The following is an 896608-nucleotide window of genomic DNA, read 5'->3' on the forward strand; positions in this document are numbered from 1 at the left end:
CCCCTCCACTCTACAACACTATACTCCACTCTATGCCCCTCCACTCTACAACACTCTACTCCACTCTATGCCCCTCCACTCTACAACACTATACTCCACTTGATGCCCCTCCACTCTACAACACTCTACTCCACTCTATGCCCCTCCACTCTACAACACTCTACTCCACTCTATGCCCCTCCACTCTACAACACTCTACTCCACTCTATGCCCCTCCACTCTACAACACTCTACTCCACTCTAAGCCCATCCACTCTACAACACTATACTCCACTCTATGCCCCTCCACTCTACAACACTCTACTCCACTCTATGCCCCTCCACTCTGCAACACTCAACTCCACTCTATGCCCCTCCACTCTACAACACTCTACTCCACTCTATGCCCCTCCACTCTACTCCACTCGATGCCCCTCCACTCTACAACCCTCTACTCCACTCTATGCCCCTCCACTCTGCAACACTCTACTCCACTCTATGCCCCTCCACTCTACAACACTATACTCCACTTGATGCCCCTCCACTCTACAACACTCTACTCCACTCTATGCCCTTTCACTCTACAGCACTCTACTCCACTCTATGCCCTTCCACTCTACAACACTCTACTCCACTCTATGCCCCTCCACTCTACAACACTCTACTCCACTCTATGCCCCTCCACTCTACTCCACTCTACTCCACTCTATGCCCTTACACTCTACAACACTCTACTCCACTCTATGCCCCTCCACTCTACAACACTCTACTCCACTCTATGCCCCTCCACTCTACAACACTCTATGCCCCTCCACTCTACAACACTCTACTCCACTCTATGCCCCTCCACTCTACAGCACTCTACTCCACTCTATGCCCTTACACTCTACAACACTCTACTCCACTCTATGCCCCTCCACTCTACAACACTCTACTCCACTCTATGCCCCTCCACTCTACTCCACTCTATGCCCCTCCACTCTACAACACTCTACTCCACTCTATGCCCCTCCACTCTACAACACTCTACTCCACTCTATGCCCCTCCACTCTGCAACACTATACTCCACTCTATGCCCCTCCTCTCTACTCCACTCTACTCCACTCGATGCCCCTCCACTCTACAACCCTCTACTCCACTCTATGCCCCTCCACTCTACTCCACTCTATGCCCCTCCACTCTACTCCACTCTACTCCACTCTACTCCACTCTATGCCCTTACACTCTACAACACTCTACTCCACTCTATGCCCTTCCACTCTACAACACTCTACTCCACTCTATGCCCTTACACTCTACAACACTCTACTCCACTCTATGCCACTCCACTCTACAACACTCTACTCCACTCTATGCCCCTCCACTCTACAACACTCTACTCCACTCTATGCCCCTCCACTCTACAACACTCTACTCCACTCTATGCCCCTCCACTCTACTCCACTCTATGCCCCTCCACTCTACAACACTCTACTCCACTCTATGCCCCTCCACTCTACAACACTCTACTCCACTCTATGCCCCTCCACTCTGCAACACTATACTCCACTCTATGCCACTCCACTCTACAACACTATACTCCACTCTATGCCCTTCCACTCTACAACACTCTACTCCACTCTATGCCCTTCCACTCTACTCCACTCTATGCCCCTCCACTCTACAACACTATACTCCACTCTATGCCCTTCCACTCTACAGCACTCTAATCCACTCTATGCCCCTCCACTCTACAACACTCTACTCCACTCTATGCCCCTCCACTCTACTTCACTCTATGCCCCTCCACTCTACAACACTATACTCCACTCTATGCCCCTCCACTCTACAACACTCTACTCCACTCTATGCCCCTCCACTCTACAACACTATACTCCACTTGATGCCCCTCCACTCTACAACACTCTACTCCACTCTATGCCCCTCCACTCTGCAACACTCTACTCCACTCTATGCCCCTCCACTCTACAACACTATACTCCACTTGATGCCCCTCCACTCTACAACCCTCTACTCCACTCTATGCCCCTCCACTCTGCAACACTCTACTCCACTCTATGCCCCTCCACTCTACAACACTCTACTCCACTCTATGCCCCTCCACTCTACAACACTATACTCCACTTGATGCCCCTCCACTCTACAACACTCTACTCCACTCTATGCCCCTCCACTCTACTCCACTCTACTCCACTCGATGCCCCTCCACTCTACAACCCTCTACTCCACTCTATGCCCCTCCACTCTGCAACACTCTACTCCACTCGATGCCCCTCCACTCTACAACCCTCTACTCCACTCTATGCCCCTCCACTCTACAACACTATACTCCACTTGCTGCCCCTCCACTCTACAACACTCTACTCCACTCTATGCCCTTTCACTCTACAGCACTCTACTCCACTCTATGCCCTTCCACTCTACAACACTATAATCCACTCTATGCCCCTCCACTCTACAGCACTCTACTCCACTCTATGCCCTTACACTCTACAACACTCTACTCCACTCTATGCCCCTCCACTCTACTCCACTCTATGCCCCTCCACTCTACAACACTCTACTCCACTCTATGCCCCTCCACTCTACAACACTCTACTCCACTCTATGCCACTCCACTCTACAACACTCTACTCCACTCTATGCCACTCCACTCTACAACACTATACTCCACTCTATGCCCTTCCACTCTACAACACTCTACTCCACTCTATGCCCCTCCACTCTACAGCACTCTACTCCACTCTATGCCACTCCACTCTACAACACTCTACTCCACTCTATGCCCCTCCACTCTACAACACTCTACTCCACTCTATGCCCCTCCACTCTACAACACTCTACTCCACTCTATGCCACTCCACTCTACAACACTATACTCCACTCTATGCCCTTCCACTCTACAACACTCTTCTCCACTCTAAGCCCATCCACTCTACAACACTCTACTCCACTCTATGCCCCTCCACTCTACAACACTCTACTCCACTCTATGCCCCTCCAGTCTACAACACTCTACTCCACTCTATGCCCCTCCACTCTACAACACTATACTCCACTCTATGCCTCTCCACTCTACAACACTATACTCCACTCTATGCCCCTCCACTCTACAGCACTCTACTCCACTCTATGCCCCTCCACTCTACAACACTCTACTCCACTCTATGCCCCTCCACTCTACAACACTCTACTCCACTCTAAGCCCATCCACTCTACAACACTCTACTCCACTCTATGCCCCTCCACTCTACAACACTCTACTCCACTCTATGCCCCTCCACTCTACAACACTCTACTCCACTCTATGCCCCTCCACTCTACAACACTCTTCTCCACTCTATGCCCCTCCACTCTACAACCCTCTACTCCACTCTATGCCCCTCCACTCTGCAACACTCTACTCCACTCTATGCCCCTCCACTCTACAACACTCTACTCCACTCTATGCCCCTCCACTCTACAACACTATACTCCACTTGATGCCCCTCCACTCTACAACACTCTACTCCACTCAATGCCCCTCCACTCTACTCCACTCTACTCCACTCGATGCCCCTCCACTCTACAACCCTCTACTCCACTCTATGCCCCTCCACTCTGCAACACTCTACTCCACTCGATGCCCCTCCACTCTACAACCCTCTACTCCACTCTATGCCCCTCCACTCTACAACACTATACTCCACTTGCTGCCCCTCCACTCTACAACACTCTACTCCACTCTATGCCCTTTCACTCTACAGCACTCTACTCCACTCTATGCCCTTCCACTCTACAACACTATAATCCACTCTATGCCCCTCCACTCTACAGCACTCTACTCCACTCTATGCCCTTACACTCTACAACACTCTACTCCACTCTATGCCCCTCCACTCTACTCCACTCTCTGCCCCTCCACTCTACAACACTCTACTCCACTCTATGCCCCTCCACTCTACAACACTCTACTCCACTCTATGCCACTCCACTCTACAACACTCTACTCCACTCTATGCCACTCCACTCTACAACACTATACTCCACTCTATGCCCTTCCACTCTACAACACTCTACTCCACTCTATGCCCCTCCACTCTACAGCACTCTACTCCACTCTATGCCACTCCACTCTACAACACTCTACTCCACTCTATGCCCCTCCACTCTACAACACTCTACTCCACTCTATGCCCCTCCACTCTACAACACTCTACTCCACTCTATGCCCCTCCACTCTACAACACTCTACTCCACTCTATGCCCCTCCACTCTACAACACTCTACTCCACTCTATGCCACTCCACTCTACAACACTATACTCCACTCTATGCTCTTCCACTCTACAACACTCTTCTCCACTCTAAGCCCATCCACTCTACAACACTCTACTCCACTCTATGCCCCTCCACTCTACAACACTCTACTCCACTCTAAGCCCATCCACTCTACAACACTCTACTCCACTCTATGCCCCTCCACTCTACAACACTCTACTCCACTCTATGCCCCTCCACTCTACAACACTCTACTCCACTCTATGCCCCTCCACTCTACAACACTCTACTCCACTCTATGCCCCTCCACTTTACAGCATTCAGCGACACTTTATGACACGCCACTTCATTCCTTGACACTCCACTCCTTGAGACCCCACTCCACTCCATGAGACCCCTCTCCACTCTACGACATTCCACTCCACTCCATGACACCCCTCTCTACTCTCTGACATTCCACTTCACGACACTCCACTTCATGTCACTCTACTCCACTCCACTCTACTCCACTCCACTCCACGTCACTCTAGTCCACTCTACTCCACTTCATGTCACTCTACTCCACTCTACTCTATGACACTCCACTCCACGTCACTCTAGTCCACTCCACTCCATGACATACCACTTCTCTTTACGACACCCCATTCCAATGTACTCTATGACATGCCACTCCATGCCCCTCCACTCTATGCCACTCTGTAACACACCACTCTACTCTACGGCAAGTCACTCTACTCTATGACACAGCACTCCACGTTACATCCCTCCACTCTATGCGACACCACTCTACGACATGCCATTCTACTACACTTCAATCTATGACTCTCCGCTCCACAACACTCAACTCTATATAATTTTTCTTCATGCTACGATACACCACTCTATTCCACTCTACTCCACTCTACGCCTCTCCACTTTAAAACAGTCTATGCCACTCGACTCTATAACACTCTGCTCCACTCTATGCTACTCTACAACACTCTGCACCACTCCCTCCATGCCACTCCACTCTATGACACCCTATTTTACTCTACTCTGCAATGCCACTCTACACACTCCACTGTACGACACTCTATGACACTTCACTCTACTCCACTCAATGACACTCCACTTGACTGATGACACTCCAATCCACTGTACGACACTCCACTGTATGACATTCCACTCTACATACAACACTAATCTACTTGACAACATTCTACTCGACAGCATTCTACTTGATGACACTTCACTTGCCGACACTGCACTCAACAACACTCTACTCTATGACACTGCAATCCACTCTGTGCCACTCCAATCTAGGCAATTCCACTCTGTGCCACTCTACTCTACAACATGCTACTCGACTCTGTACAAGTCTCTCTATGCCCCTCCATGTACTTTACTCCACTTTAGGCCACTCCACTCACTCAACTCCACTTTATCCCCCTTCATGGCACTCTTCTCATGGCAGGACACTCTGTGCCACTCTACACCACTCCACGGACTCCATGACACTTTATGCTACCCCATGATACTCTATGCTACTCCACCTCATGCCACTCCACTCTGCTCTACTCCACGACATTTTATGCCACACCTTGATAGCCTATGGCACTCTATTCTATGACACTCTACTCTGCTCTATGGCAATCTACTGCACTCTATGCCACAGCGCTCTACTATACACAACTTGCTCAATGCCGCTCCATGGTACTTTACTCCACTCTACGCCTCTCAACTCTATGCCACTCCACAGTTCGACACACTACTCCACACTACACAGCTCTACTCTATGACTATCCACTCCTCTTCACTCTTCTTCACTCCACTCTACTCCCTCCACAACACTCCATGACACCCCACTCTGCTCTACCCCACGCCACACTACACCACTCCACATCACTCTACCACTCCTGGTCAGCCTATGCCACTCAATTCTATAACACTCTAGTCCACTCTAAGCCACTCCACTCTACGCCAATCTACTTCACTATTCTCTACAACACTCTACTCAACTGTACACAACTCCCTCTATACCACTTTACTCTACTGTGCGCCACTACACTCTTGCTGAATTGCTGATGTGCTTTGACTGAGTGTGCCCTGGGCTCCTGCTAATCAGGTACCCAGGGCCTGTGTTCTTTACCTAAAACTGCATTGAAGCATAATCTCAATTGGCATCTCTGGCCACTGGTCAGCCCCTGGTAAATGGTACCACCGGTACCCAGGGCACTGTGACCCGAGAAGGCCTCTAAGGGCTGCAGCACTTATTGTGCCACTCTTAGAGGCCCTGTGCCCTGACACACACACACTGCCTTTGCAGGCTGCGTGTCTTGGTGCAGAACAAAACAAAGAGTTGACATGGCACACATCCCTGTGTGCCCTGCCGAAAACCCACTGAGCTAGCATAGGTCAACCACCCCTCTAGCTGGGTGCCCTATAATAGTGGTGAGTGTACAGGTGCATGAGCCCTGTACTACTACAGTGTCTAACAGGTACATGCATCATTGTGGCCGTTTGCGATTCCTTAATTGCGAAAATTAAGGAATCGCAATTAAGGAATCGCAAACGGCAATGCATTAAAAAATCGCAATTTAATTAGCGATTCCTTATTTTTCCTTAATTGCGATTCACAATTTGCGAATCGCAATTAAGGAATCCCTTCCCATTGATTCCTATGGGCCAAAAGGCCAATAGGAATGAATGGGAAGACAATCTCAATTTGCGATTCGCAATTAGCTAATCGCAATTTGAGATGCGATTTCAAGGGTGCAGGGGTGTCCAAAGGACACCCTGTTGCACCCCTGAAATCAATCTATGCACATATGTTGAGCACACACATGCCCTAAGGGCATGTGTGTGCACAACATGACAGTTAGAAAAATGCACAAAATTGCATTTCTAAGATTTTCGCAAAATACCATGAGGTCCAACCTCATGGTAATTTGCTCCCCTTAATTGCGAAATCGCAATTTTTAAATGTTTCTTGCATTGCATTTAAGGAATCGCAAAATGCGATTCCTTAAATGCAATCGCAATTTGAGAATTCGCAAATATTTGCGAATTCTTAAATTGAGAGGGCCTTGAACCTTCAGGCATTCCAAAAGAGGATTTTGCGATCGCAAACGGACGATTTTTGCGATTCGCACCGTTTGCGATCGCAAAATCCTTTGATGCATGTACCTGTAAGTCCATTGTTAGACAAGTGCTGTGCTGCCATTAAGAGTGCTGGGAGTTTGTCATTTCGAATTCCACAGCACCATAATGACTGCACTGTAAACTGGGAAGTTTGGTATCAAACTTCTCAGCACATTAAACCCACACTGATGCCAGTGTGGTGTTTAATGAAAAATGCACACAGAGGGCATCTTAGAGCTGCCTCCTGAAATCGACCTACCACTAGTATCAAGGCTGAGTGGCTGCTTTCAGCTGCTACCACCAGACATGATTCTGGACCCCTGGGTCGAGAGCCTGCTGCTCTTGGGGGCCTGAAACAATGCACATCCTGGGACGAGGTGCCAAGCCTCCTCCCCCCCCAGGATGGCCAGGGTTTACGAAAGGGAAGCTTCAAAGGCTTGCCACCATTGTGTGCTTCCCCAGGCCACTTGCTGCTTTCAGAAACTGGTTCTGACCTCCACTTTGGGAAGGCAAACCAGCGGGAAAAACAAGTGAGGAAGAGAGGTGTGCCCACCTCTGCCAACTCCACCCCTCAGGTTGGGTAGGCGAGGTGAAACACAACTCTCAGTCCCCACCATCTTGCAGATGGGGGGTCTCAGCCAACCAGGGAAAGGCTTATGCCCTTTAGGGGGTGTACCCACCCCAGGAAAGGGACACATTTGTCTCAACCTTTTTATCTACCTGTAACGTCCCTAAATCTAGTGTTTATGGACAATCCTGAACCTTGCTTCCTCAGACCAGAAGAAACTACAAGAAAAGAAGACAAAGTACCAAACAGCCGCGCTGAAGCTAACAGGAGGAAGACGCCCACCTCGAACCTGCTCCTGCGAAATCTTGGTGTTTCCTGCAGCCAGCAATCTCAAAAACCCAAGAGGACCTGCCTGCCTTCAACCACAAAGACTGTGTCTCCTGTGAACACCGGATTTGTTCATCTCCAACTTCTGGCTCCGGCCGGACACCGTGACTCCGCCCAACTCTGCACCCGCCGTCCACGGCCCGAGCTTGAATAGGTATGAGGAGGTCCCCCCGGTGATCCTAACCCAAGATCTGGCAACCCCTGACCTGCCTCAAACCTTCAGCCAATGCCTGCAGCCTAAATCCAGAATGTCCCCCCAACCGCGACCAGGAGCTGGTAAGAAGATCCAACCCTAAAAGGTACCTCTGCACCCGACACCCCACGGCCTTGGGTGGCTGAACCGACGGTGTCTAACCAACCCCCAACTTACCTCTTGAAGTGGTGGTCGCACCCAGAAGACCTTCATCCCCAAGCCTGCAGTGCCTTTGCAAACCGGAGGTTCCCCATTGCAAACAACAGGGTGTCTGACGTCGAAACAGCACCTTGCACCCGGCCGCCCTAGTGCAGCTGAGGGTGCACCTTTGGTATTCCTTTGTTTCCCCATTTACCCTGAGCTAAAGTCCAGGAGCTTTGCTCCCACAACCAAGTGGCCTGCTCGTTAGCAGCCACCAACCGGAGGCCCCTTATCCCCCTTTGGATAAAATTGGGTCTCAGCACTCTGCACCCGGCCGCCCTAGTGCCGCTGAGGGTGTAACAAGAGTGCAACCCTAACCCTGGGGGACCCCTGAGTCTTCCCCCAGAATCTCAACTCCCACTACCGAATACTTACCCTAAAACAGATAACACTATTTTCCCGCATAGGATAACATTGACTGTTTTTCTTGGAAAAGTTTCTAAGTGGCTCAGTCTGGTTAAATGAAAGAGAAAGAAAAGAGTAAGCGCACGTTTCTAATATGTTTAATTTCACAATGCATGTGGGTATACAATATGTTTTGGTGACTATTGTCCCTATGAGTCCCTTGTAGTTGTTGCGCAGCAAGCAAATCAATAGGGTCTGTTCGGCCTTTCGATGAAAAACATGCGCGTTTTGGACACACGCGTATTCAAATCCAAAGTTGTGTATATATAAACACGTGCTAATGTTGCAAAGTGAAACAACTCCTCCCCCTCCCTCCACCCACTTTCCGGTCTGCCATCCTGACACCAACCGTCCATCCTAATATATGTAGACTATTGTCTCTATGCGTCCCTTCTTAATGTTCCAAAGTGAACCAACTCCTCCCCCCTCCCTCCACCCACTTCCCGGTCTGCCATCCTGACGCCAACTGTCCATCCTAATATATGTAGACTATTGTCTCTATGCGTCCCTTCTTAATGTTGCAAAGTGAACCAACTCCTCCCCCTCCCTCCACCTACTTCCCGGTCTGCCATCCTGCCACCAACTGCCCATCCTAATATATGTAGACTATTGTCTCTATGCGTCCCTTGTAGTTGTTGCGCAGCAACCAAATCGATAGGGTCTGTTCGGCCTTTCGATGAAAAACATGCGCGTTTTGGACACACGCGTATTCAAATCCAAAGTTGTGTATATATAAACACGTGCTAATGTTGCAAAGTGAACCAACTCCTCCCCCTCCCTCCACCTACTTCCCGGTCTGCCATCCTGCCACCAACTGCCCATCCTAATATATGTAGACTATTCTCTCTACGCGTCCCTTGTAGTTGTTGCGCAGCAACCAAATCGATAGGGTCTGTTCGGACTTTTGATTAAAAGCACGCGCATATTGGACGGGTGCTTATTCGAATCCAACGTTGTGTATATATAAACATGCACCAAATCGAATCCAACGGTGTGTCAAAATCTCAAAGCAATCGGTGAAGAACTTTTGGAGATTTAAGATTTTGAACAAACGAACATTTATATTTTTATTTATATAGATTGTACTATTTAACAAAAACGCTTTTACTTACCTGTTTACAAGAAATGGCCTAGTGTAGTATACAGGTAAACTACATTGAGTAAGAAAAATAATCTAAAAACTAATTATAGGGAAAACAATGGTTTTTAGAGGTCAGAAGATGGGCGCACTGCCAGAATGGAAGCACTATAGAATAGAGTGAATGGTGGTGCAACTGGGTGAGTGGACAACCATGTAACCACCCAAAGGAGAAGTAAGCAAGCTATACTAATCCAACGTTACAATAAGAGGCATACCCTATGCACACACTTGATGAGTATAAGAAGGTCACGATGTGGCCCTGGACAATTTGACAGTTAAATGCAGAGGAACAACAGTAATGCATTCAATATTAAGTAATTAGTGTAAAAGAATGAACATATATAGGCAGAAAAGGTCTTGTTGTCTTCATTTAATTTGTCATAGCTTGAAAACAACCAGCCGACACGTGTTTCATCGCATCTCGCGAATCTTCAGGGCTGGAAACAATACAGAAAAAAGGGGCTATTCTTGCGAATTTATACAAAACAACATGGCTACTGATAGCCTGTAATCCACTTTATGGCCGACTATCGGGACAAGCATCGGAACAGAAAATTTCATGCATAAGTATATATCCTTGAGAAGGTTTGAGGAAGACATCCTTTAGTGTGCCGAGGTGCCCTTGGTTATATCCCTCGCTCTGTACTGGTATTGTGTATATTTCATGCGATTGGGCGAGCACTAGTGCACGATGACACCCCAAACAAGTGGTGAACTACTCACAGAATTTTTTACCTACCTCAACAGCAACACGTGGGAAATTAAATTTACAATGACATATAGCAAAACCAGAATTGAATTTCTAGACATTGAGTTGTATGTGGTCAATGACATCTTACACAGTAGACTTTTTAGAAAATCCACCTCATGCAACTCTATACTACACGCTGACAGTTCACACCCACCGCATCAGATTAAGTCTATTCCATATGGGGAACTTTTAAGAGCTAGAAAGCTTTGCAGTGAAGAATTACAATTCAAAGACTGCGTACACGACATGAAAAACAGGTTCTCTAAAAGAGGATATGACAGTAAAATCATCAAACAAGCAGAAACAAGAATCAACAAGACGACAAGAACTGAAATTCTACAGCCCAAAAAACAACCTTTATCCACAGACAACACAATTAGGTTGATTACAGAATTCAATTTCTTTCATCACACCTTGCGAAAAAGTATGAGCAAACATTGGGGGATATTGAAGAATGAGAAATCCCTAATGCCATTTGTCACTGACAGACCTCAGATATGTTTCAGAAGAGGTAATTCTCTCAGAAACAGACTCAGTCCTACTGTACCACATGGCCTACTTACAACAGTTTGGCTGTCTACACGTAACAAAGGTTTTTTTTTAAATGCGGATTTTGTGCCATGTGCAGATGGGCTAAACACAACACCACACAATTCTGTAATCCCAAGGGTGAATACTTTTCTATTAACACCAACATTAACTGTCTCACCAAATATGTAGTATACATCATAGAGTGTAAATGTGGCAAACAATACATAGGGAGCACTATACGTGCTCTTAAGGATAGAATTTCAGAGCATATGAGGGCTATCAACAAACAAGATCCCAGGTATCCTGTAGCTTTACATGTGGCGGGATGCCAAAATTCCGAACATGCGAAAGCTGTCTCCTTCTTTGGCATTGATGTCAATTTGGGAGTCAGGGGAGGCAATAGAGAACTGAAACTGAGACGTACAGAGGCCATGTGGATTATGAAAATGTACGCAGTTGGCCTAGGTCTTAACTTTGACTCTGAGCTTCAATTTTTCTTGGGTAACTGAAATTTAGCAACAATAGCAAATATCATACTTGCATAATTTTTTGTCGCAATTTATGATGTATTCTCATGATGAATCATTACACAGTAACTTATCTCAAAAGAATATGATGTTTGTTATGGAGGTATCTACGGAGTGTCATGTTCAGTATTTATATCTCATCAAACGTAAACACATTAGCACATATACGTTGGTTAATTAGAATTTGTATTATGTAAATAGCAGCTATACCAGTTGTAACTAGGATTACTATGTCATGTAATCCAGCAATGTACTTAGAATTGTAAGAGAAGTTGGGAAGATATCGTTTTACTTCTCCAACAATCTAAAAGTCTACTGGTTCTGCATGCGTGGCTTTTTTGCAACATCTTCTGCGCCACATGTATATGATATCACGATGGCATGGAGCATGTATTGATGCATGCGCGGTAACTGAGAGATTTTTTCCACACCACACTTTATACTCACTGCGCATAGACAGTGCTTTTAGAATATAAGGCACGATACCACAGCATGATCGAGAGTTTATGCCCCATTATCACGTATAATAGCAACTGTTCAAGGAATGTGAATGTTTCTTCCTTTTTAAATAGATTGCACACTTCTCTGCGTGTTTACACGCCACTGTCCAATGAATACGCCAAACCTTCTTTCACACTTTCATCATGTATCTGTCAATTTCCCGGCTTGCAATCCTTGCTGCTGTCACTTTAAATCCTTTTCATTTGGGACGCCGATTGCGCAATTCAATGGGCCGGACGATTTAAAATGAACAGCCACTTCCGGGTCACGTGATCGCACTACGAACACAGACACCCGGGAGATACGAAACGAACCAGACGTCTGCAGGTAAGCGCAAGGACTCTGTTTCATTCGGGGGCTAAACTACTACACCCGTCTCGTCACAGAGCATAACGGTGTACTTATACTGTTTGCTTTTCAGACGGCCACTTGCACGAGGCGATAGAGCGACCTCTTTCAGCCCTCGCATGAGAAAACTTGGGTAAGCGATTCGAGCTACCATTTTTTACGTGTTACAACACATGCTTCTTACAACGTGACAGGATTGTATCTTAATACTGCCTATGTACATCATGTTTCAGATACGGAACGATCTAAATATTTTCAGATCCTAATACCATCTCCCGGGTGACCCATAAAAGCGCATTACGCTTATCAGGTAATTTGAAAATACTTTCAATTCACCTATATTTACGTCATGTGTGGATACATTTTTCACACAGTTAGAGCACTAGACCAGCAGAGCAATGTGAGATGAGATAAATACAGGATTCCTCTATCTCACCCTTTTTTAATGTTCAATCTAAATAAAGTTAGATGTTGCAAACTCTGTCGGGCACACAAGCACCAGTGCCACAAATAATTGATTGAATAGCAGAGCTTAGATATAGATTTTGTTTTTGATAATTAGTTATTTTCGCCACTAGTGCCTTCAGACATGATATGAGCTTCATCAGTCTTTTCCCTTTACGCCTAAATCTATTTTTTTCCTTAACCTTGTTGCAGCCAATTAACCCAACCTGACCTTTGAATTTAATATTGGTCTTGGGCCCCTCCGGGTCGGAAGTATCACCGGAAGAGCAGTGAGCCTACCCCATCGTTTTTATTTGCTCTGTTTTCTAATTTACCCTCGAGATTAACATTATCCTTGATGCAATTGATAAGATCAGATCTTGAGTCTGCGCACAGTAACTCACTGAGTGCTAATTCTTTCCTTATTATTCCCTTTTTTTTCCCCGCCTCTCTTCTGTTCTAATTTTCTCTTGCCCCTTTTCCTTCTCCTGTCTTTTGTTTTTTTATCTTCAAATTTAGACCTCGTGGTCTACACACAACCATTCAGAGGTATGTGTGGAAATGTTTCATATTTAATCACGGTGCACCTATTATCTTGCATGAATTTTTGAACTTCACCGTGAACCAAACTCGGCACCTCACCACAAATAATCTTGGCATGGAATCACAGAAACACAGAGTTTTTTACACAGAACGAACACCACTTGTTTGGGGTGTCATCGTGCACTAGTGCTCGCCCAATCGCATGAAATATACACAATACCAGTACAGAGCGAGGGATATAACCAAGGGCACCTCGGCACACTAAAGGATGTCTTCCTCAAACCTTCTCAAGGATATATACTTATGCATGAAATTTTCTGTTCCGATGCTTGTCCCGATAGTCGGCCATAAAGTGGATTACAGGCTATCAGTAGCCATGTTGTTTTGTATAAATTCGCATGAATAGCCCCTTTTTTCTGTATTGTTTCCAGCCCTGAAGATTCGCGAGATGCGATGAAACACGTGTCGGCTGGTTGTTTTCAAGCTATGACAAATTAAATCAAGACAACAAGACCTTTTCTGCCTATATATGTTCATTCTTTTACACTAATTACTTAATATTGAATGCATTACTGTTGTTCCTCTGCATTTAACTGTCAAATTGTCCAGGGCCACATCGTGACCTTCTTATACTCATCAAGTGTGTGCATAGGGTATGCCTCTTAATCTAAAAACTAACTTATCTGGTCTTTTACTTAAAAGCCCATTCAAGTCTGTGTACAGTATTTAGAAAGCATTGGATTTCACTGCAACAATACTGTAAGTCAAAACAAAGTGCATATACCCTTACAATCCATACATATTTCAACTGTATATTTACTGCAAAGTACTTAGCACTTACCTGTGCCAGGCTTGCTTGGTTCTAGGAAATAAAACAACTAAAAGAATATTTTTATACAAAAACAATTGGTCTGAAGTCCAATCTTCGAGTGTGTGAATTTATTTGCTGGCTGAGTGTGTACAACAAATACTCAACACTGTCCTCTGATAAAGCCTTACTGCTCGACCTCACTACCACAAGTAGAGAGTGAGGTGCTATCTAACTTTACCTCTGCCTGCCTTTGGCGTTCCACTGGACTCTGTGCACACTGTACCTCGCTTTGGTATAGTATATACAGAGCCAGCTTCCTACACCGCTAACATGTTTCATACTAGACTGACGCTTGACCAATAAATAATGATTGAAACCTTTCCAATCGTCATTCACGGTGGTGGTTTAAGACATGTTATCACAAGGGGTGATGGCCTGTCTTAACCCGTCTGATATGGAACTGAATTGTATATTTGTAAAATTTATGAGAGCAATGGAAAGGATAATGGCATATATTCTGTGACCATACTTTTAGGCCTTATGTAACGAAAACTTTCTTATCTATTATGTGAGGAAAGTGTTCCTTGTTGGTTCCCTATCAATGTCAATATGTAGAATTATTTTAACAATATTAGTGATTTTAACAATAATGGTAAAATAAATTTCTTTCATGATATTTTTATTTTTTCTAACATTGTAAGATTTTAATCAACAATAAACAAAACTAACTAATAATCGTCATTGTATGTATATTCTGAGAAAGCAAGCACCAGTGACGGAGCAAAAGATACCGTATTGTTTTCACAATACCTGTGGAATCAGGGTTGTCATATTCAGTGGTTGCCAGAAACTACCTACCAAACTGTAAAATACAGGGGGATGGTAGTGGCACGGTAGAGCTAACAGGTCTAACAGCTGACTCATCCTGTGGGGGTGTCCAGAGTCTGTCTGAACACCAAGCCCTCAGTTTAGGTCATCCAAAACATGCAGGTCCTGGGGAGTCCTAGGAACCAAACGTCAGCAGCAACTATTTTACCATTCACTACAGCGTCAGTGCATACGTGGCTCCAGGCCTAACATTTAACCTGACTGTAGCAGTGCAAAAACGTTAATTCTACCTGTCTTAATAAACCCTTTGACAGGTCAAAACTTGCAGTCCTAGCTTTCTAATGTACAAATTCACAGTACAGATTAAAATACTAATAATATCTCTTTGGAATTGGATCAGCTAGAAAAGTGGTTAAACATCTATTTTTAACTCCAATTCAATGATGACATGTGACATTGGATTTGTAATAAATATTAAGGGAAAGTAATTTTTAGAAAGTTACTTTCTTGTGCCTAATGTTCCTGGAAATGTTTTGCATTGGTTCTTTCGCTCTGCTCAGGAAGTAATTAACCACAATAGGTGTGAATATGTGTGAATAGGATGCCAAAACAATTCTGGTTGCAGAAGGGCTCTGCTTTTGTCCTACCAAACGTCTGTCTGTTTATTGTGGGTACAGTGGCTGCCTCAGTCTGGATTGTAGTGTTAAATGTGAGAGAACACTAGGATTTCTACAGCGCACCTCCAACACTCAATCCGCAGTCTTCAGAGCTCACGTTTAGTGTTTGGAAGATGTTGCCATCTTTAAAATGCCCAAAGTGAGTACAGTTAGCCCTGGAAACGTTTACCCCTTTGATTAGGGCATGCCTAGGAGTCATTTCCAACCACTAGCTAGTTGCGGCATAAATGTGGCACCTCCGGGTAAACACTACAGAACACTTCCTGGCAGTCAGAAGGCCAGAAGAGGACCAGACCTGCTGTTTGTGAGCTCAGAGGAGTCCTGAAGGACTGAACCAGTTCCCTCTTGTACCCAGGACAAAGAAGTGGACTCCATTCTTCCATAAGGGTTATAACGATGACCTACTGTTCAAGATACAGGGATACAATAAGTTACAAGAATCATTTTCCAGGGAGCACCCAGCGGACCAGCAGCAACTGGACCTTGCTGTTGGCCTCTGTCTGACAGCATGTGAGTCTGTAAGTGCCTCCTCTGAAGTCCTGGCGGGCATTACAAGTATACTCCTGCAGTGGATTGGGAATTAAAATACTAAGTCAGAAGGTAAAATGTCTGACCAGGAGGGCTAACCTGGTTAATGCATTTGACCTGCACTCCATCACGGTCCGCATCAGATTGTACCTAGGTCCTGGTATACTGTGACAATTGACTACCATTGTTGTTTTGGGCTTTTAGGCGCTATTTCTACCTAAAACATTTTTAATGCAGTAGGGTGTAGACACATTACATCATTATGAAAAGTTTATGGGGCATATTCTCAAGAAGCTATCGCTGAGTTATCGGCACTTTAATGCAGCCAAAGTCGTGATAAATTTACCGCCCCATTCACAAGCCGGTGCAAACAGCCCATATCACCAGATTTATGGCGCTAGCATCCGCAAAAAACATCGCCACTGATGACCCCGGCAACTATCGCTAATGAGATGCAGAGTAGGCGTTCCCGAGCCAAAAGCCGCGACAACACCACACCACAAAATTCTCAACGACCAGCCACATCAGCGATAAGATCCCAAAACAGGCGATAAGGCGTGTTAGCAGCAGGAAACTAACAGCTGCTCCGACCTGGTGTAAAATCTGACGACAACTGGCAGCAGCCAAGAGAGCAAAGCCCATAGCCAAACATGAAGAACAACAGATGGCCTGAGCAACTGAACATGCAGCCAGGAGCCTCAATAGGGCAACAACACACACCACCACCCCCCTCCACCCGCGACAAACACCACCCTCCCACTCCCTCTGGACAAAGAGAATGCACATCAACTCCACGAAACCATGAACCAAACAAATTGCCTGAAGGCGCACAATCACAATACCTAACATACAGGTGTGGCCAGAAAAATGGAAACACACATACATATCATACTAGCATCCCGTCCCGACGTTGTCCGGGAGCAATTAGGCTTCAGGGCCCCCGCCCGCCCGACGTTGTCCGTGGGTCCCCCGGAGCCTTCCTCAATATATTGCAGTATTATACCTCTATGTTTACTTTGTACGCTTTTGTAGCAGCCCGTCCCGACGTTGTCCCGGAGCAATTAGGCTTCAGGGCCCCCGCCCGCCCCGACTTTGTCCGTGGGTCCCCCGGAGCCTTCCTCCATATATTGCAGTATTATACCTCTATGTTTACTTTGTACGCTTTTGTAACCTGCACACGTAACTTTTTTCTCCTGCAACGCACCGTTTGGCTCACTTTTTTAATGCTCCGTTTGCTTTCTCTTGCTACCTGCACACGTCACTTTTTCTCCTATACCTCTATGTTTACTTTCTACGCTTTTGAAACCTGCACACGTACCTTTTTCCTCCTGTAATGCACCGTTTGGCTCACTTTTGTAATGCTCCGTTTGCTTCCTCTTGCTCACGATGTACGCTTTTGTAACCTGCACACGTAACTTTTTCCTCCAGTAATGCACCGTTTGGCTCACTTTTGTAATGCTCCGTTTGCTTCCTCTTGCTCACGATTTTCATTTTTGCTTCATTTTTCCGCCGCTCACCGCTCCTAAATAAATAAATAAATAACCTACCTCATCCGCCGCTCACTGCTCCTCCCCACCTGTCCGCCGCTCCTCCCCGCCTGTCCGCCGCTCCTCACCGCCTGTCCGCCGCTCCTCACCGCTCCTCCCAGCGCCATGTCCGCCGGTCCTCCTCGCGCTCCTGGACGCCGCTCCTCCCCGCGCTCCTCACGTCGGGCACGCACGTCGCGGCCGGCGCTTCTTCCAAGGGACTACTTTTTTTTTGCGGTAAATTTTTTAAATAACGTATATTTATTACGTTTATATAGCCTATGTCCATCTGCACACCCTGACGATTACAACGATGTATCGGGTGTGTGGATTGGCACTGTGGTTCCCGAGTTTACCCGCCTCAAAGGTTCAAAGTTCTTCCTTTATAATAGTAGTATAGATAATCAAAATAAAACCTTTATTACAGATCAAACAAAAAACAACAATCATGAAGAGACGGGTATTCTCCGGGCATTCTGTAAGTCACAGCCTGCAAGACAGAAAGACAGATAAGCAGGTGTGTCATGCGCCCATCAAAGGACAGAGAGAAAGAGAGAGAGTGACAGAGAGAGAGAGAGAGAGAGAGCGACAGAGAGAGAGAGAGAGGGGTAGAGAGAAAGAGAGAGAGAGAGAGAGAGAGAGAGAGAGAGACAGAGAGAGAGAAAGAAAGAGAGAAAAAGTGAGGGAGAGAGAAAGAGAGGGAGATAGAGGGAGAGAGAAAGAGTGAGGAAGAGAGAGTGCCGACACTGCGAACCCAGGACCCCCCTGCTCACCTGCAGCCACCGGTGTGTCTCCAACCACGTGCCGGTACACACTGCAATCCCCCAGGTCTCTCATCTGAAACAGTTGCCAGAGACATGAATGACAGAGTCCATACAGTAGCACACGCCATCATCGTTTGCCCGCCCCTGCACACTCAGGCTGCTGCACCCCAGCCCATCCCGCCTCCCAGTGGTGCCTGCCCGATTCCCTGCGCACCCAGGCCTCACTGCTCATCTTACGGCACCGGCTTGTCTCCATGAGGGCCCACAACGTGCCGGTGGGAGCTCCAAGCCAGGACCATTGCACCCTCTACATCATGCAGCCCCACACCGCAGGGCACCAGGTCACACACATGATTCTGGGTCTTGATTTCACTATGGCAAAGAACACATCAGTACACATGGCCTCATCGCAGGCTGCACACCAGCTCAGCCCTCGAGGTGCCACTAACTTTGTGAACCGCGAGGTGACGCCATGTGTCGGTAGGCCCACACTGCCCGCTGGCTCAGGCCTACACTGCAGACCAGCAGGGGTCACACTAAGGCCACCATTCTGGACCGCCTGGACGGCACATCATCGCAGGCTGCATACCCGCTCAGTACTTTAGGTGCCCCTATCTCACTGCACCGGAAGACACCGTCCTGTGATGATGTTCCTGTGCCTGCCGCAGTGTATCCGGTGCCACCAAGTCTGTGCACAGCTAGCCATGGACCTTTTATGATTGAGTGCCGTGGTGTGGACAGCATCATGTCACCCCTGGCACTGGGCAATGTGAGGTGGCAGGGCCTTAGGCCCTCATGCATAAATGATACCCACACAGAGACACCCAGTCACAGAGTGGAAATGGCGTCCAGCACGTGTGCCAGGCCCTTTTCATTGGCAGGGTCACATTTCCCATGATGCCGGTGCAGAATGGGTGTGGTGTGGGTGTGAACCAGCCGTAAGGGAGTGGCTGTGGCATGCTGACAACTAGACCTGTGAGCAGCAGATCCCCACAGGGAAGACCTGGGACATGTAGCGTTGTCGTCCTCCCCTGTGAGTGTAAGTGGAGTGGGCTGGCCTGGCATTTGCCAGTCCAGTGTAGGGGTGTGAACTATGACCCCAGGGTTCTGGGTCTGCTTCCGTCCATGGCTGAACAAGGAAGTAACTAGTGTGTGTGTCTCCGTTCTAGTGTCAGCGCAACCCGGAACGCAATCGGCGCTGTGTCACCCTGTGAGCTAAGTCCCACAACATGAGCAACAAGGACGTAAGGTGAACTCATTGACCCTACATGCATTCATACCTCCGCACTTGCAAGATCATAGACATGACACATCCTTGTGAACATGAATGTTTAATGCACATGCAAAGGAGTGTTGTCGCTGGAGCAGTTCAGGGATATGCAAACCCCACCATGCAGCTTTGGCCCATAGAGGGCCAGCCAGAGTCCTTCAGGGAATGAATGACAAGTTCATCAGTAGAGGAGGAGTTCAGTCTGCAGTCTGATTCCTGTGTCATTGGTGACCAAACAGAATATGGCAGTCCATGTCGAGGTCCAAGGTGAGTGTTGCAGAGTGCATTAGGGGACAGTGGAAGGGGATGATGCAGAGGGTGGAACCAAGCAGAAACAGGCCACCGGGCAGAGATGAACGCTACCACTTCCTTCTGACCACAAGGGCAGATTCATCCGCTTCTTCATCCTCTGCTGTTTCAGGTGCCTCACACGTGGGTGGTGGTGTTCTGTCTCCAGCACTGTGTGGCTGTGACACCGCTGGGGCCAGAGGTGGAATGTCCGGCACTCTGTGTGGCACTGACACCTCAGGGGCCGGAGATGGAATGTCCGGCACTCTGTGTGGCACTGACACCTCAGGGGCCGGAGATGGAATGTCCGGCACTCTGTGTGGCACTGACACATTAGGGACAGGAGATGTGGATGGAGTGGTAGCAGCAGCATACATTAGCGCCAGGCCTTGTGGCAGCAATGCCATGTGGAGGGTCTTTATGGCTTTGAGGGATGCAGCTACCTCTTGCTGGTGTGCAGCCGTGGCAGATGCTGTTTACTCATGCTTATGCTCCCTGTCCTCCATGAGCCTCCGCATGAGTCCCAACTCCCGTGCGAGCTCGCTGGAGTCACTCTGACTGGACAGTCGTTCTTGTCTCTGAGTCAGGCGATTTCAGCCATGGTTCATTGGAGGGCATGGAACGTACTGTGGGTGTCTGTTAGGGACTAAGTGTGGTCCCTCATGGGGCTCAGACACCCACGCATGGCGTCTAGTTTGTCTACCATGTGGTCGGACCCCACCTGCACCTGTTCAGCCAGCTTCTCCTGGCACCCCAACACACAGAGTTGGAAGGCCATGTGTTTGTCGTGGGGGTCTTGGGAGGCAGCCGTGGTGGTGGGTGCTGCCTGCTGTGTGTACTGTGCAGGGGGTGGGTTCTCCTCGTAGCAGCTGGGCTGCCCTGCTCCTGGAGGTGGGGTGCAGAGGCTCTTCCCAAGCTGTTGGAGGGCGTCGGAGTTGAAGGTGTGGTGGTCCTCTTTGTCATCAGAGAAGAGAGATTGGGACTGCACAGCAGGAGGTGTTGATTTTCCCTCTGCAATGTGAAGGGGAGATGCAGTTTAACATTGTGTTCACATGTATGTTGATACATTGTACATGTCTACATGCAGACTGAATGACAGTGTACATTGTGACTGTTTGTGGGGAGCTGCCTATATGATGCGGGACAGAGGACATTTCGACAACATCACAGATGTGTGTTTGTACTCGTACATTGTCAACTCACATTTCTCTGCGATGTCATATGTGATTGGCCAGTTTCTACACACAAGCAGCCCCAGTTGTATCCCCTGCTCTGTTGTGGACGTGCTGCAGATTGTGCCCCATCGTTGTCAATGTTGATGTGCTCTGCATGTGATGAGTCTGCCGCATTTTGAGGGAGTTGTCCCTGCAGCTCTGATTTGGCTGCCCCTGATCCCTTACATGCGGTGTCCTCTGCCTTCTGTGCTTATACAGTGCTGGGATGTTGCAGTCTTGGGTGCATTGGTATCTTGGTGGGAGTTGGGGGTCTGAGGCATGGTTTGTCTGCAGATGTCCTATGCTTACTTGTGCATGTGTGCCGTTGTGCCTGTCTCCCCCGTCCCCCAATCCCTGGTCGTTACTCACCCTGGTGCTGTTATGTCCGGTCATGTTGAGCAGTGTCCGGTCCCCCAACTCCTGCCACCGTCTCCCCACTGATGACTGTTGAGGAAAATGCAGCCCAAGTTACAACCGATGCCCTGGCTGCTGGCGCAAGGCGCCTCTTAGTTCCCATTTTTAATAGTTACCAAATAAAGAGACGGGCGCTGGAAACAGGGACACAAGAACAGAGGTTTATTTCTCACGAGGAGAGCCTGTCATTTCGGACACGAAACACAGTGTCTTCAGGAGGTGCTCTAACAAGTTCTCTGAGACTTCGTCTTTTATACACAAGTTTATGATGCACAAACATTCCTTATTACAATAACGACATTGTGAAGCAAGGAAAAGACATCCCCGATACCTCCCTGTTCCGGCTCATTCCAACACGTGGCTACAGTAGAGGTCCTCACCCCCCATACAATAGGAGGGGGCTATCACGCAGCAGAGTGTTCCGCTGATTCCTTTGGAATGTGTGCGCCTGATCGGATCTCAGGGGGTCTGGAGGTCATGATCAATAGTAGCTCCTTTTAAGAGGGGCGAGTGCATACAGTAGTGGGCAATAAACTGTATCCTCAGGCTAAGGGATGACCAGGGGTCCATGCAGACAATCGGGCTCAGAGGAAGGGTTATCAAAAGAGGGGTATTCATGAAAGGAAGGGAGGTGTTGGTCAGGCGCGGGGTGTGATTCCCAGGGGCAGAGTCGCACAGAAAGAGAGGTCTTATGACCCGTGCAGGAGAGAGCGGGGGCAGCCAGAGTGCGCGGAGGAGGGGTGCCGGGAGTTTAGCAAACGGGCAGAGAGGCCATGGTGCCTAAAATGGCTGTTTGTGTGCGTGCGTGCATGGGTCTATGCTGGTGAGATGATGTGGTCAGTGCTTCGCAGTATTCGTTCTGCTTGCAGCGAGGGGTATAGTGAACACAAATGAACGCCGCTTATGTACATTAACATTGTCATTTTCGACAGTCGCCGCTTTTTAACATAAGTTAGTTCATTTGTAATCAATGAAATAGCGTTTGTCAATATTAGCAAATTGCGTATGACCATGTGCAGTCGATGCGATTGGCGAAATGCAGTACATATGAATTTACATTTGGTGGGTTATTTAAACAAGCCTAGGGTTCAGCATACTACATAGTATAAATGTTCTGACTTTCTCTTCGGTGGTATCAATGTACAGTTTAAAAGTGACCGATGAACATTTGAAAACAATACAAAGTGGTTGAGGGAGGAATTCAGTTCAATACAAGCAATCAGTGAAGGGACAAGTGGATGATATCTTCGTCACAGTATCTTTTTAGCAGTGAGCCATCACTGGTAGGCTCTAGTCCGTCTTCCTTCGTTGGCGCTGTTGAGCACCGGCGGTGGAGCTATAGGTCCAGCTCGGATCTAACCTTACGCGTTGCAGGGTGCGATCTGTCCTCTGCTGTTAGACCACAGTCCTGTTCCCTAACCAATCCTTTTAGGGGTGCCTTATGCTCGGCACCTGCAGTTCCTTTTCCTTCCGTGGCAAACCCCATTTCCACCTAAATGCTGTTCTTCTTTTCTGAGTCAAAAAGTCATGTGGAAGAAGGGGGTGTTGTTGGATATTCGAGGGAAGAGAGGGCGGAGTGGGATCAGATCTTTGGACACGCCAAGGGACCAAGGGAGCAAAGGATAACGTGCAGGCAGGCCCATCAATCGGGCTAAAAAGGGGACGGGGACTTCAGGCACACATGGGTTAGCAGACAGAGGGCTTCAAGACAGCCCTTCATCCTTTCATTTCCCGTGTTTGAGAGTGATGCCTCGTCCCGCGTCTTGTTGCTCTGCGGCTCCACCTTTGGTCGAGGTCACATGTGTCTCACGATCTGCGGCCAGGCTGTGCGTCACGTCCGACCCTTCTCCTCCGGCGATCGTATATCTTTGAATGGGTACAAAACAAGCTTTAGAGAACTGGCAGGAGAAGACATTTATACATTTGAATTGCGCCCTTAATCCTACGCATTAGGGGATACGTTCATCGGTCACAGTCAGAAGTTATTACCATGGAGTATGTATGCAGGCATTTCTACTGAGTTTGTACTAAGTCTATTTGACGTTCATTCATGACATATATGGAGAGAAGTCAGACTCCTGTCAATTGCGTATTTCATTAAACTTGAGACTAGAACCTTCAGTAGAGACTCGTTTGCTAACCCGAGTCCTAGCAATCTAACATTTTCCTCCAGAATCGGCTAATTCTTGCGAACGGGGGGGGGTGTTACTAACATCCAACATCATTATAGAGGGACAGAGGCTAGACATTCTTTTCTCGGAGAGCAACGGTTAATCAGGGTCATCAGTTATAGTTCGGGGGCAACAGTTATGGAGCTGGGGTCAATCGGGAGAGGCGAGGACGCTTTGAACATCCGTACTTGGGTGCAGAGGGGTGGGGCAATCTGGGCATTGGGGATCAATCTGGGCACTGGGGATTGCTTTCTAACAAACTGAAAACAGAAGGCCATTGACATATAGTCCCCCTATAAAAGGCCAGATTAGGGGACATCAGTCGTCTTACCTGTCCTTTCCTTCTTAGCCAATTCAAGTTCCTTCATTTTGCAGAAAGGAGAGGTAGTAATATGGCGAGTTACAATCGTTTTAGTTCCTGTCAATTTTGCTGAACACCTTCGTGTTCAAAAGGTACCCAATTAGACTGGTGCCGGCGGGGCACAATGTTACCACACAAAAGGAAGAGGGAGCAGGTGGACTCTCATAGAGAGCGAGAGTCGTCCGCAATCTAAACGAACCATTCGGTACACGCACGACAGAGAGAGAGAGAGACGTGTACGAGAATAGGCCATTTAGTGCGCACACAACACAGAACAGCTGGGGTCAAGCAATATAGAAACACAGGCAGGGGGACAACATAGATCCATACATGACGGAGGGCATCAGCCGGGAGAACAATGGGGCAGCTTTGAGTTTCATGTCTATGAGGGTGCAAGAAGGAGGTGGTAAATCTTAAACATTGACAACATTTCCCAGTCTTCCAGGCGGGTGGTGCTCAGGCAAATAGTTGCATTATTTGTGGTGCCAAGCGAAGTCATATTTTGTCATACTGCAATAACCCGTCAAATTCCTGCTTCAGGCCACCCTCCCAGTCGCTGAGTTCAGAGAGAGAGAGAGACAGTCATTTCTAAGTAAGGGAGTGCTATATCTGTGTTTGTTCGTCGTGTATAGGTACCATGTCCAGATCCCTTTTTCCCCATTTCCATCGGTCGTTCGATCGTCACTTAAGTCATACAAAAAACATTTCTCTCATCAATTCAAAACGTGTGCAACGTATATTCGGTCAAGCTACTCACATCAGGGCATGCACGCTTACATTCATGTCACACAAATTCATCACATTCTCAGGGGCAGTCCCCATAGGTAACATACAAGCTCCATAATGTTAGTCTGACTTCCGCTCGGAACCATAGCGCGTCGCTTATGTTTTCTCCATCTTTTAGTCGACGTTCCGGAGAGACCTGCAAAAAAAAAAAGAAGGGAAAAGAAAGGGGCGGGGGCAGCGTTTTTAAAACACATCAGCGCGCATAAACCCGAAAATGTTTTTACTTACCACATACTCGACCTATCTCCACGGGATGCATTCTCTACCATCTCGGCGTTTAAGCCCAGAGGGACCAGTAGTGTTGGAGAGATAATCATCGATGGTCTGCGTATCCGCATGAATCACTCGAGCGTGGCCTTTCAGATCATGTGCAAGGGAGGGTCAAAGCAAAGGTCAGTCGGTGTAGAGCGGGGTGAACTCGCGCTTTCCTCCGAGGGGGAGGGAAGGTCTACAATTGTACAGGATCGTTTCCATTCGTACTAGGGGGGGCAGGTGGCATTCCTTCGGGGTGGCTTAGGGGCATCTAAAACATCTTTCCTATTGCCTGTGGCATATAAGGTAGCGGCTAAGTATTGGGCTTTTTAACCTTCAACCTTAATCAAGCTGCCTACATTTCACTTATATCGGAGACAGTAGTCATACATTCGAAACTCATTAATCCAATCGCTACAATTATACTTACTTTTTCAAAAACCTTTAATTAAAAATGTTGGCGCACAAATACGGGCCTACAACCCCGTGGGCCGGCCACGGAGCAGACTGGAACTGTGCATGAGGGGAACGGAGTCGGTGATCATTGATTTTATAATAGAAAGTGCGGCAAGTGCAATAAAATCATATCGAAAATTCATTGTGAGCAAGTATCATAAGTGTCGAAAATTCAAACTTTCAATAACCATGGTGTGTTAAAACTTAATATCAATTCATTGTCCGAATGTTCAATCAGTACCCATCTCATATCAATTCATTGCTCGAACACATAATTAGTACCCACCCTATATCAGTTCATTGTCCTAACACATAATCAGTACCCATCTTATATCAATTCATTGTCCTAACACATAATCAATACCCATCTTATATCAATTCATTGTCCAAAAAAAAAACTACATACATATCTCAGAACATCAAGGCTGAGCAATCAGGGTACAACAAGGAGTTGAAAGCTTCATTTGTATCGGCGCCATTTTGGGTGAGGTCAGGCAGGTCCCAGTATAGTCAGAAAAAAATGTCTCCACCACATCGTGGTTGGACCAGAACCTCTTTCGGCCGTTCAAAAGTTTTTAGCAAAAAGGGTAACGGAAGGGACTGGCGATATGAACCATCAGTCAAAAGCGGGGAGGGAGGCAACAATCTTTCCTACCGGGTCATACTGGTGTCCCACCGGAACTGATCACGTTGGTAGTCTTGCAGGATTTTGGTCACTTCAAAAAAACTGAGGCCGGCGCCGGCATGAGTGCGCCGACGTCTCGTGGTTCTCATCGGGGGACGGGGCGCCCGTGTGGAGGGTTCGGGGCCCCCCGGCTCTTCTAGAATCTTCAAGGTCGAGGAGAAGAGCACAGGACGTGCACCGGTCCTGGGCCAAGCGCCGCCTTTCGATAGGGACCCTTTTGACTGAAGCGTTGGAGGTGTCGCTGGAAGCCTCCACCTGGGGAGGTGGGGAGGCTCGTTCGCGCCGCCTCCCTCCCCAGCGCACCCCACGCCGTTTCTCGGCTTCGGTATTCACGATGGCCGGACCGGGCAATAGAGGGGGGGGGGTCGGAGGCGGAGGCAAGACATCCCCCCCCCCCGTGGCCCGCAGGGCAGCAAAAGAAGGGAAAGGGAAGACAAGTACATTTTCGGGCCATCCGCCCCACGGCCTCTCCTTCCGATGGCGGCCAGCCGGGCCCTGCTCTACACGCGTTGAGGCCTCGCCTTCCGGATTGGCGTAACCGCGGACCTGTTGCACCTTGGGAGCTTCCGGAATGGGGGTAGGTATCTGCTGATTTGTATCTATTTCATGTTACCGTTATTGGGCGTGGTGGGCGGTGGGACAGACATGTTTGGAGCAGTGAGGGGCGGTGGAGCCTAACTACCTCGTGGCTGCCTTGGTGTCAAGCTTGGCTTCTCTCGCCATTTTTATGTTTCTTATTGCAGGCTATTTCTAACGTTTCTTATTTTTAGCGAAGTCGAAAATTCATCAGTGGCCTACTGACTTTGCTCGAATTCTTTTTCCTTCCTTTTCTAGTGTGTTTCATGCTAAAGTTTCTGTTAACAGGATACGGTGATCACTTCATATTTTACATATGTCCTTTTCACTAGGGGGGTGTCCTCCGGTTAAGCCAGACGTTCTACCTCTAATAAATGGTCCGGGTGGAACTAGTTTACCAATCAGTGGGGAGTAGATAGGCATGACAGATTACAACAGGGGACAAGGGTCCGCATTACCTACCCTTTACTACTTGCAAAGACTAGACAGAATATTTCTATTCTACGTTATTTGCAAACAGAAAATACCTCAAACGAACTATTCCTTGAACAATAAATGTCCAGACAATCAATCAATCAGTGGGGAGAAAAACAGGCATGACGGATTACAACGGGGACAAAAGTCTGCATTACCTATCCTTCGCTATCTGCAAAGGGAGACAGAATATTCCTATTCCTCTCTGTTTGTAGACAGGGAATATCTCAAAGAGCAACAATCGATAAAAATCAATAACAAACAATCAGTGGGGAGAAAGATAGGCATGACGGATTACAATGGGGACAAAAGTCTGCATTACCTATCCTTCACTATTTGCAAAGAGAGAGGAACGTTCCTATTTGCCGCTGTTTGCAAACAGAGAATGTCTCAAAGAGAACCAATACTTCAAGTAGCAACCAAAGCTAAATGAACCAATCAATGAACAATATCAGTATTTAAATACCGATTCCAATACAAACAATCAATCAATCAATCAGATGGATAAAGCCATCCTACCAATCAGGCGTGAAAGACGCCCTACTTAATCTTACCCGGACCGGACCATGTGGACAGTTCTTCGCCTTCCCTTTCCAGTGCCCGATCGTTCTCTTACTCCATGTTTTTACCGCAGCATTCCTGTGGGATTCCAGTCAGGACAGTAGGTCACTTGAGAGAGGTCCGTTCGGAATCGGTGAAGTTAATTCAATCGGCAGCCGGACGAGGGCCCTCTCAAGGCAGGTATACTCCAATCGTTTAGATGTTCACCCCATCGTCTGGACCTCTCTTACCGGACCTTATGCCGCTGATGGGCCCCGCGTTGGGACGCCAATTGAGGAAAATGCAGCCCAAGTTACAACCGATGCCCTGGCTGCTGGCGCAAGGCGCCTCTTAGTTCCCATTTTTAATAGTTACCAAATAAAGAGACGGGCGCTGGAAACAGGGACACAAGAACAGAGGTTTATTTCTCATGAGGAGAGCCTGTCATTTCGGACACGAAACACAGTGTCTTCAGGAGGTGCTCTAACAAGTTCTCTGAGACTTCGTCTTTTATACACAAGTTTGTGATGCACAAACATTCCTTATTACAATAACGACATTGTGAAGCAAGGAAAAGACATCCCCGATACCTCCCTGTTCCGGCTCATTCCAACACGTGGCTACAGTAGAGGTCCTCACCCCCCATACAATAGGAGGGGGCTATCACGCAGCAGAGTGTTCCGCTGATTCCTTTGGAATGTGCGCGCCTGATCGGATCTCAGGGGGTGGGGAGGTCATGATCAATAGTAGCTCCTTTTAAGAGGGGCGAGTGCATACAGTAGTGGGCAATAAACTGTATCCTCAGGCTAAGGGATGACCAGAGGTCCGTGCAGACAATCGGGCTCAGAGGAAGGGTTATCAAAAGAGGGGTATTCATGAAAGGAAGGGAGGTGTTGGTCAGGCGCGGGGTGTGATTCCCAGGGGCAGAGTCGCACAGAAAGAGAGGTCTTATGACCCGTGCAGGAGAGAGCGGGGGCAGCCAGAGTGCGCGGAGGAGGGGTGCCGGGAGTTTAGCAAACGGGCAGAGAGGCCATGGTGCCTAAAATGGCTGTTTGTGTGCGTGCGTGCATGGGTCTATGCTGGTGAGATGATGTGGTCAGTGCTTCGCAGTATTCGTTCTGCTTGCAGCGAGGGGTATAGTGAACACAAATGAACGCCGCTTATGTACATTAACATTGTCATTTTCCACACTGTGGACACCATTACCTCCATCTTGTCCAGCTCCTCCTGTGGCCCTGGACTGCCACCTCCAGTCTGCATTGCTGCCTTTCGTTTTTTTGCGAGTTTCTGCTTCGTTTTTCGCTTGACATCATTCCAGCACCTCTTGACCTCTTCCATTGTCCTCTTCAGCACTCCGACTGCATTGACCTTGCCCACGATGGTCTGTCATATTCCATTTTTAGTTGCTAGTGACACAGTGGAGGTGACGAACAGTAGTTGATGGTGTTGTATCACCTCCGTTATCAGGATCCTGTTCTCCTGCTGACTGAACCGCTTCTTCCTACTATTCTTGTCCTTGCCCTTCCCTGAGCCCGAAGTCCCAGGCTGGTCCTCCGTGGGGCTTGTGGGGTTCTGGTTGCCCTCTGCACTTGCTCCGGCTGACTCCATTGTGCTTCGCTGTTGTTTGGCTTTTGTATGTTTTTTCTTCCTGACTTTTATGGCACATTTTCCCGCATGTCGCGTGGGGATTGCAGGCCTGTGGCTAGTTTTCGCTGATTTTTGTTTTGTGATTTGCTTCATCGCTGGTTTTTTCACGTTGGTGTTTCGCATTTTTGCGGCACCGCGTTGGGTGTAACGCGTGCATTTGACATGTTATTGTGTGACTATCGCATGGTGCCGCCAGTTTGACAATACTACGTTGACACCGCGTTATTTTTCCGCGATAGTCTGCGATATGCAAAGTTGCGTTAAGCTAAGTTTGCGATGGTTATCACACGTTCTTGAGAATATGCCCCGAAGTCTTAAAAAACCCCGCCAATAGTCTTCTATGGGACAGAAGCTCATGCTATAGCTGCAGTTGTGTAACAAAGGCCCCCACTGCCCCTGCAAGCATTGACTAGTATTACTTATAGGGCGTTTGGTCAAATTTTACGCTATGCATAGAGGCTTTTCAGCAGTCGTGAAGATGTAATTAAAACATGCATTTCGGTTTTTTTTATGCATGATTTCTAAAAGTTATTAACCTTCACTAAATTATTTTGGGACTCGGTTTTACAATTGGACCTTTCAAAAGATGATATTTAGGGTCTAACTCGGTTGCTCTTCTCTCCTCGAACGTAAACATTTTTGACAAAGTTTACAAGCATCAACCTGATTTGGCCACTGACAGCAAACTCCTCGGATGCACTGGAATTGTTCGCTTGTCACCCATTGCACAGGGCAGTTTCACTATAAGGCCCATCTACACGAGGTTTAATGTTTGGGCTTCTCCCTTTAAGCGTAATCCATGGGTTAAGGTCAGTGGAACCCAGGGGCCACGTAGAGGCCATATGTGTGATGCCAGGATCCAAGAAATAGAACCTTCGAGATCTAAATATTTGGTACCGATATGGACACAATTTTATTTTACAACATATGATGAGGATTAATGTTTAATCCTCCCTCCGGTAATATTTGTAACAAATTAAAAAGCTTTCTTATGTCATTTGTAAAATGGTAAGTAGGTCTTCTGGATTAGGTAAAAAATTGTCTTTTAGGAACCACCTTGCACTTCTTTTGAAACCGCCATCACCGGTGGCACTAAGGATCTTTTTATCTGCGCATGTCTCTGGATATCATCAGATGAATCTTATGTGCATTTAAATTTCGAATGATTATTATTTGATTTGTCCTTAAGGAGGGGTCGAGGGTAGGTTTACTTATTCATGCATTGTTTGTTTCTATATAATTTGCCAAGTGGTGTTTAAGGTGTTGTATAGTGTTTAAGATGGCAGGGTCTCTGTGGTTCACTGACTATGTAAATAAATAAATAGAAGCTCCGTCTCTGTTTATTGTATAATTGTACAGTTTAAAGGATACTCAACTCATTTACACATTAACAGATAGATTCATGAAGACAAATTGCGATCGCAAAAGCTGCGAATTAGTAATTGCGATCGCAATTTGAAGAAAAGGAATTCATGACAGTGTAAACTCCAAAATAGCGAATTCGCTAAAGAGAAATTGCGAAATCGCAAAGTAATTCGCAGAATCCTGGAAGAAGCACATTAGCGAATCGGAAATTGCGAGAAACCATGGGATCTGCGAATTAATCTGCGAAATCGCTAAATAATCGCTATCGCTATTCATGTAAATTCGCAAAATGCGAAAAACCCGAAAATCGCTATTAGCGACGCGCAATTTAAGGAGAACCCAAACCAGGCGGTAATCAGTAATGAAAAAAAAAAAAAAAAGACTGACCAAACACACTTAAGGATACGCAGCTGGAGCATGAGGACTCTCACAATGCCAGGACTCTACATGGTGGTCAGGCGGCGAAGGCTACAGCGTGCAGCAGGGAACAGACGCAGGATCTAGGAGCGAATATTCCACCAGTGGATCACCCTTCTGGGCCAAACTAATGAGCAAATATACTCTAAGTACCGCCTGAATGGGGCTATGATCATCAAGCTGATCCGGGACCTAGACCCCCTGATGCAGCACCCAACAAGGAGGACCAATGCCTTGCCCACCCATGTCCAGGTCTTGTGCAGCCTGCACCTACTGGCCTCCGGAAGCTTCCAGGGGATAGTCGCTGATGCAGGGGGGTTATCCCAGCCCACCATGTCCTGCTGCCTAAGGAGTTTCCTGGAGGCAATGCTGACCCAGCTACACCACTACATCTCATTCCCAACCACCCAACAGGCCTTGAATGACACCAATCATCAGTTCTACAACATCGCGCAATTCCCACATGTAATAGGATGCATTGACTGTACCCACATCCATATCTGCCCACCAGCACAAATGGAATACATGCACCGCAACCGCAAGTCCTACCACTCCCTCAATATCCAGATGGTGTGCAACGCCAAGACAATCATCACGGACATAGTGGCACAATATCCGGGGAGCACACATGACTCCTTCATATTCCGGCACAGCGGCATGCACACACGACTGGCCAGGGGAGACTTTGGCGAAGGACACCTTCTAGGTTAGTACACATGTCCCCAAATAGTACACTGTGATCATTGATCTGCGCAGAACAGGCACTCACCCTGTGCTTCTTTCCTTCAGGTGACAGCACCTACGGTCTACGTCAGTAACTCCTCACCCCATACCTCAACCCTGCCACACCACAGCAACGGCATTACAATGCTCCACACATACCACAAGAAATTGCATTGAGAGGACATTTGGGCTTTTGAAGAGCCGTTTCCGCATACTTCACAAGACTGGTGGGGCCATGAAATACACGCCTGAGGTCTGCTGCTGCATCGTGGCCGTGTGTGCAATACTCCACAACATGGCTACCAAGCGCAGGATACCAGTGGAGATATCTGGCAGTGAGTCGGAAGGGGACAACCGCCCACCTCCACATGTGCGTCATGCACGCGGGGAAAATCCTGCAGAAGGACACAGGCGCCGCAACCACATCACTAATAACTGTTTCTAGTGCACCCATTCCCCTCACAAAGCACTGCACTCTTGCATGACAAATGTAATAATGACATGAGTTGGAGTTAAGTGAGACCATACATTTTTATTGTTAAATCACAATAATGTGGCCTTTGTTTTCCTTGGTGTGACATGAAGACAGTATTGCTTCATACCTCCCCATGCAGGGGTAGAGGGCTTGCTTAGGTGTCCAGCATGGCCCTACAGACAGTGTTCAAGGTGTCACTGGCGCCTACGTCCAGACGCACCGAGTCGTCTCTCAGGCTCCTGAGGGACGGTGTTGGCCTGTGATCCTGCTGTGGCCCTACTGCTGCGGCGACGTTCAGGCACCGGCGGCAAGGACATGCTGCTGTTGGTGAACGCGACCTCGCTGGCATCCTCACCCCCCCTGGCTCACCATGGGCAGTGGACCACATGCTGAGCACTGCTGCTGTCAGCAGTTCGAGTGACCTGGCCACATCTTGGCAACACTGTACCATTTGACCCTGCATGGCAAGTGATATGCGCGACAGTTGCGATGTAGCATTGCCTACTAAATTGTTGGACCTGGTGTAGGCCGTCAGGCGGGCCAGTAGTTGGCGGTGGTGGCGGCGGCGGGTCATGTCCTGCTGGGCTACCAGCAGCTGGCTATTTTCACGGACAGCTGCGGTCATCTGTCCGACATTTTGGCCAGTCTTCTGCAGCTCAAGATGTATCGCTGCCAGGTGACGCGCCTGTCTTTGGTGTACCGCCAGCATGCGGCGTTCAATGGGCAGGCCAGGATCAGGTAAATGGAGTGCCCTGCCCGTGCCTGTTGAGGCTTGACGCTGCTGGCGCCTCAGTCTGCTGGACTGGGATCTTGCTCCGGCTGTGCGCCTCGTCTGCCTCCTAGCCGCTGGGGGTGTTGCCTGTACAACTGCCGTGGGTGTCTGTTGGGGTGGTGGCTGGACACCTGTGGCAGCAGGGGTGGCCCTGTCCACACGGGGTGGTGGTGGAATCACTGCATGTGGCTGGGATGGACCTGGTTGTTGTTCAGATTGGCCCTCTCCCTCAGTGTCCTCCGGTACCTCCTCGACATGTAGGGTCGCTGTCAGTGCTGGGTTGGTCGGCAGCACCTGTGATGTACAAGGGTGCATGATTAAGGATGTGTATCTTGCACATGAGATGTTGCTACATGCATGCAGGCTTGCTTTCCCTGACTGGCTTCTGGAATTACTATGATTTGACAGGTCTGGCTGTGTTGGGCTATCTGGGAAATTATGATTACACTACAACTACCACAATGCATTGGGGCATTTCAGGTGTTCATGGCCTGCATTACTGGGGATGTCATATTGCTAGCTCAGGAGTCATGGGCATTGTTAGGGGACGGGGTCGCAGTCGCATGGCACTTACCTTGTGATTTTTGGCTGGGTCGGGACGAGTCCAGCTGAATAATACCCACGCAGGCTTCTGGTGTGAGGGTGTCCTCGACAAGGTCCTCCAATGGAGTGTTGGGTGTGGCAATTGGATCCCCTCCACCGGTGGCAAGTTGCTCCCCAAGCCTCTCCGCAACGCGCTCCTTTGCACAACCTCTCAGGTCGTACCAACGCTTCTTCAAGTCGTCGATTGACCGCTGGCTCACCCCAACAGAATTTACTTTTGCGCGGATGCGCAGCCAGATCCGGCGCTTGTCTGCCTCTGGCACCCTCCGGGAGTCCTTGCCGAAGAGGCGTCCATGGTCCTTACAGACCCCCTTTATGAGGTACTCAAGTTCTTGTTCTGAGAACTTTATTTTTCTCTTCCTTCCTTGGCCACTGCTCCCTGCTGCTTCCTGGGACATGTTGGTATGTGTCCTGCTGGGATGCTGAATAATCACTGTTGTGGAGCTCTTCACAATGCTGCTTCCACTGTCTGGCTCAGTGATCTGTTTGTGGGAGGGAAAAGCCTACTTCCTGGTTGTGATGTCATCAATGGGCTCGAAATGCGACTTCCCGTTTTTGTGATCTCGCAGTTAGCGAGATCGCAAATTGCGTGATCGCTAATTGCGAGATCGCAATTTCAACATGGAAAACGGGCGATTCTGCGAAATTTAAGCGATTGTGGCAAAATTGAAATCGGAAATTGCGACCGATTGTGATTCGCATTTTTCAATCGCATTTCTTCATGAATGCCATTCTGCGAATTTCAAATTGCGATTTGCTATTTTTCGCAATTAGAAATTCGCAGAATGGCACTTTGATGAATCTATGTGTAATTTCCTAATTAACAATGTATTTCTGCAATTTCTTACACTTTAGAAATACGTTTCATACATCACTGGACGGCCATCTAGGGATCGCACAGTGCACGCGATATATCATTGGCTGTAAAGCGAGACAAACTGGCTTTGCCAATGCTTGTTGGGCCTTCATTCTATTAACTCAATTGCTGTGTTGCACTCCGTACTCTTGGGAGGCGAAGCCATGAGTCGCTCTCTCAATCTCCGCTCCTATTTATTTCTAAGCACGGGTGACTACTGCCATCTAGAGGCCAAGATTAAAACAGCAGTTAGCTGGCGGTGCTTCATTCACCAGCAGCTCCAGGTTCACACTCTGCGTGTCAACTTTGGAGAAACTTGTCTTCGGGGGGCCATGTCTTCTGCTCACTGCGTCATAGGTTTTAACAGGGCCCGTCCTAGGATTTGTGGGGCCCCGGGTAGAATTGGAACATGTGAGGTCCCTCTAATTTACATAAGATATAGTATCACAGCAAATGACATTTTAGGAAGTGTCAACTGAAATCATTTTTTTTCTGACTGTTGAAGTAGCTTTGCAAGAAGCTACTTCTCTAATGTGGCTACCACTGAGATGCCTGTAATGTTGCGACTGCACAGTTGCGGTCTAGTTGATCAGCGCACGTAGACGTGCGCATACGCGGTGGCGCACGGCGCCGCGTACGTTACATAAAAATAAAGGTGGGCGTGTCCCCGGGTTAGTCGGGACCACGCGACGAACCAAGCAAGGTGTCCGTGTGAGTCTTTCATGGCGCGCCCTTAGCCCGCGCGCCCCCCAGGTTTCACGGACCTGACAATGGCGACGAGGGGTGTCTGACCCCACGCTGTGCCCCCCGCACAGCCTGTACTGCATTGACGATCCGGCCCAGGGTCCATGTACTGCCCTGCCTGGCCCGGCGAGGCCCTGGCCGTGACCCGTGTGAGGGCATGCGACTGAAGCCGCCTCATGGTCGCCCTGCCACGCATCCACGTGGCGCCTCCTGGTCACAGCGCCTGCTGTTGATGTCTCGCGGTAGCGGCGCACATCCACGCTAATCCGCAACACGTGCCCAGCAGCTGCTGCCCTGCCGGTGGCGCCCGTCCCCACGTGGTGGAGCCTCGCCTCACGACCCAGAGCGCAGCGCCCCTAGTGGAGCAACCGGTGCCCGCGCCACGATGACGACCATCCCCCCAATCGAACCCTTCGTGATCGACGGCGCTCCTGCCTCGTTGGCGCCAAGATGGAAGGACTGGACGGAGCGCCTCAACTTCTACTTTGAAGGTGCGGGGACAGCAAGGGACCGCCGCCGAGCACTCCTCCTGCACCTAGGAGGTAAGGACATTCACCGCATCTACAAGACGCTGACAGAGGCCACGCCACACACCTACATCACACTACTGCAAGCGCTCAACGCCTACTTCGAGCCCATGGTCAGCAAAGACTACAATCGCTTCCTTTTTTGCCAAGCCCGGCAGGAGGCGGATGAGTCTCTAGACGCCTTCCATGGGAGACTGATGGAACTCGCTAGCACCTGTGGATTCAGGGAAGAGCAAGAAGAGATACGCGGTCAGATAATCCAGAACTGTTATTCATCCGATCTCAGGGTCAAAATTCTCCAAGAAGATGGAAAACCCCTTGCAGAGATCCTGAAACTAGGCCGCTCCAAGGAACTATCGAAAGCGAGAGCCTCTCACATGGAGGCAGCGCTGCACAGGCCAGCTAAAAGTGAACAAGTCAACGTCGCAGAACAAGTGCATGTCGTCCGCCCCAAACAACGGTCACTCGGAGGGAAGAAGCCACCGGAAAGGCGGAAGGAATGTGGATACTGTGGAGGCACACCTCACAGAGCAAAAGACTGCCCGGCGAACGGCAAGAAATGCAGCGCGTGTGGGCGGTGGAACCATTTCGCCTCGGTATGCAGGTCCTCGAAACAGAGGACGGAGGCAGCGCACGCCATCAGAGACAGCCCAGATAGCGAAGACATGGACGACGATGTCCATGACTACCCCGTACACTATGTGTTTGCCATCGATCAGCCGGCCAGGAAGAAAAAGCGCCTCCCGAAGTGCCGCATAAGAGTGAACCAGCAAGAGGTGAGAGCCACTATAGATACAGGGGCCTCCATCGAGTTAATGGCAGCAGACGTGTATAACCAACTGCGTGACAAGCCAACCCTGAGCAAAGCAAAGATCCGAGTGTTCGCCTATGGACAGAAAACCCCAATACCACTCATCGGGTGTTTCAAGACGAACATCTGTCATCTGGACAGGACAGTCCCCTCCACCATATATGTGACAAAAGAAGGGAGCGGCATGCTACTCAGCGGAAAAGCCGCCGAGGAACTCCAACTCATCTTCTACGCCATGGCCGTCCTAGAAGATGAACTCGATACTATCATCGAAGAATTTGACGACATGTTCAGGGGCATCGGATGCCTCAAAGGGAAAGAGGTTTCGCTGCACATTGATCCATCCATACAACCCGTGGCACTCCGGCACCGGAGAATTGCCTTCCACCTCCGAAAGAAGGTCGAAGAAGAACTCGAGAGCCTAGAGAGACAAGGAATAATCGAGAAAGTGGATGGGCCCACGCCTTGGGTGTCACCGATCGTAGTAGCGAGGAAGCCCAAACAGCCAGGGCAGGTGCGCATATGCGTGGACATGCGCCTGCCCAACGCCGCAGTCAAGCGAGAGCGTCACCTGACACCCACTATTGACGACATATTGAGCGAACTCAATGGAGCCAAATGGTTTTCCAAAGTCGATCTCCGCTCGGGCTACCACCAGCTTCCACTCCACCCTGACTCCAGGTACATCACTACCTTTTCAACCCATGTGGGCCTACGCCGATATCGCCGGCTCAACTTCGGCATATCGAGTGCTGCAGAAGTTTTCCAAAATACTATCCGTGAAGTGCTCAGCGGACTCCCAGGCGTACTCAACGTCAGCGACGACCTGCTGATATATGCCCAGTCTGTGGAAGAACACCACCAGCGGCTGAGGGGAGTTCTACAAAGACTCAAGGATTCAGGCCTCACCCTGCACCGCGAAAAATGCCAATTCCTCCGCAACACCATCAGTTTCTTCGGGTACACATTCTCAGACAAAGGCGTTGCCCCCGATCCAGAGAAGGTCAAGGACGTGCAGATGGCTCCCGCCCCGACAAACATCTCCGAGGTGCGGAGCTTTCTAGGAATGGTCAATTTCTGTGGTCGCTTTATCCCTGACCTCTCCAACATCACCCGACCTCTCCGCGAGCTCACGAAGACATCCACCCCCTGGCAGTGGGGCAAAGAGCAGGAGGACGCGTTCCAAAACACGAAAGCAGCCCTATCGGCAGAGAAGACGCTCTCCTACTTTGACCCCTCCAAGCAGACCAATATCGCCGTCGACGCCAGTCCCTTCGGTCTGGGTGCCGTCCTTACACAACGTCAAGGAGAAGATAACTGGGCACCGATTGCATACGCCAGCAGATCGCTGACAGAGACGGAACAGAGGTACTCTCAGATAGAACGTGAGGCCATAGCTATCCACTGGGCGTGCAGACATTTCCACATGTACGTGTATGGACACCCGTTCACCGTCTCAACAGACCACAAGCCCCTAATTCCACTATTCAGGGGAACGGTATCAAAACCGCCGCCCAGGATTGAAAAATGGATTCTGCAGCTGCAGGAATATGACTACCTGCTAGAGTTCAAACCGGGAGCCACCAACCCAGCGGACTTTCTATCCCGCCATCCGAGGGCGGCCACCCCGGGAGAGAGGGAAGATGCTGAAGACACTGAGTCATTTGTGAATGCAGTGGTTGAAAGGTCCAGGCCGCTCCCCATGAGCATGGAAATGATCATCGAAGCCACCCAAAATGACGAGATCTTCCAAATTGTCTCGAATGCCATACGCACGAACGAGTGGAAAACGCTCCAAGCGTCATTGGGCCAGAGAACGCCGCAAGCGAAAACAGCCCTAGAAGCATTCTTGAGGGTCAAGGAGGAGCTGTCAGTCGATAGCCAGGGTTGCGTGCTAAGAGGGCCCAGAATCGTGATGCCAGCTACTCTCACACAGCAAGCCATTGCCCTCGCTCACCGAGGACACCAGGGAGTGGTGAAAACAAAAAGCAGACTTCGTGCCAAACTATGGTTTCCAGACATGGACTCGCAAGTGGAACGGGCCGTCAAAGAGTGCCAGTGGTGCCAAGCAGCGGGACTCCCAGAAAACCCACCACCAGTCATCACAGAAGTTGGCCCGGAAAGACCATGGGAACACGTCAGCGCCGATTTCGGTCACCTGCCCGATGGAAGACACATGCTCGTCATCATGGATGACTACACGAAATATCCGGAAGTGGAGATTGTCGCATCCCTCACTGCAAAAGAGGTGATCGCCAAATTCGAGAAGACCATCGCAACCCATGGCATCTTCGTGAGAGTCAAGACCGACAACGGTCCCCCCTTTCAGAGCCAAGAGTTTGCTGAGTATCTAGCGGAGTGGGGGATTCTACACCGGAAAATAACACCCAGATGGCCGCAATCAAACGGAGAAGTGGAAAGATTCATGCGCACGTTGAACAAAACCATCCGGATTGCCCATGCTGAGGGGACATCGGTGGAAAGGGGAATCTACTCCTTCCTCCGAGAATACAGGCTCACCCCACACCGCACCACTGAGGCAGCCCCAGGTCCGTCCACGATGGGACGTATAATCCGAGACACCCTCCCAAATCACCCCACCTGGAACCCCACCAGTGCGGAATCATGGAGGACTGTGCACAACAGGAAAAAGTCTAATGACTATGCAAGCTTCCGGCGGAAGTCCAAAGAGTCATCCATTGCCGAAAATGACCGGGTGTACGTCCGAGACAGGTATCCAGGAAGCAAATTCAGACTCCCGTTTGAGCCACAACCATGGACTGTCACTGCCCGGAACGGGACCATGGTCACCGCCCAGCGAGAGGGAGAAACAGTCACCAGGAATGTCTCATTCTTCAAAAAGGCTGCCGACCCCCGGAATGATCCAGCCAGCTCCGAGAGGAATGGGGGATCTACAGCATCACCAACCCGGCCAGGAAGCAACCAAAGCACTCCCGAAGCCGCCGTCCAGGAATGGGACGTGGACTCTGCAGAGGAACCGCGAGCCTCCGGCACCCCCAGTGCCACTCTCCCTGAGAACCCCCAGAGCCCCCTGGGCACAAGCACTCCCTCCAGTGAACCACCCCGGAGAGTGCTGTTCCGTGGCCAAGCTGCAGGCTATGGACTGAGAAGAAACCCGGTGCCCTCCTCCCGGATGGCCGACTACGCAGTGGGCTGAGAGATCATGGAGAGACTGGTAACAGGCCGGACGGCCATGTTTTATTATTTGGTTGGACAGTCAGAGCAATACCTTTTGTTAAAGGGGGGGGGGGGATTTTTGTTCATACTAAAGGTGAAAAGGAATGTAATGTTGCGACTGCACAGTTGCGGTCTAGTTGATCAGCGCACGTAGACGTGCGCATACGCGGTGGCGCACGGCGCCGCGTACGTTACATAAAAATAAAGGTGGGCGTGTCCCCGGGTTAGTCGGGACCACGCGACGAACCAAGCAAGGTGTCCGTGTGAGTCTTTCATGGCGCGCCCTTAGCCCGCGCGCCCCCCAGGTTTCACGGACCTGACAATGCCTACAAATACAAATAAAAGTCCTAATAACATTATTCAATTGTTTTAAAGCTCTGTTATGTGGAAATGCAACTCGTGAAACTGGGTTGAAAAGCTAGGCCTCTATCTCTCCAAAACCGATGTTTCCAGATGAGTGCATGATTCAAATTCCGAAACAGTCTGCCCCACAGCTATACTGTGGATCTTCAGGTGACTCCCCGATACTCCTGTTGCACCGGTGAAGTTCAAGGTTAAGGCATTTGGTTTTAGCATACATGGGCATCAACACTTCCTCACAGTTGACACCATTGCTTGCTGAGAAAGGGCAGAGCTAGTCTGACACTCCCCTACATCAGCCGATGGGCCAGCGGACGCGCAGCGGAGCAAGGTAGAGGTCAGTGCCACTGCTGCCGCTTGGGCTATAAGCATCGTTTTAAAACTGATAGGGGTAACTGTGGTTTTAAGCAAACATTTTAATTGTTTTAAACTTACTTCCTGGTGTATATTTGTGTATTTTGCTCATTCAATTTGTCCCACGCTCTGGTCCACCGCGGCGGTTGCCATTTGTGTGGAGGGCGGGACAGTTCACTCACTTCCTTGCAGCGGACACCTTTGCGCGCTGAGAGAGGGCGGAGCTAGTCTGATGCTCTCCGACATCAGACGATGGCCCAGCGAACGTGCGCAGCGGGTGCGCCGCTGGCTGGCCGAAGGTGCGCTAAAAGCAAGCCCGTCTGCGTCTGTCCGTGCCCGGCCCACGTCCAGTACCAGCCACGCTGCCCGTTTCCATTTGAAATTAGCGTGCCCCAGTGAACAGATCTATGAGCTGAAATCAAATAGTTGCCACAAGCCAACTGTCTGGATCCCGATACACTGGAACAGGTGCTACTCGGACAGGGCCCACACTGTACTACGTGTCTCTTTGAGTTTGATGAAGAGTGCTTGGGAAAAAAGTCTAAGGTCATGGATATGGCTTCACCCTCTAGAACACCGTCTGCCAATCCTAAAACTACTATTAATGCTTGTCTAATTAATTGTAGGTCCCTACCCAAACATGCAGACGATGTCTGGCTAACGCTGGAATCTAGTGATTGGAATCTCATATTTCTCACAGAAACCTGGTTGAGAGAGATCTTCAACCCTGACATAAAGATGGCCATCCCTGAAGGCTACAAAATAATTATGGTCAATCGAGCTGGCAACAGATTGGGGGTGGGTTGGTTGTGATCATTGGAAATAACTGGGAGATTTCACACAAAAGGATCGAAGCAATGTCCTTCAGTATTATAATCTCCCCAACTTTTTCTATTTTGGGAGTACCAGTCTACAGACCCCCTAACTCTAAACCTGCTGAGCTACGGGAGCTTTGCGATTTGATCGCAGATCCCTCGCGGAAATATGCACATTTTTAGGTCCTTGGTGATTTTAATGTCCATATGGACAGTGAGCAGTACCCCTTGGCCTCTCAGTTGGCTGACACTCTTAAAAGGCAAAATCTAATTCAAAAGGTCTCTATGCCTACACACGTAGCAGGCCACGTTAGATCTTAGTTTCACTAACATCCCAACTCTAACAACAGGGGATCCTATCCCCCTTACTTGGTCGGACCATAGTCTCATACAATTCAATCTATCCATGACCAAGTGTAATAGTTTTGTGAAACCGGTCTATGAAGAAAGAGAGAATTGGAGGAAAATTACACCAAAGCTATAGGCCCTGTTCTACTAAATACTCCTATATTGCTAACGGGTGAGCCTAACATTGATGCCACCATCTTCAATCACTGGGTTACGTCATCTCTTGACACTATAGCTCCTATAAAAACCATGAAACTGGCTAGGAGCAAACCCTAGACCCCCTGGTTTACACCTGAACTCTGTGTTGAGAAAAGTCTCTGTAAGAAGCTCGAGCGGGTCTGGCGGAAAACTTACAACATAGAGTCTAAGAATGCTTACAGAACAGCATTAAAACATTTTCATAGACGAAAACGTAAGTGCATAAGGGACTATGCCGCAAACCAAATAAAATCTTCAAATAACTCTGCAAAAGAAATTTTTAAGATTGTTCAAGATTTCACTAAACCTGATATGATGCATAGTAACATAGTACCCTCTGCCACCCTCAGCGAAGGCCTCTTGGCATTCTTTCAAGAGAAAATTCAAACCATCTACTCTTCAGTCTCTTTGAGGGAATCACCAGGTACACCTTTGCCCTCTTCTCGCCTTTTTCATACTTGATCACAATTTAGACCTTTCAGCCTTGAGGCTTCTCTCACTCAGTTGGAAAAAACGAAATCCGGCTCTCCATTAGATCCCTGAACAGCTATTTTTTTTTTACCTTCTGTCCCCATTATTCAACACCTATTTAAATCTACTTTGGAACTCATCTCTGAAAGCAGGCATTTATCCTTTGATCTGGAAAACTGAACTCATCCTCACGAAAGATGATGCAGAACTGGCAGCATTGAAAAACTTTAGGCCCATCTCCCTCCTGCAGGCACCTGCTAAAATCCTCGAGAAGGAAGTGCAGAAACAGTTATCTGAATTCCTGGAGTCCAACAAACTTCTCCACGACTCCCAGCCTGGTTTTAGGCCCGGGTACAGCACAGAGACAGCACTGCTTGAAGTAGCTGAGACAGTCGGGAGACCTTGGATAATGGTCACTGTGCAATGCTTGTGCTGCTAGATCTGTCTGCAGCGTTTGATACAGTGTCACACATGATCCTTCTGGATAGACTCAGACAACTGGGAGTGACGGGGACCACTCTATCTTGGTTTAGCTCCTTTCTTGAAGACCGGTCCCAGAAAATATTGCTGCAACCTCACATCTCATCCGCTCGCCCTATAGTCTGTGGAGTTCCCCAGGGTTCGGCCTTAAGCCAGACTCTTTTTAATGTTTACCTTGCCCCTCGTGCCAATAGAGGAGCACTGTGTAAGTGTCATCTCATACGCTGATGATACCCAGCTTGTGTTCTCCTTTAGGGATTACTCCGAGGCAGCATTTTCCAACTTTAAACAGTGTCTGATCGACCTCTCAGCCTGGATGACCGACAACTGTCTGAGGCTGAACACTGATAAAACGGAGGTTCTGTTCTTCAAGCAGCCATCCCTGCCACAATCTAACTTATGGTGGCCATCCGAGCTCAATCCTCCCCCTCAACCTGTGTCCTCTGCTAGGAACTTAGGGTTCAAGTTTGATTCTGACTTTCATGCAAGGCCCAGATAATGTATCTTCTTCTTGTTTTTGGAAAATGAAGTCCCCATGGAGATTTCTCCATCTCCTACCCATGGACTGTAGAAAAATGGTGGTCCTTGCACTGATCATCTCAGCTGGACTAGGCTAATAGTTTGTATTCGGGGTTGCCAGACTACCTGATCAGGAAGCTACAGACTATACAAAATGCAGCCGCCAGGCTCACTAGAAATGTACCGATACGACACCGCATATCTCCCCATCTGCGTAGCCTGCAGCGGCTGCCGGTAAAAAGGAGGATAGAATTTAGGGCTCCTACTCTCGCACACAGAGCTATCAGAGAAACGGGCCCACATTACTTGAGGAAGAGACTCCGTAAATACCATCAAACAAGGAGCCTGAGATCCAGTCATCAAGAACTCCTTGTTTCTCCCCGCTTTGCAAAAGCTAGGTTAGGTGGCTGGTCATTCACTGTAAGAACTGCTTATCCTTGGAGTTCCTTGCCGGGACATATTAGGAAGGCCAACTCTGAATCTGCATTCCGTAAACTTCCAAAATCCTGGCTTTTTGGCCTTCCTTAGCACCTGTAGCATGCAGCAATCTGCCGATACCTCCTTGTATCCGTGATTAGGGGCGGGACACCTCCGTTGGAGGTGGCTGTGTGCTCTACAAGCATCAAATAAAATAAATAAATAAAATAAGAGATCCATGCTGGTTCAGGTGAGTGACCCCCAAATGCTCCAGTAAACAACAGAGAGCACTTAATAAAGAAAATAAGAGGATGAGATGGCCCAGAAAACATACACAGGTTGGGTGGCAGGAGCGCCAATGGCTAGACCATTCCCACAAACTGAATGCTTAAACCCAGCAACCACTCTCAAACTTCCTTTTTAAGAGATTAAAAGAGCTGAACTAACTTAAAGATATAAAAATGAGATGGCTAAATTCAGACAAGAATGTGTATCCAGAGAAAAAATGGCAAACGCTTCAATGGGAGCCAGTCCCTCAGCAGACATGTAGTACATTAAAGCAACAAAACTAGAGGGATTTATTATAGCAGATTCAGTGCAGTTTTCGTTTGCAAGGAAATGAAATCTAGCAATGTGGAATAGGTTGGGGAGGTGGTATTTGTCTTTCAAAATAAATCTCCCTTAATCCCTGAGAATCCCTGAGATTTGCATTTTTAAGGATTTCAAGTCACATTTTAAGTCACATATCCTTAATAGCTTAGAAGACACTTGCCAAATTGCGAAGGGTCCAGACACATGTCGCTTGACTAAAATGTAACCTAAGAAGTAACAACCAAATTGCACCTACCCTCAGGCAGATGCACTGGGTCTTGGTTAAAGACACGATTGAATGCAAGATCCTTGGAAGACCATGTCCATCATCCATAGATTGCTCCAGTCATGCCCCAGGCTACCTAATCGAACACTTCTGGTCCTTCCAATCGCAAACACAAGACTTGCCTTCCTAAAACTACTGGCCACCCACTCACCTAGGCTCAGTGGCTGGCTGACCGCTCCGTGTGTGATGATGAACTCTATGGAAGGAGGCCCTCGCTCCTCAGCCAGCTCCCCTCTGCAGACCCCTTTTCCTGTAAACTGACCCTTCTTCTCACCTCCAAAGCAAGGCTAATTCAAACCGTGCTCCTGAAAAGCAGCCATTTCCCGAGGCCTCGCGCCACTCCTTGAGGTTTGGGATAATTTGTTGGGGGAAGAGGCGCCCCTCATCTTGTGCTCGCCCAGGCCGGGCCATTGTACCTCTGCTCTTGACAGGGGTCAGGTTATCTTTGGGAGCCTGCCCAGACCGACTGAAAGACTTGGTTTAAATGTACCGATTTCCTTGTGTTGTTTCCTGTTCCTCATCTGCCGTTTTGTATCTTTCTCTGTATTGCTGCAATTTTTCCACACTTGTATCCACCTTCAATTCCGATTAATCCTTTTTCCTTTAAATGGAAGCAGTATCCCAATTCCAGTCAATGTCAATATTTTTCTTTACTTTTTCTTTTAAAAAAACCAACAAAGAAAACGGAGTCCAATAAATATTTTCTTTTAAGAACACCACTCCTCTGTGCTGCTTCCTTTAGTTGTGAGAAGTGAAAGACTCCAAATTCCTAGCAAAACTATTTATATTTAATGTAAGTATATATAGACAGCACAGCAACAAGCAGTGCCCATCCCCAGAGTACCAGTGCAACGGATCCAGAGGAGAGTAACATTCCACCAGAGCATTCCAACGAATGAGAACACTGAATGAAGGAGAACATATGCAAATGAGCACCTTTAACAAATGTAACACCGACCCTGCAGCAGCCTGGTAAATGCATTTGAATACTCTTTTAGACAGGATAACTGATGTGTAGTATAATATATTGCTCTAGTTTCTTGGACAGTTGATGAACTTAAAAACACACTAGAGCAAAAAGTTAATAGGCCTTCAAACTACTTTTTCAAAATATTTGGGCTTCTTCACCTTCTCCTTTTCTAAGAATGTTTTGTTAAATTACATCAAATTGTACAAATAATGCAAATGTCTTTAGTTATTGTTCTGTTGAAAGAGATGAATGAAAATACCACACCAAGAGGGTCTCCTGGCGCTAAGGGATTTCCAAGGAAAAGATACAGGCTGTACTTATGTATGGAACGGCCAGTTTTACGTTTTGTCCTAGAAGATTTAAGATGCACCATAGCTCAAGACTGAGACATTTCCAGCCCTGGGCAGCTAGAAAGGAGACGGATCTCCTCCAATATGGCACAGGAGCCTGGCTGTTACAGAGCGTAAGATTCTGGAACAAACATAAGGAATGATATAGTGTTGAAAAATGAGCGTGCCCTTTTATGCGGTGCACAATGGCAAATGGATAGATCGTTTGGTAACGGGAATCAACAGAAAGCAGATGGAGCATCTGGGGCATCCTCAGATTAGAATCTTTTCACTGTTCTTGATGATCCGAAGGGTCCCAAAGGCAAAAGGTGGGAAGTTCAAGGCAGGGAACACATGGGTAGTCTGGTTGTGAGAAGATAATTGACGGTACAACAGTCTTGCGGCAGAGATGGGTGAAAATGCAGAATTTTGTGTTGCATATGGATGTAGTAGAAGTAGATAGCACACTGTTTGTCCAGACACGGAGAGAAGTTGGAAATAAATCCAAGATGTTGTTGTTGACCCAGCCATGGTGGTTGATTGGCCCAGCACCAGAGGCCGCCAAAGAGCAGTGTATATGGTACCAGGCCCCTTAAAGATGCGGATGCCTGATGTTTTGCTAGATAGTTTTAATGAATTTGTCTTCATCCAAAAAGCAACTGGTTGCATGCAAGTCCAAAACTTTTTCTTGGTTAGAGACCAGGCCTCTCAGAAAGGATGCAGCTAAAGCCACGCCAGGGGATTGCCTTGAATTCCAGGATGTTCCAGTTGATTGAAAAGCACCAGATGGGAAACTGATAAATTTGACACTATAATTTAGTAATATCAAGTCTTCTCTGGCGTCCCGAGCAAGAATCAGGCACAAACTGTCCAACATAGCAAAAAACGCTACTTTCAACTCATGGTAAGGTCACAATCCAACTGACAAGCGATCAATAAGTAAATTAGTTTCTATGGAAGAGATTTGTCGGTTGACTTACTTTTCAAGGGTTTTTAAAAAAAGGCAACAAAGAGATGCTAGAAGATGCCGAGAAGCTTTGAACCTGCTGAAGGATGTTTGAGCAGAGGAACAAACGCAGCTTTTTTAGGGTTTTATTGCTTTTTTTCTACATTGGTAGGGACAGATAACGAGGCAAGGGCGATATTGCAAATGCAGGTCAGGGCCGGGGCTTTGAACATTAGATGTCCATTCATGAAAAGGGCAGGAAAGGGTCCCAAATGGGAGCCAGATTTAATGAAAAGGTCAAGAGGAGTAAGAGTACACAGAGAGGAGGCTGTAATTCCGCAGACAAATTGAAGATGGTTCAAGATCACAAACCTTTGTGAAGGATGACACTCAACGCAAACCGAAGCAAAATCTTCTACTTGGAAAATAAAGCGACAGGTTATTGCAAACTTTGGCTGAAGGCTCAATGTACTTAGCTGCACATGTTAGTTCAAAGACACTTTTATCTCGCCTCCAGCCTCCTGCTTTTTTCAGCTGATTCTGCCCACTTACATCCACCTCTCTCCTCTGTGCTTTACTTTTTACCTCAACTCTTGCTCAGCCTATTTTCTTCTCTTGCTGATAAATCCCCTCTTACATCCTTCTCTCTCTGCATGCTCTCCTCTTAACCTTTCATCTTTCCCCAATCCCCAAGCCCTTTCCTTTTCTCTCTGGTTCTGCCACTCTTACATCCATCTTGACCCTCAAACCTCCATGCTCTACTCTTTACCTCTCATCTTTCCACTTTGCCTCTCCTATTCGCTTGCTGATTCTGCCCCTCTTAAATCCACGTCTCTCTTCCCTGCCCTTCTCCTCACCTCTCAATTCTCCACCCTGTCTTTATCTTACCTGCTGGTTATGTCATCCTAAATCCAGCTATGCCTTTTACTTCTCCCCTTCCCTTTTATCTTCTCTTGCTGCTCCTGCCCCGTTACATACACCTCTCCCCTTCCTTCTTCCTTCTCTCCTCTTGATGATTGTGCCCTTCTTACTTTGAACTCTACCTCCCTGATCTACTCTTCCTCTCCAATCTCTCACCAAGCCTTTAACTTTCTCTTGCTGGTTTTGCACATCTACCCTCCCCTCCTCTCTCGCTCTTCATCCAACCTCTAACTATCTCTTGGTGGGTCTTCTCCCTTCCATACACTTTTCTCTCTCTTGCCACTCTGCTTATGTACTCTTCCTGGTTCTGTCTCTCTTATAGCCATGACTTTTATCCATACACTACCTTCACTGCTCCCCTCTCCCCCAGCCTTTTAACTTTTTTTCACTGGCTCTGCCGCATTTACATCTTTTCTCCATTTTCATCTGCCTCAACACTCTAATCCTTTTGCACTCATTTTGCCCCTTACAGCACCTATTTCCGTTCATGCTCTACTCCTATTCTTGTCTCTTCCCTGAATAATATTTTGCGGATTATGCCCTTTTACATCTATCTCTCTGCTATCCCTAGCTTTGTTGCTTCTCTTTCTCGTTATGTCCCTCTTATATTCACCTTTCTCCTCCGTGCTGTATGCCTCATCTCTCCCCCTACCTCTTACTTGTCTTACTGATTCTGGCCTTCTACAGCCACCTCTCACCATTCCCTCCCTCTTCTCTGTGTAAGGTTTCTTGATTGTTCTGCCTCTCTTACATCTACATACCTCATCCATGTACTGCCCTTCACCTCTCATTTCTTCCTCCAGCCTCCAAACATTTGTTTGCTGGTCTGTCCCCTTTACATCTACCTCTCCTCGTTGAGCTCCCTGCCTCTTACCTTGTCTCACTCTTTCTGCCTCTTATATCCATGTCTCCATTCCATGCTCTACACTTCACTTTATCTCTACTACTGTCTCTTACCTTTCTCACGAATTCTGCCTCTATTACACCCAACTCTTACCTACCTGCTGAACACTTCACCTCTCATCTCTCTGCAGTCTCTAACCTTCTCTCACTGGTTCTACCTCTCTGAAACCTGCCTCTCACCCCCAGCCTCTTACCTGTTCTTGGTTGTCGCCCTCTTACATCCAAGACTCACCATTCTTTCTCCATGTTCTTCTGATGGTTCTGCTTCTCTTATATCTACCTCTCCTATCTAAACACTGCCTTTCATATTTCTCTCCAGCCTTAACTTTATTTACTGGTTCTGCCCCCTACATGGTCACCTCTCCCCTCCTTGCTCAACTCTTCATGTTTTCTCTCTCTCTCATCTGTACTCTCCATTCACTGTTTCTACCTCCCAAGCTTCCACCTCTCCCCTACATGCGCTGCTATTCACCTCTCTTCTCCCCGGCCTTTTACCTTGCTTCATGTCTTTTGCCAGGATGCAGTACAGGCCCCTGCAGCACATATGGGCCCACAACCGTTCAAGGGGCCCCCAACCCACCAGGGGGCTCTCATTCAGCCCAGGGCCAATGGCAATTTGTGAGATGTGGGAGACCCGGGGGCCCATTATTGCATTCTGCATAGAGGGACCCCATCATTTTGTGTTACACCACTGCCCTTGTGTAACTCTACATCATTCTCCCCTCTCGCCCCAAGCCTGTTATATTTCTTTTTTGCACGTTATTCCTTTTACCTAACCGGGACTATTTCCCTTCTCACTGATTCTTCCATTACATATACACAACTCCTTCCTCGTCTCCCTTTCCTTAATCATCTTACTCTATGTAGCTGTTTTGCCCCTCATGTTCAGCTCGCCCCTCTATGCTGTATGTTGTATATTGTATTTTCTTGCAGTGCTAAGTTCCTTTCCACTTTAAGTCCTATTTGGAATGTGTGTGTGCATTCTAGGTTTACTTGACCAGCATGTTCCAGACTGGGCAGTTAGAGTCTGGCTGGCTGTTGAGGTGGCCGTTGTTCCCTGCTCTGCGGATTAAAGCTGCAAACTAAAGAAGTGCCTTGTGTCAGCCTACGTTATTACTTACTACATTTGGCAACGATCCCGGTTGACAATCCCGGTGGCTGGCCAGACGAGGTGAATACACGAGCACAAAGGAAGCAAGGGAGAGAGCAGCAAACGGCTTGAAACAACGTGAGCCTACCTCGCCGAAGGACGAATCCGCGTTGTGCGGCAATGTGAGGCGTCGTTCAGTTTCCGATACCTAGGGAAAGGTATTTTGGGCAAATCCCCATCCATTGACGTCATTGGCAAACTATTGGTGAGCTCGAGCGTCCTCGCATGACTGCTGGCGTTCCTGAGGAAGGTTCCTTGGCAACTTCGAGGCGTATGCCGACGCCTGTGTGTGGTTGTGATGTGGCGTTTGAGGAAAGTCCTTTAGCAACTGCGTTACGTTTTCCGACGACGGCGTGCATTCGTGACGTGACATTGGATTTCTTTTCCTCATGTTCGGCTGTGCGTCCTCACAGCTTGTGTCATACTGAAGCTCACGTTTGAGCTAGTGTGTAGTCAGCTTTATTGCGCCACATCGGCCAACGTTGTTGTTGTCAGGTGCGTTGGACTACGAGAGCATCTTGAAGGTGGTCACAGCGGACGATCATACGAGCGCGTTTTCGATGACAAGCTCATCTTGTCAGAAGCCTTTGGATCAGTAAGTGAGGAGCTCACTGGAGGGGTTCACTGGAGTGAGGGTTCCCTCTGCCATCACAGATCCTTGTCAAGGATTATTTGCGCTGAGACTCATTGGATTCCACAAGTCAATATTGTAACTCTATATGTGACACATGCTAGTTAGGTTATACTGTTACATGGTGTTTTGGGGGTGTTTTCAAAGGTGTCACGTTTAAGGGGGTGATTTGTGTTGCTTGTTTTCCATGATGGCTCAGCAGGTAGTGGTAGCTCTGCCTCCGCAGTTCTTGAGAGAGCCTGGTATGCCATCTATTTCGTGGGAGGACTGGATAAAAATGTTTGATAATTATATTGAAGCGTTGGATGGTCAAGATTTCTCGGCGAAACCAAAAAAAGCGTTACTGTTCAGTGCTTTGGGGAAGGAGGGCCAGAGAGTATTTCAATATCTGCCTCAAGCGCTGCAACCTGGACAATCATCTATTGATGAGTATAAAGAGGCTGTCACGAGACTGGAAATAAGGTTTGCTAAGGAGGAGAACTTGGTCATGAATAGGTATAAGCTCTATATAAACAAGCAAAGAGAAGAGGAGTCCATAGATGATTTTGTTGGACGCCTTCGTGAGCTGTCAGTTAAATGTAACTTTGGGCAGATGACTGATGAGTCGATACAGGATCAACTCATCGTGCAGTGTAATAACAGGAAAATTCAGGAGAGGTTGTGGGCAGCCAAGAACCCTCCGCTGAAATTAGCCATTGATTTGGCAAAGGTAGTGGAGGAATCTGGGAGGTGTATGAGGGAATTGCAAAAATGTAACTCTCAGAGTCAGATATTGGTGGTGTCTGAACGGTTGTTGGATGATGAAATCCATGCTGAAGATGATAGTGTGGCAGCAATCAAGAGTAAGAGTAAGAATGTGCAAAATAATTTTTTTTCTAACAGAACGCCTGGGAAAATGTTATGTATGAAGTGTGGGAGCAATACACATACTTCTGAGGCGGTAAAATAGGTCATTTTTCAAGAATGTGTCGCAACAAGTTAAAGTCAAAAATTGCTGTGGTTGAGGATGAACCTGCAGTTGTCAAGAGAGATAGGAACAAGGTTTTGGTGGTTGAAGACTCAATTCCAGATGTTGTCACTTTTAACGAATTGAGAGAGAACAGGCCCAAAGCCGATTTTGTGATTGATGGTCACACTGTTAGCCTCATGGTAGATACTGGATCGAGATATACCATCATACCTGAGGATATGTTTGTGAGTGTGTGGGGTGATGTTCCTTTGAATGATGTTGACATATGTCCCACGAGCTATCAGGGTGATACCATTGATTTAATAGGATGTTTTGACTCTGACATCATTTTTAAGAACAGGTCTACACATGGTAGAGTTTATGTCTCAGCGGATGGTCCACCCATTTTGGGATGAATCCATCAGTATGACCTCCACATTATGGTCAATCCCAGGGTGGCAGTACAGGTCATGGTTGTTGATGAGTACTCTGTTGAAGACATTGTCAATGGTGAGAAACAAGCTTTTAGGGAGGAGTTGGGTGAGTTAAAAGGATATGTCCATAAAATTCGGATCAAAAGTAACTCTGTACCTGTTCAACACAAAGTAAGGAGGATACCCCTTGCTGTTAAGGATGAAGTGAAAGGAGTATTAGATGAGATGTTGCAGGGCGGTATTATTGAGCCTGTTGAAGCGTCACCATGGATTTCTCCAGTGGTCATCACCCAGAAGGCTGATAAAAAGATCAGGTTCTGTGTGGACCTGCGATATTTAAATAGGTGTGTGGTTGCGGATGTGTTTCCTCTTCCCAATATTGGGGAGTTGGTGTCAACTCTGAATGGTACGAAGTTCTTTAGTAAGCTGGACCTGAAGAGCGCATACCATCAGGTTCGTCTGCATGAGGAGTCTAAACATCTAACGGCGTTTATACCAAGTGAAGGCACTTTTCAATTCACCAGGCTTCCCTTTGGGTTGATATCGGCTGCCAGTGTGTTTCAGCACATGGTCACGGAGTTGTTTAAGGGCGTTGATAACGTTGTTTTCTTTCAAGACGACATACTGATTTTTGGTGACACTGTTGCTGAGCATAATCAAATTTTGAAATTGGTTCTGAATAGGATTGGGGAGGCAGGTTTAACTCTGCGGAAGGATAAGTGTTAGTTTTTGGTGCAAGAAATAGATTACTTAGGTTATGGGATATCTCTCGCCCCCTCACGACGTCTGAGAAGAACTACTCAGTCATCGACAAAGAGGCATTGGCTGCTGCATGGGGCGTGCATTACTTTAGAACCTATTTGTGGGGGACGTAGTTTCAGTTAAAAACGGATCACAAGCCTTTGTTAAGTGTATTGTCTCCGGGAGGTATTGGTAAAGGTTCCCCTAGGTTAGCCAGGCTTGCTTCTAAGCTCCAAGAGTATCAATATGACATCTCTTATGTTCAGGGTTGGCGGAATGTGCAGACTGATTGCCTTTCTCGACTTCTCATGGCTGGTGCAGGCATTGGTATTGGAAATTTTGAGTGTCAAGAGGAGAGTGCTGTTGCTTATATTCATGACATTGTGCAGTTAGCTGAAGGCACTTTTACCAAGGAAGAGTGGTTCCTGGCTATGGATAGAGATGTGGTATTGAAGGAAGTTATAGACTTGGTTAAACTGGGTTCAACGCGTGAAAGTTGTGTTGCACCTTCAGTACGTCCTTTTATCAAGATTTTGGATTAGCTTTCACTGTATGGTGATGCTATTCTTTTGAGGGGTGATAGGTTTATTCCTCCTTTTGATCTGAGGCATAAATTGTTAAAACTGGCTCATGAGGGGCATTTGGGTCAGACCATTACCCAGCGTAGGATCAAAGCCGATTTCTGGTGGCCAGGAATTGACATGCAAACTGCTTCATGGGTTGAGAATTGCCTTACGTGTAGAGAAGGGGAGAAAAGGTTAAAGGTTGCTGATAGCCATAATGTGTCTCACATTGTGTCCCCGGATCAAGCTTGGCACAGTGTCTGTCTCGATTTTATTGGCCCCATGGATGAGTTGCCAGTCTCTTATCGTTTTGCCATAGTAGCCATAGATGTATTTTCTAAGTGGCTTGTAGTTGAGTTTGTGAAGGAGATTACGACGGATTGTACTATCCATTTCCTCAAGAGATTATTTTTGGATGAGGGCTTTCCGTCCGTGCTTATAACGGACAATGGCACCCAGTTCACATCCAATAAAATGAGATTGTTTTTATCCAGTTGTGGAATCTCACATCACCGCACCACTCTGTACAATCTGCAAGGGAATGGCCTTTGTGAGAGGGTCAACAGGGTAGTCAAAGGCATAATACAGATGTCATGTGCGTCTAATTCTTTCTCCAATGAGTTGGTTTAAGAGATGGTGTGGGCTTATCGCACCGCTGCTCATGGGAAAGATGTAAAATGTCCTTTTGAGCTTATGCGCGGACGGCGTGCAGGCACGAAACTTACACCTTCCTGGCTTAAGAACCATCAGGTGGGAGATGCTAATTCTTCATCTCTCAACATCAAAGCGGGCAGGTTTTCTGTTGGTGACTTGGTGAAGGTTAAGCCAGGTAGAGTAACTAGAGGTCTTGCCAAGTTCAGAGGTCCTTTTCGGATCATGAAAGTGTTTCATGACTATGTTTTGTTGGAGAATGGTGAGAAATGGAATGTACGCAGAGTAGCTTTGTATCAGAGGTTGGTGTCTGCAAAGGGGCCTGTGTCTCTTTTGCGTGATTGTGTTTCTGGTCATGATGTGTGTGTTCCTTCACAAAATAGTGGCTATATGTTTTCTTCTCCTGAGGAAGCGTGTGTACCTTTGAGTTCAAATGCTTCAAATCGCAGGGAGGATGGTGGTGGTGATGCTTGTGGTCAGGTCAATGTGGATGATCATGTCAGTGTTCATACCAATGACCAAAGGGTGGTTGTTCAAGATCATTCTTCTTCTCGTAGTATTAGATGCTCACGACTCCATAGACTTCCTGTTTACTTAAATGATTACATATGTTAGTGTTTTATCAACATGTCTCACCCTAAGGGAAGGAGGTGTGTTGTATATTGTATTTCCTTGCAGTGCTATGTTCCTTTCCCCTTTAAGTCCTATTTGGAATGTGTGTGTGCATTCTAGGTTTATTTGACCAGCATGTTCCAGACCGGGCAGTTAGAGTCTGGCTGGCTGGTGAGGTGGCCGTTGTTCCCTGCTCTGCTGATGAAAGCTGCAAACTAAAGAAGTGCCTTGTGTCAGCCTACGTTATTACTTACTACACTGTACTCTGTCATGTCCCCCATCTCTTACCTTCTTTTGTTTGCCTAACCCCTTTTAGATGTGCCTCTCCCTTGATACTTCTTTTAAAAGCAAAAGAGACCAGACCTCCTTAGATGCACCCAGGGACACAGGAATTCGGGATTTCAGATGTGAATAAACATGATGCCGGGGAGTAGTGCTACCTTTTCAGAAGTGTAAAACAAGGAACGGTGTGTGATTTCACGAGTTATATACCTTGGGTGTATCTTGGAGGGTTCCTTGCACGCCCCTCGGGTGGAATGGATGGATGTGGGGTCACCCCTCCTTGCCTCCCCCTAACTCAATGCTATCATCTCCACTATTCTTTTACAGACCCAATTGTTTAATATTCCTTCGTTTCATGTAACTTACATAAAAATAAACAACACCAAGCCCTTATAACTGGAGTTTCTATTCATGTTTAACTCTGTTTATGTTTCTTTTGGCTGCACGTGCTTGTGGAAAAAAAAACGAGTTGCAAAAAAAGAAAAGAACATCTCTTCTCCCTTTCTCTTCAGAGGAAGTGAGCGGCGCATAGTGTGATGTGAGGTCACTCAGTTTTTGTTCTGAGCGCTGCAGGATGCTCTGCGTTTCATTCATGCAGGGGCAGGGCTCACTTCCCACCTCCCGCCAGTTCAAGTAGCCCAGGATGCTCTGTGTTTCATTCATGCAGGGGCAGGGCTCACTTCCCACCTCCCGCCAGTTCAAGTAGCTCAGGAAGCTCTGCGTTTCATTCATGCAGGGGCAGGGCTCACTTCCCACCTCACGCCAGTTCAAGTAGCTCAGGAAGCTCTGCGTTTCATTCATGCGGGGGCAGGGCTCACTTCCCACCTCCGGCCAGTTCAAGTAGCTCAGGATGCTCTGCGTTTCATTCATGCAGGGGCAGGGCTCACTTCCCTCCTCCCGCCAGTTCAAGTAGCCCAGGATGCTCTGTGTTTCATTCATGCGGGGGCAGGGCTCACTTCCCACCTCACGCCAGTTCAAGTAGCTCAGGAAGCTCTGCGTTTCATTCATGCAGGGGCAGGGCTCACTTCCCACCTCCCGCCAGTTCAAGTAGCTCAGGATGCTCTGCGTTTCATTCATGCGGGGGCAGGGCTCACTTCCCACCTCCGGCCAGTTCAAGTAGCTCAGGATGCTCTCCGTTTCATTCATGCAGGGGCAGGGCTCACTTCCCACCTCCCGCCAGTTCAAGTAGCTCAGGATGCTCTGCATTTCATTCATGCCGGGCCGAGGGCTCACTTCCCACCTCACACCAGTTCAAGTAGCTCAGGATGCTCTGCGTTTCATTAATGCGGGGGCAGGGCTCACTTCCCACCTCCCGCCAGTTCAAGTAGCTCAGGATGCTCTGCGTTTCATTCATGCCGGGCCGAGGGCTCACTTCCCACCTCCCGCCAGTTCAAGTAGCTCAGGATGCTCTGCGTTTCATTCATGCAGGGGCAGGGCTCACTTCCCACCTCCCGCCAGTTCAAGTAGCTCAGGATGCTCTACGTTTCATTCATGCAGGGGCAGGGCTCACTTCCCACCTCACGCCAGTTCAAGTAGCTCAGGATGCTCTGCGTTTCATTCATGCGGGGGCAGGGCTCACTTCCCACCTCCCGCCAGTTCAAGTAGCTCAGATGCTCTGCATTTCATTCATGCCGGGCCGAGGGCTCACTTCCCACCTCACGCCAGTTCAAGTAGCTCAGGATGCTCTGCGTTTCATTCATGCAGGGGCAGGGCTCACTTCCCACCTCCCGCCAGTTCAAGTAGCTCAGGATGCTCTCCGTTTCATTCATGCGGGGGCAGGGCTCACTTCCCACCTCCGGCCAGTTCAAGTAGCTCAGGATGCTCTGCGTTTCATTCATGCAGGGGCAGGGCTCACTTCCCACCTCCCGCCAGTTCAAGTAGCTCAGGATGCTCTCCGTTTCATTCATGCAGGGGCAGGGCTCACTTCCCACCTCACGCCAGTTCAAGTAGCTCAGGATGCTCTGCGTTTCATTCATGCAGGGGCAGGGCTCACTTCCCACCTCACACCAGTTCAAGTAGCTCAGGATGCTCTGCGTTTCATTCATGCCGGGCCGAGGGCTCACTTCCCACCTCCCGCCAGTTCAAGTAGCTCAGGATGCTCTGCGTTTCATTCATGCGGGGGCAGGGCTCACTTCCCACCTCCCGCCAGTTCAAGTAGCTCAGGATGCTCTGCGTTTCATTCATGCCGGGCCGAGGGCTCACTTCCCACCTCCCGCCAGTTCAAGTAGCTCAGGATGCTCTGTGTTTCATTCATGCGGGGGCAGGGCTCACTTCCCACCTCACGCCAGTTCAAGTAGCTCAGGATGCTCTGCGTTTCATTCATGCAGGGGCAGGGCTCACTTCCCACCTCCCGCCAGTTCAAGTAGCTCAGGATGCTCTGCGTTTCATTCATGCAGGGGCAGGGCTCACTTCCCACCTCACGCCAGTTCAAGTAGCTCAGGATGCTCTGCGTTTCATTCATGCGGGGGCAGGGCTCACTTCCCACCTCCCGCCAGTTCAAGTAGCTCAGGATGCTCTGCGTTTCATTCACGCGGGGGCAGGGCTCACTTCCCACCTCCCGCCAGTTCAAGTAGCTCAGGATGCTCTGCATTTCATTCATGCCGGGCCGAGGGCTCACTTCCCACCTCACGCCAGTTCAAGTAGCTCAGGATGCTCTGCGTTTCATTCATGCGGGGGCAGGGCTCACTTCCCACCTCCCGCCAGTTCAAGTAGCTCAGGATGCTCTGCGTTTCATTCCTGCAGGGGCAGGGCTCACTTCCCACCTCCCGCCAGTTCAAGTAGCTCAGGATGCTCTGCGTTTCATTCATGCGGGGGCAGGGCTCACTTCCCACCTCCCGCCAGTTCAAGTAGCTCAGGATGCTCTGCGTTTCATTCCTGCGGGGGCCGGGCTCACTTCCCACCTCAAGCCAGTTCAAGTAGCTCAGGATGCTCTGCGTTTCATTCATGCGGGGGCAGGGCTCACTTCCCACCTGTCGCCAGTTCAAGTAGCTCAGGATGCTCTGCGTTTCATTCATGCAGGGGCAGGGCTCACTTCCCACCTCACGCCAGTTCAAGTAGCTCAGGATGCTCTGCGTTTCATTCATGCAGGGGCAGGGCTCACTTCCCACCTCCCGCCAGTTCAAGTAGCTCAGGATGCTCTGCGTTTCATTCATGCGGGGGCAGGGCTCACTTCCCACCTGTCGCCAGTTCAAGTAGCTCAGGATGCTCTGCGTTTCATTCATGCGGGGGCAGGGCTCACTTCCCACCTCCCGCCAGTTCAATAAGCTCAGGATGCTCTGCGTTTCATTCCTGCGGGGGCCGGGCTCACTTCCCACCTCAAGCCAGTTCAAGTAGCTCAGGATGCTCTGCGTTTCATTCATGCGGGGGCAGGGCTCACTTCCCACCTGTCGCCAGTTCAAGTAGCTCAGGATGCTCTGCGTTTCATTCATGCAGGGGCAGGGCTCACTTCCCACCTCACGCCAGTTCAAGTAGCTCAGGATGCTCTGCGTTTCATTCATGCAGGGGCAGGGCTCACTTCCCACCTCCCGCCAGTTCAAGTAGCTCAGGATGCTCTGCGTTTCATTCATGCGGGGGCAGGGCTCACTTCCCACCTCCCGCCAGTTCAAGTAGCTCAGGATGCTCTGCGTTTCATTCATGCAGGGGCAGGGCTCACTTCCCACCTCCCGCCAGTTCAAGTAGCTCAGGATGCTCTGCGTTTCATTCACGCGGGGGCAGGGCTCACTTCCCACTCCCGCAAGTTCAAGTAGCTCAGGATGCTCTGCGTTTCATTCATGCGGGGGCCGGGCTCACTTCCCACCTCAAGCCAGTTCAAGTAGCTCAGGATGCTCTGCGTTTCATTCATGCGGGGGCAGGGCTCACTTCCCACCTGTCGCCAGTTCAAGTAGCTCAGGATGCTCTGCGTTTCATTCATGCAGGGGCAGGGCTCACTTCCCACCTCACGCCAGTTCAAGTAGCTCAGGATGCTCTGCGTTTCATTCATGCAGGGGCAGGGCTCACTTCCCACCTCCCGCCAGTTCAAGTAGCTCAGGATGCTCTGCGTTTCATTCATGCGGGGGCAGGGCTCACTTCCCACCTCCCGCCAGTTCAAGTAGCTCAGGATGCTCTGCGTTTCATTCATGCAGGGGCAGGGCTCACTTCCCACCTCCCGCCAGTTCAAGTAGCTCAGGATGCTCTGCGTTTCATTCATGCAGGGGCAGGGCTCACTTCCCACCTCCCGCCAGTTCAAGTAGCTCAGGATGCTCTGCGTTTCATTCCTGCAGGGGCAGGGCTCACTTCCCACCTCACACCAGTTCAAGTAGCTCAGGATGCTCTGCGTTTCATTCCTGCAGGGGCAGGGCTCACTTCCCACCTCCCGCCAGTTCAAGTAGCTCAGGATGCTCTGCGTTTCATTCATGCGGGGGCAGGGCTCACTTCCCACCTCCCGCCAGTTCAAGTAGCTCAGGATGCTCTGCGTTTCATTGCTGCAGGGGCAGGGCTCACTTCCCACCTCACGCCAGTTCAAGTAGCTTAGGATGCTCTGCGTTTCATTCATGCAGGGGCAGGGCTCACTTCCCACCTCACGCCAGTTCAAGTAGCTCAGGATGCTCTCCGTTTCATTCATGCCGGGCCGAGGGCTCACTTCCCACCTCACGCCAGTTCAAGTAGCTCAGGATGCTCTGCGTTTCATTCATGCAGGGGCAGGGCTCACTTCCCACCTCCCGCCAGTTCAAGTAGCTCAGGATGCTCTGCGTTTCATTCATGCAGGGGCAGGGCTCACTTCCCACCTCCCGCCAGTTCAAGTAGCTCAGGATGCTCTGCGTTTCATTCATGCGGGGGCAGGGCTCACTTCCCACCTCCGGCCAGTTCAAGTAGCTCAGGATGCTCTGCGTTTCATTCATGCGGGGGCAGGGCTCACTTCCCACCTCCAGCCAGGTAAAGTAGCTCAGGATGCTCTCCGTTTCATTCATGCGGGGGCAGGGCTCACTTCCCACCTCCCGCCAGTTCAAGTAGCTCAGAATGCTCTGCGTTTCATTCATGCGGGGGCAGGGCTCACTTCCCACCTCCGGCCAGTTCAAGTAGCTCAGGATGCTCTGCGTTTCATTCATGCGGGGGCAGGGCTCACTTCCCACCTCCAGCCAGGTAAAGTAGCTCAGGATGCTCTCCGTTTCATTCATGCGGGGGCAGGGCTCACTTCCCACCTCCCGCCAGTTCAAGTAGCTCAGAATGCTCTGCGTTTCATTCATGCGGGGGCAGGGCTCACTTCCCACCTCCGGCCAGTTCAAGTAGCTCAGGATGCTCTGTGTTTCATTCATGCGGGGGCAGGGCTCACTTCCCACCTCACGCCAGTTCAAGTAGCTCAGGATGCTCTGCGTTTCATTCATGCGGGGGCAGGGCTCACTTCCCACCTCACGCCAGTTCAAGTAGCTCAGGATGCTCTGCGTTTCATTCATGCGGGGGCAGGGCTCACTTCCCACCTCCCGCCAGTTCAAGTAGCTCAGGATGCTCTGTGTTTCATTCATGCGGGGGCAGGGCTCACTTCCCACCTCCCGCCAGTTCAAGTAGCTCAGGAGGCTCTGCGTTTCATTCATGCAGGGGCAGGGCTCACTTCCCACCTCCCGCCAGTTCAAGTAGCTCAAGATGCTCTGCGTTTCATGCATGCAGGGGCAGGGCTCACTTCCCACCTCCCGCCAGTTCAAGTAGCTCAAGATGCTCTGCGTTTCATTCATGCCGGGCCGAGGGCTCACTTCCCACCTCCCGCCAGTTCAAGTAGCTCAGGATGCTCTGCGTTTCATTCATGCAGGGGCAGGGCTCACTTCCCACCTCCCGCCAGTTCAAGTAGCTCAGGAAGCTCTGCGTTTCATTCATGCAGGGGCAGGGCTCACTTCCCACCTCCAGCCAGGTAAAGTAGCTCAGGATGCTCTGCGTTTCATTCATGCAGGGGCAGGGCTCACTTCCCACCTCCCGCCAGTTCAAGTAGCTCTAGATGCTCTGCGTTTCATTCATGCAGGGGCAGGGCTCACTTCCCACCTCCCGCCAGTTCAAGTAGCTCAGGATGCTCTGCGTTTCATTCCTGCAGGGGCAGGGCTCACTTCCCACCTCCCGCCAGTTCAAGTAGCTCAGGATGCTCTGCGTTTCATTCATGCAGGGGCAGGGCTCACTTCCCACCTCCCGCCAGTTCAAGTAGCTCAGGATGCTCTGCGTTTCATTCATGCAGGGGCAGGGCTCACTTCCCACCTCCCGCCAGTTCAAGTAGCTCAGGATGCTCTGCGTTTCATTCATGCAGGGGCAGGGCTCACTTCCCACCTCACACCAGTTCAAGTAGCTCAGGATGCTCTGCGTTTCATTCATGCAGGGGCAGGGCTCACTTCCCACCTCCCGCCAGTTCAAGTAGCTCAGGATGCTCTGCGTTTCATTCATGCGGGGGCAGGGCTCACTTCCCACCTCCCGCCAGTTCTAGTAGCTCAGGATGCTCTGCGTTTCATTCATGCGGGGGCAGGGCTCACTTCCCACCTCCCGCCAGTTCAAGTAGCTCAGGATGCTCTGCGTTTCATTCATGCAGGGGCAGGGCTCACTTCCCACCTCCCGCCAGTTCAAGTAGCTCAGGATGCTCTGCATTTCATTCATGCAGGGGCAGGGCTCACTTCCCACCTCACACCAGTTCAAGTAGCTCAGGATGCTCTGCGTTTCATTCCTGCAGGGGCAGGGCTCACTTCCCACCTCCCGCCAGTTCAAGTAGCTCAGGATGCTCTGCGTTTCATTCATGCGGGGGCAGGGCTCACTTCCCACCTCCCGCCAGTTCAAGTAGCTCAGGATGCTCTGCGTTTCATTCACGCGGGGGCAGGGCTCACTTCCCACCTCCCACCAGTTCAAGTAGCTCAAGATGCTCTGCGTTTCATTCACGCGGGGGCAGGGCTCACTTCCCACCTCCCGCCAGGTAAAGTAGCTCAGGATGCTCTGCATTTCATTCACGCAGGGGCAGGGCTCACTTCCCACCTCACACCAGTTCAAGTAGCTCAGGATGCTCTGCGTTTCATTCATGCAGGGGCAGGGCTCACTTCCCACCTCCCGCCAGTTCAAGTAGCTCAAGATGCTCTGCGTTTCATTCACGCGGGGGCAGGGCTCACTTCCCACCTCCCGCCAGGTAAAGTAGCTCAGGATGCTCTGCATTTCATTCATGCGGGGGCAGGGCTCACTTCCCACCTCCCGCCAGTTCAAGTAGCTCAGGATGCTCTGCGTTTCATTCATGCCGGGCCGAGGGCTCACTTCCCACCTCCCGCCAGTTCAAGTAGCTCAGGATGCTCTGCGTTTCATTCCTGCAGGGGCAGGGCTCACTTCCCACCTCACGCCAGTTCAAGTAGCTCAGGATGCTCTGCATTTCATTCATGCAGGGGCAGGGCTCACTTCCCACCTCACACCAGTTCAAGTAGCTCAGATGCTCTGTGTTTCATTCATGCAGGGGCAGGGCTCACTTCCCACCTCCCGCCAGTTCAAGTAGCTCAGGATGCTCTGCGTTTCATTCATGCAGGGGCAGGGCTCACTTCCCACCTCCCGCCAGTTCAAGTAGCTCAGGATGCTCTCCGTTTCATTCATGCCGGGCCGAGGGCTCACTTCCCACCTCACGCCAGTTCAAGTAGCTCAGGATGACCTGCGTTTCATTCATGCAGGGGCAGGGCTCACTTCCCACCTCCCGCCAGTTCAAGTAGCTCAAGATGCTCTGCGTTTCATTCATGCGGGGGCAGGGCTCACTTCCCACCTCCCGCCAGTTCAAGTAGCTCAGGATGCTCTCCGTTTCATTCATGCCGGGCCGAGGGCTCACTTCCCACCTCACGCCAGTTCAAGTAGCTCAGGATGCTCTGCGTTTCATTCATGCAGGGGCAGGGCTCACTTCCCACCTCCCGCCAGTTCAAGTAGCTCAAGATGCTCTGCGTTTCATTCATGCGGGGGCAGGGCTCACTCCCCACCTCCCGCCAGTTCAAGTAGCTCAAGATGCTCTGCGTTTCATTCATGCAGGGGCAGGGCTCAATTCCCACCTCCCGCCACTTCAAGTAGCTCAGGATGCTCTGCGTTTCATTCATGCAGGGGCAGGGCTCACTTCCCACCTCCCGCCAGTTCAAGTAGCTCAGGATGCTCTGCGTTTCATTCATGCGGGGGCAGGGCTCACTTCCCACCTCCCGCCAGTTCAAGTAGCTCAGGATGCTCTGCGTTTCATTCCTGCGGGGGCCGGGCTCACTTCCCACCTCAAGCCAGTTCAAGTAGCTCAGGATGCTCTGCGTTTCATTCATGCGGGGGCAGGGCTCACTTCCCACCTGTCGCCAGTTCAAGTAGCTCAGGATGCTCTGCGTTTCATTCATGCAGGGGCAGGGCTCACTTCCCACCTCACGCCAGTTCAAGTAGCTCAGGATGCTCTGCGTTTCATTCATGCAGGGGCAGGGCTCACTTCCCACCTCCCGCCAGTTCAAGTAGCTCAGGATGCTCTGCGTTTCATTCATGCGGGGGCAGGGCTCACTTCCCACCTGTCGCCAGTTCAAGTAGCTCAGGATGCTCTGCATTTCATTCATGCGGGGGCAGGGCTCACTTCCCACCTCCCGCCAGTTCAAGTAGCTCAGGATGCTCTGCGTTTCATTCCTGCGGGGGCCGGGCTCACTTCCCACCTCAAGCCAGTTCAAGTAGCTCAGGATGCTCTGCGTTTCATTCATGCGGGGGCAGGGCTCACTTCCCACCTGTCGCCAGTTCAAGTAGCTCAGGATGCTCTACGTTTCATTCATGCAGGGGCAGGGCTCACTTCCCACCTCACGCCAGTTCAAGTAGCTCAGGATGCTCTGCGTTTCATTCATGCAGGGGCAGGGCTCACTTCCCACCTCCCGCCAGTTCAAGTAGCTCAGGATGCTCTGCGTTTCATTCATGCGGGGGCAGGGCTCACTTCCCACCTCCCGCCAGTTCAAGTAGCTCAGGATGCTCTGCGTTTCATTCATGCAGGGGCAGGGCTCACTTCCCACCTCCCGCCAGTTCAAGTAGCTCAGGATGCTCTGCGTTTCATTCACGCGGGGGCAGGGCTCACTTCCCACTCCCGCAAGTTCAAGTAGCTCAGGATGCTCTGCGTTTCATTCATGCGGGGGCCGGGCTCACTTCCCACCTCAAGCCAGTTCAAGTAGCTCAGGATGCTCTGCGTTTCATTCATGCGGGGGCAGGGCTCACTTCCCACCTGTCGCCAGTTCAAGTAGCTCAGGATGCTCTGCGTTTCATTCATGCAGGGGCAGGGCTCACTTCCCACCTCACGCCAGTTCAAGTAGCTCAGGATGCTCTGCGTTTCATTCATGCAGGGGCAGGGCTCACTTCCCACCTCCCGCCAGTTCAAGTAGCTCAGGATGCTCTGCATTTCATTCATGCGGGGGCAGGGCTCACTTCCCACCTCCCGCCAGTTCAAGTAGCTCAGGATGCTCTGCGTTTCATTCATGCAGGGGCAGGGCTCACTTCCCACCTCCCGCCAGATCAAGTAGCTCAAGATGCTCTGTGTTTCATTCATGCAGGGGCAGGGCTCACTTCCCACCTCCCGCCAGTTCAAGTAGCTCAGGATGCTCTGCGTTTCATTCATGCAGGGGCAGGGCTCACTTCCCACCTCCCGCCAGTTCAAGTAGCTCAGGATGCTCTGCGTTTCATTCCTGCAGGGGCAGGGCTCACTTCCCACCTCACACCAGTTCAAGTAGCTCAGGATGCTCTGCGTTTCATTCCTGCAGGGGCAGGGCTCACTTCCCACCTCCCGCCAGTTCAAGTAGCTCAGGATGCTCTGCGTTTCATTCATGCGGGGGCAGGGCTCACTTCCCACCTCCCGCCAGTTCAAGTAGCTCAGGATGCTCTGCGTTTCATTGCTGCAGGGGCAGGGCTCACTTCCCACCTCACGCCAGTTCAAGTAGCTTAGGATGCTCTGCGTTTCATTCATGCAGGGGCAGGGCTCACTTCCCACCTCACGCCAGTTCAAGTAGCTCAGGATGCTCTCCGTTTCATTCATGCCGGGCCGAGGGCTCACTTCCCACCTCACGCCAGTTCAAGTAGCTCAGGATGCTCTGCGTTTCATTCATGCAGGGGCAGGGCTCACTTCCCACCTCCCGCCAGTTCAAGTAGCTCAGGATGCTCTGCGTTTCATTCATGCAGGGGCAGGGCTCACTTCCCACCTCCCGCCAGTTCAAGTAGCTCAGGATGCTCTGCGTTTCATTCATGCGGGGGCAGGGCTCACTTCCCACCTCCAGCCAGGTAAAGTAGCTCAGGATGCTCTCCGTTTCATTCATGCGGGGGCAGGGCTCACTTCCCACCTCCCGCCAGTTCAAGTAGCTCAGGATGCTCTGCGTTTCATTCATGCGGGGGCAGGGCTCACTTCCCACCTCCGGCCAGTTCAAGTAGCTCAGGATGCTCTGTGTTTCATTCATGCGGGGGCAGGGCTCACTTCCCACCTCACGCCAGTTCAAGTAGCTCAGGATGCTCTGCGTTTCATTCATGCGGGGGCAGGGCTCACTTCCCACCTCCCGCCAGTTCAAGTAGCTCAGGATGCTCTGTGTTTCATTCATGCGGGGGCAGGGCTCACTTCCCACCTCCCGCCAGTTCAAGTAGCTCAGGATGCTCTGCGTTTCATTCATGCAGGGGCAGGGCTCACTTCCCACCTCCCGCCAGTTCAAGTAGCTCTAGATGCTCTGCGTTTCATTCATGCAGGGGCAGGGCTCACTTCCCACCTCCCGCCAGTTCAAGTAGCTCAAGATGCTCTGCGTTTCATTCATGCCGGGCCGAGGGCTCACTTCCCACCTCCCGCCAGTTCAAGTAGCTCAGGATGCTCTGCGTTTCATTCATGCAGGGGCAGGGCTCACTTCCCACCTCCCGCCAGTTCAAGTAGCTCAGGAAGCTCTGCGTTTCATTCATGCAGGGGCAGGGCTCACTTCCCACCTCCAGCCAGGTAAAGTAGCTCAGGATGCTCTGCGTTTCATTCATGCAGGGGCAGGGCTCACTTCCCACCTCCCGCCAGTTCAAGTAGCTCTAGATGCTCTGCGTTTCATTCATGCAGGGGCAGGGCTCACTTCCCACCTCCCGCCAGTTCAAGTAGCTCAAGATGCTCTGCGTTTCATTCATGCAGGGGCAGGGCTCACTTCCCACCTCCCGCCAGTTCAAGTAGCTCAGGATGCTCTGCGTTTCATTCCTGCAGGGGCAGGGCTCACTTCCCACCTCCCGCCAGTTCAAGTAGCTCAGGATGCTCTGCGTTTCATTCATGCAGGGGCAGGGCTCACTTCCCACCTCCCGCCAGTTCAAGTAGCTCAGGATGCTCTGCGTTTCATTCATGCAGGGGCAGGGCTCACTTCCCACCTCCCGCCAGTTCAAGTAGCTCAGGATGCTCTGCGTTTCATTCATGCAGGGGCAGGGCTCACTTCCCACCTCACACCAGTTCAAGTAGCTCAGGATGCTCTGCGTTTCATTCATGCAGGGGCAGGGCTCACTTCCCACCTCCCGCCAGTTCAAGTAGCTCAGGATGCTCTGCGTTTCATTCATGCGGGGGCAGGGCTCACTTCCCACCTCCCGCCAGTTCTAGTAGCTCAGGATGCTCTGCGTTTCATTCATGCGGGGGCAGGGCTCACTTCCCACCTCCCGCCAGTTCAAGTAGCTCAGGAAGCTCTGCGTTTCATTCATGCAGGGGCAGGGCTCACTTCCCACCTCCCGCCAGTTCAAGTAGCTCAAGATGCTCTGCGTTTCATTCATGCAGGGGCAGGGCTCACTTCCCACCTCCCGCCAGTTCAAGTAGCTCAGGATGCTCTGCGTTTCATTCATGCGGGGGCAGGGCTCACTTCCCACCTCACGCCAGTTCAAGTAGCTCAGGATGCTCTGCGTTTCATTCACGCGGGGGCAGGGCTCACTTACCACCTCCCGCCAGTTCAAGTAGCTCAGGATGCTCTGCGTTTCATTCACGCGGGGGCAGGGCTTACTTCCCACCTCACGCCAGTTCAAGTAGCTCAGGATGCTCTGCATTTCATTCATGCAGGGGCAGTGCTCACTTCCCACCTCACACCAGTTCAAGTAGCTCAGGATGCTCTGCGTTTCATTCCTGCAGGGGCAGGGCTCACTTCCCACCTCCCGCCAGTTCAAGTAGCTCAGGATGCTCTGCGTTTCATTCATGCGGGGGCAGGGCTCACTTCCCACCTCACGCCAGTTCAAGTAGCTCAGGATGCTCTGCGTTTCATTCACGCGGGGGCAGGGCTCACTTCCCACCTCCCACCAGTTCAAGTAGCTCAAGATGCTCTGCGTTTCATTCACGCGGGGGCAGGGCTCACTTCCCACCTCCCGCCAGGTAAAGTAGCTCAGGATGCTCTGCATTTCATTCATGCAGGGGCAGGGCTCACTTCCCACCTCACACCAGTTCAAGTAGCTCAGGATGCTCTGCGTTTCATTCATGCAGGGGCAGGGCTCACTTCCCACCTCCCGCCAGTTCAAGTAGCTCAAGATGCTCTGCGTTTCATTCACGCGGGGGCAGGGCTCACTTCCCACCTCCCGCCAGGTAAAGTAGCTCAGGATGCTCTGCATTTCATTCATGCGGGGGCAGGGCTCACTTCCCACCTCCCGCCAGTTCAAGTAGCTCAGGATGCTCTGCGTTTCATTCATGCCGGGCCGAGGGCTCACTTCCCACCTCCCGCCAGTTCAAGTAGCTCAGGATGCTCTGCGTTTCATTCCTGCAGGGGCAGGGCTCACTTCCCACCTCACGCCAGTTCAAGTAGCTCAGGATGCTCTGCATTTCATTCATGCAGGGGCAGGGCTCACTTCCCACCTCACACCAGTTCAAGTAGCTCAGATGCTCTGTGTTTCATTCATGCAGGGGCAGGGCTCACTTCCCACCTCCCGCCAGTTCAAGTAGCTCAGGATGCTCTGCGTTTCATTCATGCAGGGGCAGGGCTCACTTCCCACCTCCCGCCAGTTCAAGTAGCTCAGGATGCTCTCCGTTTCATTCATGCCGGGCCGAGGGCTCACTTCCCACCTCACGCCAGTTCAAGTAGCTCAGGATGACCTGCGTTTCATTCATGCAGGGGCAGGGCTCACTTCCCACCTCCCGCCAGTTCAAGTAGCTCAAGATGCTCTGCGTTTCATTCATGCGGGGGCAGGGCTCACTTCCCACCTCCCGCCAGTTCAAGTAGCTCAGGATGCTCTCCGTTTCATTCATGCCGGGCCGAGGGCTCACTTCCCACCTCACGCCAGTTCAAGTAGCTCAGGATGCTCTGCGTTTCATTCATGCAGGGGCAGGGCTCACTTCCCACCTCCCGCCAGTTCAAGTAGCTCAAGATGCTCTGCGTTTCATTCATGCGGGGGCAGGGCTCACTTCCCACCTCCCGCCAGTTCAAGTAGCTCAAGATGCTCTGCGTTTCATTCATGCAGGGGCAGGGCTCAATTCCCACCTCCCGCCACTTCAAGTAGCTCAGGATGCTCTGCGTTTCATTCATGCAGGGGCAGGGCTCACTTCCCACCTCCCGCCAGTTCAAGTAGCTCAAGATGCTCTGCGTTTCATTCATGCAGGGGCAGGGCTCACTTCCCACCTCCCGCCAGTTCAAGTAGCTCAGGATGCTCTGCGTTTCATTCATGTGGGGGCAGGGCTTACTTCCCACCTCCCGCCAGTTCAAGCAGCTCAGGATACTCTGCGTTTCATTCATGCAGGGGCAGGGCTCACTTCCCACCTCACGCCAGTTCAAGTAGCTCAGGATGCTCTGCGTTTCATTCACGCGGGGGCAGGGCTCACTTCCCACCTCACGCCAGTTCAAGTAGCTCAGGATGCTCTGCGTTTCATTCATGCGGGGGCAGGGCTCACTTCCCACCTCACACCAGTTCAAGTAGCTCAGGATGCTCTGCGTTTCATTCATGCGGGGGCAGGGCTCACTTCCCACCTCCCGCCAGTTCAAGTAGCTCAGATGCTCTGCGTTTCATTCATGCGGGGGCAGGGCTCACTTCCCACCTCCCGCCAGTTCAAGTAGCTCAGGATGCTCTGCGTTTCATTCATGCAGGGGCAGGGCTCACTTCCCACCTCACGCCAGTTCAAGTAGCTCAGGATGCTCTGCGTTTCATTTATGCGGGGGCAGGGCTCACTTCCCACCTCACACCAGTTCAAGTAGCTCAGGATGCTCTGCGTTTCATTCATGCGGGGGCAGGGCTCACTTCCCACCTCACGCCAGTTCAAGTAGCTCAGGATGCTCTGCGTTTCATTCATGCAGGGGCAAGGGGCAGGGCTCACTTCCCACCTCCCGCCAGTTCAAGTTGCTCAGGATGCTCTGCGTTTCATTCCTGCAGGGGCAGGGCTCACTTCCCACCTCCCGCCAGTTCAAGTAGCTCAGGATGCTCTGCGTTTCATTCACGCGGGGGCAGGGCTCACTTCCCACCTCCCGCCAGTTCAAGTAGCTCAGGATGCTCTCCGTTTCATTCATGCGGGGGCAGGGCTCACTTCCCACCTCCCGCCAGTTCAAGTAGCTCAGGATGCTCTGCGTTTCATTCATGCGGGGGCAGGGCTCACTTCCCACCTCCCGCCAGTTCAAGTAGCTCAGGATGCTCTGCGTTTCATTCATGCGGGGGCAGGGCTCACTTCCCACCTCCCGCCAGTTCAAGTAGCTCAGGATGCTCTGCATTTCATTCATGCAGGGGCAGGGCTCACTTCCCACCTCCCGCCAGTTCAAGTAGCTCAGGATGCTCTGCGTTTCATTCATGCAGGGGCAGGGCTCACTTCCCACCTCACGCCAGTTCAAGTAGCTCAGGATGCTCTGCGTTTCATTCACGCGGGGGCAGGGCTCACTTCCCAACTCCCGCCAGTTCAAGTAGCTCAGGATGCTCTGCGTTTCATTCATGCAGGGGCAGGGCTCACTTCCCACCTCACGCCAGTTCAAGTAGCTCAGGATGCTCTGCGTTTCATTCATGCGGGGGCAGGGCTCACTTCCCACCTCACACCAGTTCAAGTAGCTCAGGATGCTCTGCGTTTCATTCATGCGGGGGCAGGGCTCACTTCCCACCTCCCGCCAGTTCAAGTAGCTCAGGATGCTCTGCGATTCATTCATGCAGGGGCAGGGCTCACTTCCCACCTCACGCCAGTTCAAGTAGCTCAGGATGCTCTGCATTTCATTCATGCAGGGGCAGGGCTCACTTCCCACCTCACACCAGTTCAAGTAGCTCAGGATGCTCTGCGTTTCATTCCTGCAGGGGCAGTGCTCACTTCCCACCTCACGCCAGTTCAAGTAGCTCAGGATGCTCTCCGTTTCATTCATGCGGGGGCAGGGCTCACTTCCCACCTCACGCCAGTTCAAGTAGCTCAGGATGCTCTGCGTTTCATTCATATAGGGGCAGGGCTCACTTCCCACCTCCCGCCAGTTCAAGTAGCTCAGGATGCTCTCCATTTCATTCATGCAGGGGCAGGGCTCACTTCCCACTTCCCGCCAGTTCAAGTAGCTCAGGATGCTCTGCGTTTCATTCATGCAGGGGCAGGGCTCACTTCCCACCTCCCGCCAGTTCAAGTAGCTCAGGATGCTCTCCGTTTCATTCATGCAGGGGCAGGGCTCACTTCCCACCTCCCGCCAGTTCAAGTAGCTCAGATGCTCTGCGTTTCATTCATGCGGGGGCAGGGCTCACTTCCCACCTCCCGCCAGTTCAAGTAGCTCAGGATGCTCTGCGTTTCATTCATGCGGGGGCAGGGCTCACTTCCCACCTCCCGCCAGTTCAAGTAGCTCAGGATGCTCTGCGTTTCATTCATGCAGGGGCAGGGCTCACTTCCCACCTCACGCCAGTTCAAGTAGCTCAGGATGCTCTGCATTTCATTCATGCAGGGGCAGGGCTCACTTCCCACCTCCCGCCAGTTCAAGTAGCTCAGGATGCTCTGCGTTTCATTCATGCAGGGGCAGGGCTCACTTCCCACCTCCCGCCAGTTCAAGTAGCTCAGGATGCTCTGCGTTTCATTCATGCAGGGGCAGGGCTCACTTCCCACCTCCCGCCCGTTCAAGTAGCTCAGGATGCTCTGTGTTTCATTCATGCAGGGGCAGGGCTCACTTCCCACCTCACGCCAGTTCAAGTAGCTCAGGATGCTCTGCGTTTCATTCATGCAGGGGCAAGGCTCACTTCCCACCTCCCGCCAGTTCTAGTAGCTCAGGATGCTCTGCGTTTCATTCATGCGGGGGCAGGGCTCACTTCCCACCTCCCGCCAGTTCAAGTAGCTCAGGATGCTCTGCGTTTCATTCATGCGGGGGCAGGGCTCACTTCCCACCTCACGCCAGTTCAAGTAGCTCAGATGCTCTGCATTTCATTCATGCCGGGCCGAGGGCTCACTTCCCACCTCCCGCCAGTTCAAGTAGCTCAGATGCTCTGCATTTCATTCATGCGGGGGCAGGGCTCACTTCCCACCTCCCGCCAGTTCAAGTAGCTCAGGATGCTCTGCGTTTCATTCATGCAGGGGCATGGCTCACTTCCCACCTCACGCCAGTTCAAGTAGCTCAGGATGCTCTGCGTTTCATTCATGCGGGGGCAGGGCTCACTTCCCACCTCACGCCAGTTCAAGTAGCTCAGGATGCTCTGCGTTTCATTCATGCAGGGGCAGGGCTCACTTCCCACCTCCCGCCAGTTCAAGTAGCTCAGGATGCTCTGCATTTCATTCATGCAGGGGCAGGGCTCACTTCCCACCTCCCGCCAGTTCAAGTAGCTCAGGATGCTCTGCATTTCATTCATGCAGGGGCAGGGCTCACTTCCCACCTCACACCAGTTCAAGTAGCTCAGGATGCTCTGCGTTTCATTCATGCAGGGGCAGGGCTCACTTCCCACCTCCCGCCAGTTCAAGTAGCTCAGGATGCTCTGCATTTCATTCATGCAGGGGCAGGGCTCACTTCCCACCTCACACCAGTTCAAGTAGCTCAGGATGCTCTCCGTTTCATTCATGCGGGGCAGGGCTCACTTCCCACCTCCCACCAGTTCAAGTAGCTCAGGATGCTCTGCAATTCATTCATGCGGGGGCACTGCTCACTTCCCACCTCACGCCAGTTCAAGTAGCTCAGGATGCTCTGCGTTTCATTCATGCGGGGGCAGGGCTCACTTCCCACCTCACGCCAGTTCAAGTAGCTCAGGATGCTCTGTGTTTCATTCATGCAGGGGCAGGGCTCACTTCCCACCTCACGCCAGTTCAAGTAGCTCAGGATGCTCTGTGTTTCATTCATGCGGGGGCAGGGCTCACTTCCCACCTCACGCCAGTTCAAGTAGCTCAGGATGCTCTGCGTTTCATTCATGCGGGGGCAGGGCTCACTTCCCACCTCACGCCAGTTCAAGTAGCTCAGGATGCTCTGTGTTTCATTCATGCAGGGGCAGGGCTCACTTCCCACCTCACGCCAGTTCAAGTAGCTCAGGATGCTCTGCGTTTCATTCATGCGGGGGCAGGGCTCACTTCCCACCTCACGCCAGTTCAAGTAGCTCAGGATGCTCTGCGTTTCATTCATGCAGGGGCAGGGCTCACTTCCCACCTCACGCCAGTTCAAGTAGCTCAGGATGCTCTGTGTTTCATTCATGCGGGGGCAGGGCTCACTTCCCACCTCACGCCAGTTCAAGTAGCTCAGGATGCTCTGCGTTTCATTCATGCGGGGCAGGGCTCACTTCCCACCTCACGCCAGTTCAAGTAGCTCAGGATGCTCTGCGTTTCATTCATGCAGGGGCAGGGCTCACTTCCCACCTCACGCCAGTTCAAGTAGCTCAGGATGCTCTGTGTTTCATTCATGCAGGGGCAGGGCTCACTTCCCACCTCACGCCAGTTCAAGTAGCTCAGGATGCTCTGTGTTTCATTCATGCAGGGGCAGGGTTCACTTCCCACCTCACGCCAGTTCAAGTAGCTCAGGATGCTCTGCGTTTCATTCATGCAGGGGCAGGGCTCACTTCCCACCTCCCGCCAGTTCAAGTAGCTCAGATGCTCTGCGTTTCATTCATGCAGGGGCAGGGCTCACTTCCCACCTCCCGCCAGTCCAAGTAGCTCAGATGCTCTGCGTTTCATTCATGCAGGGGCAGGGCTCACTTCCCACCTCCGGCCAGTTCAAGTAGCTCAGGATGCTCTGCGTTTCATTCATGCAGGGGCAGGGCTCACTTCCCACCTCCCGCCAGTTCAAGTAGCTCAGGATGCTCTGCGTTTCATTCATGCAGGAGCAGGGCTCACTTCCCACCTCACGCCAGTTCAAGTAGCTCAGGATGCTCTGCGTTTCATTCATGCAGGGGCAGGGCTCACTTCCCACCTCACGCCAGTTCAAGTAGCTCAGGAAGCTCTGCGTTTCATTCATGCAGGGGCAGGGCTCACTTCCCACCTCCCGCCAGTTCAAGTAGCTCAGGATGCTCTGCGTTTCATTCATGCGGGGGCAGGGCTCACTTCCCACCTCCCGCCAGTTCAAGTAGCTCAGGATGCTCTGCGTTTCATTCATGCGGGGCCAGGGCTCACTTCCCACCTCACGCCAGTTCAAGTAGCTCAGGAAGCTCTGCGTTTCATTCATGCAGGGGCAGGGCTCACTTCCCACCTCCCGCCAGTTCAAGTAGCTCAGGATGCTCTGCGTTTCATTCATGCGGGGGCAGGGCTCACTTCCCACCTCCCACTGGTTCAAGTAGCTCAGGATGCTCTGTGTTTCATTCATGCGGGGGCAGGGCTCACTTCCCACCTCCCGCCAGTTCAAGTAGCTCAGGATGCTCTGCGTTTCATTCATGCGGGGGCAGGGCTCACTTCCCACCTCACGCCAGTTCAAGTAGCTCAGGAAGCTCTGCGTTTCATTCATGCAGGGGCAGGGCTCACTTCCCACCTCCCGCCAGTTCAAGTAGCTCAGGATGCTCTGCGTTTCATTCATGCGGGGGCAGGGCTCACTTCCCACCTCCCACTGGTTCAAGTAGCTCAGGATGCTCTGCGTTTCATTCATGCAGGGGCAGGGCTCACTTCCCACCTCCCACTGGTTTAAGTAGCTCAGGATGCTCTGCGTTTCATTCATGCAGGGGCAGGGCTCACTTCCCACCTCCCGCCAGTTCAAGTAGCTCAGGATGCTCTGCGTTTCATTCATGCGGGGGCAGGGATCACTTCCCACCTCACGCCAGTTCAAGTAGCTCAGGATGCTCTGCGTTTCATTCATGCAGGGGCAGGGCTCACTTCCCACCTCACACCAGTTCAAGTAGCTCAGGATGCTCTGTGTTTCATTCATGCAGGGGCAGGGCTCACTTCCCACCTCACGCCAGTTCAAGTAGCTCAGGATGCTCTGTGTTTCATTCATGCAGGGGCAGGGTTCACTTCCCACCTCACGCCAGTTCAAGTAGCTCAGGATGCTCTGCGTTTCATTCATGCAGGGGCAGGGCTCACTTCCCACCTCCCGCCAGTTCAAGTAGCTCAGATGCTCTGCATTTCATTCATGCAGGGGCAGGGCTCACTTCCCACCTCCCGCCAGTCCAAGTAGCTCAGATGCTCTGCGTTTCATTCATGCAGGGGCAGGGCTCACTTCCCACCTCCGGCCAGTTCAAGTAGCTCAGGATGCTCTGCGTTTCATTCATGCAGGGGCAGGGCTCACTTCCCACCTCCCGCCAGTTCAAGTAGCTCAGGATGCTCTGCGTTTCATTCATGCGGGGGCAGGGCTCACTTCCCACCTCCCACTGGTTCAAGTAGCTCAGGATGCTCTGCGTTTCATTCATGCAGGAGCAGGGCTCACTTCCCACCTCACGCCAGTTCAAGTAGCTCAGGATGCTCTGCGTTTCATTCATGCAGGGGCAGGGCTCACTTCCCACCTCACGCCAGTTCAAGTAGCTCAGGAAGCTCTGCGTTTCATTCATGCAGGGGCAGGGCTCACTTCCCACCTCCCGCCAGTTCAAGTAGCTCAGGATGCTCTGCGTTTCATTCATGCGGGGGCAGGGCTCACTTCCCACCTCCCGCCAGTTCAAGTAGCTCAGGATGCTCTGCGTTTCATTCATGCGGGGCCAGGGCTCACTTCCCACCTCACGCCAGTTCAAGTAGCTCAGGAAGCTCTGCGTTTCATTCATGCAGGGGCAGGGCTCACTTCCCACCTCCCGCCAGTTCAAGTAGCTCAGGATGCTCTGCGTTTCATTCATGCGGGGGCAGGGCTCACTTCCCACCTCCCACTGGTTCAAGTAGCTCAGGATGCTCTGTGTTTCATTCATGCGGGGGCAGGGCTCACTTCCCACCTCCCGCCAGTTCAAGTAGCTCAGGATGCTCTGCGTTTCATTCATGCGGGGGCAGGGCTCACTTCCCACCTCACGCCAGTTCAAGTAGCTCAGGAAGCTCTGCGTTTCATTCATGCAGGGGCAGGGCTCACTTCCCACCTCCCGCCAGTTCAAGTAGCTCAGGATGCTCTGCGTTTCATTCATGCGGGGGCAGGGCTCACTTCCCACCTCCCACTGGTTCAAGTAGCTCAGGATGCTCTGCGTTTCATTCATGCAGGGGCAGGGCTCACTTCCCACCTCCCACTGGTTTAAGTAGCTCAGGATGCTCTGCGTTTCATTCATGCAGGGGCAGGGCTCACTTCCCACCTCCCGCCAGTTCAAGTAGCTCAGGATGCTCTGCGTTTCATTCATGCAGGGGCAGGGCTCACTTCCCACCTCACACCAGTTCAAGTAGCTCAGGATGCTCTGCGTTTCATTCATGCCGGGCCGAGGGCTCACTTCCCACCTCCCGCCAGTTCAAGTAGCTCAGGATGCTCTGCGTTTCATTCATGCATGGGCAGGGCTCACTTCCCACCTCCCGCCAGTTCAAGTAGCTCAGGATGCTCTGTGTTTCATTCATGCAGGGGCAGGGCTCACTTCCCACCTCCCGCCAGTTCAAGTAGCTCAGGATGCTCTGCGTTTCATTCATGCGGGGGCAGGGCTCACTTCCCACCTCCCGCCAGTTCAAGTAGCTTCGGATGCTCTCCGTTTCATTCATGCGGGGGCAGGGCTCACGTCGCACCTCACGCAAGTTCAAGTTCCTCAGGATGCTCTGCGTTTCATTCATGCGGGGGCAGGGCTCACTTCCCACCTCACGCCAGTTCAAGTAGCTCAGGATGCTCTGCGTTTCATTCATGCGGGGGCAGGGCTCACTTCCCACCTCCCGCCAGTTCAAGTAGCTTCGGATGCTCTCCGTTTCATTCATGCGGGGGCAGGGCTCACGTCCCACCTCACGCCAGTTCAAGTAGCTCAGGATGCTCTGCGTTTCATTCATGCGGGGGCAGGGCTCACTTCCCACTTCCCGCCAGTTCAAGTAGCTCAGGATGCTCTGCGTTTCATTCATGCGGGGGCAGGGCTCACTTCCCACCTCCCGCCAGTTCAAGTAGCTCAGGATGCTCTCCGTTTCATTCATGCGGGGGCAGGGCTCACTTCCCACCTCCCGCCAGTTCAAGTAGCTCAGGATGCTCTGCGTTTCATTCATGCAGGGGCAGGGCTCACTTCCCACCTCCCGCCAGTTCAAGTAGCTCAGGATGCTCTGCGTTTCATTCATGCGGGGGCAGGGCTCACTTCCCACCTCCCGCCAGTTCAAGTAGCTCAGGATGCTCTGCGTTTCATTCATGCGGGGCCAGGGCTCACTTCCCACCTCACGCCAGTTCAAGTAGCTCAGGAAGCTCTGCGTTTCATTCATGCAGGGGCAGGGCTCACTTCCCACCTCCCGCCAGTTCAAGTAGCTCAGGATGCTCTGCGTTTCATTCATGCGGGGGCAGGGCTCACTTCCCACCTCCCACTGGTTCAAGTAGCTCAGGATGCTCTGTGTTTCATTCATGCGGGGGCAGGGCTCACTTCCCATCTCCCGCCATTTCAAGTAGCTCAGGATGCTCTGCGTTTCATTCATGCGGGGGCAGGGCTCACTTCCCACCTCACGCCAGTTCAAGTAGCTCAGGAAGCTCTGCGTTTCATTCATGCAGGGGCAGGGCTCACTTCCCACCTCCCGCCAGTTCAAGTAGCTCAGGATGCTCTGCGTTTCATTCATGCGGGGGCAGGGCTCACTTCCCACCTCCCACTGGTTCAAGTAGCTCAGGATGCTCTGCGTTTCATTCATGCAGGGGCAGGGCTCACTTCCCACCTCCCACTGGTTTAAGTAGCTCAGGATGCTCTGCGTTTCATTCATACAGGGGCAGGGCTCACTTCCCACCTCCCGCCAGTTCAAGTAGCTCAGGATGCTCTGCGTTTCATTCATGCAGGGGCAGGGCTCACTTCCCACCTCACACCAGTTCAAGTAGCTCAGGATGCTCTGCGTTTCATTCATGCCGGGCCGAGGGCTCACTTCCCACCTCCCGCCAGTTCAAGTAGCTCAGGATGCTCTGCGTTTCATTCATGCATGGGCAGGGCTCACTTCCCACCTCCCGCCAGTTCAAGTAGCTCAGGATGCTCTGTGTTTCATTCATGCAGGGGCAGGGCTCACTTCCCACCTCCCGCCAGTTCAAGTAGCTCAGGATGCTCTGCGTTTCATTCATGCGGGGGCAGGGCTCACTTCCCACCTCCCGCCAGTTCAAGTAGCTTCGGATGCTCTCCGTTTCATTCATGCGGGGGCAGGGCTCACGTCGCACCTCACGCAAGTTCAAGTTCCTCAGGATGCTCTGCGTTTCATTCATGCGGGGGCAGGGCTCACTTCCCACCTCACGCCAGTTCAAGTAGCTCAGGATGCTCTGCGTTTCATTCATGCGGGGGCAGGGCTCACTTCCCACCTCCCGCCAGTTCAAGTAGCTTCGGATGCTCTCCGTTTCATTCATGCGGGGGCAGGGCTCACGTCCCACCTCACGCCAGTTCAAGTAGCTCAGGATGCTCTGCGTTTCATTCATGCGGGGGCAGGGCTCACTTCCCACTTCCCGCCAGTTCAAGTAGCTCAGGATGCTCTGCGTTTCATTCATGCGGGGGCAGGGCTCACTTCCCACCTCCCGCCAGTTCAAGTAGCTCAGGATGCTCTCCGTTTCATTCATGCGGGGGCAGGGCTCACTTCCCACCTCCCGCCAGTTCAAGTAGCTCAGGATGCTCTCCGTTTCATTCATGCGGGGGCAGGGCTCACTTCTCACCTCACGCCAGTTCAAGTAGCTCAGGATGCTCTGCGTTTCATTCATGCGGGGGCAGGGCTCACTTCCCACCTCACGCCAGTTCAAGTAGCTCAGGATGCTCTGCGTTTCATTCATGCGGGGGCAGGGCTCACTTCCCACCTCCCGCCAGTTCAAGTAGCTCAGGATGCTCTGCGTTTCATTCATGCGGGGGCAGGGCTCACTTCCCACCTCACGCCAGTTCAAGTAGCTCAGGATGCTCTGCGTTTCATTCATGCAGGGGCAGGGCTCACTTCCCACCTCCCGCCAGTTCAAGTAGCTCAGGATGCTCTGCGTTTCATTCATGCGGGGGCAGGGCTCACTTCCCACCTCCCGCCAGTTCAAGTAGCTCAGGATGCTCTGCGTTTCATTCATGCAGGGGCAGGGCTCACTTCCCACCTCCCGCCAGTTCAAGTAGCTCAGGATGCTCTGCGTTTCATTCATGCGGGAGCAGGGCTCACTTCCCACCTCACGCCAGTTCAAGTAGCTCAGGAAGCTCTGCGTTTCATTCATGCAGGGGCAGGGCTCACTTCCCACCTCCCGCCAGTTCAAGTAGCTCAAGATGCTCTGCGTTTCATTCATGCAGGGGCAGGGCTCACTTCCCACCTCCCGCCAGTTCAAGTAGCTCAGGATGCTCTGCGTTTCATTCATGCGGGGGCAGGGCTCACTTCCCACCTCACGCCAGTTCAAGTAGCTCAGGATGCTCTGCGTTTCATTCACGCGGGGGCAGGGCTCACTTACCACCTCCCGCCAGTTCAAGTAGCTCAGGATGCTCTGCGTTTCATTCACGCGGGGGCAGGGCTTACTTCCCACCTCCCGCCAGTTCTAGTAGCTCAGGATGCTCTGCGTTTCATTCATGCAGGGGCAGGGCTCACTTCCCACCTCCCGCCAGTTCAAGTAGCTCAGGATGCTCTGCGTTTCATTCATGCAGGGGCAGGGCTCACTTCCCACCTCCCGCCAGTTCAAGTAGCTCAGGATGTTCTGCGTTTCATTCATGCAGGGGCAGGGCTCACTTCCCACCTCCCGCCAGTTCAAGTAGCTCAGGATGCTCTGCGTTTCATTCATGCAGGGGCAGGGCTCACTTCCCACCTCACGCCAGTTCAAGTAGCTCAGGATGCTCTGCGTTTCATTCATGCAGGGGCAGGACTCACTTCCCACCTCACGCCAGTTCAAGTAGCTCAGGATGCTCTGCGTTTCATTCATGCAGGGGCAGGGCTCACTTCCCACCTCCCGCCAGTTCAAGTAGCTCAGGATGCTCTGCGTTTCATTCATGCAGGGGCAGGGCTCACTTCCCACCTCCCGCCAGTTCAAGTAGCTCAGATGCTCTGCATTTCATTCATGCAGGGGCAGGGCTCACTTCCCACCTCCCGCCAGTTCAAGTAGCTCAGGATGCTCTGCGTTTCATTCATGCAGGGGCAGGGCTCACTTCCCACCTCCCGCCAGTTCAAGTAGCTCAGATGCTCTGCATTTCATTCATGCAGGGGCAGGGCTCACTTCCCACCTCACGCCAGTTCAAGTAGCTCAGGATGCTCTGCGTTTCATTCATGCGGGGGCAGGGCTCACTTCCCACCTCCCGCCAGTTCAAGTAGCTCAGGATGTTCTGCGTTTCATTCATGCAGGGGCAGGGCTCACTTCCCACCTCCCGCCAGTTCAAGTAGCTCAGGATGTTCTGCGTTTCATTCATGCAGGGGCAGGGCTCACTTCCCACCTCCCGCCAGTTCAAGTAGCTCAGGATGCTCTGCGTTTCATTCATGCGGGGGCAGGGCTCACTTCCCACCTCCCGCCAGTTCAAGTAGCTCAGGATGCTCTGCGTTTCATTCATGCAGGGGCAGGGCTCACTTCCCACCTCCCGCCAGTTCAAGTAGCTCAGGATGCTCTGCGTTTCATTCATGCAGGGGCAGGGCTCACTTCCCACCTCACGCCAGTTCAAGTAGCTCAGGATGCTCTGCGTTTCATTCATGCAGGGGCAGGGCTCACTTCCCACCTCCCGCCAGTTCAAGTAGCTCAGGATGCTCTGCGTTTCATTCATGCAGGGGCAGGGCTCACTTCCCACCTCCCGCCAGTTCAAGTAGCTCAGGATGCTCAACGTTTCATTCATGCGGTGGCAGGGCTCACTTCCCACCTCCCACTGGTTCAAGTAGCTCAGGATGCTCTGTGTTTCATTCATGCGGGGGCAGGGCTCACTTCCCACCTCCCGCCAGTTCAAGTAGCTCAGGATGCTCTGCGTTTCATTCATGCGGGGGCAGGGCTCACTTCCCACCTCACGCCAGTTCAAGTAGCTCAGGAAGCTCTGCGTTTCATTCATGCAGGGGCAGGGCTCACTTCCCACCTCCCGCCAGTTCAAGTAGCTCAGGATGCTCTGCGTTTCATTCATGCGGGGGCAGGGCTCACTTCCCACCTCCCACTGGTTCAAGTAGCTCAGATGCTCTGCATTTCATTCATGCGGGGGCAGGGCTCACTTCCCACCTCCCGCCAGTTCAAGTAGCTCAGGATGCTCTGCGTTTCATTCATGCGGGGGCAGGGCTCACTTCCCACCTCCCGCCAGTTCAAGTAGCTCAGGATGCTCTGCGTTTCATTCATGCGGGGGCAGGGCTCACTTCCCACCTCACACCAGTTCAAGTAGCTGCCTAACCGCTGTTATCATGCGGATGCAGCGATTAGGATAAGAGAAAGAGTCACCAGCCAAGGAAAGCTGATCACGGCCACAAGCCCAGCCCTGCCCAGTCTGCAGCATCTGAAAGGATGGGGTGTCCTAGTGCCCTTGCTTTCAGCTCATGGTACCCAGACCCAGGTGAGGGGGGGCCCGCCTTGTGTCTTTCACGCTGCACCAGGGCTGTAACCCCCACGGGAGGGGGCAGCCCGTCTGTAACTCTACAATGGCACCATTTCAAAATGATGATGGACTCGTGAGGGGGCCCTGTCGTAGTTAGATGGCCACGGGGCCCTGGGCAGCTGCCCACACTGCCCATACCTGGTGCCAGCCCTGGGTTCTAACAGTCTCATTTCCACATTCCATTCCACCTGATTTAGAGGAACAGCATTTACCTAACTCCAGTTCAGAGTCAGAGGTGGTCTGGACACAGCTTCACTTCCCTCCACTGGGGCTTGCGCTGGACAGCCTGTCTGTTCTCACAATGGTTCAAGTATTGAACAGACCTTGTGACGTTTATTATGGCAGCTCCTCTTCCGGGTCACACTGACTTGTCTATCACAGACCCAGAGACTGGCGCCGTTTGACGAATCCCCACCTCTTCCTAAGGATTTGAATCTGGGGCCCATTTACAGCTGCCACCCACCTGGTCACTGCTCCAGCAGCGCCTAGAGGCCCACCCCAAGGCTATTGCCCCCATCATTACACAGCATGACGCAAGGCCTGCCAACTCACACGGTGCCACCGTGTGTCACGCGATTCCGACTCCCCTCACACGGTCACCTGGTAAGGAGCTATAATCACGGGGTTCCAGGGAAACCGAGCTGCAAAGCGCTGTAAGCGGTGTATTTCAGCTTCTTTTCAGAAGCTGTAAGCAGCCGATGACCATCGAGAGGTGTGAAAACACCCCAGGACATCGGTGACAGCCTCAATGACCCTTTGTTTTGGGTTTATTTTCTGTGAGGGGTTGGGGGGCTTGGTGAGGGGCACAACCCCTCATAGCTCTCAGCATGAGGCCCCGTGCCCTCTCACACAGTGAAACTTGTTTGTAAGTTGGCAGGTATGTGACACTGGGTTTACTGATGAACAGTTGCCAGTGCTGAGAGGGGGCATCCTGGGACTAACAGAATGATGGTTACCATAGTAACAAGCATTCCATTCACCCCTCATCTGTGAGTAGATTACAAGCAGGGACTTTAAGGGAGGGGGGCTGGTGACTTTTGCGACCAAAGCAAGCACCAGGTGAATGGTTTATTTTACTTCCAGACTAAGCGCCTGCTGCGGGGCTTCCACCAGGGGCGGCTCCTCTGTAATGGCGGAGGAGCATAGCCCCACTTGTCAAAGTCAATCGGAGAAAAATAAAATAATAATAAAACAATATTATGATTTTATTTTCCACTGACTTACTAACCCGATGTCAGTGTAGGGCGGTGTAGGGCCGGACCATGGGGAGGAGTGACGGGCACTGTAAAGTGCGAATCTTAGGCTGGACAAACAGACATGCGCACTTTGGTTTCTCCAAACCAGCTTTGCTGCACAGCCGGGTTGGAGAAACGGCACATACTCCAAGGCACTGTCTGAGCGGCAACGCGGGCCGCTCAGACCAATCCTGGTGTTGCGCTCATGCTACTGGGAGCATCGCTGGGATTGTGTCGGGAGCCTGTGCCCCAGTGACTGCCTGAAGGAGAGCCGGAGAACAGCACCAAGGTGAACAATGTGTCATAAGATTAACGAGAGCTTCGACATCCTAGACCCGGCCATTACGCCCACCACCACTGCACACAGCCACACTGCACCCCAACAGATCGTACTCTGCTGGAGCCCGCTCACAACAGAGGACACACTCAAGACCATGAAGAGCATCCACTCAGGAGCCCTGACGGATCCTTGCCCATACCACATCTTCCAAAGATCAGCCGTCGCCATCTCCCCCCAGCTTCCCGTACCATCAACTGATCCATCAAAACTTCCACCTTCCCCAATGACTGGAAACACGTTGAGATCAACCCCCTGCAGAAGAATCCGTCCTCAGATCCGATGGACCTCAAGAACTTCAGACCCATCTCCCTCCTTCCTTTCCCAGCCAAGGTCATCTATAAGGCTATCATTGGCCAACTCTCCGAGTTCAGCACAGTGAACCAGGTCCTGGACACCTTCCAATCCGGCTTCCGAAGCAACCACAGCACAGAGACCACAATCTTCACCACCACCGATGACATCCGTTCCCTCCTCGACCAGGCAAAACCGAATCCCTCATCCTACTAGACCTCTTGGCTGCCTTCAACACCATCTCCCACCGCACCCTAATTACGAGACTCTACGACGCTGGCATCCACAACAAGGCACTGGACTGGATCCACTCCTTCCTCACCAGCCGGACTCAGCGAGTTAGACTACCACTGTTCCTCACAGATCTCACAGACATCAGATGTGGAGTGCCCCAGGATTCCTCCCTGAGCCCTAACCTCTTCAGTGTCTACATGGCCCCCCTTGCAACCATTTTCAGAAGCTACGGAGTCAACATCATCTCCTACGCCGAAGACACCCAGTTGATCCTCTCCCTCATCAATGAACCCACAACTACCAGAACCAAATTCCACAGTGTAATGAAGGCCGTTGCTACCTGGATGAAAGACAGCTGCCTCAAGCTCAGCTCGGACAAGACAAAGTAATCATCCAGGGACCCACCCCTTCAGGCTTGGAAGACTGCTGGTGGCCAGCCGCTCTGGGATTCCCCCCCAACTGACAGACCACGCATGCAACTTCAGCATCATACTGGACTCATTGCTCACAATGAACTGCCAAATCGACACAGTTTCCTCAGCCTGCTTCCACATGCTGTGCCTGCTTCGAAAGACATTCAGATGGATCCCCACAGAATCCAGAAAGACGGTCACCCATGCACTCATCACCAGCAGACTCGACTACGGCAATGCACTCTACTCCGGCGTCACCCAGAAACAGCTCAAGAAACTACAGAACTATCAAAATGCCACAGCCAGACTGGTCCTCGAAACCCCCACCGCAGCCACATCACTCAACACTTCCGACAACTCCACTGGCTCCCAGCCGACAAGAGACTCACCTTCAAACTTCTCACTTATGCGTACAAAGCTCTACATGACAAAGGACCAGCATACCTGAACCACTGCTTCGCATTCCACATACCTGCCAGACAGCTCCGCTACGCCCAACTCGCCCTAGTCTCCGTACCCAGGATCCACAAGACCAGAACCGGAGGAAGTTTGTTCTCCTACCTCACCGCCAAGACATGGAACACCCTGCCCCACCTCAGACAATCCTAATCGCTGACTCAATTCAATACGGACTTCAAGACCTGGCTCTTTAAATGATCCTCCACCCAGTGCAACCATCACATTGAGACCCTCACAGGTGTGTTGCCGTGCTATACAAGCCCCTGATTGACTGATTGATTTTACATTTTACATTATCTGGATAACCCCAAGTGTCAAAAACGGGAAATAACACCTTCACAAGATCTCTGCGATAATCTTGCGGACTTCTTTGAGAAGAAGATCAGCAAGATTGCATAGGAGCTGATCCCCCCTATGTTGCAGCTATGCAACAATCTTTGGAGTCGGGTACTGTTTCACAGAGGTGGCAGAGGGCCATAGTCACCCTCCTTCCTTGTGAAAAAATCTACAGCAAATCCGTTGATCCTCAGTAATTACAGGTCGATATCTCTCTTTCCTTTTATAGTAAAAATACTCTGGTGCTTTGTCAGTAGGAAGTTGTCCCACTATTTGGAAGAACATAGTCCTTTAGGCCAGGGCATGGGACTGGGTTGGCCCTACTCCTTCCCATGCACACATTCCTGTTGGAGGTGGACAGCGGCCAGTGCACGCTTTTTATACTGCTCGATCTGTCGGCCACCTTAGATACGGTCAGCCACCAAACCCTCCTGAATAGACAAACCTCGTTTGGAGTTGGTGGGGCTGCTTTGAAGTGGATAAGCTCCTATCTTTCAGGTGGCAATTGCCCTGCCCCCTTATTGTTCTGCTTTTAAAACTATCCAACATGGAGATCCACAGGTTTTGGCACTCTGTCTTATCCTCTTTAATATTTATATGAGGTCGCTCATCACCCTTATCAAAACCCATATTATCAGGCTAGTTAACAATGCTGATGACACGCAGCTGATCCTGGACCTCAATAATAACCAGCAGGCTGCCGTCAACACCTTCGATAACTTTGCGACAGACCTTGTTAACTGGTTGAATACAAATTCCTTCAAATTTAACATGGAAAAACTGCAATCCTGTGCTGTTCTGCGAGCAAAGTCTCTATGGGGCCCGATTCACAGAATGAACTTAAGACTAAATCCTAAACTTGCTACTATTTGGTATTCACAGAATGCACTTACTACTTTCGGGATTCGCAGAGTGAACTTACTACTTTCAGGATTCACAGAATGAACTTACTACTTTCGGTATTCACAGAATAGATTTAAGACTACTAACTTTACGTCCGCACTCGGGCCGGAAATTCCGGCCCGGAGGCGGAGCTTCCGGCGTGGGGGCGGAGCTTGCAGCCCAGAGGCGGAGCTTGCGGCCCGGAGGCGGAGCTTGCGGCTTGGAGGCGGAGCTTACGGCTCAGAGGTGGGGATTTAGCCATGGGTGAAATCTCCACCTCTGGGCCACAAACTCCGCCCCCACGCCGGAAGCTCCGCCTCCGGGCCAGAATTTCCGGCCGGAGTGCAGACGTAAAGTTAGTAGTTTTAAATCTATTCTGTGAATACCGAAAGTAGTAAATTCATTCTGTGAATTCCGAAAGTAGTAAGTTCACTCTGTGAATCCCGAAAGTAGTAAGTGCATTCTGTGAATACCAAATAGTAATAAGTTTAGGATTTAGTCTTAAGTTCATTCTGTGAATCGGGCCCTATGACACTTCCCTCTAATGTCTGGCCTCCCCAAACTGAGCTAGTGCTGCTTCTTCCTGACACGGTCCGCAACCTTGGGGTTACTTTTGATGTAAAACTATCCCTGGAGAACCATGTCACCAAAGTAGCAGGTACCTCCTTCGTGCTCCTGTGAGGTCTTGGGAAGGATTTCCCCCTGCTGCCAGCTCAAGCTAAATCTCAAATAGTGTGCAGCGTGGATGTATGATGTATTCATGTATGCCTTTACAAAGCATGTCTTTACAACGCCGGCAATACAACAAACGCCTTGCCTTAGGGAAAAGCAGGCCTATGGAATATTTTATTTTACTATTCCAACTCCAGTCTGTGCAACAGTAAGGAAGGGGATGGATTTAAAATCCAACAATGAGTTCCCTAAAGCAAGTTGTTGCAACGACTTGCGTTGTAATGGAACACGCGGTAACGACGCGTTCGTTGTAGTGCTTGCATTTTAATGGAACTGCGTAGTTCTGTCTGCGTTGTGAATGCTGATTCCCGTGTGGCGTTATTCTGAGCAGGCCTGATTATTATAACTCGCTGTTACTCGAAGCACCGGACAATCTTATCAATTGACTGCGTAGAGTCTAAGCGTTGTGTATTGTCTCCAAGGCCCTTCAGGGCACAGGCCCTGTGCCCTTACAAAGGAGCCTAAAGATATATACTCCAGAGAGATGCCTCTGTTCGGCATCAGACAACCTCCTATGTGTAACCTGATCCCGTGAGACCATACAAGGCGGTCAAGCATTAACGGTTAAAGCAGCCCAGTTCTGGAACAAGTTTCCAGTCACTCTTAGATCATCAAATGATATACTGCACTTTAGGACAAACTCTGATGTTCATGTACTTGGTGCGATGTTCTAGCCTTGAGGAAGCGCTCTGTCTACGAAACACGTGTTGACTGTAGCAATTAGCTTTGAGCACGGAAACTGATTTGATTTTGGACTTCATGATGAATAAAGTAGATATTTTAAAATTTTAAAATGGCATGTCTAAGACTTTATAACTTTACTCACCTCCAAAACATCTTCTAAAAGATTCGATGTGCCAGCTTCAGAGCAGGGCAACTCTTTACTAGATTGGTTCATTGGAAATGTGATGTTTGTCATCACTGATGCCATGTGTGAAGTAATGGGCACAGCATAAGGATGGACTGGGCAGCCAAAAGCTTGGGGATTTGCTTGTTTTCTAGGTTTTTTACTGTAAACATAATGACATTTTATAATATGGGGATGTGTGTGTGTGCGCATTGTGCTGTAACAATACCATTACTTTAACTATAGTTTTAAGGGAAATGTGTGTGTGTGTGTGTGTGTGTGTGTGTGTGGGTGTGTGTGAGGGTGTGTGTGTGTGTGTGCAGTTTTAATCGTTAAGAATTGGCAAAGCCAATACAGGTCACTTAAGCTACCAGACATCGATCTCTTGACTTTGTCAATGCTGTTTTGTTTTTGTTTTTCGCAAGTGATCCAATAGAAAGTGGCCATCTTTGGAAAGCAACGGAATAGAAGAAAAGACAATCAGTCCGCAACAACAGACAGCTGAAGCTTTCTGTAATAAAGACCTAAAAACAATAGGTGTTGTGAATTGGACTGTAGGGAATATGTTTCCTTGAGAAGAGAAAAATGAGAATGGGGGATAAAGTTGTCCCATACTTACCTTTACAAATTTTACATTTACATGTATTATGTTTCTGTTACGGTACAATGTTGCAGATAAGCAAAGAAAAATACATTTAATAATGTATAAATGTGTGTATATATGTATACATGTGTTGGGAAACCTAGCCAAAAGACGCAGTCGATAAATGGCCATAAATGCACCCAGCTGGCCAAGTAAACAGGTCTCCCACCCCACTTAGATGAGGGGAAACCACAGGGTTTCCACAAGTGACCCTAGTTGGCGCTGCTGGTGGAAGCATTTGACCCGGTGGCCTGTCCGCTCCTGGACCGCCAGGTCATAGAGACCCTGCCCCGGACCACCATGCAAGGCATGCTGTTCATGCACAGTTCAATCCAACAATAAAACAAGGACATTAGGGCCCTTTTTGTTTTTCAAAAGTAAGCTCCCACTTTGGGAGTTTTTTTTAAAAAAATGAAAAAGTTGTCGAACGAGACGAAAACACAGAGGGGCAGATTCATCATTGAGTTGCGTCGCCCTTTTGCCACGCAAGGGGGTGCAAGAGCGACACAACTACTCAGCCAGATTTATCAAGACATGCACGGCCACCTTGCATGGCCCTGACTGTCTTGATAAATCTAGAGTAACGCAGCGCGGCACAAATCGCTGCATTACTCCGCCTCAGGGAGGCGTGCCATGGGTGGAGCGTTGGTGTCTCTGCCCAGGGAGACGTGCGATGGGTGGAGCGTGGGTGTCTCTGCGGCAGGGAGGCGTGCCATGGGTGGAGCGTGGGTGTCTCTGCGCAGGGAGACGTGCGATGGGTGGAGCGTGGGTTTCTCTGCGGCAGGGAGGCGTGCCATGGGTGGAGCGTGGGTGTCTCTGCGGCAGGGGGGCGTTCCATGGGTGGAGCGTGGGTGGTCCCACACATCCACCCATGGACTTTGGTGCATTCTCAGATTTAGCAACACTGGTGCACCCGGGAATGTGTCAAAATGCTTAGTCTTTCCCGGTGAGGCGTAACGAGGAAACATATCTGCATTTCTCCTCGGTTTTTCTCTTTCTACAGCACCCATTGAATGTGGTAAATGACTCTAAGGATTGTTGTTGTGCAGGAAGGTGTCCACTTATGCACCACTGTTGGGATGGAGGAACCAGTTCACCAAACTCTAAATATGGTCCTAAGTCATCGGTTAGGGTTCTGATTAGCATTAGTGTCAAAATATGGGTCCCCCAATGAAATTAAATTCATTTGAACAAGTAAAATCATTTTTGCATGAATTTAATAACTTAAAATCAAGAGGGGGTGCAAATGGCTATGAGGAAGTGATCTTTAGAGATACAACATAGCGCTAGCATTAGATTCAGGTATTAAAAATAAATGTGAAAAGCATTTAAATAAGAAAAAAATGTAATACCATTAAATGAGGGGAAGTATTAATTACATTTAGCAATAGAGGTTCGGATAAGTCAGAAATATTTAAATATTAGATATTCAATGAAAAGTAATCTAAAAAAGGCAAGACGTGACTAGTAAATAGAGGACATCATGGCAAGGTAATTGATAAAATAATCCGAAAAAGGACAGGCCTGTGTGAGTAGTAAATAGAGGATGCTATGGCAAGGTAATTGATAAAATAATGCTACACACACCTTGATGATGAGATGGCAGGCGAAGGCGATGAAAGAACAGGGAGATGACTGTAGGAGAGGAAATGGTATGTATTGTCTTCTTTTAAGAGGAACATCATTCTCTTTTGGGTCCCCTGGTGTTGTATTCCGCTCTAGGTGTCCGTATATAGGTTTTCCTAAATCATATCCTTATATAGGCACAATTCGCATTGCCCTTATTTAGGCGTGAGATTCCAGTCCTTATTTAGGCACTAGCCATGCTATTCAAATACAGGCATGGTCACCTACATCCGTCCACCCCAACGTCACAACAAGTTTTTAGAAACCAGACCCTTACGCCATTGTGAGTTTCCCTAGCCTAGTATTATTGATTTCTCCAAGAACTTATTTATTATGCATGAACCGCTATTCCTTAAGGGTACATTCATGACGTCTTCCTCTGCCCGACTTTACGTCAATGCAAACATTCCTAAGCACCTTCCAGGTATAAATAAACATTCCCTTGCCATGGCAAACCACGGCTCGGCTGCACAGCTCGATACGGCTCGCCACGGCAAGTTCGGAAGAGACCACGACTTTAAAGGAATTTGTGTCCCAGCCTGACGCACTGACAAGAGATGCTGTCATCCCTGCTCGCAGAGAATCCAGCTTCCAGTGTTCTGACTCCCTTTGCGGGGTGTTAGAGTTTGAGACCCGGAAAGAGATTCCCACCTTTCTCATTCTAGGGTATAGAGCTGACTAGAACCTAGAGGGACTCTTGGCATACCAACCTATAGCATACCATACTATAGAATGCAGCACCTACTTCTTACCTTGTACTACACTTAGGTTAGGTACACTGGGGTAGAACTAGTTAGAGAAGCATCATATGAGTATCCACTTTTTAGCCTGTGTTATTTATGCATATGTATGTGAATATGTGTCATAGCTAAAAGACAATGCTATTGCAGTATTATTTATTTCTACTGCTTACGCTGTACATAAGATATCTCGCATACTGTCTTATGATTGTAACAGCTCTTATCTCTTACACAAGAAACAAGACTGTTCAATAAATCCTTTTATTGAAACTCCCATCTACTATTTCTGTGTAACTCTGAAGAAACTAAGCATGCATGATTAGCTAAGTGAAACTGTTATCTATTGTTTCCACGATTCTGAGGCATTTTCCGATTCTAAAGGGAAACAAAGTTGTCATGTTTATGCGGTTGCCAGAAACTACTCCCTTCTTGTTTTCAAGGAGTTTCTAGTGGCCTCTGAGTTAGCTGGTGCAAAGTAAATTAAGTTTAATATACTTGATAGGGGTATACTGGCCTCAGCCCTATGCCAAACCTATAGTGTATATTATTCCAATGTGCAGAGCCTATTAGGGAAATAGAAACTACACTACACTGGTTTCAGGCACAGCTGGTTCTCACTCATCTAGTTGCAGATATGAATTTATCATGTAGTAAGTTTGTCCTGAATTAATCTGGTTGTTTCTCTTCTGTGGAGCATTGAGAAGCCTTCATGGTCCACAAAACCTCTAAAGAGTCTACAAACCTCTCTTCTCTCTCTTTGCAGAAGATGTGCTACGCCAATCTGAAGGTGATGAAACCAGCAGCGGTCCAGCAGACGACTGACTCCGGCATCCAGTACGCAGACGTGGTGACTCTGCTGAATGGGGCGCCGCAGCCCACCGCCCCTGGGAAGGACCCTGGGAAGCAGAGGAGAGCTGCCCCGCGGGCCGTGGAGGCTCAAGACCCCCTCTATGCCTCGGTACAAACAGACCGGTACAAAACACAGTTCGAGGACCTGGACTATGCCAATAACAACTGATGGGTCTTGGAGTGACTACCAGGGGGTACGATTGAGTACTAGGGCTTACAGTGAGTCAGTGGTAGCGGCATCTCATTTGAGGGTGAACATCTAGCATACTTTGGTAAGGGTTTGCAGATTGGTGTGGGTTTGATGTTGGTCATGAGGGAAGAGGCGCACACCAACATGGAGGATCATCTTAAACTCGCAGACTTTCTTCTCCTGGCCAGTAATGGTGCAGATCGAGGTACTGAGTCACAACTGCATTGAAGTAAGCAAGAAGGTTCTGCAACAGGCAGCATGCTTTTTCCTCCTCACCTAATTCCTTTTTTGATTAGTCTTAAGATCTGTTTCTTCTCCCTAAAATCATATATCAAATTAGGTATTAAGAAAAGACTGGTCCATGCGGTGCCACTAAATTGTTTGATGTCATTTATTGACATTCCATCGACTGTTCGTGTATTGAATATTAATTTCCTGTGACATCTTAGTCACTCAATGGGATGGTATGATGTCACAGACTGGAATTCATCACTTTATGACATAATAGTCACTCAATGGATGACATGATGTCATACAAAGAGATTAATTAGTATATGACATCACAGCCAGCCAAGTAAGATGTCAAAGACAGGGAATAGTCAATGGAAGACATCACTGCTAGTCAATGAGAAGGTGTGGTGATAAATAGGGAATAATCAATATATGATATCACAGCACTCAATGGGGTGGGGTGATGTCATTGACAGGGATTAATCAATGGGATCGTGTGATCTCATAGGCAGGGAATAGTCAATGTAGAACATCACAATAAAACAATGAGATGGCGTGTGATCATAAAAAGCAATAATCAATGTATGACATCACAGTCTGTCAGTGAGATGGTGTGATGTCATAGACAGGGATTAGTGAATATATGACATCACAGTATGCAAGTGAGGTGTGATGTCATAGATATGGAATATTCACGGTATGCTATCACAGTCAGTTAAAGGGATGGGTTTATGTCGGACACATGACTGATCATTACCACTTTGTATGAGAAGCAGGCAAGATAAATTTGGGATGCTATAAAGAGGGAATGGTCAATGCATGACATCACCAGCAGTTATAGGAAAGTTATGATGTCATATACAGTAAATAGAGAATGCATAACATCACACACAGTTAAAGGGATGAAAACTGCTATTGAGATGATGAGATACCAGTGAAAACAAATTGAAAGAACATTTATCATTTCCAAACATATTAAACTCAAACACATTAAAGTAGTTATGAATTGTAGGATCCTACTTTAGATTTCACAGGTTTTGTGGTTGAAATCTTCTTGTGAGCAGCACTGTGCTTTAACTGCTTATTTCTGAGCTTCTAACAAAACAGGGTCTGGCTCTAATCAGCAAGGCTGAGCCATTAATCAAAATACAACAATAAACCTTGCCGGTACTGATCCTTATTCAAAGATGCAAATCAGCAAGTTAACAACAACCGAATTATTGCCAACCTCCTCAGATATTATTCAAAAAGATATTTTATTTTTCATTTTTCAATAATCATTTTGTATTTTACATAGTATCATGAATCAATGATTTTTGACATTATACAAGACTAATACTGTTGTTAGTCAGCTATTGATTCAGTCTAGATGAGAAATCGTCTGATTTCGCTAAATAGTGTTTGGTCCTGAAGAGAACCCCCAGCTTACAACTTACGGGGATCAAAACACATCGACCTTCTTTTGTTGTGATTATCGAAACAACCCCCTTTTTTGTGATTATAAAACAAGTGTGATCATTGATAAGATGTCTTTTCTGCATGGTTAAGAGAATTATGAAATGCATGTCCATAAATTGGCAGAGTGCAGAAATGTTTCCGTTGAAGCATTCACACGGTTGTTCTTGGTTTCTCAAGTTTGATTAATCAATGTAAAAAAATTGTGAAAAAGACCATTCAGTGTATATGTTCTTTGTTTTATGTTGCGTATGTGAGTAAGTCGTCTTTGAATGTTGTTCATTTTTGAAGTACTTATTTGGAGTTATTAAATTTGTGGTAATTGTTGGTCTTGTGGTATAACGTCAAAAATCGTTGATTCATGATACTATCCAAAATACAAAAGGATTTTTGAAAAACGAAAAATACAATATATTTTTGAATAATATCTGAGGAGGTTGACAATAATTTGGTTGTTGTTACCTTGACGATTTGCATCTTTGAATAAGGATCAGTACGGGCAAAGTTTATTGTGGTATTGTTTTTTTATATTTTATTTCTGAGCTTTAGCGTAAACAAAACAATAAATATGGATGATTATCCTGCACAGATGCATTCTGGGAAGAAAAAGATATGTAAATTAAGCAGGGGTCCTAGTGGCATCTCTGGGAGGAATCCACAAATTGACCCTTTAATGCGAGGAGCCTTACAGGACTCACCTTACCTCACCTGAAGGCTGATGAGAGGCTTGAGAACAGGGCGGGGATCTCATTATAAGGACTCACCTTCCCTCACCTGGAGGCTGACGGGAGGCTTGAGAACAGGGCTGGGATCTCATTATAAGGACTCACATTCCCTCACCTGGAGGCTGACGGGATGCGTGAGGACAGAGCTGGGATCTCATTATAAGGACTCACCTTCCCTCACCTGACTGACGAGAGGCTTGAGAACAGGGTTGGGATCTCATTATAAGGACTCACCTTCCCTCACCTGGAGGCTGACGGGAGGCTTGAGAACAGGGCTGGGATCTCATTATAAGGACTCACCTTTCCTCACCTGGAGACTGACGGGAGCTAGAGAACAGGGCTGGGATCTCATTATAAGGACTCATCTTCCCTCACCTGGAGAGTGAAAAGAAACTTGAGAACAGGACTGGGATCTCATTATAAGGACTCACCTTCCCTCACCTAGAGGCTGACGAGAGCTTGAGAACAGGGCTGGGATCTCATTATAAGGACTCACCTTCCCTCACCTGGAGGCTGACAGGAGGCTTGAGACCAGTGTTGGGATCTCATTATAAGGACTCACCTTTCCTCACCTGGAGGCTGACAGGAGTCTTGAGAACAGGGTTGCGATCTCATTATAAGGACTCACCGTCCCTCACCTGACTGACGAGAGGCTTGAGAACAGGGCTGGGATCTCATTATAAGGACTCACCTTCCCTCACCTGGAGGCTGACAGGAGGCTGGAGAATAGGGCTGAGATGTTATTATAAGGACTCACCTTCCCTCACCTGGAGGCTGACAGGAGGCTGGAGAACAGGGCTGGGATCTCAATTTAAGGAATCACTTTCCCTCACCTGGAGGATGACGAGAGGCTTGAGACCAGGGCTGGGATCTCATTATAAGGACTCACCTTCTCTCACCCCCCAGTAGGGTTGCACTGTAAGGTCTGCCGTCATCCTGCGTGGAGGATGTAGTGAAGTCACACTGTCAGTGCTCACATCCCCTTCCCTACACCCTGACTAGAGAATCGAGAACTTGTCCAATGTTGCAGGGTCTCACTGTAAATACTTGTCCTGAAATAAAACAAAAACCTTTGGACACAAGTGTTTGACTCTCCCCTGTGAATCATGCCAGGTTACTCAAGGAGGTATTCTGCAGTTTCATCATTCTTAGGTTGCTGCCGGTGCTGCCATAGAAGCCGAAGGATGAGCGTTTGAATGCTGCATCAGGCCATAGGTGATGTGTGTGGGGTGAAAGGACCAGCTGTCTCATGATAGCCCAAAAGGTTGCAGCTCTGCCTAGAAGGAACAGTGGGAGGGGGTATGTTAGACCTGTCATCCTTAGGGTGGTTTTCCCCCAAATATTTTGCTTGCTACCTCTTCTTATTGCTGATTCTTTTTGTTGGCCTTAGGACTCTGAGCACTTTTCCACTGCTGACCAGTGCTAAAGTAGCATGTGCTTCTCCCTTAAACATGGTAGCATTGGTATATACACGGTTTTCATATTTTGTTTACTTATAAATCCTTTGTTAAGAGGTATACCATATACCCAGGGCCTGTAAATTAAATGCAAGTAGCGAGCCTGCAGCACTGATTGCAGCACCCACACAAGCTGCCTTTCAAACATGTTTCAGACCTGCCGCTGCAAGTGCTGTGTGTGCAGTACTCCCACTTCAACATGGCATTTAAAACCATTTGCCAAGCCAAAACACCCCTTTTATTACACATAAGTCACCCCTAAGGTGGGCCCTAGATAGCCCATAGGGGAGTGTGCTTTGTAAGTAAAAGGTAAAACATGTACTGTTACGTTTTGCATATCCTGATAGCGACAAACACCCAAATTTTCTTTTTCACTACTGTGAGGAATACTCCGCGCATAGGTTAACATTGATATTCCTTCACACTTTTTAAAGCTATAATTCCTGATTAGAAAGGAGAAGTTGCATCATGTTTCATATCTTTGGAATGGTAATGATAAATCATCTATACTGATAAAGTTGGATTTTAAAATTGCTGTTTTAGAAATGGCACTTTTAGTAAGTGGACATTTCTCTGCTCTTACTGCTGCTTGCCTGCGGCCTGTCTCCAATACATCTGGGGGTGGGTGACAACTACACTTTGTGCATTCCCTCTAGACAGCCACAAACACAAGATGGTTAGGTGTATCTGAATTCTCATCTGTATTCTGATGGTTTTTCCTGACACACCTGAATAGGCAGTGTCCTCCTTCCACCCACAAGGCTGAATACCCCCTACTGATAGTCTGGAGCCAGGGGTGGGTCGAAAGAATGCCTGTGCACTTCAAAGACCCTTCTTTGAAGTCATCCCCACTACAAAGGCCCAACTCGGTATAAGTATTAGGGGGCTTTTTTATTAGCCCTTTGCGCCACCGGTCATCGCTTTTTGTGACGCTCCGGTGGTGCAGGAGTCTGCTCCATATTTCCCAGGAGGCACTAAGCCACTTTTTGGCTTAATGTTGCCTTGTAAATATTGTTCTCTTTAATGCAGTTTTCTGTGTTAAAGGGGCATGAAATGGGTATTGCTGGGGCGTTCCCAGCAGCATCCATGGCTTTTTGACACTGCTCCAGATTTACGAGAAATCGTAATTCTAAGGCAGTGCCAAAAACTTACGCCTCCAGGCGTCATTAGGGAGGCACAACGAGGAGAAATATCTTTATTTTGCCTTGTTTTTTTCCTTTTTTATGTGTGCTGCATTTTGCAGCACACATAGAAAGAGGAATAAGCCTCTAGTGATTGTTTTTGTGCAGGAAGGTTTTCCTTCGTATACAAAAAGAATCATCCCAGCAATGCAGGCCCCTTTGCACCATGGTGCAAAGGTGCCTGCGTTGGCGCATGGCAGCCCATTGTGCGCCAGAGCAGGGGAAAAGGACAGGAATGCACGAAATCTGATAGATACAGCGCATTCCTGCTCTTTTCTTTTCCTTACAGCAAAAACTCCTTAATGAGGCCCTAGGTCTCTAACCCTACCAAGACAGTACCCTACTGGTCCTGTGAAGAACCCTGTCAGGAAGAAGGACTGCTGTGCTGCTACAAGGACTGCTACTCTGCTGGACAGCTGCTCTGGAAGAACTTATTTTCGTCTCTGATGTGCTACCTGTTGCTTGCCGCTTGCTACCCTCTGCCCTGCTGAGTAAAGGACTGGAAGCATCTCACTTTAACCCTGAGTAAATCCAAGGGTTTGCTGGCTTGCCCCTGTTCTGAAGTTTCAGGGTCATCAAAGACTTCCTACAGCCCTGCAACAGCACCTGGACCCTGCCATCTGTGAGTCCTGCCTTGCCAAGTGGTGCCAACCCAGTCCTCTGCCCTTGGATGTGACTTTTCTGTGCTGACCCAGCAGAACCCATGCATCGAGGACTTTGCGCTGATTGGAAATGACGCTTTTCCTTCGACGCCTAAAGTAGGAGGTAAACTATTAAGCCAAATACAGAAGGATCAGAAAATAAACCAAAATAATAATAATGTTCAAAGCATTATACATTTAAAACAACATTAACCTCAAATAAAATCATTTAGAGGCTTATTTACAATTTGCTTGCACAGCCGTTGCGTCACTTTTTGTGATGCACCGGCGACGCAACCTGCTGCCCCATATTTACAAGGACATATTAAGCCACCCTGCATGGCTTTTCGCGTCCTTCTGAATATGGCCTTTTTACACACAACATTTTGCATGAACGGGGCGTGCCACGGGTGTTGCTGTGGGTGTTCCTACGCAACACCCATACCTTCTGCCACATTTCCAGATTTACGAGAAATCGTTAACCTGGAAATGCGTCCAAATGCTACGCCTCCCCAAGGGAGGCGTAGGAAGGCACAACTAGGAGAAATGTTTTCATTTTTCTTCTTTTTTTCCTCTTTCTATGCATGCTGCATTCTGCAGCACACATAGGGAGAGGACATCACCTCTCATCATTGTTTTTGTGCAGGAGGGTGTCCCTTTCTCCACAAAAAAATGTGTCCCTGTGACACAGGCACCCTTGCACCATGGTGCAAGGGTGCCTGCGTCCGCACATGGCAGCTAGTTGTGCCCCAGGGCAGGGGAGAGCAAAGGGATCTGTCATATTGTTGTAGATATGATGCATACCTTTGCTTCCGAATAAATGCAGCTTGGCGTAGTCAAATGCCTTGAGTTACCGCTCTGCGTTAATTCCTTGTAAATAAGGCCCTTAATCTTTTGGTTGTTGTAATGTCTCTCTTGAGACGGCAGTCCATAATATTTGCTTCCTTAATAGATAGTGAATCACTACTTTGGCCGGATGAGATGGTAATCTCCCCCTCCACTTCTTTGGAAACATTATGGGGCATATTGACAAGGAACAGGAAAAATTAACGCTAAGGGCGCTTAGTGTTAATTTTTTTAACGCCCGCTATCGCTGGATAATATAGCCTGGTTATCGCGTAATTAACAACGCTAACCGCCTAGGCGATAAAAAATCCAGCGATATCGGCATTTTTGGGAGGTTATCGCTGGTAATACAGTGATAAAACTACAAGGATAGGGATATCCTTGTTGATAGCCCATGGTGGACTTAGCCATGTAATCCACCTCCCATTGGATTACATGGCTAAGTCTGAAAATTAGCAGACGTAAAAAAGCAGCGTTAACCATGGTTAGCGCTGCTTCTTTTGTCTCTAACAGGGTTAGCGTGAAGATTGATAATAGGAGAAATATCGCTTAGTGAAATTTTTCCTTTTATTTTGCTCTGGAATGCCCACTTTGCATCTCATTAGTGATGCAAGGGGAAGCGTAGTGAAAAAGGGTGCTAACATGCGATTTTGCATGTTAGCACCCTGTGATTGATATGGCGATATTTGTATCTCCGCTTCTTTGGCTTTTAAAGCCAAAAAACCAGAGATAAAGCCCTCGTTAATATGCCCCTACCTTCCTCCTTTCTATTGCTATCATTTACACCCAACAAACCCCCTCCATCACACAACAACGAGTGAGATTACTCACATGCAACAGGAGACAAAGTTTCAAGTGATAATTTGACAGAATCTGTTAGAGAAGAAAATTGTGAATCAAAATCAGCATTATCAGCATCAAAGCATCTCTCGCCTTCTTTTATATCAACATTGGTATAACCATCTCTATTCAGCAGGCACCCCTCCACCTTGGCAAGCCTGTTCAGACTCCACCAAGCGTCATTGTTAAGCCTGACCGATGATTTTCCCACCTTAATAATTTTTAAAGTTTTGGGAAATTTGGACTCACCCTTTTTGACTTGAAGTAAAAGTTTAATTTTGACGGAAACTCCGACAACCAACCTGACCCTTGTATGATTCAAACTAGCGTTATCGCTCATCCCAGCTTTAAACTTCCTTCTGACAGAAACCTAACCAGCTAAACCAAAATGAGATCAAAAATGGGTAAATCTCGCTTGATCCAAAAAGGAATGAGTGAGGTCCTTGGTACCTGTTCCTTAAGCATGGAAAATGGTGAGAATCCTGTGCATAAGTTGGGAAAAAAATGATAAGTCCATATTTTTTCCACAAAAAACTCCTTAACATTGGCTAAAGCCACCTGCACAGCTTCAACAACAACTCTGTTGGACAAGTTACTTACCTTTGGTCCCACCTTATCTGGTAGAGTCATGATCCAGCTGCAGATTCCATACCTTTGAATTTCGCAGGAGTCAGGATGGATCCAGTAGACTTTACCTCGAGCAATACCCTTGTGGGTCGGTAGGTGCCATTGGTCGGCTCTATGTGATGTTGTTAGTGTAGTCCGTGTTGGAAGTGACGTCCACACCACCTATATAGGCGCCACCTCGGATCGCTGATGTCAGTTACTTTGCACAACAGGAGTTTGGAGCCATGGAGTGCGCTGACAGTGGTATGTTTAGAACAACAAGGACCCTGAAAAGGATCAGCCCTGATCTTAAGAACCTGTCCGCAGTGCGGGGAGGATGGGTGGTTCAGTAAGGAATCTGCAACAGGATCATGTTTCTACCAAATAAGGCGTTACAGAAGGTAAGTAACTTGTCCATCCAATAGAGACATTTAGCTGCAGATGCCTTACTTTTGAATAGATACCCAGGCAATACCATCTCAGGAGAAGGGACTGTGGACAAGGTTAGAGCAGGAAGGCCTTGAGGACAGAGCAGCCAAAAAGTCCATCCTATCTTACTTGACTGTCCAGGCAATAGTGTTCGGTAAACGTGGGCAGTGATGCCATGTTGCTGCCTGGCAAATGTTGCATTGCCGTGGTAACAGCCTTAGCTCTGATGGAATGAGCCGTCAAGCCTTTATGAGGCTGCGTTCTAATCAGAGCACAGCAAATTTTGATGTAGAGGATGACCGATCGCAAGATAGTCCTCTTTTACACCGCACAACCTTTCTCTAATCCAACGTACCCCACGAAGAGTTGGTCATCCACCCGGAAGTCTTTAGAGCGCTCACAGTAGAACAACAACACTAATTTTGGGTCCAGACGGTGGAGTCGTTCCTCCTCTTTAGAGGGTTGCGGAGGAGCATAGAAAGTGGGCATGTTGACTGAGTGCCCTACGCGGAATGGTGTTATCATTTTTGTTAAGAAAGAGGCCCTAGTGCGAAACACCAACTTAAAAGGGAAAATAGTCAGGTAAGGAGGCTTGGATGATAGAACCTGCGAAGCACTCACTCTCCTGGTGGAAAATATTGTCACTAAAAAGACTGATTTGATGGTAAGCAGACGAAGGGGAAAGTTGTGCAGAGGTTCGAACAGAGCACACATCAGGAATGTGAAACGCAAATTAAGGTTCCACTGAGGCATGATGAAGGGGAATGTGAGAACCTATGTACAAGCCCCTTAAGGAATCAATTTACAATAGGGGATTTAAATAAAGAGAGTTGGTCTGGCGGTCTCAAGAAGGCAAACAGAGCCGAGAGGTACCCTTTAGGAGTGCCAAGAGCAGAGCCCAGGGCTCGTGGCCTACCCTGAACACCAGGTAACGCCGATGATCAGGCGGGACAGGGATGTGAAAATAGGCGTCCTTGAAGTCCAACGCTACCATCCAGTCACTGGGGTCTAGTGCAGACAAAACCTGAGCAAGAGTGGCCATCTTGAACTTTTCCTTTTTGAGGAAGTAGTTGCGAGCTCATAGATTTAGGATACGATGAAGGCCCTTGTCCTTTTTCGACACCAGAAAGTAGCTGGAATAGCAACTACCACGTACTTCTGGCACTGGAACCCTTTCTATGGCGCCCTTGTCCAAGAAAGTCCTGACTTCCTCTCAAAGCAAGTTCGGGTGGTCCTCCGTCAGCCGGCCATAAGTTGGAGGCATGGATGCAGAGGTAGTCTCAAAGGGGAAGGGAGCAGCCCCTTTGGATTATCTTAAGAACCCACCTGTCCGTCGTGATGTTTTGCCAGTAGTGAAGGTGATGTCTGAACCTGCCACCAAGTGGCCGCCCATGATCTTGAATTGTCAGACTAGGAAAGTTTGGAGGCTGGAGGGGGAGGAGTGGACTGACCCGACCTCTGGCCGCCTGACCCACGTGGTCAAAAGGAGCTTCACCCACAGCCGTGCAGAGGTTGCTGAACTTGTGCTGTCTTGTGATTGGGATATGGCTGGTGCGGCTGAAAGCCCCTTCAAGGCCATGAAAGGAGTGACAGTCAGATGGGAGATGGGGGATGGGTGGCCACTGAGAGGCCCAAGGAATTGACAGTAGCCCGAAAGTCCTTAAAGCGCTCCAGGGTCATGTCTGCCTTGTCTCCAAATAGAAGGGTGCCATCAAAGGGTATGTCCAGAAGGGAAGCTTGGATATCCTCAAAAAAGCCAGAAATTTTCAGCCAGGCGTGGCGTAGAAAAGCCACCGTCGATAACATCGCTCTGCTCAGTGAGTTGGTGGTGTCAAGCCCACAGCGAATGGTGATCTTTGCCACATTCTTCCTGAGTGATACTGCTTGTTGGAGCATGGCACAATCCTCCTCCAGGACCTGTGGCAACACTTGCGCAACCATTTCCCACAAGGACTGGGAGTAACAGACCAATAGGCATGTGGTGTTCAACGCCCACTATGCAAGGCTGGCGTAAGAAAAACATGTCTTTCTCCAACAATTTAGCCTCTTGTATTCCTTGACGGGGTGCGGAAGGGAATGTGCCTTGTGAGGTAGAGGTCTGGACCACCAAGCTCTTGGGGGTAGGGTGGTTGGTGAGGAATTTTGGGTCACCCGGTGCAGGGCGATGGTGGAGAATGATTGTCTTATTCACAGGAGCCCCTATGCTGGGCTTGGACCAGATTCCAAGAAGAGCATCAGTCAAGGCATCGTTGAAAGGCAGGAGGGGTTCCGAGGAGGAGACACCCGGCTGCAGGACCTGTGTCAAGATGGTCATCTTGACTTCTACGGAAGGGAGCTGAAGGTCCAGGGCCTCAGCTGCCCTTCTCCCACCATAGAATATGAATCTTCTTCCTCCGTAGCCATGGTAAGGGGAGAAAGTAGGTCAGAATCTGGAGAGGTATGTATTCCACCAGCCTCACCCACTTCCTCATACCAGCCTATTCATGCTCAGACTGGTCTTGTAAAGGCTCCAGTGGCACCTCCCAATCTGCCTCCATTCCTAGCACTTCAAAATAGGGCTGGGGACCCAAGGGTGCTGTCGGCACCAGAATCGGTGTCGGTAGGTGCCGATCCGGCTCCGGGTTGTCCGGGCTGGAGTCTCAGCGCGGGGGCCTCCTCCAGGGAAAGGACTCAGTGGCATGACCAGCACCGGTCTGGATCTACCAAGCCAATGGAGCCCCCTCTTTGCCACTGGATCCAAAAGAGAGATGGGAGGGTCAGAGTCAGGGTCAGGTCACCCAAATTTATTTAACATTTGTATGGCACATCGTATCATCCCCGGGGTGATCTCTCGGCGCCTTGGCATGACACTGACAGGGACCAAGAGCAAATGCAAACCCCTAAAACATCCAGGTTTTTAGGCTTTTTTTGAAGTGTCCCAGAGAGGTACAGAGACGTATCTCTTCCGGCAACCTGTTCCAGTGAAAGGGGGCCAGGTAGGAAAATGCACGCCCTCCCATTCTAGATTTATTAATCTTGCAAGGTACTGACAGGTTTTGATTACTTGACCTGAGGAGGCGACCGGGGACATAAGGCCTCGTCTTCTTCCTTAAATAAGCTGACCCCAGGTCTCGAGTTGCCTTAAATTCCAGTGTGAGAAGTTTGAAAACTGCTCTTTTTTTAACGGGCAACCATTGTAGGGCTTGGAGCAAGGGTCGCGAGGGGGAACGTCTGGGTTTGTTCAAGACCATTCTTGCTGCAGTATTTTGCAGCACTTGGAGCCTAGTGAACAGTTCTTCCTTGGCTCCGACCAGTAGGGCATTACCGTTGTCCAGCCTGCTTACAAAAAGCGCCTGAGTCAGGGTCTTTCTTGCACCCAGGGGGATCCAAGGAAATACCTTTCTCAGCATCTTCAGGATTCCGAAGCAAGTGCCAGAAAGGGATTTTATGTGGTCTTCGGATGACAGTTTGCTGTCCAACAGAACTCCCAGATTCCTGACCTGCTTTATAGGGGAAGGGGGTTCCCCCAGCTCTGTGGGCCACCAGTCCGGTGTCCAAAGTTCCTCTGCCTTCCCGGACGGGACAATCTCAGTTTTATTAGCGTTCAGTTTGAGGAAATTGTCCCCCATCCATTCCGCTATGTTCAACATACAGGTCCTGAACTTGGCTCTGGTGACAGCAGGGTCTGACTCGAAAGGAATGATCACCTGCGTGTCATCTGCATAAGAGATAGTGTCAAAGCCATTCGCTCATATGATGGCGGACAAAGGGGCCACGTATATGTTGAACAGAGTGGAGCTTAGGACGGACCCTTGAGGTATACTCCCTTGTCAAGTGGGGTGATTGAGGACACAAATGCGTCCAGCTTAACATACTGTGATCTCTCTGTCAGGGAGCTCTGAAGCCAAGCCAATGCTAGCTCTACGACACCTATGTCCTGCAATCTGCGAAGCAGGATGTTATGTGATATGGTGTCGAAGTCCGAGGAGAGATCAAGAAGTATTAGGATGGTGGGGATCCCTTTATCTAAGGACATCCTAATGCTGTCTGTGACTTCGATTAAGGCCGCCTCCATTCTGTGACCTGCGCTAAAGCCTTATTGGGCAGGGTCCAGCAATTGGTGTTTTTCTAGATAATCAGTAAGTTGTTTATTGATCATCTTCTCCATGACTTTTGAACAACAGGGTAGCAGAGATATCGGCCTTTAATTTTTTCATCTCTGCTGGGTCTGCAGACGTTTTTTGTAAGAGAGGTTTAAACGAGGCTCTCTTCCACTTGTTTGGGAAGGTAGCAGTATCCAGGGAGATGTTGCAAACTGACAAATATGAGGCACGTGGTGTCATATATTCTTTAAGCTTGCCTTGGGTTGCTCCAGCTCCTGGAAAGGCAGGGAAGCACGGAGCCGACCCAGGCACAGTTTCTGCAGACAGAGGCCTAGTGCGTTGAGACTCCTCCATCACGTCGGCAGACAGATGGGGAGAAGTTGAAGCACGCTTCATCTTCTTGTGTTTCTTAAGCCTCTTACCTGACCGACCCAATGAATTTGAGTAGGAGGAGAAGGACTTAGGATGCCCGGAGCAGAGCCCAAATCTTCTTCTCGACTGGGACTGAGAACAAGACATCCGGGGCAAAGGGCGTGGTGCCGAGCGCTGAGCTGCAAGCAGCTTTAGGGACCACTCCCTCGAAGCATTCAGAGCCATGGCCCGGCAGCCAGAGCATGACTTCGAGTTACAGTTACGCTCCAGGCATCAGAGACAAATCAAGTGCAGATCCGTCACTGACATGGCGCGATGGCAGGCGCCGCATGGTTTGAATCCAGAAGTCTTCTTTGACATGTTTGTAAAAAAACCTGCAGACTAAATTCATCAACAAAATGTTGAAAAAGACTGTCAAAAAGTGAAAGAAGGTAGCTCTCTTCACAGGTGGAAAGGAAATAACAAGGACATATTAAGCCGGCCCTGCATGGCTTTTCGCGTCCTTCTAAATATGGCCTTTTTACACACAACATTTTGCATGAAAGGGGCGTGCCACGGGTGTTGCTGTGGGTGTTCCTACGCAACACCCATGCCTTCTGCCACATTCCCAGAATTACGAGAAATCGTAAACCTGGAAATGCGTCCAAATGCTACGCCTCCCCAAGGGCGGTGTAGGAAGGCACAGCTAGGAGAAATGTTTTAATTTCTTTTCCTCTTTCTATGCATGCTGCATTCTGCAGCACACATAGGGAGAGGAAATCACCTCTCATCATTGTTTTTGTGCAGGAGGGTGTCACTTTCTCCACAAAAAAATGTGTCCCTGTGACTCAGGCACCCTTGCACCATGGTGCAAGGGTGCCTGCGTCCGCACATGGCAGCTAATTGTGCCCCAGGGCAGGGGAGAGCAAAGGGATCTGTCATATTGTTGTAGATATGATGCATACCTTTGCTTCCGAAGAAATGCAGCTTGGCGTAGTCAAATGCCTTGAGGTACCGCTCTGCGTTAATTCCTTGTAAATAAGGCCCTTAATCTTTTGGTTGTTGTAATGTCTCTCTTGAGACGGCAGTTCATAATATTTTCTTCCTTAATAGATAGTGAATCACTACTTTGGCCGGATGAGATGGTAATCTCCCCCTCCACTTCATTGAAAACATTATGGGGCATATTGACAAGGAACAGGGAAAATTAACGCTAAGGGCGATCAGTGTTACTTTTTTTAACGCCCGCTATCGCTGGATAATATAGCCTGGTTATTGCGTTATTAACAACGCTAACCGCCTAGGCGATAAAAAATCCAGCGATATCGGCATTTTGGGAGGTTATTGCTGGTAATACAATGATAAAACTTCAAGGATAGGGATATCCTTGTTGATAGCCCATGGTGGATTTAGCCATGTAATCCATCTCCCATTGTATTACATGGCTAAGTCTGAAAATTAGCAGACGTAAAAAAGCAGCGTTAACCATGGTTAGAGCTGCTTCTTTTGTCTCTAACAGGGTTAGCGTGTAGATTGATAATAGGAGAAATGTCGCTTAGCGACAATTTTCCTATTATTTTGCTCTGGAACACCCACTTTGCATCTCATTAGTGATGCAAGGGGAAGCGTAGTGAAAAAGGGTGCTAACATGCGATTTTGCATGTTAGCACCCTGTGATTGATATGGCGATATTTGTATCTCCGCTTCTTTGGCTTTTAAAGCCAAAAAACCAGAGATAAAGCCCTCGTTAATATGCCCCTACCTTCCTCCTTTCCATTACTATCATTTACACCCAACAAACCCCCTCCATCACACAACGAGTGAGATTACTCACATGCAACAGGAGACAAAGTTTCAAGTGATAATTTGACAGAATCTGTTAGAGAAGAAAATTGTGAATCAAAATCAGCATTATCAGCATCAAAGCATCTCTCGCCTTCTTTTATATCAACATTGGTATAACCATCTCTATTCAGCAGGCACCCCTCCACCTTGGCAAGCCTGTACATACTCCACCAAGAGCCATGGTTAAGTCTGACCAATGACTCTCCAACCCTCATAATTTTAAAAGTTTTGGAAAATTTGGACTCACCCTTTTTGACGTGAAACAGAAGTTTAATTTTGATGGAAACTCCCACCTCCAACCTGACCTTAGCATGATTCAAACTAACTTTATCGCTCATCCCTGCTTTAGACTTCCTTCTGACAGAAACCTAACCAGCTAAACCAAAATGAGATCAAAAATGGGTAAATCTCGCTTGATTCAAAAAGGAATGAGTGAAGTCCTTGGCACCTGTTCCTTAAGCATGGAAAATGGTGAGAATCCTGTGCATAAGTTGGGAAAAAAATGATAAGTCCATATTTTTTCAACAACAAACTCCTTAACTTTGGCTAAAGCCACCTGCACAGCTTCAACAACAACTCTGTTGGACAAGTTACTTACCTTTGGTCCCACCTTATCTGGTAGAGTCATGATCTAGCTGCAGATTCCATACCTTTGAATTTCGCAGGCGTCAGGATGGATCCAGAAGACTTTACCTCGAGCAATACCCTTGTGGGTCGGTAGGTGCCATTGGTCGGCTCTATGTGATGTTGTTAGTGTAGTCCGTGTTGGAAGTGACGTCCACACCCCCTATATAGGCGCCACCTCGGATCGCTGATGTCAGTTACTTTGCACTACAGGAGTTTGGAGCCATGAAGTGCGCTGACAGTGGAATGTTTAGAACAACAAGGACCCTGAAAAGGATCAGCCCTGACCTTAAGAACCTGTCCGCAGTGCGGAGAGGATGGGTGGGTCAGTAAGGAATCTGCAACAGGATCATGTTTCTACCAAATAAGGCGTTACAGAAGGTAAGTAACTTGTCCATCCAATAGAGACATCTAGCCGCAGATTCCTTACTTTTGAATAGATACCCAGGCAATACCATCTCAGGAGAAGGGACTGTGGACAAGGTTAGAGCAGGAAGTCCTTGCGGACAGAGCAGCCAAAAAGGCCATCCCATCGGACTTGACTGTCCAGGCAGTAGTGTTCGGTAAACGTGGGCAGTGATGCCATGTTGCTGCCTGGCAAATGTTGCAATGCCGTGGTAACAGCCTTAGCTCTGATGGAATGAGCCCTCAAGCCTTTATGGGGCTGCGTTCTAACCAGAGCACAGCAAATTTTGATGTAGAGGATGACCGATCACAAGATAGCCCTCTTTTACACCGCACAACCTTTCTCTAATCCAACGTGCCCCACGAAGAGTTGGTCATCCACCCGGAAGTCTTTAGAGCGTTCACAGTAGAACAACAACACTAATTTTGGGTCCAGACGGTGGAGTCGTTCCTCCTCTTCAGAGGGTTGCGGAGGAGCATAGAAAGTGGGCATGTTGACTGATTGCCCTACGCGGAATGGTGTGATCATTTTTGTTAAGAAAGAGGCCCCAGTGCGAAACACCAACTTAAAAGGGAAAATGGTCAGGTAAGGAGGCTTGGATGATAGAACCTGCGAAGCACTCACTCTCCTGGTGGAAATTATTGTCACTAAAAAGACTGATTTGATGGTAAGCAGACGAAGGAGAAAGTTGTGCAGAGGTTCGAACAGAGCACACATCAGGAATGTGAAACGCAAATTAAGGTTCCACTGAGGCATGATGAAGGGGCATGTGAGAACCTATGTACAAGCCCCTTAAGGAATCAATTTACAATAGGGGATTTAAATAAAGAGAGTTGGTCTGGCGGTCTCAAGAAGGCAAACAGAGCCGAAAGGTACCCTTTAGGAGTGCCAAGAGCAGAGCCCAGGGCTCGTGGCCTACCCTGAACACCAGGTAACGCCGATGATCAGGCGGGACAGGGATGTGAAAATAGGCGTCCTTGAAGTCCAACGCTACCATCCAGTCACTGGGGTCTAGGGCAGACAAAACCTGAGCAAGAGTGGCCATCTTGAACTTTTCCTTTTTGAGGAAGTAGTTGCGAGCTCATAGATTTAGGATACGATGAAGGCCCTTGTCCTTTTTCGACACCAGAAAGTAGCTGGAATAGCAACTACCACGTACTTCTGGCACTGGAACCCTTTCTATGGCGCCCTTGTCCAAGAAAGTCCTGACTTCCTCTCAAAGCAAGTTCGGGTGGTCCTCCATCAGCCGGCCATAAGTTGGAGGCATGGATGCGGAGGTAGTCTCAAAGGGGGAGGGAGCAGCCCCTTTGGATTATCTTAAGAACCCACCTGTCCGTCGTGATGTTTTGCCAGTAGTGGAGGTGATGTCTGATCCTGGCACCAAGTGACCGCCCATGATCTTGAATTGTCAGACTAGGAAATTTTGGAGGCTGGAGGGGGAGGAGTGGACTGACCCGACCTCTGGCCGCCTGACCCATGTGGTCAAAAGGAGCTTCACCCACAGCCGTGCAGAGGTTGCTGAACTTGTGCGGTCTTGTGATTGGGATATGGCTGGTGCGGCTGAAAGCCCCTTCAAGGCCATGAAAGGAGTGACAGTCAACCGGGAGACGGGGGATGGGTGGCCACTGAGAGGCCCAAGGACTTTACAGTAGCCCGTGAGTCCTTAAAGCGCTACAGGGCCATGTCTGCCTTGTCTCCAAATAGAAGGGTGCCATCAAAGGGCATGTCCAAAAGGGAAGCTTGGATATCCTCAAAAAAGCCAGAAATTTTCAGCCAGGCGTGGCTTAGAACAGCCACCGTCGATGACATCGTTCTACTCAGTGAGTTGGTGGTGTCAAGCCCACAGCGAATGGTGATCTTTGCCACATTCTTCCCGAGTGATACTACTTGTTGGAGAATGGCACAATCCTCCTCCAGGACCTGTGGCAACACTTACGCAACCATTTCCCACAAGGACTGGGAGTAACAGACCAATAGGCATGTGGTGTTTACCGCCCACAATGCAAGGCTGGCGTAAGAAAAACATGTCTTGCTCCAACTATTTAGCCTTTTGGATTCCTTGTCGGGGGTGCAGAAGGGAATGTGCCTTGTGAGGTAGAGGTCTGGACCACCAAGCTCTTGGGGTAGGGTGGTTGGTGAGGAATTTTGGGTCACCCGGTGCAGGGCGATGGTAGAGAATTATTGTCTTATTCACAGGAGCCCCTATGCTGGGCTTGGACCAGATTCCAAGAAGAGCATCAGTCAATGCATCGTTGAAAGGCAGGAGGGGTTCCGAGGAGGAGACACCCGGCTGCAGGACCTGTGTCAAGATGGTCATCTTGACTTCTACGGAAGGGAGCTGAAGGTCCAGGGCCTCAGCTGCCCTTCTCCCACCATAGCATATGAATCTTCTTCCTCCGTAGCCATGGTAGGGGGAGAAAGTAGGCCAGAATCCACCAGCCTCACCCACTTCCTCATACCAGCCTATTCATGCTCAGACTGGTCTTGTAAAGGCTCCAGTGGCACCTCCCAATCTGCCTCCATTCCTAGCACTTCAAAATAGGGCTGGGGACAGAAGGGTGCTGTCGGCACCAGAATCGGTGTCGGTAGGTGCCGATCCGGCTCCGGGTTGTCCGGGCTGGAGTCTCAGCGCGGGGGCCTCCTCCAGGGAAAGGACGCAGTGGCATGACCAGCGCCGGTCTGGATCTACCAAGCCAATGGAGCCCCCTCTTTGCCACTGGTTCCAAAAGAGAGATGGGAGGGTCAGAGTCAGGGTCAGGTCACCCAAATTTATTTAACATTTGTATGGCGCATCGTATCATCCCCGGGGGGATCTCTCAGCGCCTTGGCATGACACTGACAGGGACCAAGAGCAAATGCAAACCCCTAAAACATCCAGGTTTTTAGGATTTTTTTGAAGTGTCCCAGAGAGGTACAGAGAGGTATCTCTTCCGGCAACCTGTTCCAGTGAAAGGGGGCCAGGTAGGAAAATGCACGCCCTCCCATTCTAGATTTTTTAATCTTGCAAGGCACTAACAGGTTTTGATTACTTGACCTGAGGAGGCGACCGGGGACATAAGGCCTCGTCTTCTTCCTTAAATAAGCTGGACCCATATCTCGAGTTGCCTTAAATTCCAGTGTGAGAAGTTTGAAAACTGCTCTTTTTTTAACAGGCAACCAATGTAGGGTTTGAAGCAAGGGTCGCGAGGGGGAACATCTGGGTTTGTTCAAGACCATTCTTGCTGCAGTATTTTGCAGCACTTGGAGCCTAGTGAACAGTTCTTCCTTGGCTCCGACCAGTAGGGCATTACCGTTGTCCAGCCTGCTTACAAAAAGCGCCTGAATCAGGGTCTTTCTTGCGCCCAGGGGGATCCAAGGAAATACCTTTCTCAGCATCTTCAGGATTCCGAAGCAAGTGCCAGAAAGGGATTTTATGTGGTCTTCGGATGACAGTTTGCTGTCCAACAGAACTCCCAGATTCCTGACCTCCTTTGTAGGGGAAGGGGGTTCCTCCAGCTCTGCGGGCCACCAGTCCGGTGTCCAAAGTTCCTCTGCCTTCCCGAACAGGACAATCTCAGTTTTATTAGCGTTCAGTTGGAGGAAATTGTCCCCCATCAATTCCGTTATGTTCAACATACAGGTCCTGAACTTGGCTCTGGTGACAGCAGGGTCTGACTCGAAAGGAATGATCACCTGCGTGTCATCCGCATAAGAGATGGTGTCAAAGCCATTGCTCATAAGATGGCGGACAAAGGGGCCACGTATATGTTGAACAGAGTGGAGCTTAGGACGGACCCTTGAGGTATACTCCCTTTTCAAGTGGGGTGATTGAGGACACAAATGCGTCTAGCTTAACATACTGTGATCTCTCTGCCAGGAAGCTCTGGAGCCAAGCCAATGCTAGACCTCTGACACCTATGTCCTGCAATCTGCGAAGCAGGATGTTATGTGATATGGTGTCGAAGTCCGCGGAGAGATCAAGAAGCATTAGCATGGTGGGGATCCCTTTATCTAAGGACATCCTAATGCTGTCTGTGACTTCGATTAAGGCCGCCTCCATTCTCTGACCTGCGCGAAAGCCTTATTGGGCAGGGTCCAGCAATTGGTGTTTTTCTAGATAATCAGTAAGTTGTTTATTGATCATCTTCTCCATGACTTTTGAACAACAGGGTAGCAGAGATATTGGTCTATAATTTTTTCATCTCTGCTGGGTCTGCAGACGTTTTCTGTAAGAGAGGTTTAATCGAGGCTCTCTTCCACTTGTTTGGGAAGGTAGCAGTATCCAGGGAGATGTTGCAAACTGACAAAAACTGACAAATATGAGGTGCATGGTGTCATATATTCTTTAAGCTTGGCTTGGGTTGCTCCAGCTCCTGGAAAGGCAGGGAAGCACGGAGCCGACCCAGGCACAGTTTCTGCAGACAGAGGCCTAGTGCGTTGAGACTCCTCCATCACGTCGGCAGACAGATGGGGAGAAGTTGAAGCACGCTTCATCTTCTTGTGTTTCTTAAGCCTCTTACCTGACCGACCCAATGAATTTGAGTAGGAGGGGAAGGACTTAGGATGCCCGGAGCAGTGCCCAAATCTTCTTCTCGACTGGGACTGAGAACAAGACATCCGGGGCAAAGGGCGTGGTGCCGAGCGCTGAGCTGCAAGCAGCTTTAAGAACCACTCCCTCGAAGCATTCAGAGCCATGGCCCGGCAGTCAGAGCATGACTTCGAGTTACAGTTACGCTCCAGGCATCAGAGACAAATCAAGTGCAGATCCGTCACTGACATGGCGCGATGGCAGGCGCCGCATGGTTTGAATCCAGAAGTCTTCTTTGACATGTTTGTAAAAAAAACTGCAGACTAAATTCATCAACAAAATGTTGAAAAAGACTGTCAAAAAGTGAAAGAAGGTAGCTCTCTTCACAGGTGGAAAGGCAATAACTGATGTCAGCTCGCTGAGGTGGCACCTTTATAGGTGAGGCAGACGTCACTTCTGTCATGGATGGTGCTGACGATGTCACACACAGCCGGCCGATGCACACTTACTGGCACGCCAGGGTATCGCTTGAGGAAAAGTCTTCCGGATCCAATATGACACCTGGGAAATTCAAAGGTAAGGAATCAGCAGCGAGATGTCTCTATCAGATAAACCTTACTATGAGGCCATTCCTGTTAGGTGCATAAAGAGATATCTTCAAATCTAAAATTTCAGTTTCTTATGAAACTTCAAAGAAGTAAATTGTTTGCCATTATCCATCATTATAATAGATGGCAAGCCTCCTTTGTGGAAACACTCTCTGGGGGTATCAGTGGTACCCATTTTATCTCTGCCCACCAGGAAAAAAAATGCATCTCAACTCTTTTCTGATTTCATCCTTGATCTGGGAAATACCACAATGCTTTCCTTTGTGACTGACCATACAATATAGAGAGAAATCAGATGAGGGATCAAGAATAGGTCCAAGGTTTCCTTGGTGCCTCTAGCCCAAAACATGTTGACCGTTCTTAACTACATATGTCTTTCCTGGAATAGTGTGAGGCAAAAATGAAATAGATGCCACAAAGTAACCTAGAATGTTAATAATCATTTACCCGTAACCATAGGCTTTGATATTGTTATCTTCTAATTCTCTTTTTTTCCATTGTTCCTTGAAAAAAGACAACAATACTAATGAAAACGATGAACCCGACTCAACCAGCATTACAGATTTGACTCCATCAATCATAATTTCGCAGTTGGGTGGGTTGCGTGGATCAGTGTCAGCTGATGTGAATAAAACTTTATCGTAACCATCAAAAGACAAAATCATGTTCTCCTTATCCTGGGTATCTTGCACATTCTCAGTTTTATTCTCCATAATGTCTCCTAGCCCTTATGTCTTCCCTCTGTATCCTCCTCTCGTGTCTTAACCTCACCCTCCTCCCCTTTACGTCCTGGTTCTACCTTCCTTCCTGCTGCCATTCACTGCATCTTGTCATCAGTCTCCTCCCTTCTGCCTCCTGGTTCTAACACCCTCTCCCTTCCTGCTGCCATTCACTGCATCTTGTCCTCTGTCTCCTCCCTTCTCCTCCTGGTTCTATCACCCTCTCCCTTCCTGCTGCCATCCACTGCATCTTGTCCTCTGTCTCCTCCCTTCTCCTCCTGGTTCTAACACCCTCTTCCTTCCTGCTGCCATTCACTGCATCTTGTCATCTGTCTCCTCCCTTCTGCCTCCTGGTTATATCACCCTCTCCCTTCCTGCTGCCATTCACTGCATCTTGTCATCTGTCTCCTCCCTTCTGCCTCCTGGTTCTAACACCCTCTTCGTTCCTTCTGCCATCCACTGCATCTTGTCCTCTGTCTCCTCCCTTCTCCTCCTGGTTCTATCACCCTCTCCCTTCCTGCTGCTGTCCACAGCATCTTGTTCTCTGTCTCTTCCCCTCTGCCTCCTAGTTCTGCCACTCTTGATGCTGCATCCACAGCTTCTTGACCCTTGTCTCCTCCTGCCTATACCTCCCTTTCATCTGATGTCCTCTGTATCTTGTCCTCTGTCTCCTCCCCTGTGCCTCCTGCCTATACCTCCCTTTCAGCTGATGTCCTCTGTATCTTGTCCTCTGTCTCCTCCCCTGTGCCTCCTGGTCCTCACCACCTTTCCAGCTGCAGGCCACAGCATCGTGTCCTTTGTCCCCTCTCCTGTGCCTACTGGGTCCCTCTACTCTTCCTGCTGCCATCCACAGCATCTTTTTGTTCTCTGCACCCCCCTCCAGGTTCTACCATCCTTCCTGCTGCATCCACTGCATCTTGTCCATCATCCCCTCCCCTGTGCCTCCTAGTTCTACCTCCCTTCCTGCTGCCAGTCCTTGCATCTTGTCCTTATCCCCTCACCTGTGCCTCCTGGTTATAGCTCCCTTCCTGCTACATCCACTGAATCTTGTCCTTTGTCTCCTCCCCTCTTCCTCCTGGTTCTCACCACCCTTCTTGCAGGCATTCACTGCATCTTCTCCTCTGCCTCCTCCACTGTGCCACCCGGTTCTGCCACATTTCCGTCTGCCGTCCAATGCATCTTCTTGTCCTCTGCACCCCCCTCCAGGTTCTACCTCCCTTCCTGCTACATCCACTGAATCTTGTCCTTTGTCTCTTCCCCCCTGTCTCCTGGTTCTCACCATCCTTCTTGCTGGGAACCGCTGCTCTTGTCCTCTCTATCTTTCCTGCTGCCGACCAATGCATCTTGCCCTTTGTCTCCTCCACTGTGCCTCCTGGTTCTGCTACCCTTCCTGCAGCCATCCACTGCATCTTGTCCTTTGTCTCCTACTCTGTGTCTCATGTCCCTACATGCTGCATCAACTGCAACTTGACTTTTTGCCCTCCATTATACCTTCAGCTTCTCACCACCCTTCATGCTGCATCGACTGCATCTTGTCCTCTCTCTCTTCCGCGTGCCTCCTGATTCTGCCCACAATTCATGCCAGTGCCCACTGCTTACAAGATCCCTCTGGCCAACGTTATTTGTTCACATGACATCAACATCCTTTCCTATGCTGAAGACACACAACTCATACCCTCCCTCTCTGACAAGACTCCCAACACAAGAAACAAGTTCACTGCCTGCATGTCTGAAGTCACTAACTGTATGAAAGCCACTGCCTCAAGCTCAAAACTGACAAGTACTGATCTTTGGCAAGACCACCTCAGCATGAGACTCCAACTGGTGGTTGGCCAAACTAGGTCCTGCACCCACACCAAGCACCAATGCCATGAACCTCGGAATAATCATCGACAGTGTTAGATTTGGGGATCTCTAGTTGGCAGAGGTCGGTACCTTTGACCAAATAGGAACCCTTGCGTCTAGTCAGGGTAAGTGGCTACACTCCTAAAATAACCCCTGCTCACCCCCTTGGTAGCTTAGCACGAGCAGACAGGCTTATCTCAGAGGCAGCGTGTAAAGCATTTATGAACACATACAGCAATACAGTGACAACACTACCGAAGGACACCACACAATTAGTAGTATAAAAATAAGTATTTTTATATAGACGTAACACAACACCACAAACTACAAAAATCCACAATACTGTACTTTAAAAATGGTAGAAATAGCTTAGTTCTCTTTAGATGTAAAATGCGACACTTTGAGTTCAATGTACATTGGATGCGTAACGCTATACAACGAAAGTGTTGCTGGGAAGGTGATGCGTCACTTCCTTACACGCAAGAAAGGGGATGCGTCGGGGTCCTACTGCTGCGTAGAGGTTGCGCCGGTTCTTCTCCGCAAGGGGAGGTAATGCAACGTTTTCTTATTGCGCTTCTGTGGCGATGTGAACAGCAGCACTATGATGCGATGAAGATGGATGGGTGGAGTATGGACCAGTGGTGAGGGTGGAGCATGGAGCCGGTGGTGAGGGTGGAGTATGGAGTCGGTGGTGAGGGTGGAATATGGACCGGTGGTGAGGGTGGAGTATGGAACGGTGGTGAGGGTGGAGTATGGAGCTGGTGGTGAGTGTGGAGTATGGACCGGTGGTGATGGTGGAGTATGGAACGGTGGTGAGGGTGGAGCATGGAGCTGCTGGTGAGGGTGGATTATCGAGCCGGTGGTGAGGGTTGAGTATGGACCAGTGGTGAGGGTGGAGTATGGACCGGTGGTGAGGGTGGAGTATGGAACCAGTGGTGAGAGTGGAGTATGGAACCAGTGGTGAGGCTGGAGTTTGCTCTGCGGTAGCGTCACTTCTGTGACGCAGCGGCGGCATAAACCATGTGCCAAGTTGTACCCTGTCTACAACGTGACACACCTAGGGAGATGCGTTACGTTGTAAAGCCCTGCGCCGCATGAAACCTGCGTCAGGTTTCATCTGGGCATTCTGGCTCAGGGAGGGGCGTTCCGTTGCAGGAACGCTTTGGAAAAGTGCCTGAGTGAATTCTACAAGATTTCACTCAGTCACTTTTCCAACGCCGCTTTGTCAAAACCTTGCGCCTGCTTGTAGCAGGCGTAAGGCGTGACGCACCATGTTGAGGATAGGCCAGGTTGGAACAGTGCTGGAGTTGCGTCGCACCCGCGACACAACCGCAGCACTGCACCAACCTCACGCCGGCAGATGCGACACGCATCTGTTTATCGTTGCTCCTTGATGCACCGCATTGTAAATGCGGCGCATCTGTGGTGGCGCAAGGGTAAACTTGCTTCACGCATCTTTCCTGGCGCATCCCTGCTGCTTTGCAGGGATGCGCCAGGAAACGTAAATCTGCCCCTTTCTTTCCATCACACTCCAGAATTACAGATGCTTCAGTTGAAATATGTGCACAGTGCATTTCCAGGTATTTAAAAGTTGTTGTGTGTTAGAAGGGACATCCTTTGGCCTCCCCTTTCACTTCCTCTTTCCAGCAAGATTGTCAGAGAGTTCACTTTACAAAATCCTCTCACTTTGCAGCCACAGACACATCAGGAAACACCAGTTTCCGAAAAAGCAGAAGACACAGCCGGGCCTTTGACCAATGTCGCAGCAAAAGCGACAAGATGAATACGAATCTTAAAGGCCGCTTTATTGTTCGTTCACCTTCTGAACTTCAGCTTGGTTATTTTAGGGGGTGCTGCAGCCCCCCAAACCCTACTTTCAGCACCCATGGCCGGGTTGCCAATATTCTGAAGCCATATGCAGCACAGTTAATAAATAAGGCGTGGACGGGGGAGGGGCAGGGTAGATCGGAAGGTGGATGAGTCTGCACCAATCTGTCCTTCGTTTGTTACTGAGGAAAATAAAAATAGAGATTTAGGCCAATTTTTATCAATGTTTCTTGCAACGCAACAATCCACCTTGCTGAGCTGCGCTGCATGAAATGGAGAGGACAGCAATGCGCTGTATTTAACATTATACGGTGCATTCCTGCTGCCCGCGGTGCAAAGAAGGGAGAGGGAAGCAATGCGCTGTATTTCACATTATACAATGCATTCCTCCTGCCCGCGCTACATGAAACGGAGAGGGCAGCAATGCGCTGTATTTAACATTATACGGTGCATTCCTGCTGCCCGCGCTGCATGAAAGGGAGAGGGCAGCAATGCGCTGTATTTAACATTATACGTGCATTCCTGCTGTCCGTGCTGCATGAAAGGGAGAGGACAGCAATGCGCTGTATTTCACATTATACGGTGCATTCCTGCTGTCTGCGCTGCATGAAAGGCAGAGGGCAGCAATGCGCTGTATTTAACATTATACGGTGCATTCCTGCTGCCCGCACTGCATGAAAGGGAGAGGGCAGCAATGCGCTGTATTTAACATTATATGGTGCATTCCTGCTGCCGGCGCTTCATGAAACGGAGAGGGCAGCAATGCACTGTATTTAACATTATATGATGCATTCCTGCTGCCCGCGCTGCATGAAAGGCAGAGGGCAGCACTGCGCTGTATTTAACATTATACATGCATTCCTCCTGCCCGCGCTGCATGAAAGGGAGAGGGTAGCAATGCGCTGTATTTAACATTATACGTGCATTCCTGCTGTCTGTGCTGCATGAAAGGGAGAGGGCAGCAATGCGCTGTATTTAACATTATACGGTGCATTCCTGCTGCCTGCACTGCATGAAAGGGAGAGGGCAGCAATGCCCAGTATTTAACATTATAGAATGCATTCCTGCTGCCCGTGCTGCATGAAAGGCAGAGGGCAGCAATGCGCTGTATTTAACATTATACGGTGCATTCCTGCTGTCTACGCTGCATGAAAGGGAGAGGGCAGCAATGTGCTGTATTTAACATTATACGGTCATTCCTGCTGCCCGCGCTGCATGAAAGGGAGAGGGCAGCAATGCACTGTATTTAACATTATACGTGCATTCCTGCTGCCCACGCTGCATGAAAGGAAGAGGGGAGCAATGCGCTGTATTTAACATTATACGTGCATTCCTGCTGCCCGCGCTGCATGAAAGGAAGAGGGGAGCAATGCACTGTATTTAACATTATACGTGCATTCCTGCTGCCCGCGCTGCATGAAAGGAAGAGGGGAGCAATGCACTTTATTTAACATTATACGTGCATTCCTGCTGCCAGCGCTGCATGAATGGGAGAGGGCAGCAATGCACTGTATTTAACATTATATGTGCATTCCTGCTACCTGCGCTGCATGAAAGGCAGAGGGCAGCACTGCGCTGTATTTAACATTATACGGTGCATTCCTGCTGCTTGCACTCCATGAAAGGGAGAGGGCAGCAATGCCATATGGGACAATAACCATAATATCAAATACCGGTGGCTCCTCTGTGCCGATATAAGGAAGTAGGCAACGGAAACAAGGTAATGGCAAAAGAAACAGTCGAGTGCAAACTGAATTACTAATCCGTAAAAATAATCGCACTAAATACAAGCGTTATCTTTCCCTTAAATCCCCACAAAAGGTCTTGCTTCATTTTAAGGATTCTCACTATATCGAGACACTACTGTAAAAGAGAGTCTGTCTACAATGAAGTCTTCAACCTGAAGGTATAAATAGAGCATGAAAGTCATTGCAATGTTGCTTTATACTATAAGAAATGCGCTGAAATAAAACAGTGATAGTTTTGTTTTTATAAATACACGGGGTGGAGACAGTGTTAATAAATGGGTATATATTGAGTTAAAATAGCAATCTTGAATGTTGATGTACAGGAATAGGTATCTAAAACAATGTTGTTCTATTTCTAGACTTGATGTAACCTTAGTCAAAACGTCCTGAAGAAGGTGAAACCATTTAACAACCACCGAAACGCCGCGTCGACTGTTGTCTTTTGACTTTTATGATTATGAATATTGTTTTTTGTAGATCACAAATGTATTGTTTTTAATGTTTTTAATTTAGAGTGTAACCCTGTAGAGGGAGGTACCTAAATAAATTGCACTATATATATTTTTATATACACTTTAGTTTTATCTCTTTTCTTCCTGTGTCACCCATTGGTATGAATGTCATATATACTTTATAGAAATTTTGTCTTCTAAAAGGTCCCCCCGCGATCTAAATATTATACTGCTCACACATAATAAATACATCGGTCCAACTATATTGACCAACAACACACAGGGTCCCTCGATATTTTGCTTTGTATTTGCTCCCCTCCCTGTGAATTGAACCAGGGGAACCTTCCAATTCATTTTTTTGGTGTCTATTGTACAGCTTGTCAGCTGGGAAGGAAATTCAACCTACCTTATTATTAACGGTAAATATCGAAAGAATTCCTAATTGAGAATGGATACTTTCAAAACCAAAGGATTTACGGAGGAAGACTTTAAAAGATTATAAATGGAACCTCCAAAAATTTCACAGCCATAACATCTTCTAATAGTGATGAAGAAAAATGGCGCGAGCTATGGAATAGCAAGAAAAAATCCATAAGAACAGAACTACATGCAGAGTTCTTAATCGAATATTGTAAAAAAGGTTTAATTCCTAAAGGCCTACAGGTCAAAAATGAGCCGGGCATATTCATACGCCATGCAAAATTTATCGACAACTGGACTCTAATTGCAAATCGATGCAGTAGAGACTGGATGTTGTTAATTATTGAGACAGCCAGTGAAATTCTTATTATAGAAAAGAAAGAAATAGAGGATTTGGAAACTAAACTGCAAGATAGCAATGTATTAGAAGACGCAAAGAAAAAATTAGAAGATATCCAAAAGGATGTCTCAAGCTACAGGGACTATCTATTAAATAAAAAATCTAATAAATTTAGAAAGGATGTAGCGAATTACAATCTAGAAACAGTATATCCATATACTCAAAAAGATTTCTTCGATAGACCTAGGGAAGAGTACCAGAACCGCAATCATAGGCAACACCCTAAAAGAACTTACCCCAAAAAAAGAGTCACTTTTTTAGATTCATCTTATACCAGCACAGACTCGGAAAATGAAACTAATGTAGAAAACAATGGGAGTGAAACATCTTCAAACCACAGTTCATTGCCTTTTTTAGATCACCGCTCTCAGAGGGGCAATCAACACAGAGGGAGAGGGAGAGGGAGAGGGAATCACTACCCTCAACCTCCGCAACAGAAAAGACCATACATGAAGACACGCAGCCAGTCAAAATGGGACTAGCAAAAAAGGCAGCTATAATCAATCTTTCAAGCATCACCTTAACTAAAGATGAAACTTCCGTATTAGAAAAAGGATTAGGATATGCTTTAACTACTAAAATTGATAAATTCAATTTGGAAAGAGATCTCCAAAGTTTTTTTCGCAAAGTCAGACTGAATGACTTCTTCAAAGATAAAGACCCCAAAGACAGGTCCTCCAACAAATCAGGTCTTAGACCAAAATCAGATTGGACACCATCTATCAATATGGTCCACAAAAAAGTAGATCTCTTTGAACAGGTTGTCGAAAAAAACATAGCTGACCTACTAAAACATCCTTGTAGTGGCACCCATAATCTCAGTAAAGCAGAGAGTGTAGCCCTGAAAGGATTAGAAAATAACCATGAATTGACAGTAAAACCAGGAGACAAAGGGGGCAGCATAGTCCTTATGAATACAGATGACTACGAAAGGAGAATGATGATTTTGTTAAACAATCAAGAACACTACTGTAAATCTAATAAGGAAGAATGGAACTCTTTGATTTTAAAGGTGGGAACGCTACTAGATCAAGCTAAGGAGGATGAAATCATTTGTCAAGATGAGTACAGATTTCTAAAAAATGAAACCCCAATTATCCCCGCACTATATGGACTCCCAAAGGTCCACAAAGACCTTATGGAACCCCCAATGCGGCCTATTGTATCCTGTATCAATTCCATTACGGAACCATTGAGTAAGTACGTAGACAAATTCTTACAACCCTATGTTATCTCACAAAAAGCATACATTAGAGATACTACCAGTATGATAGAAAAGGTAGAAGGTCAACCATTTAACTCCCAACTCCAATGGTTAGTGACACTAGATATAGAGGCCCTCTACACCAACATCCCACAGGATGATACCATCAAAATGTTAGAGGGCCTCTTAAATACAGGCGATGGGGATCTAGACGCTCATGCAAGCTTCATAATAGAATGCACTCATATTATTCTTAAAAATAACATTTTTTTGTTCAAAAAAGATCTCTACAAACAGATCAAGGGCACCAGCATGGGAGCCACCTGTGCTCCCAGCTTGGCATGCCTGTATGTGGCCAATTTTGAAAATAGACATATTTACAACAGTGCAGCACCTTTTTTTGAAAATATAATTTCCTGGTCAAGGTTCATTGACGATATTTTTTTCATTTGGACTGGAACTGAAGAAACTTTGATTGATTTTATCTCATGGCTGAACTTAGGCGACCCAAACCTACGTTTCACCAGCAAATACAGTAAGGAGACAATCGAGTTTTTTTAGATATAAGCATCAGAGATAGCAAAGGCAAATTAGAGGTAACACTATATACAAAACCTACGGACCGCAATACACTTTTGCACTATAGAAGCAACCATCCCAAAAGCCAAAAGGATAACATCCCTTTTGGACAATATTTACGTATCAGACATAACTGTACCAACCTGCACGAATTTAATAAACATGCGGACGATTTATCAAAAAAACTTAGGGACAGAGGTTACCCAAATCAGCTAATAAAAAAGCCTACAAGAGGGCCAAGTATTATGACAGAGACTCCCTCTTCAACAAAAATAATGAAGTAACTAGGAAAACAAATGAAAAATTGATATTTGTCACAAACTATACGGTAGTAAGTAATAAGGTGAAGAACATAATCAATAGGAACTGGTCATTGCTTGATGACAAAGATGGCACAAAAATGGAGAAACCTATGTTCAGTTTTAGGAGGAATAAAACAGTAAGGAATTGCCTAGTACACACATACAAAGAAGACAGAAGTAAAAGTCAAACCACCATAGATAAAAAACCTCTACCAACAGGAAATTTTTCTTGTAATATGTGTACAAATTGTGATACTCAAATGAAGATCAACAAAGTAACTCATAATGGTGTAACACACACCATAAAGAGTTTCATTAATTGCAAAACCAAAAATGTAATCTACCTGATTTTATGCCCATGTCAAAAAGTATATATAGGCGAAACATCTCGAGAAATAAAAACTCGGATCACTGAGCATAAATCGGCAATTAGGACAAAGAAAAAAACAGCTCCCCTTGTTGAACATTGGCTTACCCACAACCACAGATTAGAAGATCTAAAATGGTGTGGGATAGAAGTAATACAACAAAGCTTGAGAGGTGGGAATGTTCAAATAAAAAGGAAAAAGAGAGAACAATTTTTTGTGCCCTTGTTTAATACCTTTAGAACTGGCCTGAACAATAAAGAAGACTGGGAAAAACTACTGTAAAGAGGCTTATATGTTTAGCACACGTGGTATAGACATATTGTACACTGACTGAGGATACTTTGATGTGATATAATTTCAGATGTATTTAGATAAATGTGGATAGATCTTCATGTCATAATCTTGCTCTACGCTAGAATTTAAAGATCAACCTCGTCAAAGAAATGTGGGGCACAGAGTATTGTAAAACATAGCTGGCTATAAAGTTAACATCTTTTAAATTGTAGGATCGCGATATATAGTTCTTGCAATGCTTTGTGATGTGAATAGTTGAATATATATCATCATGTTTTGGCGATCCAAATTTTTAATAGTGATAATGTTTTTCCAACTGTTGATAAACGCTGTTTTCCGATCAAAGAAATGACCTAAAGGAAGAAAGAAATACGCTGTATGGAAAACAGTCCATATTATATTCTTTTGTTACAGACATCAGTACATAGTGCATCTCATCTTAATGAGGCAAAATCTAAACAATACTGCATCTCAGCAAGGCTAACAAATAGGGGTATCCCAATCCAAAATGGCACCTAATGTTAAAAGACGGCGGATTTTCTTCGCACTGTAAAATCTAGACTACGTTATTGTTCTCCAAAACCGAAATTGAAAATCGGCATTAAAATTCTTTGCTTTAAACTAAGATGTAAATTCGTAAAATGTAATCGAACAAACAGATAATACTTCCGGATCACACCGACGTTGTATTTGTGCATGGCCGTAAATTTTAAAATCTTGGCCAACATTTTTTCGAACAATATTGTTATAATTTGACAACATCGAGAATAAAAATTACGTTTAAAATAATAAACTATACAACTAGCGCCCGAAATGAACTTCCGGGTGAACGTAGACAGAATCAGCATAAAACCGGAAGAGAAGGGTATTCCGAATATTATCCATGGAAACCCGGACACAGAGGAGCAGGGAGGCCGTATCACCCTGACAAGGTATGTGAATTCGACAAACGCTGCCCGTACTTCCGCTCGTCTTGCTGAGCTGTAAGCTTTAAAAAGCCGCTTATTAAGCGGGAGCCTTACGACTCAGAGCAAACACTCGGGATAGAGTCTCTAAATATTACGGAACTCCGCAACCCTTGGAGGTAGTTTAAAGACTTTTTAAATGGGTTATAGCACTGCTTAAGATGGCAGCATGAGTAGCATACAAAAACGTTATAGGATTACGTGAATTCATAATTATTAATACATGTGACAAAAGAAAATTCTTTTTTTTTTTTTTTAACATCTTTTTTTTAAAAACAACTTGCCACTATAATTGAACAAAGAAATAGTGAACTTAATAGGAATACCCACTACCAGTTGCTTTACGCAATAAATAGATATACATAAACCTTGTAAAACGGTCAGATACTGAAACTCATAAAACGTATGACAATATCTTGTAATACTGCGAGGTCTTCATACGAGACTAATGACTTGTAAAATGAATTAATCCCACAGACAAGAGAGATTGTATCCCTAAATAAGTCAGCCTGCGAGAGCTCCACCGCAGACTGAACAGAATAGATGAAAAACTTCTTCTTTTCTGGTGAGTATAATAAAAACTCAATGAGAATTTAGTAATTACAGAGACAATAACAACTAGCCGGGAGAAACAACACTATGTCATGGTTTACCCTCCCTTTCTTAGAGATTCCAATGGAAAAAAGGAGTCTACAATGCCATATGGGACAATAACCATAATATCAAATACCGGTGGCTCCTCTGTGCCGATATAAGGAAGTAGGCAACCGAAACAAGGTAATGGCAAAAGAAACAGTCGAGTGCAAACTGAATTACTAATCCGTAAAAATAATCGCACTAAATACAAGCATTATCTTTCCCTTAAATCCCCACAAAAGGTCTTGCTTCATTTTAAGGATTCTCACTATATCGAGACACTACTGTAAAAGAGAGTCTTGTCTACAATGAAGTCTTCAACCTGAAGGTATAAAAAGAGCATGAAAGTCATGGCAATGTTGCTTTATACTATAAGAAATGCGCTGAAATAAAACAGTGATAGTTTTGTTTTTATAAATACACGGGGTGGAGACAGTGTTAATAAATGGGTATATATTGAGTTAAAATAGCAATCTTGAATGTTGATGTACAGGAATAGGTATCTAAAACAATGTTGTTCTATTTCTAGACTTGATGTAACCTTAGTCAAAACGTCCTGAAGAAGGTGAAACCATTTAACAACCACCGAAACGCCGCGTCGACTGTTGTCTTTTGACTTTTATGATTATGAATATTGTTTTTTGTAGATCACAAATGTATTGTTTTTAATGTTTTTAATTTAGAGTGTAACCCTGTAGAGGGAGGTACCTAAATAAATTGCACTATATATATTTTTATATACACTTTAGTTTTATCTCTTTTCTTCCTGTGTCACCCATTGGTATGAATGTCATATATACTTTATAGAAATTTTGTCTTCTAAAAGGTCCCCCCGCGATCTAAATATTATACTGCTCACACATAATAAATACATCGGTCCAACTATATTGACCAACAACACACAGGGTCCCTCGATATTTTGCTTTGTATTTGCTCCCCTCCCTGTGACTTGAACCAGGGGAACCTTCCAATTCATTTTTTTGGTGTCTATTTAACATTATACGTGCATTCCTGCTGTCTGTGCTGCATGAAAGGGAGAGGGCAGCAATGCGCTGTATTTAAAATTATACGGTGCATTCCTGCTGCCTGCACTGCATGAAAGGGAGAGGGCAGCAATGCCCAGTATTTAACATTATACGTGCATTCCTGCTGTCTGCGCTGCATGAAAGGGAGAGGGCAGCAATGCACTGTATTTAACATTATACGTGCATTCCTGCTGCCCGCGCTGCATGAAAGGGAGAGGGCAGCAATGCACTGTATTTAACATTATACGTGCATTCCTGCTACCTGCGCTGCATGAAAGGCAGAGGGCAGCACTGTGCTGTATTTAACATTATACGTGCATTCCTCCTGCCCGCGCTGCATGAAAGGGAGAGGGCAGCAATGCACTGTATTTAACATTATACGTGCATTTCTGCTGTCTGCGCTGCATGAAAGGGAGAGGGCAGCAATGCGCTGTATTTAACATTATATGGTGCATTCCTGCTGCCCGCGCTGCATGAAAGGGAGAGGGGAGCAATGCGCAGTATTTAACATTATACGGTGCATTCCTGCTGCCTGCGCTGCATGAAAGGGAGAGGGCAGCAATGCGCAGTATTTAACATTATACGGTGCATTCCTGCTGCCCGCGGTGCAAAGAAGGGAGAGGGAAGCAATGCGCTGTATTTAACATTATACGGTGCATTCTTGCTGCCCGCGCTGCATGAAAGGGAGAGGGCAGCAATGCGCAGTATTTAACATTATACTGTGCATTCCTGCTGCCGGCGCTGCATGAAAGGGAGAGGGCAGCAATGCGCTGTATTTAACATTATATGGTGTATTCCTGCTGCCCGCGCTGCATGAAAGGGAGAGGGCAGCAATGCGCAGTATTTAACATTATACTGTGCATTCCTGCTGCCGGCGCTGCATGAAAGGGAGAGGGCAGCAATGCGCTGTATTTAACATTATATGGTGCATTCCTGCTGCCCGCGCTGCATGAAAGGGAGAGGGGAGCAATGCATGTATTTAACATTATACGGTGCATTCCTGCTGCCTGCGCTGGCGCACAGAACGTCTGCCGAGCACCAACGCAGGCATTTATGCCCCACGGTGCAAGGGTGTGTGTGTTACAGGCAGGATTGTTTTTGTGCAGGAAGGGACACCCTCCTGCACAAAACAATCCTCAGAGGCATTTTACTCCTTCTACGCGTGCTGCTCAATGCAGCTCACTTACAAAGAGGAAACAATGAGGAGAAATAAGGATATTTCTCCTTGTTTCGCCTCTGGTGGAGAGGCGAACATTTCTGATGCATTCCCAGGTCTACCCATGTTGGTAAATCTAGGAATGTGTCAGAATGCGTGGGTGGATGCACGGCAATACCCACGCTCCACCCATGGCACGCCTCCTTGCCGCAGAGACACCCACGCTCCACCCATGGCACGCCTCATTGCCGCAGAGACACCCACGCTCCACCCATGGCATGCCACCCTGCTGCAGAGACACCCGTGCTCCACCCATGGCACGCCTCCCTGCCACAGAGACACCCACGCTCCACCCATGGCACGCCTCCCTGCCGCAGAGACACCCACGCTCCACCCATGGCACGCCTCCCTGCCGCAGAGACACCCACGCTCCACCCATGGCACGCCTCCCTGCTGAAGAGACACCCACGCTCCACCCATGGCACGCCTCCCTGCCGCAGAGACACCCACGCTCCACCCATGGCACGCCTCCCTGCCATAGAGACACCGATGCTCCACCCATGGCACGCCTCCCTGCCGCAGAGACACCCACGCTCCACCCATGGTACGCCTCCCTGCCACAGAGACACCCACGCTCCACCCATGGCACGCCTCCCTGCCGCAGAGACACCCACGCTCCACCCATGGCACGACTCCCTGCCGCAGAGACACCCACGCTCCACCCATGGCACGCCTCCCTGCCGCAGAGACACCCACGCTCCACCCATGGCACGCCTCCCTGCTGAAGAGACACCCACGCTCCACCCATGGCACGCCTCCCTGCCGCAGAGACACCCACGCTACACCCATGGCACGCCTCCCTGCCATAGAGACACCGATGCTCCACCCATGGCACGCCTTCCTGCCGCAGAGACACCCACGCTCCACCCATGGTACGCCTCCCTGCCGCAGAGACATCCACGCTCCACCCATGGCACGCCTCCCTGCCGCAGAGACACCCACGCTCCACCCATGACACGACTCCCTGCCGCAGAGACACCCACGCTCCACCCATGGCACGCCTCCCTGCCGCAGAGACACCCACGCTCCAACCATGGCACGCCTCCCTGTCGCAGAGACACCCACGCTCCACCCATGACACGCCTCCCTGCCGCAGAGACACCCATGCTCCACCCATGCTCCACCCATGGCACGCCTCCCTGCTGCAGAGACACCCATGCTCCACCTATGGCATGTGTCCCTGCCGCAGAGACACCCACGCTCCACCCATGGAATGCCTCCCTGCCGCAGAGACACCCACGCTCCACCCATGGCACGCCTCGCTGCCGCAGAGACACCCACGCTCCACCAATGGCACGCCTCCCTGCCGCAGAGACACCCACACTCCAACCACGGCACGCCTCCCTGCCGCAGAGACACCCACGCTCCACCCATGGCACGCCTCCCTGCCGCAGAGACACCCACGCTCCACCCATGGCACGACTCCCTGCCGCAGAGACACCCACGCTCCACCCATGGCACGCCTCCCTGCCGCAGAGACACCCACGCTCCACCCATGGCACGCCTCCCTGCTGAAGAGACACCCACGCTCCACCCATGGCACGCCTCCCTGCCGCAGAGACACCCACGCTACACCCATGGCACGCCTCCCTGCCATAGAGACACCGATGCTCCACCCATGGCACGCCTTCCTGCCGCAGAGACACCCACGCTCCACCCATGGTACGCCTCCCTGCCGCAGAGACATCCACGCTCCACCCATGGCACGCCTCCCTGCCGCAGAGACACCCACGCTCCACCCATGACACGACTCCCTGCCGCAGAGACACCCACGCTCCACCCATGGCACGCCTCCCTGCCGCAGAGACACCCACGCTCCAACCATGGCACGCCTCCCTGCCGCAGAGACACCCACGCTCCACCCATGACACGCCTCCCTGCCGCAGAGACACCCATGCTCCACCCATGCTCCACCCATGGCACGCCTCCCTGCTGCAGAGACACCCATGCTCCACCTATGGCATGTGTCCCTGCCGCAGAGACACCCACGCTCCACCCATGGAATGCCTCCCTGCCGCAGAGACACCCACGCTCCACCCATGGCACGCCTCGCTGCCGCAGAGACACCCACGCTCCACCAATGGCACGCCTCCCTGCCGCAGAGACACCCACACTCCAACCACGGCACGCCTCCCTGCCGCAGAGACACCCACACTCCACCCTTGGCACGCCTCTCTGCCGCAGAGACACTCACGCTCCATCCATGGTACGCCTCTCTGCCGCAGAGACACCCACGCTCCACCCATGGCATGCCGCTCTGCCGCAGAGACACCCACGCTCCACCCATGGCACGCCTCCCTGCCGCAGAGACACCCACGCTCCACCCATGGCACGCCTCCCTTCCACAGAGACACCCACGCTCCACCCATGGCACGCCTCCCTGCCGCAGAGACACCCACGCACCACCCATAGCACCCTCCCTGCCGCAGAGACACCCACACCCCACCCATGGCACGCCTCCCTGCCGCAGAGACACCCACGCTCCACCCATGACACGCCTTCCTGTCGCAGAGACACCCACGCTCCACCCATGGCACGCCTCTCTGCCGCAGAGACACCCACGCTCCACCCATGGCACGCCTCTCTGCCGCAGAGACACCCACGCTCCACCCATGGCACGCCTCCCTGCCACAGAGACACCCACGCTACACCCATGGCACGCCTCTCTGCCGCAGAGACACCCATGCTCCACCCACGCTCCACCCATGGCACGCCTCTCTGCCGCAGAGACACCCACGCTCCACCCATGGCACGCCTCTCTGCCGCAGAGACACCCATGCTCCACCCATGGCACGCCTCCCTACCGCAGAGACACCCACGCTCCACCCATGGCACGCCTCCCTGCCGCAGAGACACCTACACTCCACCCATGGCATGTCTCCCTGCTGCAGAGACACCCACCCTCCACCCATGGCACGCCTCTCTGCCACAGAGACACCCATGCTCCACCCATGGCACGCCTCCCTACCGCAGAGATACCCACGCTCCACCCATGGCACGCCTCCCTGCCGCAGAGACTTCCACGCTCCACCCATGGCATGGCTCCCTGCCGCAGAGACACCCACTCTCCACCCATGTCACGCCTCCCTGCCGCAGAGACACCCACGCTCCACCCATGGCACGCCTCCCTGCCACAGAGACACCCACGCTCCACCCATGGCATGCCTCCCTGCCGCAGAGACACCCACGCTCCACCCATGGCACGCCTCCCTGCCGCAGAGACACCCACACTCCACCCATGGAACGCCACACTGCCTCAGAGACACCCACGCTCCACCCATGGCACGCCTCCCTGCCGCAGAGACACCCGCGCTCCACCCATGGAACGCCTCCCTGCCACAGAGACACCCACGCAACAACCATGGCACACCTCCCTGATGCAGAGACGCCCACGCTCCACCCATGGCGCGCCTCCCTGCCGCAGAGACACCTACACTCCACCCATGGCATGTCTCCCTGCTGCAGAGACACCCACGCTCCACCCTGGCATGCTTCCCTGCCGCAGAGATGCCCACGCTCCACCCATGGCACGCTTCCCTGCCGCAGAGACACCCACGCTCCACCCATGGCATGCCTCCCTGCTGCAGAGACACCCACGCTCCACCCATGGCACGCCTCTCTGCCGCAGAGACACCCACGCTCCACCCATGGCATGCCTCCCTGCCGCAGAGACACCCACGCTCCACCCATGGCACGCCTCCCTGCCACAGAGATACCCACGCTCCACCCATGGCACGCCTCCCTGCCACAGAGACACCCACGCTCCACCCATGGCACGCCTCTCTGCCACAGACACACCCATGCTCCATCCATGGCACGCCTCCCTGCCACAGAGACACCCACGCTCCACCCAGGGCATGCCTCCCTGCCGCAGAGACACCCACGCTCCACCCATGGCACGCCTCCCTGCCGCAGAGACACCCACGCTCCACCCATGGCACGCCTCCCTGCCGCAGAGACACCCACGCTCCACCCATGGCATGCCTCCCTGATGCAGAGACAACCACGCTCCACCCATGGCACGCCTCCCTGCCGCAGAGATGCCCACGCTCCACCCATGGCACGCCTCCCTGCCGGAGAGACACCCACGCTCCACCCATGAAACGCCTCCCTGCCGCAGAGACACCCACGCACCACCCATGGCACGCCTCCCTGACGCAGAGATGCCCACGCTCCACCCATGGCACGCCTCCCTGCCGCAGAGACACCCACGCTCCACCCATGGCAAGCCTCCCTGCCACAGAGACACCCACGCTCCACCCATGGCACACCTCCCTGCTGCAGAGACACCCACGCTCCACCCATGACACGCCTCCCTGCCGCAGAGACACCCACCCTCCACCCATGGCACGCCTCCCTGCCACAGAGACGCCCACGCTCCACCCATGGCATGCCTCCCTGCCACAGAGACACCCCCGCTCCACCCATGGCACGCCTCCCAGCCGCAGAGACATCCACGCACCTCCCATGGCACGCCTCCCTAACGCAGAGACGCCCATGCTCCACCCATGGCATGCCTCCCTGCCGCAGAGTCACCCACGCTCCACCCATGGCATGCCTCCCTGCTGCAGAGACACCCACGCTGCACCCATGGCATGCCTCCCTGCCGCAGAGACGCCCACCCTCCACCAATGGCACGCCTTCCTGCCGCAGAGTTACCCACGCTCCACCCATGGCATGCCTCCCTGCCGCAGAGACACCCATGCTCCACCCATGGCACGCCTCCCTGCCGCAGAGACATCAACGCTCCACCCAAGGCATGCCTCCCTGCCGCAGAGACACCCACGTTCCACAAAGGCACGCCTCCCTGCCGCAGAGACACCCACGTTCCACCCATGGCATGCCTCCCTGCTGCAGAGACACCCACACTCCACCCATGGCACGCCTCCCTGCCGCAGAGACACCCACGCTCCACCCATGGCAGGCCTCCCTGCCGCAGAGACGCCCACGCTCCACCCATGGCACGCCTCCCTGCTGCAGAGACACCCACGCTCCACCCATGGCACGCCTCCCTGCCGCAGAGACACCCACGGTCCACCCACGGCACGCCTCCCTGCCGCAGAGACAACCACGCTCCACCCATGGCACGCCTCCCTGCCGCAGAGACAACCACGCTCCACCCATGGCATGCCTCCCTGCCGCAGAGACACCCACGCTCCACCCATGGAACACCTCCCTGCCGCAGTGACACCCACGCTCCACCCAAGGCACGCCTCCCTGCCGCAGAGACACCCACGTTCCACCCATGGCATGCCTCCCTGCTGCCGAGACACCCACACTCCACCCATGGCACGCCTCCCTGCCGCAGAGACGCCCACGTTCCACCCATGGCACGCCTCCCTGCCGCAGAGACACCCACGCTCCACCCATGGAACGCCTCCCTGCCGCAGAGACACCCACGCTCCACCCATGGCACGCCTCCCTGCCGCAGAGACACCCGCGCTCCACCCATGGTATGCCTCCCTGCCGCAGAGACACCCACGCTCCACCCATGGCACGCCACCCTGCCGCAGAGACACCCGCGCTCCACCCATGGTATGCCTCCCTGCCGCAGAGACACCCATGCTCCACCCATGGCATGCCTCCCTGCTGCAGAGACACCCACCCTCCACCCATGGCACGCCTCCCTGCTGCAGAGACTCCCACGCTCCACCCATGGCATGCCTCCCTGCCGCAGAGACACCCACGCTCCACCCATGGAACGCCTCCCTGCCGCAGAGACACCCACGCTCCACCCATGGCACTCCTCCCTGCCGCAGAGACACCCACGCTCCACCCATGGCACTCCTCCCTGCCGCAGAGACACCCACGCTCCACCCATGGCACGTCTCCCTGCCGCAGAGACACCCACGCACCACCTATGGCACGCCTCCCTGACGCAGAGACGCCCACGCTCCACCCATGGCATGCCTCCCTGCCGCAGAGACACCCACGTTCCACTCATGGCACGCCTCCCTGCCGCAGAGACACCCACGCTCCACCCATGGCATGCCTCCGTGCCGCAGAGACACCCACGCTCCACCTATGGCACACCTCCCTGCCGCAGAGACACCCACGCTCCACTCATGGCACGCCTCCCTGCCACAGAGACACCCACGCTCCACCCATGGAACGCCTCACTGGGCAGAGACACCCATGCTCCACCCGTGGCATGCCTCCTTGCCGCAGAGACACCCACACTCCACCCATGGCACGCCTCCCTGCCGCAGAGACACCCACGCTCCACCCATGGCACGCCTCCCTGCTACAGAGACACCCACGCTCCACCCATGGAACGCCTCACCGGGCAGAGACACCCACGCTCCACCCATGGCACGCCTCCTTGCCACAGAGACACCTACACTTCACCCTTGGCACGCCTCTCTGCCGCAGAGACACCCACGCTCCACCCATGGCACGCCTCCCTGGGCAGAGACACCCACGCTCCACCCATGGCACGCCTCCCTGCTGCAGAGACACCCATGCTCCACCCATGGCACGCCTCCCTGCCGCAGAGACACCCACACTGCCCCCATGGCACGCCTCCCTGCCGCAGAGACACCACGCTCCACCCATGGAACGCCACCCTGGGCAGAGACACCCACGCTCCACCCATGGCACGCCTCCCTGCCTCAGAGACACCCAATCTCCACCCATGGCACGCCTCCCTGCCGCAGAGACACCCACGCTCCACCCATGGCACGCCTCCCTGCTGCAGAGACACCCATGCTCCACCCATGGCACGCCTCCCTGCTGCAGAGACACCCACGCTCCACCCATGGCACGCCTCCCTGCTGCAGAGACACCCACGCTCACCCATGGCACGCCTCCCTGCCGCAGAGACACCCACGCTCCACCCATGGCACGCCTCCCTGGGCAGAGACACCCACGCTCCACCCATGGCACGCCTCCCTGCCGCAGAGACACCCACGCTCCACCCATGGAACGCCACCCTGGGCAGAGACACCCACGCTCCACCCATGGCACGCCTCCCTGCCTCAGAGACACCCACGCTCCACCCATGGCACGCCTCCCTGCTGCAGAGACACCCATGCTCCACCCATGGCACGCCTCCCTGCCGCAGAGACACCCACACTGCACCCATGGCACGCCTCCCTGCCGCAGAGACACCCACACTCCACCCACGCTCCACCCATGGCACGCCTCCCTTCCGCAGGGTAACACACGGCACAGATTGGCGCTGCCCTGCGTTACTTTAGATTTATCATGAATCTCATTAAAGTTTTGAGTCGCCCTTGCGTCCCCTTGCGCTGCACAAAGGCATCGCAAAACCCTGATAAATATGGACATAAATATTGATACGCGTCAAAAATATATATATATTTTTTTCTTCCAGAAAGTAACAATGTATTTCTGGCTTCTCCGGCCCTCAGGTACTGAGTTTCATAAAGCCGGAGCTGCCCCTGAAAAAGGACTCAGTAAGCCTTAAATCTTCATGATTCCAGCTGTAGAAGTGCTTGTCCTCTGGGATTTCTGGGCGTATTTAGTGTGGAGTGGACTTGTGCCGGTTGTTGATGTCTATGGACTTTGAGGCTGGCGCAGTAAACATGCATTTTATTCTCAACTCCTGGAGTTGCCAATGCTTGGACCTAATGTATAAAGATTCTTGGTCTGTACGGGGCCTTTGTAACAATTCTAATTAGGGTCAGGGTTCCATGACGGATAGGAAGGCGGTCTCACATTCCCATGAATGAACATGTTGCAGTGGACATTACTGCTCTTGGCTCTGTTTTTATACACTCAGACTCTCTGTTCTTTTTTCTAATTATAAATCTCTATCTCTCGGTTCCTTTTTCATAGGGCCCTCCCTTATCACTCAGACAAGCACAGAGGAACTGGATGTTTCACTTACTTTTAAGGTGATACAGCAAACCACGGCCCAGAGACCTGCACTTCAAACCACCCATTAGACAGCAGAGGCCTGAAATGGCGCTGAGATCATTCTCTGTAGCCGTGCTTTGCCCATTTGTCATCTGTTTGTGGACCGTAGTGTCAGGCACGGCCACTGCCAAGTGCGACATCTACGAGTGGGATCAGCTGGGATCCCCGGGAGTGCTGACCCTGACTTGCTTTGGCTTCCCCTTGGATGGGTTCAGGGTCTTCAGCAAATGCAGCCCAATGAGGAACATGGAGGTGGATCTAAGAGAGGTTCCAGTGGACGTGGACACCCTCTGCCTGGTGTTAGACGTACTAACCGTTCCCACAGACTCGTTCTCCGGGTATCAGAACCTGACCCGGCTCTATCTGTATGGATCGTTTTATGCTTCTGCAAGAGCCTTCAATGGTGCTGCCAACCTGAGACACCTGGGAATCAAAGGAGATACTAGACACGCTCCACCCGTATACATGGATGATCAGGTGTTTGGTGGATTGGAGAACCTAACCCGCTTGGACCTTCAAAACGTGGTGCTTTACTCAGAATTTCAACAAAGTCTTTTCAAGCCATTACATAGAATACAGGTGATATCGTTATATGAGAACGACTGTCGTAGGCTATCCAGGCTGACCACTCTGCTTCAGTCCCTGGAATCGCTAGAGGTCCTGGAAATAATGAGGAACGGTATAACGAGTGCCCGTGAAGAGGACTGCATTAGGACAGACAATCTACCCAAGCTGCCTGGACATACTAGGAGCCCAGTCTTCTCTCCAAGGATTTCCACCCTTGATTTATCTGGTAATGAGTTGGAAAGACTAGAGAAAAATGCATTCTGTAACTTCCCTCACCTCACGGTCTTCAGGGCTGATCACGCTGCTCTGAAGGTCATTCAGCTGGTTGACTCTGGAATAAAGAGCATTGCGACTCTGTCTCTAAATGCCATGATAAATACAGAGTATCTGGAAATCAAAGATGTCTGCAATGTGGTGTCACAGCTGAAAGTGAGTTACTTAAGTGTAGCTCAAAACTTTATTTTTGAGCTATCCACAAAGTTGTTTGAAGGATGCGACAACCTACTGATGCTCAACATGTCTGACAACTTCATAAGGACTTTCACAAGTGACATGGCCAAGAAATTGCTGAGCCTGAGGTCCCTCATCCTCTCTGTAAACAAGATAAAGAGTCTAGATATCTGCCCACCTAGGACACATCCCAAGGTTCTTCTGGCCAACCTGACACACCTGGATCTTTCTACCAACCGCATCAGCAGCATCGGCTCCGGGCGCCTATCCTGTCTGGGCAATCTGCGGACACTGGATATAAGCCAGAATCACATTCCAACTCTGGAAAAAGATGCCTTTATGGGTCTGGAGCAGCTGGAATCACTCAACCTGAGCTCCAATGGGCTCTTTCTGTTGGAGAATTTCTATTTCGATCACTTGACAAACGTGAGGGTTCTCGACCTTACGGGAAACCAACTTAGAAGCGACAATGATTCTTATATAGGAATGCACCAGCTTGAAGAGATGAGGCTCACCTTTAAAGACGTGCCAGGGTTTGCAGTTTTACAGAACCCCTTGACCTACCTTGCAGCTGAGGGGCCAACCGTTTACCTCGAATGTCAGAAAAATGGTACCTTCTTGAAGGTACTTCACATTAAAGCTGATTATGTTGTGATTGACCTGATGGCTGGCTCATCTTTGGAATTTGTTGAAGAAGTTCATCTACTGGAAAATCAACACCTGGAATGTCGTACACACCCAGACCCTGAGCCTATTCTTTTTGCTTTAACATGTTTCACCAACCTGGAACATTTATACTATAGCTCCAGTGGTCTTGTGCACTATATCAAAAATTACAGCCCCCTGAATGGCAGCTTGCCACTTCTTCGCAAGTTACGTCATCTCCATCTCAGAAACCTAAAGTTGGACATAGAAAAGGGGTTCCTTACTCCAGAGCAGCTGTTCTGGAACCTGACGCACCTCAGAACCTTAATCCTAGAGGATTCTGGGATAGAGCACTTTACGGCCACCATGTTTAGAGACCTCGTCTCTCTGGAGCTCGTAATCTTCAAGTCCCAACCTGTGAAAACCCTACAGGAGGGTCTGCTCGACCACACGGAAAGTCTACGCTACATGTATCTGAAGGATGTTCCCCTAGATTGTTTGTGTGAACAAGCCTGGATCAGAAGATGGGTGACCACCCACCCCCAAGTGAGAGTGCCACAGCTGGGAATTCAGACATGTTCTATTGGGCCACAGAAGCTGAATTATCTTAAATTCATGGAGAAAGACTGCAGCTTGCTGATAGGTTACCCACTCTTCGTTGGGACGTTCTCCTTCAACATGTTGTTCCTGATCACGGCCCTGCTGTATCACAGGGTGCGCTGGTACCTCCTGTATCTCTTCTACATGCTCAGGACCTGGTGGAACTATCGTGGGAGACGCGGCAGGAAGAGGCGATATGACTTTGATGCCTTTGTCTCTTACAGCAGCTGTGATGAGGCTTGGGTTGTCCGTGAGTTTCTCCCCAACTTGGAAGAGACAGGACCCCCGTTCTTCAAAGTGTGTCTGCATGGCAGGGACTTCGAGGTGGGCAAAGACATCTTGGATAACATCATGGACAGCATTTATAGGAGCCGCTGGGTGGTGTGTCTGATCAGCCGTCATTACCTACGCAGCCACTGGTGCTCCTTGGAAGTGCGGATGGCCACATACCGCCTTCTGGCAGAGAGAAAGGATTCCTTGGTGATGGTGTTCCTGGAGAAAGTTTCCATGAGGAGCCTCTCCCGCTACCACCAACTGGCCAAGCTGGTGAAGAAGAAAACCTACCTGGAGTGGGAGGAGGACTTGGGCCAGCAGCCTCTGTTTTGGGCCAGACTACGCAAAGCCATTGGAGGGGATGGAGCTGAGCAACAGGACATCATAGTCAAATGATACAATCTGTTCCAGACTCACCACAGATGATGGAGGAAGGCCATCTTCTCTAAGAAGGCATGGGGAAGAGAGAAACCCATTTGCTAAAAAAGGATGGGAATCACAGACCAGCACGAAGAGAGCAGGTTGAGCTCAATAGAAAATAACTTGAATGTAGCAAATCATGAAAAAACACAATTTTGATAACTCTTTTTCTTTCCTGACCACTGATTCTCTATCCCAGTAATTAAAACCATGCAATAAGCAACAGTTTGGCTCTGGTATATGTTTATTAATTTGCAAGATGAGTTTATCAACGTTAAAAGGCATACTCACTGTTGTTGACCGCTGAGGATCAAGTAATGCACCGCCTCTATCTGGATAAAGAAGATCTGATTCTGTAGATAAAAGATGTCCTGGTATTTGGGTACTCACTGGTCTAGGTCAACTCATCCTCAACCCTGTCCATGCTGTGTCCAAGCAGAGGAGCATGTAAAATGGATCTGAAAATAACACATCCGACTTAACCAAGGAGAGCGGTGGTGCTGCTGACCGCTGATTATCCCTCTTGTCCTCCCCCCTCATGTTTTCTTCCTTTCCCTACGGTGCGATGGCGCTTGAGAAGATCACAACATGTCTTGTGAGTACCAGAGGGTGGAAGATGGACAGTGGAGGTAGCGAGTAAGTGTGATAGTAGTGGGCTCACAAATCAGTGCAGATAAGAGAAAAGGACACATGTACAGTGCTCTAAAGAGGCTCTCGGGTGGCAGCCACCCCTATATGATCAGCCAAGAATAATGCACAGAGCAGTAAAAGGTCTTTTTTACACATACAGGTGATAAACAATACTGGATGAGGTTTCAGGCTGCCTTGTTATGGTGGCTTTTTGGCAGGTTACTTTGCATTTGTTCAGTCTCTGTGAGATCATTACACCTGAGGGTGTTGCACGTAGTAAGCACGTTCTGTTCCTTTATTTTAATTATGTCTTCAAAACCTCTAGCCTACCCAACATGTGTGTCATCTTGCATCATCGCCTAGACTTCCTCAGAGCCTAGTACTAATAATTCTTGCAAATACCTTCAATCTCACCACAGTAACCACACTGCTAAAAGTATTCAAAGGGATTAAAGTTCCACAAGTGAGGGCTGTCATTTTCAGTCACATGGGTATATGATCGGCCATAGTGTGAGCCGGAGTTCAAGGCACCTTAGAATCACACTGCCAGGAACCGGATGTGTCCAACTTGAAGTGTATACCGGTTTGACAATTCGTACTTGGAGAACTTTAATAAACTTTTTGAATACTTTTGTCAGCATGATTACTGTGGTGAGATCGAAGATATTTGCAGGAATTATTAGTGCTAGGCCTTGAGGAAGTCTAGGCTGTGATGCGAGTCGAAACACGTGTCGGCTAGAGGTTTTGAAGTAGTCTGGAAAATAAAGGATCAGACTGTGAATATTATGTACAAGACTTGGTCCTTGATTGAGCTGACCGAGAATGAACAGTGACATTTGGGGGTTTCCTTGTATTTGAAAGGTATTTTTGGGGGCTGCTCTTCCTACTCGTTGGAGCACATAAGGGGCGTTTGGTACCTACAGAGCAAGAAGTTTTGGTATTTGTTGCGCAACATTGGCACAGGCCATTAAAAGTTTGTTTTGGTTTGCTATCTCGAGTTGTACAATGGCAGATGTCTTCTTGGCATTTTATTTTTGAGGTGTTGCTGTGACATCTTCAAATGTGGGCCTGTGATATGCCATTATCTTTCTGGTGGATGAATTTCGCGTTGGTTCAGTCTCTGTGGCAGCATCTTATATGGATTTGGAAGTGGGATTTTGTGATGTAGTTGTGGTGTTGAAGGCAACTGTGGAAAAATTAACCTTTTCTGTTTTGGCTGTTTGACATCTTGCCCTTTATTCTCTTTGTTCTGTAGCACGAGAGGCCTTTTTCAAAGGTGTACGATTGTGATTAAAAAATTACTATTATGATGGATTAGTAAGCGTGGTGTATTGGAAAGTGAGTGGCTTTCCACTGTTCTCTACTTGGGTAATTGGTGCCGTGTCTGGGGTGTGGGGGAGGTGCACAACTATGGATGCGATGTTTTTAGATGTAGGTGGGCAACATTATTTTTATGTGGTGTTGTGTGATGTCAAAGGATGTCAGCCTCATCTTGGAATACTTATTGTGGGATGCATGAATGTGGTTGATGGATCGTGGGTGTGGTCTTGTGGCATTATCCACTTATTTATACGTTTTTTATAGCACTAGCTGGACCTGAAGGTATCAGAGCACTTTACATAAAAATAGGCTTTACATATCATGCAAGACCCTAGGTTCTGTAAAGAAATCCATTAGACTCAATAAATATAATTAATTAATATCTCTTTATTGGAGCTTGTAAGTCAGCTTCCATATCTGTCCTAGTGCATCCTGTGAATGTCCCCTGAACATTCTTTTATCTTTGACCTGTCCTCAGGACACCCCCGCGCCGCACGGCCCTCCAGCTGTGTCTGTGTGCCCCCTCGCTTGCTGCTGATCGTTGTGCCGTTTTACCGATATTTCCTGTGCCCCGATTTCGCTCTTTTCTTGATTGAGTTCCTGTGCCCTGATTTCGCTCTTTTCTTGATTGTATTTTTCCTGTTGCTATCGCCCTTTTCTTGCTCCTAGTATTTCCTCTGTTGTTTTTGTATTTTTTGTTCCTGTTCACTGCCCCCCTTGTTGTGACCCCCGCTCCCCGCTTCCCGCCGCCGTACATTGCGGCCCTGCCCCCTTTTCTTCTGTGTCCTCCCCGCTCCCGCCTCCCAGCTGCCCCTCCCTCCCACTTGGCCTTATATGGAGACCGCGCGTACGCGCAGCGGTCACGCGCAGCGGGGTTGCCGATTGTGCGCCGAAGGCGCGCCAAAGGCAAGCCCGTCTGCGCCCGTCCGCGCCTGGACCGCGCCCAGCGCCAGACCCCCTGGCTCCCGCAGATGCCATCCCACCCGCCGGACTTACTACGCCGCCACCCTCTACGCGCTCAACACCGGCCGGATCCCCGGCTGCCACCGATCCACCCCAGGACGCACCCACGGACCCTTCACCTGCCAATCCTGCAAGTTCTCCTGCATCCGGACCTGCATCGCACACGCCAAGCCGAGCACCAGCAGCAACCACCTGAAGCGCATCCTGCTAAACACCCGCTCCGTCCACAAACACGCCGTGGAACTATGGAACCTGCTCGACACCACATCTCCAGACGTCGCCTTCCTCACGGAAACTTGGATGAACGCCGCCTCAGCGCCCGACATCGCCATCGCCATCCCGGACGGATACAAGATCACCCGGAGGGATCGCGTCAACCAGATAGGAGGAGGCATTGCCATCGTCCACAAGAACACCATCCGCATCACGACCAACTCCGACGACACCCTCCCAGCCGCCCAACACCTTCACTTCCAGATACACAGCGACCCCAAGACCACACTCAGAGCCCCAGGACCCCGCACACAATTCAGCGAAGATATCGCAGACTTCATCAGCCCACACGCCCTCCCCTCTGCTGACTACATCCTCCTAGGGGACCTCAACTTCCACCTGGAGAACAACAACAACAACAACACCACCACCCTGCTGGACAACCTCGCCAACCTCGGACTCAAGCAACTGGTGAACACCCCCACCCACTACGCCGGACACATGCTTGACCAAGTCTTCTCCTCCAGCAAGCACATCTCCTTCAGTCACTCCACCGGACTCCACTGGACAGACCACAGCTGCGTCCACTTCAGCTTCAAAAGGACCACGACTCACCACCACCCGCAACAGGTTCCCCGCAGGAGCTGGAACAAGATCCCCACCGACCAGCTCACCACATCATTGAACCAGAACCCTCCCGCCAGCTCAACGGACTCCAACCAAGCAGCCAACAACCTCACACAGTGGATGGATCACCAATAAGCATGGGCCAATTTTGCGAATCTGGCATTCACGAATTTGCGTATTTGCGAACTCGCAATCCGCAAAATCCGTGAATTCTCACGAATTTGCGGATTTTTTTTTGTGTTTGCAAGGGTTTCTGCCAGTTCGCGAGGGTTTTGTACCAGTTCGCAATTGCAAACTTACTTGTCGGCTCGCAACGGTCGCGACTATGTTGTTTCTACGTCTGGTTCATCATCACAGGTTCACAGCACCCTCTGTTTCACCACTGCCACCCTCTGTTTCACCCATGCCACCCACTGGTACATCAATGCAACTGTCTGGTTCATCACTGTAGATTATGGGGGGGGAAAAGCAAGCACACCTGCCCTGCTTCAACTGACATGAATTAATTTGGGGTTGATTTATTAATGTGTCACTGTTTTAAAATTCCATTCTGGCACCTGCTTCCTTATCTGTAATTTGCTTTCTGTTGCAGTGCAATTTTCTTTTCCAGGACCTTTGTGGCCTACTTGTAGCTATTCTATGAGCCTGCTGTGAGGGTCAGAGCAGGGTCATAGAATAGTTGCAACTAGCAACTGAACTCTGGAGGGGCCCCAGTCAGGAGGCACTACAGGGAATGGTTACTAATGATGAGTTTGAACTTTTGAACCTGCTGAGTGCTTTCGGTTTTGCAAAACTCGTTTTTCTGCAATTTCGCGGGATTCGCAGGGCGCGATCTTGCGCAAGATCGAATTCGGAAGCCGCGAATTCGTGCGAATTTGCGATTTAATTTTTTGCGGCGTGTTAGTTCTCAAGGTTTTGTGCGTTTTAGCGAGCCGCTTGTAGCGCAATGGCGCGAAGTTACCCTTACGGTTGTTCACGGGCGCGGCCATCTTGTTTGCATGACGTATTTCCGTTTCCGGGCGCGATGTGTAATCTAGCAAAGTGTGCGGCTCGCTAGTACAATTTTGCGTGTGATCGTGAGGAAAATCTCACGCGAACTTACCCACGCGGTCGTGAACAGGCGCGGCCATCTTGTTTCTCATTCATTGCTATGGTTCTGGGCATGCTTTTTGTATCCTCTCTGAATCTCTGCCATCCTTTGCATGTTTGAAGTTTTTTTTAATCTATTTTACTTATTATCTATCCCTCTATTTTTCTAGCTCTATATTTTTGTGTTTTCTGCTACTTTTGGTTAATTTTAGTTAAACTCTTTTCTTTTCTTCTTCCCTATTCTATTTCTTCTTTATTATTTAGCTTCCTTTCTGCCCAGACCATGGTAAAGGGAGCCGGGAAGCATCCCGAGAAGGGGAAGGGTCCCGCACCCCGTGCCCGGCTCCCGTGCAGGCGTTTGAGGGGGAGCAGGTCGCACACCGGGAGATCTTCAGCACGGAGGAGGTGGCCGCACTCGTTTTTTATGTTCAGCGCCGCCTCCCCAGGACCATCATGGCAGGCGGCAAGATCTCTGGTGGGTACGGGATCCAGGATCGCCGGAAGCGGTGGGAGAAGGTGTGCCGGGCCATGTACCAACACTCTCGGGTCCGGCGCACCTATAACCAGGCCACCCGACGTTGGACGGATCTCCTGGACAGGGAACGCGATCTGCTCGACCTGCTCGGCCTTGAGATCCCCGGGCTTGGTGAGTAGTAGTAGCTATTTCTTTACTACTCTGTTTTCTCCTGCTCTGTGTGTTATTATATTGCAAAGTTTTGTTTTTTACCAAGAGCATTAATGCTGCTGATTACATTGTAGGTAAATTATATTTCAAAATCTTCTGTGCATTTCAGGTGCACTGCTCTCCTTCTCAGTAGCGTTGCTACTATGCTTATTTGTTTTCGATTTTGTATTCATTTCATTGGCCTGTGAAATTATGTATGAGTGTAGTTTAAAGAACTGCGCAATGCTAGACACTAAGGGCCCCATTAGGATGGCGGGCGGGCTTTGCCCGCCCGCCATCCTATCGTAAATCGGGACCGCCCGCCCTAATGGCGGGGGTCCCGCACACACCATTAGGATGGGCCTGCCACAGTGGGGAGCACATCCTGTATTTATAGTATTGTGGCGGGCGGAGCTCTGTGCTCCGCCCGCCACAATACTAAAAATGCTTTGCAGCATTTACATAATCAAAGCGGCGGGCACCGCGCGGTGCCTACCGCTTTGATTATGTAAATGCAGGGAGGTACCAACGGTACCCCCCCGTCTCCCACCCCCCTTTGGCTTTCACTCCGGGGGCCCACAGTGTGAACACCGCCTGCCTTTCCGTGGCGGCATTGCCGCCGCGGAAAGGCATTGCACTCGTGTCATTGTAATATGGCTGGCGGTGTCTCATAGACACCGCCACCATATTAATCCTTTTCCGCCCCGGCCGCAATGCGACCGGGGCGGAAAAGTGGCGGGCGGTGTTTCCCTACGTTGCGGTCCCCCTGCCATTGTAATGTGGCGGGGGGAAAAGGGTGGCGGGCGGTCATTTCTGTCGGGCGGATCGCCACCGCCACCATGGCGGTGGCGATCCGCCCGACATCGTAATGGAGCCCTAAGGGTCAGATTTTTAATTACCTGCGCATCCCTGCAAAGTAGCAGGGAATGCGCCAGTAATTGTGCGCCACGCCACCACCACCCATGGTGCGCCGTATTTACAATGCGGCGCACCATGGGCCCAAAACGTCACCAAAGCGTTACGCATCTGTGCCGTAAAGGCGGCGCATTGCTGGAGTTGCGTCGCAACGATGGCGCAGCTCCATCAATGCTCTGGGGTGCCCTATCTTCCCAATGCTGCGTCAAGCCGTATGTTTGCTTCATGCAGGCGCAGGGTTTGAGTCACGCATCATTGTCCTCAAAGTGACTGATTGAAATCTTGTAGATTTCCCTCAGCCACTTTTAGGATGCGTTCCTGCGCAGGAACGCCCTCCCTTGCGCCGGAACGCCCCCTGATGGCGCAGGGCTTTACAACGTGATGCATCTTCCATATGCGTCACATTGTTAATATACGCCGCACCATGGCACCTCTTTTGTTCTGCCGCTGCGTCACAAAAGTCACGCAACAATGGAGCAAAAGAGCCGCAAGGGGCATCTAAATCAGCCCCTACAGACTCAAGTCCAGTCCTTCCTTTGTACACATGGCGATAAGAAGAAATAGTGGTGGTGGATTGATAGTTTGAGTATTTTAATGACTGGTTAATGTAGTAGGAAACTTTTTAGTGTTGTCGCTGATCTGCAATCACAATGGACTTTGTCTGTCACTTCGCGTGCTGCGGACTGCTGCCTGCCAGTCCTAGGCGAACCTTTTGAGTAGTTTGTTTAGTGAGTTACATAAGAACTTTCCAAGTCGACGGTCCGCAAATCAAGCAATACTAATAACGTAGTAGACCACATGAGATCGGTCAATATATCCCGTGGAATAGTTGTCTATTTGCTATTTCGCCAAAATATTTTGTTATTGTTCTTTTGAAATGTTTGATTTGGTTGACAAATTTCATCCATGTTTTCTGGTCTATCTTTCTTTCATGTTGTACATCAGCTCCCCCCAGGGGCCAGAGGACAGAGGAGGAGGCTGCTGTGGAACTCGATGCAGGCCAGGATCGGTCAGGCGAGGGCTCCTTTGCTGGCCCCAGTAAGTTTTCATTTTAATATAGAGTACCTATTTTTTCCTAGCATTCCTCATTCGATTTTTTCTAAATCGTCTTTGATCTTCTTGTAGACTGTATCTAAATTCTTATCCTGCCTCGACTATGACTCCCTGTGGTATTACTAGATTATTCTTATTAGTCTGTCTGTGTAGCTAACTAAGATTGCGCATTTGGCAATTCCATTGGACTCCCATTCTAGTCAGCAATAGCCCTATGCACTGAGTGCAGTCCTCTGGGATTGTCCATAATGTCTTTTCAAGTCTTTCTAAATGTTTATGCTTTTACAATTGCCAACAATAAAAAGGTGAATGACCACCAAGAAAGAATAAGATACTACATTTCTTTTTTTGTTTGGATAGGAGGACAATCCATTCTACTACTGTTGCAGGGACAAATCTGCACAAACAGAACTATGTACACTAAATAATGCATTGCTTAGCTTATCAATTATAATAGGCGCTGTTAGACTTTCCACATACCTCAGTGATAACAGACTTTGTAGTTGAACCCCCAATCTCCTTACTGACTAGATAGTGTGGCAGAGTCATTTAGCTCCCAAAGTCACATATGATTGATCCCTAATGATGATTATCCAACGCAGGACAAGAGTACGGAGTCAGAGTCAAGAAGTGTCAGAGGCACGGACGCATGCTTGCAAAAATTGCAAAACCTTTAGCTCAGCCACTCTAGTCTGGAGGACCAAAAACCACAGAGTCTATTTAAATTTAAAAGCTTTATTAAAAGTAAACACATTTATTAAAATCAAGTTTGTCATAAAACTAAACGTTTAACTGAAAATGGAAAAGTGCTTAGTGCTGACGATTAATTGAACACATTTCTTGTGGTCGAGCCGAGCTCTCACCTGGTTTGAACTTGATCTTGCTCGTGTTCTTAGAAGTCAAGCCTCTGTCTGTTAGGAGAAAAAGTGGTGCGTGTTAAAAATAAAAAGCAAGCATTCATCAGTTGTGCCAAAAGTGCAGCAAGACAACAGCCTTCCCTGGAAAAAGGGACATTTTTACTTTAGAGTAGACAGTCACAAATTATTACATTGTTTTCTGTTTTTTCACATTTCTTTATTCCTAGACCAAATATTATATAGTAGTGAGTGGTGTATTCTAACATTCTTAAATGTACTTTGTAGGTGGAACATCTGGTGGCGGGGCCAGCGCGGAGGTGGTGGTGCTGGATCAGGGGAACAATTCTGGGGAGGAGACGGTGCAAGTGCCGGACGACACCAATGTGCCTGTGATTGTTCACACGGTGGTGACGGGCAGAGGTAAGCTATATATTCCTTACCTATTGAGATTGAAGACTGCAGAGTGTGCTTTCTGCACTCTAAATGTACTTCGACTTAGCTGTGAAGTTTTTGGCGAGAAGAATCCCAATCAGATCTGAGATGAACTTGATGGATGGGATGAACGAAAAGCGAAAGAAGGGTGTAAGTAAGTGTGGAAGGACGAGAAATTTAATGATGACTGGCAAAGAAGAATGATATGCGTTTGCTTGGTCCCCGAGGTGGCTGGGAAGGAAAGAATATGGTATGGTGCATGGCTGGGTGAATGATGAAGCAAGAATGGGTGGAAGGAGAACAGCCTGGGTGGGTGAAACAGAAACTGTATGTGTGCATATACTTTGAATGGATGGATGCCTGGATCATGGTACTATCTGACTCTATCGGCCACATGCATCAAAGTCCGTTTTTGCGATTCCTAATTTGCGATTTTTACCGAATCGCAAATAAGGAATCGCAAAACGGGATGCATGATTAAAATTGAATAAAATTTGCGATTCGGTAAAAATCGCAATTTTTACCGAATCGCAAATATTATGCGAATTCTAATTTGCGATTTCGCAATTCCCATTGATTCCTATGGGCCAAAAGGCCCATAGGAATCAATGGGAATTGCGAATTCGCAAATTAGAATTCGCAAAATGTTGATGCATTCCATGGGTGCAGGGGGGGTCCTTTGGACCCCCCCTGCACCCCTGAAATTTATTTTGCAGTGCATGTTTCAAACACACATGTCCTAAGGACATGTGTGTCTGTAACATGACAGTGTTTTAAAATGCAAATTAGAGCATTTTAACACTTTTTCGCAAATTACCACAAGGTTCAACCTCGTGGTAATTTGCACCCCAGATTTGCAAATTCGCAATTTAGAAATTAATCATGCATTGCTTTTAAGGAATCGCAATTTTGCGATTCCTTAAAAGCAATCGCATTTTTGGAATTCGCTAAAAATAGCGATTTCACCAAAAATGCTTGATGCATCCCAGAAACCTATTTAGGAATCGCAAACGGACGATTTTACCGAATCGCACCGTTTGCGATTCCTAAATAGCTTGATGCATGTGGGCCTTAGATAGCATATGTGTATCTAGAGAGAGTAGACGGTCACTGGATGAACTAAGTGTTACTTTGAAGAGCATGTAACACCGCACCCGCACGTCCGTTCCAGTGTAGGAAAGGCAAGGAAAAGAAGTTGTAATTTTGTCCAAATACTACCATGAATAGTAGCAGTAGTTTGTATTGCAACTGCAAGCACACCATATATCCGGTTATTACGGTGGACACTCCCTATCTCTCTTAATAAGTTTAGTTTAGTAGTAGTACGTCATTCATGTGTGGGTGTATCACTGTTCACTCAATAAAAAGCAAAGCACCTAAAGTCATCCCATATGTAATCAAATACATCCCATGTGAAGTGATAGATAATCAGATTATTTAGCTTCTTCATTTTCCTTTTCTAGTACTCATTTGCACTGTAGGGTGAAAGTTAAATTAATTAAGCAGTAGCCCTTTTAATAGAGTATTCTCAGTGCCACCGGTAATAGAAAAGTAAGAGCTTCACCACCTGCATGTACTGGACCGATACAGTAACGCAAGTCTGTCTCACTCATCATGGTGTGCGTCCGTTTTTCTCGGGTGCAAGTTCACTGCGCTGGCATTATGCCGGCTTGCATAAGATAACGTACCAATTTTCCTAAACAAGAGAGAAGAATAAGAATAAGACTGGTGTACTGTCATAGTCAACTGTAATGGAAGTCCATAGTGCTCGTAGAATTTGTTCCTTAAACTCCCACTAATGTTAGAGCAAGGATGAAGAAGAGGGAGGTTAGATAGATACTGGCCTCAATAGTTATGTACTGTGCTTTCAAGTTGCTAGTTGTACTGTGACACACCTTTCTGCTCAATCATTTTTAAGCATGGGCGGAAAATCCGTTCCGCTTGCGGATTTTGCGGATTTTCGGTAAATTCGCAATCCGCGAATGCTCGCGAATTTACTGAAAATCCGCAAATTCGCACGCAGCGGATTTTTTTTTCTTGGTGATACAATTTTGCGGCGTGCGGTGTAAGTTCGCAATTGCGAACATGTAGGTGCGGCGGGCAGCAACAATCTCGCGCTCGCGAAATTACAAAATTTGCAATTCTGCACAAGAAATCCACTAGCAAGCAGCATAGACCTTCTGAAAATGATGATTTTTATCAGAATAACTCCTCAGGTTGACATTTGCCTGCCCTTTTTTGGATTTGAGGCCTTTTGACTTTCTTTGGATCACTTTTGGATTAGAAATAAACTTTCACAAGTAAGTTTGTTGGCATTACATTTGCTGTTCTGCAGAAAAACGAGTTTTGCTAAACTGAAAACACTCAGCAGCAGGTGCAAAAGTTCAAATTCATCATTAGTAACCATTCCCTGTAGTGCTTCCTGACTGGGGCCCCTCCAAAGTTCAGTTGCTAGTTGCAACAATTGTATGGCCCTGCTCTGACCCTCGCAGCCGGATCATAGAATAGCTACAAGTAGGCCACAAAGGTCCTGGAAAAGAAAATTGCACTGCAACAGAAAGCAAATTACAGATAAGGAAGCAGGTGCAGACTGGAATTTTAAAACAGTGACACATTAATAAATCAACCCCAAATTAATTCATGTCAGTGAAAGCAGGGCAGGTGTGCTTGCTTTTCCCCCCCATAATCTACAGTGATGATGAACCAGAGGGTGGCATTGATGTACCAGAGGGTGGCATGGGTGAAACAGAGGGTGGCAGTGGTGAAACAGAGGGTGCTGGGAACCTGTGATGATGAACCAGACCTAGAAACAACATAATCGCGACCGTTGCGAGCCGATATGTAAGTACGCAATTGCGAACTGGTACAAAACCCTCGCGAACTGGCAGAAATCCTTGCGAACACAAAAAAAAAAATCCGCAAATTTGCGAGAATTCGAGGATTTTGCGGATTGCGAGTGCGCAAATCTGCAAAATTCGCGAACGCCAGATTCACAAAATTCGCCCATGCTTAATCATTTTGTGTTAATCTTAAGGAGCATTGGTTACAGACTATGTCTTTCTTTCTTCATATAGTTGCTCCTTCCAAATCAAAGAAACCATCAAGGAAGGAGCTGGCTCGAATGGCCTGGCAACGGAGGCTGGATGCCACTGTCACCAAATATCGGCGGCCGGTGGCCCTGGAGGAGGAGGACACGCAGTCTACTGGTACATCCACTGGGACAGCTGCATCCTCCTCCGTGCCCCCACGGGCTGCCAGCCAGCGCAGTGCTCCAGCGGTACGGAGCCGGGCTACCAAAGCCAGCCGCCACCGCCGAGCAGCAAAGACAGCAGCTGCCCCCCACAGGAGTTGCAAGGCACGCCAGCGCCGCTTATGCCTCAGAGTGTCCTACCTGGAGCAGGAGGTCCTAACATATAAGAACTTGGTGGAGGGCCTCCCCTTCGACCATGCCACCCTCCGCAAGGAGTATGATGCCCTGGCCGCTAAAGTGAACAGCACCCTGCCGTAGTGTCCCTTGCCCCTTTTTTAGAGACTTTTGGGGGGTGGGAATTGGGAGTTGGGTTGTTTTTGGGACTTTTGAAGGACAATCGTTGGGGTTAGGGAGGGTCTTGCGGGAGATTATTTTGTTAGGGCTACACACATATACTTTTTGAAACTTTATCTGAGCATACCTGTTTTTTAGTGCTTTTGAGTCTAGTGGTTGGGGGTATAACAGTAAGTTTGTTTTCCTGAAACTTAAGTCTGTGTCATTTTCTTCCTTTAAGTGTAAATGGCTAAATGTTTTCAACACTAAGTGCCTCTCACAGAGTAAGTGAATTCAAGAGTCCTAGGACTTTAGTAGTACTACCGTCAATCTCTCGTCTCTCCTAATACTCCATTATACTACCTCCCACCAAACGCTTATCTTACCTGTAATTTGTGCTTGAAAGTAGGGCTAGGCCCAGGGCTGGCTCCACAGGAAATGGTGATTAAGGTTGGCAATCCTGGGCGGATGAAATGTCCTCATTGCGGTGGTACTAATGGTGTGACACAGTGGCAGTTGCATGCCTATGGAAAAAAAGAAAATGAAACCTGCTTTGTCCTTACTGGAGGATTACAACGGTACGATAGAGAATATAGCAAGTGACAGTACACTAGAACAGTGCCACAATGTAGCCTAACAAATGGTAAAGTATTGAAAGTATAACTAGTACTTGCGTTGAATTTCTTTGACATTGGCTACTACTACAAGAAATAGTACTGAAGCTGAGTAAGTCTAGAATATATCCTCGGATTCCTTCACCAGCCTGTTGCTATGACCTTATCCTCCCCAGCAAGTGTGTGGAATTATTGCTGTCATTTAGTCACACATCAATCAAAACCACACAGCCACGGGGGAAGAGGGTTAGGGTTTGTAAAATGGATGGGAATGTTTTTGTTTTTTTGGGTAAGTTTTGTTGAGAGAAGAAAAAAAAGCACAGCATGGACAAGCAATAATTGAAGATAAAGAAATCTTTGGGTACAAAGCTAACCATAAATCTTTTAAGTGACATAAAGGAAATGCATGCACTACTGCATGCATGGCTACTGAAAAGTAAGAAGTACTTTCGACAACCGTGAATGAAAGAATGCGACAGCACAGGGCAGCAGCGTTTTCACTTGCCTATCTCTGCACTCAGAGAAACACTTCTTACATTAAATTAGGCTTAAAAAATAGCCGAAGTAAAACCTATAGAATGGCTGTAGGGATCAATTTAGAAGCAGAGAGAGATCCGAGAAATGCAGAGTCACACTCATAGAAGTTCACAGCAATAACATTACTTAAAAAATAATTTGCAAAGAATGGATACTGTATCTGTATGTTGTTGTAGTTGTCCTGTTGAATTTGGTAAGTAAGTTGCATGCATCAAACCATTCCTCTTATTAGCGGCACTCCTCCATTCCAGCTGATGCTTCGTCCATCAATGTTGGTGACCAGAAGACACCCTGTCCACTGCCTGCCTGGCGGATGCTGAATTGCGGCTCGCTAATGTGACGCCTGACTTCATCCTTTTTTTCCCATTGCACAGACTGAAACCCGACCTGTAATTATTGATGGAAAGACAGGAAGTGATATATTAGAACACCAATGATAAATAAATATAAGGTATGTACGCTGTGTAGTGCAAAAAGTCACACTTTGAGTTTCCTAATAGACAGTACAATATTTTTGAAAGTGCGTACTCTGTCTGAGTCTCCTTTTGAAGGATAAATAAGTATGGGCAAATTAATTTAGCTGATCTTTCCCCTCAAGCTAGGTGTACTGTAAACTGTGTTTTAGAACAAAATTAGACCTTCCCAGCAGTGATCCCACCCAGACCCTTACTAAAGCCAGTCGCAAAAATGTAGAAGACCCCCAATCAGATCTCAAAAAACGAGGCCTAGTAGAAAACTGGTGACAAAACGTGCTTTGAAAGTAAAAGTAGGCCCAAATCCCCCCTTACCCACCGTGGATTGTATTTAAACCACTTGCAAGCAAGCAAAAGTATCCATACTCAGCATCGCTCCAAGACTCGCAAACACCCCCACAAACAGCCCCCCACCCAAACACATGCAATGCAAATACTGCTAACCCTAACAAGCCCTAAGTTAAGAATAGTGGCAAACGCTTTCTTTAACTATGCCAAATCCCCCCTTTCCCACCATGGATTTTCTTCAAATCACTTGCAACAAAAATTACACATTCCCACTAGTGCTCTAAGACCCCAGAACTCAGTTGCAAAAATCTAGAACACCCCGAAACACATGCAATCCTGCTGCTAGGGCTTATCCTAACGAACCCTAAGTTACAAAATGTGCCAAAAGGCTTTTCCTCATGGATTTTGTCCAAACCACTTCTATCCGGTATTAGACCTTCCCCGGAATGCCCCAAGACCCGCCAACCCACCCGCAAAAAAGCACAACACCCCAAAAAGCCAAAAAGGAAAATCTCATACTTACAATATTTATCGGCCTTCGGTCCAAACGCGCTGTGCAGCTAGGTCATAACTCCCGTTTTCCACCACGGATTTCCTGAAAAGCAAATGCAATCAAAATTAGACTGTCCCAGCAGTGCTCCCAGACCCCAAAACCCACCCACAAACACCCGGAACCCCCCCAAAGAGCACCTCAAAGGCAAGCAAGTCAGCAAAAACGCAAAAAAGAATTCGCCTCCGATTTGGTCCAAGCCACTTTCATCCGGTATTAGAGCTTCCCAGCAATGGACCCAGAGCCGTCAACCCAGGCGAAAACTAGTAGAAGACCCCCAAACAGCAAAAAAGCAAAAGTACAAAAATGGGGATTTAGTCATTTTCATGGCAATTTCCAAAATCACTCCGCGCGCGCTCTGCAGCTAGGCCCTAACTCCCCTCTGCCAACATGGATTTGCTTCAAACCTCTTGCAATCAAAGGTAGCAATAGCCAGCAGTGCTCCCAGACCCCGAAACCCACCCACAAGCACCAGGAAACCCCCCAAACAGGCCCCCGAAAACGCTACATTGAGCGAAATGTCAGAAATAGCAAAAACTTTTTCCTCATGGATTTTGTCCAAACCACTCCTATCAGGTATTAGACCTTCCCAGGAATTCCCCATGACCTGCCAACCCACCCGCAAAATAGCACAACACCCCCAAACAGCCAAAAAGGAAAATCTCATACTTACAATATTTATCGGCCTTCGGTCCAAACGCGCTGTGCAGCTAGGTCATAACTCCCGTTTTCTACCACGGATTTCCTGAAAAGCAAATGCAATCAAAATTAGACTGTCCCAGCAGTGCTCCCAGACCCCAAAACCCACCCACAAACACCCGGAACCCCCCCAAAGAGCACCTCAAAGGCAAGCAAGTCAGCAAAAACGCAAAAAAAAATGTGCCTCCGATTTGGTCCAAACCACTTTCATCCGGTATTAGAGCTTCCCAGCAATGGCCCCAGAGCCGTCAACCCAGGCGAAAACTAGTAGAAGACCCCCAAACAGCCAAAAAGCAAAAGTACAAAAATGGGGACTTAGTCATTTTCATGGCAATTTCCAAAATCACTCTCTGCACGCTCTGCAGCTAGGCCCTAACTCCCCTCTGCCACCATGGATTTGCTTCAAACCTCTTGCAATCAAAGGTATCAATAGCCAGCAGTGCTCCCAGACCCCCAAAACCCACCCACAAACACCAGGAAGCCCCCCCAAACAGGCCCCCGAAAACGCTACATTGAGCGAAATGTCAGAAATAGCAAAAACTTTTTCCTCATGGATTTTGTCCAAACCACTCCTATCCGGTATTAGACCTTCCCAGGAATGTCCCAAGACCCGCCAACCCACCCTCAAAAAGCACAACACCCCCAAACAGCCAAAAAGGAAAATCTCATACTTACAATATTTATCGGCCTTCGGTCCAAACGCGCTGTGCAGCTAGGTCATAACTCCCGTTTTCCACCACAGATTTCCTGAAAAGCAAATGCAATCAAAATTAGACTGTCCCAGCAGTGCTCCCAGACCCCAAAACCCACCCACAAACACCCGGAACCCCCCAAAGAGCACCTCAAAGGCAAGCAAGTCAGCAAAAACGCAAAAAATAATTCGCCTCCGATTTGGACCAAACCACTTTTATCCAGTATTAGAGCTTCCCAGCAATGGCCCCAAGAACCGCCAACTCACCCGCAAAGAAGTAGAACACCCCCACAAGTGCAGAGTCTTTCTTCATTGGGCGTAATCCAGCCCTCTGCTTTGAGGGAAATAGGAGTCTGGAGGAGGAGGATAGAGGAGCATGTTCTTGTGAACTTGTGAACCTGAGGAATGCAGACTGCGGCACCTTCAAATCAATAAGCAAACAAGTGAAGACAGTTCTGCTGATGGGTGTGTTTTTGTGATTAGGTGATTAAAGTTTTAATTATATTAACTGTGCAAAACAAAGAAAGACAGACACACAGGAATAAAAGTCAAAAAGGACGAAAAAGAAAGTTATTGATTCATTGGCTCATTTTCAGGGCTCGGTGTCAGGGAATTAGAATAAGAGTTTGTCCTCATACTCTGCGAATTTAGGCAGGAATAGGTCAGTGTCACCGAACAGAGAAGAAATTCCCTCATCTAAGTTGCTGTCCTCCTCGTCTTCATCCGGCGTGTGTTCTCGTACTTTGTAATCTGGTGGTATGAGGTGCTGATTCATCTTGATCATTGTTAACCTCTCCACATTTTTGGGCGAGAGGCGGGTCCGTTTGGAAGTTACAATGCCATCAGCAGCACTGAAAACACATTCACAAGACACGCTTGCGAGTGGGAAAGACAAGTAGTTTATAGCCAGGTTGGAGATCTGTGCCCACAATTCTTTTTTCCCATGCCAATACGCCAATGGGTCAGCATTAAGATAGACCTCTGTTGAGTCATTCAGATAGTCCTGCACCATCGACTGAAGGTTCTCCGTGGTTCCTCCACTTTGCTTACTTTTTGCTGGGAGTGGGACCTTTTGAGAATCAAACCCAAGCTCAGTTAGCCAATCCTCTTCCCCACCCAATGTTACTGTTGTGTCTGGTGCAGATGATCCAGTTGCCGGTGTCTTTAACGGCTGAGAGGTCACTTCTGCCACAGCCACAGGTGCAGAAGTGGATTCTTTTGACTGGGGATGGCCTGCTGATGCTGATGTACTGCCTTTTCGTTCAATTTCCTGCCATTCTCTTTCAAACCTCATGGCTGACAAGGCTAACCAACGTTTGTACTTTCTAACATCTTCATGATCAAAAGGAAAGAATGCTCGGCCTGCCAGCGCCTTTTTGTAGCGTGGATCCAGAATAGTAGCACAAATGTAATGCTGTTCTGAGTGGATCATTTTAAGACGTTCATCGCCAAGTAGGCGCTCTAATAATTTCTCCGCCAAAACAAAAGCGTCTTGCTTTTTAAAATCTTTTTCAAACATAGAAGACACCGCCTTCAGTCTGTGCTCCAGCATGCTCAACAATGGGATAGCTTTTCCCAAATTACAGTCCTCCTTGCTGACTGCACGTGTGAAGACCTCAAAAGGACGAAGCATGTCTGTCAGGCTTTTAACTAGGTTCCATTGCGCCGCATCTAGCCTCAGGTCCTTCTGAGCTGTACCCACTGTTAAGAAATAGTGATTGAGTACCGTATACTGCTCATACAGACGCTCAAGCATGTAGAAGGTTGAGTTCCAACTTGTTGGCACCTCCTGGATGAGTGCTTTCACTGGCATTCGACGTTCATGTAGCAGGCTCCTTAGATGCTTCCGGGCCTTAAAAGAATGGCTGAAATGGTTGCACATTCTTCGGCAGGTGGCCACTAACTCGCACGCTGGACTGTCTTCATCACTCAAGACATTTTTAACAACCAGGTTTATACAGTGCGCCAAACACGGCACTCTGAAATAGCGACCCAGCTCCATGGCCTTAACTACATTGGCGCCATTATTCGTGGAAACATAACCAATCTGGCATTTTTTTGGGGACAGCCAGTGAAAGACCTTTGTGTTAAACTCATTCAAAATGTTTTCTGCTGTATGACGTTTCTCCAATGAATGAGAAATGTTAAAGTAATGGAACCTGCTAAACACGCATTTAATGAGAAAATATCATTAAAAACCACAATAAAAAAAGAATGAGACAAAGAACAATGTATTCGAAGATTCTGTATTGAAACATGAGAATGCAACTAGAGGACTAATATTGGTCCATAACAAAGAGTGTGCACACCTTGAACCTGAGGGCAGCACTTCTGCTCTCACCTATTGCAATTTACTTGACAGTGTTCCTAGACAAAACACTCAACAAGGGAGTCGCACAGAGTTAAGCATTTATGGAAGATTGATGAAAAATTAACTAATATTGAGTGCAACTGCAGGCTAAAACAAAGGTTTCTCCAAGCCAAACATGGCTAGTGTTGCATGTTTCCGAGCAGCTTTAAAAACTTGGTCCGGGTCAACACCTGCGTTTAGCTTTGCTTTAACCCCTGAAAAAGAGACCCAGTGTGCAGTAATGCACATGTAATCAGCGCCTGCGGCACTGGTCCACATGTCTGTTGTCAGATGTATAGTGTGAACAGCACTCTTCTGCAAAGCTGCCCCAATCACCTCCAGCACATCTTCATGTAGTGCTGGAACTGCAACTCTGGCAAAATAGAACCGGCTAGGAACCTTCCATTTAGGGCAGAGCGCTGCCACTAATTATAGAAAACCAACCCCTTCCACAAAAGAAAAAGGGAGAAGGTCCAGAGCTAGCATTTTAGCCAGCTTACTGTTATACAGACGCGTCAGTAGGTGGTTGCGATCATATGGCGCGTCTGAAAACAACATGGTTCTAATGTTGGCCTGGACCATTTTACGGGATGATGATGACTTCTTCGACCCAGTTACGCTCGCTGCTGAACTTTTTCGCATTGGTGTCTCACTCTCTCCCACACTCTTAGTGTGGCTCACAGGGGGTGTGCTACTGACAGGGGTACTGGGTGTAAGTGAAGTGTTTGACACTTCTTCCTCCTCGTCATCATCAGATGAAACATCAACGTTTTCTTGACTTGCAATTCGGGCTTCCTTGATCTCCTTTAGGTGCGCAAACCATTGGACATCGTCTGTCTCTTAAGATGACCTCTCTGGCCTCCGGTACCATAGTTGGTACCAAACTTACCACGACTAACTGCATGCTTACAAATGCTACAAATGGCGAAGTTTTCCTTTTTTGGGCAAACACTAAAGAAGTCCCAAACTGCGGACTTGAAAAGTCTGTGGGGGCCAGAGGAGGCGGCGATACTGGTGGTGGTCATGCTGCTAATGCCAGATGAAGTGGAGGATGTGGATTGCCGAACTTTACTACGTTGTGCACTTTCACCACCACTAATTGAGGTCGAGGTGGATGGAGGTCCCTTCTGGCGAGGAAGAAATATGGAAGCGGTAGGTGTTGGTGTACTAGTTAACTCCAATGATTGTGGTGTTTCCATTGCCTCCTCGTCGACAACATCATCATCACGCTCAGCAGCTTCTCGGGCTAGGGTCAAAATGTCTGTTTGCTGCATGCCGGCTGAGCCTGGAGTGACGTGTATGATGACTGCGTCGTCGTCGTGAGAGTCTTCATCAGCAGGAGTATACTCCACTTCTTGTTGAGCGTCATCATCAGATGAAACATCAACGCTTTCTTGACTTGCAATTCGGGCTTCCTTGATCTCCTTTAGGTGCGCAAACCATTGGACATCGTCTGTCTCTTAAGATGACCTCTCTGGCCTCCGGTACCATAGTTGGTACCAAACTTACCACGACTAACTGCATGCTTACAAATGCTACAAATGGCGAAGTTTTCCTTTTTTGGGCAAACACTAAAGAAGTCCCAAACTGCGGACTTGAAAAGTCTGTGGGGGCCAGAGGAGGCGGCGATACTGGTGGTGGTCATGCTGCTAATGCCAGATGAAGTGGAGGATGTGGATTGCCGAACTTTACTACGTTGTGCACTTTCACCACCACTAATTGAGGTCGAGGTGGATGGAGGTCCCTTCTGGCGAGGAAGAAATATGGAAGCGGTAGGTGTTGGTGTACTAGTTAACTCCAATGATTGTGGTGTTTCCATTGCCTCCTCGTCGACAACATCATCATCACGCTCAGTAGCTTCTCGGGCTAGGGTCAAAATGTCTGTTTGCTGCATGCCGGCTGAGCCTGGAGTGACGTGTATGATGACTGTGTCGTCGTCGTGAGAGTCTTCATCAGCAGGAGTATACTCCACTTCTTGTTGAGCGTCATCATCACACTCCATAAGTACAAGAGTTTCGGGGACCTTCCTTTTACGCTTAGCTACCTTTGTCAGATCATGGTGTGCCTCACTCTCATTCGGCCTTGGTGGTTCCCAATTTGGATCCATATCATCAGAAGGAAGGGGGCTTGAAGAAGATGTAGACACCACCCTTGATCTTTTCCTTGCTAGGGATGTGGAAGACAATGAATGATCATCAGGAGGAGTGGCTTCCTCAAATGATACCTCGGCTTGATTGTCGATTTCCTGATGTGCCCCTACTTCGGGAGGAACAACTATTGTGGGCACTTGTGACCCTCCATGCACCTCTGCTTGCGCATCTCCTTGCGCTGCCTCTCCTTCCACATGTACTTGGGCTTGTACTTGCACATGTGGTTGTTGTTGCGGCTGTGGTTGTTCAACACTCGTCAGATGAGTTACAACAACCTGTGTTGATTGAGGGACATTGCTGCTACTTTCTTGCGATGAGCCAACATCACTGGTCGATGGTGATTGAACAACTAGACTAAGTGCCTCTGCAGCACTCAAGGGCTTGGACTTAAGCTGGCGTGGTGGTGGTGGCACTGAGCCCAATGGTGCGGGGGTGCTGCTCCCAGCTTGGTCCCCAGCAGATCCCGCTGCTGCTGCAGGCATACTTTTTTTTTACTCCCAAAAAATGTGGCGGCCGGCACACCAGTCTCCTTGGTAACTTGCTTCTTCTGTATATTTGTATATTTTGTATATTTGTGGGGTATTTATAGAGCGCGACGTTCGCTCCGGAGGGAGCATCTTGGCGCTAGGGAACCTAAGTGAGCCAGTGCAAGGGGATTAGATGGAAGCTCTGGAGTGATCGTCCGGGAGATTAAAGATCCAGGTCTTTAGCAGTTTTCGAAAGGGTTTTTCCTGGGTTTGTTGTCTGAGGGATTTGGGTAGTTTGTTCCAGGCTTTAGTTGCAAGGAAGCTGAGGGTCTTCTCACCCTTCGTTTTCAGATTGTATTTGGGGAGAAGAATGAGGTTGTCGTTGGTTGAGCGAAGGTGACGGCTGGGCAGGTAGTGGGGGAAGCGTTTGGTGAGGTATTTAGGGCCAGTTTTGTTGTAGGCACGAAAGGCTATAATCAGGATCTTGAAGAGAATCCTTTTGTGAAGGGGGAGCCAGTGAAGTGAGCGAAGTGCTGCAGAAATAGAGGATCTGCGGGGAAGGCCCAGGACAAGACGGGCGGCTGTGTGTAATACGCTCTGCAGTTTTTGGATGGTGTTCTTTTTGGCTCCTGCGAGCAAGCCGTTGCAGTAGTCCAGTCGCGAGATAATGAGTGCTACTGTCACCGTCTTTCTGGCATCGATGGGAAGAAAGTCAAAGAACTTTCTCATGGATCTGATCATTCCAAAGCATTTGCCTGCGACGGTTCTGGCATGCTGATCAAAGGAGAGGTCGGAGTCAAAGGTAACGCCGAGGTTCCTGGCCGACGAAACTGTCTGGGGGGGGTCAACAGAATTGTCCGGCCACCAAAGTGCTGGACAAAAGGAGATATTTGTACCGATCGGAAGGATCTCCGTTTTGCTCGAATTGCATTTCAGGTGGTTATTGTCCATCCAACGAAATACTTCAGTCAGGCAGTGTTTTAGGTTGAGTTCAGCTTTGGCAGATAATTTGTCTAATGGCACAATGAGCTGTGTGTCATCGGCATAGGAGGTAACAGGTATGCCGAAAGTTTCTATTAGATTAAGGAGGGGAATGAGGTAAACGTTAAAGAGGAGAGGGCTCAGGATGGAGCCTTGCGGGACACCTGAGGGGACAAGTTTGTCTTTGGAATGAAATGGGCCCAAAGAGACGGTTTGGGAACGGTCGGAGAGAAAAGACGAGATCCAGGAAAGGGCAGAGTCAGAGATGCCGATGTCCCTGAGTCTGCTGATAAGGATAGTGTGGGAGACAGTGTCAAACGCCGCCGTTAGGTCGAGAAGGATGAGGATGGAGTTTTTTCTCTGATCTTGCAAAGTTTTTGCTCCTTACTGTCAACTTTCTTGCTAGAGGAGCTATGGGGAACTTTTTTTGGGGCCATCTTCTTCAGAGGTCAGAACAGCAGGCTGAAGTTGCCAGAGTTGCAGAGTTGTCTGTGGCCAGACGTGACGTCGCGTGACGTTATGCTGCACACACACACCGCTGCAGGACTTCTTCCTGGCACTGGTGGTTCTCTTGAGTTTTGTGCACCTAAAAGCAATGGAAGACAGAGGAACATCAGTTCAGTTATACACCCCAAAAACTCGAAAACCACATACAAATCAGCACAATCCCATGGCATCCATGCCCTCCATGATGTTTAAATTCAAGACACCCCACAGAAAGACTAGGCCCATGCACCACTCACTACCCCTGGTCAAAAGGCCCCAACAACAGCCCAAAAATCGAAAAACCACAGAAAAATCAGCACAATCCCATGGCATCCATGCCCTCCATGATGTTTAAATTCAAGACACCCCACAGAAAGACTAGGCCCATGCACCACTCACTACCCCTGGGCATACTGGATGAAAGCTAGGCAAAATGGCTGCAGGCCTGAGAACACTTTCTGCATTCAAAGTGGCCCCTTGCCTCCCAGCACATGGCCAGGGCCTGCCTGTACCAGCACTCAAAATGGCCCACACCCACATGGCCTGTCCCCATGAACACCCCAAAAAATCGAAAAACACAGAAAAATCAGCACAATCCCATGGCATCCATGCCCTCCATGATGTTTAAATTCAAGACACCCCACAGAAAGACTAGGCCCATGCACCACTCACTACCCCTGGTAAAAAGGCCCCAACAACATCCCAAAAAATCGAAAAACACAGAAAAATCAGCACAGTCCAATGGCATCCATGCCCTCCATGATGTTTAAATTCAAGACACCCCACAGAAAGACTAGGCCCATGCACCACTCACTACCCCTGGGCATACTGGATGAAAGCTAGGCAAAATGGCTGCAGGCCTGAGAACACTGCCTGCATTCAAAATGGCCCCTTGCCTCCCAGCACATGGCCAGGGCCTGCCTGTACCAGCACTCAAAATGGCCCCTACCCACATGGCCTGTCCCCATGAACACCCCAAAAAATCGAAAAACACAGAAAAATCAGCACAATCCCATGGCATCCATGCCCTCCATGATGTTTAAATTCAAGACACCCCACAGAACGACTAGGCCCATGCACCACTCACTTCCCCTGGTCAAAAGGCCCCAACAACAGCCCAAAAATCGAAAAACCACAGAAAAATCAGCACAATCCCATGGCATCCATGCCCTCCATGATGTTTAAATTCAAGACACCCCACAGAAAGACTAGGCCCATGCACCACTCACTACCCCTGGTCAAAAGGCCCCAACAACAGCCCAAAAATCGAAAAACCACAGAAAAATCAGCACAATCCCATGGCATCCATGCCCTCCATGATGTTTAATTTCAAGACACCCCACAGAAAGACTAGGCCCATACACCACTCACTACCCCTGGTCAAATAGCCCCAACAACAGCCCAAAAATCGAAAAACCACAGAAAAATCAGCACAATCCCATGGCATCCATGCCCTCCATGATGTTTAAATTCAAGACACCCCACAGAAAGACTAGGCCCATGCACCACTCACTACCCCTGGGCATACTGGATGAAAGCTAGGCAAAATGGCTGCAGGCCTGAGAACACTGCCTGCATTCACAATGGCCCCTTGCCTCCCAGCACATGGCCAGGGCCTGCCTGTACCAGCACTCAAAATGGCCCCCACCCACATGGCCTGACCCCATGAACACCCCAAAAAATCGAAAAACACAGAAAAATCAGCACAATCCCATGGCATCCATGCCCTCCATGATGTTTAAATTCAAGACACCCCACAGAAAGACTAGGCCCATGCACCACTCACTACCCCTGGTCAAAAGGCCCCAACAACAGCCCAAAAAATCGAAAAACACAGAAAAAATGCCCTCCATGATGTTTAAATTCAAGACACCACACAGAAAGACTAGGCCCATGCACCACTCACTACCCCTGGTCAAAAGGCCCGACAACAGCCCAAAAATCGAAAAACCACAGAAAAATCAGCACAATCCCATGGCATCCATGCCCTCCATGATGTGTAAATTCAAGACACCCCACAGAAAGACTAGGCCCATGCACCACTCACTACCCCTGTTCAAAAGGCCCCAACAACAGCCCAAAAATCGAAAGTTCCAAAATTGTAGTTGCAGCAACTGTAATGCCCCAAACAAACTTACTTGTGAAATTTCTAATCCAAAAGTGATCCAAAGAAAGTCAAAAAGGCCTCAAATCCAAATATCCAGCAGCATCCACAAAAAGTAATCCTTCCAGGTCAAGAATCCGAATGAAAGTGACCAGCACATGAAGAAAGCACTGGGAGGAGCCTGCTGGACAGGAACAGGAAGTTGGAGACTGTGGGGCACTTCCTTCCTCCCACCCCCCCCAAAATGGACTCCTTGCAAAAAAAGGTGCGGCATATGTCAACCTGAGGAGTTATTCTGATAAAAATCATCATTTTCAGAAGGTTTATGCTGCTTGCTGGTGGATTTCTTGTGCAGAATTGCTAATTTTGTAATTTTGCGAGTGCAAGATTGTTGCTGCCCGCCGCATGTACGTGCTCGCAATTGCGAACTCCCGCGATACGTGATCACGGCGTACTCGCGTTGACAAACTCTCGCTGTGCAAGGTGGCAAGCCGCGATTACGTAATCGCGGTCGCCAACCTCCCGCGGGATCCCGCAGCAAGATCCAAAATGGCGCAGAATATCAAGAAAAACAACTCGGCAAACACTGAATGACGGTAAGTGAACGCCGCACGCCGCAATATTGTATCACAAAGAAAAAAAATCCGCTGCGTGCGAATTTGCGGATTTTCAGTAAATTCGCGAGAGTTCGCGGATTGCGAATTTACCTAAAATCCGCAAAATCCGCGAGCGGAACGGATTTTACGCCCATGCTTAATCACCAACCGCGCCCACGACCTCGCACCCCTGAAAAACCATCCCAGCAGGCCCGGCAGCAAGAAAGCCTCGTGGTTCAACGACGACCTCAAGAACTCCAAGAAGAACTGCTGTACCCTCGAGAAAGCCTGGCGAAGAAACCCGACTACAGACAACATCACCGCCCTCAAGCACGCCACCCGCAAACACCACCAGATGATCCACACCACCAAGAAGACAGCATTCAAGGATCGACTAGACAACAACGCACACAACAGCAAGGAACTCTTCAGCATCGTCAAAGAGCTCTCCAACCCCAGCGCCGGAAACAACGACATCACTCCCTCACAAGACCTCTGCGACTCACTCGCCTCGTTCTTCCACAGCAAGATCGCAGACATACACAACAGCTTCGGCGCACAGACCACGCACCCAACCACAGAACCAACTCCCCCGACCACCACGCTCCGCGCCTGGACCCCGGTCAGCACCGAACACACCATCCACACGATGAACTCCATCCACTCCGGATCGCCAACCGACCCATGCCCCCACCACGTCTTCAACAAGGCCGACTCCGTCATCGCACCCCAACTCTGGGACATCATCAACTGCTCCTTCAACACCGCCACTTTCCCGGAGATCTGGAAGCATGCCGAACTCAGCGCCCTCCTGAAGAAACCATCAGCAGACCCCACCGACCTCAAGAACTACCGCCCCATCTCGCTCCTCCCGTTTCCTGCCAAAGTCATTGAGAAGACCGTCAACAGACAGCTTGCCGCCTTCCTCAAGACAAACGGTTCCCTCGACCACTCGCAGTCCGGCTTCCGAGCCAACCACAGCACCGAGACCGCCCTCATCGCAGCCACTGACGACATCCGAGCCCTGCTCGACAACGGGGAAACAGCGGCCCTCTTCCTCCTGGACCTCTCCGCAGCGTTCAACACTGTCTGCCACCTCACCCTAGTGCAACGCCTCAGCAACATCGGAATCCAAGAGAAGGCACTGGAGTGGATCATCTCGTTCCTCGCCGGAAGAACCCAGAGAGTCCGCCTCCCCCGTTCATATCTGAGGCCACCAAAGTTATCTGCGGTGTACCACAAGGATCATCACTCAGCCCCACCCTCTTCAACGTCTACATGAGCCCCCTCGCAGCCATCGCACGCCAACACAACCTCAACATCATCTCCTATGCCGACGACACCCAGCTGATCCTCTCCCTCACCCAGTCACCGCCAGAACCAACCTACACGAAGGGATGAAAGATGTAGCCGAGTGGATGATGAACAGCCACCTGAAACTGAACTCAGACAAGACGGAAGTCCTCATCCTTGGATCATCACCCTCTGCCTGGGACGACTCCTGGTGGCCCCCTGCCTGGGCAGCGCACCCAAACCAACGGACCACGCATGCAACTTGGGCTTCATCCTGGACTCCTCCCTCTCGATGACCAGACAAGTCAACGCCGTCTCATCATCATGTTTCAACATCCTACGCATGCTCCGAAAGATCTTCCGATGGATCCCCACCGAAACCAGGAAGACGGTCACCCAGGCACTCGTCACCAGCCGACTGGACTACGGAAACACCCTCTACACCGGAACCACAGCCAAACTGCAGAAAAGACTCCAACGCATCCAGAACGCCTCCGCACGACTCATCCTGGACATCCCCCGACACAGCCACATCTCCGGACACCTGAGAGACCTGCACTGGCTCCCCGTCAGCAAGAGAATCACGTTCCGACTCCTCACCCACGCACACAAGGCCCTCCACGACCTGGGCCCCAGGTACCTCAACAACCGCCTGACCTTCTACACTCCCACCCGCGAGCTACGATCGACCAGCCACGCCCTCGCCGCCGTTCCACGCATTCGAAGAGCCACCATGGGAGGAAGATCCTTCTCCTACCTGGCAGCCAAGACTTGGAACTGCCTCCCCATCCACCTCCGTCTGACCCAAGACCACCTCTCCTTCAGGAAGCAACTCAAGACCTGGCTGTTCGAGCAGTAGCAGACCCGTCTCCCCCAAGCGCCTTGAGACCCTCCGGGTGAGTAGCGCGATATACAAATTTCTTGATTGATTGATTAATTTGACATTCTTTTACATCTCACATTATGATGTCATACATCATTACAGGTTTAAGAACATGTATCAATAGAGACAAAGGCAGTAAGGGTGGTTACAGTATGCGGATAATTAGAACATCTTGAGTTAAAGGAGTAAATGGCATATAAGGCAGCTGAAACAATCATCCAACCGACTGTGGCGTCAAAGGGTCTGCTCATAGAGAAAGTGAGGTATTGGAACACAGTTCAGTTAGCATGCGTGTTAAAGTATTTGTTGCGTAGAAGGAGTTTCAGGCACCTTTTGAAGCAGGAGAAGGAGGGGTTGCATCACAGATCTCTGTGAAGTCAGCTCCATTTCCTGGTTGCATTTCCAGAGAAAGCGTGAATCTGGGTGGATTTCCTTTTCAGTTTGGGAGGTATGAGAAGAAGTGACTTGGAGCTTCTCAGAGTTCTGGTTCATCCTGCTTTCATAAGTTTGTTGTGTGGATAGATGAATGTCTGCTTCATGGGTAATGCAAGCAGTCTTGTAAATGCATCTTCCTTTGATGGGAAGCCAGTTGAGGATCTTGAGGGCTGGTGTGATGTGTTCAAAGCATTTAAAACCTGTTAGGAGCCTGGCCGTCATGTTTAGTACTGTTCTTGGGCGGGCCAGGTGAATTTTTCGTGTCCCTGTGAAAATGGCCTTCCCCTAGTCCAGTTTAGAGAGGACTAGAGATTGTACAACAGTCTTAAGATCATCTGGGGGAATAAATGAATTGATTTCCTGAGGTGTTTGAGTGTGTAAAGCGCTCCTTTGACTGAGTTACTGATGTGATCCTTCATTGACATATTTTTGCCAGGGTGATGCCGAAGGACTTTACAGAATTGGCCAGAGTAAGAGAGCAATTGAGGGCATCTGGGTTCTTGAGCCATTCTTGGATTGGTGGAGGGTTATTTTTAGGGGAGAACATTAGTAGTTCGGTTTTGTTGGGGTTCAACTTTGGTGGTTTGAATTGAGCCAGCTTTGTATCTTGAGTAGTGTGGCGTTGAGATGTAGGATGTCATTGGGTGGTTTGATTTTGTAGTAGAGTTGTGTGTCATCTGCATATAGGTGATATTTGACCCCTGCTTGCTTCTGGGGGATTGTAAGGGGTATCATGAAGAGATTGAAATGGGAGGGGGAGAGAACGGAGCCTTGGAGTACACCAAGAGTAACCAGTGTGGGTTTAGAGAGAAAAGTGCTAATTTTACTTTGTTGTGAGCGGTGATGCAGGTAAGATGTGAACCATTTTAGGACTGTTCCATTGATACCCAAGACAGACTTAAGACAAACTCCTAACTTCTGTGAATACCAAAAGTAGTAAGTTCATTCTGTGAATGCTAAAAGTAGTAAGTGCATTCTGTGAATACCAAAATAGTAGTAAGTTTAGGATTGAGTCTTAAGTTCATTCTGTGAATCGGGCCCTTCATTTTCTGTCATGTGCGTGAAGTCAGATCAATTAGCATTGTTTTTCAGTAGAGTGAGGTCATAGTTGACATTATGTTTATTTGGGGCCATTTGGTCAATATGTATCTTTGGTGGAGTGGCTACAGTGAAGGGAAGTGAGTCAGTGGGGAAGGGTGTGAGGGCTGGCAGATTTGTGATTTGGATGAAGGATTGCTCAATTTTTGCGACTTTGTCATAGAAGAAGCCAGCAATTTCTTCACAGCGTTTCTTGGTGGCTGTTATTTTGTGAGGGGAGGTGAGGGTAGTTTGTTGTTTAATGATGTTGAAGAGTTCCCTGGGGCTATTCTTAGCATGGTCAAGTTGGTTTCGAAAGAAAGAGGTGCTTTCTTTAAAAATGTGCTTCTTATAGGAAAGCTGTGCGGTTCTTAGTAGTGCTAGGTGCATTGTCAATGGGTTCTGTCTCCATATCCTTTCTGTCTGTCTGAGTTGTCTCCTCTTGTTGATCAGGTCAGAGCTGAACCAAGTCTTTGATCGGATTCTTCCCGATTGTTTTAGTTTGAGCCTTCCCCTTGGTCAAGAACTTCAGTCATCGTTTTGTTATGGTGGGCAGTGAGGTCATCGACGGTATGAGTGAGGGGTTGATGTTGTAGTGGGGCACAGATTCTGGATTCCAGTTCAATTATTGGGACTTCATTGATTTTCTTAGCCCAGTGCTTAGGTTTGTATGTTGAGGCTGGGTGAGGTCTGACCTGGGTATCGATATTACACAGTATGAGATGGTGGTTGGACCAGTCAATGGGTAGGATGGACCTAAATGATACAAGCTCATTTTTGGTTATAATCATATCGAGAGAGTAGCCTTTAATATGAGTTGGTTCATTACAGAGTTGTTTATGGTCATTTATTTCAAGAAGGTTTGTGAGGTTCTGGACTGTGGTGTCTTCGGAGTTGTTCCAGTTAACAATTAAGTTGTATTTGGATGTGGATGTTGGTTCTTGGTTTGTACATCTGTAATCTGAATTACAGATGTGATTCCATGAGATCTAGATGTGGTGTGGTGGCATTATTGTATCTGGTTGTGGATGTTCAGTCTTGGTTTGAGGTCATCATTAACACTGTCTAGTGTAGAAGCTAATGTATGCAGAGAGCAGCTCTCATGCAAGATGGACCTCAGGATGCAGAATGTCCGGCTCTGCCCCTGTCTGCCTATAGGACTTCCAGACTAATGGAGCTCTCTAGAGCCCACCTCTAAGAGGGCTGATATAGGTCTCAGCCTCAGCGGTTTATATGGGTTCCTCTTGACCAATGCTGCGCCTAAGAACTTAAGGTAAATTCACAAATAAAGACAAGCACTGACAAAGCCAGTAGCTCTGACCTGAGTAAGGCGGCGCAATGGTTAATTTTTCTTAATTTGTTCTGTATCCCAAGTAGATATCAAAAAATGAAAGGAATAAGTGAACAATAACAAGCCTTCACCTAAACAAAGTGGCCAAATGCTTGCAATAAAATGTATATTTAAAACGTTACCATTGTTTGAAGGTGCTTCCAGGCAGGTAGGTGGTCTTACAACAGGTATCGAAGCCTTTGTAATGAACATGACAGGAAAATATGATTGGTTTTGGTGCAAAGAATAGGTTTTGAATTACTGTGACCTGAAGACAGGGGGCCTGATTTGGAACTTGGCAGACGGCTTACTCCATCACAACGGTTACGGATGTCCTGTCCCCTGAAAGTTTAATCCCTTTACATCCTGTGGGGTTTATACTTCGGAGGGTGGGATACCTGTCACCGTTGGGAGGGAGAAACCTGTCTGCCAAGTTCCAAGTCAGACCCAAAGTTTAAACACAAGGATGACAACAAAGGTAAATAATGAATGAAAAACAAAACTGGCAAAGTAAAGGAGTGGTCCACCCGCCGTGGCACAGACGGGCAATTTGTTTTTAGTGGATGTGACTTTATTATCACACAAATGCTGTTAGTCACAGTGCAAGAGCCATGGACTGAAGTGAGTGACGCGCTCTCTCAGGCATCATCACCACATTGATTCTAAACATGGTGGTCTTCTCAGAGTGATACAACAATGGTGCAGTCTGCACAATACCTGTAGGAGGCTGGCTTAGTATATGGTGCTCACTTATGACGGTCTTCTCAGGGTGATACAACAATGGTGCAGTCTGCACAATACCTGCAGGAGGCTGGCTTAGTATATGGTGCTCACTTATGATGGTCTTCTCAGAGTGATACAACAATGATGCAGTCTGCTCAATACCTGTAGGAGGCTGGCTTAGTATATGGTGCTCACTTATGACGGTCTTCTCAGAGTGATACAACAATGATGCAGTCTGCTCAATACCTGTAGGAGGCTGGCTTAGTATATGGTGCTCACTTATGATGGTCTTCTCAGAGTGATACAACAATGATGCAGTCTGCTCAATACCTGTAGGAGGCTGGCTTAGTATATGGTGCTCACTTATGACGGTCTTCTCAGAGTGATACAACAATGGTGCAGTCTGCACAATACCTGCAGGAGGCTGGCTTAGTATATGGTGCTCGCTTATGACGGTCTTCTCTGAGTGATACAACAATGGTGCAGTCTGCACAATACCTGCAGGAGGCTGGCTTAGTATATGGTGCTCGCTTATGACGGTCTTCTCAGAGTGATACAACAATGGCGCAGTCTGCACAATACCTGCAGGAGGCTGGCTTAGTATATGGTGCTCGCTTATGACGGTCTTCTCAGAGTGATACAACAATGGCGCAGTCTGCACAATACCTGCAGGAGGCTGGCTTAGTATATGGTGCTCGCTTATGACGGTCTTCTCAGAGTGATACAACAATGGTGCAGTCTGCACAATACCTGTAGGAGGCTGGCTTAGTATATGCTGCTCACTTATGTAAGTGGACCTCAGGTTGCAGAATGTCCGGCTCTGCCCCTGTCTGCCTATAGGACTTCCAGACTAATGGAGATCTCTAGAGCCCACCTCGAAGAGGGCTCATATAGGTCCCTGCACCAATCCAGACAACCCTTATGGTGATTTTAGAGGTCTTAGACTGCCTTAGAAGCTCTCTAAGAGGTAGCTGTGGAGAGCAGGCTTATGGCTTAGTCCAGAAGGAGTGTAAAGCAGCTTCTTTACCAGTACTAATCATATAGTGTAGGTTAAGTGAAAAAGAACCACACAGTGTCGTTATATAAATGTGTATGTATTATAAACACTCACTAACACATTGCAGTATCTCCTACTCAGAGATATAATCACAATACACACAATACTTTAGTAATAGAACAAGTAAGTAGCACAAATAGAGTGGTCCCCAAGGGGACACAAAACTATAAATTAATAAAGTGGAATGTGAACCAAGACCTAAATCAAGACTGGACCTAGGAGACGTAGAAGAGCTGGGGACCCAAGGAATCACTCAAGGTAAGTACTCAGGAACCGCACGGGGCTGTGTGCAGAGTGGGAACACACCTTGAGCTCTATACAAGTCAATGGGTAAGTCATGGTTGCAGTTTTTAAGAAGGGACCGTCCTAGAGGACCCTGAAGAAACTCAGTGGAAGATGGAAGGTTGGAGAGTCACCTCATCCATGGATACACTGGTAACCAGGATACCTACACCAGGGAAGCTGTCTGCATATGTGTGAAGTGACGTCGGAAACCGCTGTAGACCACAATGGAGGACTTCAGTGAAGATGCCGCTGGTGAAGAAGGTGAAAGTGTCCGGTGGAACCCAAAGGTGGCTTCAGGAAGAGAACTACCTGCAAGCTGAAGGGACAGAGTATATGCCACTCAGGAGCAACCAGGAGGCATGGAAGGTGAATGTCCACCGATGTCAGAAGATGCAGGAGAGTTGACGGAGACCTTAGAGCTACAGGTGTGCGGACCAGGCAACTCTGTGGAAGACCAGGAGCTGATCATGAGCTGACACACGTCAGATGTCAAGAGCCAGGGTTTTAGTGTCTGCCAGGAGCACCAACAAGCCTTGGCAATGGCAGCAAACATCATAGACAAAAAAGGTGCAATGTCGGGATCAGCAAGGTCCACGGGACTCACCACGAACATGTAAGTCAGAGCAGGCTCAAGCAAGCAGCAGAGCCCACTGGAGCCAAAGAAGACCATCAAGAGGAACCACAGGCCGGAGGCACAGAAGTCACAAAAGGACCTCCAGCAGCTCATCAATGATGAAGGCACACAGTGGAGAGGATGCGTTGGGGGCACAGATCTTGGTAGCAAGAGATGGTTGAGGCTGGAGCTTCTTGGAGCATGAAGATCTCTGATGAAGAATGACAGAGCATTTATAAAGCACATGGTTACCCAGGGGCATCCTAGCACTACGACACCATGTAAACTGTGAGGAGATTAAGGAAAGGGAAATGTTTTCAAAAGTTTTCTGAACTTGAGGTAGTTAGGTTCAGAGCATAAGTGGAGAGGGAGACTGTTCCAAAGTCTGGATGCATTGTATGTAAACAGTCATCCTCCACTACGTGCACGTTTAATCTTGAGAACTAAGATTAAACCTTTGTTCTCAGATCTAAGGGCTCTGTTGGGTACATATGGTTTGATCCAGCGATGGATCCTTTCCAGATAATGACTTATAGGTGATACACAGAGCCTTAAATCAATTTTTTCCAGGACAGGGAGCCAATGCAGGGTAACAAGAGCGGGTCTTGCACAGGATCGTCTGGAAATGGTCAACAGCATGCGGGCCACACAGTTCTGTACTATTTGAAGCCTTTTGGTGGTGGCCTGGGGGGGTTCCCAGGTATATGGCATTGTCATAATCGAGTCGTGAAAGTACAAGGGCTTGAACCAGCAGTCATCTAGCAGCAAAAGTGAGCAGGGGGAGTAACTTTCTAAACATTCTTAGAAGACCATAACAACTCGCTGCCACTATGCGTGATTGTTCCTTAAAATTGAGAATACCATCAAGCCAGACTCCTAGACTTATTATTTGTTTTTTTGGGGCAGGGGGGGCTAGGCAGCTAGGCCAGAGGTGGTCTATGTTTGGGGGAGCAGACTTCCCTAAAAGCAGGAGTTCGGTCTTTGATCCATTGAGTTTCATGAAAGAATCACTCATCCAGTTAAAGACTTTCTCAAGGCAGGTCACTAGATCAGGGTGAAGGTGGTTAAATTGCTTCAAGGATATAATTAACTGAGTGTCGTCGGCGTATGTGACGATCTGTACACCAAATGGGCATACCCTTTCAGCCAGCAAGCTCATATAGACATTGAACATAGTGGGGCTAAGGGAAGATCCCTGTGCGACCCCAGAAGTCAACGGTATTTGTTTTGAAGAGCATTCCTCTTTGAAGAATGTAAAGACCCTGTTTTGGAGGAAAGACTGTAGCCATTTTAGTGCCAGACCAGTCACTCTGGCCTCCCTCAGTCTTTGTATTATTAGCTGGAGATTTAAAGTGTCGAAGGCTGCGCTGAGGTCCAATAAGATAAGGTCAGCGCAGCCTCCATTATCAAGGGCCTTCCTGATTTCCTCTACCGCACCCAGAAGGGCTGTCTCTGTGCCTTGTTGGGGTCTAAATCCAGTCTGTGATGGATGAAGACGGTTATTGTTTTCCAAGAAGGCTGATAACATCGAATTAATGTATTTCTCTGCTAATTTACTAATTTCTGGCAGTAAGGAAATTGGTCGATAATTTCCCCAGGTATTTGGATCCAGGTTCAATTTCTTTAGGAGTGCTTTGACCCTTGCATGTTTCCATTGGGGAGGCACAATCCCTGTCTTGAGTGATGTATTTATACAATTGAGTATAACTGTTGACACCACCTCTGAGATTTTATGGAGAATTTTAGGGGGTAGGGTGGAATCTAAAGGGGAACCTGATTTGAGCTCTCTCAGCAACCCTTTCAGGGTAGTAAGATACAGAGGCATGAATTCCTCCAGCAGGATCAAGATGAGTGACTATATCAGTTGATACAGACGCTTGTGAATCTGTAGTAGGTGGAAAAGAAACCAGCAATTTGATCGCACCACAATTGAACATTTTCTGAGACATTAGAGGGGTGGGGGGTGTGAGAAGGCATTTGGCAATTTTAAATATCTCACTGGAAGTGTTTGTTGCTGAAATATTTTCTTGATAGTAGAGGGCTTGAGCATTTTTTATTTAATTTGTATCGATTTGGATGGCTTCTCAATATGTGGTTTTACTGGAAGCGGAGAAGTCCTTCCTTCAGCTTCTTTCATGTCTTTTACATATTTGCTTTAGTTTGCGTAGTTTTTGGGAATACAAAGGATTTTTTTTTGCTCCCACCTTTTCTGAGATCTCGTTCCTTGGAAGGACACAGTTGAGTGAAGATTCGAGCCATTTATTAAAATTGTCATTAACAACGATGGGGTTTGGGTGAGATAAGGGAGAAGTATCCTTAAGGTTGCTTATCAAGATATCTAAGGGGAGTTTCGTCCAATTGCGGGTAAATTTAGTAGCTCTAACAGTTGGTGGGATAGCATCTGGTAGTGCCCAATTGAAAGGGAGTAAGAAGTGGTCTGACCAAGGGATATGAACAGCATCCTCTAGTGAAAGATTACTTATATTTGAAAAAATAGGGTCCAACAAGTGGCCTTTAATATGGGTGGGACTGTCCACTTTTAGCGCGAGTTGGAACATTGACAATTCATCAACTAATTCTGATGAAGAAACAGATTGATCATCATCAAAATTCAGGTTAATTTAACCCAAGATTGTAAAGTTGGGGGAGGCGCTGGCTAAATTTACCCCAACGTCGGGTAAGTCAAAAGGGCCTGGGGTCGGTAAACAAGAATCCCTGAAAATGTGTACGTGGGTGGCTAAATCAATCACAAAGGACATACTTCACAGTCGGGATGGGGTTTGCGGTTGTTCTACATGTGAAGTTGTCCTTATAGATTATGGCCAAGCCACCTCCACGACCTATATTGCGGTCAGGCCTTTGGATTAATAATTTGAGGGAAGAGATTGGACAATGGCATAATCTGTTTCTTTATTTAACCAGGTCTCTGTTAGAAATAAAACATCAGGGTTTCTCTCTTCAAGGAGTAGATACATGTTAGTAGAATGTTTAGGGAGCGAGCAGCGGTTAAGTAGAAGCATCTTAACCTGTTTTTTATTGGGGGAATTTACTAAGGTTCGAGTGGTGATTTGGAAGTTGAATTTGCAATTAGTACATTGCAAGCTCGTGTTACCTGGCAGCATAACATGAGCACACTTACTATCTGCCTCTCTTCTAAGATCGTAGATTTGTGCCGCATTAAAAGTAATTCTGTCCCTCCCAAAACTGGCGGCGGTTTCTGCCCTTGGCCCCGTTTGAGTGCGGACGGGTGCAGAAAGGCTTGCCTTAGGCACGGCGCGCCCGCAGTGCGCGTCAGCTGCGCGGTTATGTCATCAGCCAATTTATCGATGCAAATATGACGCGTGTTAGCGTCAAAAACTAGAGCGCTAACTTGAGGGTAAAGTATCCCCCCCCCCCCGAGCTTTAACACAGCTCTTCCCAGCTCGTAACACAGTGCAATTGAGCAGTTTAAAACACTCAGTAAATTGTTAAAAGCAGCTAAAACAATATGAGGCTAAGTGAATGCAATTCTCGCTAACAAGATTTACGGAAGGCCCAGGAGCGCAGTCGCATCACGGGCTAATTTATCGATGTGAGTATGACGTGCGTTAGCGTCAAAGACTAGAGCGCTAACTTGTGGATAAAGTATCTCCCCCCCCGAGCTTTAACACAGCTCTTCCCAGCTCGTAACACAGTGCAAATGAGCAGTTTAAAACACACAGTAAATTGGGAAAAGCAACTAAAACAATATGAGGCTAAGTGTATGCAATTCCCGCTAACAAGATTTACGGAAGAGAGTCAGCAAGCGATGCACAAGGGTACTGCTCCATTGGTTCCGACAAAGGATACTGGCTTCAAACTTGCTGCGAAGAAAGTGCCGGCCTTGAGGGTGCTGTAGAACCACCACCTGTGTTGCGGAACCTTTCAAAGTCCATGAAAGACCTGGAAAAGCAGACCGGTCAGCTTCGTTGTGATGCCTGCAGATGCAGGGGAGTGACTCCTTCACTCCAATGGAGATTCCTTTGGGTGTCTTGGATGTCCACAGGCCTGTAGAAGAACCTGTATGGAGTACAGGCACAGACAACACAGAAGACTGGCAGGACAACGAGACCAGGAACAGCAGGAGTATTCCCAGTTGCAGTCTCGGTTCCTAAAGTCCAATGAAGTCCAAAGTGACCAGTGGGTTGAAGATTAAGTGGTTTCGGATCTGAATCTTGTTCCACGATGAATCTAAGGAACCACCCACAGGTAAGCCCTAAGTACCCTACGGAACGGGTTGGGAGGATTCAGAGGTCTATCCGACAGGAGGGGCTGGACTGTGGGGAGGATGCTCCCATGTCTTTTGTCCAGTTTCGCCCCAGAGCTGGAGCCTCAGCTCCCTGAACTGGTTGAAACTGGAGCATGCTAGGATGGCACCAAATGTGCCCTTCAAAGCAGTCTAGTGGTGTTGGCACGTGCCCCCACCTTGGCCCAATACACTGAGTCCTGTCTGGGAGGTGGTCACACGTTCTTGTGACAGGAACACTTTTTGTTCTACTTTCCCCTGCTCGAGCTTGGCTCAGCAGCAGGAGGGCAGATTTCTGTCTTTGTTCGTCAGCAGCCATAATTTGCTGTCCAATCTGGAAGGCGGATACCGAGCGCATTGAGGGCTTCCAGAAAGGGGCCCTACAGTGCATGAAATCATACCTCCAACACCGGGTGTTGGGATATGATGCCAACATGTTTGATACCAAACACGCCAGAGTTCATTACAGGCAGTTTAGAGTTAGCCATTGCGTATGACTCATGGCCACTCTATGTGTCCTAATGGCTGATGCACTTACAACCCAGTAGAATGGACTCCGAGGATTGTAGGGGTGTCCTGCTCATGCATGGGCACACTGACACTTATAACCAAGCACCCTGCCTTCAGGATTTTAAGGCTTACCTTTGGGGTGACATAGTTTTTAGGTGCATTGACCTCAGATATAAGGAAACTTATATCTGTTGCAAGTGATGCTAGCACCAGCTTACAGAAGCTGCAATGACAGGCCTGTAATCACAATTTGAGTGATCTCTCATTGATGGCATAATTCATGCTTCAGCCCCTGGGGGACCATTGGTGTACCTATGCCCTGGGTATCTTAGTACCATATACCAGGGACTTACAAGAGTATACTAGTAGCCAATGTGGGGGGCACCTAAGTACTTTCCATAGTCCAATTTAGGGAAGAATCACAGAGACTGGGGTCCTGATTAGCAGGATCCCAGTCAGACAAATCAGAAAAACATAATGACATCAGCAAAAAGTGGGGGTGACCATGAAGCAGGTTCTACTTACCTACAATGCCGCTTCAGTGGGTCCTACAGTGTAGAAGCAGTGGCCATGCAGGATGTGTCGCACTGCACTGAGTGGCCTGAGCACTCACTGGGAGGCTGCTGGGAGCTCTAAAAGTGAAACAAGGGACCTGGCACGAGGACCTGCCTTGTGCTCTCTAAACAAAAGGAATGGCCTGAGGAGCGGCTGGTGGTGGGAACAGTGAAGTGGTGGGCCACTAGCCCTGCTAGAACAGCAGACTCATGAATATGAACATGGTTAGACACAAACACCATCAATCACAAGGAACTAGCACCAAGGGATGACGTCAGAGGACCAAGTGACCGGTGCTGAATGCTCTCCTGTGGGTGGAAGTAAAACTGAATGACACTGGACCAGACCAGAGGCCGGAGAGAGCTGACCCCAGGCCCCTGTATGTATGGATTACTTTTAATATTTCTTTGATTTTATTATAGACCTGGCAGAGAGCTAAAGCTAGACCGATGAGGGCACAAGAGTGCATGAAGCGGCTGCAGAGCTGGGTCTTAGGACTTTAGCTCACCAACAGCAGACTGTAGTATGGACTGTGGCGAGACTGGAGCGGCCGAGAAATGCAAGATGGCGCCCGGGTGGACGCCACACGACAGGGAGAAGAGCGGTCTAGAGACACCGGATGCAGGAGGAATGACGTCGCGGAAGGAGGAGGTGAGGAGAAAAGACGGTTGATTACGAGGGAGAGGCGGAGAAGCGGCACTAAGGAGGAAACTCCAGAGGAGTTGGCGTGTTCTAGGAAGGAGACTGGAGGATGGAGGAGACCGGCGGAAGAGCAGAAGGCGACAGACCAGCACCGGAGAGTTCTCCAACAAACACCGTGCAAGTATCTGGACGTCCCCCGAGGGAACAGGACGCCGCGACACCCGACGCTACGGTCCTGGAGGACAGTAGCCCCAGGCAAGTGTCTTGGAGGAAAGGTTGGAGGAGGTTGGCGGTGAAGGGCTTCAACGGTATCTGGCACGAATAGGGCACTTGTAGTTTCTGAGTTGCAACCCCTTACAGAACCTCACTTTCCCTGTCCTTCAGTTGTTCTTTCCTCTCACTCACTACTTATCGGTGATCCAGGAATGATGGTGACGGGGAGCACATTATAGAGTAGTAAAATACAGTCCGGACAGTGACGGTGTTGTTATTTCTGTTTTAACTTCTGGGGACGCCGGCCCTGGTTGAAGTATTGGAGAGATACGGATTGAGGAAGAAGGCCTTACGCTAGACGACCATGATTCAGGACCTCGTTACCCTCTCATTTTGTTAACATTATTTGTGGTGCACATAGACTGTCGCACTGTTAGTGTTGAATAAAGTACTACATTGTAATCTTCCCAAAGACCACGTGTCTTATCCTCAGTAAAGGCTCTAAGTTCCGGGTTCCCCATCCATAAGAAAGGGGGAAAACCATCACACAGACACCGAAAGAGCATTTTTTAGAAGTGGTGAATGAAGATGAAAATGAGACGTGCATGTTTGGCTGCTGTGATGTCATTGTAATTTTTAGGTCTCGGCTAGGCAGCGAATCCTCGAGAGATGCTGTATACAGTATAATGGGGGAAGCTCGACCCACTTTCCGCCCATGCTTTTGATTGGCTTATATCTGAAATGCTGCATTCTGATTAGTGACCGGCTTATTACTCCCGCCTCCAGACTGCCATGACATCATTTTGTCCTTCAATGGCTATTGGCCCCTTTACTTAAACAAGCATTGGAAATGCAATAGGGCTCGCATTAGGAAAGTTTGAGCTATTGGTCTTATAAATGACATTTTTTTTATTTATGTGTTATTTTTTAAAATAGCTAAATTAATAGCTTTGTCATTTACAATGCCAATAGTTCTAACTTTCGCAAATGTGACACCTATAGCATTTAATAAATCAGTACACTGCCAACGCGGTTTTAGGTTCTTCACTCGGGTCAGGGACGTAGACATTTGTGTACTGTAAAGACATGCTTAATGCGCCTCCCTTGGTCACGTGACAGTTCGTGGGCACAGGCCATCACACGGTCAAGGCCAGGTCTAGGCCATTGCGCACAAGCTAGGTTGGCATACGCCACGGCCAAATAGATCAGGCTACCAGATTAACAAGCCGTCGGGTACTCGGGCCTACATACCATGCAAGGGGCATTCCCGTCCCAAACAACAACTGTCAATAGCTAGGCGTGTGTTCTTTTTATGGGGGGGAGGGGGGGGGGCGTCACGCACGAGTCTGCCACGCAGGACGAACTCAGTGAGGGGCGCACATGAAGTGCTCGAGTTCCCATGCGCCGCGTACCGAGGGCAGGGGTGGGGTGCACTTGTGAGGTGGGATCTAAAAGATAGAGAAACAGGCGTATCAAAAAAGTATCACCTTTATTCTCCCTAGAATTGGCTGCAGTGATATAGGTAAGGTAGAACTCCAAAGCATTTCCTACTACCTCTATACAAGATCCATATTGAGAGAATGGATAAGGGATGAAGGGTACACCATGCTGACAATTCTATGCTGCCGGCCACTGGCTGGGCCCGTAGCCCGTGAGGTAATGGTCCGGGAATGCGCGGCCTGCAACAGCAGCACCCCCTCCCCCGCCTCAGAGGGGGCCACTAATTAAAGGCCGAGGGAGGGGGCTCGGGACATCTTCACTGCTCTCGGGGCGTTAATGGGGCAGGAATGTGAAGACACTGGGCGGGGAAGGCGAGCACTGCGAGGGGGACAGGAGGGTGAATGGATGGGGCCGACGGCGGGGTTGGAAGAGAGACCGCAACAGCCAAGGGACATTGTTCATTCCCCAGGAGCGAGAGCTGCTCTTAAAAGGCCACAGCTGCACATTGTTCCAGGACATTGAAAATGTACACTTTTCTGTTACGCTGATTTCTTTTTTTTACACCCGACACCGTGTACTAGCAACGTCAAGTCATGGTCGGATAACAACATTCCTCAAGGAAATAAGTGATGTGAAGCTGAGTTCTAACAACAACATCTACCGGACTTGCACAAAGAGCTGCGCATACTATCGATCAAACAGTGTAACTGCACACGAGTCAAGAGAAAGGACGCAAGGAAGATTTATTTAAAATAATACATATATACATATAAAGAAACCGAACATTTGAACTGGTCACTAATGAATTAATTTCATACATTCGCATCCCTTCCCCACTTTAATCTCTTGGGGTCCAGCATAAGGGAGGAAGGGTGACGAGACGCATGGGGAGCAGCAGCACTCATATAATCTGATGTACTAAGGTGAAACAGTTCTAGTTGTTAATGATATACACTTTTTGTATGTTGAACAGACTTTGTCATATTTTTACATTTCAGCTGCAAGATGTCATTAAAAATAAAGGTGTTTCTAAATGTAATCGGTGCAGTCCACCCTCGTTGCTCCCTTTAACTTAATTGACTTCTAAATAAATGCTTGCCTGTTTAACATCTTTTAATGTCCGTGGAGTCCAGTGAAGGAGTTCTTCCCCTTGACTATCACTGGTCTACAGTTAGTTCTTGCAGCATCCTTGCACAGACAGCTGTCACTTCTGACTTGATCGGGTTCTGTGGCTGCTTCTTTGGAGATTACCAAATAACCAAGTGTTCTGCTCTGTCACTGGGAGAGCGGTTGCCGCCTGTTCTGCCTACAGCTTGTCTGCTGCAAGCATGGGGCAGTGACACTTGAGCAGACCCATGAGTGATCGAGTGCATCCTTCCTGCGGTGCACATCGACGTAATATACTGTACTGCTGTGTGAAATCTTGGATAAACGCAATAACACTTGACAACAGGCTACTTATTCTCAAAAGCCTGCGTTAAACATGGAATAGAAGGCCAGCAGAAGGGTTACAGTTAAATAAATTAGAGGCGGGGAACAGCTTGTGTTCAGAACACCCCACTTACATCTTGAATTGACAGGACCCAATACAAACATGCTGTGGTTTTTAGCTGGGAATCTTGGGAAGGACAGTTGCAAATTGTAGAAATGTCATTGGAGTTGAAGCTTTAGGATGTAAACCGAACATTTGAACTGGTCACTAATTAATTAATTTCATACATTCGCATCCCTTCCCCACTTTAATCTCTTGGGGTCCAGCATAAGGGAGGAAGGGTGACGAGACGCATGGGGAGCAGCAGGCCGAGCAGTGAATAATATGGGGAGGAGAAATGCCGGCCTGAGGCAGAGCACACGCTGAGAAGCTTGTGGGAGGGGTGCGGGCTGCCTTTGATGTGGTAATGCGAGGCAGGCAGGCAGGCGGCTGGTGGCATTGTGCACGCGCTTTTTAGGGCTTGCGCTTGCGCAATGACCTAAAAAGCACATGCACTTGAAGAAATCGCCAGTGGTGGTTTAACACTGGATAAGCCACATTAGAGCTTCGCCAGCGATGCGCAGAAGCGCATCAGCAGGCGAGCCCTAAAAACTGTTTTGTTTCCCTGCCTCTCCCTGTTCCCTCCCGTAGTCCGTAACTTCTTGGACCGCACCCTCCCTCACCCCCTCTCGCTCGTGCCTTCTTTCACTAGCGCACTGTCATTTAACCCCTTCGAAGCTAATGACGAGCTGGGCTCGTCATGGCGCTTACCTGCCGTGCGCGGATGACAAGGCCAGCTCGTCATGATTTATGGTGTTTTACATTTTTTAGCGCAGGACGGGAAAACGCCTAGCAGCCATGTGGTTAAAATGCAATCGGTCTTGAGGAAATACGAGTCCGATTGCATTTTCAATGCTTTTTTGTTCTTTCATTGGTGGATGAATTGGCACTCTTTGTCTCGCATGCCCACAATGTTTACATCGTAGGCATGCCTGACTAGCCCCTCGCTCCCAGAGTCCTGAAACCTGCACTGCGGGGAGTGCCTAGTTAATGGTACCGCGCAGGACTCAGGTAAATAAAAAGCGCTTGAGCAGCACCATGCACAAGCCACTGTCTCGGCTCACCACCCCACGCAGCCGGCACGGAGAACGTGTCCCACACACACGGCGAACCTCACACATAAGTGTCTAAAGAGCACCTGGTCCCAAAGACGAGGAAGTGCATCAGGTGTGGAAGTGGCAAAGGAGCGCGTGAGGACCTTGGATGGCCTGTACAGCCACCTTTTGGACCTGTCCCTTCTTACATTATGTGAAAGAGAAACCCGCTGACAAGTAAAACACACGGTGCTCACCTGTATCTCCTCTGCCTGTTCCACCCAGGTAGATTTGGCGGGTCGCGGACAAGAGGAAAAAGGCTGGGGACTCCTTTTGGGTGGAAACTGGATGACCCTGAAGCTGGGAGGCTGTCATTGGGGCTCTGGGGCTCTGGGGCTGGCGGGAGAGGGGGCCGTCTTGCTGGTGGTCCTGGACTCTCTGGCCCTACCCTAGTAGCCGGTGCTTGGAGGCTCTGTTGGTGTTACTACCTCAAATGGAAATAGTGGAAAAGGGGTTAGGTTGTGTCCTGCTGGTACAACTCGCCCCCCAAGAAATGCTGAATTGTAAACACATGGTAACCTGTGGCGCGTTGGTATGAAGCGCCTTCATATGCACATGTGTGGAGGAATAAAAGGATCAATGTGGACAGTTTTGGTAACAAATGAAGATGGTGTTGTGCATAAGTAATAAAAGCTACGCAGTGGACACCATTTCCTTGAGGTGACTCTTTTTGGGAAGGGTGTTTGGGGTGTGGAAGACGAATGGCACGTGATACCCCACTATGATGCTTTCCTCTGTGTACTTCTACTTGTGAAGAGTTGTTTGCCCAGTGTAGGTTTGGTTCCTGCGTGTTCTCCTGTGACTAGGTATATCTTTGCTCGATGTTTCCTCCTGCGTGTTACCCTGTGACTCGTTTTTACTTCTATCTCTCTTTCCCGTCTACCTTCCCCTTCACTGTCTCCCCACCCACTTCCCTCTTCCTCTCTCTCCCTCCCACTATCTCCGCCCCTTTCCCTCTTCAGAGCTTACCTTGCCTGGGTTACAGCCGTGCAACATATTGATTTTCTTTATGGTGATGTGTGCATGTGATATTGTCATTGTGGTAACTCGTGCGTGTAGTGGTTACATGGCAGTGTGATATGTTGGGGTGACATCTGTGGCAGTATGTTGTGTGTGTTATGCTGTGTTCTGCCGTGACTTGTGCACGTCATGATGTACATCTTGGTCACGTGTGCATGTTAAAGTGTGCGTTTATTTGAATATGATGGGGTCTGTGGCTTGTGACTGGCTGTGCCAATAGTGTGGGCATGTGATGGCATACACGGAAGGAGGTCACAGTCAGCAGAGCCTTTCTGATCAGCACTTATTATTCTAAGCACAAGCACTTAAGAGCATACAGTAGTTTCTTTGTTCACAAGGGTTTTCCGTTTCAGGACTCGAAGGTAGTGGTGCATTTGTGGTTTCAGTTCCTTGAAATAGAGCTGTAAAAGAGGTGTTGCAGTAAATATAATATTCGAATCCTTTGTGTCAGAGCCTTCTTTCCTCTGATTCCCTGGAGACCCCTTCTATAGTCCTGAAGTTTGTTTTGTTATTGTCTGCCCCGTTTCCTCCGCTCCCCTCTTAGCAACAAATAGGGAAGTGGTGTGTCTCTGGCCCAGTTGTAAGTAAAACAAATCTAGCACACTACTAACCACATGCTTCCAATGACCCGATATGTGTGGACAGGCCTGGTGGTGCGCCCCCAGGTGTCAACACAGGTAGTATTCCCGGCCGGTCTCACCTGTAGCAGAATATACCGTTTTAACTTGCATACAAACCAGTGTTCAACAGTGCTATGCCCCATATTTTAAAATCTGACAAATGACAGTTGTTTCTGACAAATGACAGTTTTTCCTATCTAGCAAATGATGTGTTAGTAATTCTTAAACGCATGCTTTCAGGGGTATTGTGGGCCCACCCACAGGAGTATTACTGTCTGCTTCTCCTCGTGGTATTGGCAGTTTGGTTATCAGTCTGCCTATTGGAGGCTTGCATTGCAATTCATGACAAATGCACGAGAGACTATTTTACATCCAGTTATCACACATACAATGTTTTACGAATTATATGCAAAAAGCAGCCTTCTTTTTGATGTTTTTTCTAATGCAGCAGCCCTGCTTCCTTAAATGTGTTTGAGCAAACGTGACTTTCGATCAAAGTCTTAATGCAGATTGGAACAACTTTCCCCGGGATGGCTGTCCCCAAATCTTGAGATTTGAACATTTATCTCATGGCCAGGTGTACCAATCAGCAACCAGCACTTCTTCTGGCCAACCTCTCCTCCTTCCTCCTTTCCATTAGCTATCACTTCCTTGTTTGCGGCACCACTTCCTCCTCCTCTCCACTTACCATCCTTTCTCTCTCCCCACCCATCCTCTGTCCTCCTCTCCTCCTTCCTCCTTTCCATTAGCTATCCACGTCCTTGTTTGCGGCACCACTTCCTCCTCCTCTCCACTTACCATCCTTTCTCTCTCCCCACCCATCCTCTGTCCTCTCCTCCTTCCTCCTTTCCATTAGCTATCACTTCCTTGTTTGCGGCACCACTTCCTCCTCCTCCTTACCATCCTTTCTCTCTCCCCACCCATCCTCTGTCCTCCTCTCCTTCTTCCTCCTTTCCATTAGCTATCACGTCCTTGTTTGCGGCTCCACTTCCTCCTCCTCCTTACCATCCTTTCTCTCTCCCCACCCATCCTCTGTCCTCCTCTCCTTCTTCCTCCTTTCCATTAGCTATCACTTCCTTGTTTGCGGCACCACTTCCTCCTCCTCCTTACCATCCTTTCTCTCTCCCCACCCATCCTCTGTCCTCCTCTCCTCCTTCCTCCTTTCCATTAGCTATCCACTTCCTTGTTTGCGGCACCCCTTCCTCCTCCTCTCCACTTACCATCCTTTCTCTCTCCCCACCCATCCTCTGTCCTCCTCTCCTCCTTCATCCTTTCCATTAGCTATCCACTTCCTTGTTTGCGGCACCACTTCCTCCTCCTCTCCACTTACCACCCTTTCTCCCTCCCCACCCATCCTCTGTCCTCCTCTTCTCCTTCCTCCTTTCCATTAGCTATCACTTCCTTGTTTGCGGCACCACTTCCTCCTCCTCTCCACTTACCATCCTTTCTCCCTCCCCACCCATCCTCTGTCCTCCTCTCCTCCTTCCTCCTTTCCATTAGCTATCACTTCCTTGTTTGCGGCACCACTTCCTCCTCCTCTCCACTTACCATCCTTTCTCTCTCCCCCCCATCCTCAGTCCTCCTCTCCTCCTTCCTCCTTTCCATTAGCTATCCACGTCCTTGTTTGCGGCACCACTTCCTCCTCCTCCTCCTTACCATCCTTTCTCTCTCCCCACCCATCCTCTGTCCTCCTCTCCTCCTTCCTCCTTTCCATTAGCTATCACTTCCTTGTTTGTGGCACCACTTCCTCCTCCTCTCCTCTTCCCATCCTTTCTCTCTCCCCACCCATCCTCTGTCCTCCTCTCCTCCTTCGTCCTTTCCATTAGCTATCACTTCCTTGTTTGCGGCACCACTTCCTCCTCCTCTCCACTTACCATCCTTTCTCCCTCCCCACCCATCCTCTGTCCTCCTCTCCTCCTTCCTCCTTTCCATTAGCTATCACTTCCTTGTTTGCGGCACCACTTCCTCCTCCTCTCCACTTACCATCCTTTCTCTCTCCCCACCCATCCTCAGTCCTCCTCTCCTCCTTCCTCCTTTCCATTAGCTATCCACGTCCTTGTTTGCGGCACCACTTCCTCCTCCTCCTCCTTACCATCCTTTCTCTCTCCCCACCCATCCTCTGTCCTCCTCTCCTCCTTCCTCCTTTCCATTAGCTATCACTTCCTTGTTTGTGGCACCACTTCCTCCTCCTCTCCTCTTCCCATCCTTTCTCTCTCCCCACCCATCCTCTGTCCTCCTCTCCTCCTTCGTCCTTTCCATTAGCTATCACTTCCTTGTTTGCACCACCACTTCCTCCTCCTCTCCACTTACCATCCTTTCTCTCTCCCCACCCATCCTCTGTCCTCCTCTCCTCCTTCCTCCTTTCCATTAGCTATCCACTTCCTTGTTTGCGGCACCGCTTCCTCCTCCTCTCCTCTTACCATCCTTTCTCTCTCCCCACCCATCCTCAGTCCTCCTCTCCTTCTTCCTCCTTTCCATTAGCTATCACTTCCTTGTTTGCGGCACCACTTCCTCCTCCTCTCCTCTTCCCACCCTTTCTCTCTCCCCACCCATCCTCTGTCCTCCTCTCCTTCTTCCTCCTTTCCATTAGCTATCACTTCCTTGTTTGCGGCACCACTTCCTCCTCCTCTCCACTTACCATCCTTTCTCTCTCCCTACCCATCCTCAGTCCTCCTCTCCTCCTTCCTCCTTTCCATTAGCTATCCACGTCCTTGTTTGCGGCACCACTTCCTCCTCCTCCTCCTTACCATCCTTTCTCTCTCCCCACCCATCCTCTGTCCTCCTCTCCTCCTTCCTCCTTTCCATTAGCTATCCACTTCCTTGTTTGCGGCACCGCTTCCTCCTCCTCTCCACTTACCATCCTTTCTCCCTCCCCACCCATCCTCTGTCCTCCTCTTCTCCTTCCTCCTTTCCATTAGCTATCACTTCCTTGTTTGCGGCACCACTTCCTCCTCCTCTCCACTTACCATCCTTTCTCTCTCCCCACCCATCCTCAGTCCTCCTCTCCTCCTTCCTCCTTTCCATTAGCTATCCACGTCCTTGTTTGCGGCACCACTTCCTCCTCCTCCTCCTTACCATCCTTTCTCTCTCCCCACCCATCCTCTGTCCTCCTCTCCTCCTTCCTCCTTTCCATTAGCTATCACTTCCTTGTTTGTGGCACCACTTCCTCCTCCTCTCCTCTTCCCATCCTTTCTCTCTCCCCACCCATCCTCAGTCCTCCTCTCCTCCTTCGTCCTTTCCATTAGCTATCACTTCCTTGTTTGCACCACCACTTCCTCCTCCTCTCCACTTACTATCCTTTCTCTCTCCCCACCCATCCTCTGTCCTCCTCTCCTCCTTCCTCCTTTCCATTAGCTATCCACTTCCTTGTTTGCGGCACCGCTTCCTCCTCCTCTCCTCTTACCATCCTTTCTCTCTCCCCACCCATCCTCAGTCCTCCTCTCCTTCTTCCTCCTTTCCATTAGCTATCACTTCCTTGTTTGCGGCACCACTTCCTCCTCCTCTCCTCTTCCCACCCTTTCTCTCTCCCCACCCATCCTCTGTCCTCCTCTCCTTCTTCCTCCTTTCCATTAGCTATCACTTCCTTGTTTGCGGCACCACTTCCTCCTCCTCTCCACTTACCATCCTTTCTCTCTCCCCACGCATCCTCTGTCCTCCTCTCCTTCTTCCTCCTTTCCATTAGCTATCCACGTCCTTGTTTGCGGCTCCACTTCCTCCTCCTCTCCACTTACCATCCTTTCTCTCTCCCCACGCATCCTCTGTCCTCCTCTCCTTCTTCCTCCTTTCCATTAGCTATCACGTCCTTGTTTGCGGCACCACTTCCTCCTCCTCTCCACTTACCATCCTTTCTCTCTCCCCACCCATCCTCTGTCCTCCTCTCCTCCTTCCTCCTTTCCATTAGCTATCCACTTCCTTGTTCGCGGCACCACTTCCTCCTCCTCTCCTCTTCCCACCCTTTCTCTCTCCCCACCCATCCTCTGTCCTCCTCTCCTCCTTCCTCCTTTCCATTAGCTATCCACTTCCTTGTTTGCGGCACCCCTTCCTCCTCCTCTCCACTTACCATCCTTTCTCTCTCCCCACGCATCCTCTGTCCTCCTCTCCTTCTTCCTCCTTTCCATTAGCTATCCACGTCCTTGTTTGCACCACCACTTCCTCCTCCTCTCCACTTACCATCCTTTCTCTCTCCCCACCCATCCTCAGTCCTCCTCTCCTCCTTCGTCCTTTCCATTAGCTATCCACGTCCTTGTTTGCGGCACCACTTCCTCCTCCTCTCCACTTACCATCCTTTCTCTCTCCCCACCCATCCTCAGTCCTCCTCTCCTCCTTCGTCCTTTCCATTAGCTATCCACTTCCTTGTTCGCGGCACCACTTCCTCCTCCTCTCCTCTTCCCACCCTTTCTCTCTCCCCACCCATCCTCTGTCCTCCTCTCCTCCTTCCTCCTTTCCATTAGCTATCCACTTCCTTGTTTGCGGCACCCCTTCCTCCTCCTCTCCACTTACCATCCTTTCTCTCTCCCCACGCATCCTCTGTCCTCCTCTCCTTCTTCCTCCTTTCCATTAGCTATCCACGTCCTTGTTTGCACCACCACTTCCTCCTCCTCTCCTCTTCCCACCCTTTCTCTCTCCCCACCCATCCTCTGTCCTCCTCTCCTCCTTCCTCCTTTCCATTAGCTATCCACTTCCTTGTTTGCGGCACCCCTTCCTCCTCCTCTCCACTTACCATCCTTTCTCTCTCCCCACGCATCCTCTGTCCTCCTCTCCTTCTTCCTCCTTTCCATTAGCTATCCACGTCCTTGTTTGCACCACCACTTCCTCCTCCTCTCCACTTACCATCCTTTCTCTCTCCCCACCCATCCTCAGTCCTCCTCTCCTCCTTCGTCCTTTCCATTAGCTATCCACTTCCTTGTTCGCGGCACCACTTCCTCCTCCTCTCCTCTTCCCACCCTTTCTCTCTCCCCACCCATCCTCTGTCCTCCTCTCCTCCTTCCTCCTTTCCATTAGCTATCCACTTCCTTGTTTGCGGCACCCCTTCCTCCTCCTCTCCACTTACCATCCTTTCTCTCTCCCCACGCATCCTCTGTCCTCCTCTCCTTCTTCCTCCTTTCCATTAGCTATCCACGTCCTTGTTTGCGGCTCCACTTCCTCCTCCTCTCCACTTACCATCCTTTCTCTCTCCCCACGCATCCTCTGTCCTCCTCTCCTTCTTCCTCCTTTCCATTAGCTATCACGTCCTTGTTTGCGGCACCACTTCCTCCTCCTCTCCACTTACCATCCTTTCTCTCTCCCCACCCATCCTCTGTCCTCCTCTCCTCCTTCCTCCTTTCCATTAGCTATCCACGTCCTTGTTTGCGGCACCACTTCCTCCTCCTCTCCACTTACCATCCTTTCTCTCTCCCCACCCATCCTCTGTCCTCCTCTCCTCCTTCCTCCTTTCCATTAGCTATCCACTTCCTTGTTTGCGGCACCACTTCCTCCTCCTCTCCACTTACCATCCTTTCTCTCTCCCCACCCATCCTCTGTCCTCCTCTCCTCCTTCCTCCTTTCCATTAGCTATCCACGTCCTTGTTTGCGGCACCACTTCCTCCTCCTCTCCACTTCCCATCCTTTCTCTCTCCCCACCCATCCTCTGTCCTCCTCTCCTCCTTCCTCCTTTCCATTAGCTATCCACTTCCTTGTTTGCACCACCACTTCCTCCTCCTCCTCCTTACCATCCTTTCTCTCTCCCCACCCATCCTCTGTCCTCCTCTCCTCCTTCCTCCTTTCCATTAGCTATCCACGTCCTTGTTTGCGGCACCACTTCCTCCTCCTCTCCACTTCCCATCCTTTCTCTCTCCCCACCCATCCTCTGTCCTCCTCTCCTCCTTCCTCCTTTCCATTAGCTATCCACTTCCTTGTTTGCACCACCACTTCCTCCTCCTCTCCACTTACCATCCTTTCTCTCTCCCCACCCATCCTCTGTCCTCCTCTCCTCCTTCCTCCTTTCCATTAGCTATCACTTCCTTGTTTGCGGCACCGCTTCCTCCTCCTCTCCACTTACCATCCTTTCCCTCTCCCCACCCATCCTCAGTCCTCCTCTCCTCCTTCGTCCTTTCCATTAGCTATCACTTCCTTGTTTGCGGCACCACTTCCTCCTCCTCTCCACTTACCATCCTTTCTCTCTCCCCACCCATCCTCTGTCCTCCTCTCCTCCTTCCTCCTTTCCATTAGCTATCCACTTCCTTGTTTGCGGCACCACTTCCTCCTCCTCTCCACTTACCATCCTTTCTCTCTCCCCACCCATCCTCTGTCCTCCTCTCCTCCTTCCTCCTTTCCATTAGCTATCCACTTCCTTGTTCGCGGCACCACTTCCTCCTCCTCTCCTGTTCCCATCCTTTCTCTCTCCTCACCGATACTCTTTTCCCAGTTTTCTCAGAGATCTGGGAATGGAGTTGTAGCCCCCTCCTCCCCCTCACAGGGAGGCTTTCATGACGTTCTTCAACATTTATAACAAGTTAGTGTAGGGGTTCTCTGGTAGACAGCTTTAAAAATGAAGGAGGCTACATTAAATGTGTTAACGCTTAAACAACACCTTTAAGTACAGGCGAAGACATCTCCTTAACAATCTCTATTATAAGGTCCCAGAGGCGAGACCTATTGGCTATGCCAATGCTTGTTCTACTTTGGATTGTTTTTTCGGGTGACCGATGGTGGTGAGCATGTCTCGGTGACTCGACAGCTCTTCTTTTTGTAACAATTGCAGACATGTGATGGTGGCACATTCTCTTCCTTTGGAGTTTGAAAGTACACATTTGCTTTATTTTTTCACACATTTATTTTTACTCACATCACAATTTTTATTTGAGACAGGTTGCAGTTTTAGGACACGACTGTGTGCTTCTTGCATGTGTCAGCAAGTGAGCATGTACAATTATGCATTGTAAATTTTCCCCTGATGAAGGACTCGAAGTACGAAATGCGTAGGTATTCTTGCTGATAAAAGTTTGGATAAACTTTTTAATTTTTCGAATATTTGCAAGTTGCCTTTGGAAGATCACTAAAAAGATTTTGATTTGAAAGAATACAAGTTTTTCGTGAAGAAGAATATATCCACAAGGGTTTGTAGCTGTCATCAGGGCCTGTGCACAGTGTGACCTGGGACTATGACGACAGCCATCAAAGCATGGACACAGCTTCCCCTGACCCTGGACTGACGTCACACCAGCTCGGAGCCTTTGAACATTTCAAATCAGGCAGATTTCATGAAGTGGGAGTGTGTTTGGAACCAAGAGAGACCCCAAAATTGCCAGAAACCTCGAGATTACTGAAAGGTAGACACACTGTTGTGCATGGTAAGATATGCAAATTCCGTTAGAATTCCAAGACAAACTCAGGGTTGAAATAAATAAATAGCGAATGTAAGTGCGGAAGAAAGAGATATGCGTAATGTTTTGCACACAAGGGAGGCCCCCAACATAGCCCAGCTCTGCCCATCAGCCTCTTCCTGGTGCAGACTGGGCAGCATTCGAGGCTTGATCAAAACCCAAGAAATCCAAAGCAGCACTGAGCCCTGATTTACAATGAGTTTCACAGAGTAATGACCGGGCACCCCTCGATCAGGAATCAATAAAACATCAAGTGAAAGGAAGCCGAGTATTTTTATTAATGTACCCACAATCTGAGCTTAGGCGCGGCTGTCATTTGTGTCACTGAGACATTGTTTGTGGATCCTGAGATGGACAGAAAATCAAATGTAAAGGGAAATCCAGTAGACAACACCAAATGTCCTTCCGGTCTGTGTTCCCACTCTTCTCCCAATCAGCACCGCCCCCCACAAGCTTGGGTGGACTCATCTCAGGGGATAGAGGAGGCCTAAGAAGGCGTCCATGGAAAACACAAGGAAAAGCTTTATATTGATTTGAATTTTGGGAGATGGATGCTGCGGGTAATGGCTTGTGGATGGCCGGAACCTACGAACCCCCAAAACTTCACAATAAAAGCCACCACAGTCACCCTGAGTGATGTGACAGAGATGCCTCTACTCTTTCTTACCTACATTGCCTGTAAGCATCAAACTTTGGTTCAAAATTAGAATGTCTCCACATCTCTGTGGCAGTAAAACAGAATGTGTGGAGAGCAGCAGAAGTCCCACCACCCAGCATTCCACCCATCTACCAATATAAACAACCCCTCACATGAGTGGGTGGGCCTATTGTAATGGTGGGCAGTAAATGTGGTCTCTAAGTGGTCCTCACATGATTATAGTTCTGCCCTTCTCTTGTTCCGTGCAGAAAGTTCATCCACACATTTTATTGGGGGTGGGAACATTCGGTGGTGAGAATTTTGCAGCTTGCTTGAATTGTGAAGTTTTCAGTCCCAGAAATAGTGATTTCAACCCATACTGTGACATTGGGTGGATATTCTGGAAATTAAACCGTGCTGGGATTCAAGCGAGCCAATTCACCCGTGGATCTTTCTGGCTCTTTCATTTTGAGAAATTTGCTGGGTTGGTAGGTCTCCGAAGGGGCTCCAGGCTTAGGAACTACAGTCATCCCAATGGAAGCGCTCCAAACAAAAACATTCCATGGTATCTGGTATGTTTATCCCAGCGCAAACCTATCAGAGGTCTACATGTGTCTAATAATGTAGGTCCAGCCGTGGATGGGATATGTCCCCGCGTGAGGAAGATTGAAGGGACTGTTGCAGTCCGTCATGTTCTGGACATCAAGAGTACGGACCGGTGGTATGGGTGGAGTATGGAGCTGGTGGCTAGGGTGGAGTATGGAGCCGGCGGTAAGGGTGGAGTATGGACCAGTAGTAAGGGTGGAGTATGGAGCCGGTGGTGAGGGTGAGGTATGGACCAGTGGTGAGGGTGGAGTATGGAGCCGGTGGTGAGGGTGGAGTATGGACCGGTGGTAAGGGTGGAGTATGGAGCCGGTGGCGAGGGTGGAGTATGGAGCCGGTGGCGAGGGTGGAGTATGGAGGCGGTGGTGAGGATGGAGTATGGAGACGGTGGTGAGGGTGGAGTATAGAACCGGTGGTGAGGTGGAGTATGGACCGGTGGTAAGGGTGGAGTATGGCGCCGGTGGTGAGGGTGAGGTATGGACCAGTGGTGAGGGTGGAGTATAGAGCCGGTGGTGAGGGTGGAGTATGGAGCCGGTGGTAAGGGTGGAGTATGGCGCCGGTGGTGAGGGTGAGGTGTGGACCGGTGGTGAGGGTGGAGTATGGAGCCGGTGGTGATGGTGGAGTATGGAGCCGGTGGTGATGGTGGAGTATGGAGCCAGTGGTGAGAGTGGAGTATGGACCGGTGCTAAGGATGGAGTATGGAGGCTGTGGTGCGGGTGGCGTATGGAGCTGGTGGTGAGGGAGGAGTATGGAGCCGGTGGTGAGGGTGCAGTATGGCGCCAGTGGTGAGGGTGAGGTATGGACCGGTGGTGAGGGTGGAGTATAGAGCCGGTGGTGAGGGTGGAGTATGGAGCCGGTGGTAAGGGTGGTGTATGGCGCCGGTGGTGAGGGTGAGGTATGGACCGGTGGTGAGGGTGGAGTATGGAGCCGGTGGTGATGGTGGAGTATGGAGCCGGTGGTGAGAGTGGAGTATGGACCGTTGCTAAGGGTGGAGTATGGAGCCGGTGGTGTGGGTGGCGTATGGAGCTGGTGGTGAGGGAGGAGTATGGAGCCGGGTGTGAGGGTGGCGTATGGAGCTGGTGGTGAGGGTGGAGTATGGAGCCGGTGGTGAGGGTGGAGTATGGAGCCGGTGGTGAGGGTGGAGTATGGAGCCGGTGGTGAGGGAGGAGTATGGAGCTGGTGGTGAGGGTGGAGTATGGTGCCGGTGGTGAGGGTGGGGTATGGCACCGGTGGTGAGGGTGGAGAATGGAACCGATGGTGAGGGTGGAGTATGGAGGAGGTGGTGAGTGTGGAGTATGGACCAGTGTTGCATTTTGGATCACGCTGTCGCAAACATATTTCTAAAGTGCCGTGAGGCAGCCGCTGCTGTTATAGAGCGCACATTCTCCATTGAAATGGCTACTAAATTTGCATTGACGCGCGGTTTTACAGGTAAAACTATACAGCACACAAATGATAATGCGTGGAAATCAGGTTTCAGCGAATATTTATCCTTTGCGCATCATTCAGTGTAGGGTCTTGATTATTTTGAGCCTATTAAAATCTTTGTTTCCATCACACTCCAGAATTACCGATGCTTCAGTGGAAATATGTGCACAGTTCATTACCTTGTATTTAAAAGTTGTTGTGTGTTAGAAGGGACATCCTTTGGCCTCCCCTTTCACTTCCTCTTCCCATTAAGATTGTCAGAGAGTTCACTTTACAAAATTCTCTCACTTTGCAGCCACAGACACTTCAGTAAACACCAGCTTCCGAATAAGCAGATTTCTGAGTGTATATAGGGGGTCATTAGGATCGCGGACGGACTTGAGTCCGTCCGCGACCCCAGAGCATGAGGGAACGTCCGCATGGGCTGCGGCGTTCCCTCTGTGCAGATTAGGATGTGACCGCCAGGGTGGCGGTCACATCCTCTATTTTTAACATTGCTGCGGGTGGAGCTTCAAGCTGCACCCGCAGCAATGTTAAAAATGCATGCACAGCATTTGCGTGCACAAAGCGGCAGGCACCGCGCGGTGCCTGCTGCATTGTGCACGCAAATGCAGGGGGGTACCATAGGTACCCCCCATGTGCACCCCCCACCCCCCACTACACCTAGGGGGCCCGCAAAGGGCCCCTGCAGTGCAGTTACACATGCTTTTCCACGGCGGAAAAGCCGCCGCGGAAAAGCATGTTTCCATGCACATCCTAATCTGGCTGAAGGTGTCTAAGAGACACCTTCACCATTTTAGTGCTTTTCCGCCGCGGTTGTAAGCCAGCCGCGGCGGAAAAGCTGCGGACCTAAACCATGACCCACCAGCCATCCTAATGTGGCGGTGGGTCCTGGTGGGTCCGCAGAGGATTTTCCGCATCCTCCGGGCCGGCGGTGGCTTCCGCCGGCCCGGAGGATGCGGAAAATCCTCCATCCTAATGACCCCCTTAGTGTGGAGTGGACTTGTGCCGGTTGTTGATGTCTAAGGACTTTGAGGCTGGCGCAGTAAACATGAATTTCATTCTCACCTCCTGGAGTAGCCAATGCTTGGAGCTAATGCATAAAGATTCTTGGTCTGTACGGGGCCTTTGTAACAATTCTAATTAGGGTCAGGGTTCGATGACGGATAGGAAGGCGGTCTCACATTCCCATGAATGAACATGTTGCAGTGGACATTACTGCTCTTGGCTCTGTTTTTATACACTCAGACTCTCTGTTCTTCTTTTTCCTAATTATAAATCTCTATCTCTCTCGGTTCCTTTTTCATAGGGCCCTCCCTTATCCCTCAGACAAGCACAGAGGAAGGGGATGTTTCACTTACTTTTAAGGTGATACAGCAAACCACGGCCCAGAGACCTGCACTTCAAACCACAGATTAGACAGCAGAGGCCTGAAATGGCGCTGAGATCATTCTCAAGAAAACCTTTTTAAACCCTTAAATAGAACACAGACAATAGCCCTTTCTGAGAATGAGGTTCACAGGCTGTACAGCCCGACCACCATGCTTCAGTCCCTGGCCTCTCTGAAGGTCCTGGAAATCAAGAGGAATGGTATTGTTGCAGCTCGGGAGGTGGACTGCATTGAGACAAACAACCTCACGAAGAGCACACTTTTCTCTCCAAGGATTTCCACCCTCGATTTGACAAGCAATGATCTTAAACATGTGGAGAAAAATGCATTTTGCAACTTCCCTCATCTTACTCTCCTCAAGGTAGACACCACAGGTCTCAAGGTCATCGAGCTTCTACATTCTGGAATAAAGAGCATTGAAATGCTGTCCCTAAATGCCATGAAACATCAGGACTATCTGAAGATTTGAGCTGTCTGCACTGTGGTGTCTCAGCTGGGGGTCAGGAACTTGACAGTCGCTCAAAACTTCATTTCATATCTTCCTCCTGAGACCTTTGAAGGATGCTCCATGCTGTTGTCTCTCAACATGTCCGGCAACCTTCTTAGAGCTTTCACGAATGGCAAAGAAACTGCTGAACCTGAGGTCCCTCGGTCTCTCTCTAAACAAGATAAAAAATCTAGACCTGTGCACACCTGGGACCCCCAATGTTCTGTCCAGCCTCACACACCTGGATATGTCTTTCAACCGCATCACCAGTATCGGCTCCGGGCGCCTCCTCTGCCTGGCAAATCTGGAGACACTGGATTTCAGCAGTAATTACCTGGTGTCCCTGGATAAGGAGGCCTTTGTTGGTCTGGATAGGCTGCAATCTCTGAAGCTGGACTGCACTTGAGTAGTGTCAGGGTGCTGGGCCTCAGGATCAACTTACTGAAGACTGACAATAGCTCCCTGATCGCTCTGAACCAGCTTCAGGCGCTATCCATCACATTTGAGACTCATGGGAATTTTCAAATCAAACATAAAGAACTCACAACTCTCACCTTGGAAGCAAAGTCTGCACTAACTCTGAAATGCACAAATAACTGCAGTTTACTTGTTTTCCTTAACATTAGTGCTCCAGTGGTTTATATTGACTCGTGCAAGCACCCGCCCTTCAAATTCGTGAAAGAACTTCACCTCCATGAAAACCACATATTGGAATGTTCACCACTTGGGATCAGAGAGACGGAAGGATTGGGGCTCCGTTCTTTTACTAACATTGAATATTTGTACTACAGTTCTTCTGCAGATATGCCTAACTATCAATCCTTGAGCCCCTTGAATAACAGCCTGCAGCATCTTCACAATTTACGCCATCTCCATATAAAAAACCTAAAGTTGGACATAAAGAAGAGTTTGCTGACTCCTGAGCAGCTGTTCTGGAACCTAACACACCTTAGAACCCTGATCCTGGAGGATTCTGGGATAGAGGACTTTACTGCCACCATGTTTAGAGATCTTGTCTCTCTGGAGCTCCTAATCTTGAAGTCCCAGCCTGTGAAAACTCTGCAGGAAGGTCTGCTCGACCACTTGGAAAGTCTGCGGTACATCTAGCTGAAGGATGTATCCCTGGATTGTTTGTGTGAACAAGCCTGGATCAGAAAATGGGTGCCCACCCACCCCCAGGTGAGCGTGCCGCAGCTGGTATTTCAGACCTGCTCCCTTGGGCCACAGAAGCTGAATTTCCTGAATTTCTTGGAGAAAGACTGCAGCTTGCTGATAGGTTACCCACTCTGCATTGGGACGTTCTCCTTCAACATGTTGTTCCTGATCACGGTCCTGCTGTATCACAAGGTGCGCTGGTACCTCCTGTATCTCTTCTACATGCTGAGGACCTGGTGGAACTATTGTGGGAGACACGACAGGAAGAGGCAATATGACTTTGATGCCTTTGTCTCTTACAGCAGCTGCGATGAGGCTTGGGTTGTCCGCGAGTTACTGCCCAACTTGGAAGAGAGGGACCACCGTTCTTCAAAGTGTGTCTGCATGGCAGGGACTTCGAGGTGGGCAAAGACATCTTGGATAACATCATGGACAGCATTTATAGGAGCCGCTGGGTGGTGTGTCTGATCAGCCGCCATTACCTGCGCAGCCACTGGTGCTCCTTGGAAGTGCGGATGGCCACATACCGCCTTCTGGCAGAGAGGAAGGATTCCTTGGTGATGGTGTTCCTGGAGAAAGTGTCCACGAGGAGCCTCTCCTGCTACCACCAACTGGCCAAGCTGGTGAAGAAGAAAACCTACCTGGAGTGGGAGGAGGACTTGGGACAGCAGCCTCTGTTCTGGGCCGGACTACGCAAAGCCATTGGAGGGGATGGAGTTGAGCAACAGGACATCATAGTCAAATGACACAATCTGTTCCAGACTCACCACACATGATGGAGGAAGGCCATCTTCCCAAAGAAGGCGTGGGGAAGAGAGAAGCCCATTTGATAAAAAAGGATGGGATTCATAGACCAGCACGAAGAGAGAAGGCTGAGCTCACTTGAAAAGAACTTGCATGTAGCAAATCATAAAAAAACACAATTTTGATAACTCTTTTTCTTTCCTAACCACTGATTCTCTATCCCAGTAATTAAAACTATGCAATAAGCAACAGTTTGGCACTGGTATATGTTTATTAATTTGCAAGATGAGTTTATCAACGTTAAAAGGCATGCTCACTGTTGTTGACCGCTGAGGATCAAGTAATGCGCCACCTCTATCTGGCTAAAGAAGATCTGATTCTATCGATAAAAGATGTCCTGGTATTTGGGTACTCACTGGTCTAGGTCAACTCATCCTCAACCCTGTCTGTGCTGTGTCCAAGCAGAGGAGCATGTAAAATGGATCTGAAAATAACACATCCAACTTAACCAAGGAGAGCGGTGGTGCTGCTGACCGCTGATTATCCCTCTTGTCCTCCCCCCTCATGTTTTCCTCCTTCCCCTTTGGTCTGATGGCGCTTGAGAACATCCTGATGTGTCTGGTGAGTACCAGAGGGTGGACGATGCTGGTGTTGGAGTGGTTGGAATGGAGCTGGTCTGTTGTCTTCACAGGTCGAGGGCAAGTCTTGTAGCATCTATCAATGTCTGGATGCACATTATTGATCCTATGATTAGTGTCTGAGTATCAGGAGTGGAGAACGCACACATTTCACACACATACACACAACGCGTCAAGCTACTGCATCAGGGCTTCTGCTCAAGCCATCTTGAAACCAGGCACCATTTGCGGATTCTCCGGCTGTTTTACCTAGGAGAAATAAAAACCATATATCGCCAGATCCCAAATGAAAGGCAGGGATACAAGAGTAAACTAGTGAACTAGTCCAGAGTGTTGAAGGAGTCAGAAGAAGGGCAGTGAGAGAACGTTGAGGAAAGAGTGGAGATAAGGACAGCAGGAATGTAGAGTAAGAGTGATGGCAGAGAGATATATAAAGAAGTGGAGATAGGCGGGAAAGGACTGCAGAAGTAAAGAGTAAGGGAGATGGTAGAGACGTATAAAAGGATAAGTGTAGAGAAGCATGTAAGGTACTGGAGATGGGACATAAGGACAGTGGAGGTAGAGAGTAAGAGTGATAGTAGAGAGGCACGTAATGTCGTGGAGATGGGAGCTGAGGGAGAGAGTAAGTGAGATAGTAGAGAGGTATGTAACTACGTAATGTAATGGAGATAGGAGATAAAGACAGTGAAGGTAGAGAGTAAGGATGATAGAGATACATAATGTAATGGAGATAAGGACAGTAGAGGTAGAGAGTAAGGGAGATAGTAGATAGATATGTAATGTAGGAGAGATAGGGGAAAAGGTTAGAGGAGGTAGAGAGTAAGGGTATTCTTAGAGAGATAAGTAATGTGGTGCAGATAGGAGAAAACGACACTCATGTACAGGGGTCTGAAGAGAATCTCAGGTGCAGGCACCCCTATATATTCAGGCAACAATACCGCACACAGTATTAAAAGGACCATTGTTACACATACTTCTGATTTACAATACTGCATGAAGTGTCAGGTTGGCTTGTTATGGTGGCTTTTGGGCAGGTTAGTTTGCATTTGTTCAGTCTTTGTGAGCACAATCAAGGAACACACATTACACATAGCAGGGTGTTGCATGTAGTAAGCATTATCTGCTACTTTGCTTTCATTATGTCTTCAAAACCTCTAGCCTACCTAACATGTGTTTCATCTTGCATCATCGCCTAGACTTCCTCAGGGCCTAGTACTAATAATTCTCACTAATACCTGAAATCTCACCGCAGTTACCACACTGCTAAAAGTGTTGAAAGGGATTAAAGTTCCACAAGTGAGGGCTATCATGTTCAGTCAAATCTGTATATGATCGACCATAGTGTGAGCCGGAATTCAAGGTACCTTAGAACCACACTGCCAGTAACCGCATCCCGACATGAAGTGTTCGATGTGAGGTATATACCGGTTTGACTGAGCATGACAACCCATACTCTGGGAACTTAAATCGTTTTGTTTACTTTTAGCAGCAGGGTTACTGTGGTGAGATAGAAGATATTTGTGAGAATCATTAGTACTAGGCCCTGAGGAAGTCTAGGCTGTGATGCGTGTCGAAACACGTGTCGGCTAGAGATTTTTAAGTAGTCTGGAAAATAAAGGATCAGATTGTGAATAGTATTTACAAGCCACATGCGCCTCTGGTGCGTCACCTTTTCCCATATGAAGAGTGACTCACCGGTGCCGCAAGAGGCTTGTAAATAAGCTCCTAAGCGTGGTCCTTGATTGTGCTAACAGAGTCCGAACAGTGACTTTTGGAGTTTTCCTTGTTCCTGAAAGGCATTTTGAGTGGCTCCTCTCCCTACTTGTTGGAGCACAGCAGGGCATTTGGTAGCTACAGAGGAAGTCGTTTGGGGATTTGTTGTGAGGACATTGAATTTGGCCATCAACAATTTATTTTGGATTTCTTATCTTGGGTTGTACAATGGATTGTGTCTTGTTGGAGGTTTGCATGTGATGTCTTTGGGTGTACTGCTGTGGCATTCTATTTTTGAGGTGTTGAAGTGACATTTTCAAATGTGGGTATGGGCTATGGTATTCTCTTTTTAGGGGATGAGTTTTGTCTTGGTTCAGGGTCTGTGGCAGAAATCATCTAGGGGACGGAACCGGTAATTTGTGATCTAGGTGTAGCATTGTGAGGAACTGTGCAAAAAATAACCATTTCTGTTTTTGTTTAATTGCCATCTTGCCCTTTATTATCTTTTTTCAGAATCTACTCGTTGTTCTATAGTGGCAAGAGGCCTTCTATCAAAGTGTATGATTGTGATAAAAGAAATTACTGTTATGATAGGTGAGTATGCATGGTGTCTTGGAAAGTGATTTTGGATTTGCACCGTTCTCTACTTGGGTTATTGGTAAACTGTTTGGGGGTGGTGGAGGTGCACAACTATGGATGTGACATGTTGAGCTGTGGCTGGGCAGAATTAATTTGCTGTGATGTGTGATGTCAAAGGATGCTAGCCTCATCTTGGAATAGCTATTGTGCGATGCATGAATGTGGTTGGTTGATGTTGGGTGTGGTCTTGTGACATTATCTTATTCGGTTGTGGATGTTGAGTCTTGGTTTGTAGGAATGAACTTCTGGATTACAGATTTGATGCCAAGGGAGAGGCGTGTGGTGCGATGGAAGCATAGTCTGTGGTTATGAATTTTGTGACTTGGCACGCGAGTGTGTTGTCCAAGCATTATTTATTGGGTTATGCATGCAGTGACTTGGGATGTGTATGTTTTTCTGTGTTATTTCTTATTGACAATTAGAGGAGAAATTTGCAGGTCTGAAAGCTGAGGGGCCCTATTGATTTATAAGTTGACATGGTGACTCCTAAAGCAATAATGGCAGAACCAACCAATGTGAGTAATAACCTTATTCTCAGGAATTGGAAGGTTGACATTTGAATGTGTTGTCATTTGATGACGGTTGGAAATGGAGATGTGGGCTTGGTGTTGTGACATGGATGTGGTCTCTTGGAATGTCATCAAGGTGTTTCACATTATCTTCTGTAGTTAAGGAGGTGGGTTCATCGGAATGGGTATTGTATTATGGTGTCTGCTTTGGTTGTGGCGTGGCTTGGCACGCAATGGCGACAGCAGCAACTGGGTAGAGCTCCATCCTGAGCTCCCCTTCCCTGGGCCGATTATCCGTCACATTTCACCGGAATCGGCTGAGACTCGAGGCGGAATGACATTTGGCCCTCGCTACACCCTCAGCGACTTTGAGGCACATCGCTGGTCGAGAGCCCCCCCCGGCGCTGCCTGGCAGTTTGCAGCCGTGCAGGAGGCTCCCCGACCGGCGTGCGTAGGCACGAGAGGCCGCGGGCTGTATCCTGCTGCTGGGCCCACTGGTGCGGTCTGCGCGGCCATCAGGGAGCCACCCGGCGCCGCGGTGACGAGACCTGGGAGATTGACCCCGCAGCCGGAGAACACACCAACCCCACTGATATCCTGTGGCACTACTGACCGACCGGTGAGAGGTCCGGTGAGAAACGGAGATCTCGAAAAGGAGAGAGAGGGGGCGACAACTGGCCCTGTGAGGTGGCAGCCGCCGGATTGCGAGGGGTTCGTGGGTGGAGCGTTGCCCCTCCGCGGTGCTTACACTCGGACCAACTGCACCGCAGTGCCTACAACGTACCCCGAAAGTAGGTGCGGCCCTGCGACGGAGCGCCCATCACGTAGGGTCTCATCAACGCGACAGCGCTGAACCTGCTATAACGGACAGCGCTGTCCCCTGCACCTTCACACGGACACTGCAGCTCTGAACTGGACACCTCCCGCTGCCCTGAACACTGACTGCCCACGGCGGGGACCCCTCCTCTCTCTCCCCCTCCCACTCCTGGGCGACGCCGCTTGCCCTTCACCTGCTGAGAGGCTGCCACGTAGCTGGAATAGTGCTGCGATGGCGCCGAATAAACACCGTCACTCGGCAAAGCAATAGGCGTCATGATGCATTGAGCACCCCACTGGAGCCTCACTACGACACACACATCAGGCGGGAACTTGGGGACGCCAAGAGCGGGTGTGACGCGCCATTGGCGCTGGCGTGGTCTGCGCCCGGGAGTGGCTGCCTGATGGACACCGTGACATAATCCCACACGACTGACCCTGGGGGCCGTGAAACACCGTGCCAGTGACGACCACCCAACTGCGAGCTGCTGGATGTACCGATCCTCTGTGAGGTGAGAGACCTGGACTGGTGTGAAAGACAAACAGTTGAACACAGCCCGCTGGCGGCTTCCTAAGAAGTTGGCACCACCACGGTGCATCACAGCATAGACGAAGACACTCTCCCTGACGACACGCCAATGCGGTGGCCCTAACAGCTGCCACGCGGCCCCCCTTCCTTGCCTGTTGCCCCCACTGGGAGGCCGCACGGGGAGATGGAGTAGCAACATCGCCAACTACAATACTGGCCATGACACGTCACCCCTAGAAGCCCTGCTCCTGTAAGGCGATTCACGGCGTATCTTTGGCGCCTTACACCAACCACCGCGCTGCAGGCTGAGAAGTTGCCACACCCCTTTGGATGCCATTCCTGCATAACCCATCCTGCTGACTTTGCCCAATTGCGGCATTCCCGCCCACCTGCTACTACTTAACGCGAAGTGGCGCAGGCGCCCTACCGACGCTCCCATTGCGACCGGGGCGGACCCCACCGATCGACGGAAGACTGAAGACCGGGCGAAACTCTCGCCCCTGAACTACTGCAGTGGCTGCTCCCTGAGACCCGCCTCCCCTGTGAGTCGCGATCACTCCCACGCACCGCCTTGCTCCTGTCTGGAGGAGTGAAGACGCGCACTGGAACCGGTGGAGCATCTATAAAGGGGAAACAGACCAAATTGCCACCCACAATGGATGCCGATGTGAAATCCAGACTAGACAGTATGCTAGCTGTAATGGAACGACTAGAAAATTCTCTACAGCAAACCCACACCTCCCTAGAAACTAAGATTGACAGAGTGGCAATTGACCTGACCCATCTCAAGGCCGATCATAAGAAGCTACAAGATCGCACCACCGCGCTGGAAACCACGATGGCTGACCTGGGACCTCGAGTGACTCCAACACACAAACATGTCCGTGACCTCCTCAACAGGGTTGAATTTTTAGAGGAACGTGCCGAGGACGCAGAAGGACGAGCGCGAAGAAATAACATCAGACTGGTTGGAATACCGGAAAAATTGGAGGGAGCGAACCCAGAACGTCATGTTGAGGAGTGGCTAAAGGACCTCTTGCCGGAGGGTACACTATCGCCACATTTTGTGGTGGAGCGAGCTCACAGGGTACCCACGAAACCCCTCCCTCTGGGATCTAACCCCAGACCGCTGATCTTTCGTATACTTAACTACAGAGACCGAGACGCCATCCTGCGTGAGTCCAGGAAGCTGGGAGACATCCGAATAGACAATGCCACGATAATGTTCTTCCCAGACTACACCATTCAGGTGCAATGGCAGAGACATTCCTTCCTAGCGGTAAAGCGCAGGCTACGACAAACTGGTCTCAAATACTCCCTCCTCTTCCAGGCGCGCCTGCGGGTGGTGGTGCAGGATAAAACACACTTCTTTACTAGCCCTGAAGAAGTTGAGGCTTGGCTGGACGGAGGAGTAGGGGAAGCACCACGACGAGCGCGAGGCACTGTCACGGCGGCACGCTCTCCCGGGGCCGAGACGATGACGCAGACACAGATCACCGACACCCCGCGACTTGCAAGACACAGCGACCCACTCCCCACCGGCGGACTTAGTCCTGCAGGAACAACAAGATGCGCTACGCAGGGTGACGGAAATCAGCAGCTCTCCAACACCGTCCTCTGCCCCACACGCCAGTCCGCACACCTTCCCCAGCGATGACGACGCAATCTACGGCTTACCAGACTCCCAACAATCCGCAGACCCACCTGAAGTCATGCCACAAACTGTGGATCTGCTTGGCTGAGAAGGAACACCCTGCAACTCTCCAACCACTCGTGCAGCGGTGACTGCCGCTCATGCAACCCCCTGTTTGCCATGAGGTGAGAATCACTTGACGGCAATGGACGAAAGGGAAATCCCCTCTTGCTCTGCATGGACTCGAGTCAGCGGAACACAGTGAGTAACACTTTACAAGCCATACTAACACTTGAACTATGTCATTGCGGCGCCATCCCATCTTTCACTATGGCTGCTGCTGGCCGAGCGATCCTCAGCCCGGCTTTGTCGGAGATGGATGCCAACACACAGACTTTACCAAAACTCCTACAACGTTCAGTTACTCTTCCTCTGTAGTGTATCTACTGACGCCTGGTGATGCTTGTTAGTTAACACTCACCCCATTCCGGCCTGGGGCGGGATCGTACTCCTTTTACGAACACTATTGTTGTGTTGCTACTGTGCCACTTGCACACCACCCCCTAGAACTGTCAAGTTAGTAGTTTCTCCCAGCTCACTAGAATGTTTGGACGGCGGCATGTTAAGCTGCCGACCTTTTGGTATTTCCTATTTTGTTGCCTCTTACAGGCGCTATGTTTTTCTCATTACCCTTACCCCCTGGGACCTGTCTGGGTCGTTCCTTAATGTGATTGCAGCTGTGTTTGGCCTGGGGATGGGGGAGGTACCGAGAAGCCGGTGGGGGGCCCCATTTGGAGGGTTGGAACTGGATGGCAGAAGTGGGACTTGCATGAGTGATGTCAATGGCTGAAATTAGGATGTGTACCTGGAATGTCAGGGGCATGCATACACCGGCGAGACAATACCAGATCTATTCTTACTTGAAACGACATAAATTTCATATAGCACTGTTGCAGGAAACACACCTGAACAAGGTGGAGGTACGTGCTCTACACTGTAGATGGCGTGGGCAACTATATGCCACTGAATAAACTCTTCCTTTGCCCGCGGGACGCTTCTGTGGGTCCGCCCTGGAACCCCATGGGCAGTCATGGACATACATGTAGACCCGGACGGCAGGTATGTAGTGGCCCGCGGCAGATTGGATGGACAGCCCATAGTGCTAGCTTCTCTATATTCACCAAACACTGACCAGGGTAGTTTCTGGGGGGAGACTATAACTGTGTCTTAGATGCGGCTTTGGACCGCTCTTCCCTACCCCCAACTAGGGCACCGACACATATCGCCACGAAAGCACTAATTAGCTGGGCTACACAGTGGGACCTACACGATGCATGGCGGACACACAACCCTGCAGCACAAACCTATTCCTACTGGTCGGGTGCGCATGACCTACATGTACGCCTCGACAGATTCATGGTGACCACCAACCTCCTCCCGTTGTTAGTGGACACACAATACATGGGCCGTACCCACTCGGACCATAACCCACACACTTTAGCTATTGCATGGGAGCGCTCACATCCACCCATTCCCACATGGCGTCTCCAGCCAGATCTCTTGCTGGATGCGGCCTTCCGCGACTCCCTCCTGGCGCAAACTGCCCAATACTTTGACGACAACACTGACACGGCGTCCTCCCCCCAGATCGAGTGGGACGCCTTCAAAGTGGTGATTCGGGGACACGGCTTGGGCACACAGGGTCACATGCGGAGGCACATAGAAGGTGACCTGACACGACTGGAAACTGAACTACTAGACCACGAGCGAGACGCGGTCGATGGCACGGCCGAACCCCTAGTGGAAGCAAAAGCTGAGCATGCACGCCTCCTGGAGCGATTGCGCAGTCTTAACTTTGCGGCACATTCTGCCCGCACACATCGCCTGGGTGATAGGCCTGGCAAACTGCTAGCCTGGCTGATTGCTCGGGAGGAACGTGCGGCACCAATACTGGCGATATACGTGGAGGGGAAGGGGCTGCTTTACACACAACGACACATACACGAGGCATTCGTCACCCACTACGCAGCCTTATATAACTCTCGGCTTTGCGACCCAGAGCCTGACATAACAGGATATCTGTTGCCCTTGCAGCTGCCCTTACCTGACGGCTGCGCAACAGGACGACCTCGGAGCATCACTTACTCCTGAGGAACTCCGTGAGGCCATTTACAATCTCTCCAACGGCAGGTCCCCTGGCCAAGACGGCCTGCCAACCGAATTTCACAAGGCTGGCTCAGATATTCTCATCCCCAAACTATTGAAGATGTATGCCGCGGCCGCGGAAGACTCCGCCCTCCCCCCCACGCTCAACGAAGCTAATCTCATTTCTATCCTCAAACCCGGCAGAGATGGCACACAGTTGGGCTCATATCGACCCCTGGCCCTCCTCAATACAGATTACAAGATCCTCTCTTCTACCCTGGCTCGGAGACTGGCTCCCCTGGTCCCGACCCTGGTACATCGAGATCAAAATGGCTTTGTCCCAACGCGCCACACCTCCTATAATATCCGCCGCCTGTTTCGCATACAGAAGTACGCAACACACCACTGGCCGCGAGCCGGATGCCTGGTGCTGGACCTCGAGAAAGCATTTGATTCGGTGGAGTGGCCATACCTAAGGGCGGTCATGGAGAAATTCGACCTGGGGGATGGCTACGAGACCATGGTTGGCCTATTGTACCACAGGCCCACAGTTTGGGTCCACACGGGCACGCTGCTTTCTGACGCGATCCGGGTACGCAGGGGCACTAGACAGGGCTGCCCCCTGTCACCTCTGCTGTTTTCCCTAGCCATGGAACCCCTGGCCGCGATCCTCCGGACTCAGGGTGAGGAGTGGGGACTTCCGATGGCGGATGGACTCCACGTGATCTCGCTATACGCAGATGATCTCCTCCTCTATGTCAGACACTTAACAAATATCCCACACTCTCTCACTGCCATTTTCCGCACTTTTGAGGAGATGTCGGGCTTGAGAGTTAATTGGGCTAAATCTGGAGCATATTCCTTTGACCCGGATGTGCCCGAAAGTGACATATACCTCGGTGGGGAGAGACTGCAGTGGTATCCCACGACGTTCCGATACCTAGGAATTTACATTTACCGTAACCCTACGGATGTATTGGAGGGGAACTTGCTGAGAGCAATTGCCTCCGTCCGCGCTCAAATTGGATTTTGGAAGACACTGCCACTGAATGTGCCCAGCCGCGTAGCACTAGTCAAAATGATAGTCTTACAGAGGTTCCTATATTACTTTGCCAACATCCCGTCCTATGTCCCCACCAGGATATTCCGGGACCGTGAGGCCCTGCTCCGGGGTCTGATCTGGAATACAGGCTGACCACGTGTTGCGTTGACAAAGCTATATATGCCCACTGACTCGGGGGGTCTGGCAGTGCCTAACATGGAACTGTATTACCTAGCGGCACAGATGCAATGGGTATCGGGATGGCTGAGTGGTAAAACCCTGGAGGACACCGCAACGGATGTCGCCGCCTGGTCACAATTACAGGTGTGCACTCTGTTTCATCCACTGACCCGGGCCCGTCGCCCCTCGCAGTTGTACCTAGCGGGGGCACGCAAGTGCTTCCTACGAAGCCTACGACTCACCCGAGAGATGACACCATATGCCCCGATACTCCCCTTACTAGGCACTCCTCGGACAGCCGGACCATTGACAGACACTATGCTGGAGAGCTGGTCCAGTGCGGGCGTGGAAACACTGGGGGACCTCTACAACGACGGCGCCCTTCTCTCTTTTGCGGACCTTGCGGAAGGCATGACACTCCCGACTGGACAGTTCCTATTGCACGCATCCCTTGTCCGCACACTGACCGCTGCCTGGGGCGACATGTCTGAGGAACTGCCAACGCATCACTTTATGCAATACCTACATGTCATGGGAAATGGTTCACCACACAGTTGAGAGAGAAATGGGCGACAGACCGAGGAAGGGATTGGACTGACAAGGAATGGGCGATGGCGCTAGCTGGGCCGATTAACGTCCCGCGCAACCCCCGCTTCAAAGTCATACAATTCTATATATTACACCGGGCCTACCTCACACCTGACAAGATAAACAAGTACTTCTCGATCACTGATACAGCCTGCAACCGCTGCTCCCTAGTAAACGCAGACCTCTTACACATGCTTTGGCTGTGCCCCGACATCCAGCAATACTGGGATGAGGTAACGGAGCTGCTAACACACTGCACCAACAAAAAAGTGCTGAAGTCTTGGGAGGCCTGCATCCTAGGACTATGCAAACGCACGAAACTGAACAAGGTGCCGATCCGCTTCTGGGATCTAGGGCTAATCACGGCCAAACGCCTGCTTACCAAGCGGTGGAAGGCCACCACACCCCCGCATGTGCGACACTGGTCTATGTCTCTCACCAACTGGGCTCAGGCGGAGGGCGCAGTCCTACGACGGGAGGAGACGGCGGGTCTTAGAAAATTCCCCATCGCGCAGCTCTGGGATGACATCCTCCAATCCTTCCAACAGAAATGTCGAGCAGGGAATCACTTGAGGGGACCCATAAACACTCCTCTCACTCATATAGGAGACCCTATGAAACGCGCCTGCGCCCACTGCTTTCTCCCTTTCCCCCCTCCCCTCCCCTGTCTGGTGGAGAGACTGACACCGGAATCTGCGCCTTCATAGCTCCGCCACACTGCGAACGTTACATTACGCCACGCCTGCGACCCTTCCGCACTCCAAAATGTTCATGATACTTGCCCCGCTACCTGCGATGAAACACCCTTCACCCTATCTCCCCTCCCACACACCAGACTCTTGCCATACGCGCGGGTCGGGACCACTGCACTGACCACGCTCTGAGGATGTCATCCGCGCGCCACCGGGATGCCCCCCCCCTCCCCCTGCGCACACACTACCTGCAAGATACATGCCTTCCCCGGCCGACGGGCCTATGTGGACGCTGCAGCCTTACCTTCCCTTTTCCCGACCGCATAGCTGCTACTACCCATACATTGTCCTCCCCCACCCACGCCCCATTTTATGGTTCATGTATTCATTAATATGCTGGCCCTGTTTGCCGACCAGCCTTCTTTTTAGTTTTGGTAACAAAGACATTGCACGCGCTACACAAGAGACTTTAGATATCGCGTTTAGGCCACCACATCAAGCCCCCCCCCCTCTTTTATGCCACTACATGGTGCCAACGTAACAGCCACAACCTAAGAGGCTAGACTGCCACACGCACTACTTGGGGACGGATAACTCACCCTGGCTATACCCTTGCGGTACTGGCCATCGCGCTAGCATTGCCGCTAAAGAGGGGCGCTTCAAGTCCAAGACCGTGTTGCGTGTTTATATAGGTTCCTGATCGATACTGTGACCTTATGCCCCTATTCGGCTATAAATCCATTTATTCCCTATATTGGCATAACCGTTCAAGTGCGATTTTCTGAAAAGTCATCTCTGGCCTCACACGAACAGAGCCACATTCCAGCATAGTTCCCTCTGCCACTTCCTTTGCGACCAATTAGTGCAATGACAGAGCAGTAGTCACTATCTGATATTCCTAGATAACACTCCGAGTTCTTCAACAAGATAAAAACTCAGTAAACCTGGAAATCCCCGCTTGCTATGTTTTGATTAGTAATGGAACTCTAATGAGCAACTGATAACTATCACTTCCTAGTGACATCTTTAATTGACGTCTTATGTCCAGCAAACTTGCGTCAAACCCGGCACCTGTCAGGTATAAATATTACCAACGTTGCCTTAAGCAATGCCTGTTGTACGAGCTACTGAAGCCAGCTGCCTGCACGACCCCGTGTTGGTAAATCTAGCACTCTGTCGCTGCAGCCTGCTATCCTGTGGTGGTGAAGCTGCTGATACCATTATCGCCGCTAAAGCGCGAACTATGGTGCAGTACGCTTAAGGAGCTGAACAGCCGTCCTCTGCGAAGACATCCAGCAGATCCAGCTGCCCGCGGACGCTGTCCCCCCTCCTTCCTCGACGCGCTGAAGAGACCCGCTGCCTTTCTCGTGCAGAGAAATCCAGCCACGGCGTTTCCGGTTTACCCTCGCGGGTGACTGGGATATCGAGAGAGACCCCTGAAGGAGATACCAATCCTCCATCATTCTATTCAGAGGTATGGTGTTGACTAAACCCTTAGACGAGAATTCTTGAAACAAACCTTGGCAAAACCAACTTAACTTAAAGCTACTTACTTACTCCCCTTTCACGTGTTAGGCTTAGGTCAGGCACACTGGGGTAGGCTTAGTTAGAAGCACCAGTTGAGTATGTTAGCCTAATGTATATATGACTGTATATATGTTTTATTACTTTTAAACCATTGTTTGGCTAAGAAACCATATCAATGCTTTTACAGTTCTATTTCGCAATACTTATCTCACTGTACGTACTTTTTATAATAACAATTATTGCAATTGTGGCAATACATTTCTCTTGTACGAGAAGAAAGACTGTTCAATAAATGTTAACCCTTTATTGATAAACGCCCATCTCTCTATTCTCTACATCTCGTGAAAGTAAACTGCACTAGACTGACTGAGTGAAATACATGTCTATTGTTTCACACGACCCTAGAGATTGACTCTTGATCTGAGGAGCAAAGTTGTCATGTTGCACGGTTGTTGGAAAGCTGAATCCCTTCTTGTCTGTGCCAAGGAAGCTGATCACTTCCTATGCAGAGAAGAAAGTTTCCAGTGACCTCTGAGCTAGTTGGTAACACAACCCAATTAAGTTTAGCATAGTCAGTGGAGGCCTGGAATATCCGCAGTTCCACGTCGATACTACTGTTTATGTTATTCCAATGCGCAGGGCCTAGTGGGAAACTAGGAACTACACTACATGGCGCCCAAACGTTTGGTAAGGCGATAAACTAACGCAAGACTTATAGAGTAACTCAGTTGTGCATATTTCACACCCCTTTCTCCCGTAAATACTCCAATAGACGTCTGGAGTGGGTGGAAGGTTAAAATCCGCCCGACCTTAGTAGGAAGAGATTCCTATGTAAAGCTCTGGTTTATTCAACGTTGAAGGATACAGTGTTCCAAAATATTGTGCTTCTAATCTTTGTCTCCTTGGAGACCTACTCTGCAAAACCTGCATTTATACAATGTCAGTAGAAAATAACGGAACCACTGGGGGCGCAGCAGATGCGACTCAGCAAGGTCCCGAATACACAGACCCGGATGCAATAATCATCCCGGCACAGTTAAGAAAATCTATAACTTCAAAACTTATAGTAAACGGACTGACACCTCAGGGTGGTACAGTAATTTTCGTGATAGAGGCTCACGAGTATCGGCAGACAGAGGTATTCTATTCATGGATAAACTTTCCAGCGGTAAACGCTATAACAAAAGAGTTTCACTATTACAAAATAGAGAAACCTCCGGAAGAGTACGCTCCTTTCGAGGAGATTGAAATTCCACTTAAATTTCAAGAGCACCTGCTCTGGTTTAATGGCGCCCTAAAACACAATGATCACATTACCAGGCTCGGTCCACTAGGTAGACCAGGAGCCACGTGGCCGGTTCTAGCCAGCTACACACCACATCCTGACATTGCAAAAATGTCTAGAGAAGAGCTGTTAGTACAGCTAAACACATTAATAAAAATACATAGGCAATTAGTCCAATATGTAATGCGGACTGCAACAGTCCAGCCAGCTGTTAATACACCACAGCTGACCCCTCATCAGGGGAACACAAATAAAATTACACCACAGAACATACAGTCATGTCTTGGTAAAACACCCGTAAAACGGGAACAAATTCCTTTCTGGTTAGCACAGAAAATCACTCAAATAGAGGCAGTGTTTCCTGATACTACCCCTATTGAGAAACACAGAATCTTGACCATCTGCCTTCCTATGGGAATCGCACCACACGTGGGGTACAGTCTTTGCTTCCATTTACACAAAAACACACGGTGTTCCGTCTATGGCGGTAATACCAGAAGTGCTAAAACAGATTCAAAATGAATTCGGTCCAGAGCCCGCTTTAAATCTAGGTATGAAATTACTGAAAGACTTCAAGCAGGTCACGGCTATATTATTAGCCAACATTAGAGGAGAAGCAGCATCTGTGGCGATTCGCCAGAAGTTGAAGGAAACAGATATAAAAGATCCTGTTGAGCTTGCAAAAATCATAGAAAAATGCTATGAAGAATTAGGCAGAGACAGCTTGGGTGGAAAACCAGTAAAGCCCCAACTGCTCGAAAATCCTGAAAAATTATTTATTAAAAATAATTCAAACACTCCCAAGGAAAAAGTTTTCCAGTCCAGAGGAAGGTCTCCTCGACGGAGGGAAAGAACTCCGACTCGAGAACGCCAGTCTCCCCAGAGGGAGCCCTCTGAGAAAAGATATAACCTTAGAAATAGGGATAATCTGAAAAAACCTGATAGATATCAAAGTATTGATACACGTCCCTCTCGATCTTTTCCACAGAATTCGGAAAGAAGAGGACGGTCAGACCCAGGAGAGCACACCAAGTCCAAAGACAAGGAACCTGCTCAAAATAAGAAATCTCAATTTCAAAAAAAGAAGGTAGCCAGTATTAGAGTAATCAACCATGCCGAGAATACTGAGGACACAGTTGAAAAACGGGGAGTGGGCATTGACAATGTTGGACAGTGCAGCAGAAATCAGTATAGCGCGCAAGATCTTGATGAGTCATCTGGAGACAGTGGACACGAATGAATACATTCAGGTTGAAACTGCCGACGCCAGACTTAGCGAGCCCCATAAAATATACGAAATAACATTGCGTATAGAGGGTGATAAGACTAAGAAAATTAAGGGTCTATTTTGGGATAAGCTCTCAAAAGGCTATGATATTCTGTTAGCTGAAAAAGATTGGCCCCCAGAGTTTGTCAGGGAGTGCCCTCGTGGCGAAGAAGTGATTATGCCTGCCTTCTCGAATCACATTCCGATTCACAAAAAATATACATATGCAAGGAAATGGGCAGTGGCCCAGGCACCTGCATTATATAAAAATCATGTAGGATGGGATGAGGATTCACCTCCTCACAAAATCCAATTAAAAAGTGAACCAACTGCCCAACGGCAGTATCCCATAAAGCAAGAAGCTAAAAAACAGGTCAGGGAGATCTTAGATCAACTTGAGTACCAGGGGGTGATTGAAACATGCACCTCTCAAATGAACAATCCTTTGTTTCCTGTCTCCAAGCCAGACAATTCGTATCGTCTAGTTTTGGACTACAGACACCTTAATACATGTTGCAAAACTTTTGCAGTACAAAACTCGCATAGTGCAGCCCTAATGAATAATATAGTTAGGAAAAAATATAAAACGACATTAGACATTTCTAATGGTTTCTTTTGTCAAAACATTGCACCAGAAAGCAGATATTTGACCGCTTTCTCCGCATTTGGGTCGCAGAAAAAATTCTGTCGACTCCCACAGGGGTTCAAGAACAGCCCAGGACTATTCTCAGCTAGGGTAACAGAGTTACTACAAATCTATGATGATGAAGCATTATCTTACGTAGATGATATTTATCTCACAGACGATGACTTGGATACTCACTTGAAAAGAGTGAACACCATTATACTTGGGTTCGCAGCAGAGGGTTACAAATTCAACTTTAAAAAGTCCCGAATTGCCCATCTGACAGTACTATTTTTAGGGTACGAATTATCAAGTGAAGGGAAAAGCCTAGCGGACAACTTCTTAGAGAAGTGCGCTGTACTCCAAGCTCCAAAAACGCTGAAGAATTTACAATCCATTCTAGGTTTTCTGAATTTCGGAAGAACTTACATTCTAAATTACGCAGAGAGGGTTAAACCTCTCTACGAACTAATTAAACCTGATTTTAAACAAATCAATTGGACTCAAAAACACACAGAAATTTTGAGATCACTGCAAACAGACATGTTAGCAAAAACAAAATTAGATACACGTGACAACGCGATCGATCTTGTAATCCGAGTCATCCCAGGAAGATGCGGATTCACATACCTAACCTCTAATGAGGGAGAAAAGGTACCTATTTCAATTAAATCTCACTTGTACACACAAGCAGAAAAAACATTCAGTCACACAGAAAGAACTGTGAACGCAGTGCAAATCGCATTAGCAAATGAACGAGAACTAGCACACGGCAAACGGATTAATATCCTTACAGCGGAATCCGCCTTCGAGGCGCTATTCAGCCCAGTAAACCTGCCTACAGTGTCACTGGATCCGAAATGGATACAGTGCATAGATTCTCTAGGAGCGGAAGATGTGAAATACTATTTCGCCCCGCAATTTGAAGAACTGAATGATTTAGAATATGAAGAAGAATATCCTCTGCCAATTGAAATTCTACCTCTCCCACAATACGCCTGTATAATCTATACAGATAGCTTTGTACAGCATTTCAACGTAGAGAGAAAATCCTACGAGGCAGCTTGTGCGATCATTAAAGGTCGATGGCTGTGCGGTAAATTCAGACCGAAAGTAACAAAAACTGAATCTGTAAGAAACTGTTCGGTTCAGAGAACTGAAATCAGATCTTTAAAGATGGCGCTCGAAAATGCAGAACGCGAATTCCCGACACTTATAGTGTGCGATTCTCATTTTTGCGTCAACTCTTACAACAATAAACTGCAGAGTTGGATCGAAAACGACTACAAAGATGACACAGGTGCCACAATAAAGCATAAATTGCTCTGGAACGAGGTAGCTCTTTTAAGTAAAGAACTACAAAAGACTCACGTGATTCACGCACAGAGTCTTCGACGTGATGGCGTTCACGTTGCAGGGAATTCATTGGCTAATACAGCCAAAGCGGAAGCAACTAAACCGGCTTCCGTAGCCACAAAAAAGCGTACAGATAAATACATAGACGGGGAAACAATGCTGGCAGTAAAAACGACCGTAAAAGGCGACTGTGCAGCACTGCCCGTAAACTATCCACTCAATTATGCATACATAATCGATGCAAACTCCGTTCCTTTTGCTCGAATCCCTGGAGTGGGGGACAGAGTAATTCCAAACATGAACAGGAGAATATTTTTAATAGCAGACGCACACATGGGTTTGGGTCTAAGGCACAGAGAGATCAAGGAATCACTGACTGAATTACAATCAGTATTCTAGTGGCCGGGAATGAGTGTAGAACACCAAATATATGCAAACAACTGTGAAAACTGTAATAGGGATCGCAGTAGCGAACCTTGCTACCGGCTACCAGTCAGAAAGAGCGTAACGCTGCCTACACCCCATCCTGCGTCCTATTAACAGTTAAGACGAAAAGCACTTAAAAAAATGAGGCCTCCAGCGCTCGGCTGACGCTAGAACGGTTATAAAAGATTTGCGAGTCAATATCGGCACATACGCAATTACCACGTTCCATTCTGACCAGGGTCCTGCTTTCAGCTCTCGAGCTTATAGGGAGGCCATGGCTAGCATGGGAATTGGGTTGCGGTATTCTTGTCCGTCATACCCCGGAAGGGAATAGCGTGGTAGAAAGAAAAAACCGTGACATAAAGCAATCTATAACAGCGAAGGTATTAGGTTCAGGCGCTGGGTGGGTCAAACATTTAATAAGTGTCCAGACTAGTCTTAACAACATGCCAAGAAATTCTCTAAAAGGTTTCAGCCCATACGAACTATTGTTCGGAATTAGAATGCGAGTTCAGGACCTCGATAGTCAGATGTCAGTGGTACAAGAAGAAACAACGCACTTTGATGTAAAAGATCGTTTGGCTGTTTTACAGGAACTGAATGAAACAAGAAAATCATTAAGCAACATAAAGTTAAAGCAACAGCCAAGTACCACTGACGAGGCACCACCCGCAACAGCCCCAGCAAGGCCTGTCTGGATTCCAAAGATTGGGGATCTAGTCAGAGAAAAGATCGCGGTTAAGAAGGAATTTGGGCCTTCTTACAGAAAAGCAGTAGCTGTCTTAGCAGTCACCGGAACAAGATCAGTTGTGCTACCGCCCCTTGCAGGTAAAAAGGAGAACAGAGTCGTGTCTATCGATCTGTTAAAACCACAAGCATGTGGCCTATAATCAACAGTAGGCCCAGTGGACTCCCAAGAAACAACAGAATACCCAAACTTGCAACAATCCAAGAGGTTCAAACTGAAAGACTAATCACATTCGATCAGCCTGCAGTGCACAATGAAGGACTATGCAATAATGCCATGGAACTCGTGCCTCTTGAGACACAGATTGAAACAGTTCGTCAAGAAACAACACCAGTCTACAATGATGTGGCATCAGAAAGTGCTACCGAAAGACAGATTGAAAGAACAATCCCATCAATTGACAGAACTGCCTCTGGTTATTTCATCAACTTCGACAACTTCTCTGAAGATCAAAACGATCCCGAAGTGATGCCAGAAACAAAAAAGACTTTTAAAGAAAAAGCAACGGAACTCTTTCATCAACTGAAGGAAATCTACCTTATTTCCCCTTGGCTAGAGTTCTGGTTCGGTCTAGGTGTATTTTTCCTCCTGCTTTGGCTCATCATGGTACTGTGTTTGGGAAAATTCATTGAAGGAAAATATATTACAATGGACACAGCAAGTCAGAACATCAACCTAGTCCTGAAACCACACAGATCATCCCACGTGAAGAAAAGAGAACTGTCAACAGTAAATGTCACAGCAATTCCAATACCTGGTGGGGTAGTATGGGAGAAAACAGACTATGAGATATATGGTCCGGTCGAAATCCTGAAGTATCCTCATCAACTAAAGGTTTCCTTAAGTGACTTTGTGACACCTAGTACATTCTCTGATGATTGGGACTTTAACAGTATTAATGACATGATGTCTGATTTAGTAATGTCAGCTAGATTCACAGATCATGATTATTTACAAGGTTCATCTAGTTATGAGCAATTATTCTGTTACACCCACTATGGGGATCATTACTTGCATAAATCTGCACAGCCTAGAAATGTTTTTATGTATAATCAATGGGAACATTGTTCTACGCCACCTAAAAGCAGTTCTAAAGCATTTTTTGAGAAATTCAAATACTTCTCAGGGTTTAACACCAGTGATGCAGAAACGTTTTATTATAAACTGTTAGATAAAACAGGAATGAAAACAATGCTGATAAATTCTAAATTGATATATTCAGAAGCATTTTATGACAAAATGATGACATTTGGTTTTGATTATTGGAAAAATAATATTGAAACGAAAACAATTTGGGGTACAAAAGATTGGCAGGTGCAAGGCATAGAAGCACTATTTAGAACCTGCATGATACCTGAACAAATGTTATTTTTAAATGACAAAATACACCAAACATCTTGTCTTGGCCTAGCTAAGATCAAAGACCTTAAAACACCGTCTATACCGAAGCCAATACCTGAAAATGCAACCGCAGATATTGAGTTAGACGTGTCAAAAATTTTACATTTCAACAGAACACATCCTGATTGGAAAAAGTGGTTAATCTGGCCTACAGACACAAATAGCTGTCAAGATAGATTCCTGAATAATACACAGGGGTTAAAAATGACCAGATTAGACCCTAGATACTCCCAGAGACAACATCCAGGGATTATAACAACATACAGTGTAGGGAAACTCTGCCTAGAATGGCTAACTACATCCACACTGGCTGAAATTAAGCAACACTTGTCTTTACTAAAAGATGGTGCTGATTTGCGCGATTTCATTCTTGGACCACGCAAACAGCGTCAAAAGCGTTTCATAGCGACCAGTATCTATGCTGCTTACAATGAGGCTTGGAAAGTAAAGCAAATTGAAACTGCTGAAAAAATACGAGAAATTGATCGTATTAATTTGGAGAAATCACTTTCTGTGGTAGACAATGGGTTAACGACTCTGTCTTCCAGAATATATTCTTTGGACAATATTGTATCCTCTGCCTTTGATGTGATAGACAGAGATTTGCTAATGTTACAACATGGCCAATCTCAATTACGCTCTATTATAGAATTAGGCTGGACGCTGCAAAATCTTCGTTCAGGCTATGTGCCTTGGCGTTTAATCAACACAACGTCATTATTTTCCAGTTTTAACCTTACTGATAAACAGATCAGTTTGGCACAGAAAGGAGCAGACTATACAATCCTGAGCATCGAAAAACTCGAGAGATTACCATTGACAATGTCAGAGAGTCCTGTCATTGAATGGATAATACACGGAATTATCACAATTCCGATAACAACTTTCCGATTTAAAAAGTGCCTTGAGTACATACCTGCTGGCCAGTATGAACAATTGGGTTAAGGATATGTAAAATCCGAATGGAAATTACCATACACTCATTCTTGCTATAGTGACAGCGACAAAAATGTATTTCTTAGTGGTGAAAATTGTAAACATTCACTAAGCGGTATACTTTTGTGTCAGGGTATTAATTTACACGGAGCATGTGATGGAAATTCAAACAACCTTTCATGCCACCAGCTAGTCACACCTGCAACTCAGATAGAGCCCTTCTTTATGCAACTTTCGAACGGGAGTTACATTCTTAGAACGGATCACAGATGTTGTGGCCTCACGCCAGGGAAAAGTTATCTAATAGAAGTCACGTCCATGGTCAAATGTTGTATGCAAGCATTGTTCCCGAGTGGGCCTCCAGACATAGTGACTCCCATCTGGCCTCGTCTGAATCTCTATTCTATACGAATTGATACATTAAGCAAAATGAAATCTGTACTTTTACAGACAACAGTGCCTATAACGTCATCTAAAGAGACGTATGATCTTCTAGTTGCAAGGACAGCTACTGAAATTCATGACCTTTTATCAACAAATTGCCCCGTGCATTTCGTAGAAATGTTCAGCCAACTCCTTAACATGTCTAGTGCTACAAGCATCCCAGGCATATTTAAGACAGTCTTTACGGGACTGCTAACACCCTTCCAGGCAATTTTGGGAATCTTTCCTAATTTTGTGCACTCCATTTTTGGCGGCATACCATTATTTTTGGGACTCATCGCAGGGATTCTATTTTTGACCCTCCTGCTACGTTATGGCAAGCCTCGGCTCAGACATAGCTCCCATGGGAATGGAAGAGACAATCCTAGCAATGCGCTACCGGGACAGGATAACTAACGTCCTCGGATTGGCCAGGCTGAGAGATCTAAACATGACCTGGTTCCTTTCATTCAGACCGATATGGCAAAATTGCATTTTACCTGTGCTACGGTGTATGCTTTGCGGCGATGAATGCGTGTTGGACATCTGTCTTTCACTTCCATCAGCAGTACCAATGGACGTCGATACTTTGCTCAGTCCAATAACGGCTCACGCATTGTGTTGTCCCCAGCGGCTACCAATCCTGATGACGGCATTCGTGGAGACTCCTGTACTACAGCCAAGTGGTAACAGTGGAGCGAGTGACAAAAGCAACATCATCCAGGTACAACGTTCTGTGAGTATTGCTGGTCCTGCCTTCGATGACAGCAATCATTCTCACACCTGCCAAGTTACAGCGCTATCTAATTTGGTTGAACTATCACCTGAATTTGTAGACCAATTCTTTGAGAGCCTGTCTGATACGATGTTCTCACCCACAGAGAAACAATAACTTTTTTAGAAGCTTTCCGACACACAGCGTTCCCATGAACTCTGAATTCGGCCTTCAGTTTTGATCAACAAAAACTGCCATGAGCTTTGGAAATCTATTTTTCCCCGTTCAAGCAATAACTTTTTGATTTGGACAATTTTTTTAAATATTGACCCTTTTTTGGCACGAACAATTCTTTGCTTAACGTAAAAACTATTCTTAGAGAACAGAAGCTTCACACTTCTATTTCTAAACACATCTAGAGACATAACAACATTACACCAGCCTCTAGCACACATGTTATTACAATGCATTTTTATGTGATGATTTATCTCGCTTTTCTTCTGTCAGAGATACTTCATGTGTAATTCCTTTTGCATAATCGTTCATTGATTTCATATGCAATAATTTTTTGAATGATTACTATGCTTTAAAAAACGTACAGTACCTAAAATTCATGTATTACAAGTACGCCTATTTCGAATGCATTTATGTATTTTGGGGTGGGCAATGTTACACATGCATCTAATTGCTTTAGTTTTAGTAATTTTGATGGACATTAACCCGTGGAGTGGGTGTTGCGTGTTTATCTAGGTTCCTGATCGATACTGTGACCTTATGCCCCTATTCGGCTATAAATCCATTTATTCCCTATATTGGCATAACCGTTCAAGTGCGATTTTCTGAAAAGTCATCTCTGGCCTCACACGAACAGAGCCACATTCCAGCATAGTTCCCTCTGCCACTTCCTTTGCGACCAATTAGTGCAATGACAGAGCAGTAGTCACTATCTGATATTCCTAGATAACACTCCGAGTTCTTCAACAAGATAAAAACTCAGCAAACCTGGAAATCCCCGCTTGCTATGTTTTGATTAGTAATGGAACTCTAATGAGCAACTGATAACTATCACTTCCTAGTGACATCTTTAATTGACGTCTTATGTCCAGCAAACTTGCGTCAAACCCGGCACCTGTCAGGTATAAATATTACCAACGTTGCCTTAAGCAATGCCTGTTGTACGAGCTACTGAAGCCAGCTGCCTGCATGACCCCGTGTTGGTAAATCTAGCACTCTGTCGCTGCAGCCTGCTATCCTGTGGTGGTGAAGCTGCTGATACCATTATCGCCGCTAAAGCGCGAACTATGGTGCAGTACGCTTAAGGAGCTGAACAGCCGTCCTCTGCGAAGACATCCAGCAGATCCAGCTGCCCGCGGACGCTGTCCCCCCTCCTTCCTCGACGCGCTGAAGAGACCCGCTGCCTTTCTCGTGCAGAGAAATCCAGCCACGGCGTTTCCGGTTTACCCTCGCGGGTGACTGGGATATCGAGAGAGACCCCTGAAGGAGATACCAATCCTCCATCATTCTATTCAGAGGTATGGTGTTGACTAAACCCTTAGACGAGAATTCTTGAAACAAACCTTGGCAAAACCAACTTAACTTAAAGCTACTTACTTACTCCCCTTTCACGTGTTAGGCTTAGGTCAGGCACACTGGGGTAGGCTTAGTTAGAAGCACCAGTTGAGTATGTTAGCCTAATGTATATATGACTGTATATATGTTTTATTACTTTTAAACCATTGTATGGCTAAGAAACCATATCAATGCTTTTACAGTTCTATTTCGCAATACTTATCTTACTGTACGTACTTTTTATAATAACAATTATTGCAATTGTGGCAATACATTTCTCTTGTACGAGAAGAAAGACTGTTCAATAAATGTTAACCCTTTATTGATAAACGCCCATCTCTCTATTCTCTACATCTCGTGAAAGTAAACTGCACTAGACTGACTGAGTGAAATACATGTCTATTGTTTCACACGACCCTAGAGATTGACTCTTGATCTGAGGAGCAAAGTTGTCATGTTGCACGGTTGTTGGAAAGCTGAATCCCTTCTTGTCTGTGCCAAGGAAGCTGATCACTTCCTATGCAGAGAAGAAAGTTTCCAGTGACCTCTGAGCTAGTTGGTAACACAACCCAATTAAGTTTAGCATAGTCAGTGGAGGCCTGGAATATCCGCAGTTCCACGTCGATACTACTGTTTATGTTATTCCAATGCGCAGGGCCTAGTGGGAAACTAGGAACTACACTACAACCGCTAGGAACCACAGCCAGGGCTATGGCGGCTACTGCCGGACGCTGCTGTCGGAGCGAAAATCTCGCCTTCAGACATAGTGAGCTATACTAACCCACATCTATTGCCACACCTGCGATATCGCAAGAGACTGCTTTTCAACTCTTTGCCCCCTGCCCCCATATAAGACTTCCTGATACAGCCACCTGCACTACTTGCAAATGGGAGGGGACTGTTATTATTGTGATGAAAATGACAGAGCATCATTGCTATTCTACAAAATGATAAAAGCTTGTATACCTATTTACTTATCCGGATTTACGATATGATTAATGTACACACTATGAAAACGACATGCCGCCGGACCCCAGGGTTGTCGGCCATACGGCTGTGTAAACTTGATGGTGCTTTATATGGTTATTACTCTCCGCAGCTGGCCCTAAGGGGTTGTAAGCTCTATGCTGTGTATAACGCACTTTGTACAATAAAGGTCTTTAAAAAAAAAATGGTGTCTGCTTTGGTTATAGATGTTGTGTTTTGGGCAGTCAGCAGGGTGTGGTGATGTTATTTCCTTTGGATATAGATGTAGTGCCTTGGAATATCAGCATGGTGTTTGCATTATCTCCTGTGATCAAGGGTGTGGTGTCATTGGATGGAATACTGTATTGATTGGGTATGCTTTGGTTATATATGTGGTGTTTTGGGATGTTGTCAGGGTGTGATGGCATTATCACCATGAGATATGGATGTGGTGCCCTGAAATGTCATCATGGTGCTTCACATTGTCTTTTTTGGTTAAGGATGCAGTGTCATGGAATCCAGTGTTGTGTTACGGTATAATCTGCTTTTGTTATAGATGTGGTGTTTTGCAATGTTTGCAGTGGGTGGTGCCATTATCTCCTTGGGATATGGACGTGTTGCCGTGGTATGTCGTGATGGTGTTTCACATTCACTTTAGTGGTTAAGGATGCAGTGTCGTGGGATGGAGTGTTGCACTATGGTATTATCTGTTTGGTTATAGATATGGTGTTTTGGGATGTTGACAGGGTGTGGTGGCATTATCTGATGGAGATAGAGATGTGGTGTCTTGGAATGTCGTCATGGTGTTCCACATTATCTTCTGTGGTTAGAAGTGGGTTGTCATGGACGGAATGTATTATTGTAGTGTATGCTTTGGTTATAGATGTGAGGTGTTTGGGATATTGGCAGAGTGTGGTGGCATAATCTCCTTTGGATATTGATGTGGTGCCTTTGCACATGGGTGCAGCTCCTTTGCTTTACATTCTTGGATGTGATGTATTGAGACGTTATCTTCCTTTGCCGTGGGTTTGGTGCCTATGTGTGATGTTATGGCATCATCATCCTAGGATGTGTACATGCAGTTTTGGGTGTATGTTTATGGCATCATCATCTTGTGTAATAAATAAGATATCTTGGGACATGTGCATTATGTTGCATCATTATTGGTGGGGTAGTGTTCTGATGTGTGGGGGGGTGTTGTAGAATTACTTTTGAAAGCATATTGTGGTGTCACAGAATGTGGGCAGATTATGGCATTATCTTCTGTGTTATGATAGGGGGAACCTTGGGATGTGGTGTTCTTGCACCCTTCATCCCTTGCTCTATGTACATTGAAGCTTGGATGGTTGGTGTGTGGCTGTGATATTACTTTCATGTGTTACAGATGTTTATCTTGGGATGTGGGCATGGTGTCATGCCATTAGCTTTTTGGGATGTAGAGCTGGTTTCTTATTGCATAGGTTGTGTTGTGTGATAATCGTCTTGGAGTGTGACTGCAGTTCTGGGGATGTGGACCACTGTCTAACATCACAAGACTTCTTAGCATCACAAAGTTATGTTATGTGTATTTGTGTAGCGCACAACTCACCCAGGAGGTTATCATGATGCTACAGAAGTCTCTGTATGGGTGGGCCTGGGCTGGGCAAGGTGACCCAGGAAGTGATCATGATGCTAAGGATGGACCTGTATGGGGTGAGCCTGGGCTGGGCAAGGTGACCCAGGAAGTGATCATGATGCTAAGGATGGACCTGTATGGGGTGAGCCTGGGCTGGGCGAGGTGACACAGGAGGTTATCATGATGCTAAGGAAGCCTCTGTATGGGGTGAGCCTGGGCTGGGTGAGGTGACACAGGAAGTTATCATGATGTAAAGATGGACCTGTATGGGGTGAGCCTGGGCTGGACGAGGTGACCCAGGAAGTTATCATGATGCTAAGGAAGCCTCTGTATGGGGAGGATGGACCTGTATGGGGTGAGCCTGGGCTGGGCGAGGTGACCCAGGAGGTTATCATGATGCTAAGGATGGACCTGTATGGGGTGAGCCTGGGCTAGGCGAGGTGACCCAGGAGGTTATCATGATGCTAAGGAAGCCTCTGTATGGGGCGAGCCTGTGCTGGGCGAGGTGACCCAGGAAGTTATCATGATGCAAAGGAAGCCTCTGTATGGGGTGAGCCTGTGCTGGGCGAGGTGACCCAGGAAGTTATCGTGATGCTAAGGATGGACCTGTATGGGGTGAGCCTGGGCTGGGCGAGGTGACCCAGGAAGTTATCGTGATGCTAAGGATGGACCTGTATGGGGTGAGCCTGGGCTGGGCGAGGTGACCCAGGAAGTTATCATGATGCTAAGGATGGACCTGTATGGGGTGAGCCTGGGCTGAGCGAGTTGACCCAGGAGGTTATCATGATGCTAAGGATGGACCTGTATGAGGTGAGCCTGGGCTGGGCGAGGAGACCCAGGAAGTTATCATGATGCTAAGTAAGCCTCTGTATGGGGCGAGCCTGGGCTGGGTGAGGTGACCCAGGAGGTTATCATGATGCTAAGGATGGACCTGTATGGGGCGAGCCTGGGCTGGGTGAGGTGACCCAGGAAGTTATCATGATGCAAAGGAAGCCTCTGTATGGGGTGAGCCTGGGCTGGTTGAGGTGACCCAGGAAGTTATCATGATGCAAAGGAAGCCTCTGTATGGGGTGAGCCTGGGCTGGGTGAGGTGACCCAGGAAGTTATCATGATGCAAAGGAAGCCTCTGTATGGGGTGAGCCTGTGCTGGGCGAGGTGACCCAGGAAGTTATCGTGATGCTAAGGATGGACCTGTATGGGGTGAGCCTGGGCTGGGCGAGGTGACCCAGGAAGTTATTGTGATGCTAAGGATGGACCTGCATGGGGTGAGCCTGGGCTGGGCGAGGTGACCCAGGAAGTTATCATGATGCTAAGGATGGACCTGTATGGGGTGAGCCTGGGCTGGGCGAGGTGACCCAGGAAGTTATCATGATGCTAAGGATGGACCTGTATGGGGTGAGCCTGGGCTGAGCGAGTTGACCCAGGAGGTTATCATGATGCTAAGGATGGACCTGTATGAGGTGAGCCTGGGCTGGGCGAGGTGACCCAGGAGGTTATCATGATGCTAAGGAAGCCTCCGTATGAGGTGAGCCTGGGCTGGGTGAGGTGACCCAGGAGGTTATCATGATGCTAAGGAAGCCTCTGTATGGGGTGAGCCTGGGCTGGGCGAGGTGACTCAGGAAGTTATCATGATGCTAAGGAAGCCTCTGTATGGGGTGAGCCTGGGCTGGGCGAGGTGAGGAGCCAGGTCTTCGGTTTCTTGCAGAATCCAAGACCTGAGTAGGCGGCTCTGATGTGCTGGGGCAGGTCATTCCAGGCTTTATGAGTGAAGTGGGAGAAGGCACGACCTCCGGATCTGGTTCAGCATATGCGGGGGTGGGGTGTGCGAGTAGGAGTCCGGCTGAGCAGAGGTGTCTGGTTGGGTTTGTGGAAGTTTATGTGGTTGTTGAGGCATGTGGGGCCAATGTCCTGTTACCACAGGTCTGTCCAGTAGGCATGAAATCAGCCGTCTTGAGGTCTGAATGAGATTTTAATCTTTCAGTACATTCACAATAATGGCCCCATCAACAAGCACGTGCTATCATCTCAATTAAGGTGTACAGAAGCAAAAAGCCTCAAAAAAGTTCAATTGCAGGTGCAATGTAGAATGAAGTGACGCGCAACAGTGTGGAACGTCTGTCACACGACCTGTTAAGGTGCAAATTCCATAGTGAACTGCTTTGTGTAAGTGGACCTGTGTGGATTTCACTGCACACTCAGCGTTGCGTTCTTCGTTGGTTTGCAACATACAGCCATGGCTGATCCTCTGTCCCTGGCTTGGGCCTGCTGCCGACCACTGAATGCCTCTACGTGTGAGGAAAGTATCTGTGGTGGGTGATGTCATGGAGACACTGTGCTCACAGCAGGAGGGGGCACAGGTGTGACAGTGGAACTGGAAGCACTGGTGCATGTCTGTGTGTCTCCCTCCTCTGCCGGTGTCTCTCTTGCACAGGGTGTCCCTCTCTTTGTCTCCATCTGTCCCTGCACCTGTAGAGGCTGGACAAACTGACAACTACACCATCAATGCCAGGCAGCTTTCCTTACTGAAACAATGGCAGCAGGGCAAGACTCCTTTCACCATATTGTCTCTTTTTTACCCTGGGAGGAAATTCTAAAGGTCAGAAGAAAGCCTTCTCATGCAAACTGAAAGAACAAGGGTGTCCGAGGTCTTGGGAAAGTTCTGGGCTTGCAAAGAGGAGTGAGGGCTACAGAGTAGCACAAGGCAAGCCGATTCGCTCTAGCGCTATCAGAGCAGCACCCCAAGGGCCGGACTGGCCGTTGCGGGCACCGGGCAATTCCCCGGTGGGCTGCAAGGATGGGGGCCGGTTTGGGGCCCCTAGGGGCCGTTTTTGCAGCATACGCCCGGTAACAAAAACGGCCGAAAACCGGCCCTAGCAAAGAGCTCGGTCAAACCCCCAACTCCCCTAGGGATGGGGGAAGGCAGCCGAGCACTTTGCCACGACCGGTTTTGGTTCCCAGTCCGGCCCTCAGCCCCCCTCCAAGCGCTTCGTCTCTCACTGTAAAGTACAAAGGTTATTCAGAAATGAGGATACGCAGGTCCAGGTGTAAATTCAGTTAAGATTTATTTCAAGTTATTCCAGCATCAACACGGGAGTGCAACTGTCTCTTCAATAATCCAACAGCTCAATGATCACAATAACAGCTGTAGAATAAACTGCAAGAACATCCTCGAGAGATGCATCTTCAAACATAAACATGTTTGAAGATACACTCATCTCTCGAGGATGTAAGAAGTGGAACGTGACAACATACAGAATGCCATTACATCAGAATACATCATGAACACAATGAAATAGAAGAAAGACTATACCTTACACTCACCCACTTGTGCCGGGTCCATGTTGATCAGGATACTCATGTGTTGCCACTGACCTAACGTGTACAGTACGCCTAGCCCTGCACACACTATTAAAATGACCACATTTCTGACAGTTAGTACACTTCTTACCTAGAGCATTACACATGGGACTATTACTGAGATGCTTTCTCGATCCACACCTGAAACAAAATGTGTTATTAATTCTCTGATGAGGTTTACCAAGATTATTCTTAAATGACACTGCATTAACAGACACATCATTCTGCACAAAGTTAACAGGAGAAACATTTTCAACCATAATACTTTTTGAAGAAACGATACTCCTTTCGATACTCTTAGCCATATCAACCACCTCAGCCAATGTTGGATCCCTACAACTTAAAATCCTTTCTTGAATTTTTTTATGGCAACAACCATAAACAAATTGATCCCTGATGTAAATGTCTAGATCACCCCCAAAGTTTCAATCAGCTGACATGTTCCTCAAAATTGAAATGAAGTCTTCTACGCTTTCATCCATGTTTTGCTTTCTCTTTCTAAAATTAAAACGCTCCAGAATGACATTCGGCACATCCAAAAATGTCCTATTAAGTCTTTGAATTGCATCTCTGTAAACATTCCAGCCCTCGCCTCTTCCTGGAGGTGGAATTGAAGGGGGTAAGTTATCAAAAATTTCTCTACCTGCTCTCCCCAAGTGACTATAAAGAAGCTCCAGCTTTCTTTTAGGTGCATATTCCTCTGCATCAATTGCTACTAAATAATTCTCGAAGCTTCTAAACCATATTTTCCACGGTTCCACAGGTTTTCCATTAACAGGTAAGAATTTGTTCAAAATAATCACCTGTTGGTTATTAGCCATTTTTAAAATAAATTTCTTTGAATATAAGATAGTTTGTAATTAAATATGTTTCAATATACGATCCAGAAAATTTAAATATCTTTTGTACTCTTCCTTTCTTTTAACTTTTAACTAAGTTTTGCAGTCTTTAAAATATCAAATGTCTTTAAAATCCCAAATGTCTTTAAAATGCCAAAATGTCTTTAAAATGCCAAAATGTCTTTAAAATCCCAAAATGTGCTGAAGAGAATTGTAAAACATTTGTGAAATATCAATTAAAAATTTGCACATACCATTGTTAAGTTCCTTCAAAGAAATGAAGCTCTCAAAAGATTTCCTTTTAAATTGAACGCTTGTGCAACAACTTTCAAGTGAAATACAAGCAAAATAAGACGTGCGCGTAGCGTTTTCCTTATGAAATCGGCTTCACAAACTAAATACCTCCGTTGCGCGATGACGTCATCGCGTTATCTTCTTGCGTAACTACAAGCCTCTTTAGTTACGTCTCAAATCAAGGATTCACTTTAAAAATGCATATACAGATGAAAACTCCTCGTATGACATCCGTTTGAAAAGGTAAGTGTAAAGCGCACGCTTCACTTTAAAATGAGCACAGTGCAACAAATAAATTCTTGGAAGAGGAACGTTATGTATCAGCGTAACTTTCCAAGAAAATTGTGAAGATGCCAAAAATGAATAATTTCCCACAAAATCCTGTTGCCAAATGTAAAGTACAAAGGTTATCCAGAAATGAGGATACGCAGGTCCAGGTGTAAATCCAGTTAAGATTTATTTCAAGTTATTCCAGCATCAACACGGGAGTGCAACTGTCTCTTCAATAATCCAACAGCTCAATGATCACAATAACAGCTGTAGAATAAACTGCAAGAACATCCTCGAGAGATGCATCTTCAAACATAAACATGTTTGAAGATACACTCATCTCTCGAGGATGTAAGAAGTGGAACGTGACAACATACAGAATGCCATTACATCAGAATACATCATGAACACAATGAAATAGAAGAAAGACTATACCTTACACTCACCCACATGTGCCAGGTGCCAGTCAGGCTGGGGCCTGACCCACGCTCCAACTAGGGCGTGTCTGCCTTTGAGAGCCAGTGGCTGCGTGAGAGCTGGTAGGGGCGTGAACCCCTGCTCCAATCACTTTGCCTCCTTCAGCCTAGCAGGAGTAGCTGGAATCCGGTCCTTTTAAAGATTGGGCAGTTTCTGCTCAGGTTTCCACTTGGAGTGCCCCTGCACCTCTACCCTCCTTCCTGGGGTATTCAGCTGTAGGCAGTATCCCTGCCTTGAAATTGATGTAAGAAGATAAAATGGCGCAAGGCTACTGCTTACGTCACCAATCCCATTGTTGCCCTTCAAGTGTCCTTTACTCATCAACACCACCTCTGCACGTCAGCAGATGGATGACTGGACCTTCTCGGATTTACCCCCTTGTTGTGGACACCACACCCTGCCACCCCGTGACTAAGCTGATTAATTCTTATTATGTTTATAATTTGCGTCTCCATCTCTCGCGTATCCTCACCCAACACCAAGCGCTGCATCCTGAACCACGATAGCCGCACCTCAGTCATCACACGTGGCTTGGAAACACATCGACTTGGAAACACTTCTCAAATAGGAACAAACTAATTCCAACCACACACCCTCCACGATGTAGCGTAATATCCATCTGCTTAAGTGCTTCAGTGCCCCACACAAGGGTAGTAGGCGCTATACAAATGCTATAATGTCAGACATTGCCGCCCATGCCCGGCCATGGCTACAGTAAAGAGCATGGCTTGAATTCAAAGGTAAGCAGCAGCCGCAGCCCTTGGAAGGAAGGAAGAGAAAGAGGAGCAGAGTCAGTGATGAGGAATCAGAGAGCACAAGAGAACCAGGCTCCAGAGGAGCAGAGAAGAGAGAGCTGGGGAGGGACACATGTGCTGCATGTCTGCGCATGTGCGGTACTGGCCGTACGTGGCCTTGGTTATAACCACGATAAGAAGCATCTCCACTAGGTGGCGGTCTGCCCCATGTTGGGAATAGAAGAGAAGCATAAGTCCGACCTATTTGCATTTTTAAACGTGAGTGTCAAGGGAGCAGTCAAGGAAAGGCAGAGGGAAGGACAGCACAGACCCCGAACCGTCCTTCCATCCACAAACATGAGGGGGTACAGCGAGCACTCCCCTGAGCACCGGATATAAAATACAATCGAAACAAAGACAGCACAATTAGTACAGATATAGTAAGAAAGTGCATTAGTTGTGTGCAAGCCATGGTAAACGTGTGTCAAAGGCCCAACAGTGGGGCTGGGAGAGATCTGAATGCAGGACCCTCTTAAGTATTTTCAGGGCCCTGGGCAAGGAAGGTTTTGGGGCCCCACTGTTCAGAAGAAATTAGAATTTTACTACCTATTTTCTGCTGATTCAAGCCAACATGAGGCCAAACAATATTGAATCATACTTTCACACAAAAACATCTGAGAGACTTTCTATAGTCCTAAACATTCCTAAAAACGAGCTTTTGCAATGCAATAGGTCTCGGATTTGTGAGAGTTTGAGCTATTGGCATTGTAAACGACAAAGCCTTTTATTTATGTGTTAATTAGCAAAACAGATAAATAAAAGTCATTATCATTTACAATGGCAATAGCTTACACTCTGGCAAATGCGGGACCTTTTGCATTGCAAATGCTTGTTCTGCTAGGAGGTGGTCGGTGTTCCCTAAAAAGTGAAGCAGGTGTACAATGATCTAAACACCCGGGTACTGCCCACCATACGAATGCGGAAATAATCGTAAAACCCAGACGGGCCTCTCCACACTGTGGAATCAGCACATAGTGGAGGTGCATTGAATCAGAATCACCAGTGATGCCCCCCCACCAGTGAAGCCCCTCCCCGCAGTGATGCCCCCCCACCAGTGATGCCCCCTCCACCAGTGATGCCCCTCCCCTTCCAATGATGCCCCTCCCCCACCAGTGATGCCCCTCCCCCACCAGTGATTCCCCTCCCCTACCAGTGATGCCCCTCCTCTACCAGGGATGCCCCTCCCCCAGTGTTGCCCCTCCCCCACCAGTGTTGCCCCTCCCCCACCAGTGATGCCCCTCCCCCACCAGTGATACCGCTCCTCCACCAGAGATGCCCCTTCCCCACCAGTCATGCCCCTCCTCCACCAGTGATGCCCCTCCCCCACCAGTGATGCCCCTACCCCACCAGGCATGCCCCTCCCCCACCAATCATGCCCCTCCCCCACCAGTCCTGCCCTCATCCACCAGTGCTGTCCCTCCTTCACCAGTGATTTCCCTACCCCACGAGTGATGCCCCTCCACCAGTGATGCCCCATCCCTACCAGTGATGCCCCTCACCCAGCAATAGCACCCAACCCGCTTGTGAGACAATTCTCTACCCAACTCTCAGAATGTTTTTTTATCATAAATGCTTGCAATGCGTTCACGAAGGTGCGCGCGTGCTTACAATCTCCAGAAACCTAGATGCATTCCCTTCAAACTGTATGAGCCAGCGTGGTCAGAGTGGGACAGAAAATAGACACAGGCTCCAACATAACAGTGGCTCCAATTAGTGAATCACGGTTAAAGAAGTGACCCACTTCTGCAGATCCGGGCAGTTTTGATCTTATAAAGACGTGAGTAGTGACGGCCAAAATGAGTTCAAAAGACTTCACTGTGGTAAACCAAGCAGGTTTATTAAAGATCAGATTTTACACTGCGACCTCAGCCACAGCCTCCGCTTTGCAGCTTTTCACACACAGCTCCCGGCGCTCGCCTTAGAACGCTGGTCGCGGTGACATTCCAAGTGATGTCATTACAAGCGGAGCCGCCGGGGGGGGCAATTAGAGTGGGAGATACCACACATCCGCCTCCCCTGCGGAAGGAAAACAATGGAACAATGCATGAACAACAGTGTGGCAACCATAACACAGTACAAACTGATAAAACCCTCTGGAGGGTCTGGTCAAAGTCCTGCTGGGAGGATAATACAAGAATAACAGAATAGCAGGAGTTACATCATAATATATTGATCCAAGTATCTGGGGGGTCTGCTCACTCTCCTGCTAGACCTATCACCTGGGTGGGGGAAGGACAACAGCTTCTTAGTGTCAGGACCTTCGTTCTGTCTGGCATCACCCCCTCTCCCCCTTTCACTACTAGAGTCATGCCCTGGTGGGTGGAACCTCACTACTCTCCCTAGGTTCCAGATCTTCCCCTCTTGAGTCTTGACGGCATTCTTGAATAGTTTGGTGATTTTGGTGGGATTACTGTACTCTGACCAATTTGCCCTTCCAGTGGGGGTTCTGATCTTGATGCTATCCCCTACTTTGAATCTGGCCTCCCGTGTGGCCTTGAGCCGGTCGTATCTTTCTTTCCTTTTTCCATGGCTTCCTCTTGTCTCTCTGAGCATTCCGCTCCTTTGGAGGGGTCTGACCATCCTTTGTGCCACCCCATCCACCCTGGGGATAGCTTGGTGTTGGGTATTCTTTCACGGAGCAGTTCGAATGGGGTGACTCCTGTCGTCTGGTGCGGTGTGAACCTGTATGCTTCTAGCCGTCTCCACGCCTCTTCTTTCCAGCTTATGCCACTGGCTTTGGCCAGCTGGATGCTTTCCTTGAGGGTTTTGTAAAATCGCTCGACCATCCCATTGGTTTCAGGGTGATACAAAGCGCAACGCTTGTGTTTGATTCCTCTCTCCGCTAGGAACGCTTCCATCTCTTTCGAACACAGTTGTACCCCATTATCCGTGAGAATGTTGCTGGGTAGCCCTTTCCTGATAAAGACCTCTTCCAGGAACCCGATGACTGTCTTGGTCGTGACTTCATTCACCAGTTTCATTTCAGGCCACCTAGAATACAAATCCATGAGCACCAGGACGTAAGGCGTCCGCAGTTCTCCAGACAATGGGCCCACGATGTCTAGCGCCAGCTCTTCCCAGGGTCCTGACGGTGGCGGCCTGCATACCATTGGGGGCGTCAATTGCTTCAAGATTTGTCACTGTTGCTACACGGAATACAGTCTCTAATTTTCCTTTCCGTGACAAGGTCCATGTTGGGCCACCAATAGTACTCCCTGAGTCTTTGTTTAGTTTTAGTGATACCCAGATGCCCTTCGTGGGCTATCTCAACCAGGTCGTCTCTCACCGACGTAGGCGGTACAAGTCTCGTCCCTCTGAACAGGCACCCATCTACCATGTACAGCTCATCTTTGACAGCCCAGTATGATCGCAGGTTTTCATCTCCTTTATATTCATTCTTCCACCTGTCTTTTATTCTTTCGCACACCTCCTCCAGGGTCTTGTCTTCCTCCATGGCCTTCTTCCACGTTTCTTCACCCAACGCTCTTTGGATGGTGCAGACATTCTCCATCTGAAGTTCATCCTCTTCATCATCCACATCTCTTTGCTTCTCTCTTGCCTCATTTTCGCTGACGAGTCTCGACAGACAGTCTGCCGCAACATTCCTCGTCCCCGGGACGTACTCGACACCGAAGGTGTATTCTTGGAGGCTGACTACCCACCGTCTTATCCTGCTGGAGATGGCATCCAGCCCTTTCCTGCTGAACACTTCCACCAACGGCTTGTGGTCAGTACGGAGAGTGAACTGAGTTCCCCACAGGAAGTCTCTGAATTTCCCCAACGCCCAGGATACTGCTAGGGCTTATTTTTCTATTACCGAGTAGCTGTTCTCGGACTTCTGGAGTGACCTTGAGGCAAAGGCTATGGTTTCTTCTCCGTCCTTTCCTACTTGGGTGAGAACTGCTCCCAGCCCCTTGGCACTAGCATCGGTGGTGACTACGGTCGCCCGGTTGGGTATGTATGACTTCAAACTGGGTGCTTCTGCAAGTGCCCTCCTTACGTCTTCAATCTCCCTCTGGCACTCCTGACTCCAGTTGAATTCAGCCTCTTTCTTCAACAGCAGTCTGATGGCGTAAGTCCTTCCTGCCAGGTTCCTTATGAACTTCCCGTAGAACTCCACCATTCCCATGAATGACTTGATTTCATCTTTGCTTGTGGGAGGTGCCAAATTCACGATGGTGTTTTGTAGTTCGGCCTTGGGGCATATTCCTTCTGTCGTTACTTTGTGCCCCAAGAAATCCAACTGCACAGCCGAACACGCACTTGTCTTTTTTCACTGTAAGGCCTTGTGACTGGAACCTTCCTAGCACGCGTCTCAGTCTCTCAACATACTCTTCAAGGTCCTTTGCGAAAATGAGCACGTCATCTTGGTAACACAAGACGCCTGGGATGCCTTTCAAGATGCTGCCCATGAGTCTCTGAAATACAGCGGCCGCTGAAACTAGCCCGAAAGGCATCCTTTTGAATTTGTACGCACCCATCGGCGTCACGAAAGCTGTGAGTTCCTGTGACTCTTCGTGTAGTTTAATCTGGAAGTAGGCCGAGGCGAGATCGAGAGTGGAAAACACCTTTGCCCCCTCTAGCATGCTCATCATTTGGGTGATGTTCGGTAGAGGGTATCGGTCGACCACGACCTCCTTGTTCAATGCCCTCAGGTCGATGCAGAGCCGGACCGACCCATCCTTCTTCTTTGCGGCCACAATGGGCGCCAACCATTCCGTCGCTTCCACAGGCTCGATGACTCCAGCCTTGCACAATTTCTCCAGTTCACATTTCACCTCTTCTTGGATGGCAATGGGGAGCTTTCTGTAAGCATGGGCGAATTTTGCGAATCTGGCGTTCGCGAATTTTGCGAATTTGCGAACTCGCAATCCGCAAAATCCGCGAATTCTCACGAATTTGCAGATTTTTTTTTGTGTTCGCAAGGATTTCTGCCAGTTCGCGAGGGTTTTGTAACAGTTCGCAACCGCGAACTTACATGTCGGCTCGCAACGGTCACGATTATGTTGTTTCTACGTCTGGTTCATCATCATAGGTTCCCAGCACCCTCTGTTTCACCCCTGCCACCCTCTGTTTCACCCATGCCACCCTCTGGTACATCAATGCCTTATGCCACCCTCTGGTTCATCATCACTGTAGATTATGGGGGGAAAAAGCAAGCACACCTGGCTGCTTCAACTGACATGAATTAATTTGGGGTTGATTTATTAATGTGTCACTGTTTTAAAATTCCAGTCTGGCACCTGCATCCTTATCTGTAATTTGCTTTCTGTTGCAGTGCAATTTTTTTTTCCAGGGACCTTTGAGGCCTACTTGTAGCTATTCTATGAGCCTGCTGTGAGGGTCAGAGCAGGGTCATACAATTGTTGCAACTAGCAACTGAACAATTGTTGCAACTAGCAACTGAACTTTGGAGGGGCCCTTGTCAGGAAGCACTACAGGGAACGGTTACTAATGATGAGTTTGAACTTTTGAACCTGCTTTCACTTTTGCAAAACTCGTTTTTCTGCAGAGCAGCATTACAGCAACTTTAATGCCCCACCAAGCTTATATGAGGAAGTTGATTTCTAATCCAAAAGTTATCCAAAGAAAATCAAAAGGCCTCAAATCTAAAAAAGTGCAGGCAAATGTCAACCTGAGGAGTTATTCTGATAAAAATAATCATTTTCAGAAGGTCTATGCTGCTTGCTAGGAGATTTCTTGTGCGGAATTGCAATTTTTGTAATTTCGCGAGTGCGAGATTGTTGCTGCCCGCCGCACCTACATGTTCGCAATTGCGAACTTACACGGCAAAGAAAAAAAATCCGCTGCGTGCGAATTTGCGGATTTTGCGGGAAATTCGCGAATCTCGCGGATTGCGAATTTACCGAAAATCCGCAAAATCCGCGAGCGTAACGGATTTTTCGCCCATACTTAGCTTTCTGACTTTAGCCACAACTGGTCTTGCGTTCTCTTTCAATTTTATCTTGTGGCAGTAGTTTTTTAGGCATCCTAGTTCCTCTCTGAACACTCCTTTGAACTCTGTCACTATGTCCGTCTGGTGCTCTTGTATTTCCTGTATCAGGATCTGGGGATTACTGTTGGGATTGAGATAAACCCCTAACTCCTTCTGTGCTTGCCACCCCAAGATGTTGTCCCCTACAGTGGACACATAAATCTTGGACACAGTTGTCCTGTTACTGTATTCAATCTTACTTAGGAAATAGCCTTTCATGGAGATGGGGCGACCAGCGTACCCCCAGGCCTCAAATCCTTTCTTCTCAAAATTATCTTTCCCATGGACACCCGAGAGAATTCCTTAGCATTGATAATGGTTATCCTAGAACAGGAATCGAACAATGCCTCCAGGGCAATCCCCCCTACTTTTATGGTGTCTTTAGGGCTGTTGACCTGACCTTCGTCAACCTGCACCACTATTTCTTCGCACGTGGTGTCATTGAGGCTTGGGACCTGTAACTCTTTGACCTGCACCACAAATTCGTTGCACACTACATTCGTCCTGTCTCTACTCTGCCTGCTGACTCCTTGCCCACTCTTGCAGTATTGCTTGAAGTGACCTTTCTTGCCGCACTTGTTACATGAAATCTGAGGGCGGGGCACTCTTTGTCGTTGGCTAGATGTCCCTGCTTGCCACACCTATAGCAGGTGCCCTTGAATGACCCCCCCATTTTGTTCTCCTTCTGCTCTCTGCTCGCTACCTTCTGACCACAGATACTGCCTCACATTCAGTCACCACTTCACTGACATTGGTCTTGTCATCGCACCTCTTTTCCCCAGTGTCTTGCTTTATCTCTCTGACACACTGTAACATGTGCTCCACCTGTTTGGCTATGATAAGAACCTCCCTCAACAGCGGGTCATACTTAAGCCATAACTCTTCTCGCACACGCTCCATCCTGCAAGCCAAAACAAATTGATCCCTAATTCTTTCCTCACTTGCCCCACCGAACTTGCAGGTAGCTGCTAGTTTCCTCAAATCAGAAACAAAATCTTCTATAGATTCTCCCTCCTTCTGTGCTCTCTTCCCAAAGTGGTACCTCTCCATAATTGTGCTGGTCTTGGGGAGGTAATGCAAATCTAATTTCTTGAGGCTTACTTCAAATTCATTGAGACCCCTTGCTTCCTGTTTCCCTAAGTCTGGGAGGGGATCTAAAACCTCCTCTCCTTCTGCCCCTAGATAATAGGCTAACAATGCTACCTTCCTTTCTAAACCAAGGTTGGGCCCACATACAGTAGCGTAATTCAAGAACACCTTCTTCCATTTTTTCCATTGGATAGTGGGAGTGGGATCACCTGGGTTGGTCAAGAAAAAAGGTGGAGGGGTCACACTCTGCATGGTTCTGTATCACAGAGCGATATTGCAGATCTACACCCCAGCTGAGGATGCACGGGTTCTACTAAACACAACGTAAAATTAGGGCAGAGCACAATTTTCCTGCACCCAATGGAGCTAGCATGCATAAACTACTCTCTTGTGTAACTTCTACCTCTAACATAGGTTCGAAAATGACAGTTGGAGAGTGTCCAGGTAAATGTTCAAAACCACATAAATTGCGCAGTCGATTAAGCAGCCAGCAAAGGAAAGCCCTTCAGACAGTTTCTAGTTTTTTCCTGCGCGGCCCACACTTCATGCAGCAGACTGTACTATCCTTTAAGCTGAATGCAGGAGGAAGCTGACACCACAGCGTGAGGCCTCCCCCCTTCACACAGTCATGCTTCGCAAATTGTGTGCTCAACAGCGTGTTCAATTCTCCTTTCAGTCCGCCCAGTTCGTCTAGAAGCGCTTCCGTGGAGACAGAGGAAAAACACCTCCTTCTTAACACACCCCTGCCAAAGTCAATCGTTAGCACCCACTTTTAGACGAATACTGCTACTGCTCAATTAGTTCTTCAAATACTGGCACTCTCCACGTGTGACAGGAAATGCGTGTGGATCCGGTTACTTCGACCATGGGTCACTGGCAATGTTTATTTGTGCAGTTACTCTCCGAGGAGAAAGGAGGGCTGCCTTAGTCAAACGCGCCTCACAGCTTTACTGGAAAACAGCTGTCTGTTTATACTCATTCTACGTTTACACGGCAATGAGCAAAGGCAAAGTCACATGAAAAGGTGGATGATTCTCACAATGTCCCACACGCTGCCTCCACGCACAGGGTAACCGCTGGGAGCGAACATTAAGTTCTTAGTCAGCCTCTCCCTAGCGCCACGTTTCACCTCGCTCGGCTGACAAACCCCATACACAAATCGTGAGGCAATTGCGCTTAGCCTTCAGCTGTTCAGATGCGCGCAACCCCCCTTCTTCTCACTCCGCGCCTTAGATCACTAACAGAGTGCCTTACTTCTGTCTTCAATTAAGACTGATGCGGCAACATCCGAGCAGCAGTTGCTCTCTGCTCCACTTCCTATTGTCTTTCCTCACGCGAAGAAATTATCCCGATGCTGTCCGCTTCTTCCGCACTGACAAGCACCTTGCTTCTACCCGTCAGCTGTTTATTTCTTTATTCCTTGGGCGTGTTGAGGTCGCTGGAGAGTTTCCCTCGTCGCCAGTGTAGTGACGGCCAAAATGAGTTCAAAAGACTTCTCTGTGGTAAACCAAGCAGGTTTATTAAAGATCAGATCTTACACTGCGACCTCAGCCACAGCCTCCGCTTTGCAGCTTTTCACACACAGCTACCGGCGCTCGCCTTAGAACTCTGGTCGCGGTGACATTCCAAGTGATGTCACCGCGAGCAGCTCATTACAAGCGGAGCTGCCGGGGGGGCAATTAGAGTGGGAGATACCACAACGTGTTTTGTAGGTGATGTGGTAATTTCAGGGAATTCAAGTTAAACCAACACACCGTTCCATGTAATAGGCCCACTCACAGCCAAAACCGTGACCTGTCAGACCAGCCCTTCTGGCCCTGCCATGTTACCCAATAGATCAGTCCCGTCTTGTGAGCCAGGACCTTCCCAAGAGTGGGTGAGAAATAGGAAAGCTACAGCACATGAGCCACATCCCCCACAGTAGTGGTAGGGCCCCAGTGCTCTCTGCTCCCTGTCTCTTCTGCTTACACACCACTTCATCTTGTCCCCACCCCAGGTTCTGTCCACACACTGCCTCCTTTGATGACACTTTGCTGAAGCGGTTTCTGCTCATTCATTGCACTCTCTACTGACACACTATGCACTGCTCATAAAATGCTCCACCTCCTCCCACTCTGCCTCCATCAGCTCCCTGTCCTTTCTGCTCAAAAACCAACATTTGTGCTCACACCATATTTCCTCTGCTCTCTGCCCCTTCTCACTCACTAGCCGCTGCTCACAATTTGTCCAATGTGCTCCCTGCCTGTTCTCACATACGGATATGCCACCTTACCACCCTTGTTTTTTTCCGCATGCAATTACAAAGCTGTTGTTACAACGACCGAGTTGTAACAAAGCATGCCATTACATCACAAGTCCGAACAATGACTTGCTCTAGCGTGTGAGCTGGATGTTGGACTTGTACAATTTACTATTCTAACTCCAGTCTGTGCAACAGTAGGGAAGGTGTTGGTTTTTAAATCCTACACCTTCTGACCCCTAGAGCAAGTCGTTGTAACGGCCACGTTGTAATTGCATGTGGTGTTCCGGATTCGATGTTTACCCTCACATACAGATCCATCTATTCCCGTGGCATTCTGCCGATACTCTGCCCTTTTTGCTCACTCACTGCCCCTTCTGCACCCACACAGCCCCATTTGCTCTCACGCTGCCACCCTGCTCCTAGACACTCCTGCTCACACAGTACCCCCTGCTCACACTCTGCCGAATCTGTTCCTTCTACAATCTGCATGTGCACTGCTCCCTATGCTCACGCACCGCCCCCTCTGTTTACACACTGCATCACTGTGCTTTGCCCACTGTCTTCACACTACCCTTTTTCATGACACTCCCTGCCCCTTCTGCTCTCACTTAGACCTTCGGCTGCCTGCACCTTCTGCTCTCACATTACCCCTCTGACACTTACTCCTTCTGCTCTCACAATACCCCTTTGACACTTACCCTTTCTGCTCTCACATTACCCCTCTGACACTTACCCCTTCTGATCTCATATTACCCCTCTGACACTTACTCCTTCTTCTCTCACATTACCCCTCTGACACTTACCCCTTTTGATCTCACATAACCCCTCCAACACTTACTCCTTCTGATCTCACATTACCCCTCTGACACTTACTCCTTCTGATCTCACATTACCCCTCTGACACTTACTCCTTCTGCTATCACATTACTCCACTGACACTTACCCCTTCTGATCTCACATTACCCCTCTGACACTTACTCCTTCTGCTCTCATATTACTCCACTGACACTTACCCCTTCTGCTCTCACATTACCCCTCTGACACTTACCCCTTCTGCTCTCACATTACCTCTCTGACACTTACTCCTTCTGCTCTCCCATTACACCTCCGACACTTACCCCTTCTGCTCTCACATTACCCCTCTGACACTTACCCCTTCTGCTCTCACATTACCCCTGTGACACTTACTCCTTCTGATCTCATATTACCCCTAGAATACTTACTCCTTCTGCTCTCACATTACCCCTCTGACACTTACTCCTTCTGATCTCACATTACCCCTCCGATACTTACTCCTTCTGCTCTCACATTACCCCTTTGACACTTACCCCTTCTGCTCTCACATTACCCCTCTGACACTTACCCCTTCTGCTCTCACATTACCCCTCTGACACTTACTCCTTCTGCTCTCACATTACCCCTCCGATACTTACTCCTTCTGATCTCACATTACCCCTCCGATACTTACTCCTTCTGCTCTCACATTACCCCTTTGACACTTACCCCTTCTGCTCTCACATTACCCCTCTGACACTTACCCCTTCTGCTCTCACATTACCCCTCTGATACTTACTCCTTCTGCTCTCACATTACCCCTTTGACACTTACCCCTTCTGCTCTCACATTACCCCTCTGACACTTACCCCTTCTGCTCTCACATTACCCCTTTGACACTTACCCCTTCTGCTCTCACATTACCCCTCTGACACTTACTCCTTCTGATCTCATATTACCCCTAGAACACTTACTCCTTCTGCTCTCACATTACCCCTCTGACACTTACTCCTTCTGATCTCACATTACCCCTCCGATACTTACTCCTTCTGCTCTCACATTACCCCTTTGACACTTACTCCTTCTGCTCTCACATTACCCCTCTGACACTTACTCCTTTTGATCTCATATTACCCCTCTGACACTTACCCCTTCTGATCTCACATGCCCTTAGTTTACACAATATGCTCCCTGCCCCTTCTGCCCACACACTTTCCTCTTCCCTCCAACCTTTTTTTTGTTTTATTTGTACATAGCCCTTTCGGCTGGCACACTGCTCCCTGCCCCTTCTGCCCACACACTTTCCTCTTCCCTCCAACCTTTTTTTTGTTTTATTTGTACATAGCCCTTTCGGCTGGCACACTACCCTCTGCTCACACAATATTTTCTGCTACCACACAAGGGGATATACTCATGACCTAGGCTAAAGCAAGTTTACATAACGCTGTCTATTGTGGGAAACTAACACTGTGTTAACCGCGTATTCTCAACACGCCTGCAACAGGCGATAGTTTCCCGATAACACATCAAATGTCTGCGTTAAAATTACCGGGACGCCGATAAAAAAGGAAACCAGAACGTGAAAAAAGTTACGATGGGCCCACCAGCGATAATAAGTTCAGCGATAATCAATGCCAGGCTTGCTATTCCCGTGTCAGGTGGGAAAATTCACCATAAAAGCGGCAAAAAAAACAACAAAAAAAACCAAACAACTGAAAAGCACCATGGAGGAAGCTGGAGCAACTACAGAGGTCAACCAGAACCTCACAAACCCCCTGAAAGACCAGCCAGGGACCTCGGGGAAGGAGAAGGGCAAGGAGAAGAAGAGGAACCCGCGATTCAGCCCACAGGAAAACAAGTTCCTAATTACGGAGGTGATAGAACACCACCAACAACTGTTCATCACCTCCACTTGGTCATTGGCAACTAAAACTGCAATATGGCAGTCCATCTTGGCCAAGGTTAATGCAGCCGGAGTGAAGAGAAGGAAAGTGGATAACTGCATGAAGCGCTGGAATGTTGTGAAGCGTAAAATCAAGCTGAAACTCGCTAACAACCGGAAAGCCGCAGTGCTGACTGGTGGTGGGAGTCCAGCGCCACAGCAGGAGCTGTATGAGATGGAGGAAATAGTGTCCACAGTCATCAGTGGGGAGACGGTGGCAGGAGTTAGGGGACCGGACACTGCTCAACATGACCTGACCCAACAGCAACAGGATGAGTAACGACCAGGGACTGGGGGGACGGGGGAAGGTGGGCACAATGGCACACATGCACAATTAAGTATAGCACAGTGCACACCCACAATGACTCTGGATCATGTCCCTTATTTCCTTGGCACACTGCAGCACACATAGAAACAGCAAGTAGGCACCAGTCGACAATGTGCCCAGAAGGGGCCCTCCCCACACATCACTAATCTCACAACAAACCCATGCACATGTGCTGAACCCAGCAAAGCTGCGGGTCCGTGACCCACACTGACAATGCAAGTGTCACTGCATGACGATTAGCATGGCTACAATCCAATCATTATGACATGGTGCACGTCACGACACTGAGGTGGCCGAATGTGGACCACATCCGTAAAGGAGCAGGTCACATTCTGACACATCCACGTGCACAAGCAACCCCTGACGTCAACAGGACATCTGCGGCACAACCATGCCCAAAAGTCCCAACTCCCACCAAGAGCCCAATTTACCTAAGTCTGCAACATCTCAGCACTGTATGAGCATGGAAGTGAAAGGCACACCGCCTGAGAGGGATAAGGGGCAGCAAAATCAGAGCTGCAGGGGCGACTCTCCCACAATGCAGCGCACTCACATAAGAATCGGAGCACATCAATATTGACATCAATGTGGTACAAACTGCAACACTTTCACAACAGAACAGAGGACACAACTGCTGACGCTTGTGTGTAGAAACTGGCCAATCACATTTGGCAAATCAGGAAACTGTGAGATGATAATGTACAAGTACAACCTCACATCCCTGAAGGTGCAGAAATGTCCACTGTCCTGCATCAAATAGACATCTCCTCCCAAACAGTCACAATGTACATTGTCATGCAGTCTGTTCATAAACTTGTCCAATGCGTGAACATACATGGAACACACTGTTAAACTGCATCTCCCCTTTACATTGCAGAGGGAGAATCAACACCTCCTGCAGAGCAGACCGTACATCTCTTCACTGATGATGAAGAGGACCTCCACACCATCCACCTTGATGCCCTCCAACAGCTCATGGACCCCCTCAGCACCCCACCCCCAGCACCCCATCCCCAGGAGCAGGGCAGCCCAGCTGCATCGAGGAGACCCCACCCCCTGCACAGACCACACAGCAGGAAGCACCCACCACCACGGCTGTCTCACAGAACCCCCACAACCAACACATTGCATTCCAACGCCGTGTGTTAAAGGGCCAGAAGGAGATGGCTGATAAGGTGTGGGTGGGGTTCGACCTCATGGCAGCCAAACTAGATGCCATACGTGAGTGTCTAAGTCCCATCAGGGACCACTTAAAGTATCTAACAGACACCCAAAGTCCACTCCATGCTCTCCAACAAGCCATGGCTGACATCGCTGAAGTCTTGACTCTGAGACGAGAACAACTGTCTAGTCAGAGTGGCTCCAGCGATGTCACTCGAGAGTTGGGACACATTCGGAGGATTATGGAGAACATAGAGCAGATGCAGGCAGAAAGAATGGCTGCCACAGCTGCACACCAGCAGGATGTAGCTGGGATCTTCCATGCCCTGCAGATCATCATCATGGCATTGCTGCCACAAGGCCTGGTGCAGATGAATGCTGCTGCTACTACCCCATCCACATCTCCGCCCCTGATGTGTCACTGCCACACAGTGCAGCAGACATTTCACCTCCGGCCCCTGATGTGTCACTGCCACACAGTGCGGCAGACATTCCACCTCCGGCCCCTGATGTGTCACTGCCACACAGTGCGTCAGACATTCCACCTCCGGCCCTTGATGTGTCACTGCCACACAGTGCAGCAGACAATCAACTTCCGACCCCTGATGTGTCACTGCCACACAGTGCGGCAGGCATTCCACCTCCGGCCCCTGAAGAGTCAGTGCCACACAGTGTGGCAGACAATCCACCTCCGGCCCCTGATGTGTCCCTGCCACACAGTGTGGCAGACAATCCACCTCTGACCCCTGATGTGTCCCTGCCACACAGTGCGGCAGACATTCTACCTCTGGCCCCTGATGTGTCACTGCCACACAGTGCGGCAGGCATTCCACCTCCGGCCCCTGATGTGTCACTGTCACACAGTGCGGCAGACATTCCACCTCCGACCCCTGATGTGTCCCTGCCACACAGTGCGGCAGACATTCCACCTCCGGCCCCTGAAGAGTCAGTGCCACACAGTGATGCAGACAAAACACCATCACCCAAATGTGAGGCACATCACACATCATAGGACGATGATGTGGATGATTCCACCTTTGTGGTAAGAAGGAAGCGGTAGCATTAATCTCTGCCATATGGCCTGTTTCAGCTTAGTTCTGGCCTCTGCATCATGCCCTGGAATAGCACCTTCCACTGCCCCAATACACTCTGCGACACTCACCTTGGCCCTTGACATGGACTGACATATTTGCTTTGGTTACCAATGACACAGCAATCAGACTGCGGACTGAACACATACTCTTCCGATGAACTTGTCAGTCCCTAAAGGACTCTGGCTGACCCTCCACGGGGCAACAATGTAAAGTGGGGTTTCCATTGCCATGTACTGGTCCAGGTTCAACACTCCACCAAATGTGATTAAACCATTCTAATTCACACAGATGTGTCATGTCTATGATCAATCAAGTATGAAAGTATGGATGAATGTAGGGGCAGTGATTCCAGATAAAGGAACTCCCTGGGAACTGATATCAATGCACATGTTTGACCGTGACCCAGATAGGCAGGGAGATGACTGGGAATGTGTGAACTAGCTGTGGCCTCATTGCGCTTAAACAACAATCTCGAAATTTCCCAACTTAGCCCCATGTCAATGTAAGAAACAGTTCTGTGTGTAAAAAAGTCAAAGTTATGTGGATGCCACAGCTCGGAGCAATGATTTGTTTGAGTGTGCAGCTGTTGGACTCCTGGGATGGTCTGTGCGTAAGTGTGAAGGTCATTCCATGCAAGAGAACTGTGAGCAAGGACTTCTGTGTGTGGGGTGTTTACGCGTTCTTCTTTGGTTAGCACTGTGCGTAGTGTGGGAGTTGTCATCAGCTGCTTTGGTATCTCTCAGGGGGTGCCGGGCGCATGAAACTCCAAGGTCAGAGGTGCAGATGTGCTACCGCCTTCTAGTTTAGACAAAGGAGCTTTTATCCCTAATGCTAGTTTGTCATCTGCTTGCATTCTGGAAATGTGATGTGGGGATGTCACTGCATTGCCTTCTGGCACGGTTGAAATCTTACCAGCCATGTACATGCCCTGATGGTCAATTTTCCATGCTCTGATGTAGCAGTGGTATTTTGCTGCAGTCTGACAGTGATGGATACAGGTAGCTGTGAGGAGGCGTGTGACTTCTCACCTTGCACCTATTAGCTGACACTGTTAACTACTATTGATGGATGACGTCCGTGCACACATGCGATCTGTACATGGCACATATGTCCAGGGGACACCTTGCTGTGTTCCATGCACGGTTTTCCTGCTCACTTTTTGGCTGTTGTACATCCCCCATGTTGCTGAGGTGTTCACTGTGTCCCCATCCCCCTTATGTCCATGTTGCTCATGTTGTAGGACTTGGTGCATCTCTGCATCAGGGTGGTTCATATTTTAACCCAAATGACATCCGCAATTTCATATTTGACCCCAAATGACACCTGCAATTTCATATTTGACCTCAAACGACACCGGATTGTCTTTTATTGAACACCAATGACAGCCTTTATGTCATGTTTTTGAACACATGTGATATGCTGATGAGTGGGATTACGTACTACATTTGACACCCTGAAATGACATTTCGAATACATGACACCCTAAATAGCCTCTCTGTACAGAGGTGACACACCCACCATCTATGTGCTATTTGTGAGATTGTTAGCACTTAATGTTGCACTTACACTTGTCAGAGTGATGTGCTAATGCAGAGGACTGACATGCACACAGGGATGTGTGTTGAATTGAATTTATCTGCACATGCTGTTCATGTGGTCATTCTGTACTGTTCCTTGATTGCTAAGGACAGTCACAATGTGGCGTGCTCATGCGGTGAAATTGTTAATGATTGTGGGGTGTGCTCCACCTGCCTCATCTTCCTCATCATCGTCCGGTGCATCTGGCACTCGTATCCATGGGGCATTGGTCCGTACACATCTGTTGTGCAATACACAAAATGCAATGATCATCTTTCACACTATTTCTGGGCTGTACAGGAGTCTTCCACCTGTGATGTCCAGTCGCCTGAAACGTGACTTTAACATGCCAAATGTGCGCCCAACAATGCCCCTGGTGCATTTGTGGGCCACATTGTATTGCCTCTGGGCCGGGGTGTTCGGGGCTCGGAGGGGTGTCATCATCCACAAGCAGAGTGCATATCCTTGATCAACTGTGAGAAGTAAGTGAGAGTAGTGTAAATTGGTGGTTCTGCATGCTGTGTTGGCAGCCTTACAAGTTTTGTGGTATGTAATTTGTGTGACTTTGGGATTCATGTTTTCCATGTAATGCTTCTGGCAAATGTGCGGGATCAATGTGTATTACTTAGCCTCACAGCTGCTCCTCCCTCCCGGAGCCTATTTACTTGTGTGCGCTGCACGGGTGCATCACTTGCACTCCTATGGCACACCATTGTCAAGCCTGTCTGTGCTAGTCCACAAGCCTGACAACAACACTGTAATGTTGGCCGTCGAAGGTGGGCGGCCACATGTGTGTTGGCCAATGGTAAGAATAGGACAGACACAGATGTAGAGTTCAGGCCTGGCTGAACTTTCGCTGCCTTTGGCTTATGCTGCGGCAATAAAGATACACACACAACAATTGGCATGTATGAGCCAAGACCTTGAGTGGTCTTGCGCTTGTTTATTTATCCCTACAGCCAAGTCCGCCCTCCCGGTGCATGCTACATTGCAAGATTGCCGATTAAGGGCCGGGTGGCGCCCACACTCCAACAGAGACACACACAGTAGTTACTTTTAGACCAGCCCAGAAATGGATCACGGCCAGAGCCCCAGCGCTGGGATGCCGGCCACCTCAGAGTAAGACTTCAGACGTTCCACCCAGGCTTTCCAGGGGCCTGCGTGGGATCGGGGGGCCCGGTGACTGTGTAGGGTTCCAGTGGGGTTACCGTGGACATGCTGTTGGCTGCTGGATGTGGACTTGTGATCTACCCGCACAGGACGATGATTTTGCGTTGCACTGAGGTAGTGGCCCCAGAGGTGCTGCGGCACTCACCGACCTAGAGCCACATGACGATGACTTGCAGGTAACTGAGGTAGCGGCACCTGTACAGCTGAACGGGTGTGCAGCCTGAGATGATGTTGGGCCTAGCGTCATGTGGCCAAGACTTTGGGGTGCACTGAGGTAGTGGCACCTGAGGAGTTGAGCGGGTGTGCAGCCAGCGATGATGTTGGACTTAGCTCCACGTGGCCAAGACTTGGGGTGCACTGAGTTAGTGGCTCCTGTGGAGCTGAGGGGGTGTGCAGCCTGCGATGATGCACCTTCCTGCAGGTTCGGACTGGATTTGATTTGTGTCAGACCTGCTGCACTGCGGTGTAGGCCGAAGGCAGCAGTCAGCACACACATAATTCCGTGGTGCAGTGCCGCAGGGTGCGCTGGTGGCCTGTGGCACGGAAGCTAGCGATCGGCTGAGGAGGTTGCACCGGCATGTGGTGGGTCCTTTGGAGACACACCAGTGGCAGCAAATGAGCATTGAGGCCTGGGTGGGCAATCACCGCTGGGCGGCAGACGGGTCTGAGGACCAGCGGGCTGGGGTGCAGCAGGCACCACCGGTAAAGGCGGCGGCCTCGTGGCAGGGTGAGGGGCGGCACCCTGGCAGTTACGACACAGCAGCCGATGATGAGGTGTGCGCAGGGTGGTGTGGGACATAGCCACCTCATCGCCAGTGTAAATTTGGCCATTGAAGGTGGTTGGCCACTTGTGTGTAGGCCTATGGTCAGGATGTCGGCACAGAGACACATGCAGTAGTTACTTTGGTGGCTCTCCCGGAAGTGAACCACGCCCAGAGCCCCGGGCTATTTATTCACACTCCTACGCTGGACTGGCGTATGCCGGCCCAGCCCACTACGCTTACAGGGGGGGGGGTACATAGCTACATGTCCAAGGTCTTCCCCACTGCCTGAGGTAACATGGTTGCGTCCACTGTCCACAACACTACAAACACCAGCAGTATATGTACACGTAGACATGTCTGTGCTCTGAACACTCAAGTCTGTTCAGCACATCACCGCCACACTTGGCATTGTGAACATTCTTATTCATGGGTCACTTGCATCCTTCGCACATACTTGGTTCCCACCTCTCCTCACATTCTGCAATTGTGTGGCAGAGGGGCTATGCCTTTGTGGATGGTTTGTCTACATGGCTGACCTCGGTTCCAACAGTTACTTGTGTTGTTGTGTCTGGTTGGTGGGCATGTTGATTGTCATGTTGTATGTGATTTTGTAACGTGTGCATTCCCACAGTTGTGAGTTGTATGATTGTCGAGTTAAGGTGTGTGGTGTGTCCAGTTGATACTTACCACCGAGCAGTGCATTTCCATAGGTGCCATCCTCAAAGCGCTGGTTGATAATGGACTGGTGGAAGATGTATGAATCATGCACACTGCCTGGGAAGTTGGCGACGACATTGGTGAACAGTCCCCAGTGGTCCACTATTGCCTGCACATTGATGGACTGCGTGTGCTTATGGTAGATGTGTGCAGGATCCGCAGGGGGCACAAGTAGTACATGTGTGCAGTCGATTTCCCCCAACACGTGCGGGAAGCCAGCTATGGTGAAGAACCCTTGCATGGTCTCTAGCTGTTCCTGCGCAGTGTGGGGGAAGTGAAGGTGCTGGGGAATGAAGCTGATGATGGCATCCAAGACAGTTGGGAGGAACTTTGATAGGGCTGGCTGTGAGACTCCTCTGACTCTGGCAGTTGTTGGTTGGAAGGTACCAGAGGCCCAACAGGTGCAGCACAGCCTGCAGCTTTGTCTCCGGAGGGATGTTGGTTCTCCGCTGTGTTGGTACAGTCAGCCTGTGGGCAATGTGGGTCAGGATGCGGAGGATGGTTGTCCTTTTGAGCCTGTAGGGGGCAACAACATCGTCTGGCGTTAAGTCTCTGAGGCTGGTTCGTTTTCGGAAGGTCTGCTTCCTTGTTCTGCGCTGCCTCGGTGGAAGTCCGGGGAGGGTGGTCCTGGGGGTGGGGGTGGTCCTGGGGGTAGTGGCGGTGGGTGTTGTGGCCCTCTTGAGTCTCCGAGCTGCATGATTAGTAGCTCCATGGCATCTGTTGATCTTCAGATGTGGCTCTGGGCTGGGCTCCCTTTATACTGCAGGTTTCTGTCCTACTTAAGACCAGAAAAAAGTGGGTCTTAATTCCCTGCTGCTAATGTGCCTTATCGCCTGTTTTTGGATCAAATCTCCGAGATGGCTGGTCATTGAGAATATCGCGAAGTGGTGTCATCCTGAGTTTTTGCATGGGAACGTCTAGTCTGGATATGATTAACGTTAGTTGTCGCTGTCATCCAGGGCGATGATTTAGCAGTGGCTATCGCAGGAAAACTGTCGATGTCGCCACTTTAGCAGCCGTAAAGTGCCGATAAATCAGCGATAAGTCCTTGAGAATATGCCCCCCAGTGTTCAGAGGTTTTCAGGCAACAATAACAAGGTAAAGGCAACTTTGGCGTTTAATGTTCGTGCGGGAAAGAGAAGGAAGTTTTATCTAGTGGCTGTTTCACTCATGCAAAAGCTTTTTATTTTGTATTTATTTTTAAGGTTTTATATAGCGCTGGCTAGACCCAGAGGCATCAGAGTGCTTTACATGTACATGAACAACACCAGAAAAAGAAAGCATTAATTCAGAGCAAAAAATACCAATCTGGGGAATCACAACAATCCAAAAGTCAAGGGCGGCAGAGTTCTGAGGGATTCATAGGTTAAACACATCAGAATAATGCAATGTTGGAGAGCGCCACAGAGCACAAAATACGTTAAATACATCTGAGTAATGTAATGTTGGAGAACGACACTGAGCACAAAAAGAGAATCAACCGGGAAGAACACATTAAAGAGGTAGGGGGCAGGGGAAGGAAAGGGGGGTGAAGACAAGTGAGAGTGCTCAAACAAACTGCTAAACAGCGTGGAAATATGGAGCAGTTAGGGTAGCAGTGAGCCAGGGTGAGCTAATGTTAGGATACATAAAAGGAAGAGTGAATAGTAGATCGAAAAGAGAGCCAGGTATGTGGAAAGATAACCAATGCGGGGGGAGCGCAAGGTCAAGGACAGCAAGGCCAATTAAAGATTTCAATATTTGTTGAGAAGGTGATATTTTAGGTCTTTTTTGAAGCTAAGGTAGGAGGGTTGAAGTGCAGGTCCCTAGGGAGGCCATTCCAGATGTTCAGAGCATTCCCAGAAAAGGACCGGGATTGAGTGGATTTCTTTTTTAGTAACGGGGGGACGAGGATGAGCACAGAGGAGCTTCTCATTGGTCTGGAGCAACCCGCTTTTTTGTTTGTGGTATGAAGAGGATTGGTGGAAAGTTTTGTGCGTGATTCAGGCAGTCTTAGAAAGGCATCTCCCTTTGATGGGCAGCCAATTGGGGGATTTAGGGGCAGGTGTGATGTCATCGAAACGTTTACAATCTGTAATGAGCCTGGCCACCAAGTTGAGCACGGCTCTAAGTCTAAGGGGGGCTAGGTGTACTTTAGGTGTTCCAGTGAGGATAGCATTGCCATAGTCAAGTTTTGAGAGGACTAGTGATTGTACGACCCATTTGAAATCGTCTTGAGGGATCAAGGGTTTGATTTTTCTTGAGATGCCTAAGAGTGAACAGTGCTCCTTTGGCCGAGTTATGTATATGCTCATTCCGAGTCACATTTTTGTCAAGAATGAAGCCTAGGGATTCCACCGAGCTGGATAGGGTGAGTGGGCAGTTGAGGGCGTTAAGGTCAGAGATCCTGTCTTGTACGAGGAGATGGTTGCTTTTAGGAGAGAAAAGAATGATTTCCGTTTTGTTAGGGTTCCGTTTAAGATAGTTGGAGTAGAACCAGGATTGAATCTTGCTCAGAGTGCTTTTTAAGTGAAGGACATCAGAGCGGGATTCGATCTTATAGTAGAGTTGGGTGTCTTCAGCATAGAGGTGATAGTTGATCCCGGCTCGTTTCAAGATGAGAGTAAGGGGTTCCATAAAGAGGTTGAAGAGAGAGGGGGAGAGTATTGATCCCTGGGGACACCCAGGGGGATAGGGGCAGGATTGGAGAGATAGGATTTGATTTTTATTAGTTGTGTTCTGTGCTGGAGGTAGGAAGTGAACCATTTAAGGACCAAGCCATTAAGGCCAGAGAGAGCTTTGAGCGATTCGAGTAAGGAAGGATGATTGATTGTATAAAATAAGAAGGCAAGGCTCACCATGTTCAAGAGAGCATCGAATGTCATGAACAATGTGCAGCATGGCGGTTTCTCTGATGCAGCCTTTCCTGAAGCCGGAGTGAAGGGAGTCAAGTAAGTTGAAATTGCTTATATGGTTATCCAATTGACATAAGGTGCCTTTTTCAAGGGTTTTAGCTCGTAGTGAGAGGTTGGAGATGGGGCGGGGGTTGTTAAGATCGTTAGTGTCAGCCGTAGGGTTTTTAAGGATGGGGGTGATTTGCCCTAGTTAGAGGGAGTCAGGTACACAACCAGTGGAAAGAGAGACGTTAATGATTTTAGTCCACCATGGGGCGATAATGTGGTTGAGGTTGTGAACTATGGTAGATGGGAGAGGGTCTTTGGTGTGCGAGGCAGGGGTGCAACAAAGGCCCCTGCAGCCCCCGCGGTGCGGGGGGCCCGAGCTGAAGTACTCTCGCCCGAGAGCTCGAACAGGGGGCTGCAAGAAGGTTAGAGCAGGCGGACACGCCCTGGAATGAGCCAGGTGGAGAGGACGAGGGGCAGAGACAGATCGGGGGGGGGGAAGCCTTGGAGGGGGAGAAAAGGATAGGAAAGTCTGAGAGGGGAGAGGAGGTGATGGTGAAAGAGACAGACTGGGAAGGGCGATCAGTGAAGAGAAGGCAGGTCACAGAGGTCCCGAAGAGCATGAAGGAGTTGATTGACGTAGAACGAGAAGGGAAAGAAAGGCGAGGAGAGAGAGGTGGATGGAGAGGAGACAGCAACGCAGAGAGAGAGGGAGCGCCCACCCATTACAGAAGTCACTGTAATTGTGTTTATATAGTGCTTACTACCCCTGACGAGGTGCCGAAGAAGGAGATCGGGGGAGAGTGAATAAAAATAGATACTTAGGAAAGATGTGCAGAGAAAGTGAAGAGAGTTTTGTAGAAACAACAGAGATAGAAATAAAGTTCCACACCCAAGAGCGGATAAAGGAGAAACAGATAGAAGAGATGGCACTGATGAGAGAGTCTACAGGACGAAGAAAAAGATGAGGGAATAAGACTACAGTTAGAGGGAATTACATGAAACACTGCAGGGGCAAGGGCACCGAAGAATTGGGATTGGGAGAGAACAAGGAGAAGTGAGGGACTCAGAAAGAGAGACAGAGAAGGATGGATGGAGACAAACAGGGAGTGTGAGAGGAAGTGATCGAGAAAAAGGCGAGTGAGTACAGGGTGGGTGGAGGAGACGGACTAGAGGGAGTGATGAACAGAGAGATGCAGCAACAGAGAAAGAGAATGATGGGGACAGGAGTGGACATAAGTGGTGGAGAAGAGACCTTTGTGTGGTCAAGAACGGAAAGAAAAGAGTGCGAGAGATAAAGATAAAGGGGGAAGGAAACGACAAAGCAAGAAACAGGGAAGAGAGTGAGTGCGTGATAAAAAGGAAGTGATGGAGAGAGTCGAAGGAGATGATCTGATGGAGACACACAAGGAGGAGGGTGAGGGATAAAGAGTGAGCGATGAGAGAGACAACAAGCATTTGCAATGCAATAGGTCTCGCATTAGGAAAGTTTGAGGTATTGGTATTGTAAATGACAATTTTTTTATTTATGTGTTGGTTTTGAAAATAGCGAAATTAATAGCTTTGTCATTTACAATGCCAATAGTTTTAACTTTCGCAAACGCGACAGCTATAACATTTGTAATGCAATATGTGTTGTATTTACATGACTTAGATGTATTGATATTACAAATAACAATGGCTTTTATGTTTTTTTTAATATTTAATACTAAATAAACGTTATTGTAATTTATAATGGCAATGGCTTAAACTTTTGTAAATAACTTTTGGGAAGATTATGTTCAGTGTATTTTATTGTGATGAAAATCCAAGAACAGAAGTGAAATATTAACATCTTTTTGTGACATTTGTAATAAAGCTTGAAACATTGAGAGAACATATTAGAACCAGTTGCTGTTGAATGGTTGCACAGAGTGATGCTGTGGCGTTCAGTGGTGCTGAGTGATGCTGTTGCCTTCAGTGGTGCTGAGTGATGCTGTGGCATTTAGTGGTGATGTGGCGTTGAGTGGTGCTGAGTGATGCTGTGGCGTTGAGTGATGCTGTGGCGTTGAGTGATGCTGTGGCATTGAGTGATGCTGTGGCATTGAGTGATGCTGTGATGTTGATTGATGCTGTGGCGTTGAGGGATGCTGTGCGCTGAGTGGTGCTGTGGCATTTAGTGGTGCTTTGGCATTGAGTGGTGCTGTGGTGTTGTGGGGTGCTGTGGCATTCAGTGGTACTGAGTGATTCAGTGGCGCTGAGTGTTGCTGTGGCGTTGAGTGTTGCTGTGGCATTGAGTGGTGCTGTGGTGTTGAGTGGTGCTGTGGTGTTGAATGATGCTGTGGCATTGAGTGATGCTGTGACGATGAATGGTGCTGTGGCATTCAGTGGTGATGTGGCATTCAGTGGTGCTGTGGCATTCAGGGGTGCTGTGGCATTCAGTGGCACTGAGTGATGCTGTTGCGTTGAGTGATGCTGTGGCATTGAGTGATGCTATGGCATTGCGTAATGCTGTGGCTTTGAGGGATGCTGTGCGCTGACGCGGATGTTGGTTACCTGTTGAGCAACGTGGACGGACCATGTAGTGAAGTTGGCCTCCCGTTTTGGAGCGAGTTTCCCAGCCTCGACCCCTGTATTGGATACATGTGTACAGATTTGTTTGCGCCCCGGACCTACAAGTGGGCACGGTGGTTTGGCCCGTAAAGTATTCCGGTTCTGTGGCCCAGTGGAGTACTTCCCACTGGGGGACAAGTAGATTGACCTGCGCTAGTTTATTTCTCCAAGTACCCTTGTCCTGATGAAGCCATAAAGATTCAACTGGCAGAAACGCGACCGCGACTGCGTCAACATCATTGTGATAAGGAGTCCCCTTATAGATTATTTGTGTTTGTTTAAATTCAGGTGCCTTATACAAAAGAGTGTTGTGAGAGCATCTCAGGTGCAGTGAGGATCTCCCTTGTAGATATATATCACTCGAAATTAGGAGTGTATATTTTGTGATAGGTCTTTTTTGAGATCTTTCTTTGGGTACACCATGTATATGTATTGTATATATTGTATTTGTGATTTGTATATATTTGATTGTATTGTGTATAGTTGACTTTGCCCTCTATATATATTTGTTGTGCACCATTTTTTCCTGTACATGTTTATATGTCCTCAGAAATTTGCGATTGATTTTCTACACATTAAGTTGTATAGAACAAGATAATTAATTTTTTCATGTTCTTAATTAAATGTCGAATTAATCCCTCAATGCTACTTTTTTCTACTTTTTCATCTTCTTGATGCTCCTTGTCCAGGTATGGGAGGGTAATATGGGCAGAACCCCTGTTATATTTTCAGTATTGAGTGGTGTTGTGGCATTGAGTGGTGCTGTGGCATTGAGTGGTGTTGTAGCATTGAGTGGTGCTGTGGCATTGAGTGGTGCTGTAGCATTGAGTGGTGCTGTGGCGTTGAGGGGTTGTGTTGGAGGGTGGAGTTGGAGGGTGGAGTTGGAGGGTGGTTTTGGATGTAGGATTTTGATTTGGATGGTGTAGTTTGATGGTGTAGTTTGATGGTGGAGTTGGATGGTGGAGTTGGATGGTGGAGTTGGATGGTGGAGTTGGATTTTGAGGGTGGAGTTGGAGTCCGTAGTTGTAGTTTGCGGGTGGATTTGGAAGGTGGATTTGCAGGGTGGTTTTGGAGGCTTAAGTTGTTGTTGGAGGGTGGATTTGTAGGGTGTATTTGGATGTTGGAGTTGGAGGGTGGAGTTGGATGGTGTTTTTGGAGGGTGGATTTGTAGTTGGAGGAAGGAGTTGGAGTGTGGATTTGGAGTGTTGAGTTGGAGGGTGTAGTTGGATGGTGGAGTTGGAGTGTGGATTTGGAGTGTTGAGTTGGAGGGTGTAGTTGGATGGTGGAGTTAGAGGGTGTAGTCGGTGGGTGGACGGGTGAAATGGTGAGTGGGTGAATGGATGGATGAAAGGGTGGATGAATGGAGAGTGGGTGGATGGATGGATGAAAGGGTGGATGAATGGAGAGTGGGTGGATGGATGGATGAATGATGGGTGGATAAAAGTGTGGAAGGCTGTATGGATGGACGGTTGAAATGGGGGGTGGATGAATGGGTGGATGAACGTTTGGATGTATGGAGAGTGGGTGGATGGATGGATGAATGATGGGTGAATGAAAGTGGAAGGAAGTGCATGACTGACTTTTGAAAAGTGCTTTCTCAACAAGCGCGAGGTTGAAAATTGACATTTTCAGTACAATGTCAGTTGAAATTTCACATTTTCAGTGCAATGTCACTCAAACTTTTCTATCTTAGCATGGACTTTGAGTGACATCGCAAAAAAGAAAGACAAGCGCAAGGTTGACATTGGACATTTTCAGTGCGATGTCACTCAAAGGGTTCTATCAAAATGAACAAGCCCGCTGTTACATTTGAGTGCGATGTTACATTTGAGTGCGATGTCACTCAAACGTTTATATTCGAAAGGGTGGAAGGCTGAATGGATGGGCGGGTGAAACGGTGGGTGGGTGAATGGATGGATGAAAGGGTGGATGAATGAATGAAAGTGTGGAAGGCTGAATGGATGTACGGGTGAAATGGTGAGTATGTGAATGGATGGATGAAAGGGAGGCTGAATGGAGAGTGGATGGATGGATGGATGATGGGTGGATGAAAGTGTGGAAGGCTGTATGGATGGACGGTTGAAATGGTGGGTGGATGAATGGATGGATGAAAGTGTGGAAGTATGGAGAGTGGGTGGATGAATGATGGGTGAATGAAAGTGGAAGGAAGCACATGACTGACTTTTGAAAAGTGCTTTCTCAACAAGTGTGAGGTTGAAATTTGACATTTTCATTGAATGTCACTCAAACTTTTCTATCTTAACATGAACTTTGAGTGACATCGCAAAAAAGAAAGACAAGCGCAAGGTTGACATTGGACATTTCCAGTACGATGTCACTCAAAAAACAAGTTTGTAAAGTTATAAAAATATTAAAGTTACATAAACTGTTGTGCGGTTAAGTGTAGTTAAATGTAGCAGCACGATCTGGAAATACAGCAGTTTAAAGGAAGGCATGTGGGACAAATTGTATTTGGGGCTAAAATCAGCATTTTGCAATGGAAGAGGCAAGAGAGTCATGACTTCACAGGGGAGGGGTAGAGTAAATATATACTTGTGGGCAAAGCAATAGCAGGAGCCTATAGCAGGAGTTATAACCCCTGTATGAGATCTCAGCAGAGGTGAAAGAAGGAGTATGGATGTGGGGGGTGCAGCAATGGGAGTTTAGCGTCCCTGGGGTTGACGCAGCAGAGGAGATGGGAGGCTCCAATCCCAGGAGGGGGCCCTGGTGCCTGGAGCAGGGAGGGATGCTGCCAGGCTCTGCCTCCTCTCACTTCTTGGCTCAGCTGCTGCAGGAAGTGTGTGGGGCTGAAAGTGACACTGCAGTGAATAGTGCCTGATCGGTTTAAGTCTGAACAAACATTTTATATTATACTTTTTTCTATCATTGATCTGATTAAAAATAATAAACACCACAGTTTTTCGCAGAACGAACTTGACCTGACGGTATTGGGACTATTTACATGAGTAGCAGTTACATTGCACAAAGACAAATCAATGTTTTGGGTACGAGGAGAATCATATGATGTCCAGCAGACGCCGAGACTAGAACTTAGCCTGCCAGGTTTTAACTCATCACACCTCATCCTTTCTCACATTGAAAGCGTAGAAACGCTGGGAAATAAAGCAATTAGAACTCAGGGGGGAATAGCGTGCTTTTAATTCATACATATGTACAATACGGGTGACATAGCGCCGCTCTTAGGAAAGCATGCTGCCTCTCATTAATTGCTGGACCATCCGATACAATGGACAGCTCTTGGTTGTAATAAAGGAAGCTCGCACTTCTGTTGTTCCTGCCATCCTGCCACAAAACGAGTAGGTGAAGCCCGCTAACTGCGTAACAAGCCTAAACCAAAACACACTTGACCAATGAGAGGAAGGCAGGGCCCGTCATCTCGTATGAAGAGGGAGAGAATGTACCAGTTGAGCTGCACAACTGGCTGCAATCGTCCACAAAATAAATGCAAGGGCTTCCTTAGCATGAGCGTTAAGACTGGCTTGCTTCAGGTTTTGGAGCGAATGTTGAAGGCGCTTCCTGAGCACTCGTACAAACGGCCGCCATTCCCCCACCTACACTTCGAAAGCGGAAGTGGGCGTGGCCCGCTGATTGTAAGCGAAGCACGTCTCGTGCCAGTCAAGAAAGCAAGCACGCGCCTCTGTGACCGCCACGAGCTGCGAGACAGCAGGAGGGGGGTGGGAACAAAGGGAACAATGTGGGGGTGAAGCCACTCGCTTTGTAAATTTGACACCCAACTGGAACTCTCAAAAGAAACTCCAGGAAAAGACTCGCAAGGGGATAGTTAAAGGAGGGAATATTTATTGTACCCACAAAAGAAATGTCTATAGGTTAGTTGTGGAGTCTCTATTGACTGCGGATTAGGAGTAGATGGGGAAATAAGAAATCCGGCTGGGCGTTGGGGACAGGGAATGATAATTAAAACAAGCTATTTTAACAAAAAAAAATGAAACTCGAAGAAGGCTCAAACTGCTCAATTCTACAGAACCGTCAGTCCTTGGGAAGGAAATAACTTCCGAGTCTGTTCAGACACATTTCTCGTTGGCTTCATTTGTGCACCAATCTGCGTTTGCATTTAACGTTTAGTTATGATACAGAGCGTCAACTGATCAAACAGCGCACAACAGGAAGATCGCCCGAAGCGCACAGAAGCATGAAGGGACTCAACAAATTATTTATTTATTTGTAATCACAAAGAAGTAACAGCCAGCTCGGTGTGAGGAGAAGTGAGGCCGAGCACGCGCTGGGGAAGCCACTGCTGTCCTTCCTTCTAACTTCAGAAACAGAGCATATTATTTCCATTCACAAGCCTAATAGCTTTGACCTAGTAAACTTTCTGGAAGGTGTTCTAATCCCACTTCGGACAAAGGACTAGAAACTATTTACGATGTATGTGGGGGTGCTGTACCCCTTGGATGGCAGCCTATGGGGGCTTATGTGTGGACAGGTAGTTATCTAGGGAGAGCCACATTTCGCCCTTTTTACGGGTGTTTGGTGTTTGGTTTGAGGTTATGGTGATAGAGCGCGCAGGTCGCCCGACTCTTAGTTTTACCAGATTTCACGCACTTGGGCCCATGACGTGTTTATGACAGTATTTTTGTGAATCGGGCGAGTTTACACACAACCATCAGTAATTCTGTGTGTTTTCTTACCACTAATTCCAGAGTACCTGACTTACCACAGGTACCTATTTTCCTGACGGATCAGGAGCTATCAGTGGACAGGAGATAAGACATAAACGAAAATACCTTACACATTCAATAACACTTAAATGTTTTATAATGACCACAGACACCTGAAGGGTTTTTAAAGGTTTATATAGTAAGTTTTAAATCAGAATGACATGAGTATAAAACTAATACAGATCAAAATATCAATAATCAGGATTACAACTATAATGTAGCTATGGATGAGGGAAAGCACCATTGAGTGCTAGGGAACACTACAGGGTAAAGGTCACAGGGAACACGCTATTCAGTTTCAGGCTTATACTAAGGTAGGTGAGTTTTAAAACATAATAGTCAGTGAATTGCTAAAGTCCTACAGTGACTCAACCTGATACTAACTGCTAATTCAACCCTAGATTCTAAACACAAGTGAAATTAGATCACACTAATCAAATAAAACAGTTTCAATAATGTCCTACAGGTAGGGGGAAAAATGGAACATAACTAATAGACAGTATGCATATACGCTACTTGAGATGACAGAGAGAATATCATGGGCATAGAGGCTTTATTAAAAAAGTAGGAGGAAAGGGGATAGAATGACGAACACCCACAAATTATAATTACCTAGGACAGGAATGAGGACTAACCCTGGCCACGGGTCAGTTTGGGAAAGGCGACGACAAGGACCCTCAAGGACTTAGGATACCAGTAGGCGAGCAGGTACAGCTCACGGACAGTCAGGACAGGATACCCCTCAGGATTTGGGTCAGGACTGGGCTCACCAAAGGGCACGACCAACACCTGCAGCTTCGGATGCAACGCCTGCGCTACTCCCTCTCTGCACGGAATCCGCCAGTAACCCCGATTGGGTTCTCGAATCTCCCAGCAAAGTGCTTCGCCAGCACTTAAGATTATTTCCACCCCTTGGAGTTTGTGGAAGTTTCGGACAGAGTGCTCCGCAGCCCTCTGTATCAATCGCCTATAGAGTTCGTAGGGTCGGTGACAGGTCAGCTACTCGGACAAGTCGGACAATTTCTCTAACTAAAACTAGGCTAGTTATACCCTTTTCGGGTCCCTAGACCACCCACAAATGTTGCAAGTGACAGGGTCCCCAACTTATGATTGGTCAGGAGAGGTGGTTAGGTCATTGTCACCACCTAAAATTCTGGGTTCCCATATTTAATATTCATATTTCAGTATCCACCCCTTACAATCCAGTTCCCAGGCATACGTGTGGAAGAGAACAATAGAGCGCACAGTGGAAAGAAACAAATGTAACAATTTCAGGAGAAATTCAGCTTCTTCTCCCTGGGTCAGGGGGCAGGTTCCCAGGAGCATCTCAGCTTTGGTAGCCAGCTGGCTGAGTTCCACTGATGTAAGGCTCGGTTCTCATGTCACGTGATCAGGTCCGCATAGACTTCTAAGATGGAGAGGCTCCCAACTCCCAGGCCCCCAGATACACGGTACATGAAAAGTAAGCGAAAACAAATTAGAAATACAGAAGAAATGAATACACTGTACACCATGATAAGCTATACTACATCCCATACTTTATAATAACTATAGCGGTTAGGAGTTATGCAGAAATAGATAGAAGGGCAAAGCAGCATTTGCAAGCAGAGAGCGTGTTTAAAGACAAAGCGGCCATTTTAGCAATAATGCGCATGAGCGAAATAATCCCTCCAGAACTGCGAGTGCGTCACATCACATGGGTATGACCGAAGCATGCGCAGACTGGATTTCTGCGAAGCAGCGATTCAGTAGTATGCAAGCCTCATTAGGATTAATAGACACATAGGCAATCATCTCTGGGACACCCGCGTGTACTGAAAAAGTGCGATATTAATGACAAACGGGATTGGTTAATACTATCATAGTTAACGAGGTTCTTGAATGTGAGCAAGTCGCTTTACGTGCGAATCCTTGCTCCATCAATCCCCTCTTTAATGATATTTACTATCATCACTATTAATGGAAACAGATGCCAACTTTCATTCTCACATATCACTCATTTCAATCTCTATGAACTTGTCGTTGAGCCTTTTTTCAGCATCCTTATTAGGATGGAAGCTTTTAGCTTTCTTATAAATTTGGTTTCTCAATTCTTCTAATTCCAGCTCATCAACATTTCGTTTCACTCCTTTCTTATTTACTGTGTACTTCTTTCTGCATTTTTGACATTTGCAGCAGATTATTATAATCAGCACAACCAAACCTATTCCGGCTATTGGCATCAGTACTTTCCCTACAATACTTTTACCTATGTTAGAAAACCAACTACCTACAGAGGAGAGACCATCAGTTAGTCTCTTCCAGGCACTATCAACCTCCAATGGTTTGAGTTCCTTTTCCAAATTAGTTATGTTTCTCACATATTTCTTAATTTCTACACTCTTATCGGGAATGTAAGTGCAACAATGTTGCGCCTTCAACATCCTGCAGACTCCGCCCTCTTTTGCCAATAAGGTATCAAGAGCAAAGCGATTCTGTAAAACCATTGATCTGATCGCAACCATTTCAGTATTGACCAGTAGGAATCCAGCAGCAGTGTCAGTTGATAACCGATCCACTACTGTAGATAATTTGCAGATTCGAAGAGTATTCAGAACCGCTCCCATTCCAGGTATCAGTGCACTAAATATATCACCTATAATTTCTCCTACACTTTCTCGTCTACTACGCATTAAACCATTAGTATTTTCACTGCTTCCAGCAGCGCTGTTCATGTGGTATATTTTCGGGAAGACAATGCCAAAATAGCAGCTTCCATACCAGTGATCTGGCAATTTGAAGTAAGCCTTGTTTCCACATATATAATAAATTCCGGGAAACACAGGTTCTGACCCATTTTTGAAACCCCAACCTCCAATTACCTTGTAATTATGTTCGCATTCGCTGGAACCGATGAATACATTGTTATAATAACTAGTCTTTTCTCTATGAAGACAGAGTTTCCCTTTCCGTTCAAAGTCCAGCAACAATGCAGGATTAGCTTCACCCTGTGAGGTGCTTTCCAGGTTTTCAGCCCATTTAGGAGTTTTCTGTTTTTTATCATTTGCTTTTCTCTGGAAACTCTCCCTTCTCTTTTCTGCCATTTTGATAAACATTTTCTCTTGTTCATGTAAAGAACAGGTCAAGTTATCTCTGCGGGCTTCATTCAGATCTATGTCACCTATAGTCAGAAAGTATTCTCCCATGTAACGAGTCACTTCGCTTCTAACATGTACAATGTTCAGGTTTCCCCGAATAGGAAGTTCAGAAAAGATTACGTCAGTGTTTGAATAGTAGTACTGTAAGGTGCTTCTATAAAATAAGCTTGCTAATATACTACAGGAAATTCCATAGGTCAAAGGTAAATGGTGATAGGTCACACCTTCAGCTACGTAAGTGGGTAGCTTCATGCAGACATAACAATCTTCTATTTCCATGGCTTCTACATAGTGCACTAAAAGATTTGCAAAGACATTTAAACATGTTCTGTTTTTGATTCTGTGATAATGTAGTCCTCCCTCATCTGATGTTTCTAAGTCAGGTCTAGTCTGTTTAAGGCTAACTGCATTCTCACGTCTTTCTACACTTCGTGGTGTTTCTTCGGTTTGTACAGCTTCTGTGTCTGGCGTCACTTGTTTAGTAGGGTACAGGTTAGTATCTTTACTTATTATAAAAGGTATAAAGACTGTTAGTCCTATCCATATCACTATCACTATTGCTACACTACATAAGCATATTTTACAGCACGTTTTACAACAGTTTCCTCTAGGTCTTCCATTTACATTTGAATCAGACATTTTTTCTCACAGGTGGTTTTCCAACCCCTCTTTGTTTCTTTACACAAGAGGCTTACGCAGTTTCTCTTTCATGTTGGATCTTCTTCAGAACTCTGATCAGCAATCGAATCTTGGTCGCTTTTGTCGCTTATTTGGGGATCATCAATTTCTTCCAACACCAAGTAGGTCCATTCAGGACTCCGATAATTTTTGTTTTGTCTTTTTACTCTGGTACTGCGTCTGTTTGGTTGAGTTCCTGTTCTCTGTCTTTCACTGGCAGCTCTTTTCCGGTCTTCTAATTTCTCTTCTACTGTCTTTAACCTTAGTCTCAGTCTTTTTATGTATCTGGGTTCACTCTTCTTCTTGAGTCTTTTAGCTGTTACTGTAGCTTGGCTTTCGTCATGAGCCCTTTTATTTTCGTTCAGTTGTGGCACTGTTTCTTCAACGGTATCTTTTTCCCTTCCTGTCTGGCTAGTCCCAGGTCTTTCTTCAGTTTCTTCTGCCTGGTTTCTAAGCTGGCCTTGTTCAGGTGTACTTTGGATTTTTCTTTGATTTTCAACTATTACAGATTCTGCCTCCTGAACATGTTCGTCTATTTCTATCTGTTCCTGTTCATGCACTTCGAACCCTTGATTTTCTTCCGCATGAACTTCAGCCCTAATTATTATCTGTCCCTTTTCAGTTTCTGGAGTCTTTGGAGGTGTGTCGATGACTTGGCCTGTCCCTGTTTTACCTATTTCCTGATCAGGTCTGATGTGATTCTCGACAACCTGATCTTCTCCTTCCTTTCCTGTCTCGTCCTCACTATCCCACTCTCTATCTAGGTAGGAGTACTTCCAGGTTCCTATTGGATCAAGAATCAGATCATCTGCTGGGAACCATTCGTCTTGACTGGTGCTCGGTAGTTCAACATCAGCTAGTTCCGGACCCTCATTTGGAGACTCCTCAGCTTCACCACCTTCAGCTTCAGTCGCGTCTTCTCCGGTTACCCTCTTAGTATGGCTGGCGTGGATCCACTTCGGCATGCCTGCGCACTTCACAGCAGTGGTAGTGACAAGGATCACCTGTCTTGGTTTTCCCCACTTTGGTGCAAGGCAACTCTTCCGGGTGTGTTTCTTCAACACAACCCAATCACCAGGTTTCAGCTTATGGGCTGGAGTTGTAGGCCAGTCCTCCCCAATCTGGTGAGAGATAGAACGCACTTGGTCACCCAGCTGCCTGCAGTATTCTAGCACCAAATCATCAGAAATACTTAGCAGTTTGTGTCCTGGTACCCATGCCTGTCGCATCACTCTTCCCATTAGTATCTCATGGGGGCTCAGGCCTGTCCTTCGGTTTGGAATGCTTCTCAATCCCATCAGGACAAGAGGCAAGGCTTCTATCCAGTTCAATCTTGTGGAATTACACATTTTTGCCAGTCTTGATTTTATAGTGCCATTCACCTGTTCGACTACTCCAGAAGCCTCTGGATGATATGCACAGTGCAGCTTTGGCTCAATTTTGAATGCTTTATAGAGTTCTGCTAGGACTTCGTTGGCAAAATGCCCACCTCTGTCTGTTTCAACTGTCTCTGGAAATCCATACCTAGGTATTAGCTCCCTAAGTAATAGTTTGGCTACAGTAATGGCATCGTTTTTCTTTGCTGGGTAGGCCTCCACCCACCTTGAGAATAGGCAGACTAGAACTAGGACATACCTATATCCTTTGCACATGGGTAGCTGGATAAAATCAGCCTGAAGTCTGACAAAGGGACCTTCGGCTTTTCCAATTGTACTCTGGTCTACTACAGTCCTTTTTCCTGGGTTAAATTGTTGACATACCAAGCACCTCTGGCAAAGCATCTCCGCAATGTTTCTGAACTTTGAGTTGTAAAATACTTCATGGAACATACGGCACATTGCATCCCTCCCAATATGTGTGTCACCATGGATCATTCTGGCCATTGGGGCCACCATGCTGTCTGGCAATACAGGCACACCATCCTTATTAACCATAACACCATCCCTATCCCTAGGATGACATCCATCTGCCTCCCATCTCTCTTTTTCCTCTTCCTCTGCTGCTTGCTGCAACTCTTTCAGTTCCCTCCAAGTAGATACATTCTCAAACACCATAAGTTGGCAGCTGCTTCCACCTCCCCATAATTTGATGTTTAGGGACATTTTGTATCGGGCACAATATTGGGCAATTTGGTCAGCATATCGATTTCCGGCTGTCACATCATCATTACCAGATTTGTGAGCAGCACACTTGACCACAGCCAATTCTTTGGGTAATTGGATTGCTTCCAGTAGGTTCTGTACCACCTTTCCGCTTCTGATAGGGGTACCAGAGGAAGTCATGAATTCTCTTTGCAACCATAGCTGGCCGAAGTCATGAACAACCCCATAACCGTACTGGCTGTTAGTGTATACGGTTACTCTTTTGTTTTTCCCTTGCTTACAAGCTCTCGCCAATGCAATTAATTCAGCTACTTGGGCAGATTTTATTTCGCTTAAGTAGGATGCTTCTAGGGTAGTTTCTAGAGTGACTACCGCATAGGCAGCACTCAGGCCTCCATCCTCATGTCTTAAACATGAACCATCCACAAACATCACGAGGTCTTCTACTGGTAAGGCTGTCTCTTTGATATCAGGACGTGGTTTTGTGCTAAACTCAGTTAGGTCCATGCAGTTATGTTCAATTTCACCCTCCTCTTCTGCATTTTGGGTGATGGGCAACAAGGTTGCAGGGTTCAAAATGTTACATCGAGAAATTATCACATTTTCTGCACCTATAAGGATTCTCTCATACTTAGTCAGCCGACTAGGGGTGAGATACTGGGTCTTGGTTCGGGTCAGTAAGATCACAACTGAATGTGGAACATATACAGTTACAGGATGTCCCATAACAATGTTTTCACTCTGTTCTAGACTAGTGCATGTGGCAGCTACTGCTTTCAGGCATCCAGGTAATCCAGCAGCCACTGGATCTAGGGTGGCCGAAAAATAGGCCACCGGACGTCTAGTCAGACCATGTTCTTGTGTTAGGACTGAGAGTGCACAGTTGTCTCGGGTATCACAAAACAACTCAAAATTCTTGGAATAGTCTGGCATTCCTAATGCAGGAGCTGAGCACAGACAATTTCGCAATTTTATCCAGGCTGTCATACTTTCGTCATCCCAACTAACTGGATCTTCTACTCCTTTCTTGGTCATTTTTATCAAGGGTTTGGCTAGAACCGCAAATCCCACAATCCACTGCCTGCAGTACCCTACAACTCCTAGGAACATTCTCACCTCTTTCTGGGTTCTGGGCAGCTCCATGTCTCGAATTATTCTGATCCTTTCTGTAGTGACTTTCCGGATACCTTTCTCTATCTGGTGCCCCAGATATTTCACTGAGTTCTTACAGAACTGCAATTTGTCAGGTGATATTTTATGTCCTCCCTTGCCTAGATGATTCAATAAGGCAATGGTATCAGTGACACAGTCGTTTCGACTTTTAGACGCCACCAGAAGGTCGTCTATGTACTGAACCAAAACAGATTCTTTTGGCAGGACTAAAGATTCAAGGCATCTTTTTAAAATCTGATTGAAAATCGTAGGACTCTCCGTGTACCCCTGGGGGACACGATTCCAGACATATACATGACTGTCGAATTCAAATGAGAAAAGAAATTTGCTGTCTGGATGTAATGGGATGGAAAAGAATGCGTGACATAAGTCAATAACGGTAAACTATTCCGCATTCCATGGGATTTGGTACAAGATCACTGCAGGGTTCGGTACAATAGGACAGCAAGGTACAACAATCTGGTTTACCTTTCGCAGGTCCTGCACTACCCTGTACTTTCCGCTAGGCTTTTTAATTCCAATTATGGGAGAATTACAAGGACTGCTCATTACTTCTTGTATTATGTTTGCCTCTAGCAACCTGTTTACTTCAATTGTGACTCCAGCTTTCACTTCTGCACTCATTTTGTACTGTCTGGTTTTCGGGTAAACAGCATTTGTTTTTATGGCTATTTTAACTGGGTCTACATTTGCCATTAATCCTACATCTTTTCCAGTGAAATCCCACACTTCGGGTGACACTCTCAGTTGAAGCTCATCAGGTAAGTCCTTTATTGTCAGGGGTTTAGTTTCCGTGTCGGGTCTTAGTAACATCAATTTGTACAAGCCATCTTCATCTGGGGTCTGAATCTCGACACCTTTTGGTGTGCAAAAGATGGTACAGTTCATTTTGCACAACAAATCACGTCCCAGTAGATTCACTGGACTAGAGTCACAGACAACAAATCTGTGCATTTCTTTAAAGTTCCCTATGGAAATCTCCATTGGTTCAGTTACTGGAGTACTGATTATCTGATTTGAAACACCCACTACTTGGATGGCTTCTCCCGAGAGGGGTAGGTTTGGAACGTCCACTGTTCTCACAGTAGAACGGGTAGCACCAGTGTCCAACAGAAAGGTGACGTCATTTCCTTCAACCTTTCCTTCAATGTATGGCCCTGTCTGGTCTACCGGTAAGGAGGCACCAAGCACGCACTCCTCGTCCTCCCCCCTCAGGCCCCGTCAGTATGGTTCATCACAGAGGAATGTATCATTTAACAGGAATTGCGAAGTTGCTGCATTTCTCTCATTTTCTCCTTCCCACTCCTCGACCCCCTCATTCTGCTGAGCCTGATTCTTATAATTAGGTCTAGGAGCTCGAGGCAACGGATGTGGTTTTACCTGTTGCTGATTCTTTCTTGGCCCTCTTTCTGCACCTGTGGATTTAAACCATTTATGGGGGCATTACCAGCCTGCAAATGAGGACACTCGTCTCTCCAGTGCCCTATCTGACCGCACCTGTGGCAAGGGAACTTCTTTTTGGCTTCTTCCCTGCTCATTTTAACTCGGGGCTTCCCTCCTCCCCCAGAAGTAGTGTTTTGAGTATTATTATTCAACTTACTTAACTGTTTTTCTTGTTGCAATGTTCAGCCGATTTTACTTGTGCTCACATCACTTTCTCCTTCAGGGCTTTCTTCTTATTCTCCATCTTATCCTGACAATACTTAGCGTATTTGAGGACATCACCTATGGGCTTTCCCTGCCAACAAATTTTATTATCCCTAATCCACTGGGATATCTCAGGCCTTAACCCCAACACGAATCGGTAAATGAAATGGGTCATATCTTTCAGTTCAATGTTATCGATTCCACTGTAGGTTTTGAACACCTGTAGTAACCTTTCATAATAGGAGTGAACTGTTTCATCACGATCTTGGGTAGTTCTATCTATTCGGGTCCAATCAGTTTCCTTTGCTGGCACTTTTCCTTTTAGGTATTGTATGACTTGATCATACTTTGTCATTACGTCTGGAGAGGGAGCTCCGGTTCTGGAGTCTCTCTCATATTCTTCACTGGGCCAATCAATTGCAGTTTTGCATTCAGTCCATAAATCTACAGGAACTACAATGTCGAAGAACCCATCCAGGTCCTTCAGAAGACATTTTTGGACCTTCCTGAATCGATCAACCTGCCTATACCACTCCACTGGTTTCTCTCTTAATTTTGGGAAGTCATTGGTAAATGACACAATATCCTGTCGGGACCATGGGACATGTACGTATTTCCCACCTGGTACTTCTCTCATGGGATAAGGTTTTTCTGCTTTGCCTTCTTCTTTTAGTACATATTCTGAAGCTTTAGGTTTGGCCTTACTGTCTTCCTTTTTCTTTACCCACCTGGCTTTCCATTTATCTAGGTCTCCCCATTTCTGCAGTATGTTCAACAATTCTTTTATCTGTATCTTCTTCCCTGACACATTCATGTTCTCCAAATCCTTATCGGAGAATTCAGCTCTATAGGGTTTCTGTAAGACTTTGGATCGACTAACGTCAATTCCCATATCAGCGGCTGTGTCCATTAATTTTTCGTGGAGCACTCTGGTGTTCCGGGTAAGGCTTTTGCTGAAAAACAGCAACTCCTCTTCATCAAAGGTATTCAATCTGTCCAATCCCACATTTCCGGCCATTAGTTCTTTCATTTCTATTCTCAGTTTGTAAATATCTAAAGGTTTGAGCTGGCGGGTTTCCTTTTCTATTCCTCTGGTCCATCTATCTAGCTCTTCTGGTGTCACCACGGTAGCACTCCTGATTCCTGAAGTTGTTTCAATTAGGACTTCCTTTGCCTTAGCCTGGTTCCCTTATGGGCAGATCCATTAAGGAGATCACGGACTCACATTCACTTGCCTGATCATCAATTATGAGCGGCTCTTTTCTTGGGGGTGGTACAATTGGAGTAATAACTGGAGTTCTTGGACTAGCCTGTCTATCCCCGTAAAGAGGTATAGCAGGACCAATAGTTACCGGGATCGTCAGGGCGTCAGGACTGGGATTTATCTGAGCTATAGTCTGAATCAGTTCATTTCGCTGTTTAATCAGTGCATCTCTTTCTCGTTTATGCAAAACCCTTTCCGTAGAGTTGTCATGCATAACTTGGGGTACTAATGTAGGGTATATACTCGGGGCAGTAGGGACTGCTAAACTTGGTCTGTCCACACCAAAAGGTCGATAATTTGGGACCGCTATGCTAGGTCTACAAAATCCGTCGCTATCACTGGTTTTGCTACCTGTACCAACCGCATCTGTCTCACTGGCCCTCCTGCTTCTAGGATGTCGGAAAAACTGATTTTTCGAGCTTAGGGGCCCCGATTCTTCAGCATAAGGAGGTGGATTTTTCATTAACAAATCCTCCAAGTATTCATCCTCCGAATCTCCCATGGCCATTAGATGTTGAGTTTTCTCTGCCCTTTTTCCTCCCCTTTGTTCAGTTACCCCAAACATTGGAAACAGTCCCTCAACCATCATGTTCTGTCTCCACTGCTTCATCTTTTTCTCTTTAGTTTCTTTCTGTACCTTTGGATACCATTTACTCAATCCCTTATCCATTCGGGGTCTGTCTCGCTCTAGAGCCTCAATTTCCCATTCCTCTAAGGCTTCATATTGCGTTAGTCTGGGTCGGGGATGCAATTCATTCATTCGGGTCCTTAAGTTAAACAGGATTCTACCGTTAAAGGTATCATCGAGGGGAAATGCTAGGACTCCGTCATCTTTAGTGTACTTTACCCAATTTTCCAACCATACACAGGTATGATACCCTTGGTCGAACATCATAAATGATGCAGGAGTATTAGGTGGTGGAATGATCACACCCTCTCTAGTTCTAATGGGCTTGTCTTTTTTTAAATAGTTCTTAATCTTGTCAGCAAATGACAATTTTCTCTTAACTCCGTACATCATGTGGGGTCTACCTCTTAGTAACTGCTCTTTATAAAATTCTAGATTTTTCGGATCAGGTACAAACTCAGGATACAACATACACCTCTCTAAACTATCTTCAAGCTCGGATTGATTAATTTTGTTTACTTATGTGCTTCCAATGCTAGTGCGTTTTTCAATTCACGGCAACAAATCAGCACCGAGGTTGCAAAAATCTCTTGACCAATGGGTGCGCGGCCCCTTCGTGAGACGCGGTCTCACTCCTCGGCGCTCACCCCTCCCTTACAATTCTGGCTTCGCTACACACCCGCTGGCTCAACCAATACCAGCGCGGCACGAAGTGACGTCAGTGCAGCCTTGCGACCGACTCCCTCCTTCACAAGGTAATGGAAACTTTGAATTTTTCTTAAAGTACGAGTGCTTAGTTTAGTTAACAACATATAACGTTCGCCACTGTGCTTAAGGGTTTTAAAAAGGAAAAGAGTTTTTCTTTTACTGCAAGTAAACCACTTCTGTCTACTTTTCATTCACTACGGATAGATCTCTTCTGCCTATCCCCTCATACAAGCATTAGAGAACCTGCTACTCCTTTGACTCATCCACTTCTTTCCGGGATATATACTAAGTCAAACTTTCACCAGCAAACTCCTTTGCTGTCACTCAAGCTCCGAAGAACCTATTACTCCTTCCGCATGTGACCCTTACTAGGTGATATCACAACGAGAGTTTCATCAGGGTACTCGTAGCTAACATTTATACATCAATTAATTAGCGAAAAATCCTAATTAGCGCTTCCAGTTCTACCTAACCATGCACTAATCTCCCTCCTAGCCAGTGACCTCACAGCCAAGTGGATTCTATTCACCACTTGCTATTCTATTTCCCCGGGGATTCCAGTGACAATAAACAATTACGAACAATTATGTTAATCACATGCAATAATATAGTAACATTTTTCAAGGCCTTTATAACATTCGAATGAAAACATAGAAATTCAATTTTAGCAGCAATAAATTTTAGCAGCAATGGATTTTAGCAGCAATAATTCTAGCAGCACATGTTATAAATACACACTCTATCTTATCTACCTATCTTAACTAGTCCTAACCATACTACTGCTACCAGAAAATTACTGATAGAGCGCGCCCGACTCTTAGTTTTACCAGATTTCACGCACTTGGGCCCATGACGTGTTTATGACAGTATTTTTGTGAATCAGGCGAGTTTACACACAACCATCAGTAATTCTGTGTGTTTTCTTACCACTAATTCCAGAGTACCTGACTTACCACAGGTACCTATTTTCCTGACGGATCAGGAGCTATCAGTGGACAGGAGATAAGACATAAACGAAAATACCTTATACATTCAATAACACTTCAATGTTTTATAATGACCACAGACACCTGAAGGGTTTTTAAAGGTTTATATAGTAAGTTTTAAATCAGAATGACATGAGTATAAAACTAATACAGATCAAAATATCAATAATCAGGATTACAACTATAATGTAGCTATGGATGAGGGCAAGCACCATTGAGTGCTAGGGAACACTACAGGGTAAAGGTCACAGGGAACACGCTATTCAGTTTCAGGCTTATACTAAGGTAGGTGAGTTTTAAAACATAATAGTCAGTGAATTGCTAAAGTCCTACAGTGACTCAACCTGATACTAACTGCTAATTCAACCCTAGATTCTAAACACAAGTGAAATTAGATCACACTAATCAAATAAAACAGTTTCAATAATGTCCTACAGGTAGGGGGAAAAATGGAACATAACTAATAGACAGTATGCATATACGCTACTTGAGATGACAGAGAGAATATCATGGGCATAGAGGCTTTATTAAAAAAGTAGGAGGAAAGGGGATAGAATGACGAACACCCACAAATTAAAATTACCTAGGACAGGAATGAGGACTAACCCTGGCCACCGGTCAGTTTGGGAAAGGCGAGGACAAGGACCCTCAAGGACTTAGGATACCAGTAGGCGAGCAGGTACAGCTCACGGACAGTCAGGACAGGATACCCCTCAGGATTTGGGTCAGGACTGGGCTCACCAAAGGGCACGACCAACACCTGCAGCTTCGGATGCAACGCCTGCGCTACTCCCTCTCTGCACGGAATCCGCCAGTAACCCCGATTGGGTTCTCGAATCTCCCAGCAAAGTGCTTCGCCAGCACTTAAGATTATTTCCACCCCTTGGAGTTTGTGGAAGTTTCGGACAGAGTGCTCCGCAGCCCTCTGTATCAATCGCCTATAGAGTTCGTAGGGTCGGTGACAGGTCAGCTACTCGGACAAGTCGGACAATTTCTCTAACTAAAACTAGGCTAGTTATACCCTTTTCGGGTCCCTAGACCACCCACAAATGTTGCAAGTGACAGGGTCCCCAACTTATGATTGGTCAGGAGAGGTGGTTAGGTCATTGTCACCACCTAAAATTCTGGGTTCCCATATTTAATATTCATATTTCAGTATCCACCCCTTACATTCCAGTTCCCAGGCGTACGTGTGGAAGAGAACAATAGAGCACACAGTGGAAAGAAACAAATGTAACAATTTCAGGTGAAATTCAGCTTCTTCTCGGTTCTCAAGTCACGTGATCAGGTCCGCATAGACTTCTAAGATGGAGAGGCTCCCCACTCCCAGGCCCCCGGATACACGGTACATGAAAAGTAAGCGAAAACAAACTAGAAATACAGAAGAAATGAATACACTGTACACCATGATAAGCTATACTACATCCCATACTTTATAATAACTATAGCGGTTAGGAGTTATGCAGAAATAGATAGAAGGGCAAAGCAGCATTTGCAAGCAGAGAGCGTGTTTAAAGACAAAGCGGCCATTTTAGCAATAATGCGCATGAGCAAAATAATTAACCCTGGGTGGAGTTGGCGGAGTGGGGCTTCGCGGAGCTACGCGAAGTGGGCGAGAAACTACGCCCACCTCCGCACTCCGCGTAGCCCCACTCCGCAAACACCACTGGCCGCCAGCCCCGCCACCCGCCTCCCTCCCGCCCTCCCTAAATACTTTAAATTAAAGGAATCAAATAATTTAAAAAGCACTTACCTTGCCCGCCGCTGCCCGCCGCGTCCCCGGGGCTCGCTATCTTCCGTCTTCCGTCTTCTTTACTAATGCGCATGCGCGGGCGGCCGCGCATGCGCATTTCTCACGAGAAAATGCGCATGCGCGGCCGCCCGCGCATGCGCATTAGTAAAGAAGACGGAAGACGGAAGATAGCGAGCCCCGGGGACGCGGCGGGCAGCGGCGGGCAAGGTAAGTGTGTTTTAAATTATTTGATTCCTTTAATATAAAGTATTTAGGGAGGGCGGGAGGGAGGCGGGTGGCGGCCAGCTACGCTCCGTCTGCGGAGCGTGCGTAGTGCCGCCTGGCTACGCCCGCTCCGCAAAATGCGGAGTAGGCGGCACTATGCACACTCCGTGCACGGAGCGTAGCTGGCTGCCCACCCCTAGAAATAATCCCTCCAGAACTGCGAGTGCGTCACATCACATGGGTATGACCGACGCATGCGCAGACTGGATTTCTGCGAAGCAGCGATTCAGTAGTATGCAAGCCTCATTAGGATTAATAGACACATAGGCAAGCATCTCTGGGACACCCGCGTGTACTGAAAAAGTGCGATATTAATGACAAACGGGATTGGTTAATACTATTACAGTTAACGAGGTTCTTGAATGTGAGCAAGTCGCTTTACGTGCGAATCCTTGCTCCATCAATGGTGTTCCCCCCCCCCCCCCCCGCCCCCCCCGTCCGTCGGAAGGTGATCCAGTTGAACCAACTCCTGAAGGATGCTTTCCCCGTGTCTTGTTTCTTGTAATCTAGTTTTAAAATGGACTCCAAACACACAATATAGATGCAGAAGCCGAACTTTAAAGTTGCGATGCACCACTTGGCAGAGGTCGAGACCTAAAAAGCATTGTCATTTACAATGCCAATAGCTCCAACTCTCCCAAATGCGAGACCTATTGCATTAAAAATGTTTGTTTAATGACTGTTTATTTTAAAGTACACACTTCAGTTTAGCTGGCAGCTCCTTTATAATACCTCCCATAAAGAATATTCCAGTGGGATTACCAGCCGGCAGTCCTGACTTCACCCCTGGTAGTCAATGCTTCAGGGATATCACATTTCTTGAGGGATAATTTTGTTTTATTTACAAATGTGGCTGTTCTAAATGGACGAGGTCGTCAGTATTTCAGTTGCATAAGTCTGTTCACCTGATTTTATGCGGACCTTAACGAGGTTTAAATTGTACTGCAGTAAATGCTGGTACTTATAGCGCCTCGAAACAGCTGAACACCTCTCTGCAGCTCTCAGTGTGTGCTCAGCATCAATGTGTGCATGTCCGAGGGGATATACTTCCAAAGTAGCAGTGAGGCTGTGCTGGAATGTGATGAAAGATGAGAGGCAGGTTCCCGCCAGCACCTAAAATAGCTCAGTAAGTAGAGGGATGGTTGTAGGAGACAAGCAGTGATCCTTAGGTTGCAGGTTTGAATCTGCAGGGAAAGACCATTTTTTTGTTTCTAGTTAATCACGTAAAGTGACACTGCCCATAAATTGCTAAATTATCGGGTTTGCTTGCTTAGAATCTCTCAAGCAAAAGAGCTGGTGTTTCCACAGCTTGAAATTAGTATACTCGCAGCTTCTGAGAAAAAATAGCATGAAAACAGATATTATCAGGATGCCAACCATCCAGAGGATCCGATTTTGAACACTACACATCCAACATTTGTCATGCCATGAGAGGCCAAATAAGCACATCAGAAACTTTCCACCAAATTAAAGTATTAACTCAGAGTTTCCAATTGAGCCAGCAGGGTGTTTCTGATGTTAAGAACGAAAGTTGATATCTCTGCTGTGTTCAGCCGTCCGAATACCAATTACACAGCCTTACAACAGCGAGGAGCTGACAGGGCTTCGATGCGCCCACCTAGCAATGAAAAAACAAACTTACTGAAATAGAAATCAAGTTATGGAATTGATCTGTGCGCCAGGCAACAGTTGAACAAAACAAATGTACTAAACAGAACAAGGAGATAAAGCGAATAGACCTGAGCAGTAGTGTAACGTTTTAAAAAAAAATCTTTTCAGATGAACTGCTTCTTTTGTTTGTTTTTAACAGAAGAAGCTATCAAATATGCCTAAAGCGACAATGTGTCATAATTCAAGACAACACTATCCAGCTTCCAGATGTGAAGGACAGATGCCAGCACGGGGGATACACAAAAACAAAACTATATATCGAATCACTAACGTATTAACAGACGGGACAGGTATTTTTATTCTGGGTTAGCGTCTGCAAAACCTGCAAAATAATATCTATTAATCACTTTTAAACACTACTTTCGTGTTACAGCTTATATCTGTACTGAAAATGAAGGCATAAATGTACAGTATCGCTAGAAAGTGCTCTCTTTGAGTACAAGACAGGAGAAACAGGAATCGCGTAGGACAGTAATAAGTTGCAGGATGAAGCCTGTCACAAGTCACATCCAAAGAACCTGTCTGAAAAAAAATTAAAAAGCACATTGTGGTCATCTAATGGGTTTCTGGGCGCTCTGGTGAGCGAGCTGTCGAGCACTCGACCATCTTCCAATATTCATATGCACATAAGGGGGTGGTTGACACTTCTGCAAACTTAGCGGAAAGTCCAGTGGGTTCAATAATATGGCAAGCATCCTTGAAGTGCAGACGCACTCGCAAGGCTGGTTCAGTTCCTTCTTGTAATCCAGGTCCAATAACAAACATTTCTGCCTTGTGATGAGCTCTGTCGCTAGCTTTCTTCTCGCCACAAGCTGGCACCCGAGAAAACCAAAACGTGCCTGGGCTGCCAGCATTTTACCAGCATGGGCATGGTTCAGGTCACTGCCAATTAAACAAGTAAACAATAAAGCGCAGTGCCTTGAAGTATGTTTTCAGGCGGTGTACGCAAAAATCGACTCACAACCGACCCAAGTTTGGGAAAGAATGTGCTGGAGAACAGTTGTGAATACATGGAACAATTCCTAACATTATGCTATTTGAGAGACAACTAACTTCGAACTATTTTAAGCATTAGGCTTTGCGCATTGCTAAAGGCTTTAAGGATTATTGCTTTTAAACTTGGGATTTGATTCTGTGACTGAAAGGAAGACATTTTTATGACAAGATAATGTTGCACATAAACATAATATGTATACATGATTGTGCTTAAAATTACTAAGATTTCTTAGCAAGTGATACATGAATTGCTAATGGAAGGCACCAGGGAATATTAATGCATCATTCATGATTCAAGGCCCAGAATGTAGCAGGAGTAAGAAAGGGTTTAAAACAAGCAGCAAGCACTGACGTAAAGGGCAGGAGTGATCGTACAACTGTGGTGGGGGGAGGGCTGTAGCTAAAATGTAAATAAAAACATCACCGTAGAAGCAATGCCAAGTGGTTGATACCGAGGCATGAAGCACTAATAATGTGGCATGACAAATGCTGGGGAAGCTGTAGCGAAAACGAAAAAAACAAGCAATGTCCTGAGCAAATGGTGGGGGCCTGAAGCAGTGGAGTGGGAGAGGTGAGGGGGGAGTCACGGGGAGATTAAGGGACAGAAGGCAAGCGGCCGTGAAGTGCAGGCGGGGGGCGGGGAGCAGAGCCTTTGAAGAGCCAGAGTCAAATAAGTGAAGTGAATAATTAGGGGAGGAGAACTGGCAGGCTGATAGGCAGAAGGCTCAGGCAAGCTCGTGCACGAGGCGTGCACTTCCCAAAATCCGCTGGAGAGCCCTTGGCCTTAAGTAGTGGTTTAGCTGCATTAGGGCTCTTTTTCCTATTCCTGCAGAATAGGAAAGAGGCGAGCCCTAAAAAGAGGATAATATATGATGGAGACACAGGTAGGAGAGTGATAGAGACAACAACAATATTATCTGATGGAGACACGCACAGAGGAGAGTGAGTGATAGATAATGATTGATGGAGAGAGACAGCGAGGATATTTTGTGATGGAGACACACAGGAGAGCGAGTGATAGAGTGGAAGTGATGGAGAGACTCGAAGGGCATTATCTAATGAAGACTCATAGAGAGTAGAGTGAGTGATAGAGAATGAGTGATGAGAGAGACAAAGAGGATATTATATGATGGAGATACAGGGAGGAGAGTGAGTGAATAGAGTGAGTGATAGAGAGGAAGTGATGGAGACAGACACAGAAGAGATTATCTGATGGAGACATACAGGGAGTAGAGTGAGTGATAGAACAACAGAGTGATGGAGGGAGGGAGACAATGTGGATCTTGTATGATGGAGACGTACAGGGAGGAGAGTGAGTGATAGAGAATGAGTGATGAGGGAGACAAAGAGGATATTATATGATGGAGACACAGGGTGGAGACTGAGTGAAGAGAGGGAGTGGTGAATAGAGATACGGGCAATATTATATGATGGAGAAACACACAAAGGAGAGTGAGTGATAAACATAGACAGTGAGGATATTGTGTGATGGAGACACACACAGAGGAGAGTGAGTGATAGAGAATGAGTGATGAGCGATACAAAGAGAATATTATATGATGGAGACACAGGGAGGAGAGTGAGTGATAGAGAATGAGTGATGGAGAGAGACAGGATATTGTGTGATGGAGACACAGAGGAGAGTGAGTGATAGAGAGGTAGTGATGGAGACAGACACAGAGGAGAATATTTGGAGACACGCAGGGTGGAGACTGAGTAATGAGAGGGATTGATGAATAGAGAGACAACGACAATATTGTGTGATGGAGACACACAGAGAGTGAGTGATAGAGAGGAAGATATGGAGAGAGACTTGAAGATAATCTGATGGAGACACACAGGAAGGAGAGGGAGTGATAGGGAGTAATGGGGAGAGAGAGACCGCAAGGATATTGTATGATGGAGACACACACGAGGAGAGTGAGTGCTAGAGAATGAGTGATGAGAGATACAAAGTGGATATTATATGATGAAGTCACAGGGAGGTGAGTGAAGAGAGTGAGTGATAGAGAGGAAGAGTTGGAGATGTACACAGTTGAGATTGTCTGATGGAGACACACAGGGAGGAGAGTGAGTGATAGAGAATGAGTGATGGAGAGAGACAGGATATTGTCTGATGGAGACACAAACAGAAGAGAGTGAGTGATGGGGCGAAGTGATGGAGATTGTCTGATGGAGACACAGTGGGAGGAGAGTGAGTGATAGAGCAACAGAGTGAAGGAGGGAGAGTGGCAGGTTATTGTGTGATTGAGACCCACAGGGAGGAGAGTGAGTGTTAGCGAATGAGTGATGGAGAGAGACAGGATATTGTGTGATGGAGACACAGAGGAGAGTGAGTGATAGAGAATGAGTGGTGGAGAGAGGCAGGATATTGTGTGATGGATACGAAAACAAAGGAGGACCCCGCACAGACTAATAGGGGACTGGGGGGATAACAGATTTAAAAAGGACAGGGGCGTCCCCACACAAAGGACAATCTAGGACTGTATCTCACTTCTATTAGGTGCACTCTAAAGTGAGTATTGCATTCCAAAAAGCAGCATGCCGACAATACGGCGGGAAAGGTAAAGTTACAAGAAATTTAAATCTCAATTTCTACAAGCGTATGTTGACTGGAGAGGAGAATACTGTGTAATAATTTTCTTATGTCTCTACAGATGCCAAATCTTTAGAAAAAAGCCTATTTCTTAACTATATAGTCAGCTAAAACATTAACGTTAGAATCTACGATATTTAATGAATAACACAGCATACAAATAATAAAAAGGATTAAAAAAGAGATGTTTTCCACACCATGAGTTTCGTAAGTCTCTGTTGTACATTTATTACACTTCAAATATAAAAAAAACTTGATCATTATACACTATACAATTTTTTAAGAAAACATGTTATACATTTATATAAAAAACCTTTAAAAAACACAAAGAATCACAAGTCGACGCGGCGTTTCGGTATTCTGTTTGTCTACCTTCTTCAGGACTGATTCTAGATAGATTTAAAAAGATTTAAAAAACACAGAGTTACTCTTCTTACATTGGTGCAGATTGCTCATAGTTCACAACTATAGATAGTCACAACTGCAGTAGCTATAACATCGTTTTTTAGGCATCTCTTGTACAAAGGGCATCATTTACTAGCACAAAATATTTTGCTATGCATTGCTAGTGATTCTACACACTCATATAGATTTCAAATACTCCACCCAATCTGGTAACATATTGACCATTTTCTCTATGTATCCCTACGCTTGAACAAAACTAATGGTGTTTACCTTTCCCTTGGACTGTATAGTCCAATGCTCATTAGACTCAATTTGAGACCTCTATTTGTGGATATAATAAAGGAATTGTCAGTCTAACGCATACCTTAAATCAGGTGGAGTGAATCTCCCCACCGGACATTGTTTGCTTCGGTTCAGAACCCTGTTGCCGTCAAATTCGTGGGCCTATTTTCGGATTCTGTTTGTGCGATGTGATATTACTAGATAAGATAAGATAAGTATAAGGATAATCTGTTTTCAGTTTGTCTCAACATTATGCATATGTCGCGACAAACATTCTTACAAACTATAATGGTGATAGATTATATTTGGTACCTCCGGAAATAATGAAAATATTTTTTCTATATACCTGATTGTCAAAATCAATACGCTTGGTCTTGGACTACCAGGAGGAGCCACCGTATTTTCAGTTGTGGGTATCTTCAATGACCCTAGGGAATTATAATTATTTTATATTAACCCATATGGGTCTTATTTATTTAAAATCCACTTATTAGCATTGCATATTGGCCATAGGGTATCACTCACCATTAAAATCTAGTTGCCTGGTGCAATTTCCAAGATATTTTGCCTCCAAGGCACTCCGTTGTGGATAGAAAGTCCGTGCTACATTGGACAATAAGAAATATAAAATATATATATCAGGTGCAATATGTGGCACATTTATATCTTATTCCTATTTACTGCATTCTTTTACTCTTAAATTATCTCATTATACCTGACATAAGGGGGAATGGGTCACAATAGTCAGGTTACTTATATTAGGTTTTACAGGGATTTTTTTGGATATTAGCGCTCGAGTTATAGGGAGCACTAGTCAAGACTACGAGGGGCCTTAGTTTTTCGTTGTCTTTACCTTTAAATGTGTAATCGGCCTCCCTGCTCCTATATCCTGGCAGTCTTCCAAAGCGTCCCTCAGCCGGTCTTGTACGAGCCGCCAAGAGCACTGAATGTTTGATCAGGCAGCGGTGCTTTATGTTACCCGCACTACGATTGGCCGTTCCTCCCACACGCCCTCATTGGGTCTTTTTGGGCCAATCACCGTCCGGTCACTATGGTAACCGAACGCTTTTGACCCTGTTGCGGACCTGCTCTGTTATTCGCGTATCCATGTGTTTATCTCTCTTCCTGGTTGGAGGATCTGTTGCATGGTAACCTAACGCGTACCGCTATGTTTATTAAGCGCGTTTTTCTTTATTTATTTTTGCAATGTTCGCCTTCTATCACATGGGCCAAATTTTGATATTAGTTGCACCTGGGCTTCTGTTATGTTTCTCCCTCTTCATAATTAGTGGGTTAGTTTAACGGTGGTGTGATATATTTACTATCTGTACACTTAGCGTATATTTTGTATGCTAATGTGGCCGTATCACTTATAGTATTTCATTTATGTCTATTTAAGTTGAAGGAAACCAACCATGGTCATTAATACTTTTCCCGGGGCTCTAATTATCGGTTGTTTGAGGGCATACATATAAGGGAGAATATTTGTTCTCTCTCAATATTTTCGCTATTTTACATTATCTGACTCTTTAGCAGCACTACTTAGTCTCAGTTCATTTATTTCTAAGTTATTAAGGTATTGACCCCTCATCAGTCTATCTCTCTCGCATATAGAGTAAAATTTGATCTTACTTATCCTCTGGTTACAGATGGTAAATCCCAGGGCCCACAAGTTTTGTTCAGCTCTTGTGAGTATTAACCTTACTCTGTTTCTTCTACTACATTGTTCGTAGATGGAGGATCTCTTTTTTAATCCTTTTTATTATTTGTATGCTGTGTTATTCATTAAATATCGTACATTCTAACGTTAATGTTTTAGCTGACTATATAGTTAAGAAATAGGCTTTTTTCTAAAGATTTGGCATCTGTAGAGACATAAGAAAATTATTACACAGTATTCTCCTCTCCAGTCAACAAACGCTTGTAGAAATTGAGATTTAAATTTCTTGTAACTTTACCTTTCCCGCCGTATTGTCGGCATGCTGCTTTTTGGAATGCAATACTCACTTTAGAGTGCACTTAATAGAAGTGAGATACAGTCCTAGATTGTCCTTTGTGTGGGGACGCCCCTGTCCTTATTGTGTGATGGAGACACAGAGGAGAGTGAGTGATAGAGAATGAGTGGTGGAGAGAGACAGGAAATTGTGTGATGGAGACACAGAGGAGAGTGAGTGATAGAGAATGAGTGTTGGGGAGAGACAGGATATTGTGTGATGGAGACACAAACAGAAGCGAGTGAGTGATGGGGCGAAGTGATGGAGATTGTCTGATGGAGACACGCAGGGAGGAGAGTGAGTGATAGAGCAACAGAGTGAAGGAGAGAGAGAGACAGGTTATTCTGGGATTGAGCCCCACTGGGAGGAGAGTGAGTGATGGAGAATGAGTGATGGAGAAAGACAGGATATTGTGTGATGGAGACACAAACAGAAGAGAGTGAGTGATAGAGAGAAAGTGATGGAGAGAGACTCGAAGCGCATAATCTGTCACCTAAACCCACAGACCACAACCCTTGAGGAAGCACCGACAGCCTTGGAAGCAGACCTGTGGACAGTGGAGTAGGCAGACCTTTTGCCTACCTCCCCAACTCCCCAAAACATGTACCCTGTGGAAGCCTTACATGAAGAGGTCAACCGGAGGGCCCCCTTTCACGTATCCTGCAGGGGGCCCCCCTCAAGTTTCATTACGCCACTGGTGCGAGGTCAGCTTCAATTTCGAAATGATATTAAAGACTTCAAGCTCAGTCATAGGATGGAAAGAAGACCAGGAGACGTTATTTTTTAGTTGCAAGTTGGAAAGGAAGTCACCATAAATAGTAGGAGAGGGTAGTTGAGTGGGCGGATTAGGCGGGAGGGATGGTGTCGAGAGCAGAGCAAAGTCAATGTCCCATTGGGGGCTGGGAGGGGTCAGTGTTGTATTTAAGGATTGATACATTGATCATTTTTTCCAAAAATAATTTGGCAATTTCATTACATCTTTCAATTGAGGCTGTCAGCTCTGGAGGGGTAGATGATGTTCATCTTCTGAGTATGTTGAAGAGTTCTCTGGGCCTGTTTTTGGCATGATCGAGTTGTGCGCGAAAGAAAGAAGCCTGTTCATTGAAGATGTGCTTCTTGTAGGTTGATCTAGTAGATCTAAGGAGGGCGGGATGAGAGGGTGAGGGGTGTTGTCTCCAAGATCTTTCAAATAGTCACAGTTGTCTTCTTTGAGGAGGGCGGGATGAGAGGGCAAGGGCTGTTGTCTCCAAGATCTTTCAGATAGTCGGAGTTGTCTTCTTTCCTGTTTCAGTTCGGGATTGAAACAAGATTTGGATTGGGTTGTCCTTTCTTGTTTGAGTTCGAGTGGGGCAACTTGATCCAGGGCATCGGCAATGGCCTTATTGAAATGATCAGTCAGCTCATTAGCGTTCTGGGAAGGAGGTACGAGTTGAAGTTGAGCTTGAAGTTTAGACTTGAGTTCACTTTGAGGGACTTGTTTAAGGTTTCTGGACCGTATCCTAGGTTTGTTGTTAACATATGTGGGGAGAGGGGCGCTGGTTAAGATTTCAAACAGAATGAGATGGTGGTCGGACCAGTCAATGTGGACGATGATGGACACGGAGATCAAGTCAATGTTAGAGATGAGAGCGTCACGGGATGCAGAGGTAAACCACATTGGATTGCTTAGGAAGGAAGTTATTAGAACTCAGAGAAGTGTACAAAGAAGAGAGTGCACAAGGTGATCCCACGGGAGGAGAGTGCGTAGGAAGAGAGTAGGAGGGAGCATCTGGGAAGCGGTAAGGGAGAGGAGGGGATCAATCATTGATAAGAATGGGCGTCAAAGAATTAGACCTAGAGGGGAGAGAAGTATGACACCCAAGAGGAGGCAAATGAGTAAGAAAGGAGAGCGAGGGAGAGTCATGGATGATGGCGGGGACAGGCGGGGTTCGATCAATGTTAAGAGTAGGAGCCGGACAATTAGACATGGAAGCGAGTGTGGAGGGAGTCCCAAGGGGAGGCAGGCAAGTAGTAGAAGAGATGGAGAGGGGAAGGAGGGCCTGAACGGAGGTACGTGGTAAAGACTCATGGGTGCAGGGCAGTTGAGGGATTATGAGTCGAATGGTAGATTTGATAGGCCAAAGGCGCTGAAAAGTCGGTCAAAAATGTTGAGGTGGATATCAGATGCTTGAATGAGGATGTTGCCTGTTCTGAATATGGAAATATTGTTTTTTCCCCTTGAAGGCAGGGGAAGAGATAATCAACACTTTTATTCCGTATGGGATTTTGATAGATTTGGTGATAGGAAGGTGGAGAAGGAAAGTGTTTTTCCATTTAGTGGTGCGTTTTGAGTGGAAAATAAAATCAGTTTTCATTGGATGAGAGAGGCTGTGGTAGGTATCACCTAATAGTGTTTCAGGGTGAAGCTTCAGTAATTTGTGTTTGAAATATTTCTTAGCGTATTTGGAAAGGTAGGGTGGATATGAATTACTCCAAGAGTTAGGGCCATGTCTAGAGAGGGCAGGATCCGGGGGGAAAGGGGGCGGGGGGCTTGGGAGAAGACATGTGCAATGTACCATAAGAATGGAGGTAAGAACAGGATGGAAGCAGGAAAAGGACGGATGCAAAGGAAAAGCGCAATAAGGGAGGAGGTTCTGGAATAAAAAGATACTCAAAGGGGGGAAAGAACAAGCCGGGTAATGGGAGGAAGGTAAAGTCTGAGTAAAAAAAACAGGAAAAAAAAACATCCAATATAGGCACATAGGTAAAGTCAGAGTATTAAAAATATCCAATGTAGGAACACCAAACAGGTAATGGGATAGTGCTAAAAAATACAACATCAACACCAATTTGAGTAGGAATAAAGTTTTTTTTTTTATCATTGTCCCAAATTGTAGTCCTTGATCAAGTAGCAAAAAGTCAGTCCAACTTCTGTTTCCTTAGAGGTTAATATCAGTAGTGTCTTGTGTCCATGACTACTGTGGGAATAAAGAGGCCATCTTGTGAAACCACAGCAATAATCGTCAATAAAAAGTTCCAACTCAGACAGCTCCCCTCTCTGCCTTTACCTAATACTGAAAACATAGTCGCCAAAATAGACACCCCCAATGGCTCACTTATATTGGTCCTATTATATCGCCCTCCCCAAACCATGGCTACATTCCCTTCCATTCTAGCTCAGCTACTGGCACCATTGGTCACTAACCATCCTAAACTACTCCTGGTTGGAGATCTAAATTTCTGGTTCGACAACCTATCGTTGGACCCCCAAGCTGCAGAGATGAGCGAACTCTTCTGTGATCTTAACCTGACACAACACATCCACACCGAGACCCACCAGAAGGGCCACAGCCTCGACCAAATCTGGTCTCTGAACCTGTCCCTATCTGTATTAGACATAAAACCCTGTTGCTGGTCCGATCACCACAGCATCAGTTTCTTTTTCCAGCTAGATAAGACAACCCACTTTAAACTACAATCCAGCAAAACCATCAGGAAATGGTCCTCCATGGATATGCCAGCCTTTCTAAACTTCTTGGGTAACTCCCCCCCCCTCGACAGCAACAATGTGGATGAGGCCGATAGCCGGCTCAATGAATGGCTCACTGAAGCGATTAACATCTATGCTCCCCTCACGCATCTCAGCTGCTCAAGGAGCCCGGATGCACATAAATGGTTTACACCCGAACTAAAAACACTGAAATTAGAAGTGAGGCAAAAGGAAAGAACCTGGCGCTCCCAGTACTGTCCACTGGCTAAGGCCGCATACTGCTCAGCCAGGAAGACATACCAAAAAACTCTACAGAATCATAAAACAACCTACTATTCATCTAAAGTCCTCAACTCCACCAACAAGTCAAAAGAAATTTTCAGGATTGTGAACGACCTTTGCAACGACGATAGAACTTCCCCCCCGGTAGTTCCCTCACAAGCGTTATGCAACTCCCTGAACGACTTTTTCCGTGATAAGATCTTAACGATTAAGCAGAACATCTCCACACTCCCATCATCCGCCCCAGTGGATGACATCTATTTCAATCCCTCAACTTTACATTCCTATCCCCTTATTGATTTGAAAACTTTCTTGACATTATTGTCTAGAGTCAAATCAGGATCCCCTATGGATGTCTGCCCCCCCCATATCATGAAAGAAATTGGTCAAGCTATGCCCAACAGCATGATATCCCTACTCAACGACTCTCTCACGTCAGGGACAGTACCTAGCAGCTTCAAACAGGCCTTACTGATTCCCCTCACCAAGAAGCCTGGCATCGACCCGCTCGACCTTACGAACTATCGGCCCATATCTTTGCTACCTTTTCTATCGAAAATGCTGGAGGCGCACGTCACCAACTGCCTCTCTAACTTCGTGGAGGAAACAGAATATCTCCAACCCAACCAAGCAGGCTTTCGACCTGGTCACTCCACTGAGGCAGTAATATTGGCAGTCCAGAACACCTTGAGGTCCAACGCTGATAACAACCTTCATCAAGCCTTAGTACTTCTCGACTTGTCCGCGGCATTCGACACGGTTGACTACTCCATTCTGGTCAACCGTGTCGAACAGGCGGGTCTTAGAGACTCTGCCCTAGCCTGGTTAAAATCGTTCATCTCTGAACGCACCCAATCGGTTCGCTTAGGCTCTTTTTCTGCCGCCAAGGTCAAGTCTTTCTGTGGGGTGCCCCAGGGCTCCTCACTATCCCCCCTGTTGTTCAATCTGTACATGCGGCCCCTCCTCTTTGCCCTGAGTAAGCATAAAGTCACTGTATATAACTATGCAGATGACTTACAGCTTATCTTTGTTCTCAATTCCCCTAACGCGGTGGAGGACTTCCAAGCCACCATGACCCTAATCCAGAGCTGGATGTCCTCAAATCACCTCAAGTTAAACCCGGGGAAAACTGAGTTGATTCTGCCCGGCAAGAGCGAAATCAGTTGGAGCCCTAACTTCTGGCCGTCGGACATGGGTCTTCCCCCTAAGAAATCTTCCACTGTAAAAAGCCTGGGGATAACCATCAACGGGGACCTCTCGCTAAAATCCCAAATTGGTACCGTGGTCTCCTCTGGATTTTTCCAACTAAGGAAAATCAGGAAAATCGCCCATTTCCTCACTCCCTCCGCCTTAATCCAGGTTGTCATGGCCCTAGTCCTCTCCCACATTGACTTTTCTAATAGCCTATACCTAGGCCTACCCGCAGGACAACTCAAAAGACTACAGTACCTGCAGAATCAGGCCGCTAGGCTGATCTGCAAAGTACCCAAATGGGAACCTATCAAACCAGGCCTGGAGAGTTTGCACTGGCTACCCGTGGCTCAAAGAGCCGAATTCAAAGCCGGGTGCATTATCTTTAAGGCTCTGCAAGGCAAGGGACCCCTATTTATCAGACAGCTGATCGGTAGATATGTCCCCTCACGGAACCTAAGATCTGCCCACAAAGACCTTTTAGAAGTTCCTCGTTTCAAGAAAAAACGACAAGGCGGCAGCAGCTTCCACTTCCTGGCAGCCACCCTATGGAACTCTTTACCACTAGCCCTCAGACAGAGTAAAGACCTCCTTGCCTTTAGAAAGGCTTTTAAAACTCACCTCTTCATAAAAGCTTACCCGAAATAACTCTTCCGGCAGACTCACCTCTTGTTATGTTTTTTATCTTACCAGCGCCAAGAAGCCCCTGGGCGTACGCGCGCTTTATAAATTTTTAATAACATAACATAACATAACACTAGTGAAAGTGAAAAGAGAGGGGCACACAAAATGGAGGGGAGCCCATGGTCAAACAGAAAGTGATAGAGGCAGTCCTACCTCCGTTTCCACAGAGAATTGTATTACGAGTGTCTTGTGAAAATGAAAAATATGAGATTTAAAAGACCTTCTTTTGAAAAACCGCCAGTTACGAGTGGAGAGAGAGGGGTGAACAAAATGGAGGGGAGCCACAGACCAACAGTAAAATGAGCCGCATAAACGACAACGCCGTCACCCACCACATGAAGGAGCAGAGCGAACCCAGCAGTAACCGAGCAGCTGCACACCGGGGGTCGAGGTGGCTGCAAAAAGAGCAGTTCACCCTCCCTGTGCAGGATAAAGTAGCGCAGAGGATTAAGGTGCATGCTGCAAAGAACATGTCCTTGTGTGTTCAGACGTTTTCAGGCAACAATAAAAATGTAAAGGTAACATTGGCGATTAATGTTCCTGCGAGAAAATGAAGGAAGTTTTATCTATTGGCTGTTTCCACTCAGGCTAAAGTAGCGCAGAAGATTAAGATGCCTGCTGCAAAGAACATTTCTTTGTGTGTCCAGAGGTTTTCCGGCAACAATAAAAATGTAAAGGTAACTTTGGTGTTTAATATTCCTGCGGGAGAGAGAAAGAAGTTTTATCTAGTGGCTGTTTCAACTCATGCTAAAGTAGGACAGAGGATTAAGATGGCTGCTGCAAAGAAGATGTCCTTGTGTGTTCAGATGTTTTCAGGCGACAATAAAAATGTAAAGGAAACTTTGGCGATTAATGTTCCTGCGGGAAAAAGGATGTTTTATCTAGTGGCTGTTTCCACTCATGCTAAAGTAGCGCAGAAGATTAAGATGCCTGCTGCAAAGAACATTTCCTTGTGTGTCCAGAGGTTTTCCGCCAACAATAAAGATGTGAAGGTGACTTTAGCTAATAATGTTTATGCTGAAGAGACATGAGAGTTTTATGCAATAACGAAAATGTAAAGGTAAATTTGGCGATGACGGTTCCTGCTGGAGAGAGACATTACACTTTATCCAGTGGCTGTTACGACACATGTTAAAGAGACGCAGAGGATTAAGATGCCTGCTGCAAAGAATATATCACTGTGTCTTCAGAGGTTTTCAGGCAACAATAAAAATGTGAAGGTATTTTTGGCGATTAATGTTCCTCCTGGAGAGAGATTGGAGTTTTCTCTACTAGATGTTTCCACTCATGCTAAAGTAGCGCGGAAGATTAAGATGCCTGCGGCAAAGAACATATCCTTGTTTGTTCAGACGTTTTCAGGCAACAATAAAACTTTGGCGACTAAGGTTCCTGCGGGAAAAAGAAGGAAGTTTTATCTAGTGGCTGTTTCCACTGATGCTAAAGTAGCGCAGAGGATTAAGGTGCCTGCTGCAAAGAACATTTCCTTGTGTGTCCAGAGGTTTTCAGACAACAATAAAAATGTGAAGGTGACTTTGGCGATTAAGGTTCCTGCAAGACGGAAATGGAAGTTGTATCTAGTGGCTGTTTCCACTGATGCTAAAGGACCGCAGAGGATTGAGATGCCTGCTGCAAAGAACATGTCTTTGTGTATCGAGAGGTTTTCATGCGACAATAAAAATGTAAAGGTACCCTTGGCAATTAATGTTTCTGTGGGAGAGAGATGGGAGTTTTATCCAGGGCTGTTTCTACTCATGCTAAAGTAGCACAGAGGATTAAGATGCCTTGTGCTAAGAACATGCCCTTGTGTATTTAGAGGGTTTCAGGCAACAATAAAAATGTAAAGGTAACTTTGGGGATTAATGTTCCTGCTGGAGATAGATCGGAGTTTTATCTAGTGGCTGTTTCCACTCATGCTGAAGTAGCTCAGAGGTTTAAGATGCCTGCTGCAAAGAACATGTCCTTGTGTGTTCAGAGGTTTTCAGGCTACAAAAAAAATGTGACTGTATCTTTAGCGATTAATGTTTATGCTGGAGAGTGATGGAAGATTTGTGCAACAATAAAAATGTCAAGGTAACTTTGGCTATCAATGTTCTAGCTGGAGAGAGATGGACGTTTTATCCAGTGGCTGTTTCCATTGATGCTAAAGTAGCGCAGAGGATTAAGGTGCCTGCTGCAAAGAAGATGTTCTTGTGTGTCCAAAGGTTTTCAAACAACAATAAAAATGTAACGGTAACCATGGCAAATAATATTTCTCTGAGAGAAATAGGAATTTTTATCTTGAGGCTGTTTCGACTCGTGTTAAAGTAGAGCAAAGGATTAAGATGCCTGCTTCAAAGAACATGTTCTCGTGTGTCCTGAGATTTTGAGGCGACAATAAAAATGTAAAGTTAACTTTGTAAATTAATGTTCCTGCAGGAGGCAGATCAGAGTTTTATCCAGTTGCTGTTTCCACTCATGCTAAAGTGGTGCAGAGGATTAAGATGCCTGCTGCAAAGAACATGTCCTTGAGTGTTCAGAGGTTTTCAGGCAACAATAAAAATGTAAAGGTAACTTTGGCGATTAAGGTTCCTGCGGGACGGAAATGGAAGTTTTATCTAGTGGCTGTTTCCACTGATGCTAAAGGACCGCAGAGGATTCAGATCCTACTGCAAAGAACATGTCCTTGTGTATCGAGAGGTTTTCAGGCGACAATAACAATTTAAAGGTAACCTCTGCAATTAATGTTTCTGTGGGAGAGAGATCGGAAGTTTTATCTAGTGCCTGTTTCAACTCATGCTAAAGAAGCACCGAGGATTAAGATGCCTGCTGCAAAGAACATGTCCTTGTGTGTTTGTAGGTTTTCATGCAATAATAAAAATGTAAAGGTAACTTTGGTGATAATATTCCTGCTGAAGAGAGATCTGAGTTTTATCTAGTGGCTGTTTCCAGTCATGGAAAAGTAGCTCAGAGGATTAAGATACCTGCTGCAAAGAACATATCCTTGTGTGTTCAGAGGATTTCAGGCAACAATAAAAATGTAAAGGTAACTTTGGCGATTAAAGTTTCTGCAGTAAAGAGATGGAAGTTTTATCTACTGGCTGTTTCCACTCATGCTAAAGGATCATAGAGGATTCAGATGCCAACTGCAAAGAACATGTCCTTGTGAATCGATAGGTTTTCAGGCAACAATAAAAATGTAAATGTAACTTTGGCGATTAAGGTTCCTGAGTGAGAGAGAAGGAAGTTGTATCTAGTGGCTGTATCCTTGAGGGAGTATGTGGGGATGTGCGGGGTCTACAGCGGAACTAGATTTCACTTTACTAAAAAGTGTTGGAAGAGTTTATTTGGTAATGGGGAGGGGGAGTTTGTGAGGCAAACGGTGGGTGAGTCCAGAGACTTTCTCTTTGGGGTAGAATTTGTTTTTTTATTGTATTTATAGGGAACAGTACACTTCAGAGATTTAAAAAAAAGTTGCTAGATCATTGCAATGAGTGACTGTGGGTTCTGGGAAATGGCCGCCAACCGATGTGGTTAGGGATTGAACAATTTGGAAACACAAACAGTAAACGTAAGAGTTACAGAGAGGCCGGTAGTTTCGTTGTTTTTAATCGATATTTTACTATTATAAACTTGTTTGATTGGCCCATGGGGCCATGCATATTACATTTACCCTTGTTGCCCTTTCAATAGTTTGCAGACAAGCATTATTAATCTAATTACAATTGGTGATTTTTGTTGTAAAGATGCATATGCCACCCACATGCACCCCAGTACCTACATGCATCCCACCAAAACACACATTATAACAACACACCACACCATGCCACTGCCCCACGTCACTGCACTAGACAACAAGTTTGTAGTACGGAGCACAGCAGCCACACTGCTCGACAACAAACCTTAGAAACATTGCCAAAGCCAATAGTCTGGCTAAAGACTAATAAGGTCTGAAATGCGAGACCTATTGGCTATGCCAATGCTTGTTTGATTCTGCAGAGACTTTATTATATGTTACATGTTGTTTGGTGCATGATTCACGGCAAACATTCTCTGCCCTTGTTTTAAAAATGTTCAAGGAAAAGAGATACATAGTTTCACTGAGGCTTCTGGTTGTCATGGAAACAGGTGAGAGGGTCATTGTGAAGAAGGTGCTTGGAATGTTGGTGTTTAAACCGTGGGTGACCGTTGAGGGGGGGGGGGGGGGGGGCTCACACCAGCCTCAGCTCCGCTTCTCCCCAGAGATTGAAGAGCGGGAAGAGCCTCTGCGTGAAGGGGGCCTGCGGGAAGGAGAAGAGAAGCTCCATGGAGTCAGCATTGTACAGGGACAGCCGCCCCCCCTCGTAGTCCAGATACACCCCCAGCTTCAGGGGCTTCTCACGAGGGGTCAGAGGGGTATGAGGGGAGGTGAGAGCCCAGTACCGACCCCCCGACCCCTGCACAGCCCAGACTCCCCCCTTAGGTGACCATGGGAAGAAGCCCTTCCTGTTCACAGACTCCGCTGCGACCCCCACCTCCCACCTCCCCTCCTGCAGCAGCTGCACCTCCCAGTAATGTCTGCCGGAGGTGAACCCCTCGCTCCCCAGCACACAGGGGTAGAGGAAGGTGAATCTCTTGGGGGTGTCCGGCAGGGTCTGTGCTTTGTCCGTCCGTCTCACACGTCTCCCCCCCTCAGACAGGAGGAGCTCAGGATGAGCCGTGTCAGGATCCAGAGTCACCGTCACTGCAGAGAAGAGATTCACAATTAGAGATTTAATGACACAAAGAAAGGCTGGAATTACTGCTCCTGTTTTACATATGATTCATTTACAACACATCTGGAAGGAGCACGCGGCGCTAGAGAGCGCGGCACTAGAGCGCTCACTACACTAAAGCGTGCAGCACTAGACTGCTCACTACACCAAAGCGAGCAGCACTAGACTGCTCACTACACTAAAGCGCGCAGCACTAGACTGCTCACTACACTAAAGCGCGCAGCACTAGACTGCTCACTACACTAAAGCGCGCATTCATCCAGAGCACACACTACACCAAACAGCACTACATAGAGAGGACATTCTACTGCACACTACACCGGACCACGCACCATACTACACACACTGCTCGCAGTCACTACACTGCAGCGTGCGTTCATTTACAGCACACGCTACACCAAACAGCACCAAATAGACAGGAAATTCTACTAAACACCACGCTTCATCACACAGCATATTACACACACACACAGTGCTCACTGCACTACTCACTACTGCACCATACAGCATACTACATAACACCACATTAGAATGAACACTGCAGCAGGCAGGACACTGTACTAGCAACTCCAAAAAATGCTGCACGACTCAGTACACTCCATTAGATGGTACTGAGTGACAGAGCTACTCAAAAGGCATCTCTCTCTAGTCAGTACACTGCAATATATGGCTCCATGTTGTTTCTGCTTCTGTACTCTATATTAGATTTTGAACAGTAAGAGAAGTCCTAGAAGGTATATGGTACTGGTCAGTACACTGTATTAGATGACACAGAGTGACTGAGCTACTCCAAGGTATACAGTACTAATTAGTGCACTCTATTAGATGCGACAGAGGGACAGAGCTACCAGCAGTTATACTGTACTAATCAGTTCAATGCCGTGGATGACTCAGCTTGATAGAGCTACTAGAGGTGTACTGTAATAGTCAGTACACTGCATTAGAAGGTACAGAGTGACAGAGCTACTCGAAAGTATACTTTACTAGTCAGTACTCTGCATTAGATGTTACAGAGTAACAAAGCCACTCCAATGGGGGGAGTGGCTAGCCAGCCAACATGGCGGACGCGAGTTCCTAACGCTCTGCACACAAACCCTCTATTATACTGAAAAACGATTGAATTCTACTCCAGCGGACTACAAAACAAGTCACGAAAGGCTACGGAGTGCGAGGTGATATGGACTGGTGAACAGTATGGTTGTATGGCGAAGGATGGCGGTGAGGAAGTACGTAGGGCCTTGCCATCGAGAAACTCACCCATCACTGCAGAAATGGACTGACGACAGAGGCATTGAGCGTGGACGAAGAGGGAAAGACCCAAACGCAGGCAACGGACTTCGAGAGCAGTGCCGGGGGGGATCGAGGGTCGTCGGCTGAGAGGTGGCAAGTAGACGCTGCCCCTGCACCACCCGGGAGCTCGCAGGTGCGCCGGCTCTGCAGGACATGACCCCAGGCATTGGCATTGTGGAACCCCCACACAGGACATCGCTGAGTAGGAGTGCCAGTCAGGAACCCAAAGGACGCGGAGCAGGTAAAAGACCAAAGCAGTCACACGCCATCACTGACTCGAGCGCTGACCGGATGGCCGGCGGGGAGCAGCGATCGAAGCTCTCGATCAGCAGGTCTGGGGCCTTGATCCGTCACCAGTTGGGGGCAGTGCAAGAACAGAGAAAGTGCATCGAAGGAGGTGCTGGGCCAAGGCATAGGGACGGAATGTATATTGGGCCCTCCCCACTGGAGTTTACACAGCCCACGTCGCGCTGCCCCGGGTTCTCTAAAGCAGAGCGCTAGAAGGGGAGGAAGGTGATCCAGCACCCAGAACATTGAGCTTGAACTGCAGGAGGATATTGGGGCACACCACACGAGGAATGTCAGAGCTGCTTCACTCATCCTAAGGGGAAACGCACCGGGGCCTAGTTAGGCCTGTAGTGATCCGGGGGCTGGAACAGCCTCTTTTCAACGTATATGTACATTAGAAACCTTTGTTTTTTTTTTTTTTTTTTTATAAATTTTTTATTGAACATAGCAATGGTTAATCAGTGGTACAATGCATCTTTACAGTTTTAAATAAATAAATAAAGAAGAAAGACATCTATATACAAATATATATCAGACATGAGAATTAGGAAAAGGGGAAGAGATTCATCGAGCACAGCAAAAAGGGAATACAGACAATGATTTAATCTAGAAGGGACTGTGCAAAATCCGCAATTTATAAAGTGTTGTTGTAAATAAGTGCAAAAGCCTACAATAAAGTGCTACTGCATGTGCAAAGAACTATGATACAGCGATAACCAAAAGAAGTGCTAGTGCTTTTAATTGTACTAACCCTTTCTTTATCTTTATTCTTCTTTTGCTGCTCATCCCTCCTTCAGTTGATCCAAATCCCCAAAATGTTTCCAATTCCTTTCAAATCTCTTAATAGAACCTACTCTGCCCGCATATGCTTTTTCAAAAAAACAGGTTCTCCTCATCTTATTGAACCATTTTATAAGTGATGGAATTTCCCTTGATTTCCAGTTTTGTAGTATTAAAGAGCGGGCAATCGCGCATGATATAAATATAAATACCTCCTCCGATTTGTTGATATTGCTTCTATCCTTGCTTATTCCAAACAAGGCTACTTCTACCGTTGGCGGAAATGGTTTTCCAATGGCCAATTCAATTTGCGCGAATATCTCTTTCCAGAATGACTCCAACATCGGGCAGGCGAAAAAAATATGATACCATCCCCCCTGGCCATGTGCTAAACATCTAAAACACTTATTTTCTGTTCCAGGAAACATTTTTTCCAAAGCCTCTGGCGTATAATAGGCTAGCCAACGAGACAGAAAGGCCATCCTCTTATAGTTGGCAGCACGCAAGGATTTGTTTCCCAGTAAACAGAGAGCCTCCCAATCTTTGAAGGAAAAAAAGCACTGGGCCGAGAGACTTACTTTATTCAGATGTTTAACAATGAGTGGGGATTGGCCAGAGCCATGGAGCAATTTATACCACTGCCCTATCCCGCTGCTCTTCCTACCATAAAGGTTATTTAGTAAATTATTGGGGGTATTCAACAAGCCACTTCCTTCCTTTTTAATAAAATGAGTGATCTGAAGATATTCAAAAAAGGACAGACGCCTTAAAATGTTGGATCTAATTATCACCTCTTGCCAACTAATAACCCTATTTTGGACTAGCAAGTCTCTCAATTCCCGAAACCCACACAATTCCCATTTTTTAATCTTCGAGAAACTTAACGGAAGTCCTATTTTACTACATTCAAACAAACTTAGATATTGGGAACCATCAGAACCATGTTTTTTAAAAAGCAGCAATAAGCGCGTAGTATATTCTTTCAGCGTCTTATACCTCGATTTTTTTGGGGAGTTTTGCGGTCTTTAAAAAAATAGGGATTTGAGACCCTGCTTCTTGGACCATCTTCTCCAAAAAGAAATTGTCTCTTGTCTGATACACCCTTAAAAGACCTGCCACTATATCAAAGAATGCAGCTTCGTAGTATGTTTTTAAGTGGGGTAGCGCTAACCCTCCTTGATCTATTGTGAGTTGCACCACCGGGAGTTGAACTCTAGGAGTTTTATTACCCCAAATAAATCCTCTTAACATTGTTTCTAATTCTTTAAAGAAAGACAAATTAATTTTTAACGGTACATTAGTAAACAAAAATATAAGTAGAGGCAGAACTGACATTTTAACCATTGACACCCTACCAATCACTGTCAGGGGTAACAAGAGCCATTTATCTAACATATGCTTGATTTTATTTTTCATTCTCGTGTAATTTAGTTCTAAAAGCATATCATACTCTGCAGTTACAAAAATACCCAGATATCTTATTGGGTCTCTTTTTGCAGCTTGAGCTTGTAAGAAATTAGGGAGAAATCCTGTATCTGTATTTAAAGCAAGAACTTCAGTTTTTTTAGCATTTATCTTATATCCCCCAATCTTTTCATAAGCTTTAAACTCTTTCAATAAGTTCTCAACCACCCCCTTTTCAGGAGCAAGATAAAGAATAATGTCGTCAGCAAAAAGTTTTAGTTTAGACATGCCGAGGATGGGGGGCGTGATAGCTGCATTATCCCTAATCCTTGCCACCAAGGGCTCAATGAAAAAAGTAAAAAGCAGGGGAGATAAAGGGCAGCCTTGCCTAGTGCCCCTGGTTACATTGATCCTGCCGGCCTGTTGTGCATTAATTATTACCTGAGCAGAGGCTCCAGAATATATATTATGTATCATCTTAATTATCTGAACCGGGAATCCAAATTGTCCAAGGGAATAAAATAGGGCGTCCCAATTTACCAAGTCGAATACCTTTTCGGCATCAACCATTAAAATACAAGCTGGCAGCGAATTGGTGTTCAGATAGTCCAAGGCCTGGATTAGGTATTCCGTATTTGTGGCCATATAACGTCCTGCAATAAACCCGGTCTGGTCATGATGGATTACTTCCTGAGCTGCCAGGACAAATCTTTCTGCCCATATTTTCATAAGTATTTTGTAATCGGAGTTCAAAAGGCTAATTGGCCTGTATGAATTTACATCCTCCTTTTTTTAATCTTTTTTTTAAAAGCATATAATTGTCGATTCTTTGAAAGCCCTAGGAACCGAACCTCCTAATTTTATATGATTAAATAATTTTAATAGAGGTTGTTCTAATTCAGCAAGAAATACTTTGTAGAACTCTATAGGGTACCCATCCTGACCACAAGCCTTTCCCCCAGAGGTCGCCTTGATACTTGTACGAATTTCTAAAACAGTTAATTCCCTATCTATTTGTATCTTCCGGGATTCCGAGATTTTAGGAATCTCTAAATTCGCAAAATATTCGTGAATCTTTTCTTCCTCTACCTGGTAGTTTGTGGAATAGATTCTCTCAAAGTGATCTAGGAAAATCCCAGAGATCTTCTCATTTTCCAACACTTCGATCCCACTCAGAGGATCCTGGATTTTAACTATATGGGAAGATTCCTGTTTTTTTTTTGCAGAGTTGGCTAGTAATTTCCCAACCATCTGACTATCTTCATAGATTCTTTGCTGGAAAGTTTTTGAGTTATTTATTTCTTCGAGAGTAAAAAAATCCCTTAAACATGATTTAGCTTGCTCCAAGTGGTTTGGTTGAGACTGGAGCTGTAATAAATACTGCTCCTCGACAGTAGATTGTAATTTAGCTATTTTTAGTTTCCTTTCCTTTGCCTGAGCGCTTGTGAACGCGATTATCTTACCCCGTGCTGCTGCTTTAAACCCACCCCAAACTGAGAAGGGTTCAGCTGAGTCTTGATTTATTTCGAAATATTCCACAATCCATGATCTAAATCCAGACACCCAGGTTTGGTCCAGAAGCAAAGTGCGATCTAACTGCCATCTTGGGCGCACCCTATCGGTCCCTCCCAAAACAAGATCCAGTTCAATTCTGCCATGGTCGGAGAAAGGATTGCATCCAATTAGATTATTTGAGATCTGCAAAGATCTTGATATCAAGAAAAAATCTATTCTGGATGCAGTCCGGAAACGATGAGAATAGCATGTGAACAGCTCCCTCTCTACATTCTTGGAGCGCCAGGGATCCCGAAGTTGGTATTCATCTACAAAAGTTTCGAGAAAGCCTTTAGTTCTGGGCTTCAACTGTTTTTTATTTTTATTTGCAGTATCCCTTTTCAGATCTTGAATAAAGTTAAAATCCCCTCCACAAATAATTTGTCCTGGGACACCTCTTAACACCTCATGAATTTCTTTCAAAGAAGAAACATCGTCAAGAATTGGGCCGTAGTAATTCACGAAGTTTAAGGGCTTCCCGTGAAGTTTAACTGTAACCCAAAGCCACCTTCCTTTGGAGTCCCTTCTGGTCTGAATAAACTCCCAGGGTAGATTCCTAGAGAAATAAATTGCTACCCCTCTCTGGGCAACTCCCGCAGATGAAAAAACAGCTTGACTAAAGTATCTCGGAATAAATAAGTTAGGGTCGTTCGTTTTCAGATGTGTCTCTTGAAAGTATACTACTTGAGGATTTAGTGAGATTACCCACTTTAAGAGAGCCCCATACTTTTGTTTGTTCAACATACCATTAGCATTGATTGACAGTGTCCTACATAAATCATGATTCATTTAAACTGAAATGTCTTATCCTTGTCAAGTACCAAATACTGAGAAAATAACTATTACATCCATTGCTTATGTATCTTTTTACTGTATTCTCACCCCCTGCTCCCCCCCACCCCAGGAATGTGGCAACACTCCGCACTTCCACGCTGACCACATTCCTCCCTCCCTTCCTTTTCAACTGGGTGTCTTCTTCCTACACCCTGGGTGACCCGACTGACTGGACCCACCCTGTTTTTTTTACCCAAGAAATGTGTTTTCCCCTTTTATAAAACGCTAGCTCACCCTTTTACCTCCTCCTTCCCTACAAGGAGCCCACAGGATTCCAAGAGAGGACGAAGAGAGAGAAAAACCATTGAGGTAGGAGGGGAAGGGGAAAAGAGAAAAAAGAACGCCAAAGAAAGAAGAAAGAAAGAAGATTCTTCTCGATCCATTTCACTCCCTACCCCCTGATATCTCTTTCAAGAGAGACTGTGCCTCATCTAAATCTGAAAATAAGAAAAACTTCCCCCTGACCAAAACTTTCAGCTTTGATTGCTGAGCAATCGAGGCTTGTGCACCATTTGCTTTGAATAGCTGTAGAAGTTTTACAAATTCTTTCCTTCTTTTTGCAGCTGCCGCTGTCATATCGGAAAAGATCCTGCATTTTGTAGTCTCAGTCACTGCAAATTGGCGTTGCTGATAGGCCTTCGAAAGAATCCTTTCCTTGATCCTGTAGTCTGCAAAGTTCAGTAGAATAGTTCTTGGGAATGGTGAGTTTGCAAACCTCTGAGCTGGAACTCGATGGGCCCTAGTTATGGTCAGGTCTCCTTCAAAATCGGGTAGAAATGACTTCTGGATGAATGAGTTGACCCACTGGACAGTATCAGAGCCTTCTGTTCCTTCCGGAACTCCCACAATTCTCAGATTTGATCTTCGAGAGTGATTTTCAAGCTCCTCGAGCTTGTTCTCCATGATGATCCTCTTCTTTACTGCTTCCTTGGCACCCTCCGAGGCTAGATTTATACGATCCTCGAGGACAGAAATCCTCCCCTCTGCCTCTTGAATCCTGCTCGGGAGCACCATGTATAGCTCTTCAAATTTATCCATCCTAGCATGGAGAGCGGCTATCTCAGTTTGCTGATTGTTCTTTATTTCCCGAATTTCATCTAGGATCAGATTTAACATTTCGCGGATATCTAGCTGATATCTTACTTCCGTGGGTATACTAGCAATTTCTGCCGCTTCTGCTCCTGATGTTTCATTCTGTGGGGTCTCCCCTTCCATGGCTGACTCCTCCCTTGCCAAGTGGTGGGTTTGGGGGGTTTGGGGTCCAGATATCAAAAGAGCCTCAGAGCTTTGGCTCCCCCCCCTCCATTAGAGCAGAGTCTCTAGGATCAGCAATCTCAATAGAAACAATAGAAGATTGTGGAGGAGGTGGTGGCACTAGAGATTTTGGGGACACTTTCTTGGCAAAAAGAGGGAAGTGTCTCAGTTCCTTTGCTCCATTAGCTCCATTTGCACCATTATCACCCTTCCTTATTTCCTCCGTTAGCTGCGATGGTGTTGAGATTGAGACTAAGACCTGAGTAGGGGTAGGAGTGGGGTTCTGTTCTTGAGCCCCTGCCTGAGGTTGCACCAGAGAGCCCAGACTTTTACGCTCCTCTACGGTTACTCTCAAGTGATCTTCATCATGGAGGGAGGGAGAGAGGGGGAGAGGGTGGGAGGGAGGCAGGGAGGGGGAGGAGAGAGTATGTTCATCCTCCGAGGACTCCGGCGTAGTATCTTCAGCAGAGTTACCCTCTCTAATCTTATCTCTCCCTTTCTCTTCTTCAGCTTTAGCTGCCTTACGTGCGGCTTTATTGGCTTTAGCTAGTCGTGTCCTTGCCTTTGAGCGGGCGGCCATTTCGACTTTGCTTAGTTTAACCACCTCCTCTCCCTCTCCCTCTTTCATGGGTTTGCCCATTGTCTCTCCTTTACACCTTCCTTACACCCTTTTTTTTTGCCTTCACTGCAGGATTGCAAGATTATTTCTGTTTCTGGTTGAAAAAAAAAAAAAAAAACAGACAGTTACTCATTTTCAGAGACAGAAGACAGAAAGATGTACTCGAGTTTAAGCTAATAGCTTAAAAACAATGCTGCTCCATAGACCACAGTCCGGAAAAGAAAAAGCTGCAGCAGCAACTTTATTTTTTTTTTTAACCTCCTCCAAGTCCTTCTCCAAGCCCCCAAAGCGTTTTGCAGATCAATCACTCTGTCACTCTGTCTGACCTTAACCTGGGAGCTCCGGTTGAGAACGCGTGATGACAGATGGCAGATGGCTGGGGGCTGGATCGGCGCTTTAACACAGTGTTTTCTCTTAACATAGCAGCGTTGCGTTCATCTTTTCACCCATGTCCGCTATCACCCATGTCCGCTATCTTATGTGGCAAAATCCCTCTGCCACTGCCTGAATTGGGAGCGGATTTTTTCGAGCAGGGGAGCTCAGCTAGCGTCTCGTCTCACTATCACCATTGAGGGGTGGAGTCCAGCCTTCGGGTCACGGGAGACTACGCAGAGGCGTGGTTCTCTGCAGCCTCCATCTCACGTCTAGCCCAAGCGTACATTAGAAACCTTATGTAATCTAAATATTATTATGTTCCACTTTAGTAGTTTAGGTTTTTCTTTTTTTGTAAAAATTCACTAGAGACACGCCATCACCTTTTTGATTACATATGTGTGGATAATGCTACTGAAATGAATTGTTGATTTCTATTTTGCTTTTGATTGCAAATATATTCATATTGTGTATACACAGCTTCCTGTCTTGGCTTCTAATTTGAATCACCCTCAGTGCCATTGTGCGTTTGTCTTTACCAGAATCTGTTCGTATTTGCCCACAGGAGCCATTGTTTCTTGCTAAACTGTTACCCAGGCTCGCAGTGAGTAGGGTTCCCTTGTTTCCTCTTCCAGCCTCAAGGAAACAGGCAGAGACTTGATGCTAACCTGTGCGGCTTTGCATTTCACGCCTGTACGTTAAAATGTTAAAGTAGAGATGCAACACGGCGCAGAATGGAACCCATCATTAGCGTTTAACCGCATAATATGCCACATACTTTTTCTACCCTAGAGGCTCCGCTAGTTCTCAATTGCTCCATAATTCCTGTGGCCTCGAGCATAAGGTGTACACCGATCACACACAGATGCATAGGATTGCTTGACACGCTGCCTCTTCTCACTGCTACTCTGCCAGAGAGCACTTCCAGTGCGACTGGGACTAGTTCAGACGCCATGACCATTCACTCTTTGACACCTTTGCCGATACTGCCAACAGTAATGGCCGGAAGTGCCTATCTCGTGGAAGTATTTTTTTTATAGCAGATGGTACTATCCTAACAGTCCACAAGGGCAAAAAGCAAATGTGATATCTTTTGTATCTCGTTTGGGGGTTTAGCCTAGTGTTCAGGTACAGTGACATACCAGACACAACATGAAATGACCCTCACTGCCGTAAATTGAGAATGCAAAGCATCCGGAGCGATTGCTATGGTAACCAGGAAACGAACAGCTTGTGTCTAGAGTTTCCAAACTCTGTCATCTCAAAATGTATCATGTTCATGTTGCATAAAACTGGACTATTTTATTTCATTCTCAAGGAGATATTTGACATGGCTCAGTGTATATAATCAGTAGAAACCGTTCAGCAGCCCTGAGGCTTTTCTATGTCTACCTATAGTTGTTTATCTTCATCGCGTCACTTTGTGACCCACTCTTAAGTACACAGTTGTTTCTGGTTTTAGGACTCGCCTAACATACAGCAGAAGCTGTCTGTTTGTGCAAAGACCCATTATAACTGTGCAATGGGCATAAAGCCCAGACATTGCTTACCATTGGTTGGGTTTATTTGTCAATCTTATTTCCTTGCTTTTTATTCGTTTGCGTGTGTGATCTTTCTTTCATCTTCTTATGTTCGTTCCCCCCTGTGGGCCGTGACCTCATTACTTCTATTCTTCTAATGCTTCATTTTCAGACCCTGCTTGTTTCTTTTTTGTTAAGCATTCAGTAGTAGTGCATATGTTTCCCAGTGTTCTCCCTTCTGTACTTCGTCTCTCCACAGTCCATGTTGCTTTCTTTTGCGCATGCGCTTCTGCTCCAAGCTCTCCATGCCGGGCTCACCATCATATGCTTCTGTCCCATGTGTTGCTTTCTTGTCCATGTGCTTCTCTCCCCCAGATCCACAGTGCTTTCTCTCACCCATGTGCCCCCTTGCTGTCCCCTGCTGTCTCTTTTTCTTTACCCTAGCTACTTCCTCCAGGTTGCCCTACCCTCCATGTTGCTTCTGCCCTTCCCTCCATGTTGCTTCTGCCCTCCCCTCCATGTTGCTTCTATACCTCACCCTACATGTTGCTTCTGCCCTCCCCTCCATGTTGCTTCTGTACCTCACCCTCAAAGTTGTTTCTGTACCTCACCCTCCATGTTCCTTCTGCCCTCCCCTCCATGTTGCTTCTGCCCTCCTCTCCATGTCTTTTCTGTACCTCACCCTCCATGTTGTTTCTGTACCTCACCCTCCATGTTGTTTCTGTACCTCACCCTCCATGTTGCTTCTGTACCTCACCCTCAAAGTTGTTTCTGTACCTCACCCTCCATGTTCCTTCTGCCCTCCCCTCCATGTTGCTTCTGCCCTCCCCTCCATGTTGCTTCTGTACCTCACCCTCAAAGTTGTTTCAGTACCTCACCCTCCATGTTCCTTCTACCCTCCCCTCCATGTTGCTACTGCCCTCCCCTCCATGTTGTTTCTGTACCTCACCCTCCATGTTGTGTCTGTACCTCACCCTCCATGTTGCTTCTATACCTCACCCTCCATGTTGTTTCTGTACCTCACCCTCCATGTTGCTTCTGTACCTCACCCTCCATGTTGCTTCTGCCCTTCCCTCCATGTTGCTTCTGCCCTCCCCTCCATGTTGCTTCTGTACCTCACCCTCCATGTTGCTTCTGTACCTCACCCTCCATGTTGCTTCTGTACCTCACCCTCCATGTTGCTTCTGCACCTCACCCTCCATGTTGCTTCTGCCCTCCCCTCCATGTTGCTTCTGTACCTCACCCTCCATGTTGCTTCTGTATCTCACCCTCCACGTTGCTTCTGCCCTCCACTCCATGTTGTTTCTGTACCTCACCCTCCATGTTGTTTCTGTACCTCACCCTCCATGTTGCTCCTGCCCTCCCCTCCATGTTGCTTCTGTACCTCACCCACCATGTTGCTTCTGTACCTCACCCTCCATGTTGCTTCTGCCCTCCCCTCCATGTTGCTTCTGTACCTCACCCACCATGTTGCTTCTGTACCTCACCCTCCATGTTCCTTCTGTACCTCACCCTCCATGTTGCTTCTGTACCTCACCCACCATGTTGCTTCTGCCCTCCCCTCCATGTTGCTTCTGTACCTCACCCACCATGTTGCTTCTGTACCTCACCCTCCATGTTGCTTCTGCCCTCCCCTCCATGTTGCTTCTGTACCTCACCCACCATGTTGCTTCTGTACCTCACCCTCCATGTTGCTTCTGTACCTCACCCACCATGTTGCTTCTGCCCTCCCCTCCATGTTGCTTCTGTACCTCACCCACCATGTTGCTTCTGCCCTCCCCTCCCCTCCTGGGAGGCCTATAGTCTCAGGTATCGGAGGGCCAACTGAGCGATTGTCACAATATGTGGATAATGTTCTCAGATTTTATGTACAGAACCTACCTTCTTTTATTGAAGATACCAAACATGTACTCAACATAATTAATGACCTGCTCTGGGAGGATGGAATGATTCTGGCTACACTAGACGTAGTGTCGCTATACACTAATATTGACCATGAACTAGGAATACAAGCATTGGATTACTTTTTGAGCCGTAGGTTGGCTGAGTTTTATGAACATACTCAGAAGATTCTGAAAATGACAGAAATGGTTCTGAAAAATAACGCATTCTTATTCGATGGGCACTGGTTCAGACAACGCTTTGGGACTACTATGGGTTCCAGGTTCCCTCCGTCTTTTGCCAACCTATTCATGGGCTGGTTTGAGGCGGAGCGGATCTGGGGCCATGGTGGGCAAAGATGGATACAGTATACATACTATTGGTGTTGTTTCATCGACGATTGCCTATGAATATGGACGGGTTCGGTGGATGAACTGAAAGGCTTTTTTGACTGAATCACTGACAGAATTTCGACTACAGAAATATCGACCTACAAGAATATCGAGTCAACAATATCGAGGGCAAAAATATCGACATCCTATCTACAACATGGTAAGTACAAAAATATCGAAAAAAAATATCGATGTCAAAAATATCGATGTTAAAAATATCGTTTTTTTTTAATATATAAATGTAAAATTAAGTCTATAAGACTAATAAATAAAATAAACATATTTAAAAGTATCTAATAATGTTTCAAAGTAATAAATAATACATATATATTAAGAATACATTAATTAAATATATACAGTAAATATGTAATATATATGCACTGAACAATAAGTATTAATAATTATTTTACGAATTTATAAATTAATGAAATATATTCTAATTTACTAACACATTTACAAACATAAAAGAGTAACATAAATAAAATGTAAGTAATATAAAAAATAAAATAAAAATTTGATATTTTAACAATTAATTAAATAAAACGTTGGATAGCGTAAGGGTAAAAATTTCTATTCCTACTCCAGAGAGTGCAACAGTAGGGAAAACTGACCCTGAACTCAAAAAACACCCCTTTACCCAAGAACTGAAACTGACCCTGAACCCTAAAAATACCCCTTTACCCAAAAACTGAAAACTGACCCTGAACCCAAAAAATACCCCTTTACCCAAGAACTGAAAACTGACCCTGAACCCTAAAAATACCCCTTTACCCAAAAACTGAAAACTGACCCTGAACCCTAAAAATACCACTTTACCCAAGAACTGAAAACTGACCCTGAACCCTAAAAATACCCCTTTACCCAAAAACTGAAAACTGACCCTGAACCCAAAAAATACCCCTTTACCCAAAAACTGAAAACTGACCCTGAACCCAAAAAATACCCCTTTACCCAAGAACTGAAAACAGACCCTGAACCCTAAAAATACCCCTTTACCCAAAAACTGAAAACTGACCCTGAACCCTAAAAATAACCCTTTACCCAAAAACTGAAAACTGACCCTAAACCCTCAAAATACCCCTTTACCCAAAAACTGAAAACTGACCCTGAACCCTAAAAATACCCCTTTACCCAAGAACTGAAAACTGACCCTGAACCCTAAAAATACCCCTTTACCCAAGAACTGAAAACTGACCCTGAACCCTAAAAATACCCCTTTACCCAAGAACTGAAAACTGACCCTGAACACTAAAAAAAAACCTTTACCCAAAAACTGAAAACTGACCCTGAACACTAAAAATACCCCTTTACCCAAAAACGCAAAACTGACCCTGAACACTAAAAATACTCCTTTACCCAAACTTAATTAATATTATTTAATTAGCAATTAATTATTAATGAACAATAACAAATACAGTAAATATATTAGCACATTAGCTGTAATTAATATAATTTAATAATTAATATTATTTTTCCCCAATTAATTAATTAACAGTAACTAAAAATTATATATAAATAAATTACTCTAACTAATGTAACTAATTAATATTATTTAATTACCAATTAAATAATAATTTTAAATATGTACAAAATTATAATAATTAATTAACTAATTAATATTAATTATTTCCCAATAAATTAAATATAAATTTTTAAAAACATATATTAATTAATTAATTATTATTAAATTACTCCCCACCCCATTCCCCTATAAACCCACATCCCGCTACAGAACATATATATCAATTAATAAATTAATGAAAATTATTTTGCTATTATTTTCACATAATTACCAATTAATTATAATTTATTAATAAATCCTACTAATTACTAATCAATTTACCAATTAATCAATATTAATTAGCAATTAATTATAATTAATAAATTAATCCTACTAATTATTAATCAACTAATTAAATTACTTCCCACCCTATTCCCCTATAAACCCACAACCCGCTACAGAACATATATATCAATTAATAAATTAATTAAAATTATTTTGCTATTATTTTCACATAATTACCAATTAATTATAATTTATTAATAAATCCTACTAATTACTAATCAATTTACCATAATTAAATTACTTCCCACCCTATTCCCCTATAAACCCACAACCCGCTCCGGTACAAAAACATAAAATTTACTTATAAATGTATTTAATATTATATAACATTTATACACATATAATAGTAATTATTTTAAATACTTAAATTAAACATATGACACATACATAATAAAAACTATACAATAATACAAATATCGATATTAGTGTCATCGAAATTAGTAACATCGATATATATGCTATCGATATTACTAACTTCGATATTACTTACATCGATATTAAGTATTTCGATATTACTTACCTTGGGTCGATATTCTGACCTACGATATTCTTGCCTTCGATATTATGCACCTTCGATATTTCAGACTCGATATTATGGTAGGTCGATATTTCCTACTCGATATTTTGACTGTGTACCTTTTTGACTACCTTAATAACAACACTTTCAATCTGAAATTTACGACACATTATGATAAAGACCATATCATTTTTTGGGACATTGAACTATTTGTAGATGGAGACAGATTAGGCAGTAGGATGTACAGGAAACCCACTAGCTGTAATGCTATCCTGCTGCAGGAAGTTGTCATCCAAGTAGTCAAATTACTGCAATACCCTATGGGGAAATGACTAGAGCCAGACGAAATTGTACTAATGAGAAGGACTTTGGATTACAATTTAAAGGATATGTAACGCAGATTCATCAATCGAGGCTATGACAAACAGACAATTGTGAAGGCTGAGGCAAGAGCCAGGAAACTGAAGTGTGACAAAACTTTACAGAGAAAACAGCAGAGCACTATACAGGTGACTGAGAAAGCACAAATAATTACTAAGTATAATGCAGATAGTGCTAAGCTATACTCTATTCTTAGAAGACACTGGTATTTACTTAAACTAGATAATGATTTGTCGCCTTTTCTTAATGAAAAACCGAGTTTGACATTTAAAAAAGGCACTACACTGGCCAATTTGATTAGCCCCAGCTACCCGAGGAAACCAGAGAGTAAAATATGGTTAAGAAATAAACTTAAAGGCTTTCACAAATGTGGTAAGTGTAGCTCTTGTAGATGGGCTATAAGTAACTTTTAACTATAATGACTCAGGGAACTATACCATAGATATGTTTTTGAACTGTGATACAACCTATGTGGTTTATGTTATAGTGTGTAGTTGCGGTAAAATCTACGTAGGTAGCACTATTAGAAGACTAAAGGACAGAATGATGGAGCACTTCAGAGCTCTTAGAAATGGTGATACCCGCTACCCGATTGCCTCACATATGGTTCAAGATAATGAGAATAGAGACCAACATCGATTTAGCTTTCATGGCATTGATCACATAAAACAAGACCCAAGAGGGGGCATCAGGCAACTGCAACGGAGTAGAAGAGAGGTGTTGTGGTTAATGAAATTGAAGGCGGTTGAGCGGGGGCTGAATGTCGATAATGAATTGGAATATTACCTTGGCCAAGACTAAAAATAACAGCCACTAAGCATATGTGGATAAATGTTGACCTGTAAGATATGTTTTTCCTTGATGATGGATGCGTGTCATATTTCCTCTTTTATAAACTGTTACACAGCAATGTTGATATATTTATGTATCTATCCTCTCTCCGGAACCTCTCTACCACTTTTCTGACCTTCAACTATTTTTAACACTATTTTTTCATCATCATTAACCCCCACTCTTATAATTAGAGATATTGGACTTGTCATTTATATAAATTATTGACACCTCCATATACCTATATATTGACTTTTGTTATAAGATATTACGGTCCCGCGGATGATTACCCTTATGATCCTGGTACTGAATTATATAGAACAGAACGATCCTTATCACGTTAAAATAGTATCATCGGTGCTGACTTTCCGACTCTATAATGTAATACCCTAATTTGAGGATGCTAAACGTACAGAGATTAATAGGTTAGTATTAGGACGAACGATTATGGTATTCACTTAATTAAACTACAGCTAGTAGACTGTATAATATTTGATAGATTTACTCTTTGATAGGATTTGACCATTTCAAGATGGCACGGGCTCTTTCGCTATATGAATAGACACTCTAACATGGCGGCAATACGGTACACTGTGACTTTTCACGAATAGAGACTCTTTTACAGGAGTAAGTGATGGGAGACCATGGCAACTCTGCGAGATTATAAGAATAATGATGACTATAGCAGGTAGACTGTATTAACTCTGACTAATTTATTACTCTTTGATAAGTTTTGAACATTATAAGATGGCGCCCGCTCTATTTTCATATAAATAGACACTCTAATGTGGCGGCGATGCTGCACGCCGGGATTATTTACGGATAGGGAGCAGTATACTGAGGTAAGAGATGGGCTATAAGGGTAAAACACGGGGGGACCTACTATGATCGAATTGCTGACTATATACAACTCTATTTGTCTCTAGGACACGGACATGTGCCTTGGGAATTACTATCGATATACTACGAAGTGGGACTATTTAATAGAGGTGGTACAAAAGGGGGTGGTGATGGACGGAGCATCTGAATAAATCAAACACTCACACCCAGTCAAAAGATCTGGGTTTAATCCATCACCATTCTTTAGCCCACTCTGCCATCCCAGTTCAGACATGGCTATATGCAAATCAGTCTGACCCTGTGCCTCATGGGAACATTCCAGCCCCAACTGCCAAGCCATGTCTTCCCTGGACCGGAAACAAGCTTCCGAGGACCGGTTTCTGGCATTCCAGCTGTCTTCAGCCCGGCTTGCTTGAATCCAGTGGCAAAGTGAGCAAGGGACTCACGTCTGAGCATACCCTGCCACACTTATGGCAGCCAAAAATGGTACAAAAGGGGGTGGTGATGGACGGAGCATCTGAAGCAATCAAACACTCACACACAGTCAAAAGATCTGGGTTTAATCCATCACCAGTACTTTAGCCCACTCTGCCACCCCAGTTCAGACATGGCTATATGCAAATCAGTCTGACCCTGTGCCTCATGGGAACATTCCAGCCCCAACTGCCAAGCCATGTCTTCCCTGGACCGGAAACAAGCTTCCGAGGACCGGTTTCTGGCATTCCAGCCGTCTTCAGCCCGGCTTGCTTGAATCCAGTGGCAAAGTGAGCAAGGGACTCACGTCTGAGCATACCCTGCCACACTTATGGCAGCCAAAAACGGTACAAAAGGGGGTGGTGATGGACGAAGTGGGACTATGTAATAGAGGTGAGCATTGCTACCAGTTAGCTTGATATGAGGATATGTCATTATAGAGTTTATCGCTTACATGCGATTTTATATTCCTTAGGATACGGATACATTGTTTAGAAAGTTCTGAAGGAGTTACGATGATTGGCATACATGTCCAATGAGGTGAGCTATAAGAGAGTACATTGTAGACTGGTACAGATGGTGTGGGGGATAATAACTATAGAAGTCTTACTTTTCTTTTAGAATAAAACTACTGCGCTTTAATGACCAGAATTAAACGTCATGGTATGACTGCACGCTCACGAGATTGGTGAGCTGACTTGGGAAGATCTCCTAGTTACTTCGAGTACTGAGAATTTGACTCTGCACCCTTGAATTGATTTTTGGTTAAGATTAATCCTCCTTTAATGGAGGAAGGACTGAATTATATGCACCTGCTATATGCTTAAACTGGAAATATGGCAGACTATTTTGTTAGTGAATAAGCTATTACACAATGGTGACTCTGGTTTGGACTTGGCCTTTTGGTTTTCTTTTTCTTTCTTCTACTTTTCACGCCATTACAACACTTGGTGACTCGAGGGTGTTTATGGAATTGAGATATAAGTCTACATTACGATGTAGTATTCCTATGAAGTGTACTATTTGTCTTATATGTTGTTGTTTGGGTTGCAGCCCTGAAGAAGTCTAAAAGTCAATAACTGACTAGATGAAACACGTGTTGGCTGCGCTGCCCTTAGGGTATGGGCTTTGAATCTGTTGGATAAAATAAAAAATTGGAAACAGACAACTGGAAATACAAGTGGAGGACTGTTATGTTTACTGCACGTGCTCGGAGGAATCATTGTTGCAATTTAAGATCACCGGAGGGTGGTTGGATATTGGGTTGTGGTAATCAATCCCATCTTCCTGGAGCACTATTCTCAGACTTTGGACATTACTACTCACCTATATTTGCTGTGCACTCTTATTACACTGTTACCTATTTTCTTGTCCAGTTCAAACCGGTTGCAGGGGCTACCAGCCCCTGCTCTGGCGCGAAACTGAACAAAGGGAATGAGTGTAGCCACCCCTCTTTCCAAACTCTCCCATCGGCGGGTCCCCAGAATATGTCCAACCCGCTATCTTAGTATATGTATAGGGACCCTGTCCTTAGGACTTTAGATTACCCTGGACGAAACTCTGCAACCCATATCCTGGACCTTCAACATTCTATTTCGTCTAGAAGACTGAAGAAATCTCCCTTGGGGTCAAGGAGTGACTCCCATGCTTGGCAGGCACCAAAGAAGCAACTGTCCGGTCTGCATCACTAAAGCTCCAGCTGGACGCCGAAGTCTTTGCATCACCAGAGGTAAATTTCCAGAATTTTCTGAGGCTACGCTGAAGCCCGTGGCTATCGTGGGTGATGTGGAACCGTGACACCTGGACACCATGAACTTTTGCTTGTACATCATCTTCCTGGTCTCCCTGAAATTTGAACATAGCTCCCCAGCTTCAGAGTCTGCAGCTCTCCCCATAACACCACATCCTGGGTAGAGGGAATGTGGCAGTCAGAAAGTCACAGGACCTCGAGCTGAGCCACAGCCAGGCTTCAGGCCTGAGCTTTGAAACGTCAGATGATGCCCGCCCAAGGCGGAAGGCAGATATTTGAGATACAGAGACCATCTGTCACTGATTTGCCCACTAATTAGAGGTGAAAGAAACTCCTTTCCCATTTGCAACACCCTCCGTGGCTGACAGGCAGGCAAGATGTTTGTGAGTATACTCACCAGTGCACCGCCATCAAAGTGCCCTCTCACTGCACATTTAAAAATAAGACTGATCCTCACTGACAGGTCGAGCACTCAAATGCATCACATTTGTGAGTAAAAACATTATTGTGTTGAATATGTCCCCAAATTCACATCAACAGATTAGTGAGCCACATCATTTCCCAAATTGTTGGGCCTTTATTTCAAGCCCAAAGGTTAGGTGCTTCTCTGGCACTGCAGGTCAATAGGTAAGTGAGGTTCATAAATCAGTGAACATTGACAAATAAGAGTAGTGATTCATGATTGATGAGGTAAGAAAAGTGGTCCTGTGGGGTGTAAACATCTTGGCAGACTATCAAGTGCTCTACGGATACCAGAAGAGTGTGTGGGGGTGGACAATGGGGCAGTAAAAAAGCACTATGAAGCGGCAGCTTTTTAGGAAGAAGTAACTCTGACGGGGTGTGGTAAAGGAAGAACCAACACTTATGGGGTGGGAGGGCATGATGCAACACAGAGTGGTTCAGAGAAAAGAAGCAAGAAAATACATTTAAATAACGTTCCTCAATCACAGAGCCAGCAGCGGAAGGACCTTAATCAATATGAAGGTATCAGTACTTGGTCACTGCTCCGGCTAAAAGAAGAGGAACTGAAAACAGCTTGCGCTCCCAATTAGAAGGCAGCATATGAGGGTGTCAATGAAGCCCACAAATGGTAAACAATGGGCGTGCTCCAAGGCACTTATTTATAACAATATCTCTCCAATCTGCAGTCCTTTGTGGTTGGCCTTAACTTTTGACTTTGACGAGAATGACAAGGTAACTGAAATTGGCGTTTTGAGCTTTTTGGTGCTATTTTATATTAAAAATGCAAATAATCATATCCCCGGCTCTACTTGCTGTTTTTTGGTGTTTGGTATAATTTTATTTATTAAAATGTACTCTATGTTTTAAATGTGTGACTCTAGGGGGTCACCCTGACAAGGATTGTGATTATTATTTGAGGTGGTTCTCACTTCCTCAAGTAATTCTTCAAGTTCTTACAGGTAGTAAAGCTGACAAACCACAGCTGAAGGGATTTTGCAAAATTAAATTATAGATGCATATTCAAGTCACTGTCTTGGCAATGTAGGTGAAGACAGTGCAATGGATGCCTCCTCTGTAAAAATGTTTGTCAAAGACAACAACTGTCAATAATGCCAACAGAACTGCAAGACTCTGGACACTGATAAACCTCTCCTCCCAGGTCACCAAGGACCGACAGCACTAAGTCATAAGTTATGGAGTGGAAGGAAGTCTGGTTGCACATGAAGAAGCATGCCAGGCTTTGCGCCACAATATTAATGTAAGAATATTATGCCAAATTTAAAGCACATGCTAAAAACAGAGGGAGAAAAATAGGGTGGTAGTGAAAAGGTATATTCTATAAAGGGTTTGCGTCTTCATTTTCCTTTCTTTTCTTTTCCTCTCCCCCTTGCATTCATTCCCTCCATTGCGTGGTGTCCTCCCACTTCTTAAACATCACTCGGTTTGTCCTTCTGCCTCAACTCTGGAGTCCATTTCCCTGAAGCCCTTCAGCCAAGACATGTTCTCAACCCGATTACTTATGATGCTGCGATTGAGTGCATAGCTCAAAATCGAGGCAAAGGGATGGTCATAAAGTTCACATAAATGTATGCAACGGGATGCAAAGGCTGCAACAAATAAAGTTGCTCTCATAGGGTGCAGGGTGGCACAGGCAGAAGTATTTTTTTTTTCACAACCAATTTTATTGAGCAAATGAGCATCAAGAATGTGGTATCACCACAACAATATCAATGTAGCAATTACATAGGCAGTAAAGGATGGAGTAGACTCGAAAGATGCTCAGTATAAAAACTCCCCAGCAACCCGCCCTAACCCACAACTCCGCTCCCCCCGCTCCAAACACCCCCCCCCCAACCCCCCCTACCACACGTGTATAGAAAGCAACAGAAAAGGAAATGTAAAAGGAATAAGCAGGTGTAATGCCACCAGGGCTTTGCCGTTTCAGGCCAAAATTGTCACTGTGCTCAAATGTCCTCTTTCTGCTCCGCCGGGGGGTCCAAGGACAGGCCACGGTAGTCGGCCCAACGCTTCCAGATCTTGTAGTGTTTGCGCGGGCAACCCCTCGCCTCAAATATCGGCCTCTCCAGACCCATAAAACCATGCAGACAGGGGGGGGGGGCCCTCACTGACTTCCATGCACAGGCAGAAGTATTTTAAACTTAACTCATATCATATGCAGAACAGACACCAAACAGATAGCAGCATCCAGGCTTCACGCACACAGAAACAGTTAGAATACGGCTAGAAGGCAAGATTTCACCACACATTGAAGAGATATACCTTAGGCGGCAGCATTACCGGCTTCGCTCACACCAGCAGTAGAGGTAAGGCACAAAGAGCTATGCAAGCTTCCTTCACACACAGAAACATGGGCATAAGCAGCGCAAGCTCTCCTCGGATTGTTTTGTTAAAATGCAGATTTGCGCTCCAAACAATAACATTCAAGGATTTCAGGGATCGCGTCTACAGGACGAACTTAGAATTTCAAACAATTGTTTCGTTGCATTGATCTTTGTAATGTATCAGGAAAGTTGTTCAGTGGTTCCCTTCTTGCTAGACTTCATGAGTGAGGGAAATGCAAAACTTACCCACACCATAGAGGGCGTTGTAGTCTGTGGAAAGCTAAGTTCAGTCACACTGTTTGCCAGTTGCAACCCTCATGTTTGAGAGATACAGGCAGGCTACACACACCCACAGACTTTCTGTCTGCCTTTGGAATTCCCCATTTTTTCTCTCTGGACCCTTTTAATCCGGATTAGAGGCCTGCAGATCTAGTAACAGTATTATGATTGTTCGAGGCCTGCACTGGGTTGGGTGACAGCCTGGCTAGAGTGACAAAAGGGGGACAGGACTTGGTGTGAGATTCATCTGCCAGTGACAAGGCAGGCATCCTTTGAAGCTCAGTAAGGGCTGGACACAGCCCTCAAGGCTATCTTGACAAGGACGGAGTTCCCTTCCCCACATCCAGAGCCCCTTGTCCACTTCTGGGAGCAATACACATCTCATTGCAGGAGAGCCATCCGGGGTCAGGTGACAGCTGGGCACTGTGAAGAAAGCCTCTTGGGTTTTAGGCATGGAAATGCCAACTTTTTAAAAGTGTAATTTCAAAATAGTTATATAAAATCTGACTTGACCATTAGGTTGAACTTTAAATTTCTATGAAACCGTTTTCTAGCTATTTCAAAACTGAATTTAGCACTTACTAAATGTAATAGTGTAAACCAGTGTTGACCTATGGGAGAGCCAGTCATGCGACGATGAAATACGACTTTTGAGGACATGCAAAACATTAAATATACATATCCTGCATTTTAAATGCAATGTACCCTTAGGGGTGACTTATAAGCATTAAAATTTAAAGTTTAGGCTTGGTAAGGTTTATTTTGCCAGGCCATGTCAGTTTAAAACTGCACACCCAGCCTGCAATGTCAGGCCTAGAAACATGTTCTGCACTCCTACTGTAGTGGGTGGCACAATGGGTACAGATGGTACCATATACTATAGACTTAAAGACAAATTAATGTGCCAATGAGGCAGAGGCGCAACTAGAGCCACATTTCAGGGGGGGGGGGCTAAGAAAAAACTTCGGGGGGGCTGAAACTTTAAGCAGTAGTTAGAGTGGCGCTGCAGGGGCTCTTAGAAGGGGTGAAACATCAACAAAGCCTCTTTACCATGCACACGGTCTTTTAAAGACCTGTGAAGTGCTCAGGTGCGGCTGTGTGTGGCAGCCCGGGAGCTGTCTGAGCCCGGGCTGCCACACACGACGGGGGGGCTGCAGCCCTTTGATTCCAATGGGTGTTGCGCGCCTGCAATGAGGTATATACCAAAGTTACTATGTTGGAAAAAGAGAGCGCACGCACTTTACCTCTGGTTTCCAGGTGTTAAGTGCACAGAGTTCTAAAGATAACAAAACAGAGTTCAGAGCAAAGTGTAAAAATCCCAAGTGACCCTGCAGGAAGGACAAATTTCCAACATTAGCCAACAAGTAAGCATGGGCGGAAAATCCGTTACGCTCGCGGATTTTCGGTAAATTCGCAATCCGCGAGATTCGCGAATTTCCCGCAAAATCCGCAAATTCGCACGCAGCGGATTTTTTTTCTTTGCGGTGTAAATTCGCAATTGCGAACATGTAGGTGCGGCGGGCAGCAACAATCTTGCACTCGCGAAATTACAAAAATTGCAATTCCGCACAAGAAATCTACTAGCAAGCAGCATAGACCTTCTGAAAATGATTATTTTTATCAGAATAACTCCTCAAGTTGACATTTGCCTGCACTTTTTTAGATTTGAGGCCTTTTGATTTTCTTTGGATAATTTTTGGATTAGAAATCAACTTTCTCATATAAGCTTGGTGGGGCATTAAAGTTGCTGTAATGCTGCTCTGCAGAAAAACGAGTTTTGCAAAAGTGAAAGCAGGTTCAAAAGTTCAAACTCATTATTAGTAACTGTTCCCTGTAGTGCTTCCTGACAAGGGCCCCTCCAAAGTTCAGTTGCTAGTTGCAACAATTGTTCAGTTGCTAATTGCAACAATTGTATGACCCTGCTCTGACCCTCACAGCAGGCTCATAGAATAGCTACAAGAAGGTCACAAAGGTCCTGGAAAAAAAAATTGCACTGCAACAGAAAGCAGATTACAGATAAGGATGCAGGTGCCAGACTGGAATTTTAAAACAGTGACACATTAATAAATCAACCCCAAATTAATTCATGTCAGTTGAAGCAGGCAGGTGTGCTTGCTTTTTCCCCCCATAATCTACAGTGATGATGAACCAGAGGGTGGCATAAGGCATTGATGTACCAGAGGGTGGCATGGGTAAAACAGAGGGTGGCAGGGGTGAAACAGAGGGTGCTGGGAACCTATGATGATGAACCAGACGTAGAAACAACATAATCGTGACCGTTGCGAGCCGACATGTAAGTTCGCGATTGCGAACTGTTACAAAACCCTCGCGAACTGTCAGAAATCCTTGCAAACTGGCAGAAATCCTTGCGAACACAAAAAAAAGTCCGCAAATTCGCGAGAATTCGTGGATTTTGCGGATTGCGAGTTCGCAAATTCGCAAAATTCGCAAACGCCAGATTCGCAAAATTCGCCCATGCTTACCAACAAGTCAAGTTAAGGGCTCCTTCATCTCTGATGGTCCTGGGGAATGACAACTGACGGAGGTGGTGGCCTGGTAAAGTTTCTATGTGCTGATATACTATGGACGACTCATCAATTACAAACATACAGTGTTGTTTTAAAAATATGGACGTCTTCTGCTGGAATAAACATCTAACAGGAAATATTTTAAAATTAGGAATATCTGTGTGTTTTTGGTCATTTCATGTGCTACAATTAGGTGTGAGAGTCTTTTAATTAGTCATTTAATATCCTTTAAGAAGTGCTGGTTCTGCCCATTTATAGTACAATACTTCTGCTGAGAAGTGCAGACATTGCATAATTCTAAACTGTGCCTGGTGGATGAGTGGATTAGTGCATGCTTTGCAGCTGTCTTTGTTTGACCTCATGGTCAAAGGTTTGAATCCAAGCACACCAAACCAGACTTCGCCTTTATGAAAAAATAAAAGGAATCCCATTGAGTGGGATGATATTAATCATCTGTGTTTTATCAAGCTGGGTGCACATGCACTTTGCTAGTATGCCTTTAATATTACCAACATATTGACGTTAATGTTGAAAATACAATGTAGATGTACGCCATGATATATGTACATACAACAACAAACTCGCATCACTGTTTTCTAATCCACCTGATATGACCTCTCTATCAACCCGAGTCAGACATACAGGGTCAGGCAGGCCTTGCGACCAAGGCCTGAAGCAATTGTTTGACATATCACAGGTGAGCTGACACAGAGCCTGAAGACAAACCTGTGAACAAGGTAAACCCAGATCAGTCCCACAGATAGGCAGTGACACCACAAAGCCAGAGAAGATTGGCTGGGGTGCACATTGCCAAAACACCATAAAGTTAGATGCCACATGTAGTTAGGAACACTCAGCCAATCAGAACACACCATGCACACTACACACAATAATCATGTGCTCTCCATGCTGGAGATCTGGATCCGTTACCCACTGTTGAAACCCACCTGTGCTCGTTATTAGATGGTCAAATCCACATCCCCGTGACCAGGCCTGGTATTCCTGTTCTAAAGGAGTGTACAAATTGCTCTATGACACTTTGTAAAATGTATAAAATCACGGCCAAAACCAAGGTACTTTGAGACAGTCTTCAGACGCCGACTCTGTAGCTGCTCTTTCGGACGCTGCATTTAATTAAACCAACTGTTACTTTTTGCCAAAGGCTCTTGTCTTTTATATTTTAAGGTAAATCCACATCTGAGCAACAATAACGCATCAACACTGAAAAGCTTTGAGAGCAAGGGGGGAGGAGACAAGATTGCGGACTGACGTCGTCTATGAGCGCCAGCAAACACAGAGAGGCTCTCGGGGCTTTTGGAGCTCGTGACCGGCGGTTAACATGAGATGAGTAGGAGCAGTAAACACCGAGGAGCAGTAAAATGCAGTAAACGCTGAGAATGCAGAGAGGGTGGTCGCTCTAAGATACCCCTGCCAAATGCTGCTAAAACGCTGATACTGCTAAATTGAGGAACCAGCTTTTCGGCTTTTGTTTCCCATTTGCTTTCCTGCAAGCCTGCATGCCTGTTATCTGTCAGTGTCACCGGGGGTTGAGTGAAAAGATCAAAGAAGTGAAAAAGTGAGGGAAAAGCGACCGCACCAGGAGGGACCTGGCGGGGGGTGGCCAGCGGCTGGCTTAGCCTCGCAGCTTGCTGATAGCCCGCTGACGTCGACAGCTGATAGCTGTTTTGCAGCTTGGGACTTGTGACCAGCGGCAGGAATCTAACTCTGTTGAAGTGTGCACACACCACCGAGGGGGGCTGCCTGCCTCTCATTTTACCCTGCAGATTTCTCCTGTCAAGGTCGGATGCCCTTTCCCAGCGAGTGGGTGTTGACGCTGATGATAGGAGACTGCCTGCCTCGCTTCGCAATCAGCTGATTTCCTCCGCCTGAACCAGATTTTCTCTCTAGTTCAAAGACGACCTGCTTTCGCTACAGTGAATCTCCCCCTGAACTCTGCGGCTGTCCGCCTTGGTCCTGTCAATTCGCCGTAGTATTCCATTGATTACAGAGAGCCTCTGTGGAACTCTCGGTGAGTAGAAACTGCTTTGTTATTTTTTACTATCTGACTCAGCTACAATTGTAGCAGGATTTGCTACTAGCAGTAGGTGTCTGACATTTTCTTTTCTCGACTTTGGGTGCAACCGACCTCAAGTGTGGCTCACTGGTTAGAGCAGGCAGACCCTGAAGCAGAGGTCAGACCCGGGGTCCAGGGTTCGTTTCCCGACGCGGCAGGGTCTTGAGCTCAAATGTCCATGGACTCGATAATTCTCGCTTCGGTGCCTGACCTAATCATGGGTTCACACTCTGCAACTCTGGGCATTAAGCTTGCTTAATCTCCACAACGCCCCCCCGCGGCGGGATGCCTGGCTTTCACCTTGGGATGCCCTGTAGGGAAAAGCCAGGACGGGTTCCCAAGGCAAGTGCGGAGATACCCCTTCGGGGGTCGATTCTGGCGCTATATAAGAAACATAATAATAATTACGTCAAAACGTAGATGTGGGCCTCTGACTATACAAGATGGTAATAAAGGAGCATCTTCAGCTCTTCTAATCAGAGTGAACTGGGTATTTTTTATTTCAGGCGATTCCTGACTTGAGAAAGACGAGAATGTCACAAAATGGAGGTTTATGGAGGTTTACGCATAAATCATCCCTCACAAATACCAGTTATTGTTGCTCGCTCGTAAAGGACTACGGACTGCCGGATTGCCATCTGAAAAGATTTACCATGCTGGAACCGCTGTACTGAATGCAGGCGATTACACAAGTTGGACCTAACCGCTTGCCGTCTACGCAGGTGGCTGTTTGTTAAGCGGCTCGATGACCCTCACTCAGCCTTCGCTATTGGCTTACACTCAGCCCGCAATTACATACGGCATCCGTGGCATCTTGGAATATGGCTCCTCCATAGAACACTGCGAGGAGCACCCGAGCAACAAACACTGGTGTAACGAAAAGTGAGGGGGCCTCCCTGCACAGTTCGTAGAGGGGCCCCCTCCGGGCTCAATCAGGAACTCTCCGGCGAGGTTGCAGTGCTGAGGGGGCCCCTTGGAGCTTCGGGCACCGCAGGGGCTGCAGGGGCCTGTGTTACGCCCCTGGCAACAAACCGCTGACCGGTAAGTGCCGCTGGGACCATGGTCTGTGATCCGGGTATCGAGGCTCTAAAGGCACTGCTGGTCATACTACAGGGGCAGGGAAGCTTGGAAAGCCGGTACTGCGTTTCTTGCATTCAAAGCGGTCAATGGAGCTACTGTCCTCAGAAGGTGTAATTGAAGCGAGTGATGGCAACAGACTATCAGAGATTGCGACTCACGCTATAAACGAGCAACAAAGTAACATAGTGCCCTTATCCCCTGGCTTCAGCAAAACAAATAGTCCTGTGGAGACTCATCGATTCAAGACCAGCATCAAGCCCGGATTGTAAAATCAAATAGTCAGCACGATAGTGGGAAATCTGATGGAGTATTCGAGGACATTAGGAGCCGAGTCCCTAATAGTCCTGAACATGGAGCAACTTCAGACCTCTCTCTTGATGGGGCGGATCAACCCTTAGATAACTTAGATATTCTGGGAACAGAATCAGAATTAGAATTAGAGGAAGAGCTTAAAGATGGTAATGAAGTGAAACGGCAGGTATTGCCTTCAGACAATGTCTCAACGGGACTGGGCCAGATAGTAAAAGACGATATAACAGTTACAGAACCGAGGTTAACTGAGAGCACAGAGGCCGGCACTCTGGCACTGAGTAATGGGCTATATGAAAGTAATCCACATACCTTAGAGGAAAATGTTATTGCCCCCACTACCCCCACAAATGATTCTGCTTAGGACAAACAAAACACCCCACACAAGCCTGAGAGCTCTGTTATGGATCAAGGGCACAAACAGGGGCAAAGCACTACAACATCACATAATCTAATTACTTCAAAGCAAAAGCAAACCCCACACTCAGGGGCTCAAGGAAAGAAAAGCTCTAAGTCTAAAACACTGAGGGATATGGGGAAAAAAGCTCTAACTGGCTCTGGCCCATCTGGGGGTCAGAGGTCAACGCATTCAAAAAATGCAGAGGTGATTAGCCCCATACGACGATGGGCTCAAACATAAGGGGGTGCGCGAACCCTGATATCTTGACTATCGGGTGCCGGTTTAGTAGATGATGTCTATGGCGCACTAGGCTTGCTAGCGGGCGGAGCACTCGAGGGAACATCTGAGAAAATGCCTGAGGAAACAAGCTCCCATCGAGTCACTTGCATTCCCTGTGAGGTGGGAGACTTCCTGGGCAAACAAACTCAAGCTCAAGCTGGCGAACTGTCACTACTCTCACTAATTTTGCAAACCCTTAAAGATCAAAGGGAGGAAACACAGGAGCTTTTTGCCCAAGTCAGGGCAGATAATCATATCATACAGCAATCCTTAAAGGAAGTAACCTCGAAAGTAGGGACTCTCACAATGACATAACGGATTTACAAGAGATAGTAGTCAGCACGGAAGAGATAATGTCTAAAATAGCCAACATGGTTCAACCGCACGAAGACTGGCTTGATGCACTGCAACTAAGAATTGAAGATTTGGAAAATCGTCAGAGGAGACAGAATCTGAAACTGTTTCGTATACCGGAAGGGCAAGAGGGATCAGATTCTAGGGCTTTTGTGGTACAGATATTGCAGAAAGCCTTTCCGGATCTCGGGGTTTGGGACTGGGATTGTCATATACAAAGAGCCCACAGACTACCATTTGTACAACATAACCATTTGTACAACATAGGCAGGATGCTCGTTATCCAAGTCCTTTCCTCATTTATTTTGGAAACTTTTTGCTCCAACAAGCTGTCTCCCTGAAGGCTAGACCTAGATCACCTGTTTCTGTTGAGTCATATTCTATTTTTTTGATCAAATTTTTTCAAAATAACAATGGACAGGCGTTGGCAGCTTCGACACTTGATTGACCCACTAAAATCTACTGGGGCACAAGTGTATTTGCAGGAACCGGCACGCTTGAAGGCCAATCATACTTTTTTGTGTCTGAAATGGAAGCGAAGGAAGCACTTCATAGATGGCAGAAAGGTGCGGTATAAGGATAAGGATAAGGGGCTGGGCATGACTTAGGTTTATGTTGAGGGATAGCTATGATGAAACTTTTTTTATAATGTTTTTTTTTTCTTTTGCATTACAATTTTTTTCTTTTTAACCAATGATTAGAAGGTTAGCCTCAGGAGTCGCTGTGGAGTGTGGTTCTCAGTTAGCTGCCAAATCCAACGGCAGCATTGGGAGAGGATGATTCTTCCTTCTAGACATAGAGGGGTGGGTAGGCACAGGGGGTTGGTCAGCTTACTGTGGTGGGTGGGGGTGGTTATGGGTGGAGAAAAAAAGAGAAAATGTCAACATAAGGATACTAAGAAGTAAAAGTGTAGATGGAATTGACGAAAGTTTTATTGAGTTAAATAATTTGGAGAATCAAAAGGCAGGACTAAAGAGTTTTCAAGACGGAGTGGGATAGATGCCTTGCATGGAATGTAGCAGGACTAAACAGCAGAATCAAATGGCAACTAGTTGCAGAAGAATTTTAAATGTATAATCCGCAGATAATCATGCTTGCAGAGACACATATTCCTTATAAAGATCGTGGATTATTGAAAGAACTAGGGTTCGAGGTTGTAGCCCGTACAGAGCAATCTGTCTCTATACGGGGTGTTGCTATATTGAAGCAGAAACAATTTATTTGCGATATAGTTAAGACAATGTCTTATATAGGTGGCACATGGGCCCTAGTACAAATGATGATAATGGGAAAGAAATATTTCTTCTGTTCTCTGTATGGTCCTAATATAGACAACCCTACCACTATTGATACAATAAATATCGTATTGCTGAACTGGGAGGGGGACTGGGTGGTGATGGGGGATTTAAATTGTAATATGGATTATGCAGTAGATACAACAAACCAAAGAGCTACTCACAGCATGCAGAAGACACAGGCAGCGATAAGGGAGCTAGGTTGATTACAGGCGATTAGAGACATATGGAGAAGGCTATATCCCAATATACCTGGATATACATATTATTCAGCCCTGCATAAGTCATATTCCCGAATTGATTTAGCGTGGGTGTCAGATTTAATATCATGGTCCGCAGATATGGAAATATGCCCAAAAATCACCTTGGACCATAATCCTATTCTATTTACTTTCAAGGCCCCTAATGAGAATAAGACATCTAGACTTTTCCTAGGTATCTACTGCAGGATTAAGAATATGTTGCTTTGATCAGGAAACAATTTAAGGTATTTTTTATAGAAAATACAGGGTTGGCATCACCTATAGTTGTCTGGGATACATCCAAAGCAATTATTAGGGGCTGTACGCAACAATATATTTGGAGACAGAATGAAAGCCAAAAAAGTATGATAAAAGAGACTACTTTAGCTATTCATGGTGGAGAAGACCAACATGTGGAGGCAGTCTTGAGGGGCACTGATAATATAGAGCAATTGGGGCTTACATTGATTGATTTGATGTCAGCCCTGAAGAAAACATTCAGGGAGAAAATAATGGTAACATTTAGGAAATATCGTTTGGCACAATATGAATATGGGGAGAAAATAGGTAAATTTCTTGCTTTTAAAGTTCCAAACGATAGAGCTAAGACCTGTATAAAAACTATTAAGAAGTCCAATGAAATATTGTATGAGCATCCGCAACAATTTCTAGAGCAGTTTGTAACTTACTTCCAAAAGCTATATACCCCATCTATCCAACCAAAACAGGATGACATAAATAATTATATTCAGAATAGCTCGATAGCTAATATGGATGGTGAAACATCTAAATTTATGGCAAGAGACGTCTCAAAGGAAGAAATAGAACTAGCAATCGGTGCTTTGCCATCAGGCAAAGCGTCTGGCGAAGATTCTATACCACTTGAGCTTCATCAAATATTAAAAGACGTTTTATTGCTACCATTTTGTCAGGCTATAGAATACATTGGGCTAAATGGTAAGGTCCTGAGTCCTGGAATATGACACAAATTGTTTTTTTTTTTTTAAAGGGCAAGCCAGCGGATGAATGTGGGTCTTACAGGCCAATTTGGCTCATTAATGGGGATGCAAAAATAGTCTCAAAGATTTTAGCAAATTGCCTTGCTCCAATCATGCCTAGTCTTGTATCCCCTCACCAGCATAGGTTTATTCAAGGGAGAGACACTACTGCTCATGTTAACATGGCTATAGCTACCTTTGATGTGGCAAAGATACGGTCAACCCTACTCGGTATGATTTTACTTGACGCTGAAACGGCGTTTGACCGAGTGGGGTGGGGCTTTTAATCGGCTACGCTCTTCGCTACTGGGATCAGTGGCGAATTTAAAATGTGGATACAAGCTTTATATGATAGGCCCTGTTCCAAATTAGTATATTCAGGTTTACAATCCGCTACATTCCCGATTCTCAGTGGTACACGGCAGGGATGTCCCCTTTCACCGTTATTTGCGTTATATATAGAGCCTTTTTTTCCATCCTGCAAAATAATCAGTCAATCTGCCTGTTTGTCAGGCACGCTTGCCCTGAAGGCCAGTGCATACACTGATGATATTGCTGTTTTTTCTCCTGAACCTGGAGATGCACTGACAGTAATAGAGAAAGAAGCCGTTGAGTTTGGTTTATTATCGGGATATAAATTAAATATTACGAAGACTCAAATTCTTCTTAACTTTAAACCTTCGGTCCCAATGCGGGGGTCTGCTCAGTTGTTACTTAACTTGGGGTCAAGCAGTCGGCACAGATTGATAGGATTTTTTCTTTAAACTATGAAGCATTATTGAATGAGACAGCTAAATCATTTAAAAAGTGGCATAAGCTACCTTTAGGCATTATTGGCCGGATTAATATTATAAAAATGAAAACTCTGCCTAGATTTCGTTATTTATTTCATCCTATTCCACTACGAGTTCCTAATTTGTTTTTAAACGTTTGAAGAGTATGCAGAGCAGCTTTATATGGGGATACAGAAAATCACGAAGGGCAATAGATTTGCTAAAACTTCCTTTTAGCCAGGGCGGTTTAGAGTTCCAGATTTCAAGATGTATTTCTGGTCGGCTTTCATTGGACGTTTACGTAGTCTCCTCAACCCTGATTTCACTACTTTTTGTCATAGGTTCATGTTAGGTGAAGAAAGTAATATGTTCCTTTACAGAACTATGTTCTGAACTATTTTAAAAGGGTCAAATTTAAGACTGTACGAGATAACATATTAATTTGGCGGGCTATTTCGCTCTGTGGTACTGTAAATTTGGACCCTGCTGTTTCACGGATATCGGGGTCCAACACCCGTGTTATAAAATATCGTCGTACCATGACGAATTTGGTATCTACGAACCGGTAATGATTAGGACATTATCCCTATGCATTTGCGTCATGATCGAGTGATGCTAACACCCTTAAATCGTGGTTTCCGTCTCGAACCCGCAGACTCCATTTTGTAAACGGCATCCATCTTATGACTTGCCCTCATATAGTCAATTGATTAAGACCGAGTTTGATCTGAAAGGACACGTCCACCGTAGCTGACTTCCCCATGACCTGGCCGAAGCTGACTCCACTGCCTCCAGCCAAGCCTGTTTGGGCAGCTCCTCGCCCAGTGGCCGAGCAAGATATCATCAAGGCACAACATGTCATAAACCATTCACTACATACAGACCCTGTTTTCCATACACATACACCTGTCCATGATTCTTGTTTATGACCCGTTTTATGATGGGAGGGTGCTCGACCTTATTGGTGTTTCATCGATATCTGATGGGAATTCTGGATCTGGCGGGGTAATCCATCACGAACTGGACATCTAAAATATGTGCTGACCAGCATGACTTCGCTCTTTGTATTATTGTCGAAATATGTGTATAGCCATATCATAAACTCAAGAATTCTTGCCTGCAGCTGTTATTTATGTATATAAGGAGAAGGCTGGTTCTGTAAAAACGAACAGTCTCCTGAGAACTTACGGCCCGTGCTGTCGTACTTCTAGGACGCATGTTACTTGGTTGCAGCCAATAAAACTCGATCTCTGACTTCAACTAGAAGACTCTGTGTTTCTGTAAGTCCAGAACAGGGAGAACTCAGAGGTCTTTGGGTGTGGTCCCCTGGCACCACCGGGTCCCTAAAAATCCGGCACCTCAGTTGGCGCCCAACTCGAGGCGATATCAAGCGGTGACGGTCCAAGCCAGATGTTCGTGAGGAGCTTCGTGTGAAAATTCCGGAGGACGGCCAGCCACTTCAGCGACCCCTGCATGTCTACGTGGTTCTGAAGGTCTTTGCTGCGAGGTTCCCCGCGTCCCGACGGCTACGAAGGACTGCTGCCCTGACTATCGCCCTGTTTTGGACCCAGTGATCCTTGGTAGAGCGAAACGATAGACGAGTCTTCTAGTGACGTCACCGATCTTCAATATTCAGTTAAGTATAAGTGGAGCGTCTCCCAGTCCTTAGTTTGGTTCTTAGTTTTGGTATCCCAGAGATACGGTTTGTATTGGTTCTTAGTTTTGGTATCCCAGAGATACGGTTTGTATTGGTTCTTAGTTTTGGTATCCCAGAGATACGGTTTGTATTGGTTCTTGCAAGCACCAAAACCGAGGGATTCGTGTATTCACGATAATATCATAATTAGATAATCCCTTGAAGTTTGAAGCTAGACTAGTGAGCGAAGATGCCTGGTCTCAGCAGACTTGGAAACTTGTTTTGTCTTGGTTGTAGTAAGGACTCCCGATTAGAGGATTCGTGTCCGGTTCCTCCGATTGGAACTCCAACATATGAGTTATATATAAAGCACGGAGTAGGTCCTATCACGTATAATGAGGTATGGATAAAATACACCCGCAAGGATGGTGTTTTAAAATGGCCCAAACATGGTAGTTTTGACTCAGAAATATTAGACAACCTCGAGGTCAAATTGTTCAAGAAGAAAGCCCGGCCGGCGATGTTTGACTCTTTTCGCTTATGGCGCAAAGAAGCCAAACAGAAAGAAATAAAATTAGCAAAAAAGAATAAAAGAGGCATGTCGATGGTACAAGCTGCCATCGCATACAGGGATAATGAGGAAGAGCAGGAAAGTGAACAAATGCTCAGAAGCAAGAAGTTAGCAATCGATAAATGCTACCCGATGTTACCACATGAGGGACAAGACTCAAAGAGAACATCCGAGAAAGATCCACTAATGTCCCATTTATTGAACTCACCACCCCCATATACATCGAGTGTTGTTGGACCCCCGAGACGTATTGTTATACCGCGCCCTGGCGCACAAAAAGCAGCTCTTGCACAAGCACCAGCTCCTCTTCAGCTGGTTCCTACTTCTCCGGCGCAGTCTTCTCAAGGGCCGCCGCCTTTGTCACATACTCCATCTACTTCTACAACTTTGCCTACTGCTCCAACTATTCACTATGATACTACGTCTGCTACTGCCTCAACTTCCTCTGCTGTTGCTTCAACTTCCTTTTTACATCAGCCTGTCTTTTCTGGCGCATCTGCCTCGCCGCAAGCTTCTCCTTCTGTCAGACAGAGAGTGACAAGTACTGTCACTGGTCTATTCTCGCCCTTCTTCGGGTCGCCTAAAACGACCCCTAAAACAGAACGTAGACAGTTACGTAGTCAACTACCCGACTACGAGGAGAGAGAAGTGCTGAATGAGTTAGCACGCAAATGGGTTACTGATACTGTAAGATATGATGTTCAGTCTGTTATGGAAGTCTTCCGTCAGTGGGATTCATCCACTCAAAGGTATGTATTTGAGGAGATGTGCGTGTACCTCTGGGAAGATTTACAAGACAATGACCCAAAACGCAGAATGCAGGAACTAGCCCGCATGCGATTCAAATTCTACGAAGGCATGATTGTAGGTGCCGATGTTGAAAAAGCGATGGATCTGTTGTTATCTTATAGGAGTAAGGGAAACAGCTCTAGATCGTTTGATGAGGATGATGTGTCTGGTAGGAAAAAGGCGCGACAGTACCCCATGAGAGAGGTTCCTCCAGTATGGAGGGAAGGTGATGCGAATGCACAACCACCTGTTCCGCCGCATTTCCAGCGAGTATGGGTACATGTCCCTTGGAAAAGATCCGAAGTTTTAGCACTCAAACAGACATTACCTGATCCATGTAAAAACCCAGCAGGATACTACAAGGAGTTATCACAGACTGCCAGCTCATGTATAATGAATTTAGCAGATATAGATATGTTGTTTGGGAATGTCGTTCCGCATCCTTTATGGAGTAAAATTCGTCATACAGATCACGATCAAGAACTAGGTGACACATGGGCTAATATTACTGCTACTGATGCTAGACAAATTGGTGGTTCTAAACCCGAGCCCTTAATAGCAGACCTTCCCGGTAGGATTATCGCATACATGAAAACGTTAATGCCTGAATTACGTGTAAATTGGGACAAGCTATCTGCGTGCAAGCAGAAGAAAGATGAGAATGTGTCTGACTTTTTCACGAGATTTGAGGAGACTTTCACTGATCATAGTGGTCAGGACATGGCTACCGAGGGTGGCCAAAGATTGTTTGTAGACAAATTTGTACATAATCTGCTTCCTGAACTGTGCAATAAATTGAAAGATTCAGAGAGTGCTTGGGCTGTCTCCACGTCAGCGCAGATTTTAGCCACAGCCCAGTACTACGAAAATAGCGCAAAGACGAGCTAGATAAGACAGAGAAAAAGACTAAAGAACTAAAAACTAAAGTTCTTCTCCAGCAAGCGTATCCGCCTCGTACTCCTAGTCAGCCCAATTATCAGCAACCACAGCAGTATTCGAGAAACGCGCAAGGGAACGAGTTTTCCCACCAGCATTCTCCGTATGGCCCGAATCAATGTGCATATTGCAAAGAAGAGGGTCATTTCAAAAGTAATTGTCAAGCTCTTGCGCGACGCCTAAGCGGTGTTTCCGGCGCAAGAGGTAGAGGTGTTCAACAGGCTCTTAGAGGTAGGGGCCGTGGAAATTTCTCCCAGAACACCATTTCTTTTCCGCCTCAGAATTCTATGAATAGCTTTGACCAACAGAATAATGCGTCTTCCAGGTCAGCTCAGTACTATGCAGATGACTATTACGCAGAAAACGAGAACGAGGGTAATAATTGCCAGGACAGCCATGGACAAAGAGAGGGAGTTGTTTCAGTTCCAGTAGATCAGAATGGACCTTATGTCGAGGTGATTACATCCGGAGTGTCGGAACCATTTCTGCTGGATACTGGTGCTACAAAAAGTTCTATTATGCACTCAAAACTTCCTGGTGCACCTTTGTCCGGTGAAATGAATGTTTCAGTAGGTTTTTCTGGCGCCCCTGTTAGGAACCCGATCTCCAGTCCCATGCCCTTTTCTTTTGGCCCATGTGAATTAGAAGCACCCCTCATTCTTACAACAGGTTGTGGCGAAAATTTGTTAGGTTTGGATTTACTGAAGAGATTATATGCGACCTTGTACTGTTCTCCTTCGGGAGTACATCTTACGCTTGGTAAGAAAGTGATTTCCCCGATGTATTTGTCAAAAGAAAGAATTCCGACTGAGTTGTCATCTCTTCCAGATGTACTTTGGGCGAACGGTTCGAATGATGTGGGTCATTTGGAGATAGCACCGTATGTCATAACATTAAAAGCTAATGTTAGGTTGCCACGTATTCCCCAATATAGAATATCAAACGAATGTGAAAAGGCTTTGTTAGCGATCGTCTGCGATCTGATTGCGAAAGATGTCATCGAAGAGACTACAGGCAACATTTGTAACAGTCCTGTTTTGCCTGTTTTAAAGCGTACCGATACTTCACAGCCCCCTGTGTACCGATTTGTGATCGATCTAAGGGAAGTGAATAAGATCGTTGTACCACAGTTTCCAGTCGTCCCCGACATTACTGCCTTATTGACAATGGTTCCAGCCTCAGCCAATTGGTTTTCAGTGATTGACCTGAAGAATGCTTTCTTCAGCATCCCGATTGCCGAGGAGAGCAGAGATATCTTTGGCTTCAATTTAGGAGGACGAAGCTTCCGCTTTAAGCGCGCTCCTCAGGGCTACTGCGAGAGTCCATCAATATTCAGTCAGGCTCTGAAAACACAACTAGATACGATTGTTCTACCTAGTGGCGCGACTCTGATTCAGTATGTAGACGATTTACTGATCGCTGCAGATACTGAAGAGATTTGCAAACGAGCTACATTATCATTGTTACGTCATTTATGTGACATGAAGCACAAGGTCTCACTTTCCAAATTACAATTTTGCCGACAAGAAGTAACCTACTTAGGTCACATCTTATCGAAGGAGGGAAGGAGACTGACCCCAGAAAGAATACAGGCAATTGCAGAATTGAGTGTCCCAAGGACACAAAGAGAAGTGTGTGCCTTCTTGGGCATTACATCGTACTGTAGACAATGGATACCGAACTTCTCACTGTTGGCCAAACCCTTGCTGGCATTAATGCGTAAAGACACACCCAATCCTTTGCCTTGGTCTGAAGATTGTCAGGCGAGTTTCTATGAGTTGCGTGAGGCATTATGTTCGGCTCCTGTGTTGGGCAACCCCGACTACAGCAAGCCGTTTACATTATACGTCCATGAGAAGGAAGGTTGCGCATTATCAGTCTTGACGCAGCACTTTGGGGACAAACAACGCCCATGTGCATATTTCTCCGCGACTCTAGATCCTGTAGCTAAGGCATTACCAAGTTGCTTGAGGGCCACTGCCGCAGCAGCTGTCTGTATTCGACAGTCCGCTGGGTTAGTCATGAATAATACTCTGACCGTTATGGTCCCACATGCAGTGGATATCCTACTAAACAGGACGAAAACGCAGCATCTAACTAGTGCTCGACTATCCAGTTATGAATTGACCCTGTTAGCAAGTCACATTCACATAAAAAGGTGCGATACTCTCAACCCTGCTACGTTATTACCCATTCCAGCAAAGACAGATGAGGTCGACAAACATGATTGCTGTTTTAGGACAGAGGAAGAGACAAAAGGGAGAGTAGACTTGCAGGACACTCCTCTCTCTGAATGTAATGATAATTTATGGGTTGATGGTTCATGTTTCAAGTTGCCGAATGGTGATACGACTGCAGCATATGCCGTGACGACATTACACACGATTGTAGAGACAGCTCGCATCCCCCAGAATCCTGCACAAGCAGCAGAGTTAGTCGCACTCACAAGAGCATGTGTGTTGGCGAAAGGAAAACGAGTGAACGTGTACACTGATAGCCAGTACGCCTTTGGCGTAGCCCACAGTTTTGGAAGATTGTGGCGTGAACGTGGGTTCCTGACGTCACACAGTGCAAAGATTCAACACGGCCAGCTAGTACACGACCTTCTCGAGTCACTGACCTTGCCCCTACAGGTTGCGATCGTGAAGTGCAGCGCGCATAGAAAGATCCGAGATGATGTTGGTCGAGGGAATGCATTTGCCGATGAGGTCGCGAAAGAGACTGCAAGGAACACAATGAGTCGGATGTATGTTGTAGGTGCCGCTAGATGGACCCCTGATGTGGGTATGTGTGAGGACACCATCGAAAGCGTGAAGTCTATACAAGCTGATGCTACCGAGAAAGAGGTGAATGAATGGAGAGAAAGCAAGGGTAGATTAGACACGAATGGTTATTGGGTCGAACTGTCAGAACATCAGCGATGGTTGCTACCTAACGCATATGTGCTCGCAGTGGTAACGATGGCCCATGGAATGGCACACATCAGTGTGAAAGGAATATGTAAGCTGTTGGCCCCAGTATGGCAGAATAGTGGTATCCCAAAATGTGCAGAGAATCTGGTCAGAAATTGTATGGTGTGTTTGAAGCACAATCCCGGTAGAGGAACCCCAACCCCAGCTGGTCATTTTGCACCTCCAACGTATCCGTTCGAGGTCTTGCAACTCGACTTCATTCACATGGAGAGGTGCAATAACCTGAAATATGTCCTTGTTGTCGTTTGCGCCTTCTCCAGGTGGGCAGAAGCGTACCCCCTTAAGAACAACACTGCATTGTCAACTGCCAAAGCCCTTGTCAAGGAATTCTTCCCCAGATTTGGCATGCCTAGAATTGTCTGGAGTGATAATGGAAGTGAATTTGTGGGTCGAGTAATGAAGAGAGTGTGTGAGTGTCTTGGCATCCACCAGAAGTTTCATGCTGCAAATCACCCCCAATCGGCAGGATTGGTAGAGTGCTATAATGGCACGTTAAAATTGAAACTGGCCAAAATCCAAGCCAGCACAGGTCTTAAGTGGCCAGACGCCCTGCCTTTAGCACTCCTGTCTACCAGGATGATTGTCCATTCCAGATTAGGACTTAGCCCACACGAGATCGTGTTTGGGCGCCCAGCAAATATATGGGGAGTACCGAGGCCCAGGAAGCTCAGTGAAATAGAGTATCCTGCACTGTTTGACTATTTGCACGAACTGACAACTAAACTGCATGCTTTACATCAACAGGTCCACAGCTCCTCTCCACCGGCGTCTGATGATCCAGGCCACGCTATCGAACCTGGCTCCTGGATCCTGATTCGGAACTTCAGACGAGCAAAGAACGAGGAGCCTCGCTGGACCGGACCCTTCCAGGTTTTACTGTCCACCCGCTCTGCAGTACGTGTCCTCGGGAAGAAACACTGGGTGCACGGCGCCCATTGCAAAAGGGTCCCGCTGCCCCTTCCATATGACCGATGGGTCCAGCAAGGAATAGCTGTCTCTGAAACTGAGTTCATACCCCGTTTTGTCCCCTTCAGTGATGCACGACTAAAAGGAACTGGTACCGACAAAGAGAGCGATTGTATTTTGCAAGGATCTGTGCCACCGTCGATACAGTTGGACACTACAGAACCCGAAACACTGTTCAAAGATCACACCGTGCCTGGAAAAGAACTATATAATCTGAGGTCAAGACCAAGGAACTGACATAATCGAACTAGTGCGATCTTCCCTTTTTTCCCATGAACTATTTTTGATTTCACAGCTCTCTCGCCCAGGGAACTAGCTCATTTTTGATTTTCGAACCGCCATCCGGTTCTGCTGCTAGGGCCGCGGTTGAAGTCTGAGGAGTGCAGCCGGGGACGCCTAGGTCAACGGTTCTGGTCAGTCTGACGGAATTACCCCGGACTGGACAGAGCGCACATCTTGGCAGAAGCAACCTCCCACCGCGGGCAGCAACCAGAGGATGGAGTTTCCAGGGGTAGAGAGACCTGTTAGACACATGACCTTTGATAGGAAAATATGTATTGTAATGGCAAGAAGACGAACTCTAGTGTTAAGCATCTCAATGTTGTGTAGTATAATAATGTTTTTAACTGGCTATGCTCTGTCCATTTTTCGAGTTCCATTTATGCACCACACACAGCTCGCACCTCCTCCTACTGTTCCCACACACTCCTTTCACCCTTTACCTGAACACGAGTCTGCCAGAAGACTAGAATTCGTAAACAACTCATTTGTCCAACTCCTCCACCAGCACCAATCTGTGATGAACACTACGAACTGTTGGATATGCGGACTCATGCCCCACACTACGGATAAGGGCATCCCTTACTTTGTCCTGCCATTTAGTTATTTCGGTTCTCTGTGGGCTTTCCAGACCATGTTCCTGTTTTCCCTTGAACCATACGTTCGAGGGGAGAACTCAAACAATAAGGCACTAGTGGCAGGAATCCGAAATATGAGTAGAGATATTGACACGGTTAGAGCAACTCCCAAAGATGAGTTTACCCCATACAGTAGGTGGAACATCACCAAGTATGGAATTTCCTTGAGTGAGAACCAGAAATCAAAGAAATCCTCCCCAGTCTGGATAGTGCCCCACCGAGGTCACTTATGTCTGCAAGGTATTGGCAGGGATCCCAAAGCACAGTTGGGGAAGAGCATATGCACGGAAATATATGTGTTTGCCTCCCGAACTTCCCCTCCATTCTTGGCGGCTAAAGGCACCTATTTCGTCTGCCATGACAAAGCCTACACATGGTTGCCCTCTGACTTCTCGGGCACATGCTTTATCTCGTTTCTGCTGCCACCCACCTACGCGGCCGGGGCAGATTACCATCGGACAAGGACAGTTAGGGGTGTCGTGAGTCAAGACGACACTGCGGGTCAAGAATTTGGAGACTTCGCAAAGGGTTTTCTGCCATTTTGGGGGCCCATGGTAAACAGCAGGAACATTCGGCAGTTAACGAGGATAGTTGAGTCCGCCGTGACTGAAACGGCCGGTGCCCTTAGCAACTTGACAGCTGAGCTTCAGTCGGATCGACTTATGACCCTTCAAAACAGGGTTGCCCTAGACGTCATACTTGCAGACCATGGTGGTGTATGTAGAGTGATCCAATCTAGTTGCTGCATTTTCATCCCCGATAATGCTCCGACAGTGTACCAGGCCATCTCCAAATTACACAAAATCTCTGATTCTCTTCACATAGAAAACGGGGATTGGTCTCTGCTAGGGTGGTTCTGGGAACTGATCTCTGCCTGGGGATGGAAAACTCTGATCTTCATCGGGATGATCTTAGCCGTTCTGTTTATGTTCTGCCTGTTTGTGCAGTGCGCTCCTGCAATATGTGGCCTCTGCACCACTTCATGTGTAAGGAAGCCTGTATCAAGGGACGAATTGAGCAACAGAATGATGCTACAGCAGCATCTCCATGAATTCATCAATACAGATTTGGACTCAGATTAGCATGAGTTATTGCCTAATATGAGGGCAAAAGGAGGGTCTGTGGTACTGTAAATTTGGACCCTGCTGTTTCACGGATATCGGGGTCCAACACCCGTGTTATAAAATATCGTCGTACCATGACGAATTTGGTATCTACGAACCGGTAATGATTAGGACATTATCCCTATGCATTTGCGTCATGATCGAGTGATGCTAACACCCTTAAATCGTGGTTTCCGTCTCGAACCCGCAGACTCCATTTTGTAAACGGCATCCATCTTATGACTTGCCCTCATATAGTCAATTGATTAAGACCGAGTTTGATCTGAAAGGACACGTGCACCGTAGCTGACTTCCCCATGACCTGGCCGAAGCTGACTCCACTGCCTCCAGCCAAGCCTGCTTGGGCAGCTCCTCGCCCAGTGGCCAAGCAAGATATCATCAAGGCACAACATGTCATAAACCATTCACTACATACAGACCCTGTTTTCCATACACATACACCTGTCCATGATTCTTGTTTATGACCCGTTTTATGATGGGAGGGTGCTCGACCTTATTGGTGTTTCATCGATATCTGATGGGAATTCTGGATCTGGCGGGGTAATCCATCACGAACTGGACATCTAAAATATGTGCTGACCAGCATGACTTCGCTCTTTGTATTATTGTCGAAATATGTGTATAGCCATATCATAAACTCAAGAATTCTTGCCTGCCGCTGTTATTTATGTATATAAGGAGAAGGCTGGTTCTGTAAAAACGAACAGTCTCCTGAGAACTTACGGCCCGTGCTGTCGTACTTCTAGGACGCATGTTACTTGGTTGCAGCCAATAAAACTCGATCTCTGACTTCAACTAGAAGACTCTGTGTTTCTGTAAGTCCAGAACAGGGAGAACTCAGAGGTCTTTGGGTGTGGTCCCCTGGCTCCACCGGGTCCCTAAAAACCCGGCACCTCAGCTCAGGTGTAATATATCATTTTATCACAAGAAATATCCGCTTTGGGGCAACCCAGGCTTGCCGGAAGTGTTTCATGACACTATGGGTGATTATTGGGCTAGGTGTGGTGTCACATGCTTAGCAGATTTGTATGATGGTTGGGGTTTTGCTTCTTTTGGCGTACTTCAGATACAATATAAGCTTTCCAAAAAAATGCTGATTAACTACCTTCAAATTAGAGACTATTTTACCCGTCATCTGTAGATGACGAATATCTCTCGTTCAGAGATATGGGAATGTCTATACGCCACAAATACCAAGTCTATAATTAGTAGGGCATACAAATGCTTGAATACATACAGGTCAGAGGATTCAGAGACACTAGCAGATCGCTGGAGTAGGATCTTGGGGGAATCGGTGGCGGCTACTTCGATATCGTTAGCTCTTAGCACGATAAATAAATCAGTGAGCTCTACTAATTTAAGGTTGAAACAACATCGTGCGATCTGCTTATTATACTATACGCCTGAAAGAATTGCTAAATGGTCAACTAATAACCTAATTACTGATCGGACAAAATGGCCAAGATGTGATTTACATGCGGCGAATATATTGCATATGTTTATAACATGCCCAGCACTATCGATATTCTGGCAAAGGGTTGGTCAAGTAGTATCGCACAAGCTGAGGATTGAATTACCTCTCACAACTAGGGAAATAATGCTGGGTAGTAGGAACTCAAGCTATAAATCTAATGGTATATTTTGTATTTTAATGGTCTCTGCAAGATTAGCAATTGCTCGTGATTGGGTAAATCCAAAACCTCCTTCTGTTACTGATTGGTGGCTAATAGTCAGACAAACATATGGTATGGAACAAGCACTGGCTAAACCAAGGGGAATTCGTTCTTTAGCTAGATGTAATGCAATATGGAAGTCTGTGTTCTAAATGAGATATGATCAGACAAGGAGGCAAATATGGTCTATCTATGATATGCTATGGTATTTGTTTGATTTTCTTCTTTTTTTTGCTCATTGTGGAAACTTCCATGTACTTAATCTGCTATTTATTTTTCTGTATATCTACACTACTATTATAAAGGAAGAACTTTGAACTTTTGAGGCAGGTAAACTTGGGAACCACAGCGCCAATCCACACACCCGATACATCGTTGTAATTGTCAGGGTGTGCAGATGGACATAGGCTATATAAACGTAATAAATATACGTTATTTAAAAAATGTACCGAAAAAAAAGTAGTCCCTTGGAAGAAGCGCCGGCCGCGACGTGCGTGCCCGACGTGAGGAGTGCGGGGAGGAGCAGCGTCCAGGAGCGTGAGGAGGACCGGCGGACATGGCGCAGGGAGGAGCGGTGAGGAGCGGGGGACAGGCGGTGAGGAGCGGCGGACAGGCGGGGAGGAGCAGTGAGTGGCGGATGAGGTAGGTTATTTATTTATTTATTTAGGAGCGATGTGCGGCGAGAAAATGAAGCAAAAATTAAAATCGTGAGCAAGAGGAAGCAAACGGAGCATTACAAAAGTGAGCCAAACGGTGCATTACTGGAGGAAAAAGTTACGTGTGCAGGTTACAAAAGCGTACATCGTGAGCAAGAGGAAGCAAACGGAGCATTACAAAAGTGAGCCAAACGGTGCATTACAGGAGGAAAAAGTTACGTTTGCAGGTAACAAAAGCGTAGAAAGTAAACAGAGGTATAGGAGGAAAAAGTGACGTGTGCAGGTAGCAAAAGGAAGCAAACGGAGCATTAAAAAAGTGAGCCAAACGGTGCATTACAGGAGGAAAAAGTTACGTGTGCAGGTTACAAACGTGTACAAAGTAAACATAGAGGTATAATACTGCAATGTATGGAGGAAGGCTCCGGGGGACCCACGGGCAACGTCGGGGCGGGCGGGGGCCCTGAAGACTAATTGCTCCCAGACAACGTCGGGACGGGCTGATACAAAAGCGTACAAAGTAAACTTAGAGGTATAATACTGCAATGTATGGAAGAAGGCTCCGGGGGACCCACGGACAACGTCGGGGCGGGCGGGGGCCCTGAAGCCTAATTGCTCCCGGACAACATCAGGACGGGCTGCTAGTTGACAAATACAAAAATAATTACTGAAAAGCTTTAATAATGTTAATAATGTTAAATTTAATGTGAGCAACAGAGTTGAGATGTGCTTCTAATACTCAATCTTTTTAAAATACATTTTTATTTTGAGATTCAGAATAAATAATTACAAAAAAGGCAAGTGTATCGCTTAACATATGAACATGTATTAATTTTTCTTCTCCCACAGAGGTGAGTGCCACATGTGGGGCAGCTAGTTTCTGTGCACCCATTAAAATGCCCAGTGGTGTTTTCTTTTCCTCATTATGTGCTTAGATGTCTTTCATTATTTGGCTCGTTTAATCTGCATTATTTTGGTGCACCCTAATCGCTGAGAGCGCATATGTACTGGGCACATAGGGGAAAATGAGGCTCTTTTGTTTATTAGACCCTAAAAAGTCAGCGAAAATTGCTAATAAAGGCACAGTTCGAAAGCCAGATGCAGAGGAGGGAGCATTCACCATAGAGAAGCGGAGAAATCAGTAACAAAGCAGCGGTCGCTGAGACTTCAAGTATGTTGCCCACATAGGAGGAGAGAGAGGAGACTCAATTTACTACTAGAGCCGAAAATGTCACTCATAATGACACTGTTCGAGAGCCAAGCTCAGAGTGGAGAATGTTCTCCAGAAAGTAGAGATGAATTGAAAAACAACAGTGGCCCAGGATTCAAAGCAAATAACAAGAAGGTATGTTTGCTACCTGGCGTTGCTATGCAGTATCCCCTTTCCCTCATTCACAAGATATATGCCTCTGTGCTCCAGGTCTGGCTTCCTCCAGCTTCAGCATGCTCTCTATTATGGCAACTTACCCTGTTATTGATTCGCAAGGAGAATGGCAAAGTGACATTACCAGAAGCACTGAGGCCGCGTTGTCTAAGCCTTTGAAACTGCCACGGCCAAGCCCAAAGCGAGGGTACCAAGCAGCCTCCCAGGGCTGCCATCTCCCACTGCCAAAAGCGTGAACATGAGGGCGGGGGCAGAACAGGAAAAACGGAGATTAGGAGACATGCCTAGGCAGTCCCATCGTCTCCAATTCCCTCTGCACCGTAGGTGCAAACTGTGTGATAGCATCTGAAGGAGTCAATGGGACCTCGGACCCACATCTCAAGGCTTGCCAAAAACTGATCAATGCAACAAGAACAATTGATGGACTGAATGTAGAACTATGTCATACATTCACCCCAGTCCAGAGATCTGGGCCTAAATCCATTGTTTTTTTTGCTCACCCTGCCATTCCAGTTTTGACCCAGCCATATGCAAATCAGTCTTGACCCTACACCCAATGGGAACAGTCCAGCCCGAACTGCCAGCCCAGGTCCTCCCTGGACTGGAAACAAGCATCCTAGGACCTGTTTCGGGCTTTCAGCCCTCAGCAGCCAGGAAAGCTTGACTCCAGTGGCATGGAGAGCACAGGCCCCAAGTCTGGGCATACCCGTCCCACTCGGGGTGCTCAATGCAAAAAGAACAATTGATGGACAGAATGCAGAACAATGTCATACATTCACCCCAGTACAGAGATATGGGCCTAAGTCCATCGTTGTTTTGCTCAACATGCCAGCCAGACCTCAACCTATCTTCGATATCAGCACATCTGGCTAAGATCAAATCTGGCTCACCCAACGATCCTCTCCCCGTCTCTGTGCTCAGACTTCTGGAGGAGCCTCAGCTCGCCAGGATTTGCTCCACGCTCAATGCCTCACTACATCAGGCCAGTGTTCCGGCATGTTGGAAGCACGCCATGGTTTCTCGTTTGCTGAAGAAACCTATGGAGGATCCTAAAATCCCCGCCAATTTCAGGCCGATTTCCCTACTTCCTATCTTTTCCAAAGTATTGGAAAGACACATCTACCAGCATTTGGCCCTGTTCGTCTCAACTAACAATCTGTTGCATGATCACCAGTCAGAGTTTTGCCCTTGATTCTCGACAGAGACTACACTCTTGGGTGTCACCGAGAATCTTCGTCGGATGCTCGATAAAGGGGACACTGCCGCACTGATTCTATCGGACCTCAGTGCGGCCTTCGACACTATCTCCCATGCCATCCTACTTAGAGCACTGGGCTCCTTAGGTATTGGTGGCAAAGCTCTGAAATGGCTTGAATCTTTTCTGGCTGATAGGACTTTCCAAGTTTTCTCCCACTTCTCGACATCTAAGGTCCATGCTTCCCCCTTTGGAGTTCCCCAGGGCTCAATTCTTAGCCCTCTTCTTTTTAATTTATATGTAACTCCGCTAGCTCTTATTGCGAAGCGTGTTGGGCTCACGTTATTTACTTATGCGGACGATTCGCAGATAGTTTTCTCCCTCTCTCAATCAGATCAGTCCCCCACCCCCCTCCTTCAGTCGGGGCTCAGCGAAATAGCCACTTGGATGAACCAAAATTTGCTGAAGCTCAACGGGGGAAAAACGGAGATCCTTATCCTTGGGAGTAGGCCTGATCTGTGGTGCGCCAAACACTGGCCGGCGGAAATGGGCCCCATTCCACCAGCATCTGCGCATGTTCGCAACTTGGGGGTAACCATAGATCAGGGCCTAACAATGCAGACGCAAGTGATGAAAGTGGCGGCCACCTGCTTTGCCATCTGGCGCTTGTTGAGAAAGATACTGTGGATGTTGCCATCCGACACCCAGAGGTCTGTGGTAACGCCTTGGTGGCCTCCCGGTTGGACTACAGCAATGTACTCTACTTGGGGGTTACTAAGGCGGTTACCCGTCACCTTCAAATGGTCCAAAATGCTGCGGCGCGCCTACTCTGCGGCTGCAAAAGGAACAAACCCATTACACGACATCTCAGGGAACTTCACTAAAAGTAGGCACAGCTCCAAGATATTCACAATCCCTGGTGACAACATATTCCCCAACTCGTGCACTGAGGTCGTCCACTCAAGAACTTTTCTGTGTACCTAAGGTCAGACTTGCTAGGATGGGCGGGAGGTCTTTTGCCTCCATGGGTCCTAGGCACTGGAATTCCCTCCCTCCGGCTATTCGTGCGGAACGCTGCTACGGCCGTTTTCGGAAAGCTGTCAAAACCTGGTTGTTTAACCAATAACTTACTACCCACTGTATGTTGCTCCAGTGTTCATTAGCGTCGGGAAACCCTACTTGGGTAGCTGTCGCGCTCTACAAACTGAAAAAATAAATAAATAAACATGCCATTCCAGTTAGGACCCAGCCAAATGCAAATCAGTATTGACCCTGCGCCCAATGGCAACAGTCCAACCCGAACTGGCAGCCCAGGTCCTCCCTGGACTGGAAACAAGCATCTTAGGACAGGTTTTGGTCTTTCAGCCCTCATCAGCCAGGATTGCTTGATTCCAGTGGCATAGAGAGCACAGGAAGCACATCTGGGCATACCCGTCCCACTTGGGGTGACAAATGCAAAAAGAAAAATTGATGGACAGAATGCAGAACAATGTCATACATTCACCCCAGTACAGGGATCTGGGCCTAAATCCATTTTTTTTTCTCACCATGCCATTCCAGTTTGGACCCAGCCATATGCAAATCAGTCTTAACCCTGTGCCCAATGGGAACAGTGCAGCCCGAATTGCCAGCCCAGGTCCTCCCTGGACTGGAAACAAGCATCCTAGGACTGGTTTCGGGCTTTCTCCCTGTGTTTGCTTTAAAAACTTATCAAGACATGGAGCTGCTCTAGGGGGAGTGGTTTGGCGCCGACCGGGATGGCCGTGTGAGCGTGTAGCTCCGCGCCGAGTCCCGCAATTTATCCCGTGATTGCAGCCTGCGGGACATCTGGCCGCATAAAATTCACCTCGTAGGGTGAATACTGCCCGGGGCTGAGAGTTTGGCTGCTGGCGGTGCCTCGGGAGCCGAGCGGAGACGGTGATCCGTGGCACGGAGGTGCCCAGCCGGGCACAAAGGCAAGATGGCGGTGTGAGGGTCCAGAGTGGACCGAGGACTGTGGGCGTTTGTACCTGGGGACCTGGTGGCTGCCGTGTGGAGCGTGGGTGCAGAGAGGCGCCTGCGGACACTTTCGGGTCCGAGTGAGGGGCTGGAGCGTTGTCCCCCCCGAATTGTGGTTCCTGTGACTCCTCGCGCCCTCCCCCCTCCCCTTCCCGCTTGCTGTCCTGAGAGCTGGCGCAGGACGGACAGACCTGGGGCTGCGGCGCCTGCGGCGAGCGGAGGGCGCATTTATAGAGCGCTGGACTGAGGCGCCTGGTGAGGCCCGCGCTGGCAGGCGGACCCGACAGCCTAAGGACGCTCTGATGCGGGCGGGCGGCGGACATTGGAGCCGCGGTTGCTGAGGGATCGGAGCTCACGCAGCTGGGGACCCGGGCACTCGGGCGGTGATGTCATGCCTGTGAGCTCCTGAGACCGAGTGGAGCCCTGCATTTTGCCCGGGACCACAGGGGCTTATTCTATTAGCGGGAATCGGCCGCCTGGATTGCTGGGACTGCGGAGGTGAGACGCTTCTGGAGCGAGGTCTGTGGACGTTTTGTTGACCTGCTGCAGAGTCCTGGTCAGGGGGCCGGCGTGAGTGGCCCCGGGGGGCTCCCGCCTCCTTGCCTGGAGACGCGTTGCTGCCCGGGAGGCTGGAGTTAGGTGGTGACCCAGGGCATTAATGGTGGCACCGGACTACATGTTACTGGTGGTGGCTGGAGCCGGAAGGTGCGTTATGGGGTCACGGCTGGCATAGGGCGGACTTGGAACTGACTTTGCTGAGGTGTGGGGTACCCTGTTGTGTGTCACCGCTATCTTCCCCGAGAAGGCGCGACTGGTGGTGTGACAGGAAGGGGTGCTGTGGTTGGCGGAGCTGCATCTGGTGGACTAGAGGGGGCATCTTCCGAGCACAAGATGGCCGCTGCTGGCGGGGTTCTGGGCACGCCGCCAGGCCAAGACGACGCGTCCACTTCGACTCCACATGGAGGTGCCCAGGCCCTACAGGATGACACTACGCCGGAACAGAGGCTGAACTCGCGTCTCGACGCTATCCTGGCCGCGATCACCACGACTAAGGAAATGCTGCACGATGATATTGCGCAGGTTGCCACGGGACTAGGCCTCCTGAGGGCCGACCACTCCAAGCTCTCGGATAAGGTGAAGGAACATGAACAATTACTCCTGGACTTGAAACCTGCTGTGGTGACGGCGGAACATAAACTAACGGATATTCTTGGTCGTTTGGCGACTTTGGAACGACGGGTGGTGGATGCGGAAAGTCGTAACAGACGGAACAACGTGAGGGTGGTGGGCCTTCCGGAAAAGATTGAGAAAGACGACGCAGTGGCGTATATGGAGGACTGGTTTAAGACGGTGGTAGCGCCGGAGGGGCTTTCTCCTTTCTTCTCCCTGGAGAGGGCACATAGGGTCCCGGCGAAACCGCCTCTGGAGGGCCGTCCACCCCAACAGATGGTGGTGAAACTGCTGCACTACAAGGACCGCAACCTTTTCATACAAAGAGCGCGATCCCAGGGTCCCTTCCAGGTGGACAATAGCAAGGTCACAATCTTTCCGGATTATACGCAGGAAGTGCAGAGGCACAGGGCATCCTTTCTGTCAGTTAAGAAAGAGCTGAGGGAAGAGGGGATTCAGTATTCCTTGCTATTCCCTGCCAAATTGCGGATTATCCTCAATGGCAGGACACACTTCTTCCAAACTCCGGACGAGGCCTGGTCGTGGCTAGAACTATACCGTGCTGGAACGGACCGCACGAATAAGAGCGGGAGGGAAAGACCAAAACCGATCCGGATCAGGAAGTCGCAGCGCATTCGCTCACGGAATAAACTCCAGCAGGCCATGCGAGATGCCCAGATGGCGGAGGACAAGAAGGGGGCTGTGGCTGCAACGGCAAGCATTACGGGTTCACAGCAGGAAAGAACGTCGGAGGGATCAGCTTCGGAGGAGGAGGGTGAGAAATCTGGAGGCGATGAATCGGAAACGGAGAGTGCCGGGGGCCCGGTGGTTACCCCACAGACTTCGGATGGAATGTTTAACGAGTAATGTTTCGATGACTCTCGTAACCCCGGGGTGCCTGCTGGGACTGACTCTCCGGACTTTTGGTTTGCGGTCAGGTATGGGGCTGGGCAACCAGTATGGGACTGGGGCGCGGGGTGGGAGCTCTGTCTGTCCTGGTTCGGGGCCCTATCACCCTCTTGTGGCCCTTAAGGCCTTCTGTGGTGGCGACCACAGATTAGTGTGAGTGTGTGGTTTTGATGGTTTGGAACAGGACTGAAGCTGGGCTATTAGGTCCTGTCCTGGGGAGTGGGGTTTGGGGTGTTTTGCGGGGGGGTTGGGAAGGGGGGCGCAACTGCTGCAATGCGGGATACCACTGTTTATTGGTGATACTGGGCAGAACTGTCTATTATGGGGTCGTTACCTAATGTGAAATGTGTTACATGGAATGTCCGAGGACTTCAGACAATGGTGAAACGTCATAAGGTGCATGCATACTTGGTGAGGCGGGGAGTGCAGATAGCAATGCTTCAAGAGACACACTTAACTAAGAAAGAATGTGGAGCCTTGCAAAAGAGATGGCGGGGTCAAGTGTTTGGCACAACTTATTCAGCATTTGCCAGAGGGGCCCTAATATGGGTGAGAGCGGGAACTCCGTTCCAGGTCACGACACAGCGGGTAGACCCCGAGGGCAGGTATGTGGCGGTGGAGGGGCGACTTTACGGTAGAGAGGTGGTCCTATGCAGTGTGTATGCCCCCAATTCTGATCAGGCCCGTTTTTTTGACGGCTTAACGAGTTCGCTAGCTCACTTTTTAGCTGGCCCAGTCTTATTAGGGGGCGACTTTAACTCGATCACTGATGTGGTACTAGATAGGTCACATCCGCCGTTGGTCGACTCCCCAGTACTCAGGCTGGCGGCTTACAGGAAGGATTGGCAGGAGAAGTGGGGATTGCTTGATGTATGGAGGGAGCAGCATCCGGAGGCGAGGGACTACTCCTACTTCTCTGCAATGCACGAACTGCATGTTAGATTAGACGCAGTGCTGTGTAGTGGCACTTTGGCGACGCTGGTGTCCAATACTGAGTACCTGGCTAGGACCATATCGGATCATAACCCCCTATTGGTGACAGTGCAGTGGCAGCGGGCTAGGTCGGCGGTCCCATCATGGAGGCTGAGGCCTGAGACACTGGAGAATCTGGTGTTCGGTGACATGGTTCAACAGGGCATTGACTGCTACTTTGTGGAGAATGAGGGCTCTGCCACGTCACGCTCGGTGGAGTGGGATGCGATGAAAGTGGTCGTGAGAGGTGTGTGCATGGGTGGATTCACGAATGCGCGGACGGCGGTCTTGAATGATTTGGCGAAAGCGGAAATGAAGTTGCGAGGCCTGGAAAAACAGAGTCCTGACCGGCCAGATCTACAGGAGAGATTGGTGGAGGCAAAGGAGGTGGTGGCGACTGAGACTGAACGGCTGCGGTGTTATGACTATAAGTTGTACAATATTAAGGTGCACGAGGAACGTGATAAAGTGGGTGCGCTCCTTGCCAAACTTGCAGATCCAGAGGCTAGGGGGTGCCCGATCATGAGTATAAGAACAGACGGAGGGGAGGTGGTCTACTCACAATCGGCAGTGCTGGCGTGCTTTCAGTCGTACTATACGGGATTGTATGAATGCCGCCTAGAGGTGGAGAGGGATGAGATAGGCGACCACTTGGCCTTGCTCAGACCCTCTGGGTATGTAGCGCGCTGTATAAATTTTTGACTTGACTTGACTTGAGTGCTGGACAGTGAGGATGCCAAGGAACTAGGAGGTCCGATAACACTGGCTGAGGTCCGAGTGGCTATTAAACGGATGGCTCGGAATAAAACCCCAGGGGTGGATGGCCTGCCGATAGAATTCTATGCTAAATTTGTTGATACCCTAGCGCCAAAATTAGTGGTGGTGTATGCGGAGGCCAAGCAGCGAGGTTGCCTGCCTGAGTCAATGAGGGAGGCCCTGGTGGTGCCACTGCTGAAGCCAGGCAAAGATGCGTTGAGTGTGACTTCTTACAGGCCGTTATCGATGTTGACGGTGGATTACAAGATTCTGAGCCGTATCCTGGCTACCAGGTTACTGCCGCACATGACGACACTGGTGCATAGGGACCAGGCGGGGTTTATTCCGACTAGGAATACCTCCATGAATATACGACGGCTGGTCCGAATTTTGGACTGTGCTGGGTCTTCGGCTCTTGATTCCGTGGTGTTGGCAGTTGATATCGAAAAAGCTTTTGATAGCTTGGAATGGAGGTATTTAGACGAGGTGCTGCTGAAGTTTGGAGTTGGGGAGGGATTCCGGAGTTGGACGAGGGTACTTTACGCGTCGGCTAGGGCAAGGGTACGCCTGGGCCCGTTGATATCTTCGGCTTATCCTGTTTGCAGAGGGACGAGACAGGGCTGCTCATTGTCGCCCCTGCTGTTCGCATTGGCGATTGAACCACTGGCAGCGCAGGCGCGGACAGGTGCCGTGTATGGAGGGGTCGCGCAAGGGCTGGAGTCGCATTATATATCGTTATACGCTGACGATTTGCTTCTGTACTTGGCAGATGCTGAGCGATCTTTGGAGGGGGCGGTGGATATGCTGGATAGATTCAGTCGGTTGTCAGACCTTAGGGTGAATTGGACTAAGTCCTGTATATTCCCACTGCGGGCGGACACGCCCTGCCCCTTATTAGCGAGGGAGGTGGTGTGGGAGCCCTCGGGCTTCACCTACCTCGGGGTGCGCATTTACCACGAGGCGGCTGACCTGCTGGAGGGGAATGTAGGGCGTTGTATACGTGCGCTGAGGGGCAGCATGACTTTCTGGGCCTCGCTCCCCCTGTCGGTACTGGGCCGAGTAGCGCTGCTAAAGATGGTGGCCCTCCCACGGCTGCTTTATTATTTTCGAACATTGCCGGTGTGGATTCCGCAGTGGGTCTTTAAGGAACTGAGGACGCTGGTGACTGGCTTCCTTTGGGGCCAGGGCCGGCGGAGGGTGGCGCTGGAAACTCTGATCAGGCCTAAGTCTGAAGGGGGAATGGCAGTCCCCGATTTTGAACTGTATTACTTGGCGGCACAGCTGCAGATCCTAACACAGAATGTTGCTCAAGAATTCAGGGGTCCTGAGATTGACCGTGTTGTTGGTATTCCGAAGTGCGTCCTTTCTTATATAGTCATGCAACAGAAACTAGATTTGAGGGAGCTTACGGTGGAGGAAAGGACGCTTAGGTTGTGCTGGCAAAGGAGCTTGAAGAGGGCGAGGAAAACCCGGCCGTATGCACCGGAGATACCGCTGGGGATGTTGACAGCGCTACCACATGGGGGTGACTGGTCGAGGCTTCTGGAATGGGAGGAGTTGGGGCTACAGATGGTGGGGGACCTGTACATTGAAGGAGCATTGGTTCCCTATCAGGTGCTCCAGGAGCAGTTTGGTTTGCCGGACGGTACCTTTCTGTTGCACGCGGCAGTGGTGGCAGCGCTGCAAAAGCATTGGGGGGTAGGGCTCGCTGAGCCGGAGGTGACCTTGGCGTGTCAGTATGTGGTGATGGCCGCGGGCACTGTTAAGGCAGTGATGTGTCTCCACATGAGAATGTTGACCGAGGGGCTGACACCGATGCTGGCTTTGAAATTGCGATGGGAGTATAGCATAGGCAAGCCCATTCCGGACAGGGTCTGGAGTCAGATCCTGCGGCGGACGTGGAAGGGCACGAGGAACGCACGATTTCAGCAGGTGCATTTCTTTATATTACACAGGGCGTACCTGACTCCGGAGAGGCTAAGGCGGTACTTCCAGGTGCTTGACGCAGTATGCCCGAGGTGCTTGGCTCCCGAGTTTGATTTGGATCACCTGTTATGGGGTTGTCCGAACTTGGGGACGTATTGGCCGGAAGTGGGAATACTCCTGAATGCGGTGACAGATAGGGAGGTGGACTTTGATATGGCGGCGTGTCTCCTGCTTTGGTTCCCGCATACCAAAAAAACGAGAATCACGAGTAAATTCATTGATTTAGGACTTATGCTGGCGCAGAGGGAGATAACCTGGCATTGGAAGTCTAGGGAGGGCCCTTCAGTGAGGAGGTGGATGAATGAGCTATTGAAATGGGCGTGTTGTGAAAGCATTATTAGAATGCGGCAGGCTACTAGACTTGGCAAGGAGAGCTGTTTGGACATGGCGAGAGCCTGGGAGTTGGTGGTGCAAGCGTTGCGTGATTACATGGTGGGAGAGGATGAGGAGGAATGATAGTCCAAGCGGATTCCATGCACTCTTAGCGATTGCGAACGGCTCCTGATATGTGGCGAGCCCCTGAGATGGTACGGATTTGGACGGCCCGCATTAGCAGCAGCAGCAGTAGTAGTAGTTGGGGGGATGGGGGGAGGGAGGAAAAGGGGGTCTTGAGGGGGGTTGCTCGACATAGCGGCCTGGATTAATCTCGGTAGATAGTGGGTGGGTCAACCCAGATACCGGGGGGCTCCTGCGATGGTGGGTAGGCGTTCTGGCATTCATACTGGGGAGGCCTGGGAAGGGGACTGTGGAACGGTGTGGTCTGAGCTATGTTGGACGAGGTATGGGCTGGTAACGGGGTTTCCTGGAGCATTTTGAGTTCGCTTGTTGATGCATAGGGGGAGGGGGAGTTTTAGGGGGGTAAAAGCAGATATTAAAAAGTGTTGTAGGTCGGATTCAGGGAATGGGGTACACAGAAACACCTTCCTAGGAAGGATAGTCCTGGAGCGCCGCCCAACCTCCGGGATGTGGGCTAAATGGCTGTGTATGGTATCCCTGTCATCTTTAAGGCTGTGATGCTGTAAGTGCATTAATTGGCCTATGCTGTGGTCTTGATCTAATTCTGCAATAAAAACACTTTAAAAAAAAAAAAAAAATAGACATGGAGCTGCTCTAAATTGTTACCTACTTAGGGCTCGATTCACAAGTCTAAGTTTAGATCTAAAGTCTAACTTTACACTGTGAGAAGTTGGCCTGGTATATGATGTCCACTATTCTAGGGGGCACCTTGCACCAGTACAATCGACCCTTATTGATGTAAGGTTATAAAGTCAACCTTATAGAAAGCTATCCTAGTGGTAGCTGTGGAGAGCAAACTTCAGGCTAAGACTTGGAGACGAGTTATGCAAGTTGTTTTACCATTTATAATCTCTTGAGTACCAAATGAAAGCACACCACACAAGGTATATATCAAATATATATGTATTTATTCTAAAAACAACCCCTCTGCACTCTTTATGAGGTCAGAGGTGAAAGTACAATACAAGGAACTTAATTAGCATACGATAAGTTGCACAGTATACGTTTTGTCTTAAGGCCTCACAAACCATATACTAAAATAGTGGTATAAGAACGACGTGAGGAAAAGAAAGCAGGCCTAGGGGCTGGGGAATCGCTGGGGCTTCTAGGAACAACCCAAGGTTAGGATGTAGGAGGCTCAAGGGTGCAGTGCAGTGTCTAAACACAGCTGCGGGTTCCCATTGACTTTCAATGGAGAACAAACAAGTTACAATTTTAAAGATTAAGGGTACAAGGAGGTGAACTGCGATGGAACCCTTTTAGACTAGGACACTTGGAGAGTCAATACCCACAGGAGCACCGTAGTACTCATGTTACCACACCCAGGGAAGCCGGGTGCATAGGTGTCACGGTCAACAGTCTCCTCAGGATCAGGAAGATGCTTAAAGGGGTCCACCTCAGTTTACCCCGCACTCTGGTAACACTATAGTATACAGAGCACTGAAGTAATCAGGTGAGGGAATAAAGGATGGGGTGGGAACAGCGGTGGAAAGGGATACCTGAAATGAGGGAAACCAAACATTAACTCATGTCTTTTCCTGACTACTCTCATATATATATATATCTCACACACAGCCCCCATACAATTCATACATACCGTTCTTTATCCACCCCTAGTTGTTGAAAGAAAACATATGGCAGCCTCATCCCAGACTGGTAGCGAGAACTCCAAGAACCAATAGAGGATAACACCAACAGAAGATATCTCGAGGAAAGTTACTAGAAGATATCACTTTGGTTCAGGTTCGGTAAACAAACATAAGCCAAGGAAATGATAGAAACTATCTCCGAAGTATCTGCTTCATGTCAACAGATCTTAAATGAATACTTTGATCTCCCCTAGGAGTGTATTAGACAAGTTGCCCCACCGTATCCCGCCAGGAATACAGTAGCTATCAAGAAGAAAACCTGCCAGCCGAGAGGTTTCAATGGACAATGCCAACAAAGGACACCAGCCCGGTAGGATGGGGAAATCTGGCGTCACCTTGCCTGTCTGCCAGCACCATCTCGGTTTTGCTGGAAAAAAGAAAGGAGGGGGCAAATCTGGCATCTCCTGACTCTCTCTATAAGGACAACCAAACTCAGCAAGAAGGAGGGGGCAAATCCGGCGTCTCCGAACTCACCCTACAAAGGAAACAGAACTCGGCAAAAGGAGGGAGCAAATCCGGCATCTCCATACTTGCCGGAATTACGGTAGAAGTACCAGGAGGCGTTCCCGTTCAGCCGAACGGAACGCAAGGTAAGCTCCTGGGATATTGAAGACAGTAGCCGCTGTCTTCCGATACGTGCAAAAGATAACGGACCGCAGCCGCGGTCCAGGAACACACACCGACAACTCTGCGGAAACAGGGCTTCCGCCTCTCTTCCCAGAACTGCCAGAACGACAAGATCAAGTACGACGCTTCACCGCGTCTTCATATGTTAAATGCACTTCCACCTTCCTCCCAGAAGGATGGCCTTTTGGGAGATGTAGTCCAGATATACCAATACTAGGTAGGCACAGTTCGAACCCTGACAGTACGCCCTCCCCCGAAGTGCCTCCTAGCACCTGGCTTACCCGGGTGGCAGGAATAGAACAGACGGATCTCCCAAGGGGCATGCACCTCGGAGCAAGGCTTCCACGAATCGTCCTCAGAGTGGTACCCCTTCCAGGAGATCAGGAACCACAATTTCCCTCGGCGGTATCTAGAATCCAGGATCTGCCGAACCTCGACCTGCAGTTGCCCATCCCTCAACACAGGAGGCACCGCTTTCCGAGTGGCACCCCTAGTCGGCTTCAGCAAACTGCACTGGAACACCGGATGTATCCTCAAGGACACAGGCAGTTTAAATTTGTAGGCTACGGGGTTAATTTGACGAAGAATAGCATACGGACCAATGTATCTAGGGTGGAAAATACTGCGATAACGGAAACGTATGTTCTTAGTAGAGAGCCATACTTTGTCACCAACCCGATACTGAGGACCATCCTGCCGGCGTAGGTCCACCCATTTCTTGTAGGAGGTCTTGGCTTTATCCAATGATGCCTTTATATGTTGGTGGGCTTCTTGCAGGGATTTCACATGAGCTGCCACCGTAGGATGATTTTGTACATCGCTGGGTATCACCACTGGCAGAGTGTTCGCATGAAAGCCTGTATTTGCTCTGAACGGAGTGTCCCTTATTGAGCTGTGCCAGGCATTATTGTATGACAGTTCAGCCAACCATAACAGAGACACCCAGGAAAGCTTGGCCTCCTCAGCATAACATCTCAGATATTTCTTCAGGTTCTGATTAAGTCTCTCGGTCTGACCATCCGCCTGAGGGTGGAAGCTGGTGTATAAAGCATCTTCCACACGGAGGGCTTTACACCACATGTGCCAGAACCGTGCCACAAACTGAGGACCTCTGTCGGACACGATGACTCCTGGAATACCATGCAACTTCACCACATGAGTCAACAATAGCTGAGCGGTCTGACTTGCAGAAGGTAAATTATGACAAGGAATGAAGTGTCCCATTTTGGTTAAACTGTCTACGACCACCAGGATCGCATTGTTTCCCTGATCAGACGGTAAGTCTACGAGACTGATCGTGTGCCATGGCTGTGCTGGCGTGGGTAGAGGCATGAGTTTTCCCCGACTCTTGGTCTGTGTTCCTTTGGCACGGGCACGTGTATCACATTGGCTGATCCACAACTCAACATCCTTTGCCATTCCTTCCCACCTGAAGTGGCGCTTCATTAGATGCAGTGTTTCTTTGTTTCCTGGATGACCTGCCAGCACTGCATCGTGACACCAATTAAAAGCCTTCTGACGTAATGGATTTGTGGGTAGGTATAGTTTTCCTTCACAATATCCCGTGCTTAAGGGTCCGGAACCGGTTCTGTCCTGCCCACAGCTGCCATTGTGCCGGAGTCTTGTGCTGGGATACTTGATCTAGGAAATGTTTCACGGTAACTGCACACAGCACCTTATCCGGAGGAATAATTGCCCTTTGCAACTCTCGTTGAGGAGTATTTTCTCCTTGTCTGGAAAGCGAATCGGCCTTTCGATTATCCGCCCCAGGGCGGAAAGTGATAACAAAGTCGTATTCAGTGAAGAACAACATCCACTGCATTTGTCGATGGGAGAGATAACGTGCGGTCTTCATGAACTGTAAGTTCCTATGATCGGAGTAGACCGTTATGGGATGTTGAGCCCCCCCAAAGATATTGCCTCCACTCTTGAAACACTCTTTTAACGGCCAACAATTCTTTTTCTGCCACTGTGTAGTTAATTTCGGCTGGACTTAATTTTTTAGCAAAAAGGCCACTGGGTGTAATTGTCCCGTATGTCTGTCTCTCTGAGACAAAACCGCCCCTACCACCTGATCATCAGCATCCGCTTCTACCACGAACGGTAAATCCAGTTGAGGATGTCTCAGAAAGCTGGCTGTACTGAATTCCCTTTTCAGTTGTTCAAACGCTCCCAAGCCTCGTTGGTCCATACAATCAGCGCTCCTTTCCTTAACAACTTAGTCACTGGAGAGGTTACCTGTGAGAACTGTGAGATAAATCTCCGATAATAGTTTGAGAATCCCATGGAACATTGCACATCTCTCACTGATGTAGGCACAGGCCAGTGCTGCACTGCCTCTACCTTCCTTTCCGCCATTCGGAACCCTCGGGGACTCAATATAACTCCCAGGAATTCTACCTCTGAAACGCTAAACTCACATTTACTGAGTTTGCAGTAAAGGCTGTTGTCTAGTAGCCTTCGGAGGATGAGTATGACATGACTCACGTGCTGGGCCCTAGACACCGAATAGACCAGAATGTCATTGATATATACCACGACGAACTGGTCTACATAGTCTTTCAGAACGTCGTTGAGGAAATATTGGAAAGCAGCCGGGGCATTACACAGCCCGAACGGCATAACCAGATATTCAAACAACCAATGCCTGGTTTTGAATGCCGTCTTCCACTCATCGCCCTCACGAATCCTTATTAAGTGATAGGCCCCACGAAGGTCCAACCGGGTGTAAATGTTGGCCTCCCTGACTTGATCCAGCAAGACGGGGATGAGCATAAGAGGGTATCTGTTTCTCACAGTGTTCTTATTCAATAGCCTGTAGTCAATGCACGTTCTAAGATCCCCCATTAGCTTTTGCTGTAAAAAAAGAGGGGAGGCTGCTGGGGATCTTGAAGGGCAAATGAAACCTATAGAACTAAAATGCTCCAGATACTCCTGTAAATATCGTTTCTCTGGCTCGCATAGAGCATATACTCTACAGGATGGTACTACCGCGCCCTCAATCAAATCAATGTGACAGTCGTATTCGCGATGGGGCAGTAGGGTTTCTGCCTTCTTCCTACTTCTCCGGCGCAGCCTTCTCAAGGGCCGCCGCCTTTGTCACATACTCCATCTACTTCTACAACTTTGCCTACTGCTCCAACTATTCACTATGATACTACGTCTGCTACTGCCTCAACTTCCTCTGCTGTTGCTTCAACTTCCTTTTTACATCAGCCTGTCTTTTCTGGCACATCTGCCTCGCCGCAAGCTTCTCCTTCTGTCAGACAGAGAGTGACAAGTACTGTCACTGGTCTATTCTCGCCCTTCTTCGGGTCGCCTAAAACGACCCCTAAAACAGAACGTAGACAGTTACGTAGTCAACTACCCGACTACGAGGAGAGAGAAGTGCTGAATGAGTTAGCACGCAAATGGGTTACTGATACTGTAAGATATGATGTTCAGTCTGTTATGGAAGTCTTCCGTCAGTGGGATTCATCCACTCAAAGGTATGTATTTGAGGAGATGTGCGTGTACCTCTGGGAAGATTTACAAGACAATGACCCAAAACGCAGAATGCAGGAACTAGCCCGCATGCGATTCAAATTCTACGAAGGCATGATTGTAGGTGCCGATGTTGAAAAAGCGATGGATCTGTTGTTATCTTATAGGAGTAAGGGAAACAGCTCTAGATCGTTTGATGAGGATGATGTGTCTGGTAGGAAAAAGGCGCGACAGTACCCCATGAGAGAGGTTCCTCCAGTATGGAGGGAAGGTGATGCGAATGCACAACCACCTGTTCCGCCGCATTTCCAGCGAGTATGGGTACATGTCCCTTGGAAAAAATCCGAAGTTTTAGCACTCAAACAGACATTACCTGATCCATGTAAAAACCCAGCAGGATACTACAAGGAGTTATCACAGACTGCCAGCTCATGTATAATGAATTTAGCAGATATAGATATGTTGTTTGGGAATGTCGTTCCGCATCCTTTATGGAGTAAAATTCGTCATACAGATCACGATCAAGAACTAGGTGACACATGGGCTAATATTACTGCTACTGATGCTAGACAAATTGGTGGTTCTAAACCCGAGCCCTTAATAGCAGACCTTCAATGTAGGATTATCGCATACATGAAAACGTTAATGCCTGAATTACGTGTAAATTGGGACAAGCTATCTGCGTGCAAGCAGAAGAAAGATGAGAATGTGTCTGACTTTTTCACGAGATTTGAGGAGACTTTCACTGATCATAGTGGTCAGGACATGGCTACCGAGGGTGGCCAAAGATTGTTTGTAGACAAATTTGTACATAATCTGCTTCCTGAACTGTGCAATAAATTGAAAGATTTAGAGAGTGCTTGGGCTGTCTCCACGTCAGCGCAGATTTTAGCCACAGCCCAGTACTACGAAAATAGGCGCAAAGATGAGCTAGATAAGACAGAGAAAAAGACTAAAGAACTAAAAACTAAAGTTCTCCTCCAGCAAGCGTATCCGCCTCGTACTCCTAGTCAGCCCAATTATCAGCAACCACAGCAGTATTCGAGAAACGCGCAAGGGAACGAGTTTTCCCACCAGCATTCTCCGTATGGCCCGAATCAATGTGCATATTGCAAAGAAGAGGGTCATTTCAAAAGTAATTGTCAAGCTCTTGCGCGACGCCTAAGCGGTGTTTCCGGCGCAAGAGGTAGAGGTGTTCAACAGGCTCCTAGAGGTAGGGGCCGTGGAAATTTCTCCCAGAACACCATTTCTTTTCCGCCTCAGAATTCTATGAATAGCTTTGACCAACAGAATAATGCGTCTTCCAGGTCAGCTCAGTACTATGCAGATGACTATTACGCAGAAAACGAGAACGAGGGTAATAATTGCCAGGACAGCCATGGACAAAGAGAGGGAGTTGTTTCAGTTCCAGTAGATCAGAATGGACCTTATGTTGAGGTGATTACATCCGGAGTGTCGGAACCATTTCTGCTGGATACTGGTGCTACAAAAAGTTCTATTATGCACTCAAAACTTCCTGGCGCACCTTTGTCCGGCGAAATGAATGTTTCAGTAGGTTTTTCTGGCGCCCCTGTTAGGAACCCGATCTCCAGTCCCATGCCCTTTCTGTTGGCCCATGCGAATTAGAAGCACCCCTCATTCTTACAACAGGTTGTGGCGAAAATTTGCTAGGTTTGGATTTACTGAAGAGATTATATGCGACCTTGTACTGTTCTCCTTAGGGAGTACAACTTACGCTTGGTAAGAAAGTGATTTCCCCGATGTATTTGTCAAAAGAAAGAATTCCGACTGAGTTGTCATCTCTTCCAGATGTACTTTGGGCGAACGGTTCGAATGATGTGGGTCATTTGGAGATAGCACCGTATGTCATAACATTAAAAGCTAATGTTAGGTTGCCACGTATTCCCCAATATAGAATATCAAACGAATGTGAAAAGGCTTTGTTAGCGATCGTCTGCGATCTGATTGCGAAAGATGTCATCGAAGAGACTACAGGCAACATTTGTAACAGTCCTGTTTTGCCTGTTTTAAAGCGTACCGATCCTTCACAGCCCCCTTTGTACCGATTTGTGATTGATCTAAGGGAAGTGAATAAGATCGTTGTACCACAGTTTCCAGTCGTCCCCGACATTACTGCCTTATTGACAATGGTTCCAGCCTCAGCCAATTGGTTTTCAGTGATTGACCTGAAGAATGCTTTCTTCAGCATCCCGATTGCCGAGGAGAGCAGAGATATCTTTGGCTTCAATTTAGGAGGACGAAGCTTCCGCTTTAAGCGCGCTCCTCAGGGCTACTGCGAGAGTCCATCAATATTCAGTCAGGCTCTGAAAACACAACTAGATACGATTGTTCTACCTAGTGGCGCGACTCTGATTCAGTATGTAGACGATTTACTGATCGCTGCAGATACTGAAGAGATTTGCAAACGAGCTACATTATCATTGTTACGTCATTTATGTGACATGAAGCACAAGGTCTCACTTTCCAAATTACAATTTTGCCGACAAGAAGTAATCTACTTCGGTCACATCTTATCGAAGGAGGGAAGGAGACTGACCCCAGAAAGAATACAGGCAATTGCAGAATTGAGTGTCCCAAGGACACAAAGAGAAGTGCGTGCCTTCTTGAGCATTACATCGTACTGTAGACAATGGATACCGAACTTCTCACTGTTGGCCAAACCCTTGCTGGCATTAATGCGTAAAGACACACCCAATCCTTTGCCTTGGTCTGAAGATTGTCAGGCGAGTTTCCATGAGTTGCGTGAGGCATTATGTTCGGCTCCTGTGTTGGGCAACCCCGACTACAGCAAGCCGTTTACATTATACGTCCATGAGAAGGAAGGTTGCGCATTATCAGTCTTGACGCAGCACTTTGGGGACAAACAACGCCCATGTGCATATTTCTCCGCGACTCTAGATCCTGTAGCTAAGGCATTACCAAGTTGCTTGAGGGCCACTGCCGCAGCGGCTGTCTGTATTCGACAGTCCGCTGGGTTAGTCATGAATAATACTCTGACCGTTATGGTCCCACATGCAGTGGATATCCTACTAAACAGGACGAAAACGCAGCATCTAACTAGTGCTCGACTATCCAGTTATGAATTGACCCTGTTAGCAAGTCACATTCACATAAAAAGGTGCGATACTCTCAACCCTGCTACGTGATTACCCATTCCAGCAAAGACAGATGAGGTCGACAAACATGATTGCTGTTTTAGGACAGAGGAAGAGACAAAAGGGAGAGTAGACTTGCAGGACACTCCTCTCTCTGAATGTAATGATAATTTATGGGTTGATGGTTCATGTTTCAAGTTGCTGAATGGTGATACGACTGCAGCATATGCCGTGACGACATTACACACGATTGTAGAGACAGCTCGCATCCCCCAGAATTCTGCACAAGCAGCAGAGTTAGTCGCACTCACAAGAGCATGTGTGTTGGCGAAAGGAAAACGAGTGAACGTGTACACTGATAGCCAGTACGCCTTTGGCGTAGCCCACAGTTTTGGAAGATTGTGGCGTGAACGTGGGTTCCTGACGTCACACGGTGCAAAAATTCAACACGGCCAGCTAGTACACGACCTTCTCGAGTCACTGACCTTGCCCCTACAGGTTGCGATCGTGAAGTGCAGCGCGCAAAGAAAGATCCGAGATGATGTTGGTCGAGGGAATGCATTTGCCGATGAGGTCGCGAAAGAGACTGCAAGGAACACAATGAGTCGGATGTATGTTGTAGGTCCCGCTAGATGGACCCCTGATGTGGGTATGTGTGAGGACACCATCAAAAGCGTGAAGTCTATACAAGCTGATGCTACCGAGAAAGAGGTGAATGAATGGAGAGAAAGCAAGGGTAGATTAGACATGAATGGTTGTTGGGTCGAACTGTCAGAACATCAGCGATGGTTGCTACCTAACGCATATGTGCTCGCAGTGGTAATGATGGCCCATGGAATGGCACACATCAGTGTGAAAGGAATATGTAAGCTGTTGGCCCCAGTATGGCAGAATAGTGGTATCCCAAAATGTGCAGAGAATCTGGTCAGAAATTGTATGGTGTGTTTGAAGCACAATCCCGGTAGAGGAACCCCAACCCCAGCTGGTCATTTTGCACCTCCAACGTATCCGTTCGAGGTCTTGCAACTCGACTTCATTCACATGGAGAGGTACAATAACCTGAAATATGTCCTTGTTGTCGTTTGCGCCTTCTCCAGGTGGGTAGAAGCGTACCCCCTTAAGAACAACACTGCATTGTCAACTGCCAAAGCCCTTGTCAAGGAATTCTTCCCCAGATTTGGCATGCGTAGAATTGTCTGGAGTGATAATGGAAGTGAATTTGTGGGTCGAGTAATGAAGAGAGTGTGTGAGTGTCTAGGCATCCACCAGAAGTTTCATGCTGCAAATCACCCCCAATCGGCAGGATTGGTAGAGTGCTATAATGGCACGTTAAAATTGAAACTGGCCAAAATCCAAGCCAGCACAGGTCTCAAGTGGCCAGACGCCCTGCCTTTAGCACTCCTGTCTACCAGGATGATTGTCCATTCCAGATTAGGACTTAGCCCACACGAGATCGTGTTCGGGCGCCCAGCAAATATATGGGGAGTACCGAGGCCCAGGAAGCTCAGTGAAATAGAGTATCCTGCACTGTTTGACTATTTGCACGAACTGACAACTAAACTGCATGCTTTACATCAACAGGTCCACAGCTCCTCTCCACCGGCGTCTGATGATCCAGGCCACGCTATCGAACCTGGCTCCTGGATCCTGATTCGGAACTTCAGACGAGCAAAGAACGAGGAGCCTCGCTGGACCGGACCCTTCCAGGTTTTACTGTCCACCCGCTCTGCAGTACGTGTCCTCGGGAAGAAACACTGGGTGCACGGCGCCCATTGCAAAAGGGTCCCGCTGCCCCTTCCATATGACCGATGGGTCCAGCAAGGAATAGCTGACTCTGAAACTGAGTTCATACCCCGTTTTGTCCCCTTCAGTGATGCACGACTAAAAGGAACTGGTACCGACAAAGAGAGCGATTGTATTTTGCAAGGATCTGTGCCACCGTCGATACAGTTGGACACTACAGAACCCGGAACACTGTTCAAAGATCACACCGTGCCTGGAAAAGAACGATATAATCTGAGGTCAAGACCAAGGAACTGACATAATCGAACTAGTGCGATCTTCCCTTTTTTCCCATGAACTATTTTTGATTTCACAGCTCTCTCGCCCAGGGAACTTGCTCATTTTTGATTTTCGAACCGCCATCCGGTTCTGCTGCTAGGGCCGCGGTTGAAGTCTGAGGAGTGCAGCCGGGGATGCCTAGGTCAACGGTTCTGGTCAGTCTGACGGAATTACCCCGGACTGGACAGAGCGCACATCTTGGCAGAAGCAACCTCCCACCGCGGGCAGCAACCAGAGGATGGAGTTTCCAGGGGTAGAGAGACCTGTTAGACACATGACCTTTGAAAAGAAAATATGTATTGTAATGGCAAGAAGACGAACTCTAGTGTTAAGCATCTCAATGTTGTGTAGTATAATAATGTTTTTAACTGGCTATGCTCTGTCCATTTTTCGAGTTCCATTCATGCACCACACACAGCTCGCACCTCCTCCTACTGTTCCCACACACTCCTTTCACCCTTTACCTGAACACGAGTCTGCCAGAAGACTAGAATTCGTAAACAACTAATTTGTCCAACTCCTCCACCAGCACCAATCTGTGATGAACACTACGAACTGTTGGATATGAGGACTCATGCCCCACACTACGGATAAGGGCATCCCTTACTTTGTCCTGCCATTTAGTTATTTCGGTTCTCTGTGGGCTTTCCAGACCATGTTCCTGTTTTCCCTTGAACCATACGTTCGAGGGGAGAACTCAAACAATAAGGCACTAGTGGCAGGAATCCGAAATATGAGTAGAGATATTGACACGGTTAGAGCAACTCCCAAAGATGAGTTTACCCCATACAGTAGGTGGAACATCACCAAGTATGGAATTTCCTTGAGTGAGAACCAGAAATCAAAGAAATCCTCCCCAGTCTGGATAGTGCCCCACCGAGGTCACTTATGTCTGCAAGGTATTGGCAGGGATCCCAAAGCAAAGTTGGGGAAGAGCATATGCACGGAAATATATGTGTTTGCCTCCCGAACTTCCCCTCCATTCTTGGCGGCTAAAGGCCCCTATTTCGTCTGCCATGACAAAGCCTACACATGGTTGCCCTCTGACTTCTCGGGCACATGCTTTATCTCGTTTCTGCTGCCACCCACCTACGCGGCCGGGGCAGATTACCATCGGACAAGGACAGTTAGGGGTGTCGTGAGTCAAGACGACACTGCGGGTCAAGAATTTGGAGACTTCGCAAAGGGTTTTCTGCCATTTTGGGGGCCCATGGTAAACAGCAGGAACATTCGGCAGTTAACGAGGATAGTTGAGTCCGCCGTGACTGAAACGGCCGGTGCCCTTAGCAACTTGACAGCTGAGCTTCAGTCGGATCGACTTATGACCCTTCAAAACAGGGTTGCCCTAGACGTCATACTTGCAGACCATGGTGGTGTATGTAGAGTGATCCAATCTAGTTGCTGCATTTTCATCCCCGATAATGCTCCGACAGTGTACCAGGCCATCTCCAAATTACACAAAATCTCTGATTCTCTTCACATAGAAAACGGGGATTGGTCTCTGCTAGGGTGGTTCTGGGAACTGATCTCTGCCTGGGAATGGAAAACTCTGATCTTCATCGGGATGATCTTAGCCGTTCTGTTTATGTTTTGCCTGTTTGTGCAGTGCGCTCCTGCAATATGTGGCCTCTGCGCCACTTCATGTGTAAGGAAGCCTGTATCAAGGGACGAATTGAGCAACAGAATGATGCTACAGCAGCATCTCCATGAATTCATCAATACAGATTTGGACTCAGATTAGCATGAGTTATTGCCTAATATGAGGGCAAAAGGAGGGTCTGTGGTACTGTAAATTTGGACCCTGCTGTTTCACGGATATCGGGGTCCAACACCCGTGTTATAAAATATCGTCGTACCATGACGAATTTGGTATCTACGAACCGGTAATGATTAGGACATTATCCCTATGCATTTGCGTCATGATCGAGTGATGCTAACACCCTTAAATCGTGGTTTCCATCTCGAACCCGCAGACTCCATTTTGTAAACGGCATCCATCTTATGACTTGCCCTCATATAGTCAATTGATTAAGACCGAGTTTGATCTGAAAGGACACGTGCACCGTAGCTGACTTCCCCATGACCTGGCCGAAGCTGACTCCACTGCCTCCAGCCAAGCCTGCTTGGGCAGCTCCTCGCCCAGTGGCCAAGCAAGATATCATCAAGGCACAACATGTCATAAACCATTCACTACATACAGACCCTGTTTTCCATACACATACACCTGTCCATGATTCTTGTTTATGACCCGTTTTATGATGGGAGGGTGCTCGACCTTATTGGTGTTTCATCGATATCTGATGGGAATTCTGGATCTGGCGGGGTAATCCATCACGAACTGGACATCTAAAATATGTGCTGACCAGCATGACTTCGCTCTTTGTATTATTGTCGAAATATGTGTATAGCCATATCATAAACTCAAGAATTCTTGCCTGCAGCTGTTATTTATGTATATAAGGAGAAGGCTGGTTTTGTAAAAACGAACAGTCTCCTGAGAACTTACGGCCCGTGCTGTCGTACTTCTAGGACGCATGTTACTTGGTTGCAGCCAATAAAACTCGATCTCTGACTTCAACTAGAAGACTCTGTGTTTCTGTAAGTCCAGAACAGGGAGAACTCAGAGGTCTTTGGGTGTGGTCCCCTGGCACCACCGGGTCCCTAAAAACCCGGCACCTCAGCTCAGGTGTAATATATCATTTTATCACAAGAAATATCCGCTTTGGGGCAACCCAGGCTTGCCGGAAGTGTTTCATGACACTATGGGAGAATATTGGGCTAGGTGTGGTGTCACATGCTTAGCAGATTTGTATGATGGTTGGGGTTTTGCTTCTTTTGGCGTACTTCAGATACAATATAAGCTTTCCAAAAAAATGCTGATTAACTACCTTCAAATTAGAGACTATTTTACCCGTCATCTGAAGATGACGAATATCTCTCGTTCAGAGATATGGGAATGTCTATACGCCACAAATACCAGGTCTATAATTAGTAGGGCATACAAATGCTTGAATACATACAGGTCAGAGGATTCAGAGACACTAGCAGATCGCTGGAGTAAGATCTTGGGGGAATCGGTGGCGGCTACTTCGATATCGCTAGCTCTTAGCACGATAAATAAATCTGTGAGCTCTACTAATTTAAGGTTGAAACAACATCGTGCGATCTGCTTATTATACTATACGCCTGAAAGAATTGCTAAATGGTCAACTAATAACCTAATTACTGATCGGACAAAATGGTCAAGATGTGATTTACATGCGGCGAATATATTGCATATGTTTATAACATGCCCAGCACTATCGATATTCTGGCAAAGAGTTGGTCAAGTAGTATCGCACAAGCTGAGGATTGAATTACCTCTCACAACTAGGGAAATAATGCTGGGTAGTAGGAACTCAAGCTATAAATCTAATGGTATATTTTGTATTTTAATGGTCTCTGCAAGATTAGCAATTGCTCGTGATTGGGTAAATCCAAAACCTCCTTCTGTTACTGATTGGTGGCTAATAGTCAGACAAACATATGGTATGGAACAAGCACTGGCTAAACCAAGGGGAATTCGTTCTTTCGCTAGATGTAATGCAATATGGAAGTCTGTGTTCTAAATGAGATATGATCAGACAAGGAGGCAAATATGGTCTATCTATGATATGCTATGGTATTTGTTTGATTTTCTTCTTTTTTTTGCTCATTGTGGAAACTTCCATGTACTTAATCTGCTATTTATTTTTCTGTATATCTACACTACTATTATAAAGGAAGAACTTTGAACCTTTGAGGCAGGTAAACTTGGGAACCACAGCGCCAATCCACACACCCGATACATCATTGTAATTGTCAGGGTGTGCAGATGGACATAGGCTATATAAACGTAATAAATATACGTTATTTAAAAAATGTACCGAAAAAAAAGTAGTCCCTTGGAAGAAGCGCCGGCCGCGACGTGCGTGCCCGACGTGAGGAGCGCGGGGAGGAGCAGCGTCCAGGAGCGTGAGGAGGACCGGCGGACATGGCGCAGGGAGGAGCGGTGAGGAGCGGGGGACAGGCGGTGAGGAGCGGCGGACAGGCGGGGAGGAGCAGTGAGTGGCGGATGAGGTAGGTTATTTATTTATTTATTTAGGAGCGATGTGCGGCGAGAAAATGAAGCAAAAATTAAAATCGTGAGCAAGAGGAAGCAAACGGAGCATTACAAAAGTGAGCCAAACGGTGCATTACTGGAGGAAAAAGTTACGTGTGCAGGTTACAAAAGCGTACATCGTGAGCAAGAGGAAGCAAACGGAGCATTACAAAAGTGAGCCAAACGGTGCATTACAGGAGGAAAAAGTTACGTTTGCAGGTTACAAAAGCGTAGAAAGTAAACAGAGGTATAGGAGGAAAAAGTGACGTGTGCAGGTAGCAAAAGGAAGCAAACGGAGCATTAAAAAAGTGAGCCAAACAGTGCATTACAGGAGGAAAAAGTTACGTGTGCAGGTTACAAACGTGTACAAAGTAAACATAGAGGTATAATACTGCAATGTATGGAGGAAGGCTCTGGGGGACCCACGGGCAACGTCGGGGCGGGCGGGGGCCCTGAAGCCTAATTGCTCCCGGACAACATCAGGACGGGCTGCTAGTTGACAAATACAAAAATAATTACTGAAAAGCTTTAATAATGTTAATAATGTTAAATTTAATGTGAGCAACAGAGTTGAGATGTGCTTCTAATACTCAATCTTTTTAAAATACATTTTTATTTTGAGATTCAGAATAAATAATTACAAAAAAGGCAAGTGTATCGCTTAACATATGAACATGTATTAATTTTTCTTCTCCCACAGAGGTGAGTGCCACATGTGGGGCAGCTAGTTTCTGTGCACCCATTAAAATGCCCAGTGGTGTTTTCTTTTAATCATTATGTGCTTAGATGTCTTTCATTATTTGGCTCGTTTAATCTGCATTATTTTGGTGCACCCTAATCGCTGAGAGCGCATATGTACTGGGCACATAGGGGAAAATGAGGCTCTTTTGTTTATTAGACCCAAAAAAGTCAGTGAAAATTGCTAATAAAGGCACAGTTCGAAAGCCAGATGCAGAGGAGGGAGCATTCACCATAGAGAAGCGGAGAAACCAGCAACAAAGCAGTGGTCGCTGAGACTGCAAGTATGTTGGCCGCATAGGAGGAGAGAGAGGAGACTCAATTTACTACTAGACCCGAAAATGTCACTCATAATGACACTGTTCGAGAGCCAAGCTCAGAGTGGAGAATGTTCTCCAGAAAGTAGAGATGAATTGAAAAACGACAGTGGCCCAGGATTCAAAACAAACAACAAGAAGCAATGTTTGCTACCTGGCGTTGCCTTGCAGTATCCCCTTTCCCTCATTCACAAGATATATGCCTCTGTGCTCCAGGTCTGGCTTCCTCCAGCTTCAGCGGGCTCTCTATTATGGCAACTTACCCTGTTATTGATTCGCAAGGAGAATGGCAAAGTGACATTACCAGAAGCACTGAGGCCGCGTTGTCAAAGCCACTAGAACCGCCACGGTCAAGCCCATAGCGTGGGTCCAAGAAGCCTATCACGGCCGCCATTTCCCACTGCCAAAAGCGTGAACATGAGGGCGGGGGCAGAACAGGAAAAACGGAGATTAGGAGACATGCCTAGGCAGTCCCATCGTCTCCAATTCCCTCTGCACCGTAGGTGCAAACTGTGTGATAGCATCTGAAGGAGTCAATGGGACCTCGGACCCACATCTCAAGGCTTGCCAAAAACTGATCAATGCAAAAAGAACAATTGATGGACTGAATGTAGAACTATGTCATACATTCACCCCAGTCCAGAGATCTGGGCCTAAATCCATTGTTTTTTTGCTCACCCTGCCATTCCAGTTTTGACCCAGCCATATGCAAATCAGTCTTGACCCTACACCCAATGGGAACAGTCCAGCCCGAACTGCCAGCCCAGGTCCTCCCTGGACTGGAAACAAGCATCCTAGGACCTGTTTCGGGCTTTCAGCCCTCAGCAGCCAGGAAAGCTTGACTCCAGTGGCATGGAGAGCACAGGACCCAAGTCTGGGCATACCCGTCCCACTCGGGGTGCTCAATGCAAAAAGAACAATTGATGGACAGAATGCAGAACAATGTCATACATTCACCCCAGTACAGAGATATGGGCTTAAGTCCATCGTTGTTTTGCTCAACATGCCAGCCAGACCTCAACCTATCTTCGATATCAGCACATCTGGCTAAGATCAAATCTGGCTCACCCAACGATCCTCTCCCCGTCTCTGTGCTCAGACTTCTGGAGGAGCCTCAGCTCGCCAGGATTTGCTCCACGCTCAATGCCTCACTACATCAGGCCAGTGTTCCGGCATGTTGGAAGCACGCCATGGTTTCTCGTTTGCTGAAGAAACCTATGGAGGATCCTAAAATCCCCGCCAATTTCAGGCCGATTTCCCTACTTCCTATCTTTTCCAAAGTATTGGAAAGACACATCTACCAGCATTTGGCCCTGTTCGTCTCAACTAACAATCTGTTGCATGATCACCAGTCAGAGTTTTGCCCTTGATTCTCGACAGAGACTACACTCTTGGGTGTCACCGAGAATCTTCGTCGGATGCTCGATAAAGGGGACACTGCCGCACTGATTCTATCGGACCTCAGTGCGGCCTTCGACACTATCTCCCATGCCATCCTACTTAGAGCACTGGGCTCCTTAGGTAATGGTGGCAAAGCTCTGAAATGGCTTGAATCTTTTCTGGCTGATAGGACTTTCCAAGTTTTCTCCCACTTCTCGACATCTAAGGTCCATGCTTCCCCCTTTGGAGTTCCCCAGGGCTCAATTCTTAGCCCTCTTCTTTTTAATTTATATGTAACTCCGCTAGCTCTTATTGCGAAGCGTGTTGGGCTCACGTTATTTACTTATGCGGACGATTCGCAGATAGTTTTCTCCCTCTCTCAATCAGATCAGTCCCCCACCCCCCTCCTTCAGTCGGGGCTCAGCGAAATAGCCACTTGGATGAACCAAAATTTGCTGAAGCTCAACGGGGGAAAAACGGAGATCCTTATCCTTGGGAGTAGGCCTGATCTGTGGTGCGCCAAACACTGGCCGGCGGAAATGGGCCCCATTCCACCAGCATCTGCGCATGTTCGCAACTTGGGGGTAACCATAGATCAGGGCCTAACAATGCAGACGCAAGTGATGAAAGTGGCGGCCACCTGCTTTGCCATCTTGCGCTGGTTGAGAAAGATACTGTGGATGTTGCCATCCGACACCCAGAGGTCTGTGGTAACGCCTTGGTGACCTCCCGGTTGGACTACAGCAATGTACTCTACTTGGGGGTTACTAAGGCGGTTACCCGTCACCTTCAAATGGTCCAAAATGCTGCGGCGCGCCTACTCTGCGGCTGCAAAAGGAACAAACCCATTACACGACATCTCAGGGAACTTCACTAAAAGTAGGCACAGCTCCAAGATATTTACAATCCCTGGTGACAACATATTCCCCAACTCGTGCACTGAGGTCGTCCACTCAAGAACTTTTCTGTGTACCTAAGGTCAGACTTGCTAGGATGGGCGGGAGGTCTTTTGCCTCCATGGGTCCTAGGCACTGGAATTCCCTCCCTCCGGCTATTCGTGCGGAACGCTGCTACGGCCGTTTTCGGAAAGCTGTCAAAACCTGGTTGTTTAACCAATAACTTACTACCCACTGTATGTTGCTCCAGTGTTCATTAGCGTCGGGAAACCCTACTTGGGTAGCTGTCGCGCTCTACAAACTGAAAAAATAAATAAATAAACATGCCATTCCAGTTAGGACCCAGCCAAATGCAAATCAGTATTGACCCTGCGCCCAATGGCAACAGTCCAACCCGAACTGGCAGCCCAGGTCCTCCCTGTACTGGAAACAAGCATCTTAGGACAGGTTTTGGTCTTTCAGCCCTCATCAGCCAGGATTGCTTGATTCCAGTGGCATAGAGAGCACAGGAAGCACATCTGGGCATACCCGTCCCACTTGGGGTGACAAATGCAAAAAGAAAAATTGATGGACAGAATGCAGAACAATGTCATACATTCACCCCAGTACAGGGATCTTGGCCTAAATCCATTTTTTTTTCTCACCATGCCATTCCAGTTTGGACCCAGCCATATGCAAATCAGTCTTAACCCTGTGCCCAATGGGAACAGTGCAGCCCGAATTGCCAGCCCAGGTCCTCCCTGGACTGGAAACAAGCATCCTAGGACTGGTTTCGGGCTTTCTCCCTGTGTTTGCTTTAAAAACTTATCAAGACATGGAGCTGCTCTAGGGGGAGTGGTTTGGCGCCGACCGGGATAGCCGTGTGAGCGTGTAGCTCCGCGCCGAGTCCCGCAATTTATCCCGTGATTGCAGCCTGCGGGACATCTGGCCGCATAAAATTCACCTCGTAGGGTGAATACTGCCCGGGGCTGAGAGTTTGGCTGCTGGCGGTGCCTCGGGAGCCGAGCGGAGACGGTGATCCGTGGCACGGAGGTGCCCAGCCGGGCACAAAGGCAAGATGGCGGTATGAGGGTCCGGAGTGGACCGAGGACTGTGGGCGTTTGTACCTGGGGACCTGGTGGCTGCCGTGTGGAGCGTGGGTGCAGAGAGGCGCCTGCGGACACTTTCGGGTCCGAGTGAGGGGCTGGAGCGTTGTCCCCCCCGAATTGTGGTTCCTGTGACTCCTCGCGCCCTCCCCTTCCCGCTTGCTGTCCTGAGAGCTGGCGCAGGACGGACAGACCTAGGGCTGCGGCGCCTGCGGCGAGCGGAGGGCGCATTTATAGAGCGCTGGACTGAGGCGCCTGGTGAGGCCCGCGCTGGCAGGCGGACCCGACAGCCTAAGGACGCTCTGATGCGGGCGGGCGGCGGACATTGGAGCCGCGGTTGCTGAGGGATCGGAGCTCACGCAGCTGGGGACCCGGGCACTCGGGCGGTGATGTCATGCCTGTGAGCTCCTGAGACCGAGTGGAGCCCTGCATTTTGCCCGGGACCACAGGGGCTTATTCTATTAGCGGGAATCGGCCGCCTGGATTGCTGGGACTGCGGAGGTGAGACGCTTCTGGAGCGAGGTCTGTGGACGTTTTGTTGACCTGCTGCAGAGTCCTGGTCAGGGGGCCGGCGTGAGTGGCCCCGGGGGGCTCCCGCCTCCTTGCCTGGAGACGCGTTGCTGCCCGGGAGGCTGGAGTTAGGTGGTGACCCAGGGCATTAATGGTGGCACCGGACTACATGTTACTGGTGGTGGCTGGAGCCGGAAGGTGCGTTATGGGGTCACGGCTGGCATAGGGCGGACTTGGAACTGACTTTGCTGAGGTGTGGGGTACCCTGTTGTGTGTCACCGCTATCTTCCCCGAGAAGGCGCGACTGGTGGTGTGACAGGAAGGGGTGCTGTGGTTGGCGGAGCTGCATCTGGTGGACTAGAGGGGGCATCTTCCGAGCACAAGATGGCCGCTGCTGGCGGGGTTCTGGGCACGCCGCCAGGCCAAGACGACGCGTCCACTTCGACTAAACATGGAGGTGCCCAGGCCCTACAGGATGACACTACGCCGGAACAGAGGCTGAACTCGCGTCTCAACGCTATCCTGGCCGCGATCACCACGACTAAGGAAATGCTGCACGATGATATTGCGCAGGTTGCCACGGGACTAGGCCTCCTGAGGGCCGACCACTCCAAGCTCTCGGATAAGGTGAAGGAACATGAACAATTACTCCTGGACTTGAAACCTGCTGTGGTGACGGCGGAACATAAACTAACGGATATTCTTGGTCGTTTGGCGACTTTGGAACGACGGGCGGAGGATGCGGAAAGTCGTAACAGACGGAACAACGTGAGGGTGGTGGGCCTTCCGGAAAAGATTGAGAAAGACGACGCAGTGGCGTATATGGAGGACTGGTTTAAGACGGTGGTAGTGCCGGAGGGGCTTTCTCCTTTCTTCTCCCTGGAGAGGGCACATAGGGTCCCGGCGAAACCGCCTCTGGAGGGCCGTCCACCCCGACCGATGGTGGTGAAACTGCTGCACTACAAGGACCGCAACCTTTTCATACAAAGAGCGCGATCCCAGGGTCCCTTCCAGGTGGACAATAGCAAGGTCACAATCTTTCCGGATTATACGCAGGAAGTGCAGAGGCACAGGGCATCCTTTCTGTCAGTTAAGAAAGAGCTGAGGGAAGAGGGGATTCAGTATTCCTTGCTATTCCCTGCCAAATTGCGGATTATCCTCAATGGCAGGACACACTTCTTCCAAACTCCGGACGAGGCCTGGTCGTGGCTAGAACTATACCGTGCTGGAACGGACCGCACGAATAAGAGCGGGAGGGAAAGACCAAAACCGATCCGGATCAGGAAGTCGCAGCGCATTCGCTCACGGAATAAACTCCAGCAGGCCATGCGAGATGCCCAGATGGCGGAGGACAAGAAGGGGGCTGTGGCTGCAACGGCAAGCATTACGGGTTCACAGCAGGAAAGAACGTCGGAGGATCCGCTTCGGAGGAGGAGGGTGAGAAATCTGGAGGCGATGAATCGGAAACGGAGAGTGCCGGGGGCCCGGTGGTTACCCCACAGACTTCGGATGGAATGTTTAACGAGTAATGTTTCGATGACTCTCGTAACCCCGGGGTGCCTGCTGGGACTGACTCTCCGGACTTTTGGTTTGCGGTCAGGTATGGGGCTGGGCAACCAGTATGGGACTGGGGCGCGGGGTGGGAGCTCTGTCTGTCCTGGTTCGGGGCCCTATCACCCTCTTGTGGCCCTTAAGGCCTTCTGTGGTGGCGACCACAGATTAGTGTGAGTGTGTGGTTTTGATGGTTTGGAACAGGACTGAAGCTGGGTTATTAGGTCCTGTCCTGGGGAGTGGGGTTTGGGGTGTTTTGCGGGGGGTTGGGAAGGGGGGCGCAACTGCTGCAATGCGGGATACCACTGTTTATTGGTGATACTGGGCAGAACTGTCTATTATGGGGTCGTTACCTAATGTGAAATGTGTTACATGGAATGTCCGAGGACTTCAGACAATGGTGAAACGTCATAAGGTGCATGCATACTTGGTGAGGCGGGGAGTGCAGATAGCAATGCTTCAAGAGACACACTTAACTAAGAAAGAATGTGGAGCCTTGCAAAAGAGATGGCGGGGTCAAGTGTTTGGCACAACTTATTCAGCATTTGCCAGAGGGGCCCTAATATGGGTGAGAGCGGGAACTCCGTTCCAGGTCACGACACAGCGGGTAGACCCCGAGGGTAGGTATGTGGCGGTGGAGGGGCGACTTTACGGTAGAGAGGTGGTCCTATGCAGTGTGTATGCCCCCAATTCTGATCAGGCCCGTTTTTTTGACGGCTTAACGAGTTCGCTAGCTCACTTTTTAGCTGGCCCAGTCTTATTAGGGGGCGACTTTAACTCGATCACTGATGTGGTACTAGATAGGTCACATCCGCCGTTGGTCGACTCCCCAGTACTCAGGCTGGCGGCTTACAGGAAGGATTGGCAGGAGAAGTGGGGATTGCTTGATGTATGGAGGGAGCAGCATCCGGAGGCGAGGGACTACTCCTACTTCTCTGCAGTGCACGAACTGCATGTTAGATTAGACGCAGTGCTGTGTAGTGGCACTTTGGCGACGCTGGTGTCCAATACTGAGTACCTGGCTAGGACCATATCGGATCATAACCCCCTATTGGTGACAGTGCAGTGGCAGCGGGCTAGGTCGGCGGTCCCATCATGGAGGCTGAGGCCTGAGACACTGGAGGATCTGGTGTTCGGTGACATGGTTCAACAGGGCATTGACTGCTACTTTGTGGAGAATGAGGGCTCTGCCACGTCACGCTCGGTGGAGTGGGATGCGATGAAAGTGGTCGTGAGAGGTGTGTGCATGGGTGGATTCACGAATGCGCGGACGGCGGTCTTGAATGATTTGGCGAAAGCGGAAATGAAGTTGCGAGGCCTGGAAAAACAGAGTCCTGACCGGCCAGATCTACAGGAGAGATTGGTGGAGGCAAAGGAGGTGGTGGCGACTGAGACTGAACGGCTGCGGTGTTATGACTATAAGTTGTACAATATTAAGGTGCATGAGGAACGTGATAAAGTGGGTGCGCTCCTTGCCAAACTTGCAGATCCAGAGGCTAGGGGGTGCCCGATCATGAGTATAAGAACAGACGGAGGGGAGGTGGTCTACTCACAATCGGCAGTGCTGGCGTGCTTTCAGTCGTACTATACGGGATTGTATGAATGCCGCCTAGAGGTGGAGAGGGATGAGATAGGCGACCACTTGGCCTTGCTCAGACCCTCTGGGTATGTAGCGCGCTGTATACATTTTTGACTTGACTTGACTTGAGTGCTGGACAGTGAGGATGCCAAGGAACTAGGAGGTCCGATAACACTGGCTGAGGTCCGAGTGGCTATTAAACGGATGGCTCGGAATAAAACCCCAGGGGTGGATGGCCTGCCGATAGAATTCTATGCTAAATTTGTTGATACCCTAGCGCCAAAATTAGTGGTGGTGTATGCGGAGGCCAAGCAGCGAGGTTGCCTGCCTGAGTCAATGAGGGAGGCCCTGGTGGTACCACTGCTGAAGCCAGGCAAAGATGCGTTGAGTGTGACTTCTTACAGGCCGTTATCGATGTTGACGGTGGATTACACAATTCTGAGCCGTATCCTGGCTACCAGGTTACTGCCGCACATGACGACACTGGTGCATAGGGACCAGGCGGGGTTTATTCCGACTAGGAATACCTCCATGAATATACGACGGCTGGTCCGAATTTTGGACTGTGCTGGGTCTTCGGCTCTTGATTCCGTGGTGTTGGCAGTTGATATCGAAAAAGCTTTTGATAGCATGGAATGGAGGTATTTAGACGAGGTGCTGCTGAAGTTTGGAGTTGGGGAGGGATTCCGGAGTTGGACGAGGGTACTTTACGCGTCGGCTAGGGCAAGGGTACGCCTGGGCCCGTTGATATCTTCGGCTTATCCTGTTTGCAGAGGGACGAGACAGGGCTGCTCATTGTCGCCCCTGCTGTTCGCATTGGCGATTGAACCACTGGCGGCGCAGGCGCGGACAGGTGCCGTGTATGGAGGGGTCGCGCAAGGGCTGGAGTCGCATTATATATCGTTATACGCTGACGATTTGCTTCTGTACTTGGCAGATGCTGAGCGATCTTTGGAGGGGGCGGTGGATATGCTGGATAGATTCGGTCGGTTGTCAGACCTTAGGGTGAATTGGACTAAGTCCTGTATATTCCCACTGCGGGCGGACACGCCCTGCCCCTTATTAGCGAGGGAGGTGGTGTGGGAGCCCTCGGGCTTCACCTACCTCGGGGTGCGCATTTACCACGAGGCGGCTGACCTGCTGGAGGGGAATGTAGGGCGTTGTATACGTGCGCTGAGGGGCAGCATGACTTTCTGGGCCTCGCTCCCCCTGTCGGTACTGGGCCGAGTAGCGCTGCTAAAGATGGTGGCCCTCCCACGGCTGCTTTATTATTTTCGAACATTGCCGGTGTGGATTCCGCAGTGGGTCTTTAAGGAACTGAGGACGCTGGTGACTGGCTTCCTTTGGGGCCAGGGCCGGCGGAGGGTGGCGCTGGAAACTCTGATCAGGCCTAAGTCTGAAGGGGGAATGGCAGTCCCCGATTTTGAACTGTATTACTTGGCGGCACAGCTGCAGATCCTAACACAGAATGTTGCTCAAGAATTCAGGGGTCCTGAGATTGACCGTGTTGTTGGTATTCCGAAGTGCGTCCTTTCTTATATAGTCAAGCAACAGAAACTAGATTTGACGGAGCTTACGGTGGAGGAAAGGACGCTTAGGTTGTGCTGGCAAAGGAGCTTGAAGAGGGCGAGGAAAACCCGGCCGTATGCACCGGAGATACCGCTGGGGATGTTGACAGCGCAACCACATGGGGGTGACTGGTCGAGGCTTCTGGAATGGGAGGAGTTGGGGCTACAGATGGTGGGGGACCTGTACATTGAAGGAGCATTGGTTCCCTATCAGGTGCTCCAGGAGCAGTTTGGTTTGCCGGACGGTACCTTTCTGTTGCACGCGGCAGTGGTGGCAGCGCTGCAAAAGCATTGGGGGGTAGGGCTCGCTGAGCCGGAGGTGACCTTGGCGTGTCAGTATGTGGTGATGGCCGCGGGCACTGTTAAGGCAGTGACGTGTCTCCACATGAGAATGTTGACCGAGGGGCTGACACCGATGCTGGCTTTGAAATTGCGATGGGAGTATAGCATAGGCAAGCCCATTCCGGACAGGGTCTGAAGTCAGATCCTGCGCTGGACGTGGAAGGGCACGAGGAACGCACGATTTCAGCAGGTGCATTTCTTTATATTACACAGGGCGTACCTGACTCCGGAGAGGCTAAGGCGGTACTTCCAGGTGCTTGACGCAGTATGCCCGAGGTGCTTGGCTCCCGAGTTTGATTTGGATCACCTGTTATGGGGTTGTCCGAACTTGGGGACGTATTGGCCGGAAGTGGGAATACTCCTGAATGCGGTGACAGATAGGGAGGTGGACTTTGATATGGCGGCGTGTCTCCTGCTTTGGTTCCCGCATACCAAAAAAACGAGAATCACGAGTAAATTCATTGATTTAGGACTTATGCTGGCGCAGAGGGAGATAACCTGGCATTGGAAGTCTAGGGAGGGCCCTTCAGTGAGGAGGTGGATGAATGAGCTATTGAAATGGGCGGGCTGTGAAAGCATTATTAGAATGCGGCAGGCTACTAGACTTGGCAAGGAGAGCTGTTTGGACATGGCGAGAGCCTGGGAGTTGGTGGTGCAAGCGTTGCGTGATTACATGGTGGGAGAGGATGAGGAGGAATGATAGTCCAAGCGGATTCCATGCACTCTTAGCGATTGCGAACGGCTCCTGATATGTGGCGAGCCCCTGAGATGGTACGGATTTGGACGGCCCGCATTAGCAGCAGCAGCAGTAGTAGTAGTTGGGGGGATGGGGGGAGGGAGGAAAAGGGGGTCTTGAGGGGGGTTGCTCGACATAGCGGCCTGGATTAATCTCGGTAGATAGTGGGTGGGTCAACCCAGATACCGGGGGGCTCCTGCGATGGTGGGTAGGCGTTCTGGCATTCATACTGGGGAGGCCTGGGAAGGGGACTGTGGAACGGTGTGGTCTGAGCTATGTTGGACGAGGTATGGGCTGGTAACGGGGTTTCCTGGAGCATTTTGAGTTCGCTTGTTGATGCATAGGGGAGGGGGAGTTTTAGGGGGGTAAAAGCAGATATTAAAAAGTGTTGTAGGTCGGATTCAGGGAATGGGGTACACAGAAACACCTTCCTAGGAAGGATAGTCCTGGAGCGCCGCCCAACCTCCGGGATGTGGGCTAAATGGCTGTGTATGGTATCCCTGTCATCTTTAAGGCTGTGATGCTGTAAGTGCATTAATTGGCCTATGCTGTGGTCTTGATCTAATTCTGCAATAAAAACACTTTAAAAAAAAAAAAAAAAAGACATGGAGCTGCTCTAAATTGTTACCTACTTAGGGCTCGATTCACAAGTCTAAGTTTAGATCTAAAGTCTAACTTTACACTGTGAGAAGTTGGCCTGGTATATGATGTCCACTATTCTAGGGGGCACCTTGCACCAGTACAATCGACCCTTATTGATGTAAGGTTATAAAGTCAACCTTATAGAAAGCTATCCTAGTGGTAGCTGTGGAGAGCAAACTTCAGGCTAAGACTTGGAGACGAGTTATGCAAGTTGTTTTACCATTTATAATCTCTTGAGTACCAAATGAAAGCACACCACACAAGGTATATATCAAATATATATGTATTTATTCTAAAAACAACCCCTCTGCACTCTTTATGAGGTCAGAGGTGAAAGTACAATACAAGGAACTTAATTAGCATACGATAAGTTGCACAGTATACGTTTTGTCTTAAGGCCTCACAAACCATATACTAAAATAGTGGTATAAGAACGACGTGAGGAAAAGAAAGCAGGCCTAGGGCCTGGGGAATCGCTGGGGCTTCTAGGAACAACCCAAGGTTAGGATGTAGGAGGCTCAAGGGTGCAGTGCAGTGTCTAAACACAGCTGCGGGTTCCCATTGACTTTCAATGGAGAACAAACAAGTTACAATTTTAAAGATTAAGGGTACAAGGAGGTGAACTGCGATGGAACCCTTTTAGACTAGGACACTTGGAGAGTCAATACCCACAGGAGCACCGTAGTACTCATGTTACCACACCCAGGGAAGCCGGGTGCATAGGTGTCACGGTCAACAGTCTCCTCAGGATCAGGAAGATGCTTAAAGGGGTCCACCTCAGTTTACCCCGCACTCTGGTAACACTATAGTATACAGAGCACTGAAGTAATCAGGTGAGGGAATAAAGGATGGGGTGGGAACAGCGGTGGAAAGGGATACCTGAAATGAGGGAAACCAAACATTAACTCATGTCTTTTCCTGACTACTCTCATATATATATATATCTCACACACAGCCCCCATACAATTCATACATACCGTTCTTTATCCACCCCTAGTTGTTGAAAGAAAACATATGGCAGCCTCATTCCCAGACTGGTAGCGAGAACTCCAAGAACCAATAGAGGATAACACCAACAGAAGATATCTCGAGGAAAGTTACTAGAAGATATCACTTTGGTTCAGGTTCGGTAAACAAACATAAGCCAAGGAAATGATAGAAACTATCTCCGAAGTATCTGCTTCAAGTCAACAGATCTTAAATGAATACTTTGATCTCCCCTAGGAGTGTATTAGACAAGTTGCCCCACCGTATCCCGCCAGGAATACAGTAGCTATCAAGAAGAAAACCTGCCAACCGAGAGGTTTCAATGGACAATGCCAACAAAGGACACCAGCCCGGTAGGATGGGGAAATCTGGCGTCACCTTACCTGTCTGCCAGCACCATCTCGGTTTTGCTGGAAAAAAGAAAGGAGGGGGCAAATCTGGCATCTCCTGACTCTCTCTATAAGGACAACCAAACTCAGCAAGAAGGAGGGGGCAAATCCGGCGTCTCCGAACTCACCCTACAAAGGAAACAGAACTCGGCAAAAGGAGGGAGCAAATCCGGCATCTCCATACTTGCCGGAATTACGGTAGAAGTACCAGGAGGCGTTCCCGTTCAGCCGAACGGAACGCAAGGTAAGCTCCTGGGATATTGAAGACAGTAGCCGCTGTCTTCCGATACGTGCAAAAGATAACGGACCGCAGCCGCGGTCCAGGAACACACACCGACAACTCTGCGGAAACAGGGCTTCCGCCTCTCTTCCCAGAACTGCCAGAACGACAAGATCAAGTACGACGCTCCACCGCGTCTTCATATGTTAAATGCACTTCCACCTTCCTCCCAGAAGGATGGCCTTTTGGGAGATGTAGTCCAGATATACCAATACTAGGTAGGCACAGTTCGAACCCTGACAGTACGCCCTCCCCCGAAGTGCCTCCTAGCACCTGGCTTACCCGGGTGGCAGGAATAGAACAGACGGATCTCCCAAGGGGCATGCACCTCGGAGCAAGGCTTCCACGAATCGTCCTCAGAGTGGTACCCCTTCCAGGAGATCAGGAACCACAATTTCCCTCGGCGGTATCTAGAATCCAGGTTCTGCCGAACCTCGACCTGCAGCTGCCCATCCCTCAACACAGGAGGCACCGCTTTCCGAGTGGCACCCCTAGTCGGCTTCAGCAAACTGCACTGGAACACCGGATGTATCCTCAAGGACACAGGCAGTTTAAATTTGTAGGCTACGGGGTTAATTTGACGAAGAATAGCATACGGACCAATGTATCTAGGGTGGAAAATACTGCGATAACGGAAACGTATGTTCTTAGTAGAGAGCCATACTTTGTCACCAACCCGATACTGAGGACCATCCTGCCGGCGTAGGTCCACCCATTTCTTGTAGGAGGTCTTGGCTTTATCCAATGATGCCTTTATATGTTGGTGGGCTTCTTGCAGGGATTTCACATGAGCTGCCACCGTAGGATGATTTTGTACATCGCTGGGTATCACCACTGGCAGAGTGTTCGCATGAAAGCCTGTATTTGCTCTGAACGGAGTGTTCCTTATTGAGCTGTGCCAGGCATTATTGTATGACAGTTCAGCCAACCATAACAGAGACACCCAGGAAAGCTTGGCCTCCTCAGCATAACATCTCAGATATTTCTTCAGGTTCTGATTAAGTCTCTCGGTCTGACCATCCGCCTGAGGGTGGAAGCTGGTGTATAAAGCATCTTCCACACGGAGGGCTTTACACCACATGTGCCAGAACCGTGCCACAAACTGAGGACCTCTGTCGGACACGATGACTCCTGGAATACCATGCAACTTCACCACATGAGTCAACAATAGCTGAGCGGTCTGACTTGCAGAAGGTAAATTATGACAAGGAATGAAGTGTCCCATTTTGGTTAAACTGTCTACGACCACCAGGATCGCATTGTTTCCCTGATCAGACGGTAAGTCTACGAGACTGATCGTGTGCCATGGCTGTGCTGGCGTGGGTAGAGGCATGAGTTTTCCCCGACTCTTGGTCTGTGTTCCTTTGGCACGGGCACGTGTATCACATTGGCTGATCCACAACTCAACATCCTTTGCCATTCCTTCCCACCTGAAGTGGCGCTTCATTAGATGCAGTGTTTCTTTGTTTCCTGGATGACCTGCCAGCACTGCATCGTGACACCAATTAAAAGCCTTCTGACGTAATGGATTTGTGGGTAGGTATAGTTTTCCTTCACACATTGGTATCCCGTGCTTAAGGGTCCGGAACCGGTTCTGTCCTGCCCACAGCTGCCATTGTGCCGGAGTCTTGTGCTGGGATACTTGATCTAGGAAATGTTTCACGGTAACTGCAAACAGCACCTTATCCGGAGGAATAATTGCCCTTTGCAACTCTCGTTGAGGAGTATTTTCTCCTTGTCTGGAAAGCGAATCGGCCTTTCGATTATCCGCCCCAGGGCGGAAAGTGATAACAAAGTCGTATTCAGTGAAGAACAACATCCACTGCATTTGTCGATGGGAGAGATGACGTGCGGTCTTCATGAACTGTAAGTTCCTATGATCGGAGTAGACCGTTATGGGATGTTGAGCCCCCCCAAAGATATTGCCTCCACTCTTGAAACACTCTTTTAACGGCCAACAATTCTTTTTCTGCCACTGTGTAGTTAATTTCGGCTGGACTTAATTTTTTAGCAAAAAGGCCACTGGGTGTAATTGTCCCGTATGTCTGTCTCTCTGAGACAAAACCGCCCCTACCACCTGATCATCAGCATCCGCTTCTACCACGAACGGTAAATCCAGTTGAGGATGTCTCAGAAAGCTGGCTGTACTGAATTCCCTTTTCAGTTGTTCAAACGCTCCCAAGCCTCGTCGGTCCATACAATCAGCGCTCCTTTCCTTAACAACTTAGTCACTGGAGAGGTTACCTGTGAGAACTGTGAGATAAATCTCCGATAATAGTTTGAGAATCCCATGGAACATTGCACATCTCTCACTGATGTAGGCACAGGCCAGTGCTGCACTGCCTCTACCTTCCTTTCCGCCATTCGGAACCCTCGGGGACTCAATATAACTCCCAGGAATTCTACCTCTGAAACGCTAAACTCACATTTACTGAGTTTGCAGTAAAGGCTGTTGTCTAGTAGCCTTCGGAGGATGAGTATGACATGACTCACGTGCTGGGCCCTAGACACCGAATAGACCAGAATGTCATTGATATATACCACGACGAACTGGTCTACATAGTCTTTCAGAACGTCGTTGAGGAAATATTGGAAAGCAGCCAGGGCAATACACAGCCCGAACGGCATAACCAGATATTCAAACAACCAATGCCTGGTTTTGAATGCCGTCTTTCACTCATCGCCCTCACGAATCCTTATTAAGTGATAGGCCCCACGAAGGTCCAACCGGGTGTAAATGTTGGCCTCCCTGACTTGATCCAGCAAGACGGGGATGAGCGGAAGAGGGTATCTGTTTCTCACAGTGTTCTTATTCAATAGCCTGTAGTCAATGCACGTTCTAAGATCCCCCATTAGCTTTTGCTGTAAAAAAAGAGGGGAGGCTGCTGGGGATCTTGAAGGGCAAATGAAACCTATAGAACTAAAATGCTCCAGATACTCCTGTAAATATCGTTTCTCTGGCTCGCATAGAGCATATACTCTACAGGATGGTACTACCGCGCCCTCAATCAAATCAATGTGACAGTCGTATTCGCGATGGGGCAGTAGGGTTTCTGCCTTCTTCCTACTTCTCCGGCGCAGCCTTCTCAAGGGCCGCCGCCTTTGTCACATACTCCATCTACTTCTACAACTTTGCCTACTGCTCCAACTATTCACTATGATACTACGTCTGCTACTGCCTCAACTTCCTCTGCTGTTGCTTCAACTTCCTTTTTACATCAGCCTGTCTTTTCTGGCGCATCTGCCTCGCCGCAAGCTTCTCCTTCTGTCAGACAGAGAGTGACAAGTACTGTCACTGGTCTATTCTCGCCCTTCTTCGGGTCGCCTAAAACGACCCCTAAAACAGAACGTAGACAGTTACGTAGTCAACTACCCGACTACGAGGAGAGAGAAGTGCTGAATGAGTTAGCACGCAAATGGGTTACTGATACTGTAAGATATGATGTTCAGTCTGTTATGGAAGTCTTCCGTCAGTGGGATTCATCCACTCAAAGGTATGTATTTGAGGAGATGTGCGTGTACCTCTGGGAAGATTTACAAGACAATGACCCAAAACGCAGAATGCAGGAACTAGCCCGCATGCGATTCAAATTCTACGAAGGCATGATTGTAGGTGCCGATGTTGAAAAAGCGATGGATCTGTTGTTATCTTATAGGAGTAAGGGAAACAGCTCTAGATCGTTTGATGAGGATGATGTGTCTTGTAGGAAAAAGGCGCGACAGTACCCCATGAGAGAGGTTCCTCCAGTATGGAGGGAAGGTGATGCGAATGCACAACCACCTGTTCCGCCGCATTTCCAGCGAGTATGGGTACATGTCCCTTGGAAAAAATCCGAAGTTTTAGCACTCAAACAGACATTACCTGATCCATGTAAAAACCCAGCAGGATACTACAAGGAGTTATCACAGACTGCCAGCTCATGTATAATGAATTTAGCAGATATAGATATGTTGTTTTGGAATGTCGTTCCGCATCCTTTATGGAGTAAAATTCGTCATACAGATCACGATCAAGAACTAGGTGACACATGGGCTAATATTACTGCTACTGATGCTAGACAAATTGGTGGTTCTAAACCCGAGCCCTTAATAGCAGACCTTCCCGGTAGGATTATCGCATACATGAAAACGTTAATGCCTGAATTACGTGTAAATTGGGACAAGCTATCTGCGTGCAAGCAGAAGAAAGATGAGAATGTGTCTGACTTTTTCACGAGATTTGAGGAGACTTTCACTGATCATAGTGGTCAGGACATGGCTACCGAGGGTGGCCAAAGATTGTTTGTAGACAAATTTGTACATAATCTGCTTCCTGAACTGTGCAATAAATTGAAAGATTTAGAGAGTGCTTGGGCTGTCTCCACGTCAGCGCAGATTTTAGCCACAGCCCAGTACTACGAAAATAGGCGCAAAGACGAGCTAGATAAGACAGAGAAAAAGACCAAAGAACTAAAAACTAAAGTTCTCCTCCAGCAAGCGTATCCGCCTCGTACTCCTAGTCAGCCCAATTATCAGCAACCACAGCAGTATTCGAGAAACGCGCAAGGGAACGAGTTTTCCCACCAGCATTCTCCGTATGGCCCGAATCAATGTGCATATTGCAAAGAAGAGGGTCATTTCAAAAGTAATTGTCAAGCTCTTGCGCGACGCCTAAGCGGTGTTTCCGGCGCAAGAGGTAGAGGTGTTCAACAGGCTCCTAGAGGTAGGGGCCGTGGAAATTTCTCCCAGAACACCATTTCTTTTCCGCCTCAGAATTCTATGAATAGCTTTGACCAACAGAATAATGCGTCTTCCAGGTCAGCTCAGTACTATGCAGATGACTATTACGCAGAAAACGAGAACGAGGGTAATAATTGCCAGGACAGCCATGGACAAAGAGAGGGAGTTGTTTCAGTTCCAGTAGATCAGAATGGACCTTATGTCGAGGTGATTACATCCGGAGTGTCGGAACCATTTCTGCTGGATACTGGTGCTACAAAAAGTTCTATTATGCACTCAAAACTTCCTGGCGCACCTTTGTCCGGCGAAATTAATGTTTCAGTAGGTTTTTCTGGCGCCCCTGTTAGGAACCCGATCTCCAGTCCCATGCCCTTTCTGTTGGCCCATGCGAATTAGAAGCACCCCTCATTCTTACAACAGGTTGTGGCGAAAATTTGCTAGGTTTGGATTTACTGAAGAGATTATATGCGACCTTGTACTGTTCTCCTTAGGGAGTACAACTTATGCTTGGTTAGAAAGTGATTTCCCCGATGTATTTGTCAAAAGAAAGAATTCCGACTGAGTTGTCATCTCTTCCAGATGTACTTTGGGCGAACGGTTCGAATGATGTGGGTCATTTGGAGATAGCACCGTATGTCATAACATTAAAAGCTAATGTTAGGTTGCCACGTATTCCCCAATATAGAATATCAAACGAATGTGAAAAGGCTTTGTTAGCGATCGTCTGCGATCTGATTGCGAAAGATGTCATCGAAGAGACTACAGGCAACATTTGTAACAGTCCTGTTTTGCCTGTTTTAAAGCGTACCGATACTTCACAGCCCCCTGTGTACCGATTTGTGATCGATCTAAGGGAAGTGAATAAGATCGTTGTACCACAGTTTCCAGTCGTCCCCGACATTACTGCCTTATTGACAATGGTTCCAGCCTCAGCCAATTGGTTTTCAGTGATTGACCTGAAGAATGCTTTCTTCAGCATCCCGATTGCCGAGGAGAGCAGAGATATCTTTGGCTTCAATTTAGGAGGACGAAGCTTCCGCTTTAAGCGCGCTCCTCAGGGCTACTGCGAGAGTCCATCAATATTCAGTCAGGCTCTGAAAACACAACTAGATACGATTGTTCTACCTAGTGGCGCGACTCTGATTCAGTATGTAGACGATTTACTGATCGCTGCAGATACTGAAGAGATTTGCAAACGAGCTACATTATCATTGTTACGTCATTTATGTGACATGAAGCACAAGGTCTCACTTTCCAAATTACAATTTTGCCGACAAGAAGTAATCTACTTCGGTCACATCTTATCGAAGGAGGGAAGGAGACTGACCCCAGAAAGAATACAGGCAATTGCAGAATTGAGTGTCCCAAGGACACAAAGAGAAGTGCGTGCCTTCTTGAGCATTACATCGTACTGTAGACAATGGATACCGAACTTCTCACTGTTGGCCAAACCCTTGCTGGCATTAATGCGTAAAGACACACCCAATCCTTTGCCTTGGTCTGAAGATTATCAGGCGAGTTTCCATGAGTTGCGTGAGGCATTATGTTCGGCTCCTGTGTTGGGCAACCCCGACTACAGCAAGCCATTTACATTATACGTCCATGAGAAGGAAGGTTGCGCATTATCAGTCTTGACGCAGCACTTTGGGGACAAACAACGCCCATGTGCATATTTCTCCGCGACTCTAGATCCTGTAGCTAAGGCATTACCAAGTTGCTTGAGGGCCACTGCCGCAGCGGCTGTCTGTATTCGACAGTCCGCTGGGTTATTCATGAATAATACTCTGACCGTTATGGTCCCACATGCAGTGGATATCCTACTAAACAGGACGAAAACGCAGCATCTAACTAGTGCTCGACTATCCAGTTATGAATTGACCCTGTTAGCAAGTCACATTCACATAAAAAGGTGCGATACTCTCAACCCTGCTACGTTATTACCCATTCCAGCAAAGACAGATGAGGTCGACAAACATGATTGCTGTTTTAGGACAGAGGAAGAGACAAAAGGGAGAGTAGACTTGCAGGACACTCCTCTCTCTGAATGTAATGATAATTTATGGGTTGATGGTTCATGTTTCAAGTTGCTGAATGGTGATACGACTGCAGCATATGCCGTGACGACATTACACACGATTGTAGAGACAGCTCGCATCCCCCAGAATTCTGCACAAGCAGCAGAGTTAGTCGCACTCACAAGAGCATGTGTGTTGGCGAAAGGAAAACGAGTGAACGTGTACACTGATAGCCAGTACGCCTTTGGCGTAGCCCACAGTTTTGGAAGATTGTGGCGTGAACGTGGGTTCCTGACGTCACACGGTGCAAAGATTCAACACGGCCAGCTAGTACACGACCTTCTCGAGTCACTGACCTTGCCCCTACAGGTTGCGATCGTGAAGTGCAGCGCGCAAAGAAAGATCCGAGATGATGTTGGTCGAGGGAATGCATTTGCCGATGAGGTCGCGAAAGAGACTGCAAGGAACACAATGAGTCGGATGTATGTTGTAGGTCCCGCTAGATGGACCCCTGATGTGGGTATGTGTGAGGACACCATCGAAAGCGTGAAGTCTATACAAGCTGATGCTACCGAGAAAGAGGTGAATGAATGGAGAGAAAGCAAGGGTAGATTAGACACGAATGGTTGTTGGGTCGAACTGTCAGAACATCAGCGATGGTTGCTACCTAACGCATATGTGCTCGCAGTGGTAACGATGGCCCATGGAATGGCACACATCAGTGTGAAAGGAATATGTAAGCTGTTGGCCCCAGTATGGCAGAATAGTGGTATCCCAAAATGTGCAGAGAATCTGGTCAGAAATTGTATGGTGTGTTTGAAGCACAATCCCGGTAGAGGAACCCCAACCCCAGCTGGTCATTTTGCACCTCCAACGTATCCGTTAGAGGTCTTGCAACTCGACTTCATTCACATGGAGAGGTACAATAACCTGAAATATGTCCTTGTTGTCGTTTGCGCCTTCTCCAGGTGGGTAGAAGCGTACCCCCTTAAGAACAACACTGCATTGTCAACTGCCAAAGCCCTTGTCAAGGAATTCTTGGCCAGATTTGGCATGCCTAGAATTGTCTGGAGTGATAATGGAAGTGAATTTGTGGGTCGAGTAATGAAGAGAGTGTGTGAGTGTCTAGGCATCCACCAGAAGTTTCATGCTGCAAATCACCCCCAATCGGCAGGATTGGTAGAGTGCTATAATGGCACGTTAAAATTGAAACTGGCCAAAATCCAAGCCAGCACAGGTCTCAAGTTGCCAGACGCCCTGCCTTTAGCACTCCTGTCTACCAGGATGATTGTCCATTCCAGATTAGGACTTAGCCCACACGAGATCGTGTTCGGGCGCCCAGCAAATATATGGGGAGTACCGAGGCCCAGGAAGCTCAGTGAAATAGAGTATCCTGCACTGTTTGACTATTTGCACGAACTGACAACTAAACTGCATGCTTTACATCAACAGGTCCACAGCTCCTCTCCACCGGCGTCTGATGATCCAGGCCACGCTATCGAACCTGGCTCCTGGATCCTGATTCGGAACTTCAGACGAGCAAAGAACGAGGAGCCTCGCTGGACCGGACCCTTCCAGGTTTTACTGTCCACCCGCTCTGCAGTACGTGTCCTCGGGAAGAAACACTGGGTGCACGGCGCCCATTGCAAAAGGGTCCCGCTGCCCCTTCCATATGACCGATGGGTCCAGCAAGGAATAGCTGACTCTGAAACTGAGTTCATACCCCGTTTTGTCCCCTTCAGTGATGCACGACTAAAAGGAACTGGTACCGACAAAGAGAGCGATTGTATTTTGCAAGGATCTGTGCCACCGTTGATACAGTTGGACACTACAGAACCCGAAACACTGTTCAAAGATCACACCGTGCCTGGAAAAGAACGATATAATCTGAGGTCAAGACCAAGGAACTGACATAATCGAACTAGTGCGATCTTCCCTTTTTTCCCATGAACTATTTTTGATTTCACAGCTCTCTCGCCCAGGGAACTAGCTCATTTTTGATTTTCAAACCGCCATCCGGTTCTGCTGCTAGGGCCGCGGTTGAAGTCTGAGGAGTGCAGCCGGGGATGCCTAGGTCAACGGTTCTGGTCAGTCTGACGGAATTACCCCGGACTGGACAGAGCGCACATCTTGGCAGAAGCAACCTCCCACCGCGGGCAGCAACCAGAGGATGGAGTTTCCAGGGGTAGAGAGACCTGTTAGACACATGACCTTTGAAAAGAAAATATGTATTGTAATGGCAAGAAGACGAACTCTAGTGTTAAGCATCTCAATGTTGTGTAGTATAATAATGTTTTTAACTGGCTATGCTCTGTCCATTTTTCGAGTTCCATTCATGCACCACACACAGCTCGCACCTCCTCCTACTGTTCCCACACACTCCTTTCACCCTTTACCTGAACACGAGTCTGCCAGAAGACTAGAATTCGTAAACAACTCATTTGTCCAACTCCTCCACCAGCACCAATCTGTGATGAACACTACGAACTGTTGGATATGAGGACTCATGCCCCACACTACGGATAAGGGCATCCCTTACTTTGTCCTGCCATTTAGTTATTTCGGTTCTCTGTGGGCTTTCCAGACCATGTTCCTGTTTTCCCTTGAACCATACGTTCGAGGGGAGAACTCAAACAATAAGGCACTAGTGGCAGGAATCCGAAATATGAGTAGAGATATTGACACGGTTAGAGCAACTCCCAAAGATGAGTTTACCCCATACAGTAGGTGGAACATCACCAAGTATGGAATTTCCTTGAGTGAGAACCAGAAATCAAAGAAATCCTCCCCAGTCTGGATAGTGCCCCACCGAGGTCACTTATGTCTGCAAGGTATTGGCAGGGATCCCAAAGCACAGTTGGGGAAGAGCATATGCACGGAAATATATGTGTTTGCCTCCCGAACTTCCCCTCCATTCTTGGCGGCTAAAGGCACCTATTTCGTCTGCCATGACAAAGCCTACACATGGTTGCCCTCTGACTTCTCGGGCACATGCTTTATCTCGTTTCTGCTGCCACCCACCTACGCGGCCGGGGCAGATTACCATCGGACAAGGACAGTTAGGGGTGTCGTGAGTCAAGACGACACTGCGGGTCAAGAATTTGGAGACTTCGCAAAGGGTTTTCTGCCATTTTGGGGGCCCATGGTAAACAGCAGGAACATTCGGCAGTTAACGAGGATAGTTGAGTCCGCCGTGACTGAAACGGCCGGTGCCCTTAGCAACTTGACAGCTGAGCTTCAGTCGGATCGACTTATGACCCTTCAAAACAGGGTTGCCCTAGACGTCATACTTGCAGACCATGGTGGTGTATGTAGAGTGATCCAATCTAGTTGCTGCATTTTCATCCCCGATAATGCTCCGACAGTGTACCAGGCCATCTCCAAATTACACAAAATCTCTGATTCTCTTCACATAGAAAACGGGGATTGGTCTCTGCTAGGGTGGTTCTGGGAACTGATCTCTGCCTGGGAATGGAAAACTCTGATCTTCATCGGGATGATCTTAGCCGTTCTGTTTATGTTCTGCCTGTTTGTGCAGTGCGCTCCTGCAATATGTGGCCTCTGCGCCACTTCATGTGTAAGGAAGCCTGTATCAAGGGACGAATTGAGCAACAGAATGATGCTACAGCAGCATCTCCATGAATTCATCAATACAGATTTGGACTCAGATTAGCATGAGTTATTGCCTAATATGAGGGCAAAAGGAGGGTCTGTGGTACTGTAAATTTGGACCCTGCTGTTTCACGGATATCGGGGTCCAACACCCGTGTTATAAAATATCGTCGTACCATGACGAATTTTGTATCTACGAACCGGTAATGATTAGGACATTATCCCTATGCATTTGCGTCATGATCGAGTGATGCTAACACCCTTAAATCGTGGTTTCCATCTCGAACCCGCAGACTCCATTTTGTAAACGGCATCCATCTTATGACTTGCCCTCATATAGTCAATTGATTAAGACCGAGTTTGATCTGAAAGGACACGTGCACCGTAGCTGACTTCCCCATGACCTGGCCGAAGCTGACTCCACTGCCTCCAGCCAAGCCTGCTTGGGCAGCTCCTCGCCCAGTGGCCAAGCAAGATATCATCAAGGCACAACATGTCATAAACCATTCACTACATACAGACCCTGTTTTCCATACACATACACCTGTCCATGATTCTTGTTTATGACCCGTTTTATGATGGGAGGGTGCTCGACCTTATTGGTGTTTCATCGATATCTGATGGGAATTCTGGATCTGGCGGGGTAATCCATCACGAACTGGACATCTAAAATATGTGCTGACCAGCATGACTTCGCTCTTTGTATTATTGTCGAAATATGTGTATAGCCATATCATAAACTCAAGAATTCTTGCCTGCAGCTGTTATTTATGTATATAAGGAGAAGGCTGGTTCTGTAAAAACGAACAGTCTCCTGAGAACTTACGGCCCGTGCTGTCGTACTTCTAGGACGCATGTTACTTGGTTGCAGCCAATAAAACTCGATCTCTGACTTCAACTAGAAGACTCTGTGTTTCTGTAAGTCCAGAACAGGGAGAACTCAGAGGTCTTTGGGTGTGGTCCCCTGGCACCACCGGGTCCCTAAAAACCCGGCACCTCAGCTCAGGTGTAATATATCATTTTATCACAAGAAATATCCGCTTTGGGGCAACCCAGGCTTGCCGGAAGTGTTTCATGACACTATGGGAGAATATTGGGCTAGGTGTGGTGTCACATGCTTAGCAGATTTGTATGATGGTTGGGGTTTTGCTTCTTTTGGCGTACTTCAGATACAATATAAGCTTTCCAAAAAAATGCTGATTAACTACCTTCAAATTAGAGACTATTTTACCCGTCATCTGAAGATGACGAATATCTCTCGTTCAGAGATATGGGAATGTCTATACGCCACAAATACCAAGTCTATAATTAGTAGGGCATACAAATGCTTGAATACATACAGGTCAGAGGATTCAGAGACACTAGCAGATCGCTGGAGTAAGATCTTGGGGGAATCGGTGGCGGCTACTTCGATATCGCTAGCTCTTAGCACGATAAATAAATCTGTGAGCTCTACTAATTTAAGGTTGAAACAACATCGTGCGATCTGCTTATTATACTATACGCCTGAAAGAATTGCTAAATGGTCAACTAATAACCTAATTACTGATCGGACAAAATGGCCAAGATGTGATTTACATGCGGCGAATATATTGCATATGTTTATAACATGCCCAGCACTATCGATATTCTGGCAAAGAGTTGGTCAAGTAGTATCGCACAAGCTGAGGATTGAATTACCTCTCACAACTAGGGAAATAATGCTGGGTAGTAGGAACTCAAGCTATAAATCTAATGGTATATTTTGTATTTTAATGGTCTCTGCAAGATTAGCAACTGCTCGTGATTGGGTAAATCCAAAACCTCCTTCTGTTACTGATTGGTGGCTAATAGTCAGACAAACATATGGTATGGAACAAGCACTGGCTAAACCAAGGGGAATTCGTTCTTTAGCTAGATGTAATGCAATATGGAAGTCTGTGTTCTAAATGAGATATGATCAGACAAGGAGGCAAATATGGTCTATCTATGATATGCTATGGTATTTGTTTGATTTTCTTCTTTTTTTTGCTCATTGTGGAAACTTCCATGTACTTAATCTGCTATTTATTTTTCTGTATATCTACACTACTATTATAAAGGAAGAACTTTGAACCTTTGAGGCGGGTAAACTTGGGAACCACAGCGCCAATCCACACACTCGATACATCGTTGTAATTGTCAGGGTGTGCAGATGGACATAGGCTATATAAACGTAATAAATATACGTTATTTAAAAAATGTACCGAAAAAAAAGTAGTCCCTTGGAAGAAGCGCCGGCCGCGACGTGCGTGCCCGACGTGAGGAGCGCGGGGAGGAGCAGCGTCCAGGAGCGTGAGGAGGACCGGCGGACATGGCGCAGGGAGGAGCGGTGAGGAGCGGGGGACAGGCGGTGAGGAGCGGCGGACAGGCGGGGAGGAGCAGTGAGTGGCGGATGAGGTAGGTTATTTATTTATTTATTTAGGAGCGATGTGCGGCGAGAAAATGAAGCAAAAATTAAAATCGTGAGCAAGAGGAAGCAAACGGAGCATTACAAAAGTGAGCCAAACGGTGCATTACTGGAGGAAAAAGTTACGTGTGCAGGTTACAAAAGCGTACATCGTGAGCAAGAGGAAGCAAACGGAGCATTACAAAAGTGAGCCAAACGGTGCATTACAGGAGGAAAAAGTTACGTTTGCAGGTAACAAAAGCGTAGAAAGTAAACAGAGGTATAGGAGGAAAAAGTGACGTGTGCAGGTAGCAAAAGGAAGCAAACGGAGCATTAAAAAAGTGAGCCAAACGGTGCATTACAGGAGGAAAAAGTTACGTGTGCAGGTTACAAACGTGTACAAAGTAAACATAGAGGTATAATACTGCAATGTATGGAGGAAGGCTCCGGGGGACCCACGGGCAACGTCGGGGCGGGCGGGGGCCCTGAAGACTAATTGCTCCCAGACAACGTCGGGACGGGCTGATACAAAAGCGTACAAAGTAAACTTAGAGGTATAATACTGCAATATATGGAAGAAGGCTCCGGGGGACCCACGGACAACGTCGGGGCGGGCGGGGGCCCTGAAGCCTAATTGCTCCCGGACAACATCAGGACGGGCTGCTAGTTGACAAATACAAAAATAATTACTGAAAAGCTTTAATAATGTTAATAATGTTAAATTTAATGTGAGCAACAGAGTTGAGATGTGCTTCTAATACTCAATCTTTTTAAAATACATTTTTATTTTGAGATTCAGAATAAATAATTACAAAAAAGGCAAGTGTATCGCTTAACATATGAACATGTATTAATTTTTCTTCTCCCACAGAGGTGAGTGCCACATGTGGGGCAGCTAGTTTCTGTGCACCCATTAAAATGCCCAGTGGTGTTTTCTTTTCCTCATTATGTGCTTAGATGTCTTTCATTATTTGGCTCGTTTAATCTGCATTATTTTGGTGCACCCTAATCGCTGAGATCGCATATGTACTGGGCACATAGGGGAAAATGAGGCTCTTTTGTTTATTAGACCCTAAAAAGTCAGCGAAAATTGCTAATAAAGGCACAGTTCGAAAGCCAGATGCAGAGGAGGGAGCATTCACCATAGAGAAGCGGAGAAACCAGCAACAAAGCAGTGGTCGCTGAGACTGCAAGTATGTTGGCCGCATAGGAGGAGAGAGAGGAGACTCAATTTACTACTAGACCCGAAAATGTCACTCATAATGACACTGTTCGAGAGCCAAGCTCAGAGTGGAGAATGCTCTCCAGAAAGTAGAGATGAATTGAAATAGGACAGTGGCCCAGGATTCAAAACAAACAACAAGAAGCAATGTTTGCTCCCTGGCGTTGCCTTGCAGTATCCCCTATCCCTTATTCACAAGATATATGCCTCTGTGCTCCAGGTCTGGCTTCCTCCAGCTTCAGCATGCTCTCTATTATGGCAACTTACCCTGTTATTGATTCGCAAGGAGAATGGCAAAGTGACATTACCAGAAGCACTGAGGCCGCGTTGTCAAAGCCACTGAAACTGCCACGGTCAAGCCCATAGCGAGGGTACCAAGAATCCTACCACGGCCGCCATTTCCCACTGCCAAAAGCGTGAACATGAGGGCGGGGGCAGAACAGGAAAAACGGAGATTAGGAGACATGCCTAGGCAGTCCCATCGTCTCCAATTCCCTCTGCACCGTAGGTGCAAACTGTGTGATAGCATCTGAAGGAGTCAATGGGACCTCGGACCCACATCTCAAGGCTTGCCAAAAACTGATCAATGCAAATAGAACAATTGATGGACTGAATGTAGAACTATGTCATACATTCACCCCAGTCCAGAGATCTGGGCCTAAATCCATTGTTTTTTTTGCTCACCCTGCCATTCCAGTTTTGACCCAGCCATATGCAAATCAGTCTTGACCCTACACCCAATGGGAACAGTCCAGCCCGAACTGCCAGCCCAGGTCCTCCCTGGACTGGAAACAAGCATCCTAGGACCTGTTTCGGGCTTTCAGCCCTCAGCAGCCAGGAAAGCTTGACTCCAGTGGCATGGAGAGCACAGGACCCAAGTCTGGGCATACCCGTCCCACTCGGGGTGCTCAATGCAAAAAGAACAATTGATGGACAGAATGCAGAACAATGTCATACATTCACCCCAGTACAGAGATATGGGCCTAAGTCCATCGTTGTTTTGCTCAACATGCCAGCCAGACCTCAACCTATCTTCGATATCAGCACATCTGGCTAAGATCAAATCTGGCTCACCCAACGATCCTCTCCCCGTCTCTGTGCTCAGACTTCTGGAGGAGCCTCAGCTCGCCAGGATTTGCTCCACGCTCAATGCCTCACTACACCAGGCCAGTGTTCCGGCATGTTGGAAGCACGCCATGGTTTCTCGTTTGCTGAAGAAACCTATGGAGGATCCTAAAATCCCCACCAATTTCAGGCCGATTTCCCTACTTCCTATCTTTTCCAAAGTATTGGAAAGACACATCTACCAGCATTTGGCCCTGTTCGTCTCAACTAACAATCTGTTGCATGATCACCAGTCAGAGTTTCGCCCTTGATTCTCGACAGAGACTACACTCTTGGGTGTCACCGAGAATCTTCGTCGGATGCTCGATAAAGGGGACACTGCCGCACTGATTCTATCAGACCTCAGTGCGGCCTTCGACACTATCTCCCATGCCATCCTACTTAGAGCACTGGGCTCCTTAGGTATTGGTGGCAAAGCTCTGAAATGGCTTGAATCTTTTCTGGCTGATAGGACTTTCCAAGTTTTCTCCCACTCCTCGACATCTAAGGTCCATGCTTCCCCCTTTGGAGTTCCCCAGGGCTCAATTCTTAGCCCTCTTCTTTTTAATTTATATGTAACTCCGCTAGCTCTTATTGCGAAGCGTGTTGGGCTTACGTTATTTACTTATGCGGACGATTCGCAGATAGTTTTCTCCCTCTCTCAATCAGATCAGTCCCCCACCTCCCTCCTTCAGTCGGGGCTCAGCGAAATAGCCACTTGGATGAACCAAAATTTGCTGAAGCTCAACGGGGGAAAAACGGAGATCCTTATCCTTGGGAGTAGGCCTGATCTGTGGTGCGTCAAACACTGGCCGGCGGAAATGGGCCCCATTCCACCAGCATCTGCACATGTTCGCAACTTGGGGGTAACCATAGATCAGGGCCTAACAATGCAGACGCAAGTGATGAAAGTGGCGGCCACCTGCTATGCCATCTTGCGCTGGTTGAGAAAGATACTGTGGATGTTGCCATCCGACACCCAGAGGTCTGTGGTAACGCCTTGGTGACCTCCCGGTTGGACTACAGCAATGTACTCTACTTGGGGGTTACTAAGGCGGTTACCCGTCACCTTCAAATGGTCCAAAATGCTGCGGCGCGCCTACTTTGCGGCTGCAAAAGGAACAAACCCATTACACGACATCTCAGGGAACTTTACTAAAAGTAGGCACAGCTCCAAGATAATTACAATCCCTGGTGACAACATATTCCCCAACTCGTGCACTGAGGTCGTCCACTCAAGAACTTTTTCTGTGTACCTAAGGTCAGACTTGCTAGGATGGGCGGGAGGTCTTTTGCCTCCATGGGTCCTAGGCACTGGAATTCCCTCTCTCCGGCTATTCGTGCGGAACGCTGCTACGGCCCTTTTCGGAAAGCAGTCAAAACCTGGTTGTTTAACCAATAACTTACTACCCACTGTTTGTTGCTCCAGTGTTCATTAGCGTCGGGAAACCCTACTTGGGTAGCTGTCGCGCTCTACAAACTGAAAAAATAAATAAATAAATATGCCATTCCAGTTAGGACCCAGCCAAATGCAAATCAGTATTGACCCTGCGCCCAATGGCAACAGTCCAACCCGAACTGGCAGCCCAGGTCTTCCCTGGACTGGAAACAAGCATCTTAGGACAGGTTTTGGTCTTTCAGCCCTCATCAGCCAGGATTGCTTGATTCCAGTGGCATAGAGAGCACAGGAAGCACATCTGGGCATACCCGTCCCACTTGGGGTGACAAATGCAAAAAGAAAAATTGATGGACAGAATGCAGAACAATGTCATACATTCACCCCAGTACAGGGATCTGGGCCTAAATCCATTTTTTTTTCTCACCATGCCATTCCAGTTTGGACCCAGCCATATGCAAATCAGTCTTAACCCTGTGCCCAATGGGAACAGTGCAGCCCGAATTGCCAGCCCAGGTCCTCCCTGGACTGGAAACAAGCATCCTAGGACTGGTTTCGGGCTTTCTCCCTGTGTTTGCTTTAAAAACTTATCAAGACATGGAGCTGCTCTAGGGGGCGTGGTTTGGCGCCGACAGGGATGGCCGTGTGAGCGTGTAGCTCTGCGCCGAGTCCCGCAATTTATCCTGTGATTGCAGCCTGCGGGACATCTGGCCGCATAAAATTCGCCTCATAGGGTGAATACTGCCCGGGGCTGAGAGTTTGGCTGCTGGCGGTGCCTCGGGAGCCGAGCGGAGACGTGATCCGTGCCACGGAGGTGCCCAGCCGGGCACAAAGGCAAGATGGCGGTGTGAGGGTCCGGAGTGGACCGAGGACTGTGGGCGTTTGTAGCTGGGGACCTGGTGGCTGCCGTGTGGAGCGTGGGTGCAGAGAGGCGCCTGCGGACACTTTTGGGTCCGAGTGAGGGGCTGGAGCGTTGTCCCCCCCGAATTGTGGTTCCTATGACTCCTCGCGCCCTCCCCCCTCCCCCTCCCGCTTGCTGTCCTGAGAGCTGGCGCAGGACGGACAGGCCTGGGGCTGCGGCGCCTGCGGCGAGCGGAGGGCGCCTTTATAGAGCGCTGGACTGAGGCGCCTGGTGAGGCCCTCGCTGGCAGGCGGACCCGACAGCCTAAGGACGCTCTGATGCGGGCGGGCGGCGGACATTGGAGCCGCGGTTGCTGAGGGATCGGAGCTCACGCAGCTGGGGACCCGGGCACTCGGGCGGTGATGTCATGCCTGTGAGCTCCTGAGACCGAGTGGAGCCCTGCATTTTGCCCGGGACCACAGGGGCTTATTCTATTAGCGGGAATCGCCCGCCTGGATTGCTGGGACTGCGGAGGTGAGACGCTTCTGGAGCGAGGTCTGTGGACGTTTTGTTGACCTGCTGCAGAGTCCTGGTCAGGGTGCCGGCGTGAGTGGCCCCGGGGGGCTCCCGCCTCCTTGCCTGGAGACCCGTTGCTGCCCGGGAGGCTGGAGTTAGGTGGTGACCCAGGGCATTAATGGTGGCACCGGACTACATGTTACTGGTGGTGGCTGGAGCCGGAAGGTGCGTTATGGGGTCACGGCTGGCATAGGGCGGACTTGGAACTGACTTTGCCGAGGTGTGGGGTACCCTGTTGTGTGTCACTGTTATCTTCCCCGAGAAGGCGCGACTGGTGGTGTGACAGGAAGGGGTGCTGTGGTTGGCGGAGCTGCATCTGGTGGACTAGAGGGGGCATCTTCCGAGCACAAGATGGCCGCTGCGGGCGGGGTTCTGGGCACGCCGCCAGGCCAAGACGACGCGTCCACTTCGACTCCACATGGAGGTGCCCAGGCCCTACAGGATGACACTACGCCGGAACAGAGGCTGAACTCGCGTCTCGACGCTATCTTGGCCGCGATCACCACGACTAAGGAAACGCTGCACGATGATATTGCGCAGGTTGCCACGGGACTAGGCCTCCTGAGGGCCGACCACTCCAAGCTCTCGGATAAGGTGAAGGAACATGAACAATTACTCCTGGACTTGAAACCTGCTGTGGTGACAGTGGAACATAAACTAACAGATATTCTTGGTCGTTTGGCGACTTTGGAACGACGGGCGGAGGATGCGGAAAGTCGTAACAGACGGAACAACGTGAGGGTGGTGGGCCTTCCGGAAAAGATCGAGAAAGACAACGCAGTGGCGTATATGGAGGACTGGTTTAAGACGGTGGTAGCGCCGGAGGGGCTTTCTCCTTTCTTCTCCCTGGAGAGGGCACATAGGGTCCCGGCGAAACCGCCTCTGGAGGGCCGTCCACCCCGACCGATGGTGGTGAAACTGCTGCACTACAAGGACCGCAACCTTTTGATACAAAGAGCGCGATCCCAGGGTCCCTTCCAGGTGAACAATAGCAAGGTCACAAACTTTCCGGATTATACGCAGGAAGTGCAGAGGCACAGGGCATCCTTTCTGTCAGTCAAGAAAGAGCTGAGGGAAGAGGGGATTCAGTATTCCTTGCTATTCCCTGCCAAATTGCGGATTATCCTCGATGGCAGGACACACTTCTTCCAAACTCCGGACGAGGCCTGGTCGTGGCTAGAACTATACCGTGCTGGAACGGACCGCACGAATAAGAGCGGGAGGGAAAGACCAAAACCGATCCGGATCAGGAAGTCGCAGCGCATTCGCTAACGGAATAAACTCCAGCAGGCCATGCGAGATGCCCAGATGGCGGAGGACAAGAAGGGGGCTGTGGCTGCAACGGCAAGCATTACGGGTTCACAGCAGGAAAGAACGTCGGAGGGATCAGCTTTGGAGGAGGAGGGTGAGAAATCTGGAGGCGATGAATCGGAAACGGGGAGTGCCGGGGGCCCGGTGGTTACCCCACAGACTTCGGATGGAATGTTTAACGAGTAATGTTTCGATGACTCTGGTAACCCCGGGGTGCCTGCTGGGACTGACTCTCCGGACTTTTGGTTTGCGGTCAGGTATGGTGCTGGGCAACCAGTATGGGACTGGGGCGCGGGGTGGGAGCTCTGTCTGTCCTGGTTCGGGGCCCTATCACCCTCTTGTGGCCCTTAAGGCCTTCTGTGGTGGCGACCACAGATTAGTGTGAGTGTGTGGTTTTGATGGTTTGGAACGGGACTGAAGCTGGGTTATTAGGTCCTGTCCTGGGGAGTGGGGTTTGGGGTGTTTTGTGGGGGGGTTGGGAAGGGGGGCGCAACTGCTGCAATGCGGGATACCACTGTTTATTGGTGATACTGGGCAGAACTGTCTATTATGGGGTCGTTACCTAATGTGAAATGTGTTACATGGAATGTCCGAGGACTTCAGACAATGGTGAAACGTCATAAGGTGCATGCATACTTGAGGCGGGGAGTGCAATGCTTCAAGAGACACACTTAACTAAGAAAGAATGTGGAGCCTTGCAAAAGAGATGGCGGGGTCAAGTGTTTGGCACAACTTATTCAGCATTTGCCAGAGGGGCCCTAATATGGGTGAGAGCGGGAACTCCGTTCCAGGTCACGACACAGCGGGTAGACCCCGAGGGTAGGTATGTGGCGGTGGAGGGGCGACTTTACGGTAGAGAGGTGGTCCTATGCAGTGTGTATGCCCCCAATTCTGATCAGGCCCGTTTTTTTGACGGCTTAACGAGTTCGCTAGCTCACTTTTTAGCTGGCCCGGTCTTATTAGGGGGCGACTTTAACTCGATCACTGATGTGGTACTAGATAGGTTACATCCGCCGTTGGTCGACTCCCCAGTACGCAGGCTGGCGGCTTACAGGAAGGATTGGCAGGAGAAGTGGGGATTGCTTGATGTATGGAGGGAGCAGCATCCGGAGGCGAGGGACTACTCCTACTTCTCTGCAGTGCACGAACTGCATGTTAGATTAGACGCTGGTGTCCAATACTGAGTACCTGGCTAGGACCATATCGGATCATAACCCTCTATTGGTGACAGTGCAGTGGCAGCGGGCTAGGTCGGCGGTCCCATCATGGAGGCTGAGGCCTGAGACACTGGAGGATCTGGTGTTCTGTGACATGGTTCAACAGGGCATTGACCGCTACTTTGTGGAGAATGAGGGCTCTGCCACGTCGCGCTCGGTGGAGTGGGATGCAATGAAAGTGGTCGTGAGAGGTGTGTGCATGGGTGGATTCACGAATGCGCGGACGGCGGTCTTGAATGATTTGGCGAAAGCGGAAATGAAGTTGCGAGGCCTGGAACAACAGAGGCCTGACCGGCCAGATCTACAGGAGAGATTGGTGGAGGCAAAGGAGGTGGTGGTGACTGAGACTGAACGGCTGCGGTGTTATGACTATAAGTTGTACAATATTAAGGTGCATGAGGAACGTGATAAAGTGGGTGCGCTCCTTGCCAAACTTGCAGATCCAGAGCCTAGGGGGTGCCCGATCATGAGTATAAGAACAGACGGAGGGGAGGTGGTCTACTCACAATCGGCGGTGCTGGCGCGCTTTCAGTCGTACTATACAGGATTGTATGAATGCCGCCTAGAGGTGGAGAGGGATGAGATAGGCGACCACTTGGCCTTGCTCCCACTGCCAGTGCTGGACAGTGAGGATGCCAAGGAACTAGGAGGTCCGATAACACTGGCTGAGGTCCGAGTGGCTATTAAACGGATGGCTCGGAATAAAACACCAGGGGTGGATGGCCTGCCGATAGAATTCTATGCTAAATTTGTTGATACCCTAGCGCCAAAATTAGTGGTGGTGTATGCGGAGGCCAAGCAGCGAGGTTGCCTGCCTGAGTCAATGAGGGAGGCCCTGGTGGTGCCACTGCTGAAGCCAGGCAAAAATGCGTTGAGTGTGACTTCTTACAGGCCGTTATCGATGTTGACGGTGGATTACAAGATTCTGAGCCGTATCCTGGCTACCAGGTTACTGCCGCACATGACGACACTGGTGCATAGGGACCAGGCGGGGTTTATTCCGACTAGGAATACCTCCATGAATATACGACGGCTGGTCCGAATTTTGGACTGTGCTGGGTCTTCGGCTCTTGATTCCGTGGTGTTGGCAGTTGATATCGAAAAAGCTTTTGATAGCTTGGAATGGAGGTATTTAGACGAGGTGCTGCTGAAGTTTGGAGTTGGGGAGGGATTCCGGAGTTGGACGAGGGTACTTTACGCGTCGGCTAGGGCAAGGGTACGCCTGGGCCCGTTGATATCTTCGGCTTATCCTGTTTGCAGAGGGACGAGACAGGGCTGCTCATTGTCGCCCCTGCTGTTCGCATTGGCGATGGAACCACTGGTGGCGCAGGCGCGGACAGGTGCCGTGTATGGAGGGGTCGCGCAAGGGCCGGAGTCGCATTATATATCGTTATACGCTGACGATTTGCTTCTGTACTTGACGGACGCTGAGCGATCTTTGGAGGGGGCGGTGGATATGCTGGATAGATTTGGTCCGTTGTCAGGCCTTAGGGTGAATTGGACTAAGTCCTGTATATTCCCACTGCGGGCGGACACGCCCTGCCCCTTATTAGCGAGGGAGGTGGTGTGGGAGCCCTCGGGCTTCACCTACCTCGGGGTGCTCATTTACCACGAGGCGGCTGACCTGCTGGAGGGGAATGTAGGGCGTTGTATACGTGCGCTGAGGGGCAGCATGACTTTCTGGGCCTCGCTCCCCCTGTCGGTACTGGGCCGAGTAGCGCTGCTAAAGATGGTGGCACTCCCACGGCTGCTTTATTATTTTCGAACATTGCCGTGTGGATTCCGCAGCGGGTCTTTAAGGAACTGAGGACGCTGGTGACTGGCTTCCTTTGGGGCCAGGGCCGGCGGAGGGTGGCGCTGGAAACTCTGATCAGGCCTAAGTCTGAAGGGGGAATGGCAGTCCCCGATTTTGAACTGTATTACTTGGCGGCACAGCTGCAGATTCTAACACAGAATGTTGCTCGAGAATTCAGGGGTCCTGAGATTGACCGTGGTGTTGGTATTCCGAAGTGCGTCCTTTCTTATATAGTCATGCAACAGAAACTAGATTTGAGGGAGCTTACGGTGGAGGAAAGGACGCTTAGGTCGTGCTGGCAAAGGAGCTTGAAGAGGGCGAGGAAAACCCGGCCGTATGCACCGGAGATACCGCTGGGGATGTTGACAGCGCTACCACATGGGGGTGACTGGTCGAGTCTTCTGGAATGGGAGGAGTTGGGGCTACAGATGGTGGGGGACCTGTACATTGATGGAGCATTGGTTCCCTATCAGGTGCTCCAGGAGCAGTTTGGTTTGCCGGACGGTACCTTTCTGTTGCACGCGGCTGTGGTGGCAGCGCTGCAAAAGCATTGGGAGGTAGGGCTCGCTGAGCCGGAGGTGACCTTGGCGTGTCAGTATGTGGTGATGGCCGCGGTCACTGTTAAGGCAGTGATGTGTCTCCACATGAGAATGTTGACCGAGGGGCTGACACCGATGCTGGCTTTGAAATTGCGATGGGAGGATAGCATAGGCAAGCCCATTCCGGACACGGTCTGGAGTCAGATCCTGCGGCGGACGTGGAAGGGCACGAGGAACGCACGATTTCAGCAGGTGCATTTCTTTATATTACACAGGGCGTACCTGACTCCGGAGAGGCTAAGGCGGTACTTCCAGGTGCTTGACGCAGTATGCCCGAGGTGCTTGGCTCCCGAGGTTGACTTGGATCACCTGTTATGGGGGTGTCCGAACTTGGGGACGTATTGGCCGGAAGTGGGAATACTCCTGAATGCGGTGACAGGGAGGTGGACTTTGATATGGCGGCGTGTCTCCTGCTTTGGTTCCCACATACCAAAAAAACGAGAATCACGAGTAAATTCATTGATTTAGGACTTATGCTGGCGCAGAGGGAGATAACCTGGCATTGGAAGTCTAGGGAGGGCCCTTTAGTGAGGAGGTGGATGAATGAGCTATTGAAATGGGCGGGCTGTGAAAGCATTATTAGAATGCGGCAGGCTACTAGACTTGGCAAGGAGAGCTGTTTGGACATGGTGAGAGCCTGGGAGTTGGTGGTGCAAGCGTTGCGTGATTACATGGTGGGAGAGGATGAGGAGGAATGATACTCCAAGCGGATTCCATGCACTCTTAGCGATTGCGAACGGCTCCTGATATGTGGCGAGCCCCTGAGATGGTACGGATTTGGACGGCCCGCATTAGCAGCAGCAGTAGTAGTAGTTGGGGGGGGTGAGGGGGGAGGAAAAGGGGGTCTTGAGGGGGGTTGCTCGACATAGCGGCCTGGATTAATCTCGGTAGATAGTGGGTGGGTCAACCCAGATACCGGGGGGCTCCTGCGATGGTGTGTAGGCGTTCTGGCATTCATACTGGGGAGGCCTGGGAAGGGGACTGTGGAACGGTGTGGTCTGAGTTATGTTGGACGAGGTATGGGCTGGTAACGGGGTTTCCTGGAGCATTTTGAGTTCGCTTGTTGATGCATAGGGGGGGGGGAGTTTTAGGGGGGTAAAAGCAGATACTAAAAAGTGTTGTAGGTCGGATTCAGGGAATGGGGTACACAGAAACACCTTCCTAGGAAGGATAGTCCTGGAGCGCCGCCCAACCTCCGGGATGTGGGCTAAATGGCTGTGTATGGTATCCCTGTCATCTTTAAGGCTGTGATGCTGTAAGTGTATTAATTGGCCTATGCTGTGGTCTTGTTTCTAATTCTGCAATAAAAACACTTTAAAAAAAAAAAAAGACATGGAGCTGCTCTAAATTGTTACCTACTTAGGGCTCGATTCACAAGTCTAAGTTTAGATCTAAAGTCTAACTTTACACTGTGAGAAGTTGGCCTGGTATATGATGTCCACTATTCTAGTGGGCACCTTGCACCAGTACAATCGACCCTTATTGATGGAAGGTTATAAAGTCAACCTTATAGAAAGCTATCCTAGTGGTAGCTGTGGAGAGCAAACTTCAGGCTAAGACTTGGAGACGAGTTATGCAAGTTGTTTTACCATTTATAATCTCTTGAGTACCAAATGAAAGCACACCACACAAGGTATATATCAAATATATATGTATTTATTCTAAAAACAACCTCTGTGCACTCTTTATGAGGTCAGAGGTGAAAGTACAATACAAGGAACTTAATTAGCATACGATAAGTTGCACAGTATACGTTTTGTCTTAAGGCCTCACAAACCATATACTAAAATAGTGGTATAAGAACGACGTGAGGAAAAGAAAGCAGGCCTAGGGCCTGGGGAATCGCTGGGGCTTGTAGGAACAACCCAAGGTTAGGATGTAGGAGGCTCAAGGGTGCAGTGCAGTGTCTAAACACAGCTGCGGGTTCCCTTTGACTTTCAATGGAGAACAAACAAGTTACAATTTTAAAGATTAAGGGTACAAGGAGGTGAACTGCGATGGAACCCTTTTAGACTAGGACACTTGGAGAGTCAATACCCACAGGAGCACCGTAGTACTCATGTTACCACATCCAGGGAAGCCGGGTGCATAGGTGTCACGGTCAACAGTCTCCTCAGGATCAGGAAGATGCTTAAAGGGGTCCACCTCAGTTTACCCCGCACTCTGGTAACACTATAGTATACAGAACACTGAAGTAATCAGGTGAGGGAATAAAGGATGGGGTGGGAACAGCGGTGGAAAGGGATACCTGAAATGAGGGAAACCAAACATTAACTCATGTCTTTTCCTGACTACTTTCATATATATATATCTCACACACAGCCCCCATACAATTCATACATACCGTTCTTTATCCACCCCTAGTTGTTGAAAGAAAACATATGGCAGCCTCATCCCAGACTGGTAGCGAGAACTCCAAGAACCAATAGAGGATAACACCAACAGAAGATATCTCGAGGAAAGTTACTAGAAGATATCACTTTGGTTCAGGTTCGGTAAACAAACATAAGCCAAGGAAATGATAGAAACTATCTCCGAAGTATCTGCTTCATGTCAACAGATCTTAAATGAATACTTTGATCTCCCCTAGGAGTGTATTAGACAAGTTGCCCCACCGTATCCCGCCAGGAATACAGTAGCTATCAAGAAGCAAACCTGCCAGCCGAGAGGTTTCAATGGACAATGCCAACAAAGGACACCAGCCCGGTAGGATGGGGAAATCTGGCGTCTCCTTACCTGTCTGCCAGCACCATCTCGGTTTTGCAGGAAAAAAGAAAGGAGGGGGCAAATCTGGCATCTCCTGACTCTCTCTATAAGGACAACCAAACTCGGCAAGAAGGAGGGGGCAAATCCGGCGTCTCCGAACTCACCCTACAAAGGAAACAGAACTCGGCAAAAGGAGGGAGCAAATCCGGCATCTCCATACTTGCCGGAATTACGGTAGAAGTACCAGGAGGCGTTCCCGTTCAGCCGAACGGAACGCAAGGTAAGCTCCTGGGATATTGAAGACAGTAGCCGCTGTCTTCCGATACGTGCAAAAGATAACGGACCACAGCCGCGGTCCAGGAACACACACCGACAACTCTGCGGAAACAGGGCTTCCGCCTCTCTTCCCAGAACTGCCAAAACGACAAGATCAAGTACGACGCTCCACCGCGTCTTCATGTGTTAAATGCACTTCCACCTTCCTCCCAGAAGGATGGCCTTTTGGGAGATGTAGTCCAGATATACCAATACTAGGTAGGCACAGTTCGAACCCTGACAGCACGCCCTCCCCCGAAGTGCCTCCTAGCACCCGGCTTACCCGGGTGGCAGGAATAGAACAGACGGATCTCCCAAGGGGCATGCACCTCGGAGCAAGGCTTCCGCGAATCGTCCTCAGAGTGGTACCCCTTCCAGGAGATCAGGAACCACAATTTCCCTCGGCGGTATCTAGAATCCAGGATCCGCCGAACCTCGACCTGCAGTTGCCCATCCCTCAACACAGGAGGCACCACTTTCTGAGTGGCACCCCTAGCCGGCTTCAGCAAACTGCACTGGAACACCGGATGTATCCTCAAGGACACAGGCAGTTTAAATTTGTAGGCTATGGGGTTAATTTGACGAAGAATAGCATACGGACCAATGTATCTAGGGTGGAAAATACTGCGATAACGGAAACGTATGTTCTTAGTAGAGAGCCATACTTTGTCACCAACCCGATACTGAGGACCATCCTGCCGGCGTAGGTCCACCCATTTCTTGTAGGAGGTCTTGGCTTTATCCAATGATGCCTTTATATGTTGGTGGGCTTCTTGCAGGGATTTCACATGAGCTGCCACCGTATGATGATTTTGTACATCGCTGGGTATCACCACTGGCAGAGTGTTCGCATGAAAGCCTGTATTTGCTCTGAACGGAGTGTCCCTTATTGAGCTGTGCCAGGCATTATTGTATGACAGTTCAGCCAACCATAACAGAGACACCCAGGAAAGCTTGGCCTCCTCAGCATAGCATCTCAGATATTTCTTCAGGTTCTGATTAAGTCTCTCGGTCTGACCATCCGCCTGAGGGTGGAAGCTGGTGTATAAAGCATCTTCCACACGGAGGGCTTTACACCACATGTGCCAGAACCGTGCCACAAACTGAGGACCTCTGTCGGACACGATGACTCCTGGAATACCATGCAACTTCACCACATGAGTCAACAATAGCTGAGCGGTCTGACTTGCAGAAGGTAAATTATGACAAGGAATGAAGTGTCCCATTTTGGTTAAACTGTCTACGACCACCAGGATCGCATTGTTTCCCTGATCAGACGGTAAGTCTACGAGACTGATCGTGTGCCATGGCTGTGCTGGCGTGGGTAGAGGCATGAGTTTTCCCCGACTCTTGGTCTGTGTTCCTTTGGCACGGGCACATGTATCACATTGGCTGATCCACAACTCAACATCCTTTGCCATTCCTTCCCACCTGAAGTGGCGCTTCATTAGATGCAGTGTTTCTTTGTTTCCTGGATGACCTGCCAGCACTGCATCGTGACACCAATTAAAAGCCTTCTGACGTAATGGATTTGTGGGTAGGTATAGTTTTCCTTCACACAATGGTATCCCATGCTTAAGGGTCCGGAACCGGTTCTGTCCTGCCCACAGCTGCCATTGTGCCGGAGTCTTGTGCTGGGATACTTGATCTAGGAAATGTTTCACGGTAACTGCACACAGCACCTTATCCGGAGGAATAATTGCCCTTTGCAACTCTCGTTGAGGAGTATTTTCTCCTTGTCTGGAAAGCGAATCGGCCTTTCGATTATCCGCCCCAGGGCGGAAAGTGATAACAAAGTCATATTCAGTGAAGAACAACATCCACCGCATTTGTCGATGGGAGAGATGACGTGCGGTCTTCATGAACTGTAAGTTCCTATGATCGGAGTAGACCGTTATGGGATGTAGAGCCCCCCCAAAGATATTGCCTCCACTCTTGAAACGCTCTTTTAACGGCCAACAATTCTTTTTCTGCCACTGTGTAGTTAATTTCGGCTGGACTTAATTTTTTAGCAAAAAGGCCACTGGGTGTAATTGTCCCGTATGTCTGTCTCTCTGAGACAAAACCGCCCCTACCACCTGATCATCAGCATCCGCTTCTACCAGGAACGGTAAATCCAGTTGAGGATGTCTCAGAAAGCTGGTTGTACTGAATTCCCTTTTCAGTTGTTCAAACGCCCCCATGGCCTCGTCGGTCCATACAATCAGCGCTCCTTTCCTGAACAACCTAGTCACTGGAGAGGTTACCTGTGAGAACTGTGAGATAAATCTCCGATAATAGTTTGAGAATCCCATGAAACATTGCACATCTCTCACTGATGTAGGCACAGGCCAGTGCTGCACTGCCTCTACCTTCCTTTCCGCCATTCGGAACCCTCGGGGACTCCATATAACTCCCAGGAATTCTACCTCTGAAACACTAAACTCACATTTACTGAGTTTGCAGTAAAGGCTGTTGTCTAGTAGCCTTCGGAGGATGAGTATGACATGACTCACGTGCTGGGCCCTAGACACCCAATAGACCAGAATGTCATTGATATATACCACGACGAACTGGTCTACATAGTCTGTCAGAACGTCGTTGAGGAAATATTGGAAAGCCGCCGGGGCATTACACAGCCCGAACGGCATAACCAGATATTCAAACAACCAATGCCTGGTTTTGAATGCCGTCTTCCACTCATCGCCCTCACGAATCCTTATTAAGTGATAGGCCCCACGAAGGTCCAACCGGGTGTAAATGTTGGCCTCCCTGACTTGATCCAGCAAGACGGGGATGAGCGGAAGAGGGTATCTGTTTGTCACAGTGTTCTTATTCAATAGCCTGTAGTCAATGCACGTTCTAAGATCCCCATTAGCTTTTGCTGTAAAAAAAGAGGGGAGGCTGCTGGGGATCTTGAAGGGCAAATGAAACCTATAGAACTAAAATGCTCCAGATACTCCTGTAAATATCGTTTCTCTGGCTCGGATAGAGCATATACTCTACAGGATGGTACTACCGCGCCCTCAATCAAATCAATGTGACAGTCGTATTCGCGATGGGGCAGTAGGGTTTCCGCCTTGATTTCGCTAAACACTTCCCTGTATTCCTCATACTCTGAGGGCAACTCTATGTCTTTTTCAGCGGCCGTGGCTACCTGAAGTATGTGGGCTAAAGCTAAGGTAGGGGAATCAGTGTATTTCATACAGCTGTTCGTGCATACATCGAAGAGAAAAGCAATGGTCTTGAGCCCCAAATCCATGGTGGGATTGTGATGCCCCAATCATGGCATCCCCAAAATGACCTTGTATTGTGGGGCCTCGATAATGTTCAGAACTATGGATTCTGCATGATCTTGTGGATAACCGGAGAGACTCAAATCCACCGCTTCGGTATGTTCAGTTATGGGACCTGATTTGAGCGGGGTACCATCCACTGCCAATACCTTTTCGGGTTTCCCACTGGCTACTCTTACTAGTCCTAGTCGACAAACCAAGCCGTCATCTATAAAGTTTCCGGTGGCCCCGGAATCAATCATACTCTGCACCGGAAACTGCTGGTCTCTAGTTCTGAGCAGCATAGACAAAACTAAGTGTGCCACGGTGCTCGTGGAATCGACGGCCGCCAACGATGGCAAACTCCATTCCGTCTCTCCAGGACCCTCACCTGGTGCTTGCATACCTGGGGTATAGGTAGGTTCTACCAACGTGAGGGCTACATTTCTACTGGCGTAGAAAGGTTTTGGTCTCTTGGGTTAAAGGGTGCAATCTTTCACGTAGTGTCCTTTTTTTCCACAATACATGCAGAGACCTAGAGTTCTGCGACTTTCCCTCTCTGCCCTGGATAAAGGAGACCTCACCGCTCCGACCTCCATAGGCACGGAAGGGGTATCTCTAGATGTCGAAGGAGGTCATGTAACCTGCTCCGCTCCACCAGTAACCCTCTCACTGCGTTTACGATCACTGCCTCTCTCAGCCAAAAGGCGATCTAATCTCAGGGTCAAATTTATCAGATCAGTGCACGAGGTGGGCTGTGGATCTATTTGGGATAGTACACCTTTGAGATCTTCCTTCAACCCCTGATAATACAGAGCCATCCTTTTTTCTTCCGGCCTTACGGTCTCTGCCACTAATCTGTTAAAGGTGGTCATGTAGGTAACTAGATCCTTTCTGTCCTGACGTAACTCCAGGAGTTCCCTATCGGCACGCAACGTGGTGGCCCTCCGATCAAACATCTGTTCAAATTCTCTTCGAAAGGCCACCCAATCAGTTAGCAATGGGTCATCATTCCTAACCAAAGGAACAGCCCAATTAGCCGCATCCCCAGTTAGGTAGGAAACAGCAAAGGCTACTCTAGACAAGTTTGTCGGAAAAGAAGCAGGTCTACAAGAGAAATGTAATGTAATCTGTGTCAGAAAGGCCTGGATCTTTTGGGGATCTCCTGAATATCTCTCGGGACAGGCTAGCGGTATGGGTAGCGGTATTTCTACCACACTATTCCCTTCGGGGTGCGACGGACAAGAATACCGCAACCCAATTCCCATGCTGGCCATGGCCTCCTTATAAGCCAGAGAGCTAAAAGCAGGACCCTGGTCAGAATGGAACACGGTAATTGCATATGTGCCGATAAAGACTCGCAGATCTCTCTTATAATCGTACTGGCGTCAGCCGAGCGCTGGAGGCCACATTTTTTAAGTGTGTTTAGCCTTAACTGTGTACAATGGGACGTGCTTCTCTTCTTTGATTGCGCAGATAGACCGCCTTATGCTGTCTATCAGGGTTCCTGAAACTACACTGGCCTGTTCATTGCTGCGATCTCTGTTGCAGTCTTCACAATTTTGAGCAAAACATTGAATATCTATGCTCATTCCTGGCCACCAGTACTCTGATTGTAATTCTTTCAGAGAATCTTTAATTGTTTGATGTCTCAGACCCAACACCATGTGTGCTTCCAGTAAGAGGAAGCCCCTCATGCTCCTGTTTGGAATTACTCTGTCCCCCACTCCAGGGATTCGAGCAAAAGGAACGGAGTTTGCATCGATTATGTATGCATAATTGAGTGGATAGTTCACGGGTAGTGCTGCACAGTCGCCTTTTACGGTCGTTTTTACTGCCAGCATGGTTTCCCCGTCTATGTATTTTTCTGTACGCTTTTTTGTGGCTACGGAAGCCGGTTTAGTTGCTTCCGCTGTGGCTGTATTAGCCAATTAATTCCCTGCAACGTGAACGCCATCACGTTGAAGACTCTGTGCGTGTATCACGTGAGTCTTTTGTAGTTCTTTGTGTAAAAGAGCTACCTGTTTCCAGAGCAATTTATGCTTTATTGTGGCACCTGTGTCATCTTTGTAATCGTTTTCAATCCATCTCTGCAACTTATTATTGTAAGAGTTGACGCATAAATGAGAATCGCACACGATAAGTGTCGGGAATTCCCGTTCTGCATTTTCGAGCGCCATCTTTAAACATCTGAACAGTTTCTTACTGATTCAGTTTTTGTTACTTTCGGTCTGAATTTACCGCACAGCCAACGACCTTTAATAATCGCACATGCTGCATCGTAGGATTTGCTCTCTACGTTAAAATGCTGTACAAATCTATCTGTATAGATTATACGGGCGTACTGTGGGAGAGGCAGAAGTTCGATTGGCAGAGGATATTCTTCTTCATATTCTAAATCATTCAGTTCTTCGAATTGCGGGGCGAAATAGTATTTCACATCTTCCGCTCCTAGAGAATCTACACACTGTATCCATTTCGGATCCAGTGACACTGTAGGCAGGTTTACTGGGCTGAATAGCGCCTCGAAGGTGGATTCCGCTGTGAGGATATTAATCCGTTTGCCGTGTGCTAGTTCTCGTTCATTTGCTAATGCAATTTGCACTGCTTTCACAGTTCTTTCTGTGTGACTGAATGTTTCTTCTGCTTGTGTGTACAAGTGAGATTTAATTGAAATTGGTACCTTTTCTCCCTCATTAGAGGTTAGGTACGTGAATCCGCATCTTCCTGGGATGACTCGGATTACAAGATTGCGTGTGTTGTCACGTGTATCTAATTTTGTTTTTGCTAACATGTCTGTTTGCAGTGATCTCAAAATTTCTGTGTGTTTTTGAGTCCAATTGATTTGTTTAAAATCAGGTTTAATTAGTTCGTAGAGAGGTTTAACCCTCTCTGCGTAATTTAGAATGTAAGTTCTTCCGAAATTCAGAAAACCTAGAATGGATTGTAAATTCTTCAGCGTTTTTTCGAGCTTGGAGTACAGCGCACTTCTCTAAGAAATTGTCCGCTAGGCTTTTTCCTTCACTTGATAATTCGTACCCTAAAAATAGTACTGTCAGATGGGCAATTCGGGACTTTTTAAAGTTGAATTTGTAACCCTCTGCTGCGAACCCAAGTATAATGGTGTTCACTCTTTTCAAGTGAGTATCCAAGTCGTCGTCTGTGAGATAGATATCATCTACGTAAGATAATGCCTCATCATCATATATTTGTAGTAACTCTGTTACTCTAGCTGAGAATAGTCCTGGGCTGTTCTTGAACCCCTGTGGGAGTCGACAGAATTTTTTCTGCGACCCAAATGCTGAGAAAGCGGTCAAATATCTGCTTTCTGGTGCAATGTTTTGACAAAAGAAACCATTAGATATGTCTAATGTTGTTTTATATTTTTTCCTAACTATGTTATTCATTAGGGCTGCACTATGCGAGTTTTGTACTGCAAAAGTTTTACAACATGTATTAAGATGTCTGTAGTCCAAAACTAGACGATATGAATTGTCTGGCTTGGAGACAGGAAACAAAGGATTGTTCATTTGAGAGGTGCATGTTTCAATCACCCCCTGGTATTCAAGTTGATCTAAAATCTCCCTGACTTGTTTTTTAGCTTCTTGCTTAATGGGATACTGCCGTTGGGCAGTTGGTTCACTTTTTAACTGGATTTTGTGAGGAGGTGAGTCCTCATCCCATCCTACATGATTTTTATATAATGCCGGTGCCTGGGCTACTGCCCATTTCCTTGCATATGTATATTTTTTGTGAATCGGAATGTGATTCGAGAAGGCAGGCATAATCATTTCTTCGCCACGAGGGCACTCCCTGACAAACTCTGGGGGCCAATCTTTTTCAGCTAACAGAATATCATAGCCTTTTGAGAGCTTATCCCAAAATAGACCTCTTATTTTCCTAGTCTTATCACCCTCTATACGTAATTTTATTTCGTATATTTTATGGGGCTCGCTAAGTCTGGTGTCGGCAGTTTCAACCTGAATGAATTCATTCATGTCCACTGTCTCCAGATGACTCATCAAGATCTTGCGCGCTATACTGATTTCTGCTGCACTGTCCAACATTGTCAATGCCCACTCCCCGTTTTTCAACTGTGTCCTCAGTATTCTTGGCATGGTTGATTACTCTAATACTGGCTACCTTCTTTTTTGAAAATTGAGATTTTTTACTCTGAGCAGGTTCCTTGTCTTTGGACTTGGTGTGCTCTCCTGGGTCTGACCGTCCTCTTCTTTCCGATTTCTGCAAAAAAGATCAAGAGGGACGTGTATCAATGCTTTGATATCTATCAGGTTTTTTCAGATTATCCCTATTTCTAAGGTTGTATCTTTTCTCAGAGGGCTCCCTCTGGGGAGACTGGTGTTCTCGAGTCGGAGTTCTTTCCCTCCGTCGAGGAGACCTTCCTCTGGACTGGAAAACTTTTTCCTTGGGAGTGGATTGTTTATTTCCATCCCAGCTCTTTTTAGGAGTGTTTAAATTATTTTTAATAAATAATTTTTCAGGATTTTCGAGCAGTTGGGGCTTTACCGGTTTTCCACCCAAGCTGTCTCTACCGAATTCTTCATAGCATTTTTCTATGATTTTGGCAAGCTCAACTGGCTGATCTTTTATATCTGTTTCCCTCAACTTCTGGCGAATCGCCACAGATGCTGCTTCTCCTTTTATATTGGCTAATAATATAGCCGAGACCTGCTTGAAGTCTTTCAGTAATTTCATACCAAGAGTTAAAGCGGGCTCTGGACCGTATTCATTTTGAATCTGTTTTAGCACTTCTGGTATTACCGCCATAGACGGAACACCGTGTGTTTTTGTGTAAATGGAAGCAAAGACTGTACCCCAAGTGTCGCAGTCCTCCACGTGTGGTGCGATTCCCATAGGAAGGCAGATTGTCAAGATTCTGTGTTTCTCAATAGGGGTAGTATCAGGAAATACTGCCTCTATTTGAGTGATTTTCTGTGCTAACCAGAAAGGAATTTGTTCCCGTTTTACGGGTGTTTTACCAAGACATGACTGTATGTTCTGTGGTGTAATTTTATTAGTGTTCCCCTGATGAGGGGTCAGCTGTGGTACATTAACAGCTGATTGGACTGTCGCAGTCCGCATTACATATAGGACTAATTGCCTATGTATTTTTATTAATGTTTTTAGCTGTACTAACAGCTCTTCTCTAGACATTTTTCCAATGTCAGGATGTGGTGTGTAGCTGGCTAGAACCGGCCACGTTGCTCCTGGTCTACCTAGTGGACCGAGTCTGGTAATATGATCATTATGTTTTAGGGCGCCATTAAACCAGAGCAGGTGCTCTTGGAATTTTAGTGGGATTTCAGTCTCCTCGAAAGGAGCGTACTCTTCCGGAGGTTCCTCTATTTTGTAATAGTGAAACTCTTTTGTTGTAGCGTTTGCCGCTGGAAAGTTTATCCATGAATAGAATACCTCTGTCTGTCGATATTCGTGAGCCTCTATCACGAAAATTACTGTACCACCTTGTGGTGTCAGTCCGTTCTCTATAAGTTTTAACGTTATAGATTTTCTTAAGTGGACCGGGATGATAATTGCATCCGGGTCAGTGTGTTCGGGACCCTGCTGAGTCGCATCTGCTGCGGCCCCAGTGGTTCCGTTTTCTCCTGGCATTGTATAAATGCAAGGTTTGCAGAGTAGGTCTCCAAGGAGACAAAGATTAGGTGCACAATATTTTGGAACACTGTATCCTTCAACGTTGAATAAACCAGAGCTTTGCATAGGAATCTCTTCCTACTGAGTTCGGGCGGATTTTAACCTTTCACCCACTCCAGACGTCTATTGGAGTATTTACGGGAGAAAGGGGTCTGTGTGAAAAATGCACGACTGAGTTACTCTAACGTCTTGCGTTAGTTTATCGCCTTACCAAACGTTGGGCGCCCCACGTTGGGCGCCATGTAGTGTAGTTCCTAGTTTCCCACTAGGCCCTGCGCATTGGAATAACATAAACAGTAGTATCGACGTAGAAGTGCGGATCTTCCAGGCCTCTACTGACTATGCTAAACTTAATTGGGTTTGTTACCAACTAGCTCAGAGGTCACTGGAAACTTTCTTCTCTGCATAGGAAGTGATCAGCTTCCCTGGCACAGACAAGAAGGGATTCAGTTTTCCAACAACCGTGCAACATGACAACTTTGCTCCTCAGATCAAGAGTCGATCTCTAGGGTCGTGTGAAACAATAGACAGTTATTTCACTTAGTCAGGTTGGTGCAGTTTACTTTCACAATATGTAGAGAATAGAGAGACGGGCGTTTGTCAATAAAGGGTTAACATTTATTGAACAGTCTTTCTTCTTGTACAAGAGAAATGTATTGCCACAATTGCAAGACTTGTTATGATAAAAAGTACGTACAGTAAGATAAGTATTGCGAAATAATACTGTAAAAGCATTGATATGGTTTCTTAGCCATACAATGGTTTAAAAGTAATAAAACATATATACATTCATATATACATTAGGCTAAAATACTCAACTGGTGCTTCTAACTACGCCTACCCCAGTGTACCTGACCTAAGCCTAATACGTGGGAGGGGAGTAAGTAAGTAGCTTTAAGTTAAGTTGGTTTTGCCAAGGTTTGCTTCAAGAATTCTCACTAAGGGTTTAGTCAACACCATACCTCTGAATAGAATGATGGAGGTCTGGTATCTCCTTCAGGGAAACTCGGTATCCCAGTCACCCGCAAGGGTAGACCAGAAACGCTGAAGCTGGATTTCTCTGCAGGAGAAAGGCAGCGTCTCTCTTCAGCGCGTCGAGGAGGAGGAGGGGGGACAGCGTCCGCGGGCAGCTGGCATCTGCTGGGCTCTTCGCAGAGGGACGGCTGTTCAGCTCCTAAGCTCACCACACCATCGTTCGCGCTTTAGCAGCGATAATGGTATCAGCAGCTTCGTCAAGCGACGGGCAACAGGCTGCAGCAACAGGGGGGCTCTTTGCTTAAGGCAACATTGGTAATATTTATACCTGAAAGGTGGCTGGTTTGACGTAGGTTTGCTGGACATAAGACGTCAATTAAAGATGTCACTAGGAAGTGATAGCTATCAGTTGCTCATTAGAGTTCCATTACTAATCAAAACACAGCAAGCGGGGATTTCCAGGTTTGCTGAGTTTTTATCTTGTTGAAGAACTCGGAGTGTTAATCTAGGAATCTCAGATAGTGACTTCTGCTCTGTCATTGCATAATTGGTTGCAAAGGAAGTGGCAGAGAACTATTCTGGAATGTGGCTCTGTTCGTGTGAGGCCAGAGATGACTTTCTGAATATTGTACTTGAACGGTTATGCCAATATAGGGAATAAATGGATTTATAGCCGAATAGGGGCATAAGGTCACAGTATCGATCAGGATCCTAGATAAGCACGCAACAGCATCAAAGGGATTTCTTGTCTGTCTACCAAACCTCTCTTTCAGGGCATCGGTCTCTGCCCATGAGGTTGCTAGCTCTTGTTGTACCAGGACCAGTGCCTGTAGTATGTCTTCCAAGGTGGCCATCTATAAGGATCGACCCGACCAGATGGAGGTATTCGTGGGTACGTGATTCTGTCACGGTCAACAGTCTCCTCAGGATCAGGAAGATGCTTAAAGGGGTCCACCTCAGTTTTCCCCGCACTCTGGTAACACTATAGTATACAGAGCACTGAAGTAATCAGGTGAGGGAATAAAGGATGGGGTGGGAACAGTGGTGGAAAGGGATACCTGAAATGAGAGAAACCAAACATTATATATATATATATCTCACACGCAGCCCCCATACAATTCATACATACCGTTCTTTATCCACCCCTAGTTGTTGAAAGAAAACATATGGCAGCCTCATCCCAGAGTGGTAGCGAGAACTCCAAGAACCAATAGAGGATAACACCAACAGAAGATATCTCGAGGAAAGTTACTAGAAGATATCACTTTGGTTCAAGTTCAGTAAACAAACATAAGCCAAGGAAATGACTGAAACGATCTCCGAAGTATCTGCTTAATATCAACAGATCTTAAATGAATACTTTGATCTCCCATAGAAGGGTATTAGACAAGTTGCCCCACCGTATCCCGCCAGGAATACAGGAGCAATCAAGAAGAAAACCTCCCAGCCAAGAGGTTTCAATGGACAATGCCAACAAACAACACCAGCCCGGTAGGAGGGGGAAATCCGGCGTCTCCTTACCTGTCCGCCAGCACCATCTCGGTTTCGCAGGGAAAAAGAAAGGAGGGGGCAAATCCGGCGTCTCCTGACTCTCCCTATAAGGACAACCAAACTCGGCAAGAAGGAGGGGGCAAATCCGGCACCTCCGAACTCACCCTACAAAGGAAACAGAACTCTGCAAAAGGAGGGGTCAAATTTGGCGTCTCCGTAATTGCCGGAATTACGGTAGAAGTACTAGGGGGCGTTCCCGTTCAGCCGAACGGAACACAAGGTAACCTCCAGGGATATTGAAGACAGCAGCCGCTGTCTTCCCATAAGTGCAAAAGATAACAGACTGCAGCCACGGTCCAGGAACACACCAACAACTCAGCGGGAACAGGGCGTCCGCCTCTCTTCCCAAAACTGCCAAAACGACAAGATCACGTACGACGCTCCACCGCGTCTTCACGTGTTTAATGCACTTCCGCCTTCCTCCCAGAAGGATGGCCATCTGGGAGACATACCAATACAAGGTAGGCACAGTTCGAACCCTTACAATAGGTGTCTTTTCGTGTCGGGTTTCATCGTCGATTCCAATGGAGAGCTGCGAAGAAGTACTGCAGGCGACCAGAGGAAAAGTGTCCGGGTGGATCCAAGGGTTGATCGGAGATGTGAAGAACCTGAAAACAGAGTTGAAAGGGTCTGGGCCACTAGCCAGTGACCAGGGCGGCGATAGGAAGATGCCACCAGATGTCGGGTTATTTCAGGTAAAAAGATGAAGTTTGTCTCTTCAGACCTGAGGACCAGGAGGCGTCGACAAAGACCAGATGCTAGATTCAAGCTGTTCCATGAAGGATCTAGTTGACTGCAGTGTTGGTATCTGGATTGGACCCAACAAGCTTTGGCAAACCCAATCCACGCAAGCTGTCAAGATTGGCTTCAGTGCAGACCAGCAAGGTCTGGGGTGCTTATCCTTTGCAGGGGAGCTGGAGCAAGTCTGGAGCAACCAGGAAAGCAAAGTAGTTTCAAGATTGGTCTTCCTGGGGCCCCACTAGCCAATGGAATAGGCACCTGCAAAGACATGTTAAGCTGAAATGCACAAAGCAGGCCTACGGGACACTCGTGGAGTGTGGACCTCTGAGCTTCAATGCAAAAGGTGCTCAGGGCTGGGGCTTCAAGCACTCCAATGCACAACTTTGGGATACCTCGGGAAGTAGGTGCAGGTTGCAAAATGCTGGATGTCCAGGAGTTCCGGTCTCACGTCTCTCGTGTCCGCCACAGGTCTCAGCTTTTCTGGGAGGGCAGGTCAGCATCAGAGATGCCAGGAAGTCCATGTCCTGAGTCACAGATTCTTCAGGATACAGCGGGAGACTTAAAAATGCAGACCGGCAAAGATGCAGTTGGTGCCTGTTTGAACAGGGTGGTCACTCCTTGACCACAAGAGAGATTTCTTCCATCTTCCAGTCGATATGAAATGTCAGGGGTCCAGGATATATGTTGCAGAGTTTCGTCCAGGGTAATCTAAAGTCCTAGGGACTGGGGTTATATACTTATAGCAAGTTTAGGGGTTGGACTAACTCTAAGGTTCCTCCTACGGGGGGACCTGGGGAGGGGGTGGTTACACCCCTTTCCCTTTGCCCAATTTCGCGCCAGAGCTGGGGCTGAGTGCCCCAGCAACCGGTTTGAACTGGGAAATGCATGGAGCACCATGTGTGCCCCAGGCAGTGTCCTAAAAGCATTCACTGAATGCAACCCACACTGCCCCAATACAGTAAAGCCTATCTGGGGAGGTGATAGCACCTCCCTGGACAGGAAACCTATTGTCCAGGCCTCCCCTGCCGGAGTTTCAACCAGCAGCAGGAGGGCAGACTCGTGTCTGTGACAGCAGCATCCATTTTGTGATGCTGGGGCTCTGTTTAACTTCTACCGGGTATACCAGTAACTACATGTCTTCTCCCTCTAGAAGGGTGGATTGCTACCTCTGCCGCCAGAACTGGTGGGGTGGGGGGGGTAGTATTCCAAAGTGTTTGACACCTCACACAACATGTTTTGATAAAACCAAACCAAAGTTAGTATTAACCGCGAGGATTATAATGCACTTCGCGTCGCTGTTTTGAGGACTACTGCCGTTTGCTGATTGCTGCAAGGAAGACCTGGGGGGCTAAGAGTCCGCCACCCGGAGGTCCACTGCATCGGCCATATTTGGAATTGCCGCGGGAGAAAGGAGAACTCTGCTACAGGACTTCAAGTCCCAGGAGCCCGTGTCTGCCTCACCTGTGCATGAGGCCCGCCACAGCCCTACATAACTCCTCGCGGCTCCCGCTGCGCGGGTGCCGCTTCGCTGTTTTGAGGACTTCTGCGTTTGCTGATTGCTGCAAGGAAGACCTGGGGGGCTAAGAGTCCGCCACCCGGAGGTCCACTGCATCGGCCATACCTGGAATTGCCGCGGGGGAAAGGAGAACTCTGCTACAGGACTTCAAGTCCCAGGAGCCCGTGTCTGCCTCACCTGTGCACGAGGCCCGCCCACAGCCCTACATAACTCCTTGCGGCACCAGCTGCGCGGTTGCCGCTTCGCTGTTTTGAGGACTTCTGCTGTTTGCTGATTGCTGCAAGGAAGACCTGGGGGGCTAAGAGTCCGCCACCCGGAGGTCCACTGCATCGGCCATACCCGGAATTGCTGCGGGGGAAAGGAGAACTCTGCTACAGGACTTCAAGTCCCAGGAGCCCGTGCCTGCCTCACCTGTGCACGATGCCCGCCCACAGCCCTACATAACTTCGCGCGGCACCCTCTGCACAGAACGCGCATGCCGGGAGAAGCCTGGGACAAGGGCGGGCCGTCTGCGGCCGTCCGAGGCCAGAGGAGGTCGGGCCGGACCCTTTCTCTTAGACTTCATATTGCGATATAAGGTACTTCTGATACATACTTGGGACGTTTGGACAATTATTACCACAGTTGCAGACTGTTGTGTTTGTTTAACGTAAAAGGGCTTCACCTTCCCTCTGAACCACTTGGTAATAGAACAATCTTGATGAAATTGTGAACTAGCTACACCTTTAAATAACGGTTTAACTACTGCCAACTTTACTGCAAATTGAGTTTTCTCTGCTATCATTGACCAATTTAAATACGTTTATTAATTTTCCCAAATCCTCCTACCATCTGAAAATTGGTATGGGGAAGAGAAAACTACCAAGCCCAAACCCAAGTAGTGGAAAAAGGCCCCATATTGAGACCCAACAAACATTGCTAAGCCATTTAACTGGAGCAATGGGGGCATTAGATAAGCAAATAAATTCAGTAGTGGAGTCCCTAGAGGCAACCTCATCCAGATCCAATGAAGATGTGACTCACTTTGAGGTCTCATCCGTCTCAGGACATATCTCCACACAAAAAAGTCAGCTAGCGCGTGTGTCCAACACAGTAATGATAACATCGACCCAATCGAGTCTGACCAACCATCCCAGTCCCTTCGAAAGAAACAAGGGCTTCCTACATCTTTACAAAATCCCGCTATCGTTACAAATGCGTCACAGACTGAAGCCATAATTTGTCCGGAAATCTCCCCACTGAAAACCAATTCCACCCATAACATCAAGAAAAAAAGAGGTCCAATAAAAACCCATATAAAAAAGAGGGCAAGGGCCAGGAAACCATCTGATACACAGGGTACCGAACCAAAGAATTTAGTACTACTAATAGAGAGGCTCGACCTATATCTAAGAGTCAGGCTAGACCAGATGGATCAAAGATTGATATCTATTGAAGAACACCTAGGAAAGGTTAGAAATCAACCAATCACAGCTTCATCACAAACTAACATACTTGATATAAACTGTCCCAACCCCCCTCAGATCCTCAACCACGTACCAAATGAGAATAATAGACGTGTTTCCAACCCGCCTACTGCTGTTCAGGAAAATCGTTTATCCAGAAGAGGTGATTTATTACCCACAATAAGTTTAACTGACTCAGCAGCTCTGACCTCACATAACTTACTCCCCAACCCAGCAAAATACTCTGATAAAAATGGCACTGTGGGTAGGACAATCACGGCCCCAAATGAACATCTTGACCTCCCCCCAGCAGCTACACCATATATTATTGTACTGGCAAACGTTCCAAAGATAGAACCTCTGGCAAGGGAAGGTTGGGAAACATTGAGAAATAAATCACTAGAATGGCTGGGTAAGAAAACGGGCCTAACAGACCATCTGTGTAGAGAATTTAAAATGGCCAGAAGGGTAAAAAGTGTAGGGTCTCGAGGAGAAACATTCACATGTGACTCAATTGTCCTGACCTTCCGTTCCCCCCACCTGGTAAATAGAGTGTTGCAACAGAGTGGAACAAGGGGTATTTCTAGTGATGAAATAAACATCCTCCCACTAGGCTTTTTCTACCCCCGGTAAAGGGGGTTATGGGAGTATCGGGGGAGGTTAGAGAACCCTTAAACCAATACTATCCACCCAGCATACCAATAAGGAACAGATTTGAGATTTTTTCTGGACTAGATGAACTCGATTGACTCACTCCGCTCATCCTGGGTGAACTCCCCACCATCCCCTTAGAACAACTCACAACTCCAAATAATAGTGGCCGTGACTCAATCACCTCCTGCCTATCAAGGAATTTCCCCATTGAAACCACGGGGAAACCTAGGTGGGATGCCTAACCACATGGGTATTTCGAAACTTAATGACCAAATACATACCACCACCCAACTAACCCCCTTACAAGTAGCCAAAGACAAACCAAAAATAGCCATACTTTTTTGGAACATCGCCGGACTGTCTTCGAAGGTAAATAATGACATCTGGCTTGATTTTATTCAAAATTTCAATGTCCTATGTTTCCAGAAGACTTGGACTATCATAGACACCCACAAAGAAGGGTTTAAAACCTAACTCTCTCCTGCACAACCTTCGCCTTCTGGTAGAGCTAAGGGTGGGTTATCCATCTACGTATCCAATTTCATAGTGACATCTGAAATTAGTATCATAAGTTCTGAACCCAACTACCAAATACTAAGCCTTCGTTTGAATAAGGCCGACACACTCCTCGTAGTACATTTTTATAATAATATCCCCGAGGGAAAACTTCTGGCCACAATACGGCAGATTCATCTTTTAATACTGCGTGCACCAGTAGTGGTTACAACAATATGGGGTGGCGATTTTAACCAACGTCTATGTAAACATAGCGACCAAAATATGTGTGGCATATTAGATGAAAACGATCTCCCGATAAACCATTTCTCCCACTCAGTAATCGGGAATGCCCTAAACAATACTCTTTTTGAGTTAGACCTGGGCCTGGCACACAAAATGAAATATCCCTTAACCCCTATTGCCCCCACTTTTAATGGAAGAGGAAGTTCAAGTACGATAGATTTCCTTTTTTATCTCCTGTACAGCTGAAAAATGCATTATCAATTCAGCAACGCATGACATCGCAATAAGCGATCATTACCCAAACGTATCACCTTGACTCTACTCCAGAAACATTCTACCCAAATCACAGAGAGTACCTTAGACCAAAACTGGTTAACCCTGGACCGAATAAATGGCTATGCACTTAAATGGGAGAAAGCTCATCCACTAGCCATAACTTAAATAGTAGTAAAAACAGCTCACTTGGCCATAGAAAAGTGCCTGGACTTAGCCTCATCCAATGTGGAAGTCCTGAAAAATTTTGCGGTGATCACAGATCAATAAAGGAATCACTTTTATCAAATCTAATAAATCTAGGTCAAATAAGAAAGGCTGGTTCAACAAAAGATGCAGAAGGAGCTATTCAACTCTGAAAAATGCACTGCAAAAGCCAGTAAGAGACCCTCAAGAAATTAAAACAGCTAGAAAGGAATATCATTTGGCCATAAAGGATAGAAAAATAGAACTCAAACGAGACGGCCAGAGGAGCCCGCGGCGGGAAGGAGACGGTGGCAGTATCTCCGACCCGCTTGCCGGTTAGCATCGCTCCAAAGGGTCCGTAATTTACCTGATTGAGTTGTTGGAATTTTATATTTGAAGCTGCACAGAATCTTTTAAAACGTGTAATTTTTAAAATTGAAAGCGCATTTCCCGCACTCACCCAGCATACATACCAGCCTTCAGTTTCACTTGTGTGCCTCTACAGGCGCTTAGAAGCGCTGGTTGCCGCCTCCCACCTCCCATTGTTGCTAGGGGGTGGCAGGCATTAGCGGCACTTCCGGTCCCACTAGGAGCGGTTAGCGCTCTAGTGGCTGCACAGAGGGCTATTTAGCCCTCGCACCTTCCCGAGCGCGCAGCGATCGCGCGCAGCCCCGCCTAAGACCCGCCAAAGAGTTGCCTGTCTGCGCCCGTCCGCGCCAGGAGGGGCCACAGGGGCCATGGACTCTGCCCCTGTTTGTCCAGCCTCTACAGGTATGCTCATTCAACATATAACATACTCTGCCCAAGCGCTATTACACCTTAAGCCTTCTTTTGTATGCTCTACCAAAATACAATGGCAGACTGTAGAGGGAGACTTTTCATGTTTATAATGCCACCGGCAAGCTGCCAATAGTAACATCCATTTGGAGGCAGACACTCCCTTAGAGGGGTTGAAAAGTTTCCTTTTAAATGTTCGCTCCTTACCCAAACACCAGCATCAGGTCTGGGATCTAGTTAACTCCATTCAGCCAGATATATGTTTCCTTACTGAAACGTGGATGAAGCCCCACACTACCCCTGCTATAGCAATGGGGATCCCATCTGGATATAAGCTCAAACACCTTGACAGAGAAGTAAAAATAGGCGGTGGTGTGGCAATAATACATAAGGATGACATAAAGGTCACTATACTTGAGCAACACCGTAACTTACAACTAGAAATTATGATTTTTAAAATTCATCTAACCAGTCACACCTCCTGGAAAGGCGCTTTGGTTTATCGTCCACCTGGAACAAACCCTGATTTTGCGCTTACTCTCCAAGAGATTTTAGCTCCCCATCTCAAATCTAAAGAAGATTTTATTCTCTTGGGAGATTTTAATATTCATGTCGATCAGCCAACATTACCTGAATCCTGTTCTTTACTCACTGATCTACTAAATTTAGGTCTACAACTACAAAACAAAGGACCCGCACACCAGGGTGGCCATACACTAGATTTAGTTTTTTCCAACAATACTAAACTAATCTGCTTCCCTACAAGTGAGATTCTATGGACAGACCATTTCCTCTTACAAATTAAACTACTCACTCCAAAGAGACCTAACAATAAAGTACCATCTCCCCCTACCTGGCGTCGTCAATGGCACAAAATCTCAGTTAGCAACTTACAGGAAATCTGGATACAACCTACCATACTGGCAGGGGACACAGCAGACACAGCGTTGGCTAAACTCAATGACTCTATCAAACGAGCCATTGATATCCTGGCCCCTCTAAAACTACACAAAGAGTATCCTTCCTCAAAGCAGGAAAGTTGGTACACACAGGAGTTAAGGGAAGAAAAACAGAAATGTAGGAGAGCAGAGAAAAAATGGAGAAGGAATAAATCTGAGGAGACTCGAGCAATTTTCCTACATGTCCAATCAATATATTATAAAAACATTAAACAAGCCAGGAGACACCGCTTAACGCAACAATTAGCAGAAGCGGGCAACAGTCCCAAGGAGCTCTTTAAAATTCAGCAAAATTTTGTCAAGCCTGTCGCATGTGAGAGCTCTGATGACTTCTCGCAGGTCTTATGCGACGATATATCACTATTTTTCGAGAACAAAATAAACACCATCTATGAAAGAATAGTGGCAGCTAACAACAATACGGATAACACCAACAAGTTCCTATCTCTGACCCCCCCAAAGCATAACACACATTTGCTACTATCCTTTCCTCCTATTGACAAGACTGAGCTCCTTCCCCTCATCACCCACATAAAATCCGGATCTCCTAATGACCTCCTCCCTGCCAAGATGGTTGCCCCTCTGATTTCTCTCTTGGGACCCTCCATACAGAGTGTTATCAACATCTCTCTTAAGGAAGGACAGGTCCCAGAAGACTGGAAAAGAGCGGTGGTAAACCCAATACGGAAGAAAGCGGCATCTCCATGGACAGACCTCTCAAACTTGCGTCCCATCTCACTCCTGCCCTACTTCGGCAAGATAGCCGAGAAGCACGTGAACACCTATCTATCAGAACATCTAGAGGCGACGGAAGGCCTGGACTACTCACAATCTGGGTTCAGGCCTAACCACAGCACCGAATCAGCCCTTCAAACAGTGACCAATAATATCAAAATGGCACTGGATGAGGGCAGTTCTATGATTCTGGTGCTGTTGGACCTCTCCGCCGCATTTGATACGGTGTCTCACACGGTGCTTCTCGACCGTTTAAAGGATGTAGGTCTGGAAGGAGTGACTCTGTCCTGGATGGAAAGCTTTTTATCTGGCCGCTCCCAAGAAGTAAGGCTGGGCTCCCATAAATCCATCCACAGGGAGCTCAATAAGGGAGTGCCACAGGGCTCTTGTTTAAGCCCGACATTATTCAACGTATATGTGGCCCCCTTAGCCAACTTAGCAAGATCATTTGGGTTCCCCCCGGTGTCATACGCCGATGACACCCAACTCCTCTTCCCCTTCAAAAATCTGACACCTGCAATAAAAAGATCTTTTGCAGACGGAATGGGGGCAATATCCAAGTGGATGTCATCAAACTGTCTTCAATGCAACGTAGGGAAAACAGAGGTCATGTTGTTTGGCCATGCAGCAACATACTGGTCGCCTGAATGGTGGCCCTTGGAATTAGGACCTGCTCCCAGCCCCAAGAGCACGGTCAAAAACCTAGGAGTACTTTTGGATCAGACACTCACTTTTAAGGACCATGTAAATCAAGTGGCCAGCACCTGCTTTCGGGCAATTGGCATGTTAAAAAGAGTGTTCCCTTATCTACCAGACTGCCACAGAAAAACACTTATGCAGGCGTTAGTCATCAGCAGAGTGGATTATTGTAACTGTCTTCTGTTAGGAGCTAATGAAGGTCAACTCAAAAAGTTACAAGTGATCCAAAATACAGCAGCTAGGGCTGTCCTTAATGTGCCTTTTAGGACTCCCTCTCGCCCCCTGCTGACCAGACTCCATTGGTTACCAGTGAGGAAGCGAGTACAGTTCAAAACTCTATGTACCATTCATAGAAGTATGATAGGTGAAGGTCCAAAATATCTGGCCAAAATCTTCCAGCCATATGCTCCTGGACGCTCCCTACGCTCCAGTAACCTGGAGCTTCTACAGGTACCCAGAATAAAGAAGTCCAGACAAGGAGGCCGAGCGCTGGCACATATGGGACCTAGGCTCTGGAACACCCTCCCTCTAGAGGTGCCATCTCTCACCAGCCATCTAGCTTTACGGAAGACTCTAAAAACACACCTATTTTCCAGCAACTGACTGTCCCCTGGCAATAAGCACTATCCTCCCTGATCTAACATCTGGAGCTATATTCTTACTGGCAAAGCGCAGAGATACCCCTCCGGGGGTCTATTCAGGCGCTATATAAGAATATAAAATAAAATAAAATAAATCTTTGGAATCAACTCCGTCAAAGCAGCACCCTAAAAAACAGTGCTGCCTTCTGGGCCATTGTTAAATCTCCCTTCCTCAACGATGAGAAAGACTTCCCTAAAATTGACATAGCCATAGATGAAAAAGCCTGGGTGGAGTACTTTAGGAAGACGTTCGCAAAGGACAAGGTCTCAGGGCATGGTCAGGGTGAAACACCTTCCGAGAAACATACGTGTGTATACCCTTTACTTCTAGATATTACACATGACAAATTAGTCCGGGCATTAAAAGCCAGTTAAAATGGGAAGGCCCCTGGCCCGGACGCGGTACCAATCGACTTTTTAAAATCCAATTTAGATCTTTGGACTCCAATATTAACCAGGGTCCTTCATGCCTCTTGTTCCGAAGGACTCCTGGAATCATGGTCAAAGTCGATCCTAGTACCCATTTTTAAAAAAGGGGGTCGTCAACAAACATCGTGCTATCGCCCAATCTCGCTGCTGGATTCCTTAGGTAAAGTTGCGGGTCGAGTTATTCTCAACAGAAATACGTTAGCGCAAAAGGCGGGGCACTTCACATGGCATATGAGTCACGCAAAACTCTGGTCAGTCCTTGTAGAAATGGGGGTAGAGCAGAGGCTTGTAAACTTTTTGCGTGAACTATATTCAAATGCCACAGCTAGAGTGCGGTACGGGATGAACGGCTAGCTTACCGCACTGTTTAGAGTGGAGCGGGGGTGAGACAGGGCTGCGTCCTTGGCACCCTTTCTCTTTACACTCTATACCAACGGCTTAGAGTGGGCCATGGTTAAAGGGTGCCGGGACCTTCCGCACATCAACGGCCGCCCGATCCCGGCCCTGCTCTACGCGGACGACACGGCGATACTTGCCCGCACCCCCATAGAATTGCAAAGAGCCCTTCACAGATATGCTTTTTTCATGGCCAACTTGAATCTAAACATCAATATCAAAAAGACTTTTGTCATGTCCTCTGGAACTAGAAAGAAAGGAATAAAAGGCATCTTCCTGAAAAATGAAAAACTCGACCATACTGAAAAATGTATTTAGGGATCATTACTGACCATAAAATCACCTGGAAACCAGCCATAGAGTCCAGGAAGCTTCTCTTTATGAGAGCCACCTCCGCACTGGTACACTTTGCCAGAAGGCTGGGTAGAAGGCCACCCGTTGAATTAATAACAATATATAAAGCCAAATGTATAACTGTGGCGACATACGGGGCTGGCGTGTGGGTCTATGAGAATACTGCTGCCCTACAACTAGTTGAGAACAGATTCTTGAGGTATCTTTTGGCCCTTCCTTGGAGTAGTCAAACGTTCTCATGCCACTTGGAATTAAGCCTACCCTATCTGGAAGATACTATAAAAATACAACCACTCTTATTGTGGCATCGCATATGGTCCTCTGATCGAGCTACATTCTCCCAGGGGTTTATTATGGACTGTATTTCGCTGGAACATGCAAAAAATATAGGTTGGTTGCGCTATATTAAAGCCTTCTTGTATGATATTGGGCTGGAGAAATATTACAACACTCCGACCCTAATTCGTGAGTCATCAAGAAAAGCATTCCAGACGCAGTGTCTAACACACCTAGGCAACCTGCGCCTGGCCAAAGAAGTTATTAAACAAAGAACTGCGCACAGTTTGGCCGTTCAGACCACTTTTTCAATCCAACCCGACCTAACCATCAACACCACCAGTTATGAAAGATTTTTGCTGATCCGGTTCAGATTAAACTTTTTCCATCGACTGGTCAACAGTCCTACCACCTTGCCCATGCGATGGCCTCTCCACCCAAACCACTATACACACCATTTTATTTTGCAAATTTTATAGTGAACCTAGAAAGACCTGGATTATTCCGGTACTAAAACACATGGGATTCAGGAGATGCCGACCTGCAATGTTATTCTTAAAGTTTCTGGAGGAGGAATGGGTAATAATGATTGTAATTAAATATTTAAAATTTACTGTACGACACAGACTAAACTTGGAATAGAGTACAACTCACCTGCTTAGGATACAAAACTACTCGCACAGCAAACAACAAATTGCTTGGGATAATAAATAATTGTACTGTACTGTTATCAAAGGTCTAACTAAGACCCAGCGGCGGTTTCTACATGGGGCCGTTTGGGCGCCGCCCCCCCTGATTTCTCGCCGTGCGAGAAGAAGGCAGAAACAAATGGTAGTTATTTATTTATAACTACCATTTGTTTCTGCCTGCCCTTCTCGCACGGCGAGAAAGCAGCGAACTTCCTGGTTACTAACTCGAGCCTCAGGGCAGGGGGGAGTGGCTTGGGGGAGTGTCTTGCCCACTGTTATTAATACTGACTGTTTGGACAGCCTGAGAGGCTGTCCAAACAGACAGTATTAGCAACAGTGGGCAAGCTGCTCCCCCAAGCCTCCTCCCACTCTCCGTTCTGCAGGATGCAGACTCGGAGAAATGACGCAGTTAGGGCAGCCGGCCGAACCAATCAGCGCCGGCTGCCATGGAGGGGAGGGAGGCTGCCTGCAGGCTTCAGTGAGGAGAGCGGCGGCATTCAAAATCCAGGACGGCGGGAGCAGTCTCGGGACTCGAGTCGGGAAGCCAAGGTAAGTTTTTCATTTTAAAATTAACCTTGTCAGACAAACTTCGCAAAATGTCTTCGGCTTTGCTTTAGCCGGCCAGCACAAGTTGTGTGTATCTAGTGCCGTCGAGGTGTGTGGGGTCTGTGCTAGCAAAGACACTCGTGCCATCTGCTTGATGATGTCTGCTGCATGAAGACGGACAAGACGGTAATGGCTGCACATTTAAGAGGCTGCAAAAGAAGATGTAAAGAAGACTAGAGAGGTCGCTGTTCAGAACATGGAGCAGCTGTAAGATTAGCAAACCCTCGTGGTGACGCAGTGAATCAAAGGGAGATTGACTCCATCTTTTATCATTTCGAGGTGCATGAGAGGAAGCTCGGCTGAAAGTGGGCTTGAAGTAAGCTTTGGATTTATTTATGTAGAGGCCGTATCGGTTTGTTCCAGAGAGCCCTTTCCAGACTACATCAAATGCAACTTGTAACATAGCTGCCAAGGTTTCGCCGTCCTCATTTCCCGGAGCAGGCGGCACCCCGCCATGCTTGCTTAGCCAGGTGGCTCTTCCCTGACGACGCGGGCGGGAAAAATGGATTTTTCTTTCCCCCTGTCAAGATGTAATTGGCCCTTCCAGTCCAAACCTTGGCACTGCTGGGTGGATTAATAACTTTTTCGGCGACTCGCCGGCCCGCAGAGGCTACCTGCAGGTCTGAGGGACTGCAGCCAGCACCGGGTGCACAGCAGCGCGGCCCGAGACTCAGTGGCCGCCCGGGTTATGCTCCAGGATTTTTGATTGAGAAAGGACTGCATACATTAATATAGATTGAAGCAAACATCACACCAAGGTGCATATTCGCCGTAATACAGCAAAACAAAGCAGATGCAATGGAAGCCGACATGAGAATTTAAATCAGATTTTTATTTTCTTTGTCTCACCATGCGTACAGATGTATTGGAAGGCACAGATTGTTGTGCTGCTTTCACTTTACCCCTCCGCAAGATTATTTAGGTGATTCGCATTTGTGCAGTGTAGCTCTAAATCCCACCTCCATTTATAAGTCTAAGCTAGTGCCCCGGCCTGCTTTATGTTGTGACCATTCAAGCATCTACGTAAAAACACAATTGGTTTGATGTTCAGCCCTATTACCTTAACCTCATTAATGAATACCATATTGGACATTTTGAACTGCCCTGGTCTTTTTTTTCAATATGCAGGGCCGGATTGAGAGATCAGCAGTGAAGTGAGGGAAAGGGCCTGTTGATGTGGGCCATGAGTAGGAAAAGCTATGTGGTGAAAAAGGAAACCGAACTGTTAGTCAGTGGGAGTAAATGAGTAATGTTTGTGAATGCTGAAAAGGGTCGAAAAATGTAACAGAAGACATATGGAATTTCTTAACTGATAAATAATTAAATCGTATTCCTTTATTAAGTTCCTGCTTCCTCAAGTTTGCTTGAAAATGTATCATTTGTCCACAATTTCCCCTCAAAAAACCTGTAGGTTGTTCGGGCTCGCTCGGTACGCTTGCTCGCCATTGTACAGTACGACAATAAGTTTACGCCCCGCAATTTTCAAATGTCACCAGCCGCCACTGCTAAGACCATAGGTCTAACTTTGCTACTAGTAACTTTAGTACTAGTTACTAGTTGAAAAGTTACTACTAGTAAGTTTACTTGTAGTAAAGTTACTAGTAGTAACTTACCATTGTGAATACCGAAAAGTAATAAAGTTAAAATTTTGGTCTAACTTTACCTTTGTGAATCAGGCCGTGATGGTCTCCAGTACTCTATTTGTTACATGTTTGTTCCTTATATAAATATCTCCATGGTGGACTGTTTGCTTCCCCACTTCTGAAAGGATGGGGAGGATGTAACAGGCTCTGGATGCTGGACTTGAGCAATGAAGGTTGGAGCGTAGGTTTTACTGAACATTCGATGAAGGAGTAGCACCTGAATTACAATTAAATACTGGCAAGAACCAGTGAGCAATAAAAGGTTATACATAATATGGCTGTGTCTAGGTGTTTTAGGCTGTAACTGTAAATACCTGTTACGGGCATAGAGCGGCTGTATCTGGGCATGTGATTACTGAGTCTCTGGAATATCATGTTGATACCCTAGTTAAAAAGTAGGAGTCTTGAAAAATGCATTGTGCCTTACTAACTACTAACATAGCTCTTATTATGCAGTTCTTAATATCTATGTCAATTTCTGTGATGGCATGTGGTCAAAGGTCATGTGAAGTCATTTTCTGGGATGACTGTGGCCAAAGGTCATATGATGACAATTCCTATGATGTCACTGAAGTCAATGAAGTCAATGAAGTAAAAAGAAAACATACCTATTTACCCAAGACTAATTTTCCTCTGCTCCTTACACTGCCATTCCCATAAATTAGTTCTTTCGACTCATACAGAAGCTACGCGCGGAGATACCCCTTCGGGGATGATTCTGGCGCGCTATAAGAATATATAAATAAATAAATAAATAAAGGGCAAGATGTCACTTCTGCTACCTCTTGTATTTTGGAGAATCAAGGTCTATGAGTCTTCTGTTAGCTCTTCCTACAAGCAGATAAGATAATTTTCAGAGCTCAACTAACATTGGGTTTAGATATTACCTGTCACCAGAGGAAGAAAAGAATAAAGGTAAATGAAGGCACTAGTTACATTAAAAAGTATTTACCCAACAACTGGTCTTCTTTTTCATAATGAAGAATTTGTATTTGCTGTTGCCTTTTTTCTCCACCAGAAAAATATATTTGCTCTTGGGGAAACCCTTTCATGTACACAACCCCATTTTTGCCAGAGTTCCAGGACCATTTCCACTTTCCAAAGGGAAGCTCTCACACACCGAAAATAAACAATTGTGAGAACACTTTGACAAATGCTTGTTCTTTTTGCTTAGAGACCACGCATTGTAAAGAGAGTCTGCATAGGTTGAAAGTTGTTTTTTGATCAGATATAATTATGATTGATGTAACAATATATAGTTATGATTTTTTAAATTTTGTGTTTTTAAATAGGTGCAATAAAACTGTGTCAACAATAGGAGAGACTACTTATTAACCGGGTCCTGATGAAGGTGGTCGTATAAACTGTTTTGTTAACACCGAAACACGTCAACGCTTTGTGTGCTGAGAGTTATATCCAAGGAACTTTTGTGGTCCTACCTAATTACTGAACAGTGGACCTCTAGACATTCTATTGATTCTTGTTGGGATAACTACCCTATGATATTTTTAATGTTTCACATGTCATTTGTCTCTCATACATTTTAACAAGGAGAATTTTATTCTATGATGAACTATTGATAATTAAAAAAAATACATTGTTTTTGTAATAACAGTTGTAGATTCTATCTTTGTGTTTTTACAATTGTTTTCTGGGTCAATGTTTGTGATCAATGTGAGGTATTGAAGTGTCTTAATAGTTGGAGGTAGAAATATTGTTGAGTGAAATTCGAGAATAATATTTCTTTTATCTGGTCCAAGAGAGCTTGCTTTGATTATTACCTGTGGTACCCTGTCTCTTGGATATTGGGGTCACTCCCTGTTTCTCTATATATGGCATGAACAGCAAACAAAAACAGTACATTATAAAAAAAAAAGATATTGGGTAGTCGGTACAATAGTTGTAGACACTTTTGACAATGTCCATATTGTGCTTTGACGTTCACAAGAAATTTGTTTCTGTGAATTTTAGTGAATTTTATATTTTTTCAGTTGTTTATTTGCACATTTTACATTCATAGTTCTAACAAAAATATTTTGGAGCCTTGTGGGAAAAGAAGTCAACATGTTTTGCCCTTTTAGGCACACAGGCCTGAGGCTTTCTCAAGGCTAAAAATCCACTGTCTGTAGGGCCATGGTGTGCTGCATAATTCAGGGTGGAGCCTGGAAAGTTGATTGAGTGTGCTCTGAAATGTACCTTAAAAAATCCATGTATTCCTTCAAATATAAGTACATCAACAATGACCAAAAAGTATTGTGTGCTTTAAAACCCTGAATAATGTCCTTTTTCTTACAGATATTTGGGAAAGAACGTACGTACCAACAGTTCACATTTTTAATGATTGGACATAGCCAGGGGCCATAACTCTCTAAAAATATACTTCAGGCAACTGGCATCTAGTCATGGAAGGGTTTCCACATTTTAGAGCTTTAGACAAGAAGCCACTAAGGTTCCTGATTATGATGCCACAGAAACTGCTCCCAAGCTTGAAAAAATTAACTGGGATCGATGTTTTTCTGTTAAAGTGACAGCAAAATACCACTTAAAGAGATCATAACTGCTATATTGAGAGAAAGACCTTTTTCTTTTGGGAGAAGGTCTGTGTACACAAAATCAAATTAATATGAGTTCACTAGAATTTTTTTTATATAAGATCCATCAATTCTTGCTCAATTTATAAACTTACCTTTTGCTGCTTTTATTAGTAAAACACCTATCAGAGAATATATAGAAAATAATATTATAATCTTGTTTTGAGGCTGTGCAATTGATTTCTACATTGCCTATCACTGAAACTAGACAGATAAAGGAAAACCCAGAAAAGGTTGTATTGGCTATCTGAGAGTTTTTTTTTTTTATATTTCAATTACTTTTTGCAAATCAAAATGTCTGAAATGTGATATTCATAAAATATTTCTGTTCATAAAGCCATATATATTCGACACTTTTCAAACAAACCCATCATGTTTACATTAAGTATACCTTTCTAAAATCCCTCAATCATTGGCATGGTATTTTGAAGTATATCATATCAGTTGCCTTGCACTATAATGGTTAGAAGTCTGTAAAATAGAAGTAAATTCAATTTCAACGCAGATTATAAAGAGGTTTCTAAGATATGTAATAAACAATATGTGCAGAATTTATCAATCTTACAGCTATTTTTCAAACACTCTACTGTCATTTTCACATTATTTCTTTTGATATGTCTGCTCTGACATACAACAATAGGTTATGAATTTCAAAGCGGGCATTTCTGAAGATTTTCAAACTGGCGTCAAAGAGCCTTTTTTGTTTTGTGTTGCTGTGCAGAGTAGGCATTGCCTTACTCACTGGATAGAGGACTTCTGTTGTTGTATATAGGAGACATAGTCTAGCTAATAGTCTCTCTATAGAGCAAAATATAGTTCTCCCCCACTCTTCGTTCAATGCAATATCACATACCTTTTTCCTTCTGGAGAGTGTCTGAAATAGGGACAACAAATGTGTTACTTGTGCAGATTTTGTACTCCATTATTCACAATTTCATAGGTAAAATTCCAAGAGTTATTTCACGCTTGAATATTACGACAACAATGTTTAAGGGTAATTCTCTGAACTCAAGCTATTCACAAACATTGCGGTATGATGTTAAAAATGATGAGATTGAAACTTCCCACCACAATGAACATTTGACAGGCAGGGTTAAACAGGACAAATGAATCTGCATTTGGAACATTACAAGACCTAAACAGTGTGCACCATCTCAGGGACTGTGAAAGAAAATTGTGTATTTGCGCAAAATCAACTTACATGATGCATGCATAAAATTGCACCTAGAAACATATTTTGTAAAATATTATGAAAGATTGAAATAAGAAAAGAGCTATACATGACATAAATAACACACACAAGGAAGTAATGATACTCAGAAATAGGCCTGGGGGGAGCTCAAGGAGTTCTACTAACAAGAATTCTGTAGATCGGGCCAAAAACTCAGCGGGATTCTGTGGAATCCAACGTGTGGGCGGAGATGCTCAACAAGCCCATTCATGCTACGTTTTTGACATTTGTATCTCCTAAAGGGGAGTAATTCTGTTACGGACTGAAGAGGCTGGAATCAAAATAACGTCTCTGCAATTAATTACCTCCCAGACCATGAACTACCACAAACGCAATAGATTACATTAGACTTGTTGCAGTTGGTTAACTCTTCATGTGTGGTAATTCTTCCCATATATTCAAATTTGTCGCCTTCAATTGAATTCACGCACGAGGTACAATTTCCGCATCAGTGATGCCCTTTAATGGGGGGAAGGGACGAATGCTCTGGATAGAGTGCTTGGGTTTCTTCACTTGGGTGTTTGCTCGCATCAGTTTATCTTTAATATTTTTGGGTAATATGTATCAAGCAAAAATGCAATTGCAAATGGTGAAATTTGCACAATTTCATCATTTACGATCTCAATATCGTAGTGTTCAATGTAGGGAAGAAAAAACCCACTTGCAAAATCAGGAATCGCAAAATTTGCAATTCCCTATTTGTGCACGCATTTAGAGGATCGCAATTTGCGATTCCCTAAATGCCATTCTAGTAGCCATCGCAAATTGTGATATAACTTTAAGGAATCGCAAATAACCACCAACTTCAAGTTGGTGGTAATTTGCAATTCCCTAGAAAAATACACTTTTTTCATTTTTAGGTCTTGCGTGTGTTGCAGGGCAGAGCCCTGCTCCGCCTCCACAACAGATTTTGTAGGAGAGGATTTTCAGAAGAGGGCTTTTCCATTGGCCGGCATCATCGTTTATGCTAAATGGTGGCCTGCCGTTGGAAATGAGGGTTTTTGGTTGCCGCCCTTTGGCTTGCGATCGGACTGGGCTCCCTGCTTCGCGGCTGTTGTGAAGCACTTTCTTACCTTTAGGGGGCCATGTGTTTAACCCCTCCGACGCTCATGACGAGCTCAGCTCGTCATGAGCACGCGAGAACCGTGGCTCATGACGAGCTGAGCTCGTCATGACCGTTAGAACACTCATACGCGGGGCTAATTCCCCTGCTGTGCTGGGCGTTCTAAGGAACGGGCGTGGTCATGATGATCTCAGCTCGTCATGAGCACACGAGAACCGTGGCTCATGACAAGCTGAGATCGTCATGAGCACTGGGGCACTGTGCGCGGTCCCCCTCCGCCCAGCACGGCAAGGGAATGAGCCCCGCAGCCAAGGGGTTAAACGCATGGCCCCATAAAGGCAAGAGATCAATGCTTATTTTCTCTCCTGCTGTGTGAGGAAATGGCTCTGATGAGCTTTGAACTCCTCAATATAGGGTACATGTACACATCACAATGGAAAAATACATCGATTCATAGGTCCGAGGAGGATCGAGCCCTCAGTCGGAAGAAGCTATTCTTTTCAAATATGTGTCTTCCAGGCGCCTGAGCATTGCAGGGACGCGCGGAGGTTCAAGAATCATATGCATATTGGAGATGGTTCTTGAGATGGTTCTGGATGGGGTCTGGGCCTCTGGAAGTGGAACGCCGATAACTGCAACTCCGGCTGAACCCCCCGGGCTGTCTTAGGCTCGAGGGACCGGTGAAAACTGGCCGTGCGCACTGGTTTTCGCATAATCATGTCACACAATGAGAGAGTGATATAGGCATGCCTGCCTCGGGGGTCAGTCCGCATTGTGGTGTTGTGGGCTCTAGGCCCACATACTGCTTAAGGAATGACACAGACACCTTGGTTGTGATCACTCAACTGGCCACACGCATGTGCACCCGGGCCCATTTATTAGCCGGGTCACATCACTCGTGACGCCGGTGTGGGGTGTGTGTGCCCACTCCCATAGGGGGAGTGCTTAATAAACCAGTGCCTGTTGAGACACTAGAACGTGTCTCGCAGGACACAACACGCATATCAATACTTATTGTTCGGCACGTACTCTCGTGCCCAGTCGAGCGCCCTGAAGCTGCAGTGCACAGCGCTGTACAAAATCATCTAAACATAAAGCACTAGATTGTAGATGGTTACAATTGTCGGTGGACATTACTGGCTTCTCTATGCCTCCCAGAGCGCTTGGAAAAAATACATGAAATACGTAACTGTATCAAACTCTGCTGAAGACACCCACAGTTTGTGGGTTTAATATCAGAATTCCTTTGCTCCACACATCCAATCTTGCCTCAGGGCTGAAGCCTGGAAATGCTCACTCACAACAATTTCATCAATTTTATGAACGTGGAAATGATGAAAGCCTCGCCTTCTTAATTGGCGCTATAGTCCTGGACATCCAAGCGCTGTTTGATGGCGTTGCTAAGGAATACCAGGAATTGCGCTTAAATTTTATTTATTTCCACGTGAAACAGCCCTGTCCGGATTTTTATCCCGTCTCCCTCGAGATACCCTGAGGAGTGAGCGGAAGGCACTATAACCCACCGAGCTATTGCTCGATGTATTGCCCGCAGCAAAGCGGGATCGAAATTTCTGAGGACGCGGATACCCAGAAGCGCATTGTTGAACCCCGTCTTCAAGGCGCTGTAGCTTCTCCCCTACTCTGTGTAGGAATACCTTCACAACTACTGGTAACGAGGATGGGATTGGGGAGGAGGACGATACGTTAACTAAGGGCAATGAGGGTGAGACCCCAATCACTCAGGAGGATTGCTAGAGAGGAGCCCCACACGCTAGAGGAAGGGTGAGACATTACTAGTGGAAGGAGGGGAGAAGGCTAAGATGACCGTCACTAGGGAGGATTCTGGTTCCCCATCACTGGGGTGGTGGTAGTGGAGGGTGAGATCCTAGGGAGCAGGATGACACGAGGGAGCAGGGTGAGACACCGCGGCCTCTGGCCTTTCAGGAAGAACCGCCATCTCTCTGCTTAAGGTGATAGCATTATCCATTCTACTGGGGTGTGGGGTGTAGAAAAATGAAAAGTGGTTTTTGAAGTACGGTTTGGGGGGGCAGATGGCGAGGCTAAGAGACAATTCGCAATAGGTTGCCCCGTAGGAATAGCGCAAGGATGAGAGGTATGCAGAAATGTAGGGTTAGGTAACGGATGTGGGGTACGGCGGTCTCCCCTTGGGAATAGAAGAAAAAAGGAATATCATAGTTATCTGTTACATTTTCCCCAAACAAGATGGTCAGAAATTATTGAAAAAACAAAATATCATGTAGTGGATTATTTACGCCAAGATTAATGGCCGGTTATTATCTCAAACTGATTAAAACGTTCAAAAATGCAATGATCCGGCTCTGACTCCCGGACTAACCTTTTCGATCTATCCCTCTGCACCACCCTGGCATGTATGTCTCACTCTTACACACATGGCTCGATGAGCGACATCCCTGTGAGATATGGACCTCATGCACTCCCTCGGGTAAGGGTCTCACTCACATTACACACGATTCGATGGCCAACATCTCCAGGAGCTATGGACCTCGTGTCATCCCTGGAGGTTGTGGTCTTGCATACCCAGTATCGGATGTCTGACATATGTAGGAGATGTGGACCTCACGCCATCTCTGTCGGTAGAAGTGGCACTCACATACCCAGGGCTGGGTGTCTGACACATGTAGGAGATGTGGATCTCATGACATCTCTGGGTGAGGGGGCACACAGGTACCCAGGGCAGGGTGTCTGACATATGTAGGAGATGTTGATCTCTTGACATCTCTGGGGGTGGGTGCACTCACGTACCCAGGGCTGGGTGTCTGACATATGTAGGAGATGTGGATCTCTTGACATCTCTGGGTGAGGGTGCACTCACGTACCCAGGGCTGGGTGCCTGACATATGTAGGAGATGTTGGTCTCTTGACATCTCTGGGGGTGGGTGCACTCACGTACCCAGGGCAGGGTGTCTGACACATGTAGGAGATGTGGATCTCATGACATCTCTGGGTGAGGGTGCACTCACGTACTCAGGGCAGGGTGTCTGACACATGTAGCAGATGTGGATCTCTTGACATCTCTCGGGGTGGGTGCACTCACGTACCCAGGGCTGGATGTCTGGCACGTGTATGAGATGTGGATCTCAATCCATACACTGGGTTCGATAGCTGACATCCTCGGGATCTATAGGCCTTGCGTCATCCATGGGGAATGAAGCCTCACATACCTGAGGCTGGATGTTTCACATACATGGTAGTCTTGTATCTAATGCCATCTCTGGGGGTAGGTGTCTCACTCACATGTATGGCACACTCAGGAAATGTGGAGCTCGCAACACCCCTGAGGGCTGGGGGTGTCTCATACCCAGGGCTGGATGTCTGACATATGTAGGAGGTGTGGAACTCACACTCCCGTGGGAGATGAGGTCTTCTCTTACATAGGACTAGATGGCTGACATTCTGAATAGATATGGACCTGGGTCTCACCCACCCAGGGTTGCATTTCTGGGATGTGCAGTAAATGTGTCTCTCACACCTCGCTCCCCATGGGGAGTTGCAGTCTCACACACACACACACACAGGGTTCGATGACCGGCACTGTCGAGTGATATGTGTTGGGGTCTCACTCACATAGCAAAACCAGGTTTCGATAGCCGCCATCGCCAAACAAGCATTTGCAATGCAATCGGTCTCGCATTTGTGGAAGTTTGAATTTTTGGTGTTGTAAATGATTTTGTTATTGCATTTATGTTTAGTTGTTTGGAGTGGAGTGGATGGATGTTGTTTGAAGTGGAATTATTAGTTAAACTGTGTGAATTCTAGTGGAATTCTGTGGCATGTACTGTCTTTGTGTGTTCTAAATATGTGGTATGGTGAATAGATGGGGTGAGAGCTGTATAAAATACATAGAAAGTAAGAATGAGAGGGATAGGTAGTTTGTGTATGAAGAGGTTTAGCGAAGGAAGAAAAGAAAGGAGACAAAAAAAGGAATTGGTGAGCAAGATGGACAGGGAGTATGAGGAGAAGAAGAGTGGGGTTGAGGTGACGTAAGTAATGAAGAGAAGGGAAGGAGGTAAGGAAAAGTGAAAGGAGTGAAGGAAGAGAAGGAAGAGAAGGAGCGTGGAATGAAGCGACTGTAAGCAAGTAATATCTGATGAGCAGGAAGGACATAATGTGTTAGAGCGTGGATGTAATGGAGAAGAATGAGAGAGAAAAGAGGACTAGAAGATTGTATCACAGAAAGGCAGGAAAGGAGTGGAGTGGAGTGGAGTGGAGTGGAGTGGAGTGGAATGGAGTGGAGTGGAGTGGAGTGGAGGCAGAAGGAAGCAAGTAATGCTGGACGAATACTGCGCTTCATACTATGATTTTTGTTTTTAGGCTGACATATCGGTTCTCCTGTTCTAAATCTTACTTTCACAGAACTTACGCCCAAGTTTAACTATATGCCATGTCTAAGCCCTGTTTCTGAATTTGTTTTGAGATCAGAGCCACAACATATAAACCAGCAGACATAGTGGAACTATAGAAACTGCATAAGAGACAAAGATATTGACAAATAAATATCCCTAGAAATTAGGTTCTCATCCACAATTTAATTTAGCATTTCATGTATGTCCTATGTTGTCTAAACTTAGAAGTGATAGGTGAAAACTCAGGAAGCGAGACGCAATGCTGTGGCCAAGCGTCCTGTTAAATTTGCAGCGCCTCGAGGATAATTCCTTTTTTAGCTAATTTACAGCTGTGTTGGATTATGGGTATTTTGTGACATTCATTTAGGGTTAATGTCTACAAGCACTGCTCACTTCAATGACACATAGGTGCAGTTCAGGAGTGCATTACAGGTGGTGCAGTGACAGGACTGCAGCATTTAAAATGGTGAGTGCCCCAGAGTTGGTATTTACATTACCTATGAGTAGCCCACTGAAAATATGAGTTAGGGGAGGTCCAAATTATGCGTTAGGTCTAACTAAATTAGGCACAAAGAAAAGGCAAATGCTGCAGCATAATGCAGCACATTTTGTGTTAGTATTAACTCCTAACGTTGGCAATTTTACAGGTTAACACTACCCCATTTGGAGCAATTTTGACACCCAAAAACAACGAGTTGAGGCAAGCCTGGGGGTGCCAACAGCTCTTGAGATCAGCCGGAACCAATGACTGCTTCTTGATGAGGACGGAATATTTTTGAACTTTTGCCTGGTTCAAAGAAAGAGTTGTATTCAGTCCAGCACACCCCTGCACTACTGAGAGTTATGCAGGGCGTGTAATGTTAGTAGGGCGGTGAGCGCCTGCCGGTCATCTCCCATGGGCTCAGTGCCACGGGGCCTACCGTGCTTGGGTCAGTCCTGCCCTCTTCTCACTGCTCCTCACCCTCACTGCTAAGCACAAGACTGTGGAGTTTAGAGTAATCTGTGGTGAGACGACGAGCATCAGGCAGCAACATTCGAAAGGGCCCAGACTTTAATGGAGTAACAGGAGCACCATTGAAAGAGGAACTTGTACCCTCTGTGCCATATAAGATATGCTAGACAAGAGGCAAGAATGTGTTTGTAAATCTTTGGTATTAGCACTGCTGCGAGAGTTAGAGGTGCAAGCAAGAGGTGCCCCCTACTTTTGGGGTGCAGAAGGGGAGCACTTGTCGGGTCACGGGGCCCAGGTGCTCCTGCACCTGTTGCACCAAGGTGGCAGTAGTCCCTGTGGAGCTGGATGCAGGGATCGCCTTGGGGAGTCGAGCACCAGGGGTCCAATGACATTTGGAAGGCAGGAGGGGTCTCTCCTTTCTCTGGTTCATTGTTTCCTGCTCGGAGGTGGCCGCGTCAGTCGAGTCCTGAACACCCCATCAGCACGGTTATCATCAACCCCAACAGGCCAGCTACCCTCCACAACAGAAGTGTGGTAAAAAGCAACCTTCCGCCTGGATTTCTGTCCATCCAGACTCATGACGCTCCCCCAGATCCTCCTCTAAGTGGTCTTTTAATCAACTGCTGTTCAGCAGTCAAGCAAGCTGCTGATATTGCTGACCTCATCCTGTACAAAAACCTTGACCTAGCCATACTAACTGAATCTTGGCTCAATGAATACTCTTCCCCTTGCCTGGACTTATTAGTCCCGCCCAATTACAACATCGCCAGACTGGACAGACATTGCAACAGGAAAGGAGGAGGCATTGCCTGCCTCTACTGATCCTCCCTTCTTGTCACAGAACTCTCGGCGTGTCGTATTTTGGCAGCGATTGGATTAGCATTTGCTTCAGCTACGAGAGTTTTCGCTGTTATATTGACCATGTTCCAGAGGCAATTTTGTATTCCCGGCCTCCATTTTGAGTGACCACGTTGCCTCGTGGTCAGCATGCCCTTTTGTCCTTCCTCTCTGCCAGATGACCACTTGGTCTGCCCAGCAACAGGCTATTTTTAGCTTATGGTTAAGCTTCGTTCATGCACACTCAGGCCACATCTGTTAATGATCGGTCACTGCTAAGGAATGTTCCCCCGACTGACCAAAAGTGTTAAACTCCTCCCACATGTTGGCTGTGTTCCAAAAATGACCTTATATGTACATGAAATCGTCTTATGTGTGTACCGCCTATTTTTTTCAATCCCTTGTATGGGTATAAAAGAGCCATGCGCTCTCTGTTCGGGGTGATACTTCTTGCATTACCGAAGGGTGCTGTTGGAATGTACCACCACTCCATGGGGTCTTAATAAACTTGTCTTTTGTATTCTAGTTTCCGTGCCAACTTCTGTTCTAAGGTATCGTGAGTTTTTGCAGAGTATGTAGGCCTTTTAAAACCCAACATGTCAATTGGCGCCTGAACAGGCACTCATCAGCGACTCGGATGCCCGAAGGACTGGTCGTGACGAAGGATTGGAAACTCGTTGTGGGCGTGATCACTGCCGAAGTAAGACGTGAGTTTCCCATCTACGGTGTTTCCCCTTTCCTTCCGATCTGACCTTCCAGGTGGCGCCGGTCCTCGACTGAGATCTTGATCGTTGGGTTGCCGTCGAGTGATCGTTTGGTCAATTTGAGAACTTGGCAGTTGGAACCTGGACACTTGGAATTCATGGTAAGCTATGGATTGGTAAGGTAGTCTACTGACACTTACTGTGGCTTTTTGGATTTGTATGAAGTTAGCTAACATTTGGACCTATGTTTTTGTACTATATGTGGAGTGCACCTCACATAGGCAGGTAATGTGGAGATATTTCTCTGACTCTGACCTTGTATTTGTTTGAACGGCACATCGTGTGTAACATACTTTAAGTGCCAATTTGCTGAGAATATTACATATTTTGTGATATTTTTGACATGCCTGTTTTTAGCACGCTTCGAGGGATGTGTTGCTTTGGTAATGGTACCAGTTCGCGATTAAATGAATCACAGCCGGCTCCCCCAGAGGGGATGCCTAATCGTGAAATGTACATCAAATTTGGCCTCCCCCCTATTATGTACAGTGCACTGTGGCATAAGTACATGAAATCTGACTCTGAGTTACGATGGCCACTACATGGGTTGTTTGATTTACGAAAGGTTCAGTATGTGGAGCAGTGTTTGTTTCAGCGCAGGTCTAGACAGGATATGCTTGATTGTGTGCGTATGTGGGAGAAAGCAGTGCGTGAGCGTATGAAGCGTGAACAAGACTTGGCGGACAAGGAGCAACGGAAGGCTGCCCATGTTAAAGCTTTACAGCTACAGGGTAAGGAAATGCAGGAGAAAAAAGAGAGGGAGATAAGAGAGCGTAATTTACAGATTAATGGTCAGTTTCCTATTCAACGTCCTCTCTATCCTGTCCTTAATAATAGACCCGATGATTTTTCATTACTAGATCGTTCTCCTCCTCCGTATGTCCTACCTACGGCTTCGGACGAGGACACAGATTCTCCGGACGGAAAGGATAAAGGACGGGATACTCGTTCCATGCTTACTACTGCTCGATCTGCTGACTTACGTGCTATGGCTTGTAGAATCAATCTTAATACCGCCTCTGTTCATGAAGTTCAAACCTCTATGAGTGGGTGGACAGATAAAGAGCAATTGTATTTTCTGGAGAATTTGGCTCGGGAAGTTATTGAGCGATTTAGGAAACATTCAAATGAGTTAGAACCTAAGGACGTAGGGGTTGATTATGACAATTTACGTAAAGCTGTTTTTTTTCTCGCAGACGCAGATGATTTCCTTCGGCGTCTGATTAAAGTACGGGATGATGCGACACGACTACGACAGCAGAAAAAGGCAGCGGCTTCGAGTTCCTGAGTCGTCCGTTGAGGAGAAGGAATCCGCTATCTTCGGATCAGATAAGGGTCATGTGGTCAATGTTATGCCCATGCGGGAAGCCGCACCTTTGTATGTTCCTCCTAAGGGTCAAGGCACAGATGATAATAAGTTGTCTGTGGATGCAAAGGGTTATTTTGTATATAACTTGGTTTATACTCCTTGGAATAGAGCAGATGTTATGGCCCTTAAGAATGCTTTGCCTGATCCACGTAAAAACCCAGCGGCTTTCTATGAGGAGGTAGAGGGGCTATTAGTTCGTGTGTTATGACGTTAACAGATATTGACCTTTTCTTTGGCTTAATATTACCTCCTGATATGTGGAGGACGATTCGTAAGATTAATGATCGACAAACTCTGGGTGCAGACTGGAGGGATATAGAACAAGCAGATTTAGATAGAGAACCCGCATGTAAACCGTGTAAATTGATTTTAGACCTCCCTGTGGCTATTTTGAATAAATTAAAATTACTCATTCCTCCTAAAAAGATTGATTGGACGATGTTAGTATCCTGTAAACAGAAATCAGATGAGTCAGTTTCCGATTTCTTTACACGCTTCGAAGAAGCGTTTCATCATTATAGTGGTCAATTATTAACAGATGACACTGGTAGGCATCTGTTTGTCGGCAAGTATGTAGCTAATCTTTTACCAGAGATTGCCAAACGATTAAAAGCTAGTGAAAGTTCGTGGACCACTTCAACTCCCGCTTCCCTCCTAACTATGGCTCAGTATTATGAGAGGCAGGAAATAGAGGCTAAAGAAAGTGACGATAAAAAGACGAAAGATTTAAAAACAAAAGTGATGTTAGCTCACGTTTATGCTACGCAGCCGAGAGGAAATGATAGAGGGAGACGTGGGTCTTATGGCCCGCCTTCTTCTCGTCCTGATCCCTCCGCAGATCAGTGTGCATATTGTAAGCAATTTGGGCATTGGATTTCAGATTGTCCAGTGCTGCGAGAACAACGTAATCAGCGTGGTCGAGGTAACATTAGATTTAGGAATGGTTACTCAGGCCCAAGGGGAGGAGCAAATGATCGTGCTAGGTTTGAAGCTAGGGGCCGTGGACAGAATGGGTATAATACTTTTGACAGGCGAAATCAGTATCAGATAGCTGAGGGTGAGTCTTCTGAGCTTCAGGACGCTACTTATGCATAGGATTGCCTAGGATGGGGTATGGAATCGGTTGAAATACCAGTAGATCAAAGGGGTCCATATATTTCAGCGCATGTTTTGGGTTCTACTGATCAGTTTCTGGTCGATACGGGAGCTACTCGTAGCGCCCTGTCCTAACAATTGGTTCCAAGGGCTCCCCTGTTTGGCACAACAATTACATTGATAGGGTTCGATGGAACACCTTCCCTTAGCCCATTGTCACAGCCTCTTCCATTCCACATTGATAAATGTACTTCTCCATGTCCATTCTTGTTGTCTCCGAATACAACAGATAATATTGTGGGTCTTGATATGCTTAAACATTTTAGGGCAACGATACGCTGCGCCCCCGAAGGGGTGCGTGTTATTTTGAATGAGAATTATCCAGAGGTTGAAAGGTTGTGTCTTCTTAAGGAAAATGATGCACTAGCTTCCCTCCCGAGTGTTTTGTGGGCCACTTCTGATACAGATGATTATCCCTCCCGTTCATATCACTGTTAAGGAGGGTGTTTTGTTGCCACGGGTGCCACAATATAAGATTTCCAGAGAAGGTGAAGAAGCTTTGACTCATATCATAAGGGTTTTGATTGATGTAGGAGTAGTGGAAGAAGTTCCCTATAATGTTTGTAACAGTCCTATCCTTCCAATTTTGAAAAAAGATACTGATACTAGGATTTATCGTTTTTATTATTGACTTGAGGGAAGTGAACAAGATTGTAGTGCCCCAATATCCTGTGGTGTCTGATATTTTTACCTTACTTACTTTGGTCCCACCTACAGCTACCATGTTCTCAGTAATAGACCTAAAAAATGCTTTCTTTTCGATCCCTATTCATCCCGATAGCCGATATCTTTTCGGCTTCACTTTGAATAATCGATCGTACAGATTTTGTAGAGTTCCTCTAGGCTATACGGAAAGTCCAAGTATTTATAGCCAGGCTTTGAAAAGACAGCTTGATTCATTTGAGTTACCGTCTGGAGTGACTCTCATTCAATATGTCGATGATATTTTGTTAGCAGCTGATACCCCTGAACAATGTGAGGAGAGTACTCTCTCCCTGCTTTCTTTTCTTGCTGAGAATCATCACAAAGTGTCACGAAAGAAATTACAATATTGTAGACCTGAAGGTGACCTACTTCGGTCATCTTCTGTCTAAGGAGGGACGTGCATTGACATCAGATTGAATTCAAGCAATTCTAGACACACCAGTTCCTTCCACTCAGAAAGATGTTCGTGCTTTTATTGGTTTGACTTCCTTTTGTAGGCAATGGATATTAGGATTTTCAAATATTGTAAAACCTTTGTTAGCTCTGTTGTCGAAGGACACGCCGACTCTACTTGTATGGACAGATGAATGTCAGAATGCTTTCCATCACTTAAGACAAGCCCTTTGTTCTGCACCAGTGTTAGGTACACCAGATTACACGAAGATTTTTACACTTTACGTACATGAGAAGGATGGGTGTGCTTGTCAGTTTTAGTGCAGACACACAGAGATAAAACTGCGACCTTGTGCTTACTTCTCAGCAGTACTTGATCCCCTAGCACGAGGGCTGCCTGGGTGTTTTCGAGCAGTGGCAGCAACAGCTGTGTCTATACGACAGAGCGAAGGGATAGTTTTGTTACACAAATTGTTGGTGTTAGTACCCCATGCGGTAGATGCTTTATTGAATCAAACGAAAACACAGCATTTAACTAGAGCTCGTCTGACAGGATACGAGTTAACACTGTTGGCGCCTCATATTACACTGAAAAGGTGTGCATATTTAAACCCTGCTACGTTTTTGCCATATCCTGCATTTGAGTCTCAGGCGGAAGAATCACACGATTGTGTTTTCCTTACTGAGGTACAAACAAAGGGTCGCATTGACCTGCAAGATAGGCCCCATCCAGATGTAGATGGGGAACTGTGGGTTGATGAATCATGTTTAAAGCTGCCAGATGGTACAACTTCCGCAGCCTACGCAATCACAACACTTGGGACAGTGGTAGAGACAGCCCGCATACCACAAAAGTCAGCCCAAGCAGCTGAACTAATAGCGCTGACAAAAGCATGTGAGCTTAGCGCTGGTCTGTGTGTGAACCTTTACACTGATAGTCGCTATGCTTTCGGAGTAGTGCACTATTTTGGCCTACTCTGGAAAGAGCGAGGATTTTTGACATTACATGGGATGCAAATTAGGCATGGTGAATTGGTACATAATCTTTTGAATGCGCTAATGTGTCCAAAGAAGGTAGCGATAGTCAAATGTAGCGCGCACAAAAAGGTGACAGACAAAATAGGACAAGGAAATGCTTTCAAAGACCAAACAGCTCGTGAAACTGCGATGTTGAAAAATGCTTCTCCCATGTATGTGGTGAAATTGCAGGCTGAGCGATGGCATGATGTTAGAGAAGAAATATTGGATATACAGAAATCTGCTTCTGAAGCGGAACTTAAACAGTGGTCTACAGAGGGAGTGTTGGATGAAGAGGGCTGTTGCCCTAGCAAAAATATGGAGAGATTGAAATTGCCTGCTGCCTATCTGCAAGCAATGGTTCAGATGACACATGGGCTGGCACATTTTGGAGCTCTCGCAATTACTAAGTTACTTGCACGAGGTTGGGAGCATCCTGAGATTGCCAGTACAGCCAAGAGAGTAGTACAAACCTGCTTGATATGTCTATGGGGTTGTTACCTTTTGCTACCCGTTCCTGCCGCCACTTTTGCCCGCCTCCTTTTGCGCCCAGACGGTCTCCTCCTGCCGCCGCAGCTCACTTTCTGCAGAGCGCGGACGCAGTGGGGGGGGGACCCGAGAAGGACTACTAACACCGGCAGACTTTGCGGCTGGATCCCAGAAGCCGCCAACAGCAAATCCGCGCCAGGAGGCGCATAAAATCTGTGCACACCCCCTTGGAGCGGGGGTTGTTACCTTTTGCTGCCCGTTCCCGCCGCCACATTTACCCGCATCCTTCTGCGCCCAGACGGTCTCCTCCTGCCGCCGCAGCTCACTTTCTGCAGAGCGCGCCCGCAGTGGGGGGGGAGACCTGAGAAGGACTACTAACAACGGCAGCCTTTGCGGCCGGATCCCGGAAGCCGCCAACAGCAAATCCGCGCCAGGAGGAGCATAAAATCTGTGCACACCCCCGGTGAAGCGGGGGTTGTTACCTTTTGCTGCCCGTTCCTGCGCCACTTTTGCCCGCATCCTTCTGCGCCCAGACGGTCTCCTCCTGCCGCCGCAGCTCACTTTCTGCAGAGTGCCGCCGCAGTGGGGGGGGGGACCCGAGAAGGACTACTAACAGCGGCAGCCTTTGCGGCTGGATCCCGGAAGCTGCCAACAGCAAATCCGTGCCAGGGGGCATATAAAATCTGTGCACACCCCCGCGTCGCGGGACCGCGCGCGGGCCAAGCACGGGACAAGGGCGGGACCGTCTGTGGCCGTCCGGGGCTGGCTGAGGCTGGGCTGGGCCACCCCCTTAACATCCTCGACACTCCCCAGGATTACCGTGATATCCAAAGGTACTGTCAAAATCACTTATTATCAGATCTTTGACCTAACTGCTGCTGGACTGTTTTGTTAAGCATTTTCTTTTCCAGTTACCAGTTACTATTGGAAATTGTGTGGTCGTAAAAACCAAGCTTTGTGTACTATGGGATCAGCAAGAATGAGTGACAAAGCCAAAAATAGCAAGCTTACTACTTCACATCCCATGACTAGATGCCAGGCTGCATCAGCACAACCTCTCCCAAGCCTCACCGCCATCGATAAGATGTTACAAAAGACAATTGGAGTTGTGGCATCAGCAATAGAGAATACGGAGAGACGTCTATCGATCACCTCGGCCATTCCTCTCTTACAGACTGCCGGGGACTCTACTGTTGCTACCGTAAATCCCCCTGATTTTAGTTCCTTCTTCATGTGTTGTTTTGCAGAGTTGCCTTGTGCGCAGAACGATCCTGATGTTAATGATGCTAATTATTTTTTAGAGATTGTTAATCTCCCTTCCCACTCCCCAGCCAACAAAGCCCCAAGACCTCGACCGAGAAGTAAGAAAAAGAAAGGGAAAAAAAACATAGCTAAAAGTATTATGACACCTCCCGATTATGCAGGGGCAGTTGCTGGTTCTTTTAAGTCAAATGTGGGACCTCCCGTTTGGGTTACTCATCTTTTATCCGATTTTGAAGCCCATATGGGACAGAGTATTGGCTCATATTTTAAACCACTGACATCTAGGCTTGATAGATTGGTTACCATTATTAATAATCTAGATTTAGGGAGAACCCAGACAATTAGTCCACCGGGGAATTCTGCAACTGATAAGCCCACCTCTATTTCTAACTCTGTGAATCCATCAATTAGCAAAAACCTACCAGCCACATCGGCTAGGGCAACTGGTACTTCTATTCCTGATTCTACTCTACCCCTACTCAGGGCCAGAAAAGCTGACGCTAGTAATGATACAGAGCCGAGGGGGATCACTGAATCCAGAACACATCCAATGAACCAGCAAGCCCAAGCAAGCAGAGACTGTGCTGAGGCGGGCTCTCCAGTCCCTCTGCCTACCCTTGATTTACCTCCTGAGTCTTTGCCTTATGTTGTGGTGCTTGCTGGGGTACCCCCATTAGCCAAGAGTAAAAGTGAAGATTATGCAGAATTAAAAAACAAATGCATGCAGTGGCTTAATACCAACAGGCCCCTACCCCCTAATATCTCTGGTGAAATGTTGTGTGTCAGAAGAGTGGACTGGATTGGGACTGGTCCTAAAACCATTGCAGGGAACTGTGTGGTGATCAATTTTAGGGACCCATGCTCTGTAGAATACATCTGCAATAGGTCATCATCCAGGTCTAATACCCAAATATTCCCTCTACACCTATCATACTTCTACTCTACTCCTCTTTGGAGGATTGGACGGAATAGAGTTATGCAACAGGACGGGGGCTGGAGTACTGTACCATCTAGATCCCAGCAAGGAGGAACAGTCAGGGAGGGCTTCCAGCAGTTCACCTCCCCACTCTCAATATTTCCACTGAGAAACAGGTTCAGCATGCTAGAACAGGTTGATTGACGCCCTGTGTGTCAGAGCCTCTTGCCCCAAACCCCGAGTAGCCGGGATATTAAAGCGGGGATGTGGGTGGGTAATGATGGCAACAGTACTGTTGATAACACTGTAACAAATGTCAATTTTATAGATGCTGGGATGGACCTAGGGGTCGGTACTATGTGGGTGGGGGATGGTGCCTCCCCCGAGGAGATGTCAATAGTGGAGGCACTGGATAAGTACCAGAGCCCAAAGCGTGTAGCCTTGGGCAAGTAAAGAACCCGGGCGAACCATTCATTAATAATTGCCCAGTAGATAGCGGTATAAAAATACTGTCCTGGAATGTGGCTGGAATGAAAAGTAAACTGGCTTTGCCTGAATGGGGTTCTTTCATGGCAATGCATGATATTTGTCTCTTGCAGGAAACATGGGCATTGGAGGAGTGTGTAAGGACCGGCTTTGCCACTTTTAATGTCCTGGTGACAACTAGAGGTAGGGGGAGGCCATCAGGTGGCCTGTCAATATGGGTGGGCACGCACCTGGGTGTCCAGGCTGTCCAGATTCCAACAGGCTCTCTTGATGTTCAATGCGTGCTCCTAACACCCCAAGATAGGCCCCAGGTGGCCGATAAGCCTCATAGACACCACACAGAAACTAATGGGTAGGGTCATATTAGATAGGATTCAGGGGTGGATGGAAGAACGGGACATATTAACCACATTCCAGGCCGGGTTCAGGACTGGTATTTCCACACTAGATCAAATATTTCGACTCCCGGTCTTATTATGGAAGACGGTGAGTATAGAGGATGGCAGCCTCTATCTCATCTTCGTTGACCTGCGGGCCGCATTTGATTTAGTTCCAAGAGAAAAACTGTGGAAAGTCTTATCAGAACTTGGTCTCCCATCCTATCTATTGACAAACTTAATTAGGCTCCATATTAGCAACTATGCCCAAGTCAGGTGTGGGAGGCATAGGGATCTCTTGGCGCGTTTCCCAGTGTCCAAGGGTGTACGCCAAGGGTGCGTCCTGGCACCAACACTATTCTGCCTTTACATCCACGGTCTTGTTGACCATTTAACTGGTGTAAATGATAATGATGCTCCCAGGTTGGCTGCCAGGCGGGTGCCCGCTCTGATGTCTGCGGATGACACTCTGTTGTCATCCAAAACACCATCGGGCATCCAGCGCACCCTGGATGGCTTCTCAGCATTTTGCGACCTATGGGGTTTGGAGATCAACTTGGACAAGACCAAGTTCATGATTTTTAATACCCCAAAGCAGACGCACCCGAATCCCATCCTCAACGGATCTGCCTTAGAGAGAGTTAAGACCTTTGTCTATTTGGGAATTACTCTGATGGAAAACTTTGATTGGGGTTCCCAAATTTCCAAACCAGCCCTCAGGCTATCCCAAATATTGGGGGGTATTAACAAAGTTCATAGAGCCTCGGATTTCAAGCCGGCAGCCCCGGTTATTGAAATAAACCGACTGCAAGCAAGAACGGCCTCAATATATGGTGCAGAACTCTTGGGCCATAAAAATATACCAAACTTACTGAGGGCTGAGCAAGGCTTCATGAGGAGTATCCTGGAGTTGCCAATTAGTACACCACTTATCCCTCTACGATTTGACTTGGGGTTGGAATCTATAGAAGAATTAGTATCTGCCCGGCCACTGCTCTATTGGAAAAGGCTTTGGTCAGCACCTGAACTAGCCCCATATAGAGAGGAATTTCTAGAGGTTTGGGCTCTCCTAAAAGGCAAGAACATTCCGTGGCTATGTCATATCAAGTCTCTTAGCATTCGGATTGGCTTGCCCCAGCTTTGGGAAACGCAGGACGTGTCTTGCCCGGAGATATCAAAAATAGCACTCAAAAGTCAGTTGAAACAGCAGTTTCTATTAGCTCTACTGAGCTCAGGTTCCCTTGGAAGACTTTCAGTAGAATTCCTCCTGGTGAAAACTGAATTACGAGTGGAGGAATTTTTAAATGTAATTTACCCATCGCTGGCGAGGAAGCTTTATATACAGCTAAGGCACGGCACGCTACCACTTAGATCATTTACGTGCAAATGGGCTAAATCCAAAAATATTGTCTGCCTGGCATGTAATTACAAATGTGAGGATGTTAGTCATGTAATGTTTTTTTGTCCGCATATGAGGCCATAGGAAAATGCTGGCTAATCCTGCTATGTAGAAACCTTGGTTTTAGATATTATAGACAGGCTTGTAGGGTTTTAACGTATGATACTCACCCGCCTATTGTCTTTGCTGTCTCGCGCTTCTTATATGGTATGTGGCGTAGAAGGAAAAGTTATGGATAATTCTTATGTGCAACTATGTTTTATCATGCAAATTTTAGCCTTAGTATTGATAACTATCTAGTTTAATTAATTTTTAATCTAGACTTGTTATTTATCTGTTTTATTGACCGTGCATCTGTGTATGTATTTTATTGCACTTTTATGGTCTATGACCGAAATAAAGTTATCAAACGAAAATGATATGTCTACAGCATAATCCTGCCAAAGGGACACTCACTCCTAAAGGAGGGTTTGCTCCACCGACTGCACCATTTGAAGTACTACAGATGGATTACATCCAACTTGAGCGCTGTAATAATTTGAAGTATGTCCTAGTGGTGGTGTGTGCTTTCAGTAAGTAGATAGAAGCCTACCCCACGAAGGGCAATACAGCGTTGACAACAGCTAAGGTGTTATTAAAGGAGTACTTCCCTAGATTTGGTGTTTGTAAATTTTTATGGAGCGACAACGGGCCCCAATTTGTAGGGAAGATTGTGGAATATGTCCTGAAAGGATTAGGAATAAAACAAAAATTCCATGCTGTGTTTCATCCACAGTCAGCAGGTATGGTAGTACAATACAATGCTAGCAAAGATTGTGGCATCCACATCTTTGAAATGGCCGGACGCCTTGCCCTTGGCGTTATTATCCATAAAATCAGTACCGCACTCTCGATCTGGCCTCACACACTATGAGGTGGTGTTTGGAGGGCCTATGAATATCTGGGGCGTTCCTAAGCCACACCAAATACATGATGTGCCTTGTATATTGATGAATGACTATCTGGCATGATTGACAAATGATTTGCTTTCTATTCATCAACAGGTTCGAGAAGCTCTTCCGGACAGATCAATGGGTGAGGCTCATGATCTCCGACCTGGTGACCACGTGATGGTCCGATCCTTCGAGAGGTCCAACAGACTAGAGCCGAGATGGCGTGGGCCTGAACAGGTTCTTCTATCCACGAGAACAGCAGTGCGAGTGACGAATCGAAAGAGGTGGATCCATTTCACCCATTGACGCTGCGTTTCTCCTGATTTGGTGAAACCTGCTGTATTGTCTGATTACCGAGACATCTTGAACGCAGAAAAGAGTCCAGCCTTCAGTGGAGTGGTGTGGCCCACTGGTTAGAGGCAGCAGACCCGTAAGCAGAGAACGGCCTGGGATCAGGGTTCAATCCCCGACGCGGCAGGGTCGTGGACCAGGGTCAAACGGGCTCGATAATTTTTGCCTCGGTGCCTACTCTATCAATTGAACACACTCGGCAACTCTGGGCATTAAGCTTACCTCATCTCTACAACGGCCCCCCACAGACGCCGGGGATGCCTGGTTTCACCTTGGAGATACCCAGAAAGGAACCATCTCACAGGGAAAACCAGGACGGGTTCCCCAGCGGTCTTCAGCGCCAGGATACTCCTTGGAGTCACCATGCGCTTTATAAGTACACCCACATTTACATTATGCCCATGCCCAGCGAATCTGAAGAAGCCTTCCCGGACCACACTGTTTCTGGTGCATCGAGATATCACCTACGACCAAGAAAAGCATCTGTTTTGAACGAGACTGGTTGAGCTACCGCCCGGGGTTAGTGAAACCGATACCGAGATGCCAAGGGGGGGGGGGATCAGTTCTGCTCAGTGTAGCGACACCCGTCTTGAACCTCGGAGAAGAAAACAACGGCTGCCTAGGGCTCAGCGCTCATTTTTATTTTTTTTAAGTTTTGCTCATTTTATTTTTATTTTTGAAAGAACTAGTACCAGAGAGGTGTAGGAAATTACCACACCTTGTCCTGTAGGTGCTTCTATAGAGGTAAATCTAGCCTCTGGTTTTTATGAAGTTACTCCAATTCAAAACTCCAATAGTTCATCAGTATTTTATTTAAAAAAGTCATATATTGTGATCATATTCACTTCAAATGATAATTTTCAGTTTGTTTCCATCTTTAACATTTCAGATGCAGAAATCCCTATGCATTTAGGGATTTCTGCATCTGAAATGTTGGGATATGATCACAATATATGACTTTTTTGAATAAAATACTGATGAACTATTGGAGTTTTGGATTGGAGTAACTTCATAAAAACTAGAGGCTAGATGTACCTCTATAAGACTCCTCTTATTCCTCTTCCTTTTTCTCACAATGGTTCTTGCAATGCCTGGTATACGCTTTTGTTCACTCTAAGATGGCCTAGAAAAGGTGGACTTCTTTTTCGGCTTAATAAAGTTTGTCATCATGATAAAGATGGTCACCCACAAGCAGAAGGGACTAAATTAGAATGGGAAGAATATCGACCGGACAATGTATCTTCACCATGTATCTTTACTAATATGAGGATTGCAAATATGTCTAGTTTATTTATAATTTCTGTCATTAAAGCAAAAGCTGACCTATGTGTGAAAAATAAAAGAACTATCCCAGTTGGAGAAAGTGAATGTACAACAACATTAGCATTTGATGGACCAAATAATGTTGCATTTATAACATCAAGAAATACTTACTTTGTATGCGGGGATAAGGGCTACCATTGTCTTCCAATAGGATGGTCAGGAACCTGTTATGTATCCTTATATTGCCCCCTGTATTCATAGCACCGCCAATGTATCACAATGATTTTATTCTGAATAGAGTGAAGAGAACTATAGACATCGAAACTGTGGACCAAACGTACACTTCATTACAGCAGTATGTTGATTTTAATTTAGGCCTATTTGCGTTTGTAGGTGCAGCCCTGAATAGCAGAAAAGTAAGACGGCTAACACGTATTGTGGAGGCTGTAGCCAATCAAACTGCTCTTGCTTTAGTCAACGTTACAGAGGAACTCCAAATTACTAGAATTGTAGCCCTTCAGAACAGGATGGTCCTAGACTTTATATTAGCTGATCGCGGGGTGCATGTCGCATTATCGGTAGTAGCTGCTGTGTATTTGTGCCTGATAATTCGCCTTCTGTATATGGTGCAATTTCTAAGTTACATAAAATTGCCGCTGAAATTCACCCCGATAATAGTACCTGGACATTTTCAAGTTGGATTTGGACTTTACTTACTACCTGGGGTTGGAAACTACTGACCATCTTATGTATATTAATTGGAATATTCTTTACGCTCTGTTTGTGTATACAATGTGGCCCTGCACTATGCTCTGTATGTATTTCTGCCTGCATTCCGTCCAAAAGAAATATTGCAAAAGATCAGCAAATGATTATTAAAGAAATAGCAAACATAATGCTAATTAATATCGATGATGAGCACACAGACTACTTCAAATATAAGGGTAGCTTCAGCTAAATGCTAAAAATGTTGTCTGTCGTAATTTGGCAACGATTGGATTAGCATTTGCTTAAGCTACGAGAGTTTTCGCTGTTATATTGACCATGTTCCATAGGCCATTTTGTATTCCCGGCCTCCATTTTGAGTGACCACGCTGCCTCGTGGTCAGCATGCCCTTTTGTCCTTCCTCTCTGCCAGATGACCACTTGTTCTGCCCAGCAACAGGCTATTTTTATCTTATGGTCAAGCTTCGTACATGCGCAATCAGGCCACATCTGTTAATGATTGGTCACTGCTAAGGAATGTTCCCCCAACTGACAAAAATTGTTAAACTCCTCCCACATGTTGGCTGTGTTCCAAAAATGACCTTATATTTACATGAAATCATCTTATGTGTGTACCGCCTATTTTTTTCAAACCCTTGTGTGGGTATGAAAGAGCCATGCGCTCTCTGTTTGGCGTGATACTTCTTGCATTACCGAAGGGTGCTGTTGGAATGTACCACCACTCCATGGGGTCTTAATAAACTTGTCTTTTGTATTCCAGTTTCCGTGCCAAGTTCTGTTCTAAGGTATCGTGAGTTTTTGCAGAGTATGTAGGCCTATTAAAACCCAACACGTCAGGCGGACTACACCGACTCATGCGAATACCTCGCACTCTCCATCTTCAGCAACTCATTACATCTTTGCAACTTGCAAATTTTTTTACCACCCTCCAGGTTCTAACGATTCTTTCACCGATCACCTCTTGGAAATCATCACAACTAACATTTCCTCCAATGCCACAGAGATTTTCCTGGGTGATTTCAACCTGCACTGGAATGACAGTCAAGATCCCTACGTCAACGCCATCAAAGACCTCCTAACCGACCAAGCCCTGACTCAAGCCTGCTCTCTGCCAACCCACTCAAAAGGGACCATTCTTGACTGGATCATTTCTAAGGAATCCTCAGTCAAGCTTATCTCCATAGACCCATGTGACTGTTCTGACCACCACTCCATCTCCTTCATTTTACCCGGGACCCGCAAGACAAAGACGCCGCAACAGGTGATTCCCAAATGCTAGACCAAAGACACGAAGAATGTCCACCTTATAAAACAAGAGGCTCTCTGCAAATCTGACCTCCCCCCTCACACATAATCACAGCCAGCGACCTCAATGAACATTACTCATCGTCCATTTCAAACATTCTGGATGACCTTGCCCCTCTAAAACTAAAAAGAACACAAATCAAAGAAAGAAACCCCGTGTTCACCGGTTCCCTCAACATGGAGAGGAGATAACTACGGCAATCTGAAAGAATCTGGAGACAACACCCCTCTGCTACGCATCTAAAAATTCTCCGCCAGGCGATAAACGCCTACAACAAGCACATCCTCAATTCTAAAAAATAATATTTCAGATCGGAATTGGGGAACACCAAGAATAGACCAGGCAAACTCTTGGAACTGGTCAAACACTAATCTAATAAATTGGCTAAAACACTGAAAGAATCCCCCAAATCTCTAATATCGTCAGAGGAATTCTCCTCTTTCTTTGCTGATAAAATCACGGCATTAGGAATTGAATTAAGTACCGCCACCTACTCTCAACCCCTTCCTGACCTGCCCCCTTTTTACGCACCACCCCCTCCGGCCTCATCTAAAAACCAAGCCCGCTGGACTGACTTCGAATACTGTAACAAAAACTCCATCTCCAAAACCCTCTTGAGTCCTTAAACCCAAATAACCACTTTAATGGCCCACTACATTCCAATTGCCTTGCTGCCGACTTCCAATCCATCGTTCCTTGCTGGACTGCAATATTCAATGCCTCTCTCCAGCAGGGTTCAATTCCGGACCCTTTGAAAGCTGGCCAAGTCTTCCCGATTTTGAAAAAACCATCACTGGATCCAGCCTGCCCTGACAATTTCAGACCTATCTCTAATATCCTGCTATTAGCCAAAGTATTGGCGAAGTGTGTATAACAGCAACTACGTCAGCACATCAACAACTTCCAACTACTTGATGACTTCCAATCTGGATTCAGACCAGGGCAAAGCACTGAAACTACTATGCTCCACATCGTAGACGATGCCCTCCAAGCCCTAGACCAAGGCAAAACCTGCCTTCTAATCCTCCTTGATCTATCTTCCGCCTTCGATACGGTCAACCATGAAAAACTACTTGAAAGCCTCAAATTCAGGATTGGTCTGGATGGCGTGGTCCTAGAATGGGTCAGGTCCTTCCTACACAACCGCACTCAGAGATTCCTCATCAATGGCAACCTATCAGCTCCCACCCCGGTCACAGTTTTCGTCCCCTAAGGTTCAACCCTGTCCCCCATCCTCTTTAATCTTTACTTAGAGCCATTTACCGAAGTTCTTCGTACAGCCAGCATCCCCTACCACATGTATGCGGACGATACCCAAATATACATCAATATCTCTTCGCTCGAGGAAATCCTCTCATTGAATGAGACTGACTGTCCAATGGCTAGCCAACACCCAACTCAAAGTTAACACAAAGAAAACTGAATTTCTCCTAATCTCCCCTTCAAAAGCCAATCCGGAGATTAAGATCGGTCCTGATTTTACTTGACCTCTCTGCCGCCTTCGATACGGTGCCTCACCAGATGCTTCTTGCCCGGCTCTCCTCCATTGGCATTACGGGACTGGCTTAGGAGTGGATTGAATCTTTTCTGGATCCTCACTTGCAGCAGGTCTGCATGGCTCCCTGTCTATCTTATGTCAGGAAGCTTGCTACGGGGGTGCCACAGGGTTCAACTCTGAGCCCTCTGCTTTTCAATGTTTATTTGACCCCTTTGATTTATCTGGCAGAGGAGCTTGGGGCAAAAAGTTTAGCGTATGCGGACGACACCCAGTTGTTATTCACCTGGAGGGGCTCGGATCTGGACACCAACATCGCCCAGACGTGCCTAGCTTCCGTATTTCGCTGGCTTGCCCATGCCTCTCTGAAGTGCAATGAGGACAAATCAGAGGTCCTCTTGTACGGCCAGTTTTCTCTGACCTTTAGACAATCTCTGTGGCCCCCTGATTTCCTGTGCCCTTACTCTGTGGAAGCCCCGGCAAAGAACTTAGGGGTATGGTTTAGTGAGGATCTTCGGTTCGCTGATCATGTGAAAAAAATTACTGGTGTCTGCTTTGGGACCCTCAAGGCACTTAGAAAGTTTTTCCCTCTGCTCCCTAGAGAGGCCAAAGAGACGGTAGCCCGTGCTCTGATTCTCTACCGTCTTGATTATGCCAATGCTCTGTTCATTGTCATTCCCGGGTATCTGCTGAAAAAACTGCAATCCATACAGAATGCCGTAGCTAGACTCCTTTTTAACATCTCTAGGAGATCTGCACTGGCTGCTTGTGGCCCAGCGTGTACAATTCAAAGCCTTTGTACCTCAGGAGGCGCTTCGCTCTGTATGTTCCCAATCGATCTCTGCGGTCTGCCTCTTACGCCGGATGGTAATGCCATGTTTCGGCAGAGCTCGCTTGGGAGGCCAGTCTTTTTCTGTTAAAACAGCAGTGGCTTGGAATTCGCTTCCTGTGGATCTTCAGCTTACTCAAGATTTTTAACTTTTTAAATAATGATTAAAGACACACCTATTCAGTCAGCTCTCTTAACTGGTTTCCATCTGCTGCTCCCCAGTTCACTTCCGCTCCAGGACACTCTAGAGTATTAGTGCGTGATACAAGCTTTCTATAACATCACATAATATAACAGATGTGGATCATGGCCATCACAGCCCTGAACTCCCCGCCGACCATAGAGGACTCTGCCAAATCCCTGGGCATAATCCTCGACTGTAACCTGAACATGTGAGACCACATTAACTCGATGGCTAAAGCAGCCAGGTTCCACCTGAGCTACCGTTGGAAGCTGAAACCTTTCATTGATGCTCCTTACTTAAAAATGGCAGTTCAAGCACTAGTCATCTCTAAACTGGAGTATGGATGTTCCACCCTTATAGGATTACCCAAGATCTCCCTAGCACCTCTAATACCCTGCTTCAACGCGGCCGCCAGACTACTCACAGGCACCAGGAAATCTTCCCACACATAAAAGCGCTGAACTGGCAACCTCTAGGGGCCAGAATTCAGTTGAAACTGGAATGCATTACACACCAGGCGCAATACACAAACTCCCCCGCTTATCTGTCACAGAAACTAGTGGTATCTGGAGGAAGCAGGAACTCCCGGACTGCTAGAAATCTCTTACTCCAACCTGCCTTCTTTCCGAAAAAAAAGAACCTACAAAAGGGCGTTCACCGCAGCAGCACCAAGAATTTGGAACTCTTTCCCACCATCAGAAGAATCCCTTCTCTAGCACGTTTCAAAAAGGAGGTCAAAACCTTCCTCATGGGTAAATCCCTCGTCTAAGGCCTGCCCTCAACCACCACATTGTGCCAGATGAATCTAAGACTATTGCTTCTTACCAAATCACCAATTCTCCATGCCGAGACTATGTGCACCTTTGTTTATACTGACTCTAACTGTGATTGTAACCATACACCTGTATCCCTTTTTCCCCTATGTACTCAGCACCCCTCCCCCTTGCTATCCTTTTTGTTGATTTTGTATATTTCTGCACTTTAAATGTTTTGTTTGTTCACCACTGTACACCGTGTAAAGCGCTCTGGTACCCTCCCGGGTCAAGTTTGTGCACTATAAAACACAAAAATAATAATTAAATAAATAAATAAATAATTCTCTTTCTTTTTCCTTCTTTCTTTCTATTTCTCTCCTTCTTTCTCTTTCTTTCTTTTTCTTTCTTGATATTTCTTTCTCTCTCTGCCTCTGTCTTTATTTCTCTTTCTCGCTCTTTTTTCTTTCTCTTTCTATCTTTCTCTTTTTCTTTCTCTTTCTCTCCCTCTCTCTTTCTTTGATTGATAAGCTTTTATTCGATATGCAAGATATCTTATAAGCGTACACACAATACAGCCATTTACAAATCTACAAAAACCTCATTTAAGAAGGCAATATTAAATGCATATTAAAAAGATAAAAGGACATGAAGTGCCCAGAATAAATTAGCTAAAAAAGAATTAAACTGCTACTGACAGTCTCTTGCATCGAATCAACCAAAACTGTTTTAAAAATTTGGCTATGCCACATACAATAGGAGGAGAAGTATCCGTCATTAGGATACGCAGGGCTACTAGGTAACTACGTGTACCCATATTCCGGCAGAGGGGTTTAAGCCAAAAGCTCCTGGGGTTTACGTAGTCCGGGCATTCGAATAGGATGTGCGTGATGGACTCTATCCTATTGGGACAACATGCACAATAAGGGGACGTGTGAGCACCTGATTTCCATTTTGATACCAGGGCCCCAAGTGGAAGCGAACCCACTCTAAATTTAAAATACAGTGCTCGGTCAAATGGAAGAGTAATTAGGTCCAGATAGGGCTCAAAAACCACAACGTCTTTTACTAATAAAAAGGCAGCCGTGGACTTGCAATGTTCCGGGTTTGTAACTAGTTGTTCCGCAACCCAATTCCAGTACAGTCTCTTCACGACCTCTTTTGGTGGGGCTGAACGTGATGACCAACAGTCCCCCAGTCCGATTTTCTCCAGAAGTTTTTTAGTGTCTCTCAGCCATCTTATTTTTGCCCAACCGCCCAAGCTCATTATCTCCGCCAACCCATCAGCATACGATTTTAGCTCTTCACCCCTCCAGATTCGTGTCCATAGAAGGAGAGGGCGAAGCTGGGCTTGATCTTTAATGTTTTTGCAGTCTGTATCCAACAGCACCGGTACTGTTGGGGTGCTCAGAGGGATGGTGATTATGGATTTTAGGAGCTTACTCTCCGCTGTTGCCAGGGCGTCCAGACAGCAATGTCCCCACAGTTCGGCCCCATACAAGGCTGATGTTACTACCTTAGCCTTGTAGATATCAATTACTGGGGTAAGCGACCTCCTAGGTGATGCCCGGAATTCCCTCAGGAGGGCTCCTCCTGCTCTCTTGTGGTTGAGGACCATCTTAGCAATGTGAGGTGACCAGATCATGCTATCCGTAATCCAAATTCCGAGATAGTCAAATTCGGATACTTTCTCCAAGGCAACAGAGTTAAGAATAGGAGGGCTGCCCAGTTTCCTTGGAGGATTTAGGACTAGGTACTTAGTTTTGTCCACGTTGATTACTAGTCCCTTTGCAACACAGAAATCCTGGAAACGGGTTAGCAGTTTCTGGAGGCCTTGCGGAGTCTTGGAGATCAAGAGCGTGCCATCCGCAAAAAGCAGGGTGGGGATCCGCACTCCTCCGAGACAGGGAGCGTCGGCTGGTTCTTGTTGGAGATATTCCACCACCCCATTCACATATAGTGAGAAAAGGGTGGGCGCCAGAACGCATCCCTGCCTCACACCCCTAGACACTGGTATTTTCTCTGTTAGCTCTCCGTTTTAACCCTTTCTCTTTCTCTCTCTTTCCTTGTCTCTCTTTCTCTGTCTCTTTCTTTCTCTTTCTTTGTCTTTCTTTGTCTTTCTTTCGCTCTTTCCTTTTCTTTCTTTCTTTCTCTTTCTTTCTTTCTTTCTTTCTTTCTTTCTTTCTTTCTTTCTCTTTCTTTCTCTCTCTCTTCCTCTCTCTTTCTTTCTCTTTCTTTCTTTCTTTCTTTCTCTTTCTTTCTTTCTCTTTTTTTCTCTCTCCTTATCTTTTTTTCTCTTTCTCTCTCTTTCTCTCTCTTTCTCTCTCTCTCTCTCTCTCTCTTTCTTTAGTTCTTTCTCTATTTCTCAAAAACTTGGAAACGGGGACTTGTAGAGATCGTAAATAACGGTACCAAAGTAAAAAGAGTTCAATGATAGTACCAGAGTAGGGATATTGTTTTAGATCCTGGCTCGAAAAATTATGGTAATTAATGGTCTGGGAGGTAATTCATTGCAGAGACGTTTTTGAAATTTAGCAACACAACGGGCGTTCTAGTGTGTAATTGCGTGCAGTGTGGATGTCGCATGCGTGGTATGAAGCTGCGTTAGCGACAGTCAAGTCTTACAAGCACTTGCTGGCCATTGGCAAGTCTCTCCAGTGCTTGCAGGCGGCCAGCAAATCTCGTTGGTGGCAGTGGGCGGGCAGGAAATCTCGCCGGTGCTTGCAAGCGCTCGCAAAATCCTGGCTCAAGAGCACAAACTTAAAATAAATTGTGCACATTCAACAAGCAGAGCCGAATTTTAAACCCAGGCCGACTCAGAAATCCCAAAATAGCTGCCCTTTTACATTCTTGATTTCAAATAGGGTCATCAAACCCAACACATTAAAAAAACAATTTGCATTTGTTTCTTTTTTGTTTCTGTAGACATGGTATTAAAATGATGAATGCTCAGAATATATGATAAATCCATATATGTATTTTAAGATATGCAGATGAAGCACAGCACGTCTGTTACGATGTAGATCTTCAGTAAAAACAGTTTTTCATGGAACTGGAACCCAACATGTAAGATGCAGGCACGCATCATACATTCCAGGCACCAGCAACCAGAGAACATGAATAGACATAGAAAACATAATCTAAATGAATAAAGAATGTAACACATCTTATCTCTAAACAAATAAGATATTAATTTAAATATCTACTGGGTATTCTTTTGGGTCTAACACTATCTTTAACTCTAGAGGCAATTAATAAATCACTTTGTACCAAATTTTGAGGACATTTTTTGAAATTGTGTACTGATCTTCCCTGCTTATTATCAGAACAGGACATCTGAGAAGTATGCAACTTGCAAGTATCACTACACTTAGTCACTCTACGAACATTCCAAACTCTTCCATCTTGAGTGACCACACTATTTTTAAAAACCTTAACAACCTTGATGGAAGGAAAAATTTTTGAAAACCCTTTGACAAGAAAACCAGGTTTTTTAATCCTCACCCAATCTCCCACCACAAAATCAGGAAGACATTCATTTTTTAATCAAACAAGATCTTCATTTTCTGTTGCTTATCTTCAACACGTTTGGCAATACATTCGAGATCAACAACAGAACTGTTTTTGTTTAACTTTTTAATCCACCAGGGACAAGAGTCAGAGTCAAATACACTTTATACGATTATTTTAAAATCATAAAAGTATGCTATACATTAATTTCTGATCACAACAAAAAAAAGAAATTATAAACATTCTTTGAAAACAGGAATTCGTTATGTACAAATCTTCAATGGTGATCAAGGTAACTATACAAAAATATATACAACTACATAATTTTTAAAACCACTGTAGATTGTTCCGATCTTTCAAAGGATTTACATAGTTTGTACATTAAATTTACTACAAATCTATTTACAATTCTATTTACAGTTCTATTTACAATCAATTTACAATCAATTTTCAACCATAACCTGGCGAGGTATGCAGACTTTGAGGAATTCAGAGAACTAAGTCAGATGATAATAGCCTAGAGAAATTTCAGTCAAAATGCCAATTCCCATACAATCAGGCTAGTGGTGGTCGAAGTCTTTTTTGCCTGGACTGAATAGACATTGTCAGGAAATTGGCTACCCCGTACATTACTAATGGTAATTCCATAAGCTGCAGGAACAATAAAGCCGGTTTAACTTGCATAAACTCTTGGTCCTTCAATATAGGCTTAATAAACTTCTCCCTGGCACTTTTAAAAAAGGACAAAAAAACAGAAAATGCAATAAATCCTGATCAGAGAAATCATCACAACTGCAGGGAGCATTCTCGTGTAGCCTACACCACTTATCGTATTCACCCAGCAGAAAGTGAGCTTGATTAAAACGAAATTTCGTAAGGAGCCACCGGTGATATGGTTTATTTACTATCCTCAGATATGGTTGGATAGCTAAAGGTGTAATCGTCATATAGTGAGATCTTACAGTTGGCTTCATTATTTCACATGACTCTCTTTCTGCTTCCCTTTTCTTTGTAAAGTGGGACTTGGCCCAGCTAATGTCTTCTCTTTTTAGACCTTCGGGTTTAGTATATAGATCAGGGCGGCCCAGATATCCTGCTGTTGTTTTGATATGTGTTAGCCACTCGATCTCAGCCACTCTGTCCCGCCCCATACAGTCTCTAATGATCTTGTGATTTAGAGTTAAGTTGGGGTTAAGCCATGTTTTAATCCATGACAAGAGTGGGGCCAAGGACAACATGTCTTCAATAAACCCCATCCCCAATTCCATATGGATTGAAAAAGAGTAGATTGGGGAAGACCCATAAGAGATCGTAAAAACATGTTCTCCGCTCTTTGGATACGGGACATGTTTTTAAAACCCCATATCAAGGCCCCGTACCTGGCTATAGCCAGGGTTTTGGCTCTATAGATAGACAAGATGGCCTCGGCTGGTTTGCCACCAAGTCGTTTTGCGAAACCCAGAATAGCGGCAGACGATCTTTTTACTGCCGCTGCTTTATTCTGGATTTGTGGTGCCCATGTCCCTTTCTCATCAAACACCACTCCTAGATAGGTGAAAACTTTGACTTTAGAGAGCACGGAGCCATTACAAGAGAGGGTTTTGATGTTATTCTTGCGATTGCCCACTGCCATGACATGTGATTTCTCTGTATTTATTACTAAATCCAGATCTTGCATAAAAGCCCCAAATGCATTTAGTAGATGTTGTAAACCATTAGGGGTTCTTGACAACAATACCGTATCATCGGCATATGATAGGACCGGTATCATGGAACCACCCATGCGCGGTACATCAATAGAGGCCGCTTCCAGAGACTCTCCCAGTGGGTTAATATAAAGAGAGAAGAGCATGGGGGCCAGGATGCACCCTTGGCGCACCCCCCTTCCAGATTTAAAAAATGCGGTTCAGTTTCCCTCCTGGGACATACGAATTGTCGCCCTTAGATCACTGTGAAGTTGCGCCAGAAAATTCACAAGTGCTCGGTCCAGTCCCTTATCAAGGAGTATTGTCCACAGCTTTGACCTATTAACTAGGTCAAAAGCTGTGGACAAGTCCATGAAAGCCAGATACATCATCCCCCTTGATGCTACTATATATTTGCTCAGTGTGAGGTGTAGATTTAGGCATTGGTCTTCTGTGCCTCTGGCAGATCGAAAGCCATACTGAGCCTCGCACAAAATATCTTTATTAGTGGCCCAAGCTGAGATTCTTTCTAGGATAACCTTACCTAGGATTTTAAATGAAGAATCTAGCAATGATATGGGCCTGTAGCATCTTGGGTCCCCCCTTTGGCCCTTCTTAAATATGGGGATAATGATGGATTGTGACCATGTAGTTGGGGGTCTTGTCTTATCTATACTGACTACATTAAAGACATTTGTGAGTACAACTGACCACATGGCCGAGTTTGCTTTGAACATATCGGCAGGTACGCCATCTGGGCCAGGGGCCTTCTGGGCTGCCGTGTCCTCAATTGCCTTCTGTACTTCTTTAATAGTAAAACTTGGTAGAGTGTCTTGTATGTCAATCGGTATTGGTTCTATGGGTCCTAGATTAAGATTACTGCCATAGATCCTTTGGAAATGATCCAGCCAGTCCTGCTCTGGAATATTTACCTCAAGTGGCGCATTTTCTTTCCCATTAAACAAGGGGGTATTAACAATGGTCCAGAATTTTGCGCTATCCTTCAGGGTAGCCTTCTCGTACAAATCATCCCAAGCCTGTCTTTTTATTTCTTTTTTTCTCCTTAGAATATCCAAGTTATACTGTTTCCTAAGCCTGGCCACCTCAGTTCTATCTCGGGGTACCATTTTCAAAGCTTTATGTAATTCTCGGTGAGATTTGGAGCATTCATTATTAAACCACTCCTTTACCTTTTTCTCCCTGTTTTTCTTTTTGCATTTTAGATCATCTGCTGCCTGGCGGCAGATGGATTCAAAAGACCGGATTATATTCCCCTCAAATTTAAGTGGTTCCCTACAGATGTTAATTTCTTTACCCACTTTTTGATTTAAGGAGTGGAAAAAATCCTCTGGGAGGCCTCCCCTGGTCCCTTGGAATTAAGTCTGCAGAATCCACCAGGGGCAAATATCAGAGGATGGTTCTCTTCCCTTAAGAAGCCTGAAAGGACTCACACCAGTGACTGAGTGAGGCGTGATGCGATATGTCCACAACCTTTTCCTCACGACTTCCAACCAATCACCACCAGAAGAATTCACACTGTTAATACAATCTTTAAGAACTCCGTTGAAACGTTCCACCTGTCCGTTTTCCCTAGGTTCATATAAGGATGTTGTATGATGTTTAACATTACAACTCTTAAGGAATCCTTCAATGTCAGAAGAAATAAATTGTGTACCATTGCCCGTGACAAATGTTTCCGGGAAACCCTCCGTAGCAAAAATCTCCTTCAAGAATACAATAATTACTTGTGATGAGGCATTTCCAACAAACTTCACTTTGGGCCACTTCGAGTGGTAATCAACCATGACCAAAGCATAACGAGCATTTAAGGGCAAATGTTTGAAAGGGCCTGAGATATCAAATGCTACCTTCTGCCAAGGAAAATTAGGCCAACTCACAGGCTTAAGAGGAGCAGAGGATAGATGAAGCATCTTATCACTACTAATACAGTGTGAACAGTCCCTCACCATTCTGTCCACCATTTTATCAATGCCAGGCTACCAAATGTTTTCCCTAACTAGGCGTTTCATAGAAGACATACCTATGTGACCTTGGTGAGACAGTAACAACATTTTCTTCTGTAATGAACAAGGAGGAATTATTTTACCAGCTTTAAACAAAAGACCACCAAACTCGTCAATCTCAGAAGAAACTTGACAAAAAGGAGCCAAATATTCAGAAATACATTTATTATTCGGCCATCCTTCCCTTACATAGTCAAAAATCTGCTGGCACACAACATCCTTACTCAATTCTTCAAACCACTCTTCTTCACTTAAAGTTAAAAACTCTTGAGAAACACAATCACCAATAGAAGCAACAACATCAACATCTTGTTCAATACTTGAAACATTATCATCATTACAGGGTAATCTCGAGAGAAAATCAGCCAAGACGTTACTTTTCCCAGGTACATAAACAATCTCAAAATCATATTCTTGAAGACGTGAAGATAACCGAGCTATCCGCGCTGTAGAGTTCCATCCACCTCCAGGAGATAAAATACCCACCAACGGTTTGTGATCCGTCCTCAACATGAATCTATTTCCCCACACATAGTTTCTAAAATGTTCCACTGCCCAAATACAAGCTAGCAGCTCTTTTTCAATTACCGCATACCTTCTCTCTGTGGAGGACAAGGTCCTGGATGCAAACGCAACACACCACTCATCTTTACCCGAACACTGACTCAGAACTCCTCCAATCTCATACAGACTTGCATCCACAGTAATAATGCATTTTGTATTAATGCAGAACGATTTTAGAGTGAGAGCATTAATAATCTCATCCTTAATCTGCTTAAAAGCAAGATCTTGTTTGTTTGTCCAAATAAATTTGGCAGAATTTCTGGTTAACTCTCTAAGAGGTTCCATTTTGTTAGCAACATTTTGAATACATTTGCTGTAAACATAGCATAAACCTGCAAATGAGAGTAACTTTTCCTTATTATCAGGAGCTGGCGCTTTCACAATGGCATCCACAAGATTTTTCTTTGGTACAACCCCCTCTCCAGAAAGAGTATGTCCCAAATACTCGACCGATTTACAACATTTTTTACATTTGCTAGCCTTAATCGATAACCCATATTGTTCTAACCTGGACCACACCTCTTTAAGGTGAGTGTGATGCTCAGAGTCATTCTTAGAAAAAAACAAGTATGTCGTCTTGAAAACACTTGACAAATAATCCTAGATCTTTAAATATATGATACATGGCTCTTTGAAAGACCGAAGCGGCCGAAGCCAAACCAAATGGCATTCTCCTGAACTGAAATAAACCATGAGGGGTGATGAAGGCTGTAAATTGTTTTGAGTCTTCAGTAAGCTCGATCTGGTGATACGCAGACCTAAGATCTAATGTTGAAAACACACATGCACCATCTAACATACACAGCATTTCATTAATGTTGGGAAGTGGGTGACAGTCGGTAACTAAATTCTTATTAAGTGATCTTAAGTCCACACATAACCTAATACTTTTATCCAGTTTAATTGCTAAAACAATAGGCGAAACCCACTCTGAAGACTCCACCTCCTCAATTATGTTTTCCTTCACCATTGTATCTAACATATCTCTAAGCTCATTCCTAATACTAATAGGAACCCCTCTTAGCTTTTGTTTAACTGGGTCAGTATTAGGTTTAACCTTAATCCTGTGACTGAAACCATTCAATTTTCCCAATTTATCAGAAAAGACTTTTGGAAAAGACTGGGAAAATTCAGTGGACATAGACTCCCCATCAGATACAGCAAGAACTGACACAGGATCCTTTAATCTGGGATTCAACGTAAATGTAAATGTAAATGTGTGGGACTTGTAAAGCGCACAGCTGCCCGTAAGCGTCCCGGCACTGAAGACCGCTGGGGAACCCGTCCTGGCTTTCCCTGTGAGATGGTCCCTTCTGGGTATCTCCAAGGTAAAACCAGGCATCCCCTGCATCTGTGGGGGGCCGTTGTAGAGATGAGGTAAGCTTAATGCCCAGAGTTGCAGAGTGTGTTCCCTTGTTAGAGTATAGGGAACCGAAGGGGTCTTGGCTCCTAACTACAGCAAGGCTGAACCAATATATAACGCAATAAACTCTACACTTGCCAGTGCTGGAAAACTTGTTGAATACACATTTTTCAACTATATAGTGTACATGACAAAGACGTGCACACCTGCTTTATGAATTGCAGTTTTATTATTTTATTTCTTTCAAAACCTAGTTTTTAGGTCTGCATCATTTTTTTGTTTTTATGCATGGGAATACAAAACATTTAATGTATGAATATATACAAACAACACAAAATATACAAGTGATTAGGTATGTACAAAAATGCAACAACTTCCATACAACTCATTCATGGCCTTCCATTCACACAAAACATACACACTGGTCCCAGTGACATGGAAAATCTTTAAATTCAACAAATGAAAATTCTGTTTTTCAGTCTACTTCAGATTGAATGTTAACTTTTTAAACAAAAAGAAAAATGAAGCAGTCATTTATCGTATTTGCCCTAGGGGTTTCCTTGGGGAGGACTCTAGAGCATGACCTGGGACCTGGTCGGTCGACGCGTTTCGAGCCCTGTAATTGTCAGGGTTCTCTTCAGGACCTCACATTAACTGAAAGGGAAAGGAACAACACTAATGAATTTATGTACTAAGGGTTCAACACCTTATCTGCAAACAGCCCAATATCAGCCTACCTTTACTTTGGGACATGACTCCAATTAAAGTGTTCCGTGATGCAGAAAAGGATAGAAAGGAGGGAGGGCTGGAACAAGTGGAAAAAATAACGGTGAGTGTAACCCATTTAGACAATCACGTTCATCTAATTGAGGTGACATGTTATAATGTTCCTACCTGTTCTAGGAAGGTTGTAAATATCGGGATTAGTCTGCAAAAAAGGGCAGAGGGGGACCGTTAGTGCTTAATGTCTAACCAATGAGGTCATGACTGGGTCGGTAATTGTCATGGGTGTATCGCTTACCCGTGGCGGAGTGAAACTCCGTGTTAAATGAGAAAATCGGCTACTGCTCCTGCCGGATTTTGAGCTCGCGATGGCGTGGTGCCTCTAGATCGTGGTCTGGAAGAGACAGCAAGGGGAGCGTGAGGGATCCGTTTAATGGAACCGCGTTAGCATATATTACACGAAGGACGCGGGGAACCAGAGATTCGCCCTTCTTACCATTTGATGCAATTCGCTTCGAAAAAATGCTGCGCTGATTCTTGCTCCTTCCTCATCGGTCCAGTAAGACTGAATGAGCCTTCTACCACTACTTCGCTGGGGGAGTGGCTAGTAAACTCGGAATTCTGGGAACTGTAGTCTTCTTGAAATTTCAAGAGTTTTTACGTATTGGGTCTGTAGATTTCAGACAGTTCGTTCAGGCCGTTCACTGCTACGCAGGAATTGTTCACGCAAGGAAGATTACTTCGAACATGCTAACCAACTTAAAGATAGACTCCTCCAACGAGGATATCCCAGCAAGCTATTAAAAAACTCACTTAAGAGAGCATGGTGGACGCCACGCGAATCCCTCCTGCAGAAAAAGCCCAAAAAGGAACAAAAACGGATAGTTTGCGTTTCCACGTTTTGCCCGGCTTCAAATCAATTGAAGAAATTGATTACATCAAATTGGCACCTAATAAAGGGTCTACATGAGGACCTAAAATCACCACCTTTGTTTGCACACAAGAAAGAGAAAAGTGTGGCGAATCATCTTGTGAGAGCTGCTCTACCCAATGAGAAAGGCCCGACACTGAGGAGTTTGTTCGGCTTTCCACCAATTACCGGACACCACAAATGTGGATCATGTACCTGCTGTGAAGAGACGATTGAAGAGTCAGTATTTTCTTTTAATAACATCTCTTGGAAACATGATACGTTTACAAACTGCAAGACCAAGAACGTGGTGTATGCTATAATATGCCCTTGCCCAAAGCTATATATAGGCAAAACCACGCAGGAAATCAGGCAACGTATCACCCAACATAAGTCCAGGATACGCAGGGAAGTAGAAAATGCACCATTGGTCAATCACTGGATCACCATGAAACATGATAAAAGTAAGTTAAAGTGGACTGTGATTTCAAAGATTGAAAATGATCCCAGAGGTGGCAACACTGAATTAAGATTAAATCAAAGAGAAGCGCTGCTCATAATGAAGTATGATGCAGCAGTGAACGGCCTGAACGAACTGTCTGAAATCTACAGACCCAATACGTAAAAACTCTTGAAATTTCAAGAAGACTACAGTTCCCAGAATTCCGAGTTTACTAGCCACTCCCCCAGCGAAGTAGTGGTAGAAGGCTCATTCAGTCTTACTGGACCGATGAGGAAGGAGCAAGAATCAGCGCAGCATTTTTTCGAAGCGAATTGCATCAAATGGTAAGAAGGGCGAATCTCTGGTTCCCCGCGTCCTTCGTGTAATTTATGCTAACGCGGTTCCATTAAACGGATCCCTCACGCTCCCCTTGCTGTCTCTTCCAGACCACGATCTAGAGGCACCACGCCATCGCGAGCTCAAAATCCGGCAGGAGCAGTAGCCGATTTTCTCATTTAACACGGAGTTTCACTCCGCCACGGGTAAGCGATACACCCATGACAATTACCGACCCAGTCATGACCTCATTGGTTAGACATTAAGCACTAACGGTCCCCCTCTGCCCTTTTTTGCAGACTAATCCCGATATTTACAACCTTCCTAGAACAGGTAGGAACATTATAACATGTCACCTCAATTAGATGAACGTGATTGTCTAAATGGGTTACACTCACCGTTATTTTTTCAACTTGTTCCAGCCCTCCCTCCTTTCTATCCTTTTCTGCATCACGGAACACTTTAATTGGAGTCATGTCCCAAAGTAAAGGTAGGCTGAGATTGGGCTGTTTGCAGATAAGGTGTTGAACCCTTAGTACATAAATTCATTAGTGTTGTTCCTTTCCCTTTCAGTTAATGTGAGGTCCTGAAGAGAACCCTGACAATTACAGGGCTCGAAACGCGTCGACCGACCAGGTCCCAGGTCATGCTCTAGAGTCCTCCCCAAGGAAACCCCTAGGGCAAATACGATAAATGACTGCTTCATTTTTCTTTTTGTTTAAAAAGTTAACATTCAATCTGAAGTAGACTGAAAAACAGAATTTTCATTTGTTGAATTTAAAGATTTTCCATGTCACTGGGACCAGTGTGTATGTTTTGTGTGAATGGAAGGCCATGAATGAGTTGTATGGAAGTTGTTGCATTTTTGTACATACCTAATCACTTGTATATTTTGTGTTGTTTGTATATATTCATACATTAAATGTTTTGTATTCCCATGCATAAAAACAAAAAAATGATGCAGACCTAAAAACTACGTTTTGAAAGAAATAAAATAATAAAACTGCAATTCATAAAGCAGGTGTGCACGTCTTTGTCATGTACACTATATAGTTGAAAAATGTGTATTCAACAAGTTTTCCAGCACTGGCAAGTGTAGAGTTTATTCCCTTGTTAGAGTAGGCACCGAGGCAAGAATTATCGAGCCCATTTGACCCTGGTCCACGACCCTGCCACATCGGGGATTGAACCCTGATCCCGGGCCGTTCTCTGGTTACGGGTCTGCCGCCTCTAACCAGTGAGCCACACCACTCCACTGATGGCTGGACTCTTTTCTGCGTTCAAGATGTCTCGGTAATCAGACAATACAGCAGGTTTCACCAAATCAGGAGAAACGCAGCGACAATGGGTGAAATGGATCCACCTCTTTCGATTCGTCACTCGCACTGCTGTTCTCGTGGATAGAAGAAACTGTTCAGGCCCACGCCAGATGAGCCAAGCTTAATGCCCAGAGTTGCCGAGTTTGATCCCTGGTTAGAGTAGGCACCGAGGCGAGAAATGCCGAGTCCGCTGACCCTGGTTCACGACCCTGCCGCGTCGGGAATTGAACCCTGGTCCCAGGCCGTTCTCTGCTTCCGGGTCTGCCGCCTCTAACCAGTGAGCCACACCACTCCACTCAACGTAACTCCTAACTTTTCTTGATCCCTCCATCCCAAAACATTCATACCTTTCCATGCAACATATAGTTTGATAACAGCAGAACTACTTTTGATGGTAATAAGAACTTCCTTAAAACCAATAAAGTTGATTTTAGATCCATCAAAGTTATAAGCAATTATATCTGGTTTACATAAAGCATTGATATCCACTAGATTTCTTAATGATTCTATACAATATTCCTGAGTAACGGGGAACAAGAGTCCTCCATAAGTTCTAAAACCTTCCCCAAAATATTTACAAGACTTTTAGGTGAGGATAAGCTATCAGCTTTAAGCATGAGCGTAAAATCCGTTCCGCTCGCAGATTTTGCGGATTTTCGTTAAATTCGCAATCCGCGAACTCTCGCGAATTTACCAAAAATCCGCAAATTCGCACGTAGCAGATTTTTTTGCTTGGTGATACAATATTGCGGCGTGCGGCGTTCACTTACCGTCATTCAGCGTTTGCCGAGTTGATATTTTGCGAGTGCTGCGCCATTTTGGATCTTGCTGCGGGATCCGCAGGAGTTTGGCGACCCATCGCAAGAGTTCGCAATTGCGAACATGTAGATGAGGCGGGCAGCAACAATCTCGCACTCGCGAAATTACAAAATTTGCAATTCTGCACAAGAAATCCACCAGCAACAGCATAAACCTTCTGAAAATGATGATTTTTATCAGAATAACTCCTCAGGTTGACATTTGCCTGCACTTTTTTGGATTTGAGGCCTTTTTGACTTTCTTTGGATCACTTTTGGATTAGAAATCAACTTTCACAAGTAAGTTTGTTTGGGGCATTACAGTTGCTGTTCTGCAGAAAAACGAGTTTTGCAAAACTGAAAGCACTCTGCAGGTGCAAAAGTTCACTTATCATTAGTAACCATTCCCTGTAGTGCTTCCTGAGGGGCCCGTCCAGAGTTTAGTTGCCTACGTTTGTTTGGGGCATTACAGTTGCTGTTCTGCAGAAAAAAGAGTTTTGCAAAACTGAAAGCACTCAGCAGGTGCAAAAGTTCAAACTCATCATTAGTAACCATTCCCTGTAGTGCTTCCTGAGGGGCCCCTCCAGAGTTCAGTTGCCTACATGCAACTATTCTATGACCCTGCTCTGACCCTCACAGCAGGCTCATAGAATAGCTACAAGTAGGCCACAAAGGTCCTGGGCAAAAAAAAATTCACTGCAACAGAAAGCAAATTACAGATAAGGAAGCAGGTGCCAGACAGGAACTTTAAATTCAGTGACACATTAATCAACCCCAAATTAATTCATGTCAGTTGAAGCAGGGCAGGCGTGCTTGCTTTTTTTCACCCCCATAATCTACAGTGATAAACCAACCAGAGGGTGGCAGTGATGTACCAGAGGGTGGCATGGGTGTACCAGTGGTGAAACCGAGGGTGCTGTGAACCTGTGATGATGAACCAGACATAGAAACAATGTAGTCGCGGCCGTTGCGAGTCGACAAGTAAGTTCGCAATTGCGAACTGGTACAAAACCCTCGCGAAGTGGCAGAAACCCTTGCGAACACACAAAAAAAATCCGCAAATTCGCGAGAATTCGCGGATTTTGCGGATTGCGAGTTCGCAAATACGCAAATTTGCGAACTCCAGATTCGCAAAATTCGCCCATGCTTAATCAGCTTGTGAAATATCAAATGAATCTTGTACGGATACAACAATACCAGATTCCCTAATGTCTGGGTCATTCCTCCCTTCATCAGTAACATGTGACACATTACCACTAGAACGTTTAAAAGTAGGAAATTATGATTTTGTAGTATCCTGGAAAGATTTGGCAGGAGTCTTGCACATTTTTTAAAAGTGCCCTGTGCGTCCACATTTGTTGCATTGTTTATTAATAGCTGGACATTGCGGGAAAGAAGCAATATAGTCAGGATTGCCACATCTGAAACAAAAAAAATTGCTTATTCTTACCATCATTCCTATTGGGATAGTAACTTTTTGTTTCATGAGATTTAACAGTACTGACTTCACTGCTAGAGGTAGAAGAACTAGAAGTAGATACTTTATCTAGTGATTTAATCCACTTATCCGACTGCTCAAGAGCTTTTGCAGTACTGATAGCTGTTTCTAAGCTTGGGTCATCCAAAATCCATAACTGTTCTTGAACTTTCTTACTCTTTACGTGCACAATGATCTGATCTCTGACCATTTCATCCGTCATAAGACCAAAGGTACAATGCAATGATAGTGCCCGTAGAGCAGTAAGAAAATCATCAAAACACTCATTATCATCCTGAACTCTTGTATAAAATTTGAATCTGTTGAGAGATACACTAGTAATGGGTTTAAATCTACCTTCAATTCTTGAAACAGCTTCATCATATACATTAGTATCACCACCAGACCTAACAGGCGGTAATGTTCTAAAAACTAACTGCCCTTCTGAACCAAGGCAATGTAAAAATATGTTCTTTTTCCTCTCTGCAGACATCGGTTCTCCATCCATTGCTTTGAGATAAGTAAAAAATTCTTCTTTCCATCTTGTCCATTGAATTGGTGGATCACCTTTGGAATGTAAAAATTTTGAGGGAGGATCAAATTGCATATTTAAGTGATATACAAAACCTTAAATATAACTCAAATACCGAAACTAATAATATAGCCTGCTTATGTAATAGTTCGCCAAAAACAAAAATTGAATTAACAACCTAAAAACATAAAATATTATCTCCAAATAGTACAAAATGTTGTTTCAAAATAAAGATGAATCCAAGTAAATGAACTTTCAATGTAGAAATAAGGTATATGCTCCAAAGTAATTTTCTACAATATCCTCTAGATGGCAGTCATGTAATGAAGACACAATGTATTCTTCTTCCCGTCTTCGATGTACCAGAATACCAAAATAAATAATATCCACCCGTAGTTATGATGTTATGTAAATCCTGTGAATAGTTCCAAGCTAACTATAAAATAGAACTGACCACAGTTAGTCTAAAAAAAAAAAACGATCTTTGATGAAAACGACAGATGTAAATTATATTCGTTGTTATGGATAGAGTTTAACTGCAAGCGCAAAATGTTTGTCTAATAAAACACGCAAGAAATGTATAAGCGTGTAACATTGTACCTTTTTTTAGTGCAAAAGTAAATGTGCTTCGTGTTTCCCTCTCCGGTAACTTCGCTTGACTATTTACCATGGAAACAAACATGGCGGCCAGACGTTGTGCGTGATGACGCTGTTGCGCAGCTACACATCGTGCGTGATGAGGCAGCAATACAAGATGATGTATCACGCAGTGAGCCCCACGGAATGACGTGTATACTGTGCCTCGAGCTTTCCACTCACCAAAACGCCGAAAATGCACAAAATTGTACAAATGCCGATAACTTTAACTCAAAATCACCAGATCAAAATGAGCGTAAAGTGTGGAGTAACCCGCTTCTCCTCACAGCTAAAAATGTAGTTTTAGAAGTATTCTTCTGTGGATTCTTGAAATTTCTGCTTCTGTGCTTCCGAATACGTGGCAGAAATATAATGGAGGTCCCTCGTCGCCAATATTAAAATGATGAATGCTCAGAATATATGATAAATCCATATATTTATTTTAAGATATGCAGAAGAAGCACAGCACGTCTGTTACGATGTAGATCTTCAGTAAAAACAGTTTTTTCATGGAATCTGGAACCCAACATGTAAGATGCAGGCACGCAACATACATTCCAGGCACCAGCAACCAGAGAACATGAATAGACATAGAAAACATAATCTAAATGAATAAAGAATGTAACACATGGCTTTTCTCTTTATATCTAAAAGAATTCCAGTATTCGGGCCTAATCCAACCAGAAAAGCAGAGGGATTAATGTCTAGGAAAGTTCTAGGCTTAGACAGGAAGGGGAATACTATCCTTATCTGTGTGATCAACACTGCCTGATGGAGATTCTGTAAGAGTCGTCAGAAGTGACACAGACACAGTCTCTAAGGGATTTAACATTAATATAAGTCCCATATTAACATTTGACACCATAGCCAAGAAAACATCTCTTCATCGTAGATCTGTCTCTGTCTCATTCTTCTATTTGCTTCTTAAGTATCCCCTAGCATAAATGATACTTAAATCTGCTTCCTTCAGCAGCAATAAGGTATACTTTTAGCTCACACATATATTCCTCAGATGTGCCAATATTTGTCAGATGTGTCAGTTGGGAAGTCCTGTAAGAAGATTTCATAAGCTTATTGATAAAGAAAGGTATCTGGATGCTGCTCAGCCGCATACCCGTGCAGAAGTCCCTCACTAAGGCCCAGATTTACAAAACATGTGCACAATCAGGCCAGCACCCACAAACGCTGCTTTGCATGAGAGGGAGAGAGAAGGACAGCGTCATATCCACAGAGATATGGCTCTTTCTTCTCCTCTTTTTACCAGTCGTGCACATTCAGGGTGTTGACCGCCAAACATTCACTTGTGTGCCATAGTGCAAGGGTGCGTGAGTGAGAATAGCGTAGGTTTCTTTTGAACTGGTAGGTTACCCTATACTATGGTTAGACTAACTCTAAAAAAGTGCCCCACGTTGAATGTGTGCTGCACAGTACAGCACACTTGAAAAGTGGGAAGTTTTAGGAGAAATGAGGGCATGTATTCTTTTTAACACCTGCTTTAAAGTGGTGTACTTTGTTGTGTGAAACTGTGTCTTCTGATGTTAGTAAATAGGGTTTTGCATCTAAAAGCATGGATGGTTGCATGGGAATGCCTATGTACCACCCATGTACTCCCCCTTGAAGGTAAGTAACGCAAAGCGGCGCTTAGCTCTGATTTTTGTTACTTTTAGGCAACTTTTCAGTGCAAAACAAGTTTTGTGCTGGAAAGTAAATAACAAAAAAAACAACTTTGCTCTGGTCGAATTCAATTTTATGACACAAACACCACTCACAATGTTTGTAAAACTGGGCCTGAGATGCTATTGTGCTAGCTTGAACTGTATAAAAATGCTACAATCACAGCTGGGATAAAAATGTATATCGTTTGCATCAGGGCCCGATTCACACTAACCCCCACACTTGTGGCAGGGGCCCACGGACATGGCTGGATCCCACACTCGTGGCAGAAACTTTGCACTGCCGTTACTTATTGTGGTGGTCCCACCAGGAGTGCGGGTCCTCCGCCACAAGTACGGGAACCTGCCACGACTGCGGGCCCCTGCCACAAATGCAAAGGAACTTTGTGAATCGGACCTACAAACACTATCCAATACACAAGGGAAGAAGTCAGATGTTGGATTCTGATTATACCATCCTAGATATGGAGGGGCACTAGATCGCCACAATATCGATACGTTCCCTGGCGATTTAGCATTCTCCAAGGCGTCTCTTCTACCCCAGAATTACTGAGGTCGAATTTATCAACCTAAGCCTTGTATAGCATTTTAGGACCCTAGTGAAATTTTCCAGATTCACACCCTTATAAATTACCATATCCTTATATAGGCATAGAAATCATAACCATATTAAGATATAGCTCATGCAGTCCTAATACTGCATGGCTACTTGCACTAGTTCCGAAAATCTACAACGATTTCTTGGAAAAACCCACCTTCAGCAGCCAGGAACTTCCCTCTGCTTGAGTATTGATTTATTCAAGAACTCATGGAGTTTTCAAAGAACTGAGACCTATGATGACTTTATTATGTCCATCCTTACGTCGAATTTGGCACCTTCAAGGTATAAATATGCCCACATTTGCCCTAGCAAACACATGATGGTTTGGAGCAGTTCGACTATCTACTTGCCCGACGCATCCTGCTACAGCAAGTGCCGAAGGAAGTCAACCCTCCAGCAGACGTACTGAGAGAGACGCTGTCTTTTCTCCTGCAGAATCCAGATCCAGTGTTTCCAAGCTACCCATGCCTGGTTGTTGGTAAATCGAGAGAGAGAGATACCAAATCTCCTTCATTCTAAACCAAGGTATCGAGCTGATTAGACCCTAAGAGAAATCTTGGATAGATTCTTGGCAAAAGAATACTAAACCTTAAGCTACACCACACTTACTTCTTCCCTCGTGCTAAACCTAGGTTAGGTACACCGGAGTAGGCTTATTTTAGAAACACCAGTTGAGTACTTTTAGTATTTATTATTTATGTATGTATTCTACGTATTTTATGGCTTAGAAACCATATAATGCTTTTACAGTATTATTTCATAATACTCTTCATACTGTATGCATTGTACTTTGCAACCAGTATTACGATTGTAGAAGTTAATTTCTTCTGTATGAGAAAGAAGACTGTTCAATAAATACTTTTTATTGAAAACGACCATCTTTCCATTTCTCTGCACCTCTGGTGAAACGAAGAATGCACGATTGACTGAGTGAAATAACTATCTATTGTTTCCACGACTCTAGAGATACATTTCTTATTCTTGGGAAACAAAGTTGTCATGTTTATGTGGTAGTCAGAAACGAATCCCTTCTTGTTTATTCGAGAAGGTTTCTAGTGACCTCTGAGCTACCTGGCACTCACAATTAAGTTTAATATTTTCGATAGAGACCCAGTCGACCTCAGTCCTACGTCTAAACTATAGGAGATATTATTCCAATGCGCAGAGCCTATTGGGAATATAGGAACTACACTACATGGTGCCCAACATTTGGTAAGGCACAACTTTAATGCTAGATACTAGAGTATCTCAGTCGTGCTTTTCACACAGACTCCTTTTTCCCGTAAAAACTCCAATAGACGTCTGGAGTAGGAGAAAGGATAATATCCGCCATAACTGGGTAGGACGAAAATCCTATGTATTAGTTTTTGGTTTGTTGAACGTTGAAGGATACAGTGTTCCAAAATATTGTGCACCTTATCTTTTGTTTCCTTGAAACTTGCTCTGCAAACCTTCATAAAACAAAATGACTGATAGTGACGAAGAATTGGCTAGAGCTTAAGCAGCAGGACTTGCACAAAACCTAGACAGTACAGGTTTTAATGAAAATGACCCAGATGCTATAGACATCCCGGCAAATGTAAGAACAATTATAACTTACAAACTTATAAATAATGGAGTTTCATCGAGAGGTGGTAAAGTAATATTTGTAATAGAGGCACATGGATATCGCAGACAGAGGTATTCAATTCATGGATTCTGTTTCCTGCAACAAATCCAGTAACACATGAGTTCCACTACTATAAAGTGGAGGAACCTCCAGCGGAATACATTCCTTTCGAGGATATTAAAATTCCATTAATATACCAAGAGCATCAGCTCTGGTTTAAAGGCGCCCCTACAACATCAAAATCACATTACCAGGCTCGGTCCACTAGGTAGACCAGGAGCAACATGGACGGTACTAGCCAGCTATACACCACATCCTGACATTGAAAGAATGACAGGTCCAGAACTGTTAGCTCAGCTGAAACAGTTAATTAAAATACATAGAGAGTTGGTTCAATATGTCATGCAGACTTTAACAGTCCAACGTGCTGTAAGAATTCCACAGAACATCCCTCACCAGGAGAACACAAACAAAATTACACCACAGACTATACAATTAGTCATTGGTAAATTGCCCGCAAAACGGGAACAAATTCCGTTCTGGTTAGCTCAAAAATTTACTCAAATAGAGGCAGTATTTCCCGATAGTACACCTCATGAGAAACACAGGAATTTAACAATCTGTTTACCAATGGAGATTGCACCACATGTGGAGGACTGCAACACTTGGGGTACAGTCTTAGCTTCAATCTACACAAAAAAACATGGTGTTCCGTCTATCGCGGTGATACCATACGTCCTAAGACAGATTCAAAATTAATACGGACCAGAACCTGCTTTGAATCTTGGTATGAAATTACTAAAAGATTTCAAACAGGTCTCAGCTGTACTATTAGCTAACATTAAAGGTGAAGCAGCATCTGTGGCAATCCGCCAAAAGCTAAAAGAAATAGATGTAACTGAGCAACCATATGAACTTGCAAGAATTATTGAAAAAATCCTATGAAGAACTAGGTAGAGATAGCTTGACTGGGAAACCAGTTAAACCCCAACTAACAGAAAATCCTGAAAAAACTTTTATTAGAAATAATCTCACTACTCCTAAAAAGAAGTGGGAGAACACTAAACAGACCCTTCCTAAAGAGAAGCGTTCTGAATCCATAGGTAGGTCTCCTCAAAAGGAGCCCTCTGAAAAGAGGTATAACCTCAGAAATAGCGAGAATTTGAGAAAACCTGATAGATATCAAGATACTGATACACGTTCCTCTCCTACCTTTCAGACTTTCTTGCAGAAATCAGAAAGAAGAGGACATTCAGAACAAAAGGAAGAACGCGTGAAGTCCAAAGACGATCAGCACGTTAAGAAAAATAAGAAAACCCAATTCACCAAAAATAAGGTAGCAAGTCTAGAAATCTGACATGGCGAGGATCTTGAGGACACAACTCAAGAACGGGGAGTGGGCCCAGACAATGCTGGTCAGCGCAGCAGAGGTTACCATAGCTCGCAAGATCTTGAAGGATCATCTGGAGACAGTGAACTTGAATCAATGCATTCAAGTTGAAACTGCCGACACTAGGGATAATGTACCCCATACGTTAATTGAAGTAACCCTCCAAATGGAGGGGGACATAACTAGGAAAATAAAAGCACTCTTTTGGGAGAAGCTATCTAAGGGTTATGACATTCTTCTAGCTGAAAAAGACTGGCCACCTGAATTTGTCAGGGAGTGCCCACATGGTGAAGAGATCATTATGCCAGCCTTCTCAAATCCTGTTCCAATTCATAAAAAATACACCTATGCCAGAAAATGGGCAGTACCCCAGGCTCCAGCATTATATAAAAATCATGTAAGAAGGGATGAGGATTCTCCTCACCATAAAATCCAGTTAAAAAATCAACCTACTGCACAGAGGCAGTATCTAGTTAAGCAAGAAGCTCAAAACAGGTCAGGGAGATCTTAGATCAACTTGATTACCAAGGGGTGATTGAAACATGCACCTCGTCTATGAATAATCCTTTGCTTCCTGTCTCCAAACCAGAAAATACATATCTTCTAGTTTTGGACTGCAGACACTTAAACTCCTGTTGCAAAACTTTTGCAGTACAAAATGCACACTGTGCAGGACTAATGAATAACATCGTTCGCAAGAAATATAAAACTACGTTAGATATTTCAAACGGTTTCTTCTGTCAAAACATAGCACCAGAAAGCAGGTATTTGACCAATTTCTCAATAATGGGGACACTGCGACAATTTTGACATCTCCCTCAGGGATTCAAGAATAGTCCAGGGTTATTTTCAGCCAGAGTAACAGAGTTACTACAAACGTATGATGAAGAGGCATTGCCGTATGTCGATGACATCTATCTTACAGACGATGATTTGGACGTGCACTTGAAAAGAGTGAACACCATAATACTTGGGTTTGCTTCTGAAGGGTATAAATTCAATTTTAAGAAATCACGAATTGCCCACCTCAACGTCCTATTCTTAGGATACGAACCTTCAAGTGAAGGGAAAAGCCTGGCAGCATACTTTCTAGAGAAATGTGCTCTTCTCCAACCTCCAGAAACGCTGAAAAACTTACAGTCAATTCTAGGGTCCCTGAATTTTGGAAGAACTTACATTCTAAATTACGCAGAAAGGGTTAAACCTCTCTACGAACTAATAAAACCTGATTTTAAACAAACTAATTGGACTCAAGAACACACAAATTCTGCGTTCAGTGCAAACAGACATGTTAGCAAAAACACAGTTACAAACATGCGACAACGTACACAATCTTGTAATCCGAATCATCCCAGGGAGATGCGGATTCACATACCTAACCTTTAACGAAGGTGAAAGGGTACCAATAGCTTATAAATCACACTTGTACACACAAGCTGAAATGAAATTCACTTCAACAGAAAAAATTCTGACAGAAGTTCAAACTGCAGTAGCAAAACAGAGAGCCCTCGCACAGGGAAAACGCATACTGGTCATTACACCTGTACCTGCCTTAGAGGCAGTGACAAAAGCAAGCATTCCAAATGCTAAAGCTTTACATCCGAGATGGATACAATGGGTTAATTCTCTTGCTGCAACAGACGTTGAATACGTTTTTGCCCCTCACTTGAAAACACTAGAATTTCTACAATACGAACAAGAATGTCCTCTGCCCATTGAGATTCGGCCTCTAGAACATTACGGCTGTATAATGTTTACAGACGGATCAGCACAGCCCGCCATTGGGGGCAAACAAGCTTATAGGGCTCCATGCGCGATTGGTAAAGGTCGCTGGCATGATGGTAAATTCAGACCAATGGTCACAAAAACTCAATCTCTAGGAGACTGCACAGCTCAGCGAGCTGAACTAGAGGCTTTCAAGATGGCGCTTGAAAATGCCGATCGCAAATTCCCCGCACTCATAGTGTGCGATTCGTATTTCTGCGTTCAATCTGGCAACGAACACTTGCAGAGCTGGATTTAAAATGGTTTAAAAAACACAAAAGGTGGCACAATTAAGCATAATTTGCTTTGGGAACAAGTAGTTCTATTACAGAAAGAACTACAAAAGACCCACGTGATCCATACACTGAGTCATCAGCGTGATGGCGTTCACGTTGCAGGAAATTAATTGGCTGATGAAGCTGCAAAGGCAGCTGTGCAAACGGCTTCAGTAGCTGCAATCACTCGTTCAAAATCGAAAATAGATGGCAAAACAATGCTACCTGTCAATGCCACCAGCAAAGACAGCTGTGCAGCGTTATCTCAAAATTATCCACTCAAATACAGATACATAATTGACCCAAACTCCGTTCCTTTTGCTCGGATCCCTGGAGTGTGGGGAAAGAGTAATTCCAAACAGGAGATAGAGAGGTGCTTTGATACAAGAAGCACATATGGGAGAGGGTCTGATACATCGAGGGATCTCTGAATCTATAACAGAATTAACGGAGAAGTACTGGTGGCCAGGGATGAATTCCCACATTCACACATTGGCAATTAATTGCCCTGACTGCAACAGAAATCACAGCAGTGTAGCCAGCCCAGTACAGACACCATTGCTAGACAGCATTAGACTTTTTACATGCGGACGTCCTTATGGACAGATGCGGTCCCACAACTATTAGGACAAGATTCATTTGGATGTGGCCTCAGCGCTCGGATGACGCCTGAACTGCTATAAAAGATTTGCGAGTCTTTATCAGCACATACGCAATCGGCATGCTACATTCTGACCAGGGTCCTGCGTTTAGCTCTCGAGCTTACAAGGAGGTCATGGCAAGTTTGGGAGTTGCATTGCGGTACTCAAGTCCATTCCATCCTGAGGGAAATGCGGTAGTGGAAAGAAAAAACCGTGACATAAAGCAATCTATAACAGCTAGGGTATTGGGCTCGGGTGAGGGTTGGGTCAAACATCTAATAAGTGTCCAACGTAGTCTTAATAATCTGCCAAGAAATTCTCTGGGTGGAACCACTCCAAATGAAATACTGTTTGGTACTAGAATGCTCATCCAGGATCTTGATCGTCATACTTCAGTGGTGGAACAAAAATCCTTTGATATCAAAGACCGTTTGGCTATTTTACAGGACTTAAATGAAACAGGAAGAAGGCTAAGCAACACAACACTAAAGCCAGCGACCACTGAAGAAATACCACCTGTCCCAGCAAGTCCTGCCTGGATTCCAAAGATTGGGGATCTAGTCAGGGAAAAGATCCCGGTGAAGAAGGAATTTGGGCCTTGTTATCGAAAACCAGTACCTGTCTTAGCAATCCAAGGAACAAGATCAGTTTTACTGCCACCCCTTGCTGGAAGAAAGGAGAACAGAGTTGTGTCCATCAACCTGGTCAAACCACATCATGTGGCCGATAATAAGTAATAGGCCCAGTGGACTCCAAAGATGTAGCAGACGACCAAATCTGGCTACAATCCAAGAGGTTCAAACTGAAAGACTTATCACCTTTGATAAACCTGCAGTGAGAAAAGAAGGACTATGCAACAAGGCCATGGAACTTGTGCCTCTTGCAACCCAAATATCATTTCGTCATGAAACACCTGTCTACAATGATATAGCGTCTGACTATACCAACTTGACAAAGGGGAACAGCGTTTACTACGCAACTTTTACAACGTTGTGCCTTTACGACGCAACTTTTACAATGCAAGTCGTTACAACGGCTTGCCCTGGGGGGCGCTCCAGGATAGGGAATAGTTTAATTTACTATCCAACTCCTTCCCTACTATCCACGGGGACTGGAGTTAGAATAGTAAATTAAACTATTCACTATCCAGCGCCCCCCAACGCAAGTCGTTCTAACGACTTGCGTTGTAAAAGTTGAGTCGTAAAGGCATGAGCTGTAAATGCATGCTTAGTAACAACATACATCCCTTGACAAAGGATGGAGCAGCCCCAGAAATTAAAAAAAATCCGGATGCAATCCCAAAAATTGACAGAACTGCCTCTGGCTATTTCATCAACTTTGATACATTTTCTGAGGATCCCAGTGAGCCGGAAACAAGGCCAGCAAGTCAAACTTACAAAGAAAAAATAACAGAACTCTTTCTTCAACTTGACAAAACATACCTGGTTTTTTCATGGGTTGAATTTTGGATTGTGTTAGGTGTACTTTTTCTCCTACTATGGCTCATCCTCGTTTTAAGTTTGGGACAGTTGATTGATGGAAAATACAGTACAATGGACACAGCAAGTAAGAATATCAACTTGCTCATGAAGCCACACAAATCATCTCATCGTGAAAAAAGAGACTTGTCATCAGTGAACATCACAGCCGTTTCTATACCAGGTGGTATAGCATGGGACAGAACTGATTATCTATCATCTATGGCCATGTAGAGCTGTTGAAGATTCCACATCAATTTAAGGTTTCTTTAAGTGACTTTGTTTCACCCAGCACTTTTTCTGTTGATTGGGACTTTGAGACTGTTAATAACATGATGGCAGACTTAGAAATGTCAGCAAAATTCACAAAACATGAATACTTAGAAGGTTCATCAAATTATGAACAAATGTATTGTTTTAATCATTATGGTCATCATTATTTGCATAAATCTGCAAATCCTATAAATGTTTAAAATAACTAATCCTGATTGGAAACAATGGTTAATCTGGCCCACAGACACGATAACTGTCAAGATAGATTCCTGAGCAAAACACAAGGATTTACAATAACCAAGTCAGACCCAAGGTATATCCAGAGACAACATCCATGGATAGTAACAACATACAATGTAGGAAAACTATGCCTAGAATGGCTACAGAAATCCACACTTCCAGAAATTAAACAACACTTATCTTCACTTAAAGATGGCGTTGATTTAAGAGAATTCCTATTGGGAGCTCGTAAACCACGTCATAAACATTTCATATACGCTGGTATATATGCTGCTTATAATGAAGCTTGGAAAATCTTGCAAACAGAAACTGCAGAAAGAATACGAGAAATTGATTGTATTAATTTGGAGAAAGCACTCTCTGTAGTGGACAGTGGGTTAACAACTCTGTCATCCAGAATATATTCTTTGGACAGCATAGTATCCTCTGCCATAGACATAATGGAACAGGACTTTCTAATGTAACAACATGGTCAGTCCCAAATACGTTCTATAATGCTGCTAGGCTGAACGTTACAAAATATCCGTTCAGGTTACGTGCCATGGCGTCTAATCAACACCATGTCATTGTTTTCTGCATTTAACCTTACAGATAAACAAATCTATTTGGGACAGAGGGGGCAGACTATACGGTGCTGAGCATAGAAAAACTGGAAAGATTAGCATTAACCGTTTCTGAGAAACCAGCCATAGAATGGATAATACATGGCACCATCACAATACCAGTGATGATTTTCCAGTTTCAGTATTGCTTGAAACACATACCAGCAGGCATGTATGAAAGGTTGGGTAAAGAATACATTTAGTCGACCTGGGATTTACCATACACTCACACATGTTGGAGTGGGGGAAAGGAAATATTTCTTAGTGGGAACAATTGCAAACATTCACTAAGCGGTACACTTTTGTGCCAGGGTATTAATTTACATGGAGACTGTGGGGATTCTTCAAATAACCTTTCTTTCCACATGCAGGTTCTCAGTTTTTAGGCAGCTATCCAATGGGAGATACATAATGTTGAATGATCACAGCTGTTGTGGAATGATGCCAGGTATGGCCTATCTAGTTAGTGTGTCAGTCAGGGTCACTTGTTGTATGCAAGTATTGTTTCCAAAAACGAAGACCGACGGGGAGTCGTCGCTCTGGCCTTCACTGAACATCTCTTCTATTCGAATTGTTACTTTAAGCAGAATAAAAGACATTCTTTTACAAAAAACTGTGCCACTGACCTCGTCCAAAGAGACGTATGATCTGCAAGTTGCAGAAGTCCTCTGCGGAGATACATGCCTTATTATCAACAAACTGCCCAATACATTTTGCAGAAATGTTAGGTCGTATCTTAAACATGTCTGGTACCAGTGGTATGGCACATCAATCAATCAATCCAATTTGTAAAGCGCGCTACTCACCCGGTGGGGTCTCAAGGCGCTGCGGGGGAGGGTCCGCTACTGCTCGAAAAGCCAGGTCTTGAGTTTCCTCCTGAAGAAGAGATGGTCCTGGGTCAGCCGTAGGTGGATGGGGAGGGAGTTCCATGTCTTCGGCGCCAGGTAGGAGAAGGATATTCCCCCGGCGGTGGCTCTGCGAATGCGTGGTACTGCGGCGAGGGCGAGGCTGGTCGATCGTAGCTGGCGGGTGGGCGTGTAGAAAGTGAGGCGGTTGTTTAGGTACTTGGGGCCCAGGTCGTGGAGAGCCTTGTGTGCGTGGGTGAGGAGTCTGAACGTGATCCTCTTGCTGACGGGGAGCCAGTGCAGGTCTCTTAGGTGTCCCGCGATGTGGTTGTGGCGGAGGATGTCCAGGATGAGTCGTGCGGAGGCGTTCTGTATGCGCTGGAGTCTTTTATGTAGTTTGGCAGTAGTTCCCAGGTAGAGGGTGTTCCCGTAGTCCAGTCGGCTGGTGACGAGTGCCTGGGTGACCATCTTCCTGGTTTCGGTGGGGATCCATCGGAAGATCTTACGGATCATGCGCAGGGTGTTGAAGCACGATGACGAGACAGTGTTGACTTGTCTGGTCATCGAGAGGGAGGAGTCCAGTATGAAGCCCAGGTTACGTGCGTGGTCCGTTGGCTTGGGAGTGGTGCCCAGGGCGGGGGGCCACCAGGAGTCGTCCCAGGCGGAGGGCGATGATCCTAGGATGAGGATTTCCGTCTTGTCTGAGTTCAGTTTCAGGAGGCTGTTCTTCATCCACTCGGCGATGTCTTTCATCCCTTCGTGTAGGCTGGCTCTAGCGGTGGCGGGGTCGTTGGTGAGGGAGAGGATCAGTTGGGTGTCGTCGGCGTAGGAGATGATGTTGAGGTTGCGTTGGCGTGCGATAGCTGCGAGAGGGCTCATGTAGACGTTGAAGATGGTGGGGCTGAGTGAAGATCCTTGTGGTACGCCGCAGATGACTTCGGTGGCCTCAGATCGGAACGGGGGAGGCGGACTCTCCGGGTTCTTCCGGCGAGGAACGAGATGATCCACTCCAGTGCCTTCTCTTGGATTACGATGTTGCTGAGGCGCTGTACTAGGGTGCGGTGGCAGACAGTGTTGAACGCCGCAGAGAGGTCCAGGAGGATGAGGGCCGCTGTTTCTCCGTTGTCGAGCAGTGATCTGATGTCGTCGGTGGGTGCGATGAGGGCGGTTTTGGTGCTGTAGTTGGCTCGGAAACCAGACCTCGAGGGGTCGAGGGGTCGAGGGATCCGTTCGTCTCGAGGAAGGCGGCGAGCTGTTTGTTGACGGTATTCTCGATTACTTTGGCAGGAAAAGGGAGGAGCGAGATGGGGCGGAAGTTCTTGAGGCCGGTGGGGTCCGCTGTTGGTTTTTTTAGGAGGGCACTGAGCTCGGCATGCTTCCAGGTTTCCGGGAAGCTGGCGGTGTTGAAGGAGATGTTGATGATGTCCCGGAGTTGGGGTGCGATGATGGAGTCGGCCTTGTTGAAGACGTGGTGGCGGCAGGGGTCGGTTGGTGATCCGGAGTGGATGGTGTTCATCGTGCGGGTGATGTCTTCGGTAGTGACCGGGGTCCAGTTGCAGAGGGTGGTGGTGGGGGGCGTTGGTTCGGTGGTTGGGTGCATGGTCTGTGCACCGAAGCTGTTGGGTATGTTGGCGATCTTGTGGTGGAAGAAGGTGGCAAGTGAGTCTCAGAGGTCTTGCGAGGGTGTGATGACGTTGTTTCCGGCGCTGGGGTTGGAGAACTCTTTGACGATGCTGAAGAGTTCCTTGCTGTTGTGAGTGTTGTTGTCCAGTTGTTCTTTGAATGTTGTACTTTTGGTAGTGCGGATCAGCTGGTGGTGTTTGCGGGTGGCGTTTTTGAGGGCAGTCATGTTTTCTGTGGTCTGGTCGTGGCACCAGGCTTTCTCGCGGGTGCAGCAGGTTTTCTTGGATGTTTTCAGTTCGTCGATGAACCAAGAGGCTTTCTTGCTGCCGGGTCTGCTGGGAGGGTTCTTCAGTGGTGCGAGGTCATCGACGCAGTTGGTGAGCCACTGTGTGAAGATGCGGGCAGCCTCGTTGGAGTCCGTTGCGCTGGCGGGGGTGGTGCTGGCTTACGGAGGTGGTGAGCTGGTCGGCGGTGATCTTGCTCCAGCTTCTGCGGGGAACCTGTTGCGGGTGGTGGTGGGTCGTGGTTCTTCTGAAGCTGAAGTGGACGCAGCTGTGATCCGTCCAATGAAGTCCCATGGTGTGGCTGAAGGAGATGTGCTTGCTGGAGGAGAAGACGGGGTCAAGCGTGTGGCCGGCGTAGTGGGTGGGGGTGTTCACCAGTTGCTTGAGTTCGAGGTTGGCGAGGTTGTCCAGCAGGGTGGTGGTGTTGCAGTCCTTGTTGTTCTCCAGGTGGAAGTTGAGGTCTCCCAGGAGGATGTAGTCAGCGGAGGGGAGGGCGTGCGGGCTGATGAAGTCTGCGATGCCTTCGCTGAATTGTGTGCGTGGTCCCGGGGGTCTGTAGACGAGAGTGCCTCTGAGGGTGGTCTTGGGGTCAGTGTGTATCTGGAAGTGGAGGTGCTCGGCGGCGGTGAAGGTGTCATCAGAGTTGGTCGTGATGCAGATGGTGTTCCTGTGGACGATAGCGATGCCTCCTCCGGTCTGGTTGACGTGGTCCCTCCGGGTGATTTTGTATCCGTCCGGGATGGCTATGGCGTTATCAGGCGCTGAGGAGGCGTTCATCCAGGTTTCCGTGAGGAAGGGGACGTCTGGTGAAGTTGTGTCAAGCAGATTCCAAAGTTCGACAGCGTGTCTGTGGACGGAGCGGGTGTTGAGCAGGATGCACTTGAGGTGGTTGTTGCTGGTGCCTGGCCTTTCGGGTGTGGTGCAGGTCCGGAGGCAGGTGAACTTGCAGGTTTGGCAGGTGAAGGGTCCATGGGTGCTTTTCGGGGTGGCTTGGTAGCAGGCGGGGTTTCGGTTGGGTTTGAGTGTGTTGAGGGTGGCGGTGTCGTAGGTCCGTCATGTGGGCTGGCCTCTACGGGGGCCAGGGGTCCAGGCACGGACGGGCGCAGACGGGCTTGCCTTTGGCGTGCCTTCGGCACAGAATCGGCGTGTCCGCTGCACGTGAATGCTGCGCGTATGCGTGGACTCCACCATAAATGGCGAAGTAAGAGGGAGGAACAGCTGGGAGGCGGGAGCGGGGCGGCGAATGGGAGGGGGTACAGAAGAGAATGGGGCGGGGCCGCAGGGGCTCAGCGGTTGGAGCGGGGAGTGGGGGGAGAGAAGAGCGGGAAAAAAGAGCAGGAAAACACGGCGAGGGGGCAGGTACACAGGACAAAAAACGGGCAGAACGATGAGACAAGGCAAAATACAGAATACAGAAAGAAAATGCAGTACTTAGCAACAAAATACAATACTTAGCAACAAAATACAATACTTAGCAGGAGCGGTGAGAAAAACACGGGCGGAAAACAGGCAAAGGGAAAGCCAGAAGCTCAGCTGCAGGGCAGCGGCGAACTCGAGGCGGCAGCGGTGGAGCCTGGCACACTCACGGGGGGTCGCGCAGTGTGTGGAGCGACCGTCCCTGAAGCAGGGTCAAGGGTCATATGTATTTAAGACGATTTTTTCTGGACTGTTAACACCCTTTGAAGCAGTCCTAGGCATTTTTCCAAATTTCGTGCACTCTGTGTTCGACGGTATGCCTCTCATTTTGGGACTCGTAGCAGGGATACTGTATTTATTTCTTCTGCTCCGATATGGCAAGTCCAGTCACCAGTGATACCAAGATTACCATGGAAAGTGCTCTTCTGGGAATCCCAGTATTGTTACCGAATAACACAGATTCTCGGCTTGGCTCGTTTAAGAGATCTGAATACCACATGGTTCCTTTCGTTCAGACCAATCTGGCAAGATTGCATCTTACCTGTTCTACGATGCCTACTTTGTGGAGAGGAATGTGTGTTAGACGTTTGTTTGACACTTCCATTGCTCACTAAGCCACTGGAGTCAAGCTATCCTGGCTGAAGACGGCTGATAGCCAGAAACCGGTCCTAGGATGCTTGATTCCGGTCCAGGAAAGACATGGCTTGGCAGTTCGGGCTGGACTGTTCCCATAAGGCACAGGGTCAAGACTGATTTGCATATGGCCATGTCTGAACTCTGGTGGCTTGGTGAGCAAAATAGCGATGGATTAAACCCAGATCTGTGACTGGGGGTGAATGTCTTGCCATTATACAACATTCCGTCCATCATCTTGTGTGTTTTGCTGTTCACCCTATGTGGGAAGAGTATGCCCAGACGTGGATCCTGTGCTCACTAAGCCACTGGAGTCAAGCTATCCTGGCTGAAGACGACTGATAACCAGAAACCGGTCCCAGGATGCTTGATTCCGATCCAGAAAAGACATGGCTTGGCAGTTCGGGCTGGACTGTTCCCATGAAGCACAGGGTCAAGACTGATTTGCATATGGCCATGTCTGAACTGGGGTGGCTTGGTGAGCAAAATAACGATGGATTAAACCCAAATCTGTGACTGGGGGTGAATGTCTTGCTATTGTACAACATTCCGTCCATCATCTTGTGTGTTTTGCTGTTCACCTTATGTGGGAAGGGTGTGCCCAGACGTGGGTCCTTTGCTCACTAAGCCACTGGAGTCAAGCTATCCTGCCTGAAGACGGCTGATAGCCAGAAACCGGTCCTAGGATGCTTGATTCCGGTCCAGGAAAGACATGGCTTGGCAGTTCGGGCTGGACTGTTCCCATAAGGCACAGGGTCAAGACTGATTTGCATATGGCCATGTCTGAACTGGGGTGGCTTGGTGAGCAAAATAACGATGGATTAAACCTAGATCTGTGACTGGGGGTGAATGTCTTGCCATTGTACAACATTCCGTCCATCATCTTGTGTATTTTGCTGTTCACCCTATGTGGGAAGGATATGCCCAGACGTGGGTCCCTTGCTCACTAAGCCACTGGAGTCAAGCTATCCTGGCTGAACACGGCTGATAGCCAGAAACCGGTCCCAGGATGCTTGATTCCAGTCCAGGAAAGACATGGCTTGGCAGTTCGGGCTGGACTGTTCCCATGAGGCACAGGGTCAAGACTGATTTGCATATGGCCATGTCTGAACTCTGGTGGCTTGGTGAGCAAAATAGCGATGGATTAAACCCAGATCTGTGACTGGGGGTGAATGTCTTGCCATTATACAACATTCCGTCCATCATCTTGTGTGTTTTGCTGTTCACCTTATGTGGGAAGGGTATGCCCAGACGTGGGTCCTTTGCTCACTAAGCCACTGGAGTCACTCAAGCTATCCTGGCTGAAGACGGCTGATAGCCAGAAACCGGTCCTAGGATGCTTGATTCCGGTCCAGGAAAGACATGGCTTGGCAGTTCGGGCTGGACTGTTCCCATAAGGCACAGAGTCAAGACTGATTTGCATATGGCCATGTCTGAACTGGGATGGCTTGGTGAGCAAAATAGCGATGGATTAAACCCAGATCTGTGACTGGGGGTGAATGTCTTGCCATTATACAACATTCCGTCCATCATCTTGTGTGTTTTGCTGTTCACCCTATGTGGGAAGAGTATGCCCAGACGTGGGTCCCGTGCTCACTAAGCCACTGGAGTCAAGCTATCCTGGCTGAAGACGGCTGATAGCCAGAAACCGGTCCCAGGATGCTTGATTCCAGTCCAGGAAAGACATGGCTTGGCAGTTCGGGCTGGACTGTTCCCATGAGGCACAGGGTCAAGACTGATTTGCATATGGCCATGTCTGAACTGGGGTGGCATGGTGAGCAAAATAACAATGGATTAAAACCAGATCTGTGACTGGGGGTGAATGTCTTGCCATTGTACAACATTCCGTCCATCATCTTGTGTGTGACACTTCCATCAGCACAGCCAATGTATGTTGACGCTTTGCTAGGTCCGGTAACGGCTCATGCATTGTGTTGTCCCCAACAGCTACCGATCCTAATGACGGCATTCATTGAAGTCTCACAGACGCAAGTTACTGCTAGTGAGATTCGTGGACCAACAGGCAAACAGGTACCATCTACTGTGAACGTTGCTAACGCGGTTGACACTGACGGCGATGATTCTCATCTGTGTACAATTGATCTACTTAATGAAGTGGTTCAACTTTCACCTACTGTGGTAGACGATTTCTTTGCCAGCTTAGACGATTTGATGTTTTCTCCTGACACTGAGAATAACTTTTGAAATTAGCACACAGAGTTCCGGAAAATCTGAATTCGATCTTCGCTTTTCAAAACAAAACTTCTAACTTTGGAACTCTATTTTTTCTATCTTTTGTTTGATTTGACTTTTTTCAGAAAAATTGAAACTTTTTGGCACAAAGTAATCTGTTTAAAGTAGAACTATTCTTAGAGAACAAGAAATTCTTTTGAACCCTTCCTAGAGACGATATTTGGCCTTGGCCTTAAAAACAATAACAGTTGATATATTCTGCTATGGAATGGTCTCTACCTTTTTTCTTCTGTAAACTTAGAACCATTTCATAAATGTAATTTCATGATTCATTCAGATAGCATTTCCAATGTCCTTAAATATGCTTTGAATGACAGCTATTGCTTTTGAAAATGCATGCAGTACAAATGCTCATTTATGTGTACAACCATTTTTAAATGCATTTTATGTATTTTTGGGTGGGAATGTGAACACATGCTTTAGTTATGTTTTAGATGCTTACAGATTTAGTAATGTAGAACATAATAAGTGCAGTGGGTGTTGCATAGCATTTTCGGACCCTAGTGTAATTTTCCCGATTAATGCCCATATATAGGTATAAATGACCATATCCTTATATAGGCAAAGAAATCATAACTATATTAAGACATGGCTCATGCAGTCCTAATACGGCATGGATACTTCCACTAGTTCCGAAAATCTACAACGATTTCTTGGAAACACCCGCCTTCAGCAGTCAGGGACTTCCCCCTGCTTGAGTATTAATTTATCCAAGAACTTATGGAGTTTTCAAAGAACTGAGACCCTTTGATGACGTTATTATGTACAACCTTACGTCAAACTCGGCATCTTCAAGGTATAGATATGCCACACTTGCCCTAGCAAACACACTGTGGTTTGGAGCAGTTCGACTATCTACTTGCCCGACGCATCCTGCTACAGCAAGTGCCGAAGGAAGCCGACCCTCCAGCAGACGCACTGAGAGAGACGCTGTCTTTTCTCCTGCCGAGAAATCCAGCTCCAGAGTTTCCAAGCTACCCTTGCAGGTTGTTGGGAAATCGAGTCCTGAGAGAGGGATAACAGACCTCCTTCATTCTAAATCAAGGTACAGAGCTGATTAGACCCTAAGAGAAATCTTGGATAGATTCTTGGCAAAAGAATACTAAACCTTAAGCTACACCACACTTACTTTTTTCCTCGTACTAGACCTATGTTAGGTTCACCGGGGTAGGCGTATTTTAGAAACACCAGTTGAGTACTTTTAGTATTTATTATTTATGTATGTATTCTATGTATTTTATGGCTTAGAAACCATATCATGCTTTTACAGTATTATTTCATAAACTCTTCATATTGTACGCATTGTACTTTGCAACCAGTATTACGATTGTAGCAGTTAATTTCTTCTGTATGAGAAAGAAGACTGTTCAATAAATACTTTTTATTGAAAACAACTGTCTTTCCATTTCTCTGCACCTCTGGTGAAACGAAGAATGCACGATTGACTGACTGAAATAACTATCTATTGTTTCTATGACTCTAGAGATATATTTCTTATTCTTGAGAAACAAAGTTGTCATGTTTATGCGATTGTCAGAAACAAATCCCTTCTTGTTTATTCAAGAAGGTTTCTAGTGACCTCTGAGCTAGCTGGCACTCACAATTAAGTCTAATATGTTCGATAGAGACCTAGTCGACCTCAGTCCTGTGAAGTGAAGTAGTGTGGCTCACTGGTTAGAGGCGGCAGACCCGAGAGCAGAGGGCGGCCCGGGACCAGGGTTCGATTCCCGGCGCGGCAGGTTTCTGGACCAGGGTCAGCGGACTCGATAATTCTCTCGCCTCGGTGCCCACTCTGATCAGCGTTCACACTCGGCAACTCTGGGCATTAGCTTGCCTCATCTTCACTAACGGCCCCACCAGACCGCCGGGGATGCCTGGTCTCACCCTGGAGATACCCATTAAGGGACCATCTCTCAGGGAAGCCAGGAAGGGTTTCGCAGCGGTCGAAGCGCCTTGGGACCCTCCGGGTAAGTAGTGCGCTATATAAATGCCTATACATACATACATACATACAGTCCTACGTCTAAACTTTAGGAGATATTATTCCAATGCGCAGAGCCTATTGAAATATAGGAACTGCACTACAGTGTCAGTATGAACTATATGTCCCGTTGGACTGTATCCCATGCATAACCCAGTGAGCAGTAGTAGGTAGGAAGTGTTTTATGGTTATAAAATGTATGACAAGATAAGTTCAGGGACACAATGGTTTTACAACCCCTCTTCCGTTGATGAATAACACACTCAAAACCATTAAGAAAAAGGACATATCTTTTAAAATATTTATTTTAAACTACTTACCTAGTACATAAAACACAGAATATAAAAATAAATGCAGTAAACCATGTCATGGTCAGAAAAAAACTGCATGGAAATCTCTACCACCCTTGCTTTTTAGAGGTGTTATGCTAACTTTGCTAAAGCACTACATAGCAAGACTATTCTTGGGTTTCTAAGATGCTTCACACTACATACCAGTGGTTTTGGTAGTCAATAGCAAGCTAGGGGACATATTATCATAATCGTGTGATAATTATCGTAACATTTTCTTAACACAACTTTGCATACTGCAGTCCATCGCGGGAAAATAGCGCTGTGTTAATGTTCTATTCTCAACACTGCAGTACCATGTGATAGTCTCACAATAATGCGTCAAATCTCCACGATAAACTCAACGGTACGGAGATAAAAATCTAAACCGCCAACGTGAAAAAAGTTGCGATGAGCCCAACTGCGATAAGAAAATCAGTGTTAATCTTCACCAGGCCTGCAATTCACACGTGTCATGCGGGAAAATGCACTATAAAAGCACCAAAAAAAAATACCAAAATAAACTGTGTAGCACCATGGATGCACCCGGACCGAGTGCAGAGGGCATCTCGAATCCCACAAGCTCCACGAAGGGCCAGCCAGGAACCCGGGGGTCGGGGAAGAGTAAGGAGAAGAGGAAGACGGTGTTCAGTCCGCAGGAAAACCGGATCGTCGCCACGTAGGTGATAAACCCTACCAACAACTATTCATCACCTCCACTGTGTCATTTGCAACACAAACAGAAATATGGCAGTCCATCGTGAACAACGTGAATGTCATTGGAGTGTTGAGGAGGTCAATGGAGGAGGTCAAGAGGTGCTGGCATCATGTGAAAAGACAAACCAAGCAGAAACTTGCTGACAACTGGAAGGCAGCAAAGGGGACTGGAGATGGGAGTCCTGCCCACAGGAGGAGGAGGAGCTGGATGAGCTGGAGGAAATGTGGCCCCAGTCATCAGTGTGGAGACGGTTTGGGGGTCCGGGTAGAGCTCGATATGACCTGATCCAACAACAACTGGGTGAGTAACGACCAGGGACTGGGGGATGGGGGAGATGGGCACAATGGCACTAAGCATGGGCGAATTTTGCGAATTTGCGATCCGTGAATTTGCGGATTTGCGAATTTGCGATCCGCAAAATTCGCGAATTTGTGCGAATTTGCGGATTTTTGTTTTTTTGCGTGTTCGTGGGGTTTTTTGCGTGTTTGCGGGGTTTTTTGCGTGTTCGCGGGGCTTTTTGCGTCTTCGCGAGCCGCTTGCATAGCAAAGTTACCCATGCAGTCGTTTATGGGAGAGGGAGATAGATAGATAGATAGATAGATAGATAGATAGATAGATAGATAGATAGATAGATAGAAAGAGAGAGAAAGAGAGGGAAAGAGAGAGAGAGAACGAGAGAAAGAAAGAGAGGCCGGATCTCTGAAGGGCCAGATTCCTGAGTTGCCCCTACAGAACATACAGCTTTTTATTTTTAGCAAAATGCATATGAAAATTGTGCTGTAAAGGTCTCTTTTAGTTTAACCCCTCCTGACGACTCAAAATGGGTGTATTTGCCATCCTCTCCCTTCTTCCTGTTTTTTATATCTGTAAGTGCTTCCTGATGAGGTTTAATTCCTTGGAAAGGTGCCTCGTTGCCTGCTTTAAGGGTCAGAGCAGGGTGAGAGAATAGTTGCAAGTAGATAACGAGGCGCCAGGAAGCAATTAGCAGCAGGTGTCCAAGTTGAAGTTAATTTGTTTGTAACCCTTTTGTAAAAGGTTACAAAGAAATTAGGTTCAACTTTTGCACCTGCTGCTGTAACCCTTGCTTGGCTGAAAATTCGTCCCCGCTGATTCGCGGATTTTACCGCGATTTCGCGAGATTCGCAGATCGCGAAATCTCGGAAAATCCGCAAATTCGCCCGCGAAACGGATTTTACGCCCACCCTTAAATGGCACAATGGCACAATTATGCGTAGCACACTGCACACCCACAATGATCGTGGAACATGTCCCTGGCACACTGCAGCACACATAGAAACACCATCTAGGCCTCCGTCCACCATATGCACAAAGGGGCACCCCTCCCTATCACCAATCCCACAACCTACCCATGCACTTGTGCTGTATACAGCAAAGCAGCGGCTCTGTGAGCCACACTGACAATGCAAGTGACACTGCATGACCGATAGCATGGCTGCAGTCAAAATACATGACATGGTGCATGACACGACACTGAGGTGGCCCAGTGTGGATCACATCCTCAAAGGAGCAGGTCACACTCTCGCACATCCATGTGCACTTACAACCCCTGACTTCAACGACACATTTGCAGACAAACAATGCACAAGAGTACAAAAACCGTCCAAGAGCACAAATGACTCAAGCCACCAACATCTCAGCACTGTAAAAGCACACAAGTCAAAGGCACACCACCTCAAAGGGATAAGGGGCTGCTAAATCAGTGCTGCAGTGGCAACTCTCCCACAATGCAGCACACACACATAGCAATCACAGCACATCAACATCGATGACAATGTGGTACAAAGTGCAACACTTTCATCAATAAACAGAGGACACAACTGCTGCCGCTTGTGCGTAGAAACTGGCCAATCACATCTGGTATTGCAGGAAACTGTAAGAAGATAATGTACGAGTACAACCTCACATCCGTCATGTAGTCGAAATTTCCACTGCCTCCCCGCAAATAGCCAGCTCCTCAAAAACAGTCACAATGTACATTGTCATGCAGTCTGTATGTAAACATGTACAATGCGTCAACATACATGGAACACGTTGTTAACCTGCATCTCCCATTAACATTGCAGAGGGGCAATCAACACCTCCTGCAGAGCAGACCAGACATCTCTTCAGTGGTGATCAAGAGGACAACCTTGCCATCTGCTCCGACACCCTCCAACGGCTCGTAGACAGCTTCCGCACCCCACCTCCAGGAGCAGGGCAGCACAGCTGTATCAAGGTGACACCACCCCCTGCAAAGACCACAAAGCAGGAAGCACCTACCACCACGGCTGGCTCCCAGCACCTCACAGAAAAACACATGGCCTTCCAACGCCGTGTGTTAGACTTCCAGAGGGAGCAGGCTAAACAGGTGCGGATGGGTTTCGAACTCATGGCAGCCAAACTAGATGACATACGTGGGTGCATAATTTCCATCAGGGACCACTTACATTCCCTAACGAACACCCACAGTCTGTTCCATGCTCTACAACAATCTTTGGCTGACCTCGCTGGGGCCATCACTCGGATACGAGAACTGTCTAGTCAGACAGGCTCCAGTGATGCCAGCACAGAGTTGGCACAGATGGTGAGGACAATGGAGACCATGGAGCGGATGCATGCTGGAAGGATGGCTGCCATGGCTGAACACCAGCGAGATGTAGCTGGGATCTTTCACGCCCTGCAGATACTCATCTTTTCATTGCTGCCACAGAGCCTGTCCCAGATGTTTGCTGCAGGAACTTTGACACACACATCTCTACCCCCTGATGTGTCAGTATTTTAAGGAAAACAGCGGCTCCTGTGGGAAAGATACTTAATAGTAATTCAAAAAACAGGCAAAAATGTGCATACATATGCAGGGATTGAGGTGAGATGACAGATAGAAAGAGACTCAGGCACACTGGTTCAGTTCTTCGATGATTATATTGAAATTAAGTTTTGCAGTGAAACAGTTTTTTACAAATAACAAATGTTATTTACAATTGTGTAGTGTTTCCCAAGTGAAAGTATAAACCAAAACAAACAACATTTGTGTGACAGTATGTGCAAGGTTTCAAATAAACTTTGTGGTTTACAAAAGCGACCACTATCTTTTTTCAAGATACATAACATCTATATTGTGAGAAGTTGGCCTGGTATATAATGCTCACTAGTTCTAGTGATCACTTTGTACCATGCCAAGCAACCCTTATGATGATGGTTGTAATTCAACCTTGTAGACCAGTTATCCTAGTGGTAACGTGGACAAAGCAGTCTTAGGCTAAACTCTGAAAGGCATGTGAAGCCAGCTGTTATACCATACACAACCCCCTTGAATACCAAATGAAAGGGACACCACACAGATATATATTGAAAATATATATTGATTTATTAACTATAAAATCCCCTGGACTCTTTATGAGCACAGAAGCACAAGCATTAAATCACAAGACAGTTTAAAATACACAAAAGTTGCACAATATGGATGAGCCCTAGGGTCCACCTAAACCATATACTAAGAAAGTGGTATAAGAGATACCAATAGGAAAGGGAAGAGGCCTAGGGCATCGCTGGAGCTATTTGAGACTGGCAATGACTAAGTCGGGAAAGGCCCACGGGACTCGGGTGCAGTGTTCAAAGTGCACGCACTTTCCAATGCAAAGTCTATGGTGCTTAAAAAGTACAAAGTTAGTTTAAGGGCACTTCCGCTGAACCTAGAGGAACAAAACTTAAGACACAGACCCTAGAGGTATGTACCAGTGTAGGGACACCGGCGTTGCAATGTTACCTCACCCACAGGAAGTGGGTGCACAGGGTCGAAGTGGCGTCGGGTTTTGACACGCAGGTCCTTGGCGCTTGAAGCTGAAGATGCTGCAGGCGATGTGAAGGAGAAGTGTCCGGTGGATCCAAGGGTGGATCTGAAGTGGTGAAGACCTGAAAGCAGAGGGGACAATGTTCAAAGTCACCGACCAGTGACCACCGTGGAACCAGATTGGAACCAGGCAAAGTCGGGTGAAAACAGGTGATGAGGTGTTGCTTCTCTCTGCAGCCACGTGAACACGAAGAGGTCAAGGACGTCCAGGAGTCGATCACGAGCTGTGCCTTGAAGGTTCTAGCTGATGGCGGTGTCGGCAACTCGATTGAAGCAAACAAGCCTTGGCTAATGCAAGCCACGAGGAAAGTGAAAAAGGCTTATTATTCAGACCAGCAAGGTCAGAGGGGGTACTCCTTTCTACAGGAGCGAGGGCAGGTCTCGAGCAACCAGACCCACAGTGTAAATTGAAGGATTCGTCGCCAAGATGGCCGCTGATCACGTGACAAGCGGCCGGGATGGCGAGTCGAGTGGCACAAAGCAAAAGGGCCCCACGCAGATCGTAGAGATGCTGGAGGGCTGATCTTTGGTGCAAATTTTGCTCGGTTGTGGGGCTTCTCAAACCCCAAAGCACAGAGTCGAGGGTGCCTTGGGTGCTGCGCAGTCAGCGTCTCAGGGGTCTTTCAAGATGTCCGCTCCCACGTCTCTCGGTGCCTCCATGGGTCTCTTCTTTGCAGGGACTGTGGATCAGGCTGGGAGAAATCTGAGAAGCTGGGTCTTGTCAGGCTCTGCACTCGGGCTCCGGCGGGAGGCGGCGGCAAAGCAGACGTCGAGGCGCTGGGTGATGCCTGTGTTCACAGGGTGGCCCCTCCTAGGCCACTAGGGAGATTCTCTTCAGTCTTCTGTGCAGCAGAATGTCGAAGTCCAGTCTTCTTCTTGTTTAAAGTTGATTTCAGGATGATCTGCTGTGCAATGGCACTGCTCCCACTCTTATTCCAATCTGAGGGGTGGATCTCCTGCTAGGTCCCTCCCCTATGGGTGGGACCAGGAAGGGGGGTGGTTACACCCCCTCTCCTTTGTCCAGCTCCTCGCCAGGACTGGGGCTGGAAAGCCCCAGAACCGGTTTGGGCTGGCTTATGCACAGGGACACCTTGTGTGCCCCAGGCATGTCTCAATCTATTCAGCCCTGTCCTACCCAATACACAAAACCCTGTCTGGGGTGGTGCTCGCACCTCCCCAGGCAGGAAACCCTTTGTCCAGGCCCTCCTCGCTGGAAGGACTCCCAGCAGCAGGAGGTCAGACATGTGTCTGTGGTGGCAGCATCCATTTTGTGATGCTGAGGCTCTGTTTAACTTTAACCGGGGTTAAGGCTACACACATGTTGTGTCCCTCTAGAAGGGTGGAATGCTATCCCCGTTGCCAGAACTGGCGAGGGGATAGTATTCCAATTCGTATGACACCTTACTCGACATGTTTTGATAAAGCCAAACCAAAGATAGCATTTAACCGCGAGGATTATAATGCACTTAAGAGTATATGGTATGGCAATATCCCGGAACAGCTTAGGGAGTGGTTCCCGACAGCTGCAGACAGGCTCAGCTCATGCTAGAGCACCATCTCACATATTTCCAAGCACTCTGCCTCCAGGATTGATGAGGCCTTCCATAGGAGTGGCTGATAGGAACATATGTGTCCAGTTTAGGGTTAGGCACAGGCATACTGTACCTAAGTAAGAGGTGATTACACCAACTTACCCCAGCTGAGTGATCAGCCAGTTGTGTCAAATATGGAGGCCAGGCCAGGGGTGGCACAACACATGCTGCAGCCCCTGGTAGGCCTTGGCTACACCTATGCCCTGGGTACCTATGGTACACTGTTACAGGGGCCTATAAGGTGAACCAATTCCAATTGTGTTATGCACCTAAGGTACATGGAGTCCATTTTAAGGAGAGAGCAATCAGCCTGGGGTCCTGAATAGCAGGAACCCAGGCCAACTAAGTCAAAAACCAGCTAAACACCAGGCAAAAAGTTTGGGGGTAACCATAGTCAGATATCCACCTTCCTACATATATGATGATAGAATGCCAGTTACAATGGTTCGCCTTATCTCAAATGTCGACGGCGTTTCGACCCTGATATGTATGTAGGGTCTCTTCAGGACCTACGATGTGGGGGACAACTAGGGAAATTGAGATATGTGTTTAGATTTGAGAGATGGGATGGATTATGAGATGCTGCATTTAAAGGTTGGGGCAGAAAATATACCTGATTTGGGAATTGCTAGAATATAGGTGGTGTTCGTGACCAACTGTGTACAGGTGAATTAAAATACTCACTAGGAATCCCAGCCGGGTTCCGTTAAGGAAGACAAAATCAAATAGTTTGTAAACCCTGCTCACCCCCTTGGTAGCTTGGCACAAGCAGAGGTTTCTTCTTGTAGTTCAAAAGTGATCTAAATTCTTGGGATCAGGGTCCCAATACTTATACCCCAAAATCCTTTATCATCTAAGGGCAGAGGGGCCTTTGCCTAGTCCAAACCAGTTCTTGAGCACTCTGTTTACATGACTCCTTCTTTCCTTTCACAGTGCCGGGCAGAAACATCAAACACCCCACAGGAGGTGAAGCCAGCATTTTGGAGGGAAAGCACAACCTTGCAGCACTTTGTTGACAGTATTCCTTCTCTTCTTTCACTGTGCAGGGCAGAGACATCAGCTGCACCCCAGGAGGTGGGGCCAGCATTGTGGAAGGCAGGCACAGCCCTATTCAAGGTTCAGGTGCAACTCCTACCACCCATCTAGATGCAGATCTCTCTATTCCCCACTGGGCTGACTCATTCTGCCTCCTGGAATCCCCCAGCCCTGTCACTCGAACTCCAGACAAGGAATACACAACCTAGCAGAGGCAGGCTTAGATAGTAAGACAAGAAAATGCCTACTTTCTAAAAGTGGTATTTTCAAGCACAGAATGTTAAACCAACTTCACTAAAAGATGTATTTTATCATTCTGAGTTCAGGCATAATAAACTCGAATTTCCACCATGTTCCCTGAGTCAGTTAGGATTATAAGATGTAATAATCTAACTGCCCATTCTGGCCTATGGACAACAGTTAACCTTGCAATAGTGAAAAACGAAAATGGCTGTAATTCACTATTAGGACATGCCACACACACCAGGGCATGTCCTACCTTATACTTATAATGCACCCTGCCCTTGGGCCTACCGTAGGGGTGTCTGATATGAAGAAAAGGTAAGGTTTAGGGACTGGCAAGTGGGTGCACTTGCCCAGTCAGCATGACAGTACCAGACTGCACACAGGCTCTGCAATGGCAGGCCTTAGACACACTTTTACAGGCTGCTTCTGTGGATGGCACAACCAGTGCTGCAAGCCCACTAGCAGCACTTGGTTAACAAGCCCTGGTCACACTCAGTGCACTGTATTAGTATCTGATAAGTAAACCAAATCAGCCAATCATGGAATCACTAATCCATACAACAATTTACAATAGGGAGAGCATATGCACTTTAGCACTGATCAGCAGTGGTAAAGTGCCCAGAGTCATAAAACCAGCAAAAATAGGTCAGACAAAATACAGGAGGAAGGCAAAAAGTTCAGGGATGACCCTGCAAAAAGTGCCAAGTCAAACATCTATGTTCAATCAAGTATAAAAGTATGGATGAATGTAGGGACATTGATTGCCACCAACTCTCTGGGAGCCTTGCAGCACCACAACTAGTCTCAGAATTCACTTAACTCCCAAGGGGGAGGAGTAAGACTGTACCCGCTCGCTCAAAGCGTGCCAGCGATCACCGCGGCGTGGGATGCACCACCGTCTTGCCAGGAGCCATGCAGCACCACCCAGGGGGGACTACTAGCCCCAGAATCCACTCAACTCCCAGGGGGAGGAGTAAGACTGCAACCGCACACTGAAAGCACGCCAACAATCACCCCGACACGGGACACGCCCAGGCTGTCAGTGGCAGGAGGAGGCTGGGCTGGGCCCCCTCTCTTGGTCTCATTACACTGTGAGTGGAGGTGTTGTTCTGGATATTATCTGAACTGTATGTGTCACTACTAACAGTAGCTACTGGTCGCTGAAATTTGTGGTCATCAAGAAAGTTACTAGTGGGACGTTGCATGCAGATTGGATGTTAAAAATGGGGAAAAGGAAATTACCCAGTACTAAATTAGACGAACAGTTTAGCAATCCAAAAGATGTGAAAATGACCCTGCCAAACTACCTCACGGGCGCAGTGTGCACCATCGAAAAAAAGATCTCCACAGTAGCAGATTCATTAAGTGTAGAATCGCAGGGGCTAACAGGGAATAGTCGAGACAAAAACTATACCTGTTAAAGGGACAGTGGAGGAACCCCCACCAGAAAACCAGAGTCTAGGGAAAAGTAGAAATGGTTTCATTCAAGTTGTTATTGATGATTTAGATGATGTCTCAAACAGTGATCAAGATACTGATACCCTAACCCCCCAAAGACCGAAGTAACCCAATGCTGTCAAAGAACCCCAAAACTATCCAGGTAGAAACATATCAGGCCCCCTCTGTGAATGGCCTGACTAAGACTATTCTGATTAAACAACAAGGGAAAAGGGTAGCTGACTGACCCAAAATGGAAAAGACAATGTTCCAAATTCAAAAAATAAATGCAACGCACAATCCATTGCTGATAGTAACAAAATTGAAAATCTATTTACAGAGCTAACAAGTTATGTTAAATACTATATAGGCAGTCTGGAAGCTAGATTAGACCGAATCGAAATAGGTCTAGAGAAGGTTATTAAAAACCAGAACACTATACTACAGAATGAGAGCCCACGCAAACCAGGCAGTATTAATAGCGCATTTACCATAACTAGATGCCAAAGCCCAAATTCTACTGATAACTCTTCAGGAACGGCCAGAAAACCAGCTGAAAGGGGTGGGGTACAAAAGAATGTCGCTTTATGTACACATAGTAGCACTACAAGAGAGGCTGGAGCGGCACGTATGTTAGGGAAGAGAACACCAGAGAGACATCAGGGGGGAAGTCTAGCATGCGAAACGCAAATAAGACCACGCTCAATTACACCTAGCTCCCATGAAAGCCAACAACATGTATATAACCTAGATCTTCACCCGGCAGCAACCCTCTTTGCAGTGATTTTGGCAAATGTCCCCGATCCCCAGCCTGGAAAAGTTGAAACATGGATCACATTGAGGAAAAAGGCCATTCACTGCCTGGGGAGCGGAGTAGGTCTGACTACTGAAATGTTTAGGGCTTTTAAGATGGTAAGGCATGTACCTTGGGTAGGAAAAGGTAGAAAAACTTGTGTAGGAGGATTGTGTTGTTCTCTCCTTTGGTTTACCCTCCCTGGTTAGGGAAGTGTTGAAAAGAGTAGGAGATAAAACATCACTGATACAGGCATAAATGTCCTCCCTTTGGGCTTTTTTTTAGCAACCCAATTGGATTAACAGGCACAATGAGAGTCATCCTAGAGCACTTAGAGTACTGCCCGAATGTACCATAACCTGGAGGTGTCAAAGAGATTTGGGCCCCTCCAATCACTAGATGAGAACGATTTACTACCTGTAAATAGAGAACAGATGTTTGATCTGAGGGACTATGATAACTTAATGGACTATGAAGCACGTAGGACCAATCATAAAAAAGACCCAGAAGACAGGTTGGAGGGAGAACATGGATATAAAGGAAGGAGATATTGGGTCGGGCCTAGAACCAGTGGACCATTAAAGTTAAGTCTGGCCAGTGTCCCAAATTGGGATGAGAGTATGGGGCCTGAGCGGGCTTGTCAGACCACTCTCCCCCGGAAATAATGATTCCGGACAAGCAGATTTCTCAGAAGGTTATTAGGGTGTTCCTTTGGAATATAGCAGGCCTCCGGTGTAAAGAAAATAACTTAGCTTGGCTTGACTTTATCAATACATTTGAAATCCTGTGTTTCCAGGAGACCTGGTTGGCAGAGGAAGTCCACATTGAAGGATATAAGACATACCACACACCAGCAATACACTCAAAATATGGCAGACACAAGAGGGGGCTTTGCCTTTACATTTCAAATCTGCTGGAGGTACAAAAAATTACCCTGATAAAATCTGCTATTTATTACCAGATAGTTTCGATACATGTGGACCCAAATTGTATTTTAACTGTAATACAGGTTTACAATAATATAGAGAAGGGCCAGCTGGGGGACATTTTAAGACAGCTTAGTGATGATGTTGGTAAATTATGGATTCCAAAGGATACAGATATGATTACTATCTGGGCGTAGATTTTAATGTTAACCTATGCTCAAAAGCAGGGCTAGATGTATTTGGCTTAACGTCAGAAGAGGACGACCCACTAACATATTTTGATCATTCAGAAAGGGAGGAGAAGTTCAATGGATTTCTGTTTTCTCACGACTGTGGTTTTGCAAACTGGTTGTGTACCCCTAGAGTGAACCTTCACTATACCTTCATAGGCAGAGGCTTCCAATCTATAATAGATTTTATAATTGTTCCAAATTGTTATGCAAACTGGGTAGCAAATGATAAAATCCACTCAAATGTCATGAGTGACCACTTGCCCCCAAGTATTGACATAGCACTGTCAGATGTCATTGATCAGCAAATAAATAATAAATTGGTCTGGACCCAGGGCGAATCCCTCTCCCGTCAAAATGGATACACCTTGCATTGGGACAGTTGTGACTCGTCGAGCTGAATAAGCAAATCAGATCTAAGGCTTATGACTGAATTTTAGTATGCTTGCAGGAAGGTACCACTCACGAAAGAACCTTGAATGCCTTTTCACAGATTACTTCGACTATTCAAAATCTGCTCTGAGTTGAAAATAACGGCACACGAAATCGCAAAAATGGGTGGTTTGATTCAAATTGCACAAACTCATACTCTTGATTAAAAGAGGTCCTTCATAGGACAGAGAGAGACCAAGGCGAGATTAGAGAGTGTAGAAAGTGTTATAATTTGGCACGAAGAACCCGAAATAAAGAGCTCAAAAATCAAGCATGGATGGCACTCCACGAAGAATCACTGAGTAAAGATTATTCTATATTTTGGTGGACAGTGAACGCGCTGTTTTTTAAAACCAAAGATGTCGCGACAATAGCGGTCGCAAAAGACGGAAAAACATTGGTAGACTTTTTATCAAAGGTCCCAGGGGAAGGTGGAAATCACTCCTGACTTTCTAACTCAACAGATGGAAAACTCTACTACTTTCTCACTCATTGATCTCCAAATCACCCATGATGAGGTAATTGGGGCAATAAATGCAAGCAAAGATGGTAAGGCCCTAGGGCCCGATGGGCTCCCCATTGACCTATTTAAATCAATCAATCAATCAATCAATCAATCAATACATTTGTAGAGCGCGCTACTCACCCGGGAGGGTCTCAATGCGCTGAAGGGAGGGGGGTGCCGCTATTGCTCGAATAACCAGGTCTTGAGGTGTTTCCTGAAGGTGAGATGGTCTTGGGTCAGTCGTAGGTGTGCGGGGAGGGAGTTCCATGTCTTGGCTGCCAGGTAGGAGAACGATCTTCCTCCGGTGGTGGTTCTGCGAATCCGTGGGACGGTGGCGAGGGCAAGGCTGGTAGAGCGGAGCTGGCGGGTGAGGGTGTAGAACGAGAGGCGGTTGTTGGGGTATTCGGGGCCCATGTTGTGGAGCGCTTTGTGTGTGTGGGTGAGCAGTCTGAACGCGATCCTCTTGCTGACTGGGATCCCGTGCAGGTTTCTCAGGTGGGCGGATATGTGGCTGTGGCGAGGGATGTCACGAATGAGTCGTGCGGAGGTGTTCTGTATGCGCTGAAGGCCTTTCTGAAGTTTGGCTGTGGTTCCTGCGTATAGGGCGTTACCGTAGTCCAGTCGGCTGGTGACGAGGGCCTGGGTGACCGTCTTTCTAGTTTCAGTGGGGATCCACCAGAAGATCTTTCGGAGCATGCGCAGGGTGTTGAAACATGAGGACGAGACTGCGTTGACTTGCTTGGTCATCGTGAGGGAGGAGTCCAGGATGAATCCCAGGTTGCGTGCGTGGTCCGTGGGTGTTGGTGCGGTGCCCAGCATCGTGGGCCACCAGGAGTCGTCCCAGGCGGATGGGGATTGTCCGAGGATGAGGGCCTCAGTCTTGTCCGAGTTGAGCTTCAGACAGCTGTGCTTCATCCATTCTGCGACATCTTTCATTCCTTTCGGGAAGTTGGTTTTGGCGGGGAGAGGGTCTTTGGTGAGGGAGAGTATCAGTTGGGTGTCGTCGGCGTAGGAGATGATGTTGATGTTGTGTTTGCGTGCGATGGTGGCAAGGGGGCTCATGTTGATATTGAAGAGGGTTGGGCTGAGTGAGGAGCCCTGGGGTACGCCGCAGATGATCTTTGTGGCCTCGGAGCGGAAGGGAGGGAGGCGGACTCTTTCGGTTCTGTCGGAGAGGAACGATGTGATCCAGTCCAGGGCTTTTCCTTGGATCCCAGTGTTGTAGAGGTGGGTTATTAGGGTGCGGTGGCAGACGGTATCAAAGGCTGCAAAGAGGTCAAGGAGGATGAGAGTGGTTGTCTCTCCGTTGTCTATCAGGGTCCTGATGTCATCGGTGGCTGCGATGAGGGCGGCCTCGGTGCTGTGGTTGGCTCGAAATCCGGACTGGGATGGGTCGAGCGAGTTGTTTGCTTTGAGGAATGCAGTCAGCTGTTTATTGACGGTCTTCTCGATGACTTTAGCCGGGAAGGGGAGAAGAGAGATGGGGCGGAAGTTCTAGAGGTTTTTGGGGTTCGCTGTTGGTTTCTTCAGAAGGGCGTCGATTTCTGCGTGTTTCCAGCTTCCAGGGAAGGTGGCTGACGTGAAGGAGCTGTTGATGACGTTCCGGAGGTGGGGTGCGATGATGGTGTCGGGTTTGTTGAAGATATGAGGAGGGCATGGGTCGGAGGGGGAGCCGGAGTGGATGGTGTTCATGACGTGGGTGGTGTCTTCAGTGCTGATGGGGGTCCATGCGCTGAGGCTGGTAGAGGGGGTCGTTGGTTTGGTGGCTGGAGGAAGAGTCTGGGGTCCGAAGCTGTCGTGTATATCTGCGATCTTGCGGTGGAAGAATGTGGCGAGGGAGTTGCAGAGGTCTTGCAACGGTGTGATGTCGTTGTTGCTGGCGCTGGGGTTGGAGAGCTCTTTGACGATGCTGAAGAGTTCCTTGCTGTTGTGGGTGTTGTTGTCCAGTCGCTCTTTGAACGATGTCCTTTTGGTGGTGCGGATCACCTGGTGGTATTCGCGGGTGGCGCTCTTGAGAGCTGTCATGTTTTCTGATGTCCGTTTGTGGCGCCAAGCTTTTTCGAGGGTTCGGCATGGTTTCTTTGCGATTTTGAGGGCATCTGTGAACCATGAGGTTTTTCTGTTACAAGTCTTGCCTGGGGGTTTCTTCAGTGGAGCGAGGTCGTCGGTGCAGTTGGTGATTCACTGTGCGAGATTGTGTGCTGCGCCGTTGGTGTCATGGGTGTCGACAGGTGGGTTCTGGCTCAGCGATGTGGTCAGCTGATCTGTGGTGACTTTGCTCCAGCATCTGCTGGGGATCTGTAGCATGTGGTGGTGGGATGTGGTCTTTTTGAAGGTGAAGTGGATGCAGCTGTGGTCGGTCCAGTGTAGTCCGGTGGAGTGGCTGAAGGAGACGTGGTTGCTGGCGGAGAAGATGGGGTTGAGCGTGTGGCCAGCGAGGTGGGTGGGCATGTCCACCAGTTGCTTAAGTTTACATTCAGGTCCCCTAGGAGGATGTACTCTGGTGAGGCTAGAGCGTGTGGGCTGATGAAGTCGGCAATGGTTTCGCTGAATTGTGTCCATGGGCCCGGGGGTCTGTAGATGAGCATTCCTCTGAGGGTGGTCTGGGTGTTGTGTGGATCTGAAAGTGTAGGTGTTCGGCGGTGGCGGTGAGTGTGTCTTCCGCGTTGGTTATGATGCTGATGGTGTTCCTGTAGATGATGGTGATTCCTCCTCCAGTTTTGTTGACATGGTCCTTCTGGGTGATTTTGTAGCTGTCCGGGAAGGCTATGGCAATATCGAGGGCCGAGGAGGCGTTCATCCAGGTTTTCGTGAGGAAGGCAATGTTGGGTGCTGTTGTATCAGTGAGTTCCCAGAGTTCGACGGCGTGTTTGTGCATGGGGCGGGAGTTGAGGAGGATGCACTTGAGGTGGTTGGTGTTGTCGTTGCTGTGTTCGGTGGACGGGGTGCAGGTTCAGAGGGAGGTGAATTTGCAGGCTTGGCAGGTGAAGGGTCCGTGGGTGCGCCTCGGGTGGCTCAGTGGCAGGCAGTGGGTCATCCGGTGTTGAGTGCGATGAGGGTGGCGGTGTCGTATCTCAGTCAGGTGCTCTGGCATCGGCTGGGGCCAGGGGTTCAGGCACTGGGCGCGGCACCTTTGGCGCGCCCACTGCATGCGTCCGCTGCGCGCCCGCTGCGCGGCCTCCATATGAGGGTCAGAAGGAGGGAGGAGCAGCTGGGAGGTGGGAGCGTGGCGGCCAATGGGAGACAAGGGTGTGGGGCCGCAGGGATGCAGCGGCGGGAAACAGAGGCAAGGGGACAACGAGCAGAGAGGTGAAATGCACAAGGCAAGGATGAACACAGAGGAAGGGGGTACAAAAGGCAAAATGCAAGTGGGCACAGAGGAAGGAGACAAATACAATACCAGTGGAGACGCAGGCGAGGCGGGCTGATCACGGGCGGCCGCCGCAGGGAGTCACAGGTCACACAGGGGGCTGCGTGGTGGTGAGGGGAGCGACCTGCCTGGTGACAGGGTCAGGGTCAAAGGTCGCTCTCTCTACCGCTGCGCGGCCTCCATATGAGGGTCAGAGGGAGGGAGAAGCAGCTGGGAGGTAGGAGCGGGGCGGCCAATGGGAGACGAGGGGGCGGGGCCGCAGGGACGCAGCGGCGGGAAACAGAGGCAAGGGGACAGCAAAGGAAGGGGGCACAGGGGGGAAATGGGCCAAACGAGCAGAGAGGTGAAATGCACAATGCAAGGATGAACAAAGAGGAAGGGGGTACAAAAGGCAAAATGCAAGTGGGCACAGAGGAAGCAGACAAAGACAATACCAGTGGAGACGCAGGCGAGGTGGGCTGATCACGTCACGGGCGGCAGCAGCAGGGAGTCACAGGTCACACAGGGGGCTGCGTGGTGGTGAGGGCAGCAACCTGCCTGCTGACAGGGTCAAATGTCGCTTTGACCCTGAAATCTATCCCAATACTCTGGTCACCACTGATAACAAGTGTCCTTCAAGCTAGTTGCACGAAGGGCTTTATGAAGACCTGGTTGAAGTCAGTAATAATGCCGATTTAAAAAAAAAGGGAAACGAGAAAACCCGGCGTGTTATCACCCAAGGTCCCTAATTGATTGAAGGTAATGGGAAGTGTCGTCCTGAACAAATTACAAACCTCGGCAGACGAGAACAATATAATAAGTGATGTGCAATATGGTTTTAGACAGGGGTTAGAGACCAATGAGCATGTTTTAAATCTAATATCATAATAGGAAAGAACACTCAGGCTAAGGGTGGGAATCTTTCTGTGGCGTTTGTAGATCTTACAGCCGCATTCGACTTTGTCATACATAATAAACTGTGGACCATCCTAACAAATCTGAAGATCGACCCGGTACTGGTCCAGTTTTTAAAGCAAATATATTCTGGGGCCACTGCCAAGGTGCGTTATGGTTCCAAAGGGGAATGTACTGCACCATTTACCGTGGATAGGGGGTGAGACAAGGTTGTGTTCTTGCGCCGTTCCTTTTCACTCTATATACCAATGCTCCGGAACAGAAGCTTGGAGGAACGAACACCAGGGAGAGCCAATCCATTAAGTGGGCCGGACAGATGAGCTCCGTCCACCCTGTTTCACCAATCCACAACACATCCCAAAAGGGGAGCGTATCGATGTGGTCACTACACAAGAGGACTTGTGCAATCTCCCATACCCAACTGTCAGCAAATACACCAGATATCAAGACATCCCATGCACGGGTATCACTATTACACTCCTAGTCATGGGCCAACAGGGGGGGCACACACAAGTCATAATCCAGTTCAGCTACCGTTGTGTTGAATAGGCAGACATCCAGGGGCCACTCAAATATGAATGATCAACAGTGGAACTTGGGCTGGATGCAGGTGACGTATGCAAGACAGAAGCTCAGACGGTAACTAATGCACAAGACTGCCAGTGGCAGTGCTCCCAACAGATGCAGGATACGTGCACTGTACAGTTCCACGTGATGGGGGTTGTGCATGTGCCTGGGATGTCCTGCAATTGTATTAATGGGTCTTGTAGAACGAGCACTCTTCTGATCTGCGGCAGTTATGTGGATGATATGGCACAGCTCGGAGCAATGAGTCATATGTGTGTGCAATGATTGGACGTATGGGTTGTTGTGTATGTAAGTGTCAAGGGCATCCGATGCAAGGGTACCTCTTGCAGGGACTTCCGTGTGTGTGGTGTGGATACGTTTGTCTTTCATTAGCTCTTTGCGTGGTGAGGGAGTCGTAATAATCTGGTATGGTATCGCTCTCAGGGGCGCTAGCCGCATTCAAGACCAAGGTAGGAGGTGCAGATGTCCTTCTGCCTTAAGTATTGAGACAAAGGAGCTTTCATCCCTAATATTAGTCTGGAAATGTGATGTAACTTTCGTGCTGCAATCGAGGCCAGGCCTTGGGCTTATGGTGCACCAATAGGGATACACACACAACAGTTGGAATGTATGAGCCAAGAGCCCGATTGGCCTTGTGCTCCTTTTACAATGTCTCTCCATCTCTCTCTTTCTCTCTCTACCTCTCTGTCACTCCCTCTTTCCCTTTCTCTCTCTCTCTCGCTCTCCCTCTCTCTCTCTTTATCTCTATCTCTCTCTCTCTCTTTCTCTCTACCTCTTTCTCTTTCTTTCTCTCTCCATCTTTCTCTCTCTCTCCCTCTTTCTCTCTCTCTCTCTTTCTCTTTCTCTCTCGCTGTCTTTTGATGAGCGCATGACACTCCTTCTTATCTTGAATTTTGTCTTGCAGGCTGTGATTGTCCAGGGAAGACCCGCCATGACTCTTCTAAATAGTTGTTTTGAGTTAAATTTGAATGTAATATTTTGTTTGGAATTTTAATGATGGATGAATGATTCTCCTTTTTCTGACCACACATGACGGTTAATTGTTGTAATTGTGCAACATCAAGGGAATTGTTTTGTTCATGATTTTGTAATGTTTATGTGAAATATCTTTTTCCGGGGGGGAGGGGGGCGGAGGACGGGGGGGGGTGTCCTGGGGGTGGTGGCAGTGAGTGTTGTGGCCCTCTGGGCTGTCCGATCTGCATGATCAGTGTCTCCATTGCTTGTGTTGGTCTTCAGATGTGGCTCTGGGCTGGGCTCCCTTTCATGCTGCAGGTAGTCATCCTGTTTACCACCAGTAAAAGGCAGATGTTAAATCCCTGCTGTTAACGCGCCTTATCGCATGTTTTGTGATGTTATCGCAGATCGGGCTGGTCATTGAGAATGTTGTGAAGTGGTGTTGTCGCTGTTTTTTGCACTGGGACTCCTCAGACAGTCAGTCAAAGTTCTTTATTTCAATTAATTAAAATCATAAAAGACAATACAAAATCATCTTCCGCACGTTCAAATTATATAAAAGATTAAGAACACATTTGATTCTTACAATTCATATACACAAGATTTAAGATACTTTAAAAAAGTATAAAATGTACGAGAGTTCCTTATCCAACGGCAATTTGAATCCAGTATAAAGTGCATCATTTGGTATCATTTAGTATATCAATTAATGGCCATAACCCCATTTGAACCTGCACAATGATTACAGTTAAAGAAGTCTCCTTTTGTTTAACCGGGCGGCTGCCACCAAAAAACTGGCTACACTATAGGTAACCTGGACAGAACTAAGCATTTGTAAATATAGGAGGCAGGCCTTACCTGTACAAAACCAGGGGGCATATTAGCAAGGGGGTTTATCTCTGCTTTTTTGGCTTTAAAAGCCAAGAAAGCGGAGTTAAAATTATCTCCCTATTACCTAGCTGTCGCTAACACCAGTTAGCGACAGCTAGTAGGAGATAGCGACCATCTTGGGCCCCACTTTGCATGTCAGTGATATTTATCACTAATGACATGGAAAGTGGGCGTGCCAAGATGTTAGCGACTAAAAACAGTCGCTAACATCGCTATCTCCTATTACCAACTTTTTGAGATATTCGCGCTAAGCGCGAATATCTCCAAAAGCTAACACCTGCCCTGAGCAGTTCTTAGCCATGTTATCCAATGGGAGGTGGATAACATGGCTAAGAGCATTAGCTCGGTAATGCATGAATATCGCTGACTTTTCAGCGATATTCATGCATTGCGGCGATTTTTATCGCATTTGCGATAAACCTTGGTATTACCAAGGTTTATTTGCGGTAAAAATCGCCGCAGCTCTGCGGTAAATTTTAGTCTCTAACCAAGCAATAGCGATAATTATCGCTATTGCTTGGTAATATGCCCCCAGATTCCCGCAGAATTGGATTTAAAAAATGTTTACGCACCACCAAGTAGTGCTCGCAGAACATTACCAAGTGGAGCGTATCCTGTAAGGAAAAGCTGTCACAAGTACATGGTGGTGTGTCTTCTGGTTTCCCTCATTTAGGATATATACCTAATGTGAGATGAATAAGGTTGAACCGGAATCTGACCAAAAGAAAGCGGTGGAAGGGTTTGGTGACATACTTCAGATACGGTTCAATCACTGGGGAGATTAATAAACCGTAAATGGATCTCCCCATAGGTTTTCTAAGTTTTTCCCCCTCCCTTTCCGCCTCCAGCAGGTTGCGAAAATTATGCTTGATCCACCCTATGTCCTCCTTCTTAATGCCCTGTGGCGATGAATACAATTCTGGTCGGCCCAACCTGCCGCATGCCGCTCTGACATACGACAGCCTTGGGACCCTATCCGCCTTCTCAATAGCAACACAATCCTTCAATATCAGGTGGTTAAGAGTGATCTCTTCGTTCAGCCAGGTTTTGACCCAACGAATCAACGGAGCCATTTTCAAATAGTCTGAGACATAACCCAGTCCCACTTCACAGTGTATAGAGAATGTGGGGGATGATTACGGGAGGGACAGAAGGGATCTGAGGAACCTATTTTCTGCAGTTTGTATCTTGGACGATACTACGTAACCCCAGATATCCGAACCATAAGAGGCAATTGCCAAACACTTTGATTTATAAATCTTTAGCATTGCTTCCATGGGTCTTGCTCCCAATCTCTTGGAGAAGTTCAAAAGAGCTGTAGTAGATCTTGCTACTACATTGCTCTTTAGCTTCATCTGAGGGCCCCAGTTCCCCTTCTCGTCAAATAGAACTCCCAAGTAGGAGAAAAACGGCACCCTCGACATTTCGGTACCGTTGCACATGAAGGTTTTAACCTTCATGTTTTTATTCCGTGCTCAGGCAACCATTACATGGGATTTTGTGGTGTTAACCTTTAAATCCAGGGCTTCTATAAAACTACCAAAGTGATCCAACAGACTCTGTTGGCCCATGCCCGTGCGTGCAAGTAGGACGGCATAATCTGCGTACAGGAGGACCGGGATACCCGACCCACCTATACACGGAATATCCAGTGTAGCCAAGTCAAATGATTTTTCAAGAGCATTGATGTAAATAGTAAAAAGAAGAGGGGCCAGAATAGAGCCTTGTCTGACCCCCCTTCTAGAGCTAAATTGCCCAGTACACCGGCCTTCCCTCGTAACCCTGACAGAGGCGGACAGGTCCTGATGAAGATCACTTAAAAAATTGACCAAGGACGCATCCAAACCCATGTCCCGCAAAATAAACCATAATTTTGAACGGTTAACTAAACCAAATGCCGACGATAGGTCCATGAAACCCAAATATAAAAGTCCCTCCTTCACGACTGTGTATTTACTTATAAGGAAGTATAAATTTAAACATTGGTCCATGGTACCCCTGTGTGCTCTAAAACCATACTGGAGCTTGGAGAGGACCTCCCTATCTGTAAGCCAATCCCCCAATCTCTGTAAAATGACCCTGCCCAAGATTTTAACGGCAGAGTCCAACAATGAGATTGGCCTATATCAGGCGGGGTCCCCTCTATTCCCCTTTTTAAAAATAGGAACTATGACCGAAGAGGACCAAGAGGACGGGAAACCCGCAGTGGACACTGCGTTAAACACATTGGTCAGAATTTTTGCCCAAAATTGTGGATACAGGATGTACAAATCTGCAGGAACCCCATCCGGGCCTGGGGCCTCATTTCTGCTTGTCTCTTTCATCCCCCTTTCTACCTCAGCCAAGTAGAACCTGACGGGCTTAGCATGCCGAACAGTAGCAAAGTCGGGAAATGCTGGACCCCTCTGATCTATGTCATAAATGCTTTTAAAGTGTACAAGCCAACTCTCATCCGGGATCACACAGTCCATCCAGATTCACCTGGTCCGAGAAGAACGGCTGATTAATAACAGCCCAGAATTTCTTGCTGTCCCTTCTCACATCCAGGGATTGCAGGTTTTCCCAAGCCTCCTCCTTAATTTGACTCTTGCGTGTTATAATTGCAATTTTGTACTCCTTACGGAGATCAGCAACTAGGGCTCTATTCCTCGGTCTATGTTTAAGTGCCTTAAGTAAGGTACCGTGAGCAATTGAACAGTTTTTGTCGAACCATTTATAGGCCCTCCCTGTGTGGGCGGTGTCGCCAGCCTCTAGATCTTTAGAGATCTGCTTACACACTGCTACATAAGCATCAACAACATCAACTCCTGCAGCAGTGTCGTCCAAGCAGACCGCCAGGTTGGCCTCAGTTTTAAGTGCGAGTTCCTCAAAGAAAGCTTCTGGGACAACCCTGTTCCATTTAATCCGTCTCCCCTGGTCTGTGGTTGACAAATGCCTAGGCGCCCCCCCTCTTAAGTCATTCTGGTTCCTGAAAATTACAAAATAAACTTCCAGCAAAACCGGGTTATGGTCGCTGAAAGTCGAAGTCACTACGCTATAGACCATAGTTTTGGCCAAGACACCAGGGGATAAAAAAATGTAATCAATAACGGTGTTTGCCTCTCTCCCTATAAAGGTTGGAGCTCTCGCCTCACCATTACTAATACCTGGTTCAAATAGATTCATATTGGAGAGGAGACCCTCAAGGGCCTCTCCCTCCTTGCTGTGCTCAAAGTGGGGCACCCCCTCACACGGTGACCCTCCATAAATGTCATTATAGCAGTCCCACAAGCAAGGATGTATATTAAAATCTCCCAGAAGAACCACCTCTGGGGTAGAAGATCTTGTTTATAGACTGACAAAAATTGCTCCAGGGCGCTCAGATGCTCGTTCAAAGATGAGCCCTACCTAGAGTTATAAAAATTAATAAGTAAATATTTCTGCTGCTCGGAAATAATCCATTCAATTATGAGGAAGTTCATTGAGGCAGTTTCCAGTTTCTTAAAAGCCCCTAACAAATTCAGCGAAAAAAGAACGAGCAATCCCCCTTAAGGTCTTCCCACTAATCCAGGGACTGCAGGGATGGAGAAACTAAGATACCCGTCCAATAAAAAACTGGAAGAGGTGTCTCAGGTCTCCTGGAGGGCAAGAATATCATACTGCTTAATGAACTTCAGCCAAATGGGATCCGTGGCTTTAGATCTAATGCCTGCCACGTTCCAGGTCAAGCTTTTGCATATGGGCCTCTGGGGTCCTACCTCAACCCTCTCCTCTACCGAGCTGCAAGGTAGTCAATCGTTCGTGTCCATTGAGGCCAAGGGAGAGAAACGATTAGTGAAACCTATCTCTACTGAGGGTGGACCACCCTGCTGAGCAACAACAAATTCGCTGGGGGATCCCCTTCCTGCCCTCCCTGACAACTCTCGTGTAGACCTTTGTTGTGTGGTATTATAAGCCTGATAGTGTGACGGGCGCAAGATGGTGCGAGGGGGCCCTTCCTGATGTATCACAATGGTTTTCCTAATTGGCCTTGTAGGCCTATCCGGGGGATACAAAAAGCCAAGAGGGAGAGGTCTAATACCATCATTTGTCAGGTCTGAAGCATCCCAGAACAGTCTTTAAGCGCGGGCCTGATTGTTGAAATTTACCACTAGGCAATCCCCTGGAATACATTTTGGGTGACGCCCTACCCAGCTAACCCTCCTTGCCATGATGACGGTGCTTGTAATGTCTGTTCCTCCACTACTAAACTGGGAACAACATTTCCTGGCCAAAACCATGAGGTCATGGGTAGTCTCGCCTGGGCCAGCCCTTGCTGGGGGAACCCCTGTAAAAACGGCCACTAAAGGGGCAGCCTCCGGAGGCAACTCCAGGCAACTATCCCTACAGAGAGCTGGCTTAACTCTATAGTTAATGCTCGGTGTCCCAACCCTCGTGGGCCCCTGCCCCTCCTGGACACCCCCATTAACCAGGCTTCTTTCCCTTAAAGCTTCTGGGGCCTTATTTATAGTTTTAGCCCTAGATTGAGTAACATTTAGATTTTGAGAGTTGACCAAGTTCCCCATTTGGCCTGATTGTTGTTTGAGAAAAACATAAATGTTCTCACATTTGCCCAAAAGTCCCGCTACACATACATTTCGAGTGTCCACAATGTCTTTAGCAATGGCCACCAGTGCAGGTTCAAGTCTTGATGTGAACAGGTCTTCTACAATGTTACAAACATGATCCCTTATGCTGCCATCCCGATAAGGAGCCTTGCCCGGTTGATTTTTCCTCTTAGAAGCTTTTATCAAAGACCTTCCCCTACGGGTATACTAGTATACTTGAGGGGGGGGGGGGCAATGGGGTTGTAACCTTTTGGGAGGGTTGAGAGTGCGGGGGACTTGAAGGAGCAATAAAGTGCTCAATAGTGGAAAGTGTGTTTGCAATCACAATTGTAGGTTCCAATGGTACACTTGGGGTATAATCAGTTTCTAATACAGGGTCAGTGTTGGCAGAACCCAGCCCCAGTTCCTTCTCAGCATGTGCTATTTCCTTGCTCAAAACACCCACAGCAGAGGTCAAGTAAGAAATTATGGATTCCGATTTCCTGGGAATCTTAGCATGTTTACCTTCGTGTTTGCTCCGGCATAGCTGCTTTTTCTTCCCCATAGCGAGTGTCAGTGGGGTGGCCCAGCCCGGCCTCTGCCGTCCTCAGACGGCCCGCCCTTTGCCCGGGCTGAGCCCGGGATGCTCCCACGTGCGACTCGCGGGGCGAGAGGCGTTCCCTCCAGTTAAGGCGCCTCCGGGCGCGTCGATGTCGTCACAGCCGCGCCTGCAGCCTGGGGCAGCTGGGTAGTGTAGTTTACCCAGCGGCGGCACGATGTTCAGCGCGCCCACGCAAAGTTCCGTGTCCCTCACGGAGATGTAGAGGAAGGTAGATGCAAGGTGTAAGCCATTGCCCTCACGGCGTACTGCTCTGAGTGAACTGTGACCCCGAGAGCTTTCGGCACTCCCTCCAGTTAAGGCGTCTGCGGGCGCGTCGATGTCTTCACAGCCGTGCCTGCAGCCTGGGGCAGCTGGGTAGTGTAGTTTACCCGGCGGCGGCGCGTTGTTCAGCGCGGCCAGGCAAGGTTCCGTGACCCTCACGAAGATGTAGAGCAGAGGTCTTTAAACTTTTTTGCTCTGAGCCCCCCTTAAGCAAAATGTTTTGCGGTTGGGCCCCCCTCCAAAACTTCATGTATTGATTGGAGGAGCGGGAGGGACATGGCTATGTTCATGGGCAGGCACCCTCCTCCCGCAAACAATAAATCACAGAGCTAAATAAACCATATTTACAATACTTGTGCCTCAGTAGGTACTGGTACTCTAGCAAACCAATGGCACTCCTAGGTACCATTCAGAAAAAAATTCAAATACTCAAAGACCTAATTAGCCGCCACATGCAATTAATGCTGTCGACAATGAGTCACTAATATGTCCACCATAAGTATTTTTGAGAACATTTATCAATTTCCTTAGGGCACAATAACAGACACATGAAACACTCGATTCACTGAACATAATAATAAATTAGCAAAGGGTCCCCACTGAAACAGAACCACAAGGAAAAGAAAACAACATATTTTGACGCCTGCAACTTTAACAAGCAAACTAACAACATGGGGACATTGAAACTAACTTTAAGGCCAGTAGACTGCTAAAGATGACTTCTTGTAGTTGTTCCATTTGAGAAACACACATGCGCAGGAGTATGCTGCATGGAAATCTATCTGCATTTTCCCCACATTCGCTCATTTATTTCCCTGTTGCTCTCCGAGTGTACTTCTGACATACCTACCGACCGTCCACCATTTTTGGTTTCCATAACCTCTTGCAATTTTCTATTTGCATTTTCCATCCATAGCATGTTCAGTTCATCTTACTATTCTATCTCACACCTCCTCTTTTTCCACCTAAACCTCTGTCCACTATCCTCCTCTTCCTGTCTTCATAGCTCTCCACCCCACAACTCCTTAAAGTCCCAACTAATTCTAGTAATATAGAATCGCGTGCATTTTGTTCCTTAAACAATCACTCCACTACAGACCTATGAAGTAAAAGACAAAAATGACAATTTATGACGCAATAGCTTTAACTTTTTCAAATGCCAGACCTTTACTGTGAAAACACAAAACACTTACTTACATCGGTTCTCGTGTGTATGAAATGCAAACACCTGACAGACACTCCCAGGCCGCAGCGCCCGCTTGCATGTGGCTCCTCTCTGTATACAAATGACACCCGTGATAATCGCCATTTGAGCTGTTTTGCTGTTTGAGTGGTACCTGAACCCTGTATCGAGGGGGTTTCTGTCCATCACATTTCTGCATTCTTAGCTTGACTGACATAGCTCAACATTCTGTCCCAGCAGCTTGCAAGACGGTCACTACTATATGGTCCTCAACTGAAAATACAATGCATACATTGGTTTGCATTACGGTGTTAATAGGGCAGAGGCCTTTTACTGAACCACACGGAGATGTAGATGTAGAGGAAGGTAGATGCAAGGTGTAAGCCGTTGCCCTCATGGCGTACTGCTCTGAGTAAGCTGTGACCCACGAGAGCTTTTGGCGCTCCCTCCAGTTAAGGCGCCTCCGGGCGCGTCAATGTCGTCACAGCCACGCCTGCAGCCTGGGGCAGCTGGGTAGTGTAGTTTACCTGGCGGCGGCGCGATGTTCAGCGCGGCCAGGCAAGGTTCCGTGTCCCTCACGGAGATGTAGAGGAAGGTAGATGCAAGGTGTAAGCCGTTGCCCTTACGGCATACTGCTCTGAGTGAGCTGTGACCCCCGAGAGCTTTCGCCGCTCCCTCCAGTTAAGGCGCCTCCGGGCACGTCGATGTCGTCACAGCCGCGCCTGCAGCCTGGGGCAGCTGGGTAGTGTAGTTTACCCGGCTGCACGATGTTCAACGCGGCCAGGCAGGGTTCCGTGTCCCTCGCAGAGATGTAGAGGAAGGTAGATGCAAGGTGAAAGCCGTTGCCCTCACGGCGTACTGCTCTGAGTGAGCTGTGACCCCGGGAACTCCTACTCTGCATCTCATTAGCTTTAGTTGCTGGTGTCATCTGTGGCGATGTTTTTTTGTGGATGCTACAGCAGGAAAAGGGGTGATATCGGTGGTGAGCACAAGCTTTTGAATGGTGCGTAAAACTTATCACAACGTTTGCTGTACTAAAGTTGCGATAACTCAGCGATACGTCCTTGAGAATATGCCCCTAGGTATTTTCCATCACAGCTTAGCAGTGTGTGCAAGGCTAGAACATAAACCGTCACCAGCTGAAGGCCACATCTCCTCACTGCCACATAACATGTGCCTCGATACCCATGGCTCGAAGGCGTTCTTTATGCATGGTCCGATATCTGAGTTTCTATATTATCTGACGTCCGATTTTATCTTATCCTACTTTTTATTTTGAAAACAATGACAGGTTTTTCAGACATTAAAGTAAGAATAGGACAAGACAATCGAGCAGCAAATGAGCCAACTCCTTTACCATAGTGACACTGTTAACATTTATAAACAATCCTGCACAGCAGGTACTTATGGTGCAGGCATTCCTGATATTTCTAGATATCTCAAATACTTCTCACTTTCTATTATAGAAAATTTATGAAACTGTAAGCCCTCTAAAGGACGTCACTGTTAACAAGATGTTTTGTAACTTGTGCCCTGTAATTTATACCCATTGCAAGAGGTTGTGTCATTTGTATTGAACAGATTAAATAAACATGGAATTCAAAACTTAGAAATCACAGAAGGGGGAATACTTTTTATGCCTATTATAAGCGAAACTCCAAAGAGCTACAGTGAATGGGGAATACCCATCTCACAAGAAGGAAGTACCCAATATTACAACAAAGGTTTCCCTTATTCTGTAGTAATTGTTTTTTTTGTGTGTCATGAAAAACAACTCAAAGGTCCAGGTATTCTGAGCCCTGTCGTGTGTGCTAATATGATACTCCGTCTGGGCTGCCCCCCTCAGAGTTGCAGCAGGAGCTGGAACATAAACAGCAACCGGCTGAAGGTCACTTCTGACTGCAGTTGCCTCCGACTGAGGTTTCTGCCACCAGCCTGCATGACCTCTGCCTCAATATCCCTGGAGTGAAGCTTCTATTTAGCTAAAGACTGATATCTGATTTTTATAGTATTTGATTGCTGATTATATCAAAATAAGACAAATGCTCATTGTTGCAAATGCACCAATGTCGATCATCATAGTGAGAAGATATTGATAACATGTTGATACAATCCTTGACAGCAGGTGCATATGGTGCCGACATTTCTAGTATTTTTTCGCAGCTCTAAAACTTCACGCTTTCTAGGAAAAAAAATTAAAAAGACTGAAATTAGCCATAAAAGTTGAAATTGTAGCGTCCAAAAGGACAACGTGATGGAAATAGGAAAGTCAGAATGGGATTGTCCCAGGGTTCCTGACACATTCTCCAACAGCTATGAGCCACTGCGGAGCTCCTGATGGACCTCTCCAGGATCATTGCATGCTGACTATAGGTAAATAAAAAGAGTTTTCAAAGCCAGAAAGGGATACTGGAGCAGCAGCCTTTACCTCTTGGGGTGTTCTGGCCAGACAAAGTCAGTGTTTCTACCATAGCAGAGGATGGGATCTATTTGTATCTCATGTCGAGCTCGATCCCGGAAAGTGAGGGAAGCCCGGAGTTGACCCTGGAGGTTCTGCACGCAGAGCTGTGGGATTGGCACCAACCGCACCCTGTGCTGCGCCATCCAACAGGCAAGGGGAAGTCGAAGAGCGACTGTGCTTCTTTGACTTCTTCCTGTGCTTCGACTTCCCTGACCCCGAGTGCAAAGACTTCAACGAGGAGTGATGATGATGATGATGACTCCGCGACCGGTCCCTTGACCTCCCACGGGACCAGGACCTGGAGCAGCATGGAGCCAACTGCCCAGTCTCGAGTAACTTATGGGACCGCTCCCGCAAAGTCTTTGGGCATCCCTCGTACACCAGGTGTCATACGACTCGAAAAAGAAGTTGACAAAAGTCGCAAAAAGATTCGTCAAAACTGTACTAGAGGTACCGCTCTTCCCTGATCTGCGCTGGCTAGGGCAGAAAAAGAAAGAACTGATGTCAACGCACGAGTGCGGCGTCTAAGTAGCTACCGCAACGTCATCCCGGCAACCACGATGCAAATGGCGATCGCGGAGCTTACCGACGCCACCTTTCGACGTGCAGGGATACTGCTGACGAAAAAACTTTCCAGATCCAGTCTGACGCCTGGGGGTAATTCTAAGGTAAGGAATCTATAACTAACATGTTTCTTTCAGATTTACTTTTATATAAGATCTATTTATGATTGCTCAATTTATAAACTTACCTCTTTCTTTAATTAAATCACCTGTAAGAGAAAATGTAGGGAAAACTAATTTAATTTTGTTTTCAGATGTTCAAAATATTTCATCATCAAATACTTTATTCAGAGTTTTAAACCATAAAAGTACATAAACATATACAGTACATATGCAAAACTAAAGATACACAAACTCGATTTACAACACAGTGCTGAGTCATGCCATTAAAAAATTTAAATGATCAATGGAAGTGTACCTTTAAAATGTAATAAATAAAATATTGTATAATTAGTTACAATTGGCATTTAAAAAGATATGTAGGTAAAATACAACAAATAAAGGACACCGATGCTAAGGGTCATATAACAAATACATCGGTACTGGGAGACTGAGACAAAGAGAAAGCATAATGCGAAAGCCAATCACTCCAGCACCCTGTATCTGATGGACCTGCTCCAAGGAAGGTACTTGGATACCGCAAACCAAATAACTGAGAGGATACTGTACAGAGGAACCGTGTGGCAACCTCTAGTAGACGGCATCCAAATTGCTTCCAAAACAGGATGATCCATGTTTTTCTTGGCCAGGTATAACCAGAACAGAATAAAATAACGTTCACTAGTGACTCCTCTGGCTGTTGGCAAACTTGACATACAGTACTTATTGAATTTAGATGGTTCCACTTTGATAATAAAGACATTAATGGTAAAGTTTCCAGGAGGTATTTAAGGTAAAGGGACTTTGCAGCAAATTGGTTAGTAAAATCCAAAAAGGGTTTAAATTGAAAATCAAGGTTAAAATAAAAAAAAAGAGAACTAAGCAACCCTTCGAACACATTCTGGAATTCAGGGATGCCGAGTAGGCCCATGGGTTCCCTAAAGGCGATGTGTACTAGCAAAATTTGGACATAAGATAACCACTTAATTTCAACATGACTGTCCTGTAATACTAGCTCCTCCAAGGGTCCACGATGGTCGGCAAGATCTGCATAGTGTTTCAAACTTCTCCAATAATGTAACAACCTCAATTAGGTCTCATATGTCATTGAATTAAGGCCCAGATCTCGTCTTAATTGTATTAGCGGAGTATTATACAGGAGGTTACTCGGTGCTCTCAAGATTGTATTCTCCTCTACCTCAAGTGCCCCATACTTCGGCCCCCTACAGGGCACTGCCCTTGGATTTAACCCTGGACACCTAGGGGGGGGGGCGTGGCTTTGAAGCCAACAATGGTGGACACGTGAGCTGAGAGCTCCGCACCAGCCAGGTTAATTATCCTGAATATAGGTGACTCCACCAGGTCCCGGCGGCGCAATGCTGGGGGCCCACGTCACAAGAACTATTAGAGACTGCTGGCGTATGCTGACCCCGAGTAGCTGCTGAGAATTTCCAAACAATCGTAACCAAGCGGAGATCGCTGCAGTAAAATGGTGGCCTGAGGAGAAAAGGACCACAGAACATAGGACGGAGTCACCCGTACCGGACGGCAGCGGTGACCGGCAGGCATATCCAATGGCCTGGAGGCACATTAAAGAAAAACAGACTACATCTGAAGTTGGTGTGATGACGAGGCTGAGTTTGGGACTGCGAGAACGGCGAGCCTTGAAGTGCGCTCAGACATCACACGGGAGCTGAAAGCCCACAACGGGGAGCAGCGCTGCGGCCTCAGTGAAGAGCGGTGAGTGAAGTACAAGCACCGGGAGGATCGTCAGCCTTGGGGTGGTGCATGAGATGAGCGCTTAGCTGTGAAGTCGGAGGATCGGTTGTGTGCGCTATTGCTTGAAGAGAATGTAGCAGATAATAGACCAGCGGCCCACAGTCGGTGGGAGGCGTATGCTGGCTTGTGCAGAGCTTGCCGAGATCCCCATGGTTCCTGAGGCCTTGTGGAGTGGGGGGAGTCAGGATCAAGGAGCAGGGCCACCTGGACCTGCCTGAAGACGGCTAATATCAGACCTTCCCCCAGCAATTGAGAGGGTTGAGAATCTGCACGATTGAGAGAGGTGTTGCTGCTCGACCTTCTCCACTCACCGTGATCGGTGCCGTTCCATGAGAAGGGGGTTCCGTTCCCTGCACCGCCACCACAAACTGCAAAAAACGGGTGAGCTTGAGTACCTTTGGGTTGGCCAGTGAGGTGGAGGAGGGACTATCCTGGGGTGAGTAAGTTTGGAAATTGCATGAAGTACATTTCTGCAGGATTTGGGCCCAAATTGTCACCCGTCACCCTCCGCTGCTCATAGTCTTACTTGACGTTCCAGCCTGAGTGGGACAGGCACCCACAGACTGGCCGCTGTCTTGAGGTGGGACTGTTAAATTGCTCAACCCTTACCCAACGGCCCCCATGGACTAAAGGTCTTTGGTTTGTATCCATCAGTGCGCTGTGTCTACATCAAATAGGGGTACTAGGTAGGTTGGAGTACACTTACTCCCGCGCATCAGACCCTCGCTGCACAGGTCGAGACTTGACCACCAGAGTCAATGTCCTAGAAAGGAGGACAGAGGATGCAGAAGGACGCATTAGGAGGAACAATGTAAGGGTCCTTGGACTTCCGGAAGGAGTGAAAGGATCGGACATGGCCCAATATCTGGAGACATGGCTCCGGGAGGTAGAGGCGCCTGAAGGACTCTTGCGATTCTACACTTTGGAGCGTGTGCACAGAGTGCCAGCCAGATCACCGGCTCCTGGGTGGCTACAGCGAGCTGTGGTGGACAAATTTCTCCATTTCTGAGACAGGAACCTACTGTTAAAGAGAGCACGAACAGCTGGGCCCTACAAAGTGGATAATACCAAGGTGTTCCTATTCTCAGACTACACGATGAAAGTGCAGAGACTCCATACCTCCTTTTTGGAAGTAAAAAGAGCACTGAGGGTTGAGGGGATTAAGTATGCACTGATGTTCCCGGCTAAACTCAAAATAATGCTATATGGGAAAACTCATTTCTATGAGGATCCCAAGACGGCCTGGGAATGGGTTGAGGCCTACAGAACAGAGGGTAATCCTAGACCGCGCTCGGAACACAGACCTGAATCGGTAACCCACGAGAAACGACTGAGGAGACGACAGACGATAGACCACAATGAAACCAAGTCCTTCTAAGACAGCAATAGAAAGAGCAGAAGCACTGAAGGCCATGTCTGTCATGATACATAGCAGAGACGCCTCCCTGGACAGGGACTCGGAAGCGAAATATGGAACTGAGAACTCTGAGACTGATGACTCACACGTTGATAGTGGTTCTATGCCTGTAGTGACTCCTCAAATGGCTGATGAGCTCATGTGACCTGTGATAAGTTTCTCAATTTCTATTTTATGTTTCTGCTGTGTTGGGGAATGGTTGGGTGGGCATCTGGGTGGGCGTACCTGGGTCGGGTTTGAACGACCCGCCAGGCTGTGATGCCTTCCTGCCTCTTTCACTATTAAATAAGCTGAGAGGGAAGACCACGCTTCCCCGTAGGCACTGGTGCTAGTAGCTGGTGCCTTAACTGCCTGTTGTAGGTAACTGTTATGCAGTATTACTGTAAGTTTGGGAAGCTGACAGTGTCAGACCGCTTGTGGGTTGGGGAGTTTTATGGTTGGGATTGTTGCTATACACCGGATGATCTGGCATGATTTTGTGGGCGGATGGGGGATGGAAGGAAGGGGCTGTACATGCTAATTGCTGGCAATGCTGATCGAGTGGAGGAGTATAGATTTCTAAAGTGGAATATTAGAGGTATGGGTTCATCCTTGAAACGCTAGAGTATCCAGAATTATATCAGACGCAGGGGTGCACATTTGGTCCTCCTACAGGAGACGCACCGTACGGAGATCAAGGTTACTATGCTCAGACGTAGGTGGAGAGGACAACTCTTTAAAACCACGTACTCGGCCTTTGCAAGGGCGTGCTAATATGGATCCACCAGGGGGTTCCCTTCTCCCTCACTCAGAAAATAATAGACACAGAGGGGAGGTTTGTAGTTATCAACAGCACTTTAAATGGGAAAGAGATAGCGCTATGCAGTGTGTATGCACCTAACTGGGAGCAGCTTCCCTTTCTCAAAGCATTTATTGGGTAAATTGGCAGGAATATCACATGGAAACTTAGTAGTGGAAGAAGGCTTCAATTGTGTGTATGATGTGGAGTAGGATCGATCGACTCCTCCACTAAAGGGTACGGCGAAGGTTCTTCGTAGCTGGACTGCGGGATGGGGCTTGCTGGACATATGGAGGTTACAAAATAAACAACACAGATAATACTACTATTATTCACATTTATATGATTTACACACAAGATTGGATATTGTCCAATGTGGTGATGGGAGGAATGTCTGGGTAGATCTCTTTCTGATCCTAGTCCCCTACTCTTGCGATTTACACCCACCCCTGAGAGGATCCCCATTCCCTTGTGGTGGTTGGACCCAGCGTTGTTGGAGGATGATGGTTTCTGCCAACTCCTTTCTGCAGCTTTGGGACACTACTTTGCCGAAAATCAAGGGACAGCAAGCTCCCCATTAGTGGAATGGGAAGTGTTTAAAGTGGTGATCCGGGGACACTGTATGGGACAGAAGGTGGGGATCTGAAGGATGGTGACCCAGGAACTAGATGACTTAGAAGGACACATCCTGACACTGGATAGGGAAATTGCAGGTGATTCTTGTTTACAGGGTAAATTGGCAGAAGTGAAAAACCTCTATAATTTCACATGGGATAGATTGAGGGCATTAGACCACAAAACCTACCAATTGAAACAGCACATGGAGGGAGGTAAAGCTGGACGATTGCTGGCCTGGTTGATTAGGCCGGAAAGTAGAGGTACAACTATCCCCATTATAACGGATGCACAGGGCCAGATAATTTCCTCTCCAAGGGCTATTAAAGCTGCGTTTCATTCCTATTAAGAGTCGCTTTATGGGTTGCTGGAGGTGAGCCGGGAGGGTGAACCCCTTTTATATCTCGAAGGCTTGAGACTGCCAAGCTTAGACCGCGACACTGAAACCTCGTTGGCACTACCAGTTACAGCAGGAGAAATTAGAATGGCTAACAGAGATATGGCTGGAGGGAAAATACTGGGACCTGATGGCCTCCCTGCTGAATTTTACGCTACCTTTGTAGATATTCTAACCCCAAAACTAGCACAGGTGTATGCCATTGCACTTAAAGAACAGCTACTGCTGCCCTCAATTAATAATGCCTGAAACCAAAAACACACATGCCCAATTGACTGAGTTTTGACTACTATCCATGTTAAATATGGATTGTAAGATACTGAGCAAGGCGCTGAGGACTAGGCTCTTACCTCATATGAGGTGCTTGGTTCATGAGGACCAGAAAGGTATTATTCCTACATGATCCACGTCCAACAACCTTCGGCGTCTGTACCACGTCATGTTCCATTCGGATATAGGGAACTTCCCAGATGCACTAGTAATTGTGATAGATTTGGAAAAAGCTTTTGATTCTTTACGCTGGGATTTTTAACTAGCAGTAATGGAGAAAATGCTGATGGGAGAAGGATGGCAGAAGGGGATTCGTCTTCTATACACAAAAACCTTGAGCACGTATGCGTACTGGCCACGTAATATCGACTCTGTATCTTATTCATGGAGGCACCAGACTGGGCTGTCCCCTGTTGCCCCAGATTTTCGCACTAGCGATGGAACCACTGGCGGAACACTTTAGACAAGAAGGGAGTATATTGGGGATACCCCTGGAAGGGCCGAACACATTATATAGCTATATGCTGATGATGTGTTAATATATTTGCGGGTTGGCCTCAGTGGGATCCACACAGCAATACGCATATTGGAAGAATTTGTGGGACTCCCTGGTCTATGCTTGAATCGGCGGAAAACATCTGTGTTACCGCTGCACCCCGGTCTCCCGAGGCCACCAGTATTACCGCCTAGCCTAGAATAAACTTTGGTCTCCTTCAAATACTTGGGGATACAGATTTATCACACACAAACTTATTTATTTGACGGTAATTTAGGGGGTGCCTTGAGAACACATCGGGCGAATGTGGCCTTCTGGCGTACGCTCAAACTTCCAGTCATGGCTCGCATGGCATTATCCAAAACGGTAAAACTGCCACGACTTTTATATTACTTTGTCAACCTGCCAGTTGTGGTGCCCAAACACTGGTTCCAGACTCTCGTTGGGATAATGCGGGATTTGGTGTGGGATGGTGGTCGGAATAGAGTGTCGCTGCAGACCATGAGGCTCCTGTTGGCGGGCGGACTGGGGGCCCCTGACTTTGAGGCCTACTATCTGGCGGCTCAGCTTCAGTGGCTTGCTATATGGTTGGATGGGAGAGACCTGTCTACATCATTCAATCAATCAATCAATCATAACACTTGTATAGCGCACTACTCACCCGGCAGGGTCTCAAGGCGCTTGGGGAAGGGGTCCGCTACTGCTCGAACAGCCAGGTCTTGAGTTGTCTCCTGAAGGCGAGATGGTCCTGGGTCCGCCGAAGATGGATGGGGAGGGAGTTCCATGTCTTGGCCGCCAGGTAGGAGAAGGATCTGCCATCGGCGGTGGCTCTTCGTATGCGTGTCACGGCGCGAGAGCAAGGCTTGTAGAACGTAGCTGGTGGGTGGGCGTGTAGAAGGTCAGGCGGTCGTTGAGGTACTTGGGGCCCAGGTCATGGAAAGATTTGTGTGCGTGGGTGAGGAGCCTGAACGTGATCCTCTTGTTGACGGGGAGCCAGTGCAGGTCCCTCAGGTGGCCGGAGATGTGGCTGCGTCGGGGGATGTCCAGGATGAGTCGGTCGGAGGCGTTCTGGATGCGTTGGAGTCTTTTCTGTAGCTTGGCTGTGGTTCCGGCATAAAGGGCGTTTCCGTAGTCCAGTTGGCTGGTGACGAGTGCCTGGGTGACCGTCTTCCTGGTTTCAGTCGGGATCCATCGGAAGATCTTGCGGAGCCCCTAAGACTATACACATGTCTCTGCTCCCTAGGTTGTTTAATTGTCGTCAGAGAATTAATCGAATGGGGGTGTTGCTCTCTGTGGCGGCGACTTGCTAGGATAGATGCATAGCATGTTCCAAGGGAACCCTGCTCTACGCACCCGGTATTCCACTTATAGGTATCCCTCAGGTGGGAAGAGGTCCTCCTCTTACTGACCGACAATTGGTGGGATGGGAAGAGGCGGGCATACGGACAGTTGGTGATTACTACAGAGATGGCAAATTGCTACCGTTAGATGAGTTTCTTGAATATCACAAACTCCCACCAGTACAATTTTAAACTACCATATAATTTGAGGGGCGATGACAGAATTATGGGTATATCAGAGAATGAACTGGGTACCCACCCCACCCTACAGGCACTATTGACTCTGGGTTTGGCAGGGCATTTGGTTAAACAGTTGTATCTGGCAATAAGGGAACTAGCTTCACCATTATTGCCTAGACTGCTAGAGCGATGGGAGAGCATGCTAAATAGACAATTGACTGAGAAAGAATGGGGGAGGGTTTTGGGCGGTCCAAAATAATATCCCGGAATACAGCTTTTAAACTAGTGCAATTTAACATTATACACAGAACTTACCTTACTCCACATAGGTTAAATGTGGTATATGGCAGGGAGGACCAGGTTGTGCTTGGTGCTCACAACTGGATGCAGACTTCGATCATATGATTTGGTCCAGTGGGGAGCTAGTAGACTTCTGGTGCATAATTGTGGGTATGCTTAATGGTGTCTTCTCTAGATCACTAGCGTGTTCCCCGGAGATTTGTCTGCTGGGGTTATTTCCAAGACCCAAGCCACAGAGAATAGGGCATAGGATTATAGACTTGGCTTTCATCCTGGCCTGACTACGGATAACTCTTGGGTGGACAAAACATGCCCCGCTGGTGGTGGCTTGGGAGGAGGAGGCTACCCGCTGGGCTAGAGCAGAGGAACAAGCTTTGTTCAAGAAGATAGGATTACAAAACGGCATAAACCGCTGGCAGAACCCTGGGCTGATACGGTGAAAATGTGGGAACAAAGACACACACCGGATCAGACCCATATTTCATCCTCGACTGACTCCGACGGATAGCTAGAAGTATTTACTTAGATACCATGAGCCTTCACTTTCCCCTATCTATGTTGGGACCTGCTTCCCCCCGCCCCTCTTTTGTTAGACACTGATGGAGATTCTTTAAATGACAATCGTATTTTAAATGCACAGACCTCTGGTGGTTAAGATTTAGTTGGAGTTGAAAGTTTGTTTTGTTTTGTATGGTTTATCTTTTTTTGAATGCCGTCTTTTATCAGCCTGGCACTGATTGAGCATATACTGCAGAGATGGTAAGGTAGACAATAACCATATGTATATGGACGACAAGATACAAAATGAGATGCTCACCAGCTCACCACTGAATAGGAGTTAATAACAATTGACTGTTACAAAGATTCTTGTATCCGCCAGGAATTCTTGCCTCCTGTAATATTGTTTGTGTATGCGATACTGAGCTTAAAACTTAACATTGCCTTGCAGGGTGCACCTGAAATATTATCCTATCTGTAATCCAAACGTGCTGTAGTGAACGTGCTCTTCTTCAGTAACTGTGCTGGTTTATGTATAAATGGCAATAAAAAAGATATTTAAAAAAAAAAACTCCGGACACCTAGAGTACCGGAGAAATACACCTGGTCCTGGATATCCAATAATTTCTTAAAATTGCAGCCGAGTGCGGAGTTAAATTAGGCTGCTCTTCTCAACATGTGGTTAAAAAAAAGAAAAAGATCAATCTGTTATTGCTCAGTTCATTAACTTACCTGTTGCTTTAATTAAATCACCTATCTGAGAAGCTATAGAGAAAACTAATGTAATCTTGCTTTGAGGAAGTGCAATTTATTTCTACATTGCCCACTGGTGAAACTAGACAGACAAAGAAAACTCAGAACGAGTAGCATTATCTATCTGAGGGGATTTTCTAAATATTCTAATTTATTTTTGAAACAATATGAAAATGTGATATTCATAAGATATTTCTGTTCATATAGTCATAAATAGTTTATATGTTTGACCTATCACATTTATGATTATTATACTTTTGTATAGCCCTTCAAGTATTGGCATGGTTTGTTGAAGTATATGACATAAAGTTGTCTGTCACTATAGTAGTTAGGGTGTTTGTAAAATAGTAATAAATTCAATGTAGATTATAAAAATGCTTCAAATATATGTAACAAACAAAATGTTAATGATGTAAACCTCAAATTTCATTTGGAAATTCTTTCTTTAGATGTACTATAATTTGGAAATTATTTTCCTAGATATGTCTGCTCAAATAGCAAACAAATGATTTTTGAACTTGAAAATGGTCATTTATGAATATTTTTAAGATGGAGTCGAAGAGTCTAAATTGAGTAAAAACCCTTGATGTGTGTCTTAGTGTTTGGTGTTGGGGTGCAGAGTGGGACTTGCTTTTCACACTTTGTAGGGGACTTATGGTTTTGTGTAAAGGAAACACAGTTCAGCAAATAGTCCCTGTGCAGCACAAAATAGAGTTCTCAACTTTATCAAAAGCAAATAATGCATGACAAGCAGTAACAATATACAGACAAGTTTTTTAACATACGTACTCTTACTTAAGTAGATGTGTCCTTGCCCTCACCCTTATTTCAATGCAATTTCACATACCTTTTTCTTTCTGAAGAGTGTCTGAAAAAGGATGACAAATGTATTACTTGTGCAGATTAAATACTTCATTGCTAAAATGTAAAAGGCAAACTTGCAAGAGTTGTTCCATGCTTATGGCAACTGTGGTCGGGTGAAATTCTCACAATTCAAGCTATTCACAAAAATTGTTAAAAATGATGAGATTGAAAATGCCCACCACAATAAGCATTCAACAGTCAGGATTGAACAGAACAGTTGTATGTGCATTTGGAACATTGCAAGACCTACAACCATGTGCATCTTTTTAGAGGCTGTGTAAAACCTTTGTGCATTCGCCCACATTTAGCTTACATGATGCCTTCATAATGTGATGCAGAAAATATATTTTTAAATAATGTCACATATTACTACTTTAAATCATAAGCATGGGACCATCCCTTCATCATAGATCTGTCTCTGCCTCACTCTTTTATTTGTTTCTTATTTATGCCATAACCATAGGTAATGCTTATGTCCACTCACATTGGCAGCAATAAGGTATAACCTGTGGCCCAAGCCTACATTGCTCAGATGTGTCCGTTGTGGAATTCTGGAATATTTCAGAAGCTTGTCATCATCAACAAACCACTTTATTCGGTTAAGTTAAAACCATAAAAGTACAGACACAAAAATACAAACATATATGTGCAAAAGTACTAAATACAGTGTCAACAATATAATGCAATCTGGCAGTAACAGTCTATGTGCAAAAGACGTGATACAGTACTAATAAGGTAAAGTGCATTCCAGGGCAAAAGTGACAGTGCATCCAAGAAATTTGATATGGACCTCGTTAAAAATATCAATCATTATTTATTTATTTTTTTTAAGATAAAAGCAAATGATCTAAAACCTCATTAATTATGGGCTATCCTTGCAGCTATTTCTTGACCTAACAGCTGCCATAAGGAAACTGGCTATATAGAAGATCTCCTTGGGGTCATTTAGTAGCTGTAAATATAATAAAGCTGGCTTTACTTGGATAAAACCCTTTCTTTTTAGTAATGGGAAAAGAACCCTCTTTCTGATGTCACTATACAAGTCGCAGAACATTATTAGGTGCATTGTATCCTGGACTGAAAAGTTGTCACAGGTGCATGGCCCTAACTCGTTCAGTCTGCACCACCCCTTGGAATTCAGAAGCTTGTCAATGAAGAAAAGGAAATGGATGCTGTTCAGCTGCCTACCCTTGTACTAATCCTACACTAAGATTTTATTATGCTTACTTGAATTGAAAAGAAATGCTAAAATTAAAGTCAGTATAAAAATTTGAATCTTCAGCTACTAGGTATCAGGGTAGCTAAGTAATACAGCAGCATTATCTAATACTGAAAGGAAGAAGTCTGATTGGGGTTTCTGATTATGCCATTCAAGAGACGGGGGAATGACAGATCATTGCAATGTCTGATATTTTCAAGGATACAGTCGAACTCCAACCCCCCTTTCATTGATGAGTAACACACTCAAAACCACTAAGAAACATGACATGTATTTAAAAATATTTATTTTAAACTCATAACTCAATACATAAACTCTGAATGTTAACAATACAGACTATACAGTAGTAAATACTGTCATGGTGAGATGAAACAGCAGGAACAATTCTAACATGGATGCTGAGTCCTTATCACCCTAACTCCCTCTTGCTTTTTTGAGGTGATATGCTAAATTTGCTAGAGCAGGAAAGAGTGAGTCTCTTCTTGAGTTTCTAAAATGGTTCACACAGCATGGCTTTGTTATGGAATAGCAAGTTAGCTATTTCCTTTCACAGCCTAGCAACTTGTACAAGGCTGGAACGTAAACAGTGACCAGATTAAGGCAATTTATCCCCAGTGAGACCTCCAATTGAGATTTGTGCTGCAATCCTGCATTGCTTTTGCTTCGAAAGCCAATAGGTGAATTTCAGATATTCGTGATATCATATATATGGTCATAAAAGACTCTACGAACATTGGTCAATAAAAATGCAAGCTAAGCAAATTATTTTGTCTTTCACTATTGACGTTAAGGGAGAAAGGAATGGTTAAAAAATAAAAAGGTAATAGCTGCCCTTTGGCACAATTTTCTTCATTGTATCTCCCAAAAGTAGGGAACAGTCTCTTATTTTGCACTGGAATGTATTTATGCATTTCTACTTTTTCCAAATCAATGATGATGATGTCATGAAACATTCATGAAATCCAAGTGTTAATGCCAGTTGATGGTAAGTATTTGGTTGAATGACAAAGGAATGGCCTATACATTTACCTTATACTCTTGATTCAGTAATATCTAATGGGGTGGATGTGCATATGCAGTGGAATAGATCATTAATGTCCAGAAATCCCAGCCAATCTGTATGTCTCCTCCTTTGAAAAAAAGGTTATCTACAATAACAACCCTTTTATAAATAATTTGAAGAAATCTATAAGATACATTGATGATGCCTTTTTGATTTGGCACGGTTCCTGTGGTTGAATAGATAAAACAATAACTTTCAATTTACTATTGACTACCATAACCAGTCAATAAGCTTTCTTAATTTAAATATTAGTTATGACTCAGAATCTTTATCATTTAGTCTATATACACAACCTACAGCTAGGAACACACTTTTGAAATACACGAGTTATCATCTTCGTAATCTGAAAGTTAATCTCTCTTTTGGTCAGTTTTTGAGGATCAAACGCAACTATATCTAAAGGAAAGACTATTTCAAAAAGGCTAAAAATCCTCAAGTCCAAATTGGTTTTGAGGGGTTATCCTTACTTTTTTGTGAAACGCTCATTCAATTGCGCCTGGTACTATGATCGTGATGCCTTGCTCAAAGTAAAAGAACATCAGGGATCTGATCAAAGAGACTAACTTGTATGACCACATTTGGAACAGAATCCAACAGAATAAAAAAGAGTATAATAAAAAATTGGCATTTAATACAGAAAGTGAACACACAGAGAGATAAACAATTGTTTGCATTTTAAAAATCTAAGAGATCATCTGGTCAGGGCTTACAACAATTGTGAGCCTAATTAATTACAACAGGTTTGGGGCTTGACACCTGTAGTGGGTCATTATCCGAGAGGCCATTGTACAGCTTGCGCTACCACATCAGTAGTAAAAATATGTATTATCAATGATAAAAAGTGGATTTTGAAACATCATTCAAACTGTCTGTCAAAGAATGTAATGTATTGCATTGGATGTCTGTGTTCACTGTACTACATGGAAAAAACAACAGAAGAAGTTAAGAAACATATAATTCAACACCAGTCGCGTGTACGTTGTAAAATAATTACACCCCCTAGTTGAACATTACATGAGGATGGCTCAGGCCCGAATGAGATGAAATTGTTTGTACTCAAAGGTGGTTAAATGTTCTAAACGTAGATGTGATATTGATCGCCTGCTCACACTGAAGGGAAATAGGTGGATCTGGTCAGCCAAAACTGTGGAGAAAGGACTTAATTTACATGTTGAATGGCAGACACTTGCCGCCTTATAACTTAATGGTATTGTGGCAGTATTGAGGAACCTTATCTGATTTGGTGAGTACCTTAATGTGCCCTTGTGCTTTTTTGTTTTCCACTATCATGTATGTTCAGGCCATTGAGAAAAATATCTCCTTATATGAGATCTGGAGCTCTTGTTGTGTATGTTTAGTTTTAATTTCATTTATCATTATTATTATTATTGTTTTAATATTGTTCTAATTGGATGTTCAGTGGGCCATTTCTTGTCTGTAGTGATAAACTGTGAATTATATCTTTGGTCCCAAGTCAAAATGGCCACCATTTTTAGTTCCACTGCGGTGTGTCCGTGAAGATTTGTTGCTGCTTTGATTATAGATGCAGTACTTTTTTGGAATCTCGGTATTAACAGTAACTGTTGGGAGTTTTGTGTGAACACAGCTTTTTGGGAGACCACCACACACTGGTTTGGTATATTACGCTGGTAATATCAAGATGGCGGACTCTTTTGTGCAACCTGGGCACAAGACCTACTAATTGTGCACGTTAGCTCAGTCGATTAATATTGGACTTGTAGAAGCACAATGTGTGCTGATCATATAAAGTAGTTGGACGCTGTAAGCCATTTGTGGTTTGAAGTAAATCGAGTAAGTACATACCGACCTAGAAGCCAACTATGCCAGTTATTTAAAACCTGTCTTTGATTGCATTACATCTAACTAGCAACATGTGGTCACTTCATGTTTGTTGTTTTAAATTGTAGAAGAGACGACTGTCATTTCCTTGAAGTCGTGTAAGGACACAGGGCCAGATTCACAGAACTAACTTAAGACAAAATCCTAAACTTACTACTTTTGGTATTCACAGAAGTTAGGATTTTGTCTTAAGTTTGTATTAAGGCAGACTTAAGACAGACTTAAGTTAGGATTTTGTCTTAAGTCTGTCTTAAGACAAACTTAAGACAAAATCCTAACTCCTGTGCATACCAAAAGTAGTAAGTTTAGGATTTTGTCTTAAGTTAGTTCTGTGAATCGGGCCCACAGAGTCAATAATTTTCCTTGAGTCTTTCTAGCACATTTGGTGGCAGATCAATTTGACTAATTGTAGTTCTTCTGTTTTTTGTTTTTCGTTTGTTGTTTTTGTTTATTATTGGACAATTAGAATCATTGGAGACTCATTGAATCTTTATGAGAAGGCAGCAAGGTATACTGTTTCAATATATTTTTTGGGTATGATGTACTAGGTCAAACTTGCTCTATGTGGTGTTTAACACGAATAGACACTCATGATGTTTGCTTTTGTTTTTTTAGAATATGCTGGTAGTATCATGGATACACAGTTTGGTATGATGGTCAATGGTGGTTCTTTTTGTGAGCAGACGATACATTAGATCATGGATGTATTGATTAGTTTCTTTTGTTAGTATTTTCAGAAGTCATCATCTTTTGTGCAACGCTGAGTCCTGAGGAGAGTCTTGCGGACCGGTATGGCCTTAAAAGTCTGAGACGTCGACAAAACAACCTTATTTCTTTTGAATATCATTATGTGAACATTCTCTATCTGATGTAAATATTCGATGTTTGGAGTATATGGGCTTTTATATTTACTGTCCATATTATTTTGGAAAAAGGGTGATTACACTTCCTGCTATCCCATTACAATATTGAGAAACTCAATGAGATTGTTTTGGTAGTGGCAGTGTTGCGACATATATATTTGTCTTATTTGTATATTGTGTATATATTGTCTATAATTATGGGTGTTTTGTAAAATGAATGAAATATAACATGAATGAAGTAAATACATTTATATTTGAATACATCCTTGAATGTAATCTTCCTTCTTTAAAGGTTTGGATCACATCATTGACCTGGAGTAAAAATCAATCTTGGTTGTGATATAAACAATTCCTCAAGGGATATTTTGTATATAAAAGTATATTTTACCAAATTCCTTGGTTATGATTGGGTTGCCCTATTTTGTTAATATAGTGAGTCCATGCTCATGCGCTTTGGGATATATAGGTAAGGCGGGATGTGAATTTAGGGTAAGGTTCTGTAAACAGAAATTGGCTAAACACAGAAATAAGATCCCTGCCCCTCTTAAATAACTTTGGGCGCAACTTGAACATTCTGAAAATTGCTTCAAATTAACTATTTTGGAGGCGATCCATCAGATTAGAGGAAGTGAAGACAACAGATATCATGAGGAAAGGGAAGTGTAGAGGATGTTTACTTTGGGGACACACAAGGAAGCCCTTAATTAGAAGCCGCAGCACATGCAGGGAAGAGCAGTAGGGTGGTGGGGAGGGGTGTGGGGGTATTTCGACAGACGCTGACGATTCCTTTATTGAAAGCATTACCTCAATGAGCTCCTAATTCAAACCTTGTCTTAATAAACAATACCAATTACCAGTTCTGCTTAAGTTCAACTCTTGTGCCGCTTTCAAAATTATTCTTTCCCTCTCATTGATTATTTTATACTTATTCGTAAGGAAACAAATTGTCTGTCTAAAACTTAACCAGAGATTTCCCCTCTGAAGTGCACAATGTGATACAAATACCTCCCATGATATAAGAATGGTACCATTGTAGAAATCTCCAAGTTTACGGAATCCTAGCCTATTATAGGACGGCAATACATTTTGTGAAACGTGGAGAACCCACAACTCACAGTCTTTAAGGGGAGTAAATGCGTGGCACAGTGGAATATCGTAAGCTTTATGGAAACGTTGATTGCGGTTAGCCATAGTGTTCACCACCTTATACCTTGTTCTTTTGGTGCAGTACGCAGAAATGCTGGTAACTTAATTTCAGTTTCTGCCAGCATCAGATTAAAAAACAATGTTGTCAAATTTCGAGGTAGGAGCCATCGGCTACGTTAATAAGCTCATCAATGCAGCTTGATAATAGATAGATAAATGAGGCACAGCAAGTCCTCCCTGCTCCCATTCTAGCTGGAGAATAGAAGCTTGTTCTGGGGCTTTTTTTGCCGATACAACCTGCCATAGGATTTTGTCTACTTCGTTAAAATAAGAAATCAGTATTTTTAAGGGGAGATTTAAAAAACTGAATATCAGTAGAGGAAGAATTTACATCTCCACTAAAGAGACTCGACCTACTATTGTCAGAGGTAATAGCGACAATTTTTTTAAACATTTTAAATTTTATTGAGCGTTTTTATGTAGTTTAATTGAAACAGTTGAGAGAGATCTGCGTTGACAAATAAGCCCAGATATCTAATAAGTCTTAATGGCTGATTTATTATTATTTTTTTAACTTTATTTGTCATTTTCTGAAGAAAAAAAAACAGATGCAGTACAACATCACTTGATAAGGGATGTATGACGTTACAACGCATGCTTTTACCACGCATGCTGTTACAACTCAAGTATTACAATGCAAACCTTTACAACGCATCACACTTGGGGGTGCTGGATAGTGAATAGTTTAATTTACTATTCCAACTCCAGTCCCCGTGGACACTAGGGAAGGTGTTGGATAGTAAATTAAAACTATTCCCTATCCTAGAGCGCCCACCAGTGTAATGCGTTGTAAAGGTTTTCGTTGTAATACTTTCTTTGTAACAGCACTGCGTGGTAAAAGTTTCGGTGTAAAGGATGTTTCCCCTTGATAAGTCATGAGCTCCGAAATATGACACCGCGCAGGGTGTAATAGCATTCCCGAAAACAGCCATGCACAAAAACAGTGGGTGGTGAAGAGGCAGCCGGCATTCCGTTCAGGCAATGATGTGGTGGCACTATGCCAACGTATTGTCCGCTCCACTGGCCATGACCAGAAGCCCGATGGGAGCTCCAGAATCAAAGGTGCAGCTATGACCAGAAAGGGAATGGGCAGAAGTCAGGCAGCTGCCAGCACCAGGGAGCGCGGGAGCGACAACAGCAAGGGGAAAGAGCAGGCAGCGCATGCATGGGGTGGGAACAAAAGGGGAGATCAGGTATTGGCCGCCTCCGCGGCCGCCGCGGACCCAGGGCCAGCAGGGAGCGCAGGAGATACAGCACCACTCGAGGAGGATCGGGCGAGGAGATAGGCAACCAGGGGACCCCAAATGTACACAGGACGCGATTTAGCAGGCATCAGATCCCAAAATTCGGAAAGGAGAATTTGACAACGGGATGCATCTGCAAGCCAGTCCGCAGCAACCGGGACGGCCGGCGACCCCAGCACATCGCAACCCTGCATCTGGCCAGCAGCAGGAGCATAGCTATGAGCCAACGGGATGCGCCTGGACACGGCTTCACAAATCCGAGAAGACATAGGAGGGGGTCAGGGCCCACAGCGGCGCCTGAGATTTCAGATGTTGTAGAGCAAACCTCCATCCAAAACCTCTGCACCCTCGGGCAGAGCCAGGACAAGTGAGCGAAGTCAGCAGCTGGCGCCGAGCATCGCCTGCAGGAGTCCTCCGTACTCAGTCCCAAGAGATGAAGAAACGCCGGAGTGCGATAGAACCTATGCAAGAACTGGAAATGAAACAAGCGGAGCCGGTAATTCGGGGAGAGCTTGATCTGATTTCAGCAGTACGACCAGTCTGCGTCGGAGATGTCCATGCCGAGGTCTGTGCTCCACGCATCCCTCGCCCGGGTTGATGAGATGGGGGAGGCTTCCAGCGTGAAGGCATGTAATCTGTGACAAGCTTACGTGGGGACTCCGAAGTATATACGAAGTCCAGTGCCGGGAAAGTGGGCGGCGGGCTTGGGAAGGTCGGGTGCAATTTCCGACAGGTGGCACGCAGTTGATAGAATAGAAGCGTATCCATCAAGGAGGGGGACTCAGGGAGAGTGTAAAAGGAATCATTCGGATGCAGATCCACAATGGTCTTTAGTCCACGAGATGCCGCGTGGCAAGACATGCTGGACTACTGCAAGGGCGGAAAGGCCGGGTGATTGATGATGGGCATGGCGTTAGTGGATAGAAGGGAAAGACCTGATAGACGGCAAAGGTATAGCCATGCCCAGCGCAGCATCTCAACTGTGTTTATCTCCACCCGGGGACGAACCGCAGGAGCGAAAAGTGCCGTCGATAGAGGCCAGGCAGAGGTGACATCAAGCTCCACTGCCACGTGGTGCTGGTAAGGGATAGGATGCAACCAAAAATGAAGGAAACTAGCCTTCGTACAAAGAGTGTACAATTTAAAATCCGGAGCGCCCAGCCCGCAAGCCAACATAGGCAAAGTGAGAACATCGTAAGCGATCCTGTGTTGTCGCCCGGTCCAGACCAGCGACACAATTAGCGACCGAAGAGGGCGAAAGAAATAGGAAGTGAGAAGAATAGGTAAGTTAGAAAAGAGGTAAAGGAATTTGGGGAGTACCACCATCTTGGCTATGGCTACACGGCCCGCCAGGGAGAGTGGGAGCCGGCTCCACTGGGGGACCCTAGACTCTAGCCAATCCACCGCCCGGCCAAAGTTGGAGAGCCAAAGCTCGTCCGGGTCCCTGCACAGCCAAAGCCCCAGATAGTGTGTGGGGCCAGCCACCCATTCAAAAGGGTAATCTGACGCAAATGAGTGAGTGGCGTCAGTCAGGGGAAAGAGCACTGATTTGTTCCAATTAATCTGAACGCCCGATAGGCTGCTGAACCGGATCACCTCCAACACCAAGGGACTAAGATTGTCTTGAGGGTGCAGAACATAAAGAGTAACGTCGTCGGCATACATGAAATCCATAAGAGAGCGAGATGAAAAACTGATACTCCTGTGGGTATGGTGCTGCCGCAGCCGGGCAGCCAGGGGTTCCATTGCGATAGCGAAAAGCATGGGCGAGAACGGACACTCCGGCCTGGTACCGCAAGAGATGGCGATGGGATCCGACATCAGTCCATTTACCCGAAGTCGAGCCGTCGGAGCAGTGTAGAGTAAACTAATATTCTGCAGACAGTGGGCACTGAAACCCATTCAGGATAGGACATAAAAAAGAAAGGGCCATTCCAGGGTGTCGAATGCTTTTGTGGCGTCGAGCAACGCCGCTACAGCCGGAAGGTCGGGGTTCATTTGGTGCAGTACAGAAAAGATGGTACGAAGATTATGTGAGGTGGCCCTGCCCGGAATGAAGCCTGATTGATCGGGCAGAGCAATGGTGGGCATCAGTTATAGAAGACGGGAGGCAATCAGTTTTGCAAAGATCTTGTCGTCATAAATAAAGAGGGAGAGGGGGCGGTAGGAGTCGCAGCGATCAGCAGGTTTTCGGGCTTGAGAAGCCAGTAGGGCCTCACGGAGAGACGTTGGGAACACACCCATATTGAAGGATTCATTGAATATTGCGGCAAGATGCGGGACCAAGAGAGCGGCGAACGCTTTATAAAAGGCTGCGGGCAAACCATCCAGGCCAGGTGCCTTGTCACTGGGGAGGCTGCTAATTGCTGCCAGGATCTCCTCCCTCGAGAAGGGCTCATCGAGAAACTTTCGATGGTAGTCCGCTAGCCAGACCAAGTCTATAGACTCGAAGTATTGGTCAAAATCCGCCGAGGAGGGGGAAGAGCCCGTGGAGTATAGGTTGGAATAAAACTTAGCAAACCGGGTCCTGATTTCCTCCGAGGACGTGGTGCAATCCGGGCCACCGTCGCTGAGGGCGGTAATGTATGAAGCTGCTCGCGGGGGCTGCAAAAGGTTGGCGAGAGTGCACCCAGGATGATCCCCCTCCCCGAAGCGGCGGGCACGGCCCTCTCTGCCCAAAAAAGACAGCTCACGACCCACCTCAACAGAGTATTTGGTGTGTTTTTGGCGCAAATGCACAAGCGTTTCAGGGCTGGGACTGAGAAGCAGAGCGGCGTCCAAGTCACAGATCTCACCCTCCAGACAAGCAAGCGCAGAATGAATAGACCTGAGGACGAACGATTGCTTGGAAATAAGTTCAGCATGAATAAACACTTTAAAGCTCTCCCAGAGGGTAGAGGCAGAGTCGACCGATCCCACTTTGAGCTAAAAAAAGGTAGTGATGGAGGACTGAATTTCGTCACAGAATACCGCGTCTCTAAGGGCATTCGGGGAAAGACGCCAGGAGAAAGGCCGACGCTGAGAACCAGGTGGCCGAAGGATGAGCAGGACTGGCGCGTGATCGGAAAGGGTGCGAGCAATATGAGTGGCATCAACCGTCCAGGACAGTACGTCTGGTGAGGTGACCCAGAAGTCTATTCTCGACCAGCAGCCCTGCACCCAGTAATACAAGTACCCTGCCTGGCGTCCGGGCTCAGATGGCGCCAAACATTCGAGAGCGCATTATCGGCGAGGATAGAAGACAGAGCGGAGGCGGCCTGCTGGCTAGCCCGGGAGACACCCGACCTGTCAAGCGCTGCGGAGAGGGTAACATTAAAATCCCCACCCGAGATAACTGCAACAGGACCGCAAGAGGAAATCAAGTGCCAGATGTGGTGGAAAAAGTCGGGGTCGTCAGAGTTCGGGCCATACACCGCGGGTATGGTAACCGGTTGCGCTAGCAGGAGGCCATGTAAGATCACTTATCTACCCACAGGGTCTATGCAGGCCTTAGAGGTTTGCCAAGGAAGGCCGCGGTGCAGCAAAATGGAGACCCCTCTGGCATAGGAGGAGTACGTTGAGGAGTGGGTCTCTCCCCAGTAGCATGCCAGGAGCCAAGAAACGGAGCTGGGAAGTAAATGGGTTTCCTGCAATAGACAAACATCCACGCAGTGGCGCTGTAAATGTGTATGGGTTAGGCGGGCCTTACGATAGTCATTCAGGCCTCGGACATTCCATGTCCAACACTTCAAATTAGCCATGAGGGGACGTAAAAAAGCAGACACCACTTGGGGAGGAGCGCAGCAGGGAGACTAACCAGGCCGGGGCTGGGGACCGCGGAGCAAACTGGGATCCAATGAAGGGAGCATGACAGCCTGCAGCCCGATGTAAAACAGGCCACTCCGGGGGAGGCAGGATCTCGCACCTGTGGAGCAGAGGACTAGGGCCGTAACAGGAGCGCCAGTGTGATGCTGCAGAGGGGTGAAAGGGGCCAAGCCAACGCCACGGCTATTGGGCGCTGGACCACATCGGGGAGCCACCCAAGCCAGACAGAAATGAGCAGAGTTGCAAGCGCAACATGGCATATATCATGGAGCATTCACAGCTAAACAGAGGCAACATAGAGACAATTAGACAGGTCGACCATCCCACAAGGAAACAACCCCACCCCAATCCCCTTCCCGCAACAGTGCACTCACCGAAGAGCAAAGGGAGAAGTAACCTCAAACATGGCATAGCAGGAGCAGGAGCACATCCGGTGACACAGAGTATCAATAAGCAAGCTGCGCGACAAAGCCTCAGTTCTATCAAGAGAACAAAACCACCAACCCGCCGATCAGAGATAACCCCAAACCTGGCATGCCAGGAGCGTCAGAGCGTGCAGGAACACAGAGCAACAGTAAAAGAACAATGTAATGGAGCCACAAAGGCGACCAAAGAACAAGACCCCCCGCCCACCCCCCACAGTTCGCAGACCTAGGTCCGCACAAAACAGAACAAGCAGAAAAAACTCCTGTTTCCCCCCTCCACCTCCCACTCCAACCCCCCAATCAGGTTGAGAACCCCCCCACCCCAGGGACCCCAAACTTGGACAGGGAAGCAGAACAAATGAGTTGGGAATCATCCCTGGTGGGGCATGGCAGTACTCGGCGAACACCCCCGCGGTAAAGCAGCTCGAGAAGGACAGCAGCCTATTAGCAAGCAAAGAGCTAGCAGTATGTCAAGACTGCCCAGGCACCACAAACATAGGCAAAGGTAAAGTCTATCTGTGGCGGAGGAGATACAAAGAACGAAAAGGGCTGCGCCCGGCAACGACATACCATCTGAGAGTACATTATACACAATGTAACAAAAGGGAGAGGTTCCAGGAGCAGCAGGAATGAAGAAGAGATGGGGAAAGGCGAGGCACAACCCCGGTCAGCAGAGGAGGAGCAAATAGCAATAGCAAAAATAAGGAGCATAATGTAGCCTGCAAAGCCCATCAGTCATTGTCACTCAGCTGGTTGGTAGCCTCGCGTGAAGATCCGGCAGGAGAGTGTCTGGATTACTTGTCCAGGCACTTGGCAAAAGCGAGGGCTTCCCTTGGGTCAGGGAAAATCAGCGTTTTAGTGCCTTGGTGAACACTCAGTTTTGCCGGATAAGCTAGGGAGTAAGAAACCTTGTCCTTCTGGAGGATTTTCTTGGCTGGTAGGAATTCTCTTCTTGCAGCTTGCACTGACATGGTGTAGTCGGGATAAAAAGAAAGAGTGTTGCCCTGGTGGGTGATAGTTCCCCAGTCCCTGGCCGCCCGGAGGATGGCATCACGGTCGCGGAAATTCAATATTTTAGCCACAATGGGGCGCGGGGGCATGCCAGGTCAAGGGTGTGGCCCCAGCGAGCGATGTGCCCACTCCACCAACGAAGAAGAATGAGAGGACGTCGCCAAACAGCTCTCTGCGGAGGTCATCCATGTAGTCCTCTATCTTAGAGATATTTGTGGATTCTGGAAGACCCGTCAGGCGGAGGTTGCTCTGACGGGAGCGCGCCTCCAGGTCCTCGTTCTTATCATGGATGATAGCCAGGATTTTGTCCATCTGGAGTAGCTTCTGTCTGTCCTGGGTGGCAGCGTCCTCAGCATCCGAGACCCTGGTTTCGACGTGAAGCAGACGATTGTCATGTGAGTCCACCCGGGCTTTAATCGTGTTGAGGCGGGCTGAGAGCTGCTCTAGTTGAGAAGCGGTGCCGGTAACCGCTGACTTCACCTCCAGCATAATCGCCTTGAGATCGTCTTCCCTAGCCTGATAGAAAGCTCCTGAGGCGGAAGCCATGAGTCTAGCTCTCATTTTAAAACTTTTACCTTGCTAAAATTGTCACTTTACTTACTGTTGTCACTCTGCCCTGAGCACTCCCCCTCCTTCAGAATCGCTGTTATTTCCGCGCAGCCGATGTTGACGCTGCTGCGGGCTTGAAGATTCTTTTTGCCGCCATCAGCGAGGGCAGCGAGGCCACGCCCACCGGCCAGAGGCCATGCCCCCCCGCCCGCTATATAAGACGCGCTGAGCCAATAGCAGGTACTAGCCTGACAGAAAGCTCCTGAGGCGGAAGCCGGGAGTCTAGCTCTCATTTTAAAACTTTTACCTTGCTAAAATTGTCACTTTACTTACTGTTGTCACTCTGCCCTGAGCACTCCCCCTCCTTCAGAATCGCCGTTATTTCCGCGCAGCCGATGTTGACGCTGCTGCGGGCTTGAAGATTCCTTTTGCCGCCATCAGCGAGGGCAGCGAGGCCACGCCCACCGGCCAGAGGCCACGCCCCCCCTCTACACCTTATTAAAATGTGCCTGGGCCGGACACGCAGCGGACGCTGGCTGCGGGCGCGCCACCGGCGCGCCGAAGGCGCGCCAAATGCAAGCCCATCTGTGCCCGTCCGGGCCCAGCCGGGCCTAGGGCCAAAACCTATGCCCGATTCGCTAGGGAGACGCATCCGCTACACCCAAGGAGACCTCATGTTACTAAGACCCCTTAAAAACTCGAACTGTCATTATGTATATAATGGAGAAAAGGTATTCCGCACCTGTGATATTAGCAACCCACCCCCCCCACTCACGAAGCTTACTCCGTCCAAATGGCCCTCCTGGACTGCAGATCCCTTCCTAAACATTCCCTTGAGATCAACGCCCTTCTGCAGGACCACAAACTGGACATCCTGTTTCTCACTGAGACATGGTTGACACTCAACTCAGAAGCAGATATTGTAAGTACTCTCCCCAAGGATTCTTAATTCACTATCAGATTAGACCCATTGGCAGAGGAGGCGGTCTGGCTATACTATACAGAGACAACTTTGTATGTAGGACAAAAGATATCGGCATTGCCGAATGCGAGAGCTGCCATTTTCTTATACAAATCTCACCCACAGTATCCCTCTCTGGCGTACTTATATACCGCCCACCTGGATGCCCCAGACACTTTGCTAATGCCCTGATAGAAACGGTTACAGTCTTGGCAGCCTCTACCCCCAAGTTTATGATCTTGGGAGATCTTAATCTTCATTTTAATGACCCTCTGGACCAGGTCGCAACCGACCTCCACCTCGATCTCACCTCCTATGAGCTGAAACTTATCAATACAGGGGCAACCCACATCAAAGGACATCTGCTCTACCCTAGTTTTTCCAACGCTCTTGCTTTAAAAGCTATCCCCCCCTTGCCTCTCCCGTGGACAGACCATTTCCTGGTCCCTTTCTTCTGGACAGTCATGACCAGACCACCTCAACCCCCTAAATAACATGTCTTGGACAGGGTCTGGTCCAAACTCTCAGTTGAGAATTGGATCTGCAAATTAGAACATTCTTACCCCCCTCCGGCTCTCGACCCTGTGATTGCAGATGCTAACCTTGAAACCTGGCTTACTAGCTCTCTGGACTGTATTCTCCCAAAAAAAAACATTCTCAAAAAGGAGAAGAGAGCCGACTCAGCCCCTGGTATACGCCCGAGCTGAAACTCCTTAGAAAAGGATGTAAGAAGCTGGAGTGCTCCTGGAGGAATGACTGGGCGGATGCCAGCAAAGATGGTTACCGCTCCGCCATGAGATCATATAAGGCTGCTCTGCTCAGCACCAAGAAACAATTCTTTGAAGATAGAATCAAAATCTCATAGAACTCTTCCAGAGAAACCTTCCTTATCATCAAGGAACTGCTCAAGCTACCGGAACCTCCCCTGACTCAAGACAACGCTGGGCCCAAATGTAACAAATTGGCGAACTACTTTGACACCAAAATCGTTAACATCTTAGCCACACTACCCCAACCTGATCCTGGAACCAATACCAGCTTCCAACCAGCACCGCCCGACATTCAGCTCACTGCCTTCGGCCCTGTGTCAATGGATGAGGTACTTAAAACCCTGGCCTTAGTCAAAAGCGGCTCCCCTAGTGACCCGGTACCCATGCGAATCTTGAAGCAGATTGCAACCACCATCGCCTCACCTGTCACTGACCTCATTAATGCTTCACTTCTGCAGGGAGTGGTCCCACCTGGCTGGAAGAGAGCTACTGTCAAAGCCCTTCTAAAAAAGCCTCTCTTAGACCCGGCAGTTTTGGCTAATTATAGACCAATCTCTCTTCTCCCTGGACTGAGTAAAGTCACAGAAAGACTGGTCAATCAAAAACTGTCTCATTTCTTAGAGTCAAACGGCCTTCTCAGGAGCTCACAAACCGGCTTTCACCCCGGACAGGGCACGGACACTGCCCTTCTGGCAGTCGTTGAGGAGACAAGATGCATATTGGACTCAGGAGGATCAGTGGCAGTGATCCTCCTGGATCTAAGTGCAGCTTTCGACACTGTCAACCACCAAGTCCTCATTCGGCGACTGACAAGGCTGGGGGTGGCAGGAACCGCCTTGTCCTGCCTTACCTCATTTCTTACCAACCGCACCTTCCAGGTATGGGAAACAACTCACGATCGGAAGCAATCCCCCTCCAGTGCGGGGTACCACAAGGCTCCTTTTTAAGCCCCACTGGAGGAGGTGGTCGCCCCATTTGGAATCAAAATTGTGAGCTTCGCTAACGACACCCAACTGGTTGTCTCCTTATCCCAACATGCTCAGTGCCCGGACTCCCTCCACTCCTGCCTATCCAATATCTACACCTGGATGTGCGAGTCCTCCCTCAAACTGAATGGGTCCAAGACAGAAATCATGCTATTAGGGCATAAAGGGCCCTCCTTGCCCCCCAACATCTGTCTGGGAGAACCCCCTGTCCCAAAAAATGAGATCAAAAGCCTGGGGGTCTGGATGGAACAGGACCTCTCTTCAAGACCCAGGCCAAAAAATGGCGGGAGCATGTTTTGGCCTCCTCCGATCAGCTCGGAAGGTTCTGCCACTTCTCCCATACCCCTCTAAGAAGCTGCTTATCCAAGGTCTTATCCTTTCCAGACTGGATTATAGCAACGCCATGTTCCTTGGGGCGCCAGAAACCACCCTTAACAAACTCCAGCATATTCAGAATGCGGCAGCACGACTCCTCATGGGCACCCCAGTCAGATCCTCAGCCAAACCGGCACTTAGACTACTGCACTGGCTCCCAATACGTGAAAGGGTAAAATTCAAATCTCTATGTATTGCCCACAAACTTCTGCAGGGTAATGGGCCCCCCATACTGAAGAAATTAGTCCTACCCTACAAAGCCAACAGACCACTTTGCTCCGATGGCGAGCATCTGGTCATTGTGCCTAGAGTCAAAAAGGCACGCACAGGAGGCAGGCGATTCTCGATTAACACAGCTAAACTGTGGAACTCCCTCCCCCTGAAACTACGGGCTGAACCCTGCCACCTGCGCTTTCGGAAACTCCTAAAAACCCACCTGTTTCCCTAATTCTTTTGCACTTATTTCTTTGGCTTCTACCGCTTCGATCTCTCTGTTCTGGTTTAGCGCTGGGATGCTTCCGGGTAACTATGCGTTCTATAAATCGACATTCATTCATTCCTTCATTCATTCATCGTCTTCCCGGCCCAGGGGAGCCTCTGGAACCCCGCCAGAATCCGTCATCTCAGGGCCCACGCCATCCTGGCGGGAGAACCTGCGCAGGTCAAAGCCGATTTTCGGCTCCTTGGGATCTGACTTACCCATGGCGCGACCGAGCACCGTGGAGCCGATAGGCAACAGAAGAGGCGTCAGGGCTCAAGATGGGATAGAAAGTGCAGGGTGATCAGGATCGCAGCCAGGGGACCCAGGGAGCAGTCAAGGCCACCAAGCACCAGCACCCGCCATTCCGCGAATCCGCACAGGAGCAGAGCTAGACCGGCATGGCCAATCCCACAAAGCCAGCTGTCTCAGGGGCCCCGGGGCGGCACCAGGGGCGCGGGTTGGAAGCACTGAAGATTGACTGATTGACCAGATAGGGCCAGGGATGGACCCCTGGAGAGCGTCAACACCGATCAGCGTTGGCCCAGCACCCAGGACGATAGCCACCAGACCAGGCAGGGCCACAGCAGGACTTCAGCGCCGGACTCCGCCACCAGAGGACGCCCCAGAGCCACAACACCAGGGACGGGGACGCTCACCACAGCACGAGGGACCCACTGGACACCCAAGCAGAAGGCGAAAGTAGATGAGGAGGCTCACAGGCAGAGATGAGTCCTGGCGGAGCTAGTTGCAGTGTCAAAGTCGCGTGACCAGAGAGCTGGGGCCCAAGCAGGTGAGTCGCAGCGTCGCCAAATAGGGCCTCCTCGTGAGATACGAGCCGGGGATAAGCCGCAGGCAGCAGTCAGAGGGGAGAGGATGCCGGCTGGCGCCCCCCTGCGGCCCCGCACCACAGATGCTGTGCCTCTGTGCCTCCCAGGAGGATTGAAGGACGTGTCTGAGGGCCTCACCCGGGTGGCCCCGTAGCCGCCGGAGCAACCGCGCTGCCCGAGCCGGGAATCTACCGGTAGCTCCAGCCGCTCGCACACCGCGATGGCAGGACCTCCAGCCCAACCCGACCGCAGCCCGCAGTGCCCAGAGTCCTGAGTCCCACAGAGGAAGTCACAGATCAGGCGGGGCCCGGGACCACCGCCGCCGACTAGACAGGCCCGCACCCAGGCCGGGACCAGGCCGCTGGGCAAAGCCGATGCCGGCACTAGGCCCCCAGACAGGCCGCAAACCCCCAGGAGTGGGACGGGCAGCAAGCTGCCCACAGCCCGCCTCCAGCTGACCCCCTCCGGGGGGTGCCACTCACCAGAGGGCGATGGATGTCCCGCCGCGGGCGCCTCCTCAGTGCCGTGGCTCCCGACCAGGCGCCACGAAAGAGATGGCAGAGGACACGAGGCCCGGCCTCAGCTCCGGTCCAGCGGCCCTGTCCTCGGCCCTGGGAGCCCCGGAAGAAACAGGAAAGGCGGCAGCAGGTTCCAGATGTCCCCACAATCAGGTAGGCGGTACAGGAAGGCAGCAAATGTTACTCAGGCTGCAGGATTATGTTGGATGGAAAGCTTGGCCAGCAGAGCCCACTCAAGGTGTGGCCATCTTGCAGCCAGCCAAGCCACGCCCCTAATGGCCAAATTTTTACCCATGAAGGAAGATCGACCTCTGGTGATAAAAAGGAGGAGCTCCATTTTGGACTTGTTGACCTTTTATTCCCCTAAATCTGTAAATGCTTGAATTTTCCCAAGCGCCAACTGGATATTTGCCTTATCTGAGTTCAGATATGAAATCATCTGCACAGAGCTTAATTTTTGTCGTCCCTGGTAGAGGAGCCAGAATTGATGTGTTTACTCGGATCTTTATTGCCAATGGCTCGATGAAGAGGGAAAATAAAAGGGGAGAAACGGGACAGCCCTGCCTGGTCCCCGTCATATTCTTACTTTCCAGAATCAGATCATCAAGGCATGGAAGGATTTCAAAATTTTAGAGCTTTAAGCAAGAAGCCACTAAGGCTCCTGATATTGATGCCAAAAAAACTATTTCCAAACTTGAACTGGGATAGATGAACTACTGTGTACAATGCCACTATATTAATAGAAATACCATCACACTCCCCTTTTTCATGTTGGAGATTGTGTACACAAAAACAAATTAATATGAGGTAAGTAGAAGCACAAGTTAATTACCTTCGGTAACAATATATCTGTAAGAAACATAAGTTAGTTATAGATTCCTTACCTTAGAATTACCAACAGGCGTCAGACTGGATCCGGAAAGTTTTTTTGTCAGCAGTACCCCTGCACGTCGAAAGGTGGCGTTGAATAGCTCCGCGATCGTCGTTGGCATCATGGTCGCCGAGATGACGGCGTGGCAGCTACTTAGACGCTGCCCTTGTGCGCTGAAATCAGTTCTATACACGACTTTCCACGTCAGTAGCTCTGAGCCATACAAGACACTGACCACTGGTGCACAATACTAGGGCCCTGAAAAGGAGAGACCTTAACCCTAGAAATCAGTTCGTAGAACGGGGAGGATGGTCGGGCCTTAAGGAATCTATAACTAACTTATGTTTCTTACAGAAATATCGTTACCAAAGGTAAGTAACTTGTGCATCTGAAAGAAACATGCTAGTTATGGATTCCTTACCTTAGAATAAATACCCGAGCAATACCAACCCTGGAGGTGGGTCTGCGAACCAAGTTCACACCAGAAAGTCCTGGAGAACAGAACAGCCAAAGAAGCCGTCTCTCCAGACTTAGCTGTCCAGGCAGTAGTGTTTAGTGAACGTGTGCAGTGAGGCCCACGTAGCTGCCTGACAGATGTCATTAAGGAGAACTCCACGTCCCAAAGCAGTGATAGCTGCAGTCGCCCTGGTAGAATAGGCTCTTAACCCCACTCGAGGCTCCTTCTTAGCCAAAGAGAAACGAGCCTTGATGCACAAGACGACCCATCGAGAAATGGTCTGCTTGTGCACTGCCCGACCTTTCATGGCACCCGGGAAGCCAACAAAGAGTAGGTCATCCACCCGGAATTGTTTTGTGCGATCCAAGTAAAATGAAAGCGCACATTTTGGATCCAGACAGTGGAGTCGCTGTAGGAGAGTAGGGTCTGCAATCCTATGATCACCCAGATTTTTTGCTTTTGTTTCACTGGTTTACGACTTTCTCTGGCTCTGGGCCTGCCAATCAGACCCACAGCCTGGCTGTTCTCTTTCTAAATTACAACATGTACCCTAGGTGCATTTACCAATTGGTACTGGGCCACCTTATCAGACCCTGTAACTCAGGGCATAGGTGTACCCAGGGCTGCCAGGGGCTGCAGCATGTATTATGCCACCCCTGGCTGGCCTCCTAAATTTGACACAACTGGCTGCATGACAGCTGGGGCAAAGTCGTGTAATCACCCTTTGCTGTAGGTGTAGTATACCTATACCTAACCCTAAAATGGACACACAGATTCCTATCAGTCACTCCTATGGCAGGCCTTGACAATCCTGAAGGCAGAGTGCTTGGAATCGTGTGAGATGGTGCTCTGGCATGAGCTGAGCCTGTCTGCAGCTTGCGGAATCAAGTCCTAATAGCTGTTCCATGATATCGCATACCATATACTCTTAAGTGCATTATAATCCTCGCGGTTAAATGCTAACTTTGGTATTGCTTTATCAAAACATGTCGAGTAAGGTGTCATACGAATTGGAATACTAACCCCTCGCCAATTCTGGCGACGGGGTTAGCATTCCACCCTTCTAGAGGGACACGACATGGATGTAACTGTGAACCCCGGTTAAAGTTAACTGAAGCCTCAGCTCCACAAAATGGATGCTGCCACCACAGACACGAGTCTGACCTCCTGCTGCTGGGAGTCCTTCCAGCGAGGGAGGCCTGGACAAAGGGTTTCCTGTCCGGGGCGGTGCTAGCACCGTCCCAGACATGGTTTTGTGTATCCTGGGTAGGCAGGGCTTTTCAGGAAGGTGACTGCTGAGTGGCACCCCGGTGCTCACTACGCATAGGCCGGTCTGAACCAGTTCCAGGGGCACACCAGCCCCTGGCCTGGGGAAGTCCGGCATGGCAGAGGGGTGTAACCACCCCCCTCCTGGTCCCACCCATAGGCAGGACCTAGTCACCGGGTCAGCCCCCTTTTTAGTATAAAGATAGGAGCGGGCCCCCTGTTCAAATTAGATCATCTTTGGAATCAAGACACGACTTTCTGCGAAAGGACTTCAAGATTTCTTCCTCAAGAATCTCCCTTGTGGCTAAGGAGTAGTCACCTGCATCCGCAGGCACCATCCTAAGAACACTGCGGTCTGCTGCAAGTCCTTCTTCACGAATCCGACGACCCAGATCGACGAGACCCGGCTTCCCTGGCACCTCTGACCTCTACTCACCTCTACAGCAAAGCTGAGAACTGTGAGTGCGACGAGACCTCGAGGGACCGACGATCGCCAAGACTGCACGACTTCTTTGTAACAAGCCCACCAAGTCTTCCACTGGTGAGTGCTTTGGGGTCCGAGAAGCCCCAACCCTGCGCAGCTCCAGCATCCAAGATCAGCCTCCCTGCATCTCCACGATCTGCGTGGGGCCCTTCTGCTGTTTGCTGTGCACCGCGTTGTTTGGCTACTAGCCGGCTGGCTTGTGGCCTTCTGAACGACGCCCGACGACATCACTGCTGCTGGTCTGGTTGGTCCAGACTGGCCCTTGCTTCCTTCTTCAAGAGAGGCACCCCGGACCCTCCTGGTCCACTTCAGACGCCATTTTAGGTCCACCGCGTGGGCTTGAATTTGCCAAGGTTTTGTTGCCCAATCCTGGGTCCAGCGACGCCGACAGTTTCTATCTTCGTGGGACAGCTCGATCCTCCTTCCTGGTCGCCGACAACGCCTCCTGGTCCGTGAGATCTCTGAGCACAGCGTCACCCACGCACCTTGTCGAGGTGGCTACCATCCGGTGCCCTCCTGGTGCCCACTGACTACTGGCTAGTAGTCTCGAACTTGGTCCCCTCTGCTTTCAGGTGTCATCTTCCATCGATCCAGGCTTGGATCCACCGAACTTTCTTCACTGGTCGCCTGCCAGCAACTTCTTTCTTCCAGGCTCCTGGTCCGTCAACGAGGATTCCCGACGTCCTTTGAGTCCTATGCAGCTGCAGCCCCTGGGCTAGGTAACTTCGGCATTTCGGTGCCCCAGCATAGCCTCAGTATCCAAGGGTCAGAATCCACTTTCGTTTTCTTCCTACCAGGTCGGGTTCGCCCGAGAACACTAACTTTGCAATTTCTAGCTACCATAGACTTTGTCCCGCATCCCGCGTGAGAGTGCACACTCTGCACCCGAGTCCCCTGGGTCTCCTAGAAGTAATCTAACGATTCTATAGTCAAGTCCTAGCGATTCCAAAGGCTATTAGTACTGTACTTACCTGCTAGTAATTTCGCATTCCACTTTTCAAGTATATGGTTTTCCGTGCCCCTCGGGCATTTGTATATACTGTGCTAACTTAAGTATTTTTGTAAGAGTTTTGGTTTGTGCTTAGTACCCTGTCCTCATAAAGAGTACAGGGCTGTTGTGATTCTTAATAAATAACTGTTTATTTTCATAACACTTGTGTGGTGTCCTTTCACTGGGTGTTCAAGGGGTATACGTGTGGTATAACAGCTGGCTTAACACGCCCTCTCGAGTCTTTAGCCTTAGACTGCTCGTATCCACGCTACTAGGATAGCTGGTCTATAAGGTTGACTTACAACCAATCATCAATAAGGGTTGCTGGACTGATACATAGTGTTCACTAGAATAGTGAGCACTGCATATCAGGCCACCTTCTCACATTGGTGAGCAGCGGTTGGGATTTGAGCTTGCTGTTGTTTTACCACACGTATCCTAAGAATATCTTGTTGAAAGATCACATAAGTACTGTTAGTACATATAACTAAGCTTAGAATACTCTGAGTTCTACTGAACCAGCTGTTGCAGCTCCTCAAGGCCTAGCACACCTTGGCTGCAACTCTTAGCAAGGGATCAGTAGGTAAACACATAGTGTAGGTAGGTGCATCACTTACACCACACTAGAAACAGTATGTCGGACAAAGGAGGAAACTCTGAGTCTCCCCTTGTGTCAGTTGACCCTCCACAGGTCATCCCTTCAAGATATACTGTGCTTAGCTTCCATGAATTACGACAAGTATGTACCTCTAGGAAGATTAAGCAAGGGGCTAACCCCACCACCTCCTTTCTGATTGGTCTCCTAGAGACTTATGATGCCAGAAAGGCTGAGAGACTTCTAAGCCCTTCTAATCCAGAAGGAGGCATGCCTCCCCTTGAGTGAACCAGAGGAGACCCTGACCTCATCCACCTCTCAACTGAGAATGAAGATGTAGAGGAGGATGAGAATGAGGATCCCTCTGGGGATGAGGCAGACAAGGGACAGGTAGAAGTCAGTAGACTAACCAGGTCCAACTTAAGCAAACATGACAGTGGTACTGGGGGACCCCTGGGGCCACTATCAGGTCAGCTTAACATTGGGAATGGACGAGCCAGATCTCTGTCAAGAGGCTCTGGCAGATCCCTTCAAACCAATGGCTCTCACAACTCTTCTCAAAGAGGGATGACTTCCCCTCAGAGGAGAGTGTATGAAGCTAAAGAAAGGGCAGCCAATCTGAGGATTGAAAGGGAAGAACTTGCCCTGGCCAAAGAAAGGCTTGCCTTTGCTAGAGAGCAACAGTTAAGTGGGGTAGTCCCCACTGGTGGCAGCATTGTACCTAGCAATAGGGAAAGGAGTTGTGATACAAAGCACCTTGGTAAGATAGTTCCCCCCTTTAAACAAGGGGATGACATCCACAAATGGATTACTGCTCTGGAGAGGGCCTGCACTGTGCAGGGTGTTCCCCAGACGCAGTGGGCAGCTATCTTGTGGCTCTCCTTTGAAGGCAAAGGTAGAGATAAGCTCCTCACTACAAGAGTAGAGGATGCTAACAATTACCAAATCTTGAAAAATACACTGGTTGAAGGGTTTGGCCTGACCACTGAGCAGTACAGGGTGCTGTTCAGGGATACCCAGAAAACTCAGTCTCAAGATTGGTCTGACTTTGTAGATTGTGCCACTAAGGCTTTTGAGGGCTGGTTGCTGGGCAGTAAGGTTACTGATTATAAAGGATTGTATAATTTGATGATGAGAGAACAAATTTTAAACAATTGTCAGAACCAGTTGTTGCATCAGCATCTTGTTGACTCAGATCTGACCTCTCCCCAAGAATTGGGAAAGAAGGCAGACAGATGGGTTAGAACAAGAGTTAAACAGAACCAGGGCCAGAATCAAGGTGGTCAGAAGAAAGCAGACCAGAAGGGTAAAGATTCTAAGGGGGAACAAAATGACCAGAAGTCTTCGACTGGTCCTTAACAACCCAAAGAGGGTGGGGGTCAGGCTCCCCAAAAGAAGAAAGAAGGCCAATCTAAAAGGTGGTGCCAATACTGCAAAAGTAAAACTCACTTGTTTAGTGAGTGCACCAAGAAAGGAGGAGGGCAGACTCCTGCCACTGCAGCCCCTAAGGCACCTGTGCCCCCTAGTACAGCCAGCAGTGGTAGTGCACCTCCCAAGGGTTTAGTAGGGTTAACCCTGGGTTCTGAGGGGTGTGACAACTTAGTTGGTACACTCACTCAGGCTGTCCTTGTCAGTACAGGGGATATGGATATGTCCCCTGACATAAGTCCCAATACTTTGGGCAAATACAGACAGACACCTTTCATTAATGGAAAAATGGCTCAGGCCTATAGGGACACTTGTGCCAGTGTCACAATGGTGACACCTAACTTTGTGGACCCTGGACAGATCATGCCAGGTACAGAATTCCTGGTGACCAATGCAAGCAATGTCACTACCAATCACAGTATGGCAATTGTAGCTTTCTCCTGGGGAGGGGTAACTGGCCAAAAGAAGGTTGTAGTTAGTTCAGACCTCCCAGTGGATTGTTTGTTGGGCAATGATTTGGAGTTATCACAATGGTCAGAAGTGGAGCAGAGGACTCACATGGAGATGTTAGGCTTGCCAGCACATGTGTTTGCTGTGACCAGGTCACAGGTCAGGAAATGCCCCACTGAACAGGTGCTGGATCCTGGAACAATGGACCAGACACCTTCCAAGAAAAAGAGCAGTAGGGTTAAGGCTGTGCCTTCCCCCTTGCCCCAGGTTGTGGATCAAGTCTCAGAGGAGGCTGACCTACAGGAATTGAGGGAAACTGAGCCTAGAGAGTTTGAACTTGATCAAGTTGAATTCTTGGGTTCAGGGGGACCCTCAAGGGAAGACCTGGGGAAGGACCAGTTAGACTGCCCTTCTCTTGAACCCCTCAGACAGCAGGCTGCTGCTGAGGCTGCTGGGAACGCCACAGGTACCCACAAGGTATACTGGGAAGATGGACTCCTGTACACTGAGTCAAGAGACCCCAAGCCTGGCATGACCAGGAGGCTGGTTGTACCCTTGTCTCAGAGAGGTTTCCTACTTACCTTGGCCCATGAGATTCCCTTAGCAGGTCACTTAGGCCAGACAAAGACTTGGGACAGGCTTGTCTCACACTTTCACTGGCCTCACATGAATGAGGATACCAAGGAGTTTTGTCGCTCCTGTGTCACTTGCCAAGCCAGTGGTAAGTCAGGTGGCACAACAAAGGCCCCCCTTATACCAATGCCTGTGGTGGGGGTGCCCTTTGAAAGAGTGGGGATTGACATTGTTGGTCCAATGGAACCCCAGACAGCATCAGGGCACAAGTTTATACTGGTGGTAGTGGATCATGCCACCAGGTATCCTGAAGCTATTCCACTTAGGACCACCACAGCACCTGTGGTGGCAAGGGCCCTAGTTGGAGTGTTCTCCAGAGTGGGCTTCCCTAAGGAGGTTGTCTCTGACAGAGGTGCAAACTTCATGTCAAGCTACTTAACTGCTATGTGGAAGGAATGTGGTGTCAACTACAAGTTCACTACACCCTATCATCCACAATGCAATGGGCTTGTTGAAAGGTTCAACAGGACCCTAAAAGGGATGATTCATGGACTACCTGAAAAGCTCAGGCGTAGATGGGATGTCCTGATTCCCTGCCTTCTGTTTGCTTACAGAGAGGTCCCACAAAAGGGGGTTGGCTACAGCCCTTTTGAACTTTTGTATGGGCATCCTGTGAGAGGCCCCCTGTGTTTGGTGAAGGAAGGATGGGAGAGACCTCTCAAAAAGCCTGCAACCAGCATAGTGGACTATGTACTTGGTCTCCGCTCCAGGATGGCTGAGTATATGGAGAAGGCATCAGAAAACCTTAAGGCCAGCCAAGAACTTCAAAAAGCTTGGCATGACCAAAAGGCTGTCCTGACTGTTTGCAATCCTATGATCACCCAGATTTTTTGCTTTTGTTTCACTGGTTTACGAATTTCTCTGGCTGTGGGCCTGCCAATCAGACCCACAGCCTGGCTGTTCTCTTTCTAAATTACAACATGTACCCTAGGTGCATTTACCAATTGGTACTGGGCCACCTTATCAGACCCTGTAACTCAGGGCATAGGTGTACCCAGGGCTGCCAGGGGCTGCAGCATGTATTATGCCACCCCTGGCTGGCCTCCTAAATTTGACACAACTGGCTGCATGACAGCTGGGGCAAAGTCGTGTAATCACCCTTTGCTGTAGGTGTAGTATACCTATACCTAACCCTAAAATGGACACACAGATTCCTATCAGTCACTCCTATGGCAGGCCTTGACAATCCTGAAGGCAGAGTGCTTGGAATCATGTGAGATGGTGCTCTGGCATGAGCTGAGCCTGTCTGCAGCTTGCGGAATCAAGTCCTAATAGCTGTTCCATGATATCGCATACCATATACTCTTAAGTGCATTATAATCCTCGCGGTTAAATGCTAACTTTGGTATTGCTTTATCAAAACATGTCGAGTAAGGTGTCATACCAATTGGAATACTAACCCCTCGCCAATTCTGGCGACGGGGTTAGCATTCCACCCTTCTAGAGGGACACGACATGGATGTAACTGTGAACCCCGGTTAAAGTTAACTGAAGCCTCAGCTCCACAAAATGGATGCTGCCACCACAGACACGAGCCTGACCTCCTGCTGCTGGGAGTCCTTCCAGCGAGGGAGGCCTGGACAAAGGGTTTCCTGTCCGGGGCGGTGCTAGCACCGTCCCAGACATGGTTTTGTGTATCCTGGGTAGGCAGGGCTTTTCAGGAAGGTGACTGCTGAGTGGCACCCCAGTGCTCACTACGCATAGGCCGGTCTGAACCAGTTCCAGGGGCACACCAGCCCCTGGCCTGGGGAAGTCCGGCATGGCAGAGGGGTGTAACCACCCCCCTCCTGGTCCCACCCATAGGCAGGACCTAGTCAGCGGGTCAGCCCCCTTTTTAGTATAAAGATAGGAGCGGGCCCCCTGTTCAAATTAGATCATCTTTGGAATCAAGACACGACTTTCTGCAAAAGGACTTCAAGATTTCTTCCTCAAGATTATCCCTTGTGGCTAAGGAGTAGTCACCCTGCATCCGCAGGCACCATCCTAAGAACACTGCGGTCTGCTGCAAGTCCTTCTTCACGAATCCGACGACCCAGCTCGACGAGACCCGGCTTCCCTGGCACCTCTGACCTCTACTCACCTCTACAGCAAAGCTGAGAACTGTGAGTGCGACGAGACCTCGAGGGACCGACGATCGCCAAGACTGCACGACTTCTTTGTAACAAGCCCACCGAGTCTTCCACTGGTGAGTGCTTTGGGGTCCGAGAAGCCCCAACCCTGCGCAGCTCCAGCATCCAAGATCAGCCTCCCTGCATCTCCACGATCTGCGTGGGGCCCTTCTGCTGTTTGCTGTGCACCGCGTTGTTTGGCTACTAGCCGGCTGGCTTGTGGCCTTCTGAACGATGCCCGACGACATCACTGCTGCTGGTCTGGTTGCTCCAGACTGGCCCTTGCTTCCTTCTTCAAGAGAGGCACCCCGGACCCTCCTGGTCCACTCCAGACGCCATTTTAGGTCCACCGCGTGGGCTTGAATTTGCCAAGGCTTTGTTGCCCAATCCTGGGTCCAGCGACGCCGACAGCTTCTATCTTCGTGGGACAGCTCGATCCTCCTTCCTGGTCGCCGACAACGCCTCCTGGTCCGTGAGATCTCCGAGCACAGCGTCACCCACGCACCTTGTCGAGGTGGCTACCATCCGGTGCCCTCCTGGTGCCCACTGACTACTGGCTAGTAGTCTCGAACTTGGTCCCCTCTGCTTTCAGGTGTCATCTTCCATCGATCCAGGCTTGGATCCACCGAACTTTCTTCACTGGTCGCCTGCCAGCAACTTCTTTCTTCCAGGCTCCTGGTCCGTCAACGAGGATTCCCGACGTCCTTTGAGTCCTATGCAGCTGCAGCCCCTGGGCTAGGTAACTTCGGCATTTCGGTGCCCCAGCATAGCCTCAGTATCCAAGGGTCAGAATCCACTTTTGTTTTCTTCCTACCAGGTCGGGTTCGCCCGAGAACACTAACTTTGCAATTTCTAGCTACCATAGACTTTGTCCCGCATCCCGCGTGAGAGTGCACACTCTGCACCCGAGTCCCCTGGGTCTCCTAGAAGTAATCTAACGATTCTATAGTCAAGTCCTAGCGATTGCAAAGGCTATTAGTACTGTACTTACCTGCTAGTAATTTCGCATTCCACTTTTCAAGTATATGGTTTTCCGTGCCCCTCGGGCATTTGTATATACTGTGCTAACTTAAGCATTTTTGTAAGAGTTTTGGTTTGTGCTTAGTACCCTGTCCTCATAAAGAGTACAGGGCTGTTGTGATTCTTAATAAATAACTGTTTATTTTCATAACACTTGTGTGGTGTCCTTTCACTGGGTGTTCAAGGGGTATACGTGTGGTATAACAGCTGGCTTAACACGCCCTCTCGAGTCTTTAGCCTTAGACTGCTCGTATCCACGCTACTAGGATAGCTGGTCTATAAGGTTGACTTACAACCAATCATCAATAAGGGTTGCTGGACTGATACATAGTGTTCACTAGAATAGTGAGCACTGCATATCAGGCCACCTTCTCACAGTCGCTCTTCTTCATTTGAAGGGTGAAGAGGTTGACAGAAGGTGGGCAAAGTGATGGTTTGGCCAATGTGAAAAGAAGTGACCACCTTTGGTAGGAAGGAAAGACAGGTCCAAAGGACAACCTTGTCTGGATGAACAGCAGGAAAGGGAGGTTTTGAAGAGAGAGCCTGTAGCTCACTCACCCTGCGTACAAACGTGATGGCCACCAGAAAGGCAGTTTTTAGTGTTAAAAGTCTAAAAGGACAGTTATGTAGCGTCTCAAAGGGAGCGCACATAAGGTAGGTAAGAACTAAGTTCAAGTCCCACTGAGGCATTACGAATGGAATAGGAGGAAAGAGATGAGTAATGCACTTAAGAAAGTGATATACAACAGGGTACTTAAAAAGAGAGGGCTGATCAGGAAGCCTAAGAAAGGCTGAAATGTCCGAGAGGTAGCCCTTTAGGGTGTCCAGAGTAGAGCCCTGCTGAGCCAAAGAAAGGAGGAACAAGAGAACCTCAGAAGGAGGGTCAGAAAGAGGATCCACAGCCTTTGCTGTGCACCATGCCACAAATGTGTTCTATCGGCAGGCGTATACCGTTTTTGTGGAAGGACACCTGGCTGCCAAGATAACATCACAGACTTTGGGAGGAAGGTCGAAATCTGTCAACTGTCGCCACTCAATTTCCATGCAAGTAGGTGGAGGGTAGACAGGTTCGGGTGGAGGACCGTCCCCTGCTGCTGCGACAGAAGATCCACCCGAAGATGCAGTCGAGTCGGGGGATAGATGGCCATGTTCAAGAGCTCGGGATACCAGACTCTCCATGCCCAGTCTGGAGCCACAAGGATGACTTGGGCCCGGTCGCACTTGATCTTCTTCAGCACTCTGGGCAGAAGTGGTATATGCGGAAAGGCGTATAAAGACCGCAACTCCACTCGCGATGAAAAGTGTTACTGAGCGAGTGCCGCCTTAGAAATTCCAACGCACAGAATTGCTGATATTGCGCGTTCTCTTTGGTGGTGAATATATCTAACCAAGGCTCTCCCCATTGTCGAAAGAGACCTTGCACCACCTCCGAGTTCAGAAGCCATTCGTGAGACATCATGCACCTGCAGCTGAGTTCGTCCGCCCTGGTGTTCAGTGAACCTGCCTGGTGTTGAACCACCAGGGCAATGCCCTGATGTTCCAGCCATATCCAGAGGCAGAGGGCCTCTTGACAGAGGGCCCACAACCCCATCCTGCCTTGTCTGTTACCGTACCATATGCGGTGGTGTTGTCTGTGAACACCTGAACTACTCTTCCCCGGACAGAGGAAAGGAATGCCTTGAGTGCAAGACGAATCGCCCGAAGCTCCAGAAGGTTGATAAGGAGCCCGGACTCCGCTGGAGACAGAGTCCTCTGATTGCACCTCCCCCATGTGGCCATCCCATCCCAGAAGTAATGCATCAGTCACCACTTTGAACTCCTTTTGGGGAAGGGAGAGGGATCTGCTGATGACCCAATCCTGGTTTGTGGGCCACCACTGGAGTTGGTGTGCAGTGCCCTCTAAGATCTGGATGCAATTGGACAGGTTTCCCGGATGCTGTGAGAACCCCAGCGAAAGCAGGAGGTCGGATGTAGTCTGGAGGTGGGAGGTGACTGCCTGGGGCAAGCCTGCCTACAAAAACAAGTCGTTGAGATTGGGGAAGTCTGAAACCCCTGATCTGTGCAGAGGAGCTGCGACCACCGCCATCACTTTTGTGAACACCCAAGGAACACTGGTAAAGCCCAAGGGAGCACAGTAAACCTAAATTGCTTGTGGCCTACCGTGAACCGCAGGTAGCGCCGGTGGCCGGTAGGACAGGAATGTGAAAATAAGCGTCCTGCAAGACTAACGCTACCATCAAGTCTCATTGTCGAGGGCAGACAGGACCTGAGCGAGGGTCAACATTTTGAACTTCTCCTTCCGGAGGAAGTGGTTGACATTCCTGAGATCCAAAATAGGACTCTGGCCCTTGTCCTTCCTGGGCACCAGAAAGTATTGGGAATAACAACCACAACCTTCTTTTGGGGCAGGAACGCGCTTGATGGCTCCCTTGGCCAAGAGAGCAGCAACTTCCTGTTGGAGAAGTGCAAGATGATCCCCTGACATGCAATGTTACTGGGGTGGCAGGGCTGGTCTCAAAGGGGAGGGAGTAGCCCCTTCGGACTATCTGCAAAACCGACCTGTCCAAAGTTATGGTGCACCAGTGGGGGAGGTGATGGCGGATCCTGATGCCCACTGGCGTTTGATGGGCCTGAAAGGTCGGACTAGGAGGGCTTGGAGGCTGCTGCAGAGGGGGCAGTGGTAGACTGGCCCACCCGCTGGCCCTCAGAACCACGTTGGTTGTGCCCAAGTCCACGGCCATGCTGGGGCTGAAGAGCTTGTGCTGGCCTGTGGCTGGAAAAGGGACGCGTTGGGGCACCCCTTCCGTAGCCATGAAGGGGGCGAAAAGCAGACTGTGTGTGACATGTGGTGGAGAGGTTGAAACGCTTTAGTGCACTGTCTGCTTTGTCACCAAACAGGCGATGGCCATCAAAGGGCGTGTCCATGAGAGAGTTCTGCACATCCCCTTAAAAGCCAGTCGATATCAACCAGGCGTGACGGAGAAGCACCACCGATGTTGAAATAGTCCTACCCAGTGAGTCGGCAGTGTCCAGTCCACAACGGATCATAAACTTTGCTGCTTCTCTCCCCTCTTCCACAGTACGGCAGAGTACGGCCTTGGCCTCCTATGGACACTGGGCAGCACCTTCACCACCATATCCCACAAGGAGTGTGAATAATGGCCCAACAAACATGCTGTGTTTGCTGACTGCAGTCCTAAGCTGGAGGAAGAAATCATCTTCTTCCAAAGCTGATCCAGCTCCTTGGAATCTCTATCAGGTGGTGTGTTAGGGAATGCGCCTTTGGAAATTGAGGCTTGGACCATCAAGCTCTCACGGTGGGATGTTGGCACAGGAAATTGGGGTCGTCTGGAGCAGGGTGGTGGCGTCAGTCAAGCAATCCTAGCCACAGGGGCCCCTGTGTTGGGCCAGGACCAGGTGCTCAAAAGGATGTTGATGAGGGATCATTGAACAGCAGCAGAGACTCCAAAGAGCTCGCTGATGTCTGATGCACCTCTGTGAGGCGGTTAGTCCTGACTGCCACCGTGGGAAGTTTGAGGGTTAGGGCCTCGGCCGCCCTCTGCAACACTACTGGGTAAGACACTCCCTCCTCTGTAGCCATGGTAGGAGGAGACAACATGCCAAGGTCTGGGGATGTATCTTGACCATTGGCTTCCCCCAGTTCCTTTCTCCAGTCCTGTTCATCCGCGATCTGGTCAGATAAAGGTACACCATAACCATCCCAGTCCTCATCATCCTCCCCTGGCTGCCAAATTGGCTGATAAGGGCCAGGGCTGAACACAGACACAAAATTACCCATCAGTGCCAGATCTGGCGTCGGGTGATGACGGTCTGGCTCCGTGTTCATGTCGGGGAAGAGATGGGGTCAACGCCAGCAGGGGGTCCAGCTGGTGCCGGCTATGGATGTGGTGCAGTGAAGCCGGCACCAGGGGAGGTACCACAAGGCCTACTGGCAACGATCCGAACCAGGTCTGGATCCAAGGGGGCCCTGTGGTGCCGGGGCCGGAGCCGCTGGCGTCGAAGGTCTATGGTCCCACCCGGCTCCGTGTGGCACAATGGCGCGCTGGCGGAACCAGGCTGCCCAAAAATGGCGTGCATCAATTTGTAGAACTGACGAAGCTGGGCAGGGGTTGCGCTCGATCCCAGAAGGGAAGCCCAGAGTTGACTGTGGAGGTTCCACAAGCGGAGCCTTGGGAGTGGCGCCACCCACATCCTGCGCTGCACCAGCCAATGGGTGAGAGGAAGTCGAAGAGCGACAGTGCTTTTTCGACTTCTTCCTGTGCTTCGACTTACCTGACCCCAAGTGCGAAGAATTCGACGAGGAGTGATGATGATGACTCCGCGACCGGTTCCTCGATCTCCCACGGGACTGGGACCTTGAGTGGCATGGAACCAGCTACCCAGCATCGAGTAACTTACGGTACCGCTCCCGCAAAGTCTTCGGGGCCATGGGCCGGCAGTCAGAGCATGACTTGGGGTCATCGTCATGCTCCAGGCAAAAAGACACATGCGATGGGGATCAGTCACTGACATCAGTCGCTTACAGGAACTGCATCGTTTGAAACCGGGCATCCCTCGTACACCAGGTGTCATACGACTCAAAAAAGAAGTCCACAAAAGTCGCAAAAAGATTTGTAAAAAATGGACTAGAGGTACCGCTCTTACATGATCTGCAATGGCTAGCTCAGGAAAAGAAAGAACTGATGTCAGCCCGTGAGAACAGCGTCTAAGTAGCTGCTGCAACATCATCCTGGCAACCACAATGCCAATGATGATCGAGGAGCTGACCGACACCACCTTTCGACGCGCAGGGGTACTGCTGACGAAGAAACTTTCCGGATCCAGTCTGACACCTGGGGGTAATTCTAAGGTAAGGAATCTATAACTAACATGTTTCCTTCAGATTTACTTTTATATAAGATCCATTTATGATTGCTCAATTTATAAACTTACCTCTTTCTTTAATTAAATCACCTATAAGAGAAAATGTGGAGAAAACTAATTTAATTTTGTTTTCAGATGTGTAAAATATTTCAACATCAAATACTTTATTCAGAGTTTTCAACCATAAAAGTACATAACAGTACATATGTAAAACTAAAGATACACAAACTCAATTTACAACACGGTGCTGTGTCATGCCATTACAAAATTTAAATGTTCAATGGAAGTGTACCTTTAAATTGTAATAAATAAAATACTTTATAATTAGTTACAATTGGCATTTAAAAAGATATATAGTTAGAATACAACAAATAAAGGACATCGATGCTAAGTGTCTGTTAGACCTGGCACCATTGGCGTGGGTCTCTCTTCAATTTTTGCTGTTGCCTCATGTATTTTCGCTGGTGTTAGATGCTTTGGGCACTGTGCCAATGCTATACAGTGCCACAGTGCAGGTGCTCCCTACTGTAAATTGATGTATTAATCAGTGGTTCCATGTTTGGCTATTTGGTTTACTTGTCAGACCCTAGTCTAGTGCACTGAGTGTGCCCAGGGCGTGTAAATCCAAATGCTGCGGATGGGACTGCAGCACTGGTTGTGTCACCCACAGAAGCAGCCTTGTAAAATGTGTCTAAGGTCTGCCATTGCAGAGCCTGCGTGCAGTCTGGTACTGTCATGCTGCCTGGGCAAGTGCACCCACTTGCCAGTCCCTAAAACCTTCCCTTTTCTTCATATTAGTCACCTCTATGGTAGGCCCAAGGGCAGGGTGCATTGTAAGTATAAGGTAGCCCTGATGTGTGTGGTATGTCCTAATAGTGAATTACAGCATTTTCGTTTTTCACTATTGCAAGGCTACCTGTTCTCCATAGGCCAGAATGGGCTGTTAGAATTGTTTCATTTTATACTCCAAACAGGGTCAAACTCACATATCCTATCCAAAGTTTGTTTTGTTTTGTATGGTTTATCTTTTTTTGATTGGCGTCTTTTATCAGCCTAGGACTGATTGAGTGTATACTGCAGAGATGGTAAGGTAGACAACAACCATATGTATATGGACAACAAGATACAAAAATAGATGCTCACCAACTCCCCACTGAATCGGAGTTAATAACAATTGACTGTTACGAAGATGCTTGTATCCGCCAGGAATTCTTGCTGCCAGTATTATTGTGTGTGTATGCGATACTGAACTGAAAACTTAACATTGCCTTGCAGGATGCACCTAAAATATGATCCTAGCTGTAATCCAAAATTGCTGTAGTGAATGTGCTCTTGCTCTACTTCAGTAACTGTGCTGGTTATCTTCCCACTATATGTATAAATGCCAATAAAAAAGATATTTAAAAAAAAACTCTGGATACCTAGAATACGGGAGAAAACACCTGGTCCGCGATATCCAATAGTGGCTTAAAATTGCAGCCGAGTGAGGAATTAAATTTAGGCTGCTCTTCTCAACATGTGGTCCCACACCATAAATCTGGTTCACCTAATCCCCAAAGAGTCAAACTCACATATCCTATCCAGAGGTTGACCCCACCAGCATTATCAAACCCCTAATTGTTTTGTGAGGGGTAAGGGCCATAAACTTGGTCTTAGAATGGTTTATTACAAGCCCACTGTTCAGTGCAAAAGTCTTTAGATTTATTCCCCAAACGTTGTAGTCCACTAGGGGTCTTTGAGATCAGAAGGGTGTTGTCTTCAAATAATAGGAGAGAGATTTTGCAGCTACCAAGGCAAGTGGAATGATTTAATTTGCTTTTCCATAAGATCCATCTATTATTGCTCAATTTAAAAACGTACCTGTTGCTTTAATTAAATCACCTATCTGAGAAGCTATAGAGAAGACTCATGTAATCTTGCTTTGAAAAAGTGCAATTTATTTCTACATTGCCCACTGGTGAAACTAGACAGACAAAGAAACCTCAGAAAGAGTAGCATTATCTATCTGAGAGGATTTTCTAAATATTCTAACTTCTTTTTGAAAAACATCTGCAAATGTGATATTCATAAGATATTTCTGTTCATATAGTCATAAATAGTTTATATGTTTGACCTATCACATTTATGATTATTATACTTTTCTATAGCCCTTTGATTATTGGCATGGTTTGTTGAAGTAAATGACATAATGTTGTCTGTCACCATAGTAGTTAGGGTGTCTGTAAAATAGTAATACATTCAGTGTAAATTATAAAAATGCTTCAAATATATGTAACAAACAAAATGTTCATGATGTAAACCTCAAATTTCATTTGGAAATTCTTTCTTTAGATGTACTATCATTTGGAAATTCTTTTCTTAGATATGTCTACTCAATTAGCAAACAAATGATTTTTGAACTTGAAAATGGTAATTTAGGAATATTTTTAAGATGCAGTTGAAAAGTCTAAATTGAGTAAAAACCCTTGGTGTGTGTCTTAGTGTTTGGTGTTGCAGTGAAGAGTGGGACTTGCTTTTCTCACTGTGTAGGGGACTTATGGTTTTGTATAAAGGAAACACAGTTCAGCTAGTAGTTGCTGTGGAGCACAATATAGTTCTCAACTTCATCAAAAGCAAATGATGCACGACAAGCAGTAGCAATATACAGACAAGTTGTTTAACATACGTACTCTAACTTAAGTAGATGTGTCCTTGCCCTCACCCTTCTTTCAATGCAATTTCACATACCTTTTTCCTTCTGAAGAGTGTCTGAAAAAGGGACAACAAATGTGTTACTTATGCAGATTAAATATTCAATTGATAAAAATGTAAAAGGCAAACTTTCAAGAGTTGTTCCATTCTTATGGCAACCGTGGTCGGGCGAAATTCTCACAATACAAGCTGTTCACAAACATTGTTAAAAATTATGAGATTGAAAATGCACACCACAATGAGCATTCAACAGTCAGGATTGAACAGAACAGATTTATCTGCATTTGGAAATTTGCAAGACCTACAATCATGTGCACCATCTTAGAGGCTGTGTAAAACCTTTGTGTCTGTGCCCACATTTAACTTACATGATGCCTTTATAATGTGATGCAGAAAAGATATTTTTAAATAAAGTCACATATTACTACTTTAAATCATAAGCATGGGACCATCCCTTCATCATAGATCTGTCTCTGCCTCACTCTTCTATTTGTTTCTTATATATGCCGTAACCATAGGTAATGCTTATGTCCACTCACATCGGCAGCAATAAGGTATAACTTGTGGCCCAAGCCTACATTGCTCAGATGTGTCCGTTGTGGAATTCTGGAATATTTTAGATGCTTGTCAATGAAGAAAAAAAAGTGGATGCTGCTCAGCCACCTACCCTTGTATGAATCCTACACTAAGATGTTATTATGCTTTCTTGAACTGAAAAGAAATGCTAAAATTAAAGTCAGTTTAAAAATGTAAATCTTCAGCTACTAGATATCAGGGTAGCTAATAAATACAGCAGCTTTATCTAATACTGAAAGGAAGAAGTCCGATTGGGGTTTCTGATTATGGCATTCTAGAGACGGGGGGAATGACAAATCATTACAATATCTGATATTTTCAGGGACACAGTCGAACTCCAACCCCTCTTTCATTGATGAGTAACACGCTCAAAACCACTAAGAAACAGGACATGTATTTAAAAATATTTATTTTAAACTTATAACTCAATACATAAACTCTGAATGTTAACAACACAGACTATAAAAAGAAATGTAGTAAAAACTGTTATGGTGAGATGAAACAGCAGGAAACATTCTGACATGGATGTTGAGTCCTTATCATCCTAACTCCCGCTTGCTTTTTTTAGGTGATATGCTAAATTTGCTAGAGCAGTAAAGAGCGAGTCTCTTCTTGAGTTTCTAAGATGGTTCTCACAACATGGCTTTGTTATGGAATAGCAAGTTAGCTATTTCATTTCACATCCTAGCAACTTGTGCGAGGCTGAAACATAAACAGTGACCAGATGAAGGCCACTTATCCCCAGTTAGAACTCCAATTGAAGTTTGTGCTGCAATCCGGCATTACTTTTGCTTCGAAAGCCAATAGGTAAATTTCAGATATTTGTGATATCATATATATCGTTATAAAAGACCCTACGAACATTGGCGAATAAAAATGCAAACTAAGCAAATTAATTTGTTTTTCACTATTGACGTTAAGGGAAAAAGAAATGGTTAAAAAATAAAAAGGTAATAGCTGTCCTTTGGCACAATTTTCTTCATTTTATCTCCAAAAAGTAGGGAACAGTCTCATATTTTTGCACCAGAAGGTATTTATGCATTTCTACTTTTTCCTAATCAATGATGATGATGTCATGAAATATTCATGAAATCCAAGTGTTACTGCCAGATGAGAGTAAGTACTTCGTTGCATGCCATAGAAATGGCCTATAAATTGACATTTTACTCTTGATTCAGTAATTACTAAAGGGGTGGATGTGCATAGGCAGTGGAACAGATCATCAATGTCCAGAAAACCCAGCCAATCTGTATGTCGCCTCCTTTGGAAATAAGGTTATTTACAATAACAACCCTTTCATAAATAATGTGAAGAAATATCTAAGATAAATTGATGATGCCTTTTTGATCTGGCACAGTTCCGTGGATGAATTTATGGATTTCCATCTGTGGTTGAATAGACAATAACAATAACTTTCAATTTACTATTGACTACTATAAACAGTCAATACGCTTTCTTGATTTAAATATTAGTTCTGACTCAGGATCTTTATCACTTAGTCTATATACAAAATCTACAGCTAGGAACACAGGGGCATATTACCAAGGGTGGCGATATTGAATCATCGCCGCTTAAGCGGCCGTTTTCGGCCTCTAGGCGATGATAATTCCATCGCCCTATTACCAAGCTGTCGCTAACACCAGTTAGCGACAGCTTGTTGGCGATAGCGAGCGATTTGGGGCCCGCTTTGCATGTCAGCGATATTTATCGCTAATGACATGCAAAGTGGGCGTACCCAACCGGTTAGCGACTGAAAGCAGTCGGTAACCTCGCTATCGCCTATTACCAAGAAAGGCGAAGCGATGGAAATATTCGCGCTAAGCGCGAATATCGCCAAACGCTAAACCCTGCAAATACCAGTTCTTAGCCATGTTATCCAATGGGTGCGTGAACACCGCTGGTTTTCCAGCGATATTCATGCTAACGCCTGCAATATTATCGCTTTTGAGATAAACGTTGGTTATAGGACGTTATCTCAGCGATAATATTGGGCGAAGCGCGGCGTTAAAAAAATTAACGCTAAGCTCAGTCAGCAATAAATATCGCTAACTGTTGGTAATATGGCCCACAATTATGAAATACACCAGTTATCATCCACGTAATCTGAAGGATAATTTCTCTTTTGGCCAGTTTTTGAGGATCAAACGCAACTATATCAAAAGAAAAGACTATTTCAAGAAGGCTAAAAAGCCTCAAGTCCAAATTGGTTATGAGGGGTTAGCCTTACCGTCATGTGAAACGCTCACTCAAATGAGCCTGGTACTATGATCGTGATGCCTTGCCCAAACTAAAAGAACATCTGATCAAAGAAATTAACTCATATTTGGAACTGAATCCAACAGAATACAAAAGATTATATTACATGTTTTTTATTGAATACAGAAAGTGGACACACAGAGAGATAAACAATTATTTGCATTTAACAAAATCTAAGAGATCATCTGGTCAGGGTTTACAACAATTGTGAACCTAATTCATTACACCAGCTTTGGGGCTTGACACCTGTAGTGGGTCATTATCCGAGTGCCCATTGTACAGCTTACGCCACCACATCAGTAGTGTAAACACGTACTATCAATGATGAAAAGTGGATTTTGAAACATCATTCAAACTGTCTGTCAAAGAATGTAATGTATTGCATTGAATGTCTGTGTTCACTGTACTATATAGAAAAAACAACACAAGAAGTAAAAAAACATATCATTCAACGCCAGTCGCGTATATGTTGTAAACTAATTACTGCACCCCCTAGTTGAACATTACATGAGTATGGCTCCGGCCCGAATGAAATGATATTGTTTGTACTAGAGGTGGTTAAATGTTCTAGGCTTAGATTTGATATTGATTGCCTGCTTAACTGAAGGAAAACAGGTGGCTCTGGTCAGCCAAAACTGGGGAGAAAGGACTTAATTTATATGTTGAATGGTAGACACTAGCCACTTTATAACTTACTGTTATTGTGGCAGTATTGAGGAACCTTATCTGAACTGGTGAATACCTTAATGTGCCCTTGTGCTTTTTTGTTTTCCACTAGCATGTATGTTCATGCCAATGAGAAAACGATCTCCTTATATGAGATCTGGAGCTCTTGTTGTGTATGTTTAGTTTTAGTTTCATTTAGCATTATTATTATATTATTGTTTTAATATTGTTCTAATTGGATGTCCAGAGGGCCATTTATTGTCTGTAGTGATATACTGTGAATTACATATTTGGTCCCAAGTCAAAATGGCTGCCATTTTTAGTTCCGCTCCAGTGTGTCCATGAAGATTTTTTGCTGCTTCGATTATAGAAGCAGTACTTTTTGGGAATCTCAGTATTAACTGTAAATGTTGGGAGTTTTGTGTGAACATAGGGGCCCATTAGGATCACGGACGTACTTGCGTCCGTCCGCGACCCCCGAGTAGGAGGGAACCTCCGCATGGCCTGTGAAATTAGGATGTGACCGCCACCCTGGCGGTCACATCCTCTATTTTTACCATTGCGGCGGGTGGGGCTTCAAGCTGCACCCCCACAATGGTAAAAATGCATACATTGCATTGCGTTAGAATTGGATAGAATCCTCCTGAGGCGGAAGCCGGGAGTCTAGCTGCTACAAAAATTACTTTTTAAACAAAACTTTTAACTGTGGAAACTTTTAAAATTGTTATTCTGTGTATTTGTTACGTGTATTGCTGCTGTGATTTAATACTGCTCATTGCACTGCTCATTTGCACAATCCTCAACCCCTTGCCACACACTTCCCCCTCAGCCGATTAGGCGCTGGGACCGGGAAAAATGCCGCCGCCATATTGGGGGTAGAGCTGGGCTGACGGTACAGCTGTTCGGCCCCTCCCCCTCCTCCCATTACATAATGAATGCCCTACGCCGGCCGCGCAGCGGACGAGCACAGCGGTCGCGCCGAGAGCACGCCAAAGGCGCGCTCAAGGCAAGCCCGTCTGCGCCCGTCCGCGGCCGACCGGGGCAAGGGGTCACAACCCTTGTTCCCTCCAAGACACCAAGGAAGGTATACAGCTTAGGTTCCCTTTACATTCTAAGACCCCCCCATAGAAAACAGATGCTGCCATCCTTATCACCCCCTTGATCTACCCACCCTCTGCCCACACTGTACGACGAGGCTTAACACTGCCCAGGAAAGAACTGACTTACAGAACTTTACAATGTTTCTTCTAAACTGCAGATCTCTGCCAAAGCATAGTACGGAAATTTCATTATTACTAGAGGTACTCGCGCCAGACGCAGTCTTTTTAACCGAAACCTGGTTACCCCCTGATTCCGACCCTGATCTGATACAAGCGCTTCCCCCTGGCTTTCAGATTACACGTAGAGACCGGGCACAGGGGAGGAGCGGGGGACTCGCAATTGTCTACAAAGATCTATACCAGTGCTATTGCATCCCGGATACTATCCCCGACTGCGAAAGCATGTCCTTTTCCCTCAAACTTACCCCTAATGAGAGCTTTACAGGAACCCTCATATACCGTCCCCCAGGCCCTCTGAACCAATTCCACACAACACTACCATCCCTAGCAGCAGAACTTGTTACCTCCCCCTCCAACTTTACGTTGCTGGGCGACTTTAACATCCATTTTGATAACAGCTCAGATAGTGCAGCAAAAGAGCTAACCGCGAGCTTGGCCGCAGTTCAGCTACAACAACTTGTCCAAACCTCCACGCACATTAAAGGGCATCTGCTGGACCCTATGTTCGATTTACAAAAAGAGGGTGGTGATGAACAGAGTGTCTGAGTTAAACAGACCACTCTTACCCAGTCCAAAGATCAGGGCTTGATCCATCACCGTTATTTATCTCACTGCCCCATCCCAGCTCAGAACCTGGCTATATGCAAATCAGTCTGTCCCTGGCCCAGTGCATCATGGGAACAGGGCAGACTAAACTACCAAGCCAATTCTTCACCAGAAAGGAGACAAGCTACCGGGGACCGGTTTCTGGCTTTCAGCCTTCTTTGGCCCGGCTTGCTTGAATCCTGATGGAGCAGTGAGAAAGGGACTCATGTCTGAGTATACCCTGCCACACCTATAGTGGCCAAAAACGATTTACAAAAAGAGGGTGGTGATGAACAGAGTGTCTGAGTTAAACAGACCACTCTTACCCAGTCCAAAGATCAGGGCTTGATCCATCACCGTTATTTATCTCACTGCCCCATCCCAGCTCAGAACCTGGCTATATGCAAATCAGTCTGTCCCTGGCCCAGTGCATCATGGGAACAGGGCAGACTAAACTACCAAGCCAATTCTTCACCAGAAAGGAGACAAGCTACCGGGGACCGGTTTCTGGCATTTCAGCCTTCTTTGGCCCGGCTTGCTTGAATCCTGATGGAGCAGTGAGAAAGGGACTCATGTCTGAGTATACCCTGCCACACCTATAGTGGCCAAAAACGATTTACAAAAAGAGGGTGGTGATGAACAGAGTGTCTGAGTTAAACAGACCACTCTTACCCAGTCCAAAGATCAGGGCTTGATCCATCACCGTTATTTATCTCACTGCCCCATCCCAGCTCAGAACCTGGCTATATGCAAATCAGTCTGTCCCTGGCCCAGTGCATCATGGGAACAGGGCAGACTAAACTACCAAGCCAATTCTTCACCAGAAAGGAGACAAGCTACCGGGGACCGGTTTCTGGCATTTCAGCCTTCTTTGGCCCGGCTTGCTTGAATCCTGATGGAGCAGTGAGAAAGGGACTCATGTCTGAGTATACCCTGCCACACCTATAGTGGCCAAAAACGATTTACAAAAAGAGGGTGGTGATGAACAGAGTGTCTGAGTTAAACAGACCACTCTTACCCAGTCCAAAGATCAGGGCTTGATCCATCACCGTTATTTATCTCACTGCCCCATCCCAGCTCAGAACCTGGCTATATGCAAATCAGTCTGTCCCTGGCCCAGTGCATCATGGGAACAGGGCAGACTAAACTACCAAGCCAATTCTTCACCAGAAAGGAGACAAGCTACCGGGGACCGGTTTCTGGCATTTCAGCCTTCTTCGGCCCGGCTTGCTTGAATCCTGATGGAGCAGTGAGAAAGGGACTCATGTCTGAGTATACCCTGCCACACCTATAGTGGCCAAAAACGATTTACAAAAAGAGGGTGGTGATGAACAGAGTGTCTGAGTTAAACAGACCACTCTTACCCAGTCCAAAGATCAGGGCTTGATCCATCACCGTTATTTATCTCACTGCCCCATCCCAGCTCAGAACCTGGCTATATGCAAATCAGTCTGTCCCTGGCCCAGTGCATCATGGGAACAGGGCAGACTAAACTACCAAGCCAATTCTTCACCAGAAAGGAGACAAGCTACCGGGGACCGGTTTCTGGCATTTCAGCCTTCTTCGGCCCGGCTTGCTTGAATCCTGATGGAGCAGTGAGAAAGGGACTCATGTCTGAGTATACCCTGCCACACCTATAGTGGCCAAAAACGATTTACAAAAAGAGGGTGGTGATGAACAGAGTGTCTGAGTTAAACAGACCACTCTTACCCAGTCCAAAGATCAGGGCTTGATCCATCACCGTTATTTATCTCACTGCCCCATCCCAGCTCAGAACCTGGCTATATGCAAATCAGTCTGTCCCTGGCCCAGTGCATCATGGGAACAGGGCAGACTAAACTACCAAGCCAATTCTTCACCAGAAAGGAGACAAGCTACCGGGGACCGGTTTCTGGCATTTCAGCCTTCTTCGGCCCGGCTTGCTTGAATCCTGATGGAGCAGTGAGAAAGGGACTCATGTGTGAGTATACCCTGCCACACCTATAGTGGCCAAAAACGATTTACAAAAAGAGGGTGGTGATGAACAGAGTGTCTGAGTTAAACAGACCACTCTTACCCAGTCCAAAGATCAGGGCTTGATCCATCACCGTTATTTATCTCACTGCCCCATCCCAGCTCAGAACCTGGCTATATGCAAATCAGTCTGTCCCTGGCCCAGTGCATCATGGGAACAGGGCAGACTAAACTACCAAGCCAATTCTTCACCAGAAAGGAGACAAGCTACCGGGGACCGGTTTCTGGCATTTCAGCCTTCTTCGGCCCGGCTTGCTTGAATCCTGATGGAGCAGTGAGAAAGGGACTCATGTGTGAGTATACCCTGCCACACCTATAGTGGCCAAAAACGATTTACAAAAAGAGGGTGGTGATGAACAGAGTGTCTGAGTTAAACAGACCACTCTTACCCAGTCCAAAGATCAGGGCTTGATCCATCACCGTTATTTATCTCACTGCCCCATCCCAGCTCAGAACCTGGCTATATGCAAATCAGTCTGTCCCTGGCCCAGTGCATCATGGGAACAGGGCAGACTAAACTACCAAGCCAATTCTTCACCAGAAAGGAGACAAGCTACCGGGGACCGGTTTCTGGCATTTCAGCCTTCTTCGGCATCTGCAGGACCCTATGTTCAGCAATTGTGCTGAGCTCAAGGTAGGCCCCATTACTCATCTTCCGTGGACCGACCACTTTTTAATCCCCCTTACCTGGTCCACCTACAAACCCGTTTTGCGCATTCCATCTCTGCGAAAAATGAGAAATTGGTCTAGGCTCCCACTAGAACAGTGGTCTAGCTCTTTGGCAGACTCAAGACCCTCATTTTCCCAGGACCCCTCATCAGACAACAGGGATTTTGATAATTGGATTTTGAAGTCTCTTGATTCCATACTTCCCACTCGGGAAATCAGCTTAAAAAGGCCACGGGTTACAGCCCCATGGTATTCAGAGGAGCTCAGAACGAAAAAGCGCCACTGTAAGAAGCTCGAGAGGAAGTGGCGCCTGGAATATGCCACCACAGACAAAGTCATCTATAGGGAAGCTATTAGAGCCTACAAACTTGAAATAAAAACGTCACAATCCACTTACTATAATGGACAAATAATGAAGGCTAGATCAAAACCGAGAGAGATCTATCAAATAGTTAAAAGCCTCACTAAGCTCTCCCCACCCACAGCTCCAAATGACAACTTTACCGCGCGCTGTAACGACCTAGCTGATTTTTTCTATCAGAAAATAAATAAAATCTATATCACATCGCAAGCCCATCTCCGGTACTCCCCACTGATGTTCCCCAGCTCCTAATGGAAGCAGAGCTCTCTCCACGAATAACTCTGGATCACTTCCCTCTGCTAGACCTAGAGTCTCTGGAACCCCTGACACTACAAGTAAAGTCAGGCTCCTCTTGTGACCCAGCCCCACCCCGCACTATGGTTGCCGCCAGCCAAGTCATTCTCCCCACTCTTATGGAGTTGCTCAACAACTCCCTAATAAAAAGCAGTGTTCCACCCACCTGGAAGAAAGCTATGGTGAGAGCACTCCTGAAAAAGCCCAACCTGGACCCCAATAACCTCAACAATTACCGCCCCATCTCCCTGCTGCCTTGGGCGAGTAAGATCTTGGAAAAACACATTAATCTCCACCTAACAAGGTTTCTCGAGTGCAACCATCTACTCGATGCCTCGCAGACAGGGTTCCGTCCCAAACATGGGGCAGAAACGGCCTTGTTAGCCGTGACAGAAGAAGCCAGGCGGATTCTGGATCGAGGGGGATCAGTGGCAGTTATCCTCCTCAATCTGAGTGCCGCGTTCGACACGGTATGTCACAAAACTCTGCTGTGTCAACTCTCCAATTCAGGAGTGTCCGCGGGTGCTTTGGCCTGGCTTGGATCCTTTCTGAGTGGAAGGATCTTCCAAGTATTTGAGGGAGATTCCACCTCCGCAAGCAAGCCTCTGGACTGTGGGGTACCTCAGGGCTCGTCGCTGAGCCCCACGCTGTTCAATGTGTACATGGGACCGCTGGCTGAGATCGTCCGCCCATATGGCATTAAGATCATTACATATGCGCACGATACTCAGTTAGTGGTATCCCTTGCACAGAAGAACAGTGAGCTGGCACAGACCAACTTGGCGGCATGCATGGAAGAGGTCAGGAGATGGATGACGACATCCTCTCTTAAACTCAACGGGGATAAAACCGAGCTTATGCTACTCGGTCCCCCAGCACTGTTCACTATCGATCGTCTGTGGCCCACCAGCTTGGGTACACCGCCTACCCCGAAAGATAACATAAAAAGTCTAGGGGTCTGGCTGGACAAATCTCTAACTCTCAACACTCAAGCAACTAAAACATCTGCAATCTGCTTTGGGCTCATCAGGATGCTCAAAAAAATCCTTCCACTCTTGCCTTTTGAAGCCAAACAGATTGTGATACCGGGCCTAATACAATCCCGGCTCGATTTCAACGCCCTGTACTTGGGGGCACCGGAATATGTGTTGCAAAAACTCCAGCGGGTCCAGAATTGCTCTGCACGCACGCTGCTTCAGATTCCACATGGAGCATCAATGGAATCCGGGTTGAGAACTCTACATTGGCTCCCCGTTAGGGAGAGAATAAAATTTAAAGCTTTGTGGGTGTCCCATCAAGCCTTCTGGAGAACCGGTCCCAAGATCAACCATTCCCTTCTTTCCCCTTACTGCCCCAGCAAACAACTCCGTTCTACTCACGCTTTTTTAGCTGTAGTCCCCCGGATCAAAAGGTCAAGAGCAGGAGGAAGCTCCTTTACCCTCAACGCTGCTAAGCTGTGGAATTCTCTCCCTGTACATCTAAGATCGAATTCCAACCTGCTATCCTTTCCCAAACAGCTTAAAACCTTCCTCTTCACCAACTGAACTCACCTCCAAGCTGTTGCTTCCTGAGGCACTATCCCTTCTTTCCTAGCGCTTGGACTCCCAAGGGCAGCAGTGCCTGACGATTTCTGCATACAAATACAGGGGGTACCATAGGTACCCCCTACCCCCCCTTCACCCAGGGGGCCCGCAACGGGCCCCCGCAGTGAGTTCCACATGCTTTTCCACGGCGGAAAACCCGCCGCGGAAAAGCATTTTTTTAAACACATCCTGATATGGCTGGCGGTGTCTGAGAGACACCGCCACCATATTAGAGCTTTTCCGCCACGGTTGTAAGCCAACCGCGGCGGAAAAGCAGCGGACTGAAACCAGGACCCACCAGCCATCCTAATGTGGCGGTGGGCCTTTGGTGGGTCCGCATCGGATTTTCCGCATCCTCCGGGTCGGCGGTGGCTTCCGCCGGCCCAGAGGATGCGGAAAATCCGCAATCCTAATGAGCCCCATAGTTTTTTGGGAGACCACCACACACTAGTTGGTATATCATGCTGGTAATATCAAGATGGCGGACTCTTTTGAGCCGCCGGGGCATGTGGCCTACTAATTGTGCACGCTAGCCGAGTCGATTAATATTGGGCTTGTAGAAGCACAATGTGTGCTAATCATATGAAGCCATTTGTGGTTTGAAGTAAATCGAGTAAGTACATACCGCCCTAGATGCCAACTTTGTCAGTTATTTAAAACTGGTCTTTGATTGCATTACATCTAACTAGCAACATATGGTCACTTTATGTTTCTTGTTATAATTTGTAGAAGAGATGACTGTAATTTCCTTGAAGTCGGGTAAGGACACAGAATCAATAATTTTCCGTGAGTCTTTCTAGCACATTCGGTGGCAGTTCACTTTGACTGATTTTAGTTCTTCTGTTTTTCTTTTGTTGTTTTTGTTTATTGGACAATTAGAATTATTGGAATCTCATTGAATCTTTATGAGAAGGCAGCATGGTATACTGTTTCAATAGATTTTTGGGTATGCAGTACTAGGTCAAACTTGCTTAATGTGGTGTTTAACACGGTGCACAGACAAAATATCGACTCCAAAATATTGAATGGACAAAATATCGAGTTAAAAATATCGACAATAATAAAATATCGATAACAAAAATATCGTTGGTCAAAATATCGATTAAAATAATGATAAAAAAATATCGAGTGCAAAAATATCGACAAAATATATATAAATAGTCAAAGTAAAAAATTTCGATAATATGTAGAAAAAAGGTTATTTTTTTTTTTTTTATTAATAGTAATATAAATTGTAGTTAATGTTTAGGAGCGGGATGTTGGGTTAATAGGGGATAAGGGTGGGGAGTAATTTAATAATAATTAATTAATTAATATATGTTTGTAAATATTTTTAATTAATAATTAATTGGTAATTAATTAATATTAATTAGTTAATTAATTAATATAATTTTGTACATATTTTTAATTAGTAATTAATTGGTAATTACATAATATTATTTAGTTAATTACATTAATTAGAGTAATTTATTTACATATCATTTTTAGTTATTGTTAATTAATTAATTGGGAAAAAATAATATTAATTATTAAATTACATTAATTACAGCTAATGTGCTAATATATTTACTTTATTGTTATTGTTAATTAATAATTAATTGGTATTTAAATAATATTAATTAATTTTGGGTAAAGGAGCATTTTTAGGGTTCAGGGTCAGTTTTCAGTTTTTGGGTAAAGGGGTATTTTTAGGGTTCAGGGTCAGTTTTCAGTTTTTGGGTAAAGGGGTATTTTTAGGGTTCAGGGTCAGTTTTCAGTTTTTGGGTAAAGGGGCATTTTTAGGGTTCAGGGTCAGTTTTCAGTTTTTGGGTAAAGGGGTATTTTTAGGGTTCAGGGTCAGTTTTGGGTTTTTGGGTAAAGGGGTATTTTTAGGGTTCAGGGTCAGTTTTGGGTTTTTGTGTAAAGGGGTATTTTTAGGGTTCACGGTCAGTTTTCCCTACTGTTGCACCCACTGGAGTGGGAATAGTAATTTTAACCCCTAGGCTATCCAACGCTTTCCCTACGCTTGCACTCTTTGGAGTGGGAATAGTATTTTTTACACTTCTGGTATCGTACGGTAATATAATAGTATCTTATTTAATTATAGTATGTTACTATATATATATGTTTTAACAAATAAGATTGTAAAAAATTATTTTTATTATTTTCATTTATTATTTAATTATTATAAGTTAATGTAAGTATTTTTAAGTATATTTTAGTAATTAAATTTTAATATTAATTTAATTTAACACTGTTTTTAATAAAGTCGATATTTTTTACAACTATATTATTGTAAACGATATTTTGTACTCAATATTTTTGTACTTACCTGTTTGTAGATACAAACTCGATATTTTGACTGTCGATATTTTGTCCACGATATTTTTGCAAGTCGATATTTTGTCCCTCGATATTATTTCAGTGATCCGTTTAACACGAATGAACACTTATGGTGTTTGGTTTGGGTTTTTAGAATATGGTGGTAGTATCACGGTTTGGTATGATGGTCACTGGTGGTACTTTTTTGTGAGCAGATGATACATTAAATCATGGAATGTATTGATTAGTTTGTTTTGTTAGTATTTTCAGGAGTCATCATCTTCTGAGCAACGCTGAGTCTTGAGGAGGGTCTTGCGGACCCGCATGGCCTTTAAAGACCGACAAATCTACAATACAACCTTATTTCTTTTGAATATCAGGATGTGAACATTCTCTATCTGATGTAAATATTAAATGTTTGGAGTATCTTGGCTACTATATTTACTGTCTATATTATTTTGGAAAAAGGGTGATTACACTTTCTGTAATTCCCTTACAAAATTGAGAAACTCAATGGGATTGTTTTGGCGGTGGCAGTGTTGAGACATATATTTTTCTATTTGTATATTGTGTATATGTTGTCTAAAATTATGAATGTTTTGTAAAATGAATGAAATATATTATAAATTAAGTAAACACTTTTATATTTGAATACCTCCTTGAATGTAATCTTCCTTCTTTAATGGTTTGGGTCACATCTGTGACGTTGAGTAAAAATCAAACTTGGTTATTAGACAAACAATTCCTCAAGGGTTATTTTGTATATAAAACTATATTTTACCGAATTCCATGGGGATGAATGGGTTGCCCTATTTAGTGAATCTATGTTCATGTGCTTTGGGATATATAGATGAGACGCGAATTTAGGGTAAGGTTCCGTAAACATAAATCGGCTATACACAATAAGAAGATCACTGCCCCTCTGGAACAACACTGTACGCAACTTGAACATTCTGAAAATTGCTTGAAATGAACTATTTTGGAGACAATCCATCAGATTAGAGGAAGTGCGGACAACAGATATCACAAGGAAAGGGAAGTGTACAGGATGTTTACTCTGGGGACACACAAGGAAGGCCTTAATTAGCAGCCGCGGCCCATGCTGGTAAGAGCAGTGGGTTGGTGGGGCCAGGTGGGGGGGATTTTGACCGACGCCGAAGAGAGAAAATTAATTACTCATTTAATTTTCCCTCATCATCGTCCATCGAAATCCTCCCGTCCTACCTCCGCACCACTCTTACCTACACAAGCCGGGGCTGTTAATTGGATATTTCTGTGGGAACATGCTATTTGTTAGATTTCTATACAATCCAATGAATAGGAGTTACCAGACGGTTTTGCTCTACCCCAGTGGTTCTGGGAGTTTGTGAGTGCAATCTGTAGTCATTTGAGGCCTGAAAGTTTGCCAGTATTAAGGTTGTCCCCTATTTCACATATGGTGTTTTTGACACAAGTAGTTGGGCTGACACCCTCTTGCATCCCCTTGCTCTCGTAGCTACTACTTCTGACTGACCAGCTTAGGACTATCACTGAGGCAGACAATTTGCTTGACGCATTAACAAATTGCCCGTTTGTGTATGAAGTTTCCATGATTTCCCCTGCATACCATGAAGGGAGATGGGTTTCCGGTCCCATATATGCCCAATATGGTACCAGATAGAAAGGCTTTTAACCGTTTCTTGAGGATCAAATGCATTTGGGCACCATTCAAAGATGGGGAATTAGCTTCAATGACTATTTGCGCCACTATCTTTGATAGTTAAGTGTCATGTGAGGACCATCAAGATGGATATAAGAGACAGTGTGAGCATCTTGTGTTCCTTTTCGCAAATGGGACAGAAACTCTGAACTTGACATAAGTCTGAACATCTTAGAAATAGTGATACCCGAAATCTGCTAGTGGATTTTTGTGCTGATGCATGAAGGTTCGATCTGTGTCTGAGTTCATTACATTAGCCTAATTTGTTTGTTTGGAGTCTGGACACCAGTAGTGAATATGCAGGAGCTCAAATTAAAGGTAGTCTTTACTCAATAGGCTAATTAATAGTTCCTTTTTTAAATTATTAGCAGACTAACGCATAGGTGATGCTGTCTAGGAGTTGTTCCCTACGTTCTGGGCACATATTTTATTTATAATTTTTTTCTACCGCAGGATTGATTTGAGTCCTGACAATTTATATTTGTTATATCTTCTTTTTTTTATGAATGAATGAATGTGGGTTTTGTAGAGCGCATAGTAACCCGTGAGCATCCCAGCGCTAAAACCAAGACAGCAGATTGAGTGTGGAGTTCCGGGAAAAGAAGAGGGGCGGGGGATCATGGGAAGAGGTGAGTTTTCAGAAGTTTCCTGAATCGGAGATGATTGGATTCACTCCTGAGTTTAAGAGGTAGGGGGTTCCATAATTTGGCCGTGTTCACAGAGAAACACCAGCCTCCTGTGCATACCTTTTTAGTTCTATGGACGGTGATAAGGTGTTCGTGGTCCGAGCGGAGGCTCCTTGAGGCTTTGAAGGGCGTGATGAATTTTAGTAGGATGAGGGGGCCCTTGTCCTGTAGCAGTTTGTGCGCCAAGCAGAGGGCCTTGAATTTAACTCTCTCTCTTATTGGGAGCCAATGCAGGAGTTTCAAGGCTGGCTTAGCCGAGGTTCTGGCAGGAGTGTTCGTAAGAAGCCTGGCCGCTGCGTTTTGAATACGCTGTAGTTTGTTGTGGGTGGCTTCGGGAGCTCCTAAGTAAATGGCGTTACTATAATCGAGCCTGGACAAGATCAGGCCTTGGATGAGCAGTTTCCGGGAGGTTTACATCAAGGTTGGATGGTTCTTGGTTGGGGTGGGATAGTGACACTACCAGTTGAGTATCATCGGCATAGCTGATGATTTGTACTCCGAACGGTGTGACCACTTCCTCCAGCGGGGACATGTAGACATTAAATAATGTTGGGCTCAGGGAGGAGCCCTGTGGTACTCCGCACTGGAGGGGGATTACTGTGGAGTGGGTGTCATTCTCCCAGACATGGAAGGAGCGGTTGTTAAGGAAAGACGTGAGCCATGCTAGGGCGGTACATTCCACTCTGATGTTTTTGAGGCGTTGGATGAGGACCTGATGATTGACGGTGTCAAAGGCCGCGCTAAGGTCCAGGAGGATCACTGCCACTGATCCTCCAGCATCCAGTATACATCTGGTCTCCTCCACCACGGCTAGGAGGGCGGTGTCTGTGCCCTGGCCAGGGCGGAAACCCATTTGCGATTTTTTGAGGAGGTTGTTGGATTCTAAGAAGTGAGAAAGTTTTTTGTTCACTATCTTTTCCATGATTTTACCTATGCCGGGGAGGAGGGAGATTGGTCTGTAATTGGCCATGTCTGATGGGTCCAGAAGCGTTTTTTTGGGGAGTGCTTTGACAACGGCGGCCTTCCAGCTGGGGGGGACCGTTCCCTGACACAGCGAAGAGTTGATTAGATCGGTCAGGGAAGGGGCGATTGTAGGTGCCACTTTTTCAAGAATGCGGATGGGCACCGGGTCGCTGGGAGAGCCGCTTTTAATTGTAGCCAGGGTCGAGAGGACCTCTTCTTCCAATGCCAAGCCGAAAGTGTCTAAGTAGATGTCAGAGTTTCCCGGCTGTGGGCTGCGGGCTGGGGGGTAGCAATTTTCATCTGCTCTGGGGTCTATTTGGGGTAGAGTGGCGAGAATATTGCGAATTTTATGGTCAAAGTATTTTGCCAACTTGTGGCATTTGTCCTTGGAGTTGATCGGAGCTGGAGGGGGGTCAGGGACGTTGAGCAGTTCTTTCAGGATGATGAAAGTTTATCTGGTGGAGCTGGAGGAATTTTTTATTCTGTCATCATAGAATTGACTTTTGACGTTGCGCAAAGCATTTTTATAAAGTCTCATGGAGGAACCGAAAGCTTCTTTCCCAACTAAGGACCCGTCTTTCCTCCAGGCATTTTTGTTTTTTATAGAATTGTTAGTGGTGAAGTGCTCTGTCTAAACCTGATTTAAACTATCATTCACACCATATCGAAACCATTGGATTTTGTGATTCTATGCTTCTTTAAACAAATGGAATTAGATGGATATCGAGGTATGAGCCTAAACGTTAAATGATTGATTTCATTGTTAACCAAGGCTGTGGTTGGCTTGGTGATAATTTTGTTAATTGCCATTCTGGATAAGATACCAACTGGAAGTTGTAATTTTCATCCTTGCTTCATCAAATTTGATCTAGTCAAGGTCCGTTACTGCTATACAGTGTTTCAATATAAGGCACATATAGGACATTTTTTGGAGATGGTATCTTTATAACATCTATTCCTTATTTGCCCATTTTACGAGGTGGTACATTCTTGGGGTAATCATACAATATCTTCAGGAATCTCAGGTGTTGACACAGGTGATTTTGGCAGAGGTTTGGTAGTTCACTCTGGTAGTTCTGACACTGAGTACGCCCACAATGTGCATTACTTAGACCTTTTATATTGAAGAATCTTGTGAATTAAATCTGTAATGTGTGAGCCCCTATCATTGTTAATACTTATCGTTGTCTCATTGATGCAGGTGTGTTCTCACACCCACATTCAATTCCTCCTAGCTTTTGATTTGTGAAATTCCAATTGTGCCCAGAAGAAGTATAAATAACTAGCAGCCCGCCCCAGCGTTGCCTGGGGCAGAAGGGGGCTGGGGGCTGCCTTTTTTGCCCGGGGCAGAAGGGTGCTGGGGGCAGCATGTGGTCGAGCGAGCAGAGGTAGTTGTGATGTACCTCCCGCCCAACTCCCTCCCGCCACGACTCCCTCCCGCCCCACTCGTGAATGCCACTCGTAATCAAACCGCCCGCCACCCGCCCCGACTCCCTCCCGCCCGACTCTTTCCTTACCTGACCCGCCGCTCCGCCTACATGTATAGTAAAACCAAAGTTTTGAGTGAACAAAGCTGTAACTGCAGCAAAATAGAGCTACCCTTTCTAGACATGCAGCTCCTCTTGGCTCCCATACAGATGCTAGATATTAAGAGGCAGCAAGCTCACAGGAGAAGATTTCCACAAACTCCTCCAATTTTCAGAGGACCGGTTTCTGGCATTCCAGCCGTCTTCAGTGGTGATGGACGGAGCATCTGAATCAATCAAACACATATAGCCATGTCTGAACTGGGGTGGCAGAGTGGGCTAAAGAACGGTGATAGATTAAACCCAGATCTTTTGACTGGGTGTGAGTGTTTGATTGATTCAGATGCTCCGTCCATCACCACCCCCTTTTGTACCGCTTTTGGCCACCATAAGTGTGGCAGGGTATGATCAGACGTGAGTCCCTTGCTCACTTTGCCACTGGATTCAAGCAAGCCGGGCTGAAGATGGCTGGAATGCCAGAAACCGGTCCTCCGAAGCTTGTTTCCAGTCCAGGGAAGACATGGCTTGGCAGTTCGGGCTGGACTGTTCCCATGAGGCACAGGGTCAGACTGATTTGCATAGAGCCATGTCTGAACTGGGGTGACAGAGTGGGCTAAAGAACGGTGATGGATTAAACCCAGATCTTTTGACTGGGTGTGAGTGTTTGATTGATTCAGATGCTCCGTCCATCACCACCCCCTTTTGTACCACTTTTGGCCACCATAAGTGTGGCAGGGTATGCTCAGACGTGAGTCCCTTACTCACTTTGCCACTGGATTCAAGCAAGCTGGGCTGAAGACGGCTGGAATGCCAGAAACCGGTCCTCTGAAGCTTGTTTCCTGTCCAGGGAAGACATGGCTTGGTAGTTCGGGCTGGACTGTTCCCATGAGGCACAGGGTCAGACTGATTTGCATATAGCCATGTCTGAACTGTGGTGGCAGAGTGGGCTAAAGAACGGTGATGGATTAAACCCAGATCTTTTGACTGGGTGTGAGTGTTTGATTGATTCAGATGCTCTGTCCATCACCACCCCCTTTTTTACCACTAAAATTACTAAGCAACACTTCGAACACATTCTGGAATATGCTGGAATATACATGGGCCCAGAATGCATTATTAGGTGTAGTCTTGAATAGATAGGTCGGGGATGCCGAGCAGGCCCATTGGGTCTCCTAAGCCTATGAGTACTAGCAACATTTGGAGATAAGATAACCAGTTAATTTTACCATGACTGTCCAGTGATACTAGGTCCTCCAAGGCTCCACGATGGTCGTCAAGGTCTGCATTGTGTTTCAACCTTGTCCAATAATGTAACAGCCTTAATTAAGCCTTATATGTCATTAAATTGAGGCCCGATCTTGTCTTAATTGTATTAGCAGAGTATTATAAAGGAGGTTAGTCAGTGCTTCAAGAATGTATTCTCTGCTGCCGCAAGTTTAGTCAGATTCGAAGTGCCCCATACTTCGGTCCCGTACAGGGCACTGCCCTCTGCTTTAACTCTGGACACCTAAAGTAAATCCGTGTTTGTAAAGTGCAAACTACTCACCCATACGGATCTCAAGGCACTGGGGCCGTTGTGGAAATTAAGTGAGCTATTGCCCAGGGTCATATGGCGCTGAGCTGAGCTGCTGCCGGAGCGGGGATCGAACCATGAACCCTGTGCTCCGAAGTCAGCTGCCCTGGCCAATGCACCACACCTCTCCACAGAGTATGGGAGAAATACACCTGGTTCGGGATATCCAATAACGTCTTAAAATTGCAGCTGAGTGCAGAGTTAAATTTAGGCTGCTCTTCTCAACCTGTGGTGCCCACAACCCAGATCTGGTTATCCCAACCCCCAAAGAGTCAAACTCACATATCCTATCCAGAGGTCGACCTCTCGAGCATTATCAAACCCCTAAATGTTTTGTGAGGGGTAATGGCCATAAACTTGGTCTTAGAATAGTTTATTACAAGCCCATTGTTCAGTGCAAAAGTCTTTAGATTTATTAATGTATTCACCAAACGTTGTAGTCCACTAGGGTCTTTGAGATCAGGAGGGTGTTGTCTGCAAATAATAGAATTTTGCACCTACCAAGGAAGGGGGAATCATTTAATTTACTTTTCCAAATGTTTCATCTATTATAGCTCAATTTAGAAACTTTCCTCTTGCTTTAATTAAATCATCTATCTGAGAAGCTATAGAGAAGACTCATTTAATCTTGCTTTGAGGATGTGCAATTTATTTCTACATTGTCCACTGGTGGAACTAGACAGACAAAGAAAAGTTAGAAAGAGTAGCATTATCTATCTTGGAGGATTTTCTAAATATGCTAACTTTGTTTTGAAAAAACATCTGAAAATGTGATTACATAAGATATTTCTGTTCATATAGTCATAAATATTTTCTATGTTTCAAACTGACCTATCACATTTACAATTATTATACTTTTCTATAGACTTTCAATTATTGCCATGGTTTGTTGAAGTATATGGCATAAAGTTGTCTGAACTCTGGTAGTTAGGGGGTTTGTAAAATAGTAATACATTCAATGTAGATTATAAAAAGTCTTCAAAGTTATGTAACAAACAAAATGTTCATGATGTAAACCTCAAAACTATTTCATTTGGAAATTCTTTCTTCAGATGTACTATCATTTGAAAATAATTTTCTTAGATATGTCTGCTCAAATAGCAAACAAATGATTTTTGAACTTGAAAATGGAATTTATGAATATATTTAAGATGGAGTCAAAGAGTCTAAATTCAGTAAAACCCTTGGTGTGTGTCTTGGTGTTTAGTGCTGCAGTACAGAGTGGGACTTGCTTTGCTCACTGTGTAGGGGACTTATGGTTTTGTATAAAGGAAACAAAGTTCAGCGAATAGTCCCTGTAGAGCAAAATATAGTTCACAACTTCAACAAAAGTAAATGATGCACGACAGGAGCTAACAATCTACAGACAAGTTGTTAAACATACGTACTCTATCTTAACTAGATGCGTCCTTGTCCTCACCCTTGTTTCAATGCAATTTCACATACCTTTTTCCTTCTGAAGAGTGTCTGAAAAAGGAAGACAAATGTGTTACTTGGGCAGATTAAATACTCCATTGTTAATAATGTAAAAGGCAAACTTTCAAGAGTTGTTCCATGCTTATGGCAACTGTGGTCATGTGAAATTCTCACAATTCAAATTATTCACAAACATTACTGGCATGATGTTAAAAATGATGAAATTGAAAATGCCCACCACAATGAGCATTCGACAGTCAGGATTGAACAGAACAGATGAATATGCATTTTGAACACTACAAGAGCTATAACCATGTGCACCATTTTAGAGGCTGTGTAAAACCTTTGTGTCTGTGTGCACATTTAGCTTACATGATGCCTTCATAATGTGATGCAGAAAAGATATTTTTAAATAATGCCACATATTACTACTTTAAATCATAACAATGAGACCATCCCTTTATCATGGATCTGTCCCTGCCTCATTCTTCTATTTGCTTCTTATGTATGCCATAACCATAGATAATGCTTATGTCCACCCACATCGGCAGCAATAAGGTATAACTTGTGGCCCAAGCCTATATTGCTCAGATGTGTGTTGTGAAATCCTGGAATGTTTTAGATGCTTGTCAATGAAGAAAATTAAATGAATGCTGTTCAGCCACCTACCCTTGTACGAATCCAACACTTAGGGGTCGATTACCATGGCGGTGATTCACCGTCGCGGCACAGAAAACACCCACCGCCAGATTATGATGGCGGTGGGATCAGCGTCGGACAGCAGGTCCATCCGCCACTGATCCGCGGGGTGTGGACCGCAATATGGTGCCGGTGTCTGCAAGACACCGCCAGCCACATTACGATGGGTGCGGAAACATGCTTTTCCGCTGTGGAAAAGCATGTGGTCCTTTGCTTCTGGGGCCCCTTGCGGGCCCCCAGAGTGTTGGGGGGTGGGGGGTGCACATGGGGGGTACCTATGGTACCCCCCTGCAGTTGCATGCACAATGCAGCAGGCCCCGCGCGGTGCCTGCCGCTTTGTGCATGCAAATGCACAGCATGCACTTTTAACTTTGCGACGGGTGCTGCTTAAAGCAGCACCCACCGTAATGTTAAATATAAGGGATGTGACCGCCAGGGCGGCGGTCACATCCTAATTGCAATGGAGGGAATGCCGCTGCCCCTGCGGACGGTCCCTCCACCTCGGGGGTGGCGGATGGACGCAGGTCCGTCCTCCATCATAATCGACCCCTAAGTTGGTATTATGCTTACTTGAACTGAAAAGAAATGCTAAAATTAAAGTCAGGATAACAATGCAAATCCTCAGCTACTCTGTATCAGGGTAGCTTATAAACACAGCAGCATTATCTAATACTGAAAGGAAGAAATCCGATTGGGGTTTCTGATTAAGCCATTCTCGAAACGGGGGGAGTAACAAATCTTTACAATATCTGATATTTTCAGGGATACAGTCAAACTCTAACCCCTCTTTCTTTGATGAGTAACACACTAAAAAACACTAAAAAACAGGACATGTGTTTAAAAATATTTATTTTAAACTTATAACATAAACTCTGAAGGTTAACAACAAAGACTGTTAAAATAAATGTAGTATGTACTGTCATGGTGAGATGAAACAGCAGGGAAAAATTTGATGTGGAGTCCCTATTATCCTAACTCCCTCTTGTACTTTTGAGGTCATATGCTAAATTTGCTGGAGCAGTAAATAGAGAGTCTCTTCTTGAGTTTCAAAGATGGTTCACACAACATGTGTTTGTTATGGAATAGCAAGTTAGCTATTTCCTTTCACAGTCTAGCAGCTTGTGCGAGGTTAGAACTTAAACAGTGACCAGATGAACGCCACTTCTCCCCACTAAGACCTCCAATGGAGGTTTGTGCTGAAATCTGGCATTACTTTTGCTTTGAAAGCCAATAGATGAATTTGAAATATTCATGATCTCATAGATATGGTCATAAAAGACTCTACAAACCTTGACCAATAAAAATGCAACATAACAGTTTCTAATTAAGTTAGTATTGATGGAGCAAGGTATTGTATGAAAGACTTGCTTGGACGCAATCCTCTCAAATAATGTGTAACACTATAATCAACCTGTTTGCAAATACTAATATTGCATTACACACATTATACTGTATCTAGGGGAAGCTTGACTATGTGTATTACCAACCAGTTACCCAACTGCCACTAAAATGGCTGCCAAAAACGCAGGATTCTTACTGTGTCTGCGTCTACAGCATCTACGTAGTATGATGCTTTCTATGCTTGGGGGAAAAACTTTGCAGCTGTAAAATAGCTCTCAAAATGGCCTCTTGAAACTCACATGTTAATGCTCATACTATACTTGAACTGAACCTTGAAAGTTTTAATAAATTGCTAATGCGAAAGATATATAAAAGTAAATGGGATTAGAGTTGAGATAAGTGGTATACAGTGAATTTTTTTTTTTGTATTTTAACATGTCTTTTTCTGACTTTATTATTAGTTCGTATTTGTTCCTTGGGGGGTGACTGAAATCCCATATACCCCACCTGACGTATGCGCATGCGTATCCAAACCCCCCCCAGAACTATGAAGACACCGTTGAAACTCAGCCAAAGCCGCACATGCAAGAATCTCCTGTGAACATTAACTCTTGACTCGAGAGGGGAAGGAGAAATATAAAATTTGATTACAATGTATTGATCAAAATTTGAAATGCGGGTGGGAAATAAAGCTTGGGAAAGTGAATTAAGGGGCGGGAATATTAAACAAAGGATTAAAGAAAAAGCATTACATTTAGTATGGTGTGATGACCTCTTCCCTTGTCTGGCCCAATCAGAAGTAGGGGTTTTCACGATATGGAAACATTTGGGGGTGGAACATACAGATAGAATAGTATAACAGAGGTTGTTTAGACACACAGTTGACAGTGATGCTGCAGATGACACAGACCCTACAAGAGCATGCCAGGATACTGCCCGTGAGCTGATCGCAGAATCCAATCATCTAGAAGGGGATTGCGGAAGAAAATCGAGAAGGCACATACAAGAAAGGGCCTGCGGAAGAGAAGTGAGGAGAGTAGTGCCAGAGAGGGGTGTGATGCTCGCGTTTCATCTAGAAGAGGTCACCTATCCTGTCCTGAAACTGTCCTGATCCTTTGGTTCCTGACTTGTCCTGGGGTCCTTATCCAGCTCCTTGGCCAGGGGTTGGTCCTCACACCATTCTAGGTAACAATAATTCTGTGTAGTATGTCCTTGTACTGCTCTCTGTTTCTCCCGTCCGACATCGCCATCGCCATCCCGGATGGATACAAGATCACCCAGAGGGACCACGTCAACCAGACAGGAGGATGCATCGCCATCGTCCACAAGAACACCATCCGCATCACGACCAGCTCCGACGACACCCTCACAGCCGCCGAACACCTGCACTTCCAGATACACACCTACCCCAAGACCACCCTCAGAGGCAACCTCATCTACAGACCCCCGGGACCACGCACATAATTCAGCGAAGACATCGCTGATTTCATCCGCCCGCACGCCCTCCCCTCCGCTGACTACATCCTCCTCGGGGACCTCAACTTCCACCTGGAGAACAACAACGACCGCAACACCACCACCCTGCTGTACAACCTCACCAACCTCGGACTCAAGCAACTGGTGACCACCACCACCCACTACGCCGGCCACATGCTTGACCCCATCTTCTCCTCCAGCAAGGACATCGCCACGCCACCGGACTCCACTGGACGGACCACAGCTGCGTCCACTTCAGCTTCAGAAGGACCACGATCCACCACCGCCCACAACAGGTCCCCCGCAGATGCTGGAACAAGATCACAGCTGACCAGCTCGCCACATCCCTGAGCCAGAACCCTCCCGTCAGCTCAACGAACCCCAACCAAGCCGCCAACAACCTCACGAGGTGGATCAGCAACAGCGCAGACGACCTCGCCCCACTGAAGACCCCCCCCCGCCAGACCCGGCACCAAGAAAGCATCATGGTTTACCGACGAATTCAAGAGCTCCAAGAAGAACTGCCGAGCCCTCGAGAAAGCCTGGCGCAGAGACCCAACTACAGACAACATGACCACCCTCAAGCTCGCCACTCAAAAACACCACCAGCTGATCCACACCACCAAGAAAACTGCATTCAAGGTACGACTTGACAACAACGCCCACAACAGCAAGGAACTCTTCAACATCGTCAAAGAGCTCTCGAACCCTAGCGCCGGAGACAACAACATCACCCCATCGCAAGAACTCTGCAACTCGCTCGCCTCGTTCTTCCACAACAAGATCGCAGACATACACAACAGTTTCAGCACACAGCCGACGCACCCTACGACCGCAACAACGCCCCCCTCCACCACCATCCGCGCCTGGACCCCGGTCAACACCGAAGACACCATCCTCACGATGAACTCCATCCACTCCGGATCTCCAACCAACCCCTGCCCTCACCACGTCTTCAACAAGGCCGACTCCGTCATCGCACCACTCCTGCGGGACATCATCAACGCCTCCTTCGACACCGCCACCTTCCCAGAGAGCTGGAAGCACCCCGAACTCAGCGCCCTACTGAAGAAACCATCAGCGGACCCCACCGAACTCAAAAACTACCGACCCATCTCGCTCCTCCCCTTCCCTGCCAAAGTCATTGAGAAGACCGTCAACAGACAGCTGGCCGCCTTCCTCGAGAAGAATGGATCCCTCGACCACTCACAGTCTGGCTTCCGGGCCAACCACAGGACTGAGACCGCCCTCATCGCAGCCACCGACGACATCAGATCCCTGCTCGACAACGGAGAAACAGCGGCCCTCATCCTCCTGGACCTCTCCGCGGCGTTCGACACGGTCTGCCACCGCACCCTAGTACAACGCCTCAGCAAAATCGGGATCCAAGAGAAGGCACTGGAGTGGATCATCTCCTTCCTCGCCGGAAGAACCCAGAGAGTCCTCCTCCCCCCGTTCAGATCCGAGGCCACCGAAGTCATCTGCGGCGTACCCCAAGGGTCATCACTCAGCCCCACGCTGTTCAACATCTACATGAGCCCCCTTGTGGCCATCGCACACCAGCACAACCTCAACATCATCTCCTACGCCGGCGACACCCAACTGATCCTCTCCCTCACCAACGACCCCGCCACCGCCAGAACCAACCTACACGAAGGGATGAAAGACGTAGCCGAGTGGATGATGAACAGCCGCCTGAAACTGAACTCAGATAAGATGGAAGTCCTCATCCTGGGATCTTCGCCCTCCGCCTGGGATGACTCCTGGTGGCCCCCTGCCCTGGGCAGCGCACCCAAACCGACAGACCACGCACGCAACCTGGGCTTCATCCTGGACTCCTCCCTCTCCATGACCAGACAAGTCAACGCCGTCTCCTCGTCATGCTTCAACATCCTCTGCATGGTACGTAAGATCTTCCGGTGGATCCCCACCGAAACCAGGAAGACGGTCACCCAGTCCCTCGTCACCAGCCGTCTGGACTACGGCAACTCCCTCTATGCCGGAACCACAGCCAAACTTCAGAAGAGACTCCAATGCATCCAGAACGCCTCAGCACGCCTCATCCTGGACATCCCCCGACACAGCCACATCTCCGAACACCTGAGAAACCTGCACTGGCTCCCCGTCAGCAAGAGAATCACGTTCCGACTCCTCACCCACGCACACAAAGCTCTCCACAACCAAGGCCCAAGATACCTCAACGACCGCCTGACCTTCTACACTCCCACCCGCCAGCTACGATCGACCAGCCACGCCCTCGCCGCCGTCCCCCGCATCCGAAGAGTCACAACGGGAGGAAGATCCTTCTCCTACCTGGCTGCCAAGACGTGGAACTCCCTCCCCATCTACCTCCGCCTGACCCAAGACACCTCTCCTTCAGGAAGCAACTCAAGACCTGGCTGTTCGAGCGGTAGCGGACCCCCTTCCCCCAGCGCCTTGAGACCCTACGGGTGAGTAGCGCGCTATACAAATTCTATGATTGATCCCTCTTCAGGTACTGTCATCACAAGAATTCTAACTGTGACTGATATTGAGCTACTTTGATTTACTACCTGATGAAAATGGTGTATTAACATGTATTTGATGTTTGACTCACAAAATTATTGATCAGATAAACTTTCAAAACTCTCTTGAGTCTGTGGTCATTTGAAGGATAAACTTAATGTTATTTCTACCTATTCTACTACTAATTAGATCTATTGACCAGAGGAAAATTGTACCCAAATGAGATAGGGTTGGTAAGAATTGGTAAAGGTGAATACATCACGCAGGAGTATCAAAATCGATCCCAGCTGTAAATTATTAGCCTATTTGTATAAATGTTTATGGGCCCAGGTGAGTATATGGTTTGTAAGTAATCCAAGTTGGTAACCCGCTGGATCAGTTTTCTTGGTAGCAGATGATGGTTATGAATTTTAGTTAGTTAGGTAGAAAATTATTGAGAATTGAATTATTGATTTATGTTTTAACCAAACCTGTATGTACTGTTTCATGTTGTCTAGAAATTTCCGGGAATATTGAATAGCGGGTGGTGAATGGAAGCCACACTGCAGTGAGGTTACTTGTCATGATTCAGAAGATGCTGAAAAGTTATGCAGAACTAAACGCACTGATTTAGGGATTATTTTTCTTTCATTTGAAAGTGAAAATAATTGTAGCAAAAGAGTTCGCTGGTGAAACTTTGGTCTTATGTCACCTAGAAAGGGTAATACTGAAGGAATAATAGGCTCGTTGATGCTTGTGTGAAAGGTAAGCGGAAAGGTTTTACTCGTAATGTGTGTAGAGTAAGCGGAAGGGTTTACTAACAGCAAAAGAAATTGACTAGTCTATGAATTTAGAGAATCTGACAAAGTAGCAAATGTTTCTATGTTGTTAATTAATGAAAAGTATATGAAATTTTGTGAGAAAGTAAATTTTCACATTACCTTGTAAAGGATGGGTCAGTTGCGGGTGCTACACTGACGCCACAGAGAGCCGCGCTGGGATTGGTTAGGACAGCGGGCATGTAACTGATGCAAAATTGTAATGGAGGGGTCAGTAGTAAGGAGTGATATTGACGTCACAAAAAAGCTGCACAAGTATTGGTTAAGTGAATACGCAAGACAAAAGCTGATTGGTCATAAAAATAGAAAACGCACCGATATAGAAAACACATAAGAGTAAAAGGGAGCACCTGATTGGTAATAAACATAGAATCGCCAAGAATAATATTTGATAGTGGAATTTCTATGTACGATCCGGCATTAATAGGGACTCGTCCAGATAGAAGGCTTATAGGTTTTCTTATGAACAGTATCGTAACCAGAATTCACACGCAATGTACAGGAGAAAACAAAAAATGTCATCTATGCAGAAAATTTAAATTTATTTTAAAAAGGAGAAACGCATTAAGACTAGAGAACAAATTCTTATCCCTTCCTAAAAAAAACCCCAAATAATACACGATGATGGAGAGAGGCTGTCATACCTGTGTATGGTTAGAAAATTGGATAGAATATACAGAAGATGATGGAGTGTTAGCGTTCCCTGACTTTGGAACCTTTAATGGGAGAATTCTACATAATCTACGAACTCGAATGAATGAATTAGAACCCAGACCTAGATTGACTCAGTACGAAGCCTTAGAAGAATGGGAGACCGAAGCATTTGAGAGTGATAGATCATGAAGTAACAGAAGCCTCTGTAGATTTTATCCAAAATTTCCCAGTGAAACCCAAGATACTCAGATGAAACAGTGGAGATAAGCCATGGTGGCTGAATGATTATATCATGTACTAATGATAGAGGAACAGACTGGAGGTAAATGCACAGAGAAAACAAAACATTTAACCATGACAGATAGTGGAGAATCAGAAGATGATTATTTAGAAGATATTTTTAATGAAAAATCCTACATGAAACCACAATGGGGAGGGTACTTCATGAAAGAGAAAGGGAAGCGATAAATAAGAATAGAAGCGAAATAATACAGAAAATAACCCAGTTTAGTACATGCCCTGAAGCACTGACATTACCAGTGACTATAGGTCCTGTAGTCCCATTATATGGGAATAGGCTAAATTGTCCTAAAACTCGTCATGACTACTGTCATCATTGAACCTAGAAAAAAATATATAATAATTGATGACCCAGCCAGTGAATGTGAATCAGTAATTTCATTAATGGACTTACCGATAAGAGGGCAAAAAAATGACACACCCAGAAGAGTCACACCAGGGTGCTCGAAAGGAGTGCAAATTGAGACATCCACAGTGAAGAAAAGTGCCACAATAGTAACCCCAGAGGAAATAGAAAGATGGGACCAAGAAATAGATGAACCAAGACCCCAGCCAAAAAAACTAGACATTTTTAAATTAATAGTGGAAATGGAAGAGATGATAGCTGGGAATGTGGGATTCGAAACGTTAAACACCTATAGTAAGGAAGAATTACTGTTCATATGCAGAGGCGTCAGCCGAAATACGAAAATATTTCATGAAACATTGACAAATTTGGCCTCTAAAATGGGAATTAAAATAGGGAGATCTAAAGTGTTGCAGAAATAGAGCAGAATTTTCTGATACAGATTTGGAAAACATGAATGTGTCTTGAAGAAAGTTACAGATTAAAGAATTATTGTCTTTCTTGAAAAAATGGGGAGATTTAGACAGATAGAAAAATAGGTGGACTAAGAAAAAGGAAGAAGCACAGGGAAATCGAACGACATCTGAATATATGATAAGAGAAACAGATAAGGTTGAGAGGCTGTGTCCAATGAGAGAGGTACCAGGAGGGGGATATGTACATGTCCCATGGACCCGACAGGATATTTTGTCTTTTACAAATGATTTTCCAAAGTTGAGAGAAAAACTGGTGGAGTGGTACAGGCAAGCCAAAAGGTTTGTGAAGGTTTTTAAGGTTTTGCTCAAAGACCTGGATGGTCTATTCGATATAGTGGTACCTGCTGATTTGTGGACAGAATGTAAAATTTCCATAGATTGGCCCAATGATGAGTACCCGAGGGATTAAAAGACAGAAGCCCTGTCAGAAGAAGTAATGAAAAAATATCACCAGGTGATCTCTTTCCTGAAAGGGAAAATTCCCCCAAAAGAAATTGATTGGATAAATATAGACAGAACAACCCAGGAAAAAGGTGACTCGGTACATGCCTACTATGAGCGCCTTTTACAGGTGTTCAAACAGTACAATGGTTTTCAGAGCATTGGAGACAGGACAGGACACATTTCGTGTACCCGTTTGCGTCTGGGTCTGGGTTAAGGTTGGCTATATCTCATATAATTAAGCAGCGCATGCTGTGCTGGCAATCAAAACCCATAGATGAGATCCTCATGTACGCAAAGAACTGTGGAGATGAAATTGATAATAGACTAAAGACTTTAGAAGAAAAGGTAATGTGGGCCCAAGTAAAATTAGCAGAACAGCAAGAACTCCAGTTAAATAATCAGGCAGGAAACCAAGGAAAGGGGCAAGGCCAAGGTGAAATTAGTGGGGGTAAACCGAGAGTGCAATTGAGCGGAGAAGAGGCAAAGAAAAAGTTTCCATGTCAAGGTGCGGAAAATTGGGGCATTGGAAAAATTAGCGTTAAAACATACAGAATAATAATGGCCCAAATCAAAATTTAAATCCACAGATGCAGAATGTGGTGATAATGAGTCAACCGCAGCAGGTTGTAAATCTACAGAGCCAATTTTCACCTGCCCCTATGCCAAATTTTGTGAGTCAAGCCACGCACAGTGTGGGCACAGGATTTCACAAAGGTAGTGGTAAGAAAATTATTGTAACATCACAGTTTCTTTTGCAGGATTCATATTTTGACGGTGACACCCAATGACGGTGCCTAAGGGGGGAGGAATGGGAGTACCTACTTGGTGCATCCCTACTGGTAGATCAGTCAGGTCCACATATTGAGGGTAAAGTAGAAGGAAATGACATCACCTTCTTGTTGGACACTGGTGCTGCTCGTTCTACTGTGAGAACAGAAGACATCCCAAACTAACCCCTCTCAGGAGAAACGATCGAAGTAGTGGGCGTTTTTAATATTAAACAAATTAGGACCCCTATTACAAAACCAATGGAGGTACGAATTGGTAATTTTAAAGAAATGCACAAGTTTGTAGTATGTGACTCTAGTCCTGTAGATTTACTAGGAAGAGATTTACTGTGCAAAATGATTTGCGCGATATTCTGCACGCCGGACAGTGTTGCAATTCAGACCCCAGATGAAGACTGAGTCTACAAATTCATGTTAACCAAACAAGGAACAGAGGTAGATGAAATGTTTACCCTGATGACAAAAGATGAGTTACCAGATGAGGTCAAAGCAACCGTAAATCCTGACGTATGGGATTCTACAGGAAGAGAAGTCGGATTAATGGCAAATGTAGATCCTGTGAGAGTGACTGTGAAAGAAGGTGACATTTATCCAAATACTCCACAATACAAAATGAGTCCTGAATTTAAAGCAGGAGTTGCTCCACGGCATAGGCCCCGAATACCTCAACAACCACCTCACATTCTACACTCTAAAACGCAAACTCCGCTCCGCCAGCCTCGCCTTCGCCACCGTCCCACGGATCTGCAGAACCACCGCCGGAGGAAGGTCATTCTCCTAACTGGCGGCCAAGACATGGAACCCTCTCCCCGCACACCTACGTCGACCCAGGACCACCTCACATTCAGGAAACACCTCAAGACCTGGCTTTTCGAGTAGTAGTGGCACCCCCCCCCCCCGCCCCCTCCCCCCAGCTCCATGAGAACCTCACGGGTGAGTAGCGCGCTCTACAAGTGTATTGATTGATTGAAAGTGAGTGACTGTCAGCGATATATTGAATATTATCACTCTGTTAAGACTTTAAAATGTGTCAGATTGCTGTTTTTTGCCAGTTCTTTCTGCCTTTGAAATATATCTTATTCTGTTTGTAGAGGTTGTCTAGTGTTGTCTTCTGAAGGATGCAGGTCATGTTGAGTTGCCTTCCCTCCCATTGGCCAGGCTCTGGCAGCATCTGAGCTCCTTTCAGGCTCCCAGTCCCAGGGTGTGATGGAAAGGGGGTGTCTAACATCCCCATCCCACAGCAGCTTTCTGCACTGGTGTTCCCTAGATGCTTCCAACAAAGCTTTCTCATTCAGTAAATTATCAGCAAAGCTTCTCTGAACCGGAAGAAAAGGCAATGTTATCTGCTTCCCGGAGGAGCTGTTCCTTTTGTAAACGTGATCTTACATGGCCTTCTTGAATAAGGTTGAGCCGTGTTTTCTTGTGCTCTCCTGGGGCCATGGGAACTGCCTGTTGTTGGGCAGGACGAAATGCCCGCCTGGCATCGAGCTGCAGAAATGGCATTTTTTAATGATGTGGTTTTAAGGGGAATCCATTATGTACTGAAAAGATACTTAAAATCGGCACCTTATCGGCAGGGCACCTCTGTCGAGAAAGTAAAATGTATCTCGTCACTGCAGGAAATTGAGTGAGGGGATGTTTTTCTTTCTGTTGCCTTATGTTTACAAATCTGCTTTTTTGAGTTTTTTGACACAAATGGGGATTACAGTAAGTGTGTGGGAATCCAAGGGAGAGCTGACTGACACGCAGCCCACGACATATGATTGGCAGAACATGGGAATAAATAAATAAAACAAATACATTTACAGAAAATAAGAAAGGACACACTGGGATGAGAGCAGATGTGTCTAATGTCTCATTAAGAGATCAATAACAGCGCCAAGGTTATCATCGTGTCCGCCTTTGAAAAGGGCATGCAGTAAAGTGTGTGTGCAGGCATGTCTAAATACCGGCGACGACTCCTAGAGGTGAAAAGGGACCACCACAAAGACATCATCCGAGCCTCGCAGGGACCCCATGGAGAGGGTGGCTGGGACTGAGACTGGGTCAGAGAGAGGCCTCGCAGGGACCCCATGGAGAGGGTGGCTGGGGCTGAGACGGGGTCAGAGAGAGGCCTCGCAGGGACCCCATGGAGAGGGTGGAGGGGGCTGAGACGGGGTCAGAGAGAGGCCTCGCACGGACCCCATGGAGAGGGTGGCTGGGACTGAGACTGGGTCAGAGAGAGGCCTCGCAGGGACCCCATGGAGAGGGTGGCTGGGGCTGAGACGGGGTCAGAGAGAGGCCTCGCAGGGACCCTATGGAGAGGGTGGCTGGGGCTGGGACTGGGTCAGAGAGAGGCCTCGCAGGGACCCCATGGAGAGGGTGGCTGGGGCTGAGACGGGGTCAGAGAGAGGCCTCGCAGGGACCCCATGGAGAGGGTGGCTGGGGCTGAGACGGGGTCAGAGAGAGGCCTCGCAGGGACCCCATGGAGAGGGTGGCTGGGACTGAGACGGTGTCAGAGAGAGGCCTCGCAGGGACCCCATGGAGAGGGTGGCTGGGACTGAGACTGGGTCAGAGAGAGGCCTCGCAGGGACCCCATGGAGAGGGTGGCTGGGGCTGAGACGGGGTCAGAGAGAGGCCTCGCAGGGACCCCATGGAGAGGGTGGCTGGGGCTGAGACGGGGTCAGAGAGAGGCCTCGCAGGGACCCTATGGAGAGGGTGGCTGGGACTGAGACTGGGTCAGAGAGAGGCCTCGCAGGGACCCCATGGAGAGGGTGGCTGGGGCTGAGACGGGGTCAGAGAGAGGCCTCGCAGGGACCCTATGGAGAGGATGGCTGGGGCTGAGACTGGGTCAGGAGAGGCCTCGCAGGGACCCCATGGAGAGGGTGGCTGGGACTGAGACTGGGTCAGAGAGAGGCCTCGCACGGACCCCATGGGGAGGGTGGCTGAGGCTGAGACGGGGTCAGAGAGAGGCCTCACAGGGACCCCAGGGAGAGGGTGGCTGGGACTGAGACTGGGTCAGAGAGAGGTGTGTGGCAATGCAGCATCTAGCCAGCTGGAGCATCACTTCCTGGTACCATGGGGTGTTTCCAGCTCTGCCCTGAGTCGTGTAGCAGCCCTCTTTGCTTACTGGAAGCAATATTTATAAAACAAACAAAGGACTACGGAATGACGCACCGGAGCTGACACCGAAGAAAGAAACAAAGGACTATAAAAGGATGCACATGCATAAAACGCGGAAGAAATGAAAATGAACAGCACACTTGAGAAGGGATGGCCGACCAGGAGTAACCATTCTCCAATAGTGATGGTCCACCTAAAAGTACAATAAGTAAAATTGCCTGGGCATCAACCAGACACACAAAGGAGAGACAAGTACAACAAATGCACCAGTAAAAAGGCAGCATTTCTGAATGGCCCAGCAGTGAGCAAATGGCAATACTGGGTGTGCCAAAAACATACAGAAGAGATTACAACAGGTCCTGCAGACAGTTCGAGTGCTGCCTTAGGTTTAACCTAAAGATAGCTCTTGGTTTTTAAACAAAGAAACTCTGGAAGGATTCTTCCTACAAATATCTAGAGGTTTGGGTGGATGAAAGAGGTCAATACACAGCTCATGTGAAAGGTCAAATGAGCACTGCCCACAATCAGATTTTTGCTTTTCAAAGTTCAGTACAGATTCTGAACTCTCCAAACATAACTACTCTGATAATAGTAGTTGATTATGACTTGATGTCATCATTGACTTTCACGGAGATTGCATTAAAAAAATAGATTTGACTACTAGCTAGGAAAGGCAACTGTTTTCATCAACACTTCCTCTTATTCAGATTGCACAAGTCTATTACAATTTCAGCTAGAATTTAATGTTGTGCGACATCAATTACTACTAAACAATTTGTTTATTTCCCTTTGTACTAAATTAAACTGTTTCCTTACAATATTAAACAGTTCTCTGGGCCGATTTTTGGCACACTCAAATTGTGCTCGAAAGACGGTTGCCTTTTCATTGAATATGTGCTTCTTGTAAGTAGTTCTGGCGGATCTAAGGAGGGCATGATGGGAGGGAGAGTTGTGTTGTCTCTAAGTTCTTTCAGTCAGTCTGAGAGACCATCTTTCCTTGTTAAACTCTGTGTTGAACCATGATTTGGATGGATTATTTCGTTGTTTTCTTAGTTAAGGAGGGGCTAAATTGTGCAAGACATGTTTGACGGTCGTGTTGAAAAGTTCTGTGAGCTTATTGGCATTTTGTGAGAGAGGGGGAGAAGGAGTAGGGCTTGGAGTTTAGGCTCAATTAGGTCTGGAGGATTTGACTCAGGTTTCTGGTTCATTTCAGGGGTTTGGTGATTTGTGAGGAGGGGGAGGGGAATTAGTTACGATCTTGAACAGAATGAGGTGATGTTCGGACCAGTCAATGGGGATGATGTGAGATAGGGAGGAAGTGTCCTGATTGGAACTGATGGCGTTGAGAGTGGCTCCTTTTTTTATATATTGGACTTTGGCATATTTGTTTGAGGTCGTTAATCTCAAAGAGGTTTAGGAGGCGCATGACTGTGGGATCCTCAACATTGGTCCAGTGAATGGTAAAATCAGATTTTTGTGGTAGACAGAGCAGATTGTGAAAGAAAGTAAGAAAATTCATCGGTGAAGAGAAGAGGTTCACCCAGAGGGTGATAGATATTATGTAGTTGGATCGGAGGCGCACCCTGTGTAATGAGTTCAGAGCCCAGGTATTCAAAGTTTAGGTAGTCTAAGTCTTTTAATACGGAGAGTTGCAGTTCGTTTTTATAGATTATAGCAAGACCTTCCCCTATTCTGATAGGACCATCTTTCCTAAGGATTGAAAAGCCAGGGGGGGTGAGTAGGTCAAGAAAAGCCGTTGAGTGGTCATTTAGCCAGGTTTCCTTGAGGAAGGCAATGTCAATTGCTTCCTGAGGATGGTTTTGGATAATTCACTTGCGTGACGGACAGCCGAACAGCAGTCGATGAGCATGCAAGAGAGGGGTTTAGTGTTATCATTGATAGGATTACAAGGTAGAATGGTGGAAAGTTGGGCTGGCGGTCTAGGTGAGTTGGGTGCAGGAGGAATTCTGTTAGTTCCTACAATCACTGGGATCTTAGAGTGAGAGGGAGAAGGTCAAAATTCATAGGTGGAGGAAGGTAGGAGTTGCAAAGGTTGCTGATGTCGAATGAGGATAGATATATCACTGCACGGAGGGGCCTATGAGCTCAGTTGTATAGGGGAGTAGTTCTACATTTGCTATAATGGGAGAAGTTAAGAGGGTATGCACAGGAGGAGTCAGTGTAGTTCGGGAATGAGAGCGTTGAGTGAATTGAAATAATTTCTTAGTTAAGTGAGTTCTGTCGTCAAGGTGGAGAGAAATTGTTTGATGATGGTTAAGGACTGAGTAAAAAAATTGAGTGGGACCTCAGTTGTAAGAGACGGGGGATGCATTAGAATTAGAATTAGAATTAGTCATGGGGGGAATTAGAATTAGTCATAGGGGCAGGCAGGGGAGGGGAGAGGCTAGAAGGTGGGGAAAGAGGAGAGTTCTGGATGTTAGGTGAGGTATGAAGTGTGAGGAGAGAAGGGTCAGTCGAAGGGACAGTCAGGGTGGAAGGGGAAAGTAGGTGGGCGAGAGGGATGTCAGGATAGCCTAATATGGGTCTAGGGGGGAAGCAGTTGTGAGAGGGGGAGATTGAGATTGACAAACGGGGGAAAAGGAGAGTCCAGTTGTGGAGGCACATATGCAGGGGTGGGGTTAGCGCTAGGGTAAGGGGTTGGCGGGGGTTGGTCATTGGGAGGCGTGAGGGTAGGCATGACGGAACGTGCTGGAGAGACATTGAAGGGAGGATGGGACTGACCCGGTGGGGTGGTAGACATTATAGAGGCATCAGGCCGTTTGGTTGGGGGAGGGTTGGGGACTACTAGAGAGAGTTGGTAGAGCAAGGAACTAAAATAGTTTTCGAAGAGGTGGAGGTGGTAATTAGGGGCTTGGATGAGGATATTGCCGGATTTGAACATGGAGATGTCATTTTCCTCGAGGAAGTCTGGGGATGGGGTGGTAGTCCATTTGAAACCACAAGGGATGTTACCGGATTTGGAGATTGTGAGATGATGAAGGAACTGGAAAATGTTTTTCCAACAGGAGGGGCGTTTGGAAAAGAAGATATTGTTCGTTTTGTTGGGCGACGAGACACTGAGGTAGGTGTCAGCAATTAATGTTTCAGGGTGACGAATCCGTAATTTGTATTTAAAAATGTCTTTGCATTTTTGGAAAGGTTAGAGGGGTATAAGATGTTTCCATGAGTTTAGGTCATGTCGGGCGAGAGCAGGGTCTGGAGGGGTGAGGTAGAGATAAGGGGGGGACATGATTGTACCGTAAGGTGGATTGGGGGGTTGATATGAGGAGAAAGTTCAGGGGGAGGGGAGAAGTACTTTTGGAGAGACAATTGTGCGAGACGAGTGGAGGGGTACAGAGCCACCACGGTAGAATAGAATCGAGAGAGAGAGCTGAGAAAGGTGCACTACTTAATTGTATAAACAATAAACACTTTAAATTAATTTAACATGGATTAATTGAAAGCAGTCCAGCAAGTTCAGAGGGGTTCAAGAACAACTTAGACTTATAGAGACTACACAGACCTGGGCCTAAACTTTGAGACAAGGGGGGAAACGGCAAAAAAGCAAGAGAGCTGATAAGGGTGGGTACCTAATCACATAAACAATAAACAAAATAACACTGATTATTTGGCATCAGTCAAAAGAAGTAACAAGGCGATACATGACAGCACTGACCAGGGCCTGAAAAATTTGAACAGGGGGGAACGGGTAAAAGTCTATAGTAGGGGAGAGAAAATCATGGGACGGCCCCGTATTCTGCAGCGGGAGAGGAATTGTCTTATGAGGGAGGTGAGGGAGGAGTCAAGTTAGAGAGCAGCGCATCAAGCAGTAGTCAATATTCAATATTTCAGAGCCCAGACCAGTTTCATCAAGGCGGGATTGAGAAGGAGAGGCTGTGGGGTGTATCCTGTAGGAAAACACCAGTTCAGAGAAGATTGCGAGGGCGGGAAAGTCAGGGAGCGGCGTAGGGCAAAAGCACCGGAAAAGAAACACCAACAACTTTGTAGTCAAGTTCGGAAACAATCCAGGGGGGATTGAGGCACATCATCTCAGGTGTGTATTCCTGCTTACCTTTGCAAGCTCGGAGAGGGTATCGGCAAGGCTGGGCGTCTTCAGAGAAAGGAGGGAATGAGTGGTGGCATCAAGTTGAACCAAGGATGCCTGGCGGAAGGAAATAAGACCCTGGGGCAACAGTAGTCACTGGTAAGACAGGTATCACCCATTCAGAAGCGTAAAGGGTATTAAGATTACAAAAGCAATCAAGCCCCTCACCAGGGTTACCAATATCCGGAAGTTAGAACAAAGGTAAGCTAATTTGCCATCACCAGTGATTGTGAACAGTCATTGGGGACCAATTTTATAAAAGCAATCACGAACCACCGCAGGTAACCAACATCTGGTGGTTGCTGGCAAGATAAGCCAGTTTATCATGACCAGTGTGTGTGACCCAGAGAATTAGGGATCAGGGGGCACAGTGCTGAGGGAGGCATTAACAGAAAGCAAGGTCAGACACTCACCATCTTAGTGGACAGTCACCGTTCACCATCTTTGAAGACAGTTTACCCAGGCCTGTTGTCATTTTGAGGGGTGATTAAGGCCATATGTATGAAGCTGTTTTGTGATCGCAAACACTGCGAATCGCAAAGAAACGGTGTATGCGATCGCAAAACACAGCCATGCTATGTATGAGCAACATTCGCATCGTATAATTGCTAATCGCTAAATTAGCGATTAGCGATTGTGCAAAAAATGGAATCTGAGAATAATTTTGCGAATTCGCAAAATATCACACAACCTTTGCAAAAATCGCTAACGGGGAAATCCTAAATCGCGAATTCGCAAAATGCTATGCATCAAAAAATCACAAATAGCGAAAACCTGATATTCTCCAATTTGCTAATCGCAATTAGCACCATGTCTGAACAGGTGGTAACCAGGTGCAACATATTTAAAGAGGCCAACAATGCCACAGTACTTTTCCACAATGGCTGGGCTGTATGTAATAGCCAGAAGGCTACGACTCAGAGCTGCTGCACAGGGGAGGAGATGCCAGGAAAGGATCTTCCGAGCACGCATTACCCTGTTTCAGCGGACTGAAGAGGATATCCACATTAACTACATGCTTGATGAAGAGAGAATCAAACCCATACTTGAACACCCCACACGCAGGACACATACCATCCCCACCCATGTACAGGTCCTGGGCTCACTGCACCTCTTGGCATCAGGGAGCTTCCAGGGGGTGATAGCCTCAGCAGGAGGGGTCTCACAGAGTGCACTTTGGCGCTTTTTCCACACATTCCTGGATGCAATGTTCCAGAGGCTGCCTCACCACATCCACTTCCCCAGCACAGGCACTAGAACAGACCAAGCAGGAGTTCTATCAAATTGCACAATTTCCCCACGTCATCGGTTGCATTGATGGGACCTATGTCGCTATCTCCCCCCCCTCCCAGAATGAGTGTGTGTTCAGGAATCGCAAGTCCTACCATTCTCTGAATATACAAGTGGTGTGCAATGCCAAGCGCATTATCACTGACATCGTAGCTAAATACCCAGGCAGCACCCAAGACTCATTCATCTTTCGTCACAGTGGGATCCACCGTTGACTCACAAATGGGAAGTTTGGAGAGGGCTACCTGCTAGGTAATTGCATAGGAAACAGTGACACAATAGTAAAGTACAGCGGTGGCAGGACAGTGTTTAACCTATTTCCTCTTGCCTCACAGGTGACAGTGCGTATGCTGTCCGGGACTTCATATTGACCCCATACCTAAATCCTGCCAACGGTAGGGAGCGTAGGTACAACAGTGCCCACACTGCCACCTGCAGTACCATTGAGCGGACCTTTGGTATACTCAAGAGCCGTTTCCGCAGCCTGCATTAGAGTGGAGGAGCACTGCAATACAGCCCTGAGACCTGCTGCAAGATTGTGGTTGCACGTGCCATGCTGCATAACATCGCCACCAGGAAAGACACCCCAGTGGAGCTCACTGTTTCAGAAACATCAGATGAGGAGGGGCCAGCTCCAGGGGATGCAGGGCAGCCGGTGTCATTGGTGCGGCAGCCGAGAGCCAGAGGCGAGATGACATAACACAGAACTATTTCTAGGTGAGAAATGATGACACAATGCTATGTATTCATGCTAAACTGTGTTTAATATACTTGAGTTCAGGATTAATAACATCACATAGCCTGTGTAGCACACAATGTAGGTAGTAATGTCCCGCACATGTTGGCTGCACAGTGCGAAAAAAAGCAATTGTTCACAGTTGTCTGTGTGTAATGGGTTAATCCACCCATTGCCTTTAGCTAGTCAGGGCACCTCAACAGCGGCGCTGACGTCCCATAGCTCCGCGCCCGAGTGCACATTGCCCTCTTCAGTGGCATCTGCAGTAGTAACTGCCCGCAGCTGGTCCACAGCACATGTGACCTAGACAAGTCCCCTGGCCAGGTCCTGATTGCAGTGTGCCACCTCACGCTGCATGCTGATGCTGCGCCGTGACTGCACAGAGGTGGCTGAGGCCAGACGGTTTACAGCCCTTGTGAATAGGTCTAGGCGTGTGTGGAGGCGCTGCCTCTCACTGCGCCTAGCTGCATGGTCTGCCCGTATCTCCGCACAGCGTGCCTCCAGAGCACCCGTCATGCCCCTGAAGCCAACCCTAAGCTGTCTTTGAATTGCCCTTATGCTTCTCCCCTGCAGGCGCTGCACCTCAAACATGATCCCTTGAAGGCCGCTGAGCACTGTCTCCTCTCCTGCCGCAGATGTACTTGGGGATGGACGTGACCTGCGCCTGGATGGAATGACTGGTATGGGACTTGGAAGTGCTCGAGGTCTGGGTTGTGGCTCAGACTGTCCCTGGACTTGGTTGTCTTCTTCATCTGTGTCACAGATTTCATCCTCCAGCGGTGGCAAAGGAGCCACTGCAATGCGCCGGGGTGTTTTGGTGGGATGACAGGGCGGCCCTCCTCCTCCTCTTGCCCAGGCACTGCTGCACTGTGGGACTCATCCTCCCCTCCGGGCCTCTGTCCCTGTGCTTTCTGTGGTACTGTGGACATAAATGCACACATTCATTTGCTGTTCTGCCGTGCATTGGTAATGCAATAAATTACACTATTTTGTCTGTTGCATGGATCCTGTATTTTGCCTTCATTGATACACACATACTGCCTGTTCCTAGCTGGGTTTCAGTGCTCTACTGTTTGGTTCATGTGACTACATCTCCCATATTGCATTGCTGTGGTTGCTTGTGTGTCTGCACTGGATTAACATTTATGCTGTGTTCCTGGGTCTCTCCTGGGTGTGGGGGTGTAGTAGGTCGGTATCAGGGGTGTGATGGCATACTTCTTACCATGTCTTGATACTGGTGAGTCGGAGCTGTCGAGGTCTGCCACGCCGCTCACACTCTCCGGTAGCAAAGTCCCCTCGACCATTTCCTCCAGCAGCGGAAGAGGTGGCAGTGGAAGTCCCTCCACCGGTCTCTTTTGCCCCCTGCAGCCTGGCAGCAACCCTTTCCTTCGAGCGCTGGCGCATATCGTACCACCGCTTGCGCAATTCTTCCACTCAGCGGTGGGTGACACCAATAGAGTTGAACTTTTCCTGTATCTCTGCCCATATTCTTCTTTTGCGGGTCTCTGGCACTCTAAGGGATTTTTTTTCCGAATAGCAGCTCATGGCTCACCACCATCTCCTGGATGAGCACCTCCTGCTCCCTTTCAGAAAACTTCTGTTTTCTCTTTCTGGTTGTTTCACCCTGCTGCTGCTCCTGTGTGGCCATTTCTCCTGTCTCTGTAGCAGTACAGTGGTGCCTCAGCCCTCCTTCCAGCCTCTCACTCTGCTTCTGAAACTCAGGTGCAGCATGGGTAGTCACACTTCCTGGTTGTGATGTCATCAAGCTTGCCCTGAGTTTCCGATTAGCAGATTTGCGATTCCTTAATTGCGAGTTCGCAAAATCAGCGAATACGCAATTAAGAAATCGCAATTTGGGTATTCGCAACTAATTATGTGATTTTTAGGAATCGCTAACTATTTGCGATTTTTTTATTTACATACCGATTTGCGATTCTCAAAATGCAATTCTCTACAAATCGCATTCTGAGAATCGCAAATTCGTTTTTTCATACATATGGTCCTAACTGTTTTAATGATGAGTTTGAAGATAGCTTGAGGAGTCATGGGTTGGGAGGGGTGCCAGGATGTAAAACCAGCCACCGAGCCCCGTCTGCAAGTCGGGTGATCCAAGCGGACCCCGAGAGGCAAGACAAAGGTAAACAAGCACCACCTCCAGTCCACTCAAGTTTGGGAACTCAAGAGGAGAGACAAAGCTCCACATGCCCGTTCACAAGGGCACACAACGACAGGGAGCGAACCACTACAGCACCGATCGAAAGGCAGGCCAGTCTGGAAGGCACGGACCAGTCCGGAGGAGAGCTGCGCATCACGTCGCTTCGGGGGGCATAACACTGCCCTAGATCAGCGCAAATCAGGGCAGACCAAATAACACTGATTTACAAAAGGGGGTGGTGATGAACAGAGTGTCTGAATTGAGCAGACCACTCTTACCCAGTCCAAAGATCAGGGCTTGATCCATCACCGTTATTTATCTCACTGCCCCATCCCAGCTCAGAACATGGCTATATGCAAATCAGTCTGTCCCTGGCCCAGTGCATCATGGGAACAGGGCAGACTAAACTACCAAGCCAATTCTTTACCAGAAAGGAGACAAGCTACCGGGGACCGGTTTCTGGCATTTCAGCCTCTTCGGCCCGGCTTGCTTGAATCCTGATGGAGCAGTGAGAAAGGGACTCATGTCTGAGTATACCCTGCCACACCTATAGTGGCCAAAATCGATTTACAAAAGGGGGTGGTGATGAACAGAGTGTCTGAATTGAGCAGACCACTCTTACCCAGTCCAAAGATCAGGGCTTGATCCATCACCGTTATTTATCTCACTGCCCCATCCCAGCTCAGAACATGGCTATATGCAAATCAGTCTGTCCCTGGCCCAGTGCATCATGGGAACAGGGCAGACTAAACTACCAAGCCAATTCTTTACCAGAAAGGAGACAAGCTACCGGGGACCGGTTTCTGGCATTTCAGCCTCTTCGGCCCGGCTTGCTTGAATCCTGATGGAGCAGTGAGAAAGGGACTCATGTCTGAGTATACCCTGCCACACCTATAGTGGCCAAAATCGATTTACAAAAGGGGGTGGTGATGAACAGAGTGTCTGAATTGAGCAGACCACTCTTACCCAGTCCAAAGATCAGGGCTTGATCCATCACCGTTATTTATCTCACTGCCCCATCCCAGCTCAGAACATGGCTATATGCAAATCAGTCTGTCCCTGGCCCAGTGCATCATGGGAACAGGGCAGACTAAACTACCAAGCCAATTCTTTACCAGAAAGGAGACAAGCTACCGGGGACCGGTTTCTGGCATTTCAGCCTCTTCGGCTTGTTTCCTTCCCAGTGTAAGAATTGGCTTTTGTAGTTTGGTTTGCCCTGTTCCCATCATGCACTGGGACAGGAACAGACTAATTTGCATACAGCCAGGTTCTGAAACTGGGATGGTGCAGTGAGCTAAAAAACGGTGTTGGATCTAGCCCTGATCTCTTGACTGGGTGAGAGCCTTCTGCTTAATTCAGAGACTCTGTCCCTCACCACCCCTTGTTGTAAATATTTTTGTCCACCCTAAGCGTGGAAGGGTATTCTCAGATGTGAGACCCTTGCTCATTGCACCATCAGGATTCAAGCAAACCGGGCCGAAGACGGCTGTAATGCCAGAAACCGGTCCCCGGGAGCTTGTTTCCTTCCCAGTGTAAGAATTGGCTTTTGTAGTTTGGTTTGCCCTGTTCCCATCATGCACTGGGACAGGAACAGACTAATTTGCATACAGCCAGGTTCTGAAACTGGGATGGTGCAGTGAGCTAAAAAACGGTGTTGGATCTAGCCCTGATCTCTTGACTGGGTGAGAGCCTTCTGCTTAATTCAGAGACTCTGTCCCTCACCACCCCTTGTTGTAAATATTTTTGTCCACCCTAAGCGTGGAAGGGTATTCTCAGATGTGAGACCCTTGCTCATTGCACCATCAGGATTCAAGCAAACCGGGCCGAAGACGGCTGTAATGCCAGAAACCGGTCCCCGGGAGCTTGTTTCCTTCCCAGTGTAAGAATTGGCTTTTGTAGTTTGGTTTGCCCTGTTCCCATCATGCACTGGGACAGGAACAGACTAATTTGCATACAGCCAGGTTCTGAAACTGGGATGGTGCAGTGAGCTAAAAAACGGTGTTGGATCTAGCCCTGATCTCTTGACTGGGTGAGAGCCTTCTGCTTAATTCAGAGACTCTGTCCCTCACCACCCCTTGTTGTAAATATTGTTGTCCACCCTAAGCGTGGAAGGGTATTCTCAGATGTGAGACCCTTGCTCATTGCACCATCAGGATTCAAGCAAACCGGGCCGAAGACGGCTGTAATGCCAGAAACCGGTCCCCGGGAGCTTGTTTCCTTCCCAGTGTAAGAATTGGCTTTTGTAGTTTGGTTTGCCCTGTTCCCATCATGCACTGGGACAGGAACAGACTAATTTGCATACAGCCAGGTTCTGAAACTGGGATGGTGCAGTGAGCTAAAAAACGGTGTTGGATCTAGCCCTGATCTCTTGACTGGGTGAGAGCCTTCTGCTTAATTCAGAGACTCTGTCCCTCACCACCCCTTGTTGTAAATATTTTTGTCCACCCTAAGCGTGGAAGGGTATTCTCAGATGTGAGACCCTTGCTCATTGCACCATCAGGATTCAAGCAAACCGGGCCGAAGACGGCTGTAATGCCAGAAACCGGTCCCCGGGAGCTTGTTTCCTTCCCAGTGTAAGAATTGGCTTTTGTAGTTTGGTTTGCCCTGTTCCCATCATGCACTGGGACAGGAACAGACTAATTTGCATACAGCCAGGTTCTGAAACTGGGATGGTGCAGTGAGCTAAAAAACGGTGTTGGATCTAGCCCTGATCTCTTGACTGGGTGAGAGCCTTCTGCTTAATTCAGAGACTCTGTCCCTCACCACCCCTTGTTGTAAATATTTTTGTCCACCCTAAGCGTCCACCTATAGTGGCCAAAATCGATTTACAAAAGGGGGTGGTGATGAACAGAGTGTCTGAATTGAGCAGACCACTCTTACCCAGTCCAAAGATCAGGGCTTGATCCATCACCGTTATTTATCTCACTGCCCCATCCCAGCTCAGAACATGGCTATATGCAAATCAGTCTGTCCCTGGCCCAGTGCATCATGGGAACAGGGCAGACTAAACTACCAAGCCAATTCTTTACCAGAAAGGAGACAAGCTACCGGGGACCGGTTTCTGGCATTTCAGCCTCTTCGGCCCGGCTTGCTTGAATCCTGATGGAGCAGTGAGAAAGGGACTCATGTCTGAGTATACCCTGCCACACCTATAGTGGCCAAAATCGATTTACAAAAGGGGGTGGTGATGAACAGAGTGTCTGAATTGAGCAGACCACTCTTACCCAGTCCAAAGATCAGGGCTTGATCCATCACCGTTATTTATCTCACTGCCCCATCCCATCTCAGAACATGGCTATATGCAAATCAGTCTGTCCCTGGCCCAGTGCATCATGGGAACAGGGCAGACTAAACTACCAAGCCAGTTCTTTACCAGAAAGGAGACAAGCTACCGGGGACCGGTTTCTGGCATTTCAGCCTCTTCGGCCCGGCTTGCTTGAATCCTGATGGAGCAGTGAGAAAGGGACTCATGTCTGAGTATACCCTGCCACACCTATAGTGGCCAAAATCGATTTACAAAAGGGGGTGGTGATGAACAGAGTGTCTGAATTGAGCAGACCACTCTTACCCAGTCCAAAGATCAGGGCTTGATCCATCACCGTTATTTATCTCACTGCCCCATCCCAGCTCAGAACATGGCTATATGCAAATCAGTCTGTCCCTGGCCCAGTGCATCATGGGAACAGGGCAGACTAAACTACCAAGCCAGTTCTTTACCAGAAAGGAGACAAGCTACCGGGGACCGGTTTCTGGCATTTCAGCCTCTTCGGCCCGGCTTGCTTGAATCCTGATGGAGCAGTGAGAAAGGGACTCATGTCTGAGTATACCCTGCCACACCTATAGTGGCCAAAATCGATTTACAAAAGGGGGTGGTGATGAACAGAGTGTCTGAATTGAGCAGACCACTCTTACCCAGTCCAAAGATCAGGGCTTGATCCATCACCGTTATTTATCTCACTGCCCCATCCCAGCTCAGAACATGGCTATATGCAAATCAGTCTGTCCCTGGCCCAGTGCATCATGGGAACAGGGCAGACTAAACTACCAAGCCAATTCTTTACCAGAAAGGAGACAAGCTACCGGGGACCGGTTTCTGGCATTTCAGCCTCTTCGGCCCGGCTTGCTTGAATCCTGATGGCGCAGTGAGAAAGGGACTCATGTCTGAGTATACCCTGCCACACCTATAGTGGCCAAAATCGATTTACAAAAGGGGGTGGTGATGAACAGAGTGTCTGAATTGAGCAGACCACTCTTACCCAGTCCAAAGATCAGGGCTTGATCCATCACCGTTATTTATCTCACTGCCCCATCCCAGCTCAGAACATGGCTATATGCAAATCAGTCTGTCCCTGGCCCAGTGCATCATGGGAAAAGGGCAGACTAAACTACCAAGCCAATTCTTTACCAGAAAGGAGACAAGCTACCGGGGACCGGTTTCTGGCATTTCAGCCTCTTCGGCCCGGCTTGCTTGAATCCTGATGGAGCAGTGAGAAAGGGACTCATGTCTGAGTATACCCTGCCACACCTATAGTGGCCAAAATCGATTTACAAAAGGGGGTGGTGATGAACAGAGTGTCTGAATTGAGCAGACCACTCTTACCAGTCCAAAGATCAGGGCTTGATCCATCACCGTTATTTATCTCACTGCCCCATCCCAGCTCAGAACATGGCTATATGCAAATCAGTCTGTCCCTGGCCCAGTGCATCATGGGAACAGGGCAGACTAAACTACCAAGCCAATTCTTTACCAGAAAGGAGACAAGCTACCGGGGACCGGTTTCTGGCATTTCAGCCTCTTCGGCCCGGCTTGCTTGAATCCTGATGGAGCAGTGAGAAAGGGACTCATGTCTGAGTATACCCTGCCACACCTATAGTGGCCAAAATCGATTTACAAAAGGGGGTGGTGATGAACAGAGTGTCTGAATTGAGCAGACCACTCTTACCCAGTCCAAAGATCAGGGCTTGATCCATCACCGTTATTTATCTCACTGCCCCATCCCAGCTCAGAACATGGCTATATGCAAATCAGTCTGTCCCTGGCCCAGTGCATCATGGGAACAGGGCAGACTAAACTACCAAGCCAATTCTTTACCAGAAAGGAGACAAGCTACCGGGGACCGGTTTCTGGCATTTCAGCCTCTTCGGCCCGGCTTGCTTGAATCCTGATGGAGCAGTGAGAAAGGGACTCATGTCTGAGTATACCCTGCCACACCTATAGTGGCCAAAATCGATTTACAAAAGGGGGTGGTGATGAACAGAGTGTCTGAATTGAGCAGACCACTCTTACCCAGTCCAAAGATCAGGGCTTGATCCATCACCGTTATTTATCTCACTGCCCCATCCCAGCTCAGAACATGGCTATATGCAAATCAGTCTGTCCCTGGCCCAGTGCATCATGGGAACAGGGCAGACTAAACTACCAAGCCAATTCTTTACCAGAAAGGAGACAAGCTACCGGGGACCGGTTTCTGGCATTTCAGCCTCTTCGGCCCGGCTTGCTTGAATCCTGATGGAGCAGTGAGAAAGGGACTCATGTCTGAGTATACCCTGCCACACCTATAGTGGCCAAAATCGATTTACAAAAGGGGGTGGTGATGAACAGAGTGTCTGAATTGAGCAGACCACTCTTACCCAGTCCAAAGATCAGGGCTTGATCCATCACCGTTATGTATCTCACTGCCCCATCCCAGCTCAGAACATGGCTATATGCAAATCAGTCTGTCCCTGGCCCAGTGCATCATGGGAACAGGGCAGACTAAACTACCAAGCCAATTCTTTACCAGAAAGGAGACAAGCTACCGGGGACCGGTTTCTGGCATTTCAGCCTCTTCGGCCCGGCTTGCTTGAATCCTGATGGAGCAGTGAGAAAGGGACTCATGTCTGAGTATACCCTGCCACACCTATAGTGGCCAAAATCGATTTACAAAAGGGGGTGGTGATGAACAGAGTGTCTGAATTGAGCAGACCACTCTTACCCAGTCCAAAGATCAGGGCTTGATCCATCACTGTTATTTATCTCACTGCCCCATCCCAGCTCAGAACATGGCTATATGCAAATCAGTCTGTCCCTGGCCCAGTGCATCATGGGAACAGGGCAGACTAAACTACCAAGCCAATTCTTTACCAGAAAGGAGACAAGCTACCGGGGACCGGTTTCTGGCATTTCAGCCTCTTCGGCCCGGCTTGCTTGAATCCTGATGGAGCAGTGAGAAAGGGACTCATGTCTGAGTATACCCTGCCACACCTATAGTGGCCAAAATCGATTTACAAAAGGGGGTGGTGATGAACAGAGTGTCTGAATTGAGCAGACCACTCTTACCCAGTCCAAAGATCAGGGCTTGATCCATCACCGTTATTTATCTCACTGCCCCATCCCAGCTCAGAACATGGCTATATGCAAATCAGTCTGTCCCTGGCCCAGTGCATCATGGGAACAGGGCAGACTAAACTACCAAGCCAATTCTTTACCAGAAAGGAGACAAGCTACCGGGGACCGGTTTCTGGCATTTCAGCCTCTTCGGCTTGTTTCCTTCCCAGTGTAAGAATTGGCTTTTGTAGTTTGGTTTGCCCTGTTCCCATCATGCACTGGGACAGGAACAGACTAATTTGCATACAGCCAGGTTCTGAAACTGGGATGGTGCAGTGAGCTAAAAAACGGTGTTGGATCTAGCCCTGATCTCTTGACTGGGTGAGAGCCTTCTGCTTAATTCAGAGACTCTGTCCCTCACCACCCCTTGTTGTAAATATTTTTGTCCACCCTAAGCGTGGAAGGGTATTCTCAGATGTGAGACCCTTGCTCATTGCACCATCAGGATTCAAGCAAACCGGGCCGAAGACGGCTGTAATGCCAGAAACCGGTCCCCGGGAGCTTGTTTCCTTCCCAGTGTAAGAATTGGCTTTTGTAGTTTGGTTTGCCCTGTTCCCATCATGCACTGGGACAGGAACAGACTAATTTGCATACAGCCAGGTTCTGAAACTGGGATGGTGCAGTGAGCTAAAAAACGGTGTTGGATCTATCCCTGATCTCTTGACTGGGTGAGAGCCTTCTGCTTAATTCAGAGACTCTGTCCCTCACCACCCCTTGTTGTAAATATTTTTGTCCACCCTAAGCGTGGAAGGGTATTCTCAGATGTGAGACCCTTGCTCATTGCACCATCAGGATTCAAGCAAACCGGGCCGAAGACGGCTGTAATGCCAGAAACCGGTCCCCGGGAGCTTGTTTCCTTCCCAGTGTAAGAATTGGCTTTTGTAGTTTGGTTTGCCCTGTTCCCATCATGCACTGGGACAGGAACAGACTAATTTGCATACAGCCAGGTTCTGAAACTGGGATGGTGCAGTGAGCTAAAAAACGGTGTTGGATCTAGCCCTGATCTCTTGACTGGGTGAGAGCCTTCTGCTTAATTCAGAGACTCTGTCCCTCACCACCCCTTGTTGTAAATATTTTTGTCCACCCTAAGCGTGGAAGGGTATTCTCAGATGTGAGACCATTGCTCATTGCACCATCAGGATTCAAGCAAACCGGGCCGAAGACGGCTGTAATGCCAGAAACCGGTCCCCGGGAGCTTGTTTCCTTCCCAGTGTAAGAATTGGCTTTTGTAGTTTGGTTTGCCCTGTTCCCATCATGCACTGGGACAGGAACAGACTAATTTGCATACAGCCAGGTTCTGAAACTGGGATGGTGCAGTGAGCTAAAAAACGGTGTTGGATCTAGCCCTGATCTCTTGACTGGGTGAGAGCCTTCTGCTTAATTCAGAGACTCTGTCCCTCACCACCCCTTGTTGTAAATATTTTTGTCCACCCTAAGCGTCCACCTATAGTGGCCAAAATCGATTTACAAAAGGGGGTGGTGATGAACAGAGTGTCTGAATTGAGCAGACCACTCTTACCCAGTCCAAAGATCAGGGCTTGATCCATCACCGTTATTTATCTCACTGCCCCATCCCAGCTCAGAACATGGCTATATGCAAATCAGTCTGTCCCTGGCCCAGTGCATCATGGGAACAGGGCAGACTAAACTACCAAGCCAATTCTTTACCAGAAAGGAGACAAGCTACCGGGGACCGGTTTCTGGCATTTCAGCCTCTTCGGCCCGGCTTGCTTGAATCCTGATGGAGCAGTGAGAAAGGGACTCATGTCTGAGTATACCCTGCCACACCTATAGTGGCCAAAATCGATTTACAAAAGGGGGTGGTGATGAACAGAGTGTCTGAATTGAGCAGACCACTCTTACCCAGTCCAAAGATCAGGGCTTGATCCATCACCGTTATTTATCTCACTGCCCCATCCCAGCTCAGAACATGGCTATATGCAAATCAGTCTGTCCCTGGCCCAGTGCATCATGGGAACAGGGCAGACTAAACTACCAAGCCAATTCTTTACCAGAAAGGAGACAAGCTACCGGGGACCGGTTTCTGGCATTTCAGCCTCTTCGGACCGGCTTGCTTGAATCCTGATGGAGCAGTGAGAAAGGGACTCATGTCTGAGTATACCCTGCCACACCTATAGTGGCCAAAATCGATTTACAAAAGGGGGTGGTGATGAACAGAGTGTCTGAATTGAGCAGACCACTCTTACCCAGTCCAAAGATCAGGGCTTGATCCATCACCGTTATTTATCTCACTGCCCCATCCCAGCTCAGAACATGGCTATATGCAAATCAGTCTGTCCCTGGCCCAGTGCATCATGGGAAAAGGGCAGACTAAACTACCAAGCCAATTCTTTACCAGAAAGGAGACAAGCTACCGGGGACCGGTTTCTGGCATTTCAGCCTCTTCGGCCCGGCTTGCTTGAATCCTGATGGAGCAGTGAGAAAGGGACTCATGTCTGAGTATACCCTGCCACACCTATAGTGGCCAAAATCGATTTACAAAAGGGGGTGGTGATGAACAGAGTGTCTGAATTGAGCAGACCACTCTTACCAGTCCAAAGATCAGGGCTTGATCCATCACCGTTATTTATCTCACTGCCCCATCCCAGCTCAGAACATGGCTATATGCAAATCAGTCTGTCCCTGGCCCAGTGCATCATGGGAACAGGGCAGACTAAACTACCAAGCCAATTCTTTACCAGAAAGGAGACAAGCTACCGGGGACCGGTTTCTGGCATTTCAGCCTCTTCGGCCCGGCTTGCTTGAATCCTGATGGAGCAGTGAGAAAGGGACTCATGTCTGAGTATACCCTGCCACACCTATAGTGGCCAAAATCGATTTACAAAAGGGGGTGGTGATGAACAGAGTGTCTGAATTGAGCAGACCACTCTTACCCAGTCCAAAGATCAGGGCTTGATCCATCACCGTTATTTATCTCACTGCCCCATCCCAGCTCAGAACATGGCTATATGCAAATCAGTCTGTCCCTGGCCCAGTGCATCATGGGAACAGGGCAGACTAAACTACCAAGCCAATTCTTTACCAGAAAGGAGACAAGCTACCGGGGACCGGTTTCTGGCATTTCAGCCTCTTCGGCCCGGCTTGCTTGAATCCTGATGGAGCAGTGAGAAAGGGACTCATGTCTGAGTATACCCTGCCACACCTATAGTGGCCAAAATCGATTTACAAAAGGGGGTGGTGATGAACAGAGTGTCTGAATTGAGCAGACCACTCTTACCCAGTCCAAAGATCAGGGCTTGATCCATCACCGTTATTTATCTCACTGCCCCATCCCAGCTCAGAACATGGCTATATGCAAATCAGTCTGTCCCTGGCCCAGTGCATCATGGGAACAGGGCAGACTAAACTACCAAGCCAATTCTTTACCAGAAAGGAGACAAGCTACCGGGGACCGGTTTCTGGCATTTCAGCCTCTTCGGCCCGGCTTGCTTGAATCCTGATGGAGCAGTGAGAAAGGGACTCATGTCTGAGTATACCCTGCCACACCTATAGTGGCCAAAATCGATTTACAAAAGGGGGTGGTGATGAACAGAGTGTCTGAATTGAGCAGACCACTCTTACCCAGTCCAAAGATCAGGGCTTGATCCATCACCGTTATTTATCTCACTGCCCCATCCCAGCTCAGAACATGGCTATATGCAAATCAGTCTGTCCCTGGCCCAGTGCATCATGGGAACAGGGCAGACTAAACTACCAAGCCAATTCTTTACCAGAAAGGAGACAAGCTACCGGGGACCGGTTTCTGGCATTTCAGCCTCTTCGGCCCGGCTTGCTTGAATCCTGATGGAGCAGTGAGAAAGGGACTCATGTCTGAGTATACCCTGCCACACCTATAGTGGCCAAAATCGATTTACAAAAGGGGGTGGTGATGAACAGAGTGTCTGAATTGAGCAGACCACTCTTACCCAGTCCAAAGATCAGGGCTTGATCCATCATCGTTATGTATCTCACTGCCCCATCCCAGCTCAGAACATGGCTATATGCAAATCAGTCTGTCCCTGGCCCAGTGCATCATGGGAACAGGGCAGACTAAACTACCAAGCCAATTCTTTACCAGAAAGGAGACAAGCTACCGGGGACCGGTTTCTGGCATTTCAGCCTCTTCGGCCCGGCTTGCTTGAATCCTGATGGAGCAGTGAGAAAGGGACTCATGTCTGAGTATACCCTGCCACACCTATAGTGGCCAAAATCGATTTACAAAAGGGGGTGGTGATGAACAGAGTGTCTGAATTGAGCAGACCACTCTTACCCAGTCCAAAGATCAGGGCTTGATCCATCACTGTTATTTATCTCACTGCCCCATCCCAGCTCAGAACATGGCTATATGCAAATCAGTCTGTCCCTGGCCCAGTGCATCATGGGAACAGGGCAGACTAAACTACCAAGCCAATTCTTTACCAGAAAGGAGACAAGCTACCGGGGACCGGTTTCTGGCATTTCAGCCTCTTCGGCCCGGCTTGCTTGAATCCTGATGGAGCAGTGAGAAAGGGACTCATGTCTGAGTATACCCTGCCACACCTATAGTGGCCAAAATCGATTTACAAAAGGGGGTGGTGATGAACAGAGTGTCTGAATTGAGCAGACCACTCTTACCCAGTCCAAAGATCAGGGCTTGATCCATCACCGTTATTTATCTCACTGCCCCATCCCAGCTCAGAACATGGTTATATGCAAATCAGTCTGTCCCTGGCCCAGTGCATCATGGGAACAGGGCAGACTAAACTACCAAGCCAATTCTTTACCAGAAAGGAGACAAGCTACCGGGGACCGGTTTCTGGCATTTCAGCCTCTTCGGCCCGGCTTGCTTGAATCCTGATGGAGCAGTGAGAAAGGGACTCATGTCTGAGTATACCCTGCCACACCTATAGTGGCCAAAATCGATTTACAAAAGGGGGTGGTGATGAACAGAGTGTCTGAATTGAGCAGACCACTCTTACCCAGTCCAAAGATCAGGGCTTGATCCATCACCGTTATTTATCTCACTGCCCCATCCCAGCTCAGAACATGGCTATATGCAAATCAGTCTGTCCCTGGCCCAGTGCATCATGGGAACAGGGCAGACTAAACTACCAAGCCAATTCTTTACCAGAAAGGAGACAAGCTACCGGGGACCGGTTTCTGGCATTTCAGCCTCTTCGGCCCGGCTTGCTTGAATCCTGATGGAGCAGTGAGAAAGGGACTCATGTCTGAGTATACCCTGCCACACCTATAGTGGCCAAAATCGATTTACAAAAGGGGGTGGTGATGAACAGAGTGTCTGAATTGAGCAGACCACTCTTACCCAGTCCAAAGATCAGGGCTTGATCCATCACCGTTATTTATCTCACTGCCCCATCCCAGCTCAGAACATGGCTATATGCAAATCAGTCTGTCCCTGGCCCAGTGCATCATGGGAACAGGGCAGACTAAACTACCAAGCCAATTCTTTACCAGAAAGGAGACAAGCTACCGGGGACCGGTTTCTGGCATTTCAGCCTCTTCGGCTTGTTTCCTTCCCAGTGTAAGAATTGGCTTTTGTAGTTTGGTTTGCCCTGTTCCCATCATGCACTGGGACAGGAACAGACTAATTTGCATACAGCCAGGTTCTGAAACTGGGATGGTGCAGTGAGCTAAAAAACGGTGTTGGATCTAGCCCTGATCTCTTGACTGGGTGAGAGCCTTCTGCTTAATTCAGAGACTCTGTCCCTCACCACCCCTTGTTGTAAATATTTTTGTCCACCCTAAGCGTGGAAGGGTATTCTCAGATGTGAGACCCTTGCTCATTGCACCATCAGGATTCAAGCAAACCGGGCCGAAGACGGCTGTAATGCCAGAAACCGGTCCCCGGGAGCTTGTTTCCTTCCCAGTGTAAGAATTGGCTTTTGTAGTTTGGTTTGCCCTGTTCCCATCATGCACTGGGACAGGAACAGACTAATTTGCATACAGCCAGGTTCTGAAACTGGGATGGTGCAGTGAGCTAAAAAACGGTGTTGGATCTAGCCCTGATCTCTTGACTGGGTGAGAGCCTTCTGCTTAATTCAGAGACTCTGTCCCTCACCACCCCTTGTTGTAAATATTTTTGTCCACCCTAAGCGTGGAAGGGTATTCTCAGATGTGAGACCCTTGCTCATTGCACCATCAGGATTCAAGCAAACCGGGCCGAAGACGGCTGTAATGCCAGAAACCGGTCCCCGGGAGCTTGTTTCCTTCCCAGTGTAAGAATTGGCTTTTGTAGTTTGGTTTGCCCTGTTCCCATCATGCACTGGGACAGGAACAGACTAATTTGCATACAGCCAGGTTCTGAAACTGGGATGGTGCAGTGAGCTAAAAAACGGTGTTGGATCTAGCCCTGATCTCTTGACTGGGTGAGAGCCTTCTGCTTAATTCAGAGACTCTGTCCCTCACTACCCCTTGTTGTAAATACAAATAACACTGAGGCGTCTGGAGGCCCAGCCGTTAAATCGTTAGACCTGAGGACAAATTGAGTGGCATGCCCGTTACAAAGGGCACATAACCCATAAAGAGTAAAGCGCCGCCGGGGGTCGTCCGAAATGGCACCGGGGCGCCTGGTGGAGTCAGGGTCGCTATGTAGGACACAAAGCCTGGAGAGCAGCGCAACCAGAGAAGGCCCCGGGGCATCTGGTGGGGTAAAAGCCGCTGTGCTGTCGGTGTAGTGGGCTGGATTTGAGGCATGGCTATTCAGGAAGGCTTGGACCAGGCCATCTGGTGGAGTCAAGCCGCTGTGTTGTCGGTCCGGTGGGCTCGATTTGAGGCGCGGCCGGTCAGTAAGTCTCAGACCAGGTCCGCTCACCGATTGATTTGCAAATGCTTGTTTACCTATGCTGCAACCCTTCACATGCATTTTTATTTGTGTTGATGAAATGTTCACATTACATTGTTTGATGAATCTGCAGATAGTGCTAAGCTCGCAGAACAAAATTATAAGAGTGCACCATGAGCATTTTTCACCACAATTAGATTAAAACAAAGATCTCCTAAAAAGGAGCTGTCTTACTTTGTCCACTAAAACAACAGGACTTATTATGGATTACCCATTAAAACACATAAACACCAGGTTCCACACACAGGCTAAAAAAATGCATACATTTTGCCAAGAATGGCACGTACACATATTTCCCTGGCCAAAGGAGGGAAATTTTGAACTAACTCAATTGAATATATGAGAACATACAAAGAAGGTAATACACAGGTAAAAAGAAAGGATGGAGAGAGACATTATTAGAACAATGGACCATCATCAAGGAGGCCCAGATCAATAATCCAACACCACCATATGCAGGTGTAGAAGTGCTCACGCCACTTCACCCCGCATTAATATATTCCAATCCACCAATAGCAGGAGCCGGCGGGCCCCCCACTGAACGACAAACAGGTAGGTCCACACATGATAAACTAACAGGGCAGACATTTCCAGTGCAACCCAAGACCGGTGAAAAGGCTCGAGAACCTTGATATCGCCCCCCCCGTTTGTCGCATCTGACACATAGAACCCCAACAGTATGGAGACCACACAATCCCAGTGGTTCAGGCAAACATACATGAGTGAGAGGGAGATTTGTGGTGGTTCTAGACAGTGAAGGAGCAAGTGGGAGTGAGGAAGGGAGTCCCAGTCCCCTGGGGACTGATGACGAGGGTGAGGCTACAGGATTTGCCCAGGTAGCTAAGGGAACAACAGAGAGTGAATTTAAGAGTTGACGTCCCACTACAAAGAACAATGTATAGCTCAGAAACGAGGAGGCAAACTACACAGGATAAAGAAGAAAAGCATGAGCTAAGAAGAGAGAGGAAGAGATCGCACCCAAGAAGCATGGCAAGAAAGCAGAGCAGCACAACCACCACATAAGGAAAGTGGGGGAAGGTACAGGGTACAGAGCAACGATCGGGGAAAAACAGAGGTAGAACTAAATGAGAGGCTTCTGGGAGGGATCCGAGCCTCACCAATCATTTAACCTAGGAGACAGGCTGACACGGAATTAAGAGAGCAGAGCAGCTGGTACTGACCCAGCCAAGACACAGGAAAATTAAGATGGCACCTTAGCGCACATATGTGGGGAGCAGCAACAAGGACATAAGCTGCTCCACCCGAACACACGGGAAGGATACACTGACTCCAAAGGGGATAGTAGCAAGAGAAAAGGCGAGATCTGTGGGAACCCATTCTGCCACCTGTGAGCCTGCTGGATCAAGGAAAGAGACCAGTACGATAGACCTTGGCAGGAGGAACGAAACTTAGTACTAGAGGACATGGATATAGTGGAAGATTGTATCCGACATGGGGGAGGAGATCCCAAGTGGAACTTCCCCTACATCCAGGAATGTTTAAATAAATGCGAATGCCATGTCGGAGAGAAACCTGTAGAGCTACCTGAAGTAAGAATGTACCAGTTACTACAGAAGGGTATGTCAGGGACCATCTATGTGCAATGGGCTCAGATAGATAAGGAGGGTGTGGTATCCTCTGACCAAAGGGGCTTTATCCTTGACCTGTCTCCTCACCCCTGCTCCGCGAACGTCTTGGTATTCACCACCGTGACATCACTTTGAATGTCACAGTGAGGAACGTTCGAAGAGAGGCGCCCGGAGGTGACAGGAAGAGTGACTGGGTCAAGCTGTGGCTGGGGTCGTGTTACTGTACTGTATCTCTAATAAAGACTTTAATGATGGTAACCTTATCTTGCGTTCTCTGGATGTCTCACCAATATTATACTGGCGACGAGGATGGGATGAAGAAGGACGAGTGACCCCAACACGCTACTTTGAGTAAAGAAATACTGGCGCAGCAAAGAAAACTGACGGAGGTGAAGAATAGAAGGTGTGCAGCGGATAATAGCACACATTGGGCCGGGGACGTTTAACTTCGAATGGGTTCGGTGAAAGGCTGACAGATATGGAAGAAGTTTATTCTGTCTGAGGTGAGAGCGCTGCCCCGTGTTCCCTCACATCAGCGGCTGGCTTAAGAACTGGGATCGGCGCATGTCGTGGGTGAAGAGAGCCGTGAGGGAACGAATATTTTGACCTTATACGTTGGCGGGGCAGGGCAAGCCTGAAATGTGTCACGGTGAGGAGCTGTGGGGGCTACGATACACAGAGCATCAGTAGTGACTTTCGGGTCCCACATTACGGAGGTGGCAGCGGTTTCAATGTAATAACTGTTAGCAATTCTATGTGAACCCACAGTGCGAGAGCAGGACCTGACCTCGTTTCATCTGCTACTATGCGGCTGTTTAGTTTTGAGCTTATGCGGCAAGGGAGATAGTCAGTGGAGTCATCGGATTTTTGGCAAATACTCCTAGTGGTGGCAGCGAGCTGGTGCTAAGTGCCGGTGGCGTCCCTAGAACTTGGCGGGTCAGTGCGAGTTCTAGTGGAACATCACAACCGTGGTCGTTCAGGAAGTACATCACAGAGCATCGGGGTGAGAACATAGGAGGCGCTGAGAGGAACCTCGGGCCAAATCCACGACACAGAGACTTGTGCTGGCATCTCCGGGGTGACCTCAGTGATTGCAGAACAAGATTTCTGGCCGCACATTGACAGAACTCTCTCACCACGCATTTTCCCTTTTACCTCGGAATTGCCTTTGCTATAGGTTCAGGGGGTAGTCATATTGGACGGGTGGCATGGCCAGGAGCCTTTTTGTTTTGAAATGTGTTGTGAAAAAGAAGAACAGTGTACTTACACAGTGGGTGTGAGTTTGTGAATTTCAACATAGGGATTCCCAAGGATCTTAGCGCCATCTACTGGTGACAAAAGAATAGTCCAATCCAATGAGAAAAAGGTATCCTCCGGAGTTCCTCAAGGTTCCATCCTAAGCCCCCTTCTCTTCAACATTTATCTCATCCCTCTTCTCACCCTCATAGAATCGTTCGGCATAACTGTCACCTCCTATGCCGACGATACTCAGCTTATCATCCCCCTAGACGACAATTCCAACAAGGCAGAGCTCAATCTTAAACACTTCCTAACAGCTGTCTTTCAATGGATGGACGCTAACCACCTCCGCTGCAACTCAAATAAAACTGAGATCCTTCCCATTGGTAAGAGTGCCTCTTTCTGCCCTGCCCTCTGGTGGCCTGACAACTCCGCTGCTCCACCTCAGACGGTCTCGTCGGCCAGGAACCTCGGGGTCCTCTTCGATTCTGACCTCTCTTTCGATCTCCACGTCTCGACCGTAGCAGGAAGATGCTTTGGCATAATTAAGTCCCTGAGAAAGTTCTTCGACTTTCTCCGCCTCGACTCCAGAAAGACTGTTGAGGTAGCCCTCATACTCTCACGAGTAGACTACTGTAATGGCCTTCTGGTAGGGACCCAAAAGTCCACTCTCTCGAAACTTCAAAGTGTTCTGCACACCGCTGCCCGCCTTGTCTTAAAACTTCCACGCAAATCATCAATCTCTGCAGCCCTTAAAACCCTGCATTGGCTCCCCTTGCACAAGAGAATACTCTTCAAGATTCTCACCGTAGCTTTCCGAGGCCTTAACAAATCCGGCCCCTCCTATCTGTCCAGACGCTTCCCTCATTATAATCCGAGTCGCTCCCTCCGATCTTCACATGAAAACTTCATGACCCCCACCAAGTTTAATCTGAAGTCTAAAGGCAGAAAAACCCTCAATACCCTGGCTATTAGAGCCTGGAACAGCATGCCTAGACATCTCAGGCTTCAGACTCTCGAGAAACCCTTCAGGAAGCTCCTCAAAACTTGGATTTTTAATCTTTCCGATGACTGGACAAAAGCGGCCATATAGACCCCCTCTCCTATCACTCTGCGATCTGGTTCAAGGACTTACAGCGCCATGATGCTCCTTCCGGAGCGAACGCCGCGCTCTATAAATACCCCTCCAAATATCCAAATATACACTATACTGGTGCGGGGTCCCACTCTATGATTTCTTGCATTGTTCTGTATGTCTGTATTCCTGTACGGGGGGTTAATATACAAAATTGAGGTAAACTGTGCGTGGGGGTGGTCTTACTTGATTTGTACAGGTGACTAATAAGTATCGTGTAGCCCCTTACCTTTTCTTCGTAACTGCCATGCAAAATGTAACTCCTCCTCCGTTTTTTTGCCCACCCCTGGGGAACCAACACTGAAATGGAAAAAATGGAAGAACGTCTTCTAAAACTATGCGGTGGTGTGTGGACCTAATTTAGGACTTGTAAGGTAAGTTGCCCTGCTATTGCATTACCTAGGCGCAGAAGGACAAGAGGTGTTGGAGCATCTTCCTGAATTGAATGTGAATGATGGGAGGGGTTTGAATGAGTTTGAGTTGAGCCTAAAAAAATGAGACATACACTACCTACCAAAGTTAAGCACCATTATGGAGCGTTACCACTTTGAAAAGAGAGGGCAAAAGGAAGGAGAGACGGTAGAAGAATTTGTCTCTGAATTGCGTAAACTAGCGGCCACCTGCAAGTTTGGGGGAGCGTGTGAAGAGAGAATCCATGATCAGTTTGTGTTAACGTGTAAAATTGAACGCATAAGGGAGGAGCTATGGCTGAAAGACGACCCGCCCCTGGGGGAGGTACTCATTGTAGCGAAACAGGTTGAACACATGATGCAGCGTGTGAATGAGATAAGGCAGGATGGGGAGTGTAAAGTCAAGGTAAATGAGGTGTCGGTGGAAGAGGAGAAATTCCCGCAGTAAAAGAGCGGAAAAGGGAACAGATGGAGGCGAAAGGGAGTTGGAGTTTCAAAGGGAATTGCTACTGCTGTGGAAAGCAAGGTCACATGGCAAGTGATAGTGATTGTCCTGCCTTGAAATCACTGTGCAATAAGTGTTTGAAAAGAGGATACTTCAGGCAACGTTGCAGAAGTAATAGTCATTATAAAAAAAGGGTAAGGAAAGACCTATGCAGAGCTGTGATGAAATTGAGTTGCAGTTACAGGGAGAACCAGTCTGCAGTCCTAAAGATGAAATAACTGTGGAAGGGACTGGGTTGAAAGCGATGTTTGATTCTTGTTCTAAGATCACAATCATATCTGCAGTGGAATTTGAAAGAGTGTCCAATAGGAAAATCAGTCTAAACAAAATGGATGTAAGACCTGGGGGATATGGGGGACAACCCATAAGCATGAAAGGTTACTTTTGGGGGACTGTTGGCTATAAAAACAGGGTAACAGCCACAAAGGTTTATGTGTCCATGTAAGGGGATAACATCCTGGGGTGGCAAGCACAAAAGGAATTGGGCATATATCTCAACCCCAACAAGGATCCCCAGATTCTTGTACAGGAGGTGGGGTGAACAGGAGTGAGGATAGAGGAGGACCTGGGGTGTCAAGGCTCAAGGAGAATGCCAAACCGGTCGCAGCCAGAGTCAGAAACCTCCCCAATACCATACAGGATGCGGTGAGGGAAGAAATAGAGAGACTATGCAAGTTGAAGGTGATAGAACCGGTTGAAGCCACTGAGTGGTTGGCACCCATAGTCGCAGCCAAGAAGACGAACTGGTAAGTTTGGTTGTGCATTGACCTTAGAGCACTGAACAAGGAGGTTATCGTGGACAAGTTTACACTTACGAGCATCTCGAAAATGATGTGCACACTGGAAGGAGCGAGATTATTCACTACGTTAGACCTGGCATCACCCTATCACCAGGTGAAACTCCACCGGACTCCGAAGAACTCACGGCATTCATCACACCCATGGAAGCGTTCAAGTTCAAGCGTATGCCGTTCGGGTTGGTTTCTGCCGCAGCAGTTTTTCAAAGGATAATGGATAACTTGCTTACGGGCATCCCTGGGGTCATGTGCTACCAAGATGAGGTGTTGATATTTGCAAAGAAGGATGAACAACATGAAAGCAGGCTAAGAAAAGTACTGGTAAGATTCAAGGAACAAGGACTCACTGTTAAGAAAGAGAAATGTAGGATTGGCTGTGCAGAAATAAATTTCCTGGGTCATAAAGTGACGGCAGAGGGCATTCGGCCGAAGACAGAGTTGGAAAACGCCATCATCAACCTTTCCCTACCAAAGAACAAGGAAGAGATTAAATCATTCATGGGGATGATAGAATTCTATAGCAAGTTTGTGCAAAACTTTGCTAGACGCACGTTTGCCATACGAAACCTGCTGAAGTAAGGAGCAGTCTTTGAATGGAGCGAGGAGTGTCAAAGGGAATTCGAAGACACAAAAAAGGCACTGGCAGAAGCTCCTAGTCTCAAATGATTCTTGCCAGGGAGGAAGACGGTGCTGACAACCTACGCAAGCTCGAAAGGACTGGGAGCAGTCCTCACACAGATGGGCGAGAAAGGGGAGGAGACCATAGCATTTGTGTCAAGATCGCTCTGGAATGCTGAAGTAAACTACTCTGTGATCGAGAAGGAGGCACTGGCGGAAAACTGGGCCATGATCAAATTCAGAGATTTTTTGTGGGGAACAAGGTTTCAACTGAGGACTGATCACAAGCCGTTGGTTGAAGTGTTCAGCAGGAAAGGGCTGGACTCCATTTCAAGCAGGATAAGACGTTGGGTGGTGAATCTCCAGGAGTACATGTTTGATGTTGAATATGTACCGGGGGCAAGGAATCTAGCAGCCGACTGTCTGTCACGTCTGGTGAAGGGGTCGAATGAAGATCTGTTTGGCACAGAGGAGGAGAATGAGGACGAGAGGGAGATACTGATGGAAAATGTGTGCATCATTACTCAAGGACTATTAAAGAAGAGATATTGAAGAAGAGAACTGGAAAGAGACACTATGGAATGATGTACTACTAAATGAAGTGTGCGCGAGAACGAAGGGAGGTTGGAGACAAATGAGATGAGGCTTTGAAACCATTTTGGATGGTCAGAAATGAACTATCAGTCACCGATGATTGTCTATTCAGAGGCACGAGATTAGTTCCGCCTGAGGTCCTAAGAAAACATCTAGTTAACCTGGCTCACGAAGGGCACCAAGGGATAACGAAAACTAAGCAAAGGATGCGTTCCGACTACTGGTGGCCCAACATGGATTTAGAGATTGAGAGGGAAGTAAGATACTGCATACCATGCTCCGCAGTGATAAGGTCCTAAAGCAACACACGCCTCCAATGCAGAGCAGAGAACTCTCTGTAGGTCCATGGGTAGATGTGTTGTACGATATAGTGGGCCCTTTAGCAGGGGAACATCGCACACCTTAAATCCTGGTCCTGGTAGATTTATACTCGAGGTGACCTGAAGTAAAATTTGTGTCGGAGATCACGACTAAGGTGGTGATTGACTTCTTGCAGGAAGTGTTCCTTAGAGAAGGGTTGCTGAGTACCTTTTTAACAGACAATGGTGTACAGCTCTGCTCCAAAGAAATGCAAGACTTCCTAGGGGTCAGTGGTATCGCACACAAGAGGTGTGGGTTATATCACCCTGAAACCAATGGGATGGTCGAACAATTTAACAGAACTATCAAAGAAGGTATCCAACTAGCAGGGGCCAGTGGGTTAGGTTGGAAAGAGGAGGTAGGGAGACGTTTGGAAGCCTATAGACTTACCCCTCATCAAACCACAGGTGTTGCCCCGTTTGAGATATTGCGAGCGAGAAGACCCAATTCAAGGCTAGTACCAGGTTGGATGGGATGGCACAAAGGTTGGTTGAGTCACTGTCAAGAGTCCAAGTGGCGGGACAGGAAAACCAGGTTTGATAAACTACACGCAGTCAAAGAGGTCAAGTTTAAGGTGGGCGATTTGGTCAAAATTAAGGCACCCACAGGAAGGGCAAACTGGTCAGAATTCTCTAGACCCACAAGGATTGTGAAGACATTCAATAATGCTGTAAAGACTCAAGAGGGGAAGATTTGGAATTTGGGGAGGGTGGTAAGATACCTCGCTCCCACACAACATGATGACGACAGACCTGGAAGTGAGTATGATTCGTTCGCTAAAGGAGACCCATCAGAGCCGAGTGGCTCGGGAAGGGCCAATCTTACTCGCAAGTCAAGTGGCAGAGAGATTGTCCGCCCTAAGTATTTGGAGCAATATGTCACAGAATGATTCCTTTCATGTATTTTATGTACAATCTATAGTTTTCCTTCAATTGTTATTCTACTGGTAATTCATTTCACTGTGTTAGAAAAGGTGTTCTCAAAATTGTAGGGAGGGAGATGTGTGGTATCCTCTGACCCAAGGGGCTTTATCCTTGACCTGTCCCCTCACCCCTGCTCCATGAATGCCTTGGTATTCCCCATCATGACATCACTTTGAATGTCACAGTGAGGAACGTTCAAAGAGAGGCGCCCGGAGGTGACGGGAAGAGTGACTGGGCCAAGCTGTGGCTGGGGTCGTGTTACTGTACTGTATCTCTAATAAAGACTTTAATGATGGTAACCTTATCTTGCGTTCTCTGGATGTCTCACCAATATTATAGAGGGGTTAAGTTACAGCCTCATGCTCTGAAAAAAACATTGCAGGAAAGTCTGCTAAGTGGTCTAATTGGAGAACAGACTAACGCAGTGATCACCCAAGTTAACATCCCAGCAATTGCGCTAACAGCCATCAAGCATTACACAGCCACATTCAATTGATACAGGCACTGGATATGGACAGTCCTGAGGTATATGTTCCCTGGCTGCCCAGATGTGGGAGGGTTAATGGCGGAAACCAGGGAGAGGTATAACTGATTTTCTGGATAGAATGAGAGAATAATGGGGACAAGAGACAGGACATCCGAAGTCTGATGCAGGCCCATAAGTTGCATTCTTTTACAATATACTCAAAAGGAGGCTGCCCACAGAGATACAAAGGGGACTGAACGGTGTGGTTGGGATAGGCACCAAACCCTGGTGGAAGATACAAGCCGATTATTATGTATACCACAAAAAGAAGCAAGAAAAGGATAGAGAAAAGCAAGAGCAAGCCCAGAGAAACAATGCTAAATTGGTCCAACACAAATTGAAAAAGACTGCCCTCGAGGGGGTCGGATTGGCCGCGAGCAATCAAATGTCACCAGCCTTTTAAGAGAGCTCCACTGCAAAACTACAGAGGGTTTCAACCTAGCTATGGTGGCAGAGGCCAGGGGGGTTGGCAGCAACCTTAAGAAATGCTACTATTGCCAGAGGATGGACCACCTGGCAGACAGATGCCAAGCATATCATGATTATCAGAGATCTATGGGCCAAGTCCAGCCACCGCATAACCCTGCGAATGTTCATCCTCAAATCTCAGCACAGGGATACCCGAACGCACCTTACCTTCAGCCATAGGGAGCTCCATCAACTGCCGCACACCCACAGCAGGGATCGAGTAGATGGACAAACATGTAGCAGAAGCAACCACAGACATGGACTCAGTCCAACAGGGACCGGGGCCACAACTACGGCGCAGAGGGATAACTATCCGGGGAGGTAATGCCTTCACGCAAACACAGAGTCCAAATGAGCAGTAAGATAAACTTCCAGAATAAATAGCAACACTTCACCTACATCCCCAAAAACTTGCACCAACCCAAAAGAAGTACCAATGAGACAGCGTTGGGAATTCAAACCTTTACTCGTTGCACTCCCTATGCATCTCTTAATTTCTAGGGTTGATGTGTTCCATACAACTCTGGCCTTGGCTCCCCTGGAGGAAGGCCACTGTTCCTAATTGGAAATACCCATCTTCATCCTCCAGTGCAGATCCTGAGTGATTGTTAAACTGAAGATAGGGAACCCTATAGAGCATCAATGTATTTCTTTGACCTGTTCATGAAAGATTTTAGTAATTAAATAAACCCCACCAACGGTGAAAGTTTGTTAATGAAAAATGACCTAGTATAAGGCACAGGGAGTTTTTTCGCTATGTACTGAGTCGTTTATGGATTTTCAGACTGTGGACTGTGATGCCTCGTGTGACTCTTTCAAGAATGGAAACTTAGATACAGCCGCTATCCTCTAAATATGGCGTGGCATCTATAAAAGTTATATGGTGGCCCAGTGACCGGCAGGCCACCAGGCCAAGAACTCTACCTCAGAGGGATTTGCAATATTGACAGGTGAAGCATTTTCCAAGTTATGACAGTTCTCAATGTCTGCCAAACTGTAAACTGCACCTTTGTGAAGGGACCGATGTGCATGGCACCAAGAACTTAAAGATTGCCACAGTAGATTCCCAGACAAGGTAGGGAATACGGGTCTAGTTCATCAGCCGTGCTCAGATGTGCAAGTCCATGAGGCCCGCTCCTTTCACAAACAAAAGAGAATAAAGGGGCTATTAAGGAGAGAGGGGACGCCAAGTCCGCCAAAAGGAAGAGTCACGCGAAACTGAGAGTTTTACATGGACTGGAAAGAACAACCAGCAGTATGGTTCCCAGATCGGACTGCTGTGTAAGAGCTGCAGGAATGCTCTGGAGACGCGATGGAGAAGAGAGAAACATACACGCAGGAGAACTGCGTACCCCAGGTAACTTAAAGCAAAAGTACGCTTTGCTCCAGACCGCTATCGCTCAGGAAACGATCCGTAGCAAAAGGCAAGTGTTATGGTGCATGATGTCTGAGTGACGGTAGAGTCACAATGGTTGGGTATCAGAGGTAGCCCAAGCGATCCAGGTGAAGACCTGGAGGAATATATGATGATACAATGCAAACTTTTACAACGCATGCCTTTACAACGCGGTTTTTACATTTACGCTTACAACACATTTCATCACAATGCATACCATTACAACGCATATCACTACAATGCATAATACACAGTAGTGTAAGAGTTGAACAGTGTAGGGCTAAAAATTACTATTCCCACTCCAGGTAGTGCAATAGTAGGGTAAGGGTTTGATAGTGTAGGGGTAAAAAGTTACTATTTCCCATTACTTACCTTGCGTTGTAGTGGCATGTGTTGTAGTGACATGCGTTGTAATGACATGTGTTGTAGTGACATGCACTGTAATAGCATGCGTTGTAATGGCATGCGATGTAAAGGATGTTGCGCTGTAATGACTGAGTCGTAATGGTTGTTTCCCGCCTGGAGACATCCTATACTGTGCACAGGGGCATGGTGAATTCCAGGGTGCACCACAAACCACTGTATATTGACAGCAGCTTTACTGGTGACCAGCGGTGGGATTATACTGCCATCATTTAATACCCAGGACATGTTTTGTTTCTTTCCAAGGAACTAGCTTTCCTGCCGGGGACTGCCAGAAGGAAAACGACTCTAAAAGAAGTCCAGAGCATGAAGACTAAAGAATGGAGTGACGTAAATCCGGACTACCTAAATAGAATAAATCGTAATGTTTATCGACATAACAAACAAACCCTTACAAACCCTGTACTGCAAGGTGCAAAATAAATCAGACACCTACACTACTTGCATTGGGATCTATTCCGCTAGCCTGATACAAATGGAGTCAGAAGTGTGATATCAGGCTGAGACCACAGTCTTCGGACATTAAACAACCAGTCACAATCGAACAGATGGTACAACCATTGGTGGCGGGCCAGAGGCTTTTGCAGCTGGCAATAAAACAGCAAGCCCAGGCAGCACAACAGGATAGGGAGAATTGAACACAGCCTGAAAAAGGCAAGCAGTGTTAATTACAAATATACAGCATACCCACGAGGCCTCCCTTCTGAAATTAACAAATGTGCTAGTGTACTCAAAAGTGAATCCAAATGTTCATTGCTCATACCTGCAACAATACCAGGCCAGTGAAGGCCCAGATTTATTTTTTTACATACTTTGAGAGAGTTACCGCCTGCGCCTCTTGGCTACGTGGACATACGGGACAATACATAGCTCCTGTACAGTCTGGTGAACTCCAAACAGCCTATTAAACCATTAACCTTCTACAGTAACCTACTAGGTCCAGGAAGGACTTAACCTCTCATTTTGTGGGGATTTTAGGTAAGTCTTTGATAGCTTTAACTTTGTCAACGTGTGGCCTACTCATATTAACGTTGAATTGGTACTCTAAATACCGGATGGAGTCTGCGGCTAGTGTGGAATGTTGGCATTTTCTACAAGGCCCACCTCTTTGAGGGCTTAGAAGACAGATCCCAATTGCAGGAGCTGAGAGTCCCAGTCAAGACTAATGATCACTATGTCTTCCAAACAGGCAGCTACAAACTTTTGATATGGTCAGAGAGCCCATGCCTATCAAACTTTAGAAGGCTGCAGCAATTCAATTGAGACCCAAGGCAGCACTTTGAATTGGCACAAGCCTGAAGGGGTGAGGAATGCTGTAGTTTCCTTAGCTGTTGCAGTAAGCGGGATTTGTCAGTACACCTTCGTGAGATCTAGGGTAGAGAGGAGGTTTGCTTTGCCTAACTGTTCTATTAGTTAATCAACTCTTGGCATAGGGTAAGTATTACATTTTGAGATATTGTTTAATTGTCGAAACTCAATGCAAAATACGATGGAGCTGTTTGGTTTGGGGACTAATACGATTGGGGAACACTATGCACCAGTGGATGGTTCTATGATGTCACCTTGTAGCATTGGCTCTACTTCCTTTTCTACTGTGGCCCTCCTGGCTTCAGGTATCCATTTTGGGTGTAACCAAAACACCTGCTTCTCTCACACTATTATGTTGTGGTCTATAAGGGCAGTTCTCCCTGGTTTGCTGAGAACACACCTCCATATTTCTGGAGGGCCTTATGTAACTCGCCCTTTTTTTGTAGAGATTTGTGTGCCTATTTTCAATTCACTTGTTTTAGTGGCTTAACCCTTTGGTGGGAAGTTAATCTCTAATGTTTGGGAATCAGTTAACAACAGCTATCTGGCTTCAGGGGTGTTTGACTCTTTCCATTTCTTCAGAAGATTGATGACCTAATAGAATAGTTAGGCAAAGCAAAGCTCCTTTCTACCCTAGATCTTAGAAAGTGTGCTGACAAATCCCGCTTACTGAAACAGCTGAGGAAAAGACAGCATTCCCTACCCCCACAGGCTTGAATCAATACAAAGTGATGCTCTTGGGTGTCTAGGGAGTTCCTGCAACCTTCCAGAGGTTGATGGACAGGGCCTTGCGACCATATCAAAAGTTTGCAGGTAAATGTTTGGATGACATAATGATCTTTATTTTGGGCTGGGACTTTCACCTCCTGCACTTGGAATCTGTCTTCTCTGCCCTGAAAGAGGCCGGCTTTGTAGTATACATCGAAAAGTCCACACTAGCCACTGAGTCAATCAAGTAATTAGGGTACCGAATCAACGCTAGTATGATTGGGCCACAGGTGGATAAAGTTAAAGCTATCAAAGACTTACCTAGACCCCTCACGAAATTAAAGGTTAAGACCTTCCTGGACCTGGTAGGCTACTGTAGAAGGTTCATTCCCCACTTTTCAGATATTTCTCACCCGCTTACCGATCTGCTGGAGTATGTACACCACTCAGAAATCAGGGACTGGTCTGCTACACGTCAACAGAGCTTTGCCCATTTGAAGGAGGTTTTATGTCATGACCTTGTATTGCTATGTCCTGATTTTAGGAAGCTGTTTGTAGTGCAGGCTGATGCATCCGGTTATGGACTGGAGGGTATTCTCTCCCAGGCTTATGCAAAGGGCCTGCTTTGCCATGTTGTGTACATAACTCAGAAACGTCCACCCTTGAACTCACTATGCCACGGTAGAGAAGGAATACCTTGCAATTAAGGACATGGGGGAATCACTGCAATACTATTTGTTGGGACATTCCTTTGTTCTTCATACTGATCGGGTACCCCTTGTATGGTTGGCATGTAGTAAACAATCTAACACTCAGATTCTTAGATGGCTTTTGGCAACTCCAACCAACACTCGTCGGGCTGGCTGCCTTTAAACCCATATTGATTTCCTTTCCCGCACAGTCTGCTCTGCATAGCCCAATCGCAATGGTTGGGGAAGCTGTGAAAGGGCCAGCATGAAGTCTTATAGATGGCTACCATAGATTCTCAGAACGACATAGAGAGTACGGGTATAGCTGATCAGCTTCACTTAAAATCTGTGAGTCCAGGAGGCCCGCCCCCTTCAGGAAAAAAAGAGAAGATGGACGACAAGAAGGACAGAGGGGACACCGAGTCCATGAGGAAGAGAAGTGATGTGAGACCGAGAGAGGTGATAGGATGGGAGAGAACAAACGGCGGTGCAGTTTCCAAGTCAGACTGCTGTGCGTGAGATGCAGGAATATTCTGGAGTCATAACCGAGAAGAGAGAGCCATACACCCAGCACAACTGTGTACCCCAGGTGACCTAAAGGAAGAGGACGCTGTGGTCCAGACCGCTATCGCTCAGGAAATAAGCTGTAGCACAAAGCAAGTATTGTGGTGCATGATGTCTGAGCGGGAGTAGAGTCACTGTGGTCTGGGAATCAGAGGTAGCAAAAGAGGGCGGCTACTTGAGGGCCAGGAGACCTCTGATATTGTTCACAGGGGTAAGGTGAGGTCAGGGGAGCACCACACATCCGGTACATTAACAGAGCCTTCACTGGTGAATGGTAGTGGGTTTATACTGGCAACATTTAGTGCTCAGGACCATTTTGTGTCTTCCAGAGGGTCTACCTTTCCTGACAAGGACTGTACAAAGGGGAAACCACTCTAAAAGCAGCCCTGAGCATGAAGACTAAAGAATGGAGTGACGTAAATCCGGACTGCCTAAATTGAATAAACCGTAAATGTGTATTACCTCCCTCCTTATAAAAAACAAACCTTTACAGCCCCTATACTGACAAGTGCTAAATAAATCATTGACACCTACACTGCTTGTATTATGATCTGTTCAATTAACCTGTTACGCACCTCCCTGTGTCCTGCTGTATGCTGCAGGTGACCAGAAAGGCGTTGCATGATAATCCTGATATTGCCATGTTTACGAGGGCATGTAAATGCTTAATATTAGATACATAGACGAGACATCCACACAGTGGAAGGGGGGCCATATAATCAGGAGGCAGGATTGGAAGATATCTTGGTGTACAGCTAGTAGCTGAAAACAGTTAGGCAATGGCAGATTTGCACACTGCTCTTGCACTCTACAAAATGGGACTATATTAATAACAAGCGAAAATGGTTACTCCTAAAGTGACAAGCTTAATAGAATATTTAATTGAGTCATGACATCATAAGAACTGTACATATGACAACATTTTAAAGTTCATGATTATAGGCCTTTTTATGATACACTAGTTAGTTATGCCTAGTTAAACCGATATGAAATTTTAGAATTGTCTGTTCAAAAGTATTAAAAAATAAACAGTAGAGCAGATCTAGTGAGGTCAATACATCTCAATGGTGTTAAGACAGGAGAGGAAAGTAATGTAACATTGGTACCCTATCACTCTAAGCATGAAATCAACCAAGAGAAGAGAGAATCTGTATTGTATTCCTCTAGCTCCCGCAATCCATTCTTTCACTACAGTACTCGTTTCAGCTTCTGTTAATGTCTCTCTAGACGATATTCCAGAGTCAGAGCATCTAGGAACAGAAGGATGTCAAAATTTGAGAGCTTTAGGCAAGAAGCCACTAAGTTTCCTGATTATGATGCTACAAAAACTATTTCCAAGCATGAACTGGCATAGATGAACAACTGTGTACAGTGACAGTAAAATACCACTTGAAGAGATTATAAGGCATCCAATGCCTCAATATTAATAGAAAGAGCATCCCACTCACCTTTTTCTTTTTGAAGATTGTGTACACAAAAACAAATTAATAAGAGCTCACTAGAATTTGCTTTTACATAAGATCTATTTATTATTGCTCAATTTATAAACTTACCTCTTGCTTTAAAACAATCACCTATCAGAGAAAATATAGAGCACTCTCAATTAATCTTGTTTTCAGGATGTGTAAAATATTTCATCATCAAACACTTTATTCAATGTTTTCAACCATAAAAGTACATAAATATATATACTAAATATATACATAACATATGTAAAACTAGAGACAGAAAAACTCAATTCAGAACACTGTGCTGTGTCATGCCGTTACAAAATTTCAATGATTGATGGGAGTGTACCTTTAAAATGTAATAAATCAAAGTGTCAAAATCCCCATAAGAACTTGACAAGAAATACTTTATAATTAGTTACAATGGGCATTTGAAAAGAGATATAGTTAAAATACAACAAATAACGGACACCAAAGGTAAGCGCCATATAACAAACACATAGGTACTGGAAGCCTGAGACAAAGAGAGGGTATAATGTGGTATCAGTCTTGCCAATCACTCCAGCGCCCTGCACCTGAGGAACCATCTCCAAGGAAGGTACTGTGTACGGAGGAGCCACCTGGCAACCTCTCGTTGGTGGCATCCAAATTGCTTATATGAAGGGATGATCCATGTTTTTCTTGGGCAGGTATAACCAGCACAGAAGAAAATAACGTGCTCTAGTCATTCCTCTGACTGTTGGTAAACTCGACATACAGTGCTTATTGGAGGCAAACGGTTCCACTTTGCTAGTAAAGACATTAATGGTAAAGCGCCATAGAGGAACTTAAGGTAAAGGGACGTTGCAGCTAATGGGTTAATAGAATGAAAGAAGGGTTCAAATTGAAAATCAAGTTTAAAATTAAAAAAAGGGAAGTAAACGGCCCTTTGGAAACATTCTGGAATTCGATTCAGTACACATGGTCCTATAATGCATCCTTAAGTGTAGTGGTGGATAGGTAGGTTGTTGATGCTGAGGAAGACCAATAGTCCCCTAAACTGACTTGTACTAGCAGGTTTTGGATGTAAGATAACCACTTAATCTTACCCCAACTGTCCAGTGATACTACGTCCTCCAAGACTCGGGGAGAGGAGTTGGCCTAACGGCTAGGGCGGTCGACCTCGAATCTGGGGAACCGGGTTTGAGGCTTGGTAATGACGCTGAACATCCTGTGATTCTGGGCAAATCACCTAATCTCCCTGTGCCTAACAAAAAATAATCTGTCTTCATGTAATGCAACTGGTGCTATGTAAAGCGCTCTGATACCCGATACGGGTCAAGTTTGTGCTATATAAATCTCTGCAAAAAAAAAAGACTCTACGATGGTCGTACAGGTCTGCAGAGTGTTTCAAACTTCTCTAATAAAGTAACAGCCTTAATTGGCCCTCATGTGTCATTGAATTGAGACCAATATCTTGTCTTAGTGGCATTAGCGGAGTATTATTTGGGAGGTCAGGCAGTGCTCACTTGAATGTATTCCCTGCTACTGCACGTTTAGTCAGATTTAAAGCAGCCCATACTTTTGCCCCACACAGAGCAATGCCCTCTGCTTTAGCTCTGTACAACTTAAGTGCAAGAGAAATATACCTGCTCCGGGATATCCTATGATGTCTTACAATTGCAGCAGAGAACTGAGTTAAAGTTAGGCTGCTCTTCTCAACCTGTGGTGCAATAACATAGATCTGATTAACCTAACCCCCAAAGAGTCAAACTCACATACCCCATCCAGAGGTCAATCTCTCCAGCTTTATCGAACACCTAAATGTTTTGTGAGGGCTAAAGGCCATAAACTTCGTCATAGAATGGTTTATTACAAGCCCCAGTTCAGTGCAAAAGTCTTCAAATGTATTCACCAAACATTGTAGTTCACTAGCGGTTTTTGAGATCAGAAGGGTGTTGTCTGCAAATAATAGGAGAGGGTATTTGCGGCCACCAAGGCAAGGGGCATCATTAAATTCGCTTTTCCAGAAGATACATTTATTATTGCTCAATTTATAAACTTACCTCTTGCTTTAATTAAATCACCTATCAGAGAATCTATAGAGAAGACTAACTTAATCTTGCTTTGAGGATGTGCAATTTATTTTACATTGCCTACTGGGGAAACTAGATAGTAAAAGAAAACTCAGAAAGGGTTGTATAATATATCTGGGAGGATTTTCTAAATATTCTTATTACTCTTTGCAAAACTTCTGAAGATGTGATATACATAAGATATTTCTGTTCATATAGGCATATATAGTTTATGTATTTCAAACTGACCTAACTAATTTACAATTAATATACTTTTCTAGAGCCCTTCAATTATTGGCATGGTTTTTTGATGTATATGACATTAAGCTGCCTTGCACTATAATAGTTAGGGGCTCTAGTTTAGTAATAAATTCAATGTAGTTTATAAAAAGGTTTCAAAGATATGTAACAAACAAAATGTTCAGATACTGTAAACCTTAAAACTATGTAAAAAACTGCTATCATTTGGAAATTCTTTCTTTAGATATATTATCATTTGGAAATTCTTTCTTTAGATATGTCTGCTTAAATAACGAATGAATGATTTATGAATTTGAAAATGGTCATTTATGAATATTTTCTAGATGGAGTTGAAGAGTCTAAATCGAGTAAAATCCATGTGTGTATTTCTTTGTGTTTCGTGTTGTGGTGCAGAGTGGGACTTGCTTTGCTCACTGTGTAGGGGACTTATGGTTTTGTATAAAGGAAACAAAGTTCAGCTAATAGCCCATGTGGAGCAAAATATAATTCTCAACTTCATTGAAAGCAAATGATGCAAGACAGGCAGTAAAGATCTGCAGACACGTTGTTCAACAGATGTACTCTATCTTAACTAGATTTGTCCTTGCCCTCACATTTGTTTCAATGTAATTTCACATACCTTTTTCCTTCTGGAGTGTGTCTGAAATGGGGAAAACAAATGTGTTACTTGTGCAGATTTAATACTCCATTAATAAAAATTTACAAGCAAACTTTCAAGAGTTGTTCAATAATACGGCAACTGTGGTCGGGTGAAATTCTCTAAATTCAAGCAGTTCACAAAAATTTCTGGTATTATGTTAAAAATGATGAGATTGAAAATGTCCCACCACAATGAGCATTCAACAGTCAGGATTGAACAAAACAAATGAATCTGCATTTGGAACATTACAAGACCTACAACCATGTGCACCATCTTAGCGGCTGTGTAAAAAGTTTGCACTTGTGCGCACATTCAGCTTACATGATGCCTTCATAATGTGACGAGATGAATATAAGATATTTTTAAATAAAGTCCTGTATTACTACTTGAAATCATAACCACAAGACCATCCCTTCATCATGTATCTGTCTCGGCCTCATTCTTCTATTTATTTCTTATTTATGCCGTAACCTTAGATAATGCTTATGTCCACTCACATCAGCAGCAATAAGGTATAACTTGTGGCCAATATTTCAGATCCTTCTCAATGAAGAAAAATAAATGGATAGTGTTCAGCCACCTACCTTTGTACAAATCCGGCACTAATGGACCATTATGATGTCGGGCCTACACCAGCTCACTCCTGGGAGCAACCAACTTCCGGTTGGCAGTCCCGATCGGCTAATTACAATGCGACCAAACACTGTTCGGTCACATACTCCCTTCTCTCAATGGCTTAAACCAGCTGCAACACAAGGTCCCATTGAAAAAAGTGAGGTGTTGCTCATCCTTGCACCCTGTGACAGGCACCTCAAGGTGCCTACCACAAGGTGCAGGTCATAATAGGGGGCAACATTTGTGCAGCACGTACAAGGCAGCACGTACCAGAGGGCCCTGCTGGGGGCCTCCAAATACACTTTCCGACATGGTTTCCATGTAGGACAGGCCCGCATTATAAACATGCCGGAAACTGAACTGTGGATTGTAATCCGAACAGCCGGTAGGTCCGCGTCGGTCAGAGCCTTTACGGACGGCATCGTAATCGGCCCCTAAGATGTTACCCATCTAACATGAACTGAAAAGAAATGTTAAAATTAAAATCACAATAAAAATATAAACCCTCAGCTGCTAAGTATCAGGCTAGCTAATAAACACAGCAACATTATCCAATACTTAATGGAAGAAATCCAATTGGGGTTTCTGATTATGCCATCCTCGAGATGGGGGAATGCCAAATCATTACAATATCTGATTGTTCAGGGACACAGTGTACTCCAACCCCTCCTCTTCAATGATGAGTATCACACTCAACAACACTAAGCAACAGGACATTTATTTAAAAATATTTATTTTAAACTTGTAACTCAGTACATAAAATCTGAATGTTAACAACACAGACTATAAAAATAAATGTAGTAAATATTTTCATGATGAGAGAAAAACGCAAAAAAAATTCTAACATCAATATTAAGTCCTTATCGTACTAACTCCCTCATGCTTTTTTGAGGTGATATGCTTAATTTGCTGGAGCATTAAATAGTGAGTCTCTCCTAGTTTCTCAGTGCCATGATCTTAGTTTTGGGAGAAAACATTTCAGGTTAGTGAAAAATGCTATTATTCATCAAGTTTGGAGAGGAAATATTTGTTTCAGTGTAAGGCAAACATCATGTCATACATGAACGTGACACGCCATACTTTCCAACTCAAAAGGATCACCTTTAATTACATAATTAAACATCAAAACAGCCTATCTTAACTTAATATTGCCTGACATAGTGGTTCCACATAATTTCAAATGTAACATAGCATCCCTCTGGAGTAAGGTCAGCCAACAACAACGGCTCCACAGAAATGTAAAACAGGCCTTTTACTTATAACTCTACATGCACATTACCTTTTAATTTTATACCACCATTATTCATGTTAATTTGCCCCATTCATTGGTTTTACAATATTTCTTAATGTCAGAGGCCATCTGTGGGCCAGATTGGCCAAGTAGGGAATTCCACCGCCCCTACTAAACACTGTAATAAACGTATACTCAGACACCTGATTAAAGAGTAAGGTAACAGCAAGATAGGCCAGGCTACCTAAGATTCTTGCTCGTTTTGCTTTAACATTAAACAACAAGCATTGGAAATGCAGTAGGTCTCACATTTATTAGAGTTGGAGCTATTGGCATTGAAAATTGAATTTTCGTTTACTATATGCACACAAAGAACTTGTTTGAATATTCCTTTGACACTGTCAATATAAACTAAATGCTTCAAAACTTATGAATGGGTCCAGTTGTTTTTAACTTTAATGATTTACTCTGTTGATGATTGAATGTGCAATAATGCTAACAAAATTGATTGTTCTACTCTGAACCTCTGCTTTTTATATGCCAACGGTGGGGAGAGCATGGTCTGTGCCCAACTGTGGCTCAAAACCTGGCATCTTCCATTGACAGGCCTGGGAAGGGACTCCAGTCCTGGCATTCTGGTGCAGAGGGGCACTGTAGGAGGGTTGTGGCCCCAATCTCAGCATAGTAGCTGCTGCAAAGCCTCTCGAGGCAGACACTAACTGTGGCCTGTGCAGTGCTGCTGGCGTGCACGGGTGTGTTGACACAAGAGATTAAGTAAACCCAAATGAGTAATGACAGTGGACCTGATTATTTGATCTTGTGTTGGAAAGAATAATGTTAGCCTGCAGGCAATGAAGCAGTGGCAAGGGGGAAAAAGTCAGCCTGTAAGTATTGTATACTGAGCTCTGGGGCCCTACCCCGAACAAAGAATCTCTAAATAAATGCACTGACACCTTGAGTGTGACTGTGCTCCCAATACGTGCTACAACAAGAAAGGGAGTATTTGCCAGTATGCCATCTTTCAGACAGACATCACAGTGCATCTGAATAGCCCATCAACGAACGAATGGTAATGATGGGTGTGCCAAAAGCCTACAGAAGAGATTACAACAGGTCTTATAGGCAGCGCAAGCGCTGTTGAGGCTTGACCTAAAAATGTATATACTATGAGAGCTAAGAGCTTGTAGCTCTGATATGGCCGGCTTCATGCAATTTGAGGAAGAGAAAAACATGATTAGATAACACTCTTTTCTTTGAATGAAATTCAGCCATCAGAGTGACTTACCCTTTCTTAATGATAAAGCGTTCTTTTTTACAAATAGTTTGTCTGTAAATTGGCCTTGCTCTACACAGGTGTAAATTCACTCATAGAATGTTCTGCGCCTAAAGTGAGAGACACCCATAGGCCCTAGATTATATTTTTCAAGTTTGCATATGCTACGCATTGTTACCCTAATCATGTCAGTGTTTTGATTATGAAACTACATAAGCGATATATTGAATATTATCACTCTGATAAACACTGTAAAATGTGTCAGATTGCTGTTTTTTGGTAGTTCTTTCTGCCTTTGAAATATATCCTATTCTGTTTGTAGAGGCTGTCGAGAGTTGTCTTCTGAAGGATGCAGGTCGTGTTGAGTTGCCTTCCCTCCCATTGGCACAGCTCTGGCAGCACCTGAGCTCCTTTCAGGCTCCCAGTCCCAGGGCTTGGTGGAAAGGGGTTGTCTAACATCTCCCTCCCACGGCATCTTTCTGCACTGGTGTTCCCTAGATGCTTCAAACAAAGCTTTCTCATTCACTAAATAATCAGCAAAGCTTCTCTGAACCGAAAGAAAAGGCAAAGTTCTCTGCTTCCCCGGAGGAGCTGTTCCTTTTGTAAACGTGACCTTACATGGTCTTCTTGAATAAGGTTGAGCTGTGTTTTCTTGTGCTCTGCTGGGGCCATGGGAACTACCTCTCGGGCAGCCACAAAATGCCCGACTGGCATTGAGCAGCAGAAATGGCATTTTTTAATGATGTCGTTTTAAGGGGAATCCATTATGTACTGAAAAGATACTTAAATTCTGCAACTTATCTGCAATACACCGCTGGCTGGGACTGAGACTGAGGCAACAATTACTTTAATACCCAAGCCAGGAAAGTCACCTAAATACATGGACCCATATAGACCAATATCGCTATTGAACTGCGATTATTAATTTTTCCCAAAAATCATGGCTGATAGACTAAGTAGGGTCATTCCAAAGTTGGTTCATCAGGATCAAAAAGGTTTTATTAAGGTTCGGTTTTTGAAAGAGCTAACGTTTTCACTTATTGGCACCATAGATATGGCCTCAGTTTATAAACTCCCCTTGGCGGTGATTGCCCTTGACGCCGCCAAGGCATTTGACCGGGTAAATTGGGTTTTTCTTAAGGCATTGTTACAACATCTTAAGTTAGGAGAACATTTTACTAATTCTCTTTTATCCCTTTATCACTTCCCGACTTCCCGAGTTTTGGTTAATGGGTTATTAACTCAGCCTGTCAAGATAATGCGTGGGATGAGGCAAGGGTGTCCATTGTCACCCTTGCTATTCGACTTATATATAGAACCGTTAGCCTGTAAGATTAGGAGCTCAGATAAGATACCTCCGTTTGTGGTAGGGGGCTGGTCAAAAAAAATCAGACTATATGCGGATGACATTATTATTTACTCTACCAACCTCCAACAGTCATTGGAGGGTCTTATAGATCTGACTAAAGAATTTGGAGCTGTTTCAAGTTACAAGATAAATCAGGATAAGACGGAGATCATGACCTGGAATCTAAATACTGAAGGGGTAGTTAGTGAAACGGAAATGAGATATTTGGGGGTCAGGATTACGCATAACATCGGGGAGCTCACTAAGGTTAACTTTTATTAAGACAAAAAGAGAAATCTCAGCTACCCTTAGAGGTTGGGTGCATCTTCCATTGTCTCTGTATGGCCGAACTAATTTGATAAAGATGGTGATTCAACCAAAGGTGACTTTTTTGTTTGAGACAATTCCTCTGGTCTTCAGGAAGGAGTGGCTGGTTAAATTACAGAGCGAGATTAGTTCTTTTTTATGGGCGTGAAAAGGGTCTCGCCTCTCTTGGAAAAAGTTAAGGAGAAAAACTAGCAAAGGGGGTCTGGCGGCCCCGGACTTCCAAATCTACGCGTGGGCCTTTTTATTAAAAAAATGTAGGATGTTGTTAGGTACCCCGACCTCGCCAAGATCGGAGAACTTTTCTGTGTAATGCTCAAAAGCTGCAATTGTAATGAACATGGATTTCTCTATAAGTTTGCGGACCCTAAATTCTTTAAGAAGGTCAGACTTAAGGTTCTACGGGATTTGGCAGAGCTTTGGTTCAAAATTAGGAGGCTATTAAAAATTCCATATTATAGCTATATGGCCTCGATGTGGGATGCTCCAGGGTCTCCGCTGTGGACGAACGATGCTCTGGCTCTTCCATTAAGGAGGGCGGGTCTTCAGATGTGGAAAGATTTATTCCCAGATGGTAAATTGATCTCTTGGGGACAATGTCAGCAAGAGTGGGGGCGAGGCTTTTCAAAATTCAAATATTTGCAGATTCAGAGTTGGGCTAGTAATACAGACAATATAGTTGGTGCTCAAAATGATTTTGAAGAAAAACTTTACTTGGATGGCGCCTTCAAGAAAGAGGTGGCCGTATGGTATTGGCTGATATTGGAGATGGATGACGGTCCCTACTTGCTTCCTGAGGCTCTATGGGGTGAATGCTTGCCGAAGATAGCGAAGGAGAACCAATGGCAAGTAACAATGGCTATATTATATAAAATAGTCAAATCTGCAAATTTAAGATGAAACCATTAGTTTACGATCCATAGGGCGTATTGGTCACCCCGCAGACTATCGAAATTCAGAGCTGGCGGTGTGGTGGTCTGTCCCAAGTGCAAGAGCCCCAACGAAGATGATCTGCACATGTTTGTGTTCTGTCCGAATATAAGACAATTCTGGCTGGATGTGAGTAGCTGCTTGTCCCAAGCTCTAAACCTGCAGATCGAGGTAAGCCCCGAATTAGTAATTACTGGGAGACATGACCTACAAGGTAATAGCACGGATGATAATGTCAAACTTATTTTTTATGCCATCTTGCTAGCCCGAACAGAGTTATGTAAAATGTGGGTTTCACCGATATCCGCTGTAATACTGGACTGGATACGAGCTATTAGATACACAGCTAAACTAGATACTTCAGATCATACAAAGAAAAAGCGAGGATTTGGGTACCTTTTCTTTTACATTTGGGTGAGGTAGTAGGCTTTGGGGACATGAGGAGTGATTTAAACTACATAAATCCGATGAATAGGCCTTCGCCTATCTCGCTGGTAGTTACTTTTTTTTTACCCAGGACGAGATCAGAGGATGAGGTGGCGGCACTTGTTGAGAAAGACAGATCTGGCTCTGTGGTCCACGCAAAGAGTGGAAGTCTGACTCAAGAATAAGTACGGTTGATCATATATCTCTCCCTCTTTGATTATAGAACCCAAGAACAGGCTGTCTGCCTCAGTTAAATGTGGAATGCATAGCCTCTCTAACCAGTGCACTGCACCATCAGTAGAAGTTTTATCGTTTCCCATGTACAGATTCTGCATGTAAGTTTTAACTTCTCCCAATATTTCGTCATTATCAAATGATATATCCCCAGTACTCTAAGCTACTTATCTGGTTCCTGACTCGATCAGATCTGTCTTTCCACGCAAGAATACGACCACATTTCTCCCCATAAGAGAAGTTCTGTAATCTGCTTGCGTCCCATTTATCTTTTATAGTTTTATCCAATTTGGCCTGGTACTTGGCCTTTAAGCTCTCTAAGTCTTTCTGTATGGAAGTTAAGTTAGACTACTGTTCCAAGGAGGCCTTCTGTAACTCTTGCTCTTTTTGTTTTATTTCAAATAGAGATTCATCCTCTGCCTTCTTCCTGCTTTTGTTCCTATGCACCATTATAGAAGTAAATGTCCCCCTCGGGTAAGACTTAAAGGCGTCCCATATTATTTGCTCAGATGCTGAGTCTTTATTGAACTGGAAGTATTCCGCCATGTCCTTCAATAGAACGTTTTTTAGTTCTTCCTGTAGCAGTAGGGATCTATCCATGGTCCAGCGTCTGACTTGGTATCCTGTGGAAGTTTAACTATTAGTTCTACCATAGAATGGTCAGATAAAATGGCGGGGATATAAGAGACAGACACAGTTTCAGGGAGTAGGACCTGGTCAATAAGGAAGAAGTCAATGCGCGAGTGATGTCTATATCTGTGGCTGTAAAATGAGTAATCTCTATTTTTCTGGTTATTAACCCTCCAAACATCTAGTAAGTTATAGTCTCTCATCATATTTTTAAGTTCTCTTTTAGATTTAGAAAGAGGGGGGGAGACAGCCCTAGAGGTGCGATCTAACCTGGTATCAAATACCAGATTAAAGTCCCCACCTAAAATAATAGGGACATTTAATTCGAGGAAGCTATTTTTTAAGGTAATCAGAGCCTCTGGAGAGTCCTGATTTGGTCCATAAAATACTGCACATGTTAGCTTTATGTTTTTTATAACTAGAGATGCAGTCAGCCATCTATCTGTGTGGTCAGTTTCATACTTCTCGACTCTTATTCTACTATTGGATCTGATAATTATTGCGACTCCTCTGGTGTTACCACTCTGTTCAGAGCAGAGGAGATCCTGGGCCCACCTTTGATTTCTAAAGGATGCCTTACATTCCTGCTTTTCGAGGTGAGTTTCTTCTAGAAGAAGAATATGGCCCGAGTCTTATTCAAAAATTCACAAATTCTCTTAAGTTTCCTTGTTTCTCTCAGTCCGTTAACATTCCAACTTTTTATTTTAATTTTATTTTCCATATTACCTTTTTTGTCATTTTTGTCGCAGCCAAAGGATATCCAGTTGTAAATTTAGCATTGATTGGTTCTCTATTTAAAATTTGAGTTACGCCTATCTCGTTTTTTCTTGATTTATGAGGAATCTCTTTTTTTCTTTAACACCCCAACCCCCCCCACAACCCTCCTCCACCTTTGGTGATTGTATCGCCATTTGGGGGCCCCTGTCCTCAACCAGGACTCTTGTACTGGCTCTAATTACGTGATGTACCTACACCTACACCCATTTGATAGCTAGCATCCGGCCCAGACGGGCTTCCACTAGAAGTATATCAACTAGGATCTGCTATCCTAGTCCCCATTCTTATGTCATTATTTAATACAATACATCAAGGTGCAGAGTCTATCCCTACAACATGGTTAGAGGACACGGTCACATTGGTTTTGAAGCCTAATAAGGACCCCAGGAGGGTTGAGTCCTATAGACCAATCTCGCTGCTTAACACGGACTATAAAATCTTTGCTGGAATTTTGGCAGCGAGATTGGCCAAAGTAATCAAGTCTGTGGTACACGAAGATCAGAGGGGTTTCATGCCTGGCAGGCAGCTGAATGAGCTGACCTTCCAGGCTATTGCAGCTATCGACTTTGCTACAGAGAAAAAAACTCCACTAACCAACGTAGCAATAGATGCCGCTAAGGCCTTTGACCAGGTTGATTGGCTGTACTTGTGGGAAGCATTATTAAAGTTCGGAATTCCAACTAATTTTATAACATCTTTGAAAGCGTTATATCTCCATCCAAGGGCTAGGTTCCTTGTCAATAACTCACTTACAGACTGGGTCCAAATAACACGAGGTACTAGACAGGGATGCCCTCTCTCTCCCTTACTGTTTAACCTATATATAGAGCCCCTAGCTATCCAGTTAAGATCGGATGTTTTAATTAAGCCTTTCTACATGAATGAACTAGAACAAAATTTTTCTCTATATGCGGATGATCTCTTAATGTACACTTCCAATCCTGAGTTATCAATCCGTCGACTATTTCACCAGGCAGAAGCCTTCGGAGAGGCCTCTGGATATAGAATAAACAAAGAGAAAACAGAGATCATGCAGTGGAATCAGGAGGACTCACTCCCTGAAACGAAACCCAGGATGAGATACTTAGGAATTCACCTGGTTCAGAACATCTCCGAGATATGCAAGGTAAATTTAGATAGAGTCTACAAGGACATCTGTGGACTCTTGCATCTTTGGTCGGGACTGCCATTGAATATCTTTGGGAGGGTAAACTTAATAAAAATGGTTATTTTGCCGAAGATTACTTTCCTGTTTAACTCGATACCCTTGACATTCAATCCCAAGGATGTTGCCAAACTACAGGGAAAAATAGGATCCTTTATATGGAACTCTAAATCGCCTAGAATTTCCCTGAAAAAACTACGAAGGAAAATGAAAAGAGGTGGACTCGCTATGCCTGACATCCTTCACTATTGCCATTCTTTCCATTTCAAAAACTTTAGGATGATGGCTGATAAAGCTGATACATCTTGCTTGGGTCGACTATTTCAGACATTACTACATGACATCCCCTTAGGCCATGAATCTTTTTTATTTAAATTTGGAGACCCAAAATTCTACAGAAAGGTCAGGCTAAAGATTTTGGGCACAGCTCTGAGAAATTGGGTTTTTGTCAGAAAAAAACTGGGCATCCCCTATTATACACCTCTTGCCCCAATATTGGATTCCCCTGGAACACCAGAATGCCTCAGAGATCAATTATCTCTTCCTCTTAAAACAGCTGGCATCATGCAGTGGCAGGATCTTCTTGATGGTTCAATGTTATTGGGTTGGGAAACACTTTGTAGGCTGACAAATAGATCTTTTACAAGGTTTAAATTTTATCAGATATCCAGCTGGTGGGCTACCATACCCTGGAATATAACAACTAACCCGAAATTTGAACTGGTCCAGAAAAAAAAGAGCTGGAAAAAAGAAATATCTTTTTGGTATGCGGCACTCAACGAGAAAGATGATATAACAGAACTAGAACTGAATAAGTTGTAGGGAGAAGTGGCAGTTTTACAATGTGATAACATACTTGCTCTTTGGGGAGATTCTTTTAGATTGTTAAACACAGTGGTGAAATCGGCCCCCTTGAAACGAAATCATCTGTTTACCCTTTATAGAGTGTATATATCCCCCCAAAAACTGCTAAAGTTTACGAACCTTGAACATTGTTGCCCTCGCTGCAAGGTCATCGCAGCAGATGACTTACATATGTTTGTTGAGTGCCCAAGATTGTCACTTTTCTGGTCCAAAGTTGAAGAGTTTATAACAGAAGTCTTTGATGTTCAATTTACCATCACTCCCAAAACTATTCTTTTTGGCCTAGGGGAAGACTACCAGCTTAAAGATACTAAATTCATATTTTATACAATGAGCCTAGCTAGGCGCGAAATCTGCAAGGGCTGGAAGGCAGAGAGCGCTCCTACCTTTGCCGAATACCTTAAATATATCATATATGTTAGTGAGTCTGATGTTGCATGTGATAGCTCTAGCCTCACTAAGATCTGGGCGGCCCTAGAGGCTTGGCGGAACAGATGAGAGTATTCCTATGATTTCACCTGGGTACTGTTGATGCTTGGTCTCCAACCCAACCAAGGGCCTTCCAGAATAAAGGGTATGGAGCGGACCTAGCAAACAGCTAAATCTAGAGGGGTTTTTCTCTCTCCTTACCCAATCTGGATTGTATCCCTTGGATGGAATCCTTGAGGCCGTTACATCGCAATAGGGAAAGGAGAGGATACCCTATCTAGAATACCCATCATTGGTTTATGAGGAAGAAAAAAAAAAAGAGTAAGTGCGGTGTATGCCTCTTTCCTCCTACTGGCATATGAGATAAAAAGCCCAGGGGCAGTCTCTCGGACAGTAATGGGCGGCGAGAAGGCTAATGAGGAATATGAAAAAAAAAGAATAAAAAACAAATATATCCTATTCTGTTTGTAGAGGTTGTCTAGTGTTGTCTTCTGAAGGATGCAGGTCATGTTGAGTTGCCTTCCCTCCCATTGGCCAGGCTCTGACAGCATCTGAGCTCCTTTTAGGCTCGAATTCCCAGGGCTCGGTGGAAAGGGGGTGTCTAACATCCCCCTCCCACGGCAGCTTTCCGCACTGGTGTTCCCTAGATGCTTCAAACAAAGCTGTCTCATTCACGAAATTATCAGCAAAGCTTCTCTGAACCGGAAGAAAAGGCAAAGTTCTCTGCTTCCCCGGAGGAGCTGATCCTTTTGTAAGAGTGACCTTACATGGTCTTCTTGAATAAGATTGAGCCGTGTTTTCTTGTGCTCTGCTGGGGCCATGGGAACCGCCTGTCGTTGGACAGCCACAAAATTCCCACCTGGCATCGAGCTGCAGAAATGGCATTTTTTAATTATGTGGTTTTAAGGGGAATCCATCATGTATTGAAAAGATGCTTAAATTCTGCAACTTATCTGCAAGGCACCTCTGTCGAGAAAGTAAAATGTATCTCTCTTGTCACTGCAGGAAATTGAGTGAGGGGATGTTTCTCTTCTGTTGCCTTATGTTTACAAATCCCCTTTTTTGAGTTTTTTGACACAAATGGGGAATACAGTAAGTTTGTGGGAGAGAGCTGACTGACACGCAGCCCACGACATGTGGTCAGCAGACATGGGAATAAATAAAACAAATATATTTACAGAAAATAAGAAAGTACACACTGGGATGAGAGCAGATGTGTCTCATGTCTCATTAAGAGATCAATAACAGCGCCACGTTTATTGGCGTGTCCGCCTTTGAAAAGGGCTTGCAGTAAAGTGTGTGTGTAGGCCTGTCTAAATACCGGTGACGACTCCTAGAGGTGGAAAGGGACCACCACAAAGACATCATCCGAGCCTCGCAGGGACCCCATGGAGAGGGTGGCTATGGCTGAGACGGGGTCAGAGAGAGGCCTCGCAGGGACCCCATTGAGAGGGTGGCTGGGGCTGAGACGGGGTCAGAGAGAGGCCTCGCAGGGACCCCATGGAGAGGGTGGCTGTGGCTGAGACGGGGTCAGAGAGAGGCCTCGCAGGGACCCCACGGAGAGGGTGGCTGGGACTGAGACTGGGTCAGAGAGAGGCCTCACAGGGACGCCATGGAGAGGGTGGCTGGGACTGAGACTAGGTCAGAGAGAGGCCTCGCAGGGACCCCATGGAGAGGGTGGCTGGGACTGAGACTGGGTCAGAGAGAGGCCTCGCAGGGACCCCACGGAGAGGCTGGCTGGGACTGAGACGGGGTCAGAGAGAGGCCTCGCAGGGACCCCATGGAGAGGGTGGCTGAGGCTGAGACGGGGTCAGAGAGAGGCCTCGCAGAGATCCCATGGAGAGGGTGGCTGAGGCTGAGACGGGGTCAGAGAGAGGCCTCGCAGGGACCCCATGGAGAGGGTGGCTGGGCTGAGACTGGGTCAGAGAGAGGCCTCGCAGGGACCCCATGGAGAGGGTGGCTGGGACTGAGACGGGGTCAGAGAGAGGCCTCCCAGGGACCCCATGGAGAGGGTGGCTGTGGCTGAGACGGGGTCAGAGAGAGGCCTCGCAGGGACCCCATGGAGAGGGTGGCTGGGGCTGAGACTGGGTCAGAGAGAGGCCTCGCAGGGACCCCAAGGAGAGGGTGGGTGGGACTGAGACGGGGTCAGAGAGAGGCCTCGCAGGGACCCCATGGAGAGGGTGGCTGGGGCTGAGACTGGGTCAGAGAGAGGCCTCGCAGGGACCCCATGGAGAGGGTGGCTGGGACTGAGACGGGGTCAGAGAGAGGCCTCGCAGGGACCCCATGGAGAGGGTGGTTGGGTCTGAGACTGGGTTAGAGAGAGGCCTCATAGGGACCCCATGGAGAGGGTGGCTGTGGCTGAGACGGGGTCAGAGAGAGGCCTCGCAGGGACCCCATGGAGAGGGTGGCTTGGGCTGAGACAGGGTCAGAGAGAGGCCTCGCAGGGACCCCATGGAGAGGGTGGCTGGGGCTGAGACGGGGTCAGAGAGAGGCCTCGCAGGGACCCCATGGAGAGGGTGGCTGGGACTGAGACTGGGTCAGAGAGAGGCCTCGCAGGGACCCCATGGAGAGGGTGGCTGGGGCTGAGACGGGGTCAGAGAGAGGCCTCGCAGGAACCCCATGGAGAGGGTGGCTGGGGCTGAGACGGGGTCAGAGAGAGGCCTCGCAGGGACCCCATGGAGAGGGTGGCTGGGGCTGAGACTAGGTCAGAGGGAGGCCTCGCAGGGACCCCATGGAGAGGGTGGCTGGGACTGAGACTGGGTCAGAGAGAGGCCTCGCAGGGACCCCACGGAGAGGGTGGCTTGGACTGAGACGGGGTCAGAGAGAGGCCTCGCAGGGACCCCATGGAGAGGGTTGCTGGGGCTGAGACGGGGTCAGAGAAAGGCCTCGCAGGGACCCCATGGAGAGGGTGGCTGGGACTGAGACGGGGTCAGAGAGAGGCCTCACAGGGACCCCATGGAGAGGGTGGCTGGGGCTGAGACGGGGTCAGAGAGAGGCCTCGCAGGGACCCCACGGAGAGGGTGGCTGGGACTGAGACGGGGTCAGAGAGAGGCCTCGCAGGGACCCCATGGAGAGGGTGGCTGTGGCTGAGACTGGCTCAGAGAGAGGCCTCGCAGGGACCCCATGGAGAGGGTGGCTGGGGCTAAGACAGGGTCAGAGAGAGGCCTGGCAGGGACCCCATGGAGAGGGTGGCTGGGGCTGAGACTGGGTCAGAGAGAGGCCTCGCAGGGACCCCATGGAGAGGGTGGCTGGGGCTGAGACGGGGTCAGAGAGAGGCCTCGCAGGGACCCCATGGAGAGGATGGCTGGGGCTGAGACTGGGTCAGAGAGAGGCCTCGCAGGGACCCCATGGAGAGGGTGGCTGGGGCTGAGACGGGGTCAGAGAGAGGCCTCGCAGGGACCCCATGGAGAGGGTGGCTTGGGCTGAGACGGGGTCAGAGAGAGGCCTCGCAGGGACCCCATGGAGAGGGTGGCTGGGACTGAGACTGGGACAGAGAGAGGCCTCGCAGGGACCCCATGGAGAGGGTGGCTGGGGCTGAGACTGGGTCAGAGGGAGGCCTCGCAGGGACCCCATGGAGAGGGTGGCTGGGACTGAGACTGGGTCAGAGAGAGGCTTTGCAGGGACCTCACGGAGAGGGTGGCTTGGACTGAGACGGGGTCAGAGAGAGGCCTCGCAGGGACCCCATGGAGAGGGTTGCTGGGGCTGAGACGGGGTCAGAGAAAGGCCTCGCAGGGACCCCATGGAGAGGGTGGCTGGGACTGAGACGGGGTCACAGAGAGGCCTCACAGGGACCCCATGGAGAGGGTGGCTGGGGCTGAGACGGGGTCAGAGAGAGGCCTCGCAGGGACCCCACGGAGAGGGTGGCTGGGACTGAGACGGGGTCAGAGAGAGGCCTCGCAGGGACCCCATGGAGAGGGTGGCTGTGGCTGAGACTGGCTCAGAGAGAGGCCTCGCAGGGAACCCATGGAGAGGGTGGCTGGGGCTGAGACGGGGTCAGAGAGAGGCCTGGCAGGGACCCCATGGAGAGGGTGGCTGGGGCTGAGACTGGGTCAGAGAGAGGCCTCGCAGGGACCCCATGGAGAGGGTGGCTGGGGCTGAGACGGGGTCAGAGAGAGGCCTCGCAGGGACCCCATGGAGAGGGTGGCTTGGGCTGAGACAGGGTCAGAGAGAGGCCTCGCAGGGACCCTAGGAGAGGGTGGCTGGGGCTGAGACGGGGTCAGAGAGAGGTCTCGCAGGGACCCCATGGAGAGGGTGGCTGGGGCTGAGACGGGGTCAGAGAGAGGCCTCGCAGGGACCCCATGGAGAGGGTGGCTGGGACTGAGACTGGGTCAGAGAGAGGCCTCGCAGGGACCCCGTGGAGAGGGTGGCTGGGGCTGAGACTGGGTCAGAGAGAGGCCTCGCAGGGACCCCATCGAGAGGGTGGCTGGGGCTGAGACTGGGTCAGAGAGAGGCCTCGCAGGGACCCCACGGAGAGGGTGGCTGTGGCTGAGACTGGGTCAGAGAGAGGCCTCGCAGGGACCCCATGGAGAGGGTGGCTGGGGCTGAGACGGGGTCAGAGAGAGGCCTGGCAGGGACCCCATGGAGAGGGTGGCTGGGGCTGAGACTGGGTCAGAGAGAGGCCTCGCAGGGACCCCACGGAGAGGGTGGCTGAGGCTGAGACGGGGTCAGAGAGAGGCCTCGCAGGGACCCCATGGAGAGGGTGGCTGGGGCTGAGACGAGGTCAGAGAGAGGCCTCGCAGGGACCCCATGGAGAGGGTGGCTGGGGCTGAGACTGGGTCAGAGAGAGGCCTCGCAGGGACCCCATGGAGAGGGTGGCTGGGGCTGAGACTGGGTCAGAGAGAGGCCTCGCAGGACCCCATAGAGAGGGTGGCTGGGGCTGAGACGGGGTCAGAGAAAGGCCTCGCAGGGACCCCATGGAGAGGGTGGCTGGGGCTGAGACGGGGTCAGAGAGAGGCCTCGCAGGGACCCCATGGAGAGGGTGGCTGAGGCTGAGACGGGGTCAGAGAGAGGCCTCGCAGAGATCCCATGGAGAGGGTGGCTGAGGCTGAGACGGGGTCAGAGAGAGGCCTCGCAGGGACCCCATGGAGAGGGTGGCTGGGCTGAGACTGGGTCAGAGAGAGGCCTCGCAGGGACTCCACGGAGAGGGTGGCTGGGACTCAGACTGGGTCAGAGAGAGGCCTCGCAGGGTCCCCATGGAGAGGGTGGCTGGGACTGAGACGGGGTCAGAGAGAGGCCTCCCAGGGACCCCATGGAGAGGGTGGCTGTGGCTGAGACGGGGTCAGAGAGAGGCCTCGCAGGGACCCCATGGAGAGGGTGGCTGGGGCTGAGACTGGGTCAGAGAGAGGCCTCGCAGGGACCCCCTGGAGAGGGTGGGTGGGACTGAGACGGGGTCAGAGAGAGGCCTCGCAGGGACCCCATGGAGAGGGTGGTTGGGTCTGAGACTGGGTCAGAGAGAGGCCTCACAGGGACCCCATGGAGAGGGTGGCTGGGACTGAGACGGGGTCAGAGAGAGGCATCGCAGGGACCCCATGGAGAGGGTGGCTGGGACTGAGACGGGGTCAGAGAGAGGCCTCGCAGGGACCCCATGGAGAGGGTGGCTGGGACTGAGACTGGGTCAGAGAGAGGCCTCGCAGAGACCCCATGGAGAGGGTGGGTGGGACTGAGACTGGGTCAGAGAGAGGCCTCGCAGGGACCCCATGGAGAGGGTGGCTGGGGCTGAGACGGGGTCAGAGAGAGGCCTCGCAGGGACCCCATGGAGAGGGTGGCTGGGGCTGAGACGGGGTCAGAGAGAGGCCTCGCAGGGACCCCATGGAGAGGGTGGCTGGGGCTGAGACTGGGTCAGAGGGAGGCCTCGCAGGGACCCCATGGAGAGGGTGGCTGGGACTCAGACCGGGTCAGAGAGAGGCCTCCCAGGGACCCCATGGAGAGGGTGGCTGGGGCTGAGACGGGGTCAGAGAGAGGCCTCGCAGGGACCACATGGAGAGGGTGGCTGGGACTGAGACTGGGTCAGAGAGATGCCTCGCAGGGACCCCATGGAGAGGGTGGCTGGGGCTGAGACGGGGTCAGAGAGAGGCCTCGCAGGACCCCATGGAGAGGGTGGCTGGGGCTGAGACTGGGTCAGAGAGAGGCCTCGCAGGGACCCCACGGAGAGGGTGGCTGTGGCTGAGACTGGGTCAGAGAGAGGCCTCGCAGGGACCCCATGGAGAGGGTGGCTGGGGCTGAGACGGGGTCAGAGAGAGGCCTGGCAGGGACCCCATGGAGAGGGTGGCTGGGGCTGAGACTGGGTCAGAGAGAGGCCTCGCAGGGACCCCACAGAGAGGGTGGCTGGGGCTGAGACGGGGTCAGAGAGAGGCCTCGCAGGGACCCCATGGAGAGGGTGGCTGGGGCTGAGACGGGGTCAGAGAGAGGCCTCGCAGGGACCACATGGAGAGGGTGGCTGGGACTGAGACTGGGTCAAAGAGAGGCCTCGCAGGGACCCCACGGAGAGGGTGGCTTGGACTGAGACGGGGTCAGAGAGAGGCCTCGCAGGGACCCCATGGAGAGGGTTGCTGGGGCTGAGAGGGGGTCAGAGAAAGGCCTCGCAGGGACCCCATGGAGAGGGTGGCTGGGACTGAGACGGGGTCAGAGAGAGGCCTCACAGGGACCCCATGGAGAGGGTGGCTGGGGCTGAGACGGGGTCAGAGAGAGGCCTCGCAGGGACCCCACGGAGAGGGTGGCTGGGACTGAGACGGGGTCAGAGAGAGGCCTCGCAGGGACCCCATGGAGAGGGTGGCTGTGGCTGAGACTGGGTCAGAGAGAGGCCTCGCAGGGACCCCATGGAGAGGGTGGCTGGGGCTGAGACGGGGTCAGAGAGAGGCCTGGCAGGGACCCCATGGAGAGGGTGGCTGGGGCTGAGACTGGGTCAGAGAGAGGCCTCGCAGGGACCCCACGGAGAGGGTGGCTGGGGCTGAGACTGGGTCAGAGAGAGGCCTCACAGGGACCCCATGGAGAGGGTGGCTGGGGCTGAGACTGGGTCAGAGAGAGGCCACGCAGGGACCCCATGGAGAGGGTGGCTGGGACTGAGACGGGGTCAGAGAGAGGCCTCGCAGGGACCCCATGGAGAGGGTGGTTGGGTCTGAGACTGGGTCAGAGAGAGGCCTCATAGGGACCCCATGGAGAGGGTGGCTGTGGCTGAGACGGGGTCAGAGAGAGGCCTCGCAGGGACCCCATGGAGAGGGTGGCTTGGGCTGAGACAGGGTCAGAGAGAGGCCTCGCAGGGACCCCATGGAGAGGGTGGCTGGGGCTGAGACGGGGTCAGAGAGAGGCCTCGCAGGGACCCCATGGAGAGGGTGGCTGGGACTGAGACTGGGTCAGAGAGAGGCCTCGCAGGGACCCCATGGAGAGGGTGGCTGGGGCTGAGACGGGGTCAGAGAGAGGCCTCGCAGGAACCCCATGGAGAGGGTGGCTGGGGCTGAGACGGGGTCAGAGAGAGGCCTCGCAGGGACCCCATGGAGAGGGTGGCTGGGGCTGAGACTGGGTCAGAGGGAGGCCTCGCAGGGACCCCATGGAGAGGGTGGCTGGGACTGAGACTGGGTCAGAGAGAGGCCTCGCAGGGACCTCACGGAGAGGGTGGCTTGGACTGAGACGGGGTCAGAGAGAGGCCTCGGAGGGACCCCATGGAGAGGGTTGCTGGGGCTGAGACGGGGTCAGAGAAAGGCCTCGCAGGGACCCCATGGAGAGGGTGGCTGGGACTGAGACGGGGTCAGAGAGAGGCCTCGCAGGGACCCCATGGAGAGGGTGGCTGGGACTGAGACTGGGTCAGAGAGAGGCCTCGCAGGGACCCCATGGAGAGGGTGGCTGGGGCTGAGACGGGGTCAGAGAGAGGCCTCGCAGGAACCCCATGGAGAGGGTGGCTGGGGCTGAGACGGGGTCAGAGAGAGGCCTCGCAGGGACCCCATGGAGAGGGTGGCTGGGGCTGAGTCTAGGTCAGAGGGAGGCCTCGCAGGGACCCCATGGAGAGGGTGGCTGGGACTGAGACTGGGTCAGAGAGAGGCCTCGCAGGGACCCCACGGAGAGGGTGGCTTGGACTGAGACGGGGTCAGAGAGAGGCCTCGCAGGGACCCCATGGAGAGGGTTGCTGGGGCTGAGACGGGGTCAGAGAAAGGCCTCGCAGGGACCCCATGGAGAGGGTGGCTGGGACTGAGACGGGGTCAGAGAGAGGCCTCACAGGGACCCCATGGAGAGGGTGGCTGGGGCTGAGACGGGGTCAGAGAGAGGCCTCGCAGGGACCCCACGGAGAGGGTGGCTGGGACTGAGACGGGGTCAGAGAGAGGCCTCGCAGGGACCCCATGGAGAGGGTGGCTGTGGCTGAGACTGGCTCAGAGAGAGGCCTCGCAGGGACCCCATGGAGAGGGTGGCTGGGGCTGAGACAGGGTCAGAGAGAGGCCTGGCAGGGACCCATGGAGAGGGTGGCTGGGGCTGAGACTGGGTCAGAGAGAGGCCTCGCAGGGACCCCATGGAGAGGGTGGCTGGGGCTGAGACGGGGTCAGAGAGAGGCCTCGCAGGGACCCCATGGAGAGGATGGCTGGGGCTGAGACTGGGTCAGAGAGAGGCCTCGCAGGGACCCCATGGAGAGGGTGGCTGGGGCTGAGACGGGGTCAGAGAGAGGCCTCGCAGGGACCCCATGGAGAGCGTGGCTTGGGCTGAGACGGGGTCAGAGAGAGGCCTCGCAGGGACCCCATGGAGAGGGTGGCTGGGACTGAGACTGGGACAGAGAGAGGCCTCGCAGGGACCCCATGGAGAGGGTGGCTGGGGCTGAGACTGAGTCAGAGGGAGGCCTCGCAGGGACCCCATGGAGAGGGTGGCTGGGACTGAGACTGGGTCAGAGAGAGGCCTCGCAAGGACCTCACGGAGAGGGTGGCTTGGACTGAGACGGGGTCAGAGAGAGGCCTCGCAGTAACCCCATGGAGAGGGTTGCTGGGGCTGAGACGGGGTCAGAGAAAGGCCTCGCAGGGACCCCATGGAGAGGGTGGCTGGGACTGAGACGGGGTCAGAGAGAGGCCTCACAGGGACCCCATGGAGAGGGTGGCTGGGGCTGAGACGGGGTCAGAGAGAGGCCTCGCAGGGACCCCACGGAGAGGGTGGCTGGGACTGAGACGGGGTCAGAGAGAGGCCTCGCAGGGACCCCATGGAGAGGGTGGCTGTGGCTGAGACTGGCTCAGAGAGAGGCCTCGCAGGGACCCCATGGAGAGGGTGGCTGGGGCTGAGACGGGGTCAGAGAGAGGCCTGGCAGGGACCCCATGGAGAGGGTGGCTGGGGCTGAGACTGGGTCAGAGAGAGGCCTCGCAGGGACCCCATGGAGAGGGTGGCTGGGGCTGAGACGGGGTCAGAGAGAGGCCTCGCAGGGACCCCATGGAGAGGGTGGCTTGGGCTGAGACAGGGTCAGAGAGAGGCCTCGCAGGGACCCTAGGAGAGGGTGGCTGGGGCTGAGACGGGGTCAGAGAGAGGTCTCGCAGGGACCCCATGGAGAGGGTGGCTGGGGCTGAGACGGGGTCAGAGAGAGGCCTCGCAGGGACCCCATGGAGAGGGTGGCTGGGACTGAGACTGGGTCAGAGAGAGGCCTCGCAGGGACCCCGTGGAGAGGGTGGCTGGGGCTGAGACTGGGTCAGAGAGAGACCTCGCAGGGACCCCATCGAGAGGGTGGCTGGGGCTGAGACTGGGTCAGAGAGAGGCCTCGCAGGGACCCCACGGAGAGGGTGGCTGTGGCTGAGACTGGGTCAGAGAGAGGCCTCGCAGGGACCCCATGGAGAGGGTGGCTGGGGCTGAGACGGGGTCAGAGAGAGGCCTGGCAGGGACCCCATGGAGAGGGTGGCTGGGGCTGAGACTGGGTCAGAGAGAGGCCTCGCAGGGACCCCACGGAGAGGGTGGCTGAGGCTGAGACGGGGTCAGAGAGAGGCCTCGCAGGGACCCCATGGAGAGGGTGGCTGGGGCTGAGGCGGGGTCAGAGAGAGTTCTCGCAGGGACCCCATGGAGAGGGTGGCTGGGGCTGAGACTGGGTTAGAGAGAGGCCTCGCAGGGACCCCATGGAGAGGGTGGCTGGGGCTGAGACTGGGTCAGAGAGAGGCCTCGCAGGACCCCATAGAGAGGGTGGCTGGGGCTGAGACGGGGTCAGAGAAAGGCCTCGCAGGGACCCCATGGAGAGGGTGGCTGGGGCTGAGACGGGGTCAGAGAGAGGCCTCGCAGGGACCCCATGGAGAGGGTGGCTGAGGCTGAGACGGGGTCAGAGAGAGGCCTCGCAGAGATCCCATGGAGAGGGTGGCTGAGGCTGAGACGGGGTCAGAGAGAGGCCTCGCAGGGACCCCATGGAGAGGGTGGCTGGGCTGAGACTGGGTCAGAGAGAGGCCTCGCAGGGACTCCACGGAGAGGGTGGCTGGGACTCAGACTGGGTCAGAGAGAGGCCTCGCAGGGTCCCCATGGAGAGGGTGGCTGGGACTGAGACGGGGTCAGAGAGGCCTCCCAGGGACCCCATGGAGAGGGTGGCTGTGGCTGAGACGGGGTCAGAGAGAGGCCTCGCAGGGACCCCATGGAGAGGGTGGCTGGGGCTGAGACTGGGTCAGAGAGAGGCCTCGCAGGGACCCCCTGGAGAGGGTGGGTGGGACTGAGACGGGGTCAGAGAGAGGCCTCGCAGGGACCCCATGGAGAGGGTGGTTGGGTCTGAGACTGGGTCAGAGAGAGGCCTCACAGGGACCCCATGGAGAGGGTGGCTGGGACTGAGACGGGGTCAGAGAGAGGCATCGCAGGGACCCCATGGAGAGGGTGGCTGGGACTGAGACGGGGTCAGAGAGAGGCCTCGCAGGGACCCCATGGAGAGGGTGGCTGGGACTGAGACTGGGTCAGAGAGAGGCCTCGCAGAGACCCCATGGAGAGGGTGGGTGGGACTGAGACTGGGTCAGAGAGAGGCCTCGCAGGGACCCCATGGAGAGGGTGGCTGGGGCTGAGACGGGGTCAGAGAGAGGCCTCGCAGGGACCCCATGGAGAGGGTGGCTGGGGCTGAGACGGGGTCAGAGAGAGGCCTCGCAGGGACCCCATGGAGAGGGTGGCTGGGGCTGAGACTGGGTCAGAGGGAGGCCTCGCAGGGACCCCATGGAGAGGGTGGCTGGGACTCAGACCGGGTCAGAGAGAGGCCTCCCAGGGACCCCATGGAGAGGGTGGCTGGGGCTGAGACGGGGTCAGAGAGAGGCCTCACAGGGACCACATGGAGAGGGTGGCTGAGACTGAGACTGGGTCAGAGAGATGCCTCGCAGGGACCCCATGGAGAGGGTGGCTGGGGCTGAGACGGGGTCAGAGAGAGGCCTCGCAGGACCCCATGGAGAGGGTGGCTGGGGCTGAGACTGGGTCAGAGAGAGGCCTCGCAGGGACCCCACGGAGAGGGTGGCTGTGGCTGAGACTGGGTCAGAGAGAGGCCTCGCAGGGACCCCATGGAGAGGGTGGCTGGGGCTGAGACGGGGTCAGAGAGAGGCCTGGCAGGGACCCCATGGAGAGGGTGGCTGGGGCTGAGACTGGGTCAGAGAGAGGCCTCGCAGGGACCCCACAGAGAGGGTGGCTGGGGCTGAGACGGGGTCAGAGAGAGGCCTCGCAGGGACCCCATGGAGAGGGTGGCTGGGGCTGAGACGGGGTCAGAGAGAGGCCTCGCAGGGACCACATGGAGAGGGTGGCTGGGACTGAGACTGGGTCAAAGAGAGGCCTCGCAGGGACCCCACGGAGAGGGTGGCTTGGACTGAGACGGGGTCAGAGAGAGGCCTCGCAGGGACCCCATGGAGAGGGTTGCTGGGGCTGAGAGGGGGTCAGAGAAAGGCCTCGCAGGGACCCCATGGAGAGGGTGGCTGGGACTGAGACGGGGTCAGAGAGAGGCCTCACAGGGACCCCATGGAGAGGGTGGCTGGGGCTGAGACGGGGTCAGAGAGAGGCCTCGCAGGGACCCCACGGAGAGGGTGGCTGGGACTGAGACGGGGTCAGAGAGAGGCCTCGCAGGGACCCCATGGAGAGGGTGGATGTGGCTGAGACTGGGTCAGAGAGAGGCCTCGCAGGGACCCCATGGAGAGGGTGGCTGGGGCTGAGACGGGGTCAGAGAGAGGCCTGGCAGGGACCCCATGGAGAGGGTGGCTGGGGCTGAGACTGGGTCAGAGAGAGGCCTCGCAGGGACCCCACGGAGACGGTGGCTGGGGCTGAGACTGGGTCAGAGAGAGGCCTCACAGGGACCCCATGGAGAGGGTGGCTGGGGCTGAGACGGGGTCAGAGAGAGGCCTCGCAGGGACCCCATGGAGAGGGTGGCTGGGGCTGAGACGGGGTCAGAGAGAGGCCTCGCAGGGACCCCATGGAGAGGGTGGCTGTGGCTGAGACGGGGTCAGAGAGAGGCCTCGCAGGGACCCCATGGAGAGGGTGGCTTGGGCTGAGACAGGGTCAGAGAGAGGCCTCGCAGGGACCCCATGGAGAGGGTGGCTGGGGCTGAGACGGGGTCAGAGAGAGGCCTCGCAGGGACCCCATGGAGAGGGTGGCTGGGGCTGAGACGGGGTCAGAGAGAGGCCTCGCAGGGACCCCATGGAGAGGGTGGCTGGGACTGAGACTGGGTCAGAGAGAGGCCTCGCAGGGACCCCGTGGAGAGGGTGGCTGGGGCTGACACTGGGTCAGAGAGAGGCCTCGCAGGGACCCCACGGAGAGGGTGGCTGGGGCTGAGACTGGGTCAGAGAGAGGCCTCGCAGGGACCCCACGGAGAGGGTGGCTGTGGCTGAGACTGGGTCAGAGAGAGGCCTGGCAGGGACCCCATGGAGAGGGTGGCTGGGGCTGAGACTGGGTCAGAGAGAGGCCTGGCAGGGACCCCATGGAGAGGGTGGCTGGGGCTGAGACTGGGTCAGAGAGAGGCCTCGCAGGGACCCCACGGAGAGGGTGGCTGGGGCTGAGACGGGGTCAGAGAGAGGCCTCGCAGGGACCCCATGGAGAGGGTGGCTGGGGCTGAGACGGGGTCAGAGAGAGGCCTCGCAGGTACCCCATGGAGAGGGTGGCTGGGGCTGAGACTGGGTCAGAGAGAGGCCTCGCAGGGACCCCTTGGAGAGGGTGGCTGGGGCTGAGACTGGGTCAGAGAGAGGCCTCGCAGGACCCCATAGAGAGGGTGGCTGGGGCTGAGACGGGGTCAGAGAAAGGCCTCGCAGGGACCCCATGGAGAGGGTGGCTGGGGCTGAGACGGGGTCAGAGAGAGGCCTCGCAGGGACCCCATGGAGAGGGTGGCTGGGGCTGAGACGGGGTCAGAGAGAGCCCTCCCACGGACCCCATGGAGAGGGTGGCTGGACTGAGACGGGGTCAGAGAGAGGCCTCGCAGGGCCCCCATGGAGAGGGTGGCTGGGGCTGAGACGGAGTCAGAGAGAGGCCTCGCAGGGACCCCATGGAGAGGTTGGCTGGGGCTGAGACGGGGTCAGAGAAAGGCCTCGCAGGGACCCCATGGAGAGGGTGGCTGGGGCTGAGACGGGGTCAGAGAGAGGCCTCGCAGGGACCCCATGGAGAGGGTGGCTGGGTCTGAGACGGGGTCAGAGAGAGGCCTCGCAGGGACCCCATGGAGAGGGTGGCTGGGACTCAGACTGGGTCAGAGAAAGGCCTCACAGGGACCCCATGGAGGGGGTGGCTGAGGCTGAGACGGGGTCAGGGAGAGGCCTCGCAGGGACCCCATGGAGAGGGTGGCTGGGACTGAGACGTGGTCAGAGAGAGGCCTCGCAGGGACCCCACGGAGAGGGGGGCTGGGGCTGAGACGGGGTCAGATAGAGGCCTCGCAGGGACCCCACGGAGAGGGGGGCTGGGGCTGAGACGGGGTCAGAGAGAGGCCTCGCAGGGACCCCATGGAGAGGGTGGGTGGGACTGAGACGGGTCAGAGAGAGGCCTCGCAGGGACCCCGTGGAGAGGGTGGCCGGGGCTGAGACGGGGTCAGAGAGAGGCCTCGCAGGGACCCCATGGAGAGGGTGGCTGGGACTGAGACTGGGTCAGAGAGAGGCCTCGCAGGGACCCCATGGAGAGGGTGGCTGGGGCTGAGACTGGGTCAGAGAGAGGCCTCGCAGGGACCCCATGGAGAGGGTGGCTGGGGCTGAGACTGGGTCAGAGAGAGGCCTCGCAGGGACCCCAGGGAGAGGGTGGCTGGGGCTGAGACGGGGTCAGAGAGAGGCCTCGCAGGGACCCCATGGAGAGGGTGGCTGGGGCTGAGACTGGGTCAGAGAGAGGCCTCGCAGGGACCCCATGGAGAGGGTGGCTGGGACTGAGACTGGGTCAGAGAGAGGCCTCGCAGGGACCCCATGGAGAGGGTGGCTGGGACTCAGACTGGGTCAGAGAGAGGCCTCGCAGGGACCCCACGGAGAGGGTGGCTGGGGCTGAGATGGGGTCAGAGAGAGGCCTCGCAGGGACCCCACGGAGAGGGTGGCTGGGGCTGAGACGGGGTCAGAGAGAGGCCTCATAGGGACCCCATGGAGAGGGTGGCTGTGGCTGAGACGGGGTCAGAGAGAGGCCTCGCAGGGACCCCATGGAGAGGGTGGCTGGGACTGAGACTGGGTCAGAGAGAGGCCTCGCAGGGACCCCATGGAGAGGGTGGCTGGAAATGAGACTGGGTCAGAGAGAGGCCTCGCAGGGACCCCATGGAGAGGGTGGCTGGGACTGAGACGGGTCAGAGAGAGGCCTCGCAGGGAACCCATGGAGAGGGTGGCTGGGGCTGAGACGGGGTCAGAGAGAGGCCTCGCAGGGACCCCACATAGAGGGTGGCTGGGACTGAGACGGGGTCAGAGAGAGGCCTCGCAGGGACCCCATGGAGAGGGTGGCCGGGACTCAGACTGGGTCAGAGAGAAGCCTCGCAGGGACCCCATGGAGAGGGTGGTTGGGTCTGAGACTGGGTCAGGGAGAGGCCTCGCAGGGACCCCATGGAGAGGGTGGCTGGGGCTGAGACGGGGTCAGAGAAAGGCCTCGCAGGGACCCCATGGAGAGGGTGGCTGGGACTGAGACTGGGTCAGAGAGAGGCCTTGCAGGGACCCCATGGAGAGGGTGGCTGGGACTGAGACTGGGTCGGAGAGAGGCCTCGCAGGGACCCCATGGAGAGGGTGGTTGGGTCTGAGACTGGGTCAGGGAGAGGCCTCGCAGGGACCCCATGGAGAGGGTGGCTGGGACTGAGACTGGGTCAGGGAGAGGCCTCACAGGCACCCCATGGAGAGGGTGGCTGGGGCTGAGACGGGGTCAGAGAGAGGCCTCGCAGGGACCCCATGGAGAGGGTGGCTGGGACTGAGACTGGGTCAGAGAGAGGCCTCGCAGGGACCCCATGGAGAGGGTGGCTGGGACTGAGACAGGGTCAGAGAGAGGCCTCGCAGGGACCCCATGGAGAGGGTGGCTGGGACTGAGACTGGGTCAGAGAGAGGCCTCGCAGGGACCCCATGGAGAGGGTGGCTGGGACTGAGACTGGGTCGGAGAGAGGCCTCGCAGGGACCCCATGGAGAGGGTGGCTGGGGCTGAGACGGGGTCAGGGAGAGGCCTCGCAGGGACCCCATGGAGAGGGTGGCTGGGGCTGAGACGGGGTCAGAGAAAGGCCTCGCAGGGACCCCATGGAGAGGGTGGCTGGGACTGAGACTGGGTCAGAGAGAGGCCTCGCAGGGACCCCATGGAGAGGGTGGCTGGGACTGAGACTGGGTCGGAGAGAGGCCTCGCAGGGACCCCATGGAGAGGGTGGCTGGGGCTGAGACGGAGTCAGAGAGAGGCCTCGCAGGGACCCCATGGAGAGGTTGGCTGGGGCTGAGACGGGGTCAGAGAAAGGCCTCGCAGGGACCCCATGGAGAGGGTGGCTGGGGCTGAGACGGGGTCAGAGAGAGGCCTCGCAGGGACCCCATGGAGAGGGTGGCTGGGTCTGAGACGGGGTCAGAGAGAGGCCTCGCAGGGACCCCATGGAGAGGGTGGCTGGGACTCAGACTGGGTCAGAGAAAGGCCTCACAGGGACCCCATGGAGGGGGTGGCTGAGGCTGAGACGGGGTCAGGGAGAGGCCTCGCAGGGACCCCATGGAGAGGGTGGCTGGGACTGAGACGTGGTCAGAGAGAGGCCTCGCAGGGACCCCACGGAGAGGGGGGCTGGGGCTGAGACGGGGTCAGATAGAGGCCTCGCAGGGACCCCACGGAGAGGGGGGCTGGGGCTGAGACGGGGTCAGAGAGAGGCCTCGCAGGGACCCCATGGAGAGGGTGGGTGGGGCTGAGACGGGGTCAGAGAGAGGCCTCGCAGGGACCCCATGGAGAGGGTGGCTGGGACTGAGACTGGGTCAGAGAGAGGCCTCGCAGGGACCCCATGGAGAGGGTGGCTGGGGCTGAGACTGGGTCAGAGAGAGGCCTCGCAGGGACCCCAGGGAGAGGGTGGCTGGGGCTGAGACGGGGTCAGAGAGAGGCCTCGCAGGGACCCCATGGAGAGGGTGGCTGGGGCTGAGACTGGGTCAGAGAGAGGCCTCGCAGGGACCCCATGGAGAGGGTGGCTGGGACTGAGACTGGGTCAGAGAGAGGCCTCGCAGGGACCCCATGGAGAGGGTGGCTGGGACTCAGACTGGGTCAGAGAGAGGCCTCGCAGGGACCCCACGGAGAGGGTGGCTGGGGCTGAGATGGGGTCAGAGAGAGGCCTCGCAGGGACCCCACGGAGAGGGTGGCTGGGGCTGAGACGGGGTCAGAGAGAGGCCTCGCAGGGACCCCATGGAGAGGGTGGCTGTGGCTGAGACGGGGTCAGAGAGAGGCCTCGCAGGGACCCCATGGAGAGGGTGGCTGGGACTGAGACTGGGTCAGAGAGAGGCCTCGCAGGGACCCCATGGAGAAGGTGGCTGGGAATGAGACTGGGTCAGAGAGAGGCCTCGCAGGGACCCCATGGAGAGGGTGGCTAGGACTGAGACGGGGTCAGAGAGAGGCCTCGCAGGGAACCCATGGAGAGGGTGGCTGGGGCTGAGACGGGGTCAGAGAGAGGCCTCGCAGGGACCCCACATAGAGGGTGGCTGGGGCTGAGACGGGGTCAGAGAGAGGCCTCGCAGGGACCCCATGGAGAGGGTGGCCGGGACTCAGACTGGGTCAGAGAGAAGCCTCGCAGGGACCCCATGGAGAGGGTGGTTGGGTCTGAGACTGGGTCAGGGAGAGGCCTCGCAGGGACCCCATGGAGAGGGTGGCTGGGGCTGAGACGGGGTCAGAGAAAGGCCTCGCAGGGACCCCATGGAGAGTGTGGCTGGGACTGAGACTGGGTCAGAGAGAGGCCTCGCAGGGACCCCATGGAGAGGGTGGCTGGGACTGAGACTGGGTCGGAGAGAGGCCTCGCAGGGACCCCATGGAGAGGGTGGTTGGGTCTGAGACTGGGTCAGGGAGAGGCCTCGCAGGGACCCCATGGAGAGGGTGGCTGGGACTGAGACTGGGTCAGGGAGAGGCCTCACAGGCACCCCATGGAGAGGGTGGCTGGGGCTGAGACGGGGTCAGAGAGAGGCCTCGCAGGGACCCCATGGAGAGGGTGGCTGGGACTGAGACTGGGTCAGAGAGAGGCCTCGCAGGGACCCCATGGAGAGGGTGGCTGGGACTGAGACGGGGTCAGAGAGAGGCCTCGCAGGGACCCCATGGAGAGGGTGGCTGGGTCTGAGACGGGGTCAGAGAGAGGCCTCGCAGGGACCCCATGGAGAGGGTGGCTGGGACTCAGACTGGGTCAGAGAAAGGCCTCACAGGGACCCCATGGAGGGGGTGGCTGAGGCTGAGACGGGGTCAGGGAGAGGCCTCGCAGGGACCCCATGGAGAGGGTGGCTGGGACTGAGACGTGGTCAGAGAGAGGCCTCGCAGGGACCCCACGGAGAGGGGGGCTGGGGCTGAGACGGGGTCAGATAGAGGCCTCGCAGGGACCCCACGGAGAGGGGGGCTGGGGCTGAGACGGGGTCAGAGAGAGGCCTCGCAGGGACCCCATGGAGAGGGTGGGTGGGGCTGAGACGGGGTCAGAGAGAGGCCTCGCAGGGACCCCATGGAGAGGGTGGCTGGGACTGAGACTGGGTCAGAGAGAGGCCTCGCAGGGACCCCATGGAGAGGGTGGCTGGGGCTGAGACTGGGTCAGAGAGAGGCCTCGCAGGGACCCCAGGGAGAGGGTGGCTGGGGCTGAGACGGGGTCAGAGAGAGGCCTCGCAGGGACCCCATGGAGAGGGTGGCTGGGGCTGAGACTGGGTCAGAGAGAGGCCTCGCAGGGACCCCATGGAGAGGGTGGCTGGGACTGAGACTGGGTCAGAGAGAGGCCTCGCAGGGACCCCATGGAGAGGGTGGCTGGGACTCAGACTGGGTCAGAGAGAGGCCTCGCAGGGACCCCACGGAGAGGGTGGCTGGGGCTGAGATGGGGTCAGAGAGAGGCCTCGCAGGGACCCCACGGAGAGGGTGGCTGGGGCTGAGACGGGGTCAGAGAGAGGCCTCGCAGGGACCCCATGGAGAGGGTGGCTGTGGCTGAGACGGGGTCAGAGAGAGGCCTCGCAGGGACCCCATGGAGAGGGTGGCTGGGACTGAGACTGGGTCAGAGAGAGGCCTCGCAGGGACCCCATGGAGAAGGTGGCTGGGAATGAGACTGGGTCAGAGAGAGGCCTCGCAGGGACCCCATGGAGAGGGTGGCTAGGACTGAGACGGGGTCAGAGAGAGGCCTCGCAGGGAACCCATGGAGAGGGTGGCTGGGGCTGAGACGGGGTCAGAGAGAGGCCTCGCAGGGACCCCACATAGAGGGTGGCTGGGGCTGAGACGGGGTCAGAGAGAGGCCTCGCAGGGACCCCATGGAGAGGGTGGCCGGGACTCAGACTGGGTCAGAGAGAAGCCTCGCAGGGACCCCATGGAGAGGGTGGTTGGGTCTGAGACTGGGTCAGGGAGAGGCCTCGCAGGGACCCCATGGAGAGGGTGGCTGGGGCTGAGACGGGGTCAGAGAAAGGCCTCGCAGGGACCCCATGGAGAGTGTGGCTGGGACTGAGACTGGGTCAGAGAGAGGCCTCGCAGGGACCCCATGGAGAGGGTGGCTGGGACTGAGACTGGGTCGGAGAGAGGCCTCGCAGGGACCCCATGGAGAGGGTGGTTGGGTCTGAGACTGGGTCAGGGAGAGGCCTCGCAGGGACCCCATGGAGAGGGTGGCTGGGACTGAGACTGGGTCAGGGAGAGGCCTCACAGGCACCCCATGGAGAGGGTGGCTGGGGCTGAGACGGGGTCAGAGAGAGGCCTCGCAGGGACCCCATGGAGAGGGTGGCTGGGACTGAGACTGGGTCAGAGAGAGGCCTCGCAGGGACCCCATGGAGAGGGTGGCTGGGACTGAGACGGGGTCAGAGTGAGGCCTCGCAGGGACCCCATGGAGAGGGTGGCTGGGACTGAGACTGGGTCAGAGAGAGGCCTCGCAGGGACCCCATGGAGAGGGTGGCTGGGACTGAGACTGGGTCGGAGAGAGGCCTCGCAGGGACCCCATGGAGAGGGTGGCTGGGGCTGAGACGGGGTCAGGGAGAGGCCTCGCAGGGACCCCATGGAGAGGGTGGCTGGGGCTGAGACGGGGTCAGAGAAAGGCCTCGCAGGGACCCCATGGAGAGGGTGGCTGGGACTGAGACTGGGTCAGAGAGAGGCCTCGCAGGGACCCCATGGAGAGGGTGGCTGGGACTGAGACTGGGTCGGAGAGAGGCCTCGCAGGGACCCCATGGAGAGGGTGGTTGGGTCGGAGACTGGGTCAGGGAGAGGCCTCGCAGGGACCCCATGGAGAGGGTGGCTGGGACTGAGACTGGGTCAGGGAGAGGCCTCACAGGCACCCCATGGAGAGGGTGGCTGGGGCTGAGACGGGGTCAGAGAGAGGCCTCGCAGGGACCCCATGGAGAGGGTGGCTGGGACTGAGACTGGGTCAGAGAGAGGCCTCGCAGGGACCCCATGGAGAGGGTGGCTGGGACTGAGACGGGGTCAGAGAGAGGCCTCGCAGGGACCCCATGGAGAGGGTGGCTGGGACTGAGACTGGGTCAGAGAGAGGCCTCGCAGGGACCCCATGGAGAGGGTGGCTGGGACTGAGACTGGGTCGGAGAGAGGCCTCGCAGGGACCCCATGGAGAGGGTGGTTGGGTCTGAGACTGGGTCAGGGAGAGGCCTCGCAGGGACCCCATGGAGAGGGTGGCTGGACCTGAGACTGGGTCAGAGAGAGGCCTCGCAGGGACCCCATGGAGAGGGTGGCTGGGGCTGAGACTGGGTCAGAGAGAGGCGTGTGGCAATGCAGCCTTTAGCCGGCCGGAGCATCAGTTCCTGGTACCGTGGGGTCTTTCCAGCTCTCCCTGGAATCGTGTACGAGCCAACAAAGGACTACGAAATGACGCGCCGGAGCTGAACATCTAAAAAAGAAACAAACAAAGGACTACAAAATGATGCACACGGATGCCGAGCTGCCGAAATAAAAGTGAACAGCACACCTGAGATGGAATGGCCGACCAGGAGGAACCATTCTCCCGAAGTGATGGTTCACCTGGAAGAACAATGAGTGAAATCGCCTGGGCGTCAACCAGACACCCAAAGGAGGGACAAGTACAACAAATGCACCAATAAGAAGGCAGTATTTCTGAATGGCCCAGTATTGAGCGAATGGAAATACTGGGTGTGCCAAAAACCTACAGAAGAGATTACAACAGGTCTTTCGGACATCGCAAGTGCTGTATTAGATTCCACTGAAAACAGCTCATGGTTTTTAAACACAGAAACTCTAGAGGGCTTCTTCCTACAAATGTCTAGGAGTTTGGATGGCTGTAAGAGGTCAATCCACAGCTCATGTGAAAGGTCAAAAGAGCAGCAGTCAAATTCAGATTTTTGCTTTTCAAAGTTTATTACAGATTCTGAACTCTCCAAACATAACTGCTCCGACAATGGTAGTTGATTATGACTTGATGCCATCATTGACTTTCACGGAGATCACATTGAAAAAATAGATTTGACTACTGGCTAGTTAACCCTTTCCATGCTCATGACGAGCCCAGCACTCCATCAATTTGGCCATGTGCACTACAGCAAGAATTTTCTTTATGCGAGTGAAGTGGGCTTCGACTGAGAAACACAAATGTACATTTTAAGCTATAGGAGTTGTCTGCCCGACATTGTAAACTGCATATGTGTAGCCTGAGGGACTAGGAACAATTATAATATCTAGGTTTCTTTTTATATCCCTAGCCTGTATGATTATAATACCTACCTTTCTTTTTTTATATCCCTAGCCTGTATGATTATACAACCTAGGTTTCTTTTTATATCCATAGCCTGTATGATTACAATACCTAGGTTTCTTTTTATATCCCCAGCCTGTATGATTATAATACTGAGGTTTCTTTTTATATCCCTAGCCTGTATGATTATAAAACCTAGGTTTCTTTTTATATCCATAGCCTGTATGAATACAATACCTAGGTTTCTTTTTATATCCCCAGCCTGTATGATTATAATACTGAGGTTTCTTTTTATATCCCTAGCCTGGATGATTATTATACCTAGGTTTCTTTTTATATCCCTAGCCTGTATGATTATAATACCTAGGTTTCTTTTTATATCCCTAGCCTGTATGATTATAATACCTAGGTTTCTTTTTATATCCCTAGCCTGTATGATTATTATACCTAGGTTTCTTTTTATATCCCTAGCCTGTATGATTATAATACCTAGGTTTCTTTTTATATCCCTAGCCTGTATGATTATAATACCTAGGTTTCTTTTTATATCCCTAGCCTGTATGATTATAATACCTAGGTTTCTTTTTATATCCCTAGCCTGTATGCATTTAGTGCCAGATTTGCTAACAAGTCACACAGCACAACACAGCAAGACACCTTACTGCACAGTTGTTGGACAGGCCACATGAAGGGCCGCTCTCCCCCGGCCCAACCAGGCCCGAGTCCAGGCCCACAAGTACCACACACCACCATTGCACGTCCTCTGTCCCCCTCAGGGACCCTTGCCCTCGAGCATGTCAACCTCGTGGGTCCGATCCACTGCCGGCCCTCGCGCCCATCCTGGGGCGCCATCTTGGACCCTCCACCACGAGGCCGCCTGGCCCCCGATCGACCTCAACCCTGGGCCTGGCCCGGCCTCAGACATCCCGGCACCACCATCCACCCAGGAGGTGAGTGGGCTACTTGGCAAGTCAATGGGAGAAAGAGGTGTTGATGGCTCTCCCCCGCCAAGTGCCGCTCGCCCATCGCCCCCCCCGGGCGCCGGCTCCACCCCCCTGCTGGGTGTCTGGACTCCCTCATCCCGGACCTCCCGACCTCCAAGTGCGAGGGTCCGGACATCAAAGCACACCAGCCCTATAACTGGGGCAGCTCCAGAGCAGGAAGGGAGTTGTATCTTGGAGTCGAGAGACGCAAAGAAGAACTCATCCTTGACGGACTACCGGCGCTGCCGTAGCTCTGTCTTGTGCACCATCGTCTGGCCTGCTGGTGCTGCCGCAACCTTCGTAACCTTCATATCCTTCATCGTCGTCGGGACCTGCTGGCGTGGCCGTGGACCGTTGTAACCATCATCTTCATCGGGACCTGCAGGCTCCGCCGCGGACCGTCGTTTCCTTCGTCCATCTCGGGACCTGCTGGCTACGCCTCGGCCCGATCATCTAGAACGCCGAGCTCGAGGATTGAGAGCTATTTTCATCTTTTTGGTAACAAGACTGTCCCGCTACCCCTTTCCCAAACCAGAGACTAGAATCGAGGGGACCCCTGAGTCCAGACCTCCTTGTACCATTCCATCGTAAACTTAAAGAATTGCCTATAAAGTCTCGTTGAACTTTAACCTTGTGTGGTGTCCGTCTGTGGGGGGGAAGTTACTTGTCTGTACGATCGCTGGAGACGGCTCTCCCCGGAGACCTCTCCCCTTATCCTCGGCCGACCCTCCCGGTCCGTCTAACATTGGTGGCCAGCGGCGCGATCCGAATCACCGCATAAACGTACAGAGAGTAGCTCACCCCACGACGAAATCACAATGACAACTAAAGAAAGCGGATCAACCGAGAAGTTCCAGATGGAGAAATTAGATGAGTACAGCCATCGTGAACTAAAACAATTCTGCATCGAACTAGGTATCGCTACCACCGGACTAAGTACCAAAGACGATTTTAAGCATGCCCTAGAGTCTTGGGCAGAAACCGGGGCCGCCGGAACCCCCGATCAGAGCACCGCAGCAAAAACCACCACGGCCCCTGAAGAGCAAAGAACGGGTCTCTCGCAAGACGAGATCCAGGAAAGAGAAAAAACCCGACTACACGAGCTGGAAATGGCCCGACTCAAAATGGACGTTGAGCTTAAGTTGGCCGAACAAAAAATCAACTTAGAGCACCTGCGTCTCCGAGAAGAAAGAGAGGAGAAACAGAGACAAAGGGAGCTCGAGGAAAAGAAACTAGCGTACGAACACGAGCGGAACCTAGCTGAGATCAACCTACGCAAGCAGAATAAAGGAGTAGGGGTGCCCGAGCAACCCCACTCCCCAGGGGCAACAGAGAAAAAGGTACACATCCCCAAGGATGTCGTTCGAGAATACTTCCGAGAGGACGACATCCAGCAGTGGTTTAAGGCCTATGAAATCGCGATGACTGCACACCGGATCGATAGAAGCGATTGGGGAGCCGGTCTATGGGGGAGATTCCTCAATGAGGGCCGCGATGCCCTGCTACAGCTCCCGGACCACCAGATGACCTCCTATGACCATATGAAAGCTGCACTCCTCACCCGCTATGGCCTCACACCCGAAATGTACCGTCAGAGGTTCCGAGACTGCACCCGCATCCCGGGTACAACTTGGGTGGACTATGTAAACTACTTTAGCCGAGCCTTCGAGGGCTGGATCAAAGGAAGCAACGTCACAACCTACGAACAACTGTTTAATCTTATGGTATGGGAGCACCTGTCGAACAATTGCTTCATTGAACTCCGCCAGCACCTCCTCGACAGCAAGTTAACGGATCCCCGGCAGCTCGCAGCCGAAGCTGACCGGTGGGAGATCACCAGAGTGGGCCGGAATGGGACCTACGAACAGAACAGGAACAACAATGGTCAGCACCGTCCCCGAGGGGGAGGAGGGGGCCAAGGACGAGGAAGAGACAACGCCCCGGTCGCCCCCGCTACCAGCACCACCCCCCCGGCCAACCGGGGCAGTACCCCGGCGCGACCGGGTTACCGAGCCAATGTTACGTGCCATCGATGCCAACGAGTCGGCCACTATGCGAACGACCCAAACTGCCCCCAGTACCAGAGCCCAAGGCCCCGCCAGGTGGCTGCTGCTGCCCTAGGGGAGGAACAGATCACAGAGGAACAAGAGGAATATGAACAAGAGCATCAAGAATGGGAGCCAGACGCCATGGCTCTAGCCTGCTTAGGGGGGAGAGACTTGGTCCCGCGGGTCCCCCTACCCGCTAACACCCAGAAGTACAGCCAATGGGTGAGCATCAATGGACGCCGAGCCGAAGCCCTTCGTGACACCGGGGCCAGTGTAACAGCCGTCCGCTGTCACCTGGTGACCCCAGAACAGTATCTACCGAACATTCTCTGCCCGGTACGTTCAGCCGATAACTCAGAAAGTCTGTGTCGGATGGCCTGCGTCCCTTTCGAATGGGGAGGGGTCTCCGGCATGTTGAAGGTAACGGTCCGAGACGATGCCCCCGTAGACTGCCTCCTGGGGAATGACCTTGAAAGCTCTCCGTGGGCAGCCGTAGAACGAAGAGAGCACCTGGGGATGTTAGGCGTCCCAGACTGGGCGTGCGTCACCACCCGGTCCATGGCCGCCCGTGCCAACCACCGCCCAGAAGAACCCGAATGGCCGGCGCCACCGCCTCCGGTCGCCCCAGCCGAAACCACCGACCATGACGGCCCCCCCGAACCAGCTCAACCTTCCGACCTCGCTAACCTCGACCAGTGGCCTCAAGAGGGGGGGCCCACGCAAGAGCAATTTCGCCAGGAACAGAAGACCTGTCCCTCCCTCGAGGGACTCCGCCAGCAAGCGCTTGCCCAAAGCGCAGGGGATACCTCCGGAACTCACTGGGTCTACTGGGACAATGATCTGCTGTACAGTGAGCAAAGAATCGCAGAGCTGGGGGCCAGCCGAGTACTAGTGGTGCCGCTCCGTTTTAGAGACTTTCTGCTAAACCTGGCCCACGATGTCCCCCTAGCAGGACACCTGGGACAAGATAAAACCTACAGTCGCCTAGTGACCCACTTCTTCTGGCCCAAAATGAGAAACGATGTACACCAACATTGCCGATCTTGCCCCACGTGCCAAGCCAGTGGAAAGAGCGGCCGCAAACTAAAGGCCCCCCTGCAACCTTTTCCCGTGGTCACCACCCCGTTCGAGAGGGTCGGGATAGACATCGTGGGACCCCTGGACCCGCGTACAAAACAAGGCCATCGATTCATCTTGGTGCTAGTGGACCACGCCACCCGCTACCCTGAGGCTGTTCCCCTACGGACCGTGACAGCCCCGGTAGTCGGCCGGGCTCTGATGGGGATCTTCTCCCGGGTGGGCTTCCCCCGAGAAGTCGTCAGCGACAGAGGCACAAACTTTATTTCTAAATATATGAAATCCCTCTGGCAACAGTGCGGGGTTACCTACCGATTCACGACCCCCTATCACCCTCAAGGGAACGGACTCGTTGAGCGGTTCAACCGCACGCTAAAAGGGATGATCGGGGGGCTGGAAGAACCCCTCCGTCGCCAGTGGGATGTGCTGCTGCCGTGCCTCCTCTTCGCCTATCGGGAGGTCCCTCAGAAATCCCTGGGCTTCAGCCCGTTTGAACTGCTATATGGACACCCAGTGCGGGGACCACTCAGCCTAGTCAAAGAAGGCTGGGAGATGCCCCCGCTAAAGAACCCTCCAGATGTCTTCCGGTACCTCCTAACCCTCCGCAACCAGACCCGGCGGTTCAGGGAGCTGGCGAAAGCTAACCTAGAGGCCAGCCAAGAGGACATGAAAAAGTGGTATGATCGGAATGCCTCTTCCATTGAATTTGAACCTGGCCAACAGGTATGGGTGATGTCCCCCACCGAGCCATGCGCCCTGCAAGACAAATGGACGGGGCCCTTCAAAGTAGTCGAGCGTAAGGGCCCTGCCACCTATCTCATCGACATGGAATCACCCCGGAACCCCCTCCGGGTCCTCCACGCTAACAGACTGAAGCCCCACTTTGTGCGTACAGAACTCAGCCTCCTGATGGCCACAGACAATGGGGCTGAAGAAGACTCCGAGCCCCTCCCTGACCTCTTACGGACTCGGGAGCAAGACGGCTCCGTGGATGGGGTCCGACTCTCGGAGGCCCTCACCAGAGAGCAACACCAGGAGTGTCGAGTCCTCATGTCACAGTTCGCCAGCCTATTCTCCCTCACCCCAGGTGTCACTTCCTGGTGTGTGCACGATGTGGACACGGGGGACAGCCCCCCTATCCGCCACCGGGCCTACCGCGTGCCAGATCGGGTACGGGCCTGCATCCAGGAAGAAGTAGCCAAGATGCTCGCGCTCGGGGTCATCGAGCCCTCAGACAGCCCCTGGGCCAGCCCTGTAGTACTGGTCCCCAAAGCAGCTGCCCCCGGCACCACACCAGAACTCCGGTTCTGCGTTGACTACCGGGGCTTGAATGCGGTCACCAGAACAGACGCGCATCCCATCCCCCGGGCAGATGAACTAATCGACCGCATGGGAGCTGCCCGCTACCTCAGTATCTTCGACCTGACGGCGGGCTACTGGCAAATCGGCCTCACACCCCGGGCGCAAGAACGCTCTGCCTTTTCCACCCCCGATGGCCATTACCATTTCACAGTCATGCCCTTCGGCATGAAGAATGCCCCCGCAACATTCCAACGGCTCGTCAATCAGGTCCTGGCGGGGCTCGAAGAATTCAGCGCCGCCTACCTAGACGACATCGCTGTATACAGCCATCATTGGTCCGAACACCTCCACCACCTCCGAGCAGTGCTGCAAGCCCTTCAGCGAGCTGGCCTCACGATCAAGGCCAGCAAGTGTCAAATTGGGCAAGGGTCTGTAACCTACCTCGGGCACCAGGTGGGAAGCGGCCTGGTGGCCCCTCTGCAGCTAAAAATTGCCGCCATCCAATCCTGGCAGCCCCCCATCACCCAGACCGAAGTACGAGCCTTCCTGGGCCTCACGGGCTATTACCGAAGGTTCGTGAAAGACTATGGTACGATAGTGGGGCCCCTCACAGAACTCACGTCAAAGAATCAGCCCAAGAAAGTCAACTGGACCCCCGAGTGTCAAGCTGCATTTGAACAATTGAAAGCCGCCATGTGTTCCGCCCCTGTGCTCCAGGCCCCCGACTACAGCCGGGAGTTCGTCGTCCAGACGGATGCCTCCGACCATGGCATTGGGGCAGTCCTGTCTCAAGTGAACGCCGAAGGCCTTGATCAACCGGTGGCCTTCATCAGCCGGCGACTCCTACCCCGGGAACAACGCTGGAGCACCATAGAGAGGGAGGCCTTCGCTGTAGTCTGGGCCCTCAAGAAACTCCGGCCCTACCTTTTTGGCACCCACTTCCGGGTGCAGACCGACCACCGACCCCTGCAGTGGCTGATGCAGATGCGGGGGGAAAACCCGAAGTTACTACGCTGGTCCATCTCCCTGCAGGGTATGGACTTCACAGTTGAACACCGGCCTGGGCCAGATCACGCCAACGCGGATGGCCTGTCCCGATTCTTCCGCCTCGACGAGGAGAGTCCCCAAGAGGATGGGTAACTCTCCCCGCCTTCAGCTGGGGGGGACGCATGTTGGACAGGCCACATGAAGGGCCGCTCTCCCCCGGCCCAACCAGGCCCGAGTCCAGGCCCACAAGTACCACACACCACCATTGCACGTCCTCTGTCCCCCTCAGGGACCCTTGCCCTCGAGCATGTCAACCTCGTGGGTCCGATCCACTGCCGGCCCTCGCGCCCATCCTGGGGCGCCATCTTGGACCCTCCACCACGAGGCCGCCTGGCCCCCGATCGACCTCAACCCTGGGCCTGGCCCGGCCTCAGACATCCCGGCACCACCATCCACCCAGGAGGTGAGTGGGCTACTTGGCAAGTCAATGGGAGAAAGAGGTGTCGATGGCTCTCCCCCGCCAAGTGCCGCTCGCCCATCGCCCCCCCGGGCGCCGGCTCCACCCCCCTGCTGGGTGTCTGGACTCCCTCATCCCGGACCTCCCGACCTCCAAGTGCGAGGGTCCGGACATCAAAGCACACCAGCCCTATAACTGGGGCAGCTCCAGAGCAGGAAGGGAGTTGTATCTTGGAGTCGAGAGACGCAAAGAAGAACTCATCCTTGACGGACTACCGGCGCTGCCGTAGCTCTGTCTTGTGCACCATCGTCTGGCCTGCTGGTGCTGCCGCAACCTTCGTAACCTTCATATCCTTCATCGTCGTCGGGACCTGCTGGCGTGGCCGCGGACCGTTGTAACCATCATCTTCATCGGGACCTGCAGGCTCCGCCGCGGACCGTCGTTTCCTTCGTCCATCTCGGGACCTGCTGACTCCGCCGCGGCCCGATCATCTAGAACGCCGAGCTCGAGGATTAAGAGCTATTTTCATCTTTTTGGTAACAAGACTGTCCCGCTACCCCTTTCCCAAACCAGAGACTAGAATCGAGGGGACCCCTGAGTCCAGACCTCCTTGTACCATTCCATCGTAAACTTAAAGAATTGCCTATAAAGTCTCGTTGAACTTTAACCTTGTGTGGTGTCCGTCTGTGGGGGGGAAGTTACTTGTCTGTACGATCGCTGGAGACGGCTCTCCCCGGAGACCTCTCCCCTTATCCTCGGCCGACCCTCCCGGTCCGTCTAACAACAGTGTTGTGTGACAGGGAGAGGACAGGAATGCAACGTATCTACTAAGATAAGACGCATGCCTGCTATCTTACTGTGCCAACGCAGGCACCCACACTCCACCCATGGAACGCCTTCCTGTGGCAAGTGCAGACCTCGCTATTCTGATTGGACTGTTCTGATTGGAGCAGGGTCAAAACTAATTTGAAAATGGCTGGGTCTAAACTGAGGTGGCATGGTGAGCGATAAACAGTGTATTGGGATGCAGTCCAGAGCGATCACCAGTGGCTGAGATTGATTCAGGCATTCCACCCATCACTTTGTTTTTCGATACCCTAAGTTTGACCGGTATGCCTAAATGTGGATCCCAGTACTTACTGTGCCACCGGAATCAAGGTATACCTGGCTGACAAGCCCATAATAAAGGCAGAACCAGTCCTCGGTTGCTCTTTTCCCAGTTAAGGGAGGTCCTGCCCTGGTAGTTGGAACTCGACTGTTCTGATTGGAGCAGGGTCAAGACTGATTTGCATGTTTGGGTCTTGCCTCAGGTGGCACAGTGGGTAAAAGATGATGGATGTGGACACGACTGAGAATAATCGCCACTGAATGGCATTAATTCAAGCATTCCATAAGTCACTTTGTTATATGATGACCTAAGTGTGACAGGTGTGCCCAGGCGAGGTTCCGTGCTCACTGTGTTACCGAAATCAAGGTGTTCATGGTTGATGAGCCCATAATAAGGGTGAAACCGGTCCTGGGTTGCCTGAGATCCACTGCAGGGAGGAACGGGCCTGGCAGCTCCGTCTGGACTGTTTGAAGCAGAGTCAAGACTGGTTTACAAATGGCTGGGTACAAAATGAGAGTGACATGGGGGGTGTGAAATGAAAGATTGGGATGCGGCCCGGAGAGATCACCAGTGGCTTAGATTAATTCAAGCTTTTCAACCAAAGCTTTGCTTTTGATGCCCTAAGTGTGACTGGTATGCCCAGACATGGGTCCAGGGCTCTCCGTGCTACTGGAATCAAGCTGTATGTTGTAAGGTAAATTGTACAGATGACCACAGATAGCCAGGAGGTATTTTCCATGTAAGAGGTTTATTGATAACTTGTTACAGGTTCCATAGAAGTCTTAAGTAGGTGTTGAAGTGATCTTGTGAAGGTCCTAAGTATGTCCCACCAGGAGCTGCATGGTTGCTGCTCAGCCCACTCTCTTCAACTGTCATTCTCCACACACAAGCAGGCACACTCACATTCCACCCTCTCTGTCATCAAGCATTCCAACATTCCACGCAGACATCACATTCATTCTAGCTGAGCAGCTAAGAAGGAGATGATTCAAGGTATAACACTATACCTGGCTCTCGAGCCCAGGATAATGGCAAAACCGGTCCTGGGCCGCTTGTATTCCGTTTGAGGGAGGTCCTAACCTCACAGTTCCAGCTGGACTGTTCTGATTGGGTGAGGGTAAAAATGATCTGCATATGACTGGGTCCAAACTGAGGTGGCATGGTGGGTGAAAATGGTGGATTGGGATGTGGCCAAGAGCGATCGCCAGGGCCTGAGAGTAATTCAAACCTTTCATCCATCACTTTGCTTTTTGATGTCACTACATTTAAGGTGTCATGCGAATCCTGTTTAAAATAAACAGTGAAAACACAGGCACAACAGAACACAAAGGGTGCTGTTCATAGTGCTTTTTTGGCACTATTTTTTTAGCACAAAAGATGCCCTCATTTAAAAAAATGACGCTGTTACTAATTTTGCGCCAACATTTAGCGCAAATTAGCAGATTTGTATATCATTTAATTATGCATAATCTTGCATGATTCTTATGAAATGTCACTTATTTACACAAAAGCAAATTAAATGAGTTTGGCACACCTCTAAAAAGTATTCCTTCCTTGACTGTGAAAGCATATCAAATGTAATGCTTACACTTGCCCCCATCTCCACAGATTTCATATTTAGCTCATAAATATTCAAATTCACTAATATGTCATTTACCTCTTTCCTTCTCCAGGTCACAGGCTGAGGCTCCTGAGGGGAGAAGAGAAATATCAGACACAATCTACTTTGGAATGTTTCCATCTCATGATGAAGATGTGAGCACACACTGGTACATTTCAAACACAACATTCACATTAGTTGCATGGCCACTTTCCCCATTTGGCGGTGAACGCTAAGAGCATCCACTGAATTCACACATATACGAGTCATCATCACCCTTCTTCTTCCCCACAGTTAAAAGAGAACCATGGACAACAGACACCAGACACTGAAATGTAATTCACAAGAGTAAAGCTCACAGCTCCCCAACAGCAAACCAGAAGAAAGGACTATTGGAAGAATCACTGCAGCATATTCCCAAGCGGTCCTGGTGTGACAGATTTTGGCGATGCAGCTGTGCCCCAGAATCATGCCGCCCCTCAACAGATAGACCCATCAAAGTCAAAGTGTGTCTGGGGGAGTTTAGGGGGGCTGTTTAAGCATTAGGAAGGATTTGCATATGACTGGTTGTTAACTCTAATGATATAATGAACACCACATCATGAACTAGAAGACTGCACAGAGTCATTTTCAGTAGTAATTCCCATTCAACAGATTGTTTTGTTTCCATTGGCATCTGCCTGTGTTCCAATCCTTTTAAAGTAGTTATGAGTACCATGGGCTTTGCCTGCCTACACATACCTTACAGCACTCTGGGAAATGATTTTACTTATAGTGAAATGTTGTTCATATGAGCACCGTTTTAGCTCCCTCTCCCACTGAGCCAATAAATGAGAACAAGAGATGATATAAATTATATGCTGAAATTCAGTTTACAGGAACATAATGTTGAATCACACGCTGAATCCACGCTAGTAAACGAGGACCACTAAAATGGAGAATGTACGTCTGAGTGATATTTGTCAGTGTATATCCAGGGCCACTAGAATTATGCGGCGGGGACGACTAATGTATGTGACAGTGGCAATGTTCCTGTATTTTTTGTCTTTTATTTTGCCTTCTTAACAGGTATTTTTACCGTCTGGGCAACGTGGCACCTTATCAATGCCAGGTTCATACCTAAGGACCAATTTATATGTGGTAATCACATGAGCGGATGCTGGTACTGGGAAGCAGAGCCGGCGGTGCGGCGTGGAGAGGCTCCAGAAATCATATCTACTCAAAGAGCTATCCGATGGCGAGGGAGCGTGCATGAACTCTAAGAGCCTTGAGATCATGGAACAAGCACCTCCCACAGGAGACTTTACTCTCCTTGACCTAGTTATTGACCTTAACCAGCATCATCGCATATCAATCAGTGGCGGTTCCTCTGCCAGGGAGGTGAAGTGTTGCCCCACTGCTTTTGGCAGTGAAAAAAAAAGGAAAAAGAAACTAATAATAACTCTAAGTAAGGGGTGGGGTGCATTTGCTCTCTGGGCAGTGGGAGGAGTGGGGTGCACATTAATGTTTGACCAGCCCTCTTGGGCCGGCCAAACATTCATGCGTTCTTTGCATGTTCTCTATGCAGGCTGGATTACAACCTGCATGGAGAACATGCTCTGGCCCTCATTTCCTGTCTGAGCACCGAAGCACTGCACTCAGACCAATCACAACGCTGCATTGCAGAGTTGTGATTGGCTATGGTGATCCTGGGAGCACGGGTGCTTCCTGTTTCCACAGAAGAAGCCAGGAAGAAGACAGAGAGGATGGTGGAGAGGAGCCGGCCGGATGGACAGCTGGCAGGTAAGTGATTTGTTTTTTACCCGCCTTCCCCTCTTCCCCAATCCCGCCCCACTGCAGCTTCTCGTAAGCAGCCGCCACTGCATATCGACTGCATCACCTGTGAGGTAAGCACTCCTTTGGGCCACATCCTGCAACCTAGGATGCAGCTCTTTAATAGTACGGTGAGAATCTCTTTACCATTTGAAGGACGTCTGCTACTATCATTTGAGTTATATCTGCTCTAATCCATAAAGTACTCTGAATCATTACAGTGTTTAGAGAGAATTCTGCCCTCTAATTCGGCTCACTCGAAAAAAATGCGTCAGCAATTCAGATCCTATTTTAGATTCTCTCCTGACCATATTAAAATCCTAGACCCAGGATAAAAGGGTTTGATCAGATAATACTACCTTGTGCCCCCTCACTCCCGTGTAAAGAAAGCGGGAGGGAATCTTTAGCTGTCCCTCACAATCAGTTGTCCAACATGGCAAATCAAGTAGGGTACCGCTGTCTAGCTCTCGATTCAGCTGGTTCTCTGTATTGTCAGAAAAGGAACAACAAGCCTCCATTTTGAAGGAGAATAAGCTGTTCTTCTCCCTGAAAAATATCTTAGAGCCTTTGTCAAAGGAATCAGTAACTGGGCCCTCCTTCTCCCTATTAAGGGTAAAATGAGCAATCTCTTCCCAATATTTGTCAATGAAGAAGTCCCTGTGTCTACATAACCGGGCGGTAAGAAAAATCTGAAGAATAAAGGGGCAACAAACAAAAACACAAGAGGATTATAAAACAACTTAGGACATTGTATCCTCTGCAGAAAATGTGCAAAAAACATTGCTTCAACTTAAATGCCAATCCTGGTGTGGAAGTTAAGAAAAAAGACAATGTTCCAATGTTAGAAAGGGTGGTTGTTTCTTCCCCAAAATAGGCTGCCAGCAATTCATCGTGGCAACAGGCTGAGGATATCCTGGCCTCTCCAAATGGAGATCTTCCCCGAGCGGTCTCCTCTATCTCCCTGAATCTACAAGTTAAGATATTTTCCTACAATTTGGTGGACAATATATTTTATAGTTGAGAAAAAGTGGGGGGTCAACATCTTGTATAATGTTTTGAATGTGCCTTTTTCATTGAAATGTATTGGCATCTTGACCAAGAAATCTTAAGAGTGCTTTACTAATATTGATGAATTACAGACGACTCAAAGAATTATTATTTGCCTCAGGCCAATTGAGAATGAATGGGCATCTAGCAGGGCGAGAGTAATTTTCAATTTAAAAGTGGTATCAAGTTTATTCCTATGAAATTATGACATGCTACACAGTCGAGTCATCAATTTAATTTCCCTTTAGGAGGAGAAGGATAGCAGAGTATCCTTCTCCAAAAACTCTTGGTGAGACATTTTGGCCTCCATACCTCACAGTATCACCATCACTGTAATCTAAGCTAAATGAGAATCTAACAATTCTGTTGCTGTATCTGGTTAAAAGTGTTGGAGTGTATCTCTGCAATAATTTCAATTTACTTGCAGTCATTTCATCCATGATTGGAATTTAATCCTTGCCATAAAAAAATATTCTAGGACGTCAAGACACCAACGAGTATCTTTTGATGGTGAACGCATATATCCCCACCGACTCAGTGCATGTGAAGTAACCACATTTTTAACCTTTATCTATGGCATTAGGGAGTGACAGGAATGTAAATATATAATATTGGCAGCTGACTTTGCCACAGTATCCACCCATGCCCTTAGGTTAATTGCAAATGAGGACAAAGATGTAGCATTACAAATTAGACCTTCAATCTTCCCCTCAATAGTAAACTTCATAAAAGAGGTGTTCTCCTTTTGAAGTACTAAGAAAAACGTCATTCGTAATACTCAATGGAAGAATTGAGAATGAGATTCCCACACATTTTACACTTCAATCTACTGTTTGCTGTTCATTGACTATTTAGCTGTCCCTTTTGTTACTTTTAGTATGATTTGTGAAATTAATGTCAATGATAAATCCATTGGTGATCTTAAAGCACTCTCCTTTATGAACAATTTAGTTCAAAAGGGAGAAGGGACTTGGAACTTCAAAGAAACAACAGTAAAATTTGCTAAATAAAATGGTAAAACTCATTGGAATATGAAGCTAACTGCTAAAGTGAAAGAACATTTGTCGTATTAACTGTGGACTCCCATTTTTTGCACTAAGAGCCATTATTTAAATCTGAAAGCTATAAAAAGTCCCTGGTGGTGTTAAAGATTGCAGGAAATGCTGTTAGCATGAGCTGAAAGCCATTTTGTTCTTGGCAGCCATTTTAGTTAGCCATACGCTCACTAGCAGCCTTATTCATGAAGGCTAAATCGGCTCGCAAAGGGCCGGATTCTGAGAATCCGGCCCTTTGCGAGTGCGATTTTTGCTTTTGGGATTCAGCATCCCAAAAGCAAAAATCGCTAATTGCGATGTCGCAAATGTGCGAGGAAATGACATTTAAGGAATGTCTATTAGAGATTCCTTAAATGCTATTTATGACACATTACAAAATTGCGATTTTGCAAATTTGGGCGGCTATTTACCGAGAGGTCAGACCTCTCGGTAAATAGCAAAAACTTAGAAAAATGCTTTTAAAAGCATTTTTCTAAGTTGCATGTTGCACACACACATGTCCTTTGGACATGTGTGTGCGCATCACCTGTTACAATTTGCATTTAAGGGGTGCTACAGGGTGTCCTTTGGACACCCCTGGCACCCTTAAAATCGCTATCTGATTTGCGAGTAGCAAATTGCTACTCACAAATAAGGGATACTCCCCATTCATTCCTATGGGCCTTTTGGCCCATAGGAATGAATGGAGAGTTATTCCTTTTTTTGCGAGTAGCAAATTGCTACTCGCAAATAGAGAACATGTAGGAATCGCTATTTATTTAGCAATTCCTACATGAATGCCGTTTTGCGTGTCCTCAATAGCGAGTCGCTATGATTCGCTATTAGGGCCACGCAAAACGGCCCGTACATGAATCAGGCTGTAAGTGCTTTTTCCCTCTTCCAAAGCCTTGCACATGCTCAGAAAGACCTGTAGCTATGGGTACGGCTGGGGTCAATGGTGGATACTTTTAATCATTTTTAAAAACTTACTGTATTTGCTTGCTGCTTCAGCTCACTTTCCATATTGTTTTTCAGTAGGCTGCTAATTTCACGCATATAACCTGCGGTGTCCGCCTGTAAGAGCGGGCCCGCCTACCAAGGTCAGCGTGCTAGTTTCTTTCGCTCCCCGCCCATAAAACCCAGGCTGTGCTGATCGCGCAGCGTTAACGGGTTCGGCTGGGGTGAATGGTGAATGGGGGATACTTTTAATCATTTTTTAAAACGTACTGTATTCGCACACAGCTTCAGCTCGCTTTCCACATTGTTTTTCAGTAGGCTGCTAATTTCACGCATATGACCTGCAGTGTCCGCATGTTAGAGCGGGCCCGCTTACCAAGGTCAGCGTGCTAGTTTCTTTTGCTCCCCGCCCATAAAACCCAGGCTGTGCTGATCGCGCAGCGTTAACGGGTACAGCTGGGGTGAATGGTGGATACTTTTAATCATTTTTAAAAACGTACTGTGTTTGCACGCTGCTTCAGCTCGCTTTCCACATTGTTTTTCAGTAGGCTGCTAATTTCACGCATATGACCTGCGGTGTCCGCCTATTAGAGCGGGCCCACCTACCAAGGTCAGTGTACTAGTTTCTTTCGCTCTGCGCCCATAAACCCCAGGATGTGCCGACCGCACAGTGGGCGGGCCGCTGGCGCCCCCAAAGGCACCCCAAAGGTGAGCCCATCTGCGCCCGTCCACGTCCGGGAGGCGTCAGGAGTCGGCCTCGCGATTGGGAATGCCGGGGTGGAGGACGGGAAGCATCTTGCCTACAGTAGGACTCAACTCATGACATTAGGTAAAAGAGTGAATTGTTGCCCCCTCGTACCCTTACCTTTAGATAATCATTACGTGGAGTGCAAAAATTGCGGCTGGACTATCTCTAACCAGGGTATTGGAGATGTATCGTCGTATGACCGTAAGGGCATTTCGCTTGGCGGTGAGATTAACGCTGGCAATGATAATGAACATCTAACAGCCTTGCTTTTGAACGTACAATCATTGGTTAAACATTTATTTATTTATTTATTTATTGACATTTGTAGAGCGCGGCGAATACCCGTGGGCGTCTTGGCGCTAATTAAGGGATGGATCAGCAACTGGGGTAAAGAAGATATACAAGCTCAATACAATACAACATGCTCTGATAATACGTGATTTAATAGTTGATAAAAGTCCAGACTTCCTTTTTATAACGGAAACCTGGCTTAAAGAAACTTCCAACTCCTTTATTGCCTTGGCCATCCCGCCGGACTATCGAATACTTAGGAAGGACCGACTGTCTGGCACGGGGTGCCGCATTGCTATTATTTTTAAACACCATTTTTCCTGCTTGATGATCCCCACGGCTGACATAACCAGAGCGGAGAGTCTGTGCTTCCACATTAGGGTGTCAGCACAACAATCAGTGGCTGGAATATTATTGTAAAGCCCCCCGGGTCCTGCGGGTGAATTTCTTGACACCATTAGCACTGCTGTATCTCCCCTGGCTATCCGCTTCAAACACTGTTTAGTCTTGGGTGATTTTAATATTTATATGTATAAATTTACGGACCCAGAACCAAAGAGATTATATGATTCCTTGGCTCTTTTTAAATTTATACCACATATTTCTCAAGGAACCCATGAGAAAAGCCATATTTTGGACCAAATTTTCTCTACTGATATAGTAGCTACCTTAGCTCGTCCTGGTAATTTGGACCGATCATGCGTTGCTAGAGTTCATGTTGAAAACGGTAGGGAATCCTAGTAAAATACACAGAAGACCATCATTTCAGGCCTTTTAGCCAAATCACAACAGATGTCCTTAATGTGGCCTTAAACACTCATCCGATTTCTTTCCATGTGGAGGACGCAGTAGAACTTGAGAATTGGCTCCAGTTGCGAGCAGAGGAGCTTGCCCCCCTTTCCTCGCGCCCGGGTAAGGCCACTCGGACCTCAGCACTTTGGTTCACTCCCGCTCTCAAGAAGAGTAAAAGTCAGTGCAAACCCCTGGAGAGGTCTTGGCGTAGAAACTTTGATTCTACTTCCAAATCCATCCATAAACAAGCACTGAAAGACATTATAAGAAAGTATTAGACGAGAAAAAACGTTTCCTCTCCTCTAAAATTGCTCAGTCTGCTAGCCAGAGCAAGGACATTTTTAAAACAGTTAAAGAGTTTTTATCTCCAAGCGCAGCGGCTAGTCTCTTTATTCCTACTGAAGCCTGGACTAGTAACTTAGGGCCAGATGTAGCTCACCAAATACCGGTCGTAACGGCCGATTTCGGCCGTTACCGACCGGTATTTGGTTTGTGACATGCAGGGGGCCTGAAATGTACCGATTCGGTAAATTTACATGTAGCTGGCACTGAAAACAGTGCCAAAGGCCCTTTAGAATTCGTTATTTACCATCAAATACTATTTGATGGTAAATAACGAATTCCTGTGTCCATGCACATCTGTGCATGTACACCTGTGCCATGTGACACACATACATGACCTTAGGGCATGTATGTGTGCCACATGGCACACAAGCCTGAATCAGGGGTGCAACAGGGTGTCAAAGTGACACCCTGTCCCCCTTGTCAATTCAGTAATTTTACTGAATCGGTATTTACCGATTCGGTAATTGCCATTGGCTCCTATGGGCCTCAAGGCCCATAGGAATCAATGGCAAATTACCGAATCGGTAATTACCGAATATTGCTGAATCGTTAATTTATTCGGTAAATATACCTACATAGCATTTACCGATTTGTAAATACCAAATCGGTAAAATTCGGTATTTACCAATCAATAAATACTAATTACCTACATCGGGCCCCTAGCTTCTCATTTCTATGAGAAAATAAAGCTGATTCAAGATTCCTTCTCCAGCGAGGCCAAGTCTAGAGGGGGAATCTCTTGGGCCTTACACACCTCCTGTGCAGCCATTAGGTCCGCCACTTTTGCAATTTCCCCCGTATCCCTAGACAAATCATTGGAAATTATGAAGGCCTTGAAATCTGGTTCGCCGTCTGACCCTTGTCCAGCCAAGATTTTGACAGCTTCTAGTGAGGCATTTAACCTGGCGTTAAACCATGGAGGTTGGACAGGTCCCGGGCAGGTGGAAGAAATATTACCCCTACTGAAAAAAATTAAAGCAGACCCAGAGTTGGTCTCAAATTATAGACCAATATCCCGGCTTCCCTTCTTTTTGAAGGTGTTGGAAAAATACGTGAATGAGGTCATCACTATGTACGCAGAATTCAATCATGTTTTCCATCAAAGCCAGTCCGGCTTCAGATCTAATTTTAGTACTGAAGCCGCACTACTGGAGGTCTCAGAGACCATTAAGGAGACCTTAGATCAAGGTGGTAAAGCCGTACTGATTTTGTTAGATCTATCAGCGTATTTCGATACCGAGCCCCATGATCTGCTACTAAGAAGACTTTCGGAATGTGGCTACAGGGGCACGGTACTCCACTGGTTTGCCTAGTTTCTGGACAATCGTCAGCAAACAGTTTGGTCGCCTCCTTTTTCAGCACCAATTCCTTAGTCCCACCCTTTTTTATCTTTATATGTCTCCCTAAGCAGACTTGGCTGAGGCGCACGGAGCAAAAATCGTGTCGTACGTGGACGATACGCAATTGCTCTTTATGTGCGATGAAAAATCAGATCTTAGTGGGGAAGGGATAAGGACCTGCCTTTCTAAAGTATTTGCCTGGTTTCAATTTCACCAACTAAAATGTAACCCAGACAAATCGGAAATTATTCTTTTCGGCCTTCCTCCGGACACAGCATGGCAGAAGTGGTGGCCCCAGGATATGTCCCCCCCCGCCACCTCAGTTAAATCAGTCAAGAACTTGGGAGTAAAGATGGAGGACAACTTATCTATGAACTCCCAAGTTCAAGCCGTAGCTGGCTCCTGTTTCGGAGTACTTAAAATGCTCAGGCAATTTTTACCTCTCCTGACGTTCCCACATAGAAAGATTGTGGTCCAGGCACTGGTACTTTCCCAGCTGAACTATGTCAATAGACTTTATTTGGCAATTCCAGACTACCTATTGGCATGTCTACAGGTGGTACATAATGCAGCAGCCAGGGCAATCCTTATGCTCGGGCCTAGAACTCGGATGTCCAGTCATCTGAAATCCCTGCATTGGCTTACAGTTAAGCATGGGCGAATTTTGCGAATCTGGCGTTCGCGAATTTTGCGAATTTGCGAACTCGCAATCCGCAAAATCCGCGAATTCTCGCGAATTTGCGGATTTTTTTTTGTGTTCGCAAGGATTTTTGCCAGTTTGTGAAGGTTTTGTACCAGTTCGCAATTGCGAACTTACATGTCGGCTCGCAACGGTCGCGATTATGTTGTTTCTACGTCTGGTTCATCATCACAGGTTCCCAGCACCCTCTGTTTCACCCCTGCCACCCTCTGTTTTACCCATGCCACCCTCTGGTACATCAATGCCACCCTCTGGTTCATCATCACTATAGATTATGGGGGGGAAAAGCAAGCACACCTGCCCTGCTTCAACTGACATGAATTAATTTGGGGTTGATTTATTAATGTGTCACTGTTTTAAAATTCCTGTCTGGCACCTGCTTCCTTATCTGTAATTTGCTTTCTGTTGCAGTGCAATTTTTTTTTCCAGGACCTTTGTGGCCTACTTGTAGCTATTCTATGAGCCTGCTGTGAGGGTCGGAGCAGGGTCATACAATTGTTGCAACTAGCAACTGAACTGGTAATTTGCAGATTTTTTTTTTGTGTTCGCAAGGATTTCTGCCAGTTCACGAGGGTTTTGTACCAGTTCGCGATTGCGAACTTACATGTCGGCTGGCAACGGTCGCGATTATGTTGTTTCTACGTCTGGTTCATCATCACAGGTTCCCAGCACCCTCTGTTTCACCCATGCCACCCTCTGGTACATCAATGCCACCCTCTGGTTCATCATCACTGTAGATTATGGGGGGAAAAAGCAAGCACACCTGCCCTGCTTCAACTGACATTAATTAATTTGGGGTTGATTTATTAATGTGTCACTGTTTTAAAATTCCAGTCTGGCACCTGCTTCCTTATCTGTAATTTGCTTTCTGTTGCAGTGCAATTTTTTTTTCCAGGACCTTTGTGGCCTACTTGTAGCTATTCTATGAGCCTGCTGCGAGGGTCAGAGCAGGGTCATACACTTGTTGCAACTAGCAACTGAACTCTGGAGGGGCCCCAGTCAGGAAGCACTACAGGGAATGGTTACTAATGATGAGTTTGAACTTTTGCACCTGCTGAATGCTTTCACTTTTGCAAAACTCGTTTTTCTGCAGAACAGCATTACAGCAACTGTAATGCCCCAAACAAGCTTACTTGTGAAAGTTGATTTCTAATCCAAAAGTGATCCAAAGAAAGTCAAAGGCCTCAAATCCAAAAAAATGCAGGCAAATGTCAACCTGAGGAGTTATTCTGATAAAAATCATCATTTTCAGAAGGTCTATGCTGCTTGCTAGTGGATTTCTTGTGCAGAATTGCAATTTTTGTAATTTCGAGAGTGCGAGATTGTTGCTGCCCGCCGCACCTACATGTTCGCAATTGCGAACTTACACCGCACGCCGCAAAATTGTATCACCAAGAAAAAAAAATCCGCTGCGTGCGAATTTGCGAATTTACTGAAAATCCGCAAAATCCGCGAGCGTAACGGATTTTCCGCCCATGCTTACTTACAGTCTGCAAACAGATTATATTTAAAGCTATGGTCCTAACTTTTAAATCTTTCCATGGGTTGGGGGCTCCGTACCTGAGGAAGAGAGCGCAATTTTATTATCCGCGATGTGTTTTGAGATCTGCAAAGACAACAATTGATGGACAGAATGCAGAACAATGTCATACATTCACCCCAGTACAGAGATCTGGGCCTAAATCCATCGTTTTTTTGCACTCCACACCGCCCCAGGTCAGACATGGCCATATGCAAATCAGCCTTGACCCTGTGCCTCATGGGAACAGTCCAGCCCGAACTGCCAAGCCATGTCTTTCCTGGATCGGAATCAAGCATCCAAGGACCGGTTTCTGGCTATCAGCCTTTATCAGCCTGGATAGCTTGACTTCAGTGGTGTGGAGAGCATGGGACTCACGTCTGAGCATACCCATCCCACTCGGGGTGACAAATGCAAAAACAACAATTGATGGACAGAATGCAGAACAATGTCATACTTTCACCCCAGTACAGAGATCTGGGCCTAAATCCATCGTTTTTTTGCACTCCACACCACCCCAGGTCTTTGTTCGCCCTAAGTTGGCAGGGTATGCTCAGACGTGAGTCCCTTGCTCACTTTGCCACTGGATTCAAGCAAGCCCGGCTGAAGATGGCTGTAATGCCAGAAACCGGTCCTGGGTAGCTTGATTCCGGTACAGGGAAGACATGACTTGGCAGTTCGGGCTGGACTGTTCCCATGAGGCACAGAGTCAGACTGATTTGCATATGGCCATGTCTGAACTGGGGTGGCGGAGTGAGCTAAAGAACGGTGATGGATTAAACCCAGATCAGTTGACTGGGGGTGAGTGTTTGTATTGTCAACGCTCTGTCCATCATCCCCTTTAGTTTTTCTTTGTTCGCCCTAAGTTGGCAGGGTATGCTCAGACGTGAGTCCCTTGCTCACTTTGCCACTGGATTCAAGCAAGCCCGGCTGAAGACGGCTGTAATGCCAGAAACCGGTCCTGGGAAGCTTGATTCCGGTCCAGGGGCTTGATTCCGGTCCAGGGAAGACATGACTTGGCAGTTCGGGCTGGACTGTTCCCATGAGGCACAGGGTCAGACTGATTTGCATATGGCCATGTCTGAACTGGGGCGGCGGAGTGAGCTAAAGATAGGTGATGGATTAAACCCAGATCAGTTGACTGGGGGTGAGTGTTTGTACTGTCAACGCTCCGTCCATCATCCCCTTTGGTTTTTTCTTTGTTCGCCCTAAGTTGGCAGGGTATGCTCAGACGTGAGTCCCTTCCTCACTTTGCCACTGGATTCAAGCAAGCCCGGCTGAAGACGGCTGTAATGCCAGAAACCGGTCCTGGGAAGCTTGATTCCGGTCCAGGGAAGACATGACTTGGTAGTTCGGGCTGGACTGTTCCCATGAGGCACAGGGTCGGACTGATCTGCATATCGCCATGTCTGAACTGGGGTGGCGGAGTGAGCTAAAGAACGGTGATGGATTAAACCCAGATCAGTTGACTGGGGGTGAGTGTTTGTATTGTTAACGCTCCGTCCATCATCCCCTTTGGTTTGTCTTTGTTCGCCCTAAGTTGGCAGGGTATGCTCAGACGTGAGTCCCTTGCTCACTTTGCCACTGGATTCAAGCAAGCCCGGCTGAAGACGGCTGTAATGCCAGAAACCGGTCCTGGGAAGCTTGATTCCGGTCCAGGGGCTTGATTCCGGTCCAGGGAAGACATGACTTGGCAGTTCGGGCTGGACTGTTCCCATGAGGCACAGGGTCAGACTGATTTGCATATGGCCATGTCTGAACTGGGGTGGCGGAGTGAGCTAAAGAACGGTGATGGATTAAACCCAGATCAGTTGACTGGGGGTGAGTGTTTGTATTGTCAACACTCCGTCCATCATCCCCTTTGGTTTTTCTGGGTTTTGAGATCAGCGGCAAGCCATCTAGTATGCCTCCCTAAAATCCCCAGGGCACGAATTGGAGGCCGTCCCTTCCAAGTTCAAGCAGCAAAATTATGGAACAGCCTTCCATTGGAGCTGAGACAGATGCAGGACCTCTTTCCGTTTAGGAAACTATTGAAAACCTGGCTATTCCTATAACAATGTGTCATTAGTTAGCTGAATATCCTGTGAGTACCCCCACGACCTGTAGCACCGGGACACTTTTATGAGTAGCTGCGCGCTTTTTAAATCCCTAATAACATAACATAACTGCCAGAATTCATCTGCTCTTAGTGTATAACTGTCAGGCTATTCTTACTGATAAGAAGTTTAGTTCCTCCTCCCACTCTATTGACAAAGCAATTCTTATGTTTCCATATATGTATTTGTGTGCACACTTGTACTGCCTCCTTTTGAGTCTTCATGCTAACTCAGCAATAAACTGGCCATGAAAGGCCCCTGTTCTCTGTACTCCTTAGTCTCCTACAGTGGCTTGAGGGTACTGTTTGACGCAGTCTCCCTCATGTGAGGTTAATAAATATGTTTTCTTGATATTGCAGCTTTCGTGCCAATCTCTTCTTTGTTGGTTTTAAGGACCAGGTGTATCAGTGAACCCCTAAAAAGGTTTTTATTTCTTCAGTGGCTAAACCAAAATCAAACACGTTGTTTACCCCAAAGAGACCACAGTATAATCCTTGTGGCCACCTAAATAGGGAGATGAATTAACTCGTGAGAAGTCAATTCACGTCTTAATTAATCTCCAGAAAAGATGAAAGCAGAGACTAACAATTGCTCCTAAGAAGGAGGAGTATGATCATAAATGGTTTGAGCTAAAAGAAGGTGCCTCCCTTAAGAACACAGAAAGATTTTGGGAGATCATTTCTAGCTGCTTTGGTTGTAGAATAAAATCTTTTCCAAATCCAATTAAGGAAGATGAATGGCACATTACGTTTGTGATCTTTATGCAGTAAATGATGATGTAGAGTTGCCTATTGCCTCTCTCGTTTCCTCCCTATACCTGCATCAGCATTTGGCCCTGAATCAACAAACAAAGGCGATTGAGGCTAATATTGGGAGAATGAGAGTCTCTGGGGAGATGAGGAGATGGTGCCCCATGAGATTACCCTCTCCGTAATTAAAAAAGAGAACTCACTTTGGGCTACTTTTCTTACTCCTCTTTTTGTACACTGTTACCACCATAGCATAATTCCCATTTTCTGGCCTGGAGCATTCTAGTTCCTTTACATAAAAATAGCCCCAGAATCGCCCCTCTAAATTGCCGTCAAATTGCCATACGTGGTGCGGTAGGAAGAATATTTGAGAGAAGCATACTTGATCATCTTTCAGTGTGGGTTGAGGACCAAAGATGCTCCCTGTTGAACAAGCAGGGTTTGGGAAGAATTACAGCATGCTAGAAAGCATCTTTATGCTGAAACTAAGGCCTGATAATGATTTCGGGCAACGGGACCACAGCCCGACATCACAGCGGTCGGAAGACTGCCCGACATGCAGGCATTCCGACTGCCAAATTGTGGTATGACCGCCGATGTGAGGGTGAGAAATCTTAGTTTCCCATTGTGGTTTGTGCTGAGGTCCAGCTTAAGGGCTGCAGCACATGTCGAAATGAAAAAGGACAATATGTGCACATCCATGCACCGTGTGCCATGCACCATGTGGTGAAAGGCCATGTGATGCATGGCACATGGTGCATCGTAGTGTGTGGGGGCATTACATGTGTCCCAAGGGCCACATTTCGGCCCTGTTTGGGGCCCCCAAATGCCATTTACGACAACCTTTCCATGGTAGTGGGACTGCCATGAAAAGGCTGTGGGAAATAGTAATCATAATCCAGATGGTGGCGCCTGCTGAGCACCACAGCCATTAAGAGAATATGATTACGAACGTCACCCCAGTGGGATTGTAGATCCTGTCGGAAGCAGTGGTCTTTCCCCCCACAGTCTCTGTTGTGACCACCGGCATCATAATGAGGGGAGACATTGTTTACTTTGCATGCGTTACATCGCATGCCATTACAATACTGTTGTTATAATGACTGCGTTGTTACATCGCATACGATTACATCGCAAGTTGTTACTACGACTTGCTTTAGGGGGCAGAAGGTGTTTTACGGACCCATCTGGGCCAAACGGCAGAAACATGTTGACCACCTTCTCTATGGTGAGGTGACAATAAATTCCCCCATCTCACTGTCCACCTTTTTAATACCACATAGCTAACGGTCTTATCAAAATGTATCTGGTAACTGTAATGGTTTTTACTTCACTCACTTTTCACAGGCCCCCACTTAGTTCAGAAGTGCCTCCCTGTTGTCAGGTGAAGGCCCACCCTCTACCAAACCGAGTTTCTAGAGGGCGAGGACTGCCAATAATGAAGCATGACACCTGGTGGTATGTGAGGCCAGTCCTTCCCTTTTTGTGAGATGTCCACACTCACAATTCAGTTTTAGAGCACCCTCGGTCACTGACTGGGAGCGGCTTCATTTGTGTGGAACATTTTGTGTTGGAGACTGGCTTGCTCCTAGCACCCCGTGCCTCTAGTTCCCTCCCCCAGGATTCCCCTGGGGTTAGTGCCGTTCCAAAGTGACTAAGCCCAGCCCAAGAGGACCTAATAAAGAGGACTAGGACCACTGGATGCAGAACAAGGTGGACCGAAATGACCAGGGCAAGAAGAATCAAGATGGTCCAAACCAGGATCACTAGGAGTGCTAGTTCTAGTAGAACCAGGTAACAGGGCTTGGTGGATAAGTTCCCAGCATCCCATGAGGATTAGGGTGAGGCTCAGTAGTACCAGGATCAGGTGGTCCATGAAGGGCTAATACAAGGATGAGCCAGGAGCGGGGCCAGGCAGAGCAAGGTCATGTAGGACTGCAACCAGGAGCAACAGATTCAGAAAGCCAGTACCAAGGTGACCAAAACTAGTTAGACCAGGCTCTGGATGATGATCAGAGAACTAAAACATCTCAGAAAAGGAGGACTTAGAACAGGGATAGGAGGAGGAAAACATCTAAAGGCACAGAGGGACCTGAAAGAGAAGGAAGAAGACCGGGAGCATGAAAACACCAATGTGATTCTTGGCCACATTCATTAGGGATTCACTTTTGTAAATGGTTATTGTTCATGCTTCCTATGCTGCCAATCCTAAGAAACCGCTCAGCTCACGAAGTAAAACTGATAAGAATATGTTGAAAAATCAGAGCATGCAAAGTGAATAAAAAGCCAGAACTATTACACTTTGACCTCTGAGTGATAGAAGAAAGAGTTTGCTACTGGCGCAGCATTCTGAGGGTATGTTTGAGGACCTACGGACTGAAACTTGGTTTAAAGGTGAATGGGTAAAAATGAGTGTGGTCTGTGAAGGATGGCAGAAAGGGTTTAAGAAGCTCAGATGGCTGAAGTCAGAAATAATGGTTAATGACTAACATATGGCTAAAAGGGCTGGGAAAATCAGCAAAGGAGATCTCAGGATCATAAGAAGGTTCTCTGATGAGCATGGGGGAAGAAGACTCGAGATAGGTGGTCTCAGATGGCCCAAAGAACCCCAGATCTTTACACTGACATTCTAAGTGTGTGTGTTTGTGTGCAGTATATGTAGAATGTGTGCAGTGGTAAGACTTCTTGTGTGATGAAAGTTTAAGTGCAGAGAACATCGCCACCAGATTTGACCATATAAAAGAAGAAGCATGGTGAGTGCCTGGATCAGCTAGAAAGGAATGTCTCTGTGGTTGAAGATGCTCATACAACCACTAATGAACAGCTTTGAAAATGAAAAAAGTGTTGAAGCTATTCAAAAGCAGAGACTTGGAAGTTAGATCCAGGCAGAACAACATCTGCATAGTTGTACTTCCTGAAACCACTGCCATGGACAAAATGGACACCTGGTGGAAACCATGCTGCATTCTGTGTTTGGTGAACACTTGTCCCCGGTATTTCCAGTGGAATGGAGGCACCGAGCCATAGCCTTCCAGAGCTCTGGCGCAGCTTATAGTGGCCTGCTTTCTGAACTATAAGGACAGGGACACCGTCTTAAAAATGGCCCGGGAGAGCAGATATGTGAAATATCAAGGGAATGCAATATCTCTCTATCCTGATTTTACATTGTCGGCTGCCAGTTGAGTATTTCTTACAGCCAAAATGCTTCTCCAGAATGCTGGGCTGACTCATTTTCACTGATTTCTTGACCAAACTCTGTGTTCCCCTGAATTTGAAACTTTTGGTCAATCCCAAGGTTGTCTTAAAATTCCTCTGCAATCTTGCCTCGGCTTAGGAAACTCACAAAACCATGCCAACACCTGACACAGAGAACTGACGACATCTTTGTCCTCACCTACCAGAAACTGTTACATGCTAGTCCAGGCTCCAAGTGCTGGTGGCCTGCCATTCTTGGCCAGCAGCCCTTTACATATTTATCTAATTTTGGTCTAAATGGCCAGTGCACTGGCTGGGTTGTACTTGCCACTGGAACGTGATCACAGGGGATCCCACATTGTCTTGATAGAAGTGCAGTCAACCTCGTTGGTACACAATTGCCTACCTTGTAGCTTCATTGCTGTTTTCAGCCACAACCCTATGCGACTATGCAACTGCACAACTATATTGAGTGGCCCCCATCAGCCAAGACTGCAACTGAGTATTTTCTGCTTTCTCCAGGGGACTCTAACTGTTTTAGAGATTCTCTATATCTTCTGGGTCAGTGAAACTTTAGATGCCACTGATTGCCAAACTAACTCCCAAGTTGGACTTATCAATTGCTGCTTCAAACTGAGCTGGAAGAATTCATGAGAGGTCATCAGCATTCAGCACTGCATCCTACAGATTACAGGTCACACACCCTAGCTTGTTTGTAAACTTCTCCTTCGCCTTCGTGGTGCGTCCACCCGCCAGATTTATAAATGACCATTAAGATGGCAATCATTTATAAAGCATTGCCAGGAAGCGCCCCCACAGCGGTTTCTGTCAATGAAGTTCACTGTTTGGAGTTCGCACCAATTACAAGGGGAACGCATAGCAGTTTTTAATGCCTATTATTTCCTTGCTGTGACAACTGACCTCTAATTCCCTCCATCTAAATCAGGTGGGCGGAATTCAATATCTGCCTCCGACAGCCCTCCTCCACAAGGCTGTTGAAGGATTTAATGAAGGCGGAGATGGAATAGCCTCTGCTGTAATTAAACCTATAGTCCGCCTGCATCGAAATAGGGAATACAGACCATTATCGTGGCAGGATAGATACTCCATCGCCGTTCCAATCTATTAATTTTATTAAAGATTTGGAACTCGAATGAGGTCCTCAGAAAAATAGAACGGTACAGCAAATTACATGAATAACATTAATACACATGTAAAAAGCAATTTATAAAATGTCAAACTTTTTGACAAGTTGGCTGATTCTTAAGAGAAAGTAGAAATTGCAGAGCCTAAGTTGCAGTTTTAATATTACTTTTGAAAAACGTCATCTTAAAATATGATGCGAAGAAACGTGCAGTGCAGAACAAACATAAAGTACATGATTAAGATCCTGAATACTGGTATTCCAAAGGCTCGGCGGCACCTCCAACCCCCCCTAGTGGGGAGAGGCGGCCGGCCGAGCACTTTGCCAGGGCCGGTTTTGGTTCCCAGTCCGGCCCTGAAGATGCTTGCAGGTCCTACCCATGACTCATCCCAAGCAGAACATTTCCAAGCAATGGGCAAGAAGACACACTCTATTGTATCACGGCAGCTTGATCTATTAGTGCGTGGCGAAGCGTCAGGGGTGGTTTGGGGTGTTACACCCCCTAATAAATGTATTTTTAGGTTTAAAGTATTTTATTGAAGCAAGGTGAGGAAGGAAACAACAAAACAAACATATAACCACAGGTGCCTCTCATAATCAGTGTTCATGGTACATTAGATGCATAAAGGCAGTCCATTCGACATGGTGGGCACAGTCGTGCCTGGATCTCACAGTTCGCGCACCTGTGGGCAAAAGCAAAAAAAAAAAGTGGGGGGACAAAGAAAAAGGGGAAAAGAGAGGGGAGGGACAACTCTACCCCCCTCCTACCCAGCCAACAACCCCCAAACTCCCCATCCCCCTCCCCCACCCCCTGTACTGTGCCGACAACCACTCGCTCTTCCCCTGCGGCTACCTATTGGCTACCCCCACACCAGTTGCCAGCTTGGCCGGTTAAACAGGCGGGTCCGGCGGCGGTGTCAGCCGCAACAGTCTAAGATACCTAGGGCAAGTGATTTCTTTGAGTTCTGAGCATAACAAATTATGGAAGGGTGCCCACAGCTCCTCAAAAGCGTCTACATCCCCCGCCACCACTAGGGACAGCTTCTCCATGCCAAGGACATGCCACAATCTATGCAGCCAGCCGACAACAGTGGGGAGCGTGGTGGAGCGCCAGTGAATGAGTATGTTCTGTACTGCTGACCCCAAAGCTATCGCTGTCTGTCTACCCCTTTTAGATCTAAGAGGGTACATCAATCCATTCGGCAAACCCAGTAGGATATATGCAGGGAGACGGGGTAATTCTATTCCAAAACATTTGTCCACCTCATTGAGGACCTCCTCCCAGTAAGGAGCCAGAAGGGGACAGTCCCACAATATATGAGTAAGTGTGCCAGTCTGACCACAGTTGCGCCAACATGTCCCAGGTATTGAGCGGTCCATCTCATGCAATTTCTCAGGAGTGCGATACCAATAGGTTGTGATTTTGGTGAAGGTCTCTGTGAGCCCGGTGTGATAGGCGGAGTGGCGCGCTCGGTAGGAGATGTGGTCCCATTCAGTATGGCTCAGCACTCGACCAATCTCCCGTTCCCACCGCTCCCTACCCGGGTTATAGATGTGGAAGGGGGGGGGGTTGCAGCATCTTATACAAGTCAGAGATGAGTTTGGCGTCCGACGAGCGAGTCACTAGCCAGCGCTCATACGCTGTGATCGGCCGGTCTGACGTCGCGCGCACTTGAGACTGTAGCGCCCAATGACGTGCCTGCATGTACCGCATGCGTTCCGTCTCGGGGAGGCCTTAATCCCGACGCAGATCCTGGAAGGGAACGACACCCTCTGGGCCATATAGATGATATAAAGTGAAACATCGGGCCACCCGCCAGTGATCATAGGCACCAGGCTCCATACCCGGGCCAAAGTCCGGGTTACCAATCAGTGGCGTGAAGGGAGAGGGAAAGGTAGTGAGTTCGTGCCTGGTAGCCACAGAGTCCCACACCCGAAGCCGGACCCGCGTCACAAAGGAGGCGTAAAGGTTAGGGGGCCGGTGGGCCCTTCTCAGGAAAGGCACCTCTTGTAGCGTTCTGCCAGCTACAGCCTGGTCTTGAAACAGCCAGTGTTTATCCGATTCTCACCTGCTCCATTCCACCAAATAGCGCAATTGGGCGGCTTGAAAATACTTTTGCAGGTCTGGTATCCCAAGTCCGCCAGACTCCGGCGCCAGTGTAGCTATGGTCCGTTTGATCCGAGGTCTACGGCCCTGCCACACAAAACGTGCGATGGCCGACTGGGTTTCCGCGAGTCAACCTTTGGGGGGCTGTAGCGGGAGCACCCTGAACAGGTACAGGACTTGTGGCAGGAGGGTCATCTTCACCGCGGCCACTCTGCCCAACAGCGATAACGTGCCCCTGTCCCAGCGGGCCAACTCCTCCTTGATCTTTGCACTCAAAGCTGTGTAATTGGCAGTGACCATCGCAGGGAGTGTGGGTGCCAAAAGGATCCCCAGATACGGAATCAGATCCCCAGACCAGCTCAAAGGGAAAAGCCTCTGCAGGTCAGCTCTGGTGGTGCTAGTCAGCGAGATATCAAGAGCCGCAGACTTCCCAAGGTTCACCTTGAAGCCCGCCACTGTAGCAAAGAGGTCCAGCTCCAAGATACATGCAGGCAGGGACCTCCGCGGGTCGTCGAGTGTCAGTATGACATTGTCCGCATAGAGGCTGAGAGCATGATGGAACTCTCCCATCCGGACTCCTATGATGTCGGGGTTCTGGCGGACCCTTTGAGCGAACGGCTCCATATAGAGAGCGAAGAGCAGAGGGGACAGCGGGCACCCCTGTCTCGTGCCACGCTCTATTGGAAAGTGCCGAGAGCTACCTCCGTTCACCCGGACTACCGCAGACGGGAAACGGTAGCAGTTGAAAATCAGGTGCCGGAACTTCTCGCCAACCCCAAACTTGCCCAGGACCTTTTCCAAATAGGGCCAGTGCACCCTGTCAAACGCCTTTTCCGCGTCAATTGGAGAGGAGCATGCGTTCCCGGGGATCCTCGAGGCCTTCTCAAGGATATGAGTCACTCTCTTCGTGTTGTCCACAGTCTGCCTGCCTGGTACAAAGCCAGCCTGATCTGAGTCGACCATGCCCGGGAGATGAAGCGCCAGACGTGCCGCCAGAATGCTAGTGAAAACCTTCAGGTCTGTGTTCAAAAGTGAGATTGGGCGGTAGGACCCGCAAGCAGTCCGATCCTTGCCCGGTTTCGGGATCACAGAGACCGTAGCCTGAAGAAATTCAGGGGGAATGGCACCTGGCTCCGAGAATTTATTGAAAAGACGCGTCAAAAGAGGCGCGAGCTCCTGGCAGAAGGTCTTGTAGAAGAGAGGGATAAAACCATCAGGTCCTGGGGCCTTACCAGTCTTGAGCCGGGAGATCGCCGTAACCACCTCCTCAATCCGGATCTCTCGCTCCAGATAGTGGGCCTGATCCGGCGTCAGCGACGGGAGCGACACCGAGTCTAAATAGTCCATTTCAGTCTGTGCGGAGGGGGCCTCGCCAGCGTAGAGGTCTGCGTAGTAGTCGTGGAAAACTTCCGCGATTTGCCCGTCCTCCGTGGCCGACCCCCCGGTAGGGGTAACTAGTTCCTTCACCCTGTGCTGTTGGTGCTGCACCCTGAGCTTGTGCGCCAGGAGCCGGCCGCACCTGTCCCCACCGGTGTAATACTTATGCTTCAAGCGAAGCACCGCATACTCCGCTCTATCTGTGTCCAGAGCTGATAGGAGTTTCCTGGCGGCCTTCAATTGCCTCCAGACTCGGGGGGCGCCCGTTCTGTGATGTACCTGTTCCAGCTCCCGCACCCGTCGAGTAAGCTCATCCCTTTTGAGCTGGCGATCCCTGTTCTCCGCCGAGGAGATAGCGATAAATTCGCCACGGAGCACAGCCTTTAGGGCAGCACATTGCGTCGCGCGGGTAGTGTCGCCGTTGTCGTTTACGCTTTGAAAGTCCGTTCTGGCCGCGCGGATCTGTTGCACCGTCGACCGCCTATGCAGCAACGTATCCCGAAGACGCCAGACCCCCCTCGAACGAGCCACTGGAGGCAGATGGAAGGTGCCCTCCACCGGTGCATGGTCAGAAAGAGAGAGGACCCCCATGTCGGCACTTGAGGCCAGCTCGAGCATCGGGCCCGTCACTAGAAGATGGTCCAGCCTCGCGTAGGACCTGTGGGCATGGGAGAAATAGGAGTATGCAAGAGTCGCGGGGTGTAGGCGGCGCCACATGTCGTGCATATCAAGCTCCCCCAGTCGGGTACGAACCGAGCCCGAAAGCTCTCCCAACTGGTGGCGCCGCTGTACAGACCTGTCCAGGGTCGCATCAAAAACCACATTCAAGTCCACCCCCAGTATAATGTGCCTGTCAGGAGTGGATGCCACGTCTTCCAGCGCCCTGTGCAGAAATTGGTCCTGACGGTCATTGGGGCCGTATATGGAGCCTACAGTAAACACCAAGCCCCCCGCCTTAATCCTATATGCCAGGAGTCTCCCCTTCTGCTCCGCAACCTTCTGCAAAACCTCCCCTCTGAACCCTCTTGAGAACAGAAGCGCCACACCTGCTGTTTTAGAGGCACTGGAAGAAAAGAGTTGCCTGGGGAACTTGGGGATGCGCATTCTGGAACAGTCCTTGGCTAGCAGGTGGGTCTCCTGCAGTAGGCAGATGTCGGCCTGGGAGTTCTCTAACAGGGACAGGACAGCCCGCCGTTTAACCGCATTATTCAGCCCCTTCACATTCAGAGTAACAACTTTAAGGGCCATCACGGAGGGGAACACCAGAGACGCTCATGAAGGCGGGCAAGGCCCACCGGGCAAAACCCAAAGGCCACAGTAAGAGACATCATCTCACAGCGAAAGCAAACTTCCCAACGGCACAGTACAGTTCCCAAACCCCAAAACACCTGAACTTTCCCCCAACACCCCTCTCCCCAGCGAACCCCCAAACTTGAAACTACCCCCATCAAATCCCCTTCCTCCCCCCCGCTCCCCAAGCCATTCAAAAGCGTCATTGTCCCAGTCCGGTCCTTATCGGACAAGGCCGTGGAAAGTCGATCAAGTGGACGTCCAGCCACCACCACAAGCACCCCCGCCCCCCCCTACCCCTAGAACCCCCGCACCTGCAATGTTGAAAACCTAATGTAGACTCCCCCCAGAGTAAGTTCAGGCCGTCAAGGCCACATCGCTATTCGTCGTCGCCCTGGAGGCCTCCTAGATGGCGCTCGACATGTCCGCTCGAATCGTGGGCTAGTCAGGCCTCGCAGGCGGCGGGGATCGCCTCTCTCCGACCTGTTGCCAGCCGTCCCTAGTGCTTCGCCTGCGGCGAGGTGCCGGGGTGTCCATATCCGAGGCCGTGATCCCCAATACTCCGCAGACATCCTGGAGGGACCGAAGCTGATGCAATGTTCCATTCCACCGGAAAATCAATCGGAAGGGGTGCCCCCACGAATACTGCGTTTCGTGCTCCCGAAGGAAGTCCGTGGCAATCTTAAATGTTTTCCTCTTCTGCAGCGTGATCGAGGATAAGTCCTGATATAGAGCCACCGGGTGATCTCTGAAGCGGAAAGGCTGCTGCCGCCGCGCCTCGCGGAGAATTCGTTCCTTCAAGGGGAAGTCCGGCAAAAGGGCCAATATGTCCGGGGGGGGCGCCGAGGCCCTGCGAGGACGGCCAACCCTGTGCGCCCTGTCGATTCGTAGTTGGAAGTCCTCAGACTCTCCCAGGATTTTGCGGAATAGGGCTCCCAGGGGCGGCCACGTCCTCACCCTCTTCGTTGGACGGAACACCCCGGACCCTGATGTTGTTCCGCCTGGACCGGTTTTCAAGGTCCTCGGCGTGGGCCTGTAGCTCGATCTGCTGTTCCCGCAGCTGTAGGACCTCCTGCTGCAAGTGGGTGATCTCCTCGTCCCTAGAATGACCAGCCGCCTCCACAGTGTTAACTCGCTCCCCCAGGGAGTCAACTTCTCTTCAGACTTCCCGGACCTCTCCGGCCACCTCCTGCTTCAAAGTCTGAAAATCCTCCCTTAAGGAGCTAAACAGGGACTCCAGGAACGATCGGGTCACTGGGGGCTCTCCGTCGTCAGCGCCTCTGGAGTTGGTCGGGGAGCTCGGGGCAGACTGGCTCCCGCCGCTGCGTAGGGCACCACGCGCCAACATGTCCGGCAAAGTCCGATCGCCTCTCATCTGCCCCCTGGCAGTCGACATCTTGGATAGGCGGGAATCGCTGATGCGCACAGTTCGGCGAGCAGGTGCCGCAGGCCGCGGCAGCCAAGCAGCAGAGGCCGGCCGGCCCCTCAATCGCTGGCAAGGGGGCACTGCAGCCCAGAGGCCCCGGTCAAGGCCGGGCGTCTGCTCCAAGTCCTTCAAAATGGCCGCCCGTTACAGGCAATGGGGCCAACGCCCAGGAATCGAGGCTGACTCCCGTCACAGGAACACACACAGGGTGCACAGTCAAAGGGCAGGCTCACAGGGCGCGAGGCAACCAGGGCCGGCTCGTCGGGATGTGCAAACACGCTGGAGGCACGACCTCACTCCGTTGCGGCCAGGGGGGACCGGAGCAGCCACGTGGGGTAGCCCTTCTCGAGCCCCGGGCTTGCGTAGTTGCCGTAGGCCGGCCACGCCTCCTCTGCCACCGTCTATTCAACTCCGCTCCGTCGGCGAAGGCCGCTCCGGCACCCACCCAGGCGCCGTGTCACAAGCACGTCGGCAGGCCACTCGCAGTCGCAGGATGACCTCGCCGGAATACAGTGCCCGAAAACCTCGCGGCTCTCGGGTCCCCGCAGGTCTCTCAGCGGCCACCGCCTCGATCGGCTCCCGAACGGAACCACCGCCGCGGCGGGACAACTGGGACTCACCGCCTGCTCTGCACCACCACGGGGTTCACCAGGTGCGGTAGCCGTCCGATCTGGGGGAGATCAGCGGCTGTAAGCGGTGCAGGGTTTCCAGGGGCTCGGGAGCTCTCGGCAAGTTGGTCCTCTCAGCCCGCCATCTTGGCCATGCCCCCAAATAAATGTATTTTTAATAAATAGTTGGGTACAGGAGCTTTCAGTCGGGTATGGTTAGATATCTCTCAGATTTCACCTTGGATTTAAAATACTCACTCAAACAAAAACACAGGCCTTCCTATGCAACACTGGGCGCTTTATGACCCAGGGATGTGTGTTTGTGTGAGGATGTGTGTGTGAACGTGTGTGTGTGGGGGAGGTGTCTGTGTGAGTGTGTGGATTGATGTGTGGGTGTGTGGATTGATGTGTGGGTGTGTGGATTGATGTGTGGTGTGTGGATTGATGTGTGGGTGTGTGTGTGAGAGTGTGTGTGGATTGATGTGTGAGTGTGTGTGTGAGTATGTATGTATGTGCGTGTCTCTGTGTGTGGGCGTATGTTTGTGTAGCTCTGACAAACGTTCTCTATTTCTCTCCCATGGCTGGTCTCTCCTTATTTTCCCTATGTGAAGGCTGTTTCCCAACTGCTGTGCAACAACTTCTACTCTTAGAGCTGAGATTTTCATGAAAGTCTTATAGTCTGAATTCAGCACTTGAGCGTAATAGGACGGAATGTATGAAGCTCTGTGGTTATACTGAATAAGCAGCTACCTATGTTATGCCATCTAATAATGTAATAACTGCACTTTCACAATTGCTTGATTAACCTTCCTGCTTTCTCAAGTTTGCTTGAAAATGCACGATTTTTCTTCTTTTTTTTTCAAAATTTTCTTGGGTGGGGGTCATCCCCCCAAAACCCCCTTGTGGGGTTCGGGCTCGCTCACTGCGCTCGCTCACTACGGTGCTGGATGCAAATCACTTTGCGCCCCACCACTTTCGAATGTCACCCACCGCATCTGTTTGGTCTGTCTGGTCATTATTCCCATGTACTCCTGTACCTTGTCCTTTGTATCCCGCATCTCTGCTTTACAGACTTCCTGTCCTACACCTTTTAACCTCCCTTATCCTAATTCTCGTCCTAGATTCCTGCACCCCTGGTTTATTTATCCCCTTGGTTTGCCTGTTCTTATTTCTACTGCCCCTGGTTCTCCAGGTCCATGAAGTCCCCAGCACCGCCAAAACTAACTTACACGAAGGAATGAAAGAAGTCGCCGAATGGATGAAACAAAGCCGTCTGAAACTGAACTCAGACAAAACAGAAGTCCTCATCTTAGGTACATCCCCCTCTGCATGGGACGACTCCTGGTGGCCGGAAGCCCTCGGAAAAGCACCCATCCCGACAGACCACGCACGGAACCTTGGCGTCATCCTGGATTCTTCACTCTCAATGAACAGACAAGTCAGCGCCGTATCCTCTTCCTGCTTTAACATTCTTCGCATGCTCAGAAAAACATTTCGCTGGATCCCCTCCGAAACAAGGAAAACAGTCACCCACGCTCGAGTCACGAGCCGACTGGACTACGGAAACACCCTCTACGCAGGTACCACCGCTAAACTCCAGAAGAAACTACAACGAATCCAAAATGCCTCAGCCAGGTTGATATTAGACATCCCACGCAACGAACACATCTCTGGTCACCTTAAAGACCTCCACTGGCTTCCCGTCAATAAGAGGATCACTTTCCGACTGCTTACCCACGCACACAAATCACTCTACGACATCAGACCAGATTGCCTCAACTCTTGACTGTCCTTCTACACCCCCCCCCCGCCAACTTCGCTCTTCCAGCCAAGCCTTCGCCACTGTACCTCGCATCAACAAGACCACCATGGGAGGCAGATCCTTTTCATACCTGGCTGCTAAAACATGGAACTCACTCCCCGCCTACCTTCGCCTCACCCAGAGCCACCTAGCGTTCAGAAAGCAGCTTAAAACGTGGATATTCGACAAATAATCCCCCTCCCCTTCCTAAGCGCCTTGAAACCCTCTGGGTATGTAGTGCGCTATACAAATTTTATGACTTGACTTGACTTGACTTGGTTTTAGTTTTGGTATTCTTTTGCCCGGGCCTGGGTCCTTGTGCATTGGATCTTCTGATGTTGGTTCACTGGCCTTGGTTTCCGTAGCACTCCTAGTCCCCCGGTCCTACTGCCTCGTCCCAGTCCTAACAGTTCTCCTGGTGTCCGAGTTTGCCTGTTCCACCTTGTTCTTTTCAATCTGACCCTGGTCCCCTCTACCATAATACTTGAAGTAAACATCCTCCTGGCTCTGCTCTCACTCATCTTTCTGGCACTGGTCCTTCTAGTTCTGATGTTGCGAGTCACCATGGTTCATGCAGTCCTTGTTCACCGTTATAGGATTCTCCTGAGTCTGATCCTAATGGACTTTCTGAGGTTGATCCCAACAGGCCTAGAATTCCTGGTCCTTGTTATTCCTCAGTTCATTCTAATCTAGGGTCTCCAGGCCCTGCTAGCCTAGGTCATTTTTGGTCATAGCATTCCTGGTCAAATTGGTTCTGGGCCCTTGGTCCTCCTTGACCTGTACCCCATAGCCCAAACCTACCCCTGAACCCTAAAAATACCCCTGTACCATCCTTACTCTCACGCGTCCGCGAGACTCCCTGCCGGCTTTCCATAGGGCGCTATGTCTCTTCGAAAGTGCCTCCGGTCTAAAGATCAACCACAACAAGTCCTGGGCCCTGAAACTTACCATTCCGGCGGAAGACCTTTCCGCCCTGAGAGAGATTGTGCCCTACCAGTGGGCTGAGCACCATATCAAATACTTGGTGTTTCACCCTGACCCCCTCCCTCGATGACTGGAGTTCTGTTAATTGGCGGACCTGCCGAAAGGAGGTCTTAGACGATCTGCGGCAGTGGAAACCATTGATGCTGTCCTGGTTAGGCCGCCTCCACGCAGTCAAAATGTCAATCCTTCCCAAAATCCTGTATGTGTTTCAATGCCTCCCCACTCCAATACCGTTGCACTGCATGTGAAGTTTGCAACATGAGCTCATATCCTTCATCTGGAGTGGCAAGCGCTCCCGTTTTTCCCAGAAAATCCTCATGGCTCCGCGCGACAGGAGGGGACTAGCCTGTCCCAACTTGGTACACTACTATTAGGCCGCACACCTCCGATTTGTGATAGAGTGGGGGGGGCAGGGAAAGTGATAAAGGGTGGCTACACATGGAGAGGGCGGTGACGGGAAGCACGGTTTGGGACCTGCCTTGGCTCCACCGAGCGGCCCGCTCTAGAAGTGCGTACATGGCAGTGCCCACAAAAACGGTACTGGACATCTGGGACGCCACTGCTATCTCCAGGGGCCTTACTACGTTCCCTTCCCCGCATACCCCCATAGCAGCAAATCCTCACTTCCTGCCGGCCCATCAAACCTGGGCATTTGAGAACTGGGTACAGGGGGACTGTCTGGTGCTTTGCAACCTGTTCGACGGGGGCTCTTTTAAATCGTTTAGTCAATGCTGTGAGGAGTTTCACTTGCAGCCTACTGCGCGGTTGCATTACGCACAACTACGACACTGGGCTTCTGAAGATAGTGTATATCGGGCGGCTACACGCCCCTTCACCCCCTTCGAGCGTTTGGCCCGCACCCTTGGGGGTTTGAAGCGATTGATCTCCCAGATCTATCACATCTTGCAGCACCCGCCACTCATACCCACTCACCCGTATCAGCGTCGCTGGCAGATGGCGGTTGGCACGGATATCACGCCTTCACAATGGGAAGCGGTGTGGAGCGATATCCCAAAGGTGTATCGGAGCATCCCACAGAGAGAGAACGCATATAAACTTTTGACCCAATGGTATTACACTCCCCTGCAACTTCACAGGATGTTCCCCAATGTCTTGCCATTGTGCTGGAGGTGTCGGGGACTTTGTGCACATATGGTGGGCGTGTCCGCTTCTCACTGTCTTCTGGAAGGAGGTCCTTAGCCACATCAGGGGGGTACTGGGGTTCCATTTACCTGAAGCCGTAGGCACGATCCTGCTGGGTATCAGACCATCTAACCTTAAGGCCATCACCCGTAATGACTGGATTGTAACATTACAGATGCTAGGTACGGCCAAACAACTCATAGCCTTGTATTGGAAGAAGACTGAAACACCTCCCATTACATCCTGGTTTGTGCGGCTTTGGCGCGTCTTGGCAATGGAGCTCCTTACGGCGCGACTCCAGATGCGCCACACCCGCTTTGAGGCAGTTTGGAAGCCCCTGGTGCGCTACTTGTGCTCTATGGAGCATGCACAACACATGCCCACTAGACTCAGGACCCTGCATCTCTTTGAGGATGCTGTTGTCCCTACAGATCCTACTAGGTTGCTTCCATAGGCGACTCCTGTAACACCTGAACCCCGGAGGCTGGCCCTCGCTGCCTAGTGCTGCCTTCCATCCACGGACCAGCCCGCCACACCTGCTAGCATGATCCCTTCTCTATCTTCTGATTCTGGCTTGCTTCCTCTTCACTTTCCCTTTTGCTCTTTCCTCTGTAGCTCCTTTCTGTTTTCAAGAACCCCTGTTGGGTCGTTAGTACTTAATGGGCTTGTTGCTCCCTCATTTCCCCCCCCCTGGATTCGCCATTGGGGGTTCCTTCAACGCTGAGCGACTTTAAAAGCTTCTCCTAAGCCACGCACCCGGCCCTTTAGGGTTGTTGGCAAGGCGCTGTGTTAACTACCTCAATTGAGCAAAATCTGTTGCGCATTTCTCGCGGCCGGCCTCGGATAGAGGTTGTAGGCTTAACGCTGTGTTCTTGTGCCCCTCCTTGGGGTGTTGTTTCAAAATAAAACAGACTTACCGTATATTAAAATACCCTGTACCCCAAAACCCAAACCTACCCCTGAACCCTAAAATTCCCCTGTACCCCAAAACCCAAACCTAGCCCTGAACCCTAAAAATATCCCTGTATCCCAAAACCCAAAACTAGCCCTGGACCCTAAAAATATCCCTGTACCCCAAAACCCAAACCTACCCCTGAACCCTAAAAATACCCCTATACCCCAAAACCCAAACCTAGCCCTGAACCCTAAAAATACCCCTGTACCCCAAAACCCATACCTATCCCTAAACCCTAAAACTACCCCTGTACCCCATAACCCAAAACTATATTGTTACATTCTGTATAGTTAAGTTGTTAGGTAACCTGCAATACTGCCTCTTTAATTCATAAAAGAACAATAAAAAATCCTTCAATATCAATCTTATTTCCGTTGAATCCTTCTGCTAATATATCTGAAGGTTGTAAGTTAGATTTATCACACACACTTAGTAATTTTTCTTTAAAGTATTCCTTGGTAATTATTGTCCATGGGGACCCAGAATCTACCATAAGCTCAATAGCAATGGATAAAACATGAAAAACACATTTGGGAGATTTCTTACCGGTTAACCCCACACACTCACTTTGAAGAATAGAAACTACATATCCGCGATCAAATTCCTGTTTAACTTCATCAACAATACCAATTGAAGATATTTTTATAATGTAGCAGAAGAGTTATGGTGTGAAGGTGGTTTGTTTTTCAAATCTGGGAAATGTATTCCGCCAAGTGGAGTACAAGAGCTGATCCTCAAGTTAGCACACAAGACTCATCCGGGGATCTCTGCTATGAAGCGTGTAATAAGGTTACATTTTTGGTGGCCAGGTATGGACAGGTTTGTTGACCGTACAGTTAGAGAATGTAGTGAGTGCTGTACCAATGATAAGATGCTAAAATTGCATATTCCACCCCTCAAAACAGTGAAATGGCCAGAGTTTCCTTGGAATAAAATAGCTTTTGATATTTCGGGCCCTTTCCAGGTATTACCGGAGGCCTCGCGTTTTGCATTGGTCATTATAGATTATCATTCGAAATGGGCAGAGGTGAAATTTGTAGCTAAAATCACTTCTGAGGTTGTCATATCTTTTTTCAAGGAGGTTTTTGCAAGAGAAGGTTGCCCTTCTGTGTTAGTATCGGATAATGGCGTGCAGTTAGTTTCCTCTGAGATGAAATCGCTTTTACAGTCTTGCAATATTAAACATATCTGTACATCTCTTTATGAACCACATGAGAACGGACAGGTTGAGCGGTTTAACCGAGTTTTGAAGGGTTTTGTTGCTGATGCTATCAAGGAGAAAGGCAATTGGTTGAATGTAATTAGACAGAAACTTTGGACCTATCGCATAACTCCTCATACCACTACGGAAGTTAGCCCGTTCAAATTACTTAAAGGTAGAGATCCTGCGTCAGACATATGTCCTTGGTGGTTTAAAGAAAAATGTAAAGGTTTGGGAGAGGATGTAGTTGATATTAAAGAAGTTGCAAACAGAGTTAGTTGCAAACAAAGTAAGTCAGCAGTGTGGTACAACAAGAAGTGGAAGACAAAAGAGCATAATTTGTGTGTTGGTGATTGGGTCAGGATTCTGAAACCTTTTATGGTTAGCAAAGGTATGAGTAAGTATGGTAGACCAATTCAAATTAAAAGAGTGTTCAGTAATTCGGTCATCACCCAAGATGGCAAAGTCTGGAATTTGAGCAAGGTTGCTAAATGTCCAACACAAGATGTTGTACAGTTCCAGTCTCATGGTAATTCCGGCCAAGGCTACAGTTCTAATTGTGGGATTGATTCAGGTTCCTTTTCTGACTCAGTAGTATCAAGAATCAAAGATGATATGCGTGTCAGAAGAAGACCTACTGCTTTACAAGATTTTGTATAATATAATGTTTCGTTCATTTATTTAAAGAGGGAGGTGTGTTACATTCTGTATAGTTAAGTTGTTAGGTAACCTGCAATACTGCCTCTTTAATTGCATGTGCCATGTTGTGTTTCTTTTTACATTCTATATTCTCAACAGAGCTTTGCTCATACAGCATTCTGTACTACTTGTCAGTTGTAACCTGGATGCTGATGTATCAGGACTGGCTGCTGTGCTGTTCAATAAACCTTCTTCAAAATTCAAGTTTCTCTGGATTAGTACATATATCTGAACCCTTGAAATACCCACACACCCCAAAACATATACCTCAGTACCCCAAAACATATACCCCTATACCCATACTTACCTTATCCAAACATTTTAAAAAAACATGCTTTTACCATTCATGCATTTACAACGAATTTCGTTGTAAATGTATGCGTGGTAAACGCATATAAAATGTAATGCCATGCGTTATAATGGCATTGCGGAGTCATGGTACTTTCGTAATGAAAGTATGCGGAGTGATGGTATGCGGAAAGAAAGTTGCGGAATAATGGGTGTTTACCCTCCCCCGGTAAGTACAATGGTGGCACGGCGGCCCACATCTCCAGCAACTACTCATATTTTTTCACCACCGATTTGAAAAATGCACAGGGCTCTCTCATTGATGGCCAGCACCGACATACACTTTTAGACACACCTCCCGCCACAAGTTCTAGAATTGCGAACTTTAGAGCTGGAGAGCTACGTTCGAATCTCGGCATCAGCTCAACATCCTGTGATTCCAGGCAAATCGCTTTGTCTCCCTGTGCCTACCACAAATGAATGTGTTCTTCTGTAATGTAAATTGTGCTCATGCCATGTTGTTGAGTTTGCGCTATATAATATTGCAAGGAAAAATAAAGTAGGGAAACTCGAGTTCACACACCACTGAACGCGCACTCTTAAGTGCATCAGCAGTGCACTGTGAATCGGAGCATTTCACAGGCCTGTCACAGATAAGAAATGCTATCAAAACGAAATCCTACAAAACAATATACTACTGGCCGGCAGCAATTCATACCCAGACAACGTCGGGACGGGCTGCTAGTCTAAACATAGAGTCCTAGGGATGGAAAATACCGGTGACATATTAATGGTTCAACGAGTGGGATGGGTGGGATCTTCCCAAAAGAACATCATAGGGGATTGTATTGTTGTAAATTTTAGACGCCCTCCGTTGGTAAAATGGCTATTACGAGCACAAACATTTCATAACAATTCCCCAACTCTCATCCACTCATCACCCCTGGGTTTTTTCTATAAACCTCCCCACGTTCCACGAAACCTTACTATCCCTACACACCTCACAGAATCGGTTTTCTGTTCTGTCCAGTCTAGAGAGTCTGGACTGAGTATCGAACCAATTATTGACTGTTGCACCGGAGTCTACGGAATTTCCAATAGATCGCCCCACTGCTACTGATCCTAGATTCCAAGATTCTAACTTAGGTGTGCTTAGTTGGAACATTGCAGGATTAGCAGCCAAGCTAAATTCCATGGAGTTGGTTGATCTGGTTTATAAATATGACATCTTAATGTTCCAGGAGACATGGAGCACAAAGGAATTATTCCTAGAAGGGTTTGTGTGTAACAACAGCATCGTACCTAGTCCCAAAATAGGTCGTCCATCTGGTGGTCTCTCGACATGGATAAATATTTCAGCCGGGGGTAGCATAAAACCCCTTGTGAGAAATAACGAGAATTTTCAAGCCACGATTTACACACGGGGTATCGATTTTTTTATTAATTTTTATAATAATGATTTCACATCACTAGCAAACAGGAATTTTATTAATTTTTTTGAGTTTATCGATAATTTAGAACACCAATACGGGCACAATGAACCGGATGGAATTTGCCTAGGCGGTGATTTTAATGCACAACTTCTTAGTGATACTGATATGATTACCATCAACCCGGTCAAGGAGCCCACATGCAAAAGAGGGATGGAAGTTCAGAATCATTTGTCCTTGTGTAATCTAACCAATGTAATGGAAAGGGTTGGAGTACATCCAAATAACAATCGCCCATTGCCGACTTATAGGGGACGTGGCTGCTCATCTACAATAGATTATGTTTTTATATCATCCTCATTGGCAAACCTCTTAGTAAAGGCGGAGGTTTTATGTACCAGCCAAGGCGATCACAACCCAATTTCGACAATCATCAGATTTTCCCCAAATCTAGTACCGTAAGAGAAGTAGGGGCTAAACAATTAGTGGCATCCACTGATAAACTCAGAGTGATCTGGAAGGGCATAGATAATAAAGTATTATTTGTAAACATGATAAAACTGTATCCTTTACTCATAGAAACATGTTTATCAAGTAGCACTTTTGACGCTGAGATCATTGAGGCGTTCCGTAGCTTATGTGCTGGTATCAAACATATAATTTCAAGACCTGCCATGAACATTAGCAAGAAACCCAAATGGTTCAATGGCATATGCTCGCGGGCTAATAGAGAACGGCGGGTAGCATTTGAGGCTACACCAAGGGACATAATTTTAGTCAGATCATTAAGAGCTTGCTGTAAGAAAGCAACCAGGATACGTACAGATGAGCTATTAAAAGAACATTGGGCTAATCTTGCTTGTGCGGCCTCATTCAATGACGGAACTGGATTCTAGAAAGCAGTGAAAGCCATGAGATCTATGGGCTTGGATATTACTCCCAAAAGCTGTAATATAACGAGCGAATCATGGGAGGTGCATTTTGCAAGAATCTACACGGTACCTCTAACGACCTCCAATATTAATATTAGCCCGCCAGTCAGAAAGGTCATTATAACAGTAACTAAAGTTGAGGATGCCATACACCAAAGTTTAGGGAATAAAGCCTCAGGATCGGATGGGCTCCCAATCGATCTTATAAAATACGAACCAGATTTTTGGGCACCTCTCCTATGTAATGTTTTTAATAACCTGACCAATACAGTTACCCCGAGCACTTGGTCGACTAGTATTATCGTGCCCATCTTCAAAAAAGGAGATCGATCCAACCCCAGCTGTTACTGCCCAATTTCCTTGATAGACAATACTTTGAAGATCTTGGGCAGGTTTGTTTTCAATAAGATTAGGACTTGGGCCGAAGACAACCACATTTTAAATTACTGTCAGCAAGGTTTTAGAAGTAATGTTGGAACTGTTGAACAGTGTTTGAATTTAAACCTCATTCTGGGCAAATACACGATTGCACAAAAGTCACCAGTCTACTTGGGTTTTATGGACCTCACATCAGCATTTGATTTTGTTAACAGATCACATTTATGGGAGGTCCTTTTAAATTATGGGTTGGACGAGGCTTTGGTTTATTTTTTGACACATCTGCACAGGGATTTAAAGGCACAGGTGAGGATTAGTAACGATGGGCTGGTTTCTGGGGATATTGTCATCGGTAGAGGGGTTAGACAGGGATGTGTTCTTGCCCCTCTACATTTTATTCTTTATATAAACGAAATACACAATTCCCTCTCTAAATTGACCAATGACGTCCCCAAAATCAATGGCTAATTACTTCCCGCGCTTTTATATTCAGACGATGCGGTCTGTCATATAGATACTTCTTTATATATACTGTGTTAAGTTAGCATGAGCTTATTACATGTTTAAACGCCATTTTTCCTTCGGCTTCAGTTTTGAACATGACACATACTTGTTGTTGTAGCTTTCAACCTAGAAGAATTATGTGATTTGTTTGAGAATAATGTGTTATTATTCTGATATCAGTTTTGCTTGGTACACTGTCTGAACAGTGAGTGCTAAACCCTCTGAGAATAACTCGATACAAGGTTGCTGGGAGGTCTGATCTTCGCACCACATTAGACATAACATAAATACAGTTGCTGCCAACATTGGACTCTAAGCGGGTTTTGGAAAGGGGCGACCACTCGGTCCCCCCGAACGTATGGATGAGTGCCTCGATCCCCCCGGGAAGCCATTTTTGGGCGGGAGGCGCGTCTCGGCTGGTATGCCCGAAGCGGCGTAGCCGGGGCGCGCTTTTTCCCGCCCTAGAGTGGGCTGGCCTAGACACCGACGCAGCCAGCCACGCCCTCGGGGCGGGCAGGGGCGGGTTTTCGCCCGCCCTGAAGACGGATAAAAGAAGGCGCAAGACCAGAAGACGTCCTCTTGTTCTTGTGCTCCGAAGCTGCACCTCCTCGCTACACGTGAGCTCGGGACGGAACGAAGAGCCAATTTTGAGCGTTTTGATCTTTTTCTTTGTCTTCTAGATTCTTCGTCATAGAGATGCCCAAGAAAGGCGCAAAGAGAATGACGACCGAGCAGATGGTTCGGGCCCTCTTTAAGGATATGTCCGACATAAAGAAGCGGCTGGCGGAGCGAGACGGGGAGGAAGGATCGGGCCAACCACCGGCTGGAGGGAGACCTAAGAGGCCGAGAAGGGTTCCAGCCGGGGGAGATGTCCCGGCTCCCTCTGCCCCGCTCGAGGCGCCGACCCCAGTACCGATCGAGGGGAATCCAATCCCCGTTGTCGTCACCCCGACACCTAAGGAAGATATGCCCCCCGAGCTGGCAGCACAGCTAGCAGCTTGGTTGGGGGATAGCAGTGATGGCGCCACGGCTGCCGAGGCACAGGCGCTGATAAAGGGGCTTCGTGAGAAGAAAGAGGCAGCTAGAGTGGCTGCACCGTTGGCAGGGACAGACAAGCCGCAAGCGGCAGAAGCTGCGTCCGGTTCAGGTAAGCGGCCATTGCCGATTGCACGGGACGAGTCAGCACCCTCTCGTAGAGAGAGATTGGGACAACATGTGCCTTTAGCCATAAAGGAAAAGATCTGGGCAGGGGAATACGTGAATATTTTTTCCTTGCTTGTTGATCATTATGATGTGGAGCATGTAAAAAGTCAGAAGGACCTAATGCATCCGAGTGTTTGGCGCGCAAAAATGGCCGCCTTTAAGGTAAATGAGAACATTGGCAACTGGGGCAATGCCTGGGGTATTTTTACATCAATTTTGGGGGAACGTAGGCCCGAGTTGCTTCCTGAGTTTCCCGTTTACCAATCACGAATTATGGGTTACTCGACGGCGTATCAAGGTAACCATTGGTTTTGTTATGATAATCTGTTCAGGAAAGAAAAGGAACATAACAAGAGTTTGACCTGGGATTGTTACGATTCTTTAACGTGGGATAAAATGAAGGAATCGGGTATGTTAAGAATGCCATTGGTCGGGAGCAATGTTGTTGATCACTCCCGCCAAAATGTGGGGTCGCCCTTTCGACCAAGTACGAGCACCGACGACCAGTCGAGGCCCACAGGTAATACCGGGAGAAAGGGTTTCTGTTATAACTTCAACAGAGGGAAATGTACCAGGCCTCCGGGGTCCTGTAAATTTAGACACGAGTGTAGTACGTGTGGGTCATCCCATCCTGAGTCATCGTGCAGAGCCAGAACGGGTGAGAATGGGGGTAAGGGAGGCGCCAAACAGGTCTAATATAGTCCGAGGGGCGCCTGTACCAACCCCGATTGATACCTTGGCAATGATCCCCTGGCTCAGCGATTACCCGGATCGTGCTTCTGCCGGGGTGCTGCGGAACGGTTTTACACATGGTTTCCGCATCCCGGTGGGGGACTTTCAGGGTGTAGGGATTTGCAAGAATCAGCTTTCCGTCTTACAACATTCATCTGTGGTGCAGGAAAAAATTCAGAAAGAGGTTAGCCGGGGACGGGTTGCCGGCCCGTTTAGTGTACCCCCGGTACCGGATTTTGTTTGTTCTCCGTTAGGGGTGGTCCCCAAGAAGGACCCAGGTGAGTTTCGTTTGATCCATAATCTGTCTGCTCCACACGGCCTTTCGGTAAACGACGCAATTGATCCTGAAGTTTGTTCGGTGCGATACGCATCGTTTGATGAGGCAGTAGCCATCTTGAATCGCCTGGGGCCCGGGACGTTGATGGCGAAATCAGATATCGAGTCAGCGTTCCGGTTGCTCCCGGTACACCCAGACGATCAGCGTCTTTTGGGATTCGGGTTTCAGGGATCATTTTACATGGATAGGTGTATGCCAATGGGATGCTCTATATCATGTGCTTATTTCGAGCAATTCAGTACTTTCCTGCAATGGGTGTTCACTAAGAAGACGGGTTTTCGAAATGTAATGCACTACCTTGACGACTTTTTGTTCCTTGGCCCCGCCGGAAACCCCGAGTGTGCCCAGGCCTTAGATGAATTCTGTGTGTTGATGGGTCATTTTGGCGTGCCGTTGGCACCGGGTAAAACTATGGGTCCCACGACTTGCCTCGAGTTTTTGGGGATCGAGTTGGACTCAAGGGAGGGGTGTTTCCGTTTACCAGCCAGCAAAGTGTTGAAATTCAGGTCAGCCCTCCGAGTATGTTTAAATACACCCAAGGTTACACTGCATCAGTTGCAACAATTAGTGGGGAAGTTGAATTTTGCCTTAAGAGTAATCCCAATGGCTCGACCTTTTTCCCGCTCCATTGCCCAAGCGATGATTGGCCTGAAGGAAGGTCATCATCGCACGAGGTTATCGGCTGAGGTCCGCCAGGACATGCGGATATGGTTAGCATTCCTGGCGGACTTCAATGGCCGAGTCGTCTGGAACAAGCCAGCCGTGTCCTCGGAAGAGCTTGGGCTATGGACGGATTCAGCAGGAAGCATAGGTTTCGGCGCCATCTTCGGCACGAACTGGTCTGCTCAAAGATGGCCCCTATGGTGGCACGAAAAGGGGCTAACGAGTAATATCGCTTTCCTTGAATTATTTCCCATTCTCGTGGCCCTGAGAACCTGGCCAGAAGGTTTCAGAGATCATTCTGTCGTTTTTTGGTCCGACAATATGACCGTGGTAGAATGCATCAACAGTCAGTCAGCCCATTGTAAATTGATTTTAAGGCTGCTCAAAGAAATTGTCCTACTATGTATGCAACTGAACGTGGTTTTCAGAGCAAAACATGTCCCAGGAGTGATGAATCAGGCCGCTGACGCACTGTCTCGTTTTCACATGCAGGCTTTCTCGGGTTTCCTCCCTTCAGCGGACCCGGAGCCGGCACCCTTCCCCGAAGCTCTCTGGTCTCTCGGTGCCCCGAACTTCGTCACCTCGTGGGAGAGAGTCTAGCACCCAGGACAAGGAAGGCATATGAAGGGGCGTTCCGGGCCTATTTAGCCTTTTTGGGGGCAGAGAGAGGGGGTCTTTGGGGTCAGGAAGAGTGGGTAGTACTCTTTCTTATGTCTTTACACAGGGCTGGGAAATCGGTGGCTACGGCCCAAAGGCATCGTGCCGCCATTTCCTTTGTTGCCAGGGCCCATGGCATCCTGGACCCAACAGCGTCTTTCACAGTACAGAAAGCGCTGCGTGGGTGGCAACGCCTAGAGGGTCGCAGAGTAGACGTGAGACGACCGATAGGTCTAGACAGATTGTCCCTGTTACTGGCCACACTCCCGAACACATGCTCGTCCCCTTTTGAGACCTGTTTGTTCCGGTCTGCATTTACGCTGGCGTTTCACGGGGCTATGAGAGTTAGTGAGCTGGTTGCAAGGAACAAACAGGATGTGACGGGGGGCCTGTGCAGAGAACATGTTCAGGTCAGGGGGGACGCGATGATTGTCTCCTTTCTCCGGTCTAAGACCGACCAAGATGGGAGAGGGGACTGTACGATCATTCGCAGGAACCCCGAGTCATCCATGTGTCCGGTACAGTGCTTAGAAGATTACCTAGCACAGAGAGTGGCATCATGGGGGGGGACATTGTTGAGGCATGCAGACGCCACCCCGCTGACGAGGTTTCAGTGTCAACGGGTACTTGCAATGGCCATTGCCGCAGCGGGCTTGGACCCGGGCGAATTTGGGACCCACTCCTTTCGTATAGGGGCTGCCACTGAAGCTACAGCCAGGGGTCTTAATGTAGAACAAGTGAAACGTGTGGGGCGCTGGTCCTCCAATTGTTATAAGAGGTACGTGCGATTGCACATGTTGTGAAGCTGTATTCATGTACTCACGCCTCTTGTCTTTTGTTTGTTTTCAGTTGCGCAAGCCTACGCGGCAGGGCAGACTGAGCAGTCGACCCAACACCAGGCCAGCGGTCGCACGTCACCGGCTGTGAAGAAGGAGGTGTGGGTCGTGGGCCTCTCATACGTGAGACGGGCCGCAGACGTATTCAAAGCAGGTGACATGATTCACGTAGCTGGGGAATACGGGTACAGAGTGTCCTTCTACGGAAGGGGCGGTCTCTGTATTGACCAGTTTCAGGAATTTTTTGAGGGCCTGTTAGAGCGGATGAGGTCACCGCCGTCCATAGTCATAGTACATTTGGGGGGCAATGATTTGGTCACCACCGGTAGACGACTGCTCCTGGAGGCTATGCTTTCCACGGTAAGTTGGTTAGCGAGGAGAGTTCCGGGGTGCCTAATTGCGTGGTCTCATGTGATCCCACGAAAAGTGTGGCGGGGGGCTATCTCGATCCCTGCTTTGAATCATTCCGTTAGAAAATTGAATAACAAAGTGAGTAGGTTGTTCCGTTCCAAGACATTGCATTCAATCTCGCATAATTGTATTAATGATGACAGTATGTATCTGGGGGATGGTGTGCATTTGTCGAGGGCAGGGAATGAGTTACTCATAGGAGACTTCCTAGCCTGGTTAAAATCTTTAAAGCATGACCTTTAGGTAGGAGTTTTGTGGGGGGTCCGGATAGCCGGTCAACTATCCGGACCTGTGGCGGTAAGGTCATGATCGGTGAGCACTAATTGGTAGATCCCTATGAGTGGGCGTCACCCAACACGGATGGGAGCGCTCGGGAGAGGTGGCCATTGGCCCCTCAGTGGGGAGGCGGTCCCGTCTAAGGGCGGGTCGCCGGAAGTAAAGGAAAGGCGGTCAAGGCCCCTTCCTTTGTAGGAGGGGTTACAGCCCCCTCCTGGGGAATTTCCCGGGGCCAGTGTCATCTGCGACGGCAGATGCGGTAAGTTGTGTGGGGTGGGGAGAGGTCAACGATACCTTCTAGATACCACACACAAGTGTTCGAACGACCTTTAAATGGCGTCGAGTCTTAAGTGCCCCCGTCAAGTCAAGGGAAATTGTTAGTAGTTGCACTTGAGGTAAGCCCCTGTGCCATCGCCCCTCCTAAGTGGGAGGGGTAAGTCTGGTTAGGGATCTTGACACCGGTTATGACCTTGCCGTTGGCCCTTAAACGTTAGGATGTACAATTTCAGTGTTCTTAGAGAATGTTTTGTAGGATGCTAGTTCGGCTAGGAGAACCTCTGTATTAGAGATTATGTTAAGGTTAGCCAAACATCGTAATGTGATAATGAAATTGTACATAACATGAACGTTTAATGTTTTAATTTTTTGTTTTAATAAATACGGCCGGGATGGTCACTCCATCCCACATCCAAAAACTTTAAGAACTGTTTCCGGTTTCCCTTCCTTTTGGGGATTGTGTTGAGAGGGGGTGGCGGGTATCTCGGCCATATGGAAAGGGGCGACCACTCGGTCCCCCCGAACGTATGGATGAGTGCCTCGATCCCCCCGGGAAGCCATTTTTGGGCGGGAGGCGCGTCTCGGCTGGTATGCCCGAAGCGGCGTAGCCGGGGCGCGCTTTTTCCCGCCCTAGAGTGGGCTGGCCTAGACACCGACGCAGCCAGCCACGCCCTCGGGGCGGGCAGGGGCGGGTTTTCGCCCGCCCTGAAGACGGATAAAAGAAGGCGCAAGACCAGAAGACGTCCTCTTGTTCTTGTGCTCCGAAGCTGCACCTCCTCGCTACACGTGAGCTCGGGACGGAACGAAGAGCCAATTTTGACCCACCCACCAGCCCCTGAGGACAGCAAAGTTGTAGTACAATAAAGTGAATTGATAAGTTTGTTTTTTCCGTTTTGTTTACAGGTGATAACAGTATCAGTTTGTGGTTAAGCATAATAAAGGATGGTGAATATCGTTTAGGTTGTTACGATTAAAATAATTTGATATAGTGTTGCATTTCTTGCATGTTCTTTCGGTCGTAGCGACCAATGTTTTCATAGGTTTAAGAATTGTCGTATTTATTTTTTGGTAGGCGGTAAGGTCATGATCGGTGAGCACTAATTGGTAGATCCCTATGAGTGGGCGTCACCCAACACGGATGGGAGCGCTCGGGAGAGGTGGCCATTGGCCCCTCAGTGGGGAGGCGGTCCCGTCTAAGGGCGGGTCGCCGGAAGTAAAGGAAAGGCGGTCAAGGCCCCTTCCTTTGTAGGAGGGGTTACAGCCCCCTCCTGGGGAATTTCCCGGGGCCAGTGTCATCTGCGACGGCAGATGCGGTAAGTTGTGTGGGGTGGGGAGAGGTCAACGATACCTTCTAGATACCACACACAAGTGTTCGAACGACCTTTAAATGGCGTCGAGTCTTAAGTGCCCCCGTCAAGTCAAGGGAAATTGTTAGTAGTTGCACTTGAGGTAAGCCCCTGTGCCATCGCCCCTCCTAAGTGGGAGTGGTAAGTCTGGTTAGGGATCTTGACACCGGTTATGACCTTGCCGTTGGCCCTTAAACGTTAGGATGTACAATTTCAGTGTTCTTAGAGAATGTTTTGTAGGATGCTAGTTCGGCTAGGAGAACCTCTGTATTAGAGATTATGTTAAGGTTAGCCAAACATCGTAATGTGATAATGAAATTGTACATAACATGAACGTTTAATGTTTTAATTTTTTGTTTTAATAAATACGGCCGGGATGGTCACTCCATCCCACATCCAAAAACTTTAAGAACTGTTTCCGGTTTCCCTTCCTTTTGGGGATTGTGTTGAGAGGGGGTGGCGGGTATCTCGGCCATAAAGATAGAGTTACAGGAAATACAGAAACACACTTGAAGATGCTTTGCATGCAGAGAGCTGGTAGCTGATGATGTGATCCTCTCCTACTGACATTTAGAGGTATGGGCCCGCCCTGCTAAAACCCAAAAGAGACCTTCATAATATAATGTAATGTGCTAAATAGGGAGGTGAGAAATAGGTGTTGCTAATCCCTATTAATTTCAGCATTATAATATGCTATCACCGTTTGCGTACTATGGACTAGTAACTATGCTGATAACTTTGATTCTTATAATCTGTTTGTTAGTATTATATAAGATACTGCGTTTGAGAACATTGCATTGATTAACAAATATTTCAAATATGCACGTGTCCTCTTTACTCCAAGTTTTAGTTTGAAATGATTATAGAGCGAAAGAGTGTTCATGTGTTCCACGATACCTGAGGTAACCTAAGTTCATGTTCTGGTTTGTCTAAGTCATTGGGAGTTTGTTATGACCAATGAGACACTGTAGCTAGTTCGGTAAGGGGATTTTGGATACTGAGGTGAGTTTTGGGTCACCCTAATTCACTAAGGTTCTAGATCTCTATGCACAGTTCTGTGGGAGAACGGAAACCCTGCTACATGGCGCCCATACGTTGGTGGTCTTATATCAAGACACTCGAGTAGTATATCATTCAAACCTTAACACCTTCATTGCCGTTTCCGGTAGACAGTGGTGTCGGAAAAACCTACCTATTTTTGAAATAGGTCTTTTCAAGCTTGAATCTCTCTAAAACGGTTTCCTTGAATTACTACCCAGTTGTGCTACAAAGTACTCTTTGTTTTTTCACTTTCCTGTGCAGTCATGGCACAAGCCGTGGACATCCCGCTGCATAGTCGCATTGCGGTGCGTGATCATTTGCGGGCTTATGATGTTCCTGTGGAAGGCTTGGCTGTGGTTCTGGTGGTGAGTGCAGAACATGCTTACCCGTACGAACTGTTTTATTCGTGGGTGACATTTCCGCCGGTGGACGCAAATTCTGGTGTGTTCCACTCATACACTGCCTCACCTGTACCTGCTGAGTATGCTCTGTACAGAGCACAGGAAGTTCCTATAGATGTTTGGCAGCATGGAGTTTGGTTTGGTGGCGCCCTACCCCATTCTTTAACCGCTCCGAGGTTAGGTCCTTTGTCCATTCTGGGCACAAATTGGCCCGCTTTGGCTGGATTTACTCCTCACCCTAATCACGGCACTTGTAACTTGGATGAACTTCGGCGACTTCATGTTGTCGCTATTGCCGTGATTAGAGCGCTTGTACATTACACAAGTCGTAATGTTCAAGGTGCAGCCCCTAGAGGTGCGCATCTTCCGGCAGGGCAGGCTGGTTTGAAAATCAGTCCTGTCATGGTGAATTCCGTAATGGGCAAGAAGCCCCAGGATAAGGATGATTTTCCTTTCTGGCTTGCCGAGAAATTTGACCAGCTGGAGGCTGTGTTTCCTAATACGACTCCTGGTGAAAAACACCAGGTTCTTACGCTTAGTTTGCCGAAAGATTTGGCCCCTGAGCTTGTTGACAGTGAGACCTGGGGTAAGACTTTTGCAGCGGTCTATTCGAGATGCTTTGGCACTCCGTCTATGTCCAACCTGTCTACGGTCCTTAAACGTGTTCAAGATGATCACGGACCGGAGTCTGCGGTTGAGTTGGGTATGCGCCTGTGTGGCACCTTTGATGTAGTTTGCGATCTGATCCTTGCGAATGTCAAGGGGGATGCAGTGAACTTTCAGGTGGCTAACGCTTTGGCGGTAATTCCTGATGCTGAGAAACCCCGACAGTTAGCAAAGATAATTGTGGCGGCTTATAAAACGGTTGGCCGCAATGCCAAGGGTCTTAAGCCTTTTTCTGATAAAGAGAAAAATCAGCCCCAGGGACAGTCTTCGGAAGCAAACGATCACCCCAAGACCAAGAAACAAAATTGGCCTAAAGAACAGAAACAGGGTCAGCAACAGCAACAACAACAAACACAGGTCTCTAGTCCTGCGTCTCCGTTGCCTGCACAGTCGGATCGAGTTTATGATTTGCGCGATCGCGCGATGATTAAATCACCTGAACGTTTTCAGGCTTCTGACCAACGCTCTCCTCGTTCCTTTCAGGACTCATCGGCCCCGACAACCGGTGGAGGAGGGGGCGGCAGGGGCCGGGGTGGACAACAAGGACGTGGTCAGCCCCGCCCGCGAACCGATGGAGAGCAGCAGGAAGGCACTACGCCCAAGAGACCACAGTTTGCCAAGAAGAAGGTTGCCGCCTTAACAGCGCATCGATATGCCCCAGATAGTGAGAACGCGGCTTCGGAATCTGACATGGGCTCTGACCTTGCTGGACAGCGCGGCGGAGATTACCATAGTGAGAGAGGCCCTCCGTCCACTACTGAAGGTGACAGCGACTGACAATTATGTTGTGATTGAAACAGCTGATACAAGAGTTGCTCCCCCTGATAGACTTTTTAAAATTGTCCTGTTAATAGAAGGTGACATACAGCGAACTGTAAAAGAGGTATTTTGGGAAAATCTTTTGTCTACGTATGACATTTTGCTTTCGGAGGCTGACTGCCCCCCGCCTTTTGTTCTCGCAGCTCCGCGAGGGGAGGAGGTGATCCTCCCCAGTTTCGCGCACACTGTTTCGAGAGTGGAAGCGCTGCATTTTGCAGAAGAGTGGGCTCTGGTGCTTGCGCCGGCTGTGTACCGCAATCAATGTGGCTGAGATAAATTGTCTCCAAGCAACGAGATTCCTTTACGGTCTCAGCCGCAGCCTCAACCCCAATATCCCATACGGCGTGAAGCCAAAGCTTCTGTCGCGGCTATCCTTGAACAATTGGAATATCAAGGTGTAATTGAAACGTGTGTGTCACCGATGAATAACCCCCTTTTTACTGTAAACAAGCCGGACGGCTCATATCGTTTGGTTGACATTTCCAATGGTTTTTATGCCCATAGATTGGATGGTCTAAGTTCCCAATGGACCTCCTTTACATGCGGCGGTGTGCAAAAAATGTTTCGGCGTCTCCCAATGGGCTATGAGAATAGTCCTGGAGTATTTTCCGCACGCATAGTCTCTCTTTTGGAGAGAATCGACCCAGTTGCTTGTTCGTATGTGGATGACATTTATCTCACAGACGACGAACTTTGGGAGCATCTGTGTCGTGTTAATAGTAGGCATGAGCGGATTTTGCGGATTGGCAATCCGCGAATTTGCGGATTTGCGAACTCGCAATCCGCAAAATCCGCGAATTCCCGCGAATTTGCGGATTTTTTTTTTTTTTTGTGTTCGCCCGTGTTTCTGCCAGTTCGCGAGGGTTTTTACAATTTCGCAATTTGCGAACTTACCTGTCGGGTCGCAAGTTTTGCGAACTTGTTGTTTCTACGTGTCCAACCTGTTTGGGACACTCTTCTTCATCACTGCCACTCTCTGTCACCACTGCCACTCTCTGACTACTCATGCCACCCTCTGGCCCACCCATGCCACCCTCTGTTTCATCACCACACCCTCTGGTTGTCCAGTGTACATTATTTTCGGCAAAGCAAAGCACACCTTCCCTGCCTCAAGTGACCTGAATTAATTTGGGGCTGATTAATGTGTCACAGAATATTTTTTTAGCTGGCACCTGCTTCCTTAGTGCGCCCTGATTAGTGATCTTTTGCACTTGCTAAGTGCTTTCATTGTTGCAAAATTAGTTACAACACCTGCCCTGCCCCAACTGACAATAATGAATTAGGGGCTGATTAATGGATTTTAACTTCCAGCCTGGCTCCTGCTTGTCTCCCTTAGCTGTAATTCATGACCTTTGTGGCATATGTGTAACTATTCTGAGGTTCAGAGCAGGGTCACATAATAGTTTCAACTGGCAACTGAACTCTGGAGGGGCCCCTCAGGAAGCACTACAGGAAATGGCTACTAATGATGTGCCTGAACTTTTGAACCTGGTAAGTAGTTACTTTCAGTTTTGCTTAGATCATATTTCTGCAATTTCGCACTTATTCGCGGGGCGCGAACTCACGCGAACAGTGCGAGCAGTGCGAGCAAAATCCGCTGCTCGCGGATTTGCGGATTTTGCAGGAAATTCGCAAATCTCGCGGATTGCGGATTTCCCGAAAATCCGCAAAATCCGCGAGCGGAACGGATTTTCCGCCCATGCCTAGTTAATAGCATAATTTGTAGCTTTGCAGACCTGGGTTACAAGTTTAACTTTGCAAAATCGCACATTGCGGAGTACACAGTGTTGTTTCTGGGTTACGAGCTTAACAATGAAGGAAAGGGGTTGGCTCCTCATTTCCTGTAGAAATGCGCACAGTTGCGCTCTCCGACAACACTGAAACAATTAGAATCTTTACTGGGCTTTTTGAATTTCGGGAGAACTTACATTCCGGAATATGCCCAGCGTATCAAGACATTGTATGCTTTGATACAACCATCTTTTTCCAAATCATGCTGGCTGCCGGAGCATTCAGCTATTCTGCAGTCCCTGCAGGCTGATTTGCTCGCTTCTGAATACTTACAGACTCGTGATAACCAAACCAACCTGGTGATAAGAATTATCCCTGGGACGGTGGGTTTCACGTACCTCAATTTTAATGAAGGAGATACAGTACCTATTGCTTACAAGTCACACTTGTACACTTCGGCTGAAATGCGATTTTCCACTGTGGAGAAAGTTTTGACGGCTGTGCAGATGGCAATTCTCACGGAACGAGCCCTGTCACAGGGGAAACGCATGTTGGTTGTTACCCCGTGTCCTGCCTTGGAGGCAGTTACGAAAGCCAGTGTACCAAATTCCAAAGCTTTGCACCCTCAGTGGATTCAATGGGCTGCATCCTTGTCATCCCAGGATGTCACATTTATTTTTGACGCCACTTTACGGTCGCAGGAGTACTTGCAGTATGAATTCGTTCATCCGGCTCCTTTAGCAATGCGGCCGTTGGAGGATTTCCATTGCATCATTTACACTGATGGTTCGGCGCAGGTTGCGCATGGCTCTAAACATGCCTACGTTTCCGCGTGCGCCATTGTGGTCGGTGCCATGGTGAATGATGAGTTCAAGTCCAGTGTCGTGCACACGCAGACACTTGGGGACTGCACCGCACAGTTGGCAGAGCTTCATGCTCTGATGCTTGCATTAGAGTACGCTGATCCTTGTGTGACAACTTTAATCGTAAGTGACTCTCACTACTGTGTCCAGTCTTACAATGAGAACTTGTTCTTTTGGATTCAGAATGATTTTCGTGATTCGAAAGGTAGCACAATAAAACATAAAATGATCTGGGTCCGAGTGGCTGAACTTAAGGAAAAGTTGCCACTCGTGTTTGTGATTCATACTCTTGGCCACCAGCGTGTGGGAGTCCACGCTGTCGGTAATTCGCTTGCTGATGAAGCGGCGAAGTCAGCAGTATCAAAATACTTAGTTACAGCTGTTACACGGTCCAAAAGTAAAATAGATGATGACATCTTGGCTGCTGTTGCTGCCACTGAGAAGGGAGGTAAATATCCTGCGGGGTTCCCTTCAAAGTACACATACCACTTAAGTCCCGATAAGGTTCCTTATGTGAAAATTCCTGATGTTGGTGAACGTTTGGTTCCTAACTCGGATCGCAGGGCAACTCTGATTACAGCAGCTCATGAAGGTGTAGCGTCTGCGCATGCGGGCGTTTCAGCCACTGTAACTCAGTTACAACAGAGGTTCTGGTGGCGGGGAATGTACAAACAGACGTGTGATTATGTCCTTCAATGTGACATTTGCCAGCAGATCAAGCCTTCGACTGCTACGCGTCTGCCACAGACACAGTTGTACATATCTAATAAACCACTAGGATGTGTTTATTTAGATCACTGCGGTCCTTTTTCTTCTGATACTGTGTATAAGTACATCTTAGTAGCAGTTGATTCATGCACACGCTTTGTGTAGGTATGGCCCCATCGCAATGCTGATTCTCGGACTGTCATCAGAGATTTGCGTGTCTTTGTAGGGAGTTTTGCCTGTGGTACCTCCCATTCGGATCAGGGTCCGGCTTTCGCCTCTAAGGCGTATAAGGATGCTATGGTTTCGTTGGGGGTCCAAGTCAAGTTTTCGTCTCCGTACAGACCTGAGGGTAATAGTGTAGTGGAACGAATAAACCGTGACTTATAGCAATCTTTGACAGCTCGAATTATAGGCAGTGGCAGAAACTGGCTGGCCCACCTTAATGGCGTGCAGCGTGCTCTTAATAATCTCCCTAGAAGGTCTCTGGGTGGGCGGACCCCATACGAAATGCTCTTTGGTATCAAGATGTATGTTCCTGACCTCGACGGTCTAGACTGCAAGGCCCAGGCCGCGGCCTTTGACGTAGATGAACACTGCAATGTTTTACAGAATCTACAAAAGACCAGAGACAGTCTGGCTAAGGAACATTTGTCCTCCACATAGGATGATGCGTTGCAGATCCCAGTAGTTGGCTGGCTACCCCAAGTTGGAGAACTGGTTCGAGAGAAGATCGATAACAAGAAAGAGTTTGGTCCTTCATATCGTGCACCGGTTCGAGTTCTTGGAGTGAAGGGCACGAGAACAGTCATTTTACCACCACTTCCAGGTCGTAAGGAAAACAGATTTATCTCTATTGACAATGTCAAGACACACAGGGTGGCCGATTCTTCATAGCATGACACCAGCAGTATCCTGTCCTTCCATGGTGAAACATTCTGTGTTGGCCATTACTTCTAGTGCTGAGCCAGCGGTGACCCTCGAGATGCCTATGGTTTCCAGTCCTTTATTGAACACTTTTCCTATTAATAACAATGATGACCTGCATTATACCTATCCAACTGATTTATCAATGCCCGATTTACAGACTTGTTTGGCCACTGAATCCAGATTCTCTTTTGACTCTTCTTCAACACATTCGAAAAAACCTTCACGTTTAGCAACATATGTCACCTTATTTAAAAAACATTTTTTGATTCCCCCTTGGACATATATTTTGCTGGTTCTTTTTTCAATTTATCTTTTTATGTCAATTGGTTTTGTGTTTTTTTTTCCGTCTGATCGATGGACATTATGTCAAAGAAAGAACAAGAATTCGACACCTTAATGGAACATTGCCCCCACTTTCCTCGTCACATTCAGCGCACAGACTGAAAAGGGAGTTGAATACAGTTAACATCACTGCTTGGCCTGTCCTTGATGGGATTGTGTGGGATGCGGTTAGGTTTCAAATTCATGGCCCCACTGAAGTGATTAATGTTCCAAATGTGCTTAGAGTGAATATGGGGGATGTAGTGAAACAAAACATCCGTTCTGATGATTGGGATATTCAGGCCGTGGAAGCGTTATTCTCTGATTTGAAATATTATGCTGCCTTTGATGCTGAGGATTTATACTTAGATTCTATTAATTATGGTGATTTGTTTTGCTTTCAACATTATGGTAATAATTTTCTGCATAAAACAAGTTCCAGGAGGGGTAATGTGAATTACACACAGTGGGAACATTGCCCAGCTCCAATACAAGGCAGCTCCAGTACATTTCTGGAAAAATACACTTACTTCACAGACTTTAATCAATCAAATCCTGAGTCGTTTTATTTTAAAATGACACAAAAGTCCATGTCCAAAGTTAGACTTACCGATACTAAATTGCTGTATTCGAAGTCCTTTCTAGACAAGTTAGCTGTAGATGGCTACGAGCTATGGAAGGAAATAATTGACCTTAAATCGGTTTGGGGTACCAAAGATTGGCAGGTTCAAGGCACTGAGGCTTTGCATCGTGCATGTCTCATCCCGAATCACATGTTGTTTCTAAATTCTACCATTTCTCAAACAACATGCTTTGGATTGGCTACTTCTAAAAAATTAAATGCACCAACTATTCCCGATTTAGAAGAATATTCAGGTTGGAGTAATTACACTGATTTGTCCATGCATGATTTACAAGCACTATTGCACAATTCGTCCTTTAATGTATCCAGTTTGGATCCAAAGGGTTGGCTGATGTGGCATAGAAGCTCTGATTCTTGCCAACGTCGTTTTCTGGGCTTGTCTGAAGGTTTTACACAAGTCAGACCTGATCCCCGTTTTGAGGCTGATCATACAGTTACAACTTACTCAGTGGGCAAATTATGTCAGAATTGGCTACAACATTCCACATTAGCTGCTGTTAAACTACATCTGTCCCAGTTGAGTGATAATGTAGATCTAAATGATTTTATAAAAGGCCCAGCTAAGGGTAGAACTAAACGATGGATTTATGCGATTTACAATGAGATTTGGAAATGTTCACAAATCGAAGCTGCTAAAAAGACTAAGGGCTATTGACCAAGCTAATTTTGAAAAAGTGCTTGCAGTAGTAGATAACAGTATTACATGCTTTCTTCCCGAATGTACACGTTGAATAATATTGTTTCTTCTGTTGTTGACATTGTGCATGATGAGGTGTCCGTGTTATACCATGGTCAAAATCAATTGCGTTCTGTAATGCAGTTTGCATGGACACTACAGGCACTTAAGGCGGGTCGCGTGCCCTGGAGTTACATGAACGTGTCTTTCCTCTTTGCCCCATTTAATTTGACTGAGAAACAACGCATGCTTTCAATGCGTGATGCTTCATTTTCTATGTTACATATTGAAAGGTTAGAATCTTTACCGTTTTCTGTAGCTGAAGCCACTGCAGCAACGTGGCTTATCCATGGATTAATTACATTACCTTTTGCTTTGTACAAATTCACTAATTGTATGCGGTACATTGCAATAGGGCGATATGAACCACTAGGCAGCGCCTTCCTCCATGAGGCATGGTCTTTACCATACACATTCCGATGTCTAAAAGATGGAAAGGAAGTGAATCTTAATGGTGAAGAATGCACGCAGTCGCCTGACCGTTCATTATTATGCAGACACATCCAGTTACACGGTTCTTGTAATCAGGACCGGCCTAGTTTGGCTTGTGTTTTAAAAGGCATACCAGTTCCTGCAATAGTTCCCACATTTACATTATTGACAAATGGTAGTTATTTGCTTTTGAATAACGGGGAGTGTTGTGGTTTAATAATCGGTATCGCTTATGTGGTAACTGTATCTGAACGTGTGGTGTGTTGCAAGAACGTGCTATATCCTCCCACACATGGGAATTCAGATGTTTCCATCTGGCCGCGCATCCCAACCTTGAAAGCGGAGTTCAATGGATTGAGTCGAATAAGAGCCCTTTTGTCTCAAAAAGAAGTGGCCCTAAGCTCGGCCCGTGAAACTTATGTTCTTCACATAGCTAACACACGCACAGAGGTGCAGGCACTTTTAAATACTGACTTGCCGTTTCATTTCTGCAAGCTGGTACATCAAATCTTTAATGCCTCCTCCACGTCTGGTCTCGCTCATTTTTTTAAATTAGTTAGCAGTGGTCTCGTGACTACCTTTGAAAAGATTTTTGGTGTCATCCCCGCTTTCTTCCATTCTATATTTTCGAGTTTGTTTGGTGGATTCCCTGTTTTGCTGGCTTTGGCTGCAGGCATTTTGATATTGTTTTGCTTTATAAAACATGGATGCCCATCCTACGCAAGAAGCTGTTCAACGCCTCCTGACACTGTATCGTAACCGGATGCTTGATTACTATGGCACCCTGCCACTTGCGACTTTAAGCACGGCTTTTGGATTATCATTTCGATTTTCCCATTTCACATGTGTCCAGCCTGTGTTTCATTGCCTGAGCTGCGATTTCGACTGGGCCATTGATTTGTGTCTCTGCTTGAAGACATCTCCTGACGTCGATTTAAATCACCTGATGAGCCCCGTAGTTGCTCAAGAGTTGGTTTGTTCTGGCGAAAGGGTTATGACCTTGGCAGCGATGCATGGACTAATGGGTCAGTTGGACATACCCGCAGCGGCGCATGACTTTCTGGCGCATAGCGTTCTTGAGAACCCACGAGTTGTCCTCTGGTGTTGCAAGAGGACCCGATGCTGGAGGAGCACGTATGTTCTTTCCCATTACTTAATTGGATTGCTGAACTGTTTTCGGATGATAACAGTGATTTCATGTTGGAGGCTGTTGCTGCATATTTTGCATATTCTGTCCAATCATGAGATGCCCTGGAGACTTTCATTACTATGGCACGTGACTTTTTAATTTTTTGAAAAGTGCCTTTTTTCTTATAAACATTTGGATTTATGCGGCCTAGTCCTATATCCTTGTACTTTGGAGGCCTTGCATTGCAGTCTTTTGTTACAAAAAATTTTGGCCACTATAGGCGTTCATACATATGCATTCATACATATTTTTATATTTAGCTCAGCTCAATATTGTTGAACTCTGCTTTCATATTATGCCTCTATTCTAGTATTGGCTTTCCTTTTTTGACCGTGCTCGGATCATTGGGGGGGGGGTGTCATATAGATACTTCTTTATATATACTGTGTTAAGTTAGCATGAGCTTATTACATGTTTAAACGCCATTTTTCCTTCGGCTTCAGTTTTGCACACGACACATACTTGTTGTAGCTTTCAACCTAGAAGAATGATGTGATTTGTTTGAGAATAATGTGTTATTATTCTGATATCAGTTTTGCTTGGTACTCTGTCTGAACAGTGAGTGCTGAACCCTCTAAGAATAACTCAATACAAGGTTGCTGGGAGGTCTGATCTTCGCACCACATTAGACATAACATAAAAACAGTTGCTGCCAACATTGGACTCTAAGCGGGTTTAAGATAGAGGTACAGGAAATACAGAAACACACTTGAAGATGCTTTGCATGCAGAGAGCTGGTAGCTGATGATGTGATCCTCTCCTACTGACATTTAGAGGTATGGGCCCGCCCTGCTAAAACCCAAAAGAGACCTTTATAATATAATATATTATGCTAAATAGGGAGGAGAGAAATAGGTGTTGCTAATTCCTATTAATTTCAGCATTATAATATGCTATCACCGTTTGCGTACTATGGACTAGTAACTATGCTGATAACTTTGATTCTTATAATCTGTTTGTTAGTATTGTATAAGATACTGCGTTTGAGAACATTGCATTGATTAATAAATATTTCAAATATGCACGTGTCCTCTTTACTCCAAGTTCTGGTTTGAAATGATTATAGAGTGAAAGAGTGTTCATGTGTTCCACGATACCTGAGGTAACCTAAGTTCATGTTCTGGTTTGTCTAAGTCAATGGGAGTTTGTTATGACCAATGAGACACTGTAGATAGTTCGGTAATGGGATTTTGGATACTGAGGTGAGTTTTGGGTCACCCTAATTCACTAAGGTTCTAGATCTTCATGCACAGTTCTGTGGGAGAACGGAAACCCTGCTACAGGTCCTTATGGGCCGCACGCGCAATGCACTGCGCACTTTGGTTAAGGGTTTTGTGGCATTCATGGCCGATCTGGAGCTTTGCACCAACTTTAAGAAATCTTATATAATGACCTGCGGCCTGAAAAAACACTGCATTCACTTTATAACTTCTGATAGCGAATCTCTAACATGCACAAGCACGTTTCCCTACTTGGGCCTAGTTTTCTCAGAGATAGGATCCTGGCGAGCTCATGTGGCCCAAAGCAGAAGTACATTCTCTAAAGCGGTCAATTCTATTCTGAGCCTCCGGCAGCCGAAACAATCAGAGGTGTTTCTACCCATAACAAAGATTTCCAAACTGCAATGTGTCCCAACGGCCACTTATGGTTTGGAAGTCTGGGGATGCACAAATTGCAGCGGGATCCAAATAGAAGAACACTAGCAGCCCGTCCCGAAGTTGTCCGGGTATGAATTGCTGCCGGCCAGTAGTATTTTGTTTTGTAGGATTTCGTTTTGATAGCATTTCTTATCTGTGACAGGCTTGTGAAACGCTCCGATTCACAGTGCACTGTTGATGCACTTAAGAGTGCGCGTTCAGTTGTGTGTGAACTCGAGCTTCCCTACTTTATTTTTCCTTGCAATATTATATAGCGCGAACTCAACAACATGGCATGAGCACAATTTACATTATAGAAGAACACATTCATTTGTGGTAGGCACGGGGAGACAAAGCGATTTGCCTGGATCACAGGATGTTGAGCTGATGCCGAGATTCGAACGTAGCTCCCCAGCTCTAAAGTTCACAATTCTAGAACTTGTGGCGGGAGGTGTGTCTAAAAGTGTATGTCGGTGCTGGCCATCAATGAGAGAGACTTGTGCATTTTTCGAATCGGTGGTAAAAAAATATGAGTATGTTGCTGGAGATGTGGGCTGCAGTGCCACCAATGTACTTACCGGGGAAGGGTAAACACGCATTATTCCGCAACTTTCTTACCATCACTCCGCATACTTTCATTACGAAAGTACCATGGGCCTCATTTATGAAAAGTGACGCATCGATGCGTGAAAACAGCGATTCGTCACTTTTCACTGCGCACTCCTTACGACATTCCTGATGCGTCATATTTAATGTATAACGCATCATGTGGCAAGGAGTTACAGATACGTCAGTATTTCTGACGTATCTGTAAGCGCAAAAGTGACGCATTGCTGGAGTGTGTCACAAAAGTGACGCAACTCCAGCAATGCGTCCTTTCACATGGGGAAAGCCCCATGTGAAAGGGCTTGCGTCAGTCTTATGCCTGCTGTGAGGCAGGCGCAAGATTTTGACGCAACAGGGGTTTAAAAAGTGACGCATCTACCTAGATGCGTCACTTTTTAAATATGGCGCAACGAGGCGCATTTTTTACACCGCTGGTGCGTCACAAAAAGTGACGCACCGGCGGCGCACAACTGACGCAGGGCCTTCATAAATAAGGCCCCAGGACTCCGCAATGCCATTATAATGCATGGCATTACATTTTATATGCGTTTACCACGCATACATTTACAACAAAATTCGTTGTAAATGCATGAATGGTAAAAGCATGATTTTTTAAAATGTTTGGATATGGTAAGTATGGGTATAGGGGTATATGTTTTGGGGTACTGAGGTATATGTTTTGGGGTGTTTGGGTATTTTAAGGGTTCAGATATAGTTTTGGGTTATGGGGTACAGGGGTAGTTTTAGGGTTTAGGGATAGGTATGGGTTTTGGGGTAAAGGGGTATTTGTAGGGTTCAGGGCTAGGTTTGGGTTTTGGGGTATAGGGGTATTTTTAAGGTTCAGGGCTAGGTTTGGGTTTTGGGGTACAGGGGTATTTTAGGGTTCAGGGCTAGGTTTGGGTTTTGGGGAACAGGGTTATTTTTAGGGTTTAGGGCTAGGTTTGGGTTTTGGGTACCAGGGGTATTTTTAGGGTTCAGGGGTAGGTTTGGGTTTTGGGGTACAGGGGTAGGTTTGGGTTTTGGGGTACAGGGGTATTTTAAGGGTTCAGGGCTAGGTTTGGGTTTTGGGGTAGAGGGGTATTTTAGGGTTCAGGGGTAGGTTTGGGTTTTGGGGTACAGGGGTATTTTTAGAGTTCAGGGCTAGGTTTGGGTTTTGCGGTACAGGGGTATTTTTAGGGTTCAGGGGTAGGTTTGGGTTTTGAGGTACATGGGTATTTATAGGGTTCAGGGCTAGGTTTGGGTTTTGGGGTACAGGGGTATTTTTAGGGTTCAGGGCTAGGTTTGGGTTTGGGGGTACAGGGGTATTTTTAGGGTTCAGGGGTTGTTTTGGGTTTTGAGGTACAGGGGTATTTATAGGGTTCAGGGCTAGGTTTGGGGTACAGGGGTGTTTTTAGGGTTTAGGGATAGGTTTGGGTTTTGGCGTACAGGGTATATTTATAGGGTTAAGATGGGTAAGTGTTTAAGGGTGTTGGGGTATTTTAAGGAGTAAGGGTGGGTTATGATTATGGGGTGCAGGGGTATTTAAAGGGAGCAAGGTGGACACCCGGAGCTGGAATGTACAGAACCTGGGAAGAAAAAACAATGAAATATTGGGCACATGCTCGCTTTTTTTTCCGTGATCCCGCGCCCCGCACACGCCTACGCCCCCAGCACACGCCCACAGCACACGATATGAGACATGGCATGAAGGGCGGAACGTACCACATGCCCCCAGCGTTTTTCACGCCCCTAGCACACGCCCACAGCACAATGCAGACACGCCCACAAGGGACTACTTTGCTGGCACGGTTCTTTTACCTTTTAAATGTATATAGTGGGCGTCTGCATAGCCTATGTCCTTCTGCTGCAACTGCCCTTTCCAATGCTGTATTGGGTGTTGTGATTGGTGCTGTGGTTCCTGAGATTACCCGCCTCAAAGGTTTGGGCTCTCTCTTTATTATATTAGTATAGATATAGATAGATTCTGTAGAAAAATTCTTGGGGCCCAAATCTCTTCCTCAACCCATATATGTCATAGGGAATTGAATTTATGCTATGTAGAGGACTTAGAGGACTTCATCAGGTCCCGCCCAGCTATATTCTGGCTACAAATATGGCAGAAGCCTGCAGCCATCTTAACGAAAGAGATAGTTGTAGATTGCCTTAAGTGCGACAAGGGCGGCTCCATGCCTTGGCTCGCTACGGTCAGAAAAAGTTTAGCCAGTGTGAAGTTGGAACATATCTTCTTACGTCCCCTAGCCCTAGAGGGTATAAGCGAAAAATCACTTAGGGCACTGTACGATCTGTACAACAAAGAAAGATACAATACTGAGCGTCTAAAACCATCGGTTAATAGGTACATGCCCCTTTTGGAGGTACCGGGCACCCAATCTCATATGCCACGTAAATACCTCTTGAAGAGTATTGGGTGATGGAAAAGGAGTTTACTCTTCCGCCTTAGGGATGGCAGTATAAAATACCTACTCTGTTTCCCTTTGGGATTTAATAACAACCTTGAGCAGATGTATTGCCCTTGCGGCATTTGTAGCAAACAAACGGTGGTACACTTTTTACTCTTTTGCAAGTTTTATGTAAAATACACTAAACAGTATCTGATTCTGTACATTAAAGCATTGTTTTTTTTTATTTTAAATTGGCACATTTTGAAATTTTACAGCTTGAAAGTGACGATTTGCTTTGCTGTGTAAGTGTGTTTTTACAAGCAGCGGTACGCTCACGTGCCTCTATGTACAAATCTTAATGTGATAAACGTACTTAATAATGCTCAGTGAAATATATCTATCATCGCCTCTTTTTCCATATATAAACCTATCTTACGTCGATGTTGTTAATACTGCCCATAAACAAAGGACTTTATTTGATAGTGTTGCTGCCACTATTGGCATGACCAGGAATGGGGGGTTATAATTAATCATATCTGTACGACTCCATGTTAGATGACTTTGTTTTATGTAAAGCACACGAACACCAATTTCATTCCTGAAGTGCTCTAGAAAACGTATAAATAAATAATATGTACTGACATAGAAAGCCTGGGAAGCACTTCAACCACTCATAAGAACTCCAGATAGGCACAGGATGGAATAGGAAAAAAGGGGGGCTGTGAAAGGCAGATTTAGAAAGATTTCTACTTGTCACAGTCACTCCGTATATGGGTGGAATAAACAGAAAGAATCAGTCACTAAGAAAGGCACTCCAGGAAGCCCTTGTTCAGCAAATACTCACTCCGTAAAAATGCAACGACAAAGCTACACACGTAGCAGGCAACGGTTAGTGTCGAGTGTAGTTCATGAAGCACCCCTACAGTAGGGACATTTGTTTAGTAGTTTCTTGGCCAAATGACCAGAGGGGGCAGTTTTGACTGTTTATTTTCCCGATATTACCACAAACATTGTCTGCATCAAACACAAATGCATGCAGTGTCCAATACCTTGCAAAATACCCATACAGCCCATCTACAACAGTTCTAAATTGTCTTGATTCAAAATGTGGGTCACTATTTTAGCTTTTGTACAGTGAGTGTGATCGCAGATTAAACTCATTTTGGAGCACCATCTCACCTCATTTTATTCTCCCACACATTTTCCTATCACATCTACGGTACACAGACAAAATATCGATTTTTAAATATCGATATGCAAAAATATCGAAGTTTAAATATCGATATACAAAAATATCGAAGGTAAGTAATATCGACAGTCTAAATATCGATATTGGCATGATATCAGTAATATCGAAGTTGTAAATATCGATGTTAATAATATCGAAATTAATAACTTTGATGTTACTAATATCAATTTTTAAATAAATTTAGTGTATATTATATTGTATTTATTATGTTTTATTATTTATTTTTAATGTTATTTTATTAAATATTGTCTTTTACTACTGTAGCGGGTTGTGGGGTTATAGGGGAATAGGGTGGGAAGTAATTTAATTATGTTAAATTAATTATTATTTGTAGGAATTATTAATTAATTAATTGAGAATTAATTTTTAATTATTTTTAATTTATTTATTAATTGATAAATATGTTCTGTAGCGGGTTATGGGTTTATAGGGGAATAGGGTTTGAAGTAATTTAATAATAATTAATTAATTGATATATGTTTGTACATATTTTAATTAATAATTCATTGGTAATTAATTTCTATTAATTAGTTAATTAATTATTATTATAATTTTTTACATATTTATAATTATTAATTAGTTGGTAATTAATTATTATTAATTATTTAATTACATTAATTATAGTATTTTTTATATATATAATTTAATTAATTGTGCAAAATAATATTAAATATTAAATTAAATTAAATTAATTACAGCAAATGTGCTAATATATTTACTTTATTGTTATTGTTAATTAATAATTAATTGGTAATTAAATAATATTAATTAATTTTGGGTACAGGGGTATTTTTAGGGTTCAGGGTCAGTTTTCAGTTCATGGGTACAGGGGTATTTTTAGGGTTCGGGGTCAGTTTTCAGTTCATGGGTAAAGGGGTATTTTTAGGGTTCAGGGTCAGTTTTCAGTTTTTGGGTAAAGGGGTATTTTTAGGGTTCAGGGTCAGTTTTGGGTTTTTGGGGTACAGTCGTACAGGGTAAAAATAAAATAAATTTAAATTAAATCAATTAAATGAAATAAAAAAATATAAAATTACATTAAATTATTAAGTTTTTAATTTATTTTAAATGTATATGTATTCGTTTTAATTTTTTAATTATGTATTTTTATTTAATATTTGTAACATTATATGTATTTTATAAATATTTTTACATTATTATTAATACATTTAAAAAAACGATATTTTTAATTTCGATATTTTTGTACTACGATATTATTTTTTCGATATTTTTGTACTTACCTTGTTAGGGATAGGATTCCTATATTTTTGACTTCGATATTTTTGTTCCGATATTTTTGTATTTCGATATTTTTGATTTCGATATTTTGTCAGACATTCCACATCTACACCACAAGGCCCCTCACCCACACTTCACCCATACGGCTTGGGAAAAAGATCTCCGCCAAAGAGCCCCTCATAGGGTGTACGTCAAGCATTGCAGCGCCAGCCTGACGAGGAGCAAGCCCTATGATGAAGCGTGACACTCAACCGGATGTGTGAGGGCCCAACATCCCATATCGGGAGCGACCCTGACTCTACTTTAGAGCAGGGGTGTTGACCAACCCATCCTCCAGCATTTACATCCCTCCCCTCTAGGAACTGCATACTCCTTCATTGCTACGTTAACTATTTTAGCTATCTGGTTTTTCTATCAGGGGCTGCTTTTATTCTGGTGTCCAGGCCTATTTTTGTCCCAGTCGAACCCTGCCCCTACCACAAGCAATCACTCCATATGGGCAGGAAGTGATTGTAAGGGGGGCACAAGTCTCTGTCACACTGAATCTAGGATAATACTAAATAAACTACTGCGTCTGCTTATGTTTATGCTATAAAATGACCACTAACAAGCATATACACATACATGCATATACATATATTAAAACTGCATATTGGCAAAGAATGAAAAAGCATGAACTGGTCCATTCATAGGAACCATCCGGAGCAGTTCTGACACTTAGAATGAGTTCATACGAGGTGCCACATTCACTCTTTAACACAGATCTCAGTACTATACGTCCATGGAAGCTTATGGTGGAATCAAAAGAGCTGCTCTGAATTGTCACATTGAACTAAAACAAAACCATGACAAAACATAATACAAGAGCATGGGGGGGGGGGACATTCTTGCCAATGTGAAGATTAGCACAACACTTTTCTATCAAAGGATCCTATTCTGTACATATGGTTTTCAAATCACATAGTATTACAAAACTACAAATGACTCCACATGGGCACTGACCTGCTACCTGTAGCTCAAATTCCGCATAGGTATCCATATACCGAGTTCTGAAGGCGCACATGTATCGTCCGGCATCGGAGCGGGTGAGATTGGTCAATGACACGGCCACGCCTCCCTGTGCAATGTCTTTTTTTATCATTTTTGTCCTCCCTTTATACGGCTCATCTGGGTCCCATTCCGTCCCATTTTCATAGAGATGCACAAGGTAGTTTCGATGTTCCCAGTAGACTTCCATTTCCACTGCACTAACAGGGGGCTTGAGATGGCAGGAAAGTATGGTCTCCCCACCAACAATGGCACACATGGGCTGGCTGGGCCCAACCGCCTCCACAGACTGCAGAGCTGCACCTGTCAAGGAAAACAGAAGATAACAACTATCAGCACAATGATAAAGCAGATGTGGTTCTGCTCACAGGGAGCACACTGGAAGTACCCAGCCCCGGCATGTTTTATTCTGTAAGGGCTTTATTTTCTACTCTTGCAAATCAAAGCTAAATGTATGTTTCCTTTCATGTAAGCAGGTCCTGTTAAAGGCAACCACATCCAATAAGTTAGTTGGGCTATTCTGCACCTGAGTGACAGTTTCTTTAGAAAAGTAGGCATCATTATACAACAGGTAGCAGGGCACTACTGCACAAGCAGGAAGGAGACACCATTTTCCACCGTTGATAGTGGTGAACATTGCCATAGTGGCATTTCAGTGCCAATCCACATTTGTATCTATATAAATGGGCTTCTGCCCCTGCCTTCCACATGCGATGTTGTTCACCACTAAATCTGAGCTGGGAAGGGATGCACACAACATAACTAGACATTTAAGGCCCAAATGTACTAAGCCTTTGCATCACCCTTGCATTGCACAAAGAGACGCAGGGCAATGCAAATGCTTATTTGGGGTTTACAAAGCCAGGCAAGGCTGGATTTGCATGGCCTTGCATGGTTTTGTAAAGGAATGCCTCGCAGCACAGCATCTTCAGCTGTGTTGCATTACATTTCTTAGTTAAAGTGTGTTTCATGCAGGGAGCATGGGCATTCCCGTGCATCCACCCATGAATTTCACGCAATTACAGATTTACTTAGGTTTGTAAATCTGGAATTGAGTGAAATCAGTGCGCCTATCACAAAGAGGGTTAACGAGGAGAAACATGTTAATTTCTCCTCTTTAGTTCCTCTTTCTATGCTAATGCATCCTTTGGATTGTTTTTGTGGAGGAAGGTATTTCTTCCTGCACCAAAATAAATACTGCCCGTATTGCAGGCGCCCTTGTAATATGGTGCACGGGTGCCTGCATTGGCACTAGGCACTCACAAGTGTGCGAGCCCTAGAAGAGAGCTAAAGAGTGCCATTTCTTAGAAGATGTTATGTTATGTTATGTTATGTTATGTTATGTTATGTTATGTTATAACGCTCTTGTATAGCGCACGGCTACTCGAAAAGAGTGTCCCGGCGCTTTCCACCTGCAACTCAGAATAAAAGATACAGCACTTTTCAGCTATCTCCAGCTCATGTAATGCAGGCGCCTGTACAATGGTGCACAGGTGCCTGAATTGGCACTAGGCAGTAACTCTCTTCTGGTGCAAGATCCAGAAGAGAGCTACAGAGTGCCATATCATAGAAGATACAGCACTTTTCAGCTATCTCCTGCAATGCAGCACAGCAAAACCAAAGGGGATGAAGGACAGAACATTTGAGCAAATCAAACACTCACCCCAGTCAACTGATCTGGGTTTAATCTATCATCATTCTTTAGCTCACTCCACCACCCCAGTTCAGACAAGGCCATATACAAACCAGTCTGACCCTGTGCCTCATGGGAACAGCCCAGCCCGAACTGCCAATCCATGTCTTCCCTGGACCGGAAACAAGCATCCTGGTACTGGTTTCTGGCTAATCAGCCGTCATCATCCAGGTTAGCTTGAATCCAGTGGCAAAGTGAGTAAGGGTCACACGTCTAGGCATACCCTGCCAACTTAGGGCAAACAAAGCGATACCAAAGGGGACGATTGGCGGAGCGTTTGAGTAAATTAAACACCCACCCGCAGTCAACTGATCTTGGTTTAATCCATCATCATTCTTTAGCTCACTCCACTACCCCAGTTCAGACATGGCCATATGCAAATCAGTCTGACTCTGTGCCTCATGGGAACAGTCCAGCACTAACTGCCAAGCCATGTCTTCCCTGGACCGGAAACAAGCATCCTGGGACCGGTTTCTGGCTAATCAGCTGTCATCAGCCAGGCTAGTTTAAATCCAGTGGCAAAGTGAGCAAGGGACCCATATCGGGCCATACCCTGCCAACTTACGGTGAACAAAGAGATACTAAAGGGGATGATGGAGGGAGCGTTTGAGCTAATCAAACACCCACCCCCGTCAACTGATCTGTTTGACATTGTTCTGCATTCTGTCCATCAACTGTTGTTTTTGCATTTGTCAGCCTGAGTGGGACGGGAATGCTCAGACGTGAGTCCCGTGCTCTCCATGCCACTGGAATCAAGCTATCCTGGCTGATAAGGGCTGAAAGCCCAAAACCGGTCCTAGGAAGCTTGTTTCCAGTCCAGGGAGGACCTGGCTTGGCAGTTCGGGCTGAATTGTTCCCATGGGGCACAGGTATGCTTGATTCCGGTCCAGGGAAGACATGGCTTGGCAGTTCGGGCTGAACTGTTCCCATGAGGCACACGGTCAAGACTGATTTGCATATGGCCATGTCTGAACTAGGGTGGCATGGTGAGCAAAATAGCAATGAAATAAACCCAGATCTGTGACTGGGGGTTAATTTTTTGCCAATGTGCAACATTCTGTCCATCATCTTGTGTGTTTTGCTGTTCACCCTATGTGGGAAGGGTATGCCCACATGTGGGTCCCGTGCTCACTAATCAGCTTGAGTCAAGCTATCCTGGCTGATGGCGGCTCATAGCCAGAAAACGGTCCTAGGATGCCTGATTCCGGTCCAGGGTTGACATGTGTTGGCAGTTCGGGCTGGACTGTTCCCATGAGGCACAGGGCCAAGACTGATTTGCATATGGCCCTGTATGAACTGGTGTGGCGTGGTTAGCAAAATAACAATGAAATAAACCCAGATCTGTGACTGGGGGTAAATGTTTTGCCAATGTGCAACATTCCGTCCATCATCTTGTGTGTTTTGCTGTTCGCCCTATGTGGGAAGGGTATGCCCAGATGTGGGTCCCGTGCTCACTACACCACTGGAGTCAAGCTATCCTGGCTGATGACGGCTGATAGCCAGAAACCGGTCCTAGGATGCTTGATTCCGGTCCAGGGAAGACATGGCTTGGCAGTTCGGGCTGGACTGTTCCCATGAGGCACAGGGTCAAGACTGATTTGCATATGGCCATGTCTGAACTAAGGTGGCGTGGTGAGCAAAATAACGATGGATTAAACCCAGATCTGTGACTGGGGGTGAATGTTTTGCCAATGTGCAACATTCCGTCCATCATCTTGTGTGTTTTGCTGTTCGCCCTATGTGGGAAGGGTATGCCCAGACGTGGGTACTGTGCTCACTACGCCACTGGAGTCAAGCTATCCTGGCTGATGACTGCTGATAGCCAGAAACCGGTCCTAGGATGCTTGATTCCGGTCTAGGGAAGAGATGGCTTGGCAGTTCGGGCTGGACTGTTCCCATGAGGCACAGGGTCAAGACTGATTTGCATATTGCCATGTATGAACTGGGGTGGCGTGGTGTAGTGACCGATGTATTTTTGTGAATGATTGGGTCGGTGATGACCGTTGCCCACCACCATCTCAGTATATTTTGTTGTTATTTAGGCATATGTGATCATAAAGTAGGGCTTGTCTATGTCCTTTCTGTTTCCAACTTTATCTTGCTTAATGGCAGGGCTTGCCTACTGGCTTTGGCATGATCTTATGCCTTCTTGCATACTAATTTGGCTATTTTGCGGGCATAGAGGCCTATGCTCGAGTAACTCCATGTTCTAAACTGTCACAATCTTCTGAGACTCTTTAGGTGAGAGGCTATGTTTTAATTCCTACTTGTTATTCGCTCTTCCTAAACTAGAGAGGACCAGTTCTTATCGGAGGAATGTGCTCACTCTATGCCGGAGTCATAGCAAACGCCTGGCCAGCTGCTGTTGTGGTCTCGGTACGGGGTGGCACGGAATCTGATGGGAAAAGTAGGCGAGGTTTGCTGGAAACTTTGATGGAGGCTTGCATTTTATACTAAAGAAAGGATCCGAGAGATCTCTGAGTTAGTCTGGTGGTTTGGCAGTCTGATGATACATCGCGGTGCAGACGTGCAGCTGTGACTGTGGAGCAGAGAGTCCTGACTGAACCAGAGAGAGAGAGAGACGGGCTTCCTCTGAACGCAACATGTATAGGAACATGGTGAGGTGTTCCATTGACGCTTATATTCTAACTGTTTATGCCTAACTACTCTTCTTATTTTCAGGTTCTCTATATATGTATATGTCAGAAATTGCTATTGTGAAGAATGTCTACTGTGATGTTTAGTTATTTCTTTCTTTTGTCATTCTATCGTTGTGTAATTAAGAAACCCCAGAGCATATAATTTGTTTGTGTTCCTTGTGAGGGAAGGTCGGGCCCCTTTTTTACCAAGTGCTCACAGTGGGATGGGTAAGTTATCCTCCAATGGGTAGTTGTTGATACAGGAGGGAAATCGGCTCCCAGCAGGGAAGTCTAAATTCTAAGTGTTTCACCCCAGCATAGTGGAGGAGGCATGTGTTTGTTCGCCAGAAGGCATTGTTCGCACTGAGGTGCGTTGTTCATGCAGTGGCACGTTGTTCGCCGGAAGGCTTTGTTCACAAAGTGGTGCGTTGTTCCTGCAGTGGCACGTTGTTTGCCGGAAGGTGTTGTTCGCACTGAGGTGCGTTGTTCGTGCTGTGGCACGTTGCGTGCCGGAAGGCGTTGTTTGCACAGTGGTGCGTTGTTCGCGCAGTGGCACGTTATTCGTCGGAAGGCGTTGTTCACACAGTGGTGTGTTGTTCGTGCAGTGGCACGTTGTTCGCCGGAATGCGTTGTTCGCACCGTGGTGCGTTGTTCGTGCAGTGGCACGTTGTTCACAGGAAGGCGTTGTTCGCACTGAGGTGCGTTGTTCGTTCAGTGGCACGTTGTTCGCCGGAAGGCGTTGTTCGCACTGAGGTGCGTTGTGTTGCTCTACATATCATCCCAACTATGGCTACAGACTTTCAGTATTTCTAGCTTTCAGTATTATTCGAAGAGGATGGGTTTTGCTAAATGCTTATAGAATAGTGCATGAAAAATGTGTGAAGAGCAGTATGTGGAGGTAAAGAATGCTAATACGCTGTGGAGATGTCAAAATAAATTATTGGCAGATAAGTTGGAGACTTATCAGACTGTAGCAGAAAGGGCTGCAGTGCGCATTGCAAAGTACAAATACAGAAACAGACGAGGGAGAGTTAATAAAAGAAAGGTACACTTAGTCATTGCGAAGGCAGGGCTTGACTGGGATCCCGAGAAGTGGGATGGAAATATTTGGGATTCTTCTGAGTTTTCAGGTTCGGGTGAGTAGGATAGCAAAACAGAGCCTATCAAGATTGAGAATAGGAATAAATCAGAAGAGCGTAGAGAGGTGTATGCGGAGCCAATACATCGGAGAAAGTTGCAGGGTGGTCCCCAGCATCCCCAAGGGATAGCTTTGGATAGTTTAGAGGATTTTACACAACAGGAAATTAATGATATTTTGGACAGATTTCGGCAGATTTCTAGTGAGAATTTACTTACATGGATGGTTCGTGTAGGAGAGTAGGGTCTGCAATCCTATGATCACCCAGATTTTTTGCTTTTGCTTCACTGGTTTACGACTTTCTCTGGCTGTGGGCCTGCCAATCAGACCCACAGCCTGGCTGTTCTCTTTCTAAATTACGACATGTACCCTAGGTGCATTTACCAATTGGTACTGGGCCACCTTATCAGACCCTGTAACTCAGGGCATAGGTGTACCCAGGGCTACCAGGGGCTGCAGCATGTATTATGCCACCCCTGGCTGGCCTCTTAAATTTGACACAACTGGCTGCATGACAGCTGGGGCAAAGTCGTGTAACCACGCTTTGCTGTAGGTGTAGTATACCTATACCTAACCCTAAAATGGACACACAGATTCCTATCAGTCACTCCTATGGCAGGCCTTGACATTCCTGAAGGCAGAGTGCTTGGAATCGTGTGAGATGGTGCTCTGGCATGAGCTGAGCCTGTCTGCAGCTTGCGGAACCAAGTCCTAATAGCTGTTCTATGATATCGCATACCATATACTCTTAAGTGCATTATAATCCACGCGGTTAAATGCTAACTTTGGTATTGCTTTATCAAAACATGTCGAGTAAGGTGTCATACGAATTGGAATACTAACCCCTCGCCAATTCTGGCGACGGGGTTAGCATTCCACCCTTCTAGAGGGACACGACATGTATGTAACTGTGAACCCCGGTTAAAGTTAACTGAAGCCTCAGCTCCACAAAATGGATGCTGCCACCACAGACACGAGTCTGACCCCCTGCAGCTGGGAGTCCTTCCAGCGAGGGGAGCCTGGACAAAAGGTTTCCTGTCAGGGCCGGTGCTAGCACCGTCCCAGACATGGTTTTGTGTATCCTGGGTAGGCAGGGCTTTACAGGAAGGTGACTGCTGAGTGGCACCCCGGTGCTCACTACGCATAGGCCGGTCTGAACCAGTTCCAGGGGCACACCAGCCCCTGGCCTGGGGAAGTCCGGCATGGCAGAGGGGTGTAACCACCCCCCTCCTAGTCCCACCCATAGGCAGGACCTAGTCACCGGGTCAGCCCCCTTTTTTTTAGTATAAAGATGGGAGCGGGCCCCCTGTTCAAATTAGATCATCTTTGGAATCAAGACACGACTTTCTGCGAAAGGACTTCCCGATTTCTTCTTCAAAATTCTCCCTTGTGGCTAAGGAGTAGTCACCCTGCATCCGCAGGCACCATCCTAAAGAACACTGCGGTCTGCTGCAAGTCCTTCATCACGAATCCGACGACCCAGCTCGACGAGACCCGGCTTCCCTGGCACCTCTGACCTCTACTCACCTTTACAGCCAAGCTGAGAACCGTGAGTGCGACGAGACCTCGAGGGACCGACGATCGCCAAGACTGCACGACATCTTTACTGCAAGCCCACCGTGTCCTCCACGGGTGAGTGCTTTGGGGTCCGAGAAGCCCCGACCCTGCACAGCTCCAGCACCCAAGATCAGCCTCCCTGCATCTCCACGATCTGCGTGGGGCCCTTCTGCTGTTTGCTGTGCACCGCGTTGTTTGGCTACTAGCCGGCTGGCTGGTGGCCTTCTGAACGACGCCCGACGACATCACTGCTGCTAGTCTGGTTGCTCCAGACTGGCCCTTGCTTCCTTCTTGAAGAGAGGCACCCCGGACCCTCCTGGTCCACTCCAGACGCCATTTTAGGTCCACCGTGTGGGCTTGAATTTGCCAAGGCTTTGTTGCCCAATCCTGGGTCCAGCAACGCCGACAGCTTCTATCTTCGTGGGACAGCTCGATCCTCCTTCCTGGTCGCCGACAACGCCTCCTGGTCCGTGAGATCTCCGAGCCCAGCGTCACCCACACGCCTTGTCGAGGTGTCTACCATCCGGTGCCCTCCTGGTGCCCACTGACTACTGGCTAGTAGTCTCGAACTTGGTCCCCTCTGCTTTCAGGTGTCATCTTCCATCGATCCAGGCTTGGATCCACCGAACTTTCTTCACTGGTCGCCTGCCAGCAACTTCTTTCTTCCAGGCTCCTGGTCCGTCAACGAGGATTCCCGACGTCTTTTGAGTCCTATGCAGCTGCAGCCCCTGGGCTAGGTAACTTCGGCATTTCGGTGCCCCAGCATAGCCTCACTATCCAAGGGTCAGAATCTACTTTCGTTTTCTCCCTACCAGGTCGGGTTCGCCCGAGAACACTAACTTTGCAAATTCTAGCTACCATAGACTTTGTCCCGCATCTCGCGTGAGAGTGCACACACTGCACCCGAGTCCCCTGGGTCTCCTAGAAGTAATCTAACGATTCTATAGTCAAGTCCTAGTGATTCCAAAGCCTATTAGTACTGTACTTACCTGCTAGTAATTTCGCATTCCACTTTTCAAGTATATGGTTTTCCGTGCCCCTCGGGCATTTGTATATACTGTGCTAACTTAAGTATTTTTGTAAGAGTTTTGGTTTGTGCTTAGTGCCCTGTCCTCATAAAGAGTACAGGGCTGTTGTGATTCTTAATAAATAACTGTTTATTTTCATAACACTTGTGTGGTGTCCTTTCACTTGGTGTTCAAGGGGTATATGTGGTATAACAGCTGGCTTAACACGCCCTCTCGAGTCTTTAGCCTTAGACTGCTCGTATCCACCCTACTAGGATAGCTGGTCTATAAGGTTGACTTACAACCAATCATCAATAAGGGTTGCTGGACTGATACATAGTGTTCACTAGAATAGTGACCACTGCATATCAGGCCACCTTCTCACATTGGTGAGCAGCGGTTGGGATTTGAGCTTGCTGTTGTTTTACCACACGTATCCTAAGAATATCTTGTTGAAAGATCACATAAGTACTGTTAGTACATATAACTAAGCTTAGAATACTCTGAGTTCTACTGAACCAGCTGTTGCAGCTCCTCAAGGCCTAGCACACCTTGGCTGCAACTCTTAGCAAGGGATCAGTAGGTAAACACATTGTGTAGGTAGGTGCATCACTTACACCACACTAGAAACAGTATGTCGGACAAAGGAGGAAACTCTGAGTCTCCCCTTGTGTCAGTTGACCCTCCACAGGTCATCCCTTCAAGATATACTGCGCTTCACTTCCATGAGTTACGACAAGTATGTACCTCTAGGAAGATTAAGCAAGGGGCTAACCCCACCACCTCCTTTCTGATTGGTCTCTTGGAGACTTATGATGCCAGAAAAGCTGAGAAACTTCTCAGCTCTTCTAATCCAGAAGGAGGCATGCCTCCCCTTGAGGGAACCAGAGGAGACCCTGACCTCATCCACCTCTCAGCTGAGAATGAAGATGTGGAGGAGGATGAGGATGAGGATCCCTCTGGGGATGAGGCAGATAAGGGACAGGTAGAAGTCGGTAGACTAAGCAGGTCCAACTTAAGCAAACATGACAGTGGTACTGGGGGACCCCTGGGGCCACTATCAGGTCAGCTTAACATTGGGAATGGACGAGCCAGATCTCTGTCAAGAGGCTCTGGCAGATCCCTTCAAACCAATGGCTCTCACAACTCTTCTCAAAGAGGGATGACATCCCCTCAGAGGAGAGTGTATGAAGCTAAAGAAAGGGCAGCCAATCTGAGGATTGAAAGGGAAGAACTTGCCCTAGCCAAAGAAAGGCTTGCCTTTGCTAGAGAGCAACAGTTAAGTGGGGTAGTCCCCACTGGTGGCAGCATTGTACCTAGCAATAGGGAAAAGAGTTTTGATACAAAACACCTTGGGAAGATAGTGCCCCCCTTTAAACAAGGGGATGACATCCACAAATGGATTACTGCTTTGGAGAGGGCCTGCACTGTGCAAGGTGTTCCCCAGAGTCAGTGGGCAGCTATCTTGTGGCTCTCCTTTGAAGGTAAAGGAAGAGACAAGCTCCTCACCACAAGGGTAGAGGATGCTAACAATTACCAAGTCTTGAAGAATACACTGGTTGAAGGGTTTGGCCTAACCACTGAGCAATACAGGGTGCTGTTCAGGGATACCCAGAAAACTCAGTCTCAAGATTGGTCTGACTTTGTAGATTGTGCCACTAAGGCTTTTGAGGGCTGGTTGCTGGGCAGTAAGGTTACTGATTATAAAGGATTGTATAATTTGATGATGAGAGAACAAATTTTAAACAATTGTCAGAACCAGTTGTTGCATCAGCATCTTGTTGACTCAGATCTGACCTCTCCCCAAGAATTGGGAAAGAAGGCAGACAGATGGGTTAGAACAAGAGTTAAACAGAACCAGGGCCAGAATCAAGGTGGTCAGAAGAAAGCAGACCAGAAGGGTAAAGATTCTAAGGGGGAACAAAATGACCAGAAGTCTTCGACAGGTCCCCAACAACCCAAAGAGGGTGGGGGTCAGGCTCCCCAAAAGAAGAAAGAAGGCCAATCTAAAAGGTGGTGCCAATACTGCAAAAGTAAAACTCACTGGTTTAGTGAGTGCACCAAGAAAGGAGGAGGGCAGACTCCTGCCACTGCAGCCCCTAAGGCACCTGTGCCCCCTAGTACAGCCAGCAGTGGTAGTGCACCTCCCAAGGGTTTAGTAGGGTTAACCCTGGGTTCTGAGGGGTGTGACAACTTAGTTGGTACACTCACTCAGGCTGTCCTTGTCAGTACAGGGGATATGGATATGTCCCCTGACATAAGTCCCAATACTTTGGGCAAATACAGACAGACACCTTTCATTAATGGAAAAATGGCTCAGGCCTATAGGGACACTTGTGCCAGTGTCACAATGGTGACACCTAACTTTGTGGACCCTGGACAGATCATGCCAGGTACAGAATTCCTGGTGACCAATGCAAGCAATGTCACTACCAATCACAGTATGGCAATTGTAGCTTTCTCCTGGGGAGGGGTAACTGGCCAGAAGAAGGTTGTAGTTAGTTCAGACCTCCCAGTGGATTGTTTGTTGGGCAATGATTTGGAGTCATCACAATGGTCAGAAGTGGAGCAGAGGACTCACATGGAAATGTTAGGCTTGCCAGCACATGTGTTTGATGTGACTAGGTCACAGGTCAGGAAATGCCCCACTGAACAGGTGCTGGATCGTGGAACAATGGACCAGACACATCCCAAGAAAAAGAGCAGCAGGGTTAAGGCTGTGCCTTCCCCCTTGCCCCAGGTTGAGGATCAAGTCTCAGAGGAGGCTGGCCTACAGGAATTGAGGGAAACTGAGCCCAGAGAGTTTGAACTTGATCAAGTTGAATTCTTGGGTTCAGGGGGACCCTCAAGGGAAGACCTGGGGAAGGACCAGTTAAGCTGCCCTTCTCTTGAACCCCTCAGACAGCAGGCTGCTGCTGAGGCTGCTGGGAACGCCACAGGTACCCACAAGGTATACTGGGAAGATGGACTCCTGTACACTGAGTCAAGAGACCCCAAGCCTGGCATGACCAGGAGGCTGGTTGTACCCTTGTCTCAGAGAGGTTTCCTACTTACCTTGGCCCATGAGATTCCCTTAGCAGGTCACTTAGGCCAGACAAAGACTTGGGACAGGCTTGTCTCACACTTTCACTGGCCTCACATGAATGAGGATACCAAGGAGTTTTGTCGCTCCTGTGTCACTTGCCAAGCCAGTGGTAAGTCAGGTGGCACAACAAAGGCCCCCCTTATACCAATGCCTGTGGTGGGGGTGCCCTTTGAAAGAGTGGGGATTGACATTGTTGGTCCAATGGAACCCCAGACAGCATCAGGGCACAAGTTTATACTGGTGGTAGTGGATCATGCCACCAGGTATCCTGAAGCTATTCCACTTAGGACCACCACAGCACCTGTGGTGGCAAGGGCCCTGGTTGGAGTGTTCTCCAGAGTGGGCTTCCCTAAGGAGGTTGTCTCTGACAGAGGTGCAAACTTCATGTCAAGCTACTTAACTGCTATGTGGAAGGAATGTGGTGTCAATTACAAATTCACTACACCCTATCATCCACAATGCAATGGGCTTGTTGAAAGGTTCAACAGGACCCTAAAAGGGATGATTCATGGACTACCTGAAAAGCTCAGGCGTAGATGGGATGTCCTGATTCCCTGCCTTCTGTTTGCTTACAGAGAGGTCCCACAAAAGGGGGTTGGCTACAGCCCTTTTGAACTTTTGTATGGGCATCCTGTGAGAGGCCCCCTGTGTTTGGTGAAGGAAGGATGGGAGAGACCTCTCAAAAAGCCTGCAACCAGCATAGTGGACTATGTACTTGGTCTCCGCTCCAGGATGGCTGAGTATATGGAGAAGGCATCAGAAAACCTTAAGGCCAGTCAAGAACTTCAAAAAGCTTGGCATGACCAAAAGGCTGTCCTGACTGTTTATCAGCCTGGACAGAAGGTGTGGGTGTTGGAGCCAGTGGCCCCAGCAGCACTCAAAGACAAATGGTCTGGGCCCCACACAATTCTTGAGCAAAAGGGAGAGGTCACCTACCTGGTGGACCTTGGAACTCCCAGGAGCCCCCACAGGGCGCTCCATGTCAACAGGCTCAAAGCATATGTCGACAGGAAGGACATGAGCTTACTCATGGCCATAGATGAGGGACAGGAGGAAGAGAGAGAGTGACCCTCTCCCAGACCTGCTCTCTCAGAATCCTGATGATGGGTCAGTAGATGGTGTTGTCTTTTGTGGCAGCCTCTCTGAGCATCAACAGAAAGACTGTAAACAGGTTCTTCAGTCTTTCAGACATATGTTTTCTCTGACACCCAGTCAGACCAATTGGTGTACCCATGAGGTTGACACTGGTGACAGTCTGCCAGTTAAGAGTAAAATCTACAGGCAGCCTGATCATGTTAGAGACTGCATAAAAACTGAAGTGCAGAACATGTTGGAGTTGGGAGTCATTGAACCCTCAGATAGCCCTTGGGCTAGTCCAGTAGTTCTAGTGCCAAAGCCTCACACCCAGGGTGGTAAGAGAGAGATGAGGTTTTGCGTAGACTACAGGGGTCTCAATGCAGTCACTAAGACTGATGCCCACCCAATACCAAGGGCAGATGAGCTGATAGATAGATTGGCTTCTGCCAACTACTTAAGCACATTTGACTTAACAGCTGGGTATTGGCAAATCAGGTTAGCTGAGGATGCCAAGCCCAAGACAGCATTTTCAACCCCTGGTGGGCATTATCAATTTGTGGTAATTCCCTTTGGTCTGAAAAATGCACCTGCCACCTTCCAAAGGTTGGTGAATCAAGTCCTTACTGGGCTGGATGACTTCTGTGCAGCATATCTAGATGATATTGCTGTCTTTAGCTCCACCTGGGAGGATCACCTGGTCCACCTGAGGAAAGTGTTAGAGGCTCTGCAAGCAGCAGGCCTCACTATCAAGGCCACCAAGTGCCAGATAGGGCAGACACAGGTTGTATACCTGGGCCACCTTGTAGGTGGAGGCCAGGTTCAGCCACTGGAGAGCAAAATACAGTCAATCAGGGACTGGGCTCCTCCAACCACCCAGACTCAGGTTCGAGCTTTCTTGGGCCTGACTGGTTACTATAGGAAGTTTGTCAGGAACTATGGTTCAATGGTGACACCATTAAATGAACTGACAAGTAAGAAAATGCCAAAAAAGGTTCAGTGGACAGCAGGCTGTCAAAAAGCAGTCGATGACCTAAAGCAGGCCATGTGCACAGCACCTATCCTTAAGAGTCCAGACTACTCCAAACCATTCATTGTCCAAACAGATGCTTTTGAGTTGGGTGTGGGAGCTGTTCTTTCTCAACTGAATTTTGATGGTCAAGACCAGCCCATTGCTTTTATAGGCAGAAGGCTGACCCCCAGAGAGAAGAATTGGTCAGCTATTGAGAGGGAGGCCTTTGCTGTGGTTTGGGCCCTGAAGAAGCTGAGGCCATACTTGTTTGGCACTCACTTCAAGATTCAGACCGACCATAAGCCCCTCTTGTGGCTAAATCAGATGAAGGGTGAAAACCCCAAACTGCTTAGGTGGTCCATTTCCCTACAGGGGATGGACTTTACAGTGGAACATAGACCTGGTACTGATCATGGCAATGCCGATGGGCTCTCCAGATATTTCCACTTAGAACACGAAGACTCACCTGGTCAAGGTTAGCTTATTGTCCCAAAGTTTGGGGGGGGGGTCATGTAGGAGAGTAGGGTCTGCAATCCTATGATCACCCAGATTTTTTGCTTTTGCTTCACTGGTTTACGACTTTCTCTGGCTGTGGGCCTGCCAATCAGACCCACAGCCTGGCTGTTCTCTTTCTAAATTACGACATGTACCCTAGGTGCATTTACCAATTGGTACTGGGCCACCTTATCAGACCCTGTAACTCAGGGCATAGGTGTACCCAGGGCTACCAGGGGCTGCAGCATGTATTATGCCACCCCTGGCTGGCCTCTTAAATTTGACACAACTGGCTGCATGACAGCTGGGGCAAAGTTGTGTAACCACGCTTTGCTGTAGCTGTAGTATACCTATACCTAACACTAAAATGGACACACAGATTCCTATCAGTCACTCCTATGGCAGGCCTTGACAATCCTGAAGGCAGAGTGCTTGGAATCGTGTGAGATGGTGCTCTGGCATGAGCTGAGCCTGTCTGCAGCTTGCGGAACCAAGTCCTAATAGCTGTTCCATGATATCGCATACCATATACTCTTAAGTGCATTATAATCCTCGCGGTTAAATGCTAACTTTGGTATTGCTTTATCAAAACATGTCGAGTAAGGTGTCATACGAATTGGAATACTAACCCCTCGCCAATTCTGGCGACGGGGTTAGCATTCCACCCTTCTAGAGGGACACGACATGTATGTAACTGTGAACCCCGGTTAAAGTTAACTGAAGCCTCAGCTCCACAAAATGGATGCTGCCACCACAGACACGAGTCTGACCCCTTGCAGCTGGCAGTCCTTCCAGCGAGGGGAGCCTGGACAAAGGGTTTCCTGTCAGGGGCGGTGCTAGCACCGTCCCAGACATGGTTTTGTGTATCCTGGGTAGGCAGGGCTTTACAGGAAGGTGACTGCTGAGTGGCACCCCGGTGCTCACTACGCATAGGCCGGTCTGAACCAGTTCCAGGGGCACACCAGCCCCTGGCCTGGGGAAGTCCAGCATGGCAGAGGGGTGTAACCACCCCCCTCCTAGTCCCACCCATAGGCAGGACCTAGTCACCGGGTCAGCCCCCTTTTTTTTAGTATAAAGATGGGAGCGGGCCCCCTGTTCAAATTAGATCATCTTTGGAATCAAGACACGACTTTCTGCGAAAGGACTTCCCGATTTCTTCTTCAAGATTCTCCCTTGTGGCTAAGGAGTAGTCACCCTGCATCCGCAGGCACCATCCTAAAGAACACTGCGGTCTGCTGCAAGTCCTTCATCACGAATCCGACGACCCAGCTCGACGAGACCCAGCTTCCCTGGCACCTCTGACCTCTACTCACCTCTACAGCCAAGCTGAGAACCGTGAGTGTGACGAGACTTCGAGGGACCGACGATCGCCAAGACTGCACGACATCTTTACTGCAAGCCCACCGTGTCCTCCACGGGTGAGTGCTTTGGGGTCCGAGAAGCCCCGACCCTGCACAGCTCCAGCACCCAAGATCAGCCTCCCTGCATCTCCACGATCTGCGTGGGGCCCTTCTGCTGTTTGCTGTGCACCGCGTTGTTTGGCTACTAGCCGGCTGGCTGGTGGCCTTCTGAACGACGCCCGACGACATCACTGCTGCTGGTCTGGTTGCTCCAGACTGGCCCTTGCTTCCTTCTTGAAGAGAGGCACCCCGGACCCCCCTGGTCCACTCCAGACGCCATTTTAGGTCCACCGCGTGGGCTTGAATTTGCCAAGGCTTTGTTGCCCAATCCTGGGTCCAGCGACGCCGACAGCTTCTATCTTCGTGGGACAGCTCGATCCTCCTTCCTGGTCGCCGACAACGCCTCCTAGTCCGTGAGATCTCCGAGCCCAGCGTCACCCACACGCCTTGTCGAGGTGGCTACCATCCGGTGCCCTCCTGGTGCCCACTGACTACTGGCTAGTAGTCTTGAACTTGGTCCCCTCTGCTTTCAGGTGTCATCTTCCATCGATCCAGGCTTGGATCCACCGAACTTTCTTCACTGGTCGCCTGCCAGCAACTTCTTTCTTCCAGGCTCCTGGTCCGTCAACGAGGATTCCCGACGTCTTTTGAGTCCTATGCAGCTGCAGCCCCTGGGCTAGGTAACTTCGGCATTTCGGTGCCCCAGCATAGCCTCACTATCCAAGGGTCAGAATCTACTTTCGTTTTTTTCCCTACCAGGTCGGGTTCGCCCGAGAACACTAACTTTGCAAATTCTAGCTACCATAGACTTTGTCCCGCATCTCGCGTGAGAGTGCACACACTGCACCCGAGTCCCCTGGGTCTCCTAGAAGTAATCTAACGATTTTATAGTCAAGTCCTAGCGATTCCAAAGCCTATTAGTACTGTACTTACCTGCTAGTAATTTTGCATTCCACTTTTCAAGTATATGGTTTTCCGTGCCCCTCGGGCATTTGTATATACTGTGCTAACTTAAGTATTTTTGTAAGAGTTTTGGTTTGTGCTTAGTACCCTGTCCTCATAAAGAGTACAGGGCTGTTGTGATTCTTAATAAATAACTGTTTATTTTCATAACACTTGTGTGGTGTCCTTTCACTTGGTGTTCAAGGGGTATATGTGGTATAACAGCTGGCTTAACACGCCCTCTCGAGTCTTTAGCCTTAGACTGCTCGTATCCACGCTACTAGGATAGCTGGTCTATAAGGTTGACTTACAACCAATCATCAATAAGGGTTGCTGGACTGATACATAGTGTTCACTAGAATAGTGACCACTGCATATCAGGCCACCTTCTCACAGTTCGTATCTATGACCTGGGTGCTGCAGGTTTAATTGAGCGAATGAATGGCCTTTTAAAAGATCAACTGAGAAAATTGTCTGATGGTTCATTGCGTAACTGGAGAGATCATTTAAACGATGCTTTGCAGATTTTGAATAATCGACCCTTGATTAATTCTGATACGCCCTTAATGCAAATGTTGTCCCCTTCTGCAAATGTTCAACCCCATACAGCTATGGTTACCATTATGTACTGGGTAATTACTCCTGGAGCCTTGGCTCCACTTAGAGTGACTCCTGGAGCTGCTGGTTTGGATTTACATACTTTAAAACAGGTTGTGTTAAAACCAAGAGACATTGTCCTTATTGAAACTGGAATTGGTGTCCAAATACCAGCAGGACACTTTGGTCTGATTGCCCCACGCTCTGGACTGGCACTGAAAGGCATCCAGGTGTTGGATGGTGTAATTGATTCTGATTTTCAAGGTGAACTGAAAGTCATCTTACTGAACAGTGGTGACTCGGATTTGACAATCCGACTTGCAGATCGAATTGCCCAATTGATTATTATGCCTGTTCTCACTGGTGTGGTGAAGAAAGGGACTGCCCGACCCTCCTAACTGTACGTGGAAAAGGAGGATTTGGCTCAACTGATAAAAATCCAGGAGCCAGAGTGTGGGTCCAGTCACCTAATCAACCCCCAGAACAGGCCGAAATTATAGCAACGAGCAATGACAATACTATATTGGTCATGAAACCTGGACGGGAAAATTGGGACACAGTCCAAGCTGTTAAATGTTATCTTTGTGAATGAATAATGCCTGTTTTTGACTCCTTTCCTTTAGGTCATTGTGTGGACTGCTGCTGCAGGATGTGTTGTCGCTGGACTCCTTTCGGTATGGTGCGTTTGGGGCCAGGAGGGGCCAGGGAGATTCCGAAGTGGATCGATCATCCGGGATCGCAGAACGAACTCGATCTTCAGTGACAATATCAATATTTGGGAAAACATCGCTCACAAAATACTGAATTATTCCCACTTCTTCATGGCAAATATGAAGAATGTCTCTGACATTCTGTCACCGTGTTTGGTTTCAGTTCCTACCCCGTCTGCTATCTTTAATGCATTCCTTCAATGTCACGGATACCGATTTTGAATCTATGAAAAGTGATTTTTCAGTATATGATTATTGTGCTTCTTGCAGTTTTAACAGAGCTGAGCACAACTCTGACTTTCGCCATTGCTACCTATAACGTCACGGAGGGTGATATTTGCTATAATTTCCCATGTGATCATCACCTGATAGGTAAATGTGTAAAGGCTAAATTGGAGCACGCCTCTGCACTTTCCCCGAATGTTATGTCTCAGTCGTACACCCAACATGTGCTCCTCAGTTTGTAATTCTATGATTTGTAAACGTATTGTTCTTTCCGCTAGCCACTATTATAATTTATTGCTACCAACTAGATGGCTCTTTTCATGTGGCAATACTTCTTGGTCCTTTATTCCATCGAACATTTCCGGTGGACCGTGTGCTTTATCCAGACTAAGTCTGATGATGTTTTCTTTGTCCCCTTCTGTACATACTCGGACTGTACGCAAAGCACCCCCATTGACTGAACACTGTGAATCTAATTTGCATTTGCTCTCCAAGACTGAATACATTAGCTTAGCCGCTTCGATTGGAGGTATTCCCGGATTATCGGTTTACAATTCCAGAGCCATCAGTAAATTAGCCTGTCTTATGGTTAAATCTATCAATCACACTTCAACTGCTTTATCTGAATTTCTATTAAAAGCAACAAGGTGAACGCCAAGCTATTTTGCAAAATAGAGCAGCCATTGATTACTTATTGTTGAAGCATGATCATGGATGCTCAGACTTTGAAGGTCTTTGCTGTTTTAATCTGTCTGACGATTCCAAGTCTATCCAGTCCCATATTAACATGTTGCATAATATGTCTCTGGAAATCCGACAAAATTTGGATCGAGGGTGATTTGATTGGCTCCTTGGGTGGTTGCCTGATTTACATTTACTTCGTCCCATCATAGGTGGTGTACTTCTAGTTCTTTGTTTTTTGATCGCCATCTGCTGTTGTAATCAATGTATACCTTCTCTTTTGATTATGTTTCGTCCACGTACTATGTCCAGGTCTGTTAGTTATGTTTCCTATTATTCTACTGCTGATTTACGTTGAGTTTGAAGCTGATATACGTTCGATGGTGTTGTACAATGGTCATGGGTGGAATGTAGTGACCGATGTATTTTTGTGAATGATTGGGTCGGTTATGACCATTGCCCACCACTATCTCAGTATATTTTGTTGTTATTTAGGCATATGTGATCATAAAGTAGGGCTTGTCGATGTCCTTTCTGTTTCTGACTTTATCTTGCCTAATGGCAGGGCTTGCCTACTGGCTTTGGCATGATCTTATGCCTTCTTGCATACTAATTTTGCTCTTTTGCAGGCATAGAGGCCTATGCTCCAGTAACTCCATGTTCTAAACTGTTGCCATTTTCTGAGCCTCTTTAGGTGAGAGGCTATGTTTTAATTCCTACTTGTTATTCGCTCTTCCTAAACTAGAGAGAACCCGTTCTTATCGGAGGAATATGCTCACTCTTTGCCGGAGTCATAGCAAACACCTGGCCAGCTGCTGTTGTGGTCTCGGTATGGGGTGGCACGGAATCTGATAGGAAAAGTAGGCAAGATTTGCTAGAAACTTCGATGGAGGCTTGCATTTTATACTAAGAAAAGGATCCGAGAGTTCTCTGAGTTAATCTGGTGGTTTGGCAGTCTGATGATACATCGCGGTGCAGACGTGCAGCCGTGACTGTGGAGCAGTGAGTCCTGAATGAACCAGAGAAAGGGAGAGAGAGAGAGAGAGAGAGAGAGAGAGAGAGAGAGAGAGAGAGAGAGAGAGAGAGACGGGTTTCCTCTGAACGCACCATGTATAGGAACATGGTGAGGTGTTCCATTGATGCTTATATTCTGACTGTTTATGCCTAACTGCTCCTTTTATTTTCAGGTTCTTTATATATATATATATATATATGTCAGTAATTGCTATTGTGAGGAATGTCTACTGTGATGTTTAGTTATTTCTTTCTTTTGTCATTCTATCATTGTGTAATAAAGAAACCCCAGAGCATATAATTTGTTTGTGTTCCTTGTGAGGGAAGGTCGGGCCCCTTTTTTACCAGGTGCTCACGGAGGGATGGGTAAGTTCCCCTCCAACGGGTAGTTGTTGATACAGGAGGGAAATCTGCTCCCAGAAGGGAAGTCTAAATTCTAAATGTTTCACTCCAGCATAATGGAGGAGGTATGTGTTTGTTCGCCGGAAGGCGTTGTTCGCACTGAGGTGCGTTGTTCGTGCAGTGGCACGTTGTTCGCCGGAAGGCGTTGTTCGCACAGTGGTGCATTGTTCGTGCAGTGGCACGTTGTTCGACGGAAGGCATTGTTCGCACTGAGATGCGTTGTTCGTGCAGTGGCACGTTGTTCGCCGGAAGGCGTTGTTCGCACAGTGGTGCGTTGTTCGTGCAGTGGCACGTTGTTCGCACAGTGGTGCGTTTTTCGTGCAGTGACACGTTGTTCACCGGAAGGTGTTGTTCTCACTGGGGTGCGTTGTTCGTGCAGTGACACATTGTTCGCCGGAAGGCGTAGTTCGCACTGAGGTGCGTTGTGTTGCTCTACATATCCTCCCAACTATGGCTACAGACTTTGAGTATTTCTAGCTTTCAGTATTATTCCTTTCTCAGGTAAGTATTCTAAAGTGTGGTGTTTTTATGAGTCCTAATGAGGGCTGTGGTAAGTAATGGCCTGGTGACTGACAGAGGCACCAAAATATAAGGAAAACAAAGCCATTACACGTGGTGAGCAAAATAACGATGGATTAAACCCAGATCTGTGACTGGGACTGGGGGTGAATGTTTTGCCAATGTGCAACATTCCGTTCATCATCTTGTGTGTTTTGCTGTCGTGAATGTATGACATTGTTCTGCATTCTGTCCAACAACTGTTGTTTTTGCATTTGTCACCCCGAGTGGGACGGGTATGCTCAGACGTGAGTCCTGTGCTCTCCATGCCACTGGTATCAAGCTATCCTGGTTGATGAGAGCTGAAAGACCGAAAACAGTCCGAGGATGCTTGTTTCCAGTCCAGGACGTTGCTTGGCAGTTCCGGCTGGACTAATCCCATGGGGCAGAGGGTCAAGTCTGATTTGAATGTGGCTGGGTTCAAACTGGAATGGCATGGTGAGCAAAGCAAACAAACAATGGATTTAGGCACAGATCTCTCTGTACGGGGGTGAATGTATGACATTGTTCTGTATTCTGTCCATCAACTGTTGTTTTTGCATGTAGTGGAGAGCAGAGCAACTCTGCTTGCAGCTTGCTGCTGTGCATTTTCGTGAATGTTTGCCCGTATATGGTCTTATTTTCAGTGATGTTGCCCCTGTGCATAAGCATCCTTCTACATGTGTGGAGGTGAGTCTAGGCATGCAGCTGGCCATGCGCGAGCGAGAGAGGTCTCAACTCTAGTCTATCAAGAGAGAGCCCACTGTGTCGCCCACTTTTTGTGCAGCATAAACAGAAACAGCCTAAAGATTTGTGGGGTCTAGGCAATGAACATTTTAATGCCGCCTGTTCTGAACAACTTTGAACAACTTTGAATTTATTACCTATTTTTGGATCATTCAAGCTCTTTGATGGCAAACAATATTGAATGATAGGTTAAAACTTTAGAAACTGGGAGATACAAAACAGCACTGCCGGTGACTGCCAACCAAACAGTAGCATAAGAAATCTTCAACAGTCAATAATAGAGGTTTTGAGTTTGAATCTAGAATATGTTACTTGCAACAACAACATTTTCTGTGGAATTCAGTGTCTAGTGCCTGCCTTTCACTCCCATTGTAGAAATAAATAACTATAAATAGGAGATAATAAGTCTGGGAGATCGTGTCCCCAAATGTGAAGCCTTAACACCTTCCACGCTGATGATGAGCTGGGCTCGTCATGGCGTAGCCTCCTCGCACGCTGATGACGAGCCCAGCTCGTCACGTAACATGCGTTTAAAAAAATCTCAGCGTACGAGCGGAATTCCGCTAGCGCCCATGAGGTTAACAGGTGACATGCACCCAGAAGGGCATCTTGCAGCAGAAGGAGGCAGGTAAGTTTAGATAGGGGGAACCCCCCACTTATTTTAATGGGCCTCACGCCTGGCCAAGTACTGCAATATAAGCAAATATTGGGAGATACCGCTCCCCTATCATTAATATTATTATTTTAAAATGTATATATAGGTGCAACAGCTACCCAAAAAGGGTTTTTCGGCGCCCACCAGAACAGAAATAAAAGAAAAAAGAACAACAACTTACTGATTGAAAAGCCAGGTTTTAAGTGAATTGCAGAAAAATGTAAAGCTAGTTTGGGTGCAAAGAGACAAGGGAAGAGCATTCCATAAAACAGGGCCCAGGTAACAAAAGGAGCGGCCACCTAACCTATATGGGATAGTCAAATCCTAGGCACCTGGAATTTAGCCTGAGTGGTGGGCCGAAAAGTGTGTGAAGGCAGATAGGGGTGAGCTAAGTTTTGCAAATATTGGGGGGGCATTCCAAGCTTAATTCTGAACATGTAGCTCAGAGTTTTAAACTTGATCCGGTTCTCAACCCTGAGCCAATGGAGGTCACTCAGGGAGCAAGAGATAGAGGCTGCTCTGGGAACACTACAGAGCAATCTGGCAGCAGAGTTTTGTACCTGCTGTAGCTTGTGTGTCACATCTTTATTGGCTCCAAGGTAGAGAATGTTACCGTAGTCCAGTCTAGAGGTTACAAGACCCTGGACTACGGTTCTCTCGGTAGGGCTAGGTAGAATCCAAACAATCTTCTTCAGCCATTTCAAAATGGTGAAAAAGGTTGCAGCCACCTTCATGGCTTGTTGACGCATAGATACTAGGTCGTCAAAGATGAAGCCAAGATTGTGAGCATGCTGGGAAGGCTGTGGCAGCGCACCCATTTCTATAGGCTAATGTTGCGGGCCCCAGAGATCTTTGTCTTTTCCCAGAATCAGGACCTCTGTTTTTTCACCATTAAGCTTAAGAGAATTGGCTTGCATCCAAGATGCGATTTTGCCAAGCCCAGTCCGGAGAACAGATCGCTGTGACTCCTTCCCCGCAGAAAGAGAGAAAATGATCAAGAGTGCTGGCAGCTCAAGCTGCGGCAGTACTGTGATAGGAAGGGAGTCACGGAGGGCGCCAGATTTAATACTACCTAGATGCTGTTTAAGGGTAGTAATGTCAAGTGGTGGCCAATGTTCCAGCTTATTGGTGAGGTCTGTAATGCGCGCATCCATGCAATCGATCACAGGGGCTAGCTGGGAGTAAATAGAAAATGGTGGAGCAGAATTTGTTGGCTTATTACAGTCCAAGGCGGAATATAGTGCTTTCCACTTTGTTTGTAAAAAATTGAGCAAGGTCCTCGCATTGCACTTCATTCAGACTGGGGGGAATGGGCTGGTTTGCAGAGCCTGATAATCTTTGACCATCTTGAATAATGTTTTAGAGCAATTCTGTGAATCAGTTATAGTTGATGAGACATAGTCTGCGCGGGCTGCCCTACAAAGAGACTGATACTCTCTTTTAGCATGTAAATAGGTAGATAGGGATTTTGGCTGGATAAAAGTTTATTAAGGATAGCGATATCCAACTTTCTCCAGTCCCTAGTTGGTTTTTGAGTACCACAAGTTGCCATGTGCGAATTCTCTGGAATCACTAGCCTGAAACCAACCAAAAAGTGGTCAGACCAACACAGAGGGATAGCTGTGGAACACTCAATGTTGGATACATTAGAAAAAATTGGGTCTAGTAGGTGACCAGCTTTGTGAGTGGAACCTATCGTTGCATGCCGCAGTACACCAAAAACAGACCCCTACTTGCAAGGCGCAACTCACTGCAAAAAAAAGGGTTTCTTCAACTTTATAGAGACCCCGGAGTCAGGGCGTCACTCTCCAGGCAGGAAAAAAGCTCCATGCTCCTGGCGCGCAACCTCAATCCTGTGCACTGACAGGGAATTGAAAGATGTTGGAGCCATGGGGCGCACCATGGGGAGCCACCTAGCGAGCAGAGGAACGCACAATGTGGGAACCACACCAAGAACCAACCATGAGCGCAAAGAAATCCTGCGGTGAAACTGTGAAACACACAGTTATGAGCACATATACCCAGTAAACGGTTAAATAGGAAAAATACAGTAAATACACAGTAAACACAGTAAATGCATAGAGTACATTGTATAGGACAAGCATTTGCAATGCAATAGATCTCGCATTTGTAAAGTTTACAGTTGTTGGAATTGTAAATGGCAATGTTTTTTGCATGGTCTGGTCTGTTGAGCACCAACAGACCCCATGAAAACCCCCCTCTCCACCCGAGAGCATGGTCTGGTCTGTTGTGTACTCTCAGACCCCATGAAAAGCCCCCTGCCCCACCCGAGAGCATGCTCTGGTGTGTTGTGTACTCAGACCCCATTAAAAGCCCCTTCCCCCACCCGAGAGCATGGTCTGGTCTGTTCTGCCGCCTCAGAACCCATGTGAAGCCCCGCCCCTCACCTGAGAGCATGATGTGGTCTCTTGTACACCCTCTGCCCCATGTTAACCCCCTCCCCCATCTGAGTGAAATATACCGTGGATATTAATAACGTTCACCCCAACGGGGTCTCTTGGTGCTGAATAACAGATCTTTATTGCTAAAAAAGCTAATAAAAGCGCCAACTTTGAAAGGCCTCTAGCGCCTATGCATCCGTATTCAAAGCTCCTTGTGGTGCAGAATAAAAAATCAAGTGGGTGATCTGGTGTCTCCGTCTGTGGATAGGCCCCGCTCTGCCCCTCCCCCTCTTAGCGATGGGTGTTCTCAGAACTGTAGGGACCGCCCCCATAAATATACACACATGGTTACACGCTACCTATTTACTTATGACTGCGCTGAGGAGGGAGAAAAAGAAGAGAGGACGAAATCAAGAGATAGTATTGTATGGCGTAAGTGATATTGAGGCAGGGATCGGAGACTGTGGAGTACGGGGATTAGAGAGTGCTAGAGGAAAGAGAGAGGGTAGACAGCAAGAGACAGGGTAGAGAGCAAAAGATAGGGCTAGATAGTATGAGACAGAGAGTAGGGTGCAAAAGCCACCAGGATGGAGAGCAATAAAGAGGTAGGGGTAAGAGCGGGGGGGTGTAAGGAGCAAGGTACACTGGGGTAGCAAGAAGCAAAGTGTGGGTAAGAGACAAAGGGGTAGAGAGTAAGAGATAGAGGGAGGGACGAGAACGGTCCACCCGAAGCTGTATATAATGCCCCTTCTGTTGTTACACCATGTGTCCTGCAAACCATTGATGCAGAGGAACTCTTGGAAAGAGGAGACGCCGGGACAGGTGGACACCACACTTAGCTGTCCGGGAGGGGGGTGACTCCTGGAGGTGGGATACATGCTTACCGGAGGTCCCTGGGGGAAAGGCTGGTTCACTTAACTCTGGCGTGCAGCCTGCGGGCTCTTCACCATGGAGAGCATGTGAGCACTGTGGGATACATCCAGCTGAACTTGGGGCGTGCTGGGGGGGTACTAGGAACCTACGGGAGTCGAATCAAAGAGCCCGCAGACACCTACCACAAGATCGGGTGCAAATCTCCCCATGTGAGGAGCCGGGCCAGGTGCCAGCCATGTTTGCCTGCATCCTCACATGTTGCGGCCTGTAACATGACCCGCGCCGCACGCCCATGAGGCCCTGCTGGAAACATTCAAGTCAAGTCAAGTCAAAAGGTAAGTTTATTTAGATCGTAATCTTTAAACCAATACACAGTACTTACTTGCATTAAAAATAATATCTATCAACAGCAATACAATTTACCGCTGGGCTGTGTAATTGATGGAAATCCTGTTCGAATAGATTAACCCTGCAAGTGCCCCACAGCGCCCAGAAAGTCACTGAGATCAAAATATGCGCTATACAAACTGAAACTCCCAGGGGGCAGAGACAAGTTTCCACCTTCTTATTCCCTCCCAACTGGCGATACCATATTTTGAACCGTCCGCCGCGTTCAATGGTCGCTCCATTTGAAGTCGGGGCGGATTTCGACACCGATGGACATCATTGTGCAAGCCGTGCTGGGCTCACCCGTGCCACACTTGGCGAGGTGCCCTCGGGGTATCGAGCCGGGCACCGAGCTACTGTCAGCAGGCACGGGCTGAGGTGCAGCGCTTTAGAAAGGGGTAGGTTGGGTGTGACACTCCAGACCACTCTGCAGTCATTTACCTACCGTAAGTATACAACACCCCGGGAGGGTTCATCGGACCCTCGATACATGGCAGAGAAGCAGAGGTGAGCGGCCCCACATGTGATCGTGTGGCGAAGAGCACACTGCTTATCCTTCTGAGGCGGGATTGAGTACACACCAGGTCTGTTCGTTCCATGTGATCGTGTGCCAAAGAGCACAGTGCTCAGTGCTCAGTCTTCTGAGTCGGGATTGAGTACACACCAGGTCTGTTCGTTCCATGTGATCGTGTGCCGAAGAGCACACTGCTCAGTCTTCTGAGGCGGGATTGAGTACACACCAGGTCTGTTCGTTCCATGTGATCGTGTGCCAAAGAGCACACTGCTCAGTCTTCTGAGGCGGTATTGAGTACACACCAGGTCTGTTCGTTCCATGTGATCGTGTGCCGAAGAGCACGCTGCTCAGTCTTCTGAGGCGGGATTGAGTACACACCAGGTCTGTTCGTTCCATGGGATCGTGTGCCGAAGAGCACACTGCTCAGTCTTCTGAGGCGGTATTGAGTACACACCAGGTCTGTTCGTTCCATGTGATCGTGTGCCGAAGAGCACAGTGCTCAGTCTTCTGAGTCGGGATTGAGTACACACCAGGTCTGTTAGTTCCATGTGATCGTGTGCCAAAGAGCACACTGCTCAGTCTTCTGAGGCGGGATTGAGTACACACCAGGTCTGTTCGTTCCATGGGATCGTGTGCCGAAGAGCACACTGCTCAGTCTTCTGAGGCGGTATTGAGTACACACCAGGTCTGTTCGTTCCATGTGATCGTGTGCCAAAGAGCACAGTGCTCAGTCTTCTGAGTCGGGATTGAGTACAAACCAGGTCTGTTCGTTCCATGTGATCGTGTGCCAAAGAGCACACTGCTCAGTCTTCTGAGGGGGTATTGAGTACAGACCAGGTCTGTTCGTTCCATGTGATCGTGTGCCGAAGAGCACACTGCTCAGTCTTCTGAGGCGGGATTGAGTACACACCAGGTCTGTTCGTTCCATGGGATCGTGTGCCGAAGAGCACACTGCTCAGTCTATTGAGGCGGGATTGAGTACAAACCAGGTCTGTTCGTTCCATGTGATCGTGTGCCAAAGAGCACACTGCTCAGTCTTCTGAGGCGGTATTGAGTACAGACCAGGTCTGTTCGTTCCATGTGATCGTGTGCCGAAGAGCACACTGCTCAGTCTTCTGAGGCGGGATTGAGTACACACCAGGTCTGTTCGTTCCATGGGATCGTGTGCCGAAGAGCACACTGCTCAGTCTTCTGAGGCGGTATTGAGTACACACCAGGTCTGTTCGTTCCATGTGATCGTGTGCCGAAGAGCACAGTGCTCAGTCTTCTGAGTCGGGATTGAGTACAACCCAGGTCTGTTCGTTCCATGTGATCGTGCGCCAAAGAGCACACTGCTCAGTCTTCTGAGGGGGTATTGAGTACACACCAGGTCTGTTTGTTCCACGTTCCAACCCATGGTACCTGTAACGTCCAGACTGCAGAGCTCTCAGTTTGTTGAAAGGGAAGGAACCGAAGCACAGCGTGATAAAGGGGCTTCCCCAGGATCACACAGCCTGCCTGAGCGAGGAAGACAGATTATAATATGGATTTCCCAGTCACATAAAGAATGATGTAAACACTAAACTGCAGGATTGCTGCATTTGTTCCTCAGCGCTATGAGTCCTTGACCTCGCACGGGTTTCCCTACACATTTACTCCAGGGAATGCATGGACAAGTTATTGTCATGCCCACTAAAACTCAGCTATGTACACAGAGACAATGCAGATGAGGGTGTTATGCACAAACCAACATCCTTCTTCCTGGCAAGAACTGAGTCTAAATGTAGCACATCTAAATATTTTTCATATTTCCTAACGTTCCATTACCTTTAGGGAAGGGCCATGCATAATTAAATGTTCCGGTCCCTAGACGGACGCTAGTTACCACAGTTAGGCTGAGACAGAGCCAACGGGCTATACCAGAAAAGAGGAGAAATAGGAGGCAGAGGGCGAGAAAAACGAGAGAGACAGCGGGAAAAAAGGGGAGAATGCAGTAACTTCTTATGATGGTAAAGTGAATGCATATCTCTGTTGTCACATTATCACACGCTGCGTGCACAGTTCACGGAGACTGCTCCAATTACACAGCCGACATGCAGTCTGAGAGCGATGTGGGAGGACAGCCCCCTATGCCGCGGGTATCACATGTGACGGTGTGTGGAGCTGAGGGTACAGGACAGTTGTTACCCACCCTTATTGCATTCCGACTGCAGAGCTTTAGCTTCCAGGGAAATAGCTGCAGGCAATTGAATTGCACACAAATTCAGTGTGGAGAGAGCTACGTACACATGCAGGAGCTCTGCGCGCTCGACATGCTGCCTTTTCGCTGCATTCACATGCAGCAATTGTCTCTGTGATTGGATGACAAGGTCCACCAATCACAAAGGCGACTGCTGCATGCTAATACAGCGTGAACACAGCATGATTGAAGATGGCACTTGTCCCAATGGGCGGGCTTAAAAAACAGCAAGGGCGTCAACAAAAATGAAGCCCAGCAAATGAAATAACGGTCCTTGACAAGGAGGAAATAACAATTTCAATAATTATAGGCCACAATATGCACTATAATGAACAGGAAGTCCAGCCGGACTTCAGAATTTATTCGATAACTCAATAAAGCAAATCAAACAAAGCAACAATAGAACAGTGGGACACAGTCCTGTATCCACAGTACTAGACATACAATACACAGTACAATTAACTAGGGATTTTCAGGCATTAGAAGGAACAGGAGCAAAAATATGATTTTACAATCTATTTGCTTCACATATGTGGAAAACACATAATTTTTAGGCACATGATAGTGAACTAGTGTTTAAACCACATATTATGTCAACGGCGTTTCGATCCAGTTAAAAATAGTGGATCATCATCAGGACATTCAGTGCTTGCCTGAATTTAAAAGCCTAGGCACGGTGGATAGGGCCAATTCCAGAATGAAGGGTGGGCATTCCAATTGCGGAGCCTGGATGAGTGGATGATGCCAGGTTGGTTGGCAGTAGGGTTAGGCGTATTATGCCTCGCAATGTACCAGTTAGCAGGTTGCCTGGAAAGGTTGAGCCACAACGCAATTAGTTGGCTGGAGGGCTGGAGTGAGGCATGTGATGCCTGCAGGGAGCCTCAAGGTTAGGAATCCCCGGGAACCGCAGTAATTAAAAGAGCAGTGCTAATAGCGCGCAGTCGGTAAGCCAATTTCCTTGTAGTAGATAGAAATCAAGGATGCAGACCCCGGATGGGAACCTACGGTATCGCCGAGTTGAAACTGGTTATGAAGCGCAATGGCCTGTAATAAGGCTCCTGAAGTCCGCGGTCGAACTTCCGAAGGCGTCTCGGTGCACAGTCGCACCGTAGAACGTCTGTGCACCGACACATCTCCGTAAATGGCCCTGATCCTATGGGGCTTTAGGTAAGACCAATGTGTGTAAAATTATGTTGGATGTACTTGAGACTGGAATTTCGGGAGACTCTCTGGAGACAGGCCAATGCCCTCCCCCATTCAGCATCTGTGAAGTCCTGATTCAACTCTATGGCCCAGCGGGTCCGGAGTGCATCCAAGGGCTTCCCGGCTAAGGTGTTTAACACACTGTAGAACCATGTGACCAGGTGGCTGCAGAATGCATTGCCAGTAAGAGCTGGAGGGCCCTTTGTGTTTGAGGTTCCATCTCGGCTGCTCACCATAAGTTGCAAAATGTGTGTAAGCGCTTCCTAAGAGAGGTGGGCTGGTCTGCTCCAATCGGTCTGCAAGGGGGATCCTCCCTGGGGCTGCGGGGGGGCCCTGAACCTCCTCACATATATTTAAAAAGAAGCCCCAGGGGTGGTGGGCACCGGGGCAGTGGGGGCTGTGAGCCCCCCGCATACATAATGTTAAAGCCCCGGGGGTGGCGGTCCCCGGGGCTGAAGGGCCCCTCTGGGCAGCCCATTATTATAAAAAATAGAAGCCCCGTGGGGTGGGGGGTGGCGGTCCCCAGGGCTGCGGGGGGCTGTGAGCCCCCCGCATATGTATCATTAAAGTACCGGGGGTGGCAGTTCCCGGGGCTGGTGGGCCCTCTGGGCCCCCCATTATAATAAATCACATTGCCCCCGGGACTTAGCACTAAAGCGGGCTTCGGGTTTTTTTTTCATGTGATTCGCGTATCCTACGCATATCTCGTGATTTAAAAAAATAATTATTGGGCCTTGGGGGTCCTGAGCAGGCCTAGGGGGTTTCTACCGTGCCCCCTTTGCGTCTTTTGCACACTTGTTTTTCAGTTTTCTTGTGCCTCGATTCTACCTAGACACAAGATGGCTGCCACCACTTCTTGGTTTGGAGTGTTGACAGACAGTTAGCATGCAGCTCGTGCTCGTAAGGGTACGCGCATAATCCTCGAAGGATACGCGTACCCTACTTTGTCCATAGATATATCTATAATTTTCTCAGGAACTACTGCACAGATTTACACCATTTAACAAAAAGCGTGATCTGCGAAACAAACTCTACCTTTTTGCTAAATTTGGTGTAATTCCGTTCAGCAGTTTGGGCTGTAGCCGTTTTGGGACCCCCCTTTCAGGATAGGAGCGGAGCGGAGCGCCCCATCTTCTTGGAGAATTTCGCGAAGATTCGTCGGCCGGCGCCAAAGTTATTCCAAATAGAATGTTGCGGATTTCCTATATAGAAACAAGGTCCTAATTATAACTACCTACTGGCGACCGCCAGTAGGTTATATATATATATATATATATATTCACAGAAAAAATCATAGGTTTCAGGAACATTTTAGTTAGTTGGACATTTCACTCATACAAAACCATAGAAATTCCGGCGTTATAGTTAGTTCAGCTAACTATACCTCGCGCCCCTGCAATGCACTGCTGATGATGTCACATATTACATCATTCATGACATGGTCAGTGATATCACTAATGACATCACTGATGACATCCTCCACGTGAAAATCTGATACACCTCCTCATACCTCAATATAACCTTTGATACACCCACTCTAAAATACAGACTACCACTTTCTAAACAATAGACACATCAATACCAGTTACTAAATACGCACTGGCTGATTCCTAGGTCTACACCCACATCCACTCGTTCACCCATACAGTCACTCATACATGTAGTCACTCATCAATACAACACTATCATATGCACTCATACACCTATACAGATGCTCACATACTGCCACAATCCCCCAACCTAAAATGCGTCAGAGGGCGCGTTTGCACATTTGTCAAATCAGGCCACGCCCCCTCCCTGCACCACTGTTTAAACAGGCCCACTGGGACATTATAAATTGGGGGATTAAATCCCCTTGAGTCCTGAGGGTCCCTAGTGTCCAACTAGCCCACCAGCTACCTCCAGTAAGCGCCACAGTGCTGCGTTGCAGAGAGGTGTAAAAAGGGGCGTGGCATCAGACCACCTCTCTGCAAGGCAGCCCTGTGGCGCTTACTGGAGGTACCTGGAGGCTAGTTGGGCCCCAGGGACCCTCTGGATTAAAGGGGAATTAGTTCCCCAACTTAAAACTTGCCACAGGCGCGTTTGCAGAGCTGGGAGGGGGCGTGGCCTCCGGCGCGATGCCGCCTTTTTTTGTTGTTGTATTTTTTAGAAGAGGGGCTGTGTGGCCCCCCTTTCTTTCCTATTTTTTGGGCCCTGGGGACCCCATCCCCCAGGGCCTGGCCTCTATTTTGTTAGTTAGAAAAAAAACAAAGGGGGGCCCTCCCGAGGCCAGTTTCTGCCCAGGGAACCCCATCCCCAGGAGCATGGCCAGTATATATATTTTTTTATATATATGGAGGGGGGGTCACGTGGCGCCCCTCTTCAGGCCATTTATGGCCCCGGGGACCCATTCCCCTGTGGCCCCCCTGCTGTGTTTTTTTTAAAGGGGAGGGGGTTGCATGGCTCCTGTCCCGGGCCTATTTGGCCCTGGGGACTCCATCCCCTGGGGCCTGGCCTGTCCGCCCCAATTCCTCCATGGGAGCCGGCATTGCTTTTCCACATGGGGGAGCTGGTAACATGCAGCTCCCCGTGTGGAAAAGCAATCTGCTTTGGATTTTGGAAGCGAGAGCAGGATTCCTGCTCTCGCTTCCAAAATCCAAAGTAGAGTGTGCAATGACAGGGCGGGAGCCACAAGGCTCCCGCCCTGTCATTGCAAACAGCAGTGTCTCGGGGTGGGCACCAGGGACATGCAGGAGCCGGCCCTGGGGGGTGGCGGTCCCCCGGGCCATCAAGGGCTCAAGGAGGGGGGCCGCATGACCCCCCTCTCAATGTGTTTAAAGCCCCGGGGAGGTGGCGGTCCCTGGGGCTCTAGGGGCCCGCAGACCCCTGCTACATTAATAAATTGTCCCCAGGACGTGGCCCACCCCGGAGCATTGAAAACGAAGCGCCGGAGACCTCACTTCCTTTTTTGGGATGGATTCGTGCAATGGCGTGACCCCCGCGGAAACAAAAAATAAAAATGTTTTTTTTGGGCCTGGATGTCCCTGTGGGACCCACTGAGCAGGCCTGGGGGGGTCGGGTGTTTTTACCCGGCCCCTTTTCTTGTATTTTTTAATCTTTATTTTACCTTTTTCTTTCTCCCTCAGTCTGAGCACAAGATGGCTGCCAACACTCCTGGTTTCAAGTGTTGGCAGCCAATCAGAGACAAACTCGTATTCTGGGGTTAGGCTCCGCCCAGATATCAATATATTTTTCTTTTTTGAAGGTCTCAGGAACTACTGAATGGATTTACACCATTTAACATAAAGGACACTTTCTGAACCAAGGGCTACCTTTTTACAAAACTTGGTGTAAATCCTTTCAGCAGTTCGGGCTGCTGCTTTGTCTAAAGTTTTTTATGGAAAATAACATGGCGAAAATGAGTTTTGGGACCCCCCTTTTTCCTAAGCCCCGCTTGACGAATCACCCCAAAACTTTCATAACACGAGCCGACCGGAGAGCCCCACTAATTTTGCGAACATTCGTCAAAAGGCGCCAAAGTTATTGGGAAAAGAAAAAACGCTTTTCATAACTATAACTACCTACTGGCGTCCGCCAGTAGGATATATATATATATATAGTGCTTACATGACTCGAGGGATCGAGAATACCGGTGTACACCCTGGGGATTGTGTGACCAGTGCGGAAAGGGGGTACCTACCTCCAGGATGTTATGTGCATCATGGCTGTCCCTGCACCTACAGTCTGATCACAGTAAGCAGCCCCCAGCCTGCTCATAGACACTGAAACTCTGGATTTCCCCACCACCCCCCACACCACTGACCGACCAGCATAAACATAATGCATGGTGGGAGTTGTAGTTCGGATATTCACAACGATCTTCAACAGGTGAGCCAATTGCCAGGGGAGGAGCGGTGTGTCGTCACCACTACATAGGTGGAGCACAACAGCTTGAATTTCGACTGGACTATCGTGAGTGAAGGGCGCTGACGAAGGCTGAGACTGCCGAAATGCATTCGCCGCCACTCACTGAATGCATTTTTAAATAAAGGTGTTTTCCTGCTGAACCCCCTCTGGCCTCCACCTTTTCTTTGCTGGAAAGGAGTTATCTGCATATTTTCCGTGCCTTGCCTGAAGCGCGGTAAGGATGGCCCCGCTACTTCAAGAGACCCGGATAATTCTGGCACGGCACTGAAGTTCAGTGCTTACATGACTCGAGGGATCAAGAATTCCGGTGTCCACCCTGGGGATTGTGTGACCAGTGCGGCAAGGGGGTACCTACCTCCAGGACGTTATGTGCATCATGGCTGTCCCTGCACCTACAGTCTGATCGATTCACAAGGTTGTAGCGGCCCGAGGGGACTGGAGGAGACGCTTTTGTTAATGAATGCGTGGGATTACAGAAAGCAGCCCCCAGCCTGCTCATAGACACTGAAACTCTGGATTTGCCCACCACCCCCCACACCACTGACCGAACAGCATAAACATAATGCATGGTGGGAGTTGGAGTTCGGATATTCACAAAGATCTTCAACAGGTGAGCCAATTGCCAGGGGTGGAGCGGTGTGTCGTCACCACTACATAGGTGGAGCACAACAACTTGAATTTTGACTGGACTATCGTGAGTGAAGGGGGCTGACGAAGGCTAAGACTGCCGAAATGCATTCGCCGCCACTCACTGAATGCATTTTTAAATAAAGGTGTTTTCCTGCTGAACCCCCTCTGGCCTCCTCCTTTTCTTTGCTGGGAATGAGTTATCTGCATATTTTCCGCGCCTTGCCTGAAGCGCGGTAAGGATGGCCCGCTACTTCAAGAGACCCGGATAATTCTGGCACGGCACTGAAGTTCAGTGCTTACATGACTCGAGGGATCGAGAATTCCGGTGTCCACCCTGGGGATTGTGTGACCAGTGCGGCAAGGGGGTACCTACCTCCAGGACGTTATGTGCATCATGGCTGTCCCTGCACCTACAGTCTGATCGATTCACAAGGTTGTAGCGGCCCGAGGGGACTGGAGGAGACGCTTTTCTTAATGAATGCGTGGGATTACAGTAAGCAGCCCCTAGCCTGCTCATAGACAATGAAACTCTGGATTTCCCCACCACCCCCACACCACTGACCGAACAGCATAAACATAATGCATGGTGGGAGTTGGAGTTCGGATATTCACAACGATCTTCAACAGGTGAGCCAATTGCCAGGGGAGGAGCGGTGTGTCGTCACCACTACATAGGTGGAGCACAACAACTTGAATTTTGACTAGACTATTGTGAGTGAAGGGCACTGACGAAGGCTAAGACTGCCGAAATGCATTCGCCGCCACTCACTGATTGCATTTTTGAATAAAGGTGTTTTCCTGCTGAACCCCCTCTGGCCTCCACCTTTTCTTTGCTGGGAAGGAGTTATCTGCATATTTTCCGCGCCTTGCCTGAAGCGCGGTAAGGATGGCCCCGCTACTTCAAGAGACCCAGAATTCTGGCACGGCACTGAAGTTCAGTGCTTACATGACTCGAGGGATCGAGAATTCCGGTGTCCACCCTGGGGATCGTGTGACCAGTGCGGCAAGGGGTTACCTACCTCTAGGACGTTATGTGTATCATTGCTGTCCCTGCACCTACAGTCTGATCAATTCACAAGGTTGTAGCGGCCCGAGGGAACTGGAGGAGATGCTTTTGTTAATGAATGCGTGGGATTACAGTAAGCAGCCCCCAGCCTGCTCATAGACACTGAAACTCTGGATTTCCCCACCCCCTCCACACCACTGACCGACCAGCATAAACATGATGCATGGTGGGAGTTGGAGTTCGGATATTCACAACGGTCTTCAACAGGTGAGCCAATTGCCAGGGGAGGGTCGGTGAGTCGTCACCAGCAGTGCATTGCGGGCGCGCGAGTTATAGTTAGCTGAACTAACTATAACAGGGGAATTTCAATGGTTTTGTATGAGAGAAATGTCCAGCTAACTATAACATGGGTGAAACCTATGGTTTTTTCAGTGAATTTCTAAGGTTTTTTAAATGCTAATTCCTAACTATAACGTGGCTGAAACCTATGGTTTTTTCAGTGAATTTCTAAGGTTTTTTAAATGCTAATTCTTAACTATAACGTGCCTGAAACCTATGTTTTTTTCAGTGAATATATATATGCACTGGAAAACTAAACACCCACTTCCTTTACAAAGAAATGGAAAGTTTGCATCTCTGCAACCTCTATAATTTTTCACCTTAGTCATCTTCCACTCAATGAACTCAACAACCACAAATACACACACCTACCTGCTACCATTCTTGCCTAAGCTTATCAATTCTTCTTCTTTAATTCTTTAATTCAAATTCAAAGTGCAGGCCCTTTATTCAGCCTTCTTGGTAACTACTACCCATGAATAGCACTGGGTAATTTGCACACTTCTATCCTTTCTTGTGTCTTTTCTACCACACACTGCAACAGGTTTACAAGCCCCTTGCGCCACTTTTGCACCATTTTTCCCACGACCTTGTAAATCTGCCCAACTGTGTGTACTTTATGCACTAGCTTTCTTCCTTAGTTGTTGTACTAGTTTTCTTGCTCCCACTGCGGAATCCAACACCCTATCTGTCTAATGACCTGGAAATCCAAAGATCACTTCACTGACAATGCAGTGGGTAGTTTGCGTCTCTCCAACCTTTCTTATTTTTCATGGTTTTCATCTTCCACTCAATCTACACATCATACACACATACACACATCTAATTGCTGCATTCCTTAGCTGTGATTATCAACTATTCTGATATTTTATATTCATATTTAAAGTGCAAACCCTTTATCGAGCCTTTTAGTTGTAACTACTGTTCCAGGAATTCTGCTCATACACAGAACTGTACATAAAGACTTAGGGCCTCAGTGAGTTACGGTGTTCCAAAACCCACCTTACTACACAAACCCCCTACCAAACCAGCAATCAGTGACTCATTAGTTCTTCGCCCTAGAGCAAAAACACCAATGACTAGTCAACCCAGAACATGCGACTCAGAAAGAAGGTTGTCAGCATTGTTACTATTCTATGAAATACAAACGGAAAAAGCATCCTATAATGCTAAAGGTAAACAAATTTAAAATATACCTACATTTCACCCTCCCTACCTAGCAGATTAGTTTAAAACTACAGAAAGTCTCATAGGAATACATGGGCAGACCCATACCTCTGGTACTCAGCAGTAGTGGATCACATTCAGTGCTCCATAAACTGTCAAGATATGAATGTTCTCCAACTGTGTGTAACTTTGCCTCCACAATGGATTATGAAACGCGCAAGTATCAGAGGTGGCCACAGCTCCATATGTATTATGGCTCGAACGTGCGAGGATCATTCTGAATAACAGACACAGTATTCAGGATAACCTTGATGTTCCATGCTCTCACTATACACACAAAACTAGCGAGGCAGTTTACAAATCTAGCATACCAAATTATTCTCATATAAAACAAAATACTCAGCCTTCTCTAAACAATATCACAAGTACGTGTTGTGTGCAAAGCAGAGCAGGAAAGCAAAAATAGCATATAAGCTTCTAATCCACAGCACCCGTTCTTGATCAAAGCATGTGATATATATAAACGTGGGCGAGTCCAAGTCTAAAAAGAAAAGTCAAGTTCACATTTCCCAAAAAAACTTATTCGCTCTTTGATAGAAAGAAGTAGCTAAATAATAAAGAAATCGTAGAAAAATCAAAGAGTCTTAATCCAACAGTGTGTAAGCACAGTATGTAGCAACAGCCTCCACCAGGAAGTCATTGTTCTCATCTGAAAACATTTCAGCCATCCAATTCAATAGTGGGAATGAACATACATGTTCCTCAATGATCAGAGCCTCTATCACCATCGGAGGAAAACTCGGGTCATCTTCAATGTAAATGCGTGCCAAGAACTCAAGCGCCGCTGTAAAAACATTGCAACGTCCCATTATTCCATGTGTCGCTGCTAAGGCCATAATCCCGCCGCCAGAACAGAGCACGTCATAAACCAGTAAGGGGCTCATCAGCTGGTCATAATCCGCGTTGGGAGACACCGTACTGCAGAGTCACATATCCAGGGCAAAGTCGAAATCACAGCTCAGGCAATGGAACACAGGTTGAATGGATGTGAAAAAGGAGAATCGAAACATTAATCCATAAACTGCACTCAACGTTGCAAGAGGCAGCGCTCCATAGTAACTAATCATTTGGTTGCGAAGCAGCAACAGCCGGGACATATTATCGTCTGCTGCAGGATGTGCATCCATATTTATGTAAACAAAGTAATAAAAGCACTCCAGCAACTAATGCGAGTATTAAGCGCAAACCACCAAAGATGCTGCAAAAAATAGAATGAAAAAATCCCGAAAAGAGACCAAATATATTTTCACATAAGTCGCAAGGCCACTGCTTCTAACTTTAAAAAAGTAAGGTAACCCCGAAGTCAAGGACACATTAAAGATACTCTAAATTAACTCCCCAAAATTCAAGAGCACGTCTGTATTTAATAAAGCATGCACTTCTGCACGGGTGTTTGCTACATGAAGGACAAATGTTTCTGTACCAGATATAAGAGCGACATCTTTTTGAGACAAGAGCGCTCTTATACGACTCATTTGGTTGACTCTGCTTTCAAGGTCGAAATCGACAGCCAGATGGAAACATCCAGCTTCCCATACAGAGGAGTTAACACAACTTTTTTTTAATCAAACCACACGCTCAGTTACCGTAATCTTGTAAGCGATGCCTGCTAACATTGCACAACAATCTCCATTATTTCAAAGTAAATAACTCCAGTTTCCAGTAAAGTGAACGTTGTTATGATAGCAAGGTGTCGGACTACCTTTCAAAACTCAGTCCAAATTTGGCGCATTTTGTATTGTAGCGTAGTTCCTATTTTCCCAATAGGCCCTGCGCATTGGAATAACATAAACAGTAGTATCGACGTAGAAGTGCGGATCTTCCAGGCCTCTACTGACTATGCTAAACTTAATTGGAATTGTTACCAACTAGCTCAGAGGTCACTGGAAACTTTCTTGACTGAAATAGGAAGTGGTCGGCTTCCCTGGCACAGACAAGAAGGGATTCAGTTTTCCAACAACCGTGCAACATGACAACTTTGCTCCTCAGATCAAGAGTCAATCTCTAGGGTCATGTGAAACAATAGACAGTTATTTTACTCAGTCAGGTTGGTGCAGTTTACTTTCACAATATGTAGAGAATAGAGAGACGGGCGTTGTCAATAAAAGGTAACATTTATTGAACAGTCTTTCTTCTCATACAAGAGAAATGAATTGCCACAATTGCAAGACTTGTTATTATAAAAAGTACGTACAGTAAGATAAGTATTGCGAAATAATTCAGTAAAAGCATTGATATGGTTTCTTAGCCATACAATGGTTTAAAAGGAATAAAACATATATACATTCATATATACATTGGGCTAAAATACTCAACTGGTGCTTCTAACTACGCCTACCCCAGTGTACCTGACTTAAGCCTAATACTTGGGAGGGGAGTAAGTAAGTAGCTTTAAGTTAAGTTGGTTTTGCCAAGGGTTGCTTCAAGAATTCTCTCTCAAGGGTTTAGTCAACACCATACCTCTGGAATAGAATGATGGAGGTCTGGTATCTCCCTCAGGGCTCGATATCCCAGTCACCCGCAAGGGTAGACTAGAAACGCCGGAGCTGGATTTCTCTGCAGGAGAAAGGCAGCGTCTCTTCTTCAGCGCGTCGAGGAGGAGGAGGAGGGGCAGCAACCGCGGGCAGCTTGCATCTGCTGGGCTCTTTGCAGGGGACGGCTGTTCAGCTCCTAAGTTCACCACACCATCGTTCGCTAGTTAGCAGCGATAGCAGTAGCGATAGCAGCTGTAGTATCATCAGCATGACAGCTTCTTCAGCAGCAGCGAGATAGCTGGCAGCATCAGCTTCAGCGAAACAACGGCAGACAGCAACACAGCAGCTATGGCATTGATAGCTTCAGCGACACAACAGCGTTTGCTTAAGGCAACGTTGGTAATATTTATACCTGAAAGGTGCCTTGTTTGACATACGTTTTTGGACATAAGACGTCTATAAAGATGTCACTAGGAAGTGATCTTCTATCAGTGCTCATTAGAGTTCTATTACTAATCAAAACACAGCAAGCGGGGGTTTCCAGGTTTGCTGAGTTTTTATCTTGTTGAAGAACTCTGAGTGTTAATCTAGGAATCTCAGATAGTAACTTCTGCTCTGTCATTGCACTAATTGGTTGCAAAGGAAGTGGCAGAGAAAGCTATTCTGGAATGTGGCTCTGTTCGTGTGAGGCCAGAGATGAGTTTCTGAATATTGCACTTGAACGGTTATGCCAATATAGGGAATACATGGATTTATAGCCGAATAGGGGCATAAGGTCACAGTATCGATCAGGGTCCTAGATTAGAACACTACAGTATACAAGAGCCATGCAATTGTATGTGTCTACAAATTAACTAGTGATCTGCTACTATTGTGCAATCCATTCCTCGCCATTCACATAGACTTCTTTTCCCTCCCTTAGACACCTATATGTAAATGGTAATAACCAAGCTTCATGCAGATAAGCGCTCCCTAAACATCCATATCTGGCTATAGCATAGTATTTCATGCAAACCTCAAACTTAACCAGGTTAAAAAATAACGTTATGATACTCTGGATAAGCCACACACCTGAATTGGATCTCCAATGAGTGATCACTTCTAACCATTCTCATAGCGCGCCCTGTGCTCTGATTTGACAGTGAGAGAGTGATCAAACCATAGTTTGTATGCTAATCATTTTCAGCATACGCTACGAATACCCTTTGATGTTACACGTCGCATCAAAGCTTCCGTGTGAAGTCATGTACGGTGCCCCGTACAAAAAAGACATGAATGTTTTTAATTGTTTAAAAACATATATTCACGTATTTAATGAACATACTAACTGAAGACTTAATATAGGATATTAATGGAATAATTTTTTTTAAGTTTTAAAAATCCTATATTGTATGAGTGCAGCTGCGTGCCCCTCCACCTGGTACCCTAGACTCCACCACGCCCAAACCCGGTTCATAAGCATGCGTGATCGTCACCACAAACCCATTAGCACGCATATCGCTTTTCCACACATGCTTTTACAACTAGTATGCATTTACCACACATGAGAAATGCATAATCTTAATAATGTTTTTTTGTTGACCAACACGTGTTGTAATACCTGTGCCTTACGTCCTTCAAATTAGTTTCTAGCTATACGTGTGACCAAGTCTGATAAGATCGGAGACCAAGGACAAACACAATGGTATCTGTGGCACGAAATCTCATCGATCACAGAGAAAATATGCACAGGGTAAAATGAAAGTAACAGGTATAAATAAAAATAACGGAGAAAAACTATGTTGAGTCTGTAATCAACGTTTGGCGCCTCAACACTACATTTCAAATAAATATACATACAATATGTATATTAATATATTACAAAAGTATAGCACCGGATGACACACATGACCCGGGAAAAGAAAGCGGCAAATGTAATACCTAAAATCAGGAGAGGTTTGCTTGGCGAACTTGAAGAAAAAGAAAAAAAAGTACACTTGAAAACAAGGCTGCCCATGCGTAAAGAGTACAACTGATGCAGGAAAAAAAATGAAAAGTTTTATATACTGTCATAGAAATGTAGCTCTAAAAATTGCCACCGTAATTTGCCCCACCGGGGACCTAATAAACAAAACGGACTGCTAGTTTTTTTCACCTTTTCCATCGTGTACAAGTACTGCACGAGTACCCCGCCATTTTTTATTTTATTTAAAATAAAAATTGAGCCTAAACATCCATGTACCATCCCCCTGATCAAGACTATAGGGTCAGAATGTTTCTACCCCGCCCCCTTTCCTTATTTCTCAACTTTCTTTTACTGTTTTCTTGTGACTCTGCTCTCGCGACAAACAAGATGGCTGCCAGCATTTCCTGTTTTGGAGTATTGACAACCAATCAGCATGGAGCTCTTGCTCGTAATTGTACGTATTTCCATACGTGTGTGCCGTGATTTTCCTTTAAAAAAATAAAAATAAAAAATAGAGCCTAAACATCAATGTACGACCCCCTGAGCAAGCCTAGAGGGTCAGAATGTTTCTAGCCTACCCCTTCCCTTAGTTCTCAACTTTGCTTTACTGTTTTCTTGTGACTCGGTTCTAACGAGGCACAAGATGGCCGCCAACACTTCCTGGTTTCAAGTGTTGACAGACAGTTCACAGCCAATCACCATGCAGCTCGCGCTCGTAATTGAACAGATTTCCGTGCGCGTGCTGAACTCCGTCTCTAGATATCGCTATGATGCTATTTGCAATTTTCTCAGAAACTACTGAACGGATTTACACCATTTAACAAAAAGCACAATCTGTGAACAGAACTCTACCTCTCTGCCAAATTTCATGTAATTCCGTTCAGCCGTTCGGGCTGTAGCCCTGGCTAAAGGTCCCTATGGAAAATTGCATGGGGAAAACATTATTTGGGACCCCCCTTTTTTCTCGGCCCCCACTTGACGAACCACCCCCAAACTTTCAGGGAAGGAGCGGGACATTCTAACAGGTATACTAAAAACTTTTATTCACATGTTATATGATCCTCAATATGTTCAGTTTGGCCATTTTTAAGTTGATACAATGTCAGATTTTGACCATGTTTCCATGCTCTACATTTAGAGCATTTCCAGAAACCTGGAGTATTCACCCGAGATAATGTGGTTGGTCTTTTCAGTTCTAGAAGGCTTTGTGTTAACATGTCTGCCAAGGATGCTGTTTTCCTGTACGTGATATTTGATTGAGAAGACAATATCCTTTGCCTGTTCCATCAAGCATTAATATACCGCAGTTCTTATGGATGATGTTCTTTAGTTCTCTGCTTTGATCATTAAAATCAATGATTAGTCGGGTAATGCTGTCATCTTTTCTTCTTCTTTCTGGATTGTCATTGTTGGATCGTAAGAGATCTGCACTTGCTTTCAAGGTGACTCTGGCTTTTTCAGTTTTAATTACACTAAAGGGATATCCTTGTTCTAAAAAACGGTTGCTCATTTAGTTTATTTGGGAGTTCAGATCTGATGTTTCAGAGCAGTTTCTCTTCGCTTGCAACATTTCTCCATAGGGTATGCTCCATTTTAGGATTTGCGCATTTCCACTGTTGTCATGCAGGATGCTATCGCATGAAGTGGGTTTCCTGTGCATTTTAGTGCATATCCTACGCAGACAGAATTACACAGTGCCATCACACCACAGGCACTACAATGAAAATGTCATTACCATGCATTCCATTACAACGCAAGTCGTCACAATGAATTGCTTTAGGGAATCCAACACCTTCTCTACTGTAGCACAGCCTGGAGTTGGAATAGTAAAATATGATGTTCCCAAAGTCCAGCGTTGTAATGGAATGAGTTGTAAAAGCACGTGTGAATACGTCATACATCCATATATTTATAAGCAAACGTTTTGTATGTATTTAACAATATTAGTGTGAAGAGATATTTTATGTTTGATATTTTTCTACTTGCTATTAGAAGTACACGGACACCATATTTTAGTAAACAATATTTTTGACAACTATTTTGTTTACCACAATATTGTGTCAGTGATCGCCCGATGAAGAGTCTGACAGTGTTTTCCCTCAAGGTGATTTCAAGTCTTTGCAGCCGAAGCCACCTTGTGAGAAAATCCCCCTCCACTGTGGGAGCCTTCTTTGAATATGAGGGACTTTCTTCCACAAGTGTGGTAGGTTCAGGGACCCTGCTAAACGAGAGGATTGAACGTCTGTCATTGTAAATTTAAAGAAGGCCCAAAATGATAAAATAAGAAAAGAGAGTTGTTCTCCTACCTGAAACATATATTTGATGGTACAGACACAGTAGCAGCAATGGGGGGAGTCGTGGCAGGCACAGGAGTGACATCATTCTGTGAAGAGGAAAACAAATCCCACAAGTTACTCATAGAGATAACAGTGAGGAACAAAACATTGCAGTGATTGAAACAGCTACACTTCTCACTAAGGTTTGAGTGCAGAAGACTGAAATATTTGATAAGAGTTGTTGTGCTTATACTTCACCATGAGATGCAGGTACGCATTACCAAAGAAATCCTTACAATAAATGTTTATTTATTCATAAAATTTACAAAATTAGAAATGACATTACTTTATGCAATGTCTTAACAATTTAACAAAATGTACAGACAAGAAATGTGTTCATAACAGATGATCTTATGTCTAGTACACAGCTCCCCAATAAGCTACTAACTACACTTCTAGTGTTTTGCTTGAACAGATATCACTTCACTGTCACTCTTAGCAATAGCTATGATCTAAACTGTGTATTGATTACAATTCAACAATAACAATATGTACAAGGTAAAGTTCCTCTCCAATGGGCCCATGTTCAACTCTTTAGCCATACATCCAACTTTTTACTCACCTTCTGAGTGCAGGCATATTGATCTTTATCAAGCAAAATCCTCAAATTATCAGTTTCTTTCACTGTGCATATTGCACATACTCAGTATAAACATTCTCTCCAGTTCCACAAAGTTCGGCAATAGGTCCCACAGGTCAATATTTGTTACATAGATCTATTCACAAAACTGTATAATACTTTCATCTGTCACCTCTGCCCCGACTCCCATCGCTCCATGCAGCAAGGCATTCACAGAAAATAATTGGGAAATATAAACTACTTATTTCAATCAATAGCAAGTTACTGAGACCCGGAGTATAAACTTAAAGAATGTGACTTTCTCCTTTGTTATAAATATGTTCTTTTGTGGGCAAATCCAGCCATGTAGCAAATGCTCTGATGAAAATCGATGGGTAAAGTTGCTGGAGTCGCACCAACATCTTGTTCATGTTCATGGATCATACTGAAGCTTTACATCCACTGCACTTGAAGAAGACCACTGCACCCATCTCTGGTGTAGGGCATGGGCATTAGGAATGCTTCCCTTGGCGGCTACTTCTAGTGCCTGTTATGGGAGAAACAACAATGATTCCCCTGTGCCAAAGGGTGCTCCTTCAAAAGAGCTGTTTGCACAGCTGCAAGGGTTTTTTCAATGGAAGTAAAACATGCTGCCGCTAAGGAATACTTGTGAGACTTGTGAGCAATGGGGACGGTCTGTCCTTCATCCTAAGTCATATAGGTGTAACTATAGCGACTGGGTAAGACTATGATAACTAGGTTGGTTTTGTTATCTATAGTTTGAACATTTTTAGTCTCAAGCATGTCTGCCTGTAGAGCACACAATTATATGTATAGCTGTCAACTATGTTTTTAAATATAGTTTTTAATTTTAAGCTATTTCTAATTATTCATTTAATTGTTAACAGTCATTTCTGGTGTTGAAGCAGGCGGTAAGGTCCGAGGTCCAGCGGGCTCATAGACTTCATGTCTCTACACCGCAAATAGCTTAATCAAAGTTCCTGCACCCTTGCCCTATCCTTATTTTTGTTGGCAAATTTCTCTTGAGGCTGGGAATTTTCTTTAAAGCTCGTCCAGAAGCACCTATAACAGTTTCCATGTCCATTTCAGTTCAATTCAATTTGCGCAAAGTTACAATGGACCGGAGTTGGAAGCTGTGTCACCTAATAGATCCGCTGACGGCAGTAGGTGCACAAATGTTTCTACGGGAACCTGCACGACTCAAGTTTATCAAGAACCGATGATCACAATTGTTTTATGTGGAATCAGGGACACTCAGGACATATGGAGTAAAATATGGTCAGACGGTTATAGGAAGATCCTTCCTCAACATGTTGGGTTATGGTTGCTAATAAGAGCTATTTTATGCAAGTCATTAAAGCAACCTTATTAGCATGTTTCCGTTGCCTGAGAGTATCATCATGGACCGAGGATTATATCCCCGATCTTCACCCCCAACCCAAGTCATTATAAGCAACCACACATTCAAGAATAATCCACAGTGTCCCTGTGGCTTGGAGATAAAGGGTCTCGGTCATGGGACCCACATAAACCCGGTCGACGGTCCCGACTGCCCCATTAGGATGCGAACGAACACTGTTCGGTCGCATTCCTTTATTTTACTGTGGGAGCATGCATCCTGCCGTGAACCAGCCGGAATGCATGCTCCCAGAGTAAAATGGAAGGTGCAATTCATCTCTGCGTCCCGTGGCCGGCACCGCAAGGCCCACCCTTGAGATTACTGACAGCATTCCAACTGGCGGATGGGCTCTCCGAACCCGACGGAAACCAGCCAGAGTGACCGGTCGGATGCCTTTCCGACCGCCTCCATTGTAATGAGGCGGTCAGAAACTAATCTGACCGGCACATTACAATGAGGTTCGGAAGGAATTGCATCGCAATCGGCCGTATAGTGTACAGACAACGCCCTATAGTAACAGGCTCAATGGAGCCAGTCGGCATACCCATGCTCAGTAAGGGGAACGTAAGTCACATAACTAACCGCGAATGAACACATGCTGCTAGGTAGGAAAAGGGCTGATTTGTGATACATACTTGCTCCAGTGATTGCAAATGATGGAATGAAAACAAAATAGAGAAATAATAGATTCAAAAATACCTCTTTTCCAATGATAATGAATCATCTCATGCTGCAAACAGTAAAACTTAATTTGCTTTAACTATCAGCGCTCAGTACAGTCCAACATTTGACATCATATTTTTAGGTCAACGGAGCCATTCATTTCCCCAGTGCCTGCCCTCTGACAGCACAGTCTAACAAGCATTGGCATAGCCAATCGGTCTCGCTGGTAGGACTTAATACGTGTTTAGCCAGAGCTATTGGTTTTGCCAATGTCTTTAAGCTAAGGTGTAGACCAGCAGTGAATGTTACCCTTTAACTGAAGAGGAATCAGTTGATCGACCAGGAAAGGATAAAATGCTGAGTTTACACAACCTAAATCGAATGGGCAGCAAGTAAACTTAATGTCTACAGAATATGCATTAAAATGCTGGGCTGTTTCAAAGAGGAGCGGATAGACATGCCCGCTCCTTAGGTGAAACTTTACGTCAATATTGCCAAGAAAGTGTCTGTTGTAATTTGAAAGTTAAAGGCTACACCAGAAAAAAAGCTGGTGTGGCGAAATAGTTCCTGTTCTGAGAATTTGAAAAACTAAAGCCTACACAGACTTGAAAGCGCGGCCAATATTTAGCTTCAGCCGCCACTACTTCCTACTTTATGAAATATTCTTTTCCACTTTGCGTACTATGTTATCACATTTACTAATCCTTTGAGATCTTTTGAGGTCTTTTTCACACAAAGACTATATTGTTGGTGTTGTTGCCAAGTTGTTTTATCAGCTGAAAGAAAGATAAGCAGAGATGAAGAGGACTTTAAATAGACAACACCCGCCCTACGCGTTGTCTTTGGCAGCATGGGAATAATAATAATAATCTAAATGCACACAGCAGCTCTCCCTGCCTTTACATTTGGTATGGCTGCATACATTTATTATTTTAGTGTGAAGTAGCACTGCGGCTACAGCTAAATATGGAGAAGTGCAGGTGCGATTCTGCTGGTCACACTCAAAAAATAATTTTAAAAAAGGCAGAAGAGCAGTTTTACTGACTAACAACCGAAGTAAAAGGGCCAGTAGCCATGGGAGGTTACAAATGAAGACAAGACAGTACTAAGGAGGGACTAACAAACCTATTACCCAATCAGAAGCCTGCATTTACAAAGATTAACGGCACAAGCCAATGACAAATATGGGCGGTGAGTGGGCGGAGAGTGGGCGGAGCTTCTATTTCATTGTCCAGTACAGCAAAGTCTCGTAGAACAGTGCATGCGCGCTGACTCTAGACTCGCCCTAAAAATTAAGCCACATTGTGACAAACTCTGAGACAGTGGTGGCATGTGAATGTGTACCTACAGGGGACAAGTTAGTAACACAAAGAAATTTTACAACTACACAAATACACCAAACAATACCACCCCACACAATTCCATAGCTAATAATCCGAAATCCAACCTACATAATTCCACTCCACACCACATATATCCACAACACTCCAAACAAAAAACACATGGGTAAAAAACATTATTATTTACAATGCCAATAGCTCTAATTCTTGCAAAGACAGGTTACATATGACTGCTCCTCAATGTTTTATAGTATGCAAACTAAAGAGTCGTACATGTGTCAGATATATATTTACTTACTTTTATATGAAAAGACGTGGCCTTCTGAGGGACCTGTAAAATTTACATCTTGACCATACCTATTGGTCTTTAAATTTTATTCTTTAATTTAAATTCTTTGTTGGGACCCTAGACTAAGCCACAATGCCAGAATGTTGAGGTCTCGGCTAGACAGAGCATTCGCTGTCTCAAGGAGTTGTGTTTATTCTGTGGGCTTCAGCCGCCAGCAGCCTTCCTATTTGCTTGCTCCATCATTTGTCTTGTATTCTTTCTCACCATTTGTCCATGAAATGCACGGTTATACCTCTTCTCGTGTTTAGCCTTCTGCAAAGCATGGACCAACTACTTGTAAACATCCACTGCTGGGGCATGTCCAAGATGGCGTCCGTGTGGGAGCTCCACCACAATCACATGCTGCAGGATGAAAGGGGGGTCGTGCAGCATCTAAGAAGCAGGATACTGAGGCAACTCCTTAGAGAGAGGGTGCTGACTGCCCCTGAGCTCTGCGGTGGACCCGGCGGGCAAGAAGAAAAGGAAGACCGCAGAGCCTACCAGCTGCTGGCAAGTTGGCCGCTTAAGCTGTCACCCAGGGGAAGTCCTCTAATTCATAGGTGTTGGCCTTCACACAGGGAGGCCTGTTCCTTCCTTGTCAGCCTGGGATAGGGAGTGGGGGCCCGGCTATTGTGCATGTATGGGGCCCAGCCGCTGGGCTTCAGGGAGTGCTGTCTGGCTACAAACCAGGGACTATTTGACTGTGTGGGCACCACTGCGATACTGGGAACTCACCCTGTGTCTTTTATTTCCCCGCCCGCTCAAGACTTTGCGACCATGACTGCACTGCGCAGCAGACGATACCCTTCAATTAGAGAGTTGCTCTCAATGACTCCTTCCAAGAAAGCAGACCACGCAAAAGACTCTAGCCAACCTACACAGTCCCAACCAGAATCCGCACAGACTACTAAAGTGAGAGAGGGGGTTCAAGCTACTGAGGCATCATGTAATCCCTCTTCCACACACTATGAGACAATATCGCCAATGAAGTTAAAGAAATCTGACAAGAACGTGAATGACCATAAGCAGCTAGTGGGCATTTTGGAACACGGGCCTGACGCAAGAGAGGAGGAGCTGAAAGCATGCTGCAGCCAGATTCTCGAACTCTGAGACCAAAACGCGGATCTCTATTACTACTTGGAGGATTTGGAAAACAGATACTGCAGATCTAACATCTGTATTAAAGGGATCCCATTGCAGAGATGCAGCTAATCTGGAAGATTACATCATCAGACTATTCGTCACATAGTTCCAGATCTTACCAACAAGGAAGTGGTCCTTGACTGCACGTATCAGGCTGGCCGCCCGTCTGGGCAACCTGGGTCTCTGCAGGACATTCTTACATGTCTGTGTCCAGAGCTACCACCAAAAAGATTGTCTGCAAGATGGGACCTAACCCACATCACTTTTGAGGGACCATATTCTGGCTTTATCAGGATCTCTCCTTCATCACGTTGCAATGGCGTAGGGCCCTGAAACCAGCATAATCTTTTCTACATGAGAAAGGTACAAAAAGAGGTGAAATGGCACCCATTCCACCTCACTTTTGCTTGGGGAGGAGAAACACATGTGGTTCTGACGTTGTCGGAGGCGGCTCCAATCCTGGGCCTAGCCCCAAGGGGGATTGGATGCACATTAGCAGTGGCTGTCCCCTTCCTCCTCATGGCGCACATCAGCTCACAGATCGAGACCTCGGAACAGGAAGAAGATGAGCAGACCATCGGCGTAGGTGAGTCTCAGAGAGAGGTCTGCTCAGCTGACCCAGCTTACAAACAGGGGAGCGTCGCTAGAGTGGAGTGAGGAATTGGAAGGTCCATCCTCTCCGTTGTTTCTCCGGAATGGCCACACTGGTGCGGGGCCTGTCCTGCCATCAGACTGAGCCCTTGTGATGAGACATGTTTGGCTCTAGGGTGCAGTGCTTGTTGACTGCCCCATTCCATGGGGACTTGAGCAGTACCTCCCTCCTCCAAGATGCCTGGATATCATGCTTCTCTGCCAAGGTGGCGGGCTCCTGTGCACCCAAGTCTCCTTGCTACTATCCGGCAAAATCGCCAGCGACACAGACCCTTTATTCCAGACGTGTTGTCCCTCACCTTTGAGTGTAGTCCATATTTCTGCATTATTTATTTTTTGTTGCTATGGATGCTCGCAGTATTTTCAATATTCTAATTTCCTTGCTCTGCCACAATGGATCCCACACCTGGGGATTCAACTCTTTTCCTTGCTGGATAAAATAGCAAAACCAAAGGGGATGATGGACGGAGTGTTGAACATTGCAAGCACTCACCCCCAGTCAACTGATGTGGGTTTGATCCATCATCATTCTTTAGCTCACTCCACCACCCCAGTGCAGACATGGCCATATGCAAATTAGTCTGACCCTGTGCCTCATGGGAAAAGTCCCTGCTTTTGGAAGAGCTTGAATGGTTTGGTGGGGGCCCTGGATTCAAGGTAAAGTTCTGTAAGTCACTTGCCCTCGCCCTAAATATTCCACAAACAGAACAGGCCCAGTTGGCAGCACTGTTTCCATTTACTTGAGCGATGCAAGGGATCCCAAACCTTGGGATTCAACTCTTTTCCTTGCTGGATAAAATAGCAACACACACCTACGAGGATCTGCCCCTGGCGGCTTGTTCCATGGTGCAGTCTGTGCATGGGGACCCTATTTCATGGACCGGCCAGCTAGCTGCCTTCAAGATATCCCTGCTTCCCAAGATCCTGTACCTCATGCAGACATTGCCAATCCTGCCTCCACCTCAAAGTCTACAAAAATGACAATGGCTTATAGAGACCTTTGTTTGGGCGCCAAGCGTGCACGCCGGCACAAGGAGCGCTCATATCCGTCTGTGGCAAAGGGCGGACTTAGCATCCCATATTTTCTGAAATACTACAAAGCGGTGCCATTGCACATTTTGGTGGAAGGGCAGCATCCGATCACAGAAGAACATTGGTGCCCATTAAACCAGGAGGTTGGGGGTGTCCACATTTGGAAGATCCCGAGGCTCCTGCGAAGGTATCGATCCCGGGAGGATATATCTCTCCTGTAGTTCAAGCAACACTTGGTGCGCGGAATAAATTGTGTGTGTCCGCTCAGTTCTCCTCCCTCGACTTTCCACTCATGCCCATTATAGGGAATTCAGGCTTCCCTCTGGCATTACATGGCAGGAGGCGGACTGTTGGAGGATCGGGGACTTTTGAAGCCTCTTAGATTTCCCTCGACTGCATAGAGATTTCTAGTTGCCTGATACAGAGCATTGGCGCCATATGGTGATTTGCCATTGAGTGATACTCCTGCAGGGGCGTGCTCGTGCAAGCAGGCCTCTTACTCCCTTTGAGCGATGGTTCCTCTCTTGGCGGGAGGATAAGCGCCTCCTCTCTGATATTTATACATTTCTGCATGGCGCTTCGGGCGCCTTGACCTCTCCTGCACGAACACGAGGGGAGAGTAGTGCGAACAAAAAGTCTCCGATAAAGAATGGTTGGGCATTCTGCAGCGAACAAAAAATCATACAAAACCTAGTCCTCAAGGCACTTAATGTTAGAGATCTGTGAACATATGTGGATTGCCAAAGAGATCATTCCAATCACACCTCTAATTCTAGAGATTGTTTACCATGTTCCAGACTAATGCCAGAAAATTAAAAAATAGCCAATCTCTGATGAACATATAACTGGACAACACAGTACAAACGGTAGACAGTCAAAATATCGAGTTGTTAATGTCGATGTACCATAATATCGAGTCCAAAATATCGATGGTACGAAATGTCGAAAACAAAAATATCGTCGTAGAAAATATCGATTCATGTGTGTGTTAAAAATATCGAAGACATGAATGTCGAAATCAATAATATCGATGGTGAAAATATCGATTGTCAAAAATATCGATATGTTAAAGTGATGTTTTAAAGTATGTTAAGTAATGATTTATTTATATGTTGTTTATATATAAGATCATTTTTATATATAATTTTATTATTTTTAGTAAGAAGTCTAGGAGCGGGATGTAGAGTTTATAGGGGATAAGGGTGGGTAGTGTATTAAAAAAGTATAGTGTAAATATGGAATAATAAATTTCGCATTTGAAGTAAATTTATAAATTTGCGAAATTTTAATCAAAATATTTATAAATGCGAAATTTTATATAAAATTATTGAGTATTGTTAAATTATTTCTTCTTTGATTTTGGATATATATTAATAAATGGTGTAAATATATCTAAATATTTATTTTTTTACTAAATAATTGTATATTAATGTTAGGAGCGGGATGTAGAGTTTATAGGGGATAAGGGTGGGTAGTGTTTTAAAAAAGTATAGTGAAATTGTAAAATTTTAAATTTCGCATTTACTTTAGATTTCAAAATTTCGATATTTATAAAAATTGTTTGGGAGTAGTCGAAATTTGAACGAAATTTAGGGAGTACATTAAACATTATGAATAATTTTTGTGTATGTACAAAAAAGATTTTTACATAATAAAATATTACATTACATATTTATATTATTTTTACTATAAATTTAGGAGCGGGATGTAGAGTTTATAGGGGATAAGGGTGGGTAGTGTTTTAAAAATATATAGGGTAATTATATAAATTAAAATTTCGCAATTTCATATAAATTTGCGAAATTTAAAAAATTAAAAATAATATTTCGATATTTGCGAAATGATATCGATTTTATTCGAATATAGTATTTATTTTTTAAGTTTGCTGTTGTTTATGTACTAAAATATATTTGTAATTATACTATTTTCATATATTTTCTGAAAATATTTGACTAATTATGTTAGGAGTGGGATGTATATTTTCAAGGGGATAAGGGTGGGTAGTGTATAAACAAAGTATACTCTAATTATAGAATTAAAAATTTCGCCTTGTATTTCATTTTAGTTTCGAATCGAAATTTTATATAAATATTATTAAAATACGAAATTATGAACACTATTATGTTGTTGTTCTAATTTGAGGTATTTTGTGTATGTAGTAAAAAGAATCAAAAATATATAAAGTAGTAGATATTAAATAAAAAAATGTATCATATTTTTAGGAGTGGGATGTAGAGTTTATAGTAGGTCAGGGTGGCTAGTTTTATCAAAGGTACATTTTGTGCGTTTAGGGTATTGTTTTTGTGTATGTGCGAAGGGGTATTTTAACTGTTCAGGGTCAGTTTTTTGTTTGTGTGTAAAGGGGTAGATTTAGGTTTCAGGCTCAGTTTTTAGTTTGTGGGTAAAGGTGTTTTGTCAGGTTTCAGGGTCAGTTTTTAGTTTGTGGGTAAAGGTGTTTTGTGAGGTTTCAGAGTCAGTTTTCAGTTTGTGGGTAAAGGGGTATTTTTAGGTTTCTGGGTCAGTTTTTAGTTTGTTGGTGAAGGGGTTATGTTAGGTTTCAGGGTCAGTTTTTAGTTTGTGGGTAAAGGGGTATTTATAGGTTTCAGGGTCAGTTTTTAGTTTGTTGGTTAAGGTGTTTTGTCAGGTTTCAGGGTCAGTTTTTAGTTTGTGGGTAAAGGGGTATTTTTAGGTTTTAGGGTCAGTTTTTAGTTTGTGGGTAAAGGTGTTTTGTAAGGTTTCAGGGTCAGTTTTTAGTTTGTGGGTAAAGGGGTATTTTTAGGTTTCAGGGTCAGTTTTTAGTTTGTTGGTTAAGGTGTTTTGTCAGGTTTCAGGGTCAGTTTTTAGTTTGTGGGTAAAGGGGTATTTTTAGGTTTTAGGGTCAGTTTTTAGTTTGTGGGTAAAGGTGTTTTGTAAGGTTTCAGGGTCAGTTTTTAGTTTGTGGGTAAAGGGGTATTTTTAGGTTTCAGGGTCAGTTTTTAGTTTGTTGGTAAAGGAGTTTTGTGAGGTTTCAGAGTCAGTTTTCAGTTTGTGGGTAAAGGGGTATTTTTAGGTTTCTGGGTCAGTTTTTAGTTTGTGGGTAAAGGAGTTTTGTGAGGTTTCAGAGTCAGTTTTCAGTTTGTGGGTAAAGGGGTATTTTTAGGTTTCTGGGTCAGTTTTTAGTTTGTGGGTAAAGGAGTTTTGTGAGGCTTCAGAGTCAGTTTTCAGTTTGTGGGTAAAGGGGTATTTTTAGGTTTCTGGGTCAGTTTTTAGTTTGTGGGTAAAGGTGTGTTGTGAGGTTTCAGAGTCAGTTTTCAGTTTGTGGGTAAAGGGGTATTTTTAGGTTTCTGGGTTAGTTTTTAGTTTGTGGGTAAAGGAGTTTTGTGAGGCTTCAGAGTCAGTTTTCAGTTTGTGGTTAAAGGGGTATTTTTTGGTTTCTGGGTCAGTTTTTAGTTTGTTGGTGAAGGGGTTTTGTCAGGTTTCAGGGTCAGTTTTTAGTTTGTGGGTAAAGGGGTATTTTTAGGTTTCAGGGTCAGTTTTTAGTTTGTGGGTAAAGGTGTTTTGTAAGGTTTCAGCGTCAGTTTTTAGTTTGTGGGTAAAGGGGTTTTGTGAGTTTTCAGAGTCAGTTTTCAGTTTGTGGGTAAAGGGGTATTTTTAGGTTTCAGGGTCAGTTTTTAGTTTGTGGGTAAAGGGGTTTTGTGAGGTTTCAGGGTCAGTTTTTTGTTTGTGGGTGAAGGGGTATTTTTAGGTTTCAGGGTCAGTTTTTTATTATAGGGGTACAGGGAAAACATAAATTAAGATTATTTTTAAATTAAAATTATTATATTAAATTAATTTTAATGCGATTACATTATTAATTTTTAAACATTTCATTTTTTATAGTAATTAATTAATATTTAATGTCCTGCAGTTACTTAAATTAATTGTTAATTGGTGTTGGAAGAGTAAATTTAATATGTTCTGTGTTCTGCACTTACTCTAATTAAATGGTGATTGAATTTCTAATTGTAAATTAATTACTGTTTTTGAGAAGATATTACCGAAAGAAAATGGTTATTGGAGTCGGAATATTTAAAATTTAATTATGTGTATTTCAAAAATTGATATTATATGTATATGGGTGTATGAATAATAATTTTCATAACTTCAGTGTCTAGTATGTTATTTATTTACATGTGGTATATAGAAATAGATATAACATTACACTTATAATACATTTGCAAAAATTCATAAAAATGATTTTGTCATAGGTAATACAAAATAATGACACCAGTTTTATTTCCAGTAAATTTTTTTATTCAACACTTGAAATATACGAACATATATACATTTTATTAAGCTATGTTTGGTATACATATAAAAAAAAATGGAGGACAATGTCTTTTTATTAATCACATTTTATAGTAATTTTCTTGACAAGTACTTTTAATTTGTAGAGAAAAAATGGTTAGTTCACATAATGTAATGTATGATATTATACATACATAATACTATTATTGTTTCTTAATAAAACATCAACATGTGTAATGAAAAACATAAGTCACTAATTTTTAATACATATAGTGATATACTGATGATGATATTAACATATGAACACTTTTAAAATTATAATATAATATAAATATCCTAATTAGAACATGGACATCATCATCAATGATTCTTTTAACATTACAATATTCTTATGTATGATTATTATTATTAATAAATACGTTTTAATAATAACAATTTTCACATATTAGTCATATTGTAAACATTTAAATCTGATAAACAAAAACAATATTACACATTTAGTTATATAATAATTTTAATAAATATTACATTAAATATTTTTATTTTTTTGTACTTAATGTAATAAATATTAAAAGTATGTAATATATAATTAATATACAGGCAAATACATTTTATATTCACAATATACTATACAATTTTATTTACATTACACATAATTTCGAGCCATATTTATAACAATAATCGACATTTATTGTAGTTCTTTTCACAGTTACATATAATTTGGATCGTTTCTTTTGTAACCACTCTTTGTCTTTTTGCGTTATTTTGGTAAATGGAAAGTCGCGGTTGGAAACAGATTCACTTTTGAGTAGGTACGAATCTACTTTTATATTGTTAAAGTATTGTAAATTATAATTAAAGGTTATATTTTGGTATTTTGGGGTTGAGAATTAAAGTATGACTATTTACATATAATGGAGTGGAATCAATACGTATTTTCGGTCACGCATTTTTGAGCCATTTAAAATAGTTGGAGTTAATGAGTATGTGGTATAATTTAATGAAATTATAAATTAATAGGAATATTATCTTTAAATATTCTGGGATATTCGTTAGTGTTATGTCGGTGGGATTGTTTAGCTGTTTTTTTTTCTCGTATTTTGAAACAACTATTTCCGTTTCCGATAATTTTTTTTTAAGGGAAAGGAAGTGTGTTTCAGTTGTTAGAACGGAGATGATTTACATTCTGCCTTTATATTTTGAGTTCGGTGATATATTTATCACACTTTAAGATAACAGTCGTTATTGTAAATGGCATTTAAATAGTCGTTTAATTTGGATGATGGATAGTTTTTGCAGAGTTAAAGAAAACATAATTAATGAATCGTTGGATTAAGTGTTTGATATTTACACATTGTATTGTCGGATAAAGGATTATCTTTATGATGTTCTATTTAAAGGTAAGTTATAAATTTATGTTCTTTTATTTGGATGGAAGCAGTTTTTAAAAACAAATATTGTGATATAATAATATATTTATTTAGTCTTTTTAGAATAGTGTTAAAAAATAAATTAGACTAAATAAATATTTTTTTTTATATTAAAATATGTGTTTTTTTAAATTAAGGATATTGTTTGATCTCTATCAATTAATTTAGTTATAGCAATTAGTTCAATGTTTTGGCTATCATTTTTAAATATTCCAGTCCTCTTGTTGTAGGATATAGTTGGACTTGCTGTTGTAGATATAAATACATTTGAGCAGTTTGTCTAGAGAGTTTTGGTTTCAGTTGTATGACTGATTGCTGCATACGTAGTTCCTGAAAGCTTTGCTCTTTTTGTATAGCTGAGACTAGCTTGTGTAATGTGGGTGTTGTACGTCCAGTAGAAGAGAGGAAGGCATTGTGCCAACCTTCAACAGCATTGTTCGTTTTTGCTTCTTGGTTGAGTGTTGGTAGATAGACATTCCACCAGGGAATTGCAAATTTTGGCTGGCGTCTGTGGCCTGACCTATGTAGTCTTCCTACCCAGTTGTCCTCAAAGTAATCTAAAAGTGGGGCAAGTCTTTGCTCATTTTGGGTGTAGAAAGGACTTTCAATTAACAAATTGTAATGTTCGGCCACATCAGTTACTGGTACATATGCCAGAGCAATGAGATGTTTGATCTGGTATGCAAAATTTATATTTGTTGCATACTCAACACTAAGGGCAGATTTTTGTAAATGTCTCCAGAGACATTGATTGAAATGAAAATAACATCCTTGAATGGATGTGTGTGGGTACGTTTTCAAAATAGAATTAATCATAGCTTGCTCGAAGTCTATGATGATTTTCATTGGGAAGTAGTCAGAACTTTGTTCCTTTATTTTTTGTAAGATTTCAGAGTAAGTAGTGGCTTGTTTGTTTGGTAATAAACAATATATGAAGGGGATACAGGTATTATGATATTGCCCATGAATTGTGTATAACTGGTAGAAAGGTTTTGGGCATATAGAAAAAGTACCATCCATCATCCAAGTAGTACTTTCAGTTAATTTTTTTATATTGTTATTAGTTGCAAACATGATGATTCTTTTGTCCTTGCTATGATTGTCATAAAATATAAATGGCTCCTCATTATGAGTAATTACAAGCTCTGGCGGAATTATGACTTCTTCAAAAGTTTTTGGAGTTGGTATATTGGGTCTACTTGCTTTTTTGGTTCTTGCTATTGTTCTTTTAATGGTAGCAATAGATGGTAGCTGACCTCTTGCTTCTTTGGGAACTTTAGGTAGTAATTCTTTCAGAATTACGTTGGTAGGTAATTCTGATCTGGTACTGAATTCCTTGATATTTTCAAGAGTGGATCTCACTTCTATTTCGGAGATGTTTGGTGGGTGATTATGTTCAGTGGTATTTATAACACTAGTTTCCCTTGTTGTAGCACGGCCATAGCATTTATTGGAGTAATATTTTGTACACTTCCAATTCACTTTAAGGTCTTTTTGTTTCTCTTGAGTATAAATGTAGCCCATATAGCATAACAAAAATTTCCCTTTCTGAGAAGTAATAAATCTTGCATCATCAGTCATTCTTTACTTCTGGTATCTAGAAAAGTTAATATACAAATATTAATACAATATGAAATGTATAAAAGATTTTAAATAAAGCTAGTATTCTTCTAGTAATTTACTTACCAACAGTAATGTTCTATTTATCGAAAGTAGATGCTTGTTCAGTTAGATGTTGTTCTTGTATTGCCACGGTCTGTTGAGAAATAATTAAGTATGTTATAGGAAAAGTTACCACTTTTTTGCTTGGTAACTTATTTTTTACGTTATAATGTCTCTAAAAATAGTTTTGTTTATTGAATGTAAAAAGAGAAATTTCCAAGATTATACTAACAGATGCATAAAAAGAGTCATTTTTATTTCTAGTACATTCTATAGAGTTTATAAAGACTAGTTATGTTTTATTTATGAACTTACCAAGAGAATTATAGTAGTAGCAGAATGTTTGTTCTTTGATGTGAATTATCTGTTTTCTGTACCTTTGAGTTCTGTTTAGAGAGAAAGATGATGAAAATTACTAATGCGTTTATATGTAATATAAATAATACACATTTGTTATAAAGCATTGTTACTTAATTGCTAAAATGAATCGGGGATGATACATGTATTATGAGTAAAAGCACAAAAAACATATTTAAGAACAGGAAGATTATACCAACAGATGCATAACAAGAGGCATTTTATTTCTAGTACATTGCATAGAGTTTATAAAGACTAGTTATGTTTTATTTATGATCTTACCAAGAGAATTATAGTAGTAGCAGAATGTTTGTTCTTTGATGTGAATTATCTGTTTTCTGTACCTATGTGTTCTGTTTAGAGAGAAAGTTGATGAAAATTACTAATGCGTTTATATGTTATATAAATAATACACATTTGTTATAAAGCATTGTTACTTAATAGCTAAAAAGAACCGAGGATGACACATGTATTATGAGTAAAAGCACATTAAAACATATTTAAGAACAGGAAGAAAATATTTTTTACACAGCATTGTAACTTTTTTTTCCAAAAAATTCTGCCAGCACAATATGTATTAAGATTTACAGGCTAAGAAACAAAGTATAGAGTTTTAAATTAGGCCAATAGTTGGCTAAGAACGCTAAGTAAATGTTAAACATATGTAGATACCTTTTTTAAATGTAAAGTGTCCTGTATCTTGAAGTTGAAGTATAACTTGATTTGTTTGTAGAGTCTGTTTAAAGGTAAAGTACATAAAGAAATAACAAATTAGGTTACAAATCTTGGTCTATAATTAATAGACAAAAAAATTAGAATTTATTAACAGAGTTATATGATTACTTACTTGTAGTTTTAGGACGAATTTTCTTGAAGAGGAGAATATAGATGGTGCTCCCAAAATTGGCAGTATGTGGTCACGAAGAATATTTCCTGCAACTTGTATGGCTGTTTGTGATTGGTTTATATAGTCTATGTGTAATTAAGTTTGCCATCTGATTGGTCAGATATGTAAAGACGAGTTACTATTGGTTAGTTTGAATTTTTTTTAAGTAAAACATTTAAGATATATCTTCTTATATAGTTTATGTTAAGGAATTAAAATGATATATTTATGTAAAATAAAAGTCTTGTTATAAATAAAGTTTATGTAAAATGAGTACTAAGTATTAAATAAGTATGTTTACAAAGAGTTTATATACAAATTGCGTCAGTTAGCGAAAACATAATATTGTACACTAAATGTTACTTAATAATTTGAAAATACATTAGTGAAGTCATTAGAAATGTGTGTATTACTTAGAGAATAGATTTATTGGTGTTATATATAAAAAAAGGAGTATAATTTAGCTATCGATATTTTGATATTGACGAAAATAGTGCTATCGAAATTTTTGTATTCGATATTATTGTAGTGTGGTATATGTAGTATTGAGTGTCGATATTATGGTAATCGAAAATAATGCTAACGATATTTCTGTAGACGATATTTTTGTGCATCGATATAGTTTGCTCGATATTTTTGTAGTTTACATGTTAAGTATAGGGTGTCGATATTAGTGCTATCGATATTAGAGACTCGATGTTATAGTAGGTCGATTTTTTGGAAATCGATATTCTGTCAGTGATTCAGTACAAACATCCACTAGAAGGACAACATTTGAAAAATGTGTGAATAGCTAGATGACACCTCACGGGCGCACCACCAATGGGACCCCTCCCTGGTTGGTACTCACCAGGATGGCCCTGTTCTCATCATCGGTGTCACCTAGCTTAACGCAAACGTGTCCGACACCCAAAGGAAAGGAAGACAGTGAATGGTGCAGTGTACGCAAAAACTTATATGTGACAAGGACTAACAACTTTCAACATATAACACAACAACTACTGTGCACACAAGATACATGAACCTTTTATTTGTATTCTCTTGTTGCCAACAGTAAACATATATACATAAAAAAGAGTGATGCGAATACTACCTATCGGTTCGCACTCAGCTCGCAGCCGACATGTTTCATTGCCTTGGTATGATTCAGGCAATTTCTTCAGGGCAAAGATTATAGGGAAGCCACTGCCAGCTATACTGTGTTTTACGTGCTAACTGGTGGCTTTTGCTTTCATACCGTTACTGCTACGTCTTTGTAAGATCAAGGACCCACTCCCGATCGGTGAGTATGGTCTTTTCCTCCCTTCTATTTTTATCCGTGGAGAATACTCGTTCGGCGTCTTCTCAGCACCTCAGCAGCGAACCCAAAACGTCCGCCTGAGCGCACCAGGCAGAGAAACTCCTCTCACGCTTACTCACTACTGGTACTCTACACCCACGGGTGTGGATTGTGGGAAGGGGATGAGATGATCGCTGCTGGTGCCTCTGGTGCATCTGGCACTCTCACATACTTGTTATGGTGCTGTGGGGCGTCTGGCACTCTCACACACTTGTTATGGCACTGCGGGCGTCTGGCACTCTCACAAACTTGTTATGGCACTGTGGGGCGTCTGTCACTCTCACACACTTGTTATGGCACTGTGGGGCGTCTGGCACTCTCACACGCTTGTTATGGCACTGTGGGGCGTCTGGCACTCTCACACACTTGTTATGGCATTGTGGTGCGTCTGGCACTCTCACACACTTGTTATGGCACTGTGGTGCGTCTGGGACTCTCACACGCTTGTTATGGCACTGTGGTGCGTCTGGGACTCTCACACACTTGTTATGGCACTGTGGTGCGTCTGGGACTCTCACACACTTGTTATGGCACTGCGGGGCGTCTGGCACTCTCACACACTTGTTATGGCACTGTGGGGTGTCTGTCACTCTCACACTCTTGTTATGGCACTGCGGGTGTCTGGCACTCTCACACACTTGTTATGGCACTGTGGGGTGTCTGTCACTCTCACACACTTGTTATGGCACTGTGGGGCGCCTGGCACTCTCACACGCTTGTTATGGCACTGTGGGGCTTCTGGCACTCTCACACACTTGTTATGGCACTGTGGTGTGTCTGGCACTCTTACACACTTGTTATGGCACGGTGGTGCGTCTGGCACTCTCACACACTTGTTATGGCACGGTGGCGCGTCTGGCACTCTCACACACTTGTTATGGCACAGTGGTGCGTCTGGCACTCTCACACACTTGTTATGGCACGCTGGTGCGTCTGGCACTCTCACACACTTGTTATGGCACTGTGGGGCATCTGGCACTCTCACACGCTTGTTATGGCACTGTGGTGTGTATGTCACTCTCGCAAACTTGCTATGGCACTGTGGGGTGTCTGTCACTCTCACACACTTGTAATGGCACTGTGGTGCGTCTGGCACTCTCACACACTTGTTATGGCACTGTGGGTCGTCTGGCACTCTCACACGCTTGTTATGGTACTGTGGGGCGTCTGGCACTCTCACGCACTTGTTATGGCACTGTGGTGAGTCTGGCAGTCTCACACACTTGTTATGGCACAGTGGTGCGTCTGGCACTCTCACACACGTGTTATGGCACTGTGGGTCCCCTGGCACTCGCACATGCTTGTTATGGCACTGTGGTGTGTATGGCACTCTCACACACTTGTTATGGCACGGTGGGGCGTCTGGCACTCTCACACGCTTGTTATGGCACCGTGGTGTGTCTGGCACTCTCACATGCTTGTTATGGCACTGTGGTGCGTCTGGCACTCCAACACACTTGTTATGGCATGGTGGGGCGTCTGGCACTCTCACACACTTGTTATGGCATGGTGGGGCGTCTGGCACTCTCACATGCTTGTTATGGCGGCATGGTGCGTCTGGCACTCTCACATGCTTGTTATGGCACTGTGGTGCGTATGGCACTCTCACACACTTGTTATGGCACTGTGGGGCGTCTGTCACTCTCACACACTTGTTATGGCACTGTGGTGCGTCTGGCACTCTCACACGCTTGTTAGGGCACTGTCGTGCGTCTGGCACTCTCACACACTTGTTATGGCACGGTGGGGCGTCTGGCACTCTCACACGCTTGGTATGGCACCATGGTGCATCTGGCACTCTCACACACTTGTTATGGCACTGTGGGCGTCTGGCACTCTCACACACTTGTTATGGCACTGTGTGGTGTCTGGCACTCTCACACACTTGTAATGGCACTGTGGTGCGTATGGCACTCTCACATGCTTGTTATGGCACTGTGTGGCGTATGGCACTCTCACATGCTTGTTATGGCACTGTGTGGCGTCTGGTACTCTCACACACTTGTTATGGCACTGTGGTGCGTATGGCACTCTCACACACTTGTTATGGCACTGTGAGGTGTCTGGCACTCTCACACGCTTGTTATGGCACTGTGGTGCGTATGGCACTCTCACATGCTTGTATGGCACTGTGAGGCGTTGGGAACTCTCACACACTTGTTATGGCACTGTGGTGCGTATGGCACTGTGGTGTGTATGGCGCTCTCACACGCTTGTTATGGCACTGTGGTGCGTATGGCACTCTCACACGCTTGTTATGGCACTGTGAGGCGTCGGGCACTCTCACACGCTTGTTATGGCACTGTGGTGCGTATGGCACTGTGGTGTGTATGGCACTCTCACACGCTTGTTATGGCACTGTGAGGCGTCGGGCACTCTCACACACTTGTTATGGCACTGTGGGGTGTCTGGCACTCTCACACTCTTGTTATGGCATTGCCCTAAACTGCAACATCAGTACATTTATTACATATTTGTACCACTTCCATGACACATAGCGTTTCAGTGCACAGGACACCAAAGGTATTATGCAGCTAATATTTTTGTCACTTTTGCCACTAACCTTTTATGTGGAGCCACCCCGAGTTGCTTTCTTGTGTGTGCGTCTCCATTGCCATCTCACCCGTTGTTTCTTCTTCCCATGCCGCCTCCATGTTGTTCATCACATGTCCTCCATGTTGCCCCCACACCAACTCGCTCCTCTGTCGCTGTTGCTTCTCCTACCCACCACCCCTTGATTCTCTTCCACACCTGTGCACTCCATGTTGTTCTCACTCAAAAAGCGTCTGCATCATAGGTTTGTACCCACGCGAGGCACACCCCAACAATATGACGCGACCAGGTGCATCATAGGTTCGCAACACGAGAGGCACACCCCAACAACATGACGCGGCCAGCTGCATCATAGGTTTGCGCACACAAGAGGCACACCCCAACAATATGACGCGACCAGCTGCATCATAGGTTCGCACACACGAGAGACACACCCCAACAATATGACGTGGCCAGCTGCATCATAGGTTCGCGCACACGAGAGTCACACCTCAACAATATGACGTGGCCAGCTGCATCATAGGTTCGCACACAGGAGAGGCACACCCCAGCAATATGACGCGGCCAGCTGCATCATAGGTTCGCACACACGAGAGGCACACCCCAACAATATGACGTAGCCAGCTGCATCATAGGTTTGCACACAGGAGAGGCACACATCAACAATATGATGCGAACACAGGAGAAGCACACACCAATAATATGATGCAAACACAGTCAATAGGAGGATGGTCTTTTGTTGGACAGGCCACATGAAGGGCCGCTCCCCCTCGGCCCGACCAGGCCCGAGCCCGGTCACGCAAGAGCTACACACCACCACTGCACGTCTTCCGTCCCCCTCCGGGACTCCTGCCCCGGAACATATCGACCTCGTGGGCCCGACCCACTACTGGCCCGCGCGCCCAGCCTGGGCGCCATCTTGGACACTCCACCACGAGGCCGCCTGGCCCCCGATCGACCTCAACCCTGGGCCTAGCCGGGCCTCAGACATCCCGGCACCACCATCCACCCAGGAGGTGAGCGGGCTACTTGGCAAGTCAATGGGAGAAAGAGGTGTCGATGGCTCTCCCCCGCCAAGTGCTGCTCGCCCATCGCCTCCCCGGGCGCTGGCTCCACCCCCCTGCTGGGTGTCTGGACACCCTCATCCCGGACCTCCCGACCTCCAAGTGCGAGGGTCCGGACATCAAAGGGCACCAGCCCTATAACTGGGGCAGCTCCAGAGCAGGAAGGCAGTTGTATCCTGGAGTCGAGAGACGCAGAGAAGAACTCATTCTTGACGGACTACTGGCGCTGCCGTAGCTCTGCCTTGCGCATCATCGTCCTGCCTGCTGGCGCTGCCGCAACCTTCGTAACCTTCATAATCCTTCATCGTCGTCGGGACCTGCTGGCGTGGCCGCGGACCGTTTGTAACCACCATCTTCATCGGGACCTGCTGGCTCCGCCGCGGACCGTCGCTTCCTTCGTCCATCTCGGGACCTGCTGGCTCCGCCGCGGCCCGATCATCTAGAACGCCGAGCTCGAGGATTGAGAGCTATTTTCATCTTTTGGTAACAAGACTGTCCCGCTACCCTTCTCCCAAACCAGAGACCAGAATCGAGGGGACCCCTGAGTCCAGACCTCCTTGTACCATTCTATCGTACTTAAAGAATTGCCTATAAAGTATCGTTGAACTTTACCCTTGTGTGGTGTCCGTCTGTGGGGGGGAAGTTACTTGTCTGTACGATCGCCGGAGACGGCTCTCCCCGGAGACCTCTCCCCCTTTATCCTCGGCCGACCCTCCCGGTCCGTCTAACATTGGTGGCCAGCGGCGCGATCCGAATCACCGCATAATCGTACAGAAAGTAGCTCACCCCACGACGAAATCACGATGTCAAACAAAGAAAGCGGATCCACCGAGAAATTTCAGATGGAGAAATTGGACGAGTACAGCCATCGTGAATTAAAACAATTCTGCATCGAACTAGGTATCGCTACCACCGGTCTAAGTACCAAAGACGATTTCAAGCATGCCCTAGAGTCTTGGGCAGAAACCGGGGCTGCCGGAACCCCCGACCAAAACATCGCAGCAATAGAAAAAACACCACGGCCCCTGAGGAGCGAAGAACGGGTCTCTCGCAAGACGAGATCCAGGAAAGAGAAAAAACCCGACTACACGAGCTAGAAATGGCCCGGCTCAAAATGGATGTTGAACTTAAGTTGGCCGAACAAAAAATAAACTTAGAGCACCTGCGTCTCCGAGAAGAAAGAGAGGAAAAACAGAGACAAAGGGAGCTCGAGGAAAAGAAACTGGCATATGAACACGAGCGAAAATTAGCGGAGATCGACTTACGCAAGCAGAATAAAGAAGTAGGGGTGCCCGAGCAACCCCACACCCCAGGGGCAACAGAGAAAAAGGTACACATCCCCAAGGATGTCGTTCGAGAATACTTCCGAGAGGACGACATCCAGCAATGGTTTAAGGCCTACGAAATCGCTATGACCGCCCACCGGATCGATAGAAGCGACTGGGGAGCCGGTCTATGGGGGAGATTCCTCAATGAGGGCCGCGACGCCCTGCTACAGCTCCCGGACCACCAGATGACCTCCTATGACCATATGAAAGCTGCACTCCTCACCCGCTATGGCCTCACACCCGAGATGTACCGTCAGAGGTTCCGAGACTGCACCCGCATCCCGGGTACAACTTGGGTGGACTATGTAAACTATTTTAGCCGAGCCTTCGAGGGCTGGATCAAAGGAAGCAAGGTCACAACCTACGAACAGCTCTTCAATCTTATGGTATGGGAGCATCTATCGAACAATTGCTTTATTGAGCTCCGCCAGCACCTCCTCGACAGCAAATTGACCGATCCCCGGCAGCTCGCAGCCGAGGCTGACCGGTGGGAAATCACCAGAGTGGGCCGAAATGGGTCCTATGAACAGAGCCGGAACAACAACGGTCAGCACCGTCCCCGAGGAGGAGGAGGAGGCCAAGGACGCGGAAGAGACAACGCCCCGGTCGCCCCCGCTACCAGCACCACCCCCCCGGCCAACCGGGGCAGCACCCCGGCGCGACCGGGATACAGAGCCAATGTTACGTGCCATCGATGCCAACGAGTCGGCCACTATGCAAACGACCCAAACTGCCCCCAGTACCAGAGCCCAAGACCCCGCCAAGTAGCCGCTGCCGCTCTGGGGGAGGAACAGATCTCAGAGGAACAAGAAGAATATGAGCAAGAGCATCAAGAATGGGAGCCAGCCGCCATGGCTCTTGCATGCTTAGGGGGGAAAGACATGGTCCCGCGGGTCCCCCTACCCGCTAACACCCAGAAGTACAGCCAATGGGTGAGCATCAATGGACGCCGGGCCGAAGCCCTCCGTGACACCGGGGCCAGTGTGACAGCCGTCCGCTGTCACCTGGTGGCCCCAGAACAGTTCCTACCAAACATTCTCTGCCCTGTCCGTTCAGCCGATAACTCGGAAAGTCTGTGTCGAATGGCCTGCGTCCCTTTCGAATGGGGAGGGGTCTCCGGCATGTTGAAAGTAACGGTCCGAGACGATGCCCCCGTAGACTGCCTCCTGGGGAACGACCTTGAAAGCTCTCCGTGGGCAGCCGTAGAATGACGAGAACACCTGGGGATGTTAGGCATCCCGGACTGGGCGTGCGTCACCACCCGGTCCATGGCCGCCCGTGCCAAACCCCGACCCGAGGAACCTGAATGGCCGGCGCCTCCGCCTCCGGTCGCCCCAGTCGAAACCACCGACCGTGACGTCCCCCCAGAACCAGCTCAACCTCCAGACCTCGCTAACCTCGACCAGTGGCCTCAAGAGGGGGGGCCCACGCAAGAACAGTTTCGCCAAGAACAGAAGACCTGTCCCTCCCTCGAGGGACTCCGCCAACAAGCCCTCGCCCAAAGCGCAGGGGATACCTCCGGAACACATTGGGTCTACTGGGACAATGATCTGCTGTACAGTGAACAAAGAATCGCGGAGTTGGGAGCCAGCCGAGTGCTAGTGGTGCCCCTCCGTTTTAGAGACTTTCTACTAAACCTGGCCCACGATGTCCCCCTGGCTGGTCACCTGGGTCAAGATAAAACCTACAGCCGCCTAGTGACCCACTTCTTCTGGCCCAAAATGAGGAACGATGTACACCAGCATTGCCGATCTTGCCCCACGTGCCAAGCCAGTGGAAAGAGCGGCCGCAAACTAAAGGCCCCCCTGCAACCTTTTCCCGTGGTCACCACCCCGTTCGAGAGGGTCGGGATAGACATTGTGGGGCCCCTGGACCCGCGTACAAAACAAGGCCATCGGTTCATCCTGGTGCTAGTAGACCACGCCACCCGCTACCCCGAGGCTGTTCCCCTGCGAACTGTGACAGCTCCGGTAGTCGGCCGGGCTCTGATGGGAATCTTCTCCCGGGTGGGCTTCCCCCGAGAAGTCGTCAGCGACAGAGGCACGAACTTTATTTCCAAATATATGAAGTCCCTCTGGCAACAGTGTGGGGTTACCTACCGATTCACGACCCCCTATCACCCTCAAGGAAACTGACTCGTTGAGCGGTTCAACCGCACGCTCAAAGGGATGATTGGGGGGTTGGAAGAGCCCCTCCGTCGCCAGTGGGATGTGCTGCTACCGTGCCTCCTCTTCGCATATCGAGAGGTCCCCCAGAAGTCCCTCGGCTTCAGCCCGTTTGAACTGCTGTATGGACATCCAGTACGGGGGCCGCTCAGCCTAGTCAAGGAAGGCTGGGAGATGCCCCCTCTAAAGAACCCCCCAGATGTCTTCAGGTACCTCCTAACCCTCCGCAACCAGACCCGGCGGTTCAGAGAACTGGCAAAAGCCAACCTAGAGGCCAGTCAAGAGGACATGAAAAAGTGGTATGACCGGAATGCCTCCTCCATCGAATTTGAACCTGGGCAACAGGTATGGGTGATGTCCCCCACCGAACACTGCGCCCTGCAAGACAAGTGGACAGGGCCCTTCAAAGTAGTCGAGCGCAAGGGTCCCGCCACCTATCTCATCGACATGGAATCTTCCCGGAACCCCCTCCGGGTCCTCCACGCTAATAGACTGAAACCCCACTTTGTGCGTTCAGAACTCAGCCTCCTGATGGCCACAGACAATGGGGCCGAAGAAGACTCCGAGCCCCTCCCGGACCTCCTACGGACTCGGGAGAAAGACGGCTCCGTGGATGGGGTCCGACTCTCGGAGGCCCTCACCCGGGAACAACGCCAGGAGTGTCGAGACCTTCTGTTGCAGTTCGCCAGCCTGTTTTCCCTCACCCCAGGTGTCACTCCCTGGTGTGTGCACGACGTGGACACGGGGGACAGCCCCCCTATCCGCCACCGGGCCTACCGCGTGCCAGATCGGGTACGGGCCTGCATCCAGGAAGAAGTAACCAAAATGCTCACGCTCGGGGTCATCGAGCCCTCAGACAGCCCCTGGGCCAGCCCTGTAGTGCTGGTCCCCAAAGCAGCCGCTCCCGGCGCCACACCAGAACTCCGGTTCTGCGTCGACTACCGGGGCTTGAATGCGGTCACCAGAACAGACGCAAATCCCATCCCCCGGGCAGACGAACTAATCGACCGCATGGGAGCTGCCCGCTACCTCAGTATTTTCGACCTGACGGCGGGCTACTGGCAGATCGGCCTCACACCCCGGGCCCAAGAACGTTCTGCCTTTTCCACCCCTGATGGCCATTACCATTTCAAGGTCATGCCCTTCGGCATGAAGAATGCTCCAGCAACATTTCAGCGGCTCGTCAATCAGGTCCTGGCGGGGCTCGAAGGATTCAGCGCCGCCTACCTAGACGACATCGCTGTATACAGCCACCATTGGCCCGAGCACCTCCACCACCTCCGAGCCGTGCTACAGGCCCTTCAGCGGGCTGGCCTCACGATCAAGGCCAGCAAATGCCAAATTGGTCAGGGGTCCGTAACCTACCTCGGACACCAAGTGGGAAGCGGCCTGGTGGCCCCTCTGCAGCTCAAGATTGCCGCCATCCAGTCCTGGCAGCCCCCCATCACCCAGACCGAGGTACGCGCCTTCCTGGGCCTCACGGGCTATTACCGAAGGTTCGTAAAAGACTATGGTACCATAGTGGGGCCCCTCACAGAACTCACGTCCAAAAATCAACCCAAGAAAGTCAACTGGACCCCAGATTGTCAAACAGCCTTCGAACAATTGAAGGCCGCCATGTGCTCCGCCCCTGTGCTCCAGGCCCCCGACTACAGCCGAGAGTTCGTCGTCCAGACGGATGCCTCCGACCATGGCATTGGGGCAGTCCTGTCTCAAGTGAACACCGAAGGCCTTGATCAGCCAGTGGCCTTCATCAGCAGGCGACTCCTACCCCGAGAACAACGCTGGAGCACCATAGAGAGGGAGGCCTTCGCTGTGGTATGGGCCCTCAAAAAGCTCCGGCCCTACCTCTTTGGCACACACTTTCGGGTGCAGACCGACCATCGACCCCTGCAGTGGCTGATGCAGATGCGGGGGGAAAACCCGAAACTACTACGTTGGTCCATCTCCCTACAAGGGATGGACTTCACTGTTGAGCACCGGCCTGGGCCAGATCACGCCAACGCGGATGGCCTGTCCCGGTTCTTCCGCCTCGACGAGGAGAGTCCCCAAGAGGATGGGTAACTCTCCCCGCCTTCAGCTGGGGGGGACGCATGTTGGACAGGCCACATGAAGGGCCGCTCCCCCTCGGCCCGACCAGGCCCGAGCCCGGTCACGCAAGAGCTACACACCACCACTGCACGTCTTCCGTCCCCCTCCGGGACTCCTGCCCCGGAACATATCGACCTCGTGGGCCCGACCCACTACTGGCCCGCGCGCCCAGCCTGGGCGCCATCTTGGACACTCCACCACGAGGCCGCCTGGCCCCCGATCGACCTCAACCCTGGGCCTAGCCGGGCCTCAGACATCCCGGCACCACCATCCACCCAGGAGGTGAGCGGGCTACTTGGCAAGTCAATGGGAGAAAGAGGTGTCGATGGCTCTCCCCCGCCAAGTGCCGCTCGCCCATCGCCTCCCCGGGCGCTGGCTCCACCCCCCTGCTGGGTGTCTGGACACCCTCATCCCGGACCTCCCGACCTCCAAGTGCGAGGGTCCGGACATCAAAGGGCACCAGCCCTATAACTGGGGCAGCTCCAGAGCAGGAAGGCAGTTGTATCCTGGAGTCGAGAGACGCAGAGAAGAACTCATTCTTGACGGACTACTGGCGCTGCCGTAGCTCTGCCTTGCGCATCATCGTCCTGCCTGCTGGCGCTGCCGCAACCTTCGTAACCTTCATAATCCTTCATTGTCGTCGGGACCTGCTGGCGTGGCCGCGGACCGTTTGTAACCACCATCTTCATCGGGACCTGCTGGCTCCGCCGCGGACCGTCGCTTCCTTCGTCCATCTCGGGACCTGCTGGCTCCGCCGCGGCCCGATCATCTAGAACGCCGAGCTCGAGGATTGAGAGCTATTTTCATCTTTTGGTAACAAGACTGTCCCGCTACCCTTCTCCCAAACCAGAGACCAGAATCGAGGGGACCCCTGAGTCCAGACCTCCTTGTACCATTCTATCGTACTTAAAGAATTGCCTATAAAGTATCGTTGAACTTTACCCTTGTGTGGTGTCCGTCTGTGGGGGGGAAGTTACTTGTCTGTACGATCGCCGGAGACGGCTCTCCCCGGAGACCTCTCCCCCTTTATCCTCGGCCGACCCTCCCGGTCCGTCTAACATCTTTGTATCAAAATATTCGACAGCATCTAGAGATATAAAAAGAATAATTCAAAAAAGATGGGAGATTCTGCAAGTTGAAAAAGACTTTGGAACATTGTTCATCGATAAACCCTCGTTTGGTTATAAACGAGCACAGAATCTGAAGGAACTGTTAAATAAACCACTAAGAGATGAGATGAATATTCAACAACAAGAAAGCTACAAAGGCACGACTCGATGTTTCAATTGCAAGAACTGCAATAATGTTATATCGGGGAATACTTTATTGCACCCACGTACAGGTGAAAGAATTTCACTAAGACATACTACCAACTGCAACTCAGAACACGTAGTCTATTCAATCAAATGTCCATGCGGGTTATTGTACATTGGGAAAACTGATAGGAAACTAAAACTGCGATTGTCTGAACACAAAATTCGGATTCGTAATAAGAACAGTACCTCCCCGTTGGCGAAGCACTGGATGGACACAGGGCATACAATAGCCCAATTAAGATTTCAAATCATCGAACATGTTCCACAGCGATTAGGACAGGATAATGCGAAGATCCTTCTCCAAAGAGAAGCCTTTTGGATACGTAAATTACCAACTTTGACCCCAAACGGGTTAAATGATAAAATGGAAATGACTTGCTTTTTGTAAATAATTCTGTGACAGGACCCTCGAGGGACTCGATCCCACAGTGATGTGTATGCACACTCGACACACTAACATACCAACCATATCCTTTGATCACACATAAACATAAGTAGTCACACATGAGTCTGAAAAGGGTATATTAGTTTAGGAATGAGTCTTATTTGTACAAGATTGTAAATAGGCAGGATGATGCACGTCAACCAATGGTTATATATTTTGTTTGAGTTCCACCCATTGAGCTTTTTTATTTATTTATTTTTATTTTTTCCTTCTATTTTTTCCTTTTCTTTCTTTCCCTTTACCTGTCGTTATTTTATGCGTATATCTATTCATTGGGCGATATCGTATTTAGCCCACACCATAAATCATGCAATAAGTTTGCATTAGTATTAAAAAGCCGATTTGTACTTCTCATTAATGGTGCCCGTTAAAATATTATGTGGATTAGTCCTTCGTCTATTGCAACATAGCGAGTAACAAACAATAAAGAAAGGACTTAAAAGTCAGGTTCGCTCCGGTCGGCGTACTCAACCCAGGACACCGTATTCAATGAGACGCTTTCACGTAAACGGTAAGCTCGAAACTTTGAGCAAGTACTAACGTGTACTACATATACCCGAGAGCAGGTTTTTGAATGCGTTTGCTTTTTTTATCCACAGCGGAACGTACATATTGAAGTAGCGAGCCCGAGATACTTCTGGTAGAGGCTCGCAGGTATATCCTATTCCTAATTCGTGAGAGCTTGGTAACTAGATCTATATAACGCATTAAATAATGCTCATTAGAATTTGCATTTTTTACTCCATGTAGGGTTTTCCACATACGTATTCACAAGATTTTCTACAGGTGAGCATCTTGACACGCTTTCCTAAAAATAACGTACAGCGTACTGAGCGTAGTTAATAACGTTTTGTTTCGTTCTTTCCCTAATGACAACCTTAATATTTTTGTTGCAGACACCAAACTTGTAAAGAAGGCTCAGGTAAACTGACTTTTAGTTCAAATAACTAAAAGATACCTGCATTCCCTAAAACATAAGTGTTAAAGTGACATTTTTTCTTTAGATGTTTCGTTGTCATATAACAAAATCATCGAATCAAAGATTGGTCGTGTGACCCTACACTCGTGGTAAGAATCGTTAAGTTGCATAAAATGTAGAAGCTTCATGTTCCTCTCAGGCTTCAAGAGTAACTGAGTCTCTTTTTCTTTTCTTTTCTCTTTCTTTTAAAACAGACCCCTGACGAAGGGGCTTCAGCCCCGAAATGCATTGGGTTTTTATTGTATTTATTATTTAGTATGATCCACATATATAAGGATATAATGGAAATTTATTTTGTTTATTGTGTAGATAATCATGTATGACAACAAATGAACTTGTGATGCTTTACCTTTAATAACTTGATAAAAATTGGACTTGAATGTACTATTGGAGAATTTGAATTTATTGTAGTGCGTGCTAGAGTCCTGGTGACCTTAGGCACCAGACCATAAACGCGAACACAGGAGAGGCACACCTCAACAATATGACGCGAACACAGGAGAGGCACACCCCAACAATATGATGCGAACACAGGAGAAGCACACCCCAACAATATGATGCGAACACAGGAGAGGCACACCCCAACAATATGACGCAGCCAGCTGCATCATAGGTTCGCACACAGGAGAGGCACACCCCAACAATATGACGCAGCCGGCTGCATCATAGGTTCGCACACAGGAGAGGCACACCCCAACAATATGACGCGACCAGCTGCATCATAGGTTCGCACACACGAGAGACACACCCCAACAATATGACATGGCCAGCTGCATCATAGGTTCGCGCACACGAGAGTCACACCTCAACAATATGACGTGGCCAGCTGCATCATAGGTTCGCACACAGGAGAGGCACACCCCAGCAATATGACGCGGGCAGCTGCATCATAGGTTCGCACCCACGAGAGGCTCACCCCAACAATTTGATGCGACCAGCTGCATCATAGGTTAGCACACACAAGAGGCACACCCCAACAATATGACACGACCATCTGCATCATAGGTTCGCACACACGATAGGCACACCCAAACAATATGACGCGGCCAGCTGCATCATAGGTTCGCACACAGGAGAGGCACACCCCAACAATATGACACGACCAGCTGCATCATAGGTTCGCACACACGAGAGGCACACCCCAACAATATGACGCAGCCAGCTGCATCATAGGTTTGCACACAGGAGAGGCACACATCAACAATATGATGCGAACACAGGAGAAGCACACACCAATAATATGATGCGAACACAGTCAATAGGAGGATGGTCTTTGTATCGAAATATTCGTCAGCATCTAGAGATAAAAAAAGAATAATTCAAAAAAGATGGGAGATTCTGCAAGTTGAAAAAGACTTTGGAACATTGTTCATCGATAAACCCTCGTTTTCTTATAAACGAGCACAGAATCTGAAGGAACTGTTAAATAAACCACTAAGAGATGAGATGAATATTCAACAACAAGAAAGCTACAAAGGCACGACTCGATGTTTCAATTGCAAGAACTGCAATAATGTTATATCGGGGAATACTTTATTGCACCCACGTACAGGTGAAAGAATTTCACTAAGACATACTACCAACTGCAACTCAGAACACGTAGTCTATTCAATCAAATGTCCATGCGGGTTATTGTACATTGGGAAAACTGATAGGAAGCTAAAACTGCGATTGTCTGAACACAAAATTCAGATTCGTAATAAGAACAGTACCTCCCCGTTGGCGAAGCACTGGATGGACACAGGGCATACAATAGCCCAATTAAGATTTCAAATCATCGAACTTGTTCCACAGCGATTAGGACAGGATAATGCGAAGATCCTTCTCCAAAGAGAAGCCTTTTGGATACGTAAATTACCAACTTTGACCCCAAACGGGTTAAATGATAAAATGGAAATGACTTGCTTTTTGTAAATAATTCTGTGACAGGACCCTCGAGGGACTCGAACCCACAGTGATGTGTATGCACACTCGACACAATAACATACCAACCATATCCTTTGATCACACATAAACATAAGTAGTCACACATGAGTCTGAAAAGGGTATATTAGTTTAGGAATGAGTCTTATTTGTACAAGATTGTAAATAGGCAGGATGATGCACGTCAACCAATGGTTATATATTTTGTTTGAGTTCCACCCATTGAGCTTTTTTATTTATTTATTTTTATTTTTTCCTTCTATTTTTTCCTTTTCTTTCTTTCCATTTACCTGTCGTTATTTTATGCGTATATCTATTAATTGGGCGATATCGTATTTAGCCCACACCATAAATCATGCAATAAGTTTGCATTAGTATTAAAAAGCCGATTTGTACTTCTCATTAATGGCGTCCGTTAAAATATTACGTGGATTAGTCCTTCGTCTATTGCAACATAGCAAGTAACAAACAATAAAGAAAGGACTTAAAAGTCAGGTTCGCTCCGGTCGGCGTACTCAACCCAGGACACCGTATTAAATGAGATGCTTTCACGTAAACGGTAAGCTCGAAACTTTGAGCAAGTACTAACGTGTACTACATATACCCGAGAGCAGGTTTTTGAATGCGTTTGCTTTTTTTATCCACAGCGAAATGTACATATTGAAGTAGCGAGACCGAGATACTTCTGGTAGAGGCTCGCAGGTATATCCTATTCCTAATTCGTCAGAGCTTGGTAACTAGATCTATATAACGCATCAAATAATGCTCATTAGAATTTGCATTTTTTACTCCATGTAGGGTTTTCCACATACGTATTCACAAGATTTTCTACAGGTGAGCATCTTGACACGCTTTCCTAAAAATAACGTACAGCGTACTGAGCAAAGTTAATAACGTTTTGTTTCGTTCTTTCCCTAATGAAAACCTTAATATTTTTGTTGCAGACACCAAACTTGTAAAGAAGGCTCAGGTAAACTGACTTTTAGTTCAAATAACTAAAAGATACCTGCATTCCCTAAAACATAAGTGTTAAAGTGACATTTTTTCTTTAGATGTTTCGTTGTCATATAACAAAATCATCGAATCAAAGATTGGTCGTGTGACCCTACACTCGTGGTAAGAATCGTTAAGTTGCATAAAATGTAGAAGCTTCATGTTCCTCTCAGGCATCAAGAGTAACTGAGTCTCTTTTTCTTTTCTTTTCTCTTTCTTTTAAAACATACCCCTGACGAAGGGGCTTCAGCCCCGAAATGCATTGGGTTTTTATTGTATTTATTATTTAGTATGATCCACATATATAAGGATATAATGGAAATTTATTTTGTTTATTGTGTAGATAATCATGTATGACAACAAATGAACTTGTGATGCTTTACCTTTAATAACTTGATAAAAATTGGACTTGAATGTACTATTGGAGAATTTGAATTTATTGTAGTGCGTGCTAGAGTCCTGGTGACCTTAGGCACCAGACCATAAACGCGAACACAGGAGAGGCACACCTCAACAATATGACGCGAACACAGGAGAGGCACACCCCAACAATATGATGCGAACACAGGAGAAGCACACCCCAACAATATGATGCGAACACAGGAGAGGCACACCCCAACAATATGATGCGAACACAGGAGAGGCACACCCCAACAATATGGCGCGAACACAGGAGAGGCACACCCCAACAATATGATGCGAACACAGGAGAAGCACACCCCAACAATATGATGCGAACACAGGAGAGGCACACCCCAACAATATGATGCGAACACAGGAGAGGCACACCCCAACAATATGACGCAGCCAGCTGCATCATAGGTTCGCACACAGGAGAGGCACACCCCAACAATATGACGCAGCCGGCTGCATCATAGGTTCGCACACAGGAGAGGCACATCCCAACAATATGACGCAGCCGGCTGCATCATAGGTTCGCACACACGAGAGGCACACCCCAACAATATGACGCAGCCGGCTGCATCATAGGTTTGGACACACGAGAGTCACGCCCCAACAATATGACGCGGCCAGCTGCATCATAGGTTCACACACACGAGAGGCACACCCCAACAATATGATGTGAACACAGGAGAGGCACACCCCAACAATATGATGCGAACACAGGAGAGGCACACCCCAACAATATGATGCAAACACAGGAGAGGCACACCCCAACAATATGACGCAGCCAGCTGCATCATAGGTTCGCACACAGTAGAGGCACACCCCAACAATATGACGCAGCCGGCTGCATCATAGGTTCGCACACAGGAGAGGCACACCCCAACAATATGACGCAGCCGGCTGCATCATAGGTTCGCACACACGAGAGGCACACCCCAACAATATGACGCAGCCGGCTGCATCATAGGTTCGCACACACGAGAGGCACACCCCAACAATATGATGCGAACACAGGAGGGGCACACCCCAACAATATGATGCGAACACAGGAGAGGCACACCCCAACAATATGATGCGAACACAGGAGAGGCACACCCCAACAATATGACGCAGCCAGCTGCATCATAGGTTCGCACACAGGAGAGGCACACCCCAACAATATGACGCAGCCGGCTGCATCATAGGTTCGCACAAAGGAGAGGCACACCCCAACAATATGACGCAGCCGGCTGCATCATAGGTTCGCACACACGAGAGGCACACCCCAACAATATGATGCAGCCGGCTGCATCATAGGTTCGCACACACGAGAGGCACGCCCCAACAATATGACGCGGTCAGCTGCATCATAGGTTCGCACCCACAAGAGGCACACCCCAACAATATGACGCAGCCGGCTGCATCATAGGTTCGCACACACGAGAGGCACACCCCAACAATATGACGCAGCCGGCTGCAGCATAGATTCGCACACAGGAGAGGCACACCCCAACAATATGACGCAGCCAGCTGCATCATAAGTTCGCACACACTAGAGGCACACCCCAACAATATGACGCAGCCGGCTGCAGCATAGGTTCGCACACACGAGAGGCACACCCCAACAATATGACGCAGCCGGCTGCAGCATAGGTTCGCACACACGAAAGGCACACCCCAACAATATGACGCGGCCAGCTGCATCATAGGTTCGCACACACGAGAGGCACACCCCAACAATATGAAGCAAACACAGGAGAGGCACACCCCAACAACATGACGCGGCCAGCTGCATCATAGGTTCGCACCCACGAGAGGCACACCCCAACAATATGACGCAGCCGGCTACAGCATAGGTTCGCACACAGGAGAGGCACACCCCAACAATATGACGCAGCCGGCTGCATCATAGGTTCGAACACAGGAGAGGCACACCCCAACAATATGACACGACCAGCTGCATCATAGGTTCACACACACAAGAGGCACACCCCAACAATATGATGCGAACACAGGAGAGGCACACCCCAACAATATGATGCAAACACAGGAGAGGCACACCCCAACAATATGATGTGAACACAGGAGAGGCACACCCCAACAATATGACGCAGCCAGCTGCATCATAGGTTCGCACCCACGAGAGGCACACCCCAACAATATGACGCAGCCAGCTGCATCATAGGTTCACACCCACGAGAGGCACACCCCAACAATATGACGCGGCCAGCTGCAGCATAGGTTCGCACCCATGAGAGGCACACCCCAACAATATGACACGGCCAGCTGCAGTATAGGTTCGTACACAGGAGAGGCACGCCCCAACAATATGACGCGGCCAGCTGCATCATAGGTTCGCACCCACAAGAGGCACACCCCAACAATATGACGCGGCCAGCTGCATCATAGGTTCGCACACACTAGAGGCACACCCCAACAATATGACGCAACCAGCTGCATTATAGGTTCGCACACAGGAGAGGCACACCCCAAAAATATGACGCAGCCGGCTGCATCATAGGTTCGCACACACTAGAGGCACACCCCAACAATATGACGCAACCAGCTGCATTATAGGTTCGCACACAGGAGAGGCACACCCCAAAAATATGATGCGGCCAGCTGCAGCATAGGTTCGCACACAGGAGAGGCACACCCCAACAATATGACGCGGCCAGCTACAGCATAGGTTTTTTTAAATCTTGAGCCAGACTGCGTTTATTTCAGTCTGTTCATGCACTCCCCTATTTATGCTGCACCTGCAGCTGCACCTTTTACTATTCTCTGACACCTATTCTATTCTATTATTCTATTAAAATTATTTATAACGCGCACTATCACCAGCGGTTTCTTGGCGCTCATTGACATATAGCGTTGATCCAGGGTGAGGGATTAATCATAAGCAGCTTGAAAGAGCAGGGTTTTTAAAAGTGTACAAAAACAGTTGTACTTTGGGCAGAGACGGAGAGAGGAAGGTAGGGAGTTCCAGGTGGAGGGAGCCAGGACAGAAAAGCTCAGGCCACCGTGCTTTTTTCTTTTGAATCTGGGGACCTCGAGGAGGTTTAGTGATGCTGAGCGAAGGGCTCTGGAAGGAGTGTGACGGGACAAGGCCGAAGAGATGAACCTGGGAGCTGCGTCCGATAGGGCCTTAAAGGTAGTGCATGCCAGTTTGAAAGTGCAGCGTTTAGAAATAGGGAGCCAATGCAGACTACGGAGGAGGGGAGTGACGTGCTGATGTTTGGGCTGGCGGAAAATCAGGCGAGCAGCCTGATTCTGCACCAGCTGAAGTCGGTGGAGGTGACATGCAGGAATTCCTGCGTACAGAATGTTGGCGTAATCGAGCCTGGAGGTGATGAGCGCAATGACAACTTGGGTCCGGGCCTCTTTGGTAAGAAACCTGCTGATCTTGCGGATCCGCCTGAGGTGGAAGAAACAGGCAGAGGTAACCGCGTTGATATGTGGTCTCATCGATAGATCTTCGGAAATAATCACCCCCAGGCTTTTTACTGAGCTCACAGGAGTGGGTGCATTCCCCAGAGATGTAGGCCAGAAGGTGGCATTCCATGGGTGATTGGGGCCGCCTACCAAGACGAGCTCGGTTTTGGTAGGGTTCAGCTTTAAGTGGCTGTGGTACATCCACTCCGCGATGGTCAGCATGGTGGACTGGAAGTTGATACGGGAGGAAGGGAGGGAGTCTATGGGAAAAATTAACTGAAGGTCGTCCGCGTAATTAAAGATTGTAACCGGGGAGTTGCGGAGGGAGGCTAAAAGTGGTTGGAGATACAAATTAAAAAGGAGAGGGGATAGTGCAGAGCCCTGTGGGACACCGCAGGGAAGGGAAGTGTAGGGTGCGGAAAAGGTGGAAAGGTGGACGGACTGTGAACGCTGGTGAAGGAAAGATCTGAGCCAGTCAAGAGCCACTCCCTGAATGCCGGCGTTGTGGACACGGTCGATCAAGATGGTATGATCGACCGTGTCAAATGCCGGCGAGAGATCTAATAGGACTAGGGCTTGAGAGGTGTTTTTGTCAGCTCCTTTCCTGAGGGTGTCCATGACTGCTACTATGACCGCCTCAGGTGGAGTGGAGGGGTCTGAATCCCGCTTGTTGAGGGTCTAGGAAAGATGATTTCTCTATGAAAGAGCTCAAGCAGCGGGTAACGTAGGTCTCCAAGATCTTTCCTAGGTAGGGGAGGAGGGAAATGGGTCTGTAGTTACTGAGTATTGTAGGGTCTGCATTGTTTTTTTTTAAGATTGGTAAGACTGCAGCTTGCTTGAAAGAGGATGGGACCTCCCCGGTAGCAAGGGAGTTGTTAAGTAATGCTAGCGGGGGGCCTGGGCATGCAAGAAAGGCTCCTTTCAGGACCTGCGGAGGACAGCAATCATTGGGGGATCCCGAGCTGACTTTATGAAGGAGTGAGGCAAACTCTTGTAGAGATATAGGTGGGAATTCAGTCAAGATACTAGTGTTTGTAGGGGGAAGAGGAGGAGGAGTAGGAGATGCCGGGGTTGGCATATTATTTTTTATTGTTGTGATTTTTTCTATGAAATAAGAATTGAGCGAATCACAGAGGATTTGGGTCGGCAGAGGTTGGGGAGTGACTCTATCTGGTAGGGAGAGCTCATTTACAATTGAGAAGATATCTTTCGTTTTGTTATTTGAATTCAAAGTTTTTTGTGAAAAATATGCCGTCTTGGCTGCCAAGATAGATTGTTTGTAAGATTTTAAGGTCTATAGAATAGGTAGAATAGAATAGAATAATAGAATAGACTGGGCAGATAGATCAGGGAACGCAGCCACACACATGCGCCTCAGAGATAGTGTGTTGGTCGTGATGAAAGTGATGGCTCGAACGCTGAAGGCGGTGCCTCTGGCGACCACTGCTGCAGTGCCACAGAGTTATTGCAAGTACATTCTACTGGAGGAAAGAGGAGGAGAATGCTGGGGCAGCTGCACATAGGAAGGTAATAAGGTCCTTCAGGTGTCCAGGAATGCAGTTTGGCAGCTTAATGGGCATGCATCTCCCAAATAATGCTGATTGCCGTGGGCTGGCACCAGGAGTGCTGAGCTTGTGGCTATCGCTGATAACCCATGCCTACAAGGCACTTCACAACCAGGGTCCTGCCTACCTCATTGTGAGAAAAGGTGGCAGCCACAACACCCAGGCTTACCTTTGACCGGACAGTCAAGCACTGAGGGCAATGAAGGGGAGAGTTGTGGCTTGAGACGGTACGTATCGGGGTACTGGGGGCCAATGCGGGTGGGGGGTGAAAGAGAAACATGCTATATACGTTTAATCCACGCCATGCCAAAACCGTTCTTGCGCTTTTTGCAAAACTATATTTGCTTATGTTCTATGTACTTTCCCTTTACCAATCCCCGGTTTCTGGACCTTTTTGATCCCTTACACTTTCTTTTGTGCACGTTTTTTCTCCCTTCTAACGGTGCTCCTCCCACAGCTTGTGAAAAAGGGGAAAATTAAAGGAAGGGCCCTGAGGGAAGAGACTGTGCTTCCACCTCACGTATGGCTGCAGCTGCACCTCCTATCCTCTGCCCCCTCGTGCTACACATTTCATCATTCTCTAACAACTCTCATACTGCTGCACCTACTGCACCTTTCACCATTCTCTGACACCTCCTCTCCTCTGCCCCCTCTTTATGCTGCACCTACTGCACCTTTCACCATTCTCTGACACCTCCTCTCCTCTGCCCCCTCTTTATGCTGCACCTACTGCACCTTTCACCATTCTCTGACACCTCCTCCCCTCTGCCCCCTCTTTATGCTGCACCTACTGCACCTTTCACCATTCTCTGACACCTCCTCTCCTCTGCACCTCTCTTTATGCTGCACCTACTGCACCTTTCACCATTCTCTGACACCTCCTCTCCTCTGCCCCCTCTTTATGCTGCACCTGCTGCTGCACCTTTCACCATTCTCTGACACCTCCTCTCCTCTGCCCCCTCTTTATGCTGCACCTGCTGCACCTTTCACCATTCTCTGACACCTCCTCTCCTCTGCCCCCTCTTTATGCTGCACCTACTGCACCTTTCACCATTCTCTGACACCTCCTCTCCTCTGCCCCCTCTTTATGCTGCACCTGCTGCTGCACCTTTCACCATTCTCTGACACCTCCTCTCCTCTGCCCCCTCTTTATGCTGCACCTACTGCACCTTTCACCATTCTCTGACACCTCCTCTCCTCTGCACCTCTCTTTATGCTGCACCTGCTGCTGCACCTTTCACCATTCTCTGACACCTCCTCTCCTCTGCCCCCTCTTTATGCTGCACCTACTGCACCTTTCACCATTCTCTGACACCTCCTCTCCTCTGCCCCCTCTTTATGCTGCACCTGCTGCTGCACCTTTCACCATTCTCTGACACCTCCTCTCCTCTGCCCCCTCTTTATGCTGCACCTGCTGCTGCACCTTTCACCATTCTCTGACACCTCCTCTCCTCTGCCCCCTCTTTATGCTGCACCTACTGCACCTTTCACCATTCTCTGACACCTCCTCTCCTCTGCCCCCTCTTTATGCTGCACCTACTGCACCTTTCACCATTCTCTGACACCTCCTCTCCTCTGCCCCCTCTTTATGCTGCACCTTTCACCATTCTCTGACACCTCCTCTCCTCTGCCCCCTCTTTATGCTGCACCTGCTGCTGCACCTTTCACCATTCTCTGACACCTCCTCTCCTCTGCCCCCTCTTTATGCTGCACCTACTGCACCTTTCACCATTCTCTGACACCTCCTCTCCTCTGCCCCCTCTTTATGCTGCACCTACTGCACCTTTCACCATTCTCTGACACCTCCTCTCCTCTGCCCCCTCTTTATGCTGCACCTGCTGCACCTTTCACCATTCTCTGACACCTCCTCTCCTCTGCCCCCTCTTTATGCTGCACCTGCTGCTGCACCTTTCACCATTCTCTGACACCTCCTCTCCTCTGCCCCCTCTTTATGCTGCACCTACTGCACCTTTCACCATTCTCTGACACCTCCTCTCCTCTGCCCCCTCTTTATGCTGCACCTGCTGCTGCACCTTTCACCATTCTCTGACACCTCCTCTCCTCTGCCCCCTCTTTATGCTGCACCTACTGCACCTTTCACCATTCTCTGACACCTCCTCTCCTCTGCCCCCTCTTTATGCTGCACCTACTGCACCTTTCACCATTCTCTGACACCTCCTCTCCTCTGCCCCCTCTTTATGCTGCACCTACTGCACCTTTCACCATTCTCTGACACCTCCTCTCCTCTGCCCCCTCTTTATGCTGCACCTGCTGCTGCACCTTTCACCATTCTCTGACACCTCCTCTCCTCTGCCCCCTCTTTATGCTGCACCTACTGCACCTTTCACCATTCTCTGACACCTCCTCTCCTCTGCCCCCTCTTTATGCTGCACCTGCTGCACCTTTCACCATTCTCTGACACCTCCTCTCCTCTGCCCCCTCTTTATGCTGCACCTACTGCACCTTTCACCATTCTCTGACACCTCCTCTCCTCTGCCCCCTCTTTATGCTGCACCTGCTGCTGCACCTTTCACCATTCTCTGACACCTCCTCTCCTCTGCCCCCTCTTTATGCTGCACCTACTGCACCTTTCACCATTCTCTGACACCTCCTCTCCTCTGCACCTCTCTTTATGCTGCACCTACTGCACCTTTCACCATTCTCTGACACCTCCTCTCCTCGGCACCTCTCTTTATGCTGCACCTACTGCACCTTTCACCATTCTCTGACACCTCCTCTCCTCGGCACCTCTCTTTATGCTGCACCTACTGCACCTTTCACCATTCTCTGACACCTCCTCTCCTCTGCCCCCTCTTTATGCTGCACCTACTGCACCTTTCACCATTCTCTGACACCTCCTCTCCTCTGCACCTCTCTTTATGCTGCACCTACTGCACCTTTCACCATTCTCTGACACCTCCTGTCCTCTGCCCCCTCTTTATGCTGCACCTGCTGCACCTTTCACCATTCTCTGACACCTCCTCTCCTCTGCCCCCTCTTTATGCTGCACCTACTGCACCTTTCACCATTCTCTGACAACTCCTCTCCTCTGCCCCCTCTTTATGCTGCACCTACTGCACCTTTCACCATTCTCTGACACCTCCTCTCCTCTGCCCCCTCTTTATGCTGCACCTACTGCACCTTTCACCATTCTCTGACAACTCCTCTCCTCTGCCCCCTCTTTATGCTGCACCTACTGCACCTTTCACCATTCTCTGACACCTCCTCTCCTCTGCCCCCTCTTTATGCTGCACCTACTGCACCTTTCACCATTCTCTGACACCTCCTCTCCTCTGCCCCCTCTTTATGCTGCACCTACTGCACCTTTCACCATTCTCTGACACCTCCTCTCCTCTGCCCCCTCTTTATGCTGCACCTGCTGCTGCACCTTTCACCATTCTCTGACACCTCCTCTCCTCTGCCCCCTCTTTATGCTGCACCTACTGCACCTTTCACCATTCTCTGACACCTCCTCTCCTCTGCACCTCTCTTTATGCTGCACCTACTGCACCTTTCACCATTCTCTGACACCTCCTCTCCTCTGCCCCCTCTTTATGCTGCACCTACTGCACCTTTCACCATTCTCTGACACCTCCTCTCCTCTGCCCCCTCTTTATGCTGCGCCTGCTGCACCTTTCACCATTCTCTGACACCTCCTCTCCTCTGCCCCCTCTTTATGCTGCACCTACTGCACCTTTCACCATTCTCTGACACCTCCTCTCCTCTGCCCCCTCTTTATGCTGCACCTACTGCACCTTTCACCATTCTCTGACACCTCCTCTCCTCTGCACCTCTCTTTATGCTGCACCTACTGCACCTTTCACCATTCTCTGACACCTCCTCTCCTCTGCCCCCTCTTTATGCTGCACCTACTGCACCTTTCACCATTCTCTGACACCTCCTCTCCTCTGCCCCCTCTTTATGCTGCACCTACTGCACCTTTCACCATTCTATGACACCTCCTCTCCTCTGCACCTCTCTTTATGCTGCACCTACTGCACCTTTCACCATTCTCTGACACCTCCTCTCCTCTGCCCCCTCTTTATGCTGCACCTACTGCACCTTTCACCATTCTCTGACACCTCCTCTCCTCTGCCCCCTCTTTATGCTGCACCTACTGCACCTTTCACCATTCTCTGACACCTCCTCTCCTCTGCACCTCTCTTTATGCTGCACCTGCTGCTGCACCTTTCACCGTTATCTCACAAGTCCAGCACTGCTGCACCTGCACCTGCTATGCTCTGCACCTCTCACCTGCTGCACCTGCTGCACCTTTCACGATGACACCTCCCATACTTCTGCATCTCCTGGCCTTTGCACCTCTCTGTAGCTGCACCTGCTGCTCCTGTTTCGACTGCACCTCCATCCATTGATCTGCTGCGCATTTCACCATTCTCTGACACCTCCCATACTGCTGCACTTTCAGCTCTTATCCTCTGCACCTCTCTTTATGCTGCAGCTGCTCCACCTTTCACCATTCCCTGACACCTACAATACTGTCTGCACCTGCACCTCCTATCCTCGGCACCTCTCTTGATGCTGCAGCTGCTCCACCTTTCACCATTCCCTGACACCTACCATACTGTCTGCACCTGCACCTCCTATCCTCGGCACCTCTCTTTATGCTGCAGCTGCTCCACCTTTCACCATTCTCTGACACCTCCTCTCCTCTGCCCCCTCTTTATGCTGCAGCTGCTCCACCTTTCACCATTCTCTGACACCTCCCATACTGCTGCAGCTGCACCTCTTATCCTGTGCACCTCTCCTTATGCTCACCTGCTGCACCTTTCACCATTCTCTGACACCTCTCGTACCGCAGCGCCTGCATCTCCTATCCTCCTCTCTGCTCCCCTCTTCAGCTGCACCTGCTGCATTTCTGTTTCCACAGCACCTGCACCCCTTGTTCTGTTGCATCTCCAACTTTGCAAGTCGCATTCTACAGCTCCTGAATCTCTCATTCTGCTGAACCGCCTTACATTATGCTGCGCCTGCTCTGCATGCCTTTCTCCTTACGCTGCTGGTAATGGTGCACCTCTCATCCATGTGCTCTAGGACTCACTCACACATCCATCCAAGCGTTGACTCCACTGCACATTCACCCACCCTCAGGACCACACTCACAGACGCGCGAACCAAAGAACTTTTTTTTAATAAGGCCAGACCTATTGTCTTCGCCAATGCTTTTTATGTATTTCTCCCCGATCTTTTTACATAAACAGGAGCCCGTATCATGACCGTGCATAGTGCGTTGCTTTTGCATACATACCTAGCCCTTTCCACCACCTCTGCCTAGACTTAGCCTCTGATTCTGTCTCTGCCCCCCTAGGTCACACAAACATCTCACACTCACATACACACCCACCTTCAATCTCATGCACACCTCCCTGCCTTGGATCATGTACAGAGTACCACTGCCTTATGACTAGAGTCACACACACACCACACACTCACATACACACCCACCTTCAATCTCAGAACCACCTCCCTGCCTTGGATCATGTACAAAGTATCACTGCCTTGTGGCTAGGGTCGCAAACACACCACACACTCACACACACAGCCACCTTCAATCTCAAGACTCTCCTCCCTGCCTTGGATCATGTACAGAGTACCACTGCCTTATAGCTAGAGTCACACACACACCACACACTCACATACACAGCCACCTTCAATCTCAAGACTCTCCTCCCTGCCTTGGATCATGTGCAGAGTACCACTGCCTTCTGGCTAGAGTCACACACACACCACACACTCACACACACAGCCACCTTCAATCTCAAGACTCTCCTCCCTGCCTTGGATCATGTACAGAGTACCACTGCCTTATGGCTAGAGTCACACACACACCACACACTCACATACACAGCCACCTTCAATCTCAAGACTCTCCTCCCTGCCTTGGATCATGTACAGAGTACCACTGCCTTATGGCTAGAGTCACACACACACCACACACTCACATACACAGCCACCTTCAATCTCAAGACTCTCCTCCCTGCCTTGGATCATGTACAGAGTACCACTGCCTTATGGCTAGAGTCACACACACACCACACACTCACACACACAGCCACCTTCAATCTCAAGACTCTCCTCCCTGCCTTGGATCATGTACAGAGTACCACTGCCTTATGACTAGAGTCACACACACACCACACACTCACATACACACCCACCTTCAATCTCAGAACCACCTCCCTGCCTTGGATCATGTACAAAGTATCACTGCCTTGTGGCTAGGGTCGCAAACACACCACACACTCACACACACAGCCACCTTCAATCTCAAGACTCTCCTCCCTGCCTTGGATCATGTGCAGAGTACCACTGCCTTATGGCTAGAGTCACACACACACCACACACTCACACACACAGCCACCTTCAATCTCAAGACTCTCCTCCCTGCCTTGGATCATGTACAGAGTACACCTGCCTTCTGGCTAGAGTCACACACTCACATACACAGCCACCTCCCATCTCACGCACACCTCCCTGCCTTGGATCATGTACAGTGCTCCACTGCCTTTCTGCTTTTTTCGCATTTCAAGCGCTGCTGCGGAGCCAGACTGCAGTTGGCGCTATACCATGTTTCACGAGAGAGATGAGGGTGGCCTGGGAGGGAGAGCAGTGCTCAGAGTTGGTTGTATTCTCGTTTGAGATCAGACAGGAAAGAGGACGCATGAGATATTAAAATAAAGAGCAGAGAACTCACCTGTCTGCTGGACAAGCTCCTCTCTGCCTCTCAGGTCACCAGCGACAGCAAAGGACCGTCTCTCAAGAGAGGCGGCTGCAGCTTTGGTGTCTACGGGCAGCGACAGGGGCCAAAGTCTGAAGCCAGACCTTGGAGTGATGTCCACATGTGCAAATGTACAGAGGGCAGCTCAGAGGCAACAGAGCTAAATACACAAGAGGAATAAACAGGCAGAGAGAGGGGAACAAAGTCTGAAGCAAGGGGGGCCAGAAAATGTAAATACCCCCCACTTTGAACAAGGAGTGGGTGAGATTCACGTAATTAATTTGGCATTCAGTGTCATACATTAGCGTGAAGTGTGTTCTTGCGTCTATTTGTGATGCGAGGATGCATTTTGTACCACACAAGTGCTGTGAACAACCCTCACTCAGGTTGTGGGGGGTTGCGTTGCTCCCATTCTCCTGCGCTTTAACTTTCCTGTGGCATAACGGCCCGCAGTCCTCCAAGGAAGTGACGTCACATGCTCTTAACCATGATGACATCACAATAATGGACATTTCTGAAGTTCCATAATCAATACATAATTCATATAAAAACACATCACAGATAAATGCCTGAATTATAGAACATCTGTATTAGGAGCTGATGTGATATGAAAGGGGATCATTCATTGAGTCTCTTAGTGTCACCTGCAAAATGATGTCTTCATCTGAAGTCCATATAGAGCCACAAAACACACAACAGCACTGGAAACCTAGTGTTTTATCCCACGAGCCGTCATCATGATTCAATAATTCCCCTGTTCTAAACCTCGATGAGAAATATGTTCATAAATGACAGGAAGAGAAGAAAAGAGATTTAAATACCGCAATAGTAGTTATCGCAACATGTATTAATTGTTTTAGTCCACATATTGAATATGAACTAGTTTATTGGACTAAATTATTCCTAACTGTGTATACATTTTGTTTTAAGATCGTTTGCCAGGCCCCATCACTCGTGTGACCCATAGAGATGAAATCATTATTCACACACTTCATGTTTCATATAAATACAAAAATCATACATAACAACTTGCTGTTTTTGTTTAATCAGAAGAGTGCGCATTGCACTGCTGAATACATTAATATAATTAAACTTAAAGTGTAATGTCCTAGCCACACTCCCAGTGGAAGCTGCAGAAAGTAAATATTGCAAGACACTGTTTACCTTCTGTTCCTGGAGTGGTGGCTGGTGGTATTTGTAAGTGATGGGCCGTAGTGCTGACCCAGAAGTGAAGGGCGGCTCCTAGTGTGTGGGGTGGGGAGAGGGGCAGAGGGTCTGAGAAGGAGTCTTTCTAAGAGAAGTTTGAAAAAATCGGACCAGATAGTACATTTTCAGGCTTTGTTTCACCAAACTCTGCTTGAAAATAACATGCACGGAAAACGCATTGATTGAATATGTATCTCTTTCGTGGTGTGCCAGGCCACTTCAACCTCACTTTCCCCAAGAGTTGACCCCATTTTTACCAAAACGTGTTGGCTCCGCCCCCCTATGTCGAAAAATGACTTCCATCGTGCCAGGTCCAGCATACTGTCATGGGTGCTCCCCATCTGACATGGGCGCCCCTTTAGTCCCAAACTTACATATGATATGCCACTGCTGGAATCTTGCCATTGGGGCCCTTCTTAAGCCACAGGTGATTCTTAAGTCCTCTATGTCGTGGCCGACATTTAGTCATGATTGTCCCCTGCTATGTGCCACAATTGTCCTCCCTTATGCCAAAAATTACCCTCAATGTACCAGCGCTGGCATGTTGCTACGGGTGCCCCCAATTCCAAGAATTTCCAAAAGTCTACCAGCACCAGCAGTTTTCTACTAGTGCCCCTTGAAAAAAAGGCACTGAGTATGCCCCTGCCAGCATTTTGTCATGAATGTCCCCCTGTGTCTAGCATAGGTCCAGTGTGTCCTCATTTGCCAGCATCTTGTTAATAATGTCCCCATGTGTCTAGTATAAGTCTAGTGTGCCTTTGTTTGCCAGCATTTTGTCATGAGTGTCCCCGTGTGTCTAGTATAGGTCTAGTGTGCTCTCGTTCTCCAGCATTTTGTCATGAATGTCGCCATGTGTCTAGTATAGGTCTAGTTTGCCCTAGTTTGCCAGCATTTTGTCATGAGTGCCCCCATGTGTCTAGTATAGGTCTAGTGTGCCCTTGCTTGCCAGCATTTTGTCATGAATGTTCCCATGTACCTAGTATAGGTCTAGTGTGCCCTCGTTTGCCGGCATTTTTCATGAGTGTCCCCATGTGTCTGGTAGAGGTCTAGTGTGCCCTAGTTTGCCAGCATTTTGTCATGAGTGTCCCCATGTGTCTAGTATAGGTCTAGTGTGCCCTCGTTTGCCAGCATTTTGTCATGAGTGTCCCCATGTGTCTAGTATAGGTCTAGTGTGCCCTCGTTTGCCAGCATTTTGTCATGAGTGTCCCCATGTGTCTAGTATAGGTCCAGTGTGCCCTCGCTTGCCAGCATTTTGTCATGAGTGTCCCCGTGTGTCTAGTATAGTCTAGTGTGCCCTTGTTTGCCAGCATTTTGTCATGAGTGTGCGGGGAATGAGATTTTGATATCAATTTATGATCAATTTAATAACTTATCTCATTCATCTGGTTTGGACCGCTAGTATCTGTCATTGAGTAAAAGACAACCCCTGTATCGGTTTAGACAAACCCCATTAACGGACGCCACTCAGAAGAACCACTTACAACTGATAAAGTTTGAAAGTTTTATATAAAAGTCAAATTTATATGCGATACAATCCACTCAGGATCAAAGTATACAAAAGAATACAATATCAATTCCACATTCAGCAAGTTAAAGCTTCGATGTGAAGTGGTTCCTTGGCGTCATCTACAGAAAGAGAAAAGTATCAAGTTAAATCTGTCCCTACTCTATACTAAGTGACATCCCTACTTCGCAAGTTCCTTCCCTAAAAAGGTGTCAGCAGTTTGACTTTCAAAGAAGTTCAAACTCTCTTAGCCTCTAAAGGTAACTTAAGTCTAAGAAGCAGTACCCTCTCTGCCTACCCATCCGCTCTTCTTAAGGGTCCTCGGCCTACTGCTCTCTTGCGCTCTGATCTCTCTTAGCGCATCTGCTCAAGTCATCTACCCTTGCCTTCGCTCTGAGCAATTCGTCTCGCTGTTCCTAATCTCCAATTGCTACCTCCTCCCCGGGGTGCTGTCCCTAAAATACACAATCACCGTGTGGGTGGAACGCCCCTTGACGCCCACCACGGACTTTCCCCGATGATGTCAGCTTCTAGCTTCTTCCATTACTTCATCTCTTTCGCCGTCCGTTAAGTTGACCTTTCTTCATTAGATGTCATCTTCATCTTCTTATTGGCAACTTCAACTGACACTTTCAGATCAAAAGTCATATGAACTTAAACAAGACTTTAACTTACAACTGCTATTCTTTGACCTTCTAGGTCCTGTGAATGGTCATTCAAAACAAGTTTCAAATTCTAAGCGCTTCTCATCACGTTCAGGCCATAAACCTTGTCCAGCGTTGTCACCTTAAATCTAACAAGTGCTAGACTTCTTGGCTCTCACGTCCACATCAAGCTATTTACGACTCCTGTAAGTCCACTAAATTACATACATTGGACTATGCTCCTGCTAACCCTTGGTCAGTCAGGTTAGAATCACAAATGACCTAAACCTTTCTAGCATTTTCACAAAAAGCCTTCTACACAGTACAACCTTTAACACACATTTATATATTCGTATTTAGCAAAAGTCGTTACACATATGTGAATACATTATACATAGAACATAGACTACGTAAAGCATAACTTTTATATTCTCCTTCTCTATATCTTTTTATACAGGTTCTACACAATTCTTCACGTTTCATTTCTCGCTGCTTCTCCGTTTAAAAGTTACACACGTACATGAATTCTGCTTGCACGTTCTACATTTCGTAAGCATTTCTACATCATCTCTACATCAGCCCACTACATATACGGGCCTTCTAAATCTAACACATGTTCTAAAGTGAATACAGTTACATTTCCTATATTACTTTGGATTATATCGGTTATCTATGTGCTATAAGTGTCAACTTCACACTACGATATACGTTTCGTTCCTACGTTATTCAATGTGCTTGTAAATATGCCCTATACATAATTTTCATTCAAATTTGCGCTCTCTCAGTCCCCCCTTTGATGACTTCTAGGAGTCATCACTAAATGCAATTTGAATAACATCTCTAAACAGGACTAGTTACAATATTACCTCTTTTCATCGTTTCGAGAGCTCTTAAACTTTTGCACTGTTGATCTTGTAAAGCAGCTAATCTCCTTTCTTGCTCTCTCATTGTTCGTTGTAACTGGTTCGACCTATACCATTTATATAATTTTACTAAACCTAATAATGTAATTATGCAAATTAATATTATTAATACAGGTTTTATTATATACCATACTATGCTTTTCCCAAGGTTGGAAAACCAACTCCCAACCTTTCCTACTCCATGACCAACTTTTTCCCAAACATTTATTTTTGATAAATCTTCGATCTCTTGATGAATCTGTGTAATGTTCCGTATGACTTTCTCAAGTGGTTTTGAATTATCAGGAATATAAGTACAACATTCCTGGACCTTCAAAGCCTTACAAACTCCGCCTTCTTTTGCTAGCAGTACATCTAAAGCAAGTCGGTTCTGAAGAACCATTGCCCTAATTGACTGCATCTCACCTTCTACTAACATTAATGATCTTGCAGTACTTGCAGATAATCTATCCACAACTGTAGCCAGTCTCCTGATCTTAACGTCGTTAAGTATTAAACCTAACATAGGAAACATCGCTCCAAATACATCTCCTACTACTTCTGCATCTCCTACTTCCCTTTTCGCTCTCCTCGAAGCCTTTCCTTCTATTATCGCTACATCCTTTGCATGATATATTTTGGGGAAGACAATTGCCAAGTAACACGAACCATACCAATTGTCAGGTAGTTTTACATAGGCATTTCTTCCACATACAAAATACACATTCGGAATAGCTTGCATTCCTTTCATAAAATCTTTCGTATAGTACTCTAAACGAAAAGCATGTTCACAATTTACTTCACCTACAAATACACTCTCATAATATGTCTTGCTTCGAGTTAAACATAACTTTCCTTTCTGCGTTCTATCCAAAGCTATTGGACCATTGCTACCTTTCTTTTTATGTGCTTTTTCTTCTTCGGTCCAATCCGTTTTCCATTGTCCTGACATTTTTAGAATCTTCTGCCTTCTGTATCTATCATCTACTTGTCCTATGAACTTCTTCTCTACCTCTGATACTTTACAAGTTAGATTGTTTCTGCGTGCATATGATGTATCTAGTGTATCCCAAGGAAGAAAGAATTTAGCTAGTCTATCCTCCTTTTTGTAATAGTCCCACTTATTCATTTGCTTATAATTCGGAACTTCAGGCAGTACCGAATCATAATTTGAAAAGTAGTACTCAAATCCTTCTCTACCATAAAATATACTAAGCAGTAAACTACATGTTATCCCATAAGTCAATGGGATATGATGATATCTAATGCCTTCGTCTACAGAAGCCGGCAATTGCATACATACGTAGCAATCTTTGGCCTCCATGGCATCGATATACTCGTACAATAGTTTAGCATATGCATTTGACCTAAAGTTTCCCTGTGACTCGTCTACATGTAATCTACGAGCTTCATCTGCCAATAACGCCTTTTCACGTATAACATTGTTCTCCTCGCTTTTCCCCACAAGAGCAGGTCTCAAAGTCGTTATAGGCTGTACATTTGCTGTTTCTTTATCTGTTTCATGTCCTATGATGTACGATATTGTCACTACTGTAATTATGAGAAATATTACTATTGCTATCAGTGTACCTACTATACATCTAGCTTTTCGGTTTGGGTTGCCGTTCTCCATGTTATCAAAACAAATTCCCTCCTTCTTTTGCGAAAAAAGTTTGTCCTTCGGCAGTCTTTGTTTGCTTTATTCGCTTTCTCAATCTGTAAAGTGCTTTTTATCAATAAAGTCTCTTTTTCGTAACAATGTCTTTTTCTCTTTTTTTGTTTTTTTGTTTTAGCAACAGACAACCCTAACCCTTCTCCGTCCACTAAATGTAATCCCTAATTTTATTCTTCTTTCCACTCGGTGCTAGGTTATCTTCTTCTTTATAGCTTATACACAAAAGTCTTTTATGCATCAACAATTATTCTCGCACCTGCAGCTCGTGCAACAAGTTCCAACAATTCAAAACGAATGACTTTATCTTCTTCCTCTGATATTTGATGACCAAATGTTGGAAATTGTAATTTGTTTAACACTAAATCTTTAATCCGACTCAAGTATGGGGGTATGGGAAGTGTGAAAGTCAGTAACCCCTCAGTCTCGAGTCCCGGCGTCAACATCCATATCTCCACTGCCACAAATGGATCGAGATCGATTACTTTCACGCTCTTCACTCTCCCAGATTTCTGTCCCCAAGACATCTGCTAGATAAGTCCACTCTGGGGTGGCGTACCTTCTGCAGGGCACACGTACCCTTCTCGATCTTCGTGGACTCTCTGTTCCTGAGTCTGTCGTTTCTTCCTCCTGATCCGATTCTTCAGCGATCGGGACAAGTGTTCTTTCTTTCTTTCCTTCCGAACTTGGCCTTTTCCTTCTCTCCGGCCAACTGGCTTCGTCACTCCTTGTCTTTTCGCTCCTTGTCCTAGGACCCGTCTCTTGGTCACTCTCAATTTGTTCGATATCTGTGTCGGACTCCCAATTGCTTTCTTCTCCTGAGGCGACTTCGGTCCCACTAGTGTCCTGACCTTCGTCGTCCTGTTCCAACACAGTTTCAGTTTCTTCGCTCACCTCTACAGCTTGGCTTTCCCCCTCTATGGCTTCTCCGCTTTCCGCTGGATTCTCATCCAAGAGAGGAGCTGTTTCTTCTGGAGGTGTGGGCACTCTTCGGGTGTGTGAGGCATGTATCCAGTTTGGCAGACCTCCACACTTTACTGCGGTATTCGTCACAAGTATAACTTGAAACGGTCCTCTCCAGCGCACGTCTAAGCAGTTCTTCCTGACATGCTTCTTCACCAGGACCCAGTCTCCCGGACTCAAGTCATGGCACAAGTCTTGTGCTGATGGAACTTCTGCAGCCTGGACCTGGAGGGACACATAATTAACGGCATCAGATAGTCCCTTACAGTAGTCCAAGATCAAATCGTCTGTGATGTTCACTAGAGCTGCAGTCGGAACCGATGGCAATCTCATAGCTCTCCCCATTAGCACTTCGTGTGGAGAGAGACCTGTTCTTCTATCAGGTGTGCTACGTATGCTCATGAGAACCACTGGAAGTGCGTCTGGCCAACTCAGGGATGTTGCTGAACAAACTTTGGCAAGTCTGGACTTGATTGTGCTGTTGATTTGCTCCACAATCCCTGAAGCTTCCGGTCGATAGCTGCAGTGTAACTTCTGATCGATACTCAAAGCTGAACATAGCATCTTTACTATTTCGCTGTTAAAATGAGTTCCTCTGTCCGATTCCAAAGAGGATGGCACCCCAAACCTCGGTATTAACTCTCTAAGTAACAATTTTGCTACTGTAAGTGTATCGCACCTACGTGTAGGGTAAGCCTCAACCCATCTAGAAAATATGCAAACAATCACTAAAACGTATCTGAGTCTATTGCATTTAGGCATTTCTATGAAGTCAAGCTGCATCCTATTGAAAGGCCCCCCAGACCTCCCAATGTGACTCAATGTAACTGGTGTTCTCTTACCCACATTTAGTTGCTGTCAGATCTTACATCGCTGACACACAGCTTCTGCCGCTACTCTAAATTTTGGATTAAACCACGTTTGTCTGAATACTCTCACCATAGCATCTCTTCCTATGTGTGCTGATCCATGCAATTTCCTTGCCATTGGACTAATAAGTTCATTTGGTAAAACTGCTCTCCCATCTGCAGATATCCAGAAATTCATCTCACTTCTAGAACAACCAGCTGTTTCCCAACTCTTTTTCTCATCATCTGGTGCATTTTCCTGAACACTTCTCAATTCATCCCACGTATCAACAGTATCTAACAACATGGTCAATTCAGTTCTTTCCTGGATTCCCCCCACTTTTACATCAGTGTGAGAATATCCCTGTTCGGCGCAGTAACGCGCTACTTCATCCGCGTAGCGGTTTCCTAGTGACACAAAGTCAACATTCTTTGTATGGGCTGCACATTTGACCACTGCTATGGCCATCGGTTTTTGCAATGCCTCTAACAAAAGTCTCACGAATTCTCCATTCCTAATAGGAGAACCCGAGGAGGTCATATAACCTCTTTGAGACCATAACTGCCCGTAATCATGAACTACCCCGAAACCATACTGGCTATCGGTGTATATGGTGACTCGAAGTTTGTCGCCCGCTAAGCAAGCACGAGTCAAGGCAACAATTTCAGCTACCTGAGCGGAGTGTACTCCTTCCAGGCAAGCGGCTTCTATTACTCTCGTAATTGTGCAAACTGCATAAGCTGCTCTCAGCTGACCGACATTGTCTCTTACACATGAACCATCAACGAAGAAAATTTCATCTGGGTCTGTCAATGGTTCATCTACAATATCGGGTCTCGGTTTGGTGCATAGTTCAGTCACATCAAGGCAGTCATGATCTGTACAATTTTCATCATCCACCTCATTCGGAAGTGGCATCAAAGTTGCAGGATTCAAGACGGAGCATCTTTTTAGGGTCACATTCTCGGCAGCCAGTATGACTTGCTCGTAGCGTGTGAGCCTACTATTTGTCAGATGCTGAGTCTTAGTCCTGGTCATTAACAATTCTACAGAATGCGGTACATACACCTCTAACTGGTGACCCATGACTACGCTTTCCGATCTCTCAATGCTGACACCCGTTGCGGCGACGGATTTGAGACATCCGGGCAACGCTGCGGCTACTGGATCTAATGTAGCCGAAAAATACGCCACTGGTCTACGCGCATCTCCATGGATCTGAGCTAAAACTGCTAAAGCGCATCCCTCTCTTTCGCAGCAGTAAAGCAAAAATGGTTTCGTGTAATCAGGCATTCCTAAAGCCGGGGCACGACATAAGTCCTCCCTTAGCTGCAAAAACGCCATCAAACAATCTTTGTCCCATGGTACCGGATCACTTACTCCTTTATGCGTCAGTTGTAATAACGGTTTTGCCTTCAGCGAAAAGTTAGCTATCCACTGCCGACAATAACCGACCATGCCTAGAAACATCCTGACTTCTCTTTGTGTTGTAGGTGCGTTCATTTTCATGATCGCCTCTATTCTGTCTGGAGACACCTTCCGCTTTCCCTTTTCAATCCTATGACCCAAGTATTGCACCTCAGTCTTACAATATTGCAATTTACTTGGAGACACCTTGTGACCGTTCTCGGCCAAGTGATTTAACAAGGTTATGGTGTCTTCTCTGCAAGCTTCCTCAGTTTCTGACGCAACTAGGAGGTCGTCTATGTACTGGACTAGAACCGAATTCTTGGGCAGTACTAGACTTTCAAGGTTTCGTTTTAATAACTGGTTAAAGATCGATGGGCTTTCTGTATACCCCTGAGGGATACGACACCATGTTAAGACGCGATCTTCCAGCTTAAAAGCGAAAAGATACTGGCTCTCTTCATCTAAAGGTATCGAAAAGAAAGCCTGGCACAAATCTATCACTGTGAACCATTCAGCTTGGAACGGTATCTGAAATAATATCACTGATGGATTCGGTACCACTGGACAACATGAGACAACAATATTATTAATCTTTCGAAGATCCTGCACTATTCGGTATTTTCCACTAGGCTTCTGCAAACCCATAATCGGGGAGTTACATGGACTTCCCACGATCTCCTTCAGTATTCCCTGTTTAATCATGGATTCGATCACAGGCTTTATTCCTGCAATCGTCTCTGGAGTCAACTTGTATTGTGGGGTTCTTGGATACTCCGCATTGGGTCTTACCAAGATTTTTACTGGTTCTACTCCTTTGATCAGTCCTATTTCTTCTCCAGTAAAATCCCACACCTCAGCTGACACTTTCTCTCTCAAATCCTGTGGAAGTTCCTCCATCGTTAAGGTAGGATATAGTTCCACGCACTCTTGCGAGTTTACAATTTTAAAATCGGCATCCTCATCATTCGTCTGTACTTCTACTCCTTCAGGGGTACAATGTATTGTGCAATTCAGTTTACACAATAGATCTCTTCCCAGCAAACACACAGGGCTAGAATCACAGATCACAAACTGATGTTCGTCACTGTAATTCCCTATCTTCACTGACACTGGTTCGGTCAGAGGATTTGTCATCCTCTTGTTTGCGACTCCTACCACCTGAATCGTCTCTCCCGAGATTGGCAAACCTGGGACTACCGCTGATCTCAACGTGGATCGAGTAGCACCCGTATCCACCAAAAAGGTTGTAGGACATCCAGCTACTTCAGCCTCTACGTATGGTCCTCTCTGATCAACTTCCAGGGCGGCTCCTAGAGTACAGTCTTCCTCCCTGCTTACTCGTTGCCCTGTAAGAGGATCAACGTAATAACATTCTTCTCCTCCTACAAACAATGGCATTTGTCTATAGGTTTTCCCTCCGTTTGTGATGCGAGGTGGTTGAGGAAACGGGGCTCGAGGAGTCTGAGTCCCCCCTTTGACAAACTTTCCCTTTGGGGCTGCGGCTCCCTTAACCACGTTATTCTGTACCTCTTCCTCCTCTTGTTCTAATTCCCCTGTCTCAACATTGTAAGGACACTCGCGTCGCCAATGTCCCACCTCGTTACACTGATGACATCTAGTTGTCTTTTTCAGTGTCGCAATATCCATTCTCGGTCTCGGTCTTTCTTCCTCATCTCTGCTCTGATTATTCTGCTTCTTTACTTGTGCTCCTGTTCCCTGTTGCCGCTGTCCACCCTTTCCAGCTGCTTGCATTTGTACCAGCATTAACTTCTCCTTGAGTTTCTTAGCCTTCGAATCTATCTCGTCACTACAGTACCTTGCATACCTCAGAATTTCATCTAAAGGTTTGTTCTGCCAACAGATCAAATGCTGTTGAATCATTAGGCTTATGTCTGGTCTCAATCCGAGAACAAACTTCGACACAAACTGCCCTATGTCCTTAGGATCCATTACATCTAATCCACTGTACTGCTTGAATGCTTTCAGCAATCGCTCATAAAACTCATGGACTGTTTCCTTCGGCTCCTGAGTAGTTCGATCTATCTTAACCCAGTCTATATCGTGCACTGGTACTTTCTCCTTCAGCCACGTTATGACTCTTTCGTATTTCTCCATGACTCTGACTGATGGACCATTCGTCCGGGTATCTCTCGGAGGCTCACAAGTAGGCCATTCAACACTAAGCTTGCATGCCGTCCACAAATCTCCGGGTACTACGATATCGAACAATGTGTTCAAATCGATCCACAGTACCTTCGAGATCTTCACAAATCTTTCTACCTGCTTGTACCACTCGACGGGATTTTCTCTAAGCTTTGGGAAGGAATTGGTAAATGCCGCCAAATCCCCCCTACTCCATGGTACGTGAACGTAATTTCCGTTCGCGATTTCTCGCAAAGGGAATGCTTCCATTCGCATTAGGTCTGTATCCGGGGACCTTGTAAGTGAACTCCTTCTTACGGATCCCTTCTTAGACCATCTTTCCTCCCATCTATCCAGATCTCTCCATATTCTAATACTCTGAATCAATTCCCTTATGTGTACCTTCAGCGCGATCGTTCTACGCTCATCCAGATCCTGATCTGAGCAAGTTAGCCTATGGTTACCCTGTAAAGCTTTAGTTCGTGATAGGTCTATCATATATCTATTTGCTAAATTCGATAAATTTTCATGAGCTGACCTCGCTCTCCGAGTAACATCCTTGGATAAAAACAATATTTCATCTGGTGCGTACAATTCTAATCTCTCTATTTTCACTGTGCCGTCAATTATTTCATCTAAGTCTGACTTCAAACTCATTACATCGAGCCGGTTTGCTTTTATTTCAGCTCTCAGTATGTCAGTCCTAGGTGGTTCGCTCATACCTCTCTCACCTCCACTATGCGCCCTACGCCTGAACACAGGTGAGTTATGAGGAGTTTTCCTTCCATCTCTTTGTTCCCACCTCTCTAGATCCCAAGCCTTTCCATCTTCCCGTGGGGTGTGGTGGAACATTACTCCATCCCCCATCCCTACACTGTGCCTTTTTGGCTCGGTTTCTCCAGATACGAGATAGGATCCACCGTTCTGTTCAAAATCACTGTAATTCGCCTGCTGTCTGGTGTCGCTCAGTAACCGATAAGGTCCTTCATGGCTCCCCATGCTCCCGCGATCTCGATCCTGATCACCAGAAGTATGGCGAGACGTTTCGCGACTCCCTACGTTGTCATGACTTTGTCTACTATCGCCGGATGCATGTCGAGACGCTTCGCGACTCTCCATGTTTCCGTGATTCCAATGTTGCACTGTTTCACCCGGGGTATGGTGAGTGCATCTGAAAGTATTACGGTACTCCTGCGTCCTTTGTTCTCCTTCACTAAAGGTGACGCGAGGCACTTCGCCACACCCTGTACTCCTGTCGTCGCACATTTGCCTATTGCCGCTAATAGTAGGACAATTAATTCCTCTGCTTTCTTGACTCCCTCTCTCCCACTCCGGGCTGCTTTCGCCAGCTCCACAATGAGAGAGAACCCGGTTATCTTGGTCTCTCCATTCAGCTCCTGTTTCTACACTTTTATTCCTAATCTCCTCGGCAGTATCCCAATCCTTCAGATATTCCCTTAATTCCTTAAAGGACTTCGGTTTTGGTCCCCTTAAGTCCATTGGCCCTCTTTGACGCCCTTGTTCTACCCAGGGACCTGTTGCCGCATCTAATGGGGTACTCCGACTCATCGGTGCTAATATCTGCCTCTGAGGATTCATCATGGTATCTCTATTCTCCATCTCTGCCCTTTCCCTGTCCCATCGTGCCTGTTCCTCCTGCTGGACCCCTTCTGGGTTGTAGATTGACACAATAGGGCCTATGGTAACCGGTACTTGTAGAGCATCTGGCATTTGGTAAGACCTTACATGTTGCGTTTCTGGCATTTTCTGGACCACAAATCTTCCCACTACTCTTTGTTCGGAACTAGATTGAGGTACCTCCTCCTCTTTTTTGGCATCCCACTCTGATACTGGGATCGATTTATATTCTCCCCATCTAGCTCCGTCCTCTTGTGGTAATATAGGACTTGCGGCCCCTCCGCTGTACGGAGGTGGTCTATCTGTCAATAGCCTCTCTATCAAATCCTCTTCTGTCTCGCTTTCCTCTTCTTCTTCTAGAGGTTTCCTCTCTCCCGTAACTTCTAGCATCGGGTATAGTTTGTCTGCTTCTATCTTCTGCACCCTCCATTTCTTAGCTTCCTCATCCCATTTGGCATCTTGTACTGCCTTTACTGATCGTCTCACTCTTTCTTGGCGCCTCTTTACGCTCTTTTCGTGTGCTGTTCTAAACCATACACTAAGTGCTTCGAACTGTGTTGGCCTCGGTAGAGGTCTTGTTGCAAGCATTACCGCTTTTAGTTCGTTCAACACATCTAGCTTAAACGTTCCGAATCTCGGAAACGTCAGTTCCTTATTCCCTTCAGTTAGCTTATTCCACTCGGAGATCCATAATAACGAGTGCAAGCCTACATTCACTGCCATATAATAAGCTGGTGTGCCTTCAGGTGGAGCTTCCTCTCCGGCATATAAGTTTCTTCTATTTCTCCTAAAGATTTTTCTTAAACCCTTAAAGCACTTCATTTTCGATAATCTACAATTTTCCCTTTATTCTTCCTTGTTTACGTCCCGATGACAACCAACAACCAATCCCTACGCGGCTCTTGCTAATCGGCCTATCTCAGTGCAACTCTACGCTGACGTCTGACAAACTAACCAATCTCAGCGCGGTTCTATGTTGACGTCACTCGTTCCCTCTTGCAGCAATTCTCCTCCGTTCTCAACTTGTCTCACGATTTCACATGCGTTTTCATTCATACACTGAAAAATGACTACTTCCGTCCAAGCGATCACTTTTCTCTGACTGTACGGCCACAGTCTAACTGTAATTGTCACCTCAACTGACGAAACGTCTTCCCTCTTACGGTCGGACGATCGCCTCACTGATAGGTTACTTACACGCAGTAAACGTACGACCAGCGTCCGTTACTCATTCACTCACTCATACGCTCCCCCTATCATCGGTCTGTCGGGAAATCAATGGTACCTCATGACCCCCTTTCAATGGTAGACAAATTACTCTGGGTGTTCGATACACCCGAACCACTTAAGTCCTCTGGACATAAGATTTCATCCGGTTGCGCGCGCTCACAACCTTCCCTCAATCACACTACAGGCATTCAATCTCCGCTTGACATTACAACACAGGAACAACATAAAACACCGCAATCTTACAACGCATGACCCTTATACTCACTCTCGACCGACTCTGCTGCTTTTCTCTCGTCGTACCGTCAGCACCGTCTTCGGCTGCAATTCTTCTACTGGTTGTCGATGACTAGGGACCTTGGGGTAAACTAAACCTGGCCTAGGTCGTCTTCCTCAAGAAGATAACCATCATTTCTCTGCTACCAACTGCGGGGAATGAGATTTTGATATCAATTTATGATCAATTTAATAACTTATCTCATTCATCTGGTTTGGACCGCTAGTATCTGTCATTGAGTAAAAGACAACCCCTGTATCGGTTTAGACAAACCCCATTAACGGACGCCACTCGGAAGAACCACTTACAACTGATAAAGTTTGAAAGTTTTATATAAAAGTCAAATTTATATGCGATACAATCCACTCAGGATCAAAGTATACAAAAGAATACAATATCAATTCCACATTCAGCAAGTTAAAGCTTCGATGTGAAGTGGTTCCTTGGCGTCATCTACAGAAAGAGAAAAGTATCAAGTTAAATCTGTCCCTACTCTATACTAAGTGACATCCCTACTTCGCAAGTTCCTTCCCTAAAAAGGTGTCAGCAGTTTGACTTTCAAAGAAGTTCAAACTCTCTTAGCCTCTAAAGGTAACTTAAGTCTAAGAAGCAGTACCCTCTCTGCCTACCCATCCGCTCTTCTTAAGGGTCCTCGGCCTACTGCTCTCTTGCGCTCTGATCTCTCTCAGCGCATCTGCTCAAGTCATCTACCCTTGCCTTCGCTCTGAGCAATTCGTCTCGCTGTTCCTAATCTCCAATTGCTACCTCCTCCCCGGGGTGCTGTCCCTAAAATACACAATCACCGTGTGGGTGGAACGCCCCTTGACGCCCACCACGGACTTTCCCCGATGATGTCAGCTTCTAGCTTCTTCCATTACTTCATCTCTTTCGCCGTCCGTTAAGTTGACCTTTCTTCATTAGATGTCATCTTCATCTTCTTATTGGCAACTTCAACTGACACTTTCAGATCAAAAGTCATATGAACTTAAACAAGACTTTAACTTACAACTGCTATTCTTTGACCTTCTAGGTCCTGTGAATGGTCATTCAAAACAAGTTTCAAATTCTAAGCGCTTCTCATCACGTTCAGGCCATAAACCTTGTCCAGCGTTGTCACCTTTAATCTAACAAGTGCTAGACTTCTTGGCTCTCACGTCCACATCAAGCTATTTACGACTCCTGTAAGTCCACTAAATTACATACATTGGACTATGCTCCTGCTAACCCTTGGTCAGTCAGGTTAGAATCACAAATGACCTAAACCTTTCTAGCATTTTCACAAAAAGCCTTCTACACAGTACAACCTTTAACACACATTTATATATTCGTATTTAGCAAAAGTCGTTACACATATGTGAATACATTATACATAGAACATAGACTACGTAAAGCATAACTTTTATATTCTCCTTCTCTATATCTTTTTATACAGGTTCTACACAATTCTTCACGTTTCATTTCTCGCTGCTTCTCCGTTTAAAAGTTACACACGTACATGAATTCTGCTTGCACGTTCTACATTTCGTAAGCATTTCTACTTCATCTCTACATCAGCCCACTACATATACGGGCCTTCTAAATCTAACACATGTTCTAAAGTGAATACAGTTACATTTCCTATATTACTTTGGATTATATCGGTTATCTATGTGCTATAAGTGTCAACTTCACACTACGATATACGTTTCGTTCCTACGTTATTCAATGTGCTTGTAAATATGCCCTATACATAATTTTCATTCAAATTTGCGCTCTCTCAAGTGTCCCCATGTGTCTAGTATAGTCTAGTGTGCCCTCGTTTGCCAGCATTTTGTCATGAGTGTCCCCACGTGTCTAGTATAGGTCTAGTGTGTCCTTGTTTGCCAGCATTTTGTCATGAGTGTCCCCATATGTCTAGTATAGTCTAGTGTGCCCTTGTTTGCCAACATTTTGTCATGAGTGTCCCCATGTGTCTAGTATAGTCTAGTGTGCCCTTGTTTGCCAGCATTTTGTCATGAGTGTCCCCGTGTGTCTAGTATAGGTCTAGTGTGCCCTTGTTTTCCAGCATTTTGTCATGAATGTCGCCATGTGTCTAGTATAGGTCTAGTGTGCCCTCGTTTGCCAGCATTTTGTCATGAGTGCCCCCATGTGTCTAGTATAGGTCTAGTGTGCCCTTGCTTGACAGCATTTTGTCCTGAATGTCCCCATGTGCCTTATTATAGGTCTAGTGTGACCTCGTTTGCCACCATTTTGTCATGAGTGTCCCCATGTGTCTCGTATAGGTCTAGTGTGCCCTCGTTAGCCAGCATTTTGTCATGAGTGTCCCCATGTGTCTAATATAGGTCTAGTGTGCCCTCGTTTGCCAGCATTTTGTCATGAGTGCCCCCATGTGTCTAGTATAGGTCTAGTGTGCCATCGTTTGCCAGCATTTTGTCATGAGTGTCCCCATGTGTCTAGTATAGGTCTAGTGTGCCCTCGTTTGCCAGGTATAGTGTGCCCTCGTTTACCAGCATTTTGTCATGAGTGCCCCCATGTGTCTAGTATAGGTCTAGTGTGCCCTCGTTTGCCAGGTATAGTGTGCCCTTGTTTACCAGCATTTTGTCATGAGTGCCCCCATGTGTCTAGTATAGGTCTAGTGTGCCCTCGTTTGCCAGCATTTTGTCATGAATGTCCCCATGTGTCTAGTATAGTCTAGTGTGCCCTCGTTTGCCGGCATTTTGTCATGAGTGTCCCCATGTGTCTAATATAGGTCTAGTGTGCCCTCGTTTGCCAGCATTTTGTCATGAGTGCCCCCATGTGTCTAATATAGTCTAGTGTGCCCTCGTTTGCCAGCATTTTGGCATGAATGTCCCCATGTGTCCAGTATAGGTCTAGTGTGCCATCGTTTGCCAGCATTTAGTCATGAATGTCCCCATGTGTCTAGTATAGGTCTAGTGTGCCCTCGTTTGCCAGGTATAGTGTGCCCTCGTTTGCCGGCATTTTGTCATGAATGTCCCCATGTGTCTAGAATAGGTCTAGTGTGCCATCGTTTGCCAGCATTTTGTCATGAATGTCCCCATGTGTCTAGTATAGGTCTAGTGTGCCCTCGTTTGCTAGCATTTTGTCATGAGTGTCCCCATGTGTCTAATATAGGTCTAGTGTGCCCTCGTTTGCCAGCATTTTGTCATGAGTGTCCCCATGTGTCTAGTATAGGTCTAGTGTGTCCTTGTTTGCCAGCATTTTGTCATGAGTGTCCCCATATGTCTAGTATAGTCTAGTGTGCCCTTGTTTGCCAACATTTTGTCATGAGTGTCCCCATGTGTCTAGTATAGTCTAGTGTGCCCTTGTTTGCCAGCATTTTGTCATGAGTGTCCCCGTGTGTCTCGTATAGGTCTAGTGTGCCCTTGTTTTCCAGCATTTTGTCATGAATGTCGCCATGTGTCTAGTATAGGTCTAAGGTAACCTCGTTTGCCAGCATTTTGTCATGAGTGCCCCCATGTGTCTAGTATAGGTCTAGTGTGCCCTTGCTTGGCAGCATTTTGTCATGAGTGTCCCCATATGTCTAGTATAGTCTAGTGTGCCCTTGTTTGCCAACATTTTGTCATGAGTGTCCCCATGTGTCTAGTATAGTCTAGTGTGCCCTTGTTTGCCAGCATTTTGTCATGAGTGTCCCCGTGTGTCTCGTATAGGTCTAGTGTGCCCTTGTTTTCCAGCATTTTGTCATGAATGTCGCCATGTGTCTAGTATAGGTCTAAGGTAACCTCGTTTGCCAGCATTTTGTCATGAATGTCCCCATGTGCCTTATTATAGGTCTAGTGTGACCTCGTTTGCCACCATTTTGTCATGAGTGTCCCCATGTGTCTCGTATAGGTCTAGTGTGCCCTCGTTAGCCAGCATTTTGTCATGAGTGTCCCCATGTGTCTAATATAGGTCTAGTGTGCCCTCGTTTGCCAGCATTTTGTCATGAGTGCCCCCATGTGTCTAGTATAGGTCTAGTGTGCCATCGTTTGCCAGCATTTTGTCATGAGTGTCCCCATGTGTCTAGTATAGGTCTAGTGTGCCCTCGTTTGCCAGGTATAGTGTGCCCTTGTTTACCAGCATTTTGTCATGAGTGCCCCCATGTGTCTAGTATAGGTCTAGTGTGCCCTCGTTTGCCAGCATTTTGTCATGAATGTCCCAATGTGTCTAGTATAGGTCTAGTGTGCCCTCGATTGCCAGCATTTTGTCATGAGTGTCCCCATGTGTCTAGTATAGTCTAGTGTGCCCTCGTTTGCCGGCATTTTGTCATGAGTGTCCCCATGTGTCTAGTATAGTCTAGTGTGCCCTCGTTTGCCGGCATTTTGTCATGAGTGTCCCCATGTGTCTAATATAGGTCTAGTGTGCTCTCGTTTGCCAGCATTTTGTCATGAGTGCCCCCATGTGTCTAATATAGTCTAGTGTGCCCTCGTTTGCCAGCATTTTGTCATGAATGTCCCCATGTGTCCAGTATAGGTCTAGTGTGCCATCGTTTGCCAGCATTTCGTCATGAATGTCCCCATGTGTCTAGTATAGGTCTAGTGTGCCATCGTTTGCCAGCATTTTGTCATGAATGTCCCCATGTGTCTAGTATAGGTCTAGTGTGCCCTCGTTTGCTAGCATTTTGTCATGAGTGTCCCCATGTGTCTAATATAGGTCTAGTGTGCCCTCGTTTGCCAGCATTTTGTCATGAGTGTCCCCATGTGTCTAGTATAGGTCTAGTGTGTCCTTGTTTGCCAGCATTTTGTCATGAGTGTCCCCATATGTCTAGTATAGTCTAGTGTGCCCTTGTTTGCCAACATTTTGTCATGAGTGTCCCCATGTGTCTAGTATAGTCTAGTGTGCCCTTGTTTGCCAGCATTTTGTCATGAATGTCCCCATGTGCCTTATTATAGGTCTAGTGTGACCTCGTTTGCCAGCATTTTGTCATGAGTGCCCCCATGTGTCTAGTATAGGTCTAGTGTGCCCTTGCTTGGCAGCATTTTGTCATGAATGTCCCCATGTGCCTTATTATAGGTCTAGTGTGACCTCGTTTGCCACCATTTTGTCATGAGTGTCCCCATGTGTCTCGTATAGGTCTAGTGTGCCCTCGTTAGCCAGCATTTTGTCATGAGTGTCCCAATGTGTCTAATATAGGTCTAGTGTGCCCTCGTTTGCCAGCATTTTGTCATGAGTGCCCCCATGTGTCTAGTATAGGTCTAGTGTGTCCTCATTTGCCAGCATCTTGTTAATAATGTCCCCATGTGTCTAGTATAGTCTAGTGTGCCCTCGTTTGCCGGCATTTTGTCATGAGTGTCCCCATGTGTCTAGTATAGTCTAGTGTGCCCTCGTTTGCCGGCATTTTGTCATGAGTGTCCCCATGTGTCTAATATAGGTCTAGTGTGCCCTCGTTTGCCAGCATTTTGTCATGATTGCCCCCATGTGTCTAATATAGTCTAGTGTGCCCTCGTTTGCCAGCATTTTGTCATGAATGTCCCCATGTGTCCAGTATAGGTCTAGTGTGCCATCGTTTGCCAGCATTTCGTCATGAATGTCCCCATGTGTCTAGTATAGGTCTAGTGTGCCCTCGTTTGCCAGGTATAGTGTGCCCTCGTTTACCAGCATTTTGTCATGAGTGCCCCCATGTGTCTAGTATAGGTCTAGTGTGCCCTCGTTTGCCAGCATTTTGTCATGAATGTCCCCATGTGTCTAGTATAGGTCTAGTGTGCCCTCGCTTGCCAGCATTTTGTCATGAGTGTCCCCATGTGTCTAATATAGGTCTAGTGTGCCCTCGTTTGCCAACATTTTGTCATGAGTGCCCCCATGTGTCTAATAAAGTCTAGTGTGCCCTTGTTTGCCAGCATTTTGTCATGAATGTCCCCATGTGTCCAGTATAGGTCTAGTGTGCCATCGTTTGCCAGCATTTTGTCATGAGTGTCCCCATGTGTCTAGTATAGTCTAGTGTGCTTTCGTTTGCCAGCATTTTGTCATGAATGTCCCCATGTGTCTAGTATAGGTCTAGTGTGCCCTCGTTTGCCAGCATTTCGTCATGAATGTCCCCATGTGTCTAGTATAGGTCTAGTGTGCCCTCGTTTGCCAGGTATAGTGTGCCCTCGTTTACCAGCATTTTGTCATGAGTGCCCCCATGTGTCTAGTATAGGTCTAGTGTGCCCTCGTTTGCCAGCATTTTGTCATGAATGTCCCCATGTGTCTAGTATAGTCTACTGTGCCCTCGTTTGCCGGCATTTTGTCATGAGTGTCCCCAGGTGTCTAGTATAGTCTAGTGTGCCCTTGTTTGCCGGCATTTTGTCATGAAAGTCCCCATGTGTCCAGTACAGGTCTAGTGTGCCATCGTTTGCCAGCATTTTGTCATGAGTGTCCCCATGTGTCTAGTATAGTCTAGTGTGCTTTCGTTTGCCAGCATTTTGTCATGAATGTCCCCATGTGTCTAGTATAGGTCTAGTGTGCCCTCGTTTGCCAGCATTTCGTCATGAATGTCCCCATGTGTCTAGTATAGGACTAGTGTGCCCTTGTTTGCCAGGTATAGTGTGCCCTCGTTTACCAGCATTTTGTCATGAGTGCCCCCATGTGTCTAGTATAGGTCTAGTGTGCCCTCGTTTGCCAGCATTTTGTCATGAATGTCCCCATGTGTCTAGTATAGGTCTAGTGTGCCCTCGCTTGCCAGCATTTTGTCATGAGTGTCCCCATGTGTCTAGTATAGTCTAGTGTGCTTTCGTTTGCCAGCATTTTGTCATGAATGTCCCCATGTGTCTAGTATAGGTCTAGTGTGCCCTCGTTTGCCAGCATTTCGTCATGAATGTCCCCATGTGTCTAGTATAGGTCTAGTGTGCCCTCGTTTGCCAGGGATAGTGTGCCCTCGTTTACCAGCATTTTGTCATGAGTGCCCCCATGTGTCTAGTATAGGTCTAGTGTGCCCTCGTTTGCCAGCATTTTGTCATGAATGTCCCCATGTGTCTAATATAGGTCTAGTGTGCCCTCGCTTGCCAGCATTTTGTCATGAGTGTCCCCATGTGTCTAGTATAGTCTAGTGTGCCCTCGTTTGCCGGCATTTTGTCATGAGTGTCCCCATGTGTCTAGTATAGTCTAGTGTGCCCTCGTTTGCCGGCATTTTGTCATGAGTGTCCCCATGTGTCTAATATAGGTCTAGTGTTCCCTCGTTTGCCAGCATTTTGTCATGAGTGCCCCCATGTGTCTAATATAGTCTAGTGTGCCCTCGTTTGCCAGCATTTTGTCATGAATGTCCCCATGTGTCCAGTATAGGTCTAGTGTGCCATCGTTTGCCAGCATTTTGTCATGAGTGTCCCCATGTGTCTAGTATAGTCTAGTGTGCTTTCGTTTGCCAGCATTTTGTCATGAATGTCCCCATGTGTCTAGTATAGGTCTAGTGTGCCCTCGTTTGCCAGCATTTCGTCATGAATGTCCCCATGTGTCTAGTATAGGTCTAGTGTGCCCTCGTTTGCCAGGTATAGTGTGCCCTCGTTTACCAGCATTTTGTCATGAGTGCCCCCATGTGTCTAGTATAGGTCTAGTGTGCCCTCGTTTGCCAGCATTTTGTCATGAATGTCCCCATGTGTCTAGTATAGTCTAGTGTGCCCTCGTTTGCCGGCATTTTGTCATGAGTGTCCCCATGTGTCTAATATAGGTCTAGTGTGCCCTCGTTTGCCAGCATTTTGTCATGAGTGCCCCCATGTGTCTAATATAGTCTAGTGTGCCCTCGTTTGCCAGCATTTTGGCATGAATGTCCCCATGTGTCCAGTATAGGTCTAGTGTGCCATCGTTTGCCAGCATTTAGTCATGAATGTCCCCATGTGTCTAGTATAGGTCTAGTGTGCCCTCGTTTGCCAGGTATAGTGTGCCCTCGTTTGCCGGCATTTTGTCATGAATGTCCCCATGTGTCTAGTATAGGTCTAGTGTGCCATCGTTTGCCAGCATTTTGTCATGAATGTCCCCATGTGTCTAGTATAGGTCTAGTGTGCCCTCGTTTGCTAGCATTTTGTCATGAGTGTCCCCATGTGTCTAATATAGGTCTAGTGTGCCCTCGTTTGCCAGCATTTTGTCATGAGTGTCCCCATGTGTCTAGTTTAGGTCTAGTGTGTCCTTGTTTGCCAGCATTTTGTCATGAGTGTCCCCATATTTCTAGTATAGTCTAGTGTGCCCTTGTTTGCCAACATTTTGTCATGAGTGTCCCCATGTGTCTAGTATAGTCTAGTGTGCCCTTGTTTGCCAGCATTTTGTCATGAGTGTCCCCGTGTGTCTAGTATAGGTCTAGTGTGCCCTTGTTTTCCAGCATTTTGTCATGAATGTCGCCATGTGTCTAGTATAGGTCTAAGGTAACCTCGTTTGCCAGCATTTTGTCATGAGTGCCCCCATGTGTCTAGTATAGGTCCAGTGTGCCCTTGCTTGGCAGCATTTTGTCATGAATGTCCCCATGTGCCTTATTATAGGTCTAGTGTGACCTCGTTTGCCACAATTTTGTCATGAGTGTCCCCATGTGTCTCGTATAGGTCTAGTGTGCCCTCGTTAGCCAGCATTTTGTCATGAGTGCCCCCATGTGTCTAATATAGTCTAGTGTGCCCTCGTTTGCCAGCATTTTGTCATGAATGTCCCCATGTGTCCAGTATAGGTCTAGTGTGCCATCGTTTGCCAGCATTTCGTCATGAATGTCCCCATGTGTCTAGTATAGGTCTAGTGTGCCATCGTTTGCCAGCATTTTGTCATGAATGTCCCCATGTGTCTAGTATAGGTCTAGTGTGCCCTCGTTTGCTAGCATTTTGTCATGAGTGTCCCCATGTGTCTAATATAGGTCTAGTGTGCCCTCGTTTGCCAGCATTTTGTCATGAGTGTCCCCATGTGTCTAGTATAGGTCTAGTGTGTCCTTGTTTGCCAGCATTTTGTCATGAGTGTCCCCATATGTCTAGTATAGTCTAGTGTGCCCTTGTTTGCCAACATTTTGTCATGAGTGTCCCCATGTGTCTAGTATAGTCTAGTGTGCCCTTGTTTGCCAGTATTTTGTCATGAGTGTCCCCGTGTGTCTAGTATAGGTCTAGTGTGCCCTTGTTTTCCAGCATTTTGTCATGAATGTTGCCATGTGTCTAGTATAGGTCTAAGGTAACCTCGTTTGCCAGCATTTTGTCATGAGTGCCCCCATGTGTCTAGTATAGGTCTAGTGTGCCCTTGCTTGGCAGCATTTTGTCATGAATGTCCCCATGTGCCTTATTATAGGTCTAGTGTGACCTCGTTTGCCACCATTTTGTCATGAGTGTCCCCATGTGTCTCGTATAGGTCTAGTGTGCCCTCGTTAGCCAGCATTTTGTCATGAGTGTCCCCATGTGTCTAATATAGGTCTAGTGTGCCCTCGTTTGCCAGCATTTTGTCATGAGTGCCCCCATGTGTCTAGTATAGGTCTAGTGTGCCATCGTTTGCCAGCATTTTGTCATGAGTGTCCCCATGTGTCTAGTATAGGTCTAGTGTGCCCTCGTTTGCCAGGTATAGTGTGCCCTTGTTTACCAGCATTTTGTCATGAGTGCCCCCATGTGTCTAGTATAGGTCTAGTGTGCCCTCGTTTGCCAGCATTTTGTCATGAAGGTCCCCATGTGTCTAGTATAGGTCTAGTGTGCCCTCGATTGCCAGCATTTTGTCATGAGTGTCCCCATGTGTCTAGTATAGTCTAGTGTGCCCTCGTTTGCCGGCATTTTGTCATGAGTGTCCCCACGTGTCTAGTATAGTCTAGTGTGCCCTCGTTTGCCGGCATTTTGTCATGAGTGTCCCCATGTGTCTAATATAGGTCTAGTGTGCCCTCGTTTGCCAGCATTTTGTCATGAGTGCCCCCATGTGTCTAATATAGTCTAGTGTGCCCTCGTTTGCCAGCATTTTGTCATGAATGTCCCCATGTGTCCAGTATAGGTCTAGTGTGCCATCGTTTGCCAGCATTTCGTCATGAATGTCCCCATGTGTCTAGTATAGGTCTAGTGTGCCCTCGTTTGCCAGGTATAGTGTGCCCTCGTTTACCAGCATTTTGTCATGAGTGCCCCCATGTGTCTAGTATAGGTCTAGTGTGCCCTCGTTTGCCAGCATTTTGTCATGAATGTCCCCATGTGTCTAGTATAGGTCTAGTGTGCCCTCGCTTGCCAGCATTTTGTCATGAGTGTCCCCATGTGTCTAATATAGGTCTAGTGTGCCCTCGTTTGCCAACATTTTGTCATGAGTGCCCCCATGTGTCTAATAAAGTCTAGTGTGCCCTCGTTTGCCAGCATTTTGTCATGAATGTCCCCATGTGTCCAGTATAGGTCTAGTGTGCCATCGTTTGCCAGCATTTTGTCATGAGTGTCCCCATGTGTCTAGTATAGTCTAGTGTGCTTTCGTTTGCGAGCATTTTGTCATGAATGTCCCCATGTGTCTAGTATAGGTCTAGTGTGCCCTCGTTTGCCAGCATTTCGTCATGAATGTCCCCATGTGTCTATTATAGGTCTAGTGTGCCCTCGTTTGCCATGTATAGTGTGCCCTCGTTTACCAGCATTTTGTCATGAGTGCCCCATGTGTCTAGTATAGGTCTAGTGTGCCCTCGTTTGCCAGCATTTTGTCATGAATGTCCCCATTTGTCTAGTATAGGTCTAGTGTGCCCTCGCTTGCCGGCATTTTGTCATGAGTGTCCCCATGTGTCTAGTATAGTCTAGTGTGCTTTCGTTTGCCAGCATTTTGTCATGAATGTCACTATGTGTCTGGTATAGGTCTAGTGTGCGTTCGTTTGCCAGCATTTCGTCATGAATATCCCCATGTGTCTAGTATAGGGCTAGTGTGCCCTCGTTTGCCAGGTATAGTGTGCCCTCGTTTACCAGCATTTTGTCATGAGTGCCCATGTGTCCAGTATAGGTCTAGTGTGCCCTCGTTTGCCAGCATTTTGTCATGAATGTCCCCCTGTGTCTAATATAGGTCTAGTGTGCCCTCGCTTGCCAGCATTTTGTCATGAATGTCCCCATGTGTCTAGTATAGGTCTAGTGTGCCCACGTTTGCCAGGTATAGTGTGCCCTCGTTTACCAGCATTTTGTCATGAGTGCCCCCATGTGTCTAGTATAGGTCTAGTGTGCCCTCGTTTGCCAGCATTTTGTCATGAATGTCCCTATGTGTCTAGTATAGTCTAGTGGGCCCTCGTTTGCCGGCATTTTGTCATGAGTGTCCCCATGTGTCTAATATAGGTCTAGTGTGCCCTCGTTTGCCAGCATTTTGTCATGAGTGCCCCCATGTGTCTAATACAGTCTAGTGTGCCCTCGTTTGCCAGCATTTTGGCATGAATGTCCCCATGTGTCCAGTATAGGTCTAGTGTGCCATCGTTTGCCAGCATTTAGTCATGAATGTCCCCATGTGTCTAGTATAGGTCTAGTGTGCCCTCGTTTGCCAGGTATAGTGTGCCCTCGTTTGCTGGCATTTTGTCATGAATGTCCCCATGTGTCTAGTATAGGTCTAGTGTGCCATCGTTTGCCAGCATTTTGTCATGAATGTCCCCATGTGTCTAGTATAGGTCTAGTGTGCCCTCGTTTGCTAGCATTTTGTCATGAGTGTCCCCATGTGTCTAATATAGGTCTAGTGTGCCCTCGTTTGCCAGCATTTTGTCATGAGTGTCCCCATGTGTCTAGTTTAGGTCTAGTGTGTCCTTGTTTGCCAGCATTTTGTCATGAGTGTCCCCATATTTCTAGTATAGTCTAGTGTGCCCTTGTTTGCCAACATTTTGTCATGAGTGTCCCCATGTGTCTAGTATAGTCTAGTGTGCCCTTGTTTGCCAGCATTTTGTCATGAGTGTCCCCGTGTGTCTAGTATAGGTCTAGTGTGCCCTTGTTTTCCAGCATTTTGTCATGAATGTCGCCATGTGTCTAGTATAGGTCTAAGGTAACCTCGTTTGCCAGCATTTTGTCATGAGTGCCCCCATGTGTCTAGTATAGGTCCAGTGTGCCCTTGCTTGGCAGCATTTTGTCATGAATGTCCCCATGTGCCTTATTATAGGTCTAGTGTGACCTCGTTTGCCACCATTTTGTCATGAGTGTCCCCATGTGTCTCGTATAGGTCTAGTGTGCCCTCGTTAGCCAGCATTTTGTCATGAGTGTCCCCATGTGTCTAATATAGGTCTAGTGTGCCCTCGTTTGCCAGCATTTTGTCATGAGTGCCCCCATGTGTCTAGTATAGGTCTAGTGTGCCATCGTTTGCCAGCATTTTGTCATGAGTGTCCCCATGTGTCTAGTATAGGTCTAGTGTGCCCTCGTTTGCCAGGTATAGTGTGCCCTTGTTTACCAGCATTTTGTCATGAGTGCCCCCATGTGTCTAGTATAGGTCTAGTGTGCCCTCGTTTGCCAGCATTTTGTCATGAATGTCCCCATGTGTCTAGTATAGGTCTAGTGTGCCCTTGATTGCCAGCATTTTGTCATGAGTGTCCCCATGTGTCTAGTATAGTCTAGTGTGCCCTCGTTTGCCGGCATTTTGTCATGAGTGTCCCCATGTGTCTAGTATAGTCTAGTGTGCCCTCGTTTGCCGGCATTTTGTCATGAGTGTCCCCATGTGTCTAATATAGGTCTAGTGTGCCCTCGTTTGCCAGCATTTTGTCATGAGTGCCCCCATGTGTCTAATATAGTCTAGTGTGCCCTCGTTTGCCAGCATTTTGTCTTGAATGTCCCCATGTGTCCAGTATAGGTCTAGTGTGCCATCGTTTGCCAGCATTTCGTCATGAATGTCCCCATGTGTCTAGTATAGGTCTAGTGTGCCATTGTTTGCCAGCATTTTGTCATGAATGTCCCCATGTGTCTAGTATAGGTCTAGTGTGCCCTCGTTTGCTAGCATTTTGTCATGAGTGTCCCCATGTGTCTAATATAGGTCTAGTGTGGCCTCGTTTGCCAGCATTTTGTCATGAGTGTCCCCATGTGTCTAGTATAGGTCTAGTGTGTCCTTGTTTGCCAGCATTTTGTCATGAGTGTCCCCATATGTCTAGTATAGTCTAGTGTGCCCTTGTTTGCCAACATTTTGTCATGAGTGTCCCCATGTGTCTAGTATAGTCTAGTGTGCCCTTGTTTGCCAGTATTTTGTCATGTGTGTCCCCGTGTGTCTAGTATAGGTCTAGTGTGCCCTTGTTTTCCAGCATTTTGTCATGAATGTCGCCATGTGTCTAGTATAGGTCTAAGGTAACCTCGTTTGCCAGCATTTTGTCATGAGTGCCCCCATGTGTCTAGTATAGGTCTAGTGTGCCCTTGCTTGGCAGCATTTTGTCATGAATGTCCCCATGTGCCTTATTATAGGTCTAGTGTGACCTCGTTTGCCACCATTTTGTCATGAGTGTCCCCATGTGTCTCGTATAGGTCTAGTGTGCCCTCGTTAGCCAGCATTTTGTCATGAGTGTCCCCATGTGTCTAATATAGGTCTAGTGTGCCCTCGTTTGCCAGCATTTTGTCATGAGTGCCCCCATGTGTCTAGTATAGGTCTAGTGTGCCATCGTTTGCCAGCATTTTGTCATGAGTGTCCCCATGTGTCTAGTATAGGTCTAGTGTGCCCTCGTTTGCCAGGTATAGTGTGCCCTTGTTTACCAGCATTTTGTCATGAGTGCCCCCATGTGTCTAGTATAGGTCTAGTGTGCCCTCGTTTGCCAGCATTTTGTCATGAATGTCCCCATGTGTCTAGTATAGGTCTAGTGTGCCCTCGATTGCCAGCATTTTGTCATGAGTGTCCCCATGTGTCTAGTATAGTCTAGTGTGCCCTCAATTGCCGGCATTTTGTCATGAGTGTCCCCACGTGTCTAGTATAGTCTAGTGTGCCCTCGTTTGCCGGCATTTTGTCATGAGTGTCCCCATGTGTCTAATATAGGTCTAGTGTGCCCTCGTTTGCCAGCATTTTGTCATGAGTGCCCCCATGTGTCTAATATAGTCTAGTGTGCCCTCGTTTGCCAGCATTTTGTCATGAATGTCCCCATGTGTCCAGTATAGGTCTAGTGTGCCATCGTTTGCCAGCATTTCGTCATGAATGTCCCCATGTGTCTAGTATAGGTCTAGTGTGCCCTCGTTTGCCAGGTATAGTGTGCCCTCGTTTACCAGCATTTTGTCATGAGTGCCCCCATGTGTCTAGTATAGGTCTAGTGTGCCCTCGTTTGCCAGCATTTCGTCATGAATGTCCCCATGTGTCTAGTATAGGTCTAGTGTGCCCTCGTTTGCCAGGTATAGTGTGCCCTCGTTTACCAGCATTTTGTCATGAGTGCCCCCATGTGTCTAGTATAGGTCTAGTGTGCCCTCGTTTGCCAGCATTTTGTCATGAATGTCCCCATGTGTCTAGTATAGGTCTAGTGTGCCCTCGCTTGCCAGCATTTTGTCATGAGTGTCCCCATGTGTCTAGTATAGTCTAGAGTGCCCTCGTTTGCCGGCATTTTGTCATGAGTGCCCCCATGTGTCTAATATAGGTCTAGTGTGCCCTCGTTTTCCAGCATTTTGTCATGAGTGCCCCCATGTGTCTAATATAGTCTAGTGTGCCCTCGTTTGCCAGCATTTTGTCATGAATGTCCCCATGTGTCTAGTATAGGTCTAGTGTGCCATCGTTTGCCAGCATTTTGTCATGAGTGTCCCCATGTGTCTAGTATAGTCTAGTGTGCTTTCGTTTGCCCGCATTTTGTCATGAATGTCCCCATGTGTCTAGTATAGGTCTAGTGTGCCCTCGTTTGCCAGCATTTCGTCATGAATGTCCCCATGTGTCTAGTATAGGTCTAGTGTGCCCTCGTTTGCCAGGTATAGTGTGCCCTCGTTTACCAGCATTTTGTCATGAGTGCCTCCATGTGTCTAGTATAGGTCTAGTGTGCCCTCGTTTGCCAGCATTTTGTCATGAATGTCCCTATGCATCTAGTATAGCTCTAGTGTGCCCTCGCTTGCCAGCATTTTGTCATGAGTGTCCCCATGTGTCTTGTATAGGTCTAGTGTGCCCTCGTTTGCCAGCATTTTGTCATGAGTGCCCCCATGTGTCTAATATAGTCTAGTGTGCCCTCGTTTGCCAGCATTTTGTCATGAATGTCCCCATGTGTCCAGTATAGGTCTAGTGTGCCATCGTTTGCCAGCATTTTGTCATGAGTGTCCCCATGTGTCTAGTATAGTCTAGTGTGCTTTCGTTTGCCAGCATTTTGTCATGAATGTCCCCATGTGCCTAGTATAGGTCTAGTGTGCCCTCGTTTGCCAGCATTTCGTCATGAATGTCCCCATGTGTCTAGTATAGGTCTAATGTGCCCTCGTTTGCCAGGTATAGTGTGCCCCCGTTTACCAGCATTTTGTCATGAGTGCCCCCATGTGTCTAGTATAGGTCTAGTGTGCCCTCGTTTGCCAGCATTTTGTCATGAATGTCCCCATGTGTCTAGTATAGGTCTAGTATGCCCTCGCTTGCCAGCATTTTGTCTTGAGTGTCCCCATGTGTCTAGTATAGTCTAGAGTGCCCTCGTTTGCCGGCATTTTGTCATGAGTGCCCCCATGTGTCTAATATAGGTCTAGTGTGCCCTAGTTTTCCAGCATTTTGTCATGAGTGCCCCCATGTGTCTAATATAGTCTAGTGTGCCCTCGTTTGCCAGCATTTTGTCATGAATGTCCCCATGTGTCGAGTATAGGTCTAGTGTGCCATCGTTTGCCAGCATTTTGTCATGAGTGTCCCCATGTGTCTAGTATAGGTCTAGTGTGCCCTCGTTTGCTAGCATTTTGTCATGAGTGTCCCCATGTGTCTAATATAGGTCTAGTGTGCCCTCGTTTGCCAGCATTTTGTCATGAGTGTCCCCATGTGTCTAGTATAGGTCTAGTGTGTCCTTGTTTGCCAGCATTTTGTCATGAGTGTCCCCATATGTCTAGTATAGTCTAGTGTGCCCTTGTTTGCCAACATTTTGTCATGAGTGTCCCCATGTGTCTAGTATAGTCTAGTGTGCCCTTGTTTGCCAGCATTTTGTCATGAGTGTCCCCGTGTGTCTAGTATAGGTCTAGTGTGCCCTTGTTTTCCAGCATTTTGTCATGAATGTCGCCATGTGTCTAGTATAGGTCTAAGGTAACCTCGTTTGCCAGCATTTTGTCATGAGTGCCCCCATGTGTCTAGTATAGGTCTAGTGTGCCCTTGCTTGGCAGCATTTTGTCATGAATGTCCCCATGTGCCTTATTATAGGTCTAGTGTGACCTCGTTTGCCACCATTTTGTCATGAGTGTCCCCATGTGTCTCGTATAGGTCTAGTTTGCCCTTGTTAGCCAGCATTTTGTCATGAGTGTCCCCATGTGTCTAATATAGGTCTAGTGTGCCCTCGTTTGCCAGCATTTTGTCATGAGTGTCCCCATGTGTCTAGTTTAGGTCTAGTGTGTCCTTGTTTGCCAGCATTTTGTCATGAGTGTCCCCATATTTCTAGTATAGTCTAGTGTGCCCTTGTTTGCCAACATTTTGTCATGAGTGTCCCCATGTGTCTAGTATAGTCTAGTGTGCCCTTGTTTGCCAGCATTTTGTCATGAGTGTCCCCGTGTGTCTAGTATAGGTCTAGTGTGCCCTTGTTTTCCAGCATTTTGTCATGAATGTCGCCATGTGTCTAGTATAGGTCTAAGGTAACCTCGTTTGCCAGCATTTTGTCATGAGTGCCCCCATGTGTCTAGTATAGGTCCAGTGTGCCCTTGCTTGGCAGCATTTTGTCATGAATGTCCCCATGTGCCTTATTATAGGTCTAGTGTGACCTCGTTTGCCACCATTTTGTCATGAGTGTCCCCATGTGTCTCGTATAGGTCTAGTGTGCCCTCGTTAGCCAGCATTTTGTCATGAGTGTCCCCATGTGTCTAATATAGGTCTAGTGTGCCCTCGTTTGCCAGCATTTTGTCATGAGTGCCCCCATGTGTCTAGTATAGGTCTAGTGTGCCATCGTTTGCCAGCATTTTGTCATGAGTGTCCCCATGTGTCTAGTATAGGTCTAGTGTGCCCTCGTTTGCCAGGTATAGTGTGCCCTTGTTTACCAGCATTTTGTCATGAGTGACCCCATGTGTCTAGTATAGGTCTAGTGTGCCCTCGTTTGCCAGCATTTTGTCATGAATGTCCCCATGTGTCTAGTATAGGTCTAGTGTGCCCTCGATTGCCAGCATTTTGTCATGAGTGTCCCCATGTGTCTAGTATAGTCTAGTGTGTCCTCGTTTGCCGGCATTTTGTCATGAGTGTCCCCATGTGTCTAGTATAGTCTAGTGTGCCCTCGTTTGCCGGCATTTTGTCATGAGTGTCCCCATGTGTCTAATATAGGTCTAGTGTGCCCTCGTTTGCCAGCATTTTGTCATGAGTGCCCCCATGTGTCTAATATAGTCTAGTGTGCCCTCGTTTGCCAGCATTTTGTCATGAATGTCCCCATGTGTCCAGTATAGGTCTAGTGTGCCATCGTTTGCCAGCATTTCGTCATGAATGTCCCCATGTGTCTAGTATAGGTCTAGTGTGCCATCGTTTGCCAGCATTTTGTCATGAATGTCCCCATGTGTCTAGTATAGGTCTAGTGTGCCCTCGTTTGCTAGCATTTTGTCATGAGTGTCCCCATGTGTCTAATATAGGTCTAGTGTGCCCTCGTTTGCCAGCATTTTGTCATGAGTGTCCCCATGTGTCTAGTATAGGTCTAGTGTGTCCTTGTTTGCCAGCATTTTGTCATGAGTGTCCCCATATGTCTAGTATAGTCTAGTGTGCCCTTGTTTGCCAACATTTTGTCATGAGTGTCCCCATGTGTCTAGTATAGTCTAGTGTGCCCTTGTTTGCCAGTATTTTGTCATGAGTGTCCCCGTGTGTCTAGTATAGGTCTAGTGTGCCCTTGTTTTCCAGCATTTTGTCATGAATGTCGCCATGTGTCTAGTATAGGTCTAAGGTAACCTCGTTTGCCAGCATTTTGTCATGAGTGCCCCCATGTGTCTAGTATAGGTCTAGTGTGCCCTTGCTTGGCAGCATTTTGTCATGAATGTCCCCATGTGCCTTATTATAGGTCTAGTGTGACCTCGTTTGCCACCATTTTGTCATGAGTGTCCCCATGTGTCTCGTATAGGTCTAGTGTGCCCTCGTTAGCCAGCATTTTGTCATGAGTGTCCCCATGTGTCTAATATAGGTCTAGTGTGCCCTCGTTTGCCAGCATTTTGTCATGAGTGCCCCCATGTGTCTAGTATAGGTCTAGTGTGCCATCGTTTGCCAGCATTTTGTCATGAGTGTCCCCATGTGTCTAGTATAGGTCTAGTGTGCCCTCGTTTGCCAGGTATAGTGTGCCCTTGTTTACCAGCATTTTGTCATGAGTGCCCCCATGTGTCTAGTATAGGTCTAGTGTGCCCTCGTTTGCCAGCATTTTGTCATGAAGGTCCCCATGTGTCTAGTATAGGTCTAGTGTGCCCTCGATTGCCAGCATTTTGTCATGAGTGTCCCCATGTGTCTAGTATAGTCTAGTGTGCCCTCGTTTGCCGGCATTTTGTCATGAGTGTCCCCACGTGTCTAGTATAGTCTAGTGTGCCCTCGTTTGCCGGCATTTTGTCATGAGTGTCCCCATGTGTCTAATATAGGTCTAGTGTGCCCTCGTTTGCCAGCATTTTGTCATGAGTGTCCCCATGTGTCTAGTATAGTCTAGTGTGCCCTTGTTTGCCAGCATTTTGTCATGAGTGTCCCCGTGTGTCTAGTATAGGTCTAGTGTGCCCTTGTTTTCCAGCATTTTGTCATGAATGTCGCCATGTGTCTAGTATAGGTCTAGTGTGCCCTCGTTTGCCAGCATTTTGTCATGAGTGCCCCCATGTGTCTAGTATAGGTCTAGTGTGCCCTCGTTTGCCAGCATTTTGTCATGAGTGTCCCCATGTGTCTAGTATAGGTCTAGTGTGTCCTTGTTTGCCAGCATTTTGTCATGAGTGTCCCCATATGTCTAGTATAGTCTAGTGTGCCCTTGTTTGCCAACATTTTGTCATGAGTGTCCCCATGTGTCTAGTATAGTCTAGTGTGCCCTTGTTTGCCAGCATTTTGTCATGAGTGTCCCCGTGTGTCTAGTATAGGTCTAGTGTGCCCTTGTTTTCCAGCATTTTGTCATGAATGTCGCCATGTGTCTAGTATAGGTCTAAGGTAACCTCGTTTGCCAGCATTTTGTCATGAGTGCCCCCATGTGTCTAGTATAGGTCTAGTGTGCCCTTGCTTGGCAGCATTTTGTCATGAATGTCCCCATGTGCCTTATTATAGGTCTAGTGTGACCTCGTTTGCCACCATTTTGTCATGAGTGTCCCCATGTGTCTCGTATAGGTCTAGTTTGCCCTTGTTAGCCAGCATTTTGTCATGAGTGTCCCCATGTGTCTAATATAGGTCTAGTGTGCCCTCGTTTGCCAGCATTTTGTCATGAGTGTCCCCATGTGTCTAGTTTAGGTCTAGTGTGTCCTTGTTTGCCAGCATTTTGTCATGAGTGTCCCCATATTTCTAGTATAGTCTAGTGTGCCCTTGTTTGCCAACATTTTGTCATGAGTGTCCCCATGTGTCTAGTATAGTCTAGTGTGCCCTTGTTTGCCAGCATTTTGTCATGAGTGTCCCCGTGTGTCTAGTATAGGTCTAGTGTGCCCTTGTTTTCCAGCATTTTGTCATGAATGTCGCCATGTGTCTAGTATAGGTCTAAGGTAACCTCGTTTGCCAGCATTTTGTCATGAGTGCCCCCATGTGTCTAGTATAGGTCCAGTGTGCCCTTGCTTGGCAGCATTTTGTCATGAATGTCCCCATGTGCCTTATTATAGGTCTAGTGTGACCTCGTTTGCCACCATTTTGTCATGAGTGTCCCCATGTGTCTCGTATAGGTCTAGTGTGCCCTCGTTAGCCAGCATTTTGTCATGAGTGTCCCCATGTGTCTAATATAGGTCTAGTGTGCCCTCGTTTGCCAGCATTTTGTCATGAGTGCCCCCATGTGTCTAGTATAGGTCTAGTGTGCCATCGTTTGCCAGCATTTTGTCATGAGTGTCCCCATGTGTCTAGTATAGGTCTAGTGTGCCCTCGTTTGCCAGGTATAGTGTGCCCTTGTTTACCAGCATTTTGTCATGAGTGACCCCATGTGTCTAGTATAGGTCTAGTGTGCCCTCGTTTGCCAGCATTTTGTCATGAATGTCCCCATGTGTCTAGTATAGGTCTAGTGTGCCCTCGATTGCCAGCATTTTGTCATGAGTGTCCCCATGTGTCTAGTATAGTCTAGTGTGTCCTCGTTTGCCGGCATTTTGTCATGAGTGTCCCCATGTGTCTAGTATAGTCTAGTGTGCCCTCGTTTGCCGGCATTTTGTCATGAGTGTCCCCATGTGTCTAATATAGGTCTAGTGTGCCCTCGTTTGCCAGCATTTTGTCATGAGTGCCCCCATGTGTCTAATATAGTCTAGTGTGCCCCTGTTTGCCAGCATTTTGTCATGAATGTCCCCATGTGTCCAGTATAGGTCTAGTGTGCCATCGTTTGCCAGCATTTCGTCATGAATGTCCCCATGTGTCTAGTATAGGTCTAGTGTGCCATCGTTTGCCAGCATTTTGTCATGAATGTCCCCATGTGTCTAGTATAGGTCTAGTGTGCCCTCGTTTGCTAGCATTTTGTCATGAGTGTCCCCATGTGTCTAATATAGGTCTAGTGTGCCCTCGTTTGCCAGCATTTTGTCATGAGTGTCCCCATGTGTCTAGTATAGGTCTAGTGTGTCCTTGTTTGCCAGCATTTTGTCATGAGTGTCCCCATATGTCTAGTATAGTCTAGTGTGCCCTTGTTTGCCAACATTTTGTCATGAGTGTCCCCATGTGTCTAGTATAGTCTAGTGTGCCCTTGTTTGCCAGTATTTTGTCATGAGTGTCCCCGTGTGTCTAGTATAGGTCTAGTGTGCCCTTGTTTTCCAGCATTTTGTCATGAATGTCGCCATGTGTCTAGTATAGGTCTAAGGTAACCTCGTTTGCCAGCATTTTGTCATGAGTGCCCCCATGTGTCTAGTATAGGTCTAGTGTGCCCTTGCTTGGCAGCATTTTGTCATGAATGTCCCCATGTGCCTTATTATAGGTCTAGTGTGACCTCGTTTGCCACCATTTTGTCATGAGTGTCCCCATGTGTCTTGTATAGGTCTAGTGTGCCCTCGTTAGCCAGCATTTTGTCATGAGTGTCCCCATGTGTCTAATATAGGTCTAGTGTGCCTTCGTTTGCCAGCATTTTGTCATGAGTGCCCCCATGTGTCTAGTATAGGTCTAGTGTGCCATCGTTTGCCAGCATTTTGTCATGAGTGTCCCCATGTGTCTAGTATAGGTCTAGTGTGCCCTCGTTTGCCAGGTATAGTGTGCCCTTGTTTACCAGCATTTTGTCATGAGTGCCCCCATGTGTCTAGTATAGGTCTAGTGTGCCCTCGTTTGCCAGCATTTTGTCATGAAGGTCCCCATGTGTCTAGTATAGGTCTAGTGTGCCCTCGATTGCCAGCATTTTGTCATGAGTGTCCCCATGTGTCTAGTATAGTCTAGTGTGCCCTCGTTTGCCGGCATTTTGTCATGAGTGTCCCCACGTGTCTAGTATAGTCTAGTGTGCCCTCGTTTGCCGGCATTTTGTCATGAGTGTCCCCATGTGTCTAATATAGGTCTAGTGTGCCCTCGTTTGCCAGCATTTTGTCATGAGTGTCCCCATGTGTCTAGTATAGTCTAGTGTGCCCTTGTTTGCCAGCATTTTGTCATGAGTGTCCCCGTGTGTCTAGTATAGGTCTAGTGTGCCCTTGTTTTCCAGCATTTTGTCATGAATGTCGCCATGTGTCTAGTATAGGTCTAGTGTGCCCTCGTTTGCCAGCATTTTGTCATGAGTGCCCCCATGTGTCTAGTATAGGTCTAGTGTGCCCTTGCTTGACAGCATTTTGTCCTGAATGTCCCCATGTGCCTTATTATAGGTCTAGTGTGACCTCGTTTGCCACCATTTTGTCATGAGTGTCCCCATGTGTCTCGTATAGGTCTAGTGTGCCCTCGTTAGCCAGCATTTTGTCATGAGTGTCCCCATGTGTCTAATATAGGTCTAGTGTGCCCTCGTTTGCCAGCATTTTGTCATGAGTGCCCCCATGTGTCTAGTATAGGTCTAGTGTGCCATCGTTTGCCAGCATTTTGTCATGAGTGTCCCCATGTGTCTAGTATAGGTCTAGTGTGCCCTCGTTTGCCAGGTATAGTGTGCCCTCGTTTACCAGCATTTTGTCATGAGTGCCCCCATGTGTCTAGTAATGGTCTAGTGTGCCCTCGTTTGCCAGGTATAGTGTGCCCTTGTTTACCAGCATTTTGTCATGAGTGCCCCCATGTGTCTAGTATAGGTCTAGTGTGCCCTCGTTTGCCAGCATTTTGTCATGAATGTCCCCATGTGTCTAGTATAGTCTAGTGTGCCCTCGTTTGCCGGCATTTTGTCATGAGTGTCCCCATGTGTCTAATATAGGTCTAGTGTGCCCTCGTTTGCCAGCATTTTGTCATGAGTGCCCCCATGTGTCTAATATAGTCTAGTGTGCCCTCGTTTGCCAGCATTTTGGCATGAATGTCCCCATGTGTCCAGTATAGGTCTAGTGTGCCATCGTTTGCCAGCATTTAGTCATGAATGTCCCCATGTGTCTAGTATAGGTCTAGTGTGCCCTCGTTTGCCAGCATTTTGTCATGAATGTCCCCATGTGTCTAGTATAGGTCTAGTGTGCCCTCGTTTGCTAGCATTTTGTCATGAGTGTCCCCATGTGTCTAATATAGGTCTAGTGTGCCCTCGTTTGCCAGCATTTTGTCATGAGTGTCCCCATGTGTCTAGTATAGGTCTAGTGTGTCCTTGTTTGCCAGCATTTTGTCATGAGTGTCCCCATATGTCTAGTATAGTCTAGTGTGCCCTTGTTTGCCAACATTTTGTCATGAGTGTCCCCATGTGTCTAGTATAGTCTAGTGTGCCCTTGTTTGCCAGTATTTTGTCATGAGTGTCCCCGTGTGTCTAGTATAGGTCTAGTGTGCCCTTGTTTTCCAGCATTTTGTCATGAATGTCGCCATGTGTCTAGTATAGGTCTAAGGTAACCTCGTTTGCCAGCATTTTGTCATGAGTGCCCCCATGTGTCTAGTATAGGTCTAGTGTGCCCTTGCTTGGCAGCATTTTGTCATGAATGTCCCCATGTGCCTTATTATAGGTCTAGTGTGACCTCGTTTGCCACCATTTTGTCATGAGTGTCCCCATGTGTCTCGTATAGGTCTAGTGTGCCCTCGTTAGCCAGCATTTTGTCATGAGTGTCCCCATGTGTCTAATATAGGTCTAGTGTGCCCTCGTTTGCCAGCATTTTGTCATGAGTGCCCCCATGTGTCTAGTATAGGTCTAGTGTGCCATCGTTTGCCAGCATTTTGTCATGAGTGTCCCCATGTGTCTAGTATAGGTCTAGTGTGCCCTCGTTTGCCAGGTATAGTGTGCCCTTGTTTACCAGCATTTTGTCATGAGTGCCCCCATGTGTCTAGTATAGGTCTAGTGTGCCCTCGTTTGCCAGCATTTTGTCATGAAGGTCCCCATGTGTCTAGTATAGGTCTAGTGTGCCCTCGATTGCCAGCATTTTGTCATGAGTGTCCCCATGTGTCTAGTATAGTCTAGTGTGCCCTCGTTTGCCGGCATTTTGTCATGAGTGTCCCCACGTGTCTAGTATAGTCTAGTGTGCCCTCGTTTGCCGGCATTTTGTCATGAGTGTCCCCATGTGTCTAATATAGGTCTAGTGTGCCCTCGTTTGCCAGCATTTTGTCATGAGTGTCCCCATGTGTCTAGTGTAGTCTAGTGTGCCCTTGTTTGCCAGCATTTTGTCATGAGTGTCCCCGTGTGTCTAGTATAGGTCTAGTGTGCCCTTGTTTTCCAGCATTTTGTCATGAATGTCGCCATGTGTCTAGTATAGGTCTAGTGTGCCCTCGTTTGCCAGCATTTTGTCATGAGTGCCCCCATGTGTCTAGTATAGGTCTAGTGTGCCCTTGCTTGACAGCATTTTGTCCTGAATGTCCCCATGTGCCTTATTATAGGTCTAGTGTGACCTCGTTTGCCACCATTTTGTCATGAGTGTCCCCATGTGTCTCGTATAGGTCTAGTGTGCCCTCGTTAGCCAGCATTTTGTCATGAGTGTCCCCATGTGTCTAATATAGGTCTAGTGTGCCCTCGTTTGCCAGCATTTTGTCATGAGTGCCCCCATGTGTCTAGTATAGGTCTAGTGTGCCATCGTTTGCCAGCATTTTGTCATGAGTGTCCCCATGTGTCTAGTATAGGTCTAGTGTGCCCTCGTTTGCCAGGTATAGTGTGCCCTCGTTTACCAGCATTTTGTCATGAGTGCCCCCATGTGTCTAGTATAGGTCTAGTGTGCCCTCGTTTGCCAGGTATAGTGTGCCCTTGTTTACCAGCATTTTGTCATGAGTGCCCCCATGTGTCTAGTATAGGTCTAGTGTGCCCTCGTTTGCCAGCATTTTGTCATGAATGTCCCCATGTGTCTAGTATAGTCTAGTGTGCCCTCGTTTGCCGGCATTTTGTCATGAGTGTCCCCATGTGTCTAATATAGGTCTAGTGTGCCCTCGTTTGCCAGCATTTTGTCATGAGTGCCCCCATGTGTCTAATATAGTCTAGTGTGCCCTCGTTTGCCAGCATTTTGGCATGAATGTCCCCATGTGTCCAGTATAGGTCTAGTGTGCCATCGTTTGCCAGCATTTAGTCATGAATGTCCCCATGTGTCTAGTATAGGTCTAGTGTGCCCTCGTTTGCCAGGTATAGTGTGCCCTCGTTTGCCGGCATTTTGTCATGAATGTCCCCATGTGTCTAGAATAGGTCTAGTGTGCCATCGTTTGCCAGCATTTTGTCATGAATGTCCCCATGTGTCTAGTATAGGTCTAGTGTGCCCTCGTTTGCTAGCATTTTGTCATGAGTGTCCCCATGTGTCTAATATAGGTCTAGTGTGCCCTCGTTTGCCAGCATTTTGTCATGAGTGTCCCCATGTGTCTAGTATAGGTCTAGTGTGTCCTTGTTTGCCAGCATTTTGTCATGAGTGTCCCCATATGTCTAGTATAGTCTAGTGTGCCCTTGTTTGCCAACATTTTGTCATGAGTGTCCCCATGTGTCTAGTATAGTCTAGTGTGCCCTTGTTTGCCAGCATTTTGTCATGAGTGTCCCCGTGTGTCTCGTATAGGTCTAGTGTGCCCTTGTTTTCCAGCATTTTGTCATGAATGTCGCCATGTGTCTAGTATAGGTCTAAGGTAACCTCGTTTGCCAGCATTTTGTCATGAGTGCCCCCATGTGTCTAGTATAGGTCTAGTGTGCCCTTGCTTGGCAGCATTTTGTCATGAATGTCCCCATGTGCCTTATTATAGGTCTAGTGTGACCTCGTTTGCCACCATTTTGTCATGAGTGTCCCCATGTGTCTCGTATAGGTCTAGTGTGCCCTCGTTAGCCAGCATTTTGTCATGAGTGTCCCCATGTGTCTAATATAGGTCTAGTGTGCCCTCGTTTGCCAGCATTTTGTCATGAGTGCCCCCATGTGTCTAGTATAGGTCTAGTGTGCCATCGTTTGCCAGCATTTTGTCATGAGTGTCCCCATGTGTCTAGTATAGGTCTAGTGTGCCCTCGTTTGCCAGGTATAGTGTGCCCTTGTTTACCAGCATTTTGTCATGAGTGCCCCCATGTGTCTAGTATAGGTCTAGTGTGCCCTCGTTTGCCAGCATTTTGTCATGAATGTCCCAATGTGTCTAGTATAGGTCTAGTGTGCCCTCGATTGCCAGCATTTTGTCATGAGTGTCCCCATGTGTCTAGTATAGTCTAGTGTGCCCTCGTTTGCCGGCATTTTGTCATGAGTGTCCCCATGTGTCTAGTATAGTCTAGTGTGCCCTCGTTTGCCGGCATTTTGTCATGAGTGTCCCCATGTGTCTAATATAGGTCTAGTGTGCTCTCGTTTGCCAGCATTTTGTCATGAGTGCCCCCATGTGTCTAATATAGTCTAGTGTGCCCTCGTTTGCCAGCATTTTGTCATGAATGTCCCCATGTGTCCAGTATAGGTCTAGTGTGCCATCGTTTGCCAGCATTTCGTCATGAATGTCCCCATGTGTCTAGTATAGGTCTAGTGTGCCATCGTTTGCCAGCATTTTGTCATGAATGTCCCCATGTGTCTAGTATAGGTCTAGTGTGCCCTCTTTTGCTAGCATTTTGTCATGAGTGTCCCCATGTGTCTAATATAGGTCTAGTGTGCCCTCGTTTGCCAGCATTTTGTCATGAGTGTCCCCATGTGTCTAGTATAGGTCTAGTGTGTCCTTGTTTGCCAGCATTTTGTCATGAGTGTCCCCATATGTCTAGTATAGTCTAGTGTGCCCTTGTTTGCCAACATTTTGTCATGAGTGTCCCCATGTGTCTAGTATAGTCTAGTGTGCCCTTGTTTGCCAGCATTTTGTCATGAATGTCCCCATGTGCCTTATTATAGGTCTAGTGTGACCTCGTTTGCCAGCATTTTGTCATGAGTGCCCCCATGTGTCTAGTATAGGTCTAGTGTGCCCTTGCTTGGCAGCATTTTGTCATGAATGTCCCCATGTGCCTTATTATAGGTCTAGTGTGACCTCGTTTGCCACCATTTTGTCATGAGTGTCCCCATGTGTCTCGTATAGGTCTAGTGTGCCCTCGTTAGCCAGCATTTTGTCATGAGTGTCCCAATGTGTCTAATATAGGTCTAGTGTGCCCTCGTTTGCCAGCATTTTGTCATGAGTGCCCCCATGTGTCTAGTATAGGTCTAGTGTGTCCTCATTTGCCAGCATCTTGTTAATAATGTCCCCATGTGTCTAGTATAGTCTAGTGTGCCCTCGTTTGCCGGCATTTTGTCATGAGTGTCCCCATGTGTCTAGTATAGGTCTAGTGTGTCCTTGTTTGCCAGCATTTTGTCATGAGTGTCCCCATATGTCTAGTATAGTCTAGTGTGCCCTTGTTTGCCAACATTTTGTCATGAGTGTCCCCATGTGTCTAGTATAGTCTAGTGTGCCCTTGTTTGCCAGTATTTTGTCATGAGTGTCCCCGTGTGTCTAGTATAGGTCTAGTGTGCCCTTGTTTTCCAGCATTTTGTCATGAATGTCGCCATGTGTCTAGTATAGGTCTAAGGTAACCTCGTTTGCCAGCATTTTGTCATGAGTGCCCCCATGTGTCTAGTATAGGTCTAGTGTGCCCTTGCTTGGCAGCATTTTGTCATGAATGTCCCCATGTGCCTTATTATAGGTCTAGTGTGACCTCGTTTGCCACCATTTTGTCATGAGTGTCCCCATGTGTCTCGTATAGGTCTAGTGTGCCCTCGTTAGCCAGCATTTTGTCATGAGTGTCCCCATGTGTCTAATATAGGTCTAGTGTGCCCTCGTTTGCCAGCATTTTGTCATGAGTGCCCCCATGTGTCTAGTATAGGTCTAGTGTGCCATCGTTTGCCAGCATTTTGTCATGAGTGTCCCCATGTGTCTAGTATAGGTCTAGTGTGCCCTAGTTTGCCAGGTATAGTGTGCCCTTGTTTACCAGCATTTTGTCATGAGTGCCCCCATGTGTCTAGTATAGGTCTAGTGTGCCCTCGTTTGCCAGCATTTTGTCATGAAGGTCCCCATGTGTCTAGTATAGGTCTAGTGTGCCCTCGATTGCCAGCATTTTGTCATGAGTGTCCCCATGTGTCTAGTATAGTCTAGTGTGCCCTCGTTTGCCGGCATTTTGTCATGAGTGTCCCCACGTGTCTAGTATAGTCTAGTGTGCCCTCGTTTGCCGGCATTTTGTCATGAGTGTCCCCATGTGTCTAATATAGGTCTAGTGTGCCCTCGTTTGCCAGCATTTTGTCATGAGTGTCCCCATGTGTCTAGTATAGTCTAGTGTGCCCTTGTTTGCCAGCATTTTGTCATGAGTGTCCCCGTGTGTCTAGTATAGGTCTAGTGTGCCCTTGTTTTCCAGCATTTTGTCATGAATGTCGCCATGTGTCTAGTATAGTCTAGTGTGCCCTCGTTTGCCGGCATTTTGTCATGAGTGTCCCCACGTGTCTAGTATAGTCTAGTGTGCCCTCGTTTGCCGGCATTTTGTCATGAGTGTCCCCATGTGTCTAGTATAGGTCTAGTGTGTCCTTGTTTGCCAGCATTTTGTCATGAGTGTCCCCATATGTCTAGTATAGTCTAGTGTGCCCTTGTTTGCCAACATTTTGTCATGAGTGTCCCCATGTGTCTAGTATAGTCTAGTGTGCCCTTGTTTGCCAGTATTTTGTCATGAGTGTCCCCGTGTGTCTAGTATAGGTCTAGTGTGCCCTTGTTTTCCAGCATTTTGTCATGAATGTCGCCATGTGTCTAGTATAGGTCTAAGGTAACCTCGTTTGCCAGCATTTTGTCATGAGTGCCCCCATGTGTCTAGTATAGGTCTAGTGTGCCCTTGCTTGGCAGCATTTTGTCATGAATGTCCCCATGTGCCTTATTATAGGTCTAGTGTGACCTCGTTTGCCACCATTTTGTCATGAGTGTCCCCATGTGTCTCGTATAGGTCTAGTGTGCCCTCGTTAGCCAGCATTTTGTCATGAGTGTCCCCATGTGTCTAATATAGGTCTAGTGTGCCCTCGTTTGCCAGCATTTTGTCATGAGTGCCCCCATGTGTCTAGTATAGGTCTAGTGTGCCATCGTTTGCCAGCATTTTGTCATGAGTGTCCCCATGTGTCTAGTATAGGTCTAGTGTGCCCTTGTTTGCCAGGTATAGTGTGCCCTTGTTTACCAGCATTTTGTCATGAGTGCCCCCATGTGTCTAGTATAGGTCTAGTGTGCCCTCGTTTGCCAGCATTTTGTCATGAAGGTCCCCATGTGTCTAGTATAGGTCTAGTGTGCCCTCGATTGCCAGCATTTTGTCATGAGTGTCCCCATGTGTCTAGTATAGTCTAGTGTGCCCTCGTTTGCCGGCATTTTGTCATGAGTGTCCCCACGTGTCTAGTATAGTCTAGTGTGCCCTCGTTTGCCGGCATTTTGTCATGAGTGTCCCCATGTGTCTAATATAGGTCTAGTGTGCCCTCGTTTGCCAGCATTTTGTCATGAGTGTCCCCATGTGTCTAGTATAGTCTAGTGTGCCCTTGTTTGCCAGCATTTTGTCATGAGTGTCCCCGTGTGTCTAGTATAGGTCTAGTGTGCCCTTGTTTTCCAGCATTTTGTCATGAATGTCGCCATGTGTCTAGTATAGGTCTAGTGTGCCCTCGTTTGCCAGCATTTTGTCATGAGTGCCCCCATGTGTCTAGTATAGGTCTAGTGAGCCCTTGCTTGACAGCATTTTGTCCTGAATGTCCCCATGTGCCTTATTATAGGTCTAGTGTGACCTCGTTTGCCACCATTTTGTCATGAGTGTCCCCATGTGTCTCGTATAGGTCTAGTGTGCCCTCGTTAGCCAGCATTTTGTCATGAGTGTCCCCATGTGTCTAATATAGGTCTAGTGTGCCCTCGTTTGCCAGCATTTTGTCATGAGTGCCCCCATGTGTCTAGTATAGGTCTAGTGTGCCATCGTTTGCCAGCATTTTGTCATGAGTGTCCCCATGTGTCTAGTATAGGTCTAGTGTGCCCTCGTTTGCCAGGTATAGTGTGCCCTCGTTTACCAGCATTTTGTCATGAGTGCCCCCATGTGTCTAGTATAGGTCTAGTGTGCCCTCGTTTGCCAGGTATAGTGTGCCCTTGTTTACCAGCATTTTGTCATGAGTGCCCCCATGTGTCTAGTATAGGTCTAGTGTGCCCTCGTTTGCCAGCATTTTGTCATGAATGTCCCCATGTGTCTAGTATAGTCTAGTGTGCCCTCGTTTGCCGGCATTTTGTCATGAGTGTCCCCATGTGTCTAATATAGGTCTAGTGTGCCCTCGTTTGCCAGCATTTTGTCATGAGTGCCCCCATGTGTCTAATATAGTCTAGTGTGCCCTCGTTTGCCAGCATTTTGGCATGAATGTCCCCATGTGTCCAGTATAGGTCTAGTGTGCCATCGTTTGCCAGCATTTAGTCATGAATGTCCCCATGTGTCTAGTATAGGTCTAGTGTGCCCTCGTTTGCCAGGTATAGTGTGCCCTCGTTTGCCGGCATTTTGTCATGAATGTCCCCATGTGTCTAGAATAGGTCTAGTGTGCCATCGTTTGCCAGCATTTTGTCATGAATGTCCCCATGTGTCTAGTATAGGTCTAGTGTGCCCTCGTTTGCTAGCATTTTGTCATGAGTGTCCCCATGTGTCTAATATAGGTCTAGTGTGCCCTCGTTTGCCAGCATTTTGTCATGAGTGTCCCCATGTGTCTAGTATAGGTCTAGTGTGTCCTTGTTTGCCAGCATTTTGTCATGAGTGTCCCCATATGTCTAGTATAGTCTAGTGTGCCCTTGTTTGCCAACATTTTGTCATGAGTGTCCCCATGTGTCTAGTATAGTCTAGTGTGCCCTTGTTTGCCAGCATTTTGTCATGAGTGTCCCCGTGTGTCTCGTATAGGTCTAGTGTGCCCTTGTTTTCCAGCATTTTGTCATGAATGTCGCCATGTGTCTAGTATAGGTCTAAGGTAACCTCGTTTGCCAGCATTTTGTCATGAGTGCCCCCATGTGTCTAGTATAGGTCTAGTGTGCCCTTGCTTGGCAGCATTTTGTCATGAATGTCCCCATGTGCCTTATTATAGGTCTAGTGTGACCTCGTTTGCCACCATTTTGTCATGAGTGTCCCCATGTGTCTCGTATAGGTCTAGTGTGCCCTCGTTAGCCAGCATTTTGTCATGAGTGTCCCCATGTGTCTAATATAGGTCTAGTGTGCCCTCGTTTGCCAGCATTTTGTCATGAGTGCCCCCATGTGTCTAGTATAGGTCTAGTGTGCCATCGTTTGCCAGCATTTTGTCATGAGTGTCCCCATGTGTCTAGTATAGGTCTAGTGTGCCCTCGTTTGCCAGGTATAGTGTGCCCTTGTTTACCAGCATTTTGTCATGAGTGCCCCCATGTGTCTAGTATAGGTCTAGTGTGCCCTCGTTTGCCAGCATTTTGTCATGAATGTCCCAATGTGTCTAGTATAGGTCTAGTGTGCCCTCGATTGCCAGCATTTTGTCATGAGTGTCCCCATGTGTCTAGTATAGTCTAGTGTGCCCTCGTTTGCCGGCATTTTGTCATGAGTGTCCCCATGTGTCTAGTATAGTCTAGTGTGCCCTCGTTTGCCGGCATTTTGTCATGAGTGTCCCCATGTGTCTAATATAGGTCTAGTGTGCTCTCGTTTGCCAGCATTTTGTCATGAGTGCCCCCATGTGTCTAATATAGTCTAGTGTGCCCTCGTTTGCCAGCATTTTGTCATGAATGTCCCCATGTGTCCAGTATAGGTCTAGTGTGCCATCGTTTGCCAGCATTTCGTCATGAATGTCCCCATGTGTCTAGTATAGGTCTAGTGTGCCATCGTTTGCCAGCATTTTGTCATGAATGTCCCCATGTGTCTAGTATAGGTCTAGTGTGCCCTCGTTTGCTAGCATTTTGTCATGAGTGTCCCCATGTGTCTAATATAGGTCTAGTGTGCCCTCGTTTGCCAGCATTTTGTCATGAGTGTCCCCATGTGTCTAGTATAGGTCTAGTGTGTCCTTGTTTGCCAGCATTGTGTCATGAGTGTCCCCATATGTCTAGTATAGTCTAGTGTGCCCTTGTTTGCCAACATTTTGTCATGAGTGTCCCCATGTGTCTAGTATAGTCTAGTGTGCCCTTGTTTGCCAGCATTTTGTTATGAATGTCCCCATGTGCCTTATTATAGGTCTAGTGTGACCTCGTTTGCCAGCATTTTGTCATGAGTGCCCCCATGTGTCTAGTATAGGTCTAGTGTGCCCTTGCTTGGCAGCATTTTGTCATGAATATCCCCATGTGCCTTATTATAGGTCTAGTGTGACCTCGTTTGCCACCATTTTGTCATGAGTGTCCCCATGTGTCTCGTATAGGTCTAGTGTGCCCTCGTTAGCCAGCATTTTGTCATGAGTGTCCCAATGTGTCTAATATAGGTCTAGTGTGCCCTCGTTTGCCAGCATTTTGTCATGAGTGCCCCCATGTGTCTAGTATAGGTCTAGTGTGTCCTCATTTGCCAGCATCTTGTTAATAATGTCCCCATGTGTCTAGTATAGTCTAGTGTGCCCTCGTTTGCCGGCATTTTGTCATGAGTGTCCCCATGTGTCTAGTATAGTCTAGTGTGCCCTCGTTTGCCGGCATTTTGTCATGAGTGTCCCCATGTGTCTAATATAGGTCTAGTGTGCCCTCGTTTGCCAGCATTTTGTCATGAGTGCCCCCATGTGTCTAATATAGTCTAGTGTGCCCTCGTTTGCCAGCATTTTGTCATGAATGTCCCCATGTGTCCAGTATAGGTCTAGTGTGCCATCGTTTGCCAGCATTTCGTCATGAATGTCCCCATGTGTCTAGTATAGGTCTAGTGTGCCCTCGTTTGCCAGGTATAGTGTGCCCTCGTTTACCAGCATTTTGTCATGAGTGCCCCCATGTGTCTAGTATAGGTCTAGTGTGCCCTCGTTTGCCAGCATTTTGTCATGAATGTCCCCATGTGTCTAGTATAGGTCTAGTGTGCCCTCGCTTGCCAGCATTTTGTCATGAGTGTCCCCATGTGTCTAATATAGGTCTAGTGTGCCCTCGTTTGCCAACATTTTGTCATGAGTGCCCCCATGTGTCTAATAAAGTCTAGTGTGCCCTTGTTTGCCAGCATTTTGTCATGAATGTCCCCATGTGTCCAGTATAGGTCTAGTGTGCCATCGTTTGCCAGCATTTTGTCATGAGTGTCCCCATGTGTCTAGTATAGTCTAGTGTGCTTTCGTTTGCCAGCATTTTGTCATGAATGTCCCCATGTGTCTAGTATAGGTCTAGTGTGCCCTCGTTTGCCAGCATTTCGTCATGAATGTCCCCATGTGTCTAGTATAGGTCTAGTGTGCCCTCGTTTGCCAGGTATAGTGTGCCCTCGTTTACCAGCATTTTGTCATGAGTGCCCCCATGTGTCTAGTATAGGTCTAGTGTGCCCTCGTTTGCCAGCATTTTGTCATGAATGTCCCCATGTGTCTAGTATAGTCTACTGTGCCCTCGTTTGCCGGCATTTTGTCATGAGTGTCCCCAGGTGTCTAGTATAGTCTAGTGTGCCCTTGTTTGCCGGCATTTTGTCATGAAAGTCCCCATGTGTCCAGTACAGGTCTAGTGTGCCATCGTTTGCCAGCATTTTGTCATGAGTGTCCCCATGTGTCTAGTATAGTCTAGTGTGCTTTCGTTTGCCAGCATTTTGTCATGAATGTCCCCATGTGTCTAGTATAGGTCTAGTGTGCCCTCGTTTGCCAGCATTTCGTCATGAATGTCCCCATGTGTCTAGTATAGGACTAGTGTGCCCTTGTTTGCCAGGTATAGTGTGCCCTCGTTTACCAGCATTTTGTCATGAGTGCCCCCATGTGTCTAGTATAGGTCTAGTGTGCCCTCGTTTGCCAGCATTTTGTCATGAATGTCCCCATGTGTCTAGTATAGGTCTAGTGTGCCCTCGCTTGCCAGCATTTTGTCATGAGTGTCCCCATGTGTCTAGTATAGTCTAGTGTGCTTTCATTTGCCAGCATTTTGTCATGAATGTCCCCATGTGTCTAGTATAGGTCTAGTGTGCCCTCGTTTGCCAGCATTTCGTCATGAATGTCCCCATGTGTCTAGTATAGGTCTAGTGTGCCCTCGTTTGCCAGGGATAGTGTGCCCTCGTTTACCAGCATTTTGTCATGAGTGCCCCCATGTGTCTAGTATAGGTCTAGTGTGCCCTCGTTTGCCAGCATTTTGTCATGAATGTCCCCATGTGTCTAATATAGGTCTAGTGTGCCCTCGCTTGCCAGCATTTTGTCATGAGTGTCCCCATGTGTCTAGTATAGTCTAGTGTGCCCTCGTTTGCCGGCATTTTGTCATGAGTGTCCCCATTTGTCTAGTATAGTCTAGTGTGCCCTCGTTTGCCGGCATTTTGTCATGAGTGTCCCCATGTGTCTAATATAGGTCTAGTGTGCCCTCGTTTGCCAGCATTTTGTCATGAGTTCCCCCATGTGTCTAATATAGTCTAGTGTGCCCTCGTTTGCCAGCATTTTGTCATGAATGTCCCCATGTGTCCAGTATAGGTCTAGTGTGCCATCGTTTGCCAGCATTTTGTCATGAGTGTCCCCATGTGTCTAGTATAGTCTAGTGTGCTTTCGTTTGCCAGCATTTTGTCATGAATGTCCCCATGTGTCTAGTATATGTCTAGTGTGCCCTCGTTTGCCAGCATTTCGTCATGAATGTCCCCATGTGTCTAGTATAGGTCTAGTGTGCCCTCGTTTGCCAGGTATAGTGTGCCCTCGTTTACCAGCATTTTGTCATGAGTGCCCCCATGTGTCTAGTATAGGTCTAGTGTGCCCTCGTTTGCCAGTATTTTGTCATGAATGTCCCCATGTGTCTAGTATAGTCTAGTGTGCCCTCGTTTGCCGGCATTTTGTCATGAGTGTCCCCATGTGTCTAATATAGGTCTAGTGTGCCCTCGTTTGCCAGCATTTTGTCATGAGTGCCCCCATGTGTCTAATATAGTCTAGTGTGCCCTCGTTTGCCAGCATTTTGGCATGAATGTCCCCATGTGTCCAGTATAGGTCTAGTGTGCCATCGTTTGCCAGCATTTAGTCATGAATGTCCCCATGTGTCTAGTATAGGTCTAGTGTGCCCTCGTTTGCCAGGTATAGTGTGCCCTCGTTTGCCGGCATTTTGTCATGAATGTCCCCATGTGTCTAGTATAGGTCTAGTGTGCCATCGTTTGCCAGCATTTTGTCATGAATGTCCCCATGTGTCTAGTATAGGTCTAGTGTGCCCTCGTTTGCTAGCATTTTGTCATGAGTGTCCCCATGTGTCTAATATAGGTCTAGTGTGCCCTCGTTTGCCAGCATTTTGTCATGAGTGTCCCCATGTGTCTAGTTTAGGTCTAGTGTGTCCTTGTTTGCCAGCATTTTGTCATGAGTGTCCCCATATTTCTAGTATAGTCTAGTGTGCCCTTGTTTGCCAACATTTTGTCATGAGTGTCCCCATGTGTCTAGTATAGTCTAGTGTGCCCTTGTTTGCCAGCATTTTGTCATGAGTGTCCCCGTGTGTCTAGTATAGGTCTAGTGTGCCCTTGTTTTCCAGCATTTTGTCATGAATGTCGCCATGTGTCTAGTATAGGTCTAAGGTAACCTCGTTTGCCAGCATTTTGTCATGAGTGCCCCCATGTGTCTAGTATAGGTCCAGTGTGCCCTTGCTTGGCAGCATTTTGTCATGAATGTCCCCATGTGCCTTATTATAGGTCTAGTGTGACCTCGTTTGCCACCATTTTGTCATGAGTGTCCCCATGTGTCTCGTATAGGTCTAGTGTGCCCTCGTTAGCCAGCATTTTGTCATGAGTGTCCCCATGTGTCTAATATAGGTCTAGTGTGCCCTCGTTTGCCAGCATTTTGTCATGAGTGCCCCCATGTGTCTAGTATAGGTCTAGTGTGCCATCGTTTGCCAGCATTTTGTCATGAGTGTCCCCATGTGTCTAGTATAGGTCTAGTGTGCCCTCGTTTGCCAGGTATAGTGTGCCCTTGTTTACCAGCATTTTGTCATGAGTGCCCCCATGTGTCTAGTATAGGTCTAGTGTGCCCTCGTTTGCCAGCATTTTGTCATGAATGTCCCCATGTGTCTAGTATAGGTCTAGTGTGCCCTCGATTGCCAGCATTTTGTCATGAGTGTCCCCATGTGTCTAGTATAGTCTAGTGTGTCCTCGTTTGCCGGCATTTTGTCATGAGTGTCCCCATGTGTCTAGTATAGTCTAGTGTGCCCTCGTTTGCCGGCATTTTGTCATGAGTGTCCCCATGTGTCTAATATAGGTCTAGTGTGCCCTCGTTTGCCAGCATTTTGTCATGAGTGCCCCCATGTGTCTAATATAGTCTAGTGTGCCCTCGTTTGCCAGCATTTTGTCATGAATGTCCCCATGTGTCCAGTATAGGTCTAGTGTGCCATCGTTTGCCAGCATTTCGTCATGAATGTCCCCATGTGTCTAGTATAGGTCTAGTGTGCCATCGTTTGCCAGCATTTTGTCATGAATGTCCCCATGTGTCTAGTATAGGTCTAGTGTGCCCTCGTTTGCTAGCATTTTGTCATGAGTGTCCCCATGTGTCTAATATAGGTCTAGTGTGCCCTCGTTTGCCAGCATTTTGTCATGAGTGTCCCCATGTGTCTAGTATAGGTCTAGTGTGTCCTTGTTTGCCAGCATTTTGTCATGAGTGTCCCCATATGTCTAGTATAGTCTAGTGTGCCCTTGTTTGCCAACATTTTGTCATGAGTGTCCCCATGTGTCTAGTATAGTCTAGTGTGCCCTTGTTTGCCAGTATTTTGTCATGAGTGTCCCCGTGTGTCTAGTATAGGTCTAGTGTGCCCTTGTTTTCCAGCATTTTGTCATGAATGTCGCCATGTGTCTAGTATAGGTCTAAGGTAACCTCGTTTGCCAGCATTTTGTCATGAGTGCCCCCATGTGTCTAGTATAGGTCTAGTGTGCCCTTGCTTGGCAGCATTTTGTCATGAATGTCCCCATGTGCCTTATTATAGGTCTAGTGTGACCTCGTTTCCCACCATTTTGTCATGAGTGTCCCCATGTGTCTCGTATAGGTCTAGTGTGCCCTCGTTAGCCAGCATTTTGTCATGAGTGTCCCCATGTGTCTAATATAGGTCTAGTGTGCCCTCGTTTGCCAGCATTTTGTCATGAGTGCCCCCATGTGTCTAGTATAGGTCTAGTGTGCCATCGTTTGCCAGCATTTTGTCATGAGTGTCCCCATGTGTCTAGTATAGGTCTAGTGTGCCCTCGTTTGCCAGGTATAGTGTGCCCTTGTTTACCAGCATTTTGTCATGAGTGCCCCCATGTGTCTAGTATAGGTCTAGTGTGCCCTCGTTTGCCAGCATTTTGTCATGAAGGTCCCCATGTGTCTAGTATAGGTCTAGTGTGCCCTCGATTGCCAGCATTTTGTCATGAGTGTCCCCATGTGTCTAGTATAGTCTAGTGTGCCCTCGTTTGCCGGCATTTTGTCATGAGTGTCCCCACGTGTCTAGTATAGTCTAGTGTGCCCTCGTTTGCCGGCATTTTGTCATGAGTGTCCCCATGTGTCTAATATAGGTCTAGTGTGCCCTCGTTTGCCAGCATTTTGTCATGAGTGCCCCCATGTGTCTAATATAGTCTAGTGTGCCCTCGTTTGCCAGCATTTTGTCATGAATGTCCCCATGTGTCCAGTATAGGTCTAGTGTGCCATCGTTTGCCAGCATTTCGTCATGAATGTCCCCATGTGTCTAGTATAGGTCTAGTGTGCCCTCGTTTGCCAGGTATAGTGTGCCCTCGTTTACCAGCATTTTGTCATGAGTGCCCCCATGTGTCTAGTATAGGTCTAGTGTGCCCTCGTTTGCCAGCATTTTGTCATGAATGTCCCCATGTGTCTAGTATAGGTCTAGTGTGCCCTCGCTTGCCAGCATTTTGTCATGAGTGTCCCCATGTGTCTAATATAGGTCTAGTGTGCCCTCGTTTGCCAACATTTTGTCATGAGTGCCCCCATGTGTCTAATAAAGTCTAGTGTGCCCTCGTTTGCCAGCATTTTGTCATGAATGTCCCCATGTGTCCAGTATAGGTCTAGTGTGCCATCGTTTGCCAGCATTTTGTCATGAGTGTCCCCATGTGTCTAGTATAGTCTAGTGTGCTTTCGTTTGCGAGCATTTTGTCATGAATGTCCCCATGTGTCTAGTATAGGTCTAGTGTGCCCTCGTTTGCCAGCATTTTGTCATGAATGTCCCCATGTGTCTATTATAGGTCTAGTGTGCCCTCGTTTGCCATGTATAGTGTGCCCTCGTTTACCAGCATTTTGTCATGAGTGCCCCATGTGTCTAGTATAGGTCTAGTGTGCCCTCGTTTGCCAGCATTTTGTCATGAATGTCCCCATTTGTCTAGTATAGGTCTAGTGTGCCCTCGCTTGCCAGCATTTTGTCATGAGTGTCCCCATGTGTCTAGTATAGTCTAGTGTGCTTTCGTTTGCCAGCATTTTGTCATGAATGTCACTATGTGTCTGGTATAGGTCTAGTGTGCGTTCGTTTGCCAGCATTTCGTCATGAATATCCCCATGTGTCTAGTATAGGGCTAGTGTGCCCTCGTTTGCCAGGTATAGTGTGCCCTCGTTTACCAGCATTTTGTCATGAGTGCCCATGTGTCCAGTATAGGTCTAGTGTGCCCTCGTTTGCCAGCATTTTGTCATGAATGTCCCCCTGTGTCTAATATAGGTCTAGTGTGCCCTCGCTTGCCAGCATTTTGTCATGAATGTCCCCATGTGTCTAGTATAGGTCTAGTGTGCCCACGTTTGCCAGGTATAGTGTGCCCTCGTTTACCAGCATTTTGTCATGAGTGCCCCCATGTGTCTAGTATAGGTCTAGTGTGCCCTCGTTTGCCAGCATTTTGTCATGAATGTCCCTATGTGTCTAGTATAGTCTAGTGGGCCCTCGTTTGCCGGCATTTTGTCATGAGTGTCCCCATGTGTCTAATATAGGTCTAGTGTGCCCTCGTTTGCCAGCATTTTGTCATGAGTGCCCCCATGTGTCTAATACAGTCTAGTGTGCCCTCGTTTGCCAGCATTTTGGCATGAATGTCCCCATGTGTCCAGTATAGGTCTAGTGTGCCATCGTTTGCCAGCATTTAGTCATGAATGTCCCCATGTGTCTAGTATAGGTCTAGTGTGCCCTCGTTTGCCAGGTATAGTGTGCCCTCGTTTGCTGGCATTTTGTCATGAATGTCCCCATGTGTCTAGTATAGGTCTAGTGTGCCATCGTTTGCCAGCATTTTGTCATGAATGTCCCCATGTGTCTAGTATAGGTCTAGTGTGCCCTCGTTTGCTAGCATTTTGTCATGAGTGTCCCCATGTGTCTAATATAGGTCTAGTGTGCCCTAGTTTGCCAGCATTTTGTCATGAGTGTCCCCATGTGTCTAGTTTAGGTCTAGTGTGTCCTTGTTTGCCAGCATTTTGTCATGAATGTCCCCATATTTCTAGTATAGTCTAGTGTGCCCTTGTTTGCCAACATTTTGTCATGAGTGTCCCCATGTGTCTAGTATAGTCTAGTGTGCCCTTGTTTGCCAGCATTTTGTCATGAGTGTCCCCGTGTGTCTAGTATAGGTCTAGTGTGCCCTTGTTTTCCAGCATTTTGTCATGAATGTCGCCATGTGTCTAGTATAGGTCTAAGGTAACCTCGTTTGCCAGCATTTTGTCATGAGTGCCCCCATGTGTCTAGTATAGGTCCAGTGTGCCCTTGCTTGGCAGCATTTTGTCATGAATGTCCCCATGTGCCTTATTATAGGTCTAGTGTGACCTCGTTTGCCACCATTTTGTCATGAGTGTCCCCATGTGTCTCGTATAGGTCTAGTGTGCCCTCGTTAGCCAGCATTTTGTCATGAGTGTCCCCATGTGTCTAATATAGGTCTAGTGTGCCCTCGTTTGCCAGCATTTTGTCATGAGTGCCCCCATGTGTCTAGTATAGGTCTAGTGTGCCATCGTTTGCCAGCATTTTGTCATGAGTGTCCCCATGTGTCTAGTATAGGTCTAGTGTGCCCTCGTTTGCCAGGTATAGTGTGCCCTTGTTTACCAGCATTTTGTCATGAGTGCCCCCATGTGTCTAGTATAGGTCTAGTGTGCCCTCGTTTGCCAGCATTTTGTCATGAATGTCCCCATGTGTCTAGTATAGGTCTAGTGTGCCCTTGATTGCCAGCATTTTGTCATGAGTGTCCCCATGTGTCTAGTATAGTCTAGTGTGCCCTCGTTTGCCGGCATTTTGTCATGAGTGTCCCCATGTGTCTAGTATAGTCTAGTGTGCCCTCGTTTGCCGGCATTTTGTCATGAGTGTCCCCATGTGTCTAATATAGGTCTAGTGTGCCCTCGTTTGCCAGCATTTTGTCATGAGTGCCCCCATGTGTCTAATATAGTCTAGTGTGCCCTCGTTTGCCAGCATTTTGTCTTGAATGTCCCCATGTGTCCAGTATAGGTCTAGTGTGCCATCGTTTGCCAGCATTTCGTCATGAATGTCCCCATGTGTCTAGTATAGGTCTAGTGTGCCATTGTTTGCCAGCATTTTGTCATGAATGTCCCCATGTGTCTAGTATAGGTCTAGTGTGCCCTCGTTTGCTAGCATTTTGTCATGAGTGTCCCCATGTGTCTAATATAGGTCTAGTGTGGCCTCGTTTGCCAGCATTTTGTCATGAGTGTCCCCATGTGTCTAGTATAGGTCTAGTGTGTCCTTGTTTGCCAGCATTTTGTCATGAGTGTCCCCATATGTCTAGTATAGTCTAGTGTGCCCTTGTTTGCCAACATTTTGTCATGAGTGTCCCCATGTGTCTAGTATAGTCTAGTGTGCCCTTGTTTGCCAGTATTTTGTCATGTGTGTCCCCGTGTGTCTAGTATAGGTCTAGTGTGCCCTTGTTTTCCAGCATTTTGTCATGAATGTCGCCATGTGTCTAGTATAGGTCTAAGGTAACCTCGTTTGCCAGCATTTTGTCATGAGTGCCCCCATGTGTCTAGTATAGGTCTAGTGTGCCCTTGCTTGGCAGCATTTTGTCATGAATGTCCCCATGTGCCTTATTATAGGTCTAGTGTGACCTCGTTTGCCACCATTTTGTCATGAGTGTCCCCATGTGTCTCGTATAGGTCTAGTGTGCCCTCGTTAGCCAGCATTTTGTCATGAGTGTCCCCATGTGTCTAATATAGGTCTAGTGTGCCCTCGTTTGCCAGCATTTTGTCATGAGTGCCCCCATGTGTCTAGTATAGGTCTAGTGTGCCATCGTTTGCCAGCATTTTGTCATGAGTGTCCCCATGTGTCTAGTATAGGTCTAGTGTGCCCTCGTTTGCCAGGTATAGTGTGCCCTTGTTTACCAGCATTTTGTCATGAGTGCCCCCATGTGTCTAGTATAGGTCTAGTGTGCCCTCGTTTGCCAGCATTTTGTCATGAATGTCCCCATGTGTCTAGTATAGGTCTAGTGTGCCCTCGATTGCCAGCATTTTGTCATGAGTGTCCCCATGTGTCTAGTATAGTCTAGTGTGCCCTCAATTGCCGGCATTTTGTCATGAGTGTCCCCACGTGTCTAGTATAGTCTAGTGTGCCCTCGTTTGCCGGCATTTTGTCATGAGTGTCCCCATGTGTCTAATATAGGTCTAGTGTGCCCTCGTTTGCCAGCATTTTGTCATGAGTGCCCCCATGTGTCTAATATAGTCTAGTGTGCCCTCGTTTGCCAGCATTTTGTCATGAATGTCCCCATGTGTCCAGTATAGGTCTAGTGTGCCATCGTTTGCCAGCATTTCGTCATGAATGTCCCCATGTGTCTAGTATAGGTCTAGTGTGCCCTCGTTTGCCAGGTATAGTGTGCCCTCGTTTACCAGCATTTTGTCATGAGTGCCCCCATGTGTCTAGTATAGGTCTAGTGTGCCCTCGTTTGCCAGCATTTCGTCATGAATGTCCCCATGTGTCTAGTATAGGTCTAGTGTGCCCTCGTTTGCCAGGTATAGTGTGCCCTCGTTTACCAGCATTTTGTCATGAGTGCCCCCATGTGTCTAGTATAGGTCTAGTGTGCCCTCGTTTGCCAGCATTTTGTCATGAATGTCCCCATGTGTCTAGTATAGGTCTAGTGTGCCCTCGCTTGCCAGCATTTTGTCATGAGTGTCCCCATGTGTCTAGTATAGTCTAGAGTGCCCTCGTTTGCCGGCATTTTGTCATGAGTGCCCCCATGTGTCTAATATAGGTCTAGTGTGCCCTCGTTTTCCAGCATTTTGTCATGAGTGCCCCCATGTGTCTAATATAGTCTAGTGTGCCCTCGTTTGCCAGCATTTTGTCATGAATGTCCCCATGTGTCTAGTATAGGTCTAGTGTGCCATCGTTTGCCAGCATTTTGTCATGAGTGTCCCCATGTGTCTAGTATAGTCTAGTGTGCTTTCGTTTGCCCACATTTTGTCATGAATGTCCCCATGTGTCTAGTATAGGTCTAGTGTGCCCTCGTTTGCCAGCATTTCGTCATGAATGTCCCCATGTGTCTAGTATAGGTCTAGTGTGCCCTCGTTTGCCAGGTATAGTGTGCCCTCGTTTACCAGCATTTTGTCATGAGTGCCTCCATGTGTCTAGTATAGGTCTAGTGTGCCCTCGTTTGCCAGCATTTTGTCATGAATGTCCCTATGCATCTAGTATAGCTCTAGTGTGCCCTCGCTTGCCAGCATTTTGTCATGAGTGTCCCCATGTGTCTTGTATAGGTCTAGTGTGCCCTCGTTTGCCAGCATTTTGTCATGAGTGCCCCCATGTGTCTAATATAGTCTAGTGTGCCCTCGTTTGCCAGCATTTTGTCATGAATGTCCCCATGTGTCCAGTATAGGTCTAGTGTGCCATCGTTTGCCAGCATTTTGTCATGAGTGTCCCCATGTGTCTAGTATAGTCTAGTGTGCTTTCGTTTGCCAGCATTTTGTCATGAATGTCCCCATGTGCCTAGTATAGGTCTAGTGTGCCCTCGTTTGCCAGCATTTCGTCATGAATGTCCCCATGTGTCTAGTATAGGTCTAATGTGCCCTCGTTTGCCAGGTATAGTGTGCCCCCGTTTACCAGCATTTTGTCATGAGTGCCCCCATGTGTCTAGTATAGGTCTAGTGTGCCCTCGTTTGCCAGCATTTTGTCATGAATGTCCCCATGTGTCTAGTATAGGTCTAGTATGCCCTCGCTTGCCAGCATTTTGTCTTGAGTGTCCCCATGTGTCTAGTATAGTCTAGAGTGCCCTCGTTTGCCGGCATTTTGTCATGAGTGCCCCCATGTGTCTAATATAGGTCTAGTGTGCCCTAGTTTTCCAGCATTTTGTCATGAGTGCCCCCATGTGTCTAATATAGTCTAGTGTGCCCTCGTTTGCCAGCATTTTGTCATGAATGTCCCCATGTGTCGAGTATAGGTCTAGTGTGCCATCGTTTGCCAGCATTTTGTCATGAGTGTCCCCATGTGTCTAGTATAGGTCTAGTGTGCCCTCGTTTGCTAGCATTTTGTCATGAGTGTCCCCATGTGTCTAATATAGGTCTAGTGTGCCCTCGTTTGCCAGCATTTTGTCATGAGTGTCCCCATGTGTCTAGTATAGGTCTAGTGTGTCCTTGTTTGCCAGCATTTTGTCATGAGTGTCCCCATATGTCTAGTATAGTCTAGTGTGCCCTTGTTTGCCAACATTTTGTCATGAGTGTCCCCATGTGTCTAGTATAGTCTAGTGTGCCCTTGTTTGCCAGCATTTTGTCATGAGTGTCCCCGTGTGTCTAGTATAGGTCTAGTGTGCCCTTGTTTTCCAGCATTTTGTCATGAATGTCGCCATGTGTCTAGTATAGGTCTAAGGTAACCTCGTTTGCCAGCATTTTGTCATGAGTGCCCCCATGTGTCTAGTATAGGTCTAGTGTGCCCTTGCTTGGCAGCATTTTGTCATGAATGTCCCCATGTGCCTTATTATAGGTCTAGTGTGACCTCGTTTGCCACCATTTTGTCATGAGTGTCCCCATGTGTCTCGTATAGGTCTAGTTTGCCCTTGTTAGCCAGCATTTTGTCATGAGTGTCCCCATGTGTCTAATATAGGTCTAGTGTGCCCTCGTTTGCCAGCATTTTGTCATGAGTGTCCCCATATTTCTAGTATAGTCTAGTGTGCCCTTGTTTGCCAACATTTTGTCATGAGTGTTCCCATGTGTCTAGTATAGTCTAGTGTGCCCTTGTTTGCCAGCATTTTGTCATGAGTGTCCCCGTGTGTCTAGTATAGGTCTAGTGTGCCCTTGTTTTCCAGCATTTTGTCATGAATGTCGCCATGTGTCTAGTATAGGTCTAAGGTAACCTCGTTTGCCAGCATTTTGTCATGAGTGCCCCCATGTGTCTAGTATAGGTCCAGTGTGCCCTTGCTTGGCAGCATTTTGTCATGAATGTCCCCATGTGCCTTATTATAGGTCTAGTGTGACCTCGTTTGCCACCATTTTGTCATGAGTGTCCCCATGTGTCTCGTATAGGTCTAGTGTGCCCTCGTTAGCCAGCATTTTGTCATGAGTGTCCCCATGTGTCTAATATAGGTCTAGTGTGCCCTCGTTTGCCAGCATTTTGTCATGAGTGCCCCCATGTGTCTAGTATAGGTCTAGTGTGCCATCGTTTGCCAGCATTTTGTCATGAGTGTCCCCATGTGTCTAGTATAGGTCTAGTGTGCCCTCGTTTGCCAGGTATAGTGTGCCCTTGTTTACCAGCATTTTGTCATGAGTGACCCCATGTGTCTAGTATAGGTCTAGTGTGCCCTCGTTTGCCAGCATTTTGTCATGAATGTCCCCATGTGTCTAGTATAGGTCTAGTGTGCCCTCGATTGCCAGCATTTTGTCATGAGTGTCCCCATGTGTCTAGTATAGTCTAGTGTGTCCTCGTTTGCCGGCATTTTGTCATGAGTGTCCCCATGTGTCTAGTATAGTCTAGTGTGCCCTCGTTTGCCGGCATTTTGTCATGAGTGTCCCCATGTGTCTAATATAGGTCTAGTGTGCCCTCGTTTGCCAGCATTTTGTCATGAGTGCCCCCATGTGTCTAATATAGTCTAGTGTGCCCTCGTTTGCCAGCATTTTGTCATGAATGTCCCCATGTGTCCAGTATAGGTCTAGTGTGCCATCGTTTGCCAGCATTTCGTCATGAATGTCCCCATGTGTCTAGTATAGGTCTAGTGTGCCATCGTTTGCCAGCATTTTGTCATGAATGTCCCCATGTGTCTAGTATAGGTCTAGTGTGCCCTCGTTTGCTAGCATTTTGTCATGAGTGTCCCCATGTGTCTAATATAGGTCTAGTGTGCCCTCGTTTGCCAGCATTTTGTCATGAGTGTCCCCATGTGTCTAGTATAGGTCTAGTGTGTCCTTGTTTGCCAGCATTTTGTCATGAGTGTCCCCATATGTCTAGTATAGTCTAGTGTGCCCTTGTTTGCCAACATTTTGTCATGAGTGTCCCCATGTGTCTAGTATAGTCTAGTGTGCCCTTGTTTGCCAGTATTTTGTCATGAGTGTCCCCATGTGTCTAGTATAGGTCTAGTGTGCCCTTGCTTGGCAGCATTTTGTCATGAATGTCCCCATGTGCCTTATTATAGGTCTAGTGTGACCTCGTTTGCCACCATTTTGTCATGAGTGTCCCCATGTGTCTCGTATAGGTCTAGTGTGCCCTTGCTTGGCAGCATTTTGTCATGAATGTCCCCATGTGCCTTATTATAGGTCTAGTGTGACCTCGTTTGCCACCATTTTGTCATGAATGTCGCCATGTGTCTAGTATAGGTCTAAGGTAACCTCGTTTGCCAGCATTTTGTCATGAGTGCCCCCATGTGTCTAGTATAGGTCTAGTGTGCCCTTGCTTGGCAGCATTTTGTCATGAATGTCCCCATGTGCCTTATTATAGGTCTAGTGTGACCTCGTTTGCCACCATTTTGTCATGAGTGTCCCCATGTGTCTCGTATAGGTCTAGTGTGCCCTCGTTAGCCAGCATTTTGTCATGAGTGTCCCCATGTGTCTAATATAGGTCTAGTGTGCCCTCGTTTGCCAGCATTTTGTCATGAGTGCCCCCATGTGTCTAGTATAGGTCTAGTGTGCCATCGTTTGCCAGCATTTTGTCATGAGTGTCCCCATGTGTCTAGTATAGGTCTAGTGTGCCCTCGTTTGCCAGGTATAGTGTGCCCTTGTTTACCAGCATTTTGTCATGAGTGCCCCCATGTGTCTAGTATAGGTCTAGTGTGCCCTCGTTTGCCAGCATTTTGTCATGAAGGTCCCCATGTGTCTAGTATAGGTCTAGTGTGCCCTCGATTGCCAGCATTTTGTCATGAGTGTCCCCATGTGTCTAGTATAGTCTAGTGTGCCCTCGTTTGCCGGCATTTTGTCATGAGTGTCCCCACGTGTCTAGTATAGTCTAGTGTGCCCTCGTTTGCCGGCATTTTGTCATGAGTGTCCCCATGTGTCTAATATAGGTCTAGTGTGCCCTCGTTTGCCAGCATTTTGTCATGAGTGCCCCCATGTGTTTAATATAGTCTAGTGTGCCCTCGTTTGCCAGCATTTTGTCATGAATGTCCCCATGTGTCCAGTATAGGTCTAGTGTGCCATCGTTTGCCAGCATTTCGTCATGAATGTCCCCATGTGTCTAGTATAGGTCTAGTGTGCCCTCGTTTGCCAGGTATAGTGTGCCCTCGTTTACCAGCATTTTGTCATGAGTGGCCCCATGTGTCTAGTATAGGTCTAGTGTGCCCTCGTTTGCCAGCATTTTGTCATGAATGTCCCCATGTGTCTAGTATAGGTCTAGTGTGCCCTCGCTTGCCAGCATTTTGTCATGAGTGTCCCCATGTGTCTAATATAGGTCTAGTGTGCCCTCGTTTGCCAACATTTTGTCATGAGTGCCCCCATGTGTCTAATAAAGTCTAGTGTGCCCTCGTTTGCCAGCATTTTGTCATGAATGTCCCCATGTGTCCAGTATAGGTCTAGTGTGCCATCGTTTGCCAGCATTTTGTCATGAGTGTCCCCATGTGTCTAGTATAGTCTAGTGTGCTTTCGTTTGCGAGCATTTTGTCATGAATGTCCCCATGTGTCTAGTATAGGTCTAGTGTGCCCTCGTTTGCCAGCATTTCGTCATGAATGTCCCCATGTGTCTATTATAGGTCTAGTGTGCCCTCGTTTGCCAGGTATAGTGTGCCCTCGTTTACCAGCATTTTGTCATGAGTGCCCCCATGTGTCTAGTATAGGTCTAGTGTGCCCTCGTTTGCCAGCATTTCGTCATGAATGTCCCCATTTGTCTAGTATAGGTCTAGTGTGCCCTCGCTTGCCAGCATTTTGTCATGAGTGTCCCCATGTGTCTAGTATAGTCTAGTGTGCTTTCGTTTGCCAGCATTTTGTCATGAATGTCCCTATGTGTCTGGTATAGGTCTAGTGTGCGTTCGTTTGCCAGCATTTCGTCATGAATATCCCCATGTGTCTAGTATAGGGCTAGTGTGCCCTCGTTTGCCAGGTATAGTGTGCCCTCGTTTACCAGCATTTTGTCATGAGTGCCCATGTGTCCAGTATAGGTCTAGTGTGCCCTCGTTTGCCAGCATTTTGTCATGAATGTCCCCCTGTGTCTAATATAGGTCTAGTGTGCCCTCGCTTGCCAGCATTTTGTCATGAATGTCCCCATGTGTCTAGTATAGGTCTAGTGTGCCCACGTTTGCCAGGTATAGTGTGCCCTCGTTTACCAGCATTTTGTCATGAGTGCCCCCATGTGTCTAGTATAGGTCTAGTGTGCCCTCGTTTGCCAGCATTTTGTCATGAATGTCCCCATGTGTCTAGTATAGTCTAGTGGGCCCTCGTTTGCCGGCATTTTGTCATGAGTGTCCCCATGTGTCTAATATAGGTCTAGTGTGCCCTCGTTTGCCAGCATTTTGTCATGAGTGCCCCCATGTGTCTAATACAGTCTAGTGTGCCCTCGTTTGCCAGCATTTTGGCATGAATGTCCCCATGTGTCCAGTATAGGTCTAGTGTGCCATCGTTTGCCAGCATTTAGTCATGAATGTCCCCATGTGTCTAGTATAGGTCTAGTGTGCCCTCGTTTGCCAGGTATAGTGTGCCCTCGTTTGCTGGCATTTTGTCATGAATGTCCCCATGTGTCTAGTATAGGTCTAGTGTGCCATCGTTTGCCAGCATTTTGTCATGAATGTCCCCATGTGTCTAGTATAGGTCTAGTGTGCCCTCGTTTGCTAGCATTTTGTCATGAGTGTCCCCATGTGTCTAATATAGGTCTAGTGTGCCCTCGTTTGCCAGCATTTTGTCATGAGTGTCCCCATGTGTCTAGTTTAGGTCTAGTGTGTCCTTGTTTGCCAGCATTTTGTCATGAGTGTCCCCATATTTCTAGTATAGTCTAGTGTGCCCTTGTTTGCCAACATTTTGTCATGAGTGTCCCCATGTGTCTAGTATAGTCTAGTGTGCCCTTGTTTGCCAGCATTTTGTCATGAGTGTCCCCGTGTGTCTAGTATAGGTCTAGTGTGCCCTTGTTTTCCAGCATTTTGTCATGAATGTCGCCATGTGTCTAGTATAGGTCTAAGGTAACCTCGTTTGCCAGCATTTTGTCATGAGTGCCCCCATGTGTCTAGTATAGGTCCAGTGTGCCCTTGCTTGGCAGCATTTTGTCATGAATGTCCCCATGTGCCTTATTATAGGTCTAGTGTGACCTCGTTTGCCACCATTTTGTCATGAGTGTCCCCATGTGTCTCGTATAGGTCTAGTGTGCCCTCGTTAGCCAGCATTTTGTCATGAGTGTCCCCATGTGTCTAATATAGGTCTAGTGTGCCCTCGTTTGCCAGCATTTTGTCATGAGTGCCCCCATGTGTCTAGTATAGGTCTAGTGTGCCATCGTTTGCCAGCATTTTGTCATGAGTGTCCCCATGTGTCTAGTATAGGTCTAGTGTGCCCTCGTTTGCCAGGTATAGTGTGCCCTTGTTTACCAGCATTTTGTCATGAGTGCCCCCATGTGTCTAGTATAGGTCTAGTGTGCCCTCGTTTGCCAGCATTTTGTCATGAATGTCCCCATGTGTCTAGTATAGGTCTAGTGTGCCCTTGATTGCCAGCATTTTGTCATGAGTGTCCCCATGTGTCTAGTATAGTCTAGTGTGCCCTCGTTTGCCGGCATTTTGTCATGAGTGTCCCCATGTGTCTAGTATAGTCTAGTGTGCCCTCGTTTGCCGGCATTTTGTCATAGGTGTCCCCATGTGTCTAATATAGGTCTAGTGTGCCCTCGTTTGCCAGCATTTTGTCATGAGTGCCCCCATGTGTCTAATATAGTCTAGTGTGCCCTCGTTTGCCAGCATTTTGTCATGAATGTCCCCATGTGTCCAGTATAGGTCTAGTGTGCCATCGTTTGCCAGCATTTCGTCATGAATGTCCCCATGTGTCTAGTATAGGTCTAGTGTGCCATTGTTTGCCAGCATTTTGTCATGAATGTCCCCATGTGTCTAGTATAGGTCTAGTGTGCCCTCGTTTGCTAGCATTTTGTCATGAGTGTCCCCATGTGTCTAATATAGGTCTAGTGTGGCCTCGTTTGCCAGCATTTTGTCATGAGTGTCCCCATGTGTCTAGTATAGGTCTAGTGTGTCCTTGTTTGCCAGCATTTTGTCATGAGTGTCCCCATATGTCTAGTATAGTCTAGTGTGCCCTTGTTTGCCAACATTTTGTCATGAGTGTCCCCATGTGTCTAGTATAGTCTAGTGTGCCCTTGTTTGCCAGTATTTTGTCATGTGTGTCCCCGTGTGTCTAGTATAGGTCTAGTGTGCCCTTGTTTTCCAGCATTTTGTCATGAATGTCGCCATGTGTCTAGTATAGGTCTAAGGTAACCTCGTTTGCCAGCATTTTGTCATGAGTGCCCCCATGTGTCTAGTATAGGTCTAGTGTGCCCTTGCTTGGCAGCATTTTGTCATGAATGTCCCCATGTGCCTTATTATAGGTCTAGTGTGACCTCGTTTGCCACCATTTTGTCATGAGTGTCCCCATGTGTCTCGTATAGGTCTAGTGTGCCCTCGTTAGCCAGCATTTTGTCATGAGTGTCCCCATGTGTCTAATATAGGTCTAGTGTGCCCTCGTTTGCCAGCATTTTGTCATGAGTGCCCCCATGTGTCTAGTATAGGTCTAGTGTGCCATCGTTTGCCAGCATTTTGTCATGAGTGTCCCCATGTGTCTAGTATAGGTCTAGTGTGCCCTCGTTTGCCAGGTATAGTGTGCCCTTGTTTACCAGCATTTTGTCATGAGTGCCCCCATGTGTCTAGTATAGGTCTAGTGTGCCCTCGTTTGCCAGCATTTTGTCATGAATGTCCCCATGTGTCTAGTATAGGTCTAGTGTGCCCTCGATTGCCAGCATTTTGTCATGAGTGTCCCCATGTGTCTAGTATAGTCTAGTGTGCCCTCAATTGCCGGCATTTTGTCATGAGTGTCCCCACGTGTCTAGTATAGTCTAGTGTGCCCTCGTTTGCCGGCATTTTGTCATGAGTGTCCCCATGTGTCTAATATAGGTCTAGTGTGCCCTCGTTTGCCAGCATTTTGTCATGAGTGCCCCCATGTGTCTAATATAGTCTAGTGTGCCCTCGTTTGCCAGCATTTTGTCATGAATGTCCCCATGTGTCCAGTATAGGTCTAGTGTGCCATCGTTTGCCAGCATTTCGTCATGAATGTCCCCATGTGTCTAGTATAGGTCTAGTGTGCCCTCGTTTGCCAGGTATAGTGTGCCCTCGTTTACCAGCATTTTGTCATGAGTGCCCCCATGTGTCTAGTATAGGTCTAGTGTGCCCTCGTTTGCCAGCATTTCGTCATGAATGTCCCCATGTGTCTAGTATAGGTCTAGTGTGCCCTCGTTTGCCAGGTATAGTGTGCCCTCGTTTACCAGCATTTTGTCATGAGTGCCCCCATGTGTCTAGTATAGGTCTAGTGTGCCCTCGTTTGCCAGCATTTTGTCATGAATGTCCCCATGTGTCTAGTATAGGTCTAGTGTGCCCTCGCTTGCCAGCATTTTGTCATGAGTGTCCCCATGTGTCTAGTATAGTCTAGAGTGCCCTCGTTTGCCGGCATTTTGTCATGAGTGCCCCCATGTGTCTAATATAGGTCTAGTGTGCCCTCGTTTTCCAGCATTTTGTCATGAGTGCCCCCATGTGTCTAATATAGTCTAGTGTGCCCTCGTTTGCCAGCATTTTGTCATGAATGTCCCCATGTGTCTAGTATAGGTCTAGTGTGCCATCGTTTACCAGCATTTTGTCATGAGTGTCCCCATGTGTCTAGTATAGTCTAGTGTGCTTTCGTTTGCCCGCATTTTGTCATGAATGTCCCCATGTGTCTAGTATAGGTCTAGTGTGCCCTCGTTTGCCAGCATTTCGTCATGAATGTCCCCATGTGTCTAGTATAGGTCTAGTGTGCCCTCGTTTGCCAGGTATAGTGTGCCCTCGTTTACCAGCATTTTGTCATGAGTGCCTCCATGTGTCTAGTATAGGTCTAGTGTGCCCTCGTTTGCCAGCATTTTGTCATGAATGTCCCTATGCATCTAGTATAGCTCTAGTGTGCCCTCGCTTGCCAGCATTTTGTCATGAGTGTCCCCATGTGTCTTGTATAGGTCTAGTGTGCCCTCGTTTGCCAGCATTTTGTCATGAGTGCCCCCATGTGTCTAATATAGTCTAGTGTGCCCTCGTTTGCCAGCATTTTGTCATGAATGTCCCCATGTGTCCAGTATAGGTCTAGTGTGCCATCGTTTGCCAGCATTTTGTCATGAGTGTCCCCATGTGTCTAGTATAGTCTAGTGTGCTTTCGTTTGCCAGCATTTTGTCATGAATGTCCCCATGTGTCTAGTATAGGTCTAGTGTGCCCTCGTTTGCCAGCATTTCGTCATGAATGTCCCCATGTGTCTAGTATAGGTCTAATGTGCCCTCGTTTGCCAGGTATAGTGTGCCCCCGTTTACCAGCATTTTGTCATGAGTGCCCCCATGTGTCTAGTATAGGTCTAGTGTGCCCTCGTTTGCCAGCATTTTGTCATGAATGTCCCCATGTGTCTAGTATAGGTCTAGTATGCCCTCGCTTGCCAGCATTTTGTCTTGAGTGTCCCCATGTGTCTAGTATAGTCTAGAGTGCCCTCGTTTGCCGGCATTTTGTCATGAGTGCCCCCATGTGTCTAATATAGGTCTAGTGTGCCCTAGTTTTCCAGCATTTTGTCATGAGTGCCCCCATGTGTCTAATATAGTCTAGTGTGCCCTCGTTTGCCAGCATTTTGTCATGAATGTCCCCATGTGTCGAGTATAGGTCTAGTGTGCCATCGTTTGCCAGCATTTTGTCATGAGTGTCCCCATGTGTCTAGTATAGGTCTAGTGTGCCCTCGTTTGCTAGCATTTTGTCATGAGTGTCCCCATGTGTCTAATATAGGTCTAGTGTGCCCTCGTTTGCCAGCATTTTGTCATGAGTGTCCCCATGTGTCTAGTATAGGTCTAGTGTGTCCTTGTTTGCCAGCATTTTGTCATGAGTGTCCCCATATGTCTAGTATAGTCTAGTGTGCCCTTGTTTGCCAACATTTTGTCATGAGTGTCCCCATGTGTCTAGTATAGTCTAGTGTGCCCTTGTTTGCCAGTATTTTGTCATGAGTGTCCCCGTGTGTCTAGTATAGGTCTAGTGTGCCCTTGTTTTCCAGCATTTTGTCATGAATGTCGCCATGTGTCTAGTATAGGTCTAAGGTAACCTCGTTTGCCAGCATTTTGTCATGAGTGCCCCCATGTGTCTAGTATAGGTCTAGTGTGCCCTTGCTTGGCAGCATTTTGTCATGAATGTCCCCATGTGCCTTATTATAGGTCTAGTGTGACCTCGTTTGCCACCATTTTGTCATGAGTGTCCCCATGTGTCTCGTATAGGTCTAGTGTGCCCTCGTTAGCCAGCATTTTGTCATGAGTGTCCCCATGTGTCTAATATAGGTCTAGTGTGCCCTCGTTTGCCAGCATTTTGTCATGAGTGCCCCCATGTGTATAGTAGAGGTCTAGTGTGCCATCGTTTGCCAGCATTTTGTCATGAGTGTCCCCATGTGTCTAGTATAGGTCTAGTGTGCCCTCGTTTGCCAGGTATAGTGTGCCCTTGTTTACCAGCATTTTGTCATGAGTGCCCCCATGTGTCTAGTATAGGTCTAGTGTGCCCTCGTTTGCCAGCATTTTGTCATGAAGGTCCCCATGTGTCTAGTATAGGTCTAGTGTGCCCTCGATTGCCAGCATTTTGTCATGAGTGTCCCCATGTGTCTAGTATAGTCTAGTGTGCCCTCGTTTGCCGGCATTTTGTCATGAGTGTCCCCACGTGTCTAGTATAGTCTAGTGTGCCCTCGTTTGCCGGCATTTTGTCATGAGTGTCCCCATGTGTCTAATATAGGTCTAGTGTGCCCTCGTTTGCCAGCATTTTGTCATGAGTGCCCCCATGTGTTTAATATAGTCTAGTGTGCCCTCGTTTGCCAGCATTTTGTCATGAATGTCCCCATGTGTCCAGTATAGGTCTAGTGTGCCATCGTTTGCCAGCATTTCGTCATGAATGTCCCCATGTGTCTAGTATAGGTCTAGTGTGCCCTCGTTTGCCAGGTATAGTGTGCCCTCGTTTACCAGCATTTTGTCATGAGTGGCCCCATGTGTCTAGTATAGGTCTAGTGTGCCCTCGTTTGCCAGCATTTTGTCATGAATGTCCCCATGTGTCTAGTATAGGTCTAGTGTGCCCTCGCTTGCCAGCATTTTGTCATGAGTGTCCCCATGTGTCTAATATAGGTCTAGTGTGCCCTCGTTTGCCAACATTTTGTCATGAGTGCCCCCATGTGTCTAATAAAGTCTAGTGTGCCCTCGTTTGCCAGCATTTTGTCATGAATGTCCCCATGTGTCCAGTATAGGTCTAGTGTGCCATCGTTTGCCAGCATTTTGTCATGAGTGTCCCCATGTGTCTAGTATAGTCTAGTGTGCTTTCGTTTGCGAGCATTTTGTCATGAATGTCCCCATGTGTCTAGTATAGGTCTAGTGTGCCCTCGTTTGCCAGCATTTCGTCATGAATGTCCCCATGTGTCTATTATAGGTCTAGTGTGCCCTCGTTTGCCAGGTATAGTGTGCCCTCGTTTACCAGCATTTTGTCATGAGTGCCCCCATGTGTCTAGTATAGGTCTAGTGTGCCCTCGTTTGCCAGCATTTTGTCATGAATGTCCCCATTTGTCTAGTATAGGTCTAGTGTGCCCTCGCTTGCCAGCATTTTGTCATGAGTGTCCCCATGTGTCTAGTATAGTCTAGTGTGCTTTCGTTTGCCAGCATTTTGTCATGAATGTCCCTATGTGTCTGGTATAGGTCTAGTGTGCGTTCGTTTGCCAGCATTTCGTCATGAATATCCCCATGTGTCTAGTATAGGGCTAGTGTGCCCTCGTTTGCCAGGTATAGTGTGCCCTCGTTTACCAGCATTTTGTCATGAGTGCCCATGTGTCCAGTATAGGTCTAGTGTGCCCTCGTTTGCCAGCATTTTGTCATGAATGTCCCCCTGTGTCTAATATAGGTCTAGTGTGCCCTCGCTTGCCAGCATTTTGTCATGAATGTCCCCATGTGTCTAGTATAGGTCTAGTGTGCCCACGTTTGCCAGGTATAGTGTGCCCTCGTTTACCAGCATTTTGTCATGAGTGCCCCCATGTGTCTAGTATAGGTCTAGTGTGCCCTCGTTTGCCAGCATTTTGTCATGAATGTCCCCATGTGTCTAGTATAGTCTAGTGGGCCCTCGTTTGCCGGCATTTTGTCATGAGTGTCCCCATGTGTCTAATATAGGTCTAGTGTGCCCTCGTTTGCCAGCATTTTGTCATGAGTGCCCCCATGTGTCTAATACAGTCTAGTGTGCCCTCGTTTGCCAGCATTTTGGCATGAATGTCCCCATGTGTCCAGTATAGGTCTAGTGTGCCATCGTTTGCCAGCATTTAGTCATGAATGTCCCCATGTGTCTAGTATAGGTCTAGTGTGCCCTCGTTTGCCAGGTATAGTGTGCCCTCGTTTGCTGGCATTTTGTCATGAATGTCCCCATGTGTCTAGTATAGGTCTAGTGTGCCATCGTTTGCCAGCATTTTGTCATGAATGTCCCCATGTGTCTAGTATAGGTCTAGTGTGCCCTCGTTTGCTAGCATTTTGTCATGAGTGTCCCCATGTGTCTAATATAGGTCTAGTGTGCCCTCGTTTGCCAGCATTTTGTCATGAGTGTCCCCATGTGTCTAGTTTAGGTCTAGTGTGTCCTTGTTTGCCAGCATTTTGTCATGAGTGTCCCCATATTTCTAGTATAGTCTAGTGTGCCCTTGTTTGCCAACATTTTGTCATGAGTGTCCCCATGTGTCTAGTATAGTCTAGTGTGCCCTTGTTTGCCAGCATTTTGTCATGAGTGTCCCCGTGTGTCTAGTATAGGTCTAGTGTGCCCTTGTTTTCCAGCATTTTGTCATGAATGTCGCCATGTGTCTAGTATAGGTCTAAGGTAACCTCGTTTGCCAGCATTTTGTCATGAGTGCCCCCATGTGTCTAGTATAGGTCCAGTGTGCCCTTGCTTGGCAGCATTTTGTCATGAATGTCCCCATGTGCCTTATTATAGGTCTAGTGTGACCTCGTTTGCCACCATTTTGTCATGAGTGTCCCCATGTGTCTCGTATAGGTCTAGTGTGCCCTCGTTAGCCAGCATTTTGTCATGAGTGTCCCCATGTGTCTAATATAGGTCTAGTGTGCCCTCGTTTGCCAGCATTTTGTCATGAGTGCCCCCATGTGTCTAGTATAGGTCTAGTGTGCCATCGTTTGCCAGCATTTTGTCATGAGTGTCCCCATGTGTCTAGTATAGGTCTAGTGTGCCCTCGTTTGCCAGGTATAGTGTGCCCTTGTTTACCAGCATTTTGTCATGAGTGCCCCCATGTGTCTAGTATAGGCCTAGTGTGCCCTCGTTTGCCAGCATTTTGTCATGAATGTCCCCATGTGTCTAGTATAGGTCTAGTGTGCCCTTGATTGCCAGCATTTTGTCATGAGTGTCCCCATGTGTCTAGTATAGTCTAGTGTGCCCTCGTTTGCCGGCATTTTGTCATGAGTGTCCCCATGTGTCTAGTATAGTCTAGTGTGCCCTCGTTTGCCGGCATTTTGTCATAGGTGTCCCCATGTGTCTAATATAGGTCTAGTGTGCCCTCGTTTGCCAGCATTTTGTCATGAGTGCCCCCATGTGTCTAATATAGTCTAGTGTGCCCTCGTTTGCCAGCATTTTGTCATGAATGTCCCCATGTGTCCAGTATAGGTCTAGTAAGCCATCGTTTGCCAGCATTTCGTCATGAATGTCCCCATGTGTCTAGTATAGGTCTAGTGTGCCATTGTTTGCCAGCATTTTGTCATGAATGTCCCCATGTGTCTAGTATAGGTCTAGTGTGCCCTCGTTTGCTAGCATTTTGTCATGAGTGTCCCCATGTGTCTAATATAGGTCTAGTGTGGCCTCGTTTGCCAGCATTTTGTCATGAGTGTCCCCATGTGTCTAGTATAGGTCTAGTGTGTCCTTGTTTGCCAGCATTTTGTCATGAGTGTCCCCATATGTCTAGTATAGTCTAGTTTGCCCTTGTTTGCCAACATTTTGTCATGAGTGTCCCCATGTGTCTAGTATAGTCTAGTGTGCCCTTGTTTGCCAGTATTTTGTCATGTGTGTCCCCGTGTGTCTAGTATAGGTCTAGTGTGCCCTTGTTTTCCAGCATTTTGTCATGAATGTCGCCATGTGTCTAGTATAGGTCTAAGGTAACCTCGTTTGCCAGCATTTTGTCATGAGTGCCCCCATGTGTCTAGTATAGGTCTATTGTGCCCTTGCTTGGCAGCATTTTGTCATGAATGTCCCCATGTGCCTTATTATAGGTCTAGTGTGACCTCGTTTGCCACCATTTTGTCATGAGTGTCCCCATGTGTCTCGTATAGGTCTAGTGTGCCCTCGTTAGCCAGCATTTTGTCATGAGTGTCCCCATGTGTCTAATATAGGTCTAGTGTGCCCTCGTTTGCCAGCATTTTGTCATGAGTGCCCCCATGTGTCTAGTATAGGTCTAGTGTGCCATTGTTTGCCAGCATTTTGTCATGAGTGTCCCCATGTGTCTAGTATAGGTCTAGTGTGCCCTCGTTTGCCAGGTATAGTGTGCCCTTGTTTACCAGCATTTTGTCATGAGTGCCCCCATGTGTCTAGTATAGGTCTAGTGTGCCCTCGTTTGCCAGCATTTTGTCATGAATGTCCCCATGTGTCTAGTATAGGTCTAGTGTGCCCTCGATTGCCAGCATTTTGTCATGAGTGTCCCCATGTGTCTAGTATAGTCTAGTGTGCCCTCAATTGCCGGCATTTTGTCATGAGTGTCCCCACGTGTCTAGTATAGTCTAGTGTGCCCTCGTTTGCCGGCATTTTGTCATGAGTGTCCCCATGTGTCTAATATAGGTCTAGTGTGCCCTCGTTTGCCAGCATTTTGTCATGAGTGCCCCCATGTGTCTAATATAGTCTAGTGTGCCCTCGTTTGCCAGCATTTTGTCATGAATGTCCCCATGTGTCCAGTATAGGTCTAGTGTGCCATCGTTTGCCAGCATTTCGTCATGAATGTCCCCATGTGTCTAGTATAGGTCTAGTGTGCCCTCGTTTGCCAGGTATAGTGTGCCCTCGTTTACCAGCATTTTGTCATGAGTGCCCCCATGTGTCTAGTATAGGTCTAGTGTGCCCTCGTTTGCCAGCATTTCGTCATGAATGTCCCCATGTGTCTAGTAT

The 896608-nt window shown here is 47.6% G+C and overlaps 3 protein-coding genes and 1 pseudogene across 36 annotated transcripts; 3 read left to right on the forward strand and 1 right to left on the reverse strand.

Annotated features, from left to right (window-relative positions):
* The first annotated feature begins 133929 nt into the window (after positions 1–133929).
* Positions 133930–136821, forward strand: LOC147710066 (uncharacterized). The gene has a single exon (XM_086919935.1). The coding sequence runs from the start codon at positions 133930–133932 to the stop codon at positions 136813–136815; it is 2886 nt and encodes a 961-aa protein (XP_086776061.1). The 3' UTR covers positions 136816–136821.
* A 39066-nt stretch (positions 136822–175887) lies between these two features.
* Positions 175888–195503, forward strand: LOC147710067 (toll-like receptor 2 type-1; annotated as a pseudogene).
* Positions 195504–286959: 91456 nt separating this feature from the next.
* LOC147710068 (butyrophilin subfamily 1 member A1-like) lies at positions 286960–825094 on the reverse strand. 34 transcript variants are annotated; one of them, XM_086920737.1, is made up of 14 exons: positions 824942–825094; positions 780880–780956; positions 737795–738142; positions 677635–677667; positions 636574–636594; positions 633745–633765; positions 583527–583547; positions 563086–563106; positions 560428–560448; positions 526993–527013; positions 517412–517432; positions 427094–427114; positions 426336–426362; positions 286960–289149 (listed from the first exon to the last, which is right to left on the reverse strand). In XM_086920737.1, the coding sequence occupies exons 2-14, from the start codon at positions 780953–780955 to the stop codon at positions 288638–288640; spliced, it is 1164 nt and encodes a 387-aa protein (XP_086776863.1). In that variant the 5' UTR covers position 780956; positions 824942–825094; the 3' UTR covers positions 286960–288637. The 34 variants fall into 34 exon arrangements, with proteins under 34 accessions (XP_086776863.1, XP_086776867.1, XP_086776869.1 ...); XM_086920741.1 differs by lacking the exon at positions 563086–563106; XM_086920743.1 differs by lacking the exon at positions 560428–560448.
* On the forward strand, positions 679257–737651 carry LOC147710069 (uncharacterized). Its single transcript, XM_086921778.1, has 3 exons — positions 679257–679359; positions 724150–725392; positions 737555–737651. The coding sequence occupies exons 1-3, from the start codon at positions 679257–679259 to the stop codon at positions 737649–737651; spliced, it is 1443 nt and encodes a 480-aa protein (XP_086777904.1).
* Positions 825095–896608: the final 71514 nt, after the last annotated feature.

The sequence above is a fragment of the Lissotriton vulgaris genome, chromosome 5 (assembly GCF_964263255.1).
Source record: "Lissotriton vulgaris chromosome 5, aLisVul1.2, whole genome shotgun sequence".
NCBI lineage: Eukaryota > Metazoa > Chordata > Amphibia > Caudata > Salamandridae > Lissotriton > Lissotriton vulgaris.

What these genes read in the sequence shown, in the direction of transcription:
- LOC147710069 (XM_086921778.1), top strand. Translation starts at nt 679,257, where the DNA reads ATGGTGATCCTGGGAGCACGGGTGCTTCCTGTTTCCACAGAAGAAGCC. An exon ending in GCCGGATGGACAGCTGGCAG is followed by an intron (nt 679,360 to 724,149) that starts GTAAGTGATTTG and finishes CGGAGCATTCAG; the next exon opens with CTATTCTGCAGTCCCTGCAG. An exon ending in AGGTTCTGGTGGCGGGGAAT is followed by an intron (nt 725,393 to 737,554) that starts GTACAAACAGAC and finishes TCTTTAACACAG; the next exon opens with ATCTCAGTACTATACGTCCA.
- LOC147710066 (XM_086919935.1), top strand. Translation starts at nt 133,930, where the DNA reads ATGGCGCTGAGATCATTCTCTGTAGCCGTGCTTTGCCCATTTGTCATC.
- LOC147710068 (XM_086920723.1), bottom strand. Translation starts at nt 780,955, where the DNA reads ATGATGTCACTCCTGTGCCTGCCACGACTCCCCCCATTGCTGCTACTG. An exon ending in TGATTGTTTTAAAGCAAGAG is followed by an intron (nt 583,548 to 633,744) that starts GTAAGTTTATAA and finishes TTCCTTTTTCAG; the next exon opens with ACACTCTTCAGAAGGAAAAA. An exon ending in TGATTTAATTAAAGAAAGAG is followed by an intron (nt 468,597 to 517,411) that starts GTAAGTTTATAA and finishes TACATTCCAAAG; the next exon opens with GTGATCCACCAATTCAATGG.